This window comes from Lissotriton vulgaris, chromosome 2_1 (genome assembly GCF_964263255.1).
Source record: "Lissotriton vulgaris chromosome 2_1, aLisVul1.2, whole genome shotgun sequence".
NCBI lineage: Eukaryota > Metazoa > Chordata > Amphibia > Caudata > Salamandridae > Lissotriton > Lissotriton vulgaris.
Genome location: NC_141687.1, coordinates 229,023,315 through 230,176,747, shown reverse-complemented (window position 1 = coordinate 230,176,747; position 1,153,433 = coordinate 229,023,315). Strand labels below are relative to the sequence as shown.

At 45.3% G+C, this 1,153,433-nt stretch overlaps 2 protein-coding genes and 1 pseudogene across 3 annotated transcripts in view; all 3 read right to left on the bottom strand.

The window, feature by feature from the left end:
* Positions 1 to 29,587, bottom strand: part of CAMKK1 (calcium/calmodulin dependent protein kinase kinase 1) — a 1,268,063-nt gene extending 1,238,476 nt beyond the window's left edge. Inside the window, exon 1 of the mRNA XM_086954811.1 lies at positions 29,311 to 29,587. The gene's annotated coding sequence lies outside the window, so the exon portion shown is untranslated. The remainder of the gene's footprint in view (positions 1 to 29,310) is intronic.
* A 367,776-nt stretch (positions 29,588 to 397,363) lies between these two features.
* On the bottom strand, positions 397,364 to 971,487 carry P2RX1 (purinergic receptor P2X 1). 2 transcript variants are annotated; one of them, XM_086954809.1, is made up of 13 exons: positions 971,244 to 971,487; positions 698,823 to 698,970; positions 651,261 to 651,332; positions 630,086 to 630,155; positions 598,860 to 598,962; positions 575,321 to 575,401; positions 521,105 to 521,246; positions 489,712 to 489,842; positions 463,025 to 463,115; positions 447,633 to 447,698; positions 443,215 to 443,304; positions 441,472 to 441,584; positions 397,364 to 397,999 (listed from the first exon to the last, which is right to left on the bottom strand). In XM_086954809.1, the coding sequence occupies exons 1-12, from the start codon at positions 971,462 to 971,464 to the stop codon at positions 441,492 to 441,494; spliced, it is 1,308 nt and encodes a 435-aa protein (XP_086810935.1). In that variant the 5' UTR covers positions 971,465 to 971,487; the 3' UTR covers positions 397,364 to 397,999; positions 441,472 to 441,491. The 2 variants fall into 2 exon arrangements, with proteins under 2 accessions (XP_086810935.1, XP_086810936.1); XM_086954810.1 differs by lacking the exon at positions 971,244 to 971,487 and adding an exon at positions 801,536 to 801,932.
* Positions 930,282 to 932,090, bottom strand: LOC147729894 (uncharacterized; annotated as a pseudogene).
* Positions 971,488 to 1,153,433: the final 181,946 nt, after the last annotated feature.

Genomic DNA, 1,153,433 nt, shown 5'->3' with positions numbered 1-1,153,433 from the left:
CTACTATGAGGCCTATCCCTCTCATAGGGTAACAATGGGAATTCCTTATTACATTTAGTAAGCTGAAATTCCTAATTGAGAGGAGCTTCTGCACCTTTTTAAAGACGAGAACCATTTTTCTGTGTCAGAAATGTACACAGTTCCACAAGTAGGCCAATTTACAAAACAAACAATTTGCAGGCTATAAAACAAAATGAGTCTCATCCCAACGCCAATCATGATCTTAGCCACTGGCCATACGAGCACCTTGTCTGAATCAGTCAGACAAAGAGAAAATGCCATGGGCAGTTCCTCCCTAGTGCCCTCAAAATGTGAGCCACTTCCTCCCACACTTTAGACCAAAAGAGTAAAGGATTGTAAGCATTCAGGCGATGGCTGTACTGAGGAGTACATGTCAAGAAATGGTGCTTTGAAAAGATCCGTCAAAGCATCTGGACGAGCAAAATATTCAGTCTGGGGAATAAATGAGCGAGCCGATTTAGAGGCATCTCTCGTTTCTGCTACTGATGGCCTGTCAAACAAACCGGGCACAGGCTTGTCAGGCAGAACTGGAGTAATGTGTGTTATTGGGCAGCACGACACGCGCCACGTCCAAAGCTATTGGAGTTGTGTGGGGCTTCGCATACAGCCCTGCGGCTCCTGTTGCCAGCCCTTAAGCACTTGGTCTGCTCACCTATTACCCATCGCTTGCAGAGCCAGCCTCTGGTACTAAGACATGCATCTGGTGTGATCTGGTCCCCTTTGTCAGAGACACAGCCCAATGCTCAACAGTTCTCAATCTATTTTAAAACATTGCAAATCTTCCAACCTTTGCTGAACGAATTAAGTTCTCCCTTTCGTTGCCTGGTTGTGTAATGGATGTTGTGGACTAGTTAATTAAGCATGATTAGATCTGGCTAGAGACAACTTTGGCTGTCAAGTAGAGCATAATATTAATAATTCCAATTTGTAAAGTGCAAACATATCACCCCCATAAGGATTTCAAGGCGCCGGGGGCTGTCGGGGAGATTAAGTGAACTTTTGTCCAGAGTCACATGATGCTGAGCTGAGCTGCCAGCGGCGCCGAGGATCGAACCACGAGCCATACATCATCAATACTCAAAACACAAAAAGAGTATCAATGGGTCAGACCCTCTATCCATTGCTTTTTGTAAATGCAATTTTTTTTTAAAATGTTGTTTTTAAGTGTCGTCAAAACTCCAGCCTGTAGATTACCATCAATCATTCTCAGAAAGCTGAAGCAATCCAAGCCCGCCTCGCTGTCCTGCTTCTATATGTTCTCTCCTCACTAACCTGCAGCCACTACTGCCTTTCCCATCCTCCCAGTGCTTGTACCGCAGCCCTGACGGCAGACCCTGCGCAAGCAGGCTGACACATTAGTAATTGTATGGCAAGGCTCGCACCCACACTCAGCCTGGCACACAGAGGTTGCTGCCTCCCACTTTTCGAATCAGGGCTGGAGCGCCCGCCTGTATGAGTCCTTCCTTCTGCACCGGGAAACAACATTCCACTGAAGGTTGAGACATTCATATGGCCAGGGACTACCAAACATCCCCCTCCCCCACCTTGTGTTTAACCAACATTTATTAAAATTGGACATGAGAGAGGATTTCTTTGGAGGCGGGGGGGTCGTACAACTCCCCGGCCGTATTTATTAAAACATAACATCAAATAAAAAATTGAAATAAACAATATTTACACATTTTTACGCAGAAAACGTACTTGACATTTGATTACAATTCATATGTACAGACATCAGATGCTAACCTTAACATTTTTCTAATACAAAGTATTTCCTATCCGAGTCTAATATCGGAGCCAGAATCATACATTAATGACTTTTCTGCGTATCCTATTTGGGCCTATGGCAAGGTCACTAACTGGTGTCAGATCCTTATCAATTAGCCACACCCTTCCGTAGGAGTGCGCATGCGCAGAGCGCCCGTTTACCGAGAGGGTACTCCCACCCGCTCCCCGGTTACCCCGTACGCTCCATGAGCTCCATTAAAAAGGGGGGGCCCTTGCACTCTGCACCGTTTAATGACGTCATTGTGCCCATGCGGGGTGGACAACCAGCCTAAAGAAAGCGTAACTCCCCCCCTCCCCGCACCCATCCAGCCAACCGGATGTACTGGCCCTAGAGTTCTAGGAGAGACCACTTGTCCCTCCCCTGGGCGACCCCATTCAAGAATTGCGCCGCCCCCTAAGGACGATAAGTTGACTGCTCACCAATCATGACCTTACCGCCTGACCAAGGAATAGCAATAAATACAACAATTGATGACCTACAAACGGGAAAAAGTTCTAAGAAACAAAAATAATCGTTTGACACACCTGTCACATTGACATAGGGAAAAAAACATATTAACAACCTTACAATACAATAACCAATATCTGCTTTTAGGAGATGGTGGGTGGGGAAGAAAGATGACACCCTCCTAGAAGGCTGGGTAGGGCAGGCCTGGGAGTGCAGGAACAAGAGAATGCCTCCCATGCTCCCTGGCCTTTTAAACCCCATGTTTGGCCAGGCCAGTTCTAACCGGCCTGACCCCTGCGCCCCCTTGACCCTGAAGCGATCCAATCGCTTTCAGGTCACTTGAGAGCCCTTGGCCTAATCGATGATGTGGCGAGCCCACTGCGTCATGACGACGTGGTGGGGCGCGCCCCACCAGGGATAATAGGCGAGGGGGAGATGGGCCGGTGCCCCGCCATACCAGCGGCGGGGCCGATGACGACCCCCGCCTTTTTCAATGTCCAACCTAGCTTTAATCATGTACTCCATCAGCGGTGCTGCCATAGCGTAATCATTTAATATTTTCAACTGCAGCCCACTTCACAACACTATACACCAACCTCAGTTTTCCATCACTAACAATAGGTGCAAGAGAGAACAGCATCTCTGCTTTTCATCATTTACTTCCAGAGCGGCTTTCTTCTAAGATGGCAAGTTATTTTACAAACAAACAAAAAAATCAATATATTCAACTATATACTTTAAGACAACAGATTTGGCTGTATATGTCTGGGCTGGTGTATATTATACTTATCAACATAATCGACAAAATCCCTTATTTGCTAACCATTCTATTGCACTAGGCTCCCTAGACATCAGACATAGGCCAACACACTGTAAGAGATACATTGACAGGAAAAACTAGAACCCGGGGATCTATGATGTCCCTGTTAGGTGTAAATAGCGCAGTCCGTTTTGTTTTAAATGTACACTCTGCTAGGTTTCCAACAACAAGCGGAAGGAAAAACAAGTGCGATAACATGAAAAAACGAGCGTGTGGAAATTTGTGGAATGTACAGGTCCATTTCTGAAACGCTAGTAAGAGGGCTTTTCACTTAGAAAAAGCCCTAAGAGGGGGAGGAGCCAAGATGGCGACCGGAGCAGACCTGTAGGCTCCCGGCTCCGCCAGCCTTCCAGCGCCGCACCGACATCCTGAAACGGATCCTGATGCAAATTGGTGGTAGATTGCGTGCGGCGCCGCGCTGATCTCGGCGATGTTTCCCCGGACTCCCGACCTGCCCGGCGGCCGGAGATAGCCGCGGAACAGCCTGCAGCCCTGGACCCCGCCTGCACGGTCCCTTCCTGCCGTGCCCTGAAGAGCTGCTGACCGCCGGAGTGCTCGGTCAGCGCCGGCTGCTGGACCATCGGCGAGATCCCCGCGATGCGCCCCCAGGTACAGGCCATCTGAAGCGACTTGGAACGGGCGGGGAGAAGGGAGCGTTTCCAACGCTGCAGCACCCCTCCGGACCGGCTCCTTGTGTTGGCGGCGGACGATACGGGGAGAGGCTTGCTCGGCCATATTTGTTTGTCCAGGATTGCCTGCCCCATACCTCTCCACCCGGGTCTGCTACAGCGCCTGACCTGCATTGTGTGCCTCACTGGTGCAGTATACAGTGTTCCTCCACCATTGACTGGGCAAACGCTGGTACCTCGACTATCCTGATATTACCCCGGAGCCTCGCCATAATGGCTTTGTTTGGTGCTTTGTGTGGTGGAGGAGAGCGCCCGATCCCGCCAGTGACCCGTGCTGCCCCGCCTGAGGTGGGGTCCGAGTTCCCAGAGACCCAGGGAAGCGAGAGGCAGGGGCTACAGCCCGCACTCTCCCTTGACACCGTTCTGTCCGCCCTGTGTGACCTCCATGCGGATATGTGCCATAGCTACGGAAGATTGGGAGGCAAGCTGGACGACATGGCGTCTGCGCTACGGCGGGAGTGTGCCGCGCTGATCCCGCAGAGTTGCCATTCGTTTCCACCCACATCCCACGAAGATACAGCGCTCCCTCCTGCCTGCTGGTCACCTGTGCCCGCTTCCGACCTAATTGGCGTTCAATACCACCCACCTGACAACTCCGCCCGGGATACTTTGTTTCCCCCTTTCATGGAGAGCGCTACACTGTTGTTAGACTTACTATCGAGGGCGCCTTGGGACCTATCTACGGCATTACCGGTTCTATCGATGGCTCCTGTGTTGTGTTTTTTTACTTTGTTGCCTGAAAACTCATACTATCCTGAAGCCTCGGCAGATCTCCATGCTACAGTCGACGGAATTCCTGGTGACTTTCGACGGCCATTTTGTGGTCTCATTTCACTTTCGTTCTTTCTCTCGCCATGTTGCTTCTTTGTTCTACAGTGGGTGGGCCTCTTTCGGGGAGCATGTCCGGGGGTTTATCCACGTTCGGGTCAGGGCTAGGCTGATTTCCTTATTATTTGCTTCTTGGCGGGTCGGACCGGGTTTGGGATTGTTTTTATGTCCAGTCTCATCGAACGCTGCTAGTTGACGTCTCACCCCTATATCTGTCTTACGGCTTGTTTGCTATCCTGACCTTGGGGTGGGAGATGTATCTGTGACTGGTGGAGACCGGGATTGCCTAGAATTGATCCTCCTCCTGTTCTATTTGTCTTTGAGAGTCGGTGATTGGGGTTTCCTTTTCTCACTCTCTATATTAGATGTTGTACCTTTTTCTTTTTCTTTTTCCTTTCTTTCTTTCTTGCTATATTTCGGGTTTATTGGGCGACAGACACACTGCTGGGGGGGGGGTAGGCCATAGCCTCTGCATGCGTGTAGGGAGGGGGGTTAGTAGTTAGCTTCTAGTTATTATTTCTATGGTGCCTTATTTTATTCCTATTGTTGATTTTTCCTTTTGTCTGGGTCCATGTCTAGTTTACTAGGGGTTGGGTGGTGACAGGCGACGGGTGGGACGTTTGCAGGGTCATCCAGTTGGCTCTATAAATTGCTGCCATACTGCCTGGGAGGGACTTGAATGGTGGGCCGATATCCTGTGAAGTGAATTATAGCTAATGTCATGCTCCTCCCGCATGGATCCTTCCTTTTGCTTCTTCTTCTCTTGCGATTCTGGACAGTACGATTTGACTCAATGATTGCGTAAAAAACTTTAAAATTAACCTTCACTGGTTCTGGGACACGGTACTACAGCAATTAATGTGTAACACTTTACTGCTTGACTACAATGTTGGGGTACTACTGTGTCGCCGTAAGGTCTGCACTGGTGCTTTAAAAGTTTTGTGGCCGGCCGGAAGGTTGTAGGCCCGTATTTGTCCTTCTTTCATGCACAATAAAGGTTTTCAAAAAATTAAAAAAAAAAAAAAAAAAAAAAAGCCCTAAGAAGACTGGACAGGCTACTCACATCTGTCAGGTGACACTGGAGAACTCTAGAAACACTCGTATATGGACGGTGTCTGCTGTGGGGGCCCTGAAAATCATTTGCCTCTCAAGTCACTCGGGCATAGACCTATATTGGGCGTTAAGAGGGGCCATGTTTCAGGTGCAGCGGTAGTTAAAAACTGACTTAGAAAGGGGTCACACCCTCCAGGTGTCTGAATAAGTGGAAGTTGTGGGTGGGTGTTTACGGTGGCGCAGGTTTTAAAGCTATAAAGCTGAACAACAAGGTAGTGCGAATTTCTCACACTGCCTGTCAGTGGGATATAACAGTGTGTAGATCACATGCACATACAATCCTTGGCGTCTCTACGGAGTACACAGAGCGATGGGCGCATATGTGCAAATTGTGGGAAAGTAGAAGTGCAGATGGAGGATTTCAGAAAGAAGTGAGAAGAAAAGCCCATAAGTGCCAAACGGAAACTGCAGAAGAGAGTGATTTATAGGGAGTGAATGGCAGTGTCTGAGACACTCAGTAGGATAATTCCCTTTCACAGCCCTTTATAATGTTTAATTCTTAGACTCATAGTTTCAGAATTGAAGCATTTTCGAATCTAATACTTCACAACAAAATCCTTATTATTAATGTATCTGATGCAGATAACAAGCATTGGCAAAACTACTAGACTAGATCTGGCTTTTTTGTAGGTATACGCATTTGTTGATGAATGTCCAAATTAGTGCTTAATTTGTAACAAAATAAGTGCCAGGGCCCAAGTCTCAAGAGGCTTACAGCTGCTTGCATCATGTACTGCCGCTGCTGGCGCCACGAAATTTCAGTAAAGACCCTACTTCTAACCATTAACTACAACAAATGTGACAAGTTGAACTACTCTTAGTCACTACAAACTGGCAAATTAGCCTGGACTTACTGGTATTATTTTCAAAGTAAATTCTATGGTTTAAAAATAGACAGACACCACTAGTGTGTGGTACCTTTTCTTAAATAAGTGCTGGGCACCAGCAAACACCTGCACAAATTAACCAATTGTCAGGATGTAGTAACAGAAAACTCACAGTGGCTTCCTACTACAAGACAGCACAGTGCTTCAATTTACTGATTTTAAGCCATGACCATAATCTTGCAAACGATTCCTAGTTATGCTTCTTCTGCCACGCCCCGGTTATAGCCTCCCCTCCCCCACCTTTTTTATCCTCCTTAAAGTACTGGACCCAGAATAAATTCCAAGTTTTTAAAAAAACTCTACATATTACAACACCCTAATCTTTAATATTCTCACACGTAAACACTCTGGAACACACTATTCGATCTGCTGGCTGGGCGGACCAATGAATCTACTGCAGGGGCCTGTTTTCAATTATGTGGTCACAGGCTTCAATGGTGGTGGTTCCGCTCAAACTTTCATTTTTCTACATTGATACAATAAGCACCATTGGGTTGGGCAACAATATTAATGCTACTACCACTAAGAAACTGCTTTGGCAGTAACTGTGTGGGTTACAAATAGACTTATTTGTAGTGTGCATTTTGGACAAACACCCCTTGCGGTACAATACACACAAGAGATGCACCCAACCGGTAGCTACTTTTAATGCACTCACAGAACATATTTGTTTCCACAAAGCGAGCTGTCTTGTATAGCGCACAGTGAGCCATCAATCTGGTACACTAGCACTTTTTGTTAGTCTGGGTCAATAACTTGTAACACTTTGATGCCATTGTGGCGCCAGCACTTTCACGTTTCTACTTCTAGCAGCAACCTCCCTTACATGCTCTCTCTAGAGTCAATCAACATATATTTTGGGGTATATCAAAACTTCATGCTTCAATAGGAGAGCGACATGATCAAGGGATCCTAGAAGCAGGCTATGGCAGGTTACTCAGCAGAGGTACCAGCTTCATTACACACCAAGATGCAGGTTATACACTAGTCTAGGAGTTTATCAATGGTATTCATGAATCAACTCACCAAAGAGGGGCTCTATATTGCAGCACAGCAAAGGCTTCACTGGCATCAGTAAAGGACATATAACAATGCGTGAATCTTTTGTAGCATCCACCAAGAGGCTCAGGCCTTAATACAAGAATCTTCTAAATATGTTGAAATAAACGAAGGCCCGACCCACTGGCAAACATTCTTCCCAACAACCGGTGAAAAGACCAGACTCAAAAGGATTCGGAGTGTCATATAAAGACTGTGTTCATAATGTTAGTGCTCAGCTGCAGGGGCCTTTCATTTATGTATATGGAATAGCAATATTTTCCAGGGCATCCAGAAGGGTGCATGCACAGTTACCTTTCTAGCCCCGTTTTAAGTCTTGCCTAGGCAGCGCGTGCTCGGTTTGTTCGAGACATGCTGCATTCAGGATATGGACGTAAAGATCTGCCCAATTTACGCCCATCTTTTTAATTGGCTTCTGTCTCTGTCCTTTGTAAATGGTGGCTTTTCATTGGTCAATAGGCTTAGTAGTCCCTCCTTAGTACCGGCTTTCCTCTTCTTGTAACCTCTCCTGAGGGCACCCTCTGTTACATGTGTTGCTACTAGGTATCTTTTAATTATAGCCTCCAGCACTATTTTCTTAAATGCCACTCACCTTCCTGCTTCAACGCTATTTTTTTATTATTTAACCAGTGTGGCACGCCTCAGCTCGAATAATGGTGGCAGCGCTTTTATTTTTTTGTTAATTGCGATCACCTAAGCTACTGCGTGAGTGCTGTTTTCTTTTAAAAGTAAAAAATATATATTTTTTTCTTCACTTTTGAAGCAATTGCGGCAGATGTTTTAGCTTAAGATGTTTTAAACTGAAGCACGAGTGCCACGATCCATTTGCAATGCAATAGCTCTTGCATTACTGAAAGTTTGAGCTATTGGCGTTGCATTATTATTAGCAACGCCAATAGCTCAAACTTTCAGCAATGCAAGACCTATTGCATTGCAAATGCTTATTAGAGCTGCTGCACACAGACCCGAGCCTTTTCAAATCATCTACTCCCATGCATAACCATGCCTCTTTCCATCACGACACAAATTAATACTCTGACCTAACACCGTTGATGTAATTGCTATTATCTTCTTGTATGGAAGCTGCACAGCCTAATAGGGAAATTATGTTACACGTAGGCCATGGCCAGGGGACATCAATTTCTTTTCTACAAAGTGCTAACAGCAGCAATGGGGGATCTGAAATAACAATTTTCAGATCATCTCCATAGTCAGGTTTTTTTTTTACATGTAATCTTTGTTGCTCAAAATGTGGCAGCCTGAATGTTGTTTTCAGTTTTATTAGCTGCAGGCACCTGTTTGTTTGTTTTAATTTTACCCTACGTGGTGTTTGGGTAGGAGACAAGATAGTGGGGGGGGGGGGGGGGGGTGTAAATGTAGGGACAATTTGGGGAAGAACATCTCCAGGGGCAATACTGATGATGGGTGGAATACCCTGCAGTACCCCTTTCCACTCAAGGTGGGTACTCCCAGGTAGAAGAAATATAATCTGTTGGATAAACGATAGCCATCAAGGAGGAGCACTCCCAATTGGCTGAAATGTCCACCGCTAGTATGGCAATGAACATTGTTCCACCAGAATGGTGGATGGAAATGAAACCTGCAAATCTCTAATCCAGCCTATGTAGCTTAAAATATAAAATTTCGCTTAAAAACGTAAGCAAACCTCCATGTGAAAGCATTCAGTATCAACTTTAAACAAGGGAGATACCCCAGAAATGGCAATGTATTATTATTTGTTTAATGTAAGGGATATGACAATATGTACATATGAGTATCTGCATACCGCATAATTTATCAATTATATCCAATACAAGACAGCAAAGATATCCATAGATTAAATGATATTTCATTTCCCTTTTCAAATTGATGGGATACAAATATTGTTAAAAGGTTGATCTAGCTTCTTATGCCTCTTTACACAACAATGCTGCTTATTTAAATGCAAAACATCATCCGGAATTGTTCTGCTTTTGTCATTATGGACACCATTACAATCACAAAGTCAATAGCCCCGGAGAAATAAATAATTATGCACAGTGGGAGCATAAATAGCCCAAGAAAAATTCCAGAGAGGACTCCCTTATTTCAATAGTGATGAAAGATCTGACCAGTCATCCTTTTAGTATTCACAAAAACCTGAAGGGTTAAAAAAATTCTGATCACTAATCACAGATGTATTTATTCTACACAATTTAGTGATGCATTTGCAGTTCAAGGTTATGCATATTGGAAAGTCCTCTGGGACTATGAGCTGGCTCCGACTGTCCGACAGGCTCCATGATGGCCGTCGTAAGCCAGCCGGAATGACCGGCCGGTTTACTTTCCGACCGCCAGCATTAAAATGAGGCGGTCGGAAAGTAAACCGAGCGGCCGATTACAATGGGGCCAGGAAAGCTCCGACCATCAGTCAGAGCCTTTACGGGCCGCATAGTAATTGGCCCCATAGTGTTGGCAAGTTACGCCAACGATGGTTAGCCCATTCCAATTTAAGTGTTGAATACGAACATCAACCAAAACTTAATGAAGACATGGATTGGAATGATCTCCTCCTGGGGCCACATCCCATGAAATATAAATGATTTGTATCTCTTTAGATATATGCTATGATTGAAGAAGAGCAAATCTATTCTGAAAGAGAAGGTGCAGACAGATTTAGGGAAACTGATAAATAATGCAAACTACATTTAAGGTGACGAAATATTTTTTCAAACACTCTCAAAATGAGTACACACAAATTGCATCATTATTTACTCTGCCCTCGATCTTTAAAAAGAAAATTTGAATCTGATACAAGGACAGGCTCTGATGCAAGCAATAACACCATTACATTGGTTGTTACAAACTGGAAAAAAAGAATAATGCGCCCTTATAGCCGATAAACAAATCTACCATGTCCAGTCCTTATTATTTGACATCAAAACAGCTAAGGATTGCAAAAAGAAATAGTGTACACTCCCTTATCGATAGAAGAAATAGAGAGTACTCCATTTTTAGTAGCAAATGACCCGCACGGTATGTCGATTGGATTTTTATGGAGCGCGATAGCTACCCGGAGGCGTCCTAGCGCTAAGGATTGGCGTGTGTGAGTGAGGGAAGAGACTGAGGTTATCTGTTAAATAGCAGGGTTTTTAGCTTTTTCCGGAAATGTGGCTCTTACATGGATTAATCTCCTTGTCAGACACAGTCTTATATTTATAGGATTGTCCAAAACATACATTTCTAAGATGTATGAAAAAATATACAAAGCTTTCCTTTAAAATGCCTGGAGGGGGCGTGGCCAAGATGGCGGGGTGAGCGGACGCTTCCTCCCGTAGCTCCCCCGGCCCGGCTCAGCTCGAGCCCCGATTCCTGCGCTTCTCTCCCCCCGCGGCTGCACTGCGGGCGAGAGAACTGTGCCGGAGTTCTTGGAGCACATTTTGATACCACCTTGACTTTTGTTGCCCCGGGGGAAGTCCCCGAAAAGTTTGCTCAACGATCGCTCCGGGGAGCAGAGCCTGGGTCGCCCCGAGGAGAAGGGCCTGGAGGCGGAGCATATCGCGGCGCTGTCCGCGCGCCTCGGCTGGGCCGAGTGCTGAAAAGCTGGAGACCCCGGGGAGCGGACTAGACGGACTCCGCGGAGTGTGGAAGCTTCCTGGCCGGCGCCCTTGTGGCAAGAACCATCGCTGGACGACAGACCCCAGCTTGGCGACGGCGATCCACCCCCCTGCCATGGATGTCGGTGTGTGACGCCTTGCGGACCCCGAGCTTGGAAGTGAAGGACGACGGAGTCTGAGCGGGGCCCGGCCCGGGCGTACTGGCCGGTGCTCATGGGAGGCATTGGTTTCGCTCCTTCCCGACCCATTGCTGTTTGAGGGTCGCCCATAGACTTGCTGGCCTAGGCTGCCCTCCCGGGTTCCGCCCTCCCGCCATCTTGTCTTTGTGGTGCTGAAACTGGTGGCCCTCGCCCGCGCCCTTATCATACGGGCGCTTTGGTTCCTCCGCGTGCCTACACATCTGCTGCCCTCCCTGGGAGCACACAGCTGAAAGCCTCCGTTTTGAACATTGCGGACCACCCTGACTGGCTCGATGGTCGTCTCGCCCTGACCCGGGCCGCCATTTTGTCGCCTGTGACGCACCACCCTTGTCCTCGGTGAGGCCTTCACATCTGGTGCCCTCGAGCAGTTGGGCACATCCACAGCGGCTGGCTCTAGGCCTCATCCACCGCGGAGGCCAGGATGGCTGGGAGACGAGGCGCGGCACGGGGAGATCGCACTCTGCCGGAAATGCTCGGCAGGTCCCAGCAACTACGCGACAGGACGCAGCCGTCCCCGGGGTCCTCCCGGGCCTCAACGGACGCCACCGGAGGCGAACCACCAGTCACGAGGTCCTTTATGGAGGACTTATTCAGCTCCCTCAAGGAGGAATTCCAGACTCTCAAGACCGAGGTGGCCGGAGAGGTTCGTGAAGTGCGTAGGGAGGTCGAAGGCCTGGGCGAGCGGGTCGACACTGTGGAAACGGCGGCCCAGCGTCGCGACGAAGAGATAGTCCACCTCCAGCAGGACGTCCTCCGCCTACGGGAGCAGTGTGTCGAGCTCCAGGCCCACTCGGAGGACCTCGAGAACAGGTCCAGACGGAATAACATCCGGGTGCGAGGCGTTCCGTCCGCGGATGAGGGTGCGGACCTAGTGGCCTACCTGCATGTCCTGTTCCGCGACATCTTGGAAGAAGGAGCGGACTTCCAGATCCGCATCGACAGAGCACATAGGGTGGGCCGCCAGCGCCAGTCATCGGCGCCCCCGCCTGATATCCTGGCATTCCTGCCGGATTTCCCCTTAAAGGAGCGCATCATGACGGAGGCCCGCAGGAAGCAACCGCTGTCCTTCCGAGAACGACCTGTGGCGCTCTATCAAGACCTGTCCGCCATCACACTGCAGAAGCGCAGGTCTTTCCGCATCGCCACGGACTTTCTGCGGGAGCATGAGACGGCCTATTCCTGGGGTCACCCCTTCCGTCTTATCTTTCGATGGAATGGGGTGCTACATCAGCTGCGCTCCCTACAGGATGTCTGTGGGGTGCTGGGACTCACAGCTACGGAGGAAGAAGGAGCTACGCCTGCATGGAGGCGCCCCGAGCGGCGAGGCCGACGTAGATCGAGGAGGCGCCAATCGTCGGCGACAGTGAGTCGTCCTGACTCTCCTACCATCAGGGCGGATATGGCGGTGGCCCTGAGGACTGCGGCCAGGAACTTGCCTGAAACTAACGGCGTGGCCCAGACGGCCTAACTTTACTCCGGGGGGAGAGATTCTTAGCTTCTATGATGCTGGGCTGGGGCTGGGGGTTGGGGGTTGGGGGGGAGCGGTTGGAGGTGTGTGGCTGGACGTCCACTTGACTGTTTTCTGCAGACTCGCCCTCTTGGGCTGGACTGAGACAATGGGGTGTTTTTTCTTGTTTTTGGTTTTGGCTGGTTGCCATGGGTTGGTTTTGGGGGGGCTTAAGAACTGGTTTGGTGCTGGGGGGGTCCCGTCCGATACTGTCCGAACACTTGCGAAGCCGATCCTGGCCTTCCCTGCTCCCCTGCCCCGCGTGCCCCTCCCGCTGATCCCTCGCTTGCTGCATAGCGCTTTGCTTCCCCGTGAGCGATGCCGCCCCTGAAAGTGGTGACCCTTAATGTTAAGGGTCTGAATAACCCTGTAAAGCGTAGGGCGATCCTTTCCCTGCTAGAGGGGTCGCAGGCGGATATTTGCCTCCTGCAGGAAACCCATTTACTCTCTAAAGACTGCCATAGGTTGCGCTCTGCCAAGTTCCCCACGCAACTCTTTTCCTCGGCTGCGACTAAGACTGCGGGGGTGGCCATTCTTCTGGCTAGCTCCTTCAGGGGTGAGGTGTTATATAAACATGCCGAGCAGAAGGGGAGGCTTCTAGTGTATCGCATGCGTCTGGGAGGTGTTGCCTTTACGGTTGGTTCCGTTTACAGCCCGAATGACCACCAGGATCGCTTCCTGGACTCTGTGTTAGTGGACGTTACTGCCTCACCCGACCGCCATATTATCTTGGGGGGAGACCTGAACATGGTCTTCGACTCCACCCTGGATAGGTCTGCCCAGCGCTTTCCGCAGACGGGGGAGCTTTCTAAGGCGGTGCAAGACCAGATTGCTGAGATGGATCTACATGACCTCTGGCGCACCTTGCATCCCACCGACAGGGACTACTCGTATTTTTCCCACGCACACCGCACTTATTCGCGGTTAGATTATCTCCTGGTGAGCGGCCCGCTTCGCTCGGCCGCCACGGCGGCGGACATCGGGGTCTTGTCCTTGTCCGATCATGCGCCGGTTTCCGGAGTTTTTGCTTGGCCGGCGGCCCCCCCCCCTCCAGAGGGATGTGGCGGCTTCGGGACACGCTTCTCCATAAGAAACTGGTGGTGAAGCGAATAGAGGAGGTCATCCGAGAGTACCTGACCCACAATGACAACTCCGATACGTCCCTGGCGACGCAGTGGGCGGCTTTGAAAGCAGTCATCAGGGGGGAGTTTATCTCCATTTCCTCGGCGGAGAATAAGGAGCGCCACCGCAAGAGGGAGGAACTGACGGCGCAGGTCAGGGAACTTGAACAGGTTCACCGCCGGACGGGGGCTCCTCGTGTTTGGAGGCAGCTGAAGGCGGCGCGGAAACTCCTCTCTGCTTTGGACCTGGACCGGGCGGAGTATGCGGCGTTACGCTTGAAGCATGCCTATTATACCGGCGGAGATAGGTGCGGTAAGCTCCTGGCCCATCGGCTAAGAGCAGCGCAGCAACGCAACGTGGTCAAAGAGCTAGTGGGAGTAGATGGGGCCCCGGTTTCCGGTGGCGCGGAGGTGGCGGATTCCTTTCGTGCCTTTTACGAGGCGCTGTACGCTGCAGAGCCCTCCCCACCGGGAGAGGCTGAAGCCTATCTGGACTCCGTCACCCTCCCGACCCTGGATTCCGCCCAGGCGGACCACCTAGAGAGGGATATTCACGTGGAGGAAGTCATCTCCGCTATCGCTCGGCTCAAGCACGGCAAGGCTCCGGGCCCGGATGGCTATACGGCCTTGTTCTACAAGACCTTCTGTCCCACTGTCGCGCCTCTCCTGGCTCGCTTATTCAATTCCTTCTCCGACCCAGGAGCTATCCCGCCGGACCTTCTCTCGGCGACTGTGTCGGTTATCCCGAAACCGGGAAAGGACCGGACTCTGTGCGGCTCGTACCGGCCCATCTCGCTTTTGAATGTGGACCTCAAGCTTTACACGGGGATCCTGGCGGCCAGGCTGGGTCTACACCTGCCAGGTTTGGTGGAGGCGGACCAGGCCGGTTTTGTACCCGGTAGGCAGACGGTCGACAACACCAAGAGGGTGACGCACGTGCTAGAAAAGGCCTCACGCGTCCCGGGGGAGCGGATGCTGCTATCGGTTGACGCGGAGAAGGCCTTTGATAGGGTTCATTGGCCGTACCTCGAGCTGGTCCTTGGGAAACTGGGGATCGGTGAGAAGTTCCGCACTATGGTCTTCAATTGTTATAGGAGACCGTCAGCATCTGTGCGTGTCAACGGACACAGCTCCAGCAGCTTCGCCATTGAACGCGGCACGAGACAGGGTTGCCCCCTTTCGCCGCTCCTGTTTGCCCTCTATATGGAGCCGTTTGCCCAGAGGATTCGCGATAACCCGGACGCTATTGGGGTGAAGATGGGGCAATACACGCATACTGTCAGCTTATATGCGGATGATGTCTTGCTGACCCTGGATGACCCCAAACGGTCGCTCCCTGCATGCGTCCAGGAGCTGGACTCCTTTGCCCGCGTGGCGGGCTTTAAAATGAATATGACTAAGTCGGCTGCCCTGGACGTGTCGCTCTCTGTCGACACCAGGCGGGACCTCCAGCGTCTTTTTCCTCTGCAGTGGTCCTCCTCCACGGTGCCTTACCTGGGTATTTTGCTTGCTCCCTCCCTGCCTGCAATGGTCGCCGCTAACTATTCCTCTCTGGGCAAAAAAGTCAAAGACGAACTCGGCCGATGGAACAAAGGCCTGCTCTCGTGGCTGGGCCGTGTCGCAGCGGTGAAGATGACGATACTGCCTCAGATCCTGTATCTTTTTCGCGCTCTGCCTCTCCAGCCTCCTGTAGGTTGGATACGGCAGACGCAGGCACACATCTCCCGCTTTGTGTGGCAGGGTCGTAAGCCGCGGATGAAGCGGGTCCTCTCCATGCTTGCCCCGGAGGCGGGGGGTCTCGGGGTCCCGGACCTCCGGAAATACTTTCAGGCGGCGCAACTTCGGTACTTGGTGGAATGGAGCCGGTGGGAATCGGACAAGCATTGGCTCTTTCAGGATCAGGCAGTTGCAGGCCATACCCTCCAGGAAGTCCCGTTCCTGCGGCGCACTCACCGGCCGCCTAACCTCTACGCCTCTTCTGTCACCCGGGTTCCGCTGCGAGTGTGGGACGCGGTGTGTGAGCTTCATGAACTCACCACTTTTCCATCGCCATTCACTCCCATTGCTGGCAATCCAGATTTCACTCCGGGTCTGGAACCGGGAGCCTTTTCCCACTGGGTGAGCGCGGGTTGCAGGGTGCTTTTCCAGATTTACGGGCCGGAGGGTGTGCTCCCCTTCCAGCAGCTCCAACAGGAGTTTGGCCTGACGGAGGGGGACAGATTGCGTTATATGCAAGTCCGCCACTGGGCTCTTCAACCCTCAGTACGCGACGCCGCTGCCCGTTCGATTACGCCCTATGAGCGGTGGCTGGTAACCCGGGCCTCGGATGCCAAGCTTATCACCGACTTGTACAAGTTTCTCCAACCCCCGCCGCTTCATTACCATAACCCAGGGAGGGAGCGTTGGCACAGGGAATTGGGCAGGACCTTGAGCCACAAGGAGTGGGACAAGATTGCGTATCGGGCGAGGCACTCTGCGTACCACACTGGGCTGAAGGAGACCTTTACTAAGGTATCCACCTATTGGTATTACACCCCGGAGAGGCTTTACGAGATGCGCAAAATCAGTGATAAAGGTTGCTGGCGCGGCTGCGGACAGGAGGGCACCCTCACGCATATTCTCTGGGAGTGCCCGGTGCTGTCGGCCTATTGGAAGGAGGTCCTGGATGAGGTAGATAAGCATTTTGAGATCGAGCTCCCGCGCTTCCCCGCGTATGTTTTGCTAGGCCTCCCCAATGACCTGATGTACCCGCTGAAGTCCCGTAGGGGTAGGCAGATTGCGATTGCGCTAGGTTCCGCGGTCCAAAACATCCTTGTACTCTGGCGCACCCCTACTGCCCCCTCCATCACTGGTTGGCTACACAGGCTCTGGCAGGTCCTGGGCATGGAGAAGATGTCGCTCACGGTGGCTGGGAATGTTGACCAGTTTGAAGAGCTCTGGCACCCCTTTTTGGCACTGCTGTCCACGGAGTTTCGCGAACTCACATGTCCACGGTACCTGCGACTCCTTAGGCTGACACCGCCGGCGGCTGCAGCGGAGTGAATGTGCGGGTTCGGGGGTCTGGGGCTGGGGGTGGGGCGCGGGGTTATATGCTTTTAATGCTGATTTTCGGACGGGGATGTTGGGGTACTGTTTTCTTCTTTTTCCTCCTTCGCTTCTCTTTTTTTCTCCTTTTCTGGGGACGGGGGGTTGGAGGGATGGTGTGCTTTCTTTTTTACTGTAATGCGGGACGTTATTCCAGCTCTGCCTTGCTTAGGGAGTGGGGGTCTCCTGGGGGGTCATTCACAATACCTTATTGCTTTATGACTTATGCCTTGTTACCCTCTGGGGCTTCCTGCCTCCCTTCTTTTCTTCTGAACCGCAGCAACGTTCCGCTTCTTGTACTGTGTATTCGCTTGACCTCCTATTCCCTTCCCCATGCTCTTTTTGTACTTTAATAAAATACTTTAAACCTAAAATGCCTGGAAATTCCTTAGGAGTTTCACAACTGATAATAATGGATTTCACAACTGATAATAAGACAATGTCCCATTCTTAATCACATCTGCGTGCACCAAGACACTCACTCCTTTGTGCTACATTTCGTTATATCTGTTCAGAAAACAGTAATATATAGTGGTATTTACATTATATCCTCCCCCAGGGACGTGGTTTGAACCTGTTGCCTCGCCACAAATAAACATGAAAAATATGCGCTTTGGTGAGTTACATAAGCTTATGGCATTCATAACACTGACAGAGGCGCCTTTACTCTCTATGACAGATAGTGTTTCCTTGCAAAGAGCCCGATACAGTTCTGAAATTCAAAAACTTCTGCAGGCACAATTTCCAAAACATTTTTCTGACTTAAGGCACCCCATCTTCCACCCATCTAATGCAACAAGCATAGTCCAAATGTTAAAGAAAAATATATCTTCCCTATTTAGAAGCTTTGAGACTACAAGCGATACCCCTGATTTAACACATTAAAGAGGCTATTAAAACATTAGTCCACAGGCCAGAAACCAGCTCGGTGACCACAAAGTTCTCATCACTGCCAGACATTAGCAGGATGAAGGAAAGTCTGTATCAGCAGATGGGTGATAATTACAAGGAAACTCTGTGGAACCAGATATAAAAAACGCCTGTCCAAGAAGAGAAAGGTGCCATGAGAAAACGCTTTCAAAGATGGTGGAGACGCAGTGTGGAGCCACGTCCGAACCAATGGCCCGTAGGAGTAAGAGGTCCCTAGGTACATGATAGTCAATTATGTCAAATGCTACGGATATTGTATTGTAAATGTAAATGTAGTAGTATTTGTATAGCGCACCGAATCGACCCCCGAAGGGGTATCTCAGGCGCTTGTACGCATACCGCTGTGGAACCCTTCCTGGCTTTTCCCTGCGAAGTGCCCACTCCTGGGCACCCCCAAGGTGGAGGCCAGGCATCCTAGCGTTGTTGGGGGCCGTTGTGGAGATTAAGAAAGCTATTGCCAGGCACCGAGGCGAGAATTATCAGGTCCGCGGAAATTGAGCCCAAGAACTGCCGAGGCAGGAATTGAACCCTGGTCCCGGGCCAGACCTCTGCATCAGGGTCTGCCGCTCTAACCATTAAGCCACACTTCTCCACAATTGTAATATTGTAATAGCATTTATACAGCTCTTACTACCCCTGGCAAGGCGTCGAAGCGCACACTACTCCGCAACCCATAATGGATTAGTGTATCTTCATTTGCCTCCGCTAAAAAAGTGTGGATCCAGACCGTAGGTTAATGGAAATGAGAACACACCATACACAGGCTTGAGTCAATGTATGTCTCTTTTACTACGAGCGCCCATCTTGGGAGCTGCTTCGGTGCCTTCTAGGAACAAATAGCACATGACGAACATATAGTGCATTCATGGGTACACCCTTTCCACTGCTTATGTGCCAGGGCTGTCAAAGGGATAAACATTTCTAAGCTAACACCTTCTCCCTACTCCAGAAAAGAGCACTCCCCTTACTAAGTCTAAATTTATAGTAGGAGGCGGGTTTTCAGACAGAAATTTTCACGATTAGAAGAAGCAAAACAAAAAACCTCAAATGCACTTTAGAAAAACATTGCAAAGTAAAAAACACAAACAGAACAGACATCCACGAGGAACATGTGTAAAGAGAAATAAAGGATTGCATCACAGCAACTCTGGCTGAATCACAATAATTATGCAATAATTATGCCTTAGGTCTACACAACAGGTACTCTAATAATTTGGCAGAGCTGCCAGGCAGTAAGCCAGCAAGTGCAACTCCCGTGGGATGCCTAGATTACCAGTTCTGACATGCGGAGAACTGTCACGAGACCCACGTGCTTTTGACAATTACTTGTACACCAGGTAATTTGTGGGACAAGTGCAGGGACATAAATATTTTTTAACAAAATATACATGAAAAATGTAGCAAAGTGTACTTTGAAACAATGACATCGAGCAATCACTAAATGGTTAGTAAACTGACAGTACGTCCCACATAAATTATCTTTGCCAGGCGTATTTGCTAATAACAACAGGTTGTCTGGTGTTCAAAATGCACCAGACCCACTTTACAATCATCTGCAAATTCACTGTAGGAAACTACAGTGAAAGAAAAAAAACCTCTGTAAAAACGCAGGACCTATCCATAACCTTTCTTAGAATTATGGAGTACTTAGAGGGAGCAACTGTACTGTACATGCAGGGTCACTAGAATTACCCAATTCTGAGACTACCGCGTTTTCCACATAATTATAGATGTCACATAATCCCTCATTTGCTGCATAATCTGCATGTTTTCATTTTAAAGAATTGTTTCTAGCGCAAGCGGATCAAAAGTTACTAAACATGTGCCAACATGTGTTACCATGCGATGGAAAGCCCTTTCCCAAAGTGTGGTCATTGTTCAATAGCTTATTGCTGCATTTGGTTGTTAAACAGGTACTAATAAGGTCAAATATTTCCCAACAATGTATAACCATGAGTAAAAATGACAATATAATCAAGTAATACCATCATAAAATGTGCAGCATTAATTACCTTTTCTTGCCACATGATTTAATCAATCCTACTGCATACCTGGGTCTTCTCTTGCATAATTCCAGAGGCCCTATGTATATGTTAGGTATGGATGTCAGAAACCAGAGGCATTACTTATGAGGCATGAAGGAGAGCCTTAGTAAGAAGATGAGGCCTGCGGTTCACCGCCAATAGCTGAGGATGGTATCAACAGAAGATAAGAGAGTATGTTTTTACTAGGAATTGAGCAGTTGGTGGTTAAGTATTTATTGGAATTGGTAAATACTGAAAACACTGGGGTGCACAAATTTACTAGGTATGGCCATAGACATGAGGCACAGCATGCTTTTGCGGTATTTATTGCATCAAATTTTGCAAGTTCTGTCTCTTTTCCTGGAATTTTCCACCCATAAATTTCGGTACACTTTACCTGCCTAAATTCAACAAGGGAATACTACAGGATACAGTAATTACCGGAGTACTTAGAATTTTGATCCCTTGGAAACTGGATGTTTGCCCAATGATAGGAGTGTATTGTCTCACTCTTAATCAGGACCAATGTAGATTTGCACAGCACACCGGCTGCTTAATGACACAGCTGCTTTTATTCTGGGCCACTGGAATTATGCAGCAGGTTTGATTACATTATGAGGGTAGAAAATAAAAATTATGCGGCATAATGCAGCACTTTTTTATAGTATTAATTCATTATTTTGTCATTTTTTAATATTGTAATATTGTTGGGGAAAAAATATTAGTGTCAGTTCAACAACTAAATAGAGAAATAAGCAAATGAAAGATGACCAGTTTACCTTTGCGAAAGGCCTTCCAATGTATACGAACACATTTAGTAACTTAATCCCTTTGAACTAGAAACAATGTTTTTTTGTTAAAATCTGCATATTATGCAGCGGATGAGGGATAATATGGTAAATGCGGCAAATCCATAACTAAGCGAAAAATGCTGCAGCCGCAGAATAGCATAATTCCAGTGTCCCTGGTTTTAATTAATACATGAGTAATTTGATGGTCCTGAAGCAGCATTCTCAATCCATGATAAATGTGATTTGAAGTCAAGTCAAACTGATACTTATTGGTTAACTGATTACTATTATAAATTCCTTATTTGGGCAATTTGAAGAGCACATATATTCAAAGGCTACAAAGTGCTTCAGAATAATAGTCTTAATGAAGGCACTGGAACCTAAGAATGATGGCGCGGCAATACATTTAAGTAAAATGCCTAGTGCGTTACATTGTTTCTGAAAACTGCTGCTGTGAGTTAAGCATTATTACTTTTGCAGTTAGTGAAACTACATTTGCAGCATTAATCAAATTACTTTTATAAGAAGACCAAACATGTTTGTGTGTGCCACCATTTTGATATAGCACTTCTTAATTTCAGTGATAGTGCCTCATTATGGACAAGTAACAAAACTGTCTCAGGTTTGATGATGGTTGTAGATTTCATAAATGTGCATTTGAAGATCGAGGACACAACTGAGATTTACCATGGCCTGTGGGAAAATTGGTGTTATACCCCATCAAAAGTATAAGTTGGTTGAAGAACAATCTGTGCCACCTTGTTGGTAGTGCTAACCGATGGCAAATCTATTGCCGAGTCCTGGGGTCAACTTAACACAGTAGATGCCTTAATGTTGTCATTTATTGAGCAAGAATTACTTTAAGAGCCCCCTAGACAACGTGAGACTATCAACAGCATGCAAGATAGAAGCATGGACATCGATTCACCAAAATCCTTGGGGTAGCAGAAGTGACATCATATACCCTTTAACTTAATGATATCACAGGAAGTGACATTATATGACCTTTGACCCTGAATCATCCAAGAAGTTATGTCACACAACTCTAATCCTTATAACACCACAATTCAATAGTTGTGTTTAATTCAGACATCTACTGAGGTCTACAAATACAAAATACAAATTAAAACAACTATTTTAATCACTTTAAAACAATTTTTGAGAACGTTTTAAAAACGTGAGCAAGTAACAGACAAATTCATTAGGGGAAACATACACAGCTTGATTAAATCTTGGATTGAGATGGCATTAAATCTGAAACTAATTTGCTTAATAAACAAGGACCTGGCCTCTACCTAAATTGGATTTGGACAAATTAGCAACATGTGAGAAAGATCTTGTATTCCTCCATTACATAAATCACTTATACCTGAGCAATTTTCTAAAGTATTCCATTTAGAAGTATATGTCATTAGTGTAAGAATTCCCAGACGCAAGAGGAGAATACAACGCCTCACTGTGTTCTAATTGAAAATAATGATACTGCTCAGGGGATTTATATGCTATACTTTTCATTAATGGATTATAATGCTTTAGTTGACTACAGTATTCGATATCTAGTTCGAAACTCATTCTTGGTGTTGAGTTTTTTAAAAAGAGTTTCCAGACCCGCAAAAGTACTAGAGTGCATTGGGACGCAATAAGAGCTATATTAATGTTCAGTATACTGTGCTGATTTGTTTCCAAAAGTCTCCAATTTTAATAGATATCTCAAATTTCCAGGGAATGTGTGTAATAGATTGTATGCTCGCCTTATTATGTCAGAGATAGCTCTAGCGTATATGCTCACCAAAGATAACTCAAGACGTAATGCTTGGACCGGAACTGATTAAGCGGCGTTTCACAATTTCCGTAAACAGTCCTTCTTTCACTTTTATTTTTTTGCAAGGTTTTAATCTGTGTGTATTCCAGAGCGAAAGATAAAATAGGTGGAATTTTCATGCGGTAAACCTCAAGCAAAGATTGGAAGTGTCTATTCCCGGTCTAAATGTATAATCTCTGCAATGCCCCCACATGGGCATCTGCCTTTCACCCTATATGTTGGAAGTGGGAAGCATTTTGCAAATTTTGAGTGAAAGTTCGGCCCAAATAAGTATATATTCATTCACCGTCACCACAATAATTAACATTTCTGAAGTAACATAATAATTGCACAATTATTATTCCATATTCTTCTAGGCGAAAACAGCCATAGGTTCTGTAAAGACACTCACTGAATATTCAAGTCCTTTCATGGCGTGCCTAGCTAATGAAACCTGACAGTCCCATGATTTTACCCAATTATGTTTTTTAAATGTCCTATGGGTGCCCAATTATGCGAAAATTACCTTCATTGCTAGGACCAGCATTTTGCTATGGTGCACCCTTTTGCCCAAACATTACATATATCCCAGTGCCAGAATTTTCCTAATATTGGTTCCCTTGTGTCAAAGGTTAGGTCTAATATGTTGTGGACCCCATTTGGTCATACATGGCCCAATGACATTGCCACAGTTGTCTTCACATATGTCAAGAATGTCCTCCAATGTGCCATCACTGGTAATTTGCCACAAGTGCTACCTATGCCAAGGATTTCCTCTAGTAGGCCAGTGCTGGCATTTTGTCATGGGTGCCACCTGCCAAAATGTACCTACAGTGTGCCATAACTAGCATTTTGCTGAGGGTTTCCCAGTCTCCAGAAGGCCATTCGGTGTTTCTATCACCAAGAAGCATGCCAGGTCCAACAGCGGATTTGCAAGCATAACAACATACGTTCACTTTATTCACACTCACTAGCAGGCAGTTGCACTCATTCATTTTCACCTATTGTCTTGCACTTACTTTTCCACTGAATCACTCATTCACACACTCTGACTGACTTATACTTGCTTACTTATTTTGACACACACACACACACACACACACACAATCTCACATACAAACATACATGCTCACGCATATACATGCTCTCTCACACAAAGTCACTCTCACTCACATGCAACTTACATTTAGAGACATTTTATTATTCCTACGTCAGATTCCAGGGGAGGTCCAGATCTTGTTACTCCAATTTTTATTACACTTATAGTGAATAATGAACTATTATTCACTATTAAAGTAATAACAATTAGCAGAAAACAAGGTTAGAGCCTGACTCTGATAATGCCAGACACCCTAGTGCTCTTGGCACTGACGTTGCCACCTTTGAGGCCAGGGGTCGCAAAGGCAGTGCCAGGGGTAGCAAGGAACAAGTAAGGGGTCGCAACTGTGACCCCTGTTGACCTCTAAATAACGTCCAAGGCTAGCACAGACATATTGGATGCATCTTCCAATAGAGGGAAATTTAATTAATTACAATATGCAACGAAATTCAGTACCTTTTGATTCCCGCCATTCGAGTCCATGGTCACAGAGTGGAGTGTAAGACACAAAGTTGCCCCCTCCCTATTTTCAGATATATATATATATATATATATATATATATATATATATATACAGGTCCACAATGCGTAGCAACGCTACGTAAGATGCACTCCCCTCGATATGCCAGGAATCAAAAGTTCTCAACAAAGTGCGCTTTTCCAAAAATCCATATTTATTTAAAGTGCAGCATCGTGATAAGTCATGGAATCAAAAACCCAGCGCGTTTCGGCGAGGAAACTCGCCTTGATCACGGGTTTCCTCGCCGAAACGCGTTGGGTTTTTGATTCCATGACTTATCACGATGCTGCACTTTAAATAAATATGGATTTTTGGAAAAGCGCACTTTGTTGAGAACTTTTGATTCCTGCCATATCGAGGGGAGTGCATCTTACGTAGCGTTGCTACGCATTGTGGACCTGCATATCGACGAAGGGGAACCTTTGCCCCTTAATGCACCGCTGTCCCGGTGTCCCGGTGTTACAAAGGATGTGGATCTGATATATATATATATATATATAAAGGACAGCACTTCAAATGTTTCCAAAAGTGGGTTGTGGGGTACGCGGACGACATAGCAATAGTCACAACCTACCCAGAAGAAGCAGTTAACTCAATGGAAGAAGAAGCAAGTAGTTTTGGGAAAATCTCTGGCTACAAACTGAATCAAAATAAAACCCAGATTATAATCAACAACAAAAGCAATTATAACGACGCCCAGATAGTTCATAATGCACTATACTTAGCAGTTAATATTCCCTCAAAATTAAATAACCTGGTTAAACTTAATCTGAACCCACTTATGGAACAAACAGAAAAGAGCCTTAGTAGACTGCATAATCTACATCTAACAATTATTGGAAGATGTAATCTAATCAAAATGTTATTTTTTCCCAAATTCTTATATTTTTTTAGAACTATTTGTTTAAACTTTGACTAACAGATTTTCAAAGAAATTGATAATATTTTTTCTCGTTTCATCTGGGGATATAGTAGGTCACGAAGAGCCCATAGATACATCACCTTACCGAAGGAACGAGGAGGTCTCGCCTTACCTAACTTTAAAACTTACTGGTGGGCCACAATACTTAAATATAGCAGTGCACTTCTAACTCCAAATTGGGAGCCCAATCAAGAGAGTGGGGTTCCAACTCCACAGAAACTTATCCTAGGTAAAGAGACAGGGGGACATCTCTGGGGATTGACATATGATTGCCAATTTAAAAAAGTTCGGTTCAAAACCCTAAAAGGAATTTATAGTGCATGGAATCATATGCGCAAACTTCTGGGGATTGGAAGGTTTTCTTATTACACAACACTTCACAGAAATAATAACCTCCCAGGGATCTTTACGGACACATCTATGATGGGATGGGTCAGATTGGGCATTACACAATTTGGATAATTTTATAACCCAATTGGCTTTAGCTAATTCGAAGAGCTAAAAAGTGAATATGGTCTAGAATATAGAGATTTCTTCAAATAAGAGACTTTATAATGAAAAAGGGGGAAGGTAGTGCTGGATTCCGGAGATTCCAGACAATCGAACTGATCATCACAAATACTAGAGTCAAAATTGGTGGAATACATAATAGTTTAATTACTGGTTCTCCTGATGACTTGGATAAATACACCCATAAATGGCAGAACGAATTGGATATACCGGAAACCTCAATATAGAGGGCGTTCGAACTCTCCCAATCTCTATTAATGTCGACCAAACTGCAAGCTCAGTACTATAAAACTTATTTCCAATTGTACTATACCCCCAAGAGAATCGCTAAATGGAGTACGGGTAAAGGGGCACAATGCCCACGATGCGCGTTGCCCGAAGCAGACCTAATACACATGTTCGCTACATGCAATTCACTTAACCCCATTAGACGGGAAATATCTATTTTCCTATCACAAATCTTTAAAACAAAAATCGAAATTTCAACTGCAGAAATTATATTAGGGACAGACAGGGATATTCGACCTAATACGTTGAAAGGACTTTTGTTTGTAGTAATGGCAGTGTTTAGAATTTGCCTGGCATCGGTCTGGCTAGACCCATACCCTCCAACATTCCAGCAATGGCGGGTACGACTGCTAGTAACTTATAGTCTAGAGATCGCTATCTACAGCAGGAAGGGAAGGAATAAGAAAAGGAAAGGATTAGAAATATGGGACCCCCTTACACGGTGGATAGAAAGAACCGACTAACCAATTTTTTAAGTATACGGGTATCAATATGATTGATTACATTTTAAATGTATCCATCTATTTGTTTGCACCTGCAATGTATATATATATATTTTGAACATGCCTGTATGGGGGTGTGGTGAGGGGCGGGTTGGTTAAAAAAATTGAAAAAACATCAATAAAGAATTGTTTTTAAAAAAAAGTGGGTTGTGGTTGCTTGGCTTAACTGCAAACTCGAGTACTGCGGCTCATACAATGGGCCAACGTGTTATCCTGGGCAAATCACTCCCCATTTCAATTATCTGTCAAAACCTGGAGCACTCAGAAACAAGGGAAAATACTCTCAAAAATGAAAAAAAACAACCTCGAAAGCATAGCAGGCTACAGGAAAGGCATGTTTGCTTCGCCCCCAGCAGATTAGCATAACCCCTGAAACACCGCCAGAAAGTGGTTGGAGCATCCCAGAGGGAACAGCACTGCGTAATAATCGCCCTGCGTGGAGACGAATCCCTGCGCAAACAGCAGAGAGACATTCAGAGCCTGGGAGCACACACACGATAGCACAAGCTTAAAAGGGCAGCTGGAAATGAGTATTCCCAGACTACTGAAAGAGAGGCCGTCAGGCTCTGAGAAAAGGAAGCGAGAGCTGCCCTGTCAGTGATGTTATCTAATAAGGAAGTCTGCTGCTTCTGCAAACACCCGGCATGATAACTAGTTCTTGTAAGCAAAACGAAAGCTACTGCGGAAAGAGGAAGGCTACAGTGAGAGACATGCCTGGCACAGCGGGTGTAATACGGACAGTTATCGAAGAGGCACATCCCAAAAATGAAAGGCGTGATAGGAATGTGTACAACAGTGACGGCCATGAAAGGAGTGATTGAGCACCAAGCAAGACATGATTTTTTTAGAAATGTTGCAGCAGGCATGGTTGAAAATGTGTGCAATGGTGACATGCGCGATGGGAATGTGCAGGTGTGGCAGGAGTGCTGTTGTTAATTAGCACCTGGAAATAGGTGTGGGCATGAAACAAAAATGTCAAATTGTGAGAGGCGGGCTGATAGGAATGTGTGTAATGATGCAGGAAGTAAATACTGACAACTGTAATAGACACTACGGGATAGTGTGCCACGTGCTAGGCACTATAAGGATGTGAACGCAAAATAACAAACGTGGGCAATACAGACGTTCATGACGTAAAGTGCCTAATAATGACATAATGACAGGCTTGAAACCATTGTGCCCAACACTGACAGACATGGGAGTGATATGTTAATCAGTGTCATACAGGTCGAGAAAGGATGCACTCTAGTGACATGAATTCGAGGACTGTGTGCAAGAAGCAAGACAAACGTATATAAGTGACACCCCAGAAAAATGCTAGCAAAAGCCTCATGAAAGTAGTACACTTGCGACTTCCATGGCATACATGTGTATAAGTTTACAATAGTGACCTGAGTGAAAGTGTGTGTGACAGTAATCGACATGACAGCAATGTGTGAACCAGCAAAAGGAACAGTACACGCCTTTGACGTAGTGAGAGGCCTGGCAAGACTTTGTGCACTAATAGGCATACATGACAGATGTGTGTCCAATAGCAACACACATGATAAGAATGTGTCCAAAAGCGACAAAAATGTGTACAGTATGTGCAAGCATAAACGAAAGCAATGTGTTAGAGAGAGCCTCTGCACACATATGTGCAGTAACAGGCATGGTTGAAGCGTTATGAAGGCTCCTGGTGTATCCGGTATGACTGTAATAGGACAGACATGAAAAGTACATGTTCAGGTGTGACAGGCATTCAAGGAATGTGATTAACAAGCATAGCATAACTGTTTATAATAGAAGTAGCAGTGATGACACGAGAGAAAAGGGGGCAGGCGTAACATGCGCTCTTTAATACTGGCAGCCAATGTGCATACTCATTGCCAAACATGAAAGAAAGGAGTGAAACAGCGACAGACATGACACATGCGCATGCCAACGACAGACATGGCATTACTATGACGTGTTTTATAGTCACAGGCATGAGAAATCATCGTGCAATAGTCAATGGACTGTGCACAATAGTAATAAGTGTTACATTAATTTGTGCGCTGGTACAAATGTGTCATGAATGTGTCCTATACTTGCACACATGACAAGAAGGCGTGGAATAGAGACAGAACGGCAGAAACGTATCAGCCAATAAGAAGCTTTCGGGAATGTATGCAATAGTGACAAGCAGCACCGAAATGGGTCCACTGGTGACATACTTGATATATATGCGAGCCCAGGGGCATGCATTAAAGGAATTTTAGAAAAATTATAAGCATGCCTGAAGCTTGCTCACTAGTACCAGGAATACCTGTGACGTGGCCAATAATGACAGGTATGGCGGATAGGAGAACACAGTGAAAACCATTGCAAAAAATGCAGCCAATAGTGGGATAGGTATTGTAGTAACATAAACGGCAGCTATTAATGCAACACTAATAGTATGTCAGTATGCCCAGCGGTGAAAGAGTACAAAGTGTGCCCATGGTCACAGAAATGTGCCCATTAATGTTAGGCATGAAGGGTCTGTGTGAGGCAGGGAGGGACAGGTACAATAGGACTGCAAGTGAGTGACAGTCACGACAAGAGATTGCACATGGGTGGCAAAAGCATGGCAGAAATGTAACCAAGGAGTGCAAACATATGTACAACAGTTACAGAAATACGTGCATGGGCTCTGCAGCACACAGCAGGTTAGCGTCCGGCTCTGCTCCAAGTTTCTATCGTGCTAGGGGCTGCAGGGGCTACTGGGTGCCCCAAAGGGGAAATGGATCGTTTCCCTTACCTGCCAGGGCTGCCTCTTCCTGCACAGTCCCGCGCCGCTTCACCATGGACGCACGGGCTGCCTGGATGAGAGGATGGCTGAGGCGCGCACACAGACCCGGCGCCTGGGAGTCATGAACTGCCCGCTCTGCAGCTCACTACACCTGGCGAGGCACGCGCATTGGCTGGCAGGGCGCGTGCAGCAGGGAGGGGTGGGGGGAGTAAAGCTAGAGAGAGAGAGAGGCGCGTGCCAGCGGGGGCACGCAAGTCGCTCGCCTCTGCCCCGGCGCAGGGCGCTCAACGTTCATCAGATTGTGACACAAGGTAACACTGTCAGGCTCCTCCCCCTCCAGCGTTCCCACCAAGAGGCACAGCCCCTGCTTCAAGCCCATTGGCTGCTTCGTGCCAGCGACGGCATTGGGTACATAACAGTCTTCTTGCTTATTGGCTCCTGGACAAGTACCGATTGCGTTTCCGCGTACTTACTGCCTCTCGAGCATCTGTCCACCCACCCCCTTTCAAATCTGATAAAGCTGTTTAACTGGGCTGACTCTTAGCATACGGCAGCGGGAGCAGGCATTAGGAAACTGCAATGTCCTGTAACGACTGTTTTGGTTAAGAGGGTGAGTAACAGTTTAGGTGTAACAGTCACTGGTTTGTAAGTAGAGGAGCACGAGGCACTGCACCAATCTGCCCGTGCACAGACTCTGCTTAGAAGTCAGAGACCTTTCTGTTTGAGACGCACAGACTTTTTTTTCTTAGAGAGAACATTAGAATGCTGGCGCTAACACTTAAGGAATAATGTTATATTTAATTAACACTGACGTATTGCTAGCAGATACATTATGATGATCACAACAGGGCAGTGGAAGCGAGAAATAATGATGTGAACCAGGCGTGCAACACACACAGTACTTAAAGGGCTTTAGTCCCCCCCCCCCCCCCGAGTTTTTCACAAGTCTTTAAAAGACCATTTACATGCTCCTGTGAACTCCTTATCAAGCTTAGTGTTTTTTCAGTGATTCTTGTACCCCCGGGTCTGCGCTCTGTCTATCCCTTGCATTTGTATTGTATTTTTGCAGCCACAGTGAGAGATACACATCCCGAAAAGGCATCTCAGGAGTAGAGATGCCACTTTTCCAAGAGGAAAATTCCAGCCATTTGTTGTTGTTTATAGTAGTTGCATCGGTACACCTCGCCCCCCCTCCCACAACTTTCACCGCCCAAATAATACACAGAGAAGTAATTTGGGAAAAGAAGTTGCAGGTTTATTTGTGATACAAATAACGGAGCGGGTTAACTGACAGGTGACCCCCCTAAGCCCCGCCACCCCTCGTGACGGGGCGCCTGAAGTTGAGCCAATGATGCTGACACAATGGCCCTGGCCAGGTGTCGATCCTGGCACCAGCCTCCCACCGGTGAACCTATCGTCCACCTGCCCCACCCTCCGGACAAGGGAGAGTCAACTCACACCTTGCCCATCCAGGCGGGGCATTATTAGCAAACCCCCGGTTGTTCAGGCTTACAACCGCCCTAAGGACTAACGGGGTGCCGTTGAACCAAGTCCCCGAGAAGGGCCCCTCGGCTTATATATGACTCATAGCTGTGCATTTGCACGGGGGCTTCAGGTCCTGTTCCTGCGCCTGTCCTGCATGGGGGATCGCCCTGTAACACCTCCTGCAACCTGAAAGAGACATAAACAATATTAATAAAACCCCCCTCACCACTTCTCCCCTTTCAGCGGGTGAGCGGTAGGGAGGGGAGCTGAAATCGCGGGCCTGCGTCTGGGTCGTGGGGTGAGGGAAAGGGGCCTAGGAGGGGCTAACGGGCCTAAGGCTGGCAAGGCAGCCTTGCGACCGCGAAGGTGGAGGGGACAGCAACAAAGAGGCCGCCGAGGGGGAGGAGCTCGCCTATAACCCCCCAGGGATGGGGGGGGGAGTGGCCTGCCTAGCGTGACCCCGCCTCCCCGCCCCCTCCCACCTAGGGCTGGCCTCGGTTTCCTGCGCCCTACTACGGGGTTTGCCCTCCCAGGGGGTCCCTTGCAGGGACATCGGGCATCCCTCATAGTAGTTGCATCGGTACACCTCGCCCCCCCTCCCACAACTTTCACCGCCCAAATAATACACAGACAAGTAATTTGGGAAAAGAAGTTGCAGGTTTATTTGTGATACAAATAACGGAGCAGGTTAACTGACAGGCGACCCCCCTAAGCCCCGCCACCCCTCGTGACGGGGCGCCTGAAGTTGAGCCAATGATGCTGACACAATGGCCCTGGCCAGGTGTCGATCCTGGGAGGCACCAGCCTCCCACCGGTGGACCTATCGTCCACCTGCCCCACCCTCCGGACAAGGGAGAGTCAACTCACACCTTGCCCATCCAGGCGGGGCATTATTAGCAAACCCCCGGTTGTTCAGGCTTACAACCGCCCTAAGGACTAACGGGGTGCCGTTGAACCAAGTTCCAGAGAAGGGCCCCTCGGCTTATATATGACTCATAGCTGTGCATTTGCACGGGGGCTTCAGGTCCTGTTCCTGCGCCTGTCCTGCATGGGGTCGCCTTACCACCTTTTCCACAGCCTTGGGCGTGGCACCCGCTGCGCCCAGGGCCCCCACTACCTAGCCTTAGTCCTACCCTACCTACCCCTGCTTTTTCTAGCGCTTCACCCAGGTCATGAATCATCAATGCAGCCCTTTAACACATTTAAAAGTGGTATTTATATTTGCTGTTTGACGTATGCACAAATAAGTGCTAGAAGTACCAGCTTTAGGAGATTTCGCTTATTTTTGCACTGGCAGGGATATCAAAATACTTGTGGTGCCGGTATAAATCCTATCAGCTGGCAACTCTAATCAGGAGACTCAAAGTTTGTTGCAGGATCAGCACATTATTTATTTCCACCACCATCCATCCCTTATTGATGGCATAATATCAGTGGTTTTACTTATATCTGAAACTCTATGCCTGCCGTCAATTCAATGCTGAGTTACTCCAGGTGTTGGGATTATACCCTGCATTCAGACAACTCCCTCCTTATTCTCACTGCTTACCTTCACTTTCATGTTCACTCTATCTGCATTTTATCTCACCTTAGTGCATGTGAGTCTCCGCTGGAGTGGACAGCGGTCCTACTCTAATTATCTTTTAAAATCACGCTTTCTATTGATTTAACTGTTGTTCTCCACTAGTGTTTCACTTCCGCCTGTGTCACTGCTTGCACTGATTGGGTGGCCTTGCCCAATCAGATGCGAGGTACGGAGGAGCCAGTTGGGTCCCCAACCATTTCAGGCCAGTCGCAGTGCGGACGCATTAATCTGCATTTTATCTTACCGTAGTGCGTGTGAGTGTCCGCTGTTATGGACTGTGTTACCGTTCTAATTATCTTTCAAAATCACGCTTTCAATTGTTTCAACTGTTGTGCTCCATTTGTGTTTCACTTCCGCCTGCAGCAGTGCTAGCACTGATTGGGTGACCTTGCCCAATCAGATGCGAGGTCGGGATGAGCTAGCTGTGCCTCCGTCCATTTCAGGCCTTTCGCAGTGCGTGTAACTTCTCAATGATGAGGAGGCCGAGGGAATGAAGCCTCCTAGCTGGCAAACGGAACAAACACCCGACCGTCCGGCCAACCGGTGGGACGAGAGAAACAATCCGGCCTATTGACGCAACACCGAATGAAAAGTCCGGCCTGCCAGCAATGTGGGAAATCAGGAAGAAAGGCAGGGACACTTTGGATATTCCAAACAGCTTCAATCCACAAGAAAAACGAAGTCTCAAAAAGTAATAATGTCCGGACTACTCGAAGATCGGGCAAAATCCTGGGTCCTTGCAGAAACGGGAATCGGTAGACGCGGGAAAGTCTTTTATCCAATCCAGAAATCCAAAAACACGAAACAAGCTGCAGGAGAAACGTCCCGACGAAGGGAGTGCAGGGACCGCGGCGGAAACGGAAGTGAGGAAAAATTGAAGACACCAAAACACTAGAACACGAAGCTTGGTGTATTAGGAGAGTCAGGCTTTATGCTTGCCTGGCTCCCCCGCGCACACGCATTCTTCAGCCGCCATCTTGGAGATCTGAAACTCGGCAATCGTGACAGACACATCACTCACTCTGCACTAACCCCTCTTACCATGCACTAACCAGTCACTCTAACAGATCACCCTTCGGTCTCGCCGCTATCCCTGCACCACACACAGGCCCACCTCTCACCCTGCATTTACACCACTCACACCACCCTGCACTCTCTCCTCTCACTCTGCATGTACTTCTCTCATTCAACACTCCCATGTGCTCTCCTCTCACAATTCATTCATGCAGCACACCTGACACTCCAATCTGCACATTTTTTAACATAAACTTGTGTGGGAAGTTTTGTTTCTGTTGCAGAAGTCCTCCCACTTTTTGCCAGACAACTGATGCACTTTGACTTGATGTACCCAGGGCCCCTGTCAATCAGGTTCCCAGGACCTGTGTTCTTTCCCAAAACTGTATTTTGTACCCCCAATTGGCACCTCTCTGGCCACATGTCAGTCCTTGTAATAGATACAATGGGTACCAACGGCACTGTGACCAAGGAAGGCCTCTAAGAGCTGCAGCACTTATTGTGCCACCCTTAGAGGCCCCGTACCTTTACACACACACACACTGCCTTTGCAGGATGTGTGTTTTAGTGCAGAACAAAGTGAAGAGTTGACATGGCACACATCCTGTGTGCCATGCCTACAACCCACTGCCCTGGCATATGTCAGCCACCCCTCTAGCTGGGTGCACTATACCGGTGGTGAGGGTTCAGTTGCATAAGCCTTGTACCCCTACAGTGCGTAGATCAATTCTTAGACATTGTAAGTGCAGTAATGCCTTTAAGAATATATGGTGCTGGGAGTTTGGCATTACAAACTCCACAGTACCATAATGACTTTACTGAAAACTGGGAAGTTTGAAATCAGACTTTACAACATAATAAACCCACACTGATGCCAGTGTGGGATTTATTATACCATGCGGGGGGCATTTGGAACTTACCTGAAACGAGGAGGGGGGAGGAGAGCAAGCCCTCACTCTTGCCGCCACCGCCAGGAGTCCAGTCCAGCAGCCTACAGCGCCACCGCTCCGGGACTACACATCCCGGCGGCCCTAGCGGCGGCGCTGCTACACACGCACCGGGAAAGCGCCAGGAGGCGCCTTAAGGAGAGCTCTGCTCGGCGGAGCGCGGGGGGCATTTGGAACTTACCTGAAACGAGGAGGGGGAAGGAGAGCAAGCCCTCACTCTTGCCGCCACCGCCAGGAGTCCAGTCCAGCAGCCTACAGCGCCGCCGCTCCGGGACTTCACATCCCGGCGGCCCTAGCGGCGGCGCTGCTACACACGCACCAGAACAGTGCCAGGAGGCGCCTTAAGGAGAGCTCTGCTCGGCGGAGTGCGGGGGGCATTTGGAACTTACCTGAAACGAGGAGGGGGGAGGAGAGCAAGCCCTCACTCTTGCCGCCACCGCCAGGAGTCCAGTCCAGCAGCCTACAGCGCTGCCGCTCCTGGACTACACATCCCGGCGGCCCTAGCGGTGGCGCTGCTACACACGCACCAGGACAGCGCCAGGAGGCGCCTTAAGGAGAGCTCTGCTCGGCGGAGCGCGGGGGGCATTTGGAACTTACCTGAAACGAGGAGGGGGGAGGAGAGCAAGCCCTCACTCTTGCCGCCACCGCCAGGAGTCCAGTCCAGCAGCCTACAGCGCCGCCGCTCCGGGACTACACATCCCGGCGGCCCTAGCGGCGGCGCTGCTACACACGCACCAGGACAACGCCAGGAGGCGCCTTAAGGAGAGCTCTGCTCGGTGGAGCGCGGGGGGCATTTGGAACTTACCTGAAACGAGGAGGGGGGGAGAGCAAGCCCTCACTCTTGCCGCCACCGCCAGGAGTCCAGTCCAGCAGCCTACAGCGCCGCCGCTCCGGGACTACACATCCCGGCGGCCCTAGCGGCGGCGCTGCTACACACGCACCAGGACAGCGCCAGGAGGCGCCTTAAGGAGAGCTCTGCCCGGCGGAGCGCGGGGGGCATTTGGAACTTACCTGAAACGAGGAGGGGGGAGGAGAGCAAGCCCTCACTCTTGCCGCCACTGCCAGGAGTCCAGTCCAGCAGCCTACAGCGTCGCCGCTCCGGGACTACACATCCCGGCGGCCCTAGCGGCGGCGCTACTACACACGCACCAGGACAGCGCCAGGAGGCGCCTTAAGGAGAGCTCTGCTCGGCGGAGCGCGGGGGGCATTTGGAACTTACCTGAAACGAGGAGGGGGGAGGAGAGCAAGCCCTCACTCTTGCCGCCACCGCCAGGAGTCCAGTCCAGCAGCCTACAGCGCCGCCGCTCCGGGACTACACATCCCGGCGGCCCTAGCGGCGGCGCTGCTACACACGCACCAGGACAGCGCCAGGAGGCGCCTTAAGGAGAGCTCTGCTCCGCTCCGCGGGACGCGAGCGGGACGCCGGGCAAAGGGCGGGCCCTCTGTGGCCCTCAGAGGCACAAAGAGGCCGGGACGGGCCACCACCCTTACTATTCCTTTTCATCAAAGAGGTACTGTGATTCCCCTTACCATTTCTATTAGCCCACTGTTTGCTATTTTGCATCATACCATGTCTATCTGGGAGGAGCTTAATGCCATGTGTGGAACTCAATATATCCCTGACCTTTTACCCTCCATAAGCACAGACACCAACCCAGAGGTTTTTAACGCCACCCTGCAGATGTCACCTCTGTGTGTTAACAAACTCCAATGTCCACTCATAGCACTACCGGGTGGGCAGAACACCAAAAGAAAGACCGATGATGCCATCATCAACGGGAAGCCAGCCAATACTCCAAAACCATGCCCTAGTCCCTCTCAGCACCACTCCAATGTCAGCTTTGTGTCGGGGGATATGGAGCATGGAAAAATGGAAAACTCCCCATCATTCCCACAATCAACTTTATTGGCCCAGCTCGAGCACCTATTAACCTCCCTAATTTCACCATTGGTGGAAAAAATCAACGATCTGGGGGACAGGATATCTAACATTGAACTGTTAGTTAAAACACATATTCCATCAGGAACCAAACCAGCATCATCAGACCCTCCGATCCCCCTCATTGCTCTGGAAAAACCCATACTGAATTCCCGCAGGAATGCGCATTCTCAAACTATATCGTTGGTACAAACAAACCACATTGAGGCAAAAATTGAACCTATTAGAATGCCACGAATAAACCTACCCCCCGAAGCCGCCCCCTATGTGACCGTTGTCTCCGGGATTCCACCACTAACTCATGGAAAAGTTGAAACACGCCAAGACTTACTACATAAGGCCATGTTTTGGTTACAGACTAACATACCTCTGCCACCTGACCTAGATGGGGGTATCTTAAGTGTTAGGAGGGTGGGGTGGTTGGGCACTTTGCCAAAAAACATTCCATGGGACTTGGTCCTAATTAGGTTCAAGCAAAGGAAAACAGCCCCTTACTTACGATCCTGCAAGTATAAAGAGGGGGATGGCCCAATTCGTATCTGGGACTTACATGACTTTTATCCAAGCTTTCCATCCACCCAGATATCAAGAACACAAGGGCCATCGTAAAATGCTGTTTCTTCTTTCATTAGAATTTCGTATAATATATATATATTTTTTTTTTCTAACTATGAAAAGTTTTTGGTTTCCCTGATCCCCTTTTTTCTTTTTTTTTTTTTTTAAATAATGCAGTTTTAACCTTTATTAGATCAGCTTTGGTGATCTGGAATCTGGTTTTAGAAAAATTTTGTAAACATGTATTGTGATTTTATGGTTGATTAATTCCAATGTCTTTTTAAAAATTGTCTATGTTTACTTTTATGGTTTCTTCATGAAATCGAAATAAAGTTTTGAAACTTGAAACTATACCATGCAATCAGAGGGCATCTTAGAGATGCTCGCTAAAAAACGACTAGCCTCTAGTGGATTCCCTGACAGGTAAACACCAGCCTCCCACCACAAGACATGTTTCTGGACCCCTGGGGTGGGAGCCCTCATCCCTGAGCCCAGAGACAAAGCCTTTCCAGGGCGGAGGTCTTAACACCTGCCCCAGGTCAGGATGAGCCATCTGTGGCAGGGGTGCTTCAAAGGCCTTTCCGCCTTTGTAATGCGCACCCTCACCCTCTCCTGCTATCAGGAGCAGGCCCCCTTCCTGTCTCCCCTCATTTTCGGCAGGAAGACAGGCGGGAAAAATTAGCATAGAATAGTAGGTGTGCCAACCCCACCCCTAGGGTGGGGGAGGCGAGGTAAAACCCACTCTTCAGTGCTCTCCATCTTGCAGATGGTAGGCACTCTCCAATCAGGATTAGGGATGGTGCCCACTCCCCCAGGTGGGGTGAGCACACCAAGGGTGTAGTCACCCTAAGGTCAGTAGCCCATTGGCTACTGACCTCAAGACCCCTAAAACACCTCTTAAATACAGTATTTAGGGGCAGCCCTGAACCAAGACAAATTCCCGCAACCTAAGAAGAAGGACGAAAGAAGACGCCCGGCAAAGTATATTGCAGAGAACAACTGATTTGGCCCCAGCCTCTAGCGACCCGTCTGCAGTTTCCAGAGATCCTGCGCCAAAAGTTGTCTTGACCTGCAGTCAGCGACCTCCAGAACCCCTGGGAGGACTGACTGCCTTCAAAAAAGACCGGATCTTCAGTGAATGGCAGTTTTTTTCAAAAGAAACAGCCAAGAAAGACCTTGAGCCTACTGAGGACAAAGAAACCCGACGCCTGAAACCACCACTGCACCCGCTGCCTAAGGCCTGAGTCTGAGTGGCTCACCAGTCCCTGCGAGATCCCCCAACGCTCCAGAGTCTGAATCTACAGTGGGTTGACCCCTTCAGGACTCCCAGACGTCGCCTGCAGCCTCTGCACAGACCCCCCCACCGCGACTGGCCCTGTAAGGTGAAATCGGACCTCAAAAGACACCCCTGCATCAAGCCGCATTGCACCCTGGAAACGAGAACCTGAGGTGCACCTATGTCCCGAGCCCTCCAACTTACCTGTCCTGCTGTTGGTTACTCCTGGAAGTCTTCCTGGACCGAGCCTGCAGTCAAAATCCAAAACCAGCATCTCCCATTGACAACAATAGGGCACCCAATGCCATAACAGCAACCCTACAACCAGCTGCCCCTGCGCTGCTGAGGGTGCACCTTTTGTGCTAACTCAAATCTCCCTTTGCCCTAAGCCTAACACCAGGAGCTTTGCTCTCACATCCTTGTGGCATGCTCGTGAGCAGCTATCAACCGGAGACCCACTATCCCCTATTCGATAACATTGGGCCTCAGCACTCTACACCCGGCCACCCTAGTGCCTCTAAGGATATTCAAAGAGTGCATCCTCGACCCTGGGGGAACTCTGGTTCTAACCCCAGAATACCAGCTCCCACAAACTTGTACTTATCTGTAAACCGATAACTCTATTTCCTTCGATAGGATTGCATTGACTGCTTTTCTTGAAAATTGTTTTAAGTATGGAGTTGGTTTGTATGAAACACTGAAAAACTGAAAATGTACAAAAACTGATTTACTTACCTTTTCTCTAGGAAATGTCCCATTGTGATTTCTAGGCATATCACACTGAGTAGAAAAAGTAAATTAAAAAGTAATCTAAAAAGTAACGTACAAAGTAATCTGTAAAGTAACTGAAAAGTAATTGCAAAACATTGGCTTATCTGTAATTCAATCAACTGCATTTGAACCTGCATTCTTTTGTGTGTGTGACATAATTTGCTGCTTGAGTGTGTACAACAAATGTTTAACACTGCCCTCTGATAAAGCCTTACTGCTCGCCCACACTTCCACAAATAGAGAGTATGGTGCTATCTACTTTTACCTCTGCCTACCTAAGGGGTTCCACTGGACTCTGTGTACACTATACCTTATTTTGGTATAGTATCTACAGAGCCAGCTTCCTACAACTCGCACCACTCATGCTGCACTCACTCACACTATTCACTATCACCCAGCACTTACATGAGCACACCTCTTACTCTGCACATATAAAAATGACACAACTCCTATGAATATGCACATATTTCTAATAAGGCACCCACAGAGTACCTGCTCTTTCCGTAGCTGCAACAACAGAGCTGGTGCACAATGGGAGAGAGGACTGACAGTGTAGTTTTGTATAGATACAATTGGGGAACCCTGTGTCCGTCAGAACCTGGGTAAGTACAAGTAAAGCTACGGTGTTTATGTTGGGGGGAAAACAATTGCATTGCAAATGACGATTATGGTTACCAATATTTTATATGACTCTCTGCTTAACCAATATGCCGGAGAGTAAAAGTGGGCTAAATCACAGCTCGCAACAAAGTGAATATTGGAACACAACAGTACAACAAAAAACTCCCAATTGTTTGCAAAAATTATTATTATTTGCTATTTAGGAGTTTTTCACAAAACATATTAAAAATACATTTTTCTAGGGCTGTCAAGGTATAACTGTAAAGTGACAAGTGTTTCAAAGTGACAATGGGTGCCCGGTGCTGATGTTGTAGTGCATATATACAAGAGTGAAGCTATATAAAAATATGTAAAAGTTGAAGAATGATCAGAACAACAACGAAGCCAATATCTCTGGTTGTGGCGGGCCGCTCATTAGTGTACACCAAGAGATTTGTTAAACCTGAGCTATGTGTTATCGTCAACGTTTTGACCCTGATAATGTGTTAGTATGGTGTTAAAGCGGGTCTTCTTCAGAACAAAAGACAGCCTAGCAAGTGGGAAGTATCCTTAGGCGTCCCCCTCTGAGTCAAGGCTGCCAGAAAGATCTGCACTTGTCAGGAAGGCACAGGTAAGTGGAATCTCTGAGATGAGGTAAAGTGAATAATTTGCCATGAAATAACACAGCAAAATTGTGCCCTATGTCAAGAAGGAAATGAAACAGGAAAACAGGAGATAATTCGAAGTGAATCCAGGCATAAAGTCCCTGGATGTGAACGCTTCTCATTCAGCAGAACTCTTTTTTACTGTCCCACAGCCAGACTACTGGCAGTGAGACCATATGAAATATAGATGTTTGGGGTCGTTTAGATCAATCTCAAGCTTGTTTTTAAGGTTAATCTTTTCTCCTAGGCTTTGGTATTCAAGTTGAAGCTGCTCACAATAAAACTGTCTGCAGAAATCTGTGAATTTAACACAAACTCTGTACACTAATTAGAAACAGATCCTTGTGCTATGTGGAGGCTGACACTATTCACAATTAAAAAAAAATACAAACTTGCCCTTCCTCAAACTGTTTCGCTGCTAATCCCTCCCACACTTAAAGATACGCCTATTTCAGGGGCGGTTGAACGGAGTGTCAACAACAGAATTCCATAAAAAAATGAATAAATAAAGAGCCCACATGAGCTTTACAGGAAAGAGCACAATACATTCTTATTTTACACCATGTTTGTTGGGGATTATATTTGAGCAGATGTAGGTTATTTTAATCGTTTATCTATGTAGCGCCTTTACCCAAACCGCTTTACGTAGAGCATTTTTATTCACAATTTTTATTGCCCAATCAACATTGGTACTTATTTTACTGACCTAGGAAGAGTGAAAGGTCTTGCCTGGATTCGAATGTGTGACTTCTATTAAGCTCACACTCAGCTCTTAACAGAAAAACTCTGCTCCTTGAGCTACCTTACTGGCAAAATATGAAACAACATATATATATTGCTCCAACTCGAACACAACGTCTGTATTCACACAGAAAAGACGAGCGTGGACCCAGGTGTGTGCAGATTATTTATTTCTCTTTAGCCAGCTCTGCCACTACGCGGATCGGGCGATCCCGCCCTTGATCACATGACCATCAGTGATGTCATTTGAGATGTCATCAGTGATGTCACTGACCATTTCATGAATGATGTAATATGTGACATCATCAGCAGTGGATTGAGGGTACTCGAGTTACAGTTAGTACAACTAACTATAACAGAGGAATTTCAATGCTTTTGTATGAGTGAAATGTCCAGCTAACTATAACACCCCTGAAACCAATGGTTTTTTCAGTGAATATCAAAAGTTTTTTAAATGATAATTCTTAAATATAATGTTCATTAAGCATATCTGTTTTCTTCTATCTTTATTAATTATCATCCCATTCTCAACCTAGTAAAAACTGCAAATATTACCACTCTTCAATTGATTCTTTCCTCCAACAAAATTGCCACAAACCAGAACCACAAATAATGTTAATAAAATACAAACTAGGCGTTCCCGTAGAAAAAAACCAAAAAAACACCACTTCCCCATATTTTAAACAACAATCCAAATCTGTAATGCTACCTAAAAAAACAGGCGATAGTTCCACTTACCACTAACAAATTAGCATCACCATTTAACTAGTGTAAGGACGTCGACTACGTACTACGTGAATTACATCCAACTCACACCCATATTTAAAGACGAATATGTGATAAAGGTACTAATTATGCACTTCTGACACCCAACAAAACCACAACACCCAGCGCCATGACAACTACAACCACCCCAACTGACCCCTCCCTATCTACTACCTCAGAGGCAGCGCAAAACAGGACAACGGACCTTCCCAAAATAATATATCCCCTCAACAGCACACTAGCTGAATTGTAAGAGATGTGTCAACCAACTATGTATAAGGGAGGGAACTCGCACATCATCAATAATTTACACAATGCCAAGATAACCGGTGATATGTTATACACAACTCACTATACAAACCAAAAACTTTTCTGTGTGTATTGATATATGTAGTGTACTGCACAGTGGACGCAACCATATTATCTCTTACACTGGGGAATATCTTGGTCATGTAGCTTTGTTGTCCCCCCCTTGAAGCAGAAGCGGAGTGGGCTGGTCCAACGTACGAAACCCCTGCGTAAGAGTATAAATAATTAGGCTACGCCTTGGGCGTGGTTCACTTGTGCAAAGACAAAGTGAAGGTCCTCACCCTGCCACTTGGCTGCTGCCATGACCACATGCCTCCTCGATACAGGCCCATTCCGAACTCAGCACCATAACACCGCAGACTTATGTCTGTATAGACTACTGCCTCCGATCTACACTGCGGACAGCAGTGTCCACAACTTGAATTCAGATTTGGAACTACACTACAGACAACATTGAATCTAGCCTCGATTTATTTAATGCAGAGACAATTGTACTATATGTCTTTAGATTTTGCTAAATGATGTGACAAAAAGCATTCCTCAATGTCTGTTCTGACTACTGCCTTCGATCTATACTGCGGACAGCAGGGTTCACAACTTGAATTCAGATTTGGATCTACACTACGGACAGCATTGAATTTAGCCTTGATTGTTTTAAGGCAGAGACAATTATACTCTATGTCCTCAGATTTTGTTAAAGGATCTTACAAAAAGCATCCCTCAATGTCTGTGTCGCCTACTGCCTTCGATCTACACTGCGGACAACAGGATTCACAACTTGAATTCAGCTTTGTATCTACACTACCGACAGTAGGGAATTCAGCCTTGATTTTTTTAATGCAGAGACAGTTGTACTGTATGACTTCAGATTTTGTTAAAATAAGTGACAAAAAGCATTCGTTCATATCTGTGCTGACTACTGCCTTCGATCTATACTGCGGACAGCAGGGTTCACAACTTAAATTCAGCTTTGGATCTACACTACGGACAGCATGAAATTCAGCCTTGGTTTATTTAATGCAGAGACAATTGTACTATATGTCTTCAGATTTTGTTAAAGAATCTTACAAAAAGCATTCCTCAATGTCTGTGTCGCCTACTGCCTTCGATCTACACTGCGGACAACAGGGTTCACAACTTGAATTCAGCTTTGCATCAACACTACAGACAGTAGGGTATTCAGCCTTGATTTATTTAATGCAGAGACAATTGTACTGTATGTCTTCAGATTTTGTTAAAATAAGTGACAAAAAGCATTCCTCAATGCCTGTGCTGACTACTGCCTTCAATCTACATTGTGAAGGCTCACAATTCAGGTGGAATGGCGATTGCACATGACGCATTCCAGTAAGCAAAGAGACATTGTACCAGTGCAACCTGCCTGAACCACGAATCATTGCAAGGTACGCACACGCTGAGTTCTTCAGGTACCACTAACTCACTGCACCACAAGTCATCTTCACATGGCCTTATTAAGGCAGAGTTCACTAAGCAAAAAACATTGCTACCAGTGCGGGCCACCCCCGGACCACGCATCATCGCAGGTTACGTACACAACTCAGTGCACCATAAGTCATTGCCACATGGCTGTATTCAGGCAAAATTCAACAGACAAAAGACATTGGTCGTAATGCGGCCTCACTGGACCACGCATTATCGTAGGGTACGTACAAGCTCAGAGCCAAAGATACTACTAACTCAGCGCACCATAAATCATCGCAAAAAAGAGTGAACAGTTTTATGTCAGCAATGAGGCATACTATCACTTTTAAATCGAATTGATGCAAATTCAATAGACAAAAGACATTAGTCCAATTACTGTCTCCCCCTACCCTCGACTACGCATCATCGCAGGGTACTTATACGATAAGCGCCAAAGGTACTACTAACTCAGTGAACCATAAATTATCACCACAGAATTCTGTAGGCAAAATACATTGCTACCAGTGCGGCTTGGCTGGAGCACGGATCATCGCAGGCTCCACAAAACATTGATGCTTCAGGTGCCACTAATTCAGTGCACCACTTATCATCGCTGGTTGCGGACACGCTACCTTACCAATACTCTGCAGCTCTACTCAACGCCACTTGGCCATGGGCTCTTGCTAACAGCTGCCTCCTGCCTACACTGCGGTCATCAGAACTCACAATTAAATAGACTCTTGATTCATTATTTGCATAGTGCAGTACCAAACTAAGTATAACATCCCTCAAACCTACACAATATCTCTTTAGTAGCCTTCCTTCAAGAACTTCTTTTATATCAGTTCTAGGTTTAGTTGAATAACAAAATGCACCCTGCAAGTGCAAAGGAACACTGAATGGCAGTCTACACTGTGAACTGCACAGGTCACAATTTGAACTATAATGTCCTTGAAACCTACATATTTCGACAACGTATTCCATATATGTTTCGTCTTTTACTTGAATCATGATTACAGATGATGCAGTCCAGTAGGCAACAGACAATGCTTCCAGTGCAGCCCGTTCGGACCACGCATCATCACAGGGTGAGCACACGCTGAGCACCAGACGTACCACTAACTTAGTACACCATAAATAATCACGACGTAGACTTATTAAGGCAAAATTCAGTAGTCAAAAGACATTCTTACCAGTGTGGTCTGCCGGGACCACGCATCATCGCAGACTCCACACAAAACGCTCCTACCTCAGTGCACCACAACTCATGAACCCTTTACAATAGAATCTTATGTGTATTATTTCACGTGTAGTACTTTTGTACAGCACTCAGAAACCGTTTATGATGACATTTTTGTGTATGATATCATGATTAGTATTGTACTTGTTACCAACAGCAAAGTAACAAAATGGAGTTGAGCGCATCTGCCCATACCCACTTCATCTATCTATCTGTGTCTGTGTATTCATTATGTTTGTAAAATGCTGCTCCTGGGCTCTATCACATTATATTGTGCTGTAAGCAGCCTATGCAACCATCTTACCTCTGGCAGTAACAAAAACTTCAGTTTTATAACTTTCTCTCGCTCATTCTACAAATATGAACATAGAAACTGGATCGTTCCAATACTACAAGCAAAGTATATAGTAAATTTATAAGTGTGTGCTATTACTTGAGTTTTGTTTTTTAGCATATTTATATAGCGCAAAGTCGACCCAAAACTATGTCAGCGTTTTACATGAGCACTGTATTTACAGTACATTTTCAGGCACGCGTAGATTACGTCATTTGTCTACAATAACAGGATGTGGACGTGACTCCGAAGCTCGAACACTGATTTCCAGCACCAAGTTCGACAGTATACCCGAATGACCATATACGTATATATATATGCTGCCCTTCATGTGCCAAAAACTGCAACCTAAAGCTTTCATAGCCCTGTATTACTACAGCTACAACACTCCACTGAATGTACAACAAACATTCATGTTAGCAGAAATGCATCAGGTCCACCATCTTTTATGTGTGGAACTATGGATGTATTTAGGATTATTGATTCCCATACCTTCCATATTGGTCATGTTGTGAGACTTCACAGACATAATGACACATTTGCGTTTAAGACCCGGGTGACAGCAGCACTACAACAGAGACACCCGAATCAGTTGATTTCGCATATAGCTCAATGACTCCGGAGCTATAGCCACGCCTATAGCTCCGGAGTCATTGTTCACAGCTTCGCGCAGCCCACTCTGCTTACGCTTTCAGGAAAACACAACAACGCTACATGACCCAGATTTACATTGTAGTGATGTCTTAGTTCCAGGTCTAGTTGTCAGAACGGTATATAAACACACTCCCACTGGCTGATATACACTGTTAGAACTGGGGGTCTCTAGTGGGTCGAGGTAGGTACCACTGTCCAAATAGGGACCCTTGCTTCTAGTCTGGGTAAGGAGGAACCACTCTTTAGATAACCCCTGCTCACCACCTTGATAGCTTGACACGAGCAGACAGGCTTATCAAAGGCAATGTGTAAAGTATGTGTACCAACACTCACAGTAACACAGTGAAAACACCACAAATGGACTGCAGAACAGTTTAGAAAAATAAAGGTCTTTTAATCTAAACTACACAAGACCAAAATGACAAAAATCCAACATACACAGTTCAAGAGTATGGTTTCAAAAGAGTTCTTAAGGTTGCGTTAAAATAATCCACAGTTGCGTGAAAGCAGTTCACAGTTGTGTCACGTTTAGCCAACAGTACCTTTAGATGTGACAAAGTTCCAAAACAGAAACTGGTGCGGTGGAAAACAAGCGATGCGCCACTCCTGAGACCCTGGGGAGGCGATGCGATGACCCCGCTGGACGCAGCGGGCATGTTGCGACAAATCCGGTCTGTATGGCGAGGAAGGCGATACCTTGTATGGATTCTGGTGCGTAGGTTCCCAAGGGAGTGTCTCGCAAAGGCACGATGTGACGATCTTTGGGACGGCAATGATCTCAAGTGCGGCAGCGATGTGCGGCGCAGTGTCGATCTTCTCCTCTCACGGCCCCTCGATGCGATGGCTCTGCGACGATACTCGCAAAGACGTGATGCGGTCCGCAAGCAAGCGGTGCGGCGATCTCACCCAGCGACGACAGGCTCTGTGACGATACTCGCAGCGATGGTACTTTTTCCGCACCGGAGCGATGCGTTCGATAAGCGAAGGATGCGTCGGTTCTTGCAGCGATAACAGGTGCTACGATGATCTCGATCTTCGCGGTGGCGGGAATTTCCTCGCACTGACGGGGATGTGCTCCGCAAGCGAGCGATGCGTGAAAATTTGCAGATTTGCAGATAGTCTTAGTTTCTTATTCTCCAGCTCTCCAAACAGCAGGCCACAACTTCCAGATGGCCCTCCATCAGATTCAGCACTCCGGAAGGGCAGAACTCTCTCAGCAGAGTTCAGGGAAAGCTGGGGGTGAAGTCCTTTTGTTCCTGCGAGGCCAGCTCACAACAGGCCCTTGGAGATCTCTTCAAGCAAGGGGACCAAGCAACAACAAAGTCCTTCCCCTCTCCTTGGCAGCAAAGCAACTGCAGGTCAATCCAGCAAAGCAACAGCAGGACAGTCTTCCTTCTTCAGTCTTCCAGTTTTCTCCTTGGTAGAGGTTCCTTCTTGATTCCAGGATGATCTAATTTTCTGTAGTCAGGGGTCCTGTACTTGTAATGGTGTGTTATGTTATATGGAGCTTATAAAGCGCGCAGCTACTCAAAGTTTCCCGGCGCTAGCTCCTGAAAGAAAGAATGACCGTGTATCAAATAAAAACAGCAAGGTCTTGAGTTTCTTTTTAAAAAGCACTGGGTCTTGGGTGGTCCTCAGAGCAAAAAGCAACAGATTCCAGGCCAAACCGGCCCGGCGCACAAAGGAGTTTCCACCAAGTTGCTGGCGCTTGAACTTTGGAATCTACATCAGCCATTGGGCAGAAGACGAAGCACTCTACCTGGCACATAAAAGGCAAATCTCCTTTGTAGGCATAAAGGACTGGTGTCATACAGGGCCCGGTGAGCAATGGTCAGCATTTTAAATTTCAGGCGTGACTCAACTGGCAGCCAATGCAGTGCACGCAAGTGTGTCCGTACACTCTCTAGGAGAAAGCCCCATGAGGAGTTCTGCATGACGTGCAATTTTTTGACCAGGGACCCCGAGCAGCTCACCAGAAGGGCAAAGGCGTAGTCCAAACGGGAAAGAATCAATGCACGGACTAACGTGTCTCTGGAGGCACTCCGCAGGAGGGGAAGAAACTTCCTCAAGCTCTTCAGTAGGCCGAAGCAAGTCCCGGCCAACTTCTTCACGTGCGTCACAATGTGCAGATTTTGGTCGAACCAAACGGCAAGATTTTTCACAGCGCCCGTTCTATCAGAGGGCCGAGGAAAACCCGGAGGCCAGAGCCTCTCTCTGAAATCTGAAGGAAAGGAGCCGAACAACAGCACCTCAGACTTCCATTCATTGCATTTCAACTGAGCATTGGATAGCCAGTGAAAGACAGAGGAAAGGCAATTTTGGGCCTACCCGACCGAGTCCGCTTCCTTGGGCCAGGTAAACAGCAGCTGGGTGTCATCGGCGTAAGCCATCACCTTAGCCCCCAGTGATTCCGCCAGATACACGAGCAGAGTCACATAGATGTTAAAAAGGAGTGGGCTAAGTGATGAACCCTGTGGCACCCCCATTGACACCGGCAGAGGCGAAGAGGCACTCGGGGGGAGCCAAACTTGCTGCTGCTGGCCCTCAAGGAAGGAGCTGATCCAATGCCAAGCCTTGCCAACAATGCCGATAGCAGAGAGGCGGTTGAGGAGCATGGCTTGGGGAACCGTGTCAAATGCCGCCGAGAGATCCAGCATGACCAACGCTGCCCTCCCGCCGGCATCCAGACACTCCCGGATTGCCTCTGCAACCTCCAGCAAGGCCGATTCCATGCTGTGAGCAGCACGGAAGCCCGACGGGGCCGGATGAAGCCCCTTAGACTCCTCGATAAACTTGGTAAGTTGAAAGGTGACGGCCTTCTCACACAATTTCGCCAAACTAGGCAGTAACGAAATAGGGCGATAGTTCTCAGGCACTGAAGGGTCCAAAGACGGCTTCTTAAGCAGCGGAAGGATCAGGGCATGTTTCCAGGCTCTAGGCACAGAGGCTGTGCAGTGTGACTTATTGATCAAGAAGTTCACCTCTGGATTAACGGTGTCAGCCAGGTCCAACAATGGTCTAGCAGCACAGGGATTGGAGTTCTGGACTTTTTGGTTCCGTCCAGAGGTGTCAGGGAACAACACCCAAAGACCCCGGAGTTCCACCTGCCTTGGTGCGCAAATGAACAGAAACACGGGCTTCTCGATGGTGGCGTCAAAGACCAAAGGTTTATTACTGCAGGGACACAGAAGTCACAGAAACCACACATGGGCAGATTCTAGGAGCCTGTTCCAATTGTACAAAGAGGGTTGCTCCTTATATACTAAATTTTGGCCTTCAGGCGAATTCTTCACATGTTGGTACATTCCCAAAACCTTTGTGCCCTAAACAATAAATATTTGGCGTTACACAGGAACCGTCGATAAAATCTGATACCAAACATCTACGAAGAGGGGTTCCCACTAGTTCATCACAATCCCTTGTCAATATTGCATTCAAAAGCCGGACCGCCTCATCGTAAATTTCGTTACCTCCCCCTAATAAAGATTCAGAAAGAAAGAAACGGAGCCAGGTGTGGAAGATAGAAAAGCGGGATAAGAGATGTTTGTAGGTTGTAAATGGGCAAGGCTACCGGCTTCGGCCGCCTAATCATGATCAGGACAATGGACACGAAGACCGGTTTGGTGGGGCTGGCCTCGGGCAGAGGAGGCAGCCTTTGTTGAGTCATGCAGCTACAGCGTGATCTGGTTTAAGGTGCACGTGTCATGAAAGAGGTGAATCTCCGGCTAAGGCTACGTGTCCTTAATCGAAATGAAGTGATCAGAGGTTATTGCGTATGTGAGGGCAAGAAACACAAAATGGCTGCCATGATCTAAGATGGATGCCGTGGGTAGATCAGAAATGTGTTCATAACAGGAGCGCTCTTGCTCGTAGCGTAGCGAAAACACCAGGATATGCTAAATGGATCATTTGCGGTTCGCTGATACCAATATTATGTATTTCCGACAATATTGAAAACACGGGTTCAAATCGTCACGGAACCTCAGACCCTCCTTTTGCCCTTACATAGGCAATTATTCAGTCTATGTCAGAATCTAATTCTATGCTCATCAGGTCAGTGACATGCTGTTGTATCATCATCCTTTCTCGTGCCTTTTCTCCAAACGCAGGTGGTTTCCTAAAACAAGTTGCAGTACAGAGACTACACAAAGCAGGACCACACTGGATAATCAGGCAGCATGAGAAGAGGAATACTAAGATGACACCAATGACCATTAGAACCTTCCATCCCCACGCTGAGATCAGAGTCCAAAACCACTCCATGAAGGACCAGTTTCCCTTGTCTACATGAATAGAGTCGGAAATCTTGTGTAGCTTAGAGATCGCCTCGTATACTGTTGGAGCATTATTAGGAATAAAGACACAGCAGCTCGATTGGATCATTCTGCATACCCCACCTCGATCTGCAAGGATAACGTCTAGAACCATACGGTTCTGCAACGTCATGAGTCTATCCGCCTGAAGCTCAGCTGTCAAATTGCTAAGGGCACCAGCAGTTTCGGTAATAGTAGATTCAACTACCCGTGTTAGCTGACGTATGTTTCTACTATTGGCCATAGGCCCCCAGAACGGAAGGAAACCTTTGAAGAAGTCTCCTGCTTCCTGACCAGCAGTATCTTCCTTGCTGAAGACACCTCTCGCTACTCTGGTTCTGTGGTAATCAGATGAAGCAGTGTATGTTGGGGGCAACAATCGAGCAATATAGCATGATCCTGAGAAGTCGGCAGGCAACCATGTATAAGCTCTGTCTCGACAGATGAATTAGGTACCCCTAGCAGTAAGAAAGGCAGGGGAAGAGTTAGCCGGAAACACGTAAGTCTCTACGCACTCACTCCTCCCTAGCTGAGCTCTCGGATTCCTCCCATTACCTTGCAAACAGACCTGACCTCGGTGAGGTACGACCCAGATTGGAGTTGAGCTTTTGCGCTTGCTTTCTCCCAAACTAAGGCGATACTCTGAAGAATTCCAACTTAAATATACTCGCAATTCGTCTCTAGGGTATGATGGAGTATTATTGACGTCCTTGATCATGTCAATAATTCCCTGGACTAAAGCTTTGTTGGCAGAGTTATATTTAGTGGAACGTGGTGGACGTGGAGGATAGGTTTCAAGGGCATAAGCAAAGATGGTTTGAAGTGCCTGAAATGATCCATTGTAGCTGAAAGGCAAAACCAGATAGGGAATACCTTTATCCATAGTGTGGGGAATCAAGCCACACACCCAGCAGTCTGTAGTGTTAACTACCAATTGATGTTGGTGTAAGAGCTGTACAAAAGTGTTGTTAATGAATTCTGAGCGTCGAGCTTGCTCATGTTCAGGGAACGAATGAAAAGAGTGTATAGAAGAAACAGTAGAAGTAGCAGGATCAAGGGGAGGTACTGTAGTAACTGGCACAAAAATCAAACTTATACCGAAAACGATTCCACCCACCAACGTTATCAAAACAATCAAGAATGTAATGGCACATTGTATCAAAAAGCATTTGCTGTGAAGGATTCTGTAAAGTCTGTTTCTGCGAACATAAATCACATTTTCTCGTTGCAGCGCAGGAAGCTCCATCTTCTACAATCCGCTCGCGACCACTGATGATGTGTACGTAGATGAAAATGCCTCTATAAGCCCTGGGAGTTCCCAGAACCAACAGAAAGATCGACCTTGTGTCAGACCCCCGCAGATTCAACTAGGCACACAGCCACGACCCTACGGCTACCCAGACGGCAAGGCAATTTTAAAAACAATAAAACAATAGCAAACTTCCTGGCTGAAGGCAAAAGTTCAAAATTTCAAAATATCACAATGGGCAGTTGCCTGCTTTATTTGTCCATATTACGAGGTCGTAGATTGTATCTTTGCTTCGCAGGTACTGTTTGATCGGCAAATAGTGTATCACTGGCAGCTGTTGCAGTGTTCAAGTTCGCAGATGACAGAGTTTTTTCTGATGCAGGGGACAAATGTTCAGAGTTCAAATGAGTCTTTTCAGGAGTAGAGTCAGAGTTTGGAGTGTCAGTGATCAATTTGGCATCGCTGAAAGGGATGAACTTTGGCGTGCGTTCAAATTCGGAGGCACCAATTCCCTTCTTCACCCAGTCGTCGTAAGGAAGTGGCAAAGGTACACGCTTAACATGAGAGGCGTGCACCCAATGCTTGCGACCAGCTACACGAACTGCTGTTCTCGTCACAAGCAGGACCTGGAAGGGGCCGATGTATCTGGGCTGAAGGTTCTTCGTCCTCGCGAAATTCCTGATTACCACTTGATCTCCTGGTTTCAGCTGATGCCCTGGACTCTCCGGAGGCTTTGGCAATGCATCGAAAACCTGTTGGTGAATAAGACTCAATTTAGCAGTCAAGTCGTAAAGGTAGTCTATCAATATAGGATATTCTAGAGAACAAAACTCCTTAGGCCTCGGCACACCCCAAATATTTGCCGGGCGGCCAAAAACGATTTCGTAGGGGCTAAGCCTCACTCTAGAATGTACAGTTGCTCTCGTTGATAACAAAGCCAAAGGAAGTGCGTCTGGCCAGGGTAAACCTGTGGATGCTTGTATTTTAGCTAGTTTTAGTTTGAGGGTGCCATTGTAACCTTCCACTAAACCAGCAGACTGGGGATGGTTCGCACTGTGGAACTTCTGTTTCAGACCTAGGCCGGCACACACACTCTGCATAACTTTCCCTATAAACTCACTTCCATTATCTGACCATACAATCCGTGGCATACCGAATCTAGGGAAATATTCTTTGAGAAGAATTTTGGCAGTTGATAGGGCAGTATTGTCCTTTAGTGGGTATGCTTCAATCCACCTGGAGAAAGCACAGACTACCACCAGGACGTATTTCAAATTATTACAGCGATCCATGTGAATGAAGTCTAACTGAATCACTTCAAAGGGGCAGGAAGGAGGAGCGAAGTGACCAGCAGGAGTTGGAGTTCCCTTGCCAGGATTATGCATCAGGCACACCATACAATTTCTCACCACTCTCTCTGCACACTTACTGATTCCATCATTCTTCCAGACTGGAGCCAACATCTTACAGATTCCTTTAGAACTTATATGCGCTACTCCATGCGCCATTGTCACCACTGCAAGCACATACGCATCAGGCAACATCCAACGCTGCTGTTCTGTCAAATCAATCCAACACCCATTCGAATCCAATTTGCCCGTACTTTCTCTCCATACACGTTTTTCCTCCTCAGTTGCCTCTTTCTGAATCTCTTTCACACTTTCCATTGTATCCTCACACATTCCAGATTCAGCAATCCATCTTGCAGACGTAGCAACATACATTCTGCTCATCATGTCTCTAGCTGTTTGTTTAGCGGTTTCATCAGCAAAAGCATTCCCACGACCAACATCATCCGTGATTGCTTTATGAGCACTGCACTTTACAATCGCAACTTCAGTCGGCAAGGTTAGAGATTCCAACAAGTCGTTAACTAGCTGACCATGTTGAATCTTAGTCCCATGGGACGTAATGAAACCTCTTTCTCTCCACAAACGGCCAAAACTATGGGCCACGCCAAATGCGTACTGACTATCTGTAAAAACATTCACTCTCTTTCCCTTAGCTAAAATACACGCTCTTGTTAAAGCTATTAATTCTGCAGCTTGGGCAGAATTCTGACTCACTCTTGCAGTCTCCACAATCGTCTTCAAAGTCGTTACTGCGTAAGCAGCAGTCACATCACCATTCTCCAGTTTAAAACATGACCCATCCACATACAGCGTGCCATCTGGATTTGATAATGGAGTGTCCTTTAAGTCAATACGTCCCTTTGTCTCTTCCTCCGTTCTAAAACAGCAGTCATGTGGCTCGGAATCACTCGACTCTTGATTAGCCGGCAACAGCGTTGCTGGATTCAATACATTACATCTTTTGATCTGAATATGACTCGCTAATAATGTCAGCTCGTAACCAGATAGTCTCGCACTGGTAAGGTGTTGTGTCTTAGTTCGGTTCATGAGTGTATCCACTGCATGAGGAACCATGACCACTAGCATGTTGTTCATCACCAAACCAGCAGATTGTCGAATGGAAGCCGCAGCTGCCGCTGTAGCTCTCAAACAACTAGGTAACGCTCTAGCTACCGGATCTAATGTTGATGAAAAATACGCACAAGGGCGTTGTTTATCACCAAATGTCTGTGTCAGAACACTCAATGCGCAACCTTCTCTCTCGTGAACGTAGAGCGTGAATGGCTTACTGTAATCAGGTGTACCTAATACAGGAGCTGAACACAGTGCGTTTCGTAACTCAGAAAAACTCTCCTGACATTTATCAGACCATGGCACCGGACTCGGAACATTTTTCCCAGTCAAAGCTACCAATGGTTTTGCTAAAAGTGAAAAATTTGGGATCCACTGTCTACAGTAAGAGGTAATACCTAGAAAGGCACGTACTTCTCTCTGCGTGCGAGGAACACTCATCTGCATAATTGCTTTTATTCTCTCTGGGGTCAACTTTCTTCCCTCCTTTGACAAGAGATGACCTAGGTAGGTCACTTCTTGGCAGCAGTATTGCATTTTCGAAGGTGATACCTTGTGATTCAAATTAGACAGATGATGCAATAACGAAATTGTAGCTGCTTTGCAAGTTTCCTTGTCATCGGCAGCCACTAGAAGATCGTCTACATACTGTACTAGAGCAGAACTTGGAGGAAGGACAAAGGTATCTAACTGGCTTTTTAATGCTTGACTGTAAATAGATGGGCTCTCACAATAGCCTTGTGGAGCGCGTTTAAATCTGAAACTTCGACCTCCTAGACAGAATCCGAAAATATCCCTGCTTTCCTCGGCTATCGGAATGCTGAAAAAGGCATTTTTCAAGTCGATGACTGAAAACCAAGTAGCTGTAGCAGGAATCAATGTTAACAAGGCAGTAATGTCTGGAACCACAGGAAACTGCGGAACTACAATCTTATTAACTTCTCTGAGGTCGATGACAAACCTATACACTGGAGGCTTTGTAGGATCAGTTCTTTTCAAAATCGGTAGTACAGGACTGTTACAGACATTTCCTCTAGTTTCTTCAACCACACCTTTCTTAATCAAATCTTGAACAATCAATAAAAGTGCACGCTCACCTTCACTAGATATTTTGTATTGAGGAATTCTTGGAAATTTTACATTTGCTTTCAAAGTTACTACATATGGTGGTATTTCTAAGAGGCCTACATCATTAGGACCAGTCGCCCAAAGAGAATCAGGGAGTGAACGCAGCTCTGGCGGGAGTGCATCCATTGACAAATACATCGGAGAGGTGATTCTTTTACCCAATGTAAGCTGTACTCCTTCCGGAGAACAGTATAATGTCGCATATAGTCGTTTTAACAAATCTAAACCAAGCAGATTCTCATTACAACCTGTCGTTAAAATCAGGGGTGCTTTCAAGCGACACGGTCCAACAGAAATAGACAAAGGACCAGATATCGGGTTGTAAACAGGGGCGCCTGAAAAACCTACAGAAACATTCGTTGAGCCGGACAAAGGTGCGCCAGGGAGTTTCGCATGAATGATAGAACTTTTTGCTGCACCAGTATCCAACAGAAACGGTTCGACTACACCTGATGTTGCTACTGCGACATAAGGCCCACTCTGATCCACTGGAACTGATACTACTCCCTCTCTCTGTCCATGGCTGTCCTAGTACACATTTTGCTGAAATCCCTCATCCACTTCACAATAGTCTTCAACAAGATATTGTTGAGATCTATTTTGCTGAGTCGACTGGCCATTTCGTTGATCAAAGTGATTGGAAGGTCGATCATTCGTTTGTGGAGGCATAGCACCTCGCCCTCGACCTCTAGAATTCTGCACAAAACCACCACGACCTCTCTGAGCTGCTGCTGCATTATTTTGCGCTAAGATCGGACATTCATTCTTGTAGTGACCCTCTTTCTTACAGTACGCACACTGGTTCCACTGATATTGAGGTCTCGGTGAACTATAATCTGTCCTTTGATACGAGCCTTGTTGCGTATTAGTCTGATTCGTGCGAGGCGGATATGCCTGTTGCAAAAGGACTTTAGTTTTTAAATCTTTCGTTTTCTTGTCTGATTTTTCTTTTTCCTCTTTATCCCTGTTTTCATAATACTGTGCAGTTGCAAGTATTTGCGCAGTTGTAGAAACAGCCCACGCACTCTCTGAATCCTTTAATTTATTGCATAACTCAGGTAACAAATTATGCACAAATTTATCGACAAACAGTCTCTGTCCTCCTTCTGTGCTCATATCCTGACCACTGTGATCTACAAAAGTTTCTTCGAACCTGGTGAAAAAGTCGGAGACACTTTTGTCTTTCTTCTGCCTGCATGCTGATAACTTGTCCCAATTAACACGCAATGCGGGCATCAGAGTCTTCATTAAGTCGATTATTCTACCTGGAAGATTAGCAATTAGGGGTTCGGGTTTTGCACCGCCTGTTTGCTGACCATCCGCTGCAGTGATGGCTGCCCAATCACCACCTAAGGCAACTTGATGATCCTCTCTACGAATTTTAGCCCAAATTGGTTGCGGAACTACATTGCCAAATAACATATCGATGTCCGCTAAATTCATTATACAAGCCTCAATTGTCTGTGTTAATTCCTTATAGTATCCAGCAGGATTCTTACGCGGATCTGGCAAGGCCTGCTTCACTGCTAGCACTTCGGCTCGCTTCCACGGAATGTGTATCCACACCCTTTGGAATTGCGCCGGAGCGGCTGCAATACCATGGGCCGCATTAGCTTGCACAGCTTCGCGCCAAATTGGAGGAACCTCCCTCATTGGATATTGGCGACTTAGCTTCGTTTTACTTTTCTCTAAATCTCTTGGTGAACGAAGTGATGGGTCATTTCTATAACTTAAAATCAATTCCATCGCTTCCTCTATATTTTCACCTACTATCATTCCTGCAGCAAACTCTTTCTGAACCTTAATTAAGTCTTCTAGATTTGATTCAACATCATCTTCTTCTATTTCCTCACGTAACAGCGAGCACATCTCGTCAAAGACATACCGTTGCGTTGGTTCTTTCCACTGCATAAATGTATCTAGCACATCTCTCGTACTATATCTCCTACTCTTCGAAATCCATCTGAGAGCCGTAGAATCTAAAATTCCCCGTTCCTCAGTACTCGGAAGCTGACTACGTCTCTGAACAGAGTCAGAAGTAGGAGTCTTGATTAAAGTTTTATATAAAGGAGACAGAATGTTAGAAACAGAATCAGTGATTCTTCGACGAACAGAAAGTGGAGTCAACACACTAGCAGACGCAGAGAACACAGTAGAGGTAGGAACAGATAGCGGGACAGTAGAAGTATCGAAAAAGATAGTTTGTGGAACAGTAGGTGTAAGCGAGACAGATACAGGTATAGAAGTTGGCAACCCAGGAAGAGGAGGAGCCGTAGGAACATTCATATTGACCACAGGTGGCACAGGAACTTGATTCTGAGGGGCAGGAACACCAAGTTGTCCAGCAACCGGTAATAGAACATTCGGAGCCGTGGCACCTTGTGCATACGGTGGAGGTGACCGTAGCAGATAAGACAGCAGAGGATCGTTTTCAGAATCCTCTAGTATCTTAGCTGTTTTCGATGGCAAGGCAGGGTAGCACTTGTCAATCGCTAAATTATGCTCTCTAATGGCCGCCTCTATGGCCTTTTCTGACTCGTTAACTTGCAGCTGCTTAGCCGCTTGTTCTAGAGTCAACTCTTCTTGCTCTTTCTGTTCTTTCTTTAACCTTTTCATTTCTCTCTGTTTAGATTCTTTTCGCCAGTAACGGAAAGAATCAAATATTGCCGGCCGGGCTTTCTTCCTAAACAATTTCGCTTCTAAATTGTCAAGAATTTCGGGTTCAAAACTACCATGCAGTGGCCAACTAAGGACACCATCTTTCTCAGTGTATCGGACCCACACCTCATTATAAGATATAGGACCCACACCATGTTTACAATACAAGTCATATAGGGGAGTCCCAATCGGAGGAACCAGACATGAGTCCTCCAATCGTGAGTCACGGTTGCAACCAAAACAAGACAACATACAATTCCTCCGACTTACCATTTTTCAGACCGGAACACAGAACAAACAAAACAAGAAACAGATATGTGCACCTGAACCAAGAACTTAGGCCTACCAAAACGAACTGATGTATCGATACCCAAACTAAACCAAATAGATTATCGTAACCAGAACATCCAGTGATAATCTTACAAAACCAAACCAAACCAAGAATCGAAAACAATTTAACAACCCTTACGAAGTGAGTAACCAGCTAGCTATCACTAAATACTTAACTGAGGCACTGAAGACGTCACCAAGGAGAAACCCGTCACGTTTCGCTGTACTAAGGACTGCACCTCGGGTCCAAGACAGGGCGACGGTCAAGGCAACGGCCCACTGCAGCCGTCCTGAACGGGAACCCTCGTGGAAGAGAACTTCGGACCACTTTTGCGATATGCCGGGATCGATGAAGTGGGGCGCCTCCCTCAGGAATCTTCTCACGAAGCTTCTCGAACTCTTCAGGCTTTTGGACCGGTACCGAATGACGTCGCCCCACGTTGGGCGCCAATTGGAGTTCTGGACTTTTTGGTTCCGTCCAGAGGTGTCAGGGAACAACACCCAAAGACCCCGGAGTTCCACCTGCCTTGGTGCGCAAATGAACAGAAACACGGGCTTCTCGATGGTGGTCAAAGACCAAAGGTTTATTACTGCAGGGACACAGAAGTCACAGAAACCACACATGGGCAGATTCTAGGAGCCTGTTCCAATTGTACAAAGAGGGTTGCTCCTTATATACTAAATTTTGGTCTTCAGGCGAATTCTTCACATGTTGGTACATTCCCAAAACCTTTGTGCCCTAAACAATAAATATTTGGCGTTACACAGGAACCGTCGATAAAATCTGATACCAAACATCTACGAAGAGGTGTTCCCACTAGTTCATCACAATCCCTTGTCAATATTGCATTCAAAAGCCGGACCGCCTCATCGTAAATTTCGTTACCTCCCCCTAATAAAGATTCAGAAAGAAAGAAACGGAGCCAGGTGTGGAAGATAGAAAAGCGGGATAAGAGATGTTTGTAGGTTGTAAATGGGCAAGGCTACCGGCTTCGGCCGCCTAATCATGATCAGGACAATGGACACGAAGACCGGTTTGGTGGGGCTGGCCTCGGGCAGAGGAGGCAGCCTTTGTTGAGTCATGCAGCTACAGCGTGATCTGGTTTAAGGTGCACGTGTCATGAAAGAGGTGAATCTCCGGCTAAGGCTACGTGTCCTTAATCGAAATGAAGTGATCAGAGGTTATTGCGTATGTGAGGGCAAGAAACACAAAATGGCTGCCATGATCTAAGATGGATGCCGTGGGTAGATCAGAAATGTGTTCATAACAGGAGCGCTCTTGCTCGTAGCGTAGCAAAAACACCAGGATATGCTAAATGGATCATTTGCGGTTCGCTGATACCAATATTATGTATTTCCGACAATATTGAAAACACGGGTTCAAATCGTCACGGAACCTCAGGATCATTGGGAGAGCCGGACTTAAGAGCTTTCAAGATTTTGGAGAGCTGTCCGAATCCAGTAGGCCAAAGTCTGAAAAGGTAAAGAGAGGCTCTACCCTACTGATAGATGGAAATGACCCCGTTTCATGGAGCCCTGGAAAGATGGAAAGCGAAGCTTGGATGCTAGCTATTTTATCCTTGAAGAAGGTCGCCAAGGAATTACACCAGGAGTCAGAAACAGGAGTGACCGCCGACTGCGGACAGGGGGCCAAAAAACTTTGAACAATGAAGAAGATCTATTTAGAGTTGTTTTTGGCCCGCTCAATACAAGTGGCATAATAGTGACCCTTGGCTTCTCAGATGGCTGTATAGTAGAGCCTCTGTCTTGCTCTGAGAGTGTTCTTATCGGCAAGACAGTAGCCTCGGGCACGCCAGGCTCTCTTGGCCGCTTTGCACTCCTGTTTCAGAGTCCTCAGCCTGGAAGAAAACCAGGGCTTAGAGGGGGATTCTCTCCTCAACTTGGACTGGCACGAGGCAGATTGTGCCGCAACTGAACCTGTGATCCACTCTGCAAACTGGGCAACATTGTCCTCAAGGTCCCCACAGAAGGAGGGGCAAGAAGCACCCAGAGCGGCGCTCAAGGCCCCTAAGTCCGGTCTCCTAAAGGCAGGCGGGCGAAAGCAACATGCCAGGTGAGAGAAATTCAACAGAGTCCAAGAGAAAAAGATAGGGAAATGGCCGCACCATGCGACCGGGCTTAGTTTCTTCACCAATAAATGGAAATTGGCCCCTATATTATCTAGGGTGTGCCCACCAAGATGGGTGGGAAACAGAACTCTTTGAGAGAGGTTCGCCAGATGGAAGGTGTCCAACAAAGCAGAGGCGTCCAAGGCCTCAGCGTGGTCTAGGTGAATATTGACATCGCCAAGAAAAATGAACCTGGAGAAGCGCAGAACACGCTATGCTAGAGCATCCCCACAGGAGTCCAAAAAGTGCTTGGATGGTCCGGGAGGTCGATAGACCAAAGAGCCTCCGAGCGTGAAGTGAGCAGAGAATTGAATGCTAAAGTTAAGAACCTCAAAATCACCTAAAAGCGAGGACGACTTGCAAAGCAGAGTACATCTGTCCCTAAGCCAGATGGCGAGGCGCCCACCCCTGCCCGACTGGCGATCGAGCCGATGAACTTTATAACCAGCAGGAGTGACCAGAGCAACAATCGGATTGGAATAGGCATCAAACCATGTTTCTGTGACAAACAACATGTCCAAGTCATTGTCAGAGATAAGGTCCACCACATCGACATGGTGCCTCCTGACTGACCTAGCGTTGATAAGGCAGGCCCTGATAGTCCTCTCCATAGTGGTAGACACAGGTATGGCCAAAGTGCGCGGTTCGGCAGAGAATCTTTAACCACACTCAGCGCAAGCAAAATCGCTGGAAGAACCAGTGAACAAAGCACTATGGGCAGAACAGGTCGGGGGCCTGAAGGATTTCAGCCCCTCACTAGTAAAATGGACGAGGCTTTTACCGGGAATGACTGCGACATGTTGGACAGAGTGGCTCGCCCTGAGCGCTGACTTAGTGCCGGACGGGCCCAGACGGGCTTGCCTTAGGCGCGCCCACTGCCCTTGTCCGCTGCGCTTCCGGGTCAGCATCAGCTTAAAAAGGTGTGGCTGAAGCTGGCGGTCAGCGTGAAACAACTAGAGCGCTCGTGACGCGGGTCTCGCCCAAGATGGCCGCCTTCACCGGAAAACAACCCCAGGAGAGCCGCCTCGCCAAGGTGCACTGCAAGGTTACATGAGGCCACGAAACATGAAACAGTGGGCCACTAAGTTATATCAAAGTGCAAAGTGCAGGCTGCAAAATTCCCCTATAACCCACCTAACCAACCCCCCAAATTCCCTCAAAAAGCAAATCACAGCAATGCAAAATTTTAAAATACCCCTAAAAGTCTTTGTTCCCTTTGTGCAGGAGCCTGGTCTGAACCAGTTCTGGGTGTCCTTTGAGCACTTTGTTTTCCTGGTCTCTCCTAGGAGGTGGAGCCAGCATTGTGGAAGGCAGGCACAGCCCTATTCAGCCCTATTCAGGCCCAGGTGCTACCCCCTCCCACCACTCTAGATGCAGATGGAGCTCTTCAGCCCAGGGATGGCCGACTCAACTTCTGGGAGCCACCCAGCCCCTGTCACTCACAAACCAGACTGTCAATTCACAAACAGGCCAAGGCACACAGAAAGGTCAGACAAGAGAACAGCAACTTTCCAAAAGTGCTGTTCTCAAACACAGGATTTAAAAACAACCTTTCCTAAAAGATTTGTTATTAAATTCTGAGTTCAGGGATACCAAACTTTTATGTCCTATCTTGCTCCTATGGGAAGATATGCTGGTAGCCACTGTAGCCAGTATTCCCCACAGAAAGGGAAGGGTTAGGCCTGGTCAGTGGGGACACTGACCAGGAGGACATGGCAGTTCACAGACTGCACACAGGCACTGCAGTGGCAGTCCTGAGACACCGATTGAGGGCTACTCATTTGGGTGGCACAATCAGTGCTGCAGGCCCACTAGTAGCATTTGAATTAGCAGCCCTGGCACTCTCAGCGCACTTTACTAGGGACTTCTTGGTAATACAAATATGCCAATCATGGATAACCAATCACAATAACAATTTATACAGGGAGCACTTGCATTTTGACACTGATCAGCAGTGCCAAAGTGCCCAAAGCATCTAAACTAGCAAAAACGAAATCCAGCACAGTATCAAAAATACAAGAGGTAGAGGTAAAAAGATAGGGGGAAAACACGCCAAGGATGCCAAGTCTAACATACACCCACACCACACCCATCCAGCACAGGCGACACAACACATGTGACCTTACCAATAAAAAAGACCGGGCACACATGCTCTATGCCATTTTAGAGTTGCTCCCATCGCAAGCGCTGTGATGGCCCGACCTTGGGGGCCCACATTCATGTGCATGGCCTCTTTGGGCACTAAGATAGTGGTACCGCAAGGACTGAGCAGGTGAGGAACCTGCGATGATGATGGCTGCACAAGTATGTCCTTTGCCATAGAGATATCAAGACTCAGCAACAAATGTGAGACTTCTTGGTAGCTGAGTGGGACTGTATGATGTAGAAGGTGCTCTGTCCGCAAAAAGGTGAGCAGTGAGGCCTGGGAGTAGATGCGATACAGCAGACTGGATACAAAAAAGCGACCCATTGATTTAGGCGTACGCAGTCCTACACACCCTATCTTATTGCATTTGTATACTTTTTCCTATAGCAGGAAAGTTTTTGTAGTCGGTCAAATGTCCGTCGCTCCCACATGCGTAGCGAAGTAGATGAGTATTTATTTTTTTATACTATGTACACTGAAATTTATCATCTTATTTTGACAACCTTTCCTTTCTCAATTCATTTAGCACTCTCGCCTCCGTTACTGTGTGCAGTACAGCTCGTTCCTTCGTTGGAGTGCACAGCATTGCTCACACAGCGCAAGACATTTTCTATATGAAAAAATTGGGATATAAACCTAACCTACGAATCGCACACACTCGTACCTGTCTGTTTCCTTCCGTGCTAAACCATTGGCCTTTGTGTGTGACTTATTCTAAAAGACTGCACGCAATTGGCCAGAGTAGGGCGCATTGCTCCGTCCATGGCCTATTGGTATCTATTACGCGCGTGCTGCGCATAATAGACTCCAATAGCACATGAGGTTTCAAATATCATGCCCAGACACCGGCCTGATGATTGAAACCACATGTATGACTGCGCAACACTTAACCGGATGGAAAGCATTACTACTCTACTAATTGTTCATAAATCGAAGCCCATTAAACAAGTTGGAACCAAACAAATGGTTGTATTTTCAATGGGGGAGGAAAGGTGTGTGAAAGGGCGATGTTATTCTACTCCACATTAAGATAGTGACAATTACCAATCATAACATCTTTCTTTTACTATCTTTTAGATGTGGGGCTTCAGGGTGCACTTTGTCCCGGCACGTGGTGGAAGACACACCAATGAAAGGTGAGCTGCGAATATTCTTTTCAGTCACTCTCTCACTTCCTCTCTCCTTTGATGAACAAATGACGCACAATCTTATCTTCTTTTTTATCTAACAGGCTGTGTTTCACAAATTGGCATCCCCCCAACACCTCCAAAGCTCAACGTTTGAGAATTCTGCAAGGATGCATGGCCATCGTAACAATGCTTAGGAAGGTAGCTTTGACATGTGGTGGACCCTCTTTGAAACATGCTAATGGCACAAGGTGAGCAGAGAAGATTGTTCCCGAAGCAACAAGAAGTCACCTGTGGGCGGAGAGAGTGGATAGTGTGCAGCAACTTGAGTGCGTAGGAATGTACAATCACCTCCGGGCAGTGGGAGTGGATAGGTTGGAACAGTCTGGGTCCGCAGGGAAGAGCACTCACCTCCGGACACTGGGAGACAATGGGGTACAGCAGTCTAGGTGCGCAGTAATGAGAACTCACCGCTATGTAGTGGGAGTGCATGGGGTATAGCACCCTGGGAGGAAAAGAGCGCACAGACACCTCCTTGCAGTGGGAGTTGATGTAATACAGTACCCTGGGTGTGCAAAGGCGTAACACAGAAATATACGTGTGCAGTTGTATGTACTCTGCAGTTACTAATTCTATACTATATTTCAGATCACTAAACTTGAGGGGGCACTATGAACTGGCACGTGGTTCGACACACACCGGAGGCAAAAAGGTGAGCTGTGAAGATTTTCTACAGTATCAACACTACCTCTCCTGCTCCATCTATTACTTTCTCTCTCTCACACTTTCAATGTCTTTCTTTCTCTCTTTCTCTCTCTCCCTCTCTCACACACTGTTTCTCTTTCTTGTTTTAATTTATGAACGCTGCTGTCCACACTGCAGATAAATAAATCAAAGCTGAATTTAACACTGTCTGCGGTATAGATCCAAAGCAGAATTCAAGTTGTGAGCTCTGCTAAAAGCAGTGTTTACAAAAGGTAAGCATAGGGGCCTAGATACACAATGCCTCCAATTAAACGTGCTGCGAACAAACAATATTGTCCTGCATAATGAAGTGATCTCTCACCTCATTCTGTCTCATCTCTGAATCATTTCAAAGACCTGCTGAACCATACTGTAGATCTGAGCCAGCAGGCCCTTCCCTACAGACACCTCTTCAGCGCGGGCCTACGATAGGGGTGGGATGTATCAAGCACACTGCACACGTGCAAATAAGCAATATTGCCAAGTGTTATGTTAACCTGTGATCTTTGACCTCATTCAGTCACATCTCTCTCTCATTTTTTTTTTTTTTTAATTTTTGAAAACCTTTATTGTGCATAAGAAAAAGGAACAAATACGGGCCTACAACCACCCGGCCGGCCACGAACAGCTGGATAGCACAACAGCATACATTATGGCAACACAGTACTGTAGCAGAATTGCAAACAATTGACGGAAGAAAGACTGAAGGGTATCGCCGCACCGTGTCACAGGATGACTGTAGGTTTAATTTTAAAGTTTTTGATATGCAACTATCAAGATCAGGTCGTAGTGTTCCATACTAATAAAGAAGATAAGAGCAAGGTCCATGTAGACGGGACTTGACTTTAGCGCCTGTGTCAAGCAAGTCTCAAATCGGAAATCAAGTCCCCGCCAGGCAGGATGGCCACACAATAGTTATGTCACATAGCAACACCCAAAACCCAGTCGCCTAACCACTGCCACCCTACACCCAGCACTCTCATACATGGACAAGAAAGTGAAAATCATAGAAGAAACAAAACAGGTCCCATAGAACTAACAAAAAATGAATGATAACCCCCCACCCTACACACATGCAGAGGCTATGTCCTACCCCCCCCCCTAGCAGCGTGCCTGTCGCCCCATAAACCCGAAATTTAGAAAGAAGAAAGGTCGGAAAAAGGAGAAAGAACAGCAAGAAGTGCAGATAAAGGAAGAAAGGAGACGAAAGGAAGAAGAAAAAGAAAAGGAAAAACGTCACTCATGACATTCAGGGAGGGAGAAAAGAACAAGCTAATCTACCACTCCCCGAAAGGAAAAGGTGGGGGGAGGAGCCCACTAAACATCAGAATTCCCGGAATCCCAGCCGTCCACTGCGTACCCACACTGAGACCTCTCATTCCAAAAGCGGCTGCGCTGTATTTAATTGCAACGACAGGAGTGAAGGAAGAAATCAGTACACAATATGTGCATCCAATACTCATAGAAGCTGCCTCCATCCCCGGCCAACCGGCACAAAAAGCATAGCGTCAATAATTACCCCAAGAACGACATGATAGCGGGCGCACATCAAGGCTAGGCATTAATGATTACCCTTTAGTCCCCGGGCCCGGACATAACCTCCCTTCCACCACCAAAGATCACACCAATACAGGATAAGCACAAGTTCAATTGGGAAAGAGGCTGCAATTACAAATCAGTCAGTATTACAAAACGAAAAACAGTCCAGGTCACCGCCAGCCGATTAAACTAGCCGAGATGAGGGTCCCCATCAACCCTGGCCCGATCGACGAAACATCTCCAGGCACGACCAGTTCAACGGAAACCCGTCCGGCAGAACAAAGGAGCAAAATGGCCGCTCCCGCCGGGAAAGGTGCAGAAGAGAGGAAGATGAGCGTCCCCGGTCTCCAATTAAGTCAGTGCCCAGGATAACGAGCCCCCCCTGCCATGTAGGATGTCGCTCACTCCGGCGATACTGAAAGGGGGCTCCGAAGGCTACGCCCGCTAGGGGGGCAAACAGCTGAGAGGGCACCAAGCGAAGCCCCGATTTCAATCGGTCTGGCAGAATCAAAGGACCCGGTGTGAGGGAAAACCGCGTAGCAGTAGTAGCATCGGCAGGGAGGCGCGCAACATTGTAGCCAGGATTGTAACTGTCTTCCACACGCTCTTGTAGCAACACTGTAGTCGTTGGAAAAGCACACACAGGCAATAGAGATACAGGCAGTCTCGGCCGCTGTAAGGAACTCACAGCTTCATCGATCTTATCCCCCAGTTCCTGAGCAGTGCGCCGCCATGTTGCTCGTAGGTCAGCGAGGGCATCGAGAACATCGCCATAGGTCGGGTCACCCTGCCACAGCAGCCGATCTTCACTGCCCAGCGCCGCATCTGAATCCTCACCCGGGTCAATTGCAGGCAGGTCCGCGCAGGTTGGGAACAAGGAACCAGCTCTCCGTTCCCGCTGGGGGACGTGCGCCATTGTTGTCTCTCCCACGAAGTCACACTGGAGGGAGAGGGGGCGACTCCGTTATGGAGGGCAGCCGTCGTATCCCGGGGGGGCAAGCAGCTCTCAGCACGGAGGGTCCTGCACAGTGAGAACCCACTCAACAATCAGAGGCACCCACAGCGCGCGACCAGAAGGGCGCCGCAAGATGGAGACCGCTCAGGCTAGAGGCAGTGCAGGAACGGAGAGCGAAGAACAAAGGGATCTCGTCTCCCCGGCACACACTCGTCAGCCGGCTGGAGTCGCTCCTCACTGGGCAGGAGGAATTCTTTCCGCCACTCGTAGGCGGGTCCGTCCCATACGCCGGCATCTCCACAGTCCGGCCGCCCGACAAAGAGCCCCAGTGACCTGCAGCGGCAATCGGTTTGAGGGTCGCGGGCAGCCCCGGTGAGTGGCTGGTCTCGAAATCCTCGTCCAAAACGGCCGGCGATGGTCGCAAATGAAAGCGACTGTCCACAGCGCACACAAGTCGTCGTCCCAGCGCGGAGCAAGCAAGGATTGGTGCCAGGATATCCAAGTGGAGCAGACGGCCTCGGGAGCCGGGCGCTCACACGTCCGTCCCGTCCGCCATCTTGGCTCCTCCCCCCTCTCTCTCATTTTTAAATACCATCTATACCATAAGCTAGGACTTTAGCCTACAAGCAGCGCTGCCCTACAGACTCCTGTCGAGGGTGATTTTGCGGGAGGGGTAGGGTGCACTACCCTGAGCGTGCATGTGAAAAAAAACAATCTTGCCTTTCGTAATGATGTAATCTCTCACCTCATTCAATCACATCAATCTAATTTTAAGGACTTATGTTTCATTTTTGTTTTACAGGTCGCCTACGCTGCTACCACTGGAGTCCATCTCACATTTTGTTTATTATACTGTTATGTTAAAGTTACGTTTCTATTTGTTTATTTCTGTTTGAATAAAAGTTAATTTAAAAAATAACTGAGTGTATACGTCTTCTTTTTCTGACAACATTTTACTAATATAGTTTGATACTCATCTGCTTAGAGAAGATTTTAAAATGAAAACTATTTAACATTACAGTGCACCTACAAAAAATAATGTAAGTAACTCTTAGGTACATAAATCCTGTGTAATTATACAACTACAAGAGTTCTATGAGTGTACCACTTTACAACAGCATAAGTACTGTCTGTCTGATTACAAAACAAATAAGGCACTGCCTAGCACCACCGAGGCTTCAGGGGCTGCAGAGGCACACCCTGCATATTAAAATAAAGATCCTGAGTATGACAATTCCCGGACTCAAGTTGCCTCGAACTCCTCGAACAATTAGTAAATAATTCTCGGGAAGGTGGCCGTCTCCTAGACTTCAAAACTTCTCTGTACCCTTACGCGCCCAATTCACATGTGACATTAACACAGTACTTGGGGGCATATTTACAAGGAAGCCGTTAAAATTATAGCCCTTAATTTGTAAAAGAATATCTGACGGGGCTCAAAGTTTTACTAAGATAAGAATGATGTTTATAACTAGAAGTGTAATACCGAGGCTAACTCTTTACCAACTCTTTACCAGAGGCTGTAGCTGCGATTAACGGTTCCTATGGAACATTTTTAAAAGTCCAGCACACTTATTATTTGGATTAGCAATATTGTGTGCTGAACTTGTGACCTGTGTGCTCAATTGAGAGTTCCATGAACTGTTACTATGGTAACAGGCAGTAAGCAGTTTGGGGGTAGGGTTCAAAAGTGCTGGCTGTACAGAAACAGTCATGTCAAAGTCATCTACATAACATAGCAGAAAGCAAACAGAGACGACAGGACACTGTGTACATTAGGAGGAAAAGAAGTACACATCTCTTCAAATTAACCTCAAGAGAGGACGCAAGCAATAGCAACTGGTGCTACAAAACCCCATGTACAATTTGCCTACGCTGTACTCAACAATGGGCAATTCTTTATAGATCCCAATCAGACACTGCTGCTTCACGTTTCACAGTCTGCACTTCACTCAATACTTTGTGGCTATTTAAAAGGAAGATGGGATTGTCGACATTCCAAAACTTAGGGGCATATTTACAAGGACGGTGTTAAAATTATCGCTGCTTTAGCGGAAGTAAACTGCCGCTTAAACGGCGATAATGGACTTGAAAATCCTTTGTTGTCTTACTGGAAGATTTTTTCGACACTGCTGTTTGCTATGGCAGGGTGTGAGCCGAAGCGCTCACCCTGCCATAGCAAACTTGGTTACTCTTTCAAAATGCAAAGCAGCTTGCTTTTCTCCACGGGGAGCTGCATATTAAAAGATCCCCATGTAGAAAAGTGATGACAGCTTCAGAAGGACGCAGGGAGCTGGCTAGGACCATAGAGATAATGGGGCTCCACCCACTGTCCCCAACGTTGTATATACACCTAAACAGTAAACAAGGCGATATCATTTTCACCACATTTTTGCCTTTTTTTAAAAATGCGGCGAAATGGCCCTTGTTAATATGCCCTCAAGTTTGCTATGACAGAGCAGGTACCTCGACTCCCGCCCTGCCATACCAAACAGCAGTGTCCCGGGGGTACGCAGTTACGTACCCCGAGACACAGCAGGAGCCGATCCTGGGGAGTGGTGCTCCCCAAGGCCCTCGTCTGCTCCAGAATAGGGACCACGCGACCCTGCTCCCACAATTTAAAAAGCCCCAGAGGGTGGTGATCCCCAGAGGTTAGAGGGACCTTTGAGCACCCCCACCCATTTTTTTGAAAGCCCCAAAGAGTAGCGGTCCCCAGGGCTGGAGAGGACCTTTAAGCACCCCTTACCCAAGTATTTTACTGGGGGAATACCTTTGAGCCCCCCCACATTTATTTTGTAGCACCGAGGGATGGCGGTCCCCAGGCTACAGGGCCCCTCTCACCCCCATCAAATTTAATATTTTACACAGTGTTAAGGGGTTGCTTTTACTCATTTCAGGTTGGCTTGAGTTGGTATTTTACCGATTTAAAGCTGTATTATTGTGCCTGGAGTGATAAATGGCGTTTGTAATTTTAAAGCTCGGCAGGGACAGCACTGTACTAGTCCTATGCTTAAAGACTTTGCTGTATAAATGGCAAAATACTTTGTCCTTTTCTATCTCGGCGTGGATAGCACTGTGCTAATCCTATGCTTAAAAACATTGATAGAAAAACAATCATTTGAGCTGAGCAGATCTAGAGTGTCGCTGGTTTAGAGAGTGCTCTAACATGAGCTGCTTTCCACCTAAATTTGAGAACTACCCAGAGTTCTCTCCTTCTTTTTTGCATAATTTATGTGTCACTCCATGCCTGAAGAAAGGGTTTTGTTTTGTCTTGATCTATATATATATATAAATTCAAATTCAATTTTTTTATTATGTTTTGGCTCTCAACGTTGGAAAGGGCAGTTGCAGCAGAAGGACATAGGCTATGCAGACGCCCACCATATACATTTACAAGGTAAAAGAACCGTGCCAGCAAAGTAGTCCCTTGTGGGCGTGTCTGCATTGTGCTGTGGGAGTGTGCTGGGGGCGTGACAAACACTGGGGGCGTGTGGTACGTTCCGCCCTTCATGCTATGTCTCATATTGTGTACTAATCCCACCCTGCTCCCTTTGAATACTCCTGCACCCAATAATCATAACCCACTCTTACTCCTTAAAATACCCCAACACCCTTAAACACTAACCCATCTCAACCCTATAAATATACCCTGTACCCCAAAACCCAAACCTATCCCTAAACCCTAATACCCCTGTACCCCAAAACCCAAACCTAGTCCTGAACCCTATAAATACCCCTGTACCTCAAAACCCAAACCTACCCCTGAACCCTACAAATACCCCTGTACCCCAAAACCCAAACCTAGCCCTTAACCCTAAAAATACCACTGTACCCCAAAATCCAAACCTACCCCTGAACCCTAAAATACCCATGTAACCCAAAACCCAAACCTAGCCCTGAACCCTTAAAATACCCCGTTACCCCAAAACCCAAACCTACCCCTGAACCCTCAAAATACCCCTGTACCCCAAAACCCAAACCTAGCCCTGAACCCAAAAAATAACCCTGTACCCCAAAACCCAAACCTACCCCTGAACCCTAAAATACCCCTGCACCCCAAAACCCAAGCCTAGCCCTGAACCCTAAAAATACACCTGTGCCCCAAAACCCAAACCTAGCCCTGAACCCTTAAAATACCCCTGTACCCCAAAACCCAAACCTTCCCCTGAACCCTAAAAATACCCCTATACCCAAAAATCCAAACCTAGCCCTTAACGCTAAAAATAACCCTGTACCCCAAAACGCATACCTATCCCTAAACCTACCCCTGTACCCCATAACCCAAAACTATATCTGAACCCTTAAAATACCCAAACACCCCAAAACATATACCTCAGTACCCCAAAACACATACCCCTGTACCCATACTTACCTTATCCAAACATTAAAAAAAACATGCTTTTACCATTCATGCTTTTACAACAAATTTCGTTGTAAATGTATGCGTGGTAAAAGCATACAAAATGTAATGCCATGTGTTATAATGGCATTGCGGAGTCATGGTACTTTTGTAATGAAAGTATGCGGAGTGATGGTATGCGGAAAGAAAGTTGCGGAATAATGGGTGTTTACCCTCCCCCGGTAAGTACATTGGCGGCACGGTGGCCCACATCTCCAGCAACATACTCATATTTTTTCACCACCCATTTGAAAAATGCACAGGTATCTCTCACCAATATAAACATTTAGACACACCTCCCGCCACAAGTTCTAGAATTGCGAACTTTAGAGCTGGGGAGCTACGTTCGAATCTCGGCATCAGCTCAACATCCTGTGATTCCAGGCAAATCGCTTTGTCTCCCCGTGCCTACCACAAATGAATGTCTTCTTCTGTAATGTAAATTGTGCTCATGCCATGTTGTCGAGTTTGCGCTATATAATATTGCAAGAAAAAATAAAGTAGGGAAACTCGAGTTCACACACTACTGTACGCGCACTCTTAAGTGCATCAGCAGTGCACTGTGAATCGGAGCGTTTCACAGGCCTGTCACAGATAAGAAATGCTATCAAAACGAAATCCTACAAAACAATATACTACTGGCCGGCAGCAATTCATACCCGGTCAACGTCAGGACGGGCTGCAAGTTATATATATATATTTCCATTTCTAACCTGTATTGAAAACAAATTGTTTTTGATTTTTTACCAATGCACCGCCGTTGCTGTATTGTCTGTCTTCTATGGCTATGAAGTCCCCTGTCACGTGTAAGGGGCTTTGTGACGTACATAAGGGAGCAATATGCACTTTCACGTTGTCATGTGAACAAGGCTCCGGGCGAGCCGAAACGTTATGGCGACTAGCACGCAACTTCTACAATAAAGATCAGCACTAAATCTGAGGTCCGTGTCTGTGCTGCTCGGGAGGGCGCTTGGAGCGAGCGAGCCTAGAAGCGGGAACAGAACTTGTCAATATATATATATATATATATATATATATATATATATATATATATATAGATCAAGACAAAACAAGAAAAGGACAAAGTATTTTGTCATTTATACAGCAAAGTCTTTAAGCATAGGACTGGTACAGTGCTGTCCCTGCCGAGCTTTAAAATAACAAAAGGCATTTATCACTCCAGGCACAATAATACAGCTTTAAATCGGTAAAATACCAACTCAAGCTAACCTGAAATGAGTAAAAGCAACCCCTGAACACTGTGTAAAATATTAAATTTGATGGGGGTCAGAGGGGCCCTGTAGCCTGGGGATCGCCATCCCTCGGTGCTACAAAATAAATGTGGGGGGGGGCTCAAAGGTACTCCCCCAGTAAAATACTTGGGTAGGGGGTGCTTAAAGGCACTCTCCAGCCCTGGGGACCGCTACTCTTTGGGGCTTGCAAAAAAAATGGGTGGGAGTGCGCAAAGGTCCCTCTAAGCTCTATGGATCACCACCCTCTGGGGCTTTTTAAATTGTGGGAGCGGGGTCGCGTTGCCCCTATTCTGGAGCAGACGAGGGCCTTGGGGAGCACCACTCCCCAGGATCGGCTACTGCTATGTCTCGGGGTGCGTAACTGCGTACCCCCGGGACACTGCTATTTGGTATGGCAGGGCGGGAGTCGAGGTTCCTGCTCTGTCATAGCAAACTTGAGGGCATATTAACAAGGGCCATTTCGCGGCATTTTAAAAAAAACGCAAAAATGTGGTGAAAATTATATCGCCTTGTTTACTGTTTAGGTGTTTATACAACGTTGGGGACAGAGAGTGGAGCCCCAATATCTCTATGGTCCTAGCCAGCTCCCTGCGTCCTTCTGAAGCCGTCATCACTATCAAAACGAAATCCTACAAAACAATATACTACTGGCCGGCAGCAATTCATACCCGGACAACGTCGGGACGGGCCGTTAGTGTATATATATATATATATATATATATATATATATATATATATATATATATATATATATATATATATATATATATATATATATATATATATATATATATATTCACTGAAAAAACCATAGGTTATAGACCATATATGATCCTGAGGTTTTAGAACAGGATTTAAAAGGACATCTCTGTTGTAGTATTTCGCCCTTTTCATGGAGTTGCGTATGAGACGTTTGGGGTATCCTCTTGCTAGTAATCGTTCTGTTAGCTGGTTGGCATGTCTCATGAAGTCTCTCATAGATGTACAATTTCTTTTTATTCGTAAGAACTCTCCAAACGGGGTAGAGTCTTTTTGGCAGTTAGGATGGTAGCTGCTATGTTCCAGAATGGTATTTTTAGCTGTGGGCTTTCGATACAGATCGACTGCCAGTATGCCATCTGTATGGCGTACCCATATGTCCAGGAATTCCACTTGGTTTGGAGAGAAATTGTGGGTGAATTTCAAGTTGTTATCAGCTAAACTAAGCCATTCCATAAATTCCTTTAGGAGATCTTCTGTTCCTGACCAAATAAAAAACACATCATCTATAAATCTGTGCCACCTACTAATGTTCTCAAAAAACGGCGCAATTTCATTATAGATGTTCTTTCGTTCGAACTCCCCCATATAAATGTTAGCAATGCTGGGGGCACAAGAAGCCCCCATACTGACCCCTTTCACTTGATGGTATACTTCTTCTCCAAATTCGAAAAAATTATTTTGTAGGACCATCTTTAAGCATTCCAGAATGAAGGTGTCAGGTCTTGTTCCTGGCGTTCGTGCTAGGAGGGCTGCGACAGATTCCACTGCTTTATCTTGAGGAATGTTCGTATATAGGGATTCTATATCACAAGTCACTAGCAGTTGTGTGGCATTGTTAAAAGGGGAGTTTTCAAGAACTTTGATCATATGCCCAGTATCCTTGATGTACGAGGCATAAGTGGCAGTAAGCGGGCATAGGAAGGTATCCAAGTATTTTGAGAGGGGTTCCGTACTGGAGTTTATAGAGGCTACTATAGGCCTCAAGGGTGGGTCCAGAGTATTTTTGTGTGTTTTTGGGACACCATAAATAGCAGGGACTACAGGATGGGTATTGATAAGATAGTCCATTTCCTTTTGACATATGAATCCCTCTACAAAGGCTTTTGATACTAGCTTTTTAATTTCTTCTGCTAGGTTTGTAAGCGATCGTTTACTTGCTTTTCTGTAATGTTCTTCTACTCCTAGCATTTGGTTTATTTTGTCTGCATAGTGGCATGCGTCCATGATCACAATCCCTCCAGCTTTATCACAGGGTTTTATTATGATGTCATGATTATTTTGAAGCGTTTGCAGGGCTAATCTTTCCTCTTTTTCTAAGTTTGTATGGGGCAGTGGAATAAATCTCAAGATTCTCTCCAGTTCATTCAAGACACTTTTTTCAAATATCGCCACTTCCGGTCCTAGCATGTCCAGGGTGGGGGTGAAAATGGAGGGAGGGTGGCAACCTGATAAATTTTCTTCTTCTTCTCTTGTTTCTTGGTTATCAAAGTACTTTCTTAACCTGATTTTCCTGAAGAAGGAAAAGATGTCTTGGTGGATTTGAAATCTGTTTGCTACAGTGCTTGGAACATATGATAATCCCTTGCTTAAGATTTTAACTTCTTCTGATGATAATTTATGTGAGGAGAGGTTAAATATTGGTATGGAGATGTTGTTTTGGTTTTTTATTGTTTCCAATATTGTTGCCGTCTCGTTTGGACATATGGCTGAGGATGTGGAGGGTTCGGTTGTTGGTATTGGTTCGATCGTTGGTATTGGTTCTGGTTCGTTGTCGGATAGCGAGGTCTTCCTCGTCCTCTGCCCCTCACTAAAAAAGGCTGTCGCGGGCCTCGATTTGGTCTACCTGAAAAGTGTCCTCTTTGATTGTGATTAGAGTAGCCATAGTCATAATCCTCTTCTATCATTCCTTCTTGTTCTGAATCTGAGGAATTGGTGTTGGAGAAGGTTTGAAATCTTACTCTTTTGTTAAATCTAGGGTTGTGATAGGTTTGATCATATGATCTAGTTCCTTCAGCTGCGTCTTCTTGTTGTTGATTATAAAAGTCTTGTTTTAGATAAGGATAGATTTTTTCCTGTGCAAACCAGCGGACATCTTTTCTAAGTTTATCCATTTTCTTTTTCATGAGGTATGTATCGAATTCCTCTATTTCTTCATTGATTTCTTGTAGGGTTTTTTTGGCTTCTTCTAACGATGGATTTGCTTTTAGTTTCTCTTCTAGTTCATGGATTTCTTTCTGTAGTGCTACTAGCATGTCTTTAACTGTGTTTATAATAAGCAGCATCCAAACGCGTGAACAGCGATTCGCTATCAGGGACCAACGCTCTAGAAAACTGCGAACTTCCACAAATAGGGCCGGTATGTTTCTGACTCTAAGTCCTATGGGGATAGCTCCTGCTTTTAAATATTCACCCATAAAGAAAGCATGTGATTCCATTCTCTTAGCTTTCTTTTTTAAGTTCACTAGTTTTAACCAATCAGTGTTGGTGCTAGGAACACAGGTGGTGTTGGTTTTATTACCACCAGTGATTTGGTCCATCATAGTGAGAAAATCTTCATCGGAGAAGCCGAATGTTTTTAGGTTGTCCATAACTTTGGTAGGGAGAAGGGGAATGTGGCGCCACTAGTATGATTGAAAATAGGGCTCAGCGAGAATAGAGTTGAAAGAAAGTAGTCTAGTGTAGTGTCAGTGCTGGATATGGTCTGATTACAGTACAAAGATGTGTGCTATGAGCAGCCATAGAGCTAATCAGGAAAGAATGAAAACTCTACAGTGAAGACTGTTGAGAAATATATAGAAAGAGAGTTCTCCCAGATACTTTAAGGCCCAGAGGAGGGAGATAAACCATGCGAAGAAGAAGACAATACCTCTGTGCGGACCTATATTTCTTTTAACATGGAATATATCCAAACAGTTTTTTAGAAAGATGCCAACGAGAAACTGTAAAGTATTATTCAAACATGATATATTTATTTGATTATTTTTTCATTTTCAACATTTTTCAACATTTATAAAAAGGCATTTGTGCAAAAGTACATTACAATATCATTATGAGAAACACATTTTTACATACAAATTTCAGTGATGGTCATTCTATCATCCAAAAGTGCGCCCTCTAATAGCAGTTAATCCTAGTGATCATACAACACAGACTCATACATCAGTCATACTATTTCTGAAGAATAAAAGATACAGATCTAACAGACTAAACACATAAACATAAGAGTACAAGGCATTGGACTAACACTAATGCTGGCTCAGAGGTGTATTTAATGTGGAACGCATGGGAACCTAGATGGTATGGTTCTACTGGTTATGATGGAATTAACCAGATCGTATCCTGGACAGTAGATGGTAGGCCGACGTACGTTTCGGTGAATGTCACCTTCCTCAGGGCCGAAGACAGCAAACAGACAAATATCTAATATACTAAAGTTAAAATATGAGGGCTTGGTGCAAAATTCTGAAAAACAGAGAGTACAAAAGAAATTTCTTTTATTTATTTTATATAGTAATTTTCCCAATGGCATCATATATGTACACGGACTTTGTTTAATTTAAAGTAATATGAGTGCTCATAGATAGCAATCACATCTGACTGAGGGAAAATAAGACCATAGAGATGAAGCGCCCACCATTTGACAGGGGAAATAAAGGGTGCAGGGTGAGGTTACAAGAAGAAACCAGTGAGTTAGAATGCACCCAAGAAAAATACCTAAAACATGCAGTGCTTGTAGGTTAAAGTAATGTGCCAGTATCTTTAACAGAGAGGGAGCTTTACCTATGATTAGAAGGATCTGAGCGTATCACAGAGAAGAGGCTTGTTGGTTTCTATAAGCATTAGCTGAAAATAAAGTTATTTACATTTATTAAGAGTTCTAGTTTTGAAACTTAATTAAGGATGCTAAAGTAATCGATGTTAATTTACCTCAGTGTCCGAGGCGCGCTCATGTTAGTTGTCTTTAGAATATGAGCCACCTAGGGGACTTCTGTATGGTATTTCTATCTGCATGGATACAGAATTTTGAAAGATATTTAGCATGCTAGCTGTTACACAAAGCGGGCTGAGAATTCGCTCGGTATAAGGTGTTAGAATAGGTACCTGAGGCGTAAATGCTGCGCGATGATTTATTATAGGGTACATGCTATGAGCATCTAAATCTGTGTGAATAATGCAAAGGGATGTTCCCAAAAAAAGGGGAATGGGGTTTTCTAATGTAATTTGCGCTGCACTCAGCGGTAACTAGAGCTTATTATGGTGTTTGCCGGTTTTTAAGATGATAGCGTGCCATAGGATAATGTATTAGGGTTTCAGTTGAATGCAGCGACTAATCTTTAAAACCGCCACGATGGCACGACTCCAAACTGCGATAGTAGCGTTTTGGAATAATGCTTCTGCTAGATAGCTAGTAGGGGATCGACTAGGTAGCTGCGAGCGGTTCGTCTTACCTGATAAATAGTGTTCCGTACAGCAAAGAAGGTACCTCCCAGGAGTATAGCTCTACGTTAGGAATGAAAATGTTGCAAGTATCTGCAGCCTCTAAAACAATAGAGGTAATGGGTTGTTAGAATATCGGGGCTGCTAAGGAACAAACTCAATGCTAACATAGAGTTTAAATTCTATTTGTGTGGTCCACAGGTTGGTTTGCAATGACGATTAACTACAAGCAATTTTGGTGTGGCTAGGTGCTGTAGCAAAAAACTCGTAAGGGAACACATTAGACCGGTGGTTATGCTTAATTACAGCTCGACGTGCGAGCAGGACGCGCTGGACGGCGTTTCGTGTCATTGTATATTGGGTTCTGGGTAGCGAGTGGCAATTGAAATATCAGGGCTACTCGACAAAAGGTTCCAGTTTGTTACATTGTTTACACGGAGTTTGAAAACTATGCGCAAGGTACCGCAGATTGTTTTACAGTTACCATTATTTATCATCAGGCAAGTTAGATGTAGCTAGAAACTAAGAAAACGGCTCGTGATAAAAAACATAATGTTATATTATTCATGTGATAATACGATGAACTTCTTCAGACTCTAATATAACCTTAGATACAATCAGTGTAAACAGACACTCACAGATTGTCACTCATCCATGGAGTTACTCATACATCTAGTCAGTCATGAAAAGAATCAATCACTCCTCCATTTCCTCAACTATACAGTTATACACACCTTACTAATTCAAACATATTCTAACACATATTTACTCTCTTATACAATCCCTGATACAAGTTCACAATGATCCATACAGCCACTCACACATTCACTGGCTCTTATGCACAGTTATTTATATATTCAACTCTCACATGTACTGTGTTTTACATATGTACTTACTTTGACATGTAGCACTGAGATATCCATTCACTCACCAATACACTCATGCACACAGTCAACTGCCCATGCAGCTGTTTCCACATGCACTTTTGAACCCATACATCTAGTGAATCAACTGCTCACACATCTATGCACAGAGTCATACACCTCCCAGCCACCCACACACATACTCAGTCTCCCATACAAATACTTGGGCAACCAATCAATAACCCATATAGTTACTCATATAGCTACTGATTAACACATGCAGCAGTTTACAGAACAACAGACATAATAATGCACAAATTAAGACAGTTTAGTCACTAACCCATGCACTCAGTGAGACACATTTAATCACTCACTCATACAGTCAGTCATGCACCTACTAAATCCTTCATCCAGACACTTATACATCCACTCATTCTTCAATATGTAAGACATATCTTAACTTTACAGAAACATACAGTCACTGGGTGTTGTCATCAGTGATGTCATCAGTGATGTCACTGACCATGTCATGAATGATGTAATATGTGACATCATCAGCAGTGGATTGCGGGTGTGCGATATATAGTTAGTGCAACTAACTATATATGCGAATTTCAATGGTTTTGTGCGAGTAAATTAAGGTTTTGTAAATGCTAATCCCTAACTATATATGGTCTATAACCAATGGTTTTTTCAGTGAATCTTCAAGGTTTTGTAAATGCTAATTCCTAACTATATATGGTCTATAACCTATGGTTTTTTCAGTGAATTTCAATGGTTTTTTAATAGCAAATATGAAAAGCTTTAAAATGTCAAGTACGTGATAGATAAAAACATTTTTGTGTTTATGCACGCTGATGTGCTTTGAACGCTGCCTCCCCCCCCCTCCTTTTTTCTTTAAGGAGTATTCTCTCTTTGAAGATAGTGAAGGGTAGGTAACGCAGGCCTTTGCCCCCGTTGTAATCCGTCGTGCCTGCTTCTCTCTCCATTTCATTGATTATTATCCAAGCATTTACTGTTTTAGAATTGGTTCTCTTTGTTCATTCTCTATTTGCAAACAAGCACAGAGTCGCAATACTCTGTTTAGTCTTTGCAGATAGTGAAAAATCGTTTAAAAAAACAAAAAGAATCAAGCAAAATCAGTAGGCCACTAATGGGATCTCTTTTTGACCTCGCTAAAATAGAAACATTAGGAACAACCCCTCATGAGAAATACGAAACTAGTGACATGAACTGAGCTCGTCACCATGATGGCTGCAAGACAGCTCGGCTCCGCCACCCACCCCGCCCAAAATAACGACAAACCCTATGCAAATATTATAAATATATACAACACACCAGCAAAGTAACAGGGTAAAACGTTTTATTAAATAACTATTTACATGGCAGCCTGCTGCAACATCCATCACTATTCCTGTCGAGGTAGCGTAGCTGGCGGCCTAGGGGTGGAGAACCGTTGTGCAAATTGCCCGGGGACGACACCATGCGCCAAGACTCCTACCCAGGACATCCAGAGCTGATGTCCGACAAGTTGTGTGTGAGGATGCCTTGCTGATACCGCCACCCCCACCACCACCTTTTTGTTGCCTGATCCGGCTAGCTCAATCGATCGTGCATGAGACTCATGCACTCTGATCTCCTTGGCCTCAGTCAAGCATCAATAGTAACATTTTCATACATGAGTGTAGGTTCATGGTTTTCCATCCACAGACTAAAAGCCTGGAGTGGGAGTGAAAGAACCATAACTAGGTAACAAGGAAGGCAGACGCTGTGGGAAGGACTCTGGATATGGTATGTTCCTTGGTCCCTGAGTTACTTCGATGTCACTGCCTTGCACAAATGGCATAAGTCCTGGATGTTGGGTGCCATAGTTGAGGGTTCCGAGCAGCGCTTGTAACACTGTCTGAAGTTTATTTGCACCTGCTGCAGCTTCACTATTCTCAAAGTAAGTGGGGGCTGTTCGTGGACCTGACTGCATTGGAAATCAATGTGATGCGGTGCCTCCCTGAACCGCTTGACGGAGGCCCCCGAGGGGCGGTGTGATGGCGCCGACCCCCTACCCAAGTCTTGTTTCCCTGGTGTGGCCTGAGATCGCCCCCGACATAGGCGGCCGGCTCCCGGGGTCAAGCGGAACTTTTTGCCTTTTGGTGACTCTTCCATTCTGCGAAGAAGAAGACAATACCTCTGTGCGGATCTATATTTCTTTTAACATGGAATATATCCAAACAGTTTTTTAGAAAGATGCCAACGAGAAAGTATTATTCAAACATGATATATTTATTTGATTATTTTTTCATTTTCAACATTTTTCAACATTTATAAAAAGGCATTTGTGCAAAAGTACATTACAATATCATTATGAGAAACACATTTTTACATACAAATTTCAGTGATGGTCATTCTATCATCCAAAAGTGCGCCCTCTAATAGCAGTTAATCCTAGTGATCATACAACACAGACTCATACATCAGTCATACTATTTCTGAAGAATAAAAGATACAGATCTAACAGACTAAACTGCCAGGACTCCTCATTACTCTTTAACCACTCCAATATGGCCACTACAGAGGTCTCAGCCTCTACACTAGTCCTTCCTTTATTCTTCACTTTACATCAAGTTTTAGTCCTACATTTCTGCCAATGATCCCCCACCTGATCCTCATTGCTGCATTGTATTTAAAAAGCACCAAACACTTACAACCCTTACAGGCAGGAACTTCTGTCCAGAACCCCCGGATACGTAAACAGCACTCGAAATAACGGTAAGAGACGCTCTCCAACGCGCCCTACTCGCACGCTTAACTGTTATTTAGCCAATGTGGGCCATCAGCTTAACATTATGTTTTTTATCACGAGCCGTTTTCTTAGTTTCTAGTACATCTAACTTGCCTGATGATAAATAATGGTAACTGTAAAACAATCTGCGGTACCTTGCGCATAGTTTTCAAACTCCGTGTAAACAATGTAACAAACTGGAACCTTTTGTCGAGTAGCCCTGATATTTCAATTGCCACTCGCTACCCAGAACCCAATATACAATGACACGAAACGCCGTCCAGCGCGTCCTGCTCGCACGTCGAGCTGTAATTAATCATAACCACCGGTCTAATGTGTTCCCTTACGAGTTTTTTGCTACAGCACCTAGCCACACCAAAATTGCTTGTAGTTAATCGTCATTGCAAACCAACCTGTGGACCACACAAATAGAATTTAAACCCTATGTTAGCATTGAGTTTGTTCCTTAGCAGCCCCGATATTCTAACAACCCATTACCTCTATTGTTTTAGAGGCTGCAGATACTTGCAACATTTTCATTCCTAACGTAGAGCTATACTCCTGGGAGGTACCTTCTTTGCTGTACGGAACACTATTTATCAGGTAAGACGAACCGCTCGCAGCTACCTAGTCGATCCCCTACTAGCTATCTAGCAGTAGCATTATTCCAAAACGCTACTATCGCAGTTTGGAGTCGTGCCATCGTGGCGGTTTTAAAGATTAGTCGCTGCATTCAACTGAAACCCTAATACATTATCCTATGGCACGCTATCATCTTAAAAACCGGCAAACACCATAATAAGCTCTAGTTACCGCTGAGTGCAGCGCAAATTACATTAGAAAACCCCATTCCCCTTTTTTTGGGAACATCCCTTTGCATTATTCACACAGATTTAGATGCTCATAGCATGTACCCTATAATAAATCATCGCGCAGCATTTACGCCTCAGGTACCTATTCTAACACCTTATACCTAGCGAATTCTCAGCCCCGCTTTGTGTAACAGCTAGCATGCTAAATATCTTTCAAAATTCTGTATCCATGCAGATAGAAATACCATACAGAAGTCCCCTAGGTGGCTCATATTCTAAAGACAACTAACATGAGCGCGCCTCGGACACTGAGGTAAATTAACATCGATTACTTTAGCATCCTTAATTAAGTTTCAAAACTAGAACTCTTAATAAATGTAAATAACTTTATTTTCAGCTAATGCTTATAGAAACCAACAAGCCTCTTCTCTGTGATACGCTCAGATCCTTCTAATCATAGGTAAAGCTCCCTCTCTGTTAAAGATACTGGCACATTACTTTAACCTACAAGCACTGCATGTTTTAGGTATTTTTCTTGGGTGCATTCTAACTCACTGGTTTCTTCTTGTAACCTCACCCTGCACCCTTCATTTCCCCGGTCAAATGGTGGACGCTTCATCTCTATGGTCTTATTTTCCCTCAGTCAGATGTGATTGCTATCTATGAGCACTCATATTACTTTAAATTAAACAAAGTCCGTGTACATATATGATGCAATTGAGAAAATTACTATATAAAATAAATAAAAGAAATTTCTTTTGTACTCTCTGTTTTTCAGAATTTTGCACCAAGCCCTCATATTTTAACTTAAGTATATTAGATATTTGTCTGTTTGCTGTCTTCGGCCCTGAGGAAGGTGACATTCACCGAAACGTACGTCGGCCTACCATCTACTGTCCAGAATACGATCTGGTTAATTCCATCATAACCAGTAGAACCATACCATCTAGGTTCCCATGCGTTCCACATTAAATACACCTCTGAGCCAGCATTAGTGTTAGTCCAATGCCTTGTACTCTTATGTTTATGTGTTTAGTCTGTTAGATCTGTATCTTTTATTCTTCAGAAATAGTATGACTGATGTATGAGTCTGTGTTGTATGATCACTAGGATTAACTGCTATTAGAGGGCGCACTTTTGGATGATAGAATGACCATCACTGAAATTTGTATGTAAAAATGTGTTTCTCATAATGATATTGTAATGTACTTTTGCACAAATGCCTTTTTATAAATGTTGAAAAATGTTGAAAATGAAAAAATAATCAAATAAATATATCATGTTTGAATAATACTTTACAGTTTCTCGTTGGCATCTTTCTAAAAAACTGTTTGGATATATTCCATGTTAAAAGAAATATAGGTCCGCACAGAGGTATTGTCTTCTTCTTCGCATGGTTTATCTCCCTCCTCTGGGCCTTAAAGTATCTGGGAGAACTCTCTTTCTATATATGACTCTTCCATTCTGAACATTGTCCCACAATCCGTTTGACCTGAAGACACGTCCTGCGGTGCCCTAGTCCGACCATCACATATTCCTGCGCCAGGAGACGGCGTGGGATGCACTAGAAGGGAGAGGCGGCGCGAACGAGCCTCCCCCACCTCCCCAGGTGGAGGTTTCTCAGGTACACCCCAGCGCTTCACGCAACCAGCTGAGTTGCGCCCGCTCTTGCGGCTACAGCGTCTCGCCCACCATCCACTTGAATTGCGCCCACTCTTGCGGTGCAGCGATAGGCGGCTGCAACAGGACTCTCAAAATGGCAGCCGGCTCTTCGGATTTAGGCCTAGTCCACTAAAATGGCCTGGGACACCTTGGAACTCGGACGCTTGACTGCTAGGGCATGGACCCCATTCCCAAAAGCGTCCCCTCAGCCTTGAAGATTTTACAAAAGTCACCGGGGCCCCCGACTCCCGCAGACTTCCGGTGGCGAGCGACTGCCATGATTGCTCGCGGAATGGCCACGACGTAGCCACGGGGTGCTCTCATGCTGACGCCAGCTTCAATCTGAAACATCCAGAAACACTGTAGACTACCAATTCGATCAGTTCCGGTGGAGCCCCAACGTGACCCGGTAGAGAAGAACTTGCCCTCCCCTCTTTAACTGATTGTTCTTGTTGCCTTTCCCTTCTCTTGTCATTTAAGAGAACTTTTTGGACTGCTGAAAGGGGTTGTATTCCGACCGCTGGTTGGTGGAGACATTTTGACTATATTCTGGACCTGCGTTGTCGCGTAATGCGTCATATGGAGCGCCGCGTTAGCGCACCCGGAAGTGCTCCGGTGCGCAAGGCGCAGCTTCCCGGAAACGATCCAGAGCGCGGCGCGTAGCGTGTAACGTAAGCATAACAGGTCATGTGACTTGTTAATAAAGCTTTTCATTGGTTCATTTTACTTTTGTTATTCTAATGATGAAAGGCTTGGTCATATGACCTAAAAATAACGCTTTTCATTGCTTTCGAACATTTTTTTTCCCAAATGATGAAAGCCCCACCTTTTTTTTTTCTCGCTCTAACTTGTAAAGCAAAGGACCCAGATGCATTTACAGTTTATCACTAACAATGTTCCAGGCTAATGTATTTTCCCGGGAAATTTACAACTGTCCTGCAAGTAAAATATTCCTATTTCGAGAAAAAGGGCGTTTCTTCGTCCCATGAGGGAGCCGTTGAGCAAAAGAGGCTCGGCCTGCTGTCTTAGTCGCTGATAGGCATAAATATCGGATTCTTATCGATCACTTTATGTTGCAGGAGTGGAAAACACAACAGCTCCGTATTATACCTTTCAACCGTCATGTAATCGGGCTGCTTTATTTCACTTGCCTTTTACTGATTCGAAAACAGTGGCTATTATTCAAAACTTTACCAAAAAAGGTACTACTACCATGTTTTGTTTTAAAAACCTTTATTGTGAAAATGTCAGTATACAAATACGGGCCTTTAACCACGTGGGCCGGCCACGGAGCAAACTGGAATCGTATATGATGAGGGGACATTTACACTGTAGAAGAACGTAACAGGCGGGCCATTAGGTTGCAAGAAGTAAGGTGTCTAACAGTTGCGGAATCGATGGACGTACATTTTATAATTAAAGTACGACAGGGCCAGTTACAATAAAATTATCTAGATATACATTTGCGGGCAAGTACCATGGGTGACGTTATTTCGAACTTTTAATAGTACAGTAATCAATAACACATCAGAACTTAATATCAATAGGGATGTCCAAATGTTCAATCAGTACTCGTCCCCGCCCGCCATGTGCTTCAAAACTGCATATGTATCTCGTGATATCAAGGTTGGGCAACCAGTACACAACAAGGAGTTACGAGTCCCATTTATACCGGCGCCATTTTGGGCGAGGCCGGGCAGGTCCAGGATATAGTCAAAATGTCTCCACCAGCCAGCGGTCGGACCAGAACCCCTTTCGGCAGTCCAAAAAGGTTCCGTTAAATGACAACAGAAGAGATAGGCAACAAGAACAATCAGTCAAAAGAGGGGACGCTTTCGTGAATGGGGCCCATGACCTAGCAGGCAAGCGTCCGAGTTCCAAGGTGTCCCAGGGCCATTTTAGTGGACCAGGCCCAAATCCAAAGAGCCGGCCGCCATTTTGAAAGTCTTGTTGCAGCCACCTTTCGCTGCACCGCAAAAGTAAACGCAACTCAGCTGGATGGGGGGTGAGGCACTGTGCCGCAAGAGCGGGCGCAATGCAGCTGGAAGGCGAGTGAAACGCTAAGGGGCGCCCCACTGCAAATGAGGTGCCTCCACCTGGGGAGGCGACAGAGGGCCGTTTGCGCCGCCTCCCACCCCCCCCGGGCACCCCACGCCGTCTTTCGGTGCAGCATTGTAGGATAGCCACACCAGTGCGGCAACTTGCTGGACACCACCTCGGTGCCATCCGGATCTCTGCGCGTTCGAGTCGCTGTACCGCAAGAGTGGGAGGAAAACAGCTGGATGGCTGGTGAGTCACTGTACCGCAAGTGCGGCCACAACTCTGCTGAACGGCGAGTGAAACGGCAAAGGGCGCCGCACTGCACATGAGGTGCCTCCACCTGGGGAGGCGGGAGAGGGCCGTTTGCGCTGCCTCCCCCCCCCCGGGCACCCCACGCCGTATTTCGGCGCAGCATTGTAGGATAGCCACACCAGTGCGGCAACTTGCTGGACACCACCTCGGTGCCATCCGGATCTCGACGCGTTGTGCTGCCTTCGGCCTATTCGCACATCGGTCCGCTACTGACGCCGCCTCACAGGCCAACAGATTTTGTAGGCTTTTTATAGCCCAAAGCCGCATAACAGGTCATGTGACTTGTTTATAAAACTTTTCATTGGTACATTTTACTTTTGGTTTCCTAATGATGAAATGCTTGATCATATGACCTAAAAATAATAGTTTTCATTGGATTGAAACATTTTTTTTTCCCAAACGATGAAAGCCCCACCTTTTTTTTTCTCACTCGGCAATCCAAAAAGGTTCCGTTAGATGACAACAGAGCGGACAGGCAACAAGAACCATCACTCAAAAAAGGGGAGGGCAATATATTCCCTACCGGGTCACGTTGAGGCTCCACCGGAAGTCATCGAATTGATAGTCTACAGTGTTTCTGGATGTTTCAGACTGAAGCTGGCGTCAGCAAGAGAGCACCACCATCCCGTAGCTCCGTCGTGGCCATTCCGCAAGCAATCATGGCAGCCGCTCCCCACCGGAAGCCTGCGGGAGTCGGGGGCCCCCAAGACTTTTGTAGAATCTTCAAGGCTGAGGGGACGCTTTCGAGAATGGGGCCCAAGCCCTAGCAGACAAGCGTCCGAGTTCCAAGGTGTCCCAAGGCCATTTTAGTGGACCAGGCCCAAATCCAAAGAGCCGGCCGCCATTTTAAGAGTCCTTTGGCAGCCGCCTATCGCTGCACCGCAAGAGTGGGCGCAATTCGAGACGCTGTAGCCGCAAGAGCGGGCGGTAAACAGCTAAATGGCGGATGAGGCACAGTGCAGCAAAAGCGGGCGGAAAACTGCTGATTGGTGACTGAAACGGTTAAAGGGCGCTCCACTACAGCAGACGAGCCTCCACCTGGGGAGGCCCGTTCACGCCGCCTCCTCCCCCCCCCCCCCGGGCGCCCCACGCCGTTTTTCGGTGCAGCATTGTAGGATGCCAAAACCAGTGCGGCAAGTAAAGGACATCACCTGGGTGCCGTCCAGATCTCGGCGCGTTGTGCTGCCTTCGGACTATTCGCACAACAGACCGCTACTGACAAGACACAGTGCAGGAAAAGCGGGCGGAAAACCGCTGAATGGCAAGGGGGTGCCGTCCAGATCTCGGCGCGTTGTGCTGCCTTCGGACTATTCGCACAACAGACCGCTACTGACCATTGTTGCTGTGTTTAAATTTTTTTTTTTTTACGTTTTTACTGTTTTTGGTGCTTTGTATATATTTATAAGTTATTAAAGTGTTATAATCCTACTACTTTGTTGGAGTGCTATATATTTTTATTTTGACACATAATTGTGAAGACTTTGATGTACAAAAAGGCATCCCTGGAATCTTCCTTTTCAGGCTCGGTCCCACACACCCTCACAGTGAGAATCCCCTCCCCAATCACAATACAGGATCGTTATCAGATAGTAGGAACGCGTGTGGTGTGACGGATCTCATGGGGTGGGGGCCTTGATCTACTGTAACTCCTTTGAAGAGGGGTGATTCTTTACAGTTGAGGCCATAAACTACATCCGCAGGGCTAGGTGATAGCCTGAGACCGGCCTGGACAATCAGACACAAAGGAAGAGGAGTGTCAGAGGGTGCGGTAGTGAATAGGGTGAAAGGGAGGTGTCGGGCGGGCACAGGGTGTGATTCTCAGGGAAGAGCAGCGCAGATGGGGGGAGGTTTATGGCCCATGCATAAGAGAGAGAGCGGGGTGACCAATGCGTGGGGGAGATGCTTGCGAGGGTGGGGAGCCATGCTGAGCATCGGCGGCGTGCAGAGAGTGGGTCTGGTCAAGGCATCTAAAATGGCTGCCGTGCACGACAAAAGTGTGGCATTGGAAAAAAAGCATGATGGCGCAGACAATGTTTATCAATACGGATTAATTTATAACAATTATTTTTAACAATATATTTACTCGCAGTGTCAAAATGGCGGTCAACACTTCCTGATTTCCTTCGAATCGAACGCTAACAGACGTCACGCAGCAAAAAAAAAAAAAAAAACTCTCACGCGCAGCCGCTGGAAGACAAGTATCAACATATATGAGCATCCTCAGCCACCCTCAGAAAACATAGGGGGTCAGGATACATCTCCCGTACCCCCTTATACCCATTTCTCACATTGTTTTTCCTCCATCTTGTAATTTAATTAAAAACGAAACACAAAATGGCGAATTCCCGTTTCGCGTCCCGATTCGCTACCCGGTTCGCGAACCGGAAAGCGCTTCTACCGCAAAAAATCACATTTTTTTTATTTGCCCCACGGGACCCTTTAATAACCCCAACATCATTCCTAGGGGGTCAAGAAGGGTCTACCTTGCCCCCTTTCATTAAATTCCCCCTTTGTTTTTCTCCTCTTCTTGTCTCTCGATCCTACCGAGAGACAAGATGGCGGCCGCACCGGACTGTTTAGAATGTTGACAGACACCAGAGAGCCAATCAGCTTCGCTTCGCAAAGCTCCGTTACGCGAAAAGTTCACGAACCGGAGCGCTACCCGGGACGCTGTCACAGATATATCTGTTTTTTAAAACGTTAATTTCTCAAAATCCACTGGAGCACATATATTGAGACCCAGCAAAGGCACATCGGGCTAACAGTCCCTACAATTTTGCCAAGTTTCGTGCAAATCCATTCAGCCGTTCGAGCTAAAAGTGAGGCCAAACGCCCTATGGAAAACTCAATGTTAAAAACGCGTTTTGGGACCCCCCTTTTTTCTCGGCCCCCCCCTTGACGAAACCCCCCCCCAAAGTTTATGGGGCTGCTCAGAAACAAAATGTGCCATTTTCCTGAAAATTTCAGCCGATTCCGTCCACAAACGCCAAAGTTATTAGACATAGAATTTTCAAAAGTCCCATAGAGAAAAAATCCTAACTATATATACCTACTGGCGAGCGCCAGTAGGTAATATATATATATATATATATATATATATATATATATATATATATAGAGAGAGAGAGAGAGAGAGAGAGAGAGAGAGAGAATAAGAGGGGCGGTGAAACATGTGAAACAGATACATTGATAAGTAATAATAATACATTGTGGTACAACACATGGATATTTAAAAATATGATGAAGCAAATTCTAAAGTTGATGTGACTATGCAGCTGAGACCCAATGAAACAAGTAATACAAACAGGCAACATTTAAAGATAGCTGTTTTAGATACAATAAGAAAATCCCAGTGAACGTGTATATGACCTCTGTGCCTCCAGGTGGACTCTAGGTGCATTATGCCACAGAATAATAAATGGGCAATATCCTGATTGGCATCTCAAGGGATTATCAATTGATATTTCTCTTTATTAGTCACATTATTCCCATGCAACTGTACAATGGGGTTATTGCACTGTATCTTCATCACATCACATCACTCCATAACAACATAATTGCAGATGCATGTATAAGCATATAAGCTGCACCCAGCATCTGATTTTGCTACTATACATTAGCAGGCTATAGGAACAAACATTGGCAAAGCCAATAGATTGTGTCTATGTGAGAGCTTTTGGCTTTGTTAATGTCTTGTTTAGCAATGTAGTAGAGCATCAGGGCTGAAAAAACAGCGGTGACCATATCCTATCGCTTTTTTTCTTCATTTTCAGCCATGCTGCACAGCAGGCTCACTGTTTTATAACATGGCTTAAAGACATTGGCATTGCCAATAGCTCTCATAGGCGAGGCCTAGTCGTGTTACCAATGCTTGTTTATTATGTTAGGCACCTGTAATGCTACAAATAGTAATTCATTGTGAGATCATGTATTGACCATTGACTCTATTTTGCTTTAACCACATTTTGGGAGCACAATTTCATCTTGTCTGTTTGACCATGCCTTTTAGCTGCAATCGCAGGCATGCCCAGGTTACTTGTGCACACAAGGTTGTACATGTTTCTCACTTCACAAACTTAGAGCGATAAGCTGCTATACAATACATTGTGGGATGCATACAATGTCCAAGGATGACAATGTGAAGAATTCTGCTGCAGAACTCTCATTGAAGTCTGACCAGCCCGGTTGAGTGACCTTGAAGCAGAGAGTGTAGCTATTCTACATCGCAGATGAAGGGAGGTAGAGCTGCTAGAAGTCTCTCTCTCTCTGTTTGTAACAAGCATTTACAATGCAATAGGTCTTGCAATGACATTGTTTTGAGCTATTGGCATTGAATTCTTTTTTTCCCCCTTCGTGAAGCATTAATCAAGTGATGGCGTTATAAATGACAATGTCTTTTACCCCCTGTTGACCCCCGCAAAGCTCATCAGCATGTGCCTGTCATCACTGAGAAGTGTGAGTAACCCACCATGGAGGTAATGCAAGAAGGACACACTGGTGGGCACTGAGAGACCTGGCCCTGATGGGCACAGTGATGACATGTGTGAGCATCAATTGGCTTGCAGTAGTAGCACCGCAAGAAGCTAATACTCCTAGGACATTTAGATGCTGCCTCCTGGGTACTTTGAGAAGCTGGCACATAGTCCATGATTTAAAGATCCAATAAGGACGCCGCAAGCTGAGCTGGCTGTGGGGACCACAGGCAGTGTGAAGAAGGCTTGTCAGGCAGCGTTGCATCACAGAATACAATTGTTTATCGTGTAACATGAGGAGGGGAAGGGCACTGAGGAGGGCAGGGTTCGGAGGCCAGGGCTGGGTGCCCAGGGTGGCAGTGCACTGAAGAGGGGCAGGCACTAAGGCACTAACCATGCAAAGGAATCCAAACAATACCGTACATATAACACGTGGGCAATGATTGGATAGTGTGCGACTAGGATTTCCCAAAAATTAACTGCTCACACTATATGATTAGGATTTTCCCATAAATGAACAGCTCACATTATATGATTTTATTTTTATTTATTTTAATGCTTCACAGTTCCCGTTCTAGTAAAATCGTGATTTCCTGCGACGCTGTAGGATGAACTTACCAGGGTACTAGTTCGGTATAATGGCCTCTGCTCTGCTGTGACACAGGGAGAGGTGCTGTGCCTCGACCAAAAGAGCGGTGTTCGAGAAAGGGACAGTGTTACATTCTCACTTACAACAGTATGTACCTTTAAGTGTATTGCTATTTGGTCGCATGCTAATGCATGCAACATGTTTTGTTTCAATGGTGTTCTACATTCTACATGTCCTGCAGTTGTTGTAGTTTACTATGAGAGTTCAGTTGATGCTGGATCTTGCAGTCATGAGGACGTATATCGTGCTGCCAAATAAAAAAGTTATTTTTATAAATATGGATTGATTATTACAACAATTTTTGGCGACGAGGGAAATCACCACTGTGCAGCACGAGATTCAGTGGTGTTCGAACATAACTATTTACTATTTATTTTTTCTTTGACGATCTGCAAATGGTATGTAAAATCTTTTAAAAGTACATTGATTGTACCTGCGGCTGAGAGATATGATGAGAGCTTTGATTCCATCTGCGGCAGTATCTGGAACTGTAATTTATGCATGTTGAACGTGTTAAACTTCTTTGCATTTTTTTTTTAAATAATATGTATATCTGAACGCATTTTCTGAAAGAATATATTTCGTGATTTTGTTTTACTTCTTCGACATATTTTAATTGTTTCCTGGCTCTAAGCATTCAAGCTGAAAATTTTGACAAGCGCAGCTGATTTATTTTTGAATGTAAATACCTTGCAGCTCCAACGTTTGTCTCGCATTCCAAGCACCATTCTCTTTGGATCCTGGTCTACGCTGTGACGCTGTGACGTCTCACCTTCATCACGCTTCCCTGGATCCTGGCCTACGCTGTGAAGCTGTGACGCCCCACTGTCATCACGCTTCCCAGGTGACACGTCACACGCATGGTGGCCATTTTGTTTTTGTGCTACTTCAGTTTCTGTGGTTACCGAACCGTGAGTTTGCAGCAAGTGTACAGCACTGCTGCTCATATATTCAGGCTAATATTACTCGGAAAAGAAGTAAGTACAAACTATTTTTACAACTATATTTTCCTGTACAATTTAATAAATTTGGGCAAAATTGTACACAATATTTAACAAGTTCATAAGGATTTACCACAGATTTCTACAGTTACAAATTGATATTCTGTCAGTCATATTGGAGTACCTATTTCTTCACTATTCTCATCAGTTATTGAAGTTCAATTTACTCTATCCACATTTTTATTCCATTGCGGGTTAACACTTAAAATATAAAATGCAATTTGAACCTCCTGCCAAGTTCCTTCTGGTTAAAGGTGATCCACCTTTATGGACCATATGGACAAGGTGGAAAGAAGAATTTATAAACTATATGAAAGCTATTGATGGGGAAAGAATGGGGTCTGAAAGGAAAAAGAGCATCCTTCTATATTGTCTTGGCTCAGAAGGCCAAGAAATTTTCAGATCTTTACCCCAAATTACTGCACAAGATGGAGGAGGAGGAGATTCTTTGAATGTTTACACAGAGACCTTAGCAAGACTTGAAAAGAGGTTCAAGCCAAACGTAAGCATTGCACTCAAGAGTTTCAAATTTTACACTAGATAACAAAAAGATGATGAATCGTTTGAAGACTTTTTGACATCTCTGAGGTCGTTAAGCATACCCTGCAATGTTGGCACCATGACCGACGATATGATACGTGACCAAACTATTGTTCACACTAAATGTAAGAAAACTCAAGATAAACTTTGGGTCATGGGTGATCCAAATTTAAGCGAAACTATTGCTATAGGTAAAGCGCAAGAACAGTCAGATCTATGGATGAACACTGTCAGGAATAATGCAGAAAAGAAAAATATGGAAAAGGAGATTTGTGTCATCAGACAAAAACAAGAGACTAAACAGGAGACTACCTTTAACAAATCTAAACAAGTTTCTCTACGAAGGAAAAATGACTCTTCTAACCATAATTACCAGGGCATGTGTTACAGATGCGGCAATACGTCTCATTATGCCTCATTTTCAGGTTGTCCAGCATTGAAAAGAGAATGCAATTTTCTGTAAAAGGATTGGTCATTTCAGCAATATGTGTAGAGATAAACGCCCTCAGTTACATAATAGGGGTGCTGTATCTTTACTTTCTGAAGAAAATGTAAATACTGTTAAGGATATCGAATTTGTTAATGAGAAAGGTTATGTAGTATCTGTTTTAGATAACCAATTCAAGCTACATTTCAGGTCTCCAAAGTGCATTTTCAGGGTGTGTGAAATTGACTTATATCTTATGGTGGACTCGGGATCCCAGTGGACCATTATTTCTCAAGATTATTTTCGTAACAACTTAGCCAATTGTAAAATGTTAGACAATATGAAGGAACCTGACATTATTGCTGAAAGTTTTTGTGGTACGAGAATTAATATAATTGGTTTTTTCCAGGTTGAAATTTTATTTAAAAACAGGAAAGCCAACATTAAGCTGTATATTTCTCTCAAAGGAGTCAATGTTCTAGGGTGGTGTGATCAATGGAAATTAGGAATTATTTTAAATCCTCGCTCCAAAGAACCTGTATACTTATGTGATGATAGTTTGATGGACACAGTTTCAGTAGTTGAGACTTCCACAGACAAAAATTCCACGGATAGTGAGAAAGGATGTAATCTCATTAAATGTTTTAATTCAGTGCTCAGTGAAAAGTTGGGGAAACTTAAAAATTTCTCACATAAAATTGTCTTAAAGAGAAATTTTACGCCGGTGGTACAAAAACTCAGGGGAGTTCCCATTAATATCAAAGAAGAACTTAAAACCATGTTAAATGATTTATTGAATGAAGGCATTATAGAGCCAATAGAATCCTCAGAATGGGTATCTCCCATAGTTTTGGTAAGAAAACCGGACCAAAAATTGAGGTTATGTGCAAATCTGACAGCTTTAAATTCAAACATTGTTATCGATTGCCACCCATTTCCAAACATCAATGAGCTAGTTTCACTGGTGCAATTTTTTTTCAACTTTAGATCTCAGATCTGCCTACCATCAAATTCAATTGACTGAAGAATCTAGGAAACTCACAGCTTTTATAACACCTCAAGGCTTATTCCAATACATACGCATGCCGTTTGGATTAGCATCCACTGCGTCAGTCTTTCAAAGGATAATGTTTCATATTTTCAGAGATGTAAACACGTATGTGAAATTTTGTCAGGACGATATTTTAGTATTTTCAAAAAATGTAGTGGAACATGAAGGTCATTTATAGGAAGTGTGTAGGAGGTTAGAGAGTAGTGCTTTAACTCTAAAAGCACACAAATGCAAACTTTTTCAGGAGTCAGTCGAATATTTGGGTCATACTCTTTCTGCTAACGGGGTTATTCCAAAGAAATCAAATGTGGAGGCCGTTATCAAAGCTCCCACTCCGACATCTAAAGATTAACTTCTTTCATTTGCTGGTATGTGTGAATACTACAGCAAGTTTGTGGTAAATTTTGCTACTAAAATGGAGCCTCTAAGGAAGTTGTTAAGACAGGGTTTTGAGTATGACTGGACTGAGTTTTAACATCAGGCTTTTGATGAAATTAAAGGTGATATTGTAAAGGCCCCCACACTCAAACCTTTTTGCATCAACAAGGACTGTATCATCACGGTTGATGCCAGTTTGTACGGTTTGGGTAGTGTACTGTCGCAGAATGAAGGAATTGAGGAGTGGAATGTAGCATTTGCTTTGAGAACTCTTAATGAGTGTGAACGCAAATATGAAGTCATAGAAAGAGAACTGCTTGCTTGTGTTTGGGCAATCGAACATTTTAGATTATATGTTTGGGGTTCCAAATTTACACTTAGGACAGATCATAAACCCCTAATCAATATCTTATCGGTTGGAGGTGGGTGGAATTCCACAGCCAGAATTTCCATACTGACCTCAAGGTTACAGGAATATACTGCCAGATGCATCAAGCACATAATCTGCGAATTTTAAATTGCGAAAAATACCGAATCGCAATTTAGAATTCGCAGAATGGGATGCATCAAGAAAAACGATTAAAAAAAGCGAATCGCAATCGGCCTCAATTGCCGATTGCGAATTTCGCAAAATCGCACAAAAATCGCAGAATTGCCCATTTTCCATGTTAAAATTGCGAACTCGAAATTACCGAAATCGCAAATTGCGATCTCGCTAATTACGAGACCGCAAAAACGGGAAGTCGCATTTCGAGCACAATGATGACATCACAACCAGGAAGTAGGCAGTTCCCTCCCTCATTCAGAACACAGAGCCGGAGAGTGGAAGAAGCACAGCCCAGAGCTCCACAAGACACATCCTGCAGCACCACAACAGGACACAAACAACAAAATAAAATGTCCCAGGAAGCAACAGAAAGCGGAAAATAAAATTTTCGGAACAGGAATTGGAGTTCCTCATCGAGGGAGTATCCAAGGACCATGACAGGCTGTTTGGCAAGGAGTCCCGGAGGGTGCCTGAGGCCGACAAGAGGCGCATTTGGCTGTGCACCTGATCAAAGGTGAACTCTGTTGGAGTGACCCAGCGCTCCATTGATGAGCTCAAACAGAGGTGGCACGACCTTAGAGGTCGTGCCAAAGAACGCATTGCTGAGAGGCTGGGGGAGCAGCATGCCACCGGAGGAGGAGACCCCACAGTTGCACCCAACATTCCACTTGAAGACCTGCTGGAGGACACACTCAATCCTGCAGCCTGCGTGGGGTCAGCCGGCTGGACACCTCCCGACCCATCCAACAATCCCAAGGTAAGTGCCATGATACTGCGACCCCGTCTCCTAACAATGACCATGACTCCAGAGCTAGCCATTTGATAACCCCAGTAATGCAGGCCATGCACACCTGAAATGCCCTATTGCATTGTGGGACCTGTAGTGTGACAATAATTCCCGGATATGCAGAAAACACAAAGAGTCCCTAGATGGTGGGGGTATATACCCTACAGCGTAGGCTAACCCAACCAGAAGGCTCAAAGGGTAGCTACGGTATCAAGGACAAGATAGTCTTTAGCATAACAAACACCTAATTTACAAATACAGGCTAACATTCAGTATAGGAACCCTGTCTACAAATCACCACATTAATTAAGAAACTATAATCTTTACCAGTGTAAAAAACAATTTATTAAAAACAGTACAGTTTAAGTTCACATTCAAAAAGCGATTATACATTCAAACATATATTAAAAAACCAAAGAGTCGACGCGGCGTTTCGGTGTCTTGTTTCGATGATGACACCTTCTTCAGGACGGGTTTTTTTAGTTAAAAAAATCTCTAAAAGGTAAGATTAAAAAACATGAATCAACAGGGGCCTATTATATACTGACGTTAGCATTGTTATGACATTATTACATATATGGACTGTACACAAAAATTAAACAACATTCATGATCTCTATATTCACATTAGTATATACAGGGAAACAATCACTGTTCTCTTTTACTTTTTTATCCATTTGAACATCAAACAAGGTTACATCATGTCATCATCCCGCAGTGAAAGTTTGATACAACTAACCACATTTGACACTGATGACCAAAGATATTATCTAAGTAATGGTTTTATCATTCTGTAGATTCATTGTTAGCTTGCATTAGACAAACCCTTTTATCCCAACATGATTAACTTTATACTATCCTATAGTTATCCTTATGGTCCCATGCAGTTTCTCAATTATCACTTAACAATTATAGACCTACCTCAGAGATTGAGGGATTTAGGGCATATGCGGTCTCAAGAGAGGTACAGTTTTTTTCAGTCATTAGTCTGACTCTCATGGACTTATCTTCCTTTGATGTAGTTTAAAAACAATTTTGTTCCACCTAAAGGGTAAATTACACAATTCAGATGAACCCAGATTCTATTTATACTTAGAAAACTACCTCCATGATAGATATAGAAGTTCGTTACCTGGATATAGGTATTCAATAAAATTATCTGTGCTGTATCAGGGGTGACCACCGTATATCAATTCGGCTGTTGAGCATGTAACTGTAAAAGGCAGAAATACAATGTTCCTAATATTAAGACACAATTTTAGAACCAGAGTCTTTTTGGTTAAGGTCAGAAAATTAATTTCTACCCATGATTACCTTTAGTTGTATAGTGTTGGGGATGATCCAACTTATCTCTTGTAGGTAGCGGCCTTCAGATTTGTTACATTCCCTTCTACCAGTTCGCTTCCTATTCCTTCTTAATTCTCAGAATAGTGCTGTTAATAAATGCAAAAACACAGACAGAGATATTTATGAGCTATCTAGCTGTTATCTTAACCTTTAGTTATGTCTTCAGGTTTAGTAACTTATTAGGGCAGTGATGTAACTACCTGCCTTGGAGCGGTTTTTGCCTAATGGGCTTTGGAGACTCATTAATTAAATTATAACATATTCACATATCAGTCTCTTGGTAATACCGTGGTTTTATTGTGCAGATATAGCCAGGTGTCAATCTCTCCTGCTGTTTAACATTTTTGGACATATTGTGTACTATCTATGCTTTTCCTGGCAGCCAGACCTTTAGCCAGGATTCAAGATTGTTTGCATTGGTATATATCTGTGTTTACAATCATCATATTCCATTAATCAATGGTCATTGACATATTCCTTCATTTTAAGTTTGGAGCCTATCTTCTTACTGCAACTTTATGTGTGGGCTCTACTTGTTTGCTATTACATTATTTTTAGAGTCCCCTTACCCCCCATGCAAATATACAATGGGGCGCTAAGATATTTGCATAGTGTAAAGCCCACATCTAGGGTGCATCAGCATTAATTAGAGGATAGCGGTTGTTCCATAGTTCTTACCTTTTTCCTGTGTATCGGCCTCCCTGTCACCTGGTCCTCATACAGCTTCCCCATGGAATGATTGTTGCTTGCTACAAGCTCCCTTTTATTGGGAAATTTGGCGCAATTTTCTATATCGTTAAGCGTGTGTGCTATGTTCTTTATGATAGATCTCTGTATAGAGCGTCGGCCATTTTTAAATGTCTCTATTCAAGGGCTAAACAGTACCCAATCTCACCTCTGTTCCAGATACTCTCTTCTTATTCTAATATTAGGAAGCATTACAGAAGTTCCTTTATTATTCTAATCGCCCATTTGCTGTGTTTATATTTACAGTAAAAATTGGCACGCAATGTATATAATCTGCGAAAAAATCGCGATGTCCACTAACATCCCAGATTCTGCCTATTCTCTGAAACACTTCGTTTTTTATTAGTTTTTAGTGTATGACTCTTTGCACTCAGTATGTGCTATTTTAAAGAACGTTATGTGGCGGAATGTCTCATCCCGTTTTTTGAAGGAAATCGTCGGCCATCTTGGAGTGTTTAGATTCCCAGCATATAGTATGGTTTCAGAACTTTTTCGGTTATAGATCTCAGTTTTCTATGACAACCCTGGTATTCCTTTGTGCAAAACTGACTAAATATGTTACTGCACTCGGTATATTGTATTTTGGAGTATGGTGTGGGGATTGCGTAATCACGTTTTTTTGGGAGAATTGCGTCGGCCATCTTGGAGTGTATAAACCTCCAAACTTCTATTATGGTCCGAGATTTATATCTGCTGCAAGATTAAGTTTTTGTAACATCCCTGGTGTTACGTTGTGTGGATGTTTATAACAGACTGAATGTGTTACTAAGAATAACTATAATGGTGTGGGGATTGTATAATCGCGTTTTTTCAGGAGAATTGCGTCGGCCATCTTGGAGTGTATAAACCTCCAAATTTCTATTATGGTCCGAGATTTATATCTGCTCACCTGGTGTTACGTTGTGTGGATGTTTTAACAGACTGAATCTGTTACTAAGGATAACTATAATGGTAACAGACGCGCCAGTATGGTTAAATAGTCGCGTGTCTACAGCAAAATACGTCGGCTATTTTGTGCAGGAAAACTGCAAGCCCGGACTTCAATATACATCCTAAGTTGTTATTAGTTTTCTAGGGTCTAGGAGTCTATGAAAAATAATAAAGCAAATGATGTTTATGTTTTAGTAGCACAATATCTAGGGTTCACGACAGGAGCTCAATTTGTTGTTATGTAATAGAGAATAATAAAGCAATGGGTGCTTATGTTTCAGTTGCCTATTTATATAGGATTCATAATAGGAGCTAAATTTGTTATTAGGTATTAGTAATCACATCAGGGCGTCTCCTATAAACCAGACATCATGTTCTGGTTTGTCCCTACAAACTACCATATTCTGGACTATAATGGACTTTTGTTATGGGGGTGTCTATAAGACCCTCTCCCAGTCTTCTTTACTATTAAGTCCCTGTCGTACGGTATTAAACTTCGACATATAAAATTGTTCAAGTTTTTTCCGCTTGGTGTTCACATCTCCACCCCTTGTATTCATTTTTATGGATTCAAGAACGCACCACTTGAGATCTTGGTTAGTGTGTTTGGCCAGTAACCAATGGTCTACCAAGGGTGCGCTGCTTTTTTTAGTTCTTATTGCTGACCTATGTTCGTTTAGTCTAATTCTTACTTCCCTGGATGTTTCCCCTACATAGGTCCTAGACACGGAAGCCGCCAGCCACGCCCCCGGAGGCGGGTGTACGCCCGCCCGAAGAAGGATAAAAGGAGCAACAAGCCAAAGAAGCATCCTCTTGTTCCTGTGCTCTGAAGCTGCACCTCCCCGCTGCACGTGAGCTCGAGACGGAACGAAGAGCCATTTTTTGAGCGTTGTAATTTTGTTCTTGTTCTTTCAGATATCTTCGTTGGAGAATGCCGGGCAAGAAGGTCGGAAAGCGGGTCGGTACCGATCAGATGCTCCGCATGCTCGTAAAGGACATGGCCGAGATGAAGAAGCAGATGGCGGCAATGAACGGGGTAGGAGGCCCGAAGCGAGTCGTCGGACCAGCATTGCCGGGAGTAGTTCCCAGCGGGAGAGGCAAGAGGTCCAAGAGAGGGGCATCTGGGGGAGAGGCCCTGGTTCCCGATACACCGATCGAGGAGCCAATCCCGGTTCCGAAGGAGGGGCAACCGATCCCCGTTGTAGTCACCCCTGTGAACGGGGATGATATGCCTCCCGAGTTGGCTGCACAACTGGCAGCGTGGTTGGGGAAAGATAGTGAGGGCACCACGGCGGACGACGCCAGGGCAGTAATGAGGCAGTGGTTTTGTTATGATAGTATTTTTCGAAAGGCCAAGGAACACGACCCAGCTTTAACCTGGGATTGTTACGACTCCATTTCTTGGCAAAAGATGGAGAATTCAGGCATGTTGAAGGCACCATTGTCGGGGGGTAATGGGGGTGAGTTTTCCCGCCATTCATCTGGGACGCCCTTTCGGACGGGTGCAGGTAACGAGCATCACTCGAAGTCGGGTGGCAACGCAGGTAAAAAGGGAATCTGTTGGAATTTTAATAGAGGAAAATGTACAAGGCCCCAGGGGTCATGCAAGTTTAGGCACGACTGTGGGGGGTGTGGACAGTACTCGCATCCTGAGACCATGTGCAGAGCCAAAACGGGTGATAACGGAGGTAGGGGAAGCGCCAAACAGGTCTGAGATAGTCCGAGGGGCGCCTTTACCTACCCCGGTTGATACCATGGCAATGATTCCTTGGCTCAATGAATACCCGGATTATGTCTCTGCTGGGGTGTTGCGAGACGGTTTTTCGTATGGTTTCCGCATCCCAGTGGGGAATTTTCAGGGTAAAACGCACTGTAGGAATCAACTGTCGGTCCTGCAGAATACGGCGGTGGTAGAGGTAAAGATTGGGAAAGAGGTGACTCGGGGGCGGGTTGCCGGACCATTCGACATACCACCAGTTGCTAACTTTGTTTGTTCCCCTTTGGGGGTGGTTCCCAAGAAGGACCCGGGTGAGTTTAGATTAATACATAATCTGTCAGCCCCACGAGGTCTTTCGGTGAATGATGCGATAGACCCGGAAGTGTGTTCGGTGCGGTACGCATCTTCGATGAGGCCGTCGCCATGTTGAATCGCCTGGGGCCCGGAGCGCTGATGGCCAAATCAGACATCGAGTCAGCGTTCCGGTTGCTCCCGGTACACCCAGACGATCAGCGTCTCCTTGGTTTTATGTTTCAGGGTCGCTATTACATGGATAAATGTATGCCGATGGGATGCTCCATATCTTGTGCTTATTTTGAAAAATTCAGTTGTTTTCTGCAATGGGTTTTCACGAGAAAGACGGGGTTTCAGCATGTTATGCATTATCTCGATGACTTCCTGTTTCTGGGGGCAGCCGGGGATCCAGAATGTGCACAGGCTTTAAAAGAATTTTGTGATCTGATGAGTCATTTTGGTGTGCCATTGGCACCAGGTAAGACTGTGGGGCCATCAACTTTGCTCGAGTTTCTTGGAATAGAGCTCGATTCAGAGGAAGGTTGCTTCCGGTTACCCAAAGAAAAGGTGGAAAAATTCCGGGCCTCCCTTGAAACGTGTATCCAGGAGACTAAGGTGAACTTGCATCAATTGCAGCAAACTGTGGGTCAGTTGGATTTTGCCCTTAGAGTAATGCCAATGGCCCGCCCCTTTTCCCGCTCGATTGCACAAGCCATGGTCGGTCTTAAAGAGGGACACCACCGCACGAGGCTCTCGGCAGAGATTCGCCAGGACATGCGCATTTGGTTGGCATTCCTGGCGGATTTCAATGGTCGGATTGTCTGGAACAAGCCGGCGGTGTCCTCCGAAGAGCTGGGGCTGTGGACAGATTCGGCGGGGAGTATAGGTTTTGGCGCCATATTCGGTAATCAATGGTCGGCTCAAAGGTGGCCGTCATGGTGGCACGAAGGCGGATTGACGAGTAACATTGCCTTTCTCGAACTTTTCCCTATTCTGGTGGCCCTAAAAACATGGCCTGAGGGGTTTCGTGATCACTCTGTGGTGTTCTGGTCCGATAACATGACCGTGGTTGAGTGTATCAATAGTCAGGCAGCACGATGCAAATGGATTCTGAGACTGCTCAAGGAAATTGTATTATTGTGTATGCAATTGAATGTGCTCTTTAGGGCAAGACATGTGCCGGGGGTACTGAATCAGGCGGCTGATGCACTTTCTCGTTTCCGTATGCAGGCCTTCTGGGGTTTTCTGCCCACAGCGGACCCGGTGGCGGCTCCCTTTCCCGAAGCTCTCTGGTCTCTCGGTGCCCCGAACTACAAAACCTCGTGGGAGAGAGTTTAGCACCCAGGACAAGGAAGGCATATGAAGAGGCGTTCCGTTCCTATTGGTCCTTTTTGGGTTCCGCTAGGGGGGAGCTTTGGGGCCAGGAAGAGTTTGTTGTAAAATTTTTGCTGTCTTTACATCAGGCAGGCAAATCGGTAGCTACGGCCCAGAGGCATCGGGCCGCCATTTCCTTTATGGCAAGGGCCCATGGGATCCAGGACCCGACAGCGTCTTTCGTTGTGCAGAAAGCGCTACGTGGGTGGCAACGCCTTGAGGGTCGCAGAGTAGATGAAAGGCACCCGATAGGTCTGGAAAGGTTGGCCCTGTTATTGTCCGTACTCCCTGCGACATGTTCAACCCAGTATGAAACTGTGTTATTCCGGGCCGCTTTTGCATTAGCATTCCATGGGGCAATGCGGGTAAGCGAATTAGTGGCGAGGAACAAGCAGGATACGGTGGGGGGACTGTGCCGAGAGCACATTCAGGTTAAGGGGGAGACAATGATTGTCTCGTTTGCCAGGTCCAAGACCGATCAGGGTGCGAGTGGGGACTGCGTAGTCGTACATCGGATTCCCGGATCTCCCATGTGCCCTGTTGTTTCCGTAGAGGAATATTTAGCGCAGAGGGCGGCATCATGGGGGGGGACCTTGTTGAGACACGCTGATGCCACCCCACTGACGAGGTTTCAGTTCCAGCGGGTGCTTGCAATGGCAATTTCGGCCGCGGGCTTGAACCCCGGCGAGTTTGGGACCCATTCCTTTCGGATAGGGGCTGCTACAGAGGCTACAGCCAGGGGTCTGAGTGTTGAAAAAGTGAAGCAATTGGGGCGTTGGTCCTCGAATTGTTACAAAAGGTATGTGCGATTGCACATGTTGTGAAGCTGATATCATGTACTCACGCTTCTTGTTTTTGTTTGGTTTACAGTTTCGCAAGCTTACGAGGCGGGGCGGACTGTGCAGTCGACCCGACACCTGGGAACCAGCGGTCACAGATCACCGGCTGTGGAAAAAGTGGTGTGGGTCGTGGGCCACTCATACGTGAGGCGTGCCGCGGACGTATTCAAAGCAGGTGACATGATTCACATAGCTGGGGAATACGGGTACAGGGTGACCTTCTACGGAAGGGGCGGGCTCTGTATTGACCAGTTTCAATCCTTTTTCGAGGGTTTGTTAGGGCGGACAAGGTCACCGCCATCTATAATCATAGTGCATCTTGGGGGCAATGATTTAGTGACCACTGGTAGACGACTTCTTCTCGAGGCAATACTTTCCACAGTAAGTTGGTTGGCGAGAAGGGTTCCAGGGTGCACAATTGCATGGTCCCATATGATTCCACGTAAAGTGTGGCGGGGGGCGAATTCGGTGTCTGCTATAAATCACTCGGTGAAGAAAGTGAACAACAAATTGGGTAGACTGTTCCGTTCAAATGCATTGCATTCTATTCCTCATGGTTGTATCAAGGGGGACAGTATGTATTTAGAGGATGGGGTCCATTTGTCCCGGGTGGGGAATGCTTTACTCATAGGAGACTTCGTAGCCTGGCTAAAGTGTTTACAGCATGACCTTTAGGTAGGAGTTTTTTGTGGGGGGTCCGGATAGCCGGTCAACTATCCGGCCTGTGGCGGTAAGGTCATGATCGGTGAGCAGTAATTGGAAGATCCCTATGGGGGGGGCGTCACCCATTACGGATGGGAGCGCCCGGGGGTGAGGTGGCCATTGGCCCCTCAACGGGGAGGCGGACCCTTCTAAGGATGGGACGCTGAAAGGAAAGGGAAGGCGGTCAAGGCCCCTCCCTGGATAGGAGGGGATACGGGCCCCTCCTGGGAATTTCCCGGGGCCAGGACATCTGCGACGGCAGATGTGGTAAGTTGTGTGGGGTGGGGAGGGGGGTCTACGCTACCTTCTAGACACCTCACACGAGTCCTCGGACGACCATAAAATGGCGTCGAGGTAATTGGGGCCCCCGACAAGACAAGGGAAATTGGTATGTGCACATGAGGTACAGCCCTCTGTGCGGTCGTCCCTCACAAGTGAGGGTGTATTTCTGGTTAGGGATCTGACACCGGTTACGACCTTGCCGTTGGCCCTTAACGTTAGGATGTACAATTTCAAGTTAAAATGTATTGGTAGGATGTTAGTTTCGGCTAGGAAAACCTTTGTATTTGAAATATGTTAAGGTTAGCCAAAACATCGTAATGTGGAAATGAAATTGTACATGATATGAAACTGTTATTTTAATGTTTTAATTTTGTTTCATATTTTAATAAATACGGCCGGGAGGGTAACTCCCTCCCGCCTTCCAAAAGTTCAGAACTGTTTCCGGTTTACCATCCTTGGGGATTGTGTTGAGAGGGGGTGGCGGGTATTTCAGCCATATGGAAAGGGGCGACCACTCGGTCCCCCCGAACATATGGTGGAGTACCCCGATCCCCCCGGGAAGCCATCTTGGGCGGGAGGCGAGTCTCGGCTGGTATGCCCGAAGCGGCGTAGCCGGGGAGCGCTTTTTCCCGCCCTAGAGTGGGTTGTCCTAGACACGGAAGCCGCCAGCCACGCCCCCGGAGGCGGGCGGAGGCGGGTTTACGCCGCCCGAAGAAGGATAAAAGGAGCAACAAGCCAAAGAAGCATCCTCTTGTTCCTGTGCTCTGAAGCTGCACCACCCCGCTGCACGTGAGCTCGAGACGGAACGAAGAGCCATTTTTTGACCCACCCACCAGCCCCTGGAGACAGCAATCGGTTTTTTGCAATAAAGTTGATGTGGTAACTCTAACTTTCTTACAGGTTGTTGTGATTAAAGTTTTGATTCAGTATGCAATAAAGTGGATGATCACTTGCAGTATATTTTGATCGAATAAAGTATTTTGCACAGTGTTGATAGGTGATGTTAAGAGTTATACTTTGAGCATCTATTGTTTTTTAATTTTGGGATTGCTAGTTAATGTCGTATTTATTTTTTCGGTCGGGCGGTAAGGTCATGATCGGTGAGCAGTAATTGGAAGATCCCTATGGGGGGGGCGTCACCCATTACGGATGGGAGCGCCCGGGGGTGAGGTGGCCATTGGCCCCTCAACGGGGAGGCGGACCCTTCTAAGGATGGGACGCCGAAAGGAAAGGGAAGGCGGTCAAGGCCCCTCCCTGGATAGGAGGGGATACGGGCCCCTCCTGGGAATTTCCCGGGGCCAGGACATCTGCGACGGCAGATGTGGTAAGTTGTGTGGGGTGGGGAGGGGGGTCTACGCTACCTTCTAGACACCTCACACGAGTCCTCGGACGACCATAAAATGGCGTCGAGTTAATTGGGGCCCCCGACAAGACAAGGGAAATTGGTATGTGCACATGAGGTACAGCCCTCTGTGCGGTCGTCCCTCACAAGTGAGGGTGTATTTCTGGTTAGGGATCTGACACCGGTTACGACCTTGCCGTTGGCCCTTAACGTTAGGATGTACAATTTCAAGTTAAAATGTTTTGGTAGGATGTTAGTTTCGGCTAGGAAAACCTTTGTATTTGAAATATGTTAAGGTTAGCCAAAACATCGTAATGTGGAAATGAAATTGTACATGATATGAAACTGTTATTTTAATGTTTTAATTTTGTTTCATATTTTAATAAATACGGCCGGGAGGGTAACTCCCTCCCGCCTTCCAAAAGTTCAGAACTGTTTCCGGTTTACCATCCTTGGGGATTGTGTTGAGAGGGGGTGGCGGGTATCTCAGCCATACAACTTAGGATGTATATTGAAGTCCGGGCTTGCAGTTTTCCTGCACAAAATAGCCGACGTATTTTGCTGTAGACACACGACTATTTAACCATACTGGCGCGTCTGTTACCATTATAGTTATCCTTAGTAACAGATTCAGTCTGTTAAAACATCCACACAACGTAACACCAGGTGAGCAGATATAAATCTCGGACCATAATAGAAATTTGGAGGTTTATACACTCCAAGATGGCCGACGCAATTCTCCTGAAAAAACGCGATTATACAATCCCCACACCATTATAGTTATTCTTAGTAACACATTCAGTCTGTTATAAACATCCACACAACGTAACACCAGAGATGTTACAAAAACTTAATCTTGCAGCAGATATAAATCTCGGACCATAATAGAAGTTTGGAGGTTTATACACTCCAAGATGGCCGACGCAATTCTCCCAAAAAAACGCGATTACGCAATCCCCACACCATACTCCAAAATACAATATACCGAGTGCACTAACATATTTAGTCAGTTTTGCACAAAGGAATACCAGGGTTGTCATAGAAAACTGAGATCTATAACCGAAAAAGTTCTGAAACCATACTATATGCTGGGAATCTAAACACTCCAAGATGGCCGACGATTTCCTTCAAAAAACGGGATGAGACATTCCGCCACATAACGTTCTTTAAAATAGCACATACTGAGTGCAAAGAGTCATACACTAAAAACTAATAAAAAACGAAGTGTTTCAGAGAATAGGCAGAATCTGGGATGTTAGTGGACATCGCGATTTTTTCGCAGATTATATACATTGCGCGCCAATTTTTACTGTAAATATAAACACAGCAAATGAGCGATTAGAATAATAAAGGAACTTCTGTAATGCTTCCTAATATTAGAATAAGAAGAGAGTATCTGGAACAGAGGTGAGATTGGGTACTGTTTAGCCCTTGAATACAGACATTTAAAAATGGCCGACGCTCTATACAGAGATCTATCATAAAGAACATAGCACACACGCTTAACAATGTAGAAAATTGCGCCAAATTTCCCAATAAAAGGGAGCTTGTAGCAAGCAACAATCATTCCATGGGGAAGCTGTATGAGGACCAGGTGACAGGGAGGCCGATACACAGGAAAAAGGTAAGAACTATGGAACAACCGCTATCCTCTAATTAATGCTGATGCACCCTAGATGTGGGCTTCACACTATGCAAATATCTTAGCGCCCCATTATATATTTGCATGGGGGTAAGGGGACTCTAAAAATAATGTAATAGCAAACAAGTAGAGCCCACACATAAAGTTGCAGTAAGAAGATAGGCTCCAAACTTAAAATGAAGGAATATGTCAATGACCATTGATTAATGGAATATGATGATTGTAAACACAGATATATACCAATGCAAACAATCTTGAATCCTGGCTAAAGGTCTGGCTGCCAGGAAAAGCATAGATAGTACACAATATGTCCAAAAATGTTAAACAGCAGGAGAGATTGACACCTGGCTATATCTGCACAATAAAACCACGGTATTACCAAGAGACTGATATGTGAATATGTTATAATTTAATTAATGAGTCTCCAAAGCCCATTAGGCAAAAACCGCTCCAAGGCAGGTAGTTACATCACTGCCCTAATAAGTTACTAAACCTGAAGACATAACTAAAGGTTAAGATAACAGCTAGATAGCTCATAAATATCTCTGTCTGTGTTTTTGCATTTATTAACAGCACTATTCTGAGAATTAAGAAGGAATAGGAAGCGAACTGGTAGAAGGGAATGTAACAAATCTGAAGGCCGCTACCTACAAGAGATAAGTTGGATCATCCCCAACACTATACAACTAAAGGTAATCATGGGTAGAAATTAATTTTCTGACCTTAACCAAAAAGACTCTGGTTCTAAAATTGTGTCTTAATATTAGGAACATTGTATTTCTGCCTTTTACAGTTACATGCTCAACAGCCGAATTGATATACGGTGGTCACCCCTGATACAGCACAGATAATTTTATTGAATACCTATATCCAGGTAACGAACTTCTATATCTATCACGGAGGTAGTTTTCTAATTATAAATAGAATCTGGGTTCATCTGAATTGTGTAATTTACCCTTTAGGTGGAACAAAATTGTTTTTAAACTACATCAAAGGAAGATAAGTCCATGAGAGTCAGACTAATGACTGAAAAAAACTGTACCTCTCTTGAGACCGCATATGCCCTAAATCCCTCAATCTCTGAGGTAGGTCTATAATTGTTAAGTGATAAAAGAGAAACTGCATGGGACCATAAGGATAACTATAGGATAGTATAAAGTTAATCATGTTGGGATAAAAGGGTTTGTCTAATGCAAGCTAATAATGAATCTACAGAATGATAAAACCATTACTTAGATAATATCTTTGGTCATCAGTGTCAAATGTGGTTAGTTGTATCAAACTTTCACTGCTGGTGTAACAATTAACAACCCTAGACATGATGTAACCTTGTTTGATGTTCAAATGGATAAAAAAAGTAAAAGAGAACAGTGATTGTTTCCCTGTATATACTAATGTGAATATAGAGATCATGAATGTTGTTTAATTTTTGTGTACAGTCCATATATGTAATAATGTCATAACAATGCTAACGTCAGTATATATTAGGCCCCTGTTGATTCATGTTTTTTAATCTTACCTTTTAGAGATTTTTTTAACTAAAAAAACCCGTCCTGAAGAAGGTGTCATCATCGAAACAAGACACCGAAACGCCGCGTCGACTCTTTGGTTTTTTAATATATGTTTGAATGTATAATCGCTTTTTGAATGTGAACTTAAACTGTACTGTTTTTAATAAATTGTTTTTTACACTGGTAAAGATTATAGTTTCCTAATTAATGTGGTGATTTGTAGACAGGGTTCCTATACTGACTGTTAGCCTGTATTTGTAAATTAGGTGTATGTTATGCTAAAGACTATCTTGTCCTTGATACCGTAGCTACCCTTTGAGCCTTCTGGTTGGGTTAGCCTACGCTGTAGGGTATATACCCCCACCATCTAGGGACTCTTTGTGTTTTCTGCATATTTCTTTACCCAGTCCCTCACTGGTCTTTGGGTACCTCCCTCATTGTGTTGTTGTAATAATTCCCGGATAGACACACACAGCCAGACCTGTCAAGTGAAAGATATCCCTAAAGCCAGTCAGGGAATGCAAGCCTGCATGCATGTTGCAACATCCCATGTGCAAGATACATATCATTAATCATGCACCCATTTACATCACAGGTGCGTAAGAACAACCCAGCACAGACAGCGAGGCACTCCACATTAAGGAGAACCCTGAGGACACCGAGGGAGAGGGCCATCCTGCCCCACGACCTGGACTATCACAACCACCAGCAGCAGTACCACCACCTCCCCATGTGGACAGGGCCACCCCTGCAGCCACAGGAGCACAGCAACCACCCCATGTGACACCCTTGGCAGTGGTACAGGCCACACCACCACCCAGGAGGCAGACACGGCACACAGCCACTGTGCGATCCCAGTCCAGCGGACTGATGAGACAGCAGCGCAACGTGTCAACACGTGCTGGCAGGGGGGAACATGTCCGAGATCCTGGGCTGGCCATAGAACGCTTGATGCTTGCTGTCCACCAGAAGCAGGCACGGCACTTGGCAGCCATCCACCTGCAGCTTAATAAGACAGCCCGAAACGTGAGCCAGCTCATGGAAAGCATGCAGGTGATGACCGCTGCTGTCAGAGAAAACAGCCAGATCCTGGTTTCCCAGCAGGACATCACCCGCCGCCGCCACCGCCACCGCCAGCTGCTGACCCGCCTGTCAGCATACACAAGATCCAATCATCTGATTGGTAATGCGACCTCCCAACTTTTGCGTCGCTCCCTTGCGATGCAAATTGAGATGGTACAATGCTGCCAGGACGTCGCCAGGGCCTTGTAACAGGTCACAACAACTGTCCAGAGTCTGCAGGCGTCTGGCCATGGCCAAGCAAGTGGGGGGATGATGCCAGTGAGGGCACATCAAGTCACAGCAGCCTGTCCTTGCCGGTGGTAAGCGCATGCCGCCGCAGCACCAGGCCCACTGCAGCATCATGGGCCAATAGTGGCGTGGAGGACATGGAGAGGCGACTAAGTGCATCCGGCCGGAGGCGCCAGTGACTCTATGCACTCTAGCAGCAGGGCCATGCTGATAAGACAAGCACGCTTGCTTCGCTATCATGGGGCTGTAGGAGGAAATACAGTTGTCATGTATTTAGAAACAAAAAAATTTAAAGACACATTATTGTGAAAATAACACTAAGAATTTATGTCACACGTAAATCCGGCTCATGTCATTATTATATCTGAAATGCATGAGTGCAGTGTTGTGTGAGGGGTATGGGTGTACTAGAAACAGTTCATTGTGATTTGGTTGCGGCACCTGTGTCCTTCTGCAGGATTCTCCCCGCGTGCATGATGCACATGTGCAGGTGGGCGGTTGTCCCCTTCCGACTCACTGCCAGAGATCTCCACAGGTATCCTCCGCTTGGTAGCAATATTGTGGAGTAATGCACACACAATTAAATTACAACAACTAAAGAGTGACAATTAATGTGAAGCACATACTATGTGTGAAAAAATTAAGAAATTAATTAGAAAACTCAGATTCAAGAATTCTAAGGAAAAAAGGGGAGAGTAAAAAGACAGAAGACATTTTTCTTTTAAAAGAATGACCCTCACTCACCACCGCATGGTGACATGCTTCATCATAGGGTCCCCACTGGGGAGACCAAATGTCCCCCCCAGTGTGCTACAACATTGTGTTACAGCGGAGCTGTTTTTTTGTTTTTTGTAAAACAACAGTGGTGCTAGTGAAAGTGTATGTGAATTAAAAGAATCAGCGTGTGCCCGCTATAGACGTTAATAAAGGGCCAAACTGCTTCGTTAAAAATTAGCGAACAAGCTGAAAAAAGGTCTTAAAAAAAAAAAAAATTAGTGGACAAAACAAAAATAGGAGTCTAAATAATTCAAAAAACTCCTTGTCCAGTGTAAAAGGTCAACATGTTTCTACTCTTAGGAGTACATTTCACTCAGCATTCTTCAGGACCAAAGCGTGCGATTCCTCCGGTGGTATGCGTGCGCTTAGACGCACCCTACCGTGAGGATTTGTATTAAAAATGTTATAACTCACGGAATTACCGTGGGGGCTGCACCAGAAATTCACTAGGGCCCACAATCTGTAGGAAAGACAGACAGAACAATCGTAATGCAGAATACAGATATCCTGGTTATCAGTTAAGCATTTTACACTGTTAGATTCAACAGCAAACATGCACAACATTCATCATCTTCTTGTCTTAACTCCCAATTTTTCTTGTCAGTCCGCCTCCCCATGGCTATGTATATTGCTTTCTCTCTCTGCTGTAGAGAAAATGTATAGACATTTCCTATCAGGTTAAGAGGATCAAGGGTCATGACCCTCCACTTCGTAATGCGCGGAATCCGTTTTTTAAAACGCGCTCAGTCTATCGACTAAGTGAATCAAAAACTCAGAGACTGTCGGTATGTTTATATGCATGCATTTAAACCACCCGTAATTTTCAGACACACTTTGTCCCAAGTCCCTGAAATTATTTCGTGCCAGTGTCAACTGATAAAAATGGAAGATACATAAATCTGTAATTTAGGACCTCACCGTAGCTTTAAAATTTTCGGGCTACATGGGCTAACGCAGCAGGGGTATTCTTCACGTCGCGCCCAAATAAAAAAATGGAAGTTACAATTACACCGTCTGGCAGTCATTGTAGCACGGACAGCACTGTTGCAACATGGTGATCGTATCAACAGAAGCCCATTCCAACTTACTTCTAGGGCGACGACTCCCCGCCGAGTACCAATGTGCAAGCACTTCCGCGGTCCGAATGAACAGTGAACGCTGGCGGGATTGGAAGTATATCCTTCCCACTGCGGTCACATGTAGGGTCACGTGTGGTGCTGGACGTTATCCGAAGCCTTTTTCTCAATTGTGAGGGGAGCAATCCGTTTCAAATATAAATCTAACATGCGTATACTCTCTGATGAAGAATGATTACATTGCCATTGTAAGACCGAAAACCAGGTTTTCACCAACATACGCTACCGAACAACTCTGGAGATGGACTCCTCCTAGTCATTGCCGAACCTGCGGCATATGACCACGCCCCATGGTAACATCATTACTAGATCCGCCCTTAGTAACGTGTAAGCCTGCCCCATAGCAACCCATCCCCGGGCTGCAGTAATGCTTTATTGACAACCAAAGTCAGCAGACAGGTTATTGACAACCGTAACAGAGCAACATTTAGAATATTATTATCGATTATCTGTAGATCATAAACGTGCAGGAATGTCACATTTAGGATGATGTCCAATCCTTACAGATTCCCAATATGCTAAGGTGTAGACCAATTAGCGCATATGGTGGTTTTCCCTATGAGGAATTCTCTTAAAATTACTAGTGATCAGGGAATTAATCGTGAAAGGGATTTGTTCATTACAGCTCGCATAATCAGACACCCTGTCTAATAATCAACCAGCACTCAATCGCAGTACTTAATAATCTTAATTTCTCAGATGTATACAAGTTAAGGGAATGTCACAAAATACTTGTATGCAAGTGTATAATAAAAGCATCAGTTTCTATTGAAGTTGTGCTTCTCTTCGAGCGGAGTTTCATTCAAGATAGTATAAGGATGACTCTTAATTTCTGTTCCTAATTAGAAGTGGGATCTCACCGTCTCATTACTGAACTCCAAGGAATATCGTCATTCATACCAGTAATATGACCCGACAGACGATATATCCACCTCTGCTCTTTTTCAAAGAGGCTTGCCTCATTACTGTCAGCCATGTGTTCAATAATTGTCCACCTCAAGTCGCTTGGCGTGTGTTTGTGCCCCACTAATGCGTTGTCAATTTAGTGGTGTTGCGCTGGCAACAAATATTGCTGCAATACGTCTTGTGGTCATCCCTATGTATCTCAACCCGCAAGGACAGGTGATAAGATACACAACATTTGATGTATTGCGGTTGGTATGGTGTCTTTGCTGCCATTCCTTACCAGATTCTAGATTCAGCATTCTGGTACTGGTTGTCAAACGGCACACACTGCAACTCCCACAGCGAAAGGGGTCAATGATCGGGGGTAGGCCCCATGCATTTAGAACTGTGATTTCTTTTGTTTTTTTAACCTTCTTAGGACATGTATGGACAAGGGAGTCTTTTAAGCTTCTTGCTCTCCTAAATGAGAAGAGTGGTTTCTCCCAGTCATGTCTATTGCTCGTTAAGATACTGCTTGTTTAAAATGTAAAGTGATACTTGTATAGCGCACTACTCACCCGCAAGGGTCTCAAGGCACTTGTACGAATACCGCTGTGGAACCCATCCTGGCTTTCGCTGTGAGGCGTCCAGTCCTGGGCACCCCCAAGGTGGAGGCCAGGCATCCTTAGCATTGTGGGGGCCGTTCTGGAGATTAAGCAAGCTATTGCCGAGAGTGTCTGCCGCTCTAATCATTGAGGCACACTTCTCCACGGTGTTAGATACTGCATTATATGTCGTCACACATGTTAGAGGGGGTTCAACTTCATTTTCATTATCATAAGTCTCAAGCAGGGCATCCCTATGCTGGTTCCTTACCCTCTTGAAACTTTTGTTCAATATCTTGTCAGGGTAGCCTCGTTTTTTCAATTTTTCAATTTTTCAGTTAGTCCAGATGCCTGTTCCCTAAAATCCGATATTTCACTGCAATTTCTCCTTATGCGGAGGTATTGTCCAAATGGAAGATTTCCCTTAAAGGGCGTGGATGAAAACTCCCAAAATGAAGAAGATTATTTTTGGCAGTTGGTTAATAGAATGTTTTAGTTCGCAGTTGGTCTCCTACTCTAGTAATAGTAACATCCAAAAAGACAATCTTGTCTGCTCAATCCCGTCAGCGTTCACTGTTCATTCGGGCCGCGGAAGTGCTTGCACATAGGTACTCGGCGGGGAGTCGTCGCCCTAGAAGTAAGTTGGAATGGGCTTCTGTTAATACGATCGCCATGTTGCAACAGTGCTGTCCATGCTACAATGACTGCCAGACGGTGTAATTGTAACTTCCATTTTTTAATTAGGGCGCAACGTGAAGAATACCCCTGCCACATTAGCCCATGTAGCCCGAAAATTTTAAAGTTACGGTGAGGTCCTAAATTACAGATTTATGTATCTTCCATTTTTATCAGTTGACACTGGGACGAAATAATTTCAGGGACTTGGGACAAAGTGTGTCTGAAAATTACGGGTGGTTTAAATGCATGCATATAAACATACCGACATTCTCTGAGTTTTTGATTCACTTAGTCGATAGACTGAGCGCGTTTTAAAAAACGGATTACGCGCATTAGGAAGTGGAGGGTTATGACCCTTGATGCTCTTAACCTGATAGGAAATGTCTTTACATTTTCTCTACAGCAGAGACAGAAAGCAATATATATTGCCATGGGGAGGCGGACTGACAAGAAAAATTGGGAGCATAGACAAGAAGATGATGAATGTTGTGCATGTTTGCTGTTGAATCTAACAGTGTAAAATGCTTAACTGATAACCAGGATATCTGTATTCTGCATTACTATTGTTCTGTCTGTCTTTCCTACAGATTGTGGGCCCTGGGGAATTTCTGGTGCAGCCCCCAAGGTAATTCCGTGAGTTATAACATTTTTAACACAAATCCTCACGGTAGGGTGCGTCTTAGCGCACGCATACCACCGGAGGAATCACACGTTTTGGTCCTGAAGAATGCTGAGTGAAATTTACTCCTAAGAGCAGAAACATGTTGACCTTTTACACTAGACAAGGAGTTTTTTAAAATTATTTAGACTCCTATTTTTGTTTTGTCCACTCATTTTTAACGAAGCAGTTTGGCCCTTTATTAAAGTCTATAGCGGGCACACGCTGATTCTTTTAATTCACATACACTGTCACTAGCACCACTGTTGTTTTTCACATAAAAAACAAAAAACCAGCTCCGCTGTAACACATGCGTTGTAGCACACTGGGGGGACATTCGGTCTCCCCAGTGGGGACCCTATGATGAAGCATGTCACCACTAGGTGGTGAGTGAGGGTCCTTCTTTTAAAATAAACATTTCTTCTGTCTTTTGCTCTCTACTTTTTTCCTTAGAATTCTTGAATCTGAGTTTTCTAATTAATTTCTTAATTTTTTCACACATAGTATGTGCCTCACATTAATTGTCACTCTTTAGTTGTTGTAATTTACTTTTGAGGGGTTGAGAAGTGACCCATTGGGAACCCTAACTCTCCTGTTGTTTACATATATGTATTGTACACACAGCCACAATGCGGCAGCAGACCTCAGGCTGGTATTTGAGGGTCCTACCAGTCTTATGTAGGATGCGGAATCGGCTCTTTAAAAGCCCAAATGTCCGCTTAATGAAATTTCTAGTGCAAATGTGTGCAGCATTGTAACGCCAATTCTGTGGTGTGGCAGAGTTGAGGTATTGGGTGAGGAGGTACTCACGGAGGCCGTAGGCGCTGTCACCTGAATGAAAGGAGCAGATGGGCAGTGCCTGTTATGCACAGCTACATGATCTCAATGTACTGTTTGTTGGCATGTGTACTTACCTAGGAGGTGTCCTTCTCCAAAGTCTCCCCTGGCCAGGCGTGTGTGCATGCCGCTGTGCCGGAATATGAAGGAATCATGCGTGCACCCCGGGTATTGTGCCACTATGTCGGTGATGATTGTCTTTGCATTGCAGACCATCTGGATGTTCAGTGAGTGGTAGGACTTGAGGATCCGGTACATGTATTCTGTGTCAGCGGGTGGGCAGATGGCGATGTGGGTACAGTCAATGCATCCAATTACATGGGGGAATTGCGCAATGTTGTAAAATTGTAGCTTTGTTTGATTTAAGTCATGTTGGGTGGTTGGGAATGTAATGTAATGGTGTATCCGGGTCAGCATGGTCAGTGTGCTCTGGGAGATCCCCCCTGCAACTGCAACTATCCCCTGGAAGCTTTCGGAGGCCAGGAGGTGCAGGAAGCACAAGACCTGGACATGGGTGGGCACAGCACTGGTCCTCCTTGTTGGGTGCTGCATCAGGGGGTCAAGGTTCCGGATTAGCTTGATAATCATTGTCACATTCAGCCTGTACTTCGAGTAGATTTCCTCATCAGTCTGACCCAGGAGTGTGATCCGCTGGCGGAAAATTCGCTCCTGGATCCTGTGTCTGTTCCTGGCTGCAGCCTGGAGCCTTCGCCGCCTTACCACCATGTAGAATCCTGGCATTGTGAATTTCCTCATGCTCCTACTGTGTCTCCTTAGGTGTGTTTGTTCAGCCCCGCACCTGTATCTAGTTTGAATAATTTATTTTGTTGAACTTTATGGTTACCACCTGGTTTGAGTTCTCTTTAAATTGCGCCTCGCAATTAGCGATTTTGAGGTTTTTTGCTAATTGCGAATTTTCATGCATTTCGTTTGCGATTTTGCAAATTTATTCGCAGAATCATTGGAAAATCGCAATTTCAGAATCGCAAAGGGGGTTCCACCTTGATTCTGCAATTTTATTTGCGAAGTCGCAAAATTGCAATTTGGTTGTTTTTCATTTCATGAATTGTGGTTCATGGAATTGCGATCGCAATAGCTGTTTCGCAACTATTGCAATCGCAATTTGTGTTGATGAACCTACCTGATAATTTCATCACTGTATATGTGCCTGGGAAGAAAAATGTCTTGGCTGATTGCCTATCACGTCTTCCGTGCAAACTAAATGAAGTCAGTGTGATAAATGAATGTGATTTTGTGTTGACTATTCAGGATGTGTTACAAGAAAAATGTCAAAGTATTTCTGAATCACATTGGCAGGACTGTGTGCAGAAGGATCCCAAGTGGGGAGAACTTGTAAATTACATAAAAAATGGTTGGCCAAAAAAAGATAAAATCAAGACTTAGCTTTTACCATTTTACAATGTTTTGGATGAGTTAGAGTTTGGAAGTGGTTTTATTTTCAAGTCAGGAAAATGTATCCCTCCGGAGCATATGCAGGGGATTATACTACAAATTGTACACAATACCGATCCTGGGATATCTTCCATGAAACGTTTGGTTAGGTCTCATTTTTGGTGGCCAGGAATTGACAGGTTTGTTGATAGAACTGTTAGAGAGTGTCAGGAATGTGTGTCTAGCGAAAGAATGCTGAAAGTACATACACCACCACTCAAGATGGTCAAGTGGCCATCTGAACCGTGGGAGAAAGTTGAGTTTGATATTTCAGGTCCTTTCAACATACTGCCAGAGTCCTCACGATATGCTTTAGTGATTATCGATTATCATTCCAAGTGGCCTGAAGTAAAGTTTGTTCCCAAGGCTACCACTGAGGCAGTGATTCATTAAAGAAATTTTCACTAGGGAGGGATGCCCATCAGTCATGGTTTCTGATAATGGTGTCCAATTAACATCTGTGGAAATGGCAAATTTTCTCAAAGAATGTAATATTGTTCACAGGTTGACTTCCTTATGTGAACCACATGAGAATGGCCAGGTGGAAAAATTCAATCGTGTGTTGAAGAATTTCATTGTAGAGTCTGTCAAGTTTGGAGTGAATTGGGTAAGTGCTTTAAGAGAACGTTTATGGACATACCACATTACACCCCATACCACTACGGAGGGGAGCCCTTTTAGACTTTTCATAGATCGCAATCCTGCATCAAATGTTTTACCATGGTGGTTGAAGGAGAAATATAATGGGTTTGTGTTTGATAAAGTGAACATTGATGATATTGCAAAACGTGTGGAGTATAAGCAATCAAGGACCAAAACGTGGTATGACAAAAAATGGAATACTAAAACTCAAAATTTTCAAGTGGGAGAGTGGGTTAGGATTCTCAGACCAAGTTTGTTAGCTAAAGGTTCTGACAAATTTAGTGAACCGATTCAAATAAAAAAAGGATTTACTAACAGTGTTATGACTCACGATAGCAGAATTTGGAATGTCAAAAGATTGGCGAAATGTCCGGTCTTTAGGGATGTCGACAAGGTTCATTCCGATGAGAAAAGAATTATTGATAACAATGATTCGGTTGCTTACAGAGTGAAAGATACAAGACGTGTCATCAAATTGCCTAAAAGGTATGCTGTTTATACATAGTTCTTTTTACTGGTGTTCTTTTTAGTATTTTACTCCAACTGGCATTTCATATATGTTGTGCTTTATTAATTTTTGTTAATAAGGGAGATGTGTTACATTCTCACTTACAACAGTATGTATCTTCAAGTGTATTGCTATTTGGTCGCATGCTAATGCATGCAACATGTTTTGTTTCAATGGTGTTCTACATTCTACATGTCCTGCAGTTTCTTGTAGTTTACTGTGAGAGTTAAGTTGATGCTGGATCTTGCAGTCATGAGGACGTATATCGTGCTGCCAAATAAAGAAGTTATTTTTTATAAATATGGATTGATTATTACAACAGACAGTTCACCGTCGAGATCTTGGCGGAGGTGAAAGGCGGAGCTGTGAGGTCTGCAGTGTCTGCGCCGAGATCTCTGCACAGGTGAAAGGTGGAGCTGCTGAGGCCTGCAGTGTCGGCGGAGCTGCTTAGGCCTGCAGTGTCTGTGTCAAGATCTCTGCCCAGTTGAACATTGTCTGCGTCGAAATTTCTGCGCCGGTGAAAGGTGGAGCTGCTGAGGCATGCACTGTCTGCATCGAGATCACAGCACAGGTGACAGGCAGAGCTGATGAAGCCTGCACTGTCTGGGTTGAGATCGCTGCGCAGGTGAAAGGCGGAGCTGCTGAGGCCTCACAGCAGTTCTGCATCCTCGTGCAGAAGCTGGTGTGGACAGGGTCCACAGACCTGCACACAGTCTATTCGCACCCTACCTTGGGCTTCCCTATGCACATGGACTGCTCTCACAGTCCTTAAGGTTTTCACAGTGATGCCTCGGGTGCACTTTTCACCTTCAGAGCAGGGCACAGTCTTCAGACGGGCCGTTGCGTGTTACGCTTCAGGACTCCTTCCGCGGGCAGGCAGTGAGTGACTAGCAGTGTGACAGTGTCTGCAGAGCTATGCATGGGGTACCAAGATCACACGGAGAAGGTGCACAATGCACACACAGTGTGTCTTACTCTTTCTTTCTTCAGGCAAACACAGGTTGAAATGCTTGAACATGTGTTTCCATCTACATTTGGAGTGCATCTCCGACTAACAAGTTACAAAACACAGGGTTGGCAGTATAACTATTTTATAAATTTAGTGTTGCTTTCTGAGGTTTCCATTTATGCATGTGTAAATATGTGCACTGTATCTTTAGGCGCATGTACACGTAATACAAAATTGCAATTGTATTTTAAAACGTTGAGTGCTCGCCATTCCGGGTAGACAGGGGGGCATCTGATTTCACTCAGCCGTGTTTGAGTGAAAACAGATGGTCCCAACAAAGATAATAAAATGCTCTGAGACAGCAGCTAAGTAGACGCGACAGTCTGGATGGGCAGGACAAAAAGGCAAAAGGACAGCGGCTACAAACCCCCATTTCCAATGGTAGGTCACTGTTTAGCATAAACGGTGACACAAGCCAGTGGAAATGGGGGGTGGGGCTTCAAGCCCCCTTCTGAAATATGCTCTCTCACAAAATCTCTCGCCGAGTGAGCAGCGATTTTGCTGCAACGCCAGGCGAGACCTAAAAAGCATAAAGAGAGAGACCTCTTGGCGCTTTGAGAGGAACTCTCCTGCAGAGCGACAGGCTGCTCACGACATTTGTGTGCCCGGTTGACGTGTCCTGCCTAAGACTGTCAACCGGTTCCCCAGTCGTTCTGGCGAGGATGATGCCAAACAGATATATGGTGAAGTATTCCAAGTTCCAATTAAATATTCTTGTGTACATACAGTTATGTTTCTATACATTTATTCTTGTGTATATACATTCATTACATGCATTTATTTTACATATGCATTATTGTCATTTAATGTATGGGAACTTGCTGCGATAAATATTCCCCTTTAATTGGTAAATGAGTGTTGAGCTTTGTTCATCTTACATTTTGGTATTGTGAAGTGTGTTGAGTCCTATTTTGGAGAGTGTTTACGTTGTGCCCTGGTATTTTGAAGTCTTGCCCAGATGTTCTGGAGAAAAAAAGAAGACAGTACCAGATGGGAAACGTTATTGCAGTGATATAATTCTAGCAGGTCACAAGTGAACAGAATTCCCCCACTAAGTTTAGGACGGGACGCCAACCCCTTTAGTTTGAATAAGTGAGAGACTCAAATGTTTAATAGAAAATGTAACTGGTGATGTCACCTTGCTAGTGCCTCAATTCAGTGATTGTTCGATTGCATTCATTTGTGTTGCAGGGTAACTTAAAAACGAAAAAGAAGACAGACTCTTTTCGATAATATAAAAACAGCTCTTACTGTCATGGAAGGTAGAGCGACCATCTTCAAGTAAATCACCTGTCTCAAGTTGCTGCCTCACAGCAAGCTATTTCTATACACACTTAGACAATGGTTATTACAAAAGTTCAAACAATGAATTACAAGGCGGTTACACATTGGTGATGAAAAAGCAAGAAGCCACCCGTGACCCTTGACTTTAACCTAATTATCTACACATTCTTGTTTGCAGTTCTACCAATGCTTAACAAACTAAGGGGCCCATTAGGATGGCGGGCGGATCGCCACCTCCCATATGGCAGTGGCGATCCGCCCGCATTATCCATCCACCCGCCTAACATTTCCCCCTGCCATAGTACGATGGCGGAGGGGACCCAGGCGGATGGAAAGACCGCCCGCCAGTTTTCCGCCTGTAGGCAATCAGCCCGATTGCCTACCTGGCAGAAAAGACCTGCTATATGGTGGCGGTGTCCATATTACGATGATGGCGGTCTCGTGCCTTTTCATGGCGGAGATTCTGCCATGGAAAGGCATGCGGAGAATGCCTTTGGGGGAGCGTTGCGGACCCCCAGGGTGTTGTGTGGCTGCACTTGGGAGGTACCCATGGTACCCCTGATATTTGCTTGCAGAAGGTGGCAGGCACCACGCGGTGCCTGTCACATTGTGCATGAAAATGCACAACATGCCCTTTTAACATTGTGACAGGTGCTGAATACAGCACCGCCCGCCACAATCTTAAATATACAGGATGCGAATGCCAGGGTGGTGGTCGCATCCTAACTGCTACGGTGGGACCACCGCACTTCTGGCGGTCAGTCCCGATTCCCGGTACGGTGGTGGCCGGACAAAGTCCTCCCGCCATTATATAGGCCCGAAAGTATTCTTTTACCTTGTAATGCATGTGAATTTGGGTTAAATGCATGTGCATTTGTGGGTCGGCTTTATCATTGTGCGCCTAAGACCTCTTATCAGATTCTGTATTCTCTTAATTCAATCTCCCGCTACCATTGTCTAATCATGTTCAAATCTATTGAGAACACAGAATAAGTGCCTGTTTCCCTTGAAGGTCATGCACTCTCAAGTAAACTCTTCACCTCTTTGTCATCAGCATGAGTTTTTGGGCCCGAACCGCTCTTTCACCATGTGTAGGTGTGTGATGCTCTCTACTGATGTTTGCTGCCGTGCCGTGTTTTCAAATTTAATTTCCTCCATAACAGTTGCAATGTTGTGGCTTCACCTATTGGTTTTAACCCTGAGACGCCATCCTTCTTAGCTATGAGAATTGCCCAAGAGGGGTTATGAGCAGGAAACTTCCCACCATCGACACCCTTGTTTCTTAAAGATTGAAAAAGGGAAGGTTTACAGCAGACATTCTTTATTTTCTTTGAGAAAACTATTTTTTTTAATGTAACTAAGAGGTTGATTGCATACATAGATTTTCATTAATACATCCTACATAGCAACCCTTGTTTTGCAACTTTGACTCTATGGTAAATCTAATATCTTTTTATTGAAGGATATGCTAAGGCCATGACACTGTTTCATCACTCCAAGTGACGCCATTCCACACTGTCTTTGCTAATTAATGACCCCCCACTATGTATTTTGGGACTTGTGACCTGAATTCAAACATTGAACTGCTATAGGTTAAGAAGTAACTGGGCCCACTATATAGCTTTACCTCTCCAAAGGGGTGTTTCCATTATTCGGTATAGCTCATTGAAATATCTATTTGATTAAATAGTGATGCGTTTAACTTTTGTCTACACAGATACAGTAAAGAAGGCCCCAGCACACCCAGATTATCTCTTGACACAGTGGACATTATTAAGAATGACCAAGGTTATGCACAGCTTTTCACATAGAAGATTTTCAGATTGCATCTAACTGATATAAAGCACATGCAGCCAAGGCTTTCAGGTTCAACTGCACAGGCCAGTCACAGCATTTTATATCCAACACAATTCAGTTCTCACACAATACTACTTCAAAGCTCTGGGCACCAGCATGATTTTGGATCCAAAACCTCAGAAGTGGTAGGGCAGGAGCATAGGCAGAGATAAAGAGCAAGACAGGGGGAGACAGAAAGTTTGGGAGGGAGAGAAATGGCAAGAGAAAGATAAGGATAAACATTAAGAGAGGGAGTGATAAAGACAGGTGGAGAGACAAACAGGGAATGACAGTGCAGGAAAGTAGGAATTGGTTTCATGGCCACCTCCACGTTTTGCCTGGTGCTATGCTGTTTCTGACTAGATCCTGCTAATCCGGACACCAGTCTCTGTGCTTTCTCCCCTAATTTGGTATGGTAAGTACACAGGTACATCCCAGATTGGACACTGGTGTACCCTTATCAGTCCCTGGTATATGATACTGAGGTACCCAGGGCCTAGGTACACCAGGGCCCCCCCATGGGCGGAAGCATGCATTATGATACCCATGGGAGACCACTCAAACTGTAACTACAGGCCTGCCATTATAGCCAGTGTAAGTTGGTGCTAGTACCACTTACATAAGATATAGGCTTCTTTATATCTAAGTTTGCTGCACTTAAAACTTACAAGTCACCCGTAAAGCAGGCCTTTCAATCCTGAAGGCAGGGTGCTCATTTCTAGGTGTGATGGTGCCCTGCGTGAGTAGGACACTCCTACTGCCTTTGGAGTCCATTCTCCCGGGTTGTAAGTGCATCAGCTATTACAATACATAGAGTGGCCATGCGTCATTACGCAATGACCATCTCTGAACTGGTTGTAACGAACCCTGTTATGTTTGGTATCAAACATGTTGGAATCACAGTGCGGGAGTTATGATTCCATGCAATGTAAAGCTCCTCCGTGAAGCCCTCAGGGCTCCAGGTACCAGTCTTCTAGACCCGGACAGCACAACATGGCTGCTGCCGACCAGAGAAACGATTCTGCGCTCCTGCTGCTGCTGAGCCAAGCTCGAACAGGGGAAGGTAGAACAATAGGTATCCTGTCACAGGGAGGTGTGACCACCTCCCAGACAGGATTTAGTGTACTGGGGGCCAGTGGCGGCCGGTGACATTTGAAAGTGGTAGGGTGTAAACATTCTGTGTTTGTGCACGGGGCGAGCCAGCCTGCCAGTCATAAGGGTAATTCAGGTGTACCGCCCCAAGAAAATTTCTAAAAAATAGTGGACAAACGGTGCTTTTTAAAGCATATTTCAGAAAGCAAGAAATTGTTTAGGTGTAGTTATGACATCAATAAAGAGATTTCATATGATAATGACGTAGGTAGCTGATATTTAATATAACCACAGAACTTCATAACAGTCTTTGAGATAGCAATGCTGAGTACCTCAGAGATTTCTCTATTTATTTATACACCTTTACAAATGAAATCTACTGAGGAAATACAAGTTATTGTGATTTGTCAGACTGGACACAATGTTCATGCCCTGACAAATTCCTTAAATGTATTACTTGCATTTGGAAGGGGATGAAAAGGCTGCTTTTCCCAAAGCACCAGTCATTTGTGAGACCAGAAACACTGGGCTGAGGATGGGCTGTAAATTACTTTGGACTCTGGAGAAGAAATTCCATGCCTTAGATGCACAGCGCAACTGGTCAAGTGAAGCAAACAAAGACACCAGGGGCCAGGGCATACAATAGCATTGCTAAAATATCATGATATACAATGCGACCAGAGAGTGAGAGTCCCATGCATTAAGCTGCACAACCCTCAATGCACATATCTGAACAGAGACAGCAGTGTGATGCAGAGAAAACTCAGTTTGTACCTTGCCAGCCCATGTCATGTATTAGGTACAGATTTTCTTTGTGTTTATTAAGTCCGTTAAAGTGGTTTATAGAAATTCATTCAGTTTATTTTCCCGCCATGGATGGAAATGTGTTGCTATATAAGTACCACTGAAAGGCTTAGGTAATGGCATTGACTGCCTGGCCGACCTATCATTGCTCCGCAATCAATATGTAAAGCAGTGTGATGTAAAGACCTCACGCATACATCAATACTTTAAGTTTAAACACAGAATAATAGCGTGCAAGTGGCGTGGATGGAATTAAATAATCTTAACTGTGACTGCCAGTGCGGTGCCCAACAAGCGTGTTACTGAGATTGCGAACTGAGGCCGAAGCAAACTAATACATAACACATGATGAACACCATACACAAAATTAAACGGATCTTCAACCAATGACCCTGGCCCTAGTAAAAAATACTAAAAAACAGGCTTACTCATCAACTGACTAAACAATGTATTCATCATTTATTTTATGTTCGTTATTTTGTTTTTTTACACTCCGACTCCAAGTGCTCTGCCTTGAGGCCGGCCTCGGACATACAAGAATGAGAGAGGTAACGAGGCCAGAAGGAATACCCCCTCTCTGACTCCACCCCTTTCCTTCCTCGTCATGTGCGGCATGCATGCTGCTGACATTGCCTGTGATAGCAGGCAGGCTAAGTTAACGTTTCAATGTCATTTAGCATGAGCATTGCCATCGAGCTATTCCTACATGCCTCGCTGCCTCAATCCCCTCTGTCCATTTCACTCCCTGACACACTACAATCCGTGGGGTGCCATGGTGGTGGCAAATGGCAAAATGCGCGGGAAGAGTCTCTTCGACAAAGACAGCAATACCAACAGCAGAAAAAATCTAGGGGGCCCATAATGCTCTATGTTTTTATTTATATAGCACAAATTCGACCCGAAGGTGATCCAGCGAAAGGCCAGGATGAACAATTCACATTCAACAAAATACTCAAAACGGGCCCATGGACACATTCAAATTTCATGACTGTTTTGCTGGGGGTCAAATTCTATTTAATTTTGATCTGAATTAGTCAATGCCTAACTAATCTTCACTGATCAACACTCTTCCTTTGGTCAATGGACCATTAGTCGAGTAGTTGATGGTGATATTAACAATTTTACTAATTTAACTTATAACTTTCAATAAAATAATCACAGACTCCGGGTAAGATTCAATTATTTTAATCTAATAACTGAGTCAAATGAACACTCATTTATACAGATTCACAGTGCAAACCCCGTCAACTTTTATAGGAGAGAAAACTGGAGCTCATCCCTCTCTTACACTCTCTGCCTCCTCGATATTCTTCCGCAAATCTTCAATCTAATCAGGCTGTCTTAAGTATTGAATCTTCCCTGTCCGTTCTTTTCCAGCAGCGACTCTCGCCCACTTCTCACTTAGCTTCAACGTCTCTTAGCAGCAGCAGCTCACTCTAAACCTTAAGTCATTCAAGTTATACCCAGTAGCGGCTGCTGGCGGGAGTGCTGCCTGGCGGTGATGTGGGGCAGGGGAGGGCGAGGATGGGGGGTAGTAAACACCGGAATACAGATGAATGCAGGTAGGTAGACAATTAAATCAATGAAACAAATTTGGTTGCGCGCTCTGCATCGCCAAATGCAATGCAGCATGCGCAACGCAATTAGTTTTATTGATTTGATTGTCTACTTACCTGCATTCATCCATATTCCGGTGTTTACTACCCCCACCTTCCCCCTCCCCCACCCTACATGACCACCCAGCAGCACTCCCACCAGGAGCCGCTACTGGTTATACCCTTTAATTTTGCATGTCCCACCCTCAAAGGTCGCAATCATTTGTGAATCATAGACTGTGATTGGGCCGGGGCACAGGAGTTGTTGTCACCTCATGGGGTCATTCTAGATTTCTTAACTAATTCTTTGTTTAATAACCCTTCCAATTTAATTCATTAAATTTTTTGGAACACTTCCTTTCACATGCATTCACAAAGACAAATAGATAAAAAAAATTGATAGGATTTTGTCAGTTGAAGAACTTCTTGGCAGGCGGTCAATGTCCCGGTCAGCAGGTCATTCCAGGACTTTAGTGTGCAGACTCAACTTATGTCACGTCTCAACCTCCACCTTTTCTTTTGGCTTAGCACATCAGGCCCAAACGCGCACCATTAATAAAGGAATCATAAACAGATGTTATTTTCTCAAATATGTTAATATCACTGTTCACCACCCTCTTCTACTCTCTCCCCATGTTATTTTATTTTTGGTAAGCAAAAGTATTAGCAGTGACACTCTTTTTAAGTCCAGACAAGAATATGCCAGGCATGCAGTACCTCAAGACTTACAGTTAGTGACTCCTTGCGCATGCCTGGGAGTTTCACTCTCCCATGGGTTAATCATATGATTATTTAGTTCACACATGCGCAAGACGATTTTCTAATTCAAGCGGGAATTTTAGTCACGTAGCTCATTTTTCTTTGTTATGTAAGCAAGCAGAAAGCCTTTTTCCCCATGTATGAATGTTGTGTGTATATTAATTTTCTTTTCTTTTATACTTCTATTTGTTAGTAGCTTGTTAATGAGAGGTTAATTCGAGCAAGTTTCTTTTCTTCAAATTCTTGCTCCATCAATGCCCACTCTGATGGCATTTTAGAACCATCATAAAATACCCATCATTACCAATTGCCAAGTTTAACGTTAAATCTTAGTGTCTACGTTATTCTTTACACCTTCTTTATTCTTCGCCTTTATGTTCATTCCTTTCATTTTACCATAAAAATTGTGTTAATTTTTCTTCTAATTCTTTCTCCTCCCATTTTCTAGTTCTTCCCATTCTTTCGTTCTTTATTTCAATCAGTGACCTTTTTCTCATCTTTCCTTTACAACATGTATAGGTCATTACTATCATTAATATCACTAGTGCTATTGAAATCATCGAGAATAATATATTTCCTAATAAACTACTTCCAACAGTGGAAAACCAGTTACCTAATTTTAAAAGACTTTTTCAAAAATGTTTCCATGCACTTCAACCTCTAGTTGGGTCAAATCATTATGAATCTTCATAATATTATTAACATACCCCCCAATACCTTTTCTTTTATCCAGGGTATATGTACAGCAATGTTGAACTTTCAACATGCCACAAACTCCACCCTCCTTAGCCAAAAGAATATCAAGGGCAAGTCTATTTGGCAAAACTATAGATCTGATCGCAACCATTTCAGAATTGATCATTAAGAATCCTCAAGCAGTATCGATTGATAAGCGATCAACTACAGTGGACAATAGACGTATTTTATGAGAATTTAGTGTAACTCTAACTGACAGTATCTATGCACCAAATATATCAGCTACTATTTCTGAAAAACTTGCTCTTTGATTTCTTGTTAGTCCTTTACTGATATCATTCATTTAATTTTCTTAGCAATGTGCTATACCTTTGGGAATACATTCGCTGTTTGTTCTTATTCAGTCTGACTTGTTATCTTGTTTACTTGCTCCAGTTCTTTTCCTGTTTTCTTCTTAGGATCTATCTCAGTCTTTTCACTCCATTTGGCCAGTGAGCTCCTTTTCTAATTCTTTTCGTCTGTACTGCTTTTTCACTGTCTTCACCTATTTCAAGTGTCCTTTTTTTCTCTTTCTCTGAATTCCCTACTTCTTCTTCTTCTTCTTCTGTGGTTTGTTTTTATTCCTGACTTTCTACTCTTCTTTTTCCTTCTTCTGATTGCCTCAGACCTACATTTTCTTCAGCTGATTCTTCCTCTTTTCCTAACTGAGCTTGATTTGAACTTTTAGCAATAGACTTTCCTTCTTCTACTTGTAACTGAATTTGACCTGAGTTTTCTGCAATGAGTTCTTCTTCTATTTATGGCTGGGCTGTATCTGGGATTTCTGCAATTGATTCTTCTGGATATTTCTTACTTCATTCTGGTCTTTCAAGTTCAAGCTCTCCTCTGGTCTTTACAGTAATTTCTTCCCCCCCAGTAACTCGTGCCCACTCTACTTGACTTGTACTTGGTTGTTCGTCATCAATGTGTTCTTCAGAGTTTGGATCTCTAATTTCTTCGACTTGATAACTCTCAGCTTCTGGTTATTTTCTTTGTTCTACCAGTTGCTGCTTTGGTCGATCAGGCGGACCTGGGACTTTTTGTGTATGACTGGCGTGCATCCAATTCGTAACCCCAGCAAACTTCACTGCTGTTGTCATGACCAATTATTATTATTATTCTGAGTTTTGTATAGCGCCTGGTTACCAATAGGCATCCCAGCGCTTATCAGAACATAACACTACTAAAAGAATGCAGGGATTAAACGGAGAACAAAAAGGTTTTTAAAAGTTTACGGAACCTGAGAAGACTGGCTTCCGAGCGCAGTTGTAGGGGCAATGAGTTCCACAAGGAGGCCACATTTATTGAAAACCTTCTGCCACCAGTTCTTGCCTTTTTCACCCTGCCAACCTGAAGGAGATGTTGGTGATCAGAGCGAAGAGAACGAGAGGCCTTGTAGGGCTGGACCATCTCCTCCAGAATTGGTGGACCTAACCCGTGCAGAACTTTGTGGGCGATGCAGAGTGACTTGAATTTCACCCTGTCCCTCACAGGGAGCCAGTGCAGTGCCCTCAATGCAGGGCGGGCAGATTGACGCCTAGGGAGACCCGTCAAAAGCCTGGCAGCCGCGTTCTGCACTTGCTGCAGTCTGTTCAGGGTAGAGTCGGGTGCGCCCAGGAATAGCGCATTGCTGAAATCCAGCCGCGAGATGATAAGTCCCTGGATGAGAAGCCTTCGAGTGGCCACTGGGAGCAAGGGCAGAATCTTCTGGGCTGAACGGAGCAGGCCAAAGCACACGCCAGCAGTCTTTTTGGCGTGGGTTTTAAACGATAGGTCCTGCTCCAGCCATACCCCCAAGCTTTTGATCTCCTGCTTGGGGGGGGCATCGGTCCCAGACAGTCTGGCCAGCTGCTGGGGGACAAAAATGGAGAGGAGTTCCCCAGCAGCATCAGTTCCGTTTTGGAGCCATTTAACTTTAGGGCTGAGCTGCACATCCACGTGTAGATCTTTTCAAGACACGTGTGCAGCCGGTCGGGATGGTACGCCGACTGGGAAAGACCAATATGACTTGATGAGGTTATTTCCACCTGGGTTCCAAACACGATTTCCTTGTATGCTTCTTTATTATGACTCAGTCTCCAGGACACAAATCATGAGCTTGATTTGGCTGTGCTGCGTTTGGATCTTTTCCAGCCTGGTGAGACACAGAACGTCTCAAATCAGCCAGCCCTTTGCAATAGTCCAATATTGCTCTTCCCGTGAGGATTTCATGAGGACTTAATCATGTTCTTCGATCACGAATATTTCTAAGGCTCATCAATACAATAAGCAAAGCATCAGGCCATTTCAGTGAAGTTGATGCACACACTTTTCCTAACCTGGATTATATTGTTCTATTTCGCTGCTCAACTATTCCAGAAGCTTGTGGTCGGTAAGCACAATGTAACTTCTGTTCAATTTTGAAAGCTTCACAATTTAGTTTAATTATTTAATTATTAAAATGAGATCCTCTATCTGATTCTAAAGTGACTGGAAATCCAAATCTTGGGATAACCTCTCTTAATTTGGCAACTGTGAGGCTGTCGTTCCTTCTTGTGGGATAGACTTCTACCCATTGAGAAAACAGACAAACAATGACAAGGACATACTTCAAACCATTGCACAGTGGCAACTTCTATGAAGTCTAGTTGTAATCTTGTGAATGGTCCCTCTACCTATCCAATTTTTCCCCAACTAACCACTGTTTTTCTTCCCGGGTTTTGCACCCAGCAGATGGAGCATCTTTAGCAAAGGCTCTCTGCAACAATCCTGAACTTGGGATTAAACCACATCTGTCTGAATTGTCAGATCATGGCATCCCTCCCTACATGCGCAATTCCATGATATACCACAGCCATTTATGACAGCAAGCTGTCTGGCATTATCGGTTTATCATCTAGACACACCCACACTTCATCGTCTGCTCTTCTTGTGCAACCTGTTTTGATCCAACGTTCCTTTTCTTTCATGTCTGCCTCATCCTCTAATTGCCTAACTTCATCCCATGTTATATGTTGGCAATTGGTAACTTCTTTTTCCATCCCTCTGTTCAAAGACATTGCATTTCTTGCACAAAATTGTGCCACTTGGTCTGCGTACTGATTACCCAATGTCACATAATCATTTCCTGACTTATGTGCGGCACATTGGACCATTTTAATTTCTTTTGGCAATAGTAATGATTCCAATAGTTCTTTAACATCTTTGCCATTTCTTATTGGAGATCATGAAGAAGTCAGAACCCCCTCTGTAGGCACAAAAGGACAAAATCATGCACAACCCCAAAACCATATTGACTGTCCGTAAATATGGTTCTCTCAATTTTTTCCAAATTTGCAATTTGCGATTTGGGCAGATTTGACTCCTTTTAGACAGGAAGCTTCTATGATACCTGACACAGTACATACAGCATAGCCAGACATCAATTCTCCATTCACCCTTCTCAAACATGACCCATCAACAAACAATACAAAATCCGATTCACTTCTTCACAATAGAATTCGAGCAACAAGGTTGCTGGATTCACCATGGTACAACTTGTCACACTTACATTTTCAGCACCCAAGATTACTCTTTCATACTTAGTCAGCCTACTTGGGGTCAAATGTTGAGTACGGGTACTTATTAAAAGAATCTCAACTGAATGTGGAACATACACTTTAACAGGATGTCCCATCACAATGGATTCACTCTGCTCCAGACTCACACAAGTAGCAGCTACTGCTTTTAAACAGCCAGGTAATGCTGCAGTCACTGGATCGAGAGTAGCAGAAAAGTATGCTATTGGTCATCGAGACAATCCATGTCTCTGAGTTAACACCGAAAGTGCACACCTTTCTCTTTCACAACAGAACAATGCAAATTCTTTACGTAAAGTATGGCATTCCTAATGCTGGGGTCTGACACAAACAACTTTTCAGTTTTATGAATGCTTGCTCACTTTCATCATCCCACTCAATCGGGTCTGTCATCTCTTTTCGTGTTAACCTTGTTAAAGTTTTTGTCAGTGACACAAGCTTCTCTTGTATTTGATGCCACCAATAGGTCATCAATATACTGAACCAAGACTGAATTTCCTGACATTACCAGTGTCTCCAAACATTTTTTCAAAATCTGATTGAATATTGATGGACTTTCTATATACCCTTGAGGAACACAGCACCATGCCAAAACACGGTCCCCAAACCGGAAAGCAAAAAGATATTGGCTATCCGGATGTAATTGAATTGAAAAGAACGCTTGGCACAAATCAATCACAGTATACCAATGAGCATCCCATGGTATCTGATAAAGAATGACTGCAGGGTTTGGTACTACAGGACAACAGGGTACTACTATTTTATTGATTTTCTTCAAATCTTGCACTATTCTATATTTTCCACTAGGCTGCTAAGTCCATGTTTGGCGAATTACAAGGACTGCCCCATATTTCTTTTAAAATTCCCTGTTCAATCATTTGGTGAATTACTAGGGCAACTCCTGCTTTTACTTAAGGACTCATTCTGTATTGTGGTGTATTTGGGTATATTGCACCTCCTTTTACCATAACATTGATGGATGCCATCAGACCAATTTCTTTTCCTGTAAAGTCCCACACATCCGACCCCACTGATTCTTGTAACTCATCAGGTATATCACTTTCGATAATTAATGGAAACATCTTACCCACTTATGTTCCCTGTTTAGCTAGCATCATTTTTAAGGCTACATCTTCATCCGGCGTTTGGAAAGCCACACCATCAGGCGTACCAAAGATGATGCAATTCATTTTGCACAGCAAGTCCCTACCTAATCGGTTTACTGGACTTGAGTTGTATACCACAAATTGATGCATGTCTTTAAAATTTCCTCTATTTACTTCTATCGGTTTTGTGATTGGGGTCCTAAACTGCTTATTTGAGACTCTTACGACTTGGATAGTTTCTCCTGAGAGGGGTAGGTTTGGGATTTATACTATTCTTACAGTCGAACCGGTAGCACCAGTATCCACTAGAAATAATATCATTGCCTTCAACCTTCTCATCAATAAATGGACCTGACTGAACTACCGCCAAGGATGTGCCAAGTATGCACCCCTACTACCCCCTCAGGCACCGTCGTTGTGACTTACCCAATTCATCCGCCCCGCCCTGCATCCAAAATTGCTTTACAGTCTGTGTATTCTTACCACATTCTCTTTGGAATCCGGCATTCACTGTAAGTCTGCACCTAAGCATTCACATTGTTGGGCAAAGAGGCTTGAGGCACCTGTAACTGAGTAGTAACTATCTGCTGCTGTTGTTGTTGATTCACAACCACCCCATTCTGCATCTGTGGATTTAAAATTTGATTTACCTCATTATTCTGTTTAATGTCTCTACACTTCCAATGTCCAATCTTTCAACACCCATGACAAGGATATTTCTTTCTTGCTTCTTCTCTACTCATTCTTCCTTTGCCTTTACTTTCATTCAAAACTTGAATATTCTGATTTTGTCCATTAGCTGATTTTCATTTCGAGAACCAGAATTTACTTTTTGGCACTCTGCTATCTTTACTTGTGCCCTCCTCATTTTCTCCTTTAATTTATAATGTTTTGCATCAATGTCATCACTGCAGTATTTTGCATACTTCAGAATGTCATCGATCGGCTTGCTTTGCCAACAAAGCATATGCTGCTGAATCATCTGGCTAATTTCCAATCTTAGCTCATAAACAATCTTGTGATGCTGGATCACATACAACTTGTGGAATCAACGCAGTTCCCATCATGGGGGCCCTTGGAGTTGTAACTCTGGCACTCTCCAGATAAGGCAGTGGTCTCTTTATCAAAATGTCTTCTAATAACTTATCATCCAATTCATTACACCTTATCCCTGGTGCAGCTATGTGTTTCGTTTTTTCTTACATTTGCTCGCTTCTTGATCAATAGCCACCAATACTGGACACAACCCCTCTGTTTCTACAGCCCTTCTCCATATTTTCATTTGATCTCCTCGCATGTCAAATGGGTATCTTCGTAAAAATCCACTATTGATTCTTCTACCTCCTCTGTACTTTTCTCGCATATTTGCCCCAGTTTCCCATTCTTCCAAAGCCTCATACTGTGTCAACCTTGGACTTAGTTCTAACGTATTCATCCTATTTCTAAAATTCTGAAGAACTCTTAGATTAAATGTACCATGTCAGGAAAAGCTAAAACAGCATCATCTTTCATATACTCCACCCAATTTTCCAAACATACACACGTATAATATCAGCTTTCCATCATCATATAGGAAGCCAGTGTGTTAGGAGGTGACATAAGAATTCCCTCCCTAGTTATTATGCGCTTGTCCTTCTTAAAGAAATATTTTATCTTATTTATCAGTTTCATTTTTCTCGTTCTCTTATTTAATTCACTCGATAAGATCCAGAACCTCTTCCCTGTTTTCTCTAAACCTATTATACAGCACTCGTCCAATGCCTGCGCAACTCACACCAACAAACCAATCAGAGCTTACATTTTTTCTCCTTCCCCCAATACAAGCATGCTATCGGTCTATTAACCAACCAGACCTTTCAACACACCCACTTGCCTGTCTAATGCAAGCGTGGCTCTTATGACGTCAGTATTACTCCTTCTACTGACCCTCCCTTTACAATCTGCAGTTTTCTCACACCAGCTGCTTCATCTCTGTGACGTCAGTATGGCTTTTGCTATTGGCACTCCCTTTACAAGGTAATACAACAATGTCTTTTCTGTCTTTTGTTATAAAATTCTTGTTAGTAACAACGTAAAAACAGTGCTACTCTGTCTGCTCCACTAAACCAAAGATAGTTTCTCCACTTGCTACAAAGAGAAAAATTCCTTCCTGTCACTGCGCGTAAAAAACACTGTTTACTCTTCACTTAAGCTCGGGGAGGGCCTGCTATTCCTCTAGGGATACCCCTTCTTTGGGTAACGCCAAAGTTTCACACGCTGACCCTCTACTTTCATTCACACTCTCCTTTTGCCTTTAGGCCAGATGTAGGAAGCCTAATTCCGGTCTGTAACGGCCGAAATTACTGAATTTCGGCCGTTACCGACCGGAATTAGGCTTTTCAGATGTAGGGGCCTAATCTAAGAATTCGGTAATTCACCGAATCTGTAATTTAAGGAATCGGTAAATTACCGAATTCTTAAATACCGATTTGGTAAATTACTGAATCCTTAATGTAGGGAGCACTTAAATTAGTGCTTTTCCCATGTTAGGATTTGTTATTTACCACCAACTACAAATTGGTGGTAAATATTGAAAAACCCCAAAAGAAGCATTTTTTTTCATATTATTACAGTGCCATGTGGCAGACATACATGCCCTTAGGGCATGTATGTGTGCCACATGTGCACCCATACACTATTCAGGGGTGCAACGGGGTGTTGAAGTGACACCCTGCCACCCTTGAATGTGTTTCCCCTTTTACTGAATTGGTAAATACCGATTAGGTAATTCCCATTCATTCCTATGGGCCTCCAGGCCCATAGGAATGAATGGGAATTACTGAATTAGTATTTACCGATTCGGTAAATACCGAATCGTACCGATTCAGTAATACTTACTGATTTATTACCTAGATAGCATTTACCGATTCTAAAATACCGAATCGGTAAAATTCGGTATTTTAGAATCGGTAAATGTAGTTTACCTACATCTGGCCCATAGTCCCTAATGTAACACTGCCGGCCCTCCGTAGCTTCTCAGTATCCGGAAAACAGATGAGTAACCTTCTGATGTGTGATTTCCATTTACCACACTCTTCTAAATTCCATTCCCGGGATTCCCAGGTATCTCTGTACCTGTGCTTCTAGACAACATAAAACGTGACACTAACTCTTAGTGTTAAACATATAGTCAATTAGTCAGAACAATAGTCAATGATCATTAATCAATAATCACCAAACTAATCAATAATAACAGTCACTCTGCTACCAGAAAAAATGATCCAGCGAAAGGTCAGGATGAACAATTCACCATCAACAAATTACTCAATATGGGCCCATGGACACATTTAAATTTCCTGACTGTTTCACTGGGGGTCAAGATTTATTTCACTTTTATCTGAATTAGCCAGTGCCTAACTAATCTTCACTGATCAACACTCTTCCTTTCGTCAGTGGTCTATTAGTAGAGTAGTTGATGTTGATATTAACAAGTTTAGTAATTTAACTTATAACTCTCAATAAAATAATTACAGACTCTGGGCAAAATTCAATTATTTGTATCTAATAACTCAGTTAAATAAATGCTCATTTATACAGATTCACAGTGCAAACTCCATCAACTTTCATAGGAGAGAAAACTCATTAATCAAATACATTCAATTCATAAATCCATACAACAATTCAATGCACTTGGAGTGGATAGACAGAGAGACAAAAGATACAATATCATACATTTGCAAAAATTATGCAAATTTAAGACAGAAAAATAATTACCAAATGAAATTGGAAACCCAACCTCTGGCCAACAGGATTGGTGGGGGTCACCTGATAAGGAGGCAGGAGACAAAGACTGTTGGATGGATACATTGTGCAGTAAAAGTTGTCAATCTTTTGGATTACACACGTGTACCCCCCTTTCTACTACTGCTAATTGATTATTTTGCATTAGTCCATGTAATGAAAGTAATCACTGTCCCCAAGTCATGAAAATTCGATGCCTACTCAAATTTAATAACCACATTAAGACTATAATCTCTGAAGAAGATAGTGACATCATAAGAAGAACTATGTAAAACCAACACGCCTAAGGGAAGTATGAATACTGGAAACAGTTACAGGCCAAGATTTATTAAATAACCTGTGTGTTAACCTTCATCTTGAAACTAAGGAGAGGGGATCTAGAACCCAAAGAGATGGAGCTCCCAGTAACTTAAAAGTTAAAAATAATTGTTCCCTTTGGTAGGAACTACCAGAGATTAATTATACTAGATTTCTGACCACATTCATACTAGACACCATCTGCTTTCCACTCAGGATGTTTAAAGCACGTCTATTCACACAAGTAGATATGTATATAAAACAAATCATTTTAATAAATACAAAAATATACAAATTTTATGTTTACATGGACAATTTCATAAAAACTTTAAAACACATTAGTTCCTAGATTAAAAAATTCTTATATCTAAGAAGGAGAATTAATTTCCTTCTGGACTCAATGGAGTACTGTAGGAAAGTGCCTGCTTTTTACATAGTCACCCTAACTTTTTGTTCATAGGTACTGATGCTTTTGATTGGAAGTGCACTGGGTCCCTGCTAACCAGACCCCAGTGCAAGTGCTCTTTCCCTAAAACAAGACTAATCTTAATTTTAACCAAATTGGCAAGACCTTTAGTACCCTTGTAGGTCCCTGGTCAATGGAACCGCAGGTACCCAGGGCATGGGTACTAAAGAGGGTCCCTAAGGGCTTCAGCATTTATTATGCCACCCTAAGGGACCTATACACAAAATGCATGCAGACTACCATTGAAGGATGCGTGAAATGTTGCAAACCATTCTGAAAACACAACATTGCCCACTCCCTGTGGGCAATGCTAAAGTACACTGTATGTCCTATATGTAAGTCACCCCTACAGCAGAACTTAGAGCCCTAAGGCATGTGCATTATAGTTGGAAACATCCTTTAAATCGCATGTGATACATCGCATGCCATTACAACATGGTCGTTACAATGACCACGTTGTTACATCGCATACCTTTACAATGCAAGTTTTTACAACAACTTGCTGTAGGGGGCACAAATCCAACACCTTCTCTACTGTTGCACACACTGGAGTTGGAATAATAAATTATACTATTCCAACATCCAGCGCCCCTACAGCAAGTCGTTGTAACGTCTTGCGTTGTAAAGGTATGCATTGTAATGGCATACAATACAATGTAACGTTGCATATTCCTTTACAGTAGATGTGAGGGCACCTCTGAATGAGCAGGTATGTCCTTGTTCAATTGATAGCAATAGACACACAATAGATGGAGGGAATTCAGAACAAATCAACACATTTGCCCCCACTCAAGAGATCTGGGTTAAATCCATCATTCTTTTGCTCACCATGCCACCTCAGTTTAGACCTGGACATATTCAAATCAGCCTTGAGTCTGTGCCTCATGGGAACAGTCCAGTCCAAACAGTTCAATAGATAGGCATTACAAGTGATCAGGAAGCCATTTTAAAAGTATGCACTGGGCAATGGTCATCACGAGTTACCCAGCTGTATAATTGCTTCAGTGAAAATAATGGAGTTTGGTATCAAACACCTCCTCTTAATAAATCCATACTGATGCCAGTATCAGCATCAGATATATGTATACATGCCCCTAGACGGTACCTTAGAGGTGCCCCCTGGAGCTCTACTAGTCCCTTAGTGTGTTGGCTTATTGGTATCTGCCAGCCTGCCATCACATACGAGTTTCTGCCCCCCTGCCATATAGGCCCCTTGGTGGACCAGGTCCCTGGGTCATGTGTAAATAAGTAGGAGGGGGTGCATGGGGCCCCCTTCTAGAATTCCTAAAGTCTGAGGCCTGCCACCTCCCTGGGTCATCTTTAATTATTTATGCGGGGGTTGCCCACAGGAGGGCTAGTTGGCCCTCAAGGACCCTAAAGAGCCAAGGGAAGTCCATCCCCAAACTAGTAGTGCACCAGGAGGGGTGTTTGCAGAGTGGTGGAGAAATTAGATGAGGCCACCAAAAAACTCCCAGCAAACCCACTGCGTGGGACTTGGTGGAGTTAACAGGAATAGTAGTTGGCCCCAAGGACCCTCAATAGCCAGAATACTTCACTCCACTACTAGTAGTGCACCAGGAGGTGCATGTGGAGAGTGGTGGAGAAATTGGATATGGCCTCCGACCAGGTCTCAGCAATCTGCTGTGTGGGACTTACTGGAGGTAACAGGAGGGGTAGTTGGACCCAAGGATGTCCTTGGAGGCTAACTAGCCCTCCTGTTATCTCCAATTTTGCCACACAGAGAGATTGCTATGAGTTTTTCGGAGGGCACACCCCCTTTATCCACCACTCTGCAAACTCGCCTCATGGTGCACTACTAGTTGCGATATGAAGTCTACTTTACTCCTGAGGGACCTTGAGGCCAAGAAGCCCTCCTGGTACCTCCAGTAAGTCCTACAGAGCTGGATTCATGAGAGCCAGTTGGAGGTCCAGCCCCTTTTCTTCACCACTCTCCAAACGCGACTACTAGGTAAAAATCATAGAAATTCACTGAAAAAAACAAAGGTTACAGGAACGTTATACGTAGGAATTAGCATTTAAAAACCTTAGAAATTCACTGAAAAAAACGAAAGGTTACAGGGACTTTATAGTTCGGAAATGGAATAAAAAAAACCTTAGAAATTCACTGAGAAAAGCGAAGGTTGCAGAGATGTTATAGTTAGGCTCAGGTTTTGCTCGTACAAAACCAGAGAAATTCAGCTGTCATAGTTAGTGTCCCGTGCCTGAACGTATCCTCAGGATCGAACCGATGCTCTATGGGGTCCACCACTCGACAGCTCCAAGTCTGGATATATATACACGCAGACTAATGGATGGTCAAGCGGGGGAAGGGAAGGATGGGGACAGCGGGGAGGGAGACCTGTGAATACAAAAGAACAAATTACCACCTAAGGCTTTCTAATACCTCCCTATGCCCGTCATACTTAGATGTACCCATACTTCCACTAACCTTTAAGGAAAGAAAAGGTTGCCGGCTAACAGGGGTGCTGAGCATGTAATCACAATTCTTCCCACCATATGCTGAAAAATACAACAAAATATATTAGTCTAAAAATTCTATGTACTTTTCTAACCTCTCTGCATTGGAACATGTATCTTCGAATCCAACATGTAACAGCTACCCTGATGTAGTAAGAGGAGGGCTTCTAGCTCAGAAAGAACTCCTGCCTTAAATAACCCCTGTGGATGTAAAAGCAGAAAGATCACCAGCGATGAGTAACTGATAAACAAATGTTAGATAAGCACATTCAGAGGTTCCCTTATCAAATCAGTTCGACTGTGAGGAACGTAATCCTAAGAACAGTATCCAGGAAACCTTCGGGATAAACAAAAGAGACTAATAGAGAGTTGAAAGTCACTCTCTTAGCCAGCACGATGAAAGCCAATATGAAAGAGAACAGATTCTTCCCTGCGTGAGCCCACTGTCCAGGCTCTCCTAGGGAAGACACAAGGAAAATCTCAGCTTTAACGTGCAAACAACACATAAGATGCCAGGCACTTTAGCTTTCCCTCACAAGAGCTCAGTGGATAAGTATCCTAGAACGCGAGCTCATCAAGGTAGGGAAAAGAAGGTTATGAGCTCTGTAACGGGATTGTGCCCTGAACAAGCACAGATAGCCATGAAAATAATCCCAACCGATAAAGCGACAAGCGGTGCCACAGGCACCCTTACCCAACAAGTAACTGCGGAATATGGCTAGCGTCCGAACCGGACTTCCAGGAATAATCAGCAGCGTCTTCTGCTACCGCCTCGCCTTATCCCTGGTGCTCTGGTGTCACGTGGGGGCGGTGCGTCTGACGTCAGATGCCCCGCTGAGGCTGCCGGGAGTTGTAGTCTTACCCTGGGTTTTCTTTACGTGCCTGTGCGAGCACCGAGACCGGAGTTGCCGTGTCCCCTGACAGTTAGTGGGCTAACTATCTCACGTTCCCGCAATGCACTGCTTATGACCTTACATATTAAATCACTTGTGAAATGGTCATTGACATCACTGATGACATCAGCCACAGGAACTCTGAGGTACCCACTCACATCCCATATAACCTTTCAAACACCCACTCCAACTTCCACACTACCATTCTCAAACCCGTTCACAAACGCATACCAGTACTTACACAGTCTCTCACTGATTCATAGATCAACACATACACATTCACTCACTCACCCATACAGCCACTCATACAGCCTCTCACTCACAAATACAGCAACTGACATATCCATCATATACCCATATAGCCACTCACACACTGAGTTGTCACCCATAGAGCTACTCACACACCTCTTCACTCATCCATATAGTCACTCACACAGACACTTACTCACCCATATAGTTACGCACGCACTCACTTACTCATACAGATACTAACGCATACTCACTCACCTATACAGTCACTGACATAGGAACTCACTCACCCTCAGCCACTCTCACATTCACTCACTCACCCATACAGGCACTAAAACCTCATCACTCACCTATACTGCCTTTCACATACACAGTTACTCACCCATATACCAATGACACATACACTTACTCACCAACACAGTAATACACACACTCACTCGCCCATACAACCCCACACACATGCACTCACTAATCTATACAGCCACTGATTCACCCACTCACTCACTCATCACCCACCCACACTGACACTCAGACACCCATAAAGGTACTCAGACAACCAATCACTCACCCACACAGAAACTAACTTACCCACTCCCATACCCATACAGCCACTTAGACACCAACTGACAGATACAGACATTCACACAACCACTCACTAACCCACACATTCACTGAGACACCTAATCACTCACTTATACAGTTAGTCACGCACCCACTGAATCATCCAATCGGGCACTTATACACCCACTTATTCATCAATACTCCTTGGTTTATAATTTAACATGTTGACAACATTGCCTTAATAACATCAGCTCCACAGAAGGCAAGTACAGAAGTAGAAAAGATGACAGAAAAATTTGGAAGGTGGTCGGGATATCTTCTAAATAAATCAGAGACACAAATGATTTGCTCCTCTCACTGCTTGTTACAAGATTCTCGAGTAACTGAGTCAGCAACATATTTAGGGGTTATTTTAACATCTAAAATAACTAATCTATGGGCACTAAATATGGACCCAGTAATAGGCTCAATTAATAGGGAGCTGAGACGGATAGATCATTTACACCGTACAATATTCGAAAGGATTAACGTGATTAAAATGAAAATATTTGCTAAGATTTTGTACCTAATCCAGGCTATCGCATTAGAGTTAGAAGCAAGTAAAATACACAAAATTGGGGGGATGTTTTCTAATTTTATTTGGAGCTTTCAAAAAATCCGCCGGGCATATAAATTTCTGACCCACCCAGTTGACCGGGGGGGCTGGAATGCCCCCAATATTCAGCTATATTATTGGGCTACCGCTTTTCAACAATTAGGTACTCTCTATTATTGTGAAAATGAGCAAAGTGATACGCTAAAAGTACCAACTGTTTATCAACTGCCCATAGGGGAAGCTGCAGGAGGAATATTTCAGCGTCAAGATGATATGAAAAAATATCAAAAGAAAGGCTATTAATGTTTAGAGTGTGCCGTGAAAATTTGGAAAAGAATAGAGAAAATATGTAAAATAAGAAGGTATACTAAGTATACATCACTCTGGCAATCTGACTTTTTACGCCCGTCTCTATACGATGGTGTGACTAGAAAATGGGAACAAGTGGGGATCGTTACACTGGCAAAGGTTTATTCGAATCAGGAATTGATGACGTTTATTGAGTTAGTTCACAGGTTTGGCCTACAGTGGGACTCGTGCTTTAAATATTTACAAATACGCAATTGTATAAGAGGAATCCCTAAAGATAGTATCAATCTGGGCCGATACAAATTGAGCAGTTTATGGGTAACTCTAAGAGTAGAATCAAAGATTTCTGTCAAGAGTTGCTAAAGTCTATACCGGACGATGTTGAAAAGATAGAGCTAAGTTGAACGAATAGACTAAGTGATGGGGAGGTTGATATAGCCAAGGTGTTGGAGATTGGGAATAAAGTTTTTATGTCATCTAACTTAAAAGCTCAACAATACAAAACAGTTTATAATCTCTACTATGCACCTTCCAAACTTTTTAAGTGGGGAAAAAGACAATCTGACGAATGCCCGAGGTGTCAAACCGGTCCCGCTGATATGGTACATATGTTTTACTTATGTGGAAAGCTAGATAAGCTAAAAGAAGGGTCTTTTATGCTCCAGACATTGGGGAAAAACATAAAAATCTCCCTACACTGATGTTATTGGGATATGATTGCAGGCTGCAGCTTGACTCGGTACAGAGGGATTTTGTGTTTTTAATAGCATCAATTACACGCCTTTTGATTGCCACAGTATGGAAGGATCAGGAATATTTCATCAGTGGTTTTATAGGTTAATATATATTAGGCGGCAGGAAATTACCCTCTATAAGTGTAAAGGGCTAGAAACCATGAAAAAAGGTATGAATATTTTGAAGCCTTAAATTGTCTGGATGGAGGACCAAAATAGACAAGTGTTGGCTAATGGAATGGACTGCAATTTGCTTTTAATGAGTAATTTCGGAATAACTGTTGAAACTTGGTGATAACCTTGGAGGAAAAGGGGGAGGGATTATTTAAGTGCAATGTAATACCAAGCTATAAGATTGACTATGATGAGCATTATAGCTGCGCTATGTTTTATGTGCTCTATGCTTTCTTTTTTGTTTAGTTTTTCTCTTCCTTTTTCAAATACTGTACTGTAATATGTCTGATATCAATAAAAAAAGAAAAAAAAAAGAGGGCAGAAGATGAGTATCTTATTAAATATGTTTTCCTGTATTCTGGTCGTTTTCTTGGATATTTTAATACCTAAATAATTTGGGGCCCGATGTAGGTGGCCAAATACCAGTAGGTAAGGGTGAAATTCGGTACAATTCACCATTACCGACCGGTATTTAGCCATTCCTGATGTACGGAAGGAATCGGTAATAAGGAATCGGTAAATACCGACTCCTTAATACCGATTTCCTATTGGCCTTGCATTTAAGGAATCTGTAATACCGATTCCTTAAATGCAATGGAGAAAGCACATAAAAGAGTGCTTTTGGGCTTTAAGGAATCAGTAATTACCACCAACTTCAAGCACACATGCACATTTCAGGGGTGCAACACGGCGTCCTTTGGACCCCCTGGCACCATTGAAATTCCTCCCGGTAGTACCGATTCGGTGATACCGAATCGGTAATACCGAATTACTTCACATTCATTCAAATTGGCCTCCAAGTCCTTAGGAATGAATGGGTAGAAGTCGCGCAAGCGCATCGACCAAGATGGCCGCCGCCACCGGAGCTCGGTGAAGTAATCGGCCCAATCAGCCGAAATACGACGAATTCCTGTCAGGAACATCGATAACAGCGCAGCGCTAGTAAGCTGAAAGTATTGCCTACCTTCTACTCGTTTTTTTGAGCGATTTCTTCGTTGGGAAGTGCTCCTGCTGGCCCTCTGGTTCCTCTCCCTGCCTCGGTCCCAGCCTCTGCCGGCTTTCTCCTCACAGGGGGCGGGGTGCTCACAAAGAGAGGGCCTGGCTTGGGCCTAGCCACGCCCACGACCCTGTTAACTACTGCACTGCTGTTTCTGGAGAGCTTTTGGGAATTTTACATATTTTTTCCCTAATATTTCTTAAAATATTGAGGTGCTTTTCTTTTTCCTGCATTTATTTGACGCTTTGGGTTATTTATTCACCTCAAGATGGATAATAAGAATTCTGCCAATAATAAGAGGAAACAGCAAGTATCGCCTCCCTCAAATAAATCTAAGGTTGTTGAATCTTCTGAACCTTCCCTCACATTAATTTTAGAAGAAATTCAAGCGCTGAGACTGAACACTGACACTATTGCAATTGAAATGAAAAATATTCGTAAAGATATGGCTTCCATGTCCATGAAAGTGTCTGGATAACAAAAATAAATTGGACTCTTTTACACCTTTGATGCAGCAAATAGTACCAATGCATACTCAGCTGCTGGAATTGGAAAAACGTAATCGGCAATACAATCTCCGTATTTTCAATCTTCCTGAAGAGGTTGTAGGATCTGACTGTCGCTTATACCTAGAATACTTGCTTCCTGGTCTTCTAAATATTAAATTTTCTGAAAAGTTTGAAGTGGACAAGGCACATAGAATTCCTTCGCATAGAAATCCTCGCCACACCAAACCTAGGCAAATGATTTTTAAGGTTTTGCGACACCATCATCTGGTTCTTATCAGGAAAGCTGCTAGAGATATTCCTTCTCTCTTGGTGAATGGCTCCAAAATCTTTATTCATCAAGACTTTGCTAAGGAAACGGTTGCTATCCGCAAAGAATTTTCTTCTTTTCCTCCACAACTGAGAAGCCTTGGTTTCAAATATGGTCTGTTTGATCCTTCTACGATGAGAGTCTGGAAAGACACTTTCTCTAAATCTTTTCATCGTCCTGAAGATTTAAGACTATTCCTGGAACAACAAGCTTCACCGTCGATGGAAACTCAGGATGCCGTTACTTGAATATTGTAGTTTGATCTTCCCTGGCATTTAATGACTATCCATTTATGGGCTCCAACGGTTCTTGACCATGCTTGAGGAACGGATGTGCGTCTCTATGTTCTTATTTCTGTATCTTGTTTGTTCTTTTTCTTTCCTTTCCTGTATCTTCCTTTTGTGTCCTTCCTTTTCTTGCTACCTACATAGAGTTACTCTTTATCCATGGCTGTTTCTCCCATTCGCTTTCTTGCAATCTTTTTTTCTGTGTTTCCTTCTAATTCATGATGGCTAGTTCTCATAATATTAAAATTGTCTCCCCTAACGTTAAGGGTCTTAGACATCTAGTTAAACGCACTCAAATTTTAGATTACCTGGGTGCTTGTAGAGCGGACATTTGCTTTCTCCAAGAAACGCATATTGATGACAACATTTTACATTATATAAAAAAAAGTGGTTAGATGATATTGTGTCCTCTCCTGCGCAAGGAAAGAAAAATGGTGTTGCAATTTTCTTTGCTAAAAGGCTGAATTGCCAGATTCTTAGTAAGTTTACCGATACAGAAGGTAGATATCTTATAGTTAAGGTTAAACTTCATGATTCAATATTCTATCTGCTTAATATTTATGGCCCTACAGCTGATGACCCTTTGTTTTGGTCTACTATAACTACAGAAGTTTTGAAGTTGGGGCAGGCTCCTTTGATTGTTGGAGGGGATTTTAATGTATTTATTGATCCATTGTTAGATAGACTCAATTCTGCAAAATTCCGTCATCCTAAAGTATTCCATGCCTCTAAATCTTTTCTTCACACAACCAAATTGGCTGATATTTGGAGATTGCATTTCCCCACTGATAAATGTTTTTCATTTTTCTCTAATCCCCATAACTCCTTTCGAGGATTGATTATTTTTTGATTTCCCCCTCTTTACTTCCATCAGCCACCAATGCTATGATAGGTAATATTGATATTTCTGACCATGCCCTAATTTCGTTTGTTTTAAATATCTCCTCTCCTTTTACCAAACAAAATAGGTGGCGTATGAACACGAGCATTGTACTTAATGACACACATAAACCCAAATTACTACAGGCTATTCAAGACTATTTTTTGTTCAACCCTGAAGATTCATCGTCAATTATCAATAGATGGGATGCATTTAAGGCCTACATTAGAGGTGTCACTATTTCTATCATGGCCCATGAGAACAAAAAATTTAACTCTAATGTTAAGCATTTAGAAAAACAAATTGCTAAATTTGAACGTTTATTTATTTCCTCTAATGACCCTCAATATAAACTTAAATTACAAAAACTTTGTTATGAATTTAATGCTATACTTAGTACTAGAGCAGGGATCCAACTCGCTAATTCCAATGCTAAATTTTGTTTCAATACTAATAGGTCTGGGAAACTCCTTGTGAACTATTTGCGGATCAAGAGGAATAAGACTCAAATAACCTTGATACGTGGTTCTCAGGGACAGGTGGCTATCTCCCATAATGATATTGTTCAAGAATTTTTGCATTTTTACTCTTCCCTATATAGTAAACCTGATCCCTGTGATGAATCTTTAATTGATTCATTTTTGAATAGGTGTACTCTACCTCAAATTTCTCCATCAGATAGACTTAGTTTAGATTCCCCTATTACTTGTGACGAAATTTTGCTCGCCATCAAATCGCTCCCTAAGAATAAATCCCCAGGTCCGGATGGTATCCCAGCTGAATTTTATAAAGAATTTCAGTCTCTCCTTTTGCCCTATTTGAGTGAGATATTTTCCCATTTTAGTTCCTCTGGTATCATTTCTGGTTCCTTTGCGGATGCTTTAATCATTGTACTGCCCAAACCCGATAAAGACCCTACCCTGGTCTCTAATTATCGTCCCATCTCCCTAATAAATCAAGATTGTAAGTTGTATGCTAAAATCCTTGCCTCTAGATTAGCTCCTGTCCTTCGTTTGCCTGCTACTTTGACATTAAATAGCGAGTTCATAGTTGAGTATATTAAAAATAAAACATCCAAGTGGTCTTCCCTTCATCTCTCCTGGTGGGGAAGAACGGAATCTATAAAAATGAACATTGCTCCCAAACTTTTTTACTCCTTGACTATGATTCCCACTCAATTTCCCCTCAAATTCTATAAGGATGTAGACAAATTGCTATCTAAATTCCTTTGGTCAAACAAAGTTCCTCGTATTGCTTACAGAAAATTAAAACTCCCTAAGTTTCAGGCTGGTTTTGCACTCCCAGACTTTCACCTGTATCATAAAGCTTTTATTTTAAAACAAAGTTCCTTATGGTTTACTAATTCTCCGGTAGTCAGACCTCCAACTTGGTTTGAAATAGAATCCTCAATTGTTCGACCGTTTTCTCTACCTTCTCTGATGTCGATGTCTTCTGGTTCCAAGGTTGTTCATCGATCATCTATATATAAATCCTCAAGATTAATCATTAATGATTTGGATTCTAATTTTGACTTACCCTTACTTTCTACAGTCCACCTGTCTTTATGGCACAGTGCTTTACTTAAACTGAACCGAAACATTAACTTCTGGTCCTCATGGATTTCAAAAGGCGTTTAATATCTCAAAGATGTTTTTGATGGAACTGCCTTTATTCCCTTTGAGCAACTCCAATTAAAATTTAAAATCCCGGCTTCAGATTTCCCTAAATATCAATCCTTATGCAATTCAATTTTAGATTCCTTTCCAAATGGTCTCCCCTCATCTACCACCAATGATTTATTTATGTATTTACCTTACTGCTGTTACATCAGCCTCCAAAGCTGTCTCTATCTTTTATAAAAAATTTGCCATCTCTCAGGGCTCCAATGTTGGTTCAATTGCCTCTTTTTGGAATAATGAACTTTCCATATCATTATCAGATGACTCCTGGTCTTCTATATGGCTCAACAGCATATCTGGATGGCTTCCAGTGTCTCTTTATCAAACTAATGCGTATATTTTGTTCAACACTCTATGGACACCATTGCGATTATATAATGCTAAACTGTTACCATCTGATCTATGTTGACACTGCAATTCTTGTTCTGGTTCACTTCGTCATATGGTATTTGATTGTCCAGTTATTAGGAAATTCTGGTTGGAAGTCTGGCCTATCATTTTGAATATTTTATCTTTGCAAGATGATATTACATATACACTGTTAATATGCAAATCAGTTGCCTTTTCTCATCCTCTTTGTGAGTCAAAGGCTAAGTTATTTAATTTTTTGGTTACAGCTGCGTTAAAATCTATTACTTTTTGTTGGAAAGATGCTTCTTCTCTTTCGGTCCATGCTTGGTGGTCATGGATTACCTTTACAAGGAAAGGTGCTCAGCTATCACTTAAAGGTGTTAATCACAATTCACAATCATTTCAGTCTTTTTGGTCACCTATTGGTTCATATGTTATGAAATGATATCGTTAATTAGTTTTCTTTGTATATTACGGACTATTTTGACTTTCATTATTACCTTTTTTGTATTTCTGTATTTTATGTACTCAATTGCTTGGTAACTCTGTATGGTATGATTTTACGATGCAATGATATGTTTACTCCCCTCCCTCCCCTCCCCTTTTTCCCTTCCTCTTCTTATACGATTATTTGTTACTGATTCTCTCTACTGCAAATTTACATAGGTACCATAGTTCTTGTTATTATTTTCATCATTTACGCTTATCTGCTTTAATTTTTTGTTATGTACTGTTCTTGTTTATTTCTTTTGTCTCGAAAATTTCAATAAAATTATTTTGAACTTAAAAAAAAAAAAGGAATGAATGGGTAGGTATTCGTTATTACAGAATCTCAATTACCAATTTGGCAATAATGAATATTAAGGATTAAGTACTTTTTACTGAATTCTTACCTACATCTGAAATACTGATTTCTTAAAACCGAATCAGTAAAATTCGGTATTAAGAATTCGGTATTTCACTATTACCTACATCGGGCCCTTGCAAGTCTTCCATTAATCTCTATTTCCTTTTGTTGCATCTCACCATGTTCTGTTCCTATAACTGGTCTTTTTCCTCTCTGTCTCTGCCTGGACTTGCATGTCGTGTTCCTATGGTTACATTGCCTCCCTTTCCTTGTTGTCCGGTCGTCATGTTGAACAATCTAATTTCCTTTCCAATAATGTAAGCTTGTTTCTTGGTATTTCGTCCACTCAGGAGCCTGCCTCTGAGCTTTACGGTAGGTTACCTGCATCTGGCAACCTGTAAATTACACCCTGGGTGCCAGACGCCAAAGCCTTTCCTAGAAAGCTGCCATCCACCGCCTTAACTGGTCTCACTTGCCTGCACCATTGGCACTGCTGGTGTGCCCTCCACCTTCAGCCTGACTATTTTTGCTCCATGCGGAAAATATCAGGAGCGATAAACACCTAAGAAAACTCAGTCTTGAATCGAAATGGAGGGTGAATGTCGGGCTGCCTCGCCTGCCTTGGCTCAAATCAGTCAATGAGGTGTGTCCAACACCAAGGATGAATAACATGGGAAGATAGAAGTCTTACTGGGCATGCTCCGTAGATCCAAACAACCCAACTCCGTGTCTTACATTAGAATTGCTGCTGTCTCAACAAAAGAGGCACTTTATTGCTAAAACCCTGCAACCATCCTGAACTTAATAGAATATGTAAGTTCTTTCCACTCTGAGTCAAGTCTGAGCCATGAATGATCCTTCTTTGGGGTTTTTTTTGCACTTGGCAGGTAGTTGATTCCAACCAGTCCTGAAGGGGAAGCCCCAAAACTCCCGAAGTCCCGGCCCCCCTAAATAATTGCCATTTCACAGCATCCGCAAACACCGGCTCAAATTAACCACTAATAATAATGTTAGTGTTCCTACCCATTAGCAAAGAACAAAACGATTTCACGTACCGTTTACATTCCTCCAGATTTAAAGTAACATGCTTCTTACACTTCTGCATGTTTTCAGTAATCTCCTAAAGGCATCTGTGATTAACTCATTACAAATTGCATGTCAGTGGTTTGAATTTTGCTTTTAAGTAAGGATATTGTTTAGAGATCAACCGTACTACTGACATCAAAGAACTCTTTTTGCAGATTTCCTGCATCCGCTCGACCCAAAATAAGGCCCTTAATTATTGTTTATTGTTGTCCATGGACACTTTAGACTTTCCAAACATATCTGCAACTATTTTTTTTATTATATAATAATCCAGTTTATCAAGAAATGTAATTTTATTTTCAATATGAACTCACAGGGTATAACGTAACTTGTCACAAGCTATAAACCCTGCTAAGGTTTTAAAATCAACCCTTATGAAAGACCACCTTGTCTTGTTTCTGTACACGGCGTGCTCATATGCTCTCTCCACTGGTGATTTTCACTAGCGCTCGTGCCCCTCTGCTAAATTATTGACCACTTGAAAAGAACACACTATAAATCACATTGTCTCTTGGTGCTGAAATCATTATTATTCTACATCTCAACGACCCATTAGGATGAGAAACGGAGGCCTCCATGCTTTACATAGTTCTCTGCAGCAGGTGCATTCACCCTTTAAAATGCCAGGTCCTTGCCCGAGTTGTGCCACTTTCCAGAGACTTTAAACCAGAGGCTCATGAGCTACGAGTTTGCCTTCGTCCTTTCATTTGTGGCCAGATTCATTAACATTTAAAACCTCCCATGTATGACTTCGAGCCATCACCATTGCAGCCTGCACCCTGAGCACGGCCAGGCGGTGCCCAAACCAGCCCTTTTGAATGTTCAATGCAGCCCCACGCTGCAGGAGGCTGGGACTAGAATGGGGGGCTGGTGCTTTCATTGTTGGGTTCTGGTGCCCATCTAGCTCTGCAAGCAGCATCCTAGACTACAACCCGCTGGGGAAAGTACCAGCATGGTGGAATGGGCAGTCTGCCCTGATTACGCCCCGGCTCACCCTGAACTCAAACCTGATGCCCCTTTAATGGATGAGGCAGCGGGGTTTGACCCATTGAGAGACTCATGCTGCACCTTTGAAGTGCATTCTAGCTGAAGTCAAATGAGATTAATCTGGTCCATTTGTGTCCCATTTTTATGATGCATTGTTTCTGATATAGTTACAATACCCCGTTGATATTTACAATCTTTATATCTTGGCTGTATTGTTGTTTGGCCTGATGTGGCAGCCGAGGGAACCCTTGCTGCTTTACGTTTGTACCAGGGGTGATAAGGATTCTTTGCTGAAACAGGTAACTCTGCAGGTCTTCTTCTTTGGGCCTTCTTCAGGGCTGGAGGGATCTCAGTCACAGCTCCCATCAAGACTGTGGCCTCTCCCACTTGGAGCCTAACATTCACCTACCCTGGAGTAGGCCCTGCAAAACGTTAAGAATTGTGAAAAAATTATCATAAACGTCATATTCACTCTAGCGAGCCAGCCTTGCATCACTTTAACCCAGTACTTAATTTGAGCTGGTGCTTGCAGGTCCCACCCCCCCTTATTTTTCCTCTTCAGAATTGGATCCAGAGCAAGAGATAGATAAGCCACAAGAGGGAAAGAAGAATGAAAAAAAAGATGGATGAACTGTAACAAATAAAGAACGAGGGATGAAAAGAACCGGCAAGAGTGAGATAAAGAGGGAGGAAGTGTCACTGTCTGGAGGTCGATTAAAGAGACGTGAGGTGGAAACAAGTGTATGTAGCTTAGGTCTTCAGCACCCGGACTTGGATAGCGCTGCTACAGGCTTCTAAGCATAATTTTGGGCCCGGTCACTTATTCTTTGAAATTCAAGAACTGATAAAACCGGTTACGCAGGGTTACTTCGAGGGATTTTCGGAGTCATGTTCGAACAGGTATAACTGATAGGTCCCCCATTTGATGACTAAAAGGAAGAGAGATACTCAAGGCAAGGCTGTCGAAAACGCGGCAGAAGTGAAACCCGACCTGATGACTAATACATTTCCGAAGAAATAAACAAGGCACGTGGACAGCTTTCGAGATAATCGTTCAGGAACTATGCGGTCTACGTGCAAATAAACCTATAGCCACGAATGATTGTAAAGAAAGTTATTTTGTTGATGCTGGATCCTAAAGCTTCAACATTGACATAAGCCGAGGGACCACATTTGCATAAACACCGCCCACCTGGAAGAGCTGACAAGAATATTTTTAAGCCACAATACCTACAGTTATTGCAGGTACGTGATTTACCAGTGCAGTCTCATTTCTATTCTCCAGGCAGGGAAAACTTTGTCTTTCTCTATCTCTTCATCTAACTTTCTACCTGATGTTTTTCTCTTTCCCACTACTTGAGTCTTTCTTTTTTACCTCTTTCTCCTTCTGTCACTCTCTTTCTCTTTCTCCTTCTCTATCTCCCATCTCCTTTCTCTCTCTTACACACACACTCCTTTCTCTCTCTCTCTCACACACACTCCTTTTACTCTCTCTCTCTCTCCCCACCCCCACCCTTCTCTCTGTGTTTTGTCTTCCTCTCTTTCTGTAGGAATGAAGATCCTCTACTGCGAAGATAACTTTACGACCCCGGACCCTCTGCAATATTTTCTGGTTTACCCTATAATCTCCATATTCTGTCATTTGATAGAACCAAAACGGGTAGAAAGTCAATTGTAATGAATACAAAGGATCAACAGACATTTTGGTGACCCATTTTGTTTTTAGGTTAAAGTTTTTTTTTGTGAATGACACAAACAGCATCTAACAAATGCAAACACCAACAATATAGAAAAGCTGCCATACAGTAGTATCTCACCCAAAAATGACGTTTGTAGCTTTTTATTTTATCTTCGTTAGTTTATTTTTGCAATTTTATATGGAGCGGACTCGAGCCAAAGACATTGACGCAGAAAGGTAACCATTCACAGAGTCAAAGATAAGCACCACGGAACTAAAAGTAACAAACAATTCGTTGCAGCGTAGACAGTCCCTTGTCAGGAGGCACTTGGCTACCACTCATAATAGAACAATGCTCTTTACCGAGAAACCATGAAGAACAGACAGTTGGCTTCAGGGTAAGTAAACCAGGTCAACAGAGGAGCTGTGAAGGGCCAGTTCTCCTACTAACCAAAGTGCCTCTTGAATACGTGGAGTTTGAGTTCCCTTTCGTAGGTGCTCAGATAGCAGTTTGGGCAAAGCAATAGTGGGGGAGTTCCAGGGTTGGATTCGGATTAAAAATCATCCTGGGCACGCCAAAAACAAAAAGTGGCCCACATTTGCATATTGCCTTTACGCAAAACACTGTTTCGGCCAAATTTTATAAAAACAGGGGAGGGGGGTGTAAAAAGAAATGCACGGATTAGTTTACACCGGTGAACCACACCTGAATACAAGTGAGGCCGCTTCTGCTCAGGCCCCCTGCCCCCGCTCACTATGCATACATGAATGGGCCCGCCCAGCAAGACAAAGGGAGTGACACCTTGGCCCATTGATAAAAGGGAGATAATGGACGCCCATCTGCCTCCAGGAAGCCCACTCGGGCACCCACAGGGTCGCTGGCGGTATCTGAAAACAATGCAGAAACCACCCAACTTGGCCCTCAGACTGCTCAAAAAAGCAGCCCACAGCTGGAAGTGGACACCGGCCGCTCGGGCATTGCCCAAGTGCCCGCGTTACCAATCTGACCCTGGGGAGTTCAAAAGTCCTGTTGCACAAACCAAGAATACCTGCTTCTTACAGGGTTCTTGTCTGAAATTCAAAGGCTCGAGTAGGAAGGTTTTAGTATTTCTTGATCCTCATTGAGCACCAGAGAGTTTCAGCTTTGACACCAAATAAGAGAGAGTGGAGAAGACTCGATGTGTGTAGCATAGGTTCTTGAATTGGCCTCCTGCTCCGATAGGAAGCCATTGCAGGGAACGAAGAATGGGTAACATGTCTGTTTTTATGTGTCGTGTAACAAAGTGGGATGCTGCATGGAACAGTGCTTAAAGGGGTGCGACATGTGGTTTAGGAAAACCAGAGAGGAGTACATTCCCAGACTTCAGTTTGGAAAGAACCAATGCCTGAACCACTGAGCTCTAGTCCTGGTCCTAAATGAACTGCCTGATAAGCCAGAGCAGCCTCAGGTGGAGGCATGCACTTTTGTCCGTAACCACAATTTGCTCCTTGTGAAGGTGCAGCTTAGATAGAGCAGATGGATTAGGCATTGTCAACAATGACCAGATTACAGTTCAGGGGAGAGAAGATTCCAACCACTCATAAATTGGGAAGCTGGATTTTTTTGGTGGCTTGAATTTCAAGTGATGATTACCCAACCACCTTGTCAAGGGTAAGGGAGAGAATGCTAATGTCATTGCAATACAAATCCTTCAGGTAGATCTGGGTGCCATCCGCATTTTGAAGGCAGAAAATCCCAGTTTTTTTCAGGCTATTGCCAAATGGTTCAAAGGACAAATTGAACAGTGTTGGGCAATGGATCGAGACCGGTTAGACTAATTGATCATGAGTGGTTTTGTTTGGAAAAGACAATCCTTTTTTACCCTTTGAGAATGATTAGATAAGTAGGAAGCAAACCACTGTAGGACTACCACTATGAATCCCATATGATCTTCCAGGATCAGGGAGTGGTGATTTACTATAGCAAATGCTGAGGTGAGGTCCAGAAACATAAGTAGACATGAGTTACGGAAGTTGAGAAGTCGAAGGAATCATCTACAATTTGCAGATGTGCTACATCTCTGGCTGAATCCAGACTGGAAGATATCAAAGAGGACATTTACTTGGATGTGTACAGACAGTTGAGTGATTATGCACCTTTCTGACACCTTCCCTAAGAAAGGAAGTATTGAGATCTGGCAGAAGTTGTTTAGGTCATTCTAGTCAGCATTGTTTTTTTAGGATGTGGGAGACCTGGATGATTTTAAGGCTGTCAAGGAAAATCTCTTGCTTTGGTGAAGCATTAATCAGCATGGTCCAATGTGGCAGCAGCAGTTTATCCTATTCCTTTCTCGTGGTTTCAGGCAATGCTACAGAGAAGTGGCTGGATGGCTTGACCTTAATTATAGTTTCAAGTAACTCTGTCTCCAAGATCATGTCAAGGTGCAGCCAAGACCACTATGCTTTGTGGTTTTCTGTGCATACATCCGCGATAAAGTAACTTGATGGAAGAGATTGTTCAATAGCCTTTACTTTACTGGCAAAGAAGGTTGCAAACTTATTGCATTTTATTACCAGTCTAGAAGGTGTGCTGGTGTAGGACTGGTAGTTTGATGTTTTATGAAATCAAAAAGAGGTTTTGGTGGGTTTTTGGCAGCATCATGCATAGATTTAATGTGGCTAGATTTTGCTTTGAAGATGTTCACTTTATTCTTTTATAAACAAAAAGGGGGAGATGGAGGTAGACGTTAGGTTCATCCTCCAGACTGTGTATAGGTATTAACAAATCTGTAAATGACACATCAGAGAGCGTAACCAAAGGGAAGGGCTTCTGTTAAATCAGGGCCGGACTGGGAACCAAATCCTGCCCTGGCAAAGTGCTCGGCCGGCCCCTCCCTCCCCACTGGGGGGGAGGGACGGGTTGGAGGTGCCGCCGATCGCTTTGCTGTGGCCGGTTTTTGGCCGATTTTGTTGCAGGGCCGATTTTGCAGCTATGCTGCAAAAACTGCCCTGTAGCAAAATCGGCCCCCAGGAGCTCAAAACCGGCCCCACCCATGCGGCGCACTGGAGGATTGCCCGGTGCCCGCTATGGCCAGTCAGGGCCCGTGTTAAATGTGTGAAACAACGCTCTGTATCAAAGAAGAGAAAATCCTCTTCTTGAGTCCTCTCACTCACCAAGAGTTACCCCAAGGTGACATGCTTTATCATTGGGGCCATTCCAGACAGCTACTGTCTGGGACGTGCTGCAACTTGGGGAACTACGTGGGAGCACTGTTTGTGAAAAAATGTGTCACTGATGACACAGTGATGTCATCAGTGTTGTCATTTGAGATGTCATCAGTGATGTCACTGACCATGTCATGACTGATGTACTATGTGACGTCATCAGCAGTGCCTTGTGGGGGCGTGAGTTATAGTTAGCTCAACTAACTATAACGTCCCTGAAACCTGTGTTTTTTTCAGTGAATTTCTAAGGTTTTTTAAATGCTAATTTCTAACTATAACGTCCCTGAAACCTATAGTTTTTTCAGTGAATTTATACAAATTTTAAATGCTAATTTCTAAATATCACGTCCCTGAAACCTGTGGTTTTTAGAGTGAATTTCTAAGGTTTTTTAAAAGCTAATTTATACCCATGCCTATGAAGTAGAACATGTGTAAAAATAGGTAGAAAGGCGCAGAAAGAAGCAAGAGAAATGCAGAAAGAGGCAACAGAGGTCCAGAAAGAGGAAGAACGGTGCTAAAAGAAGCTAGATATATGCAGAAGAACCAACAGAAATAACAATAACCTGCCCTAATGATTTATTATAGGCCTAAAAATAGGTCCTTATATATAAGTGTTCATCCCAAACCCCAAAAGCAGACCTCACAACATGATTACAAAAATATAAAAAAAGATTTTTATTTTATGAAACAAGTTTTCTCAGTACATGATTATTGCATAAGTTATTCCATCTTATAAAAAATATATTAGTCATTTCATGTAAAAATAACTCAATCAAATCATCACACCAATCCCACATGCCAACCAACACTTTCATACCAACATACGTACAGCTCTAAACACACATACCTCCACAGATATATTGTAACCAGTGATTGATCTGAGAATAATAGATGGAACACAATCCACTAGGGAGGAGCCCCAGATCACTCAGATGGTCCCCAGATGTAGAAAACGCCAACGAGTGTTTCGGTGTATCACCCCAGCCGGGGTAACACCTTCAACAGGACAGGAGTATACAGAGGCAAGGTGGGACCGAATGTCGTTTTCAAAGATTAAGGCACAACAGTCCTCTTTCTACCTGTATGCTTCTTTTCACTATGGTGTATATTATTTGGTGGATTGTTTTCCACGCCCATACCCGTGATCAAGGAGACGGCGTTTCCCGAAACGCATTGGGACTGATGTATCGTTTGTGTTGCATCTCTTGAATAAACTGTATTTTGGAATCATGCTAAGAGGAGACCAGTGGAGATCTTTTGGGGCTCGATGTGGCATTAAAGATTGTGATTTGCTGATTTTACAGCATCACATGTTGTACTGCAGGGCACCGTTCAAAGTGGCCGGGGAAGTGTGAAAATGTCGAATGGAAATATATATATATATATATATATATATATATATATATATATATATATATATATATATATATATATATATATATATATATATATATATATATATCCATGACTTCTGAGTCCCGTTGGTTAAAAGGACACAGAGACGACACACCAAGAGAACTTTGCACAAACTCTTTATTGTGCACTCGTGGAACAAGGACTTTTTTTTTTTTAACTTTCCACAAACCCTTTATTGTGCACTCGTGGAACAAGGACGACGCGTTTCGGCGTTAGCCTTTTTCAAGTAGCCACCATTTTTAATTTTACACATATATAAGTCCATCATCCATGTCTTAATTCATAAACATGAAGAAAATACTTCAATTACATACATTTCGTTGCAAAAACCAATCTGTATATATACATATATCAACATTATAATTGCATAATATTTCAGCAAGTGTAGATGTTAGTGTCTAATTTGTGGGTGGGACACGGAGGGTAATGTTATTGTTGTGGACCGACAATATCCTCAGCTCCGCGATCGTGAACTACACAATCGCTAAGATGGTCGGGAAATGAAGTGTAATAATGGACTCCCGTAACTAAGGGGTACCAATTGGTTGAGCCTGTCGGGAGGTTTTTATTATTACGGGTATGCTGAGAGCGGGTTTTAACACCATAATGGAGATCTTGTGTTCATCGGTACATACAGACCAACAAATTCAAGGTCCAGTAACTCGGGAGCTCCCTTAGTTCATGTGCATTTAGCGCGGGCTGTGGCTTCGATTACGGAATCAACACGCCCATCTAATTTGTGGTTCCGTTGTTAGATAAACACGGGGTTCGATACTCCTGTCAGTTAGGTGTCTCCACTGGTCTCAGCAAATTTTATTAACCCAAATTGAGATTAAAATTTGGAAAAAAGTACTTGATGATAGGGGAGCTCCCTTTATCATCATGGATTTCCCTAAGATTGTCCATGCATGGGCTGGGATAGTGTTAGGGGGGGGGCAGGTCTAATGTTCGAGTGCTTGTCAATTATGGATAAGTGAGAAGTGAGATATTAAATAGTGAGTTTTAGTGAAAATAATGATAATGCAAAAAATAATATAACAAATTTGTTATTCAACATAATCAATAACCAACATACTTTTCTCCTCAGTGAATGTTGTGCGACTCTACTTATGACTATCTAAGTTATAGGGTTACTAGCATTAGAAATGCTCTACCATAATGGTTGTTATAACCCTTTACTATGTTAATAACGATGGCCCATTGCTGGAGAGTTGCACTGATAAAAATTGTGCTAGTGGTTACCATATACACATATTACTCATACTGCGGGTTGGCCTCTGCCCTGTACCGTCATAGTGTCAAGAGTCTATATGGGATGATAGTTCTTCTCCGTAATTCAGTCCAATTGGGGTCTTGCTCCCCATATCAATAATGTTTTTGGACTCTCTGATCCTAAGTTGTGCCTCTCGATCTCCACCTCTAATACTCTTAGGTATCTTATCTATGCCATAGAACCTAAGGCTCCCATTATTGCTTTTGTGGCTTTCTTCATAATGGCGAGCCATTGGGTAATTATGGTCTTTGTTGTTGATGGCACGTAAGTGCTGTAAGATCCTAACCTTAAGAGGATGCTTCGTGCTGCCCACGTACTTGAGGCCACAAGGGCATTCAAGCACGTAGACAACGAAGTCTGTATTGCAGTTTATTTGGTGTTTAATTATTTTCGTTTGGCCTGTCCCTATCTGGTAATCTTTGCGGGATTTTCCATTGCGGTCGCACTTGCAGTTGCCGCAAACTGAGAATCCTTTGGGGATGGGCAGCCACTTATTTTTCGATGGTTCATCTAGGTAACTGTGTACAAGTCTATCTCTCAGGGATCGTGCCCTACGGTATGTTACCTGTGGCTTTGTACCCACAAGTTCTCCAATGATAGGGTCAGAAACCAATAGGTTCCAATTGGCCCTCATCACTTTTTCCAGGGCCCATGCTCCCCTACTGGAATTCGTAATCATACGGGGTGCATTTGGTTGACTTTTGTTTGTGATCTCCTTTCTTTTTTTATCGCTAGTTGATGTTCTAAACAGGACTTCTTCATGACTGAGGCCTTGAACTTTATTTTGGGCAATTTCTAGTGTTTCCTCATCATCTCCTCTTTCAGTGAAGCGTTCTAACATTGCCCTCTGTTCATTCTCATAATCAGTGTCAGTGCTGCAATTGCGGCGAGCCCTCAACAACTCCCCGTAGGGAATACTTCTCTTCAGGGGAATTGGGTGGTGGCTCGCCGCATGCAGCACCACATTGCCTGCTGTCGCCTTGCGGAACAGACGTGTAGGTAAGTTACCTTCTTTCACCTCAACTGCTACATCTAGAAATTCACAATATGTGTTACTGATGGTATAGGTAAAGCGAAGGTCATTTGTTCCAAGGTGATTGATGAACTGTTTAGCTAATGTCTCCGGGCCATTCCAAATTATGAACAGGTCGTCGATGTACCTGACCAACATCAAGATGTGGTCAGTGTACACCTCCGATCCCTCTGACCAGACGACCTGTTCCTCCCACCAGCCTAGGAAGAGGTTCGCTAGGCTGGGGGCAAAACAAGTCCCCATCGCGGTCCCAGATCGTTGTCGGTATACCGCTTTTTCAAAGAGAAAAATATTCTCTTGTAAACAGTACAACATCATAGTCTTGAGCATAGCATTGTGCTCATAACAATCCACATGTCGACTTCTCAGATAATGCATACATGCTTCTACTCCCTTCACTTGATTAATGCACGTATAAAGTGAGCATACGTCTATACTGATCATGTGATAGCCATCCTCCCATTTTAGATCATGCAATCTTTTAAAAAAATCAGTACTGTCCCTGCAATAAGAATTCAGGTTAAGTACATATTCATTTAGATATAGATCTAAGAATATTGAGGTGTTCTCCAGTAGCCCCCCATTAGAGGACACAATTGGATGCCCTGGTGGTGTAGTGGGGTCCTTGTGGATCTTCGGGAGGAAGTATATACAGGGAATGCGTGGGTTGTCTTTTTTCAAAAATTTATATTCGTCTGTGTCCAGTAATCCTGTGTGGTACCAGCCTCCAAGCAGTGTGTGATAGTCTTTTATAGTTTTTTTGTATTGCTCCCAATTGATCAATTCATAACATGAGACATCGTTCAATTGTCTTATTGCCTCCGTTTTGTAGTCCTTATAGTTCATTACTACAACGTTGCTCCCCCTATCGGAGGGCTTGATCACAATTGAGGCATCTTCCTCCAACATTTTTAAGGAGGTTCTTTGATCTTTGGTCAGGTTATCCCATTCGGAGTTTTTGAAATTTTTTCGTGTTCTCTTCAATTCAGTTGCCACTGCTTGACTGTAGGCCTCTATGTTATCAAATGGGACATTCGGATTAAATTTCGTCTTTAATCTTAGGCCACTATGCTTTACTTGTCTGTTCGTTACACCACATGCTTCTAGAACCACATGATCGCTTCTCTCATCTTCGTCTGCGATTTCCAATTGGTACATGTCTCTTAGGAGTTCAATGTCCTGTACCTGTAGATTTATGTCTGAGGATCCCATTGTGTTAGTCATTTTTGATTTGGTGCTGGATCTGATTGCATATAGTTTCAGCAGTTTTAGTTTTCTGACGTACAAGAAGAGGTCTACCCTCGTATCTATGTAATCTAAATTGACACTAGGGCAGAAGGATGATCCCAGTTGTAGCACTGATATCGGATTTAGTACTCTATTGGAGAGATTTACCACCGTTTTGTTTTCTCCACTGTTGTCCGCTGTGAATTTGCACATTTTGTCGTTTCTGTGTTGTATTTTTATTCGTCTTCTTCGTGTGCTGTTCCGCGTCCTTTTCCCCTTCCTCTTTTTGCGTTCTTCCCCCTGGATGCCTGTCCTCTGGTTTGTACCCTGTTCTGTTGGCCTTGATCGTTCTTCTGTTTGAGGATTTCGAACTCGTGATGGAAGGTCAAAGGACGTATCCCTAAAGAGATCCCTGTGGTGCGGTCTTCTGCGTCTGCGCTTATATCTGAGCTTGACCCTGTGGATACTGCTGTCGCTTTCTTGTTAGCACAATTGGCCCTTATGTTCTTTTGTGCTCTATCGTATTTCTTGGCATATGTTAATATGCGTCCTTCCGCGTAATCTCGTTTATCCCTGAGGAATTTCCTTTGCTTTTTCTGCTTGATGGTTTCTTCGTAGTCCTGCAATTTTTTTGGGAGTGTCTTGATGAATTCCTCAAATCCCTTCTCAGTTTTGTATTTTTCCAGGTCCGCTCTGAGACTCGATAATTCCTTTCTTGTTGTTTCAAGATCAATTTGTGCATACTTTACCAGCATCTCAAGCATACCTTTGCATGTTTTGGCCATATATTGCGCCCACTCCGTGAGTAAGTCTTTATTAGGATTGTCATAAGTTGGTACTATGCTTATCCTCAATCCTCTAGGGACTCTACCAACTTCTACATAGTTGGTAAGGGAAGTAACTTCCCACCACTTGTTGATTTCGCGTTTACTTAGTCTTTCCAGAAGTGCTAGTTTTTGTTTTAAGGTGGAGTCACCGAATAGGGACAGGGCTTCAGCTTGCCTCGCTGTCTCCCATTCACTCATCACTCAATCGTAGATCTCCTCGCGCCACAGTGATTAGACGTGGCAGCCGCGTTTGCCTCTATACATCGATTACTCTGGCGCGCGTAATTCAGGCGCTGGGGCAGAGGCACAATAACGTGTATATCGGGAAGTGCTGGGTCGGCAGTCTCACAATGAAACATGCTCCCCCCGCACTAACTTTCACACAGATATTGGCTTACCCGTCTTCTTCCAAAACGTTTTTGTTGCGAGGCGGTCGGAATCGCTTCAATCCTTATATGCTCCAAAGTGCTGCTCGAGCGATCCTCAACCAATCAACGCTGATGTCGTTGGTAGTAGCAGCCGCTACTCTTAATATCCACAACTTCCGAGTCCCGTTGGTTAAAAGGACACAGAGACGAACTTTGCACAAAATCTTTATTGTGCACTCGTGGAACAAGGACTATATATATATATATATATATATATATATACATCTCCTGGAAACTCGAACCACTTCCTGATTCCACCGCGGCGGACAGGCGAGGAAAGAGACACAGACCTCCGAGGTTTTCTAGTGGGCAAAGATGTTTATTTATTCAAAGTGACCCAACACAACGCGTTTCAAGCCCGTAAGCTCTTGTTCACGTGTCAAAAGTGAAAAAACACCATCTACTATTTAAAGTGAATAATACCACTCCCAGTTTCTGACATCACAGATCACATGATCATGGGTATTAACAACAGACTGTAGTTGCTATAATGATCGTTTTGTAGTTCTGAACTACTGAGGCAGATTAATATAATATGACACACTTAGTTTATATTCACATGTTTAAAAAACATCTAAAACATGTAAAGTGCTAAATGTCATAGTATTCATAAAATATTAAATACAGATCATTTTAAAATTCTCATTGGATAAATCCAAGACTGCCTACGTTGTTACTGCGCCCATACAGTGATATTACCGGATAAATCTGCTTGTTATCATTTTAACCAAATGACATTCTTTCCTTCTTTTTTCTTAGATGTGTATATATGTCTGTGAATATGATGTATTGAGGGTCTACATTAGACACAAGCCATACGGGGCATTTTCTCTGCATGCCCATATAGGGCAGGATTAATATGCTTTGATTTATCACAGTCTTAATTGTATATACAATTGTTTTTGGAACGCCAGGTATATATCTATATCTATAATGTGCCCATCCACGGGTATTATTGAACTTTCTTTCACTGATTTGGATGTTTAATAATGGCGCTCCATTTGTAATGACTCTTTTTGCATTCATGAGTCCGTTTTGTTGATTGCGATAATATGCACATGTGGTTAAAACTGTGTCTAAGATGGCGCTACAGTAAACATAGATGAAGGTTCTTTACCGAAACGCTTCTGTTGATGAAGTGTCTGTTTGTTGGTGAAAAATAAATTACCCAAACGACCCCCGTGAGTGCTTTTTTACCCTAGGATGGAAGTCCAGAGTTACAGAATTTGGAGCGAGTATATATATATATATAAGGGCATGGAGCCCGAAACGTTTGGCGCTTGGCTGGAAACGAGATTGCACATAATGCCTACTGCCTGCAAATAAAGAAGGTGAAACTTAACTCCGTGTTGGCGTCTCTATGCAGGGCAACTTGTGATGTTTGGAATTAAATGAGCGGCGCGCCTCGCCGCAGAGATGCCCCACCGCATATCCTGCGGGCCTGCAGCGCTTAACTACACAGGCGCTTTGAGGGGAAACAAGTGCCGAATTCTGCAGGAATGAACATTGGCAGGCACAGTGTGTTTTCTTTTCTTTTCTGGCACCCACTGGGGAAAGAGACTTGTGTTAGAAGAACCCCGGAGCACCCACTTTGGGCTAAGTAGGACTACCTGACCCATAAAGCAACTCTGCTCCACGAAGTCCCTACATGGGCGGAGCAACATGGTAAATAGTCCACACAGCTGCCGGGACTTTTCATAACACGCCAGTGAACAAGGGCATGGAGCCCGAAACGTTTGGCGCTTGGCTGGAAACGAGATTGCACATAATGCCTACTGCCTGCAAATAAAGAAGGTGAAACTTAACTCCGTGTTGGCGTCTCTATGCAGGGCAACTTGTGATGTTTGGAATATATATATATATATATATATATATATATATATATATATATATATATATATATATATATATATATATATATATATATATATATATATATAAATAACGCCAAGGTGCCTCTGAACATAAGGACGCCACTCCGCTGGTGTTGGTTTACAAAACTATTTATTTCAGCAGCTGCACATTGTGTCCGGTTATTTTTAAAGCCTTCCCCGACGCGTTTCGAAGCTCCTGCTTCTTCCTCATGGGGCCACAGGCAGCACGTGACAGGGTCAACCACAGCCTTAATTAATTATCCATACATTGCACACTCTCTCCAGTGAGGTGTGCTGGGGGCTGTAGTTCAATTTTTACCCTTCAATGGGGTCCGTCATGTGCCAAAATTAAAGCCTTTTAAACTCTTTTCACAGCCCTCCAGTGGGCTCCAGGCATCGAGTGCAGCAGTTCGATTTTGAAAACACCAGCGCTGTATTTAGGCAGAGCATTGTCCGCCCACAGTCCTGTTCCGGTAAGTCCTGCCAGGTGGTGCATCCTCCGCGGCTGAGGCCGCCGCGTGATACATAACGCCAAGGTGCCTCTGAACATAAGGACGCCACTCCGCTGGTGTTGGTTTACAAAACTATTTATTTCAGCAGCTGCACATTGTGTCCGGTTATTTTTAAAGCCTTCCCCGACGCGTTTCGAAGCTCCTGCTTCTTCCTCATGGGGCCACAGGCAGCACGTGACAGGGTCAACCACAGCCTTAATTAATTATCCATACATTGCACACTCTCTCCAGTGAGGTGTGCTGGGGGCTGTAGTTCAATTTTTACCCTTCAATGGGGTCCGTCATGTGCCAAAATTAAAGCCTTTTAAACTCTTTTCACAGCCCTCCAGTGGGCTCCAGGCATCGAGTGCAGCAGTTCGATTTTGAAAACACCAGCGCTGTATTTAGGCAGAGCATTGTCCGCCCACAGTCCTGTTCCGGTAAGTCCTGCCAGGTGGTGCATCCTCCGCGGCTGAGGCCGCCGCGTGATACATAACGCCAAGGTGCCTCTGAACATAAGGACGCCACTCCGCTGGTGTTGGTTTACAAAACTATTTATTTCAGCAGCTGCACATTGTGTCCGGTTATTTTTAAAGCCTTCCCCGACGCGTTTCGAAGCTCCTGCTTCTTCCTCATGGGGCCACAGGCAGCACGTGACAGGGTCAACCACAGCCTTAATTAATTATCCATACATTGCACACTCTCTCCAGTGAGGTGTGCTGGGGGCTGTAGTTCAATTTTTACCCTTCAATGGGGTCCGTCATGTGCCAAAATTAAAGCCTTTTAAACTCTTTTCAAAGCCCTCCAGTGGGCTCCAGGCATCGAGTGCAGCAGTTCGATTTTGAAAACACCAGCGCTGTATTTAGGCAGAGCATTGTCCGCCCACAGTCCTGTTCCGGTAAGTCCTGCCAGGTGGTGCATCCTCCGCGGCTGAGGCCGCCGCGTGATACATAACGCCAAGGTGCCTCTGAACATAAGGACGCCACTCCGCTGGTGTTGGTTTACAAAACTATTTATTTCAGCAGCTGCACATTGTGTCCGGTTATTTTTAAAGCCTTCCCCGACGCGTTTCGAAGCTCCTGCTTCTTCCTCATGGGGCCACAGGCAGCACGTGACAGGGTCAACCACAGCCTTAATTAATTATCCATACATTGCACACTCTCTCCAGTGAGGTGTGCTGGGGGCTGTAGTTCAATTTTTACCCTTCAATGGGGTCCGTCATGTGCCAAAATTAAAGCCTTTTAAACTCTTTTCACAGCCCTCCAGTGGGCTCCAGGCATCGAGTGCAGCAGTTCGATTTTGAAAACACCAGCGCTGTATTTAGGCAGAGCATTGTCCGCCCACAGTCCTGTTCCGGTAAGTCCTGCCAGGTGGTGCATCCTCCGCGGCTGAGGCCGCCGCGTGATACATAACGCCAAGGTGCCTCTGAACATAAGGACGCCACTCCGCTGGTGTTGGTTTACAAAACTATTTATTTCAGCAGCTGCACATTGTGTCCGGTTATTTTTAAAGCCTTCCCCGACGCGTTTCGAAGCTCCTGCTTCTTCCTCATGGGGCCACAGGCAGCACGTGACAGGGTCAACCACAGCCTTAATTATTTATCCATACATTGCACACTCTCTCCAGTGAGGTGTGCTGGGGGCTGTAGTTCAATTTTTACCCTTCAATGGGGTCCGTCATGTGCCAAAATTAAAGCCTTTTAAACTCTTTTCACAGCCCTCCAGTGGGCTCCAGGCATCGAGTGCAGCAGTTCGATTTTGAAAACACCAGCGCTGTATTTAGGCAGAGCATTGTCCGCCCACAGTCCTGTTCCGGTAAGTCCTGCCAGGTGGTGCATCCTCCGCGGCTGAGGCCGCCGCGTGATACATAACGCCAAGGTGCCTCTGAACATAAGGACGCCACTCCGCTGGTGTTGGTTTACAAAACTATTTATTTCAGCAGCTGCACATTGTGTCCGGTTATTTTTAAAGCCTTCCCCGACGCGTTTCGAAGCTCCTGCTTCTTCCTCATGGGGCCACAGGCAGCACGTGACAGGGTCAACCACAGCCTTAATTAATTATCCATACATTGCACACTCTCTCCAGTGAGGTGTGCTGGGGGCTGTAGTTCAATTTTTACCCTTCAATGGGGTCCGTCATGTGCCAAAATTAAAGCCTTTTAAACTCTTTTCACAGCCCTCCAGTGGGCTCCAGGCATCGAGTGCAGCAGTTCGATTTTGAAAACACCAGCGCTGTATTTAGGCAGAGCATTGTCCGCCCACAGTCCTGTTCCGGTAAGTCCTGCCAGGTGGTGCATCCTCCGCGGCTGAGGCCGCCGCGTAATACATAACGCCAAGGTGCCTCTGAACATAAGGACGCCACTCCGCTGGTGTTGGTTTACAAAACTATTTATTTCAGCAGCTGCACATTGTGTCCGGTTATTTTTAAAGCCTTCCCCGACGCGTTTCGAAGCTCCTGCTTCTTCCTCATGGGGCCACAGGCAGCACGTGACAGGGTCAACCACAGCCTTAATTAGTTATCCATACATTGCACACTCTCTCCAGTGAGGTGTGCTGGGGGCTGTAGTTCAATTTTTACCCTTCAATGGGGTCCGTCATGTGCCAAAATTAAAGCCTTTTAAACTCTTTTCACAGCCCTCCAGTGGGCTCCAGGCATCGAGTGCAGCAGTTCGATTTTGAAAACACCAGCGCTGTATTTAGGCAGAGCATTGTCCGCCCACAGTCCTGTTCCGGTAAGTCCTGCCAGGTGGTGCATCCTCCGCGGCTGAGGCCGCCGCGTGATACATAACGCCAAGGTGCCTCTGAACATAAGGACGCCACTCCGCTGGTGTTGGTTTACAAAACTATTTATTTCAGCAGCTGCACATTGTGTCCGGTTATTTTTAAAGCCTTCCCCGACGCGTTTCGAAGCTCCTGCTTCTTCCTCATGGGGCCACAGGCAGCACGTGACAGGGTCAACCACAGCCTTAATTAATTATCCATACATTGCACACTCTCTCCAGTGAGGTGTGCTGGGGGCTGTAGTTCAATTTTTACCCTTCAATGGGGTCCGTCATGTGCCAAAATTAAAGCCTTTTAAACTCTTTTCACAGCCCTCCAGTGGGCTCCAGGCATCGAGTGCAGCAGTTCGATTTTGAAAACACCAGCGCTGTATTTAGGCAGAGCATTGTCCGCCCACAGTCCTGTTCCGGTAAGTCCTGCCAGGTGGTGCATCCTCCGCGGCTGAGGCCGCCGCGTGATACATAACGCCAAGGTGCCTCTGAACATAAGGACGCCACTCCGCTGGTGTTGGTTTACAAAACTATTTATTTCAGCAGCTGCACATTGTGTCCGGTTATTTTTAAAGCCTTCCCCGACGCGTTTCGAAGCTCCTGCTTCTTCCTCATGGGGCCACAGGCAGCACGTGACAGGGTCAACCACAGCCTTAATTAATTATCCATACATTGCACACTCTCTCCAGTGAGGTGTGCTGGGGGCTGTAGTTCAATTTTTACCCTTCAATGGGGTCCGTCATGTGCCAAAATTAAAGCCTTTTAAACTCTTTTCACAGCCCTCCAGTGGGCTCCAGGCATCGAGTGCAGCAGTTCGATTTTGAAAACACCAGCGCTGTATTTAGGCAGAGCATTGTCCGCCCACAGTCCTGTTCCGGTAAGTCCTGCCAGGTGGTGCATCCTCCGCGGCTGAGGCCGCCGCGTGATACATAACGCCAAGGTGCCTCTGAACATAAGGACGCCACTCCGCTGGTGTTGGTTTACAAAACTATTTATTTCAGCAGCTGCACATTGTGTCCGGTTATTTTTAAAGCCTTCCCCGACGCGTTTCGAAGCTCCTGCTTCTTCCTCATGGGGCCACAGGCAGCACGTGACAGGGTCAACCGCAGCCTTAATTAATTATCCATACATTGCACACTCTCTCCAGTGAGGTGTGCTGGGGGCACCTTGGCGTTATATATATATATATATATATATATATATATATATTACCTACTGGCGATAGCCAGTAGGTATATATAGTTAGGATTGTTTCTCTATGGAACTTTTGATAATTCTATGTCTAATAACTTTGGCGTTTGTGGACGGAATCAGCTGAAATTTTCAGGAAAATGGCACATTTTGTTTCTGAGCAGCCCCTGAAAATTTGGGGGGGGGGTTCAATCAAGGGGGGGCCGAGAAAAAAGGGGGCGTTTGGCCTCACTTTTAGCTCGAACTGCTGAATGGATTTGCACGAAACTTGGCAAAATTGTAGGGACTGTTAGCCCGATGTGCCTTTGCTGGGTCTCAATATATGTGCTCCAGTGGATTTTGAGAAATTAACGTTTAAAAAAACAGATATATCTGTGACAGCGTACCGGATAGTGCACCAGTTCGCGTACTTTTCGCGTAACGGAGCTTTGCGAAGCGAAGCTGATTGGCTCTCCGGTGTCTGTCAACATTCTAAACAGTCCGGAGCGGCCGCCATCTTGTCTCTCGGTAGAATCGGTAGGATCAGTGATGTCATTTGAGATGTCATCAGTGATGTCATTTGAGATGTCATCAGTGATGTCACTGACCATGTCATGAATGATGTAATATGTGACATCATCAGCAGTGGGTTGCGGGTGCGCGATATATAGTTATTGCAACTAACTGTATATGCGAATTTCTATGGTTTTGTGCGAGTAAATTAAGGTTTTGTAAATGCTAATCCCTAACTATATATGGTCTATAACCAATGGTTTTTTCAGTGAATTTTGAAGGTTTTGTAAATGCAAATTCCTAACTATATATGGTCTATAACCTATGTTTTTTTCAGTGAATATATATATATATATATATATATATATATATATATATATATATATATATATATATATATATATATATATATATATATATATATATATATCTTCATCTTGGGGGCAGGGGGGTCTGCCAATAAATCGTTTCCAGTATCTTAAGCTTGGAGTGCTGTCTACTTTCTTACATAAAAGTAAGTGTTTGTCGAAATATATATATATATATATATATATATATATATATATATATATATATATATATATATATATATATATATATATATATATATATGTCCACAGATCGCCTCTGTGGGGTATCCCTCGTCAGGTGGGGGTGGCGCGCTGCCGGTGAGGCATCCGGTAATCAATATGCAGTGCAAAGCGGCGTTCCAAGCGTGCACTCAGGTACAAAATGATCCACACTTACACTGCAGGTCTGTCAATAAAGTAGGGTTTATTCATGCCATAAGCCCTACGTGACGCGTTTCGCACTCCATGAGTGCTTGTTCACACAAAGGTACTCAGAAAGTATGCCGTTTTTACCGTGTGTACAGAAGTAAACATAAACAACGGACTAACAAACATAATGCTGTAACTTGAAGCGCCATCTTGGAATTAGTTACGTATAATAACATTGTATACCTCAACTGCCAAGTATATACATGTACTTTTAGACAATAGTGTTACACATTGCTGATTATCAGCCAATGTCTGTCATAGCATATTAATAAAATATTCTAGACAAATTGCATGCATCTCATATGTTGTTTAGAAAGCATACGATGTGCGCCGCATTTACTATGGTAATGCTCCAGCATTGAGACTGTGTGCAGGGTCCGTGTTTATGTATTATTGACTGGCTGTGTTAACTATGATTGAGTCTAATGTGAGCCGGCGTAAGTGGCGGGTCACGTGTCTTAGTACTCCAATCAGAGGCATTGTTTCCCGGATGCTATGGTACCGGCATTGTGGTTCACTCTAATAGGTGGTTGCCATGGCAGGGTGACGCGCTGCAATCTGAACTGACAGATTGTGTGCTGGTATGTAATAGCCGTGGCTACCCTTGGTGTATCAGAAAGATACTATGTGCAATTAGAACGTAGTGCACGTGTATACTGCAGCTCCACCCCATACTGTGTTGCAAGTCCCCTGGTTAGTGGGAGGGGTAAACGGATATGTATCGGTAGTGTCACACGCTGCAACCTATCCCCTGGTTAGTGGGAGAATTGTGTGTATCAGTAATAGCACCCTGATAGTGGGTCTGACTAGAGAAGGCCAGTCTCTAAGTTATTGTCCAATATAAGTACCTATATAGTACAAATACCAAAGTGCACACATGTGTAAAAGGGGGCAAAACTACCAGTACTAGATTATATATCAGCCAAGAAAAAACCTGTGTTCCAAATTACCAATAAATACAAATAACACAAAATATACTGTGATTCAAAACAAAATGAGACATACTTGGAGCGAAGAATGGAGAAGGCCAACGTTGAAAGGAGTAGGGTGCAGATGTCGCAAGCCTGAGACAGAGTCCCTCCCTTTCAACCTGTTGGAGAAAGCATATCAAGCGAATATAACTATACACTTTCCTATGTATCTACTTCAATCATTCACCATGTAAATGCACATTATATTCCTCATCGAGGTTATGTCCTTTCGGAAAACGGGTGCAGAGACCTATGATATGTCTCGACTCTCGCTGTCTTAGTTTCAAAGCACGGTTGCCACCTCTCGCAGAGAGGGTCACCTGTTCAATAATATAGTATCTCAGAAGTTTAGCATTGGAAAAATGGTGACTCTCAAAATGACGGGCAATTGGATACTGTTTGTCCTTATTCGTTATGGCTCTAGTGTGTTCAAGTATTCGTTGTTTTGCCATTTTAGTAGTGCTCCCTACATATTTCAGGTCACATGGACAAACTAATATATAGATCACGAACATGGTGGTGCAAGTTAAAAACTGTTTAATAGTTTCCATTTTGATGATGCTGGGATTCCAATATTCCTTTACCATCTGGCTGTTAGCACAGGCTTTGCAGTGACCACAAGGAAAAAATCCAGGGAGATCAACCCCCGTGGTGTGTTATCGCTGATCATGTTGTGCACCAAGAGATCACTCAAATTGCGGCCCCTGCGGTACGTAATACTAGGTCTAGAGGGGATGGTACTTCCTATTATGGGGTCATTCTTTAGGATATCCCAGTTTTTCGTGATACTTTTCTTCGTCTGTTTGTAGTTGCCAGTGTAATTGAGGATGACACGGGTGACATTTTCATCCTCCATTGTGTCATCATCCTTCCTTATGTTGATGAGTAGGTCCTTACGTTCTACTAGTTTCACTCTGTCGATGGCTCGTTTGATAACCCATTTAGGGTATCCTCTAACTTTGAACCTTTCTACCATCGTTGCATCTTCCCTCATATAGTCATCAATGGTGCTGCAGTTGCGTTTCGCCCTGAGCAGTTCCCTATAAGGGATACTCCGCTTCAGGGGTTCAGGGTGGCTGCTCAGTGCGTGCAGTAAGGTGTTACCTGCTGTTGCTTTCCGAAACAGTACAGTTTTAAGTTTATTATCCTGAACTTTCACCTTGGTGTCCAAATATTCAATCTCCCTATTACTGATATTACTCGTGAGAGTGATATTGTTACTGTTGGTATTCAGTTTGGAGATGAATTTAATAGCCATATCTTTGCTGCCATTCCAGATAAGAAAGATATCGTCTATGTATCTTAGCCACATAGTCACCTTCTGAAAGTCTCCTTGTAAATCTGGTCTGTGTCTGATGTCCGCCTCCCATGCGCCCATGAACAGGTTTGCAAAGCTCGTTGCGAAGCACGTGCCCATTGCCGTGCCATGCGTTTGGACATAGATGTCATCATTGAACAGGAAAAAGTTGTTAACTAGACAGTGCCTTATCATGTCCAATAACATGGTAGTGTGACCAAGGTACTTAATGTTGCGAGTTTTCAAGAATCTGGCGCACGCCTCAATCCCTTGTGTGTGCTCTATTGAGGTATATAATGAGCTAACATCAAGAGTTATGAGCAGTTGGTTGCTTTCCCACTTGACGTCCTTGATTTTATCAAGGAAGTCTTTGGTGTCACGTACATATGTGGGTAAGTTCCTGACATATTCCTGCAAAAAATAGTCCACATATCTGGAGATATTTTCCAGAACGCTTCCTCTGGATGAAATGATGGGTCTGCCTGGGGGATTCTGTTTGCATTTATGTACCTTAGGAAGTAAATATAATATAGGAAGGACGGGATAGTCACGTTTAAGATAACAATATTCCTCCCACTCAATCCATCCTTTATCCTTCCAATCTGTGAGTTTGTCCCAAATTGTGGTAATACTCAAATTATATTCCACTCTATTGCTCTTTTTGTAGGTTTTTACATCCTTCAATTGCCTCAATGCTTCCCCTATGTACATGGCGTTAGGCAGGATTACAATATTGCCGCCCTTGTCTGCAGGGCGGATGACAATACTGCTATCCTCTGCTTGATCTTTCATAGCTGATTGCTCCGCTGACGTTAAATTGTGTTTGAAACCTTTCATTTTCTTCGGCCAATTCTGGCTCCTATAGTAGAGAAGTTCCTTGCCCACTATTTCTTGGAAAGTGTCAATATTGTCATGGTACAATTTGGGGGTAAAGGTAGATCGGGGTTTAAAGTTACTTCTGGTATTGCTATCATGTTGTATCTCAAGTGCTTCCAAGATACGCTTGGCTTCCAGGCTTATCTCATGCTCATCCATCTCATTATTAATCTCGTCCAATGCCATTAGATTGTCTATATCCCCCATAATCAGATTATCCTCCACCTCTCTAGAGTTACTTGTGTATTCATTCCTGTTCCTAGCTGGTTTCAATGTATGCCACTTCCTGAGTTTTAATTTTTGACAAAATTTAAATAGATCAATCTTGTCGTTCACATAATTCATGGGTACTGAGGGACAAAAGGAAAGACCTAAACAAAGAGTACGTTTGTCTTTCATATTAATGTCTCGCGAGGAAAGGTTAATAATGGTGCAATTTACCTGGTCTTCATCCATTATTAATATTTCTTGTTTTGGCCCTTATTGTTTCCCACTTGGCCTCGCGCTCTGTTTCCTCCTCTGTTTGTATTTCTTCCTCTTCTTGTCCCGGTACCTCTTGGCCTTCCTCTTACGGGTGATGGGGTTTGCTGGTTCTTGGCCTGAAGTCGTGCAGATGGCCTGGTTGCTTGTCGGCTCTGATTCATGAGCCGATACATCTCTAAAAAATTGGGTTTTGACTTCAGTGTTGTGCCCTCTGCGGCCATTCCACTGCAGGTGCTGGTGGTGCTGTTGGTGGAGTCAGAGTTGTCTGTGACGGATGTACTGGTATACTCATCATCCTTATCCGTTTCTTCATTTCCTGCTTCCTTGTTACTGTCTTTTTGTTGAATCGCATCGTATAGATGATCGTATTTCTTGACATGAGTCAATCAATCAATCAATCAGTGACACTTATAGAGCGCGCTACATACCCGTAGGGTCTCAAGGCGCTGGGGGGGGGGGGGGGGGGGGGGCGCTACTGCTCGAACAACCAGGTCTTCTGCTTCTTCCTGAAGGAGAGGTGGTCTTGGGTCAGGCGCAGTTCGGTCGGGAGGGAGTTCCAGGTCTTGGCGGCCAGGTAGGAGAAGGACCTTCCTCCTGTAGTCGCTCTTCGGATGCGGGGGACGGCGGCGAGGGCGTGGTTGGCTGATCGGAGGTGGCGTTTGGGAGCGTAGAAGTTGATCCGGCTGTTGAGGTAGCTCGGGCCTTGGTCGTGTAGGGCTTTGTGTGCGTGGGTGAGGAGGCGGAAGGTGATTCTTTTGTTGACGGGGAGCCAGTGAAGGTCTCTCAGATGTCCGGTGATGTGGCTGGTTCGTGGGATGTCGAGGATGAGTCTGGCTGAGGCGTTCTGGATCCGCTGGAGTCTCTTCTGTAGCTTGGCGGTGGTACCGGCGTAGAGGGCGTTGCCGTAGTCCAGTCGGCTGGTGACGAGGGCCTGGGTGACAGTCTTCCTGGTCTCGGTGGGGATCCACCGGAAGATCTTCCGTAGCATGCGTAGGATGTTGAAGCACGCCGAGGAGACGTGGTTGACTTGCCTGGTCATGGAGAGGGAGGAGTCCAGGATGAAGCCCAGGTTGCGTGCATGGTCTGTCGGTTTGGGTGCGGTGCCCAGGGCGGGAGGCCACCAGGAGTCGTCCCAGGCGGAGGGGGAAGAGCCCAGGATGAGGACCTCCGTCTTGTCAGAGTTCAGTTTCAGGCGGCTGGTCGTCATCCACTTGGCTACCTCTTTCATCCCTTCGTGCAGGTTGGCTCTGGCGGAGGCGGGGTCGTTGGTCAGGGAGAGGATCAGCTGGGTGTCGTCGGCGTAGGAGATTATGCTGAGGTTGTGTTTGCGTACGATGGCCGCGAGGGGGCTCATGTAGACGTTGAAGAGGGTGGGGCTCAGAGATGATCCTTGAGGGACGCCGCAGATGACTTCGGAGGCCTCTGATTTGTACGGTGGTAGGCGGACTCTCTGTGTTCTTCCGTCGAGGAAGGAGATGATCCATTCCAGCGCCTTGTCCTGGATTCCGATGTTGCTGAGGCGCTGTACTAGGGTGCGGTGGCAGTCAGTATTCTCCCTGACTCGTAGTCGCCACAGTCCCTGTGGAGCTTATATTGCTTTCTTTTTTTGATGTCCTCTTCCAATGCCTTAAGCCGTACTTTCATCTCACTGATGTATTCAACAATGACCTCTTGATCTTGATGTTTTTTCAACTCATCTGCAATTTCTTCAATCTCCTTTTTGATTTTCGTTCTATCCGCCCAAGCATATTTCACCAGGATCTGCATCATCACTTTGGAACTCTGCGCAGAATTTGCAGCCCAGTCATCCGTCATTTGGGGATCACGGGATTCGTATGAGGGGGTGATGTAGATACGTAAGCCTCTCGGAACCATATTCTTTCCCAGGTAGTCCTCAAGAGATGTGGCTTCCCACCACTTTGAAACCTCATGCTTATGGAGTTTCTCGTATTTCCTAAGTAGGTCCATAATCGGTTTGTTCGCTCTTACGGGTATTGTTGTTGACACGCCTTTGCCTGGCGCCCTGGCGAACAACGAGAGTGCAGCTTCTCTTCTCTCTTTTTCTTCCTCCATATTAGGAACCTGGGATTGAGCCTTCAATCCCTTGACAGATGCAGCAGTGTAGTGTGGGGATTGCACCACTCCGTGATACTAGGAGTTCCCCCTCGTCAGCCACAGGATCGGATATTAGTTTGTGAGTTCGCAGTGTTACACCAATAGATACCAACCAAACTCTTGTGCTTGTTGGCAGGACTGAAACCCTGTTGCCGCGTCGGGGACCAGAGTCAGGACTCATGGAGTTTCAAATCACTCTGTCCTTGGCTCGTGCTCCTTGCGTTGTAAGTACCACACAATTGGTCTCGTTGCAGCTGAGATGACTGCGTAGATACCCTCTGTAAAATGGGTCCAAAGATCGCCTCTATGGGGTATCCCTCGTCAGGTGGGGGTGGCGCGCTGCGGGGTGAGGCATCCGGTAATCAATATGCAGTGCAAAGCGGCATTCCAAGCATGCACTCAGGTACAAAATGATCCACACTTACACTGCAGGCCTGTCAATAAAGTAGGGTTTATTCACGCCATAAGCCCTACGTGACGCGTTTTGCACTCCATGAGTGCTTGTTCACACAAAGGTAATCAGAAAGTATGCAGTTTTTACCGTGTGTACAGAAGTAAACATAAACAACGGACTAACAAACATAATGCTGTAACTTGAAGCGCCATCTTGGAATTAGTTACGTATAATAACATTGTATACCTCAACTGCCAAGTATATACATGTACTTTTAGACAATAGTGTTACACATTGCTGATTATCATCCAATGTCTGTCATAGCATATAAATAAAATATTCTAGACAAATTGCATGCATCCCATATGTTGTTTAGAAAGCATACGATGTGCGCCGCATTTACTATGGTAAAGCTCCAGCATTGAGACTGTGTGCAGCGTCCATGTTTATGTATTATTGACTGGCTGTGTTAACTCTGATTGAGTCTAATGGGTTCTGTACACACGGTAAAAACAGCATACTTTCTGAGTACCTTTGTGTGAACAAGCACTCATGGAGTGCGAAACGCGTCACGTAGGGCTTATGGCGTGAATAAACCCTACTTTATTGACAGACCTGCAGTGTAAGTGTGGATCATTTTGTACCTGAGTGCACGCTTGGAACGCCGCTTTGCACTGCATATATATATATATATATATATATATATATATATATATATATATATATATATATATATATATATATATATATATATATATATATATATATATATATTTTTTTCAAAACACCACAAATGCCACTTCCTGATCCACCCAGAACCGGCAAGGCAGGCAAAGTAGGAGACGGACCACCAGATTCACAGGTTCTTACTTTATTGCAGCTGGTAAAACAGGAGGGCAATACGCGTTTCGGGCTTTAAGAGCCCTTGTTCACATGCATATATATTATTATTATTGCAAAGTGATTCCACTTCACACTGGGTGGGTTTCATGACCATACCTGCCCCCGTTGGATGGATTCCGGTGCAAGGAGGTTGGTGTGGTTTGGGGACCTGGGGAAACACTTGATCTACATTGCAGCAGGACATTGGTTTTAAACAGCACCTTTGTTTATTTAACACGCAGCAAGGTCACTTTTGTGTTATTACAGCCCCCAGCATCAGTCACCTGAAAGTCTACGGCATTCTGGGACATGTAGTTCACTGCCAATTGGAAAACTCGGAGCAGTGAACAGACACACCTGGTGGGGGCGCAGTTGCTGCTGTCCTATTACAACGCAGTAGGACTTTTAAATGATCAAGACTGCAAAAACCTCCTGTACACTGCGTGGCACTGAGGAAGGCTGTCAGGCCGAAATGCATTTGCTGAAAATAAAGTGTTTCTCCGCCATTCCCCTGTGTGGCCTCTGCTCTCCGTGAGGAAGGAGTTAGGTGTTATATATATATATATGGTGTTTTTTCACTTTTGACACGTGATCAAGGGCTTACGGGCTTGAAACGCGTTGTGTTGGGTCACTTAAAATAAAATCACTGCCCACTTGAATACCTCGGAGGTCTGTGTCTCTTTCCTCGCCTGACTGCCGCTGCGAGACTTTAGGCAGTGGTTTGAGTGTTTCCAGATATATATATATATATATATATATATATATATATATATATATATATATATATATATATATATATATATATATATATATATATATATATATATATATATATATTTACTCTCCGTTCTCTCATTTCCAACAGAACATATGAGCCGCATTCCTGCAGGTACATTTTTCCCGGTGGTAATTTATTCTTGAATCATCGGTTTTCTTCAAAAGGAGGTAAACAACCTACGTGTTTCGGTAGAACATATACCTTGGTCACGGTTGGTTTGTTTTCAAATTCATTACATCATTTCCTGTTGCCCACAACGTTCAACCCTGTGCATTGTGGGACATGTAGTCCTTGCTGTTGATTAAACAAAAATTTATTATAAAACAAATGATTTTAAATGAATGCTGGTACAAAATTTTAATCGCACATAAATGTCTGTGTTATTATTTATAAGTGTTGTGTATATATATATATATATATATATATATATATATATATATATAGTTGCTCAGTAAATATTGTACTGCACAAGATACACCCAACTTGCAGTTGGTAACTACAACCCCTAATACTGTACCAATAGAGCCATTCAGAATCATAATAGGCTTTTGTAATCAACATACAGAACTGCGTAAGATTATAAACAGAAACTGGCCAATTGTATTAAAGGATGTCGTAATTGGTAATTTACTTCCCAGTAAGGCATCTATCACTTACAGTTGTGCACCCTCAATGAAAGATAAATTGGTAGATACTAGTCCTGAAGTGCTTGACAAAACCTCTTGGTGGCAAACTAACAAAGGTTTCTTTAAATGCAAAACTTGCAAGGCCTGTGCACATGGCTTAATAAAAAGACCTTCAGAGATGGTTTTGGCAATAAGGACCATACAATCAATAAGGTCCTAACATGCAAAACAGAATTTGCCATCTATATTCTCGAATGCCCTTGTGCCCTACGGTATATTGGGAGTACCAAACTCCCGGTCCACATACGTATATTACAGCACCTTAGGGCTATTACAAATCAGGACAATACGTATCCTGTAGCAAGGCACTTTAAAGAATTCCACCAAAGTAACAGTAACCAGCTACAGTACTATGTTATTGAGTCGATATGTGCAAGTAGAAGAGGTGGCAATAGAGAGGCTCAGTTAAGAAAACTTGAGACTAAATACATTCTCCAATTAGATAGTAAACAACCTAACGGTTTAAATCTTACGGAAGATATGTATACATGTTTACACTGAGGCCTCCAGAATTAGAACCAATGCTACTTAGTCATGATGCAAAACTACACTGTTGTAATATATGAATTTTAGACGGTTTTAACTTTTTATAGTTATTTATTGTTTTATATTTCATGATTATTTAAAAATTTGAAACAACAATTTGCCCATGATTTCATTGTACTGTATGAACTGTATATGCTGTTATGTAATTTGCACTTAGGTATCTACTCAAAGTTACTGAATTCCTCTAACTCTTAGTTATTAACTCTTGCCTTCATGATTTTGAGCATCAATTGCTATTTGATGTAAAAACCAGCAGTGAGGTCGGTTCCTCTGTGATCAAGTCTGGGCTCAGTCTGATCCAGAGGAACAAGTCCAGAATTATTTTTAGACTCATGTTTTTTTCAATAGCACCAAGCACCATGCACTTTATTTTATGAGCACAACTTTGGGTATATGTCACTTAGGTTGGCCGTTATACATAGGGATTTATCCCTTGATTGTAATCTTCCTTGGACTAGTAATTCAATGGTGGTAAATCTAAAAACCTTGATATTTAAATGTTTACATATGGATTTTATGTTTACATTTTGGCTTCATATTGCACATATACAAAAATCTTTAGCAATTTATAGGGAATGTATATTGTAGATATTTATATATGTATTAATTGATTTTAACATATATTTTTATCCCCGCAAAAGCCCTTATTTAATCGTCATGTTTTAAAGTATGTATTGCTTTTCTACGATGACATTATATGTGTTTTACTAGTCTTTTTTCTATGTCCAACCCATGTGATGTAATTGAAATGTGGCACTAGCACTTTAAAAGAGAATTAGCACTACCTTCACGTTGTCATGTGATCAAGGCTCGTTGTGAGCAGAAACGTTATGGCGACAGCACTGAAATAAATCCAGCATGAACTATCTTGTGGTCCGTGTCTGTTCTTGCCCCACGTCTGGGGAAGCGGCAGCGTGTGGGGAACGGAGTTCGTGCATATATATATATAATTTCCAAAAGTTCTTTTTATTTGCTCTGTGGTTAATTTGTGCTCTTTTTCATTTATTCTGCCAATTTTTTGTTTCCACTTTATTTTCCCAATTTTTCACTTTTTTGTGTCTGTTACGCTTAGCTTACACTCCAGTGGGTCAGATCCTTACATGGGTTATTTACTTACTGTCATCTTTTTCCTTATCCAATGGTTTTGCTCGACCTTGAATATATTTGCACACATGGTGTTATGCCTTATCACAGAGCACTAGTTACTTGAACTTTTTATTATCCTCCAGTGGGTTGACAGCTACTGTGCATCAATACTGAGTCTTGTATATTGCACATCCCTTTTTGACCAGCATTTTTTTCTCTTCCATTTTTCGGAGATTTACATTTCCCGGGATTAACGGATGCTGTTATAAATGGTGTGTTACCGCTACAACGCATCTTTTACAACGTAATGCTGTTACAACGCAGCTATTACATCGCAAATACCATTACAATGCATGCCATTACAACGCATGGCATTACATAGCAGATGGTATTACAACGCATACCATTACATCGTAAGTATTGGTAAGTATTTAATTTTTTTTAAAATTTTATTTAATATGTTATTATTGATTTAATTATTATTAATTATAAAAAAATATTTATTTCGTTTTTAAATATTATAAATTAAATATATTAATTTAAGTATTTTTTAAAATAAGTATGAGTATAGGAGTATATGTTTTGGGGTACTGATGTATATGTTTTGGGGTGTGTGGGTATTTTTAGGTTTTAGGGCAGTGTTTGGGTTTTGGGGTACAGGGGTGTTTTTAGGTTTTAGGGCAGGGTTTGGGTTTTGGGGTACAGGGGTGTTTTTAGGTTTTAGGGTAGGGTTTGGGTTTTGGGGTACAGGGGTGTTTTTAGGTTTTAGGGTAGGGTTTGGGTTTTGGGGTACAGGGGTGTTTTTAGGTTTTAGGGCAGGGTTTGGGTTTTGGGGTACAGGGGTGTTTTTAGGTTTTAGGGCAGGGTTTGGGTTTTCGGGTACAGGGGCGTTTTTAGGTTTTAGGGCAGGGTTTGGGTTTTGGGGTACAGGGGTGTTTTTAGGTTTTAGGGCAGTGTTTGGGTTTTGGGGTACAGGGGTGTTTTTAGGTTTTAGGGCTGGGTTTGGGTTTTGGGGTACAGGGGTGTTTTTAGGTTTTAGGGTAGGGTTTGGGTTTTGGGGTACAGGGGTGTTTTTAGGTTTTAGGGCAGGGTTTGGGTTTTGGGGTACAGGGGTGTTTTTAGGTTTTAGGGCAGGGTTTGGGTTTTGGGGTACAGGGGTGTTTTTAGGTTTTAGGGCAGTGTTTGGGTTTTGGGGTACAGGGGTGTTTTTAGGTTTTAGGGCAGGGTTTGGGGTTTGGGGTACAGGGGTGTTTTTAGGTTTTAGGGCAGGGTTTGGGTTTTGGGGTACAGGGGTGTTTTTAGGTTTTAGGGCAGTGTTTGGGTTTTGGGGTACAGGGGTGTTCTTAGGTTTTAGGGCAGTGTTTGGGTTTTGGGGTACAGGGGTATTTCGACTTTATATAAATTAAATTAATTAAATTAATTTTATTTAATTTAATTAAATTAATAACAATATTTACAATTATTAATTTAATTGTATTAATAAACGATTAAAATTAAATTATATTATTTAAAAATGTTTAATTAATTAAATTCTTTCAATTTTATTAATTATAATTATATTATGTATTATTTATAACTTAATTAAATTATAATTATATTTATTGTAATTAATTGCATTATATTATTTTCTATTTATAAATTTTTTATATATCATTAATTATATTATTTTAAATATATTAAATTAATATATTATTAATTTAATTGTATTAATAAACGATTATAATTAAATTATATTATTTAAAAATGTTTAATTAATTAAATTATTTTAATTTTATTAATTATAATTATATTATGTATTATTTATAACTTAATTAAATTATAATTATATTTATTGTAATTAATTACATTATATTATTTTCTATTTATAATTTTTTTATATATCATTAATTATATTATTTTAAATTACTATAATTAAATTAAAAATGTTATATTATTTTTATTATTTTAAATTAATTTAATTAACTTTATTACATTTTTTTTAAAAAAAAGATATACTTACCAATACTTACGATGTAATGGTATGCGTTGTAATACCATCTGCTATGTAATGCCATGCGTTGTAATGGCATGCATTGTAATGGTATTTGCGATGTAAAAATCGCGTTGTAACGGAACGCGTTGTAAAACATAGCGTTGTACTGACACCAATCCATGGATGTATGTACAATTCCTCTGATAAATTCAATCCATGCGGTGCCAGACTTCTAAAACTGAGTATGTGCTGGGATTCTTTTTTTTTATTTTTATTTTTTACTTTTTTTTATTGCAAACAAGTCAGATTAACAAAAATCTTTTTTAGCTGTAAGATTTAAAAAATTTACATTATAAAGCATAGCATTCAAAAAGTAAAGCAAAAGAAACGTCCTACATTAGAGATAATAAAATTAAATTTAACAGATATAACATATCATGTATTATCGATTCGTTTCCCCTTGATTCCATTGTTGAATCGGCGCCCACATTTTCATCCCCAATTGGTTTTTTTCCGTCCTTTTGTTGCATAAATAGCAAGTTCAAAATTAAATTTAGCTAACAAACGAGTCCTCCTTATGAAAAAAGAAGGTGGTTCAGGGCTAATCCATTCTTGGGTGATACATGCACGATGTTCAGACATCATAATAAAAATCAGAGACCGTTGTTCATTTTTTAGAGAGTCTGATGATAGTCCAAATAAAATCAATTCTGGGGTTAGATTTACTGTAGATCCTAATATAATCTGAATAATTTTCTGAATTTCTGAGAGTAAAACAGTGAGCTTAGAGCAGCAAGAGAACATATGTATTGCATCTGCTCCTATCAGAGTACAATGGTTACAGCGTATACCAGCAGTAGCTCCCTATTTCATAACCTTAGCTGGTGTATAATAAAGATCAAATAATACCATATAATGCTGTGTGCGTGATCGCCCAGTAAATAAGATAGAGTTAGCTAGCTCAATTGATTCTTCAAACAAAACATCATTTACTCCCAATTTCATGGACCATTTCTGTTGAATCACAGATAAATCATCTGGGAGGAGAGTCATGAGTAAATTATAAAAGTAGCCTATTTTTCTTTTAGAATAAAGGCTGTCAATCAATAAAATCTTTTGGAGGCCTTGTCGGTCATGAGACGATATTGAGTTTAGAAAGCTATATAACTGCAGATATTTATAGTAATCGCGGCTCCCGGGGGAACGTATGCTCCTCTCTATAGACGCCGAGAAGGCGTTCGATAGAGTGCACTGGCCCTACCTAGAGAAAGTGTTGTGTAAACTGGGCATAGGGGAGAAGTTTAGACACCTGATCTTCAACTGCTATAGATTCCCATCCGCAGTAGTGAGAGTGAACGGTTGCAGCTCCCAGAAATTCGCGATCGAGAGGGGCACCAGGCAAGGGTGCCCGTTATCACCACTACTCTTTGCCCTTTACATAGAGCCATTTGCTCAGAGGGTTCGCCAGAACCCTGATGTGACGGGCGTCCGCATGGGGGAGTTTATCCACACCCTTAGTCTCTACGCGGACGACGTGATCTTGACACTAGATGATCCTAGGAGGTCGCTGCCTGCTTGTATTGATGAGCTGGAAACCTTTACGGCTGTGGCAGGTTTTAAGGTGAACTTTGGGAAATCGGCAGCCCCGACATCTCGCTGTCTGACACCACTAGAGCTGACTTACAGAGGCTTTTCCCTCTAAGCTGGTCTAAGGACCAAGTACCCTACCTGGGAATTCTTTTAGCGCCCTCTCTTCCTGCCATGGTCACAGCCAATTACACGGCCTTAAGCAGGAAAATTAAGGAGGAACTGGCCGGCTGGGACAAAGGCACGCTGTCGTTATTGGGCAGAATAGCTGCGGTGAAAATGACCCTTCTACCGCAGGTCCTGTATCTCTTTCGGGCCCTACCGTTGCAACCCCCTACTGGATGGCTCAGACAGACCCAGTCTGATATCGCACACTTTGTATGACAAGGCCGTAAACCCAGGCTCAAACGTGCCTTATCCACGCTGGCGCCTGAGTCCGGAGGACTGGGCATACCGGACCTTCACAAATATTTCCAGGCCGCACAACTACGTTACCTGGTAGAGTGGAGTCGATGGGAATCTGATAAACACTGGTTGTTTCAGGATCAAGCGGTGGCGGGCAGGACACTGCAGGAAGTACCCTTCCTACGCAGAGTCCATCGTCCTCCCAACCTTTATGCGTCTTTCGTCACGAGGGTTCCGCTCCAAATTTGGGATTCCGTGTCTTCCAAATATGAACTTACCACCTTTCCTTCCCCGTTCACGCCACTGATCGGGAACCCGGACTTTAGCCCTGGTTTGGAACCTGAAGCCTTCGAACTCTGGCGAGCGGCCCGGTGTTCTGCCCTATTCCATTTGTACGGCCCGGAGGGTATTGTTTCCTTCCAGGACTTTCGGCGGGACTTCGCCCTGCCCGAGACAGAGCGCATGCGATACATGCAGGCTCGTCACTGGGCGCTCCAGCCGCAGGTGCGCACCTCGGCGGACCGGAAGCTCACGCCTTATGAAAGATGGCTAGTTACACGCTCCTCAGACGCCAAGCTTATCTCGGATCTCTACAAGTTCTTGCAGCCCCCCCCTTTCACATCTACAACCCCGGACGGGAACGCTGGGAACGGGAGTTAGGAAGATCACTGAGCCACACTGATTCGGACCACATTTCCTACCGAGCACGACACTCTGCTTATCACACTGGACTCACAGAAACATTCACCAAAATATCCACTTACTGGTATGGTACCCCCCGAGAAACTCCATGAAATGAACCACACCATTCCCCGGACCTGTTGGCGAGACTGTGGACAGACTGGCACACTCACTCATATACTATGGGAATGCCCCCTACTGAATCCCTACTGGGATGAAGTGTTGAATGAGATAGACCGATGCTTTGAGATTGAATTACTCCGCTTCCCTGCCTATGTTCTGCTGGGTTTGCCGAACAGCTTGATGTACCCCCTAAAATCTAAGAAGGGTAGGCAGATAGCGATTGCCTTGGGCTCGGCGATTCAGAACATACTCATTCACTGGCACACTACCAAGCTCCCTACTGTTGTTGGTTGGCTACATAGATTGTGGCATGTCCTAGGCATGGAGAAGATGTCCCTGGTGGTGGCGGGGGATGTAGACACATTCGAAGAGCTGTGGTTGCCATTCCATACGTTGTTACAGTCTGAGTTCCGGGAAATTACTTGTCCTAGATACCTCAGATTGCTGCGGCTGACGTCCCGGTCGGCCCCGTCCACCTGAACTGCCTGATATGATAATTGGGAGGAGAGATGGTCGGCCACGCTGCTGCGGGGGGGAGGGGGACAGATCGTTAGCACAGTACAGGGGGTGGGGGGAGGGACTCGGGGGGGATGGGAGGAGGGTAGTTGGTTGGGAGGGTGTTGTTTTTCTTTTTCGTTTGCCCCACCCGCAGGTGCATTTGCCCTGAAGACCTGGAGCAGGATGTGCCCAACACACTGTATGAGCGGGCTGCACATATGTAACGAACTGTTTGCATTAGCTAACGCGGGGCACCTGTGGTTCTTTGTTTGTATTGTTTCCTTTTTCTCTCAATGCTGCAATAAAATGCTTTAAACCTAAATTTGGATTGAAGTTCAGAAAATGTGATTGTGTGATTATCTATCCATAGATCCCCCAAATAGGTAATACCATTATTCTTCCAACTGTTCATACTAGGGTCTCTGAATATAGGGGGGAAGCAATGTGGTGAAGTTAAAGGAGTACATCTCAACAATTTGGGAATCCCAGCAAGTCTCCTAATAATTTTCCATGTTCTATATACTGCAGTTACAATCTTAAATTTTGTTTTTTTGTAGTAGCTCGGTTCTACTATTTTTAGGAAATGACCTCGGGCTTCAGTACCTAATACAAATTCATAAATCGATGGGGTGTGTGCTGATGAAGTTGGGGCTTTATTGCCTACAATTAAGGGGGATATAAATTGTAGTACAGCTGCCAAATAATAAAACAAAAGATGTGGGATGGCCCACCATCCTCTAGACTTTGGTAGGATCATTTTTTTGTAAGCTCTCCGATTGCCCTTATAGCCCTATAAAAATCTCCCTGTCATCTTTTCTATTTGTTTAAAAAAATCTAACGGGAATTCAAGCAGCACTGTTCTAAATAGATATAAAAATTTGGGCAGGATTAGCAGCATTTTTAAAACATTGTTCCTCCCATGTAATGATAAATGTAAATGAACAATTCGTTCAAGAGTGGAGTTAGCCTTTTTCAAGATTGGAATATAATTAAGTTTGGGGATGTTAGAAATTGGGGTAGTTAACCTAATTCCCAGATATGTCGCTTCAGAAACTATGTTAATTCGGGGCGGGGGGTTTTGGCCAACAAAAAGTATTTGTGTTTTGGATAAGTTTAATTTGTATCCAGAAAAGGACCCAAAGGTTGCTGCCAATTCCTCGATCTTATTAAAAGCTTTATCAATATCTTTAGTAACAACCACCACATCATCTGCATATGCCAAGGCCCTGTAACTTACACCTGCAACCTCTACTGGAATTATATCCTCATCCTGATTTAATTTATTGAGAAAAATATCAATATATATGGCGAAGAGAAGTGGAGAGGACGGGCACCCTTGACGGGTTCCTCGTTGGATAGGGAATAAAGCGGATTTAATAGCCCACAGTTTAACACAAGATGTCCGATTTTGGTAAAGATCCTTCAGGGCTGTTATTGTACCTGGACCGAATCCCTTCATATAAAGTAAATCCCAAAGATAGGGCCAGGCCACCCTATCGAATGCCTTTTCGGCATCCAATAGGGTGATCCCGATTGGTGTGCTGGTGCCTTCTGCCCAATCCATCAGAGCAATGATTCTCTGAATATGATCTGATGTGTCTCTATTCAGAATAAATCCATGCTGCCATTGAGATACAATTGTGGATATGATTTGTGATAGTCGAGAGGCTAAAAATTTTGAATATACCTTGCTATCGGCATTTATTAATGAAATTGGCCTATAAGATGCAGGGTTTAGAGGATCTTTGTCCTTTTTGAGGAATGTCATAATTATAGATTGGCCCCAAGAGGATGGTGGTACCCCTCTCAAGAAAAGTGGTCAGAATATCTTGTTTTATAACATTCCTGAATATCTTGTAGAATTCCAGCAGAATGCCGTCGAGTCCCATAGCCTTCCCTATAGCTAGTGACAATAGAGCTTTTTCAATTTCCTCCCATGTAATTTCTGATTCCATAGCCAGCATTTGAGCATTAGAGAGACAAGATGAGTGGTTTGTCCTCCCAAAATTCATAAAAAGGTCTGACGAGTAAGGTACGGTGTCATATTGATAAAGTTTAAGATAAAACTGACGGAAAACTTCTAAAATTGACTCAGGTTTGTTATGTATCTGTCCTGTTTCATCCTGTAATGAGTTTATGGTGTTAAAAACCTCTTTCTGTCTGGTTTTGGCCAGTATCCTTCCGGAGTTCTCACCCATTTCATATATCTGAGAGCGAAAAGTTGCCATCTGTTCCGCTAGTTTATACGCAAATGTTTCATATAGCCGTTCCTTATAGATAGCTAAGTTAGTTTCGATATCCCTTTTCTCCTGTGAGAGAGCAATTGCTGTTGCTAACTGCTTCTCCCAATCCAAAACATTCTTATAATTTACATCTGTTTTTTGCCGAATGATTTTTTGTTTCTTAATAACATAGGTTAATGATTCTCCACGTATCCCTGCTTTAAAAGCGTCCCAGACATTCTGAACGGATGCCGTTCCCCTATTAATTTAAAAAAACTATTTTATTCATTTTACCATATATTCTAAATATTCAGAATCTGCTAACAATTTCCAATCGAATGTCCAGGTTCTAAATTGGAATGTGGAAAGCGTATCAGTTTTAACTTCAATCATTATTGGATTGTGGTCAGAAATTATACGTGGATATATCTCAAATGTAGTATCATTAAGTAGTGCAGATTTAATAAAAAAATAATCTAAACGCACACATTTTTTATGTGGAGAAGAGAAGAATGTAAACCCTGGTGCTAAAGCATTTTTTTCATAAGCTACATCGAATAAGCCATAATCCAATAACATAGAGCGAATTGCTTTATATGATTTTTTTAACACCCTGATAAGATACATTACCACATATATTCACATCAGTTTCTATATGAAGGTTTAGATCTCCACATAGTATTAAGGAGGGTGACCAATCGGCTAATTCTAAATTAAAAAAATTCAGTATGCCTGGATCATCTACATTTGGAGCATATATTGAGCAAATAGTCCATAATGTATTATTAATACTAATCTCGGTAATTACCCATCTGCCATATTGGTCCGCCTTACTGCGTTTTTCCTTATTAGAATTGCCACCCCTTTTGTAGTTGTCCCTTGATGTGTACATGCCAATAAATTCATTCCCAGATCCTTATACATCTGTCTATCATTCCACGTAATATGTGATTCTTGGATACAAAGGATATCAATCTTCATAGTCTGGATAATTTGCGCAGCAATCCCCCTTTTTTTGTTGTTATTTAAACCACAAATATTCCAGGAGCATATTCGTAATTTCTCCATCTTAATTGGTTATTAATCGAAAACCTTCATAACATGCACACCCTTCAATACATTTATCTTCATACAAGTAGCCATTCCCAAAAATATATAAATCTCTAATGTTAGACAGTTGGTTGCTATGCATCAAAATATTTTGTTTAATAAGAAGTCTGAAAAAAAATAAACAAAATAAACAAATTACTACATTTTCTGATTTTGTTTGCACCCTCCCTTCCCCCCCCCCCCCAAACCACCCCAGGCTCAGCCAGAGCCAAGCCACCCCCCTTCAACCCCATCCAAACGGGACAAAGGGACTTCTAGTCCCTAAAGTTGGTGACATGAGAAACGATGAGTGGCTCGCGTCTCGTGGCTCACGTCTACGGCTATTGTTCATTATATACAGACCAGTACATTATTAAAGAAGATGATTATAACTCATCAAACAAAGTGAAGACACTGGTTAGTCTAATAATAAGAGAGCAAAAGTATCCATGCTCAAGAAAAAAAGAACAATAGACAAATTAGAACCCCTTGAACCGCTTCAATAATCTCCTAGGCAGCAATCATATCAGAAAGAAGCTAGTAGCTCTTTGGCTGCCCCCTCAGAAGTTAGAAAGTAGGAGCGCTCTTTATAGATTATTTTGAGTTTAGCAGGATTCAGGAGGAAGGCTTGGGCGCCCTTAGCTTGAAATAGAGGTATAAACTGGCGAAACTGCCAATGCAGTTGAACAGTGGCATGGCAGTAATCTGGGCGTACAACAAATTCCAAGCCTTTTCCCTTGCACTTCCTGTTAGGCCTAGCTAAATCATAAAGGGCCTCCCTAGCCAAAACATTATTTAGAGAAATCAGAATTGCTCACGGTTTATGATTGTCAAACATTTCTTTAGAATGGGAATCTATGGGCCCTCTGAAGTTCGGTTTCCCATTTCCACTGACTTAGTTCTGGAAAGCCCTCTGTAAATAATTCCGTCACAAATTGTCGAACATTCGTCCCCTCATTCCCTTCTGGTATGCCTAAAATTCGGAGATTGTTCCGTCGTGACCTATTTTCCAAATCCACAAGCTTCCAATTAATCTCTTCCTTTAATCCTTCCATTGCAAATATTTGAGTCTTTTGCTCGGCCATGGAGTCTTCGATTACTGAAATCCTGCTTTCTGTCTCTGTTACTCTAGCGATGGTTTGGTTAGATGCCTTGACCACTTTCCTTAAATTATTTTGTACTTTTCGCACTGCTCCCTGTGTGCGAAGATTCTCTGTTCTTGTTTCTTCTCTGTGATGGAGCATAACCTGATATAGAACATCTAGAGTAATTTCAGGTGTCTCTGATCCCTCTGAGACTGCTTTTGATGTTCCAGGTGATTTAAATGTAGATGTAGATGGAGAGGGGTGACCATTACCACCTTGCATAGTGAGAACTGAATTTTCCTCGGCCCCCCACTCTGGTCTACTTGATGAGTCTTCGGCCTCAGATTCCTCTTCATTAACAACAAAGTTCCTTAAATCTTGCCCAGAGTCAGATAGGGATTTTTCAGTGTCGCTCAAGTCTCTCTCTCCATCTACACTATCAGAGTCTAAGGCTTGAGATAGGTCTGTCATTGAATAGAAATTTCCAGCGGAGTCAATAGACTCTGTGTCTTCCACAGAAATCAGTGAGACTGACGATTCTGGCACCCCATATATTTTATTAGAGACTGGATTTATATCAGCTATTGGATTTACTGGTGCAGTAGTTAATCCATTATTAGAGCTTGTGGCTATCTGCAGCTGTTTATCCTGCGTACTCTTTTGGTTATTTATGTTTTTAGATGCTGATAGAAGTATTTTATCAGGAACAGGAGTATTTTTGGTAAACATCTCAGGAATCTTAGGGATAGCACCAAGCCTACATGTCCCAGAGTTCACCAGGATTGTATTGTCTGAAGACGAAGAGCTAGCTATAGCAGGAGCTGTAAGGGGGTCTGAAGGGGTGATCTCTACATCATCTATCTGAGTATTCACAGTATTCACATTATCAGCCATTCCAGAAGTCGGGTTTTTTGGAGCCATTGCAGTCGAGCAGTTTCCCCTCCGTCTCCGGCATAGTTGATAGGGGAGCCGTTTATCCCAAGTTGTAGAGTTGCATTTGGATGTCTCCTGCTGTTCAATCCTCATTCGCCGCTCTGACTGCTCCCATTGCCCTCGACAATCCGTCTGCAAAACCAGTTGATTCACGTCAGGTGTGTGCAGTAAGGGTGAAGATAGACTCGGCCGCAACCACGCCAAACGAAGCGTCCTTCGATAGCTCCTCCAAAGATCAAACCTCATACCTGTCTCATTCCAGTAAGTTATACAGAGCAAGTTCTCTCCCCGCTTCTTATTTCATTGAAGTTACGCGGTTCAGATTCAATTAAGTGGCTGTTTTTGTAGTAGTAGAAGTGAGCCGTGCTGCTCACTCAGATGATTCTGCGTCCGCCATCTTGTCCCCGTGTCGTGCCGGGATTCTTTCTGTCGTAAAATCCGTTCCCTGTTGCCACCTCGATCACTTTGGGGATCAGTTTCTATCCCACAAAACTTTAGACATTTCCAGTCCCCTTTGTGATGTGACTCCACATGTTTTGCTATAGCGTTTTGTTTTGTTTAGACTCCTGGGTGTAGTCCAGAATTAAGCAAATTAGTTCTTCTGTGTGTAAATCATCATTTGATGTTTTGAGCATTAGACATTCAGTTCTGGATTTCTCGTTAGCTCTTGACCAACATTTTCCTATCATTTTACAGTTGTATTTCCTTTTTGAGAATCTATTTTTTGTGTTCGCACTGTGATGTAACTATTCTTCTTCTTCGCTACAGATTCGCCTCAAGCGAAGAAACTCCCCATATGGGATGCTGGAGATCAGGGCTGGTAGATGAAAACTTGTCGCTTCAAGAGTTGAGTTGGTGGCTGTACTTTTTCGATGTAGGGTGGTTTCAATTTTGTTGTTTTTCACATATATTTCAGTGTCAAGGAAGATGACTTGTTCATTGCTAATATTGTAGGTAAATTTTAGATTTGCTTCACTTGCATTAAGGAATTCAAAATATTCATGTAACTTTTACACACTACCATTCCAAATGATTAATAAATCATCAATGAACGGTGTCCATTTTATTATTTTTTGCACTGATCTTTTGTGAGTTGGATTCCACGCTATTTCCCTTTCCCACCAACCCATTAACAAGCAGGCGTAGCTGGGGGTAAAAGCATATCCCATTGCTTCGCCATTGCACTGCTGAAAATAATCATTTCCAAAAATGAAACAATTTTGGGTCAGGCATAATGTGATCAATTCCATTAGCATATTGTTGTGGTTACAGTAGTACATATTTCTTTCTTTAAAAAAATAAGTGATCGCTTTCTTTCCCAAATTATTGTCTGTGTTGGTGTAGAGACCAATTACATCCATTGTGATTAATTGGTAGTTGTCATGGAAAAGCTACTGATTTGGCTTTCCGTGTTGTAGTGCTGCTGTCACCCGGGTCTTACACGCAAATGTGTCATTATGTCTGTAAAGTCCTGCAATATGGCTAACATGGAAGGTACAGGGTTACACTGACCCTATATTCATCCATAGATGTACACATAAAAGATGGTGGACATGACGCATTTCTGCCAATATGAATGTTTGTTGTACATTCAGTGGAGTGTTATAGCTGTAGTAATACAGGGCTGGAAAGGGATGGTGGGGGTTCGGGGTAGTTTTAAGGGGTGGTGGTAGTTCGGGGTCATTTTCAGGGGTGGGGTTTCGGGGTAGTTTCAGGTGTGGAGGGGGTGGAGGGTAGTTTTCAGGGGTGGGGTGTTCGGGTAATTTTCAGGGGTGGGGAGGTTTGGGATAGTTTTCAGGTGTAGTGGGGATTTGGGGTAGTTTTCAGGGATAGAGAAGAGTTCGGAGTAGTTTTCAGGGGTGGGAGGTTGACTGTAGTTTTTAGGGGTGGGGGTTTGCTGTAGTTTTCATGGGTAGTTTTTAGGGCTCAGGGAGGGGGATGGGGTAGTTTTGGGATTAGGGGGGGCATGGTCGTTTTTAGGGCTTAGGGTCAGGTTGGGTAAATTTTTAGGGCTTAAGGGAGGCCGGGGTAGTATTTAGGACTGGGTTTTAGGCATTAGGGCAGTTGGAGGACACAGGGTGGGGGTTTGGAGGGGGGTAGGGGTATTTGCACTTCATGGCAGGAGGGGAGTTGGGGGAATTTGTACCTTTGGGCAATGTGGTGGCAAACTTAGCTATGCATATCCCTTTACCATGCATGCCTTAACCACGAAAATTTGTGGTAAAGGCATGCGTGGTAAAATGATGCATAGTTAAGACGCAGTCATTATTCAGACCGCATTGTTTCTGTATGTGGGGTTGAAGAACTCGTTGTTCCTTCATACAACCGTGCATGGTTAACTTAGGGCCTGGCCTAGAGTTTGAGAGTTTGGACAAAATATGGGAGTTAAAAAATATCTGAGGACAAAAGATCAGAAATTAAATATCGTGACACACAAATATCTTTTTTAAATTTTTGAAAACCTTTATTTGTGCATGTAAAAAAGAACAAATACGGGCTTACAACCATCAGGCCGGCCACGATACTTTTAAGCACTGGTACAAACATTTCGGTCCCCTAGCATCAATAGACGAAATAGCAACAGTTTATGAGTGTTACACTGGGAAGAGCCATGACACCGGGGGAGAGGAGAAATGAAGGTTAATTTTAAAGTTTTTTATGTAGTTTTATCAGGAAAAAAGGCAGTGAAGAATAAGAACCAAGGAGATTCGAGTCCGCACAGTATCTTCACAACACGGGAGAGCGGCAACATTTCTGAAAACAACAGTGGAAATCAAAATCCCAGGCAGTGAGGCGGTGCAAATCAACAGCGATGAAAACTATAGATATCAACTCCCCTAACTGTCTAATTCTGGAGGCCTCGATGAATATGGGGGAAAACTGTTATATGTAAATTTTTATAATTCAACAGAAGGGTTACAAGGAAGTGAAAATATCCTAATGTTGACTGATTTTTTAAATAATTATAAGAAGAGTCAATCTACTTTGGTTTACTATATTGTTTTTGGTGATTTTAACACACATCTCTGTCAACTCAACTGTTATAACGGTAGTTCCCAAGATGATGACTATTTGACTCATCCGCACTTTGAACATTCTGCAAAGGGGGGCGCTTTAGAAGAACTGCTGATAGATATGGATATGTCTGAACCCGCTTTTGTGAACCCGAAAGACAGAGTGGTGACCTATAGTGCGAGAGGTAGTAACACTATCATTGATTATATCTTTGGGTCACCTAGTATTCTCGTAAATGTCATCTCATACAATGCCATTATAACAGCATTTAGCGACCATAATCCGGTCGTTATGGAACTGACTAATATAAATCCTACCATAATAAATTATGACCAACAGTTAACCTAACCTACCCTACTGTAATCCGGGCCCACGACCAAGGTAGACGAGTTAAATGGTCTAAGATTAATGTTGAGGAATTTTTTACTAATTTGAGTGATAAATTAAGTGCTGAACTAAATATATGCAGGGACCCCCTGTCCACAGGTGGAAATGTCACAAAAGCTTTTGGAACTATATGTAAAAATGTTGCAGAGGCCCTTACAATCAAATCCGCTGATAAGCCACGAAAGGCACAGGGATGGTTTAATGCCGACTGCGCAAAGGCGCATAAAAAACTCCTAGAAGCCCTAAAACGTAAGCCTCGTAATATAATTGAAGTGTCCCAATTAAGGAAAGAATATAGGAGTATGATCGAGGCTCGTAAAAGAGAGATAAAACACAAGGCCTGGGAAGCACTTTATGACAATCTTACTTTAAGGGATAGTGCAAAATTTTGGTCTATAGTGAACTCTCCTTTGTTTAGTGGCAAAGAGAATGAGATATTAGAGGCTAATATCACCGAGAAGCAATGGCTAGATCACTTTGAAAACATCTATGGAAGTAAGACCCTTACTACCCCTTTCACTCCCATAGATCCTTTACCTACAGACATTCCATTAAGGGTAACGGTAAAAGAAGTATTAAATGCAATTGAAAATACTGCCGGCGGGAAAGCCCCAGGCCCGGATGGGGTCCCCGCTGATATGTATAAAGCACATCCCTACATATGGTCTATAGTACTTGCGAATGTTTTTAATTTAGCATGTATGAATTTGTCCGACACCCGGACCACTTGGTCACATTCGGTTATCATTCCAATTTTTAAGAAGGGGCAAAGGGGTGACCCCAGGTGTTATAGACCAATATCGCTACTTGATTCTTCATTTAAGATTCTTGGTAAAGTCATTTTAAATAAAATTAACTTGTGGGAAAAGGAAAATGCAATTTTATGTAACACGCAATATGGATTCAGAACAGGGAGGGGTACTGAGGAGCAGTGTCTTAATTTATACATGACTGTTTGTAAATATACCGTCGCTTCCAGCGGGTCAATCCACCTAGCTTTTATGGATCTGTCCACAGCGTTCGACCTAGTAAATAGGTCGAAGCTGTGGACGATTCTCTCGGAGCTGGGTCTGGACCCTGCTTTGATAAATTTTTTAGCTTTTCTGCACAGCGACCTGACTGCATCAGTTCGGATGACTACAGGTGGCAAGTGCACTACTGGGTTTAGATCAGTAAGAGGGGTGAGACAGGGGTGCATTTTGGCCCCCATGTTATTTTCTTTGTATATTAACTCCCTGTACTCCGTTCTAAAAACCGCTACCCCAGATATACCCAATATGGGAAGGTCACCGTTGCCCGTACTGATGTATGCAGATGACACGGTCCTCATTGCCAGAACCCCTAATGGTCTACAGCTGCTCCTTGACTCGTTTGGAGCTTTTATGCAAAAATTAGACCTGGTTGTAAATATGGAAAAGTCGCACGTTATGTCCATAGGGAAAGGAAAGAACACCACAAAAACCCTACGATGCAATGGAGTGATTTTATCCAAAGTTAAAACATTTACATACCTTGGAGTCATTTTTGATGACGTGGGCACCTGGACCCCACAGGTTGTAAATAAAGCAATGGCTATACGGCGGTCATTTGGAGCGATACAGAGTTTCGCTAAAAGACTGGGGGGTAAACCAACGGAAGCCATCCTCAACCTGTATAGAGCCAAAACCCTGGCTCTGGCTAGATACGGGGCTGGGATCTGGGGATTCAGGGACTTGGCCCTGATACAGAAGGAGGAGAATAGGTCCATGCGTTCACTATTAGGCTTACCACAGTCTACACCCATTTTTTCTGTCCTGACAGAATTAGGGCAAGGATACATTGAGGATACTCTTAACCTGGCCCCACTACTTCTTTGGGTGAAAATGTGGCTGAACCCGAACCTGACGTTAAATCGTCAAATTATTACTGACTGCATGGGGAGAGACAGAGCTAAAGATATAAAATGGCTGAGCTATATTAAGTCTGTTGCTACTCTCCTGGGCCGTGCTGACTTGTATAGTAATCCCGAGAGGCTATGTAAAGAGGATGTTACATGGATTAAAACACAATTTTTAGAGTCTAGGAACATGCTGCGTGAAGCCCAAGAAATAGAGAAAACCACTGTTAGGGCTCACTATATTGTTGTATCAACCATGTCCATCCAGCCTTATTTGAGAGTAGTGAATAGGCCTTATCACCGGTGGCTTCTCACAAAATTCAGTTTCAACCAGATGCACCTCCTTCTGGGTGATTACCCGAAATGGAACAAGCCAGGGGAGCATGCCCCATGTAAATGCGACTCCTTCTCTGACCAAGACCAGACCCATTTTATATTCTTTTGTCCCTTTTTTGCGGAGGGGAGAAAAAAATATATATTACCACTAATGAGAAACAGGGGATTTATGCAAGTGAAACCCGCATTGTTGTTTTTACAAACCATGGAGACCCCTGTTGTAATGTTCGGGGTTGCAAGTTTTTTGGTAGCAGCTATGAGAGCTAAACGACTCAGATCATTGAACATCTTAACATCTGAATGAATCATGTAAATATAAAGATGTAGTATACCATACAACCTATTTCCTTTGATTCGCATAATAAATTTGCACCATATAGTTTTTTAAGTATACCGAATTTGCCAATGAACTACTTATAGAACCTTAATGTGATGTCTTAATCAAGGGTTTTGATCTATCCTACAAAGCTAAAAGTAACACCTGACCCTGATTTTTCCTGCATAAATGTTCTTTTTAACGTTTTTTTTTAAAACATCGTTTTAAATGTATACTACATCCCTGTACTGTATTGGTTGAAAAATGAATGAAATGTATGCCATCCCCACCTTTATATGTCTCTATATGTGTTTGTAGTATACTTTTATGATTTTAACTAATCGAATAAAGTATTTTTTGACTCTGAAAATCAACAGCAAGACATTCACACCAGCAATTACGCACCCCTTCAGCGCCGCCCCCACTCAGCCAGCCCCAAACCCGGACCCAGAATCGAACATAAGTAGAAAGCTCAGAAAACATAAGAGAGAAATTAAGGCCCATAGAACTAATAAGAAATACTAAATTACCCCCCCCCCCCCCCCCTACACCAATGCGGAGGCTACGGCCTACCCCCCCCCCCCCAGCATAGTGCCTGTCGCCCATTAAAACCCGAAATATAGACAAGAAAGGAGAATAAGAGAAGAATGAAGAGGAAGAAAGAAAAACGTTAACACCTATGATATAGGGGGTGAGAAAAGAATAAACTATTCTAATCTGAACTCCCAAAAACGAATAAGGTGGGGAGGAGCCTACTTAACATCAGAGTGCCCGGGACCCCCGGCCACTTACAGCTCCCACACACTGAAAACCTTCTACTCCGAAAGCAGCAGTGCTACAGTAAATTGCAACATTAACATAGATGGAAGAAGTCATGTCGCGATGCGTGCTCACAGCATATACAAAGCAGTTCCAATCCCAGTCCCGCCAACCCGTGAAGCAATAGCATTATGAATCAGCCTAACCCTGGCCTGAGCGCAGGTGTAAGACAAAGCCAGCTCCCATAGGAAGACCCCGCATCCCGTGCATACAAAGACAATATGGCCGCTCAGAAGTAGAGGGTGAGTCAGGAGCATAAAATGGCCGCCGACCATCTGTAGAGGTCCCTTTGTCCACTGCACCTAGTCCCAACAGGGCATCTGGAGCACACGAGTTCCACAGGAAAGAAGACGAAGGCCACAGTAAATGAGCCCTCGAGGGTGTCAGGAGCCGCGCAGCCGGATACAACTGCAAGCGCGGTGGTGCAGGCAACAATGAAACAAGCTTAGAGGGATGGGGAAACAAAGTATCGGCAGCAGAGTAGGAGAGTAGCTGACCATAGGCGCCGGGAAAGTCAGCAGCAGGCACCAATGTAGCATGTCCACATGTAACCACTGTATCCCCGCATGAAGGCAAAGGCAGATCCACACCTTGCTGGTAACAAATGTTGCGCTCACGACCCGCAACAGATAATATGGAGTCGAACTGCTCACTCAGCGCCTGGAGACCATTACGCATTTGCGAGTGAAAGTCCCGTAGGGCGGCCAGAACGGAGCCACAGGATGGTGGAGGCTGCATCCCCGCATTGACAACGATCCGAGCCGGCACTGTGGGGCTGGTGCCTGATGTAGGGAGGGCGAAGCAGTCAGCGGGCAGGACCGGGCTATCTCCCCCCAGCCGCGGGCAAGCAGATGAGGTCATGATTACCGCAGGACGGTATAATGGCCAGGGGGGGGGGTTGTGGCAAAAAACAAGCTCCCTTCAGGTCTGCGCCGCCACAAGGATCACGGAAAGTCGAGCACCCGTCCTTTAAGGTTACTGTGCAGCGGGTTAAGTAGCAGAAGAAAGAGCCGGCAGCCTACGGCGAGCCGGATCGCTGAGCTTCCACAGCGCGCTCCACAGATCGGAGCAGGAGACCCGTTCCTCCGGGGCTTACCTCACAGCCCTCATATTCCAGGCGCAGGGTGCAGCAGTTTTCCAGCCCTCACATTCCAGGCACGGCTGACGGCAGTCCTCGGTATGCAGGGCGGTCGGGACCGCGCGGCCTGAGATGGCGCTAGCGGGTCCGGTCACTGCGGAGCCTCCGGGGGCCGGCGACGAGCGGCAATGAAGCGAGGGTCCAGGGCGGGGAGCACCAGCACGGATATCTCCGGCATCCGGGCAAGCTGGGATCTCGGGAAAGTACCGGAGTGATCAGCTCGCCTTCGCACACGTTTCGCCGCCAGGAACGAGAAGGATAGCAGACAGGATGTTGTTGCGGAGCCAAGGGCCGACGGAGCCGGGAGTTCAAGCGTCTGCTCCGGTCGCCATCTTGGCTCCTCCCCACACACAAATATCTTGATGTACACTAATCTCTGACATGACTGTCATAATATTGATGATTGTAATATCTTTTTCAATAATATAGCAGTTGACAATTTTGTTTTTTAATGATATTAATGTGTTTTAGTTGATATTTTAGTGATATGTGTTTCTTCGTTTAATACATGTTATTAATTTAAAATATAGCTTTACAGAGATTTAGATTTTTTTTATTTAATTTTCATAAAAATGTATTGTGTTCTAGAGGGATGTTGGGTTTGTTGTGAGATAGGGTGGGAAGATAATTAGTTATTAATATATTTGGAATTATTTCATACATTTTATTCTATGTATGATCCATGACAGTGTCCAGCAGGGTTGTGCAAAATCTAACACTTTTAATTCTGCTGGTCTCATCATCACCCCCAAAACAAAGGAAAGCTCTTCTGTGCCACACGCCTGATAATTTAGTTGCTGCAATCTGATAATTTAGTAGCTACAATCTCTGAAATGTCCCTTTGAGTCCTCAGCAAATCCGAGTACTTAAAAAGAAAAGTGAATTGTTAAAAACCGGAGCAATAAAAGGATAACTATTAAAACTAATAAAACGTTTTGTCAAGCAGTCTGGGAGCTTCATAGGATCGCTGCTAAACTTAACTATTCTGCTTCTCACAGGCCTACTGTATAAATGTTAATAGCATACATTGAAAAAAGTATCTTGCTCCTAAACATCAGGGACACAGAATGCAGGCCCCCCACAAGCGATGATACCGACATTTGAAAAACCACCACAGATCTTCTGGATATGATAGAAATTATACAGCACAGAAATGTACCTATTCAATAGGAGGCGATGCTTCATACCTCAATTTTTCCAAGTATATGATTTTTGCCCTTCTCTGTAAAATGGAAAAAGAGCCCCTCACCCGTTAAAGAACCTGAATCACCAGCCATTAATTGAGTTTGTGAAATCATTCACAATGTTAACCCTTGGCGTAAAAAAAAGCTGAACTTCTCCTCAATTAAAATCAACAAAATAAACACATAGCTTTCTGGAATGAAAAGGTGTAACTTCTGTATAGAGGTTATCTTATATGTGGCTCAAACCTACATGACTTGGTCAGGGGTGTGACACAATCATTCTCCTTTGCTAATAATAAAGTGTCTCTCGGCTGGGATGCCTACATGCAGAGCCGAGAAGAACTGAACATTACGGCACCGGTGCTCGGACTTGTTGGACATTGTATCGACTTAGAACACTTTAAAAGCAGAACTGTCACACCTTATGCTATTCCTTCTCCCCCAGCTAAATTCTATGTAGAGCTTCCTCTCAGACGGCACCTTAATGAGATCAAGATAGCATTCTAAGGAGCGACTGATCTTGAAGTCTCTAAATTCTTCAGTTAATCTGCCCTGTTTAATATTGCTATGAACATTCTGCTCAACCCAATCCCAATACAATATTGTTATATCCTGCTCTTCCTCTCTCTTTGTCCCTCCTTAGTGTTAGTGTCTGCTTGTCTATGTCATGTCTCTGTGATGTCATCCAGGATTCTACCTGTTGCTGTTCAAGGGATTTATCAGTTACCTGGAGGCTGAGCAGGAAGTTATCTGCTCCCGGTGGGGTTTCTTACCATGTTACATTCCTACCTGAATGCTGTACCTTCTATCTAATCTCAAGAATAAATATACTACATGAACATTACAACAAGGACCCATCATCTTTATTTTATTGAATTCAACACTGGCGACGAGGTAAAAAAGGACCCATTAAAAAGAAAAGGAACTTCAGTGAATTTAAAGAGGTCATCATTGCAACCAAAGACAAGAAGAGAAACGTTTAAAATTACTTTCCTGCGTCTGGGTGCCCCACCGGTGTCTGGATCCAACGGACAGTCTCAACCCAGAGCATTGGAATAACCTTTGCTGAAGTAATACTACTACTAAATCATCTGGCACTAGAGCAAACGTAAAGGACTCCCTGTTTTCATTTAGTGAGTCAGCGTTTTACGTGATTGCTGTACCTTCTATCTAATCTCAAGAATAAATATACTACATGAACATTACAACAAGGACCCTTCATCTTTATTTTACTGAATTTAACAAATATTTTGATTTGTTTCTTAGTGTAAGTTCGTGGGCAATTAATATTATGCCCTGGTAGCCCAATACTCGATGCAAGGTTTCTAATGTGCTTAATCCTGCCTATTTTATTCATGGTATCTAAATTACAGACCTCATTAAAAGCAGATGCATAAGATGCCATTTCTGGGGTGGTAACATGCCTCTGCCAAAATAGGAGGGTGTGTAGCTTCGCTAGATCATTGAATGGTTTAATGCCCATATCGAGCTTAAGTGGGCAGCGTGGAGTGCTTCGCGGAAGGACACCAGATTCCTAAGAAACTTGTTCTCAGCTGCTGTGAGATTTCATACTTTTTTCCATGCCCCAGAGCTCAACCCCATAAAGGGCACTACTCACAGCTTCACAATTATATATCTTTAGGGCTGATGCAATTGATTTTGTGTGGTAGAGACAATATGTTCCTTTCTTAGAACGGCCGTAGCCACCGGCGGGAACAGCAGGGCCAGGCCCCTCCATCTTTATGCATGGCCCCCCCAAACGTTCTTGGTAATGGGCAGATGGCAAGGAGATCTTTAAAGAAAGGCTCAGTACCATCCAGGCATTTTGTCCCTCAAGAGAAGCACAAAATGAAAGCTGATGGATAACAAATCCATTTTCACTCTTTCACTTAAACACTCTGATTTCAGACCGTGATGATTTGTGTTCCAGTAAGCGGCTGGGAACTGTACAATTCACAAGTATTATACATGCAATCTGGACTAGCGTAAGAGTAAAAAGTTCATATTGATATTGTAGCTGGAAATTAAAATGCAGGTATGCCTGGGAATCATTTTCAGGAATGCATGGATTACAGATTAGAAATAAAAACAAACTGCAGGGCTACATTAACCCCTTAAGTGCGGGGAACGTTCAGCGGTCGTCGCGTGCACTACCTCGCTAGTGCTGCGCACGTTCGCTGAACGTTCCATTCCCGTTAGCGCAATCGAACGTCCGCACTGGGGCGGAATTTTCGGCGCGCTTAACGGGTTAAATATACATGAACCTAGAAGCAAGAGAAATTAAAGCATAAAAACAATCAGGGTTTGGGACACATTAGAATTCATAAAATGTACTTTAGACATCAACAAACAATTGTATTGAATTGTACTGTTTTTTTTACATAGCAAGGAGCATGTCCCTCGCAAGGCCTAAATCACGTCTTCGAGTGGTCTGGTTACAATATTTATATACATCTTCATACCAGTGACAATGGTATTGAAGCACGCAATTTGTATCAACTGCTTGGTGCATGGTTGAAAGGGTGGTTGTGTTGTTTGACCTTTATTGGGCATGTTAGGTGAAGAGAATGAGGTATGATGGAAGAGGATGTGCTGCCGACGCAAGTCTCGGCATCAGCACACCATCCTGTGATTCCAGGCAAATCACTTAATCTCTCTGTGCCTAAAATAAATAAATAAATGTGACATTGTTAATGCAAATGATGCTCATGTACAGCACTCCAATACCTTCTGGTTGAGTTTGCAAGATATAAAACTGCAAAAATTAAAGAATGCATGAATTAAAATATGATGACATAGAGGGCACAATTCATATGGAGTGTAGCTGCACATAAGTGTTTCAGAGGATGTGAGAGACTCAGCCACACCTGCATGCCCTATAGATGGAATCTGATGTTGATATGCATCAGAAGGGTCCATTATAGTATATGTCACTCACCATCTGCCAATTTCGAAGGAATTGTTAAATCACCAAGTAGTATTATAAATGGCATAAGGCTTCCCCTGCCATACATTAAACCGATATTGCAAGTCACCAAGGAGATCCCAGACCATATTGAGGAGCAAAGCCGAATGACAAGTATAACAACCCCTTCCTGCAACGTCTTAAAATCTTGGGCCCAGACAATCAAAAATGTTACAAAATGCAGCACAGCAAACAAATGTGCTGGGCTGTGTCATGTGACAAGGAGAGAGGAGAAAAGCGCCATATCATCAGAGATATGGAACTCTCCTCCTCTTCTCCCCAGCGGCGGTGCGTCCATTGGGGCATTGGGGCGTTGCCCCCCCCAATGCGCACTGCCGCCATCCGGGACCGCCAGTGTGCCTAGTAAAATAAAACATTGTGCATTATTCAGCAACTAGTTTCTGGCCGGCCAGTCACCGGGCCGGGCCAGAAACCATCGGGAAACGGGGGGGTGGGGCTGTGCAGGGGCGCTAGTGCGCGTGTCCTCTTTCGGACAGGTCATTTTTCTGCCCGGTCGGAGCATGCGCACTAGCCCCCCCCCTTTGCATACCGGGAGTTGCCTCATGCCACAGCCCCCAGCCTCCTAATGGGGCGGGGAGTTTGGCTGCTCTAACCAATCCATCCCTTGACCTGCTTGATGGCGTCTGGGATGACGTGACATCTCTCACCTCCTTGGTCACTCTCACCCCGCACCCGCAGCCACTTCCACACACAGTGCTGCTGCCCGCTTCAAACGTGGTGTGCGTGCTCCTCCTGTCCTCCTGATGGTGACTCTTCCTGCTGCCTCCTGAGCTGGACTACTACCGTAACAACATCGGCACGACAAGGAGAACTACTGAGGTGAGTCACAATGGTGATGGTGGTGATTACCGCCCTTTTGAATTTTATTTCAAACTCCCACCCGTTCCGTATTACCCATGATCCCACAGCTGTACCCCCCTGAGAGTGCCATGGCGGGTTTGGCCATCCGGCATCGTTTCGGTCTGTAAGTATTTTTTTGTAAATACAGCGCCTCCTATGGCAGCCGGTTTGATGTTTTCACTAGTGCCACTGCCGCCACTCTTGAAGTCATGACAGTGCGCAGGGAATTGAGGGGGGGCGGGAGGAGAGTGAGTGAGGGAAAGAGTCTGTGAATCTGCTGCATGCATCCGCGTGCAACCTGGCGGCCGTTAGTCCTCACCCGAGTGTGATGTGTAATTCCGCCATTGTAGAGAGCTGCATGTAGGAATGAGAGCTCAGTAGGTCCATGCACCTTCTGCTCAGATTTGAGTCAGCCTTTATTTCGTTAGGAAGGTGTCCTGGTTAGTTTGCAAGCGAGTCGTGGTAGGGTGACCAGATTTCACGGATTTGCCTCGACATTCCCGGTGTTCAGAGGACTGTCCCGGTGTTCTCTGTAATTGTTAAAATACATGGTTTTGGGAACAAAGGCCAGGTCGTCCTGCAAATGAGAGTTGAAAGGTATACTCTCTTTAAGTAATGTATCTGTTTCAGGGGCCCAGGAGGTCGCCAGCTGCGTGCACGCGGCAGCAGAGGAGAGACAGAGGGGGGCTCAGGGTGAAGGACGTGCCATAGGTAATGTTATGTACGCCGCCGCGTAGCTGGTAATACACAGCTTTTCAAGGCAACTCAAAAATCGGGACAGAAGTAAGTCTATGTTTATGTCTGGACATTTATAGATGTTGCTTATCAAAATCTGTTACCCCTAGTCGTGGGCATAAAGTTTTAAGATGGCCCTCACATCAGTAATACCGGGAGGCACGTACATGGTTATTGATGTCATCTACCAAAGGGTTTCTAATAAACTACTTAGTCCCACAGTGTTGATTTTAGTACACTTTCCTGTGCGTAAGTGTGTTTGTGTAGTCCAGGGCATTACACATGCATCACAGCCTCTTTCATATATGCGCACATTTGGTAAAATGTGTTATTGACCACAATGCCAATTGAACAGTACGCCTGCTGGGGGCATTTCTTCGTAGTTGCCCTGGTTGGTCCTTTTTATGGTGATTATTAGATTGTATTTCTGCTCAATTTTGTGGTAACTTGCATTAATCCTATTCACAACTGCAGCGGGCTGGTCACATTGCAGCTTGTTTCTTTCAGCTTGTTACCTCAGTGAGGCAGTCGGGCAGCATTGGCGGTGGCGGGAGCAGCCTATTTTGGTGTGGGCAATATCAGGGCGAGTCTTGCATCTTGGTGGGCGCGTCACCTGGGTTGGTAAGCACACGCAATGGCTGGGTGAAAGCCAAGCAGCGTTGGGCTGGGTTAGTACCTCACTAGGGAACCAGGTTCGAGTCGCAGCAGGAACGCACAACAACCTGTGATTCTGGGCAATTCACTCAACCCCCACCCGTGCATGACAAATAAATGGGTCAAATATGTATCGAAACTGGTGCTCAAGTGAAGTGCGCAGGTGAGTGAGTCCGAGGGTGGGCCCTGCATGCAGGGCTTTAAGTGGGATGAAAAAACTGGGGTCTCTCAAAGGGGTCGTGGCCTATATCATTAAGGTCGTGGCTTAAAACAGGCATTTAAAAAAAATCTGTGCTCAGCATAATTGGCCACCCAACTGGTATTTTGCTGCTTCTGGTTATTGCCCCCACATATATAATACAAGTAACATTACACTGACAACACGCCCGGACAATTGGCTTTGTCTAAGGTTGTTAGTTGCATAAAATAAATATACTACATGCATACATACAACTATGGCTTTGTTGTAGATAATGTTGAAAATGCTTTAGTTATTATGCGAGAGGTTGTGGCCTAAAGGCTAGAGCTGCCAACTTTGCTTGCAAATGCACCATTTGTCCACTCGATTTTCACATTTTTCTGGGTGGGGGTGTTCGGGCACGCGCGCCGCGCTTGCGAGCTACAGTGCGGAAATCATTTTCCGCTCACCAGGTTCAAATGTCACCAGCCGCCCCTGCTTCTCCCTAGTGCCTATGCACAATCTGGCTGCTCATTGTGTGGCACACAAACTGCACAATAGTTCAGGGGTGTCTACATGAGTCTTTCATATGTTTTGTATTGGAAGGGCACCTTTCCAGTACAAAATGCTATGCTTAGACTAATTTTAAAACTTTTCCTACTTTGGCAGTTCAGCACACGTGCAAAAGTGGGAAACGGTAGGAGAAATGAAAGCATTTCTCCTTTTTAGTGCCTGTTTCAAAGTGGCATTGTTTTTTGGCACAAAACTCTGCCTACTATTGCTAGTAGTTAGGGTTTGTTGCATGAGAATGCACATATATAACCCATGCAATGCTCCCTTTGTAGTGCTGCACACGCACAAAGTAAGAACAGTAAGGAGAAACAAAAGTATTTCTCCTTTTTAACACCTGCAACCCATGCATCACCCTCCTTTGCAGAGTAATGCAAAGTTAAGGTCTTTGCGTTTCTTTGAGAGAACTGAAGTTTTGTGCTGGAAAGTAAATGCAAAAAAATGCACATGTTTAAGGGTTTGTATCACTTTGTGGTACATAAGCAGCAAATAATGTTTGGTTATCTGGCCCTTGGTGTCTTGCTCGTTCATGTTCATTACAGATAAGAAGTATAAAAGGCAGAATCTATAGTGCGAGATGAAACACACCAAATACACATACCAGTTTTTTCAAAAATATAATAGGATCAGTTTAATGCAAGTCGGGTTAAAAAGGCTGTGGATCACATTGTGTAGAAATTTGTAGAGATTTTTACTTTCTTGTAATGACCTACAGTGTGGAAAAAATAAACACCTTGGCATGAATATCTCTTAATTGCTGATGACCTTTTCTTTTTACAAAAATTCATCAAAAGGAATAGTCAGCTCCCATTTTCATTGGTTAAACAGCTTTTCATCCTGGCTGCTGGCAGCAGGCATTCTGATGTCTGAACCCAACTGCAGTATCTTATTGTAGCTGAGCAGCTATGTTATTTTTTTATTATAGATGACTAGATATGTCTTAACTCAATGATTATAAAGAAATTAGGCATTGGACTTTACACAGAGATTGGAGGTTTCAAAGTATTATGTGAAGTCTGTCTAGAAGCATCAGGGAGAAACAGAAGAGCAACTAATTGGAAGTGCTGTTGAAACAACAAAAGAGTATTGCATAATGTTCATGCAGGAGAAACAAAGGAGTAATCCATTGAAGGGATTGTTGGAACTACAAAGGTGGATAGCCATGTGTGGCATAGAACCACCACCAAAACAGTCGTTTATGGAGTTTACCCAGCGTGGAGCGTGCAGGGCTCAGATAATAAGAGAACAGAGATGGAAGGGAACCAAATTCTGACTCAAGCCCTCACCTCTATCAGGCACAAACAGGGAGCACACCACAAACAGACACTTTTATCCTGCTTCCTTTTAGTCAGATGCCTCAGATGGATATGTTGATGGGAGAGATAAAATAAGTGAGTGGAGCAACATTTACCAGGAGAAGGAAGGAATGTCTGGTGTGCAGCAGGCTCAACTGCTGCACCTGTAGTTCAATAAAGACATTAAGAGAGCAGCCCTTGAGGTGGAAGTAGTCAGCTTATGGCATGGAGGAAGTAAGGGGCTGCAGGGTATGAACATAGCATAATAATTTGGACACAATGCTAGACATATCGGAGAAAAAAAACACAAAGCAGTGGTGGAAACGTTTTTTAAACTTAAAGTACTGTAGGTGCACAATCGCAACAAATTGTTGCATTCTCTTACATAGGTGGGGTACCTAAGACCACTCACACATAACACCAAGAGTGCACAAGTCAAAAGTAAAACCTGAGGGTGCTATGAGGTTAGTTAATCACATGAATAGATATTGTTTAATTGATATTAGATAGCCTATCTATTTCACACTTACTCACAAATACCTGTCAACTGTCACCGTTCACATCTTTAGCCAGACCTTATTGCCAACAGCACTTTACAAAATGCAAATCATACATTGTTTGGAAAAATGAGTGTGCAAATCCCAGAATACCAAAAAGGTGTTGGCTAAAATGACCCAACTGATTAAGTCAGCCCCTCAGTTTGAGTCCCATTGGCAGTCCTGACCACTTCCTCACTGGGCTGCAGACATTAGGCCATTACATCAGGCGTATTTGTTTTATGCTTCTGGAAATATACAAATGTTATCTCCAGGCAGAGACCCCCCCGGAGAACAACAGTGACCCTTGTAAAATACCCTGCCCAAGTTTTTTCTTATGTTGCGTTAAGATCTAAGGGGGTAAAGAACAGTTTCTCTAGCTCATTGAACCAATAACAAAAAGAAGAGTGATAATAATAGAAATCTGTTATTTGTATAACCCTCTGCAAAGGCTATTTACTATGCAACTATTATTGCAATTCATAACAGAAGCTTAGGGTTAGATGTACATAATTTGCAACATATATTTCTGTGGCAGCTAAATTATTTAGTGAACCGGCCTATATATGAATAGGTCGGTTTGAACTATGAGGATTTGGAGTGAGGCACAATCCAATTTACCCCATTACTCTTCATAAATTAGGTAGCAAATTGCGACTTAACCAATGGATGGTCATTAGTGGAATTGTGGCCTGCTGTCAGCAGATCAGCCATATATATTAAGCCTTTTTCCCGTTTGTAATTGGGCAGATTCTCAGATTCAGCCCGTTTGCAAATTGGAAAAAGCCTTTTGGAATGTATCATCCTAAAAGGCCATCGCAAAATAGAGAATTGCAATTTTTTTGCGATTCTCTATTTTGTGAATGCAATTAAGGAATTGCAAATTGTGATTCCTTAAATGCAATTCTGGAAGCACCAGAAATGTGCTATTTGGCCTTAAGTAATTGCAAATTACCACCAACTTCAAGTTAGTGGTAATTTGTGATTTTCTTTAAAAAAGCATTTTTTTGATTTTTTAAAAGTGCCATATGTCGCACATACATGCCCTTTGGACATGTATGTGCGCAAAATGTGCACACAGGCATTTTTCAGGGGTGCAACAGAGTGTCTTTTTGGCACCCTTGTAACCTTGTAATTGCATTCTCAATTTGCGATTCTCTAATTGGTAATCGCAAATTCAGAATGTCTTCCCATTCATTCCTATGGACCTTCAAGCCCATAGGAATGAATAGGAAGGTATTCCTTATTTGCGAATCTCAATTTGCGATTTGCAAATAAGGAATATGTAGGATTTTTAGCAAACCCTACATACATTGCATTTTGCGATTCTCTCATTGCGATTCGCTACAAATCGCAATTTGAGTATTGGAAAACTCTTTTCTGATACATATGGCCCATTGTCTGTTTTCAATATATTTTTGTTTTAAATGTAACCCTTTTGTCTTGAAAGAAACAGTGCTGCGTTTAAAGTTCCACTGGACCCCTTCCCACTCCAAATTGTTGTCTTACATTCACAGAGGGGAAAGTGTCTGAAGATGACCACTTTGACTTTGTGAATGGGTTACTACCACCTTTGAGGAGTTGGTGCCCTAAGTATGGTTTGCAACCCAGATTATGGTCTCAGGAAATTGTTACATATCATTTTGAAATGCATTTTAATCGGGATGCTGTATCCACCCCTTCCAGATTTCGCTTTGGTATACATTTCCAAACCCATTGTGAGATTTGGCAAGGGAGTGCTTACAATCTTTTGTTTCTGTGGTGGTTAACAAAGATAAGGTCTGTGTGTACACTAATCAAACCAAAAACCTTCTGTGAGACCTCCCGACACTATCCCAAAATGTATACACCTACTTTCTTTTTTTATTTTTATTTTATTTTCAAATTACCTGGTACAATACATTACTTAAGATTGATTAAGGATTGATATATCAGAATATACAATTCTTCGTTGCTTAGCATAAGGTTCCAAAACAGGATAAGTCTTCGAGGAGAAAATCATATTTATTAAGAAACATATATCAGCATCATATTATTCAAACATTGGGAAATCCAAACTATAAAATTCATAGTTGCTTAGTGTAAGGATCAAAGATAGCATAAGCTTTAGAGGAGAAATTCATATATATATATATACAGATACAGATATATTATTAACCAATCAAGGGGTTTGTCTCCACAAAGCGAGGGGAGCCCAGACAGGAAGACCCCACTCCCTCACCTTTCTTACCTTTCTTTTATAGAGAGCCGTTTCGATGTTGTGAATGCCAAGCAACCTGGCCAGCCACATTTGAAAAGTAGGTGCAGTATTATCCTTCCATCCAGCTGCCACCAGGATCCGAAGGACTGCTACACATATAAATACAAAGGCCTCTTATCCCATTTTAAATCAGGATTATTACCAAGACTAGATATCATGAGTGTAGGGGATACATTTACCTGAACATCCAGCAGCCCCAGAAACTTCTCTATCTCTATACATATTCCCCTCATTTATTTACATTGAGAGAACATATGAATTAGATTGGCAGGTCCCTCCTGGCATCTTGGACATTTGTCATCTTCCTTTATTCCCCAATTAAAGAGCTTAGCCGGAGTAAAGTACAGATTAAAGAGTACTTTGTAATATTGCGCTCGAATTACCCTGGGGCATCTCGGCGCTTGCATTGGGAACCCGTCCTGGCTTTTCCCTGTGAGATAACCCGTACTGGGCATCCCCAGGGTGAAAGCCAGGCATCCCGCCGCGGGGGGCCGTTGTAGAGATTAAGCAAGCTTAATGCCCGGAGTTGCAGAGTGTGAACCCGTGATTAGAGTGGGCACCGAAGCGAGAATTATCCAGTCCGTGGACTTTTGGGCTCAAGACCCTGCCGCGTCGGGAATTGAACCCTGGTCCCGGGTCTGGTCTCGGCTTCAGGGTATGCCTCCTCTAACCAGTGAGCCACACTTCTCCACAAATTGATAGAACGAAACACTTCATTCTCTAGCTGGAGAGCCTTATCTAAATCAAAATCAGGGTCCCCTAATTTCGTCATCCACAACGATTCAACTTTATCCATATCAGTTGAAATTGAGTCTGTTAGGGTTTTATAAATTATCCTAATCCGCGCTACATCTTTCAACAGATACTCGATTATTGTGATTTTCCCGCCTGGACAAATGCGTGGTCTGATACCATACAGTGTTTGCTGAATCTGAAGATACTTAAACGCGTGAGTAGAAGGAATACCAAATTTAGCTTGGATATCAGTAAAAGTGATTAAATTCCCTGTACCCTGATCAAAGATGTCCCCCATTATTCTTATTCCTTGTTGTTCCCAAATAGCCCCCATCCTATCATTGCCTAATTGAGGAAAAACTTTAGAGTCCCGCAATGGTGTATAGTAGTTTTTTAGGTCTCGCGACCTATCAATGCCGGCAAGCGCATTGAGCGGAGCGAGAATTCTATTACAGGACCGGAGGCTTCAGATTATTCTTCTCAAACTTTACTGCATCAACACAGCAGCCAATGAAAATATATTATTTTCGCAACAAACAATAATTTTCTACAGTTCCCATGAACACCATGGTTATAGGCACGCCCCCATAGTCCATAAGAACCCTCTGCGTGCGTTACACCTCCTCTTTCTTTGCTGCTCAAGTCAGAATTAAGTGCACCTCCCCTGGGTCCCCTCACTCTGCTTGTGTTTGGGTTGTTCCTTTGGGGTTGAATTGTATTGATTTAATATGTGTTGTATGATTGAGCCATAGCTCCGAATTGAATTGTTTTATTATTTCTGTTGGAATTGTTGTTGCACTTTTCTCTGTCCGTTTACGAACCACTTCAGAGCCGTTGACTTTGGACGTCAGTCTTTCGGTCCTCGCGCTTCTAGCGCTCAGGACAACGGTCTTTGGCCGGCAAAGGGGCCGCCGCGCTAACGCATACGAGCCCGTTACCGGCAGCCGCAAGGCCCGCAGAGGCTTCCCTCGTACGCCCTGAGGCTTCTCCGGGTGGCTCTCGGCCGACGCGCGCTACCTTCACGCTTACCAATTTGGGCTAATTGGGCGGTTTTGGTAGCGTTTGGGCGGCGCGCCTCGTTCTGATCCCTTGGCTTTCTGCGAACGCATTGCACACACGTTCCACACACCGGCGGGTCCCCTTGTGTGATCGCCAGCGCTCTTGAGCCTGTTGGTTGGAAAATCTGCGAGGCCCAGAGTGTGCACACGCTCTCAGAATCAAGGGCCCAGGTCTTTGACCTTTGACTACAGCTCTGCTGAGTGGGTTTGGGAAACGTTACCGTCGAACTTGTTCAAGTGTGCCCGGGCTGACCCCCCCCCGTTACCCCCCTTTGTACCGGCAGTCGGCCGGCGTTCCTTCACGATGGAGGGCTGGGTTAGCTACCCAGATGAGGAACATCAGGATGAGGAGGAGATTGTGGATGGACAGCGAGAAGCTGTTCTAGAGGACAATATCGTGGAAGCCCTGGATGCCTCGGTCCAGGCTTCGGTTTCGAAAGCTATGGAGACGCAAGTCCCGCAGACGGTGCATCAGGCGCTTGCAGAGGCTCTGCGCCCTATTCGGAAACAGCTCGAGGGTTTTGCCAAACGCCATGGCTATGGGAAGAAGAAGAAGCAGAAATCAAAACACGCAGCCACTTCTTCCGAGACGAGCTCGGTGGGTCAGCAGTGGCCGCATGCTCAGTCTCTGGCTTCCCTGCCGGCGAAGGGGCCATCGGACCAGCACTACGTGGGCGGAAAGGCCAAATCTAAACGCCTGATACCTGTGGATACGGACACGGCTACCACGAATACGGACACGGGTACTGACACCGACACCTCGGAGGAGCACCCTCCTCCCTTTAAAAAGGCCAGAACCGAACCGAATCCGGCGGAGGAGAAAATCGGGACATTCAATTTTGACCCGGCGGATATCATCCACCCCCGGTCCTCGGACTGGATCCCTCCCCCGGCGGTCGCTGAATATCTACATGAAAACCTCCGCAAGCCTTTCAGCAGGGAGGTCCGCAATCGTTTAAGGTCAGAGTGCCCCCGGCCTGAGATTCAAGATGGCGTAGCAGACACTCCGGAGATAGATGCGAGCATGCTCACGTTCTTACGTAAATTCTCCAAAGACCCGAAGAGGGGGTTGGATAGGGCCTGGCGGGGCTGCCAGGATAAGATGTTGGATGTCGTGGGGCCCCTAGCGAAAATTCTGGAAATGGCGCTAAAAGCCAAGGAAGGTCCGGACGCAGTGGACCCAGACAATCTGGCGGGCTGGGCCCAGCGCGCCATTTGCCTCGTGGGCAACGCAAACTGTGCCATCTCTTCCGAGAGGCGGAAATCCCTACTCCTTCGGATGGACAGCAACCTCACAGAGCTTGCGGAAGCGGAACCCGGGCCCCTGGCGGGAGGTTTCCTCTTCGGCGACAAGTTCGTGAAGGACGTTACTAAATATGTCGGCACCTTCACCGCCCTTGACAAAGCCTAGAGCGGTATCAAGCGAGCCCTAAGCCAGGGGGTTTTCAACAGGGCCGGACGAGGCGGGGGCCGCTCGTCAGGCCGAGGATTCCAGCAAGGCTCCCAGCGTGGAGACTTTGGCCGTGGCCGTGGAGAGTGGGACTCCACCCGCGGTGGGACTTTCTACCCTTCCAAGCGAAGATTCTCGAAGGGCCGTTTCCAGTCGGGAAACACCAGGGCCAACTTCAAGTCCAGCCAGAACTCCGGTGAGTGTTCCAGATCTTTCCATTCTTCCGTTGGGGGGACGGACGCAGCATTGCATGGCGCAGTGGCGAGCTTTGACGCAAGATGCATGGGTGCTGCAAACGATTCAGGGATTTCACCTGGAATTTTATTCCCGCCCAGCGCAGGGTTCTCCCCCTCCGCCTCTCCATTTTTCCCTACAAGATCACAATTTTATAAACGAAGAGGTGGAAGAATTGCTGAAGAAAGGGGCGATCGCAAGGGTTCAGAGGGGCCCTCGGTCTTTCTTCAGCAACGTCTTCCTTGTCCAAAAGAAAGGAGGCGGCAACAGGTTGGTTCTCAATCTCAGGGATTTCAACCAATACCTTACCTACAACCATTTCAAAATGGAGGGGATCCACCTCCTGGCCGATTTGCTGCAGGAAAGGGATTGGTTTGTCCGCCTGGACCTCAAGGACGCTTCCCTGTCTATCCCGATTTTCCCGCCACATCGCAAGTTTCTACAATTCATTTGGGGCAACCAATGTTACGAATACTTGGCACTTCCCTTCGGTCTCTCCTCGGCTCCATGGTGCTTCACGAAAGTGATGAAACCGGTGGTCGCCTTCCTCAGGGAAAGAGGGGTACGACTGATCATCTATCTAGACGATATATTAATTATGGCGCAGGATCGAGTTTGTCTCCTTCGGCATCTGAACATGACCATGTCTTTACTCCAAAGCTTGGGTTTTGTCGTCAACTCAAAGAAATCGGTACTGGTTCCGACACAATTGGTGGATTATCTGGGGTTCACAATAGATTCTCTGTCGGCTCAACTATTCCTTCCGCAAGCCAAATTGTGGGATTTAAAAACAGAGATACGGAAGTTGTTGGACAGTCAGGTAGTGACACTCAGGACGCTGGCCAGAGTAGTGGGCATTCTGGCATCGTCCATTCAAGTGAACTTTCCAGGGCCGTTACATTACAGAGCCCTTCAAAGGCTCAAGATACAACATTTACGGAGGGGCCTCTCATACACGGACTCGGTACCTCTCTCGGAAGAAGTACGTACAGAATTACAGTGGTGGTTAAGTCACGTAGATGCCTGGAATGGCAGGGCGATTTTCGGCTCACAACCAGAGGTTGTGATCGAGTCCGACGCCAGCAGGTGGGGCTGGGGCGCGCGCTGTGGAGAAGTTTCTACAGGCGGCAGATGGTCGGCGCAAGAACTGGAAATGCACATAAATTGTCTGGAACTGTTAGCGGGGTCGTTTGCGATTCGCACTTTGTCCCCGAAACAGACGTCTTGTTGCATCCTCCACCGCTTGGACAATGTGTCGGCGGTGAGGTATATCAACAAGCTGGGCGGCACGAGGTCGTCGATGCTTGTTCAAATAGCCAAAGATTTTTGGCATTATTGTCTCCAGAACCAGATTTCGGTGGTGGCGGAATATATTCCGGGCCAGGCCAATCAAGCAGCGGATTGGAATTCCAGACATCTCAGGGATTACAGCGAGTGGAAGCTGCTCCCTCGTGTCTTTCAGTGGCTCCAGGCCACATGGGGCCCGTTTCAGACGGACCTGTTTGCCTCCAGACTCTTGTTTCAGATTCACCGGTTCTTCAACTGGAGACCGGACCAAATGGCGGCGGCGACGGACGCCTTTCTCCAGGACTGGTCTCAGGGGACGCAGTATGCGTTTCCTCCCTTCCTCATGATTCCCAGGGTGATGACACAGGTAATCAGACAGAAAGCGGAGATAGTCATGGTGACTCCGTGGTGGACGTCTCAGGCTTGGTTTCCCAAGCTCTTGCAGTGGAGCTGCGATTGCCCACGAATGCTTCCGGACTCGAAATGGTTGCTGCAGGGCCCTCAGCAGGAACAGCACCCGTTGCTTTTAGAAGGCAAGCTGTCGCTGATGGCATGGAGGCTTTCCGGGAACAGTGGCAGTTGCCGGGAATTTCGAACGAAACTGCTGAGTTTATCAGACAGGCATGGGCGCCTTCCACCAGGAAACGTTATTCCTCAGCCTGGAAAAACTGGGTGGATTGGTGCGTGGGACGACGTTTGGATCCCGTGGGGGCGGAGTGGTCCCAGGTTCTGGATTTCCTGATGGAAAAGGCCGGATCAGGTTTAGCGTACCGGTCGGTTAATAATTTTCGGTCGGCTATTTCGGCGGGGCATGCCCAGATAAACGGGAAACCGGTGGGCATGCACCCGATGGTATGCAAGCTGTTAAAGGGCATCAGGGCTGCCAAGCCGCCCGCGCCCAAATATACAGGTTTGTGGGATGTATCCTTAGTGCTTTCTTTATTCAATACATGGCCGAGTAATTCTCTTCTGTCCAGAAAGCAGCTATCGGCAAAACTGGCTATGTTGTTTGCAGACGGACTTCGGATGTGAGAGCGCTCAACGTAACAGGTAGAGTGTTCACCCCGGAGGGGGTTTCCTTTCATATTACAGGTCGCACTAAAATTTTGTCACGTCACATTTCATATAATGCTTTTCCTTCAAATGACAAATTGTGTGTGGTTCATTGCTTGAAAGCTTACGAGGAATGCACTAAGGCCTTGCGGCCGCAGGGTTGTAAACAACTGTTGATTGCCATTCAGAAACCCTTCAAACCTGTGGCTGCAGCCACGATAGCTAGATGGCTTCGTTATGTGATGGCCGAAGCTGGTGTAGATACTATAATTTTTGGTGCTCATTCTGTGAGAGGCGCAATGGCGTCGAAATCGTTTGGGTTGGGGTCGAGTATCCAAGATATCATGCGTTGTGCAGATTGGTCGTCTGAATCGACTTTTAAAACTGTTTACTGCAAGCCGGTGGGAGATATTACTTCTGTTGTATTTAATCAAGCTTTGAACTAAGCATAATCTGAAGCCTCCGGTCCTGTAATAGAATCAAAAATGTGCCAGCATTCGCACCAAGAATTTTCAATTCTATTAAGGACACAGAGGCGAGGATTATCCCACCCGGCTTAATGTCTGTATATCATACGCTTGCCCACCCTGTATTTCAGTGATTACGGTGGTGTTATCCTTTTTTCCAGGAGCTGAGAAAAAGTCGGATTAAGAGACGATGGCCGTCAAGCTGTTGAGCTGAAGTTATTCTTCCTTGTTGGAGTTCGTGTTGGTTCATGCAATGGACTTTCGCCTCCAAGAAAGTGGAGGTGTAACGCACGCAGAGGGTTCTTATGGACTATGGGGGCATGCCTATAACCATGGTGTTCATGGGAACTGTAGTAAATTATTGTTTGTTGCGAAAATAATATATTTTCATTGGCTGCTGTGTTGATGCAGTAAAGTTTGAGAAGCATAATCCTCGCCTCCGTGTCCTTAATAGAATTGAAAATTCTTGGTGCGAATGCTAGCAAATTTTTGATTCAAGTGCTCGAAATCCTCATCAAACCAAGGGCTTCTTGCTGCAGTTTTCTTTAAGTTCACGTGAATCACGTGACCAAACAAGCACGCGCATCAGCCTCCCTACCTCCTATTTGCATTTTTTAACTGCCGCACAGCACATCAAAGGGCTTTGCCCAGCGTGCGCTCTGCAGCTTCTCCTCCCCTAATTAAAGATTCCTTCCTAACTTCACTTCCTGGAGTGCGGATCACCGTCAATGCCCATGTGCCACACACATGCTCCTTAGACGAACTCTTTACAGTCAACAAGTTGAAGACTGCCAGAGTTACACTTCCTGGTGTGCGCGTCACCAATAATGCCCACGTGACACACAGGCTCCTCGAAGGAACTCCTCTAATCCAGTCACCGACTTGAAGACTTCCAGTAACAAACAGTTCACTCGATTCACTACACGGTAAAGTGTCCACATTTTTATTTCTTCCTTCTTCTTAAAATATCGTGCCTCCAAAAACTTGAGCGACAGATGTTTCCTTTTTGAAATAGAATAACACTTCCTCGTGCACTCCACTTACAGAAATTTACCGCTTCAGGAGATCTTAATGAGCGTGCATGCCTCTCAGAACACCAAGCAAACAATGCCTGGCTCGCGGACCATTCAAACTCGCGCTCACAATGAATTCCTCGCACTGTGCTGACCAATTAATAGAGCTCGCGGCATCCTCGTGCTGTCCTCTCTAACCGCCAGCCCCTCAAAATCGTCAGAAAACTTCAGTAAAATAGATTTTCAGTACATTGCGGGTCCAATCCTCCCGTATATCACAAGTTGCCACAAATTCAAAGCACGACACACTTCCAAGTGACGCTTCATTAAATAAGTCACCATACCACGGTAACCTATTCTTCAGATAATCTTTAGCTTGATGTTGAGGTATCCCTTCCATTTTTAGATCCATGGCTCGTCGCCAGTGAAAGGTTCTCCAAATCAACATACAACACAGGATCAAATTGATAAGAGGGTTTATTAATAACACCTCATCCATCAGCCACCAGGCAGCAAATGACAGATGAGAAATTCTGTACATTCTAAGTTCTATAGAACTTGCATCACCAGAAATGAGTGAAGGAAGACACCACACAAGTGTTCTCTTTTAATTAACGAATATGTGTAACAGATCATATACAGATGAATAGCTTGGTCTATGGTTTCTATGCTTGACCTGAAGCCTACCTGTACCTCAGATAGAATATTTGTCCTATCCACCCAGCCTTGCGATTAATATAGTATATCTGTGCTAAACGTCTTGCCAACTCAATCCAAAAGGGTAGTTGGAGGGGCAGCTGTGATCCCCAATCTTATATAAGGGCACTAGGATAGCAGACCGTCTGGACTAAGGAATATTGGCATTAGCACTGGCCACATTAAATACTTTTGTGAGCAATGTAATTTCAACAAGTATTGGCAGAGCCAATAGGTCTTGCCTTTGCAAGAGTTTTTTTCTTTGCTTTACAGTAGTGTGGGCGTAGGGTAAGTGTAGATTGTATGTGTTTTTGTTAATGAAATAGTGTGGGCTAGAGGGCTGCACAGAAGTACATGGTACAAGAGTGACTGGGAGCTGGAGGGTGTGGGTTTGAGAGAAGCAGACAATAGCCAACACTGATCAATGCCATGAAGAACTGAAATTTGCTGCACTATGTTGCCTGAAAGAGAGAGCAGAAATACGCCATATTTACAAAGATATGTCATATTTCTGCACTCTCTTTGCACTTGCATACTTATAGCAGCATTACGACAATGCAGGCACCTTTGCACCACAACGCACTGTGTTGTGGTCAGAATAGTTTCTGCAGGGTGGGGTACTTTCCTCCACAGAAACTATTTTTAGACCCTTATTTATTCTTCTTTGTATGTTTGCTGCAAAATGCAGCACACATGCAAAGAGATAGTAACAAGGAAAAATAAAGATATTTATCTTTTTTATGCTAGCCTTGCTTAGGCGCCAGTGCTGAAACCAGAAGTGTTTTTTCACAAACATTCAAATCATGATTTTAAACGGAAATTCACCTCACACACACACACAGTCACCATAACACCCTCTACATCATACAAAGGCACACGCACACACCTTCATCCTCACAACACCACACACCATCGGAATACACACACCTTCCCCCTCACACCACCTCACACACACTCACCCTCACACACAATTACACTCAAAGACCCTTACACACCCTCAATAACATTCTCAAAAATCACACACACTAACACACTCACACACCCTATCAGCATCACACATCATATCACAATCAATCACCCTTTTCAAACTCACTCACACTCACACTCTCTCATATTACACAAATGTCACAAAAAGACGTTAATATTTCACTTCTGTTCTTTTATTTTCCTCACAATAAAATACACTGAACATAATCTTCACAAAAGGTATTTACAACAGTTTAAGCTATTGCCATTATAAATTACAATAACTTTTATTTAAGTATTAATTATTTAAAAAATTTCATAACCATTGTTATTTGTAATATCAATACATCTAAGTCACGTTATGTTAAAATGTTATGTTAAAATGGGACTTTTATAGCGCAACGGCTACTCCAAAGGAGTGTCCCGGCGCTTTGAGCTCCAGACCATGAAAAAGAGCAAGAAACATAACAATAACAGAAAAAGGGGCCCCAGAGGGGAGAATTATCCAGCAAACAACCAAGTTTTCAAGTCTTTCCTGAAGACAAGCAGATTAGAGGTGTTTCGCAGGGACAGCGGCAGCGAGTTCCAAAGCTTAGGAGCAAGGAAGCTGAAAGACCGGCCGCCTAGCCGAGCCTTTTTAATGCGTGGTACCCGAGCCAAGGCCAAGGTTTCTGACCTGAGGGAGCGTGCCGGTCGATAAAAGTCAAGCCTCCTCTGAAGATACTTGGCGCCAGTGCCATATAAGGCCTTGTGGGCAAGAGTCATGGTCTTAAACAGTATCCTCTTCCGCACCGGGAGCCAGTGGAGGGATGCAAGAAGATTAGAGGCACTAGTGCGACGGTGAAGGCCAAAAATGGCACGCGCAGCAGCGTTCTGGGTGATCTGCAGGCGTTGGAGGAGATATTCAGGCAGGCCCAGATATAGAACATTGGCATAGTCCAATCTGGACCCTATGAGGGCCTGAACAGTGATCCTCCGATGTTGCTCCGAGAGTAGGGGGAAAAACTTGCGCAACATTCTGAGGATCCCAAAACAGGTTCCCGTAAGGGTAGAAACCTGGGATTTGAGCGACAGCTCGTTATCAATTTTGACTCCCAGGTTCTTGGCCCACTTAGAGGACTGTGTGGGAGGGAACTTGTCAGCAGGCCACCATCCTCGCCAATCTGGTTCAGAAGGGCATCCGAAGAATAGTATTTCGGACTTATCCGAGTTGCACTTGAGGCTGTTTTGTGAAAACCAGCTAAAAACAGCCCCAAGGCACTCGCGGATCCCTTCGCCATCAAACTCTTCACCCTTGCGACAGGTGAAGAGGAGCTGAGTGTCGTCAGCATAAGAGACGATCCGGGCCCCATAGGACTCCGCCAATGTCGTAAATACAAAACATTTGCATTACAAATACTATAAGTGTCAAATTTGCAAAAGTTAAAAGTATTGGCATTGTAAATGACAAAACTATTAATTTCGCGATTTTCAAAACCAACACATAAATATAAAATGTGTCATTTACAAAACCAATAGCTCCAACTTTCTTACTGCGAGACCTATTGGCAACGCCAGTGCTTGTTTTAGGAATTATTAATGCCTTTTGAATAGCTTTCCCAATTTTCCAGATTCCATCCATAATTTTGTATTTAGTTCTGTTATAATACCCTCTTTTTATTCGGCGTAACAGCAGTCCTTGAGCATCACGTCCCATTAGTAGTTCAAAAATAGAGGGAATGATGAATGAATGATTACGCATTTCTATAGCGCATAGTTACCCTGAGGCATACCAGGGCTTAAGTGGTCCATTCATCTCCGCTAAATTTGAGCAAAACAGAAAGGTTTTCAATCTAAGGACTGAGTATGGTTAGGGGCAGTATCAAATAATATTGCCATCTGGCTCATAAGGCATGCCCATTGGTATATTCTGATATTGGGGGCTGCCAATCCACCCCTCTCTTGTGGAAGTGATAGATAACTTAGGGACCTTCAAATTTTACCATACGACCAGAGAAAGTTTGAAAATACTGCTTCTATACTTTTTATCCACTCCTCACCCACCAGAAGCGGAATTGAGCGGAAGAGATAGATAATTTTTGGTAGCATGGACATCTTCAGTACATTTACGCATCCAATTAGAGACAAATTTATAGTGTCTATTCCTTTTAGCTCCTGCGTAATGGCGGAAACCAGTGGACCAAAATTCTCTTCAATTATTCGATTGACTACCGGGGTTATCCTGATCCCTAGATATATTGCTGAATCGACCCATCTACCATCCTGTCTTGCCAAATTGTTAGTACAGAGTGTTTGTGTCTTATTTTCATTGAGACGGTAGCCAGAGTATTTGCCAAAGTGCCTAGCCATATCCGTAAGAGCTATTATTGCAGTCTCTGGATTGGAAGTTATTACAGCCAGATCATCGTCATATGCAAGGATTTTTGTCTCATAGCCCCTATATACTACTGGGTAAATTGCCTCACAGCCTAAAATTCTCCGAACCATCGTGTCTATATAGAGGGCAAATAATATTGGGGAACATGGGCACCCCTGTCAGGTCCCACGGGATATTAAAATCTCTTCTGAGCTTCCCTCCATCATCTGGATCCGAGCCTTGGGTTCGCGACACATTGCTTTGATTGCACTGAATATTTTAGGACCAAAGCCAATTTGTACCAATATCCCCCATAGAAACCGCCAGATAACGCGGTTGAATGCCTTCTCGGGGTCGAGGAGGATCATCGCCATCCTATCCCCCCCCGGCAGCATGTATATCAAATAGAGTGATTACCCATCTCACATGGTCCGTTGTTCCCCGACTCGGGATAAACCCATGCTGCCAAGAGGACACCAGGCCCGCGACGACCCTCACCACCCTATTAGCCAGAACCTTGGCTTAGATCTTTGTATCTGAGTTTATGAGGGATATTGGTCTATAGGCTCCTGGGTCATCCATAGGTTTGTCCTTTTTATGGAATAACACAATGTTTGTTTCCTTCCATGAGTTAAGGATATCCATAGTATAGACTATCCTGTTAAATAGATCCGTTAATAGGAGAACTATTATATCCTGTAGATGTTTGTATACTTTATCGCCTCGATAACTTCCTCTCTTGTTATCTCTTCCTCCAACCAAAGTCTATCCTGTTCATTCAGTTTTGGGCCCACATCATCCCAGCACATATTAGAGGAATCCGAACTGGTCTCTTCTTTATATAGTGCTTGATAATAATTTTTAAAAATTCCTTGGATTTCCTCTGGATCTGAATAATTCTGGGTCCCTTCACAAATGTTTTTAATGACAGTTTGACTGCTCTTTTGTTTAATTCTAAGAGCCAGTAATGTGCTCGCCTGCTCCCCGGTTTCATATAATAAACTTCTATCCGTTTGATATTGATCCGCCACTCTTTGGGCCATTAGCTGATTTATATCTGCTTTAATAATCGTAACTTTCTGTTGCATTTCTGTGATCTCCCGACCCCTGGCTATAGCTCTGACCAATAATTCTTCTGTGTCTGCTAGTTGCGTCAGGAGAATCTCATTATGGACCTTAATTTCCTTCCTAAGCCTTGCAGAAAAACGAATTACCTCCCCCCTTAAGGTCGCATTAAATGAATCCCATACCACGTACCGTGTTGCACTATAACCATTGATATCAAAGAAGCTTTGGGCCCAGTTTTTTAGGTGGTCGACAAATTTAGTGTCAGTCAGAAGCTTTCTTTCAAAAGTCCACCTTGATGTTGGTCTATTCAGGGTATCAATATGATATTGGTTCATCAGAGGATTTGTTTTGATCATATCTAGGACCCTAATTGAATAATCCCGATTTATGCCCTTATGTGGTTATAACAAATCATACCCTTATAAAGGCATAAGAATCAAATCCATTTTTAGTAATAGCCAATGCAAACCAATTATGGCAAGGCTACTTCCTTAGACTCCTAGAAAGTACAACGAGTTCTTTCAACAAACCAAACCTCCAGCAACCTGGGAATTCCCCATGCTTTTGTTTTGATTTGTCCTAGAACTCCTGTGAGCACTGAAAGAACGGCCAGTTCTTAGTGACATCTTTTATTGACGTCTTATGTCCAACCTTACGCCAAACACGGCACCTTCAATCAATCAATCAACCATTGCATTTATATAGCGCACTACTTACCCAGAGGGTCTCAAGGCGCTGGGGGGGGGGGACGGGATCTGCTACTGCTCGAACAACCAGGTCTTGAGTTGCTTCCTGAAGGCGAGGTGGTCCTGGGTCAGGCAGAGGTGGGTCGGGAGGTATAATATACCAGCGTTTGCCTTAAGCAACACACGGTGGTTTGGAGCAGAGCGGCTATCTACTTATCCAAAGCCCAGCTGATGCGAGTGCCGAAGGAAGCCGTCCCTCCCATTTGACGCACTGAGAAATACGCTGTCTTTTTCTCCTGCTGAGAAAATCCAGCTCCAGTGTTTCCAGTCACCCTTGCGGGTTACTGGGAGATCGAGTCCTGAGAGCGAGATACAAGACCTCCCTCATTCTAAAACCAAGGTATGGAGCTGATTAGATCCTTAGAGAATTCTTGAGTCAGATTCTTGGCAAAAACAAACTTAACTTAAACTGCAGCTCATTTACTCCTTCCCACGTATTAGGCTTAGGTTAGGTACTTCGGGGTAGGTGTATCTTAGAAGCACCAGTTGAGTACGTTTAGTCAAACTTTTATACTTGTATGTAACTGTATATATTTTATACCTTTTAAGTATCATATGGCCCAGAAACCATATCAATGCTTTTACAGTATTATTTCATAATACTCCTTTTACTGTACGCACTTTACTTTATAACAAGTATTGCAAATGTGGCAATTCATTTCTCTTGCATGAGAATGAAGACTGCTCAATAAATAACACCTTTTATTGAAAACGCCCGTCTCTCTATTTCTCTGCACTCTGGTGAAACTAAGTATGCACGATTGACTGAGTGAAATAGCTATCTATTGTTTTCACACGACTCTGGAGATATACTCCTTATTCTGGGGGAGCAAAGTTGTCATGTTTATGCGGTTGTCAGAAGCTGATTCCCTTCTTGTCTAATCAGGGAAGTTCACTCCTCCCTGTTCATTCGAGAAAGTTTCTAGTGACCTCTGAGCTAGCTGGCAAACCTAAATGAAGTCTAACATATTCAATAGAGACCTAGTCGACCTCAGTCCTATGTCTAAACTATCCTTTATGTTATTCCAATGCGCAGAGCCTATTGGGAAAATAGGAACTACACAACATGGCGCCCAACGTTTGGTAAGGCGATAATCTAACGCAAGATACTAGAGTAACTCAGTCGTGCTTCTTCACACAGACCCCTTTTTCCCGTAAAAACTCCAATAGACGTCTGGAGTGGGTGAAAGGTTAATATCCGTCAGAACTTAGTAGAATGAGAATCCTATGTATTAGTTTTTAGTTTAGTCAACGTTGACGGATACAGTGTTCCAAAACATTGTGCACCTAATCTTTGTTTCCTCAAAACGTGCTCTGCAAAACTTTCAGTCAGTTAAATGACAGAGAGTGAGGACGAAAGGGAGAGAGCTGCTTTGGCAGTTCAACTCGTAGCAGACGACACACTGGTCCGAGATAACGACCATGATGCAATAATCATCCCGGTCAATATAAGAAAAACCATAACTATAAAACTTATAGAAAATGGAGTATCATCAAGAGGTGGTACAGTCATATTTGTGGTAGAGGCACATGAATTTTGGCAGACAGAGGTATTCTATTCCTGGATATATTTTCCAGCAGCACACACTGTAACACATGAGTTCCACTACTACAAAATTACGGAATCTCCAGCGGAATACTCTCCTTTCGAGTAAGTTGAAATTCCTTTAAAATACCAAGAGCACCTGCTCTTGTTTAATGGCGCCCTAAAACATCAAAATCACATTACCAGGCTCGGTCCACTAGGTAGACCAGGAGCCACATGGCCGGTTCTAGCCAGCTACACACCACATCCAGACATTGAAGCAATGTCAGGCGGAGAACTTTTAGTACAGCTAAAACAACTAATAGAAATTCATAGACAATTGGTTCAATATGTCATGCAGACTTCAACAGTCCAACCTGCAATTAAAATTCCACAAAGCACCCCTCAACAGGGGAACACAAACAAGATTACACCACAGAAATTTTAAGATCATTACAGACAGACATGTTAACTAAAACAAAACTGCAAACACGCGCATGAACGCAATCTTGTAATCCGAGTCATCCCAGGAAGATGCGGATTTACATACCTGACCTCTAATGAGGTAGAAACGGTACCAATAGCTTACAAATCACATTTGTACACACAAGCTGAAATGAAATTCAGTTCAACTGAAAAAATTCTAACTGCGGTTCAAACTGCTGTAGCAAAAGAAAGAGCCCTAGCCCAAGGAAAATTGATATCTTTTTTATCAGCAGTATCAGCCCTTGAGGCGGTAACAATACCAGGCAATCCTAATGCTAAAGCTCTAGATCCAAAATGGATAAGATGGGAAAATTCTCTTGCTACAGAAGACGTGACACACGCATTTGATCCTAAAATGAAAAAACTAGAATATCTGGAATATGAAAATGAATGTCCTGTGCCGATCGAAATTCTGCCTCTCGAACAGTACACCTGTGTAATCTACACGGACAGATTTGCACAGCACTACGTTGTGGAAAAACAGATTTACAATGCAGTGTGCGCGATTGTTAAAGGTCGCTGGCGCCTAGGTAAATTCAGACCGATGGTCACTAAAACGGAATCTCTCAGAAACTGTACAGCTCAGCCAGCTGAAATAAGATCTTTAAAGATGGCACTTGAAAATGCTGATCGCGAATTCCCGACACTAATAGTGTGCGATTTGCATTACTGCGTCAGATCTTACAATAATTCCATGCAGACCTGGATAAAAAAAGGTTATAAAGATGAGACAGGTGCCACAATAAAGCAGAAAAAACTTTGGGAACAAGTAGTTCTTTTGCAGAAAGAACTACAAAAGACTCATGTGGTACATACGCAGAGACTTCAACGTGATGGCGTTCACGTTGCAGGGAATTCATTGGTTGACAAAGCCACAGCGGCAGCTGATCGATCAGCTTCCATAGCCACAAAAAAGCGTACGAAAAAACAAATAGATGGCGAAACGCTGCTTGCAGTAAAAGCTTCAATGGAAGGCAATTATGCGGCGTTACCTCTAAACTATCCAATCGGCAATACATACATAATTGATGCGAACTTCGTTCCGTTTGCTCAAATCCCTGGAGTGGGGGATACAGTAATTCCAAACATGAACCGGAGAGTCTTCTTGATACAAGAAGTACACATGGGATTGGGTCTGAGGCACCAAGAGATCCTGAAATCTCTGATAGAATTACAATCACAATACTGGTGGCCGGGATGAGCGTAGAAATTTATAAATTTGCAATGAATTGTCAGGACTACAAGAGAGATCGCAGTAGCCTCGGACTATACAAATGTAACAAAAGAAAATGCAAAGATCAATGGAAATCCGTAAGCAATCCCACCAATTGACAGAACTGCATCTGGCTACTTTACCAACTTTGATGACTTTTCCAATGATCCAAGTGAACATGGAGACAAGCAAGCAACAAAAACATTCAAAGAAAAAATCACAGAACTCTTTCAACAACTCAGAGAAACATATCTAACTTCACAATGGATTAAAATATGGATTGTGTTAGGCGTACTTTTCCTCCTTCTATGGCTCATCTTGGTTTTAAGTTTGGGTAGATTTATTGATGGAAAATATAGTACAATGGACACAGCAAGTCAGAACATCAACTTGGTCCTGAAACCACACAGATCATCACACATCGAAAAAAGAGAACTGTCATCAGTGAACATCACAGCCATCCCTATACCTAGTGGTATAGCATGGGACAAAACTGACTATGACATTTATGGCCCGGTTGAGCTCTTGAAATATCTACACCAATTTAAGATTTTTTTAAATGACTTTGTATCACATAGTACTTTCTCTGTTGATTGGGACTTTGAAAATATTAATAATATGATGTCAGATTTAGAAATGCCAGCAAAATTTACAGCACATGATTATTTATAGGGTTCGTCGAATTATGAGGAAATGTACTGTTTCAACCGCATAAATCTGCAAAATGTTAAAAATATTTTCAGTTATAATCAATGGGAACATTGTCCAACCCCACCAAAAGGCAGCTCAAAAACATTTTATGAGAAATTCCCATATTTCTCGGGGTTTAATATCACTGATCCTGAAACATACTATTTCAAAATGTTAAATAAGACAGGAGTGAAAAGCATGTTGACAAATACTAAACTGATTTATTCTGAAACATTTTATGAAAAAATGTCTACATTTGGTTTTGAATTTTAGAAAAACAACATTGAGACAAAAAACATCTGGGGTACAAAAGAATGGCAGGTACAAGGTTTAGAAGCATTGTTCAGAGCCTGCATGATCCCAGAACAAATAATGTTCCTGAATGACACAATTCAGCAAACAACCTGTCTTGGTTTAGCCAAGATAAAAGATTTAAACAACCTGTCTATACCAAAGCCAATGCCTGATAGAAACACTTCCTGATTGGAACAAATGGTTGATCTGGCCCACAGACACTAATAACTGTCATGATAGATTCCTGTACAAAATACAGGGGTTCAAACAGAACAGGACAGACACAAGATATTCCCAAAGACAACATCTAGGGATAGTTACAACATACAGTGTAGGAAAACTATGACTCAACTGGCTACAGAGATCCACACTTCCCGAAATTAAGCAACACTTAACTTTACTTAAAGACGGTGCTGACTTGCGAGATTTCATACTGGGACCGCGCAAACAGCGTCAAAACCGTTTCATATACGCCGGTATATATGCAGCTTACAATGAAGCTTGGAAATTAAATCAAGTTGAAACTGCTGAAAAAATACGAGAAATTGATTGTATTAATTTGGAAAAAACACTTTCTGTGGTGGACAATGGGTTAACGACTCTGTCCTCCAGAATCTATTCACTGGACAGCATTGTATCATCTGCTATTGATATAATAGAACAGGATATGATAATGTTACAACATGGTCAGTCCCAATTGCGTTCTATTGTACAGCTAGGCCGGACGTTACAAAACCTCCGTTCAGGTCACTTGCCATGGCGTCTAATCAACATAACGTCATTTTTTTCTATCTTTAACCTTACTGATAGACAAATCTCGTTGGCACAAAAAGGAGCAGACTATACGGTGCTGAGCATTGAAAAAACTTGAGAGATTACCGTTGACAATGTCAGAAAGACCTGTCATTGAATGGATAATACATGGCACCATTACAATCCCGATAACAACTTTTCAGTTTCAATACTGCCAAGAGTATATACCAGCAGGCCTGTATGAAAGGTTGGGTAAAGGATACATCAAATCAACCTGGAATTTACCCTATACACATAGATGTTGGAGTGGGGGAAAGAAAGAGGTATTTCTTAGTGGTAATAATTGTAAAACATCACTGACTGGTACACTCCTATGCGAAGGTATAAACTTGCATGGATCTTGCAAAGGTCCATCAAACAACCTTTCATGCCATCTGCACTGCACCCCAGCTACACAGATAGAACCCTTTTTCAAGTATCTTTCCAAAGGTAGCTACGTTATATTTAGTGACCACAGCTGTTGTGGCATGATGCCAGGAAAACCCTCTCTCGTGAGCTTTACTTCCAGGGTCATTTGTTGTATGCAAGTATTGTATCCAAATAGCAATCCAGACATGGAGGCGGCTTTATGGCCTTCTGTGAATATCTCTTCTATTCGAATTGATACTTTAAGCAGAATGAAGTCTATTCTTTTACAGACAACTGTGCCTTTAACCTCGTCCAAAGAGACGTATGACCTGCAAGCTGCAAGGACAGCGGCAGAGATACATACCCTATTATCGACAAACTGCCCCGTGCATTTCGTAGAAATGTTAAGCCAAATTTTAAACATGTCAGATACCAGTGGCATCGCACATTTATTTAAGACAATATTTTCAGAACTGTTAACACCTTTTGAAACTGTTCTGGGCATCTTCACGAATTTTGTGCACTCTCTTTTCGGTGGCCTGCCTCTCATTTTGGGACTTGTAGCAGGAATTTATTTTTGTTCCTTCTGCTCCGATATGGAAAGCCAAGTCACAGACAAAACTCAGGCTATGATGGAAGAAACGATCCTAGCAATACGATACCGAGACCGTATCACTAAGGTCCTCGGATTGGCCCGGCTAAGAGATCTGAATACTACCTGATTTCTTTCATTCAGACCGATCTGGCAAAATTGCATCTTACCTGTGCTTCGATTTCTGCTATGCGGAGAAGAATGCGTGATGGACGTCTGTCTTACACTACCATCAACAGTACCAATGGATATCGACGCTTTGCTTTGTCCGGTAACGACTCATGCAACGTGTTGTCCCCAGCGGCTGCCGATTCTGATGACGGCATTCGTTGAGACTTCACCATTATGATTAGGTGGCGGTGAATTACGAGATGAAATAGGCAGCACACAGGCACAACCTTCTGTGAACATTGCTGATCTAAACACCGATGATGGCAATGCATCGCATATATGCACTATTTCTGATTTTTCAGCGTTGGCCCAACTTTCACCTACTGTTGTAGACACATTTTTTGCTGGTCTAGCTGAGGTAATGGTCTCTCCTAACAACGAGAATAACAATTGAAATAGCGAGCACACAGCTTTCCCTGAACTCTGATTTCGGTCTTCAGTTTTTATAAACAACACTGCTGAAAACACTTGGAACTATTTTTCCCATGAAAGAAAAATTATTTTTTGCAACTTCCAAAATATTTACCTTTTTTCTTGGGCACAAGGTACTCTGCTTAAAATAGAACTATTCTTAGAGAACAGAGCTTCTATTCCTAGAGACTTTAGAGACAATATTTTGTATCAGCCTCTAGCACATGTACAATCTTGTATACATATGTGATGAAATGGTCTCGACCTTCTCTTCTGTATTAAGAGCCATTTCATAAATGTAATTTTCGCAATTCATTCAGCTGATATTTATATTTGCATTATCTGAATGATACCACTGCTTGAAAGCGTATAGTATAATACTCATTTTCGTGTATCTATACCATTTCAAATGCATTTAATGTATTTTGGGGTGGGCTGGAAAACACATGCATACCTATATGTTTATATATTACTTAGTATTTAGTAATAATGGACATTATACGTGGAGTGGGTGTTGTGATCGTATCTAGGACCCTAATTAAATAATCCCGATGTATGCCCTTATGTGGTTATAACAAATTATACCCTTATAATGGCATAAGAATCAAATCCATATTTAGTAATAGCCAATGGAAACCAAATACGGCAAGGCTACTTCCTTAGACTCCTAGAAAGTACAACGAGTTCTTTCAACAAACCAAACCTCCGGCAACCTGGGAATTCCCCATGCTTTTGTTTTGATTTGACCTAGAACTCCTGCGAGCACTGAAAGAACGGCCTGTTCTTAGTGACATTATTGACGTCTTATGTCCAACCTTACGTCAAACACGGCACCTTCCAGGTATAAATATACCAGCGTTTGCCTTAAGCAACACACGGTGGTTTGGAGCAGAGCGGCTATTTACTTATCCGAAGCCCAGCTGATACGAGTGCCGAAGGAAGCCGTCCCTCCCATTTGACGCACTGAGAAAGACGCTGTCTTTTTCTCCTGCCGAGAAAATCCAGCTCCAGTGTTTCCAGTCACCCTTGCGGGTTACTGGGAGATCGAGTCCTGAGAGCGAGATACAAGACCTCCTTCATTCTAAAACCAAGGTACGGAGCTGATTAGATCCTTAGAGAATTTTTGAGTCAGATTCTTGGCAAAAACGAACTTAACTTAAACTGCAGCTCATTTACTCCTTCCCACGTACTAGGCTTTGGTTAGGTACATCGGGGTAGGCGTATCTTAGAAGCACCAGTTGACTACGTTTAGTCAAACTTTTATACTTGTATGTAACTGTATATATTTTATACCTTTTAAGTATCATATGGCTCAGAAACCATATCAATGCTTTTACAGTATTATTTCATAATACTCCTTTTACTGTACGCACTTTACTTTATAACAAATATTGCAAATGTGGCAATTCATTTCTCTTGCATGAGAAAGAAGACTGCTCAATAAATAACACCTTTTATTTAAAACGCCTGTCTCTCTATTTCTCTGCACTCGGGTGAAACTAAATATGCACGATTGACTGAGTGAAATAGCTATCTATTGTTTTCCACGACTCTGGAGATATACTCCTTATTCTGGGGGAGCAAAGTTGTCATGTTTCTGCGGTTGTCAGAAGCTGAATCCCTTCTTTTTTTTTTTAAACTCTTTATTCGTGACTGTACCAGTTATTACATTTTACACTTATTCATATCATCTTTTCGCAGTCTTTTCACATTTTCTCCCTTTAACGTCCGGCTAATGTACATGTAAATTTCCCTCCTTATATAGCAATTCAGTCTATCTCAGAGTTATTATAACAAGAATTACATTGCAGCTTATGATAGTATCGCCTCTTAACAGACTTCATCCCCCCCACCCCTTCCCACCCTTCGCGTCTCCTAGCTTCTCCATCAGTGAGGCACTGTAAACCTTGGCCTGACAACCGTATCCTGTCCAGTATTGCATTTTTAAGTGGCTGTCTAACTTGTACTTCCGGCGGTTATATCCGCACTCTGTTTTCCTCTCTCGACCTATCTTATATTACTGGTCATGGGATAATCTCTTGTGAGGTCTCTAGATCCTCTTCCTCCACCTCTACCAGCATTCGCTTCCAGTCCTGTGCCATCGGGTGCTTCCGGAGCCCTCTCTCCTCCTCTCTACGCAGGACCACACTTTCTGCCCTGCCCCATTTTAGTAAATCAGACCGCCATACCTCTACACTCGGGGGTCTGGCTGATTTCCACCGCATAGTTATGACTCTGGTTGCTAGTAAGAGTGCTAAGTCTAAGAATTTCAGCTGCGCTTTGTGGGTCTTGGTCCTTTTCCTGTGTCCTATCAGGCAAGGCAGGGCTCCCTCCGGGATCTGCAGAGTTGTGATAGTGTGCAGTGTATACCGGTCTGTCCCCCAATATCTTCGTATCCTCGGGCATGCCCACAGCATATGAAGGTCGGCATCATCTCCCTGGCATCGGGGACATCTATGGGAGGAGGCAGGGAACATTCTACGGAGTCTCTGTGGGGCGAGATATGCTCTATGTAGTATCATAGCCTGAATGAATTTGAATTTGACGTTTCTGGACACCCTCCTATGATGCTCCAAGACAATCTTCCAGGCTCCGTCCGTCATAGCCTCTCCCGTGTCTAGTGTCCAGGTGTCCCTGAGCGTGTTAAGAGACAGAGCAGCGTGTTCCCTAATGCCGAAGCTGAATCCCTTCTTGTCTAATCAGGGAAGTTCACTCCCCCCTGTTTATTCGAGAAAGTTTCTAGTGACCTCTGAGCTAGCTGGCAAACCCAAATTAAGTCTAACATATTCAATAGAGACCTAGTCGACCTCAGTCCTATGTCTAAACTATTGTTTACGTTATTCCAATGCGCAGAGCCTATTGGGAAAATAGGAACTACACTACAGATTATGGTCAGATATTACTTTTGGCAATTTCTTAATTTCCACCCTATATGCCACCAAAGTAGATACAAGAAAATAGTCTAATTTAGAAAACTTTTTCGTGGGACAGGAAAAATATGTGTATCCAGGGTTATTGGGCTTTTTCTCGCCCCAAACATCCTGCAGCCCGTGTGTTTTAATTAGTGCAGATATAGCAGAAAATACCCTGGGCTTTTTTCCATGATATGGGGTATTTATCCCAGATTCTGTAAAATCTGCATAGATATTGAAGTCACCACAGACTACAAGAGGTGAGGGCCAATTTATCAATTCAACCTCCAGACCATCAAAAATTTCAGGATCATCTTGGTTCGATCCATATATAGTACATAATGTAAATCCCAACTCCATTTCCACTACTGCCCAGCGACCATGAGGATCTGCCAGATGTCGTCTGCTCCCCCCCAGACCCAGTTTAGCCAGTATGGCAATACCTCTAATATTGGTGGTTTGAGAGGAGCTAGCCAAGAGCTCATATCCTCTGTTATTCAGCAAATGTTTCTTGGCCCATGGTAAATGAGTTTCTTGAAGCAGAGTACATCTATTTGACTAGCTCTAATATATTGACCCAACCTCTGTCTTTTACCCCAATCATTGAGACCCCCTACATCAATAGAGCAGATATTTAGTATCCCCATTACAAGTTTGTAATTTAAGCTCTAATATCAGTTTTCTCCATTCCGGACACCTCTTACATTTTCCATCAATCCTTCTGACCAGCAGAAACTTTTCTGTCTTTTTTTTCACCCCCCCTTACTTGAACCCTCCTCCCGCCTGATCCCTCCCCCCTCCCCCACACCCACCACCCTTCCCATCCGCCCTCCCCACCCAAGCACTCTCTTCCACCCCGCTGGGGCGCTCAGACACAGGTCTGAGCATGTGATGTTGACTGTGGGAAAAGGCCGTGGCTAACTTAACGTGCGCCTATAACTTCAGAGTGACCCTTACTTATCATAATAGATACAGATAATTCACCGGTCATGCCTCAATCAAGGGGCAATAGTAGAATCCTACTCAGATTCTTATAATTTACAGCTTAAGATCATTAACCCCCCCTAAACCCTTGCCTGGCTATCCATTTGTACTAGGGGTACAGATTTAGGCCTTGACCTCTTTACCTTTCCCCAGCCCCCAGTGGATTAAAGCAACAACCTTCCATGCTTACTAAACTGCAGCTAGCTCATACCCTTTTAGCACGGACTGAAGCAAAATAGCCTCCTAATTACCCAAAGCATCCAGGTATTCTTTGGCCTTTATCTCTGACGAGAAATATACAACAGAACCATTATTAAATAATTTAAGTTGCGCTGGGTTAGTCAAGAACACCTGTAATTTTTTGTCCTGAAATGGTTTGATGAGCTGTCTTAGCCGCCATTGTCTCTCCACTGTCACATGACAAAAGTCGGGTCGGACAAAAAAGGAGACTCCCCCAACTGATCGTTTGGCATCTGGCCTCGCATTTTCAGATATAGCCTGCCGCAAGAGGAAGTTGCCAAAGAAGAAAAGTAGAGCCCGGGGTCTCTCCCCGGCCTTAGCTGGTGCTCGCAGTTTCATCGGGGTGCGGTGTGCCCTTTGGATTTCGGCTGGCCAGTTCCATTCTGATAATTCTGGGAAGGCCCCTTTGAATAGATCGATTACATATTGTCCGGGGTCTAAGCCCTCAAGGCCCTCTTGTACTCCAAGTACACAAAGGTTGTTACGTCTCTGCCTGTTTTCTGATTCTTCCAGCTTCCACTGAATATCCCTGATCTGGGCAGAGTGTTCCTCTGCCATGGATGTAGCCTTAGATGCATCTGCCTCAGTTCCAACAATCCTCTCCTCCAAGTTTGAGACTCTGTCACCCAGATTTGAGAAGGCTTTTGAGAGCTTACTCACGACGCCCTGCATTTCCCCCTCATTCCTGCTTGCATCTTCTGACTGTCTTGTCTAGCCTCTTCATCAGGATGGCCTGATGTATTACATATTACATCTAGTGTTGAAGGTCCACTCTCCTCTGCTGGCAGCGTTTGTTTCGACTTCAATTTCAGCAAGAGGGCGGCGGAGGGGTTATCCTGGGTTGGCTCAGTTTTCCTCCTAGACCGTCCCCTCCTATTCTTTGCCCCTTTCAATATGGTTTTAACAGCTGTTTGAGGGATTTCGGCTTCGCTATCATCCACTGAATCTTCACCATTTGAGTCTAGGCTGCTCCCCTCAGTGATATGCTTTTTCCATCATCTGACCACTCTGCGCCTTCAGAGAGTGAGTAGAAGCAGTCATTAGGCTCCTTTTCCTCTTTTTCCCCCTGCTGCTCTTCCCACTCCTTTTTTTTTCTTTCCTCTTTTATTTTTGTTCATCTCTCCGAAAGCCTAATTTAGATGGCTGGGGCATTTTAGATGAGGGGCATACCACTGTATCTGGTACTTCCTGCTGGGGCGTATACATTTTATCAGACTCCACTATGTAGTTAAGCAGCAGTGGGTGATCATTGAGCTCATGTGCTGGTCTGGCCTGTGCGAGGCTTGGGGCGCCGCTGCCTCCCCCCGACCCTCCGCCAATCTCCAGACTGTCTGTATTGAGGCCTGCTCTTAAGGCCGACAGAGAATCGAGATGCACAGATCTTTCGTGTTCCTCATTTGGATTTACCATAGACACAGAAGACACAGAAGTGGGAATGATGGGTGGAGTGGTGCCCTCAGCTGTGGGCCCCTTTGTAGCAGCAAGGCTTGTTTCATCGTCTATGGGGATATCTTCATTGCTCTCTGCGCCCGTATCCTTGCCCCCATCCACATCCGCATCCGCATCCTTACCAACGACCTTTCCTGCCTCCTTGGGTACCCTTGCCCTTTGTAAAAGTTCCACTACAGTACGCCTTGCCATACGATCCTTAGGAACACCTACTCTCACTGCATGTCCTGCTTCCAGCAGTCTTTACAATCTTACCGAAATGTAAATGTTTTTTAAACAATTCCACAAGAAAGCTTATTTTCCCATCCACTCTTATGTTGCTGTCATTGCTTAGGGCCATGCCACCCCAAACAAATATTCCTATCTACCGGCCTGTTTCTTAGGGCCCCAGTTACCTGTGAGAACCTGAGGTAGGCCTTATTAAGACAGTATTTCCAGGACATACCTTCCAACAATTTAATTCCTAGGTAGTCAAAGCAACTCTCTCTCTCTAGGGGGATATTGTACAGAGTCAAGCTCCCTTTGAAGGGATTTGTGGGGGTTTATCAACATCCGTTTTGTCTTTGTGGTGTTTATTTCGAGGACCCTCCCGTAGCAAAAAAGCTTACACCTGTTTAATACTTTTTGTAGGCCCATAGGCATTTTGAAAACAAGAAGAGTATCATCTGCAAATAGGAGAGTGGCGATTTTCTAATTCCCTAAAGAAGGAGCGTCAGCTAGAGTAACAAATAAGAATTCAACTACTTGGTTTATGTATACTGAAAACAAAGTTGGAACCAGGACGCAACCCTAGTAAATCCCCGCTGGATTTTAAAGGGATCAGTGACTTGGCCCCGGCTGCCCCATCTTACCATAGCAAAGTTCTCTTTGTGTAATCTTATTAACAGCACCAGAATTCCCAGGGGCATGCCCATCTCCTTGAGCACCCGCCAGAGCTTATCCCTGGGCACAAGATCTAATGCTGACTTCAGATCAATTAATGCTATATATAAGCTCCCCTTGCCTAATAAAGCCACCTTCTAATAAAGAAGGAGGAGGCAGAAAACCTGACTGATTGTTCCAGTTTTCTGGCGAAACCCTGCTTGAAGAAACAAGAGGATATGATTCTGTTTCATCCAGCCCTGGGATTTCGCTAAGAGTGAGCAACAGAAAACCTTTTGAACTCAATCGACCAGGCTGATGGGCTGGTAGTTTAAAGGATTACTCCTATCGCCCTTTTTAAAAATGGCGATTACTTCAGCCCTCTTCCACGATTCTGGGATCCCCCCTAACTATATCATTGGAATATGACAATACATAGGTTACCCAATTGTCCCTGTCAAAGCAAAAGAGATCTCCTGGGATGCGGTCCGGTCCAGGCGTCTTGGCAGGTACAATTGCCTATATAGAGGTCAAGTCAAGTCAAGTCAAGTCAATAAATTTATATAGCGCGCTACATACCCAGAGGGTTTCAAGGCGCTTGAGGAGGGGTGGGGAATTACTTCTCGAATATCCAGGTTTTAAGCTGCTTTCTGAATGCTAGGTGGTTTTGAGTGAGGCGAAGGTGCATGGGAAGTGAGTTCCAGGTTTTCTCCTCCTTAGTGAACAAGAGACCTTGTGAAGATTAGTGTAGATCAAAGGGGATTAGCCCCATGTCATGGCTGTGGAAAGTCGAGTACAGGGTGCAAAATGCTCTTGCCACATATTAGGTGGTTTATTATTAGCAAGATGGGGTAAGCTCTCAAGATTGCCATTTCCCACAAGTACCCAGAATTTCCTTGCGTCTGATTGGGAGCAAGCCTCCCCTTATTCTAGCCACATTCCATTAGGCTATTTTAAGCTCCCAGGGGTCTGTGAACTGCGGGGGCTCCCTGGGGGGAGATATAACATTGATTTTGACTACCGGAGGCATGGTGTAGCTGCATATGGTTTTATGATTATCATTTCCCATGCACCGGAGCCTCTGTGGAATGGAAGGTGGGACCGTGGTAAGAGTAATTGGCTCAATTTATAAGGATAAGACCCCGTAAGGGGAACAAGCCATAGTGGGGTCAGCATCAGGAGTTGCAGCAAACGCATGTTCATGTTGGTACTCTCGTTGTAGACAGTGATTCTGGGATAGAGTTGAGGATGAAGAGTCCCTTGGTGGCTTCAGAGTGGGTATAGATTGTGCCACAGAACTAGGTGGCTGACTCCGAAACACCGGGACTCACGGTTCGATGCCCGGAGCCGGTGGCAGGTTAGCCCAGCACTTTGTATATGTAGTTACTGATAAAGACACTAGTGAGACAGTCATTCACTAACTAACACACACATATACACACTCGTCCACCCATACAGTCCTGCACATATGCTGTCTTCAAAACACATACAAACAGTGAGTCAGTCATTGATGCATCTTTGTGCTAAGTAATACCCCCACCAAACCATACAGACACTCATACTGATACTAAAAAATATCTAATAACCCAAATACACACACATGTAGCTACTCACCAACCCATGCAGCCACTTATACACAAAGTGAAACACTGATACAAACATTTTAATATTTAAACATTACTCGCTAATATATGTATTCACTAAGATACACTTAATTAGCCAGTTAACCAATCAATTTTTTTTTAAACAACATCCATTTAGACACTTATTTAAACATTTATTCTTCCATCGACCTTTACAAATACATATATAAAACATATTTATTTTTCAGAAAGACACACATTCACTGGATGGTGTCATCAGTGATGTCATGAGTGATGTCACTGACCATGTCATGAGTGATGTAATATGTGACGTCATCAGCAGTGCATTGCAGGAGCGCAAGTTATAGTGAGTCCAACTAACTATGACGTGGGAATTTCAATGGTTTTATGTTAGTAAAATTTCCAGGTAACTATAACTGGTGTGAAACCTAAGGTTTTTTCTGTGAATGTAATAGGTTTTTTAAATGCTACTTCCTAACTATAACGTGTGTAAAACCTATGGTTTTTTCAGTGAATTTCTTAGGTTTTTTGAATGCTAGTTCCTAAGTATGAAATCACGTTCGTAACTAGATAGTGTCACCGCCTACACGTCCTAAGAAGCGCATGTAAAGTCATGTGACTTGAAAACAACACTTGCAATTGGTTCTTAGTAGTTTCTGTTCTGGAATTTACACGAAGCACTCCACCCACTTTCCTCACAATCTTTTCTACTCTCAAGAGACAACAACGTCGAGCATCTTCCGGAAAACTTTGCTGAAATGGCTGCCCTTCCGCATTCATCTTCCGAATCTGAAGGAAATGAGCGACCACCGTTAAGAAAAAAAAAGGAATCTTTCATTTGGCAATTTTTTACTTATCCTGAAGATCAAAAGAAAGTGAATGCGCCAAAAGTAACCTGCACGATATGCAATTCGGAGCTCTCAAGGTGAAATCCAAATAGAAAATATTCCTTTTCTATACACACCATGCAGCGGCATGTTAAACAAAGGCACCCTGAGCATTATGCAAAAGCATCGACAAGAGCCCTGGCCACGCTATTACCATCAGAGGTGGCCAGCACATCTTCTGGTGGACGACCTGTATCTCCATCGAGTGGTGAGATGGACTTGAGACCATATCTTGCGAAGGTGCATATGAAATGCAACGAGTGTGGAGAAATTCTTTTGTATGGAGAGCAGAGCCTCGTTCTTATTAAACTCAAAATTGAAAGTCACAAATGCCCCAAGAAAAGATAAATTTCCTCACTTCATTTTCATAGTATTACATACTGAAAAATGTAGTAGCAACTTTAAGAAATCGAAAGCATCATAACACTTGTTTCCAAAAAAAAAAAAAAAAAAAAGTTATTTTCAGAACTAACTCTTTCTACCAAAACGTGCTCCAAGAGCATATTATGAGATGTTTTTTCGCCGCTTTATTTTAGTGCGAGACCGGGTGCGCGCACCCTCCTATCGCGTATAGGACCTGACACTTGCATGTGAAGTCATGTGACTTCAAAACAACACTTCTAATTGGTTCTTGGTAGTTTCTATTCTGGAATTTACACGCAGCACTCCACCCACTTCCATCACTTTCTTTTCTACTCTCAAGAGAGAACAACGTCGAACATCTTCCCGAAGACTTCGCTGCAATGGCTACCGTTCTGCATTCATCTTCCGAATCTGAAGGAAATGAGCGACCACCTTTGACAAGAAAAACGGAGGCCACGCTATTACCATCAGAAGTAATCAGCAAATCTTCCGGTGGACGACCTGTATCTCCATTGAGTGCTGAAATGGACTTGAAACCATATCTGGCGAACGTGCACATGAAATGCACGAACTGTGGAAAACTTCTTGTATACGGAGAGCAAAGCTTTACTCTAATTAAACACAAAATTGAGAGTCATAAATGCTCCAAGAAAAGTTACATTTCTTCACTTTATTTGGATAGTATGACATACTGAAAAATGTCGTAGCAACTTTAAGAAATCAAAAGCATCATAACACTTGTTTCCAAAAAAAAAAAAGTTCTTTTCAGAACTAACTCTTTCTACCAAAACGAGCTCCAAGAGCATATTATGAGATGTTTTTTCGCCGCTTTTGGAAAGGGGTGACAACTCGGTCCCCCCGAACGTATGGTAGGGTGCCCTGACCCCCCCGGGAAACCATTTTGGGCGGGAGGCGCGTCTCGGCTGGTATGCCCGAAGCGGCGTAGCCGGGGCGCACCTTTTCCCGCCCAAGAGGGGTTGTCCTAGACACCTACACCGTTGGCCATGCCCTGTAGGCGGATCGGAGGAGGGTACACGCCCTCCCGAGGAAGAATAAAAGGAGCAACAATCCAAGGAAGCATCCTCTTGTTCCTGTGCCAGGAAGCTGGCTCTCCTCGTTGCACGTGAGCCCTAGACGGAACAAGGAGCCAATTTTGAGAACTTGTAATTTTTGTGCTTCTCTTTTCAGTGATTCCGAATCTTTGGATCCAGGACCTCGTCGGGCAGCAAGTGTCGAATATCCGAGAACGATGCCTGGCAAGAGGGTCGGAAAGAAGGTTGGGACTGAACAGATGCTTCGCATGCTGGTGAAAGACATGGCAAACATGAAAAAGCAGATGGCGGCAATGAATGGTACGGGCAGACCGAAGAAAGTCATCGGACCAGCATTGCCGGGAGTAGTCCCTGCCGGGAGAGGTAAAAGGGCCAGGAATAGGGCGGCAGGGGGGGAGGCCCCAGTTCCCGAGTCGCCCCCGGCGAGCCCGGTCAGTCCAGTAGAGGCCCCAGTTCCGATCCCGAACGCGGGACAGCCGATCCCTGTTGTAGTTACACCCGTTAACGAGGGGGATATGCCTCCCGAGTTGGCCGCCCAGTTAGCGGCGTGGTTAGGCAAGAGCACCGAGGGTGCCGCGGCGCCAGGAGACACGGCCGAAGAGGCCAGGTTACTAATGAAGCAGTTGCGGCAGTCGAGAGATGCTGCGAAGGCACCTTGTCCTCTTGTTTCCCCTCAGGTTCCCTCGGAACAACCGGCGTCTGGCGTTGGAACAACAGCAGGACCAGCTACCGATTCGGGTAAGCAGCCGTTGCCAATGGCAAGGGAGGGATTGTTACCCTCAAGAAGGGAAAGGGTGGTCCAACATATCCCGATGGCCACGAAAGAATTGATCTGGGCTGATAAATATGTGAACATGTTTTCTCTCTTGACCGACCACCATGAGATAGAGCACGTTAAAAGTCAGAAGGAGTTGTTGCATCCGAGTGTATGGCGTGCAAAAATGGCGGGATTCAGGGTGGATGAGACGATCGCTAATTGGGCCAGGGCGTTTGGAATGTTCACTGCGATCATGGGGGAACGTAGGCCCGAGGTATTGACTGAATTGGCTTGCTACCAGACACGTATAATGGATTTTTATGAAACGTATGAAGGCAATCAATCGTTTGGTTATGATAACAAGTTTCGTAAGGCCAAGGAGCACGACTCATCTCTGACGTGGGATTGTTTCGACTCCATTTCCTGGCAGAAGCAGCCCATGCCGAGCACGACGAAGTCGTCTTTGTTTGGCGGGAATGGGGCCCTCCCGCCATTATTCGGCGGCGCCCTTTCGAGCGGGCGCCAGCAGTGATCAACACACAAGGAGTAATGGGAACTCGGGTAAAAAAGGGGTCTGTTGGAGCTTTAACAGGGGCAAGTGCACTAGGCCACAAGGGACATGCAAGTTCAAGCATGAGTGTGCAGGGTGCGGACAATCTTCACACCCCGAGAGTTTGTGCAGAGCCAAGAATGGTGATACAGGGGGTAGAGGAGGGGCCAAACAGGTCTAATGTCGACCGAGGGGCACCGCTACCTACTCCCGTGGACATCATGGCAATGATCCCTTGGCTGAACGAATACCCCGATCATGTCTCCGCCGGGGTGTTGCGAGACGGTTTCTCATATGGTTTCCGCATCCCGGCGGGGGATTTTCGGGGGGAATCACAGTGTAAGAACCAACTGTCGGTTCGACAAAATACGGCGGTAGTACAAGCAAAGATTGCAAAAGAGGTGGCCCGAGGTCGGGTTGCTGGACCATATGGGCATCCACCAGTTACTATCTTTATTTGTTCACTGTTGGGAGTAGTCCCCAAGAAGGACCCAGGTGAGTTTAGGTTAATCCACAACTTGTCCGCTCCTATGGGTCTTTCGGTGAATGATGCGATTGACCCGTGAGTTTGTTCAGTGCGGTACGCCTCCTTCGATGAGGCCGTCGCCATGTTGAATCGCCTGGGGCCCGGAGCGCTGATGGCAAAATCAGATATTGAATCAGCGTTCCGGTTGCTCCTGGTACACCCGCAGGATCAGCGTCTGTTAGGTTTTGTGTTTCAAGGACGCTACTACATGGATAAATGTATGCCAATGGGTTGCTCCATCTCTTGTGCGTATTTTGAGAAATTCAGTAGCTTTTTGCAATGGGCGTTCACCAGAGCCACGGGCTTTACGCAGGTTATGCATTACCTTGATGATTTTCTGTTTCTGGGGGCAGCCGGTGACACAGAATGTGCACAGGCTTTACTGGAATTTTGCAATCTCATGAAACGATTTGGCGTGCCACTGGCACCAGGGAAGACAGTGGGGCCATCTACTTCACTCGAGTTTCTGGGAATTGAGCTCGACTCTGTGGAGGGGTGCTTCCGTTTGCCCAAGGAGAAGGTAATGAAATTTAAGGCCTCGCTCGAAATATGCATCGGCGAGAAAAAGGTAACTCTCCATCAGTTGCAACAAGCAGTGGGTCAGCTTAACTTTGCCCTTAGAGTGATACCGATGGCTCGCCCCTTTTCCCGCTCTATTGCACAAGCCATGGTTGGCCTCAAGGAAGGGCACCACCGCACACGACTGTCAGCAGAGGTTCACCAGGATATGCGCATATGGTTGGCATTTCTGGCGGATTTCAACGGCCGGGTCGTGTGGAATAAGCCGCCAGCTTCCTCCGAGGAGCTGGGCTTATGGACCGACTCGGCGGGGAGTGTGGGATTTGGCGCCATCTTTGGTAATCAATGGTCGGCGCGAACATGGCCGACGTGGTGGCACGACAGTGGGCTCACAGGTAACATTGGGTTTCTTGAGCTGTTCCCCATTCTACTGGCCTTGAAAACATGGCCGGATGGGTTTCATGATCGCACAGTGGTGTTCTGGTCTGATAACATGACCGTTGTTGAATGTATCAATAATCAGGCAGCACGGTGCAGGTGGATTTTGAGATTGCTGAAAGAAATTGTTCTACTGTGTATGAGACTAAACGTCCACTTTAGGGCAAGACACGTGCCTGGTGTACTGAACCAGGCGGCTGATGCACTCTCTCGTTCCCACATGCAGGCCTTCAGGGGTTATCTGCCCTCTGCGGACTTGGTGGCGGCACCATTTCCCGAAGCTCTCTGGTCACTCGGTGCCCCGGATTCCAAGACCTCGTGGGAGAAAGTCTAGCACCCGTTCCTATTGCTCATTTTTGTGTCCAGCTAGGGGGGAGCATTGGGGGCAGGAGGAGTATGTCCTGAAGTTTCTGGTATCACTACATCAGGCAGGCCGATCAGTGGCAACAGCCAATAGGCACCGGACCGCCATTGCCTTCATGGCGCAGGCTCATGGCATCCAGGACCCCATATCGTCCTTTCTCGTAAAGAAGGCACTGCGTGGGTGGCAACGCCTTGAGGGTCGTAGAGTGGACGAGAGGCGCCCGATTGGGCTAGCAAGGTTGTCCCTGTTAATGTCCGTACTCCCTGCGACATGTTCATCTCAGTCAGAGACAGTGCTGTTCCGGGCCGCTTTTGCATTAGCATTCCATGGGGCTATGCGGGTAAGCGAACTGGTAGCGAGGAACAAGCAGGATACGGGGGGAGGTCTGTGTCGAGAACACATTCAAATCAAGGGTGATACGATGGTAGTCACAATAGCCAGGTCCAAAACCGATCAGGGAGCGATCGGGGGCAGTGTGGTTGTCCAGCGCATTCCAGGGTCCCCCATGTGCCCGGTGAAATGCGTGGAGGTATATTTAGCGCAGAGGGCGGCATCATGGGGGGGAAGTTTGCTGAGACACACCGACGCCACCCCACTGACTAGGTTTCAGTTTCAGCGGGTGTTAACAATGGCAATCGCGGCAGCGGGCTTGAACCCGAGCGATTTTGGGACCCATTCCTTTCGGATAGGGGCTGCTACAGAGGCTACAGCCAGGGGTCTGAGTGTTGAAAAGGTGAAACAATTGGGGCGTTGGTCCTCGAACTGTTATAAAAGGTATGTGCGGTTGCACATGTTGTGAAGCCAATGTCATGCACTCACGCTTCTTGTTTTCTGTTTGGTTTACAGTTTCGCGAGCAGGCTTTGCGGGGCGGACTGTGCAGTTGACCCGACACCTGGGGACCGGCGGTCAAAGATCACCGGCTGAGGGAAGAGTGGTGTGGGTCGTTGGCCACTCATACGTGAGGCGTGCCGCAGACGTATTCAAAGCAGGTGACATGATTCACGTGGCTGGGGAATACGGGTACAGGGTGACCTTCCACGGAAGGGGCGGGCTCTGTATTGACCATTTTCAAATTTTATTGAGGGACTGTTAGGGCGGACGAGGTCACCGCCGTCTGTAATCATAGTACATCTTGGGGGCAATGATTTGGTGACCATTGGTCGACGAGTACTTCTCGAGTTAATTTTATCCACTGTGAGTTGTTTGGCGAGAAGGGTTCCAGGGTGCACGATTGCATGGTCACACATGATTCCTAGGAAGGTGTGGCGGGGGGCCCTCTCTGTGTCAGCTTTGAATCAGTCGGTAAAGAAAGTCAATAACAAACTTAGTAGGTTGTTTCGTTCAGGCCAGTTGCATTGTATCCCACATGGATGTGTTCGGGGGGACCACATGTATCTTGAAGATGGGGTCCATTTGTCCCGGGAGGGGAATGTCTTACTCATAGGAGACTTCATAGCTTGGTTAAAGAGTTTGTGTAGCCATGACCTTTAGTAGGAGTTTGTGGGGGGTCCGGATAGCCGGTCAACTATCCGGCCTGTGGCGGTAAGGTCATGATCGGTGAGCAGTAATTGGAAGATCCCTAGAGGTGGGGCGCCACCCATTATGGATGGGAGCGCCCGGGGGGAGGCGGCCATTGGCCCCTCACACGGGGAGGCGGTACCCTCTAAGGATGGGGCCGCCAAAAGGGAAGGCGGTCATAGGCCCCTCCCAGGGGCGGAGGGGCTACGGGCCCCTCCTACGAATTTCCCGGGGCCAGGACATCCGCGACGGCGGATGTGGTAAGCAGTGTGGGGTGGGAGGGGGGTCTACGCTACCTTCTAGACACCTCACACGAGTCCTCGGACGACCACTAAGATGGCGTCGAGTAAATATGGGGCCCCCATTAAGACAAGGGAAATTGGAAGTTGGCACAGAGGTACAGTCCTCTGTGCGCCCGCCCCTCACAAGTGAGGGGGGAGTTCTGGTATTAGGGATCTGACACCGGTTACGACCTTGCCGTTGGCCCGTAATGTTAGGATGTACAATTTTAATTTTGAGAATATGCATTTGCAGGATGTTTTAGACTCGGCTAGGAGAACCTTTGTATTAGAGATGTGTTAAGGTTAGCCAATAAACATCGTAATGTGTAAATGGAAAATTGTACATGATATGAAACTGTTATTTTAATGTTTTAATTTTGTTTCATATTTTAATAAATACGGCCGGGAGGGTAACTCCCTCCCGCCTTCCAAAAGTTCAAGAACTGTGTCCGTCTTCCCATCCTTGGGGATTGTGTTGGGAGGGGGTGACGGGTATCCCGGCCATATGGAAAGGGGCGACCACTCGGTCCCCCCGAACGTATGGTAGGGTGCCCTGACCCCCCCGGGAAACCATTTTGGGCGGGAGGCGCGTCTCGGCTGGTATGCCCGAAGCGGCGTAGCCGGGGCGCGCCTTTTCCCGCCCAAGAGGGGTTGTCCTAGACACCTACACCGTTGGCCACGCCCTGTAGGCGGATCGGAGGAGGGTACACGCCCTCCCGAGGAAGAATAAAAGGAGCAACAATCCAAGGAAGCATCCTCTTGTTCCTGTGCTTGGAAGCTGCACCTCCTCGTTGCACGTGAGCCCTAGACGGAACAAGGAGCCAATTTTGACCCACCCACCAGCCCCTTATGGCAACGATTAGTATTGCAATAAAGTCGATTGACGGTGATAATATCTCTTTTTACAGGTTGTTTTTCAATAAAGTTTGGATTGTTTCTTATGACAATAAAACGGTTGCTTTTTAGCATGTTTTTAGGCGGAGTATCACAGCCTAGTTGAAAGATGTGTTATTTGTGTAGATAAAGGTTTATATTGTGAAATGTCCAGTATAACCGTTTATTCCGTCCTCATTAGGTTCAAAACGTCGTATTTATTTTGGTCGGGCGGTAAGGTCATGATCGGTGAGCAGTAATTGGAAGATCCCTAGAGGTGGGCCGCCACCCATTATGGATGGGAGCGCCCGGCGGAGGCGGACATTGGCCCCTCACACGGGGAGGCGGTACCCTCTAAGAATGGGGCCGCCAAAAGGGAAGGCGGTCATAGGCCCCTCCCAGGGGATGAGGGGCTACGGGCCCCTCCTACGAATTTCCCGTGGCCAGGACATCCGCGACGGCGGATGTGGTAAGCAGTGTGGGGTGGGAGGGGGGTCTACGCTACCTTCTAGACACCTCACACGAGTCCTCGGACGACCACTAAGATGGCGTCGAGTAAATATGGGGCCCCCGTTAAGACAAGGGAAATTGGAAGTTGGCACAGAGGTACAGTCCTCTGTGCGCCGGCCCCTCACAAGTGAGGGGGGAGTTCTGGTATTAGGGATCTGACACCGGTTACGACCTTGCCGTTGGCCCGTAATGTTAGGATTTACAATTTTAATTTTGAGAATATGCATTTGCAGGATGTTTTAGACTCGGCTAGGAGAACCTTTGTATTAGAGATGTGTTAAGGTTAGCCAATAAACATCGTAATGTGTAAATGGAAAATTGTACATGATATGAAACTGTTATTTTAATGTTTTAATTTTGTTTCATATTTTAATAAATACGGCCGGGAGGGTAACTCCCTCCCGCCTTCCAAAAGTTCAAGAACTGTGTCCGTCTTCCAATCCTTGGGGATAGTGTTGGGAGGGGGTGACGGGTATCCCGGCCATACATTTAGTGCGCGACCGGGTGCGCGCACCCACATATCGCGTACAGGCTTTGAGACACGCATGTGCAGTCATGTGACTTTAAAACAACACTTCCAATTGGTTCTTACTAGTTTCTATTCTGCAATTTACACGGAACACTCCACCCACTTCCCTGGAAAACCAGTTTATCGAAAAACTTTTAAAGCCTCCTCTTATGAAATATTAGAGATCGTTCACATAGCAGAGTACTAAATAGCACTATATACACTCCGTCCCTTAATTATAAGAGACTTATTGCTATGTAAGAGCAACTTTTGTTTTCACGCGATAATGTGAAATGCTGAGCCTGTTACAGAATTTGCTTTCACATATATGTTACTATTCTCCTTCGAGCACTAACACCGTAGAAAATACCACCAATAGCGGTGATATTTTTTACACCGAGAACGGGCGATTTGTATCGCTTAGAGCCCTTACAATTATAAAGTTTTATTTCCTAAGTCTCTGATCTCCAACTGTGCAACGTGGCTCCCCTGTGTGTCGTAATAAGGTCCATAAACAAAAACTACAGGGCCAGCATTATAAACATGCACAGAACCACAAAACGACAAGAGCCACCATGTTGATATATATCCTTAATATAATAAACCTCTGAGAATAAATACATATTTCCGTGGCACCCCATAACAGAAATGTGGCATCCTCTGACTCTGCTCCATTACCAAACACCCTAACCCCCGCCCCCCTCACTCTTCACTAAACTCCGCACTCCACCCCACCCGGACCCCCTATTACAAACCCCCAACCTACCCTCCCTGCCCAAACCCACCATGAACCTCAAACCGCCCCTGGAAAACTTATAAGACACAGGATTACTAAAACTCAAAGAATACGCAACAGGCAGATAATGTAAATAGTACATAAAGGCACATATTTTTTCCATAATACTATTTAAAAACATGTTCTATTTTTTATAAATCTATCATGCATCTGACCCTCTAGAACTGCTTTCAAAACGTGAACTATAAACCTCTACTTTTCATTTTCAAACCATACACTTTCAATTATATTATTTTTTTTTCACAATTCATGTAATGTTACACACCTTTTCTAAAATACACCAGTCCCTGTTATTTATAAGGATTTATTTTCAGTCTTCATCAGTGACACTTTCTTAACATATAATGGAAATCACTGTAACTTTTTAAGCGACAATGCTAACGCGGTAAAAATAACCCTTCATTTGCTTTCCTTTAAGAATGCAGACTATCTACCCCACGCATGCGTTTCTTGATCTTTGTATTTGGCAGCGAAAACCGACCTTGAATCGGAAGACATGAACAAGAGCGCCATTGTCACATTTAAAACTGAACGTTGCATCTGCTCACACACATATCTTTCACTTAGCTAACATTCACAGAAAACAGCATTGATGTAAAAAAAAATTGACCTTGCTTTACAACTCCCTCAAATCACTCCCTTATTTTTTAACGCATCCTCCAGTTCAAGAAAAGCTACTTTTTTGATAACTACTAAGCAATATATAAGTGACTAGACTCCTAGAAAATTTATCAAGTCATCCTGCTCCTCTCCACTGCATAGCCGGCGACCTAATTCTGTAGAGTTGCTATACAACCGGCAGTGCTGCGCCGTTTCCTTTACCATCTTGGGAAATTCAAAATGGATGTCCCTCCTGCCTTCGCAAACGAGCCGGGCCACTTAGAACTATTTCGACAGAGAATGCTTCTGTACTACGGCACCTTACCGCTCTCAACTTTGAATACTTCATATCGATTATCATTTCGATATTCGTATTTCACCTGTGTGCAGCCTGTATTTCATTGCCTGAGCTGTGATTTCACGTGGGCCCTGGATTTATGTCTCTGCAATTTGGTACCTCCTGAACCGAATTACAATCACCTCATGAATCCGTTAATTGATCATGAACAGCTTTGTTACAACGGAGGGTTTATGGCCTATGCAGCGATACAAGGAGTTCTGGGTCATTGGAATATATTCGCAGCGGCGCAAGATTTCCTAACAGAGAGCTACATCGAAAACCCACCGAGCTGCCCAATAATGACAGATCATGAATGCTCCTTTCATCTTCTCAATTGGATGGCTGACATGTTTTCAGATGATAACAGTGATTTCATGTTAGAAGCACTTGCTGCATACTTTACCTACACAATGGACGGTTAACTCTTTCCTAACAGAGAACTACATCGAAAACCCACCGAGCTGCCCTCTGATAATAAAAGAGACTCCATATTTTAACAGATCATGAGTACTGCTTTACTCTTTTCCATTGGATAGCTGACATACTTTCAAATGATAAAACTGATTTCCTGTTACAAGCAGAAGCTACCTATTTTGCCTAAACAATGCTTCAATAACTCTTATACAAGCCATTGACGTCCTCATTTCCTTTTGGTTCCCTACATTCTTCACGTTCTTTTCCATATTTTCTTTTGAAGAACACACCTATTGGCTTTACTAACAGTGGACATTATGATTTCGTGTTGTTTAAATTTTGGTCTTTTATATGGACTACATTTGTTTCTTCAGCTACTCGATTTTCAACTTTAATTTTTTACAGTCTAATCTCAACAATTCTATTGCATATCTTATCTAAGGTTATTTCAAACGTACTCGATGCAAAACTCGCTAATATATGCTACATGTACCCTACTTAATGTGTAAATTTTAAACGAGTTTTTTATAACTGTAAACGCCATTTCGCATCTCAACTGCTTATTTCCGCCTCACACGCCTCTGCTCCTTTAATTTTCTATAAAATTATTTTTTTAAATACTTTTCAGAAAAATATGTTCTTTCAACAATATTTCCATTGTTACTTGTGCTGTATTTCAAATGCAATACTGCAACCTTCAAAAGATATCTCAATACAGTAGTTCTCCTCAATACTGATTTGCGCAGCATCCAACAGATTACATACATGAACCTCTCGCCATTTTGTTGCTTTTGCCGCCTTTTTTTCCCCGTACACAGTAACATAACACAAACTTGATAGTGCTTCGAATGTAGACAGCTGATTGATAAAGTAATGATGTATAACCACTTGCATTTTCATATATCGTTCCTAAACTGAAAGGCCAGAGACCTTCTTCCATTTATTAAAATATAATATACTTCCTTATAAGAGTGTACAATGTTTTTTCCAACTATATTCATTTTTCTTCAACTATAGCGTTTGTATTCCATGTACTACTGACAATACCAATTACTGTGTTTTTTGCAATTTCTGTACTCATATTACATAATGATTTGCCTTTAAAACAGTACATTTCGGGGGGGCGTGGCCAAGATGGCGGGGTAGGAGGACGTGTTCTCCGGAGCTCCCGTGTCCACCCAGGCCCCAAGCCCTGAGATAAGCTAATTCTCCCCCCCGGAATTGCTGTGGGGAGCGGGGAAAACAGAGGAAGCGGCCGGATTGCTATCAGCCGGTGACCGAGGCTCACAGTGCACGGAAACGCCGACATTGGGGAGCCGGGTGTCTGGGCGAAGACGTCCGGGGCCGGAGCAGCTGCGTAGGCCGGACACCGAAGCGCACTGCGAGGAGGCGGAGGTTCGAGGGTCCGGAAGGACCGGAGTGGAGCTGCACGGGACTGTACTGGCGGCCCGTGGCGACGATCGACGGTGTCCGGAGCAGGACCGCGCCGCACCGGAGAGGCACCCGCCCCCCCCCCCCCCCCCCCCCCGGAGGCCGGACTGGCGGCAAACAGAATCTGCGGCTTTGGCCTGGGCTGAGGAGTGACGCGAGGCCCGAGCCGCAGGAAGGCGGACCGACGGAGGGGCTCGCTGGACACAGGTCGGTGCCCTCGGAAGGGGTGCAGGCCTTGGCCCGAGGCAGCAGACTTGGTTGGTGGGACTCCGGGGAGCATTTCAGCTCCGGTGCGCAGGAACCGGTAGGGGGCGGGACATCGCGGGCGCCCGGAGGAGACACCGGGGCCCCTTGGGAGAGCGGCTCACTGTCGGGAGACGCCGGGAGCGGCGAAGCACAACACCCACACCTTAGGAGCACCGGAGAGACCCCCCCGAGCATTGCCTGACCCTCGGAAGCTGCGGAGGCCCATCGCGACCACCCGGGTGGCATTCAGGAGGACGGCCGCAAAGGGTGGAGATCGCGGCTGGGGGCTGAGCAAAGGGGAAGCTCCTCTGGGCCGCCACAGAGAGACATTGGCAATCAGGGGCGGAGTGGCAAGGCCTGGAGCACGACTGCCTGCCCGGAGGGTTTGCAGGGAAAGACCTGAAAACTGGCAGTGGCTGATGCGGAGGAGCGGCTTGGGGCCCGCTGGGTAGGCTGTACAGGGAGAAACGGATCCTGCCCGGCCATAGACGTCGGCCGGGTGATTGCGGCAGCATCGCTGACCCAGCCCGCCTGCACCGGATACTTGGGCCTCTCACTGCAGCGGAGGCCGGGGGACTGGACCTGCCTGGTCTTGCGACACACCGCCGGAGTGTGGAACGGGGGTGCGGAAGGAGAAGTGCCGGCCCTGGGGCCTCCTGCTGCGCGAGGCCGTGGCCTCGGCCTGCGCCCCAGGCCTCAGAGCCGCTGCACAGCTGTGGCCCCTCGGCCCCCTGGTAGACATTGCGGAACACGGAGCGGCACTCCTGGGCAGAAGCAGTGCCCTGTGGTGAGTTAGGCAGCTGGGGAACAACGGAGAGGACTGCGGCGGCCATCACCCCTCGAGGCCTCGAGGGACCGGGAACTGGGCTCCTGTGTTTCTTCCCGCCTTTGCACTTGGCCACCGGGGTGGAACTGGGTCGGACCCCTTCCTCAGGGGGACCCCTGGTGGCATTCTGAGCCTGATCGTGGAAAACGGGAAGGTCCGCCCGGACACTACTGCAACCCCCACGTGGCTCCTGAGGGCCTGCTGTGGCCTAGCTTGGAGGGCGATCCCTCAGTGCCGTGAGTGCCGCCGTGCCCGAGGCCGCGAGGCTTGTGCAGCGAGAGAGGAGAGCAGGGCCGGGCGGACTGGTGCTGGAGGCCCGGGGGGGTGGTCTATCGTCGAAGACACCGACCACTGGTGGGAGTCTGGCAGCTCGCTTCCGAAGTTGCACCTAGGATTGGGCTGTTTCAGGAGAGCTCCTCGGCTGCCAACATGTCGAACAACAAGGGGACCCGGAAGGGGGACCGCACACTGCCAAAGATGCTGAGCCGGGGCAGTGCGAGACAGGACCGGGGTCACCCATCCCCACCCCACTCGAGCGGTGCCCAGGGAGCGAGTGGAGGAGAACCCCCGGTTACGAGGTCCTTCCTAGAGTCCCTCTTCAGCTCATTGAGGGACGATTTTCAGACGCTTAAGCAAGAGGTCGCAGGTGAGGTCCGTGAGATACGGAGAGAGGTGGACGGTCTCGGTGACAGAGTGTCCACGGTGGAGGACGCGGGCCACGCTAGGGACGAAGAAATTACACAGTTGCAACAGGAGGTCATCCGACTCCGGGAACAGCACCTTGACCTGCAGTCACACACTGAGGACCTTGAGAATCGCTCCAGGAGAAACAACATCCGCGTCCGGGGTGTGCCGTCCCGGGAAGAGGGGGAAGATGTGGCGACTTACCTCGGGGAGCTGTTCAGAGAGGTGCTGGGGGAACCGGCTGACTTCACCATTCGGATTGACAGAGCGCACAGGGTAGGCCCGCAACGCCGAAATTCAGCGCCTCCTCCTGACATCTTGGCCTTCCTGCCTGACTATCCTCTTAAGGAGCGGATACTGAGGGAGGCCCGGAGGAGACCCTCCCTGGAATTCAGAGGCCACCGGATAGCTCTCTATCAAGACCTGGCCGCATCTACTCTGCAAAAACGCAAAGCTTTTAAAATTGCGACTGACTTTCTTAGGGAGCATGGCACTCAATACTCCTGGGGACATCCCTTCCGGCTCATTTTCAGGTGGAACGGAACTTTGCACCAGCTGCTTTCTCTTCAGGACACATGTAGCGTGCTGGGGATCACTGCCACTGAGGACGGAGCTCACACTCCGCGCCGGAGCCGTGTTACCAGAGACGGTTGGCAGACGGCCCCCGGCCGGCGATCATCTACCTCCTTGTCGCGGCCGGACTCTCCTACGGCCCAGGCGGAGTCGGACGCCACAGTGCAGGGAAGAGCTGGAGCTGATGTTGCGACTGTGGTGGCGCTGACAGCATAAGTGAACTCCGGGGGGAGATCAACATCGCCGTGGTGGAGCTGCAGGTTTGAGGGTCTGGGGGGGTGGGGGGAATGGGGGGTGCGAGGTGGCTGGACGTCCACTTTTCTTGACTTTCCGCAGGCTTGTCCGACAAGGACCGGACTGGGACAATGGGTCTACAAGTTTTTTTGGGGATAGAGAAGGGGGTGTTTGAAGTTGTTGATCTGGTCCCAGTTGCGGGAGGGGGCCGGGAACGAGAGGGGGGGTGGGGCAGACGGGGAACAGTTGGGGGGAGCGAGGGGAGTTGGGGAGTGGAGTGGGAAATGGGGTTTGGGGGTTTGGGATGGGGAGGGAGGGTTGTCCAGTGCACGCAGGGGTTCCTGGTCATTTTGACATTGTTTGTGCTTTTTGATCTGCTTCTGTTTGGCTATGGCTTCGACGGGGCGATCTGCCTCTCTGCTTGGCATGGATGTTGGAGAGAGGAAGGAGGGGTTGCCAGATGTTTCTTGAGGGCGAGGAGCTGCGGGTTGGATGGCCTGCCTTATGGTTTGCCTGGAACTGTCTGCTTTTTGTGTCCATGCTCTATGCGCGGTACTCTGCTGCACCGCGGGCTGAATGACGCTCTGGTCCTCCTGTTTTTGCGGAGAGTCCTTGTTGCTTTCTACTACAACACCACTCATGCCTCCAACCACTTGTAAGGTAGTGACCCTGAATGTCCGGGGTCTGAATAATCCCGTGAAGAGGCGGGCCGTCCTTTCACTTTTAGAGAACACACAGGCAGATATCTGTCTCCTCCAGGAGACGCACTTACTGTCACAGGACACTCATAGACTCCGCTCACACAAATTCCCCTCACAATTCTTTTCCTCATGCACCACTAAAACAGCTGGGGTGGCGATTCTGGTGGCGCGGCGTTTCCAGGGGGAGGTTCTCCACAAATTTGCTGAACAAAAGGGTAGGTTACTGGCTTATCGATTTCGGATGGGGGGTCTTTTCTTCACGATAGGATCCCTCTATAGTCCTAATGACCGTCAGGACCGCTTTCTTCAGGCGGCGATTGAGGAGGTCACATCTTCCCAGGATAGACATGTCATACTCGGGGGAGACTTCAATATTGTCTTCGACTCTGCACTGGATAGGTCGGCGCAGCGCTCCCCCCAGGTTGGAGAACTCTCGGCGGCCCGTAAGGCTCAGCTGGAAGAGGTGGACTTACTTGATATATGGCGACATTTGCACCCGACGGATAGGGACTACTCGTACTATTCCCATGCCCACAAAACGTACGCACGGTTAGATCATCTGTTGGTTACCTCCCCAGTGAAAACGTTAGCATCTGGATCTGAAATGGGTGTGATCTCCCTATCGGACCATGCCCCGGTCGAGGTCCTGTTAACTATGCCCCCGACGGCGCTCCGCCCACGGACGTGGCGCCTTCGGGATACGCTGCTGCATAGGGCGGAAGTGGTGGCTCGCATTGAGAAGTCGATTCAGGAATTTCAATCCCATAACGATAATGCAGACACTAGTCGGGCCACGCAATGGGCGGCTTTGAAGGCGGTCATCAGAGGGGAATTTATAGCGATTTCCTCAGCGGACAATAGGGAGCGGCAGGCCAAGAGAGATGAGCTTACAGATCGTGTTCGGGAACTGGAACAGATCCATCGCAGGACCGGGGCCCCCCGAATTTGGCGGCAGCTCAAGGAAGCCAGGAAGCTCCTGGCGGCCCTGGACCTCGACCGGGCGGAGTATGCAGCTCTGCGGCTGCGTCACGCCTTTTATACTGGAGGGGACCGCTGTGGCAAGTTGTTGGCAAACAGGCTCCGCGTGGCGCGGCAGAGCCAGCTGGTCAAGGAGATCTCTGGCCCGATGGGCATGCCGGAAACTGAAGACGTGCGGATAGCTGCAGTCTTTCGGGGCTTTTACAAAGACCTCTATACTGGGGACCCTCCGGATGAGGAGGCGATGGACACTTATCTGGCCTCGATCGCGCTTCCCTCTCTGGACCCCGTGCAGGCGGACTACCTGGACAGGGACATTAGGATCGAAGAAGTAGTTTCTGCCATTGCCCGACTCAAGCACGGAAAGGCACCGGGCCCAGACGGCTATATTGCGCTGTATTATAAAACGTTTTGCATGTCACTGGCGCCCATCCTGACGCGTCTCTTCAACTCCTTTGCGGAGACAGGGGCCATTCCGCCTGATCTGCTCAGGGCCTCGATCTCGGTTATCCCTAAGCCAGGTAAGGACCCAAAGCAATGTGGATCCTACCGGCCGATCTCCCTTCTGAATATTGATTTAAAACTGTATACGGGGATCCTTGCTGCTAGACTAGCTCTCCACCTGCCCGGCCTTATCGATCCTGACCAGGCGGGTTTTGTTCCGGGGCGACAGACGGTGGACAATACGAAACGGATTGTTCATTTGCTAGAGAAGGCCTCTCGGATTCCAGGGGAGCGATTGATGTTGGCGGTAGACGCAGAGAAAGCGTTTGACCGAGTCCACTGGCCTTACCTGGAGCGGGTGCTCATGAAAGCGGGTATAGGTGAGAAATTCCGCACCATGATCCTTAATTGCTACGTTCGTCCATCGGCAGTGGTCCGCGTTAACGGGCACGCTTCTACCTCCTTCGACATTGAACGGGGCACCAGGCAAGGTTGCCCGCTTTCACCTTTGCTTTTTGCGCTCTACATGGAGCCCTTTGCCCAGCGGGTGCGAGATAACCCGCAAGTGACCGGCATCCGGATGGGGGCCTTCACACACGCTGTTAGCCTCTACGCTGACGATGTTATCTTGTCCATTGACAGGCCCGCTGTGGCTCTCCCGGCGTGCATGGAGGAAATATCCTCTTTTGGCGCGGTGTCTGGATTTCGGATGAACATGGGGAAATCAGTGGCACTGGATATCTCCCTTAACCCGGTCACTAGGGCATGTCTGCAGCAGCGGTTTCCCATGGTATGGTCCTCGGGAGCAGTGCCCTATTTGGGCATCCAGATTGCACCTACCGTGGCGGCGATGGTGTCCACAAACTATCGAGCCCTGGGGGCCAAGATCAAGGAAGAATTGGGCCGATGGAATCGAGGCGCTTTTTCATGGCTTGGCAGGATAGCTGCTGTCAAAATGACGATTCTGCCTCAGGTGTTATACCTCTTTCGGGCCTTGCCGCTCCAACCACCCGGGGGATGAATCTCGCAATTACAGGCCGACGTTTCTCGGTTTGTCTGGCAGGGGAAGAAGCCTAGATTGCGTAGGGCCCTTTCGCTGCTGGCCCCTGAAGCAGGTGGACTGGGTATCCCAGACTTTCGCAAATACTTCCAGGCAGCACAGCTGCGATTCCTGGTGGAATGGAGTAGGTGGGAGTCTGATAAGCACTGGCTCTTCCAGGACCAGGCGGTGGCTGGGAGACCGCTGCAGGAAATCCCCTTCCTGCGTCGCCCACATCGGCCCCGAAATCTCTATGCCTCCTTTGTTACGAGGGTCCCACTGCGGGTGTGGGACGCTACGAGCGTTCTACGTGACCTCACCACGTTCCCGTCCCCGCTTACTCCACTGGTGGATAATCCAGACTTCGCCCCGGGGATGGAGAGGGGAGCGTTCGCGAGGTGGCAACAGGCGGGGTGCAGAGCCTTGTGTCATCTTTATGGCCCAGAGGGGGTGGTTCCTTTTCCCCAACTTCGCCAGGAGTTTTCACTTCCTGAAACGGAGCGACTTCATTACATGCAGGCCCGCCACTGGGCCCTCCACCCGCAAGTAAGAGAGACGGCCGACCGGCCTTTTCTCCCTTATGAACACTGGCTCATGACACGGACTTCGGACTCCAAACTGATCACTGACTTGTACAAGCTGCTGCAGCCCCCGGCAACACACTTTTCTCACCCTGGGAGAGAGCGTTGGGAGAGGGAGCTGGGGAGGACATTGAGCCCTAAGGAATGGGAACACATAGCTTATAGAGCGCGGCATTCTGCCTACCACATGGGACTCACTGATACCTTGACTAAAATCTCTACCTATTGGTATTACACACCGGAACGAGTGCATGAGTTTGACCGTAGTAAAGCGGATGCATGTTGGCGAGGGTGTGGACATAAGGGTACTCTTACGCATATACTGTGGGATTGCCCGCTCCTAGAACTTTACTGGAAGGAAGTGTTGGATGAAATTGATTCTGCTTTTGAAATTGAACTGCCACGTTTCCCTGCCTATACCCTGCTGGGACTTCCGAATGATCTGATGTATCCCCTTCGTTCCCGTAGAGGAAGACAAATAGCTATAGCTCTGGGCTCCGCGGTCCAGAACATCCTGATTCATTGGCACACTGCTACAGCCCCGTCTATTACTGGCTGGCTCCACAGGTTGTGGCATGTGTTGGGTATGGAGAAGCTGTCCCTCACGGTGGCGGGGGATGTGGACCAGTTTAGGGAGCTCTGGCAACCATTTCACTCCCTATTGCTTACTGAATTTAGGGAACTTACCTGTCCCAGATATCTCCGCCTTTTGAGGCTTCCAGCCCAGGTGGAGTCTGCCCCTTGATCTTTCTGTGAGTTTCTCTACATCGTATTGTAGCGCTGACGTATGTTGAGCTCGGGGACTGTGCACTGGACGGGGGTGGGAGTGGGAGGGGGGGATGGGAGTTTGGGTGTTTGGGGGGCATGTTGGGTGGGGGGGTTTCATGGGTAATGTCATAACATGTTGAGGCGACTAGTGCCTTCTATCATAGCGCTGGCGGAGGTAACGGATGGCTATTCATTAACGGTACTTTTGGACACTTGCTTTTCCGCCCTGCTGCATTCGCTTGAAATGTTTGTTCGTCCTTACATGTTGTCATGAATAAAATACTTTAAACCTAAAACAGTACATTTCTAAATAAACATTTCAAATATTCACGGTTTCTCTTTTAATCCATAATCTCAACTGAAATGATTTCATATTGAAAAACTATTCATGGGTTCCACATAACCTTAACTGTAGACACTGAGGACCTTATTTATAAAGACCTTCCGCCGCCAGTGCCTCATTTTTTAAAATGGGAAAAAGTGACGCACCGGTGGCGCAAGGCCTTCATAAATAAAGTCCTGAATGTTTTCTTTTCTCGACCTCACTTACTGATACTAGAACCTGCAAGCCAATTACGGCCCGTGAACTCTTTCTTAGTAGGTCGCGCACCGCAAAGACAGTTATACCACTGTTAAATTTTTTTTTTTACTGTTACCAAGCACCGGCACAGTTCCGCTTCACTCAGAGTTAATCACTGCTCCCACGCTTCTACAGGCCAGACGCTATGTCGTATTTCTCTCCTTATCACCCTTTCATCTCCACAATAACAAACAGTTCTCCGCCTGCCACCACAGAACAAAGTCAGATGCAGAGGCACCAAAGAGTGAACCCATCACCAACTGCCATCTCCGGCTGTTTCCATGGTTACACCTCATTCTGCACCTTGCTGAAGGCACAGGTCAAAAGTTCATGTCTCAACGTTCTACAACAAACTAAGAAGACTATTTTCCCTCCAGAAACACCTGCCAATACACAGCTCTGTTACATGTCTTGTTTTTTCACACCCAATAGTACTTTTCGTTTAACATAAACATTAACATGCAACGTACTGTTCAATCTCCACTTCTTACAATCAACCAATCATTTTTATTTTTTAAACCACACCCAGCCTCTTCCTTTTTCTTTATTTAGAATTTCAACTTCTAACTACCATTCCACTTCCAGAACCGATCGGAGGGCGACTACAAATCCCTTGAAAATGAAGGTCTGGCTAATAGGACACAGTTATATTCACTGGAGTGAAAAATATGCAGTAAGCAGACGAATTTGCAACCTCGGCTTACCAAATGTACACATAACATGGATTGCCAAAAGAGGATTGAAATGTCACCAATTGATTCCATTGGTGAAAACTTTTATGCATCTCCCAGAACCAGACCTTATAATTGTGCACTGTGGTGGGAACGATCTAGGCACAATCACTGGGGTAGGTCTGGAAATGCTTCTAAAAGACACCTTTCGACAATTGATGACACTTTTTCCTCGATCTGCCTTGGCATATTCCAATATATGCCAAGGACAGAAATGGAATTGGTCCAATCAACATTGTGCACAATTTGAGAAAGCAAGGAGACATGTAAATAAATCTGTTTCTGCGTTCCTCAGAGATTATAGCATGGGTTCTATTTACCACAACAACTTGCGATACCACATGCAAGACGTCTATAGGAGAGACGGTGTTCCTTTCACGAATGAGGGAAACAGAATCTTCCTCTGCAACATCAGGCTCTGCATCGGTACTTACTTATAAATGCAGAAAACACTCAATTAACACAATGGCTCTTTTCAGAGCCACCTTATATCTAAGCACTCAAACTTCTGATTTATCTCCATTTTCACACTCTTGTAAATAGGTGTGCGTGACCGGGTGCGCGCACCCCGTATTTTTTACCGGGGAAAAATTAAATCTTTTTGCGTTTAAGGGCCTTACTGCACACCCCGAGAAAAGCTACGCAGCAAAACAATCTCTACCTTCTCCCCTTTCCATGTTTCAACGCTTTGAAATGAACAATATATTTACTCGCAGTGACAAAATGGCGAACAAAACTTCCTGATTTCCTTCAAATCGAACGTTAACAGACGTCACGTAGCAAAAAAAAATTCCGCTCTCGCGCAGCCGCATGAGTGCGCGCACGCGTGCGCGCCTATAGATATATAATTGACTTTAACTTTAATTTTCTCAACAACTACTGGACGGATTTACACCATTCCAAAAAAAGCGTAATCTGCGAACCGAACTCTACAGTTTTGGCAAATTTCTTATAAATCCATTCAACCGTTCGACCTGTAGCCGAGTCTAAAGGTCCTATGGAAAATAACATGGAGAAAACACGTTTTGGGACCCCCTTATATCTCAGCCCCCACTTGACCAATCCCCCCCAAACTTTCAGGGAAGGAGCGCAGCGGACCGAGCCATCTTCTTTGAGAAATTCGCAAAGACTCATCCACCAGGGCCAAAGTTATTCCAAATAGAATGTTGAGGATTTCCTATGGAAACTAGGTCCTAACTATAACTACCTACTGGCGACCGCCAGTAGGTAATATATATAGAGGTTTTTGTGGAAGAAGATCATCTCCACACTAGGCTATATAGAAAGCCAACGGCTGGCAACGCTGTATTGCATGCAGCAAGCCACCACCCTAGAAGTCTAGTGAAAAATGTACCGTATGGTGAATTTTTGAGACTCAAGAGAAACTGCTCTGAAAGTAAGGATTTCACAGAAAGGCACAGGTAGAAGCGAGGGAGAGATTCCAGGCGAGGGGATATTCTCGTAATGTTTTAGATCAAGCCAGTGCAAAAGCAGAAACTATCAACAGGAGGGACCTCCTGCTGGTTAAGGAGGCTAAGAAGAGTGATGATCAGGTCAGAATGATAACGACATATAACAGCAAATCGGGAGAATTGGTCCAGTCATTTAAGAAAAACTGGCACATTTTGCAGACCGATAACATCTTAAAAAATTCGTTACCAGAAAGACCATTGGTAACTTATAGAAGATGCCAGTCTCTGTCGGACTATCTCATCCACAGCCATTATTCCCCTGAGAAAATGATCAAGCCTTTCAACCAAATAGTTGGCTTTTTTCCCTGTTTGCGTTGCAAGGCATGCAAATTCAGCAAAAAGGTTAAGGAGTATCCTTGTAGATCAGGGGAAGACAGACCCAGCAGAAAGATTTTAAAGCATCTGAATTGCAATTCAGAATATACTGTCTACTGCTTGGTGTGCCCGTGTAACAAACGATACATAGGGAGTACCATAAAACCGGCAAAGATGAGGATCCTAGAGCATATGAGGGCTATTGTGAATAATGACAAAACTTATCCGATAGCCCGTCATTTTGCTGAACAACATCAAAGCAACAGAGACCTCTTGATGTACTACTGTATAGATCAGGTTCCGAAATCTGAAAGAGGGGGGAATAGGGAGAAAGCCCTCAGAATAATGGAATCAAAGTACATCTTGGACCTCAAAACGATGACACCTTGGGGTCTCAACAATGATGCTGAGATGTGGGTGCACCTATGATAAGAAACCTGATCCAGTATTCTACCGAATGTATCGATACATTGGATAGAGTACTTCAAGGTCCTAAACAAATAGGGACAGAGTACAGCTTAGCGAATTTGTAAATGCCTATTTTGTAATCATGTTGATAAATTTGTTAAAATCATAACGATACCAAAAAGACAATAAGATGGCGAAGTGGGGCAATCCAATAGCCCATACAGGGCAGAACAGCCAACAAATTAGCATAGTCCAATACTAACAAAACCAACCCATATAATTGACAACAATACGTTTGTATATATATGTGATATACTATAGTTTTGTAAATAGTGGGCATTGGACCAAGCAATAGTGTTATCTGTATATATTGGATTTGCATACATTTCTGACGCAAATGAAATCGGGGATACACCCCCGCATAACGTTTGTAAATAGTCTGTAAAAAATGTAAATAAGATGATTTTTTTGGTATCATCAAATGTAAAAAAATTGTTGATATGTGATAGTCGGAATAATCATTCAGTCAAATGTCGAACTTTTTCACATATATGCACTGTGCACTTTATCTATCGCCATTTTGGAACAGTGATAGAGAAGCAAGTATTTGCACACTTAGAAATGGCCGCCACAAAATAGAACCATGTACCATCTTCTATGTTTACCAACTGAAAAGGGCGGACTGTTTAAAATGGCGAAAATGTTTGTTCACAAACGACACTGACGAAGCCTTGAGCGAAACGCGTCTGTCGGGGGTGTAGGGGGGTTCGGAAACGAAATAAAGAAAGAGATCGCATCATCTGTGTGCTGGCCGTCTTTTCTGGTAACTATCACTGGAATCGTGTGATGATATATATATATATATATACATATGTGTATATATATATATATATGAACAAAAGGTTCCTCCCCAGCCTGCTCTGCGTTCGCAGACACCGCCTCCACGCCAACAAGGAAGAGGACCGGACCAGCCAATTCAGCAAGATGGTATTTATTAAAAGATTTAAAACAGAACCAGCATATATATTACAACGATTTTATATTTTTTTTATATTTTTTTCAGGGGAAAAACAAAACCAGGGATTCCAAAACTGCTCAACATGAGCAAAAAAAAGATGAAAAATTAGGGACGGGGAGGGCAGCGGTGTTCCTGTCTCTTCATAGCAATGAGTTCAACGCTCTGCTCCCCATAGCAGAGCAGTTCATTACAGTCCACGCAAAGAAATTTTATGCCTGCAAAGACCGGCTGGATGTTAGGGATCATTCTTCCATGTGGTGTTCCCAAAGCTGTTGCTCCACCAGTGGAGGTGCTGGCGCCATCTCTTCATGCCTTCTCTGCAAGGTCTCTGACACTCTCCCTGGCAAAGTTATTTGGGTGTATTCTCTGGACATGCCTAATTAAGGTGGCATTTCCAAAGCTATATTTTCTATTAGGATTGCCTCTGGATAAAATAGTGCCACATATCTTGCAGGTTACCTTAGCAGCATTAACCTTTTTTTTCCTTCAGGGATGTCAAAAAATTTCCAAATGAAGTGGTCCTTTGTTTTGTGGTGAGGAGGGTCCTCAGGCAAAAAAACATTAGAATCACTGCTTTCAGCCATTGCTGTAGAACAGAAAAATTTGAGAAGCAGATAATGCACAGAACACCTCTTGCTCTCTTCAAGTACAAAGCAAAAGTGAGAGAAATGGGTAGGGTTCTCAATTTTTGGAAAAAAAAATGTTCTGAACCAATGAAAAGTGTTATTATTATTATTATTATTATTACGTGGGTGCTTCCTGGTGCGCTTCCGGGGGCGCTTACGCGGCGCGTAGCAGAGACGTTTTGCTAGTTTTTCTGGAATGCGTTTAAAGTTCAAATACGGTTCTTAAATATTAAAAATATAGTACTTTTATATATAATTATTTACTTTTAATACAAAAAAACATTTTTTTTTTCGATCGCGATAGGGCGCTCTTGCTGCGCGTACCGGCGCGCGCTCTGGTACGCGTACCGTGAGCGCACCAGTGCACAAATATTTAAAAAAACATATATGAAAAACATGTAAAAAATTGTTTTTAACAAATATAGAATTAAGAAATAATTAGAAAAAAATTAAAAAAATTATTAGATATAATTATTACCTATCATTAAAAAACAATATTTCCCTTAAAAATTGTAGTTTTCAAACTCGTTAAAGTTACGAATTAGCTTTTTAAAAAAGTTGCAAATTCACTGAAAAAACCATAGTTTTCACAATCGTTATAGTTAGGAATTAGCATTTAAAAAACCTTTGAAATTCACTGAAAAAACCATAGGTTTAACACTCGTTATAGTTAGGAATTAGCATTTCAAAAACCTTTAAAATTCACTGAAAAAAACCATAGGTTTCACACCTGTTATAGTTAGCTGAACATTTTACTCATACAAAAGCATTGAAATTCCCACGTTATAGTTAGTTGGACTCACTATAACTCGCGCGCCCGCAATCCACTGCTAATGATGTCACATATTACATCATTCATGACATGGTCAGTGACATCACTGATGACATCACTGATGAAATCATCCAGTGTCTGTGTGTTTCTGAAAAGTTAAAATACAATTAAGTTAAAGTTAATAATTTACATATTGAAGAATGAGTGGATGTATGAGTGTCTGGATGAAGGATTTAGTAGGTGCGTGACTGACTGTATGAGTGAGTGATTAAATGTATCTTACTGAATGCATTGGTTAGTGACTAAACTGTCTGAATATGTGCATCAGTACGTTTGTTGTTGTGTAAGCTGCTGCATGTGTTGATCAGTAGCTATATGAGTGGCTATATGGGTTATTGATTGATTGTTCAAGTATTTGTATGTGAGGGTGAGTGTGTGTGTGGGTGGCTGGGAGGTGTGTGACTCTGTGCATATATATGTGAGCAGTTGATTCACTTGGTATATGTGTTCAAGAGTGCATGTGGAAAGAGCTGTATGGGGGTTGACTGTCTGCATGGATGTGTTGGTGAGTGAATGGCTATCTCAGTGCTCCATGTCCAAGTAGGTACATATGTAAAACACAGTGCATGTGAGAGTTGCCATATATAAATGACTACATGAGAGCATTTGATTGCGTAAGTGACTGTATGGTTCAATGTGTACTTGTATCAGTGATTGTAAAAGAGAGTAAGTATGTGTTACTATATATTTGAATAAGTAAGGTTTAGTGTGTATAACTTTGTAGTTGAGGAAATAGGAGTGTGATTGATTCTCTGCATAACTGACTAGGTGTTTGAGTAACTCTGTGGATGAGTGTCAGTGTGTAAGTGTCTGTATAGGTGTATGACTGGATATGATAGTGTTCTATTGATGAGTGACCGTATGTATGAGTGATTGTATGGGTGAATGAGTGGATGTGTGTGTAGACCTAAAAATCAGTGAGTGCGCATGTAGTTACTGGTATTGGTGTGTCAGTAATTTCAGGAATGGTAGTTTGTATTTAACAGTGGGTGTATCAAATGTTAGATTAGAGTGTGAAGAGGTGCATCGTATTATCACATGGATGATGTCATCAGTGATGTCATCAGTGATGTCATTTGAGATGTCATCAGTGATGTCATCGGTGATGTCACTGACCATGTCATGAATGATGTAATATGTGACATCATCAGCAGTGGATTGCGGGCACGCGAGTTATAGTGAGTCCAACTAACTATAACATGGGAATTTCGATGCTTTTGTATGAGTAAAATGTTCAGCTAACTATAACAGGTGTGAAACCTAGGGTTTATTCAGTGAATATATATATATATATATAGATAGATATAGATATATAGATAGATATAGATATATTACCTACTGGCGGTCGACAGTAGGTAGTTATAGTTAGGACCTAGTTTCCATAGGAAATCCACAACATTCTATTGGGAATAACTTTGGCGCCGGTTGATGAATCTTTGTGAATTTCACAAAGAAGATGGCCTGTTACGCTCCGCTCCTTCCCTGACAGTGTCGGGGGGATTCGTGAAGCGTGGGCCAAGAAAAAAGGGGGGTCCCAAAACGTGTTTTCCCCATGTTAATTTCCATAGGACGATTAGTCACGGCTACAGCCCGAACTGCTGAACGGAATTACACCAATCTTGGCAAAATGGAAGGGACTGGTGCGCAGTAGGGCCTTTTCAATATTTGGTGAAAATCGCTCCAGTGGTTTTTATGAAATGTAACTTTAAAAAAATGTATATATCTATATGCACGCTTCGAGCGCTTTGGGTACGCGTACCGGTAAGCGCACCTGGCGTGCCACGGAAGTGCACGAGCGGAAAGCTGAATGGCTCTCGGGTGTCTGTCAACATTCCAAATGGTCTGGAGAGTCCGGCACCTTGTGTCTCGGTAGAACCGAGACACAAGAGGTGAAAAACAAAAGGGGAATACTTTAAAAGGGGGCAGGGTAGAGACCCTCTGACCCCCTAAGATTTCTCAAGGCAGCATAGTAGGACCCCGAAGGGCGAAAAAACTATTTTCTTTTTTTTTTAATTTCGTGGAGTACTCTCAGGGGTGTAGTTACCCTGCGCTCTCCGGAGCGCTTCCGGGGGCGCGTAGGAATGACGTTTTACTCGATTTTCGGAAATGCGTTTAAAGTTAAAATACGATTATTAAAAATCAAAAATACTACTTTTATAAGTATGCCACTGAATATCTTGCATTATTTTAGCTTGCATAAATATATTTTATTTTTTTTTCGCTTGCGGGACTTGCGCCTCCGCTACGTTTATGGATGCGTTTACGGGTGCAAGCACCCTGAGCGCACCAGGGTATAAATATTTAAAAAAAACAGGAAAAATACATTCAAAATGTATATTATAAAAATATAGAATATTGGAATAATTAGAAAAAATTATAATAATTAATAGCTATAAAAACAAGCTATTAAAAAACTTAATAATTCACTTAAAAATGTATGTTTCAAAATCGTTATAGTTAGGAATTAGCATTTAAAAAACCTTTGAAATTCACTGACAAAACCATAGGTTTGACACTCGTTATAGTTAGGAATTAGCATTTAAAAAACCTTTGAAATTCACTGAAAAAAACATAGGTTTCACACCAGTTATAGTTAGCTGAACATTTTACTCATACAAAACCATTGAAATTCCCACGTTATAGTTAGTTGGACTCACTATAACTCGCGCGCCCGCAATCCACTGCTGATAATGTCACATATTACATCATTCATGACATGGTCAGTGACATCACTGATGACATCTCAAAGGACATCAATGATGACATCACTGATGTTACCGCCTTGGTCTGAAGGCTTACAGATGATATCCTATTTTGTAGCAGTTTTTCTTGGTCTTTATCAAGATTCTTCCTACTTTAACTTTTTTGCTTGTTACCTGAACATCGAAACTTGATCAGGTCTCGAACAACTGCTTCAGAGAATAAATCAATAGCATCATATGGCATCTGCGGATTAAACTGTGACATAGGTTTAAAATCTGTTACTGGTGCCTCTTGCTCAACTACTACTTTTCTGGTTCTTAGATTTGTGTCCATATCTCCATTGTCCTCTTCTATTTGTTCTGTTCTTAATTCTTCCAGCATTTCCAACATCTCTAGATCCTGTGCGGCAAGGATGTCCGTGTCCTTCATCTGAGTTTTGGACTTCATTTTTCTGGCTTCTGTGATGGAGTGTTTTAATTTGAAAAATGTGTGCAGTTTAATATTTCTGACAAACTTAAACAGATCTATTCTTGTTTGAGTGAATTCCAATCTGTTGTTAGGGCAGAAAGTGAGTCCCAGTTTGAGTGTATTTTCTTCTTTGTTTGTTAATTCTCGAAATGTGAGGTTTATTATGGAGAAGTTATCTGTGGTTTCTACCATCTGGCTCCTCTCTTCTTGCAACTTACATTGCCAGTGCTTCTTCCCCTTCACCTTACAGCCCCCACGTCTTGTTCTTCTTTTTTGGGTGGCTTGCTTTTGCCTCCCCTCAGTAACAATCTACACTCTCTGGGGGCGTGTTGGTGTTCCGATGCCAACCAGCCAAATACCGCAGGAGTGAAGAACGTCCCAATCCCCTACCCTCGCCGTGACCCCCAACACCCACGAATAAATCTGGGTGGTGGAGAACACGACACCGGGAGAAGGTGGGTAAACAAAACAAGGGAACCCAAGGTCTTGGGGAACACAGCTCGTCTCCTCCAGCTTCCCGGCAGCTAACTGCTTGACCCAGACGAGACCGCTATAAAAGAGAAAAAGGGGGACAAGATTAGACACACCCCACAGATAATACCAGTGCCAAGTACACACACGAACCTCCGACCTCCCTGCTTACCCCAGTTAACAAACAGGAGTAGCTTGATACGAAACAGGAAATACTCCACTGCAATCGTATTGGTTCTTTCTGGTGTAACCCCAGACCAACCACGCCCCCTCAGGAAACACCGAGAATGTCAAAGGGGGTGGAATTCAAAATGAAAAGATAAAGAAGGGACGGGGGAAAAAAGGCGTCAAGGGGATTTGAAAGACACCCAAAAAAAACCTGGATTCTAAAAGAACACAAAGGTAGCACAAAAAATAGCCGTTGTTCAGCTCCTTCGTGAAACCACCCAAAAGACACACAACAAGATGGTTTGAGTACTAAAAAAAGTAAATAATGGGACGCCAGAACTCAAAGGAAACGTAGCCGCGAATCCCAATGCGTCACCGAAATACCAAAACAGGTCCCCAATAAGGGTTCTGTAATGCCCAAAGGTATAAGAAACAGGGAAAAATGGGGAAAAAGGGGAATCGAAATCCAGCCCTCGGAAGGACCGCTGGAATAGAGCTCAATGGAAAGGGAACAAAGTGGAAAAACAGGAACAGGAAACACACGGCAAGGGACCATCCAAGAAACCAAGCACCGGTTTCCTGCGGGCAAGCCCTTTTAAAGCGAGCCCGAGGGGGCGTCCATAAATTCGCATATGCACTTGGCACCTTATGCTAAAAACCAGTGACCGGGGAACTAGACAGAAGGCACCTGCCCCCCCTGAACCCCAACAGTTGGAAATCAACCTATCAATGCCCCGTATTCTCGGCACTGACGCTGCATAGCTTTTGAGTCATGACTGCGATCCAAATTGTAAATATAGATTGTGAATGACAGAAAATGTATTCTTTTAAATATGGTTATCATTCTATACAGATTAACTGCAATTGTATTCCTGTTGTCATGAAATGCAGTACAATGTTTATCGTAAATTTCACGACACTTTAGTCACGCAGCTAGTATGTGGATAATTGTTCCCACGCCCTATAGAAGAGTAATTCTTTATTGAGACACAATTTGACGACACAGTGGCATTTGAAAATGTAATTTGTTATATAAAGCAGCATAATTTTATGGTGTTAAGATGGCCGCCATTTTCGACCTACATTGTATGTTCCTTGAGCCGTCGTCCAGTTTTATGCTCGTATGGCGGGAGAACTGGTTTAAATGGCGTTTCTCGCAACACTAACTTTTGACACTGACGAAGGAAACAAACGCGTCTGTCTTGAAGTACTGTTGGCGAAATAAACAATCTGCTACGCTACCCGTTTTGAGTGCTCTTGACTTCTTGAAAGGATACAAGTGAGTCATTTGGAGCGGTGATATTTACTGTGGGGTGCCACCACAGAATAGCGCCCGCCTTTTGAGTGCACCGGCATTTGGTGCAAGATGCATCTTCTTGCTCTCAGGATATATACATATATATATATATATATATATATTAATATATATATATATATATATATATATATATATATATATATATATATATATATATATATATATATATATATATATATATATATATATATATATATATATATATATATCCAAAAAGGTAGCCCCCAAGTAGGAAGAAGCCGCATCACCTCCCGTTTTGCAAAATGGCCATGTCATGGCTTCATCGCGGGTCCGCACTCTCGCAGTGGGCTTCTTCCGCGGCTAGGCTCAGCCGCTTAAACATCCAAAGAAAGGTAGCCCCCAAGTAGGAAGAAGCCGCAGGTTAACCTGCGGCTTCTTCCTACTTGGGGGCTACCTTTCTTTGGATATATATATATATATATATATATATATATATATATATATATATATATATATATATATATATATATATATATATATATATATATATATATATATATATATATATATATATATATATATATATATATATATATATATATATATATATATATATATATATATATATATATATATATATATATATATATATATATATATATATATACAGGAAAAGAGTCGTCACCACCATTCGCTGGCCCTTTTCAAGCAGAAATGACGAAGAGTAGACCCAAAATTTGCTGGTGCAAATATTTAGAGTGACTTTATTGAGCCCAGCGTGTCCGCCCTTTTTATTTATATATAGGTGTAATGGCTGAATAAACTGCACTCAAAAGCTTCCAACCTTTCGTGGTGGTCCGTTCCTGGTGTGTGGCAGTGTGCAGCTCGCTGAGGAGGACTGTGCTTTCGTTCCAGAATTTGGTTCTCATATATATATATATATATATAGGTTTCCACGATCCTGTTCCGCCCGGGATCCCCCACGAATTCAGGTACAGACCACAACGAGTTCAGTAGAATTCAAGTGCAGTTTATTACCATAAAATCAGCAGCATTTCATAATGGCGAGTGCCCGGCATGACGCTTTTTAACAGTGGAACACTGTCTTGATCACATGGCATGCCCCGGGCCAATGAGCAATAAATACAAGTGCAAATGGTAAGAGACACACACACACACATATATATATATACATATATTTAAATATGTATATATATATATATATCCTAAGAAGATGCATCTTGGCCAACAGCATAGTAGATGCGATAAAACTTTCACTTGCTGACAAAAGCTTAGTGCATAATCTAATCAATCACCCTAGAAGCTAGAACTTGCCCTTCACCCACTACAAACATCCAATTTAAGATGAATATCCCTTGTTCTGTGGCACAATCTAAGCCCATTCTGAAGCCACCAATATTCCCTGATGTCCCTGGTGAGTATTCTCCATTCCAGTGAGTGCTACTTACACATTGTGTGCCCCCTCAATGGCCATCATGAAAATGAACAGTTCCCTGAAATACCTGACACCCACTAGGTGCTAACTGTAAAGTACCAATTGGTCATTTGATATTAGTTTGCTCTGAGACCCTTCTGTGGGACTAGTTAAATTGTATCTTGTCCCTTTATTACCAACAGCAGAGCATGCAGCCTGGCTTAGCAAGTTCCGCTAATGTAACCAGTAGCAACTTCATTTTGTTTTTCGTTTTGGGTTTCGTGATGGCGACAGCACTGAGCTATCCCTTTAAGTCATGAGCAGCAGAAGAATCTGGGACAAGGGCCAGACACATAAGAGCATTTAGGACACTTTGCAGCACCTCATTGACCGGATTGTAAATAATATGCCTGAGAGCGGTCCCTGGGGTCACCCGAGGACAGAGAACTGAACTGGCAGAGAATATCACTGATTGAGATCAATAAGTAGCATAAGTATCCTTTTAATGAAATTTAGCCCTTGTGGATATAACCTGTAAAAGAAAAAAAAATACATTTACTGTCATATTTCGGCTCAAGCGGTGCTATGAACAGTCAGACGTCTGTGCTTTGTCTTATCCTCTCACTGGATATTGAATTTTGTGTGTGTAACTTCTTACTGTTTTATAAGTTTCAAGCCTTTTACTACCTTTAGTAATGTGCCTTGACTGATCTTCTAAGCTATCAGTGGAGGGTCAGGAGTGTATAGCAATGCATGTTACATAACATTAGACGCATGAATGTGTAGAGGTGTGCATGTGACAGAGGTGTGCATGTTACATGCACACCTCTACACATGCAAAATGGTCTTTGTAAAAGAAATCATGGCTGGCTATGATTGGGGAGATGGTTTGAATGCAGCTGGCTGGCTGCAACACCTGACAAGTCTGGATATAAAGAATGATATCATGTAGCATGATCCTGACAGACCAAGAGGATAGCTGCAACTGAATAAAAAGGTATGTTGAACCATATTGAAGTATCTGCACGTTATGTGTGGGCAGAATGCCCGCTGGAGTACATGTAGTCACACTAATGATCTATGTATGTATCTTTGTAGAGGTTTCTATACAGTGCAAGGGAGTAGTGGAGCACTGAACAACGGCAAATCCCAGGAGAACGATTTATGGTCATTTAGTGTGGGCAGGTTTTAAAAGGTTACTATTGGGATGGTAGTATTCTATGAAGAATCTATGCTTTCAGTTTCTTTCGTAAGTGCAGGATGGTGGGTGGAGTTCTGATATTGACTAGGTTGTTGTTCCGCGTGTTAGATGCAGACGAAATGCTCTCCTGCCTTTTTCGTCTTGCTGTTCTACATCTGCAATCTGTTGATGACCTGGAACATGATGTGACCATATTTGTTTTAGGTGATTGTTTCTGGGCCAAGTATGCCAGAGACGTTTCTGAAGACTTTCTAGGTGATGCAACCAAATGTTTTTGCACAGGTGATGGTCCACAACTTGGATATTCAAGGACCAGCACACCATCAACAAAAGTACCTTAAGACAGAAAAAAAGGAAGTATTGACTCTTGGCAATATATTTTATTACATTTTGTGCCTTCTGTACAGCTACTGTTTTTAATTCTTTTCTGTGTTTTTATAGTCTCAGCCCTATTATTTTGTGTTCTGCACAGCTGTTCATGCATCTGGCTTTCATCATTTGATGACATTTCCATATCTATTTATAAAACAACATGAATAAATAATGTGAAACTTCCACATTCTAAGTTCGCTTCTATGTATTAAAGTGACTATTTAATATTGAATAAGACCATGTTTATGTATTTACAAAACGTAATTAAACAATACATCATATTTATATATAACAATAGGTGTCAGGGTATCAACAGGGGCACACCCAATATTCCATGAACTTCAGTCTGCATATGTCTCATCCATACTATGGTGCTCTAAAAGGAAAGGCAGCCACCACTCATCTTTAAATAGCCAAATAGCTGTTTTTAAATGACACCTTTGAGCACACTATAATAAATGGTTCCCACAGAAATTGTCCATTCTTGTAACTCTTTACTTCTGATCTTCAAACTTCTTGCCAACACAATTTCATTCTCCCTCTGTGGCATACTCTCCGTTAGACCTCAAGAGAAATATCTCATGGTCAGTATTATTATACTTTCTGCGGGTTTAATTTGAATATGTGTGGGGAACAACATACATGAGCCCTGGTGAAGTCGAAGAGATAACACCAGTCTGATGAAACACGTGTTGGCTAGAGGCTTGAAGATCAGAATTGAAAAATACCAAGATTGGACAATTTTTGTGTGAAGTATTTATTATAGTGTGCTCAAATGTGTCTTTGAAACAATACATTATTTTGAAATAATTACTCTGTGCAATGAATTTTGCTCTATTTAGATTTCCATGGAGCTATCATGTTGCTTCAATATTGTTGCCAGCAATTCGGTAAACTTTCTGATTCTGTATCCTGTAGGAAGTTGTTCTTTTTGCCCCTTTCCTGAAGTTAGGTGAGACTCCTTTCTTAATGATTTTTCAAATGAAATAAAGGTGAGTGATGGGGTGATAATTGGTGTGAATGTCCAGGTTTAAGGGTCAACCTTTTCAGTATGGTGAAAATCTGTCCTATTTTGGGGTTGGTCAGCACCATTCCTTGTCTGAGCGAGACATTAACAATGCTGAGGAGGGCAACACTGTGAAGAGATTATACTATTGATGACAGTAGAGTGTTGTCTCCTAGGCACTAGCCTTGAAAACATTAAGGATGCTAGTTAGATCAACTTGTAAATGGACCATTTCACACTCAGGCCAATGGGCTTGTTGAAAGGTTTAACAATACCATTAAATGCATGATTATAGGCCTCCCTGAGCCCATGAGGCGGAAGTGGAACATCCTTTTGCCAGGCATTTTTTTGCCAACAGACAGGTGCCACAGAAGGGAGTTGAGCTCCTATATGGACACCCTGTTAGAGGACCTCTCAGTTTGATGAAAAGGGGATAGGAACATGCAACCTAGAAGTCCCCCAGGATATGGTCGGCTACATGTTGGCTCTCAGAAACCAGATACAACACTTTTGAACGAAGGCTTCTTAGAACCTGGAAGCCAGCAGGGGGTGATGAAACTGGCCTGACTGAAAGGCCACTTGGGTCGAATTTCAGCTTGGACAAAAAGTGTGGGTTATGGAGCCAGTGGAGCCCAGGGCCCTACAAGGCTGCTGTTCAGGAGCTTTTGAGGTAATAGAAATGGAAAGGTCACCTGCCTTGTGGACTTCAAGACCCCTAGGAACCACTTTAGTATACTTTAGGTGAACTACGTCAAACCGCACTATGAGAGGTGTGAAGTCACCATGCTACTGGTGGCAGATGATGCAGTGGAAAAGGAGATTGAACTTCTCCCTGACCTCCTATCTTCCAAGGAGCAGGATGGGTCAGTGGAAGGCATCAGCCTCTCCCCTCCCTCGACTGCAGAACAGCAGATGAACTGTCACCAGTTGTTGGGGCAGTTTGCCCCTCTGTTTTCCCTCACCCCATATATCACACATTTGTGTACCCATGACGTTGACACTTGAAACAGAATGCCAGTAAATAACACAATTCCCAGTCTTTTTGATAAGGTGAGAGCTAGTGTCAAGGTGGACGTCTCCAAGATAGTTGAATTTGGGGTGATTGAGCACTCCAATAGTCCGTGTCTCAACTAAGCATGGGCGGAAAATCCGTTCCGCTCGCGAATTTTGCGGATTTTCGGTAAATTCGCAATCCGCGAACGCTCGCAAATTTACCGAAAATCCGCAAATTCGCACCCAGCGGATTTTTTTTTCTTGGTGATACAATTTTGCGGCGTGCGGTGTAAGTTCGCAATGGCGAACATGTAGGCAGCAACAATCTCGCACTCGCGAAATTACAAAAATTGCAATTCTGCACAAGAAATCCACTAGCAAGCAGCATAGACCTTCTTAAAATGATGATTTTTATCAGAATAACTCCTCAGGTTGACATTTGCCAGCACTTTTTTTGTATTTGAGGCCTTTTGACTTTCTTTGGATCACTTTTGGATTAGAAATCAACTTTCACAAGTAAGCTTGTTTGGGGCATTACAGTTGCTGTAATGCTGTTCTGCAGAAAAACGAGTTTTGCAAAAGTGAAAGCATTCAGCAGGTTCAAAAGTTCAAACACATCATTAGTACCCATTCCCTGTCGTGCTTCCTGACTGCGGCCCCTCCAGAGTTCAGTTGCTAGTTGCAACAATTGTATGACCCTGCTCTGACCCTCACAGCAGGCTCATAGAATAGCTACAAGTAGGCCATAAAAGGTCCTGGAAAAAAAAATTCCACTGCAACAGAAAGCAAATTACAGATAAGGAAGCAGGTGTTAGATTGGAATTTTAAAACAGTGACACATTAATAAATCAACCCCAAATTAATTCATGTCAGTTGAAGCAGGGCTGGTGTGCTTGCTTTTTCCCCCCATAATCTACAGTGATGATGAACCAGAGGGTGGCATTGATGTACCAGAGGGTAGCATGGGTGAAACAGAGGGTGGCAGGGGTGAAACAGAGGGTGCTGGGAACCTGTGATGATGAACCAGACGTAGAAACAACATAATCGCGACCGTTGCAAGCCGACATGTAAGTTCACAATTGCGAACTGGTACAAAACCCTCGCGAACTGGCAGAAATCCTTGCGAACACAAAAAAAACCGCTAATTCGCAAGAATTCGCAGATTTTGCGGATTGCGAGTTCGCAAATTCACAAAATTCGCGAACGCCAGATTCGCAAAATTCGCTCATGCTTAGTCTCAACCCAGTAGTGCTGGTAGCCAAAGCCAACCCTCCAGGTGCCACCCCAGTCCTCAGATTTCAAATGGACTATGGGTCTCAGCTCATTTTACCAAGACTGATGCTCACTCCATCCCTGGGGCTGCTGGGCTCATAGATAAGTTAGAGACTGCCAAGTTCCTCAGCACTTTTGATCTGACATCTGGGCACTGGCATATTGCCCTAACTGATCGGCTAAAGAGATGTCTGCAATCTCCTCCTCAGAGGGCTGCTCCCAATTAAGAGTGATGACCCTTGGGTTACAGAAGGCCTCTGCCACTGTTCAGATGTTGGTAAACAGTGTTCAGACTAGGATGAAGACATTCAGTGTCACCTAGCTGGATAGCATAGCTGTCTTCAGTCCCAGTTGGGAGGATCACCTGTGCCACCTACAGGAGGTGCTTTAGGCTCTGCTATAGAAAGGCCTGACTATCAAATCCAGAAAGTGCCAGATAGGGCAGCGATCTGTGATATATCTGGGGCCCCATTTTTTGGGGTTGCAAGATGCAGTTCAACAAAGCCCAAACAGACCTGGGTACCCCTTAAAATTCAGACTGAAGTGAGGGCATTTGTGGGCCTCACTAGATTTAGGAGGTTAGATAGGACACCATTGTTGACTCCTTGACTGAGATTACTGTCTTGAAACAGCCCAAGAAGGTGAACTGGACAGAGACTTGCCAAAAGGCCTTTTACACCCTCAAAGAAGCCATTTATACAGCACCTGTACACAAGGCCCCTGACTTCTCCAGGAATTTTATAGTGCAGGCAGATACTTTAGAGGATGGCATAGGGGCCGTACAATCACAGTTATATGAAGAGTGCATATTCAACATGCATGCTTCATAAGTAGGAGGTTGCTTCTCAGGGAACAGAGGTGGAATGCCTATGAGAAAAAAGCCTTTGCTTTGATCAGTGCACTGAAGAAGTTGAGACCATACCTGTTTGGGACATACTTCCGAGTACAGGCAGACCACAGGCCACTCAGATGGTACATGCAGATGAAAGGTGAGAATCCCAAACTGTTAAGGTAGTCCATCTCCCAACAGGGATCTGACTTTACGGTAGAACACCACCCTGCATCTGACCACTTTGCTGCTGATGGCCTTTCCAGGCTCTTCCACCTTAGTGATGAGAACTGTCATGAGGGTAGGAAGTTCTTCCCACTTTTAGCTGGGGGGGACACATGTTAGACCCGAGAGTCTTTGGTCTTCCCTAAAACCTTTTTCCTTCTCACTGCCTAAATTGTTTTTTGTTGGCCTTAGGACTCGGACCAGTTCTAAAGTGTGTGTGATTCCTTGAAACATGGTAAAATTGGCCTACACCCAATTGGCACATTTAACTTACTGATAATCTCCTAGTAAGGTGATGCTGTATGTGACCAGGGCCTGTAAATGTAATTATTCTAGTAGACATGCACCATTTTTTGTGCCACCCACTTAAATAACATGCTTCACTCAGGTCTGCCATTGCAGTTTGTGTGCAGTTTTAAACTACCAAGTTGATCAGGCAAAAATACATCTTTTGCCAGGCCTAAAACTACCCTTTTTAATAAATATATTTCACTCCTAAGGTAAACCCTAAACAGTCCATAGAGCAGGCTGCATTGTATTTAAAAGGGAGGCCGTGTGTTTCAATATTTTACATGTCCTGGTAAGGAAAGATCCTTAAATTTGTTTTTCACTACTGTATGGCTGATCTCTCCCATAGAATAACATTGGGCTACCTTATTACATTTAATAAGGGCTAACTTTTTATTGGGTACAAGTAGAAATGTCCTTTATATGGTAAAGTCATATTTTCAGTCACAATTCTGAATGCCACTTTCAGAAAGTTGTAATTTTCTGGTCCTAACCATTTAGGGTCAAATTAGGAGTCTGGCGGTCTGAGGCCCGCCAGACAAGTGGTTGCGCAGCGATGGTGGACCAGCGACTACTGCACCAGTGGTCCAACCTCCCAAATACGAATTAGGTGGTCGGACTGTAGATTGGTGCACTGGCGTGGCAGTCAGGGGCTATGTAATATGCAGGTGGTGCTACTGCAGCACCGCAATGTATATTACAAGTTTCAGAAAACACAGTTGATGGACAGAATGCAGAACAATGTCTTACATTCACCCCAGTACAAAGATCTGGGCCTAAATCCATCGTTTTTTTGCTCTCCACACCACCCTAGGTCAGACACTGGCTATATGCAAATCAGCCTTGACCCTGTGCCTCACGGGAACAGTCCAGCCCGAACTACCAAGCCATGAAATGAAATGAAAAATTATATTTGTATAGCGCCAAACTGCCCGGAGGCCTCGCAGCGCTTATAGTGATTGCTAAAATGGGCTACCCAAAGGTTAACAAGTTTTTGTGTACAAATATGTTTTCAGCGCTTTCTTGAAAGCCATGCTGTTTGGGTTTCCTCTGAGGGAGAGGGGAAGGGAGTTCCAAAACCTGGCAGCAGTGTGGGAAACCCATTTAGCTTTGTTGATTTTTATTGTAGTCGCTAGATGCCGTGAGCCGGAGCGAAGGGCTCTGGAAGGGACGTAGGGTGAAACTAAGGGGAATAGAATGGCAGGGCCCGTTGGATGGAAGGATTTGTGCACAATGCACATGGCCTTGAACTGAGTTCTGGCGGCAACTGGAAGCCAGTGAAGGTCCTTTAGGGCCTACTTGGCTGACTGCCAGCGGGGGATGTTGTATAGTAGGCGCGCGGCACAGTTTTGTATAACCTGGAGCCTGTGGGTCACTGCTGCCGGAGCTCCCAGGTAAAGCGCGTTTCCATAATCCAGGTGGAAGAGGACCAAGACCTGGACCATGATTCTCCTCGCCTGGAGAGGGAGCAAAGGAAGCACTTTACGAAGCATCTTCATAAGCCCCACACATGTAGCCCCTGTTTTAGTTGCTTGAGCCGAGAAATCAAGCGACTTATCGAGCCAGATGCCCAGGCTCTTTATCTGGGGTTTGGGTGGGGGAGGGACGCCCAGGCAGGAGGGCCAGATGGAAACCAGAGAGGTCAATGGAGAGTTGCCCAGCAACATAACCTCCGTCTTCTCTCCATTGAGTTTGAGGCAGGAAAGTTGCATCCACCTAGCAACAGCCTACACACAGGGACCTAAGGTGTTGGACGACCCTTCCGTGTGGTCAAGAGAGACCACCAGTTGGGTATCGTCCGCGTAGGTGACAATACGCACACCAAAGGGTTGGACTATCCCTGCTAGAGGCTGCATATAAATGTTAAAAAGCGTGGGGCTCAGGGAGGAGCCCTGAAGCACCCCGCAGGTAAGTGGATGTTTGATGGAAACTGCCTCCTCCTCGAACACCTGGAAGAAACGCTCATCCAAGAAGGAGGACAGCCATTCCAGTGCCACGCCCGACACACCCAACCCCATTAAACGTTGTAATAAAATGGTGTGGTTGACAGTGTCGAACGCGGAGCTGAGATCGAGTAAAATGATGGCTGCCTTTCCTCCCCGGTCCAGCATGGCTCGGGCTTCCTCCGTCACCGCAATAAGAGCAGTTTCGGTCCCGTGCTGGGGGCGGAACCCTGTCTGAGAGGCACAGAGCAGACCTGCTGATTCCAGGTAGTCTACTAAGATGATATTAATGTGCCTCTCAAGCAATTTACTCAGCCAGGGGAGCAAGGAGGTTGGCTAGGTTGTTCTGGTCCAGTGAGGGCTTTTTCAACAGAGCCCTGACCATCGCACACTTCCACGAAGCAGGGACAGAATTAGTGGTAATGGAGGCATTAAGAGTATTCAGAATGGCCGGGCGAATAGCATCCCAAGCCTTAATGAGAATCCGCGGAGGTGCTGGGTCGTTAGGAGATCCCGAGGTAACTTTAGGGATGATTTTATCGAGTGTGATGGAGTCTAACAGTGGGAATTTATCTAGCGTGCGAGAGGCAGTGGGAGCAATCTCCACGGGGGTGGTAGGCCCCCCAGCCTCGTTACCTCCAGAGAATAAAGAATAACTAGTTTGGATCTTCTGAAAGAAGTAAAGAGCCAAATCATCACAGCGGGATTGGGCGCCCGCAGGAGACAAACGTTCGGGGGCCGGAGAGATTAAAGATTTGGCTATTCTGAAGATTTCTTTGGGAGAGTTTGCGGCTAAATTAATTTTCGAGTCGTAGAATAGGGCTTGCACAGTTTTCATTTCAAGTTTATAGAGTTTTATAGCGGCTCTGTAATCAGCTTTTTTTTCGAGTGAATGATCCCTTCGCCAAGCTCTCTCTAATTTGCGACAAGATTGCTTCATGAGCCTAAGAGCGGGGGAGTACCAGGGGGCAACTTTGGATCTTTTTATTAGGTCAAGAGGTTTCTTGGGGAGGACTAGGTCAAGGGCACAAGTTATCCAGTTATCAAAGTTGGTTGTGGCCGTAGAAGGATTAGTCTCCGTCACAGGAGGATGTTTATTAAGAGCCTGGATCCACTCAGAGGACGGGAGCAAGGCCCACTTCCTTCCCCATTGTTTGTTATGGCTCAGTAGGATTGGACAGGTGGTTAGGGACCAAACAAAAGGTATTAAAAAGTGATCGGTCCAGGGTAGAGTGATAGGTGCCTCGACTATAAGATTGTCTAAATTGCTAAAGATATGGTCAAGGCGATGGCCCCTGATGTGCGTCGGGTGGAACCCTTTCTGACATAAGTCAATAGCCTTTCCTAGACTGGAATCCAGCATCCAAGGACCGGTTTCTGGCTATCAGCCTTCTTCAGCCAGGATAACTTGACTCCAGTGATGTGGAGAGCCTGGGACTCACGTCTGAGCATACCCAGCCCACTCGGGGTGAAAATTGCAAAAAACACAGTTGATGGACAGAATGCAGAACAATGTCTTACATTCACCCCAGTACAAAGATCTGGGCCAAATATTACAAGTTTTAGGACAGCAAGCAGGTACATGGAGGCCTAAAGGGCCCTCTGTGCCCCCTCAGCCTGGGGATGCATGCAGGGGGCACAACATGTGCCCCCATGGGTATGCACCCAGGTTCTTGCATGCCATGGACTCCTAAGTCTACATCGTGCAGGAACCCAGTATGGTGTTTCCATTGCGGTGCTTTTTTCAAAGGCATGCCACCTATGAAAGGCACACTGCAACACCACCACCACGCTTCCCACATGCCAGACCACAAGTGGCAGATGGTAAGCAGCGACCTTCGGTGGAGCGGTGGCACAGCGATTGGTACCGCTCCACCACTGCTCCACCAAAAAAGTCATAATTTGGCCCCTGGTGTCCGTAGCCTGTGTCCTGATGAACATGGGTAGGTCCATTTGGCAGTTGGCATTTGTGCATTCCTCCCTGACAGGGAGACAAAGGAAGACAAGGTGGGGCCAGGATGTGCCATATGTCCCAGATTTGGAGAGTTGGAGCTGTTCCCTGCCCACTTATATTTTTAATGAGCTACCTTCAGCACACTCATAAAGTCTATTGTCACCCTAGACTGCTAGACTTCTTGGGAGAAAGGGGGGGATTTCTAGAACCTGATGCAGCAATGCCTAGACATTTATCCCACCTCAAAACATGTAAAAAGCACGGATCTTTTCAGCACCACCTGGATCTAATGAGCATGGATCTTTTCAGTGTCGCCTGGTGGCATCTTGGTAGTAGTGGAATGATTTTCTTAAAAATGGGACATTCATGTTGATTCCTTTTACCACAGATTTGACTTGAGAAAAAAGTTATTAATTAAAGAAACATGAAAACAACTGCCACATTCCTCAAAATTTCAAAAGTTGGTGCATTAGTGAACTAAGAAATGGCTGTCGGTGCTATACTAATAAATTATTTTCAGCCACTATGAAAAAGGGTACTGAAGCTAAAATTAGGATCCACCCAGATAGATCTAAATATTTGCTTTCAGTTTTCTTAGAAACTAAAGAGAGCAATCAAAGAAAGGATTTTTGTCAAACAAGCTCTTCTGTTTCAAGTTTGATAGAAGCCAGAGTGTAGCACTACAATATAGTTGATGAGGGAATGGGTATGGTCAATTGATTATGGTGTGCATGCTTCTAAACAATGAGAGAAGCGTGAAAAGCCAAAATAATGCTTTGTGCAGTGGGGAGACTAAACCCCAAGAAAAATATTTATTTACAAGTTAAATTTATTTTCTTATAGTTTACCTTAGGGGGACTCTGCAGCCAGAGCTGAGATATGGGCTTGGAAAAATATAATGACAATTTTAAAAAGTTGATTATACTTGTAAAACATTTGTATAAATGTCATCATTATAAATTATTTTTGTATATTTATTTTAGGTTTGGAGCTAATGAAAAATGCAACAGCACTATTAACTTAAATTTTAATTACATCTTTATTTAATCTAAATGAACTTTTTAATTTAATTTTCCTAAGTTTAAAATACATTTCCTCCTATATTAATATTTATTATGCATTAATAATTGGTAAAAGTGATGCATAGAATTAATTGAAAGTAATGTAATTTATTTTGATAACATTTTTTGTTAAAATAATTGTTACATTCATAAACGTTATTAAAATATGTTATACATAATTAATAAGTGTGTACTAGGTATATATATTTGTATCTATATATATTTTTCAACATTAAATTATAATTCTTTCAAATCTCGAACTATTTTGAATTACATTTAATCTAAAATTATTTCCCTAGGGATTTATAGTGCTGGACTTACTACTGTTATTTCTTTCAGAAGTAACTTACATTTATAAGTTTTGGCTCTTTCCCCTTTTTCGGGTTGTGGAGAGTTGACGTCTATGCTTTTGAGTAACTTTACACTTAAAGATTGTAAGTAGCCAAAATAGTAAAATTATTAAAAGGTTTAAATGTACATTACATCTATAAATTACTCAAAAGTGTAATTTACCTCTCTGAATTGCCCCGTCTGTGTCTAGGCCTGGATGCCACCTTAGATAGAAGTAAAGGAAGATTGTAGTCAAAGTCAAAGTAAAGGGTAGCCATCAGGCACACCAAGATCTTATAAAGAAAGAGGTATTGTCTGAAAAACATTTAGGGGCTCATTATGATTGCGGATTTTCCGCATCCTCCGGGCCGGCGGCAGCCACCGCCGGCCCAGAGGATGCGGAAAAACCGCAGTGGACCCACCAAAGACCCACCGCCACATTAGGATGGCTGGTGGGTCCTGGTTTCCGTCCGCAGCTTTTCCTCCGCGGTTGGCGTACAACCGCGGAGGAAAAGCACTAATCTGGTGACAGTGTCTCTCAGACACCGTCCGCCAGATTAGTATGTGCCTGCAAACATGCTTTTCCGCAGCGGCTTTTCCGCCGTGGAAAAGCATGTGTGACTTCACTGCGGGGGCCTGTTGCGGGCCCCCTAGGTGAAGGTGGGTGGGGGGTGCACATGGGGGGTACCAATGATACCCCCCTGCATTTGTATGCAGGAAGCGGCAGGCACCGCACGGTGCCTGCCTCTTTCTGCATGCAAATGCAATGCGTGCATTTTTAACATTGCTGCGGGTGCAGCTTAAAGCCGCACCCGCCGCAATGTTAAAAATAGAGGATGTGACCGCCACCCTGGCGGTCACATCCTAATCGCACAGGAGTGGACTCCGCAGCCCATGTGGACGTCCCCTCCTCCTCAATGATCGCGGACGGACGCAAGTCCGTCCGCGATCATAATCGGCCCCATAGTTTGAAAAAAATTAATTATTTTGGAAATGAAGTAGAGATGCTTAAATACCTCATGGCTGAGGATAATAGAAGTTGTGTATGATATATTAGGTGAGGTAATATTTTCTTGACACTGATAATTGGAGCAGTGGGGGTGATTAGTCAAGGCTACAGGTCGAATGGGTGAACGGAATTACCCCAAATTTGGTAGGGAGAAGGGTCTTGGTCTAGCAATCACGCTTATGTTTATTTGTCATAAATTCATTGAGTAGTTTTGGAGAAATATCAAAATTTACAGATATCGATATTTGGGAATTCTACCATCTGATTGGCTGAGGCGTTACGAGCACGAGCTTGCTGCTTATTGGTAGCGAGCGCTGCGAGCAGTTGCAACTAGGAAGTGTTGGCTGCCATTTTCTGATTCTGTTGAAGCGAGTAAGGGGAAAAATGGAGAAAAAAAGTGGGGTCTCACTCATCGATTTAAATGAGGCTCCTGGTGGGTAATGTTTCATGGCTAATCCTATTATTATATAGCGGGGTCTCTGTAGGACTGGGGATCTTAATGTCACAGGTAAATTAGGCACGGAAGGGCACAGAGACGTTTCGCAGGCTAGGGGATCGCCACCTTCCTGGGTATTGTTTACTAATTGTTTGGGGGGCTTCGAGGCCAACTGAAGTCCGGGGTTCGCCACCCTCCAGGGGTTTACTTAAATATTCAGGGTGTGGATCGGCAGTCCCTGAAACCACGGTGATCCTAGGAAGTGCCTTATTGTTTCTGTAATCACACGGGCAGTACTCATGGTGTTATAAAGTGATACACGCATAGAACCCTTGCAGTTGTAGAATTGCGCAGGCTTCATTTATGTAATAGTCTGTTGGTTTATATTTGGTAGTGCACCGCAAAATTACAAACGTTTTCCCTCATAACCTCCTATAAACTGAGGATTTTCACAATAAACTACAGACAAGTTTTGTCAGAAAAAGACCTATATATTCACTTATTTATTGGAAAAAAATAACCTTTATTAAAACAACACAAATAAATGGAAATGCAAGTTTATTAGAACAAACAACAGTATAACATGAAATATGTGGGTCGGACTCCTCCGGAAGCAGCGTACAAAATGTGAAAAACAAAAATGAAACGTAAGTATGTGTGCCATGTGGAAGAGGAAAAGAAAGATAGTCAGAATTAAAGGAAGATAGTGAGAATGGGAGGGGGAGGGAGTGGGTGGAAGGGATAAGGGGAGAAAGAGTCAAAAGAACAGAGGGAGGAGGAGACAGAGTGTCGGCCTACTGCACCCAACCCTCAGTGTTTACGTCCCATCACCCGTTTATCTAGGACGATGGGGTCCGCAAGAAAGAGTGTGGTCCAGCAAGTCCTTAAAATGAAAAATATGAATGAGGCCAGAAATTACATTATTACTACGGAAACACCGCTTGCCTGCACCTGTGCACCCAGGGTGATGCACCCCAGCACCATCCCCCGCACTGTGCTCAATTGTAGGTCCTGCGCACCGAGGCTTCAATGCTTACTTGCCACCATTGGTATGTCGAGGGCATCATGTTGGGGTGAGCACCCATTCCGCTCATTTTGGCTCATTCAATTCAGTGTCTGAAAAGGGGGAAATAATTTAACGGTGGAAACGTCTGGAGGTAAATGAAGGTTTATTTCAAGCTTAATAGAAATCACTAGTTGAGTGCATCCAAACTATCGTGGTTTAAAGAGGAGTTGGAGTGCACAACAATACACAAGGTTAAATAATAATATCTTATACCAAGGTTCACATATAAAGGAACAGAGCGCATCAGTGATGTCATTTGAGATGTCATCAGTGATGTCATCTGTGATGTCACTGACCATGTCATGAGTGATGTAATATGTGACGTCATCACCAGTGCATTGCGGGCACATGAGTTATAGTTAGCTCAACTAACTATAACAGACAAATTTCTCTGGTTTTATATGAGTCACATGTCCAATTCCTAAGGTTTTTTAAATGCTAATTCCTAACTATAACGTCTTTAAAATCTATGGTTATTCAGTGAATATATATATATATATATATATATATATATATATATATATATATATATATACATTACCTACTAGCAGTCGCCAGTAGGAAGGTAGAGTTAGGACCTAGTTTCCATAGGAAAAGCATTTTTTCTTTTATCAATAACTTTGGCGCTGGTTGATGAATCTTTGCAAAATTTCCCCAATTTCCCATTTGAGATGTCACCAGTGATGTCATGAGTGATGTCACTGACCATGTCATGAGTGATGTAATATCTGACGTTATCAGCAGTGCATTGCGGGCGCGCAAGTTATAGTTAGCTGAATAACTATAACAGATGAATTTCAATGGTTTTGTATGAGTGAAATGTCCAGCTAGCTATACCATGTGTGAAACCTATGTTTTTTTCAGTGAATTTCAAAGGTTTTTAAAATGCTAATTCCTAACTATAACGTGGCTGAAACCTATGTTTTTTTTCAGTGAATTTCAAAGGTTTTGTAAATGATAATTTTTAAATGTATTAATTGTTATATTTTTGTTATACTAATTTACTACATTGTTTTAAAGTATTTATTTCTAGATATTTAGTTTTTTAAATTACTTTACATATTTTTGATATAAATTGTAAAAAAATGTTTTAACCCTTTCGATGCTGATGACGAGCTCAGCTCGTCATGATGCACAGTTGAGCTGTGCTGATGACGAGCTGAGCTCGTCATGAATAATGGATAAGTGCAGTTTCCAGCACAGGGGGGGAAAACACCTAGCAGCCAAGGTGTTAAAAAAATATTGAAATTGTAATATATTTTATTTTTATTTCTTTTTTTTTAAATTATATCTATTTTACATAGCAGGCAATGATATCCTATGGAAGTAAATTCAAGTTACTGGTAAGTAAGTTAAATTTACTTTTCAGGAATAGTAGTGAGCTGAAAGATGCAGCACTGAGGTATCTCCTGATAACCGGTAAGTAAATTGGAAGTCGTAGTTCGACTGATTTTTGAGGAATTTTTTTAAGGTCCAAAACTCCACACTTAAATTTTTTTCCAAGTGAAACCAGTCAATGTTAGCCTATGGAAGGAAATTCAAGTTACTGTAACTACGATTAGAATTACTTTTCAGGATCAGTCGTGGGCTGAAAGATGCAGCACTGAGGTCTCTCCTGATAACAGGTGAGTAAATCAGAATTCGTAGTTCGGCTGCTTTTAGAGGAATTTTTTAAAGTTCCAAAACTCCACACTTAGAAAAATTTCCAAGTAAAACCAGTCAATGTCAGCCTATGGAAGGAAATTCAAGTTACTGTAAGTATGGTTAGAATTACTTTTCAGGATCAGTAGTGCGCTCAAAGATGCAGCACTGACGTTTCTTGTGATAACAGGTGAGTAAATCGGAATTCGTAGTTTGGCTGATTTTACAGGAATATTTTGCTCAATAGTGAAGGAAGGGGGCGGGGCCTGAGGTAACATGTGTGCAAACACGCCCTGTGGCGCATTTTAGATTGGGGAATTAATTCTTCAATCCTGAGGTCCCCTGTGAGCCAACTAGCCCACCAGGTACCTCCTGTGTACGCCAGCAAGTTGTGTTGCAGAGAGGTGTTCAGAGGGCACGCCCCCTTCTTACAACACTCTGCAACACAGCTCTGTGGTGCTTACTGGAGATTCATGTCGGACTAGTTGTCCCCTAGTGGACCTCTGGATTGAAAAGGAAATAATTCCCCAACTTAAAACGTGCCACAGGGCATGTTTGCACTCACATCACCTCAAGCCCCGTCCCCTACCTTCACCACTGTGCAAACGCTCTCTGTAGCATGTTCTAAGTTGGGGGGTTAAGTCCCCTTGCATGCTGGTGATCCCTGGGGGCCAACTAGCCCACCAGGAACCTCCAGTATGCACCAGGGGGCTGCGCTGCAGAGAGGTGTTGTTGGACCTGCGATGGGCAAGCCCAGCACAAAGGGGGTAGCTTGGCTCAAGTGTCAAGGCAAGTGAAGGCTATCGTGTTAAGCCGGCTTCTACCCAATAATATCTCCTTGAACAACCACCAAAAAGAAGGACACCACACCACTGTTGTAGAAAATACGATTCCTTTATGTAAAAATTCTCTGTTGTGAATGGGGATCAATTAGGAAAGCACACTTACATTTCTTTTGGATCACAATTTGCTGGGTTTCGATTTTTGAATAGATACGATAAATAAGCTTAGGAGTACAGTTCATCAATAAATAGATTAAATATCAGGAATAAATATTGTCAATAAATAGAATAAATATCGGGAATAAATATCTTCAATAAATAGCATAAATATCACTGTCTGTGTAGCAGAGTAAATACTGGTTCAGTTCAAGAACATCTACAGATTCATTCTGGTATCGCTGCCAACTATTAAATACTTCAGGAACACTACATTTGCAAATACATTTCAGGTTGGAAAGATTACTCTTACAGTTTATGACGATTTCACCATTAGTGTACACAGGCTTCTCTGGGCTTAACAGGGAGTGCTGGGACTCTTTAAGAATCACACGGGGGTTATGCGCGTATATCTAAAAGGCAAGGAAAGACAGTGAACACTTCATTTACACTCGGCTGCCACCGGGTTGAGATCTCTGTTTGCCGGTGGGGTCTAAGCGCGCCTAGGGGTTTCTGTCCCCGCTAGCACTCAGGCGGCACCAGTTCCAAGTCTTCAGACTGCCGAACGGGGCTGCCGAAGAGGTCAGACAATCTTCGCGCTCAGTCAAATAAATACCGGTTCACAGTTCCTTTATAACAGCGCTTCCCACCTGAAGAAACGGGCCCACCTCACATCGGCTGCAATCGAAAAGCGATTCAGTCGGGTTCAGCACTTCTCTCGCCAGCGACGGGTTCTCAGGGGCTCCACGGACCTCCCTCCGACTTCCTCAAACAGGGATGGTTCCCGCCCACAGCTACAGCTGCCGATCCACTGGGGAGGGGCAGAGACAGTAGTCCCGCCCAACGAAGGCCGGCCTTTCCCCGCCCCGGCGCACCACCTCACCTCAGTCTGCGCAGGAAGCACTCTACGCCGGTGGAGCTCGGAGACGTCCGAGCTCCTCGCTGGAGGCGCCTGTCACACAAGGGGCACAGAAGACGCTTGTGGTCGCGGCGAACCTGCTCTCGCCTCGCGACCCGAGTCAGTCGTAATTCGCCACCGGGGGGGGGGGGGGGGGCGGGGAGGCACACGAAAAATCGGCCACAGTCTCTTGGGGGTGACGAGGCACTCGCTGGGCAGGCGCTGTAGGCGCAAGGTCACCGCACACACAGCTGACTGGAACGCCAGTCAGGATCCACGCCAGTGACTCTTGCTTGCTCTACTGCCCGCGCTACCAGCTGCCTCAGGGGGTCAACAGGGCAGGTGTCAATCTGGTGTCAAGTCTGGAATCTCCTTCTTCACCTAGATCTGGAACATCATTATCCTATCTAGTCTTTTGGTCATCTAAAATGGCCGCCAGGGACTGGACCTTATATAGCCAGTGCCCTGAGGTGCTGGCTCGTGCCAGTAGGTTCTAGAACCTTTTTTGGGTTAGGCCAATGACATGGCACTACTGGGGTATTTGGGTCTCTAACAGCCACCATACTGGGGTTCTAGAGCAGCCATTTTGTGTACCTGAGGGAAATAAAGTAATTCCTGTCAGGAATGCGCACCAAGTAAAAGGGCGCCAAAACCTTGAAAGGTCAGGGTTCATGGAGGCTCCACAGGGAGTCACTCTCATGAGGAAAATGGATGGCCACCATTTTGAGGTCATTCATACAGGTTGCCAATCCCAGTTTATAATGTCACAGGTTTCGCCAGGTGTCTTGTGAATAGGTGCCAAAAACCTTGTGAACAACTATAGTGAAGTAGTGTGGCTCACTGGTTAGAGGCGGCAGACCCGAGAGCAGAGGACGGCCCGGGACCAGGGTTCGATTCCCGGCACGGCAGGTTTCTGGACCAGGGTCAGCGGACTCGATAATTCTCTCGCCTCGGTGCCCACTCTGATCAGCGATCACACTCGGCAACTCTGGGCATTAGCTTGCCTCATCTTCACTAACGGCCCCCCAGACCGCCGGGGATGCCTGGTCTCACCCTGGAGATACCCATTAAGGGACCATCTCTCAGGGAAGCCAGGAAGGGTTTCGCGGCGGTCGAAGCGCCAGGACGCCTACGGGTAGCAGTGCGCTATATAAATGCCTACACATACACATACATACAACTGGGCGTCAAGGAACATCTAGCCCCATTGAAACAGCACACAAAAAGGTCCTGGTAGACAAAGAAAAGCGACAAATTTTGGGAGGTACAGGGGAACAAAAGAAATCATAGTGGTGAGGGGACTCTCAGAAGCAGACGGGTCTAACACGCGTCCCCCCCAGCTGAAAGTGGGGAGAGCTACCCAACCCCTTGGGAGTTCTCAACACTAAGGCGGAAATACCAGGAGAGACCGTCTGCATTGGCGTGGTCAACTCCGGGCCGGTGTTCCACCCGAAAGTCCATTCCCTGTAGGGAGATAGACCACCTCAACAGTTTGGGGTTTTCCCCCTTCATCTGCATGAGCCAGCGAAGGGGTCGGTGGTCTGTCTGAACAAGGAAGTGCGAACCAAACAAGTATGGTCGCAGCTTCTTCAGTGCCCAGACCACCGCAAAGGCTTCCCGCTCAATGGTACTCCACCTCTGTTCCCGGGGAAGCAGTCTCCGTGACAGAAAGACCACGGGTTGATCCAGACCCTCCTCATTGAGTTGCGATAACACCGCCCCAATGCCAATGTCGGATGCATCTGTCTGGACAATGAATTCCTTTGTGAAGTCTGGGGCCTTCAAGATGGGAGCATTACACAATGCTTGTTTCAGAGTGTCGAAGGCTCGCTGACAAGCCTCCGTCCAGATGACTCTCCTGGGTTGCTTCTTGGCCGTGAGTTCAGTAAGAGGTGCCACGATAGTGCCATACCCCTTCACAAACCGTCTGTAGTAGCCTGTGAGGCCCAGGAAGGCTCGGACCTCAGTCTGGGTCTTGGGGGGTTTCCAGGCCATGATTGCCTCAATCTTCGCCTGAAGGGGCTGCACCTTTCCCCTGCCCACCAAGTGGCCTAAGTACACTACTGACCCCTGTCCAATCTGACATTTGCTGGCCTTGATTGTCAAGCCAGCCCTTTCCAGGGTTTGGAGAACGGCCTGCAAGTGCTGCAAGTGATCCTCCCAACTGCTACTGAAGACAGCTATGTCATCTAAGTAGGCAGCAGAGAAGGACTCCATCCCGGTGAGGATCGTGTTCACCAGCCTCTGAAAAGTGGCAGGAGCGTTCTTAAGCCAGAAGGGCATGACACAGAACTGGTAGTGTCCATCAGGTGTGGAGAAGGCTGACCTTTCCTTGGCTCCATCAGTCATGGGAATCTGCCAGTACCCTGCAGTGAGGTCAATGGTACTGAGATATTGGGCAGCTCCCAACCGGTCAATCAGTTCATCCGCCCGTGGGATCGGATGAGCATCTGTTTTGGTTACCGAATTTAGTCCTCGGTAATCCACACAGAATCGTAATTCTGGTGTGGCGCCAGGTGGAGCGGCTTTGGGCACCAAAACCACCGGGCTAGACAAGGGCTACTTGAAGGTTCAATGACCCCTAGCTCCAGCATCTTAGCTACTTCACTTCGAATGCTGGCCTTCACCTTGTCAGACAGCCGGTAAGACTTGGACTTCACAGGTGGGCTGTCTCCTGTGTCCACGTCATTGGTACACAGGTGGGTCTTACCCGGGACAAGGGAGAACAGAGGAGCGAATGACCCCAAGACCTGGCGACATTCCTCCTGCTGCTCAGGAGTCAGGGATGGCGAGAGTTTCACTCCCTCCACCGACCCATCCTTTTCTTGAGACGCAAAAAGGTCAGGGAGAGGCTCTGTGTCCTCTTCCTCTGATCCATCAGTCACCATAACCAACATGACTTCGGGCCTCTCGTAGTGGGGCTTGAGGCGGTTGGCATGTAACACCCGATGTGGGTGCCAAGGGGTCTTCACGTCCACCAAGTAGGTAGCCTTGCCCATCTTCTCCAACACCTCATAGGGGCCTGTCCAACGGTCCTGGAGGGCACTCAGCTCTCCAGGCTCCATCACCCACACCTTCTGACCAGGCTCCAGCTCCACTGGGTGAGCATTGTGGTCATACCACGCTTTCATCACAGACTGGCTGGCTTCCAAGTTGTCAGAAGCTTGCTTCCACAACTTAGCCATTTGGCTCCGGAAGGCCAGCATGTAGCTCACCACGTCCTGGGAAACTTTCCGAGGAGACTTTTCCCAGGAGTCCCTCACCAGGCTGAGAGGTCCACGTACAGGGTGCCCGTACAAAAGCTCAAAGGGGCTAAAGCCCACTCCCTTCTGCGGCACTTCCCTGTAAGAAAAGAGCAAACAAGGTAGGAGGACGTCCCATTTCCTTCGCAGGCTTTCGGGTAGACTTCTGATCATACCCTTTAAGGTTTTGTTGAACCTTTCCACCAGGCCATTGGCCTGTGGGTGATAAGGAGTGGTAAACCTGTAGGTCATGTGTATAACAAAAGAGAGAGTAAGGGAGATTTGCACAGTCTATGTGAGGTGGGAACTCCTGGTCCCCTAAGCTAGAATTAAAGAACAATGGAGGAGTACACCCTATAGGCGAAAAAATACAAAGAAGAGAATCCTTCTGTATCAGTAAGATTATTTGGTTTTCGTCAGGACTGTGTATTTTGAGCGGGGTGGTCCACACACGCTAAGGCGTGTCCAGCCCTCGTTCAAAAGCAGACCGTAAATAGTGGTCTGATGTAAAAAGTGCTTTTTCCTGAGTTCAGGAGAAAAACCTGTAAATAGAAAAACATATAAAGGTTGGGTATACATACTGGGGATGACAAAACAAGGGTGCATATTATGACACTTATTGTGCTAGGTGAATATAACGACATTCAGGTGATAGTAAAACACCTAACATTTCATCAGACCACTATTTACGGTCTGCTTTTGAACGAGGGCTGGACACGCCTTAGCGTGTGTGGACCACCCCGCTCAAGATACACGGTCCTGACGAAAACCAAATAATCTTACTGATGGTTGAAACAAGTAGACCTACTTTTAATTAACTCACATAGCACACTTGGCTATTTTTAAGTTTTTTTCACACGTCTCGAGGCACCTAAACCTTCCTAAATAGGCACTGGTGCCACAAATATATTTTAAACAGGGCTCAAGCACTCCAGAATAAATTCTTGGTGTGAGTAGACTTGGCCATTTTTAACACACTTTCACTGTTATCTTTCGCACATATAAAAACAAATAAACCAGCTCCACTGTAACCAGGTGTCGCAGCACACCCTATGGGCACTCGGCCTATGGGGTGGGACCCCAATGATGAAGCATGTCACCAACCAGGTTGGTGAGTGAGGGGTCTTCTCTAAGGACTACTACTGTCCTACATAAAGGTTGGGGCAATCTTTTGCTAACCAGAGCCTTAAGCTCCTGATACAGAAGGATTCTCTTCTTTGTATTTTTTCGCCTATAGGGGGTACTCCTCCATTGTTGTTTAATTCTAGCTTAGGGGACCAGGAGTTCCCACCTCACATAGACTGTTCAAATCTCCCTTACTCTCTCTTTTGTTATACACATACTAGGCAGCGCACAGCTGCGAGAGCGACACATAATTAGACCTTATCTTTGCAACCATGGCTGATAACCAAGGCCTTTCATACACCTCTGAAGAGGTCGAGGAGGTGATGAGCGATCTCTCTATTTTTGCGGACCCTAGCATTGCTCAAAGCATTTCTGCAACCACAGATTGGGAAAACTTAACAGAGCTGAAAAGAAATAGAATTAGGACAATCCTACACGGGACTATCCTAAAACAATATCTGGACAAGAACATGGCGCCGAAAGGACTACTAGTCTCCAATGCCCCACGAATCTTTTTAGAAGACGCAGTGTTTCGAAAAGATTGGGCTGCCATAGCGTGGCATTGTACCCACAACTGGATAGTCTTGATTTTAAAGACAGCTCTAAGACTATCCGAAAAAATCCTGGTGGAAATCCAAGTAGCTGAAGGCAATATGAAGACAACCATCACTGGCTTTAAGAAAAAGCTGGATGAACTGAATAAAGAGATGACAGACTATAAAGACAACTTAACACAACAGAAAGTGCAAAAGTTCCAAAAAGATTAAAAAAGATTCACTATGGTGAAAGCGTACCCATACTCAGACCCTGAGTATGTACCACCATCCAAGGGGGATGACAACTCTGATGCTTCAAGCAATGCGTCTTGTAACACCTCTAATTCCAGTGGAAATTCCAGTAATGGAAGCAGCAAAACAAGAGGAAGAGGACGAGGTAGAGGTAAGAACAATTGGCCTACCTTCAACCCAATGCCAATGCCGCATTTCCAGGATGTATACAACCAACCAAACTTCTCTATGTACGGATGGCAACCACCATTCCAGCAACCGTTTTTTCCCCAAAATCCCTATATGCCCCCTTTTTTAAACCGGGGCGGGAGAGGACGGGGAAGGAGAAAAAATGCCGGCCAGGGCAATCAAGTCCATTGGGCACCGGAAGATCCGAGTACCAACCAGGGCAAGAACAAAGCTCAACAACCAGGACCGAGCAATCGGAGAACCTAATTACCAATCTCTCCAATAGACCCCTCACCAAAGATGAGGAATCAGTACTTAACAAAGGTCTAGGCTTTGTACCGACCGCAAATTTGGATAAGTTTAAACTCCACTGTGAACTGGCTTCCTTCTTTAGGAAATTGAGACTCAAAGCCTTTTTTGAAAAGAAAACCTTAACAGAGGAAAGTACCGATCCAAATGAGACAGGACTACGGAATAAGTCCACATTTACACCACCACCTCACATGGTCCCTGTAGAAATTTCTACTTTTGAGCAGGCTGTTTTCAATGAAGTGGAGAAAATATCCCCTAAAAACCTTTTATGAATCTTACCAAACAAGAAAGTATTGCACTGAAAAACCTACAGAACTCCGACACCATTATCATAAAACCTGCTGATAAGGGCGGAGGGATAGTCATCCAGGACAAATCAGCCTACCAGACAGAATGCCTCAGACTACTCGGGGATCACCTGAACTATCGCAGACTACCAATGGATCCCACAGATGATCTCAGGGGTGAGATCACATCACTTGTGGAACATGGAGAAGCAGAAGGCTACCTCTCTAAACAAGAGGCGGATTTCTTATGTAAAAGTGAAGGTAAAATCCCCTACTTTTACACGCTCCCAAAGCTGCACAAAAACAAAATTCCACCACCTGGGAGACCTATTGTCTCAGGGATAGGTTCATTACTTGAACCCCTTTCTTGTTCCTGTGATGTCTTTTTCAAAACGATGGTTCAAAAAACTAGCACCTACCTACAGGATACCAAAAGCGTACTACGACTCCTGGATCAACTGACCATAGATGATGACACCATCTTAGTAAGCTTCGACATTGAGAGCTTATATACAAGCATTCCTCAGGATGCTACTCTGGAGGTGCTCAAAAGGGCTCTAGATAAAGAAGATTGGACCTCGAGAACCCCAAGAGAGTTCATCTTAGAATGCGCAAGACTGGCCTTGAAGAAAAACTATTTCCAATATGAGGACAAGATCTATCTCCAAACCGGGGGCACTTCTATGGGCAGTACTTTTGCCCCTAGTGTAGCAGGTTTGTACGTACATGATTTTGAGGAGAAGTACATCCTCAACCAGCAAAACCCCTATGGCTCCAATATTTTACTGTGGAGAAGATATATAGACGATGTGCTGACCATTTGGAAAGGCAGCGAAGACACGTTACTATGCTTCTTTAATTGGATCAACACACGGGATGAACATTTGAAATTCACTTATGTTAAAGACCTGAATTCGTTGGTCTTCCTGGATCTCACCATAACTAAAACCAATGGAAAATTGTCAACTGCCACCCACTACAAACCCACTGCTAAAAACAATTTACTCCGCTTCGAAAGCTTCCATCCAAGACCTCTGCGGGAAAACTTACCGTATGGGCAATACCTACGGCTACGCAGAAATTGCAGTGAACTTGATGATTATAAACATCAGGCCCAGGATCTCACAACCAAACTGAAAAACCGGGGATACCCGAATAAGATCCTGAGTAAGAGTCAAAAACGAGCCCGCAACCAACATCGAGCGGCCCTTTTAGAGGATGCAACCAGAGTGGAGGATGAACCGCCCCTAACATGTGTTACAACGTACAACACGATTTCCAATGATGTAACTAAAATCATAGGAAAACACTGGAACATCCTCAATACTGGTAACCTGCGATGGGAAAAGCCCCTCTTCTCATACAGAAGGGCTAGGAGCATCAGAGATGCAGTTGTGAACACTAGACCCAAAGCAACTACAGTGGAGAATGAATCAGTCCTGAACACATGGGGGCTACCAAAAGTGATAGGACACTACAAATGCGGCAATTGCAGCGTATGCCCTTTTACCTACAACACCAAAACCTTACAACTGGAGCCCAATAAAGTCTGGACGATTAGGGGGCATACGAACTGCAACAGTGAGAACGTGGTGTATTTGCTAACATGTCCTTGTGATCTAAGATACGTGGGCATGACTAGTAGAAAAATTAAAACACGCATTGGTGAACATAGAAGCACCATCAGGTGCAAAAAGGCCAATACAAAACTTACCGAACACTTTCTGTCGGTAGGACATAGTGCAGATGACATCCACTGGACAATAATAGAACAATTAAGACCAGGAACCAATGTGACCCAACGCCTTTTTGAAAAGGAACAAAGGTGGGTCTATAGACTTGCCACCTACAAAACTGGTCTTAATGATAATATCCCATGGAACACGGTAATGGGTTAACAAACCCCCGCTAACACAGTGTGTGCATTAACTCTATACTCCCCTACACTGTAACTGAATATGAGTCATAACATTCTGAGCTGGAGCCTGTCCGGTATATTGTTTTACCCGAAATCTTACACCTGCATAGCTCTAATTACTTGTTTTCCCAATCTTTGTGTTTTTTTCCTCAATATTGATCTTCCAGATCAGGTCAACACCCTGAATTCTGGTTTTCTCCGATGGGGCGCAGCTCCTTCGTGAGCTCCGTTTGCCCAGCAGTTACCTGGACAACCGAAAACACCAAATTCCACGTGACCGCTACGTCAGACGCAGCGTCAACGGGTATCGCCACTGAGCTGCGCTATGATTGGTCTACCGGGATCCTCCGAGCGTAGCCACGCCCAACCAGGAAGTAGCAAACTATCTACTTCTGGGCGACGCTACCGCTTCGGATCACTCCACGGGGCATTCTCCGAGTAACGAACCAAGTAGGTTTATATGCCAGACGAGCAGAAGCCGCAAGTAAGTGCCCTGAGACTAGAACCAAGACTTTAATTTGGCGTCTTGGACCAAGACGTGTCCATCTCGTGCATTAGGCTAATAGGTTGCACACCTTTTTACTTTGCTGTAATTTTTAGGTGACGGACCCTTGCAGTCTTGGCCAACTCGATGCCCATGAATCGCTAATTTACCGCTTCAAGTGTAAGCAACACAGTCACTTCGTGTATGATATTTACTACAGATTGTGACTACTGCCTTCGGTAATAAACCTTAGATACCGTTCACTTCCAGAAATGCCTGGGCGTGTTGTGACGCCGCACTAGTAGTGGCGATTGCTCTCCCACACCTCTCCCTTCCCTTTTCACGTGTACCAACAACTAGTGTACTAACTAGAGGCTGGAATCATTTTTAGCACTCCTACGCTCCGGTAAACTTCGCCTGAGCACTGCTGTCTAGTACCTTAGACAGACCACGGGTACGACCTGAAATGTTAGGTGTTTTACTATCACCTGAATGTCGTTATATTCACCTAGCACAATAAGTGTCATAATATGCACCCTTGTTTTGTCATCCCCAGTACGTATACCCAACCTTTATATGTTTTTCTATTTACAGGTTTTTCTCCTGAACTCAGGAAAAAGCACTTTTTACATCAGACCACTATTTACGCTCTGCTTTTGAACGAGGGCTGGACACGCCTTAGCGTGTGTGGACCACCCCGCTCAAGATACACGGTCCTGACGAAAACCAAATAATCTTACTGATGGTTGAAACATGTAGACCTACTTTTAATTAACTCACATAGCACACTTGGCTATTTTTAAGTTTTTTTCACACGTCTCGAGGCACCTAAACCTTCCTAAATAGGCACTGGTGCCACAAATATATTTTAAACAGGGCTCAAGCACTCCAGAATAAATTCTTGGTGTGAGTAGACTTGGCCCTTTTTAACACACTTTCACTGTTATCTTTCGCACATATAAAAACAAATAAACCCGCTCCACTGTAACCAGGTGTCGCAGCACACCCTATGGGCACTCGGCCTATGGGGTGGGACCCCAATGATGAAGCATGTCACCAACCAGGTTGGTGAGTGAGGGGTCTTCTCTAAGGACTACTACTGTCCTACATAAAGGTTGGGGCAATCTTTTGCTAACCAGAGCCTTAAGCTCCTGATACAGAAGGATTCTCTTCTTTGTATTTTTTCGCCTATAGGGGGTACTCCTCCATTGTTGTTTAAAACCTGTAGGTCACCCCGCACTCCTTCCACATTGCCCGCATGTACGCTGACATGAAGTTGGTCCCCCTGTCAGACACAACTTCCTTGGGGAATCCCACTCGGGTAAAGATCCCCATCAGGGCCTTCGCCACTACCGGTGCAGTAATGGTTCTCAGAGGTATTGCCTCCGGATACCTTGTGGCATGATCAGTACCAGGATGAACCTGTGACCGGATGTTGTCGGCGGATCTAAGGGCCCAGCAATGTCGATGCCCACCCTTTCAAAGGGGGCGCCAACGACGGGAAGTGGTTACAGGGGAGCCTTCAGCTTCATCCCTGTTTTCCCACTGGCTTGGCATGACACACACGACCGACAGTATGTATCGGACGCCACCCTCATTCGAGGCCAATAAAAGTGGGGGACAAGCCGTGCAAAGGTCTTGTCCTGTCCCAGGTGTCCTGCCAAGGGAATCTCGTGAGCCAACTCTAATAGGAAGGCTCGGTAGCACTGTGGGACTACCAGGGCCCGTGACAGTCCGTGCACTGGCGCCCTGGGCTCACTGTAGAGGAGTCCATCCTCCCAGTAAACACGATAGTTCCCAGAATCATTACCTGCTGCCTGGGCTTCAGCCTGTTGCCTCAGACCCTCGAGGGTGGGACATTCCCTCTGTCCCTTGCTCAGTTCCTCCCTGGATGGTCCTCCCTCCACTCGCCACTCAGCGGGGATAGGCAGATCCTCCAATGGAACCATGTCCTCCTCCGCGGACTCCGGGTCCATCTCCTCCGATGGCCTATCCGTCTCACGGGGCACGGACATCAAGGCAGGCTCTTCCTGTCCTCGAGATGCTCCCTCATCGGCAGCTGGGTGGGCCATTGTTCCAGGCTCCAACCCGGTCCTCCCGAGCAGCCGCCGACCTGGTACTCACACAGGCCCAATCAGGTGTACCTAGCATCTCAGAATGAGTCCGGTATTCCACCTCCTTCCAAGCATTGTGCTCCATATCATTGCCCAGCAGACAATCGACTGGCACGGCGGGGCTTACGGCAACTCAAAGTGAACCTGCACCCCCGCCCCACTCAAAGGGAACCTCAGCCACGGGATAGTGGCTCATTCTGCTGTCAGCCATCGCGGCTGGATGAAGTACGCCTGGAATCACCTGCTCTGAGGACACCAGATGACTCCTACCTATAGTCATACTGGCTCCTGTATCTCTCAGAGCTTCCCCTCTATGGCCATTGATGGTGACCCATTGCCCATACTTGGTAGTATTTGGGGGCACCTGGATCTTTGGAACCATCTCCCGATCACCCAGGGACACTAAGGTGACACCCGCCCACTCCTTCCTCTTAACTAAGGGCATCTCCTCCACGAGTGCTACACTAGCAACTCCCGGGGCCTTTCCTCCAGTGGGAGTGGGTGGTCTCTTTGGGCATTTCGCGTCTCCCTTATAATGTCCAATACCACCGCACTCAAAGCAATGGACAACACTTGGCTGCTGAGTCTTTCCAGGATTAGAGTTCTTTTGCGGGCTAGCCTTAGAGTTGGAGAAGAAACCTTTCCCCTTAAAGTTATTTTGGGGGCCTTTGGAGAACTCCTGTTTCTTATTATCTCCCCCCTCTTTCTTCTGGGGAGCGCCCTGTCCGGACTTCTGAGAATCTCCTCCCGTCCCCTTCGTGGACACTCGGGTACTTACCCAAATGTCCGCCTCCTCAGCAAGCTTACGGGGGCAAGTAAGTTTGCTGTCTACCAGGTGCTGCCTCAGCTCGGGAAGACATTTCTCGAGGAGATGTTCCTTGAGAATGAGATTGTACAACCCTCGATAGTCTTCCACCTCACTACCTTGGACCCACCCATCCGGGGCTTTCTTGGCATAATCCAGGAAGTCAACCCAATTCTGTGAGCTCAGTTTATGGCTGCCCCTAAACCTCTGCCGGTATTTCTCGGGGGTCAACCCAAACTTTCTAATGAGCGCCACCTTCATGGCGGGGTAGTCTACCTGATCCTCCCGGTCTAGGGCCAATAGGGCATCCCTACCTGTTGGAGGCATGTAGCGATACAATCCACCACCCCAATGCTGCTCATGGATCCCATGGGCTCTTAAGGAGACCTCATAGGCTGCCAGCCACTTAGCTATGACATCTCCAACAGTATAGCTAGCGACCACGTCCTTGGGTAAGTGAGGCCTGAGCTCCCTGGCAAATTCCTTAGACTCGACACGCTCCGGAGTGATGTTATTGGCTCTGAGGGCGAGTTCTCGTAGCTTGAACTCGTGTTCCATCCTCTTCTCTTCCATCTCCAGCTTAGCTAACTCCCACCTCAATTGTCTTTCCTCTCTTCTATCAGCTAACTCGGTCTCTGACAACCCTCCTGTTGATGCACTGCTGCCCTCCCGTGAGGCTACCTTGGGGCTGATTATCATATCACCCACCCCCAGGGGACATTCCGCAGCTCTCTCAACGACAGTACCCCGGTCTGACTCCTCCTCCTCTACCATACCCTCCGGTTGCGCCTCCACCCATGCTCGCAGACTAATGCGGAGCTCCTCTCTTTTGGCCCCTCGCCTAACGAACACTCCCCTTTCCTGACAGAACTCTTTGAGCTGCGCCACGGTATAGGTCTCCAGCTCTGACATATCGAATTCCATCTTGTCAGTGAAAAGTGTGGACAACCACCTCGAAGTAGGTTACAAGGATAGGAACTCTGAGGGTCACCTCCACCCACCTCCAGAAGAGAATTTGGAAAAAACTAAATATGGAATTGGAGGGCCGCTGGGAGAAAACTCTGGGTGTGTACCTGTGGCGCACACGGAATTATTATGGGGTCCAAAACAAGCACGGCTCGTAATCCCACCCGCTGAACACCAATTTTATGTTGGACCTGCGATGGGCAAGCCCAGCACAAAGGGGGTAGCTCGGCTCAAGTGTCAAGGCAAGTGAAGGCTATCGTGTTAAGCCGGCTTCGACCCAATAATATCTCCTTGAACAACCACCAAAAAGAAGGACACCACACCACTGTTGTAGAAAAATACGATTCCTTTATGTAAAAATTCTCTGTTGTGAATGGGGATCAATTAGGAAAGCACAATTACATTTCTTTTGGGTCACAATTTGCTGGGTTTCGATTTTGGAATAGATTCAATAAATAAGCTTAGGAGTACAGTTCATCAATAAATAGATTAAATATCAGGAATAAATATTGTCAATAAATAGAATAAATATCGGGAATAAATATCTTCAATAAATAGCATAAATATCACTGTCTGTGTAGCAGAGTAAATACTGGTTCAGTTCAAGAACATCTACAGATTCATTCTGGTATCGCTGCCACCAATTAAATACTTCAGGAACACTACATTTGCAAATACATTTCAGGTTGGAAAGATTACTCTTACAGTTTATGACGATTTCACCATTAGTGTACACAGGCTTCTCTGGGCTTAACAGGGAGTGCTGGGACTCTTTAAGAATCACACGGGGGTTATGCGCGTATATCTAAAAGGCAAGGAAAGACAGTGAACACTTCATTTACACTCGGCTGCCACCGGGTTGAGATCTCTGTTTGCCGGTGGGGGTCTAAGCGCGCCTAGGGGTTTCTGTCCCCGCTAGCACTCAGGCGGCACCAGTTCCAAGTCTTTAGACTGCCAAACGGGGCTGCTGAAGAGGTCACACAATCTTTGCGCTCAGACAAATAAATGCGGGTTCACAGTTCCTTTATAACAGCGCTTCCCACCTGAAGAAACGGGCCCACCTCACATCGGCTGCAATCGAAAAGCGATTCAGTCGGGTTCAGCACTTCTCTCGGCAGCGACGGGTTCTCAGGGGCTCCACGGACCTCCCTCCGACTTCCTCAAACAGGGATGGTTCCCGCCCACAGCTACAGCCGCCGATCCACTGGGGAGGGGCAGAGACAGTAGTCCCGCCCAACGAAGGCCGGCCTTTCCCCGCCCCGGCGCACCACTTCACCTCAGTCTGCGCAGGAAGCACTCTACGCCGGTGGAGCTCGGAAACGTCCGAGCTCCTCGCTGGAGGCGCCTGTCACACAAGGGGCACAGAAGACGCTCGTGGTCGCGGCGAACTTGCTCTCGCCTCGCGACCCGAGTCAGTCGTAATTCGCTACCGGGGGGGGGCGGGGAGGCACACGAAAAATCGGCCACAGTCTCTTGGGGGTGACGAGGTACTCGCTGGGCAGGCGCTGTAGGCGCGAGGTCACCGCACACACAGCTGAGTGGAACGCCAGTCAGGATCCATGCCAGGGACTCTTGCTTGCTCTACTGCCCGCGCTACCAGCTGCCTCAGGGGGTCAACAGGGCAGGTGTCAATCTGGTGTCAAGTCTGGAATCTTCTTCTTCACCTAGATCTGGAACATCATTATCCTATCTAGTCTTTTGGTCATCTAAAATGGCCGCCAGGGACTGGACCTTATATAGCCAGTGCCCAGAGGTGCTGGCTCGTGCCAGTAGGTTCTAGAACCTTCTTTGGGTTAGGCCAATGACATGGCACTACTGGGGTTTGCGTGTTTTGCACGTTTGCTTCACTGCTTTCTTGTGCCTCGGTTCTACCGATTTTTTAAAAAAATTAAATAGATAGACGCTCCTTGAGGAATTATTTCAAATATTTAAATTATTTCTGTTATGTACTTCATTTGAAAAGAAAACATAAGAAACATGGTATCTCCAATCATTTATATTACTTGAAGAATGATTCTGAAGTACAAAATGTTGGGCAACAAAACAACACTACAATCTTCAGTACATTTTTCTGTAGTGTAATATACCGTTGGTACAGTATGTATTATACATATATATACATAAGGTGCTCCTGTAAATACAGTCAGCTAATCCATCAGTCTTTTATATACAAATCCTTTCTTTGATGAATATGAACCAAACGGTATACAAGCGTCGACGTTTCGTCTCTTTAACATATCATTTCCACCAAGACCATCCTCAGGACTATATGTTGCACATGATATCTACAAAAACATATACAATATATACATATTAAGTACATCGGCTCTACCGAGGCACAAGATGGCTGCCAACACTTCCTGGTTTGGAGTGTTGACAGACAGTTGACAGCCATTGACCATTCAGCTCGTTCTCGAGAAGGTATAGAGTACTGTACAGAGTACTGTACAGAGTACTGTACAGAGTACTGTACTTCGTACCCCACGATTTAAAAAAAAAATCCTTGTGGGACCCCTGAGCAGGCCTAGGGGATAAGGGTGTTTTTACCATGCAACCTTTGCCTGTTTTGCACAAGATGGCTGCCAACACTTCCTGGTTTGGAGTGTTGACAGACAGGTAATGTAAATGGCATAAATATAAATGGCACTTATATATATGTTGTTGAATGTAAGCCATATATCAGTGTAAACAAAAGCAATATACAAAGAATGAATTGGATAACGTTCCAAGATGGCGCTCACAATCTTGTGGGTCGTTTAAAGTCCTATGTCTGTTTCCTTAATCTGGGAGTTACAAATGGCGCCGCGCTGCATATTACGCGTAGACACAGAAGAAGGAATTGTGGGGAGAAGAATTAGGTGCTCAAAGTATAGAAATTTGGAAAAGATCTTGTATTCTCTTATACAAAACTGTTAAACTAGCATGGCTGAGATGTAATAATTTTTTCACGATACATCGAGCCTACCTCTCACCTTTGAAACTGTCTAAATTTATCCCAGGCAAGAAATGCAACAAGTGCAACTACATCGAGGCCTCGGATGTCCATTTGTTCAAGGACTGCCCTTACATAGCCCAGTTCCGGGATGAAGTGAAAGTAACCCTAGATTCTATCTTAAACATATCTGTGTCCATCACACTACCCCTTATTATCTTTGGATGGGATGATAGTATGACCGGTCATGCAAGGTCTCTCTTGTTTTATGAAATTTTGCTGGCTAGGAGACAGATATGTAAAGTCTGGATAGAAAATACGGCACCATCACTGGTTGTCATCTATGTATGAAACATCTAAGATGGATATGAACACATCTTGCAGTATTCGTAACGTGGCTTTTTGGGACCTCTTGGTTCAGTGGAAATAATTGGCTGGTTTTTTTTTTCCCGGTCCTATGATTATGCCATATTACTCCAAGGACCAGGCCCCCTCCCTTTTTACCATGGTTGGTCCTACAGGTTATTAATACCAAGATGGAGTAAGTGCAGGCTTGCTCCTGTTTATTCCCTGTACTGCCAATCCTCAGAAATAGTGTCACCGAGTGGGCAACAGTAAACACCTTGTATCTCGGAGCAAGACACGCATGGTGGTTGGCGGCTAATTAAGAGGAGGGCAAGGCAAATGAGGACAAAAAAAAACACAAAAAAAAGAAAAGAAAACGCCATGGAAACTACTCCATCAGTGGCTACATTAACGCAGCGACTAAGAAGAACAGAGGTGGCACAAGAAGCACCATCTAGTGGTCTAAAGTTACCATCAAAATTCGTACCATAAATGCCCATGGACTCCATAGACACTTTCTCCGACTTAATCATCAAGGATTTGATGAAGTTCAGGGAGAATAAACAAATGAAAAAGGGTCATGATAATCTGACGAAACTACAGAGAGAAGCTGTCAAAGGTTTAGAGGAGGACACAACAATTATCTGTAAACCCTCGGACAAGAGAGGCAACGTTGTTGTCCCCACAAGAGAACAATATGTGGGAGAGGCTATGCGACAACTGGGTGATTGGAGTTGTTATGAATTGACCACTAAGACTCAATACAATGACAGTATCATTGAACTACATGAACTCCTGACCAAATGGCATGGCAAATCAATGCTGGACTCATATGAATATCTGTTTCTGAGAGTAACCAACCCTGTGTTACCAACATTCTACCACCTACCCAAGGTGCACAAAGACATGGAACAGCCCCCCGGACGACCAATCGTCTCTTCAATTGGTAGCTTGACTGAAAACCTTTCCAGATATCTGGATCACTTTCTATTTGAGGCAGTCCTGAAACTAAAATCTTACATCAGAGATACAACAGATTTCATTGAGCACATAGAGAAACTGGATTTGCAATCTACTTACTGTTTGATTACTCTGGATATAAGCAGCCTCTACACCTGTATTGACCATTTACAAGGCTTGTCTGCAGTGGAATATTTCCTAAGAAAAAGACAGTTAAAATTCACAACATTTAACAAAATGCTGCTGGAATTAATCCAATACTGTCTTTATAATAATATCTTTTTTTTTCAGGGGGAACTATTCAGACAAATCTCTGGAACTGCCATGGGCTCCTGCTTCGTCCCCAGCTATGCAAATTTATTCGTGGGCTGGTGGGAGGAGAAGGTAGCCTGGGCGCCAGAGAATCAAATATGGACAGAAAAAAATCGTATTGTGGTATAGGTATATCGACGGTTTATTTTTGGTGTGGAATGGTTCAGTACATGAGGGAGAAGAATATATTAGATTTCTAAATCTAAATGAGAATAATTTAAGATTCACTGGTCAGGTTAGTTTGGTGGTAGCTAACTACATAGATCTTCAAATCAAGATCCAAGAGAACAAGTTAACCTGTTGTCTCAATAGAAAACCAAATGCGCGCAACAGCACATTACACGCGTTAAGCAGCCACCCCCGCAGATTGATCAACAGTATACCATACGGAGAGTTTCTCCGGCTCAAACGTAACTGCTCAGTGAGTTCAGATTTTGATTCAGCAGCCAAGGACAGCCTCAATAGATTTCTAGCAAGAGGCTATAATGCGAAATTGCTCACAACCACTCTCCAGAGAGTATCTGAGATACCGAGAGAGGATCTTTTCAAGAAAAAGATAAGCAGGTTGATGATGGAAGATTTCGCATTATAACCACATTCTCACAAGATGCTGACTGGCTCAGAGGGACCATAAGAAAACACTGGCATATCTTGAAAACAGATCATATTATTGGAAATGATGTGCCAGTGAATCCTCTGATCACATTCAGAAAAGCACGCTTCTTGAGGGATGGTCTGGTCCAAGGTCACCTAGAACCAATTGTAAAGAAAAAAGGTACATTGAATGATGCAAAAGGGTTTTTTCCCTGTGGAAAATGCAAAGCGTGTTCGTCCAGTAAACGCACTTTGTCCTATGAGGTTAATAGTCTGAAAGATGGTAGAAAGATTAACAAATTCATGTCTTGCCAGACTACATTCGCACTTTATTGTCTAAAATGCCCATGTGGGATGAGATACGTGGGTAGCACCATTAATTGTGTAAAGCTGGGAATTTTAGAGCGCATTCGTGCCATCACAAACAAGGACTTACCTATCTGGTGGCTCGCCATTTTTTCATTAAGCACAAGAGGGATAGGAACTTGTTACAATATTTCTGCCTAGACTGTGTACCTGAAAATGCTAGGGGTGGGGACAGACTGCAAAGGTTGCGCAGACTAGAGTCCAGATATATTGTGGATTTGCAAACAAAAAGCCCGGAGGGCCTCAACGGTGGGGAAGAATTGACAGTACACCTGGGCGTATAGAAAAACATGAACTTTAGAAATAATGATGGTTAAGATTTTCTTGCACTTTAGGACAAGTACACTTCTACTTTGAAGAGTAATAGAGTTTCATATTGTGTATGTCGGTTTCCTAAGTGTTTAAATTTCCTTTTTTGTTTGAGATGGGACATATATGTCATTGAATTAAGACAACTGAGATATAGGTAGTCATAATGTTTGGTATAGTACACAGGAAATGTAACTCGCTTGTAAGAAGAAAACAATAGGACATGTAGGCAACCATGATGGTTGCCATTGCCGATCCACGGCAAGATCACATCTGTCAAACTGACAGTTTGAATACACTTGATAAATGTAAATGGCACTTATATATATGTTGTTGAATGCAAGCCATATATCTGTGTAAACAAAAGCAATATACAAAGAATGAATTGGATAACGTTCCAAGATGGCGCTCACAATCTTGTTGGTCGCTTAAAGCCCTATGTCTGTTTCCATAATCTGGGAGTTGTAAATGGCGCTGCGCTGCATGTTACGCATAGACACAGAAGAAGGGAATTACCGAAACGCGTCTGTCAGTGAAATAAAGAACACTGCTTTGTCAAGCATCCCGCGAGTGCTGTCTCTTTTTCCATGGTAAATAGGAGAAATTTTGAAGCTTGAATATTACGCGACGCACCAATGCGTGACGGCACCCGTCTATAGAGTGACTCGCTATCTGGTGTGCTTGGAGCAGCAATGTTTTGAGCGAGTGCACCGCCTCAACCAATATTACCGGTGGTCGGATATCTGGACTTCAGGAAGGGGGATACAAAGGGAGACCCCACCAAGCGCCAGGGCTGAACCAACACAAGGGGTAAGCTCTTTAAAATACGTACATGCGCTTGTTTTGAAAAGTGGTTAGAGGCAAGACGAGGGATTCAGCTACAGTAGCAGTGTTCGAAGGAGGTGGAGCACGGGACCGGAGCACCACACCCCTTATGACAGAATTCTGTTCAGTGTAATAGAGCGCAGGGAAGCGGCGGCTGGAATGTTTAAAAACTAATATCCAGACATCACGCTATCACCCACGAAAACAACTAAGGAGATACCGAGCACTCTGGCCAACCAATACACGAAATTAGAGAGATGATATGAGCGGGAAACAAGAAAATGGTGGGAGGGCACCTCACTCCAAAGTTAAATTGAAGTACAAAGAGTGCCACGAGGCTTAAGGATTTGTACCATCCCCGCATACGAAAATTCAGACCCTCTTTTATTAGAAGCCTGGGCGAAACATACGGCGATATCATGCAAAGGCATGCTGAAGATTCTTGTCCAGTTTGCCTGGAGTTATCAAGATAAAACTCTCAAAGAAATTGAAACTCTCGAGGAAGAACTGAAGCAAAATACTGACAAAGGTCAACAAGAGCAGCTAAGAGCCGCAATGAAAAAACGTCTGGAAAAATATGAAAACAAAATTGAAACGCGAAAACAAGAGAAATTTGATCACAACGAGAAGGATTATGCGATGGGAAGAGTCCTAACCTTCGCCAAAAAATAAGACCAAACATGCAAAGAGATGAGTGGTCTTGGCAACAAAACAACAAGAAACGAATCCCAGAGAAGGGTGGAAACTTCAGAATCTGAGGTGACGGAAGAAGAACTGAGCGGAAAAGATGTGGCAGGCCCTGCGAGAAGATTGCCTAAAATTCCTTTTCATCAGGAGCTCAATATCATCTGTCAAAGCTGGTTAAGGGGCGGGAAGAACAAACCCCCAGTGGAAGAAGGCAAACCAGACGCGGCAGGTGGAAGAGGAAGAGCAAAAACTAATTATACACCCAGAGTAACAAGAAGCAAAAGGGGGGCGAGATGGTAGCAACCAACAATCAACATCTAACGAAAATAAATCTCTGCACAAGAAATTAACAGTTGCTGAAGAGTCTGTCCTAAAACTGGGTTTAACTTTCTGCCCCAACCACTGCCTATAGTACACAGAGACAAGAATTGACTTGTTCAAGTTCATACGCAAACTGAAACTGTATAATTCTATAAAATCAAACCCACAACCAAAGAAGCTAAAATCTTAAAGTCCAATTGGAAGCACACAGATCTTCTAAGTGTCAATGACTTAACATTCTTAGAAGTACTTGAGGATCTGCGAAAAGAAAACGCCATGGAAACTACTCCATCAGTGGCTACATTAACACAGCGACTAAGAAGAACAGAGGTGGCACAAGTAGCACAATCTAATGGTCTATGAATTAATGAATAGAAGCTTTATTCGATTTTGTTTTTTAAAATCATGAAAGCATACAAAAAATGACAGTCATTAAAAATAAATATATACATTCAACAATAACATAACTTCACATTCAAAAAAGACATAACCCCAGCCTCAGGATTCAGTGGTGAGACATATTTTTCAAGGGGTTTATCCCTGTCTTGGGTAAAGATACGCGGGTTTGTCCTTTAAGGTGAGTGAACTCAAAAGTTGCGACAATTGTACAAATAATCAAATCTGTTGGCAGCAGGGAGACTAATACCACTGGGTACCTGGACTTCCCCACCCAACGGGTGGTGGTAGGCTATTGTTGTTCCTAACCGTAGGATATTTGGCATACAGGGATAGAAATCATGTAGGTCCCAAATCTGTATTGGGCCATCCCCTTCTTGGGCTGGACAAGATCTTAAATATGGTGCGATGATCCGGTTCCTGAATCTAACCAGTACCAAGTCCCCTGAAATGTTTTTTGGTAGTGGGCCCAACCAGCCCACCCTTCTCACACTCAGGATTCCGCCGTCTTTGTCCGGTGGTAGGGGTCTATTTCTTCCCATCCAGAATATAACTTTGTTCATTAGGTCCTGCTGACTTTCAGCTTTTCCCAGTGCAAGTGATGGTACTCCTGTGAGAACGGACACATATGGCGCGGCTTGTGGCGGGAGGTGTATGTATGGTGCATTGCGTACTGTCTTGACCTCTGAGGGCCTTGATATAACAGGTTTGAAAGGAGCTTTGAAAGTTGTTGAACCTGTAATTATAGGGAATTGTGGGGTGACTTTCTTGCTTTTGAGGATGGCAGATAGCTTAGCTGGTGGGAAAGTGGTGGTTGGCTGGGGTCGGTTCGATGTTGCGGGATTATCGATGGGTTTCAGGATAGCCGTGATTTTGTTCTCGAGACCCAGGAGCCTTTCCCCTATAGCGTTGATTTTTTCTGTTAGTGGGGAAATGATGGTTTTAACAAGTAGTTCAATCTGAGTCAGAAGAGAAATCTGGGAATAAGATATTGATTCGTCCAGTTTGACATCAGCCTCCATGATGGTAGGGAGATTATGAACAGACAACACAGGGGTTACAGTTGGTATATGAGATTTGGATTGAGTCCTTTCGGCATTGTCCTCATCATGCTCTCTATTGACGGGTAGTAACCATGAAAGTACAGAGGCTTGTGTGTTGACTTTGTTCAATAAAGAGGGGGTTTCCTGTATACTCCCTTTAGTATTTGTAGTGCGGGTGCTTTTGGCGAAAGAGGGTGAGTCCACACTGACATATTTTGTTTTGCATAGTCTGTTTAGCTCATCCCACGGGGACAGGTTATGCATTCTTGGGGAGTTTAGTGGAGGAGATAGCGTACTAGATGGGGAGTAACAAGGACAGATTGTGTCTGTGACAAGCACAGTAGGCCGGGAGCCTGTGGTAAGCGTTTGGTGCATTTGCACCACATGGCACCCCTGCGCAGCTGGGCTTGTTCCCCCCTTACAGGGCATGATCACAATGGAATAGTGATGTTGCAAACAAAAGTTAAAATAATAAAGTATGGACACTATACCTCCTTTTGCAGAAGTTACAAGAGGGGTGGCCCGTCCCGTCCTAATCGGTCCACTGAGGGCCACAGAGGGCCCGCCCTTTGCCCGGGCTTAGCCCGGCGCTCCCACGCGCTCCCGCGGCGCGGGACTGCTGATGGACTTATTAGCGCCTCCTGGCGCGGAAGTGAGATCAGGCTGGGGATTGTAGTCTCCCCCGCACGGCTGCCGCAGCGCGATGTCAGGGGCTGCGGCGGCAGGGGGAGACAGCTGGCAGGGTCCCGCTGGAGGAAAAGGTGAGTGCTCCAAGCCACACCGGGCTTCTCTGGTCTGATTTCTGGTGACCGCCCGCTCCCCTGGGACCGCTGATGGACTTATTAGCGCCTCCTGGCGCGGAAGTGAGATCCCGCGGCTTCCTGCCACAAGGCAGGCTGGGGATTGTAGTCTCCCCCGCATGGCTGCCGCAGCGCGATGTCAGGGGCTGCGGCGGCAGGGGGAGACAGCTGGGAGGGTCCCGCTGGAGGAAAAGGTGAGTGCTCCAAGCCACACCGGGCTTCTCTGGTCTGATTTCTGGTGACCGCCCGCTCCCCTGGGACCGCTGATGGACTTATTAGCGCCTCCTGGCGCGGAAGTGAGATCCCGCAGCTTCCTGCCGCAAGGCAGGCTGGGGATTGTAGTCTCCCACACCGGGCTTCTCTGGTCTGATTTCTGGTGATCTAAAGTTACCATCAAAATTCGTACCACAAATGGCCATGGACTCCATAGACACTTTCTCCGACTTAATCATCAAGGATTTGATGAAGTTCAGGGAGAATAAACAAATGAAAAAGGGTGTAGCGGCAGGGTAATTTTAGTCTATTTTCAGACTGGTGGTGACTATAATTTACTACCATTTCAGTCCTAGTTGCATTTGCGTTTATTTGTAGGGCTTAACTATGTGCTTTAACAGGGTTTAGTGCCTTTTTCCGTTTTCTCGGGCCTACAGGCCCGAAAGCTAGAGAGAAGCCATTTTGTATCTCTGCCTCGGCTGTCCGAGGCGCTTGCAGGGTAAAGGTAATATTTAGAATTCATCCTGTTGTTCGCTAGAGAGGAACCGGTCAAGACTGGCCCATATCGAAGGAATGTGTTTGTCTCCCCGGCTCTAGACGCAATACGCAGGTGGCCACTGCGGAGGGCGAAGGGGGCCGGGGACTGGTACAGGAATTCGGTGGGAGTCGGCCTAATGCCGGAATTTTCCATAGAGAAAGTGAGCTCTATATTATCAAGGAGCGAGTAAGCTAGAGAGAGAGAGCAACGTGTGGAGAAGACCGAAGAAGTTGGTCTGAAGGCTGGTGCATAGAGATTGATACCATCAGCTAATCGAAATCCTGAATTGAAGAAGGAGAGTGATTGAAAGTCCTGTAGTGACATCATACAGGAGTGGCAGAGACCGAGACCAGAAGAGGGTTTGAGTATTCTGGAACCATGGCAGCGTAGACTAGGCATAGCGGTGCAGACGTGTATTCGTGAGCCGTAGAGGAAGAGCAGAGTCCCAAGCGCATAGAAGAGAACGAGAGAGAGAGGGATCAGCTCCGCTGCTGAGATGGAAAGACACACGTCTAAGGTTAGGCGTTCTGAGCTTAGTGTAGAATGCATTTAACTATTCATCTTCATTCCCCTTTTTAAGTTATAGGTATCGACTAACTTAGTTTATTTGTCTTTTGCTCATTCTGTCATGTTTGATTGTAGAATAAAGATTTAATGACCAATATCTCTGAATGTTGTTTTCATGAATGAGATTAACCTTTCCTTTTAACCAGGTGCTGATATACAGAAGTAGTGTATGCAGTACAAACGTGCTGGAGGCTTTTTCCTTAAGGACAAACTCTTTTTGACTTTATATTTGCGGCTGGCCCAGTCGCGGAAAAAGCCCCTCTGTTGGAACGGACCCGAGGTGATTTCGAGCGGAGATCACCAGAAAAGCGGGAAGCACGAGCCTAATGGGGTGCATTATTTTAGCAGCGCAGTAGCAAGACTTTTTGCTTTACCCACTTGGGAATGAAATAATTTGCCAAAAACGATCTTCATGCAACTGCTCACTGGAGTTTTATTATGTGCAAACTACGTGAACCAGCATGCTGTGTGTTACGGCAACGCCCACTGGGGGAGGTTCACCATTGATAAAGTAGAAGAACCTGGGGTATGAAATATCGAGCACCATCGGCCACTGATGAAAGGAAACTGAAACGCGTCTGGCAGAAGCTGCTGTTTGATTTATTAAGCAGGATTCTTGGTGCAACGCTGCTGTGATTCCATTAAATGAAGTGCAGTACAAACATGCTGGGAGGCTTTTTCCTTAAGGGCAAACTCTTTTTGACTTTATATTTGCGGCTGGCCCAGTCGCGGAAAAGGCCCCTCTGTTGGAACGGACCCGAGGTGATTTCGAGCAGAGATCACCGGAAAAGCGGGAAGCACAAGCCTAATGGGGTGCATTATTTTAGCAGCGCAGTAGCAAGAATTTTTGCTTTACCCACTTGGGAATGAAATAATTTGCCAAAAAGGATATTCATGCAACTGCTCACTGGAGTTTTATTATGTGCAAACTACGTGAACCAGCATGCTGTGTGTTACGGCAACGTCCACTGGGGGAGGTTCACCATTGATAAAGTAGAAGCACCTGGGGCATGAAATATCGAGCACCATCGGCCACTGATGAAAGGAAACTGAAACGCGTCTGGCAGAAGCTGCGGTTTGATTTATTAAGCAGGATTCTTGGTGCAACGCTGCTGTGATTCCATTAAATGAAGTGCAGTACAAACATGCTGGGAGGCTTTTTCCTTAAGGGCAAACTCTCTTTGACTTTCTATATATATATATATATATATATAGATATAGATATATATATGCATCCACCAAAATCCTTCACAAGAATGAAAAGGCGGAGGCCCAGCAGGTACAGGAAGGAGGCTTTAATGTGTCAATGTCTCATTACCATGACATACGAAAAAGCCGGAGCGTTTGCCAGAAATCTGGTCTCCACTTTGATATGCGGGGACCTCCTAACACACCACTGGCAGGCGTGTCTAATGTCCACCAAAATCCTTCACAAAAATGAAAAGGCGAAGGCCCAGCAGGTACAGGAAGGAGGCTTTAATGTGTCAATGTCTCATTATGGGCGAATGCATTTCGGCATAATAGCCTTCATTAGCACCATGAGAAAACAAGGGGAAAGGAAAGAGAGCACACCTTTGAATGTCCTGCCGCTGCTGGATTTGCCGCGGCTGCTCCACCCCCAAAGGGCTCCGCCTGTTGTAGTCCTTACTGTGGGTACTTGGACTACTGGACCCAGAATACAGCAGTCTGATTCTTGGTCCAGTGGTGATGATAAAAAACTGGATGAGCCACATTACAGGACGATGTGCCCCGTAGTCCCACATTGACCTCCTGTTGTACACAATCAGAGCCGCCTTCCGTCCATGACCGCACAACCACTCTGTCCAGGCGTCTTTTCAGCGGGAGCATGTGACAATGCAACTAGCCCAGCGTGAGGATCGGTGCCCCCAATATATACATACAGCCAGCAGGGAAGAGACTGAGTAGGGTGAAGTAGAACTCGGCAGAATTTCACAGAGTTTTTATGCAACTTCGCAGAATTCCGCAAAGTGCAACTACGCAAGCTCTGCTTACCCCTGGATAAGTCCAAGTCAATGTCACTTCTTGTCGGAGTTGCTGTGATTAGAGTTGTTGCCTCTGTGTCAGACATGGGCTTGGGCCTAGGGTGGGGTGGGGCAGTTGATGCCGGAGTGCTGTCCCAGCTTGCTCCATGGAGGCCGGTGAGGCAGGCGCACGTTTGCTGAAAAAGGTTCTGGTCGTCACACCACTGGTGGAAATCAGCTTCTTCTCCCCACTGGCCACTTTCTTGGCAGCACATTTCTTTTGGGGCCATCTTGAAGCTGTCAGTTGACAGTGGCAATTAGCCTTATGTCTGGCAGTACTGTGGGTGATGTCTCTTCTCTTGTGCACCTAAAAGCAAACAAGCAAGAAGAAAATCAGTGAAACGTGGCATTGTTGCAGGTGTTTTAGTAGTACAAATAAACAATATTATTTAGTGTGGCTACTTAATTTATAAATAATTAACAATACAGTGTATCCTTTAGTAAAACCCCACTAACTTAAACTTTCATGTACACTCAAGAAGGGTAAGAAAGAGCAACAACAACAAACATATGTAACTGCTTGCTTTGGGAAGTGCAGGTGACAATGGAATAATCCTAAGAAAATTAATACTGTTGTGTGGCTGTGCGCCTAAAGCCGGCATGGGGTGGATGCCAGATGTTAGGTAAATGGGAAAAAGAAAAAGAAATAAATAAAACAAAAGTTTTAAAAAAAATGTAACCATTTTTTGAAAAATTTCAATAAGAATTACATAAAAAAATAAAAACTGACGAAAAAAATGATTTGTTAAAGAAATTGAAAAAAGGAAAAAAATAAACAAGACATTTTGAAATAATTAAAATAAATGAAATACTAAAATGTTTGTGAAAAAATTATCCCAAAAATATAAAACATTAAAAAAAAATTGCTGATGTACTAGGGGAAGGGGACTACCATGAGAATTGAAACACACTGGGATTTGGGAGGCAAAGAGTGGTGCAGATGACAAATTAAAAAAAAGTGTATAATAACATAAAAAACACTGTTCATACAGTGCATTTAGTATGAGCGTGGAGCTACTATGCCTCAAGCATAACACGTAAAATGGCCACCAGCCACATGGTCGACAACAAGCAGGAGGCATGGCCACAACAAAGAAGACATCCAGGCCTATGACCAAAGCACACTGGCTGCCTACACAAAATGACCGCCAGCCACATGGTGACAACAAAAACAACCAGGAAGGAGGCATGGCTACAACAAATAAGACACGCACGCCTATGGCAAAAGCACAATTACGGCCTACACAAAATGGCCGCCAGCCACATGGTCACAACAACAACAACCAGCAAGGAGACATGGCCACACAAATAAGACATGCAGGCCTATGACAAAAGCGCACTGGCTGTCTACACAAAATGACTGCTAGCCACATGCTCAATCAACAAGCAGGAGGCATGGAAAACAGGGAACATATGAAGACTAATGGGCACTGACTATACAAAATGGACCCTAGACACATGGCATGGGGAACAAAGACAAATGGTGGCCTATGGCAAACACACTCATATACTGGCCAGACAAAAGTGGCATGGTAACACAGGAGAAAATCAGCATTAATCAGCAATGCCAAAAAAGATAAATTAAGCGTACTATATTTTATTACAACAACACACATCCTCCAAAGGCATCATATATATTTACTTCACCTACACACTGTTTACAGAAAAAAACCTAAAATCACCCCAAGAAAATAGAGTTCGTAATTTAATCCAATGCCATCCATGGCCTAACTTATGTTTCAATTCAATAGATACCACAGAAACAGTTGTTTTGTGCACCCATGATTAGTAGTGTACCTACTGGCTGCATTGCCCATTTTTGGCAGACTAGGCCATATAGTGAATTAAATGAATATTGCAAGTTTACTAAACAACATGGAGAAAATTTACTAAGCTGTCAAACAGTTTTCCTTTACAAAAGAAGAAAAATGGCATGAAAAACCATAACCAGGCCCGACTGAAATTGCAGGCCACCCACTAGAATACATTTTGCTAATCGAATAAAAGTACAAATATTTCCTGGTGCATGCCATCAATCAAACAAACAACACCCTTATACAACCGTTTTTGAACTTACTTGTGAAATCTCAAATACAAGATCCTTAAACTCAATGGTATATATGCAGCAGACAAGGAGAGTGGTTATTCCAGCCCCAAATCCAAATGAAAAGTGACAAGGAGTTGGAAAAAGCACTGGGAGGAACCTGCTGCATAGGAACAGGAAGTTGGAGACTCTGAGCACTTCCTTCCTGTTGGAAAAAAAAGTGTGAAAGAGAAATGACTCCTCTCACAAAAAAGCAAATGCGAATGGTCCATTTTGGAAGGTTTGTAACTCCAAATTGTCCTTTCAAGGAGATTTAGCTGCTTCTCGAGGAGAGAATCTTCCCCAAGCCTAGAGCCAGACACTAAGAAGACATATTAAAGCTACAAAACAAAAAGGGCTTACTGTAGTAGACTCTATGCAGTTTCCAGCTACATGGAAAGAAAATGTAGCCCCCATCTCCTGTACACTCCCTTCTTACTCTAACCTCTTACAAGAGGCCAATTCTAACTGTGCTCCTGAAAAGCAGCCAATTCACCCGGCCTCGCTGTCACTCTCTGAGGTTTGGCATTCTTTGTTGTGGGAGGAGACGCACATCATACTGTGCTTGCCCAAGTGGCCCATTGTTGTTCTGCGCAGGACAATATGGTGGCTGCCTTTGTGAGCATAGTCAGACTGACTCTATGCACAGCAACCTTAAGGCTGTAGCAGCCTTTTGGATTGTGCACCAGTGGTCAAGCCAGCTCAAGCAAGGAACCCAGTTTATCCACTGTAATAAAAGAGTAATAATTTCACCTAGGGGCCCAGCCATAAGCCCGTGAGTCAACTGTGGATTCCCCCCTTTCCTACTTGAATCTTGCCCCTTTTTTGAGCCTTGCAGCACTTAAGTCTTGCAGGGTGGACTACTGTCTATTATCACTATGCACACACAAAGATATTGTAAACCGTATGTGGGTATTGGGGGACTCAGTCACAGAACATATTCTTTGGTGTTCCAGTCTATAACCATCTACTCTAAATCAGCCCCTTCTAAAAGAAATAGCTAGGCTGGCGGCATAGGGTGCTAATCTAGTACGATAAACATGGCATGCTGTGGGTTGAGTTCCAAAACCTTTATCACCTCCTGGAGCAAGCTTTGACCGGTTGCTATTGCTACCTTTGAAGAGACAAGTTTCTGAAAGGTATAACTCTTATACAAATTAAGTGAATTAGCCAGTTCTGAAACAGAAATCGTAAACAACAGTATTCTCCACATATGCTGGCAATTAACCAACCATTGTCCCAGACCCAAAGAATACGTCTTACAATATACTTCTGCTTTTTAACGTTTACGGAAAAATATTGAGGAACATTTGAGAACAGTGAGTAAAAAGATATCAGAAGATCTGAGGAAGTTTTGAGCCTGCTGAAGGTTTTTTTTTTATCAGAGAAATAACCACAGTTTTTTTAGTTTTTACATAGATATGCCATGGAAAGCAAGATATTGCAAAGGGATTTCATGGACAGGAGCTATGATCTTTAGATCTCTAGTCAGGACATGTGCAGGGACAGCTCCTACTGGGAGTGAGTGTTTATAGAAAGATCAAGAGGAGTAATAGAGTTCACAGAGACCAGGCTGAAATCCAGCACACACACATCTAGGATGGTTCAAGATCAGGACCCTTTGTGAGGATGTTACAAGCATCGCAAAACTAAGACAATATTTTTACATTTTTACATGGACAATTGAAGAGATGGAGATTGCAAACTTTGGCAGACGACTCAACGGACTTAGTAGCACACACTGCTTTAACAACATTTTTACCTCTTCTTCAGCCTCCTACTTGTTTGCTGACTCCACCCACTTAAATTCACCTCTCCCCTCCATGCTCTACTTTTCATGTCACCTCTTTCCAAATTATTACCTACTCTTCCTGATTCTGTCCTCTCTTATATTCCTTTCAGCCCTGCATTATCTCCTCTTCCAATCTAACATCCATCTTTTCTTCCAGTGTGCTAATCCTTTCCTCTCATCTTTCCACCCAGGATCTCACCTTCTATTATCTTAAATTTTTTTCTACTGGTTCTGGCCCTTTTACATCAGCCTCTAGCTTCACCGTTTTTCCAAGCCTTTTTCTTGCTGGTCCTGCCTATTTTACTTCCACGTCTTCCTTCCATATGCTGCTCTCTACCAGTCTTCTCCCCCTACCCTCTTACCTTGATTCAGCTGTTCTCCTCCTTTACATCCATCTTATTCCTTCCACCCATTTGTGCATGGATGCAGCCCCTCCTAACATTACTCTCTTTTGCTTAGTATTATAGGTGGGCAGGTCACTGAAAACGTTAGCTCTGCTCAGCTCAATATCCCATTGGAACCTTGAGCAGAAAATGAGACAAGCTCTCACAGGAGGCAATGTGGCCTTGTGACTACAAGGGCCTCAGCTCAGCATCCTGTGAATCCGGTAAATCTCTAGGCTGGGAAAAAAAAGCAATGTAGTCTGTTGTAAAGCGCTCTTATGTCCATGGTCAATGTTCGCGCTATGTAAAACTGCCAAAAATACAATGCAGACTCTGCCTTTCAACCAGGCTCTTATTTCATCCTTCAAGAATTAAAGACGAAGCATTAAAATTAAAAGTCACAAAGAGATTTCTATGTAGTGAATTGCACAGCGAGAAACTGGAAAATCTAGAAGTATTCCCGGCTCCCCTGCTTGACTAAATTGTGTGATCCAAGGCAAATAATTTATTTCACTAACCTCTGTTTTGTTCAATATCATCTAGGGACCAGGGACCTCCGCAACATGAGTACGAATTACTGCAAGGCCAGTACGCAATTCAAAATAGGATCTGAGGTAGGGGTGGTGTGTGTCACCATCATGGCAGGAAGAGGGTCTTCAGAGATGGGGGTGGTGGGGTATGGGCATCCCGGTATTGGCTGCTACAATTAAATCGACATCACATTGATCTTTCGGAAAATGTATTGTGCATCATGCGGTTCAATAAACTCAAAACATGTTAAGAAACTGCACATGAAGGGAAAATACCTGCTCTGATGAAGTGAGCTCCCCAGTGGGGTTGAGAGTGTATTAGTCTACTGTGGGATACAAACTACCTCAATATCATCTTTTTAGTGTGTATCTACAGGCTTATGAGTTCCAAACAATAGAGGGCCTGGCTGGCATAGCGTTCGTGTAAGCACTGTTATTGCTCGATGATGTTCAGCTTCATAACTTCGCATGAATGGTATTTTGCTGCCACCATATGTCCACTTAGGATATGGCAGGCATGCACACCTGATCAATTTGCAAGCTTTTCTCATGCTGGCTGAATGCATCACAAACAGATTACAGTGCCGTCGTTATAAAAGTATATCAGTCTATAGGGGGTCGCTGTCGCTGCTCATTCCATGTGGTACACACGTGTGGCCATCAGCTGACGCCTTCTTGGCCCATTCTGTTCCTCCACGAACTCAAGCTGTAATAATCACTCTTTTCATACAGACCCACGGCTGTCTCCCCCAACCTCTACCCTACTCTTTCTATATCTCTCCTTCTTCTTTCCTCTCCTACATGAGTTCTATAGTGGATACTTAATATTACCCGCTCCAACATCCACACCGTTTTTGTATGCTTTATTTATCGAGACTAATTGTTGCCCTTACTGCCTCTGCCTGCTGACATTATTAAATCTGACTCCATTTAACCACTTTATTCTATGTACAAGAATGTAGACGGAAGTAGTGTATATTATTATTGACATAAGCATTTTCAAGCATGACATGTATGTATGACCTACATGCTTTCTGTTTCTTACTGTCACTATGGAACATAATAAATTATTTAGAATAAATAAAAAAAAAGCACCATGGGTGTGTCTCGTGGGTTTTAGCGGTCTCATCTTAGACTCCCTCGCGTGAACACTCTGATGTGCGTTCTCAGATGTATGCTCTCCATCTCATTCTCCGGTCTTCTTCTCTTTTGATCTCTCCTGCATGCCTCTCACCAGCCTTTATCTCTTCCTAGTACCATGTCTCATTGTCTACCAATGCTTCCTCAAACCTTGTCTTTTCTTGCTCTGTCTAGCCCACTCTCTTATATCTGTCTCTGTAGCTCCTAAACTACTTCTCTACATACCTCTCTCTGGGTCTACGCCTGCCTCCGGCTCTCTGTCACCAGTGCTGGATTAAACCCTGTGTAGGCCGATAGACAGTCAAAATTTCAGGGCCCCCTCTTAAATTATCTCCTAACAATTTTAATAAATCATATTACACAAAACTGAACATTAACAATTATTAGAACATTAGAATGTAGAGCACTCCATTGAATGCAATGGAGTGCTCCGGGCTTCTACCGGCCGGTAAAAGCCCCCAAGGCAGCATTCCAATGTTGCTTTTTTCACAGCTGATGTGTGAACAAAGGCCTCTCAGAGCCCGAGGGGATTTAAACCTTCTCTGGCTCCGAGAGGCCTTTGTTTTATTTGTTAGAATATTCTACCCTCTAGTGGCAGAATGTTCTAATAGCCTTATAGCCCTTCGTAGCTGGGCTATACCAGCCATGAAAGTCCCGCTCCGTTGTTAAAGGCCCTCGCCGAACGCTGGATTGGGCCTTTATTGGCTGTTATAGCCCGCTACGGCGGGCTATAAGGCTATATTAATGTTATGAAACAATTTAAAAAAATTTTTTTAATAAACCAACAAAACTTGAAATATTCACTTTCCTCAATTTGTTTGTGGTGAAATCTTTCAGGATATCTCAGTGAGGTGACCATATGAATTTGGGTGCGGATGTAAGTGCAGTGTGGGACGAATTAATGTATGGTTAGTGATAGGCCTGTTAGAGTGAGATTGTAGATTGAGCAGTGATGGGGCAGGTAATTGAAGTGTCACATGAGTGCAGGGTGAGCAGTGTGCGTGTGTGACTGCAGGGTGAGGTAAATGGTGAACAGCACAAGTGCATTGTAAGTGCAGAGTGATCACTGTGAGTGCATGGTGAGTAGGTGAATGGTGTGAGTGCATGGTGATCAGTGAGAGTGCATTGAGATCACTGTGAGCGTGAAAGTAAAGGGTGAGAATGAGGAGTGAGTTGTCTGAATGCAGGGTGCATTCCCAGACACTTAAAGTAACTCAGCTTGTTATTAACGGGGTGTAGGGTCTCAGATATATGATATATATCTTTGTATGTATGTGGATTTTGGATTTTATCACCGCAATGTATTGCTGCTTATTATTTCAAACAAAATTGCGATTTTGCTCCCGCCTCCCAGCTGCTCCTCCCTCCCACTAGGGTAGATTAGGCGCGACTCTCGGGCGATGAGCTGTGACCTGATCTGACCTGGTCAGACCCGGTCGCTCCCTCCTCCCGCCGCGTGGCCCGCCCCGAGTGTGCCCGGTCTCCTCCTGCTGCCTTGAGCTCTGCCCCTGCCTCTGGACCCTGCCTGCCCTCAGCACCTGTATCGCCGCCCTTTTCACGCTTTGTGACTCGTTCCGCCGTCCTCGTCAAGTCCTGGTATTGTACTGTTGTGAAGTTTGTGAAGTTTTCTTTTAAATTGTACTTGTATTTCGCTAATTTGTGCCCCGCTGATTTGTGTCTGCTTGTACCCGGCCCCACCCCGCTCCCTGCCGCTGCTCCCCCACGGCCCCACCAACGCTCCCTCCAGCATCACCGCACCGCTTCCCCCCTCACGCCACCCCGCTCCCGCCTCCCAGCTGCTCCTCCCTCGCCCCTCCCCTCCCCTCCCCACTCTCCATTTATGGCAGAGTGCAAACGTATGCGCAGCGTTGACGCGCAGCGGGCGCTCCGATTGTGCGCCGAAGGTGTGCCAAAGGCAAGCCCGTCTGCGCCCATCCGTGCCTGGACCACGCCCAGCACCAGAACCCCTGGCCCCTGCAGATGCCAGCCCACCCGCCGGACCTACGACGCAGCCACCCTCAACGCACTCAACACCGGCCGGATCCCCGCCTGCCACCGAGCCACCCCAGGACGCACAGACACGCCGTGGAACTCTGGAACCTCCTCGATACCACATCACCAGACGTCGCCTTCCTCACAGAAACATGGATGAACGCCCCCTCAGCACCCGACATCGCCATCGCCATCCCGGACGGATACAAGATCACCCGGAGGGACCGCATCAACCAGACAGGAGGAGGCATCGCCATCGTCCACAAGAACACCATCCGCATCACGACCAACTCCGACGACACCCTCACAGCCTCCGAACACCTGCACTTCCAGATACACACCGACCCCAAGACCACCCTCAGAGGCACCCTCATCTATAGACTCTCGGAACCTTGCACACAATTCAGCGAAGACATCGCCGACTTCATCAGCCCGCACGCCATCCCCTCCTCCGAGTACATCCTCCTCGGGGACCTCAACTTCCAACTGGAGAACAACAACGACTGCAACACCACCACTCTGCTGGACAACCTCGCCAACCTCGGACTCAAGCAACTCGTGACCACCCCCACCCACTACGCCGGCCACACGCTTGACCCCGTCTTCTCCTCCAGCAAGGACATCTCCTTCAGCCACGCCACCGGACTCCACTGGACAGACCACAGCTGCGTCCACTTCAGCTTCAGAAGGACCACGCTCCACCACCACCCGCAACAGGTCCCCCGCAGAAACTGGAACAAGATCACAGCAGAGCAGCACGCCACATCCCTGAGCCAGAACCCTCCCGCCAGCTCAGCGAACCCCAACCAAGCTGGCAACAACCTCACAAGGTGGATCAGCAACTGCGCAGATGACCTCGCCCCACTGAAGACCCACCCCCCCCCGTCAGACCCGGCAACAAGAAAGCATCCTGGTTCACCGACAAACTCAAGAGCTCTAAGAAGAACTACCAAACCCTCGAGAAAGCCTGGCGCAGAGACCCGACACCAGACAACATGACCACCCTCAAGCTCGCTACTTGGAAACATCACCAGCTGATCCACACCACCAAGAAAACCGCATTCAAAGAACGACTAGAAAACAACGCCCACAACAGCAAAGAACTCTTCATCCTCGTCAAAAAGCTCTCGAAACCTAGCGCCGGAAACAACAACATCACCTCATCACAAGAACTCTGCAACTCGCTCGCCTTGTTCTTCCACAACAAGATCGCAGACATCCACAACAGTTTCAGCACACAGCCGATGCACTCCACGAATGCACCAACGCCCCCCACCACCCTCCGCGACTGGACTCCGGTCAACACCGAAGACATCATCCGCACGATGAACTCCTATCGACCCCTGCCCTCACCACGTCTTCAACAAGGCCGACTCCATCATCGCACCCCATCTCCAGGACATCATCAATGCCTCCTTCAACACCGCCACCTTCCCAGAGAGTTGGAAGCACGCCAAACTCAGCGCCCTACTGAAGAAACCCTCAGCGGACCCCACCGACCTCAAAAACTACCGCCCCATCTCGCTCCTTCCTTTTCCTGCCAAAGTCATCGAGAAGACAGTCAACAGACAGCTGGCCGCCTTCCTCGAAACAAATGGATCCCTCGACCACTCACAGTCCGGATTCCGGTCCAACCACAGCACCGAGACTGCCCTCATCGCAGCCACCGACGACATCCGAGCCCTGCTCAACAACGGGGAAACTGCGGCCCTCATCCTCCTAGACCTCTCCGCGGCGTTCAACACGGTCTGCCACCGCACCCTAGTACAGCACCTGCACAACATCGGAATCCAGGAGAAGGCACTGGAGTGGATCATCTCCTTCCTCGCCAGAAGAACCCAGAGAGTCCGCCTCCCCCCGTTCAGATCAGAGGCCACCGAAGTCATCTGCGGCGTACTACAAGGATCATCACTCAGCCCCAGGCTGTTCAACATCTACATGAGCCCCTCGCGGCCATCGCACACCAACACAACCTCAACATCATCTCCTATGCCGACGACACCCAGTTGATCCTCTCCCTCACCAACGACCCAGACACCGCCAGAACCAACCTACACGAAGGGATGAAAGACGTAGCCGAGTGGATGCCGAACAGCCGCCTGAAACTGAACTCAGGTAAGACGGAAGTCCTCATCCTGGGATCATCACCCTCCACCTGGGACGACTCCTGGAGGCCCCCTGCCCTTGGCAGCGCACCCAAACCAACGGACCACGCACGAAACCTGGGCTTCATCCTGGACTCCTCCCTCTCGATGACCAGACAAGTCAACGCCGTCCCCTCGTCATGCTTCAACATCCTACGCATGCTCCGCAAGATCTTCCGGTGGATCCCCACCGAATCCAGGAAGACGGTCACCCAGGCCCTCGTCACCAGTCGACTGGACTACGGGAACAGCCTTTACGCCGGTACAACAACCAAACTCCAGAAAAGACTCCAGCGCATTCAGAACGCCTCAGCACGACTCATCATTGACATCCCCCGACACAGCCATATCTCCAGACACCTGAGAGACCTGCACTGGCTCCCCGTCAGCAAGAGAATCACGTTCCGACTCCTCACCCACGCACACATAGCTCTCCACAACCAAGGCCCCAGATATCTCAACGACCGCATGACCTTCTACACTCCCACCCGCCAACTACAATCGACATGCCACGCCCTCGCCGCCATCCCACGCATCCGAAGAGCCACAACGGGAGGAAGATCCTTCTCCTACCTGGCTGCCAAGACATGGAACTCCCTCCCCATCCACATCCGCCTGACCCAGGACCACCTCTCCTTCAGGAAGCAACTCAAGACCTGGCTGTTCGAGCAGTAGAGGACCCCCCCCCAAGCACCTTGAGACCCTCCAGGTGAGTAGCGCGCTATATAAATGCCTTGATTGATTGATTGATTGATTTTTAATACTTTCAACACTCACTTGTAGTTGACTGTAAGGCTGCTGCCCATTTCTGCTGTAGGCTTTACTTCCCACCCGACACTTCGGTGCCCGGATATTATGTGGGCCCGCATTGCACCAGGAGTTGGCAGTCTAGTTGTTCTTCCCTCCACTACTTTAGCCACGCTGGGACGACCATGCAGCTTGTATGTAGGTAGATTTTGGATTTTATCACCGCGCTGTATTGCTGCTTATTATTTCAAACAAAATTGCGTTTTTGCACAGACTTTTTAAATTAACTATGGATTTTTAATACTTCCAACACTCACTTGTAGTTGATTGTAAAGCTGCTGCCCATTTCCGCTGTAGGTTTTACTTCCCACCCGACCTCTGCGGTACCCGGATGTTAGGCGGGCCCTCATTGCACCGGGGGTTGGTGTTCTAGTTGTTCTTCCCTACTCTACTTAAGTAACGGTGGCTGGCGCGCCAAAGGCAAGCCCATCTGTGCCCGTCGGCGCCCGCAGCGTGACCAGCGCCAGCACCCCTGGTCGGTTAAAGCCCCATATATATAATAGAATCCAGCTTCTGGCTCTGGAGAGTGGCACCTCCAGAAACCACGATATGTATTTCCAAAACCAGAACTCAGCAAAGTTTCTCTGCTCCAATTGCCTCTTTCGATTGACTCCTGGCATTAATAACATCTCAGAGTAGAAAAGTAGGATAGTGAGAGGACTTGCGGCCAAAAATAGGGCCGAAAATATGGAGGCATGCAAGGATAGAGCAAAGGGGGAAACGGCCATGAATACCACTGGAAATAGGACAGATCAGTTAATGTCCCACAGGCCACTCATTAATCGTTTATGCAATGCCTCCTATTTTTTTTATGTAAGGTTTTATTTATCATTTTCAAAATCAATAAAGAACAAAAAGTACCAAAAAAATGATTGCATCATAAGAGTCACAATTGAGCATAAACAGTGAGTCAGAAAAGTGCAAAAGGTACACATTCCATATACATGTTAACATCAGAACATGGGCTTCCATGGGAATTAACAAGGGCGTATTATCAAGCCTATTATCGCCGTTTTATCAGCAGTTTCCTGCCGATAAAACAGCGATAATTTTAACGCAGGTCCTTGATAATATGCCCCCATGTCCCCCAGCTATTATGCATCAGGCTACTAGGAAGATTTGTGATAAGCTCACCCCTCCTTATCAACTAAGTCCTGGAGTCGGGTATCTATCCTACAATCTGGAAAAAAGTGGCCATAATGCCACTGCTTAAAAAACCCACCTTGAACCCAAACGAACCGAAAAATTACTGCCCTATTGCCAGGCTACCAATAGTTGCAAAAATGTTGGAGAAATCATTAAACAAGATGCTGAGTCATTATCTTGACACAAACAACCTGTTTGATACTATGCAACATGGTTTTCTGTCCTATCATTCCACCAAATCTGTTCTGATCACTGCAACAGACAAGATACAGAAAATTATAGACGGGGAGGCAGGGCGGTCCTCATACTCCTAGACCTATCAGCAGCATTTGACACCTTGAATCGCACGGTGTTAGCGCAGCGGCTGAAGGATCTGGGGTTTGAGAATACTGCCCTGGCCCTTCTCTCCTCCTTTTTGGAGGAAAGGGAGAAAAGTCAGATGTAGGATAGCTTGAAATCTGGGGTCCCACAGGGATCGTCCTTATCCCCAACATTGTTTAACATCTACGTCACTCCGTTGGCCAGACTTATCAGGAGGCATGGTTTTGCACTGGTCTCATACGCTGATGACTCACAACTTGTTATCTCCATCTGCAAGTAACCTGAAGTCACAGCTGCCAGATTTCATGCATGCCTCTCAGAGATCATGACCTGGATGAACCATAGCTTCCTGAAAATTAATAGCGATAAAACGGAAGTGATAGAATTTGGTCATGGCCAGTCCCTGTGGAATGACTCCATTGGGGCCAATTGAGGCCGGGAATTGTCCTTGTCCCGTCCCCAAAGTCAGGAATCTCAGGGTCATCTTTGATGACCAGTTGAATTTTTCTGCACAAGTGAATAGTCTCTCTTCTACCTGGTACTTTCTATTAAAAACTTTGAGAAAGATCTTTCCGTTTATCTCACAGGAACTACAAAAGACAGTGATGGTGAGTCTCTTTTTGTCTAAACTAGACTACTGCAATGCCCTCTTTTTGGGCATTGACAAGACTCAGATGAGGAAACTCCAGTACTTACAGAATGCGGCAGCAAGTCTGCTTTTGAACATCCCTAAAGGACAACCAACTTCAGCGGGTATTAAATCACTGCACTGGCTTCCTATCCAGCAGTGGGTAGAATTTAAGGCTTTGTGCCTGGTCCACAAAGCACTTTATGATGGTGGTGGTGAGGAAATTTCAAGAATGTTCTCACCCTACATCCCTCCCCGTGCCCTTAGATCTGCCAACTTAGGTTTACTTCAGATTGCTAAGATTAGGCAGGCTAGATGGGGAGGAAGGACATTATCGAACAGCGCAGCAAAATTATGGAACAAACTGCCAAAGGCCATTAGATTCCAAGCAAATCGGTAGCTTTTTAGGAAAGATCTGAAAACATGGCTTTTTTCATCCATCTAGTCCTTCTGGTAATATAAGCCTTTTTCTCTGACATACACTAGCGCCAAGACGCCATGGCAATCGAGCGCCTTATAAACATACAACCTATCCTATCCTATATAAGTTAAACTGTTGCTATTATGGCATTAATCAGGGATCCAGGATGGAGGAAAAAGAAAATGTGCCGCTCCTGCAACAGACTTTCACTCTTATGATTAGGGTTGCCAGCTCATTATTTTGGAACAAAAATAAACAGTCACGTGAAGCCGTATTTCCAGCACTTCTCTGTGCATACTTCAAACAGAAAGCACTTTTAATTGTGTTGTAGGGCTGCCTGAATGATCCATGAGTGATAATTAAAGGGAACAAAGACAGAAAAGTCATATTACACATAGACGCAGTCTTTTCAAACTCTTTAAACAGCACTATCTGGCATTTTCCTTTAGACAACCCAACTTTATATTCCTTTTCATGAAATGCATTCCAACACTAGGGCAGTAAATGTAAAATACAATGTAAGGTATAGGCAGAGTGGAGGCCCAGTGGTACGGGAACCAGAAAGCAAAACTAAGCCTTTGTAATCAGTTTACAAAGGTATATATGCAAATGGTCTTTGAAGACCTGTAAAAAACTCGGGGGTGCCGGAGATAAGACCCCAGACACTGTCCAGCCGAGACCCCAGCAGCTCGAGCTGAGACACAATGGAATTGGGAGGGGGGACAGAAACCCTTTCAGCCCTATGGGCGTTGTGCGCCTGCTGCCACATTTCCAGGCTCCCCAGTCTCCATCCTCTCTTCCATACCTTATTAGCTTCTTCGCTTTTTTCTCTATTTACTTGTGGATTATGTCTCCCTCATGGTGTCCAAGTCAGCGTCACGGTGGCTCGTGTTCCCCGATGTGTACTTCAAATTTGTCTCCTCTTAGTGATTTCTAGGGACAGGATCTTTCACTGTCTGACACGTGACATCTCCAAGTCGTGTTGACATTCTGATGCTGATTTAATCTGGTTTCTGCAGAACTGAACTCCATCATTATTGCAAAGCAGGGGCAGTGAGGGCATGGACTCTCTACATGACAATGACAAACATACAAATAAAGAGAGAAAACACAAACAAAGGTTTATTTAGATGCATTGCTCGTTCATTTGTCATTGCAGAGTCTACATATATTTGTGCTCTTCGGAGTGCACTTGAACAGTAACACAGATTGAGTAACACAGATCGAGTGTACTATTGTGGGTAATCCTGTGTACTTATTTGGAATAAGGTCGGCTTATATCATGGAAGTACCTTATTATGAGCTTTTTGCCGTGTATGCCCAGTACGGCGTTTTAACCATAACGGATAGTCTGTGGGGTAAAACACTATCCGTATCTAGGCGGCATGCCTGTAATACCCTTCCTCCACTCCCCCTCTCCCTTTGACACCACACATTTTAATGTGATATCCGGTTAAGGTGGTATTTCCAAATTTGTTCAAAAAATGCATTTCTCAATGTGATTAAACAACATTGGTGATACAATGTTTTTTCTCCTTTTATGTTGTTTCATGACTTGTGCTTTTTAAAGAATCCTTTTTCTTTCCCCTTCACTTCTAAGCCAGTAACACACTGGGACCACTATTACACATACCGTCTTGTACCCAGGTCCCAGTGATTCCGGGTTTACCCTTTCTTGTAACCATAATGTGGCATTAGCAGGACTTTTGGGGCAGAACAAGACCTTTGAGAGGCTTGTCACCCACTTTTATTGGACCCAAATGTGCAAGAGTTCAGAAACTCATTGCAGGACATGTCAGACTTGCCAGGCAAGTGGAAAGAGTGGGAGGAAGCAGAAGGCTCCTCTCCAGCAATTCCTTGTGGTCAGCACCCCCTTTGAACGGGTGGGTATTGACATTGGGGGGGCCACTGGACCCCAAGACAGCCATGGGCAACAGGTTCATCATGGTCTTGATGGACCATGCCACCCCGTACCAGGAAGCCATACCTCTGAGGACAGTGACGGCCCCCGTGGTGGGACGGGCACTGATGGGAATTTTCTCCCTTGTGGGGTACCCTAAAGAGGTAGTGTCTGACCTAGGTACCAACTTCATTTCCAAGTATATGAAGGCCCTGTGGCAGGAGTGTGGGGTAACATGCAAGTTCACCACTCCTTACCACCCCCAAGGAAATGGGTTGGTTGAGAGATTCAACCGAACCCAAAAAAGGCATGATTATGGGTCTTGAGGAACCTATGAGGCGTAAGTGGAACATTCTCTTACCATGCCTACTGTTTGCATACTGTGAGGTGCCACAGAAATCTCTAGGGTTCAGTCCCTTTGAGCTTCTCTATGGTCACCAAGTGAGAGGACCTCTGAGTTTGGACAAGGACGGCTGGGAGCAATCTCCCAGGAAACCTTCCCGGGATGTATATAGCTACATGATGGCCTTCAGGAACCAAACTAGGCATTTCAGGCAACTCACTGAGGTGAATCTGGAAGCTAGCCAGGATGAGATAAAGCGGTGGTACGGCCAGAATGCCACTCTGGTAGAGCTTCAGCCTGGTCAGAAAGTGTGGGTCATGGCCCCTGTGAAGCCCTGTGTGCTCCAGAATAAGTGGACTGGACCATTTGAGGTGGTGGAGCGCAAGAGTCCTGTTACCTACTTGGTGGACTTGCGGTCTCCCAGGAACCCCTTGTGGGTTCTGCATGTCAACCGCCTGAAGCCCCACTTGGAGAGGTCTGAAGTGGGCATGCTCTTAGTGAACGATGCTGGAATGGAGGAGGAGACCGAGCCTCTTCCTGACCTCCTGTTGGCGACAGAGCAGGATGGGTCAGTGGATGGTGTGAACCTCTCTTCCACCCTCACCCCTGAGTAACATAATGACTGTCGCCAGTTGCTGGGACAGTTTTCTGCTCTGTTCTCCCTGACTCCCAGTGTCACTGATTGGTGCGCCCATGATGTGGACACTGGAGATAGTCTTCCTTCCTGTGAAGCCCAAAACGTACAGGGCGACTGAGAAGGGGAGAGCTTGCATTAAGGAGGAGGTCTCAAAGATGCTTGCATTAGTGGTGATTGAGTCCTGAAAACTGCCATGTGCATGGCACACATGCATCTGGCACCCAACGTGTCCAGAGAATTTATCTTCAGACAGACACTTCAGAGCATGGTGTGGTGTATGTTTTGTCACAGATAAATGAGGAGGGCCTAGATCAACCCGTAGCCTTCATCAGTAAGAGGTTGCTTCCACGGGAACAGAGGTGGAGTGCAATTGAGCGCGAGGCATTTGCTGTGGTCTGGGCACTGAAGAAGCTGACACCATACCTGTTTGGGACTAACTTCCGGGTTCAGACAGACCACAGGCCCCTCAGAAGGTTGATTCAGATGAGGGGGAGAATCCAAAGCTGTTGAGGTTGTCCATTTCCCTAGAGTGGATGGATTTCATGGTGGAACACCGCCAATGCTGATGGTCTGTCCTGATTTTTCCGCCTTAGTGATGTAAACTCCCAGGAGGTAGGGTAGTTCTCCCCACATTTCAGCTGGAGGGGACACGCGTTAGACCTGGCTCCTTGGCGTGGGTCGCCCTTCCATTTTTTGCTGTTGCCTCATGTGTTTTTGCTGGTTATAGATGCTTTGGGCACTGTGCCACTGCTGCCCAGTGTCACAGTGCGAGTGCTCCCTATAGTAAATTGATGTATGAATTAGTGACTCCATGATTGGTTGATTTGGTTTACGTGTCAGACCCTAGTACAGTGCACTGAGTGTGCCCAGGGCGTGAAATCCAAATGCTGCTAGTGGGCTTGCAGCACTGGTTGTGCCACCCACAGAAGCAGCCTTGTAAAATGTGTCTCAGGTCTGCCATTACCGAGCCTGTGTGCAGTTTGGTACTGCTGTGTTGACTGGGCAAGTTCACCCACTTTCCAGTCCCTAAAACTTCCCTTTTGTGCATGTTAGTCACCCATATGGTAGGCCCAAGGGCAGGGTGCATTGTAGGTAAAAGGTAGGACATGCCCTGATTGTATGGCACGTCCTAATAGTGAATTATAGCCGTTTTCGTTTTTCACTATTGCAAGGCTACCTGCTCCCCGTAGGCCAGAATGGGGAGTTTGATTATTACATCTTATAATCCTAACTGACGCAGGGAACGAGGTGGGAATTTGAGTTTAGTATGTCTGAACTCAGAATGATAAAATTAATCTTTTAGTGAAGTTGGTTTTAACATTCTGTGTTTGAAAATACCACTATTATAAAGTAGGTATTTTCTTGTCTAACCATCCAAGCCTGCCACTTCTAGGTTGTGTATTCCTTATCTGGAGTTTGAGTGACAGTGGCTGGGGGATTCCAGGAGGCAGGGTGAGTCAGCACAGGGCTGAATAGAGAGATATACATGTAGAAGGGTGGGAGGAGTTGTACCTGAGACCTGAATAGGACTGTGCCTTCCCTCCACAATGCTGGCTCCACCTCCTGTCGTGCTTCTGATGTCCCTGGCCTACACTTGTCAACAAAGTGCTCCAGGCTGACCAGAACTGGTTTGGACTAGGCAAAGGCCTCTCTGCCTTCAGAGAACAAAGTGAAACTGTGTATAAAAAGGGAGACCCAGAACTTTAGATCACTTTTGGGAAACAAAAAGAAATCTTTGCTGAGGAGAGGAACTAGTGAGACTCAGTAGAGACTATCCCTAAGCATGAGGGATTGGCCTGCAGCGGTTGCCTGACTGCCAAAGAGAGGAGAAAGGACTTTTGTGCCACTTTCATTCATCTTGTGAAGGATCTCCAAGGGCGTGAGATAGAGCTTGCCTCCTGACCGAAGTCTCAAGGCTAGAAGACTTCACCAACCTCTGCTCACTGATTCTGCAAATGCTGTTTCAGTAGCTACAGACGAATGGAACTGTGACCAACTCCAACGACCGGCTCTGTGTCCTAACGTAACCACCCAAAAGCACCCTCCGCATCTAACACCGCAACCCTTGGTCTCACCGAGCGTGATGTTCGACGCTGCCTCCACCGAGCCTCTGGTTGTATCGTGACCTGTGGGCACCGCACTTCGCACTGCCTCGCTTCACCGAATTGAACTGGTCTAACCAATGCCAGCTCCCGCCAACCAGCCCTGTCCCTGCAACGCAACCTTCCAGCACCGCATCGAGCACCATCTTGCCCTGCACTGCACGCCTTGGCCTCACCAACGCCGTCCCGATGACATCACCGAGCCACTGCCTGCACCGCATCAAGAGGACACCACGCCCTGCACCGTTTCAATCTTGCAACGCAATCGCCACGGTTGCCACATCTGGCTTGCACCCCGTGCATGCCACAACGAGTAAAAGGTACTGTGACCAAGTCTGTTCATACGGCTGCTGACCCGTAACAACGGGGTCAGCTGGATTTGCTGGACTCTGTTGATGTTATCATCGTAGTAGCTAGACGAATTTTGATTATGAAGTATTCCTACATAGAACATTATTTTTGATACAGTATTGTGGATTTTTGTCGTTTATGGTCTTGTGATAAGTCTATATCAAAATACTTATTTTTAAATATACAACCGGTGTGGTGTCCATTTCTAGTGTTGTCACTTGATTACTGTACATGTTCTCAAATGCTTTACACAGTGCCTCTGAGATAAGCCTGTCTGCTTGTGCCAAGCTACCAATGGTGTGAGCAGGGGTTATTTTAGGAGTGTACCCTCTTACCCTGACTAAAAGCAAGGGTCCCTAATGTCAAAGGTACCTACCTCTGCCAACTAGAGACCCCCAAATCTAACAACTACCAAATGAAGTTTTGATAGCACAAGACCAGTTGTGGGGCATATAGCACCAAGAAACTCTGAAATGCTACAAAAACGACAAGAAAAGACAGCTGTTCCTTGGAAACCTGTAGCACCTTCGCTCCGGGTTTTAGATGGACGCTTTGCCAGCGATAAACCTCTAGAACCAACAAACCAATCCAAAACAGGAGCATCCTTTTTTTTAACCTATTTTTTTTTATTGCAACACTGCACAGGTATCACATTACATGTTGACCTTAAAGTTTACAATGTATGAGCGGTAGGCTAATTATTAACATGTTACATCACGGCAATCTACTTGGGTGCCGTATCCTCCACTCTGTAGTTTCATTGCTAGGCGCATAATAACTATACGGTATATAAAACCATTTCCACCAAGGAGAAATGTGTGCAGCTTTACTTATTATGACTTGTAAAGTAATCAAAATAACAACAAAAAGAACTGTGGTAGCGATCGGTGGTGGGAACCCATCCCATACGGAATAGATACTAGGGCATCTAGGACAGGACTATCAAACAGCAGATAAAGGTTTCAGAAGACACAGGCGGCAGGAGCATCCTTGATAGAGTATACCCTGTTGGATCTTCTTATAATGCAACATGTATCCTTGTTTGCCCTGGGCGAGAAGAATAACAGCGATCATCGTTTACAGGAGATGGTTCTATCGATCTACAGAGGTGAACATGCGCCCTCAGCAGAGCAGAAGATAACATCTTATACAATTAGCAATAAGAGGATTAAATGCACGGCCACATTCTTGCCAGATCTTATCCAGGGAGCTAAGAAAATACTACAGACATCAAACACACTGCAGGACCCACTGAGGAACTGAGAACATTTCACAACCAAATTCGCTTGTCTCTCTGCAACAAAAGCTGCTTGATGAGAAGGCCATGGGCATAAGGATCCCTCCCATGATGCCCTGAAGAGGAACCACCACATGAGGGAGGCTACAAAACGAGAAACTAAATCTGGACGGCAATGCGTAAAACCCTGAGCGATCCAAATCTTTGGCATGACTTAGGAAAAGCAAAACAAGTCCTAAAAAAAGAGGTGATAGGCGCTCAAAAGGTCAAAGAATTATGTTTTCTTGGCAAAACGGCTGTGTGATATAAGCAGAAACAACTCCGCCAATTTCTGTCAGACCGTGAACAGCATTAATACCGAAGATAGCTAGCGTCTGAAATGTTAGAACATGCCATATTGATGTTCTAACATTTCAGACGCTAGCTAGGTCAGTTTCCTGACTGCACATTTTAACCCGAAGGGCATCGCTCTCTTAAAGAGAACTTCATAGTCCCCCAGAAGCATAAGGAAAAGTATTGAGGCAAGAACCTCAGATTATGTTCCACAAACACAACTCAGCCACAGGGCCGTTTCTACCATTAGGCAAGACTAGGCGGCTGCCTAGGGCGGCAAAAGGGTTAGGGCGGCAAAAGGGGGAATTTTCTTTTCATCCACTACTGAGTACTTTACACTTACGAAACTCACGCTTGCGTCGCCAGCCTTCCACCAGATCATCACACGGGAAGTCTATGCCATCTGTGCCACGATGTTCTGCTTAGTGCTTGAACTATTATTCGTCGCCATACTCAATGCCGAAGTGAGCGATTGCAAAAGCGTGCTGTGGATTCGTTCGCACATGAAAGTTCATTGTAAAGGTCAGAGACAGTTTTAGTAGTTGGAGTCAGTTCGGGTGCCTCGTGCCTGCCGTCCCTTTCCTGACTTCTGGGAGTACAGAGGTGTTGAAGTTCGAGCAGTGTTCCCCCCACGCTCTGACTGGCGCTCATCTAGTTTAAGGTGGCCTCGACTTGGCTGCCAGATTGTAGGTGGCTGCTGAAATGAAGGCTTTGTGGCTCGGTGCAAGAATGCGCTCTTCTTTGGAATGAGTGGAAGGACGTGTGACGCAGGGCCCCGATCTTTTCGCTTCAGGAATTCAGAATTGGACTGCACAGGGAGAGAGATCATGGAATGGCATGTGGGAATGTTTAAGGGACGTGTGTCTGTGGGGGATAGGGATAAGGAAGGCTCTCTTTGTGCCTGCCTTGTGTGTGAAGATGGAAAAAGGAGGCGATAACAGGCAGCAACAAGAGGTTTAATCTCAAAGAGAGTTATTATGAATCTATTCTGTGGACATCGGCCGCTGCTTCTTCCAAAGAAACTCAAGACGCATTTTTAACGTTTCTAAACACACGATTCTGCATCATACCGAGTGCCCACAGAGAGCTGGGTGTTGATTTGTTTATGTGTCCTGTCACTTAGGCTGCAAGGGAGGGCGGCGCTGAAACCCTCTGACTGAGCCCTTAACACCTTACCTTAGAGCTGTCCAAAAGGTCACGTGTGCGCCACACTGACCTGCAGGGGTCTCCAGGCGCTCAAAAAACAATCCTCCACTTGCGAGCGGGGAGGGGGGGTGAGCTCTCCCAAGGAAGGGCTACAACAAAATAAACTAACATACCAGTGGACCCCGCCCTGCTCACCTCCCATCCTTATACTTTACACTGCCCCTGGGGGTGCTTACACTATGTGATTCTGGGCAAATCACTTAATCTCCCTGTGCCTAAAAATGAATGTGTCCATCTGTAACGCAACTGGTGCTCATGAAAAGCGCTCTGATGCCTTCGGGTGGAGTTCGCGCTATATAGAACTGCAAAGAAATACTTGGTAGGGGGCCTCGTGCTGCTTTTGCAGAGCATTTAATAGATGATGTAGTAAAACAACAAAGAGCGCGGCGCAAGAGGCTTTTCTCATACCTATAAATTCATAAACAGCCTCTGATGACGTATAACCAGTAGGCGCTTTATACAGCGCTATATATTAAGTTCAAGTTCAGGAATTTGTATAGCGCACTACTCACCCAGAGGGTCTCAAGGCGCTTGAGGGAAGGTGGGTGCATTATATATCGAATAGCCAGGTTTTTAGCTGCTTTCTGAAGGAGAGGTGGTTCTGTGTAAGGCGGAGGTGAGAGGGGAGAGAGTTCCAGGTTTTTGCCGCTAAGTAGGAGAAGGATCTTCCTCCCATGGTGGATCTCTGGATGCGCGGAATTGCGGCGAGGGCTTGGTTGGATGATCGTAGTTGGTGGGTGGGTGTGTAGAAGGACAGGCGCGTGTTGAGGCATTCGGGTCCTAGGTCGTAGAGGGCCTTGTGTGCGTGGGTGAGGAGACGGAACGTTATTCTCTTGTTGACGGGGAGCCAGTGGAGTTCCTTCAGGTGACCGACATGTGAGCTTGACGGGGGATGTCCAGTATGAGTCTGGCTGAGGCGTTTTGGATGCGTTGGAGTTTTTTCTGTAGTTTGGCTGTGGTTCCGGCGTAAAGGGTATTTCCATAATCCAGTCAGCTGGTGACCAGTGCGTGGGTGACTGTCTTTCTTGTTTCGGTGGGGATCCAGCGGAAGATTTTTTTGAGCATGCGTAGGATGTTGAAGCATGAAGATGAGACGGCATTGACTTGTCTGGTCATCGAGAGAGAGGAGTCTAGGATGAAGCCCAGGTTACGTGCGTTATCTGTAGGTATGGGTGCTGTACCAAGGGCCGGTGGCCACCATGAGTCGTCCCAGGCAGAGGGGGATGATCCTAAGATAAGGACTTCCGTTTTGTCAGAGTTAAGTTTTAAACGGCTGTTCTTCATCCATTCGGCTACTTCTTTTATTCCTTTGTGTAGATTGGTTTTGGCGGTGTTTGGGTCTTTGGTGAGGGAGAGGATCAGCTGGGTGTCATCTGCGTAGGAGATGATGTTGAGGTTGTGTTGTTGCGCGATGGATGCGAGGGGACTCATGGAAACGTTGAAGAGGGTGGGGCTGAGAGATGATCCTTGTGCAGTGGCGGCTGGTGCTTTTTGAAAGTGGTGGGGCAGAAAGGTTTGAGTTGAGTATAAAGTGCATGTGAGCAACCTTTCATCAAACAGTGGGGAGTGGTTGAAAAAAAAGGTACAAATAAACTCACAAAATCTAACTCATGCAGTGTGACACATCACTCAGCCTGCACCCACACAGACACATTGCTTTACTCACCTTCAATCACAGGCACACACTGCCCCACTCATCCTACACTCATATAAGAATCCCGCTCAACTTGCACTCACAAGGGCATACCATTCATCCAGTGCATTCACACAGTCACACAACTCACTCTGTGCTCACATAAGCACACCATTCACTCGTACAATCTTACTCCTCAACCAGTGGGCTCTCATCATTACTCACCCTATGCACTGCTTGCCCTGCACTCAAACGCACGCAACACACTCTGCAATTGCACACAGCCATAATATTCACCATCATCACCACACACCATAATCGCACACAGACCCCAGGCTGCAGCAGAACTAAACGCTCCCTGCACCCACACTCTCAAGCAGAGTCCTGCAGTGTGCTGGGGGTGGGAGGGGCTGTGAGGCCCAGCAGAGGAGCTACAAGGCTACAGTCATTTCAGGAGTCCGCACTGATGATGACCCCCTTGGAAGTCCTGCTTATGCATACATAAAGACTACCTGATGCAAAACCCCACCCATATGCATGTTGTTATTAGTACAAGGCATACAATTATTGTTTTGACGTCCGCGGTTTTGCAGTAATATAAAACAAATGCCACAATTTGAAATTACAGAACGTTTACTTTTGCTTATATTTAGAAATTGTCAAACACCAATATTTTACATTCCTTATTACAGTATTTAAAGCACAATTAAAAGAAAACATCGGCGTATCAACCTTTTTTTTTACTGCTTCCATGTAAAATACAAGCATGTGAATAATATACAACCCATCTGGTAAAACGGATTTCAGTATTAAAAGTATGTTTTCGATAACAATATCACGCCATATTTAAAGGAGTTCTGAGTATATAAATAGGTGCTGCTGCAGCCTTTTCTTGAATGACCACCTCAGGACCAGGTCCCAGACCACGTCGGTCCCTGGAGACGAGCTGCGGAGAGCCGAGGCCTACACTAATCATTTCTTTAATTATTTGGTGTATTCAAGACAAAGGCGGCAGCCCTTGTCATCTAATTGGGTGGTCGCCATTCTCTCGGCTGCCCGAGCAAGGGGAGGCCAAAGGTTGTCATTCAGCCTGATCTGACGTGAGGCAGTAATGAGTTATTTAGCCTCTCAGCGGGCTCTTGATGGGGTGTGAAATGATTCTGTAGCCCACAGATCTCTGTCTATGACTATGCAATCAGCGCCGCTTTGAAGGGGCCGAGAGACAGCGACCCAGGCCTCAGGCCTGCGTCTGTCCAGAGGATTCAGGATTAAATCCGTACCGGGGGAGGGAGCTTTAAGCAGTGCTGGCTTTAAGTGCGCATACCATACAGCCCGCCACAGCCCGCAATAAATGTAAAAAAAAAACTTACCTTGGCTTGGCTTCCCGCTCTGGCTCTCGACTCGAGTCCTGTCCCGAGGGCCGAGACTGCAGACTCCCGCGCGCCATCCTGGATTTTTTTTAATGCCTCGTCGTCACCAGAGTCGTCACTGGAGGCTGCAGGCAGCCTCCCTCCCCTCCATGGCAGCCGGCGCTGATTGGTTCGGCCGGCTGCCCTAAAAACGTCATTCCTCTTGGTCTGCATGCTGCAGAACGGAGAGTGGGAGGAGGCTTGGGGGAGCGGCTTGCCCACTGTTGCTAATACTGTCTGTTTGGACAGCCTCTCAGGCTGTCCAAACAGTCCGTATTCACAACAGTGGGCAAGCCACTCCCCCAAGCCACTCCCCCCTGCCCTGAGGCTCGAGCTCGAGAAAGTTTGCTGAGACAGTGACTGATTTCTCGCCGTGCCAGAAGGGCAGGCAGAAACAAATGGTAGTTATAAATAAATAACTACCATTTGTTTCTGCCTTCTTCTCGCACGGCGAGAAAAGAGGGGGGGCGGCGCCCAAACGCCCCCACGGTAAAACCGCCACTGTCCTTGTGGTACGCCGCAGATGACTTCGGTGGCCTCTGATTTGAATGGGGGGAGGCGGACTCTCTGGGTTCTTCCGGCGAGGAACGAGATGATCCAGTCCAAAGCTTTTCCTTGTATTCCGACGTTGCTGAGGCGTTGTATGAGGGTGCTATAACAGACTGTGTCAAAGGCGGCGGAGAGGTCAAGTAGGATGAGGGCAACTGTTTCTCCGTTGTCCAGTAGCGTTCGGATGTCGTCTGTAGCTGCGATGAGGGCGGTTTCGGTGCTGTGTTTGGCTCGGAAGCCGGACTGTGAGGGGTCGAGGGAATTGTTGGATTTGAGGAAGGCGGCGAGCTGATTATTGACGGCTTTCTCAATGACTTTGGCAGGGAATGGGAGGAGTGCGATGGGGCGGTAGTTCTTAAGTTCAGAGGGGTCTGCTGTGGGTTTCTTCAGAAGGGTGCTGAGTTCGGCATGTTTCCAGCTTTCCGGGAAGGTAGCGGAGTTGAAGGAACAGTTGATGACATCGCGGAGATGGGGTGCGATGATGGAGTCTGCTTTGTTGAAGATGTGGTGGGGACATGGGTCGGTTGGAGAACCTGAGTGGATGGAGTTCATCAGGCGGATGGTGTCTTCAGTAGTGATTGGGTTCCAGGCGCAATGGTTGTGAGAGTGCTGTTTTGGTTCGGATGTGGGTGGAGTGGACTGTTGTTCGGACTGGGTTTCAAAGCTGTTATTTATGTCGGCGATTTTGTTGTGGAAGAAAGAGGATAAAGAGTCGCAGAGGTCTTGGGAGGGAGTGATGTCGTTGGTGCCGGCGGTGGGGTTGGTAAATTCTTTGACGATGTTGAATAGTTCCTTGCTGTTGTGGGCGTTGTTGTCGAGTCGATCCTTGAATGCTGATTTCTTGGTGGATCGGATCAATTGGTGGTGTTCGCGGGTGGCGTCCTTTAAGGTGGTCAGGTTGTCAGTGGTTGGGCTTTTTCTCCAGGTTTTCTCGAGGGTGCGACATAACTTCTTGGATTTCATAAGGTCATCGTTGAACCAGGGGGCCTTTTTGCTGTCTAGTTTGATCTGGTGGTTTTTCAAGGGTGCTAATTCGTCAGCGCTGTGGGTGATCTATTGTGTGAGTTTGGTGGCGGCTTGGTTTGGGTCCGATGAAATGGCAGGAGGGTTTTGGTTAAGCGATGTGGTGAGTTGGTCGGAGGTGATTTTGTTCCAGTTTCTTCGAGGAATAGGTTGTGGGGGGTTGCGATTCGTGGTCTTTTTGTAGCTGAAGTGGACGCAGCTGTGGTCCGTCCAATGAAGAGTTGAGGTGTGATCGAAGGAGATGTGTTTGCTGGAGGTGAAGATAGGGTCGAGCGTGTGTCCGGCTAAGTGGGTGGGGGTGTCAACAAGTTGTTTGAGTCTGAGATTGGCCAGGTTGTCCAGAAGGGTAGTGGTGTTGCTGTTGTTTTTCTTTTCCAGGTGGAAGTTGAGGTCTCCCAGTAGAATGTAGTTCTCGGATGTGAGGGCATGTGGGCTGATGAAGTCAGTGATGTCTTCGTTGAATTGTGTGCAGGTTCCTGGTGGTCTGTAGATGAGGGTGCCTCTAAGTGTGGTCCTGGGGTCGGTGTGGATCTGGAAGTGAAGGTGTTCGGCGGCCGCAAGGTTGTCGCCTGAGCTGGTCGTGATTCGGATGGTGTTCTTATGGACGATGGCGATGCCTCCTCCTGTTTGGATGGTGCGGTCTTTTCGGATGATCTTGTAATTGTCCGGGATGGCTATGGCGATGTCGGGTGCTGATGAGGCGTTCATCCATGTTTCAGTAAGGAAGGCGACGTCCGGCGATGCACTGCCGAGTAGATCCCAGAGTTCAGTGGCGTGTCTGTGGACCGAGCGGGTGTTCAGCAGGATGCACTTCAGGTGGTTAGAGTCGGAGCGGTGTTTGGGGGAAGTGGATTTGGTGTGGGTCCTGATACAGGTGAACTTACAGGAGTGGCAGGCGAATGGTCCATGGCAGCAGGGAGCAGCGTGGGGAGCGACCGCTTCTGAAGCACTCAGGACGGTCATTAAGCTGTGTGTGTTCCACAGTACGCAGTGTGCCTACATGAGACAGTGGAGAATGGGAGGGATTTATGAGGCCAGGATTCAGGCCCTCGCCGAGGAGCATATATGTAGGATGACAAGGCTGCACAAGGGTGTCACAGGAGGACGTCCTTGAGGGAGCATCGCAGGAACACAACTGAAAGACAACACACCACACTCTCCAACATGCAGAAGTCATGATTGACGACCCCTCAATGAGGAGTGAGGAGTCAGGCAAAGACAGAAGCTGGCAAAGTGCGGCTGCATCAGAGCAGAGGCCTCGTCCTGGGCTGAGGTCTAGAAGACATAAAAAGAAGCACTTCCAGAATCTGTTCAAGGTCACCTACCAAGGGCCAACGGTCAGCTGTACCTGCGATAAATCAGGAGCACCTCCTGTAAGGAAGGCTAAGGGACCCCTAAGGGACGAGGCTCGGGTAGGATTGAGCACACAAGGTTTTTTATTGTGTGAATGAATTAATGGATGAATGAGTTGAATGTGTGCAATGTGTCTGTGGCAACAGGTATAGTTGGAAGAATTAAAGTAAGCTAGAGGGCCTTTACGAGGGGTCGCATAAGACCATGTTACAATAGTAATTACAGCACTAATACTGTTCTTCCTTCTACTAAATTCGCAAACATTTATTTTGCACAAGTGCATGCATGGGAACAACGCGAATGGCCAGAATGCAAGAAGCCGCTGTTTGCCGCGTTTGTTTTTTGCACTGATTTTAGCAGACAATATAGCACCAAGTGCCGGTTTTGCAGAATTCCTCCTAATTTTGCAGTTTCCCCAAAAGTTCCCGATAATATGCAGACACAAATTCTGCATTTTTTCGTAAAGTTAACCCAGTCTTTCCTGAGCTGACAAAATTAATACTGCTGAGTTGGGTTATATTACTAATTATCTGCAGCGAGGGGCTGTTGCAAAAAGCGCTGTACAGAAAAAAAAACTGTTGAAAGAAGAGGGGTTTTCTTTATAATGTCTCTCTACATCACCTAATATTAATTCTTTTCTTTTGTTAGTGACCCTTAACGCGTCTCCTCCTAGAATTGTCAATTGGTAGGCACTTTATTAGTGCAATAAATGTTTTTTGCTTTTGATTGGGGGATTGCTGGCAGTAGGCCAAAATAATTTTGCATTTTGTACGTGGGTGTTGCATGTGTACATGCGTGCTTGGTGGAAGGTTAAGTTGTTTCTGGTTTTGAAAACGAGTTGAACTTGATGCCTCAGCGGTATTTAAACACAAGGCTCTATTGGGCATCCGTGTATATAGTTCTGGGAGTGTATGGCTACCATAACGGTCTGGCCTGGGCCTTTCGTTGAGGTCGTTTGCAGGACTGACTGTTGTGATTGTATTTCCTGATAGTAAATGAGAGTAGCACAGAAGGTTTCGGCAGTAGAGGGTGAGCCTCTTTAGCCTGGATGACAGGGGGAGAGAGTGGTGGTAATAAAAGGGAAGGGGAGGCATTTTTTAATTCTCGCCTAGGGCGGCAAAACACCTAGAAATGGCCCTGCTCAGCCAGAGACAACAGATGAAAATTGCCAGACTGGGATGGGGAGCAATTCCAAAGCTCAAACAGTGCGACAGGCTCAATTTCCATCACACCAAAAGAGCCAACAATTGACATCTTGAGATAGCAATCTCGTCACTACCTGGAAAATCAAACAGAAATTACATTATCAACCAGCACAAGGATTATCCAGAAGCCAATATTCAAAGGGAGGAGAGAAGGGGCCCGGGATCAGATGGGATTGCATCAATCATCTTTTAGGAAAAACCATTCTGCTGGGCAGAGAGGTTAGAGCCACTCTTCAACTTTTCCCTAGCCTGTGGCAGAGTCCCGGTTTCAAGGAATAGTTTAGAGACGGCGACGATATTGAAGAGGAGGAGATAAAACCAAGCCAGAGAACAACCGCCTGGTGGCAGTTATTGACAACGAAGCAAACTACTTTGAGGGTATCATTCTGCAGGAACTTCAGACTTGGGCCGAGCGAGAACCACCACATATTCCCACTAAACCACACAGGCTTAACTGAAAAAACAGGATCAATAATAAACAACTTTTCCACGCTTAGTTACTTTGCAATGTCCTACAAATAACCTGTCCACCTATGTTTCTTATCCCCCATAGACCGGCATTTTCCAGGGTGAGCCGCAGCAAGCTATGGTCAAGACTGGCAGCTTGGAATATACCAGGCGGTCTATCAGGGGCATTATGACTGCTGCACACTTCCACGTGTATCAGGATAAAACTGGGGGATGGCGCTCATCTGTCACGGTGAATACAAACAACTGAAGTAATAAAGCAGGCCTGTGTGCTGGCCCCAACTCTTTTTAACTGTTGTGTTGATAGTCCTCAGGATCGGTTTGTCGAATGGTAAGCCCACCTCTAAATCTAGCCAATGTCTGAATAGCCTTGATGGCACAGAACGTTGACCGGATTAAGCGAGGGGAAAATTGTAAAGACCAGGGAAGGAAAGGAAGGGGACAGCAGGGAGGGAGATCTGAAAGACAGGAGCAAAACACAAGCATAAGATAAGGTTCTGTACAGGACTGAGCACTCACTGTATACACATAGGAAAGAGTCTATCAAAACCTATACCTGTAAAAGAAAAGAAGAGGACCTTGTGGAGGTGTAGAGGTTACGTAGAGGGCTTGGTGGCATAACTAATCAAAAGAGACAAAGAATCAATGTAATCTCAGGCAACCAGAATGAAGGTTCATATATCATACATTATGTACATTCTCTTACAACATACCCAATTATTGAATCCAATATACATCACAGGGGAAGAGTGTAGCCACACCTCCAGTACCCCTGTTAATAGAAAATTCAACACACTGTTAATTGCCACAATCAATGTTATTGTAAGTAGCCTTCCCACATGTGATATGCACTCCACAATACTCCGCAGGGCTCCAAGAGTCCCTAATCACAGCTAATACTTCTTAGCTGATAAGGCAAATAGTTATCCAGAACGGTAAGCAATGTCAAAGAAACCAGAAAGGCTATCTATAGTCTGATAGCGCTAATTTCCACACAAACACCGTTGGCCGGTTTACCAACCGAGTCAAATCCACAATAATCCCAAAAACAAAGCCAAGATGAGGTAACCGGAGTTCAGGTTACCAACTACTTCCCAGGCAATATCTGATTACCCAGAAGATAGCAATCAAGGTCAAGAGTCCAACCAAAAAACGAGTCTCCACCAACTCGCTACAAAGCGCTGCCAGAATGCAGTGGTGCAAGCACCCTTACCGGACCGGAACACAGGGCAAAGCAGCAACTCTCACCAGGACCGGAATTCCCGATGCTGATCCTCCGACCGCCATTCTCTTAAATGGGATTATCGCGAGAATGCGGCGCGTCGTGGAGGATCATGGGAATTGGAGTCAAACCCCCGGGCATGCCGGGAAACGTAGTTCGCGTTTGCCGCGATTACGACAGTACATCCCTCTCCCCTCAGCGGGGTCACGGGCCAGGCTTCGCAGGACATCTCCGATGATAAGCAGATACCAACCTGGGGGCATGTATTCCCAACGCAGGCTCCCAGGAGTTCTCTTCCGGCCCGTACCCCTTTCATGACAGCAAGTACCACAACTTCCTTCTCCGATATCTGGAGTCCAGTATTCGCTGGACCATATACTCCAGCTCACCCTGCACCAGTACCGGGGACGGACGGGGGTTGCCCTTGGAACGGGAAGGCTTCAACAACGAGACATGGAACACAGGATGGATGCGGAGATGAGGAGGGAGTTTTAGCTTCACCGCCACCGGGTTGATGCGCTTCAGAATTTTATATGGCCCAATGAACCGGGGGTTGAACACACTGTGTTTCCTGAAACGCATGTTCCTAGTGGACAGCCACACCTCATCTCCCACACAGTACAATGGACCCTGCCTTCGGTGTTGATCTGCAACCGCTTTGTACCTGAGTTTCACAGCATGCAGCTGTTCTTGTGCCTTAACCAATGTCTCCTTGATATGAGCCACCCTTTGAGCCACCCCTGGGAGTAATGAGTCAGTTGTTGGCTGCACAAAGGGTAGAAAACGAGGGTGTCTGCCATATACACAATAGAACGGAGTGTTCTTGGTGGATCCATGTGTGGCGTTGTTGTAAGCCACCTCTGCCAGCCATAAATAGTCCACCCAGTTCTCCTTGTCATTATCCACATAGCATTGCAAATATTGCTTAAGCGTCTGATTTAAGCGTTCAGTTTGGCCATCTGTTTGTGGGTGGAAGCTGGTGGAAAGGGCAGAGTCAATGTGTAACGAGGAGCACCATTTCCTCCAGAACTGTGCCGTGAACTGTGCCCCTCTGTCAGACACAATGACGCTCGGCAGACCATGTAACCTCACTATATTGACCATCATCAGCGCCGCCGTCTGACCCGCTGATGGTACTTGCTTACAGGCCACAAAATGTCCCATCTTGGACAGATAATCGACCACCACCATGATAGCAGTGCAACCCTTGTTCACAGGGAGACCTACGATGAAGTCCACCGATATCCTATCCCAGGGTATTGACGGAGTAGGGAGAGGCTGCAACAACCCCTGAGGACGACCATGGTCTGATTTCATTCTTGCGCATTGATCACATGCAGCAACCCAATTCCCCACATCAGGCCTCACTGAGGGCCACCAGAACTGTCTCAATACAAGCTCCAGAGTCTTTGCCACCCCAATATGTCCCGCACTAGGCGACTCATCACACCAACTGTATACTTGTTTTCTCAAAGCCATGGTAGGCACCAGGAGGCTGTTTTGGAATAATGGCAGGCCTCCATGCAACCTCCATTCTGGGTGACTACCCAGCCAAGTCCTCCAGACAAAGGTATCTACCCCTTTCCTCACGTCTCTCAAGAAGGTGTCAGGCTGTAGTACACACACCACGCGTTCCGGGGCCACGATGCTCGCCTCAGGTTTCTCCACACCAGGAGTGCATGTTGACTGGCGAGTGAGTGCATCCGCCTTTCTGTTTTCGGCTCCCGGGCGAAACGTAATTATGAAGTTGAATCCAGAGAAAAACATCATCCACCTGAGTTGTCGAGGGGATAGATGTCGCGCCGCGGACATGAACTGTAGATTCCTATGATCGGAATAGACAGTAACCACATGACGTGCCCCCATGAGGAAGTGTCGCCATTCCTGGAAGGAGTCGCGTATGGCCAGCAGCTCCTTTTCCGCAATGTGATAATTCAGTTCCGCCTGATTCAACTTACGTGACATGAATGCCACCGGATGTAACGGCCCCGTGTCCGTATGCCGCTGAGATAGAATCGCCCCAATTGCCACCTCCGAAGCATCTGCCTCTACAACATAAGGTTTGTCCGGGTCAGGATGAGACAACACAGGGGCCGTTACCAATGCTTCTTTGAGGGCCTCGAAAGCAGACTGTGCTTCTCCAGACCACACAAAGCTTTTCCCTTTCCTGAGGAGCTGAGTAATAGGTGCCACCACTCGAGAGAATTGATTTATGAAGCGCCTATAAAAGTTGGCAAAGCCTATGAAGCACTGCACATCTCGGACATTGCTCGGCACCGGCCAGTTCCTGACCGCATCAACTTTTCTCCCAGCCATCTCCTGGCCTTCCGGACTCAACATTACCCCCAGAAACTCTACAACACGAACATGGAAATCACACTTACTTATCTTACAGTACAGACGGTTTTCCTGCAAGATAGCAAGTACACTGGCCACATGTTGAAGGTGCAATTCCTCTGTGTCAGAATAGACCAGAATATCGTCGATATAGACGATCACATAGCGGTCTAGAATGCCGCGGAAAACGTCATTTAGGAAGTACTGAAATGCCGCAGGGGCGTTGCAGAGACCAAACGGCATCACTCGGTACTCAAAAAGTCCGTATCTAGTCTTGAATGCCGTCTTCCACTCATCCCCCCTGCGCATCCGCACCAGATGGTATGCCCCCTTCAAATCCAGTTTAGTGAAAATCTTGGCCTTTTTAACCTGTTCTAACAGAACACTGATCAAGGGTAGGGGATACCTATTTTTAATGGTAATGGCGTTCAAGGCACGAAAGTCCACACATGCGCGCAGCTCACCATTAGCTTTCGGAATAAAAAATAGTGGAGAGGCGGCAGGGGATTTAGAGGGACGGATGAAGCCCAAATCCAACAGTTTGTCCAGATATTCACGCAAGTGTTGGTTTTCGGGTTCTGTTAAGGCATAAATCCGCCCACATGGTATAGAAGCTCCTGGGACCAAATCAATCTGACAGTCGTACTGCCTATGCGGGGGTAGCTCCTCTGCCTGCTCTTCATTGAACACCTGGACAAAGGACCTGTAGGCCGCCGGTAATTGCACGCTCTTCTCTGCAGCCGTAGCTATACAAGAACCTCCCGATAAATCTCGAGCAGGTTTCATGGTGCCCTGAAAACAATGTTGTAGACAGTTGTCTGACCCCATCTTCACAGTTCTGGTGTCCCAATTAATGCTAGGATTATGTTTCTCTAGCCATGGTAACCCAAATATAATGCCGTATTGAGGTGCCTTAATAACCCCAAAAGTTAGGAACTCTGAATGTGCGTCTTCCAAGATCACCTCAATTTCCTCAGTTTCATACCCAATGGGACCCATGTTAAGCTTCCTCCCCTCTACAGCATAAACATCTTCAGGATTTACTTTTTGTACCAAAGGTATACCCATACGTTGGGCTTCCTGCAAATCAATAAACATGCCCGTTGCCCCCGAGTCCACCATAGCAGCTGTACTGACTGCTTTACCTGCCAGCATGAACACTATGGACATAAAGAGATGATTCGTTACCGGGCTGATTCTGCCACTCAAAGAAGGGACGTGTTTAGGACTCCAAGAAACCCCTTCTTGTTTCCCAGAGCCAATTAGTTTTCCGACACCTTATCTGTTTCTGTTGCCGCCACCTTATTACCCCGATATCTATTGGTTTTGGGTTTCACCGGGCATTCTCTCACAAAGTGACCCTTTTTCCCACAGTATAAACAGAGGCCCTGTTTACGCCGAGACTCTCTTTCAGCAGGCGTCAGGGCCGACCTCACAGCCCCTATCTCCATAGGCTCCGCTGAGGGAGTGGGATTCCCCTCCTTGGTGACATGTGGATCTACACCAGGTTTCCTCCTATTGTCCCCCTTACGCTCACCTAAACGGTGGTCTAGGCGTAAGGCCAAATTAATCAGGCCTTCGCAAGTGGTAGGCTGTGGATCTATGTGCGCAATCGCATCTTTAAGCTCATCACTTAAGCCTTGGTGGAATATTGACGCTTGTTTATTTTCAGGCCAAGTGGTCTCTGTGACTAAGCGCCTGAATGCAGTTAAGTAGGTGACTAGATCCTTCTTTCCTTGCCTTAATTCAAGCAATTCCCTGTCCGCTGTATACGAATCAGCCCTTCTATCAAACACCCTTAGAAATTCAGTTCTGAAAGCCTCCCAATCGTGTAATAAAGGATCATTGCGGTTAACTAATGGGACTGCCCACTGAGCAGCTGTGCCCGCCAAGTAAGAGATCAGGAAAGCTACCTTCGTTTGGTTTGTAGGGAAAGACCTAGGTTTACATGTATAATGCAGCGCTATTTGTGTGAGAAATACCTGCACCTTATCTGAATCCCCTGAAAAACGCTCTGGTGAAGCTAACGGTACTGACACAGGTATTTCCACCACCACTGGCTGAGGTGGCACCGGGCCCCCTACATCAAACGGATTGCGTTGAACCACATCCACACGTGCCCTTAAGTCAGCAGTCTCTAGTCTAGATGCAGCTACCTCTAACTGCAATGCCCCGAGTGCCTCTATCACATCCTCCAAGGTGGCCATACCGATACAACCCGATCAGGAGGACTAATATACGTGGATCGGGAATTCTGTTGTGTTGATAGTCCTCAGGATCGGTTTGTCGAATGGTAAGCCCACCTCTAAATCTAGCCAATGTCTGAATAGCCTTGATGGCACAGAACGTTGACCGGATTAAGCGAGGGGAAAATTGTAAAGACCAGGGAAGGAAAGGAAGGGGACAGCAGGGAGGGAGATCTGAAAGACAGGAGCAAAACACAAGCATAAGATAAGGTTCTGTACAGGACTGAGCACTCACTGTATACACATAGGAAAGAGTCTATCAAAACCTATACCTGTAAAAGAAAAGAAGAGGACCTTGTGGAGGTGTAGAGGTTACGTAGAGGGCTTGGTGGCATAACTAATCAAAAGAGACAAAGAATCAATATAATCTCAGGCAACCAGAATGAAGGTTCATATATCATACATTATGTACATTCTCTTACAACATACCCAATTATTGAATCCAATATACATCACAGGGGAAGAGTGTAGCCACACCTCCAGTACCCCTGTTAATAGAAAATTCAACACACTGTTAATTGCCACAATCAATGTTATTGTAAGTAGCCTTCCCACATGTGATATGCACTCCACAATACTCCGCAGGGCTCCAAGAGTCCCTAATCACAGCTAATACTTCTTAGCTGATAAGGCAAATAGTTATCCAGAACGGTAAGCAATGTCAAAGAAACCAGAAAGGCTATCTATAGTCTGATAGCGCTAATTTCCACACAAACACCGTTGGCCGGTTTACCAACCGAGTCAAATCCACAATAATCCCAAAAACAAAGCCAAGATGAGGTAACCGGAGTTCAGGTTACCAACTACTTCCCAGACAATATCTGATTACCCAGAAGATAGCAATCAAGGTCAAGAGTCCAACCAAAAAACGAGTCTCCACCAACTCGCTACAAAGCGCTGCCAGAATGCAGTGGTGCAAGCACCCTTACCGGACCGGAACACAGGGCAAAGCAGCAACTCTCACCAGGACCGGAATTCCCGATGCTGATCCTCCGACCGCCATTCTCTTAAATGGGATTATCGCGAGAATGCGGCGCGTCGTGGAGGATCATGGGAATTGGAGTCAAACCCCCGGGCATGCCGGGAAACGTAGTTCGCGTTTGCCGCTATTACGACATTAACCTGTTCCTTTCCGATCTACATCCCTTATTAAACAAAGTTAAATGCCAACTGGGAGGACATCTTCTAACACACCTGCTGTAGCAGATGATTTAGTACTGTTAAGCAGGACAAAATTGGGACTGCAACAACTCCTGGATGCAACCTTGGAATACTCCAACAGAAATGGGCTAACCATAAACATGAAAAAAACTCATACCCTAGCACTCCATGGAACTAAATTAAATAACCACCAGATGGTGAAAAGGTAGATTCAACCAAGGCATACAAATACTTTGGAGTTCTTTTTAATCCCATTGGAAGGTTGGTAGCCGAAATAGAGGAAATCGGCTTGGGCTTGCTGCACAAAATGATGAAGGGCTCCTCGCTTTGCCCAATCTTCGAGCAGGCACAATTTAAAATACTTCCAACATTAGCCTACGGGAGCGAGAGCCTCGGAAACCAGGACAGCATTGAGCTGGAAAACACAATTTAAAAAATCTACAAGTCCATCGTTCACCTGCCGTCCCACACGTCCTCCCCCCGCCAAGAGCCGGTGAGTTGCAGCGGCTAAGGGGGGGAGGCTAGGCGCATTGTTGGTGCTGATGGCGTCACTATGGCAGCGTTGGTGCTGAGTGGTCCCGTAAGAGAATGACCATGTTTGTTTAAAGGCCCAGAGGGGCCCGTGCTTCTCCGTGTTGCAATGACTTCAGCTGTCCCACTTGCAAAGGGCAGCTGCACCAATGGGGTAATTTTATTGAAGGGGCCCCAGTGGGGGTCCTCAGGCATAGTGATGCCAGTTCTTTATTTGCTACACAGTGGCGCTGCATTTACTGTCCGCTGCAACGAGGGGGCTATTCTATTTTAAGAGTCCCTGAGTGGGACAGGCGGCATATTAAGAGCCCAGAACTTCATTTGGTCCTCCCAGCTGCGCAGCAATTAGTGCCAGCTGCATCGATTAGGCCCTCATGTGATATTCTCAACTGCCCAGCAAATATTGAGCAGCTGCAACGTTTAGGTCTGCTCTGTTTTGCACCCCTGACTTTCGCTGCTTTGGCAGCGCGCGCTGACTTTTGAACGTAGGGCATTTGAGCCCCTTTTTGAGATGGCCAGTTGGCCAGGGGGACTGTTAGGATTATAGGGCGCCAGGCCCTAATGTGATTATGTGGTGCTAGGAAATGTAATGTATGTAGTATGTTTTATACCGCTAAATGTGTTTCTTATGATTATGAGGTTGGTTTGCATTTTATGGTTTATGCTAGTGAGATTATGTTTCACTGTGTGATTTATGCCCCTAATGTGAGTTATATTTAGGAGGTTAGGGTCTAATGTGTTTAGACTTATGAGAGGATTGCATAATGTGTTTATGCTGGTGAGGTTGGCACAGAATGGAATTTGCGCCTGATGTGATACTGTGCATAATGTATGTTATGTTACAGGCTGATGCTAAGTACAGTGATTACCAGTGGTTACTGGTTGTATGTTTATGATCTGTTTTACTTTTACTAAGTGATGGTTCTGACAGTAGTCCAGTGGGCCCTGTCAGGTGTATATAATCCCTTGTAGACATGACCCAGTGCCAGGGGGCAACATGTATATTATGTGTTTACTTTTCTGATGTGTTATGAGAATACAAAGGCTATTTTTGATATAACCTTGTGTGGAGTTCCTTTTGTAGTGTGCCTGGGATGTTGTTGCTGTGTGCGTGTGCAAATGCTTTACACATGGCCTCCGGGATAAGCCTGACTGCTCGTGCCAAGCTACCAAGGTGGTGAGCTGGGGTTATCTTCGGCGTGTAACTCCCTTGCCCTGACTAGAGTGGTGGCTTTTTCCTGACTTTGGCGCAAGCCTTAGCCAATCAGAAATCCCATTTCTAACAATATGGTATACAGTTTTATATGTAATCAATATCTGTAAATAGGTGGGTGTGTTTGATTTGAACTTCTATACTATTTGGGAGATTTTTCTGTGATGACCTCAACTATATATATTTGTGAGTTGCTTAGGGGTAAACTACTTCTAGTGTGATTTTTATGTGGTATGTCATGTGCCTAAAACCTGTATTTCAGGGTGTGATCCCTATGAGACACATAGAGATCCAGATGTGTTGTATGTCTTTTATTTGTAAGTATGTAATGTCATTTTACATGTTTTATATGTGATGATTTTTTATTGTTTTTTTTATGTGATTGTTTCAGCCCTGATAAAGCTCTTAGGCATCCAGGTCCGAAACGCGTTGGCTGATTTTTAAAATATTTTGGAATAATAAAGGAATATGATGTACTCAATCTTTTGAAATTTAAACTTTTTTCCTGGTGCACCTTCCTTTCGAAGAATTTCCTGTTCTCTGGTCTCCAGAGGCACCGAATGGCAGCAGGTGCTGAAGCGTATGCACAGGGCACTAAACTTTATCAGACTGAATTCAGGTGTAAACACATGTGGTCCGGCGTTGCGTGTATGCATGTTTCAATTGCTGTTCAGCTTTGTCTACAGCAATGTTTTTCCTGCAGTGCAGATGGGTTTTTGTGCATGTCATACCACAGAGTTCACCACAGTTTCAGTATTTGACGATCTGAGACCATCTGCAGATTCAAACACTAAAACTGCACTAATTTTGTTGAACCTAATTGCAGCTTTTGATACCGTAAACCATTCGATCCTATTTATTAGGCCTGGCAAATTCAGTAGTCAGGCTTTGGCCATAGGTTGCCTCCTGGACTTCCTAAAGAATAGATCGTTCTAAGTCTTGCCATGATATGTGCGGCCTTACTAGCCTTAACTGAAAAAGTGGTTAAATGTAGCCTATACCAGCCACACTTTCTTAAACGAAGACTCTTATTTACTCCTGCCCAATAAATTACAATTCTGAATGCATTAATCTTAATCGCATTTAGATTATTTTAACGCCATCGACTTGGGCTCTCTGGTACTGCTTATTATGAAAGAGTAACCACTCTCAAATTTAGTAGCCAGGCTAGCAAATAGAGCCCATCACAGTTTTCATACTGCTGCTATTTTGGCGAATGCACTGGCTGCTGGTGAAAAAGAGAATTGACTCTTTGTTAGGTTCATAAAATGATTTATTCACCTAGCATCTCTCCCCTGAGGTCCTGTTTCAGGCAGTTTCTTCCATCTCACATTTTTTTAGGTCAGCTTCTCACTGTAGCGTATTGATCCCCAGCTTTCACCGTAGGACAGTCGCTGGGCATGTCTTTTCTGTCACTGCTGCCCAGAACTGGAACCTACTTCCGAATTCACTGAAGGATGTTCCAGATCTTCTCAGATTCAGGAAAAGACCTAAGACCTGGCCTTCTTGTATCTAATGGTGACAACAGGCAAATGGATTGTGAACTTTCTATATGACCTGTTTCTGTGTGACGATAACACAGTGGGGTGATAATTTGCACTCTTCAAAATATAAGCATATCTATCTGAAGATCATCATGCACCTGTGCCCCCAACTGGGGTGCCCTGGCGAGCGTTTTATTTGTCACCTACCACAGCATTTCCTTTGCTGCCAGCATACCGTCCACCCCAGCAAGTGAGGTCGTCTTCTCTCCATGGCAGGTAGGTTTTGTGTGCATCCATATGACTGTATGAGGGTTTTTGAGTGAGGGTATGTGTGTGTTAGTGTGTGCATGCACTTGCAGGTGTGGGTGCACTTCTATCGGATGAGCGCCTCTGGCGATATGATGGCATTGCCTGACATATGGTGTGATCACCCAAACTATTTATGTATATTCCAGAGGAAGGTTGGGGTGTCTGGTTATATAAGGGCAGTGAATAGTTATATAATCGAATAAATACCATCAGAGAGAAGTATATGGACATATGTTAGCAATACCTGTCATATGGTGTGAGTACAAGGACGTATGACGCAATCCTTGCAGGCAGTTCTTATGAATATCTGGCATTGGAGGAGAGTTTGTATCATGTAATAATTCCATCTGGCATGTAGTGTGAATATCTGTACATTTGAAGGTACTACTTGGCACCTGGTATGAGAACCATGCGATAAGATAGAAGTACCTGGCAAGGATCATAGATTAAATGATCACAAACAGTCCAATAAGGGAGCGAAAAAGTAAATAATTACGAATAACTGGCATCCGACAGCCTCCAGTGACTTGTATGTGTAAGTAACATAGAGTATGTTTGACTGAGTGCAGGACTCTGAAAGCCCTGGGCTAACATGTAAAGCAAGCATCGCTACCTTGACAGAACACGCTAGCAACTCCTCCTTTAATAAAAATACATTTACAAACCCTACACAGTTATTTATCTTTGAAATACGTATGGTAACACTTGTCTCCCTGGCTACGTACCAAAGAATGAGACTCATACTCTATTGCATTTAGTTCAAAAAGTCTTGGGTGCCAAAAAGACTGTAGCTTAGTTTCCTTCCATCATGATTCGTGCCTCATGCCAGAACTTCTTGAAGATGCCATGAGAAACTAGTCTATTCAGTAATACATCAAATACCATAACATAGCAATACATAACATAGCATAAATAGTGTATGTCAAACAGAGCACTTGACTTCAAGGTGGAAGATGAAACAATGGAAGTTTGGATCTCTGGCCGCTGTGAATCCTTTCATGACTGGTGACTATCTCTATAAATGGGGGAAAGACTTAGTCTTAGTCTTGTTAATTCCTGCACGACCCCTGTGCAGGTGGTACCTTTACTGGGAGATGCAGTCGCATCTTTCAACATGTCACTGTGTCTAGGGAAGAGCCAACATTGGAAATGGGCATTCCAGACACCCCTGACCCCTCTGTGATAAGCAACAGTTGTGAGCTATAGGCGAGGAAAGGATGGAAAAGTAAAGAGGGCCTCATCCCTGGTAACCTGAAAAAAAAACAGTATGCTAAGGTGATCTCAGGGAAAAAGGAAGGAGCATTCCAGCAGGCACTGGCAACCATCGCAAACCCTCTGATGAACATAGGGGAGAGTTATCCCACTTGGGAGGAAATCCTGGCTGAAAAGTATTGTGGTTTCTGCTGTAACACCCCTCGTGGAGAGGATTAATACCATGAAAGGGGCTATTAAGTGCTGTTATCTAGTTTAAACCTCCAATCCACATCTGTAACTCCCGCTATACTGCAAACCTACCCCCAAGTTCAAGCCCTCTCTGCCAGCGGACAGACTTCTAAGGATGTCGACTGTATTCCAGCATGCAGACTTGTACCACTGGGAGACTTTACCCCTCTTGCAGGAAGTAATATGACAAACAGGTCCCCTTTAGCATCTGAGGACAGATTTGTGTCTAAAATTAATCAGTCCACTGGTGGTCCTGGACAACGAAAGGCCTACTAGAGCGAATAGAACTAATAATCCCCTCGTCCAACCCAAAACCACAAACAGCTCAACACATCCTAAATGTGTTGCGGTTTTGGTTGGTGTCCCAGTAGCTGCAATCTATAGGGAGGATTCACACAAGGAACTAAAAAATAAAGTCTGCCATTGGCTCCCTCAGAATACTGTTTTTGTAATACAGGAGTTCAATGACATCTTGCTAGCAAGATCAAACATGGGAGACTGTATTGTGATAAATTGCAGGAACCCGGATCTTGTACATTGTCTGGTGGTGGAAACTGGCACTAGGTTTGATGGAGGGGGCACAATTCTAACCCAAAGTACTGTTCCATTGGGATATTTTTACCGTCCCTGCCAGCCCATCAGGTCCAGGGGGGCAGGGAATCTCCTCCTCACTCGTGGGTATTCTCATTAGGAGTACCCCTGATACAGACCTACAATACATTTCTGCCACTCTGAGGCTTAGATACTATTGATTGACTTACCCCAAAATGTGGGGACAGATGTTACCAACTTCTTACCTGGGTAAGCAGGTTGACTATTCAGTATGCGATGTACAAGCTCTCCTGGAATCTGCAGACAAGCCATGAGAGCTCAACCAATCTCTCCCGAAAAAGCTTGATGCACCAAATAGGCATGCACCTAGGGGTCTATTTGACTTACTGGTTCCAGAAGTGACGCTAGTCCCTCATTATACCCCGGACCATTCTAAATTTACCCAAGAGGACCCGATATTAGGAATTAAAAAGTGATCAGTACAGGGTGCAAGAAATGTACAGTTTATTTCATGGAACATGGCAGGGCTAGGTTCTAATAAAGAGACAACAATGACAGGTTATCCTTTATTGGAAATGTTGATGTTATTTGTTGTCAGAAGACTTGGGCCTGTGATTGCATCTCGATTGATGGTTTTAGATCCTTTTGCTCCCCACTCTTCTGTCCATAGCCCGCAGGAGGGGAGATTGTTATTTTTGGTCCCTACCTCAATAAGGAATTTGATTGTCAATGCGCTGTTCACTAATCTCTGTTACCTGATAATAGAATTGTCTCAGCTGGGAGTTTTCAATATTATTCTGATTAATTTTCATTATACTTATTTCACAACACAGGCAATCAGGATCATTGAGGATTTAGAATCTTCAATCACAGAAATAAGGAATGAATACCAGAATGGTACTTCCCTTATTTGGAGGGGGGATATTTTAATATTGCTAAATGTATATATAGTGGGAAGCAGGTTTGTGATATTAAAGACAGCTGAGGCGAGAATGTTAGTAATTTTCACCATTCAGCATGTGGTGAAGCATTGACTAGAATTCTTCTAATTGACAATTTATCTTTACCGTCAGATGTAAGTGGCGGCAGCCACATGAACGATCCGACTTTTGCTGGGAGAGGTAAAGGAAGTATTATTGTACACATTCTTCTGTGAAATGACCTGGTGCCTTTATTAAAAATATATGAGGTATACCCATCGCCCTTTAGTGACCACTACCCAATTATCATAAACCTCTCTTTCCCACAGCATGCTTCTTCCACTCCTAATTTCCTTACAAATCACACGACCAACCGGGAGGTACATAGAAAATTGAAATTTGTGGATACTAACAGTGTTTTTAGACTTAAAACTATTAATTAGACTGAGATCTCATGATGTCTTGCGCATGCCATAGAACCAGTTTGCATATGCAATGGTTTTACCAAGATATGCAAAACGATCTCTGAAAAAGTATTAATGGATAAACCCCGGAAGGTTCGCCCCACCCACGGCAGAGTGCGATAGAAATATGCAGTTTGCTGTGATTGCTGTGAGTGACCATGGTGATGCCACTTCTGTCCTGGGGGATCTCTGCGCCCTGTCAGGTGGACAGGAGGTCGTGAGTTTAGAGCTAGGCAGACTGTCACGCGACCCATTATTTATATGTCACCCTCAAGGGGGGGCATGCGTGCTGGTTCACTGGGCAATTGTCTAACCAAAGGATTAAGCCCAGAGGTTGGAGAGGCCAGGTTCAAGTTCAGCCTGGCCTGGAGGGAAGGACATCTGTAATCAGTGACCTGACTGATTTGGCTTCCAGGGGTACCACTCGAAGGTGGGAGGGTGCAAAACTCTGGAAGGGGGTGCAGCGGGAGGGCATCCTGACTCTGACCCTGGTGCAACCCGAGGATTTAGATCCTAGGTTGGGAGATTAGGAAACTTACAGGTCAAGAAGGAATCTCTGCCAAAGTATATCAGCTGAAGAGACTGAGGAGGCTGCCCTTGCTGTGTGTTCTGGGTCTTACCTGCAGTTTGTTGTTTCCACTGAGGAAGAGGAAAGAGGACTTTGCTGTGTGCTGTGTCCCCCCACCTGCTTGAAGAGGGACTGTGTTGTGTGCTTTGTATCTCCGAAGTGAAATAGTCTCCAGATCCCAGGTGGTAGACCAGTTGATGGAGAGAGGTCCTGAACTGGTGGGAGAGTTGTGCTCTGGTGGGTGCTTCGCCTGGGAGGGTGCAGAACCCCAGAAGTAGAGGTAGGGTGAGGCAACTCTTGCCCTTGACCTCTGGTCAGCCTTTTGGATTCTTATTCAAAACAAGTGGTTAACATGAATATAGCACGGAAACCTGCTTTATAAATTGCAACATATCATTTTTTATTGCTTCTTTTTAAAGATTTATCTCCATTATTTTTAACACATTTTTGTGCATGGAAATACAAATGAACTATATACATTTATATACAACAATACAAAATACATATCAATATATACAACAAATTGTACACACTCTCAAATTCAAACACTCTTGGCCATACATTCACTCCACTACTCAAACATACTGGTCCCGGTGTCAAAAACATGTACAAAAAGCAAAAGAATGACTCCTGTTCTTTGGACAATTTATAGTTCCTTGTAAAGTTCAAAGGAAAAGGAAAGACTCCTCATGTTTTTTTGGGAAATTGTGAATTAAATGTTTTTCAAAACAGTGACACGGGACCGGGTCGGTCGACGCGTTTCAAACCCTGTAATTGTCAGGGTTCTCCTCAGGACCACAATAAACTACAAAGAAAGAAAACATGTTTTGAGAATTCTGATAATAAGAGACTAAAGCCACCCCTATCCACCATCTTACTCCCCTCAGCCTACCTCAAATCCTGGGTCAAGGCTCCAAACCGTAAGGTCAAAGAAATGTATTTCAATGCAGGGCAGGAAAAAGGCGCTGGAGGAAGAGACATATATGTGCACTGTTTTAGAATAACAAACACAAGCTACTTGCCTCCAGACAACACCATCCGCTCTAAACATATAGGTGTACTTGAGCTTACCCGTGATTTATAGTTGGGGACCCCAGTTAATTCATCTTTTATTTTGTCAATAGGGAGATCTAAGCATGGGCGGAAAATCTGTTTCGCTCGCGGATTTTGCGGATTTTCTGTAAATTCACAATCCACGAGATTTGCGAATTTCCCGTGAAATCCGCAAATCCGCGAGCAGCGGATTTTATGGCTTGCTCGCACTGTTCGCGTGAGTTCGCGGCTTGCCAGTACAACTTCGCACCCCGCGAGTAAGTGCTAAATTGCAGAAATACGATCTTAGCAAAACTGAAACTACTACCAGGTTCAAAAGTTCAGGCTCATCATTAGTAGCCATTTCCTGTAGTGCTTCCTGAGGGGCCTCTCCAGAGTTCAGTTGCCAGTTGCAACTATTATGTGACCCTGCTCTGAACCTCAGAATAGTTACACATATGCCACAAAGGTCCTGAATTACAGCTAAGGGAGACAAGCAGGAGCCAGGCTGGAAGTTAAAATCCATTAATCAGCCCCTAATTCATTATTGTCAGTTGGGGCAGGGCAGGCGTTGTAACTAATTTTGCAACAATGAAAGCACTTAGCAAGTGCAAAAGATCACTAATCAGGAAGCACTAAGGAAGCAGGTGCCAGCTAAAAAAATATTATGTGACACATTAATCAGCCCCAAATTAATTCAGGTCACTTGAGGCAGGGAAGGTGTGCTTTGCTTTGCCGAAAATAATGTACACTGGACAACCAGAGGGTGTGGTGATGAAACAGAGGGTGGCATGGGTGGGCCAGAGGGTGGCATGAGTAGTCAGAGAGTGGCAGTGGTGACAGAGAGTGGCAGTGATGAAGAAGAGTGTCCCAAACAGGCTGGACACGTAGAAACAACAAGTTCGCAAAACTTGCGACCCGACAGGTAAGTTCGCAAATTGCGAAATTGTAAAAACCCTCGCGAACTGGCAGAAACACGCACGAACACAAAAAAAAAAATCCGCAAATTTGCGGGAATTCGCGGATTTTGCGGATTGCGAGTTCGCAAATCCGCAAAATTCGTGAACGCGAGATTCGCAAAATTCGCCCATGCTTAGGGAGATCGCGCTCCGAGTGAATCCAGCTCTGTTAAAGGAAGAGACAAACAGCGCGTGTTATCGTGCGTGTTTATCTGGTGAGTGGCGCTTTGGTTTCAGGAATGGGCTGTGCCTAGCGTTCTTACCGATACGGCTCGCGGTGGCACTCCTCACTGCAGACTCGCTTTTGCTCCTTCACACGATACTGCTCCTACGATCACCCGAATGTTGGAATGGAGGGTGCACTCACTTCCTGAAGGCACGGCTAGTCCCGATGGAAATGTGGGAGTTGTAGTTTTTTACATGTAGTGTTGACTACGCTGTAGCATTTAGGATGTGATAAAACATATGTAGTCATAATGAATTAGATTTGTAGATTTCAGAAATCTCATTCAGTCCTTTGACTGCTGTATTGAACGTCATTATTAACAGCGCTTCTCGCTGACGAAGTCGTGCATCCAGATCCCCTCCTCGTGGATCCCTCTCAATCTTGGATAACACTGTCCACTGAAATTTTGTTTTGTCATGATTTTTTGCCACCCAATGGTTCACTAATGGGGCATTTTCCACCTCTCGGCGAATTCTGGACTTGTGCTGCGTTATGTGTTGCCTGACTTCCTGGGTTGTTTTCCCTATGTATAACATGGGACAAGGGCAGACTATGGCGTACACCACGTTCCTTGACTTACAATTAGTAAAGGTTTCGTGTTTCCAATTGATGTTATCAAAGGAAAAAACTGAATTTTCAATTGTTTCGGCGCAACATATACAGGTGCCACATTTATGGTGTCCTGATGTTGGGGGGAAACCAAATAGGTTTCTCAGAGTGGGAGCTTTTTCAATTGGCAGAGCAGCTCTAACAATGTGATTTGCCACACTTTTCTCTTTTTTATATGCAAATAATGGGGGTGCTGTTAAATCCTCATGTAAGTCCTTAAGTAAATGCCAATTTGATGTTATCAGTTTCCTGTGTTGGTTGGCCACTGGGCAAAAAGTGGACACACACACCAATCTTTTAAGGTCAGATTTAACTTTCCTTTCCAACAACGTTTCACGTGGCGTCCACCAAGCTGTATGGCCAAGAGTGTTTGAATTTGAGAGTGTGTACAATTTGTTGTATATATTGATATGTATTTTGTATTGTTGTATATAAATGTATATAGTTCATTTGTATTCCCATGCACAAAAATGTGTTAAAAATAATGGAGATAAATCTTTAAAAAGAAGCAACAAAAAATGATATGTTGCAATATATAAAGCAGGTTTCCGTGCTATATTCATGTTAACCACTTGTTTTGAATAAGAATCCAAAAGTTAGGTTCTCAGCATTGGCAATTGTTTCGTTTCTTTAGTTCAAGTTGGCTCAGCCTTGCTGAGTTTTTGAGTCAAGGCCCTTTCAGTTGTCTTACTTTTAGAAGTTGGCATTTTTGTGTACTGTGTGTCTGCCTGCCTGATGTGAATTGCATGTCTGGCTTGTGAGTGGCAGGTGCTGGATGATGTGAGTGGCTCCAGGAGTCTGTCCAGTGGTGAATAGGGAGATCTGCATGTAGATGGGAGAAACAAGTTGCACCTGGGACCTGAATAGGACTGTCCCTTCCCTCCACAATGCCGGCTACGCCCCCTGTGGTGCTTCTAATCCCTGAGCCCCCACCTGACAAAGAAGAGAGGAGCTGAGCAAAACAAAGTGTTCCAAAGCTCACCTAAAACAGTTCTGACTGGTATCCCCAAGCCCTGTGCTGGGACACAAAGGAAAAGGGCATATAAATATAGGGGCTGTGACCCCATGAATTTGTTCAGTTCTGCAGTTCTGTTCCTGCCAAGGCGGGCTGCTGCTGGGGCCCAGGGGGGGCTACCATGAGGGCTTGCCTATCTGGGCCCTGCCTTGCCCTTTTCGTCTTTAAGGACATTTTTGGCTAGGACTATTTCTTCTTCCTACAGGACCTTCTTGCTGTCCTAGCACCCTGGGAACGCTTTATTTTCCTTACAGCAAAGCGCTTTAATTGTCCTAAGGAGGAGCGCATGAATTTCAGGTCCCCTGGGAAAAAGGAGCGCGAGGGCTCAGCAGCACAAAGCTGCCCGTGCAGGAGGGAATTCCCGGCGTAGGGATTTCCCTGCATTTTGCCTATCGAAGGGGGAGACCACCCCACTTTATGAGGGAGTTGCCATGTGGGTGCCCACCCCGCTTCTATGTGAGTTTTCAATGGTGGGTGCCCACCCCACATGGCCGCTAGGTATTTATTTATGGACTAGCGGGAGCCCACCCCTCGTTGCTGCTGAGAGAAGAGAAGAGCCACTGACATCACATCTGTGCCACGCTGGGATTGGCCCCAACCGTCAAGGACTCCCGCAGCATCACGGGTGTGCCGCTCTGGGATTGGTTCCAGCTCAGGGGATTCCTACCGCGTCATCGGTCTGCCGCGCTGGAATTGTCTCAGCCTTGAGGGCTTCCCCATGCTCCATGACCAGGAAGCAGAGCAGCGCGAGAGATCTGGTCGGAGCCTCGCAGGCTCCGTGAGGAAGGCCCGGGTCCCAGGAGGAGGCCCGGGTGAAGAGGATGAAGACAGGCGGGAGCCCACCCCGCCTGCGTTGGTAGCTGTAGAAGCGGGCTCTTCTCAGCATGTGGCGGACCCGGTACAGAGGAGACCAGGTGAAGAACTGAGACCAGGAAGAGAGGAGTCCTCCCCCCGCCAAGAGCTGGTGAGTTGCAGCGGCTAAGGGGGGAGGCTAGGCGCATTGTTGGTGCTGATGGCGTCACTATGGCAGCGCTGGTGCTGAGTGGTCCCGTAAGAGAGTGGGCATGTTTGTTTAAAGGCCCAGAGGGGCCTGTGCTTCTCCGTGTTGCGATGACTTCAGCTGCCCTACTTGCAAAGGGCAGCTGCACTAATGGGGTAATTTTATTGAAGGGGATCAGTGGTAGTTAGTCCCCAGGCATAGTGGTGCCAGTTCTTTATTTGCTACACAGTGGCGCTGCATTTACAGTCCGCTGCAACGAGGTGGCTATTCTATTTTAGCAGTCCCTGAGTGGGACAGGCGGCATATTGAGAGCCCAGAACTTCATTTGGTCTTCCCAACTGCGCAGCAATTAGTGCCAGCTGCATCGATTAGGCCCTCATGTGATATTCTCAGCTGCCCAGCAAATATTGGGCAGCTGCAATGTTTAGGTCTGCTCCGTTGAGCACCCCTGTCTTTCGCTGCTTTGGCAGCGCACCCTGACTTTTGAACATAGGGCATTTGAGCCCCTTTTTGAGATGGCCAGTTGGCCAGGGGGACTGTTAGGATTATAGGGCGCCAGGCCCTAATGTGATTATGTGTTGCTAGGAAATATAATGTATGTAGTATGTTTTACGCACCCTGTGTTATACCACTAAACGTGTTTTTTATGATTATGAGGTTGGTTTGCATTTTATGGTTTATGCTAGTGAGATTATGTTTCACTGTGTGATTTATGCCCCTACTGTGAGTAATACTTAGGAGGTTAGGGTCTAATGTGTTTAGACTTATGAGAGGATTGCATAATGTGTTTATGCTGGTGAGGTTGGAACAGAATGTAATTCGCACCTGATGTGATACTGTGCATAATGTAGTTTATGTTGCAGGCTGATGCTAAGTACAGTGATTACCAGTGGTTACTGGTTGTACGTTTATGATCTGTTTTACTTTTACTAAGTGATGGTTCTGACAGTGGTCCAGTGGGCCCTGTCAGGTGTATATAATCCCTTGTAGACATGACCCAGTGCCAGGGGGCACCATGTATATTATGTGTTTACTTTTCTGATGTGTTATGAGAATACAAAGGCTATTTTTGATATAATCTTGTGTGGAGTTCCTTTTGTAGTGTGCCTGGGATGTTGTTGCTGTGTGCGTGCGCAAATGCTTTGCACATGGCCTCCGGGATAAGCCTGACTGCTCGTGTCAAGCTACCAAGGTGGTGAGCTGGGGTTATCTTTGGCGTGTAACTCCCTTGCCCTGACTAGAGTGGTGGTTTCTTCCTGGCTTTGGCGCAAGCCTTAGCCAACCAGAAATCCCATTTCTAACAATATGGTATACAATTTTATATTTAATCAATATCTGTATATAGGTGGGTGTGTTTGATTTGAACTTCTATACTATTTGGGAGATTTTTTTGTGATGACCTCAACTATATATATTTGTGGGTTGATTAGGGGTAAACTACTTCTAGTGTGATTTTTATGTGCTATGTCATGTGCCTAAAGCCTGTATTTTAGGGTGTGATCCCTATGAGACACATAGAGATCCAGATGTTTTGTATGTCTTTTTATTTGTAAGTATGTAATGTCATTTTACATGTTTTATATGTGATGATTTTTTATTGTTTTTTTATGTGATTGTTTCAGCCCTGATGAAGTTCCTAGGCATCCAGGTCCGAAACGCGTTGGCTGATTTTTAAAATATTTTGGAATAATAAAGGAATGTGATGTACTCAATCTTTTGAAATTGAAACTTTTTTCCTGGTGCACCTTCCTTTTGAAGAATTTCCTGTTCTCTGGTCTCCAGAGGCACCGAATGGCAGCAGGTGCTGAAGCGTATGCACAGGGCACTAAACTTTATCAGACTGAATTCAGGTGTAAACACATGTGGTCCGGCGTTGCGTGTATGCATGTTTCAATTGCTGTTCAGCTTTGTCTACAGCAATGTTTTTCCTGCAGTGCAGATGGGTTTTTGTGCATGTCATACCACAGAGTTCACCACAGTTTCAGTATTTGACGATCTGAGACCATCTGCAGATTCAAACACTAAAACTGCACTAATTTTGTTGAACCTAATTGCAGCTTTTGATACCGTAAACCATTCGATCCTATTTATTAGGCCTGGCAAATTCAGTAGTCAGGCTTTGGCCATAGGTTGCCTCCTGGACTTCCTAAAGAATAGATCGTTCTAAGTCTTGCCATGATATGTGCGGCCTTACTAGCCTTAACTGAAAAAGTGGTTAAATGTAGCCTATACCAGCCACACTTTCTTAAACGAAGACTCTTATTTACTCCTGCCCAATAAATTACAATTCTGAATGCATTAATCTTAATCGCATTTAGATTATTTTAACGCCATCGACTTGGGCTCTCTGGTACTGCTTATTATGAAAGAGTAACCACTCTCAAATTTAGTAGCCAGGCTAGCAAATAGAGCCCATCACAGTTTTCATACTGCTGCTATTTTGGCGAATGCACTGGCTGCTGGTGAAAAAGAGAATTGACTCTTTGTTAGGTTCATAAAATGATTTATTCACCTAGCATCTCTCCCCTGAGGTCCTGTTTCAGGCAGTTTCTTCCATCTCACATTTTTTTAGGTCAGCTTCTCACTGTAGCGTATTGATCCCCAGCTTTCACCGTAGGACAGTCGCTGGGCATGTCTTTTCTGTCACTGCTGCCCAGAACTGGAACCTACTTCCGAATTCACTGAAGGATGTTCCAGATCTTCTCAGATTCAGGAAAAGACCTAAGACCTGGCCTTCTTGTATCTAATGGTGACAACAGGCAAATGGATTGTGAACTTTCTATATGACCTGTTTCTGTGTGACGATAACACAGTGGGGTGATAATTTGCACTCTTCAAAATATAAGCATATCTATCTGAAGATCATCATGCACCTGTGCCCCCAACTGGGGTGCCCTGGCGAGCGTTTTATTTGTCACCTACCACAGCATTTCCTTTGCTGCCAGCATACCGTCCACCCCAGCAAGTGAGGTCGTCTTCTCTCCATGGCAGGTAGGTTTTGTGTGCATCCATATAACTGTATGAGGGTTTTTGAGTGAGGGTATGTGTGTGTTAGTGTGTGCATGCACTTGCAGGTGTGGGTGCACTTCTATCGGATGAGCGCCTCTGGCGATATGATGGCATTGCCTGACATATGGTGTGATCACCCAAACTATTTATGTATATTCCAGAGGAAGGTTGGGGTGTCTGGTTATATAAGGGCAGTGAATAGTTATATAATCGAATAAATACCATCAGAGAGAAGTATATGGACATATGTTAGCAATACCTGTCATATGGTGTGAGTACAAGGACGTATGACGCAATCCTTGCAGGCAGTTCTTATGAATATCTGGCATTGGAGGAGAGTTTGTATCATGTAATAATTCCATCTGGCATGTGGTGTGAGTATCTGTACATTTGAAGGTACTACTTGGCACCTGGTATGAGAACCATGTGATACGATAGAAGTACCTGGCAAGGATCATATATTAAATGATCACAAACAGTCCAATAAGGGAGCGAAAAAGTAAATGATTACGAATAACTGTTATCTGACAGCCTCCAGTGACTTGTATGTGCAAGTAACATAGAGTATGTTTGACTGAGTGCAGGACTCTGAAAGCTCTAGGCTAACATGTAAAGCAAGCATTGCTACCTAGACAGAACACGTTAGCAACTCCTCCTTTAATAAAAATACATTTACAAACCATACATAGTTATTTATCTTTGAAGTACGTATGGTAACACTCGTCTTCCTGGCTACGCACTAAAGAATGAGACTCATACTCTATTGCATTTATTTCAAACAAAAAGTCTTGGGTGCCAAAAAGACTGTAGCTTGGTTTCCTTCCATCATGATTCGCGCCTCATGCCAAAACTTCTTGAAGATGCCATGAGAAACAAATCTATTCAGTAATACATCAAAAACCATAACATAGCAATACATAACATAGCATAAATAGTGTATGTCAAACAGAGCACTCGACTTCAAGGTGGAAGATGAAACAATGGAAGTTGGGATCTCTGGCCGCTGTGAATCCTTTCATGACTGCTGCTTGCTTTGTCAGGAAGGGGGATGAGTGTTGGGGCGTTGAAGTGTTCTTCAGATGCTGAGTGTTGCAAACCTCCAACAGCATAACTTACCATAACTCCATAACATAAAAGGCTAACACAAAATAACGTAGCATAAAACACAACACAGCAAAACATATTACAAGACAGCATACATTTAAGAAGGTGTTTTGCCATATGTTAAATGTTGCCTTCCGGCCATTTCATCGCCAGGCAAGTGATGTGACCGACAAAGTTCAGATCGCCTACATTGGCAGGAAACTAGAGTGGGGCTTGCCCTGGTTGGTGAACCTGGCATATGAGAGTTGTCTAGTCCACGCTGTCAGCCTGGTCTCAAAAGAAATGGAATTGGCAGAAAGGCGACTATCTCTAAAAATGGGGGAAAGACTTAGTCTTAGTCTTGTTAATTCCTGCAGGACCCCTGTGCAGGTGGTACCTTTCGTGGGAGATGCAGTCGCATCTTTCAACACGTCACTATGTCTAGGGAAGAGCCAACATTGGAAATGGGCATTCCAGATACCCCTGACCCCTCTGTGATAAGCAACAGTTGTGAGCTATGGGCGAGGAAAGGATGGAAAAGTAAAGAGGGCCTCATCCCTGGCAACCTGAAAAAAAACCAGTATGCTAAGGTGATCTCAGGGAAAAAGGAAGGAGCATTCCAGCAGCCACTGGCAACCATCGCAAACCCTCTGATGAACAAAGGGGAGCGTTATCCCACTTGGGAGGAAATCCTGGCTAAAAAGTATTGTGGTTTCTGCTGTAACACCCCTCGTGGAGAGGATTAATACAATGGAAGGGGCTATTAAGTGCTGTTATCTAGTTTAAACCTCCAATCCACATCTGTAACTCCCGCTATACTGCAAACCCACCCCCAAGTTCAAGCCCTCTCTGCCAGCGGCCAGACTTCTAAGGATGTCGACTGTATTCCAGCATGCAGACTTGTACCACTGGGAGACTTTACTCCTCTTGCAGGAAGTAATATGGCAAACAGGTCCCCTTTAGCATCTGAGGACAGATTTGTTTCTAAAATTAATCAGTCCACTGCTGGTCCTGGACAACGAAAGGCCTACTAGAGCGAATAGAACTAAAAATCCCCTCGTCCAACCCAAAACCACAAACAGCTCAACAAATCCTAAATGTGTTGCAGTTGATGTTTCAGTAGCTACAATCTATAGGGAGGGTTCACACAAGGAACTAAGAAATAAAGTCTGCCATTGGCTCTCTCGGAATACTGTTTTTGTAATCCAGGAGTTCAAAGACATCTTGCTAGCAAGATCAAACATGGGAGACTGTATTGTGATAAATTGCAGGAACCCGGATCTTGCACATTGTCTGGTGGAAACTGGCACTAGGTTTGATGGAGGGGGCACATTTCTAACCCAAAGTACTGTTCCATTGGGATATTTTTACCGTCCCTGCCAGCCCATCAGGTCCAGGGGGCAGGGAATCTCCTCCTCACTCATGAATATTTACATTAAGAGCAGCCCCGATCCCGACCTACAATAAATTCCTGCCACTCAGAGGCTTAGATACCATTGATTGACTTACCCCAAAATGTGGGGACAGATGTTACCAACTTCTTACCTGGGTAAGCAGGTTGACTATTCAGTATGCGATGTACAAGCTCTCCGGAATCTGCAGACAAGCCATGAGAGCTCAACCAATCTCTCCCGAAAAAGCTTGATGCACCAAATAGGCCTGCACCTAGGGGTCTATTTGACTTACTGGTTCCAGAAGTGACGCTAGTCCCTCATTATAACCCGGACCATTCTAAATGGATGTATGACGTTACAACGCATGCTTTTACCACGCATGCTGTTACAACACTAGTTTTACAACGCAAACCTTTACAACGCATAGTGCTTTGGGGTGCTGGATAGTGAATAGTTTAATTTACTATTCCAACTCCAGTCCCCGTGGACACTAGGGAAGGTGTTGGATAGTAAATTAAATCTATTCCCTATCCTAGAGCGCCCCCCAGTGCAATGCGTTGTAATGGTTTTCGTTGTAAAACCTGCGTTGTAATAGCACTGCGTTGTAAAAGTTTCGTTGTAACGGATGTTTCCCTTCTAAATTTACCCAAGAGGACCCGATATTAGGAATTAAAAAGTGATCAGTACAGGGTGCAAGTCTAGTGGCTAGGATACCGGAGTAAATCTTCATGTCTGTGTTCAACAGTGAAATGGGTCTGTAAGACTCTATTCTTTTTACATCTTTATTTGGTTTTGGTATGAGTGTTATAATGGCTTCTCCCCATGAGGGAGGTGTAGAGAGACCCTGAATCAGTAGAAGGTTGAAAAGTTCCCTTAATGAAGCTATTAATTGATCTTTGTTATCCAGATAGATTTCCACTGGCAACCCATCTGAGCCTGCCGCTTTCCCTCGTTTCATTTTCTTCAATTGACCCAGGATTTCTCCTTCTGTTATCTCTCTTTCCAAGTATGCCTTATCCGTTACGGACATTTGCGGCAGATGTTTTGTTATCAGCCAAGATTCTAAATCCTCCCCCTTAGGATCTTTATCCTCAGTATAGAGACTTCTCATAAAGGACCTTGCTTCTTCTCTAATTTTTACGTCTGTTTCCAGCAAATCTCCTGTCTGTCTTTGTAATAGGGCTTTGACGTTATTTCTAGTTCTCTCTTCTCTAGCTTTCCAGGCTAGGAGGGCTCCACACTTTTCTCCATACTCAAAAATTTTTAATCTGCTAGACTCCCATTTTTCTTTAAGAATTCTCTCATCCGAGACTTTTAGTTGAAGCTGTAGATCAATGAGTTCCTTCTCTATCAAATGTGCTCTACTGGAGTTCTCTAGAATTGCATTTTGTAATTCTAGATCCTTTCTTGTTATTACTGCCAAGTCTTCCCTTCTTTTTATTTTTATACTCTTTCTCTTATAACTCATTAGGGAGCTTAAGACTTCCCTCAAATAGGCTTTATATGTTTCCCATACTACCTGGGGAGAGGAAGATTCTGAGTTTATCGTGAAGAAATCTAATGTTTTATCTTTAACTTCTGCTTTTATTTGATTATCTAGTAAAAGTGATCTCTCCAGTGTCCACCTAGGTTTTAAGGAAGTTATATTCAGTTCAATTACCATTTCCAGTACAGCATGGTCTGATAGACCTGTAGGCGTGAAGGAAAGGTAGTTAATATCCTTGAGAAGGTGTTGATCAACTAAAAGGTGATCTATTCTAGAGTAATTCTTGTATTTTTTGCTATAAAAAGTGAAGCCTGGTTTAGTTCTGTACTTTTTTCTCCAGACATCTACTAGTGTGAAATCTTTCATTAGGACATCTAAAGTGGCAAGTGATTTAGAGGGAGCATGGTATTTAGCCTTAGAAGTTCTGTCCAATTTTTGATCAAAGACCAAATTAAAGTCACCACCTAAAATTAGAGGGCCAGCTGTCGTGAATAGTGCTAATTCAAGTTTAGACAGTGGAACCGGATTGTCCTCATTTGGACCATAGTACACTGCAATTGTATAGAGGATATTTTGAATGTATACTTCTGCAGCTAACCATCTCCCCGATTGAACTGTTTCAAAGTTTCTCAAGCTTATCCCACTGTTCGCTCGAATTATAATAGAAACTCCCCTTGTAGCACCTAATTGCCTGGAGCTAATTATGTCTTGAACCCACCTTGATTTTTTAAAGAGAGAATTACATAGTGCTGCCTCTAAGTGTGTTTCCTGTAACATCACAATTTGAGCATCTGAATTTTTTAAAAATTCACAAATTCTATTCTGTTTTATTTTTTCCCCTATACCGTTAATATTCCATGACAGGACATTAAGTTTATATAGGTTAATCATGAGTCTAATATAGGTTCGTGCCCATCCAAGCCATTATACAGTGCGCGATTATTTATATATGAGGATTTTTTATTTTTTATTTTCCCCCTTGCCCCCCCCACCCCTTGAACCCCTCCCTCCTGAGGAACCCCCCCAAACATACCTGGAGATGACTTCGCCTTTCGGAGCAACCGAGTGGTGCCCGTGACCATTTTACTGTATTCTAGCGAGACAAATTAAATCACACATAAATCATCATGTCCCTCTCTTTTGTCATACAGCAAATTTATATTTACCTACTCAAATTTCCCATAACGTTCCCCCCTTTTTTTTTTTCCTTAATTTTATTTTATTATTTTCTTCCATTAAAGTAATCACCAGTTCTGCCCGTTACTGTTCCTCCTGCTCATTTTTTATTCGATCTATGAAATTATCGATCTCTTCTGGCTGTGTAAAGCTGTAGGTCTTATTTTTCCACATGATCCTGAGCATTGCCGGAAATCTCATCTGAACATGAGCTCCCAGTAGCCTAAAATCCGGCACTCTAGTGCCCAGCTCCCATTGTCTTTGTGCGGTTCTTGCACCAATGTCAGACCTTATACGGTAAGGGCTGGACTTATAACGTAAGTCTGATTTTGGAAGGGATCTCCCTAGGATAAGTTCCTTAACACTGTAGGTTTGAAAATTTACTAGGATTTTCCTAGGTGTTTTCCTGTCTGTACATCTCTTGTACGGGTCTCTATGTACCCTTTGGATTTCTGCCTCCAGGTTTATATCCGGGCGATCTTTTAAAACACCATCTCTCAAAAGTTTACAAACAAACCCCTTTAAGTCCTCCAACTCTTCCCCTTCAGGTATCTTCAGGATCCTTAAGTTATTCCTCATGGCTTGAGTCTCCAGCCGCTCAATGTCCATAGCCAGTGATCTATTTTGGGCTTTGAGATGTTCTATGTCCTTTTGATTGCCATGTACAGTTTTGTTCAAAGCAGCTGCTTCTGTTTCAAGGTTCCCTGTGCGCAACGTGACCTCCTCTAACATAGACTCTAACATATCAAATCTGTCCTGAATTGTTCTTTGGTTAGTTTCCGATATTTCAAATTTTGACATCATATCACATCTTAAGGATCGAAAAAGATCCCCTAGCCGGTCACTCTCATGCTCACTTGAGTCTTCGGACCTTCTCCTTGTTCCTGAAGTCGTTTGAACAGAATCTGATGGGTTGTCTTTGCTTACGTCTTTCTTCCTTGTCCCTTCTTCTACCTCCTTAGAGCTACTATGTACAGCCTGGCTCTTGGGTCTAGTGTCTTGCTTTCCTCGCACTTTATCTACTGGGGGTGCTTTATTTAGATTAGCCTGAGCACCTGATTCAGAAAGTACCTTTGTACTTTCAACTTCTGATGGATTTGGCTGAATCTTATGCTGCCCTAGGCTCGCTGTATCCGGCATTTCTGTTCCCTCATCTGCATTTTCCATGTTTCCCAAGTTTTCTAAAACCCTGTAACGGTTTTTTGGGGGTATAATGCCAATGTTGTCCTCCGACAACACTGAGGAACGCTTAGCCTGATCTAGGACTTTGAAAAAAGATTTAAGGGAGGGGGTACTTTTCACTACTTGACTCTCGTGAGATACTCCTTTAAGTTTTTTAACTAAGGTAATCTTTTTCTTTTTACTTTTACAAGGGGTTAGTGGCATAGGTCGCTCCCTCTCCTCAAATTCTAAAGCCCCTTTCTCTTTTAATTCTACCCTAGATCTCAGCTGGTACCTGTTTCTCCTTGTAGGAAGGATATTTCCTTGTTTTACCGGATTTGAACTTATCACAACATTAGCCGACCCAGTAGTCTCAGGTATAACAGACTCCTTCAGCTTTTGCCCTCCTGATTCAGTACATTCAGTACATTCAGTACATTTTGATACAACTGGCTCTTGCTCTTGTATTTTTAGCTTTACTGTTCTTGTAAGCTTGGGGACCAGGCGGCGTTTGATCCATGCAACCCCACCTCCCGGTGGTAAATACTTGAGTTCCTACCACTTTACACCCCTTCTCCCCGCACCTTACTACCAGAGAATAGAGCTTCTTTCTCTCAGCCTCCGTTTTGTGGGGCTGTTGCTCAGGTGTAAGTGCAGCCAGGCTTCCAAGTTTGAGCCTAAATAATATGGAGCGAAATCTGCTCCATAAATGCCTTCTACGTTCTTCCAGCGTAAATATTAGAGGGCGCAGGTCCGTGAAGGTCCTGACACCATTTTCTTTTTATTCGTACCTGTGAGTGAACCTGCCCCAGCCTAAAGGGAAGGATAAGCCAAGCGGGTTGTGAGTCTCAGATTGAAGATAAGATATGTGGGAGACTTTGCCGTTATTCCCCCCTTATTCTCCACCTTACCGTAAAAGTACTGCTCTCAGAATAGGGCTACTTAATTTTGCCGCCTGCTAATCTCTTAAGCAGGGTTGAGACCGGGTTGAATCTGGTGGAAATGCGCGACCTGGCTTACAGACTCCGCCGGCGTTCTCCCGCTGGTAGTGTTTTCCTCTCACTCGCATCAGGTGATTCAGAAGCCAAGTCCGAGCCCGGATCCAGGGATGCACAGGTCCTAGCGCTGTCTGCTACAGCGCCCCCGGAGATGGCCGATTACCTCGAAGAGAGTGACAGAGGAGACAGCTTAGCTGAAGCTCGGGAATTAAGGGGAAAAAGTGCATCAGACTCTCTCCTTGACATGGGGAAGCTCGCGACCTCTCATTTCTGCAACGCCTTCATTCGATCATCGGGAACCGCCTCGGTGCTGCCGCGACCGGCTCTCAGCCCGCCGCCATGTTCCTCGTGGGCGTGGCTCGCGAGATTAGCTTGTATACGACCCATTTCACTGTTGAACACAGACATGAAGATTTACTCCGTTATCCTAGCCACTAAACTATCGAAAGTTATAAAATCTATAATCCATCCTGATCAGAGAGGCTTTATCCCAGGGAGACAATTAAACGAATTAACATTTCAAGCAATAGGAGCCATAGACTACGCTAACGTTAAAAATCTCCCACTGGCCCTGGTCGCCAAAGATGCGGCTAAGGCCTTCGATCAGGTCAATTGGAAGTATCTATGGGCCACAATGGTGGCATTTGGGTTCCCTCAAATTTTCATTGAGGCGGTAAGATCTTTATACCACAACCCAAAGGCAAAGGTTTTAGTCAACGGAATCCTATCTGAGTGGTTCAACATATCCCGAGGTACTAGACAGGGCTGTCCCTTATCCCCCCTCTTGTTTGATGTTTATATGGAGCCTTTTGTTTGTGGGATTAGAGAGGACAATATTATTCAACCTTTTTTGCTCTGAAATCTGCCCCTGAAGGTGGCGTTGTACGCAGATGACCTTCTCTTATATACTTCTGACCATTCAGTAGCAATACCGAGGCTATTTCATTTATCGGAAGAATTTGGGAAACTGTCAGGTTACCAGATTAATAAGGAGAAAACGGAGATTATGGGATGGAATAACAACACACTTATATCAGGCGTAAAACAGAAAATGAGGTACCTGGGAATTCACTTAACTCAATCATTAAAAGATATTACATCACTCAGCTGGAAAATGGTGGTTAAAGATATTAATAAAACACTAATAAGATGGGGAAACCTGCCTTTGAATATATACGGTCGGGTCAACCTCATTAAAATGACAATTCTTCCAAAACTGACTTTCCTATTTAACTGCATCCCCTTATCATTCTCACTGAAAGACATTAACACTTTACAGGGTAAAATTGGATCATTTATATGGGCCTGTAAGTCTACAAGAATTGCATGGAAGAAATTGAGGAGGGGTTTAAATATAGGAGGGTTAGCCCTCCCAGATCTTTTGTCATATTGTCATGCATTTCATTTTAGAAATTTTAGGCTTCTTGCAAATAAGTTAGATGCATCATCACAGGGCCGCTTGTTTCAAGCCTTATTAATTGACTTACCTTATGACCACGACTACTTTATATTTAAATTTGGAGACCAGAAATTTTTTTTAAAAATTCGCCTCAAAATCCTACTGACCGCATAAAAAAATTGGGGGTTTATTAGGAAGACATTTGATATCCCTTATTACCATACACACACCCCAATATGGGACTCTCCTGGTACACCTTTATGCCTCCGAGATCAACTGTCACAACCTTTGAGAACAGCTGGGTTAAAAATATGGGGAGATCTCTGGGCAGACTCGGGCCTGGTGAACTGGAACTCTTCAGTACAACTTACTGATGGGCAGTTGACTAGGTTCAAATATTATCAATTATCTGCCTGGTGGTCCAGTCAAAATATGCAAAAGGAGAAAGACACAGATATTCTTGACTCAATTGGTAGGAGGGGGAAATGGGTAAAAGAACTCTCATTTTGGTATAAACTGTTGATTAAAGAAGAGGAGAGCAAACTTAACTCCGAGGTTACAAACTTATGGGGAAATTGTATATCTGACACTCCTGAAGAAGTTTATAAAGTATGGTTAGATTCCTTTTTTCTGTCACAGAGGTTAATCAAACCGGCCAATCTAAGACGTAACCACCTATTTACGGCTTATAGAGTTTATTGGACTCCGGCCAAACTGTATAAGATTACACGAAACAACTATTATTGTCCCCGATGTAACCACAACGCAGCTGATGATATTCATATTTTTTTAGAATGTCCAGTTATTCAAGATTATTGGAAAGCGATAATGGATTTTTTGGGTGATGTACTCTCAACAACTATTGTTTGTTCTCGTAGACTTGTTTTCTTTGGTTTATTGAAAGATTTTGATATCATTAGTCTGGATACTCAGTTTATCTTTTATATAATAGTTATTGCCAGGAGACAAATTTGTATGGAGTGGAAGTCAGTGTCTCCTCCTAGTTTTGCAGTATGCCTGAAGTATATAATGGAAGTTTGTAAAATGGATTTGGCTGGCCGAAAAGAGAACACCGAGAATGTTTGGTCTAAACTGGTGGTCTGGATAAATAGGTGAGCGGTCCTGTGATTATGCCAGAGGTTGTGTCGGTCCTGTCCTCCACTAGGCCTAGGGTGCCCAAAATAGGCCTGGAGGAGTAGGATAAGGAAAGCAGCCTACCTCTGGGACTTTCCTGTCTGCTATGATACTGTCTCCAGGGCGGACCCGAAAAACAACAGTATAAGAGGCAACAGCGAGACCCATCTAGAGCATATATATTCTGGTGGCAAATATGAGGACAAAAAAAAAAAAAGTACAGGGTGCAAGGAATTTACAGTTTATTTCATGGAACATGGCAGGGCTAGGTTCTAATAAAGAGACAACAATGAAAGGTTATCCTTTATTGGAAATGTTGATGTTATTTGTTGTCAGAAGACTTGGGCCTGTGATTGCATCTCGATTGATGGTTTTAGATCCTTTTGCTCCCCACTGTCCTGTCCATTGCCCGCAGGGATAAAGGGAGATTGTTATTTTTGGTTCCTACCTCAATAAGGAATTTGATTTTCAATGCGCTGTTCACTAATCTTTGTTACCTGATACTAGAATTGTCTCAGCTGGGAGTTTTTAATATTATTCTGATTAATTTTTATTATACTTATTTCACAACACAGGCAATCAGGATCATTGAGGATTTAGAATCTTCAATCACAGAAGTAATGAATGAATACCAGAATGGTACTTCCCTTATTTGGAGCGGGGATATTTTAATATTGCTAAATGTATATATAGTGGGAAGCAGGTTTGTGATGTTAAAGACAGCTGAGGCGAGAATTTTAGTCATTTTCACCATTCAGCATATGGCGAAGCATTGACTAGAATTCTTCTAATTAACAATTTATCTTTCCCGTCAGATGTAAGTGGCGGCAGCCACATGAACGATCCGACTTTTGCTGGGAGAGGTAAAGGAAGTATTATTGAACACATTCTTCTGTGAAATGACCTGGTGCCTTTGTTAAAAATATATGAGGTATACCCATCGCCATTTAGTGACCAATACCCAATTATCATTAACCTCTCTTTCCCACAGCATGCTTCTTCCACTCCTAATTCCCTTACAAATCAAACGACCAACCGGGAGGTACATAGAAAATTTAAATTTGTGGATACTAACAGTGTTTTTAGACTTAAAACTATGAATTAGACTGATTCTCATGATGTCTTGCGCATGCCATAGAACCAGTTTGCTTATGCAATGGTTTTACCAAGATATGCAAAACGATCTCTGAAAAAGTATTAATGGATAAACCCCGGAAGGTTCACCCCACCCAATACGGGTTCAACCCCAAATGCACAAATGCTTACAAAACCCTAAAAAAGGTGACTAATGTAATACTACAAGACCCAGTAGTGGCTATAGGTAACCCTGAGCGGAGTTAGCGGACTTGTGCTACGCGAAACTCCGTCGAAGTGGAAAACCCCCCCGCTGCACACCGCTGAGCTCCGCAAGCGGCGGAGTGCGATAGAAATATGCAGTTCGCTGTGATTTTCAGTGCCGGATGCTTGTCTACACTATGCAGTCATCGCGAATGGCACCATGCACAACGAGCACTGCTTTCCTTTCTGCCGCTCGAGTAGATTTTTACTCAAGCGACTGCTTTCTCAACACAAACGGGCAGTTTCTCAACACGAGCGGTCGCGAGCATACATGACCACTCGCAATGAGAACCTTGACCCCCCACGTTGAGAAATTTCGCCGGGAGGTGGATTTTTCTTGCTCGCCAACTTGATGTTGACGAACACGAGTGGAGAAAAAAACTCCGCTCCGCAGCTTTTCGGAACTCCGCGAGCTCTGCGTAACGCGGAAAACTCCGCGAGTAGATCGGAGTTCACTGCCCAGGCTTAGTTATAGCAGCAAGAAGAGATTAAGGGACAACTATCGAGACTATAAAGGCTGACACAGAAAAAGCTTGGGATGACTTGGAGTGTGCAGCTGGTCTAAAAGACAAAAGGGCCCTTTGAGAGGTAGTGAATGACCCTTTTTTACAGACAAAACCCCTTCAGGGATAGAATGCCATATATTGGAATAAGAATGGTTTGAGCACTTCATGCAAACTTTCAAACTGAACCACAGTGAAATAACTATCTTGGAACCAGCTAATCCCCATGTCCCACCCTTGGCTCTCTTAGAGTTTAGTGTGTCAATGACGTTCAGTAAAGTGCGTAGGACAATCCTGAGATCTGCAACAGGTAAGGCCTCGGGACCAGAAGGGGTCTCAGCTGAGTTTTTTAAATATAAATTAGAATTTTGGGCCCCCCCTGGTCACGAACGTCTTCAGAGCCGTAGTCAACGGGGCTTGGTAGAGTCAGGGAAGAACTCTGCAATATTCCTTATATTTAGAAAAGGAGCAAGAAACTCCCTCTCAAATTAGAGGCCCATCTCGTTGCTTGATGCTTCAGGGAAAATATTCAGAAGGGTAATTCTGGCAGAATTGGAAGCCTGGATAGAAAAAATATCTTTTTTCTCAGAAGTCCAATATGGGTTCCATCCAAGCTTGAACAGCATTGAGCAACCCCAAAGCCTGTCCTTGATCTTAGGTAAATATGTGAAGGCCATGAGAGGAGCCAAACACACAGCCTTTATTGACCTCTCCTGTGTCTTCGATCTAGTGGACAGAGATACCCTGTGAGTTATCATGGGGTGAGCTGGGGTTCATCTGGCCTATTGCATGTCTTAAAAAGCCTTCACCATGATACCCAAAATGAAGACCTCATGACCCCTACTCGAGTCAGTCCGGGATTCAAACAGGGTTTTATATTGGCTCCTTTCTTATTTTTATTTTATAATAATGCCCTGGATACCTTTCTAACTTCTTTTATTTTTTTTATTTTTTATTGAGAATTTCCTGGTACAAACATCAATAAATATCTTATACATTGTATGGTTATTTTTAAAAAGAACATATACAATATGAATTGAAAACTCGTTCTATATGGCACACATTATACAGGCATACCATGAATAGCAATTCATAACCACGGAATAAAAAACAGCATTATACTGAAACAGCTCATATCGGGCTTCTAAGAGCCAGCCTCCAAACAGAATTTCCTTCTATGTTCGGGAATCCCTCCAATTTTTAAGTTGGGCCCAGATGTTCGACCCCATTTCCCGAGTTTTCCTGCCCTTATGCTCATAAAGAAAGGATTTGATATTATGTATCCCAAGAAGTCTGGTCTACCACAGTTGGACGGAGGGTGCTGTCATATCCTTCCAACCTGCTGAAATAAGAATCCGAAGCACCGCCACAGAAATGAACACAAAGGCTTCTATCTCTTGTTTCAGCCCCAGCTTACTATCGGTTCCTATTATCATTAGGGTAGGGAATAGGTTGATCTTAAAACCTAGCAGCCTCTCCCAAAATTTCTCAATTTCCCCTTGAATTGATTTCAATTTATCACATTGATGAAACATACGCAATAGGTTGGCCGGCCCTTCTAAACACCTCGGGCATCTGTTATCCTTCCTTTTACCCCAATCATACAATTGAGCAGGTGTGAAGTATAGATTAAAAAGTGTTTTAAGAGGATCGAAATAGTTTTCCATCTAATTGCAGGGCTTTATCCACATCCAAGGCTGGGTCACCCAATTTGGCGTCCCAAGAGAATTTGCATCTTTAATCTTGCTGCCACCATTTAATAGTTAATCCAACAGATTATTTCTGTCTCCAAGGAAAATCCGGGGTCTCTTGGCCATTAGCATTTGGGAAATCTGAATAAATGTAAACTCTTGATTAGCCGAGATACCATATCTCTGCTGAATAGCCTCAAACTTCAGCACTGCATTCCCTTCCATAATATCTCATACTGTTTTAATTCCTTCTGCTCCCAGAGTTTCCACATTCTATCATTACTAAGCTGTGGAAAGATACTGATAAAAACAACAGTTGATGGACAGAATGCCAAGCCATGTCTTCCCTAGACCGGAATCAAGCATCCTAGGACCGGTTTCTGGCTATCAGCCGTCATCAGCCAGGATAGCTTAACTCCAGTGGTGTGGAGAGCACGGGACTCACGTCTGAGCATACCCGTCCCACTCTGGGTGACAAATGCAAAAACAACAGTTGATGGACAGAATGCAGAACAATGTCATACATTCACCCCAGTACAGAGATCTGGGCCTCAATCCATCGTTTTTTTGCACTCCACACCACCCCAGTTCAGACATGGCCATATGCAAATCAGCCTTGACCCTGTGCCTCATGGGAACAGTCCAGCCCGAAATGCCAAGCCGTGTCTTCCCTGGACCGGAATCAAGCATCCTAGGACCGGTTTCTGGCTATCAGCCGTCATCAGCCAAGATAGCTCAACTCCAGTGGTGTGGAGAGCTCGGGACTCACGTCTGAGCATACCCGTCCCACTCTGGGTGACAAATGCAAAAACAACAGTTGATGGACAGAATGCAGAACAATGTCATACATTCACCCCAGTACAGATATCTGGGCCTAAATCCATCGTTTTTTTGCACTCCACACCACCCCAGTTCAGACATGGCCATATGCAAATCAGCTTTGCCCCTATGCCTCATGGGAACAGTCCAGCCCGAACTGCCTAGCCATGTCTTCCTTAGACCGAAATCAAGCATCCTAGGACTGGTTTCTGGCTATCAGCCGGCATCAGCCAGCATAGCTTAACTCCAGTGGTGTGGAGAGCACGGGACTCACGTCGGAGCATACCCGTCCCACTGTGGGTGACAAATGCAAAAACAACAGTTGATGGACAGAATGCAGAACAATGCCAAACACATTCACCCCAGTACAGAGATCTGGGCCTAAATCTATCATTATTTTTTATTTTTGGAATTTCAAAGTGGCACATGACAATACATTTTCGTGATTGCCAATGACCTTTGCACAAGTTTCTAAACCCCCCCAAGCACTACTTAATACCTTGTACTGCAGTTTCTTGTAATACTGCCGATCCGTTTTCTTTAATAGCAATCCGAAGGCCTCTCTGCCCAATAGCAACTCATATGTAGAAGGGGGGTTTTGATTGTGCCACGGAGTATCAGCCATGTTCGTGGCAGGATCAAATAATATTGCCATCTGGGTTAGCAAGCATGCCCACTGATAAAACCTGACATTAGGAATTCCTAGCCCCCCTTTTTCCTGCAGAAGAGACAAATACTTAATTGATCGCCTAATTTTGCCGTATTGCCATATAAAACTCATAAAAATTGCCTACATTGATTTTATCACACCCTCATCTATAATAAGCGGGCTACAGTGGAAAAGATACAAAACATTAGGGGACATAGTCACTTTCAATACGTTAGCCCTCCCTATTAGGGACAATTGCAACGCATCAATTCTTTTCAGGTCCGCCTTTATTGATTTTAAAAGCGGGGTAAAGTTATCTTTAATAATTAAATCTGTCATTGCGTTGACCCTGACTCCTAGATAGACTGCAGATTCCACATATCTTGAGTCAGCTTTACTAATATAATTGGTACGGATTATCTGGGTTTTGCTCTCATTCAAAAGATACCCCGAATGACAGCCAAATTCTCCTGCTATCCCGGCAAGAATTAGCATAGCCCTATCTGGCTCTGGGGTAATTACCGCCAGATTATCAGCATATGCTAACAGGTTAGTCTCAAACCGATTAAAAAATACAGGCTTAATATCAACACAGCCCTGAATCATCCGCACCAACGGATCAATATAGAAAGCAAAAAGTATGGGTGAGCAGGGACACCCCTGACATGTCCCCCTTGTAATTCAGATTTTCTGTGAACTTTCTCCCATTAGCTGGACTCTGGCCTTTGGGTCGCGATACATAGCCTTGAGTGCCCTCAGAATTTTATGGCCGAAGCCCCTAAGTTCCAATACCCACCCCCCACAAATACTTCCACTTCACACGATCAAAGGCCTTTTCCGCACCAAGGGGGATCATGGCCATCCGTCCCCCCGTGGCAGCCTGGGCATCAAAAAGGGCAATAGCACACCTTATATGGTCAGTAGTCCCACGACCTGGGATGAACCCATGCTGACAAGGGGAGACCAGACCGCCAATGATCCTCCCCAACCTTTTAGCAAGAACCTTGGCGTATATCTTGGTGTCCGCATTTATGAGGGATATTCGCCTATATGATCCTGGACTCTCTTTTGGCTCCCCCTTTTGTGAAACACAATAATGTTTGTTTCCTTCCAAGACCCTGGAATTAAGCCAGTACATATTATCCCACTAAATAAATCTCAAGAATATTGGGGCTATTTCACTCAAAATACTCTTATAAACCTCCAGATACTATCCGGCCCTGCAGCCTTACCCGGATCCAGTTCCTAAAGTGCCTCGCATACCGCACTAATTACCAGATCTTTATCTAAAGATGCCCTTTCTGAATCATTCAACTGTGGGCCTACATCCATATACTCTCCTCTAGTCAAATCAGTATCCATCTCTTCCTTCTATAATGTTTAATTAAAGTTTTTAAAGACTTTTACAACATCTGTTGGTTCTGTATAATTCCGGCCATCTTCCTGTATGTTTGAAATTATATTCTTTGTAATTCCCTGCTTAATCCGTAATGCCAATACTTTACTCGCCAGCTCCCCTGTTTCATACAGCTTGCCCCTATGAACCTGGTACTCGCTGGCTGCTTTCTGGGCCATCTGCTAATGGCTCTCTGCTTTGAAGATACAAATCCTCCGTTGGCTCTCCTCCCATTCCTTCCCGTGCAAGATATCTCTAACATGTTGTTCTTCAACCGAGCATCATTCCTAAGCCGAGCAGAGAAGCTAATTGTCTCACCTCTCAGGGCAGCTTTAAATGTATCCCAAACGTTATTTCTGGACGCACTAAAGCGGTTTGCATCAAAGTATTCTTGGGTCCATTTCCTTAGATGCTCCGCATATCTATGGTCGTTTAACAGCTTCCGATGATCAAAAGTCCATCTTGCTTGTTTTCTACTGAACATATCTAAATCATAATACAAAACCAACGGACTATGATCAGAAATTATTTTTGGCAGCTTTTTGATTCTGTTAGAGATATTAGAAAGTAATCAAGTTTAGTATATTTCTGAAAAGGGCATGAAAAGTAAGTATACCCCGGGTTATTAGGCTCCTTATCACCCCAGACATCAGCTAGTCCATGTGACTTAATTAGGGAGCTCAACGCTCGAAATACCCCGGGTTTTCGACCTGCATAGGGGGACTTGTTGGTAAAGTCAGCAGATATATTTAAATCTCTGCACACTATAACAGAAGTAGGCCAGCTAGTTAGTTCACTTTCTAAAAAAATCAAACATCTCAGGATCATCCTGATTGGGACCATAGATCCCACAGATTGTACAGCCAACAGCTAACTCGACCAATGCTCATCGCCCTAGATGGGTCTCCTGTAGACATACCACATCAATACAAGTTGAACTCACAAAATGGGACAGCCTTTGCCTTTTCCTCTAATCATTTAAACCCCCAATATTGGTTGAGCATACCTTAAGTTTCCCTTAGATCCCTTTTAGGTGATCGCCTTCATTTGTACTAGAAACAAATAAGTATGCACATATAGAAGATCCTGCAATGCACAAAACAGAAACCAAATAGTACCAGGTATTCTCACTTTAAAAAATGTTTCCTTCCCTTACCTTCCCAACCCTTACCACCCCTTCAACTCCCTCACCCCCTCGAGCCCCTCGCCCTCCCTCCCTCCCACCTGCCCCCACCTCCCTTGTGAAGCGCTCAGACCTAGGTCTGTGCATGTGATGTCAGCAGCACTAGCAGCCGGGTCATTACTAATCAATCCAAAGTAAAAGAACCCTTTTCCCCACCCTAAAGAACAATCAAGTAACATAGCCGCAAACCATAATTAAACCATAATTAAATGATGTTTCAGGTTAATATCAAACAGCCCTCTTAACCTTATACTGTCAAGTGGTTTGGGTTTCCCTTTGCACTGTGTTATGTTAGCATGAGCTTGTTAGAAGTTAAACACCATTTTCCTTTTCGCAGCCTCTGCACACGACACATTTTGTTATTGAAGCTTTTCGCCTAGTTGAAATATTTTGCTTTACACGAGAATAACATGTCTGCTTATATTATCAGCCAGGATTGTTAAGCTATGTCTATACAGTGAGTGCCGAGGCCTCCAAGGCCATTTTCACACAGCGCTTGTTGTTCAGTTTGATCAGCGCATTGGCTAGACATAATATAGATGCAGCTGTGGCCAACTTTGGTTTTAGGCAGGATTAATAATGCACTGCGCAAGGCAGAAGACACACACTTGATGAATATCCATATGCAGAGTGTTGGTGCAGGAGATGATGTGATCCATTTCTACTAAACCCAAAGGTATGGGCCCGCCCTTCTAAACCCAAAGAGACCTTCTGTAGATATAATATAATATACTAGCTAGGGAGGGTAAACTTAGGTTCTATTTAGACCTGTTTCCTTTAGCATTTTAATATGCTTTCACCCTTTGTATTTTATGGAATAGTAGCTATGCTGTTAGCCTTGATCTTTATAATATGTTTGCTTGTACTTGCTAAGATACTGCGTTTGAGAACACTGCATTAGATATAAACATTTCAAACTCGCACGTGTCCTCATTGACTCCTCGTTCTGGATTGATATCCATACTAATATAATAAAGAGAGAGCCCAAACCTTTGAGGCGGGTAATCTCAGGAACCACAGCACCAATCACAACACCCAATACAGCGTTGGAAAGGGCAGTTGCAGCAGAAGGACATAGGCTATGCAGACGCCCACCATATACATTTAAAATGTAAAAGAACCGTGCCAGCAAAGTAGTCCCTTGTGGGCGTGTCTGCGTTGTGCTGTGGGCGTGTGCTGGGGGCGTGACAAACGCTGGGGACGTGTGGTACGTTACGCCCTTCATGCCATGTCTCATATCGTGTGCTAATCCCACCCTGCTCCCTTTAAATACCCCTGCACCCCATAATCATAACCCACAGTTACTCCTTAAAATACCCCAACACCCTTAAACTCTAACCCATCTTAACCCTATAAATATACCCTGTACCCCAAAACCCAAACCTAAACCCTAAAAATGCCCCTGTTCCCCAAAACCCAAACCTAGCCCTGAACCCTATAAATACCCCTGTACCTCATAACCCGAACCTACCCCTGAACCCTAAAAATACCCCTGTGCCCCAAAACCCAAACGTAGCCCTGAACCCTAAAAATACCCCTGTACCCCAAAACCCAAACCTACTCCTGAACCCTAAAATACCCCTGTACCCCAAAACCCAAACCTAGCCCTTAACCCTAAAAATAACCCTGTACCCCAAAACCCAAACCTACCCCTGAACCCTAAAATACCCCTGTACCCCAAAACCCAAACCTAGCCCTTAACCCTAAAAATACCCCTGTACCCCAAAACCCAAACCTACCCCATAACCCTAAAAATACCCCTAAAGCCCAAAACCCAAACCTGGCCCTGACGCCTAAAAATACCCCTGTACCCCAAAACCCAAAACTATATCTGAACCCTTAAAATACCCAAACACCCTAAAACATATACCTCAGTACCCCAAAACATATACCACTATACCCATACTTACCTTATCCAAACATTAAAAAAAACATGCTTTTACCATTCATGCATTTACAACGAATTTTGTTGTAAATGTATGAGTGGTAAAAGCATATAAAATGTAATGCCATGCGTTATAATGGCATTGCGGAGTCATGATACTTTTGTAATGAAAGTATGTAGAGTGATGGTATGCGGAAAGAAAGTTGCGGAATAATGGGTGTTTACCCTCCCCCGGTAAGTACATTGGTGGCACGGCGGCCCACATCTCCAGCAACATACTCATATTTTTTCACCACGCATTTGAAAAATGCACAGGTCTCTCTCATTGATGGCCAGCACCAACATACACTTTTAGACACACCTCCCGACACAAGTTCTAGAATTGCGAACTTTAGAGCTGGGGAGCTACTTTCGAATCTCGGTATCAGCTCAACATCCTGTGATTCCAGGCAAATCTCTTTGTCTCCCCTTGCCTACCACAAATTAATGTGTTCTTCTATAATGTAAATTGTGCTCATGCCATGTTGTCGAGTTCGCGCTATATAATATTGCAAGGAAAAATAAAGTAGGGAAACTCGAGTTTACACACCACTGAACGCGCACTCTTAAGTGCATCAGCAGTGGACTGTGAATCGGAGCATTTCACAGGCCTGTCACAGATAAGAAATGCTATCTTAACGAAATCCTACAAAACAATATACTACTGGCCGGCAGCAATTCATACCCGTACAATGTCGGGACGGGCTGCTAGTCTTAGTATAACGAAAGAGTGTTCATGTGTTCCACGTTACCTGAGGTGTTCTAAGTTCATGTTCTGGGTTGTCTAAATCATTGCGGTTTTGTAAGCACCAATGAGACACTGATAGCTAGTCTGGTAGGGGATTTTGGATGCTGAGGTGAGTTTTGGCTCACCCTAATTCACTGAGGTTCCAAGTCTCTATGCACAGTTCTGTATAGGAGCAGAATCCCTGCTACATGGCGCCCGATCGTTGGTGGTCTTATTACATGACACTCGAGTAGTGCTTATATCATTCCTTAACACCCTTCACTGTTGTTTCCGGAAAAAAGTGGTGTCAGATAAACCTACCTATATTTACATAGGTCTTTTCAAGCTTGATTCTTTCTAAACGGTTTCCTTGAATTACTACCCAGTTGTGCTACGTACTTTTCGTTGTACCTTTTTCTTTCTGTGTCACTATGGCCGCAGTGAACATTCCGCAATATAGTCGCATTGCGGTGCGTAATCATTTGCAGACTTATAATGTCCCCGTGGATGGCATGGCTGTGTTCATGGTGGTGAGTGCGGAAGTAGCTTACCCATACGAAATTTTGTATTCGTGGGTGAACTTCCGGCTGTGAACGCAAATACTAATGTGTTCGACACTTACACTCCCACTGCAGTACCCAATGAGTATGCTCCATACAGGACACAGGAGGTTCTGATTAACGCTTGGCAGCACCGAGTTTGGTTTAATGGCGTCCTACCCCACTCTTTGACGGCACTGAGGTTAGGTCCTTTGTCCATTCCGGGCGCTACATGGCCTGTTTTGGCTGGATTTACACCAACCACATCCTCGACATGGAGCGGTTGCCGTTCCCGATTTGCGGCTGTTACATACAGTCACGATTAATGTAATTAGGTCGTTAGTACAATACATAACCCGCAATCTCCCAGGAGGGGCCCCTGGAGGTGCGACGCTTCCAGCCAGACAGGGCGGAATGAAACTCAGTCCTGTAATTGTCAACACAGTGATGGGCAAGCACCCCCAGGATAAGGATGAATTTCCTTTCTGGCTTGCCGAGAAGTATGACCAGCTGGAAGCGATATTTCCTAATACAACTCCTGGCGAAAAACACAGGATTCTGACAATTAGCATGCCAAAGGACTTGATCCCAGAAATTGGTGACTGTGAGTCTTGGGGTAAGATCTTTGCTGCAGTTTATGCGCGGTGCTTCAGCACTCTGTCCATGACTGTACTTCCAACGGTCATTAAACGTGTTCAAGATGAGCACGGACCTGAGGCAGCGGTTGTATTGAGTATGTGCCTATGCGGCTCCTTTGACGTAGTTTCCGATCTCATACTTGCGAATGTCAAGGGAGATGCGGTTAACTTTCAGGTGTCCACTGCATTGCAGGCGGTTCCCGATGCCGACAAACCCCAACACTTACCAAGGATTATTGTTGCGACTTATAAGACCGTGGGCCGCAATAGCCTGGGTGTCAAGCCGTTTTCCACTAAAAAGAAAAAGCAACCCCAAGGGCCGAAGTCAGAGATTGACGATCAGCCCAAGACCAAAAAACAAAATTGGCCGAAAAAACCGAAACAGGGTAAACAACAACTGAAGAAACAGGAGTCTCGTCCTGCATCACCAGTGTCTGCGCCTACAGAACGTATTTAGGACTTGCGTGATCGCGCGACGATAAAATCACCTGATCGTTTTCAGGTTTCTGAACAACGGTCTACTCGTTCTTTTCAGGGCTCATCGGCCTCATCGACTGGTGGTGGAGGAGGGGGCAGAGGTCGGGGTGGCCAGCAGGGATGCAACCAGCCCTGCCCGAGAGACGGTAAAGGCAAGCAGGAAGATTCAACACCGAAGAGACCACAGTTTCAGAAAAAGAAAGTTGCCGCTTTAACTGCAAGATATGCCACAGATAGTGAGAACGCAGCTACGGAATCAGACATGGGCTCTGACCTTGCTGGACAGCGCGGCGGAGATTACCATAGTGCGAGGGGCCCTGCGTCCGCCACTGAAGGTGACAGCGACTGATCGATATGTTGTTGTGGAGACAGCTGATACTAGAGTAGCCCCCACCTTTTGTCCTCGCAGCTCAGAGAGGGGAGGAGGTACACAGTCTTGAAAGAGCACACGCTGAATTTTGCAGAAGTGTGGGCTAAGGCTCTTGTGCCAGCTTTGTACCGTACACAGTGGGGTTGGGATACATTTTCTCCACATCACGAGATTCCTTTAAGGTCTATGCCACAGCCTCAACATCAATATCCCATCCGACGAGAAGCTAAGGCTTCCGTCCTGGAAATACTTGAACAATTGGAATATAAAGGAGTGATGGAAACTTGTCTGTCACCGATGAATAACCCTCTTTTTACTGTAACAAAGCCGGACGGTTCATATCATTTGGTATTGGATTACCGGCATTTGAACTCGCATTGCCGTACCTGTGCAGTACATAATACGCACAGCTCTGCTTTAGTTGATAGTCTCGTGCGGAAACTTTTTAAAACCACACTTGACATTTCCAACGTTTTTTCTGCCCACAATTTGGACAGACTGAGTTCCCAGTGGACCAGTTTTACCCCTGGCGGCAAACAGCTCCAGTATTGACATTTACCTATGGGCTATAAGATTAGTCCGGGCGTGTTTGCTGCCCGTATTGTCTTGCTCTAGGAGAGGATAGATACAGATGCGTGTTCGTATGTGGATTACATTTATCTCACAGACGACGAGCTTTGGGTGCATCTATGTCGAGTAGACCGTATAATTTGTAACTTTGCGGATTTCGGTTACAAATTCAACTTTGCAAAGTCACACATTGAGAAGTACACAGTGTTGTTCCTGGGCTATGAGCTCAACTATGAAGGTCGCGGTTTGGCTCCTCACTTATTAATGCGCACAACTGCGCGCTCCTACAACTCTGAAAAAATTACAGTCCTTACTGTTTTTTTTTATTTCGGGCATACATATACACACGAATATGCCTAGCGTATCAAGCCTTTGTATACTTTGATACAAACAACTTTTACCAAATCATGGTGGCTGCCAGAACATTCAGCTATCTTGCAATCTTTGCAGGCTGATCTCATAGAATCTAAATTTTTACTGACTCGTGATAACCACACCAACCTGGTGATTAGAATCATCCCTGGGGTGGTGGGTTTCACGTACCTAACTTTTAACGAAGGTGACACAGTATCTATTGCTTACAAGTCACACTTGTACACTTCGACTGAAATGCGGTTTTCCTCTGTGGAAAAAGTTTTGACAGCAGTGCAAATGGCGATTCTTAAGGAACGTGCTCTGTCGCAGGGAAAACGCATGTTGGTTGTTACCCCGTTTCCTGCATTAGAGGCAGTAACGAAAGCCAGAGTGCCAAATTCTAAAGCTTTGCACCCTCGGTGGATTCAATGGGCAGCATCATTGACGTCTTCGGATGTCACGTTTGTTTTTGATGCCTCCTTACAGTCGCAGGAGTTTTTGCAGTATGAATTTGTTCATCCTGCTCCTTTGGCTATGCGGCCTTTGGAGGACTTCCATTGCATCATATACACTGATGGTTCGGCGCAGGTTGCGCATGGGTCTAAACACGCATACGTTTCTGCTTGCGCTATTGTGGTAGGTGCCATGGTGAATGATGAGTTCAAGTACAGAGTCGTGCACACGCAGACTCTTGGGGACTGCACCGCACAATTGGCAGAGCTTCGTGCTTTGATGCTTGTATTAGAGTACACTGATCCTAGTGTGACAGCACTTATTGTGAGTGATTCTTACTACTGTGTCCAGTCTTACAATGAAAACCTGTTCTTTTGGATTTAGAATGATTTTCGTGATTCCAAGGGTAGCACAATAAAACAAAATGATCTGGTTCGGAGTAGCTGAGCTTAAAGAGCAGTTGCCCCTCGTGTTTGTGATTAATACTCTCGGTCATCAGCGCCTGGGAGTCCACGCTGTTGGCAATTCGCTTGCCGATGAGGCAGCAAAATCCGTGGTATCGACATATTTGGTTGCAGCAGTTACACGTTCCAAAAGTAAGATTGATGATGATATATTGGCAGCTGTTGCTGCAACTGGGAAGGGAAGTAAATATCCAAAACAGCGGCATAGCTAGGGGGGGGGGCGAGGGGGGCGGACCGCCCCAGGCGGCACCATTTTGGGAGCAGCGGCCACGAGGGACTGGCAGCCGGTTGCGGCTGCCTTTATAATTTATTTGGGGACACTACTTTACTACTTCACAGTAGTGTCCCCAAATAAATTATAAAGGCCACCGCAAGTGCTAGTCGCGCGGCCTGTTTAAAGTGCGCAACTGCTGCCTGCAGCGTGCAGCGCACGCACGCCACGCCACCACCTAGAATAGGCCCGTCGCAGGAGGCTGCATGCAGGCTAACGCAACTCCCCTTAACACTCAAAAGTCAGATGGACCACCGCAGACAGCTCAGTATTGCTGGGGACGATCGGGGGCACTTAACTTCAGAAACCACCCTACCTCTGTCTTACTCTGGCTGAGAACTGAACAGACGAGGTAACATTTGTGACTGCACTGCAGCTGACCTTAACGCTCTCATTGACTCTTATTTTACTATGCCACAGATTTTCTTCACAATTGCCCGACATTCATCATATAAATTTGTTTTAAAACGTGCCTTTAATTCAGGGTCTGGACAGTAGCGTGCACGCGATCTCTACAGGTCATCACAACAGCTGAGACCTTTGCCCTGCCCCAACCCCCCTCCCCCACACACGTCCAGGTTAGGCTGGGTTATATATGCATTTGGGTGGCACTTAATTTGTTGGAAGATAGTTGACAAACAATCAGTTGCTAGTGCTTTCTGCTGTAGTAGAGACTTTTTAAAACGTGCCTTTGAAAAAGAAAACGGACTCCATTACACTCATAATTATACCGATTTTAAGAAAACATAAGCAATCTGAAACCTTGGCAGCTATGGGAGAGTCCTGCTCACGTCGTCAGACATGTCAGGCCCAGCTCTACAGACAAACAAAACTGCAGCTAGAAGCCTTATCGATGAGCAACTCTGCCTTTCTTCTGCTAGGTCTCTGCTGTTAGAGCTCAGGGCACAGCAGACGAGTCATCACCTAGAAAGAGAGCCTGTATACACAGCAGAGACTTGGCTAGCACTGCACATCTCACAGAAAAGCATGTGGAAGCTTGAAGACACAGTAACTAAGAGGTCAGAAATATTTTGAAGTTCTCTGGTTACGTATTGGTTTTTTAAGATACGTTGTGTTCTTATTGTTCGTTCAAAAGCTTTATTTGATTTTTAAAAAAACAATCATAAAAGCACACAAAATATATACAGTATACATCCATAAGTTATAATATAATTATCGCTAAAAAGAAGCAAAAGAAGTTACTAAAAATGCAGATCCAGTGAAAATTCATGTGACAATGGGACTGCGAAAAGGTTAAAAGACCATGCTTTTTCTAGCAGCTAATGATTTCAAAATGTACGTTGCAGTGAAAAAACAGATATCTGGTTCATCTAAGGAGAAAAGTAACCTCATAGACGCTTTCACCGTCGTTATTGCCTTTTTTTAAAATAATGGTTTCAAATAGGCGATGCGGAGGTGTAGAAAGAGGTCACAAATAAATTGAAAGTGAACAATACTCTGTTTCGTAACTCCATCTCATGGGCAAGGTAAAGAAGGATGGCTTTTCATAAGAGGGAATGCCACCAGATGGTGTACGATTCCAAGCCTTAATCTAGTGAGGACAAACCGATGCGATGGTCTGGTGACTACCTTTAAGTAATTCTGAAAGCCAGTTGTAACCATGTTGGAATAATAATACTGAGGGATTGTTAACAACATGTTAGCGTCTCTACGTACTTGGGCTTTCTTCCTCAGATAATTACACTTAAGCACTTTCTTGGGGATATCAGGTAAACTGTCGGGATCATCCAGGATATTTATATTGAATAGATCCCTGGAAGTTGACACAATTTAGGTAATCCATGGGATCTGTGAGCTTTTATCTAAGCAAAGGCAGTCACTAATGATACTTTTAGTAAAACTAGTTTCTTCCTTCTGCCAGATTGCTCTCCATACCATCAGTGGTCTTAAACTAATTAGATCTGACAAATATTCTAACCCCACCTCCTGGTGTGTTATCTCAGTGGAAGCTGGCACAGGCAGACATAACAGTTTTTTATGAAGCAATTTTCTTCAACTTGCAAATCCACATGGCGACAATACCCCCATACATCAGAACCATAAAGTGCAATTGAGACACATCTATGACGATATATGTGCAACATGTCGTATATACGACGATCCCCTAGCTTGGTCGCAAATTTGAATATTCCATAAGCGCTTTTAGACATCTTGGCTTTAACATTGGTTATCTCTTGAGACCACATGCCATTACTGCTAAAAGTTATACCTCAGTAGCAGAATTTCTTTTACAATTTCTATCTTTTGGCCCTCAATGTAAAAGGGCCGCAACTTCCTCATTTTGTTTCCGCATCACATAGTAAAAGTTTTAGTATTGTTAATCTTTAATTTTCTGTCCTTAATAAAGACCGCAAACCTGTCCATTAATCTTTGCAGGCCACAAGGGGTTCGTGATAAAAGTACAGAATCATCGGCATAGAGCAAAATCGGAATGGCCTGACCATCTATTTGAGGGGCATCAGAGTTGACCAACTTAAGCTCTGCGTCAATTGCGTTAATAAAAAGGGAAAAAAGAAGGGGCGCAAGGACACAACCTTGTCTTATGCCTTAATTAACTCTAATACTATCAGTACATTCACTCCCTTGGCCATACCTTTTACAAGCAGATAATTTGCTCCCTCTCCGGATCAGGGGGTGGCGTCTGCAGTGTGTGTGGCGCGTCACCCTGAATCAGCTCCGATACACCTGGCTCCGTAGCGGTCGAGCTCACACCCGCCTCCCCTCCCAGTTTGCGAGCTGCCCCCGCCGCCTCTGCTTGCGATCCTGCCGTCGGTTTCTGAGCCATTCTTCCACCGCTCCGTCGCTTCCCCTGGTGAGGCAAATACCTCCTACTGGAGCGCTCGAGCAACAGTCCAAGCTTCACAAGAGCCGCACAGAACAAACAGTGATTCCTCCGCTGCCCCAGCATAAAGATGTAGGATATTTTCCTCACAGGTTCCTTAGATTAGCAAAGCGCTGGTTCGCTACATTTAGCAAAGCCGGTGGGGGTCCTACTCTTCACAGCCAGAACCGGTCCGCCAGTGCTGCAACCGACCTCTAAGCGGTCGCAATCTTGCTTCCATGTCTAACCCTACCTTTCTAACTTCTTGCGCACTAGATTTCTCCGAAATTGGTCGACGCCTAGTCCCTGTGCTTTCGTACGCGGACGACCGTTTTTAATAGACCAGACAGTAAATGGATTAGAAGCACTTTTGGATGGTTTAAATAATTTTATGCTGGAACTGAAGCTGAAGGTTAACCATACTAAATCCTACATTATGACCTGTAACCAAATAAACACTCGGTCGAAATTTTGTTTTATTGGGGAGACTCCAATTTTAAAGACAAAAATGTTTACTGACCTGGGCATTTTATTTATTGACAACATGAAGTGGGAAAGATTATTAATCCAGAGGGCTCAAACCATCCATAGAGGCATTGTGCAAATCAATTGTTAAGTTTGTCAAGAAGCTAGGACATAAGCCCCCAAAGGAAATGATCATGCTTTATAAAAGTAAAAGCTTTGCAATCAGCACATATGTGGCTGGTGTTTGGGGGTACTCAGTAGCTAAACCCTTACAGGTGGTGGAGATTACATTTTTAAATAGGCTAGTAGGAACTCCAAAATCTTCTCCAAGCTTTATAGCACACAATGAATTAGGGGTGCACTTCCTAGAAGATAAGGTATACCTGGCTCCTATTTTATTTTGGATCAAAATTTGGTCCACTCCTGAGTTGGCTTTTTCACACAGAATATTAAAAGACTGTCTAGTATAAAAGAATTCGACAACCATGCCATGACTTAAATATGTTTAAAACTATTTTCAAGAGATGGGATTGAATAATCTTTTTGAAAATTCCGGTATTATAAATGCACACTATTTGGTCCAGATCAAGAAACAGTTCCTTATAATAAAAAAAAGAGGATGTTAGGATCATGAAAGCACTTGTTATGGTGACCATTCAATCATACGTCCCGCTCTCAACTACCCAAGACATGGAGCCATACTTAACATGGATAAAGGCACCATGAGTCAGGTTTTATCTAACATGATTAAGAGTGAGCACAGTTCATTACTTAGTGGCCTTCCCTATTGCTGGCACCTCCTTTGCGTCATTACCGTGTTGTCCATGCGATGGGAGGCCACTTCAGTCACCTAAGCACTTTATGCTATTTTGCACCTTGCATACCTCTTTTAGAAAATGGTTCCTCTGTCGCATATTTAGCGGGGGATCTTTTAACATTCATTATGAGGGTTTGCATTATTTGCAGCGTCTTGAGTCTCCTTTGATATGTTTTGCAGTTCTGAATTTTATTACTTAGTCGTTGAAATTAAGAAGAAATATGCATTGTGATCTATGTTTTCGACTTTGATGCAGGTTCTGCTTCATTGCTTAGTATGGATTTGGTTGGTATTAAGGGATTCCTATAGGTAAAGTGAAATTTGTGTACGATAAACTCTGTAGGGCTTTGTGTTCATTCAACTTACAATATTAGGGAGTGAAAATATTTTAGCATAAATTTGATTACATTACATTTTCCCTAGAAGAGAAGGACATAAGTAGCAGTTTATTAGCTGTCTTATTTTAAAGTACCTTGAATCATATCTTTAGGGGAACATTATTTTCAGTGCGCCATTGCGTATAATCTGCGTTTTCATTATACAAGCACCACCGCAGAGAACGTAAGCACATACATAGGAACGGGAAGAACGAAAGCTGGTAGTGTGTAAATGAGTGGAAAACGAAAACTGAGAAACCACATTGGAGGAAACTAAATCAGGGAAAACGAATTTTAAGGAAATACAATTTTAAAGAAATACTCTAAAAATTGAAAATTAAAAATCATTTTAAAAAAAGTTAATTTTAAGGAAAATCCAAAATTACATTAAACTTGTGTGGAGTCTCGGACTACAGCAGGATTTTTGGGCTCAGGAATGGATCATGTTTAAGGTGAGGAGGTGGTTCTTAGAGGTCAGGATTAACTGGCGTTAGGGCATAGAAAGTACATTTTAGGGTTCGAAGATGAGTGGAATGCAGGGGTTGCGAGGGCTTGTTAGGGTTCATGGAGGAATGCTGTTTAGGTGAGAGAGGTGGTTTTAAGTTTCAGTGTGGAATGTATGGGTGTCGAGGGGTTTCAGGGTTCATGGATGGGCAGAGTTTAGGTATAATGAGGGTTTTTAAGGTTCAATTAGGGTTCAGGAAGGGGTGGAGTTTAGGGTGGTGAGGGGTTTTAAGGATTCAAGGTTTGGGTGGAGTTTAGATATAGAAAGGAGTTTTTAGGGTTCAGGGATGAGTAGTTTAGGCTGATGAGTTCTTATGGGTCATGGATGGCTGGTGTTTAAGGGTGGTGAGAGTTTTTTAGGGTTCAGGGATGGATGGAATTTGGGTGTGCTAAGGTGTTTTAAGGGGTATGGGACGGATGGGGTTTAGACGTAGAAAGGGTTTTAGGGTTCAAGAATGGGTGGGGTTAGGGATAGTGAGTGATTTTATGGCTCAGGGATGGTGGCTTTATGGTGTAGAAAGGGCTTTTAAGCTTCAGGGATGAGTTTTGCTTTGAGTGCTGAGAGGTTTTAGGGGGCGGGGATTGATAATGTTTACAGGTTGTGATGGGTCAGAGAATTAAAAGCATATGAACTAATTATCTGACAATGTAGAAATTATAAATATGAAAAAATGTCCCCGGAAGTAAAGCACTGAAAGAGATATCACTGACAAAAATGTTTCTAAAATTAAGACCTGCAACCATTACATTTACCCATACGGTTGCCGTAGGTGAACCAAGCCCCGCCCCCCCAGCAATGGTGGATTCTGTCGGCGTTTGTCTCCGTGGAAAGTTAAGGCGGAGGCTCCCGCGATTCTGATTATCGACTTTTCTCCGGGCCCGAGCGGCATGCGGCATGCGAGTGCCCTGTACCCCCGCAAGGCGCTTTTTGCAGGAATAAGCACCGGATTGCTAATGTAAGCACGCTGGAGACGGAGGTGAGACAGAAGAGTGAGAGGCTGCATCAGTGTTCACATCGGCGTTCACACCGATGGTGTGCTGATACTGACATTGACATTGGCTCTACTATCCCCCGGTGGATAAAAAACAGCAACTAACAAACTGTTACTTACTGATTTACGCCTCACTTTCTACCAACATGGTCCCACTAGAGTGGAAACAGGCCAAGGTGCGGGCGCTCAAAAAGAAGCCCAATATGGACCCTCACAATCTTAGTAATTACCGTCCTATTTCCCTCCTCCCTTGGCTCAGCAAGATTCTAGAGAAACACGTTAATTGTGTATTGACAAATTTCCTAGAAAACAACTTGCTGCTTAACCCTTCGCAAACGGGATTCCGCCCCAAGCATGGGACGGAGTCTGCCTTGCTAGCAGTCATGGAGGAGACCAGAGGTATCTTAGATCGGGGAGGATCGGTGGCAGTGATCCTCCTCGATCTGAGTGCCGCTTTCGATACGGTAAATCATAACATCTTGCTGCAATGTCTCCATGATATGGGTATCCAGGGAGAAGCTCTGAAATGGCTTAAGTCATTTCTGAGTGACAGAACCTTTCAGGTTTTTGAGGAAAATTCCATCACCACAAATAGATCTCTGGGCTGTGGGGTCCCACAGAGCTCCTCCCTCAGCTCGACGTTATTTAACGTCTATATTCGGCCGCTGGCTGAGATCGTCCGCCCATTTGGTATTAAGATTGTTACCTATGCGGACGATACTCAGTTGGTGGTCTCCCTGGCGCAGGGCGAGGATCCCTCAGCCACGGTAGACTTGCCGGGCTGTCTGAGCGAAGTCAGAGACTGGATGACACGGTCTTGCCTCAAACTTAACGGGGACAAGACAGAGATCATGCTACTGGGGCGATCGGCTCCTGCCTCGATAGAATCGATCTGGCCTGTCTGCTTAGGTCCACCTCCAATACCTAAAGAAGCCATAAAGAGCCTAGGCATTTGGCTGGATAGGTCTTTGAAGATGGACACTCAAGCTGTTAAGCTAGCGGCCACCTGCTTTGGTCTTCTTAGAATTATAAAGAAGATTCTCCCTCTGATACCATTCAAAGCAAAACAAATTGTCGTACAGGGACTGATCCATTTGAGGCTGGATTACGGAAACTCCCTTTATCTTGGAGCTCCTGAGTCAACACTACAGAAGCTACAGATTATCCAAAACTGTGCAGCTCGCACACTATTGGAAATTCCACGCAGACTTTCTGCCAGATCAGGCTTGAGAAGCCTACACTGGCTTCCGGTTCGAGATAGGATCAGTTTTAAGTCCCTTTGCATCGCCCATGAGTCCTTTTGGGAAACTGGGCCTGTAATTAATATTCCTTTAATTACCCCGTACTTTCCCGGCAGGCATCTACGCTCAGCTAATGCTTTTCTGGCAGCTGTTCCAAAGGTTAGAAGATTAAGAGCGGGAGGACGTTCATTCTCCTTGAACGCAGCTAGGCTGTGGAATACCCTTCCTCTTGACCTTAGATCCAACCCTGATATATCATTCTTCAGGAAATAGCTGAAAACGTTCTTGTTCAATAAATAGGTCCCTGCCCTTTCCTGCATTTCTTCCTCACTGAACAGACCACCATATAGTCATAGCACAACTTTTTGCGCTCTACAAAACGCATTTTCATTTCATTTCATTCATTTCATTTCATTTAGGCGCTCTGCCAAGGATATCTGGGGGCTTTGCTGAAGCAGCTGAGATGCCCATTTGATGTATGAACACCCCCCAGTAGAAAATCAGTAAAAAGCAAGAGGAAGGCTGTGAGGGAGGTGCTTCCGCAGGTGCTTCCCCATGAAAAGGAAAAGGTGCCTAATGGCTTTGGACTGTGAGAGGCTCGTGTAATAATAAAGTGAAGAAGTGATTCACCGCGTTTGAACAATCGACAGTATATAGCGGGTTCCTGTTTAGACTATTGATATTCTGCCCTGGCTGCGCCACCTTGTATTGCCTGCACTGTTTTTTCGGGCTAATCTCCACCAGCCTTCCTGCTTTCCTGCCGCCTGGTCATCGTGGCGGACTACATTTCCCAGCGCCCCACGCGACCGGATGTCGCGCATGCCCTGTCCCACCTCCAGAGGTGCTCTTAAGTCCAGCGAGAGCCCCCGTGTCGCGGGACACGCGCGGGCGGCGCCGGGCTGAGCCCGGGTAGAGGGCGGGCCATCTGTGGCCGTCAGAGGAGGTCGGGCCGGGCAACCCCCCTTGGTTTTGTGGACAAAGGATATGACCCAAGGGATAGGCACCTAGAGACTACCTACGAACTCTTTTGGTTTCTTCAAAGGGACTAAATACTGGTAATTAAGATCCCCAGCTGACTATTTCAGGTGTACTGCACAATAGTTAGTTGCACCATGTCTTCTAAAGGGACCGCCAAACAAATTTTGTCTCAGAACGGTTCAATTAAGGGGAATTCGGACCACTATCTAGCCAGGGTATCATCGGCAATAGAGAGAGTAGAACATAGTCTTGCCACAGAAATTTCACCCAGTTTACGATCCCGCACGATGCCAACAGACTTAGCTAACTCCTCCTTAATGTGGGAACAAAACGAAATCTGTAACAGCAGGTATACCCCAATAGAACAGGAAAAGGAGCAATCTGGTGTTCCAGCAAGCTCAATGGAGAATAGAAGCCCCCAGTTTAGTGCATCCCCTCAATTAAATAAAAGTCCTCTGGAAACCCACCTCCCAATAATAGATAAAGTTAAAAATCAACCGATATTACTCTCTCAGGTCCCTCTTGCCAACAGAAATCGTAAATGTGCGGAAGACATAGGGAGGCTAGTGAAACAACAGAAAATAAACTCAAATCCCCCAACGGTCATTGCCACCACCCCAGAAATATCCAAGGCTTGTCCAACATTGGAGACTCCTGTATCTATTTCACCATCCAAACTATTGGCCCAGCTTGAAGAACTGGTTAAAGTCTTAATATCCCCGCTGATAGTAAGGATGGATAGAATAGGGGAAAAGGTCACGGTGATAGAAGAATCCATCAAGGCAAACATGCTTACAAATAGAATGTCAGGGCACAAGCAAATTCAGAACTTAGCTGCCTCCAATATGCCTAGCAAAATGGCCCAATACTGACCAGTCGCTACTAGATTATTAGATTCAAAAGCCAAGGAAGTACCCAAAGAATCACCAAAAGTACTGAGTTCTGCTCTTAGAGCAGGGCTGATCAACGTAGCTACGTTTTCGGAGGGGTCTTTTGCGAATCAGGGTATCATGCAAAGGAAAAATTATTGTATAAACCTGTCTCCAGAGGCAGCACCTTATGTGTGTGTCCTTTCGGGAGTGCCCGAGCTTAAAATCTGGAAAGTTGAAGGTTATCAGGACCTTAAAAACAAGGTATCATTTTGGTTAACCAAAAATAGACCCCTTCCACTTAATATTGATGGTAGTATCCTAAATGTTAGAAGGGTGGGGTGGGTAGGATCCCGTCCCAAGGACTTAGCTGGAGACCTTGTAATTGTAAATTTCAGGGATAACCAGGTCGTCCCATTTCTTCGCAGGTGGCAGCCACAAATAGGAGACAGGCCAATAGCAACAAGGGAACTGTGCGATTTTTATCCCAGAATCGCTTATCCGCCACCCTCAAGATGGAGTGTAGAGGAAAACTACTCGAAGGGTGGGAGAGGTCCCGTACCGAGCAGTTACAGGATACCTACCTTCAACCGTTATGATTTACTCCATGGCTTACATATGCTGAACTGATAGGATAAGGATATCGTCCCAATTACTGTCCATTAAGCACAGACATTTTTTCCTGTATGAAGTACTTTATGGCGATGCCAAATGCAATGAATTCGAATTTTAGCTGATGTTGCCAAGTGTTCTTTTCTTTATAGACTAAACAGAGCTTTACATGCCTTTCATACCTTTTATAGTTTTTAAATTGTTAAGTCTCTTTTGTTGGATCGATTTCTTATTGCTTGTTCACAAGGATCCCTGATTTGGATTGGGAATTATGCGTAAAACTATGTTGTATATGAATTTTTATGTTATATGCTTTTATGGTTATTAATTTTTAACCGAATAAAGTACATTGATTGATTGATACCCATAAAAAACAAGCATTCAAAAGCCCATTTCCACCAAAAAGACTTTCTATGAATTGGTTTCTATGGAAAGGTAAATGCCATTCATTCTGAAAATGTCCATTAAACAGTTTAGATTAAATAGCTTCTCCGTAATGAAATTCAATTAAATTGTTTTTCTATGAAATACCGTATATAGCCGAGTAAATAATTAAAACACAAAATGCAAGAAAAACGGAATGACTCAAAGACAGGTAAAATGGCAGTACAAAAGTACATTTTTAATTATAAAAATATACCTGTTAAAAATGGCCACATTTGTTTTACAAAATAAGCAGCTAAATTGCTATTTAAGATGAAAGGAGCGGGATTCGTTGGCAGCCAGGTCAACATTAAAATCCTTCAAAATTAGATAAAAGGCGCATTTTATGACCTGCAATCACGAAACACAGAGTCAATGTCTTCATCTCACAGTATCTGCATGCTGCTCTCGCCTCCAGCTCCACGCGGTCACCCGAACCCGCTGTGCGTGTACTGTGGAACGGCTCGTGCATGCAACGTCACTGGGCAGCATTACCAATGCTTTGCATGTCTGTGCGAGGCTGAATGTTTGCGTTCACTGCATGGACAGTGGTAATTGCAAAGTGGGTCTACAGCTGGAAGCACAGTTAATAAATATACATCAGGAATATTCTTCTTCTTCTTATGTGGCGCCTTTATCCAAAACAGTGTTGATGATGAATGCTTCATTCAGTAGTAATGGCACACTTAAGAGTAGGTTTCCTCGTGAGCTCTTGCATCCTTGTACAAACAACAGTTACTTTAACAATAGGATCAAACCAGAGGTATGGCGTAATGGACAGTAATGAAATTCTTAATTTTTTGTAGAACCTGAAAGACAATAGGAAAAAGATAATAAGCATGTTTCTGTCCACCAGTAGCACACTCTCTAGGCAAATCATGATACTTGATTAAAGTTAAGATGCTGCAGCTTATCAATGACATAGGCATTTAGCAGTGAATAAAAAGAAACAGGTTACATGCCTGTAACGATGATCGCAGCCTAAAGCGCTCCTAAATTCACATACTGTGCGTATTCTGCCATCTACTGGATAGAGTCGGCAAGTCCTACTTAATTATAACCTTTTTCCCCTTTCTCTCCTCTTTGAGATGGGTATTTCCGGTAAAACCACATCCCTGAAGTGTAGGCTAGTATTAAACCCCCCTTTGAGTGGTCAAGTCTTCGGATATTTTTTTTTTGCTGCATGCGATTGTGTATAACATAGTTAGTTATAGCTGAATTAATGAATCAATCAGTTAATTTTATTTGTGTCAATTAACTCAATTGATCAAATTAATCATAATAAGTTGAAAAAGATAAAATCAGATAAGAACATATAAGCAGCAATTCCAAAATATAACAACACTATTTAATATGACTCTGTAACAAAAAAAGTAAAAGAAGTACAATAAATGACTATAGTTTAAAATAACTGTCTTGCCGCATTGGCAATAGTCGGGGTATTCAAGTTCTTCGCTGCCTAATGGCAGTGAAAATCAGGTTAACAAATGTCCCAAAGTGTAAAGTGCATGGGGACACTGGTGTTCATGCAAAGCTCCAGTGCATCATTACAGGTGGAGACCCCATTAAACCTAGACATTGGTTTTCATAAAGTGCAGCTTGCAGTTAAAAACTCTGGAGAATTGCATAGCAGATGAACCACGGACTCTCTTCTATACTCGCAGAATCTGCAAGGGCTGCAGCCCTATCTTGCTGCCCATGCTGGTCGAAACGCGTTGATTGGAAGGATCATGAGTCACACTCTTAGAATACTTTGCCTTGTCTCCTTCCTCAGTGCTGACTTTAGGTATGGTTGCAATCTTGTTTCCCAGTATACTTTTATAATTGGGGCTGCATATGTGATGGTATGTACAGTGCTAAGTCGACCTTACTTAAGACGCGTGCAACCTGTTTCCTCAAGATTGACTTTATACTCGAATGAGGAGCAATAACAGCTGTCAGCATATCCACGTTAACATCTAGATCCAGAAACGAATTTCTAAAATATAAAGACCATGGATTGGTTAAGGCACTAAAAATCACTTGAAGAGCCTTTTTTAGGTCATCTGGTTTGGCTTGTTGTGTGGCATAAAAGCACTTCAGGAAGGCAGCCTTATTTTCAAGATCTTACCCATTCACGCCAAACTCCAGGCGACTCAGGGATTCGTGAGTGTAGTGTGGAAGGTGCAACAGCCTTGAAAGGCATTGAACTGAGACTTATCCAGTCCTGGAGAAGATGCCCTCGGATAAGCCTGTTGCCCATTATAAACGCTTGGTAACAACTTTGCCTGTGTGACTTGCAAGATGGCCTGTGCTGAAGGAGAATAAAGCTGATGGCTAATGTCCATAAGGCAAATTTAACTGCATGGCTTCCTGCTGGTGTGTTTAAGATGTATACCCAATATGCCTGTATCCCTAAACCAGACACCAAGACAATTATACTTGGATGTTTGGGAGATTGATTGCTTGACCAGACCCCATCTTAGATTTCTCATGTTCTTATAGCAGCCGAAAGTCATCACTTGTTTTATCTGGATTAGCCAGTGCTTAATTTGAGCCGGTGCTTTCCGGTGCTAATCACCAGCACTTAATTGGTACCCGTGCTCGGCACCTGCACATAATTGTCAACACCCTACATAGAACAGTCTAAAACATGGTGGCGCTGCTCATCTAATTCAGAGATGAGCTGAACAACGGTTGTTTAGGAATACAATATACATTAAAATTGCTAATTACCTGCCTCCCCAGCCATTCCTTTAGCTTTGGGGACCTGGAATAATCTGAGCTGACGCATTTACACGTGAGAGATAGTTAGTAGTTGTTTTTGCACTGATGACATGGGCGATGGGCAGTGCAAGCTGCAGTGGCCTTCTGGTCAGAGCCCTGGCACTTAATATTTTACAAATTAAGCACTGGGATTAGCTACCAGTTTGTTCACAGTATTGTAAGTGTGCAGCTCGTTAAGGGTGTCCTGCAGGCCCACTCTTGTGTGATCCAGAAAAGCAAGTCATCAGCATATTGGATTATTGGAAGCCCGATGGGGCCAATCTTTGGTGTAAGTATATTTGCCTTACCCGGTGAGCAGCCTATGTCTGTGGTGTAAATGTTAAACCACATAAGGGCTAGAACACACCCATGCTTTAGGCCCAGTGTAGTCGAAATTAGTTTGGTGTCGATCTTAACACGGATCCATGTGTCTGAGTACAGTAAGATGATTGCTCTAAGGAAGGTATACCCCATTCTGCTAGCTTTATCCAGAGTTTATTGCAGTCAACACTGTCAAAAGTGGCTTTATAGTCCACAAAGCACACAAATAGAGGCGGCCAAGATGGAAGGGGAGCACCGTAGGCCAAATATGACATGGCAACACTATTGTCAATGGTGCAGGATGACTGTCTAAATCCAGTGTGATAAAATTGTATAATATTAGCTTCAGCCACCCTTGACTCAAGCTCTTGGAGTAGGATTTTTGCGTAGTTTTTAGCCTCTATGTCCAATAGTGCGATTAACCAACAGTTTCTTGGATTGGCATTACTCCCCTTTTTATGAATTTAATGGAGGATGGATCCCTTCATGGACTACGGAACCTCTGCCAATTTCAAACCATCCAAGTCGAAGGGGGTGAACAAGGCAGCCCATAAACCTATATCTGTCTTGAAAAATGCACACAGTAGACTATTGGGACCTGGGAACCTGTTGGTTCTCGTGTCCTTGATGGCTTTGTAAACAGAATCTCGACTGAATACTATTGACACTTTTTTCTCTTCTTCAGTCCCTGGGTCTATTTCCTGCCACATGTAGACATCGCTGTGCCTGAGCAAAGAATCAAGATCTGTATATAACTTGTGTACATGTTCTACCCATTTCACTGCTGGTACGCCTTTCCTCCTGAAAGTAGATGTATTGTTTCGTCTATTGATGTAAAGCCACAACTTATTGTGATTGTTGTGGGACAGAAAGGAATATACAGGTATCCATTCCAATTCAACATATTTTGCCTTTCACTATATGGTATTCTATCTTTAACTGTAAGAATGTCTGTACCGCAATACATTTATTTTTTGGAATACATATACCCGTATTAAAAATTGTTTTGAAGATTTGTTCATATGGAAATAATAGGAATAGCATCTGAAGAAAATGATTTGTAAGCTACTGGATAGAGATTGTTAACATTGAATGCTGAAACTAATGTGAATATATAGTTTAACAAATCCCTTGTAGGCACACGCACCTGCGAATACTTGTACCGTAAGGTGGCTTTTTTCTAATTGTCCTCCGACTGAGAGAGTTTAAAGTACTACAGCAGTGTTGTTGGACTCTGAGATGATTTGGCATAATATTACTTGTTGTCTGTTGCCGCGGAGTCCTGATATTTTAGCCTTCAACAGCTTCCCATCATGAGTCATTGTTGCTTTAGAATATGGTTGTTGATCTTGCAACTTATTCATTAAATACTATCTTTGCACACAAAGCCACTACTGGCGTTGGATCTGTTTGGCAGTAAGTGCTCTGCCACATCCACTTACTGATCTAAGATCACAATATGAAGCCCTACAGTCTGTATTTCAGTTAGGCCGTAGGGTATTAGTGATTTTATATGGACCTTTAACCCTTTGTTACAGTAGTGTAAGTTTGATCTTGTGTATTGGTACAATTTACCTTTAGCACAATAAAATGCTATAATACATATAAACACTGATTGTGCCACCAACTTAAGAATCCAGTTAAAACATGTCTCATGCCTGCCATTGCATAGCCTGTGTGTGCATTTCTACCTAGCAAAATAAATCTTTTGCCAGGCCCAAACCTTTGTTTTTTCTACATAAACGTCACCCCTAGTGTATGCTCCGGACAGCCCAGAGGGCCGGGTGCAAAGTATTTTTAAATGTTGGACATGTACTTTTAGGTTTTACATGTCCTGGTAGTGTGAAAAAACTCATAAATGTGTTTTTCACTACTGCAAGGCCTATCTCTCCCATAGGATAACATTGGCGTTGTTATTACATTTTATTAGTTTTTATATCCAAATGGGAAGAGATGACCAGTTCTTGTTTGGTTTCTTGGGAATTGGGGTGAAAATCCCTAATTAGTTGTGAACCAGGGCACCAGGGTATAAAAGAAGGACTGCAGACATCAACTATTCAGTACACCTCTAGACCTGTGGATACTCTGCGAGACAGAAGTACTGCTATGCTGCCACAATGACTGCCACTCTGCTGGACTGCTGCTCTGAAGGAACTGAGCCCCACTGTGCTGCTCTGCTGCCCTCTTGCATGGGGAAGAAGAACTGGACCTGCAACTTCCTCTTGAACTCAGGACCTGAGGGTGACTCAAAGGGCTACTATGCTGACCTCCTGATCTGAGCCTCATGGACATAAAAGGCTCCCTAAACAGCTCCTAACCCCAGCTGCAGCGAGTTCCGGACCCCAAAGGGGTGACTCTTAGGTTCTGGACCCTTGGTGCGACTCTGGAAATCAAGCTTTTGGGCTCTTTGCGACTGCAAACAGGCCAGTTGGCACCAGAACCATGCCGCTTGCACCGTAATTCAGAGCAAGCCACCAACAGCCTGTCTCTTTGCACCACAAGCATCAGTCGCCCACAGAGCACCGCCACTGCGAGGCTCCAGCCTGCCCATCCGCGATGCCTGGCCCGCTCTTCATGCCAAGCTGACCACCGCCCGCGACAATTTTCCTGTAACCTTCTCCAATATTGAGACTCGTAGCACAAAACCTGAGAAGACCTGAACTTTTGACTTTTACCCAGTCCAGCGCGACCAGATTGTCAAGGTTGGAGCTTTCTGCTTTTAGGCTCTATTTTATAGTATATTCTTTACAAATGTATAACTCTAGTTCTACTGATTAGATTGTTGTTGCTTTGGTATTGTGATGTTTTTAATGTTTTACTGTTTGAAGTATTGCACAAATACTTTACACATCGCCTCTAAGTTAAGCCTGACGGCTCTGTGCCACGCTACCATGGGGGTTGAGCACAGGTTCATTTGGAGTTAGCTTGTACCTCACCCTGACAAGGATTGTGGTTGCTGCTTGACAAAGTCTTACACACCTGTCAACCAGCAACAACATTTGTAACAATCCTCCATGGAAATCGAATCGAGGACTGGTGAGGCGTGATAATGTGCATTATGGTGCATGATTTTCGAAATAACTTTCCCTGAAAGAATTGTGCTACTGCAGGTCAATGTTGTCATGGATCGGTGAGACAGTCAGTCATTAACCACATGGCTGCTGGCAGTTTTCCCGTCCTGTGCTGAAAAATTCAGGATGTCAGTCATTCATGACGAGCTCAGCTCGTCATCAGCACACGACACCCGTGGGTGATGACGAGCTGAGCTCGTCATCAGCATCGAAAGGGTTAAGAAATCTTGCTTCCCTGCACAGTAAGAGTAGGTAGCAAAAGTGACCCATATCACGTGTCTTGATATTTGTTCTACCACATCATAGCATGGCTGAGGTGGCAACCAGGATGGAAACAGAGCTGCTTTAGCACAATGTAGAGATGTGTTGTACGTAGACCATCATGTTACATTTTTTGCATGTATACCACATGCAATTTGCCAATGGTTAATTCATTAAAGATGTTCTCTTTGTATTTATTTAATTATATTTTGTATATGTACGTTTAGCACTTCTCACCAGAGATTACTCTGTGTAGTAACCCATTTATTACCAGATTTTGCCTTTAAATATAATTTGCAAAGAATAGTGATGTGAGCAAATATTTGTGACTTGATTTAACATGCCTTACACCACAGCATGCACATTCTATAATTCTACATTTTAGCATTGTGGTGTGCAATATATATGGTTTATACCACAGGCTGCATAAAACTTATCCCCACTGCAAATGAATGTGGAGGATTTATGAAGTGATTCCGTCCTTTAAAAGAACCGCATACTGCTCACTTTACTAAAAAAAATGTAAACGGCATTTTCTTAATTTTCTCCTTTGAAGCTCAAAAGGACAGTAGTAATACAGGACTGCTGAAATACAATTGCTGTTAGCCTCATTTAAAGTTGTGCAAGACCTCTTAACGTGTGTCACCTGTTTTCAATTTAAGAACTGTGAATAGCCAATGTTAATTTCAGCGGTAAACACACTGGAGTTATTAATCTAAACAATGCAGGTAGAAAAACTGTCTGTATTAGTTAAGACATTGGGGCTTATTTGCAAGCCACTTGCGCCGCCGATGTATCCCTTTTTTGAGGTTCAGGCGCCGGCGGCGCAGTGTGACGGCCCATATTTACAAGGCCATGCAAAGCCACCATGCCTGTCTTTTCATGGCCTTGTAAATATGGCCCATTGTGTTTACAAACGTTGTGTGGCTTTGTACTTGCCAGTTAGATCTTTGTTTATGCCAGTATGGACTCAAACGAATGTGTTATGCATCCCATGGTGCCAGAGCTAAGATACTCCAATCAAGCCCTCGCTGCAGTTCCACGCATCCAAAGATCCACCATGGGAGGAAGATCCTTCTCCTACTTGGCGGCCAAAACCTGGAATTCTCTCCCCACTCACCTCCGCCTCACCCAGAACCACATTTCCTTCAGGAAGGAACTTAAAACCTGGCTATTCGATAAATAATGCACCCCCTTCCCCCAAGCGCCTTGAGACCCTCTGGGTGAGTAGTGCGCTATACAAATTCCTGAACTTGAACTTGAACTAGAGTTTACCAAACGCAGTTTGGCCAGAAAGTGCTATGGAAAAGAACCACAAGCCCTTCGTTTTACGTTACTGCTTACATGAAGTATCTCTTCCCTGGATGTATGACGTTACAACGCATGCTTTTACCACGTATGCCTTTACAACGCAATTTTTACAACGCATGCCTTTACAACGCATAGTGCTTTGGGGCGCTGGATAGTGAATAGTTTAATTTACTATTCCAACTCCAGTCCCCGTGGATAGTAGGGAAGGTGTTGGATAGTACATTAAACCTATTCCCTATCCTAGAGCGCCCCCCAGTGCAATGCGTTGTAATGGTTTGCGTTGTAAAAGTTGCGTCGTAATGGTAGTGCGTTGTAAAAGTTTCGTTGTAAAGGTTGTTTACCCTCTTCCCTTGTTGTTAGAGAAGAAAACTGAAAATTCACGAGCACAAATGTATATTAATTTATGCTTATATAAATACATATGCTGTTATGTACACATGTCTTGATCCATTTACTCATAGTAACAGACACATACATGTCAGGTGACATATAGTTTACCACTTTTTTTTTGTCCGTATAAAAACAGACCTCGCCTATTCTTTTATTGTTGTGAGAAGTTGGCCTGATATGTAGTGTTTCCAATTCTGGAACCACTTGGTATCAGTCCAAACAAACCCCAAAGATGTCAGGTTGTAAGTCAACCTTGTTAGACAAGCTATCCTACAGGTAGCATGGACTAAGCAGCCTTAAAGGCTTAACTTAAGAGGTCGTGTTAAGCGAGCTGTTTTACCACATACAATCCTGTAATCAAATGAAAGGACGCCACACAAGTATATATTGTAAAAATATATGTATTTATTTCTAAATTACTCCCCAGTACTCTTTATGAGGAAAGGGGCACAAGCGTTAAATCAAAAGCACAGTATAACATACAAAGTTGCACAATTTTGGATAAGGGCCGGTGGCCACTTAAACCATATACTAAAAAAGTGGTATAAGAGATACCAATCGATCAGTGGTTAGGCCTAGGGCCTAGAGATTCGCTGGGAGCAGTCAGGACTAGCAATGCTGAAGTCGGGAGTAGCCCACGGAACTCGGGTGCAGCACGGAAAGTGCGGCTTGCACCAATGCAATGTCAATGGTGCGTAAAAGTTACACAAAGTGAGTTAAAAGATACTTCCGCTGAACCTAGAGGAACAAAACTTTAGACACAGACCCTAGAGGTGTGTACCAGTGTGGGAACACCGGCGTTGCAATGTTACCTCACCCACAGGCCGTGGGTGCACAGGGTCGAAGTGGCGTCGGGTTTTGACACGCAGGCTCTTGGTGCTTGAAGCTGTTGCAGCTGCAGGCGATGTGAAGCAGAAGTGTCCGGTGCGATCCAAGGGTGGATCGAAGTAGAAAAGTACCTGAAAGCAGAGGGGTCAGAGTCTGGGTCACTCAGCAGTGACCAGGGTGGAACCAGGACGGAACCAGGCAATGTCGGGCGCAATCAGGTGGTTGTCGATAGGCTTCTCTCCGCTGTCACGTGGGCTCTGGGGCCTCTGCGAAGTCCAGGAGCAGGTCACGATCTGTCCCACGTAGGCTCTCGCCGTCAGCACCGTCGGCTTCAAGATTGCAGCAAACAGCACTTGGCAAAAGCAATCCACGCGGAACCGGGAGATTGCTTATCACTCAAACCAGGAGGGTCAGAGTGGGGGCTCCTTTTCACAGGAGCTGGTGCAGATCTGGAGCAACCAGAAAAGCAAGTCGTATTTAAGGTTTCGTCGGCACAGGGGCCACAAGCCAGCTGGCAAGTGACCGGGCCAACGCGTCGAGCCAACACAAGCAGAAGGGCCCCACGCAGCACTCGTCGAGTGTGGAGGGATGAGCTTGGGTGCAAGTGTAGCTCGGGGTGGGGGCTTCTCAAACCCCGGTGTACAGATTCGAGGGTCACTCGTGGGCTGCACGGTCAGCGTCTCGTGGCCTTTTCAAGATGGCGTGCCCCACGCTTACGGTCGCCTCCACTGGTCTCAGCTCTGCAGGGACTGTGGATCGGGCTGGGAGAAGGCAGGCAAGCTTGATCTCGTCGATCTCCGTTGCTCGAGTTCCGGCGGGAACTGCAACAAAGCAAGGGTCGAGGGCTGGATGGTGCCTGTTTGCACAGGGTGGTCACTCCTTGACCACAAGGGAGATTCTTCCGTCTTCTATGATGAATAGAATGTCGAAGGGTCCAGAATTCGTTTCTTATGTTTCTTCAGGATGATCTGAGTTGCATTGGCACTGCTCCCACTCTTATTCGAATCTGTTGGGCTGGACATCGTGCAAGGTCCCCTTCTATGGGTGGGACCCAGGAAGGGGGTGGTTACACCCCTTTCCTTTGATCCAGGCCGCGCTGGGACAGGGGCTGGGAGGCCCCAGAACCGGTTTGGCCGGATTATGCAAGGGGCAGCCTTGTGCTCCCCAGGCAGTGTCTGGTTTCTTTGAAACCTCCCTACTCCAATCCACTATCTCCTGTCTGGGGTGGTTTAACACCGCCCTGCGACAGGAAACCCTTTGTCCAGGCCACCATATGCTGAGTTTCGGTCAGCAGCAGGAGGCCAGACCCGTGTCTGTGGCAGGGGCATCCATTTTGTGGATCTGAGGCTCATTTTAAATCAACCGCGTTTCAGTAAAGTAACATGTCTTATCCCTCTAGAAGGGTGGAATGCTACCCCCGTCGCCAGAACTGGCGAGGGGGTATTATTCCAATTCGTATGACACCTTACACGACATGTTTTGATAAAGCCAAACCAAAGTTGCTATATAACCGCGAGGATTATAAGGCGCTTAAGAGTATATGGTATGGCATTATCCCGGATCAGCTTAGGGAGTTGTTCCCGACAGCTGCAGACAGGCTCAGCTCATGCCAGAGCTCCATCTCACATAAAACCACGCACTCTGCCTCCAGGATTGATGAGGCCTTCCATAGGAGTGGCTTACAGGCTATATATATGTCCAGATATAGGTTTAGATATAGGTATACTATATCTAAGCAAGGGGTGATTACACCCACTTGCCCCAGCTGAGTGATCAGCCAGTTGTGTCAATTTAAGAACCAGCCAGGGGTGGCAAAAGCTATGCTTCAGCCCCTGGTAGGCCCTGGTGGCACCTATGCCCTGAGCACCTATAGTGTATGGTACAGGGGCTGACAAGGAGTCCATTTCCAATTGTGGTATGTACCTATAGCACATGTATTATAAATTTAGAGAGAGAACAGCAGGCTGGGGGTCTGATTAGCAGGCCCACAGCCTCAGTACGTCGAAAACCAGTGAAGCAAAAAGCAAAAATTGGGGTGACCATAGGATAGCAGACCCTACTCTCCTACACAACCCCCCCCCCCCCAAACGCAGGGACATTAAACTTAACCTTGACCAGATAAGTCTTCATGTTCTAAGTGGAAGTACCTGGAGAGACCATCTGCATTACCATGGTCAGTCCCTGGGCGGTGCTCCACTGTAAAGTCCATCCCCTGTAGGGAAATGGACCACCTGAGCAGTTTGGGATTTTCACCCTTCATCTGATTTAGCCACAAGAGGGGCTTATGGTCTGTCTGAATTAGGAAGTGAGTACCAAACAAGTATGGCCTCAACTTCTTCAGGGCCCAAACCACAGCAAAGGCCTCCCTCTCAATAGCTGACCAACGTTTCTCCCTGGGGGTCAGCCTTCTGCTAATAAAAGCAATGGGCTGGTCTTGACCATCTTGATTAAGTTGTGAAAGCACAGCTCCCACCCCCAACTCAGAAGCATCTGTCTGTACAATGAACTGTTTGGAGTAGTCAGGACTCTTCAGGATAGGTGCAGAGCACATGGCCTTCTTCAGGTCATCAAATGCCTTTTGACAGCTAACTGTCCACTGAACCTTTTTGGGCATCTTCTTGGATGTCAAGTCATTCAATGGTGTCACAATGGACCCATAGTTCTTTACAAATTTTCTGTAATACCCAGTCAGACCCAAGAAGGCTCTGACTTGTGTCTGGGTAGTTGGAGGAGCCCAGTCCTGTATGGCCTGGATCTTGCTCTCCAGTGGTTGAACTTGACCCCCACCTACTAGGTGGCCCAAGTACACAACCTTGCTCTGCCCTATCTGGCACTTAGTAGCCTTGATAGTCAGGCCTGCCTTTTGCAGGGCCTCCAGAACCTTCTTCAGGTGGATCAGGTAATCCTCCCAGGTGGAGCTAAAGACAGCAATATCATCTAGATATGCTGCACAAAAGTCATCCAACCCAGCAAGGACTTGATTCACCAACCTTTGGAAGGTGGCAGGTGCATTCTTCAAACCAAAGGGCATTACCACAAACTGATAATGCCCACTAGGGGTAGAGAATGCTGTTTTGGCTTTTGACTCTTCAGCTAGTCTGATTTGCCAGTAGCCAGCTGTCAAATCAAATGTGCTCAGAAACTTGGCAGATGCCAATTTATCAATGAGCTCATCTGCTCTTGGAATGGGATGGGCATCTGTCCTAGTGACAGCATTGAGACCTCTGTAGTCCACACAAAACCTCATTTCTCTCTTTCCATCTTGGGTATGAGGTTTTGGCACAAGGACCACTCGGCTAGCCCATGGGCTCTCTGATGGCTCAATCACTCCAAGCTCCAACATCTTTTGCACCTCAGCCTTTATACAATCCCTGACATGGTCAGGTTGCCTGTAGATCTTATTCTTCACAGGCAGACTGTCACCAGTGTCCACCTCATGGGTGCACCAATTAGTTTGGCTGGGTGTGAGTGAAAACATATGTCTGTGGGCCTGCAACACCTGTCTGCAGTCCACCTGTTGCTGCTCAGTGAGGCTGCCTGCCAAGGCTACTCCATCAACTGAACCATCATCAGGGTTCTGGGAAAGCAGGTCTGGGAGAGGGTCACTCTCTTCCTCCTGTTCCCCATCTGTGGCCATGAGGAGACTCATGTCCTCCCTGTCAACAAATGCTTTCAAACGGTTTACATGGAGCACCCTGTGGGGGCTCCTAGGGGTACCAAAGTCAACCACATAGGTGACTTCTCCATTTCTCTCAATGATAGGGTAGGGTCCAGTCCATTGGTCCTGGAGAGCTGCTGGCCCCACTGGGTCCAACACCCACACCTTCTGCCCTGGCTGGAACTCAACCAGAACAGCCTTTTTGTCATGCCAAGCTTTCTGTAATTCTTGACTTGCCTCAAGGTTTTTGGATGCTCTCTCCATGTATTCAGCCATCCTGGAGCGGAGACCAAGTACATAGTCCACAATGTCTAGTTTAGGCTTTTTGAGAGGTAACTCCCATCCTTCCTTCACCAAACTCAATGGACCCCTCACAGGGTGGCCAAACAAAAGTTCAAAAGGGCTGTAGCCAACCCCCTTCTGTGGGACCTCTCTGTAAGCAAAGAGCAAGCAGGGTAAAAGGATGTCCCATTTCCGCCTAAGCTTCTCTGGTAAACCTTTTATCATTCCCTTTAGGGTCTTGTTGAACCTTTCAACAAGCCCATTGCACTGTGGATGGTAGGGTGTGGTAAACTTATAGTTTACTCCACACTCTTTCCACATTGCTTTTAAGTATCCAGACATAAAGTTTGTACCTCTGTCTGAAAGAACCTCCTTTGGAAAGCCCACTCTTGAGAAAACTGCAATGAGGGCTTTTGCCACCACAGGAGCTGTGGTGGTCCTCAGGGGAATTGCCTCTGGATACCTGGTGGCATGATCCACTACCACCAGTATAAATCTGTGCCCAGATGCTGTTTGAGGATCCATGGGACCCACAATGTCTATTCCAACTCTTTCAAAGGGTACCCCCACCACAGGTAGTGGTATCAGGGGGGCCTTTGTTGTGCCACCTGACTTACCACTGGCTTGGCAAGTGACACAGGAGCGACAAAACTCCTTGACATTTTCTGACATGTGAGGCCAGTGAAAGTGTGGAACAAGCCTGTCCCAAGTCTTATTCTGGCCTAAGTGTCCTGCAAGGGGAATATCATGGGCCAAGGTAAGAAGGAAACCCCTAAACTTCAAAGGTATGACCAACCTCCTGGTTGTGTCAGGCTTGGGGTCTCTAGCCTCTGAATAAAGGAGACCTTCATCCCAATACACTATATGGGTACCTTGAGCATTCCCTGCAGCCTCAGCAGCAGCTTGCTGTCTGAGGGGTTCAAGTGAAGGGCAATCTAATTGGGCCTGCCCCAGGTCTGCCCTTGAGGGTCCCCTGTCCCCAGAAACTCAACCTGATCAGGTTCAAGCTCCTCTGAGACAGTCTCCTCTTGGACTGCAGAATCAGTTTCCTGTGAAACCTGATCCTCAACCTGGGGCAAGTGGGAAGGCACAGCCTTAACCCTCTTGCTCCTTCTCTTGGGTTGTGGTTGGTCTATTGTTTCAAGATCCACCACTGGTTCAGGAAGGCACGTCTTAGCCTGAGACCTTGTCACTGCAAGGGCATGAGCTGAAATCCCTAGCATTTCTGCATGAGTCCTGTACTCCACTTCTGACCAAACTGAGCTTTCAAGGTCATTGCCTAACAGACAGTCTACTGGGAGGTCTGCACTCACAACAACTTTCTTTAGGCCATCTACCCCTCCCCAGGAGAAGTTCACAACAGCCACACTATGGGAAGTAGTGGAGTTGCTTGCATTGGTCACTAGGTAACTTTCACCTAGTACAATCTGACCAGGGTCCACAAAGTCAGGTATCACCATAGTGACACTGGCACAAGTGTCCCTGTAGGCCTGAGCCAGTTTCTCATTGATTAAGGGAGTCTGCCTATATTTGCGCAGGTTACTGGGGCTTACTGCAGTGGTCAAAGATAAGTCCACATCATATAGGAGAACTGCCTGTGTGGGGATTCTGACTAGGCCAGATTCCACTTCAGTACCCAGGGTCAACCCTACTAAACCCTTTGGCTGAGTACCACCACTGCTAACTGTACTAGGGGGTGCAGGTGCTTTAGGAGCTGCAGTGGTGGGGACTGGATTTTTCTTAGTGCATTCACTGCCCCAGTGTGAAACTGATTTGCAGGTATTACACCAAGGTTTCTTTGGGCCATCATTCTTCTTTTTCTTGTTTCCATTTTGGGAACCCCCCTCCTTATTACTAGTTTGGGGGCCTGAAGACTTCTGGTCCTTTTCTTTATCTTTCTGATTCCCACCCTTCTGGTCTGTTTTCTTCTGGTCACCTTGGTTCTGGTTTTTCTGCTTAATCCTTGTTCTGACCCATTTGTCTGCCTTCTTTCCCAATTCTTGGGGAGAGGTCAAATCAGAGTCAACAAGGTATTGATGCAACAGCTGGTTCTGACAGTTATTAAGGATCTGCTCTCTCATGATAAGATTGTACAATCCTGTATAGTCTGAAACTTTACTTCCCTGCAGCCAACCCTCCAGAGCCTTAGTGGCACAATCAACAAAATCAGTCCAGTCCTGAGTCTGTGCTTTTTGGGTGTCTCTGAACAACAACCTGTATTGCTCAGTGGTTAGGCCAAACCCTTCAATAAGAGCACTCTTCAGAACAGAGTAGTTTTTGGCCTCCTCAGGTCTAACAGTGAGGAGCCTATCCCTCCCTTTCTCAGAAAAGGAGTACCATAAAATTGCTGCCCACTGATCCTCAGGGGCCTGCTGTACCATGCAGGCCCTCTCAAGAGCAGTCATCCATTTGTGGATGTCATCCCCTTCCTTGTAGGGGGGCACAATTTTTGTCAGGTTTCTATTATCATAGGCCCTGTCTTTAGGAACTTTGCTGCCACCAGTGGCATCTAAGCCACACAATTTTCTTTCTCTTGCTAAAGCAAGTTTAGCTTGAGCCAAGGCTACCTCTTCCCTTTCTATTTGGAGTTGGACAGCCCTCATTCTGGCCCTATGCTCTTTTCTCTGGGAGGGAGTCATCCCTCTTTGAGATTCTCTTGAGGCACTAGAAAGATGAGAGTCCCCTGATTGAGATCTCACCCTCCTATTGCCTGGGAGAATTTGGTTATGAGATCTGGAGTGGTGCTGGCCCTCTCCATTCCCATGTAGGTCTAGGTTGGCCTGGTTAAGCCTGGCAACCTGTACCTGGGTCACCTTCTGATCCTGATCTTCAGGCTCTTCTACATCTGAGCCTTCCTCTTCCTCTTCCTCCTCCTCTTCTTCTTCATCTGGAAGATCCTCATTCTCAGGGGAGTTTATCCCCTCACCTGAATCTAAGGGAGCCTGACTCACCTTATCTAAGTCATCCTTTTCCAGGATAGCTATCAGGGAAGGAATGGTAGGGCCTCTGCCCTTTTTTAGCCCCCTGGCTGTGCACAAGGCACTCATGTCTTTGTGGCTAAGGTTGTCATATCTGGAAGTTGCCTTGGTAAGGTCAACTGCTACAGGAGCAGAGCCTGAGGCTCCCCCTGTATCAGACATGACTGCTAGTGAGGTGTAAGTGATGCACTTACCTACACTAAGTGTTTTCCTACTGTACCTTGCTAGTGAGTTGTAGTCAGGGTGTGCTAATCCCTTTAATCTACAACTACTAAGTTCAGTAGAACTTAATATGCTAAGCTTTTGATTTATATGTACCTAAGGTACTTGATGTGATCTTTCAATTTGATGTAAAGATTGCATTGGTAAAACAAACGGCAAGCTCAAATCGGCACCGCTGCACACCAATGTGAGAAGTTGGCCTGATATGTAGTATTTCCAATTCTGGAACCACTTGGTATCAGTCCAAACAAACCCCAAAGATGTCAGGTTGTAAGTCAACCTTGTTAGACAAGCTATCCTAGAGGTAGCATGGACTAAGCAGCCTTAAAGGCTTAACTTAAGAGGTCGTGTTAAGCGAGCTGTTTTACCACATACAATCCTGTAATCAAATGAAAGGACACCACACAAGTATATATTGTAAAAATATATGTATTTATTTCTAAATTACTCCCCAGTACTCTTTATGAGGAAAGGGGCACAAGCGTTAAATCAAAAGCACAGTATAACATACAAAGTTGCACAATTTTGGATAAGGGCCGGTGGCCACTTAAACCATATACTAAAAAAGTGGTATAAGAGATACCAATCGAACAGTGGTTAGGCCTAGGGCCTAGAGATTCGCTGGGAGCAGTCAGGACTAGCAATGCTGAAGTCGGGAGTAGCCCACGGAACTCGGGTGCAGCACGGAAAGTGCGGCTTGCACCAATGCAATGTCAATGGTGCGTAAAAGTTACACAAAGTGAGTTAAAAGATACTTCCGCTGAACCTAGAGGAACAAAACTTTAGACACAGACCCTAGAGGTGTGTACCAGTGTGGGAACACCGGCGTTGCAATGTTACCTCACCCACAGGCCGTGGGTGCACAGGGTCGAAGTGGCGTCGGGTTTTGACACGCAGGCTCTTGGTGCTTGAAGCTGTTGCAGCTGCAGGCGATGTGAAGCAGAAGTGTCCGGTGCGATCCAAGGGTGGATCAAAGTAGAAAAGTACCTGAAAGCAGAGGGGACAGAGTCTGGGTCACTCAGCAGTGACCAGGGTGTAACCAGGACGGAACCAGGCAATGTCGGGCGCAATCAGGTGGTTGTCGATAGGCTTCTCTCCGCTGTCACGTGGGCTCTGGGGCCTCTGCGAAGTCCAGGAGCAGGTCACAATCTGTCCCACGTAGGCTCTCGCCGTCAGCACCGTCGGCTTCAAGATTGCAGCAAACAGCACTTGGCAAAAGCAATCCAGGCGGAACCGGGAGATTGCTTATCACTCAAACCAGGAGGGTCAGAGTGGGGGCTCCTTTTCACAGGAGCTGGTGCAGATCTGGAGCAACCAGAAAAGCAAGTCGTATTTAAGGTTTCGTCGGCACAGGGGCCACAAGCCAGCTGGCAGGTGACCGGGCCAACGCGTCGAGCCAACACAAGCAGAAGGGCCCCACGCAGCACTCGTCGAGTGTGGAGGGATGAGCTTGGGTGCAAGTGTAGCTCGGGGTGGGGGCTTCTCAAACCCCGGTGTACAGCTTCGAGGGTCACTCGTGGGCTGCACGGTCAGCGTCTCGTGGCCTTTTCAAGATGGTGTGCCCCACGCTTCCGGTCGCCTCCACTGGTCTCAGCTCTGCAGGGACTGTGGATCGGGCTGGGAGAAGGCAGGCAAGCTTGATCTCGTCGATCTCTGTCACTCGAGTTCTGGCGGGAACTGCAACAAAGCAAGGGTCGAGGGCTGGATGGTGCCTGTTTGCACAGGGTGGTCACTCCTTGACCACAAGGGAGATTCTTCCATCTTCTATGATGAATAGAATGTCGAAGGGTCCAGAATTCGTTTCTTATGTTTCTTCAGGATGATCTGAGTTGCATTGGCACTGCTCCTACTCTTATTCGAATCTGGTGGACTGGACATCCTGCTAGGTCCCCTCCTATGGGTGGGACCCAGGAAGGGGGTGGTTACACCCCTTTCCTTTGATCCAGGCCGCGCTGGGACAGGGGCTGGGAGGCCCCAGAACCGGTTTGGCCGGATTATGCAAGGGGCAGCCTTGTGCTCCCCAGGCAGTGTCTGGTTTCTTTGAAACCTCCCTATTCCAATCCACTATCTCCTGTCTGGGGTGGTTTAACACCGCCCTGCGACAGGAAACCCTTTGTCCAGGCCACCATATGCTGAGTTTCGGTCAGCAGCAGGAGGCCAGACCCGTGTCTGTGGCAGGGGCATCCATTTTGTGGATCTGAGGCTCATTTTATATCAACCGCGTTTCAGTAAAGTAACATGTCTTATCCCTCTAGAAGGGTGGAATGCTACCCCCGTCGCCAGAACTGGCGAGGGGGTAGTATTCCAATTCGTATGACACCTTACACGACATGTTTTGTTAAAGCCAAACCAAAGTTGCTATATAACCGCGAGGATTATAAGGCGCTTAAGAGTATATGGTATGGCATTATCCCGGATCAGCTTAGGGAGTTGTTCCCGACAGCTGCAGACAGGCTCAGCTCATGCCAGAGCTCCATCTCACATAAAACCACGCACTCTGCCTCCAGGATTGATGAGGCCTTCCATAGGAGTGGCTTACAGACTATATATGTGTCCAGATATAGGTTTAGATATAGGTATACTATATCTAAGCAAGGGGTGATTACACCCACTTGCCCCAGCTGAGTGATCAGCCAGTTGTGTCAATTTAAGAACCAGCCAGGGGTGGCAAAAGCTATGCTTCAGCCCCTGGTAGGCCTTGGTGGCACCTATGCCCTGAGCACCTATAGTGCATGGTACAGGGGCTGACAAGGAGTCCATTTCCAATTGTGGTATGTACCTATAGCACATGTATTATAAATTTAGAGAGAGAACAGCAGGCTGGGGGTCTGATTAGCAGGCCCACAGCCTCAGTAAGTCAAAAACCAGTGAAGCAAAAAGCAAAAATTGGGGTGACCATAGGATAGCAGACCCTACTCTCCTACAATTGTTCTTCAGTATTTGCTAATAACAGGTACTTCAGCATCTACATGGTTAACCAAGAACATAGCAGATGCTTAAAAGGAAATAAACGCGGCCCATTAAAATGCTCGAGAGTTTCTGGGCTGGCCTGGCTTGAAACACATCTCTTTATAAAAGCGTTTCAGTGCCTTCTGTCTCTGAACAGAGCAGGGAGTGTTTGCCTGACTCAGGCTATTAAAAGCCTTTGATAAGGGGCCCATTAACAGTTTTGTGTGGAAAGAAGCAAATGTGGCGGTGCATAGTGGATGCGAGCCAACATGATTAGGGTACCAGAAAAGCCTTTGTTAACCTTGAACATGGAAACATCCTTTAACGTTAATTTAAAACATTTCACTTCAACAATAAAGCCAGTTAGCTCTGTAGTATCCATAGGGCAAGTACTTATAGCCTACACCCGTCCAACACAGGCGTCACCAGCGGGATTACCCTGTAATTAAAAAGTGCCTGCACGCGCATCCTCGTGGCCAGTTACTAACCCTTGAGTTGAGTCCGTGTCTCTTATTTCTTTAGTATGCGGGCCTAAGGCCCACAACTTTACACTGGCGGCGAGGTGGACTGGACCCCGCCTGCTGCCGATCGCAGCCACAAAGGAGGGGTTGTCGCACTGCAAGAGGAGGAGCTCTGTCCTGACCCCGAAACCAAAACAGAAAAGGAGCTGCCCACGCTCGAGGGTATCCTCACCCTAGCACTCTGTCCTGCAAAGCCTGCTGCCCCTTTTCCTATGACAAGAGTGGCTGCGGTGCGAAGACTGTAGCACCTTGACACCAAGCGCCGGGGGTGAAAGAGAGAGCGCCAGCGGCCTGCAGTCACCAGCAGGAAGAGGAAAGTGACCTTTCACCCCTCGACCCACACCCTAAGCCAGCAGAGCAGTGTGTCGAGCGATCGCATAGCTCCGACAGATGGGGCACTGAGACTGAAGGTCACTGCGCTGCATCAGGGAGGCCGCTCAGCGAAGCTCATCACGCCATTGCTGAGGTGTGTCTGCTGCCCCCAAATAGCGACTGGGAGTGCTGCCTCAGCGAAGGAGACGCCCGGTGTAGGGTATGCAGGCGGAGCATGCAGAAGACATTGTGACATAAAGCAGGGGCGTAACAAACGCCCCTGCAGCCCCCGCAGTGCGGGGGGGCCTCACTCTCTACAGTTAATGAAGGGGGCCCCAGGGGGCCCCGGCCCCCTCAGCTCTTCTGAGAGCTGTGAGAGAGGTCTGCGCTAAAGCAAGCCTCTCTCCCTCTGCATCTGAAGCAGGTGCAGCCTGCTCGGAGCCCTTCGCCCCCTCCCTCAGACTAAAAAGAAAGTATCAATATACATTGTTTCTCTTCAGTCAGAGCCAGAGGCAGTCCCAGAAAGAAGATGGGGGCCCCAGAGACAGCAGTCTCCACTGCTCCTCTGAGGCAGCACAGAGCCCGGCCCCCACTCTCTCCTCTCCATAAACAAATCCCACCCCACAAGAAAAGAGAAGAGACAGGGACAAGGATGGGGTGGGGGCTTCACCCCACAAGAGAAGAGACGGGGACAAGGATGGGGTGGGGGCTTCATCCCACAAGAGAAGAGAAGAGACAGGGACAAGGATGGGGTGGGGGGCCCACCCCACAAGAGAAGAGAAGAGAAGAGACAGGGACAGGCCCCCATCCCAGAAGAGACAGGGACAAGGATGGGGTGGGGGCCCACCCACAGGAGAAGAGAAGAGACAGGGACAAGGATGGGGTGGGGGCCCACCCCACAAGAGAAGAGAAGAGAAGAGACAGGGACAATGATGGGGTGGGGCCCACCCACAAGAGAAGAGAAGAGACAGGGACAAGGATGGGGTGGGGGGCCCACCCCACAAGAGAAGAGAAGAGACAGGGACAAGGATGGGGTGGGGGCCTCAGAGAGCAAGAGCAAGAGACAGCACAGAGCAGTGCTCGGGACCCTGACAAGGGTGGGAGTGGGGGCCCCCAGACAGAGTATTCTCCAGGGCAAAGCTCACATGAAAAGGGACGAGGCAGGAAAATGGTGCCCTCAGGTAAACACGCTTGTTAGAACACACCATGAGCGTCCGCAGGGAGAGGGAAAGGGGGGCCGAGAAGGGTGCAAGGCAGAAGGGGAGAAGGGTGCAAGGCAGAGGGGGAGAGGAATGCATGGTAGAAAAGGGTGCAAGGCAGAGGGGAGAAGGGTGCAAGGCAGAGAGGAGAAGGGTGCAAGGCAGAGGGGAGAAGGGTGCAAGGCAGAGAGGAGAAGGGTGCAAGGCAGAGGGGAGAAGGGTGCAAGGCAGAGAGGAGAAGGGTGCAAGGCAGAGAGGTGAAGGGTGCAAGGCAAAGAGGAGAAGGGTGCAAGGCAAAGAGGAGAAGGCAGCAAGGAAGAGAGGAGAAGGGTGTAAGGTAGAGAAGGGTGCACGGTGGAGGGGGAGAAGGGTGCAAGGTAGAGAGGAGAAGGGTGCAAGGCGGAGGGGAGAAGGGTGGAAGGCGGAGGGGAGAAGGGTGCAAGGCAGATAGGAGAAGGGTGCAAGGCAAAGAGGAGAAGGGTGCAAGGCAGAGAAGAGAAGGGTGCAAGGCAAAGAGGAGAAGGGTGCAAGGCAGAGAAGAGAAGGGTGCAAGGCAAAGAGGAGAAGGGTGCAAGGCAAAGAGGAGAAGGGTGCAAGGAAGAGAGGAGAACGGTGCAAGGTAGAGAAGGGTGCAAGGCGGAGGGGGAGAAGGGTGCAAGGTAGAGAGGAGAAGGGTGCAAGGCGGAGGGGAGAAGGGTGCAAGGCGGAGGGGAGAAGGGTGCAAGGCAGATAGGAGAAGGGTGCAAGGCGGAGGGGAGAAGGTGCAAGGCAGATAGGAGAAGGGTGCAAGGCGGAGGGGAGAAGGGTGCAAGGCGGAGGGGAGAAGGGTGCAAGGCGGAGGGGAGAAGGGTGCAAGGTGAAGGGGAGAAGGGTGCAAGGCAGAGGGGAGAAGGGTGCAAGGCAGAGGGGAGAAGGGTGCAAGGCAGAGGGGAGAAAGGTGCAAGGGAGAGAGGAGAAGGGTGCAAGGTAGAGAAGGGTGCAAGGCAGAGGGAGAGAAGGGTGCATGGCAGATGGGAGAAGGGTGAAAGGCAGAGGGGAGAAGGGTGCAAGGTAGAGGGGAGAAGGGTGCAAGGTAGAGGGGAGAAGGGTGCAAGGCAGAGGGGAGAAGGGTGAAAGGCAGAGGGGAGAAGTGTGCAAGGCAGAGAAGAGAAGGGTGCAAGGCAAAGAGGAGAAGGGTGCAAGGCAAAGAGGAGAAGGGTGCAAGGAAGAGAGGAGAAGGGTGGAAGGTAGAGAAGGGTGCAAGGATGAGGGGGAGAAGGGTGCAAGGTAGAGGGGAGAAGGGTGCAAGGCGGAGGGGAGAAGGGTGCAAGGCAGAGGGGAGAAGGGTGCAAGGCGGAGGGGAGAAGGGTGCATGGTGGAGGGGAGAAGGGTGCAAGGCAGAGGGGAGAAGGGTGCAAGGCAGAGGGGAGAAGGGTGCAAGACAGAGGGGAGAAGGGTGCAAGGCAGAGGGGAGAAGGGTGCAAGGCAGAGAGGAGAAGGGTGCAAGGCAGAGAGGAGAAGGGTGCAAGGCAAAGAGGAGAAGGGTGCAAGGAAGAGAGGAGAAGGGTGGAAGGTGGAGAAGGGTGCAAGGCGGAGGGGGAGAAGGGTGCAAGGTAGAGGGGAGAAGGGTGCAAGGCAGAGAGGAAAAGGGTGCAAGGCGGAGGGGAGAAGGGTGCAAGGCGGAGGGGAGAAGGGTGCAAGGCGGAGGGGAGAAGAGTGCAAGGCGGAGGGGAGAAGGGTGCAAGGTGGAGGGGAGAAGGGTGCAAGGCAGAGGGGAGAAGGGTGCAAAGCAGAGGGGAGAAGGGTGCAAGGCAGAGGGGAGAAGGCTGCAAGGCAGAGGGGAGAAGGGTGCAAGGCAGAGGGGAGAAGGGTGCAAGGTAGAGAAGGGTGCAAGGCGGAGGGGGAGAAGGGTGCATGGCAGATGGGAGAAGGGTGAAAGGCAGAGGGGAGAAGGGTGCAAGGAAGAGAGGAGAAGGGTGCAAGGTAGAGAAGGGTGCAAGGCGGAGGGGGAGAAGGGTGCAAGGCAGAGGTGAGAAGCGTGCAAGGCAGAGGTGAGAGGGTGCAAGGCAGAGAGGAGAAGGGTGCAAGGCAAAGGGGAGAAGGGTACAAGGCAAAGGGGAGATGGGTGCAAGGCAGAGGGGAAACGGGTCAAGGCAGAGGGGAGAAGGATGCAGGGTAGAGAAGGGTGCAAGGCAGCGGGGGAGAAGGGTGCAAGGCGGAGGGGGAGAAGGGTGCAAGGCAGAGAGGAGAAGGATGCAAGGTAGAGAAGGGTGCAAGGCGGCGGGGGAGAAGGGTGCAAGGCGGAGGGGGAGAAGGGTGCAAGGCAGAGAGGAGAAGGGTGCAAGGCAGAGGGGAGAAGGGTGCAAGGCAGAGGGGAGAAGGGTGCAAGGCAGAGGGGAGAAGGGTGCAAGGCAGAGGGGAGAATGGTGCAAGGAAGAGAGGAGAAGGGTGCAAGGTAGAGAAGGGTGCAAGGCAGAGGGGGGGAGGGGTGCAAGGCAGAGAGGAGAAGGGTGAAAGTTAGAGAAGGGTGCAAGGCGGGGGTGGAATAGGGTGCAAGACAGAGAGGAGAAGGGTGCAATGCAGAGGGGAGAAGGGTGCAAGGCAGAGGGAAGAATGGTGCAAGGTAGAAAAGGGTGCAAGGCGGAGGTGGACTAGGGTACAAGGGGAAGGGGAGAAGGGTGCAAGAGGGAGGGCAAGAAGGGTGCAAGGCAGAGGGGAGAAGGATGCAAGGGGGACGGTGATGAAGTTAAAAATGTGCCCCTGGAAACATTTCTGCGGACACCCATGGAACGCACACTACTTTGTGAGGGAGAGTGGGAGAAAGTGGAGAGAGAGAGAGTGGAGAGAAACAGTGGAGAGAGAGAATGGCTAGAGAGAGAGAGAGAGAGTGGAGAGAGACAGTGGAGACTGAGTAGACAGTGGAGAGAGAGTGTAGATAGACAGTGGAGAGACCGAGAGTGGAGAGAGAGTGGAGAGAGCATGGAGAGACACTGGAGAGATGAAGAGACCGAGAGTGGAGAGAGAGAGAGTGGAGAGAGAGAGTAGAGAGAGAGTAGAGAGAGAGAGAGTGGAGAAAGAGTGGAGATAGACAGTGGAGAGACCGAGAGTGGAGAGAGAGTGGAGAGAGCATGGCGAGACAGTGGAGAGAGAGAGAGTGGAGAGAGAGAGAGAGTGGAGAGAGAGAGAAAAAGTGGAGAGAGAGTGGAGAGAGAGAGAGTGGAGAGAGAGTGGAGAGAGAGAGTGGAGAGAGAGAGTGGAGAGAGAGTGGAGAGAGAGATAGAGTGGAGAGAGAGATAGAGTGGAGAGAGAGAGTAGAGAGAGCGAGTAGAGAGAGAGAGAGTGGTAAGAGAGAGAAAGAGTGGAGAGAGAATGGAGAGTAGAGAGAGACAGTGGAGAGAGAGACAGTGGAGAGAGAGGCAGTGGAGAGAGAGACAGTGGAGAGAGAGAGACAGTGGAGAGAGAGACAGTGGAGAGAGACAGTGGAGAGAGAGTGAGTGGAGAGAGAGTGAGTGGAGAGAGAGTGAGTGGAGAGAGAGAGTGGAGCGAGAGAGTGGAGAGAGAGAGTGGAGAGAGAGAGTGGGGAGAGAGAGTGGGGAGAGAGATTGGAGAGAGTAGAGAGAGAGAAGGGAGAGAGGGTGGAGAGAGAGAGAGAGTGGAGGGAGACAGTGGAGGGAGACAGTGGAGAGAGAGTGAGTGGAGAGAGAGTGAGTGGAGAGAGAGTGGAGCGAGAGAGTGGAGCGAGAGAGTGGAGAGAGAGAGTGGAGAGAGAGAGTGGAGAGAGAGAGTGGAGAGAGAGAGTGGAGAGAGTAGAGATAGAGAGAGAAGGGAGAGAGGGTGGAGAGAGAGAGAGTGGAGGGAGACAGTGGGGAGAGAGACAGAGGAGAGACCGTGGAGCGAGAGACAGTAGAGATAGAGTGGACAGAGTTGAGAGAGCGAATGGAGAGAGTGGAGAGAGAGTAGAAACTGACTGACTGACTCAGAGACTGAATACTGACTGACCGAGAGACTGACTGACTGAGAAACTGACTGAGAGAGAGAGTGACTGACTGACAGAGAGAGAGAGAGAGAGACTGATTGAGAGTGAGACTGACTGACAGAGACTGGCTGAGGTAGAGAGAAACTGACTGAGAGAGAGACTGAGAGAGAGAGGCAGAGAGACTGACTGACAGAGAGAGACTGCCTGAGAGAGACTGCCTGAGAGAGAGACTGCCTGAGAGAGAGACTGACTGAGAGAGAGACTGACTGAGAGAGAGACTGACAGAGAGAGATACTGACAGAGAGAGAGACTGACTGGGTGAGAGACTGACTGGGTGAGAGACTGACTGGGTGAGAGACTGACTGAGTGAGAGACTGACTGAGTGAGAGACTGACAGAGAGAGAGAAACTGACTGAGTGAGAGAGTCTGACTGACAGACTGACTGACTGACAGAGAGAGAGAGACTGACTGACTGGGGTAGAGAGAGAATTACTGACTGAGAGAGACTGACTGACTGAGAGAGAGAGAGACTGACTGGGAGAGAGAGAGACTGACTGACTGACTGAGAGAGAGACTGACTGACTGACTGAGAGAGAGACTGACTGACTGAGAGAGAGACTGACTGACTGACAGAGACTGACAGAGAGAGAAAGAGACTGAGAGACTGACAGAGAAAGAGAGACTGGTCAACAGAGAGAGACTGACTGACTGATAGAGAGACTCACAGAGAGACTGACTGACCGAGAGAGAGACTGAGACTCTGACAGAGAGAGAGACTGACTGACAGAGAGAGAGACTGACTAAGAGAGACTGACAGAGAGACTGACAGAGAGAGACTGACTGACAGAGAGAGAGAGAGAGACTGATTGACTGAGAGAGACTGACTGAGAGAGACTGAATGACAGCGAGTGATAGACTGACTGACAGAGAGAGAGACTGACTAACAGAGAGAGACTGACTGGCTGACAGACTGACAGAGAGAGAGAGAGAGAGAGAGAGAGAGAGAGAGAGAGACTGACTGACTGACAGAGAGAGTGACTGACTAAGAGAGACTGAATGACAGAGAGAGATAGGCTGACTGACTGAAAGAGAGATACTGACTGACAGAGAGAGAGAGAGAGACTGTGATGGAATTGGGGTCAAAGTGTGTATGAAGCTATGCAATGCCTCTTAAGATTGCTATTGTCTACTGATAAAAATGTATTATCAAAATGTGCTCCTTGTAGTTACATCTGCTTTTGAAATACTGCATTGTCGCTTTGTCTAATGTTTTAAAACGGAAACGAGAAGGAGCAGTGGATGCACTTTTGTCAAAACTGAACAATGAGTGGGCCCGATGTTGTATATCATGACAGGAGTCTGCATCAGGAAACCCACCTAAAATTGGGCAAACTTTCCCGGCCTACTCATGGTAGGGACCCTGTAATGAATGGACCACCACATATGATAGCCTGCGGGCAGACTAAGCCCAACCTTTGTCTCCACCATCCAGTGTTACTTATAACGGCTGTATTGGTGACAGTGGCATAACAATCGCCCCGCATCCCCTGCAGTATGGCGGGTCGCTGGCCTGAGAGATCTAGACTGGCACGGAGGATGGGAGGGGGCCCCCTCCATGTAGTTTGCAGGGGGGCCCCCTAATGTTTCGTTACGCCACTGGCATAAAGGAATAAACTAGCTTAGACAGTGTTGATGAGTGAACATGCATGCAGAAACCCCCTGTGCCACGCTGAGATAGCAGAGAATCTTGTGATGCTTGCTTTTGCAATTTTCAATAGACGCAGCTATCTGCCAAGGCAATGTGGAGCGGACGTGGATCGTCTCGGCTCCCGGGTCACGAGCTGCTCAATCCCGGCTCGGGGCTGCTACGGCCGTTCTTTGGTGCGCACCTTTTCCCCAAGTGAAGCGGAGCGAGTGGGGCTTCTGTGGAGCACCGGCGATTGCCCCTAGATAGGCGGACAGGTCCGATGTCCGGATGAGGGTGAGGAGAGGACGGTGGCGGGCGGCACCTCGCCTTCGACTCCGGCCGCCGGTGGGAGGTAGGATTGAGACCTGCGCTCCCCCGGCCTGGCCAGTCTCTCGCCGACTGTAGCGGCGGCTGCTGATGGGAGTTGGCACCATCTAGCCCTACCGGGACGGCGACACTCACCGGGGAATCATCCCAGCGCCTGCCTGACTTCAAGATGGCGGCTGGCGGCGACTTTAGATTGCCGATCGCCGCTTCCTCTGGCTCACCGCGTCCTCTGGCTCGCCCCTGCCTCTGGTCTAGCCCCGATCTCTCCGCCTGATTCCAGGCTGTCCCCCAGGGTGGGTTCTTGCTCCATCAACTTTGCCGACTGGGCCCATACCTGCCTCCAACCCCGAACAGCGTTCGGCAAAGCAACTTCTGAGGGGGGGGCCTTGCTCGAGGGGCCCCTGGCCCCGCGCCCCGCAGCGACATCGACTACTTCTGTTGGGCACAGGTCTCCCGAACCAATCCACCACCTTCTGCTGCCTGTGGCTGTGTCCGGTACGCTGTGAGGATAGTGCCTCTGGTGAACCCTGGTGAACTCTGATGGTCGCAAGCTCTCCAAGATGGCGATGCGCCTGCAGCTGGCCTCCATCTCAATCCTGGGCTCCCACCTTCTCTCCTGGTCTTCTCAACTTGCTTACTATCCTGAATGACACTTTGCTGCTGTTTTCGGACAGTTTTTCGTTGGACTAGCCCTTCCCTCCATACCTTGTATCCCACCCACCATTCCTCTATGCTGTGAATGCTGCTGTTTTCGGACAGTTTTCGTCGGACTCTAGCCCTTCCCTCCATACCTTGCATCCCACCCACCCTTCCTCTATGCTGTGACTGCATCTTTGACCGATTGCAATAATGCTAAGCTTTGGTATTCGCTGAAAGTCCTTACACCATATACCACCCCATGCGTCTCCTAGAGTTTAACCAGTCATATCCCTTCCTATGTGTTTGTAGTTGACTCTTATCACTAGTGTTTGCAGTGGACCTTTGTACTCTCTACCACCCCTATGTGACCCTTAGAGTGTTTCCAGTCATATCCCTCCTGTGTAGATAGAAGATAACTCTAATGACTAGCATCCTATGTGATTCTTAGATTGTATCCATGTGTATCCCCTCCCTGTGTTTAGAGTTATAGCTGTAACGACTAGTCGCCTGTGTGACTGTTGGAATATAGCCAGGTGTATCCCTTCCCCCGTGTGAAGAGATAACCCTACTCTTTAGATCAAAAAGAAATGTGTTCCTGAAATGTGTAACGTAACTGATTCTATGTAAAGTGCTTTGATAACATGTAACGGAACTGGTGCTATGTAAAGCGCTTTGATAACCTAATCGGTTCAAGTTCCTGAAATGTGCAACGTAACTGATTCTATGTAAACTGCTGTGATAACATGTAACGGAACTGGTGCTATGTAAAGCGCTCTGATAACCTAATCGGTTCAAGTTCGCGCTATAGAAAACTCTAAAAATAAATAAATAAATGTGTTTATGGTACCAAGCTGCGGCGTCTGGGCTGTGAGAGTGAACTGACCTCTGACATACCTGAGAGTAGCTGATGGCACTGGGAGTATGATTGATTGGTACCGGGGAAGGGAAGGTGCAAGATGCAGCTGGTATGAGTCAGAAGGAGCCAGGTGAGCGAAAAACACTGATTACACCACAGGAGCAACAGGTACAGGAAAGGAACTTAGGGGCATATTACCAAGGGGGGCGATAGGCAATTATTGCCGATTTAGCGGCCGTTTTCGGCCGCTAAGTGGCGATAATTCTATGCCCTATTAGCAAACTGTCGCTAACTGATGTTAGCGACAGCTTTTAGGCGATAGCGAGCGGTTTGGGGTTCGCTTTGCATGTCAGCGATGTTTATCGTTAATGACATGCAAAGTGGGCGTACCCAACCAGTTAGCGACTGAAAGCAGTCACTAACGTCGCTATCGCCTATTAGCAAGGCAGGCGTAGCGTTGGAAATATTCACGCTAAGCGCAAATATCTCCAAATACTAACACCTTGCCAGACCAGGTCATAGCCATGTTATCCAATGGGAGGTGGATAACAAGGCTAAGAGCATTTCGTCACTAATGCGTGAATATTGCTGTATTCCCAGCGATATGCACGCATTTCGCCGCTATCGCAGGATATTTTAGCACAATGGAGAAAAACGTTGCTAATAGCATGTTTTCTCCGCTAACATATCCAGCGATAGGCAGCTATAAAAAAATCGTCGCTAAGCCTATTTAGCGATAAATATCGCTACTTGTTGGTAATATGCCACTTAATGTTCTGCAAGCCAACTTTCACTCTATAAAAGCAGGGGTTCAGATCCCTCGGGGAAGCTCACAGATGGAATTGTGCAGATCTTCCATCGCCCACAGCTGCTGCCCCGGTTACGCCATTTCCAGGGAGGGTGAGAGAGAGATTGGAGCGAGCTTCCTGGCATCGTGGAAAGTTAAGTCCCAGGTGTGAAGGGCCTGATTCTACTGCTCCATCTTGATTTATCAGATTATTACTATTGCACCATTAGTAGGCTGCATGGCAATAGATTCAAGACTGCGTGTTTCACTATCACTGTGCTAGCATTGATTTTTGTGTACACACACACACACACATACACTTCACAAACTTGTCCTCAAAGAAGACGCACTCCACAGCAGATAACTCTTTCCGTTTTCTTCAGTTGTAAATCTTGCCTGGCGCATTTCGGGCCTCCTGCCCTTGTTCATAGGCTTGGACAAAACCAAGCACCAGAATACCCAGGCATTTTTCTTCACGCGCTGATTGCTTGTATTTCTCTCCAGTGGGGCCTCACAAGTGAGTTCACTTTCCTGCGTGCATGATGGAACTTGTAGTACCTCAGTGCAAATCATACCCTCCAGTGGGTGTGCTTCGTTCTCATCTATTTTTGTTAATTAATAATCTTAGCCATCCAGTGGGCCACCAAATACAAATTACTCAGTTTAAAATACAGGTGCAGCTATCAAAGTAATATCTCAATGGGGACCCATTCAGTCACAGCAAGTGTAGAAAGTCTTGCAGAGACTATATCGAGATAGGCAGTGGAACAATTTTACCTATGAGCAAGTTGGCTAAATTGTTTCAATACAAGCATGACGTGTCCAAGGGCATCCAATGTATACTATGGCAGAACATTGTGAATCAACATTTTACAGAAGTCAAATCTGAGTGGGGACAGCTACAGAAGGAATACTGGAGGCAACAGTTACAGTTAACCGACAAGTTATGGGCCAAGCCAAAATAATTCCATTGTGAAGGAGGAATATGTTACACCCACTTTAAAGTAGCAAGGAGTAACCATTCTCCAGACGAATGGTGCCCTTTTGTGCAGCTTCCGATAGCAATAGCAGAGAAATGATGGGTAGCACACATGGATAAGATATGGGTTGATCAGGGCGGTAGACCCTACGAAATGCGCATATTGGTCAAAGGGGTGGGTATGTACTCACACAGGGAGTGTTAGATCCATGTTTGCATATTATACCAGGAGAATGTGAGTGGTTATCCTTTCCCATTAACCGCTTCGCTGCGGCGGCAATTCCGCCGCAGCGCTGGGGGGGTTTGGGGGGGGGCGAGCGGCGCTCGCATGCTCGTGACGGAGCCGCTCCGTCATGAGCCGCGGTTGCGCTGTGCTTATGACGGAGCGGTTCCGTCATGGCCCCGCCCGCTCAATAGAACGCGCCGCGCAGGTGCGAAATCAGCGCCGCGCAGGCGCGGCGGCAGGGCCATGACGGAACCGCTCCGTCTGGAGCACAGCGCAAACGCGGCTCATGACGGAGCGGCTCCGTCATGAGCATGCAAAGGGTTAACAGCACAGAACTGCATCATGTAGGGACAGGCACCATTTGTTACGTAACCAATCACCAGTTACTCATTAATGGGTACATACAAACTAGAGGAGAGCAAGTAATATGTGCCCATAATGTAACATTGGCTTATCCACAATTGGCATATTTCATTTACTTACATTTCCCTAGTTAAGTGCACTATATGTGCCCAGGCCATGTGAATTAACCCACTCAGTAGATCTTTAAAGATGGCTCAGGCCCTACGTTGCAGATCCTGAGTGTGCAGTTTTATCAAATTTTGATCTGGCAAGTGAACCTACTTCCCAGGCCCAAACCTTCATTATATTACATATAAGTCACCCCTATGGTAGACCCTAGGTAATCCCATGGCTAGGGTGCAGTGTATTTGAAAAGTGGGACAATTACTTGTACGTTTTACATCTCCTGGTAGTGAAATACTCTTAAATCCGATTTTCACTACTGCTAAGCCAATTTCTCCCAATGGTTAACAGTGGGAATGCCATAAACATCTTTTAAGTGTAATTTCCAATTGAGAGCAGGCATCCATTTGGAGTTTCACAATTACAAATCACAATATATGGTAAAGTTGGATTCCAAGTTGTAAGTCTGAAAATGGCACTTTTAGAAAGTTGGATTTTTTTTTACTTTAACCATTCTGTGCCTCTGTTTGTCTCTGACTACACTCCTGGGTTGGGTTACAGCTGGGCTTTGTGCATTCCCTCTGGACGGTCACACAAAAGGAGCTGGGGTATGATGTTTGCATCCTGATGGCCCATCACCAGGCGGATGGGCCTTCCTGAGGTAGATTGGGAAGGAGGAGCTGACACTTGCACCTGAATAGGGATGTGCCTGTCCCCACACAAAGAGCTGCATACCCCACTGTAGTGCGCAATGAGCCAGTTCAAGAAAGGCAGTGACCTTGTGTATATCAAAGGCCTCTTTGATGTCCCTCCCATTTCATAGGCACATTAAGGTAGAAGTGCTGGACCCCTGACACCACTGACTCAGAATTTTTCTGGAACCGAGGACATTCTGCCTGGAAGAAGAGCTGATGTGCTGTAGGAGGGACTGCCACTTTGGTAACTGAATTGCTTTTTTGGCCTGCTGATTTCTGTGCTGTAGAAGGGACTGCCACTTTGCTACCTGCTCTGCTGTGTTGGCCTGCTGCCTGCTGATTCTTGCCTGGGGTTTCCTGAGGTTGCTTTACATCCTGTTCTCTGATGTCTCAGGTCACAAAAACGTCTTTTAACCGTGCAGGTGCTGCTGGACTCTGCCATTTGTGAGTCCTACCCTTGCCTGAGAACCCCCTCCAGTCCTGTGTCTCAGCAGTGGCTTCTGCAAAAATGTATTCATTGTCACCACTGCTCAGATCAGAATCAACGCAGTGCCTTCAAATGCCAATGCAGTGCCAATCTAAGGACATCCCTGCTCGGCTCGATGACGATTTATTGACCTGCCTGCGAGGTTCGATGATGACGCAGAGCCAATCTTGGGTCCCATCTGTGAGGCTCAATGACGATTCGGTGTGGATCCAAATACACCGCTGTGAGCTCGACTTCGAAGCATTGACCCAACTGCGTGAATCGGAACGGACACATCGAGCCTTCAACATCAATTATTGCTCCATATAAAGGTACTTAACAGCAGGCCCTGCATGGGGCCTGTAGCTGGCCTGCCCTCCATCGTGGTCAGCCTAAACTTTGGATTCGTAACGGTCCCTTGCGACCTCAAGTAACCTTTTGACTACCTTTGCATTTAATCTTTAAACATTCATATCTCGACTTCTACTGATTGGATGTTTGCCATTTTGGCCTTGTTCGACTCAGAAAATTAAGCCTGACTGCTCTGTGCCAAGCTACCAGAGGGATAGCATAGGTTAATTTTAGGTTGTGTACCTGACTTACCCTGACTAGTATTGTGGCTTCTGCTTGGACAGGGTGTATACTCTGTCAACTAGAAACCTCAACTTCCAATATGTATACATACAAAGTTACCAAGTCAATGTATGGTGATGCTTTGACTAAAATAAAATAGTTCAAAAAGTCACTCAACACTGAAAGACTGAACAAAATGCGTATTTGAGCTTCAATTGAGGCTGGGTGACTGACTATTAGCAAAACTCTACAACTCTGCCCTCCTTCTATGTGTAATATGTTGAGACTGAAAGGCAGAGAACATAATTATGGTAGCAAAAGCTTTTACACAGAATGAGGCCACCATATGGACCTCCTAGCCCAAAACTCTCAGGCATGGCATCTATTTCTTGAGATGAATGTGATGTTGGGGCCAATGTGCTCAGCTGCACTAGGTCATTATGTACTCAAGCATACCTCTCTTTGCATGGGAAGAGAGTTATCTATGTTCAACAGAACCGGTCATCTCGACTTGTCAAGCAGCGGCCAATGGCACCAGATTTTAACTCAAGATGATACAAACTATTAGACAGTTTCTGACTAAAGATGACTTTAAACTGTCCTTAAAGGCCGTGGTTATCTCCTTTAAGTGAATATGGAAATTCTCTCACCCCTTGACTCCCTGCACCATTTGTTCCCTTCACTCTACTGCCCATCTCGACTCATATCTAGCTACAAATGGGATCACCTGTTTCTGACTCCTTCAACGACTTACAAAACAGCCATTAACAGACAAAAACTTCTCCATGGGATCTCTGATCCAAAAGCTAAGACCTTCACTGATATTTCAGGGTACACCTATTCATTTCAGAAAGAAATACTCTAGTTATCGTCTGCCAAAGCACTTGGGGCCAGATGTAGTAACCCTAATACCGGTCGGTAACGGCCGAAATTACCGAATTTCGGCCATTACCGACCGGTATTAGGCATTTGGGATGTAGGTGGCTACATTTCAGATTCGGTAATTTACCGAATCGGTATTTAAGAATTCGGTAAATTACTGAATTCTTAAATACTAATTCGGTAAATTACCGAATCTGAAATGTAGGAAGCACTCAAGTGAGTGCTTTTCACCTGTAAGGATTTGTTATTTACCACCAACTACAAGTTGGTGGTAAATTACGAAAACCCTAAAAAAAAGCAATTTTTTGCATTTAATAACAGTGCCATGTGGCAGACATACATGCCCTTAGTGCATGTATGTGTGCCACATGTGCACCGATGCACAATTCAGGGGTGCAACAGGGTGTCAAAGTGACACCCTGCCACCCTTGAATGTTTCCCCTCTTTTACCGAATCGGTAAATACCGATTCGGTAATTCCCATTCATTCTTTAGCCTACAGGCCTACAGGCCCATAGGAATGAATGGGAATTACCGAATCGGTATTTACTGATTCGGTAAATACTGAAACGTACAGATTCGGTAATACTTACCGAGTAATTACCTACATAGCATTTACCGATTCTAAAATACCGAATCAGTATAATTCGGTATTTTAGAATCGGTAAATGTAGTTTACCCACATCTAGCCCTTGGAATCTAGAATGCACACCGATCCTACACTAAGCCTGTTTCATCTCACAATCTCTTCTGAACTACTCATCTTATTATTAAACCTACCAACTACCGGCTACACAGCCATCTGACAAGCTGCTGTTGTTAATCCAGTGGTACCTGTATCTCTAGAACCTGCATTACATTTATGGTGTATTTTGTCAAATATTTCTGAATTTTGTAAATTCTTGTCAGCGTGTTAATATTATACGACGACTACATATGATGGATGGCCTTAGCTCTTCTGCTCTGCTTTTATGTTATGCTATTTTTGCTGTTTCCACGTGTTGTAAAGCACGGCATCAGCCAAGAGGTATGGTCCACGCCATATCAACAACCTCCATAAATGAAGAAACAAGCACTGCACTCTTGCTCATATGTGTATTTGGCACTGCAGTTCATGCTAAGGACTTAGATTCCTCTGTAATTGGACATATTGTATTCTGGCACTCATGCATATCTCCCATTAAAGCACCTGAAGCACTAATGGTTATATCTGTAGTGAGTTGTTCTGCACACCAGGAGCCACTTATATGTCATTGAAAAGAAGCAACTCTCCACTGGAGTGATGTGCACTAACCAGGGATGGGAGCTGGATATGTATGCCCTTCTCAGGTTATCTTTCTATAGCCATCTCCCTCATCTTCCCTAATTCTCACTGCCTTTCCATTCTCCTTACCACCCCCCAACAATCTCACACCTCTTGATCTCCCCTGGACCCTCTTCCTTTCTGACTTCAGCTCATGCAGATAGTAACTTTACTAATCCGGCCCTCATTCCCAGTGGCCACTTAATTCAGTTGGGGGTAGTAATATCAATCTTCATCTCCATCTGTATTAGGGCATCCAAGGAAACACTGTGGACCTGTTTACTTTCACCCAGAGATTCTGACTACTAAAAGTTGCTGAAATCTCTTGGTTAATGAGAGGGGTTGGAGGTTTAAAAGGGGTATAACTGAGATATTAAGACCCAGAAATTCTGATGCTCCTGATAATTCCTCATTTCTTAGTGTACACTCACAATGGTCAATATACACCCAATATCTGTAACTCCGGGGCAGGCTAAATACTGGCCCATTACATCGACCACTCATAATAAAGGCCGGAGTATTTTCACCACATAAGGTGCTGCCCAACAAGAACAATTGGGTCATATTACGGAAAACGAGGCAGCGCAAATATTGGTGGTTGGAAGAGGCAGCTTTACCAAATGTAAATAGAATTTTTCACCCGGGAGGTAAGAATAAAAAGTGTTCTGGGCAGTTGTGGTGGGCAATAGGCAATCTGAGTATCTTTATAGAGGCTCAGTGCGGCTCATGGCTATTGCAACTTGTGGCAAAGGGCCTTCTAGCCATCGGAAGGAGATGTGAGGCTACACTATGGTGGTAGTAGTTTACGGCTGCACCCATTCTACTAGGGGTCTGCAGAACTCTACCATCCCATTGTGTAAGCTGCCTAACTCTGTGCAAGAGGATTCCTGGAAAACATTGAGAGTGGGTCAGGACCAGCTCATAGGGGAGCTGTGGGTAAGAACACTCCTGCGAGGGGTGGGGCGGAGGCCGAAATAGATGGTAAAGAAGTGTCCCTCTTTCCCCTTCCAAAGTGCCCTCCAGTGGGAAGGGTAACATATAGACAAAAAGAGTATGGGGGGTGCACAACTAGGCTGAAGAGTATGTTAACGAAGAGTTGTTGGAGTTCTGGGTGCTCTCTGAGGGTGGTGTTATCCGTCTAAACACCGCTAAGCAATAATGTAGAGTCGTGTTTGCGGAGAACCGCAGGTACATCCCCAAAGAGGCACACCTATAATGATCATCAAACGTGATTCAAAAGTTCATTTGAAAGGTAGCATTTATTTTCTTCAATGCTTTTTATATTCCTTTTGAGATTATCATGCTGATATTTAAAACATATCAGAGGACAACACGGTTAGACATATGAACAGTTATTTCCAATGCATTTCGGGCTGTTCTGCCCTTGATCACGGAAAAGCTGAGGAGGAAGAATACAAAAAAGTGTGTCAGGAGTAAAGTGTCTATACAGCGTAGGGACTATTTACAAGTGCTCGTGGTGCTGGGTCATGGACAAGGGTGCCGGATAATAAAGTGAACGGTAAAGGAGTGTTCCGGATTTTACCGATTGTGATGGAGCTGAGAAATAAAGGTGCTCGACCGACGTGGAAAGCCGAGTGGTGACATAGATATATGCTATACATCAGGTTACCATCAACAAAGTGCTCGATGTTGGCGTGCAGGGTGTGGGGGTGCTCCGGAATTTACCGATTGCGTGATGTCAAAACAGATAAAATAACAATGCAAGTTAGGCGAGCGCACCAAAGTGCAAGACTTACTTCATAATGAGGTAGCGCAAAGACACGCTATCAGGTAGGTTACCGCCGGTTGTCTGACAGGCAGAGACATAAGTCCACCAACCACGAGAAGCACGATTGCCAAAAAGAAACAAGTCTCGTAATCAACATCTCCAAGACAGAAATCAGTGACTATCAAATGTAACTGCTTGAAAAAGGTACCTCATTTATCCCTACCACATCTACCAATCTGTTGGAACTTGAAGTTAGTACTTTCAAATTCACTCGTAAGCTCAGACTTAGACATTTCTTCGATAATGTTTTACCTCCTTCAACCACGACCAAGGATGATGAACTTAAAGGACTACGACCATCTAGTACGTATCTAGCACCAACCAGCCATAAATGTATAGACCTATTTGAGACACTAGTTCGTAAAGATTTAACTAACATCAACTTTAAAACACCCAGGAGAACTCAGAATCTAACCATCAAGGATCGAGACACACTCAAATCGTTGGCCAATAATCCCAACATCAAAATCACTAAAGCTGATAAAGGTGGCGCGTTGGTAATACTTGACAGTGAGATGTACACGCGAAAACTCAAAGAACATATAGAAGACACCTCAACCTATATGGCACTTAACTACAATCCCACCAACGAATACCAAGACCTTCTGAAAGACATCGTCCACAAAGCACTCCACAATGGGGTGATTGAAGAACGCACCAAGAAATATATGTTAATCGATCATCCAAAAAGTCCAACGATGCATATGAGTCCTAAAATTCACAAGAACCTCATGGATCCGCCTTTTAGGCCTATAGTGTCCACCAAGCAATCTATACATGAAATGACTGGCAAATTCATTGACAAGTATTTGCAACCTTTAGTGATTCAATCAGACAGTTACATTAAAGACACCACCGACTTCCTCATGAAACTATCCAGAGTACAAAATCCTAATAATGAATCGTATGTCTTATGTACTGCCGATGTGAGCGCTCTATACACCTCCATACCACACTTAGGAGGCATCGAAGCAATTGAACAAATCTTACTGAAAAGTGAAATTGACCTGAAAATGCAAACATTCTTAATTGAATTGATGATTTTCATTTTGTACCACTCTTACTTCAAGGTTGATGACCAATGGTTTCTACAACTCTCCGGAATGGCAATGGGTAATTGTGCTGCCCCGTCATACGCTAATACATACATGGAGAACTTTGAAAGACACCATATATACACTAACTCAAATTTCCAAAACCATTCTAAATTGTACGTGCGGTACATCGACGATTTATTCTTCTTATGGTCTGACACCAAGGAATCTCTACATGATCTCATGACTGAAATCAACAGCAAAGACCCACGCATCAAATTAACATGGCTTATCAGTGATACTGACATCGGGTTTTTGGATGTTCACATAAAAAACACTCCACAAGGACTTATCACCGATCTTTACAGAAAGAGTACTGATCGCAACAATTCTCTACATTATGCTAGTTTTCATCAAGGCTCCCTTAAAAAACATCTCCCATTCTCCCAGATGTTACGTGTCAAGCGTATTGTGTCTGATGAATCCATTGTTGACAAACGCATCACAGAAATGCAAAACAGGTTCCTGGAACGAGGTTACCCTAATAGTGTCCTACAACAAGCACGATCTCGTGTAACCAACATATCGAGATCCAACAGTCTTACAAAAACTCAAAAAAATCCAGATCAACGCATGGTTCTTGTTTCCAAATTCTCCACTGCAAGTCCTATATATAAAAAAATCATATGGAAACATTGGCCCATTCTACAGAGTGAACCTGATTTTCAGGGTATTTTTGACAAACCTCCTATATTTGCACATACCAGGAGTAGTAACATAAAGGAAATTCTTGCAAGACCCACTGACAAACCCAAACACCACCGTGGTACTCAACCTTGCCTAAACTGCAATCACTGCAATAATGTCATAAAAGGGAATGCAATACAGCACCCTATGAAAGGACACAATGTCAAACTTCATGCTGATGCAACCTGTGACACTTCCAATGTAATCTACGCGTTAAAATGCCCATGTGGCAAATTATATATTTGCAAGACAGAGCGGAAAATGAAAACACGCCTCAACGAGCATAAGTCGAACATCAGACTAAAATCAGAAAAATCCAACATTGCCATGCACTTCATTGATGCACGCCATACCATCGCCCAAATGAAATTTATCATCCTAGAAACTGTTTCTAAGAGAGAAGGCATAGACAACACCAAACTTCTACTTAAGAGAGAACTTGAATGGATCTACTTGTTACAGACTCTGAAGCCTAATGGGCTTAATGACCGCACTGAATTTAGTTGCTTTTTATGATTTTCAACTGCTTATACAACTGTGATAGTGTTATTGTTTCACCGTGCTCCTGTATTACTTATCTTTCACTTTACCCCTTGGCTTCTTAACTTTTTTGTCCACCTCTCCAATATGGCCGCTGTACTTTCCCTTTCACCCCCTCCGTTTCCCTTAGTCCATCAGCACTGTTTATTTATACACTTCCGTGTTCCCCAACACGCCAGACAACCGGCGGTAACCTACCCGATAGCGTGTCTTTGCGCTACCTCATTATGAAGTAAGTCTTGCACTTTGGTGCGCTCGCCTAACTTGCATTGTTATTTTATCTGTTTTGACATCACGCAATCGGTAAATTCCGGAGCACCCCCACACCCTGCACGCCAACATCGAGCACTTTGTTGATGGTAACCTGGTGTATAGCATATATCTATGTCACCACTCGGCTTTCCACGTCGGTCGAGCACCTTTATTTCTCAGCTCCATCACAATCGGTAAAATCCGGAACACTCCTTTACCGTTCACTTTATTATCCGGCACCCTTTTCCATGACCCAGCACCACGAGCACTTGTAAATAGTCCCTACGCTGTATAGACACTTTACTCCTGACACTCTTTTTTGTATTCTTCCTCCTCAGCTTTTCCGTGATCAAGGGCAGAACAGCCCGAAATGCATTGGAAATAACTGTTCATATGTCTAACCGTGTTGTCCTCTGATATGTTTTAAATATCAGCATGATAATCTCAAAAGGAATATAAAAAGCATTGAAGAAAATAAATGCTACCTTTCAAATGAACTTTTGAATCACGTTTGATGATCATTATAGGTGTGCCTCTTTGGGGATGTACCTGCGGTTCTCCGCAAACACGACTCTACAAGGGTAACATATAGAACACCTGCTGGTTGTATCTTCTCTTCTTCCTTCAAGTATTGCCTTGTCACACTACATGTTCAGTCATGGGAGCACATATCAAGGGCCAGACTGAAACGCAAAGTCACCCTGGGAAATAGTTGTCAAACCAACCTCACACTGTGGTCGTAGTTAGTATAGTGTCAGAGGGAAATGGGTGGGTCTTGTCAGTCCACTCTGTCCGGAAAGCAGTCCCTGAGACTACAGCCTGCTGGGGAATTGCCTGGGAAACATAATAATAGCCAGTCTGGCCCTGCATGCATCAGATGAATTGAGCATCCCATCTATTGCAATGGCCATGCAGCCAATCAAAAGCAGGCTAGTCCTCTAGGGAAAATAAAGCTGCTGGGAGAGTAAACAATTATGTGGCATTACAGATGGGCATTACAACTACCTCTGCATTACCAGACTTCAATGCAAGCCATAAGCACAGGTGCCATAGTGTTTGCAAGACAGGCCATGCTACTTTCATCTCCGAGAGAGGGTTGGTTGAGTGCAGTACAAAAGCAAATGTTCATCCATTTATAAAATCAAGCCTCTATCCCCAGAACAATATGAAACCTTAAAATTGGATCATAGTTTGTATCTCAGACAGTAAGTAAATCGCCTCTTGGCACTGTATAACACTCAATCAATCAATAAGGGGGTTTGTAAAGCGCACTAGTCACCCGTTAGGGTCTTAAGGCTCTGGGGGTGTGCCTGCAGTACCATTAGTGTCATCTGAAGAGCCAAGTCTTGATGTCTTTCCTGAACTGTAGCAGTGTGGGGCTCGGCAGGAAGTGGAGGGGGAGGTCATTGCAGGTCTTGGCTGCGAGGTAGGAGAAGGACCTTCCACCCGCTCTGTTCATGTAGAAGCGTGGGATTGTGGCCAGAGCGAGGTTGGATGAGCGAAGGTTTCTCTTGGGGTCGTGGAAAGAGAGACGGATGTTGAGGCATTGTGGTCCGATGTTGTAGAGGGTCTTGTATGCGTGCATGAGCAACTTGAAAGTTATCCTTCTTTCTACAGGGCGCCAGCGCAGATCGTGGAGGTGTTGGGTGATGTGGTTGTGCCTGGGGATGTCAAGGATTAATTTGGTTGCAACATTCTGGATGGCCTGGAACTTGCGGAGGAGGTTTTGTTGATTCCGGCATAGAGGCCGTTACTGTAGTCTAGTCTGCTGGTGATGAAGGTGTGTGTGTACAACAGTGTCTGAGACACTGTTGGCGATTCTCAATGGGGTCGCAAATTGCATGCCTCATCAATATTCATGAGGCACTCACAATTTGCGACCCCATTGAGAATGGCTGGTCCTCCCAAGTATGGTGGCCTGCTGGGCTAGCAGACATCCATGTCTGGGACTGCTTTTAAATAAAGATGTTTTTTTACTCAAAGGAAAACGGGCTGCATTAAAAGAAAATCGTTTTCGTGTAATTTTTTATTACGGGCACTGCCACTGACTGCCCCTAAAAAATATTTTCCCCTGCATTTGCAAAGGGGACGGGGTCACCTAGGGACCCCTACCCATTTGCAAGTGCATTATCACGCTCTTGAAGGGGGTGATAAATTGCGAATGTTCTGCGAGTGCAATTGCAGTTGCAAAACATTCTTACATAGGGTAGTGAGTCGCAATTATGTAGGGGCGCCCTTGGAACACCCCTTCCTAATTGCGAGTCGCAATCTTATTTAGCGAGTCGCAAATAAATTGTGACTTGCTGAATAGCGTTTGTAGCTAGCCCTGTAGGTTTTTGCATTCGCAAATGGGTCGCAAACCCGTTTGCGCATGCAAAAACAGGTCGTACATCTGGCCCTTGGAGGGGATCCTTTCAAATTTTTTATGGAGTATGCCGAGGGTGTTGAAACAGGCTGAGGAGATGGCGTTGAACTGGCGGTTCATAGTGAGCAATGAGTTCAGTATGATGCAGAGGTTATGTGCATGGTCTGTCTGGATGGGTGAGTTTCTGCAGGCGGGGGGCTTCCAAGTATCGTCCCAAGCTGAGAGGGTGGAGCACTTCTATTTTGAGTTTCAGGCAGCTGTTCTTCATCCAGGTTGCTATGGCTTTCATCGCTTCTTGGAAGGTATGCCTGGTGATTTTGGGTTCTTTGGTGAGGGAGAAGATAGGCTGGGTGTCATTGGCGTAGAAGAAGATGTTGAGCCCTTAGTTTCTGATGATGGTAGCGAAGGGGTCTATGTACATGTTGAAAAGGGGGGGCTGACGGAGGATCCTTGAGGTATTCTGCATCTGGTCTCTGTCGGTTCTGAGAGGCAGGACAGGAGTCTGACTCTGTGTTCTGCCTGTGAGGAATGAGCATATCCAGTCTAGGGCTTTTTTTTTTTATTCCGGCGTCGTGGAGTCTGGTGGCTATTATGCGGGGCATGATGGTGTCGAAGGCTGCTGATAGGTCCAGGATGATGAGGGCTGCCGTTTAGCCCTGGTTGAGGAGGGCGCGGATGTCGTCAATGCCAATGAGGAGGGCGGTCTTGGTGCTGTGGTTACTGCAGAATCCAGATTGGGAAATGTCTAGGACTTTGTTGGTTTCAATGAAGTATGCTAGCTGGGTGTTGATGGCCTTTTCAATGACATTGGCTATGAATGGAAGCAGTGAGATGGGCATGAGTTTCTTGAGGTCTGTCGGGTCTACAGAGGGTTTCTTGAGAGGGGGGTTGATTTCGGCATTCTTTCAGTCATCGGGGAATGTGTGGTCTTGAGGGAGCAGTTGACGTTTGACGTAGCTCGGGTGCAGTGGCGGCCCTGTGGAAGATGTGGGGCGGACAGGGGTCTGAGGGTGCTCCAGAGTGCATGCACTTCATGGTCTTTAAGGTGTCTTCTGACGTGAGCGGGATCCAGGTGAGTAGGGTCTGTTGGGTGGCATCGCTGGAGGTGGAAGTTGAGGTGGGGCAGTGGTCTTGGTTGTCAAAGTTGTCGTAGAGTGTCTTGATCTTGAGGTGAAAGAAGAAGCTGAGTCTGTTGCAGAGGTCTTGGGAGGGTGTGACATCTGTTGTTTTGCTGTCTGGTTTGGCAAATTCCAGTATGATGGAGAAGAGTTCCTTGAAGTTGTGGGTATTGGAGAGAATTCTGTCTTGGAGGATAATCATTTTTGTGGCTTTGATGAGTAGGTGGTGTGCTGTGGTGGCTGCTCTGTAGACGGTGCATGTTTCCGGGGTTTTGCTGTTTCTCAAAGTCTTTTCAAGTGGTCAGCAGTAGCGCTTGGATTCTTAGAGTGCAGTGGTGAACCAGCTTGCTTTCTTGTTGTGTTGTCCTGCAGCCTTCCGGAGGTGGGCGAGTGTGTCGTAGCAGTTGGTGATCCTTCGGCGGAGGTTGCTTGCCGGGGTGTTGGCGTCTGGCGTGGTTGGGGGTGGAGTGCTTGTGGGGGCAGGTGTGAGGTGTTCTTCAGTGACTTTGTTCCAGCTTCTGCATGGGATGTGGTGTATGTACTTATGTTTGGTCGTTTTTCGAAAGGAGAAATAGATGCTGTGGTGGTCAGTCCAGAGCAGTTCCATGGTGGGGCTGAAGAAGATGCTATTTCCTCCTGCAAATATGGAATAGAATGTGCGTCCTGCTGTGTGAGTGGGTGTGGAGACAAGTTGCTTCAGTCCTATGTTGATGAGGTTCTCTAGGAGGGCGGTGGTGTTGAGGTCGTCGTGGTTGTCCAGGTGGAAGTTTAGGTCTCCAGTAGTATGCAGTCTGTGGTGTGTGATGCGGTCGGCAATGATGTTGGTGAATGGAGCGGGGGCCAGGGGGTCAGTAGATGAGTGTTCTGCAGATCATAGGTTTGGGGTTGGTCTGGAAATGAAGATGTTCCATAGTGGGCAAGGCGTTGTCCGGGTCGGTGGTTGTCATATGGAGGGAGTTTTTGTGGATGATGGAGATGCCTCTTCCTGGGCGGGTGGGGCGTTCTTTCCTCAGGATCTTGTATCCATCGGGGATGGCAGTCGTGATGTCAGGTGCGGAGCTGGTGTTGATTCAGGTCTCTGTGAGCAAGACATCGTCGGGCATGTGAGTATTGAGGAGGTCCCAGATTTCTATGGTGTGTTTGTGCAGGGAGCACACGTTGAGGAGGAAGCAGCTCATTAGTTTGTGTGTGCCGGCATCCGGCGGGCTATGGCTGGGCTCTGGAGGTGGGTGAAGGTGCTGAGGCAGTGTCGGCAGGAGATCGGGCCCTTGGGTGTTGCTCGGCGTTGAGAGCTGGGAGTTGTTGCAGCGTCTGAGTTTAAGACCATTGAGGGTGCTGGGATCATTCCGGCGGCTGGTCGGGGGACCAGGGTCCCTGGCACTGGTTGCGCTCGGGTCACAGACGGGCACAGCACTCACAACTATTTCATGATTTCACCACAGGGGGAGGAATAGAAAATGAGTTCAAACCAAAATTATGCGACCATTTATGTATAAATACTTTTTTGAATGCACTAGTTTGCCTACGATTTAGATGTTTCCCTCCTTACCACTTGTGAAGCCGCCCTCCTCATTCATCCACGCTGCTTGTGCTTTCAGATTTCACATTCTCTTCATTGTCCTTCTGGAAATTGCTGCAGGCCAGACCTGAATCTTCTTTATTCTGCGATGACCATCAAAACAATAAGATAAACTGGTTACAAAATGCAATAAGCCATCTTTATATACATCTAAAAAACCTAAAGTACACATGATCCAAGTGAGTCTATTCTGTAACAGAGAGGTGTGTTTTGGCTGTCATTTCATATTGCCTTTTTATGGAGGTGCCTCAGTGACCCTACCTGGAACTCGGTAAAAGAACTATCCAAGGGGTGCGTCCCTTCAGCGGTACATTAGAGCTATGAGAATGGCCACCTCACTCAATGTCATCACAGACAGTGTTTGCTGGCCTGAACTTTTGAGCAGCAATCAACAGCTGTATTAGTCTAATGGGTTGTATGGAAGCAAAGCAATACTACAACACCCAGAATGCATGAGGTTAAAACAATAAAAGCCCAGCAATGAAAACTATTAGAGATACATGGGACTTATAGTTTCCTAACTTACATGATTCTTCTATATTTGGGCCTATTTCTATATTTAAATGTTTGTATAACATCAGAGATTGTGATGGAAGTCCCTTTGCAGCTCTGTTGCAGAATAGAACTAAAGTCCATGTGAAAGTTCTACATAAGGGCCCATGTTGTTTTTTCTCAGTATCTTTTGGGAGGTATTCAACTATGGTCTGCCTCAGTGTTGGGTTTGCACTCTTTGGGGCCCTGTCCCTCAAGGAGGGCAGCGCCTTAGCCCTGGGGGCTTCAAGAAAGTGTGCCAACACTTCTATGAATAGATCTCTTGAACAAAATCAGCTTAGAACTTTCTGTTCTGGGCCATACCACATTTATTTACAAATGAAAATTCCTTATATAGTATAGCATCCCATCAATAAAGTGTGATTACTTTTCAGGAAAACAGCGAATTTAGCTGGAAAAACAAATTAAGCTCAGGTGGCGAAATCTGCTCCGCCAGCGGAGTTTGGGGAGTTTTGCCAACTCCGCGCTCCGTTGGGAACGCAGAGTTCAGGCAAAACTCCGACTCCGCGGCAGAGGGGAGTTAGCCCCTGCGGAAGCCCACAAAAACAAAAAAAAAGCCAGAGCAGGTAAGTTATTTTTTTATGTTTGTTATTTTTAGGGAGGGTGGAGCGGAGTTCCACTGAGTTATTTTTTTAACTCTGTGGAACTCTGCATAGCGGCACTCTGCGGCGGCGGAGTGCCCAGGGGCTGAAAAATGCTGAAAGTGAACTACCAGACAGACAAAAATGTCTTAACTACAACTTTTCTGAAATAAGACAAACAACCACAGGTGCATTGTCTACATAATGCACACTTCAGAACTGATTTCTATAGAGTGGAGATACTTTTCCATTACCATACTTTGATGATTCAAAGCAAGAGAGAGAAAGGGAGAGAAGGAGGAAGAGAATGCTAGGCAAGCAGTGACAAAGAGAGATATTGGGGATGACAAAGAACATGGAAGAGTAAGATAAAAAAAATAGACAGAGTAAGCAGGTAGAATAAAGAGGGTAGGAGATGACCTCAAGATTAGGTAGCATAGGTTTGGCACGATGTACGGCTACATTAAATCACAGAAAACATTGTGTGCAACCTGCCAAGCCACCAGACCCTCCCCCTGACTAAAAAGAAGACATTCACAAAATTGTTAAATTAAAAGCACAAGATTTTGCTGGCTTTTACCTCTTGCTGAGCACATTTGAATTTCTTCTGTTTGTAATAGTTTCTTTTTGGGATAATGTGTAGCAACATTAAATCACAAACAACAGTGGCCTGGACAAAAGGAAAAAGGGATGAAAGATTGTAACTAAAATGTAGAATACCATTTATTTAACTTGAATATATGGTTTGTTTCAGGAAAGATATATCACACGAATGAGAAAAGTAATTCACATGATTATGCTATAGTAATAAACAGAAACCAATTATCTTTTTAATACATTATATAATGAAAGCCTCTACCCGGCCAAACCAGGGATATACGTTTGTACATATTTATTGTGGTTTTCAAAGCATTTGGATAGAGCTCAGCTCATGAAAACGGATTCTAACATGATGACCTGTGACGCAGGATATCACGTCACAAGTGTCATACCCCGGCAGAAGAAAACTTTCAAAGTTGACTTTTTTATACCTGGTCCGCAATATATGAATAATTTACATTTTTGGTATTCTTTATATTGCATAAAGTTTGCAGTATTCGATCCACCATCAAACCAGTTGTACATCAAACCTGATACAACACATGATATAAACTATTCATAAGTTGAATTCAATCACTTTAAGTTCCATCTTTTCACACAATGATATTCTATAAATATTCGATGTTCCATGACTGTACATGCCACTCTGTTTCATGGAGCTCTTATACTGTGAGTGACTCCTTTACTAGTGCCATCTCAAGGATTTTTGGGACCCTGGGCATTAAATATCTTGGGCCCCTATTTGGAACAACTTTAAATTTACTATGCAATTTTAACTAACTCAAGCTTTCATGTTGCCAAACAATTTTCATGTTCAAGTGTGAGAAAAGGGGGAACACAAACACACTTGAAACATCAAACAGCCGAGCGCTTACCAGCCAAATATAGCATAAAAAAAGCATGACAATGCTAAAAATGAGCATGACAAGGCCGTTACATTTTGCACTTGGATCTAGATTTTTTTTGTCTAGTAACAATATTTTATGTGGCATTTAGGGGCCCATTGGGATGGCGGGAAGACTTTAGTCAGCCCGCCACCCTAGCGGTGCTGGGACTGGCCGCCACCGCGGAGGTCTCATTCTGCATCTTGACATTGGGGCGGGTGCTGCTATAAGCAGCACCCGCCGCAATGCCAAAGAGGAATGTGGTGGCTTGCCATGCACAACATGGCAGGCACCACGCAGTGTCTGCCACCATGTGCATGGCAGTAAAGGAGGGTATCATAGGTATCCCCCAAGTGCAGCCCCCCAGCCCCTGAGGGCCCGCAACGGTGCTGGGACTGGCCGATAGCGGTGCAGCAGTCCCGCACCACCAATAAGGATGTGACCGCCACCGTGGCTGTCACATTCCGCATCTTTGACATTGCGGCCAAAGAGGCATGTTGTGGATTGCCATGCACAAGGTGGCAGGCACCGAGCCGTGCCTGCCACCTTGGCATGGCAATAAAGGGTGGGGGGGCATGGGTATCCCCCAAGTGCAGCTCCCCACTCCCTGAGGGGCCCGCAACGGGCACCCAAAGCATTCCCCTGCCAACCTTTTTTGCCGCCCTGGAAAGGCCTCTTGAACCCTGCATCATAATATAAATGGCGGTGCCTTCTAGGCACCGCCATCATATCATGCCCCAGCTCTGCCTTGCCGGCAATCGTGACGATTGCCGACCAGCAGCAAAGCGGCGGACGGACTTCCCGGCTGCCACGGTACCCTCCACCATGATAATGTGGCGGGGGTAAATGCAGTTGGGATGGTGGGCGGATCGCCACCGCTGCGCCGGCGGTGGAGATCCGCCCGCCATTGTAATCACCCCCTTAGTGTCTACCCAGCCTGGTCTTTGTGGGTATTTTATGGTTTAGTGTCTATTATTAAAAAAGACATAGGCACCTAGTGCCTGAAATTGTAGCTTTAATGAATGATTATTTATGTTCACAAACATATCACCCTATACCTGGAAATCCTTAATTCCAGCTCCCTACCTGCCGCCTCTCCGGCTTTTTTGGAAGCACAAGCTCCTGCCCCTTCCCATTCCCTTTCCCAGTTCCCTGCCATCACCTCTACTCACCTTAGCACACTGCTGGACAAGCAAGTCCGGGTCACCATTGGACCCATGTCCCTTAAAGGTCCCTTAAAGGTCCTTAAAGACTGCAGACAGACTATCCTGCTCCCTCTGATGGAGGTCATGAATCTGGCCATTTCAGAGGGGTTTATCCCCTCTCCAGGAAACTGGCCACCGTCAAGCCTCTATTGGAAAAAACCCACCCTGGACCCTGGGATATTAAAGAACTTTCATCCCATTTCCCTTCTCCCTGCCCCTGCTCAACTTCTGGAGGCCCATCTTAATCTCCATCTGAGTGCTTTCCTCGACAGTACCAACTCCCTCGACCCCTCACAGCATGGTTTCCGTAGGGCTCACAGCACTGAGTCGGCGCTCAGAGTGGTTGTTGACAGCATCCGTTCCAAGGTCGACACCGGTCAGACCACCTTACTGGTGTTACTTGACCTTACGGCGGCCTTCGACACCCTGTCCTCTACCATTCTGGTCAGCCGACTCAGTGAGCTGGGAGTCAAGGGTTCTTCACTCAGCCTACTCACATCCTTCCTTGACCAACGGAAGCAAAGGGTTAAGCTAGGCGAGTACATGTCACCCATTAAGGCCGTGAAGTGTGGGGTCCCCCAGGGCTCCTCACTGAGCCCAACGCTTTTTAACGTCTACGTCGCTCCTCTCGCCAGGCTTATAATATCCTTTGGCTAGAAGTTCTTTCCTACGCCAACGACACGCAGATTATGGCCTCCATTTCTCAATCTGGGAGCATAACTGCTCTTAATTTTAAAAACTGCACGGAGGCGGTCACCGGATGGATGGTTAAGAACTTCCTCAAGCTGAATGGGGAGAAAACGGAGGTCCTCATTCAAAAGCGAAACCTGGTCTATAGACTGGTGGCCTTCTGTCCTTGGCGCCTGCCCCTTGCCGTCCCTTTCTGCCCGCAACCTTGAGGTCATTCTGGACACCTCCCTCTCCCTAGACAAGCAGGTCAGCAGGACTGTGTCCATCTGTTGCAATGCTCTGAGAATTTTAAGAAAAATCACTCATTATCTTTCCCCTGAGGCACGCAAAGAGGTAGCAATGGCGGTCATTGCCTCCAGACTGGACTATTGCAATGCCCTACACTTTGGCATTAGCAATGGTCTGGTCCAGCGCCTCCAGACTGTGCAGAATGCGGCTGCCCGGTTTGTTGTGGACGCCCCTAAACGCTCCTCGGGCACCGCCATCAGAAAAGACCTGCATTGGCTCCCCATGCAGGCGAGGATTAATTTCAAGGCTTTATTCCTTACACACCGTGCCCTCAATGAGTCTGGACCGGATGCTATTCACGCTCTGGTGGCCTACTACACCCCTGGTAGAGCACTCCGCTCTTCCAGTAAAAGCTTGCTTGCTGTCCCCCGCACAGCCAAGGCCAGATGGGGCGGAAGGTCCTTTCGCTTCCTTCCACCCAGACTTTGGAATACGCTCCCTAATGACCTCAAGATGATTTCTTTCCACACTTTGTTCCGCAAAGAACTCAAGACTTGGTTATTCCAAGAAGCCTATCTCTAATTACCCCCTTAGGCGATTTTTGAGCTCTCTGTTTATCATCATCAGCGCATTGATGCCTACGGGTTTAGTTGAACTATTTATAAATTTCCATTATTAATAATAATAATAATAATATGACTGGGAGGGCAAAAGATCATGTTTATGTGCCACGCCTACCCCACTAGAACTGGCCCTGCTGCCCACAGCTGCACCAGTTTACCAGTAAGGACCTCAACTTGGCTGCATGCAGATGGTGGAAAAACTCACACAGGCTTTGTTTTGTCAGGGACATTTTTGTTTATTTAAAGCAGGCAGCCCTTATCCAGTGGAAGGAGCTTGGGAAAAACTTATATAAATTGGTGGGTAAAAAATTGATTTCCTAGGTTATTCCCTATTTCAGCTTCTGAAACTCACAAAGGTGCAACCCAGAAATGACTAAGTCCCAGGAGATTGGGATTTCAAGCTGCAGTATTAGCTACTGCCCCCAGGACTTGATCTGTTATCCAATGTAATCAATAGAAATCATTGGGAGGGGGGCAGTGAGGTCTATCGGTAAATAACCTCCATAGAAATTACCAAAGCCAGTGTTGCGCATCTAAAATCATACAATCCCCATATTTTGTTAAGCATGGGTGGTTATACATATAGGCCTGAATTTACTGCACAGATAGACAAAAAACCCTGATGAGAACATTACATAAATGTAGACATCTCATTCTAATTCGTACTGTAAGATGCCCATCACAAGCCCTCGCCCGTATGACTACAAAAACAATAAAAATAATATAATTCATGGTTAGCATCATAATTAATCGTGTTTTTGCTCTCACCACTCCAAAGATGCCAATTCCGGACCCAATTGTCGTCATTGTTGGAATGATATCAAATTTACCTGCCTGAAGACAAAGAGTAAAAAAACATATTATGAAAGAAAAAACTAAATCCAAGCCAGCAATGTCACAATGTAAACTTTCTGTAGAGCAAGAAATTGTCCAGTTGCGCATTTTGAAGAAATAGAGTTCAGAGTTTTGAAGAAATTATTGTCACAGAGAGGGGCAATATGGAAATGACATTGGTATCATGGTAGTAAAATGGTTTAATTCTCAGTGCGTAATCCATAGCAATAAGGAGGTTTGCCAGGACTGGAGACCAGTCTTAAATCCACTAGAACCTCTATGTTTTATTTGCGGGGGTCTCAGGTGGCTCTACCATCAGAAACCTTTGATTAAGAGCCCTTGTACCACAGGGCTGGCGCTCTGTGTATGTTGAGAGGTCCGCCTATATTGCAGTACATTTTGCAATATGAGCAACTGCCCTGATGTGCATGGAGAAATCGTTCTGCTGATGCTTTTTTTCATTTACAGAAATAAATCTCAATTTTGGGAGAAACAAATCTGACTAATTGACAGTGCTTAGTGCTGGGAGGCATTTAAGCACAAGTTACTTACCTTCGGTAACGATATATCTGTAAGAAACAGTAGTTAGTATTAGATTCCTTACCTTAGAATATCCCTTGGCGTCAGACTGGATCCGGAAACTTTCGCGTAGCAGTACCCTTGCGCGTCGGTAGGCGTCGTCTGCGGCTCCGCTTCCGTAGTCGGCGCCGAGATGACGTCGCCTGAGTACTTAGACGCCGTCCTCGGGCGCTGATGTCAATTCTTACAAACAGCTTTTCCGCACCAGAAACGCAGACCCATGATAAAAACCAACATCGGTGCCATGAAACTAGGGCCCTGAAAGGGGATGACCTTAACCCTAGTTAATGGTTCGCAGAACGGGGAGGATGGGTGGGGCGGTAAGGAATCTAATACTAACTACTGTTTCTTATAGATATATCGTTACCGAAGGTAAGTAACTTGTGCTGTTGTGCATCTGAAAGAAACAGGTTAGTATTAGATTCCATACCTTAGAATAGATACCCCAGCAATACCAACTCCGGTTGTGGGTCTGCAAACCAAAAATCACACCAGAAAGTTCTGGAGGACGGAACGGCCAAAGAAGCCATCCCTCCGGACTTGGCTGTCCAGGCAGTAGTGTCTTGCAAACGTGTGCAGCAAGGCCCACGTAGCTGCCTGACAGATGTCCTGCAAGGAGACTCCCCGGCTCAGGGCAGTAGTAGCTGCCGTGGCCCGAGTGGAATGGGCCCTCAGCCCAACAGGAGGCTCCTTCTTAGCCAAAGAGTAGCATGCCTTGATACACAAGACGACCCACCGAGAGATGGTCTGTTTGTGCACCGCCCGTCCCTTCTTAGTGCCCACGTAACCAACAAAGAGTTGGTCATCCACCCGGAACTGGCGTGTGCGATCCAAATAGAAAGAGAGCGCACGTTTTGGGTCCAGACGGTGAAGCCGCTCTTCCTCTTTAGAGGGATGCGGAGGCGGAAAGAAGGTGGGCAAGGTGATGGACTGCCCGATGTGGAAGGCTGTGACTACCTTGGGCAGGAAAGAGGGTCTTGTCCGCAACACAACCTTGTCCGGATGGACAGAAAGGAAAGGAGTCTTGGATGAAAGAGCCTGGAGCTCACTCACTCTCCTGGCAGAGGTGATGGAAACCAGGAAAGCAGTCTTAAGGGTAAGAAGATGGAGAGAACAGTTATGAAGTGGCTCGAAGGGAGCCTACATCAGATAAGTTAGGACAAGGTTCAAGTCCCACTGAGGCATCACGAAAGGAACAGGGGGGAACATATGAGTGATGCCCTTCAAGAACCTATTTACAATCTGTGACTTGAACAAAGAAGGTTGATCAGGTAGCCTTAAGTAGGCAGAAAGGGCAGAAAGGTAGCCCTTGATAGTGCCCAGAGCAGAGCCCTGCTGGGCAAGAGAAAGAAGGAAGAAAGGGGGGCAGAGAGTGGGTCCACAGCCTTTGCTGTGCACCATGCCACAAATCTGTTCCACCTGCAGGTGTATACCTACTTTGTGGAGGGACGCCTGGCTGCCAGAATCAAATTACAAACTTCAGGAGGCAAGTCATATGGCCTCAATTATCGCCGCTCAATCTTCAAGCATGGAGGTGGAGACTGGACAGGTTCGGGTGGAGGACTGTCCCCTGCTGCTGCGACAGAAGGTCCTCCTGAAGAGGCAGACAAATCGGGGGATCGACTTACATGCTGAGTAGCTCGGGATACCAGTACCTTCGTGCCCAGTCCAGAGCCACAAGGATGACTTGGGCCCGGTCACACTTGATCTACTTCAGCACTCTTGTCAGAAGTGGTATAGGCGGAAAGGCGTACAACAGACCGCAACTTCACTCGCAACGAAAAGTGTCCTCGAGCGAGTGCCACCTTGGAAATTCAAACTCGCAGAACTGATGACATTGTGCGTTCACTTCAGTGGCGAATAGATCTAACCAAGGCTCTCACCATCTCTGAAAGAGGCCTTGCGCCACGTCCGAGCTCAGACGCCATTCGTGATCCATCATGCACCGTCGGCTGAGTTCGTCCGCCCTGGCGTTCAGAGAACCTGCCAGGTGTTGAACCACCAGGATCACGCCCTGATGTTCCAGCCACTGCCAGAGGCACAGAGCCTCCTGGCATAGAGTCCACGACCCCACCCCCTGTTTGTTGAAGTACCACATGGCGGTGGTGTTGTCCGTGAACACCTGCACTGCACTCCCCTGGACAGAGGGGAGGAATGCCTTCAGTGCAAGACGAATCGCCCGCAGCTCCAGAAGGTTGATGTGGAGCTGGGACTCTGCCGGAGACCAGAGGCCTCTGACCTCCGCCTCTCCCATGTGGCCCCCCAACCTTGGAGGGATGCGTCCGTCACAACTACATGCTCCGGTTGGGGTAGGGAGAGGGATCTGCGGCTGACCCAATCGCGGTCCGTGAGCCACCACTGCAGCTGTGTCGCAGTGCCCTCCGAGATGAGGACATTTATTTATTTATTTATTTATACAATTTTTAAAGCGCGCTGTTACCGGGCGGTGTCCTGGCGCTGAAATTATATGATTTCTCCCCTGAGTTGGTCGTTCATTTTTAAAGGTCAAAGAGCCAAGTCTTAATGTTTTTCCTGAAAGTCATCAGGTTGGCACTTTGTTTCAAGACCAGGGGCAGTTTATTCCAGATGGTGGAAGCTCCGGATATAAAACTACGTCCTCCCCATCGTGCTTTCCTGATCCGATGAGTCTTGACTAGTCCTTTGTTTGCTGATCTCAGCTGTCTACCTAGTGTGTACAGTTGGAAATGTTGTTGAAGAAAGGATGGACCTGGTCCATTCACTGCTTTGAACATCATACATAATAATTTAAACATTATACTTTTGCATATCGGGAGCCAGTGCAATTTCTTCAATTCCTGTGCGACCGATGCAAACTTAGGCAGGTCAATGATTAGTCGAACAGCTGCATTTTGCAACATTTGTAGTTTATTGAGAATCCCTTGCTGGGCTTGCAGAAAAAGGCTGTTGCAGTAATCAAGGCAGGACAGCACAAGTGATGTCACCACCGTTTTCCTGCTACTGTCTGATAAAAAAGGGACAATTTTCCTGATGGTTTTCATAATCCAATGGATGGAAGATGTTAAGGCATAGACTTGTGGCTTAAAGGATAGTTGACTGTCAATGAGAACACCTAGGTTCTTTACTTTTATTGCCGGAATGGGTGGGACTCCCATATCATGGGGCCACCATTTGGGGCTCCAGAAAGTAACATCGGCGCCGAAAAGCAGCACCTCAGTTTTTGAGGAATTCAGCTTGAGGCAATTGCCAGCCATCCATGAGCTCACTGCTGTCATACAGTCCTGAAACCTAGCCGCTATTCCTTCTTCTCTCCCCGGGAGCAGAGATACCACAATTTGTGTATCATCTGCGTAAGATGTTAGTTCGAAACCAAATGACCGAATCACCGGGGCGAGGGAGGAAACTTAAATGTTAAATAATGTGGGGCTTAGGGAGGAGCCCTGAGGGACCCCCCCCTGGGAGTTTGAAAGGTCTAGATTCAAATTCTCCCAAGGCCACCACCTGTACCCTGTCGGCTAGGAAGGATTTCAGCATACTCTAGGCTGTCCCTTCAATTCCGCAGCCTTCTAAATATACTATGGTGGACCGTGTCGAAGGCCGCGGAAAGATCAAGGACATGGTCGGACAGGTGGCTCTGATGCTGGGCCCACTGAAACTTCAGGTCCCACTGCAGAGCCCGCATCCGCCACCGGGCATGATGCACCAGAAGGATGCAGGAGGCCATCAGCCCCAGAAGCTGCAGCGTCAACCTGACCGAGACCCGGGATAAAGGCTGAAAGATCGGATTCAGAGCCTGAATATCCCGAACCCTCTGTTCGGGAGGATAAACCCAAGCGCCAAGTCGAGAACCGCTCCGATGAAGAGGAGCTTCTGAGAGGGACACAGGTGTGACTTTGGCACATTGATGGAAAACTCCAGCTGGTGCAGGACGTTGGCCGTAGTCTGGAGGTGTCTGACGACTGTCTGGGGCGAACCCGTCTTCAACAACCAGTCGTCGTGGTAGGGGAAGACTGAAACCCCTAACTTGCTCATATAAGCTGTGACCACCGCTATCATCTTCGTGAACACCCGTGGGGCGCTGGTAAGGCCGAAGGGGAGCACGGTAAACTGAAAGTGCTCGTGGCCTACCGTGAACCGCATGTAGCGCCGGTGGGGATGTAGAAATGAGCGTCCTGCAAGTCCAACGCTACCATTCAGTCTCCCGGGTCCAGGGCAGCTAAGACCTGAGCCAGTGTCAGCATCTTGAACTTCTCCTTTGGAGGAAGCCGTTGACGTTCCGCAGGTCCAAGATAGGGCGTAGGCCACCTTTGCCCTGCTTGGGTACCAGAAAGTAGAGGGAGTAACAACCACACCCTACTTCTGGCCCAGGAACGCGCTCCATGGCCCCCTTGGCCAAGAGGGCCGTAACTTCCTCTTGTAGAAGTTTCAAGTGATCCCCCGACACGAGGTGGTACTGCGGTGGCATGGCTGGAGGGGTCGCCTCGAAGGGGAGGGAGTAGCCCCTTCGGACGATTTGCAGCACCCATCTGTCCGATGTGACAATGCGCCAGTGGAGGAGGTGATGGTGAACCCTGCCCCCCACTGGCGTCACATGGGCTGGAAAGCTCGGACTAGGAGGGTTTTGAGGCGGATGCTGCAGGGGCAGGTGTGGACTGGCTTCGCCGTTGTCCCCGTCCACCGCCACAACGGTTTCCACGTCCGCCACCGCGCTGGATGGTAGTCTGTGGCCCGTGGCTGGCAGGACATGTGGGGGCGCCCCTTCCTTGGCCACGAAAGGAACGAAAAGGAAGCCGTTTGCTGGCGCGGGGCTGAGAGGCCCAAGGACTTGGCCATAGCCCTGGAGTACTTAAAGCGCTCAAGCGCATGGTCTGCCTTGTCGTCAAAGAGGCGACGGCCATCAAACGGCATGTCCATAAGGGTTTTTTGGACATCAGCCAAAAAGTTGGCAGACCTCAACCAGGCGTGGCAATGAATCGCCACCGTCGTTGCCATTGCTCTGTCCAGGGAGTCCGTGGTATCCAGCCCACACCGGATGGAATACCGTGCCGCATCTTGACCCTCCGCAAGGGCTTGGGCAGGTTTAGTCCGGGCCTCCTCCGGACATTGTGGCAGCACGCCCGCGTCCCACAGAGAGTGGGAGTAACGGCCCAAGAGGCACGCGGTATTTGCAGACCGCAACCCCAAACTCAGGGATGAGAATACCTTCTTTCCGTATTGCTCATACCTCTTGGATTCCCGATCGGGGGGAGCCATCAGGAATGCAGTCTGGGAGCTAGAGGCCTGGATGACCAGGCTATCGGGGGTGGGGTGGGTGGACAGGAAGCAAGGGTCGCTCGGAGCCGGGCGGTGGCGTCTGGCCACGTTCCTATCTACAGGCTGACCTGTAGCGGGCTTGGACCAAGTGCCCAGAAGAACGTCAGACAAGGCCTCATTAAACGGCAGCAGAGGCTCAGCCGAGCTTGCCTGTGGTTGAAGGACCTCAGTGTGGAGGTTAGTCCTCACGGCCGCGACGGGGAGCTCCAGGCCCATGGCCTTGGCCGCCCGCGTCAGCACCACACTATAGGCAGCCCCCTCCTCCGTAGCAACGGTAGGAGGGGAGACAAAACCAGTGTCTGGCGAGGTGTCCAGACCACTGGCCTCCCCTAGCTCACCTGTCCAGTCCTGATAAGAGTGGCACTCCTGTGCCAGAGGGTCCTCAGACCCCTCCCAATCCCCCTCGGCACCCATCTCCTGAAACTCAGGGCCAAAGGGTGGGGCCGAGTCATAGAAGTAGAAATCTCCCATCGGCGTCGAGAGCGGCGCCAGTCCGGCACCGGACCCGAATCGAGGGTGGGATCGGGGACAGCGCCGCCCAGAGGCGGCGCAGGAGGCGACACCCTGGAGGCCGGTGTCAGCGAGGTCGTAAGGTCGACCGGCGACGATCCGGAACCGGATCCAGCGGGAGGCTGTGGTGCCGGGACCGAAGTCAATAGCGGCTGCGGGACCGAAGCACCCAACGGCGTCGGGGCCAAAGCACCCGACCCGCTGGAGCCCCCAGTCTGGACCGCTGGGCCCAAAGGCGCCGCGGAACATGACGGAGGAGTGAGTGACCTCATGGCCATGAGGAAGGCCTCGATCTCCTCCGGCGTCGCGTTCTGCCCAGGGACCGGCAGGTATGAAGCAGGCCGCAAAGCCTGCGGCTCCGGCACAGCCGCGAGGGCGGGGTCGCCCGAAGGGTCGGGGGGAGTCGTAAGAGCGATGATGCCTCTTCGACTTCTTGTGCCACTTACCTGAGGACTTCGAGCCCGAAGACCGATGACGACTCCCGGAGCTATGATGGCTCTGACCCCGCGACCATTCCCTCGACCTCCTTTCGGACCAGGACCTCGAGCGGCGCAGGTCCGAATGCCGGAGCTCGAGCCGCTTGCTGGACCGATCCCGTCTAGCTTTGGACGTCAGGGCCCGGCAGTCGGAGCAGGTCTTGTTGTCGTGGTCGAGGCCCAGACAGTGAAGGCACCGGCGATGGGGGTCGGTAACCGACATCAGTCGGTCGCAGTCGGCGCAGGGTTTGAACCCGGGCATCCCTACCGGCACTGTCGGAGTCGATAGACTTCGAAAAAGGATCAAAAATGATCGAAAAAGTTTAGTCAAAAATTGACTAAGGGTATCACATTTTCCGGATCGGCGCTTGCTGGCGCGGAAAAAAGAAGAGCTGATGTCAGCGCGCGAGGGCGGCGTCTAAGTACTCCGGCAACGTCATCCCGGCGCCAACGACACCGACGTCAGACGCGGAGCCGCAGACGACGCCTACCGACGCGCAATGGTACTGCTTCGCAAAAGTTTCCAGATCCAGTCTGACGCCTGGGGATATTCTAAGGTAAGGAATCTAATACTAACCTGTTTCTTTCAGATCGTTTTGATGAAAGGGCTCCTGCTGTGCCAGCAGGGGCACTTTCGCCAGAATATTTTTTATATTATGTTTGTACTTGAACTGATTGTATTGCCTTTTTGGGCATGATATCAAACTGTCAATAAAACTGAAACTGAAGCCAGAACAATACCCATTGAGGTGGTGGACAGCTCCAATTATGGTGGGCAGTTGTGTGTCGGGGACAGCCCCCTGAGGCGGGCAAGCTGCTAACCCCACCTTAAATGAGCCAGTATATATTAAATGTATTCATTAACAACAACTAAAACAGAATTACCACTTCCGTTTAGACAAATGTCAAAGAATTTGTGGAAATGAATAAAATTGTTAATAAATGTAACAATCAAAAAAATATGAACGCAAATATGTTTAACCATTTATGGCAGGAAAAGAATACTCTTTTCAAGTTTCTTAACATCATGATTTGTAAATCCGTGCATGCACGACAAGAACCAGCCTGAATAGAGAGATGGCTCAATCCCTCATTTAGCACCCCGTGGGTATCTCTGGTTAGTGTGCAGTGTTAACAATGTCTCAGTAAAAAAAAGTAATGAGAATCATAAGTGTAGCTTAAATACCTCTGGCCACCCTTCTGTGAAGAAAATGTAACTGGACAGGAGGTCACAACTACAATGAGCTCCATCAGCAGTACAAGAGCACAGACACTTCTTTTTACACTAGCTCTCTTACACCAGGAAATAATATACAACCCACAGTTGCACACCACTGCTTTGGGTGGTACAGAGTTACAGTACCAACTGCCTAGAGGAACTAAGGGAGCATGGTTGGTGCTTCTGTGGAGCTTTCCCTAATAAAAAGAACCCTTTAGCAGGAAATATAAGGGGATATCTGATGCCCCCCTGGAGCGCTCCGTTTTAAAAGTGTCCTTCAATATGAACAATAAGAGAATGTTTGATATCCCTGTGGAGCACTCACTACTAACAAGCATTTGCAATGCAATAGGTCTCGCATTAGGAAAGTTTGAGCTATTGGAATTGTAAATGACAAATTTTTTAGTTAGGTTTTGTTTTTGAAAATAGCGAAATTAATAGCTTTGTCATTTACAATGCCAATAGTTATAATTTTTGCAAATGTAGCACTTGTAATGCAATATGTGTTGTATTTACGTGACTTACATGTATTGATATTACAAATAACAATGGCTTTTAATTTTTTTTACATAATTAATACTTAAATAAAAGGTATTGTAATTTATAATGGCAATAGCTTAAAGTTTTGTAAATAACTTGTGAAGATTATGTTCTGTGTCTTTTATTGTTACAAAACTCCTAGAACAGAAGTGAAATATTAACATTGTTTTGTTACATTTGTAATAAAGCTTGAAACATTGAGAGAACATATTTGAACTAGTTGTTGAATGGTTGCACAGATTGATGTTGTGGTGGCGAATGAGTGATGCGGGGTGAGGATGTGAGAGGGTGTGTGAGGGTAAGTGAGGGTGAGTCAGGGTGGGCGAGGGTGGGTGAGAGGGGGTGAGGGGGTGAGAGGGGGTGAGAGGGGGTGAGAGTGAGGGTGTGTGTGAGGGTGAGTGTGAGGGTGAAGGGGTGTGTGGGGGTGTGTGGGGGTGAGGGGGTATGTGGGGGTGAGGGGGTATGTGGGGGTGAGGGGGTATGTGGGGGTGAGGGTGAGGGGGGGTGTGTGTGAGGGTGAAGGTGTGTGCGAGGGTGAGGGTGTGTGCGAGGGTGAGGGTGTGTGTGAGGGTGAGTGAGAGAGGGTGAAGGGGTGTGAGGGTGAGTGAGGGCGTGTGGTTGAGGAGGTGTGAGGGTGTGTGAGGATGAGTGAGGCGTTGATTGTTTGAGGGTGAGTGTGTGATGGTGTGAGGGGGAGTGAGGGTTTGATGGTGTGAGGGTGATGGTGTGAGGATGCGAGAATCCATCACTCCCCCACTTTTCAGTAATATTTTCTGTTCCCCTGTTGTGTTGTGTTCGCTACCTTGTCGGTGCGCCGGGACGCTCCTTCGCTGGAGCAGCCGTGCGCAATACAAATAGCACTAACATAACATAACATAACATAACATAACATGTGAGAGGGTGGGGGATGTGAGGGTGTGTGAGGGTTGTGAGGGTGAGGGGGTTGAGGGGGTTGTGAGGGTGAGTGAGGATGAGGGGGTGAGGGTGGATGAGGGGGTGTGAGGCTGAGTGAGGGTGTGAAGGTGAGGAGTTGTGAGGGTGTGCAAGGGTGAGTGAGGGTGAGTGAGGGTGGGAGAGAGGGTGTTGAGGGGAGGTGAGGGTGTGATGGTGTGTTAGGGTGTGTGAGGATGAGGGTGTGGGGTGAGGGTGTGGGGGTGAGGGTGAGTGGGGGGAAGGGTGAGTGAGGGTGTGTGAGGGCGTGTGAGGGGGTGTGAGGGTGAGGGGGTGTGAGGTTGAGTGAGGGTGAGTGAGGGTGTGAGGGTGAGTGAGGGTGTGAGGGTGAGTGAGGGTGTGTGAGGGTGAGTGAGGGTGTGTGAGGGTGAGGGTGAGTTAGGGTGAGTGAGTATGAGGGGGTGAGGGTGGATGAGGGGGTGTGAGGCTGAGTGAGGGTGTGTAGGTGAGGAGTTGTGAGGGTGTGCGAGGGTGAGTGAGGGTGGGAGAGAGGGCGTGTGAGGGGGTGTGAGGGTGAGGGGGTGTGAGGGTGTGAGGGTGAGTGAGGGGGAGGGGATGTGAGAGGGTGGGGGGATGTGAGGGTGTGTGAGGGTTGTGAGGGGGTGAGGGGGTTGTGAGGGTGAGGGAGGATGAGGGGGTGTGAGGGTGAGGAGGTGTGAGGGTGTGCGAGGGTGAGTGAATGTGAGTGAGGGTGAGAGAGAGGGTGTGTGAGGGGAGGTGAGGGTGTGAGGATGTGTGAGGATGAGGGTGTGCGTTGAGGGTGTTGGGGTGAGAGTGAGTGGGGGTGAGAGTGAGTGGGGGTGAGGGTGAGTGAGGGCGTGTGAGTGGGTGTGAGGGGGTGTGAGGGTGTGAGGGGGTGTGAGGGTGAGGAGGTGTGTGAGGGTGTGTGAGGATAAGGGTGTGGGGGTGAGGGTGTGTGAGGGGGTGTGAGGGTGAGGAGGTGTGAGGGTGAGTGGGGGTGAGGGTGAGTGAGGGCGTGTGAGGGGGTTTGAGGGGGTGTGAGGGTGAGGGGGTGTGAGGGTGAGGAGGTGTGAGGGTGAGTGAGGGTGTGTGAGGGTGAGAGGGGGTGATGGTGACTAGGAGAAGCTGGCAGTGTAGTTCTCCGGCTCCACACCTAGTGGCACAACATCACTGAATAAAAGAGGAATGGCAGTCCACACGAGTCAATACATCGCATAATCGACCATCAAGATCCAGTGTGAGGGCCCCTGGAGCCGAACTGAAACCAAATTGGCACGCAGCCCTAACTGAGACACTGTGGGGCGCTACGGAGAATAGTAGCCCCTCGCAGTGCACTATGGATCCTACACCCTACTCACAATAAAGAGGGAAGACATTTTAACAAGTAGAGTGCATTGAAACAGCACTTAAAGTGCAGAAGGCATGTGAGATGCATTAATCCCCGGCAGAGAGCGCTAAGAATGACCCGTGACGGCCGCTGCGACTCAGACACACCGTGTAGCATCCAGCATCGATCACAATAGCAGGAGCTGCACTCAGAGCGTCACCTACCTTACAAGCCCCCCCCCCCCTCCCCTCCCCCTCGTGCAATGCCCTGGGTGCAAAGTACGCACAGCTCTCACTGGCATCACGGCGAGTAAACACGGCGGTACATACACTATAATACAATCCTCGCACGGACTTTGCAGGAATCTAGCCGGATGTAGCTCGAGAAAGCGCCTAGAGTCGAGGCTTGGGGTGACTGGCACACAGTTCACTGTCGGTGAGTGGACTGGAGAGCTGAGCTTCAGGGCAGCATAGGGCGTGTAGGGGCACCCCACTCAGGCATCAATGCAGGGTTGGAGGGGGCGGGGGGGGGGGGGGGGTAAACATCCTTAAATTAATCTGCGAGGTGGCAGCCGCTTCTAAAACTTATTTGACGTCACGGGACAGCTCTTGTGCAAGCACAGGGCCAAAGTCCAATAAAGAGCTGCATTTGAAACCAGACGCGCCCACGGAGTGGCTGCTAGGGGAGGAGCAGTGCCCGGGCCCTGCCGCAGTGCCCACGGAGTGGCTGCTAGGGGAGGAGCAGTGCCCGGGACCGGCCGCAGTGCCCACGGAGTGGCTGCTAGGGAAGGAGCAGTGCCCGGGACCGGCCGCAGTGCCCACGGAGTGGCTAGGGGAGGAGCAGTGCCCGGGACCGGCCGCAGTGCCCACGGAGTGGCTGCTAGGGGAGGAGCAGTGCCCGGGCTCGGCCGCAGTGCCCACGGAGTGGCTGCTAGGGGAGGAGCAGTGCCCGGGACCGGCCGCAGTGCCCACGGAGTGGCTGCTAGGGGAGGAGCAGTGCCCGGGCCCTGCCGCAGTGCCCACGGAGTGGCTGCTAGGGGAGGAGCAGTGCTTGGGCCCTGCCGCAGTGCCCACGGAGTGGCTGCTAGGGGAGGAGCAGTGCCCGGGCCCTGTCGCAGTGCCCACGGAGTGGCTGCTAGGGGAGGAGCAGTGCCCGGGACCGGCCGCAGTGCCCACGGAGTGGCTGCTAGGGGAGGAGCAGTGCCCACGGAGTGGCTGCAGTGCCCACGGAGTGGCTGCTAGGGGAGGAGCAGTGCCCGGGCCCTGCCGCAGTGCCCACGGAGTGGCAGCTAGGGGAGGAGCAGTGCTTGGGCCCTGCCGCAGTGCCCACGGAGTGGCTGCTAGGGGAGGAGCAGTGCCCGGGACCGGCCGCAGTGCCCACGGAGCGGCTGCTAGGGGAGGAGCAGTGCCCGGGACCAGCCGCAGTGCCCACGGAGTGGCTGCTAGGGGAGGAGCACTGCCCGGGCCCTGCCGCAGTGCCCACGGAGTGGCTGCTAGGGGAGGAGCAGTGCTTGGGCCCTGCCGCAGTGCCCACGGAGTGGCTGCTAGGGGAGGAGCAGTGCCCGGGCCCTGTCGCAGTGCCCACGGAGTGGCTGCTAGGGGAGGAGCAGTGCCCGGGACCGGCCGCAGTGCCCACGGAGTGGCTGCTAGGGGAGGAGCAGTGCCCACGGAGTGGCTGCAGTGCCCACGGAGTGGCTGCTAGGGGAGGAGCAGTGCCCGGGCCCTGCCGCAGTGCCCACGGAGTGTCTGCTAGGGGAGGAGCAGTGCCCGGGCCCTGCCCTAGTGCCCACGGAGCGGCTGCTAGGGGAGGAGCAGTGCCCGGGCCCTGCCGCAGTGCCCAGAAACCATCAAGTGACGACACGTGGCAAAGGTCTTTCAGTGGAAGCAATTTTTAAATATTCAAAGCATTTTTCTCCTTTAAAATGTGTGTCCATCACCAGACGAAAGACAAAAAATAGCAACCAGACTCAACTGCCCTTGAAATGTAAATGTGGCACTACAAAGGAATGAAATATCTCCCTGCTGAGTGTTTAACTTGTACACAACGCGAGGTCATGCACAGCCCACTTCTGCCAAAGAATAAAAAAAACCACACGAGGCGTGTTGCTCTCGAGCCGTGAACCAACAGAAGAGAAGCGCATATTCATGCAGCTAAGAGGCCGGAACTTGGAACGCATACATGAGGGCTCACCCCAAATACCGAGAAGCCCAAAAGAATATTTCACTCACGAGGACATGTAAAGATTGCGCGATGTACGGCACAGAATTAAGCGCTTCGACGCCTCGTCAGGGGTAGTAAGCGCTACATAAATGCAATTCCAATGTGATTGCGCCACCTTGCCATAGTGTGAAGTCGTCTGTGCTCCTATCATTCAAGTGACAATGAAGCGCGTCATTGGAACCCACTACAGGGTGTGACTGTTGTCACTGCGCAGAGCACGCCTGCTCTGTGGGGCCAACGGACCATGAAGTCACCACTGCATGGCAGCACTGTATATTCGTCAGCGGCGCTCACTTGCCACCACCTATGAGGCGGATGATTCTCCTCGTGTGTTCCCGCCTAGCTCGGCCCGCAAACCCTCGGGGGCAGGGTTCAATGGCACACCTCTGCCGACTGCAGCCCCTCAACACCTGGCCCACGAGGGCTGCGCAGCCAAGGACGCTGCAGCAATCAGCATCACGGCCATTCATGACCTCAGCACATGGCCTCTAGTGAGCATCCGCGCGTCCTTGTCTACGGCGTTCTCCCTGCCAGGTATCAGCATCCCCCGTGCAAATCTGGTGGCCCATCGCCATAAGATATATAGCCCCTTGCCAACCCTGCTTCCCTTATACAAGCACCAGCAACCCGTGCCAAGACATGCATCCAGTAGCTGACCCTAGCAGCCCTTTCCACCAGAAGCACTAGCAGCTACATTTTTATAACATGAGCAATGCTAAATATTATACAAAGGTAGTAACTTACAGTGTGCTCCGCTGCCTTTGAAACTCCTCATTAACTAGGTTTTGTTTTCTCACAGCCAGGCAAAGGGACAGAAGTTACATCAAATAACATGACGCAACAAGTTGTATATGATTTGGCTGCCTCCTGCCTTAGTTTCTTGGTAACAAATGAGCCATGTCAGTTTCTTTCAGTCGATTAAAAAAAAAAAGGGACTGCGCATCGGAGTGCCGCCGCGCTGCCCGCGGCGACCCGGAAGCTCTTGGCCGGCCGGCGAATCAGGTCGCGGCCGACCGGAAGTCCCGCCTCCCGAGGTCCGCGAGCCCGATTGAGAAGAGGAGACGAGCCGCGCCGCGCCGTGAGGAGCCCGCCGGAAGAGCGCAGTCGGTGAGTGGGGCCCAGGGCTGAAGTGAAGTGCGTGCGTGCCTGTGTGTATGCCTGGGAGGGGAGGGGGGGAGTGTGTGTGTGTGCGCGCGTGCGTGACTGTGTGTGATTGAGCCTGTATGTGTGTCGTATGCCTGCGTGTGCATGCGCGCGCCTGTGTGTGTGTGTGTGTGTGTGTGTGTGTGTGTGCGCACGCGCGCCTGTGGATGCGTGCATGCAGAGGGGTGGGGGCTGGCTGTGTGTGAGCAGGGGCTGTGAGTTGATCTGCGCAAGCGCGGGTCAGACGCGCGCTCCCGCGGGGAAAACTGCGAGCTCGTAACAGATTGGTGTCCTCATTCCCCAGCATTCTCACTAACGGGCCACAATAGGTCTGAAGCAGACACCGTCAATGCTCACGCATTGAGGGTAGGTCTGCTCGACCTAAAAACTACTATTCAGCTTGAACTATAAGGGGATGCTTGATGCCCTTATGGAACCCTTGCTGGTGAAAGTACTCTTTACCATGAACTGTGAGAGGATGTTTGATGCCTCTGGGGAGCGCTCTCTAGAATGGAGGTCTTTTTTAGGTCTCTGTGTTGCAACTTGTTGCTGTCTTTTGATGATGTCCTAAGGTTGCAACCCTGTGTCATCGTATAGAAGCAATGGCTTTAATTGAATGATTAGCATGTACTCTAAAAATCTGTAATAGCTCCAGCAGCATCCATCTCTATACAAAATACTTTTTAAAAATTATTTTTGTGGCCAAAACAACAGAAGGCTTAATTACAGATTAGTGAGCAGATTGTTGGTAGGCTAGGTCAACAGAGGATATAGCCTCCATAGAAGACTGCTTAACCATATTTAAAGATCCGAACCAAGCAAACAGGGATCTTCTGTGAGATCAGTGCATCTGCCAGTTTGGCGACTCCATTAAGGGCACTGATCCTTGCTGAGCTGGCACCACGTGTGGTGATTTAAATGTGCAGAACAATACAAATGTATGGTAACCCAATAACAACACGTTCCTGTTGCAAATTCAGTCTTACCGCAGTAGTCTAACTTAGGGTCCAAGTTATTTTCAAAGTATTTTGAATATATCAACATTTGTTCTCAAGTCTAAAAACTAGAGGAGATTGAAAGAAGTCAAAAAGAAAAGTACTTGTCTTACCTGTCCGCTCACCATAACATCAAAGCGAATTCCAAAAACCTTGTATAAGTTTCGCTTGGTGACACTGTTTTCTACATAGTATCTGGCATACCTTTTAGGAGAAACATGAGCCATGTTATATGAGACAGGCACACGGAGAGGCTTTTCAGAATGAAATTCATTGTGCATAACAATGCGTTCACAAAAAGCAGACAACGACCCCACAGTTCCTAACGTATGGTTTACCATCGTTCACCCACTTGAGAACACTGCTTCATCTCCAAAAGTCCCACAAGCCACATTCAGTTTTACATAGAACTCTTTAAGTAGATATTTTGGCGCGTATTCACAAACTGCATTTTGAAGTATGTTTAGTAGTATAACAATAGTACGAGAATGTATTTCTCCCTTTAACTTCTATTGAGGGCTAGGCCATAATAGTGTCTATTGTCATGTAGTGAACTTGCAAGGGTGCTGCTGCAAGGTCGAATATCAGAAAAGCAAAAAAGAAAATGTTCCTACCTGTTAGGAACACGGAGAAAGCGTTATAGCTGGCAGACAGAGCGTGATAAAAATTTTGGGCAATGGCCTGCGAGCAGTGCATACTTCGAGTTGGCAGAAGCCCGTCGAAGAATCAGGTTTTTGCATGTAGGAATTGGGAGGAGGGAGACTAGCCTTGAATTCGGTAGTCTCCCACCTGAATCGGGATGGCTGACATGTATGAGTACATACAGGAGAGAGTGAAAAGAGGGTGCTGAATCTGAAAGAGCTGAGGTGTACGATATGCAGCTGGGCAATTTCCGAAAGATGTAGGAGAACAATTACGTAAATGTCTAACAAAGGACTTAGTAATGTTTAAATCACAGCCTCATAATTTCAGAACTGAAACATTTTCACAATCTAAATATTTACAACAAAATAATATTTTTTGTTGCTCATTTATCTCATACCGCTATTGCACTGGCAGAGTCTAAAGGTTTTACTTGTTTCAGGTGCAACTCTCTTACGGTATGATATGTCTGGATACAAAAACAAAAAGCTCACCGAAAATACTAGTTGGATGGTACACTAAGAGTTGCACAGGATTTTAGTTTACATGTTTTAAGACACACCATTATTTATATAGTCACACATCCTGAAAAAGATTCACAAATGATGCTTATTATACCACGCTCTTCTTAGAGACACCGTCACTTTTTTCATCCCATGTAAAGCCCTGCTCAGGGCTATAATGTTCTTGTGCCCCTCCTAAAAAAGCAATCTATTATAGCAATGGTTTTCATAATCTGTGTGATCAGTCACATTAAGGAAAATGCTACTTACCAGTATGCATCTGTTCGAGGCATATGAGCTGCAGATAATACACTATGCATCGATTGTGCAGCAGTGTCTCTTCTAGCGGTGGTCACCTGTATCTATTACAGTTGTTTGAAAGACAGTTTTAAAAACCGCTTGGCCTTCTGCTGCTTGCTGCTTGGCTTGCACATCAACACAGTAGTGTTTAGTGAAGGTGCTTGTTGTAGACCCTGTTGCTGCCTTGCATATGTCTTCTAAGGAGATGTTCCGTAAGAAAGCCATGGAGGCTCCCAGCTTGCGTGTGGAGTGCGCTCTAGGAGGAACTGTTAATGTACGTTTTGCTTTTTGATAGCAGACTTGTATACATTTTACAATCCACCTTGCAATTCCACGTTTGGAGATGGGGTTGCCTTTATGAGGTGGAGAAAAAGATACAAATAATTGTGTTGTCTTTCGAAAAGATTTAGTCCTATCTATATAGTAGAGAAGAGCTCTTTTAATGTCTAGGGTATGTAGAGCTCTTTCTGCTACAGAGTCCGGGTTTTGGAAAAACACTGGTAACTCTACAGATTGGTTTAAATGAAAAGGAGTAATCACTTTTGGAAGGAATTTAGGATTAGTTCTTAGAACAACTTTGTTACGATGGAGTTGTAAGAAAGGTAGTGAACGCTTGTATCTCACATACTCTTCCAAGAGAGGTGATAATAAGGAAAGCTGTTTTCCATGTGAGGAATTGCAGTTCACATTTGTGTAGAGGTTCAAAAGGGGGTCCCATGAGCCTTGTAAGAACCACGTTAAGGTTCCACACTGGAGAAGGTGGTAACCTGGGTGGAATGATTCTCTTTAATCCCTCCATAAATGCTTTAATTGCAGGCACTCTAAAAAGACACAGATGTTGTCTGTTCTGTAAGTATGCCGCAATTGCTGCAAGGTGAAGGCATATGGATAAAATATGCCAAGTTACACCTTTGTAAATGTAGAAGGTAGCAAATGATATTTTGGATAGAAGCATCCAGGGGATCAATTTGATTAATATTGCAGTAAATGGCAAATCCTTTCCATTTAGCAGCATAACAAGGTCTGGTAGTAGGTCTCCTGGCCTCTTTAATGATTTTCATACAGTCTGGTGGAATGGTTAAGATAACCAAACTCTAAGACTTCAGGAGCCAGATCGCCAAATTCTGTTGATTTGGGTCTGGGTATCTGATGTCTCCATGGTTCTGCGTGAGTAGGGATGGAGTCAGTCGTAGCTTTTGGTGTGGGACTAGAGATAGTTCTAGCAGTGTGGTGAACGACGGTTGCCGTGCCCATGTGGGAGCTTCCAGGATCAGTTTTAGAGACTGTTGTCTGAGCTTGCGTACTACCAATGGTATTAGTGGTATGTGCGAAAAGTGTATGCAAATCTGCTTGACTAGTTCATCCATATCGCATTTCCCTTGGACAGCGGGTGTGGAAACCTGGCGGCGAAGGTTGGGCATTTTCCGTTTACGTGTGTGGCAAACAGATCTATGTCTGGATGACCCCACTGCTGAAAGAATGGTTGAATACCCTGCGGATGTAGTTCCCATTTGTGAATTTGTTGTGTCTGCCAACTCAACAGATCTGCTATCTGATTGTGAACTCCTGGAAGGTGCTCTGCTAACAGATATATGTTTTGTGGAATGGCCCATCTCCAAATGCTCTGTGCGAGTTGGGACAGTTGTAGAGTGTGTCCCCCTCCGTTTTTGTATATAATATATGGCTGTCATGTTGTCCGTCCAGATTAAGACAACTTTGTTCTGTACTTGGAATGTTCTGAGTGCTAAGAATATTGCTAGCAGCTCTAGATGATTGATATGGAACAATCGTTGTTGACTGTTACATTGTCCTTGAGTTGTATGGTGTAGGAGATGAGCTCCCCATCCTGTGAGGGATGCGTCTGCTGTAAGCACTAGCTGTGGAACAGGCTTGAGGAACGGCCGCCCCTTTGTCAAGTTTTTGGTGTTCCACCACTGCAGAGAGCGATGTGTGCGGCTGTCTACCAACACCAGGTCTGTTAGTTGCCCTTGTGCCTGGTTCCATTGTTGTGCTAGACATTCTTTTAATGGGCGCATCTGCAGTCTTGCATATGGTACTATGAAGATGCAAGATGCCATCATGCCTATTAGTCTCATGAACATTCTGGCTTGCAGAGATTGTTGTTTTTGAAAGATTGTGACCAAGGCTTGAATGCTTTGTATCCTGGCTGGACTGGGATACGCTAGAGCTGTAGATGTATTTATTGTAGCCCCCAGATACTGATGTATGTGAGAGGGTTGGAGGTGCGACCTGGTGTAGTTTATTGTGAACCCTAAGTCGTGCAATGTCTGAATTGTCTGATGTGTGTGTTGGACACACTGATTGAATGACTTGACTTTTATGAGCCAGTCGTCTAGATAAGGGAAGACATGCATTTGTTGTCTCCTGAGGTGTGCTGCTACCACTGCTAGGCACTTTGTGAATACTCATGGTGCCGTTGTTACTGCGAATGGAAGGACTTTGAACTGATAATGTTGTCCTTCCAGTACAAACCTTAGATACTTTCTGTGAGCAGGATGTATAGAAATGTGGAAGTAGGCATCCTTTAGGTCTAGTGTCGTAAGGAAATCACCTTGTTTCAGCAGTGGGAGCCCTTGTTGTAAAGTGATCATATGAAAATGATCTGATTGTATGTAATAATTGAGGGATCTGAGGTCGAGAATTGGTCTTGGTGTCCCGTCCTTCTTGGGAATTAGAAAATACAGCGAGTAAACCCCTGTTCCTTGTTCTTGTAAAGGAACTATATGTATTGCGTCCTTTTGTAGAAGTGACAGAACTTCTTGTTTGAGCAGAGTAAGGTGTTCGGTAGACATTGGACGCTGCTTGGGTGGTATGTTTGGAGGGGTTGCTGTAAGTTCTAGGCAGTAGCCATTCTGGATAATCTGTCTTACCCACTTGTCTGTTGTGATGGAGTTCCAGGCAGGCAGGAAATGCGTTAATCTACCGCAAGGAGTGGACTGCTGTTGGGGGAGCAGAGGAAAGTCACTGTTTTGTAGCGGAAGAGGTTCAATTACTGTTGTTACCTCGACCTCTTCCCTTGTTGTTATTCCCTCTATATCCTCCTCTAAAATATGCCTTGTTAGAGGATGTTTGTGTGTTGGATTTGAAGGATGTTGTGTTGTCTGCACCTGTTTGTTTGGAGCCCCCTCTGTAGAAGGAGCGACGAAAGGAACCTCTAGTCTGTGTGGACTGTAAAACTCCCATAGATTTAGCAGTGTCTGTATCCTTCTTCATTTTTTCCAGAGCTGTGCCTAACTCTGGTCCAAACAATTGGTTTTGATTGAATGGTTGATTTAAAATAGTAGTTTGGACTTCTTGTTTAAATCCTGAAATGCGTAGCCACGCATGTCTTCTAAGTACTATACTAGTATTTACAGCTCTAGATGCAGTACCTGCAATGTCTAGTGCGCACTTGATAGAGGCATTAGAAATGAGTTTCCCTTCTTGTATAAGATCATTCGCTTGTGCCTTATATTGGTCAGGTAGATGGTCTAGCAGTTTTTCTAGCCGGTCATAATAAGCCCTATCATATCTGGAAAGGAGGGCTTGTGTATTAGCCATACGCTATATGTTGGTAGCTTGTGCGGCTATTCTTTTGCCTGAGGCATCTATGACCTTGGATTCTTTATCAGGTGGAGGTGCCTCACCTGAAGTTTGTGGGTTTGCCCTTTTCCTAGCATTGGAGACGACTCGGGAATCTAATGTTAGTTGCCATTTAATGTAGGCTGGATCTGCAGGTGCAGGCCTATATTTTTTCTCAATCCTAGGGTTTAAAATCCTAGTACATACAGGACCTTTAAAAATTTCTGGAGTGTGTTTGATGACCCCTTTAATCATAGGGAGAATTTGAACAGATCTCTGTGATTTTTCAAATGTATCTAATAGGAAATCTTCCTCAGCCTCGACAGAGTGCATGGTGACCCCGTGGTAAATGGCAGCTCTGTTTAATAGGTGCCCAAATCCAATGTTATCTTCTGGGGGAGAAGGCTTTGATGGGTATGACTGTAGATCAGGAATGTCTGGTATATCCTGTGGGTTTGGGTACTCCCAGACTGTGACACCTGTAGGGTATGGGAAAGGCTCATCTGGGTCTACCCCTCCGCCTAAACTATGCTCATCATCATTTTGAGGTGAGTGTGGTGATAAAAGAGGAGAATGTGAAGGAGAAATCTGTGGTGAATTGTTAAGAGGAGCAGGAGATGAAGGAGAAGGAAGTATAGGTGAAGAAGGGTGCATAGGGGATGTGACAGAGTCCTTCTTCTTGGCAGGAACCACAGGAATGGATGGTTCGTCTTCCTTCCTCTTCTCATGTGGTATGCTGGACACCTGACTTGTCTTAGGGTCGATGTAGATCTTCTTTTGCAGAGGATCTGGCAGGAAAAGTTCTTCTGTTTGAGGAACCTTTGTCGGCGCCGATTTTTTCGGTGCCGGACGAGGTTGCTGTCTGTCTTTAGCCTTAGGAGGTGTTACAATGTCCTTTGGCATAGTTTTTGGCACCGAGGGTGTTGCTTTTGGTTTCATAGGCTGTTTCGAGGGCTTGGGCGCATCGGAATCAGGCTTTTTTGGTTTCGGCACCGAAGACGATGTCTTCGGAATGGAAGCTGGTCTCGTCGGCTTCGAGGCGTCGGGCGCTGGCTTCGTACCCTTGTCTTTAGAAGTCGACGGTTTCAGAGCCGAGACTTCTTTCGGTTTCGGTGCTGAGGGAGCTGGTGGGATCGGCACAAGCGGCTTGCTTGGTACCGAGGTACCGGAAGGCTTAGTTATCTTCTTCGGAGCCGGGCTCCTTGGCGGTGCTGTCGAAGTGGTTTTTCGGTCGCGACTGGGCCCCAAAGGCAGAGTATTGACCTTTGCCTTCGATGTGGGTGCTGTGTATGGTGCAGGGGCAGTAGTACTCACGCGCTGACCCGATGGTATGGAGTCATCTGAGTCGTCTGCCTCTGATACGATTTGGAGATCATCTGAATCTTCTTCGGGAACGAGCGGAACATCTTCGTCGAAGATATCCACTGGTTCCGGAGCTGATCTCTGCATGTCGTGTCGACGGGCCCTTCGATCTCTGATGGTTTTCTTGGATCGAAAGGATGCGCAGGCTGTACAGCTAGATTTGTCGTGTTCTGACGATAAGCATGGAGCTGATGCCCATGCGCACTATCGTCCAGGGGGGGAGTCACCTTCTCGTGACTACATAAGACTTCTTCCAAGACGACAACAACATGCAATCATCCGAGCCCAACACCAGGTGGCGATCTAATGCATAGTGTAGTATCTGCAGGTCATATGCCTCGAACACAGTGTTATACGGCTTTTAAAAACTCACTTTATGTGAACAAAAGTATGCTTCACGTTTATCTTAGCACTTCCATATTTATCTTAGCTCCATAGAAGTTTTATCCAAAAGCTATGTTCCTTTTATTAGTAAAGCATGAGTTTTGACATGAAGTTTGCTTAAAGGTGAAATGGCAAACACACTGCCCAGTCAGCTCCTATCTACTGAATGGAAGAGTGAGAGTCTGGAGCCTGTGGTATTGGGTGGATCTGCCTGGTCCATGCAGAGGTGGTTGTGGACAATTCAGACATCATATTCCACCATCAGAGGAACTATTGCATACAGACGCATCCACGCACTACTTTCTGCAACCTCATCACTGACTTTGTGGCCCTCCCTCACCTTCTGCTCAAAGAGCTTCATCCTCCTTGGCGACCACAACTTCCACCTCAACGAACCCATGGACCCCAACTCGGCAGCCCTGCTCGAATTCCTTAACAACATCGGACTTGCAGAGCTATTTCAGGATCCAAAGCACAACACAGGACACACTGCAGACTCCATATTCACCTCCAGTGACAAAATCAAATTCAGCCACACCATCCTGCTTACCACTTCATTGTTCACTTCATTATCAACACACCACCAGACGCCACTCCGACCATGCCCAAGACTACTAGACACAGCTGGAATAAAATTGCTGAAGCAGACTTGACCAACATCCTCGGGACCAGCCATCCAATCCCCACTAATGCCCCAAACCACAACATAAAAAACTTCAACAAGTGGATATCTAACTGCGCCAACAACTTTCCACCTCTCAAGCACACCAAACAGAGGAGGACCTCAAAGCGAGTCAGCTGGTACACTGATGACCTCAGAGAAATCAAACGCTACTGCAATCAACTGGAAAGAAAATAGAGAACTACAAGGATGTGCTCATATGCTACAGAGACTAATTCAAAGAAACAAGATAAAAGCCCAAGCACTAAAGAAAGAAATCAGCTCCAACAACTTCAAAGAACTTTCCACAAACATGAAGAAATTCTCTAACCCCGCAGCAGCTATAGTCCCATCACACCCTCACAAGAACTCTGCAACAACCTCTCCAACTCCTTCCACAACAAAATCACAATGATCTGTAGATCAATTCACAGCTCAACCCAGGAGACATTGTAATCCAACTGCCAACACCATGTGCAAAACCACTCACCATTGCGGGCATGCAGCAATTATGAAATTAATCTACTCAGGATCCCCACAGGCCTATGTCCCACCACATATATAACTTAGGATATATTAGCTCCACGCTCTCATCAATCATTAACAACCCATGAAATGTGCTACCCTCACAGTCAACTGGAAGCATGCAGAAGTCAACACCCTCCTGCAAAAAACATTGGCCGTCCCGAGCAAACTCATCAACTACCAACCCATCTCACTGCTTCCTTTACCTGCCAAGTTCACAGAGAAGGCAATCAGCATGCAATCAGGATTCTTCAGAAACCGCATCACGTATAGAGCCCTCCTTGCAGCCATCAACAACATCAGGACCACCCTCGACTAGAGAGATACTGCAGTCTCATTCTGAACAACAAGAGAGGTAGTAGTGTTCCCTTACACAAAGATAAGAGATGGAATCGCACATCGACTAGACAGTTTGCAGTGTGTACATAAGAAGTTGTAGTCAATCAGAGATTAATCACTGTTGTTGGGGTGCTATTGTAATCTTCCTGGTACCCACTACCCAAAGAGTACCAATGGGTGCAACAAAAAAGTACACACAAATTTAAGACAATCTGAAGAAATGTGCAGCACACCCTTATGTTTACAGTAACGGCCAATGTAGAGACCTTAGATCTATGAAATCAGTTTTTCATCTATTCATCTCATTTCACACAAATTTTCTTTCTAATGGTCAAGTGAGTTCAAACTAAAAAGAAGAGTCCACTTCAATGAATATCTTCAAATGGCGTTTTTCTTTTTATTATTCTTGTTTCTTTTCTCTTGTGGAATTCAATCCAAACAAAAATTCCAATTCAGACAAAACTGCCAACACGTGTTTCGTCTACCCATAGACTTTGTCAAGGCTGGAAAGTAATAAATAAAACAATTTTGGTCATGCAGAATCACACAAAAATGATCTCACATGAAGTACAATCGATATTAAATTAAAAACACTGGAGTATTTTATTAGATCAATTTAAACTTCAAGAAGAGGTCCAAACCTCATGGGCAGCGCTACTCTAAATCTGAACTCTGCAGGCTGGACCAGCGTTGCTATGATCACCCGGTAAGAGTCAATTTTGGTGATACCCGTGTGACTCCCAGATGTCCCTTTTATGGCTTTCAGGCACTCACTAACCCCCCTATTATCTCACACAATATGACAGACTTCCCTCCGGCTATAAGGGAGTGTACTGTTTTAAACAACCACCTGCAGGTTACGACTCAGAATAACTGCTCAAAATCTGCGATTAACAGAAACAGAATTCTGAAATGCATGCTGTTGAACATAAGGTCCATGCCTAAGCATAAACATGAGATTGAAGCTCTGATCACTGATCATGAGGCCGATCTTTTGTTCCTCACAGAGACCTGAGCATCCAACGCCTCTGGTCCTGATTGGAACACTGCTATTCCTGAAGGTTACTCTGTGGAATGCATCAATAGAACAGAAACTGCGGGCGGGTTAATTGCGATAATCTATAAATCGCATGCTTGCTTGCCCCCAACAGGACTTAGAGGCCGAAGCTATGACCTTTAAAATTAAAGAGAATAATTGTCTGATTTTTGAAGGACTGCTCGTGTATCACCCCCTGGCCCGAGAGGTCCTTTTATCAGAGCACTACATACTTTTTTAGAAACAACGTTTGACTCAGTAACTTAACACCATGGCTGCTGCCCCGATACCCCCCTGGTGCTGCACATTCCTTAACTGGGTGTGGTTGTGACTGAACCATTCCGTCATCAGCACAGCTCAGCCGTGACTGATGACGGAATGGTTCCGTCACCAGCATCGAAGGGGTTATACTATTCTTGGTGATTTTAACTATCATCTTGAGGCGAATAACGACTCGGACTCAGCCAATCTACTTGACAATCTCCTCAGCTTTGGCATGAAGTAGTTAGTTGATAGGCCTACACACTCAGCAGGGCATACCCGTGACTGGATTTTTACCAATATTGATCGCATTAGAATTATGTCGATTCTTTCTGTACCTTGGTCGGACCATAGCGCTATCTTTTTCAACCTGCAATTGAAAAACACTGTAAATCAGCGTAGAAACTTCATGCCCCCTGAAAAAACCCGCCCTTGGAAAAAGCTTGAACCAAACTCCTTAGCTAAGGCACTGGCCAGAAATCCCCCGGACTTTGAATGTGGAAATAGCGAGAACGGGGCAACTGACTTGAAAACGGTCCGCCACTGCTCAATGGTACACAGCAGAGGTGAAAGCAATCAAAATTATATGTCGACGATTGGAGCGGATGTCCTACATCTGCAAGTCCTACAGGAGTATAAAAAAATAATTGTCCATGCTAAATCAACCTATTTTACTAATAAAATACAAAACTCTTCTAACTCCTCCAGGGAACTATTCAAAACTGTAGCTCATTTAGTAAAAAGCCCCGGGACACAGTCTTTAGTCCAGATCAGAACTTTGTGAATGGTATTGCCACTTTTTTTCAAACTAAAGTGCAAATAGTGTATGATGAGCTCAGCACTATGGTGTCAGATACAACCACTAATAATGTTGGACATTTCACCTTGACCACCTCCTGCTTCTCTAGTTTTCCTCTACTAGAGAAAAAGCAAGTGTGCAATCTACTCATCCAGATGAAATCTGGCTCCCCTCTAGACCCTTCCCCCCCCCCCTATGTATTACATATGGTTCCGGAGAGTATTGCAAATGTGCTGACACCCCTGCTAAATAAGATTATTAATCTAGGTGAATTCCCCAAAAGTTGGAAGATGGCCTGTATCAGACCCATTCTTAAGAAGGATACCCTTGATCCTTCTGAACCTAAGCACTACCGTCCGATATCCTGCCTGCCTCTACCAGCTAAGATCTTGGAAAAGGCCATGAATCAGGAAATTATGAGACATGTGGATGAAAAGAAGTTGTTAGATCCATCACAACACGGTTTTAGACCCCTTCATTCCACAGAATCCGCTCTCATCATGGCCACGGAAAAAATACGCAAGACCATGGACGAGGGTGGCCGAACGGCCTTGATTTTATTGGACCTTACAGCGACCTTCGACACTGTAAACTACTCTGTCCTGCTAAAAAGATTAACTACCTTAGGATTCACTGGTACTGCTCTGGCCCTTGTCACCTCCTTTATTAGACACCCGAACTCAACAAGTGCTCTGGAATGGTTTACAATCAACCGAATTCTCCCTTCCGGGTGGGGTCCCGCAGTGCTCGGCACTGTCACCTACGTTATTCAACTTATATGTTACTCCTTTAGCAGCCTTGATTAGATCTTATGGCCTGCATTTGGTGTCTTACGCCGATAACACTCAAATTGTATTGTCAATCTCTCAATCCATTGAAGCCACAGCAGAACGTTTCAGGAACTGCCTCGCTGGGGTGAAAAATTGGATGAGCCACAACTTTCTCAGATTAAACACGGATAAAATCGAAATTATAGAGTTCGGTCATAAACCGTCTATCTGGAGTGATTTATGGTGGCCTCCTGATGCAGGGTCTTGCCCTATCCCTGTAGATAAGGACAGGAACCTTGGTTTTCTACTAGATAAGGATCTTTCATCTAAGGCCCAGATTAATCAGGTGACATCGGCCTGTTTCTACAGTATCAAGGTGCTCAGAAAAGTCTTACCCTACATCCCGATCACGTTAAGAAAGACGGTGATGGGAGCCCTTGTAATGTCCCGGGTAGACTATTGTAACTCACTCTACCTGGGAGCAGGAGAGAAACGACTGACCAAACTGCAGGCAATTCAGAATGCAGCGGCTAGGGTTCTGCTGAACCTCCCCAAACGTCACCCCATGTCCAAAGCCATTTGGGAGCTTCACTGGCTCCCGGTCAGGCGCCGTATTCAATTTAAGGCTATTAGTCTGGTACATAGGTCCTTACATGGAAAGGGACCTGACGACTTCATCAAACTTCTGCCTCGCAACATACCCTCTCGAACTCTGAGGTCAGCCAACCAGGACCTAGTGTGTCAGCCTAGAACAAGCAGAGCCCGATGGGGAGGAAAATCATTTTCCCATCAAGCGGCAATACTATGGAACTCGTTGCCCCCCATGTTACGCAACAAAAATCTAAACTGAGCTTCAGGAAGGCCTTAAAAACCTGGCTCTTCACCCAGATCTAACTGCTCCATTGCATTTCTCTGTACTACAGCACCAAGACGCCACGGCATTCGTGCGCTTTATAAGCACTTCAGTCAGTCAGTCAGTCAGTCAGTCAACAGAGTATCATCACACTTTTTATGTAAGTTTGTGGAAGAGAAGAAGATTCAGTCAGAGAAGTGGATCATACCAGTGTAAAAGGAGAAGAGACCTGAAACAAGTTTATGTCCAGCACCCACAGAAGTGTGTCAAAAGAGTTTGTTAAGATTGTTATATCCAGTGGCCTACTGCCAAATGATCTTAGTTTTAAATATAGCGAAACCACCCTAAAACAAGCTACGTGAGTGATATACAAATGATATATTGCACCTACCATGCGGTGTAATATAATTAGATCAAAACGAAAGCCCGGTGGCTCGGGTGTAGCAAATTTCTACAACTTGTCTTTAGTGCTACCGTCAATCTGTAAAAACATATTTTTATATAGGCCATATATTAGTGTATCATTATACTTTCATTTGTCCAAAGTTTAATTGGATTGCTATTACTACGTCATTGGTTGCACCAGAAGGGACCTTCCCATTACTCAATCGAGGGAAACCCTGACCGATCACATTTGATTGTATGAATGCTTATTCAATAAGAATGCAATCTTTTATTTTAATTTTTCGCCTTTGCCTATATGAGAGTTCTTACTATGCCTCACATATTATACAGTTGTTTAAAGACAGCGTATCGCTGGCAGGTACTCACTTGTGAAATCTCAGTATATTCATAAGTTGTGGAATATTAGAGCTCCAAGGAACGATTCAAACCGTACCCCAATCAAGAGATATAAATAGTCTAAAAATAACCAGAAGGCATCTGTTATAATAACCGGTATTGGCTTTATGTGAACATTGGTAAAGAGGGACAAGCAATATAAGTATAATGTGTTATTCGTATCAAATACAGAGTACCCCTTAGTAGATAAAAATCAGTCTAACAGGGCCGACTATTAGTATGCTTCATGATTGTTACAAATAGTAAGAGCGACTTACTTTCAAACTTTTTTGCCACCTCGCATAAATAAGGGTGGGAAACGCCTAATAAGTCGTAAATTATTGGATCCAATAGTAATAATCTAAAAGTAGATTAGAGGGGAATTTATAGGATGGGGAAAAGCAGCCGGTAGATACTATTGATTAAACTAAGGACATACTGCCCTCTCCATATATCAAAGAATGTCCTACATTAATACAAAAGCTCACCTTATAGACCCATGTATAATGAGCTCCACTAGTATTTAAAAGCTGACGGTATATTAACCTTGATAAGTTCCAATCTAAAATAAAGAAATTGAAGTCCAAACAGTCTCATTACTTATGCTTTAGTAGTTCCAAATATCGCTCGAAGTTTTTAACAAACATTTAATATGTAAGCGAATGGTGGGCAGCTTACCCGAAATATTAGCAGAGCGTCCATAAGATCCTATCCCTCAGCGTGTTCCATCCCTCTTGTGTGTTGAACAGAATGCCGCTGGCCGCAGCCATGAATTTAAAATGCAAGTGTGTTGCGTACGTGCATTGTCACATAATCAATTATGTGACCCTATGGGTGTGTGGACTCATAGTCTTCCTAAAAGTTAGTAAAGCGTTGGCGCCATTTTATAGTGATACAATATTGTGCCCCATCATTGTGGTTCTTATCTTTTACACCAAAATGATGACAAACGGGCATATCTTATTGTGTTTGCCTCAATAACTATTAAAATCGCCTCATAACAATCGTGATTTTTTATATTGTGTGAAAAAAAATTTTTTGGGCGATGCCACAATTCATCTTGATAATCCCGTAATCTTTCCCTACATGAAACCATGTAAATGCTAGTGTGTGCAGTCTCATCCTGCTTGATCTCTGTGAAGCATTCAATACTATCTCACACCACACCCTCACACCAGAATACAAGGACCAACTATAAAATGGATAGCCTCCTTCCTGACAGGCAGAACTCAGAGAGTTAGAATTCAACAAACATATTGGAACCCAAGACACTCCTCTGTGGAGTCTCACAAAGATCATCTCGTAGTCCAGCAGTTTTCAGCATCAACAGGGCACTCCTGACAGACATCATTAGAGCCCATGGAATCAACATCATATCTTACGCTGACAACATGCAGCTTATCCTATCCCTGACGGACAATGACAACACTACCAGAAACAACTTAACAACCTGCATGGCCAGTGTCTGACTGGATGAAAAAGAACTGCCTGAAGCTTAACACGGACAAAACGGAAGTCTGATATTTCTCTTATTCTGACCCCATCATTGCTCCATCAGATAACGCTGAAATTTGGAGTTCTGGAAATAGATCTATTTGCCTTCAGGAAGACTGCCCTCCCTCTCTGATTTTTCATATGGACTCCATGCCCAGACACATGCAAATTGGATGCTCTATCCTTTCCAAGGCCCAAACATATACATTCTCTTCTATTCCCTTCTCTGAATTCTGAGGGTAATATAAAACACAGAAAAACAGGGAATGGTTCTGCTTGTGGTCCAGTGGCCCATGAAGCTAGTGGCCCATGAAGCTCTCTCCTACTGCAGTTACCAGTACAAGAGCACTGCATATTTCTGATGATCCGTTACCAGATGAGGGGCAGTTCTCTGCCTTATGCAGCCCTAGACTGTAAATAGCACTTGAGAGGATGAATATTCAGGCTGTGTAATCTTCTCCTGAGGTGCTATCATTCATACAAAAGTATAGACACCCATTCACTCTAAAATCTTATTTATATAAATGGAATACATTTGAAAAATAGTGTGCTTCTACAAATACAAATTACATTTCTGGGAATCAATCAGGTGTTCTTTTAAAAAAAAAACTTTTATTAAGTTTTCTCCATTGTCAGATTTACAACAAGATGTTAGTCCCAGATTCAATAATCTGGCATAGAGGACAAGTACATAAACAGTGCTTCTCCCCTTGTCCCTACCACCTTTTCTGTCCCCATGTTTTCCTAGTCTATCTCCTACACTAGGATTAGAAAATGGTCGTGTTCCTTCATTCATGGACCCTTGTCCGAACATGTTGGGTTCAAGCCCTCTGTATTGAGCCCAGTCCCCCCAAATCTTAGAGTGCTTTTGCAGGCAACCTTTGGCTGTGTAGATTGGTATCCCCAATGTCATACAGGGGTCCAGCCCCTTTTTCTAGTCTTCTAGAAGGGGGGTGGCATTGTTTTCCCAATGCCATGGAATATCCCTTTTTTGCAACCATTAGGGCCATGCACATCAGTGGCATTTTATATTTCTTACTGTCCAGATCAACTTGTATATGTAGTAGCACTAGTGTTGGGTCTCTTGGGATATTCCTTCCCACCACCTCCCTCATTGTAGCGGGCAACCCATCCCAACAAGGAGTTACAGGACCAAATTATATGTAGTAGGCCTACGACTTCCCCTCGGCAGTGTAAGCATCTCAGAGAGAGCACCAAACTCCTCACCCACCACCTATATCTCATCCAGTATATACGCTGGAGATAATACAGCTATATGATAATACAGCTGAATGAGTCTGAACTGTGTGCCAATCGCTGCCTCCCATGGGGGAATTCTACTGTTCTAGTTGGCCTAGATCTGATTCTCAGGCCTCTCCGTTTCAGGAACGTGTCAGACGTGTTAAGCACCAAGATGAAATACATTTGTAAAGTCTTATGAGGACCCAGGTTTTTCCCCAGAAATTTAAATCTCTAAGGGGCTAGCAGTCAGTGGGTCCTCTAGAGCCCCCAAGTATGGTGTCTGGTGTCAATCCATGGTGGATTTGGAGATATCAGAAGAATTGGCTACGGAGGAGTTCAAATTTCTTTTCAAGTGACATAACATTTATTTATTTCATGCAATTCCAACGGTCCCACCATTCCACAGATTCCAGTTGGTAAAGAATGTCTTGGGGATTAAATAAGGAAGATTCTGCAACTGTTGCAGGATGCATGGCAATGAGACCATCATGAGCATAGCCGAGTGGTCCAGAAGTGATAGGGGCAGGGCTGATCAGAACAAAATGTCAGCTCCCAGTTTATCTATCAAGGATTGGATGTTGTTATGCCAGACATTCTGTTGGTATGGGGTAACATTAACTCCTAAGTATCTGAACCCCCCTTCCGCTCGTCTAATGTTTCTCACCCATACCAGGTCAGCAGGTTGGTCACCAATCATTTACAGAAAGGACTTGGCCTCATTGAGACATAGGCCTGAAAAGGTACCAAATATCTAGATGATCTGTAACAGACTGGGCTTGACCACTGCAGGTCTGATAGGAACACCAGTACATCATTGGCGGTTAACGTGATTTTATCTTCTAGTCCCGGGACCCTTCAAAACCCAGGATATGCGCATCTACCTAGATCCATTGCACCAGCAGCTCTACTGGTAACACAAAAAGGAGGGGGAAAGGGGACAGCCCTGCCGAGTTCCTCTGCTGATTCCAATGTCATCTGAGGTAACCTACCCGATCCTGACATGGGCTTTGAGATCTGTGTAAAGTAGTTTGCTGTAACCGCAAAACCGGGGACCCAAATTATATTTCCACAGGAGAGAAAGAGATAACCTCCGTTAATTGAATCAAAAGCTTTTTCGAAGTCAGCTAGAAGCAATGCCAGTCGGACTTGACGTCTTCCACTCTGAGTTAGGGTATTATGAACTCTTCTGATATGATGCTGAGTCGCTCTTTCCAGCAAAAAAACTGGACTGATCACAGGACACAAGAGTAGAAATAACTGTTGTCAGGTAGTTCAAGAGGGCTTTCACCAGAATTTTGGCCTCTACATTAAGTACGGATATCAGACAATAAGACGAGCACCGTTCTGGTGGTCTTCCTAATTTATATATCATCACTACCTCAGCTCCCGTAATGGCCATTAGGTGCTTTTAACTTCTTTAAAGGTGGCCTTTTACTAAGACTAGCAATCTCCACGCCGTGGTCACAGTGGCAAGCCATCAATGTCTTTAGGAGTCCACTGTTGGAATCTATTTCTAATTGTTATACTAGACTGTTAAAGATTTTCTATTTGAAAAGGTCTACTGTCTAGTTCCCTCTTGGGATTTGCCTTTAGGATTTGAAGGCTACACTAGTCAATAGTGAAAAAAGGCCCTACATTTTGTTTGTATAATTATGTGCAGACTCTTTTCATTGTTCTAAAGATTTGGTGATAGCCATTTTTTTGCCTACTTCATCTACTTCTGAGGAGGACATTTTGCATACTGTTAACATTCACCAAGATTTGGAAATCTACCTTTCCATGACTGAACCAGCCCCGATACATGGTCCATTTCGTTTTATTTTCAGGACGCTTCTTTCTCACACTGCTACAACGCGTCCCGCGTTCAACCTGAGCACTTGGTAAGTCCTTAACCCTCTGTTCACATATTGCAGACCCTTAATCTGTAAAAGCTTACTGCATCGTCTGGTTTCACTTTTTTCAAACAGTTCGCTTCTCAGCGACTGACCCTTGTGTAATTGCTGGGTCTAGCCAACATTTTATTTACACCGGTAAGACACTTGGTTTACTTACTCTTGCCTGCACTTATATTGATCACTAATCGGTTAACAGAGCAACCACGTCCTGTAGTCACGCTTTTACCACATTTATTATGCGAACTCTTTTCTCTTGTTGCTATTCATCAGGTGGTGATAAGGTGTAACCTCCTTTACTTGTCTATTTTTTACTTTCATTTTTTTGTCCTCCTGGCAGCTTTACTCACTGTGCTTCCTCTTTCTGACAGTCAGTTGGTTAATTTTTATCCTTGCCCCACTGTAAGAACATATTTGTCTCCTCATTGCATCATGTTCCAAATTTTCTCATATTGTTTTTCATAGATTCCCCTGATGAAGGGCAAGAATAATTGCCCGAAATGCATTGGGATTTTTAAATTGAATTATGTTTGATTCTTGTTTGGATCAATCCACGCTTGGACTTTGTGAAACTTGAACAATATCCTTGAACTTTTGGTTCTACCATAAAGATATTCAACCGAAAGCCTGAAGACTCCTTGTCATCTCTCATCATTTTTGTCAACATTTCTTTCATTGTGGTCTTGAAATATTATTGTTTTGAATTATTCATGTTGAACTTATCACTGTGGTTTCATGTACACTCCTCCGAGTGACTAGAGCAGTGCATTAGGTCAACCAGACGACCATCTGGCAATTTTTTCTAGTATTAACAAAGGCTTGCAGGGCCTGTTTCCTTTTGCACGCATCTGTATAATTGTCTAATTTTGATGCCTAGTACTGAGTTTTGATACATTACGTTTACCTGAGTGCATCCGGTTGCATCCTTATTACATTTTAGGATACATTTAAGGCATCCTTAAGAGCCTTGTACAGCAAGTAGATGCCTGAATCTGAAAAGGTGCCCACAGCAAAATGAAGAGATACAGTCCGCTCGTGAAAAGACCAGTGTTGGGTAGCTCCCAGGCCACTATCAATAGATATTACCGCAGTTTAACACCCCTGGTAATGGACGGGAATGCTCGACAAGAAACACCTAAGGATGTGGGCTGTGACGTTACTGGTTTTGGCAATGGCCTTTATCGGCCTATAGAAGAACTCAGTTTCAAGAGTTGCGTATGCCAGATGTCCCCAATTAAGGGCGACAGCAGCGAAAGTGAGGGCTACTGTAGTGGCAGCGTGTTTGCTGGGCTCAGTTTCGTGAACATGGAGGAAGATGAAGAATCGCTAGTTCCACCTAACACAGCCGGCGATGAAGACATGGGCTTTCAGGAGGATACGGAGCTTGAGAAGGTTGTTGTGCAACAGCCGGGTACAAGCGTCGAAGATGATGGGGCATCGCAGGACTTTAGCGACTCAAGATTTCAGAGTCACCGCAGAGGGCGGTGAAGATGCAGAGGCTAGTAAAAATATTATGAGCAGGCAATTACATAATGATGTATTTTATTTCTTCAACTAACAGACGGTCAATCTTTCCTCTTTTTGACCCCTAGAGAGCAACCCCAGCTGGATGCATCTACTTCATAATGCGTTATGGTAAAGAAGCTGTAGCACCTCCTAACCCAGCAGTCTATGAAGACATGATCCTTCAGGAGGATACGACTGCTGAGAAGGTTATTGCGCAGCAGTCAGGTACAAGCATCGAAGATGATGGGGCATCGCAGGACATTACCGACTCTCAAGATTTCAGAGCCGCCGCAGAGGGCGGTGAAAATGAGGAGGTTAGTAAGAAAATGTTATGCGCAATCAACTACATAATGATGTATTTTATTTCTTCAACTAACGGGCGGCCAATCTTTCTTCTTTTGAACCCTAGAGAGCAACCCCAAAAAGGCCTGCGGCAGAGTGGCGACCTGCAAAAGCGAACAATGTAATTTTCAATTATGGTGTTCAAAACATGCTGAAAGCTCCACATGCCAAAACAGTGATGTGTGTGACAAGTGTGTATGCGGCTCTAAGAACGGCACGTGTGAAAAGGAAGATCCAGAACTGTCCTACAATGACAGGTAGTGTGTTAAGGGTTTCGCCGCGGCAGTAGTACTAAACTGCGTCAAGCGTGACTATTACAGCCTTTGTCACAGACATTAAATGAACGATCCTCAGCAGGCGGTGCACAAATGTTTGTGCAAATCATACAGAATAAGAACAATAAGATATATTTGCAGTTTGTTAGACCCGTACAAGGTGTATACACTGATAAGGGTGGTGTTCAGGCTGTACATTGAAAAGAAATATGTCCACCCTGATATGGTGAGGATCTTGTCAGAGGCACTCAATGAGATCCAATACGCGCATGACCCGAGCTTAAAACTACCATATATGCAAGGGATGTGCACAGCTTTTGATAGAAAGATGATAGAAAGACTTGTAGAAAGGCGTATGTGTAATCTGTATAACAACAATAGAAAAATAGGGTCTTTGGCCCCCCGAAGACCATTTTAAATAAGGTCTTATTTAACGTTACATGATTGCATGTATTTAGAACAAAGTGTTAGAATATTACACCGCAAGGTGGCTATGTGTTAATCCGTCCTTATGACGCTTACTGTCGAAATGTAAAGTACCTTCTGTTTATGTTTTGTTAAAAAAAATTCTTTACTATTAATAAAAGGTCCTTATGCAAAACACTTGTCATTCATTGTCTGCGATGTAACGGATGATAACATGCCGGGGGCCTGTTTAAGAAAACTTTATGATGATACAAGGGGAGTTGGCAGCTTGGGAAGCACCGAAGCTCTGTATAGAAGGGCTGTAGATGAAAACGAACCTGTAAGCAGAGACCTGGGAAGACGTGGTTATCAGGAGAGGAGGCGTATTCACCACATAAACCCGCCAGAAGACGCTTTAAGAAACGCTCTACAATTGTGAATGTGCAAATAGATAATCAATGGCAGGCGGATATCATCAGCCTTCAAGATATAGGAAAACATAACAACGGAGCTGGTTATATATTTACTGTCGTAGACGTGCTGTCCAAGTACGCCTACGCAGAAGCACTATGCGATAAAAGTGGGGCTAGTGTCACAGCCGCTTTTAAAGCCATCTTCGAGAAGGGTCGAATTCCTCAAAAACTACAAACTGACGCCGGTAAAGAATTCTTAAACAATACATTTCAGAAATTATTAAAGCACCACGGGGTTAAACATTTTGTAACACACATGAAGGTAAAAGCAGCAGTTGTAGAGCGGTTTAACAGAAGTTTAAAGTCTAAGCGGTGGAGGTATTTTATGGCCCACAACCCCTACAGATACATTGATGTTCTACAAGCTTTTTTAGTTGTATATAATGCCAGTTATCACAGGACCATCAAAACAGCGCCTATAGAGGTAACTCCTAATAATTCTTTATCTGTTTGGAGAACGGTGTACAGGTGTAATTTCGCTACAAAGGTGAAGAAGCTTTTTTTAAAAAAAGGTGATCAAGTAAGGATTTAAAAATTGAAAGGTGTCTTTAAGAAGACCAATAGACTTTTATCGACAAAATATTTATAGTGGAAAGTGTGGAGCTTAAAGAAGGGATGTATATTTACAGGTTGAAGGACTACGATGGGGAAGCGGTGTTGGGGTCTTTTACAAGGAAGAGTTACAAAGGATACCCAATGATCCGCACAGGGTGTATAGGGTTGAAAAGATTCTGAAAAGGAAAGGTATAGGTGCTAAAAGCCAGGCATATGTCAAATGGTGGGGTTGGCCGGAGAAATTTAACGGTTGGGTGTTGGCCAGCTACTTGAAGGGTGTTTGAGCTGAGGACCGTCTAAAAGCTGCTGTTAAGATGGAGACAACGCCATTTTATATCACCCTGCCGTCCAAAGCTTCTAAAGGCATGTACCCCGTCAACCAGATTTCTAATTATACCGTGAAATTGGCTAAGCCTGTGGACCTGAAAGGGGAATGGGAGGTAGCCCTAACTGAGATCCAATACCCTAGAACATGGAACACATTTACACAGAGCGAGACTAAGTTTTACATAAAGTGTGAGCAGGACCCTGTGAGCATGCACTGGAGCATCCCATACGGCTACTACCCAACCATTTCAAGTGTTTTCGAGGCCATCAACAAAGCCATAGGCAGCATCGAAACACAGATAGAGTCAGAAGGAAGGTGTTTCTTAAAACCCCTAATTGCACCACAATGTTTAACTGCTCCGGTAAATTAAGAAAAGTTTTAGGCACAGTACAGAATGCAAAAAGTCAATTTGAGCAGGATCACACATGCCCTGATATTAACGAGGGGTTCTACATGCTCTATGTGTATAGCGATATTGTAGAGGCCCAGAGTATCGGCGATAGTTACTCACCGCTGTTAAGATGGGTCCATGTACAGGGCGAAAATAATACGTTGGTCAATATTCAATTCAACAAACCCGACTACGTCGCAGTTTCTAAAAACCATTTTGACACTTTTTCAATTATGATCTTCGACGATCAGTCCGTTCTGTTGTCCTTTAAATATGGGAAAGTTACTGTTAAGCTTCATTTAAGACCGAGAAGCGACAGATGCTATTAAGCAGGCATCATGGTGGTTGTGAAAACATACGGGGACCCGTCTATGTACAGGGACTATTACCAAAATCAGGCTGGATATGGAGGCCTACCCTACTCTCAAGAGTCACCTGTTATGTAAGTGGCTGGTCTAGGAGGTTTCTTCCGTAGTCTATTTAGAAGAACTATGCCCTTCTTGAGAAAAGGCTATGAAATTGTAAAACCACATGTTAAAGCGGCGGCTACTAACATTGCCCAGGACATGGAAGGGTCTGTTACTTCGGCGGTTGCCGAACGCATGAACAAACAGCTGCAAGAAGGCGCCGTGCTTTGAGACGCAGAGGACCGCCTGCCCCCTATGAAAAATGGAGGAGTTATTCAAAGCGTGCTCAGAAAAGAAAAACCCCAAGACGGAAGAGAGCTTCGAAGAAGAAAAGATCCGCCTCGAAAGTAAAAAAATTTTAAGCGGCGCAAACTAAAACATGTCCTTTGTACATTGTGCATCGGGCAAGTGCGCCAAATCCGAGTTAGACTTGTTTACTCTAAAGCCCACGCAGATAAGCCTTGAAAACAGCTTCTTCATGGAGGTATCGCCTTTAGCCGCTTTGACACCGTTGGCCACTATAGATTTGTATGTATCAGGGTCCACGGATATGTATCTGGATCTCAACAACACGCTACTCCATCTTATGTGTAAAATCGTAAAAATGAATGGTTCCGACATAGCAGCAGACGCAAAAGTGGCTACGATTGCTTACCCCCTAGCAACCTTGTTTAATCAGGTGGACATCACCCTGGGCGATCGTCTCATCACACAGAGTGATAACATTTACACCTACAGAGCCTACCTCGACAGCATTCTAAATTACAGTAGCGACGCCCTCCACACACAGCCTTAAGTGGGGCTCTTCTACAAGGACACATGCAGACACTTTGAAGCCAAGGAGTAGTTACAATCAGGGTTTTGTGAAAACAGCACGTTTTACGGCTGGCAGTCGACAGTTTGGCCTCCTGGGCCGCATACATTCAGACCCCTTCTTCCAAGATAAACTGCTCATCAATGGAATTGATCTTAAGATCAAGCTCACGCGCAACAAGGACTCATTCTGTCTCATCAGTGGGGATGCGGACCAGTACAAGCTGGACATACTGTCAGAGAGTCTGTTTGTAAAGAGGGTGAATGTGTCCTCAAGTGTCAGACTAGCTCACGCCGACGCTTTGCAAATATCAAAAGGCAAGTGTGCGGTGGAAAGGGTAGATCTGAAGGTATTCAGCATCCCTCCCATTACCCAATCAACTCAGCAATTGATGTATGGGACAACTCCCCAAGCTTATCATCATCGTATTTGTGGACAATACAGCTTTTAGCGGCGTCTACACCTCAAATCCCTTCAATTTTAAGCACTACAACATCAATTACGCTGTGCTGGTCCACGAGGGCACTGTGATTCCTGCAAAACCATACACACTCAGTTTTTTTAACCTCCAAGTACATCAGGGAATACCAGGGGCTGGTTTCGATAACCGGGAAGCATCTACAGGACTGAGGGGTAGCTGTGACAAGAGAAGGCTATAGGGCCGGATACACGCTGTTCGCATTCGACCTGACTCCCGACATGGAAGACAGTGATTACTACACCTGGTCAAAAACGGCAATCTAAAACCTGAAATCTGATTTAATAATCTGCTACCTGCGATGGTAAACATGGTCGTATTCTCGGTATTTGACAGCATCATTCAGATCAACCACGCCAGACAGATTTTGTTTGACTATCTTTAAAACGTTTGTGAAATGGACACTGTGCAGATACGGGACTTCTTAAGCAGGCATAAATACGGTAGAAAATACTTTTTAGATGTTTTCCTTAGCGATGGGCTCCCAGCCGAAATAGGGCCAGAAAGACCACACACCCTAGACTTTAACACAGATCCTCATTACAAGGGTGGAACACACTGGGTGGCCGTATTTATAGATAGTGACACGGTTACAGTGTTTGTGAACAGCTGAGTTCCCCAAACACAGTATCTATACACAGCCCATATTAAAGTTTATGAAAAAAGCAGCAGCTAGGGTTGAGTATGACAAGCTAAGGGTCCAGGATTGGATGTATGTCGTTACAACGCATACTTTTACTCCGCGTACCATTACAACGCGGTATTTACAACGCATACCGCTACAACGCATAGCGCTTTGGGGTGCTGGATAGTGGTAAGTATAATTTACTATTCTAACTCCAGTCCCCGTGGACCCTAGGGAAGGTGTTGGATAGTAAATTAAACTTACCTCTTATCCTAGAGCGCCCCCCAGCGCAATGCGTTGTAACGGTATGCGTTGTAATGCCTGCGTTGTAGTGGTAGTGCGGAGTAAAAAATGCGTTGTAACAGGTGAATACCCCAGGATTCATTAGCCATCACATGGGGGGAACACTGTATTTATTTTATCAGTAAAATGTCAGAGGGTGTGGCGTTTAGAAATGTCTTAAATCTATATTCGAGTGACCTCGTTAACAATGACAGTCTAGTTGTGAAATATGTATAAGAAAATACAAGGGCATCAGTCAGACCTGTGGAAACAGAAGATAGCGTCTGTCAAAATTGTAAGGGCATTTAACACGTGTATGTTTAAAATAAAGACCTTTTTAAAACATGCATACAGACTCTGTATTTCTATGCTGTCAAAAAACACCATCATTAAAATGTTTTAAAAGACAAGTGAGATGGGTTGAAAAGTTATAAAAGTGTTAATTACAAACAGTTATGTAGGTTACGCATTACAATGACATCCATTTCTAAAGAAATATATGAAGAAAAATCAAACATGGTTATACACGTAGTAGGCAGTTATTCAAAAATCTGTAGAAACATTTCGTATTAATCCACGTATAGGCTTTGGACAGTTACCTTTTTTGCTGTACAGCCAGCGCAAGTGGGGTGCTACAAGAGATGGATAATCGTGGGACGTCAGAGAGAGTCGTTAATGTCCTGTGATGCCCCATCATCTTTGACGCTTGTACCCGGCTGTTGCACAACGACCTTCTCAGGCGCTGCATCCTCCTGAAAGCCCATGTCTTCACTGCTGGCTGTGTTAGGTGAAACTAGTGATTCTTCATCTTCCTCCATGTCCATGAAACTGAGGCCAGCAATCACACTGCCACTACAAGAGCCCTTACTTTCGCTGCTGTCGCCCTTAATTCTGGGACATCCGGCATACGCAATCCTTGAGACTGAGTTCTTCCATAGGCTGATAAAGGCCATTGCCAAAACCAGTAACGTCACAGCCCATATCCTTAGGTGTTTCTTGTTGAGCATTCTCGTCCATTAGCAGGGGTATTAAGCTGCGTTAATATCTATTGATAGTGGCCTAGGGGCCACCCAACACTGATATTTTCACAAGCGGGCTGCATCTCTTCATTTTGCTGTGGGCACCTTTTCGTATTCAGGCATCTGCTTGCTGTACAAGGCTCTTAAGGATGCCTTATGTGTATCCTAAACAGCCTCTAATAGGGGGCGTACACCTCTATGCCACAACAAGGGCATTCAGTCGTCATAGGGCTCTGGTTCGCTGATGTCTCCAAAAGCAGCCCGCCCTACGGCAGACCGCCCCTTGGGTCAAATGGTCACCTACATCCATCATAAGGGTTTGGGACCCGTCACTTTTAAGGACACAGCGAGGGGCGTAGCACCTGTCACTTTTAAGGACACAGCAAGGGGGGGGCGGGGCACCTGTCACTTTTGGTGACACACATGATGAGTAAAGGACGGTATCCTGGCTTTCTACTGGATCAGCTTGTCATACAGGGATCTAGGAAGCTAGACATCTGTGTGCCTGCGTCTTCTGAGCTAAGTCCAGCCTAGTGCAGAAGAAGAGAACCTTGCAGAGGTCAGAGTCCAATGCATCATTTTGTGAGTGAGGACTACACCTTAGTCGACTATGGCTAAACACACAGGTGTGTATCTTTGCTCGAATTTACACCATCTGTGTGTGCAAATCAGTTTGCGAATCTACATCATATCTGTATTTATTTATTTTGGCAGACACATTAACTTTTGCAGGCAGAGACCATGAGGCCATGCTTTGTCATTTCATGTCAGAAACAACAGCTTGGTCCTTCCATACCATTGAACTGGTCACACAAATATTACACCCCATAACATAAATGTGTGCCTGTAGCTCTTCCAAGTGATGCTGCTCTTTTTGTATGATGATGCCCTTAACTCTCCACATCTCACTGCAGCATTGTCTGCGACACTGTTCCTCTTCCTGGATGTAACAGTAGTAATGGGCCTATTTGATTACATCTAACCTAACGAACAACTGTTCAGCCCTTGGAGGTCTCCTAAAACTATTGGCAAATAACAGATGTTTATTGTTACCCAACTCAATGATACTCATTTGATCAACAATGGAAGGTTGCAAAGCTGAGTGGACCCACTAGGATTCGAACCTGTGGCCACGTGGTCAAAAGCAGATTCTGAAATGGATGCATTAGTCCACGGAACCCCTAGAACCAGATCTTTATATGAAACTGTACTTTATTTATTTATGTTCTGATCAATCGTATGCCCCAGACATTGTTGCTGTTTGGAATGTACGCAGATTTTTACACGTGTTGTCACAGTTCACTAACATATCTGTGTAAGTGTGTCCTTACCGATCCTGGGTATTGTTCACACTATGCAAACCCAAATGGAAATAGTGTGACTTTCTCGTCCTATGCTACCTCTCTGTGTGGAAATCTTAGTGCTACCATCTCATTTGTTCCAGATTACATTTCAGAACGTAAAGATGCCCTCACCTGAAGTTGAAGCCCTTTGACACATGCAGTTGAGGATCATCGAGTCCAATGAACCGATAGGATGGTTTGCAAAATGTTATAGCCCAGTCCAGATCACACTCCCAATCAATAATGATGCCAACAGTCCCACCCTGTTAAGAAACCATAAAAGAAAACTTTAGAGAGCACCGTTTAGGTCATTTTGCTAGTGCTCACATATCAAAATAAAAAAACAATTAAAATGTAAATAGACGTGTACTGCTTTTTGATCATAGCAAGGCATCAATGAATTAAAAAAAACACGCTTTTGTTTTATTGACCATCCCTGCCAACCTCTTACACACAGCTATGTAAATAAGAGTTTGTATTATTAGGTAACTTAATAGTATTCAAGTGACTACGGCACAATGGCCATGGTGCTTTAATAAGATCAAAACTATTTCATCCAACGGCCGACATAGATTAGTACACTTTAAGTATATTCATAGAACCTATTATACACTGGCCAGACTTAGCAGGTACGGACTCCGAGATACGGACAACGGTCTGAGATGCAATGCCCCGGGAGCGCACTTTCTGCATTTAGCAGGGGACTGCACAGGTGTACGACACTTCTGGCGGGAGGTGATTGGGGTCCTAACCACCAGTGCTTAATTTGTGCCGGTGCTTTCCGGTGCTTAGCACCGGCACTTAATTATCAGGGCCGGGTCTATGCATCTGCTGCAAGTGTCACACATTGTTCTTTTTTAAAATGTACTGTACTGTGACTGTACTCTGCTGACTGCGTTGAAACTGCCTAAGCGCTATGCCAAGATGCTAGCGCTCGCGCCGGAGCCTCTGACACCTGTGTGTGCTCCGGCTCTGCAGCTGCTGTGCTCCTCGCAGACTTAAGTTGCCAGCAGGCAGCTCACAAACAGTTAAAGGTCCTGCTCAGGACTGGGTGAACTGAGTGCTACAACAATGTTGCAATTGAATGTGCCCTGGGGTTTGCCGCCTGCGTTGAAATTCGCGCCTGTGAGTCACGGAGTCACTGCCCAATACCGAGACCCCGGAAGGGGCCGGGACCTGGCCTGAGCAGGTCGTTGCGTTAATGGCTGTGGCTCCGTGGGGGGCATGCATGTGACCTGGTCACCTCACGTCCTGGAACAGTTAACAGGAAGGAAGTTGTCGGTCGTCGGATCTGTGCCTTGCCCGGAGGAGGAGATCAAGAGGCACGCAGTCAGGGCACAGGTGGCAGAGCCCTTCTCAAACGACATGCTTTTCAGCTTCTCGGCACTTCAACTCCCCTCCCCCTTCATCTATTCCCTTCAGCGCCCTCAGCTGCGCACATCACACATTGATGTCTTTTAAAATGTGCTTTACTGTACTCGGTGCAGCCGCAGCGTGTTCACGCCTTCCGAGTGTGAGTCAAACTGCTTAGTATGCCCTGAGGCAGTGAGGCTGCCTGAGCCCAAGAGAAGATTCATAAATTAATATATATGTTGCCGCAGCCCGCGGCCCTTAGTTCAGTCACAGTGCAGTGTTGAGTTGACTGTTGCAACTTGCCGGTGGGCGGGCCGCGGGACAATCACACACTGATTTATTTGGGCGGGCTGGGTTTTGGTTCTTCTGAAGGGGGTAGGGCTGGGGCTGTGCGAGTGTGCGCACAGCGCAAGGTAGCATGCGCAGATTGATTTCACAGATAGCAGTACTGACTGTACTACTGGCTGATCGATCCGGTGATGCCTGCAGGGGCTGGCTGCCCGCCCAACGTCGTCATCTGTCGGATCGGGCTGAATTCAACGACGTCGTCGAGTGACTCGTAGTGACCTGCACCCCGTCTGGTTTTAGGAGATGAAGATATCCTCAAAGGTAAAAGAGCCTGGAGTTAGTCACTTTGAAAAAAGTTCTGAGACGCCACAGCTGGGAGCAATTCTGTGAAACACACTACTGTCTATGTAAGTGTTTCACTTCCCCCTCGGAACACAAAGGGTTAGCTGAGGTCTAACCCATTCCATCAATGTTAATGTCTGTTATAATTAACTATTGCACGCGAGATATGAGATTCCTGGAGGAAAGGTTTGTGACTGTGAACATATATCACAGACACGCTGGAAGCACCATCCTCGCTGAAAAGGGATTTCAGGAAATGAAGGCCTCACCGTTTTTATGACGCAGCTAAATTACCAGAACATGATAAGTAGTAGACACAGGGCCAGTAATTAAAAGACAATTATCTAATCAGCTTTGTTTTCTTTCCGCCAGCAGTCCAGGGGCGTAACACAGCCCCCCCCCCCCACTACCCCCCCACCAGCCCCCTCGCTCCAAGGGCCCCCTTACTCAGCAGAGCCGGCTGCAAGCAAGCCTCTTAAAGTTTTCATGATTTAAATCAAATGGTGCGCAACTGCGCACGGCCTCCCCTAGTCATTCCCTATAAATTAATTGGGGCTCGCACACCACGGTGACTGACGGCCTCTAAGCCTCTTCATGAATTAATGTAAGAAAACTGTACTTTCTAACACCTGTGCAGTGCTGTGGGAGTGAATAACTTTTAAAAGGCTGATCTAGGAAGTGTGGTAAGGTTTTGACGAGATCCACCTCTCACAATGGCCTCCCTGCCCTGCCAAGGGAGTGAGAGGCAGTTATTTAAACATGTGCTTTGCTTGTTTGTACGTGTTTAGGCCAATCACATTGATTTTTCATTATTTCATGGGTTCACTGGCGCAGTCTCAATGATAGACACATTAGACTAATATTTTATATATTACGCCACACTCAGGAAGGCGCTAGGACTTTAACCTTCACGTCGAAGTAAAGAATATAGTGCTAAAAATTACGATTTATAACACTGATAAAACATTGATGTTAATAAAAAGATGAATGGAACATTTTGATGCATGACATTGTTCGTTCGATCCAGTTTGAGATCCCCAAATTTCCTTGTATGTTTTATCTGTTATAATAATAGTCACATCACATAGCTCAGGGTGTTGAAGGGCAGCTACACAGCTCCGTGTATGGCTACTGGTCTGAAATCTGGGAATGTTAACTTAGCCCTCGATCCTTCAGTGTTCAATACCGTGACTATGATTAACCTGGGTGATAACAACGCCTACTATTTTGTGGTGTATGCCATATAAATGTTACATCACATGCGTTTGTATAGCACATTCCCACCATTTGTTTGGTTTCGAAGCCTTTCGTTCTGGGATTCTGGTTGATTGGAACAAAAGTGAGCTGGTGATATTGCATTTGGTTATGTTTCATTTAATTTACATAGGACTCATTTTTGGATGGCGACTGGCAGGATGGTGTGCCCTACACTATTGTTTACTGGTGCGTTAAACTATCTAGTGGCTGAATTGATCTTGTATTATATCCATGTGAAGCATTATGTGGGTGGATGGATGTACTGAAGGGACGTTGTCATTTGTGTTGCTGTTCTGGAGTATACCACATGCAGTTGATTGTAACGTTTTCGGCACCTTTTACATTTTTCTACCTAGTAGTAGCTACAACACACAGCTGTTGCAGGAGGCTCAACAAAGAATCCCTACCAGCACAGCATCTCTGGGATAGGCTCGGGAATCGGGATAGCTTGCAGTTGTTTCACTCTTTTTACCATTAAACAACACAGGCCTGGCCTACTTTCTGCCTGAAAAGTGCCCTTGAGGCCTTGCTTAACCCAAGGCACAGGTCTGCTTTTCCTATCTGGGTAAGTTAATTTTCCCCATTTCGAGGGAGGCTAGCTCACCTCGCCAGCCCATTCCTGAGATTGCCTGAAGGTGTAAAGTGCCAACCTTACCAAATGTGACGGCAGGAGTAAGGTCCCTAAAAGCAGTGCCAGTTGAAGATGTAGGTGGAGCTAATAGAGTAAGTGGGTGGAGCCAGTGGAGGGAGTGGGTGGAGCCAGAGAAAAGTAGGTGTGGCCTCCGCCAAACATTTTAGCACCTGCACTTCATATTTTACAAATTAAGCACTGCTAACCACAATGTTGGGATGTGTCATTCCAGAAACACCTTTAACTGCAATACATACTCATGACAAACGAATTCCCAAAGGGGTGCGTAAGATAGCAGCTATTGGATTAATGCTGGCCAAAAGGAGAGTAGCTATGAGATGGATGAAGGGTTAATTACCAACCTTGCTGACATGAAAACTGACTTAGCCTATTGTTCTACCCAGTCTGAATCCTATAATGAACTGATACCGGTACGTTATGCACCGAAAGACATATGGGGACCGTATAGGACTTACCTGTTGAAAACTGCCGTGACAGAAGAGAATACTGCTGAGTCACGCACCGAAGTGGGATAAAGTATTAAGGAATGTTGATTAATAATATACCTAAATAGAGGTATAATGTGTTTTTTTGCGTTGTATTTGTTTGTGACCATCACCCCAATTCCAATGACTAAAATGACTAGCTGTTACGTGCGGCTATTGTATTGATATAACAGGAATGCTGTTTATGTTCATGTTACTTAACAAAAGGTACTACAAAAGGATGCTGTCAGACCTTGTCTAATTGCACATAATATCATGCCTCAGAATGTCTTCCAAACAGTAAATGTAACTGTATTTTGTTATAATGGAAAACTTGAAAATAAAGTTTAAAAAAAACAAAAAACTTAATAGTACTCAATTTATCAAAATCAAAATGACAAACGATTGAGTCATCCCACTGGGATTTCATTTCATGGCTTACGGATTACACACAGATCTCAGTTTGTTCCATATTTGGGACACACAATATATATCATTGCAAATAGGGCAATCAATATAAGTAGTAAAACGGTCAACATCCTAACATCACACTTGGATCTCAGTATCAGGCATACTAAACCTCTGAGCTGTTTTACTAGCTCAAAAAGGTGCCAAATGTCATTGGACATATTACTACTCGTTGTACCAACCTCTGTGTTTGGCTAAACTGAAACTGATACTGAAAATGATTTAGAGAAGCTTTCAAGTCCTGCTGTTGAGTGCAGAGAATGCTGAATCTGCAAGAACTAGCAAGAGCAGGGCAACAGAATAAACTTGCACATCATTACAGCAGAGAATTATTCATGTCATTGGCAAGTTTTATTACAAATGTCAAGACGAGAGAAAGTGTTGGTAGAACATAAAAATTAAACAATGGCGAAATCAACAAGTATATAGGAACACGACGAGTGAAAGAATGTACCAAGGTTTTAACAAAATATGGATGGTTGTTATCAGACCTAATTTAATTTCAGTAGACGACAGCAAATGGTTGCACCCAAGACAAAACATTTAAGGGCCGAATCCGATCCTGGAAAAACCGCTCCGAATAGCCGTTCAGAGCGTTTTTCCCATACAAATCGTACCCTGCAACGTCCCCCGTACGTACGACGAAGTACAATTCGTACCAGGAGCCGTACTCCGTACGAGTCGTACAGAGACCGTACGACTCTAACCTCCGTACGATTCTCCCTCGGAACCCGCTGTACGCGACATCTGTACGGTTCGCGGCTGGTTTTACGACCCAGCAAGTATGATACATGTCAGGTACGCACCGTACGACCCCTTTTCTACAGGAGCTAACAACAGCAGTAAAAGGAGAGTTCGCGCTGAAACAGGTACGGAACGCCCCCCCCCCCCCGGGTACGGTGCGTACCCCCCATGATCGCAGGGGTACGCACTGTACCCCTGCGATCATGGGGTGTCTGAGCCGTACCCCATGTACGATGGGTGTTACGAGCCGTACCCCATGTACGATGGGTGTATGAGCCGTACCCCATGTACGATGGGTGTACCCATCGTACATGGGGTACAGCTCGTACACCCATCGTATATGGGGTACGGCTCGTACACCCATCGTTCATGGGGTACGGCTCGTACACCCATCGTACATGGGGTACGGCTCGTACACCCATCGTACATGGGGTACGGCTCATGGTGTGTATGTGTTTGTGTGCTTTTCTGTACGACTCGCCCTTACCTGACGTGGACCGTACGAATCGCGTACTCATACCCCGGTCCGGATCGTACTCGTCGGGTCATACGGCATTTGTACGAGTCGTACGGCATGTGTACGAGTCATACGGTTCACGGTTTCAGCCTTGCAATACGTACGGATCGCGACGATTCGGACAGATTCACAGAATACAGATCCTACTATGCGACTCGGACGGACGGGTACAATTCGTATGGACGTTTTTTTTCCGGAATCGGAATCGACCCCTTTGTGTACATAATGAAAACATGATTAGAGGGCTGCCATTCTTGTAATGTTTGGATTAGGACATTAAATGAGTCAAGACAAGAGTTTTATTTGACTAACTTTGATAGGAATGGGACCTTGGAGGCCACTTGCTCTTTTCTGAAGAAACAAACTCAGGCTATTCAAGTGAAAGAAAACTAAAAGATACTGCGATTGTACTTTAGGAAAGTCCAACCCAGAAAATCGTATTAGCATATGCAAAAATCGTCACTGTTGTGCCTGGATGCTAGAAAATCCGAGGAATATATAAACTGCTCTTCAGGCCACCACTACCTAGTCTTCTGTGTCTCTAATTACAAATGTTATGAAAATCCAACAATACAGAAACACAGCCAAACACTTCACAAATTCACAGAATCAGAGCCAGGGATACTAATTGTAACATTTCACGGTACTGCACTAATTTTCACAGAAGAAAGATACAAACAGAACCCATATCAGTGTGGACAGAGTTAGCAGCTTAATTACGTTTGGCAGGCCATTTTCACCACAGGCAGAAAAACTTGTGTTTACCATTTACAATGTTTTGGTAATTCCTTATGGTTTTTGCTGGTAAGCTCAAGTAGAGTCCTGGCTTACTGCGTCCAGATCTTGAGAAGGATAGCTACACTGTGCGGATAAGTTCTGCTCGCTACCAAGGCAAATTTAAGATAAGAAAATCAAAAGGAGATTTGGTAAAATATGAATACATGCATTTTTAATGAAGGAGGGTGCTTCACTACAGAGTTTAGGCTGCATATCCCAGCAAGAGCTGCTTCAGAGCTCATTACCAACTTTGAACAATTTATCCCGTGTGATGCCTAAAAAGAGGCCACTGCAGACTACAAACAAGGAACCATCTGCAACATAGGAACGGAAAAATAGAGTCTAATCGAAACTGAAAGTAAAGGAAGGCCTGCAAAATTCAGATTTTCCACAGCTAGGTGGGTAGAAAATCATGATTTTATTAAAGACACTAAGGTTGATATTATGCATGTCGCCTTTAATTGCAAACTCACAGCAGCAACTACATCATAAAGTTAGAACTTGGAATAAGAGAGAACCAAAGTTCTAAATACTATTTAATCCCCTGTGAGGCAGCCATCTGTAAAGTTATAATCCTTCGTTAAACAGCCGAAGTAAAGCAGTGAAGAAACGAAGGGTTCAAATAAAGAATGTAGTTCATAGGGCCGTTGTCCTGGAAAAGGCTTGTTATTGTGACTTAAAATGGCCGCCGGGACGTGATCACGTTACTAAGCGTGATGATGCGGCACCACTTCTCCGTCTTCTCCGCTCTCAAGCTCGTTGCTATGACGTAGCCCTGTACGTCATTGCATCACGTGCATCAATAGAGGCTAATGAAATCTTTTCAAAGTCAAGAAAAGATAAATAAATTCACCTTGAGCTCATCCAGTTACCGTTTTCTTCAGGTTACTTCAGGGATGATGCCACGAAGGTTTGAAAGGTGAGGTATCCTTATCTCTTTGTAAGAGGTCGTGCTCCAGTGTTTATGCTGTTATACCATCCTCGTCGCCAAATTTAAAGTTGTAATCCTTTGTTAAACAGCCGAAGTAAAGCAGTGAAGAAACGAAGGGTTCAAATAGAGAATGTAGTTTACTCTTCTTGAGATAACAGCATAAACACTGGAGCACGACTGTATGCTGCGCCGTCCAACTGCTGAATGCCAGATACATCAGTTGGATGGTACAGAGAAGCATGTACCACGAGTGATGCACCTTTGAAGGAAAACATTCCTCAAAGGTGCGCGCCATGGAATACAGGCAATGCTTCTACAATGGAAACTAAAGAAACACACCTGGTGAACAATGTGAACTTATAGAATAAGGTATAACATGTACTTAACATCATCTCTCTTTTTTACAGACAAATAAAACGAAAGAAAACAAATATAACACAAAAGTAAATTAGGACAAATAGTAATCCTTAAATCGTGAAGGAATAGAACAATTCCTGTGTACTCTGGTTGAAGTTGTGAGAGAGGAAGTTGAGGGGCTGGTGACCGCAAAGGAATCAACATTATGATCAAAACAACTTAAATATGAATCATTTGGAGTGTGTGTGTCTTGTGACACAGGTTGAAAAACATCAACAGAAGAGGATCCCAAGGGAAAATAAGAACAAGAAGAACTGTCATCAATGTGTTTAGTTTTAAACACCTTGTTGGCCTGTTCAGAAGTAAGGTTGACAATTACTCGCTTGATCCACCACCCCTTTTTATCAAGAAAGAGAGAACCCTTGGAAATTTGGAGAACTTGAGTGGGAAGAGAAAATTTAGACATACCTTTTTTGACTCTGTCATGAGTTTTATTCATGACCCAATCACCAACCCTAAAGGTTTGTAAGGAAGGAATGACTTTAGAATCAAAGTTCCTTTTTTGAACCTTATGTTGATTTGACACATTTTTTTTAACTATGTCTTTATCATTACAAGCTAGACATGACTTACTGTTGGTAGATAAGTCCTTAATCCAAGATGGGCATATGTTCCCATTAGGATTCCTTTTTTTAACAATCTGAAAGGAGAGATACCTGCTGTGGAATGAAGGGTAACCAAATATGACCATACTTTTTTTCAAAGAAAATTCTCAACATCTAGGTTACAAGAAATAGCAGTTTATATACCTTCTTTGAGGAACCTAATCATCCTTTCAACTAAACCATTAGATGAAGGTGAATAAAGTGCCACTCTGAGATGTTTAACATCATGTAACTTCGGAAATTCTTGTACAATTGAAGAGCAAAAATGAGATGCATTGTCGCTTACAATCTCCTTAGGAGAACTCTCAGAAAGAAAAACTTTTTCTAAAAAACTAACAACTGAGGATGAATTTGGACTTTCACAGAATCCAAACTCAACCCATTTTGAGTAGTAATCAATGAGTGATATGATATAGCGTTTATCATGAGGTAAAATTTCAAACGGTCCGGCAAAATCAATGGCCAGTTGGTCCGAAGCTTCTTCTGGAAAAGGAACACTATGTAAGGGTAGATGAGAAGTCTTCCAGTGTTTATCTGACACTAAACAAGTGTCACAAGAATTTATCAACTGTGTAACATCTTTTTCAAGGGCTGGCAACCAAAAGTGTTCTTTCAATTTTCTCAACGTGCCTCCAACTCGCAAGTGACCTTGATGAGCTGCTTGAACCAGTTGTTTCCATAAATTCAAAGGGGGAACACACTGGTCACCTCTGAAAATTACATCATTTATGATTGAAAGTTCCTCAGAAATTTGTGCATACAATTTCAGGGATGCAGGAAGAGAACGCACCTTTGGCCAACCTGAAATAATTATGTTTTTAACAGCCATCAAAACTGCATCATCAGAATAACTTTTGATCCAATCAGATTCTGAAATGGAAAAAGGTGAAAGAGCCAACTCCTCTATAGAAGCTACAACACATTCTATATCATTAACATTTTTATCATTATCATTTTCTAGGGGCAACCTTGAAAGAGCATGAGCCCTTAAGTTACTACCTCCTGAAATGTGTTGTATGGTGAAGGTGTATTCGTGAAGTCTAGAGAGGATTCTTACCAATCTAACAGACGCCTTCCCTGTACCATTCCCATTGAGAAGGTGTAGCAGGGGTTTATGATCACTTAAAAGTGTAAAGTGAGAGCCCCAAATGTAAGTTTTAATTTTTTCTACAGCCCAAGAACAGGCAAGAGCTTCCCTCTCAATGGTGCTATAATTGGATTCCGCACCACTGAGAGATCTTGATGCAAAGCCAATGGTGTACTCTTTAGCACCATTCCATTGGCAAAGCACATCTCCCAAACCCTTCTGGCTGGCGTCAACAGAAATGTTACATTTCAATCCTGGAGGGAAAGAATATAAAGCTGGTGCTTCCACAATAACCTTTTTTACCAGATTGAAAGCTAAATCAGAATTTTGAGACCATAAAAACTTCACATCCTTTTTAAGAAGAACTCAAAGAGGTTGCACAAGTTGAGAATAATTTTGAATAAGTCTAGAATAGTATTCCGTCAGACCTAAAAAAGATGTCAAGGAATCTTTATCTTAAGGAATGGGAACATTTGAAATAGCTTGAGTAAGTGAATGCTAGGGTTTAATTCCTTCAGCAGAAATTGAATGCCCAAGATAATCTAATTCCTTTATACAAAATTTACATTTCTTTTCACTTAAAGTTATTCCAACATCCCTAAAATGTGATAAGACTTTCCTTAGAGTTTAGAAATGCTCATTTTGGGTTTTAGAATGTATTAATACATCGTCCTGGTATGCCTGGACGCATTCAATATCATGTAAACTGGTGTCCATAAATGTCTGGAAGACACTCTCCGCAGATTCCAACCTGAAGGGGAGCCTTAAATATTTGAATGCTCCAAAAGGAGTAATTAATGTGGTAAATTCTGACGAACACTTAGTAAGTGGGATATGATGATAGGCACTTCTGAGGTCAAGAAGTGTACAAAATCTTGACTCAGAGATGCCAGTAAGCAGGTCCTTGATTTTCGGTAAAGGGTGACAGTCAATTAATATATTCGAAGATCCGCACATGGGCGAATACTGGAGTCTTTCTTTTTAACAACTACAATCGGACTGACCCAAAGTGAGGAATCCGTTGACTCAATAATGACTTCGGACACCATTTTTTCCAAAATCTTTTTTAAATCGTCTCTAACATTAAGAGGAATATTTCTTAGCTTATGAATGACTGGAATAGCATTGGGTTTGAGCCTAATAAGGTGTTCAAAATTTCTGATTATCCCCACAGAGTCATTAAAGACTTTTGGAAATTCAGAAATGATATCATGAATCACCGTTTTCTCAATGTTATGTACAGTAGAGATGGAAACATCATTTATTTGGACAGGAGAATCCGAACCCGGAACTAATTTGAGTCCCATCTTAGCAAGGTCCTGCCAACCAACTATACATTTCCCAACAATGGCTACATAAACTTTTGTAAATACACATCTACCCAAGCATGTAATTTTAGTTAAAAAATAGCCTAACATGTCCATTTCCTTACTACCATATGCTTTGGGAATGATGTCTAAGGGTTGTAAATGTACATATGAGGACCAGTGAGTATTGAAGAAAACATCAGATATGATAGTCAAAGGTGCCCCAGAATCTGCCATCATGTCTAAGAGAAGATGATCAACAAGGATTTCACAAGTAGGATCTTTTACACGACTAACATTAGGCGATGTTTCAACCAAGTCAATAGAAAGTATTTTTTTCTTTTGTAAAGCATTTGAAGAAGTATCAACAGTATTAACATCAACAGTATTAATATTAATATTTTCTAAAGAGGATTCAATGCATGAAACATCAATTTCATCATTTTCTAAAGAGGATATTGTGCTGACTTGAATCGCTCTTTTATTTCTACAAACAGTGTGGAAGTGTCCAATTTTATGTGCACCCTTTGCCCAGTGCAAGACAAACTGGGCTATTTCCAAGGTGCGTTTTAGACCCACATCTGTAGCAAAATATATTAGCCTTTTTTTTAAAAGGTTTAGTGACTTTGTTCCTGGAATAAACATTTATCTAATGCTGTAAAGATGAAGTGTTCTCTTCAGAAATGAATCTTGATGAAATAATAGACCTTTCTATACTCTTTGCCATGTCTATTACTTCTGACAGTGACGGATCACGGCAACTTAAAATTCTTTTCTGAATTTTCTCATGATAGCACTTATAGACGAACTGATCCCTGAGCACAGTATCTAAATATGATCCAAAGTTGCAGTCTGGAGCAAGGTTTCTAAGTGCAGATATAAATTCTTCCACAGATTCATGTTGTTCCTGTTTCCTCTTCATACAATTGAAACGTTCTAACATGACACTCGGTTGTTCTAAAAACTTTCTATTGAGTCTCAAAACCGCACCAGTGAATTCCTTCCATCCATCTTGTCATGGGAACAGCTTGTTATTGTGAATTAAAATGGCCGCCGGGACATGATCACGTTAGTAAGGGTGATCACGCAGCACCACTTCTCCATATTCTCTGATCTCAAGCTTGTTGCTATGACGTAGCCCTGTACGTCAGTGCATCACGTGCATCAATAGAGGCCAATGAAATCTTCTCAAACTCAAGAAAAGATGAAAAAATTCACCTTGAGCTCATCCGGTTACCGTTTTCTTCCGGTTACTTCAGGGAGGATGCCACAAAGGTTTGAAAGGTGAGGTATCCTTATCTCTTTGTAAGAGATCGTGCTCCAGTGTTTATGTTGTTATCCCATCCTCGTTGCCAAATGTAAAGTTGTAATCCTTCGTTAAACAGCCGAAGTAAAGCAGTGAAGAAACAAAGGGTTCAAATAAAGAATGTAGTTTATTCTTCTTGAGATAACAGCATAAACACTGGAGCACGACTGTATGCTGAGCCGTCCAACTGCTGAATGCCATATTCATCAGTTGGATGGTACAGAGAAGCATGTACCACGAGTGATGCACCTTTGAAGGAAAACATTCCTCAAAGGTGTGTGCCACGGAATACAGGCAATGCTTCCACAATGGAAACTAAAGAAACACACCAGGTGAACAATGTGAACTTATAGAATAAGGTACAACATGTACTTCACATCATCTTCCTTCTTTGTTGATGTGAACAGTCCAAACAGCAAAAAACACGAACTTAAGTAACTAACAAACAAATCCATGTTCGAAATCCACAAAGAGCAAAACTCCCTCAGGTCACTTCTTAATCTCACCTTCTGAAAGAAACGATATAAACAAATTAAGGGCGGGTAAAAAACAGGGAGGAATAATATCAGCCTCCATGTCTTTAATAAAATCATGATTTTCTACCCACCTAGCTGTGGAAAATCTGAATTTTTTGGCAAGGCACAGAGGCCAATATTATGCATGTTTAAAGCCTTGCCATATTATTCCTTACTGGAGATTCCACAGGTTTAAAATAGAACTTTTTAAAAACTGAATCAGAAGACCAATCAGCAGCAGCCAAAACCCAATTTAGCGCTCCACCGAGCAGAAGTCCCGCAGAGGCCATAGCAGCCCTGGAGGAATGTGCCCCATATTTCCCCAAATCAATTCCTGCCAGACCCATGACTTCCCTAACCCACCTAGACAAGGAAGGGGAAGAAACAGCCCTATGAGGATGCTTATATGAAATTAACAGTTGGGAGTCTAAACTGCTCCTAACACTCTCCGTCTTTCTCTCATACTCACAAATGCATCTCATCACACATAACTTCCTGCATTCATCAAGATTAGGATAGAAAATAGTCTTAGACATTGTTTTTGTTCTTTTAGTGATACAAAAGCACACCCCTTCTGGAACAAAACTCAGATCAGAAATATCCAGAGCCCTACCGTCAGAGACCCTCCTAAATGATACCAGACACAATAACATAACCAATTTCAAAGAAATACGCTTCAAATCCAAAAATTCATTCTCAGGCCAACCTAAAAGTTCCTTGAGGACGATATCTACATCCCACAGAGAAGAATACCTTGGACCCGGAGGGACTTTGATTCTGATGCTTCTTAAAAGTCTCTTAACAACATCATGTTGGCCAACCGGTAAACTCTCTATCAACTCATGTCCCGCGGAAATTTCTGATCTACCAATATTCACAGTACTATAAGACCTCCCCTCCATGAAAATTTCCGTTAGAAAATTTAAGACCTCTACCAGAGGTGCCGATACAGGATCCGAACGCCTCGAAGAACACCAACGAAACCATCTCCCCCAGGCGAGTCTATATGCCTTTGGAGTCCCTGGGGACCCTGACTCCTTGATGAGTTTCGAAGCCTCCAAAGATATTTCTGACACCTGCCAGATTCTCCCAAAATCCTCCATGTCATCAGCCTTAAATGTCCCTGAAGAACTAATTTGTGACTTTTCCCTGAGGCATCCGCCAACACTTCTGGAAAGTCCGGTAGAAGTAGAGGGTCGTTCACCAACATCTCCATTACATCTGGAAACCAAACCTGAGAACTCCAAAAAGGAGTTATCAGAACTATTCCTGATGCTTCTCTTCTCACCTTCAGAAGCACTCTCAGAATTAAAGCAAAAGACGGGAAAGCATAGGCTTTAAATCCCCCTCAGTGCTGTAAGAATGCATCCACTGCTTCCGCTTGAGGATCCAGCCTCCAACTGAAGAACTGCGGAACCTGCGTACTCACTCTGTTCACAAACAGTTCCACCTCCAATGGACCCCAAACAGAATTTAATGCCCTGAACACCTTCGCTGAAATCTCTCAATTGTCTTGAGTTCCAATCTGCCACCGAGTTGTTCACACCGGGAAGATACTGTGCATGAATCATTATATTCCTTCCTAGACAAAAGTGACAAAATTCCTTTGCCAGATCTGCAAGGGCTTTTGAGCGTGGACCTCCCAGCTTGTTTACATACCTTACAGCCGATATGTTGTCCATTCTCAAAAGGACACAACACTTCACCTTGTCCTTCACAAAATTCTTCACTGCAACAACCCGGCTAGTAACTCTAGGCAATTGATGTGCATCCTCCTTTCCTGACTTCCTGACTTGTCCGTTTCCCTCCTGTCGATATTGGACCACACCTTGCTCCCCAGCCCTGAAGGCTGGCATCTGACTCTATTACCAAGTCTGCAGTCTGTCCGAAAATGGCCCTTCCATTCCAAGCCTCCATGTTCTCCTGCCACCACAACAACTCTTCCCTTATCTCCAGATCTGTCTGAACTTTGTCTGAATACCTCAGGCCTCTGTTTAAATAAGCGGTCTTTAATCTCTGCACAGCACGATAATGCAGGGGAGCTGGGAAAACAGCTTGAATTGATGCAGACAGCAGGCCTAAAATCCTCGTAACCTGTCTCAGGGTTAACCATTCACTCTCTAACGCCCTCCATACCTCTCTCCTGATCTTTTTTACCTTCTCCATCAGCAACCTCAATACATAATCCGATGTCCAAATCTGAAAGCCCAAAAACACAGTCTCCTGACTTGGAACCAAACATGACTTTTTCCTGTTCACCACAAACCCCAGATCTTCTATCATACAAACAGCTAGGGTAGTATGATCCAAGCCTAATTCCATGCTTTCAAATATAATGAGGATGTCGTCCAGATAGATTACGAGTCTCACACCCCTTGAACGTAACCAAGCTACAATAGGCCTCATCACCTTTGTAAAGCAACACAGAGCCGAGGTCAGCCCAAAAGCGAGACTTTTGAATCTCCACATGGAACCCTTCCATTGGAACTTCAAAAGATCCCTCGTATCCTGACACATAGGAATATTCAGATAAGCGTCTTTTAGACCTAAACAAGTTAATCAATCCCCTTTCCTTAGGAGATCCCTTAACATATGTCTTCCTTCCATTTTGAAGTAGTTGTACTCCACCCACTCATTTAACTCCTTGAGATTTATTACATGTCTCATACCCTTTTCTTTTCTCTCCACTTGAAAAATATTGCTTACAAATCCTGCATAGGAATCCTCCGCCCTTTCTACTGCACCCTTGTCTATTAACTCGAGGACCTCCTTTTTTACCAACTCTTCTTCGTCCCTCGAGAACCTCTGCGGATTCAGTCTCCTCCACTGAACTGGAGTACTCACAAAATGTATTCTGTAACCACTTACCGTCTGTAAAACCCACGGAAACGAAAGTTATCCGTTCCCACCTGTCTAAGAACTGGGCGAGTCTGCCGCCCAATCTTACTGGAGTAGAAGAAAGGTCTTTCAGAAAACATACCTTGTCTAGGTCTCCTGTCTCCTACGAAGCGCCCTTTTCCTCGTGGTCATTGAGGGTAGAAACTGGGAGTGTATCCCCCTGAGGACTGGAAACCACCGGGCCTATATCCACGCGAGAAAGAGCTTCGCGTAATACCAAAGCCTCGGACGGGGAATCGGCCACGCATCCACCTGGCCGTTCCAAAAACATTTTTGATGTCTTTTTGTACTTTCTGAATCAAATTGAAAGCACCAGCATAAAATGCTATTTATTTTACAAATTCTTCCCCAAACAGAAACCCACTAGCTTCCGTTCCTGACTCTTAGCCGACAGTTCTGCCAGCTTCGGATCGATTTTCATCAAGAGGCTCTTCCTCCTTTCATTGTAGATTGATGTGTTTGCATTCCCTAGCAAACATACAGCCCTTTGCACCGACTGCCTTAATTCGACCACATCAACAGACCCTTCCTAGAGGTACGCTACCTCATACAAATCAAAGATTTTGGTCGGTGGCCCAAACACATCTAAAAGACGATCCTGACAACCTTTCTAACCTTTGTCGAGACCCCTCCTCGGGTCTCTCCCTATTATATTCAGAAAACTTAGCATCTTCGCATCTAGCTCAGGAGTGCATGCCACCTTATTGCCCCAAGAAGGTCTAGGACATTCAGATCGCAACCTGGTACGAACCTCCTTAGGAATTTCCCTCCTGATCCAGAATTCAACATATTCCGCAACATGTTTAAGCGGAACTCACTACTGGGATGATGGATGCTGTATAGAACTGGGATCAAACATCAAGTCACCCATTGGATCCTTGACTTGCTCCTCCCTGTCTCTATTACTTCTCTCCTTCTTTACTCTTTTTGGCTCTACCCCCTCACCATCCGATGAGTCAAACTCTGAGGAGCAAGAAATTACAATGTCCCCACTAGTGGAGGACTCATCACAGGCAATCGCTCTGTGACTCCCTTTTTTGGCCTTAATAGCCTTTCCAAACGCCTCCCTAGAGGTCATCCTTTCCTTGCCTTTCTGATAAAAGGCCTCTTTCTCTTTGTCCCCCAAATCTTTGGACAAATGGTTCCTTTCTTGAGTACATAAACAAAGTAGAATCCTCATCATCGCTTCATCATCGGGGTCTTCGCACCCCTATACGGGATGCGGCGTGCTGCGACTTACGACTACGTAGGAGCACTTGAAGTGAACTATGTGTTGGTGAGTGTGTTTTTTTTTTATTGTGTGAGTAGTAAAGTGGTGAGAGGTGAAAGTTAAAAAATACCCGGCTCGTAGGGTAAAAGTTCAATTTATTAAGCCCTCGGCTGGTATTGTTAAAAGGGTGCAGGGTGAGGTTGTTACTGTATTTTAATGTACATCAACCTCAGAAAGTGCGTCGACATGACATGTTTCGGAGTGTGGAAACTCCTTCATCAGGACGAGGGAGTGCACAAACCTCCTCACCTTACTCACATGCGTTGTAGATGTTAAAGTGTTAATTACAAAAATCTACAAAAAATTTGGTGTAATGTTCCTAATTATGTTTTTATGATCCAGTGGTCTGTTGCGCCCAATTGGCGATAATAGAACAAGACCTGTGAAGATAAAGTGCATAATAAATCAAGACATCACATTAGGATAAAGATTATCAACAGAAAATGTCTGTTCAGAAAAAAGGGCAATCTGTAACCTAGTGTGGTCAGGAACCCTGTAAGAAAAAAGACAAGGACACACATGTAGACTAATACACACACATTTACAAATGGTAAGTCATAAGCTTCTCCTAAGTTGATGTGTTATAGGAGAGAGATTGGTTTGTTCAGTGCTTACTTATTTATTAAGGCAGGATGGCCTCATGAGCCCTGCGTGGTATTGGGGGTAGTCTTCCGGCTCAATGCGGCTACCTAGAGGACATAGGAAACTAGAGTAAGGATTCGTAGTTGTTCCTCGTGGAGAAAATAGGGTAGGTTCCCTGCATCACAAACTCACGGTTACAGCATGCTTCGATGGACTGTCATCCCCTCAACGCGGCTCCGACGATATGCCGTGTGTTCGGAGGTTCGTACCTTATATAGTAACCAAAGTGCCCTTAATTGTAGCCTGATTAGAATCGGATATTGCCCATAGAAGGAGAGAAACCCCAATTGATTCTTTGGTTGTGCGAGGAAGAGATGGGCGTTGTTGCTAGTGAAACGCGCATGTGCGCGGGAGTAGCGGCAACCCTGCCTCTCCGTGCAGAGAGGGCGTGTCGTCGAACAGCACGCATACGCCGAGAGGTAGCGTGTGGCTCTGTTTTAGTCAGGCTCGCTCGCGCTGTGGGCATTCCTGGAATTAATAGAGTAGCGTTGTTAGATTTAAACGCGCTCGCTGCATATCGCGCTGAAAAAAATTCTTTCAATTGTTAGTGCTGGGGCCCTGCTCGTTTGCTCAACGAAGCTGATGTTCTGGTATGGGCCATGGTTTTATCATGCACTCAACTTAGCAACACCTGTTAGTATGGGTTAGTGAACCTATTTAGCATGAGCAGGTTCACTAGATTATAAATGGCACATGGAAAATAAAGTTTACAGGTCAATCAGATATGCTGGCATAGAATGACAACCCCTATATATATCCATCCTTTGCATACATGCTCCTTGATCAAGCCCCAACTATAGTTGATAACTAGGGGGGTATGAACTGGAATTTTTGTGGAACTTATGGATCCATAAGTCAACGTAGTTGGCCCCATGGGATAGAGTCATTGAGTCCGTTGGTGTCGGTACCCAAACGGAAGACCCACCTCTGTCCCTTCTCAAATAGTCCCACATCAGTTGGGAGCTGTTCAATTACAGTCCAGTGCAGTTCATTGACACAATGTTGTGCCTCCAAAAAATGCGCTGCCATTTTTGTGGTTGATTTTTTACATCTCACATTACTTTTATGTCGTTTATTCTGGTTTTAACTGCCCTGCTGGTCATACCCACATATTCCAAGTTACAAGGGCAGGTGATTAGATAAACGACATTCTTGCTATTGCAATTAGTGAACGCTCGTTGCTCCCATCTTGTGCCATTTTTGAAGGTTAAAGTGTTGCTTTTTTTAGTCAAGTGGCAACTATTGCAATTCCCGCATGGGTGATGTCCTTGCACTCCACGTAGCTGCGGTCTGGTAACTGTTTTCTGTGGTCTTGTGTGCACAAGAATGTCTTTGAGGTTCCTTCCTCTTCTGTGGGCAAAGAGAGGTTTTTCCAAGTTCAACGTACCACTAGTGAGTATGCGCCAGTGTTTGTTCACCAATTTTGTTACCTGGTTGGAAAGAGTACTGTATGTGGTGACACATACTGGTCTGTTCAGAGTGTCGTCTTTTGGAACTTTGTCTTCCAGGAGTGACTCTCGGTTGTTATTACGAGCCCTTTTCATAGCCTTCTGTATTACCTTCTCGGGGTATTGTTTCTGTTTCAGTTTCACGCTTAGATCCTGGGCTTGGGACTTGTACCTTGCTACGTCGGTACAGTTGCGGCGTAGGCGGAGGAACTGTCCGTATGGTAGGTTCTCTCTCAAATGACGTGGGTGGAAACTGTCAAAGCGTAGTAGAAAGTTCCTCGCCGTCGGTTTGAAATGAGTTTCAGTTTTGACCAAGAGTGCAAAAGACTCTTATCAGATAAGAGGAACTATCGGGTCTTGCCAAATGACCCCACTGAATTTCTACGCACACAGATAGGGGCAATGACTGAGGACTGAGCTACCTTAACACGCAGTTAAGGTAGCTGTTTTCAAAGATCCAACAGGTTTGCACGTCCGTGATCTGCACACACATCTAGGCTGCGCACTCGTGATGCAAACACGCAACCTGGAGAGTCATTTACTGGAAGATTTTTATTATTTCCCAATTCATCTGTGACAGCAGATTGTTTCTTCTTTATTTTAAATGGTCATTACGAATTTCTGTAATTGATTCTCTGTTCAGCATGTGATTACATTTCTATTGGTCATGGCTAATATGCAGAATGCCAATGCTCCTCCTCGATTTCTTCAGACACCTGGTGATCCCCCTGTCTCATGAAGAAATTGGTACAGGGCTTTCACCCAGTACATGGGAGTGATTGGAGGTAATAGGTATCGCCCACAACACAAGTGGTTTTTCTGAGAACATAATCTGGGGTTTGAGGGGCAATCCATTTATGAACATCTCCCGCCATATCCAGTCCAGCAGGATGGAGAAGAGGTAGATGAATATGAATTGGCTGTTAAAAAATAAGAAAAACAGGTTGACGTTCAACCAAGTTTGATTGTTAACAGACACAAGTTCTTTACTAGAGAGCAGTTACAAGATGAGTCGATTGACACGTATGTGGCGGTTTTACCTATGCTGGCTGCGGAGTGTGAGTTTGAGAATTTTGCAGATCAGCTTATTCTTGACCAGATAGTAGTACGTTGTTGGGACAAAAAAGTCCAAGAAAGACTTCTCACTATGAGAAATCCCACTCTGTTAGTAACAATCGATGTGGTCAAAGGTATCGAAGTTTCACGGAAGGCTTGTAAGGAGCTTACTCGTGGAGAAAATAGTGGTGTGTCTTTAGTGAATGAGAAGATTGATCTTTCCTGTTAATTAACCTTGCGGGTCTCGCAATGTTCTTCCCTTTTCCAATAATACACAAGAAGTGATTAGTCCTACTATTTTATTTTCTATTTCTTTTCCTTCATATTTTTGTGCTGTTCATTTTCTGTGCTTTTCTTCATACGTTTTACAAGTTTCATTGCTAGATGTTTCTTAATTTGTTTCTGGTGTAGAAAGGGAGATATTGTTGTGATCTAATTTCCCCTGCATTCCAGTATCGCATCTCTGGAATGAAGAATTTTTCTATGGGTATTGGTTGTACAGAATTCCAGGTGTGGCAGTTGCCTGTGGACTGCTGAGGCTGTGGCTAATAAATACTGGACAAGAAGTACTCATGCCTTCTGCTTCTTATTTCATCATTACAGAGAGACATGAAAAGCAACCATGTATCGGCGCGAGGAAGGCAAGGAAGCACGAGTCATTGCGAAGGAAAAATGCACAACTGGCACGCGAATGTGCTTCAGTGGGAGTCCAGCAAAAGTATTGTTGTATGTTATAGAGGAGCGTGAAGGTTGCATCAACACCTATTAATATTTGTCACAGGGGAAAGCGTGAGATTGAATGCGTGTGTTACCAGGCACATAAATCAAGTGCCTTCGCAGGTGAAGGCTGCGACGGCGCCCATTACTATTTGACATGAGAGAAAGCGCTAGACTATATGCGTGTTACTGGGCGAAAAATTAGAGTTCCTTCGCTACTCATATGAAAAAAAGGTGTAAATTAGGACCTACCTTATTTTACAGCTAACCACCACCTTGGCTCACATCGCCTCACATGGATTTATTTGTAGGTGTGTCCTTTCTCTGTTGTTTCTTTTGGCAGTAACATAGAAGAAGGACACTGAAGTGATTTCCTTGAACACTAGAGAGTGAATGTATTAATATGTACAACTCGGTTCCTCATGACTTCTAACCACCAAATGGAGAATTTACCCAGCTAAATAATTTTGATTTAGATTGTTGTGTTGTTGTGGTAGATTATTATTTTTCAGTTAATATTTTACCTTGTTATTTTAATTAATTATTTTAGCTGTTTATTTCATATTCTCTTTCCAGGTAAAATTTGTTAAGGATGGGTGATCAAGCTATGGCATCACCTCCAACTTTTCTTGCTACTCCTGGTAATCTACCAGTTCCATGGAAAGAATGGAAACAATTGTTTATCACATATATTTTAGCTATAGTTGGAGACAGATATGGTCCTGTGCGGCGTCAAGCTATATTGCGCCATCATTTAGGGGTTGAAGGGAGAAGTGTATGTTACTAAACACCAGGTCACCACGTACTAAGCACCATTTGGAGTTCTCAGACATGGTCCAAGCCCTTCAAGTAGATATTCCTTTTGAAACTGAAACATGGGCAGACTGTGGCTCGGGCCTAGAAATTGTCGCAGCCACTCCATTAGGAAACACCATTTATTGGTTAGACAGGCAAAAAAAGGGGGAGGGCCTAGCTGTCTACTTTCATTCTCATCTTAAAACTAGCTTTGTGCCATTAGTTACCTCTGGTTTTGAGGCCACAGCATTCACAATTCAATTGCTAGATTTGCAACAGTTTAAGGGAATGCAGTATTTCAAATTCCATTTGGAAAATGAAACTAACCCAGACTCCTCAAAACTGATTGATGCAATGACTGCTCTAGGGCTGTCTCTATTTTCTAAAGGTCCAATGCATAAGGCTGGACATATGCTTGATGGGAATTTTTAAAACCACTCAAACATTAATCTACTTCCATCGCTTCCTCTCACCCGGTCAGATCATTGGTAGTTAACTGGCAGATAATGATGGAGAATGTCACCACACATAGAGATACAGTCCAACAAACACCCAGTAGAACCTTGCAAAATATACAGCCGGTGGAACTGAAAGATATCCTTACTTCGGTACCCTTGCAACCAGCTGACAACGTCTTGCTATGGTTAAACTCAGCATTAGACATTGTAGCTCTAGTTAAACAAAGAGCCATAGCTAAAAGAAAAGCTTCCAAGCCCTGGTATAACGAAATTCTCTGGACATCTGGGCAAGACAACTGTAGGCAAGAACAGAAATGGAGAAGAAAATATAAGGATAAGGAGAGAATCATCTACAAAAACAACTTAGCAGAACATAAAAAAAGTATTATAACTGCAAAAACCTCTCATTATTCTGAGCAGATAAAATTAGCTCATGATGCAAACAAACTTTTTTTCAAGTAAGCCCAGACACTGTAGTAAGTAATCAAAATTTCTGTGACGTTTTGCTCAACTTTTTTAAAGAAAAGGTCACAAACGTTTTTAACAATTTCAATATAGGCAGGACTGCTATCCAACTGTGTGGGCAACCCATAACTTCTATATCATTGCAAGCCAGATTATTTTTCTTTAGGGCCACATCGGAAGAACAATTTAGAAACCTAATCCCATCAATTAAATCTGGTGCCCCGCAAGACCCCTGCCCGCCAAAAGTAATGCACCTGATCCCTGTACATGCGGCACAAAACCTGGGATACATTTCTAACAAAATGTTCAGTGAGGGAATTTTCCCCACACAATGGAACACGTGCCTCTGTTCAGCCCCGGCTAAAGAAGGAAAACGTGAATGTATTGGATCCGAATACCTATCGCCCCATATCAAAACTCTCCTTCGCCGCCAAATTGGCAGAAAAAGTAATGAACAAACAACTCTCAGAATATATAAAGGAAAATTCCCTTCTGGATGATACACAGCATGGGATTAGGAAAAAACGGAGTACTGAATCCACTCTGATAGTACCCACGGAAGATATCCGTGAAATGCTGGATAATGGAGGAACATCGGCTTTGATCCTGTTCGATCTCTCTGAGCCATTTGAAACAGTCAACCATGAGATTCTGGTTGACCGTAAGCGGAGTTTGGAAATAGAGGCTACTGCATTAGAGCTTCTTGAATCTTTTCTGGGCAACAGACAACAAAATGTGTCGCTGGATAATTTCCCATCAAGCCTGTTTTGCCTGCTATGTGGAGTCCCTGAATGCTCGGCCCTAAGCCCAACACAATTTAGGGCCATATGTAGGTGGGAAAATACCTGTCGGTAACGGCCGATTTCGGCCGTTACCGACTGGTATTCGTAATTCCAGATGTAGGGGGCCTGAAAATTACCGATTCTGTATATTTACCGAATCGGTAATTTTACCGAATCGGTAAAGTACCGATTCGGTAAATGTACAGAATCGGAATTTTGGGATGTAGGTGGCACTGGAAACAGTGCCACAGGCCCTTAGAAATTCGTTATTTACCATGAAATACAATGGCATGGTAAATAACGAATTTCTGTGTACATACACATCTGTGCATGTACACCTGTGCCATGTGGCACGCATACATGCCCTAAGGGCATGTATGTGTGTCACATTGCACACAAGCCAAAATCAGGGGTGCTACAGGGTGTCAAAGTGACACCCTGTCCCCCTTGACAAATCGGTAAAATTACCGAATCGGTATTTACCGATTCGGTAATTGCCATTGATTCCTATGGGCCTCAAGGCCCATAGGAATCAATGGCAATTACCGAATCGGTAAATACCGATTCGGTAATTACCGCATATTACCGATTCGGTAATATTTACAGAATAATTACCTACATGGCATTTACCGAATTGTAAATACCGAATCGGTAAAATTCGGTATTTACGATTCGGTAAATGCCATTTACCTACATATGGCCCATAATCTTTATGTTACACCATTAGCGACTCTTCTTTAAAAATTTCTGGCTTCTCCCTGACATCATACGCGAACGACACTCAAATCGTGGTGTCACTAACAAAAGCCGAAGTGAAGACAAGCTCTGCCTTTAGGACCTGAGGAGCAACCAGAGCAAATTGATGGACAATAACTGTCTTAAACTGAATGCCACAAAGACTGAGGTCATTATTTTGGAAACAATCCCTAATTTTGGACGATGGCCTTATGGCCACCTAAGTTGGGTCCAATTCCAGAAACTACAAATAATGTAATAAATCTTGGTTTCCTATTAGATAATGAGTTGAAGCTTAAAGACCAGGTATTCAGAATCACCTCAGCCTCATTTTGCTCCCTGAGACTCGTAAGAAAGATTAAAAAAAACCTACCTCCTGAAAACTGTGATTATCACCCTTGTACTCTCAAGGATTGACTAATGCAACAGTCTCTATCTTAATCTTGCAGTAGGTCCCATGAAAAGGCTTCAGACACTGCAGAATGCAGCTGCACGCTTCCTTTTCAAAATACTAAAATATGATTCCGCCACAGAAGCCATCAGGAAACTCCACTGGCTACCACTCAGAAAACGATGCAAGTTTAAGATCCTCTCTTTGGCCTACAAATCACTGTATGCATTGGGACCAGGTCGTTTTAAGGATAAGCTCACATGGTATGTCCCTGGGAGGAGTCTCTGTTAAGCTCTGCCAAGAACTTGACTGTCTTCACTTTTAGGAAGATCACCTGGGGTGGAAAGAGCTTTTACAGGACTACCTTGGTGCTCTGGAACTGTCTACCGCTGTCATTAAAATCTGCCTCCTTATCTGCCTTTAGAAAGGCTTTGAAGACCTGGCTTTTTTCACAAGACTAAGAGGCACTCGATTCCTCAGGCATGAGATTCGCACTTTATAAATTACATTCAAATTCAAATTCAAGATTATGTGTATGGGGGATGGTTGGCCTAATAACATTTATGAGATGTCATTACAAATATTGGACTCATATTTTATTACAAAGAATAATGTAGTGATGGAACACCACAAGTTCTTCTCAAGGGAACGAAAGATGGAGGAGGACATAGACAGTTTTGTTGCAGCGTTATGAGGTTTGTCTTGAACCTGCAAGTTTGAGAACTTAAGCGACTCACTTATCCGAGATCAAATTCTGAGGTGAGTAAGGGAGAATTTGCTGACAAGGGATCTTAATTTGATGGAAGTTATCCATGCGGTGATAGGAATGGCACAGGCTGCGAAATGTTTGAAAGAAATGGATATGTCCTCTAAGATGATTAAAGATGTGAACTGCGAATGTGTTTCGGTCCTGGAGGCACGGACTTCCAAGAGGAACGTGAAAAAGGACATATCTGGGGATGTGAAAAAGGATATATCTGATACCGGCGTGGAAAATAAAATAGAGTGAGGGAAATAAGATGTTATCGACGTGGTGTCCTAGGTCACATTGCCACTAGCTTTAAATATGTAGCGAGAAGTATTGTGTGTCATAATTGTGGAAAGAAAGGACACTTTGCCAAAATGTGTAGAGCGAGATCTGCACCAGTAAAAGTAAGAGAATTGAAGATGTGTGTGAGAACATCACAGAGGTAGTATTGACTGTTCGTGATGAGCAATCCAAAGGTATTACTGGAGGAATGTCTGATGAGAATATCGAGCGTGATACAACTAAGGGAGTGAAGAAGGAGAGCAGTGGGAAGTTGGAGAAACCACATTGTGTTATGTGATTAGGTGTCTTGCAGGGGAAAGTACAGGTGGATTCGGGAAACCTGTACACTTCGATGTCCACTTCGACACCTAAAGTTTTATATAAAGACTGGTATCAGCCTGACATAAAGGCAGTGGGTTATGATGGAAAGAACATTTAAATTTGGCAATGAGATGGATGACTATAGCGTTTAAGGAGCAGGAAGTGTACGGTCATGTGTATTTGACGGACTTTGGTTCAAATCTATTACGGTGGTGGAACCAGAAGGATTTGTGAATAATTCTAGATCTCAACGAAGAACTTCCTGTAATGATAATTACCAATAATCTGCAACAAGTGAACCCAATAAATGTATTCAAGGAATGTGTGGTGAAAAAATATCCTTGTGTGTTGACAGAGACACCTGATCAAAGTATTTTGAATGTGGATTATAGCTGCTGCAAGGGGCAAACTTGCATAGAATTATGTTTTTAGCCCCTGTATGCGTTATTATACCCCTGAGAGGCATAACAAAATGTTTTGAATTACTATTAGAAAATGCCCCTGATGTAAATGAGTTGGAGATTGGAAACAAATGTTTATGTCATGTAAGGTTGTTTCTGAATGTAGGACACAGATTTTGGAGTATATCTCTTTAAAGGTAAGAAGCAAGGTTAAACCCTTACCCTGCACCGTTTTGTTAGGCCTCGCTATTTCACCAGTTTGGGAAGAAATGTGCACAATTTATTTATATTTCTATGTTGGTGGCATGGCCTAATATTACATGCCACTGGAGGTATCCTGTGAACTCATATTTCAGGAGGGGTTAAGCAAATCATCACATGGGAATACTGGTGTTATGCCTGTGAATAATGCAGCATTATAAAATGATACGGGGGGGTCTTCTCAGTGGGAGAAAAGGCATAGGAGAACAAGATCCCACTCTGCACTTTATCAGTACCGTGCTAGCATCTCAGTTTTTTTTTCTTTTGTTGGGTTTTTAGGACAAATCTAGTATTCTAGTTACACCGTCACTTTACTGTATCGCCAAGCAATCACTTAGTCTGGCCATATAAGCACTGGCCCTAAAAGCATAAGAACCTCTGTAATTATCCTTGCTATTTGACAAAGTTTTCGTCATTTGAAACAGCGAAAATTGAATGAAAACTGTTTGAACTGTATCCAAAGCAATCAATAAATAATTTTTTTTTTTAAAGTTAAAGAAGCATTCATATAAAGTTCAGGAAATACACTTTTAACAGTTTTTTTAAATTATATTTCAATACTAATATTTGCTGTATATTTTCAGCTTTTCTTTTTAACAGATTTATTTAATACATTTAAAAAAAATAATTTTAACATACAATTTTGTCAGCTTATATCAAATAATGTAATCTATTTTATACTATTATTTAATTTAAAAGACACAATGTATTTTACACTTTATAAAACATTTTGGAACATGTTTTCAATGTTTTATTATAAATGTAGTCAACATTTTTTAAATATTACCCATTGATGTCTATTTTTTAGTTTCATTTATCCGCCCTTTTTGTACCACTACCCTCTGTTTCGTACCCTATTTGGGTTATTTTTAGTCTAATTTCCTAGAACCAGATCATGGTAAGATGCTGCTGTTTGTCGGAGCAGGTAAATCCTGTTTTAAGAATATTAACAGTAAGAGGGATCAAGAGGGGAAGGTTACACGTTAGTTTTAGTGTTGCTTGTGGGTGTTTTGTATATTTAGATGCATAGGGACCTGATTACCAGTTTAGCGGTGTGGGAGAGTGCCGCCATGTAACTGTCCTGCTTGCAACCCACAAAACTTGTGCGCACACCGCCCACCAGATTACGAGTTAATTCGTAGTCTGGTGGGCACTGCTTTGGCAGTCCCACAGAGGTGCCTGTTAGAAAGGCACAGCAATGGGAGTGCCAAAGCATGTTCCGTCATGGCATGTCCATACAGGAACTGGGGGTGGGTGCATACAGACAGGGGGACATACTGTGTCCCCCTTGCGTGTATCCCCAGGCCCAGAGGCACCTAGGGGCCCCGTAGGGCCCCTTAGTTTTGTCACAGGGCCACAGTTTATATGGCAGGCTCCCCGTCATGTGGTTGTGAGGAAACTCAAAATATGCTTTGGGGTGCAGCAAAGACAGATCTGCAGCTATTAAACAATACATTTTATTTAGTTCTTTTCTTTTGGGTGGGAAATGTGATATTATATTGTTTGTGTTAACATTATGGGCCTTATTACGAGGTGGTTGGACGAGCGTCTGACTGCCATTGTTTCGGGCACAAAATCGCCTGACAAGGGATTGTGGTACCGCCAGCCCAATCGTGATACGACCGCCGTGCAGGCGGTCCTAAAAATGCTGTTTACTATAGGAGCTTGTGCAGCGGCTCAGGAAAAGGGCTTCGGCACAAGCCGCAATAGTAAAAAGCATGTGTTGCCTGGCATACAGTGCATGGATGTTTTGGAGGGCACCACATGTTCCCCCCAGACCACATAGAGGAGGTCTATAAGGGATGGGGGCATTCCCAGGCAGGAACTGGGGGAGCAAAACTACAGGGGGGGCCCAACATGTGCTCCCCCTGCATGCACCCTCAGGCACAGGGGCAAGAAGTGGCCCTGTAGGGCCACCTTTGTAGTCTCACCGCCATCCTTTTCATGGCAGAGTGACCACCATGAAAAGGGCGGGGGAGAGGCGCCTCAAAATATGCCTAGCATTGTTGCTGCGGCATACCAGCACATCTTGGCCTCGAACCACTGCCAGACTGCCACAGGATCCTTGATCTGCTGCAGTAGCAGCAATTCAGTGGTGGTCCAACTGCCACACTTATAATATTGCGGGCAATCCCCCAGTGTGGCGGTGGCCGGATCGCCACCACGACTACCGTCTCATAAAAAGGCCCTTAGCCATGAAGTTCTTCTCAAGGAGCTTGCATAGAGGCACTCAAATGGTTACTCAACAATGAAAGAGTGTCCATGTGGGGCATTCTCATGGGAGTCAGTGAAATGAGTAGTTACTCTTGTCAGTTCTTGTCATCTCATTACTACATACTCCAGAGATGCGTCTGTGATGTTTCTGTTGCTCATATCCCCAAGTTAAAAACACGGGTTGTAACTATTGGCCTTAATGTTTTATTAAGCTCTCGTGGTAAAGCAGAGCTTCAAATTTCCCCTCTCACCTGTCGTTTGTGAACGTTCTCTCAAGTGGCTATGGCTCCATCTTTGCTACTTCAGTCGCTTACGCGTGTAGTAAGCGACACAACCCCTGCATACAGGCAGCCCCCTGATTATATGTATCACAATCCAGCTACATCTTGTGATAGACCTGTTGCATAGTACCAAACTCGATTCCTGTGGCTCCACTGCGCACATTTCCCCTCCCTGTTCACTCATTGTCCGATAAGACGCACCCACCCCCTTTCACGACCCCTACACTTTAGTGAATTTCTTTGGGGATCCACATGCAGTATCTATTTGATCTTCCGTCCTCATGCACCTGTTCATATTAGACTCCCATGTCTCTCCGTGCCACCATCAGGGCGAAATCCTACACCAGGTTGATGCACCTGGCCATTGTCATCCCACCAGCTTCAACTTCACCCCATGTCAATTTTCTTGTGGGACTTAGCGCCAAAGCTGTGCATGCAAAAAGTTGCCTGTTGGTGAACTTGACGCTGAATTTGTGATTGCATGCTCCAAGAACTGCTCCATATGTCCATGATCGAGTACAACTTACTGGCATTCAACTTGAGAACTAGCTTTCCCTCTGAGATGTTCATGGGAGCTATAAAACTGGAACAGGTTAGAGGGAAATGTAGGCGTGATAAGTAATTTTCTAATGGTGATCTGCAAGTGCCACCTTATTCCTAAGTCCAGATGTCTCAAGGGAAGAGAAAGTTAAGAGCTCCATTATTGTAATTTAGCTTTAAGCTTTATTTTTTTCTTCTACTTTGGTTGGGCATGCTCATTAATGTGGCATGTTGGTGTTGTTTTGCACTGCTTGAATTGAACTACTATTGATGTTATTGTCAAGCACTTGAATGTTGGTGATGGTACAGGCCACAAAGATTACTGCTACATGTTCTGTAATAATGCCTTGTATTGGAGGCAGCATGTTTCTGCTATGAGGCTACAGGATGTGGTTTGTGGGACGCTAATCGTGTTCAGCCCAAAAACGTAAGTGTCAGCTTCTCATATGGTTTGGTACAGATAAAGTTCCTTGTAAGGTTCCAGGCTTTCAGGTGCAGGGTGAAAGTGGCAGCAACATGGTCCATTTTCTCATCCTGAATGAAAACGTTTGTAATGGTCTAAGATGAAACCTTGTCCATTGCACAGGTATAGCCTGTTTCCGATGGCTCACAGCTGGCTTTATATTTGTTTATCATGGGTTGAATTCAATTTCTGACTCCATGTGCAAAAGTTCTGGAAAAAGATGTGATTACCTCAAACCACAAAGTTATGCATCTTCGCTCAAGTCACTTATTAGTCATAATCAGACATTAGTAGTAATATTACCATTTGACTGGTGACATGAATGTTTTAAGCTTTTAAGGCAGGTCTAGTGTATTTTTATGTTGTTAGTAGTCTATAAGACTATCTGGTCATGGCTCTCAAAGGCAGGCATGACCCTCAGCTGGTGGAGCCGTTGTGTAATACATCCTCCAGTATGTTAGTGACCACTGCTATGATTACCCAAATGCCTTTCTTTAGGACTGGTATAATCATTGGACCATTTATCTGAGGAAAACACGCTAAACACCATTAAAACTCTCCCTTTCTCCAATTATGAACTAGCTTCTGGCCTGTGATGGAAGGCAGCTGGAGAGCAAGCTATTCTTCTTGTCTGCCTGTTAGTACTTCATGTGATAACAAGGGAGGGATAAGTTGTAGCACACTGTATTACAGAGGTAACACCTCTGTTTTGAATATTAAAAATGCCACTTATCGCCTTCATATTGACTACCCAAGTCTCAGTGATCCTAGAGCTCTTTCAATTTGCCCGCAAGTGAAGTCCTCCTCGGGTATTGTCCTGTTATCTTTAAGGTCTTTAATACCTGTCTTGGTGGGGGTCCAAACTTTTCTGATTGCTGTAACCTACTGGTCTCCTCAAAGTACTCAATGACTATTTGTTATCCTGTTGGTGATTTCGTCCAATAGAACTTTCCCCCAAATTTAGACCTGGACGAGCGGCCTCAAATTTGATGATACTTTCCTTATAAATATTTGTTTATCTTGCCATTGATATTGTACTAGAGATCTATTGATTTGTAAAACCCTTTGCTACACCTGTGGGGCTGACAAAAGACAACAAAACTCTATAAAACAAAGTGCAGCTATAAAAGTAATACTATCTTATACCAAAAGGCATATTTATAAGTAGAATGGGTTTGTTTAAGCGAACTGTTCCGGTACTCGGATAATATGTAGAACAAAGATGGACTACAAGACAACATACTATGAACAAGTCAGAAAAAACAATCAACAAATAAAAACTGTTCATAGCAGGAGCATAAATTGACCTCTGAATACCATACAGTACCTTATAGGCCAAGGCTGCAAAATTCTGCCCAGATTCTGATACCACATATCCCAGGCTAAAGATGGGGCATAGGGGGTCTGTCTTTGTGTGATGGACGCAGCTCTGCAGGTACTTGTTTGTAATTGACTCAACCAGATTGCGCCTGAAAAAGGAAAAGTCACAGGTTTAATATTTGGAATAATTTTTCTTCAAACATAATTTTTATGGAATTTCAGTACAGGAGGGGAAGGAGCACAGTAGCACTTTAGTATACAAGCACGCTAATAGCATTCACAGCAGCCAATTACTAATGCCCTCTGGCATCCTTCTAAACCATCCCTCCCCCAAACCTCCCCACGAACCTACAGTTGTCAGTGTCTCCAACTTTCATCTTGGAACCATCAAGTGAACTTAGTTTTCCCAAGGTCCCCAACAGCGCACTCCCAAAAGCCTCCACCACCCCATTTCCTTAGGAGAAAAGAGCCAAGAGACCCAAGGCCCTCCATGTTGGTGGCAACAGAAGCACTGGAGTGCCCTTGCAAAGATGGATCAGCAGTGGTCCTCAATGGAGTTGCGTCCCTTTGATTTCTAACAACTTTCTCCATGGCAAGCATTGATCACAGTCTAAGGGGAATCATTGGGCATCTGAAGGTTTTCTTCTTTCACCATTGAAAAACGATTGCAAGCTTTACTGTCCCCAAAATTGCAAGGTACCATATCAGTCTGTCTTATATAGATATAATCACACCTATCTGATTTCAGCTCTACTAAAAATACCCCTGGACCTAAAAGGCAGAGTGAAGCCCAGTACCTCCCAAAGTGATTTAGCCACCGAATGGAAGGAGCTTAGGACAACTCCATCAGATGGTTGTATGTTCGAATCATGCATGCATTTACTATGCATGCCTTTACAATGCAGTCTGAACCATTTAATATGCCTTTACAACGCATTCCTTTATTATGCAGGTCGTTACAACAACTTGCTTTAGGGAAAGCGCTGGACTTTGGAATAATATAATTTCCGATTCCAACCCGTCAGTGCAATAGTAGGGAAAGTGTTGGATTTAATGTTCAACACCAGTCCAACAACTCTTTGTTTAAGGCAAGTTATTGTAACAACTTGCGGGTTTAAGAAATGCATTGTAAAGATTCTGGACCGCATTGTAAAGGCATAACGTGGTTCGAGCAATGTTGTAAAGGCTGTTTCCCCTTTCAGATATGTATTTATTTATTAAGTTTTAGATAGCGGACATGACCCAAGCGGATGTCAGAACGCTTTACAGGTGATACGAAGCAAGAAACATGTAAGAAAAAGAGGTACAAACTGTGAAAAACAGCACATTTTGGAAAGTAACCTCAAATGACAAGACAACAAAAAAAAATACATAAATTCAACAGGACAGATAATATAATACAAACATTTTCTCAAAGGTGGCCTGTCTCTGGTGGCAGCATTTTGTGTGCTGTAGAAGTTATACGGTGACCCTGGACCTAGCTTCAATTTCATCACCACTTGCAGAATGAGATTAAAGAAGTCACTCTCTACAATAATAAGTTGACGTTGAAACAGATAAAAGATTCTTGGGAGCATATTTATTTGAATCATATTTATGCTGTATGTCCAGGATAGGAGCAAACAGGTGTTAAGGTCCTTTTAATCTCCTTTAAAAGACAGGGAAATTGTCATTGTATAGTTGGTTTCTGTTAGTTCCTACATTTTAATAATTAACAAGAGCCCACCATGAGGAAAATGAATTTTTTATGTCCTACATCATTTGAATCTGGGGTGTAGGAATGAATATTTCTGTTTTGTCCATATTAATTTTGCATCCAGAAACTAACAAATATCTTTGCAATCCGTTTACTAATTTGGTCACGGATGATTCAGAGTCTCTCAATGAAACAGTGTTCGGCAAGTGGTTCTATGCGGAAAACAAATTAGAGAGGACCTATTCATCAGTTCATTTAGTGATATTTTAGCTGTTGGGTGGTTATAAATAGCCATGACCAAAGATATGTAGTGTGGTCCGAAACCTATTATTCTCATCTCCTGTGTTGGGATGGAAAACCACTCTCATGGCGTTGGACATGTACTCCTGCCCAGAGTGCCACAGAAGCAATCATGTCTGGATCACTGGTGCTGATTTTTGTTGTTATGGGCGAACACTGATCATGCTTGTGGGCCATGACATAGGCCTGTCTCACAAATTGTGGTTTTGTTGGACAGGGACGGTCGCCCAAAGACGTATCCTCATAGTGATGAAAGGTAGGGGTGGGTATAACTTCCTTAATTTCGTGTAGCATAATCATACAGAATTACCTAAGAATTCCACAAGATTATGTTGAAATCATGCAAGAAGAGTAGTGTTACTTTTAGCACTACTTCTTAGTGAAAACATGCCCTCTAGCATCCGAAATGGATTCCAGGATGTATTTTGTGCTAAGAAATAGGCTTAGCGCTAAATGTAACAGAACACTTATAATTAGTGGCCACTTGCGCTCACTAAACATGACCCTGCTTTAGGATTTGTTTCCCCTATATTACTCTTAATTATGCAAGCAGCAGTAATTTATTTATTTTACATAATTATTGGTAATTCTGCATCAAAGTGTTATGTGGAATTACCAAAATTACTTTGATTACTCAGGAGTAATCAAAAGTCGGCCCAAACCTAGTGCAAGGCTACTACCTTTGCCAGGAGATAAGCAACACAAGCGAGGTGGTGGCAGCATACCGTGTGGTGCTTTGTAGAAAACAGGCCTTTTTAACTGTTACTAGTTAGGGTGTCTTTTGAACTTTGGGGGCATCATCTACTCACCGCCGACAGGATCCCTGACACTGCTGCCGGTCTTCCCCTGCCGCCGCAAGCCTCTTTCCATCCAGGCGTGGCCGCTGTGAGGGGAGGACTACACGTCCTAACAGTCCCAGCGGCAGGAAGCCGCTCCCGTCCTTTCTGCGCCCAGAGGCGCTTTAAATCGGAGTAGAGCCCCGGTGGAGCGGGTGTCTTTTTAACTTTGGGGGTAGCATCTACTCACCACCGACAGGATCCCTGACACTGCTGCTGGTTTCCCCCCGCCGCCGCAAGCCTCTTTCCATCCAGGCGCGGCCGCTGTGAGGGGGGTACTACACGTCCCAACAGTCCCAGCGGCAGGAGGCCGCTCCCGCACTTTCCGCGCCCGTAGGGGCTTTAAATCGGAGGAGAGCCCCCGCGTCCCGGGACACGCGCGGACGTCGCCGGGCTAAGCCCGGGCAAAGGGCGGGCCGTCTGAGGCGAACGAGGCCGGGCTGGGCCTGACCCCTTGGTTTTTCCAAATTAGGACCCTTCTACAGTAACGAAGTAAGACTTACAAACTCCACTAAAGGCTGTGTAGAGGGTCAACAAACTTTGTTGTGGACTTTATTATTAATCTTTATGTTTATATATTGGAGGCACTTTTGGCCCTCCTTTTTATTATTCCATTTTTTAGCATTCATATTAGCTTTGTGTACATTTGAATGAAACCCATATTCAGTTATCCCTTGTAACTATTTCAAAGCGGAAGGGAAACAAAAGCTCTCATGAGCAGGTTAGTGTAACGCTTGATAATTATCTGGTTAGAGCAGTTAACAAAATAAATGTAGAAATTGATAGAACAGAACGGCGACTTTCACTAGGCTCAGGTAGCCTGCCACCTATGCCCTCGACACCTATAGCAGTTCCATCTGAAGAAAACAGGGAATCAATCAATCTAGCTAGCACATCTTTACAGGTACCAGCCGAAATACCAACAGCACCAATTGTTTTGTCTGATATTTCTATTTCTCCAACCCAAAGGTCTCCGGCTCCTAAAACAAGGAGGGGCTGTAGAAATGCCCAAGCTAAACGAGACGGAAATAATAATAAAAAGGGAGCTAAAACATCACCCAAAAGTACACCTGGTGTAGAAGGGCCTATGGAATACCCTAGTTCAGTAAAATTACATGATGGCCAGATTGACCAATTACTTCATTTCCTGGGTGCTAAAATAGAAGGTGCAGTCAAACCTTTGATCGAAAAGCTAGACTGCCTCTCTAGAGAGGTCTCCAGGTTAGGTGAAAAAGTTTCTGCTAATAGTGAATTGGTAAATGGCTCACAGAAAGTAGCGGAAGGACAATGCACTTGTAATGCCGCTCCAGGTATCTCTAACAGAGTGGTCGAATATAGAGGGGAGACGGATAAGACCGGAATAGGTATGCATAATCCCCCCCCCCTAATCCCCAAATGACTGGAGGAAAGAAGAATCTGGTAGTTGTAAAATCAAAAAGCGGCCAGACACCCACTGGAGTAAAGCGGAGCCATACTATTAATCTACCACCTGATTGTGCCCCGTATGTGGTTGTCCTAACAAATGTGCCTCCCCTTGAAGAGAATACGAACCAGAACCACCCAGAAACACATGAATCCATTAAAAATAGAACAATGTTCTGGCTTAATCGACACTGTGGGTTTCCTATGAAATATTCTAACCAGATCCTCACCACCAGAAGGGTTAATTGGATTGGCAATTCTAAAAAGAGTAGTGAATGTGACTGTATTATTGTTAATTTTAAATACCCTCAACATGTTGCAACCACTTTGTTAAGAGCAGCCACATTACCATACTCTGAAAAAAGGCATTAGGTTACGCCCACTTGGTTTTTTCTATAGTCACATTATTACCGAACCCATTGATAAAGAAAAAAGAGGCTTTTCTGCCCCTACTAGTTGCAATGACTCGTGCCCTGTGTTTGAGGTACCTGTGTTAAACCGTTACCAAGCCCTAAGTACCTTAGACGCTAACGATTGACTCAGCCAAGATAGCCATACCAGTACAGAGGTGATATCAGCTAGCAAGGTTGAAAAAGAACGGGATCTACCCAATGACTCTGGGCTTCTCCACATAGTCAATTTAAGTATGGATGCAGATGAAAAGGGCAGACATGCTAGTGACCTAAGTGTAGGGGCTATACAACAAGAAGTTCCCACCCCAGATAGGACTGGGATTAGTGGTAAGAAAGGAACATCTATCCTTAGCTGGAATGTAGCTGGGCTGAACTCTAAGTGCGATAGCCTGGGCTGGTTAAATCTAATTAATTCATACGACATTGTGTGTTTCCAAGAAACATGGTGTAGCGACCCTGTCAACTATGAGGGTTTTGTCTCATATAACTTAACAGCACAGGGTTCTGTATCAGGAAGAGCCAAAGGTGGCCTTTTGATATTAGTTTCTATCAACCAGTCTTTGATAGTAGAGAGGTATCTGAGTGTAGGATCCCATATGCAGATTCTTTGGGTGTACGAGAAGCACGGCCGTAATATACTCCTTCTAAATTTCTATAATAATAGATTGCTGATTGCAGAGTCAAATGTTTTCTTTGATTTTATTTGGATGGGGGATTTTAATATCTCAACCTGTGAAATGTCTGTCCATAAGGTCTGTGGGGTCAAAAGTAACTCTGGAGTGGACAACCTGCATTTTCGTCATAATATTTATGGCGAACTAGTTAATAAACTTATGGTCGATTATGACCTGGAAATTTAAATTACTCAAAGGATGAAAATGGACACATTGTTCCCTACGTTTTAAGAGTAGCAACTCCAGTTCTATAATTGACCACGTTATTGTGTCCTCTAATATTGCTCCTTATTGTATGGCCCCCAGGGTTGAAGTCTCCTCTTTGAGCGATCATAACTGTAGCATCTTAGAAATTGCTATCGGGGGAGGCAGGACAGCCCACATGGGGAGAACAGTGTTGAACATCGAACCACATAGGCCAAACGGGGTAAGAGTGAGAATGAAAGGGGAAAAATCTGAGGAACTATTAAGTTCCATTGTTAAAGGGTGTTCAGGTGAAATTAATCTTATCCTAAACAATGATAATGATCCAGATCAGGTCATAGACACCTTTAATGGCATTAACAAATTTATATATGTTATGTTTACCAAGCCCGGTAAAGTGAAACCCAAACATAGACCGGGTTGGTTTGAGCATTCCTGCACCACACTCTTGACTAAATTAAAACTTGCACTGACGATAAGGCCTAGGGATCACAAACTGATTATTCAGTTGAGATTAGATTATACAACCGCCTTAAAACGTAGGAAGGGCGAGCTCCAACAGCAGGCTTGGGAAACATTAACACAGGCTGCGGAACTGTCCAATTGTGCCCTTTTTAGGGCCATGGTCAATTCCCCCATCCTTAAGGAGGATTCCATCCCTGAGCTTAGTTCTAACGTCTCTAGTGAGGCCTGGGTATCTCGTTTGTCTACGATATTTTTAAATCTGATCATTGCTGTGATTCCAACCGTACTCTCTGGCCGATTGTGCCCTTGGATATCACAGTTGTGGAGGTTGAACTGGGCCTTCGAGCTAGCAAGGGGGGAAAGGCGCAGGGGCCGGATGGGGTCCCAATTGACACTTATAAAGCCACCCCAGCCATGTGGAGCCCTATTTTAACAATTGTTTTTAATGCAGCGGTCAAAGGGGCCCCCATGACCTGGGGTGAATCTATTATAATCCAGATTCATAAGAAGGGTGAAAGGCCGGATCCAAAAAACTACCGCCCTATCTCTCTTTTAGACTCCTCAGTTCAGATCATGAGTAGAGTAGTGCTGGTAAGGTTGGAGGAATGGGCATAAGCCAATGGGGTTTTGGCCAACACCCAATACGGCTTCTGGAAAGGCCGGGGGCACGCTCGATCAATGTTTAAATTTAGATCTGTTGATCGGGAAGTACACCCAGGCTAAACAGGGTTCCCTTTATCTCTGCTTCGCAGATTTAAGTAGTGCCTTCGATCTGGTGGACCATTCCATCCTATGGCCAACTCTGTTACAGCTTGGGGCCCCGGAGGGTATAATCTTCTTCTTGGCCCGGCTTTACAAAAAACTACAAACTAGCGTGCGCTACGGCGTCAAAGGAGAGTGTACCCCTAAATTTAGTGTAAAAAGGGGAATTAGACAGGACTGCGTCCTCGTCCCCCTGCTTTTTGCCTTGTTTATTAATGAAATTGATGTAGTTTTAAAAACTATTAATGCTGATGCGCCCAAGGTTAATGGGATGGAGGTGCTGGTATTATTATACGCGGATGATGCCGTGTTACTTTCCAGAACACCTATAGGTTTACAACGGCTGATTAACAGATTTTCTACTTTTATCAAGGAAAGGAGACTGGTCATCAATAGAGGAAAAACACATACCATGACCTGTGGGACAAGAAGAAAGTTGTCAAACGCATTCTTTATAGACGGTCAAAAAGTGCTTCAGGTAGATAAATTCTGCTATCTGAGAATTACTTTTACCAATGATCGATCATGGTCCAATGAATTTATTAATGTGCGTAATAAAATGGCTAAAAGTGCCCATGGGGTTTTTAGATTCGCGGCTTAGATCGGTGACAGACGTATCGGGGATATGTTACAGATCTACGAAGCAAGATGTGTTTCTATTGCCCTATATGGGGCTGGAGTATGGGGCCACCCTCTCGATAGTAGTTTGCAGACGGAGGAAAATTCTTTCCTCAAAAAACTTTTATGTTTGCCAATCTCTGCGCCAACTGAGTTGTTTCACAGAGAACTGGGGATTGACTACTTGACAGATTTGTTAGCCCTAAGGCCTCTCATGATCTGGCGATCAATCTGGCTAAAGGAGGAGACAGCTTTTAATAGATCTGTTATAGAGGACTGTCTCACATTAGACAATTATTTTAAAATTCCCTGGTTAAAAAACATAGTTCACCGTTTTATGGAAATATTTGACATAAATATAACTGTTGATCCACGTGCTGCTGCCGCAATATCCAAAAGTGAGATGAAGTCTATTTTCCTATTGTACAGAACTAGGGGGCGGTTGACTAGGAATGGATTAATATCTTCTACCGTGTTCTATAACAATTACTTTGTTAACAAAGGCTTTCCATTCTATCTATTACATGTGACCCGCCCATCCCATAGATTTGTACTCACTGGGATAAGATTTGGATTGGTACAACATTTGGTGGCATTTCCCAACTTCAAAAAATACCCCAGTGGACCCTGCCAATGTGATGGTCTGTCTAATCAGAGCACCTTGCACTTTCTTATGATATGTAAACTTTATTTGAGTTTTCGCATTGCTTATCTTAAACCCTTGTTCATTAAATATGGACCCCGTTCTATTAATGATGCTATGAAATTAATTTTTACCATGCAACTCCTGATATTTTCTTTTTTACTGCTATATTTTTATATCAATCAATTAATGCCAGGAAAAGTATGATGTTTTAACCTGTATGCATGTATATCATGTCTGGTTCTGCAACATCTGTTTTACTGTGTTTTTCTCATGGGCTTTTATGGTCATTTTTTACATGTACCGAATAAAGCTTTATGAATTGAATTGAACTGTTACTAGAGTGAGTACCACAGACTCACTCATGGAAAGTTCTGCTGCTGTGTGCTTAACACACTCCTGACATACATCAAGTGAGAACATATTGCTGTGCAATGCTTGTGTATTTTAAGCATATGCTGTGTGTATGTAAGCCTGTAAAAGGTACAGTACATGGAAACTGTGGTGCTCCTTTTTGGGAGACCCAGGGCTGACTGGAGGTAGAGGTATCCCCACCAGATGTATATGTAGATTGCTGCATTCCTGGGAGCTGGATGGGACATACACTGGAGGAAGGAGAGTAAGCATGGGCGAATTTTGCGAATCTGGCGTTCGCGAATTTGCGTATTTGCGAACTTTTTTTGTGTTCGCAAGGGTTTCTGCCAGTTCGCGAGGGTTTTGTACCAGTTCGCAATTGCGAACTTACTTGTCGGCTTGCAACGGTCGCGACTTTGTTGTTTCTACGTCTGGTTCATCATCACAGGTTCACAGCATCCTCTGTTTCACCACTGCCACCCTCTGATTCACCCATGCCACCCTCTGGTACATCACTGCCACCCTCTGATTCATCACTGTAGATTATGGGGGGGAAAAGCAAGCACATCTGCCCTGCTTCAACTGACATGAATTAATTTGGGGTTGATTTATTAATGTGTCACTGTTTTAAAATTCCAGTCTGGCACCTGCTTCCTTATCTGTAATTTGCTTTCTGTTGCAGTGCAATTTCTTTTCCCAGGACCTTTGTGGCCTACTTGTAGCTATTCTATGAGCCTGCTGTGAGGGTCAGAGCAGGGTCATAGAATAGTTGCAAGTAGGCAACTGAACTCTGGAGGGGCCCCTCAGGAAGCACTACAGGGAATGGTTACTAATGATGAGTTTGAACCTTTGCACCTGCTGACTGCTTTCAGTTTTGCAAAACTCGTTTTTCTGCAGAACAGCAACTGTAATGCCCCAAACAAACATAGGCAACTGAACTCTGGATGGGCCCCTCAGGAAGCACTACAGAGAATGGTTACTAATGAAGAGTGAACTTTTGCACCTGCTGAGTGCTTTCAGTTTTCCAAACTCGTTTTTCTGCGGAACAGCAACTGTAATGCCCCAAACAAACTTACTTGTGAAAGTTGATTTCTAATCCAAAAGTGATCCAAAGAAAGTCAAAAAAGCCTCAAATCCAAAAAAGTGCAGGCAAATGTCAACCTGAGGAGTTATTCTGATAGAAATCATCATTTTCAGAAGGTTTACGCTGCTTGCTAGTGGATTTCTTGTGCAGAATTGCAAATTTTGTAATTTCGCGAGTGCGAGATTGTTGCTGCCCGCCGCATCTATATGTTCGCAATTGCGAACTCTTGCGATGCGTTGCCAAACTCCCGCGGGATCCCGCAGCAAGATCCAAAATGGCGCAGCACTCGCAAAATATTGAGAAAAACAACTCGGCAAACGCTGAATGATGGTAAGTGAACGCCGCACGCCGCAATATTGTATCACCAAGCAAAAAAATCCGCTGCGTGCGAATTTACGGATTTTCGGTAAATTCGCAAGAGTTTGCGGATTGCGAATTTACCGAGCGGAACGGATTTTCCGCCCATGCATAAAGGAGAGCCTGGATCCCTGGCACACTTTGAAAGATGCTCTTTGATTTAGATGGAGACCACTGGAAAGGGCCTGGGCACATTTCAGGAATGAGATGAGGCTGATAGATCATAAAGAGTAGGAAGGAGGCCCCGTGGCAACATTTTGATACACATACCTCTGTGGATGACATCCAGGTGTGAACCTCTAGTCACTCCCATGGCCTTTGCTGTGGGGCTATCAGATTTGGATTCACTTCTGCTGTCACAGACTGCTATATGGGGGAAGGGCAGGACAGAGGAGAGGGCACTTCAAAAGAAGCAAACCCACAACACAATCTTCAAAGACTCAGACCCAGATAGGCTGTGCGAGGAGGGGAAGCTCTTTCTTTCAAAGATGCTTTATTCGGTATGTAAAGATACAACCATATAGCAACAGACATAATAAACAAAACAACATACATATGTATCAATTTTTGGGGCATACTTCCACTAAAATATGTACAAAATATGTCAAAGTAGAGCGCAAACCATTATACAATTTTTTCTGTGTACAATATACAATAGCAGCATTTGTCCGGCATTAATATATGTGCAAATTGGCATGATAAAGTGCGGAGTGTCGATACCATCCTTCCTAAAGTGCATTATGGAGGGGAAGCTTTTTGACCAGGACTGAAGCCTAAGGTCTGCCAGTCTCCTAGCTGGGTGAGGGAAATCACCCAGAAACCTCCAAGAACACCTGCCCCTGGAACACCAGTGCCTGTCTACTATTCAAGACCAGTGAGCCGTGTGTGAAAGAGGAGAGTGCTGGAGGGAGCGAGGTTCAGTGAGGGATCCTGTCATATAGATCTCTGCAGTGAAATGTGAGGAGATGGCTGCTGCACTGATTGGATCTTTGTATTGGGTAACTTTGTATGCCAGCGGGGTCCCCATGAAGTTTGCTGTGCCGATCAGCCTGTTTCCCTTGTGCGATGTGTAAGTCAGTGAGCCCATATGCCAGAGAGGGCTGCTGTGAAGAGGGACCTGCTGCTGTGCTGAGTAATCCGAGTGAAGAACAATGTGGTAACTCTATATGCCAGAGGGTTCCACAGGAGGAAGACAAGGATTACAGCCTGATTGATTCCATCACCATGAGGAGAGGCTGCCATGGTGACTCATGTAGGCCCGAGCCCCGACTAAGGATTGGAACCAGAAGTCACTGAAATCTCCCTTCCCTTTGTGAGGAAGACTAAAGGAAACTTGTGGTTGCATCAGAGAAGTGCTAAGAACACCCAGCCAGAGCCCCTTGATATTGTGGTTCCCCATTTTCAGAAACAACAGTGGGTTGTATCCTCCTTCACTGTTAAAGAGGCAGGTCTGTGGAATAGACTGCCTGAATACTTGAGATTTATCTCGGAAGAAGCAAAATTTTAAAAAGAATTGAAAACCTTCTTATTCAGAGTCTAGTGATGATGTGTTGAGTACAAACTTTTCATACAGTACTCTTTCGGAAGCTTAGAAAAAGCACAGGGACACTCCTTGGAGTAGATGTGCGCTATAGAAATTACTCCATTCATTCGTAAACCTCATGTGTAATATTCACCCAAGGCAGCTGATGCAGCTGCAGCGCCTGCGAGAGAAACACTCCGGGAGATTCCAGTCGGACAATCCCTGCTGATGTTGGTAAGACTGAGCAAAGGGCAAGAAGGCCCAGGAGGAACTGGTCTGCCAGATAGGCTTCACAGCTGGAATACTTTTGATTTTGTTAACAGGAGTCAAAGTGGGTCTCCTGAGACTCAAGACAGCTGGTGGGACCTAACATGAATGTTGCCTATATAGAACCTAGTGTAAGGGAAGTAGGATTCAGGGAATTGTGTGTATTGTTTGTTTATGCAGTATTTCACTTTGTGGTTTCTTTTGTCATATATATAAAGTATTTGACTGGACAATCATTTATTGCTGCTTCTGAACATATTTTGAGTTGGACTGCTTGACCTCCCTATTACTGAGAGAGAACTGCTGAAGGAATACTTGGCCCAGTTGCTCAGGTTCAATAGTTGGTAAGGCCCCGGGACATCAGGAGTAAAATGCCTCATCCCCCCAACGGTTGGGCCCAGTACCTCCTGCTTGCCCTGTGGCCCTCTGAATGAGGTTCTGACAACCTGTGTCAAGTCCATTCCATCCACTTTGAAATTGCCCGGGCACACCAATATTTTGGGTATTTTTTCTGCGCTTTTTCAACCCGCTGGCTTGTTTATTTAAAGTCATCATGGATTTGCCTACATTCGATGGAGTCAGATTGGTTAGCATGGATCAGGCTGGGCGCAATCTTGTCTAGGGCAATAGGCTTATAGGAGGACAAAGTTGGGGGTCGCGACCTTATGAGGGTAAGACAGTTATTACAGCATCTCCTTTAGAGGGAGTGAAGCTTCCATGTTTGACTATATAATTAACAAATGAGACTATCGAGAATGGGTGCAAATAAGGTCACTTAGGTTTTATAAAAGTTGCTTGAGAAACTATCCAGTCCTGGGGTTTGTTTCTTTTTAAGGACTCTATTGTTTGCCCAATTTCAACACTATATATCGAGGCTCAAGAGTTTCTTTATAGTCTTTATATTCTTTAGATAGCGTGGGCAGCTTCATTTTGTTAACACCTTGGGTGCTAAGCTGATCCCCCTCCTGTGCTGAAAGTTATTGAATCCCTTTTTTCATGACGAGCTCAGCTCGTCATGAGCACACGAGAGGTGCACCTCATGACTAGCTGAGCTCGTCATGAGCATCGAAGGGGTTAAGATGAAGGGTTTATTAGGCATTATGGGCAATTTTCTCTAAGTCTTCAAGGTGTGTGCCTATGTGTGCCTACTTTATTTGTGGTTATTTAGTAATTCATTTTTAGGTAAGGCAGGAAGGTTCTACTTTGTTAATTCCTCAACATTTGTCAGTTTACACATATTGGTGACAGGAGGGTTGTTTCTGCACTCCTTCTTGGTGTCTCTTTGTTCTTGTGCTAATTTTTGATTTTCTAGAACTCACACCTTACAGAGATATGGCAAGAGGGTAATGCATATACCCCTTACCAGTGATTTCAATGCATTTCAAATTATAGGATAGTAGCCTCTGTATTGCCATTTAGAAATAAAATATTCCTTTATCTGTTAAGCTGTATTCACTTTTAAAATTAAAATTGGGTCTCTTAGAAGTGAAGGGTGCATTCGCCAGAGGGAGGGCCACTATTGATTCAAGCACAAATGTATTCTAGCCATAACAGGGGCATGGTCTTTAGCTGCTACTGGCCCAATATCTACTTTCTCAGCAAAAAGTGTTAATATTTTCCTTATTAGATACTCCTGTATTAGATCGCTGCATGCATAAGCCCTCTGAACTTGTGAGCCGGGTCTGGTGGCTCAGTGGACAAATGCATCCACTGCAGGGGCCTGTGTTCGACCTCATGGTCACAGGTTCAAATCCCGGTGGGTCCACTCAGCCTTTCATCCATTTGAGGTCGATAAAATGAGTACCATTGAGTTGGGTAACAATATACATCTGTTATTTCAGCGCCAAGATACCCCGTTGCTGGGGTGAACGTGCGCTTTACAAATACACCTGTTATGTTATGTTATGTTATGTTAAAATAAGTGTAGTGCCATTCGTATAGAGGTTGCTCCCGCCAGACATCTTGTAGGCCTAGCTCTTTTAGTGAGGCTTTGAGCTTCTTGGATAATGCCCAGACCAATCCACTCTGAATTTGGATGTTTTCAATGGACCGTCTAAAATCAGTTAAAAATCCCCTGTTAGAATGATATCCCCAGCTGCGAATTCCATTACGGTGCGCCGGAAATTCAATAGGAGCGTATCTTGTGTTGTATCTGGGTAGTGTACTATAGCTACAGTGAGAGGGTGACCATCTGAAAGGATTTGAGCTACCTAGAATCTACCTTCTTTGACTGAGTTCATCTCAGTGATCATCAGAGGCCCTGATCCTTCCTATGCAGGTGCGTTTGCTGCAGGCATATTATAGCTGGTTAGTAAGTCTTAATGGTCGCTTTTCACTGGGGTGTTAAGCCCTTTAACATGTATGTGAATATTTTCACTAGGGTAGGGTCATCAGTAGAGGTGAGCAACTTGCTAAATGGACACCCAGAGTTTCCGGGTCAGAACATTTAGGAATGTGACCTATGAACGGTTCTAAAAATGCAGGTATCAGTGGGACAACCATAAAGTAAAATGTTTAATTTGACCAGATCCCCTTTCTCCTCCTCCCACAAAACAAAACAAACATTGTAATGAATAGTAGAGTAGTGCCTTCCTACTCCAGTTCAACTTGAATCTAAAGAGGTTGATTAAGGTCACAGTCTACTGTTTCTCAACTGTTACACTGCACTACACAGGGGGATTCCCTCTCTTGGAGTCACACCCACCCATCAGCACCCTAAGTAGGCGATCCTTGGGACTATTGCCGAGACTGTCCCTACACAAGTGGGTATGTCTTTTTTTTATGTTCCCTCAATCTCCTTTTCCGGCCATGCCACCCCCTATCTTTGAAACTGCTCACAGAATCTGATGTTTTTCAAATATTACAAAGGTCTACAGGCAACATATATCAAAAAAGCATTTTACGATTACCAAATAGTGATTTTTATCGCTATTTGTTAATTGCAAAATGTTAATTGTGTAGGAAATCGTCTAAGATTTTGTGATTCCTTAGTATTACCTAATAGCAATTTGGTAAATAACGATTCACTGTTAGGTTATATTACTCCATTTGTTTCTATGGGCCAAAAGGCCCATAGGTGCGAATGGTTTTACATTAGCTAATTTGCGATTGCCTAATTGGTTATCGTAAATTAGATAAGGCAAAGCGAAGGGTGCCCGGGGGCCTAAGGTCCACCTGAAGTTTACACATGGTTACCATAGACTTAAAGTCAATGGTAATAGCAATTTCCTAAATGCACAGTTTGCATTTGGAAAATGCTTCATACATGTACTAAGAGAATCGCAGTTTGCAATTCCCTATTTGTAGTCGCAATTTTAGGCTATCACAATTTGTGCAATTACCTAAAAGTGCAACTACAAAGCATTTCATACATCATGAAAGGCTATTATGCATTAGCAAATGGACGATTTTACCGAATCGCACCGTTTGTGAATGCAAAAAACTTTCATACATGTAGCCCGAAATATTCAAGGCAATGTACTCATCCACATTAGTATCTCCCAATCTCTCCTGCTTCAGGTTTAAGTTGCAGATAGACCACTGAAAATAGACCTTTGTTGGCATCACCCACCTCCTTGTTGCCTAAAAAGCTTATGCTTTCTCTTTATCTCTGTCTCTGCCATTGATCATTTGGATTTCCTCAGGGGGGAGGGGATCTTGGTTGCTTGTAGCCTCACAGTCTCCCTTCCCTCCATCGTTGGTTACCAGATCTATTTTCTGAATTTTTGGGGCTTCATGTTTGTTTCTCATGTGGTATTCAAAACAGGTTCAACTACATGTAGAAAAAGTTTTCTGTTTCAGTTTTTCAGTGATAGGTTGAAATGTGAAAAGCCTCGAAAGACTGAGCAAGAGTGGCCATGGAAGGTGACTTATGAACATGTTCTTGCTGCGTGCAAGACCTTATTTGCTGTAATAATGATATTTTCACCAGGATATACCTGGGCTGCATATTTTACTGTAATTTCTGTGGGCGCACCTACTTTTCTCTGTTGAGCTGTACTTCAATATGGTCTTCTCTCAGTACCACAGAGGACAGACCTGCCAAAAAAGCCAGAATGTCTGTGTCTTCAGCACCTTCTTCCAGGCCTTATTTGCAAAGGTTTTCTCTTCTTGATCTGTTTTCTAGCTCTTCAACCTTTAGCAGGGGGGTGTGAGGTGCTTTCCAGTCATTTTTATTATTTCCTCTGATCTTAGTTTGAATACATCCAGAGTGTCGGTTTGTACCTGCACCTCTAGGATCCTGGCCCCCAGTGCATCTATGTCTTGGCACAGATAATCAATTATGGTACTTAGAGTTATTTTTTAGGTCTTGAATGCTTCTGTTGATATCTTTCTTGAGGTCTTGCCTGAGTATGTGGACGGAGCTCTGAAGATCTGCCTGTGTGATGGATCTGTGGCTTGCTGGTAAAGTCAAGGAGTTTATCTCCTTACAAAGTGGTCTGGGCGGCTGAAGACTGATGTTTGGTTCAAAGGTACAGTATAAAGCCCTTCTGTATTACTATTTTAGGAGGCATTCACTTGTATTAGCTGTAACAAGGGTACATTCAGGTGCAGGGGATAATTCCATAGGTGTGTCAGGTTTAGACTTTCTCCCAGTATGAGTAACGTGTGATGATTCCTGGTTGGATGGATGCCTGTGAGGTTAGGGCAACATACTTCTCCTCGTCATTCCCGCCAGCCCTCAAGTAACCCACACTTCTCCAGCCAAAGTGCAGGAGCTCTGCAGCTCTGAGCCAGCACTGTCCCAGGCAAAAGTACAATTCATATGGCAGCAGGGTTCTCCTCTACCCTTGGGTAACATCTAATGCATGCCTTGTAACGAAGTCTCAATGTCATATGCTCTGCCTATCTAGGCAGTCTCAGCACACTTCACAGGTGCCTGTCAAATGAACGTCCTCCAACTCCCCCCCAGATAAGGGATGTTTGAGGTGCTACTCCCAGGGCCATCAGACTGCTACTTTAGATGTCAGCAGGTCACTGCCACCGTTTTGCCTATCATGAACGATCTCAAAGTACATGCAGTGATCTGTTCTGAATCGGGCCAGATAAACTTTTGCTGCTTGTTAGTGCATTTTCCTAACCATGTGTGTGTTTACACCTTGGGTGCAGCTGACCCTTAGCCTCTGGGTTTAACAATGCTATTTTTTGATCACTAACATATTAGTGATCAAACAAATATTGAAAAACAAAAGTATTGGAAATAAAATATTGATAACAAAAATATTGACTTCGTATACTTAACTATATAAACCATACATATCAAGAAGACAAATATCATTGTTAAAAATATCCTCTTTTACATGTATCGAAAACCTAAATATCGGAAGCAAACTATTGTTACCTCTAAATAAACAATGAATATGTCAAAAATATTGATCCACACAAAATCCAATAATTAAATAATCATAAATACAACACTAAAACACATACAATATACACAATTAATAAATTTATAATAAAACATATGTGAAAATATATATAAATAACAAACAAATTAAAAAAATGTTAAAATAATGAAAAAAGATATAAAAAATATAAAACATGTCCATTAATGTTATAACAAATTATAAAAATATTGTGAAGTATAAATCACAATATAGTATATAATATAACCAATTATTTAACAAATATTCCTAAAACGTGTGAAAATAATGTTGAAAATATAGGTGTAAAACAAGCTAATACATGTTAAAACATTGTTAGCAATAAACAATAAAGGTGAACATTTATAACTGTTTTTTTCTTGTAGTATATATAATACAAACTGTAAAACTATAGTGATAGGAAAATTGGAAGCAGATAAAAATAGAAAAATGTGTGATTTTTGTTATTTTACAAAATGTTTGAAAAGTGTTGGACACAAAAGGGGGGACATTCAGTATTTCCACTCCAATCTAAACCAATTTGAGGAAAGTGTTGGATGCTATAGGGGTGACAGTTACTATACCCACTTAAATCTAACCCAATTTGAGAAAGGTGTTGAAAATAAAGGGGTGACATTTACTATTCCCACACTAATCTAACCATGTTAGGGAAAAGTGTTTAGCACTGAAGGGGGGACATTTACTATTCCCTCTCCAATCTAACCATATTGGACATTGACGGGATAATATTTACTATTCCCACTCCAATCTGAACTAATTTGGGGAAGGTGTTGGACACTAAAAAGGTTACATTTACTTTTCCCACGCCTATCTAATCCAATTTGGAAAAGGCGTTAGACACTAAAGGGGTGACATTTTCTATTCCCACTCCAATCTAAATCATATTGGGGAAGGTGTTGGACACTAAAGGGGTAACATTTACTTTTACCACTACCATACAAACAAGTTTGGGAAAAGGTATTGGACACTAAAGAGGCTACATTTACTATTTCCACTCCAATCTAAACCAATTCAATGAAGGTATTGGGCACTAAAGGGTGTGACATTTACTGTTCCCACTCCAATCTAACCATATTGTATATTAAAGGGGTAACATTTATTATTTCCACTCCAATCTAAACGAATTTGGGGTGGTGTTGGACAATGAAGACGTTATATTTAGTATTCCCACTCCAATCTAAATCATATTGAGAAAAGTTTTGGGACCCTAAGAGCCTCATTACGATGTCAATCGGAAAGCATTTTGACTGACTCTGTGACCCATTCAGGTTCAGGGAGTCCGACCGACTGATTACGATGTTTCCGAACACCGTTCGGTCGGACTCCCATTGACTTCAATGAGAGCCTGTGCTCCTACCGACAACACAGGCTCCCATTGAAGAAAGGGGTGGTTGTGGGAAACTGTGCACCCTGTGGCAGGCACCCCATGGTACCTGTCACACTGTGCATGGTAGTAAGGAGGGGCCCCAGGGGTACCCCCATGGGCCCCAACTGGAGGCGGCTGGGTCAAAGGGGGCCTGCTACGGACCCCCAAAGTCGGATTTTGACAGCTGATCCATGTCAGACAAACCGATTCGGAAAGGCTGTCGAAATCCGACATCGTAATATGTCAGTCAGAAACGCGGTCCATAGAGCCGACTGCCTCAGTTCTCCGAATGCCTGTCTGAACCGAGTCGAAGGGCTGAACGGTTACCTGCATCATAATCGGTCGGTTGGAAATGTTTCCAAGTCGGTAGGAAACGCGGGTTCCGACACAGATTCGGACTGAACCTTTCCGACCGACATCGTAATGAAGCCCTTAATTATTAAAAACTACAATAAACACTTCAAAACAAAACATTCTGCATAGCATATTATAAAATAAACATATTTCAAAGACAATCAATACTACATATTCTCACATTTTCTATGTAGTATAACATTTTGTAGAATAGTATGTAAAAACACACTAATTTAACTACAACGCTTATATTCATAGTTATATTTTAAATGATAAAAGTATCCCTTTAAGGACTATAAAAAATAAAACATTTGGAAAAATATTTATTAATATTCATAAACTTGCAAGAATTAAAAAACACAAAAACATTCATAATAAAATTAACAAAGTTTCAAAAATATTTTTATTATTTGTGTTAATTACACAATTGTTTCAATTTACAATTTCTAAATGTTCTACTTATTTAAAATAAATGTATATATTTTTAGTATCTAATAATACATATATTTATTTTATTTAAAAATAGCATGCCATTCACATATATCTTAATAAACATAAAAATTAAAATGTATTAAACTATCATCATAAAATAAATAAAAGAATTCCAAATGATCTATTTGCAAATAATTCTATGTATCTTATATATTAAGATGTAAATACAAATTCTTTAAAAATCTTCCCATACTTAGCCCCGAAAAACCCACTACTCAAAAAAGTAAAAACTATTAATTATATATATTACAACTAAAAACACAAACTAAAAGCACAAACTTTAATATTTTCACTAAACAAATGCATTGCAATAAAAATAAAAACATACAATCAAACACACTACATCACATACTAATTAATACTTAAAAGGGGGGCGCTCGAGGGCGCACGGCAAGATGGCTGCACCCTAGGGAGGCTCTGCCTGGCTGAGCGCGCATCCTTCAATTATCCGCCTGCAATATCCGCATCGACGACCTGACATCATGTGCTCTGTGCTATAGAGTTCTCCTGCTCACATTTGTGGCGGTCTGGGCTGCTGGAAGCTACCAAACAGGCTGCATTTTCGTGGGATCGGACCCAGCGGCGTTTCTATAAAATGGCAGCAGCTGCCAGGCCCTGAAGTCGGAGCCTGCCTGCTTTGCGGAATGGTCCTGGGTGCCTGCTGACGCATGCAACATCCGCTGCTGTCCAGACACTGGCCTGCTACAGTAGGAGCCGGAGTGGTGTGCAGCTAACTGCCTGGCGCTGGCAGTGCTGTCGGGCCCCTGGATCTGCCAGCCTTGTGGAAGGGTTCTGGATAAGCATGGGCGGAAAATCCGTTTCGCTCGCGGATTTTGCGGATTTTCGGGAAATTCGCAATCCGCGAGATTCGCGAATCATCCGCAAATCCGCAAGCAGCGGATTTTGCTCGCACTGCTCGCACTGTTCACGTGAGTTCGCGTGAGTTCGCGCCCCGCGAATAAGTGCAAAATTGCAGAAATACGATTTTAGCAAACTGAAAGTAACTACTTACCAGGTTCAAAAGTTCAGGCTCATCATTAGTAGCCATTTCCTGTAGTGCTTGCTGAGGGGCCCCTCCAGAGTTCAGTTGCCAGTTGCAACTATTATGTGACCCTGCTCTGAACCTCAGAATAGTTACACATATGCCACAAAGGTCCTGAATTACATCTAAGGGAGACAAGCAGGAGCCAGGCTGGCAGTTCAAATCCATTAATCAGCCCCTAATTCATTATTGTCAGTTGGGGCAGGGCAGGTGTTGTAACTAATTTTGCAACAATGAAAGCACTTAGCAAGTGCAAAAGTTCACTAATCAGGAAGCACTAAGGAAGCAGGTGCCAGCTAAAAAAATATTCTGTGACACATTAATCAGCCCCAAATTAATTCAGGTCACTTGAGGCAGGGAAGGTGTGCTTGCGTTGCCACAATAATGTACACTGACTGGACAACCAGAGGGTGCTGTGATGAAACAGAGGGTGGCATGGGTGGGCCAGAGGGTGGCATGAGTAGTCAGAGAGTGGCAGTGGTGACAGAGAGTGGCAGTGATGAAGAAGAGTGTCCCAAACAGGCTGGACACGTAGAAACAACAAGTTTGCGAAACTTGCGACCCGACAGGTAAGTTCGCAATTTGCGACATTGTACAAAACCCTCGCGAACTGGCAGAAACCCGCGCAAACACACAAAAAAAAAATCCGCAAATTCGCGAGAATTCGCGGATTTTGCGGATTGCGAGTTCGCAAATCCGCAAAATTCGCGAACGCGAGATTCGCAAAATTCGCCCATGCTTAGTTCTGGACTCCTTCTGGGCGGCCACGGAGCCGTGACAGAGCGCCGCTGAGTGGTGAGGCCTGATGGAGCAGACGGGACCTGCGTGGGAAGCTGAGAGGCCAGACGGAGGCCGCAGCTCGCTTGGCACTGGTAGTGGTGAGTGGGGTGCGGTCAAGTCAGGGCTGGTGGCTGTGGAGGCATGGAAGGGCGCGGGCTTCAGCTTGCGAGCTGTGGGTGGGGCGTGTAAGAGAAGAGCGCTGAGCCTGTCTGTGGCATCACCAAGTGGCAGTGGGGAAAAGGAGATACTGGCTGGAGGCGTTTGGCACACGCGGTTTTGGCTGCCATGGGCCTGTGGTGTCCGACATTTACGCTTTGTTAATCCTCTGATATACTGCCCCAGTGAGCCGTCGCATGGTGGCGTGACTATCGACGTGGGGGGGCTCACCCCATCCGATGCCTGGATCCATTTTGGTGCTGATATTCCCTTTGTACGCTGGAGCGAGGGTGGCTGGGAGGACTATGATCTTTGGTACTGGATTGTGTTCTCTCCACGTGCTAGACGCTTTATTCCAGTCTCCTGGGACTTGATGCCGATGCCCTCGCGGGCATAGTGGACTGGGGTCTGCTTTGTAATTGCCGCTATTGGGCTGGTCGTGCCTTGGTCTGTCTGAGTTGTGTCCTGTAGTGTCGCCAGTAGACGACTGCCCATGGTGAAGAGGGAGTTGAAGGCCCTTGTGACTGCTGTGCTTTCCCTCTTTTGTACTGCGGTGCATGTAGCAATGGGCCCTACTGGAATTCAGTGTTGCATGTCGAGTATTCCTGGGGGCTGCTGACTTCACGTAGTGCTGGGAAGCAGCTTCACTCCCCCGGTGCACCTCACGGGGTGTGTTGGGCAGTGTAACTCTATGTTTTTGGGCCAGTGGTGTCATTTAGGTGGATTGCTGTCTGCACCCTGCGCTGGCCTGCTCAGGACACCGTCAGGTATGCCTGGAGGACTTCATTGCATGCATTTCACCTGTGGGATAGGCCTGTTCGTTGCTGTGGCCATAATGGGGAAGGCTGACAAATCCCAACCTTGCCTCACGTTTGAGGCTCGCAGATACACCAAATCACAGCAGAAAGCGACCTCAGATTCGAAGGCTGATGCCCAGTGTGAAGCCCCCCCCACACTTGAGTCAACGCTGTTGGCAATGCAGCAGAGACTCCAATCTATCGGGGGAACGATGGCTGCCGTGAATTACCGCCTGGACCACATTTCGGTGCAACTCGAAAAGCAGAATATTTGCACGGGTGAGGTCGAGCAGCGAGTCTCTGCGACGGAAGATGGTCTGAGTGAAGTTGCTGGGAAGACGCTAAACATGGAAAAAGTCCTGGCTCTTATCCAAACTAAGAATGAGGACTTAGAGGCCCGGTCCCAGCACAATAATATCAGAATTATGGGACTTCCGGAATCTACGAATGTGGGCAAAATGGAGTCATTCGTTGAAGATCTCATTAGGGATATTTTTGGTGCCGAAACTCTGTCTGCCATGCTCATTGTTGAGCAAGTCCATCGCTCTCTTGCAGCAAGGCCTGTCTCCGGCGCTCCCCCTCGCCCAATTATTGCGAGACTGTTAAATTACAGGGATCGCGACAGTATCTTACGTACGGCCAGGCATAAGGGCAATATTGTACATCAAGGTAACTTACTTGCGATCTTCCCAGACTTTACGGTCCATGTGCAGGCTGCAAGAAGGGAGTTTGGTGCTGTAAAAAAGTTCTTTCAATCAGAGGGGGTCCCATATGCGATGTTATATCCTGCTCGCCTGAAGATTGTTCCAGAAGGGGACTCCAAAATTTTCACTAACCCAAAAGCGGCCCTGGAGCATGCTAAACAACTGAAGTGGAGACAGCGTGAGTCACATATTGCATCGTACGAGGAACAGTAGGAGTGTGGAATGGTCTCCTGGTGGCTCGCTCTTTCCCACTTACCACGCTAGCTCTCTCTGAACTGTATAATGTTCTGTTTACTAACTGCTTTCTTACAGGTCAGACTGTTTTATGATTTCCCACACTTGAGAGCTTCCTCTGTATTCTTGCTCGGGTGGGTGTATATGCTTAGGCACAAGTAATAGACCTGTTCAGCCACCTCCCACTTGATAGGAGGACAGATGCACATCGATGCCCCCAAATGGGAGTTCCCTATATGCTTGGTTTTGTATTGTGTTTCTGTTTGGGATGGGTTAGACTGAAAAGGGATAGCTTTAGCAAGCTGTGGACGCTGAAGTGGGTGGTGGGTTTAGGGGTGGGGTTTGGGAGGGTACAAATGGCACTGATATTCCTCAGCATTATTGAATCCCCCTTGTCTCAGGAGATTGTGAACACATGTTTTTTTTTTGGTTTATTTGTCTCTGGCTCTTACTGGTGCAGTCTAGATGAGTGGTAAAGTGAAGCTCCTAACGTGGAACGTACAACGTACATGGCCTGAACACTCCAAAGAAAATTAGGTCTGTATTGGCATATTTAGACAGGATTGACGTTCAAAAAGCCTTTCTACAAAAGATGCACCTTACTAATGTCTCTGAGAAAAAAGTGGGTACGTGTTGGGCAGGGGTCAGAGTTGCGTCCTCTTACTCTACTTACTCACGGGGAGTGATGATTCTGATTAAACAGGAGTACTGTTTACTGTTATTCGGCTGAAACGGATGAGCAAGGCCGTGTGGTACTGGTTCAGGGCTAACTGGGTGGAGCGAATGTGTTGTTAATTAATGTATATGGATCAAATATCGATGATCTGTCCTTCTTCGTAGATGTGTGGTGCCGCATCTCTGGGTTCCCCCCCTGTGGAGATACTCTGGGGTGGCGACTTTAATGTCTGTTTGGATATGGCTATGGATCGTGCGGGAAGTGAGGCAGCGTGGCCCAAGCAGGCTTCTGAACTCTTGCTGGGATTATTAGATGCAGGGAGTTTGCGCGACGTCTGGTGCTTGCAACATCCTGGGGCGCGGGAGAGCACCTTTATTTCTTCAATTCATGCAACATGGTCTCGCCTGGATTTTCGGCTCGTTACCGAGGTAGCTTGAACGTGAGTGGTTCAGGTTAAACACATGGCTAAAATGCTCTTGAATCCCCCCCCCAGTAGTCCTTGAGATACAGGTTCCTGTGTGCGAGAGACCTCCTTTTGCATGGCGTCTGCAGCTGACCTCCTTCACTGACTTGGTTTTAAAACACACTATTGGGGAGGCAATCCGAAATTATTTCAAAGAGAATGAGGGTACTCTTGAAAGCGCCAGAGTTTTTTGGGAAGCTTTCAAAGTTACCATCAGGGGAGTCTGCATGGTTCCGCAATTACTATCAGCTCTGTGTTGTTTAATATTGTAACTGTCCTGAACCTGTATTTATTTGTTTGTATTAACCGCCTGGCCTTACCTTTGTCTACTCTATTTTGGAATAATGAATTGTATATGTCTTTTATTTTTTTTTATGCTCCAGAAATTCCCAATAAAAATATTTAAAAAAAAGAAGCCCAGGTTAGATGTACAGGACATCTAACCTGGGCTTCTATTGGAATTCTATAACGCATATTACCAAGCCCATTATCACAGTTTTAGCTGCAGTTTCCTGCTGCTAAACGGCGACCATTTTAACGAGGTTCTTGCTAATATGCCCCCATGTGACTTGACATAATATCGAAAATGTTCGTGATATAAAAATGATAAAAAAATGTTGTGTCAAGAGGGACATCGAAAATATCATAGATAGGAATATCGAGGGTAAAAATATTGTTTTTAGTTTTTTTTTTATTATCGTTCTAAAAAATAACGAAGTTGAAAATATAATTGTATGTAATATCGTTTGTAAGTATTTTTTTTTTGTATTCTTTTTATTGAAGAGCTTGCAATAATAGCACAAAGAGCCCCAGAACTGGGACAAACAATGCCATCATTGTGTATAAGGATACAAGCAAATTTTGTTTCCTATTGTCACATCCAATCTGAAATACAGAACAAAGAACAAACCCACAAAACATACAGAGAAGCCCCCTCTCCCCCCTCCCGGCACTTTGTAAATAATGATAAAGCATTCAGATGTTGAATCCTAATCATAATAAACACACATACGTGATGATTCATAAAGGGTGTCCCAATTCCAGAATTTCCTGGTAATGCATGCAGACAGTGTAAGGAAAGACAAATTACTACAAATACTGATGGTTCAGCTAATACAGAGTTAGTGGGACCCAGAAGTCTTTGGGTCGTGAGGCCTCGGAAAGCTCCTCCGCATATGCCCCCAGCTGGTCTTTTCAGTAGAGTAAATCGCGGATCCATTTCTTTACAGTGGGAGTGACTGTAGCACCCCACCATTGCGCTACAGCTCTTTTGTCCAACAGAGTTGAGAAAACGACAATTGGCTGATTGCAAGGCTCAATACTCTGCACACAGCCCAGCAGGCTAAATACTGGTGCACCTCCTTCACTAACTGGGCAAGAGCTGAAAGCATCACGCTACACCGAGAGGAAACAGCGGGCTTGAGGAATCCCAATTGCGCAACTCTGGGATGATACCCTGAGATCCTTCCAACAGGCATGCTTGGATCAGGGAATCACTTAGCTGTGACCACACCTAGGCTGGCCCTAGTCGACAGGCGCACTGGAGTGCCCTGTTCCTGCCCCGCCGATGCCTCACTGGAGGTAACACACTAGAAACGGCGTATACCTATATGATGAGATGCTGCTGTGCAACTAAGTCATGTTATCTCCCTGGTACCTGCATACCCCCAGCGTTAGCACCTTGGCACCTACTAGACACAGATGGATCGGCCTCCCCCCCGTCCAATAGAGCAGAGCTCTCATCATACGGAACACCTGACACTAGTCATATTGATCTCGGGCTCGGGCACTTGCCCTCACGGCTGCACACTGACTCACCTCACGACACTACAGTACTATTGACACGACCTGTTCCCCCCTATTATTTCCATCTCCCTCAGCCATCACCTTGTGATGCTAGAGACCCTATTCCTCTTCCCTGTTTTGTCCTGTTTAGTTTCTTGTCCCCAACTGTTTTGTTCGTATGTTACGGTGGTTGTTTCCACTGACATATTTGTTGAAGTATTGGGTATGTTGCATTGGTGGATGGTATACGTCTGACATTTGATACTCCTGTTTACACATCACATCTGGTGCTACATCACACACTGTCTATTGGGAAATATGTGAATACAAAACAGAGCCACTAGAACAAGCCACCTCCCACTGAACCTTGCCTCGCAACATCCTAAGGCTGCATCGCTCTGAATACAGAGTGTTTTCACACCCGTTGCAGCCCTACCACCTATCTATATTGTCCTAGCATTCCTGCTACACAAACTGGTATGCATAATGATTGTTTTGCTTGGCGCTGTCGTTGTACTGTATAGCTGTACCATTATCATGCAATGTATGTGACTAATTTCCTTTTCGGCACTGCATATCTGTGTATTGATTGTTTGAATACATAAACCAATAAAGGTATGGCTCGAAACAAATACAGCACTTTTGAAAACATTGTCATTTTTAACACATTTACCCTCCCGATCAATGAGAGGTGTAACACATCTATTCTTTTCAAATCTACTTCTATAGATTTAATAAGTGGGAGATAATTTTCTGCAACAATTTTATCAATTGAGGCATTGATTCTCACCCCTAAATAAGTTGCAGAGTCAACAAATCTCTGGTCGGTTTTAACGATATTTTTAGTGCAGATTATTTGTGTTTTCGATTGGTTTAAAAGATACCCAGACCTTTGCCATTTGAGCCAAAACTAGCATCGCCTGCTGGGGATCAGCAGTGATAACCGCCAGGTCATCAGCATATGCCAATATTTTATTTACGTGACCATTGAATACAGCGGGGTCAATCCTTGGACAACCTAATATCTTCTGAATGAGGGGGTCAATATAAAGTGAGAAGAGGATCGGGGAGCAGGGGCACCCTTGGCGCGTACCTCTCTTAATAACTATCTTATCTGAGCTCTCACCCATGACCACCACCCACGCTACAGGGTCTCTGTACATATCTTTGAGAGCTCTAATAATTTTATCCCCAAAGCCTCTCCCTGCCAGGATGCCCCAAAGAAAATTCCAAACCACCCGGTGAAAGGCCTTCTCTGCGTCGAGCAGGATCATAGCCATCTCTCCTCCCGTGGCACCCTGGGTGTCGAACAGAGCTATTGCTCTCCTCGTATAATCAGTCGTGCGACGCCCAGGAACAAACCCATGCTACCAAGGGGAGACGAGACCGCCAATGATCCTATCCAACCTTTTAGCCCAAATTTTAGAGTACAGTTTGGTATCCGCATTGATCAGCGAAATAAGGTGGTAAGACCCCGGTTTCTCCCTGGGTTTCCCCTTCTTGTGGAAAATTACTATATTGGTTTCCCTCCAAGAATCTGGGATCACTCCTGAGCACAATACACCATTAAATAGATCCACAAATAGCGGGGTGATCTCAGATTCAATAGATTTGTATATCTCCAGGAGAATTCCATCAGAGCCCGCTGCCTTATCAGAGGCTAACTCATGTAATGCGGCTGTGATCTCACTCCCGGTAATATCCCTATCCAGCACTTCTCTCGCTAGATCATCTAGTCGGGGACCATTGTCCCCGCAGTCCTCCCCCTGGTGTCCATCACGATCTTCCTCGCCATACAAGCTTTGATAACAATTCTTAAAAACCTGTAGAATCTCTTTAGCCTCGGTATATTCTTTGCCATTTTCTTCTATACTGGAAATTATATTCTTAGCTTTTTCCTGTCCTAATCGTAACGCTAAAGCTCTGCCTGCCTGTTCGCCCGTTTCATATCGCTTGGCCCTGGAAGTTTGATATTCGCCAATCGCCTTCTGCGTTACCACCTTCTGCAGCTGTGCTTTGTCAGTCAACAGTTCCTTTTGGATCTCACTACCATCCCCGCCATGGGCAATATCCATAATGTGCTGTTCTTCTGCAACTACTAATTTCCCCATTAATCTCTCCACCCCACTCTTATCCTCTCTTCTTAACCTGGCCGAGCAACTTATGGATTCGCCCCTTATGCCGCTTTAAATGCCTTCCAGACAAAATTTTGTGATGTGCTATATCTATTAGCAGCAAAAAAAATCACCAGACCATTTCTTAAGATGCTCTACGAATCTGTTGTCTGCCAAAAGCCTCCTTTCAAAGGTCCAGCTGGTCCTTTTCCTTTCTACCTTATCCAACTCATAGGTTAATACCAGCAGATTATGATCCGAAAATATTTTCGGGAGTTTATTTATTCCTACCCTATTTATTTCTGGAGAAGAAAAGAAGAAGTAATCTAACTTGGTGTATTTCTGGAAGGGATATGAAAAGTATGTAAAGCCTGGGTTTTGTGGCTCTTTAACCCCCCAGACATCCTTCAGCCCATATGAGCTGATGAGAGCCTTTACTGCCCGGAAAACTCTCGGTTTCCGTCCTGCGTATGTTCCTTTGTTACCCCAACCAGCTGAGATGTTTAGATGTCCAATTGGCTAGCTCTACTTCTAGGAGATCATAAATCTCTGGGTCATCTTTATTTGACCCATAGACTACACACAATGTATAGCCCATTTCAAGCTCCGCTATTACCCATCTTCCATAATTATCCTCTTTAACCCGTTTAGCCCCTCCCAGGGACGTTCTTACTAAAATTGCGACTCCCCTGATTGTCGAAGATTGCGTTGAACATGGAACCAACTCAAAGCCGCTAAGGAACAAAAGATTCCTTTTAGCCCAAGGGAGATGGGTCTCTTGGAGACAGAGAACATAGATTCTATTATATTTGACAAAATGAGCCAATCTTTGACGTTTCCTCCAGTCATTCATCCCACCTATATTAATGGTGCAGGTTCTAATGTTCCCCATCCTGAAGATCTGATTGACCACCTACATTGACCTGAACCCTGTACAACCTGTCCTTCGCTGGACCTATACATTGTCCAGAAAGAGAACCAGAATATTTCAAAATGCACCATTTTTCCCCCTTTTCTTGTTTTCCCCCCAGCCCCCCGTCCTCCACTCCCACCCCGCTGACCCACCCGCCCCACCCTGAGGTTCCTTAATTTTGATTTCAATTTATATTCAAACTTCATTTTGTGTTGCCTTTACACAGGCTGCATGATTCACGAAGTGTCTCTGCCTTTTTGGACTGCAACGTGTTGAAAACCCCCTCTGTCCTTGTTTTGTAACTCATCTCAGACACCAGCTGGCCTAACTAATTCTTGTCTGGACCACCTAATCCCTGTATCAACTAATTGTTAGCCTTTAGTATTCTTTTTGTGCTGTATCCTATCTTTTGGCCTTCGCTATTCTCTCCCTGTGTTTTCCTATTCCACAAACCTTTCCTTTGAAGCACGCAAACATGTTCTGCCATTACTGAATGACCTGTAGGTGCTGTCAATAATTGACTTGTGGGGTTGGGCAAAAGCACGACTCAAGGGGGATGTTCTGGTTACATGATGCCTTGTTCTAAATGTTTTCCTATGAGCTAATATTTAGCAGATCTTGTATGTCCATATTAGGCATTTTGCATGCTCGCAAAAGCTAGGACTGCCCCTTTCTTTTATGCTGAGTTTGTAACCCTAAGCATATAAAAGACCTCTGTGCTCTGTACTCTTTAGACTACCTCATTCAGTTGCTACGGCTTCTGTGTGACGTGGCCTCACTTAATTAAGTTTAATAAAAGATGTATTTTCCTATTTCAGCTTCTGTGCCAAGTTCTTCTTTCTATTAGTAAGTATTCCCTGAGAATGAAGATTACAGTTCTTCAACCCGCCTCAACCCCAGCCCCCCTGAAGTCCCCCCCAAAACCCCACTCTGTGAAGCGCTCAGACCTAGTCTGTGCACGTGATGGTCTTGCAGTGTTAGCATAGAGAGCTAATACTAAGAACAAAAACCCAAAATACAAATAAAGCCCTTTGCCCCAATAAACATAATACGAAATTCACAACCAAACATTACCCCCACCATTTTGATACAACAGATCAGACCTTTCCATTCTTGGAGGATACCTACAACCTGCAATCACATATTAGAATCTATTTGCCTAAAGAGTCGAGGTACTCCTTCGCTTTAATTTTTGAAGCAAAATATAATGTCCTCCCCTCATTCATTATTTTTAGCGGAGCTGGATTTATCAGGAAGGCGTGAATCTTCTTATCCTGAAAAGACTTAATAATTTACCTCAAACGCCATCGTCTCTCTACGGTCGTATGGCAGTAGTCCGGGCGAACGAAGAATGAGACCCCATCGCTGCTTCTCCTAGTGTCTGGTCTAGCCTTTTCTGCGATAGACTGCCTCAGGATAAAATTGCCAAGAAATATTAATACTGCCCTGGGTTTGTCCCCTTCTTTAGCATTTCTTCGTATTTTGAAAGGGATGCGGTGCACCCGCTGTAATTCAATGGACCAATTCCAATTGGAAAGCTCGGGAAATACTTGCTCAAAGAGCTTGATGATGTATGCCCTAATGTCGGAACCCTCAACCCCCTTCCGGGATTCCCAGGACCCTCAGGTTGTTCCCTCGTAGCCTGTTCTCCATCTCTCCCAGCTTCCACTGTAGATCCACCACCTGAGAACAGTGAGCGTCGACCTTACTAGTGGCCGCGGCCATCTTGGCCTCAGTTGACACCACTCTCTCTTCCAGATTTGACACTCTGTCCACGGTATTGGTACAGGCTTTAGATAGCTTCATAACCACGCCCTGCATCTTCCTCATTGCAGCCTGGGATTTGCGATTGTCCTGGCGTGTTTCTTCCCTATGCGCAAATATCTCCTGATGGATTGTCTCCAAAAGCGACATATGGGTAATTTCCACAGAGGGACTCCCCTGCAGAGGCATGGTGGAAGAATGATCCCAACTCAGTTCACGTTGGGGATGAACCTGACCCTTTGCTGCCGCCAAAGACCTTAGCGCAGTTGCAGGGTGATCAAGCTCAGGGTCACTCTCCGAGTCCAGATAAGAACTACGTTTGTCATCCTCCTCAGACCAACCGACCCCATCTGATACCGAGAAGAAGCATTCACTTGGCGCTTTCTCCTTTTTGTTGCAAGAACCTCCCGCCGCCAAACCAGTCTCTATGCCCAGGGTACCGGTACTGGCCGCAGCCCCCACCTCCGACGGCTCCACCGTATTAACCATAATGGCGACCTGCGAGGGCGTGTGGGCATCACCCGCCATTAATTCCATTTCCAGGCGCACTGAGGGGATTTCACCCTTTCTTTCCATACTTAGGGCTGCCTTTTCTATGATCACCCCATCGGCTAGACCCTGAGATTTTTCTCCTATCAGTGGGGTATCCTTAGCCAGGGGTAGGGCCGGGCTGGGGGCTTCCTCAAAGTTATGGGGGGAGGAGCCTCCCCACCATGCCATCACCAATTGGCACCTCATCTCGTGCCTCCACCTCCGCAGGCATGCTGCCCCCGCTTCCTTGGCCTCCTTCTCCTTACCAGCTTTGGTGAATAAATCATCAATAGAAGCTGCAGCCAGACGAGTCCTTGTTGCAGCCTGCTGCCTCTTTTTTACTTGCTCCACCGGGGGCGTTTGGTCTATCCGTGAGTCCTCGTTTCCCTCCGCCTCAGCTCCTTCACGCAAGGCTTTTTTCTTCAGGGACGCCGCTTTCAACCCCGCATTGACTTTAGGAGCCATAGCTTCCTTCAGTGCCTTGCTCGGAACTCCTCAGCGTCTGCTTCCTCGGCTGAGCTCCGCTCCACTCCGCCGCCTCCAAAACCTGGCTCCGCCCTCCTGAGCTCCCGAGACGACCACGGTTGGGGGAGAGAGCAGCCACCGCAAGCACCAGCGCCTGCAAGAGTTGTTTGGCAGATCCGCGGCAGGTAAGTGCGGTCAGCATCCCGTCCCCGATGTTACTTTCCTCCTGTTCGTGGTGTCGGGAAATACATGGTTGTGTTTGCTGCTATCTCCATTGGGCTCTTTCCTTGCCCTCACTGCTCCACTGCAACGGCCACGACTACGCAGCCGCCATCTTGCTTCCAGATTCCCTGCATTCTAACCTGGGCTTCTATTGGAATTCTATAATGCATATTAGCAAGCCCATTATCGCCGTTTTAGCGGCAGTTTCCTGCCGCTAAAACAGTGATAATTTTATCGAGGTTCTTGCTAATATGCCACCTGGTTTTGCCAACAGGAGACCCAGCTACTCACTTTGCGATCTCGGCTGCTCCCCCGTTTGACATTTTTGATGCATGTGAAATTCTCAGTTCTGTGGCTAACCACATCATTCAAGTAATGGAGGCAGCAAAGACTGTCTCCTTCTTGTGCATCATGTGCCATTAATAAAAACAGACAGTAATCATTTTACTATAGGGCCTTCTTGCAATGCATTATAAAGTAAAGTAATGGTGCAATTGGTGTGTGAGTTTTTATCTAAGACAATGAGTTGTCTAGAGGCGTGCTCGTTCAGAATACAGACTCCTTCCTTCCTCATGTAACCACATTGTGTGAACCTGCCAAAAAAGCATAATTGCCCTATAAAGACTGAAGTGTTTAGAGACACACAAAATCTCAGTGGCATATGAGACTCATTCTTCGTCGATGGCCATTTTATCAAATTTGACCCTGATTACGAGTCTGGAGGTCCACAGTCGGCCAGACTTGCTTCGGTGGTGGTCTCCCAACCACCCTATTATGATATGGGTGGTAAGATCACCACAGCCCCGCCGCAGCCACCAGGAAACCGCCATTCCCTGGCGGTGATCTCAAAAAGTTTAGTCAAAAAGTGACTAAGGTACCACTTTTTCCGGAATCTGCGCTGCTGGCGCGGAAAAAAAAACTGACGTCAGCACGCGGAGGCGGCGTCTAAGTACTCCGACGAGGTCATCACGGCGCCCACAACGCCGACGACGGACGCGGAGCCGCATACGACGCCTACCGATGCGCAAGGGTACAGCTACGCAAAAATTTCTGGATCCAGTCTGACGCCTGGGGATATTCTAAGGTAAGGAATCTATCACTAACCTGTCTCTCAGATGCAGCTTTCAGGAGGCAGTAATATGCTTGGCGGGACTGCTGCAATCCTGCCAAGCATATTACAATTTTCCTCTTGTCCACAGTTTTCAGGGTGGATCCACCGCCATGAAAACTATGGCGTAGAGGGAAAAGGAGGCCCTACAGGGCCCCCTGCTGCCTCTTGCCCTGTAGATGCACACGGGGGCACAACATGTGCCCCCTTGTGCACATGCACACCAGTTCCTGCACGGCATGGATTTGTCGCTCCATGACATGCAGGAACTGTTTTTGGCGTTCCCATTGCGGTGCCCATTTTCAGGGCACCACAGTGGGAACGTCAAAAACAAAGCCCGCCAGACAGGAGGAAACTGCTAATCGGGCGGGCTGTCTAACCACGGCTTTGGCGTGCTGACCTGGCGCTGCACCGCCAATGTCGTGATCAGGCCCATAGTGTCAATCATAAAAGTACTTCACTGACAGCCTGTGCCTACCAATTCTCCATCCAAGCACATTGTGCCTTCCATGAAATAGGTACCAGAATCATACGGTGGATGTTTTGCTGATTAAGTCATCAGTTTTAAGACATCTCACCTGTGAGGCTCTATTTTTCTCAATGTTCAATTTGTGGCCCATTTGGAATGAGCAATGACACAGGGATGGTGGCCTGCTGGTGACAGCAGACCCCTATGTCAGTGTTTGCTTTTCAAATAAAGCAACTTTTTAAAAATGCAACCCGTTTTCTGTAAAGAAAAACAAGATGTGTTTTCAAAAACAAAAATGAAACGTTTTAGTTTCATTTTTATAAAAGTAGGCAGTGGTCTCTGGGACCATTGCCTGCTCTTAAAAAATTATTTTGCTGCCAATCACAAAGGGTAGGGGGTGTTCTGGGAATCCCTGACCGTTTGTGAGTGGCTTCCCACCTACATGAAGCAGGCAGTAAAATGCGATTGTTTTGCGACCATATTCCAGTCGAAAAACAATCGTACATTCCCTGTGACTTGCTTTTCGAACGGCATGCCCCTTTCTAATAGCGACTGCAAACCCTATTTAGCTGTCACAAATGACACAAATTTCCATTTGTCTCTGTTAACAAATGGTCATACATGTGGCCCAAAGTGTCCCAGTCCTATTGCAGTACTGTAAGAAGGAAGTCCTGTACCTAGGACATCACGTTGAGAAAGTAGCGAGGAAAGTGTCAGAAGAGAGAATCCCCTCTATTCTGACAATTAATCCGAAAGCCATCAAGAAAGAAGTCAGGATGTTCTTGGGAATGGTGGGCTACTGTCAAAAGTAGAATCCTAACTTTTCCTAACTTTGGCCAAGCCTTTACAGAGGCTGACACACAAGGATGTGTCAGATCCAGTGCCATGGGACAACATCTGCATGCATGCCTTATCAGAGCGGAGAACGCCTGATTATAATAAAAGTTTTGCATTGTTTTGAAGTCAGAGGGAGGGTTGCTCGCTCTTAGTGCTAACCCTGATGCACAGAATTGCTTACAGACCCGCAGCATATTTTTCAGCCAGTTTTGATCCAGTAGCTGCTGCTTTGCCCAGCTGTCTCAAAGCTGTGGCTTCCACTGGTGTCAGCATTGAGCAGTGGAAGAGCATTGTCATGGGTCATCTGTAAACCATTTCTGTTCCTCACTCTTTTGAGATCCTGTTAACTCACGCCAGATCCCAATACCTTACTAACAATCATCTCACTAAGTATGAACAAGTTCATTTTGTGCAGAGAATGTCACCCTGAGGTGATGTACTACGCTTAACCCTGCCACCCTTTTGTCCATACTTGAAAAGGATGTCACTGACTGTGAAGTTGAGCATGACTGTTAGGATGTTACTGAACTATGCACCAAGCAGTGACCTGACATACTAGATATGCCACTACCTGAATAAGATTATGTGACGTTAGTTGATCAATCAATCAACCAGGGTTTGTAAAGCATGGCTGCTCACCTGTGGGGGTCTCAAGGCGCAGGGGGTGCTGCTGATCCATCTGAGTGCTGGGGTTCAGTCAAAGAGCCAGGTCTTGAGATACTTCCTGAATTGGGTCAGAGATGGGGATTGTCTGAGGTGAAGATGTAGGGTGTTCCAAGTCTTGGGAGCGAGGTAGGAGAAGGATCTATCTCCGGTCTTAATCTTGTGGATCTGAGGGACAGTGACAAGGGCAGCTGAACGGAGGTGTCTGGTGGGTAAGTGGAATGGGAGGCGGTGGTTTCAGGTATGCTGTTCCTGCGTTGTGGAGGACTTTGTAGGTGTGCGTTAATGAGCTTGAAAGTTATTCTTTTGTTGAGTGAGAGCCAGTGGAGTTCTCGGAGGTGTCAGTGATATGGCTGCGGTAGGGGATATCGAGGACCAGTCTGGCTGCGGCATTTTGAACGTTCTGAAGTGTTTCTGGGTGACACCAGCATAGAGTGCATTACCGTTGTTGAGTCTGCTGCTGATGAGTGCATGGGTGACAGTTTTTCTGGATTTAGTGGAGATCCATCTGAATGTCTTTCAAAGCCGGCGAATTTTGTCGAAGCATTATGAGGAGACCGCTTTGATCTGGTGGTTCATTGTGAGCGAATAGTCCAGTATGATGCTGATGTTTCGTGCGTGGTCCGTGGGGGTGGGAGGAGTTTCCAATGTGCAGGGTCACCAGGAGTCATCCTAACCTGAGGGGGTGGGTCCCAGGATGAGGACTTCAGTTCTGTCCGAGTTGAGTTTGAGGCAACTGTTTTTCTTCCAGGTGGCAATGGCTTTCATCCAGCTGTGGAAGTTGTTTCTGGCGGTTGTGAGTTCGTTGGTGAGGGAGAGGATCCGTTGGGTGTCGTCAGCATAGGCGACGAAGTTGAGTCTGTAGTTCCTGACGATTGCTCTGAGAGGGTCCAGATAGGCGTTGAAGAGGGTGGAGCTCAGGGAGGAGCCCTGGGGGACTATGCAGCTGATCTCCATGGGTTAGGAGAAGAGTGGGGGTAGTCTGACTCGCTGTGTTCGACCGGTGAGGAAAGAGTGGTTCCGGTCCACGGCCTTGTCCCGGAAGCCGGCTTCATGGAGTTTTGTGATTAGGGTGCGGTGGGAGACGGTGTTGAAGGCAGTCCAGAGGTCCAGAAGGATGAAGGCTGCGGTCTTGCCCAGGTCAAGGAGGGAGTGGATGCCATCAGTGTCGGCGAGAAAAGTGGCCTCGGTACTGTGGTTGCTTCTGAAGCAGGAGTATAGGGATTTCCAGGATGTGTTGGGCGTTGATGGCAGTGCTTAATTTGTGCCGGTGCTTTCCGGTGCTTAGCACCGGCACTTATTTCTCAGGGCCGGGTCTACCCTCCACATGTGTCTTCTTTCCGGCAAATGCCGTAAAAAAAATAAATTGGATGACTAATGAGGCGCATTCCGCCTCTCTGGAGAACTGCCCATGCTCCGGCCTAAGGCTGCTGAACATCGTTTTCTCCGGTTGTAATGTAGTTATTTCCTCTGTCCTGCTTAAAAATCTGCGTAGTCTCCGAGGCGGACTGAGCCTTCCGGAACATGCACCTTCCCCCACTCTCTACCTTCCGCCCGCCTCTCCGCTTCCTGCCCCTGACATCACTCAATAGTATCCAAATTGTAGAGGAACGTGGCGCCGAAATTAAACGGACGTCACTGCAGTGCCCTGGTGAAGTTAATTGACTCCCTACTGCCCGCGCTTCTTGAAGTTCTGCAAAGCTCCGGCTCCTCCTGACCTCGCCGGATTCACCGCAGCAGGGAGGCAGGATGAGGTGATAATCGCTCTTGTGTATTGGCGCTTTTGTTTTCGAGCAGAGAGTATCTTCAAATCTAATCACTGCATCAATGCAGGGCAGGCCCGCGCTGTAGCCAGCTTCCTTATTTTATCGGGGGCTGGGACAGCACATAGAGGAGGTCTGCTCCCAGACTCCTAGGGTCGAGACCCCGGGGAGTTCGAGGCAGTAAATTTATTTGAACAGAGTGCCACTGAGAGCCAAGGAGACGCCGGTATAAACTGCCAACCATGTGCTCACTTTAGTTCAAAACGGAGGTCTGGTCACTGGAGCCCTGATTCCACGCAGGTATGTGTAATGAAGGACAGGAATAAGTTCATTTATTTTGGGCTTGGCGGGAACACCCGATATTTAAAAAGTGGTGCCGTGCTCGTGTTAATAGCATTGCTCATCAAACTTTTTCTGTGGCGCATAATTCAGTCTAATTCTTTTAAGTGTTTATTGGCTCTCCAGTCTTTACCCATGCCAGAGCCTCGTCTGTTTTGCTGAATATCCACAAATTAATGCGTTTTCATGCCCTGGTAGAGCTGAGCTTCTGAAAGGGTAGTAGTCTTAAGTATATGTACTCATTTTTTGCCTAGTCCAAAACACTACTTCCAAGAATATCTGCTACATAATTAAATCACCAAAATATGTTTCTAAACTCTGAAAGGAAACCCACCGTTCCGTCTTTTTAAGTATATGCATTGATGTTTTGCCTATTCCTGAGCACTTACTTCCAAGATTTTTAAGATCATCTTAGAGTTTCTTGTTCTCAAATGGGTGTAATTTCGTATAATTATAGATTTCCCTCCTCTTCGTTGCTGGATTTTGCTTGCGAGGAACAGTCACTCATAGTCATTGAAATGGCACTCATATTTACAGTGAAATTATGAAATTGTCACACATAGCAATCTGAAACCTTGGCAGCTTTAATAATGCAGTGGCTCCTGACCTGCTCCTCCCGAACCCTCTCTGCCACGTTCTTCAGAATCGCAGACACACTTTTGGACTCAGAAACCCTGGTCTAATCAAAGACTGTGAGTGCCTCTCTTTGGCTCCAGGGGTCACTGCCAACGGGTAGCTATTCTCCTGTAGTTTCTCTCCCTGCGCCAGTGTCATCCTAAACCCAGAAGGCGGTCTCAGGAGATTCCATGCTGCACGTAGGGAGACCGGCCTTCGTGGTGTCTTTCACTTTCAATAAAACGTGATTTGTGTTTGTGGACTAGAGGCCTGTCGTGTTTGTTTCTGATGTGCAGTGAGGGAAGGGAACGAGGTCTAGTCGTGGGCATAGGGAATGTTCTCAAAAATGGGTGCAGGGGCAGTAATTGAAAGCGCGGGAGAGCCGGTAAGTTTGTGCTTTAATTCAATCTGTTTACGCGTTAATGGTTCTAGGGAGTCCTCTGTGGTTATTGTGTGTATGAGTAAAAAGACAGGGGAGTGTGAAAAACTGGGACTTTGAATTCTAAAGGCGAGAAGAATTCAAAGTGCCATCTATTCACAGTGGGGGAAGTCACTTTAAAGCAGATTGGCTGACATGTAAATATTTGCTTGTGTTTAAATTTCTCTGAACACCACGTACATGGTGTCACGTTGTTGTCCGTTGCTTCGCAGCAGAGGACGTTTAAAGCATAATTACCTTGATAAACATCTCCAAGGAGAGCAGCATGAAAAAGAGTCCCCATTGGAGGGCCACGTCAATTGTGATGGGTTGTACGGCCGGGCTCACTCGCAGAATGTGACGAAGGGGCCTTGAGATTCCCAAATCAGCGGTGTAGCTTCCATTGATGCAGCGGGCCAGAGGCACGAGGGGCCGCTGCACTTTAATGAAATAATGTATTTTAACATTCGAAAAGCAGCCAGAGGCCCGTTTCCTTCTTTGCACAAGGGCATACAACACACTGGCTACACTACTCAACTGTATCTCACAATATTTCATTGGTCTTCGATTTCATGGGAGGCCCGCTTAGAGTTGCCTTATCTTAACTCCGCCCCATTGCCCTTGCATGTACGGGTGCAGGCTCAATTTGAGGTGGAACATAATGTTCTTTATTTGATTAATAAAGTGTAATGCTGCCATACTGGGCGGGTGGTGTTTGTGCTGGTTTTCACGTCGTAGTTGTTTCTCTACCATTCTATTCTGCCCTGCATTAACTGTGGGAGTCCTATGCTTTCGTTACCAGAGTAAAGCAAGTTTACTGTTGAGGTGCATTAGCAAAGGAGCTGCATGTCGGTGTCATGTTTTGCTGCTGGACACGATTGAAGTGCATTGTGCTTAATTCTGGTCTTCTAAACTATTAAGCACGGGGGTCTCAAGGATTTCTAGGGCCTGTCGGCGCAGCCCAATGGCAAGGTTGCTTAATTTTCCTCTTTCTGCACCTCGCTCCACTTCTGTTCATATTTCTCGCTCTTGCAAGTGCTCTATTCTTCACAGTCCTTTTTCCCAATCATCACAACCCCCTTATTTCTCCCTATTCTGCCCCTCTCTTTCTATTTCTGAGGCCAGCACTGCCCCTTACTCAGTGAAATAAATATTCCTTTACTTGAACCTAATTTCTAATTCTGGAAGGTTAAATACAAACTTGTTTACAGTCCTCTCCCTCTCTCACCTTTTTACACGTCTGTTCTGTCTTTGTTTGCGTTACTAATCATTTATGGATAGATGAGACAGGTCTAAAACAGATTTTAATTGTATTATTCCTGTATATGTATATTTTTTTATTTAAAGTATGTTACAAAAGGGAAAACGCCGGTTTTGGATGATTTCCTCACATTTGTTTTGTTTCTCTCTATTTTTATTAACCTTAAAATTAAAATCCCAACCATGCCTGCAAAATATTGCCCACAAGAGCACAACAACTGTGTTTAATAAGTCAGAATACATTAAAAAAAAGCCTGAATTGTATCACTTTTAGGAGTGAGATGGTATGTAGTTGTGTTGGAACTCTCATTGGCAGCGCTGGCATGAGCAATGTGTGGTGCAGGCTGTCGTGATCTCCCGAAAAGGGCCCTGGCATTTATTTTGACAAATTAAGCACTGGGGTGGAGTAAGTGGGTGGAGCCATTGGTTAAAGTGGGTGGAGCCAAGGGAAGTGGGTTTGAGCACCTGCACTTCATATTTTACAAATTAAGCACTGGTTGATGGCCTTTTCCATGACCTTGGCCGGGAAAGGGAGCAGGGAGACAGGTCTGAAGATCTTGAGGTCTGACAGTCCTGCGGATGGTTTCTTCAGCAGAGGGTTGATCTCAACGTGTTTCCAGTCGTCAGGAAAGGTGGCGGTCCTGATGGAGCACTTGATGATGTGGTGGAGCTCGGGCACGATGTTGTGCTTGCTCTATGGAATATGTGGTGTTGGCATGTGTCTGAGGGGGCTCCAGAGTGGAAACTCATCATGATCTTGAGAGTGTCGTCTGTGGTGAGTGGGGTCCAGTTGAGCAGGATCTGTTGGGGTGCGGTGTGGTTGGGTGCGGTGTTGTGTTGTGGGGCGCGGTGTTGTCGGGCTTGGTGTGAGGTTCTTAGTTGTCGAAGCTGTCATAGATCTGCCTGTTCTTGTGGTGAAAGAAGGTGCAGAGTTTGTCGCAGAGATCTAGGGAGGGTGGGATGTCTGTGACCTCGCTGTTGGACCTGGCAAACTGCTTAACGATGGCGAAGAGTTCTTTACTGTTGTGTGCATTGGCATTTATTCTGTCACTGAGTGCCGTTTTCTTTGTAGTTTTGAGGAGGAGGTGGTGTGTGGTGATTGCGACTTCGAAGGTTGTGTGGGTTTCTGGGGTTTTGTTGATCCTCCATTTCTTCTCTAGTCATTTGCAGGTGCGTCTGGACTAGTGGAGTGCAGGAGTGAACCAGCTGGCTTTCTTGGAGTGTTGCTTGCTGCGTGCCTTCTTAAGGGGTGCCAGACATCCATCGGTGGAGGTTTCGTGATGCGGTATTGGTGTCAGCAGCTTTCGGAGGTGTAGAAGTGCTGAGGAAGGTGATGAGCTATTCTTCAGTGACCTTGTTTCAGCTACGTCCGGGGACATTGGGTTTGGTGAAGGCAAAGTTCATGCAGTGGTGGTCGGTCCAGAGGAGTGCAGTGGTGTAGCTGTAAGTGACGTTTCCTCTGGTGGAGAAGACGGGGTCGAGCGTGTGTTCTGGTGCATGGATTGGAGCAGTGACTAGCTGCTTGAGTCCTATGTTGGCGAGGGTCTCCAGAAGGGATGCAGTGTTCTGGTAACTGGGGCTGTCCAGGTGAAAGTTGAGGTCGCAGAGTAGGATATAATCGGTGTATGCAAGAGCCTGGAGGGCGATAACGTCAATGATGGCTTTGGTGAAGGGTAGGCGGTGGCCAGGTGACAAGGGTGACTTGGAGGATGGTGTTAGGGTTGGTGTGGATCTGGAAGTGGAGGTTTTCCATTGTTGTTGTTGGGTCATCCAAGTGGGTTGTGAGGCGGAGGGTGTTTTTGGTGACATAGGCGTTGCCTCCTCCTGGTCAGCTGGCACAGTCCTTAAAGGTGATCTTGCAGCCATCAGGAATCGCAGCCAGAGCTGGGTTGGGTGGCAGGAAGAGCTGGAGTGTGGAGGTGGGACAGGGTGCAGCTGGAGTTTTGGCAGGTAATGGGTCCATGGGTGTCCTTCAGAGATGCAAGGTGGCAGGCGGTGTGGCGCCCGAAGTTGAGGGCGAGGAGGGTCCTGGCATTGTATCAGTGGAAGGTCAAAGGACCAGGGTCTGTGTCACTGGGTGCTGTCCAGGCGCAGATGGGCACAGACAGGGATGCCTTTGGCTCACCTTTGGAGCGCCAGTGGTGCGCCCACTGCACGCCATTAAGTAGTGTGCTGGGCTTGACAGCTAGGAGGCAGAAAATACGGGGAGCAGGAAAGTGGCACTGACTGTGAGGGATCATAGGGGCAAGCATGGCAAAGGACACAAGAAGAAAGAGGAAAAAGTGCAAGAAGGACCGAAAGAAAAGTCAGAAAAAAAGCATGTAAAAAGAGAGACAGAAGCCATACCAGCAGCAGAGCAGTGACGCTCTACCACTAGACACCAGGGATGAGGGGAAAAAAAGCAGTAAAGGCAGGAGAAGCAGAGAGAAAGGCAGAAAAAAGAGACCGAGGGTAGTCCAGCAGCAGAGTAGTGGCACTTTACCACTAGACCACTAAGGATAAGGTGCAGGCAGGTGCCTGTGGGTGGGGGGGCCTCAAACCAATGACTCGAGGGTCAGTAGATCAGCAGAGGGGAGCTCGGGCAGTAGCTACCAGGTGGAGCTGGCAAGGAAGGGAGCAGTCCACTGAAAGGTCTGTGGACTGCACCTTAACATTGCAGCGGTCACCATTAAGTAGTGTGCGGGTGAGCTGCACAGCTAGGAGGTGGGAAACGTGGGTGGGGGAAAGTGGCACTGGAGGGGGTGGGGCCACGGGGGATCGCAGTGGCAGGGGCAAGCGCGGCAAAGCGAACATGAAGGAAAAAGAGGAAAAAGTGCAAGAAGTGTGAAAGGGACAGAAAGAAAGGGCAGCAAAAGCCAGAAAAAAAATGAAAAAAAGAGAGACCGAGTTCAGTCAAGCAGCAGAGCAGTCACACTCTACCACTAGACCAACATGGATGAGGGGAACAAAGCAGTAAAGGGAAAAGAAAGCAAAGAGAAGGCAGAAAGAACACTGAAGAAAGAGACAAAGGGCAGTCGAGCAGCAGAGCAGTGATGCTCTGCCACTAGACTACCAGGGATGAGGCGCAGTAGATCAGCAGCAGGGACCTCAGGGGCAGCTGCTGCTAGGTGGAGCTGTGCAAGGAAGGGAGCAGTCCACTGTAAGGCCCACTGAAAGGTTGATGGCTCCTGTTTACAAGACTATGACGGAAACCTAAGAGCTGCCTATGCAGCCTTTACTATCTCAGGTGTGGTCAAAGTCTCCTGGTTTCCAGCACTAGGGACCAATTGATTGCTCTTGGTAGAGCATGATGTCTTACAGACCACTGAGAGTGACCATTTTCACTGATAGTCAGTATGGCTTTGGTGTGGTTAATGAATTTGGATGGTTATGGTCACTACGAGGATTTATGTCCTCGTTAGGGTCCCCACAAGAAATGGCAAAAGTGTCCATAATCTCTGAAAGGCTTTACAGTTACCTGCCCAGATTGCGGTTGTGAATTGCGCTGCAAACCGCAATGGAACAGACTAAGTAGCAGTGGACAACAGTTATGCGAATGAGACTGCGAGATATTGTTCTTTGAATTCTTGCATCTTTAATGGGGAGAATCATAATGAAATATTGGATGACACAAATTGCAATATGTTGTTAACCACAGTTGATACTTGGGACGAAGCCAAGAGGTTACAGGAAGAGTGTCAGAAGAAGAACAGCAAGGCTAGATTAGAGCTGGTTGTGTCAAAAGAGATGAGGATGACATTTGGGTTTCAGGAGATGGAAGACCTGTATTGCCAGATAGTTTTTTTTACCTCCAATGGTGAGACATTATCATGGACCCATACATGTAGGGATAGATGGCATGGTATTCTTGTTCAGGCAGACATGGTTTAACCCAAGGTCCAGACTATTGGCTGTAGGGTTGTGTCACATATGTGCTGTGTGCCAACAGCAGAACGTAGGAAGAAGAACAGCAGTAATACTGAGGCACATAGGGAGATCGGGAGGTCACGCGCCAAAGGCAAGCCCATCTGCGCCTGGACCGTGCCCAGCGCCAGAACCCCTGGACCCCGCAACAACGTCAGACTGCACTACCCCTCGAGCACCCTCCATGCATTCAACACCGGACGAGACCACCCCTGCTACCAGGCCATTCCGAAGCACACACAAGGGCCCTTCACCTGCCGGAACTGCAGCTTCACCAGCATCCAGCCCACCAAACCACCAACCAGAGAACCCAACCACCTCAGATGCATCCTCATCAACACACGATCCGCTCGCAAGCACGCCATCGAACTCTGGGACCTCCTAGATTCTACCACCCCGACGTCGCCTTCCTGACGGAGACCTGGCTGAACGCCACCTCAGCCCCGACATCGCTATAGCCATCCCACAAGGCTACAAGATCTCCCGCAGAGACCGCGCCAACGGAGTTAGAGGGGGGATCGCCATCGTCCACAAAGACACTCTCAGAGTCTCGACCAACACCGACTACACCCTCACCACTGCCAAATACATGTACTTCCAGATCCACACCGACCCCAACACGAGCCTCAGAGGAACACTTGTCTACAGACCACCCGGACCATGACCACAGTTCAACTACACCATCGCCGAACTCATCAGCACGCACGCCCTCGCCTCCATGGACTACATCCTCCTCGGGGACCTCAACTTCCACCTCGAGAACAGCAACGACGCCAACTCCACCGCTCTCATCGACAACCTCGCCAACCTCGGACTCAAACAGATCGTAACGACCCCCACCCATGCCGCCGGACACACACTGGACCCCATCTTCTCAGCAAGCCCCCACGTCTCCTTCAACCACACCACCGAACCCCACTGGACCGACCACAGATGCGTCCACTTCAACTTCAAGAAACCCACCACACACCGCCGCATCCAACAGCTGCGGCGCTGCTGCTGGGGCAAGGTCACTGTGACGGGTTCAAGAGAAATTGGAAGTAAGCGGGTCTTAGTTTTAACGGGCTTTATTATACTATATAGATGATCAGTACACGTTTTCCATAAAGGTGTAGTTCAACGTGGAGATCGACTTCTACTGGGCCGCCTGTGATGACGTTGGGATGGGTCGAGTAGGCGAAAGCCTTCTGGACTCCGTCAGGGCCTTCCTTCCTCCGGGTCCGTTTTGACTCTCGGATTAAGCAGACAGAAATAATGTCCCTTGAGATGGGTGCTCTTATATATACAAGTGTAGGGGAAAAGGAGTGAGGACACAGTAACCCGTGCAGCACTCTTTGGTACGGTATACTAAATGTGAGGGTAGTGCTCGGGGAAGGGTGCACCGGGACAAGGAGGTATCCAGTTTAAAGAGAGGAACTACCCTTACGTCCCACCCAGTTCCGGATAGTATCGCGTACCTGAGTTAGCCACACACCTCCCTTGGGTGTGTGGCTGGGCGACTCGTGAAGACGTTGGCCTCCTGGCTTCTCGTCCGTTCTTGGCGCCGCAGCTTCGCCGCACTCTAACTCCTCCATTCTTTCCGTCTCCACATCAGTAGTTCTCCGCTCCTCGACAGTTTCCCTCCGCAACTCCTCTTCTCTCTGGGTGAACAAGCACACCTGGTTCTGGCGTTCCTCCGTATAAGACGTCTCTGCCTCATTGTACAGACCCGCCCATTCCTCCTCTGTCTCAGAATTAAAGGGCCAGTGTATCTCCTCGTCTCCTGCGTGCTGGCTCCGGTATTGATGTGCTGTGAAGGGTAGAAGAGGGGTGTTGAAGGTGGAAAAACGTCCTGTATGTGTCCCTTGATTTTGGACGGGGGTATCCCGTGCGTCTACTCTGTTACAGTCACCGAGGACCAACTGACAACCATCCTCGCCCTAAGACCACCCGCCGACCCCTTCGATCCCAACACCGCCGCGACCAATCTCAAACAGTGGATCAACGACTGCGCCAACACACTCGCCCCTCTCAAGACCTCCACAACCAACCACACCAACAAGAAAGCCACCTGGTTCACTGAAGACCTCCAGACATACAAGCACACCTGCCGGAATCTGGAGAAGAAATGGCTCCACGACTGAACACCAGACAGCCACACAGCCCACAAGAACGTCACCCGCAAAAATCCACTAACTCATCAGGACCACCAAGAGGAATGCCTTCAAGGACCGCCTAGACAACAACGCACACAACACCAAAGAGCTCTTCAGCATCGTGAAAGAACTCTCCAACCCCAGCTCCAAGGCCAACGACATTCCACCATCACAGGACCTGTGCGACTCCCTGCCCAACTTCTTTCACCGCAAGATCATCGACATCCACAACAGCTTCATTTCCGACAACCCCGCACCCAACACCGAGACGACCACCCCCGCGACCTCCAGCCACCTGATTGACTGGTCCATCGTCAGCGACGAAGACACCATCAAGACCATGAACTCCATTCACTCCGGGTCCCCATCCGACCCCTGCCCCCACCACGTCTTCAACAAAGCCAGCACAACCATCGCACCCCACCTCCGGAAAGCAATCAACATTTCCTTCGAAACAGCAACCTTCCCAGAAAGTTGGAAACACGCAGAGATCAACGCCCTACTGAAGAAACCCAAGGCAGACCCCAAGGACCTCAAGAACTTCCGGCCCATCTCCCTGCTCCGTTCCCGGCAAAAGTGACAGAGAAGATTGTCAACAAACTGCTAACCTACTACCTCGAAGAAAAAAATATCCTGAAACCTTCCCAATCTGGTTTTCGCGGCAACCACAGCACCGAGACCGCCCTCATCGCTGCCACCGACGACATCAGGATCCTGATGGACAAAGGAGAAACAGCCGTCCTCATCCTCCTGGACCTGTCAGCTGCCTTCAACACGGTCTGCCACCGCACCCTATCAGCACGCCTCCACAACGCCGGAATCCAAGAGAAGGCCCTGGCCTGGACCACATCCTTCCTCTCCAGCAGAACTCAGAGCGTCTGCCTCCCCCCCTTCTGCTCAAAAACCACTGAGATCATCTGCGGCGTCCCTCAGGGATCCTCCCTCAGCCCGACGCTGTTCAATATCTACATGGCACCTCTAGCCCACGTCGCACATAGCCTCAACATCATCTCCTACACCGACGACACCCAGCTGATCATCTCCCTCACCAGAGACCCCCACACCGCCAAAGCCAATCTCCACAGAGGAATGAAGGCTGTCGCCGACTGGATGAAGGACAGCAGGCTGAAGCTGAATTCAGACAAGACGAAGGTCCTCATCCTCGGACCCACCCCATCAGCCTGGGACGACTCCTGGTGGCCCACATCGCTAGGCACCACCCCGGAACCCACCGACCACGCACGCAACCTGGGGGTCATCCTCGACTCCGCCTTCTCCATGACCAAGCAAGTCAACGCCGTCTCCGCGTCTAGCTTCAACACCCTATGAATGCTCCGCAGGATCTTCAAATGGATCCCCCCCCCGACACGAGAAAAACCGTCACCCAGGCCCTCGTCACCAGCAGATTCGACTACGGGAACGCCCCCTACTCAGGAACAAAATCCAAGCTCCTGAGACGACTACCACGAATCCAGAACGCCTCAGCACGACTGATCCTCGACGTCCCCCGACGCAGCCACATCACATCCCATCTGAGAAGTTTACACTGGCTCCCGATCACCTTCAAACTCCTCATCCACGCACACAAAGCGCTACACAACACCAGACCTGCCTATCTCAATGACTGACTCAGCTTCCACACCCCCTCCCGCAGCCTCCGCTTTGCCAGCCTCGCCCTCGCCTCAGTTCCTCGTATCCAGAAAACTACAGACGGCGGCAGATCCTTCTCCTACCTGCCGCCAAGACCCGGAACGCTCTCCCTACCAGCCAACGACAAACCCAGGACCTGCTGGCGTTCAGAAGACTTCTCAAGACCTGGCTCTTCGATCAGTAGCAGCCCCCCCCCACTCTCCTCCCCCAGCGCCTTGAGACCCTAACGGGTATGTAGCGCGCTTTAGAAATGCAGTGATTGATTGATTGATTGACTTTAACAGGATGCAACTGGACCTTATCGAAATGCCTGTGCGCAGTTAGTTGAGATATATCGTAATGATTGTGTGCATCTTTTCGCATTGGGTTGAAGCTTACACAAAGAGGAGAAATGATAGTCTCACAGTGGCAAAGTTGTTGTTGAGGGAGTCAATATTATGGTTTGGTTTCCCGACTTCTCTGGCATCAGACCGAGGAACTCATTTTAATAATGAGTTTCTGAAGATGTTATATGCAGCAATGCAAGTCAAACAGAGGCTACGTAGAAGGTATCGACCAGAGGCACTTTGAAATCAAGATTGGCTAAAGTGTGGACTTCAACATCCCTGAAATGGTCCGACACTTGTGTTGATGAGCCTATGCAGTACTTCGGATAGGAGGACAGGATTGTCGACCCATGAATTCATCATGTGTAGAGCTATGAGACTGCCAGCTGTGCCTGCAAATGTGCTTGATTTCTTCAAAAGACTGGCTGATGTGGTGCGCTTTGTGTCTGACCAGGTTGGAGAGGATACAGCCATGCCTCAAAACGAGCAGTCACAGTGACTGGGTGATGGTGAAGAAGCATGTTCTCAAGTCTTGCTCGGAAACTCAGTGGTTAGGACCATGCCCGGTTATCTTAGTCACCACAACAGCTGTGATGTACGGAGTTCTTCCGAACTGGGTGCATGCCGCCCATACTCGTTGTCCCCTTGATAATATAACTATTACAAAGCAAAAATTGCTCACAGGTAACTCATTCTCAAGAGAAATTCTTTTTGCACAAGCTTTTACCTTGCGTTGATTTAATCATAAATAGAAAAGGATAAATCGAGTTTGACATAAGGTAGAGTCGATCTACCCTTAATCAATTATAGCAATACATTATTAATTTATTCTTAGAAGGAAGTAGCTCAAGGGATATGGTAAGTTATACTCACTTCAGCGGAAATGAGTAATACATTTATTCACGATTTCAGACATGTTATATCACGTCAATTTTATGTTTACAATGCAAAAGCAGTGATTCGTATGTTTGTTAAAAAAGAAAAACACTGTGACAATTTTGACCCCAGTGAAGTGACCATAACCAACGCTCTATTGATCATATAGTGACTTAAAAATCAAACAAGAGGTTAATGGAGTATTTTAAGGATGTCTTGTGTGGTGTTGATTCAATAATCCAGACCAAGAACCAGATTCTTCTCTGGTACTTTATTTAGACTATCCTTAGAAGTTGTGACAATGTTTCAAACCTACTTTGAATATGAGGGTCTCTTCAGGACGGGAATATCCTGGGACTGAAAAAGCTTTGATTCATATTAGTAAGGTGTGGGATGATATAACAGCACCTGTACCTGAAGTGCCAGTGGTTACAGTGAAACAAATATAGCAGGTTAGTCAAACTTTTAGGGATTAGCAAGAAGCTGTGACAGCACTTGTTCGGCCTGAGAGGGGTCTAAGAGAGTCAACATTTGAAATTGGTACAGAAGGGTCCCATCCTCTACTGTTGACTGTGCCAGATTCAGACCCTGGCATAGGGCTTAGCGCAGCAGTAATGCGAGTTGGACCTGGAGACCAGTGGCCAAGGCAAAAGGAGAGAGGGAGACGCAGTTTGTCTGAAATGCGAATGCCACGCACCATCCCAGAAGATACTGGAGGGTCTTGCTTAAGTGACAGCGATGAATAAGGACCAACAGTAAGGAGATCAAAGAGAGCTAGAGTACCCAGTCGGAGGAGCTCCTCACCTGAATGGATATACTTAGCTGTCAATGACTGGTAGAGAGCATTTTGGACATTTTGCAAAAAACAATTCACATTCAATTGAGTCTCTTTGAACTACACTTTGTGGCTGAACTGAGCTTTGAAATTGTTCTGCCACTAAACAGACTGAGTTAATTTATTCTGGATGTGATTATTAGTGAGCTTAAACTGAGCATTTATTAGACAAGGAACTCACTAGATTTTGTACAAACTACTAAGAAGAGCAAAAAGGTCCGAGTCTGCTGAAGGAGCGTAAGGTTGTAGAGTAGAAGAACATGAAGGAGGGCTAAGGAAGTCTCATGAAGATCATTTGTTCATACTTTGCTGGAAACTGTCATGTCGACCTGGCAAGTGCACCCACTTGCCAGGCTGTAATCTTCCCTTTCACTACATGTAAGGCACCCCTAAGGTAGGCCCACAGTACCCCATAGGCTGGGTGCAGAGTATGTGAAAGGTAGGACATGTACTGGTGTGTTTTACATGTCCTGATAGTGAAATACTGCCAATTTCATTTTCCAATATTGCAAGGATTACCTCTCCCATGAGCTATAATTGTAACTGCCTTGTAACATTTTACAATTGTTACTTTCAATTGGGAACAGCTAGAGATTTGGAGTTTGGGCTCTCTGAGCTCAGGATTTAAAAACACTTCTTCGAGTGAAGGTGTTTTTTAAATTGTGTGTTTGAAAATGCCACTTTTAGAAAGTGTTCTCAAAGAAGGGGTATGGCCCTGTAAGAGGCAACCAGATAGAACCTATCAACATTAGCTGTCATATTCAAGACTGTATATTACGTACACAGACTCAGACCATTTACCAATTTCTTTGGTCGTTATTATTTATTTACTCATCATGATATCTTTTTAGATCAAAGTCATTTGATCTTTCGCATCAGACCTAGGGAAAACATAATTATTCCCACATTAAACATACATTCAAATCATATTCTTTACAACCAAATATCCAAACTATTACAAAAAAGCACAATTTATTTGACACAAATGATTTACATGAACAAGCAAAAAAGTTTGTACTTTTAAGCCAGTCATAATTAGGAAAATTAAGCAGCCATTATCTCAATTCATTTGACATTTTGTTCATGCATTATGAGGCTGCTGCCAGCGGGAACACTATTAGACTCTTCAGGATAGTCATATTTCTACAGAAACGCTATCTGGGTGTGTAACTCCCTTATCCTTATCAAGCCACTGTCACCTAGTAACCCCCATTTCTAACAGTCTACATTTATGAGCTACATCTTATTTCATCTTTCACCTAATTTGGCCACTTATGTTTGCATTAGTATTTGTAGAGCACAAACTTAGCTTGAGTGCAATGGAGCACTTAACAGGCGTAATGGCCAGCTGGCTTTGAAGATACAGTAATTGGAGAATAAGTTAAGAGTAGACTGTAAGTTCAGAGGTAAGGATCCTAGAAGAGGTGCTTCTTTTTTCTTTTAAATGCAAGAAAGTCGGTACTGATCCAATAGAGAAGCCTTACCATTAGTTTATTTCCTATGTGTAATGTTTTGTCTTGATTCCTGGTAATGCATGTCTCCCAGATGAGGTTAGTTGTTTTGCCAGGTAGGCTGGGGTCTTGTTGTTGAGGTCTTTATAAGTGATGAAGCTCATCTTGAAGATCAACCAGGCTGGTAATTGAAATCAGTGTAGATATTTTTAATAAAAAAAGCCTGAATCAAATTTTTTTTAATAGGAGCGAGAGTCCCACACTACCCTGAGGGGCCTGCCCTTCACCAAGTAGAATTAAAAGGGGTTTAACTGTCCCACATGTCACTCACAATTAAAAGAACAGTCATTGGCAAAGCCAAAAGGTCTTGCCTATGCAAGCAAGAGCTACTGGATTTGCAATGTGTTTTAGCCATGTTGTACACTATCCTGGATGCTGTTCGGCATGGTAAAGGTGAGTGGCATAGAGTGGAGTGACATGGAGAAGAGTCACGAAGAGTGGAGGAGAGTGTTCGTGGAAGAGAGTGTCGTGGAGGAGAGTGTCGTGGAGTAGAGTAGAGTGTCAAAGCATATAATGGAATAAAGTGTCATAGAGTAGAGTGTTGTGGAGCAGCGTAGAGTGGAGTAGAATTGTAGAATGAATCAGGGGTGCAACAGGGTGTCAAAGTGACACCCTGTCCCCCTTGTCAATTCGGTAATTTTACCAAATCGGTATTTAGCGATTCGGTAATTGCCATTGGTTCCTATGGGCCTCAAGGCCCATAGGAATCAATGGCAATTAATATTACCGATTCGTTAAATTATTCGGTAAAAATACCTACATAGCTGTTCTGACATGGTTTTTGGCTCTATTTCGGAGTGATGATGACTTTAAGCTTGCTAACATCTTGAATCTGTATTCGTGCTTTGTGTTGGTCCTTTTAAAGCCTTTTCCCAGACCTAGAAGCATAAACTAGAGGATAGCTGCTTAATATGATAGATCCCTTATTCTTGACTCTAATCCATCTATTGCCTATTGGCTTTGACATAATTATGTGTCCTTTCATCATCCTGCCTATAGTAGAGGGTGGATCCTGTAGTCCTGACTTTATATTACATATTGGTATGGTTTGTGTAGGTACTCTGACAGAGTTAAGTGTTATTTCATCCTTCTCAGGCCTACAAGGCCTAGAACTAGAGAGACTCCATTTTGCTTTCTGTCCCTGCAGAACTGGGATGCTTGCAGGGTAAAGGTAATATTTTAGTTATAAGCTGTTGTTTGCTAGGGGAAAACCAGCCAGGACTGGTTCTTATCGGAAGAATGTGTTTGTCTCTTGGGCCCAGACGTAACATGCAGATGCGCACTGCGGTTGCGCGGAGAGCTCTGGAGCTAGCACAGGAATTCGGTGGGAGGCAGCCCTCTGTTGGAAATTTCTATGAGGGGAGAGGATTCCATATTAGCGAAGTGCAGGAGAGGAGGAGTATCAGTTTGGTTCTTGAAGAGAGAGAAGTAGGATGGTTGCTGGAGCTGAAGAGTACAGTTCAGTTCAATTGGTTTTCTGGAATGGAGAGAAGGCAGATAATTGCTGAAGCTGGAGAGAGCAGTCATATGAACAAAGTTGGAACTATCAGCTGGAGATGCCAGTTTATCAGAATGCATTTAAGCAGTTACCAGTCAGATGGAGGAGCTGAAGCTGCCAGCTGGAGCAGTTGAGCCAGAGGAGTGAAGCTGTGGTGACGGAGGGAGAGAGAGAGAGCCCTGATTCCACCAGAGAGAGAGAGAAACATTCCTTGTAATAGGTGAGGTAGTCTGAACTAGTTTGCTTTACACTTACACCTTAATCTTGTCTTTTATTTCCTAGGCTAGAGCCCTCTATTTTATGCTAATCCTTTTTCTTTCAGCTGTGTGCTATTTACAGTTCCTGTTAGTTACATGTGGATGTGGTATATTAATAGAGCTTTACAGAGACCCCGCAGATCTGTGTATGTGTCTATTCCCATTTTATTGTTATTGTAATAAAGATACCCCTGTTCTTAGTAAACCAGCATGTGCCTCGTATTCTTGTTCAATCAGGGTAACCTGTTCTTCTAGTCAGGCATTGTTTTCATGAACGGATGTAATTCCCGGTCAGGTAAGTAGTGACTGAGCAATGAGGGAGAGAGGGGCCCCTTGAGGTGGAGAATAGATTGTACATCCTCTAATTCGGTAAGCTGTTCCATAATATTGTAGTATCATATCCCTAGTAGCCAATGAAAGATTCCTTCCAAAGGTATTCATAGGAAAGTGATCGTCGTTGTGTAGCTGCGTTAATGAGAGCACCGGGGGGATACGGTGTGTAGTGAGATCGCTGCTAGGGAAGGTGGCGTTAGTGAGAGCACTGATTGTGGTCAGTGTGCATACCCACAAGATTGTGGCTTGTGAGAGCACCGGAGGGACACGGTGTGTAGTGAGATTGCTGCTAGAGAGAGAGTGGCATTAGTGAGAGCACTGATTGTGGTCAGTGTGTATACCCACAGGATTGTGGCTTGGGCCCTGGATGAAATAGTGAGAGCACTGGGGGGATACAGTGCCTATCTTGAGCGAGCACTGGGTGTAACCAGTGTGTAATGGTAAATAATCAGAACTGCCCCAGGGTAGATTAGTCTGGGCCCATGTGGTTGCGAGACTATGAGGTATGAGTGTGGTGTAGGGCATGGATGTCCTTAGTAATCAGTGAGTATTCCTAGTAATCCCTATAGATTTAGTGGTGTTTCTGATGATATGAGCTTGTATATTGCGAGTTCCCCATCCTCAGGTAGGTACCCAGGTGCCTGGACAGATGGGTCCTGAGGAGGGAGGTGGCTGCGTTTCGGCTGGGTTGGTGGTGCTCTGGTGAGCCGATCCTATCTGGTCCGAGAATCCGGCCGTTACAAAGGATTTACCGATTTGTAGCTACCGAATCGGTAAAATTTGGTATTTAAGAATCGGTAAATGCCATTTACCTACATCTGGCCCTTGGTTCGGTCTGTTTCACATCAATATTTCTGCAACTGTGCAATAATGAGAAAAAACGATTTGTTTGCAAACATATATTGACACTTCTTTTGCGGAATTATTTTACCTGTATGTTATGTCTGTAACAAGGTAAACACTAGATCCACTGAAACTCATCTTTTTAAAATTAAGCTTGAGGCCCACAGATGTAATTGAAGTGAAACAATATAACAACCCCTTCCTTTAGTCCAGAATGCCCGGTTACTCATCGGTAATCTTCATGGGCATCGCTTTGTGATTAATACTTACATCTTCCACGCAAACACCACTACAATTTACAACTGCTTAGAGGGCATGGGATTGTTAAGGTTGATATGTCACCCATTAATGAATCCATATACATTGGTGATTCTGATTCTAGATTTCAGCCCTCGACCGAAAAAACGAGTATGTATCTATTTACTAAATATTTATTTATTAATCGGGGCCACTGTAATTACCACACACTTGCAATTTCCCCCGGGCTAATTTTCACCATTAAAAAAACCTGGAGAAATGTATCCACGGAAAATGACACGAATTGAAGTCAAAATGATATTTAACGAGTGAAGTCATTACCACCCATTCATCAGACAACTCATGAACAGAGTCAGTGGTATCCTGTCTCAGGAATCAAGGCATTGCTTCAGCCACCTAATGCAAGATAAAACAGTATGGTGGCAAAGACAACATCAAAGTTTGAAGAATTCTTTTTTTTTACTAACCTCGTGACATTGAATTCTGGAAAACTGATGCTGTTCTTAATCAGTAAGGTGAAATTTTCAGCCTTCAGTAGCAGTGCAGGCCTGAAAGAAATTAAGATTACCACAAATTACTTCACAGCTCTGACACACCAATAAAAAAAAAACTGACTTCACTTCACTTTCCAGAAAACGGCTATGGACAGATTATAAAAACTTGGGCAGAGACTGAGAAATAACCATTTCCACTTTTTTTGCTGCTTGTTTAATGGGGAATTAGGCCAACAGAGTTAGGGCCAGATGTAGGTGGCCAAATACCGGTCGGTAACGGCCGTAACTTTACCGATTCGGTAAAATACCGAATCGGTAAATTTACGGAATCGGTAAATCTGGATGTAGGTGGCAATGAAAACAGTTTCACAGGCCCTTTTGAATTCATTATTTACCATCAAATACTATTTGATGGTGATTAATGAATTCTTGTGCACATGCACATCTGTGCATGTACACCTGTGCCATGTGGCACACATACATGCCCTAAGGGCATGTATGTGTGTCACATGCCACACAAGCCTGAATTGGGGGTGCAACAGGGTGTCAAAGTGACACCCTGTCCGCCTTGTTATGTGTGTCACATGCCACACAAGCCTGAATCGGGGGTGCAACAGGGTGTCAAAGTGACACCCTGTCCGCCTTGTTAATTCGGTAATTTTACCAAATTGGTATTTAGCGATTCGGTAATTGCCATTGGTTCCTATGGGCCTACAGGCCAATAGGAATCAATGGCAATTACCGAATCGCTAATTACCGAATATTACTGATTCGTTAAATTATTCAGTAAAAATACCTACATAGCATTTACCGATTTGTAACTACCGAATCGGTAAAATTCGGCATTTACGAATCGGTAAATGCCATTTGCCTACATCTGGCCCTTGGTTCGGTCTGTTTCACATCAATATTTCTGCAACTGTGCAATAATGGGAAAAAACGATTTAAAAAAGTTTGCAAACATATATTGACACTTCTTTTGTGGAATTATTTTACCTGTATGTTATGTCTGTAACAAGGTAAACACTAGATCCACTGAAACCCATCTTTTTAAAATTAGGCTTGAGGCCCACGGACGTAATTGAAGTGAAACAATATAACAACCCCTTCCTTTAGTCTAGAATCCCCGGTTACTCATCGGTAATCTTCATTACTCCGAGTCCTGGTCTTTCTGTTCTATTCCTGAGCCCAGCCCTTCCTCCCTGTTTTTGTTTCTGGTGATTGGGTGATGTTTTCCTTCTTCTTTGAGTTTCTTTGGTATTCTCAGGATGTGTGAATGACACACTTCCCCTTTATGCATGCCAGGCCAGGGACGTGGCGCCATATTGGGGGAAGTTTTCGACTTTGCTAGGTAACAGGTTTCTGTAGAGCAGACAAGCTGCTCATTGTTAAGGAATAGGAGGGGAAGACAAAGGAAGGGGTAATGTCCCAGGTAGGCACTTCATGTTGCTCCCTCAGAAGTTTTTTCCATGATATGCAGATTATCTCTCTCACTCTCTCCTGCTTTCAAAGGATTTGAGGCATGCATAAATGGTATTACTATGTTTATGTTTATGTTTGGGGGGATTTTATATAGCGCTCTATCGCTCCAAGGAGCATCTTGGCGCTAGGTTCAATTTGTGTGGTTCGTAGGCAGAAGGGAGATGTAATAGCCCCTAAAGTAGATATTAGACCAGGGTTTTGCAGGTGGAGGCAGTTAGGTTATAAATCCAGGTTTTAATGGCTTTCCTGAATTTGCTCTCACAGGAGATTTCACGAATTTGAGGTGGAAGTGTGTTCCAGGCTCTAGAGCCTTTGACCGCCAGGGACTTTCCCCCTCTAGTGGCCAATCGAAACTTTGGAATAGTCATTAGGTTGGCCGTAGCAGATCTTAGATGACGTCCGGGGTGGTAGCGATTAAATTTGTTAATCAGGTAGGTAGGGCCTCTTTTATGGAATGCTCTGAAAGAGATGATCAGTAGTTTGAATAGAATTCTCTTTTGGATAGGGAGCCAGTGGAGGGTGTCAAGTGCTGCGGATGCTGAGGATTTTCTTGGCATTTACAGAGGATTTCCCTGCAATGCAAAGAGTAGGGAGCGGGCGGATTAAAGTGCGGTTTGCTTTCACAAGCGTGTGTGAAGGCCTACAAACGTCTGAGTTTGCAGGCCTTCACAAATTGCAATCTAAGCCTGGAATTGGTAGGAGTGTAACTCCAGCAAAGAACTAGATTTACTCCTCCTTCCAGGGTGGAAAGGGGAATGGGAAAGTTTGTTAATTCAGCAAGTAAATACATCTGCGTTTGTTCATTGGAGTACTACAACAACCCCGAATTCATGACTCGCAACGTGTCAGAGAATAGCAATAATGGACAAACTTTGGGGGCTGTGGGATGTTTACCTTCAGCAGCACAACTTGGAAAAAAGTGGCAGAAGTTACAATGGAAAAGATAAAATTAGTAGATGACTCGGGACTTTGAATAGTGGGCGATGCAGTGCTCAAAAAAGGGTTGGGTAGAACATAACAGCAACTTGAACTGAGCTGCTGGTTTGAATGGTGGAAAGACAGGGGACAGAGAGAGAGCCACGGATTGCACCGGAGTCTGAGGAGGACGCTATAACCTGGAGGAGCAGAAGCATCGCCAGGTACTAGTCTGGAAGTCACACGTCTGCTCAGTCTAGCTACCAATCAAAAGGGGGACCCCCAAAAACGAATACTAGGCAAGTAGCACAGGGGAATTAAGTACAACAAACCGAGCAAAGAAAGCTACTGCCTAGATTTCAAAATACCAAAGGCCCTAAAATCGAGTGCCAAGATTATATATCGTTAGCTGAAGCTGATCCTGACATAAAAATTATGCCATATGACCACAGATAACATTAGCAAAAATAGCATTTTTTTTAAAAATTATTTTCATGATGTCAAAACAGACTAAAAGATCTACAAATATATCATACATAAATATCATCAATAATCAATAATGTCCCACACATCACTTCATTCATACTAACAATCTCATTCATACAGACATTTATCAATCATAAAACATCACACTTCACTCAGAGTGGTAAGACTGCCAGCTGATGGTAAGATTACAAATATCCCTTGGGTTCTACCGGTGGTAAGAGAACACAATCTAGTGGACACGGAACAAACTTCAAATGCCAATATGCTTTCAGTGTATGGCCCTCGATGGAGCCACACCTTCATCAGGGCGAACTGTGGATGTGGGTGGGACAACAAACACACCAAGTAGTGATATTGGCTGGGATTCCCTAGAAGGAATTCATAAAGAAAAAACGGCAAAGGATCCTTTATCCGCAAGGGGGATGAGAATCAATCTATATTCCAAGTCCTATGTTAGCAGAATGTTCAAAGGCCTCAATGATGGGAAAAGCTGTCATCACTGTCGTGTAAGCAAGAGGTTTTCCAGCCTCAGGAGATTGTATGCAAGTCCTAGGTCACTCTGCTTGCGTAGCCGGAGGTCCACGCAAGGTTAACCGCAGAAGTCAGTCGGGTTACATTCCCCGGGTACAGCGCGAATGGTAATTTCAGTATTCTGGATTAAGTCCGTTCAAACGGGGATGTCCTGCTCCTCACGACCTAGTTGAACTGCAGCTTGATGTAATATTTTCAATGCTTTTGCATTTGACTCGTGAGGGACACCTAGTAATGACTAGTTGAACTGCAGCTCTTTGTAGAATTATTTTGATATTGGATACTATAATATTCACTGCCCACTGCTAATCTCGTCCCATAATGCCTTAGGTTGGGATTGTATTTTTGCCCATAACTGTGCTTGGGGTGGTCCTAAGAGGATGGGACCACCACTAAATCGTTCAGCATGGTATGTTCTTTGCGGTCAAGGCATCTGCTTGGTTCTACCCCTAGGTTCGGGGATCCCAAAATCATCACCTCGCTCATTGCCTGATATTTTTCATTTTCAAAGTTCACTTTTGTGAATTGGTTACATGCTTTTAAGCATGTAAAGTTGCTTTATAAAAGCATGTGTGGTTGCAGTTTAGTAGCTAATTCCGTTACGTGGAGGAACAGAGTTTTGTTTTTGCCTGAATTCTGTGTTTTTAATGGAATGCGTTGTTAACAAATCTCCGAAAACTCCACAAGCGGAGCAGAGTTCATTGCCCAGGGTTAGGAAATATCCAGTATGTACTTTCTGCAAAGGAGGAAGATAAGAAATGGAGTTGGGTAGCAGGTACTCTTAATTATAAAAGATCCTTAGGTATAAAATGTGGGAACTCTTCCTAGTAAGGATATTAATGTAATATATTAATATCCTTACTAGGAAGAGTTCCCACATTTTAAGCCTAAGGATCTAATATATTGGAACGCAGCTACCTTAAGCACTAATAAAACAAACTCTTATTTTTGAAAGAGCAGAGTGATAATATAATATGTCTTGGATAATAAAGGACTGGTTCATTGAAGATTATATAGTGTTGAGCCGGCCTGCGCTCCCTGTGAATAGAGGTCATGCTAAAGGAGGTATCGCCATTATGCTAAGTACAAGTCTTAATTGGTCATAAAAAGAAATTTTACATCCTTCCAATTAAATTCAGGCAGTTAAATTGGATCACAAGGATGCTCAGGATCACTTGAATTCCCTATTGATCTTAAATGCATGTTTACCTCCCGATGCTTCTTGCTTTTTCTTCTAAAGGATTTATTTGTTTTTATCTCCTCTACCATGGAAAGTGAAGACTGCAGGTTCATAATGTTAGTATGATATTTGAACTCTAAGGTCTCTGCTCATAGTATAACATTGAATAAAATGAAGTCATAAACATCCCCAACTCCCAATTTCCGAATAAAAGCAGGACTGATAAAAGAGGAGTCTCATTATTTGAAGGCTTAAGAAGCTTAGACCTCATCATTGTTAATGGGAGGCTAGAAAATGATATTCCTGCAAACTATACTCATAAGGCGCCAACCGGGAGATCCATTAAAGATTATTTAATTGTCCCTGCAGATTTCTTTTGTAAACTTAAACACATGGAAGTTCTGGGAAATGTTTTTAGTGACCATATGTTGATTCGCTCTAAATTTGAATTGATTTGTTCGAAGGCAGGCCCCTGGAATTTTAAAGGCTGTTCAGTAGGGTTTAATACAACAAACGGTATAATTCACTGGAATACTCAAGCAACCGTTAAATTAAAAGCAAATTGAATGGCTCTAATAAGAGATCAGCAACATTTAGTTTCGGCAGAGAGTGATTCTACCGGATCTGACTTACTCGAAGGCTTTTCCCATAATGTAGGCTTTTTGGCTAAATCATGTCAATTATCACAAGCTCCAGTTAAACGGAGCGTTCATTTTAATCCAATGCTTTCTACAAATAGAAAAATAAATAAATAAATTGGTGAGTGCCCAGTTCCTGAATTTTTCATTAGAACAAAGTAATTTAATAAACCTTTTAACCCCTTCGCTGTTCATGACGATCTCAGCTCGTCATGCAGTACGCTGGTCGTGTGCTCATGACGAGCTGAACTCGTCATGATGCATGGAATATTGGAACTTCCAGCACAGGAGGGTAATTGCCTTAGCAGTCATGTGGTAAAAGAGGAAAAGACTGAGGAAAAAACGCTTGCTAAGACAAAGAAGACCTCCAAAAGGTATTGGGAAATAATCGCCGACTGCTGTAGTACAAGAGTGAAATCTCTCCCCATGCCCATTAAAGAGGAGGACTGGACACTTAACCTGGCAGAACTTTACTCTGCGAACGTTAACTCTTCCAGTTCTGGCACTGCGGCATTTGATCCGTTTAAAACCCCTGCATTCAACTACGTTCACTCAATTAGTGACGTGGCTGGATCTATCAAGAAAATGGGATCTTCTGGAGCAATGGCCCCTGACGAAATTCCCATGATGGTAATTAAAAAGGAGCCACTTTCGTGGGCCACCTATCTAGCTCTACTGTTTAATTTTTGTTACTCTCACGGGAAGATGCCTCTATCTTGGTCAGGGAGTATTTTAATTCCTCTGTACATAAAAGACCCTAGAACACATCCAGGTAATTACCAGCAAATAGCCCTATCAGATGCGGCGGAGAAAATATTTTCTCATAGTATTCTCGATCACCTTACGGCATGGGTGACAGATGCAGGTTCTCCCGACAGAACAATCAGGTTTTAGAAAAAATCATTCTACCTTAGATAATATCACTTTGTTGAAATTAATTGAGGAGAAATACACAATTTATCGTAGGTCAAATGTATGTATGGCTTTTATAGATTTTTCAACTGCTTTCGATAAGGTAGATCGACCATTACTATGGAGAAAATTGCAAAAAAATGGGATTGCCTCCTCCCCTGCTATCCTAAATTATCACACTACTTCACATTGAACATAGGGGCATATTACCAAGCAATAGCGATAATTATCGCTATTGCTTGGTTAGAGACAAAACTTTACCGCAGCGCTGCAGCGATTTCTACCGCAAATAAACCTTGGTATTACCAAGGTTTAACGCAAATGCGGTAAAAATCGCCGCAAAGCATGAATATCGCTGAAAAGTCAGCGATATTCATGCATTAGCGAGCTAATTCTCTTAGCCATGTTATCCACCTCCCATTGGATAACATGGCTAAGAACTGCTCAGGGCAGGTGTTAGCTTTTGGAGATATTCCCGCTTAGCGTGAATATCTCCAAAAGTTGGTAATAGGAGATAGCGATGTTAGCGACTGTTTTCAGTCGCTAACATCTTGGCACGCCCACTTTGCATCTCATTAGTGATAAATATCACTGACATGCAAAGTGGGGCACAAGATGGTCGCTATCTCCTACTAGCTGTCACTAACTGGTGTTAGCGGCAGCTAGGTAATAGGGAGATAATTTTATCTCCGCTTTCTTGGCTTTTAAAGCCAAAAAAGCGGAGATAAACCCCCTTGATAATATGCCCCATAGTTCTTGTAAAGCTGCTTCCCACGCAAATTGTTTGCGGATCTTCTACAGCGCGATGGAAAGAAGGAATTTTTTTTACATCTTACGGTTTTTAAAGCAAAAATCCCTCCAACCTTGCTCTATGCCATTGAATCAATCCCTGTTAAGGATGGAGCTTTTTAGATAGGATTGAAAGTCAGATTTTATGTAAACTATGCAATTTTAACATGTTAGTTCCATCAGCTGCTATTAGACTAGAATTTGGCTTGATAGTTTCTTATGTCCAAGGTTTATCCAGGGTTTTACGTTGGGCTATCAGTTAAAAACCAGCGAGCCTGTTTCATTAAGAGGTTTCATGTGTCAAGAAATCTTTGGCGAGATGGCAGGGAACTACTCTTTCTATCATGATTTCTCTTTGGCACTAAAATATTTTTGTGTACTAGAAGAAGCAGTAATTACTCTCTCACCATTACAACTTAAATCTTTATTAAAATCCTTAAGTGGCATGATTAGCTATAATAGAGATATAACATTTTTTAAATCTAAAGAGAGACTAAAGATAATAGCCAGGAACAGTTCACCGGGAATCTCACAGAAATATTTATTTTGGAATTTAGAGCATGGAACTCGATGACTGCTCACTATATGTTGTATGAATCTCTTAGCTTTAAATGACTTGACAGCAAACTGGTCCCATAATTTGAAAAATGGAAAAATGTGTGTCTTTTTTGCAAGCTGAACACTCAGACTTTGGATCATATTTTGTTTGTCTGTCGAGCATTGGTTCAGAATCGATGTCGCTGGCTTCAGCCGATGTTTTTACAAAATTGTGTTAAAAATGTAGCTTCCGCCTGTGATTTCTCTTTTGCCCAAAGAACGAAGCAGTCTGTGTAAAACTATTCAATTATTTTAAAGAGTGTGTGTATATATTTGAAATCTTTCGTAGATTTTTTTAAATGGGTTGTTAACCCCTGTGCCTGTAATCCATTTATGAAATACTAATATTTTCTCCTTTTTAAGATTGTACTTTGCACATTTACTGGCTGCTATTTATTGCTCTTTGCCCAGTTATGTTATGCAGTGCTTGTTTCTCTTTTTTTTTCTCTGGTGGCCAATCCCAAAATTTCATTTGAAGCGGGATATTGGACTGTACTTTGCACATTAACTGGCTGCTACTGAATTGCTTTTTGCACAGATTAGGATATGCCCTGTTACTCCTTTTTTTTGCTGCTAACCCTAAACTGAACTTTCTGCCAAAGCTGGATTGTGGATTATATTTTGAACATGAACTGGCTGCTACTTATTGCTTTTTGCACACTCTGGGATATGCTTGACTACCTCAATTCTTCTGTTGTTAATCTCAAATCCTATCTTCTGCCAAAGTGGTTATATGTTGCCTTTTGTTGTTGTTGTTTTTAAGTATGGTCTTATACATACATCTTTTGCTTTGGTTGAGGTCTCTCGGGCCTCTGCTCTTCCCTATGAGCTAAATGGTAATATTGCTGAAAACCTTAGTTATTTCTCCTATTAGTGTAAATGTCAACATCTACTAATGATTTGTAAGGAAACATCTAGACCTGCTAAGTAGGTTTATGGAAATGTATGTTGGTCCGAGAAATTAGTTTTCTTTATGTTTTATTCTATTTATGTAATAATTTGTATGTTCCAAATCTTTAATAAATAAATATTGAACATTGGGTAGAACTTCTCCTTTAATAAAACTAGAAAACTCATGTTATCACAACTATTTCTAGGATAAAAAGTGGGCTTTTGAGGACTGTGTGCTCACACTCATTTGTGAAAAAAGAGCTGAATTCTCACTATTTTAATAAAATTATTAATACGTATTTAAACATTTTACATACCTATAAACTCACATTTTGGGGCCGATTTCGATGTCAGGTGGAAACTTTCTGCAAGACTCCATGTCGGATTCATTTCCAAGTGACTTGCAATCAGCGGTTCTGCACGACCGATTACAATGCTTCCGAACACCGTTCGGAAGGACTCCCAATGACTTCAATGGAAGCCTGTGTTCCGACCGACGACACAGGGCCCTATGGGTAAAATGGGTTCTACGGAAAACCTTGCACCCTATTGCGGGCACCCCATGGTGCCTGCCACACAGTGCATCGTTTTACAGGTGAGTCCCTTGAGTACCACCACAGCCCCAACTGGAGGGCTCAGGATGAAGGAGGGCCTGCTTGGGACCCCAAAGTCAGTTTCCGACAACCTTTTTGTATCGGACACATCAAGTCGGAAAGGCTGTCAGAATTCGACACCGTAATCGGTCGGTCGGAAACACTGTTTTTTAGAGCTGTTCGAATTGGCTCAGACGACTCAGATTCTCCGAATGCCAGTCAGAACCGATTCAGAATGACTGAACAATTTCCTTTACGACTGCGAGCATTGTAATCTGTAGGTCATAATTGTTTCCGGTGGTGCCGATCAGAGGCTTTCCGCACGACATTCTAATCGGCCCCTTTTGTCTCGTGTATCAGTAGAATGTCAGTATGGTCGGTATTATACTGTTTGCCATGAACATACCATGCAATCAACAATACATTCCTCCAAAGGTGCCCATAGCAAAGAATGAAGACATGTATCAAGGCTCAAATCCAGGCTCGCCTGCTAACCATACAACACCAGATACTATTGAGAGATCACTTTTTTACTTCAAAAGCAGCCAAATGTAGAGCCACTTTCTACCTATCGATGCCCTTCCAGGTCTATAAACCCCACTGCTCCTCCCCGCTCCACCGCCAGCTGGAAACAATTCATCTGAAATGATGGAGATCCTCCAATGGAGGTAGACCCCTGAAAGCAGTTGGAGCAAAAGACCTCAAAAGGACCAACCGCATCTCCAGCTATAGGCAAAGCCTGAAATTGTTCTTGCCCAACCAGCAAACACGATTCCCAGGAAACCTGATTACTAGAAAGCACAATTGCTCTATTTCTACCTCCAGATTAGGCAGCCTCCACTCCTACCGACGTTTGAGTGCCTCCCCTCTTCACCTTGAAATTTCATCCATACATGAGCTCACACTAATCTCTCTGTGACTCACCAAACCCTTGATTCTTCTTTCAGCACCTGTCTATCTATTCCCCCTGACCGCTCTTCACACTGTTGCCTCTGAAACAGCATCTCTTGTTTTCCCATTCTGCTTCCCTTTCATATTTTACCCCCACAGCCATCGGCGCCACGCCGGACGCTAACATCCCCGAAAACCCTGAGGTGCATCCTCCTCAACGTGCTCTCCATGCACAGACATGCCGTAGAGATCTGGGACCTCCTCGATACGATCTCGCCTGACGTCACCTTCCTCACGGAAACCTGGACCAACTACACCTCCGCCCCGCCATCACCACCACCATCCCCTACAGATACAAGATCCAGAGGAAAGACCGCCCCAATCACCCAGGAGGAGGACTTGCCATCGCACACAAGAACTCCCTCCGACTCACTACCTCCAGCACAAGCGATCCTCCGTCTAACGAACACCTCCATTTCTAGGTACAGACCAGCCCCAGATCTACCTTACGCAGCACCCTCACCTACAGGCCCCTGGACTTCGAACAGCGTTCACCACTGCCATTGCCGACCTCATCTGACCCCACGCCATCACCTCCATGGACTACATACTCATCGGAGATCTCAACTTCCACCTCAATAACCTCAAAAACACCAACTCCTCCACCCTACTGGACAACCTCGCCAACCTTGGACTGAAATAACTCATCACCGCCCTCACCCACAAGGCAGGACACACCCTCAACCCCATATTTGCAGGAGGAAACAACATCCACTTCAGCCATACCACGCAACCCCTCTGGACAGACCACCACTGCGTACACTTCCACATTGACAAACCTACCACCCCCAAACCTGCACCCCGCCCACCCCAAAGTAACTGGAGCAAAGTCACTGAGGAGCACCTCAACTCCACCCTCAACCGCGATGCCCAATCCACTTCTACCTCTACCGACACCAACCTCACAGCCAAAGAACTACACAGATGGATCTCCAACTGCGCGGACGAACTCGCACCATTTCACAACCCTGACAGACAACACCCCAGAAAGGCCACCTGGTTCATCGCAGGCCTCCAAGAACCCAGGCGCACCTGCAGACGCCTCAAGAAGAATTGGTGAAACAGCAAAACAGCACCACATACTAGAACGCCATGACACAATACCACCAACTCATCAGATCAACCAAACAAACCTTCATCCAGCACAAGACCACCGCCAACTCCAGCAAATCGGAGGAACTCTTCAGCATCATCCAAGAATTTACCAAACCCCTCAGCGAGGCCCTGGGCCTCACCTCCTCACCGGACCTCTGCAACAAGCTCAGCTCCTACTTCCATCTGAAAATGCCGCCACAGATGGCATCCGCACCCTCCTCGACCAAGGCCACACTCTGGCCCTGATTCTACTCGACCTCTCCGCAGCCTTCAAAACCGTCTCCCACCGCACACTTACCACCAGACTCCATGACGCTGGCATACAGGGAATCACCCTCAAATGGCTCTACTCCTTCCTCACCGGCAGAACCCAAAGAATCATACTGCCACCCTTCCTCTCTGAGCCCAGAGAGATCAACTGTAGAGTACCCCAAAGATCATCACTCAGCCCAACACTCTTCAACATCTACATGTCCCCCCTCGCCACCATCGTCAGACAGCATGGACTTAACATAGTCTCCTACGCAGATAACACCCAGTTTATCCTCTCCCTCACCAAGGATCCCATACCACCAAACTCAGCTTCCAGGAAGGAATGAAGGACATCACATGCTGAATGAGCAGCAGCTGCCTGAAGCTAACTCAGAGAAGATGGAGTTCCTCATCCTCAGACCTTCTCCCACCGCATGGGACAACACCTGGTGGCCCAGCACCCTCGGAAGTCCCGACAAGGACCACGCCCAGAAACTCAGAATTGAACTCTCCTCCTCCATCTCCATGACTCGACAGATCGATGCTGTCGCCTCCACCTACCTGAGCACCCATCACATCCTTCGCTAGACCTTCAAATGGATCCCCCCGAATCAAGAAAGATCATCACCCACGCATTCATAACCAGCAGACTGGACTACAGAAACGCCCTCTACGCCGGAATCCACAAGTCTCTGCTCTGCAAACTCCAGACCATGCAGAACACCGTAGCCAGACTCGTCCTCGACATAAACACATCACCCAACACCTGCAAGACCTCCACTGGCTCCCCGTTGAGACGAGGGTAATCTTCAAGATACTCACCCACGCCTATAAATACCTCCAGAACACCGGACCCTAATGCTTCAAGAGAGAATCTCCTTCCACGTACTCAAGAGAAACCTCTGATCCACCGACCTTGCTGAAACCGTGCGCATCCGCATCCAGTCAGAACGGGTGGAAGAGCTTTCTCCTACTTCACGGCCAAGACCTGGAACCAGCTCTTGATCGACATCAGGTGCGCCTGCTCTCTGAACATCTTAAGGAAGACTATCAAGACCTGGCTCTTCGACTGAACGGAGTTCCTTATCCCACCCCCTCCTGCCTCCAGCACCTTGAGACCATCATGTGTGAGTAGTGCACTTGACAATTCCCTGATTGATTGACTTTTTGTCTAATATGTTTCACATCTGATTGTTGTGTCTTTATTCCCTCTCCGTTATGTTGGGTGCTCATGACTGTCTTTGATTGTTACATCTTACTTGATGTATATTTCACCTAGAAGGTGGACCCCTGGCACTTGTTGTGTATAACAAATAAATAATACAAGAATAGATACATAATTAAATAAATAAAAAAATATTTATATATATACATTTAAAAAGTGCATTTATTTCACAAGTTACTGCAACATTATCTTATTAAGAAGTTTTTAATGTGAACCCTGTTGTTCTAGTGGCACTTTTACACTGGATGGTAATCGTCTTCGATTATAAAGTCAGGGACCCAATTCACAAAGGTATTTTTTACAATGAACATATGCCTAAAATGGCTTAATTTGCACCGGTCAGGAATTTACAGCTGGATTTCCAGCAGGCCTACAGGACTGCGGATGTCTCTGCCACCAGTGTGGAGGAATGTAACACGCCCCATGCAAAGGGTGGAAAGTGGGTACATGAAGGCGTTGTTTGCGTTGAAAGTTTCTGACCATCAACTTGCGCCTTTTTTGGCATTAACAAACTCTGATATGACTCTTTCCACCCTGCAATTAGGAGTTTACTGCAGTAGAGGGCCTGAGTTATTACTCCCCTTACATGGTAAGAAGGGGATTTGATCACACCCTAATCTTGAAGGGGCTGTTCCTCTGTGCAGATTTCTTTTCCCTGGAGAAAAAAATCAAATGAGAAATGGTACAATTACAGAACGGACAGCATTTCTCCAATGTGTAACTGTATGCTATGTATCTACGCATCTGGGGAATGGGAGCCCAGGGAAAATGTTGCATGACATACATAGATGTATGCCCTGAAAGCTGGGCCTGTGCTTCCCTAATGGGAATGTTTGTAATTTCCCAAAAGTAGTAAACCTGAGTTCCTTCCTGGGTGCACTACTACCAGTGCAGATTTACTACTTTGCTTTCCTACATGTGCAAGCAAGTCCGATATAAACACACATTATTTTACACAGTTTTTTGTATTTATTTTGCACCTGGCTAACATTCTTGGGCAGTCTACACATCCTTTATCACCTGGAGTATCCGATGGAAAGGTCTGTTGTTATAATTTTAACAGTGACGAGGCAGTAATCGTGTCAAATAGTTCTAGTCTGATAGAACTATTCTGGACCTCTTAGCTAACTATACGATGTTCTATAAATATATTAGCATTTTTTTCAATTCTCTCACTTTCTATTTCATTCTGACTATTGATGTATTGGGACAATTTGCACTCCTATCTGAAAAATATTTTTTCTTAGTTACTTTGATCTGATCTTTAAACATTTTTAATTGTTTGGTGTATTTCAGTTTTGCTTTGGGATGTTTCTCCTTTTCCGTTCTAGTTATCAGAAAAGTTGTTTTGCAGCAGTAAATTAACTTTAAACCTCTGGGTCTGATTCACAAATGCCCTAAGCACTTCTGATGGAGGCCCTGCAGTCGTACGGAAGTTCCCATTAACAAGGTTGCAAGTAGGTCTGGATCTTCAATCCTGAAGTATTTATATGTTAAACTGTTAGCTGATGGAAGGGCTCTACTGTTTGGAAGGTTATTATTTCATTTTCTTTTTCTTACATAATTATAGCTGATATTGTCTTTGAAAATACCATTCAATGGCTAAATATCACTCCATCCAGGTCAAAGGGATTCTCAAAGATTATTAAATCGAGTAAATGACGAACGTTTTGCAGAGGATTCGAATGAATTATTTGGAGGTTACATTTTCAATTGCTTGATTTAAAGGCTAGCTTTTCTTCTAGATTTTTCTAGGCAGGGGTTTAGGTTGCACAGAAAAATCAATGCCTTGCCTTGCTAGGCAATTGTTCCAGTTTTGTCTATCAGTGTGGTCTAGGACACTCTCGGGAAGGGCAATAAGGCAGCAGGAAAGCAAAGGTTTTATGGTGAGTTACAAGAGTCGAAAATACTACCTCAAGATCCAGAGAGAGGGGTTCAGCAGTTCTTGATAATAAAAACAGACAATATTTGATACTCCATTTTGTTCAGATGAGTGGTCTGACCTATGCATATTTCAATCATAAGGTGCTAATTCAACGATCAAAGAATTCTGATGAGGCAAGCCACATTTCAGTCAAACATAGCAAGTTAAGGTCTCACCTTTCAAAAAGGTTTACAACTTGATGCTGGTGAGCAACAACTGACTGCACATTGACAGCATAATTGAAAAAAAAACTTTTCTAACTGCTGGAAACATTTGAACAATACAGGGTTGATAGCAATGGCTTAGGCACATGTATGCCATTTTCCTTCAATTTAGTTAGAATACTAAAGCCTAAATTATATTTCTGAGTTGATTTAGATATCTGCATAGAAGGAGTTAAGGTGTTAGCTGTGTTACTTGATAGCTTGTTCGCTGCTTGGTCCGGGAGCCAATCAACAACATTTCTGGCCTCAGGTCATGTCTGGGCACCAACGGGCAAGGACCGTCTTTTCCTTTGGCACCATTTTTACAGTTCAATAATTGAGAAGTTGGGGAGACTAACGTGTCAATCATAGGAAACTCAAAAACTCTAAATGATCAACGGAATAAAAATAAAAGTAAAATTTCAATTTATCTTAATACAGACTGAAACTTAATGAACTTTAAAATACATATGAGGACCAACAGACTAAAAACTTTAAAACAAGGCTTACAATTACTTATTAAAAGCAACCACTGAACAAAAAATATAGATGCAGAGGATAGTACGGATTTGAAAACTAATCGTCTCATTACGCGTTCTGCGGTCCCGAGATCACTAAACGTGCTGTTGCAGTTCTACAGCCGCGACCTCGGTGGTCTGACTGCCGTATTACAAGTGAGGTGGTCGGACCGCAACAAGGCTCTACAACAAAGCGGTGCGGGTGCTTTGTAAAGTGAGGAGGAATGGAGGCGGGCCGATCCCGGCACCAGTCTATATTATGAGTTGCCCTTCTGCAGGCCTTTTCATTGTGGTGATCACACCATGAAAAAGTTGTTGGAAAGACAAAGAGGGGGCCATAAACAGGGCCCGAGCATTGTAGCTCAATACGAAGTGTGGCTGGGGGTCATATGTTGTGCCCCCCTAGGCCTTCAATGTCTTGCGTGCACTGTTAGCATGTAGGACATGGTGCCCTCCTGCAGTGTACACGCGACAGTGAAGGCACTGCTGTGGGTCGAAAGACCACCAGCGCTACAGACTTCAGGCGAGCGCGGCATTGGTGGTCCAGCGGTCAGACCTGCCGATGTCGTAATGAGGCCCTAATGCTAATTTGCATCTGGCAAATAGTATATGCATTATGAAATCAGTACCATTCATAAACATTGGTTCTTGTTTATCAGTGCAATTGCTAAGGAGGCAGACTATGTGCACATGTTTCCTATCTGTCAAAAAATCTGCAAATATTGGAAGTCAATATTTTGGATTATGTCACAAGCAAATGGTGCAGGCATAACTGTCTTAACAGAGATGACCATGAGAGGAATTTTAAAAGAGTGCAACCATAAGCTAGTTTTGCATCCTTTCATATGGTTTCAGTTGGCCAGCCTATTCCCATGGGTTTTACATAGTACTGTAAACTGTCATTTGTAATCTGGTCTTTTAAAAACTCTCTGTTAATTTACAGTCTGCTCTCTAGAAAATTGTTAATATATGAAAAATACATACTCGCACTAAAATAAGGCATTACTTTATTCACAAGCTATGTGATCCCTTTCCTTGAACAACTGATCATAAATTCATTGGAGAAAATATTTTGATTAATTTAAGTTAACATGTTTCTTAGTTTACTCACAGATTTTGCAGAAAGAACAGTGAGAATAAAACAGCATTATATAATTGCAAAGTGCCTGAGAGCCTGCGAATCGGGTTCAGAACTTCAGTGCAGTTCAAGAACCAATGTGTTGTGTGCTGAATCTGCAATTTCTGTGAACACTGCAATGTTGGGATCCCCATGGAAAACAAGGAAGTAGGAAGAGGGTTAATGTCTGGAATGGGCCTTCTACTCCAACATTCTAATGTTTGCCTTTCTTTGTCCCCCCTATTGATTTACAAAATGATACCCTCTATTGTTGGAATGCTCTAATAGAATTAAAGTTATTTTGCATTGGGAATTTCTGGTTACTAATGGTACTTTTCCTCTGTATATACCCGCTTCTGTATTAAAGGCTTATAGCTAAGGTAGAGGGCCTTTAACAGCCGTTATGCAATTCTCTACTAAATGTTTCTTAAATGATACAGCTACCATTGAAAGCAATTTTACATTTTGGGAAAGATACATCGAGGTCAAGCAGACGAAAAGTCTGTTTGCACATTAAATTTGTACAGATAAGGTGCATAGACGTTTGCACTACAAAAAGGTGCTAATGAAAGTGCAAACACAGATGTTATGTAAGAAAAAGTATACAACGAATGACAGAAAGGAAACAGCACAGCTGTTAACTAATATAAGCCTTCAACGACGAGCTAAAAATGCATATTGCTTTAGTGCGAGCTAATGTACACTTTGTGGAGTAGAGGGTACCTTTAGTATTGTCACCAAGATCAGAATTCTACTGAGTAACAAGGAACACTTCAGTCTCGAGGAGTTCAGCTTCCTGCGTCAATTCCCAGTTGCAGAACATAGGTGAGTAGAAATACAAGCACGAAGCTGCCATGTTGCGGTAAAAGCGCTCCAAATTTTAGTACATGAAAGGAATGTCCTGTACAGCAAATAAACTAGTTTATTTACAATTACCAATCCGATGGGCGACACTCTGTATCAAACCGATAACTCTTGATCACTGAGATGGTTATATATTACATAAGGAAGAAGAAAACTTTTTGAGGTTGGCCTATATAGTGCCACCAGAGTATTTTCTTTCTGACTGCCTGGTGTCATAAGTCTACTGGACAGTGCCATGTGTGCATTCTCATGACAATTTTCAACAAGCATTTGCAATGCAATAGGTCTCGCAGCATTAAAGTTTGAGTTACTGGCATTGTAAATGACAATGCTTTGCATTAATTTGCAATTGGTATATAAACATTGTTTGTGAATGGTTAGCTGTTGCTTATGCTAAGTTGGCAGTAATATAGAGTGCTAGTCTTGCTTGTTATAACCACTCACTCAAAGCTCAGACTTGTAGATACAAGCCGAAAATAAACCAGACCCCCATCAACTGTATGGCACTGAAGGTCTATGTATCTAAACGTCTTGTATTTCTCATTACACCTCTATATCCAGTCTAGCTCACTACCTTGATAGAGGCGTACCAGAAATCATGAAATACTAACATTGTTACTAAACCACAACAACTAGTGGCTACTGTCTTAATCACCTTCCCAAAGGTGTAATTCCACCCCCGTAAAGAGCTTACTGTTAGTGGAAAGCAAAATAAAGTAGTAACATTGCCACCCAGCCCACCTGTCCGTCGTTGCCTCGAGACTGTCCTGAGTCTTGGGGGAGGCACCAAACCGAACAGGAGGCTCCTTTAAGTAGATAGTGTGGGGGACTCTTAATGCTACCACCACTTGTTTACTATGCCGAATCGGAACAAACCTTACTTAGCAATGGATCAACCTATACCAGCATGGATCAAGGCCACGGAAATCCAAGAAGATAGGATGGTCTCTTCATGTTTGTACTCTTAGGTTACTCGAGCAACACTCGGTGCAAGCCACCGCTCCACGCCCGTATTTAGAGCTACAAAGTGACATCAGCAATATGGCGTCTCTAGTCTTTGTACAGAAGCAACGTGCGGCATGTGTATCTAGGAAAATTCAAAAAGGGAGACAACCTGAGCCAAAAAAGTCTCTGTCAGTCAAAACCGCACCTCCGCAAACAAGTGTAGGGATTTAAAATCCGAATGCTCCCCAGATGCGCCGCAATGTACTGACGGATGATGAACTACAAAATGAAGTCATAGCGTAGACGTTTGTAGTTCGCACTCCGGAAGCCCGCGCACGCGCCCACGCCCACGGATGGCCAGAGAAGCAGTGCTGGTGAAGCGGGGCTCCCATGCCCGAGGAAGAGCCCAGCGGAGTCTGCAGAAGTCCACAAAGCCGGTAAGTGGGGCTTAGTTGGGGGGGGGGGTGCGCTTATGTGTGTGTGTGCAGTGGCGGCGGCGGGGTCTCTGTATGTGTGTGTGCGTGCTTGTGTGTAGGTGCGCTCGTGTGTGTGTGTCTCAGTTTGGGCGCATGTGTGCAGGGGGAGGTGTGGCTGTGTGGCAGCTTTCCAGGAGAGGAGAAAGGAGCTGGCCACAGCGAGCGCGTTCGCGTGCGCGTGCGCGTGGCCCGCTCAATTACGAGCGAGCGGCCAGCTCCTGTCCCCTCTCCTGGAAAGAAGACTCCATAACAATAGGTCTCTGGCGAGACCGCGGTTCAACGCCACAAGACCTAAAAAGGAAACAACTGACCTTGTCTAAAGAAGCAGCACATATGGCAGCTAAGCTTCCCCCAAGGATCCTTCTGCAGACTATTCATACCTTCCGGGTACAGAGAGCGCGTGAGGGGCTCTGCTTTATGGTCCTTAATCGCTGGGGATTCATAATTAAATGTGAGGTCAAAATGGATACAGAGAGTAAATGTGATCCATCAATGTGGTTATTTAAAGCCAATGTAGTAATCCATGTCCAAACAAATAGCATCTTTGCCACAGGCCTAACATCTACTACTAATCAGCACTCACCTAAATAGAACCACAATGATGTAGCTAATTTCTCCTCTTTTGTATGTGCATACATCTTGTTCCATCCTGGACACTTATAAGCCTAGAGATTGTTGACCTATTAGATACACCGAAAAGTATAAGGTTCCAATGGGAAAAGTCACAATATTTCTAACTAGACGTAATAACCTGGGAACAATGAAATAGACCAATCCTATTAATCACTGGCAAGATAGTACATGCACTGGAGCAAAGAAGGTACTTTTAAACACACTGAAACTACAGATCCCAAGCCAAAGCCTATGTTGCTAAATACAAACATAATAAATGCTCTTAAGAGCAAGAAAAAGAAGGTGTAACTAAACATTGAGCAATTTGAGGTAAAGATCCAACGACATTCTGACGACTGGTTTCTCTGGGAATAGGTATAAGAGTGGCATTATTAGGAAATATTATTTTGGAATCTGCATAGGGCGATTACTTTTCTACTTTATATTGTGATGAGAATGTATGTGCCCACACCATGTGATAACACCATAGAGTGATGCTCATGATAGAACCATTTCCCACAAAAGAGGTAAAGTAAGCAACCCGATTAAGCGAAAGGCACTTGACCTGGATAGACTCTAGAGTTTTCTACCAGAATGAAATAGGGATTGGGATTGGGTTCCCCTATAATCACAAGAACAACAAATGCCATCTGTAAGATGCCATTAATGGCAGCAGAAACTATCCCTACTTTAAGAAAAGCTGTAAGGATTTCCCACCCACCTACACAACAATTCTTATATAGAATATTTAGCATAAATCTTTTGCATATCCCTATTCAGATTGGTTTAAGGATAGTAACAGCATATTTTACCACCAAGCAGCCAGGGTTCTGCAAACATGTGGAAAAGTGGCTCAGGCTTTTCATCTCTTTGTATTTGTTAATAAGTATGCCCTCCATCAGAAAAGCACACTGTATGCTTATTTCATTGACACAAAAATGGTCTTTTTAATAATATCCTTAAGCTACTGTTTTGCAAGACATCGTCCAACCTACAAATGAAAAAAGGTGTGATAGATGAACTATACACAGTCAACTATGTCTAGGAGCATTAGAAACTATTAGGTGTGCTAAAGAAGAAATGTGATCCTTCCATAGAAATGCACAAAGGTAGAGTGCTATCCTCTATAGGTTCCCTTTATTCACATATGATACTCTTAAAGATCTGTTAAGTACAGACGCAGACATAGCATCTTTTGTGGGAGAGAAGATCCATATTACACTGTTTCTTGAGTCACTTTCCTACTCTAGCCGGTAATATAGGAATATATATATTTCTGTTACATGTAAAGTATTGCATGACTTTTGATGGGGAATAGGGAAATGTCAACGTTCTCTTGAGATTTAACCTCTTAAGTGCTGCGCCTATACCAGCGGCCGACGGCTCCACTACCTCAGAAGTGCTGCCGTCGGCCGTTGGACGTTCCAGCTGCACCTGCGCAATGGAACGTTCAGCACTGGAGCTGGACGTTCCAAAGCAGCTAAGGTGTTAATGAAGACTGACATCAAACATGGTTGGGTTTCAGCTGGTTTTCCAGTTCTGTCATTTTACTAATCAGCCTTTTCTGCACATCACCTTTCCTTGTGGGACAATTAAAAAAAATAAACGCTTGGTTGGACAGCATTAAGAAACCATGCTTTCTCCTGCTTTATTGGGACTCATTGTATTTCACTGTTTAGAAAGTGAAATCTTGATCTTCTACCCTGGACTTCAAATGTATTGATACAAGAACTAAAGAAATCTCCGGTTTGATTGGCCATGAGGTAAGTCTTTATTTTCAGAGACTTCTTATGGTATAACTATCTCACTAAATTTAATTGTAAAAATCTTCGCTGAAGCTCAAAGAAATATTCATTCTGAATCATCTTTATTCAGACGGTGCTTTGCACAGTTTCAGGTACTTGTTTTAAAGTTTTGCGTGACTAAAACTGAATTCAACATATCAAATCCACTTTGTACACTTTTTCCCCCAAATGACCATCTGAAGCTGGTGTAGGACTGACTACTATTTAAATGACACCTCTTACCAATAGGGGTCATTCAATTCGACTTCTAAATTCTATATCCTGTTGAAATTTTTCCAACACCAGAGGTGTCTCGATAAAATATGTAACATTTGTTCAAAAGATTTAGAGATGCTTTTGTTAGATGCAGGTTAATCCTCCATTACGCTGCCAAATTGTTCTATTCTTTAGATGTCAGCCTTCAATTAACTCAACAATACATATGGGGTTATGGAGAGTTTGGTAGACAGGGTACACCAAACAGGTGGTCCACCTGCTCCAGTTAGAGTTGGGCAGACCATCATGTCTCTGCCAGCGGTGGCTCAGCCGGCGGAAACCATACACCGATGGGCTTCGGGCTGTTGATGACAGGACATCACTTGCCCGCCCTATTTAAAATGGACAGTCTAATGTAATTTTTTTCTGCTCGGGACCCCCAGAGAAAAGCCTGGCAGTGCCAAGCAGAAAAAAAATAAAAATTACCCTCTCACACTAGGAGAAGACTCCTAAGGCATCTAAGGGTCTTAGTTTGTTTTACAAAAGGAAACTCCCTATTTGGGAGTTTGCTTTTCTAAAACACAAACGTTTACTGACCAGCTGCTTGAAACATGGTGTCAACTCAACAAACAATTAGTGCCTTGAGAGGGGTCACAGTGGCAGGGGTCCAGTAAAGGCACATAGATTTCCACAATTTTTGTGAAGATCTGTAACTATTATAAGTGATAGTCCTCCCAGGTGGCAAAGAACATGTACTCTATCATCCTATGGGCTGTGGGCTACCCGCTAAACTCTAAATGAGGACCTTAGTCTTTAGTAACCTTGGGCAAAGCACTACGCTACGCTCGCGCAGTTTGCAAAGTTTGCACTACTTTGCACTACGCGAACCGCACGTAGCACAGTGCAAACACACGTAGCGTATTGCAACGGTCATTTTTTGCTTGATTGCGGTCCTCAACGTCAAGTTGGCGACCGCGAGCAAGCAAAATGACATCCCGGAGAGACTTTTTCCTCGTTCACGGTCAGCAACATCAAGTTGCTAATCGAGAGCGTGGAAAATAAACCTCCCGGCAGGATGCTAAACGCGGGGAGGTCAGATTTCTCATTGCGAGTGGTCGCGTATTCTCGCAACCGCTTGCAATGAGAAACTACCAGTCCGCGTTGAGAAAGCTGCCGCTTGAGTCAAAATATACTCGAGTGGCAGAAAACAACAGCTCGCACTGTGCAAGATGCCGTTTTCAATGATTGCACAGTGCCGGATGCTTGCCCGCACTGTGCAATCATTGAAAACGGCATCTTGCACATTGCGAACAGGGCACTACGTAGTTTGCGTAGTGCTATGCGTAGCTCGCGCAGTGCAAAGTGCACTTTGCGTAGCTACGCGTAGTGTTATTTTGCAAACTACACCCAGCCTTAGTCTTTAGTAAATACTGCACTTCAGTCTTATGTACCAATAGGATTGTTAGAGGTGGACGTTTGTTGGGGTTGTAGCAGGGCTTTTTGTTCTCTTTGTCACATTATGTGGTTTTGTGACCAGTTTCTGGCTTAGGAAAGGAGGTATTTGTGTGTCTCAGTTTTATAATTTAAAGTGAAATTAAAGGGTCTTTCTCCTTCGTAGTGCTACACTGGAGCAATGCTTTTAAAGCTCTGAATTCACATTGTGGTGATCTTTCCAATTTGTACAATGTACCATTGCATCAAACAATGTAACTAAGGATTTGAAGAGTATTATAAAATTTTGCACATTAAAAATTTGGAAGTACCAATTTCTGACCTCAACTATCTTTTGTAAAGTGTGTTTGCATGCAAATTTATTAGAGAGAGCTAGGTCCACGAACACACTTTTAACTGCCGCAGAGGTTCAACGACAATAAGCAAGTATAAGAAAAATGATTTCTTCAGTTGGATTCACTAAGATCATTTCTCTATGGTCCTTATGTTCTTATTGTGAATTTATTACGCCTTGACAGAATGTGTTTCCTAGCATGCATCGGTTACAGCCGCCCCTGGTTACAACACTTAAGTCGCTGGGGAAGGGGGGGGGGGGGGTAAAGATCCAGCTGATTCTGCCATTAACAATTCATTATGAAGGAGATAATGCAAAACATTTGATGTTTCAAAAATGGGTTTCATCGGAGGCTAGTTTGGTTGTGAAAACATTCTAGATATTATTAACATTCCAAACGTATGTAAAGGTTCGGACATTGCCATCGCCACAGTAAGGACTGAGGCACAGAGGACATTTGTTGAACTGATTTTATTTTTAAGAAGTTGTAAGCAGACATTTTTAAAAGAACAAACAATGTGAATCCTTACTTGGGGACGTAGGTGTCATTTTCAACAGGGCACCATGCATAGACCTCACATGTCTTGGTTTTGTTATTGTTATTGTAGGGTATGCATCTTCCAGTCATCACACCTAAAGAAAAAGAAAAGGCAGTGGGAACAACCAATGTCAATTTAAATGACATAGGGAATGATGTACTAAAGTTTTTCTCTGGCTTAAGACCTCATAAGTCTTAAGATAATAAAAACAGTCCTTAGACTGTGTAAGACTTTCTAAAGTCAAACCCTTTGCAAGTCATATCCATCCCACCAGCTTACCACAGTCTTAAGAAGAGCTTCACCAAACTTTAGTAAATCAGATTCATAATTATTGATGCTGCCCATCATAAGTTCATTGCTAGGATAAGCAAACATTGATATAATAACCAGGCGATGTGCTTCTGCATTCTGGCCACACCACATTAGTCACACTAAGACTGCAGTTTACAAAATATTACCTCAAACAAGGAAATACATTTACTTACTTTTCTAGTTCTTCAATCTACTTCAGTGTACAAAAAGATACCCAATAAGCAGCAGAAACTATTTTGAACCTAAACGGCTTCATACACAGTACTGCATTCAGGTCACAGGCCATTACTAGTAAATTTTGGCCTAGGGCTTTTCCTAGTATAAATACTTCCATAAGTTCATGAAAGAGTTTCCAATAGCACGAAGGCAGTTATGCTGGAAAAGCAGGCTCACCAGTGAGCGCAAGAAGCAGGTGCCGAAACATTACACTACCAAAGCTGCTGCTGTCGCGCAACATGAGTAGGCATCTTGAGGCTCTCCTGAGAGTCCCACAACCAAAGAAATCATTGCTCATTTAAAGCACTGCCTCCATCAAAACCATATATTGCTGGTCATGCAAATCCATGCTTAGTGCTGCTGTAAGATGGTAATACGGGCCTAGTGGTGACATTTTCTCCAGCGACAATGAATTATTCTGTGTGGTCTGCAGGCAGACCCTGAAAACAGACAGAGGTCTCCACTGAAAGAGATGACAACAGTGTAATTATAAATTGATGTTATAAAGTCAAATGGCTTTTATTTATCTAGGTCTATCACAGCCAGTCCTTCTTTCTAGGGACAGGTGTATAATCAAACCCAGATGCACATGCACGTGTATTTTACCACCATAGGTTAGGTTCTCCCTGCCCTCTTTTAGGACTGGAATTAGCTAAGAGCTTTTGATTTTACTATAAATACATATATAATATACTTATGTACATCTGTTTTCATCCAGTCCTCTTTATCCATTGGTCTGTTATTGAGTCATTCACATTTTAATTCCACCCAAAACAACACCGGCATGGGGAAGTGGGTCAGCCCTCTTCAAGCATTAGCTAACTTCATTGTGAGCAACAGTATTCTGCTCTATCAGAAGGGTCACAGCCACATACAAAGTAGTTCATTTCAGAGCCCTTCAGACCTCTTCTTTTGTGCAAGGGAAGAAAGAAGCCCAGAGCCATATTTATTAACAATGACCTGCTGATGCCATTCCCTGCGCTGATGCAAAGGTGTACGCTGTCTAGCTCTGGATTTGTTCTGAAAGCACTTCCTTCCCGACATATTCCACACATTAAGGGGCTCAATAGGATCGCGGACGGACTTGCGTCCGTCCACGACCCCAGAGTAGGAGGGAACCTCCGCATGGCCTGCGGAGTTCCCTCCTGTGAAATTAGGATGTGACCGCCACCCTGGAGGTCACATCCTCTATTTTTACCATTGCTGCGGGTGCGGCTTCAAGCTGCACCTGCCACAATGGTAAAAATGCATACATTGCATTTGTATGCAGTGCCTGCCGATTTCTGCATACAAATGGGGTACCTATGCACCCCCCACACCCCCTTCACCCAGGGGGCCCGCAACGGGCCCCTGCAGTGAAGTTCCACATGCTTTTCCACAGCGGAAAACCTGCCGCGGAAAAGCATGTTTTAAACCCCATCCTAATATTTCTGGCGGTGTCTGAGAGACACCGCCACCATATTAGAGCTTTTCCGCCGCGGTTGTAAGCCAACCGCGGCGGAAAAGCAGCGGACTGAAACCATGACCCACCAGCCATCCTAATGTGGCGGTGGGTCTTTGGTGGGTCCACAGCGGATTTTCCGCATCCTCCGGGCCGGCGGTGGCTTCCGCCGGCCCAGAGGATGCGGAAAATCCGCTATCCTAATGAGCCCCTAAATGTGTGCTGTGCAGTGCAGTGTGTGGAATGTTTGGAAAAATTACAACATTTCTCCTTGTAGGCTTCTGTGTCAAGAGGGTATTCTTTTTTAATGCAAAGCATATCTTTGTACATCAGGCTATGTATTACAAAATACGGGTGCTTGCACAGACCTGCCCAAGTAAAACTCAAGTAATGCCTCCTTTGACACAAAGTGAAGTAAAGCAGTGCAAAGCACTGTTTCTGCTGAGAAAAGGGTACTTTTGAAGAGCAAAATAACTTTTACAATGGAAAGTAAATATCTTTGCAAGACTTTGCGTCAATTGAGTGGCTTTACGAAGACAAGTTTGTTGGAAGTGTTGCAGAGCTTGCACTAATCTGCAATATGCACCACCGCTAATAAAACAATCACATACCTCTCACAATCTCTCCATCAGCTTTGGATTTTCCTTTGCATTAATATCTCACTTTTGAGATTTTGAGAGAGCACTAATAATTCACACTTAGTCATACAAAAACCCATTCACAGCCACCCCACTCCCAGAGACTTCCCACAATGCACATCAATCGTGACCTGCGCTATCCCCCTCTAATAGAGAGCCTGATAACTCTCACAATGCGCCTTTGATTTGGATTCAACCTGCACTGATGTACGAGCTTTGCTACTGTCAGACCAGTTCAGAGGGACATGGGCTACAAAGGGGCTACTGAGACCAACCGTGGGTGTTGAGTCCTTTTACTCCTGGGCTACTTTGGATTCTGAGCAACTAGGCAAGGTTCCCCTTCTGCACTTGAGTCTCAGTGTTGAATGTGGTCGAGTAGACCAAGGCTCCCCCTGGGGAGGTGGAGGAGGTTGGAGGAGTGTATATAGATTAGTGAGCACGGGCTCACAACCCAACATTTGTGCAGCCATAAATCAGTGTACAGCCAAATACTCACTTTTAGGAAAAAAGAGAAGCACAAAAAGGAAAAATCCGACATTCACCAACAATAACACAATTCTCCTTGAGGGTGGGGCTCCAGTGTTTCAATGGCAATTTTCTGTCCCACTTCTTCATTGAAGTAGCTCATTCTGTCCCTTAAATTCAAGTCAAAAGCTCCTTTGAAGTGCACAGGGAGGTTCGGCCATTCTCAGTGTGTGTCACACCTACCTTACAGGAATGCAGTAATCCACAAATCAGTCTGGGGGATCTTCTACCTCCACTCAATGTGTTACAATGCAGGCCTGGGTCTCCCAAAATGAAACCCAGGACCCTCCATGTATCGTAACATCCACAGGCACACATACCCCCAGTGCGTACATACAGCATACATGCACTGCACAGCACTGTATCCTGCGTGTACTGTACCACTCACAGGCACACATATTTCCAGCATATGCTTTTAACATGCATGCATTGCCCAGCATTGTATCCTTTATGTACTGTACCACTCACAGCACACATACATACATCATGTACATTTAAGATGCTTGCACTGCACCCTACATGTATTGCACCACTAACGGGTACATATATATTTATACAGCATATGCATCTAACTTGCATGTGCAGTATCATTCATGTATTGCACCACTCATAGTTACACATACAGTCAGCAAGTGCATCTAACATGCCAACACTGTATCCTTCATGCAATGTACCATTCACAGGTACATATACAACCAGCACATGTATTTATTCTGCACGCACTGCACAGCAAAACATCCAGTGCTACATCCTTCAGGTACTGCAGCTGCACCTTCGCCTGCCACCGCACACCTGCCCCCCACTGCACGACCAACAAATACCAGACCATACCGCCTCAGCTGTATCCTGCTCAGCACAAGCTCCCTCCACAAACTCGCCATGGAGATCTGGGTCCTACTCGACTCCATCTACCTCAACATCGCCTTCCTCGCAGAAACCCGGATGAACTTCACCTTCGACCCGAGATCGCCACTGCCATCCCAGACGGCTACAAGATCATTCACAACAAACCGGGTGGAGGCATCAACATCATACACAAAAACATCCTCTGCATCACCACCCACTCGGACGACTACTCAACCAACATGGAGCACCTCCACTTCCAGGTCCCGACGCACCCGAAAACCACCCACTGCAGCATTCTCATCTACAGTCCACCCAGACCCTGTCCATACTTCAGCGACTCCATCATTGACTTCATCGCACCCCAGGCTCTCGCCTCCACAGACTACATCCTCCTCGGTGACCTACACTTTCACCTGGACAACTTCAACAACAAGAACACCTCATCCCTGCTGGAGAAACTTGCCTCCTTTTGTCTCAAACAACTACCATCTCCCCAACCCACTCAGCAGGACACACGCTCAACCCCATCTTCTCGGCCAGCGACAGCATATCTGTCAGCCACTCCTCTGAGCTCCTTTGGACCGACTACCACTGCGTCCACTTCTTCTTCACCAAACCCATGAACACCACCACGCCCGCTGCTACCCTCGCAGAAGTTGGAACAAAGTCACCGAAGAACAACTCAACACTTCTCTCACCAATACCCCACCACTGACATCCACAGACGCTAATACCTCAGCATGTAACCTCCACTGATGGCACTTCAACTGCGCCAACACACTGGCTCCCCTATAGAAAGCCCCAGGCAAACTACACTCCAAGAAAGCCAGCTGATTCTCTCCTGCCCTGCATGAATCCAGACTCACAATTAGACGGCTTGAGAAGAGATGGAAGGCCACTCAGCTTTTGCAACTGCTGTCACCACACACCTCCACCTCATTAGAACAACAAAGAAAGAGGCAATACCAGAAGAGATCAATGCCAAGGCACTCAATAGCAAAAAACTTTTCGCTGTAGTCAAAGAATTCACCAAAGCCAGTACAGACACATCAGACATCCCACCCTCCCAAGACCTCTTCAACAACCTCAGCACCTTCTTCCACTGCAAGTATAAAGAGATATACGACAGCTTTGACAGCCTCGATTCCCAAGACCCTCTCACCCCACCCGCAACTACCTCACCCAACAACACCAGACCCGAGCAGACCCTGCTCAGCAGTACCCCCCTCACCACCGATGACACCATCAAGATCATGAACAGCATTCACTCTGGGGCACACTCGGATCCCTACCCACACCACATCTTCAACAAAGCCGGCACCTCCATCTCCTCCGAGCTCCATCAACTTCTCCATCTTCTCCGCCACCTTCCCGGAAGACTGGAAACATGCAGAGATCAATCACTTGCTGAAGAAAAACTCTGCTGACCCAAAAGGCCTCAAGAACTTTGAACCCATCTGTCTTCTCCCCTTCCCAGCCAAGGTCATCGAGAAGGCCATCAACTCCCAACTTTCCGAGTTCATCGGAGCAAACTACATTCTGGCCCTCTCCCAATCTGGCTTCAGAAGCAACCACAGCACTGAGACTGCCCTCCTCACCGCCACACATGGTGTCCTCACCCCTGACATGAGGCAAAACTTCAGCCCTCGTCCTGAACCTCTCGACCACCTTCGATACTGTCTCCCACCACACCCTATGCACCAGACTCCATGATGCAGGCATTCGTGAAAAAGCCCTGGAATTAATCCACTCCTTCCTCACCGGCCGAACACAGAGAGTCAGACTACCACCATTCCACGCTGATACCACAGAAATCAGCTGCGGAGCGCTTCAAGGCTCCTCCCTGAGCCCCACTCTCTTCAACATCTACATAGCCACACTCTCGCCCATCATCAGGAATCACAGACTCTACATTGTCTCCTACACCGATGACACCCAGCTGATTGTCTCCCTCACCAACAAACCCACCTTTGCCAAGAACAACTTCCATGACAGGATGAATGATGGTGCCACCTGGATGAAGAACAGCTGCCTCAACCTCAAATCAAAGAAGACCAAAATCACAATAGAGCGCTTTACACCAATGCCCGCAAACTCAACTTAACAGGTCCTATGGCGCGCATAGGCGAGATTTGGCACAGTGTCACCAAGCAGTTGAGTTGGCACAAGCGTCTGACGATAGCAATCCCTTTAAGGGAACCTGATGTTCTGGGATATCTTAGCATTTGTCCAGGGTTTGACAAATGGGATTTAATCTGAATCTCCACAGTTAGAGGCCTCTGGGTTAAAGGGAAACTGGCCTCATTTACAGAGCTTCAAACTAAATACCAATTGGCTCTGTCCGAGAAATTTAGATAGGTGCAGATTACTCATGCTGTGTCCTCCACCCTGCGGAGGGATGGCCCCCTCCCCGATTCTTCCCCTCTGGAAGATCGGCTATTGTTGAATCCCATGGATCGAAAAGCCATCTCATTTACATACAAGAAGCTGGTCAACAACTGTGCTGACCCGATGTTGAAACTGAGGGGGAGTGGGAGATGGATCTGGGAGAGTTGGAGGACGACATGTGGCGGGATGCATTGGCCTGACCTCAAGAAGTAGTCATCCCCATGTTCATGCGGCTCCTCCAGTTCAAGATCCTCCACCGGCCCTACTTTGATGCCAAATTATTGTTCAAATTAGGCAGACGCCCCAATCCACTTTGTCTCCGACACTGTAATCAAGAGGGCACTTTCATTCATATTTTATGGGACTGTCCACGTATCCAGGACTAATGGGGAAAAATTGCCTGCCAACTTGAGAGGGCGGGAGGCAAATCCCTTGGGTTATCTCCCCAGCTATGCTTACTCAATTTTTGGGGGGCGACGGACCTCACACAGGCTGAACAGGCGTGGGCCTCTATGGGCTTTATTATCGCGAAACGGAGTATTGCACAGAAATGGAGGGTGGAGGCGGTCCCGCACCTGGTTGACTGGGCAAAGGATATGGACATTGCCATGGTTGCTGAAAACTCAGTATTCAAGGGACAGGGTTGCCCCAAGAAATGGAATCAGAAATGGGGAAAATGGAATAGATACAGAGGGGACATTTGCATCTCCCAGTCGGTGGAGTTTCAGAGAGAAACACTGATGGCCCAGTTGACGGCGGAGGTGCTGGCTCCCCACCTCCCCCCTTTAGGTGTGGTGTTCTTGCTCTCTGCATCCCCAGCCACCTGTTGCAACATGTTTGTATTCTCTGGATAGCGTTGTCTTATTGCTGCCTGTAAATTGAATGACCGTATCAGTCTGCATGAATCCCTATTCCATCAAGGGGTAAATGCCACCATGATAATGTATGTATTGGAGGCGGGATTTCTTACAGTGAATTTGTTCTGTATGTACCGGTACCCGGTTGTTGTTCTTATAAAATAAAAAGTAAAAAAAAGGAAGACCAAAATCCTCATCCTGGGCTTCGCCACCTCCGCTTGGGATGACTCCTGGTGGCACTCAGCACTTGGAACACCTCCCACATCCACAGACTATACACAAAACTTCAACATCATCCTGGACTCCTCGCTTACCATGAACCGCTAGATCAACGCTGTCTCATCATCCTGCTTCCACGCACTACACCTGCTCTGAAAAATCTTAAAGTGGATCCCCACTGAGTCCAGAAAGCACTCATCAGCAGCAGACTCGATTACGCCAACACACTCTATGCTGGCAACCCCGAGAAACTCCACAAGAAACTGAAGAACATTCATAACAGCTCCACCATACTCATCCTCAACATCCCCCGCCGCAGCCACATTACTGGCTATCTGAGAAACCTACACTGGCTTCCATTCAACAAAAGAATCACCTTCAAGCTCCTCATACACACCTGCAAAGGGATCTATGATGTTACAACGTGTTATTTTACAACGCATGCTGTAACATCGCAACTTTTACAACGCAGGTTCCATTACATCGGATGCCATTACAACGCAGGATATTACATAGCAGATGCTCTTACAACGCATACCATTACATCGTAAGTATAGGTAAGTATAACTTTTTTTAAAAAAATGTAATTAATGTTAATGTTAATGTAAGCCGAACTTTTTGAGCGCACGGCTACCCCGAAAGGTGTCCCGGCGCTTTGGCAAAGAGTTGATTAATTTAATTAATGTTATTTTACTAATATAATGTAAAAAATTGTAAAAATGTAATTAATATAATTTATTTAAATAAGTTTAATTGAATTTTAAATAGGAATTAATGTAATTTAATTAAATTAATATAATTGTATTAATTTAATTTAATACATTTTATAATAGTAATTATTTAAATTTAATTAATTTAATTTAATTAATATAATTGAATTAATCTTAAAATTGTAATTAATTTGATTTAATAAATTTAATTAATTATAATTTATTTAATTAATTTAATTTAATTAAAGTCGTACTTTAAAAAAAATAAACCCTAAAAACACCCCTGTACCCCAAAACCCAAACCCTGCCCTAAAACCTAAAAATACCCCTGTACCCCAAAACCTAAACCCAGCCCTAAAACCTAAAAACACCCCTGTACCCCAAAACCCAAACCCTGCCCTGAAACCTAAAAACACCCCTGTACCCCAAAACTCAAACCCTGCCCTGAAACCTAAAAACACCCCTGTACCCCAAAACCCAAACCCTGCCCTAAAACCTAAAAACACCCCTGTACCCCAAAACCCAAACCCTGCCCTAAAACCTAAAAACACCCCTGTACCCCAAAACCCAAACCCTGCCCTGAAACCTAAAAACACCCCTGTACCCCAAAACCCAAACCCTGCCCTGAAACCTAAAAACACCCCTGTAACCCAAAACTCAAACCCTGCCCTGAAACCTAAAAACACCCCTGTACCCCAAACCCCAAACCCTGCCCTAAAACCTAAAAACACCCCTGTACCCCAAAACTCAAACCCTGCCCTGAAACTAAAAACACCCCTGTACCCCAAAACCCAAACCCTGCCCTAAAACCTAAAAACACCCCTCTACCCCAAAACCCAAACCCTGCCCTGAAACCTAAAAACACCTCGGTACCCCAAAACCCAAACCCTGCCCTAAAACCTAAAAACACCCCTGTACCCCAAAACCCAAACCCTGCCCTGAAACCTAAAAACACCCCTGTACCCCAAAACCCAAACCCTGCCCTAAAACCTAAAAACACCCCTGTACCCCAAAACCCAAACCCTGCCCTGAAACCTAAAAACACCCCTGTACCCCAAAACCCAAACCCTGCCCTGAAACCTAAAAACACCCCTGTACCCCAAAACCCAAACCCTGCCCTAAAACCTAAAAACACCCCTGTACCCCAAAACCCAAACCCTGCCCTAAAACCTAAAAACACCCCTGTACCCCAAAACTCAAACCCTGCCCTGAAACCTAAAAACACCCCTGTACCCCAAACCCTGCCCTAAAACCTAAAAACACCCCTGTACCCCAAAACCCAAACCCTGCCCTAAAACCTAAAAACACCCCTGTACCCCAAAACCCAAACCCTGCCCTGAAACCTAAAAACACGCCTGTACCCCAAAACCCAAACCCTGCCCTGAAACCTAAAAACACCCCTGTAACCCAAAACTCAAACCCTGCCCTGAAACCTAAAAACACCCCTGTACCCCAAACCCCAAACCCTGCCCTAAAACCTAAAAACACCCCTGTACCCCAAAACTCAAACCCTGCCCTGAAACTAAAAACACCCCTGTACCCCAAAACCCAAACCCTGCCCTAAAACCTAAAAACACCCCTCTACCCCAAAACCCAAACCCTGCCCTGAAACCTAAAAACACCTCGGTACCCCAAAACCCAAACCCTGCCCTAAAACCTAAAAACACCCCTGTACCCCAAAACCCAAACCCTGCCCTGAAACCTAAAAACACCCCTGTACCCCAAAACCCAAACCCTGCCCTAAAACCTAAAAACACGCCTGTACCCCAAAACCCAAACCCTGCCCTGAAACCTAAAAACACCCCTGTACCCCAAAACCCAAACCCTGCCCTGAAACCTAAAAACACCCCTGTACCCCAAAACCCAAACCCTGCCCTAAAACCTAAAAACACCCCTGTACCCCAAAACCCAAACCCTGCCCTAAAACCTAAAAACACCCCTGTACCCCAAAACCCAACCCCTGCCCTAAAACCTAAAAATACCCCTGTACCCCAAAACCCAAACCCAGCCCTAAAACCTAAAAATACCCCTATACCCCAAAACATATACCTCAGTACCCCAAAACATATACTCCTATACTCATACTTATTTTAAAAAATACTTAAATTAATATATTTAATTTATAATATTAAAAAACATAAATAAATATGTTTATTTATAATTAATATTAATTAAATTAATTAAATAATATTAAATAAAATTTAAAAAAATTATATACTTACCAATACTTACGATGTAATGGTATGCGTTGTAATAGCATCTGCTATGTAATATCCTGCGTTGTAATAGCATCCGATGTAATGGAACCAGCGTTGTAAAAGCTGCGTTGTAACAGCATTACGACGTAAAAGTTGCGTTGCTGGACCTGCATACCTCAACCACCGCCTTGTTTTCCACGCACCCACTAGAGACCTCCGCTCTGCCCAACTGGCCCTGGCCACCATCCCATATATACACAAGACCATGGCTGGAGGAAGAGCCTTCTCCTAACTCACAGCAAAGACCTGGAACACCCTACCCCTCCACCTCAGGCAATCACTGTCATACCTCAATTCAGGAAGGACCTCAAGACCTGGCTCTTTGACTGAACCACAGCGCCTTTGATGGATCAGCATTCCCCCACTCCCCCCAGTGCCTTGGGACCCTTACGGGTGAATAGTTGCGCTTTACAAGACATCTGATTGATTGATTGATTCGTTTGTACCACTCATTGGCACATGCACCTCCTGCACATGCATATACCATGCACACACTACTCAAAACCATTCAAACGATCTTTATGTGGCCAATCCAGCCATAAAAGGCAGTGAAAAATGATATACCACATACAATAGTTCATCAACAATGAATATAAATCATAAGACAGCAATAAATACAGAACAGAAAAGTGCAATCTCTAAAATTCCGATTTATACACTAATATGAAACTAAAACCACACAAGCTTATTTATCACTAATAAAAGAAAGCTCCCTCTCGATTCAGGGAGTAATATTAACCTTCCATGTTTCGCCTAGCTTTAATAGCAGCTTTTTGAAAAAGAACATATGTTGAAGCAAATATTCAAAGTTTTAACAATTGCAGGTGATATAAAGCCTCTTTACGCCTGCTATGTCCAAGGGTTTTTAACAATGGTTTAAGAAAGAGTTTTCATGCATGATTAAAATAGTTAAAGAAAAACATATAGTGCAACATGGACTGTTCCAAAATGCCATACTTGGGAAGGATGGAGCAGAATTCCCCGTGGTTACTTACATGTGGTCCAGAAAAGGGCACAAGCCGCAATACTGTACTAGATCCAAATCGGAAGAGTAAAGCTCTCTCTCAATGCAGTAATTTGAATGAGAGAGAGAAGACTGGCTTATGAAAGGCACGTGTCCCATGATAAAATGACAATGTGCATTTCTTGGTCTCAACTGCGAGTCTAGTGTCCTCACAGGACTGCAAATATAGGGGCTTATTTAAGACCCCCTTGCGCCGCCGGTGCATCACTTTTAATACGGGGAAAAGTGATATACCCGCGGTGCAAAGAGCTCGTAATTACGCCCCATAGTTGTTCAACCCGAAATTGATCTTCTTTCTTTATATTAGTAGGAGAAGAAAAGAGAGAGGACAGCCCTGGGGCCTTTAGTGAGCTGGATATGTATGGATTGTCTTGGCTTGGACAACCACTGTCCAATCCAGGACGATGATTCTCTCTGCAAAGCTTAGCATGGGGATTAGTGCAAACATTAACCCATAACAAAAGGTGTGCCAGATGAGCGACATAGTTCAAAGCTGTTGGAGGAAGGTACAAAAACTTCTGAGAAATGCGATTTTCCTCAGACTGGAATAGGAGAGCATTTTGGTAACCCCAGATCTTTGCCCCATACATTGCTCTCAGGATGCACTGGGCATTATATCTTTTGAGCAAAGACCAGATCTTACCTTTTAGTGTGCAACTGCAGAGGTTATAAACAGTTCCCGCTGTTCAGCTAAGCTTAAGGTGACTGTAGGACATCTGGAGGTGCCACGTACCTAAGGAGTTGAAAGTGATTCCCAAGTAACTAAATTCTCTGACATCTACTAGGGGCTGGCATTTAGGAATAAGTCTGTTTAAGGTTTTCTTACCAGGCCCGCAAGCCATGATTTGTGATGTGCCATAGTTTGTGGTTAGATCAAGGTTGCTCATAAAGAGAATGAAGTGATCCACTAGCGTGCGCAAAGCATTAGGTGTACAAGCCAGTACAATTTGTGTTTAGCAATGCAGGTACCTGGAGACCGGCAAATCTAGGAGTATCGACAAGGCTGGCAGTCAGATAAGGGCAGAGACTATTTATATATATGATGAAAAGTAGGGTGGCCAGGATGCACCCTTGCTGCACACCACGCTTTAAGCAGATCTTTAATGACATATCTCCTTTGGTGCTGATGCACACTTTAACTCTCAGGTCAGCAGGCAATACAAGAAGTTAACCAAGGGGACCTCAATACCAAGTTCCAGTAACATTAACTACAGCTTGGACCTGTTCACAGAATCAAATGCAGTGGATATGACCACCCACATCAGACCCTCATTACACCACACCTCTCCATGTCCTGCATGCTCCTAAACAATTGTTCCCTCACTATATATTCCGCCAAAACTTGTGATCTGCTAAAATACTCATGAACTTGCTCTTTCTACGGAAACCTGGCACACTCTCTTGTGAGCGACTGTCTTGACCACAGTTATCTCTCCCAGATACAAGAGCTCAAGACTGTAAAACAGGACAGGATAAACAAACCTGTAAGCACAATTGCTATAATCTTCAAAGAATCCATCCAATGCACAGTCACCTTAAAAAGCACGACCAGCAACATGGAACACTTGACCTTTAAGTCAAGTGATCACTTCGAAAGCAGCACCAACAGGGTCATTGAAATCTTCAACATAGTCAAAGACTTCAACTCTCTGGAAGCAAGCTACACCAACATAGCTTCCATTCAGGAGCTCTGCACCCAGCTGTCCCTATTCATCAGCAACAAGTTCACCACCATCTACAACAACTTTGAGCCCCTAATGGACCCTTCCATACTTGCAGCCCTCCTGCCCATCTTAGTCAACACCCTGCGGACGCGCTTGATTATCTGGCCCAACATTACCACACAAGAAACCTCACCGATCATGCAGTCTATACACTCTGGATCATGCTCAGATCCTTGCCCTCATCAAACTTCTTTTTTTTTTTTTAAACCTTTTTATTAATGGATATCACAGGCAGAATTAAACAGAATAATCAAAATTTTGTTGTACATAATTTCCAGTGTCTTTAAAAATTATTATAAAAAGCAGTTTACCATAGCTAGTAAATAATAGTCAATTCTCAGACGGACAAATAAAAAACAATTAAAGAAGGGTCTACACAAATAAATACAATCTTATCTGAGTTTGAGTTAAGCACGGCTTCAATTCAAGTTAGTTAGTATCAGGTGTATAAAACATGCCTCCCCATATTCTCTTTACTTTAATCATTGCTTTCACTCCTCTTTTTCTGGCTAAAGATAGCTCCATATGATGTATCTCTTTAACCAAGCACCACCATTCATTCACATTAGGTGCTTGATCAGCTATATAAGCTCTGGCCAAAACTAACCTTGCACATGCCAGCACAATAAAAATGCCCTCATCACAACTTCATCAAATGTCTGCATCCTACCAGCCCAGCCCTCACCTCAATCCTGAACAACTCAATCATTAGACCTTTTACCCAGTGCCTTGAAACACGTCATAGTACTCCCCCTCCTCAAGAAACCCTAAGCAGATCCAAAGATGCTAGACAACTGCCGGCTTATCTTCCTGCTACCTAACCCCACAAGAGTCATGGAAAATATGATAAATGAAAGGCTAGATAGCCACCTCCATGAAAACCACCACCTCAACACCATTCAATCTGGATTCAGGCCCAAGCTAAAGAAATTTTTTCTTTGGTAAACAACTTGGCCACCTCTGATCGTGCTTGCCCTCCCTTCACTCCCTCCCAGGCCCTCTGCTCTTCTCTTAACAACTTCTTTATCGAGAAGATTGTAAAAATCAAATCTAACATCTTGGTCACTCCTTTTACTCCTCCTCACTCTGCTCCCCCTGCGCCTAAATCCTCTTTCTCCTCTTTCCCCCCCCTCCCTTTGGACTCTTTCCTAGCTTTGCTCACCAAAATCAAGTCTGGTTCCCCCACTGATTGTGCCCCTGCCCGTATTCTTAAAACCCTCTTTTCTTCCTGTCCTGATACCCCTCTCTCCTTTCTTAATGCCTCTCTTTCCACTGGTTTGGTCCCTTCTTCATTCAAATCTGCTATTGTCTCCCCCATTCTTAAAAAGCCTGGTCTCGATTCTTCTCTTCCCTCTAACTTCAGACCTATCTCTCTTCTCCCTTATCTGGCTAAAATTCTTGAATCTTATGTTACTTCCTGTCTCTCTGTTTATGTTGAGCAGAACCAGCTTCTGGCTTCTCACCAAGCTGGTTTCCGTTCGGGTCATTCGACCGAAACCGTGGTGTTGGCCGTCCTCGACGAGCTTAAGGCCAAGGCCGACGTCAACTCCCCTCAAGCTCTGATCCTCCTCGACCTGTCCGCTGCGTTTGACACGGTCGACCATAACATTCTTCTGGACCGTGTCAGCGCAGCGGGCATACGAGGTTCTGCCTTCTCCTGGATCACCTCTTTCCTGACAGGGCGTTCTCAAGCCGTTCACCTTCCCGGCTTCTCTGCTTCCCCCCTCCCGGTGCCCTGTGGGGTCCCCCAAGGTTCCTCTCTCTCTCCCCTTCTCTTTAACCTCTACATTCACCCTCTTATCTCTTCCCTTCTTGAGCTGGGGGTCTCTGTGTATAACTACGCTGACGACCTCCAGCTCGTCTTTGATCTTTCCTCTTCTTCTCACTCTCTATCCTTTTTTCACTCCACCATGGTCTTTATCTCTGGGTGGATGAGCGCCAATCACCTCAAGCTCAACCCAGATAAGACTGAGCTTGTCCTGATTGGCGGCTCATCCAGTCCCTGGTCCCCTGCTTTCTGGCCTCCCATCCTTGGCCCCCCTCCCACCCCCGTTCCCTCTGTTAAAACTCTGGGCATCAAGGTCAGACAGGACCTGTCCATGCATGGCCAGGTCAGTGCCGTTGTGTCCTCCTGTTTCCTTTCCCTCCGAATGATCCGGAAAATTTCTCGTTTCTTTTCTCTTGACTCCCTTAAAATTATTATTTCCGCCCTTATCACCTCCCGCCTTGATTATGGCAATAGCTTGTTCGCTGGCATCCCTGCCTATGAAACCCGCCGCTTACAAGCTATCCAGAATCAGGCCGCCCGTCTCATCTTTCATTTGCCCAAAACCCATCACATCACTCCCGTCCTCAAATCCCTTCACTGGTTGCCCATTTTGCAGAGATCTCTGTTTAAACTAGGGTGCCTTGTTTACCGGGCCCTTGACCACTCCGCACCGGCTTTCATCAATTCTTTGATTTCCCGTCACTCCCCTGCCCGCACTCTCCGTTCATCATCTTCTGCCCTCCTCACTGTTCCCCGCTTTCACAAATCTCGCACTGGTGGAACCCGTTTCTCTGTTCTTGCTCCCCGGTTCTGGAACTCCCTTCCTCTTTCTATGCGTTCGATCCCTATTTTTTCTCATTTCCGTAAAGCGCTGAAAACTTTTCTGTTTGCCCTGGCCTACCCCTGCTAAACCTCCTGGCCCTGTCTGTTCGGTTCTTCAGAGCTCCCAGCGCCAGGAAGCCGTTTGGCCATCGTGCGCTCTACAAATATTTTTCATTCATTCATTCAACCACATTACAGAGAAATCTGGAAGGTCATAAACAGAGGTGACACCAAGGCCCTCGTCTTACTGGATATTTATGCAGCTCTTGATATTGTCTCCCACCCTATCCATATCCGACTGCACACATCCAAAATCTCAGGGACCCTCAGTTCACTGAATTTGCTGCTTCCTGACACGCAGCACCCCATCAGTCAGCTTGGCCGTCAACCTCATCTGCAGAATTCTACAATGATCCTCGCTTATCCCCGCTATGTTCAATTCTTTTATGACTCCACTCGTCAGTACTGACTCAACACCATAACCTACTTCAATGTCACCTAGCTCATACTCTCTCTCTACAGCAAGACACCAAACCCCTGGATCAATTTTTCCACCTGCAAGACTATTGTCGCCAGATAGATGGCAACCATCTGCCTCAACACAGATAGGACAGAAGGATTAGTTACTTACCTGTAATCCTAGTTCTCTTCCAGGGGTATCCTCATCAAAGTCATAAGCATTAGAATATTCCCGCCCATGCGCGGGACCCCGGAAACAATATATTATATGTGCCCCACATATACATATACATATATATATAAATATATATATATAAAAATAAGCAATTGCAGCCAAATAAAACAGTAGAGCTGGAATATGCTGTGAAGAATTTCCACCATACATGTGTATTAGCATTAGAAACATGATAAACAACACCAATGCTTGTTTAGAAACTGTTTTAATGCTTAGAAAACAGCAGAAATTCTTATAAGACACTGTAAGCATATACAGCTCCCAGGCTGCATTGCAAATACCCAGTCTAAAAAGACTGAAAAGCTAACCCTGTGGCTGCATGTACCAAAACTGACGCTGTGCCTTTAAGGCACCTCTGCCCCTAGCTTCCCATCATGCCTCAGGGGTTACAGTTAGGTCAGTTGTTCTTTTCGGAGACTGAAAACAAAACCATGGTAATAACAGGTTAAAACATCTCCTACTTAATAAACAAAGTCCTTTGCCCGGGGAGGCGGGAGGGTTGCTTATGACTTTGATGAGGATACCCCTGGAAGAGAACTAGGATTACAGGTAAGTAACTAATCCTTCTCTTCCAGGGGATCCTCATCAATAGTCATAAGCATTAGAATAGAGTAGCGAGCCTCACCTCATCCCTGCGGGCAAAGGAATCAACAGGTAACATTCACATTCGTAGGCCCCAAAAATAGGCCTTATTCTACCCAAATAGGTTTCTCAAGGAGGCTTGCCCTACTTGAGAATCCGCTCTGGAATCAGACTCTAGGCAATAATGCCTTGTAAAGGTATGGACTGATTTCCATGTCGCAGCCTTGCAAATTTCTGACATGGGAATGTCATGTAAAAAAGCTGTTGTGGCTGCCTTCCCTCTAGTGGAATGAGCTTTGGGTGATTGTAACAAAGGTTTGCCAGCCAGCTGGTATGCTAGTTTGATACATGAGACAATCCATCTGGAGATGGACCTCTTGGCTGCTGCAAACCCGGTCCTCATTGACCCATAATTGACAAAGAGTTGATCTGTCTTCCTGGTGCCTTTTGTTCTTTCTAGGTAAAACTTTAGCACCCGTTTAAGATCTAACGAGTGCAACGACCTCTCAGCTGGGGTCGATGGGTTGGGAAAGAACGAAGGAAGGGTAATCGTCTGGTTTATATGAAAATCCGATACCACTTTTGGAAGGAAAGAAGGGTGAGCCCTCATTACCACTCTGTTGTGGTGAAACACAGTGTAGGGTTCCTTGGTGCAGAGTGCTTGAATCTCGCTAACCCTGCGAGCAGAGGTTATTGCCACCAAGAAGGCCGCCTTCCAAGTGAGATGCTGCAAGGAGGCCTTGTGTATAGGTTCAAACGGTGCAGACATCAGCCTGGAGAGAACCAGGTTCAACTCCCAGGGAGGAGAAGGATTTCTCACAGGGGGATAGACCTTCTTCAATCCCTGAAGGAAATCCTTAACCACTGGGACCTGAAAAAACGATGTTTGTGTAGGTGATTTTCTGTACGCTACTATGGCAGATAGGTGAACCCTGATAGAAGCGTATTTCAACCCTGATGTCGCTAAGTAAAGTAGGTAAGGGAGGACTACCTCTTCTTGTCCTGTGGTGGGATCAAAGCCATGGTCCCTACACCAAATGAAGAATCTCTTCCACTTGAATGCATAAGACGCCCTAGTGGAAGGCCTCTTTGCCTCTTTTAAAATATTCATACATTCCGGAGGCAGATTTAAGTGTCCGTATTGCAAGACCTCAGGAGCCATGCAGTCAGGTTCAGTGACGGGAGGTTGGGATGCAGGATCCTCCCGTTCATTTTGCTCAACAGGTCTGGTCTGCATGGCAGACGTCTGTGTGGACACAGCGACAGATGTAATAGGTCTGGATACCACCATTGCCGCGGCCAATCCGGAGCAACTAGGATCATGTCCATGCTCGATCTGATGAGCTTGGCCACCACCTTCGGAATCAGAGCCAGAGGAGGAAACGCATAGGCGAACATTCCTGTCCACTCCAGCAGGAGAGCGTTCCCTTGTGTCCCTGGTCGGTGGAACCTGGACGCGAAGGCGTGGCATTTGGCGTTTTCGTCGTCCGCGAATAAATCTATGTCTGGACGGCCCCAGCAACGGAAGAGTTCTTCGACTACTTCGTCGTTTAGCACCCAGTCTGGCTGATCTTCGAAGTGCCTGCTGAGTGCGTCCGCCTTTGTGTTTAGCTCGCCTGGAAGGTGTAATGCCACCACCGACAGTCCCCGAGCCAGAAGCCAGTGCCATATGGCTTGGGCCTCCTGAGACAGAGGGCGAGACCGTGTTCCTCCTTGCTTGTTCAGATAGAACATTGTTGTAGTGTTGTCCGTCTGAACCAAGATCTTGTCTGTTGTGATTGCTGGAAGGAACGCTTTGAGCGCCAGATGAACTGCTCGAAGTTCCAGCATGTTGATATGGTATGTCTGAAGGTTGGTCGACCAGCGACCCTGAATCTGAAGACGACCCATGTGAGCACCCCAACCTTCCAGAGATGCGTCCGTTACCACAGACATCGAAGGAAGAGGCTGCTGAAAAGGGACTCCCTGCAAGACATTCCGAGGGCGAGTCCACCACTGTATTGAGGACAGTGCTGCTTGAGATAGGATGATTCGATCCTCCCAATCTCCAGTCGCTTGGTCCCACTGGTCTTCCACGGACTCTTGAAGAGGACGCATCCTCAACCTGGCATTTGGAATTAGGAAGATGCAGGACGCCATGGAGCCCAGTAGAGACGCTACTTCTCGTACCTTTGGACGAGGAAACTGAAGTAACTTTCTGCATTTCTGCTCCATGGAAGATAGTCTCTCCTGCGAAGGAAACGCTCTTCCTAAATTTGTGTCTAGGACTGCTCCCAGATAGTGGATGGTTTGCGTGGGATGCAGGACTGACTTTTCTGTGTTCACGTGGAGCCCCAGCCTGTGTAGTTGTTGAAGACACAGACGACAGTCTTTGGTGGCTTGATGAGGGGACTGGCTCTTCAGGAGCCAGTCGTCTAGATATGGGTACACAAAAAGACCTTTTTTGTGTAGACATGCCGCTACCACTGCCATGCATTTGGTGAACACCCTTGGTGCGGATTTCAGACCGAACGGAAGTACTTTGTACTGATAATGCTTGTTCCCTACCAGAAACCTCAAGTACTTCCGATGACCTGGTGTGATAGGAATGTGGAAGTACGCGTCCTGTAAATCCACCGAACACATCCAATCTCCACTTCGTAGATGAGGACATATCTGATGAAGTGCCAGCATGCGAAACTTCTCTTTGACCACCACTTTGTTGAGGGTCCGAAGATCTAGAATCGGTCTGAACTTGTCCTCTTGGTCTCTTTTGGGGACTAGAAAATACCTTGAGTACACTCCTCTCCCCCTTTGGGATGGGGGTACCTCTTCGATTGCGTTTTTCTGTAAGAGGACGCTCACTTCCCTTTTGAGGAGGTTTAGATGGTACGAGCGAGTCTTTTTTGGAGGAATCGGTTGTGGTCTCTTCCGGAAACGTAGCGCATATCCATTGCGCAGTATATTCAGCACCCACTGATCTTTTGTGATGCTGACCCACTCTTCCAGGTGTTGCGAAGCACTTCCTCCCACTGGAGTGGGTAACGGCGCCAGAGGAAGCCACTGCTCAGGCCTTGCCTCCTCTGGGCGTGGCCGAGGACTGATGATGTCCGCCTCTGCCTCTGCCCGATTTTCCTCCTCTGTATTGTGTCTTCCCTTGTGGCTTGTTCTGAGACCATTGAGGGGTTTGAACCCTCTGTTGGCCTCCCCGGTACTTGTTGGTCTTGAAGCGTCGCTTGAACGGCTCTTTCTTCTTTTCCAGACCAACCGCCTTCACCGTGTCCAATTCGGTTTTCATGCGGGTCATTTCCTGATCGGCATGCTCCCCAAAGAGTGAAGATCCTGAGAAGGGCAGATTGAGGATGCGTTGTTGGGCATCTGGTTTGAGACCCGTCAACCGCAACCAAGAAGATCTTCTCGCGCAAACCCCATGCGAGTAGGTATGTCCTGCTAGGAGTGCGTTATCTGCGGATGAACTGATCATTTGGTTTGCCACCAAACAGCCCTCCGTCACTGTTTCCTCAAAGTCCTTCTGGTCCTCCTTGGGCAATTTCTCTTTGAATCGTTCCATGGAGTCCCACAGTGCTCTATCATATCTGCCGAGAAGCGCTGAGGCACTAGAGACTTTTAGTGATGAAGCTGCTGTGCTGCACACTTTGCGTCCCCAAGAATCTTGGGTCTTGCTGTCCTTGTCAGGAGGAACTGAAGAAGAGGGTGCGACTGCGTGATTCTTCCTAGCTGAGGCTACGATAACAGAGTCCGCCGCAGGCTCCCCTTTAACAAAGATTGGATCCGAGTCGGCCGGCCTATACTTTTTCTGGATACGTGCCGGAACCGCCCTGATTGCCGCTGGCGTGAGGAAGACCTCCTTGATTGGGTCCATTATCCCTGGAACCAATGGGAGCAAAGGCCGTGAATATGATTTGTGCCGAAGGGTCTCAAAAATTACGGTAGTGGAGACTTCTGGTACAGTCATTTCTATTTGAAGTTTTTGAGCGCCCCTTTGAAGAACGTCCAGGTATGTGTTGACGTCGTCAAGCGGGGAAGCTCTGGAGTGAGGGCTGTCTGCCAGCGTTGGGGAGTAGTCCCTTTTAGAAGATCTTAAAGAAGATGAGGAGGAGGTTGATGGTGTTCTCCTTCTCCTGTGGTGAGATTTTTCCTTCCTCACTGGCGATCTTCTCGGTCGGTCTTCCCTTCGAGGAGAACGTGATTCTCTCCGACGCTCCCTTCGTGGAGATCTCGACCTCTCAGTTCGTTTCTCCCTTCTCGGCGTTGGAGATCTGGGATGCTCTCTCCGTGGTGATCGGGAGACCCTGGGGGTATGCGACCTTTCCGCTCTCCTCTCCCGAGAGCGTGATTGGTGCCTGATAGGACTCTGTCTGTCTGCCTCTTCTATCAGTCTCTGAAGAGGTGACCTGTGGTGTGGGCTTACATATCTGTGCAGCCTCTCCGTCGCTCCAGAATCCTTCCACGTGTGCAAAGGAGCATACCATCTTGGCGAGAGTGTTATCTTTCGCTGGGGCAACGGACTTCTACTCCTGGAAGTGGACCTCGAGCTAGAGGCCCTTGAGGAGGAATGGTGAGAAGCCGATTGGGTCACCAAAATAGTCGAAGGCACTGAAGGGGATTTTCGTCTCACCGGTGTTGGCGGACGTCTTAGAAGTCTTTCCCTTGACGTTGGACGCCTCTGCGGCGTCGACGGAGTGATAATCTTCGACGTCGAACGCCTCGATGATGACCCGTGTTCTCTCGACGTCGACCTGTGATGTCGAGCCGCTGACGGTGTCTTCTCCCTCGACGTCGAACGGCGTCGTCCCGCCTTCGACGGAGGTCTCGACGTCGAACGGCGTTGCCCTGCCGTCGACGGTGGTCTCGACGTCGAGCGGCGTTGCCCTGCCGTCGACGGAGGTCTTGACGTCGAACGGCGTTGCCCTGCCGTCGACGGAGGTCTCGACGTCGACCGACGTTGGTCTGTCGGCGACGGAGATGGCCTTCGACGTCCTGTCGTCGACGAAGCCCTCGATGTCGACCTGGCATGTGGCGACGGCGGAGGATCGGACATCCTCGACGTCGAGCGCCGACACGTCTTCGACGATGATCCCTTCCTCGACGACGATCGTCCGAGGGGGCTCTTGCTCCTCGACGCCGAGCGCCTCCGTGGAGACTTTGGCGGAGGTGTCACACTCTTCGAAGCCTGTCGACGTTGAGACGACGGCGAGTGTATTCTGTCTCTCGACGCCGACCGTCGCCTGGTTGACGGTGGCGGAGTTGACTTACGTCTTGACGTCGATCTTCTCGTCGACGGAGATCTCGTGGCTTCTCTCGACGCCGATCGTCGCCTAGTTGACGACGGCGGAGCTTTCTTCGTCGTCGGTGATTTTCTTTTCGACGACGATTTCCTCGTCGACGCCGGTCCCGACGTCGACGGAGCTTTATCTTTCGATTTTTCCATCAGATGTTGTTTTTTCAGCGCCGAGCCCGGCGCTGAGGTCGATGGACGCTCTGACTTGCCTTTGGAGGGAGTTCTGGGTCTCTTTGAACTCTTCCTCTCTGTAGATCTTCCCCTCATGGATCTTTGGGCCAAACCATAGAGCCTGTTCCTCTCCCTGTCTTTTAAAGTTCTGTCAGACAGGTTTTGACAATGAGAACAGTCCTTTGGATCGTGATCTTCTGGCAAGCATAAAATACAGACCTCATGAGAGTCCGTTTTTGCCTTCTTGTGGCCACAAGAAGGGCAATCATCGAATAATGAAGGCATCCTGACAGGAAAACCTCCCAAAAATTCGACTGCTAAGCAGTTATTTACTTGACCCTGATGTAAAAAGTCAAAGTAAATCAAAAAAATGTTCTTTAGAAGCTTTTCTGACTGAAAAGGCAGAAAAAACTGTGGAGCTGTGTATCCAGGGTCCTTCCTGAAGGAGCCGGAAAGAACAACTGACCTAACTGTAACCCCTGAGGCATGATGGGAAGCTAGGGGCAGAGGTGCCTTAAAGGCACAGCGTCAGTTTTGGTACATGCAGCCACAGGGTTAGCTTTTCAGTCTTTTTAGACTGGGTATTTGCAATGCAGCCTGGGAGCTGTATATGCTTACAGTGTCTTATAAGAATTTCTGCTGTTTTCTAAGCATTAAAACAGTTTCTAAACAAGCATTGGTGTTGTTTATCATGTTTCTAATGCTAATACACATGTATGGTGGAAATTCTTCACAGCATATTCCAGCTCTACTGTTTTATTTGGCTGCAATTGCTTATTTTTATATATATATATTTATATATATATGTATATGTATATGTGGGGCACATATAATATATTGTTTCCGGGGTCCCGCGCATGGGCGGGAATATTCTAATGCTTATGACTATTGATGAGGATCCCCTGGAAGAGAAGTATTCATCTTCGGCAGACCCCTCTCTCTGTGACTCCATCTGGTGACCTGCCAAACCCAGACCCAGACCCCTCCTGGCAACCTACCACCATAACCTCAGAATAGTAATCAACAACCAACTCACCACGACCATCCAAGTGAATGCAGTCCCCATCTCCAGCTTTCACGCACTCAAGTTCTTCGAATGTCTCTCCACCAACACTCACAGAACCCTCATGGGAGCCCTCATCATCAACAAGCTGGACTACGGCAATGCTCTCAATGCTTGAATAAATGCTCCATTGACTAGAAAACTCCAAACCATACTCAGTGGCCAGGCTCACTCTTACCCTCCCACGTCACATTCACATTACCCCACATCTCAAAGAGCTCCACTAGTGCCCACACCACAAACGAGCTCTCTTCAACTTCTCACGCACACATTCAAAGGCTTACACAACATTGGACCATGCACCTCAACAAGCACCAACACTTTCACAAACCTACCAGACAGCTCCAGTCAGCTAGACTCATTTACGAACACACCCTGCATACGCAGAACCAGATCCAGTAGTCATAGTCTCCTATCTCGCTCCGATAGGCTGGAACGACTTGCCTCTGCACATCAGAGCTGACCTCTCAGTTCTTGAATTCTGCAAGCTGAAAACATGGCTCTTCACCTAACCTTGTCCCTTTCTCAGCCCATACAGCTTCTGTTTCAGTGCTAGGATACCCTCCTGGGTGACTTGCACACTGTACAATTCAATGTAACATAACATAGCATTTTCTGCAATTCTAAATTAGGGGAAGGAGCATGCTGGCTCTTAGGAATACAGAAACACCCACAGTCATACCTTTGTGGTTTTAAGAATCATTCCAGACAGCATTTCATTCTTAATATAGGCACATGTGGTTAACTTCAAAAAGGCTGCTATAAACTTGCAAAATAGATCTGTAAAACACCCAAACACCCTCATATTTCAGGGGCGTCAAGGGAAAGGGATTTCTGCAATCAGAAAAAACATATTCCTGATGAAAACAAAATGAATGTGCCAATGCCAAGTGGAAATTATTAAACATTTGGGGGGAGAGGGCGGAGTACTAAAGCTAGCATACAAATTGCTTAGCTTTCCTTGAGTGTCATGGGAACTTATTTCGAATCACAAATCAACATTTTCTCAGATCATAGGAGGAAAAATATGCTAAAAATATTTTACTACTTTTGAATATAGATTACTGAATCGACCATTTGTGCTTATTATTCCTCATTACATATATTCATTATTTATAACTATATTTTCAAATAGTTTCAATGTCCCTACTTTCTTTTTTTTAATCATGTGTTTATTTATATCAAGTCATCAATGCCATTTGTATTACAAATAGAAGAAACTGCAGAACTAAAGCGGCACAGCATGTTGCTCGTAACATAGCCATAAACATATTATTCTTTGGCATTGATATGTAATAGGTAGGAAAACGTGGAAGGGATTGTGCAGGGAAGGTGCCTACCTAAGTAGGAGAGGTGCCCATCTTTTAACTCTGTATGGAAGACTGAGGTCACGTTGTGCTCTCTATGGGGAAATATGATCCAGTCGTGAGTGGAGATATGCCCGTGAGGCATATCAGGGGCGGCTCTGGGCTCATGGTGGCCCTGGGCAGGGAGCATAGGTAGGGGGCCCCGGAAGAGGGGTTCCGGGCGGGGCGGAGCACGGAGGCCAGTGAAGAGGGGGGTCAGGGTGTTTGGAAGTGGAACAGAGCCAGAGGACACCAAATCCCTGCTGGGGCCACCACACAAATATGTATCCATCCTCAGAGGCAGTAGCGGTCGGCAGTAGGAGTTACTGCAGGGCGGTGACGTGGGCAGGGGAGGGGCACGCACTGCATCACCAAATGTGGTGCCGTGCGCACAACGAAATTCATTTTATTTATTTAAATGTTTATTTACCTGTAAAACTCAGTAATCCATACATTACTATCCCCCACCCTGCCCCTCCCCCTGCCCACGTCACCGCCCTGCAGTTACTCCTACTGCTGACCGCTACTGCTCAGAGGATTATTATATTAAGGATTATATTGGCGTGGTGGCCCCTGGGATTTGGTGGCTCTGTGCAGGTGCACAGCTTGCACATGCCTAAAGCCGCCATTGGGCATATCCACGCAATCCGGGATCCTCGTTCCTCATCTAGAGCATGACATGACATCACCTTGTGGTTTTTTCCTGTGCTTAGTTCCAGCACTTAATTGTTAACACCTGCAGTATGACAGTGTGCCACAAGGTGGTGATGTTTGTCTAATTTAATGCACAATAAATAGTCGAAGACCTGACACCCAAACCACTCTTACAGCATTGGGGGTCTGGAATAATCTGAACTGTCTCACTTGAAGAAGCGTGATGGTTAGTGGTGTTGGTACAGTCATTGGGAGTGCTTGCAGTGGTAATGGGTGGTGCACGCTGTAGTGGCCTCCTGACATTTATGTTTTTACAAATTAAGCACTGGTCAGTGCTTAATTTGTAAAAAGAAAAAAGAAAATATCAGTGGCAGGGCCCTCGTGAGGAGGCCACTGCAGCTTGAATGAATGAATGAATGTTGGATTTATAGAGCGCGTGGTTACCCTGGGGCGTCCCAGCTCTGTACCACTGGGGAACCCGTCCTGGCTTTCCCTGTGAGATGGTCCCTTTACTGGGTATCCCCAAGGTGCAGGCAGGCATCACCAGCGGTGATGGGGCCGGAGTGGAGATTAAGCAAGCTATTGCCCAGAGTTGCAGCATGGGACCCCATGGTTAGAATGGCACCGAGGAGAGATTTATCGGGCTTGCTGACATTGGTCCTGCACCCGGCGCGTCGAGAATTGAACCCTGGTCCCATGCCAACCTCTGCCTCCGGGTCTGCCGCCTCTAACCGTTGAGCCACACTTCTCCACTTGCGCCAACAACTGTTGTTGTGCTTATCTCTAACTTGGACAAACAGCACCACGATTGTGGCAGACTTTCATATGTGCCGGTGTTGACAACACCGGCACCGGAAACCACCGGCTTAAATTAGGCACCTGATGTCACCCTTTGACTAATATTTTGTCATTAAAAAAATGAGGCTCCTGTCCGTGGTTAAATGATTCAAAGGGGAGATCGTTTGTATAATGATGCCATTCCCTCCTCTATCCTCTGACAGTTCCCGACTGTCCTCTTTGGAAGTGCCTGAGCTCTGTCAACTTCTTTAGGAATGGTTTGAATGTTTTCCATGTGTGCACAAACTTTCAAATTGTTAGCTACAAGAGCTGTTAAGTTTTTCCATGGCGTCCGTGTGGCAGACCTTGGTCAGCAATATGCCTTTAAGGGAGGGGGGAAGGGGGGAGTTGCTTCCATTGTTGGGCCAATGTCAGACGCGCTGCTAACAGATGTGAGATGAGTTTGCCCCAGGGCAGGGCTGTGTTGAGGGTATATATCCTCCTCCCGGGGGAGCCCTCGGAGGATCAGTGCTGGGTCTACAGGGAAGGTCACTCCCTGTGGCTCACTGGTTAGAGGCGGCAGACCCGAGAGCAGAGGATGGCCCGGGACCAGGGTTCGATTCCCGGCGCGGCAGGTTTCTGGACCAGGGTCAGCGGACTCGATAATTCTCTCGCCTCGGTGCCCACTCTGATCAGCGATCACACTCGGCAACTCTGGGCATTAGCTTGCCTCATCTTCACTAACGGCCCCACCAGACTGCCGGGGATGCCTGGTCTCACCCTGGAGATACCCATTAAGGGACCATCTCTCAGGGAAGCCAGGAAGGGTTTCGCAGCGGTCGAAGCGCCTTGGGACCCTACGGGTAAGTAGTGCGCTATACAAAATGCCTATACATTGTGTCCTCTCTCATCTGGGCAGTGATGCCAGTCCCATTTATGACCGGGCAGGACCACAAAACAGGAGTCCCATACCCTGGTGGAGGCGATGTCTCCATCATATACCCGAGCTTCCGAACACAGTGAGGACTCTAACTGGTGTGAATCAAGCCCCTTCTTTCTTAACCACCTCAGTCTATCAACATCAGTTAAAAGTTATCGGTTTATTTCCCAGCTTTACATGTTCTAGTCATATTTAAGCAAATGTTTGCAGATTGCACCCGTCCAGCTTTCCAGGTATAGGCTGAATTTGCTGTCAGTACGAACATACGAATCCCCTCAAATAAGCTTGCAAAACCCACTCCTTGAAACCTTCTGGCAATTCGACACCCAACACGTGTTTCACATCCATAAGGAGCGAATTGTGGAGCGTTTCTTCTAATGCATCACATCAGTGTTTAAAACAGTATTTTACTTTCTTCCTTGTGTCATAAAAAAGCTATAAAAAGAAATACCAATGATTACCTCCCTAAAACACGGGGGGAAAAAGATGATTCATAACATCTGTAGTGCAACCTTCATTCGTTTTTTATTTGAAGACAAGCTGCCTGTTCGGTTTGGAGCGCACCCACACTCATAGCATTATTTCAAGTGAATTCTACACAAGGTTGTGGCTCGAAGCATAGTGTAATAAGATCCCACTAGAGGCAGACCATCTGAGATCGAGAATCCATGATGGAGCTTTGCACAAAGACCTACGGCCTCTGTTGGGTTGACCACCATTTTAGAAGGGTCCTGATGTGCCGATCTAAGCTACTTTCTATAGTTTGGTATCTATGTTTTTGCAAAATATGTTTGCAGTCTATGGACCAGTTTTACTAACATTTTATGCAGGGTTTGTGTCTCAAACGTTCCACAAACTGGTGCAAAGTAAAGAATTGGGATTGCTTTACAGTGAAAAACTTTTTTGACGCTGGAAAGTAGCCCTAAAGTTACATGAGGTTACACCTGCGTTGTGATACTTTTCATCAAAGAATCAAAGAGGTGTCCCAGGAGTAGTACATGGGCATTCCCATTCAACTAACCATGGGTTTTGATGCATAGCCCTATCTGCTAAAAAAGGTAGTCGGGCCTTTTCACACAAAAATTACACCTGAGGACGGTCCATTGTGGGACAAACATTTTCATTTCTCCAAACGTTTTCAACTTTACATGTGTGCGGTAAAGTAAAGCATACAAACAAATCTGGAAAGGTTTTAAGCGATGTCTAGAAATATACTTTTCTCCTGGAAGGGTACACTTCAAGTAGAAATCCTATGCTAGACATCACACGCTCCTCCTTGCACTATGGGGCAAGGGAGTGTGTGATGAGAAGCAGCCTGAAGTGAGCCAGTCGGGTGAGAGGAATAGCTTTGGTTGCTGTGCGGCACTACATGAAAAGTTAGTACATTTGGTCCTATATTCTCACGTAAAACCATTTCTGTGATGCTTCTTGTAGAAATCACAAATCTGTCATTCTTACCTTTCTTTTCAATCCACTTTATGTTAGACCTGGCATCCTCGGCATAGTTCTCCCCAATCTTTTTGCCTTCAATCCTCCTGTTTTGCTGACTTTGTTTTTGCTGGCTTTTAGGATCTGCACACTTTACCACCGATAACCAGTGCTAAATTGCTTGTGCTCTCACCTTAAAACATGGTAAAATTATCACCTACCAAATTAGCATATTTAATTGACTTATAGGTTCCCTAGTAACGTTGCACTATCTGTGCCTGGGGCCTTCAACATTAAATGGCACTAGAGGCCTGTAGCACTGGTTGTGCCACCCACTTAAGTAGCCCTTAAAACATGTATCAGACCTGCCATTGCAGCCTGTGTGTGTAGTTTTAAACTGCCATCTCAACCTAGCAAAAACAACTTTTTATCATGTCAAACTATTCTTTTTAATACATATGGGTCACCACTTAGGGTAGGTCCTAAACAACTCAGAGGGTAGGGTGAAATGTATTTAAAAAGTTGGACATTCACATTTTTGTTTTACGTGTTCTGGTAGTGACAAACTCTTAAATTCACATTTCTCTGCTGCAAGTTCAACATCTACCATAGAATAACATTGGAGTTACCTTATTATATTTAATATATAAGCTGTAATTTCCAAAAGGGACAATGTAGCTAGCTCATGTTTGGTGTCACTGGAATTGTAATGAAAAACCCTACCATATGGTAAAGGCGCATTTTGAAAATGGCAATTTTAAAGCATTGGTATTTTCCTGCCTTAGCCATTGAGTGCCTGCAGCATGTTTCTGGTTCACATGACTGGGTGTATTTGGCAGTTGTGCTTAGTGTATTCCTCCTAGACAGCCACACAAAATAGACAGCTTAAGTGTGCCTGGATGGGCCATCACTGGCAGGATGAGAAGGCAGAGCTGAGCACGGTCCGAATTACACTTGAACAGGTTGTGCCCTGCCTCTACACAAAGGGCTACATACCTCCTGTAGTTCATGCAGTGCTAGGACAGGAAAGGGAGTAAGCCTGTGGACCTCAAGGGAAAGCTATAGAAACCTCTACCACTTCAAAGAAAGCATCAAGTATAAATATTGAAGCTCCAACACAAACAATTCAGTACACTTCTGGACCTGTGGAGACTCTGCCTAGAAGAAGACCTGCTTTGTTGCTGTAATGACTGCCACTCTGCTGGAAATCTGCCCTTCGAAATCACCATCTTACTGGTCTGCTACCTTTCTGGATTGCTGCCCTCTTTCTCCAGCTTGAGCCAGAGGGATTTGGACCCATAACTCAACCCAGGACTCCCAGAGTGACTCTAAGGGAAGCCTGCTGGCCTCCAGTTCAGAACCACAGAGACATAACAGGCACACAACCATCTGCAGCAGTGCCCATGTCGAGCTGGAGCAAGCTTCTGAATCCTAAGTGGTGCCACTCAGGTCCTGGGCCCTTGCTGTGACCTCAGAGAGGCTCCATTTAAGATTGTGGGCTCTTCATGACTGCAAACAGGCCCATTGGTGCCAAAACCTTGTTACTCGCATAGCTTGTCAATGGGAAGTTCTGTCAGCTCTACCGTCCGTGCTACAGAATTGACCGCTCAGAGAGAGTGCCACTGCAAAGCAGCGGCCTGACTGTTCGCAACAAGGGTATCCTTGCGTTACAACGACTGTCCGCGATGCCCGGCCTAATCTTTGCACTACATTGACAACCATCTGCAGAGCTTCTCTGCTCCTTGCATCCCCCACCACTGTGAACGAAATTCTTTGCAATGACTACATTTTCAGCAGGGCAAATTGGTCCCTGCATCTGACCCGCACTCGATTGCGGTCAACCTGAACTTGTGGCTTATTCCGTATCTCGCCGGACCAGACAACTGCGAGTGGCACTTTGGGCTTTTTGGCGCTATTTTCACTTAAATTCTTTAAGAATTCTTAGCTACGGTTCTACTGATTGGATGTTATGTTGTTTTGGTTTTGTTTTAGTTATAACATTTTGTTCCATTTATCTAAATTGATGTGGGATTTTTTTTGTGCTGTATTTTAACTTTATTACTATTTGAAGTGCTGCATTCATACTTTATGCATTGCTGCTAAGCCTGACTGCTCTGTGAAAAGATTCCAAAGGGCTGAGCACAGGTTAATTAGCGGTTTGATCGTGCCTCACCCTTACAAGGACTTTGGTTGCTGTTTCAGTAAGGTGTCTCCACCCTCAACCAGTAACTCACTTTCTCACACTACAAACTAGTGCTAACTCATGAAATATGCTAAAAGGAGGGATATCTGAGTATTGGGGGAAGGAGGGTAGGATTGTATAAATCCTGGTGTACTGGGGATAGATTGAGCAATTTGCAAAGAATACTCAAAACAGCACATACAAAAAAAATAGCAAACAAAAAATTAAACGACCCATCTGGCAATCTACGTAAAATGAAAATACATTTTCTTTATTATCTTGTTGAATATCAAAGATATATTTATATTTGGAATGATTGGGAATGCAAGGGTCTTGACAAGTTGAGGTTACCATTTCCTTGTCGACTGGACTCCCCTTGGAAACAGTCTGTATCTTTTGTACACAGGCCTGCATCTGGAAGCTGCAATAAGAAAGAAAGTCGTTCAGTCATCAGGATAGGTAGACAGATTTTTGATGCCCCAGGCAAAGTAATACTTTGCACCGCCTCCCCAATCACAGGGGCAACAATTGCGGTGGACGCAGTTCCAAGTCTTTCTTTACCCTACAATTGATCCTGAAAAACAGATCCTATATTAGCTTTCTTTGTAATTCTTTCCCAAACCCTCCTATTGGAAAGACCTACTTCCAAAACTCTGTTCACTTTCATGCACATGTAACTATGAACTAATGCACTCAAGGCTGTCTTCAGGCAGACTGGGGAACCAAAAGCAGTGTTGTCAAAAATGCTCAAACTAGTTCTGTTCCCTTCGTCTCCTCATGTAATCTCTCTTTTTCATCCATCCATCCATTATCTCTCACTCTTTCTACCTCTCCTTCCCGTCTTTCTCTCTTTCCCCTCTCTGATTGCTTTCTCTCTACCTTCCCCATCCTGTGTTTAATTCGTAAAATAATGATTGCTGGTGCCCAAAGCTCTGCTCAGAAGCCCATTGCTGGTGCTTTTAAATGTTGGTGAACTGAATACCAAGACTGCGTAGTGTTTAATCCACCTCAGGCCTCTTTAATCCACTATCAGCCACTCGCTGCCAATTTATCTCACTCTTGCAGGTTCCTGCTTTCTCCCTTTAAGGCCATTTTCCCATCTTCTCATCCTCCAGTTTTTCCCCTCCTGCACTCAGTAAATATCTAATGCAGAAAAATAAGTGTTTGTCCCCATAACTGAGTGCTGGCGGGCCCCTCTAGCAACCCAAGCTCAAATTAAGCACTGTTCCCTTCCTTCCCTGTCTTTCTGTCTCTCTGGAAGCCCTCCCATGTCTGCTGCTATTAAGCTTGGGTGTCTGGAGAAAGTGAGAGGCATCAGGAACAGCCCTGGGCTTCCAAAACCGGCCTCCACCGGCTCCACCCCACTGGTGAAATGCACCGTGGAATAGAAGGTCAGCCCGTCCCTGTTTCCAGCACTTAGGCATCCTTGTGCATTCTTCCCTTCCTCAAAGCTCAATCAAGAGAACAGTCAATAACAGGATTCCAGCGACAATCAGTGACTCTCAGCACAGCTCTTGGTTTTCAGCTCAGCATTTCCTACTCTCCAGAGATGCTATGAAACCTGCCAAATTAGGCAGGGGCCCACAGTTATCTACCTCTTCATACTTATAGCACAACAAATGTATTTGTAATGTGAACAGTCGCTCATTGACTGTCTGGCGCTGAATAACAGATGTTTCTTGCTACTCAACGCAATAGTGTCAACCTTGGACGGAAGAAAGGCTGAGGGGTACTGCCAGGATTGACATTTGCAACCATTGGAGTAACAAAACATAATGGGCCCTCCCCTTCAGACTCACACATCTCACAGACACTCACAGGCCTGGGCTCAAAGGGACCCTTTCAAGGTGGAGTCCCTGCACCAGAGGGTCTGTAGTGGCCTGTGCTACGCATGTCCTTGTGACCATGGGGTCAAAATGCAGTGGCTGCATTAGTTCCCTGAGCTACCATACCCAGTCTTCTGGGGCATGTTATGTTTATCAAGATGTCTATGTATCCATTTGGTAAATTAGGTCAGAATATGCGGTCTATATATCATCATTAGGTGACGACAGGTCCAGGTTTTACCTTTGAACACAGAGAGCTGCATGCTCTTTTTACAGATGGATGAAAGTAGGACATTCAGTTATATGGGCCTTATTTTGACTGTGGCAGTCTCAGAGTGGGCCGCCACACCGCTGCCCTGCTCCTAGACCGCCAAACTAAAGCGCCCACCAGAGTACAACTTTTAAAGTCTCTGGTGGGCAGTAGTTTGACAGTCCCACAGTGCCACCTTTGAAAAAGGTGCTGTAATAGGAGCGTCAAAGACAGTGTCTGCAGGGCATGGGCAGCCAAGTCTATGCCCTTCAGTAACTGGGGTGCATGCATACGGAGGACACAATTTGTGTCCCCCTCCAGGCACCCTATGGTGCAGAGTCAACGGGGGGCCCTGCAGGGCCCCCTTTTTTTGCTCACCACCATACTTTTCATGGCAGGTTCATCATCATGAAGACTGTTGTGAGGAAAGTAGTAATATGCTTGGCTTAATACCAGTTATAGGAATGACAGGAGAAAACCCATATACCACGTTGGGATGGGTGTATCATGTAGACAAAAACAATTCCCAACTGGTATCATGTAGAGACAGTTTCAATTGTGTATGCCATGGGCATTACAAAGAACAGAAACAAGGAGTCAAATGATTCAGGAAAAAGTGGTATTATTCACCAAGAAAACAAATTTTTCTTTCATATGAAATTACAGTTAGGAACAGCACTGTAAAGATCAGATCTTATAACAACCCGGTGGCACTTGATGCAAGGTGCTATATACAGTTTAGTGAGGTGAGTGTGCAAGTGCTTTAAAAACAGCATAGACGACGCATTAAACAAAGTATATACTTCAGGTAAAACTCCACAACACAAGTTACAGTCACTTGGAAGAACAATTATTCCTTGTGGGAGCTTTAAGCGCGGGATGCGTCATATGATTCAGGCTGTGTGGTCGACGGCGTTTCGATCCCCTTTAGTCGGGATCCTCATCAGGACAGGGTTGTTGATGGGTACAGCGAAGGTGGCCAGGCAGGAATGCGTGGCTGGCGGCACTTCGAAGTAATTTTGATCGAGTGCTGATCGCGGTTCTAAGTAGGACTGCTCGCGTGGTGTTGGCTGCGTCTGAAAATTCAGGGCAACAGAAGGCAATGGCTCATCTGGCGTCTCACGGCAGTGAATGCTGGAGCTTAATACCAGCCTCACACTGTTGCAAGACTGACAGGGATAGCTGATACCTGTTGGCAGCAGTGGTTCTGTGGCGGTCTGACCGGCGTAGTCAGAATATGCAGGTGAACCACCAGTCTGGCCGTCAATAGTCTGCCACCACGACTACTGCAGTCCAACGGACCTGCCATAGTCGTAATAAGGCCCTAACCAATGGCAGCTCTTATGGCCTGAGATGTTTGGTGGGACATTAGAATTTTGTTATGCTAATAGGTAAGATTTTGAGGTCACTGAGGTAGAGTCTATTTACCCAACCACCCGCTAAATAGTACAAAATATCTGCTACTTACCAGTGGCCGGCAAATTAGTACATAATCTCTGCTGTTTAGCCGGCCATGAATTAAGAAGTAGAGATGATGTACAATTTGACCAGTGATCAGAATAGACCACAGCTGAGCTGCAGTCAGGTTTGGCGGCCCACGAGGCTAGATTGTCTCATTTTCAGCAGAAATTGGAGGTCTTGTCAGCTAAAGCGAAGGGTCCCGAGGGTCTCTACCATCTTAACAATGTATGATTGGTGGGAGTGTCAGAGATGGCAGAGGAACCCAGCCAGAGCTGTTTGTGGAGCAGTGGCTGGCCTCAGAGGTACTGGGGGATGAGGTGCTGACATGGGTCTCCGTGGAAAGGGCACACAAGGTTCTGGGGAGGTCCCTGGGTGCGCCTAGTCCTATTGTGGCTCACTTGCTCAACTTCAGAGATCAAGACAAGATTTTGCAACTGATTTGCTCTCACATGCCTTTGAGGAATGAGAATAGCCCAGTGAGCATTAATCTGGACTACACCACGCTGGTTCAGCGCCAGCAGGAAACTTTCCTGCCAGTCAAAAGGCACTTGCAGCACCTTAACCTCAAATATGCCCTGCTGTTTCCGGCTTGCCTCAGAGTCACTGCTAATAGTGCTACTCACTTCTTTACTGAGGGGAAAGATGTTTGGAACTGATTAGAATGGCAGGGGCATCTGATGCTACAGGACCGTAGATTTTACCAGTTCTTGATCGACAAACCAAGCAGTTACGGCGGTGTCCACGTAAGAGACCCAGGGCAACACCCACCAAAGTTGAGGAACAGACGGAAAGGGAGAAGGTGATAACAGAGCTGCAGCAGGGCATATTGCAGCCTTCCAGGAACTGGTGAGAACTCCTAGGCAGTGATATCGACACGTCTTTATGGAAATTGATGCAGTAAAAAGTGGGCACAGAGGAATCGGACCTTCCAGGGTCATCCCATGATGGCTGACAAGATTGTCTTAGGTGCCCCTGCCAGGGATGCTAAAGGATGGACTGTGTCCGGGAGAGGGCAGGTGGCCCGTGATCAGGAAAATGGAGTTCGATTTGAGCCAAACCAGCTGGCTGAGCACATAAGGCCCCTCCTCGTACGTGTTAGAGACAATAGCAAGCAAAACATAAAGTTGGGAGGGCAACAGGTGCCTCGAGCGCAGGGGAAGCCAGTAGTTGTATACTTACGGCACAAGGCAAAAGTGAGGGTGGTGAGGGGGGACAGTTGACAGGAGCCGCGGTGGTTGAAGCTGGTAGTGAAGTACCCAGGTGGCTAGACAGGGTTGGGCGGGTCCTTTCATGGAACATGAATGGGTTGGGGAATAAACTGAGGAGCAGGAAGGTCCTCTACCCCTTGATGCGGCACTCCCTGGATTTGATTCTGTTGCAGGAAACATACTTATAGCGTTCCCATTGTGACTTTCTAGGAAGGAGAAGGTACAAGACTTTGCCTCATTTGGGCTAATGTGCTGGAGTCAGGGGGGTGGGAATTCTGGTCCAGAGATCTACCCCCTTTCAAGTTACAATAACATGAGCAGATCCTTTGGGTTGTTGGGTGGCTGTGGGGGGTATCTGAAATGGGGAGACTCTGATTATGGCCTCCTCGTATCTGCCTTCAAATCTACAGGGACAGGGCTTAGAGGGATAGGGAAAATGAATTACTGAATGTCCAGAGGCAATGGAGGTGATTGGGAGGTCCTCAATTTGAAACTAAATGGAGCGATATATCGCATGGTGAACAAGGGGGGGAGACCCAGAAACAATTCACACCTCTGCTCTGCTCTTCTTTGGGGGCCATGGGACTGGAGGACCTATGGCAGGCCACACACCCAGGGGATAAACAGTTCTCCCAGGCAGCCAATGTATACCACTCATTTGCGTAGCTTGATTATTTCCTGGTGCTGGGGGACGCAATGTCACAGATATAGAAACATGTGCTACCTGCCAAGGGGGTTTTTGAACCATTTCCCAATCTCCGCAGAATTATCGACGCCCCGAACTCGAACCAGACCTGGTTGGCACCTGGACCATTGGGAGCTGACTGACTGGTATACCAGGTGCACTCTTGTGGAGATGACTAGCAGGTTATATTAAGAGAATGATGGCTTGGTGAACTCAGGTTTAGTACTATGGGAGGTCTATGAGACTGTGGCGATAGCCATATGGTAGAGTATGTGGCAGGGAAAAAGCGAGAGAGACTACGCATGGTGGAGGAATTGGAGCAGGAGATGACGGAGGGGGAGGCCGCTTATGCAGCACGGCCGGAAATGGGGCAAACATGGACACTAGCCTGCCTGAGGGAGGAATACAGAAGTATAGTCCACCAGGAGGTGAGGGCATTATACAGGTCAAGACAAAGTAGACATTATGAGATTGGGTACAAGGCGAGAAAGATACTGGCGTGGTTGACTAAAATGGAAGCATGCCAAAAATGGATTGGGGCAGTCCTCACACAGCACGTGGACCTGACAGAACCGCTGGTAGTTATAACTCAGACTTTCACACAATATTTACAGTGGTTGATATCGGGATGGGGACCCAACAAGGTTGCCCTCTTTCGCTGCTAATGTTCACGGTGGTAATAGAGGCGCTGACAAGCTGGTTTTGGCGGGATGTGTTGATGTGGGGCCTATGCTGGTATGGTGATTGGGAGGCTGTCATCTCACTTAATGCTGATGATGTCCCAAGATGGCTTTACGATACAGGGAGGTTGGTGACATTCCTGGAGCAGACCACCTTGATGATCAGAGCCTGGAAATGTGCGATGCTGAAACTGGGCTGTATGGGTAGAATGACGTTGGAGACACCGTGGGATTCAAGAAGGCTGGCGGAGCTTCGAGGGGTGTCAAGATACCTTCTCTAGGATACAAATGAAACTGCTGCACTAGGGCCTGAGTGCACTGACTAGGACCAGAGGGACGAGGACAACCAGGGCCAAAATTAGCTGACTCAAGTAGACAAACCAAGGAAGACCAGAACTGGGAGTCCATTGGAGAGCAGGATCAGTGACAGGAAGACCAAGACCTGGGTAACAAGGCCTACATTAACCAGGGTGACCCACAACCTAGGAACTAGGAGGACTAGTGACAGAGGGATGAAGAATGCCAGACTCAATTGGACCATTACTAGTGGGTGTTCACAGACCCTGGTTACTTGCTGAGATCCTCTATCTTTGCTAACTAGTTTTTAACTGTTTTAGCGTGTATAGCGATCTTAATGTTTTTAAAATGCTTGTTCTAATGTTTAAAAACGCTTGCTTTGCCTGCACTTATCTCTTTGCCACTTTGCACTTAAAAAGGAGTTCACGTACCTCCTTGGTACTTTAAAGCTTCTCGTATCGCTTGAAGGTGTTCCCACCTGCACCCAGGTCCGCCACGGGTTTCCTGATTGTTGTGGAGGGTGCCGGTGGTCCTTCAAACACTACTTACGGCTTCTTGAGGGTCGGAGCAGGGCGGTTAGCGCGCTTGTGCTCACCGCCTATTTAAACAGCATGTCCTTCTTGTCGCACAGCAGACACGCACAGACCCTGGTTACATTCTGATATCCTCTATCTGTGCTAATTAGTTTTTAACTGTTTAAGCATGTATAGCAATTTTTATGTTTTTAAAAAAGCTTGTTCAAATGTTTTAAAACACTCATTTTGCCTCTCACTTTGCACTTATCTCTTTGCCACTTTGCACTTAAAAAGGAGTTCACGTACCTCTTTGGTAGTTTAAAACTTCTTGTAGCCCTTGAAGGTGTTCCTACCTGCACCCCGTTCCACCATGGGTTTCTCGATTATTGTTAAGGGGGCAGGCGGTTCTTCAAACACCACTTCCGGCTTGTTGGGGGGGTTAGCGCGCTACTGCTGACCGCCTACTTATACAGCATGTCTTTCTTGTCATGCAGCAGACGTGCGCAGCTGGCATGCCAAAGGCAAGTCCGTATGCTCCCATCCGTGCCTGGACATCACCTGGAGTCAGGGACCCTGGTCAATTTATCTCTAAACAGGGCCCTACTCCCCGTTGGTCTTATTCTAGACCCTGGCCAATTCCAGAAGGCCCCTTCTCTTGCCGAGCTTGTTGGTATCAGGGCAACTTTGCTGAGACGACACTGATTCACACTGTACTTTATTGTCTTCCCCCCAATGTTGCTCCCCCTACCCCTGAACCTGCCACCTCTCCTGACCATGCTATAGGCATATCCCCAGATAAGAATTGGGAGGGATGGAAAAGTCTGCTATGTAATATCCGATCCCTGCCTAAGCATTCCATTGAGGTTTGGGATCTACTATCTTCAGCGCAGCCTGAGCTGGGGTTTCTGACCGAAACCTGGCTTAAGCCCCATTCTGTTCCCTCCATTGCGTTAGCTATACCCGAAGGCTAACGTGTATTAGATTGGACAGACAATTAAAGATGGGAGTGGAATTGCTATTGTGCACAAAGACAGCATTAAAGTTACCACACTGCAATGCCATTATGGAAGTCCTGGTCTTGCGGATAGACTTCTCCTCCCAAGTTAGCTGGAAGGGGGCCCTAGTCTATCAACCGGCAGGACCTTTAGCTGAATTCTCATTACAACTTACCAAATTAATACGTGACTGCAGGCAGCAATTTTCTACTATTAGGTGATTTTAATATTCACAGTGAATACCCTCCAATCCTGATGCACAGACACTTCTGTCAGACCTAGCCCTCTTGGCTAGGTCAGACAGAAGTGTGCCAACCACACCATCGCTTTATTTTGGGCGCTTTATTTTTTATTTCTGAAGAGCGCTTTGCTATCCTGAGGAGCGCGTGGGCTTTGCAGCTCAGAGTTGCACATCGTGGGCAGAGGATCCCAAGTGTAGGAATTCCCCCACATTTGCCAATTCCTGAAAGCAAGTGCCCACCGTGCATTTTTGTGCCAATTTTCGCTAACAAGCCAGTGCCCACCCCGCGTTTTTGCCGCCTTTGGGATTAATTACTAAGAGCGGGTGCCCACCCCGCAGTGTGCGCTTCGGGGGTGACCAACCCGCATATTTGCTGCCTTCACCTCGCTTCTATACTTCTTTCCAAGGCGGGAGCCCACTCCACAGTGCTGGATCAAGAATCACCGCCGCAGTCCAGGAGTTGCGAAAACGTTGCCGGGCCACTACTGTCGCAACCCGGAAGCCAGGCGGCCCTGCCTGGTCGTAGGCGGGGCCGCGTGATGAAGAGAGGAAGTTGCCAGTGAGGAAGGGAGGACGGGAGCCTACCCCGCCTCCCAGGAGGTCCCGGTGTGAGGGGAAGAGCCCCGCATGGTGTGGAGCCGGAAGAAGAATCCAGGCGGGAGCCCACCCCACGCTGAATGTGGCCAGGACACCGGGAACTGAGAGGCGTCGTGAAGACAGGGCTCCCGCAGCCGTGGTGTGAGCCCTGCGTGTGGTCTCCGCCGAAGCGGGGCTCCCAGGAGTGCGAGAGAGCCCCGCGGTGCCGGAGTAGAAGACCTGGAGCAGCCCGCCACAGGAGACGAGGAGAGTCCCCAGCAGTTCCGGTGAGTTGGGGCTGAACTGCAGGGATATCGTGGGTGCCGGTCAAGGCACATTGAAGGTTTTCTTTTTTTAATTCCATGAGCGGACACGCCGTAGCGGGCCACTCCAACATGGGGCCAAGATTTCCTTCTGAGTCCCAAAGCGGGACTCCAACATTGGGGGCAATTGTTTCCAGGAGTCCCCCGAGTGGGGCTCCCCCAAGCACAGTGGTGCCTGTGCTGATTTCTTTTGGGGGCACCTTGTCATTAGAAGTCCCAGTGGGAATTGGGGCCATTCCAGTTTGAGAGTCCAAATGTGGACTCCTGAAGCCCCCGAGGTACCTATTTTTTCCCTGCTGGACCGCAGAGGTAGACAACAGCAAATTCTTGGGCAGTTTTGGGGTCATTTCAGAGTCCCAGAGAGGGGTTCAGGGGGCACCTAGATGCATGTGCTCATTTTTCTCAGCTGCCCAGCACTTAGTGGGCAGCTGCCACGTTTAGGATTGGGCATCTGCGCACTTTACTTTTGCTGCATGCGCATCTAGCCCGAACATTCCGGACATTGGGCATTTGAGCCCCTGTGAGAGGCCAGTTGGCCTGGGGCCAGGTTCAGTGCATTGTGCCTCTGATTGGGGCACACTGTTTTTATGCCAATTTATTTCCTAGGGTGTTTAAGCTTGTGATGCCTAATGTGATGCTATGGTGCTTATGCATAATGTATTTATGCCCCTGAGGTTTATGCAGGATTTGTTTTATACCTACTGCTAATGTGATAATGCTGAGGTCTTTATTACGCCAGTAATTACTGGTTGTGCTCTACATCTACAATTTGTGCTACAGTTACTATACGTTCAACATTTGCTAATTTCACTTTGTGATGGTTCTGACAATGGCCCTGAGGTTTATGCAGGATATGTTTTATACCTACTTCTAATGTGATAATGCTGAGGTCATTAATGCGCCAATAATTACTGGTTGTGCTCTACATCTATAATTTGTGCTACAGTTAGTATATGTTCTACATTTGCTAATTTCACTTTTTGATGGTTCTGACAGTGGCCCAATTGGCCTTGTCAGGTGTATATAATCCCCTGTAAATACTGCCCAGTGCCAGTTGGCACAGTGTACCTTGTGTGATTATGATCTAATGTATTTATTGTAATACAAAGGCTATTAATGATATAACCTTGTGTGGAGTTCCTTTTGTGGTGCGCCCAGTGTGTTGCTGCTGAGTGTGTGTTGCGCAAACGCTTTACACATTGCCTCCGGGATAAGCCTGACTGCTCGTGCCAAGCTACCAAGGGGGTGAGCAGGGGTTATCTTTGGCGTGTAATTCCCTTGCCCTGACTAGAGTGGTGGTCTCTGCCTGGCTTTGGTGCAAGCCTTAGCCAACCAGAGATCCCATTTTTAACAACCCTAGATATGGGCCATTCTACGATATTGGTCTGTTGGACCTATCTGCTGCGATCGACACAGTCTCAATCAGATATTGCTCAGAAGATTAAAGGAGATTGTACTAAGAATTGCAGTGGATGATGAGCTTTCTATCTGCTTCCTCCCACACCGTCAAATTAGGTCCGTATCGTTCAGCACCTATGGAATTGTCCAAGGGAGTAACCCATGAGCCCTACATTGTTCAACATCTATGTTGCACCCTTGGCCAATCTCTTGAGGATGTATTGGTTCACCCCCATATCTTACGCCGACGATGCACAGCTGCTCTTTCCATTGGACAAACTCACTCCATATGTACAGTCGGCCTCCTCCTCTGGATGAAGAGCAATTTCCTACAGATCAGGATGGTCCAAACCGGGAAGACTAGGAGAACCAGGACAAGGTGGATAAGGACCCAGAAGACCGGCAAAATCAGTATGAGGATCACTAGTATCAGGATCAAGAAGCCCAGAAAGGGCTAATACAAGGATGAACCATGGGTAGGACTAGGAAGACCAGGGTCAGGAAGGAATAGACCAGTACCCCCAGATTCAGGGAACCAGCACTAGGATGGCCAGAACGAGTTAGATAACGGTCAGAAAGAGGCTCATGAGTATAAAAAATACCCAGAAAAGGAGGACCTGGAACAGGGGTAGCAGGACCAATGCCTAAAGGCATACAATGACCTGGAGGTGAGTTAAGGAAGAAGACCAGGAGCAGCAGGGCACCTATGTGAGTCTAGGCTACATAGGTTGTGATATCCTTTTGTAAATGGTTCTCATTCATGCTTCTTATACTGCCAATTTATAGAAACTTCTTCAGCCCACATATAGAACTGGTAAATCTTTGCTGAAAAATCAGAGCATGCAAAGTGAATTAAAAGCTGGGAATGTGACTCACTGATCTCTGAGTGTAGTCAATGCAATCTGATGCTGTCATACTATCTGAGTGTGGATCCGAGGAAATAGAGATGGAACTTGGCAGAGGAGTTTAAAAGCGGATGGGTGAAAATGAGTGTGGTCAGTGAAGGATGGCAGGAAGGGTTTGAGAAACTCAGATGGGTGAATCAGGAAAAAATGGTTAATCATTAACAAAGGGGTCAAAGGGATATGGCAATCAGCAAATGGAAGCTCCGATGAGCAGAAGAACGATCATCTCAGATGCTCCAAAGAGGGATTCTGTGTGAGCCCCAGATCTTTGCACTGACATTCCATGTGTGTGCATGTGAGGTGGTTATGCAGCAAGGAGCATATTTACTAAAAAGTCCCACAACACAAGGCAGCAAGACAACTTGCGGTGCTGCGTTGCATGACAGGGAGAGAGCAAAAGAGAGCCATATTTACTAAGATATGATGTAGTTCTGCTCTCTACCTGTGTGCAAGGGGTGCCTGCATTACAAGTAGGATTGTTTTTGTGCAGGAATGTGCACCATCCTGTACAATTATCTGAGGCATTTTCCTTTTCCTATGTATTCTGCATAGTGCAGCATACATAGAAAGAATAAGTAACAAGAAGCAATTAAGATATTTATCCTCGTTATGCCTTACTTGACAAGGCATACCATTTTGACGAAATCTCAGGTTTACTCACCTAAGTAAATCTTGGATTACATCAAAGTCCATGGGTGGATGCATGCGAACACCCGTGCTTCACCCGTGGCACGCCTTCACAACACAGTGTAACGCAAGGTAGAGATTTTCTTGGCAGAGTGGCAAGACAAACTGTTAGTAAATTTACACTTAAGTGCATAGTAGTAAGACTTCTTGTGTGAAGAAAATCATAGTGCATGGACCAGTAGGATGCTTTTTACCTAACATGAAGGAGAGTAGTTACAGCTTCCCTACACAGTGGGAGTGTGTTAATTGCATCCCTGTAGACATAGGGTGGAGACCCAGAAACTGAAGTGAGGGAGAATAGAGAAAAGGCTACCCAGATTATTCTGTGAGGTCCTTTTTAACAAAGGATTGCTAATTATTTCTTCCTGAGTGATGACATAGGGTAGATAGTAGAAGTAAGGGGTATGTCATAGGTTTCTCTCGTTAAAGGTGTCAAAGTTTCTGATCAGGGTTGCCCTTATGCCTGTGCCTGATGACTAATCAGAGAGGCTGATGACAGCCAGGTGTTGATATCTCATGCTTTATTGTATTCTTCTTTTGGATACTTCTGCATGGAGTCAGCACAATTTCTGCTGCTGTGAGAACCATCCCCTAGCACAAAGGCTGTGGCTGAGCGGCAGCCAGAACATGATCTTTGAAAGATGAAGACCTCAAATCAGTCCTCAAACCTCAGTAGTGGATCCACATCCCCTGTCTGGAATATAAGTATTAAAGTGGAACTGTTAAATGATCGATCAGCAGATCACAAAAACTGAGGAAACAAAATGTCTCTTTATTCAGGGCCAGATGTATGACCCACCAATTTGCGAGTCGCAAATTGGGATGCACAACAGTGTCGGAGACACTGTTTGAGATTCCCAATAGGGTCTCAAATAAGCGTGAGTGCAAAATCCATTCCGCTCGCGGATTTCGCGGATTTTCGGTAAATCCGCAATCCGCGAACTCCAGCGAATTTACCGAAAATCCGCGAATCCGCGAGCGGCGGATTCGGGGGGCAAAAGTTCAAGAGTTCAAGCTTGAAGTTGTTGTTGTAACTATTTTAGGATGGCGCCGGCAAGCTGCCAGCGCCAACCTAAAATAGTTACTAAGTTAGCTTCAACAGAAAGCACAGGAAGCACTAATAGATAAAATAAAGCAGGTGCTCGAGCACCTGCTTTAATTGATCTATTAGTGAAGCTAATTTAGTAACTATTTTAGGATGGCGCTGGCAGCTTGCCGGCGCCATCCTAAAATAGTTACAGGAAGATGATGGATGGACAGCTCACTCAAGGGAGCGTCGTCGAGGCTGGGCAGGTGTGCCTTCTTCCCAAATATACCGTCGAAAATCAGCTGTGATGCTGGATAGAGGCCTTTGCATCCTTGACTTTCACGAGCGCAATCCTCGTGCTGTTCCTGTGACCAGGAGCTTCTTTCTCTTGATCTGCTGCTCTGATCGGTCTCTGACCTTTTATACACACAAGAGGCATGTGAACTCGCATGGAATCCCCGCCCGTTTGGCCCCGCTCACACACTCGCGGTGTGCACCGTCTTCCCGCCATTTACCCACTATGATGGACAGCTCACTCAAGGGACCCCTGCGCCCTTCGGGGCGATTGCATGGTAACACACACATGGTCGCTGGAACTAGTTGAAGCTCAAATTCAGTGACTCATTCATCAGCCCAAAAACCATCGTGATCGTCGTCGAGGCCGCACAGAAGACCCCCCCCATTAAAAAAATCGTGAATCCGCAAATTCGCGGATTTTGCGGATCTGCGAATCCGCAAATCCGCAAATTCGCGGATCGTGGATCCGCGAAATCCGCCCATGCTTAGTCTCAAATTGCATGCCTCATGCATATTAAGGAGGCTGTCACAATTTGCGACCCCATTGGGAATGACTGGCACTCTCAGGGATGGTGGCCTGCTGGGTTCAGCAGACCACCATGTCCGGGACTGCTTTCAAATAAAGCAGTTTTAAAAAAAAAATGCAAACTGTGATTGCTTCTGAATTGCAAATCGGACAGTTCTTTAAAGGGATTACCTCCCTCCTCTTTCCAATTCAGAAAGGAATTTATTGATAGATTATTGATTAGTTAATGACCCCCGAGTGGGGAAAGTAACTAATTTGGACATGATGTTGGCAGCCTCAGTGGGTGGAAAATACTTTTTAAAACTGCTGGTCAAACAGAGCAGAATCTCTACTATTTAGACAGTAACAGGGTAAATAGTGATATTTTCTGCTATTTGCAAGGCTGCTGGCCAAAGAGTGCAGTGTCTCCTCTGTTTAGCTGCTGGCCGTCGAATTAGTGAAGTTTGCCTGCTATTTGCATGGCTGCCAGCCAAATAGCGCGGAATCTCTACTATTCAGTCAGCAGTTGGGTAAATATTTAATTTTTCCTGCTATTTGCATGGCCACCAGTCAAACAGTTTAGAATCCCTACTGTTTAGCCAGTGGCTGGGTAAATAGTGAAGATGTACCGCTATTTGCATAGCCACCGGCCAAACAGTGTAAAATCTCTACTATTAAGCCAATGGCTGGATAAATAATTACGTTTTTCTGCTATTTACGTGGCAGTGGAACAAACAGTGCAGAATCTATACTATTTAGCCAGTGGCTGGGTAAATATTTAGTTTTTTTCCCTAAATTTGAACAGTCACCAGCTGATCACTGTTGATTATCTAATACTTAGTTAATGGCAAGGTAAATAGTGAAGTGTTTCTGCTATTTGAATGGCCATCAGCCAAACAGTACAGCATCTCTATTATTCAGCCAGCCCCACAAAAAAGTCTACTATTTAGCCAGTGGGCGAGTAAACAGCACAAAAAGGTTACTATTTACCTCGTGACCGGGTAAAAATAGCTGCTGCCAATAAAGAAAGATCAATGTTTTAGAAATTAAAATCAAACGAGGGACTACCAATATCCAGCGCAGACACAGGAGAGGATGTGATGATTACGGACACACAATTGTATGAGAGAAAAATGGAAGTACATTTTACCAATCAAAGGTTACAGAAGAAAACAAGTGGGCAAAGGCTAAAACTCGTTAAGAAACATTCAGTAATACAAAATACATTTCATTTATTTGATACCTTAAACACATACGAATCTTAAAGATTGTCCATGTAAACCTAATAAATAAACTCCATTTTCAACCACTGATGATATACTTTGACACCAAAAAACATATGCCCACTTATAAACAGGCTAAAAATGTTCTAAATAAACTGAGCTCTCTTCACCCAGCGGACAATGTTTTTTTTGGACATTCAATGTAGTTTACTTTTCCACCCCCGTTCCTCACAAAGAGGGTTTACAGAGTTTGGAGTGTGAGACTTAGAGGCAATGACTAATGGAAGTGATTACGCCACTGGAGTCAAGCTATCCTGGCTGAAGACGGCTGATAGCCAGAAACCGGTCCTAGGATGCTTGATTCCGGTCCAGGGAAGACATGGCTTGGCAGTTCGGGCTGGACTGTTCCCATGTGGCACAGGGCCCAGACTGATTTGCATATGGCCATGTCTGCAATGGGGTAGCTTGCTGAGCAAAATAACGATGGATTAAACCCAGATCTGTGACTGGGGTGAATGTTTTGCCATTGTGCAACATTCCGTCCATCATCTTGTGTGTTTTGATGTTCATCCTATGTGGGAAGGGTGTGCCCAGACGTGGGTCCCGTGCTCACTACGCCACAGGAGTCAAGCTATCCTGGCTGAAGACGGCTGATAGCCAGAAAACGGTCTTAGGATGCTTGTTTCCGGTCCAAGGAAGACATGGCTTGGCAGATCCGGCTGTACTGTTCCCATGAGGCACAGGGCCAAGACTAGTTTGAATATGGCCATGTCTGAACTGGGGTGGCTTGGTGAGCAAAATAACGATGGATTAAACCCAGATCTGTGACTGGGGGTGAATGTTTTGCCATTGTGCAACATTTTGTCCATCATCTTGTGTGTTTTGCTGTTCATCCTATGTGGGAAGGGTATGCCCAGACGTGGGTCCCGTGCTCACTATGCTACTGGGGTCAAGCTATCCTGGCTGAAGACGGCTGATTGCCAGAAACCGGTCTTAGGATGCTTGATTCCGGTCCAGGGAAGACATGCTTTGCAAGTTCAGGTTTGACTGTTCCCATGAGGCACAGGGCCAAGACTAATTTGCATATGGCCATGTCTGAACTGGGGTTGCTTGGTGAGCAAAATAACGATGGATTAAACCCAGATCTGCGACTGGGGGTGGATGTTTTGCCTTTGTGCAACATTTCGTCCATCATCTTGTGTGTTTTAATGGAAGTGAACTGCACATTTACATTACAACTGATGTATTTTTTACTTTACTATAATTATATTCAATGGGACAACAAATATTACTTACAAGCTGTGGAACCTTAATAGGCTCAAGCACAGCCCAAAGGTATGCTAACATTTTCATGTTTCAATATGAGAAAACATGTGCACATGATAGAACGCATACACTCACATAAAAACTCTTTATTTTCTGCAATCTTTAAAAAAAACATTTATCCTTTTCACACTAACCACGTATAAGAATTACATGTAAAATTAGTGATAAAGAGGAAAATAAGGATCAGATGATCTTTAAAATTTTTAAATACAGGGAAACATTGACACATTTTGGAAGAAGCGGATAGAAAAGTCAATAAAGTATCATGTGATCACAGTTTTAGGAGAGAAGGCATCACACATCTAGTAATTAATTGTTAATCCAACATGTATCAAGTAGTGGAAATAATATACAACATAGGTTTTGTATGTAATATTATACAAAGTTAATTGCATTCATAAATGGTTTATATAGACAAAGAAGAGATCTAATTTGTGACATGGGAAGAATGTAATTCATGTTCTTCGATTGAAGTGATGACAGACAATTGATGCAATAACAGCCAACATGTGTTTCACCTTGTGATGGCACACAGGCGTGGGGCCGCTTCAAGGCTTACTTGTAAGATAGTCAGAGTCAATAATATGGTCCTTATAGCAATCACAAGGGGATAAGATGTATGTGGTATTGTATCCATTCAGTTCCATCTGCAGAAAGGAAATCTTTTCTCATACAGTCTGGAATTTTATGACCGCTAAAGGAATTGCACATGACCTAATACACCTCCATTGACTGGTTTGCAAGTCATGCCCTAGTGATTGTGAGACGGACAATATTATTGACTGCTAACATTAAACTAAAGAGGCTGGTGCTGCTTCAGGGGCCAGGGTCTGGGATGTTTGCTGCCCCTGCTGGCCTGGAAGTTGTCTGGCAGATCCCCTACCAAGCCGAAATGAACTAGGGTCCTGTTGATGGGGCAATGGGCCCTGATGCTGTCTGACGGTGTAACCCTTAGCAATACCTCAAAAGGAGTGAAATGTTTGGGAATACTGCCTTGTGGGTGTGTAAAAGTCAAGGGAGCTCACAATAGATCTACACTCTTCGAGTGTAGTCGGTCTTCTTGAAAAAGAGAAACACATATCCATGAGTGATGGCTGAACATCACATGACAATACAGTGAATTTGCTGACGACTCTGCCTAAGCAGTTTGGTTTGTGTAGGCCTGACTGATGACGTACTTGGCCATATTCTAGCCCTCTCGAATGGTATGTGCCAAACTGGCATGAAATTCTTCCAGGAATGCAGGTAAGATCTCATGAACCGATTCACCTAATGCACGGGGGCACCTGCCCAGCAAACAGGTGGCATTGATCTGAGGAAGAGACTAGTGGAGGAAAACATCCTCTTCCAACATGCCTCAAGTCTACCCATTGGGTGTCTGTCGGGCCTTGTTGAATGACAGTAGAGATTCAGACGAGGAGTGTCTGGTTTGCAGCATTTCCGTGAAGACATTGGGTTTTACCTCAACCAAAGGCAATTGTAGGCCCAAGATTTAATTTAGTGACCATGCCGAATGATGCAAACTCTTCCATGTCAGGGGAACATATCAGTCCTGTGTCAGGGAAAATGTCCAGCCGATTAAATTCTTGTAGGTCCATCATCATATTATGGAAAGAAATCACCCCCACCATTACCATTGTCCCAGAAAACTGGTTGCCGTTGGTGAGTGTTCAACCTGAATAATTGTTGATGCGTTGTAGGGTGACATCTATTTATTTATTTATTGTTTTTGTAGAGCACATACATTCATTCCCGGAGGGATATCACGCCACTTAAAACTACCATTGGATTTCCCCAGAATACTGGCAGGAGTCAGGGCTACACAAGTCAGGGAAGAAAGAGACAAATTTTCATTTTTTTCCTAAATACAAGGTAGTTCTCTGTTCTCCGAATATCCGGGGGGAGCAAATTCCAGTGGGTGGCTGCCAAAAAAGAAAAGGAGCGCCCTGCCGCTCTGGCTTTCTGGATCTTAATCACTTTGACTAAGGTCAAACTGCATGATCTTAGCTGTCCTGTAGGTTGATAGAATTCAACTCTATATTTCTCCGGAGCAGTGGGCCCTATACGCTTGACAGAGTAGCTTAAATTGAGCCCTCCTACGTACTGGCAGCCAATGTAGTGATTTTAAGCAGGCAGTTGCAGAGTCACATCTGCCTTTATAGCAAATCAGTTTAGCAGCTGCATTATGGATCGTTTAGAGGCATGTAAATAGATAGTCAGCCGTACCCCTGTATAATGCATTTCCGTAGTCCAGGCAACTGATTATCAGAGCCCAGTAAGGTGTCGCTAGTGTAAATTATATCCCCAACACACCGATTACCCTGTTTTAATTACCATATAGTTGCCAGCAATATTAACATTTATTTGACATCTATAATGGCTTTTTAACCTCACTACTTTTTTTGTACGGGCCCCCACTTAGTTTAGAAGTGCATGCCTGTCGTCAGGTGTATGCCCGCCCTCTATCAAACCAGGTTTTAGAGAGCAAGGACTTGTCAATGATGAAGCATGACACCAGGTGGTGTGTGAGACCAGTCCTTCACTTTTTGTGAGATACCTGCACTCACGAATTAATTTACACTATCACTAGCGACACCTTACTGGGAGCGGCTCTTTTGTGGTAAACCGTTTCTGTTGGAGGCTGCCGGCTCCTAGTACCCCGTGCCTCTGGTGCCTCATCCAAGATTTTGTCTGGGTCTTGTGGTTACACAATTGATTATCAGAGCCTGGACAACCATGCAGCGACAGTCCATCGGAATCCTTCTAAACAACTTTCTAAGGAGTTTCAACAGCCCAAAGCAACTATCACAAGTCATCAACACCTGAGTTTTCATGGTGAGGGATGGATCTATAATGATACCAAGATTTTTGCCACTTTTTTCAGCACTGGAGCTGTGGCAAGCGAAGGAGGCCACCAGGATTTATCCAATATGTTTTCAGCACCACCAAACAGCAAGATCTTGGATTTCTCTGCATTGAACTTCAGGCAGTGTGCTGACATCCAACCAGGCACCTCCGAGAGACAGACTGCTAGATCTTGCTTGGTATTGGACTGACCGTCACCCAAGGAGATGATGAGCTGGGTGTCATCAGCATATGAGCAAACTCCCAAGCCCCACTTTTAATCCAAAAATGATGAGTAGTGCAACATCAGAGTACATCAGAGTACAGTAGAGTAAAACCCTGATTCATGCAGCTCTTCCTCAAAAGCCCATGTGAGACTGTATCAAATGTTCCTATGTAAAGGCAGTCTCTTATCAGTGTCAGAATAAATGGGGCCTGAGCACATAGGAACTGAGCTCGAGTGCGGCCTCTGCATGACCTCCTTCGATCTCTTATGACTGCTCTGACAGACCCTGAAAATTGAGATGGATCGGAATCAACTGCGGAATCAATCGGCCCCTCAGCAGTGGAATCAGAGCTAGACCGTAGGGACCTTGACATCCTTGTGACTTCTCATGCAGAGTTGCAAGGCTGGGATGAGGCCTACTTGGACTTCTTGTGCTTTTTTGGGGGATTTAGATTTACCCAAAAGTCTTGGACTGTGACGACCTGCTGCGGGCGTCAGAGGGGTTATGGGTTTGTGTCCTTGACTTTGAGTTGGAGTGACGCTTATGTGACTTCCTTTGGTGATTGGTAACAAGCAGCTTGGCTTTGCATTCCAGGGTGAATCAGGGTACACTACTCACACAACTTGGAGTTGTGGGACTCGGGAACTCCAAACACCTGACGCACATCAAGTTGGGATCTGTCACAGACATTTGTTTGCAACAACACCTATAAGGCTTAAACCATATATTTTTAATAGATGATATATTCCCTAGCACACTGGTGAAGAAATGTTCAGGAGTAAACTTGTCAAATGATGAGACAAATGCAAGAGCTAAATGCGGATTCATGTCTGAACGCATGGAAAAAAGCACTGATGTCAGTACACTTGGGCAACACCTCCATGCATCTCCAGTCATCACTTCCAGGGAAGGTGCCATTCACTGGTGTGCAGGGGCTATGCTAAAACAAATCTTACAGTACTGTTTGCGCCTAAGGAAAGGTGAGGAATCAGCAGTTAGTATTGTCCATCAGAAAAGGTGTTTCATCCAGAAGCTGGCAAAGGTACACCATTAATAAAATGTGCTATATGTGCCATACAATACCATGTGTACAGTATTAAATGTCAGTGTATTATATTTCATATGTCACTTGCTGTGAAACACTGCTAGAATGAAAGTAACATGCTCACAAACAATGTCAAATCAGTAATACTGTGTCCCTTTGTAGAATGAAATCACAACTCAGTCAACTTCAACTTAAGTATTAAAAGTTATACCTGCATCGAATGTTTGACACTACCACAAGGAGCAAGGTGCACTAAGAAATAAATTGCAGTTCAAGGAAATGAGAACATGATACTAGATTTCCTTTTTTTCTTAAATGTATGATAAGGTCTTTCCAACACAAGATTGAGGGAATTGAGGCATATTTTATTGGGTATGATTGGAGGCAATCCAAAACTATAATCAAAATAAAGGAAAGAGTGACAGTAACTCGCTTGTGTATTGGTGGAGGGATCTTTCCTCTTCCTGTTCAAGATTCCAGAGGAGAACGAGTTAATGTAATGGTAAAATGTGAAGCGTCATAAGATGTACATTTCACTGCATGAACCGTGCATTAAAAGCATTGTTGAGTTGATGAAGAATGTTCAGAGGAGGGTGATCGAATGCTATTTTATTTTGCTCACTTTAGGGTTGGGATATACCGATTGTATGGGATGTGTTTCCGAGGATTCACTGGGAGAACTAATGGCATTGCTCATGATTGGAGATTTAGAATTACAAAGTTTAAAATAATTGCGAATTAATAACCAAAGGATTGTGAATTATAACCATTTAAATTATAGAGTCGCTGAATCACTGGAAGTCATAGGCATGTGCCAGAGGCGATTTATTTGCATTTTTGTGCATATACGAACGTTACAGTTTAACAAATCAAAGTGATCATGGCTACCAGGGAGTGAAGTGACAAAATACATGATAAACAATGAAAAAACTGTAGAAATCTTTTTTTTCTCTATTAAAATATAATAAATAAGTATCATACTTACATCTGCACAGATCCCCTGCATCTGACCGGGTGTGAGGATGAAGTTAGTCATCACTACAAAAGAGCTGTCTCCCTGAACAGAAAGCACCAAGGTAAGAGCGCAGAAAAATACATATTTATATCTATATACAGACACAATATTTTATATATATAAATTGACTAGTGGCAGTCGCCAGTAGGTAGTTATAGTTAGGACCTAGTTTACATAGGAAAAGTGTTATTTTGACTTGCCTATATCTTTGGCGTCATTTGATAAATCTTCAGAAACGTTTCCCCAAAAAAGTGTGCCAGTGATTGTTGTTGTGCATGTATAGTTTCAAGGCGATCCATCAAGTGGCGCCTGAGAAAAAAGGGGGGAGCCAGGGGTGTTGCTTGTATAGTTCCATAGGGATTTTGAACATGACTACAGCCCGAACCTTCCTATCTCATTTTGCTATGTTTGGCCCTCCAATGGAGTAAGTTATTAATCAAGTGTGGTCCTTAAAGAGATATGATGAGACAAAGTCATAAGAGTACATAACCCTTATATAGTACCCTGTGATACAACTGAACACCAGATGTAACACTATTAAACTCCCACATCATTACACAAACCCATCTGGCCCCTTGGATGAAGAAGGGTGGAGCTTACTATTGAGTTCTCCAAATGTCATCTTATGCAGTGTGCGCATGGCATATACCGCCAGCACCATTACAGTACATATTGAAATGAGCTGTAATTGAAGTCATTTAGGGTAGTTCACTCTTATGTCACTAAATGACAAACCCATCTGACCCCATGAGTGAAGGGGGGAAGGTTATGAGAAAGAACTATGACATTTTGAGGAAAGAGAATAGCAGTTATCAACTATATTTGAAGGACAAGGAGTTGAAGAAAATTAAGAGGGATGATGGAGATTGTGAAATAGGTTGAATCTTTACATTTGAACATAAATATAGTAATAGTTCAATCAAATCTGGATTATCTCCTAATCTCTGTATTAAGGATATTCAAATATCATCAAGCAGTGTATCAATATCGTCAGTGGAGAGTCATGTAGGGGAAGGCACCTGTAGGGATGGATTTTGTAAAACAACCCCCTTGTTGTTTTTACAAGAAGTTTGGAGATACAGGATAGGCAACAGAAAAAAAGAAAGTGAACAACAGAGGAGACAAGTTAGAAGGAGAGTAAAGAAGTACAGAACAAGGGATACAAACATGACAACAAACAAGGACAGCGCAATCCAAAAGAAAACTGTGGTTGGAGGAATGGGATTAGTGACTTGCACCACAATGAACACAACAAATAATCAGAATATGAAAGAAGTTAGTGCTGTAAATCTATCTTCTAGGGTCCCTACGAATCATGAATTGAATGTTCTCAGTAAAGGATTGAATTTTATTAACAAACCATTATGTCATTTTACCGACAATCATGTGGACTTTTTTAAGTTTATCAGGAAAATTAAATTTAAAACGTATTTTAGCAAGCATGAATCATTATTGTAAAGCTATTCTCAATGATCAATGCTATCTACCTTCCCTATATCTGATCTCAATTACATTCATACATTGGTGTAGAGGTGTGGCGCCGCAGCCAGAGTGACTGACGCTGGAATCTGGGGATCACGGTTTAATTCCCAGTGCCGACGGCAGATTAGCCCAGCACCATGTGACTTTGGGCAATAGCTTGCTTAATCTTCCCGATGACCCCCAGCGCCTGGAGACCCTTACGGTTGATTGTTCGCGCTTTACAAATGTGGATTACTAGTATTGATATATATATATACATATATATATATATATATATATATGTATATATATATATCAATACTAGTATATATATACATATATACATATATATATATACATATATACATATATATATATATATATATATATATATATATATATATATATATATATATATATATATATATATATATATATATGTATCAACATATGAGAACAGTACAATGCAATTAACTTGAGAGTTTGACATATACAAGGATACCAGTCTAGGTAGTGGTTTGAAACCTCAAACTAAGTACATGCTTCCTGTCTCAAAAGATACTGTTATAGATGATTTTTTTTAGAAAGTAACATCGGAGTTGTATAAATTGGAGGGTACACATTGGAAAGATGGTAGATACAAGCATACATTTAATCTCAATAAAGAATGATAGATCGGCTTTGAAAAGCTTGAAATGTGATGATGATATTGTCATACGAGAAGCAGACAAGGGAGGAAATATCCTTAGAATGAATAAAACAAATTACATGAATGAGATCAATAGACAGTTGAGTGACATTTACTGTTATGAAAAGTTGAAGAAGAATCCTATGCCACCCATTGAGAGACATAATTATAAATGCTAGATTGGCCGATTAGCAGAGGTCATGGCTATTATCTGAACAGAAATACAGTTATGTTAAAGTCCAATGCCCCGTATTCCCATGCAATTATGTGTTACCAAAGATATATAAAACAGGTGGTTTTCCACAAGGAAGGCCGAACATCTCTGGAAATAGCTTGCCTACAGAAGATTTGGCACAATATGTGGATGGTTTCTTACAACCCCTTCTTGTTAATTTGCCCTCCTATTTGTCTGATAGCAAGGATGTTCTGGGAAAATTAGAAGCCTTCAAAAGGGAAGATGATGATCTTATGCTTGTAACAATGGATGTCATAAGTTTATATCCTGGCTGGGATTGTTCGTCCGCATGGTGTCAATATCATCTCCTATGCGGACGACACCCAGCTGGTGGTCTCCCTTGCACAGAAGAGCGGTCTCCAGTCCCCACCTGACCTGGCGGCCTGCCTGGAGGACGTAAAAAGCTGGATGTTGAGCTCATGCTTGAAGCTCAACGATGATAAAACTGAGCTTATGCTCCTTGGCCCAGCGACCCCTTCCACTCTGGAGCTAATATGGCCCCCAAGCATGGGCACCCCCCCACTACCCAAAGACAACATCAAAAGCCTGGGAGTATGGCTCGACAAATCGCTGAGCCTTTAATACACAGGCCACTAAGGTGTCAGTCACCTGTATTGGCCTTCTTAGGGTGATCAAAAAAATCCTTCCCCTCCTTCCATTCGAGGCCAGACAAATTGTCATACAGGGCCTGATCCAATCACGGCTGGATTTCAACAATGCCCTTTATCTTGGAGCCCCGGACTACACCCTACAAAAGCTTCAGCGCACTCAAAACTGTGCTGCCCGGGTGCTCCTGGGAGTCCCTCGGAGGACCTCAATAAAATCTGGCTTAAAAACTCTACACTGGCTGCCTGTCAGGGACAGAGTAAAATTCAAGGCTCTCTGCATCGCCCACCAGACTTTCTGGAAAAGGGGCCCAGAAATCAACTCCTCCCTGATCTCCCCATACTTGCCCAATAAAACTCTACGCACCTCAACTGCTACACTTGCCAAAATCCCTAGAATATTCAGAACTAGAGCAGGAGGACGCTCGTTCTCGTACAATGCTGCCAAACTATGGAACACCCTCCCTCTGCAGATGCGAAACAATGTAAATCTCACCAGTTTCAGGAAACAGCTTAAAACCCTCCTGTTCAACAATTAGTAACCTCAGTGGTCAGGTCTGTTTTTAGCTCAAGGGCCTGGATGCCTCAGGGCAACTGCAGCGCTCTACAAATTTAATTTTCATTTCATTTCATTTCATATACAGGCATTAAACTGGAGTTTGGTCTAGAGGCACTGAATGTTTTTCTTCATAAACACAGTGCCAGACACTTTAAGCACACACAGAGGCTATTGGATATGGCTTGGATTATTCTCACAGTGAATGTTTTTTTGCATAATGGCATTTGGCATCTGCAGAAACAGCGATGGGCGCCTGGTTTGCCTCACCTAATGAAAACCTTTACATGTGGTTGTTTGAGAAGGAGCATGCCTGGGGCCCGGGATCCATAATTGTGTTGATAATATTCTTTTCTATGGAAGATACATAGATGAAATTCTCAAAATGTGGAATGGGATGTGTTGGACCCGGCCCTTTAGGCAGGTTTACCCCTAGACTTTTTGCTTTTTCCTAGCCTGTTTCTGTGACCTGGTGTTGGTAATTTTAGGCCTCTGCACACTTTTTCACTGTGGTACAGTGTAAAGTGCTTGAGCTCTCTGTGTATGTGTGGTGAGTGACCTGCCCTCCCATAGGAATGAATGGGGAATATGTATGACCATGGTAGTTCCTGATGTGTGGGGAGTGCAGGGGCGAGTTTGGTATGAGACAACTCGTGAGACTGAATGTTGCGAAATGGTATATTGTTTTCACTAAGGTAGAGGAAAGGGGACTTTGCTGTGTGCTGTGTCCCCCACCTGCTTGAAGAGGGACTGTGCTGTGTGCTTTGTACCTCAGAAGTGGAATAGTTTCCAGGTGGTAGACCAGTGATGGAGTGAGGTCCTGATCTGGTAGGAGAATTGTGTTCCGGTGAAGTGCTTTTCTGTGAGGGTGCGGGAACCCAGAAGTAGAGGTAGGGTGAGGCATTCTTGCCCGTGACCTCTGGTCAGCCTGAGGGTGTGGTCCCTAGGTTGTTAGATCAGTGGTAGTTGAAGCTACCCTGAGAGAGAGAGAGTGGAGAATGGCTATTGTGTGCCAGGTGTTACTACCCCCCGCTCTGTGGATTGGTAGGACCTGTGATATTTGGATGGCCTATGGCTTGGTCTTGGCTGTGGATGACTAGTGAGTACCAGTGGGGTATCCTAGTTGTGTCAGAGAGTTCTTGTTTGGAGGAAACCATGTAGGTTCAGAGTGGCGTAGAACCGGAAGGTGTCCCTGCTGTGCGGGTCAGTGTCCGTGTTTTGTCGCCCAAAGCAAGGAAGCACATCAGTGGAGTGATTGGTCTACCCTGCGTTTTGGCTGGAAGGGGGTTGTGTTGGACCCGGCCCTTTAGGCAGGTTCACCCCTAGACTTTTTGCTTTTTCCTAGCCTGTTTCTGTGACCTGGTGTTGGTGATTTTAGGCCTCTGCGCACTTTTTCACTGTGGTACAGTGTAAAGTGCTTGAGCTCTCTGTGTATGTGTGGTGAGTGACCTGCCCTCCCATAGGAATGAATGGGGAATATGTATGACCATGGTAGTTCCTGATGTGTGGGGAGTGCAGGGGCGAGTTTGGTATGAGACAACTCGTGAGACTGAATGTTGCGAAATGGTATATGTGGCATGATTGTGTCTAGTCTAGAAGCGCCACTTTTAGAAGTTGGCATATTTGTGTAATTTGTGTCTGGCGTGTGATTGGCTGGTGAGCCTCGGTCAGGAGTGCCTGGGCCTGCTTGTAGATTGACTGTCTGGTTTGAGGGTGACAGGGGCTGGAGAGCCCAGGAGGTTGTCTGAGTCAGCCCATGGATGAAAGGCAGCATCTGCTGCCAGGGAAGTGGGAGGAGATGGCACCTGATAGTGAAGGGCTGTGCCTGCCTGACCACAAAGCTGGCTCCACCTCCCGCTGGGCGACTGTCACCTCTGACCCTGATACTGACAGGACTTCCCTATAACCAGTTCTAGCTGGTTCTCACACTGCCTACACAAAGACTTCAAAGACTTTTCTGTGTATAAGGGGCTGTGTCCCCTTCCAAGTTGTTCTTGTTTCTGACTTGAATCTACCAGGGGCGGGCGCAGCCCAGCCCCTGGATGCCTGGAGGACTTCTGGGGGACCCCTCTGCCTGTCCTGGAAGGATGGGGGACTTTGCTTTACCCTGGAGGGACTTTGCTGTATCTCCTGGAAGACTTTACTGGACTTTGGATGTCCTTATAACGCTGGGGGCGCTGTAGATTGATTCTTAGCGCTGATAGCGCTTTATTCTTAATCCTGGGCTTGAGGGCGCGTGTTCTTGCCCCTTTAGCGCTTTGGAGCACTTTATCTTGCCCAAGCGCTTAATAGCGCTTTTATTTTCATGTTTATTTATCTCGAGGGAGCCCACCCTTCGGATAATGATTGCCCGCCTGCCTGCCTAAAGCGGGGCAGCTGCGCTGCCCGCAGCGACCCGGAAGTGGTTGGCCGGCCGGCCAATTGGAGCGCGGCCGGCCGGAAGTCCCGCCCCTGAGGCCGCAGCGCGAGGGAAGAAGGCGCCCGAGAGATGGCGGCCGGTGCCGCCGGTGCGGGGCTCCCATTGCTGTGGGAGAGCCCCGCAGGCACCAGCCAGCTGTGAGGAGAGAGCAGAGGGGGCGCGGGGCACATTGTCGGTGCCAGCCCCCACCGCCAGTGAAGCTGCCGAGAGAGAAGATGGCGGCCGTTGCGGGGCTCCCGTGACCAAGAGGGAGCCCCGAGAGAAGGAGTGTGGCCGGCTGCTGGGGCTCCCGTGTGCAGAGGGAGCCCCGAGTGAGGAAGCTGAGCGGCCGAGAGAGGAGACGCTCTGCTCCCCCGCTGGAAGAAGCCCCAGTGAAGACGCCGCCTCACAGCAGGTATCCGGTGAGTGCGGGCGTCTCAGGCGGAGGGTCTCCAATGGAAATGTAGAGCGGCCCCGTCTGGTAGCGGGCCGCTTCCCGGTGTAGGGGCGCATTTTTCGCAATGTAGAGCCCAGAGAGGCTCATGGGCATAGTTGGAGCAGAAGGGCGGCCCCGATTGGCAGCGGGTCGCCCCAACGTGAAGTAGAGCCCAGGGAGGCTCTGAGGGGGCATGTCTTGAGAGCCCCCGAGGGGCTCAGGGCCCAGATTGTGTTAACAGCCACGGAGACTCTAGGGGGCAGTTAGAATTACGAGCCCAGCGAGGCTCGAGGGGCCATTGTCTGCAGAGCCAGAGGGCTCCAACGGCCATATCTAGTTTAAGAGCCTATGTAGCTCCAACGTTTGGGCCATGTGATGCCCAGAGCCTGTGTGGCTCCAGCGTTTGGCCATTTTCAGTTAGAGGTGGCGTCGGGGCACATTGCCGGTGCCCGCCCTCTCCTCCCTGCCAGGAAAGTGTTTTAGAGCCTGTGTGGCTCCCACAGTGGGTGCAGTTTGCGCCCAATGGTCAGTGAGGACCCTGTCGCAGTTTCTTCGATGATTCTTCAGCTGCCCAGCAAATAGTGGGTAGCTGCACTGTTTAGGCACAATTTAAGGAGAGAGTCCCTGTGTGGGACCAAGAGGGCACAGTGGTGCCAGGCCTTCACAGCTGCGCAGCACTTAGTGCCAGCTACTACGTTTAGGCTTTCTTTTCTTGAGATTGGCGCTGCATGGCAGCGCACCCTGACATTGAGACTCAGGGCGTCTTAGCCCCAACAAGGCCAGTTGGCCAAGGGACTGCCCCAGGTGGTGGCTTATGTAAGTTATGCGCAATGTGATTTCTATGTTTTTAATAGTAATTGCCTACTGTGTGTTTTTGCGCTATTGTGTTGTTCTGGCACCTCTGAATGTTTTTAGGCATCATGTGTCTTTCTTTCCATGCGCTGCACCTCTGAATGCTTTAGGCATCATGTGTCTTCTTGCGCTGCACCCCTGAATGTATTTTATTGCATCATGTGCTTTATTCTTAACACCTGAATATTTTAGGCATCATGTGTTTCTCTTTATTACTCCTCTGAATGTGTTTCATGCATCATGGGTAATGTGTTCTTGTGTAGACCCCTAAATGTATTTTATTCTTAGGTGGTTGTTCTTTTTAGTACAGGTGGTCCTAGTAAGGTCCTGGTTCCTGTTACCAGTGGATACTGGTTGTGGTCTTTTGATTACCATTTTATGTTTGTTATTCTTTATTCTAGAAGTGCTATATCTGATTTTGACAGGCGCCCACGTGGCCCTGTCCTGTGTAAATAATCCCATGTGAATATTGCCCGTGCCAGTTGGCACAATGTATATGTGTGAGTTTATCTGATGTGTTTTTACAATAAAAAAGTTATTTTTATATAACCTTGTGTGGAGTTCCTTTTGTGGTGTGCCTGGGATGTTGTTGCTGTGAGGGTGCGCACATGCTCAACACATCGCCTCCGGGATAAGCCTGTCTGCTCGTGCCAAGCTACCAAGGGGGTGAGCAGAGGTTATCTTGGCGTGTGACTTCCTTGCCCTGACTGGAATGGTGGTTTCTGCCTGGCTTTGGCGTCAGCCTTAGCCTACCAGAAATAGCCAGTTCTAACATTGTTGGTCAGCGGTGCGGATTTGGACTTGTGTTTGCGCAGTGCCACAGCGACAACTGGCTACATTACAAAACTCTGCAATTTTTTTCAGATAGTCACATGTTTGGGATTATTGTTTTTGATTTTTGTTTTTCCTCTAGAGTGTCATTTTCAAATGTGTTTCTGCGCTTTATGTTTAGTGGCAGATGAGAGAAAGTGACAGGGCGGTACGCCAGTAGAGGGGGAGGTTCCCATAGATTAGGAATCCCTTGCTGGGTCCAGTGCCCAATCCCTGTTCCTGTCCCCATGTGTGTGTGTGGGTAGATAGGAGAGAGAAGGGGTGTGGAGGAGAAATGGCTAGCTCAGGAGGGTGGTTGTTCCCTGAGTGTAGTGTGTGTGTCTGGATTCCCCAGAGTGGTAGGATCCAGTGGTGGCAGCTTAAATGTGTCCAGTGCATGTGAAGTCCCATTCCCAGTCCCCAGAGTATGGTGTCTGGTGCTCAGTAAGAGGGGTACAGGTTGAGAGTCAGAGGCAGTGAGGAACTGTCTCAACAGTCTGGAGGGGGAGTGTGTGGATGAGTGGTGTCTTGAACTGGAGGAGTTGGTGTGAGGTTTTTTTTAAGGAGCTTGCACGTGAGGTGTACCTCTGGTGGTGTGCAGGAGGTCCTGCAGAGGCACTGGACAAGAGGTGGATGTCTGGCGGTGTGCTAGATGTCTTGCAGAGGCATTAGGGAGTGATTCTAAAAGGAGTGGCTTGTGTATCTGATGATCCTGTGAAGGGGAAGAGGTTCATGTGTAACCCAGCTGGATCCCAGTAGTATGGTAGGGGTGTAGGGGCTCACGCCCTGTCTCAGTGGAGGTGCAGTGAGTGCGGGACGGTGTGTCCCACGTTGGCGCGAAACCCTATCTCAGGGCCTGGAGGGTTCCCTAGAGGAGCGCCAGGTCAGGGGCCTAAGATGTACATAGGTCATTTGAGGAGGATCTTCCTGTGTCTAGAGGACGGGGAGTGTCTGTAACCAGAACTCCGGCAGTCCTAGTGTTGGGCAGTACCGCTCCTAAGTGGAGGGTGCAGAAGTCCTGGCTCCCTGAGCATTTGACCGTCTAGAGTGCTTGACCATTTGTGGGGCCTCTGGAGGTCGTTCCCCGAGGAGGGGGGAAAGCCAGGTTGGGGTTGTGGCCTGACCTGGAAGGAGTACTGAAGGAAAGTGTGTCACTGATACGCCGCTGGCGTGTGCTCTGTCTAGCCTGAGACATACTGGGCCTGTAGTCATGGAACTGGAAGGGGGTGCAGAGGGACGGTGTCCTTACTTCTGACCCCGGTGCAATCTGAGGGTTTAGATCTTAGGTTGGGAGATTAGGAAACTTCTAGGTCAAGAGGAATCTCTACCAAAGTGGATTAGCTGAAGAGACTGAGGGGGCTGCCCTTGCTGTGTGATCTGGGGCTCACCTGCAGTTTGTTGTTTTCACTAAGGTAGAGGAAAGGGGACTTTGCTGTGTGCTGTGTCCCCCACCTGCTTGAAGAGGGACTGTGCTGTGTGCTTTGTACCTCAGAAGTGGAATAGTTTCCAGGTGGTAGACCAGTGATGGAGTGAGGTCCTGATCTGGTAGGAGAATTGTGTTCCGGTGAAGTGCTTTTCTGTGAGGGTGCGGGAACCCAGAAGTAGAGGTAGGGTGAGGCATTCTTGCCCGTGACCTCTGGTCAGCCTGAGGGTGTGGTCCCTAGGTTGTTAGATCAGTGGTAGTTGAAGCTACCCTGAGAGAGAGAGAGTGGAGAATGGCTATTGTGTGCCAGGTGTTACTACCCCCCGCTCTGTGGATTGGTAGGACCTGTGATATTTGGATGGCCTATGGCTTGGTCTTGGCTGTGGATGACTAGTGAGTACCAGTGGGGTATCCTAGTTGTGTCAGAGAGTTCTTGTTTGGAGGAAACCATGTAGGTTCAGAGTGGCGTAGAACCGGAAGGTGTCCCTGCTGTGCGGGTCAGTGTCCGTGTTTTGTCGCCCAAAGCAAGGAAGCACATCAGTGGAGTGATTGGTCTACCCTGCGTTTTGGCTGGAAGGGGGTTGTGTTGGACCCGGCCCTTTAGGCAGGTTCACCCCTAGACTTTTTGCTTTTTCCTAGCCTGTTTCTGTGACCTGGTGTTGGTGATTTTAGGCCTCTGCGCACTTTTTCACTGTGGTACAGTGTAAAGTGCTTGAGCTCTCTGTGTATGTGTGGTGAGTGACCTGCCCTCCCATAGGAATGAATGGGGAATATGTAAGCCCATGGTAGTTCCTGATGTGTGGGGAGTGCAGGGGCGAGTTTGGTATGAGAGAACTCGTGAGACTGAATGCTGCGAAATGGTATATGCGGCATGGTTGTGTCTAGTCTAGAAGCGCCACTTTTAGAAGTTGGCATATTTGTGTAATTTGTGTCTGGCGTGTGATTGGCTGGTGAGCCTGGGTCAGGAGTGCCTGGGCCTGCTTGTGGATTGACTGTCTGGTTTGAGGTTGACAGGGGCTGGAGAGCCTAGGAGGTTGTCTGAGTCAGCCCATGGATGAAAGGCAGCATCTGCTGCCAGGGAACTGGGAGGAGATGGCACCTGATAGTAAAGGGCTGTGCCTGCCTGACTACAAAGCTGGCTCCACCTCCCGCTGGGCGACTGTCACCTCTGTCCCTGATACTGACAGGACTTCCCTATAACCAGTTCTAGCTGGTTCTCACACTGCCTACACAAAGACTTCAAAGACTTTTCTGTGTATAAGAAGGGGCTGTGTCCCCTTCCAAGTTGTTCTTGTTTCTGTCTTGAATCTACCAGGGGCGGGCGCTGCCCAGCCCCTGGATGCCTGGAGGACTTCTGGGGGACCCCTCTGCCTGTCCATGAAGGATGGGGGACTTTGCTTTACCCTGGAGGGACTTTGCTGTATCTCCTGGAAGACTTTACTGGACTTTGGATGTCCTTATAGCGCTGGGGGCGCTGTAGATTGAATCTTAGCGCTGAAAGTGCTTTATTCTTAATCCTGGGCTTGAGGGCACGTGTTCTTGCCCCTTTAGTGCTTTGGAGCGCTTTATCTTGCCCAAGCGCTTAATAGCGCTTTTATTTTCATGTTTATTTATCTCAAGGGAGCCCACCCCTCGGATAATGATTGCCCGCCTGCCTGCCTAAAGCGGGGCCGCTGCGCTGCCCGCAGCGACCTGGAAGTGGTTGGCCGGCCGGCCAATAGGAGCGCGGCCGGCCGGAAGTCCCGCCCCTGAGGCCGCAGCACGAGGGAAGAAGGCGCCCGAGAGATGGCGGCCGGTGCCGCCGGTGCGGGGCTCCCATTGCTGTGGGAGAGCCCCGCAGGCACCAGCCAGTCGTGAGGAGAGAGCGGAGGGGGCGCGGGGCACATTGTCGGTGCCCGCCCCACCTCCAGTGAAGCTGCCGAGAGAGAAGATGGCGGCCGTTGTGGGGCTCCCGTGACCAAGAGGGAGCCCCGAGAGAAGGAGTGTGGCCGGCTGCTGGGGCTCCCGTGTGCAGAGGGAGCCCCGAGTGAGGAAGCTGAGCGACGAGAGAGGAGACGCGCTGCTCCCCCGCCGGAAGAAGCCCCAGTGAAGACGCTGCCTCACAGCAGGTATCCGGTGAGTGCGGGCCTCTCGTGCGGGGGGTCTCCAATGGAAATGTAGAGCGGCCCCGTCTGGTAGCGGGCCGCTTCCCGGTGTAGGGGCGCATTTTTCGCAATGTAGAGCCCAGAGATGCTCATGGGCATAGTTGGAGCAGCAGGGCGGCCCCGGTTGGCAGCGGGTCGCCCCAACGTGAAGTAGAGCCCAGGGAGGCTCTGAGGGGGCATGTCTTGAGAGCCCCCGAGGGGCTCAGGGCCCAGATTGTGTTAAGAGCCACGGAGGCTCTAGGGGGAAGTTGGAATTACGAGCCCAGCGAGGCTCGAGGGGCCATTGTCTGCAGAGCCAGAGGGCTCCAACGGCCATATCTAGTTTAAGAGCCTATGTAGCTCCAACGTTTGGGGCATGTGATGCCCAGAGCCTGTGTGGCTCCAGCGTTTGGCCATTTTCAGTTAGAGGGGGCGTCGGGGCACATTGCCGGTGCCTGCCCTCGCCTACCTGCGAGGAAAGTGTTTTAGAGCCTGTGTGGCTCCCACAGTGGGTGCAGTTTGCGCCCAAGGGTCAGTGAGGACCCTGTCGCAGTTTCTTTGATGATTCTCCAGCTGCCCAGCAATTATTGGGCAGCTGCACCGTTTAGGCGCAATTTAAGGAGAGAGTCCCTGTGTGGGTCCAAGAGGGCACAGTGGTGCCAGGCCTTCACAGCTGCGCAGCACTTAGTGCCATCTCCTACGTTTAGGCTTTCTTTTCTTGAGACTGGCACTGCATGGCAGCGCACCCTGACATTGAGACTCAGGGAGTCTTAGCCCCAACAAGGCCAGTTGGCCAAGGGACTGCCCCAGGTGGTGGCTTATGTAAGTTATGCGCAATGTGATTTCTATGTTTTTAATAGTAATTGCCTACTGTGTGTTTTTGCGCTATTGTGTTGTTCTGGCACCTCTAAATGTTTTTAGGCGTCATGTGTCTTTCTTTCCATGCGCTGCACCTCTGAATGTTTTAGGCATCATGTGTCTTCTTGCGCTGCACCCCTGAATGTATTTTATTGCATCATGTGCTTTATTCTTAACACCTGAATGTTTTAGGCATCATGTGTTTCTCTTTATTACTCCTCTGAATGTGTTTCATGCATCATGGGTAATGTGTTCTTGTGTAGACCCCTAAATGTATTTTATTCTTAGGTGGTTGTTCTTTTTAGTACAGGTGGTCCTAGTAAGGTCCTGGTTCCTGTTACCAGTGGATACTGGTTGTGATCTTTTGATTACCATTTTATGTTTATTATTCTTTATTCTAGAAGTGCTATATCTGATTTTGACAGGCGCCCACGTGGCCCTGTCCTGTGTAAATAATCCCATATGAATATTGCCCGTGCCAGTTGGCACAATGTATATGTGTGAGTTTATCTGATGTGTTTTTACAATAAAAAAGTTATTTTTATATAACCTTGTGTGGAGTTCCTTTTGTGGTGTGCCTGGGATGTTGTTGCTGTGAGGGTGCGCAAATGCTCAACACATCGCCTCCGGGATAAGCCTGTCTGCTCCTGCCAAGCTACCAAGGGGGTGAGCAGAGGTTATCTTGGCGTGTGACTTCCTTGCCCTGACTGGAATGGTGGTTTCTGCCTGGCTTTGGCGTCAGCCGTAGCCGACCAGAAATAGCCAGTTCTAACAGGATGGAGGAGGACTTGTTGGCCTATTATGCATGTTTGAACAGTAATAGGTTTCATTTACAATTGACATTAAAGTATCACGGATGCCAGATTGGTTTATATAGATATATAGATCCAAATACCATACAGAATGATATTTTTAAGTAGAAAGCAACATGGAATAGCATGTTGCATGCTTCTATCTCACATTTCCAAAATTACAATTAAATCTATCCCATATGGCGAAATTGTGCGCGCCAGATGAAATTGTAGTCAGGAAACAAATTTCAAGAAGAGACCGTCCTAAATTTAGCAAGGGTTTCAAGATTGATGGTATGATGCTAAGTGTTTCCAGCATGTAGAGAACAGGGCTCCTAAATTGGATCGATAAAACTGTATCACATGCTTAAGGTAAGATTAACAAGAAAACCGAAGAGGTCGTTTTTTAACTCAATACAATATTTACAGTGGATGCATTTACAACTTGCTTAGAAAACATTGGCATTTTCTCAAGTGTGTTAATTTGCAAGACGGCATTATATCAGCTAAACCCGAGTGGTTTCTCGGAGGGGGGCTAGCCTTAAGTGGTTTTTGAGTCCATGTTACATAAAAAGTACCAATTCAGGTAAAATTGACCTTAGTTGGATCCCCATAAATTCTAATGTTTTTTATGTATATGGGACTTCTAATGTGCGTAACTTGGGGCATAATAGGCCAAAACATTTTGTGACATTACCAATAAAAATTTCACCATCAATACTTTTATAAGTTGCAACACTGTTTACACTATTCATGTCCTGGGATGCACGTGCAATAAGATCAAAAACTGTGATGAAGGGTATCCAGTGGCAACACATAATAATACTATTCACCCTGATACCCCTCCAATTTGGTTTCATGCCTTAGAACAAATTATGTGTAATGAAAGAGGAGGCAACAGGGAAACTTTGTTGAGACAAGCAGAGGCAAAATGGATTTGTAAACTTAGAACTGATGCTATGGGTCTTAATATTATTAATTAATTATATCATTTCTTATAATATGCATTTGTATATTTTACGAGGACAGCATACCTATGGTGATATATATCACTATCTATCATCCCCATATTCTCACAGTTTGACCTCATGTTCTAGAACTATTTTATAGAATTGATTGATTAAGATGAGTAGAGGTGAAATGGATTCACAAACGGGACTTTTATGAATTTCATCATGTGTTTTTAATCACCGCTTTTTGAATTATTATATGACACAATAGTGGTTTTTTGTAAAGTACGTCCCATTATGGTGTCTATGGTAGACATTATGTACATGCAGTACTAGTTGCATTTCATCCTGTCCTCCTGTTTTGATCTTTTGATCACTTGGTGAAGGTATAGTTGCTTTCTGTTGATGGTACACATAAACGTACATCAATATGGCCATTGTATTTTACGTTATGTGTAGTGTATAAAAATTAACTAGTTGGAGTCATTGGGACTATGGCATCATTGCTTTTGTCGCAATGTAGCGTGAAATATTATTATGTGGACATTATTAAGTACAGAAGCCATCCCCCTTATGACATGGCGATGGTGGATGAGGTTGGAGTCACATTTCAAGAACAAGAACGCTGAATATGAGGGCTGTCACGATCTTAGCCCTCCATGAGAAACACAGTAGATAACACCAATCAGTGGTCTTAGAAGGAACCCAAATGATGAAGGGCGGTTCCGTGTGGTGACTGATGGGCATCCTCATATGATCACTTGTTGGGTTTAATATAAGGGTGACTTTTGTTTTCACAATTTCATATTTAGCATGGTTTTGTAAGTCCTCTGGAGACGCACATTCAGCGTTCTTGTTCTTGTTATTTCAGACCCTCTGACACTCTTTGTTTTATAGTACTGTTGGGGCCGTATCAAAGTGTGGTCTTTAAAATCCCATTTGACCCTCCTTAAATGTACGTTGTTGGAGTCACATTTCTACTTTTACTCTGGTCCCTGTGTGACATCAGAGTACTTTTTGTTAGCAGCGTATAATCAAGATGTTGCTTGCCTTCACGCTGCACAAGACGCCATACGGAGACAGCTCATTTCAGGGGTAAGAAAACTTAAGTACATGCTTGAATGCTACAAATGTGACATTAGACAATAAGGCTTACGGATAGATTTTATCATATGTACATATATCAATCTTATGGGACTGTTGTGTTTGTCAAAAAGGAGTAAGAATTGTTACGAATTACGGGAAATTTCATTGTTTATAGGAAATGTTTTACTTATAATATGGTGAGGGTAGATAGGATTGAATTCCACTTCTAATTTGACTTTTATCACTTTGTGACCTCTCGCTTAATGACCGTAATTTTAATATATTAATAGACAGTATAATGACGCTGGTGGTGATGGAGCACGGTTTTGTACGTAAAGAAACTTGCTTGGACTAAACCCTCTCGAATAACATGTAAAAATGTAATCAATATGTTTGTATTTACTAATAACTGCATTAAACAACATTTTAGGTCATCTAGGGGAAGCGTACCTATGTGCTTTACTAACTAGTAATCAGAGTGATAAAAAGGGCTGCTGAAAACGTGGGAACTCTTCTGTGCATGTGTCCACTGCATCTATGTAGAATGACGACTTTCGCTTTTGGTGGGAATTCTATGCAGCTGCGCAGTAGTACAAAATATGGCCGCTTTGAACCTCACATGCTAATGCATATGCTGTTGCTCAAACTAAATCTTGCATGTTCTGCTAAACTATTAATGCCATATTTAATATAAATTAATGGGATTAGAGTAGAAATAAGTGGTATCCAGTGCATTCATTTATTTTCGTATTCCAATATGTTCTTTTTTTACTTTATTATTAGCTCGTATTTGGGCTTGGAGTGTGACTGAATACTCCATTTTGTCTGAAATACATGCATGCGTACTGAAACCCTGAACCTCCTGCGACAGTGACATTGAATGTCCGCCAAGAACTGTCCCACAATTAATGCACTTGAGAACTTTACCTCTTGACCCAGAGAGGGGAAGAAGATGCGAACAAATAAAATAAATTGTATTAAAAGTAATATGAATGTTGCTGGGAGGAATAAAAGCTTGGGAAAGTAAAATTAAGGGTGGGAACTTAGAACAATTAAACCAAAGAAGATGACTTCACATTAATATGGTGTGATGACCTCTCCCCATCCCACTGACCAATCAAACAAAGGGAATACACGAATACTGAAACATTGGGGGGTGGTACATACACTGAAAATGGCATAACTAAGGTATGCTTAGGTAGTTTCGATTGTCCGACTTGTCACAGACCTGTCACTGACCCAATGTTGCTGAAGGAGATCGTGGATGTAACGGAGCGCAGAGGGCTGGTCGAGCTCAGGAGATTGCTGAATGAGAATAATTGATCCATCTAGAAGGGAACGAGAGTAGCACCAGAGAGTGGTATGACGCTGGCGTTGCACTTAGAAAAGGTTACCTGTCCTGTCCTGCACCTGTCCTGATCCTTTGGCTCCTGATTAGTCGGGAGCCCCTTTGCTTTCCAACCCTTGGTCAGGGGTTGGTCCTCGCACCATTCTAGGTAAATATAAATCTGTGTGGTATGTTCTTGTACCGTTTTCCTTTTCCACCCTTCCCAGGTACCAATGCCTAGAGAATTTGCTAAGTCTTTAAAGATTTTTGCTTTGTCATTATTTTTATTCTTGAGAAGCTGGTGATTGACATGTATTGGTATTTGACTCACAAAATATTGCATATATATTCATTGTCCTTAGTAAGTTAAAGTGACAAGGAATTGGCAAGCTATGGAGTACAGATCTAAGTCATTATAAGGTAAAATAATTCCTGATCGGCAGCAAATAGATTACTGGCTTATCGTGTGTATGTTTAGGGGCCCAGGTGAGTATGGTGTATTATGAATAACCCAATCTGGTAATCTCGCGCCATCAGTGGTATGCACTTTGTGCACATTACATAAAATACCATTTGGAGAACTCGACAGTCAGCTGTTTCCTTCTTCACGTAAGGAAGCAGATGGGTTTGGCGAACCTGATAGTAAGCTGTTTTCCTCCTTCATTCATGGGGTCAGATGGCTTTATGATTTTGTGACATTAGAACGGTCTCCTAATTACCTCGCAGCCCCTTCGACAGTGGTGCAGAATTTAGGGAGATCTCTTGGACAGCCCTCTGTACCTGGTAGACAGCCTAATCCTGTTTTGTACTGTTTTCGCAATCCAAAAATTATTCTTTCCCTTCGTTGATCCCTCTTTGCATATGCCAATATTGACTGCCATTATTAGTCAGGTCATGACTACATTAATTCAATCGATTTTGAATCTTCACACATAATCTTAATGCCGACTGCAACTTTCTTAGAATGCTGTGGCACAAGTGTTCACAGTATTTGCTATACTGGATACCTGTTCAATCTTGGGTAACCTCAAGACCCTAACAATTATCTATAAAGCCCCTTAATCTCAATTCCCCCTATTTTCTGGCTAATTAATTTTCCTTCTATCAATCATCACGCTACCTCAGATCGTCAAACTAATTTCTGATTGCCACCACTATGGCCAGAACGGTCACTTATGGAAACAGTGCTTTTTCTACAGCAGCTGTAGAACTCTCCCTTTGAGTTTGCGGGGGGAGAAACAATTCTACTCTGTTTCAGAGGCCAGCTGAAAAACTGGCTTTTTGAAGTATTTTCTGAACTTTTTGCCCCGTCACTGTTATGTTTTGAGATTGTGCCTTTCTAAAGGGCCAAGAAACCTCTGCATACAAGAGCTTTACAAATAAATTATGGCATAACGCATGTGTAGTGTCCTCTCTAGCACTGAAGGAATACTCGTTAATGACTATGACACACTCTGAGCGTAGTATAACACATTTTTATTCTTTTGTGTGTAACCACAAACTCAACCTTCTAAACCTGCATTCACTTCACTATGCTCAAACGTTCACATCACAATTCTACAGAGTCCATCATGAGGCACTAGGGTTCCATCATTGCAAACTCACATGACAATACAACGTGTAGTCACACATAATGATCGAACAGAAACAGGAATGGATGTATGGATATATGGGTACAGGTTTTGCGTCTTCCTAAAGTTTAGATCCTTGCTGAAGAAATCGGTTGAAAAAGTGAAAGAAAGGTTAATGTAAATGCCTAAACAATTCTTGGCATCTCCTTGAGGAATCACCTTCATTGGGCGAATGCCTTTCCAAACAATTTGCCTCTTTTCTATAATGATACATATGTAGCACTGCAATCCACTGCCTTCAGTTATTTAACTCTGACACAGCGTACCCTCACATTTCCATAATTGCTCCATCCTCACCAAGCAATATCTAACAATTTGTTATCAAATGAAATTGTAAATGGAAGCAAATGAAGAACACAAGTCCCTGAATGACCTGATGTGTTAAACAAAATTAGAGCACTAGAACATGGTGGCCACACCAGCATACCATACTTGGATCAATTCAGCTACTTACTTCTTCTCATGTTCCTACGTTTAAATGAATTACATTTGTTTGGGCATTTCAAAAGAAGAAAAAATAGAAGTACATTTTAAGCACTTACAGTAGAGGTATTTTGTCAATGCTAAACATATATTTTGTGATTTTTGGCTGTCTTATTTTTATGTCCTCACTTTCATACAAATTAAATGTTTTGCCATTTCACAGGGAAATAGTTACTGCTGAACATTTATTTTCATTTATTTTTCTATACTCATTTAGCTACGTCCATCTGCTTATTTTTATTGTTGGCCACTGTCCCTGTGCAAATAATCGCTGTAAGGCGAAGAGGGTTGTAACACATAGAACACTGCTTTGACAATAAAGCTGTTACCACCAGCCAGCAGACATTTATAAAAATAACATAGCTGTCACAGCAAATGTAAGCCTGAAAGTATCCATTGTTTTTATCCATGACAGTAAGCCAACAATAAAAAGTATTAATTACTTTTGGCGCGAAAGAAAAAGTAATTTCCTAACCCATGAGGTTTGACAACTCCCCTCCAGCCAGTCCCAAAGCAATTCCACACACCAGCTCACTAGTCTCGTCTTTTTTGTCATATGCACTCATTTGACATGAATGGCACAAGGTTAATTTAGTCAGACCTAAAAAAGACAATTTGTTTATGAATGGAAATTTCGAATGAACTTTCAAGATGATAATACTCAAAAAGAGACAAATAGAAATAAAATGAGTTGGAAACACGAAAAAACACATGCATGTTTGCCACTGCCAAGAACCCTAAAACTCATACTGTGTCTTAAAAACTTCCCTGACCCAGCCCCCTCGCCCTGAGCCCTTAAACTGCCCCAGCTCTGAAAACTGTACCTTCCCGCCTCTTCCTGCCCTGATCCCTAAAAATGGACCCCCCACGTCCTATAAACTACCCCATCCCTCACCTTGAGCCCTAAAAACTGACCCCGCCCCTCCAAACTACCCCGACCTACCTGAGTCCTAAAAATTACTCCCACCCCTAAAAAACGACTCCAACCCCCCCAAACTCGACCCCAGCCCCACTTACCAAGCAATGACCTCTCCCCATTCTTCCTCTTCCTGTGCCCGCCCATCCATGCATCTAGATCACGGACTGCCTTCACCAGGCATATGGGGGTTAAGACATATGCGTGAATGAAGCATATGCGTGAGTAAGGCATATATATGCATGATTACGGCATAGGCGTGATTAAGGCAAGCGCGGTTTCGCTTGCTGGGTAATGTCACGTATGACTCAAGGCATTGTACAAGGCTGTTTCCCGGTAAAGGGGAATCTGACTACAAATACTAAAGAAAGCTCAAGATAGGGCGGGAATCTACGCAGAAAGCTCCCTTTCATAAAAATAAAACTTTGAAGAAAGTGAAATGCTTGAATTTTCATGTGATGGGTACACTAGTGCCAAAAGACGCGTGTGTGAGCATCGGCACACCAAGATAATGCCAGATGTCTGCAGAGAGGCGTGGGTGCCGCACCAAACACCATCTCTTCCTTGCTGTGAAACATCTTCTCTGCAGCAAATCTGTCATGTGGCTCTTTATAGAGGAGGGACCCTCACATGTTTAGTTGCAGTGTTGGTACTCTGTAATATTTCACACAGGCACCATCCAGAGAAGCGAGTGTAGCAGTGATATAGCATTTCCCACCTGCAGCCCTATCATGTGCATGGCAAGCGCACAGTCAGGGTCCGACCGGGACAAAAAATAGGCACATGCACCACAATAAAAATGGTCCACAATAGTGTAAAAGTGGTAATATCAGCAAAATCGACAGAAAAAGACGGCCCAATTGGCCCCAAACCATCCCAAAACTGCTAATAATGCAGCGAGCCCATACACTGATCTGTCAGACCAACCCATCGGACACTGCCTGATTTCCCTATCGGCCAGTCCGACCCTGTCCACAGGTTACTTTCACCTTTTAGCCCGCTGCTGATTGGATTCCGGCACTCGAACTCCCCCTTTCTCCATGCAAGGCGGGGGCCTAAAAGTCCCAGCATGCAAGAGCTCTGACTGACAAACAGGATGACTGAAGGGGATCCTCCTGGCTCTGGCATAAAAGGCTGCTATCCCTGACTCTGTCAGGCCGCAATTCTTCATCCTGCTTGCCTTCTTTCATTTATTCCCCCTACTCTCGCCTGCTCCTTCCTTGTCTTTTACAACCTAATTTCCAAATCCACTGATTAAAAACAGACTCCTAATATTACCTCCCACCTAAAGTTCCACTTTGAGAAATTTCGTTCCATTCACATTGCTTTCCCCATTCAGTTTCTCCTGTTCCATTCATTCTGTTTTTCTTAGCAACTAACGGTATGGGATGGCCTTAGGGCAATAAGAAGTGATTTTCAAACAACCAGCATGATGGATGTCTCTTGATCTGTGTGTGTGTGGGTGTACACCGAAAACACTTGAACATCTGTAAACATAATACATTTGTGCAGAAGTCAGGAATGTCTAAAGCTTTTCCGAGGCCCAGGGTCAACAAATTAATGTCGGGTCACATAGGACCAGCACCTGTTCAAAGTAAAAAAAAAGTCCTACAGGCACAGAGAAAACAACAGATCCCGATGACATCCAATGGATTTAGCTGCTTTTTCGCTGCATGAATGCAGAATCCTGAAAAAGCAGAGGAAGGGGCACATATGATCCTTATGCCCCCTACTAACTGGCCCGGGGAATGTCCCACAACATGTTATTTTTTTCTCCATGCAGAAAGTATTTTTTTTACAAATGGAGAACACCCTCCAACCACACATCCGCTCATTTTGGAGGTACTCCCTCCACGTTCCCATGTTGGGCTTTGATTGATCATGCCATGACAATAGGTAAATATTTAATCAGCTCCTATTTAATCATTGAAAGCGTTGTTCATGGCAAGCCGCACATAACTTTGTGGCTGTGCATAAACTGCACAAGGATGTTGTGCCCTGGTGCACCTCCCCCACCCCGCCCCCTTTGGAGAAGAAGCGCTCACACATATAATTATGTGTGCATATTAGTTCTAGTTACCAAAATGAATTCCCTTTTTGAGAATCCACAATGCTGACGCATACATCAAACCATCTGTGCCCCAAGTTGAACTCTGGGGATACAATAGTTGGTGTAGAATGATTCAGACACAAACACTCCACCCTAAAATATTTAAATAACAAAGCCATAGGACTTGTTGCATTTGTAAATACTTGTTTTTATGAAGACTTGAGAAGTGTCCCACATAATCACAACTTGATCATTTTCTGTAATTCACTTTGTCTCGTGCTCACACTACACGCTTCGCACTTAAACATGCTCAAGTCTGCCATTTTGTTGTTTTGCTCGCTACAATGATATTGTAACAGGCAGATTGGCTTTGAGCATTGCAAGTTATGCCCTCACTTGCTCTACATTTCTCTATTCTGGACAGTGTCTGAAGACTTGTTTATCTTTCATTCCTGTTTGCATTTGAGTGCATACCTACACGGGGCAGACGGGCAAGCATGCCCATATACAGACCCGAGCTAAGTAGACACTCTCTGCACATTCTTTCCTTGAACTAAGTATGGTGTGGATGCAATGTGTCTTGGCAGTCATGTGCAGTGTTCAGCAAAGATAGGTTTTACTGGCATTATATACTAGATCACTGGATGTGTGTAATAGTGGATTGATTCTAAGGTCCGTCCATCTTCTCATACAGCAGGGGAGTACCTACCTTCAGTGCAACAGGTGGGGTGGGGTGGAGAGGGACGTTGGGGTCTAAGGGACTCACCTCACCCTTTATTAAGGTTGTCTTTTACTACCCAAACATGGGGAAACATCATTTACAACGAAGTCTTTTCCACGCATTACGTTATCAACAATCCACTTACCCCGCAAACGTCTCTTCAACGCGGGTGCCTTCCACGACTGTCTTTACCATGTAAGTGGTATTCCTTTTGGTCTTCCTGCTTGTAAGTTCTGCATGACGTTGGGGGGGATGGGGGGGTCTCCCCCCCATTAAAAAAAAAAAAAAGAGCAGGCTACATACATTAAAAAAACGCACTACAGTGTCATTAAAAAGTAAAAGAAAAGAGCCGCACCAAAGACGTGGCAGTGTACGTTAAAATTGTAGTCCTTTTTTAGTTTTAATAGATGTGTTTTTACGCATATTTCCATGGTGGATGGAAGTAAGAGCTGCTGAACGTAACGTTTTTTTAAATGCGAGGTAAGAACCTGCGTACTAAAAAGCTGCGTGGTAAAGCCACTTGCGAAGTAAAATTCGGGTGGTAATGCCATGCGGAGTATTTGTATTCGTGGTAAAGACATATACTCCCAAACATGTAACGGGGGGCTCGTATTCCTAGTCCATGTTAAGATTACAGCAGATGGCACCCTTGTTGCTCCACTCTTTCAAAGGTGGTAAAAGGACCATCTATAAAGTAGTGGCTTGGCATCCACCGTGAGTGATTCTAGGGTCTTCTGTTACCGTTACTCCTCGCAATTGGACATATTTTTAGCACTTCCAAGTACTTGAAGCGAAATGTTGCACGCGTCCTTGCCCATCACCCATTACATTGTCTTCCTCGTATAAGGTAATCAGATCACTTCATATCATCAAGAATACAGAGCTCCTATTTTGGATTTTTTCTTAACAACCCTGGGCCATATCTTCAAAATTATTCTGTGGTCGCAAATGAGCTGATTCACAGAATAAGCCCGTTTGTGACCACGAAAAAAGCATTCTCTAATGTACAAATGCCAAATTGCAATTCAGTAAATTTTCACCTAATCGCAATTTGGTTTAGCAATTTGGTATTTGAATGGGGTGTGTTTAGTACGTCCCTTCAAAATATCGAATCATAGTGGTAGGTATTAATATTTTGCAACCAAATAAAGTTCACAAAGCATTATTTTTTTAGCTGGAAGGACCCCTTGCCCTTTGAGAAGGTAAGAAAAATGTTTTTTAAGAGCATGCAGTGGTCCCCAAGGACCACTGACTACCTGACTACTCTTAATAAATGAAACTTAAAGGTTTCATTTTCTGTTTTTAAATGCATCTCAGGCTGCATTTACAGATTGCTTTATTTATTTATTTTTTTTAATTTTTGAAAACCTTTATTGTGCATGAAATAAAGAACAAATACGGGCCCACAACCATCCGGCCGGCCACAAATACTCATGAAGCACCAGTGCATGCAATACGGCGACACAGTAATACGTCATACCATCAGCTAATATTTAGAAATCAAACTGGAGAGCGCCGCAATACCATGACACAGGAGCAATGGAGGTTAATTTTAAATTTTCTGTGCAACTATTGAGTCCAAGTCGTGTTGTTTCTTAATCATGAAAAATAATAAAATAAAGAGCGAGGTCCATGCAGGTGGGACATGACATTAGCTACAGTTTTCCACTCAATCTAACACCCCAGCAATCAAGTCCCCACCAGGCAGGATGGCAGCTAGATGTCCATGCTACAGGGTATCAGTCCCAACATCCCATTCTTATCTCCGCCGCCACCCATCCCCCAGTATGCCTAAACACGGGCCAAGATGAAAAAAGAAAAAATATAGAAGAAGAGCAAAAATAGGCACCATAGAAACTAAACAGAAACTGAAATTTAACCCCCCACCCTACGCACATGCAGAGGCTATGGCCTACCCCCCCCAGCAGAGTGTCTGTCGCCCCATAAACCCGAAATATAGCAAGAGAAGAGAAAAAAGAGAGCAGAAAAGAAGAAAGAGAAAGCAAAGGGGAATATAAACCAGTGATATAGGGAGCAAGGAAAGAAATTCTATCCTATAACTCCCACTAAAGAAAAGGCCGGGAGGAGGGCCAGGCACACGTATGCTCGGACACCGCCGGCCCAATAAACATTCTCCACCCCAATATCGGCAACAAATAGATTCAGCAAAAAGTTTGACAATTAGGGAGAGTCAATTCAAAGTATGCAATAAAACAGACCGAAATCGGGTCCCTCACAGTCTCCACCCGCCAGCGTATCAATTTACCAAAGGGATCGCCTAGCCCTGGCCCGATCTGGGACTTATCCTCTCACCCACCCTCCATGGTAGTCCAGTGCAGTCCAAGATAGCGAGAGAAAATGGCCGCCTTGAGGAGGGGGGAGGTGCATAAGCACAGAAGTAACGTCGCCTGTCCTCAAAAAGCGTATCTCCCTCGGTCACAAACTCTTCCGATTCCTTCAAGCGACAAAAGTCACACAGCAGGGAGATCAAAGTCTCCAAGGAAGGAGCAGATGAAGGGGCGAGAGGACAGGCTGCTAGTGTCCAAAGCAGCAGAGATGTTAAACGAGGCAGACAGTCAGTCACGGAACAAAGGGGAGACAATGTTGCAGCAACGGACCTGATGGGTGGCAGCGAGTCGCTACAAGTAGCAGCAATAGCTACATTAACCTCGGCAGTAGCACTCGGAGGCGGCGGTGTGCTGGTAGACTGTAGCAAAGGCAAATCCAAACTCTGTCGGGGATGGATCCCCTGCTCCCGACACAGAGCATGGGCACATGCATCAATTTTCACTCCCAGTACACTGTAGTTATGCATCATCTCCGATCGTAGTTACCCCAGGATCGTTAACACGTCCTCGTAGGTCCATTCAGGCTGCAGTTCCCTTAGCTCTGCACCCCCGGAGGAAAAATGAGATCCGGCCCCCTGCACGAAAGTGAGCTCGCAGTCCCATGGTGAGGGCGTGCAGTCATCCCACATAGCAAAATAGCAGGCATCGCCATCTTGCCCTCGATCCACTGGGAAGCTGGGGGGGGAAGGGGGGTCGCAGGGCACGACCGATCAATAGCTGTCGTCCCCGGAGTATACAGTGTCACCCTCGGTCTGCGGTGTAGGCAGGGAACCACGGCAGTCTGATCAAGCAGACAGAGTAGAGGGGGGGCTCACCGATGCCGGGCATAGCAACAATGGGAGCCGAACAGCATCATGGCGGCTCCGGACAAAGGAACCGCAGACAAACACGTCTCCCCCTTGTCCTCGCGCAAATCAGTGTATACGCGGTAAATCTTTGGCGGCAGGCGTCGGCCGGTCTGTATACCGGTTTAGGCGGCACTTCACAGTTTTCGCATCCTCCGTAGCAGATCGGCCGCCTCGGAGCCCGCGAGGTCCGGCAAAGCGCTGTGATGCGAGCGGGGTCCCGGGCTGAAGGGCGATCCGTCCGATATCTTCCGTCGCCGGGCGGGTGGAGAGTTCGGAAGAACACTGTCAAAGCCAGCTCCGCTTCCCGCACATTTCGGTCCAGGAAACATCAGGATGGCAAGCAGGATTTCGGTGCGGGACTCCAGGGCCGGCGGTGCCGAGAGGCTACACGTCCGCTCAGGTCGCCATCTTGGCTCCTCCCCTCCAGATTGCTTTATTAAAATGAAATCACGGACATGGTGGCCTGCTGACCCAAGGCCGCCACCAGCCTTGTGATGGCTGTCTTTTCTAATGAGTTGCAAACTGAGACCTACCTCAATAATATTCATGAGGTAGGTCGATTTGTGACATACTAGGAATCTCTATTTAATATATATATATATATATATATATATATATATATATATATATATATATATATATATATATATATATATATATATCCAAAACGGGTCCTCACCAAGGCACTCAAAGCTTCATGCAGCCGCGCTACCTCGAAGAAAAACAGCAGGACCAGGTATTCCATGAGTTGGTATTTTATTAAGCAACAAACGGCAGCATAACGTTTCGGCCTCTCACAGGCCTTGATCACATGGTGCTATGCAGTCGCAAGGCAGAATTTAAAGTGCTAGTGTTGAAAACGGTAACCAACCAGAAAGGGATAAAGTGCATAGTGCAATAGACATAGTTAAAATACTATGAAATCTTGATATTGCAAAACCATCGCGTACAAGACAATTTAAACAATGTACACAATTGATAGGTAGTCTTTCACAGTGTTGGGATAAATCCCTCCGCACGAAACATTTCATAAATGTTAGTTTATCTGTCTCACATGTGTGTATATACACAGGATGAATTTTAAAATCTCCGGATCAATCCGTAATAAAATCAAACACGATATAATAAACACATGAACAGATGGATATTCAACATATGTGTGCAACAATATTAGACATAAAGGCTATGACAGTTCTATGCCTATATCAATACCTGGATAAATCCACTATATCGATTATAATAAGTGCACATGTTTGTTTCCGCCATCGTTAAAGTGCGTACACCGTCAAAACAGACAACCTATTCATAAAATACACTTGAATCAGCTTGGATCAAAACTGAAAGGTCATGCTGGTTGGAAAAGAGTGCAAGTGAAGATAATTGTGATTTAAAAACTATGTGCCGACAGATTAAATCAGATTACCAACATTATCATATTAGAAAATATGATGTAATCTAATCTGTCAACTGGAACAGTAGGGACACTGGACAAAACAAATGACAACATATCGGCACGTGTGTCCTTAGACAAACTGCTGGCCTAGCTGGAAACACTATATATAAACCATTTTGTCTGATGTAAAATAGGGACACAATCAACAATGCCTAGAGGGACCAACCAATGGAGATAACGGAAAGCAAAATTATAAACAGGTGTACAAGTCTTCTGAAGCATTCAACCCATTGGGAAACTTACTATCTAGCGTGAGAATGTAGCGTGTTTCTAATCTCCTCAACGCTGCTTCCCTGTTGCCACCCCTTCTCATAGGTGCAATTGTATCAATGGCATAATATTTCAAGAGAGAGCTGTTACTGTTGTGTTTTTCTCTGAAATGCCTGGCAACAGGGTATGCTGGGTCATTGGACTTGATGGCCCGTAGATGTTGGAGAACCCTTTTGTGCACCTGCAACTTTGAACTGCCCACGTAGCGAAGGCCACATGGGCATTCCAGAATGTACACACAAAATTCACTTTTGCATGTGATTTTTTTCTTTATCTGGCAAGGGGTGTCCGAGAAAGGGATGTAATACTCAGTCTTGTTAACTCCCTGGATACAGGCTTTGCAAGACGCACATTTTCTAAAACCCTTGCTACCCGCCAACCAATCCTGCTTGTTGACTGACTCAGGGCTCGATTTTACTAGTGCATCCTGTAAGGAAAAGGCTTTCCTATAGGTAATCGCAGGTTTTGTGGGCATATATTTACCTATAGTGGGATCGCATTTGACTAGACCCCAATGCCTGTTCACAATTTTTCTTAATGCACCATGCTGGTTATTAAAGGCCCATATGAGTCTGGTAGGCTGTTGTGTTGGGGCTATGGTGGAAGTTTGTTTCCCTCTATGTGCTAGGGCTTCAGACCGGGGTATTGCATTGGCTTTCCTGATGGCAGCCAAGATCACATTTTTGTCATCCCACGGGCCAGGAATCGTTGTTTACACTCTTCCTGGGCTGTCTGATTTTGTGCATCAGCGCTGCACGCTCTTCTGATCCTCAACATTTCCCCATAGGGGATGCTGCGGATCAGATGAGGCGGATGGTGGCTTTGTGCATGCAGCACTGTGTTGCCAGCCGTAGGCTTCCGGAACAGAGATGTTTGAATTTCTCCATCAATGATATTGATGGCAATATCCAAAAAGGTGGCCTCAACAGAGCTGATATCAGAAGTAAAAGACAAGTTGTAATTGTTCTTATTCAACTTGTCAATAAATTCTGTAACTTGTTCGGTGGTTCCTTTCCAGATCATGCATACATCATCGATGTATCTGAACCACCGAACAATGTGATTCCTGCAAGTTTCGGAATGTTCGCCAGTGAGGACCTGCCTCTCCCAGTACCCCATGTGAAGGCAGGCGTAACTGGGAGAAAAACAGGCCCCCATGGCCACACCCCTAACTTGCTATATATATATATATACACATTTTCTAGCATTAGGAATTGCGATTTCCTAATTGTGATTCAGTACGAATCACAATTCTTGATTTTTGTACATATCGCCCGAAGTGTCTTGTGGGATAGGTAGTTGGGGTTCACTAAGGTACTTTGACACGACTGAACTAATACACCAGAGATCACTGCCTTTTAAGATAAAGAGCCCAGAACTGAAGAATTGCATCCTTGGTTGATATAGAACCATCTGATAATGTTATCTTTGGCATAGCTCTTAATCTAGGTGTGCCATCACAACAACATAGGCTAAAACCCTTGTTTGAAAAAGGAAATTATTTTTTAGAATTTAAAAGAACATACATTTTTCCCTTTTACAGATAAATTGTCTCCTTCTGGTTTGCTTAGATCTGTGGCCAGACTCTGCCTCCTGTTAATATCAAGTTATTTGATGTGTGGGTGGATGGCACAATCCAAGGAGCCCAGGGGCCTCTCGAACTCATAGTAATGATTACCAATAAAGACGTTATGTCTGAATCCAATACACAATGTACCCCCTGCTCATGGTGCTCAGTTGGTAACCATTTAAAGACCTTACGTAGGCTCCGCATGATTCCGAAACAAATACCTACAGTATGATTTACGTGGTCCTTCATGGATAATTTGTTGTCCATGCGGAACCCTAGATTGCGGACTGATTCTTTTGGGACAGGCACTCCCCCAGTTCCGGGGGCCACCAGTCATGAGTCCAATGTTCGATTGCTCGACCAAAAGTAATAATTTCAGATTTGGTGCCATTCAACTGGAGATGATTTAGACTCATCCAGTTATTTACCTCGGTCAAGCACATTTTAAAACGTTTTTTGGTGTCATTTACATTGGTGCCAAGGGAAACCAGTATTTGCGTGTCATCCGCGTATGATAACACGTCAAATCCGTATGCCCTAATCAGCTTGGCCAGGGGGGCCATATAAACATTAAAAAGCGAGGGACTGAGAATAGAACCTTGGGCACACCGCTTGTGACAGGCCGAGTACTGGCCAGGGTCTCGCCTATTTGCAATGTAGTTGTTCGATTTGACAAATAACTGATGAACCATTTTAAAACCTGCCCCTTGACACCACACTCCCACAATCTTCTGATCAAGATCTGGTGGGAGATTGTGTCAAAGGCAGCCGACAGGTCCAAAAGTACCAGAATGCAAGATTGACGTCTGTCAAGAGAAAGTCTAATATTGTCGGCAACCTCAATCAGGGCTGTTTCCGTGCTGTGAGCAGCACGGAAACCCGACTGTGAGGAGTTGAGTAGGTTATTCCTCTCAAGATAGCTCACCAGCTGCTCATTTACAAATGCCTCCAATACTTTCCCTGGATAGGGCAGCAAGGAGATGGGGCGGTAGTTTGAGAAAGTGTTTGCATCAGCACCAAGTTTTTTTAATATGGGTTTAACTCTTGCTGCTTTCCAGATTGTAGGAAATTCCGCTTCTATCAGGGATGTGTTTAGGAGGCAGGAAAGAGAGTCGACCAACACAGGGTCAAGAGTGGCAAATAGTTTTGAGGTAAGCTGATCACTAGGAGAGCCTGATTTGATTTGATGTCCTAGTAGCATAGTTTTTTCATTATCCAGCAGATTGAAGGTGGACCAGCTCGGGGATGAGTCTTTTGACTATACAGCTTGATTCTCGTGTAGCTCCAGTTCCAGACATTGGAGGGATGTTTTTACAGTTTCGAAAGATGTACATATTTTTATAATTTTGTCGTCTAGAAACGTAGAAAGATCTTCCGTCCATTCATTTGTTTTTGACGTTTCTAGCGGACTTTTAATGGAAGTGAATTCCTTTAGGATATGGTGGAGCTCTTTAGATGAATTCTCAGCCTTGTTTATTCGTTCAGCTATGTGTATTCTTTTTGCTGATTTTATTTCCCTCATGTATTTTGTATGTAGTAGGGTTTGATAGATTTTACGATTGTTAGGATCTTTATGTTTGCGCCAGGTTTTTTCGGCATTCCTTTGAGGAAACAGAAATTTTTAGGTAGTCAGTGTGTCCCCCCCCTCGCACCCTATCCATGTACCTATGCCCCATGCATGTCCCTGTTATCATGTAATTCCTTTCCCGTGCCTGTCATAATAATGCCCCTGCATTTCCGTCCAATGTTAGCATGTCAGTTATTAGGCCTTCCATGTATGTAATGTTAATTCCGCACTCAGGCCTACGCTTCCAATGCATTTACATGGTGCACTTTTTAATATCGCGAAGCACACATTTTTTGTGGCTCAGCCGAGCCAGGTCCTGAATGCTGGCTCCGAGCCTCTTCTGTCTTTGAAAGCTGCAGTTTAGGTATGCATCCCTGACCTCTACCTTACTTCCTGCCCAGCCGAGCAGTGCCCGGCTCGGCCTGGCCTGCCTGCCAAGACGGTATTTTGCCTACAGTTATCTGCTCAGCCTTCGCAAAAACACATTCCAGTCTAGTGAAATAGGTAAACATATTTCCGCCTGCAGAGCAAAGGGCCCAGCCTTCCTGTCTGCTTACAAGTAATTTACTGGACCAGTTGCCATAGTGGGCTTATGGCCCCGCGCATTGCACGGAGACATATATGCACCCACTAGCATTCAGTGATGAACGGCCTCTGCCCGAGAGACCTTTTACTTCAGACAACACATCCTCCAAACACAAGATATCAGATATGCCAAAGGTGCAGGTCGTTCTGACATCCCAGACTCCAGACTCCTCTACTAGTGCTAAAGTCAAGCCCCCCAGCTCTCCTCAGCTACACGTCAATCTCACGTCATGTTCAGTTGCGCGCACATGTAGGGTGAAGGTTTCTGCTGACCCTGCAGATTTTCTCCATGCATCCACCCACCTATGACACTTCTATGACTCATCTGGTACACACCTCCGTGTACGCCTCCTTACACGCCTTCTTTTACGCCCATGTGTTCTTATCTCTCTCTCTGCACTTGTTACGCCTACTGTATTCATTGCAATTGCACAATTTTACTATATATAATGTGTGATGTTAATAAAACGTTAGATATCCCTTCCTGAACCTTAGTGGTGATGGAACCCGATTCTCAGTGACTCGAGTCATCTTAATTAAAGCCCGTATGACTCAGATACCACGGACTCTGCCTCTCATTTTTATGAGCTATTCTTGTTGTTATTAATGTATAGAAAAATAGTCCCGGTAATTTTATTTACCACACCTTGTTAAGGTTTTGAGGTGCTTTAGTTGGTCTGTAAACCAAGGCGAGATTTTCTCCCTAGAGTACACCTTTCGAAAAGGAGCTATCTTGTCCAGTGTCTTATGGACAGCGGATTCCAAATATATAGCTCCAAGATTAACATTTTCTTTTACATTTTTTTGATCTATCGCAAAATTATCAGAAAAGGCAACTGAGGTTACTTTTTTTCATATTCCTGCATAATTTGTGATTTTTATTCCTTGCGATTTCTGGTCTATAGCTATTTATGTAAAATTTCACGAGAAAATGATCAGTCCATAATAATGGAGTAGGAGTGGTTAGTGAAACATTGGAGGAGTTAGTAAATAGAAGATCAAGCGTATGACCTGCTTGATGGGTAGGGCCAGTGATCTTTTGTGTCAAATTGAGGGTGTTCATAGCAGAGATTAATTTTTCTGTGTCGGAGTTGGACAGGTCATCTGCATGGTAATTAAAATCTCCTAATAATAAAAAATAGTCTGATGTCAATACATGAGGGGCTATGGTTTCTAAGAGAATTTTAACAAAATCTCCTTTATTCCCAGGTGGACGGTATAGCAATGCCCCTTTCCATATATCTTTTTTTCCAAGTGTATTCACTTTGAAAAAAAATGACTTCGGAATCATTTACCACAGGGCTTTCAGACCTGCCACTGCAATGTCTGTGAATGCAATGTCGAAATGGCAAGTGCACTCATTTACCAGGCCCAAACCTTCCCTCTACATGTAAGTCACCCCCAAGGTAGACTCTAGGCAGCCCCATGGGCAGGGTGGAGTTTTGGAAATATGAGGAGGTGTTTTACATGTCCTGATAGTGAAATACTCCTAATTTCGTTTATCACTATTGCAAGGACTATCTCTCCCATAGGGTCACATGAGGATTGCCTTGAAATATCTTTTAAGTGTAACTTCCGGTTGGGAGCAGATAGAGATTTGCAGTTTGGGGTCTCTGTACTTACAATTTTAAAATACATCCTTTGGTAAAGTTGTTTTTTAAATTGCACATTTGAAAATGCCACTTTTTGAAAGTAATTTACAAAAAGGGGGTGGTGATGAACAGAGTGTCTGAGTTAAACAGACCACTCTTACCCAGTCCAAAGATCAGGGCTTGATCCATCACCGTTATTTATCTCACTGCCCCATCCCAGCTCAGAACCTGGCTATATGCAAATCAGTCTGTCCCTGGCCCAGTGCATCATGGGAACAGGGCAGACTAAACTACCAAGCCAATTCTTCACCAGAAAGGAGACAAGCTACCGGGGACCGGTTTCTGGCATTTCAGCCTTCTTCGGCCCGGCTTGCTTGAATCCTGATGGAGCAGTGAGAAAGGGACTCATGTCTGAGTATACCCTGCCACACCTATAGTGGCCAAAAACGATTTACAAAAAGGGGGTGGTGATGAACAGAGTGTCTGAGTTAAACAGACCACTCTTACCCAGTCCAAAGATCAGGGCTTGATCCATCACCGTTATTTATCTCACTGCCCCATCCCAGGTCAGAACCTGGCTATATGCAAATCAGTCTGTCCCTGGCCCAGTGCATCATGGGAACAGGGCAGACTAAACTACCAAGCCAATTCTTCACCAGAAAGGAGACAAGCTACCGGGGACCGGTTTCTGGCATTTCAGCCTTCTTCGGCCCGGCTTGCTTGAATCCTGATGGAGCAGTGAGAAAGGGACTCATGTCTGAGTATACCCTGCCACACCTATAGTGGCCAAAAACGATTTACAAAAAGGGGGTGGTGATGAACAGAGTGTCTGAGTTAAACAGACCACTCTTACCCAGTCCAAAGATCAGGGCTTGATCCATCACCGTTATTTATCTCACTGCCCCATCCCAGCTCAGAACCTGGCTATATGCAAATCAGTCTGTCCCTGGCCCAGTGCATCATGGGAACAGGGCAGACTAAACTACCAAGCCAATTCTTCACCAGAAAGGAGACAAGCTACCGGGGACCGGTTTCTGGCATTTCAGCCTTCTTCGGCCCGGCTTGCTTGAATCCTGATGGAGCAGTGAGAAAGGGACTCATGTCTGAGTATAACCTGCCACACCTATAGTGGCCAAAAACGATTTACAAAAAGGGGGTGGTGATGAACAGAGTGTCTGAGTTAAACAGACCACTCTTACCCAGTCCAAAGATCAGGGCTTGATCCATCACCGTTATTTATCTCACTGCCCCATCCCAGCTCAGAACCTGGCTATATGCAAATCAGTCTGTCCCTGGCCCAGTGCATCATGGGAACAGGGCAGACTAAACTACCAAGCCAATTCTTCACCAGAAAGGAGACAAGCTACCGGGGACCGGTTTCTGGCATTTCAGCCTTCTTCGGCCCGGCTTGCTTGAATCCTGATGGAGCAGTGAGAAAGGGACTCATGTCTGAGTATACCCTGCCACACCTATAGTGGCCAAAAACGATTTACAAAAAGGGGGTGGTGATGAACAGAGTGTCTGAGTTAAACAGACCACTCTTACCCAGTCCAAAGATCAGGGCTTGATCCATCACCGTTATTTATCTCACTGCCCCATCCCAGCTCAGAACCTGGCTATATGCAAATTAGTCTGTCCCTGGCCCAGTGCATCATGGGAACAGGGCAGACTAAACTACCAAGCCAATTCTTCACCAGAAAGGAGACAAGCTACCGGGGACCGGTTTCTGGCATTTCAGCCTTCTTCGGCCCGGCTTGCTTGAATCCTGATGGAGCAGTGAGAAAGGGACTCATGTCTGAGTATACCCTGCCACACCTATAGTGGCCAAAAACGATTTACAAAAAGGGGGTGGTGATGAACAGAGTGTCTGAGTTAAACAGACCACTCTTACCCAGTCCAAAGATCAGGGCTTGATCCATCACCGTTATTTATCTCACTGCCCCATCCCAGCTCAGAACCTGGCTATATGCAAATCAGTCTGTCCCTGGCCCAGTGCATCATGGGAACAGGGCAGACTAAACTACCAAGCCAATTCTTCACCAGAAAGGAGACAAGCTACCGGGGACCGGTTTCTGGCATTTCAGCCTTCTTCGGCCCGGCTTGCTTGAATCCTGATGGAGCAGTGAGAAAGGGACTCATGTCTGAGTATACCCTGCCACACCTATAGTGGCCAAAAACGATTTACAAAAAGGGGGTGGTGGTGAACAGAGTGTCTGAGTTAAACAGACCACTCTTACCCAGTCCAAAGATCAGGGCTTGATCCATCACCGTTATTTATCTCACTGCCCCATCCCAGCTCAGAACCTGGCTATATGCAAATCAGTCTGTCCCTGGCCCAGTGCATCATGGGAACAGGGCAGACTAAACTACCAAGCCAATTCTTCACCAGAAAGGAGACAAGCTACCGGGGACCGGTTTCTGGCATTTCAGCCTTCTTCGGCCCGGCTTGCTTGAATCCTGATGGAGCAGTGAGAAAGGGACTCATGTCTGAGTATACCCTGCCACACCTGTAGTGGCCAAAAACGATTTACAAAAAGGGGGTGGTGATGAACAGAGTGTCTGAGTTAAACAGACCACTCTTACCCAGTCCAAAGATCAGGGCTTGATCCATCACCGTTATTTATCTCACTGCCCCATCCCAGCTCAGAACCTGGCTATATGCAAATCAGTCTGTCCCTGGCCTGCGAACATGTCTTAGACCTGCCACTGCAGTGTCTGTGAGTGCTGTTTTAAACTGCCATGTCAACCTGTCAAGTGCACCCATTTGCACGGCCCCAACCTTCAATTTTATCACATGTAAGTCAACCATAAGGTAGGTCAAAGGCAGCCAAATGTACAGGGTGTGGTGTATTTAAAAGGTAGAATACTATGTGGGAAGAGGGGCAACCTCTACTTGGGAGGCCTGCGCACTTCTTTTAAATGAACCACTAGGGTTTTTCTTCTTGTGTAAACAAAGTTAAATCACTTAAATAAATCCATCCTGAAATTACTTTATGATCGACGAGAGATAGTCATGTGATGGAAGTCACGTGATAGAAGTGCTGAGGCATAATACGTGAGAGAGCGACCGGCTAGTATTAAATGTCAGGCATGTTTAAACAATACAGTTTTCAATAACCAACGAAATAGATAAAAATGGATAAAAATGAGTCATCCATTTTTATCTAGTTTGTTGGTTATTGAAAACTTTATTGTCGATCGTAAAGTAATTTCAGGTTACATAATATTAATTAACTGCGATTCCCCAATACTATATTTTATACGGGTTTAATAGCAGATTCATCCGGATTTAATGTAGTATACGATTCGGTAAACAGATTATACACTTCCTGTTTATCACGTGATCGCGAATACGTTCGCTTTAAACAACATCTACACGGCACACGCCATTCACTACGAGTTAAGCAACGCGGCCAGACACCGGAATTCTTCTCTAATACGAGTAAGTAGACTGAAGCACCGCACCAATATGGTTGTAACTTTGCATATAATTCGGCATTTTAATCGTTAGCGATCACGATGTTGAACCCGTCTTTTAATAATCCCCGTATTTCAAATCTCCCCGAACGTAAACACTTTGAAGTCATGAATTATATGGATACTCGAATCCCACATCTAACTTTTTTCTGTTTGACAGTTTAATTGATTCAGAATACCGAGCATGCTATGTACTTACTACGTTTCTGCATAAATAGTGATTTATTATTTAATCTAATATTGTATCATTTATGTTAATGTGTTTATAAATTAACCATGTTATTTGTTGATGAATATAAATGCTAAGGTCCTGTCTTTTGCTATTCACAGGCCCCTGATGAAGGGTCATCTCTCTATCTTTGACCCGAAATGCATTGGGCAATATAATATAATAGAAGATGATTTAATGAATTATTTCTCATGAAGGAAAGTTACAAGAAACATAATAAAAATAAAACAGTGATTTACAACTGAACGTCAGTCTAATGGATTTAATTAAGTGATTTAACTTTGTTTACACAAGAAGAAAAACCCTAGTGGTTCATTTAAAAGAAGTGCGCAGGCCTCCCTAGAAGAGGTTGCCCCTCTTCCCACATAGTACTGTACTTACCAAGGCACGGTGGGCACTGTGCAACAGACCTAGCGCCTGACCTGAAAAGGAATACTTTGAATTAATTAGGATAACTTTGGAGTGCAACAGGACAACATTCTCTAGTATTTAAAAGGTAGGACATGTGCTGATGTGTTTTACATGCCCTTATAGTGAAATACTGCTAATTTTGTTTTCACTATTGCAAGGACTATCTCTCCCATAGGGTAACAAAGGAATTGAATTGAGATATTGGGAAGTTGGGAGCAGAGAGAGATTTGGAGTTTGAGGTCTCTGAACTCACAATTAAAAAGTAGATTTTTGGTGAAGTTGGGTTTTATGGCCCTGACTTGCCAAATGGTGCAAAATCCAGTCACTGGGGATGTGGAAGTGAAATATGGTGATCTGAGGAAGAAAGTCCACACACCGACTCTTCTTGATGCAACCCTGCTGTGCAGCTGAAAAATCTTTGCACTGCCATGGTGCGGCCGAAGAATCGACACAGCGCCTACAGTGCAGCTGGAAAATCACTCCAGCCCGAGTCCTGGGCATTGCGTCTCCAAAGTCTGTGGCACTGGCTCCAAATCTGATGCAGTTTCTGCTTGCGGCTGAAGAATTGATGCATCACCTGCTTCACAGCTGTGAAATTGACTCAGTGCATGCTTCGCTGCTCCAGTAGCGACACAGCACAACTGTGTCTTTGACGCATCGTCCCTGGGTGCTGATCCTCCATTGACACCACACGCAGTAGGGAACTGAGGCTGTGTGTCCGGACCCCGACGCATCACCTTTCCTACCAGCAAGGAATCGACACATAACCTCCTATGCCAGTAGGGAACCAGCGCCTCACCTCCTCTGCACAGTAAGGAAGCAATGCATCGCTGTGCTTTACTGCACCTCACCTCCCTTGCAACCTACAACATCTTTGGTTTTAATGCATCTTAGGTACTTTGTGCGAAAACATTCTCATCCATTGTTTTCTATGGATTAAGACTTATTGATTCTTTTAAAAGTGATATCTTTACTTCTGCTTGCTGGATGTTTGTTGTTTTGTTCAGATAAATATTGGTTATTGTTCTAAATTGGTGTGGACTCATTTTGTAGTGTTTTCACTATGTTACTGTGTATGTAAGTACAAATGCTTTACACAGTGAGATAAGCCTGACTGCTTGTGCCAAGCTACCAAGGGGATGAGCGGGAGTTATCTTAGCTGTATGACTTCCTTATCCAGACTAGAATGAGTGTTCCTACTTGGACAGGGTGCAAACTGACTGCCAACTAGAGATCCCATTTCTAACACTGATGGTGTGACCATGTTTTACATGGGATAAAGTACCCCCAAGTGTACATGATAAGGATATTACAAGTCACTTTGGAATTCCATAAACTTATAAAGGAACTCTGCCTTCGACCTTGCTCCTCTGTATGGTTATGGACCTCTTCTGTGATTTTCTTTTTGGGTCTAGATGAGGAGACCTTTGCTGTAGGAGGCAATAGTGATTGATGCCTCCGGAACAAAAAGGGAAATGAATAGAAGGCATCACCATCATGCCTATTTAAGTAAAGCTCTGACTGCAGTTCAATACGCGAATGGAGTTAACACTCTCTTCGCTCATAGCTATCCAGTGCTAAATTTGTAAGGAATGAGTGCCATGCCCAATGCCCTGCTCAGAAGCCTGCGGCCAGCGCTATAAAATGCCATTGCATTAACTACCAAGGCTGCGCAGTCTTAAATCCACCTCGTGCCTCTTTAGCTCACTACCAGTCACTCACTAACCCCCTTTTTATCACTCTTGAGAGAGACTGATTTCTTCCTTTATGACAGTTCTCCATCTTTCTCGCCCCACGTCTTTTCACTTACTGTGTTTATCTTGCTTTTTTCTTCTCAGTAAATGTCTAATGGCGAAAAATAAGTGCTAGTCCCCAAAAAAGGCAACCACTCGCTCGAATTAACCACTGTAGCTATCCTAGTGGTGACTGGATGGCAATGTGGATGTGTAGTGGTGCTGTAATTGACTGACGAAGCAGTAGGCTCAATATTTGTAATATTTCATTTGTCTTAAAAGTACATAAACATGATACGTTAAGGACAACCAGCCTGTCTTGTTTAGCCAGAGCAGCTGTAACAATCACTTTCCACCTTCAAATCCTCCCTGATTCCCATTAAGAGCAGTATTCATCCATCTAGAGCTTGGGTCTATAAGTGTATTTAGTTAAAAAGTGTTTTTTTTTTAACTAAGGAGTTGACTAAGGCAGAGTGAGTATTACTCACTATGATCAGCCATAAGCCCACAATGCAATACCTCTTTTTTAGATTCTGAAATCTCCCTCTTCTGAATGAAGCCAGATACCTCTACAAACAAGTAGGGACCAAACCAACTATTTATTTATAAAGTTTAATATAGCGCGAACATGATCCCAAAGGATATCAGAGCGCTTCACAATTGAAGGGAAAGGAAGGTAATAATTGCCCTACAGCAGCCTTTGTACATTAAGGAGATTTTTTGAGTGCCAGAGTTACTAGCAAGGAGACTATGCAGTTCTCGTTTACCCAGGAAAGGTCCTCAACACAACAGTAGCTAGCAAGGACAGATTAAATTATGCAGCTCTGTTTACCAAGCAGGGATGCTTCTTGCAGTCACAGATGCAACTTCGCAGAACATACAGATGTCATATAAACAGACGAATTGCTAACCACATGCATTGATGTAACTCTACACCAGCCCTTACTCCATGAGAGGGGTTCCGTTTGGGCAGGTACCTCAACATGAAGTATCTATTCAACCAAAATAAATGTAATTTATCTAGGAGTTATCCAGTGCAGGGGCATGCCGACCCATGCAGGATATTCTTATGTGTTAGAATTGGATCACTGAAACAATATCGAGGTCAAAAATATCGACTTACAAAAATATCGAGGTTAAAATATAGAATACCAAACTATCGACCTCCTATCTCCAAACAGCTAAGTACAAAAATATTGAATCAAAAATATCGATATAAAAAATATAGATAGTCAAAATATCGAATTTTTTAAAATGCTTTAAATTAATTAAAAATTAATGAAATAATAAATATAATTAACTTAAACATACTTAAACTACTTAAATAACCTTAAAATGAATAAATAATGAATGTAAGTTAAAAACATTTTTTTACAAATTAATTTGTTAATACATATATATATATATAAACATAATATTAATAAAATATTTACAATTTCTTTACCGTAGGATAGCGGAAAGTGTAAAATTTACTATAACCACTCCATTAAGTGCAACAGTAGAGAAAGCGTTGGATAGCGTAGGGGTACAAATTACTATTCCAACTCCAGGGAGTGCAACAGTAGTGAAAGCATTGGATAGCATAGGGGTAAAAATTACTATTCCCACTCCAGAGAGTGCAACAGTAGGGAAAGCGTTGGATAGCGTAGGGGTAAAAATGACTATTCCCACTCCACAGAGCGCAACAGTAGGGAAAGCGTTGGATAGCGTTGGGGTAAAAATTACTATTCCCACTCCAAAGAGTGCAATAGTAGGGAAAGCATTGGATAGCGTAGGGGTAAAAATTACTATTCCCACTCCAGAAAGTGCAACAGTAGGGAAAGCGTTGGATAGCGGGAGGGTTAAAATTATTATTCCCACTCCAGAGAGTGCAACAGTATAGAAAGCGTTGGATAGCGTAGGGGTAAAAATTACTATTCCCACTCCAGAGAGTGCAACAGTAGGGAAAGCGTTGGATAGCGTAAGGGTAGAAATTACTATTCCCACTCCACAGAGTGCAACAGTAGGGAAAGCGTTGGATAGCGTAGGGGTAAACATTACTATTCCCACTCCAAAGAGTGCAACAGTAGGGAAAGCATTGGATAGCGTAGGGGTTAAAATTACTATTTCCAATTCAGAAAGTGCAACAGTAGGGAAAGCGTTGGATAGCGGGAGTGTTAAAATTACTATTCCCACTCCAGAGTGTGCAACAGTAGGGAAAGTGTTGGATAGCGTAGGGGTAAAAATTACTATTCCCACTCCAGAGAGTGCAACAGTAGGGAAAGCATTGGATAGCATAGGGGTAAAAATTACTATTCCCACTCCAGAGAGTGCAACAGTAGGGAAAGCGTTGGATAGCGTATGGGTAAAAATTACTATTCCCACTCCAAAGAGTGCAACAGTAGGGAAAGCGTTGAATAGAGGGAGGGTTAAAATTACTATTCCCACTCCACAGGGTGCAACAGTAGGGAAAGCATTGGATAGTGTAGGGGTAAAAATTACTATTCCCACTCCAGAAAGTGCAACAGTAGGGAAAGCGTTGGATAGCGGGAGGGTTAAAATTACTATTCCCACTCCAGAGAGTGCAACAGTAGGGAAAGTGTTGGATAGCATAGGGGTAAAAATACTATTCCCACTCCAGTGAGTGCAACAGTAGGGAAAGCGTTGGATAGCGTAGGGGTAAAAAGTTACTATTTCCATTCCAAAGAGTGCAACAGTAGGGAAAGCGTTGGATAGCATAGGGGTAAAAATTACTATTCCCACTCCAAAGAGTGCAACAGTAGGGAAAGCATTGGATAGCGTAGGGGTAAAAATTACTATTCACATTCCAGAGAGTGCAACAGTAGAGAAAGTAAATACTTCATTTATGAATAAAAATAAATTAAATATTAATAGCAAATACAAATTAATTAAAAGAAATTAACAATTGTATATAATATAATAATTAATCCATTAAAAATACAAAAAATAATATTTATTACAAATAATTACCTATTAATACAAATTATTTACCAATTAACAATTAATTAATTAACGAATAAAAATGTATACAAATTTACAACAAAACTAAACAAATAAATAAATAACAATATTTATTTATTCACAATTAAATTACTTCCCACCCTATTCCCCTATAAACCCACAACCCGCTACAGAAAATAAATTATTAAAATTAACATAATTAACAATTAAACTATTAATTAAAATTAATTACCAATTATATTTTAATTAATTACCAATTAAAAATGTATATATTAATTAATTCCAAATATATACCAAAAAATAAATTTAAAAATGTAATTAATTATGATTAAATTACTTCCCACCCTATTCCCCTATAAACCCACAACCCACTACAGAAAATATATTAATACAATTTACATAATTATCAATTAATCATTTAATTAAAATGAATTACCAATTATATTTTAATTAATTACCAATTAAAAATTTAAATATCAATTAATTCAAAATAAATACCAATACATACATTTAAACATTTAAATAATTATATTTAAATTACTTCCCACCCTATTCCCCTATAAACCCACAACCCGCTACAGAAAATACATTAATACAATTTACATATTTATCAATTAATCAATTAATTAAAATGAATTACCAATTATATTTTAATGAATTACCAATTAAATATTTAAATATCAAATAATTAATTAAAAAATACCAATAAATACATTTAAACATTTAAATAGTTATATTTAAATTACTTCCCACCCTATTCCCCTATAAACCCACAACCCGCTACAGAAAATACATTATTAAAATTAACATAATTATCAATTAATCAATCAATTAAAATAATTAATGATATTTTAATTTTTACCAATTAATTATCAATTAACAATTAATTCTAAATAAATACCAATAAAAAAATTAACATATTTAATTAATTATAATTAAATTACTTCCCACCCTATTCCCCTATAAACCCACAACCCGCTCCAGAAAATACATTAATAAAATTAACATAATTATCAATTAATCAATTAATTAAAATAATTATTAATTATATTTTAATGAATTACCAATTAATTATCAATTAACAATTAATTCTAAATAAATACCAATAAATAAATTAACATATTTAATAATTATAATTAAATTACTTCCCACCCTATTCCCCTATAAACCCACAACCCGCTACAGAACTATATCACGCAAAAATTAAATACCATAAAATTAATTAATTAAAATAAATTATAAAATAAATATACACTTTTCACACATATACTAACATAAAAAATACTTTAAAAAATTAATATTAACTTACTTAACTCAAATTCGATATTGTCTATATTCTGTAATTCTATATTTTTGTTGTCTATATTCTGTCATTCTATATTTTTGCTGTCTATATTCTGTCATTCTATATTTTTGCTGTCTATATTCTGTCATTCTATATTTTTGTTGTCTATATTCTGTCCATTCGATATTTTGTCCATTCTAAATTTTTTGATTCTATATTTATGCTTTTCTATTCGATATTTTTGTAGTCTATATTCTGTCCATTCGATATTGTATCCATTCTATATTTTTAACTCGATATTAATGTAACTCGATATTTAAAACTCAATATTTTGACTGTATACCATTGTGGCTGTCCTGGTGCGTTTGAGCTACAGGGTATTAACAGTAAAGCAGCCATAGACTACTCTTCCATTGAAACTGTATCGACTCAAATGAGTTTTGGCAAATATTCATAAGCAGACGTCTGTGAGTTGGAGTTTTATATAGAGTGACGCTTCAGAGAAGTACCAGTATTTTTTCATTGAGCGCTTGACAGTCCTCTGCTATAAAATGATCATGGTCTGTCCAAATAAACATCAGATCTACATCATACTAACATTATAATATTAAAAGACTTGTTAGGTGGTGTAAGTCGTGCGCCAATACAAGTGTAGCTCCCCTTCCAAGAAGTGTTGATATTTTAGCTTTAAATGTGTTTCGGTTCTGCTGAGATGTCTTTCTATTGTCCTATTTCACCTATGTCATACCTTGTGAGGAATGGAAGGCTAAGCTGGGTCAGCTGAAATTCCCACTTCTGAAGATCAGCATTTGTGCAATGTTTCTGAGAAGTTACATCAAACTACCAAACAATGGGCCACATATACTAAAGGACTTTGTGATCACTATTCATGCGATTCTTAAAATATGTAGGTTTATGATTGTAAAAAATTCCTATTTGTAAAGTACAAAACTGCTTTTACAAGAAATATTGTTTAGCCTTGGCAGTTCCCTAATTGTTTATTAACTCAGTGCTCCTTCTCAACTAAAGATTGTGTGCCAGATGTACTATGCAACTTTGCGATGGCAAACCAACCGTGTGATTCGCAAAATCACAGGGTTTAGGACCACAAATTTGGTATTTTCGATATACAAAATACAAAAGTTGTTATGACTTGTAATATGGATTTTCTCACTCATTCCGAATTCCATTTAAGGAAGGAGTGAGAAAGGGACATTCTTTCCAAATTGCAACACAGTATGTCATGTGTCTATGTTTTGCAACCACAGTTCTGGTATCAAATTATTGACTACTTACCGACTCCCCTAAGGGGAACTAATTCCTCCTTGGGAGTTTTGTTGGCAGCCTCAGATGACATAGGTAGTGGTCCAAGGGCCCCTTTCCTGCTCTCCCTGATGTTTTCCCTAATGAGAAGTTTCTTTTTTAAAGAAGCACTGGTGCCTATAAAGAAGGTTAGCCGTTTATTTTCTTTAAGTCTTCCATTTGGGAATTCATAGGGATGGTGTTCTGCTCTCCCTGGAGGATGACCATATCTATGTTTGTAGCCAATTAGAGGGCATTCAAAATTGAAACCTGCCTAATAAATACATTGATCTGAGCCTTTCTGACAATGGCGATTTTGTGAATTGACCTAATTGATTTAATACTACACAGTCCATTGCAAAACTACATGTATAATTTAATTTAATTGCGGGTTTATTTAGCATTAGAATCGACTCCCGGAGGAGTATCTCCACGCTTCGACCGCTGGGGGACCCGTCTTGGCTCACCCTGAGAGATGGTCCCTAATGGGTATCTCTAAGGTGCGACCAAGCACCCTCAGCGGTCTGGGGGGGCCGTTGTGAAGATGAGGCAAGCTAATGCCCAGATTTGCCGAGTGTGGTCCCTGACTGGAGTAGGCACAGAGGCGAGAATTATCGAGCCCGCTGACCCTGGTCCACGACCCTGCCGCGTCGGGAATCGAACCCTGGTCCCGGGCCGTCCTCTGCTTACGGGTCTGCAGCCTCTAACCAGTGAGCCACACCACTCCACATGTAACAAGCGACAAATCTGTTTACTATTTTTTGAATGATAAACGTCTTTTCAACTTGTAAGGGATTTTGTGCCCTTGCTTAATTCATAAACAGGAGGGGTGGAGAAAGGGAAGCCCCCCTTCCTGATGTGCAATTTGGAAAGGGATATAGCAATTTATGTGATGCTGAAGGTGTACCGAAGGCAAGCCCGTCTGTGCCCATCTCTGCTAAGTCTGATCAGCGTTAGACCCGACCATTCGATTATTGTTGAGTGTTTTCCGATGTTGGGATCTGATGTTATGCTTTGAGCTTATTCAGCCCTTTCCTCTGTGACCACAGACAGGCTCTGGAACTATGTTTCTTAGTCCAAAAGGAGGCATGTTAATTTCAGCATCCCACAGGGATCCTCATTGCCTGATATGCTCTTTCAGACGTGATTGTGTATCTTAAGCAGACAACACTCAACTCCTGTTCGGTTTTGACAAAACTAATAGCAACCTGGACGTATTTTAGAAACCTGCCTAACTGCTGTTCAATCTCGGATAAGTGCCAACAAATGAAAACTTAATATAGACTAGACTGAATTCTTGATCTGTAGCCCTGGATCACTTCGGACTGCACAACTGCACCATTCATGTATGATATCCCTTCCCATGACTGCAGATGGTTCAGAAATATCGGTTTTCAAAATAGACAGTAAACTATCCTTGGAAGCTCAACATAATGCCATTGTGTCCGTATGCTCCTTTCAAATCTAGCAACAAAGGAAAAATGAATCTAATCTTGAGTACTCACCTCAATCCTGTCATCAATTGACTATGCCAATACCTGTTACCTGAGTCTAACCAGACCTTCTTTCATGCTTCCACTTGTTTCAGAGCACTGCTATCAGAGTAGCTTGTGGTCTACATCTGGGCTCATCTGAACTAAGTCTGGGGAGCCTGGAATGAATTCAAGCCAAATTATGTACGATAGCTGCATTTTAACGTCCTTAAAAAACAGCCTTGGCCCATTCCTAACCAGGTATGGGGCAATCTTTGCTGCTTGAATGCAGTGAACATAGCCTTCCTTTTAAATATAATTTTGTACAGCCAGTTTTTAATTAGCTTCAGTGATAACTTCTAAAAAGGTCGGCTTTTAAATGACTTTAAGGTTGAAGTATGTATTTTTACCGAAATGTGTTTGAATGAGGCATCTTCCCCGGTATTGTCTCTGCTATCCATCAGAGCCATAGACTCATTCATAAAGACAGAACTAATCAAAAAGGGTAGACTTTTCAGCAATTACTAAACACTTCCTCCAGCTTCAAATGGACAACTCTCTGATGCTTGACAGTCTAAGACAAAGTTATTGGCTGTAGGATCACAATCTTTGATGTCTGTTCAGTCTATATTTTGGTTATCTACAGACCCTCTTGATGCTTCTGAATAACGTTTTTAAAAAACTTGCCTAAGTCAGGTATTTTGTATCCACTCATTAAATACCGTAGATTGCTATGGGAGATTTTAAAATCCACTGTGATTATCAACTCACAAATTCTTCAAATTGTCTTCAACTTTATGATTAATCTTGACTTTTATGCAGAATGTTAACCTCCATACTCACCAGGCACCCCAAATAATTGGTTTAATATTTAGTTCTATAAATGTAATCTATTTTGTCTCCTCCTCCCCTGTTGGGTGGACAGATCGCTACGTTGTACTCCTTAACATTCTTACTCCTGACCCCTCATGAAGGCATATGATAAAATTGCTCCACGCTTCCTCTGGGACAAAATGAACCTTAATGAGACTGCAATGATTTTAGAAACCTTTGAGCAGAGATGTCCAGTGTCTCAGACTAGGATGTATTTGTTGCCTGCCTATTTTAATTGCTTACTGCTTTATGGCATTAAAAATACGGCTCATCTTCTGGAAGGAGCTCTTACAGAAAGACACAACTCCCAGCCCTAGTTCTCTCAGGACCTTAAAACCAAACAAAATAAACTTCAGCAGTTAAAGCGAGCATGGCATTGTTGGTACAAAGAAGACTCCCTGTGTCTCTGGAAAGTAATATGGAGTGTGAGGCAGTGTGCGCCCACCCCCTCCTCTCTATAAGGCACATTCAGACCAGTATTATGCTTGCTTAAGAAAAGCTAAATACACATACTATGACTCACTTCTTTCTAGTCCTCCACATTCAATTAGAACTCTTTCTAAAGTCATTAAGGATTTGTCAAACCTGCGTTGTCTTACCACTTCTCTGTCTCTCTCCCAATATTTTTGTGACAAACTATCTGACTACTTCATTGATAAGATTCAAGCAATTTATAATGACTTTCTCCTACTACATGATATTGCCTAACATTTCCCTCTACGCAGCTTAGAATTAGTGGTCCCCCCCATTATCTAGTCTAAGCCGGCTACTGATGAAGCCACTAGATGCAAATTACTCTTGTCCATAAACTTAGGCTCACTCAATGATGTTTGCCCCATTAAAATGTTGCATAAGATGGCAGGTACGGTCAGCCCAGCTATCACAGGAATACAAAATCTGTCCTTTTACTCTAAATAAACGTATCTGGATCTTGGAGTCTCTTTCAATTATAGTCCCATCTCGCTGCTAAACTTGTTAAAATTGGGGAGACATATCTAGCTAAATAAATATCAGATCGCCATGAAAATCACGTCCATCTGAATTTGTTCAACTCAGCCAAGGCATAGCAAAGTCATTGGATTCGTCAAATACACTGAAAGGAATCGCAAGCAATGTCTAACAGAAGGCAAGGTGCATTCGCATGTGGTCTCCTTACCTGGGGTGGGAACACATAGTCTGCGGCATCAAGGAGCTGCGAGCCCAGATCCGGGATATCGATAAGTGCTATACCTTTCAGCTTTATATTCACAGAACTGATGAGGCCTCCTCGGGACTGGTAGCCCTTTTCATAGATGAAAACCCACCTAGATAAAAAAACAGAAAAATATCTGTTGTCATATCACCCACCTGATCGCACATATATCAGATGCTGAACACTCCACAAGGATGTTATGTGGTTGGTTAAAGGTGACCAAAAATCTAGAGCCTAATTCTGCAGTCTGAGGGCTGATTTCTGTGATGGAAAATATATTTTGCTGATGAACGCATATGGGTTTAACTAGTGGATTAAGAATGGTAGAGAACTGTCATATTTGCATTGATCAATTAATTAAGATTTTTACAATTACAATCGTACCAACAGCATAAAGGGATTGGGAGCTGCTTTTCCACTTATCAAAACTTAAGAGGGAATCTCTAAAAGGTTGTAAAGTGCAACACTGGTGCCGGCCGACATATCAAGATTTGATGGTGGAGAAGTGTGGCTCAATGGTTAGAGCGGCAGACCCTGATGCAGAGGTCTGGCCCGGGACCAGGGTTCAATTCACCGCCTCGGCGGGTCTTGGGCTCAAAAATTCCACGGACCTGATAATTCTCGCCTCGGTGCCTATTCCAATCACGGAGTCCCACTCCGCAACTCTGGGCAATAGCTTGCTTAATCTCCACAACGGCCCCTAAAACGCTAAAGGATGCCTGGCCTCCACCTTGGGGGTGCCCAGGAGTGGATGCCTCACAGGGAAAGCCAGGATGGGTTCCACAGCGGTATTCGTACAAGCGCCTTGAGACCCTTGCGGGTGAATAGTGCGCTATACAAGTATCAATTTACATTTACAATTTACATTTACACAAAAAGATAGGGGCTTATTTTCAAGAAAGTTCAGCAATGCGGCACCCCAAGCACTTTGGCTGCGCCTCGCTGCAGCACTTTCAAAACAAAGGAATGTGTCATATTTACAATAATATGATGCATCCCAGTGCATTCCCCTGCGCTAGCGCACAATCGGCTGCAATGCACCACGCAGGTACCCTTGCGCCATGGTTCAAGCATGTCTGCGTTGTGGGGTGATTTGTTTCTGTGTAGAAAGGGGTACATTCCTGCACAAAAACAATTAAAAAGAAGAGGTGGTTTCCTCTTCCTATGTGTGCTACAAAATGCAGCACCCCTAGAAAGAAGAAAAAACGAGAAGAAATGTAGACATTTCTCCTCGTTGCACCTCGCTACTGCAACTCTGGGTGGCTTAGCATTCTGACGCATTTCCAAGTTTCTGAAATCTCGTCAATCCGGAAATGCGGCAGAATAAATGGGTGTTGAGTGGGAACACCCATGTGATGCCCCTTTTATGCAGAGTGTTGCATGAGAAGCGGCAATATTTACAAGGACAAGAAAAGCCACGCAGGCTGGCTTTACATGACCTTGTAACTATGGTGCAGACGGTTGCGCCAGCGGTGCATCACAAAAAGTGATGCACCGGTGGCGTGAGGTGCTAGTAAATAAGCCCCATAGATTTTAAAGGGCCGGATCTGTGAATCAGTGCAAACTTCCAATATTAGGAAAACTCAACACATACTAAAAAGTTAAATTATGCCAGTATCCTTATATGGTTCACCGCTTCACCACTTGCAAAGAGTACGAGATGAAATTCAGTCACTACGACTGTTAATAAAGCACAGTCCATTCTTTAAAATAAGACACAATCTCAGCAGACATTGAGGTATTACATGGACCCTGCAGTTTCAAAGTGCTGACTGTGCTAAGAAAGTGCAAGTTCCCTAATAACAAATAGTTCATAAGCATATTAAAAATGATCATGTGCATGTTTGATACTTTGGTCAAAGTTAGGTAAAGTTTATCTACTGCAGAGGTATTTTAAAAAGCACTGACAGTTCTTAGATCATTGTAATTGCATTTATATAGTATATACTATCACTGACGAGGCATCTAATCGCTTTTCGGCAAGTAGCAGGCTACTTCAGAACCCAAAGAGGATTAGTGATGGATTAGTGTAGGGAAATAAGAGTACATTTTGAGTGGAGAGCATAAGACTCTGTTAGTTGGATTGAAAAGGATAAAAAAACGACAGGACAAGAGTGGGCGGGAGGGGCAAAAAACTGCAAAGACAACCAATAACAGTAGACATAACAAATAGCAAAGAACTCAGGTAAAAGCAGCACAAAATCAGAGCATTATGGCGGCAAGAGAGCGGGTGGGAGGAGGAAAAAACAGCAGCGAAGATAACTAATAACAAAGGAATCAGGTAAAAGCAACAGAAAATGACACAAAATCAGAGCACAAGGCCACGCGTGCCAATCATTCAGTCACTGTGCTTTACATGGCCCCTATGTAGTACTGTGGAGCCCACTATGGCTTCTCTTCCCTCGGCTCGTCTCATCCGCCTTGACCAGGGGCTGTGGCATTATAGTCTCTTTTCAGCAGTCATCATACACTTTGTGTATCTTACGCCGAGCACTAGGTCTTCTCCGTGGAGGCAGGCGATTACTGCATGCCTACACATGCAGGCAGCTTTCCTTATAAAAGGAGACTTTTGTACCCATTTCCTTTTCTCCATCAACTCATGGCATATACTTAGGGTAAGAATTAAGCCCTCTCTCAAACAGTTGCACAAACGGCATGCAGTCTCTATGGATGGTCATTTTCAAAGTGGGAAATTATGTGAAAGAGCAATGTGGCCCAGACTGTAGGTTATCAGTTTCAGTTTTGCCTTAAATCAGAAGGGTTCCCCCAAGTATCTTTTATGTTTCAAGAGGTTATATGTGCCAATCGTCATCCATGCGTGAGATCTTTTTGAAAATAATGCCTTATCTATCGTCCTAAAGCCTTTTTGACCACTGAATTCACCACTTTATCAAAAGCCCTTCGGCTAAGGAATAACGGTTATAATGGTTCAAGTTGCAACCTTTGTATAGTGGTATTCATAGATTCTTTTGCTTGATACATACCCACACCAGATATGACGTTCCAAAGGCTGTTGTTTAACGTGCCTTCCTGTGCTCTTATCGTTTTATAACAAACTTTATGTAGGAGCTCAGTTTGGCCAAGTCTTGTCCACAGGGTCAGAATTCTAGCCCTAGTTGTGCTGGTGATGTATGAACGGCAGCCAGAACACCCAACGATAAATACCAGCAAACAATGTATCGATGGTTCCATTTGCCTGCCCCATAAGTGCTACAGGACCATATGCTAGGAAGGGGGAAAGTTTCACGACAATGACCTGTGCCGAAGGTTGTAAAGAAGGGACATTTAGGGAGCTCCTTAGTGTGCAAAACACGATTAACAGGGTGTTGATCTTTTTTTTTTTTTATATTTCATTTTATTTGAAAGAAAAAATTAACAAGCAAGGCATGAATACAACATATAGAGTGCATAGCTCGTACCGAGGTGGAAAACCCCCTTAGCATACAATAGTACAAATAATACAGCAATGGGGGAGGGGAGAAGAAGAGGGGAACGAAGCACAATCAACATGGGGTCAAGGGGAAAGCGGAACATCCACGATAGCTGTTGCTGGTGGAACACATATGTCTCCCCGATATCGGTTCCAGGGAACCCAAATTCTATGCCATTTCCGGGGACGACTCCGGGCCAGATATACCGTTTTCTCCCTAAACATGCACCAGTCCATGTTTTCCATCCACACATCAAGAGTAGGAGGCCTCTGGGACCCCCATAGCTGTGCAATATTACGTTTGGCGATCATGGCCCCCAAGGTCACCCACTGAGTCTTGGCAACATTGTGATCAGTCGGCTCCCAAACATTCAGTAAGCAGCGCCTAGCCTCGGGCAGGAGAGCAACACCTGTAATCTCCTCCATCACTTCGTGGACTCGTTTCCAATAGTCGGCAACTTCCAGACATTCCCAAATAATATGAAGAAATGTACCCATCAATCCACAACCCCGTTTACACAAACCCTCCTCGGAAAAGCCCATCTGAACCAGGCGGGGACCCGTGACATATACCCTGTGCAAGATTTTCAGTTGAACCAAACCAAACGGAGCAGAAACACGACCGTTAACAACTATCTGTGCGAGGGGGTCCTCGTAGAGAAGCCGCACCCATCCAATGAATTCGGGCCCGAAACCAAATTTAGCTAATGCCGCCCACAAATACGGCCATTCCACAGTATCGAAAGCCATAGTGGCGTCCAATGACACCAAAATGGCCGGCTCACACAACGTTGCAACCCTTGCTAGAGCACCGTGCAGACGCCAGAGATTCAATGCTGTGTTGCGCTGCGGAATAAAACCGGACGGATATGGATGAATTAGGTGATGATGATGATGATGATGATGATAAGAGCCTTGTATAGCGCAACTTAGCCCGTAGGAGGTGGAGAAGGAGGGGGAGGAGGAGGAGGGGGAGGAGGGGGAGGAGTAGGTCACTTATAATCTTAACCAATCTATTAGCCAGTAACTTAGCAAGAATTTTGGGTTCTGCGTTCAAGAGCGAGATCGGTCGATACGGTCCACATCTGTTCCTTGGCTTCCCTTCCTTATGTATCACAACAACTGTCACAAGCCACTGATCACGGGGGAGACAACCCTGCTCTCGAGACTCAAGAAACATATCTCGTAAATAAGAAGTGATCTTATCAGGCCGGAGCTTATATAGCTCTATCGGCAAACCATTTGGACCCATAGCCTTACCCGAACGTAGGGAACGTATCGCCAATGCCACCTCGTATGTAGTTATTTTGCTATCCATATGCTCCCTGTCTGTGTCAGATAGACACGGCGGGGCGATATCTCGCAGCAACAAGTGAGAGTCTTCCTCTGGCCTATCCGACACTGGAGAGTAGACTGATTGAAGGTGTTCAGCAAAGCATGCCACTACCTCCGCCGGGTCAGTTATCCGAGTCCCATCCTCAATCTCAAGCTCAGGCACCAGGCGATTCGCTCTATCCCTTTTATCTAGACATACTATCAACGTACCTGCTTTGTCTCCAACATCGTAAAGACGCCCCTGTTGTTCCCTACCAAGAGCCTTCGCAGCGTCAGTAACTAACGTTTTGTATTCCAACTGTTTCAACCGCAAAATATGCATCTTGGCGTGGGATACTTTTTGTTCTAGATCTAGCTCCAAGTCCGCTATCTCAGTTTCTATCCACACTACATCTTTATCTCTCTGTTTCTTGACTCCAGCAATCAAAGGCAGGTCCTGTCCCCTCACCACAGTTTTGAAGGCTTCCCACAACGACACAGCGGAAGAGATCGAACCCTCATTCTCCTGAAAATAAAGCTCTAAGGACTTCACCTGTTCACTACGGGTCTTAGGGTCCCGGAGATACCAAGGGTTGATCGGGGCCACCCGTCCCTCGGCCCCCGACGCCAATTCGACCCAAAGCCATATAGGGGAGTGATCTGAAATACCTCGAGCCATGTGTTTGACCTCCGCAACAGAGGAAGCCTGCGCCGCCGGTACCAACACCTAGTCTATCCTAGAGAGGCTGCCGTGTGCACCAGAGTGAAACGTGTATTGCCACTGGGTAGGATGTAGTAATCTCCAACAATCCACTAGGCCTAGGATGTCAATGAAATCAGGCAGCCAGCCCTGTGCCCCTCGAAGGTCTCTAGACGGATGTCTATCAATCATACCAGACACCACAGCATTGAAATCTCCACCCAGGATCAATGACCCTCCAGGGAGATCGAGTAAAACCCGCTCACGATCAGCAAAAGTTGTAGACTGCAAGCCCGGAGGAACATAGACAGAGACCAGGGAAAGTGTCCGACCTTCCCAACGCCCAGACAAAACAACATATCTCCCCCCTATCATCAAGGACTGAAGCATCAACCTCAAGTGGGAGAGAGTTCCTGACTAGAATTTCTACCCCTCGGGACCCAGAGGAGAACCCTGCATGGGCAACAAGACGATAACCCTTCCTGTTCATGGCATGGCATGTATTCCCAATCAAGTGGGTCTCCTGGAACAAGACCACATCAGGGGAATGACGTTTTAACAATTGCAATACAACTCCACGCTTGATCCTGTCCCCCAACCCATTCACGTTCCAACTCATCAATCTCAACCCTCTAACCCCCATCACGAAAAAGAAAAAAGATCCAACCCCGGCCAGAGCCAAGCACTTCAATGAGAGAGTACTGCAATACAGTGCCTTGTGAAAAGAGAAACTGAAACCCCAACAAACCCCCCCCCCCTAAAACAATCCCACAGAACACCCCCACCCTGCACCCCTGTGTAAGACTAAAAAGCCACCCCAACTTGCAGTGTGCCTGTCGCCCCCACATCTAAACTAAACTACAAAAAGTTGAACTGAGGAGGGAAGAGACCCACCAGAAACCCCATACCCCTGCTATCTACAAATGTTCATACAGCAACATTGGAACCCCACAGTGTTAGTCTCCGAAGCGTCCCCAGAAACCAGATAGATGATGTTCATTCCTGCTCCATTGGACCTCCCTCTGCTCCACCGGACCGTCGCTCCGGGTCTTGTCGGGCCGGCAGAGTGTCCAGCCAATCAGCCACCACTTCAGGCTTATCAAAGAAATAGGTCCCCTCCTCGTATTAAATCCACAACTTTGCAGGGAAAAGCATGGCATACTTGAGGTCCATATCACGGAGTCTCCTTATTACCCCAAGAAAACTTAGTCTCTGCTTCTGGACCGATTGGGTGAAGTCAGGATAGAAGCTGATGGTGGAGTTCTCAAAGTTCAAGGGTCCACCCGCTCGCGAGGCCTGAAGGATAGCATCTCTGTCCCGAAAGTAAAAAATTTGCGCTATCATAGGCCGCGGCGGGGCACCCACCTTTGGCTTACCACCCGGGACTCTGTGGGCTCGTTCAACAGTGAAAAATTTACTCAGTCCCTTGGGCGCCAGATGGTTAGCAATAAGGTCTTCCACAAAGAGGTCAGCTGCCGGATCCTCCGCCTTTTCGGTAACTCCGACGATACGGACGTTGTTCCGCCGAGCCCTTCCTTCAAAATCTTCCAGGCGACGAGTAACAAGATCATTAGAGGCCCTTAAGTTGCGGACTTCAGTCTGCAGGTCTACTACGTCATCTGTCAAACTTGATGTTTTGATATCTAAAGACTTGACTTTTTCGTTGGTTTTAGTCAAGTCCGTACGAATCAAGTTGACATCAATCGCCACCGTGTCTGGCTTATGAGCAAGAGTCTCCATTTGCTTCCCGAGGGACGATTTGATGCCTTCGATGGCGGCCATGATGTCCTGCAGAGTCGGGTCGGTTGTCGGAGGCGTCGAATCCCTCGCCTCTTTCAGTGACCTATCCGTTCCACTGGGCGACCCCTTGACCTGGGCATAGCGATCCATTACATTGGTTTGGGTATATCCACCTCGCCTGGTAGGTTTAGAATTCTGTTTGTCTCCCTCCGGTTTCCCCGCCATTACGGGAGACACCCAGGTAGGGTCCACGGCAGGATCGAGGGGGGGAAGAACCCAACAAAGATGACAGCCAAAAAGCAATAGACCACACCCGACAGCCAGGGATGTTGACCAACACGGTGAAACGGCAGTGAAGCAGAAAATCACCAGAGTCAGCTGAGAGAGACGGTCAGCCTTCCGTCTAAAAATCATCACTTCCACCAGTATGTGTCTCACTCGAATGTCAGGTCGGGCATGCGTCCATTGATGGAAGAAGGAGGACGCTCCCGGCCCGGGGTCAAGTCCAGGTGGCAAAATCGAAAGTGAAAGTAGACCCGCTCCGGATTTTAACCACCACCTCAGGCCGATGTTATTCAATTACACCCCGGGCACACTGCCAACTCAAGCGCCGGGCATTCCCCGGTCCAAGGCCGCAAACTGTCCAACACCACAGCTCCGGATTCCGGGGTCCGATCGGGACGCACGTTGCAGTTTTAGATTCTCCTGTGGGTCATCTGTACGAAGACGTCAATAAAAATCAGGATACACGACAGGATATATGCGGGAGGCTACGAGGGTCTCGGGAGCCCTGTGCTCACAAGGGCCATCTTGGTTGCCCACGAAGCTCCTCCCGTGTTGATCTTTTTTGATACAGAATGTTTGTGCGCTAGAAATGCGCCTCTTGCATTAAATATTACACCCAGGTATTTATACTCGGGGGATACACGGCAGGATTTATTTGAGCATTCTGAGTAACCCAAAACAGGTGCCTGTGATTTTCTTAGCTTGGGTCTCCATTGTTAATTTCCTGTCGATCCACAAGCCAAGATTTTTGATAGTCGTGTTCGGGACTGGTGGACTGCCTAGATAGTTACGCCAGCTACTCAGAGGCCTGGGGATAGCATTGTTTCCGAGGACCATAAGCTCAGTTTTGTCCCCATTCAGCTCAGACAGCTGCTTGTCATACATTCCACAACTCTTTTCAGACAGAGTGCTAAACTATTTTATTCACTATTAGTTCTGGGGTCTAGAGAGACCACCAGCTGTGGGTCATCTGCATATAATATCATAGAGATACCGAACTCTCGGACTATACGTTCTAGGGGGCACAGGTAGATGTTAACCAATGTGGGGCTAAGCGAGGAGCCATGAGGCCCTTGATGACCAAAAGTTTAAAGGTGGTATTTGCCAGATTTGATTTTGAATGGTCAGTGCTGGTTCTTCTGGCACCTCCTATATCGGGAGCATATGAATATCCCCTGTCAAGAGGGTATGTTGTGTAGTCTGTTTTGCCATTTGTGCAATAATAAAGAACTTCAGAGTTTCAGTTGTTGCCTTTTTCTTATTTGATGATGAATGAACATAAGCATTTATTATTAGCAGTGCAGTAGCAGCTGGGTTGTCCTGGAAGCACTCCGAAAAGTGAACGGCCTGTAGGTTTGGATGGTCTACTTGCAACTCTGCTCTTTGAACATTTATATCAGCCGATACATATATGTCCTAGGAAAGCAGCTGGGCGGCCCAGCACGTAAGTTTTGACTGTCGGTTTGTTTAAATTTATGAACGTAATAATATGCATTGGAGTTAGAGCCAAGGTTTCCTGAGGAACTATCCAGTGGAAGGCAGGTATATATAAAAGGAAATGCTGATCTTGGATTTTACTCTGCAGTCCCTCCACTTTCCAGGAGTACATTTTTAAATTTTCCAATCATTGAGTTGCATGCGTTACATTTGCCAGACATTTCTTGAAGCAGCAGTAGGAGCTGCGTGCAGTGCTCCCAAGCTATGCCCAGTCCGTTGGGTGCACGGATAGTTTGCCCTTTCCCTCACAGTCGTTGCCTCTAGTGTTGACCACCCCGGATAATAACAAGACTGAAGGACTTCTAGCCCCTTTGAGCACCATTAGAGGTGGAACCCCTTCCTCTTTTGGCTACGGGTCTACTATTTCGTGGATGTTATCTGCTACCATTGGTTACAAAACCAGGCGTCTTTGCGGGAGGAGTCTTGGTGCCAAGACTGACATGTATCTGAATTCCTTATATTTCATTATTGCTATAGCACTCTTCCCCAATGCTATTTTTTCCTTTCAAATCTGCAGTGCATGTTGGTCGTCTGAGCAAGTTATGATGGAAGTTTTTTCCGAGTTTTTCGGGGCTATGCGTTGGAATGCAACTGCAAGATTTTCGGGGGCTGTTATAAACCGAAGGGATGGGATTTCCTGATTCATACTCAACATTGTACCTCTATTAATTATGTCATGCAGCCCCCAAGGCTTGTATTTTGGTGTAAAGATTAATTTTTTCAGTAATATGCAGGAATTGTGCCACGTAGCTTCCTTCCGGACCTTGCTCTCAGGAGCCAAGTGACTTTAGCGGGAGATTTGCTGTGACTTGGCTGTTGACTCAAGTGCTAGTCGTTATCAACTCTGTGATCCCAAATAAATCTTGTGACTCTCAGAAAGACTTCCTACACTGATGGTTTTTTTGTGCTGGAGTGCCCTTTGTAGCAGGGCTGCTTCCATTACATTGCCCAATAGATGAGTTAGCGTGGTTGCGGTTTTTCACCCTTATCAAATTTTTGCTGATGGCCATTGGGGCCTGTTTGCTTCTAGGTGCCACCCAATGTTATTTGTACCACTTGTAGGTTTAGTAGCTTATTTTCATGGTGCATTCCATTTTTCCCTTTACAGATATTTAGTGAGGTAGGTCTGGGTAGGATTGGGAAGCCCCTGCTTGTCTCACTTTCTACAGCCTCCATTGATGAATCCAGGGCTAAGTTTGCGTACTGATCTGATCTGAAAATAGAATATACCTGGTCCAGCTGTTTAGTTGTGACTCCCTCGGTACAGCAATTTGTTGTAGCCTTTTGTTGCCATTTGCACAGTTTCTTCAATAGTGACTGAAGAGCAATGGCTTGAGGGTCAGCGGTTCCAGTGACTTAAGAGGTTAGGATAAACTTCTCTGTGGGCTTATCGTGCCCAAGTTTTGAGGGTTGGTTCTAATATTAGCTGGTTATCAGTACAGAATGTGTGCGGATCAATAATTTTAGACTGCCCTGTTTCCGACTTAAATTGAAATTTTGTTTCATTTAGCACAGCATTAAAAATGTCAGAGAGAGTAGTCAGTTTATCAATCAAGCGGCCACAAATACAGGCTGCTGCAGGTTGTGCCAGGTCTGCTTGTGCCCTCTGTATAAGGCTGTTTAAGGCACTTATTTTCGTATCAATCGCAGTGCATGTAGATAGACAGGGTTTTGATTAAATCAACCTGCAGGTTGAGTTTATTAGACTGGTTCGTTAGGGCGCCCACTGCTGCTTGAAAGGAGTATAACAGAACCTCCCTTGTCCCCATCATTCCATCTTTTTGATTTGGCTGCACTGGGGAGTTTTGTATGTGATTTCACGTGGCACTGGTTTCTTTCTGTCCGTTCTGAAACTGGAAATGTTGTAAATAAATGAAATCCAGTTGCCGAGGTGTAAAAGTTCCATAAGATGGTATATTTATCTTAGTTGCAGGTAAGCACATTAGATCTTGGGATAGCTTCTATGATAAGCTCTATAGTAAGCTCCACCAGGACCAGTCTCCCTGCTGCTCGGCCTATGCTTCAACTGACATCCCAGCACCTCGCAGGCACCCTAACATTCCAAAGCATCAGCATGCACCAACATTCCACACACACACTAATAATGACTGAGCAGCAGGTATAACAAATCTCCGCTTTTTACAGAACACAACAACAATATTGCAACTATTAGTGTTGCGTGCTTATCTAGGTTCCTGATCGATACTGTGACCTTATGCCCCTATTCGGCTATAAATCCATTTATTCCCTATATTGGCATAACCATTCAAAGTGCGATTTTCTGAAAAGTCATCTCTGGCCTCACACGAACAGAGCCACATTCAAGCATGACTCTCTGCTACTTCCTTTGCGACCAATTAGTGCAATGACAGAGCAGCAGTCACTATCTGATATTCCTAGATAACACTCCGAGTTCTTCAACAAGATAAAAACTTAGCAAACCTGGAAATCCCCGCTTGCTATGTTTTGATTAGTAATGGAACTCTAATGAGCAACTGATAACTGTCACTTCCTAGTGACATCTTTAATTGACGTCTTATGTCCAGCAAACTTGCGTCAAACCCGGCACCTGTCAGGTATAAATATTACCAACGTTGCCTTAAGCAATGTGAGCTGTGAGCTGCAAGCTACTGTTGCTGATGCTGGCTGCCTGCATGACCCTGTGTTGGTAACTCTAGCACTCTGTCGCTGCAGCCTGCTATCCTGTGGTGGTGAAGCTGCTGATTACCATTATCGCCGCTACAGGGCGAACTATGGTGCAGTACGCTTAAGGAGCTGAAACAGCCGTCCTCTGCGAAGACATCCAGCAGATTCCAGCTGCCCGCGGACGCTGTCACCCCTCCTTCCTCGACGCGCTGAAGAGAGCCGCTGCCTTTCTCGTGCAGAGAAATCCAGTCCCGGCGCTTCCGGTTTACCCTCGCGGGTGACTGGGATATCGAGAGAGACCCCTGAAGGAGATACCAATCCTCCATCATTCTATTCAGAGGTATGGTGTTGACTAAACCGTTAGACGAGAATTCTTGAAACAAACCTTGGCAAAACCAACTTAACTTAAAGCTACTTACTTACTCCCCTTCCACGTGTTAGGCTTAGGTCAGGCACACTGGGGTAGGCTTAGTTAGAAGCACCAGTTGAGTATGTTAGCCTAATGTATATATGACTGTATATATGTTTTATTACTTTTAAACCATTGTATGGCTAAGAAACCATATCAATGCTTTTACAGTTCTATCTCGCAATACTTATCTTACTGTACGTACTTTTTATAATAACAATTATTGCAATTGTGGCAATACATTTCTCTTGTACGAGAAGAAAGACTGTTCAATAAATGTTAACCCTTTATTGATACACGCCCGTCTCTCTATTCTCTACATCTCGTGAAAGTAAACTGCACTAGACTGACTGAGTGAAATCTATGTCTATTGTTTCACACGACCCTAGAGATCGACTCTTGATCTGAGGAGCAAAGTTGTCATGTTGCACGGTTGTTGGAAAACTGAATCCCTTCTTGTCTGTGCCAAGGAAGCTGATCACTTCCTATGCAGAGAAGAAAGTTTCCAGTGACCTCTGAGCTAGTTGGTAACACAACCCAATTAAGTTTAGCATAGTCAGTGGAGGCCTGGAATATAAGCAGTTCCACGTCGATACTACTGTTTATGTTATTCCAATGCGCAGGGCCTAGTGGGAAACTAGGAACTACACTACATGGCGCCCAACCGTTTGGTAAGGCGATAAACTAACGCAAGACTTATAGAGTAACTCAGTCGTGCATATTTCACACCCCTTTCTCCCGTAAATACTCCAATAGACGTCTGGAGTGGGTGAAAGGTTAAAATCCGCCCGACCTTAGTAGGAAGAGATTCCTATGTAAAGCTCTGGTTTATTCAACGTTGAAGGATACAGTGTTCCAAAATATTGTGCACCTAATCTTTGTCTCCTTGGAGACCTACTCTGCAAAAACTGCATTTATACAATGTCAGTAGAAAACAACGGCACCACTGGGGCCGCAGCAGATGCGACTCAGCAAGGTCCCGAATACACAGACCCGGGTGCTATTATCATCCCGGTCCAGTTAAGAAGATCTATAACTTTAAAACTTATAGAACACGGACTGACACCTCAAGGTGGTACAGTAATTTTCGTGATAGAGGCTCACGAATATCGGCAGACAGAGGTATTCTATTCATGGATAAACTTTCCAGCGGTAAACGCTATAACACAAGAGTTTCACTATTACAAAATAGAGGAACCTCCGGGAGAGTACGCTCCTTTCGAGGAGATTGAAATCCCACTTAAATTTCAAGAGCACCTGCTCGGGTTTAATGGCGCCCTAAAACATAATGATCACATAACTAGGCTCGGTCCACTAGGTAGACCAGGAGCCACATGGCCGGTTCTAGCCAGCTACACACCACATCCTGACATTGCAAAAATGTCTAAGGAAGAGCTGTTAGCACAGCTAAAAACACTAATAAAAATACATAGGCAATTAGTCCAATATGTAATGCGGACTGCAACAGTCCAGCCAGCTGTTAATGTACCACAGCTGACCCCTCATCAGGGGAACACAAATAAAATTACACCACAGAACATACAGTCATGTCTTGGTAAAACACCCGTAAAACGGGAACAAATTCCTTTCTGGTTAGCCCAGAAAATCACTCAAATAGAGGCAGTATTTCCTGATACTACCCCTATTGAGAAACACAGAATCTTGACCATCTGCCTTCCTATGGGAATCGCACCACACGTGGAGGACTGCGACACTTGGGGTACAGTCTTTGCTTCCATTTACACAAAAACACACGGTGTTCCGTCTATGGCGGTAATACCAGAAGTGCTAAAACAGATTCAAAATGAATTCGGTCCAGAGCCCGCTTTAAATCTAGGTATGAAATTACTGAAAGATTTCAAGCAGGTCACGGCTATATTATTAGCCAACATTAGAGGAGAAGCAGCATCTGTGGCGATCCGCCAGAAGTTGAGGGAAACAGATATAAAAGATCCTGTTGAACTTGCCAAAATCATAGAAAAATGCTATGAAGAATTAGGTAGAGACAGCTTGAGTGGGAAACCAGTAAAGCCCCAACTGCTCGAAAATCCTGAAAAATTATTTATTAAAAATAATTTAAATACTCCTAAAAAGAGCTGGGATGGAAATAAACAATCCACTCCCAAGGAAAAAGTTTTCCAGTCCAGAGGAAGGAAAGAACTCCGACTCGAGAACGCCAGTCTCCCCAGAGGGAGCCCTCTGAGAAAAGATATAACCTTAGAAATAGGGATAATCTGAAAAAACCTGATAGATATCAAAGTATTGATACACGTCCCTCTCGATCTTTTCCACAGAATTCGGAAAGAAGAGGACGGTCAGACCCAGGAGAGCACACCAAGTCCAAAGACAAGGAACCTGCTCAGAATAAGAAATCTCAATTTCAGAAAAAGAAGGTAGCCAGTATTAGAGTAATCAACCATGCCGAGAATACTGAGGACACAGTTGAAAAACGGGGAGTGGGCATTGACAATGTTGGACAGTGCAGCAGAAATCAGTATAGCGCGCAAGATCTTGATGAGTCATCTGGAGACAGTGGACACGAATGAATACATTCAGGTTGAAACTGCCGACGCCAGACTTAGCGAGCCCCATAAAATATACGAAATAACATTGCGTATAGAGGGTGATAAGACTAGGAAAATTAAGGGTCTATTTTGGGATAAGCTCTCAAAAGGCTATGATATTCTGTTAGCTGAAAAAGATTGGCCCCCGGAGTTTGTCAGGGAGTGCCCTCGTGGCGAAGAAGTGATTATGCCTGCCTTCTCGAATCAAATACCGATTCACAAAAAATATACATATGCAAGGAAATGGGCAGTAGCCCAGGCACCTGCATTGTATAAAAATCATGTAGGATGGGATGAGGATTCACCGCCTCACAAAATCCAACTAAAAAGTGAACCAACTGCCCAACGGCAGTATCCCATAAAGCAAGAAGCTAAAAAACAGGTCAGGGAGATCTTAGATCAACTTGAGTACCAGGGGGTGATTGAAACATGCACCTCTCAAATGAACAATCCTTTGTTTCCTGTCTCCAAGCCAGACAATTCATATTGTCTAGTTTTGGACTACAGACATCTTAATACATGTTGCAAAACTTTTGCAGTACAAAACTCGCATAGTGCAGCCCTAATGAATAACATAGTTAGGAAAAAATATAAAACAACATTAGACATTTCTAATGGTTTCTTTTGTCAAAACATTGCAGCACAAAGCAGATATTTGACCGCTTTCTCCGCATTTGGGTCACAGAAAAAAATCTGTAGACTCCCACAGGGGTTCAAGAACAGCCCAGGACTATTCTCAGCTAGGGTAACAGAGTTACTACAAATCTATGATGATGAAGCATTGTCTTACGTAGATGATATTTATCTCACAGACGACGACTTGGATACTCACTTGAGAAGAGTGAACACCATTATACTTGGGTTCGCAGCAGAGGGTTACAAATTCAACTTTAAGAAGTCCCGAATTGCCCATCTGACAGTACTGTTTTTAGGGTACGAATTATCAAGTGAAGGGAAAAGCCTAGCGGACAACTTCTTAGAGAAGTGCGCTGTACTCCAAGCTCCAAAAACGCTGAAGAATTTACAATCCATTCTAGGTTTTCTGAATTTCGGAAGAACTTACATACTAAATTACGCAGAGAGGGTTAAACCTCTCTACGAACTAATTAAACCTGATTTAAAACAAATCAATTGGACTCAAAAACACACAGAAATTTTGAGATCACTGCAAACAGACATGTTAGCAAAAACAAAATTAGATACACGTGACAACACGATCGATCTTGTAATCCGAGTCATCCCAGGAAGATGCGGATTCACGTACCTAACCTCTAATGAGGGAGAAAAGGTACCAATTTCAATTAAATCTCACTTGTACACACAAGCAGAAAAAGCATTCAGTCGCACAGAAAGAACTGTGAACGCAGTGCAAATCGCATTAGCAAATGAAAGAGAACTAGCACACGGCAAACGGATTAATATCCTTACAGCGGAATCCGCCTTCGAGGCGCTATTCAGCCCAGTAAACCTGCCTACAGTGTCACTGGATCCGAAATGGATACAGTGCATAGATTCTCTAGGAGGGGAAGACGTGAAATACTATTTCACCCCGCAATTTGAAGAACTGAATGATTTAGAATATGAAGAAGAATATCCTCTGCCAATCGAACTTCTGCCTCTCCCACAATACGCCTGTATAATCTATACAGATAACTTTGTACAGCATTTCAACGTAGAGAGAAAATCCTACGATGCAGCATGTGCGATCATTAAAGGTCGTTGGCTGTGCGGTAAATTCAGACCGAAAATAACAAAAACTGAATCAGTAAAGTACTGTTCGGTTCAGAGAACTGAAATCAGATCTTTAAAGATGGCGCTCGAAAATTGCAGAACGCGAATTCCCCACACTTATAGTGTGCGATTCTCATTTTTGCGTCAATTCTTACAACAATAAACTGCAGAATTGGATCAAAAACGATTACAAAGATGACACAGGTGCCACAATAAAGCATAAATTGCTCTGGAACGAGGTAGATCTTTTAAGTAAAGAACTACAAAAGACTCACGTGATTCACGGACAGAGTCTTCAACGTGATGGCGTTCACGTTGCAGGGAATTCATTGGCTAATACAGCCAAAGCGGAAGCAACTAAACCGGCTTCCGTAGCCACAAAAAAGCGTACAGATAAGTACATAGACGGGGAAACAATGCTGGCAGTAAAAACGACCGTAAAAGGCGACTGTGCAGCACTACCCGTAAACTATCCACTCAATTATGCATACATAATCGATGCAAACTCCGTTCCTTTTGCTCGAATCCCTGGAGTGGGGGACAGAGTAATTCCAAACATGAACAGGAGAATATTTTTAATAGCAGACGCACACATGGGTTTGGGTCTAAGGCACAGAGAGATCAAGGAATCACTGACTGAATTACAATCAGTATTCTGGTGGCCGGGAATGAGTGTAGAACACCAAATATATGCAAACAACTGTGAAAACTGCAATAGGGATCGCAGTAGCGAACCTTGCTACCGGCTACCAGTCAGAAAGAGCGTAACGCTGCCTACACCCCATCCTGCGTCCTATTAATAGTTAAGACGAAAAGCACTTAAAAAATGAGGCCCCCAGCGCTCGGCTGACGCTAGAACGGTTATAAAAGATTTGCGAGTCTTTATCGGCGCATACGCAATTACCACGTTCCATTCTGACCAGGGTCCTGCTTTCAGCTCTCGAGCCTATAAGGAGGCCATGGCTAGCATGGGAATTGGGTTGCGGTATTCTTGTCCGTCGCACCCCGAAGGGAATAGTGTGGTAGAAAGAAAAAACCGTGACATAAAGCAATCTATAACAGCGAAGGTATTAGGTTCAGGCGCTGGGTGGGTCAAACATTTAATAAGTGTCCAGACTAGTCTTAACAACATGCCAAGAAATTCTCTAAAAGGTTTCAGCCCATACGAACTATTGTTCGGAATTAGAATGAGAGTTCAGGACCTCGATAGTCAGATGTCAGTGGTACAAGAAGAAACAACGCACTTTGATGTAAAAGACCGTTTGGCTGTTTTACAGGAACTGAATGAAACAAGAAAATCATTAAGCAACATAAAGTTAAAGCAACAGCCAAGTACCACTGACGAGGCACCACCAGCAACAGCCCCAGCAAGGCCTGTCTGGATTCCAAAGATTGGGGATCTAGTCAGAGAAAAGATCGCGGTTAAGAAGGAATTTGGGCCTTCTTACAGAAAAGCAGTACCTGTCTTAGCAGTCACCGGAACAAGATCAGTTGTGCTACCGCCCCTTGCTGGTAAAAAGGAGAACAGAGTCGTGTCTATCGATCTGGTAAAACCACAAGCATGTGGCCTATAATCAACAGTAGGCCCAGTGGACTCCCAAGAAACAACAGAATACCCAAACTTGCAACAATCCAAGAGGTTCAAACTGAAAGACTCATCACATTCGATCAGCCTGCAGTGCACAATGAAGGACTATGCAATAATGCCATGGAACTCGTGCCTCTTGAAACACAGATTGAAACAGTTCGTCAAGAAACAACACCAGTCTACAATGATGTGGCATCAGAAAGTGCTACCGAAAGACAGATTGAAAGAACAATCCCATCAATTGACAGAACTGCCTCTGGTTATTTCATCAACTTCGACAACTTCTCTGAAGATTTAAACGACCCCGAAGTGATGCCAGAAACAAAAAAGTATTCCAAAGAAAGTACAACAGGACTCCTTCAACAAATCAAACAATTATATCTGGATTCACCGTTGATTGAGCATTGGATAATTTCAGGGGTATTCATACTCCTACTCTGCCTAATTTTAGTTTTAATTTTAGGGAAGTTCATTACAATTGAATGGACACAGCAAGTCAGAACATCAACCTAGTCCTGAAACCACACAGATCATCACACGTGAAGAAAAGAGAACTGTCAACAGTAAATGTCACAGCAATTCCAATACCTGGTGGGGTAGTATGGGAGAAAACAGACTATGAGATCTATGGTCCGGTCGAAATCCTGAAGTATCCTCATCAACTAAAGGTTTCCTTAAGTGACTTTGTGACACCTAGTACATTCTCTGATGATTGGGACTTTAACAGTATTAATGACATGATGTCTGATTTAGTAATGTCAGCTAGATTCACAGATCATGATTATTTACAAGGTTCATCTAGTTATGAGCAATTATTCTGTTACACCCACTATGGGGATCATTACTTGCATAAATCTGCACAGCCTAGAAATGTTTTTATGTATAATCAATGGGAACATTGTGCTACACCACCTAAAAGCAGTTCTAAAGCATTTTTTGAGAAATTCAAATACTTCTCAGGGTTTAACACCAGTGATGCAGAAACGTTTTATTATAAACTGTTAGATAAAACAGGAATGAAAACAATGCTGACAAATTCTAAATTGATATATTCAGAAGCATTTTATGACAAAATGATGACATTTGGTTTTGATTATTGGAAAACTAATATTGAAACGAAAACAATTTGGGGTACAAAAGATTGGCAGGTGCAAGGCATTGAAGCACTATTTAGAACCTGCATGATACCAGAACAAATGTTATTTTTAAATGACACAATACACCAAACATCTTGTCTTGGCCTAGCTAAGAACAAAGACCTTAAAGCACCGTCTATACCAAAGCCAATACCTGAAAATATAACCACATATATTGAGTTAGACGTGTCACACATTTTAAATTTCAACAGAACACATCCTGATTGGAAAAAGTGGTTAATCTGGCCTACTGACACAAACAGCTGTCAAGATAGATTCCTGAATAAAACACAGGGGTTAAAAATGACCAGATTAGACCCTAGATACTCCCAGAGACAACATCCAGGGATTATAACAACATACAGTGTAGGGAAACTCTGCCTTGAATGGCTAACTTCGTCCACACTGGCTGAAATTAAGCAACACTTGTCTTTATTAAAAGATGGTGCTGATTTGCGCGATTTCATTCTTGGACCACGCAAACAGCGTCAAAAGCGTTTCATAGCGACCAGCATCTATTCTGCTTACAACGAGGCTTGGAAAGTAAAGCAAATTGAAACTGCTGAAAAAATACGAGAAATTGATCATATTAATTTGGAGAAATCACTTTCTGTGGTAGACAATGGGTTAATGACTCTGTCTTCCAGAATATATTCTTTGGACAATATTGTATCCTCTGCCTTTGATGTGATAGACAGAGATTTGCTAATGCTACAACATGGCCAGTCTCAATTACGCTCTATTATAGAATTAGGCTGGACGCTGCAAAATCTTCGTTCAGGCTATGTGCCTTGGCGTTTAATCAACACAACGTCATTATTTTCCAGTTTTAACCTTACTGATAAACAGATCAGTTTGGCACAGAAAGGAGCAGACTATACAATCCTGAGCATCGAAAAACTCGAGAGATTATCATTGACAATGTCAGAGAGTCCTGTCATTGAATGGATAATACACGGAATTATCACAATTCCGATAACAACTTTCCGATTTCATAAATGCCTTGAATACATACCTGCTGGCCAATATGAACAATTGGGTAAAGGATATGTTAAATCTATATGGAAATTACCATACACTCATTCTTGCTATAGTGACAGCGACAAAAATGTATTTCTTAGTGGTGACAACTGTAAACGCTCACTAAGCGGTATACTTTTGTGTCAGGGTATTAATTTACACGGAGCATGTGATGGAAATTCAAACAACCTTTCATGCCACCAGCTAGTCACACCTGCAACTCAGATAGAGCCCTTCTTTATGCAACTCGCAAACGGGAGTTACATTCTTAGAACGGATCACAGGTGTTGTGGCCTCGCGCCAGGGAAAAGTTATCTAGTACAAGTAACGTCCATGGTCAAATGTTGTATGCAAGCATTGTTCCCGAGCGGGCCTCCAGACATAGTGACTCCCCTCTGGCCTCGTCTGAATCTCTATTCTATACGAATTGATACATTAAGCAAAATGAAATCTGTGCTTTTACAGACAACAGTGCCTATAACGTCATCTAAAGAGACGTATGATCTTCTAGTCGCAAGGACGGCTACTGAAGTCCATGACCTTTTATCAACAAATTGCCCCGTGCATTTCGTAGAAATGTTCAGCCAACTCCTTAACATGTCTAGTGCAACAAGCATCCCAGGCATATTTAAGACAGTCTTTACGGGACTGCTAACACCCTTCCAGGCAATTTTGGGAATCTTTCCTAATTTTGTGCACTCCATTTTTGGCGGCATACCACTATTTTTGGGACTCGTTGCAGGGATTCTATTTTTGACCCTCCTGCTACGTTATGGCAAGCCTCGGCTCAGACATAGCTCCCATGGGAATGGAAGAGACAATCCTAGCAATGCGCTACAGGGACAGGATAACTAACGTCCTCGGATTGGCCAGGCTGAGAGATCTAAACATGACCTGGTTCCTTTCATTCAGACCGATATGGCAAAATTGCATTTTACCTGTGCTACGGTGTATGCTTTGCGGCGATGAATGCGTGTTGGACATCTGTCTTTCACTTCCATCAGCAGTACCAATGGACGTCGATACTTTGCTCAGTCCAATAACGGCTCACGCATTGTGTTGTCCCCAGCGGCTACCAATCCTGATGACGGCATTCGTGGAGACTCCTGTACTACAGCCAAGTGGTAACAGTGGAGCGAGTGACAAAAGCAACATCATCCAGGTACAACGTTCTGTGAGCATTGCTGGTCCTGCCTTCGATGACAGCAATCATTCTCACACCTGCCAAGTTACAGCGCTATCTAATTTGGTTGAACTATCACCTGAATTTGTAGACCAATTCTTTGAGAGCCTGTCTGATACGATGTTCTCACCCATAGAGAAACAATAACTTTTAAGAATTTTTCCGACACACAGTGTTCCCATGAACTCTGAATTCGGCCTTCAGTTTTGATCAACAAAGACTGCAATAAGCTTTGGAACTCTATGTTTCCCCGTTCAAGCATTAAAAAATTTTCTTCGAATTGGACAATTTTTTTCTAATATTGACCTTTTTTGGCACGAACAATTGTTTGCTTAACGTAAAAACTATTCTTAGAGAACAGAAGCTTCACACTTCTATTTCTAAACACATCTAGAGACATAACATCATAACACCAGCCTCTAGCACACATGTTATTACAATGCATTTTTATGTGATGAGTTATCTCGCCTTTCTTCTGTCAGAGATACTTCATGTGTAATTCTTTTGCATAATCGTTCATTGATTTCATATGCAATAATTTTTTGAATGATTACTATGCTTTAAAAAACGTACAGTACCTAAATTCCATGTATTACAAGTACGCCTATTTCGAATGCATTTATGTATTTTGGGGTGGGCAATGTTACACATGCATCTTATTGCTTAGTTTTAGTAATTTTGATGGACATGAAAACGTGGAGTGGGTGTTGCGTGCTTATCTAGGTTCCTGATCGATACTGTGACCTTATGCCCCTATTCGGCTATAAATCCATTTATTCCCTATATTGGCATAACCGTTCAAAGTGCGATTTTCTGAAAAGTCATCTCTGGCCTCACACGAACAGAGCCACATTCCAGCATGACTCTCTGCTACTTCCTTTGCGACCAATTAGTGCAATGACAGAGCAGCAGTCACTATCTGATATTCCTAGATAACACTCCGAGTTCTTCAACAAGATAAAAACTTAGCAAACCTGGAAATCCCCGCTTGCTATGTTTTGATTAGTAATGGAACTCTAATGAGCAACTGATAACTGTCACTTCCTAGTGACATCTTTAATTGACGTCTTATGTCCAGCAAACTTGCGTCAAACCCGGCACCTGTCAGGTATAAATATTACCAACGTTGCCTTAAGCAATGTGAGCTGTGAGCTGCAAGCTACTGTTGCTGATGCTGGCTGCCTGCATGACCCTGTGTTGGTAACTCTAGCACTCTGTCGCTGCAGCCTGCTATCCTGTGGTGGTGAAGCTGCTGATTACCATTATCGCCGCTACAGCGCGAACTATGGTGCAGTACGCTTAAGGAGCTGAAACAGCCGTCCTCTGCGAAGACATCCAGCAGATTCCAGCTGCCCGCGGACGCTGTCACCCCTCCTTCCTCGACGCGCTGAAGAGAGCCGCTGCCTTTCTCGTGCAGAGAAATCCAGTCCCGGCGCTTCCGGTTTACCCTCGCGGGTGACTGGGATATCGAGAGAGACCCCTGAAGGAGATACCAATCCTCCATCATTCTATTCAGAGGTATGGTGTTGACTAAACCCTTAGACGAGAATTCTTGAAACAAACCTTGGCAAAACCAACTTAACTTAAAGCTACTTACTTACTCCCCTTCCACGTGTTAGGCTTAGGTCAGGCACACTGGGGTAGGCTTAGTTAGAAGCACCAGTTGAGTATGTTAGCCTAATGTATATATGACTGTATATATGTTTTATTACTTTTAAACCATTGTATGGCTAAGAAACCATATCAATGCTTTTACAGTTCTATCTCGCAATACTTATCTTACTGTACGTACTTTTTATAATAACAATTATTGCAATTGTGGCAATACATTTCTCTTGTACGAGAAGAAAGACTGTTCAATAAATGTTAACCCTTTATTGATACACGCCTGTCTCTCTATTCTCTACATCTCGTGAAAGTAAACTGCACTAGACTGACTGAGTGAAATCTATGTCTATTGTTTCACACGACCCTAGAGATCGACTCTTGATCTGAGGAGCAAAGTTGTCATGTTGCACGGTTGTTGGAAAACTGAATCCCTTCTTGTCTGTGCCAAGGAAGCTGATCACTTCCTATGCAGAGAAGAAAGTTTCCAGTGACCTCTGAGCTAGTTGGTAACACAACCCAATTAAGTTTAGCATAGTCAGTGGAGGCCTGGAATATAAGCAGTTCCACGTCGATACTACTGTTTATGTTATTCCAATGCGCAGGGCCTAGTGGGAAACTAGGAACTACACTACATTAGATGAACATATCACAGTTTCATAAAGAGACACAATAGACATGCATGAAACATATTAGATGTAAACATATTTTATCACATATACATAAAAGACCAGGCATGTTAAAGCATGAAAAATTGAGATGTAAACCACTGAGCATGCCAGTGTATTCCTTAGTACTCCTCTCATTTTGCCCTCATGTTCTGATTTTTGCCTAGCAGAATTATCTGCTAAGAGTATTTTGTGTATGGAGATCTGGATTTGCTACATGAGTTTGTTTTTACTTGTGAGTCAGGGTGTGTGAGATTGTTTCAATCCTGTTTGGTGAATGTGTCTTATACTGTATGAGGTGTACATATTGCATACAATATTACACTGTGAAGTTCCCTGTGCATGGAAACGAGTTAAGGTTTGAGTTTGGGTCTGTTGGGAGACCATATGAGGTGTTTGACACTGTGCGTGGTATGCTAAATTCTTCTGAGATTCCCTTTGTGAGTGGGAATGTGATGGACATTGAAAAGATACCTTTTGCTTCATTTTTCTGAGATTCCCTGTGTTATTAGGAAAGTAATGGGTTTAAACATACCCTGTGATTGTTATGGGTTTAAAGATACCCTCTTACGGTATGGATTGAGAGATACCCTTTGCGGAGGCCCTTGGGTGGGACCTGGTCTTGCTGTGGATTGTGTAACTGCAGTAGAGGGTTCGGAGTCCCTGGTCATGCCTTGAGAGTGGATGCAGTAGTGAGTGTGAAGACCCTGTTTCTGGGAACAAACACCAGACTTCCTTCGCTATGTTCTTTCCGCAACCTCGGTTGCGGAAAGAACATAGCGAAGGAACTCTGGTGTTTGTGATGGAACTTATCATGGCTCCGGCTAAATATTAAAGGAAAACAACTGCTACTTTTGCTGAAGGTTGCAAATATAGAAACATACGTTGGGTGAAGAATACTATAAGGGTCTTTGAATTTAACAAATGTTGGTAGATGCAGTGCTGAGCATATTGGAAATCTGCCTTGAGGAAGCCCGCTGGGGGCGAAACGCGCGTCTGCTGTGAAGTACTTGATTTTAAAAGAAATAAAATCTTTAACTTGTCTACACCACGAGGCTCTATTGGGCTGAAAAGGAGTGTTTGTGCAGAGCCTACATATTTGATTGTAACAGGATCCTAAGGGTCTGGGTTATTTGATATTACGCCTATTTCTGCAAGACTCCTTTCTTGCAACTGAGAGGTAGCTTCCAATGTAGAAGCTACTGAGATGGTGAGAGAAGCCAAACTGCCACACAACCTGCTGGAATCATTTAAGGGTTGGTTGGGTGAATGCAGAGATGGCCAGGGCGCATTTGTTAGACGATCCTTAGTCCTTATTGCTTCATCGGATAAAGTCCTGGAATACTGTGTTACAGGTGCTGGTGGTAATGGGACATGATTCACCTCGGCTTTAACAAGGTGCTACCTCTTTTTGACGAGCTGCGTGTAGGTTTTAAGGTTTGCAAATTATTACTTAGAGATCTGTTCTGTTTTACCCTCTGGGTTGTGTGCCACAGATTCCTGGACCGGCCGCGGGTCTGTTGTTACCACAGATAGTGCTGAATTCACGGGATTGACTTTCGGTAAAGTGGTCAGCTGCTCTCTTGCTTTTATACTTCTAATTGCCCATCCCTCCCTCTGTGATGAGCCACCATGGATGGCTTCTGGTGGGGCTCACTTGTTGGGGTAGTATCTGGTTTCAGGGGTGCTTGTAACACATTGACCTCTTTGTTGAATAAAAATACTGCATCCATCAAATAAAAAAAAAAGCTGAATCTAGCTGAATTCATTCTGCATTGTAGGCTTAGCTGGTTGTGGCTGTTCCACTGCTACGGGTGAGAGTCAGGGGGCACGTCCTGTTGTGCTGCCTGTTGAGGACCTTTGGTATGCTGGCACCTTTGTGGGCTTGGGCGTGCCGTAGCTTACACCCGGTTAACTTCAATGCCATCTGTGGCTTTTCCGACCTCATTTCTGCCCTTCTGTTTGAGTTAGATGGAGTATCCCAAATTACGAGGTGGAGATGGACTTTACACCCTAAGAGACACATGTCCCTCCGATTTTTTGATTGGTCTTTGGTCATTGGTTGTGTCCCCTGCACTGGACTTTCACTTACTGGGGTAACTTGCAACTAGATATTCAGCGGTACACAATTCTTATCAGCTGCTGCATACTGAAAATTGATATGTGAAGCGCAGAATTTTAGGAACAGTGCCAGGCGTTGCTTGCCAGGTGTGAGCTGATCATGATGCTATGTACAAATTGCAGTTGGGAGCTGATATGACGGGTGTACTTTGCGGCGAGGGGTATGTTGGATGAACATATAGCACACTGGTCTAGGAGCAGGTGCAAGGAAGCACACAGTTTGGTGCAAGATACACAACAGGCCTGCCTGGCCCACTTCCGCCTCCGCCGGCTAGACCTTCAGGAAGAGCACAAAAGCCCTTCCCATGCCCCCGATTTCTGGTTGGAGAGATCGCTTCCTTTTGTGCCGTAGTAAAAGTTAACTTCCTTTGGGGCACATGCATCATTGTTTCATTTTGCACTTCCTAATTTGCGATTTTTAGGGAATCGCAAATTAGGAAATGCAAAATGGGATGCATGTACATTTTCTCAAAATATTTGAGAATCGGTAAAAATCGCAATTTTTACTGATTCTCAAATATTATGCGATTAGCAAAGTGCGAATTCGCAATTCCCATTCATTCCTATGGGCTAAAATGCCCATAGGAATGAATGGGAATTGCGAATTCGCACTTTGCTAATCGCAAATCCTGATTGCATTTCAAGGGTGGAGAGGGGGGTTCAAATGACCCCCCCCCTGCACCCATGAAATGTTGTTTTCGCATCATGTTGCACACACACATGTCCTAAGGACATGTGTGTCCGTAACATGAATGTGTAAAAAAATGCTTTTGCAGCGTTTTTAACACTTTTTGCAAATTTACCGAGTGGTTCAACCACTCGGTAAATTTGACACCCTAATTGCGAATTCGCAATTATAAAAGTAATCATGCATTGCTTTTAAGAAATCGCAAATTTGCGATTTCTTAAAAGCAATCGCATTTTTAGAAATCGCAAAAATGTGCGATTTCTAAAAATGCTTGATGCATTCCAAAAAGCATTTTTGGAATCGCAAACGGCCGATTTTAAGGAATCGCACCGTTTGCGACTCCAAAAATGCTTGATGCATGTGCCCCTTTATCTTTCTGGGAGCCTTACAAGCATAGAAGTGGGCCTTCGCCACAGCCCACTATTGTCACACAGCCTGGAAGGCCAAGCTAACCCTCGCTATCTGGCGAATAAACTCAAAATATCACCTTGCTCCTGACCTTCATGCAATGCTGAAAACGTACTGCTCGAACCTCCTACTTTCATGGCACAATCCTTCTTAGGCAAGAATTTGGAACTCGCAATACTGCAGACCACTGCCTCTTGCCGGACTTTCAAAACAGATCTTAAAACTCTTCTCTTCCAAAGACAATTCCAGGAATAACCCACCTCAGTTCATGACCCTCACGGCCGCCTGGCATCCACGTGAGCTCAATTTTTTCTATACCTGTACTACCCTAATTATGCCACCTTTAATTGTTATAATCATGATTGTATATGTAACTTTGGGTAAAGTTTGCACTATATACAATTGCACTAAATTAATCAACTAACTGGCAGATGCATCAACGTAGCCTTTTGCTATTCCTAAATAGCGATTTTTAAGGAATCGCTATTTAGGAATAGCAAAAGCCTATGCATGTAGGAATCGCTATTAAAATAGCGATTCCTTAAAAGTCCTTAATTGCTACTCGCCAAATTGCTAGTCGCAATTAAGGAATGCTGTCCCGTTCATTCCTATGGGCCTACAGGCCCATAGGAATGTATTGGAGATTGCATGAGCAATTAGCGAGTACCAGTAGGTACTGGCAAATTGCTCATGCAATTTCAAGGGTGCAGGGGTGTCAAAATGACACCCTGTTGCACCCCTGAAATTGATCTATGCACATATGTTGTACACACACATGCCCTAAGGGCATGAGTGTGCGCAACATGAAACTTTGAAAAATGCACAAAAGTGCTTTTTTCGAAGTTTTAGCAAATTACCATGAAGTCCAACTTCATGGTAATTTGCTCCCCCTATTAGCGAATTCGCTATTTTTTTTACTTTCATGCATTGCATTTAAGGAATCTCAATTTGGGATTCCTTAAATGCAATCGCAATTTAAGGAATCTCAATTTAGAGATTCCTTAAATTGCGATTTTTGCATTTGGGATGATGCATCCCAAATGCAAAAATACCAGGAGCAAAAGTGCAGATTCTGAGAATCTGCCCATTTGCTCCCGGTATTTACTTTGATGCATCTGCCAGTAAATAGATAAAATAAACTAGGCCGGTGTCCGGTCCGGTGTCTTTTGTAAATGTCCCCCGGTGTCGAGTAAGCACCTTTCCAACTGGAGTCGACAGTAGCCCGTGGCCTTACAGTAGACTGATACCGATGGGGAGCCGGAGAGGTGCTTCTGTAGCTCCCGTGCGCGAGCACGTGCAGCCTGTTCGGCAGGATGCAGAGGGGGCTCCAGGCAGTCATGGCTCTCAACTGCCTCAGCAATGCAGCAGCAGTGGCTTCACCAGTGGGTGGGGCCCGTCTTATGCATAAACTTGCATCTTCGCTGTCTGTTCTGGCTGCAGCTGTATGTTCTGGCTTATATCACTTCCTCTCCCTCCCTGTCTTCTTTCTTCTCACTGCTTAAATAACTTGAGTTTATGTAGGACAAAGATAGATGTCTGTGAGTACTCGCATGAACTTGCACATGCAGAAATGCATGTGTAAATATCACACATATGTGCTTTTGGAAATATAGCTTTTTTGAACTGATACTCCATAGTGAAATTCTTTTCACCAAGATCAACCTTCCCTCTTCCCATCCTTCTAAAGAATGGGGATTTTCCTCCCCATTCCCATAATGGAATCACTTATAATACTGCCCAACCGAGGAATAACATTCTGTGTATTTCCAAAGTGATATGGACCCCCAAGCTCACCCAAATCCTACATTTGGAAATGGTTATTGGTGAGTGGCATTTCTGCATTCACAAGTGGACGTTATACACTAACACTCAGACCAGTCCTATTTCTGGGAGTCACTTTTGGCAATTTACATGTGTAAAGGGAACATTTTGTGAATCTCCATTGAACTTAGGTGGGCAAAATGCTTTGTGAGGTGGACTTCAATAAGTACAGCTTAACACTGAAGAGATTAACAAAGGAGGCCTTACTCTACATGCACGTACAGTAATGTACTGTCACAGCTTTGCGTTCATCCTTAACCCTGCACGCTTCACCAACTTTAAGACTTGGGGGCCCATTAGGATGTCGGGCGGTACGCCTCCGCCATGCCGGCGGTGGGGATCTGCCCGACATCCTGATCCGCCCGCCAGCCATTTCCCCCACCCTATTACCATGGCGGGGGGACCGCGGCGGACAGAAAGACCGTCCGCCGCTTTTCCGCCCCGGTCGCAAGGCCACCGGGCGGAAAACGTTTAATATGATGGCGGTGTCTATCAGACACAGCCAGCCATATTACAATGGGCTGAAACAGATGCATTTCCGTGGCGGCAATTCCGCCACGGAAAGGCAGGCGGTCTTCACTTCCGGGGCCCCCTGCGGGCCCCCATGGTGAAGGCGAGGTGGGGGGTGCACATGGGGGGTACCTGTGGTACCCCCCTGCATTTGCATATACAATGCAGCAGGCACCGCGCGGTGCCTGCTGCTTTGTGTATGCAAATGCATACATGCATTTTTAGCATTGTGGCGTGCGGTACTGAGAGCACCGCCCGCCACAATGTTAAAAATGCAGGATGCACTCGCCACTGAGGCGGGCGCATCCTAATACCCCCCACGGGATCCCCGCCCTTATGGCGGGCGGTCCCAAGTACCGTGAGGATGGCAGGCGGGCAAAGACCGCCCGCCATCCTAATGAGGGCCTTGGTGTTCACTTACAAAACCCGATGCCAAACTCCCATAAGTAGCAGTCAGAACACTGTTATATTCACACCTTAACATATTTGCTGAATCGTGTATTTTGTTTTGAGCCTTTTACTCTGATGTACTTTAATATTTATACATTGTGATCTACAGTATCCATAATATTTAGTACAAAACAGTATCAGCTTAACAGATTTGCAAATGACTTCTTCTTTATTACGATCACGAGCTTGTGTCTAGCATTAGAAGCTTTGTCTATGCAGTGGATCTAATTCATCTCAGTGCCAAGTTAAATATGGCAGCATTAAGGCCAAATTCACTGCCTACAGGATTTTTGAGTCATGTAAGTTAATCAATCAAATGCCACCATTCATATGCATATAACTGACACCTATTTCACCTATGACTGCATTTCTTCGGAGCAAACATTTAAGGAAATTGCATGCACTACTTAAATATTATTCCTTGTCATGTAAACTCTGCAGAGGAATTCTTAGACATACAAATGGTACCAGACTGAACCTCCAAAAATGCAAGAAAGGATAATGTCTTCTCACTCTATGTGTTTTAGCTAAATAATATAAACACTACTCTCTTTCCATCTCTATTTCAATTTAAAAAGGAGCTAAAACAGTTCCAGGATCACATCCATCATAGCTAGCAACGAAATGTTGCCTGGCCAGGAGATTAGAGAATCAAGACTGAGAATCTCATGCCTCCCTCACTGAGATTCCACACTTCCATACTGTGTTCTTGATTTCAGAATCATATCGTCCCTTTCCTCCTCCTCCAGACATGCACAACATGTTCCTGCTTTCATAACCAGGTTTGTGAATGCACAAAACAGTGCAAGCTGGTGAATTAGCAAATTGTGCATTTTAAAGCAAATGAATGTAGTGATAAAGCAAGGGTTATTAAGCAGTGGGAACATATAATTGTGCAATATTAACCACAATAAAAACTGCCTGATATCTACCTGAATTTATTTGTTCAACAGTTACTGTAATGTGTATATTGCACAGCATGACAACTCAAGCCCTTTAAAATGTACGCTCACCTAGTGTCTTGCACTGCATGCAGCATTAACTTTGGAAAAATATGTTCTAACCAAACTCCGAGAAGCACCTACAGATGCTGGCTCTAATCAGTCATATAGAAATAAGTACAGACAGGTATTTAAGTAAGATGAAAAAAGTGGGTGCTCTCTATAAAGGAACATGTCAAATAAATTTCTGTGATTCCCATAGTGTGCCATCAGACCGGTGTTTTGGTTTCTCTCTGAGATCTAATTTTATCCAGATAAATGGCACTGCAACTGACATACATCTAAAGCCTGTCAGTATGATTGGCTTTGTCACTAGGTGTTAGCTGTTTAAGATAAATGAGTAACAACAATGATTTCTAATAGATAATTAACATTGGAAATGCTTAAGTTCTGAAATAGTGGGTCTGTGAATTAAATAGCATTGGGGCATGTGGAAGGAGTTTGGCCTTCAGTTATGTGTGCCTTATGTAAGATAGGTATCCTCTTTTTCTCTGCCTATCTCGTCCATCTGCACATCTTCAATCCCCTCTCTTTCCTCTTCAGCATTCTCTTTTCACTCTTCCCCAAATGCTCTTCCTCACGTCTCTGTCACTTCACCGTCCCCAAAATGCACTGCACTCCCTCAAATCTAAACACTTTAATTTCTCTTACTTTTGCCTTGAAAATATTTTGACATCTGTGTACCCCCTTCATACACACATCCTCAGAATTTTGGCTACAAATGGAATACACAAGCACTGTTCTGTGTGCTCTGCACAGAGACTAACCCACCGACAGGCACTTTGTTTGGATTTAGCCTGAGCTCTCAATCAAAGCCCCTCATAAAATCCTGACATGGACAAGCCTCAAAGTATGCGCAGAAAAAAAATACTGATAAACAAAAACATTATAAAATATCTAACTGTTGGGGAATGCAAGATTAAGCAAAGCATGTGAAAAAAGAGAGGAACTAAATTGCTGAAATGCATTCCCTCAAGGTTTTTAACATTCATTGTTTGGGAGCCAACACATGTTTTTGGCATCAGGGTTAACTTAGGGGCATGAAGATAGGGCCAGTTTTGATGTTGAACATCAGAGAACTGGCCAATGTAAGCACATGTTCCACAGTAAGCACATAACCCCTGCTTTCTGCTTGACTCGGATATTTGGATCCATTTCGCAATGGAACAAGGGCAAACCCTGCTCCTTATTTGGATCTATTTCACAAGGGAGTAAATGATGCAGCTCCACTTCTAAAGGAGCGAGCAATGTGAAGCGAGGGCCTGGGGTGTCACAGTGGGGGATGTTAGTGTGATGAAGGGACTCAGCACAATATACAGAGCACAGCATCAGCTTGCAAACACTTATGATTACAGAGAACCAGGCACCGATTCAGACAAGCTTGGATCCACTCTCACATATGACGAAAGGGTGGGATCTACGCCTTGGAATGATGGATGTCTGAAATCACGTAGGGATGAAGTCTCCGATGCCTGAAACCATGACGCTGATTATGTCACTGGCCTACAGAGTGTATACAACCAGAGACTCCAGTGGCAATGAGGGGCTTTAAAACAGAACGCCCTGCATTGTGCATTACTGTTAAGAAAGTTGATTTACTGCCTGGCGTCCATCTCCTGCTTCAGAGCGAGGCGGGGCAGGCAGCCTGAAGCAGACAGTCCAGACTTAAATACATCAATGTATTTAGAGATACGATCGTATCGCTAAATACATTGCTCTAATATTTTTTATGCCAATGTGTGGGATTTCAGAGGGGCGTAGCCCCTGAGCCCTAATGGAGAAACCGCCCTGCCCTATTAACCATCTTACAATAGCTATCAGAGGCGTTATATCAGAAGAATTATTTAGAAAGTTGGTTTTCACTGTGTTATTTATCAAGGGTCAGGTTTTAGCCAATTGTGAAAAAACCAGGGAGCAAGACATCCAATTGGAGAGTCTAAATTGCCTAACGTGTTAATCCTAGTGTTAGTCATCTTTCAGATTACTATCCTATCTAGATAAACGCTCAAAACAAATTACAGCTAGGGTGAGTTCAGAACAATGTTTTATTAGTGATCAGCATAATTAAAATGTTCTAAAACCAAGTAATATAATCCATTATCATTGTTATAAATAGAGCATGGATACAATGCACATTCATCCTACATGAATCTCAACATTCGTATCCTCCTTCATTCATATAACCCAACATATACAGCAGTGTCCACAAAATGTAATAAATGGAAAAGCAAAATATCTAACAAACTGATTCTTGATTTTAAATTGTTATGACAAATTCGGTCATCATGTTATTTCTTTTAAGAGTACAACATATTTATTCAATATCTATAATGTGCTTGTAAGTCAACTGATGCTCTTTATAGATGCCTGTTATTCAGTCTTCGTGTGGATTTTATCTCTGTGCCTGTTTCAGCAAATGAACGCCTTCATAAGGAAAGCCACCATCAATCAAGATTAATGGGTACCTGCAACTGTATTGCACAATTAATTGAGCCCTTAACTAAATTTGTATGCTTCAAAAGAACGGTTTGCAGCCAGTGACCAAACCCTCTTCACCATAGAAGAACCTTCGCCCAGTGTAAATTTGATGCAGATGGTACAGTATGCAGGCAGTGTCAAGAGCACTGACTACAAAAACTATGACAAATGAGGGGGGAATTATCATCTTGGATACCACTCACTATGTCACCAGGATGAATGATCTTTTGAGCAATCAAGAACACTATATGCAAGTTCAAATAGACCCCACACATAGAGTAATCAAAAGGATTGGTCGCCTCATGTCAAGAGCACTAGCCATTGATGACATATGTGAGAAATGAATGCCTAACCATCAGCAATCCCAGGATGGGCAGTATATACATAAAAACACACAGGACCCTCCATGCCGAACGATAGTGACTACCATTGGCTCAGCCACAGAGCCACTTTCTAAATATGTTGACTCTGTCTTATAATCTAATGTGCCTAAAATCAAGTTTTACATTAAGGGCACCAGAGGTTTCATCCTAACAGTTAAACTCTTAGCCTACAACCCTACCCATGAGACCTTGGTGACACTAGACATCAACACTTTGTATGACAACATCCCCCAGAATGAGGCGCTCGATGCTGTGAGCTGGTTTATGGACGAATACCTTATCGGTGGTCCTATGGCCTTGATTCTTGACTATCTGCATATTGCACTTGAAGAGAACACATTTGAATTTGGTGGCTGTTGGAATGTGGGTTATTAGTCGTGGTAAATGTGCATTTACCACTGGCAAAAAGGCCATTAACACTGTCTAGGGCTCAGTACAAGTCTCAACAAATTATTCCCATTCTCAACCCCTGGTAGCTTGGCTGCGAGCAGTCAGACTTAACTTAAGAGAAAGGGATGTAGAGCATTTAAAAACACCAATTTGGTATATAATTAAGATGAAACACATTACACCAAAATGACCCCAAAAAATAATGTAGGGAACCAGGGTTATACATTTTTTAAGATTAAGCTCTATATAGCACTAGAAACCTATAACACCACTCTGGGACATCTGGTCACACTTGACCAGGACAAAGTCAAATTTTCAGGCTGACTGCGATGGAGCCCTGCTCGGAATCACCTTGTGGTAGGCCTCGGTCGAGATTTTACCTTCTGATTTAGAAGTGTTTTCTACCGGGGTCCCTCAATACTTTTCACCAGTCTGGGTTCATTGAGGTTTTAACCGGTTGCTTTCCAGGGAGTATCCGTTCAAATTCTGGAAGAAGGACCTCCGGAGCTATTCAGCGGGATGAACCAGCAGGGCAGGCAGGCTTGTGGTTGAAGGTCACCAGCTTGCCTCTCGCAGTTGAGTCGGTCCCCTTATGGAGATTTTTCCAAAGTTGCTCCAAACGTCTGGACCTTCTTCCTGAAGTTCCTCTTGATGGTCCAAAGTGTCTAAAATACAATCCAAGGGTCTACAATCTCCAAGATGGTACTTCCCACAATGCACCTGGACGTAACTCTTGCAAATCCACTGGACACATGCCATGCATGGGATTCTTGCTGGTGATGATTCAGTGAACTCTGTTAACCTGTATCTTGCAGGGAGTCTACTTTTTATTTCTCTTGAAGCAGGCTACATCAAAAGGGCTGTAGTTCCAGATGTTGCAGCAGGCGAAGCTGGGCCTGATGGTGCAAATCAAGTTTCCAACTTGGTAAGCCTTCTTCTTCAGTTTAAAGCAGCAGATCTAAGAGACTCTGCTCCTCTCAGATATTCATTCAGTGTTCTCGGGGGTCAATCAGGAAAGCACTCCTATCCAATGAGGTGCAGGGCAACACGCCAGAGCTTGACCACTTCCTCCGGAGTGTGACATACTGGTCTCCCAGAAAGTGTCATTCCTCAAAAATTCAATATGGCTGAAGTCTCAGCCGAAGTGCAAGAACTAGTTAAATCAACCTTCAGTGTGGCTCATATCCATAGCTCTCCTCCCCCTATCATCTGCAAATTCCTTTGTTAAGCCTACGATCTGGCTGGGTCATAGTGGATTGGCCTTAGATGGACCAGGCTTTTCCTGCCTGTCCTATCTTTGCTTTGAAGCCCATGCTTTACAACCCTTCTCCCTTTCTCTGGCATTCCTCTGTAGCAGAGCCCTTTCCAACAGATTAGACACTCAGGGGTGAGTCAATTATCATTTCATCAAAGGAGCCGGGTTAATCCTGCTAACTCTGACCAATGAGGTAAAACCCCTGGAAGGCTGAATTTTGGCGTACAGACAAGAAAGTCTTATAACTTATTTTCTGTATATTTTCAGATAAATTCAGTAGTGGTATATTGTTGGATTTATCAATGCCATTCTCCTAAGTCCTTGAATTTTAGTTTTTGTTGATTCCTACCAATAGTTATGTGTTTATAAACTATTGCCATATTGTCCCAAGTGGCTTTCTCCAACACTAGGGCTTATAAAAAATATTTTATCAGGACCCTGCTTACAGCTACATTACCCCCCCCCCCACCCCTGGGACACGTAGGGGAGACTTCTGGGGTCTTGAAAATGTAGAAATGGTGTAGAACCTCACTACACAGTACTCCTAGCACTAAAGTCGATTTTGGAAGTAACTTTAGCCCAATGGTGAGAGTGAAATGTGCAAATTCTATATCCCCAGGGCATTTAAAACATCATTTAGAAGGACACACCATATAGTGATATACCCCCACCCTGGGACACCTAGGCATCTAATATGCCAAAATATTGACTATTGTAAAAAAGTGTACTTTCCACCAAAGTCAAGTTTGAGCACAATTTACATTTAAAAGCAGTGTTGTCACACAGGGCTGCTTTTAAAATGACAGTGCACAACAGTGCACACATGCAAGTGAGGAAAGGGCTGATGGCCTCTAAACTGCCATGCCCTATTATCTACTAGCGACTTAAAGGTAGTTTCAATCCCCCTGCCCTATTATATACTAGGGACTTATGGGGTAAGTGATGCCAATTATAAGTGTACCCTAAAATGTAGTGGACCCTCATGTATGTATGTGTTTTACTGTTTTCAGAACGTACTTTCACCTTAGAACTGGTCTGGGGCTGCCTAGCAGAGCCTAGTATACAGAGTCAGAAATCCAGCACCCAGGAGTCTCAAATGAGGCACAAAGTGGCGGACACTGCAAACAGGTCCCGATTCCCAACAGTGGACATATGTATAAACATGTTAAAGGAGTAAGCATGGGAACCTTCTGTACTGCCACGGTTGCAAATATCTATATAGCCCCATTAGAGTACACACTTATTCACAATGAAGTAGCCCCTTTTTTTGACACTGTGACCCACAGACTTGCTATATTGATGACATTGTTTGCATGTGGGTGGATGAACGGGAACAGCTGGATGAATTTTTGCTCTGACTGAACCTATGTGGCCCCCAACATTACATTCACAGCCCATATGAGTCAAAGTCATGTTGAATTCCTGTACATACTTATTCGACATAACAACTGTCAGCTTGAGGTGGACCTGTATGGAAAACCCACTGCAAGGAACACCGTACTGCATTTTTAATAGCTATCATCCGAGATCCCAAAAGCACAGTATGCCGTATGGACAATTTCTGCATTGGGTAAGAAACTGTACCAACCTTCAGGACTATGATATCAGAGCAGGTGCAAGGAAAGACAAATTTATCACTAGAGGCTAACCCAATAGACAAGTTTAGTAAGCATTCACGAGAGCTAGATACTATCATAAGCACCGTTTAATGCATAATCAGAAAACACCACCAGAACTCAAGCAAGTGTGTGTCATGATACGTTCTGTCATAAATGAAAAAGTGTGACAGATCACATATGCCTACTGGCACATATTAAACAGTAGTGCAGAACAGTAGTGCAGAACAAAGCCAGAAAATCCCAAAACCTATGTTCTCGCACAGATGCAACAAAAATGTCAAGGATTATGTGCTGAGATCCCGCCTTTGAATTGCCAAACCTTTTATGCAAAAAAACATTGATGATAGTACCCCCCATCGTGGGGAACCATAGATGCACCCAATGCAAGGCATGTAATTCAGTCATTGAGATTGATACCTTTGTTTTTAACAACTATACAGTCAAACTAATGACATTTACAAACTGGAAAACTAAAAACACTGTGTATTTGCTTATTTCTCCTTCATACCCTAGCTCACATGGACAAACAGCCCACCCTCTTGCCACCAGTCTGACCGAACATCGCTCAGCCAGTCGTACCACCAAAATGACGGCACCTCTGGTCAAGTACTACCATGAAAATAGACGTCAACCAGAAGAAGTCAGATGGCTCATTTTAGAAAAAAATTGAGATTAAACATGGAGGTGACCCTCCAGAAACCAGAAAAAGAAGGTAGGTGTTCTGGATATTCACCCTAGAGATGCATGAATGTGTTTTCAACAATAAGATTACATGAGGAAATGCGATCAGATATAATACTACCTAAACCCACACTCTGTTAACCTAATCATGCCCTCCTGGTTTATCATCTCGCTTCTGTCCTATCGCATATGTACTAGTTATGTACTCCCAAAAAAACTTTCAGGCATTGTTTGCCCAATGGACATGGCATTTTCTTCATCCAGAGAAGCCTTGCATGGCCATATATCTGGTAGTCATAGGCCCGTCTATATAGGGCTGTCGCTACCTGTCTTTCATTTGTTTTTAATTTATCGTGTTACGCAATAGTTTCTATATTTACGTTTTTCCTATTTATCATAGTGTATCTTTGCATATTATAATTTTAGATTTGACTGTCACAGGTGAATGGTTGCCGATAGGCTGGTATCACCATGGGTAAAACTGTCCAGGTTTCATTTTCGTCATTCATGTTTTTAACGTGTTCCCCTCTTTCTGTGACTGGCCATTTTGACCATTTGTACTCTGGACCTTCCATTCACCTTCTCTAGCCCCCTTGGAGGCCGACCAATTCAATCTTTGGCTCTGTTTCAATATGGCAGCCAAGCTCTGACCATCTCTGGCACCTGTGGCTATGCCTTAGGTAAGTACCCCCTTTGGCATTTTTTATTATATAAAGAATTTTCTCCCTTTGGCACATGCTAACCCCACTTTTATACCCGTGTTGGAAGTTATATTTTTCACACCCTGAAAGGAACCTTCTGATATTAAAACGATCCTTGCCTTAACTTGAGCCAGCTTAAGATGGCCCCCGAGTAGGCAGGTTTAGAACATCAAAATGCCAGAAACCGGTCCTCGGAAGCTTGTTTCCGGTCCAGGGAAGACATGGCTTGGCAGTTCGGGCTGGACTGTTCCAATGAGGCACAGGGTCAGACTGATTTGCATATAGCCATGTCTGTACTGGGGTGGCAGAGTGGGCTAAAGAACAGTGATGGATTAAACCCAGATCTTTTGACTGGGTGTGAGTGTTTGATTGATTCAGATGCTCCGTCCATCACCACCCCCTTTTGTACCGCACCACACGATGGAGCAGGCTAGCTGGCTTGAAGTGTGAACTCAGGGTGTTTCAGTCTCAAGGGAAGCAGCTTTACCAATGCATGTTTTATCTACTCTTATATTTTGGTGTACTTTCACTTTGCAGGGCCTTGTTTCTTAGTCATAGTGTATGTTTTCAATCATATTTTCTTGTATGCCCGACTCCCAATGTATTGCTGACCTGTGAGTCTTGTGCTTGCATATTCATTAATCCCTGTGTGCGGAGTTTCCTGCTTCATGATTGCTACCATCTTAACAAATGACTTTAATAAAAATTTATTAATAAGACAGAGTTTTAGGGTATTTCTTTTAATTTGGTGGCATTATCACAGTTTTGCTTTGCACATGCTATTTAAAAAATTTTAAAACATATTTGTGACTCGCACATAATTTGTGAGTCAAATTTATAAAATATACATTTTAATTCAGAATCACATGCCACTTCATATTTGTATCTTTCCTGTTTCCTGCACAACACGAGGGGCCGGGCTGGCTAAATTGCAGTGTGATACCAGGCTGTTGGAGTCTCAATGGAAGTAGCGTGCTGCTGTAGCGCAGTGCCAGGGGCAGTTAAAAGACAGGAGTCTATTGTAAAAGGGTTTACATACCCAACAAACCAGTCAGGAGGTTAATCAGCTAACTTGGATTATTTCCACCCAAAGAAACAAGCATTTGCAATGCAATAGGTCTCGCATTTACGCGAGTTTAAGCTATTGGCATTGTAAATGACAATGCCATTTACTTATGTGGTTTGCAAATCAACACATATACAAAAGGCATTGTAATTTCTAATGGCAATAGCTCAAACTCTCGCAAATGCGAGACCACTTTAATGGTGGCCATGCCCCTTTCTTTAGATGCTGTTCGGCCGTATTCCGGTTATAACGTGGCCACTATGAAAGTGAAAGCATGGTATGGGGCAGTTTCCCAACAAAAAAAAGCATTTGTTGCGCTGCCTCTAAAGTTAAAGCGGGCCACGCCATAAATAAATAAAGAAAGAAGCGCGGCTGCTATAGTTAAAGTGGACCGCCATTATTAATAAAAATATAAAAGCGGAGGAGCATGCTGCGTTGTAGGAAAGCAAGTTGTGGCAGTGGGGTCGGAAGGGGGGTGAGGTGGGTGCAGGCTGCCCCGGGTGTCATCACTGATATTAAAAACATATTTTTGCCATTTTGTCAAGCCGGGGGTGACAAGAAATGTTCCGCACTGGGTCCCACCTGACCTTGCTATGCCACTGCGTCGTGGGTGAAATAGGGGTAAAATCATTAAAGAAAAAAGTGCACACAGACTAGAAATAGCCGTCTGTGTAACACAAGTAAAAAGTCTAGTCCTTATGGGAGGGTACAAATGCAGACAAGTCGGTACCAAGGAGGGACTACTAAGCCTATTCATGAATCAAATACAACGATTTAGAAAGGACAGTAACAGGAGCCAATTGAAAAGATAGGTGGGAAATGGGCGGAGCTTCAAGTCCCTACTTGAATACAGCATGCCTCGCAAAGCAGCCATGTATTGCCCAGGCTTGACCTAAAAACTGTTGAAAAACACCCAGCTTTGCTAGACATGTTACTCATGTTGAAAAACAGAAGCTCAGATTAGGCTTGGAAATGAACGTCTGGAAATCATTAGTTAAATAAACCCTTCATATTAAGCATTCACTACAAACACAGGGGGCTATCCACTACTTGCTCTGCACACGCTACAAGCCCATGTTCTTCAGCGGTTGTCTGCTGTCTGTTAGGCTTGTGCACGGTTGGGACATGTCACATGTAGTTGTTTTTAAAGTGAAGACAATCGGTATTAATGCTTGGAAAGCCATGGATGAAAACAGATAAAGTGCTGCTTCTGTTGTGAGTCAATGTACATTTAGGTAAACCCCTTTCAAAATAGTATTCTGAGATGCTGCATTCACCCTAGTATCACAATACCAGGAGCAATTAAAACACAGTAAAACTCATATTTGTGTTTTTTTAAATGAAGAATATTTTTATTTTTAACAATTTGAAATCTCCTGTTTAAATTCATATTTCTATATTTCGTAGCCCGAGCAGATCTGACTCTCCCAAATAATGTTTGACTTCATGTACTAAGGCCTGATGTTAACTTTATCAAATCTGGCTGCCACAGCAGTCAATCACCAGACTCAAGCGTGCTCTGCCCATGCCTAGAGCTGAGCACTGCACCATGAGTATGAAGTGCTTCTCAACTCTTAACTATCAGCTCATGGACCCCAATCACCTGTAGAGTGTGCCTGCCTCTCTGTGACTGGCCACATATAGCTCTATCGGTGCTTAGATCGGCCAGTCTATCATCCCCGGACTGGGAACCACAACCGGCCCTGGCATAGTGCTCGGCTAACCCTCCCCCACCTCCCCACTCAGGGGAGTTGGAGGTGCCGCCGAGGTCTTTGCCGGGGACGGGTTTCGGCCGATTTTGGTACAGGGCCAATTTTGCAGCTTTGGTGCAAAATCGGTTTCTGGCATTCCAGCAGTCTTCAGCCAGAAACCGGTCCTCGCAAACAGTGATGGATTAAACCCAGATCTTTTGACTGGGTGTGAGTGTTTGATTGATTCAGATGCTCGGTCCATCACCACCCCCTTTTGTACCGCTTTTGGCCGCCATAGATGTAGCAGGGTATGCTCAGACGTGAGTGCCTTGCTCACTTTGCCACTGGATTCAAGCAAGCCGGGATGAAGAAGGCTGAAATGCCAGAAATCGGTCCTCGGAAGCTTGTTTCCGGTCCAGGGAAGACATGGCTTGGCAGTTCGGGCTGGACTGTTCCCATGAGGCACAGGGTCAGACTGATTTGCATATAGCCATGTCTGAACTGGGGTGGCAGAGTGGGCTAAAGAACAGTGATGGATTAAACCCAGATCTTTTGACTGGGTGTGAGTGTTTGATTGATTCAGATGCTCCGTCCATCACCACCCCCTTTTGTACCGCACCACACGATGGAGCAGGCTAGCTGGCTTGAAGTGTGAACTCAGGGTGTTTGAGTCTCAAGGGAAGCAGCTTTACCAATGCATGTTTTATCTACTCTTATATTTTGGTGTACTTTCACTTTGCAGGGCCTTGTTTCTTAGTCATAGTGTATGTTTTCAATCATATTTTCTTGTATGCCCGACTCCCAATGTATTGCTGACCTGTGAGTCTTGTGCTTGCATATCCATTAATCCCTGTGTGCGGAGATTGCTGCTTCATGATTGCTACCATCTTAACAAATGACTTTATTAAAAATGTATTAATAAGACAGAGTTTTAGGGTATTTCTTTTAATTTGGAGGCATTATCACAGTTTCGCTTTGCACATGCTATTTAAAAAATGTTAAAACATCTTTGTGACTCGCACATAATTTGTGAGTCAAATTGATAAAATATAAACTTTGATTCAGAATCACATGCCACTTTATATTTGTATCTTTCCTGTTTCCTGCACAACACGAGGGGCCGGCTGGCTAAATTGCAGTGTGATACCAGGCTGTTGGAGTCTCAATGGAAGTAGCGTGCTGCTGTAGCGCAGTGCCAGGGGCAGTTAAAAGACAGGAGTCTATTGTAAAAGGGTTTACATACCCAACAAACCAGTCAGGAGGTTAATCAGCTAACTCGGATTATTTCCACCCAAAGAAACAAGCATTTACAATGCAATAGGTCTCGCATTTACGCGAGTTTAAGCTATAGGCATTGTAAATGACAATGCCATTTACTTATGTGGTTTGCAAATCAACACATATACAAAAGGCATTGTAATTTCTAATGGCAATAGCTCAAACTCTCGCAAATGCGAGACCACTTTAATGGTGGCCATGCCCCTTTCTTTAGATGCTGTTCGGCCGTATTCAGGTTATAACGTGGCCAATATGAAAGTGGAAGCATGGTATGGGGCAGTTTCCCAACAATAAAAAGGATTCGTAGCGCTGCCTCTAAAGTTAAAGCGGGCCACGCTGATAACTGCCAAATTAAATAAGGGGTAAAATGCAGATACATGACGAGTTTATCGACCAAATGTCCCTCAGAGATGCTCACCATGATGTTCTTGCTGGAAGTTTGGAACATTGCGCCGCCCGGCCCCCGGGATACGGGCTGAATGGCTGTGTATGATATATGCTTACTCGATCCATGCGGGGGGACACCATGAGTGTGCTGGTTGATTTATTGTATGCAATGGTTTCTAATTCTGCAATAAAAACAAAATTAAAAAAAAAACTGCCAAATTAAATAAATAAATAAAGAAGCGCGGCTGCTATAGTTAAAGCGGACCGCCATTATTAATAAAAATATAAAAGCGGAGGAGCATGCTGCGTTGTAGGAAAGCAAGTCGTGGCAGTGGCGTCGGAAGGGGGGTGAGGTGGGTGCAGGCTGCCCCGGGTGTCATCACTGATATTAAACACATATTTTTGCCCTTTTGTCAAGCCGGGGTGACAAGAAATGTTCCGCACCGGGTCCCACCTGACCTTGCTATGCCACTGCGTCGTGGGTGGAATAGGGGAAAAATCATTAAATAAAAAAGTGCTCACAGACTAGAAATAGCCGTCTGTGTAACACAAGTAAAAAGTCTAGTCCTTATGGGAGGGTACAAATGCAGACAAGTCAGTACCAAGGAGGGACTACACTCAAATACAATGATGTAGAAAGGACAGTAACAGGAGCCAATTGAAAAGATGGGTGGGAAATGAGCGGAGCTTCAAGTCCCTACTTGAATACAGCATGCCTCGCAAAGCAGCCATGTATTGCCCAGGCTTGACCTAAAAAACGCCCAGCTTTGCTACACATGTTACTCATGTTGAAAAACAGAAGCTCAGATTAGGCTTGGAAATGAACGTCTGGAAATCATTAGTTAAAAATACCCTTCATATTAAGCATTCACTACAAACACAGGGAGCTATCCACTACTTGCTCTGCACACGCTACAAGCCCGAGTTCTTCAGCGGTTGTCTGCTGTCTGTTAGGCTTGTGCACGGTTGGGACATGTCACATGTAGTTGTTTTTAAAGTGAAGACATTCAGTATTAATGCTTTGAAAGCCATGAATGAGAACAGATAAAGTGCTGCTTCTGTTGTCAGTCAATGTACATTTAGGTAAACCCTTTCAAAATAGTATTCTGAGATGCTACATTCACCCCAGTCTATACCAGGAGCAATTAAAACATAATTTGAATGCTGTAGCGGGTGCAGTGGCACCAGGCCCAAACGTTGTCAGGACCCCTCTAAACACCTAATGTTGCTATATTTTACTATTATACAGGCAGTCACAATTGCAGTTACCTTGCAGTTAAAAGGGACCAAATTTGAATGGTGGAGCAGGTGAGGGGCCCTGGGGCAAAAAACTTTAGGGACCCCACTAAACGCAGAATATTGCTGAATTTCTACTAATAAACAAGACCCAGTTATCTAGCAGGCACTAGGGTGGTCATAATTTTCAATGGTGCAGCAGTGCAGTGACAGCAGGACCAAAAGCACTAGGCACCCCACTAAAAACGGTTATTGCTATATTTTGCAACTAAACAGGCACAAGTGCAGGTATCTTTCAGGCACTAGGGCCATGATTTGAATGACGCAGCAGGTGCAGTGGCACCGGGCCAAAACGTTGTCAGAACTCCTCTAAATACCTAATATTGCTGTATTTTACTACTAAACACGCAGTCACAATTGCAGTTACCTTGCCTTTAAAAGGGGCATATTTTGAATGGTGCAGTAGGTGAAGTGACAATGGCGCCAAAAGCCCTAGGTGCCCACTTAAAACACAGATTGTAGCTAAATTTTGCAACTAAACAAGACAGTCACACATCTCTAGCAGGCAAAAGGGTCATCATTTCAATGGTGCAGCAGGTGCAGTGACACAGGGACCAAAAGATCTAGCTATCTCTCTAAACACCTAATATTGCTATATTTTAATACTAAACAGGCAGATACACTTGCAGTTACCTTGAAGACAACAGGTTCATAATTTGAATGGTGCAGCAGGTGCAGTGACACTGGCCCCCAAAGCTCTAGGAACCCCTCTAAATACCAAATATTGCAATAATTAATTAGCTACTAAACAGGCACTCACTTCTGTTAGTTGTTTAAGCTGTGTTTGGAAAGGGATTGTAACACTCGTTTTTTGGCAAGGAGTGTGAGTTGTTTAATTGTTGGAAAAGCAGTATTGTATTGTTAGAGGGCAACGTTTAGGCCCTTACCCACAGGATTCCAGAGTGTAGATTGAGCCTATCTGTCTCCCACCACTTAAAACTACACAACAGAACAAAATAAAACAGGCACCTTGGAGAAGTACACAGATAAAAGAGATAAAACAACCAATTAGAAATCTGCAACATGCCTGTCTCAAAACAAACACCATTGAAAACAAACTTCACCTACAGAAATTTAACAGATTATACAAGTCAGCTATCAAAAAAGCTAAGGAAAGATACTATTCAGCCAGAAATCAAAGGGCTACATGTGTAAGAATTCTATACATTTCTCAATGAATTTGTACACCAAATTGTCTAGAAGGAGCTCATACCATTATTTAAGATTTCACACACAAACTGGCAAATCATTCCATGGCCAAAACAGATACATTGGACTCTTACTTAAGACAAAGAAAAGCACTAGCACCAACCCTTTTAAAAAACATAAATCCAAGAATACTTGAACACAGCTTCTCCATTCCTTCCAACAAATTTCACATGATTCATTTAAGGACCTGGAGCAAGCAGGCCTTCAGACCCATGTCCACCACAAACCTTCAAGAGAATTCTTCTAACAACCTCTGCTCCCACACCAGTAAGAAGAATCATCAACAGTTCCTTAACTACGGTAATATTGCCAGAAGGATTAAAAATGTCCTACATATGCCCATTACTAAAGAAAACAAATACGGACCTTTCTGAACCCTAACAACTACAGACTGATTACAAATTAACCTTTTCTGGGCAAACTTATTGAAATAACAGCAATCACACAGATGTCACAATTCATTAAAGATAATGCCATACTTTCAGACTTCCATACAGGATTCCATCCTGAAAGAGGCACAGAATTTGCCCTCGTTCCCGTCTGGGATGACCGTAAGAACTCAGTTAACCGCAACAGTGTTGCTGCACTGCTATTCTTGAAACTCTCAGCTTCCTTTGACACCGTTGACCATGACACTCTGATACAAAGACTCTATGAAGCTAGCATAGAGGGGACTGCTGTTAACTGGATCACATCCTACCTTCACAACAGGACTACTGGCATCTATAGCCCTCCCTTTCTCGTCCAAACCTTACTTTAGAAAAGCTGGGGTCCTTTCAGGCTCTATCATCTCACCCATGCTTTTCAACATCTACATGAAGAAATTACTGGTACTGATCAATTAGTTTCACCTCACATGCTATAACTATGCAGATGACACACAAATACTATTCCAACTGGAATGCCCCAAAGACATTGGAAACTTACCAATTTTTAGTTGTCTCATAGCCGGGGATCAATTGATTACATGGAGCCATCTCCATGTAATGCTTCCAAAACGGAAATACTCATGGGTCCCAATTGGAAAACTTATGACCCACTCGCCCCATGGCCTGATGATCTGGGAACCTTGCCTAACGTATCAAAGGAAGTAAGAAACCTCAGAATGACCATGGACTCCAAGCTATCACTGAATGCCAGAGTAGACAAACCAGCAAGATGAAGCTTTGTTACTATAAAAACTCTGCAACACATCTTCCCCCACCTGGGATTTCTACACAAGGTCCAGGCTACCATCTCTCTTGTTCTGTCCAAACTCAATTATGCCAATTGCTTCTACCACGAATCACCCTTATCAGCTATACAATGACTACAATGGATTCCGAACTCTGCTGCAAGACTACTCTTACATTTAAAGTTGCAACCCCACAACTCTCCGGTCTTGGAAGCCCTACATTGGTTACTGGTTTCCAAAAGATTCACATTCAAGCTGCTTTGTATCACCCAGAAAGTGATGCATGGAACAGGACCACTCTTCATCAGGAATAAAATCACAAAATACATTCAACAAATTAACCTATGCTTTAGAATGGCACCCCGTCTCAAATCCCACTGTACAAAAAAAATCATGGGTGGCACATCCTTCTCTGGTCAAGCAGCCAAACTATGGAACTCTTTACCCCCGAACATGAGATCCACAGATAACCACCTTATCTTCAAAAGACTACTCAAGAATTGGCTCTTCCCCGCATAAGCACCGTACGCAAACATAAAAATACAGCATAATAATTTTGATTTTAAAGATATAGATAGTTCTGCTTAAAAATGTACACATTATTTGTTATTTTAGTCTATGTTTAACATGTATATAAGTGACTGCATAAATAAGTAAATCTTTTATCATAATTTTATCTACAATTGATTCACTATTGAATTACAAAAAATAAAAACAAATACATGTACAACACTTGAAAGTCTGAGTTTATTAAACGCAACTTTAATCTACATATATTATCTTCCTTATGCATATATATATGTACCTACCATGTACTTATGTATCTTTATATTTATTACTTTGCTTCTAATTTAGGTTATCCAATGCACTAACCTATATCTCTTGCATTATATCCTCTACCTCCACTCTGACTCATCTCAAACCTCTTTCTACATCTATCTCCAATGCACTACCCTATTTCTCACCCTATATCACTCTCAATATATCCTCTACCTCAACTCTCTGACACCTCAAACCTAATTCTTCTACTATTTCAGATGTACTACCCTATTTCTCACCCTATACCTCTATTAATACATCCTCTATCTCCACTTTCTCAATCATCCCAAACCCCATCCATACTATGATCCCCAAAATAACCCTTTTTAGACTCATGCCTCCTCTACCCCTCCTTGCATCATCTTGTACTTCTTTTACTATCCAGATCTCCCAAACAAGCCTTTCTAAACCCTTCTCTCTAACTTTCCCCCTCCACCTCCTCTTTATTCATCCCAAACCCCCTCTTTCTGCTATGAGCTCTGTAAAAAAATGCCAACACCCTTCCCGCTCTCCACACCGGCCGAGACCACCGCTGCTTCAGACCACCCCAAGACGTACCCATGGACCCTTCTCCTGCCACACCTGCAACTTCACCTGCGCCAGAACCACCAAACCTCTTAGGACCGGACCCAACCACCTTCGCTGCATTCTCCTCAACACCTGCTCCGCAGGCAAACACGCCGTCGTGCTCTGGGACCTGCTCGACACCTCCGCCCCAGACATTGCCTTCCTGACCGAGACCTGGTGGAACAACTCCTCGGCACCCGACTTCACCATAGCCATCCCGAACGGCTACAAGATCACCCGCAGGGATCGCGCCAACGGAATTGGAGGAGGATTAGCCATCATCCGCAAGTCCACCCTCCAGGTCTACACCCACGTAGACGACGCCCTCAGCACCGCCGAACACCTGCACTTCCGGATCCACACCGACCCCAACACCACCCTCAGAGGAACACTCGTCTACAGACTACAGACCCTGTGTAGTATTTCCATATAAAAGAGGAAACTTGATAGATTTCTTCATGAAAGTTTATTCATTACAAAGGATCCCATCCATCAGCTATAGGAGACAGCTTAAACTGAGCAGAATTCTTCAGAACCCGAATGACCACATAACATCCCAGATCCATGAAAGCATGTAACCTAAGTAAGCTTATAATTCCAGCAGTAAAGCATATCACACATCTCCCTCCTATAATAACTATATACACATACTGAAACAGTTTCAATGAACAAAGAATAAAATAATGAATAATCCTCAAGATATGATGGACGTTTTGTTAACCTCAAAGACCGACGAAGATGATCATTACCATTCCTGTTGGTAGAATGACAAGGATGATCAGTCTCACCTTTATCAGAAGCAGCATCTCTTTCATCCATGTGTCTACCAGAACAACCATAGTTTACACGTAAATCGTTGTTGGATTTTGGTCTTACAATGACCACTCTTTTGAGGTTCCATATTCGATGGCCCTGAGTTTTTACTGCATTATTAAAAACTTTTATGACCAACATTGGCTTAAGAAATTTAAAACTGCCACCCCCAAACAAACCTGGACGTCTAATGGCAACCCAGTCCCCCACCTTAAACAAGGTTTCTTTCACAGATTTTTTCAGATCAAATTTTTTTCTCCTTTGCTGAGCCTTAAATTCTTCTCTAGCATGCAAATCCTCTCTATTAATACTTTCATTTCTACCTGTTACCCTGCAATATTCATTGACCCAGTATGGTTCCAAATTAGTATTGGCAAACTTTCCACAAAATAAGAGAAAAGGAGACTTTCCTGTTGTGGAATGAGGAGTTAGTCTGTATTTATTTATTTTCTTACATACTTCACTCTTCCACTCAAGATGCATGGATTTTGCTAAGGTAATGGTCTCTTTCAGCACCCTGTTAAACCTTTCAATCATTCCATTTCCTTCAGGATTATACAATGCACAAGTCTTGTGGACAATCGCACTTTGAGAAAGAAAATCCTCCATTTCCTTGGTTATCAGCTGCACACCATTATCTGTTAATATAGATCTTGGATTTCCCTCTCTAGAGAATAATTCCTTTAGACATTTTATAACACTTTGTGTTTCTATAGTGGACAGGAAAAATACCTCAGGCCATCTTGAAAACATATCCATAATGACCAATAAAAAGTTTGGGAACCATTATAATGAATGGGACCTAATATGTCTAAAGCAATATCCTCCCACGGGCATTTAGGATGTCTTCTCACTAGCATGGGTTGTACTCTGGCAGACTTGGATTTATCACTTAAATTACATGGGACACAGTCACATATTTCCCTCTCAACAAATGTAACCATTCTAGGCCACCAATATGAACTTCGCAACCTCTCTTTAGTTTTTGTAATACCAGAATGTGAAACATGAGCCATATCCACTAATTCCTTCCTAAGACATGAGGAACCAATCTTGTACCACAAAACAGTATCCCCTTATCTACTGACAAATCATGTCTCACACACCAAAAAGGACCTGTGGATATAGAACCCATTTTTCCACTATTCCATTCACCACTCAAAAACGATAAAACTTCCATTAACGTTTCATCTTGTGCAACTTTATAAACCCATCTATCTTCAGTTATACTCACTAAATCCAAAGCACAAACCCGCAGAATTTTCACAGTCATCAGAATTTACACAGTCATCACGGGGAACAAGATGAGAAAGAACATCAGCAACTTTATTCTCAACACCAGGGATGTATCTAATTTGAAAGGAATACTCTTGCAAGTCCATAATCCATTTGGTGATACGGCCAGAAATTAGATCCAAACCCTTTTTCTCAAAAATCTCCACTAAAGGCTTGTGATCTGTTCTGACCTCAAATTCCATTCCCCACAAGAATTTTTTTAATTTTCTAATTGCCCAAAAGACCCTTAATGCTTCTCTTTCTAGTACAGAATACCTAGTCTCAGGATCCCTCAAACTTCGAGACAGAAACATAATGGTTTTTAATCCTGTGGTCAATACTGTTGCAGGACAGCTCCCAAGCCCTTTTCGCTGGCATCTGTAGTGAGAATCAGTTTAAGGGAGGTATCAAAACTTTGCAATGAAGGAGCATTTTTCAAACTCTCTTTGACCCTAGCAAACTCTAAATTACATTCAGGTGAACAATTATAACTTACACCTTTTCTCAATAAACTTCTCATGTTACATGTGACTAATGCAAAATTCTTTACACATTTGGCATAATACTCTACCATGCCTAAAAATGTCATCAATTCTTCCTTGTTGGAAGGAAAACTCATATTTTGTATGACGTGCATCATGTCATTTTTAGGTTTGACACCATTGGCCTCTACTTTATGACCCAAATAGTTTATGGAGTCTGCACGAAAGTTACATTTTTCTTTTTCACTGTGAGATTGCATTTGTTCAAACTGTTAAGAACCGCTTTTAGTCTAATGTCATATTCATCCATTTTCTTGGCAAATATCAGGATGTCATCTTGGTAGATGCAAACACCAGGTAAGTCCATCAACACATTTTCCATTACCCTTTGGAACACAGAAGAAGCTGAAACAAGACCAAAAGGCATTCTTTTAAACCTAAAAGTACCAAATGGCGTAATGAATGCCGTTAAATGTCTACTATTTTGTTCCGATTCAATTTGATGGTATGCAGAAGTCAAATCGATAGTGCTAAATATCTGAGCATCACCCAATAAAATGATTGGCAGGGGATATTTGTCAACAACAACATTTTTATTTAGTTGGCGCAAATCAATGCATAAGCGAAGATCGCCATTCGGTTTTCGTGCAGCCACAACCGGAGCCAACCATTCCGTCCCCTCAACCTCTTCAATTATTCTACCTTCCTTAAGTTTTAGTAAATATTTTTGCATGTCCTCTCCCTTACTGACAAAGGAACATTCCTTACCTTGCAGCACACTAGAATGGAATTACTTTTTAGCTTAATTTTGTGTTGATAGCCTTTCAAACAAACCAAATTTTGTTTGAATACATTAGGAAATTCTTCAATAATATCTTCAATAATAGACTGCACAAATTAATTTTCATTACTCTTAACACAGATAGGTGAAACATTTTCTCTAATCTGTATAGGAGGATCAGCATTTGGATCTAAATATACTCCCAAATCCCCTTGGTGAAGCCAACTAATTATACTTTCCCCTTTCTTTGATATTATAATCAAACGCTCCGTTTTCGGATGACTCTGCAGTACGAGATGACATTGCAGACTGATAAATGCTGGAACGGCTTGCTCCTAAGTAACGCAGAGCAGCTGGATTGATGACGACGGCTTCGTTGTCGTTGAAGAATGCGAGAACAGTAAGGATGTAAATGTTTATCTTTAAATTCCGATCTTCAAGTCGGTAACAATATTAGTGTTGACATTCAAATTCCGATGTGCCAGAACATACAAACGATGCAGAAACGTTTTCTGAATGAAATCAACAAATTGCACTAACTTTTTGAATCAATCACTCATTAAAGGCAAAAAAGGCACAATAAGTAACAATCTTTGTGACTCCAAAATTACAAACATAACCGTCAAATTGTTACATGAAGCACAGCATGTAGAGATCGTAGTTCAGACAATTAGGATTTCAATCCAGATGACCTCTACCATTCAAAGTTTGTTTGGATAAAATTATAAAATCTAGGAAGAGCCCACATCGATTAGAAGAAGCTTTATATGCCCCTGATATAAAGAATTATGTGGCGAACCTCAAAATCCCACTAGATTTATAACTTATTTATCCATCAGGCATTAGAGAATAATATCAAAGTCATTAAGAATGGTGATTGCTGATATCCTCACCTTTGAAAAACGGAAAAATTGAAAGAAATTCTTTCTTTGAAGAAGTTGTAAATCTTCTTTCTGAGTTGAGATCCTTTGCAGCTGCCGACTACGCCAGTGTAGTATTTCCATATAAAAGAGGAGACTTGATAGATTTTTTCATGAAAGTTTGTTCATTACAAAGGATCCCATCCAACAGCTACAGGAGACAGCTTCAACTGAGCAGCATTCTATAAAACCCCAAAGAACACTTCAGATCCATGAAAGCATGGAACATAAGTAAGCTTATAATTCCAGCAGTAAAGCATATTACACCGCAGGCTCTGTTCAGCGACTCCATCGCTGACCTCGCCAGCACCCACGCACTCGCCTCCACGGACACACCAGCAAGAAAGCCAACTTGGTCACTGAAGAGCTCCAGACCTCCAAACGTACATGCCGGAAACTGGAGAAGAAATGGCTCCACGATCGTACACCGGACAGCCACGCAGCCTACAAGGATGCCATCCGCAGGCATCACCAACTCATCAGAACAGCCAAGAGATCTTCCTTCAAAACTCGCCTGGACAACAATGCACACGACAGCAAAAAGCTATTCAGCGTAGTGAAGGAACTCTCCAACCCCAACCCCAGCGCCAACACCAACGACATCCCGCCCTCGCAAGACCTGCGTGACTCACTGGCCACCTTCTTCCATTGCAAGATAGCCAACATCCACAACAGCTTCAACACCTCGACAGCCCCGACTACGGCAGACTCCATCCCCCCGCGAACACCACCTGTACCAACCGCCTGACCTCTTGTTCTTACGTCAACGATGACGAGACACGCAAAGTCATGAACTCCATCCACTCAGGATCACCATCAGACCTCTGCCCACACCACGTATTCAACAAAGCAGACGCAGCCATTGCACCCCAACTACGGAAGGTCATCAACATCTCATTACGAGACAGCGACATTCCTGGAGAGCTAGAAGCATGCCGAAATCAACGCCCTCCTCAAGAAGCCGAAGGCGGATCCCAAGGACCTCATGAACTTCCGGCCCATCTCTCTGCTCCCTTTCCCAGCGAAGGTCATCGAGAAAATCGCCAACATGCAACTGGCTCTCCACCTCAAGGACGGGAACATCTTAGACCCGTCCCAATCCGGATTCAGACAAAACCACAGCACCGAGATAGCCCTCATCGCCGCCACAGATGACATCAGGTGCCAACTAGACAACGGCGAAACTTCAGCCCTCATCCTCCTGGACGTTACAGTCGCCATCGACACAGTCTGCCACCGCACACTAAGGACACGCCTCCAAGAAGCCGGAATCCAGGAGAAGGCCCTGGGCTGGACCACGTCCTTCCTCTCTGGCAGAACCCAGAGAGTCCGGCTCCCACCCTTCCGATCCGAAGCCACCGACATCATCTGCGGCATACCCCAGCGCTCATCCCTCAGCCCTTAGCCCGACCCTGTTCAATCTCTACATGGCCCCCCTTGCACAGGTGGCCCGCCAGCACGACCTGAACATCACCTCCTACGACACCCAGCTCATCCTCTCCCTCACCAAGGACCCACACACCGCCAAAACCAAACTCCATGAGGGAATGAAGGCCGTCGCCGAGTGGATGAGGAGCAGCCATCTGAAACTGAACTTGGACAAGAGGGAGGTCCTCATCCTCGCCCCACCCCCTCTGCCTGGGACGACTCCTGGTGGCCGACCACACTGGGACCAGCACTGACGCCCACGGACCACGCACGCAACCTAGGATTTATCCTTGAGTCCTCCCTCTCCATGTCGAAGCAGGTCAACGCCATCTCCTCATCCTGCTACAAAACCCTCTGCATGCTCCACAGAATCTACAAGTGGATCCCTACCGGAGCCAGAAGAACGGTGACCCAAGCCCTCGTCAGCACAAGCTGGACTACGGCAAAGCACTCTACGCAGGAATCCCGGCCAAACACCTACAACGACTGCAACGCATCTAAAACGCCTCCGCCCGCCTGATTCTCAACATCCCCCACCACAGCCACATCGCCCCCCACCTAAGAGACCTGCACTGGCTCCCCTTCAAGAAGAGGATCACCTTCAAGCTCCTCACCCAAGCACACAAAGCACTCCACAACATCGGACCGGCCTACCTGAACTGCAGACTCAGCTTCTATACCCCCCCTTCTCCTTCCTCCCCGCCAAGACCTGGAACACCCTCCTGACCCATCTGTGGCAGACCCAAGACCTGCTCACCTTCAGAAGACTCCTCAAGACCTGGCTCTTCGAGCAGTAGCAGCACCCCTCCCCTCAGCGCCTTGAGACCCTCATGGGTAAGTAGTGCGCTTTACAAGTGACTCATTGATTGATTGAACTTTCTAGACGCTTCTCTCTTCTATTCCTACACTATTCCTTTTCCATCCAAATAACAGACTAATATGTCAACCACTGAAATTAATTTAATATTTCCCTATACTAATACCCCACTAATTCTGTTTCGTCCCGGTAGAGCATACTAACCCCTAAAGGGGATAGGAAGCACTATATAAATGCAAACCCTTCCTTCTTCCATCCCTCCACTATCCTTTTCAATCCAAATAACAGACTATCATTCACCCCTAATCTGTTTTTGGTTCCGGAGTAGCTTGCTACTTGCTTAAAAGTGCTTCAACACCTCATCAGGGGTAGCAAGCGCTATATAAATGCAAACCTTTTCCTTCTTCTATCCTTTCACTATCCTTCTCAATCCAAATAACATACCAGCATATCCACCGCTCAAATTAATTTAATATTTTACAATACTGCTGACTAAGACTGCCGTAGCTCTGATCGGACGCAACTGACACCCTGTAACCTCTGAATAACGCTGATGTTAAAGCCTGCTTTTTAATCGCTGCTGACAATTTTAAATTGCACTATTTTGCACAACATTGTTTTTAGTCACCTCTTAACGCTGCAAAACTTGCACCTGAAGCTGCTCTCGAGCCATTGCACCCCGGTCCGTCACGGCAAGTGCCGCTTGTACGGAGGGTGCGGAGGGCGCCACCAGCACTGATACACTTCCGGGAGGAGCCGTCTCTGGTGGTGAGCGGTCTAGTTGCCCATGGCTCAGAATCTACTTAAACCGATGACAGAACGGAAGCGCAGCAGACGCACCACCGGCGCGCCAAAGGCAAGCCCGTCTGTGCCCGTCCACGCCTGGCCCGGGCCTAGGGCCATAGCCCCATCCCAAATAAAGGAAAGCCCAGCCAGGCTGGTCTATAGTAGCAATGAGATACTTAAACTGAGGAATAATCCACTATGCCCTGTAATAAACCCACTGTCTGAAACCAAGTACTGCCTGAGCTGTTCACTTCCCCTCAGCTACTCGCTGATTAAAAGTCTTACCCGGGACTGTTAGCATGGCTGTAAGGAGGAAAACAAAGTGATCAAAGCAGCCTTAATCAATGCAAGGTCCTTAGTAAAACATAATACGGAAGTAGCAAACCTTACTGCAAATCACGACTTAGACCTACTATTCATCACAGAGACTTGGGCAGACGATGCCTCAGACATAGAGCTGGCACTGGCTCTCCCTGAGGGCTATACGATAACCCGGGCAGATAGGAAAGGAAAACGAGGGGGGAGGGCTTGCTATAATTTGTAAAGAAGACCTACAGGTTAGGGGCTCGGCTACAGGTAGCAGCCCAGATTGCGAGACCCTATCATTTCAGATCGCCATTACGAAAAACTACACATTTGAAGGCCTTCTGCTCTATAGGCCGCCAAAGGCAAAAAGCCCCCTGATACAACTACTTGGCCCTTTTCTGGAGTCTAGCATTAAGGGGGAAGACTACATTATACTGGGGGATTTTAATCTACATCTAGAAAAGGACACGGACAAAAACACAGTTTTGATCTCGGAGACAATGGCCATTTGCTCCCTGACACAAATAGTCCAGCAGGACACACTCATAGCTGGTCATACACTGGACGGGATTTTCTCCTCCAATAACAACATCAAATTGTCGAAATTATTCCGGTCCCATGGTTAGACCACAAAGTCATAACATTTTCACTGACAGCAGAACAAATAAAAACCCTAAGGGCAACCCATGAAAGTCATCACATATACCAAGACTGGGAAAAAATTAACATACCCCAACTACAAGAACACCTCACCGCAACCATCCCGGATCTAGACGGGGATAATAACACAGCCACAGACCAAGTCAACACTTGGATCAAATCCGCGGTCGCGATTGCCGCCCCGGAAAAAATGTCAAAATCAAGGAGGACTAACAGATCACAACCTTGGTTTTCTGAGAAGTCGAGGCTCCAAAAGCAAGCTTGCAGGAGGGCCAAAAGGAAATGGAGGATAAACTATGAAGTAGCTGCTAAGGAAACCTACTGTGAGACCTTGGCAACTTACAAAACACTAATAGTTGCAGAAAAATCTGCCTATTTCACAAAGAAGATAAATGAGGCCAAAAACTCCAGTAAAGAACTGTTTACGACCGTCAAAAAATTGTCTAATCTTGCCTCAAATAAACAAATAGAAGGTAGCACTGATTTATGTAACGCACTAGGCCAATTTTTTGTCGACAAGGTAAAATCTGTATATGACTCTGTCGCAACAGCCAATAATCCGAATCCCCCTCCTACAAAGATACATTGTAAATCCAGCATGAACTTGAGCATGAGCATACCAGGAATCCAGGGTTTCGGTTTGTAACTCCCTCAGTGAAACAAATACACCAAATAATATTGACAACGAAGTCAGGAGGTCTGACGGACCCATGCTCACCTAGAGTCCTACAACTGTTCCCAGAGCTGCTCAGCGAACAGCTTCACCAGCTCTTCAAAAAGATATTACAGGCAAACTGCTTCCCGGATGCTTGGAAAACTACATCGGTTCTGCCACTACTAAAAAAAACGAGCTTGGATCCACGGGACCCAGCAAACTACAGGCCCGTTTCAAGAATACCTTTTCCGGCAAAAGTGCTAGAAAAGATCTTGAATACACAGCTTACTGGATTTCTTAGATCCACCCAGGCCTTAGATCATTCACAGTATGGGTTTTTAGGAAGAACACAGGACTGTGACCGCTCTGATCACGGCAGCAGAGGAGCTCAGGAGTGTAGTTGATGCAGGGGGGAAGGCTGTCTTGATTCTGTTAGACCTGTCGGCAGCCTTCGGCACCGTGAATCATGATATACTCCTGACCCGTCTAGCTGACATTTGAATGCATGAATCAGCACTTGCATTACTCTCATCTTTCCTGGGGGAGAGAACTTTTTCAGTCAATCTAGGGGACTACACTTCTAAATCCTTTCAGTATCCCTGGGGGGTACCACAAGGCTCATCCCTGAGACCTACCCTTTTTAATATTTATGTTGGTCCTTTTTAGCAATCATCATCAGAAACTGTGGGTTTTTCCCTGTGTCGTACGCAGATGACACCCAAATTGTGGTGTCAATCTCTCACAACACAGACGAAACAGCTGACAAGTTCTGCACCTGCATGGAACAAGTGAACCACTGTATGCAACCTAATTGTTTAAAATTAGAGGGCGTGGCCAAGATGGCGACGGAGTGAGACGCTCTTTTGTGTCCCTCCGGTGCCTGACCCTTCTTAGCCTTGTATTTGCCTGCCAGGTGGCGTGTTAACTGCCGCCAGAGCCCTGCGGAGAATCTCCGAAGCGGAGGAGCAGTGACCGGTGCGGTCAGCGGGAGCGGAGGCCGCCTGAAACGGACTGCAGAGCGGCAGCGAGTGGAGGCCCAGTGACCATCGGCCTTGCCTACCGTCGAGGAGGAGCGGCTGCCTGAGGGGCCCCATAGTGGCCGGGAACGAGTGCTGGTGAGGTGAGACGGCTGGAGCCGGTGGGCGCGGCGGCCGCGGTGTTGCGCCGGCGCCGCCTCTGCTCTGAGCCCGGGGCGAGCTACCCTACCTGATTGCCTTACCTGCGGGGGTCCGGTAGTGTCCCTCTGTGTGACGCAGGAGGAGCGGGGGACACCAGAAGGCCGGAGGAGACGAGTGGAGCAGCGGTGAATGTCGGCAATTTGAGGCCTTCGGACCCCCGACCTGGAGTGAGTGCAGGGCCCGGACTCTCCGCCCTGGGTGGCGGCAGGGTCGCGCTACAGATAGAGCCACGCGGCCTACACTTTTGGCGCTTAGCGGTCTCGGGCTGCCCTCTGCTTGGGGGGGATCACGGAGAGAAGGGGGAGTGCCCTCTTACCGGGAGGCCATTGCTACGGCGCTGCCCCGGCTGGACGCTTGCTAGCTACCGTGTCTGGGCCCACCTGCCTGGACTGAGCTCGGGGTCTCGCAACACCCGGTTCCCCCATTGATGGACACAGCAGGTGGCTTGACGGAGACTTTGCGGGGGTGTCTCCTGGAGCGAGGTCTCTGGAGTGCTCACTGGGGGAGAGGTAGGAGAGCGGAACCCCAACTGAGTTGGCTGGAGGGGACTCCTTACCCTCAGTCCCCCTCTCCGGTTATAGCGGGAGGTCTGGTGGTGGCATTAAATCACGGTGGATCGAGTGGGGCCGCCTTGCCCCCCCTCGCCGAGGCGAGTTTCCCGAGATGTCTAACACGCTGCGCAAGGGGAGTCCTGGGAAAGATGGCGCATCAAAATCCTCTCAGCAGCCAGCTTCTCCCGGTGCCAGCGGATCGTCCAAGCAATCGGATGATGATGCCCCCGCCACCAAGGCCTTTATGACTGAGCTCTTCACCTCTATTAAAGAAGACATCTCCGAACTTCGGGCCCAGTTGGCGTCGGACCTCCGGGAAGTGAGGAGGGATGTGGATGGCATTGGAGAGAGGGTCGCAACGCTGGAGGATCATGACCTGAGTGTGGCAAACGATGTCTACCAGTTGCAGCAAGACATCATCCGACTCACTGAACAAAATCTAGAATTCCAGACCCGCACGGAAGACTTGGAGAACCGTTCCCGGAGGAACAACATTCGCATCCGCGCTGTGCCTTGGGACGGTGAAGCAGGGACCTGCGTGGCTATGTCCAGGCGCTCTTCCTACAGATTTTGGATGAGGAGGAGGTGCAGGACATTAGGATGGATAGAGTGCATAGAGTCGGCCTGCCCAGGCGAGGAGGGGGACCTCCTCCGGACATCCTTGTTTGTGTCCACGACTTCCAGTTGAAGGAACGCATCCTGCGAAAGGCCAGAGCCATCCCCTCTTTACAATTCAGGGAGCACCGTCCGCAGCTCTACCAGGACCTGGCGGCATCGACCCTCCAGAAGAGACGTGAGTTCCGCCCTGTGACCTCCTTCCTGCGGGAACGCAATATCTCCTACTCGTGGGGTCATCCCTTCCGCATCATCTTTAGGTGGCAAAATAGACTGGTGCAGATTCGTTCTCTTCAAGTAGCAAAGGATCTTTTGGGCCTGGATGATGCCACGCCAGCACAGGAGGCGAACACTTCACCGTCACGGAGGCGCCTCCGGTCCTCCTCATGGCATAGAGTGGGCCCGTCCCCGGACCGGGTGCGGCCAGACCGCACTGCTAGTCTACAGGAGAGGGGAGTAGCGGTGGCAATGGTGGCATCGGCCACACTGGCAGATTCCCAGCAGAGCTCTGGAGCGGCCTGAGCCATGAGCCGCTGATGATTGGGTGCCGGAGGGCACATGCTTTGGGGTCCTGTGGGTTGATTGTACTTTTGGAGAAGACACCCCGGACCGTGGCCCTGGGAGACACTACTTCGGTGCCCCAACCCCATCCCCAGGCCAGGGAGGGCCTTACGGACTACGGACTAATGGAACTGCGGAGTGCAATATTCAGGTTCAGTGCACTGTGTTCTCTGTTAATGTTTTTCCTGTTCTTCTGTTTGCAAGGGGGGGTGGGGGGGGGAGTCGGGGGGGGATTGCGTAGAGGGGGCACTGGGGGTCAGGGGGGAGGGGGGATGAAGGGGTGGTGGCGACCGATGGATGTGTGGGATGTGTGCTGTTCCTTATGGAAGGGTATTGGGCGGGTCATTGATACTGGTATTTCTACTCAGGTGTTGTCACTGTGTTATGCTCTGCTGGTAATCCTGTCCCTCGCATTGGACGACAGGCCTCTGGGGGGCCTGGAAGCGCGGGACTTGTGGTGGGAGAGAAGGCTTGGGTGTTGGATGAGGGTGCTTAGAGATGGGACTGGCCCGGGGAGGATGGAGTGGATGTCGGAGAAGGTTGGGGGGCGGGCACTGATCACCCTATTGAGCACACAGCACGGGGGTTTACTATTTCATTATGCCTGTTAATGTGGGTTCTTGGAATGTGAAGGGTTTCAATTCCCCGCAGAAGCGCCAGAAGCTATGGAAGTACCTGTCGGATCATCATCTTGATGTAGTGGGCCTCCAGGAAACTCACTTAGCTAAGAAAGATGAACTTAGACTCCGGCACAGACACTTCCCCCTCATTTATAGGGCATCAGCGTCCACCAAGCATACGGGGGTGGCTCTCCTGTTCCGGGCGTCCCTTCACTTTCAGCCTCTGGGGGTAAGTGGCGAGAAGGAAGGTCGCTGGTTAATGGTGAAGGGGACGTTATATGGTCAACAGTGTACTTTTGTGGTAGTTTATGCTCCCAATGCTAGACAGAATAGATTTCTACAGGAGTTGCTGGACAAGGTGGGGGATTTTGTGGAAGGGCACTTGTTCCTCTTGGGGGACTTCAACATGGTGTGAGACAGGGACATGGATAGTTCGGGAGCTCAGAGGGCAGACTCTGGGGTCTTTTCGGATGAAACGCAGCGGCAGGTGGGCGCACTGGGGTTGGTGGACAGCTGGCGTTTTTTGCACCCTCAAACCAAGGATTATACTTTCTTTTCCCATGTCCATCGCTCTTACTCTCGTATAGACCATATCTTTGTTAGTCAGGCTCTTAGGGGGGATGTCCGAGTCTCCAGCGTTTTTCCACTCTCAGTATCAGATCATAGCCTGGTGGTTCTTGGATTGCACTGGTCAGTGGGGGGGGACGGTTGGCGGAAATGGTACTTCCCGGCAGCATTGGTGCGGGATGATGTATCCTGTAAGGAGCTGCGGAGGGCCATAGGAGACTTCTTGGCTCTTAACCCACCATCTGACACCTCGGTGTATAACACTTGGAACGTGTGCAAGGCCTCGCTGCGGGGCACGTGCCTAGCCCACAATGCGAACCTCAACAAACTTCGGAGGAAGGAGAGGGAAGACCTGGAGGCGGAACTCGCCATTTTGGAACAGGCACACAAATCGAATCCGTCTAGGGTGACCCTCCGGCCCCTGACAGCGGTGAGGGGGAAATTGAAAGCCCACTACAACAATCGGGCTGAATTTACTCTCCTGCGCCTCAGACGTCTCTCCTACTCTCAGGGGAAGAAAGTGGGGCGGCACTTGGCCCGGCAACTCCGGGACAAAAGGGAGAAGGACTACATTGGGGGTATACAGGATCACACGGGTTCTGTGCAGCACCGGGATGCAGACAAGGCGGCTCTTTTCGGCCGCTTTTACGCCGATCTCTATAAAGGCGACACCCTTGATCCGGAGGCCCAGTCCGCGTTCCTGGACAGTCTCCCTATACCACGGGTCTCCAGAGAATGGAATGAGTTGCTGTCTGCCCCTATCACTAGGGAGGAGGTATTGGACGATATCAAGGCTCTGAAACTCCACAAAGCCCCGGGCCCTGATGGCTATACTGCCCTGTTTTACAAAACGTTTGCGTCAGAGTTGTGCGATTTCCTGGTCTCCCTCTTTAATGGGATGGCATCTGATGGAAGAACCTCTGAGACTATGGCCGAGGCTAGATTACCGTTCTCCCCAAACCGGGGAAAGACCTTACCAAATGAGCGTCTTATCGCCCGATAGCTCTCCTCAACCTGGATGCTAAATTGTACTCTTCTATCATCGCAAGTAGACTACAGGATTTGATGCCAGCCCTCATTCACCCGGACCAGTCCGGATTCATAAAAGGACGGCAGACTCACGACAACCTGAGGCGAGTGATACATCTGATTGAGAAGGCCAATAGATTCCACATACCGGCGGTATTAGTGGGGCTTGACGCAGAAAAAGCCTTTGACCGCGTCGATTGGGGTTTCTTGCATCGCACTCTGGAAGCCTTCGGGTTCTCTCCCCACTTCATACGAATGATTGAGGCTAACTACAGCAATCCCACATCTAGGGTGATGATTAACGGACATAGATCCGGATGCTTCCATCATTCGCGCTGAACGCGTCAGGGATGTCCACTCTCCCTACTCCTCTTCGCTTTAAGTATTGAGCCGTTGGCCCTTGCGATTCGGGAGAAGGAACAAATCATAGGTCTCCCCTTCGCGGGTGAACAGCATAAGATTTCGCTGTTCGCGGATGATGTGCTGCTGTCGGTAGGGTGACCCGGTGCTATCGTTGCCCCATATTCACACGGTACTCTCTGACTTTGAAGCGGTAGCGGGATTCAGGGTCAACTTCGACAAATCGTATATTCTGAACTTGACTCTTCCTCCCGAGTAGGTAAACCGGGTTCGAGCCCTTACGCCACTGTCGTGGTCGACTCTGTCCTTGTTGTATCTGGGCATCCGGTTGACCTCTACCCTGGGCTCGCTATTCTCGGCTAACTTTCCCCCGATGTTGACAACGATACGCACGGAGCTGGAGAGATGGAACCCGAAGTACATTTTGTGGCTAGGTAGGATTCACGCGCTCAAGATAGTCCTCCTTCCTAAGTTTTTGTATCTCTTCCAGGCGCTACCTATACTGGTGGAGTTAGACTTTTTTCGCCGGCTTAAAACCTTGATGTTGAAGTTTGTGTGGCAAGGAGGCCGGGCGCGACTCTCATATGCAGCGATGCGGCGTCCACAAGCGGAGGGTGGGGTGGGATTCCCGGACATGCACTTGTATTATAAAGCTGCACAGCTGAGGATACTGGTGGAATGGTCCCAGCAGCTTTCAGAGAAGTGGCTCCATATGGTTCAGAGTGTGGCTGGGAGATCCATCTGGGATCTGGCCTGGAAGCCAAAAGCTGACCGACCCAGGAATGCATATATCAGCACTCCCACCAGCACGGTCTTAAAAGTCTGGGACACGATCAGTGGCGATGACCGTTGGACCACCTTCCCGTCTCTGTTTACACCTATTCATTTCAACCCGGCTTTCCCTCCGGCTTTGAACGACAGACCTTTTGGTGTATGGAGAGAGGGTGGATGCAGAGCCCTCACCCACTTGTTTCACGGTGTGTCACCTCTCACCTTTCACAATTGTATGCGAGACTATGGTGTTCCACCCACTGAACGCTTTCGACACCTTCAGCTCTTGCACTGGGCAACATCGGCGGGAGTGGTGGACGCCGCTACAAGACCATTGTCGAGGTTTGAGGCCTTTATTCTTCGCACGTCCACTATGAAAGGGACGATCTCCTTCATTTATGGGTTGTTACTAGACACCGTGGTGTCTCCCCGTCCTCGTTACATGGACCACTGGGAGACTACTCTGGGCAGGGACATTTCCGAAAGCGAGTGGAAGAGCCTCTGGCGAGATGTGGCGGCACATAATCATTCGATAGACCTTAGAGAGGCTCATATGAAGCTTCTGTTCGACTGGTACCTTTACCCATCCAAGTTGCGTTGGATATTCCCAACTGCCTCGTATAGGTGCTGGCGGGGTTGCGGTATGCTGGGTGACTTCCGCCACATCTGGTGGGATTGCCCTACCATCCGACCGTTCTGGTCTGAGATTTTATCTCACATTAAGGAGGTGATGGGTTATCCGATTCCAGAATCGATGGATTATGTCCTGTTGGGGCGTAAGGACCCACTGTTGGAACATCAGACTAGAGCCGACAAACGCATTATATGGCTGTGCTTGGGGGCGGTCAAGTTAACCTTGGCAGCCGCCTGGAAAAAAACGACTGCTCCAGCAGTCTCTTTATGGCACGCACGGTTATGGCGACTACTGAGTATGGAGAGAATGTCGGACATATTTCTGGGTAATTTTAAAAATTTCATGTTCCGCTGGGGTCCCTTGGTCAGATTTCTATCTCGAGGTTTACCATCTGCGGTTTGCCCCTCCGCGCTCCGTGCTCTACACCTCTTCCAAATTTAACCACCTGCTATGTATGAAGTTGCTGTGAATGAATGCTGGTCGCCACCACCGGGGAAAGGGTGGAGGGTGGGGGGAAGGGGGTGTGTGGGGTGTTGGGATGGGGTTGTTAATCTATCTTGGTTGCGACACTACTTCGCTTATGGAGACGGACCAGATTGCCTTCTTCTATGGCTGTGCTCCTGATTGGGGACATCTCCCTCCATGGCATGCTTTGTATCATCTGCTGAGGGGTTTGAGCTTCCTTCTTCTGTTGCATCTGACGAACAATGACTCTTCCACTTGCACTTAACAGTCGTATATACTCCCCTTATTTTTTTACAATGCAGCGTTCTCCAGCACCCCCTGTGTGGGGTTATGAGGCGGATTGTCGCCTGTGTTTTTTTCTCTTTTTCTTTTGTTCTTTCCTTCTCCATTTCTACTCAAAAACTTGAATAAATAAAAATGTTAAATTGTTTAAAATTAAACGGTGATAAAACAGAGGTAATGCTGCTAGGGGTAGAGACCAGCATTTGGTCTCACACGTAGTGGCCAGAGAGCTTGGGCAACTGCCCTTCACCGGTGGACAAAGTTAGGAACCTGGGCTTTGTATTTGATTCCAAATTAACATTTCAAGCCCAGATCAACAATCTCTCCTCCTCCGTGTGGTATATTCTGAAATTGATAAAAAAAAAGCTCTTGCCATTTGTTCCCGTAGAAACTCGCAAAACCTTGTTAACCATGCTGGCTCTATCAAGGCTGGACTACGGGAATGCACTGTACGCTGGGCTACAAAACCAACTGTTGTTAAAACTCCAGCGCCTTCAAAACGCTGCAGCCAGGCTAGTTCTGGACATCCCCAGGTCTGAGCCAGTGGCCCAGACTCAGACGCCTCCACTGGCTCACAATGGAGAAAAGGGTAAGGTTCAAATCGGCATGCCTGGCATATAAGGCTTTTCAGGGGACAGGTTCTCAATTTCTAAAAACCAACCTCAGACATTATGAACCACCAAGGAATCTCAGATCTAGCAACGCAAAGCTTATCAAAACCCCCAGATTCAAGCAGCTAAGATGGGGAGGGAGGAGCTTTCTGCTACAAACAGCTAAGACCTGGAACCAAATTCCATTATCAATAAAAAACAGTTTGTAGCTGCTACTATTCCGGAAGGCGTTAAAGTCCTGGCTCTTCTCAGTATAGTAAAATCTCCGTCCTGCAGCCTTAGAGTCAATGCATCTGACTAAGCGTCAAGATGCCCTTGGGCATTCGCGCGCTCTACAAATTCCCCAATCAACTCAAATCAAATCTTTCATTTAATTTTTCAAAATATTGCTATTACCACACTATACCACTAGTAACAGCACACTATAATGCCTTTTTGACATAAACAAGTCATAACACCTTAACAGACGTTCTGTAACTTGTATTGTACAACTACTCTGCAAGCACTAACTTACAACAAAAAACAGCTTATTGTTAATCATTTAGGTGAGACCTCATTCATTTTCCAATGCTTGTTAAATATGTCCCACACTGATGTAATCTAAACTATTAACGAGAGTTGCCATATGCGTCCTCACCGTAAACTTGATTCACACTGGCAGAATCTTTTACGGATGTAGCGTGGCATGTTTGGCATCATCAGAAGCTAGGATTGGCGCTTAGTGTCCCCGCATTAGTCTTCCCTGCATCCCTGACCGTAAGCATTTTCTCCGGAATTTCGCACAAGAATGCGTAATCGTCTCAAAGTTTGTTAGGTTTACTTTTTTGCGGCATTGGGTTGAAGTTAAGATCAGCCCTTTCCATTTCATTTGAACTACTTGTTCCGTTTTATTGCTTCAGTTATCAGATCATTATTTTTTAAATACATTTTTGTGCCGGTGTCCCATACATTTCCACATTGTTGCATGAGTACTTGGAACCGCCCAATTGTGTGTTAAGCCCATTTTAGCACTGCACGCTTGGTTGAGGCCTTGTCTAGTCTCCTCCAACCTATTTTATTTTTCCCTCGTGGTCGTCTCTCGAAATCCCACCTCACCAGGCCCTACCGCCCCTCCGCTCTTACTTGCAGTGGCTGCGGCTGTCCTTAAGACTAGTGGCTTTTTCATTGAGCTGAATGTGGCACATGTCCTATCTGTATATTCATATAGAAATGTATGCGCAGAACCTTATATAACGTAACAAAGGTTAGATAAGATAAGGTAAGTATTTTAGATGTACTCCCGGGGTAATGCTCTTCGGTCCGAAGTGTAGATTTGGAAATCAAAAAGTAGCTCACCTAAAGATTTGGTGACTCCCCCTAGGCACAATCGGGCCCTGGGTAGGGTTGTTATGTTCAACAAGTTAAGAAAATGCCAGAGACGCACGACACTGTCATGAAGCATGCTTTGCTAACACATATCTCATTGTTCCCTGATGAAGGGCGATCCGCCCGAAATGCATTGGAACATTTAATCAAGGGGGATTATTTGCCATGTACAGACAAACAGATAACCTTTTGTCAACATTTGTTTCACTTGAATGATCATGGATTGAACATTTGAATACATGTCAATATACTTGAACTATCCAATCTACTAAGGAGCATTTTTGAACCTGTTGAACATAACAACCCTACCCAGGGGCCTTGATTTTGCCTAGGGGAATCACCCAATCTATGGTTGAGCTACTTTTTGATTTCCATCTGTATATTCACCATTTTTGGTAACTACATTTAAGATGTGTGGTATGGCTATTAGCATGGCCTAAATACGGTACTGTCTGCACACTGTAGTGAACTGCGTTGAATTCACACAGGGTTAAGGTTCTCTTGAGCGTATGGGGTTTGCCCACTGGCTAAAAACCGTTCTTTTAAAGGATACAAAGTGAGTTTGAGAGCTCAATTAATTGTGCAATACAATTGCAGGTACCCATTATTCATGATTGATGGTGTTTTTCCTGATAAAGGCATTATTTTGCCAAAACGCTGGTAGAGATAAAAGCAACAAGAAGACTGAATAACAGGCATCTATAAAAGAGCACTAGTTGGCTTACAAGGACATTATAGATATTGTAAAAATATGCTGTACTCTTAAAAGAATTAACATGATGACTGACTTTGCAATAGCAATTCAAAATCAAGGATCACTTTGTTAGATATTTTGCTTTTCCATTGTATACATTTGGTGTACACTGCTATATATGTTGGGTAATATGAATTAATGAGGATACAAATGTTGAGATTTATGTAGGATGAATATGCATTGTATACATGCTCTATTTATAACAATGATAATGTATGGAATTACTTGATTTTGGAACATTTTAATTATGCTGATCACTAATAAAACATTGTTCTGCATTCACCCTAGCTGTAATTTGTTTTGCGTCCTTTATCTAGCTAGGATACTAATCTTAAAGATTTGAGTTGCCAGGGTTTTTGTACATTCATGCTCTTTTACCTACAATAGGACCTCCTATTCATAGCAGGGGGTCCTCTTTTCTTACCCAATTCAGAAATGTCGTCAGACCCTGTTGAAGGTTACTTGTGATAGGTCAAGTAGTCCAGAGAAAGACTAAAATCTGCTCTAAGGCCAGAGGAATCTCAGAAATGCCATCAAGAGTCCATCTATGTTGATAATTAGAAAGAGAAAGAAGGAAATAACTGAGGATCTTAGACTTTGCAATTTCTGCCCAGTTCATCGTTGTACATCCTCAAATATTCTCCTTGAATGCACACTCTCTCGCCATGTATTCACATTTCTGCTGTATTGGCAAAAGGCAAGATTTACATCCTGTACAACACGGGCCATAAGTCTGGTGATGATTGAGCGTAAATCCAAGTTACAAAACACCGGAGTTAACCAGCGAAAACAACTTATCGCCTTATAGACACCAAAGAACAGATTGAAAATGGAGCACAGATGTTACCTGACACCTACAAATGAATAAAATAAATGTTTCACTTCACATCCTGAGCGATAATCACCAACAGTATTGTAGCTGCAGTCACTAGGAAGGTGCCTACCATCTTCTAAATACCAACATCATTAGTGGAGTACTCTTAATAGCCTGGTCACTTGCACAATGATATGGATTTCTCTGTTGGCTCAAGAACTAGACTTATGTTTTGTCTTATGAGGTAGTCCGGTAGTTGTGTCATCTTATGCACTGCCTGCCTTCCTAAGGTTGCTGCAGATGAAAGGATGAATTGGATTTTATTTCTGCTTGGATGGATGTAATGGTATACTAGTTCACCTTGTGATTCCCTCACTGCAATGCCACATGGTGTTTGGTAAAACCTGTACATCTGCAGCACACAGAGTGTATTCTGCCCATTTCATACAGTTGGTATTGTGGTTTATAACTCACATTTGCTTGCTTTCTCTTTGATGGCTTTATTTGTTTTAGGCTGTGCAGCTTGAGTTAGTCTATCCTGTAGAGCATAACCCGTTTACTGTACTCTTCCACGAGTGCTCACTTTCTGTAAAAAAGACCATCATTTTCTTCTTATCTTGTCACATTTGCTGTGCATTCAAAGTAAGAGGTCAAATGTCAGACTCTGCCTTTCAAGGGAGCATGGTGTTTGCTTTTCTTTCTCTGACTTCAAAGTGAGAGGATTTATGTGACACTCTTGCTAGGTACGGGAAAGAAAGGCTTTTTCTAGCACACAACAAAATGTTAATGAACTGTGCAAATATTTCAGAATATACCAAAATTAGGAAAGCACAAATAAAGCACAGTTTTTTGTAAATCTGAAGTGTGGTGTAAACAAATATTTTAATATGATATTTTTTAAATCAATATACCAAGTATGCCATTTCCACACATTATAGTTTGTGCTCTGCATAGTTTTATCAGTAAATTTGTATGTGCAAATATAATGGTTATTTCAATAAAAAAATGTGTTGTCTGTAAAATCATTGTGCTTACCACATCAGACATACTCCACTGTACTCTACTTTACTCCATTCTATGCCACAACGCTCTATGACTCCATACTCCACTCCACCACAGTTTACAACACTCTACTCCACTCTATGACACTCCACTCTAACACTATAGTCTACGACACTCTACAAACCTCCCTCTTCACAACTTTACCTTATTCTAAGCCAATCTACTGCATGACACAATACTCCACTCCTCCACTTTATTCCACTCCCTGTTTACCAGTCTATGCCACCCACTCTACTCAAGTCTACTCCACTCTACTCTACTTCGCTCCACGACACTCCACTCCACTCCACTCTACAACAATCCACTCCACAACAATCCACATGTATCTATGACACTCTGCTTTACTCCACTCATTGAGATCTCACTCCACACCACTCTTCTCTACTTCAATAACTTTTAGCAATGCTGGACAGCAGCCATGCTGGTGTACAACAAGGCTAAAGCACATCGGCAAAGCCAATAGCTCTTGCATAGGCGAGACCTATTGGCTTTACCAAAGATTGTTAGTTCTGGCTTGACAGAGCAGCTATTTGCTAGACCCATTGCCACAATTTACTTAAAGTATAAGGAGTGGGCTTTTACTTCACCCAGGAGTGTAGTGTCCTCTCTCCCCATATTTTTGGGTGCTTGGTGTATAATTCTGCCTCCCAAGGAGTGCTTACATTGTAATGCATATGAGGGACTATTCTAATTCTCAAAGGTATACTGACTCATCATAAATTAAATTATTTATCTAATAGATGCATTGGTAACTGAAAGCAATGATTTTAGGTTTGGTTTTTAACCCCAGCAGACTTCCCTTTAAAGACCAATATATTTTCTAATGCTTGTTCGCCCCTTGGTTATCATCAAGGGAAAGGTTGTATGTGTTTCAACGGCAACAAGGGAGCGCACCGCCTGGATTGACATGAATAAACATTAGAGCCATGACTCCAATTGTATTATCTGCAATCATGCTTGAGTGTTGCGCATCCCTTTCACCAGAGTACACATCCCGTGCTGGTTAATGATTGGTTAACATCTGGATATAGCAGACAGCTGGCATGTGTAGACATTCCTCACATAGAGGCCATATAAATGCATTGCTGCAGTAAAGTGGCTCAGCTGTGTGCAGAGCTGATGTTATGCGAAGGCGATTGCCCCTTGCTGTATGTTGACTTTCCCTGGATTACTTTGATAGACTTTATAAAGTACATTATTCGAGCCAAACCTAATTCAGAAAATATGACTCGCCCACTTTATGCAGGGGGTTTCTACAGCCAGGGGGAAATACCTACAGAGCAGGGCTGGACAGATATGATCTTTGCCCCGTAAACAATTTCTTGACAGACATGATGACTTTTCCACTACAGAAACTGAGAATAATTTAGAAAAGCCGAACTTAGAATGTTGAGATAACAAACATCTCTCTTCCCCGTCCCATATTTTCATGGTATGGACCTGAAAGCGTGGGGAGGCATGCTAGGCGCACGTTTTTCGGCGCACGTTTTTTGTAAAACTCAGAAGAAGGGCAGGAACAGACCTGCAGAGAATGTGGTTCAAATCGTCAGCTCATTGGTCAAATATGCCTCACTGAGATGAACTTCTCACAGCGACAGCGTTCGCAGGGTTCCGCCAGCAGTAGATAGCTCGTCTATCTCTTCCGCTGCAGTTCTAGATATTACTTATGGTGATTTCCTGTCAGAAAACTCTGTGCTCTGGGGCCCTCTTGAAAACTGAGATTAGCCGCTTAACTGCTGGGAACTGTCAGTCTGGGTATGGGCAGAGTGCTGGCTACAGCATCTGGGCTCCGTTTCAACCAGGCATGTTGTATTAGGTCTGGCTTGAGAGCAGAGCTGTTTCAAATACTTACTGTTATCAATTTTTTAAGGTGCACCCAGAGTGGGCTTTCGCTCCACTTATATGAGTAGATTATCCCCTCACCACATTCCATTGGCTGTTTGGTGTATGAATCTCTCTCGTATTGAGGGCTTGCATTGCAATGCATGATGGACTATATTAAATCTCGGAAGTGCACTGAATCATCACACATTAAATTATTCCTAGTGAAGATGCATTGTATACAGAAAGGCATCATTTTATATTTTTTTCACTGTAGTATATCGTTTTGGTTAAGTCATGAATCAAAATGCACGGCAGGTGTGTTGGCGTTGCCACGCATGTTTAGCTGCTAGATCTTTGCCTTTTTGAAAACAGTTGTCTCGAAGAATGTCAGTAGGTAGAGGACGACATTGTCAAATAAAACACTTGCCCACCACAGGCCTAATATTTCTGTTATTGTGCAACTTGAATTACAATTCTAGAGATGTTTTATTTTTTTCTTTTATTTTTTATTCTTTTCTGCCTATAACTTTTCTCTTTCTTCTTTTTCTGCGTCCCCTGTTTCCAGATCTACCAGCGCCGGGACGCCCCGTTGAAGCAGCTGCGCGCTTTATAAAATACACTAAATAAATAAATAAATAAAATAATAGTAATTTTGCAAAAATAAACGACTAGAGGTGCTGGGGTTGAGGGGAGAGAAAAACTTTTGTGACTACTTGTATTAATTGACACCTGTATCATTTACCTGTAGTCCTCACTCCAAGCAACACTGACATCCTTTAACAATTAATTATAGATGTACTAGGCATGACGTCACCACACATTTTAATCTCCTTGCTAATATGACAAACACATATCAGGTCTGTTGACATCAAATGCAAGTGATACTATGCAGTTTTTGACTGGAATAAAATCACAGGAAGAGGATACCAATATACTACAATAACTACCCCATCAAAACCTCACAAAGCAAATAAACGTCAAGCTTTGGACTCCCAAGGGCAGAGCCTGTGTGTCTCTCGTGAACACCCTGGCACAGCCCTGCCATGTTTACCAGGTCCATGGCTGCTTCAGTCTATGTTTTTTCTTCTTATTCTAGGGCTTTTAGCCTTATTTCTCCAATTTAAAGCAAAGAGTGCAAGCCCCAGAATATAAGGAAAAACCTGGTGTGGAGTACCTCGTCACACATGGATCTGGGGAACTGGTCAGCTATGCTGGCGACCCCTTAATGATTCTTCTATTATGTCACAGAGTATGTGTCCACTAGTTCCCTGCATGTTCTTGAGGAGATTATGGGGGTCAGTGGTACACAAAATATTGTGTTTGTTAGTGATTCAGGAGATAGCCAATCTCAAAGCTCACAAGGAGCCAGCAATATTTTCTGGCAACCCCAAAATGATTTATACATTATTCTTAATCTGCCATGATCAATGCATTAATGCACCTATGCAACTATCGCACAGGAGAAATTTTGCGTACCATTTAACAGGTTGATGGAACCAAGTTCCTCCAGATAAACCCACCTTATTAATTCTGAACACCAACCTCCCAAAGTATCTCTTCCCACACTAATCGTCGCCTGCTCCAAATTGCATCATGTGAGCAATTCCAACTTCCTCTAGGACACGAGGGGGTGATGCATTTTTAAACCTAGCTTCTGTAAATATTAGCTAAAAAGCAATTGCTTTTAAAGACTATTAAAGAAATATGAGTACGCAATTTCACCTGACCTATTGTTCTTTAAAATATATAACTAGCATCTTTATTCATCTAGACATTCCTTTTCCTTTCATCTTTCCTCCCTTGCACTTCCAGGAAGTAAGGCCGAAAAAACAAGTTTCTCAGGTCTCACAGTTTACCATCCCACCACTTCTAAGGAGGGCAGAAAATCTTAATATTTACCAGATCTTGAAGTGTCAGGAAGTGGACAAGAGAGCTAGACTGATCTTCAAGGGCCAGACTGCCTCCATTTCAAACTAGAGACCTTCCAGGTTCAGAGAGCAGCTTACATCAACAGTGGGCAGTAGTGATGATACCATAATAAACTTAATTCACATAGAAGATGAAATGCCGCAACCCAAGTCACGAAACAACATTCATAGCAGTAGGTTCACTCTGACACCAAGCGACTTTCCCCCCAAAGATCGGGTGCAGAGTGGTGCAGAATCGTGAAGTCGCATGAATCCGTATTCTGGTCTTGGAGTCCTTCTTGAGAGAATCAGGGTCAATTTGTGACAATGCCCACAGTTTGCAAGGAAATAGAAACTATTCATTTTGGACAATTCCCCCAAGCAAAAGCTTACCATTTTCAAACTACAATAGGCCTAACGGCGACTTCAGGAGTACATTTTAATCGTAATGCAATCAGGAGTTTGCACAGAGACTGGAATTCTGAGAAACATAAGGCATTCTACTTGTTATATATTGGTTGTACACTTATTCATAATGTCCAAGGGAAATACTCAAAATCGGAGTTTTTTATGGCACACCTGGCAATCCTCTCACTCAGTGTTACAAAATTTACCATTCGCAGTATATATTTCACCTTTCCCCTGCTCACAGACAGGACCTTTTCTTTTTTAGTAAATGCATGATTTTTTCTTAAATATTATCTTTTCATTTCCAACACATACTCATAGGTATTACGGCTATGTATGTACTGACACTACTTTACATGCCCATGTTTTACCATCAAATTCCAGGAAGGCATATTGTAGGAAGCTGGCTCTGTATACACTATACCAAAGTAAGGTATAGTGTGCACAGAGAAACTAGGTGAGTACCAACATCTCTCTTGTGATAGTGTGGGCTAGCAGTTAGGCTTATTCAGAGGGTGTGTTAAGCCTTTATATTCACTCAATCAAGACTGATGCCCACACTCAGAGACTGAATACAGACCAATTGGGTAAGTATAAAAAAGGAATACTTGTATTTCATTTCTAGAATCAAGCTGGACATGGTACAGGTAGGTCAAATATAATTTCAACTGTAAACCTTTACGCAGAGATGCAATTGTGGGTCAATTTGCAGTTGTTATAGGTTTGTATCACTTTAAAAATCAGGTGGAATGACACTGTAATTATTTTCTAAATACTTTTCAATTACTTTTGGATTACATTGAGTACTGGGGGTGGTATGCCTACAAACCACACCCAGGGATCTTACAATATACTGTAAGTAAGAGTTTTTATACTTTGCAGTTTAGTTAACTTTTCTCCATACAAACATCAGTTCAACAATTGGAACATTTTCACCCCAAAATCTCATAATATGAGTACCTATGGGAGGAAAAGTGTTAACAGTTACTCAGTTGAGTCGACGACTTACGAGTTGGAGTTTTGGGGGTTAGGACCAATGTTCCCCAAGGTCTAGCTGGGCACTTGAGTTGCATCACCAGTGGCACTAGGGCAGCTGGGTGCAGAGTGCAGGGGCCCATTGTTAGCCAATGGGGCTAGGGGGCCTTCGGTTAGGGACTGCTTTTGAGCAGGCCAATTGGGATTGGAAGCCAAGCTGCTGGGGGTAAAGTCAACACTGCAGGGGCCAACAATCAGCACAGAAGCTGTGCCACCAGTGGCAATGGGACGGCCAGGTGTAGGGTGGCAAAGAGACGTTGGGTACCCTGTGCTTTTCAATGGAGACCTCTGGTTCAGTGAAGTTGCTGCAGGCTCGGACAGGGAGACTTCCTGAAGGCGACCACCAGCTACAGAGGCAAGTTGGTATCTTGGTGGATGCCTGGACACTGTTTGTTTCACCACCCAAGGCTGTGGGACGTCGGGTGCAGGGGTGTCTCCTGGCATTGGGTTTTCTTACCAGCTTCAGTCGGGGGGACTGCAGGTGTTGTCTTGAAGCTTGACGGAGGTCGAGGATAACCAGATCCCAGGATCACTGAGGAGATCTCCTCTTGGTGTTGGGCTATTCAAACCCGGGGCGTGGGCGTCGGGTGCAGAGTGGTGCAGAATCATGAAGTCGCATGAATCCGGATTCTGGTCTTGGAGTCCTTCTTCAGAGAATCAGGGTCCCATGGGAGACAGGGTCTGTAAAGTGAGTGTAGGACAGATCCTCCAGGTGGCTACTGGACATGGCTGGTTTCTTCGCTGTAGGCAGGTCGGAGTCGGGACAGGCCGGTAGGGCTGAGCCCAAAGCAGTAGGTGTCCTCTTCTTCATGGGTCAGCACGGCTCTTCGGTCCTTCTTCTTTCTTCCTCGAATATGAGTAGGCAAGATTCTGGGTTGCTCCTAAATACTAGATTTAGAGGTGTTAAAGGATTAGGCAGGTCGGTCCTTGGGGTAGGTGCACCCCCTATGATGCCACCCTCCAGGGGGAGGGGGCATGAGCCACTCCCTAACTGGTTGAGTATCCACATCTCCAAGATGGAAGGGACTGAGGTGTGTGCTTCACTTTGCCTCCCCCACCGGAGGGGTGGGGTTGGCAGAGGTGGGCACACTTCTCTTCCTAACTCGATTTTCCTGCCGATTCTCCAATCTAAGGTGGAGGGCAGAACCGTTGGGAGCCAGTGGATGGGGGAAGCAAAAGGCAGGGACAGCTCCCAAAGGTGGCAGGCCTTTGAAGCTTCCCCTTTGTGGACCCAGCCAATCCTGGGGGAGGAAGCATGGCACCTCTGCCCAGGATGGGCTTTGTTTATGGACCCAGAGAGTGGAGGCTCTCTCCCCAGGGGCCCAGAAACCTCACTGGTGGTGGCACATGGTGGGCAGCCATCCAGGAACCACACCAGGGCTGGTCAATTATGAGGGGACATTTCTAAGATTCCCTCTGCGAGTTTTTATATTAAATCTCACACTGGTGTCAGTGTGGTTTTAATGTGTTAAGAAGTTTGCTACCAAACTTCCTAGTTTTTAGTAAAGCCATTATGAAGCTGTGATGTTTGTAATGACCCACTCCCAGACCATATACTCTATATGGCTTAATTACACTTACAAGGTTTAAGAATGAACTTAGACACTGTAGGGGTACAGGGCTCATGCCACTGTATCCTCACCTGAGGACTAGTGCACCCTGCTAGAGGGGTGACTTACCTAGACCTCAGGCAGTTAGTTGCAGGCACAAGCAAGAAGAATGCGCTAGCACGTGCCCTCGCAGTTTGAAGCCAACAAAACGACTAACCCTGGGTTCAGAAGCAGCGTGTTGCCATGCGTAAAGTGCCGTAACACCTCGTTAGGAGGAGTAAGTGCAATATAAATGCAATTACAATATATGACATGTACAATACAATATATAATACCATAATACTCAGTGGTTGTTCATTCAAGTGTAGTTCATACAGGCTGTATAATAAACTGCTTGACACTCTTACTCTCACATAACAACTAAATAGGCATTACATATCCGAAGAGCCACTGCACAACGGAGGATTTTAAGGTAGGCCACACTACAGGTCCCAACAAGCTAAATACGACGACTGCTACTTGACATGTCACAATGACAGTCGGGATGATATTAGGATGTCCACCATAGTAGATCACTCCGCCATTTCACCTTTTAGCCTCTTAAGTGCCGCGCCTATTCCAGCGGCCGACGGCACCACTACCTCGGGAGTGCTGCCGTCGGCCGTTGAACGTTCCAGCTGCACCTGCGCAATGGAACGTTCAGCACTGGAGCTGGACGTTCCAAAGCAGCTAAGGTGTTAACTGATGTCTGCTCAAGACCATAAACTTTAAACAAAATATCTCAGAATGGACAACCTAGTGTATTAACCAGCTAAATAGACAATGAACATAAGAAGTACCGTAAGGGACCTTCAGAGCTTCTCAAAGCTGCCAGCTTACTGAAAATCACAAACATTCGCAATGCAATAGGTCTTGCATTTGCGAGAATTTAAGCTATTGCCATTGTAAATGACAATGCCTTTTACTTATGTTTTAAAAACCCAAACATAAATTAGAGGCATTGTCATTTACAATGGCATTAGCGCAAACTCGAGAAAGGAAAGTCCTGTTGCATTGCAAATGGTTGTTTTGTTGATTTATGCACAAAGCGATTCAGTGATTGTCCCAGTATCACAGGATGTTAAGCCTAATCTGAGACTGGAACTTAGTTGCCCAATTCCAAAGTCTGCAACTCTGGCCCTTACCCCAAATCCTCTCTTCTGCGGAATTTCGAGCAGGAATCCCAGTTACTGGAACAAAATATGGAAAATTAATGTTTTTATGCTCCTGCCCTGAAGCTATATTGAAATAAGTATAATGGATGACTTCATGTCATCAAGGACATGCCTAGCGAGGCTTTCCTATGATATACTAATGCATTCTGGGATTTGTAGTCCTGGACAGATTCAAATCTGGATGAGATGGCATTCATTAATTTTGAAAGGCTTATGAAAGAAACTAAAAACTCTTGCACCGTTGGGCAGCTCTCACTATATCCATTTTGGGAAGAACCAACCATGGTGATTTTACCGAAATTCACTTTTCGCATTAAAGAACATAAGGAAACTATTAATGGACTCTAACGACATTCCAGCATACTTAAGGGCCCTAACGAAAAATTTAGCAGGAGAAGGAAACGTCTTTTTATACAAATTCGTTCATCCCAAGCACTTTAAAAAAAAGTCAAGTTTAAAATACTTATTGTGGCATGTAAAATATGGATACAGGTCAAAAAAGTACTGGGAATTTCATACTATAGTGCTAAAGCTCCAATATGGAACTCCCCAGGGACACCTCCGTGTTCTCAATATAACCTAGCATTACCTTTGTTGGTGGCAGGTATTGAGAAGTGGGGCCAGCTAGCTGAGGAAGGGGCGTTACTATCAAGGGAAAATCTAAGCATAATTACGGAATTTAGAATATCCAGATTTAAATACTATCAACTTGCGGGCTGGTCTCGAGCTCAGACTAACTGGGGGCACAAATTGAAAGTTGAAGATGCGTTACAAAGTACCCAGACATACAAGAAGGAAGTTGCCAGATGGTATTGGGCTTTGTTACAGGGAGAAGATGTCTCCTGGGCTTCGCCCTAGGAGATTTGGAAGCTGTACATGCCGGGCTGCGATGTAACACATCTGTGGCAAGTATCTACATCCATGCTTTGTGGAGAAGTGTGGCTCAATGATTAGAGCGGCAGACCGTGATGCAGAGGTCTAGCCTGGGACCAGGGTTCAATTCCCCGCCTCGGTGGGTCTTGGCCTCAAAATTCCACGGACCTGATAATTCTCGCCTCGGTGCCTATTCCAATCATGGAGTCCCACTCTGCAACTCTGGGCAATAGCTTGCTTAATCTCCACAACGGCCCCCACAACGCTAAAAATGTCTGGCCTCCACCTTGGGGGTGACCAGGAGTGGACACCTCAAAGGGAAAGCCAGGATGGGTTCCACAACGGTATTCGTACAAGCGCCTTGAGACCCTTGCGGGTGAGTAGTGCGCTATACAAGTATCAATTTACATTTACATGCTTTGGTCTTCAGTGAAGTCCACTCCACTAAGGAGAAATCACTTGTTTACATTATACAGGGCCTACTGGTCCCAAAATAAGCTAACAAAGATGGGGGTTGTCAAGAAGAGGCAGTGCCCGAAATGTACTATTGAGATTGCGGATGATGTTCATCTCTTTTGGCGGTGTCTGTCTATCTAGTCTTTCTGGTAAGAAGAAGGGGAAGCACTAACTAAAATTATGGGAGTAAACATTCTAATAGGCCTTCTTTAGTTATTTATGGAACACTGCATCGGGAAGGGGTACGTTTGGGAGGAGTAGAGCCTAACTAATGTTTATCATGATGGTTATAGCGCGGAGAGAAATCTGTTTAAAATGGATTTCAGAAATACAACCGACGGGTGAGGGATGGAAGGCCTCAGTTGGTCATATAGCTAGACTTGACTGTCAAATTGGTTCTACTAAAAGAGAACGAATGTGGGCACCTTTTTTACTTTACAATGTTTGTTTTAAAAATTGCATAGTACAGGGTAAGAGTAAAGTGAGGGTAGGACACAGGAGAAAGTCCAAGGATTAAGACAACCTTTCAACCGGTTGCTGAGAATAGTGGTGGTTGCCACAATCGCCTCTCCAAATACTGATTTGAAAAGGAAAAGGTTGGTAAACGAGTCTTAAGCCAGGTGGAGGTGTTGTATTACTTCTCCTGTTTAAACACCCCTTCGATATGATCCTTAACTTTTCCCGAAGGTTGCATATGAGGACTTGAAAAACAAAAGAGACCAAAATACAAATTCCGGCCTCATAGCCAGGACTGAATACTGAGCTCTTTGCAGTTTGCATTTTGACTATTTGACAGTGCAAGAATGTAACAGAAATCCATTACTGTTGTGAGGATGAATTGTCAGTGCCAATGCCTTTCAAGTCGCTAACAATGCTAACTGTGAGCTCCCCAAATTAAGAGGAGAAACGATGAATCTCACTTGCTATTTAAATAAAATTGCTTCAGACAACAAATATATGAAACTACGAAAGAAAGGTCAAAACATAATTTTTCATCAATAAATCCAACAAGAAATGTTACTACCTATTACAAGTCCAAAAAACACAAATTTAGGTTCAGACAATCACGCTTAACAAGGTCATCCTCGTCTGATTGCAAGTACAGTATTAACCTTTAGAACTCAAAACAATCCGAAATACATGCTAATGAGTTGAGTGTGTCCAGGTTGTAGGTGTAATATGGCTGGGTACTCTGATAAAGTTTTAAAGAGATGCCATGAATCTAACTTCAGAACCCTGCCTTGATTCACTCGGGGACATTTCTGTTACATTGTTATTTATCCAACCCAAACTATGGAAACTAATGAAAGACTTCAAGTCAACAGGCAGACATCAAGTGAATGGGCGGACTGAGGAGGCTTATCAAGGCAAGCACTGTTATAGACAAAGGCCATTTGATGCTGCTTTAAATGGTACCATTGGACATTAAAAACCATGAGGAGTCAAATCTGCTACCTGTATGATTATAGTGAAATTATAGCTGTCATTATCCTTCTGTTTGAGGACGACTGCTGTACTTTATGTGTGAACTCCTGCTTCTTCTCCGTGATTGGCTGAGTACCTTGCATACGTTGCATTTCATTGGACTGCTGTCAACACCCCTGACATTTGGAGAGTGCATACACAGTCGAAGCACTACATTGCATTTCCATACTGAAATTGTTGCTCAACAAATGCTGCAAATATATCATATAACTTAACATATCATAAAGGAAGGTCTTATCTAAGAAATCAAATTTTTTCTGACGTGCCACAAAATCATTTCTGTGAAGCATAATGGATACAATAAGTTGCTCTTTTCTTTATCTCACAAGAATGTATTACTGCTGTGCTTGTCGTTTCTACAATTCTCATTACAAGTGCGGTGTGAAAACCGATGCAGGGATGTTAAACCCAGAATTACTAATTGTTGTGATGGTTCGCCCCTTTTCCTCTGTAGCCTGCTGCGCGGGATAGACGGGTCATCCTTGGAACCTAGTTTCTTCCAGGTCCTCTGGTCATTCTGGAGTGGTGGTTGCTGAGGCAGGAGGCAGGAGCACAGACTCTCGACAGTTATTACAATAAAGCCTGTTTTTCACTTTCAAATGAAACTTTTGAGCGTCACCTACTTGAACATTTTGGCGACGATCTTCAGGTGACTTCGACGACTTCTACCTCGAATTCAGCACATCGCCCAACTCATGGTTGATTTTCAAGCAAACTCAGCAAGTTGGTAACCGTACCTCGAGTCTCCTTCTATGAGGTATTGTCTGTTATTTTTTATTATATCTGTTTTGCCTGATTTTGTCAGCCCCGAGACTGGTTGCGTGCGCATTCCCTTTGGAGCATTGCTAGGCAACCAGACTTTCTTGCTTATCCTAGCTGACGTTGTGGATATTTCTTGCGCACACATCTCACTCAGTGTGTTACCAGGCCACAACATCAACTCGGGATTGACGGGTCATCCTTGGAACTCTAGTTTGTTCCACGTTCTCCGGTCATTCTGTGGCGGTTGCTGAGGCAGGAGGCAGCAGCACAGACTCTCGACAGCTATTACAATAAAGCCTTTTTTTCACTTTCAAATGAAACTTCTGAGTGTCACCTACTTGAACTCTAATATGTGGAATGTAGCAATTTCCGAATGTGCCATTAACTTATAGTGACAAGTTTTCTCTCCTGCAATCCAGTTTGCGTCCTGATTTAAGCATATATTCGTCCGATTTTAGAAACTTCCAGAGGTATGTACCTGAAGCTTTTCACAGCTAAAATGCAACTAGAGAAACAACCCGCACGTGCAGGTTGTGTCGCAACACCGGAAACCCAAGTAATTCTGATTTCTCATTTCTACTTGAATCAGAATTTCAAAGGCACTCATAACGAAACCTTAAGAATCAGACCACCACAGGTTTTCACACTTTTTATTGTACCAACTGAACCTAAAGTGTAGGTATGACACAATGCAGAATTATCCAGAGTCCAGCATATGAAATTTAATTAAATAAGGGTTTTTGTAGAGCGCGTGTTTGCCATGGTGTCTTAGCGCAACCCGTCGTCAATCTATACAAGGACCGTTGCAGTCGGCTAAGGTGTATGAGTGAATAGGCCTTTCTAAACAATAGCAAGTTGCTTTGCTTTCTGAGACTATTGGACATCGTATTCCATAGTTTAGGTGCCTGGTGCAGGAAACTTCTGCCACCCCACTTTAACATCCTAATCCTTGGGACCACCAACAGTGAGGCTGAAGCTGATCTAAGCTCTCGCTGTGGGGTATAACGCTTAACGTGTTTATTAAAGTAGGCTGGCCCAGTCCCATGCAGGGTCTTATGCAGGATGCACAGGGATTTAAAATTAATCCTTGCCTGGATTGGTAGCCAATGCAGGTCTCGGATTGCTTGGCTAATAGGGCTGAATTTTGAGGAGTATGCGAGCTGAAGCGATCTGTAAAATCTGCAATTTGCGTATTGCACTCCTTTTTGCTCCCAAGTAGAGGGCATTACAATAAACAATCTTGGAAAGTACTAACGCAGTGATGACTGTCTTTCTGAAGGCCATGGGGATAAAAGGTAAAATCTTACGAAGAACCTTGAAAGTTTAAAAGCAAGCCGAGGTAGTATTATTTACTTGGTCTAATAGAGAGAGCTGGTCGGCTATTTTGACCCCAAGGTTTTTAACTTGCTTGACAGGCAAAATGCAGGACTCGGTTACTTCCTGCCATCAGGTAGAGTTCCAAATAGAGGTGTCATTAACAAACATGACCACCTCGGTCTTTCCGGTATTCAATTTTAAACAATTTTCTGACATCCAAGTAATAATGTGACTCATACAGTCTTTGAAACTAATTGCCACTTCCTCAGGTTTGGATGCTAGGGAGACGACTATTTGTGTGTCCTCAGCATAACATACAACATTAAAACCATGGGAGCTTATGAGTTTGGTTAATGGGGTGACGTAAACATTGAATAGGGTAGGGGAAAGTGATGATCCCTGGGGGACATCACGCACATGGCTGGGCATATGGGCTGACTTATGTTCATTCATCTTAATAGATTGCTCTCTACCTGTTAGGTATGATTGAAGAATATCTGAGACCCTGTTTACAACTCCTATATCAGCCAGATGCTGAAGCAGAGTATGGTGATCAACTGTATCAAACGCGGCCTATAAGTTGAGTAAAAACAGTAATGCCTTCCCCCTCCCCATCAAGCTGGATATGTATGTCCTCTCTAGTAGCGATCAGTGCAGATTATGTTGTGTGACAGGGACGTCAAGTTTATAATTTACCTCTTTGTAGGATAGTAGTTCTTCGTTGAGAGCTTTTTCCAGTACTTTTAAGGGGAATGATAAGCATGAGATTGGCCGATAGCTGCTAACCTCGATGGAGTCCAAGGTTGGCTTCTTCCGAATGGGTCTCAGTAGGGACTTTTTCCAAATGCCAGGAAAATGCCCTGCGCACAGAATGTTGTTTAGAAGAGGTGTTAATTTATTAGCAATTATACTGGGTGCCATATGGAAGACCATGGCTGGGCTGGAGTCCAAGGGGGAACCCGACTTTGTCGCCAGTATTAGTTTCTCTACTCTGTCTACTGTTATAGAGCAGTCAACTCATGTAAACATACACATTCTTCAGACACTATTGATACAATGGTCTATAGGATTAAAAAACTTATGTTTGTTCATAAACAAAATGGAAATACATTTTACATGCTGAACTATGAATTGCATCTGGCCTGAGAGTTAAGAGTCTTATCCCACAATTAGACGCCTACAACCATTGCTAGTCACATGTTGTGTGAAGAGGATAACAAAGTCTCAGCAAAACAGAACATTTGATGGTTGTTTGTCCGAGTATCTTGTACAGATTTACTATCTGAAATAAAGAATTTGCCCCGAATATCTTTACTAATATTATTCTATTTGATGAAGGTTTTCTATTATTAAGTCAATATTTATAGAGTGCATTTAGGCACGTTTTTAACTTATGCTGTAAGGACATGTGCCACTTTAGTATTTTAAAATGTGCTGTTATTATTTGTTACCTTTGTCATAATTATTCTCCTTGATATATGTTTTTAACTTTATGAAATGTTTTATCTGCTATATCTACATTAGTTTTATGGATGAAATGTATCCTAATAAAGTGTTTTTAAATCTTGAAACTAATAACTCAATATTTGTAGACTACATTCAGAAAACAATACTCATGACAGATATGCTGGTGCTGGTGAGGTTTGCAAAGGTTCTGTGGCGCTCTACAGAAGTACACTTGAAAGTTGTCTTGAACTTATTTATGTGTGATGCTTTGAGGTGGAGAGATCACCCACTCCCCAGTGGACGACCAAAATCACCCAGTTTATACAAAGAATTGGTTTCCCCAGCACATGCTAATGTCAATATGTATTACATAAATAACAGATATCAACAATTCTTGTCTTTCTTTGTATTTGTTAGGTTTATTCTCATATGTTCTTGTTTAGTTCTTTTTTTAGCCTTAATTTAGCCGACACGTGTTTTGTCGCCCATGGCTAGTGGCTGTGACTTCCTCAGGGCTGTTTCGTTGGTCTGGTTAGTGTTATCTTTTAACCGGTTGTAATTCCGTCCCGGTTTCCCCTAATAGTTCCTTGTCTTCGTTAGATTTTCTCTTCCAATCGTGTCAGTATTATTTGTTGTAATCAGTTTTATCGCCTTCCGAGTGTTTACTCATGAAGCCTTCCGTCATCCCAGCGAGTACTTTGAATACTCATGCCGGAAAATATTTTCTGGGACCACTAAGATATCATTGGTAGACTTCACACATTGATATGAAGCATTGTCTCAATTAGAGGGTCTGCAGCCAATGGGCCCTCGAACTGAAGTTTTGGAACAGAAGTGCTGTACATTAAAAGTCAAGTCAAGTTTATTGTTTTAGTACATTAAAACCATACATTACATTTTTTTAATGCTGTTTAAAAGTAAGTGTACAAAGAGGCAACTTCGTCAAGTCTTACAACTCATTTCTTACATGGCTAAAGTGTTCCAAAGGAACAGGACAACATTTTTTGTCAGCTTCAATGGGGGCTTAAACCAAAATAGTAAAACCAGTTTATCACTTGTTTGTGCACAAAAGCAAGCATTATACTTTGTGGCAGCTACCAACCATCAATATATTTTTATACATCCTAATACTAGACATGATAAAATGGAGGTTAAAGTGAGTTATGCCTACCTACATCGTCTGGCCACTCATGAGTGGTAAAGCAATTGCTTTTGTATAGCCTATCGCTGAATTTGGGACAATATAGGATAAATTACGTAAAGAGTTCATTAATGATCTGTGCTGAACATGGAAATGCTGATTAAGGTGCATTACGAGTGCATTCATGAAATGGGAGACAACGAACAATGAGAAGATTTATGCTTTGTACTGGCCGTGCATCATCACTATCCCTTTACTCCGTCGTTTACATATTTACCATCACTGTGTGGGGGTTATTTTAATGCTTTCTATAGTCTATGTGTGATAAGGTGTGTAATTGGTTAATTGATGGAGTAAGTTCAAGAGGCCTGACGATTGCGACTTGGCTTCCCACTTTCATGCTGTGAGTGGGAAGCTAAACTACTGTTTTTTTTAGTTTTATATAGCGCGAACTAGACCTGATGATATCAGGTATCAGAGCGCTTTACACAAGCACCAGTTTTTTGCACAAGGACATTATTTTTTTTAGGCACGGGGAGATTACGTGATTTGCCCAGAATCACAGGATGTTGAGCATGGTTTCCAAGACTCGAACCGGGTCCCCAGCTTCAAGGTCGATGCTCTAGCCGTAAGGCCACATACTGTGATAAGGCTATCTAGCTTCCTGCTCCTCATGGACAGCTATTTCCAGAAACTTGATACATTTACAATTGAATTGTGAATCACCTGTGTTGAGAAAGGCTATTATGGCTTCCCTGCATGTACAGATGTTTCTGTGATTGAAACTGGTCTTTAAGTATTATAATCTGGGTGTAAGCAGGCGTGGACAGATGCAAAACAGGTGAATGAGATCTTTTTTTATCACTGTAGTGCCTGCACACTGTCAAGCCAGAGTATTTCCATGCTGGTCTGGTTGCTAAGGCTGGTATTTTACCCATATGTAATATGGGGCGGCTCTTCCGTTTGAGCAGAGGAGTGTCTTCCCGCCTGCTGCAGGTACACAAAAATAAGTAAAATGGCATGTCAAGGCCATTTTACTTAAGCGCTGCAGTGCGCGGGCAGGAGGTGGGGCTGAATCCTACAATTGAAGGATTACAGCTGCCCCTGCAATGCGCATGTAGGGTTGGCCGGCTCTATTGCTACGGCCAGCCTGACATGCGCAGTGCACTCCCAGCAATCCCCTAGCTGTTAAACGGACAGGGGATTGCTGGCACAGGCCCCCAGCCTCAAAATAGGCACTGGGTTAGCCTGCTCCCACCTATCCTAAAGCTGCTCTCAGCTAGAGAGCATTTCCAGGATTATTTGTATTGGTGTCCACTGAGCAGGAAGAAAGTCCTTCCCTTTCCTGTTCGTTAACGCCGATCGAAGAGAGCAGTTTATGGTGAGTTTGGCACCATAGTGCCAGCCACGGACCGTGCATGTAAGAACATAGGACCCGGTGGTGAGAGGGGGGATTTTGACAGATAATAACAAGGAAAAATTAAATAAATAAATAATTTTCCCTGTTCATTGTCCGTCGTAATCTCCCTTGACCGGGCCCCACCACTCTACCACTCTTACCTGCATGGGCCGCAGCTGCGTAGCACCCCACCATAATTTTTCTAGTTGTAGCTTGATAGAGGTATACAGATACCTATGGTGTCCCAAAAGTCAGTTATATTGAACTGCAGACCATAATGTTTGATTTAAGGAGTCTTGAGCATGGCTAGATTATGCAATCAAAGGCAGCTTTGAAGTCTATAAAATCAAGATATAGTTTGTTTTTTAACTGCGCTCATTGGCCTAACAAAATGGTGGTGGTTAGTATGTTTGTTATCATTCCCACTCCATTTTTGAGTCTGGTCTGTTTCTGCAGTATAATACATAGGGCCAGATGTAGGTCGCCAATTACCGGCTGATAACGGCCGATTTCGGCCGTTACCGACCGGTATTTGGGATTTGGCATGTAGGGGGAATTTTATTTACAGAATCTGGATATTTACCGATTCGGTAAATTTACAGAATCGGTAAAATAAATACAGAATCTGTAAATTTACCGATTCTGTAAATCAAGATGTAGGTGGCACTGTAATCGGTGCCACAGGCCCTTAAGAGTCGGTATTTTACCACACAATCCTATTGTGTGGTAAAATACCGAATTCAGGTGTGCATGCACATCTGTGCATGCACACCTGTGCCATGTGACACACAGACATGCCCTTAAGGCATGTATGTGTGCCACATGTCACACAAGCCTGTACTTGGGGTGTTAGAGGGTGTCAAAGTGACACCCCCTGCTCCCTTGCAGGATTCGGTATTTACTGATTCGGTAAATACCGAATCGGTATTTCCCATTGATTCTTATGGGCTTCAAGGCCCATAGGAATCAATAAGAAATACCGATTCGGTATTTACCGAATCGGTAAATACCGATTCTAAAATAAAAATTACCTACATCTGCCCCCTTCCTATTTACCTACTCTTAAATAACGATTCGGTAAAATTCAGTATTTAAGAGTAGGTAAATAGGAATTACCTACATCTAGCCCATAATGTTTTGCCTCTGAGTCAAGAAGGGCAAAAAGTCAATGATTTGCAGGATTTTTCCCTGTCCCTGGCTGTGTGTATGGGATTTTTAATGCATCCCTGTCAACTTTCCAAGATAGATCCGCTTAGCTGTAGTTCTCTGAAATGTTGCCTGAAATTGATTTTATTCTATTTGGTCATTCATCAACTGCTAAAAATTACAAGAAAGATATACCGGGCGGTGGACCACCCTTCCTGCACCTCTATACCAGTTTCCTGTTTCATAAGTATCCCACGCTACAGCCCAGACACCAATCGTCCTATGGTGCCACTGTTTTCAGATCAAAGCGGTGTCGGATGCTGTCAGGCCTGATGGTGGCTACAGGGTTAGTTCCCACTCATAAGCTTCAGAGATATAACCTGGAGTCTTCTGGGGGGGCCCCTGCGTTGGCGAGCACGCCAATTGTGATTCGGCTGCTTTGGGCGGCTGTTGGCGTCGATTATTTTAGCAGGAACAGTGGATCTGTGGAGAGTGCCCCCCCCCCCCTTTTTTATTATTATTGCCTTTTGATCTGCAAAGGGCCCTGAAGCTGTGCTGGTCCTTTGTACTGACAGAGGTGCACTGAGACCGTTGTTCTGCTTCCTGGGGGCCCGGCGGCGAGTCCTGGCTTGGAGAGGTGCCCATCCGAAGGAGGTCACTAGGTGACTCGAAGCACGCCAGGCCGGTTAAGACTTCTTTGTGCGGCTTTCCTACAGCGGCCTGACCCGGTGGTCTCGAGGTTCTGCTACTATGGGGCGAGTTGACAGAAACCAGTCAAAACTCTCCTTTGGCCCGACTAGGTCGAAGGCTGCGGACTCTCCTGTCGAAGAGGGCGCCTGTGGTCAGGATCAGTAGGAGGAGACTTCCCCACAAGATATTCACGGCCTTCTGGTGGCAATGGAGAAGAGCTTGCAAGGGGGCATCGCTTCCTTGGGTACTAAGATTGATACCCTTATATATCACATGGCGGAGCAAATATATAAACAGGCGGAATGGATTGATATGTCCGAGAGGAGACTGACGAAAGTAGAGGAGGCTCATACTACCCTGGACACAGAACACAAGCAATTGGGAAAGGTCCTTCAGATACTCCAGGATAAGACAGAGATTTTGGAGGCATGCTCTAGAAGATGCAACCTCCATATTACTGGCCTTCCAGAGACTACCCAAACGGGCAATATGGTACTGTTCACCGAATGCTTATTGAAATCGCTGTTGGGTGACAATTCCTTCTCTGGGATGTTTCTTAGTGGAGAGAGCTCACTGGTCGCTGGGCCTGAGGCCTAAGTCAGGCGCGCCCCCCAGGCCAATAATCGCTAAGATATTAAATTACAGAGATCGTGATACCGCGCTCCATTTGGCCAGGGAGAAGCAACCACTACAGTACGAAGGATCAATGATCTCCCTATTCCCGGACTTTACAGCTAGGGTCCAGGAGGCTAGATGTCAGTCAAAGTCAAAAAGTAGCTTTATTCGGTAACAATATAGAAACCATAAAAGCACATGTTAAAATACAAGTGCAAATTTCATCTGGTTCATTAATTACATAAGTACGTAAGTACATCGAATTAAAAAATGAATTAAACACAGTATAAGCAGAAGTTGATGATAGCGAAGCAGGCGAATTCAGCATAAAAATGACTCAACATGAGAACATCTCGGGCATCCTAATTTACAGACCCCCTGGGTCCCTGGGCAACTTCCGCAGTAGCCTACTAGAGGGGGTTGCTCAGACCGCGATTAAACATAAAAAAGTTCTGGTATTGGGCGACTTAAACCTACACCTAGAGGATCAAGGACACAAGGAGGCAGAAGACGTGCGTCTGGTCCTACAAGAACTACAATTTAAACTTCTAAGTGTCGCAGCCACCCATCAAAAAGGGCACTGTTTGGACCCCATTTTTGCAAGCTGGGATATGATTAAAGTTCTCACTCCATGTCAGCTTCCATGGACCGATCACTTCCTGGTCCCTTTTCAATGCTTCTACCACACTACGAAGAACATTGAACATGGGAAAGGAAACACTAAGAAACGCAAATGGAGATTATACTCCAAAGAAAAATTTATAAACGTAATTCAGAAAGCACAATTCCCCCTGCCCACGGATAGTGAACAGGCGAACAAGGACTTTAATCTACTTGTTACCTCCACCTTAGACGAGATAGCCCCAATGTGCAAAGGTAAAACCAAAGAGGGCAGACAGCGTACTGCCCCATGGTTCACTATAGAACTACAGCAACTAAAATCGAACTGTAAAAAGCTAGAAAGGACCTGGAGAAGGAACCCAAGTGCACAAAACAAAACCAGCTATAGCTCATCCCACCGTAGCTACCAGTACGCGGTGCGTAGAGCAAAAGCTAAATACTTTCAGACACGGATCGAGGACTCTGAATGTTCCTCACGAGAACTGTTCAGGATCTACAAAGAAATCTCTATAGTTTCCAGCTCCAATACCCCTACGAATACCTCCACAGAGGGTTGCAATAAAATCGCAGTCTTTTTCTCCAATAAAGTTAAAAAGATCTACACCTCCTTCTCAAAACAACCAGGAAAGGGTCTAGACTTCATAGCAGACAGTCCATCGACAGCCCCTGAGTCCACACTGCGAGATTTTAACGTCCCCACAGCTGACAAACTAACAAAGATTTGTCGAAGTGTGAAGTCTGGTTCCCCTAATGATCCGGCCCCGGCCTGGGTATTTTCAGAGGGCCTAACAGCCCTGGAACCTCACATTAGACACGTCCTACAAACCTCCTTCTCCACTCAACGGGTACCGATGGAATGGAAGAAGGCCATAGTACTGCCTATTAGAAAAAAACCAACAATAAGCCTGGAGGTTCTGGAAAACCTCAGACCCATTTCCCTACTGCCATACGTGGCCAAGGTGGCTGAGAAGGTGGTCAACGCTCAGCTCACTGAACACCTGGAAAAATGGAATGTACTCCATCCTTCTCAATCAGGTTTCAGGGCGGGCTACTCCACGGAGACAGCCCTCCTTAGAGCTACTGAGACCTTAAGAGCAGGGGCAGACGCAGGTCACACTATGGCCTTGATTATGCTTGACCTTAGCGCAGCATTTGACACCGTAGCACACTCCATCTTGCTACGGTGTCTACAAGAAGCCGGGGTCGTTGGTCCTGCGCTGGGCTGGCTGCAATCGTTTCTGACGGAAAGATGCTTCCAAGTACAGCAAGGGACTTGCCGATCAGCGGAGGTGTCACTAGACCAGGGAGTGCCTCAGGGCTCGGCTCTTAGCCCTACTCTTTTTAATCTATATATGGCCTCACTAGCAAAAGTGGTACAGTCCTATGGGGTGGAATTGGTGTTGTACGCTGACGACACCCAACTGCTCATCTCCCTATCACAAAACACCTCCAACACCCCCCACAATTTCAAAGCATGTATGCAGGCCCTAGCTGAATGGATGGACGCCCACTGCTTAAAACTTAATGGCTCCAAAACGGAGGTGTTGGTGGTAGGGGGAAAAAGGGAAGACTGGTCGGACGAATGGTGGCCTACATGTCTGGGTCCTACCCCCATACCATGTCAGGAGGCAAAGAATCTAGGGATCTGGATGAACCCTGCTCTCTCTTATGATGGCCACATTAGGCGTCTTGTAGGCAAATGTTTTGGAGTACTAAAGACTCTAAACAAAACGTTAGACCTCCTCCCTCTATCGGCCAGAAGAACATTAACGCAAGCACTAGTAACCTCGCGTTTAGACTATGGCAACGTCTTGTTCCTAGGGGCCACCGAAGGCAGCATAGGTCGCCTACAAGTCATACAAAACTCCGCTGCCAGACTGGTGCTAAGAAGACCCAGGAGAGCCAACTCAAAAAAAGCACTGGATGCGCTTCATTGGCTACCTGTAAAGAAACGGGTGCGCTACAAGTGTCTCCTCTTCTGTCACCGTATCGTCTGGGACAGATCACCGACTTATCTCAGGGGCTTAATCAGCAGATATGAACCTACCAGGTCCCTTCGATCAGAGGGCGCTGGACTGCTGAAAGTGCCTAGAACTAAGAAGGCTAGAATGGGTGGACGCTCATTTGCACTCCAAGCAGCCCAACAGTGGAATAAACTCCCCTGTGCACTGAGACTGGAGAGCAACGAAACGCGGTTTAGGACCCTGCACAAAACTCATCTTTACTCCTCTTAATCCGGGCCATCTGTATGCTGATTTCTTGGACAGTGTTAGCGTGGGGACACGCCGTGATGGCGTTACTGAGCGCTCTACAAACTCGATATTATTATTATTATTATTATAATTTGAAAATACAGGGATATAAAAAACCGAATATGCCACTAATTTCATGAACAGAAACAAACACTCTAGTTCATTGATAATCTGAATCTTAGGACACATTTTAAAAACACTGAAACGCTAAAAAGAGTAAGCTCATCCTCCAACATTTGCAATCTTAACAGGGCTGGTCTGCACTGTCTTAGTCCCCAGCTTTTGAGTAAATTAATAATGTACCGTCTCCTGATTGAGGTATAAAATTTACAAAACATAATACAGTGTGAAGTCGTTTGTTGTGATACATCGTCACAAGGACAAAGGGGCAAGGATTCTGACCAAATGTTCACCTCAGGGAAGGTCACCAGTCTATAGAAACTGCCCCCCCATTAGCAGGTGAGCAGCATCCGGGTAAAACAGCTCAATGTAAGTATTAAATATTTCTGTAAGCCAGGACCATCTAGCAACATATGATTGTGAATGACAGATGATTTCTTACCCTCCTGATGCCACCTGGAATCTTCCAGGTAAGTAAGACAGGCCTCTTTCAGTTTCTGCCTTGAGACGCCAGCCATGCTAAAAGGGTTATCAAAGTAATCCTGATGGCCTATAGCTATTAAAAAGAGTCTCACATACCTTAACCAGTCTATTTTCATGCACCCTTGGTGAGCCAAACAATCACTGATAATGTCCCTATTTAGCCCTGTCTCCTGTGAGACCCAAACCCTGTGCCACAACAAGACCGGGCTCACCTTGATGAGGTCCGGCACATAGACTATGCTCTTTATGACAGACGTATGTGGAGGTTGACTTTGGTACTGCTCATAGGTACCATAAAAATGCGTTTTCACACGCCTGGATTTTACTTGTATCCGTGATACCCCAAACGCCTGCCCCATAAATTGCCGTGGACACATATTTTGCCTTATAAATATCAATAAGGATTTTTACCGGTCTACCTCCTAATTTTATAGCAAAATTTCGCACGGAGCCAATAGCACGGGAAAAAGCTAGTTTCCTAGCAGTTGCCGCTGTGGCCCAGGTCCCATTGTTGTCGAAATTAATGCCTAAATAAGAGAAGGTTTTAGTTGTGTCTATCTTTAACCCCGCCAAAAAAATATTACAACGCATATTACTTTTCCTTGGGCAGGACATGCTAAAAGTCTTGCTGGTGTTCATTTTTAAGCCCCGTGCTCCCATAAAGTCAGAAAAAGAGTTAAGTGACCTCTAGAGACCCAATTGCTTGCGTGCCCTAATGATAGCGTCATCCGCATTAGCAGGATTGGAACTGGTTTCCTTTTTACCTGTGGATAATCATGCCTATTTTCAGTCAGGTGGGATGCTATATTGTTTATATATAAATTAATTAAAAACTGTGTCAATATGCATCCCTGTCGGACGCCTTTCTTGATTGGGAATTTAGAAGTACATTCCCCCTTTATGCCAAAACGGACTTTTGCACCTGCCCCACGGTACAATTCCTTTATAAAGTTTATGATGACGGGATCAATTTCTAGGTGTGAGAGGGTTTCCTATAGTGCTTCATGACTGACACAATCGAAAGCAGAGCTTAAATCGACGAAAGTCATGAAAAGTTTGTCCCCTTTAGCAACCCCATATTTGCCAATCAGAATTGGTAGGTTTAAGCCCTGCTCTACTGTGCCCAAACCTTCTTTGAAACTGTACTGGTAAATAGAGAGCGCACCCGTGTCCACTGCCCACGACTGTAGTCTATTTAAAACCACCCTTCCAGCCACCTTCATTAAAGAATCTAGTAAAGATATGGGCCTATAAAATTTAGGGCCAGATGTAGGAGCCCTAATACCGGTCGGAAACGGCCGATTTCGGCCGCTTCCGACCGGTATTAGGCTTTTCAGATGTAGGGGGCCTACCGAATCGGTAATTTTACTGATTCGGTAATTTTACCGATTCAGTAAATATACCGATTCGGTAAAATACTGAATCGGTATATTTACTGAATCGGTAAATCCATATGTAGCTGACACTCCTAAGAGTGCCACAGGCCCTTAAGAGTTGGTATTTTACCACACAATCCTATTGTGTGGTAAAATACCGAATTCAGGTGTGCATGCACATCTGTGCATGCACACCTGTGCCATGTGACACACAGACATGCCCTTAGGGCATGTATGTGTGCCACATGTCACACAAGCCTGTACTTGGGGTGCTAGAGGGTGTCAAAGTGACACCCCCTGCACCCTTGCAGGATTCGGTATTTACCGATTCGATAAATACCGAATCGGTATTTCCCATTGATTCCTATGGGCTTCAAGGCCCATAGGAATCAATGGGCAATACCGATTCGATATTTACTGAATCGGTAAATACTGAATCTTACAGATTCGGTATTCCTAAATTCGAATTACCTAAATCTGCCCCCTTCCCATTTACAGACTCTTAAATACCGTTTCGGTAAAATTCGGTATTTAAGAGTCTGTAAATAAGAATTACCTACATCTAGCCCTTAGGGTCTTGGTGATCACCCTTTTTAAAAATGGGGATCACTATGCTTCCTGCCAGGTAGTTATAAAGCCTATATTATTTGAGCAATTTAACACGTTGGTCAGGAGAGGGGCCCATAACTTAACGTTTGATTTATAAATGTCGACCGGAACCCCGTCCGGCACTGGGGCTTTTCCTCCTGCGCTCTCAGCTTGTGCCACTTCAATCTCTGAGAGTTCAAAATTTAAGTCCAGTGGAAATACTCCTGATGTAGTGCATTCTACGTCTCCTGCCCTACCGGCAACTGCTCCCCCTGGTTGAGGGTCCCTTTCGTATAGGCTGGTAAAGTGATTAACCCAGGTTGCTTCCTCTATCACTAAATCGATACTATTGACCTTCTTCTCCCGGAAGAAGGGGGCATTAACTGCCTTTCAGAAGCTAATATTATCTTTCTGGGTACTCGCTATATATAGGGCCTCCCAGGCCTCCTGTTTTAATGCTTTTTTCCGTTTCCTAACCGCCATATTGTATGCACTTCTTGCGGTATGGATGTCTATCGCATTTTTGGGTATTCTCTTGAGTGCTATTTTTAGGGCTCCATGTGCTTTCGAGCATTCTAAATTAAACCATCCATTATTTTTTATCATTTTGTCTCCTGCTCTCTGTCCTCTCCAGGGAATGATTAATCTCCTTGGAGATGTGACTGAAGGCCAACATCACAGCTTCAGGTTTGGTTGATTCTGTAAGGCAAATATTAAAATCTGCTGCTCTCTTGATGATTATGTTCTGTAGAAAGGGGGCAGGCTCAATTTTACTCCACTTAAGGGCATACCAGTTACTCTTTGCTAATTTTAGCCTGTGGGAATAGAGGTTATTTACCACTCCACTACGATCGTTCTTAGCCTTCCTGACTTCTAAAGAGAAGCTTAATGTATAGTGGTCGCTGATAGCAATTTCGCCTGTTTTAAAATCCACCAGAGATTGTATAAAACTACTCGAAACTAGGACGAAATAATTTGGAAAGCCCCCGAGGATATTGGAATTGTGGTAAGGCCTGGGGGGCCCTGCATTTGCGAGCACGCCAATTGTGAGTCGGCTGCTTTGGGCGGCTGTTGGCGGCGATTATTTTAGCAGGAACAGTGGATCTGTGGAGAGTGCCCCCCCCCCCTTTTTTTAAATTATTATTGCCTTTTGATCTGCAAAGGGCCCTGAAGCTGTGCTGGTTCTTTGTACTGACAGAGGTGCACTGAGACCGTTGTTCTGCTTCCTGGGGGCCCGGCGGCGAGTCCTGGCTTGGAGAGGTGCCCATCCGAAGGAGGTCACTAGGTGACGCGGAGCACGCCAGGCCGGTTTAGACTTCTTTGTGCAGCCTTCCTACAGCAGCCTGACCCGGTGGTCTCGAGGTTCTGCTACTATGGGGCGAGTTGACAGAAACCAGTCAAAACTCTCCTTTGGCCCAACTAGGTCGAAGGCTGCGGACTCTCCTGTCAAAGAGGGCGCCTGTGGTCAGGATCAGCAGGAGGAGACTTCCTCACAAGATATTAGCGGCCTTCTGGTGGCAATGGAGAAGAGCTTGCAAGGGGGCATCGCTTCCTTGGGTACTAAGATTGATACCCTTACATATCTCATGGATCGCATGGCGGAGCAAATAGATAAACAGGCGGAACGGATTGATATGTCCGAGCGGAGGCTGACGGAAGTAGAGGAGGCTCATACTACCCTGGACACAGAACACAAGCAATTGGGAAAGGTTCTTCAGATACTCCAGGATAAGACAGAGGATTTGGAGGCGTGCTCTAGAAGATGCAACCTCCATATTACCGGCCTTCCGGAGACTACCCAAACGGGCAATATGGTACTGTTCACCGAGCGCTTATTGAAATCGCTGTTGGGCGACAATTCCTTCTCTGGGATGTTCGTCGTGGAGAGAGCTCACCAGTCGCTGGGCCCGAGGCCTAAGCCAGGCGCGCCCCCCAGGCCAATAATTGCTAAGATATTAAATTACAGAGATCGTGATACCGCACTCCGTTTGGCCAGGGAGAATCAATTTTTTCCAATGAAGCGACAACTGCGAGACTTGGGAGTGGACTACGCAATGTTATATCCGGCGAAGCTGCGGGTTAATCGGCAAGGGTGCTCGATGATCTTCACTGACCCCAAGGCACTACAGAAGGCCTTTAAGGAATGGCGAAGGGATAAACGATTTGGGGGTATGTCGAGGATATGTCGACGCACTGGATGAACAAGACTGAACTGCTGCTTGCCTACGGTCTTTTGCGATGGGACTGTTAGATTGGAGGTACTGGATGGTATAGAGTCACAGGTGAGGTCTTAGGGGCCTGGACTATGGGGAATTCGAAAGTGTCCAATTGAAATTCAAGGGTCACTCTGGGGCCTCGACCTGGGTTGGGGTGGCCAGAAGCAGCTGGTAGTGCGATCTATCCTAGAGGTCCCAGTGGACATGATGGTTGTTATGAGGCTGGGCACTGTTATCCCCTGCAATAGTTAATACTGTTCTGCATGATGACTACAAGCCCTGGGTACTGTGGCGGGGAAGACCCAGAGGTGGGAGGTGAGGTTCCACACTGTTACTGAGTGAGATGTGATGGGGGTGTCCCACGAGGTATGATGACATAATAAATACCATGATGCACCATGCTGATATACAGGCGGATCAGGGAGATGGCTTTTTACAGTCCGGTATAGACTTTTTGTTGACTGCGAGCTACCTTCACCCTCATGTGTATCACACTTGTAAACGGGCAGCGATGTATGTGGTTGGTTGGGGTCGGTTGTTGAGGATGGGTTGTTTTTCGCGGCCTAGTTGGGGTTGGTCAGGCGTGGAGGGACTGGAGCAGGTAGTTGAGGGGGGGCGGGTGGGCAGATGAAAGTGACTAGTTGTCACAGTGGGGAACCTGTTTATTTGATTGTTATTACATGTTCGTCAGACATCGAGGCACTGTCGAGGCATGGCATACACCAGGCACCTATCTTTCTGATAACACACTATGACCCAGATGCAAACGGCTGACCACACAAACATTGCACCCAAGCAGTCCCCCAATTCTCTGGTTCTGCTAACTTGGAACGTAAGGGGCCTTAACGACCAACGTAAAGCCAGGAAGGTCCTTCATTACCTCAATAGACACCAGGTGGATGTGGCCTTATTACAGGAGACGCACCTTCGCCCGGACAGCCCGATCCTACGCACTAGAGTTCTCCTGGGTAATGTACACACTGCTGGACTCACTTCGCATGCCAGGGGGGTACTGACGTTGGTGAACCCGAAAGCTTCCCTATCACTGACGCCAATGGAGACAGACAGGAAGGGACGTTTCACTATCTCTAAATGTAGTGGTAAGGGTCTGGAGCTATGTATGTTTAACGTGTATGGCCCTAACTTTGATCACCCTGCCTTCTACACGACTTTGGCAAATAAGGACACACTGCATGCCCAGGGATCCCTACTCTGGGGAGGTGATTTTAATTTGACCAGGTGCCCAGAGATTGATAGGTCGGATGGACAGGACAGACACCCTTAAGCCTCGTCCAGAGTCCTGGAATCCTCCATGGTAATATTGGACCTCTGCGACGTGTGGAGACAGGGACACCCCACACTGGGAGGCTACACACATTACTCCACCCTGCATGACATTCACACGAGAATAGATTATTGGCTGGCATCTTCTTCCCTGGTTCACCATGTCCGTGCATGTAAGGTATTGCCCCGCACTTATTCGGACCATTCGCCGATTTTACTAACTATCGAAGCGCCTAAAAAGCACATACCTCCGTTTATGTGGCTTTTCCCTCCCTATACCCTATTGGATGGCGCGTTTCGGGAGGAACTAGCATCTGCCATAGAATCGTACTTTGATACGAACGTGGGCTCCGTTGATTCCTATTTGACTGTTTGGAAAGCTTTTAAGGCATACATTCGAGGATTCACTATCTCTAAACATGCAGGGGTACTCAAATCGATATGTGACCGATTGAAGAGGTTGGAGACAAAGCTTGGGGAGTTGGAAACCCGAAGAGTGAAAGACAGGAGCGAGCTGCTGACGCAGGAGCTTACACAGACACTGGACGAGTACAATGAGGTGGGGGATGCCGAACTTAAACACCTGGGGAAATACGCCACAGCTAGAACGTATGGAGAGGGGGAGCATCCGGGAACGGTGCTGGCGCAGCTTGCCCGCAAGCGTCGGGACAGAACGGTGATACCAGACATGAGGGATGTCATGACAGATTCGACCCTAACCGAGGAGCAGGTAGGAGAGAGGTTTCGAGAGTATTATGCCACTCTGTACGCCTCAAGGGGCCCTGCACCAGAGGAACGAATCTTGGACTATTTGATCCACATAGAGCTACCTTGGCTAACAGATTTGCACCGGGGTTCTTGGCTAGACCGATTGAACGGGAAGAAGTGGTCTGGGCTTTGTCAGGTGTGAAGGCCGGCGGCGCCCTGGGAAGTGATGGGTTAACAGTTGCCTTCTATAAGGCTTTTCCTGACCTGTTGATTCCACAATTACTTACACTTTTTGAAGAGATCTGTGACTCGGGGGAAATGCCGCCCACCATGCGGTAGGCGATTATAGTGGCCATTCTTAAACCAGGGAAACCGCCAGGGGACTGTGTATCATACAGGCCGCTGTCTTTGCTGAATGTGGATGCAAAAATGTTGGCAAAACTCATAGCAAACCGTATTAGCCCTATGGTTACCACGCTAGTCACTCTGGAACAGGCTAGTTTCGTGCCTACCCATAACCTTACTTATAACCTCAGAACGGTGTTCGCTGCCATGCAGCATACACGGGCGAAGGTCCCTGCGATAGCTGTATTCCTGGACATAGAGAAGACCTTCTACTCTGTTGAGTGGCCTTTTCTACACCTCGTTCTTGCCCGTATGGGGGTGGGGACTCTCTTCCTCCAACTACTGGCGACGCTGTACTCCTCACCCAGTGCTCGCATACGCATCGGCTCGATGGTCACGGACCCCATATCAATATGCAGGGGCACTCGGCAGGGATGCCCCCTCTCGCCAATTTTATATGCTTTGGCTGCAGAACCGCTAGCCTGCGCCCTACGCGAATACCATGGACACAGAGGAGTGCGATTCTCAAACTATAATATTATCATCTCCACATATGTGGACGACACCCTTTTGTATGTCAGAGACCCTGAGGCACACCTTTCTCCAGTTCTGCGAGAGGTGGTACTGTTTAGCTCTCTGTTGGGTATTCATCTCAACTGGAATAAACCATTAATGTTCCCGCTCACACCGGCCACAACTTGGGTGGAACCAGAGTATCCACTGCAGTGGACCACTGACGGGGTGTGATACCTAGGGATTCAGCTACATACAGACTCAGAAGTGGTGCTGAGAGAGAACTATGGAGTTGCGATCTCCAAATTAGAAGATGATATTGAGAGATGGATAGCCTTACCCTTATCCTTGTTAGGGAGAGTCTCTCTAATGAAAATGATTATTCTACCACGGTTCCTCTTTTTATTTATTAATATTCCTATGGTCCTGTTCAAAACCTTTTTCAAGCAACTGACATCTCTGTTGACGCGACTAGCTTGGGCTGGTAAACAGCCCAGGGTGGCTTGGAAAGTTTTAATCCGCCTGTATTCGGCGGGAGGGCTGGGAGCCCCCGATATGGAGCTCTATTACAGAGCGGCGCAGTGTGCTCACGCGTTTGGTTGGATGCATGGCCCGGTGGAAGCCCCACATATCCGTATTGAAACAATAGTAGCTGATCCGGTTTCCCTCCCGACTTTACTGTTCTATCCCCGAGATCGCAGAACGGGACTCATGGATTAATTGAACTCGGTCACACATGCATGGCATCATTTGCTGGACGTACAGGCTGGCAGCTTACTATACGCTCCCTCTGCCCCTATACACTGGTGTCACTGGCTAACACCCTGCACGGAGAAGGGGGTGATCGCGGCACTAAACTCGCTGGGACTACACACTATGGGGTACCTCTTCGATGGTGGCACTGTACGAACCTGCGCTGACGGAGGAACCAATTACGACACTGTCACGATTTCAGTTTCATAGGGTGAGACATGCCCTCCGAGACCTCCTTGGTGATAACTTGTCCCATGTAATCCAGGCCAAGTCTCCGGTTAAACTTGTGTCCAGGATATACGGTATAGCGCTCTCTGAGAGCCAGACTGACTACTCCAAGCCGTGGCTGGAATGGCAGAGGGACCTGGACGTGGAAATGACGGACGAAAAAGGGTTATACTGCTGCTCAAGCAGTAAACGTATATCACTGAATGGGAGACATAGGCTGATCCACTTTAAATTTCTTAATAGGGTGTATTACATCCCTGAACGACTTCATAGGTACGGATTGCGTGAGGACCCGAGTTGCGAGCGGTGCCGGGCACAAATTGCGGGCTTTTTGCATGTGGCGTGGTCCTGTCCGGGAATTGCCCAATTCTGGAATAAGGTGTATGCGGAGGTGAATCGGGTTACGTCCCTTGAGTTGTCCCCTGACCCGCTCCTCGCACTACTAGGTTACTCCAAACCGGTCCATAAGAACCTTCGACGGCTGGTTGACATGTCCTTCCTCTTAGGTAGGAGATGTGTCGCTCTTTGCTGGATGCGGGGCCCCGTGCCTACTCTGGAGCAGTGGGCTAGGGAAATGCTCTTCTGCTGCACACAAACAGAATTATATAGCGAACTGATGCCTCCTCATAACAGGCCTAAGAATTACTGGTCCCTGTATCTGAATTCAAGACGAGAAGGAGATGTGGCAACGGGCGGAGATACAGCCACGTCTATAGGGGTAGAAAACACATAAACAGACACATCCTGAGTTTGTTGATGGGACCTATGACCAATATTGTTACTTCTCTAAGCCAATCCATACACGGGTACAATAGAGATGAGACTTGAGGCACGAACCCGATGTTAGCAACAGAGTGGGCGACAGACGAACGTTATGGAATAACAAGATCTCAATTGAATACATAATTTGTGTGTATTTGCGACCTGCGTCTACAGTTTGGACTGCGACAAAGATGTTCTGATGTACTGTCTGATATGAACTGTTTCAAGTTTGGAGGTCTTTGTTTTTGCCTAGTAACTGCTTAATATTGTCTCTGCGTTCTGTATGCCCATGGATATGCCAATAAATAAATTAATTAAAAAAAAAATATTATCATTGGAATTCTGCAGTATCTCAGGTTTCGCCATTGCCTTAGTTATTCCCGGTCTACTTGGCACAAGAATTTTGTCTTCACAATCAATTAGAACTTACTTGATCTCTCCTTCAACAAGGGTATTCCCCTGAGAAGCCCTGATGAAGTTCTCCATGAGACTGAAACGCGTTGGCTGAAATTTGCTGTCTTTTTGTGAACCATTTAAATAGTAAAGAAATTTTAGATATTCGCAGAGCAAATTTCTGGACATTCTTTATATTCCTGCGCACACCATTTAAGCACAACTGCTAAAAATGTATCATGTTATCTACTCACATTTATTTGCTCACTGGCCTCTGTGTCCTTCCAATACACAATGTTCCACAAATCAATTTTATTTTTATCCTAAATAACAGAAGAGGTCTTTCATTTCAGATTTAATGGTCAATTAATCCAAACTTGAACTCCTGTTACCCCAAGAGAACTTTGGTCCCAAGTAAATCTGTGAAACTATGGAACCTTTAATAGACCTTTAGACCCAGATCTCAGTTCATGGGAATATAGAGGCATGTGAATTACATTTTAGCTACAAAGTGCTATTCAACCAGAGAGGTTCTTGGATCACAAGTATAGGGCCTGAATTTGAGTTCCACAGACGGGTTAGTCTGTCGCGAACGTGACAGATATCCGATCTGTCCTATTATAAATGTTATTGAATGTAATGCACGTATAATATAGTGAAAAGGATATCTGTCATGCTTGGGATGGGGTAACCCATCCACCAAACTCCAAATCAGGCCCGTAGTCTTTTAATAAGAAGAACTGGAAACAATGAGTCCGACCTCCATACCAGAGTTACCAGGACCAATGAGACTTGTCGACATCGGCCTTGAGCCATCAGCCTAATGATCATCAAAAAGAGGAGAAAGGCATAGCCCCATATCTGGCTCCAATCCTGGAAGAACGCATCTGTTGCAGGGCCAGGGGATCTGGTCTCCAACCAAACAACTAAGGAAACTAATCAGCTAACCTGGAAGCGAACAGGTCTACTTGGCAAGGACCCATCTGGCCATATTAGAGTGAAAGAGACATGGATCGAGCTTCCATGCGATGAAATCTGTAAGGTTTTTACAAGTACCAATCCACAACTTGGTTACCCATGTACCGGGCCACTTTAGCAGACGGAGTCTAGTTTGCATGCCACGGGTGGTAAATATCATCAGGGTCCAGCATGCCCTCAGGTTCTTTTTCCCCTAAATTAACCTCACTAGAGGTGGCTACAAGGGCTAGGGATAGCTTTGCTGAGTACGGGTGGAGATCTCCTCCTTCGCATGAACAAACATTTCCTAAGTTTTGCTGTTCAACAACAGTCCAGAACCATGCATGGGAAGCGAGCAGGTTTGCAGGCGGCCTCCTTGGAAGGTCAAAGGACTTTTGTATTGGCTGCTGTTCCTGCTGTGCAGAGTTCTCAATAGCTGTTTTTTCCTAGGGTAATATGTTTGGAGCAGGCCCTCTAAATCATCTCCTACCAATTATGGAGGTGAACAGGAAGTTACTACTACCCTGTGCTGGAGTAAATTTCCGATCATTTACAGGGTGGGAAATCATTGGATCAGTTTGTGAATGCCCACAAACGTACACATTTGCGAACATTCCCAAACTTCCAAGGCAACCCAAGTATTTGAACTTCACACATCCCACTCCTTGGGTAAGATTTACGACTGCTGTGAGCTTTACACTCCCTCGAAGAGCTCCATACTTGTAGATGGGTTTGCATCAAATAGTTAAATTTAGCCATAAACATATGTGTAGTTCTGTATGATTGGAGTGTCTTCAACGGTTCGAGCCAAAATGAGTGATGTTAGCACTTTTACCACACACCTACATACATAGTACGCTATCGCGCTTTTTAACTAGCTCGATAATGTTTTGCAGTACTTGTATGAAGAAAATGTATTTTATAAAGGTTTACGTACTGTCTTTTTATGTTTTTATAGACGGTTACTATGGAATATAAACTAAAAAAGTATCGCACGGTGCACTATAAGTTCAATAATTAATAAAGCCTCAGCCACACTCTGCCTTCTGTCTGGAGTCCCACTCCTCAGTCCTGCCATGGCGTGCCCAGTCTTTGCTGGCGTGCCCAGTCATTCACAGACCCTGCACTCACTCACTTACCCCAGGATGTAGACAAGGACGCCAAACTGGACCAGGCGGAAAGTGATGCCCACTAACTTATCCCGGACCAGCACCATCCGAGGGGTGTCATATTCGTAGAAGAAATCTGCGAGATTTGCCCGGACCCGGTGCTTCATGGCGCTGCGTCGGCAGAGTGAGGGAACGGAAGCGGCGGGGATGCCAAGCTCTGCGCCTCGAGCCTGCCTCGGGAGGCGCGCTGGGCTCACAGGGTGGGGTCCGTCATGAGTGAACAGCGCTCTGTTTGCACACGAGTTGGGCTTGTGGGAGCCTTAAAGCTATCGACACATCTGGAGAATGTCGCCACAGGCTGCAGCGGCATCGCTCTTATGCAGCGCTAACCCTGGCTGGCACGCTTCCTGTCCATACATAGCCTGGTGGGTGGTTCTCGGGGGAGTGTGTTAGAGGCAGGACCCTCTGGCCCCCAGAGCCTGCCAGACCCCTGATAGGCAACAAGCCGGAAACCGAAGTCTTCAGGAAAGAAACACTTTTTGGGAAATTCTTTCCAGGAAAGATGCGCATTGTTTTACCAGGCACGATTTAAAAAAAATGTATTTTATGGTTGAAAGCTATCAAATATATTTGTAAATTACCCCGTTGAGTTTTCACTTTCTAGTATTAACCCCGAGGTCAGCATATTTATTTATTTATTTATGCGATTTAATATAGCGCGAACTTTACCCGAAGGTGTCAGAGCGCTTTACATAAGAACCAGTTGAAAAACATAAGGATTTAGGATTACATGCGTTACATAAAGGATACAAACAGAAAAAATTGCAAATGTTCAAGATGTCAAGTCACACAAGGAGGAGATACAAATGGATATACCCTAAGAGTCACATAGGAATGGTAGATAGTACAAAGGTCCCTCCCTTTCTGTGTTGAGTCTCAGATGTATGCTGAGTGACAGGGATGGCGCCTCTGTATGAGCCACTCTGCGCCTCACTGAGAAAGCAAGTAACAGAGTAGAAGGGGAAATGAGCGCTTAGAAGCAGTGGACAAACAGGGCTGGGCACCTTCCACGGAGCACTCTGCAGGTTCTAGGACATTGCGTGTTATGTTATGTTGTGTTACGCTATGATGTCACACCTTGCTGTCTTATGCTATGTTGTGTTATGATGGATTCTATTTTATGCTATGTTATGATGTCAAAAATTGCTATTTTATACTATGATGTGTTATGATGGGTGCTATTTTATGTTATGCCCTTATATGGTGCCATGTTATGCTATGTTACGCTGAGCAATGTTTGCCATACGAAGTGTTTCTACATAGTGTAGCGTTTTTCCAGTCACTTGGCCTCTTAGCGCTTGTGGCGCCCGCTGAAAATCCCATCTGCAGTAGTAAGCAGTGACTTCGAATAACACTTACAGTGGTGTGCAGCAGGCTGCTAACATGTTGCTCTTAGCGAGTGTTGCATGTGGTCCCAATGGTGTGCAGCAGGCCGCCAGCTTGTTGGTCTAAGCGAGTGTTGCATATGGGCTCAGTAGTGTGCGACGGGCCGCCAGCTTGTTGGTCTAAGCGAGTGTTGCATGTGGTCTCAATGGTGTGCAGGGGGCCGTCAGCTTGTTGGTCTAAGCGAGTGTTGCATATGGGCTCAGTAGTGTGCGACGGGCTGCCAGCTTGTTGGTCTAAGCGAGTGTTGCATGTGGTCTCAATGGTGTGCAGGGGGCCGCCAGCTTGTTGGTCTAAGCAAGTGTTGCATGTGGTCTCAGTGGTGTGCAGCGGGCCGCCAGCTTGTTGGTCTAAGTGAGTGTTGCATGTGGTCTCAGTGGTGTGCAGCGGGCCGCCAGCTTGTTGGTCTAAGCGAGTGTTGCATGTGGTCTCAATGGTGTGCAGCAGGCTCCCAGAATGTTGGTCTAAGCGAGTGTTACATGTAGTCTCAAAGGTGTGCAAGGGCTGCCAGCTTGTTGGTCTAAGCGAGTGTTACATGTGGTCTCAGTGGGCCGCCAGCTTGTTGGTCAAAGTGAGTGTTGCATGTAGTCTCAATGGTGTGCAGCCGCCCGCCAGCTTGTTGGTCTAAGCGAGTGATGCATGTGGTCTCAGTAGTGTGCAGCGAGCCGCCAGCGTGTTGGTCTAAGAAAGTGTTGCATGTGGTCTCAATAGTGTGCAGCAGGCCGCCAGCTTGTTGGTCTAAGCGAGTGCTGCCTGTGGGCTCAGTAGTGTGCGACGGGCCGCCAGCATGTTGGGCTAAGCGAGTGTTGCATGTGGTCTCAGTGGTGTGCAGCGGGCCGCCAGCTTGTTGGTCTAAGCGAGTGTTGCATATGGGCTCAGTAGTGTGCGACGGGCCGCCAGCTTGTTGGTCTAAGCGAGTGTTGCATGTGGTCTCAACGGTGTGCAGGGGGCCGCCAGCTTGTTGGTCTAAGCGAGTGTTGCATGTTGTCTCAATGGTGTGCAGCGGGCCGCCAGCTTGTTGGTCTAAGCGAGTGTTGCATATGGGCTCAGTAGTGTGCGACGGGCCGCCAGCTTGTTGGTCTAAGCGAGTGTTGCATGTGGTCTCAATGGTATGCAGGGGGCCGCCAGCTTGTTGGTCTAAGCAAGTGTTGCATGTGGTCTCAGTGGTGTGCAGCGGGCCGCCAGCTTGTTGGTCTAAGCAAGTGTTGCATGCGGTCTCAGTGGTGTGCAGCAGGCTCCCAGAATGTTGGTCTAAGCGAGTGTTACATGTAGTCTCAAAGGTGTGCAAGGGCTGCCAGCTTGTTGGTCTAAGCGAGTGTTACATGTGGTCTCAGTGGGCCGCCAACTTGTTGGTCAAAGTGAGTGTTGCATGTAGTCTCAATGGTGTGCAGCCGCCCGCCAGCTTGTTGGTCTAAGCGAGTGATGCATGTGGTCTCAGTAGTGTGCAGCGAGCCGCCAGCTTGTTGGTCTAAGAAAGTGTTGCATGTGATCTCAATAGTGTGCAGCAGGCCGCCGGCTTGTTGGTCTAAGCGAGTGCTGCCTGTGGGCTCAGTAGTGTGCGACGGGCCGCCAGCATGTTGGGCTAAGCGAGTGTTGCATGTGGTCTCAGTGGTGTGCAGCGGGCCACCAGCTTGTTGGTTTAAGCGAGTGTTACATGTGGTCTCAGTGGGGTGCAGCGGGCCGCCAGCTTGTTGGTCTAAGCGAGTGTTGCATGTGGTCTCAATGGTGTGCAGCGAGCCGCCAGCATGTTAGTCTAAGGAAGTGATGCATGTGGTCTCAATGGTGTGCAGCGGGCCGCCAGCTTGTTGGTCTAAGCAAGTGTTGCATATGGGCTCAGTAGTGTGCGACGGGCTGCCAGCATGTTGGTCTAAGCAAGTGTTGCATGTGGTCTCAATGGTGTGCAGGGGGCCGCCAGCTTGTTGGTCTAAGCAAGTGTTACATGTGGTCTCAGTGGGGTGCAGCGGGCCACCAGCTTGTTGGTCTAAGCGAGTGTTGCATGTGGTCTCCGTGGTGTGCAGCGGGCCGCCAGCTTGTTGGTCTAAGCGAGTGTTGCATGTGGTCTCAATGGTGTGCAGCAGGCTCCCAGAATGTTGGTCTAAGCAAGTGTTACATGTAGTCTCAAAGGTGTGCAAGGGCTGCCAGCTTGTTGGTCTAAGCGAGTGTTACATGTGGTCTCAGTGGGCCGCCAGCTTGTTGGTCAAAGTGAGTGTTGCATGTAGTCTCAATGGTGTGCAGCGGGCCGCCAGCTTGCTGGTCTAAGCGAGTGTTGCATGTAGTCTCAATGGTGTGCAGGGGCCCGCCAGCTTGTTGGTTTAAGCGAGTCTTGCATGTGGTCTCAGTGGTGTCACCGGGCCGCCTGCTTGTTGGTCTAAGCAAGTGTTACATGTGGTCTCAGTGGTGTGCAGCGGGCCGCCAGCTTGTTGGTCTAAGCGAATGTTGCATGTGGGCACAGTGGTGTGCAGCGGGCTGCAGTGTTTTGGAACCTTGAAATTGTTTAATGAGTGGGAGCGAATGGGTTAGGCTAAGAAGAGGAGAACCGCTCATTACTCATGTTTAGCCAAAATTGTTTTCTTAAATGTTCTGACTTAGCACACATCACTGCTGTTAAGAAGAAGGGGTGGGCGGTAAACCAGTGGCGTCACTAGGGGGGTGCGGGGGGTGCGGACCGCACCGGGTGACACCCCTCACATGGGGTGACACCATCTGGTTACGTTACGCTGTGTAACACAGCTCTGCTCAAAGGTGAGGGCGAGTGTGTCTTCTGTGTGTCTCACTGCTTACAGTTTAACAGAAATGTACCTGAAACGCGCTGCAGCATAATTAATGACCACTTTCAAGACGCTGTGCAGCGCAACTAGTTTGCGGGCGGCTACTGTGCGAATATAGTGACAGAGATCCCTTGTCACAGTGTTAAAACTGCTCCTCTGATAACATGAATTGTGCCTGCTATATAGTGTGCTCCGGTGGTTGGAAAAAGCGCAGCACTTCCAAGTAGTAGACAGTCAGTGCAGCGTATTGCTTTTATGATTTCCATCGTAGAAATGTTATAAGGGACAAGCAAGGGTGGTGGATTGAGGATTCACACCTTCCCATACTTTCTCTCCACCGGAGTGTTGGTGCCATGGAAGAGACGCTTGCTGCTCGTGTGTAAGTGCTGTCTGCAGCGGCACCTATCTTCCTACCGAAATGCATCAATTAGCCGGTCTGTTTTTTGTGGCATAAAATACTTTATTTACTATAACAAGAAGCTCTTTAAACTTGCGCCGCCAAGCTGCTTTCCGTTGCTTTTCACCGGGTCACGGCAGGTCCCACATTGACACATTGTTGCGGAGGAGGCATGTACGGTTGGCGCGCGTGCTGTGGCGGGATGTCGAACTTCCTGCTGCCAGCCGGGCCCCAGGGCACCCAGGAAATTCCCTGCTGCATCACCTAGATTTAGAGGATTGACCACCTGCTCACTTCCTCCAGACCTGGACCTGTGCTGTTGCTGTGCCCCTGCCTACCCTGGCAGAACCCAACTTCTGTCCCAGACTCAGTCACTAGGCCAGCATAAGTCTCATAGTGAGAGCAGGGGCTAAGGCAGTGCATCAGGGCTCGCTCTCTGACTCTCTGAAAAAGAAGCAGGCAAGCGATCTCCGCTGTGCCACACCACCAGCTCCTCTCCGTGGATCAATCATTCTGACAGCTGTAAAGAGATACAGGCGAGTCAGATATGAATTTATTAATCTGCTACTGCTGACATTATAAATGTTTGTTACGAGAATGGGGAGGGGGCTTCAGCTCAACATAGCTCCTTGGAAATGGGCAAACTAATGTTGTCTGTCCGTACTGTGAATGCAGGGCTACCTTAGGAGGAAGTTTTATCTAAACTAGCAGTTTTGCTGATTTCTTAGTAGTGCAAAGTGTTTAACATCCGCTGGACAGTGACACTTCGAAGCAGCAGAGCCTTTATTTTCCCAACGCGGTGAACTTGCTAAGTCAGAGATAAGGCAGGTGATTAATGTTTACCGCTGGAGAGAGGTCAGAGATTTGTCTACTGGCAGTTTTCACTCTCACCATTAGGTAAGGTAGAGGGTTAATATGCCTACTGCAAAGAAGGTCTCCCAGCATATTGTATTGAACTGTATTGTATGTGGATAACTCAGTGGGTCACAGATATTCCTATGTTACATATGTTTCAGCTGCTAACTGGAGCAGGGAGTGGAGTGTGCTGATTATTTAGAACTTAAATAACAGCTTTAAAATCACCTGCTGTGATTTCTGATATGTGTCTATTTCCATGGAGTTCATTGCATGATTTTGATCGCACGACAGTGCCACACATTTAGTTGTTGAATGTCTCTCATAAATCTACTGAATCTATAAAAATGTCACACATACACAATCTGAAACATTAGCAGCTATACTCAAATGGGTGTAATTTTTGATATGTATATCATTCATTGCTTGATTTTGCTCAGTAGAAAGTGTCACTCATAGTCATTGAAATGTCACTCATAATTACACTTAAATTATGAAAATGTCACACATCGCGCTCTGAAACCTTGGCAGCTATGTGTGTGTGTATTTAAATGTATCCTCTAAGTGTCGCACGCACTAATCATGCGTTCATACTCAGGAACACATGTCTCCTATTAAAACTGCAACACCTTTTTGGCATCTTAGAAATGCATAAATGAGCATATAAAATGACGGAATGACCCACCATTTGTTATCTGCGTGCAAGGGAACGTGCGCAGAAGGAGTAAGAAATATTTGGAAAATTTTAATATAGCGCAACAGAGCATGGATTTTATTCGGCAAAAAAAGGCACTCTCTGCTAAATAAGTGGTTCATAAGTGCCACAACCCACTAAGCCTGACCTCATAAGCAAAGCGGAGCGCAGAACCAACGCTCACTGGTATAAATTATTGATGTCGGTGTGTTGGCTAAGGATTAGTGTAGGACGCATTCTGTAAGTCTGCTTTATTATCTTATATACAATAAAAAGTCCCCAAAGTAACTGCCATGTTGACGGAAAAATTTTAATATATGAAAGTTGAGGGTGCAAAATATATTTTGCGCGTCAGGCAAAGTGATATTCGTTTTTAACATTCACTCCACTGCCAATGAGTCAAGACTGGTAACTTGTAAGGGCAATCTTGTCCGTTCTGCCTGTGAGAACGTAGGCAGCAGTTTCATATTGTTTTGCTGCCAGTGCACGAATGCAAAGCATATTTAATAAGTTTATTTTAGTCACTTTCTGAAGAGCCAAGAACTGTGAGGGGTAAACCATGGGGGGTTGGGGGGAGAAGGCGACGAGGAAAGGGTTAAAAGAGCTGCAGGAGGGGGAAGGGGGTGCAGGCGGAGGGGGAGGGATGGTGCAGGCAGAGAGGGAGAGGGTGCAGGCGGAGGGGAGAGATGGTGCAGGCAGAGGGTGAGATGGTGCAGGCAGAGGGTGAGATGGTGCAGACAGAGGATGAGATGGTGCAGGCAGAGGGAAAGATGATGCAGGCAGAGGGGAGATGGGGCAGGCAGAGGGGGAGATGGTGCAGGCAAAGGGTGAGATGGTGCAGGCAGAGGGAGGGATGGTGCAGGCAGAGGGTGAGATGGTGCAGGCTACGGGAGAGATGGTGCAGGCAGGGGGTGAGATGGTGCAGGCAGAGGGTGCGATGGTCCATCCGGTAAGTTGTGAGGGGGTGACACCATGAGTTACCCGCACCGGGTGACACCAACCCTAGTGACGCCACTGCGGTAAACTCTGCTCATTTGGAGCAGGTTGCATAGTTTTGCCCACTCCACTCTCCTCTTGGAACGCAGAGTTCCAGAAAAAGTCCGCCAACAGCCACGTGGCAGAGTTTTTTCTCATGCACAGCGGGATTATTCAACGTTGGTGGTCGCAACAGGTCACTTCGGCTCATGTTGTGAAAACTGCCGCTCATGTTTAGAAAGCTGCTGCTCGAGTAGATAATCTACTTGAGCGGCAGTGTGAAGCAGCACCCTGTAGCGCACCGCGTGGTGCCATTCGCAATGATTTTACAGCGTGAGACAAGCTCCCACCGGTAAAAACCAGCAAGAGTCACACAACATGGCAAACTCCACCGCACGCGGAACTCTGTGGAATCATACAGAGTTTTATGGTAACTCTGCGGAATTCCTTGGAGTGAAACTCCGCGAGTTACTCCCAACTCTAGTTCGAAGCCAGCCTACCATTGTTCTATGAATATTTTTTTTAACTTCTACTGAGTATTACCCCAAGATGTCATATTTCATGACCCTTTTGCCCCACTCAAGGATTTCAATTAAATATAGGCACCATGCTATCTGTGAAACATTAAGTTAAATTCCACAGATGTAAGATTTTAAGGTGTGGCATTTTTCTCCATGTACTATTACTGAATATTTCTAGAAACTATTATTATTCAAAGCTCTCCTGATAATAATATGCATGTATGTGATGCATCCTTGGGTATTGGTTCTGGGCTTACATTGGCTTCAAATGACTAAAAGTGGATATGATATCAAACACTCTTTCACCGTAAATGGCAATTCATGGTTTACCCCTTAAACTACCTTGAGTTCCTCAACAGACTCTAATTGGCTCCTTAGAGTCTAGCTGGAAGTAAAAAAAAAGAGTGTGAGCCAAACAACCTTTGAACTAGGTTTGATTTCTGATCCTGCCACTATATTGATGAACCTCAAAACAATCAGCCGGCAGGACAGTGCCACGTTAGCAAATGGCCTAACAAAGTTTACCCGTTGATATCCAACTTAAGTCTAATATGTATGGTTAGATGCACAATTGAAAATCACACTTTATGCTAAATTTCTGCACTCCATGTGCTGTTAACACCAAAATCTTTCCAAAATGATAGCTGCATTTCAGACAATGGTATTAGCCAAGTGTATCTAAACAATGAATACTTGATGGGAGATGGACCTCAGGATTACCAATATCCAATCTTATACTTTATTTCGGCATAAATACCTTTAAAAGTTTTTCACAAACAACATTCAAAGAGAAACATATCATTTTAAAAGTATGTTATTCGTATAGGAATTTATAAAAAATTGGGATAATGCTGATTAACCCCTTGAGTGCTCAACCCAAGCTCAGCTCTTCATGAGCCACGGTGCTCCAGTGCCCATGACGAGCTCAGCTCGTCATGACCGCGCCTGTGAAATCTAACGCTCGCACACTGGGCTGATTCCCCTGCTGTGCTGAGCGTTCCATTGGAACGGGCATGGTCATGATGAGCTCAGCTCATCATGAGCACCGGAGCGCCGTGACTCATGACGAGCTGCACCGGGGTGCAGTGCGCGCCCCCGCCCCTCAGCACAGCGAGGGTAAACAGCCCCGCACGGAAGGGGTTAAAACATTCAAAATGTCACTAGAGTTAAAAAAGCTCTACAAAAGATAAAAATTAGATAATCATATGTGCAAAAAAGTAAAACAGCCCAGAATCACATTAATCGTAATTACACAATAAAAGGGCCTTGTTGCTTGTTGGCCAGAATACTAAAATCAATTAATGTACAGTTAACCACGCAGAAGACTTGGTAGCAAATCGGTTAATGATGGTGGCTCCCCACCTATAGTGCTTGGTAACATAAGCCATTTAACTGCTGTTAACCACCCCACTGTGTTCTGTACTTCTTCCTTGCACCTTTGTTCTAAAACCCCACATGTGGCCGAGGAACTTAGCAACTGTGCAGACATAGACAGATCCTGCTTCGGATTTTAAAATATGCAAGGCTTCCCGGAAGTACCATGTGCCCAGTTGCTGACAGATGGACTTGATCGATTTCAGTCTAGGGCATGCATAAGCAGGGCAAACAAACAGCACATGGGCTACAAACTCCACAGGAGCCTTGAATCCTGGCCATTTGCTAGGGCACAGATCTTTAGTATGCCACTTGGCTTTTACCGCATACACTGGGAGAGTGTTAAGCTGAATTGGATGTAAAGTTACTGTCTTGGGTTACTTGTATTAGGTCATGGTAAGGTTCCAGGAGTCTGGTCTGTTTGTGAAATAGGAATTCTGTGCTTAGTTTTGCCTGGTCAGTCCTGCTGGAATCTGCTTGTGTAACCCATTCCCAATAAAGCTTCTTTACTACGTCTTTTTAGAGCATGGGTGAATCAGGGGTTTCCCAGGCTTACCTGAGTCCTATGCCAAATACAAGCCTCTTTATATTGCCCAGCCACCCAACCTTTTTAAAGACATCTAGGCTAATGGCCTCTGCCATAGCTTCAGCATAAGGCAATAACTCCAGAGTCCTCCGGACTCTAGCCCAGAATAACTGTGGACGAAGATTGGCAGAGCTAACAGTTTTGAGTTTGTAGACCTGCAGTGCAGCAGCAACTGGTCTGCTATGGGAGGAGCTATGTTCTTTTGCTAGTGCCCCTGTTACACGTTTATGATTCAATGTCATTTTTAGGTCTCGGCCTGATCCAGCGCATGCGCCGATCTGGCCGAGACATTTAGTAGCTGCTTGGAAAAGTGCTACCAAAGAGGCTACCAGCTTGCCATCACGTGCACAGCTGCCATTTGCCATTTGCTAGTGTGCGCGCGCCGTCACTTTCAGGGCCGAGACAACCCGCCCCAGCAAAACACTTTCTCTTTCTAAGTCACTTTCAGGGCTGCGCCACCTCCCCCCCCCCCCCACCCCTCCCACCCCTTCATCCTTGTGTGCACACAACTTAAAGTATTAGGCCTCAGACAACTTGTTTAAGGAGAAATCTAATTAGCCATCGGAAGGACTTCATTGATTTACTACCAGCATGTTGAGATGGTCCGGGATGCTCTTAAACTCTCTTCGCTGGCACCGCTTAGCACCGCTTAGCACACCCCAGTAGGGCTCTTAAAGGCCCCCGCAGGAAACTGACTCGCCGTAAAGCACCGCACAGGAGGTTGTCTGAGTTATTGTTAGGCGTTGTCCAGTGTTTTCAAGAATGCAAAGTTTTTCAAAGTGGTGGAGGGTCACCACCGGTGAAGTGCAGAAGTGCACGAGAATTGTAAGCACTGCCTGGTACGAAACCCTACATGATCATTATGTTTTTTCCCCCCTATTATTTGCCCTGCTGCAGTCTCTATAGGACTGACCCATTGCAGGCAGAAGTGGAAGAGTATGGATTTAAACAATCATTATTAAGGATGCTATTAAACTGTGGCTTTTAAGTGTTCATCACCGGTTCCAAGAGGCTCTTCTAGAAAAGTGAATAAGCTCTTTTTTTAGCCAGGGCCGGTTATATTTGCTGTTCTTTGATGTAAAGACAATTCATGTAGAATTGGGTGACCCGAACATTACTATGATGAGACTCCCACGGGTGCAACCTACCAGCTCCCCAATACCGAGTAAGAATTCGAATCACTGACAGATTATCGATTTCCAAAAAATCGACCTACTATAACATCGAGTCTCTAATATCGATAGCACTAATATCGACACCCTATACTTAACATGTAAACTACAAAAATATCGAGCAAACTATATCGATGCACAAAAATATCGTCTACAGAAATATCGTTAGCATTATTTTCGAATACCATAATATCGACACTCAATACTACATATACCACACTACAATAATATCGAATACAAAAATTTCGATAGCACTATTTTCGTCAATATCAAAATATCGATAGCTAAATTATACTCCTTTTTTATATATAACACCAATAAATCTATTCTCTAAGTAATACACACATTTCTAATGACTTCACTAATGTATTTTCAAATAATTAAGTAACATTTAGTGCACAATATTGGTTTTTCGCTAACTGACGCAATTTGTATATAAACTCTTTGTAAACATACTTATTTAATACTTAGTACTCATTTTACATAAACTTTATTTATAACAAGAGTTTTATTTTACATAAATATATCATTTTAATTCCTTAACATAAACTATATAAGAAGATATATCTTAAATGTTTTACTTAAAAAAAATTCAAACTAACCAATAGTAACTCGTCTTTACATATCTGACCAATCAGATGGCAAACTTAATTACACATAGACTATATAAACCAATCACAAACAGCCATACAAGTTGCAGGAAATATTCTTCGTGACCACATACTGCCAATTTTGGGAGCACCATCTATATTCTTCTCTTCAAGAAAATTCGTCCTAAAACTACAAGTAAGTAATCATATAACTCTGTTAATAAATTCTAATTTTTTTGTCTATTAATTATAGACCAAGATTTGTAACCTAATTTGTTATTTCTTTATGTACTTTACCTTTAAACAGACACTACAAACAAATCAAGTTATACTTCAACTTCAAGATACAGGACACTTTACATTTAAAAAAGGTATCTACATATGTTTAACATTTACTTAGCGTTGTTAGCCAATTATTGGCCTAATTTAAAACTCTATACTTTGTTTCTTAGCCTGTAAATCTTAATACATATTGTGCAGGCAGAATTTTTTGAGGAAAAAAAATAACAATGCTGTGCAAAAAATATTTTCTTCCTGTTCTTAAATATGTTTTGATGTGCTTTTACTCATAATACATGTGTCATCATCGGTTCTTTTTAGCAATTAAGTAACAATGCTTTATAACAAATGTGTATTATTTATATAACATATAAACGCATTAGTAATTTTCATCAACTTTCTCTCTAAACAGAACACAAAGGTACAGAAAACAGATAATTCACATCAAAGAACAAACATTCTGCTACTACTATAATTCTCTTGGTAAGACCATAAATAAAACATAACTAGTCTTTATAAACTCTATGGAATGCACTAGAAATAAAATGCCTCTTGTTATGCATCTGTTAGTATAATCTTCCTGTTCTTAAATATGTTTTTTTGTGCTTTTACTCATAATACATGTATCATCCCTGGTTCATTTTAGCAAATAAGTAACAATGCTTTATAACAAATGTGTATTATTTATATTACATATAAACGCATTAGTAATTTTCTTCATCTTTCTCTCTAAACAGAACTCAAAGGTACAGAAAACAGATAATTCACATCAAAGAACAAACATTCTGCTACTACTATAATTCTCTTGGTAAGTTCATAAATAAAACATAACTAGTCTTTATAAACTCTATAGAATGTACTAGAAATAAAAATGACTCTTTTTATGCATCTGTTAGTATAATCTTGGAAATTTCTCTTTTTACATTCAATTAACAAAACTATTTTTAGAGACATTATAAGGTAAAAAATAAGTTACCAAGCCAAAAATTGTAACTTTTCCTATAACATACTTAATTATTTCTCAACAGACCGTGGCAATACAAGAACAACATCTAACTGAACAAGCATCTACTTTCGATAAATAGAACATTACTGTTGGTAAGTAAATTACTAGAAGAATACTAGCTTTATTTAAAATCTTTTATACATTTCATATTGTATTAATATTTGTATATTAACTTTTCTAGATACCAGAAGTAAAGAATGACTGATGATGCAAGATTTATTACATCTCAGAAAGGGAAATTTTTGTTATGCTATATGGGCTACATTTATACTCAAGAGAAACAAAAAGACCTTAAAGTGAATTGGAAGTGTACAAAATATTACTCCAATAAATGCTATGGCCGTGCTACAACAAGGGAAACTAGTGTTATAAATACCACTGAACATAATCACCCACCAAACATCTCCGAAATAGAAGTGAGATCCACTCTTGAAAATATCAAGGAATTAAGTACCAGATCAGAATTACCTACCAACGTAATTCTGAAAGAATTACTACCTAAAGTTCCCAAAGAAGCAAGAGGTCAGCTACCATCTATTGCTACCATTAAAAGAACAATAGCAAGAACCAAAAAAGCAAGTAGACCCAATATACCAACTCCAAAAACTTTTGAAGAAGTCATAATTCCGCCAGAGCTTGTAATTACTCATAATGAGGAGCCATTTATATTTTATGATAATCATAGCAAGGACAAAAGAATAATCATGTTTGCAACTAATAACAATATAAAAAAATTAACTGAAAGTACTACTTGGATGATGGATGGTACTTTTTCTATATGCCCAAAACCTTTCTACCAGTTATACACAATTCATGGGCAATATCATAATACCTGTATCCCCTTCATATATTGTTTATTACCAAACAAACAAGCCACTACTTACTCTGAAATCTTACAAAAAATAAAGGAACAAAGTTCTGACTACTTCCCAATGAAAATCATCATAGACTTCGAGCAAGCTATGATTAATTCTATTTTGAAAACGTACCCACACACATCCATTCAAGGATGTTATTTTCATTTCAATCAATGTCTCTGGAGACATTTACAAAAATCTGCCCTTAGTGTTGAGTATGCAACAAATATAAATTTTGCATACCAGATCAAACATCTCATTGCTCTGGCATATGTACCAGTAACTGATGTGGCCGAACATTACAATTTGTTAATTGAAAGTCCTTTCTACACCCAAAATGAGCAAAGACTCGCCCCACTTTTAGATTACTTTGAGGACAACTGGGTAGGAAGACTACATAGGTCAGGCCACAGACGCCAGCCAAAATTTGCAATTCCCTGGTGGAATGTCTATCTACCAACACTCAACCAAGAAGCAAAAACGAACAATGCTGTTGAAGGTTGGCACAATGCCTTCCTCTCTTCTACTGGACGTACAACACCCACATTACACAAGCTAGTCTCAGCTATACAAAAAGAGCAAAGCTTTCAGGAACTACGTATGCAGCAATCAGTCATACAACTGAAACCAAAACTCTCTAGACAAACTGCTCAAATGTATTTATATCTACAACAGCAAGTCCAACTATATCCTACAACAAGAGGACTGGAATATTTAAAAATGATAGCCAAAACATTGAACTAATTGCTATAACTAAATTAATTGATAGAGATCAAAAAATATCCTTAATTTAAAAAAACACATATTTTAATATAATAAAAAAATATTTATTTAGTCTAATTTATTTTTTAACACTATTCTAAAAAGACTAAATAAATATATTATTATATCACAATATTTGTTTTTAAAAACTGCTTCCATCCAAATAAAAGAACATAAATTTATAACTTACCTTTAAATAGAACATCATAAAGATAATCCTTTATCCAACAATACAATGTGTAAATATCAAACACTTAATCCAACGATTCATTAATTATGTTTTCTTTAACTCTGCAAAAACTATCCATCATCCAAATTAAACGACTATTTAAATGCCATTTACAATAACGACTGTTATCTTAAAGTGTGATAAATATATCACAGAACTCAAAATATAAAGGCAGAATGTAAATCATCTCCGTTCTAACAACTGAAACACACTTCCTATCCCTTAAAAAAAAATTATCGGAAACGGAAATAGCTGTTTCAAAATACGAGAAAAAAAAACAGCTAAACAATCCCACCGACATAACACTAACAAATATCCCATAATATTTAAACATAATATTCCTATTTATTTATAATTTCATTAAATTATACCACATACTCATTAACTCCAACTATTTTAAATGGCTCAAAAATTCGTGACCGAAAATACGTATTGATTCCACTCCATTATATGTAAATAGTCATACTTTAATTCTCAACCCCAAAATACCAAAATATAACCTTTTATTATAATTTACAATACTTTAACAATATAAAAGTAGATTCGTACCTACTCAAAAGTGAACCTGCTTCCAACCGCGACTTTCCATTTACCAAAATAACGCAAAAAGACAAAGAGTGGTTACAAAAGAAACGATCCAAATAATATGTAACTGTGAAAAGAACTACTATAAATGTCGATTATTGTTATATATATGGCTCGAAATTATGTGTAATGTTAAAAAAATTGTATAGTATATTGTGAATAGAAAATGTTTTTGCCTGTATATTAATTATATATTACATACTTTTAATATTTATTACATTAAGTATAAAAAAATAAAAATATTTAATGTAATATTTATTAAAATTATTATATAACTAAATGTGTAATATTGTTTTTGTTTATCAGATTTAGATATTTACAATATGACTAATATGTGAAAATTTTTATTATTAAAACGTATTTATTAATAATAATAATCATACATAAGAATATTGTAATGTTAAAAGAATCATTGATGATGATGTCCATGTTCTAATTAGGATATTTATATTATATTATAATTTTAAAAGTGTTCATATGTTAATATCATCATCAGTATATCACTATATATATTAAAAATTAGTGACTTATGTTTTTCATTACACATGTTGATGTTTTATTAAGAAACAATAATAGTATTATGTATGTATAATATCATACATTACATTATGTGAACTAACCATTTTTTCTCTACAAATTTAAAGTACTTGTCAAGAAAATTACTATAAAATGTGATTATTAAAAAGACATTGTCCTCCATTTTTTTTATATGTATACCAAAGATAGCTTAATAAAATGTATATATGTTCGTATATTTCAAGTGTTGAATAAAAAAATTTACTGGAAAGAAAACTGGTGTCATTATTTTGTATTACCTATGACAAAATCATTTTTATGAATTTTTGCAAAAGTATTATAACTGTAATGTTATATCTATTTCTATATACCACATGTAAATAAAGAACATACTATACACTGAAGTTATAAAAATTATTATTCATACACCCATATACATATAATATCAATTTTTGAAAAACACATAATTAAATGTTTAAATATTCCGACTCCAATAACCAATTACTTTCGGTAATTGCTTCTCAAAAACAGTAATTAATTTACAATTAGAAATGCAATCACCATTTAATTAGAGTAAGTGCAGAACACAGAACATATAAAATTTACTCTTCCAACACCAATTAACAATTAATTTAGGTAACTGCAGGACATTAAATATGAATTAATTACTATAAAAAAAGAAATGTAAAAAAATTAATAATTTATTGCATTAAAATTAATTTAATATAATAATTTTAATTTAAAAATAATCTTAATTTATGTTTTCCCTGTACCCCTATAATAAAAAACTGACCCTGAAACCTAAAAATACCCCTTCACCCACAAACTAAAAACTGACCCTAAAACCTCACAAAACCCCTTTACCCACAAACTAAAAACTGACCCTGAAACCTAAAAATACCCCTTTACCCACAAACTGAAAACTGACTCTGAAACCTCACAAAACCCCTTTACCCACAAACTAAAAACTGACGCTGAAACCTTACAAAACACCTTTACCCACAAACTAAAAACTGACCCTGAAACCTAAAAATACCCCTTTACCCACAAACTAAAAACTGACCCTGAAACCTGACAAAACCCCTTCACCAACAAACTAAAAACTGACCCTGAAACCTAAAAATACCCCTTTACCCACAAACTAAAAACTGACCCTGAAACCAGACAAAACCCCTTCACCAACAAACTAAAAACTGACCCAGAAACCAAAAAATACCCCTTTAACCACAAACTGAAAACTGACTCTGAAGCCTCACAAAACTCCATTACCCACAAACTAAAAACTGACCCAGAAACCTAAAAATACCCCTTTACCCACAAACTGAAAACTGACTCTGAAACCTCACAAAACTCCTTTACCCACAAACTAAAAACTGACGCTGAAACCTTACAAAACACCTTTACCCACAAACTAAAAACTGACCCTGAAACCTAAAAATACCCCTTTACCCACAAACAAAAAACTGACCCTGAAACCTGACAAAACCCCTTCACCAACAAACTAAAAACTGACCCTGAAACCTAAAAATACCCCTTTACCCACAAACTGAAAACTGACTCTGAAACCTCACAAAACTCCTTTACCCACAAACTAAAAACTGACCCAGAAACCTAAAAATACCCCTTTACCCACAAACTGAAAACTGACTCTGAAACCTCACAAAACTCCTTTACCAACAAACTAAAAACTGACCCTGAAACGTTACAAAACACCTTTACCCACAAACTAAAAACAGACCCTGAAACCTAAAAATACCCCTTTACCCACAAACTAAAAACTGACCCTGAAACCTCACAAAACCCCTTTACCCACAAACTAAAAACTGACCCTGAAACCTTACAAAACACCTTTACCCACAAACTAAAAACTGACCCTGAAACCTGACAAAACACCTTAACCAACAAACTAAAAACTGACCCTGAAACCTAAAAATACCCCTTTACCCACAAACTAAAAACTGACCCTGAAACCTGACATAACCCCTTCAACAACAAACTAAAAACTGACCCAGAAACCTAAAAATACCCCTTTACCCACAAACTGAAAACTGACTCTGAAACCTCACAAAACCCCTTTACCCACAAACTAAAAACTGACCCTGAAACCTAACAAAACACCTTTACCCACAAACTAAAAACTGAGCCTGAAACCTAAAAATACCCCTTTACACACAAACAAAAAACTGACCCTGAACAGTTAAAATACCCCTTCGCACATACACAAAAACCAGACCCTAAACGCACAAAATTTACCTTTGATAAAACTAGCCACCCTGACCTACTATAAACTCTACATCCCACTCCTAAAAATATGATACATTTATTTATTTAATATCTACTACATTATATATTTTTGATTCTTTTTACTACATACACAAAATACCTCAAATTAGAACAACAACCTAATAGTGTTCATAATTTCGTATTTGAATAATATTTATATAAAATTTCGATTCGAAACTAAAATGAAATACAACGCGAAATTTTTACTTCTATGATTAGAGTATACTTTGTTTATACACTACCCACCCTTATCCCCTTGAAAATATACATCCCACTCATAACATAATTAGTCAAATATTTTCAGAAAATATATGAAAATAGTATAATTACAAATATATTTTAGTACATAAACAACAGCAAACTTAAAAAATAAATAATATATTCGAATAAAATCGATATCATTTCGCAAATATCGAAATATTAATGTCAATTTTTGAAATTTCGCAAATTTTTTTGAAATTGCGAAAATGAAATTTATATAATTACCCTCTATATTTTTAAAACACTACCCACCCTTATCCCCTATAAACTCTACATCCCGCTCCTAAATTTATAGTAAAAATAATACAAATATGTAATGTAATATTTTATTATTAAAAAATTTTTTATTTACATACACAAAAATTAATCATAATGTTTAATTAACTCCCTAAATTTCGAACAAATTTCGACTACTCCAAAACAATTTTTATAAATATCGAAATTTAGAAATCTAAAGGAAATGCGAAATTTAATATTTTACAATTTCACTATACTTTTTTAAAACACTACCCACCCTTATCCCCTATAAACTCTACATCCCGCTCCTAACATTAATATACAATTATTTAGTAAAAAAATAAATATTTAGATATATGTACACAATTTATTAATATATATCCAAAATCAAAGAACAAATAATTTAACAATACTCAATAATTTTATATAAAATTTCGCATTTATAAATATTTTGATTAAAATTTCGCGAAATTATATATTTACTTCAAATGCGAAATTTATTATTCCATATTTACACTATACTTTTTTAATACACTACCCACCCTTATCCCCTATAAACTCTACATCCCGCTCCTAGACTTCTTACTAAAAATAATAAAATTATATATAAAAATGATCTTATATATAAACTACATATAAATAAATCATTACTTAACATACTTTAAAACATCACTTTAACATATCGATATTTTTGACAATCGATATTTTCACCATCGATATTATTGATTTCGACATTTATGTCTTCGATATTTTTAACACACACATAAATCGATATTTTCTACGACGATATTTTTGTTTTCGAAATTTCGTACCATCGATATTTTGGACTCGATATTATGGTACATCGACATTAACAACTCGATATTTTGACTGTCTACCTAAGAATTCACTCTGGACTCTGAGCACATTGTATTGTATTTTATTGTATTGTATATTGGATTTATATAGCGCTTATCACCCAGGGGTCTCTAAGCGCTTGCCTTGGGAACCCGTCCTGGCTTTTCCCTGTGAGATAGCCCCTACAGGGCATCCTCAAGGTGAAAGCCAGGCATCCCACCGCGGGGGCCGTTGTGGAGATTAAGCAAGCTTAATGCCCAGAGTTGCAGAGTGTGAACCCATGATTAGGTCAGGCACCGAAGCGAGAATTATCGAGTCCGTGTACATTTGAGCTCAAGACCATGCCGCGTCAGGAATTGAACCCTGGTCCCGGGTCTGACCTCTGCTTCAGGGTCTGCCTGCTCTAACCAGTGAGCCACACTTCTCCACATGGATGACCTATCAGTTGTAGACCACACGCCATCCATAATTCCTCGAGACTTCTAATCCCGAGTCCCCCTCATCTTTTTCCCTATACCTATCCTTACTTAGTTTTGTGCTCAATACCCACTTATGTGATCAAAGCAATTACTTCGTTTTTAGTTTGGAAAGTGACTTTTTAGTGCCACTACGTGGACAATGTTGATGATACAAGAACAGTAGGGCCTAGGGAAGGAAATTGTTTCACTTTCTTAGTCGGTAAAGGATGTGATTGTGCCCATCCTGTTTTATGCAACTCAATGCTTAACAACAAAGATCGGTGCTCCAGCTTTTTCACAGTATTAATGATCTGTTAGAGAAACACTGGGTGCATATGTTTATTATTCTCAGCAAAGATACATAGCTACACAAGGAAATTGAATGTTATTCCAAAACAAAACAACAACAACAAGCATTTGCAATGCAATAGGTCTCTCATTAGGAAAGTTTGAGCTATTGGTCTTGTAAATGACAATTTTTTTATTTATGTGTTGGTTTTGAAAATAGCTACATTAATAGCTTTGTCATTTACAATGCCAATAGTTATAACTTTTGCAAATGTGACACCGATAGCATTTGTAATGCAACATGTTTTGTATTTACGTGACTTAGATGTATTGATATTACAAATAACAATGGCTTTTATTTTTTTGAAATAATTAATACTTAAATAAAAGTGATTGTAATTTATAATGGCAATAGCTTAAACTTTTGTAAATAACTTTTGTGAAGATTATGTTCAGTGTATTTTATTGTGACGAAAATCCAAGACAGAAGGGAAATATTAACATCTTTTTGTGACATTTGTAATAAAGCTTGAAACATTGAGAGAACATATTTGAACCAGTTGTTGTTGAATGGTTGCACAGATTGATGCTGTGATGGCGCGAAGTGATGTTGTGGTGGCGACGAGTGATGCTGTGGCGTTCAGTGATGCTGTGGTAGCACATAGTGATGTTGTGGTGCCCCTGAGTGATGCTGTGGTGGCCCTGAGTGATGCTGTGGAGGCCGTGAGTGATGCTGTGGAGGCCGTGAGTGATGCTGTGGAGGCCATGAGTGATGCTGTGGAGGCCGTGAGTGATACTGTGAAGGCCCTGAGTGATGCTGTGGAGGCCCTGAGTGATGCTGTGGGGGCCCTGAGTGATGCTGTGGTGGCCCTGAGTGATGCTGTGGAGGCCCTGAGTGATGCTGTGGAGGCCCTGGGGGATGCTGTGGTGATGCAGAATGATGCTGTGGTAGTGCATAGTGATGCAGTGGTGTTCAAGAGTGATGCTGTAGTGTTCCAGAGTGATGCTGTGGTGGTGCTGAGTGATGCTTGTTGGTGCTGAGTGATGCTGTGGAGGTGCTGAGTGGTGCTGTAGTGGTGCTGTGGAGGTGCTGAGTGATGCTGTGGTGGTGCTGAGTGGTGCTGTGGTGGTGCTGAGTGATGCTGTGGTGGTGCTGAGTGATGATCTGGTGGCGCTGAGTGATGATGTGGTGGCGCTGAGTGATGACGTGGTGGCGCTGAGTGATGACGTGGTGGCGCTGAGTGATGCTGTGGTGGTGCTGAGTGGTGCTGTGGTGGTGCTGAGTGGTGCTGTGGTGGTGCTGAGTGATAATGTGGTGGTGCTGAGTGATGCTGGGGTAGCGCTGAGTGATGTGGTGATGCTGAGTGGTGCTGTGATGGTGCTGAGTGGTGCTGTGGTGGTGCTGAATGATGCTGGGGTGGTGCTGAGTGATGCTGTGGCGGTACTGTGGTGGTGCTGAGTGGTGCTGTGGTGGTGCTGAGTGGTGCTGTGGTGGCGCTGAGTGATGCTGTGGTGGTGCTGAGTGGTGCTGAGTGATGCTGTGGTGGTGCTGATTGATGCTGTGGTGGTGCTGAGTGATGCTGTGGTGGTGCTGAGTGGTGCTGTGGTGGTGCTGAGTGATAATGGGTTGGTGCTGAGTGATAATGTGGTGGTGCTGGGTGATAATGTGGTGGTGCTGAGTGATAATGTGGTGGTGCTGTGGTGGTGCTGAGTGGTGCTGGGGTGGTGCTGAGTGGTGCTGTGGTGGTGCTGAGTGATGCTGTGGTGGTGCTGAGTGGTGCTGTGGTGGTGCTGAGTGGTGTTGTGGTGGTGCTGAGTGATAATGTGGTGGTGCTGAGTGATGCTGTGGTGGTGCTGAGTGATGATGTGGTGGTGCTGAGTGATGCTGTGGTGGTGCTGAGTGGTGCTTAAGAAGGAAGGGTATGCAGTGAGCTTGAGTATGGCGATCGAAGCAGGCAGAGCGAGGGCTAGGAGGGTGCAATAAGGGTTGGACAGGGACAGAAAGGACTAAAGCGGCTGCAGTTAGAGCTGAGGCATGCCAGTGCAGAGATCTGTCTAGAGGTCGCAGTGAAGGATTTAGTGAGTTCTGGAGGTGAGTGTGTTGCAGCGAGAGGCTTACTGAGTGCTGGGGAGTGAGCGTTGTTGCAGTGAGCACTGTAGTGACAGCTGGTAGTGGTAGGTGTCACAGTGAGGGTTTTATGAGTGGTGGAGTGGGAGCGTGTTACAGGAAGGGTTGTAGTGAGTTGCGGAGTGGGAGTGTCATGCAGTGAGTGGTTTAGTGAGTGCAGGAGGCTGAGAGTGTTGCAGTGAGGGGTTAGAGAGTGCTGGAGCAGCAGGGTGTTGCAGTGATGGTTTTAGTGAGCACTGGCGTGGGAGTCTGGTGCAGTGAGGATTGTAATGAGTGAAATTGCGTTTTTGTGAGGGTTCTAGTGTATGCTGGGTTCTAGTGTATGCTGGAGTGGGAGGATGTTGCAGTGAGGGTTGTAGTGAGGACTTGAGTGGGAGTGTGCTGCAGTGAGGGAGTTAGTGAGTGGTAGGGCGTTGCAGTGAGAGCTCTAGTGAATGCTGGAGTGGGAGGACACTGCAGTGAGGGCTGTAGTGAGGACTTGAGTGGGAGTGTGCTGCAGTGAGGGAGTTTATGAGAGGTGGAGTGGTAAGGCGTTGCAGTGAGGCTTCTAGTGAATGTTGGAGTGGGAGGATGTTGCAGTGAGGGCTGTGGTGAGGACTTGAGTGGGAGTGTGCTGCAGTGAGGGAGTTAGTGAGTGGTGGAGTGGTAGGGCGTTGCAGTGAGGCGGTAGAGAGTACTGGCGAGTTAGTGAGTTATAGTGAGGGCGTGACTGTGGCCTCACTTGACCTCGATCGGTTGCACTCGAGCCTTGTTGCATTCAGTAATGTTCACTGCATAACCAGGTAAAACTTTGGGGCAAAATTGTTTTTTTGCTGGTTTTCTATAAAGCACCTTTCACCCCCCAAAATGCCAATACAAATATTGCAGTCTGTAAATAGATGTGGAGGCGTTTCCCGATAGCACTCAATCTCCACAGATTTAAGTAACGAAGCCAGTGAAAATGGGACGTAGGCTCTCATCCAAGCACGGCTGCAATGATAAAGGGCGGGGGAGCTAATCGGATGGAGACTAACATGAAAAGCAACGGAGAAGGAAGGAGGGGGAGGCGAGAAGGGAGGAAAGCTAATCGGATGGAGACTAACCTGACAAAGCAACAGAGAAGGAAGGATGGGGAGGGGAGAAGGGGGGAAGCTAATAGGATGGAGACTAACGGGAAAAGCAACAGAGTAGGAAGGAGAGGGAGGCGGGAGGTGGGAAGCTAATCGGATGGAGACTAACGCGAAAAACAAGAAAGTGGAGTGGGAGGATATTGCAGTGAGGGATGTGGTGAGGACTTGAGTGGGAGTGTGCTGCAGTGAGGGAGTTAGTGAGTGGTAGGGCGTTGCAGTGAGGGCTCTAGTGAATGCTGGAGTGGGAGGACGCTGCAGTGAGGGCTGTAGTGAGGACTTGAGTGGGAGTGTGCTGCAGTGAGGGAGTTAGTGAGTGGTGGAGTGGTAGGGCGTTGTAGTGAGGCTTCTAGTGAATGCTGGAGTGGGAGGATGTTGCAGTGAGGGCTGTGGTGAGGACTTGAGTGCGAGTGTGCTGCAGTGAGGGAGTTAGTGAGTGGTGGAGTGGTAGGGCGTTGCAGTGAGGCGGTAGAGAGTCCTGGGGAGTTAGTGAGTCATAGTGAGGGCGTGACTGTGTCCTGACTTGACCACGATCGGTTGCACTCGAGCCTTGTTGCATTCAGTAATGTTCACTGCATAACCAGGTAAAACTTTGGGGCGAAATCGGTTTGTTGCTATTTTTCTATAAAGCACCTTTCACCCCCCCAAATGCCAATACAAATATTGCAGTCTGTAAATAGATCTGGAGGCGTGTCCCGATAGCACTCAATCTCCACAGATTTAAGTAACAAAGCCAGTGACAATGGGACGTAGGCTCTCATCCAAGCACAGCTGCAATGATAAAGGGGGGGAGCTAATTGGATGGAGACTAACATGAAAAGCAACAGGAACAAGGGGGAGGCGAGAAGGGAGGAAAGCTAATCGGATGGAGACTAACCTGACAAAGCAACAGAGAAGGAAGGAGGGGGAGGCGAGAAGGGGGGGAAGCTAATAGTATGGAGACTAACGTGAAAAGCAACGGAGTAGGAAGGAGGGGCAGGCGTGAGGGAGGAAGCTAATCGGATGGAGACTAACGTGAAAAACAAGAAAGTCTTGGGCGTAAAGCACCAAAAAAACAAGCATTGGTGCTGCGCGGAAGAAAGAATGTGAAGTCAGAGTGGAGCGGGGGAGAGCTTTTTGAAATGTGAAGCTCTCGGCGAGGGGGGAGGAGAAGTGAGCGGATCCCTTTGAAGCCCGCACGGCCTCGTGGCCGTAAAAGAAGTGTGAACGAGACCTAAACAAGCAACAACTGGCTTTCATGTGGTGATTCGAGGCAGGCAGATAGAAGCGCGTTCACAAGACCACATGCACTTCTGGAAATCCGCATTTTTCAGAGCTTAGTTTAGCTCTTAGTTTAGCCCCAATAGTCTCGTCCTATTCATTCCTTGTGGAATGGAATAGGACGAGATCTAAAAAGTAAAGTACATATTAAAATGCTGCCAAAGGCGAGATCTGGCTTCTCTTTCTGTAGTTTTTTTCGAGTGTGCTGGTCTGTTGTCAGCAGTCTCCCATGGGCTTTCTGTCTTGTATAACAAATAAGTCTCTTGAAAATCAGGAGTGAATTTGTTGCCTCAAAAAAGTGGTTGATTCAGAAGGCAGCGCCTTGAGGCTTCCACGCCAGTGTGAACTCATACATTGTGTACACTTGGTAGCTCCTATTTGTCCTCTAATTCCATATCCTCCCACAGCCCACCCGCACACATCCTCCCACCGGTGTCAGCTTCTTTCATTTCCTAGAACAACCTACACTGACTACCTTTGCAAGCCAGACACACCACTTACCAGTGCCAACTTATAAAAGCACCCACCAGTGAAGAAACTGCCCAACAGTCCCACCCTTTTCCACTGTTCAATGCTGTAGCACTTCACACTGCGCACCGGTGCAAGCGCTTGACACTACCCACGGAGATCCGCACTTACTCTTCCCTCCTGTTCTTTACTCTACCCACCCATTCATGCTACTCACACCATACACCAGTGCCAGCTCCTTTCACTTCCTACCAGTGTCCACTCCTACATTGTTTCAATTTGAGACAGTTAAGTAATGTATGCAATCTGCATTACATAAACAAAAAACAAGGAGGCTCGTGTGGTTTAAAAGCTTGTTATTCACCATATTAAAGGGGGGTGTTTCACATGGAAATACAGTTAAGCAGCACTGTACAGAGGGAATCATGTGACAACCCGAGGGCACTTGGTGAGTGAAGAATTTATACAATTAGTGAAAAGTGAAGACGCAAGTGCTGAAAGTGAACAGCATGAACGGCGCAAGGTGACAAGAAAGTAATACAGTGATGGCTCCGCAGGGTTAAGTTAAATTCACTTAAATCGTGGAATAAACAGTTTTACAGGAGCACAAAACGTAAAGAGGCGCCCTAAAATTGTGCTGTGATGTCGACGTCGTTTCAATCCCCGTGAGTCAGGATCGTCATCAGGACAGGGTTGTCGATGTCAGGCAGTGTGGATCACGTCTTGTAGATCCCGTGAGTCACTGGACGCCCAGGCAACACCTGTAAATGCGGCGTCTGGATATAAGTGCGCAGTCGAAGGCTGGGTCGATTGGGCAGCGCCTGAATAAAGCAAGGCGGCCAAGGCCGTTGAGGGCTCTTGATGTGTGGGTGGCTCGCAGTTAGTGCCTAACCACTAATATATCCAGACGCCGCATTTACACATGTTGCCTGGGCGTCCAGTGAGTCACGGGATCTACACGACGTGATCCACACTGCCGGACATCGACAACCCTGTCCTGATGACGATCCCAACTCATGGGGAGCGAAACGCCGTCGACATCACAGCGCAATTTTAGGGCGCCTCTTTACGTTTTGTGCTCCTGTAAAACTGTTTATTCCACGATTTAAGTGAATTTAACTTAACCCTGCGGAGCCATCACTGTATTACTTTCTTGTCACCTTGCGCCGTTCACGCTGTTCACTTTCAGCACTTGCGTCTTCACTTTTCACTAATTGTATAAATTCTTCACTCACCAAGGGCCCTCGGGTTGTCACATGATTCCCTCTGTACAGTGCTGCTTAACTGTATTTCCATGTGAAACACCCTCTTTAATTTGGTGAATAACAAGCTTTTAAACCACACGAGCCTCCTTGTTTCTTCTTTATGTAATGCAGATTGCATACATTACTTAACTGTCTCAAATTGAAACCTGTTGGGAATTGTTATTGTTCATACTTCACACCCATCCCGACGTGGTCTATGGGTTTACTCCTGTTGTTCTTACACACACTCCTACATTGGACATTAATGCCAGCTTCTCCCACTGCCAACCACAGTCTACTCCTTGCACAGCCAGCCAATGCTGTCTCCTCATACCACAAACCAATGCGTGCTCATCACGCCTGCAACAATGCAGGCTCTTCACACTACTCGCACTATCGACCGGTCCAGGTCCTCACATTGCTCACCAGTGCAGACTCGCTATTCTTCCCACTGGTGCCAGCTCAACAGGTTGCCTAGCAGTGCAGTGACAAAGAGAAGGCAGTGCTGTGTGTCCTAGCAAAGTGCGGCTCTGACTCAGAGACAGCTTCTGCTGTTTTGTCAGCCTCTCGGGTTCCAAAATAAAACAAGCATTGGCATAGCCAATAGGTCGCACCTTTGGGACCATATAAGTGTTTAGTTATCCAGCGCAATATCCTTGGTGGAACAACATCAAGTGTTGCATGGCTAAACACTTAAAAGGTCCCAAAGGCGAGACCTATTGGCTATGCCAATGCTTGTTGTTATATGGGGCTTCCAAGACATTTTCTCTGAGAGTTTAACCCCTAAATAATCAAATGTGTTTACTCTTTCCAGGGGTATCCCTCCCAACGTTGGCCTACCCTTATATGACTTGTGTGGATTGAAAGCCATGAATTTTGTCTTGGAAGTATTTATTTCAAGGCCTAAGCATTGCAAAAGAGATTAAATCTGTTTAGTAATAACTGCAACCCTGGTGGAGTTTTAGACACCAGCAGGATGTCATCTGCAAATAAAAGGGTAACTACCTTCTCCCCACCTAAGGATGGGGCATCAGAAGGCTCTTGTGATAAAACACTTCATTCATGGAGAGGGAAAACAGAGTGGGTGCCAAAACACAACCTTGGCAGACTCTCCTACTAACTGGAATGCAGTCTGTAAAGTTGCCCCTGCGTGCCCCATCTTATCTGAGCAAAATTGTTTTCGTGACCTCAGATAACCAAATTGAGAATTGGAGGTGGAATTCCCATATCATTCAACACTTGCCATAGTTTTGGTCTGGGGACTATGTCAAAGGCAGTCATCAGGTCAATAAAAGCCAAGTACAGGCTGCCCTGACCAATAACTACAACTTTCCAATAAAGCAATAAAAGGCGACAGACCTGTTCGATAGTCCCTGTCTTTTCTCTGCAGCCTGCTTGGTACCATGTTAAAATAGCATTGTCATCTGTCCAAACCTGGATCTTCTGAAAGAGGCTTTGCTAAAAAACGTTTTGCAGTGCATCTATTAGGCTAATAGGCCTGTAGTTACAGGGCTGGCCTCTGTTCCCTCTTTTTTATAGATTGGAACCACCTCCGCCCCCAGCCTGGACTCTGGGACTGGAGCGCCACTGGCATTGGCATATGAAAAAAAGAATCAATCAATCAGAGAATTGTAAACGCGTTACTTACCCATGAGGGTCTCAAGGAACTGAGGGAGGGTGGAGGGGGTTGGTGGGGTGGGGGGCAGATCTGTTTAGCAGAAGAGCCAGGTCTTGAGGGTTTTCCTTGAAGGTGTTCAGCTTTGGGCGCATCTGATGTCTGCCGGTAGCTCGGTCCAGGGATTGGCTGCAATGTGAGAGAAGGATCTTTAGCCTGCTCTGGCTCTGTGGGTGCGCAGGGTTTCGGCCAGTGCGAGGTTGGAAGATCAGCGGTTTCTTTTGGGTACGTGGAAGTTGATTCGGTTGTTGAGGTTTTTGGGTCTGTTGTTGTGTAGGCATTTGTAGGCGTGAGTGATGATTTTGAAAGTGACTTTTTTCTGAACGGGGAGCCAGTGGAGACTTTGTAGGTGTTGACTGATGTATTGTGTCAGGGGATGACGAGGACGATTCTGGTGATGGTGTTCTGTATTGTCTGGAGTTTGCAGAGTGGGGACTTGTTGATGCCGGCGTATAGTGTGTTTCCATAGTCCAGTCTGCTGGTGATGAGTGCGTGGGTGACTATCTTCCTTGACTCAGGGGGGATCCAATTGAAGGTCTTGGGGAGGAAGCAGCTGGAGGGGATGGCATTGACCTTTCGGTTCATGTTGAGTGATGAGTCGAGTACGATGCTGAGATTCTTGGCATGGTCTGAGGGGGTAGGTGGGCTTCCGAGGGCAGTCGGCCACCAGGTGTTGTCCCATGCAGACGGTGTGGTACCTATTACGAGGACTTCTGTCTTCTCTGCGTTGAGCTTTAGGCAGCAGTTGGTCATCCAGACTGCGACGTCTTTCATTCCTTTCTGGAAGTTGAGTTTAGCAGAGGTGGGGTCTTTAGTGAGGGAGAGGATGGAGTTGGGTGTCGTCAGCGTAGAATACGATGTTGAGGCAGAGTTGTCGGTTGATAGCTGCGAGGGGGGCCATGTAGATGTTGAAGAGGGTGGGGCTCATGGATGAACCCGGTGGGACTCCGCAGGTGATTTTTGTGGGGTCGGAGAGGAAGGGTGGGAGTCTGATCCTTTGGCTTCTTCCGGTGAGGAATGATCAGATCCAGTCCAGGGCTGTTACTTGTATGCCTGAGTCGTGTAGTCTGGCGACTAGTGTGCGGTGGGAGACGGTGTCGAAGGCCGCTGATAGGTCGAGTAGGATGAGAGCTCTGGAGTGGCCTTGGTCCAGGAGGGTGCGGATGTCATCTGTGGTGGTAAGTAGGGTGCTCTCTGTGCTATGGTTGCTTCGGAATCCGGATTGGGACGGGTTGAGGACGGCGTTCTCTTCAATAAATTGTGTCAGTTTCCTGTTGACTGTTTTCTCTGAAACTTTGGCTGTGAAGAGGAGGAGCGAGATGGCCGATAGTTCTTGAGGTCGGTGGGGTCAGTTGTGTGTTTCTTGAGCAGAGGTCTGACTTCTATGCACTTCCAGTCATCTGGGACGGTGCCTGTTTTGAAGGTGGTGTTGATGGTGCTTTGTAGTTTGGGTGCGATGGTGGCCGTGGCTCTGTGTTAGATGTGAGGGGGGCAGGGGTTGGTGGGGGCCCGCGAGAGGATGCTTTTCATGGTCGAGGCGGTGTCTTCAGCCGTGATCGATGTCCACTTGGAGGTGGTGGGCTGGCTGGTGTTTCTGGGGGGCCATCTGTGGCCCCTGGTGGATGGTCGATGAAGTTGTCGTAAAGGTTTTTGATCTTGAGGTGGAAATAGGTTCCAAGTTTGTCGCAGAGGTCTTGGGATGGGGGGATGTCTGTGGCTTCGCTGCATGGGTTAGTGAATTCTTGAATGACACGGAAAAGTTCCTTGGAGTTGGCCAGGATTTAGATGTGGATGAAGTTCCTCTTGGTGGCTCTGATCGGATTGTGGTAGTCCGTCATGGCGTCCTTGTAGGCGGTGTGGTTTTCGGTGTTTCTCCAGTTCTTCTCCAGGGGTCTGCAGGTGCATCTGGCTACTTGGAGAGCGGTGGTGAACCAGGCGGCTGTCCTGGGGCGTTGTCTGTCGGGGTTGGACAGCGGGCGAGCTCATCTGCGCAGTCATAGATTCAGGTGTGTAGTTCTCTGGCTCCATCGTTTGTGTCGGGTGCCCAGGTATGGTTGTCTCGGGTGAGGGTGGAGTTAAGTTGCTCGCCGGTAACCTTGCTCCAGTTCCTTCGTGGGGGGGCATGGGGCTGGTTTGGGTGCCTTGGGTTTGTTGATGGCGAAGTGTACGCAGTGTTGGTCGTTCCATGGCGGCTGCATTGTGTGGCTGAATTGGATGCTGTTTCCTGCCGCAAAGATGGGGTCGAGGGTGTGTCCTGCTCTGTGGGCCGGTGTGTTGACGAGTGTTTAAGTCCGATGCTGGTGAGGTTGTCACGAAGGATAGTGGAGTTGGGGTCACTGGGGTTGTCGAGGTGGAAGTTTAGGTCTCATATGAGTACGTAGTTTGTTGAGGAAAGGGCGTAGGGTGGGATGAAGTCAGTGATTATGGTGGTGGCGAAGGGTGTTCAGGGGTCTGTAGACGAGGGTTCCTCAGAGTGTGGCTTTGGGGGTGATCTGGTTCTGGAAGTGCAGGTGTTAGGCGGCGGGTAAGGTTTAGCTGGAAGTGGTGAGGCAGAGGGTGCTCTTGTGGGCAATGGTGAGGCCCCCTCATGGGTGGTTGGGGCGGTCTTTCCTCTTGATCTTGTATCCATCTGGGATGGCGGTGCTGATGTCGGGGGCAGAGGATACATTGGTCCAGGTCTCTGTGAAGAAGGCAATGCCGGGCGAGAGAGTCGAGTAGGTTCCAGATTTCCATGACGTGTTTGTGTAGGGATTTACAAAAGGGGGTGGTGATGAACAGAGTGTCTGAATTGAGCAGACCACTCTTACCCAGTCCAAAGATCAGGGCTTGATCCATCACCGTTATTTATCTCACTGCCCCATCCCAGCTCAGAACCTGGCTATATGCAAATCAGTCTGTCCCTGGCCCAGTGCATCATGGGAACAGGGCAGACTAAACTACCAAGCCAATTCTTTACCAGAAAGGAGACAAGCTACCGGGGACCGGTTTCTGGCATTTCAGCCTCTTCGGCCCGGCTTGCTTGAATCCTGATGGAGCAGTGAGAAAGGGACTCATGTCTGAGTATACCCTGCCACACCTATAGTGGCCAAAATCGATTTACAAAAGGGGGTGGTGATGAACAGAGTGTCTGAATTGAGCAGACCACTCTTACCCAGTCCAAAGATCAGGGCTTGATCCATCACCGTTATTTATCTCACTGCCCCATCCCAGCTCAGAACCTGGCTATATGCAAATCAGTCTGTCCCTGGCCCAGTGCATCATGGGAACAGGGCAGACTAAACTACCAAGCCAATTCTTTACCAGAAAGGAGACAAGCTACCGGGGACCGGTTTCTGGCATTTCAGCCTCTTCGGCCCGGCTTGCTTGAATCCTGATGGAGCAGTGAGAAAGGGACTCATGTCTGAGTATACCCTGCCACACCTATAGTGGCCAAAATCGATTTACAAAAGGGGGTGGTGATGAACAGAGTGTCTGAATTGAGCAGACCACTCTTACCCAGTCCAAAGATCAGGGCTTGATCCATCACCGTTATTTATCTCACTGCCCCATCCCAGCTCAGAACCTGGCTATATGCAAATCAGTCTGTCCCTGGCCCAGTGCATCATGGGAACAGGGCAGACTAAACTACCAAGCCAATTCTTTACCAGAAAGGAGACAAGCTACCGGGGACCGGTTTCTGGCATTTCAGCCTCTTCGGCCCGGCTTGCTTGAATCCTGATGGAGCAGTGAGAAAGGGACTCATGTCTGAGTATACCCTGCCACACCTATAGTGGCCAAAATCGATTTACAAAAGGGGGTGGTGATGAACAGAGTGTCTGAATTGAGCAGACCACTCTTACCCAGTCCAAAGATCAGGGCTTGATCCATCACCGTTATTTATCTCACTGCCCCATCCCAGCTCAGAACCTGGCTATATGCAAATCAGTCTGTCCCTGGCCCAGTGCATCATGGGAACAGGGCAGACTAAACTACCAAGCCAATTCTTTACCAGAAAGGAGACAAGCTACCGGGGACCGGTTTCTGGCATTTCAGCCTCTTCGGCCCGGCTTGCTTGAATCCTGATGGAGCAGTGAGAAAGGGACTCATGTCTGAGTATACCCTGCCACACCTATAGTGGCCAAAATCGATTTACAAAAGGGGGTGGTGATGAACAGAGTGTCTGAATTGAGCAGACCACTCTTACCCAGTCCAAAGATCAGGGCTTGATCCATCACCGTTATTTATCTCACTGCCCCATCCCAGCTCAGAACCTGGCTATATGCAAATCAGTCTGTCCCTGGCCCAGTGCATCATGGGAACAGGGCAGACTAAACTACCAAGCCAATTCTTTACCAGAAAGGAGACAAGCTACCGGGGACCGGTTTCTGGCATTTCAGCCTCTTCGGCCCGGCTTGCTTGAATCCTGATGGAGCAGTGAGAAAGGGACTCATGTCTGAGTATACCCTGCCACACCTATAGTGGCCAAAATCGATTTACAAAAGGGGGTGGTGATGAACAGAGTGTCTGAATTGAGCAGACCACTCTTACCCAGTCCAAAGATCAGGGCTTGATCCATCACCGTTATTTATCTCACTGCCCCATCCCAGCTCAGAACCTGGCTATATGCAAATCAGTCTGTCCCTGGCCCAGTGCATCATGGGAACAGGGCAGACTAAACTACCAAGCCAATTCTTTACCAGAAAGGAGACAAGCTACCGGGGACCGGTTTCTGGCATTTCAGCCTCTTCGGCCCGGCTTGCTTGAATCCTGATGGAGCAGTGAGAAAGGGACTCATGTCTGAGTATACCCTGCCACACCTATAGTGGCCAAAATCGATTTACAAAAGGGGGTGGTGATGAACAGAGTGTCTGAATTGAGCAGACCACTCTTACCCAGTCCAAAGATCAGGGCTTGATCCATCACCGTTATTTATCTCACTGCCCCATCCCAGCTCAGAACCTGGCTATATGCAAATCAGTCTGTCCCTGGCCCAGTGCATCATGGGAACAGGGCAGACTAAACTACCAAGCCAATTCTTTACCAGAAAGGAGACAAGCTACCGGGGACCGGTTTCTGGCATTTCAGCCTCTTCGGCCCGGCTTGCTTGAATCCTGATGGAGCAGTGAGAAAGGGACTCATGTCTGAGTATACCCTGCCACACCTATAGTGGCCAAAATCGATTTACAAAAGGGGGTGGTGATGAACAGAGTGTCTGAATTGAGCAGACCACTCTTACCCAGTCCAAAGATCAGGGCTTGATCCATCACCGTTATTTATCTCACTGCCCCATCCCAGCTCAGAACCTGGCTATATGCAAATCAGTCTGTCCCTGGCCCAGTGCATCATGGGAACAGGGCAGACTAAACTACCAAGCCAATTCTTTACCAGAAAGGAGACAAGCTACCGGGGACCGGTTTCTGGCATTTCAGCCTCTTCGGCCCGGCTTGCTTGAATCCCTCACCACCCCTTTTTGTAAATATTTTTGTCCACCCTAAGCGTGGAAGGGTATTCTCAGATGTGAGACCCTTGCTCATTGCACCATCAGGATTCAAGCAAACCGGGCCGAAGACGGCTGAAATGCCAGAAACCGGTCCCCGGGAGCTTGTTTCCTTCCCAGTGTAAGAATTGGCTTCTGTAGTTTGGTTTGTCCTGTTCCCATCATGCACTGGGACAGGAACAGACTAATTTGCATACAGCCAGGTTCTGAAACTGGGATGGTGCAGTGAGCTAAAAAACGGTGTTGGATCTAGCCCTGATCTTTTGACTGGGTGAGAGCTTTCTGCTTAATTCAGAGACTCTGTCCCTCACCACCCCTTTTTGTAAATATTTTTGTCCACCCTAAGCGTGGAAGGGTATTCTCAGATGTGAGACCCTTGCTCATTGCACCATCAGGATTCAAGCAAACCGGGCCGAAGACGGCTGAAATGCCAGAAACCGGTCCCCGGGAGCTTGTTTCCTTCCCAGTGTAAGAATTGGCTTCTGTAGTTTGGTTTGTCCTGTTCCCATCATGCACTGGGACAGGAACAGACTAATTTGCATACAGCCAGGTTCTGAAACTGGGATGGTGCAGTGAGCTAAAAAACGGTGTTGGATCTAGCCCTGATCTTTTGACTGGGTGAGAGCTTTCTGCTTAATTCAGAGACTCTGTCCCTCACCACCCCTTTTTGTAAATATTTTTGTCCACCCTAAGCGTGGAAGGGTATTCTCAGATGTGAGACCCTTGCTCATTGCACCATCAGGATTCAAGCAAACCGGGCCGAAGACGGCTGAAATGCCAGAAACCGGTCCCCGGGAGCTTGTTTCCTTCCCAGTGTAAGAATTGGCTTCTGTAGTTTGGTTTGTCCTGTTCCCATCATGCACTGGGACAGGAACAGACTAATTTGCATACAGCCAGGTTCTGAAACTGGGATGGTGCAGTGAGCTAAAAAACGGTGTTGGATCTAGCCCTGATCTTTTGACTGGGTGAGAGCTTTCTGCTTAATTCAGAGACTCTGTCCCTCACCACCCCTTTTTGTAAATATTTTTGTCCACCCTAAGCGTGGAAGGGTATTCTCAGATGTGAGACCCTTGCTCATTGCACCATCAGGATTCAAGCAAACCGGGCCGAAGACGGCTGAAATGCCAGAAACCGGTCCCCGGGAGCTTGTTTCCTTCCCAGTGTAAGAATTGGCTTCTGTAGTTTGGTTTGTCCTGTTCCCATCATGCACTGGGACAGGAACAGACTAATTTGCATACAGCCAGGTTCTGAAACTGGGATGGTGCAGTGAGCTAAAAAACGGTGTTGGATCTAGCCCTGATCTTTTGACTGGGTGAGAGCTTTCTGCTTAATTCAGAGACTCTGTCCCTCACCACCCCTTTTTGTAAATATTTTTGTCCACCCTAAGCGTGGAAGGGTATTCTCAGATGTGAGACCCTTGCTCATTGCACCATCAGGATTCAAGCAAACCGGGCCGAAGACGGCTGAAATGCCAGAAACCGGTCCCCGGGAGCTTGTTTCCTTCCCAGTGTAAGAATTGGCTTCTGTAGTTTGGTTTGTCCTGTTCCCATCATGCACTGGGACAGGAACAGACTAATTTGCATACAGCCAGGTTCTGAAACTGGGATGGTGCAGTGAGCTAAAAAACGGTGTTGGATCTAGCCCTGATCTTTTGACTGGGTGAGAGCTTTCTGCTTAATTCAGAGACTCTGTCCCTCACCACCCCTTTTTGTAAATATTTTTGTCCACCCTAAGCGTGGAAGGGTATTCTCAGATGTGAGACCCTTGCTCATTGCACCATCAGGATTCAAGCAAACCGGGCCGAAGACGGCTGAAATGCCAGAAACCGGTCCCCGGGAGCTTGTTTCCTTCCCAGTGTAAGAATTGGCTTCTGTAGTTTGGTTTGTCCTGTTCCCATCATGCACTGGGACAGGAACAGACTAATTTGCATACAGCCAGGTTCTGAAACTGGGATGGTGCAGTGAGCTAAAAAACGGTGTTGGATCTAGCCCTGATCTTTTGACTGGGTGAGAGCTTTCTGCTTAATTCAGAGACTCTGTCCCTCACCACCCCTTTTTGTAAATATTTTTGTCCACCCTAAGCGTGGAAGGGTATTCTCAGATGTGAGACCCTTGCTCATTGCACCATCAGGATTCAAGCAAACCGGGCCGAAGACGGCTGAAATGCCAGAAACCGGTCCCCGGGAGCTTGTTTCCTTCCCAGTGTAAGAATTGGCTTCTGTAGTTTGGTTTGTCCTGTTCCCATCATGCACTGGGACAGGAACAGACTAATTTGCATACAGCCAGGTTCTGAAACTGGGATGGTGCAGTGAGCTAAAAAACGGTGTTGGATCTAGCCCTGATCTTTTGACTGGGTGAGAGCTTTCTGCTTAATTCAGAGACTCTGTCCCTCACCACCCCTTTTTGTAAATATTTTTGTCCACCCTAAGCGTGGAAGGGTATTCTCAGATGTGAGACCCTTGCTCATTGCACCATCAGGATTCAAGCAAACCGGGCCGAAGACGGCTGAAATGCCAGAAACCGGTCCCCGGGAGCTTGTTTCCTTCCCAGTGTAAGAATTGGCTTCTGTAGTTTGGTTTGTCCTGTTCCCATCATGCACTGGGACAGGAACAGACTAATTTGCATACAGCCAGGTTCTGAAACTGGGATGGTGCAGTGAGCTAAAAAACGGTGTTGGATCTAGCCCTGATCTTTTGACTGGGTGAGAGCTTTCTGCTTAATTCAGAGACTCTGTCCCTCACCACCCCTTTTTGTAAATATTTTTGTCCACCCTAAGCGTGGAAGGGTATTCTCAGATGTGAGACCCTTGCTCATTGCACCATCAGGATTCAAGCAAACCGGGCCGAAGACGGCTGAAATGCCAGAAACCGGTCCCCGGGAGCTTGTTTCCTTCCCAGTGTAAGAATTGGCTTCTGTAGTTTGGTTTGTCCTGTTCCCATCATGCACTGGGACAGGAACAGACTAATTTGCATACAGCCAGGTTCTGAAACTGGGATGGTGCAGTGAGCTAAAAAACGGTGTTGGATCTAGCCCTGATCTTTTGACTGGGTGAGAGCTTTCTGCTTAATTCAGAGACTCTGTCCCTCACCACCCCTTTTTGTAAATATTTTTGTCCACCCTAAGCGTGGAAGGGTATTCTCAGATGTGAGACCCTTGCTCATTGCACCATCAGGATTCAAGCAAACCGGGCCGAAGACGGCTGAAATGCCAGAAACCGGTCCCCGGGAGCTTGTTTCCTTCCCAGTGTAAGAATTGGCTTCTGTAGTTTGGTTTGTCCTGTTCCCATCATGCACTGGGACAGGAACAGACTAATTTGCATACAGCCAGGTTCTGAAACTGGGATGGTGCAGTGAGCTAAAAAACGGTGTTGGATCTAGCCCTGATCTTTTGACTGGGTGAGAGCTTTCTGCTTAATTCAGAGACTCTGTCCCTCACCACCCCTTTTTGTAAATATTTTTGTCCACCCTAAGCGTGGAAGGGTATTCTCAGATGTGAGACCCTTGCTCATTGCACCATCAGGATTCAAGCAAACCGGGCCGAAGACGGCTGAAATGCCAGAAACCGGTCCCCGGGAGCTTGTTTCCTTCCCAGTGTAAGAATTGGCTTCTGTAGTTTGGTTTGTCCTGTTCCCATCATGCACTGGGACAGGAACAGACTAATTTGCATACAGCCAGGTTCTGAAACTGGGATGGTGCAGTGAGCTAAAAAACGGTGTTGGATCTAGCCCTGATCTTTTGACTGGGTGAGAGCTTTCTGCTTAATTCAGAGACTCTGTCCCTCACCACCCCTTTTTGTAAATATTTTTGTCCACCCTAAGCGTGGAAGGGTATTCTCAGATGTGAGACCCTTGCTCATTGCACCATCAGGATTCAAGCAAACCGGGCCGAAGACGGCTGAAATGCCAGAAACCGGTCCCCGGGAGCTTGTTTCCTTCCCAGTGTAAGAATTGGCTTCTGTAGTTTGGTTTGTCCTGTTCCCATCATGCACTGGGACAGGAACAGACTAATTTGCATACAGCCAGGTTCTGAAACTGGGATGGTGCAGTGAGCTAAAAAACGGTGTTGGATCTAGCCCTGATCTTTTGACTGGGTGAGAGCTTTCTGCTTAATTCAGAGACTCTGTCCCTCACCACCCCTTTTTGTAAATGTGTTTGTGTAGGGAGCTTATGTTGAGGAGGATGCATTTTAGGGTGTCACCGGTGCTGGCGTTGGTGGTGTTGGAAGCCGGGGTGGTGGAGAGTGTCTGGTGGCAGTGGAAGCAGGGGAACTGGCTGTGGGTCGTGTTCAGTGAGGCCTGTTGGCATTCTCTGTATCTTCCAGGATTGAGTGGGAGGAGGGTGGGGGTGTTGTAGCGATGGGTAGTGGGAGGTCCAGGGTTCGTGGCACTGGCCGCAGTCGGGTCGCGGACAGGCGCAGACAGGCTTGCCTTTGGCGAGCCCGCTGTGCGTGTCTGCAGCGCGGCCACGCAGCGGCCACCATTAAGTAGGGGAGGTGGGAGGGAGTAGAGGCTGGGAGGCCGGAGCAGTGGAATTCCGGTGGGGGAGGGCCGCAGGGGCAGCAGTGGTGAAAGGAACAGGCAGGCGCGAGAAAGTAAAAACAGTGGTGGAATTAGAGCAAGATACAGATGGTTTGGGCTGAGGCAGTGGCAGTACCTCAGCACTACGCTCGAGAAGGGCGAGCAGATTGCGAGGGCTCTCCTCTGCTTGCATTTACCATTGATGCATTTAAACTGATGTGCTTTTAAAATACCGATTTTTTAAAATCTTTTACATTGACTGTGTGATATTGTTTGCTCATTCACCTACTCACCGCTACTTTGCCTGTCACTGACTGTATTCTCCCTAAGCCCCGGTCCACCGCAGCTTCACGTGCCGTTTGCTGTGGAGGGCTAGGTCGGCCGCCATCTTAGGTGTGGGTCGGACCCTGCCGGACCGGAGTTAGCGGTCCAGCGGAGGTTGGGGCTTCAGTCTATAATTAGAGCTGATGCTCGTTGGGTAGCGCGTTTGGGCTGAGGCAGTGGCAGTACCTCAGCACTACGCTCGAGAAGGGCGAGCAGATTGCGAGGGCTCTCCTCTGCTTGCATCTACCATTGATGCATTTAAACTGATGTGCTTTTAAAATACCGATTTTTTAAAATCTTTTACATTGACTGTGTGATATTGTTTGCTCATTCACCTACTCACCGCTACTTTGCCTGTCACTGACTGTATTCCCCCTAAGCCCCGGTCCACCGCGGCTTCACGTGCCGTTTGCTGTGGAGGGCTAGGTCGGCCGCCATCTTAGGTGTGGGTCTGACCCTGCCGGACCGGAGTTAGCAGTCCAGCGGAGGTTGGGGCTTCAGTCCATAATTAGCCATGCCCTTCAGGACGCGCAGCGGCCACGCGCAGCGGGCGCGCCGTCTGCGCGCCGAAGGAGCGCCAAAGGAGGGCCCGTCTGTGCCCGTCCGTGTCCCGGACGCGGCCAGCGCCAGCCCCCCTGTTGCTGCTTCTCCATCCACTGATCGGCCGCGTGTCTCTTACTCTCGTGAGTATCTATTAGCACTTAGTGCAAAATCTTGCCCCTGCTTGAATCGATGGGACCTGGTAGATACATCTCAGCGCACTTGTCAAGCATGCACATTTCGCTTTCAACCTACTCTAACTGCTCCCACCCAGTGTTCCACTGATTCGGCATGTCTCCGGGCCGGCTTGATTAATGCCAGATCACTGGTCAAACATTCCAATGACATTTTTGAGCTATTAAGTGACAATGAGTTTGATCTTCTTTTTGTCACAGAAACATGGCTCAATGATACATGCAACCCAGTGATTGAACTGGCCATTCCACGCGGCTTCAAAATCATTAGACAAGATCGCCCCTTAGGCAGAGGAGGTGGCATAGCAGCCATTTTCAGAGATAAGTGGACTTTTTCTCTTGACTCTATGGGCCCCTCAATTGACGCCGAGGTGCTCCATTTTTCTCTCACTCTGGGGGCACATTTTACCCTAGGGGGATCTTTGGTGTACCGACCACCCGGCCACGCAGGAAAATTTCTAGAGACACTAGAGGACATGATAGTCCCACGTGCCCTGAAATACCCCACATATCTCCTTTTGGGGGACTTTAATATTCACGTGGATCAGCAAGATCTACCTGACACAGTTCGGCTAAACGATGCGTTTGCGATGGCCCAGCTAAAACAGTGGATTAAGGCTCCTACCCACTCAGGGGGTCACGTTCTTGACCTACTATGTACCAACTTTGACATAAATATGTCTGACCCTGAAATAGTAAACTGGTCTGATCATATGTTAATAAGATTTTCCTGGCCCCTGTCTCGCCCTGCTGAGACCAATCATTCCGCTGCTCATACACAGAAAATTAACATAGCTATGCTCTGTGATCAGCTTGATACCTCTCGCTCCTCACTTCCCTCAGAAATTGAGTTAGCCGTCAGTTCATTCAACTCATGGATCGAAGGTGGTGTTGCTCTCTCAACTAAAACAGGCCGCGTCTGTAGAGTTCGCTCCACCCCTTCTAAACCCTGGTTCTCCAATACTCTCCGCGATCTCAAATCAGGCTGTAAAAAACTTGAAAGACGTTGGAGACATGCTTATCTCCCTGAGGCTAAGAAAGAACTAAGAACGGCTCAAAAGAAGTATTATGCAGCAATTTAAGTGGCAAAAAGTTTATACTATGACGGGCGCATTACCAAAGCCAACAGCAATAGCGGGGAAATCTTTGCTATTGTTAAAAGCTTTGTCTCCCCTTGTGCCGCTCAACCTCTTTTAGCCTCTTCGGCAAAATGGTGTGAAGAGCTTTCTGTGTTCTTTGTGGACAAAATTGCAAAAATCCAAGATGACTTGCTTAATGTATGTAGCAATTTTCCAGTCTCCATGACTATTCCTTCCCCCATTATGCCCATCTCTATGGATCAGTTTGCCCTCTTTACTCCAGTGAATACAACAGAGGTTGTGAAAATTCTGGCTACCTTACAATCGGGTTCCCCCGCTGACCCGTGCCCGGCCAGAGTCCTTGCGGGCCTGGCTAACACAGTCGGTCAAGAGGTGACACATATTGTCAACCTCTCTTTTTCCAGCGCCACTGTTCCAGCCTGCTGGAAACAGGCAAAATTGTTACCACTTCTTAAAAAAAATGGCCTAGACCCGAAGGCCCCCGCTAACTTCCGGCCCATATCTTTACTGCCGGCTCTGGCAAAGATATGTGAAAAAGTTGCATTTACACAGCTGGACAAATTTGTTGAAAGCTCTCAAGCTCTTCACCCTGCGCAATCAGGTTTTAGAGCTGCCTTCAGCACAGAGACGGCTCTAGTCGAGGTTTCTGAGGCTATTCGTGAGTGTTTGGACGGAGGTGGCAGAGCGGCGCTGATTTTATTGGACCTCTCTGCCGCCTTCGATACGGTCCCTCACTCCCTCTTACTCACCAGACTAGCAGCCATAGGCATAACTGGCTCAGCTCTTGGCTGGCTAACATCTTTTTTAGACAACAGGTCCCAGCAAGTGTGGATGCCGCCTTTCTCCTCCTCTCCCAAAAAACTTTCTACTGGTGTACCACAGGGCTCCACTCTAAGCCCCCTGCTTTTTAATATATATATATGACCCCCCTCATTTATCTTGCGGAACAGCTAGGTGCCAAAATTATGGCCTATGCCGATGATACTCAGCTTTTGTTTACATGGCCCAAAAACAACTCGGACACGCCAAGAGTTCAATTCTGTTTATCATCGGTTTTTAGTTGGCTGGCCTGTGCCCAACTTAAATGCAATGAGAGTAAATCTGAAATCTTGCTGTACGGCTCCTTTCCTGATAACTTTAGTGATTCTCTCTGGCCCACCGATCTCCCATGCCCCAAATCCATTGGTGGACCTGCAAAAAATCTAGGAGTCTGGTTTAGTAACAATCTCAGATTTGAGGACCACCTGAAAAAACTCACTGGAACTTGCTTCTCTACCCTTAAAACCCTGCGCAGATTTCTACCTTTGCTTCCGAGAGCAGCCAAGGAGACGGTCATTCGCGCTCTGATATTATCCAGATTGGATTATGCGAATGCCCTCTACTGCGGACTCCCAGCCTATCTGATTCATCGCCTCCAAGTCATCCAAAATGCTGCGGTCCGGCTGCTGTTTAACATACCCAGAAGATCTAGTGTCCGCCAACCTCTTAGAGATCTTCACTGGCTCCCAGTTGCTCAAAGGATCCTATTTAAGATCCTCGTGCTAGCATACCGAGCACTCCATCAAACGGGTCCAGCCTATCTGAGAAAAAGATTTTCCCTCTATGCTCCAAACCGCCCTCTTAGATCAAGCAATCTCCACCAAATGACTGTGCCAAAGTTTAAATATAGCAGGCTTGGCGGCCAATCCATCTCTGTTAGAGCAGCGAGAGCTTGGAATACCCTGCCTCTGCATTTGAGAACAGCCCCATCCATCATGGCGTTCAGGAAAGGCCTAAAAACCCACCTCTTCAACACCACTGCCTAATGGCTGTTTCTCTTTCTGCACATACTGTGATCTGTTCCCCTCTCTCTCGCGCCAGGATACTATACTTTTTAGTAGCAGAGCGCGCTACAAAAGCCTCTATAATAATAATAATAATAATAATAATACAATAACAGTGGCGCAACAGGGAAAAATTAAGAAAAAAAATGGCTGAGAAAGGTCACGGTGGTTGCAGGCAGTCTGGTCCCAGTTAGAGCGGGCAGCAGGTGCAGGAGCGGGCAGCAGCCTCGAACCTCCCGAGTAGGAGGTCAAAGTCTGGAGGCAAGAGACAGCACAGCAGAGCTGCGGGGAGAAAGTGGACCTAGACTGAGGGTCGGAGGTGTAGGTTGTGTAGCAAGCCCAAATCGAGATGACAGATAAAAAGATGTCCCCAGAAAACCATCTTGCTGTGAGGATTTGGCCTGAACTATTCACCACTTGATCCCTTGATCTCATTCAAGGAGAAGAAGTCTTCACCGGGTGTTTGGGGAGGGCAGAAGGTGTCCCCCAAACAGGGTGGACTATCAGCATTAGTATAGACCTTTTTAAAATGATCATACCAGGCTTGAGCATCAATGTGATTTTGGGCAAAAAGCCCCCTGTTTCATTGCCCCAGACGAATAGGGATCAGAATATTTTTGTGTCTTTATCGGCACAAGCTTCCTTAAGTGACTGCCAATGAGATTCATCTCACGCCTTCTTTGCGTGGTGAAGGGCAGTCTTGTAGCTGCTTCTAGAGGCTCTGATTTGGCTGCTGTCTTTGGATTTTAGAGCCAAGGCTAAATTTAGAAGTTGGATCTTACATTCCTTATTATACCAGGATACTGAGCCCCCTATTGATTTTCTGTCCCTATTTGCTAAAAAAGTACAAGAATGGACAGTGTCTACTTCGGCCAGCTCTCTGGGGTTTTTGAGTATTGGTGTAGCCACCCCACACCGGCTTCATACCTAAGCAAACTGGGTTGTGGTCGCTATCATTTGAGTCTCCCACACTCACATCAATGTCTCCCCTTCATTACCTCATATCTATTAAAATATAATCAATGTGAGATGACTGTTTGCCCTATTGAAGGTATTTGCTCCTAAAATGTCTGATTTTGTTCCTATTCACTGCCCTCAACCCATACTCTAGGTTTAGTGCATTTACTTGGATAACCAGTTGCAAGCATCTCTTAACCAGTGGAAGGTCTAAAGAGGTGTCCGCCTACATCAGGTCTTCATCACTCATCTCAATTAAACAAGTTGTGTCTAAGGGTTCAAATGAGATGTTAAAGTCACCTGCTATCATTAATCTAGAATGTGCCGGGCGCCTGTCCAATAGTTCCTCCAACTGTGAGAGTGTGAAAGCGGGTCTATCCCCCCTTTGTTCCTCTCACATATATTTTATATAGCTCAATAGATTTGCCTGAAGGGCCCATAATACGTAACCCAAGAATATCTGGGCTATTTGTGTTAAGTAATGTGATCTTACAGCCCAGGGCAATCTTTACCCAATTTATCAGTCCACCTGCCAGGCGTCCTTTCTCTTTCGAGAATGAGGTGCAGTAACAGACATACACTGATTTGTGTTAGGGGACCAAGCTCCAGGTTTCCTGTTAAATACATACATATAGCCCTGATAAAATCATTCCAGTGGGGAAGGGACATTTTACTACATATTCCAGCCACATTCCATAATACTATTGTAAGTTGGGGATCGGATCCAGGACTAGCATGCTTTGCGCTGATTCATCTGTCATAACAGCTATCAGTAGTGGCTGGGATCATATTGTTATTATTGGTTCCAGGGGTCATACCAGAAGAGACCCCCCCAATTTTGGTTCACTATTCTACCGCCTTCAGTTTCTCGGGTCCTCGCACCTCCCTGATTGGTAACTGAGTGCCTTCAAGGTGGGAACTAGGGGTAAGTATTGTCGTATTAATGCAAGAATTCCTATCCAGACAGCAATTGACCCCCAAGAGTCAATCAATGGTCTCTAGGGTGGAAATGGGGCCTGTCCGTTCCAATATAGAAGGTGTATTTGATTGTGATTGTGACTGAGCTATAGGAATATGTCGTTTAAGTTGAATATGGGATTAGCCGGATGGGCAACTTCTAAATTTTAACCCTAGAAGATTCTCGGCTAGCTTGTTCCCTTTGAGAGTTAGTGCTATGCAGTCAGGGGGCGGATTTGGGACTGCGCATCTCCTTGCCCTTACGATGTCGTCGCGGATCACAGAGCGACATCTTCTGACATCCAATGTCAGAGGATGCCGCCAATGGATTGTTTTATTTGTCAATGGGTCTCCTCCCTCATGCCCCTTCCTCTCACCCAATTTGGGGACGTTTATCATATAGATCTTCTGGGTAGATATTAGTGCTGGAAGTGTTTGATCTAGTGATGTGCTGTTTCTTATCACAACAAGGTGGTTGAGATGTTTGCTTCCTGCCTTTGGATTGAGGAGGGAATCTACTTTGGGGAGGTTTGTGTTTGATGCACCTTGGACATGGCAACTAATGGAGGAATGTGAACTGCTCTGTGTAGAAAGATCCCTTTTATGCTTCATGGAGGGGGTTGAGGGGGAAGGCGCATGGGAGATTTGGCTGGTTCCTCTCGATACGGTCTCAATGAGCGGAGCAGATCTAGAGCTAATCTCCAACAGTTGCGTCAATGGCCCTGTAAGGCCACCTATCACAGATCTGTTCTCAAGTCGCTAATAAGCCGGTAGGTGTTCTGGTTATGGTCGTGAGAGTTTAACACCGGTTTACTTGATGCCTCTAATTCCAATTGTGTGTTACCATCCTTTGGGTCAGAATTTAAGACTGAGAGAGGGGAGTATCTGTTGCTACATTGGATCCCTAAATCAGTCTGGCTCATGGTACAAATAGCAAATAACATGTCTCTTTATTCTACTAAACATTTTTGGGATGGTAGGTGTAGTGCTGGAACTGGTGTCATCATTACAAGGGACTTGGCCAGCCAAGGTAGTTGGTGGGGTTAGTGCTTCAATGTCTAGAATGCCTTCACATTCATCTAAAATTCACTTGATTCAATCTAAAACACAATTACTGCCAACATGTTCAGACGTTTTCTTGGCTTTTTTCCCCTTCCCCGCTAGCCCACCTCCAGTGGCCCCCACCGCTTTCCTTTCCCCCATAGCTGATGTAACCCGGTTCGCCCTTGGCCCAGGCTTCGCACAGACTTGGCCTGCGTGGGTCCCATGCAGCAGGGGCTCCCAGTATCCTTTTTGCACTTCCTGGCACGTAGGGATGCGTCGGAAGCGTGGCAGTGCAAGGGAGCCTGCGGGATGTGGTTCAAGCCCCTGGCTCACAGCTTGAGGCAAATGAAGCAGGTCTTGTGCAGCGGGGATTCGCAGTTGCCTTTATGCGCCTCCGAGCATGTAGAGATGCGGAGGAAGATTGGCGGTGCAGCGAAAGAAGCGGGTCTCAGGATTACCATGTAGAGCCCGTTAATATAGATTCACTATTTTGAGAGTTACAGTACCTGCACATGAAGCAACCTGCTAAGGGGCAGCAAAAGAGTTGTTGCTTTTAATAACTTTGTATTATAAAATAAACCTACTGTGTGCTGAGAAATGTGCTATGGACAGAATAATGACACAACAAATGCGTTTAAGCTGCACCATTTGCTGCAAATTTAAAAAAATCTCCTTTGTGGAAGTGTGCATAAACATCTTGTCTTTTCTAAAGTCTCAATATAGTTAAGTCCTTATATAGATGATTCCCAATATTTTAAGACCAATTAAACTGGCCCAGCGCATTTTGGAATGCAGTATTTGCCATTTATTGTTCCTCAAATTCTTGGTCTAGTGGCCCATGGTGCATTTAAATGTGGCATTTACCATTCATTCTGATAAAATTCCTGAATGAGAACCCTTCAACCCTACTAACGGATATTAAGTTAAAACACATTTTATTGGTCATGTAAGCTTTAAAATGTATCAATGGCTGAAAATTGTGTATACAAATGCTCCCCATAATATTAAGCATACAACAACAGTGAAAAGAGCCCAGAACAAAATATTTTGACCCAGGTTCTGGATATGGCACATCTCCCGTTGTTTAAACTTCTAGCCCCTCTCCACAAAGCTTAAATCTAGTTGCGCCCCTGATGCAGACTGTAATAAGCTGAGCTATGCTACACCCCAATCTTTGTAGTTATACTAACAGACACCGAACTGTAAAAAACATTTATAAAGTGTGCAAAATACAATCACACATAGTAAGATATGACCTTAAACTTGTGTGCAACCTCACCAGCAGTACTTAATTTGAGCATGTGGGTTCCGATGCTCCGCCAAGGCACTTAGGGCCAGATGTAGGTGGCCAAATACCGAGCGGTAATGCAGAAATTCGCAGACCGGTAAATAGCCATGTACAATGTAGGTAACACCAAACGTCTTCACAAATAAGGAATCGCTAAAAATAAGGGAAACCAGTTAGCGATTCCTTAATTTGCGATTAGCAGACACCAAAACCCTAAATACCGAATGGCAAAATAAGAAATTCTTAAAAACTCGCAAATCAATGTACCAAAAATCGCTAATACCTATTTTTCAATTTTTCGGTATTTAGGAGTCGCAAATTACCACTGACACAAAGCAGGTGGTAATCAGGTGCATTGCATTTAAACAGCCCCAAAATGCAACAGTGTGAACACAATGGCGGCCCTCTATGTTATTGCAAGGCGGCCACGTATGCAAGCAGCACGACTGAGGTTCTGGAGACGGGAGGAACGCGTGTACAGACTGCAGGTTACATTGTTCCAACTGACTGAGGCTGAAATCCGTGAGAGGTACAGGCTACACCCCCAAACCTTCCTAGACCTGATACGGGACCTGCACCCACTCCTGGAGCATCAGACACCAAGGGTGCACGCTATACCAACACATGTTCAGGTGCTCTGTAGCCTGCACCTACTTGCATCAGGTAGTTACCAGGGGGTGATAGCTGTGGCAGGTAGTGTGTTACAGAGTTGCCTGTCCCATTTTTTCAACTCATTACTGGATGCCATGATGCAAAGAATGCATCACTACATACGCTTCCCCAGCCAGCACACAGACGGAACTGCAGAAAACCAAGATGGATTTTTATCAAAAGGCACAGTTCCTACATGTAATAGGGTGCATTGATGGGACACACATACCAATCTGCCCACCTGCAGCTACAGAGTACATATATAGGAACGGCGAATCTACACATTCTATCAAGGTGCAGGTAATTTGCGATGCGGACCACATCATTACCGACCTTGTAGCCAAATTTCCAGGGAGCACCCATGACTCCTACATATTCAGGAACAGTGGGATCTACACATGTCTGGCTGGGGACGAATTTGTTGAAGGATACCTGCTAGGTAAATCAATGTGACACACCCTGATGTATACCTTGGATGAATGTGTTGGTGACTGTTATTAATGACGCTTCCTTTCTCACTGAGGTGATAGCGCATATGTCGTGTGGGCATTTATCCTGACTCCATATCTTAACCCATCTACACCAAGTGAGAGAAGATACAATGTGGCACATAGATCTACGCGCAATGTTGTGGAGCGCACATTTGGACTCTTAAAATGCAGGTTCCGCTGCCTCCGCAAAATTGGAGGTGGGCGTCAGTACCGCCCCATCATCTGCTGTAAAATAATAGCAACATGTGCCATGCTGCATAACCTTGCCACAAAGAAAGGAACAGCAGTGGAACTAACTGACTCCGGTACTCATAGCAGCAGCTGGGGAAGAATTAGAAGCCTGCAGACCTTGAATCGATGCCTGTATCTCTGGAGCAGAGCTGATTTCCATTTCAACAGGAGCAAAAGCATCCCTTGGAGGCTCTAGAAATGCCATCATCAACATTTGATTTGATTTGATTTGTAGTTTTGTAAAGCGCACATGTGCCCTTGGGCGTCTTAGCGCTAAGAAAAGGACATGATAACCTATGCTGCTCGTGAGGGTGGTTTTATCGAGACTTAAACAGCCAAGTTTTCACTGATTTCCTGAAAGACAGCAAAGACGTGCTGTTCTTGATGGTAATAGGGAGTCGATTCCAGTCCATAGCTGCATGCAGTAGGAAACTCCTACCCCCCATCTGGCCTGTTTGAATCTGGGGACCTGTATTAGTTTAGCCTGGCTGGACCTTAATTCTCTTGAGGGGACATATGGCTTAAGATGAGTTCTCAAGAACAAAGATCCTGAGCCATGAAACGCCTTATATGTTAGGCACAAGGATTTAAACCTAATTCGCTTTGCCAGCGGAAGCCAGTGCAATGAGTCCAGATGATGTGATATGTGTTCTGATCTTGGGATGTTCAGTATCAGCCTTGCTGCTGAATTTTGTAGATGTTGTAGTTTAGTCAGGTGTTGAGCCTGCATCCCGGCATATAGCGCGTTCCCGTAATGAAGTCTTGACAAACTAGAGCAGTTACCACAGTTTTACAGGTGACCGTGGGGATATATGGCAGTATTTTCCTGATAACTTTTAGACTAAATCACATTGTGGCAACTGATTTGTTGGTCTGGGCATCATAAGTAAGTCTATTATCTAGCATAATGCCTAGATTTTTTACTTTATAGACCGGTGATGGGCAGTTGCCAAGATCCGCAGGCCACCAATCTGGGGACCAGATCCCTGTATTTGTTCCCAGCAACATAACCTCACTTTTATCCCCATTAAGTTTCAAGTAGTTCTGCTCCATCCACACGCTGACCTGCTTCATACAATTTTGAAACTTATCTGCTATGTTTGGGGTGTCGTTCTTAATTGCGACCACAATTCCAGTGTGTCGTCTGCATATGACACTGGAAGGAACTCACATGCCCTAATAATTCCAGCCAGCGGCGTTACATACACATTAAAGAGCGTTGGGCTCATTGATGACCCTTGTGGAACTCCACACTGTGAACTAAAGGATTTTGATTTTGCTTCTCCTAGTTCCACTGTGAATGTTCTGTTATTCAGAAATGATGCAAGTAGTTTTCTAGCATCTCGGTGGACCCCTGCTGTTGATAGCCGTTCCAGGAGTGTGTCATGGTTTACCGTATCGAAGGCCGCCGAGAGATCCAATAGGATCAAGGCGGCCTTCCCCCCTGCATCCAACACACTCCTAAGTTCTTCTACCGCCATCAATAAGGCTGTTTCGGTGCCGTGCCCCTCACGAAAGCCATACTGTGAGGGGTCCAGGGTGTCTGATTCAGCAATAAATTGAGCAAGTTGTTGATTTAGCAGGTTCTCAAATACCTTGGCCCCAAAAGGTATCCTAGCTATTGGCCTGTAGTTGCCTGGTTCTGCTGGATCAAGATTCGTTTTTTTTAGAAGGGGTAACACTGATGTAGATTTCCAAGAGACTGGATAGATACCTGACTTCACTATATGGTCCATGTGCCCTACCAGTCGTTCGCTAAGAAGCTCTGGGAAAAGATGAAATATTTTCGGCGGACATGGGTCTACCAATGCACCTGATTTGGTTGCCATGACTGTCTGATAGATCTGATCCAGATCTGGAGAGCAAAAATTAAAAGGTACTTTAGACTCAGTACTAAGGCTTAATTCTTTAATTTGGTCATTGTTTTCTGCTGTAGATATATGTGTTTTGGTCGATTTAAAAGATTCGTAGACCGAGGTCACTTTATCAATAAAAAATTGTCCCATTGGAATACGCTGTGGACAACTGTACACATGGGCCTGAAAGGGTTCTATGATCACGTCTATGTCCGGCGGCGCAAGTGATGGAAGAGTCAGACACAGGTCCAACACTCATCCAAATCCGCAGAAGGGGCAGCGGAACACAGACAGGACACAGTCTCGCCAGACCAGTCTAAAAGACAGGAACCAATGCTAACTCAGCTCTCGAAGCCAAGGCGTACCCAGGTGAAACACCATACGCTCATGACACCGTCGTTCCAGAAGTGTTCTCTCCATGCCTGGAGGGATTGAGACATCCATTGAGAATCAATAGGATTAAAACCAGGATGCCCGTCACTGATAGCTGGACCAAAGGGCACCCTCCAAAAACGCTTCCAAGTGCGGAGTGTTTTAAAGCTGGAATTACTCCGAAGAAGGTCTGAAAGGTGGTTAACAGACCTGATCCAATACGCTTAAATAACTTGTGCAATCCCTCTCGAATAAGACATGTAAAAGATACGATGGACCATTTCTCCGAAATGGAGCTGAAAGTTCGTACAGACCTGGGCCGGTATCTCTGCCGGAGACCCTACACCTTGGGGATCAAAAGTCTCTTGGGCCGAAGTTAATTGCATATTTTGTTGAAAAAACACGGCTTTCAGTCTGCTCAGAGAATCAAACCTTATACTGGAAACATTCAATGAAGGCAACAGTAGTGAGTCCCTAACTGTGCGAGCATGGGAAACACTGTGACCAGATATGTGATGCCTGGCGCCATCCCGCAACAGCCTTGATCCTTCAGCATTAAAAAACTCCCATTTGAGAGTAACTCGAAAACCGGATGAATCACAGCAACTGGGGAGCGTGTATTTCGCAGAGCGATTGAGACAGCTGCGGAGCACTATTGTGCCTGACCCACAAAGTTGTTCAGAACCTAATACATGGCAGGACTTAGCTGAATAACCCGGCACTGCCCCTTTTTGGATGAATTAACATCTAAACAAGTGACTGTCCTCGCTCTCTCTACTCTGGAGCCCTTACGCCCACGCATACTAATCAGCCCCCAGTGAAGGGCGCCTCGTGGTACCCCTTTCCCTTCTACACCTGTCCTGAGGAAGACCCCGCCATAAGGGATCCAAAAGCCTACTATGTTTTAGGGGTCAAAATGTCGACATCTGCAGTAATTGCCAGTTTGTGACCAACAGAGATTAATCACTGTGACTGTATAATTGAACATGGCTATTTGTGTTTCTCGATTGTACTGTAAAAATGTGGCCTAAGACATAGGCCTAATGTTTTCCAAGTGTCAATTTATGTGATTTACATTCTATAACTATTATTTACCCTTCTATCCTCACTCCAATCACGTTTACACCCCCTTCCCACCTAGGGGCACTGTATTTATGATAGAGCTGGAATAATAATGTATATGTATAATCTGTGTGATTAAATAACACTGATCATTAGTCATAATACATTTGTCTTTATTTAATTTTTGATTTTGCTAGAGTTTGACTTGATGAACTGTGCATTGGGACCGCTTTGTATAACGTACCTTTCAAGTAGCAAGATAACTTCGCTATTGAAGCATTACACACTCAGTGAAGCGAGATCTCCTTGCACACTAAAGACCCATTTAAAGCCTTTTCACAGTCTGTAACATTTATGAAAACTTCAGTGTCCTTATTTCTACACCTATATTTGTTCGGCAACTACCAGGTTTCCTGTATGGACCCTTCACCCAACACTTCATACCTGCCTACTTTGAGGTATCTAAGGCAGTGTAGGAGCTGGAATGTTGTGATTGGCAGTGTGATATAGCCATGAATTAACCATTCCGTAGCCGGTGACTCTGCTACTGTAAAAGGTAACTTCTCTAAATGTTCAATGAGCAGCATGGTGTACTTTGCATCCCTGCATGCCATGATCAATTGTCTGTTGGTCAGATTATAAGCTGAAAATAAATGTGTGCCATTACTGTACCGCCATGGCATGTGGCGAGAATGCAATGATTGTAGAGTCCAGCTTAAAAGCATAATGGAGCGCAATTGAGATTGCCCATGTTGTAGAATAGACAAATCTTGTTCCATTATGTCAATTGCTGAGGACACAATGTTGGCCATTCAAAAAATATGTGAAGAAAGTGCAATCTTTCTATTGTCTACCACAGCCAAGGTCTTTTCTAAGTTAAGTCTATTAATCTCTCAGCAGCTTCTTGTTGGGAAACTTTCCACAGTTCATTGTCGATTGCATATAGGAAGCATTTTTTATGTGGTTTCTTGGGACCTAGCAAGAAATCCCTAAGATCTATGTTATCAGACAGAAGGGACAAGTGTTGTTTCACCTGTAAATAGTTGAGGTTTTTAGCCATTATACGAATAACTTCCCTATATTATAAGAAGTCACTACCCCTGGGTGTTCTGTGTGTACATAGCGTGGGTCACGCTTATGGATACTAAATCATCCGATGGGACCCTTGAATCTTGATTGACACCAAATTGTGTCGATAGGCCAGACCAACCATTCCTTCCGATTGAGAACTGATGCATTGTATGTTCCATTCTGTATCATTATACCCAGTACCTCCTCCCTAATCAGTGTATTATTCAATATACCTTCAATGGGTGTGGGCCAGGGGATACGTGGTTTCTTCAGGTCTTTTATTTTCTCAAATACATATCAGGCAGTTTGTTGCACTGTTCTGTTCAGGAAGATTATCTGTAATGGTATGAGGCAACCTCTAAATAAAGCCTCAGTTCCCTGAACCTGCTATTCTTTTGCCCCCCCCCCCCCCCCAGATGGATTTTGTGTCTATTGTGTCCCTCTAATAGTCAAAACCTTGAATAGACAGTTATGAGATAAAAGGTGCTGAATATATATCAGCTTGGTGTTAGTCCGCATAATTTTCTTTGCAGTTGCATTCGTTTGTACAAGCTTATAGTAGTATTACTTTGGGTCTGATGTACTGAACCCTGAAAAGTATGCACATTTCTGTGCAAATGTGGCAGAACTACCTTTTGGTGGCGTCGGGCAATGTTCTCATTGATGGTAAGTGTTAACAGTGCATGGGACACTAGCTTTTTGCAAAAAGTGATGACCATAAGGCTGGTAACAATACATGGTATCAAAATTATGTGTATCTTCATGCAATTCCCTGTATGAAAATGCAGCAGATTGTTCTAAGTCTGAGAGCATAGTATTTACGGTTTCAGTGACCCAATCATCAGAGACTGTACTCGGGGTAATGAAATCATTCAAAGAAATTTTAAATATGTGTAGAATTTTCAAATGTTCATATGAAACCCTATCACAAACTACAAACTATACCATCCGGTTCTGGAAATGCTGTAATGTTCACTAGGGACAGGTGTTTTTTTAAATATATTTTATTGGTTTCATACATTCAAACAGTCAATACACAGATATGCAGTGCCGAAAGGGGAATAATGTACACACATGGCATGATAACGGTACAGCAATACAGTACAATGGCAGAGTCAAGCAAAACAGTTTCTGTGCATACCAATTCGTGTAGCGGAAATGCTAGGACAATATGGATAAATGTTAAGGCTGTATCGGGTGTGAAGATGCTCTGTACTCAGAGCGATGCAGCCATAGGGCGCTGCGAGGCACTAGGGACAGGTGTTTATGGTGTGATGACGTAGGTGGTTTCAGGACTAAGGTCACAGATTGTATTGCAAAGCATTGTGGCAGGTAATGTTCATTCAATAGTAGGAAAAAGACAGTTACTATACCAATCCAAATTAAAAAGAAGAGGATTCCCAATGCAAACCAAAGATGCAACAAAGGGGACACAAAGTAAGTCTTTTTCAGCCAGAGATAGAATTGTCAGTATTTTTATTTTTTGGAATTGGGTGTCATTTGGTCAGGTTCACTTGGATCTGAAGGAAAATAATTAAAGTTGATGAAGTAGCCAGATGCAGTTTGATCTATCTTTGGTACCTCTGCAGAGGTTGTAGAACTGGCAGGTGTTTCTTGTGAAGGCACATTAATGTAGATGGCTCTATTGGGCCGAATTGCAATTTGCGTTTCAGTCGTATTTGGATGTTGTTCAGTTTCAACTGGTGTAATTCGTACTTCATTATTTGATACTCCTGCATTTTGTGCAGGGGAGTCTTGAAACATTTTAGTCATTCCATCTGAACTTTCTGTATAGTAGCAAGAGGAGATCTGCTACTACTCAGGATTCCATGCATCCTAGTGTTGAGATTGAGAATCAGCAACATAGTGTGGTTTGATCAGATCAATGGAGATGAAGCTTCTTTCTTTTGTGCTGGCGAGAGGCGGAAGAAGGACTGTTCTCGTTCCTTCAACTGCCAGGACAGGTATAGGTGCTCTGTAAGATGGCCCAAACACCTTCTTGTCCACTATCTTTTCTCTGAATAGGTCCTCAATCTTCGGGACCCAGGCAGGCCTTGCCTGGATTTGTTTCACTTCCCAGTGCTGGTGCCTTTTACATGTACGTTGCATTGTAATACCCGGAATTCATTGAGTTCCTGTGAAACAGCCAAAAAATCATTCAATTCAAATGGTTTTACATCTACCACTGTGCTGGCACAATCAAGGTCAGGTACCTATATTCTTGTCCCAAACAGGATCTCATAGGGGGCATGTCCTGCCAAGGATTTTCTTGGTATGTTGTTAAGTGCCCTCTGGACCCCATACAGGGCGATTGACCCAACTACAGACCGCACCTAATACCCTTGCTCTTAAGGACTGCTTTAGGTTTTTGCTCCCCACCACCGAATTTCCCTCGGGATGGTAGAGGGAGGAGTACCGCAAAGCCATGCCCATACTTCCCATGGCTTCCTTGTAAGCCAGTGAGCTAAACACAGGACCACGGTCGGAATGTAACGTGCCAATTGCGTATGTCCCGATGAAGACTCACAAATCCTTTATAACAGTTCGGGCGTCAGCCGAGCGCTGAAGCCAAACCCATAGGAATTTAGAGCATGAATCCACTGCCACCATGATGCACAAGTAGGCCCTATCTGAATTGAGGGGGCCGCTGTGATCCAAATAGACACATGACTAGATCTGTCTGAAATGAGTAATGGTGTTTGCCGTGGCCGTGGAAGCTTTCATCTGTCGGCAGATGTCACACTTTAAGACATAACCCTTGCTTTGTTTAGACAAACCTGGCTCCCAATATCGCCGCTTCAGTAATGAAATTGTAGAAGTGACTCCTGCATGTGCAGAGCCCAGACCCTTGGGTGCAGCTAGAATTAAACTTAATCTATGATCCATGTTTGGTATAACTCTATCCCTTCCTTCTGGAATTTGTGCATACGGTATATTTTGCACATCAAATTTAAAGGAATATTTGAGTGGAAAGCCCTTTGGTAGAGCAGAGCCATTTTTCAAGGCATTGACAGCTATCAGTATGTCTCCGGCTATCCTCGTGCTAGAACGAGTGATTGCAGCAACAATAGTAGTTCGCTCTTTTGCCTTGCCGGCTTCATCAGCCAGTGAATTCCCTTCAATGTATATGCCAACACGCTGATAACTCAAGGTAAGAATAACTTGAGCCCGTGGCAGGCATTCCGTTAGCTTTACCACTTGTTCCTATAACAATTTATGCTTAATTGTGCAACCCTTGGAGCCTCTATACCCATGCTGGCCCCAGTAATGAACATATTAGTTGTAAGACTGTATACAGTAGAACGAATTGCAAACTATCAGTGTGGGGATACCCGATCCGTATATTGTAGTGCTAGTATCAGGGCTTTGAGTTCTGCCAGCTGTTCTGTACAATCTCCTAGAGATTGTGTAGTTATATTGCTGGGATGGAACTTACCATCCCGCATACGTCCCTTTACTATAGCACATTACTTCCAATGGCAGGCTGAGCGGATCCATCAGTATAAATGACGTACTCATATTTTTCTAGAGGCATGATTTCATTCGGGAGAAGGTATTCTTGTTCGTACTGCAGAAATGCTTGTGTTTTCGGTGTAGAATCGTATTTGTAAGCTACGTCTGTTGCAGTGAGAGAATTAGCCCATCGTGGATGCAGTGATTTTGCATTTGGAATGCTCGCTTTGGTCACAGTTTCTAAAGTTGGTACCAGGTTTACAATGAGTAGGCGTATCCCCTGTGCTAGTGCTCTTTCTCTCACGACAGCAGTCTGTATTTTTTCTGTGGCTGCAAATTGCATTTCAGTATTTATGTATAAATGTTGTATGCATTTGGGACTGTCTCACCTTCATTGAAAGTGATGTATGTATATCCTGATGAACCCAGGACTACCCAGATCACCAAGTTGGTAGAATTCACACTTGTGTGCAAATGTTTTGATGCGATCATGTCAGCCGGAACAGACCGGGGAGTATCTTTACATTCCTGTGTCCACTGATGTTCTGTGAAACCAGCTCTGATTAAGTGGTAGATAGGTTTTACTCTTTTTGCATAATCCAGAATGTATGTTCTGCCAAAATTTTGAAATCCTAAAATGGATTGCAAACCCTTCAGAGTCTTTAGAGGTTGGAGCAGCGCGCACTTTTCTAAAAAGTTGGTTGCCAGGCTCTTGCCTTCACGTGGTAGCTCATATCCCAAAAATAGGACATTGAGATAGGCAATTCTCGATTTTTTTAAATTAAATTTGTAGCCCAAATTGGCGAATCTCACAATTATGTTGTTCACCCTGCACACATGTTCAAGTAATTCTTCGTCCGTCAGATAGATATCATCTACATCGGACACTGCCTCCTCATCTCATGTTTGTAATAATTCTGACACTCTTGCCTGGAATTGTCCCGGGCTGTTCTTATACCCTCGGGGCAAACAACAGAAGTGACGCTGAGTACATAGGGCAGACAATGCTGTCAAATATCTTCTATCTGGAGCTATATTTTGGCTGAAGAATCCATTTGAGACATCTAATGTTGTTTTGTATTTCTTCCGCACAATGGGCCCGATTCACAGAACTAACATAAGACAAAATCCTAAACTTACTACCATTTTGGTATTCACAGAAGGCACTTTCCCATTTTGATATTCACAGAAGGCACTTACTCATTTCGGTATTCACAGAAGTTAAGACTTCTAACTTTAGGACTCCTAAATGCCTTCTGTGAATACCGAAAGTCTTAAAGTTAGGATTTTTCTCAGTTTAGGAGTAGTAAAGTTAGGACTCCAGGAGAGTACAGGCAGGCATGACCCACTCTCCCGGGCAGAAAACATCAGTGTCCCAGAGAATGAGGTCTCCAGGACACTGCAGCCATATAAGGCCCTGGAGGATGGGGTCCTCAGTGCCGATCAACACCTCGGGTAGGGCGTCCACACCCCCCCCTCCCCTTATGTAAAATACTGGCTCCCCATGGGATGGGGCCCCTGAGCCTATTTAAAGCTCAGGAAGTGGGGGGGGGGTGCGCCCCTACCCTTAAACACCCATGCAGCTCCAAGGGAAGGGTCCCAGGTCCTGTAAAATGCTCAGGGAGGAGGGGCTGCATGCCCCGTCCCCTTTTACAAATTACCAGCCTCCTGGGAGATTGGGTGATTACCCCGGGTCCTTCAGAAATTATCAAGAAGGGGGTGATGGGCCCCTTCTTCCTAATATCAACAAGCCAGCCACAAGAGATGGGTCTTTGGGCCCATTAATTCTCAGGGGCTGCATGCTCTGCTTCCCTTATTTATGACTATGCGCTGCCCCCGGCCTTGGCCCACCCAGGGGCATTTGTTTTAATAGTGTAGGAGCCCATCCATTTTTATTTTTAAATTTTACTGCGGATTGGCAGATCCACCACAAATCTGCACTAAATCTTTTTTTTAAAATGCTGTTAGCCACAGGGGAAGAATGTACCCTTCTCACCAGGTCTAGTGGCGCAGGATATAACTACCCTGCCCCTTATGTGTTTTTTATACTTTGTTTCATAACATGGGATCGTCTTGAGTCCTAAAATGGCTGCTGCCACATGGTGACCACCAATCAGTGCTAATCTTGAGTTCTGTTAGCCCACTGATTTCATTACAAGACAAGGAGGCTACATTATGCATTAATCCTTTAATGTAACTCACAACAGCCGCTTACATCATAAAGAACAATAATAAGAATTAGGTGACATCACAGCAACAATATAAGCCATGAGCAGGAGTAGAGCTGCCTCTTTTAAATGCGGCTCACAACAGATAAGTTGGCTCTCCTTTCTACTTTATGAATGATGATCGGCTGGTAATTTATTGTACTTTATAACCTTTTCAGTACTTATCCTGATTGTACTTATGCTGCCTGAATATATCTATGCTGCCTTATTGTGACCATTTTGCTCCCATATGTTGTTTTTATCACCCTTCAACCAACCACCCCCTCGACTTCCAATATATGGTTGTCGTTTTTCCCCACCCTCCGTCCCCCTTTCCTCACTGTTAGGAGTTCGTGTAGGGATCTTTTCCTCTCGTGACGCGACCCCGGTAGTTCCTGATTCTCGCCTTACTTTTTAATCTTCAACGCCGTTTTTCGGCATTCAGAAAAGATTATTCCTCTTTCATCTTAGAGCCTCAACTTAACAAGGGATTAACCTTTTATCTTTAAAATCGCCCCTTTCTTCATCGGGCTCCGACGATAATACCCAGCGGGAGCCCGTCACTTAACCTCGGAGGAATGAACCTCGGCAGCGGCGGCGTTACGCCCCCTGCCTCCTAAGGTTCATTCCTCCGCTCTCATTCCTACTGCTGCCTCGGGCGCGTCGGTTGCCCTCCGTGGCTTGTACCGACTGCTCTTTCCGGATAACGATCAGCTGCTTCTTCCTCCGCTACCTCCTCATTACTTTTAAAGGTATTTCTTTCAACAAAGACCCTTTAATATATAAAATAAAAAGAGATTGAAGGTTTGGTCATACTCTTCCTCCTATAAAAAATATATTTAAAAAAAAAGGAGTCCTTGTTAATTAAAATTTATTCATTTAACATAGGATAATTATTAAGGTATTTATTTAGGATAGAATAATTATTAATAATAACTAGGGATCTGTATTTTCCCTATAAGTATTACATTATTAATTAAAGGAAATAAAGGCCCTTATATCTAAACATTTTAGTTTAATCTACCTACTTACCTGCTATGTCTGACATGGAGTCCGACGACGCAGTCGCTAGCTCCCCTAGCCACACTAGTGATTCTTTTTAAAAAATTCTGAAAAAAGAGATGAGGTCTTGTATGCTAGATACACTTAAAGAGGTGATGTCCCACAAAAGAGCATTGATTAACGATGGCGACACTCCTCTTGAGCCTGAACCTTCATACTCCAAAGCTCATAAAAAAGTCAAACAAAACGAAGGCACTACTGGAGGTTTTACTAACCTACTTTACCTTGGAGGTCCTAGCTCCTCGCGCAATTTGGGAGGCGTTAGGGCCTCAAGAGACATTGGTGTCCCTCGCGGCACAAACAGGATGGGTGTCCCTAGCGGCACAGTTTTGGCGGGTGTCCTCAGCGGCACAATTGGTGATAGTGCACGTGTAGACTCAGACTCTTACTCTGATGAAGAAGAAGTCGATAATGAGCCTTACGTTGAGTTCGTACTTGACCTTAATGACAACGACTTAGACGACATGGATCTAAATGCACTTTTCTGAGGCTGACTCTTCCCCTTCCTCAAAAGATGCAATTCTTGATCCCCTGGGCGGCGAAATGTTCTCCCCTAACAACATTTCCCGTCCTAACAGCTCGAGATGGTTCCCTCACGACCATGTCGCTAAGTTCGTTACCAAATGGCTAAGGAACTCTCTCTCTCTCTCTCTCTCTCTCTCTCTCTCTCTCTCTCTCTCTCTCTCTCTCTCTCTCTCTCTCTCCTTAGAGAGAGAGAGAGAGAGAGAGAGAGAGAGATGCACGCAATACCATGCGGTCTGAATGCCCTAGGCCATGTATCGATGATAAGGTCTTCCAGACCACTAATCTCGATCCGGACCAAATTACATTTTTATTCAAATTGGTAAAGGATCCCAGAAAAGGTCTTGAAAGGGCCTTTAAGGCGTGTCAAGATCGCCTACTGGATGTCCTCGGCCCACTTACCAGAATCCTCGACCTAGCAGAGGAATCACATATTTCAAATACTCCCCTCGACATTAATCTAATTAGAGGCTGGAGTCAGAGGGCGATCGTACTTCTAGGTAACGCAAATTCTGGTCTTAATATAGAGAGAAGAAAGACTATCCTTAACAGGATTAACCCCAAACTTGGTGACCTCGCAGAAAAAGAACCCTCAAACAAACCCCAAGGTCTCCTCTTCGGAGAAGACATGATCAAGACAATTGGAAAATATGTTGCCACCTTCACCGCTCTGGATAAAGCCCAGAATAACATGAGAAGAGTCTTCCCTACAAACCTTTTTGGACAGGCCGGAAGAAGGGGCCGCTCTTCCGGCCGTGGAAACTTCCGTCCCTTCTCATCCGGTAGAGGAAGAGGTGCCACTGGTAGAGGCTTCTACCCCTCCAACCAACAATTTTATCCACAGAGAGGACGAGGTTCCTGTGGCAGAGGCTTCCCGCGGAGCTTCAAACAACAGCACTAAAAGTAAGTGCTTTTACTTCTCCTTCCCCTCCCAGGGTCGGGGGGAGACTCAAACACTTCTATCATGTTTGGAAAAGATTTACGCAAGACCCGTGGATCCTCGAAACAGTCCGGGGATTCAAAATAGACTTTGTAGACATCCCATTTCAGACCGTTACACCCAGACCTCTGGATATTCCATTAGAACATCTAGCAATTGTCAAAGAGGAAGTTTCCTCTATGCTCAAGAAAGGTGCCATTATCGAGGTACCTTGGGCCCAAAGAAAATTTGTAAGTACCCTCTTCTTAGTCGAGAAGAAGGACAAAGGCTGGAGACCAGTGATAAACCTTCGGGAAGTAAACAAATACCTCGTTTATCGTCACTTCAAGATGGAAGGGACCCATCTTCTCAAGGACCTTCTCCTTCAGGGAGATTGGCTGGTCAAATTGGACTGAAAAGACGCCTATTTTACCTTCCCTATGGCCAAGGAACATCAACCCTTTCTCCAATTCATTTGGGACGGACACCTCTTTCAATTTCAGGCCCTCCCTTTCGGTCTCTCATCCGCCCCTTGATGTTTCACCAAGGTCATGAGAACGATCGTATCCATCCTGAGAGCAAGAGGTATTCGTTTCATTATCTATTTAGACGACATCCTCATTATGTCTCAAACTCATTCCCAAATATTAGAAGATCTCAATATCTCCATGAACCTCATAGAGGACCTCGGATTCATTATAAACAGGGAAAAATTCATTCTTTCCCCCTCCAAATCTCTAGAGGTCCTAGGTTTCACTGTGGACACCTCCAGTTGTCTCCTCTTACTCCCCAAAAAGAAAATTGCCAAAATTCTAAAAGAGATAAGGTTTGCTCTGAGATAGCAATCCCTCTCTCTCCGAGAATTGGCCAGACTCCTTGGTCTACTTTCTTCTTCGATCCAAGCTATCTTCCCAGGTCCTCTAAACTATTGCGCTCTCCAGAGAGTGAAGGCCCATGCACTCAGGTCCGGTCTTTGGTACGGGGACCATGTTTCAATAGATTAACAAGCGAGACTGGAACTCTCTTGGAGGCTGGACAATTTGGACGCATGGAACGGAAGGGCTATCTTCGGCTCGACTCCGGACTTTGTTTTAGAGTCAGACGCGAGCCTTCGCAGTTGGGGAGCACGTCTCCTCGACCAAGACACTGGTGGAGTATGGTCCCATGCAGAGTCTTCCCACCATATAAACTTCTTAGAAATGACGGCCGGTCTCTATGCTTTAATGAGTTTCAGACACTCTCTTCAGGGCAGATCCGTTCTTCTGAAAATGGACAACGTATCCGCAGTCTCCTATATCAACCGACTCAGTGGTACGATGTCTGCGGACCTATCCGATCTGGCAAAGAAACTTTGGATGTTCTGTTTGGAACACAAGATTTCTCTGAAGGCAGAATATCTTCCCGGGAAATCGAATCTCTCAGCGGATTGGAACTCGAGATTCCTTCAAGACTTCAGAGATTTGAAACTCGATATGACCATTTTCAATTCCCTGTCTCTTTTCTGGGGCCCTTTCGATGTGGACCTCTTTGCCAGCCGGTTGACTTTCCAACTCCCTCAGTATTTCAGCTGGATGCCAGTCCCGGGCGCTCTGGCGGTGAACGCCTTTCTCCAACCATGGGCTCCTTCCTGAGCTTACACCTTTCCCCTGTTCGCAATGATACAGAGGGTCCTTCAGAAAGTGAGGCAGGAACAGTGCTCTCTGGTCCTGGTAACTCCTTTCTGGCCCTCTCAAGCGTGGTTCCCCACAGCTCTGGAACTTTCTTGCGATATCCCTTTCCTGATTCCTGCAGCCAAAGGTCTGGTTCTGAACGCAAACGGAGAAGATCACCACCTAGTTCTCTCGGGGAGTTTGAACCTTCTTGCCTGGAAAGTGTTAGGCAATCTAACCAATTGTCTGGACTTTCGTCATCTGCTCTCACTCTACTCGGTGAATCGTGGGCACCAGGAACTCACTACAGATATAATAACATCTGGAAAAAATGGACTCGTTGGTGCTTGGAGAGGGACTTGGATCCTGTGGAGGCTCCTATTGTTAATATAGTTAATTTTCTGGTGGAACTTTTCGACAATGGTCTTTCCTATAGATCAATTAATTGTTTTAGATCTGCCATATCCGCATGACATTCTCTTGTCAACGGTAAGACGGTAGGTAAGAACGTTATCATTTGTAGAGTTCTTAAAAGTATTAGGCTAAAAAGACCTCCTAGGCCTAAATACCAATCTGTTTGGGATGTTAAACTTCTGCTTGACCTTTTTTGCTCTTGGCCAGATAACTCTCTTCTTAACAGGAAATGTCTTTCCATAAAACTTGCCTCTCTTTCATGCCTGGTTTCTTGTCGCAGAGTCTCCGACATCAAAGCTCTGGATAGCTCTAATAGATGCTATGGCATGTTTGGTGTTAAATTTGAAATCATTAGGAGAACTAAAACCATGTCTGACTCTATTTTTTATCCTCGTTTTGACTTTTGCAAAAAACTTTGTGTCGTTGATTGCATGAAGGATTACGATTCCAGAATGAAAGACCTTCGTCCTCCTGATGCCAATCAACTTCTTGTTTTCTTATGTCAAACCTTTTAAACCCTTCTCATCCTGCTCTGTCGCCAGGTGGGTTAAATTGGCTATGAACTTTGCTGGTATTGACCTTTCCAAATTTCAAGCTCATTCTCTCAGATGTGCTATGGCCAGCAAGTCATTCTGGTCTGGTGGTAAGTTGGATGCTATCCTTAAGGCTGCTGACTGGTCTAATGCCTCTACATTTGCTCATCATTACTGTAAACCTATTGAACATGTGTCTGACGTTGTTATTCAAGGCTACCAACATACATAATGTAGCCTCCTTGTCTTGTAATGAAATTGCGATTCTCCTATTAACATGACCAGAGAATCTGGATTTCATTAAAGACATTGATGCTAACATTATCCCTCCCGTCCCTCCCTTGGACGGAGAATCTATTTGTTGATTTTTGTTCGTATAACATTGATTATACTCGATGATATTGCTAACTATATAAATATCATATGTTATTTTCTCTTCATGTTCAAGGTTTATTGGCAACTCTGTTCCAATCTTTGATGTTTTTCTTCACTTTATTTTCAGATAATTCGAACTAATGGATCTCCATGGATTTACCTTCGGTTCCTTCCTTGGTTTTCAACCTTTGCGGCACCCTTGCTCCAAGTTGCAGCTTGATTCCACTGATTCTCTCAATGTTTGTTCACATTTAAAAGAGGCAGCTCTACTCCTGCTCATGGCTTATATTGTTGCTGTGATGTCATCTAATTCTTATTATTGTTCTTTATGATGTAAGCGACTGTTGTGAGTTGCATTAAAGGATTAATGCATAATGTTAGCCTCCATGTCTTTAATGAAATCCAGATTCTCTGGTCATGTTAATAGGAGAATCGCAATTCTCTTCTGCATGAAATATACTATGATTTTGAGCTTTCATTTCACGAAAACCGCTGAACAGATTTACACCAAATCACAAAAAGCCCACATTCTGGACCAAGATCGAGCTTTTTGCCAAGTTTCATATAAATCTGCTCAGCTGTTTAGGCTGTAGCTGTGTCTAAATTTCCTAAGGAAAAATGAATGGAGAAAATAAGTTTTGGAAAGTACCCCAACCCCCATTTTACTCAGCCTCTGCTTGACAGATAACCTCAAAGCTTTCCAGAAAGGAGCTGAGTTGGAGGCAACTATGTTTTGCAACGTTTCATGAAGATTTGCCAAACTGTGCCAATATTATTAGCAAACCAAAAAAATCTATTTTCTTATAGAAACCTGATTCTAACTATAAGTATATTCACTGAAAAAAACAAAGTTTACAAGACTTTATAGTTAGGATCAGATTTCACTCATACAAAACCAGTGACATTCAGCAGTTATAGTTGCCTGAGCTAACTATGACTTATGCCCCTGCAATGCTACACGTTCCAGGTACCATTATTATTTCAGGACAATCTCCATCTTTAGGAATAACATCTTCAGTTAGCAATCTTAGCCTATTATCTTGTCGTTTAGAATACAGACACCTTGCTCTGTACTGGTAAGACTCTGTATCGCCTTTTTCTCCTGTTAGGTTTTTCACACTCTTGGTGATATTATGTCTTTCATACGTGCACGAAGGCTATACCACCCTCTGACCTTTTTTCTATGTATTTATTTTGATTCACTTTTTCATAATTGTTTTATCACTTCTTATACTCAATTTCTAATTTCCATCACATTTCCGTGATAAATGTATGCATTAATAGTATAATCCCATGGCCCACCTTTCCCTGGTCCTGTGTGTACATTTCTATATTTATTTTATTTCAGCCTCAATGTACTGCATGTGGGATTTTGTAAATTTGAAATGTATATGGCCTTATCACATGTCTAGCTGCTACCTTTTTTAACTTGTGTCTTTTTATTGTATGATGTTAACTGTCAAAATTTCTAATAAATATATATTTATTTTTATATAAGATTGTTGTTGTCAGTACATTGAGGCTTCTACCTATCAAGGGTTCTTGTTTAACCTGATTCTCGACAGGTCAGTGGTTGCCTAGGAATATTTTTTCTACATTTGTATTTGCCCTGTCCTAAGAACTCCAATTGGAATCAGGGGATCCCTTTTACTCTAATATCATTGAAGACATCTCAAATGACATCATTGATGACATCATCCACAGAACCACTCACCCACCCCCATATATCCTTTCATACACCCACTCCCACTCCCACTCAGTGTCAGGATCTAGCCTAGCCGCCCCTACATTGCCCTAAAAGACTACAACTCCCATGATGCAAAGGGCAGGGAGAAAGATACTTAACGAGGGATGGCACGCCTGACGTCGTGCGTGATTTTTTTGTTTGTTCTGGCTTGCTCTGTCTCGGCTGAGAAGGAGTACAAGGAACCGGCGTGTTACGGATCAGGCACGTCAGAAGCAGAAGGATTCCTGCTTCGCTCAGAGACTGCGGGAGTATTTGCTACGGAGCTCTGAGGTGAGCGGTGTGCCGAGGCGGTGAGGCTTCCCGTCTGCACTGGTGTATGTTTACAGTGACAGCTATTACTGTATTCCTGTTGCGAGAGCGGAGTGCTGTGGTAGAGAGCCACGCATTACCTTTACGAAGAAAGGGATAGGTTTCCCTTTTTTACTTTATATCTGTTTCTCCTTGTGGATTACAATTGCCAAAGCGGAAAGCCGTGGTTCCCACTACGCTTTACCGTGTTTGAAAGACATTTTGGTGCTTATTGCTGGGTTCATTACTATCAGAGCGGAAGGCAGTGGTGAGGTAACCACGTCGTACTGTGTCTCTGGTAATCTGGATATATAAAGGGAAGGAACGTTTCTCTGGAGAATATTATCTGGGTGTTCAGTATATTACATGTTCTTTTATGACTTTTGATGCCATTTCCAGCATTTTGGAGTATCCTTGTTGGGAAGAGTTTCCCCTTCATTATTCAGTTTGCTTAATGGAACCTTGGGTATGTTGGCCTCCATCAACAGTTTACAATAGTTACTGAATCACATGAGTTACGGCATTAACCCTGTATGCTTTATCTTGAATAGGTTGGGAAGGGACCAGAGTGCCTTATGTAATGTTTTAGAGGGCACAAGAATCGAGGTGTTTGCTCAAGGTGCATAACAGGAATTAGTGAGATAATATGAGAGTAGAATGAATATGTGAATGAGTATTAATCGTGTACCTTGTTGTTACAGGTTTCACTTCCCCGCTGTTCCCTTCCTATCCTTCCCTCGCCTGATCACTCGAATACTCTGTATATATTTATTATCAGGGTGTTGGTGAGGTCAGGAGGTGGACCATTCTTGCTGCATCTGGATTCCGCGGTGTGCGTCATGACACTAAGCCCCTAACATACCCATTCACAGACCCATACCAGTACTCACACAGCCAATCACTCATCCATAGAGCCACTAACACAGGTGTGTGAGTGGCTGTATGGATGACTGAGTGGCTGTGTGAGTTACTGTATTGGTGAGTGAACAGCTGTTTGAGTCTGTGTTTAGGTAAGCAAGTGGGTGTGAGTGCTGTATTAGAGAGTAAATGTCTGTGTGAGGGGCACTAAGTGTGAGTGCATGGGTGTGTGAGTGGTTGTATGGAGGTGTGAATGGGCATGTAAGTGGTTCTGTGGGTGTTTGAGTCAGTGTGTGACTGGTTTTAGGGTGAGTGACTGGCTGTGTCAGTTGCTGTATCGGTAAGTGAATGGGTGTGCGAGTAGCTGTCTTGGTGAGTGAAGTGAAGTGAAGCCAAACTGTCACCCTACGGGTATCCTGCCGCTTAGAGTGAACAAAGCCAATGTAGCGGCGGAGATAGCTATCCGAGAGAAGAACTAATGTTTGCTCCTTGAGAACAGCCAGGTTTTCAGGCTCTTCCTGAAGCACGTCAGCGAGCTAATCTGTCTGAGATTCTGGGGCAGCTCATTCCATAGGCGGGCAGCCGCTACGCCAAAGGCTCTGCCTCCCAGCCTTGATCTCTAGAACTTGGTGACCGTGATCGGATTAGCACTGGAGGAGCGAAGCTGTCTCCCGGGATTATATCAGGTAAATCTCTCCTGCAGAGGAACAGGTCCCAAACCATGGACCGCTTTATATACAATGCAGAGAGATTTAAAGCATATTCTCTCCTTGAGAGGCAGCCAGTGAAGATCACTCAAGGCCAAGGCTGTGGAAGACCGACACTGTCTCTTAAGCACCAGCTTTGGACTCTCTGCAACCCCTGCTAAATATATTGCTGTACTCCTAAATACAGGGAATTGCAATATTCCAGTCTATTTAAGATTATGCTCCTCACTACCAAGAAACGACAGTCATTTGGTAGTAGTGGAGGATCTTCCGTAGCATGCGCAGTAGGGAGAGACATACACTGATGGTTTTATTGGCCTGTGACTCCATTTGGAGATTGCCATCCACCAGGACTCCCAGTTTGCAAACTGTTTTGGCAGGGGTCAAAGGTTCATCTTCACTGAACTGTAAGGTGTTTACCCTGAGCCAGCCAGCAGTCTGACACATGCACTCCTGGAAGGTCTCCGAGAATACCGCTTGTTTTCCTTCCAAGGAGAACACCAATTGAGTGTCATCTGCATAGTTGACCAGGTCAATTCCAAAGGATCTAATCATGGGAAACAAGGGGCGCAGATAGATATTACAAAAGATAGGGCTGATCGCGGAGCCCTGTGGTACTCCGTGATGTACTATTGATTTGGCTGAAGTAAAAGGCGTCAGAAACTCCGCCTGTTGTCGTCCCGACAGATAAGATCGTAGCCACTGCAAGGCCCGTCCTTTTACCCCTATACTCACTAATCTTTCCACTAGCACTGCATGGCTCACCGTCTCGAATGCGGCTGACATATCCAGTAATACTAGGACCGAAGAGTTCCCATTGTCAGCACGCATGCGTAGGTTGTCAATTACTGAGGCCAAAGCGGTCTCCGTGCCGTGTCCTGGACGAAAGCCAAATTGGTCCTTATCCAGCAACAAATTGTCTTCCAGATAACATGACAGAATTTTGCTGACTGTCTTTTCTAGGATTTTTATGGGATAGGGCAGGAGGGATATGGGTCTAAAATTCGCTAGAGTTGTAGGGTCCAGAGAAGGTTTTTTTTAGCAGGGGAGTCACCACTGCCTGCTTCCATATCTCTGGCACCTCTCCTACCTCCAGAGACTGGCAGCAGATCTGTCGCAGCCAGGGAAAAGTTTCCTGCCCAAATGTTTTCCAGATTTTATGTGGAAGGGGGTCTAGGGGAGATCCCGAGGACACACTTTGGGCAAGCTGAATAAAAGACTCTTCCGTAGAGGTTTGAAAGTATTCCAGGGAGGTGTCTACCCGGGATCCCTCATACACCTTCCTGGAAGACTCATCCTGGTTGCTATGATCCGTAGTCTGAAGTTCTCCAAAAAATTTTAAAATAGGAGGCAATCTTGTCACAAAGTTTCTGCGTAGCAACCACCTTGTTGCTCATGCAGACAGGACTAGAAGGATCCCTAAAAATATTGAAGAGCGCCTTTGTGCTGTTGGGTGCTTGCAGAATGGATTTAGCAAAAAAGTTTGCTTTGGCCTTAGCGATAGACACCTTATACTGAGACTGTGATAATTTCAGATCTGTTTTATCTGTCTCAGAATAGACCCTTCTCCATTTCTCTCAGCCTTTTTGCATGCTACACGTAGCAATTTCAGCTTGTACCATGGGGCGGAAGTCTTTTTTCTATTCTTAAGTCTTTTTACTGGGGCCAGTAGGTTGAGAGAGTCGGCTACATAGGTACAGCAAGTTTGGTAGTTTTCTCCTACGGAGACAGAGGGATCAAAAGGATTCTGATTAGGGGGTGGCATACAGGTCCTGTTTTTCACTAATTTAGCCCATTCTCTTCTCTTTTGGTAGGTTGTCTGCCGGGTATTCCTGTCTCCTACAGCAGGTAACATAATGCCAAAATGAATAAGGGAGTGGTCAGTCCAATTTTGAGGTAATACCTCAACCACCTTAGTCTCATTCTGGTTTGCAAACAGAAGATCAAGGATGTGTCCTTCTAAGTGAGTCGGCTGATCAACCAGTTGATGTAGGTTAGAGTTCTCACAGGTATGCCTTAAGTCTCTCAGATGACTGTCTGGCTTATCGATATCCCACAAGTTGAAATCCCCTAAGACAATCATTCTATAGTAGGTTATACACAAGTTGGTAATGGTGTCAAATAGGGTTTGATAGTGGGTATCTAAGCCCGGGGGTCTATAGCAGACCACTCCTGTGAGTATCCTGCTGTCGTAATTGGCATGGCCTCGTTAGCGATTAGCTGAAACTACACGTTGTCCTCCTTAACTTGGCTATATATGAAAACGCCATTTTGAATGTTGCGGCAGCCATCTTAGACCATAAGCGGCCTCGTGGCCGGCGTGCCCTTTAGTCCGTTATCCGTACCACTGACCACTTCAGTCTGCCCAGCAACAGGCTATTTTTAGTACTGGTCAAGCGTGCACATGCGCAGTCCCAACTGACCAGTAAGCCTTTAGGAATGTGCGCCAAACTGACCAGCGGAGTTGTACCCCCTCCAATGAGCTGGCTGTATTCCAAAACATGACCATATATGTACCTAAATGTGTTCTAACTTGGGCCGCCTATCTTTTATTGCCCTAAAACTGTATATAAATCGGGGTCACACCGGTGTTCGGTGTGATACCTCTTGCATTACCGAAGGGTGTTGTTTGAGTGTACCACCACCCCATGGGGTCTTAATAAACTTGTTCTTTGCCTTTTACAGTTTCCGTGCCAACAGTTCTTGAGTGTAAGTGGGTTATCTTCGGAGCATGTAGGCCTTGGGAACCCTGATTACTTCAAATTGGCGACCACGACCAGGGACTCATCGGCGACTCGGATGCCCGAAGGAGAGGTCGTGGCGAAGGCTTGGAAACTCGCCATGGACGCGCGCTGCCACTGAGTGACCCGAGTCTTGGCTCCCACGGTGTTTCTTCCTTTCCTTCCGATCTGACCTTCCAGGTGGCGCCGGTCTCCGACTGAGTTTTTGAGTGTCTGTGTTGCTGGGAAAGTGCCGTTTGGCTGATTCGATTACAAGACCTTGGCAGTTGGAATCCGGACATTTGAGAATTTGGGTAAGATTTGTGTTCGGTAAGGTAGTCTTCGGACGCTTACTGAAGTTCTATGATTTGTGTTCGGTAAGGTAGTCTTCGGACGCTTACTGAAGTTCTATGATTTGTGATCGGTAAGGTAGTCCTCGGACGCTTGCCGAAGTCCTACGATCTACGTTTTGATTTGAGTTAGCTAACATTGTGACTTTGTGATCTTTGAACTTATATGTGTAGTGCACTTCACATAGGCAGGCATGTAGACATGTTTCTCTAACTTTGTTTTTTTTCTTCTGAGCGGCACATTTGTGTGAAGTACTGTAAGTGCCATTTTGTACGGTGTCACGCTTTTGTGATACTTTTTGAACATGCCTGTTTTCAGCACACTCCGAGGGATGTGCTGTCTTGGAAATGGTACCACAATTAGGTTAGCGGAAGCACAGCCGGCTCCCCCAGAAGGAACACCAAATCGCGAGATGTACATCAAATTCGGCCTTCCCCCTATTATGTACAGCAAATTATGGCATAAGTATACAAAGGCTGATCCTGAATTGCAATGGCCACTACATGGGTCGTTCGATTTACGAAAAGTACAGTTTGTGGAGCAATGTTTGTTTCAACGCAGGTCTAGACAAAACATGTTTGATTGTGTGCGAATGTGGGAGAAAGCGGTGCGTGAGCGTATGAAGCGTGAAGTTGCCTTGGCGGACAAAGAGCAGCGCAAGGCTGCTCGGGATAAGGCTTTACAGCTTGAGGAAAACGAGGCTCAGGAGAAGAAAGAGAGGGAGGAACGGGAATGTAAATTGCAAACGACTGGTCAATTTCCTATTCGCCGACCGCTTTATCCTGTCCTTAATAATGAAATTGATGATTTTTCATTGCTAGATCGGTCACCGCCTCCGTACGTTTCGCCGACGGCACCAGCTGCAGATTCGGAGGATGATGGACAGGATAAGTCGGAACAGAAGGGTGTATCTGCTCTCAGGTTTACTGCGGAGAGGTCCGCACATTTACGCAGTTGGGCTCGAAAAGTGAATAAGAAATGTGTTTCTCAGGATGAGTTGCTTGCGGAGAAGAGGGCGTGGTCGGATCTTGAATTAATGTATTTTTTGTCTAGTTTGGCGGATGAAGTTGTTGCCGCGTATCGTGAACTTTCAGACACGTTAGAACCTAAATCGTTGTCAGTGTATCGTGAGAATTTGGTTAAAGGTGTATTTGATCTTGCAGATGTTGACGACCTATTCAAGCAACTGATCCGGCTGCGAGACGAGACGACGAGATTGCGGGAGGAGCGGAAAAGGAGGCAAAAGGAGTCCGAATCGGAGAATAACGGGCAGATTAAGGAGTGTTCTCTCCGGGGTTCAGATAAGAGTTTTGCATTGCATGTTATGCCTATGCGTGAAGCCGCGCCCTTGTATGTTCCACCTAAAGGGGAAGGTACAGATGATGATAAATCGTCAAAGGATGCGAAAGGGTATTTTGTATATAACTGGGTATACACGCCTTGGAATAGAGCAGATGTTATGGCATTGAAAAATTCTCTACCTGATCTTCGGAAAAATCCGGCGGCATTTTATGAAGGGGTGGAAGGGGCTATTTCGTCTTGTGTGATGACTCTTGTTGATATAGATTTGTTCTTTGGGCTAATTCTACCACCTGATATGTGGAGACAAATTCGTAAAAATAATGATGAAACAATATTGGGGGGCACATGGAAAGAAATAAATGCTGCCGATTTAGATAGGGAACCGGCGTGTAAGCCTTGTCAGTTAATTCTAGATCTTCCGGCAGCTATCTTGATTAAATTAAAGACGCTTGTTCCCTCTAAAAAGATCGATTGGACTATGTTAACTTCGTGCAAACAGAAACCCGATGAAACGGTTTCAGATTTCTTTACACGCTTCGAGGAGGCATTCCATGATTACAGTGGTCAATCTTTAACAGACGATACGGGTCGGCATTTGTTTGTAGATAAGTATGTGGCTAATCTCCTACCGGAGATTGCAAAAAGATTGAAATCGAGTGAAAGTTCCTGGGCCACGGCGACCCCTGCGTCTTTGTTAACTATGGCTCAGTATTATGAGCGGCAGGAATTGGAGGCTAAAGAAAGTGTTGAGAAAAAGGCGAAGGAATTGAAAACGAAGGTGATGTTGGCACAGGTTCGGGGAACACAGGGTAGAGGGAATGATAGAGGTAGACGAGGTGGAGGGAATACGTCATATGGTCGTACGGATATAGCGGAGGATCAGTGTGCTTATTGTAAGGAGTTTGGGCATTGGGCTGATGATTGTCCGGTACTTCGTGAGCAGCGTAGTCAGCATGGTCGAGGAGGTGGTAGGTCGAGAGGAGGTTATACAGGAGCGAGAGGTGGCGGAAGTGATCGTGGAAGAGTTGAGGAGAGGGGCCGTGGCCAGGATGAGCGAAACACGTTTGATAGACGAAATCAATATCAGATTTCGGAGGGTGAGAATGTGGAGCACCAGGATTATGTGCATGCATAGGACTGCGTAGGATGGGGTAAGGAATCAGTTGAAGTGCCGGTAGATCAGCAGGGTCCATATGTAACAGCGGGTATTCTGGGTTCTACTGATCAATTTCTAGTCGACACAGGAGCTACACGTAGCGCTTTGTCGAAAAACTTGGTTCCGAGGGCTCCCCTGTCTGGCGAAATGATTACATGCGTAGGGTTTGATGGCACACCCTCCCCTAGCCCATTGTCAAAGCCCCTTGCATTATGTCTTGACAAATATTTCAGTTTTGGTCAATTTTTGTTATCACCCCATACGCCAGATAATATCCTGGGTATTGATTTGCTTAAATATTTTCGAGCAACGATACGGTGCGCTCCTGAGGGAGTGCGGGTTATCCTGAATGACAATTATCCTGACCCCGACAGGTTTTATGCTATTTTAGATATTCCAGCTTTGGCCTCTCTACCGCATACGTTATGGGCGACCTCAGATACGGATGTGGGAGAGATGCGTATTCCACCAATACACATTACTGTTAAGGAGGGGGCCCCTCTACCACGAGTGCCACAGTATAAGATTTCTAGAGAAGGTGAAATTGCATTGACACATATTGTTCAGGATTTAATTTCTGCAGGGGTCGTGGAGGAGGTCCCTTACAATGTTTGCAACAGTCCTATTCTTCCGATCCTTAAGAGAGATACTGACGACAAAGTCTATCGCTTTATTATTGACTTGCGAGAGATCAACAAAATTGTCATTCCCCAATACCCGGTGGTGTCTGATATCACGACCTTGCTTACGTTGGTTCCACCAACGGCCACAACGTTTAGTGTAATAGATTTGAAAAATGCGTTCTTTTCCATCCCTGTCCATCCTGATAGCAGATATTTGTTTGGCTTCACGTTAAATAATAAATCGTATAGATTTTGTCGTGTTCCCCAAGGTTATACTGAAAGCCCTAGCATCTACAGCCAGGCTCTGAAAAGGCAGCTAGATTCTTTTAAATTGCAGTCTGGCGTTGCTCTCATCCAGTACGTGGATGACCTTCTGCTTGCTGCTGACTCTTATGCACAATGTGAAGAAAGTACACTTGCGTTGCTTTCCTTTTTGGCACAGAACAATCATAAGGTTTCGAAGAAAAAGCTTCAATACTGTAGACCTCAGGTGACCTATCTCGGTCATCTGTTGTCTAAGGAGGGGCGTGCATTAACATCTGACCGGATTCAGGCAATTCTCGACACACCTGTCCCTCGCACGCAGAGAGATGTACGTGCCTTCATAGGGTTGACATCCTTTTGTAGACAGTGGATCATGGGTTTTTCACATATCATAAAACCCTTGCTAGCGTTATTGTCCAAAGCTACACCAATGCCCTTAGAATGGACAGATGAATGTCAGAAGGCTTTTGAACAGTTGAGGCAGGCCCTTTGTTCCGCACCCATGTTAGGCACACCAGATTACACGAAACTTTTCACACTATACGTACACGAGAATGATGGGTGCGCGTTGTCAGTGTTAGTGCAACTACACGGGGATAAGCAGAGACCATGTGCATACTTCTCTGCCATTCTTGATCCTGTAGCACGAGGGTTGCCTGGGTGTTTTCGAGCGGTAGCAGCAACGGCAGTAGCCATACGACAGAGTGAGGGAATAGTGTTATCGCACAAACTGCTGGTGTTAGTTCCTCACGCAGTAGATGCTCTGCTAAACCAAACAAAGACCCAATACCTCACGAGTGCACAGCTAACAGGATATGAGCTGACACTTTTGGCGCCACATATTACACTGAAAAGATGCGCTACTTTGAACCCTGCCACTTTATTGCCCTATCCGGCCGAGGAGGGTCAGGAAGAAAAACATCACGATTGTGTTTTCCTGACCGAGGAACAGACAAAGGGTCGTGTCGACTTACAGGATGTGCCACTTCCAGATGTGGATGGGGAACTGTGGGTTGATGGATCGTGTTTAAGGCTGCCAGATGGTACGACTTCCGCAGCCTATGCGATCACGACACTTAAGACAGTGGTAGAAACAGCTAGGATACCACAGAAATCGGCTCAGGCAGCAGAGCTGATAGCCTTAACAAGAGCCTGCGAGTTGAGTGTTGGCCTATGTGTGAACATATACACAGACAGCCGATACGCCTTCGGAGTAGCACATGACTTCGGGCTACTCTGGAGAGAGCGTGGGTTTTTGACATCTCACGGAGAACACATTATGCACGGAGAGCTAGTGCGTGATCTCCTAAACGCGTTGCTTGGCCCAAAGAAAGTAGCGATAGTAAAATGCAGTGCCCACAAAAAGATCACGGATAAAGTGGGTCAAGGAAATGCCTTTGCAGACAGCATAGCGAGACAAACGGCTATGTCCCGAACTAGCTCCCCCATGTATGTGATACAATCGCAGGCTGAGCGATGGAGTGATGCTAGAGCAGAAATATTGGACATTCAAAAATCAGCTACTGAAACTGAACTTGCGGCATGGGCAGCAGATGGGGTACTAGATGACGAGGGTTGTTGGAGAAGCAAAGACATGGAGAAATGGAAATTGCCTGCGGCTTACTTGCAGGCGATGGTCCAGATGACGCATGGACTGGCACATGTCGGAGCTCTTGCAATCACTCGGCTGTTAACACGAGTTTGGGAACATCCTGAGATTGCTAATACTGCGAAGAGAGTAGTGCAGACCTGCCTGGTTTGTTTACAACACAATCCTGGAAAGGGGACCCATACTCCGAAAGGAGGGTTCGTTCCACCTTCTGCACCTTTTGAGGTACTCCAAATGGATTACATCCAACTCGAGCGCTGCAATAACCTGAAGTACGTCCTAGTGGTGGTATGTGCCTTTAGCAAATGGGTTGAGGCTTTCCCCACGAAAGACAATACGGCTTTGACAACAGCTAAGGTGTTGCTTAAGGAATTTTTTCCTCGCTTTGGAGTTTGTAAATTTCTGTGGAGTGATAATGGGCCTCATTTTGTTGGAAAGATTGTGGAGTATGTACTGAAGGGGTTAGGGATTCAGCAGAAGTTCCACGCTGTATTCCACCCTCAGTCGGCAGGTCTGGTTGAGCGATACAATGCTACGTTGAAACTTAAGCTGGCCAAAATTGTGGCGTCTACATCGTTGAAGTGGCCAGACGCTTTGCCGCTAGCACTGCTCTCTCTTAGATCAGTACCCCGTTCACGAACTGGCCTTACACCCTACGAGGTGGTGTTTGGGCGCCCCATGAATATCTGGGGGGTGCCTAAGCCACGATTAATACATGATGTGCCTTGTGTTATGATGAACGACTATTTGGCACGATTAACAAATGATTTGCTTTCTATTCATCAACAGGTTCGAGAAGCGCTCCCTGACAACTCTACTGGAGAGGGCCATGATCTCTGCCCTGGTGACCACGTGATGATCTGGTCGTTTGAGAGAGCGAGCAGTCTGGAGCCCAGGTGGAAGGGCCCCGAACAGGTCCTCCTTGCAACCCGAACCGCTGTACGAGTGACCAACAGGAAGCGGTGGGTGCATTCGACACACTGCCGCCGTGTCTCTCCGGATCTAGTGACTCCTGCTGTGCTGACCGACTACAAGGAGATTTTGGAGAAAGAAAAGAGCCCAGCTGTGACGTCGGCCGAAGTTGAGGGAGCCTTCCCGGACCACGCTGTTGCCGGACGAGAGCACTACAACCTGCGTCCTCGATAAGAAGATTTTTGTTTTCCTATGTGACTGGTTGGTTACCGCTCCAGGTTTGTGAAACGGAAACCGGGAATTCCAAGGGGGGGGGATCAGTTCTGCCAGTGTAGCGACACCCGTCTTGGCCCGGAGAAGAAAACAACGGCTACCTCGGAGTTCAGCACCGCATTTTTCTTTTTTTTAGGTATACACGTACGTGTATCTGAGACTCTGTGAACAATTTGTATATTTTGAGACTTTGCACGAACATTCCTGAACTATGGCATCAACGGCAGCACGAGATAAACGAATATTAGGTGCCATTCTCTTTGTTTTGACTATTGTGGTGATAGCTGTAATAGCCTGGGTAGTTGAACTTGTGGTGCCTGTACGAGAACATTTGCTGCCGACTACCCCGGCTCCATCTGAACATTTTCACTTTACATTGCCCTACCATGAAGAGCGACATCGGCAAACTTACCTGAATAACAGTTTCATTCAGATTCTTCATCACACACATAATATGACTAATACCTCGAATTGCTGGGTGTGTGGGATGTTGCCGGGGCACCAGAAGAGAGGGGGTACCCCACTCATTCCACTCCCGTTTTCGCATAATGGATCATGCAACGCCTGGTACACCCTCCTCTTTACTTTGAGATGGCCAACGAAAGGGGGGGTGCTTTTCCGTTTGAATAAAGTATGCTCCCATGACAAGGATGGGTTTCCACGGGCTGAGGGTACTCGATTTGAATGGGAAGAGTACAGGCCCGACAACGTGTCTGCCCCGCGTGTGTACAGCAATCAAAGAAATATTAATGTATCTAGCGCACATGTCATTAATGTCATTTCTACTAAAGCCGATTTGTGTAATAGGAATAAAGGTTCGATTGCAGTGGGGAAAAGTGAATGTAACACTACTCTCACTTTCGACAGTCCGAATGGCATCTCATTTGTAGCATCACGAAACACGTATTTTATTTGTGGCACGAAGGGTTACCATCAGCTTCCATTGGGATGGTTGGGCACATGCTACGTATCGTTTGTGCTACCCCCTGTATTCATTGCCCCACCAATGTATCACAATGATTATACCTTGTATCATGATTTTGTCCTGAATAGGGTTAAGCGGACTGTTGTTCTGGATGACATAGACCAGACCGACACTGCCTTGCAACAGTATGTGGACTTTAATTTGGGACTATTTTCCTTCGTGGGGGCTGCATTGAACAGTCGGAAGATAAGACGACTGACACGTGTTGTCGAGGCTGTAGCGAATGACACTGCCATTGCCCTGGGAAACATCACTGAGGAACTACAGATTTCTAGAATTGTTACGCTCCAAAATAGGATGGTGCTGGATGTAGTTTTGGCTGACCGTGGGGGGGCATGCAGAATTATCGGAAGCAGTTGTTGTGTATACGTACCGGACAATTCTCCATCTGTTTATGATGCCATATCCAAGCTCCACAAGATCGCAGCTGAGATACATCCGGACAATGGAACTTGGACACTTTCAGGATGGTTCTGGTCCATGCTTACTACCTGGGGCTGGAAACTGTTGACGATTCTATGTATAATTGTGGGAGCAATGTTTCTTATATGCCTATGTATTCAATGTGGCCCGGCCTTATGTTCTATGTGCCTATCAGCTTGCATACCATCAAGACGAGCTCTTGCTCATGACAAAATGATGCTTCATAAAGAAGTAACCCAAATAATGTTAATAGACATCGAGGACGAACATCCTGATTATGTTCACTATGAGGTAGATTCAGCTAAACGCTAAAAGGGTCGTCTGTCGTAATTGGCATGGCCGCGTTAGCGATTAGCTGAAACTACACGTTGTCCTCCTTAACTTGGCTATATATGAAAACGCCATTTTGAATGTTGCGGCAGCCATCTTAGACCATAAGCGGCCTCGTGGCCGGCGTGCCCTTTAGTCCGTTGTCCGTACCACTGACCACTTCAGTCTGCCCAGCAACAGGCTATTTTTAGTACTGGTCAAGCGTGCACATGCGCAGTCCCAACTGACCAGTAAGCCTTTAGGAATGTGCGCCAAACTGACCAGCGGAGTTGTACCCCCTCCAATGAGCTGGCTGTATTCCAAAACATGACCATATATGTACCTAAATGTGTTCTAACTTGTGCCGCCTATCTTTTATTGCCCTAAAACTGTATATAAATCGGGGTCACACCGGTGTTCGGTGTGATACCTCTTGCATTACCGAAGGGTGTTGTTTGAGTGTACCACCACCCCATGGGGTCTTAATAAACTTGTTCTTTGCCTTTTACAGTTTCTGTGCCAACAGTTCTTGAGTGTAAGTGGGTTATCTTCGGAGCATGTAGGCCTTGGGAACCCTGATTACTTCACTGCCTTTGGCCTCTTGAAGTGAGAAGCCTAGCAATACAATCCCTATAACATCATCTACCTGTAGAGGTGCAAAATTCCACTTTTCCTTAAAACCCGACCACCCCCCCTCCTCTTCCAACAACCCTCGGTTTGTGGAATATTTTGTATCCAGCTGGGCAGGCAAAGCCCATTTCTACCGGAAATTCCGGGCTGGTCCAAGATTCTATTAGAAAAAGGACATCTAAATCCATATTCTCTAGCAAATCGGACACCTCTTGGTAGTGTTTTATCAGGGATCTGCTGTTACTCAGCCCACGGTTCAAGGTCTCTCCGTCCAGTCCCTTAGCAGCAGGCACTGGGCGGTTCCCCCCCTCGTCCCTCTTACCAGTGTAAAGTAGCACTATCCTAGAATATTGTATCCTGCCTAGGTTTGGACTGCCACTGGCAGCATTGCTGGCACTGAGCACGGTCGGTGCGCGGACGGGCGCAGACGGGCTTGCCTTTGGGGAGGGAGGTGGTGGTACCTAGGGACTGTGGGGTCCGTGTGGCCCCCATTACTTACAATTGAGTCCCGGCGAGGTGGTGGTCCCTGGGACAAAGGGAGGATTCCCAAGACCCCCAATTTCTTTCTAGTTTGCCCTGGGGGCGTTATGGTCCCTGAGATACAGGGGCATCTACGCATCCCTTCACAATATTTATTTTAAATACTCAGGGAAGTGGTGGTACGCAGGGTCAGGGAGGGAACAGTGCAGCACCTTGCATCATTTTTAAAATAAAAGCCCCGGAGAGGTGGTGGTTCCCGGGGCTTGGGGGGGGTCCACGAGGCGTAATAAATTCATAAGCCCGGGAAGGTGGTGGACCTCGGGACATAGAAATGCTCAATGAGGGGGGGCCATGCGCCCCCTACTTTCATTTTAAAATAAGTGGACATGCACCTGGGACCTGGCCCATCTGGGGGCTTTTTCCTAAACAGACACGGGAGCCCGCACTTTTTTTTCTCATTTTGCTAATTTGCGAATTTCTCAAATTCACTGCAGTAGTTTTTTAAAAATGCTGTTTTGCCCTGCAGGGGTCCCTCTGGGACCCCAAGACCAAGGCTTGGGGGTCAGGGTATTCCTACCCTGCCCCTTTTTCTTTTTTTTAAACCTTTTTAGGTTTTGCTTCACAGCGCGTGCGTTGTGCTTGTGAAATCTTTTGCACTAAATATATCTTAAATGGGGCTTAAATCCCACCCCTTTGCTTAAATTGCTTTTCAATGGTTCCTGTGGTTGCCACTTACTTTTCCTGCGTTTCTCTTGGCTGTAGCACACTGTTTCTTTTGTCCTTGTGTTGTTCCTCTCATGTGCTTCTCTTATCAGTTTCCCAGGCCCGAAATACTGTTTCCATCCGCTTTTCTGGAACAGATTTTTAAAGGTTTTTACCTGCGCAGCACAGATTTAGAGCTTCCATTTGCTGCATATCACTGCACGCATCCCAAGCTCTCATGCCTCACCAGTTCTTTCTCTTATTATTATTAGCTTTGTAGCAGTGACAGCCTGACTTTTTACTTAGTTCCTAGAACGCTATCTGAGTGCACCTCTTTGCAGTCGCCTCCACGCTCTGTATCGTGGTTTGCCCGGCACCCTTCTTGCACTCCGTTGTTTTGCTGTCCACTCTTCTGTTGTTTTCCCTGTTTCTGCCAGAAAAAGATGATGTCACTGCACTTGTTTCAGTTTCAGTTCTCTACAGATTAATAGGCTCGAACCTTAGAGGTCATTTCAGAGCCAGGCACACCATAACTCTTCTTATTAACTATTATAGGAAGATAATTTGACATTTTGCTTGATAAAGAGGACAGACGCTACACAACACATGCGTGTTCTTCATTGTACAGTTTTCAGTGCAAGTGCCATGCCTTGGGGGTGTCTAGTTCCTAGTATTTTGACACCAGAGCCATAGCAAATTGGTTTGCAGCTCTAAACGTACCACAGCACTGCTGCCTCACAAATTCAGGCAGTTATGAAAGTGTCATGATTATTTATATTTATTAAATACTACACTCCATATGTTAAGTTTTAGAAAAACACTAATATGGACGGGGGCCTGAGAATGTCAAATGAATCTTGTGGTTGAAACCCACCTGCCCTGCCTGTGAGTTAACTCTGAACAGACCACTCTCCACGTGGTTTGCCGGAGTGAGCGACGTGATCACGATGCAGCCAAGCATGGGCATGATCTACGGAAGGGTGTCTTGCCAGTTATCTTCTGGCAAAGGAACTCCCCTTTGGAATTTATACATGTGGTGGCTGGGTACTGTTTAAGCATGCTACACAGTGTTTGATTCCAATCAGAGTCCGGTTTCAACATCTGTTCTTTATTGCAACACGTGTTTTGTCTTTGACTGATTCAGTGACAGCAGACTTTGTCAGGGCTAGTCAAATGGTGAGTGATACTGTTGTTACGCACTGTGGAAACTCGATAAATTCTGAAACGCACCCGCTGTCTAATATGGGGTGCTGAGCGTGTCTAGTTTGAACATATAAGTTGCGAGGGAGAGTACTAGTGTATGTCCTAACTGGTATGGCGCTCTCCCCTTAGGTGACCAGAGGAGCACCTCAAGCGCAGAATTGGCCCAGGAGCAGACACACTAGTTTTAATTTATATTAATCTGGTATGCAAAACCTAAAGAGACCCAAGATGGCTGCTAACACTTCCTGGATAAAATTTCCGTCACAAGGTCGTCATTATTTGCCAATTAGCCACAATCACAGATATCCTAATTTGGGTTTCCTTAAATTTCTCAACAACTACTGAACATATTTACACCAAATTAGTAAACGCGCAATCTACGTAACCAAATCTACCTGTCTGCCAAATTCTGAGAAATTCCATCCAGCCGTTCGGGCTATAATCGCGTTCAAAGCTCCTGTTGGAATTCACATGGGAAACAAACTTTTTTTAACCCCGCCTCTTTTTCCTTGGCCTCTGCTTGATGGATCACACTGAAACTTTCCATGCGCAACAAGAATCATTGGTGCACTTTTTAGGAAAATTTCATGAAGATTTGTCAAACGGCGCCAAAAATATTTGCACATCAAAAAAAGCTTTTCCTATGGAAACATGGTCCTATCTCTAACTATATATGTATGTATACACATGTTACATAGGGCTGGGCACCTCTGTGTAGTTATAGTTTGGTCAAAGTTCCCATAGGGAAAGCCTTTTTCGTTTTGCTAATAATGTTGACATGGTATGACGAATCTTCACAAAACTTCCCAAAACAAAAGTTCACTCACCTAAGCTTCCTCCTGTACAGTTTTAGGGTGATCCAGCAAGTGGGGAGCTGAGAACAAGGGGGTTCCAAAATGTAATTTTATCATGTTAATTCCCATTAGAAAGTTTGAGACATTATGCAGAAAACAAATAGCTGAACAGAATTTCACCAAAATTGGTAAAAAGTTTAACTTTACTCAGAAAACATGCTTCTCAATATTTGCTGTAAATCCGATCAAATTTTTGAGAAATTTGCATTTAGATAGGAGCTTACGGTGGTCATGAAGAGGTCCCACGGGTGCCCTGCAGAAGTCCGACAGTACTTGAAATTTAAAAAAAGAGTTATCTGAGTGGGTGAGAGACTTTCATGCGCGCCTGTTGTTTTGCACTAGTCCAGCAGGACCAAAGGATCTGATTGGCTAACAGCAACATGAAGACATATGTTGCGTCCACCATTCAGATCTCGTGAATACCTTTCTAATATCTTGCAGCAGACTCTTAACATGTGGGGCCTTTCCTGTTTCTGTCCAATAGCAACATTTCTCTTAGTGATTACTGGTGCTATGTATACAAATTTACAAACTTGTTTTGAAGGTTTTGTTCTCTGCATTTATCGCAATAAGTACAGTGAGGGGTCAAGCACTACAGATCTACCTGACACTTATTTTAGAAATTCAAGAACTTCCTCCCAATATTGCCATATTTGGGTACTTTCTCATACCATTTTATAAAAGTCTGCTTGCACATGCAGGCATCTGGAACAGGAGGCTGGTATGCCAGGGTACATTCTAGCTATCCTGAGCAGAGATGAATTGGTCTGGTATAAGTAATTAGGCTGAGTAAATTTAAATCGAGCATTCTTTGTCAAATTTTTTGTGTATTCAAATATGTTTACCCAATGCCAAATGTGAGATGTCTGCATAAAAAGTGGGGATTATTGCTGACTACAAGATTGTCACTGCGAGGCACATTTACTAACATTTGACGGAGCCAAAACGAGTAAGACTTCTTGCTGTGCTGTGCTGTGCCAAATGGACAGGGCAGGAATGCGCCGTATCTACTACGATATGGTGCATTCTGTTCTATCTCTGCACCTGCCCACTAGCCGCAATACAGGCACTCTTGCACCATGGTCTTTTTGTGGAGGAAGGTACACCTCTTGCACAAAAACAATCCTCTGAGGCTTCTCCTTGTTTTTATGTGCGCTGTAGAATGAAAGAGAAAGAAATGAGGAGGAAAAAATATATTTCTCCTCATTACGCCTCCCATGGGAGACGTAGCATTTCAATGCACTCCCTGCTTTGCTATTGTTAGTACATCTGGGAACGCACCAAAAACATGACTGGATCCATGGGAACCCCCATGCTCCACCCATAGAGTGCCTTCCCAGAGCAGAGTAGCACAAAGCAGCAACTTGAGCTGCCTTGCGTTACTCCACATTCACTCTGACGCTCCGATCCACGCGAGGTGGCTCTGCATGGCATAGTAAATCTCACTTAAGGGCTTGCATTGCCCTTGCATCACCTTAAATGACTCAAAGGCAATGCATGCTCTTACTAAATCAGGGTCTGCATGTCTACAGTTCCGAGATGTCATCATTTTGGAGAGTACGTCTGATTTAATGGCTTCATTCTCCCCAACAGCCTAGTTCTATCTTGCTGCTCTCACCAAGGCGTTGTATGCCATAAGGTGTCTCGCAGCAACTACAGACTCCGTATTCAGTGTCTCAATGCAACAGATCTTCCCACACAAGTATAGTTCCCTAAATTCCCAGATACCAGCCAAGTTTTCAAGTGATAGATTTTTGGCAGCTCCCCAAACTTCAGCAAGCACCACAGCAATATTTCCTGGGTATGTGTATCAGCAATGCTGGACCAGCAATACCATGTCGTGCGGAGAGCCGTAGGGCGTTGTATGGTTGTCAATTTCAGGCTCTTAAGTAAGTCTCCAATAATGGACTCCCTACCTAAGACCTGTTCCTCCAGGCCTTCTTGGTCATTCTCACAGTCTATCCATCACATGAGCCAAAGCAGCTGCACCACTTAGTAGTAAGCTTCCAGGTTCGATGCACCCATTTCACCCTCATTTAAAGGCCGAAGGATTTCTCAATAGCCAATCTCGTTTTAGGCATGGCTCAGATCAAATCTGACAGACAGCTATTACATTCTGTGAAGAATGCTTTTTTTAGAACTATCCAGTTCTCCACAAAGTAATATAATATTCTGCGGTGCATTAAAACCTTGACGATTGCTTTTCATCCTAATGACAGAAGGGAAAGTTTACTCCAGAAAGATTGTATGCTCTGATTGTTGCTATGGCTTTCTCCAGGTTCTCTGTCAAGAGTCGAACACCACTGTGGGATTTCTGGGTGCCTAGATATTTAAATATATCTGGTACACACTTGAGCAGAGCTTGAGCTGGGTGTAGTGCTCCTCCAGTCTAGTCAGAGGTGGGTGTTCGGGGAAGCCCCAATATTCCCATTTTCTCAGGAAGCCTTGATTTGGGGTCTCTTAGAAATAAGAGTGCATTACCCATGTAAAGCAAGATTATATGTGTGTCCCAAGACAATGTTCTAACCCAGTCCTGAGCATTCCCATGCATTAGATAGGCTAGTGGCTCTCCACCATAGCAAGTGTGAGAGGGGACACCCCTGTGGAGTACCTCTTTATATATCCCTTTTCTGTGAGAATACCTGACCCATTCTTATCCTTGGTACAGGTTTCATGTACAGTCATTTCTCAGACAGGTCTCACCGATCTCCATCTTCAGGAGTCCGGCAAATAAGGACGGCCAGAGAAAGGCGTCAAAGGCCTTTTCAGTATCTAAGTTGGCCATGTGTAATAATTCAGTAAAAAGTATGTTCATAAAGAGATTTATTTAACAGCAGAGCATAAGGATTTAGTACAACAGCATCAGGATACAACTGACAATTCAGAGCAGAATGTTACATGAGCAAAGCTCTGTTCAGAACATAGAATACATGAGGAAACATAACAAGTCGCATGCACTTAAAGGAGAAGAAGAATAAAGATAATGTGACCAGAATGTAACACATCTCCCTTATATAAAAAAACAAAACATTGGAAATAAAGGTTAAACATAATCTTGCAAAGAGTTAGGTCTTCTTCTGACACGTACATCATTTTTAACCCTTGATGCAACAGTGTCAGGAACCTGGTTAGACCCAAAACCTACATTTGAAAAGTCACTTTGACATTGATTATTTCTTAATTGAGCATCTTGAAAAACAGGACATTTGGCTACCTTACTCACATTCCAAACCTTGCCATCCTGAGTGACGACAGTATTATTAAAAACTTTCTTAGCCTGAATGGGTCTTCCATACTTACTCATTCCCTTGCTAACCATAAATGGTTTCAAGATCCTGACCCAATCACCAATTTCAAAATCATGTACCCTTGTTTTCCACTTATTATTATACCACAAAGCTGACTTGTTTTGCTTGTCACACATTTTATTTGCAACACTACGAATGTCAATTCTACTTTCAATCAAATCCCTACACTTCTCCTTAAACCACCAAGGACAAATAGAAGAAGCAGGATCTCTTCCTTTAAGCAATCTAAAAGGGCTAATGTCTGTAGTGGTGTGAGGTGTGATCCCGTAACACCAAAGCTTTTCCCTGAGTGTATTTAACCAATTACCCTTCTCCTTTATAGAATCTGTAACAAAACCTTTGAGAACCCTATTAAATCTTTCCACTTGGCCATTCTCATGTGGCTCATAAAGCGATGTTTGAATGTGCCTGATGTTGTAACTCTTCAAAAAGGACTTCATTTCTGATGAAACTAACTGTACACCATTATCGGATACTAAAACAGAAGGGCACCCTTCTCTAGAAAACACCTCCTTAAAAAATGTGATAACAGCCTCAGAGGTTGCTTTAGCCACAAACTTAACTTCTGGCCATTTTAAATGATAGTCTATGATGACCAATGCGAAACGTGAAGTTTCCGGCAGAATATAGAATGGGCCTGAAATATCAAAAGCAATTTTATTCCAAGGTAGTTAAGGCCATTTCACCGTCCTAAGTGGAGGAACATGTAATTTAAGCATTTTATCATTAGAACAACACTCAGTACACTCCCTGACAGTACGATCCACATATCTGTCCATACCTGGCCACCAAAAATGTAATCTAATTAAACGCTTCATGGCTGATATCCCTGGATGAGTTTTATGTACCTGTTTCAGTATCAACTCCTGTACCCCACTAGGTGGAACACACTTACCAGCCTTAAAAATCAAATCCCCTTCACAACCTAATTCCTCCATAACCTTATAAAATGGAAGCAAATCATCCTTGACACAGTCTTTATTAGGCCAACCCTCTAGAATGAATCTTTTCAGCAAAACAAGTTTTTCATCCTCATTCTGACACTTCAACCAAAACTCTTCAGAAATATCCTGATAATGAGGAGAAACAACATCAGAAAGACTTAAAACACAATCAACCTCTACAAGTCCATTTACACTATTCTGACTATCCACACAAGGAAGTCGTGACAGACAATCCGCAGTAACATTTTTTTTTCCGGTATGTATTCCACTGTGAAATTGTATTCCTGTAATCTAGATGCAAGGCGTGCGATCCTTGCTGTGGAGTTCCAGCCCCCACCAGCTGAAAGAATGTTCAAAAGAGGTTTATGATCTGTCCGCAAAATGAATTTGCTACCCCAAATGTAAATTCCATAGTGCTCAATAGCCCACACACATGAAAGCAACTCACGCTCAATGACCGCATACCAGCGCTCAGTCTCATTCAAAGTTCTAGAGGAAAAAGCAACATTCCATTCCAACATACCATCCGTTTGAGATAACACACAACCCAAACCATACATACTTGCATCCGTGGTGATGATGCATTTCCTGCCAATCCTAAAAGGCTTTAACGTTGGCGAATTCACAATATCTTTTTTTAATCTCCATAAAAGCCTTTTCCTGTTCATCTTCCCATTTAAATACATTGTTTTGCCTCAGTAATTTTCTTAATGGCTCCATTTTAGTAGCAAAATTCACCACAAATTTACTATAGTACTCACACATTCCTGAAAAGGAAAGAAGTTGGTCCTTATTTACTGGAGCTGGAGCATTAAGAATGGCGTCAACATTCGATTTTTTTGGAATAAGACCTTCCCCCGATAACGTATGGCCCAAATACTCTACAGATTTCTGAAACAATTTGCATTTATGTCCTTTAAGAGTAAGGCCATACTGTTCAAGCCTTCTACAGACTGCATCCAAATGCACTACATGCTCAAGATCATTCTTAGAGAAAATTAATATGTCGTCTTGAAAACATTTGACGAAAGAATCAAGGTCCCTGAAAATCTGGAACATAACTCGCTGAAATACAGAAGCAGCAGAATCTAGCCCAAAAGGCATTCTTCTGTACTGGAATAAACCCATGGGAGTAATGAAAGCTGTATATTTTTTTGATTCTTCTGCAAGCTCAATTTGATGGTACGCCGACCTAAGATCTAAAGTAGAAAATATTTGCGCACCATCAAAAAGAGAAACCAGTTCATTAATGTTAGGAAGAGGGTGACAGTCAATAGTCAAGTCAAGTCAAGTCAAAACCACTTTATTCGATTTAGTTAAAAATCATAAAAGCATTCTACAATCACATCACAGGAAGGGCAATACAAATTCATAAGCAAATACAAAAAGCATCAATCAGTAATAATTTCATATACATAAAAATACATGATATGAGGAAACGACAGTAATAATTAATTAATATACATTATAAAAATACATCATAAAAGGAGTAAATACTCGATAAAATAGACATTTAAAATGAGAACAACATCCATTTCAATCATCTTTACAAAACACTAATATTTACATCTTTAAGTAGTAGTCTTATTAGAAGAAGAACTTTGTTTGACAACAATATCCATCCATTTTTCAGATAACTCTGTAGATTTAGCAATTGCAATTGTTTCTTCTAAATTAGGATCACCCAAGCACCACAGCTTATCTTGAATCTTTTTGTTCTTAACATGAACAATAATTTGGTCTCAAATCATCTCATCAGTCATTGCTCCAAAATTGCAGTGTATGGATAATGCCCTTAACGCAGTCAAAAAATCATCAAAAGACTCATCCTGTTTTTGCGCCCTAGTATAAAATTTAAAACGATTCAGAGCAATATTAGCAGTAGGGTTGAATCTTTTTTCAAGTCTATTAAGGGCCTCAAAATAAACATTCAAAGTATCTCCACCTCCAGTAGGAACTGTCAATTGCGGTAAATTTCTGAAAATTTCTTGCCCCTCAGAGCCAATGCAGTGTAAAAGAATACTCTTCTTCCTCTCAGCACCCATGCGCTCCCCATCTATAGCACGCATGTAATTAAAAAATTCTTCCTTCCATCGATTAAGGTACAGGAGGATCACCCTTGGTTTGAAGAAATTTAGATGGAGGGTCAAATTGCATTATGGAAAATATTTGCAATGTTTTTGAAATAAAAGAAAGGAACAATAAACTAAAATAAATAAATAGAAATATCTCAAATACCCAAGTTTTTATAAGTACTTCAAATTACCACCTCCATAGCCTCGATTCTGCATACTTCTAGAGCAAACAACTTCAAAATGCCGAGATGATTGGCACAAAATTAACAGGAAAACTACTTTGTTTGTATTTTCACTTGCGATGTGGGCGTCACTGTTGGAAAATATACTTCCGATATAAATGCTCGCAAGCGCCGCTGCTGAAAGAAATACTTCCGATGTGAATGGTCGTTGCTAAGAAACGAGCAACACGTAATGCCGCTCTCTGCCGCTTGTAAGCTTCCGTTGTCAAGCAACAACAGACGCACTTGCGTAAGGACGCAGCCTCAAAGCGTCTTGTTTCCGACGGAGAGTCTCTTGTGAAAACACGTCAGCAGAGATTTATGACGTGTGGCAATTCCAGGAAGAATGTTCGTTTCGGCAGCGCGGCTCCGTTTGAAAGCGGACTTGCAGCTTTTGAAAGACGCAACACGGTGAGAATCACGAAGAAAAGTAAAAATATTATAAAATCCACATCCACATCCAGGTAGAGGGTCGAAAACGTCGTAGCAAAGCAGACAAGCCGGTTCCAAAGGCCAAAAAGATGAACAGAGTAGATCAATCCAAATCTGTTCCCAGGATAGTAGAAAATGAATAAAATGGGTCCAAACTCCGCTCCTCTGCTGGTAATGGCAGGAGTAAATGAGTCTCGTCGCCAAATTTTGTAATAATTCAGTAAAAAGTATGTCCATAAAGAGATTTATTTAACAGCAGAGCATAAGGACTTAGTACAACAGCATCAGGATACAACTGACAATTTAGAGCAGAATGTTACATGAGCAAAGCTCTGTTCAGAACATAGAATACATGAGGAAACATAACAAGTCGCATGCACTTAAAGGAGAAGAAAAATAAAGATAATGTGACCAGAATGTAACACCATGTCTGGTGTTTAATGTGTGCACAGGGTCTTATCAAGCACACAGAATAGATATCTAACATTAGTATGTGTAGTGATGAAGTCCACACTGGTTGTAGTAGTTCAAGGTGGTTTATTGAAGATAAATAGATGTACTCCACCAGGAGCAGCCAGCATGCTGCTCAGCTCCATCATAACTGTAGCTTTTCTTGAGAGACACCCAACATTCCATAGTACATCACCATGCTGTAACATTCCACTGGCAGAGCATGCATGTACAGAAAGCTAGAACACTACAGTATGTTTATTACATCTGGGAATAAAAGCATTTGGGTCTGGGTGTACCTTGTCTTGAATAATTGGGGCCAACCTGTTGGCTATCATTTTTTCCATTGTCTTGTACTTTGTGATTAGTAAGGATAATAATCTATAGAACTTAACATCCAACCAGTTTCACCATGGTCACTCTGGTTGTGCCTCGTAATTTTCCCCTTTTGAATGATACATAGCTCTCAGTTTCTAGATTAGTTTTGGTGTACAGCTCAAGTAGGACTGAAGGGATCGGTTGTCAGTCTGTGGTGTTTTGCTCTTGGCTAAGTGATATATAGCCGCTGTTATCTTCTTTATGGTCTATATCACACAGGCACTGCTGATTTCCCTCTTTCTACACATGATATTACCTGTCTCAGCCCTAATAGCACTTACGGATTTTATCGCTGCATATTACCCATGCCAGCATGCATCACTATCCGTCTCCCTTATTGAGCTGTACAGCATGTATTCCTTATAATTTACCCCTTGCAATATGTTTCCTAGTGTGATGTATTATTTCCTCACCTCAATCTTCTTTTTACTACTGTAAAGGAATTATGTTTTCACAATCTCTATCAAATAATTTATTTTGCCTTCTCATGGTCTCTTATTTGCCATCCTCCAGACCAGCCAAATAGGTGGAGTTTTAAATGATTATACAAAATCAATTAACAAGTATAGAATACTGGGCAAAGGCTCTTTGTCCTTTGTTCTGAGAAATAAGAACAACAGGCCGACTCCCTTCATCCTGGCGGATTTCTATAATTTCACCAATTTTTAAATCAGGTGACAAGACGCAGCCCAATGGTTATCGGTTAGTCGCCCTCTTAGACAACGACGCAAAATACTTTGCAGGAACACTGCTGGACGAACTGCAACTCTGGGGGGAAGATTACTCAATCATTCCCCTAAATCAAACAGGCTTCTCTAAATCTGTGCGAGCCTCAAAAAATATAATATCAATGGCTTTATTAATTGATAAGGCAGAGGTCACAAGAACGCCATTACATTTATGCTTCATAGATTACCGGGCAGCCTTTGACCATGTGAACTGACAGAAACTCTAATTGAAACTGGCAGGCTGGGGCATCCCCCACGTTTTACTGAACCTGTTAATCAACTTGCACACTGAAACTTGGGTGCAAGTAAAGCTCGGCGACGGGTCAACACTATCCAGGAAAATTCCAACAACAAAAGGCCTCAAGCAAGGCGGTGTATTGGCCCCAACGCTATTCAATCTGTTTCTCGCAGATTTGATTTTGTTATTAAATGCCTGCAACTCGCACTCCCCAAAGATTGGGAATCTAGTACTAACATGCCTGCTCTACGCTGATGACCTAGTATTGATTAGCCAAACGAAGGTGGGTCTACAAGGTCTTCTTGACATCACTTTTCAATGCTCGGAGGCTAATGATTTAACTATCAACCTGGAAAAAACCAAAACCATGACAATTAAAAACAACTTTAAGAAAATACCTGTCTGGTTTTGGGATGAGATTCAGTCAGTCAGTCAAAACAAGCTTTATTCGATTACATTTAAAATCATAAAAGCAACAAACAACATATATTTATAAAAAATTGATTACAATTGGATAAAATTCATTACAATTTGCTAAAGTCATGTGGGTTAAAAAACATTACAATTCAGTAAAATTCATGAAGGTTAAGCAAGCCGGGAATTATAATAATAAAATCACCCTTCCAGTTGTCTCGGGGATAGCATCCTGGACCTAGTACGCATGGCGGCGACCAGGAAGCTAGCAACCCCGAGAATTGTCCTGGTGCTGCCTAATAACTGTAGGTAAAGTAGAGCAGGCCGTACCTGGACAAAGCCTGCATCTCTTAAAATGGGTGCCAAGAACCTCAACCTACTCGCTTTGTAGTGACTACAAAACATGATGAAATGCATGAGGGTTTGGTCGGAGAAATTATCACAGCTACACGGGGTAGATTCATCAGGAACGCCCCACACGGGAAGATCGCCCAGGGAATATTGAATTAAATTGAACCTAAATCTGATAAGCAGGTGACGATGGTAAGGTCTGCTCACAATTTTTAAATAGGGTTCAATTTGGGGCGGAGTTAGGAGTAGGAAGTTGGCTCTGACTCTTGGCTTTGTTAATTCTTTCTCCTCCCGTGTTTGGACTGCCCTCCTCATGAAGTTTTCTTTGATCCATGAGATTCAAATAGATTCAGTGTCAGAGTACAAATACTTGGGGTGATCATTGAAAAAGGCGGGCACTTTGTAACCCTAGAGATGCAATTAAAAGGAAAGGCACAGCCTTAGCCGCCTCAATGAGAAACCTAAATTTCAGATTAACGGGCCCCTCACTCGCCCCTCTGGTTGAAGTAATGCGAGCACAACTCCTACCCACAGTAACCTATGGGAGCAAGACACAGAGGGGAAGGGATTCGAAGCTCTTGGACACTGTGGTTGCAAAAATATATTGAATGGTCTTTGGTCTACCTACACGAGTCTCTCCAGCACAAATCAGGCTCGAGTTTGGCGTGTAGAAACAGACCATTGTAAGGAAAGGCGCAATTGTTATTTTCTGGGACAGAGTAAGGAAATCTAAACTAGGTACCTTAAACTGGCACTTGTGGACTGAGCTACAACAGAAACAGTCATCTCCAGCAGCAAAATATTTAGCTACTTGTGTGTCAATCCTGGGCCTTACCGAACTTTGGGCAACTCCGACAAGTCACTGTCTTCTCAAAAAAGCAACAAAGAAAATAGTAAAACACGAATCTTGGATCGAAGATAAGGTAGCCCTAAGAAGGAGGTTGCATGGCTGGATGATCCTGGGCACCTATTCCTCTCAGGCTGCACAAAAGAATGTAGCTTTTGGCTTCACCAAACATATAAAAATCAAATTTTTAATATACAGACTAGGCCTGTTGCCAAGCACAAAACATTTTACACATTGGCTGAAAAACCAATCTGAGTCTAATTGCCGTCTATGTGGGACACCGCAAGAAGATATGCTGCATCTCCTCTGTACATGCAAAGATCTAACAGAGGAAAGGAGGCTGCTTTTAAAACCACGTTTCAATCAGAGAGGCATCCGTACAAGAAGACAGGCTGTGTTAGCGTGCTTTGCACCTGAGGACAGGCAGCTTAACTGCAGGTTTGTAAAAATTTTAGGAAAAGTAGAGAAGAAAATGCTAAATCAGATTGGCATTGCAGCTGACAAGGAAAGAGACTGACGCTGTTAAAAAAAACGCTTGCTTTTTTTAATGGACTGTAAATACTATAATGTCTTTTAATCGATTTTATTTTATTGAACTTGTAATGAGATATTTTTAGCAATGGTTTTAAGTAACTCTGCTAAATAAAATAAACTTGAACTTGAACAGTCAAAAGGTGGAGTTCCATATTAGCAGAGGCTACGTCTCCTTTTGGATTAAAATATGGTAATTTAACATACTGGGTAGCTTGACGACCCCAGCTGCACTACCGCCTCTAATTTTATTGGGGATCTAAAGTCGCTCAAACTTCAGTGTTAGAAATGGGATCCTAGGCTGGCCAGGGCTTGCGCCAAAGTCAGTCAGAGACCACCATTCCTAAGTCAGGGCAAGGGAGTTACACGCCAAGATAACCCCTGCTCACCCTCTAGGTAACATGACGCGAGCAGCAAGGCTAAACTTGGATGCTATGTAGGTTAAGTGTTTGCGCGCACCCAGCAACAACTCCCAAGGCCCACCACAAAGGAAACTCCACACAAGTTTATATATAAAAATAGCCTTTGTATTATACCAAAACATATTAGATAAAATCACACACTTTACAATGCGCCAACAGGCACGGGCAGAATTTACAGGGGATATGTACAGGACAGTGTAGGAAGGTACCTCCTGACTATGGTTGCCCCCAACTTTTTGCCCTGTGTTTTAGCTGGTTTTTGACATAGTTGACCTGGGGCCCTGCCAATCAGGACCCCAGGCCTACTGCTCTCTCTGTAAAATGGATTCCATGTACCTTAGGTACATTTCCAATTGGTACTGGGCCACCTTATCAGACCCTGTAACTCAGGGCATAGGTGTACCCAGAGCCTGCCAGGGGCTGCAGCATGTATTATGCCACCCCTGGCTGGGCATCTAAATCTGACACAACTGGCTGCATGACAGCTGGGGCAAAGTTGTGTAATCACCCTTTGCTTTAGATATAGTATTCCTATATCTAACCCTAAAAATGGACACATAGATTCATATCAGCCACTCCTATGGCAGGCCTTGACAATCCTGAAGGCAGAGTGCTTGGAATCGTGTGAGATGGTGCTCTGGCATGAGCTGAGCCCGTTTGCAGCTTGTGGAACCAAGTCCTAATAGCTGTTCCATGATAACGCATACCATATACTCTTAAGTGCATTATAATCCTCGCGGTTAAATGCTATCTTTGGTATTGCTTTATCAAAACATGTCGAGTAAGGTGTCATACGAATTGGAATACTAACCCCTCGCCAATTCTGGCGACGGGGTTAGCATTCCACCCTTCTAGAGGGACACGACATGTATGTAACTGCGAACCCTGGTTAAAGTTAAACGAAGCCTCAGCTCCACAAAATGGATGCTGCCACCACAGACACGAGTCTGACCACCTGCTGCTGGGAGTCCTTCCAGCGAGGAGAGCTTGGACAAAGGGTTTCCTGTCAGCGGCGGTGCTAGCACCATCCCAGACAGGGTTTTGTGTATCCTGGGTAGGCAGGGCTTTACAGGAAGGTGACTGCTGAGTGGCACCCCGGTGCTCACTACGCATAGGCCGGTCAGAACCAGTTCCAGGGGCACCCCAGCCCCTGACCTGGGGAAAGTCCGGCATGGGAGAGGGGTGTAACCACCCCCCTCCTAGTCCCACCCATAGGCAGGACCTAGTCACCGGGTCAGCCCCTTTTCTTAGTATAAAGATGGGAGCGGGCCCCCTGTTCAAATTAGATAATCTTTGGAATCAAGACATGACTTTCTGCGAAAGGACATCAAGATTTCTTCTTCAAGATTCTCCCTTGTGACTAAGGAGTAGTCACCCTGCATCCACAGGCACCATCAAAGAACACTGCGGTCTTCTGCAAGTCCTTCCTCAGGAATCCGACGACACAGCTCGACGAGACCCGGCTTCCCTGGCACCTCTGACCTCTACTCACCTCTACAGCCAAGCTGAGAACCGTGAGTGCGACGAGACCTCGAGGGACCGATGATCGCCAAGACTGCACGACTTCTTCACAACAAGCCCGCCGAGTATCCCTCTGGTGAGTGCTTTGGGGTCCGAGAAGCCCCGACCCTGAGCAGCTCCAGCACCGAAGTACAGCCTCCCAGCATCTCCACGATCTGCGTGGGGCCCTTCTGCTTTTTGCTGCTCACCGCGTTGTTTGGCTACTAGCCCGCTGGCTTGTGGCCTTCTTAACGACGCCCGATGACATCACTGCTGCTAGCCTGGTTGCTCCAGACTGGCCCTTGCTCCCTTCCAAGAGAGGAGCACCCCGGACCCTCCTGGTCCACTCCAGATGCCATTTTAGGTCCACCGCGTGGGCTTGAATTTGCCAAGGCTTTGTTGCCCAATCCTGGGTCCAGCGACGCCGACAGCTTCATCCATCGTGGGACAGCTCGCTCCTCCATCCTGGTCGCCGACAACGCCTCCTGGTCCGTGAGATCTGCAGAGCACAGCGTCGCCCACTCACCTAGTCGAGGTGACTACCATCCGGTGCCCTCCTGGTGCCACCTGACTACTGACTAGTAGTCACGAACTTGGTCCCCTCTGCTTTCAGGTGTCATCTGTCTTCAAGATCCAGGCTTGGATCACTTCGAACTCTCTTCACTGGTCGCCTGCCAGCATCTTTCTTCCAGGCTCCTGGTCCGTCTACGAGGATTCCCGACGTCTTTTGAGACCTATGCAGCTGCAGCCCCTGGGCTAGGTAACTTCGGCATTTCGGTGCCCCAGCATAGCCTCACTATCCAAGGGTCAGAATCCACTTTCGTTTTCCTCCTACCAGGTCGGGTTCGCCCGAGAACACTAACTTTGTCTTTACTAGCTACCATAGACTTTGTCCCGCATCACGCGTGAGAGTGCACACTCTGCACCCGAGTCCCCTGGGTCTCCTAGAAGTAATCTAACGATTCTATAGTCAAGTCCTAGCGATTCCAAAGCCTATTAGTACTGTACTTTCCTGCTAGTAATTTCGCATTCCACTTTCAGAGTATATGGTTTTCCGTGCCCCTCGGGCATCTGTATATACTGTGCTAACTTAAGTATTTTCGTAAGAGTTTTGTTTTGTGCTTAGTACCCTGTCCTCATAAAGAGTACAGGGCTGTTGTGATTCTAATAAATACACTGTTTATTTTCATAACACTTGTGTGGTGTCCTTTCACTTGGTGTTCAAGGGGTATATGTGATGGTATAACAGCTGGCTTAACACGCCCTCTAGAGTCTTAGCCTTAGACTGCTCGTATCCACGCTACTAGGATAGCTGGTCTATAAGGTTGACTTACAACCAATCATCAATAAGGGTTGTTGGACTGATACATAGGGTTCACTAGAATAGTGAGCACTGCATATCAGGCCACCTTCTCACAGACAGGGCCACATGGACCACTGTCAGGAATAGGCACTTTTAGAACTTAGCACTGGGTAGAATTATCACTTAGAACATAGAATATAAAATCACTGTAGCACAAAATAGAAAATAGAGCACACAACCAGTGACTACTGGTAACAGGTAAGTACCACCTACGCAACCCTAACCACCTTAGAAAAATGTCACGCAGGGAACCAGGACCTCACTAGCAACACCTGTACTAGGAGAAAAACAACCACCTAAGTATCACCATACATTTAGGGGTATAGGCATAGGAACATTACACATGATGCATAAACATTCAGAGGTGTAGGGAAGGAAAACACATGATGCATCAACAACACATTCGGAGGTGCAATGAAACACAATTGCGCCAAACTCACATAAGTCACCACCTGTGACTGTGCAGCAGCCCCCCTCTGGAAAGGATTCACGGAGAGAACACATTTTAAGGGGACACAGCCCCTTCTTATACAGTGAAACCCTGTGCCTTTGTGCAGGGTGGAGGAAGAACCAGTCGCAGCTGGTCTGGGAGCACCCTTGATGTGCTCAGCCCCTCACTCTATTCACTGGCAGGGCTAGGGTCATCAGTCACACCTCAGGGGGCGGAGCCAGCATTGTGTGGGGGAAAGCCCAGCCTTACACAGGACCCAGGTGCACTCCTCCCCAGCCATCATCATGCTAATCTCCACACTCACCACCGGGCAGACCCATCCAGACTCCTGGAGCCAGGCTCCCCAGCCAGCTCCAGCCAATCACGTGCCAGCACACTTACTGCACACGCACACCCATGTCTAGAAGTGGCACTTCCACTCGAGACACATGCATGCCGCATACATCATTGCGCAGCATTCAGTTCAGTTCATTATGTCTTTATTTCGAAATAAAATTCATAAAAGACAACATACAATACATAAAATTTGTTAAAAAAACTGCAAACATTTCCCATAATAAAAAAATTGTGAGCAGACGGCATGTACTTCATATCATGGCAATTGATTTGGATAGGTGTTCAACTTCTTAGTACGGATCAGCCACGCCCAACCCAGGAATTTAGCCACACAAATCACAAAGACCTCAGATCTAATATTACAAAACTTCTGCAGGGCTTCAAGATATCCCCCACAATCAAAACTTCTGCATAAAGGTTTCAGCCATTTGAGTCATGGAGCTCGATAAGCTGGGCAGGCAAAAAACAAATGGCCAATACTTTCTACATGATCCGGACACCAGAGACATTTGTTGCTTACATTCTTTGCCCACTTTGTAGTAAAAGAATTGATGGGGAGTGTGCCTACGCGAAACTGGTGGTACAGTTTACGATCCAGGGTTTTGCATATCAGGTCCCAATAAGGCTCAAGAAAAGGTGTCAATTTGTGTGTTAAAAAAAGCCCCGTTAAGTTCGTGTCCGAAGAATGGGTAACCACAATAGATTTTATCGAAGCCCAGAATAGATCTTTAAATTCGTGTTTTGGGGGGAAGCTGGAACGCCAGGGGTTTATCAGAACATGTTTGACTTCCCTGAGCCAGGGGATTCTATGGGCACCCCACAATGATTTAACCTCATCCAACTCACGAGCGAAGAGGCTGAGCTCTGGAGTCGTCCAAAGACGTCGCCAAAGTGCCACTAATCGAAACTGTGCCATCTCATATAGGGATCTGCAACCTAGGTCTAATAGCAATGGTTTGATGGGTGTGGATTGGGGAAGCCCTACCAAGTTCCGTAGGAACCTATTCTGGGCTGTGGTCAAAACTGACAAATCCTTATAGCCCCATATGTCTGCTCCGTAAAGGGTAGCTGCATTGACCTTGGCTTCATATATTTCAGCAGCATTCAATCACACGAGTCCGCACATCCCAAACTCGAGTCTGCACACCTCACGCACCAGGAACTAACAGGGACACAGACATTCCCCATGCATTCCTATGGGAGGGCAGGCCAACCATACTCCACGCACTCAGAGTGCGTACGCATTTTCCACTGGGACACAGTGAAAGTGCGCAGAAACCAAAAATCAGTACCACCAATTCACATATAAAAAAGCAAAACGTTTAGGGGTGAACCTGCCAGAAGGGCCAAGTCCAACACAACCCCCTTCCAGCCAAAACGCAGGGTAGACCAATCAACACCGTGATGGACTTCCCTGCTTGGGGTAATAGAACACGGACGCGGGCCCGCAACTGCAGGGACACCCTCCTGTTCTACCCCACGGTGAACCCCTGGGGTTCCTTCTAAAACTACTGTTGGGACTAACTGGGCTACCCCACTGGTACTCCCCAGCTGTCCTCGGCCAGGACCAGGCTCTAGGCCACCCAGGTGCCACCGGTCCTTGCCTATTCGCAGAGTGGGGGGGTAGGAACCCCTGGCACATAGTAGCCATTTTCCACTCTTCCTGTCTGCAAGACAGGACTAGACTGCCACTGGTTCTCCAGCCTACGGTCTACAACCTCAGGCGGACCAGGAGTCTCAGGGAAGGCCCTCCTTCACTTACCTCTTCTCCTAGGGTTCCTCCTCCTCTGGCGAGGGCTACACCTAGAACGCCATTCCAACTCAGGGTTTAACCCCTTAGGTTGCACCGGAGTCAGAGGTGGGCTTTCCCACCCTCTGCACCCCCTTCCAGAGGTCTGCACCCTCCGAACTGGAGGAGTTCCCCTGGAAGGTGAACCAGTCAGGACGCTGCTTAGAACCTTTGGTAGAATAATTGCCTGGCACTCCAGGACTTCTGGGGATTCACACACCATTCCCCTGAGGCTGAAACTTGAACCATGTGTCATGTGACTGTCTGTCCGGCGCAGATCTCCAGTCCCCTGTCCTCCTGACAGTGCGCGAAGATCCCCCAGAACAGAAGTGGTGTCACCATGGTCACTACACGGGAACCTAGCCCAACTGGGTAGTCCCTGACCCACTGGTCCTTCCACTGGGGAACTCATCCCCCAATCACTCCTCACTTCGGACTCCTGTGCCCTCCCAACTGGAGTAGCACTGCCGGACACTGGAACCCGTGGAGCTCTAGTTACAGATGCTCCAGGTTCCCTAGACACTAGGAGATCCTCCTCAAGTGGACTAACAGGACAGCCTAGGTCCCCAACCTGGTGTTCCCTCATGAAACCACCCAGGTTCTGAGATAGGGCTTCAGGCATCTGGGGACTCTCAGCCACCCACTGACTCCTGCTCCACTGAGCCAGGTAGTAAGCCTCTCCACCCCTCTCACTATACTGGGACTTAGCTGGGCTACACTGAGCCTCTTCTACCACGCTGGGCTGGAAGATACCTGAACCACTACTTTTGGAATCACTCACTAATGACTTTAAAGAACCTCTGGCACTTTCCCAGCGGTCTGCTTCATTTGCAAGCTCACATGCCTCAGACAATCCACACCCCAACAGGTGTTGGCGCAACCCTGGTGAACAACTGAGCAGGTGCTCTTTGACAATCAGATCAAACAGTCTGTCAAAATCAGAGTCAGTGTGAACCTGAATCCAAGCCCACAGTGCTCCACAACATTCATCCTCAAACTCCTCCCAAGACTGGTGAGACAGTTTCTTACTGCCCGTGAATTTCAACCTTAACTCCTCCTCTCGGGAAACAGGTACCAGACTGGGGGAACTGGGACTGGGATTTCCTACACTGAGATCTATATAGCTGCCACCACTGGACTCAACCCTCCCTGGGGAGCCCAGAAAATTAAAACTGTGCGCGGCGGATAGTCTACCCTCCAGAGCTAACTTCTCTCTGGTGAAGGCCCTCTAAGCCTCCTCTATCCTCTCCTGTGCTAAGACCGTCTCTAGCCTTTGTTGCTCAAGGGCCAATGTCCTAAGACTCAACTTATGAGCACATAACGCCATTTTCTCCTCTAAGGCTAATCTCCTATTCACCTCTGGGGACAGGGGAAGGGATGAGGCGCTGCCTCCTACGCTGGACCCAGCAAGGGACTCCCTATCTATGGGGTCTTCTCTATCTGCTGGTGCCCATTCACTGTCATCTTCTCCCTCCTTACTGCGCTCAAGATCCCATTGACTCTTTTGCCATAGGATCAGGCTGCTCCTAAGTTCGGACGGGGTGTCTGACTCACCCACCTCTATGTCGCTCTCACCACAGAACATTACAAGCTCTAACATACTGTACCTAAACAGATCACAGAAGTCAAAAGTAGGCTCCATTTTGGCAGACGTTCTTGGGGAAAGTTTAAGACAGGGAACCTAGGGGGTCTGAGCTAACACAGGAGTACACAATTCACAAAAGAATTCAGTGAGCTCCCTATCCCAGAAAACTCACCCTCACTTGTCCAGTGCAACACACCATTCATCCACACACAACCCCCCGCTCGGACTGGTAAGGCAGTTTCTACCACCCCTGACTTCTCAACCTGACCACACGTGACACAGGTACCAACTCTGGGCACGAGGCGGGGGACAAATGTACTGGACACAATTACACAACAATACCTTAAGGAGAAGACATATGGAACTTTAAAAAAACAATAATCCCCAAAATGTGGTCATTTAAAATGCAGAGTTTTGTAGTGCGGCCAGTTGCCACTGCCGTACTACGCAAACACAAATCTGTATCCTCACCGCCTGCCACCAATGTTAGAAATGGGATCCCTGGCTGGCCAGGGCTTGCGCCAAAGTCAGTCAGAGACCACCATTCCTAAGTCAGGGCAAGGGAGTTACACGCCAAGATAACCTCTGCTCACCCTCTAGGTAACGTGACGCGAGCAGCAAGGCTAAACTTGGAGGCTATGTAGGTTAAGTGTTTGCGCGGGCACCCAGCAACAACACCCAAGGCCCACCACAAAGGAAACTCCGCACAAGGTTATATATAAAAATAGCCTTTGTATTATACCAAAACACATTAGATAAAATCACACACTTTACAATGTGCCAACAGGCACGGGCAGAATTTACAGGGGATATGTACAGGACAGGGCCACATGGACCACTTTCAGGAATAGGCACTTTTTAGAACTTATCACTGGGTAGAATCAGCACTTAGAACATAGAATATAAAATCACTGTAGCACAAAATAGAAAATAGAGCACACAACCAGAAACTACTGGTAACAGGTAAGTACCACCTACGTAACCCTAACCACCTTAGGAAAATGTCATGCAGGGAACCAGGACCTCACTAGCAACACCTGTACTAGGAGAAAAACAACTACCTAAGTATCACCATACATTTAGGGGTATAGGCATAGGAACATTACACATGATGCATAAACATTCAGAGGTGTATGGAAGGAAAACACATGATGCATCAACAACACATTCAGAGGTGCAGAGAAACACAATTGCGCCAAACTCACATAAGTCACCACCTGTGACTGTCCCTAGGCCAACTGGCCTTGTTGGGGCTAGGACGCCCTGTGTCCCAAAGTCAGGGGCCTAAACGGAGCAGCTGCCCACTACGTGCTTGGCAGCTGTAGCAGGGAACCTGTAAACAAATATGCCCCCGTGACTGGGGAGCCTCGGCCGCCGAAAAAGGCTCCTGAGCTCCTCAGGGCTCGTCAAAGTATCGGCCCACGGAACTGCCTCTAGCAGAGGAGCGACCCCGGGGACGCCCACACTCACCGGCTGTCTGGTAGGCAGTGGCTCCTCGCGGCATCAGCTCCTCCTCGCCGGGCTCCTTCGTGTGGTGGCAGGACTCTCTCTCTCCTCGGGAGAGCCCCGCTAGGAGACGGGTTTCGGAGGGGAGCCTCCGGACCCCTCTTCACACACGTCCCAGTGCGGGGTAGGCTCCCGCCTTGACTTCCGGTCGTCCCGTTGTCCCGCCCCTGACCTGCCTGACTTCCGGCCGGGTGGCGGCAGCAATTCTTTCGCAGCCACGGGGTTTAGAAATGCCGGGTGGGCACCGGCAAAGGGGGTGAAGGCGCTCCCTAGCGCGATCGACAAAAATAGAGCGCTCCTCAGCGCTTGGGGACAATAAAAGCACTTCCAGGTGCTTAGGGGAGAAGTAAAGCGCTTCCAGGTGCTTGGAGGGGTGAATACAGCGCTCCCAAGCGCTATAGCAAAGAAAAAGCGATTCCAGGAGCTTAGAGAAGGAATCAAGCCCCCCCAGGCGCTAGAGGAACAAAAAGTCCAGCAACAAGGTCCTTCAGGAGGAGGGGGGGCAAGCCTGGGCCCAGAACCAGCTCACATGGTCCTCCTAGGCAGGGAGGCAATCCCCAGTGGCGGTCCTCCTGGCGCCCAGCAGCAGCCCCCCCTGGAAAGGATTCAAAGAGAGAACAAATTGTAAGGGGACACAGACCCTTCTTATACAGTGAAACCCTTTGTCTTTGTGCAGGGTGGGCGAAGAACCAGTCGCAGCTGGTCTGGGAGCACCCTTGATGTGCTCAGCTCCTCACTCTATTCACTGGCAGGGCTAGGGTCATCAGCTGCACCACAGGGGGTGGAGCCAGCATTGTGTGGGGAAAGCCCAGCCCTATTCAGGACCCAGGTGCACTCCTCCCCAGCCATCAGCATGCTAATCTCCACACTCACCACCGGGCAGACCCATCCAGACTCCTGGAGCCAGGCTCACCAGCCAGCTCCAGCCAATCACGTGCCAGCACACTAATTGCACACGCACACCCATGTCTAGAAGTGGCACTTCCACACGAGAAGCATGCATGCCGCATACATCATTGCGCAGCATTCAATCACACGAGTCCGCACATACCAAACTCGAGCCTGCACACCTCACGCATCAGGAACTCCCAGGGACACAGACATTCCCCATGCATTCCTATGGGAGGGCAGGCCAACTTTACTCCACGCACTCAGAGTGCGTACGCAGTTTCCACTGGGACACAGTGAAAGTGCGCAGAAAACAAAAATCACTGCCACCAATTCACATATAAAAAAGCAACAAGTTTAGGGGTGAACCTGCCAGAAGGGCCAAGTCCAACATTCAGCAATCAGTAAGTGCACCAACTCTAACTTTCCTGCGCTGATTGTTGACTCACCTATCTATATCTTTAACCTGGTTTGCTCATATTGAAATTCCTGTATTTCCTCATGTTTCAGAGGCAGCTCTACCTATCAGGTTTCCTAACACCTCTGCAAGACATTGGTATAAATACAATCCTATAAACTGCTGCAAATATCCTCAGGACAATGTTTTAGATCAAGAGGGACAGATGGATGACTATGTCAGGAAAGTTGATTAATGGATTATGGCAACATTAGACATATTTATACCAATGTCCTGAGCTGCCAAGAACAACTCATGTTTACCTGCCCTTGAGTCAAGAGCTTGCCGTCCAGAAAAAGCTGCAAACGCTTAAGAGCAAGCACTATAATCAGGATGATAAAAGCAGGTTTAAAGACGTCACCAAGAAAAATCATAGAGTGTGTTGAGAGGCCCAAGCAGTTTTTTAAGCTACAAATAATGATCAAGCTTAAATCTCATCTAAAGAGCTTTTTCACATAGTCAAATCATTGATGGATGCATATAATTGTTTGGATACCAACAGACTACGGGCGCACAATCCAAATAATATCAGGGTTAAAGTTTGAGATTGGTTGTGAATTGGTGCCTCTAGAGGAAAAATGTGTATCCAACATCAACAACTCTCATTAGAGAGAGACATTATATACAATAACCCCTGAGCACACAAAGTATATTCCTGTTCGTAACAAGAAACAAGTATCAGGCAAGAGTCACTTATAATGAAGAATAAAATCGCAATTCGAAATGTCCATAGATCAAAGATTGTTGTTCTTTGTTGTTAATTTTCCTTTTTCTTTTTTCTTCAAATGTTCAACCTTGGTGATACAACAGCCAACACGTGTTTCGTCGTGTACAGTATAACACACTGACTTCTTCAGGGCTGTAACCAAATAAACATTACCCACAGTTACTACACGCACCACGTATGGCTAGCGGTAGAAGGCGAGAGAGTACTAGCCACCTTCCCAATAATATAGTAACCCGCTTAGTGCATAGATTGTAAGGAAAAGAAAATAGTAGAGCCACTCCATTAGGACTTCTCACCCATATTTTGTGATTAAAGTCAAAGTCCCAACACTAGAGGGGTTAAAATAAAAGAGTTACATAAAGGGAAAATGTATCCTAATTAATTATTCACCTCTATTTCCATAGTTTCTCAACTTCCAAAGTAGTCCAAAAGTCAAGTTGGGCTATAATTCTGTGAAGAGAAACCTATAGTTCAGCTGATCGTCCAATGGCAATCAGAATTGCACAACAAAACATTGTAGAAATATCTAATAATAATCCTTCTCTGAAACCAGACAAAATTGCGCCAACACCTTTGTTTCCCATCTTCACCAAATTATATTATCCATTCTAAAAACCGGAAAATGTACCTCTATTGTTTCCCGATCTCTAATATCAATAACAAAGTTTCTTCAGATTCTTCAAATATTCCTATAACAGCATTATCTGAAAATAAAATGTGCATATCGCTAAGTTCATTATGTAGTGCCTGTAGTGCAATATATCCATAATTCACTACAAAAACCACTCACCCAGTTTTAAAGGACTGGGCTCATGATATTGTCGTATTCGATCCTTCACTTCTTCGCATCAAAACTACAACAATAAGTAGTACATATTACTCACTTGCAAGATTCCTATATAGCTTCAGTCTAACTATCGTGAGTGCAGTGAACACAACTCACCATCCTTTTACACTACACTTGAGGGGGATTCGCAAGTTCTTCCAATTATAGGGTAACGTTCCTATTTGAAATAAAAAATTACAGATATCAGAATTCCACTTATTCTTTTATCGAATTAGATTCGTAACAATGTATCAGATGGTTCACCTACTCGGTGATTCTCATTTCTTACGAATACGTTTCTTCAAACGTTTTTGACAAGTCGTTCTCACTCTAGAATAGTACATTAAGACATCAATCCCAGTCTATAACCTCTCCTCATATTTATTTATCGTGAGAGGGGTCATATGCATTCACCCATGTTTTAAATACGGCAACTACGGCTTGGGGTCGCTAATGTATCAATATATCAAGTTGTAGCTAGAATTACACAAATAGAAACAATAGTCAGTAACAACGCTTCTGTAGTCACACAAATAGCCGAATAATATTACGATACTGCTCACCAAATTTCGTCTTCAAAGTTACTTCACAACTTCCAATCTATTAAAATGTAAAAGCAGAGTTTAGAAATCCACTCGATTAGCTAAAGTATATGAGAATTCTCCACAGCATCAAGTCTCTCGTGTACCTCAATACGGGGCAGCAACAGTACTCGCTATCCCCTTCGGCGTCTCGCATCCGCGCCATCTTGAAATGCCTATTTATATTCATCGGCTACATGCGCCATCTTGTAGCATGTTCATATTTTAACCCTATCTCTAAATATTAAAAGTAACCTCTGCCTTGTCTTTAATAAATCGTATTAAAACAGAAAAGCACTTGAGAATAAATAGCACTATTTCTCAAATACAGTCAAATGCTCAACCCGTATTATTTATGCTGTGCGTGTATCGCCAACTTGTAGTGTCTATTTGTATTAATCGGCAATATGCGCCATCTTATACTACGTTCCTAATTAAACTGTATCTCACAATGTAGTCAGCAATAAATAACCTTATTTTCTATCTATAATAGTCCACGATAAGACATAATAGCACTCGAGAGTTCATAGCACTACATCTCAAGTGTAATATAACCATCAGCCTCTTTTTAGGTCGAGCTCTCGACCTATTGTTACTGAGTTAGCTCTGAAGGGAAGTCGATTGGTGCACGAGTGCGGATTGCTCCTCGTGGACGCGCATGCCCAGCCTCCCGGAGCCGTGCACATCTCCAGAAGCCGATTGCCAGGGTCAGCCATGCCTCTCCAGTCACACGCGCACACACACTGCATACACGCACGCGCACACACACACACTGCATACACACACGCTCACACACAGGTGCCAAGCCCCACTTACCGCCTCAGCCGCCTCTCCTGACTTCTGCTGCCATCCACTTTGTGAGAGTGGGCGCGGGCTTCTCCAAAAGACGGAAGTCCCGCCCCACGACTGCCGTGAGCGTGCACATCCCGAGACCGGAAGTTCGGGAGAGTGCACGCTCACGGCTTGTTTAATTAATTTTTTTAAATCAAGCATCATGGTTCGACAATCTCTGGAATGAATTTGTTGGCCTGTATAAACGCTCTTCCTGAATGTCTGCCGGAAAGTCGATCACTCAACCAGTTCCTACACATACCAACCACGAGCTTTGCTACACCTTACCTCGGTAATTAGTTTTGTTCTTTGCTTGTCTATTCCTAGGAAGGTACAACGTTGCTGCAAGGCTGTGCCGGGCTGGTACTGCGGCAGGCAGCGCTCTGAGGGGTCGTCCAGCGCCTCTAGGGGCTTCTAGCCGCAGTCGGGCATCCTAAGAGGGCAGAAGGGCGATGTACCACTCAGAGGAGTTTCATAGCACCTTCAGTAATGGCGCTTCCCACAGCCTGCTGCCGGGTGCCTTGGGGAAACCCTGCTCTGGTGTCGTAAGCAGAGACCAGTTTAACACAGAACAAGACAACATATAATAGGCGTCATTTTGCAAAATCGATCAAATTGATAATTCCGAGCGCTAAACATATACTTTCACACATCGGATACTGTTTCATATCGTTCTATAATATGCGTGTAGTGTATTTAATAATATTAAATTTGCTATTTCTATTTTCAAGCAATTATATCCCGCATGTTGTTGTTGATCAGTTTCACCTTAACTATTAGCTAGTTTGAATATCGAGACATAAACGTTCGTCTGTACTTTCAACTAATTTCTTTGAGCGCCCATGTGTGCTCTCTTTTTCTTTCATACGTCAATTGGTTTGTTGTATTCCAGATTATGAACTCAGAAGACGGCAGGTCTGTGGTGGTGGTGTTATTAATTTTGTTATTATTTATTGCGTCGTCGTGCACCTTTCCTCTTCCTTTCACTAGAGTGGCAACATTTTCCATTGCCGCAGAGTGCATTCCGATTACAGGGAGCATTTCAACTCCCCTCCCACCCTCCACCCCCCACCCCTCACTGTAAACTGAAGTGGCACCTAGAATTAACAGCGGCTACCAGGCCGAACAGACAGGGAGTGCTGGCATGTATCATTACATTATCAAGATGGCATATTTACTGCTCTTGCTAGCCTGGCTTGTTTGATGGGGGGAGCAGCTTCCATGCTGTCACAAAGTGCCGAGAGACAGCAGTGCCTGGAAAGGTCCGTGTTTAATCCTCTGCAGCCAGCTGCACACAAATTCAGGGGGGTGGGCTGTGTCTAAAAGCTAATTGTGTTCTGTCTAATCCATCAGGGCATAGGGCACACTGCACAAGGCTACCTGGGGGGCTGCTACAGCTCCTCGTCCTCCCCTCTGCACCCGCCTGGCGCTGGATGCAAGCGTAGTGCGCGTCACAGCGAAGCGTTTTGTGTGGCACAGTGGTGTAGCGCTGTGTGGTTCACTAATGTTTGCGACATGTGCGAAGTGTGTGTGTGTGTGTGACAACACTGTGTGCTACTTCTAGCCACTGATGTTTATTGCGTGTCGACGAGGCTTTGCTGAAAGTAGTGTCGAAGACACAATGGGGTATTCTTACTTTTCTGCTGCGGCCCCCAGAGGCTGGGGCTCCTTGCCCTGGTCGCCCAGATCCATTGAGGGCCCGGAGTCTGAGACGTTAGCTTAATACTTGGCTTTAATAAAGTGATCTAGATATCCGTGTGCGTCGCACCAATTTGCTAGCGCCTATACACTCCATCGAGCAGTCTGCGCGCTATACATACCTTTTGATTTGATTTGTGGTGTGTGTGACAACACTGTGTGCCTTTGGTATCTACTGATGTTTGTTCAGTGCTTTATCGCTGTGTGCGTGTCGTGTGTCAGCACTGTGTGCCCCTGATGTTTGTTTTGAGCGAGGTGTGTGTGCAAGCTAGAGGGATGGAGAGAGGGACAGAACTGTGTGCCTTCAATAGCCACTGCTGTTTGTTAAGTGTGTCCCCGCCTTGTGTGTCTGTGTGTGTTTGTGGGACAACACTGTGTGCCATTTGTAGTCACTTATGGTTGTTGAGTGCGTCGTCGATCTGTGTGTGTGAGACAACATTGCTTGTCATTTGTAGTCATTGATGTGTTTCGTGCATCACACCGTGCAATGTGTGTGTGAGACAACACTGTGTGCCTATGGTTAGCGCTATATGCTCACACCGAGGCCCTGTCATTGCTGTCTTCTCACTCTGTGGAGTGAAACCGCTGTCTACTCTCACAGTGTATATACCCATGCCAGTTTGTGTGAATCACTTTGGATTAACACAGTGGAATGAAACGATTTAATTCATTTCACACGCTGTTAATTACTCTCGGCTGCATCCCTGTCCATCACATTTTTGCTCACGTTTCCACTTCAAACAATGACAACTGACATCCAAATGAGTCTTGGCCCAACCCTGATGCCACTGTCAGAAATCAAGCAGTGAGGCCAGATCCTCTCTGAATGAAAACATCTGAAGTACCCATCATGCTTCAGCCTGGTTGGGCCTTGTCACGGAGGTACTGAGTGACTCCGGTTACACTGGCCAATCACTGCGATTTATTGCAATTCAGGGCTTGTCACTGCTGTCTGTCCGCAGTTGTCACTTCTGTCAGTCCACAGATGTAACAGCCACCTGCAGAGTCTGGCACTGCTGTGCTGTCTATCCACAAGTGTCTCTTCTGTCTGTCCAGAGGTGTCACAGCCGTCTGCAAACAGAGACTGTCACTGCTGTCTGTTCTCAGGTGTCACTTCTATCACTCCACAGATGTCACAGCCATCTGCAATAGAGGCAGTCACTGCTGTCTGTCCTCAAGTGTCACACCCTTCTGCAGACAGTGGGAGTCTCTGCTCTCTGTCCTCAGGTGTTACAGCCGTCTGCAAATAGAGACTGTCATAGCTGTCTGTTCTCAGGTGTCACTTCTATCATTCCACTGATGTCACAGCCATCCAGAGATAGAGGCAGTCACTGGTGTCTGTCCTCAGGTGTCAAAGCCATCTGCAGATAGAGGCAGTCACTGCTGTCTGTTCTTAGGTGTCACAGCCATCTGCAGATAGAGGCAGTCACTGCTGTCTGTATTCGGGTGTCACAGCCATCCAGAGATAGAGGCAGTCACTGCTGTCTGTCCTCGGGTGTAACAGCCCCCACAGATAGAGGCAGTCACTGGTGTCTGTCCTTGGGTGTCACAGCCATCCAGAGATAGAGGCAGTCACTGGTGTCTGTCCTTGGGTGTCACAGCCATCCAGAGATAGAGGCAGTCACTGCTGTCTGTCCTCGGGTGTCACAGCCATCCAGAGATAGAGGCAACCACTGCTATCTGTCCTCGGGTGTCACAGCCATCCAGAGATAGAGGCAGTCACAGCTGTCTGTCCTCGGGTGTCATAACGAGGGTGCCCCGTCTTTCCGCCCAGGGGCGGGGTGTACTAGCCAGACATTCAGAGTGAAGGCACTCAGCCGTGGACAAGGAGCAGAGACAGTGTCGGCTCCTTCATATGGGATGAGTTAAATTTGGCGTAATACAACTCCCTTCACTCCCACACTGCTCTCAAGATCCCACCACTGCTGTTTTGCACCTTTTTTTTATTTCAGTACTTTATACATTTACTAAAAGTACTGCAAGTGGAAGAAATGCAGCAAACGGATACAAATTTCAATTGCATTTGACCTATTGGTATTTAAAATGACAATGCCTTTTATCATTGCACGTTTTTTAAAGACATAAATTAAAGGCATTGTCATTTACAATGCCAATAGCTCAAAATCTTGCAAATGCGAGACCTATTGCATTGCAAATGCTTGTTTTGTATGGGATGCGTGGAGACACCCATAACAGAATAATAATTATCATCGAATTTCAGACCCAAATTTACATTGCTCAAAAGTCTTATGTTTGTGCCGTAAGAAGTAAGTAGATGTAGTACTCAAAAAGCGTAGTCTTATCTTATAAAGAAGGTCACATGCAACATACAACAATTAAAGGTTATTTTAGTATGGTTGGTGAAATAATGCAAGAGAATGAAAGTGCCAATGTTAGTTGGTTTGCCAAGAGCATGAGGTGAAGAGTAAAGTTCCCCTTATCTTCTGTTAAATATACTGGCATCCTTTTGTAATTCTAAAATAAATAATATTATTGAGAACTAATCTAAACAAACATATTCCAAATTGATACACATATTCACTTCCAAGGTACATCTGTAATAGACAAAATTCAAGTCTTGTATATATAATTTCTGTGAAGTTCATTCAGTGAAATTATTTACTCTGGAGTCAATAAGACTCTCATTGCTTTACAGTAAATGTCTCATTCATAAGTTCATAACTAGGTTAATCATTACCTAAAAAATATAGATACTCATTATCAATGTTAAGGCCCCGTTCGACCGCTTTCAGTTTCATAATCCAAATTACCTCCTTGTGTCTGAGTTTCAGTATTCTATTACCTCCCCTGGGGTCTGGTGTCACTTGTTCAATCCCATGGTAGCAAAATTGGTGTTCATTCTTACTTCCACTGTTTTGGACATAGTGTGCAGCAATTGGATATCTTGTGTCTCCATTTTTCCATGCTCTGATGTGTTCCATCATCCTGTCCCTGAGCCTGCGTATTGTGCTGCCCACTTAAATCTGTCCGCATGTACATGCTATCACATACACCACAAAAGTGGTCTCACGATTGATAAAGGTGTCAATCTTATATGAATCTGAACCATTGTAACTGAAACTCAATACTTTCTTGCTGGCCCATCTGCAACAATTACAACGTCCACATTTATGGAACCCATTCACCATATTCCTTGGCCAGAAATCTCTAATTTTAATAGGGTAGCTTGGACTTAAGTCATTAGCCAAGGTCTTCCCTTTTCTGAAAGTTATGGACGGTCTCTCCCCAATGTATGGTGCTAGATCTTTATCTGCCTTAAGTAAATGCCAATGGCGATTAATAATAGAATATATTCTACTGGATTCTGTATTATAACAAGTCGCTAAGTGTACTTTCTGTTTGCTCCTATCAGTATCTGTTCTCTTTGTTAGTGTTTCAGTGCGTCTTAGTTTGAAAGCTTGCCTCCTCGCTTTGTCTATTACACCCTTGTCATAGCCTCTGGCTGCAAATCTATTAAACATATCATCAACAACGTTCACAAAATCCTCATTCTCAGAACAATTCCTCCTGGCTCTTACCATCTCCCCGTAAGGGATCAATTTAATCTGAAAGCTCGGGTGGCAGCTAGTTGCATGCAATATTGAGTTGCAGCTAGTTTCTTTTCTGTACATTCTTGAGCAAAGTTTATCCTCCTTAATATACAGTTCAACATCTAAAAAGGTAATCTTCTTCTTATCATATTGTGTTGTAAACCGCAAATTAACATCATTGCTATTCAAATAATCAAAGAAGCACATAAGGTCTTCAAGGGTACCAGTCCAGATCATGAGACAGTCGTCTATAAAACGACCCCAGTATTGATTCCATATGTTGGAAGATGACAGGAAATAAATATACATATTCTTGCCACCCGACGAGCATAGTGGCCCGAGCTTCCATCGACGCTGCATCAGCAGTGTCGATGGAAGCTTGCGGCACTATGCTCGTCGGCTTCGTATCATGGAAGCTCTGACTGGTTAAATTACGGAGACTGTTCTTTCACGCAGTTGGGACCTTCACCTTCTGCCACTACTGTTTATTGCCTTAATGTGAAATTTACATTGCTCAAAAGTCTTATGTTTGTGCCATAAGAAGTAAGTAGATGTAGTACTCAAAAAGCGTAGTCTTATCTTATAAAGAAGGTCACATGCAACGTACAACAATTAAAGGTTATTTTAGTAAGGTTGGTGAAATAAAGCAAGAGAATGAAAGTGCCAATGTTAGTCGGTTTGCCAAGAGCATGAGGTGAAGAGTAAAGTTCCCCTTATCTTCTGTTAAATATACTGGCATCATTTTGTAATTCTAAAATAAATAATATTATTGAGAACAAATCTAAACAAACATATTCCAAATTGATACAGATATTCACTTCTAAGGTACATCTGTAATAGACAACATTCAAGTCTTGTATATATAATTTCTGTGAAGTTCATTCAGTGAAATTATTTACTCTGGAGTCAATAAGACCCTCATAGCTTTACAGTAAATTTCTCATTCATAAGTTCATAACTAGGTTAATCATTACCTAAAAAATATAGATACTCATTATCAATGTTAAGGCCCTGTTCGACCGCTTTCAGTTTCATAATCCAAATTACCTCCTTGCGTCTGAGTTTCAGTATTCTATTACCTCCCCTGTGGTCTGGTGTCACTTATTCAATCCCATGGTAGAAAAATTGGTGTTCATCCTTACTTCCAATGTTTTGGACATAGTGTGCAGCAATTGGATATCTTGTGTCTCCATTTTTCCCTGCTCTGATGTGTTCCATCATCCTGTCCCTGAGCCTGCTAATTGTGCTGCCCACGTAAATCTGTCCACATGTACATGCTATCACATACACCACAAAAGAGGTCTCACAATTGATAAAGGTGTCAATCTTATATGAATCTGAACCATTGTAACTGAAACTCAATACTTTCTTGCTGGCCCATCTGCAACAATTACAACGTCCACATTTATGGAACCCATTCACCATATTCCTTGGCCAGAAATCTCTAATTTTAATAGGGTAGCTTGGATTTAAGTCATTAGCCAAGGTCTTCCCTTTTCTGAAAGTTATGGACGGTCTCTCCCCAATGTATGGTGCTAGATCTTTATCTGCCTTAAGTAAATGCCAATGGCGATTAATAATAGAATATATTCTACTGGATTCTGTATTATAACAAGTCGCTAAGCGTACTTTCTGTTCGCTCCTATCAGTATCTGTTCTCTTTGTTAGTGTTTCAGTGCGTCTTAGTTTGAAAGCTTGCCTCCTCGCTTTGTCTATTACACCCTTGTCATAGCCTCTGGCTGCAAATCTATTAGACATATCATCAACAACGTTCACAAAATCCTCATTCTCAGAACAATTCCTCCTGGCTCTTACCATCTCCCCGTAAGGGATCAATTTAATCTGAAAGCTCGGGTGGCAGCTAGTTGCATGCAATATTGAGTTGCAGCTAGTTTCTTTTCTGTACATTCTTGAGCAAAGTTTATACTCCTTAATATACAGTTCAACATCTAAAAAGGTAATCTTCTTCTTATCATATTGTGTTGTAAACCACAAATTAACATCATTGCTATTCAAATAATCAAAGAAGCACATAAGGTCTTCAAGGGTACCAGTCCAGATCATGAGACAGTCGTCTATAAAACGACCCCAGTATTGATTCCATATGTTGGAAGATGACAGGAAATAAATATATATATTCTTGCCACCCGACGAGCATAGTGGCCCGAGCTTCCATAGACGCTGCATCGGCAGCGTCGATGGAAGCTTGCGCCACTATGCTCGTCGGCTTCGTATCATGGAAGCTCTGACTGGTTAAATTACGGAGACTGTTCTTTCACGCAGTTGGGACCTTCACCTTCTGCCACTACTGTTTATTGCCTTAATGTGAAGGAAAGCACACCACTCTGGGGTGACAAGAATATATATATTTATTTCCTGTCATCTTCCGACATATGGAATCCCTGAAGAGTGGTCCTATGTAGCACTCACTTGAAACCTTTGGAATTATCTAACTCGCTCAGTTATATTGCCCAAATACATTTTCTTCTATCTATCAGGTTTTTCTATGCTCTTCCTGTGCGACGCTCACTGGACAATTACTTTCGGATATACGGTGTATTTGGGTCCGACTTTGAAAGCCCCAGTTATATCCTATTAGCCCTGACGAAGTTCCCGTGGGACGAGGGAACGAAACGCGTTGACTGTGTACCGCTGTTGTTTACAAAGAAATTTAATAAAAAAAGAACCATCAAAGAACTTATATCTTCTTGATTTGTCCATGTAGTGCACCTTCCTTTTTTCTTTAATTCTTGTTGTTAATTGGCATCTCTCAGCAGTAGGTGCTGGAAGTTGTTGCACTCAAAGTCTTATTTTTGAAACTAAGGGAAGTGAATGTGCTTGACCTGGGTCTGCTGCTGTGTTTTTACGTTGTTCTGGTTTATACTTGAAAAGCATATAAACAAACTGTCAGAACATCTGGAATCCTGCAATCTTCTTCATGTGTCTCAGTCAGGCTTCTGCCTTAGTTACAGTACACAATCCGCTCTCCATTGGGGTACTGAAAATCTTTAAATGACCTTGGCCATGGTTTGGACCAGTGCTCTCATCCTTTGGATTTTAATGCAGTGTTCAGCTCTGTTTCCCACCCTGTGCTCCTTAGGAGTTTTACAGAAAACAGCATTTAAAGCAGTGTTCAGGGCATTGCCCTTTAATGGGTTTGCTCCTTTTTTCATGAAATTTCTTTCCTAGTCATCTCAAAAGCACATGCTTCCACGGTGCACCGCTGCCTTTCAGGGTCTCGCAATGATCTTTCTTAAGCCCTATGCTTTTCAACATACATGTTCAACCTTTGGCAGACATAGCGGAGCCTTCTGGTCTTATATTATTTTCCTATGCTGATGACATGCAATTTGCCATATCTCTATTGGCAAATGATGACAGCAATTACCTATTCTGAGACCACGCCTTGTTGCTGTGGCTCAATGGATGAAGAAAAACAGCTTAAAACGAAATAGCAGGAAGACAGAGGTTCAGGTTATGGGAAAGCAACCTATTTTCTGCGGCCCTCAATGGTGGCTGTAACATTTTAGGCCACTTTCTACTCTGAAAACAGGCTGTTATCGATCGTGAAATATGGCTGGATAGAAAGCTTTTGATGGATTATGAAATACATAGTGTATCTGCTGGCTGTTTTGGCCTTATTAGATGCCTGAGAAATATTCTCTGATCCCTTCCTATTTCCACCCAGGGCATGATTAGTCAGCACTCGTCATCTCTCACCTAGATTATATTGTACTCTTTCTGGGGGCCTCCAAGTCATTCTTGAAGAGGCCACAGACGATTCAGAATTACGTTGCGTACCTCCTTTGTCATATTCCTAAGCATGTTTCGGTTTCTACTCTTCTCAGCATCTTTCACTGTATTACTGTTGACAAGTGAATTAAGTTCACAGCTCTATGCTATATGCATTAAGCCATGACTCAGACTGGACTCCAATTTCTAAGGAATGTATTCAATTCTTACCTCCCTAAATGTTCCTGAGCCTCGGATAACCAAAATTTTGTGGTGAACCCAAGAGTCACTTTGGCCAGACAAGGAGGACGTTCTTTCAAATACACTGGGCCTCAACTCTGGAACCCTCTGCCTTCCTTTCTGAGGCTGTACAATTCAACAAAGAGTTTTTGAAAGCAGTTGAAGAGCTGGTTATAATAATCCTGCTGGGCTTGGATTTGTCTATTATGCTAGTGCTGGGAAATCCTTTGGGGCAGCCATGCATTTTATAAACCACAATAACAATAATATGGCAGCTGGTGTTAGGTGCTACTTTTGCGTAACTCCTCTTCTACTGTGTGTATTTGTCTAGTGATAGCCAGAGGGATGCCTTAGATGGTCTTTGACATATTCCCCTTGTCAATGCTTTGAAGGCATCCCATTCAATTGCTGTGTTCCCTTCTGTACCCCCATTTCCACTGAAATAATGAGCTTTATGTTCACACCGCAGAGCGAAAGGATGTGTCTGATAGAGCCTCCACTAGTAGGAGCCAGGTAGGTAGACCAGGCCAATTTCGGCTACATGCAATCCGCCTTTGGAACAGGTTGGGATCTGACCTTGTGTGTCTGAAGCAGCCAATGGAATTAATCTCCATTCGTTTCCCCAACATATCAAGTCTCGTACAATGACCTGCCCTATGGGGGCACTGGACTTTGGAATAGTATAAATTACTATCCCAACACCAGTCAGTCTATCAGTAGAGAAGGTGTTGGACTTAAAATCCAACACCAGTCCACCAACACTCCCCCCTAAAGCAAATGGCTGCAACGACTTGCGCAGTAAAGGAATGTGTGGTAACGTCGCAGTTGGGGTAGTAACTGTTAAGTAAAGGCAGGCAGTAGTTCTGCGTGTGGGATAAAGGATGTTTCCTCCTGGTAATCAGTGAAGCTAAGAAGTGAACCTGATTGCGGTTTCAGGGATAGACACTTGCAAAGGTCAGACCTTCACGGTCCAATGATCCCCCTAATATGGGGAATGTTCCCACTTCATCTGTGTGCGTTTCACTTATGACATATTAAGCCATAAGAGAAACACACGCCAGAGTGTCCCGTCAATATGTCTAACACGTGGAACCTACTAATTGCCCACTCATCTCCTGTGCAGATTTCCACTTCCACCCCAGTGAGATTGTTCTCTCTTGAAGTCCTACCATGTGTATCTTCCTATGTTTCAGGCATGAAAGCACCTTTTGGCGTTTGGATGGGGCCCCCAAACCCCTCACATTTAATGTTATGATTTTATAAGTGTTGTTTATTTGTATGTGTCTATGAGCCACATCCTGCCTCCTTTCTGTGAGTGGGGAGCATCTCATCTTGTTCCTTTGTTTTATCTCAGCCAACTGGGCAAGTCTGTGTGTGATCTATCCGTGCCTGTGACTCAATTATTTTATTGTGATGCGTCTGATGGGAATTGCCCCATTACTACTTGTAGTGTGTAATCGAGCTGATGTGTTGACCTCACCCTAGGGGGAGGCTTGTGTAACTACCTCGCTATCATAAGCCGCAAACATATGAACAATATCATTTATTTCTGGTTGGAAATTGGGTGGTGTAGGATTCGTGGAGATACTGATTTAAATTAACCACTGCTGCCCGGGCACAACCCCATCACATCTTTTCAGCGTTCTTTCAGCTGCAGAGCTCCCCAGCTGTGGAATTCGCTTCCTCTTTCGCTCCGCAGCATTGCCAATTTGCTCCAGTTCAGGAAGAGCCTGAATACCTGGCTTTTTAATCTTTAGTCTGTTCTCACTGTTTTCTTTTTGTTTCTTTTCTCATTTTCGCTGTGTTGTGTTATTTTTACTCTGAGTTGCAGGTGGAAAGCGCCGGGACACTCCTCTCGAGTAGCCGTGCGTTATATAAAAGTCTCATAACATAACATAACATAACATAACAACTACGCTTAGCATTTCTTATCGCCCCTGTTTCCTTTCTTGCATCATTATCCCTACCCGTAACACATATGAAAACTCACACACATACATACAGGCAACCTACATGCATGTCCCTGACATCATAAAGGTAAAGGACCCCAGTTATAGGGGACTGGAAAAACTTTACATAGGGGTTGGGGCAATATATGATGCTGCCACTACTGTCAGTTTCGTATAGCCTTGGAAGAAAGAACAGTTGTCACCCTCCAAAAGAGACGGGTTTCTTTGGGTGCACATATCAAAGTGCAGTTGTTGTGTTTTACATCACTAAAAACAAGTGTACGCCTCGTGAGCTCACACTGTTGTTGGGCTCTCTGGAGGAAAGGGCACAGACCTGTGCAGAACACCCCCAAGGACAGGACAGCAGAGTCTCCAAAGAGCCTTACAGAGGATTTTCATGCAAAATCGCACTGCATACTGGCCTGGTTCACATATTGACCCACAGATAAGGTGTCATGTGCTCTTACACACTTACGCCTTTCTTGTGCTTGGGCACACGTGAATAGGATGCTATGCACTGGCACACATTCCAGCATGAACACTGCTTTTTACACGTGTGTATACTTACACACTGCAGCCGTACCCTGCCCTGCATACACAACTTTCTGAATTGTGCTGAGGCTTTCAGTATTTGTGTGTCTGAAAGCGCTCACGGGCAGCTGGAAAGAGTGATGTTAATGTATGCAAAACAACTTAATAAATAAACAAATAAATACTCATGCTTTTTTTACTGGTGTGGATAGACTGACATGTTTTGCCAAACGATACTTTTTATGGAAAATCAATATTTATGATGTCATATGCACTGTAAATAAATGTGTAGGAAAGCCTAATACAAAGTCTGTACGTGTAAGGTGTAATGCACTAAACCTCGCAGGCACAAACCACAGCTGGCCACGGTGCATGAAGTGCGAAAAAAGATGGACAGGCACCTAGTTCTGCTTCCAACCAAGGGCACTTGAGTCTTTCTTCCGTTTTACCCTAGGGTACAGCAGTGTCATGGGTAGAGGACACTGAAGCTTCACCTTAATCCTATAAGAATCATATTACATCCGGGGAATGGCACGAAAAGTCTTAATTCCTGTGGCCTCTGAGTCTTTTGTAATCAAGAATATGAAACTCCCCTGGGCATGACATAGTCATTCAAATATTGTTAGTGACTTTACCTTACTTCTGCTTCTTTATAACAGTGTCCTATGATAGAGTTACAGACTAATCCTAAAGCGCCAAGGAGCATAAAAAGTACCCCCCAAAGAGTTATTGGAATGACGGTGCGACCGGTGCCACCGCACCGGGCACTGACTTCGGGTGAGGACGCTGTATATTATGGTTTTAAAAGCACCTGCTGCTGCCTCTTCGCCTCCAGCTATTTTAAGGCAACAATAAAATATGTTCTTTCTGGAGAGAGAGAGATCAGAGTTTTGTCTAGTGGAAGTTTTAACTCATTGTAAGGTAGCACATAGGGTTGGTTAATTTTCCCGCTGCAAATGAAAAGGGGGGGCTCTTGGCCCCACCGCCCGCATGGCGGCGCGGCGAAAGCCTCCTCCTCCGTGCTTCTCAGTGGTGGGGCGTGCCCTCCTGGAGGCGCCCCGCCACCGATTGGTTGGCGCCCTCCCTGATCCGGATGACATTATAGGACATCCGGGTCAGGGGGGCGGGCCGCAGGAGGGGCTGGGTTGGGGGCATAGCACTCCCCATCCGGCCCCGCATGGATAAAGAGGCGGGGAGCGCCCGGGAGACCCTCTTGTTCCCTGGACGCCCCCCCCACATCGCGTTTTAGGCCTTTTCTCCCTTTGTAGCGATACATTGACGCAAACGTGTTTTGATGTTGCAATTGTGTTTAGGCCTTTTCTCCCTTTGTAGCGATACATTGATGCGTGCATAATTTAGCCAGTGTAGTTGTCCTTTAGAATCTTTTTCCATAGGTCGTCGTATTTATTAGGTATGGGGCATGCGGTAAGGTCATGACCGGTGAGCAGCTATTTTAAGGTCTGAGGGGGCGGGCATCATCCTATGGAGGTTCCCGCCCAGGGGGATGAGGACATTGGCCCCTCCTAGAACTTCAGGGGCAAGGTAACTGGTGCTTCAAAGGAGCGCGGGTTGGAGTAGTCACGCTTTCCTTAGGCTGGTAGCCACCCCGCGCGCGCATACTCATGACGTCACCGGATGGCGCAGAGTAAGGGCCCTCCTTTAGTGGGTAAATGGAGTTCACGGCGTGGACCGGGTAATTACCAGGCCCGGCTGCGCATGCGCACATCTCAGGTGAGGCGCAGCTTGTAGGACGGCGTGGACCGGGTAATTATCAGGCCCGGCTGCGCATGCGCACATCTCTAGGTGAGGCGCAGCTAGTAGGACGGCGTGGACCGGGTAATTATCAGGCCCGGCTGCGCATGCGCACATCTCTAGGTGAGGCGCAGCTAGTAGGACCTGACACCGGTTAGCGACCTTGCCATATGGCCAGAAATGTAGTATACAAAAATCTAGATGAGGATGTTAGAATCGGTTAGGAAACAATCTGTATTAGAGTTTCTGTTAAGGTTAGTCTTTCAAACTTGTTGACAATATTGTATCTAATGTCCTGTTGATTTTTGTATACATTGTTTACCATGCAATTAAAAATTATTAATTTTTATACCTTAATAAATACGGGCGGGGGGTCTTGCGACCCCCCGCCTTCCAAAGATAACCATGTTTCATGTTCATGTGTCGGGGGGTTGATGTGGCCATATGGGAGGGGGCGGCAGCCAGTCGCTGACCATGCAATGTGTACCATGCCGATCCGGTGGTGTAGCTAGCAGTGTGGCACTCCGCCTCGTGCATCACCTTTTGGGGGCGGCAGTACTTCACGAGAGGTGGCAATTTCGGCTAGAGCAAAATAAGTGGTCTTCTTTTTTTTCCCAAGTCGTTGTCTGTCGACTCCCCCCCCCCCTTTCCCCCTCCCCCCCATCCCTCTCCCCGCCTCCTCTCCTTCCCTCCTCATACCAGCACCGGCCGTCACTGGACGGCAAACTCAGGGACCACCCTAGATATCAAACACTCTAGCTAGGCCACTGTGCAGATCACAATGAACATATATTGTAAATAGGTCAGTAGGTTACTACTTTTGTCAGAGGGATTCTATTGTAACTTGTAGTTTATAAGTTAAATTCCTAATGTAGAACAGTGAGCAATTAACTGTCATCAAAGAGCTGCATGCAGACTGAAAGATATAGGTTAGAGCGTTATGATTTTTTTCCCCAGGCTTCCATTATCCTAATGTTGGAAAATGCGTTCATTTGAGTTTAAATCAATTCTTATTATTAAAGAGAGCCCCAACCATGGTGTTCGTTTTAAATTCAAAGTCTGTGCTTCTCCAGACCAACCACTCTTAAACCATACTGCCTACAGTATGAACGACAAGCCTTGTAGTACTGGTAACGTTTTCCATACACTGATTTACACAGGTATGAGTTATTGTCTCAGTGTAATAGGTTATTCCTCAGTTCACAGTATGGTGAGACCCGAAGATGAAAGCGACGGGACCCCACAGTCCCCAAAGAGACAGCTGGAACCCTGAGCAACCTTTGAGCTGGCCATGTACGTCGTCAGCTTTTTTGTCAAAGCACTTTTCCGTATGGAATTTGAAGGAGGCTAAACAAATTGATCATGAAATCAAAGCTTAAATAAAATAAAGTACAAGGCATCCGAATGAAAATGACTCCTGGCACTTGTTTTTCTCAAGATGGGCTTCAGCTAAGATTTCTCTAACTCCTCACTGAATACCCAACACCCCAACCTGTGCTCCAAAAGACATACAGCAAATTATGCTTCCACATAAAAACGGTGTAGCCACAGTCCTTTGTTTATGTTCTGTATGTATGTATACAAAGATACCCTCTAGAGTAGACCTATGGCTAAGAACACTTTTAAATGATATAACCATCACCAACACCATCGACCCACTCTCCCTCCCTCCCCCCCCCGCCCCCTTCCCTCCCTCCCCCCCACCCTTGATGCTCTCCCACTCTTCCGGGACGGTGGGCAGTTCATTCACAGACACCGCACTCACTTACCCCAGCACGTAAGCCAAGACGCCCAGTTGGACCAGGCGGAAGGTGATGCCCACCATCCTGTCCTGGAGGAGCACCATCCGGGGGGTCTTATACACGGAGAAGAAATTCCAGAGCAGCGCCTGGATCCGGTGCTTCATGGCGGGCGACAGCAGAGGCTGAGGGAACTGAAGCTTCTGGTACGCTGGTTCCGTGTCTTGCTTCTGCCTTGGGAGGGGGTGAGCGGTGTGAGCTCAGAGGGTGGTGTTCGTAGTAAACTGATCCAAGCTTTGTTTGCCTAGGAGTTTAGCTGTGAGGTATCTTTTAAATTCAGCTGCACGTTTGGATACCTGTTCACAGGCAGCATTGAAGCTGCGGGCAGCAGTGTAATGTGGTGAGAATGGGGCTTTGTGGGGGAGCGGCCGACCAGCGGGAGGCCTGCTACCTTTGGGGGGTTGGGGCCCCGGGAGGGAGTGGGGGGAAGTGCCAGCACCGTACGTGGGCTGGTTGCCCCCTTTTTGGTCTGGCAGCAGGCTTGGACTCTATTTTAGCTAGAATTGGGCTGGCTTGGGCTGGGAGGGGATAAAACCAGACATTTTGTGTCACTGGCCATTTTGGTGGCAGTGACACAGCAGCCGGGCTGGGGTCTGTGATGAGCGTTTTTTTGGCTGTGCTGAGCGTTTTTTTGGTCTGTGCAGAGCGTTTTTTGTCAAGGCAACTGTTTCGAGCGTATGTATGCTGTTGCTTGGCTTACCAGTGGCTTTGGGCGGTGTCCTGGTCGGTTGCGGCGCAGCGGTGTTGAAGGCCCAGGCAGCAGTATGGCAGGCGGCCTGGCGGGTATGGACGACCTGCGTGTCCTGGAGGTCCTCTGTTTATTGGGGGAGGCGGCAGGGAGAGGGACCGGTTGGATTGCCAACAGGGGACCAGGAGCAGGGAGGGGGAGGGCAGGGGGGGGTGTAGGGCGGGGGACAGGGGGAGTGGGGAGCAGGGTCGCTCCTACTGATTGAGGAGTCGGACCTCGAGGGGGAGGAGGGCAGGGGGGGTGGGGAGAGCGGGCTGGACTGGGGGGCAACATTGGGGGGGGGGGAGAGGAGTGTGGTGGGGCCGAGCAGATCGCCGTCGCCGAGGGGGGCGCGTGTGGAAGTGGGGACGGTGTGGGGGTGGGGTGGGAGGCGCAGGGGAGGGGGGTGACTGGTGCAGAGGAGGGGGTTGTGGCGGCATGTCAGGTGGGGGGCGGGGGCGGGGGCAAGGAGGCGAGAGGGTGCGGGCGTGCGGGGGAGAGGGGATCGGCTCGGGGTGGAGAGTGGGAGTTGGAGTGGGGGGCGGGGAGAGGTATGGGGGAGTAGGGGGGTAGGGGGAGCGACCCACGCGGAGGGGGGTCATTCCGCGGGGTGGGGTAGGGGCACGCAGAGGGGGCGGGGGCGGGTGGCTGTTTTGGGGAAGGGGGGGTTTCCCCCAGCATGCTGGACTCCATCTTATTTTTCTTGGCAGGAACAGCTGGCTGGGAGAGCAGCAAGTGGCTCCGCTCCACCGAGGGGATGGGCCGGCTCAGCCTTGTACGGGCGGTCGCGCTCCACTGAGGGACCGTTCGCGGGAGCACGTTGGACGGCGGGGCGGTGGGTCCCCGCCTGCTCCACCCCGAAGGGTCGAGATGGCCGCCGGGGAAGGGGATGGAGATTGGATACTGTGGATCAGGCTACAGTGTCACATGAGGAGGATGTGCAGAGGGAGAGTGTGGATTTGGGTGACTTGATGAGGGCTTGTAGGGAGAAGGCGGGGCTGAGCCGGCTGGAGTCCCTAGGGGGCGGCCGGGAAGTCAGGTGGCTAGGGAGTGAGGACCAGGAGGAGGAGTCGGAGGAGGAGGGGGAACTTCGGGAAGGAGAGGGGGAGACGAATAATGTTGTTGGAAGTGTTTTACAGGTACGCCCCCGGCAGAAAGCGCCGAGAGTAACGGCCCCCCCAGCTCAACTGGTTAGGCGGCGGGATCCACTGTGGATGTCGGCCTTGACGCCAGGTAAGGATGGTGGCAGAACGGGAGTGGTTTGGGCAAGCCTCATGGCGCACAGGTGTTCGTGGGTAGGGATGCCTGGGCGGAGGACATTGTGCGGCTGGTGAAGGGAAGATGCGTGACGGACACAGAGGTGGGCCCAGACGGAGTGGGGACGGCTGATGACGGGGTGGGGACGGCTGACGACGAGGGGTCGGGGAGCGCCGGGGCGGCCGGTGTCAGGGATGCCGTGGCAGGGAAGGCGAAGGCGGGGGGGAGGCTGCCGGGGGCCCCGGAGGGAAGGAGAGTTGTGATGTGCCGGTGCGAAAGCTCCTGTACATGGAGGTGGCTAAGCCGCTGGGGGCCCTTCTGTCGTTGGCGACCAAGGAAAGCATTTGTAAGGGGGAGTATGTGGAGATCCTGAAGCTCCTTTACCGGGAGCTAACAGCGAAGGAGGGGTCGAAGGAAGAGGAGCAGGAGTTGGCCAGGCATCCCAAGGTGCCGCTGATGATTGATAACTGTTCACGGAGGAGTGAGCCAGGGAGACACAACGAGTCGACCTACCGGGATTTTCAAACCGGCTTACGGAGCGGATGCAGCAGCCACACCGCCGAACGCCAATTCAGAAAAACGGGGCCAGAGGAGTCTTTCCCACTGAGCCCCCCGCTCATTTCCACTTTCGGGAATACTACATGCTACCAGTTGAGTCTTCAATCGAAGAATCTAAGTTACATTATTGGTCCTGAGGAGAACCCCGGCATTGGCGGGGTTTGAAATGCGTAGACCTACCTACTGGTCTCGGGTCATTGGAAAAACACCATCTTCACAAACGAATGTTTGTGGATAGCAAGAGATCGACTCTTTGTTTAATTTGAATATTTGAAAAGACTTTGAAAGTGACAAACCGTGCTTAGGATTTTGTCCTCAAAAATTTACAGTTGAAAGTCTTTACTGACGCCGAGTCCAATTTATGTCTATATGTTTGGTATGAATGTTTTGTTGGATGTGTGAATTGGCCAAGAGTGTTTGCATTGTTTAAGACTTCATTGTGATTTTTTGTTGTTGTTGTTGTATATAGTATGTATATAAACTGTTTTTGTATTCCCATGTACTAAATTAATTCAGCATCACAAGAACTTTAAAAAGAAATATTAAAAAGTCATTTGCTGCAATTCATGAAGCAGGTTTTTATGTTGCATTCATAACAACCATTTCTTCCACAGTTGACTTGCCTCTCACTTAGGCTCTCAGCACTGGCATTTGTTTTGTTTTGATGATGATTGATAACTGGTCGGCGGCGTTCCTAATATACGCTAGCGTATATTTCGTGAAATACCCAGACAGAGCCGTAGCTCTCTTTAGGTACATGGGGGTGGTCCGGCCGGCTCACGTTACCTACGGTGGTTATGCTTGGTCCCATTATGATGAGGAAATCCGGGCATGGATGGCGTCGGACCCGGAGGCGAAGTGGGGCGAGCTGGATTCGGATTTGTACCACCAGATGATGGGTGGGGCAAAGTTCGGCCGCACCATTTATACGGCCAGTGGTTTGCCACTTGCGCGACCCCCTTTTTCGGCCTGTCCCACCCGTGGGGGCGTGGTGCAGGGCAAGACCACTGCACAGAACACCGTTGGGGCATGCTGGGACTTTAATAAGGGCGCGTGCGGCAGGCAAGTGTGCCGTTTCCGACATGAATGCGCCAAGTGCGGAAAGAGACATCCAGAGGTGCGCTGCTGGGTCGTCGGGGGCAGTGCACAGGGGCAGCAGCCCGCTGCGGCAGGGGCTCCGGCCGGGGGGGGGTGGGGGGATCTGGGGGAAAGGGGGGCAGGATCCATGGGCAAAGGCTCATACACCGGTTAGGCTGGACCGGATCGAGCCCTTGTTGGCGGCCTATCCGCGGAAGGAGGATGCAGCCGTATTGCGACAGGGTTTCAGGGAGGGTTTCCGTTTGGGTTATGAGGGGCCACGGATCGCTCTATGGGCAGACTACCTGAAGTCCGTCAACGTGCACAAAAGGATCGTGCGGGAAAAATTGTTCAAGGAGGTGGGTTTCTTTCCCGAGCCGCCACTGCCAGATCTGATTATCTCCCCCATCGGGGTGGTGCCCAAGAAAGAGCCGGTGCAGTTTCGCCTGATACAGCATTTGTCATGGCCAGAGGGGGCGTCGGTGAATGATTATATCTCGTCGGAGCTTACATCGGTGTCGTCTTCGTCGGTGGATGTGGCGTGGAAGATCGTGGCGTCGGTTGGTACGGGCGCCCTCATGGCGAAGTGCAACATTAAGTCGGCTGCTTCTGGTACATCCGGAGGATCACCAACTGTTGGGGATTCCCTTCGACGGGTGCATTTTTGTGGACAAAGCACTCCCCATGGGGTGCTTGATATCATGTGCGTTGTTTGAAAGGTTCAGTTCCTTCTTGCAGTGTGATTTTTCCTGGCGCACAGGCTATGAGACGGTGACGCACTATCTGGACTTCTTCCTGGTGAGACGGCCGGGTTCGACGGACTGCCAGCAGCAACTGGACGGTTTTACGGACCTCATGGGTTACTTGGAGGTTCCCCTGACACCAGAGAAGACGCACGGTCCAGTACTGTGCTGTCATTTCTTGGTATAGAGCTCGACTCAGCGGCCATGGAAGCACGCCTACCGAAGGACAAGCAGTCGGGGATGTTGGCATTGGTAGGCGCCATGTTGAACAAGCGGAAAGTGACCGTGCGGAAGGTGCAGGTCTTGTTGGGGCACATGAATTTTGCGTGCCGCGTGGTGCGAGTGGGGCGGGCGTTTTGACGTTGCCTGGGACTGGCGTTGTCTGGCTTGACGCTGCTGCATCATCATTTGAGGTTGTCGGCGGGGATGAAGAAGGACTTGCGCATGTGTCAGACGTTTTTAGGGCACTTCAATGGGGTGCCCATGGCTCCACCCGAGGATTGGACAACCCTAGTCCCCTGTCCAAATTACTCAGATGGAGCAACGTTTGTAAAGATGGCAGCAGGTTTGCACACAGACGTTGTCACACATGACCAGTGTGCATAGCTGTTCCGTGTTCACGTTGCTGCATTTAGCCTAACACTGCCTAGTCCATGCTACCACTAGGATAGCTGGTCTATAAGGTTGACTTTACAACCATCACCATAAGGGTTGTTTGGACTGGTGCAAGGTGCTCACTAGAATAGTGAACATCATATACCAGGCCAACTTCTCACACTGCCGCCAAACGCCTCCCCCACCCCGTTGTGCACACCACCGCAGACCTACCCGGCCCCAACAGGCGGCCGATGGAACCCTCATTAATAATTGCTGAGAGTCATTCATGCCCGGAGTCCGGATGATGTTTGCCACGGAATTCGTGGTGGCCACGAGGCGGGCCGTAGGGCTGCACCACTCTCGCCTTGCACAGTGAGTAAGTGTTTTTCAAGTAACTGCTTTACAAGTGATTGATGTAATAGGGAAGCACACCAAGCAGCAGGGATCATGGCAGTTCGGTTAACGGGCGAAAGTAGGAGGGGGTCCAAGAGGCCCAACAGTAAAGTCACCCTTACTTAGCCTCTCCGCGTTCAGATGGACACCAAGGGTGCAGGGGCTTGACCCACCGTAAGTATAGGCCGATCGGAGGCGCTGCAGGTGGTAGATGGATGGAGCATTGGCCAGGCAGTACGGCATTCTTTGAGAAGATGGGAGGGAGCTGGGCCGGGTCAGTAGCAGGGAAAACAGCATTGAGCTGAAAACTGTAGATGCAGTTAGAGTCTACCTCCTTGGGGTACAGATCCAAAGGGGTTAAGCACAGCAACAAACGCACTGCAGCGATTTAAACAACCCTAGTCCCCTGTCCAAATTACTCAGATGGAGCAACGTTTGTAAAGATGGCAGCTGGTTTGCACACAGACGTTGTCACACATGACCAGTGTGCACAGCTGTTCCGTGTTCACGTTGCTGCATTTGATTTGACCTGAGTCATCCTTTTGCACATTTGCAGGCCTTGGTGAGGGGCACAGACCTCATGTCAGCCAATGCCCCACGCTCACCCTCATATCTGCCACATTCCAATGGCACCAGGCAGGTTCCTTGCCCCAGGCAACTTTGAGCAACAATAAAAATGCCAAGAAAACAGCAACTCTGGTGATTAATGGACCGCCTGGGTATCGTCAGAGTTTTGTCTAGTGTAAATTTTACACTGAGTAAAGGTTAATATGCTTGCTGCAAAGCTCGAGCACCGTGCAGATCACAGACATGCATATAATTTAAATAGTTCAGTGCCTTACTGCTTTTGTTGGAGAGATCCTTTTAATAGTTGAAATGTATACATTTAAAATCCTAATGTAGCACAGTGAGCTATAAACTGGTATGAAACAGCTGCATGCAAACTGCAAGGTATAGGTTTAAGAGTTAATTTCTCCCCAGACTTTCATTATCATAATGTTGCAAAATGGTAATTTGGGTAGAAATCAATTTTTATTAGTAAAGAGAACCCCCCAACCATAGTGGCATATTTTAAATTCTGAAATTCTGCTTCTTCAGACCAAGCACTCTTATACTATGCCTAGTGTAAATGACCTATGACTCCTTTCCTACACCTCTTATGTAACATTTCCTATACACTGCTTTACACACATATAACTCATTGTCTCTGTGTGATGTAAAGTGCTCTGACACCCTACACTGGTATGAGTAGCAGGTGCAATGGCTGCGGATTTCTTTTATGTCTGGAAGACAGGAGGAATCTCCAATTAATAGGCAGGTGATGTATTCTTTAAAATTAATTTACTTTGACCAAATTCAAAAACATTTTAGGTCATGAAGTAGAGAAACACTTTTCGGTTTCATCAAATTAAAACATAAAAAGTCAATTATTAAGAAGAGTATTCAAGAGAAACCTCTGCTATATTAATATGTACGGTCACGGACTACAAGGATGAGTGATATTATTTAAAATCAACTCAAGGGGCATAAAGCCAGAAAGGATGGCACCATCTGGAGCAGCGATAAGGTGCAGGTTGCATCAAATGCTCAATCAGTGCAAAGACATCTGAGAATAACACCTCCATTCATTGGCAAACACAGATTTTAGCAAGAGAATTCCGGAGTCCGACTCCTCAAAAAGCATCCAATCTAAAGATCTTTAAGCAACAAAACAATGGACGACTCTTGTATCTGCAACACTTATTTAAAGCTTTGTGCAATTGTGTTTCAGCCATAAGAAATTTTGATACTCAAATGTGCAAAAACGGAGATGGTAATTTTTAAATATTAATAAAAGCCGGTCTGTGATGCTTGAATCCCTCTTTCTTTATAAATTAAAAAAAAATCTATGATGGGGAACAGTATGAAGTCAACAAAAGAAAAATGAATTTAGCACAATTTACAGTGTCTCTATTTCTAAGGAACCCAAGCCATTCTGCGAATTGCGCCATCTTCATGTGGTTTAGTAGCATTAGATCATGCCTGCTCTTGACACAGTCCAGGTATTGCACCACATGACATGATGACTTGGCCATAATGTATGCTCTAAAGGTCAGATAGGATATGCTTAGTACAATATGGTTAGATAAGGGGAGAGGCTGTGGCACAATTGTTAGAGTGGCCGACTTAGAAACTGGTGAACTGGATTTGCGTCTCAGTGCAAGCTCACCATTCTGTGATTCTGGGCAAATCATTTAATCTCCCTGTGCCTAAAATGTAATGTGTCTGTAGTGCAACTGGTGCTCATTTAAGGCGTTCTGATACTTATAGGTCAAATTTGCACTATATAAAACAAAAAAATGTAAAACTTCTTTTTAAATAAATCTGGGCTCAATTCACAAAGGTAAACGTAGACTTGAAGTATAACTAGGCTTTTCTGTTTTCAGTTTCTATTTATGGTAAATTCTGGTGGGGTTTTTTCAGTGTTTTCCAGTGATTTCAATACCTCAAAAAAACAGTGCCTTTCAGTGGTTACTCATTTTCACGCCATAAAAACAACTGAAACGGTGTTTTACTGATGTTTATGGAACGCTGTGCTTTTTTTATTGCTTGCTTTCTTCATTGATGCATGGTATATAGACAGTGTACATACAGTGTATTTGAGGTCCAAATACATTTTTACAAGTCAAATGTATTGTAGTACACCATACAATATTTCTTCAGTGATTCTTTGGTCATTCACGCTTCTCTTTCCTTCCCATGTACACTTTTATTTGTGAAAAGACCCTCTCGACATTGGCACTTGAGACTGGCAACGCCAAAACAACCAGTACACAATTATCCAACTCTGGCCACTGACGTAGCTTTCCAAGCCAATACTGGTTCACCTGAAGGTTGACATTCTTTGGGCCAGGTTCTGCAACGTATGCGTTGAACTGGCTACCTATGCCCTCAGATGTATTAAAGCTATAAAAAATGAAGCTGTACTTTTCGAAATCTGGAGAAAATTTCCCTTTACGGAAGGGATCTAACACTTGTGCAGAGTACCAAAGTGAGGTTTCATTGACTTCAAATGCCATGGTTGGTGAAGGGACATTTCTATGCATCATAGCTAGCCATTTCTCATGCATTGTAAAATACAATTTTCTGAATTGGTCCTCAACACTTCCCTGCTTACCAAGTGGCAAGCATTCTAACAGGGAACATGTTGCAGTGCCAAAGTCACTAAAAGTGTCGCCTAGCCTACTCTTGAGGAGATGCTTGACATTTACACCAATTATGCTGAACACTTGGTAGACAAGGGTGTTTTCGAACTCTAGTTTTTGATTATGTCCACTACAGCAGTCACGTTTTCCTGTAAAAATCTAAGAATGCAGTACAGTGTAATTTTTTTGACATCACTATCAGTATGCACCCGACGATCCGCACATTTCTTGCCTTTTGCATCATCACTAAGCAAAAATTCAGTAAACGGTTGCCACATTGATAATATTGCATTCACTGCCTCTAGGACTGAGAACCACCGACTAAATGACACAGTTGGGATGACTCTTTCTTTGCTGCCACACAAAACACAAAATAAGAAATATTTGCATTTTAGTTCCCGCACATAAAGGAACAGTGCACCTGAATGGACTACAAAATCAATAGTATTCTTCATTAGCTCAGAAGATTGTAAAGATGCTTTCAGCATACCATCTAGCAAGTGGCAAGGATCTCGTACGGGGAAACACTTCAGCTCAGGTATTGCTTTTGACAGGTCATCACATAACTTTTTCATATAAGTAGCTGAATCGCTGCAAATACAAACAATATCACTCCACTCTTTGTTAAACTTGGTAAGAACTCTCTGCAGCAGCATTCCAAGTGGCAATGCATTGCATGTTTCCAGTACATCTAGATGTGCCATGATGGTACGTCTGTACCATCCATTTTTTGCATCACAAAGTGTGATTAGCACTGCCACTGCTGGGTCATCATGCATCTCTGGAGTTTCATCAATGGTAACAGAGATATTTACATCACCTTGGAGTAACTCTGAAATATGTTCAGAATATGCAAGGAACACAGTTAGGTATTTCTCATACATTTGTGTTGCATTTGGTAATGTTTTGCATGCTGGTGCACGCTTGCGGAACAGATTCCCAATCGGTCCATTGGTTTGGTGTAAGCTGGTTCCAGATTGCACTAGGGCACGTACAAATTCATGTTCCACATCCTTTTCTTCCTCACATTTTCTTTTGAAGCGTGTCATTGTCTCAGCAAGAGACATCTGGCATAGGCTGTCGCTATTAGTTGGGTCTTTCAATTTCAAGTGGGTCTTGGTGACAAAATGTTCAGCAATTCGACTAGCAGTCTTCCCAGTTACTATTGGGATAGTCACTTTGCAAAACCTGCAAATTAACATCTTTTGCCCACGCACTTCTTCAACCATGAAATATTTGTTTTCTGCACATAATTTTCTGCCGTCTTTATTCTGCGGGGCATGTTGTTCTGCGCAAACTAGATTAATAAAAAAAAAACACTTAGAAACCACTTGCGTATTATTGAGAAATTAATGCAAAAGACAACATTTTCATGGTCAGGTGACTGCTGTGCAAACAGGGAAGAGTGCACTTGTGTTTCAATGAGTAACAGAAACAACAAGTTCTGGTTACAGGAGCTTATAGGCTAAAAGCACCCCAGGGCAGGGGCGCAAAGCCTTGAGCTGTTGTTTTTTCCCTCAGAGATTTATATAGTGCTAACTTGACCTGATGCATTACACAAGGGCACATTCATTTTTGTTAGGGATGGGTAGATTACGTGATTTCCCCACACTCATAGGATGTTGAGCGTCATTGCTGAGACTCGAACCCCAACAACCAGATTTGAGGTTGACGCCTGAACCATTAGACTACATCCTCTCCTGCTGTTATTGTTAAGGTTTATGGACAAGTCTATGCTTTAAGTGTTTGAGTTTGTGAACTTGAAATCTTGCCATTGCAGTATCACAATGATTACAAAAACATGTTTGGTAAAAGAATGATAACTGGTTTGCTATTTCAGCAATCCAATTTTCTAACCTAGTTTACCGGGGCCATAACAAGCCCACTCAGTGTACCCCGTACACCCCACACACTCACACATACAAACCACCCTTTTACGGAATGAAAGTTAGTTCTGACCTTGGAAACGGGTAGGTGTATTCCCTTGTTGTAATGCTCACCGAGTTTATGAATTGCATAAACCCGAACTGGTGTCCGACAGGAGGGTCTCCCGAGAACACAATCTGGAATAGAGTAATGTCGGAAGCTTTTGTATTAAGTATCATCAGTTTGATGCACGTTCCAAGCTGCTTACTTCTCGGGCCTAAGTTGCAGTTTGGTCTGCAATGCTTTGGCTACATCAAGTGGCCAGGGGGTGCAACAGCAATGAAAATCAGTGACACTCTGCTTAACCCGAGTCACCTGATTTACATCCGGTAGGGTACTGTTGGGCAGAATCGGTTTTAACCGATTTCCAGGCAGCCTAAGTATAACTTTAGAACTGAAGTCTAAGGGGCTGATTATGAATTTGGTGGTCCATCAGACCACCAAACTCGCCATGGCGTAGCAGGAACCTCCGAACTGGTGGTCCGACTACCGCATTACGAGTGTCACAGTCCAACTGCCACAAGATTGCGGCAATCACTAAAGATCCGTGATCCCTCGGCGGTGCCACAGCGGTCTGTCCCATCAATATGCTGGTGGTGCCACGGCAGCAGCGCTAGCATATTATGAGTTTCCTCACATCCACAGTTTTCATGACAGTGAGCCTGCTGCCATGACACCCACCTCCTGAGGCACAGCCGGGAGTGAGCTCGTTATTTAGAAATTGCGTGTAAATACTTTAGTTATTCTGTTTTTAACTTGTACTCTGTTGCGAGCACTCGGTCCCCTTAAAACGACCTCAAGGAAAGAGCACGCGTAGCGGATCTATCGCTACAGCGCCTCTCCTCTGGTCGGTCGACGTCACTGGGGAAGCCCATAGGCCACGCCCATTACGGCCGGCCACGCCCCCCACAACTACGCGGAATAAAAGCGCTGTTTAGAAAGCGCGACGCCCTTGACACCCACCTCCTGAGGCACAGCCGGGAGTGAGCTCGTTATTTAGAAATTGCGTGTAAATACTTTAGTTATTCTGTTTTTAACTTGTACTCTGTTGCGAGCACTCGGTCCCCTTAAAACGACCTCAAGGAAAGAGCACGCGTAGCGGATCTATCGCTACAGCGCCTCTCCTCTGGTCGGTCGACGTCACTGGGGAAGCCCATAGGCCACGCCCATTACGGCCGGCCACGCCCCCCACAACTACGCTGAATAAAAGCGCTGTTTAGAAACGCGACGCCCTTGACACCCACCTCCTGAGGCACAGCCGGGAGTGAGCTCGTTATTTAGAAATTGTGTGTAAATACTTTAGTTATTCTGTTTTTAACTTGTACTCTGTTGCGAGCACTCGGTCCCCTTAAAACGACCTCAAGGAAAGAGCACGCGTAGCGGATCTATCGCTACAGCGCCTCTCCTCTGGTCGGTCGACGTCACTGGGGAAGCCCATAGGCCACGCCCATTACGGCCGGCCACGCCCCCCACAACTACGCCTTACGCCCTTACAAAGCATGTGCAAAGACTGGACGCGCAGCGGACGTGCGCAGCGGGCGCGCCGATGGCGCGCCGAAGGCGCACCTAAGGCAAGCCCGTCTGCGCCCGTCCGCGCCCAGCCGGGCCCAGGGGCCAGAGACTATGGCCAAAAAACGACTTACTCAGCAGAGGAACTCGCCTCCCTCAGACCTTTATCTCACCTCTGCCCTCCCATCGCTCCTCATATCCGGAGACGTACGGCCATGTATGGTATTTCACAAGACATGGCAGCCCATCCAATTGATATGCCCCGCATCGCCCTACCGGTTAATAGCTCCCAGACAAAGTTACGGTGCAAATACCTCAACACCAGATCTATGGTTAAGCACCAAACTGATATCTTTCTACTACTCTCCACTGACAAACCAGATATCCTCCTAATTACAGAGACCTGGCTCTCCCAGGACTCATTACCAGACATCCTCGCTGCACTCCCCTCCGATTACTATATTCTAGTGGAGAACCGTCCGATGGGTAAGAGGGGAGGGGGAGTGGCAGCTATTATCCGCAAAGAGCACAAATTCTCACAACTGCCCTCTCTTATTCTGAATGATACAGAGAACATAGTAATGAAAATGGATACAACTGGGGGGTCACTAGTACTTGTCTTGATTTATAGACCTCCCCAAACCATGACTACCTTCCCTATGTTGCTAGCAGAACAGATGGCACACTTGGTGACTAAATACCCAAATGTACTTCTGGTTGGGGACTTAAATTACTGGTTCGACAACACTACGCGTGACCCTCAGGCACTGGAAGTCTCAGAGCTACTCTCTAACATTAATCTTACACAGCATATACATGTAGCTACGCATGAGAAAGGCCACACGCTAGACCAAATTTGGTCGTATAATCTCTCCTGTACATTAACTTCTATAACGCCTTGCATTTGGTCTGACCATGCTACTATCCAGTTCATGCTAACTATCGATGGCTATATAAAAAATCCACCTCTGGCGGGCGGCGAAACCAGGAAATGGAAAGCCACAGATTTACCTGCCTTTATTGCAACACTGGCATCTACGGTACCATTGTCCGGAAAGGAGGTAAACTTAAATCTTATGGAAGAGGACATTACACACTGGCTCTCAGAGGCAACTGACTCTCATGCTCCTCTCACAAAATTTACACGTGCACGTACCAGAGATGCACACAAATGGTTTACCTCGGATCTCAAACATCTAAAGCTCGAGGTACGCCAAAAAGAGAGGAAATGGAGAACAAAATATAAACCTCAAGACAAGGAGGAATATATTATAGCCCGGAGGAAATATATGAAGCTTATCCTACAAAGCAAAATTAACTACTTCTCTGGAAAAATTCTAAACTCCCAAAACAAAACAAAGGAAACTTTTAACATTGCAAATGACCTGTGTAACAGTGAAAGGACTGTGCTTCCCCTGGCGACCTCACAAGAGCTTTGTGACTCCTTGAATGACTTTTTTATAGAGAAAATCGCCACTATTAAAAAGGGCATTCAAGGTCTCTCTAATAGGGAACCTATTGAAGATATCTACTTCAATCCAACCACACTAGACACACTCCCCCCCATCGATGAGAAGACTCTGTTTGAACTTCTTTCACGTGTCAAATCAGGCTCGCCTTTTGACAGCTGTCCCCCTCACATTTTAAAGGAAGTGTGTCTAGCAATCCCATCAGCAATTCTTCCCCTCCTGAACGAATCACTCAACCAGGGCAAAGTCCCTGACGGGTTTAAAAACGCCACCTTGATTCCACTATTAAAAAAACCAGGAGCTGATCCCTTAACTTTAGTTAATTATAGACCCATTTCCCTTCTTCCTTTTTTTTCGAAGCTTCTGGAGGCACATGTCTCCAGATGTCTCTCCAATTTCATTGAAAGCTCTGAATACTTGGAACCAAACCAAGCAGGATTCCGGCCATGTCACTCCACGGAAACTGTAATTCTGGCTGTTCAAGACAAACTAAGATCTAATGCTGACAAAGGCATCCACCAGGCCCTGGTGCTCCTTGATTTGTCGGCCGCGTTCGACACGGTTGACTATAACATCTTGATCAACCGTGTCGAACAGGCCGGCCTCAGGGGCCCTGCTCGGAACTGGATTGCCTCTTTTATCACAAACCGCACACAATCGGTGCGTTTGGGATCATTTACAGCCCCCAAGATGTCATCGACCTGTGGTGTTCCCCAAGGTTCATCACTTTCCCCCTTATTATTTAACCTTTACCTCCGCCCACTGATTCATTCCTTAAAAAATTATAACTTAACCCTATTTAATTATGCTGACGATCTTCAGCTGATCATCCCTCTAAACTCCCCAAACTCCGCAACCGAATGCTCAGCCATAATGTCACACATACAAAAGTGGATGACCTATAACCATCTTAAACTGAACCCAGGCAAGACAGAATTGATCTTGCCTGGGGAAAGTGGACTGAGCTGGGGGCAACTGTGCTGGCCAACAGACATGGGATCCCCCCCAACAAAGACCCAATCGGTAAAAAGCCTGGGGATTACACTCAATGAGGATCTATCCCTCAAAGGACAGGTGGCAACGGTAGTCTCTGCTAGTTTCTACCAACTTAGGAAGATTAGAAAGATCGCCCATCTCTTAACACATTCTGCACTTGTTCAAGTGGTGATTGCCCTTGTTCTCTCCCGGTTAGATTTTTCAAACAGTCTCTATTTAGGTCTTCCGGTGGGACTACTAAAACGCCTACAGATTGTCCAAAACCAGGCGGCAAGACTGATTTGGAAACAACCAAAGTGGCAATCAATTAGAGCTGGGTTAGAAAAACTTCACTGGCTGCCAGTGGCCCAGCGGATTGCTTTTAAAGCAGGATGTATCACCTTTAGGGCGCTCCATGACTATGGCCCTAGATTTATTAGGCAATCTATTACCAACTACGCACCTTCGCGCAACTACGCTCTAAACATCTACTTCTTGCAAATGTCTCCTCATTTAAAAAAAAACGCCAGGGCGGCAGCTGTTTTCACCATCTGGCTGCCTCCTTCTGGAATGCTCTCCCCCTTTATATTAGACAGAGCAAGGATCTACTGACGTTCCGAAAATCTTTAAAAACTTGGTTATTCCAACAGGCCTATGCTTAAGAATGGTGTTGTTGTCTTGATTCTATAGCGCCAAGAAACCCAAGGGTGTACGTGTGCTCAACAAATGACTATTAAGATAAGATAAGGGGGCCCTACAGAGCCCCCTGTTGCCTATAGGCCAGGGGATCCATTCAGGGGGGCACACAGTATTCCCCCAGTCTGCATGCACCCTCAGTTCAGGCAAAACATGGACTTCACAGTCTATGTGTGCAGGAACGTGTTTTGGCCTCCCATTTTGGTTGGTGCCTTTTTAATAGACACTACCGTGGGACCACCAAAGTACTGCCCACCAGATCAGGAATTAACTTGTAGTCTGACAGGCAGTCTGGGGCTGAGTTTCACAGTATGGAAAGGGGACTGTGGCATAGCAGCACACTCCCACACCGCCAAACTCGTAAGCATGCCCTAAGTTTAGGCCTAAAGTCTAATTTTAGACTTGGAGTCTAAGTTTAGGCTTCAAGCCTAAACTTAGACTTTAGATCTAAACTTAGACTTCAGGTCTAAGTTTACCTTTGTGAATCGGGCCCTTTCTGTTCTCTGTCTCAGAGACAGTGTACTCCCTGAACCTTAATGCGACAAGCTTGGCATCTCTGATAGAAATCAGAAGAGAATCATCAATGATATATGACAGATCGAGATGTACAGTAGCATTTCTGATGTAAGGCACACAACTAACAAGGTGGGCATTGGGATTTTTATTTACATTCCTTCTATTTCCCTTGTTGCCACCGTGTATGGAATAATAGCATCAACAATATAGCAAAACACAGTTTCCTGATGGCATATGAAAGTTGAATTATAAACCCAAATTATTATTTTTGTTAAAAACAGTTACTAAGGTTTGTAGTTGTTGTGTAGAAGTAGCTCCTCAAATACTAGCCCCATTAATAGCTACGGCAATGGTCGTGGCCTTCAATACCTTCAAAACTGATGGAATGTGCACAGTGCCCCATCAGAAGATAAAATAATTAGCTCTCCTAATCTTACTAGGATCTCTAATAGAAAAATAATACAGCTCTGTAATGGATTTAACTTGCTCAGTCAGCTAGTTCTTAAGTTACATGTGTTTACATTTAGGCATAGGGCGACCCATTGCCATGAATTTAGGTTTGGCTGAGCAATATAGAAAGTTGTAGTTGGAGTCCCTTTGGGGTTTGGGACAAAAGAACCATGTCACTAGCATAAAATAGAAGCGCAACCGCCTTCGACCCACCCTCAGAGGATTTGATTCTCATTTTATTGCAGTAACTGTAGTTCAAGTTCATTAATATAAAGTGTAAACAAAAAAGGGGCCAAAACACACCCTTGCCTCACACCTGTAACTGCATTGAAATGTGAGGTACCTCCACTTCCAGATACCAAAGGGGATGATGGACGGAGTGCTTTGAGCAAATCAAACACTCACCCCAGTCAACTGATCTAGGTTTAATCCATCATCCTTCTTTAGCTCACTCCACCACCCTAGTTCAGACATGGCCATATGCAAATCAGTCTGACCCTGTGCCTCATGAGAACAGTCCAGCCCGAACCGCCAAGCCATGTCTTCCCTGGACCGGAAACAAGCATCCTGGGACCGGTTTCGTATTCATAATCCTCATAAGCCAGGCTATCTTGAATCCAGTGGTTGAGTGAGCAAGGAACCCACATCCGGGCATACCCTGCCAACTCACGGCAAACAAAGCGATACCAAAGGGGATGATGGACGGAGTGCTTGAGCAAATAAAACACTCACCCCCAGTCAACTGATCTGGGTTTAATCCATCATCATTCTTTAGCTCACTCCACCACCCCAGTTCGGACATGGCTATATGCAAATCAGTCTGACTATTTGCCTCATGGGAACAGTCCAGCCCGAACCTCCAAGGCATGTCTTCCCAGGACCGGAAACAAGCATCCTGGGACCGGTTTCGGATTCATAATCCTCATCAGCCAGGCTATCTTGAATCCAGTGGTGGAGTGAGCAAGGGACCCACGTCTGGGCATACCCTGCCAACTCAGGACAAACAGAGCAATACCAAAGGGGATGATGGACGGAGTGCATGAGCACATCAAACACTCACCCCCAGTCAACTGATCTGGGTTTATTCCATCATCATACTTTAGCTCACTCCACCACCCTAGTTCAGGCAATGCATATGCGAATCATTCTGACCCTGTGCCTCATGGGAGCAGTCCAGCCCGAACCGCTAAGCTATCCTGGCTGATGAGGGCTGACAGCCCAAAACCAGTCCTAGGATGCTTGTTTCCAGTCTAGGGAGGACCTGGCTTGGCAGTTCGGGCTGGACTGTTCCCATGTGGCACAGGGTCAAGACTGATTTGCATATGGCTGAGTTTAAATTGGAATGGCATGGTGAGCAAAAAAACAATGGATTTAGGCCCAGATCTCTGTACTCTCTGTACTCTCTGTACATAGAGCAAACTATGTCACCAAGCGGAAACAATATATTCTCGCCATTCGAGATGCGAAAAGAGCATTCTTCACGCAACGAATCCATGAAAACCACAACTCCGCAAAAGAGTTGTTCAAAATTGTAAAGGAGCTCAGTAATCCATCCAGCACCTCACAAACCCTCACCCCCTCAACCGAGGCCTGTGAACGTATCAGCACTTTCTTTTCTGAAAAGATTAATAAAATTTACTCTACCTTCACCCCCTCTCATTCCCCTATCCTACCTGACAACCCTGACGAAAATTTGCCAACATCTGACAAAGACAATGTCCATCCAGACACAGGCAATTCCCCACGTCTAACCAATTTTCAACCACTTTCCGAAAACGAGGTATTATCGGTTCTCAAAACAATCAAATCCGGCTCTCCTGCAGACCCATGTCCCCATTTTGTGTTTTCCAAAATTGCACCGACACTCTGTCCTTTCATCACCAAACTCTTCAATCAGTCCCTCACCACTGCGTCTTTTCCAGAAACCTGGAAACACGCATCTGTAACCCCCCTCCTGAAAAAAGCCGGATCCGACATCCTTAACCCGGAGAATTACAGGCCAATTTCCCAGCTCCCTTACCTCTCTAAGGCCTTGGAGAAAATGGTTAACATACAACTATCCAGATACTTGGAAGACAACTCACTTCTGGACTCCACCCAGACCGGCTTTAGAGCCAACAACAGCACCGAAGCAACGTTGCTGGCAGTGTCGGACAGTGTCAGATGCATCACAGATCAAGGGGGATCTGTAGCTCTGATACTGCTAGACCTGTCAGCAGCGTTTGACACGGTATCACACGACTGCCTACTAAACATCCTCCGGAGCAAAGGAGTGCAATCTACAGCGTTAAGATGGATCAAGTCATTCCTTAGCAACCGCACCCAAGCAGTGCACATGGGCCAATTTCATTCAAAACCCTGTCCCATCGGCTGTGGGGTCCCACAAGGGGCCTCACTAAGCCCCACTCTCTTTAATGTCTATGTTTCATCTCTGGCCGACATTGGAAGAAAGTGGGGCATCGGCATATGTTCCTATGCCGATGACACACAGCTGATGGTGACAATGGATGAAGGATCGGAAACAACTAAGAAAAAACTACACAGCTGCCTCTCCGAAATGGCAGAATGGATGCGCAACCACTGCCTAAAACTAAATGCCGGAAAATAAGAGATACTACTGTTCGGAGGAGCCAAACTATCATGGAACGACACGTGGTGGCCACCGTCACTGGGATCAGCCCCCATCCCGAAACAGTACGCCAGAAACTTTGGTATCATGATGGACGACGCACTGTCCATGAAGGACTACATACGCATACTCTGGGGCAAAGGCTTTGCAATTCTCAAACTCCTGGCCAAAATTTTCTCTTGGATACCTCTGGATTGTCGACGCACAATCACCCAGGCCCTCCTGGTCAGCCGCCTGGATTACGGCAATGCCTTGTTCGAAGGGATGAACGAGCAACTGTTCTCCCGCCTACAGGTCCTACAAAACCAGGCGGCTAAACTGGTCTGTAACAAAGGCAAGCGAGATTCGGCATCCGCATGCCTTAAAAAACTTCACTGGTTACCAATGCGTCAGAGGGCCACCTTCAAACTACTCTGCCACGCGCACAGAGCCCTCCACAAAACAGGCCCTACCATCCTGCAAGGGAAAATTTAATTCTATATCCCCAACAGGAATCTAAGATCCAACAATTCAGCCCTGGCGAAATCCAAGCGCATCTACAAGGCAAGGACAGGCGGACGCGCCTTCTCACACCTGGCGGCTAAAAGATGGAATGAGTTACCTGTGGACCTCAGACACACCACAAACTACCTTCAATTCCGCCAAAAATTAAAAACCCACCTCTTTCCCAAAAACTAACTCCCCAGCACAGTCTCAGTAGTCTCCTTATCTTATAACGCCGTGATATCCCATGGGATGAGTGTCGCGCTCTATAAATACCAGAAATAATAATAAAAAATAATAAAATAATGTATGACATTGTTCTGCATTCTGTCCATCAACAGTTGTTGTTGCATTTGTCACCCTGAGTGGGACGGGTATGCTCATTCATTCTTAAGTACTAAGGAGCATATCATCAAGACAATTATCGCCGCTTTAACTGCCGTTTTCGGACGGAAAAGGGCGATAATTGTATCGCACTATTAGCAAGGTCACGCTATCGCGTGAATCCATGCCTCATCGCCCTTTCCCTTAACGCCCAGCTTTGCATCTCTAATGAGATTCAAAGTGGGCGTTCCTCCCCAAAATAACGTGAGAAATGTTGCTAACCAACATTTCTCCTAATATCTAGCCTCACGCTAACCTGCAGAGTGATAAGAAACGTAGCGCTAACCGCGGTTAGCGCTACTTTCCTTATGCCTGCTTTCAGTCTGACTTAGCCATGATATCCAATGGAAGGTCCAATGGAAGGTGGATATCATGGCTGAGTCTGCCCTGCCCTATCAACAAGCTATCTGCAAACTTTTTGCGATTATCGCTGGATTTCCAGCGATAATCGCACATTTGGCAGCTTGCCCCTGGAATTTTATAGCTGTTGAGATAAGCGTTGCTGACAGCATGCTATCTCAGCGATAAAATGCGATAATTATCCTTGCGCTAACCACGCTGAGCGATAGTTATCACCGGCCCTTGCTGATATGCCCCTTAATGAGGCATTTGTGCCCCCCTAGCAGAGCCGCCACCGACCCCCAGGGGGACCCGCCCCACAGTTTGAAGACCTCTGCCCTGTTGCAAATGAGATAATGTTCCATTATTTTGTGAAATCCCCTTGCCCAAGACTCTTTGTAGTGACTCATTAGTTATCTCAGCTTTGGACCATTTTCTTACATCCAACAGCCATGTCTTTTGTTGTGTTTGCTGATTTGAATTATCTTCATACATGCTGTATTCAGGTGAGTCTTGACTGATTCTTAACAAGTTCTCCTCTTTGTGAATCCTGTGCGGAATGCATTTATATCACTGTCATTGCAATGTTATTGAATGTGTGATTCCAGCCTCAGTTCGAGACAAAGGTCCATCCCGGCAGAGTTGAGCCAAGTCAGTAGGGCGCTGAACCACCCTTATCTAATCCACTGTCAATGTCTTCCTTTGTGTCAATAACTGTGTCAACCCATCAACTCTGGCTGACTCCCTATTTTCATTGCCTCATGTCCCTTGGCTGCTCTAACCAAGCATGAAATGTTCCATTTGCTTCATGAATTGAAACATATATGTGTAGCCTCCCATCTGAGTATAACTCCCCCACTCTTTCAACTCCCCAGTCTATCCATAACCATGTTTCATGTACTTCGGTGACCTCAGTGAGTCTGGGGAGGTCCCAGAGGGCAATCTCCGGTAAATAAGCCAACTATGCACTCACTGATTTCATGCACAGTTGCCAGCACCGTTTCCCCATTTGTCCTGCTCTAGAATGGGAGGTCAACAGCTTCAAGTCACCAAATACTGCCTCTTGTAAGCCACCGTGACTTACTTCTGCGGATTGTAATACAGCCCCTTCCGGATTTACATCATTATCCAGCCACCTCGCTTGCCACCGCGGTTGACTTGTTAGATAGTAGCTTTCATATGTATGGTTTCTCATGTCATCATCCTTAAGGGATTGAATAACTTTCTCCAAAGCCACCCACATCTATTTTGCCCCCAATCAACGATGTAGGAAAGTGGGGGCACATGCATCAAGCATTTTTGCCTTTGCAAACGGGTGGCCCATTTATGAACATAAAAAATGCTTCTCAGGTGCAGCAAATCGTATTTTGCAATTCGGTAACCTGTTACCGAATCGCAAAATGGGTTTGCGATTCGCCATTAGGAAGGGGCGTGTTTAGGGCGTCCCTTCCAAATACCGAATCGCATTGGTATGTAGGAATGTTTTGTGATTGAAATGTGGTCGCAAAACATTTGGGCTTTACCACCTACTTTAAGTAGCTGGTAACGCATTCGTGAATTTTTGTAAAGGCATTTTTAAAGAGCAGGCAGTGGTCCCACGGACCACTGCCTGCTCTTAAAAATATAAAGGAAACATTTTCATTTTTTATTTGTAAAGCAACCCGTTTTCCTTTAAGGAAAAATGGTTGCTTTACAAAAAAATAATTGCTCTATTTGAAAGCAATCGTGGACATGGTGGTCTGCTGACCCCAGCAGACCACCATCCCTGTGATTTTTGCAATTTCTAGGGGGTCACAAATTCCGACCTACCTAATTTATTTTTCATGAGGTAGGTCGATTGCAATCCCCTAGGAATCGCTGAAAGTGTTCAGAACACTTTCATGCATGCCGTTTTCAGATTTCCTAATTGCGAATAGCAAGGATTCGCAATTAGGAAATCGCAAAGCGGGGCATCATACATCTGGCCCGTGGAGTATTATGTGGTGATGCTAGTTCGGCTTCACCATGAAATACTATCAGGATACCCTAAAGATAGTCCTTGGATTTACAATAATAAACCCTTAGCTCGGTTCTGGTAGTATGACAAAGATCAGTCAGACTTTACTAGAGGAACATGTGTGAAGCAATTCTGAGTACCAATATTGATGACAAGTAATCGACTCGAGGGAAATCCAACACCAATTTTTAAAAACAACACACATTTTTGTATAAACTTAGACACCAAAATTAACGAGACTGGAAACATGTAACCAGAGGTACGGATTTTAGAACAAATCTTAAATAAATGCACCTAAATAATGAAACTTTATCATTTTGGTCAACGCAAAAAAGTACTATTGATAATCAGTCACTTGTAGTTCAAGTTACGGGAAACCCATGGAGGGGTAAGGTGATGCGGGTCTCAGAACCAACTCAGTTCGATTTTACCTGGCTAATGAGGCCCGAGTGTAGAGCTGACCTGGGTGTCCTTGGTGCTGAAAACGGGGGCTGTGGTGGTGCTGAATTTACGGCTTAGACGGTGCTATGGGGAAAACAGATGTAAAAGCTTGACAACGAAGCCACAGCCATGGTCGGTTGAAGGTGTTGTGGGGTTCCCTCTTGATGCAGCGTCAAACAGGGCGGGTGGCAACCAAACTGGCCACCAACAAGCATTGGCAGCGGTAAGGCCAAAAATCGATACTTCAACGTTCAAAGATCCTGGACAACGCGGTAGCTGCCTGAGACTAGCTGAAGGTCAGAATTACATTTCACATAATGCACTGGACTATCTACTTTTGGGCGATCTCTCGGAGGGCCCAATGGCCAGTGATTCTTTGGTTCCGGATGGTTGTTTTTGCCTGTGGTATGCAGGGGACTAGAGCCACTAGCCCAATGGACTCTGAGGTACCTTTTGATTACAAAGTGGTCCCTCTGTCTAGGGGAGTCAGTCTTTGGTCCAGGACAAGTTGCAATCATGCAGTACTAGGAGCATTGCCACCTGTGCAGAGTATCCTGCCTTTGGTTTTTGCAGGTTCTGTTTTCGTAGTTTCAGACTCTTCTTTGTCCTCTTGTTGCAGTCTTCACAGATCTTAAGTAGGCATGGGCGGTAAATTCCACTCCGCTGGAGGAGTTTGCAGAGTTTTGCCACTCCGCGCTCGATGGATTTCAGCAAAAACTCTGCCAATTGCTGGTGTAGCGGAGTTTAATGGCATGCTCACCCCTAGTATCAGCAATCCCGCTCTGGGAGACTTACTTGTTTCAGCAATAGGATTTCTTGGCCCCCAACAACCCTCAGCAGTCAAGGGGACTTTATCCCCCAACCAGTAGTGCACCAGGAAGCCCCTTTGCAGCGTGGTTTAGAAAGGGGGTGGGAGCTCTGATGACGTCTCTACAATCCCACTGTGGGGGACATACTTGTGGCAACAACAGGGGGTCTTGGCACCCAACTACTTTCAGCATCCAAGGCGACTTCATTAGGGTTGGCTGAATAATACTCCATCTGCTTCCGGAACTTCACAGAATTTGGTGGAGTTTTTCCCCATCTATGCAGAATTCCACAGAGTGAAACTCTGCAAGCTCCACCCATGCCTAATCTAAAGTTCTGGTGTCAAGGGTCCCCCTTAATTCTAGATACGGGTTTGGGTGCAAGTTGCCATTAGGCTACTTGCTCCATTGGATAATCCGCCCCTGAGGATACCACAGCCTGTGGGGTGTCACCTTTACTATCCAGAGCCCTATATTCTGCCACTTCTAAAAATGTCGGAAACCTTCCTTGGCTGTACAGACTGGGCAGTCCACCCTAGCCTTCTGGGGGTATACGCCCTCTAACTATCTAATTTTCCCTCCTGTCCGGTTGCAAATATGCCTGGGGGAAGGGGAAAATCTGCATGCATATCAGAGGCGGTGAAGGCTTTGCAGTTCACTGCTTTGATTTGTCACTTCACTATCTGTCTTGTCCAGGGAGGGGGTGGCACTTCCTTCCTGGACAGGTCTTTGATTCTGGCACCTGGGAGTGTTCACACTGCCTGGCAGGAGGTCAGATTCCTGTCTTAGTGGTAGCAATTGAGAGCTGCCAGCTAGAGTACAGGAAAGTGTGGGGCAACCAGGTGAGCAACCTCTAATGGAGCCACCTGGGTGCATTCCACATTGATCTTGATACAGGCATTGTGTCAGGGGCGAAGAGGCATATTGTTTGAAGCCAAACATGACCATATTCTGCGGTACCATAATGGAGTTGGCAATCTTGATTATGCCCGAGTGCCAGCCCATGTTATCCTATGAACCACTGACATTTATAGTAGTCCTTAATGGCAAGCGCGAATATAGAGATATTTAAATATGCATTTCTATGTCCACACCTTGAATATATTGCACCCTGCCTTCTGACCTTTAGAAGGACTACCTTAGGGGTGGCTGACATATATTAAAGTTTGTGCTGTCACTTTGCCACACATGGTGAAGGCAAAGATGAGGTGGAGCGGGGGGCGTGGCTAGCAGCCGATCATGGCGGCAGCATAAGGGACGAGCTCCGCGGCTGAAGCGGCCACTTCGTCGATCCGACACAAAATCCGTTACAACTTCAAGCCCCAAAGGCAGGCACCGGATCCCAGGACCGGGCGGAGTGAGCAGCGACAAGCAGCGTGAAAATCCGACGTACGTAGCCAAAGATACGTCGAAGCCTCCGACCGGCCTGCCAACACCTCCAGAGCCGGGACCTTCCCTGGCTTTTCACCCCGCCGGAAGTGCGTCCTGACCGGAGAACTTGGTCCGGAAGTGCCCGTGCGGCGGTGGCCTCAACAAATCGACTGCACCTCGGGAGGTCGGAGACGGCGGCTCAGGCGAATCAAGGAAGCAGTGCCCATGGGAGGGACCGCTGGAATCCTGACAGCCTTGAAGGTCATCACCTAACGTGCCGAGAGCCTGGGCATCGACAACGGAGTGAGTACCCGCCATCTTGTGACCTGGCAGTCGCCACACACTTGGCGACTAACGGAGCACCTCGCGCCCCGAAGAAGCACGCCCGACCTGTTCGTTGCTGAATCGGACTGGTCTGGGGGCCTGCACCGATCCTCACATCCTGGCGCGTAGGGGCACGAGGAGCACAACACTCGGCGGCATGGCGGGGAAAGGCCCTAAGGGCGGCGTCACACAGACTCGTATAGATCGCTTCACCTCCGATAAGCCCACCGGATCCCCGGCAGGGAAGGAACAGACCGGTAAGACGGCCGACTCCCCTGGGGGTAAAAAGGCCACGCTGGACGACGTCATGGTTGCATTGGCACAACTGCAAACAACTGTCGGCGGAATCTCCACGGACGTCACCCTACTTCGAGCAGACCTCCACAAAATGTCAGAAAAGGTCAAGAGTATGGAGGTGATCACGAAATCGCTGGTGGAAGATGTCGCGGAACTCCAGCGTGAAATGGGGAAGATGGCGCAGGACAATAGAATGCTTCGGGAAAAGCTGGATGAGCAGGAAGGGCGTTCCAGGCGCAACAATATCCGCATTATAGGGGTGCCGGAATCGGAAGGCGTGAAGGCGATGGACCTCTTTGTAGAGAACCTGATCACTAACGAACTAAAGCCAAAGGGACTGTCCAACTTCTTTTCGGTGGAGAGGGCCCATCGAGTCCCGGGTGGCCAACCGAAGCCAGGGGCTAACCCGCGACCCATAGTGGCACGTCTGTTTAACTTCCGTGACCGGGACACAATCCTACAGGCAGCCAGGTCCTCCCCTCCCCTCAAGATCCAGAACGCCACCATTGCCATCTTCCCCGACTACACCGCGGAAGTCGCCCGTCGGCGACGCACATTTTTCGACGTGAAAAAGGAACTGAGGTCCAGGGAACTGCCGTACTCAATGTTATTCCCCGCAAGACTGCGGGTGGTAGCGGAGAACAAAACCTGGTTCTTCGACAGCCCGGAGAACGTGCAAGAATGGCTCGAGGGATGGAGACCGGGTCAGAACCACAGACGGACGAATCGCTCCAGAAAAGATCGGGCTGACGGCCATCGCAGAGATTCGCAGGCCTCCGGCGGGAGACCGGATAACAGTGACTCTTTGGGAGCTGAAGGCGGCGGGGACGAGACTGAGGAACAATGAACGCTTGGGGATAATTCATTCTCACTTAAGTATTGAGACTGTTAAGCTGTGAAGCGCTTCCCGCCATTGGTCACTGGGTGAAGGGCCTCCGGGGGTGTGAATGAGAGACTGCCGGCTGCGGAGAGTCCCTCACCCCAACGCGCAAGTACACTGGTTTGGGGATGGGGTATGCACTCTGCTAAGTTGGGGGGGCGGGCAGTTTTGAGTCCGTACAGCAGGGGGGCAGGGAGGGGGGAAGAGTTGAATAAGTTTTTTCTATGGGACTTCTTGGTCCTACAAGTTTACGTTCTATGCACACTTAGGTATCTAGGCATGTCTTATGTAACCGAGAACTTCTGGCACACTCGGGGCACAGGGAGGTCTGATTGGGAGTCTAGCAATGGCTGCAACGGATAGCCCAACCACGAAGAACCCACTGATTGTCATGTCCTGGAATGTGAGGGGCCTGGGGGATAAGATCAAGCGAGGGCTAGTGTTACAGGGGATAAGGAGACGGGCCCGGCTCTCATTCTCCTGCAGGAGACACACTTGTCGGGAGCCGCCACGAAGGCCCTAGATAGGAGGGGCTATCATATGATAGTGCATGCAGAGTTCACTTCGGGGTCCCGTGGCACCGGCATCCTGCAGAAAAAATCTTCCAAATTCATTGTCAAATCTACTGCAACGGATGACCATGGCAGATTCGCGGCAGTTCATGGCCAGTGGGAGGGGAAGCTCTTTAATGTAGTCTCTGTCTACATACCACCAGCGCTGCACTCTGAGGCCTTGCCGGACCTGGGCACATTCCTGCTAACACTCCCTGATGGGGAACTACTCATAGGTGGGGACTTCAACATGGCACTCACAAACTCAGAGGACCGCTTTCCCCCACGTACGCACGCAGGTGGGCCCAACAGGCTCCAGACATTCCTAACTGCACAGGGGTTGGTGGATGTTTGGCGCGCTCTACACCCTATTCAGCAACAATACACATACTACTCGGCCACACACAATAGCCTGTCCAGGATAGACTACCTCTTTACTTTGATTAATGGTCACCTTACAATAGCCGAAGCCGAGATACTACCACGGGGGGTCTCCGATCACTCGCCACTCACATTGACACTCACCACTTCAACCATGGCACGGCGCAGATTATTCCCGATTTTCCCAGGCTACCTCAAAGTGCCCCGGATTAACAAGGATCTGAAGAGGGCAACCCGACAGTACTTCGAAGAAAACCAATCCTCGGTGGCCTCCCCCTCCATACTGTGGGAGGCGTATAAGACAGTGTTCAGGGGTCAAGCCATAGCAGTGATCGCGAATCACAAAAAGACGCACAGGCGGGAGGCCCTCGAGATAGAGCTAGGCCTAGAGCGGGCCAACACGGCCCATATGGCGAACCCCTCAGACGACACGCTTCACGAACTCCAGATCCACCAGCACCGCCTTACAGATCACATGCGCAAGGTCACGATGTCGGACATTGCGGCTACACAGCACAGGGTATATGATATTGGAGACAAGGCCAGTAAATTGCTGGCATGGTTGGACAAGGGACAGGGGGGGGGAAAGAATATCTTGCAACTTACGGACCCACAGGGCAACAACCACACCCGCCCCGATGAGATAGTAAACGTCCTCGCCGATTATTTCACCTCAGTCTACACCCCAGAGATAGTGGTAGAGGAGGGGGAGGTGCAGACTGCCCTTGAACATGTTCCCTTGCCAGAGCTGACGCCAGAGATGTCCGAGGACATAGACGCGCCTCTCACGGTGGAGGAGATCCAGCTGGCTATAGGCGCCCTTCATCCAGGCAAAGCGATGGGCCCCAGCGGGATTCCCATTGAATGGTTGAAAGTCATGGCTGAATCCTTAAGCACACCCCTACTCAATATGTATGAGGAATCTAGAACACAGGGTACGCTGCCGCTAGATCAGCGGATGGCTACTATTGTGGCGATACCGAAGCCAGGTAAGCCCCCCAACGAGTGCTCCTCATATAGACCGATCTCCCTTTTGAACCCGGAGGCCAAAATTATTGCCAAAGTGTTGGCGAACAGGATCTTGCCGACTCTATCACACCTGATCCACCCGGACCAGTCCGGATTCATGCCACACCGCAGCACTGCTTTAAATCTCCGCAGGGTGCATGGTGTGTTGGCGCGAGTTCCACTTCTGCAGGAACCGGCTGCCATCCTCTCCTTAGACGCCAAGATGGCGTTTGACATGGTGGAATGGAGCTACCTCTTTGCAGTGCTCACACGTATGGGTTTTGGCCCGGTGTTCCTTTCCTGGATACGAATGCTGTACAGGGACCCGGTGGCGCAGGTGACGGCCAACGGCCACATTTCGAGCACCTTCTCCCTAGGCAGAGGCACACGACAGGGCTGCCCGCTTTCACCCCTGCTCTTCGCCTTAGTTTTAGAACCGCTGGCGGTTACGATACGTACCACCCAACTCCTGAAAGGGATACAATGGACCCCGTTATGGGAGGACAGAGTGTCCCTCTACGCAGACGACATGCTGATCTATCTCACGGATCTGGAAGAGAGTCTCCCTAACCTCCTGGCTCTCTGTACGGCTCATGGGCGAATCTCGGGTTACACCATTAACTGGACCAAGTCCATCATTTTTGAACTGCGGGGGCCACTCCCGCCTCTCCCGGACTCCTGCCCACTGGAACTGGCGCACACGTCATTTAAATACCTGGGGATTAATATCACCCGGAACGAGGCAGACTTCTCACGCCTCAACCTACAACCCCCCTTGGCCCGTCTCCGAGGGGACGTGCGCCATTGGAAGGACCTCCCCCTAACGCTCCTTGGCCGTGCAGCACTATTTAAAATGATGGCTCTGCCACGCTTCCTATATGTGCTGGAGAACGCCCCGTATTTGGTGCCGGATGGCTACCTCCAGAAAATAACGGCGCAGATCTCGGGCCTGTTATGGGGCAACCAGCCAGCCCGCATTTCTCACACTAAACTGAACAGGGGGTGGTACGACGGGGGCATCGCCCTCCCGAATGTACAGTTGTACTACTGGGCGGCCCAACTCAAAATCCTTAACCAATGGATGCATGCCCCGCAGGAAGACCCGGCGTACAAGGCCGACAGGGCGCAACTGGGTGCGAACACCTTGCTGGCCCCACTGTACCACCGTGGAGTAGCGGCGAAACTCACTGGGCCTACAAAACACACGGTCCGCATATGGTACAATGCACAGGCAAAGTTGAAGTGGGATGGCGTCATTACGAAACTTACGCCCCTTTGGGACACAAAGGCGTTGGGCCATTTGCGGCGCTCTAAGGGCTTCACACAATGGGACAGCATCGGCATCTCCACGGTGGGGGACATGTGGACGAGGGAAGGAGTGATCTCCTTTGCCACTTTGCAGGACCAATACGAGTTGGGGAACACAGAGCTCTACAGATACATCCAGGTCCGACACGCACTACAAGCAGCGATCTCACCAGACACGCCCCTGCCCGAATCCTCCCCCCTGGAGGATCGCCTACTTACCGACTTTATGCCAGAAGGGGCGACACCGCTGACATACCGCAAGCTGATTAACAATATGCCTGATCCACTAGGGAAACTGAAGGACAAATGGATGGCGGAAGTGGGTGACCTGGATGAACATGACTGGAACGCAGCCATGGCATCCCCTCGTGAAGCAGGCATATCGTCTAAATTTCGCCTAGTGCAGCTAAAATTTCTTCACAGAATCTATTACACCCGTACATTACTTCACAAACTGCACAGGGCGGATCATCCATATTGCCTTAGGGGCTGCGGGGCAGAAGGGACCTTCATACACACGGTGTGGGAATGTCCATTGTTAGTCAGCTACTGGCAACGGGTAGTACGCACGATGGCCCAAGCACTTCACACCACCCTCACCCTAGACTCACGGCTCTGTCTGCTAAACATCTGGGAGCCGACTGACCTCACCTTTTATGCAAGAACCTGGGTCACAGTGGGGATGGCAACAGCGAAACGGGACATAGCACAGAAGTGGGGGTCGGCTGACCTTCCCACGCTGCCCCAATGGCTCCGCAACATGGACATGCTCATGTTGACTGAAAGGGCGGTGTACAAATTGAGGGGTAACCCACGTAAATGGAACGGGGTGTGGCAATCCTGGAACACCTACAGAGGGGATATCTGCGAACCACTGGAGGAAGGTGGCGACGAAGGGTCAGAGAGTGGCGAGGAGCGCTGATTGGGTTGTAATTAGGCAAATAGGGCGAGCGCAACAGAAGTGGAGGGGTACAGCCGTGGGAGGTGGCATGGGAGGGAGTGGGAACTAGGGGGCTATGCAACAATACACTGCTCTCTTTACAGATGGACTGTGCTACGAGTGCCGAAAGCTACTACTTCAAGTACGTGCCGGACTAAGTGTGCTATTTTTACTGTTTTATGTTTACTGCAAGTTGAGAAAGGCAAGACTCAGACGAATAGTAGCCAACAAAACACAAAATCGCAAACTGTATTTTTTACGACACAAGTATATTCCTGTTCATCACATCGTCGATGAGACCTGCAATGCTCTATACTATTGTGGATGTTATAAGTTTTGCCATTGTGAATACTGTATCACTTCATCCACCTAGTAACTTATGTATGAGAATGCGATGGATGACACTGTACCTGCTATCTCTGTTTTGCACCAAAAATAAAAATAAAAAAAAAAAAAAGATGAGGTGGAGCAGTTTGCACTGTCCCTGCATTCTGTAATGGCAGGCTTTCTATCATCAGTTTGCCTGGGTAACTACGGGTTACACAAATAGTGCTTCAGGTCCTGGTGATCCCGTTAACATGCATGCCCTAGGTAAACTTGGTACAACTTTACTAGGGACATATAAGGCATCAAAATCCATGCCAATTGCGAGTAACAATTTGCAACATCGTGTTTTATGGAGAGAACACTGGCACTGGCGTGTGGGCAGCAGACCTTAGTGCACTGTCAGATTTATAAAAATCAGCGCTGGGGCAAACATTATGGGGTTGACCGTAAAAAAAGGGCACTTTCCTACAAACGATTAAAGTAGCACATTGAGGTTGCTGGAAAACAGTCCAGTAATTGTAATTGTGAGTGCCTCTAAATGATACAACCTGTGCAGAAGGAGTATCATCATTGCTATGGTTACTCTCGAGTTAGACATTAAGAATTGAGGGATAGTCCAAGGGACTTCTAGCCCCCAGTATCATAGGAAACAGACATGATTTATCCCAATTGATTTTTAAACTTGACATACATGCACATTCTAGTAACAGTGTCTTTACTTCTAGCTGATAGAAATATCAGTGTGCTGTCTGCAGACAGGAAGATAATATGCAGCCCACATGGGTGCTATATACCACAATCGTTGTCCCTTGTCTCATAATAGGCATGTCTAAGGTTACATGGCTAGTAAAAATAAAATCGGAGACAGGTAGGGGTCAATGGATGGATGGATGAAAGGGCGGATGGATGGATAAGTGAAAGGGTGGATGAATAATGAGATAAAGGATAGATGGATTACTAAGTGAAAGTTTAGATGACTGAGTGAACAGGTGGATGGATGGATAGATGGTTCGAGTGACAGTGGATGGATGGAGTGAAAGGTTGGATATATTGAGTGAAAGGATGAATGGATGGATGAGTGAAAGGATGGATTCTGGGGCATCATGAACTCCAACTCTCGCAGCTACAGCGGGGTTGGGGTTCTGAATGAGCCTCTTCTGTCTCCCACTTGGTAGACAAAGGTGAGTGATGGAGTTAGAAAAAGAATGGATGGATGTGTCTGAACGAAAGGATGGATGGATGAATGAGTGAAAGGATGGGTTGATGGGTAAAACGGATGGATGGGTAGATGAAGGGAGAGTAAATGGATGGAGAGATCAAAGGGAGAATGGATGGATGAGTGAAAGGGAGGATGGATGGATGGATAGTTGGATGAAAGGGTAGATGGATGGATGAGTGAGTGACAGGATGGATGAATGAGTGAAAGGAAAGATGGATAGATGATGAGAGAAAGGATGCATGGAAGCATAAATGGATAGATGAGATGAGTAAAAGCATGGATGGATGGACTGAAAGGGTGGATGATGGAGTGAAGGATGGATGGATGGATGGATGAGCAAAAGGATGGAAGGATGAGTGAATGAATGGATGAGAAAAAAATGGATGCGTGAAAGAATGGATGATGGATGAATGAAAGGGAGGGTGGATGAATGGATAGATGGATGAGTAAGTGAAAGGATGTATGGATGAGTGAAAGAATAAGTGGATAGATGAGTAGATGGCTGGGTGGAGAGGTGGATAGATGAGTGAAAGGATGAATGGCTTAGTGAAAGGGTGGATCTATGGATGATTGAAAGGGAGGATGGATGAATGGAGTGAATGGACAGATAGTTGATGTAATGAAAGGGTGGAACGAAGGAGAAGTGAAAGAAAGGATGGATGAAAGAATGACTGAAATGATGGAATGACAGATGGATGAGTGAAAGGGTAGATGGAGCGATGGATTAGTAAAAGAATGGATGGATGGATAGATAGATAGATAGATAGATAGATAGATAGATAGATAGATAGATAGATATATAGATAGATAGATAGATAGATCGATAGATAGAAAGATCGATAGATAGAAAGATAGATAGATAGATAGATTGATAGATTGATAGAGAGAGAGAGACAGATGCATTGATATGTTTGGATATGGATGGGCGGATGGACAGAATGGTTAAAGACTGCGTGATGGATGAAAGAATGAATGGATGACAAAATTTAAAGGTGACATTTTGGATGTCAACAGGTAGATTAAAGGATTAATGGATAGATTCTTGGATGGAAGACACAAATAACTTTTCTGGGAAGGGTTGTGATGACTTGCTTCGTTTGCCTGATGCCATATGATCTTTGGTTCGAAGTGGGGGTATTTAAATGTTCTGGCTACTCCCTTGGTCCCCATCTAATAATTTTTTTTCTGAATCCCATTTTTCTGAAAATTGCAACCAGGCAAGGATATACCATGGTGTTTGACGCCTTTTCAATACTGTGCCCCACGACAACAGCTGAGGGAGTCATTCCACAACATAGAAAAGACTTCTAGGGTTCATATGGGCATAACGCCCAGGAATAAACACGTTTTAGTTGTGGTATACCAGGTCTCCAATTACCTGCAATAACCTGGTGGCTAGAATTTTACCTAATATTTGGTTTACTGTGTTCATCAGGAAGCCTATGGGGTAAAAGTCTGATGCTAACATAAAGCAACCTCGTCCTTAAAAATAAGTGTATTAGCACATCACCTGCAACCACTGACACAAATTAAGTACTGCAGGTTGTAGGACCTCCCAGTCTGGCTCCACCTGGCAGTAATTCATATGGTTGTGGGATGGTAGGAGATATATGTTCTGTCGTAAGTGGCATTTTATAATATGTCTCGGGAAACCCCTTTGGAGATGCTCCAAGCACAGTTGGTGCTGGCACGGAGAATATTGCGACAGTCCTGATTATGAGAATAACAATTATTAATTAATCCTTTCTAATGGATTTTTTGTACACCGAAAGCTGAAATTCAGTACACAAACGCCTCTGACTGAGACCCCCTGAGTTGTCTGAGAGCCTAAAATGAGCTAATTGTTCAATCTATTGTAAGATATTATTTTCCAGGCCTGTGGTGCCTAGGACCCCAGTTGGTATGGACAAAAGACAATTACCTTGGATGTGGTATGTCAGTCAATCATATGGAACTGAAATGATAATAATGATATCAAAATGGAGGCTGAGGGGTAATGGTACTCTCAAACCTGGGTTACTGAAGACAAAAGGGGTCATGTAAAGTAAAAGGTTGAGAACCCTCTTCTCTAATATCCTATACCAAGTTCAATAAACTTTATTTCGGTCAATATGACCTAAAAAGTACAATCACGAAACATACAAGAAAGTTCAAAAGATTGCATCAAAAAACAATTACATGTAATTAAAGAGGTAAAATAAATCAGTATAAAAACCTCAATGAGTAATTCTGGGCTGGAGACAAGGATTCAACTTCGAAAAGTGAATAGTGCAACTAAATAAATAAATAAATAAATTAGATATAAAAGAATCATAAAAGGGATGACCAACATTATTCCCATGAGTCAAATGATTTGGACCTGACACTTGCTTCCCCAAGTCTACAGGTTGCTTCTACACAAGAGTTTTCACAAAGTTTGTAAACATAAGCTAACAATTTGCCATTTCCCTGTAGCCAAACATACACTGCCAATGAATAAATTCATTCTGGTCCAATCACAAAGACAAATCTTGTTTAAAATATCAGAGCCAACCACGGAGGGGTATTATTCCCGGCTGTTTAAGATACAGTTAATGTTTTTCCACCCCAAAGACGTCCTAGTGCATCTTAAGTTGTTTTCATAAGAATCCTACGAGTACACCACATGGAGAATAGGAAGCCTACAACTAAGTAAACGATCGGGGTACAGGTGTCATACTTCAGTATCCTGAACACCTCAGAACAGCGCCTACTTCCAAGGTTCCTACAAATCTGCACCAGCCAACGTTTTCTTGCTTTATAATAGCCAGGACAGCTAAAGAAGACCTGGAGCACAGATTCTTTGGGGCAATCACATGCCGGGCAATTCACAGCTTGCAAACTCTTCCATTTAGATGTAAAGCAACGGAGAGGGAAAACTCCATGCCTGAACTGTAGGTAAAGCTTTCCAGCTGCTACAGGTTTAATGTCATCTAGAGCCGGCTCAAAGCAAAATCTATCTTTTATTTCTAAAAAATCTGAGGTTAGTTTGCCTATTTGGGGGCAGCTATAGAGCTGAGCCATTCTATACTCCGTATAATGGACCTTCAATTCTTTCCTTGATATTAATAAACATGCAGACTCAGGAGCATCCCAACATTCCCCCAACCCCATGCTGGTTAACATACATTTGATGTAAGCTAAGCACGGCAATTTGGCAGCCCCCCGCCGATTCATTACTTCTAGCAGTTCCTCCCTATATGATAGAAGTTCAGGGGTGGTCTACAGGCGACGCCAGTACATTAAGGGTTTAAGGTTTTATACGTCTGCAATCGCCATTATCCCCAAGTCTAAACGGAGCAGGATTAGTGGAGTGCTCCGTGGGTGTCTTAACAGCTGTCTAAGATAGGGATTCTCGACCTGTGAAAAGTTCTCAAGTTTGGAGTGGCCGCATAATTCTGCGCCATATAGGGCACCTCCCCGGGCTTGAGCCGTGTAGATTTCAATTGCTGGGTTAACCGGCTTCTGACTAGACTTGCAGAAAACTCTCATGATGCCACCTGATGATTGCGCTAATTTTAAGGATGATTTAATAATGTGGGCCCCCCAATCCATGGTTTCTGTAATGGTGATGCCGAGATAAATGAAAGAGGATACTCTTTCAAGAGGTTTACAATTTAATAAAGGGTTAGGACGTGTACTTTTTGGACTATTACATGCCATAAATTTGGTTTTCTGTAGATTCATTTCTAAACCTCTTTCTCTACAGAATACTTCAAATTTATTAGGAACCCTTTGTACCCCCATGGGTGACTTGGACAGTAATAAAGTATCAACGGCAAACATCATTGCTGGGAATATACAGGAGGCTAATTTAGGGGCATCAAGGTCTTTCTCTGCTAGCAGAGAATCTATCAGGCCATTGATATATAGGCTAAATAGAGTTGGGGCAAGCACACACCCTTGGCGCACGCCACGTTTGATCAGGATGGGTGCAGGTAGTTCCCCATCCTTACCAAATCTGATTGCGCAAAGTTGTTCTCATGGAGCCGTTTAATGAGATGGATTAAGTATACTGGAACCCCCATCTCATAAAGGACTGACCACAATGTTTCCCTCTGGACCAAGTCAAAAGCTGACATCAGCTCTACAAATATAAAGTAGAGACTACCCCGCTCCAGGCACACGGTCTTCCAGTGCAACAATTGTAATCTAAGTACTTGGTCGAGGGTAGACAATTTTTCCCTGAACCCCGCCTGTAAGGGGGATAGTATCCCCTTTTCTTCCATCCAAACTTGTAGCCTGAGTAGCAAAATGTGCGCAAAGATTTTTTGTGAAATTTCTATCAGGCTGATTGGTCTATAATTGGTTGGGAGGAGCGGTGAACCTTTTTTAAAAATCAGAATTATTTCCGCGCCGACCCAACTGGAGGGGATCTTCATACACTGCAGAATGGAGTTAAATAGCACCCAAAAATGGGGATCCCAGACAGATGGTTCGCTTCGAAAAGATCCCCAGGGATCTTATACAAGCCTAGTTCTTTACCTGGGCTATATTCGCTAAAGCTCCCTTAATTTCATTTAGACTTATACCTGTACTGAAGCTGTCATCATCGTGGTTGTTAGATTCCCACTGGTATGCGGGAATATCCATCCCCGAGTAGCATCCATCAGACGAGACACCCTTCGTCGTCTCTTCCTTAGTATAAAGGGATTCAAAGTGATCCCGACAGACTTCTTCATCCAGGTTCGGGTCTACCGATGTTTTGGGAGCGGGGCTACCAATATTGACCACAACCCAGAAAGTCCTCATATCCCTATCTCCCAGGGCAGTTCTCAGTGTATCCCACTTTTCCATTTCCCACCCTTGTTTAGCTTCTGAGATAGCCACTTTATATGCCTTACTTGCAATTTTTATTTGCGGGCGGTCATTGGCTTTAGGAGAAGCTACTAGTGATCTTTTTTGCCTTGCGGCAAAGATCATCAAACCAGGGGTGGGGAGGGTCCTACTTGGCCGAATAATTTTATTGGGATAAAAAAAGTTCAATGTAACTTCTCCTAGTGTAGCGTGATTCATCTCAACCATCTCTAGGTCTATGTCATCCCCATTATAGATTTTTGAGATGGAAGCCGTCAAAAGCACCGGCAGTAAAGCTTCATATAGAGTGCTCAATTTATCTTGTGATTGACTGAAGTCAGTCCATCGCACTCTCCAACAACAATTGGAAATTATCAGCCTGGAATCTATAGGGTTGACCAAGATAGGCGCACTCCCTGGGTTTAATGGTTTTAATTTGAGTACTAACGCGTGATGATCACTACGAAGAAATTGAAAACACTTTTGTTCTGAGCTCTTTCTTGTGATGCTTTCTTCTTGGCTGGCGGTGGGGGATTCATTGCGCTTTAGAAATACAGTATAACATAACATAACATAACATAACACTATCTAGCCGTGGCATAATTTTAAAATCATCAACCTATACCAGGATTTAGAGTTGATTATAATATAACCTAATAGAGAACCACAATCTTTTCTGTGGAACGTAGAACCATTAGATGGGTCAGACAAGTTTCCCCCATTGCACGCTCTTAGTGAGTGTTTCAGGACAAGGCAATTCATCTGGATCACCAGGGGGGACCATTTTTTAACTGGTGGGCATCTAGTCTCTGGAATTGCCCAGAAGTTATCCCCGTCATATAGGCTATCCAGGGGCATGCCCTCCAGGGGCTCAAACTGGCAGTTAAAGTCTCCTCCTAGGATCACCATATGGCTGACAGCAATGGTGACTAGAAATATGGTTAATTCCTCCAACGTGGTGGACTCTTTACCCAGGGGTGTTGGTCTGGAATATACATTTAGGAGGACTACCGAGATCATTAATGGGAATTGCAGTATGACACATAATTTGTCATTTGAAGCTGTGTCAATCTGCTCTGTCGTACAACCCAAATGGACACCCACCTATGTCATAAGACCTCCGGAAGGCCTCCCTTTACCCCCAGATGTTGCGGGGATGCTAAACAAAGCAAAACCTGACTTAAGAACATCCCCTCTTGCCCAAGTTTCTTGAAACATGCAGATCTCAAATTGGCTAGTAAAAAATTCCCAATCCGGGTCATCTATCTTATTATTCAGACCCGCAATGTTCCATTGTTCCATGTTCCAGAAGTGTGGCTCATTGGTTAGAGCGGCAGACCCTGATGCAGAGGTCTGGCCTGGGACCAGGGTTCAATCCCCAACTCAGCGGCTCCAGGACTCAATCTCACCGGACCTGATAATTCTTGCCTCGGTGCCTAGTCTAATCATGGGTCCCACTCTGTGACTCTGGGCATTAGCTTGCTTAATCTCCACAACGGCCCCAGCAGCGCTTGGATGCCTGGCTTCACCTTGGGGGTTCCCAGGAGTGGACATCTCACAGGAAAGCCAGGAAGGGTTCCACAGCGTTATGAATACAGCGCTACGAGACCTCAGGATAGAAGTGCGCTATATAAATACAAACACATTTACATTTACATGATAGAACCCATGTTTTTAGACAATTGGGCGAATTCTGGTTGTGAAGAACTAAAGGGGGTGAATGGAATAACACCTTTGTTTTTCCAATATCATCTTTAAGATTTGGCCCTACGGGTAAACAGTGTTTGGAAATGTCAGTCGTAGTTGAGTCGCAGTCCCGGTGGGTGCAGCTTGGGGAGCTGCTCACGCTCCCTCCGGATGGACCCTTCCCACTCGGGAAACAAGGCCCTATAGCCTTAACCTGTGTCAAAATTTCTACTTGTGGATTGCATTTTTGTACCTTATTATTTAGGGAATATTCTTTTAGTCAATCTATTACATCTAGGCAGCTAAACCTATTCCCAATAGGAATGTTAAAAATAGATTGTTTATGCCAATGCTGTCCTGGATGGGCCAATACGAAATCATTGGGATCAGATCTTAAACCCTACTCCTGGTACCAGGCATGATGAAGAGGCCTATTGGGGTGGTAAAAGTAGCATAACAGAAGTAATAAAATACCACCCTTGTTCCTCCCATCCTTTCTGGCTAAAACTCTTTGGGTCATCAGTGGATTTCTAGAATTGATTACTATGCAGTCCCCGTGTATGTCCTTGTGTCGTTTGCCTATCCAGCCCACCCTAGGTGTGGTTATAATCTCTTCCACATTCTCATAGCTAAAATGACTGTGATTAACAAGCCAGTGGACAGATGTATTCTTTAATTCTTGGTGGGATTCCGATTGGCCCCTTCTAAGTTCGGGTATACCTGCGAGGATCAGAACATATGGGGTTGATGCAGGCGGTAAATTTATAACTGGAGGGGGGTAAATATAAATAGTGCCTTCTAAATGTGTAGGAGCACATCCACCCTCCTGCCTGATGTTTGGTTGTGGTTCCCCTATGGGTGTTGGGAGTGTGGGTGTATGGTTTTCTAAATTTGCGTGACCAGGGGTGGCCTTGCCACACTATCTCCATTTGACTCTGAAGCTTGAAACCCCCCAACTGGATTTGGTAGCGGGGCTTTTTCATTGGGAGTTGGGCCAGGGTTAATCAATAGATTGCTTGTGGTGAACTGGCCTTGTGTCTTGCTATCAGATCCAGCAGTACCCTTAATTAACCCCCTAGATCTTGTCCAGTCATTAAAAATTGCCATCAACCCATCTATCCTCTCTTGTAGGGGTCTAAGTTCGTCCTTGACTATATCCCTCATTTGGATCTGGAGATCCACCACCAACTTTGTGACCCACACTGGCTGAACATTTATCATTTCTGTGCTGTCTTCTAGATTTCCCCTCCCAGAATTTCCAATATCGGGAGTGGAGCCCTGCGTGTTTTTCCTACTTCTAGTCGCTTTCACCTTGGGTTTCGGTTTGGCTTTAGCTTTTCTACTCGGTTGGTTTGACATATTGACCCTAGGTAACTCTGGACTGGCTCCTTAGATAATTAGGGGTTGATCACTAGAGAGCTCTGTTACTGAAACCCCTGTAGCTTGTAAAGGACTAACATCCATGGGTGCTATTTCTAAATTTGGGGCCAGGTACAGTCGTCTCTCAGTTCATTCTATTTCCGTAACCACAGCTCCCACAGCTTTTTCCAACATCCTATCTATAGACGTGGGTTTTGTACTTGGTTTGGGCAAGGCTAGGGTCTGTTTCTTCACAACACAAGCCTGTTTCCCCATTTTGCAGTCTCTTGGGTTGGTCTCTCGTGTTAAATTTTAAATGTTGGATTTTGAGAGGTTGATCGCTCCATGCCCGTTTATAAACGCTTAGCGGTTTTAGCGGGCATGGAGGGAGTAGACTGACTCCCTTTTGGGGTTACAGCAGATGATGATGCTGTCTGTTTACAAAAGGTGTCTCCAACGATTATAGAACCAACCTATAATGGTAATGCATATTTCCCCCACCCAAAGCATAAATGTCCTCAGTACACAGTGACTGATCCCGTGGCTGCAGATGACGGGCAAACTGAATCCGCACATGGCATAGGAACGGGAGGTAAAACAGGGGAGGCAGATGATGATGTAGTTAGAATAGTGTCCTGGAACATAGCTGGTTTGGCATCTAATGGCGCCAATTTATAAGCAGGTTCCACATAATTTGCTTGCAAGAGACATGGGTGGTTGACACTAGCCCCTTACATAGCCAAGGGTATGAATGTTTTTTGTCCCCGCGAAGAAATCCAGATCAGGTAGGCCTATGGGAGTATTGTCTTTATATGTAGATCTGAACCTCCAGGGCACATGGTCGACCTTAAACTGTAACTCACATGACATTCAAGAGGTACAGTTCAATGGTAAAGGGTAAAACTGACCATGTTTAACGTTTACAATAATGTAGCAGGTGGAGGCTGTAATGCACTGATAAGTGAATTGGAGTGCAGATTGTGCCAGGATACTGTTGGGGGGATGGGGACCCATGCTCAAAACATTCTGATTATGGGGACCTTAACTGTCACCTCTGCCCGGCTCTCTTTCTAATAGATATGGCCTGGTTGGGTTGTCCAGTGGATAACGGGGCTCATTTTGAGCACTCAGTGGAAGGTCACGCTTTAACCAAACTCTTGCATACCCATGACCTGGTTCATACTATGGATATGGTGGATATACTGCAGGATGGTACCCTCCCACCAACTTTTAAGGGTAGAGGATGTTCCTCATATATTGATTACATTTTAGTTACTAGGGCTTTTAATAATAGAATCGCTAGAGTCGGGATCGACTGGAACCCTTTTAGTGATCATAATACCCTAGTACTAGATGTATTTTATCGGGCCTGCCCCAGAGGGAGAAAGCCCGGTGCGGTAAATGAGAGGGTTACTGATCAGGGCAGACACCTTAGGAGGTCCAAAATAGATGGAGAAAGGTTTTATAGATCCTTGATGGAGAGTGGGAAATCAGCTATTGAGGCGTGTTTAGATATGACAGTAGAAGGGCCGCAGCTACTTCTACCATTTGAGCAGATTGCCGGTTTGGTTGATGGCCTATTAAAAACTAGTGTCACGGAAAAAAGAACTTGCTGTCATCCACGATGGTTTGATCAGGACTGTTCCAAGGCCCTGAGAAAACTTAAAAATAGCATAAAAAAGAGGCCAAGGGACGCTCTACAAGTTGCCTTATGCAGGAAAAAATACAAGAGCGAGCTGAGTAGGAGGAAATTAGCTCTACAATCGGAAGAATGGGCAGATCTAAGAGAGGCGGGGGAAAAGAGGGGGGTATGTCAGAATTCTGGAGGATTATTAATAGACATACATTCCAGGACGACAAAGCCCCTGAAATAGGAACAAACATCACGCCTGACATGTGGATGACTCATTATAGGGGTCTATATAATCACGAAGTGGGAACACCTGACGAACAGGTAGGGAATGTTGACCAGGGCCAGCCCGTAGTTTTCTCAATTAAGGAAATCAAGGGTTGAGGGTCTGACTAAAAATAAAGCCCCTGGCCCAGACGGTATCCGCCAGATCTGTTCCTAAGCTCTGTGGAATTGTGGGCCCCTATAATGACTAGGGTTATAAACACAGCAATTTGCTGTGGTTTACCGCCCTCTTGGTCAACGGCTATTTTTGTCCCCATCTTTAAAAAGGGCAACAGAGACGACCCCCAGTGTTATCGACCAATGTCATTGATCGATGTATCTGCCAAAATCTTGGGCAGGGGGATACTAAACCGGTTGACTGAGTGGACAGAGGCAAACAATATTATCTCAGATACTCAGTACGGTTTTAGGATGGGCCGGTCCACGAGCGACCAATGCTTGAACCTCTATATGCTGGCAGCCAAATACACCAAGGCTAGTAATGAATATATTTATATGGGGTTCATGGATTTGGCAGCTGCCTTTCATCATGTAAATAGGGACAAGCTTTGGGACATTATGACCAGAATGGGGATAGAGGTCGGCCTTATCAACATTTTAAGAGAGCTGCATAGCAGTACCTCAGCACAAGTTAGGTACAACATGGAGGGTGGACGCACAGACTCATTCCCCTGTAGAAGTGGAGTACGCCAAGGATGTATCTTGGCGCCTTTCTTATTCTCACTCTACACAAATAACTTGGAGCAGTTCCTCCTACAGTTGGGATCCGATTGCCCACGAGTAGGGTCGCGTCATGTTCCTGTGTTACTTTACGCAGATGAAGCGGTCCTCGCACGTACACCAAAGAGTCTATAGATCTTAATTGATGGTTTTGTATGTTTTATGGGCTCATTAGACCTGTCTGTTAATTTGGGCTAATCCTACGTGTTGTCAGCTGGCAATAAACCCTGCACTAAATGTACCTTCATGATAGGGAGCCATAAAATAGAGAAAGTTAAATCATTTTCATATTTAGGCTTACTATTTGATGGGTCATTAAAATGTAATTGTTTGGTGGAGGAACGTTGCCGTAAGATGAATGTTACTAACGGCGCAATCGCAGGTTATGGGAGATGGTGCCCGAACAGGTGTTGAACCTGTATAACTCTATGTGTTGTTCTAAAGTCATTTATGGGGCAGAGGTATGGGGCTTTGTGAATATTTGCCAACTGCAACGGGAGGAGAACAAACATTTACGATCCGTCCTGAAAGCTCCACAAAGTTTAGCTGCAGTAATTGCACCCAGGGAGTCCCTATCTCAAAGATCTGGTGAAGGTCAGGCCAATTTTAGCTTGGCTAAAAATCTGGGCTAATCCAGAGGCGACCTTAAGTAGGGAAATCCTGAACGACTGCCTGGGCAGAGACAAGTGGATGCGAATCCCGTGGCTCAGTTACGTTAAGACCGCACTAGAAATCCTGGGCTTCGGGAATCTCTTTGTTAATCCGGCAGTGATTATCCCCCAGCATAAAATGATTGTAAAAAAAGTGTTCTTGGCACACAAAGTTACCCGGAGAACAGGGTTAGAAAGGGCTAAAACCACGGTGTGTCCTTACAACCTTGTTAAGACCACAGAGGGAATGGAGCCTTATCTATACCTGATACACAATGCTCAGGACAGGTTTTTAATGTGCCATTGTAGGCTCAATTTATTACCATATCTATTGGCATCACCACTAGGGTTTTCAACTACAATTGAGCAGAAGGGAACCTGCGGCTGCGACAATAGGTCTCCGCAGGATTCCCTTCATTTTGTATTGTTATGCTCATTTTATTCAAAGCCTAGGCGTAGATTCTGGGTTGATATTTTCAAACAAGCTAATATGAAATGTGCCCAAGAGGCCCTGGTCTATCTACAACAAGCGACTGACCCTCTCACACTGTGTTGTATCATTAATTTCATCAAAGTGGCGGTTCGATTAAGGGCAACCAGGGGGGGGGAGGACTGTAAGAGTTTAGCGATAGGTTTTAATGTGTACAAATGTCATTTTCATATTCAGTAACTTTGATCGTATTAATACTGGGATTCATATGCTAATTTAACTGTATTTTTTTTAAAATACTGTATGTTTGTGCTTTTATGGTGATTTTTAATCATCGAATAAAGAATCCTGAATTTAATTGACTTATGACACCAATTTATGACTGTTTGTGACACAAATTACTTATGATGCACTAATGATTTATAACGCATGTTTTATGATAAGCAACACACAATAATTTATGATACCCAATTTATGATGGTTCAGGATAAAGATTTATGACCCTGGCCAAGCAATTATGTCCAGGGATCGCAAAATGAGTATGCACATAGGGTAATAAACTGCGGCCAACAGCAACCATAAAATCTACCACAAGTGTTGGCTGTGTTTGGTAATAAATATGTAAGAAGGTTTGCATACCATCCTGGAGTGGGCACAGTGTGGGTGTTATGCACATCCATAAACCAATGTGTTCTATGTGGTGCTCGAGTGTCCAGCCAGGCAATAGCGACTCGTCTCTATGTCAGTAGGAGTGTGAGTTGCCAAAACATATAGACCATCGTCCACCCTTTTGGCCTCTTCACTATCCCCAGTAAACATGCCCCTGGAGTGAATGGGACCATAATTCCTATAGCCCTGTCTACTCTCAGCACTACTTCCCTCCTGTGCCCATGGACCTCATTGCAGAGCCAAGCAAGATTAGAGAAAAGAGGTCCCCTCCTCCCCACAGCATGCACACTTTGCCCTTCAGTGAGATCCATCTTGTTCAGTACATGGGGTGTCACATATGTCCGATGGAGGTAATTGAAATGTAAAAGTTTGAACCTAATATTAGCGGACCTAACCACATATAGGATTACCCTAACTCTGCCTCGCATGGCAGTCAGGCTCTGGATGGGGGAACTTTTGTGTCTCCTTGTAGCGCCTTATAGAAGAGAGTAAGCAGAAATTCTCCTCGTCTAGGTTTTTCTAACAATTATAGTGTCTCGAAGCGCTTTGAGGAAGCCAAAAGGGATTAACATAGTGCTCTGTCAAGCAACTGCATTCATACACTGACTAGGAGAACCTGAGGCAGAAGGAGCAGACAGACCAGGGGACTGGAGAAACCAGGGAGCAGGGCCAGCAGTTAGGGTCGGGGATGAAAAGGTCCAGTACTGGGAGTCCATGAAACAGAAGACCCGGGACCCAAGGACTGCGTGCAGGAGTGCATGGGAATGATGAGCAGACAGCTCGGGTTGATCAAAGTCTGGACTTGCTCCATAGCAGTCGCTCCCCCAGCTCACTGCCTGCCCAGACACGCTTTTCTCCGCTTGCTGACCACTCCGCCTGCCTGACCGAGCTCCTGGATACCCCCTACATCGCCTACAACTTAGAGCGCTTCGATGTTAAGTACAGGTTTGTGTGTTAATATTGCTCCGCTCTCACTCCGACGGTGCCCCTGCTCCGATCACGCTACCTTACTGCCATTTTGTTGTGTTTACTTGTGGCCCATTGTCTCCTCCCCGCTCCCGCCTCCCAGCTGACCCTCCGCCCCCTCCACTCTCCATTTATGACAGATGTCCCAACGCGCAGCGTCCACGCGCTGCGGCCGTGCCAAAGGCACGCCAAAGGTAAGCCCGTCTACGCCCGTCCGCGCCAGACCCCCTGGCCCCCACAAACCCATCACCTCCCGCATCACATACGACGCCGCAACCCTCAATGCCCTTAACCCCGGACGTCCACCAAAGTGCCACCAAGCCGCACCTGGACACACCCATGGACCCTTCTCCTGCCACTCCTGCAAGTTCAACTGCATCAAGACCCACACCAAATCCACAAACACCAAACAGAAATCCAACACCAACCACCTAAAATGCATCCTTCTCAACACCCGCTCAGTTCACAAACCTGCCATCGACCTTTGGAATCTACTCGACACCATTTCTCCGGACGTCGCCTTCCTAACAGAAACCTGGATGAATGCCTCATCAGCTCCAGACATCACCATAGCCATCCCGGAAGGCTACAAGATCATCCGAAAGGACCGCACCAACCAAACAGGAGGAGGCATCGCCATCGTCCATAAAAACTCCATCCGCATCTCAACCAGCTCAGACGACAACCTCGCTATCGCCGAACACCTTCACTTCCAGATCCACACCGACCCCAAGACCACACTCAGAGACACACTCCTCTACAGGCCACCAGGACCCCGTACACAATTCAGTGAAGACATCACTGACTTCATCACCCCACACGCCCTCCCCTCCAAGGAATACATTCTACTGGGAGACCTCAATTTCCACCTGGAAAAGAGCAACGACATTAACACCACCACCCTTCTGGACAATCTCGCCAATCTCGGACTCAAACAACTTGTAAACACCCCCACCCACTACGCAGGACACACACTCGACCCTATCTTCACCTCCAGCAAGCACATCTCCTTCAATCTCACCACAGCTCTCCATTGGACGGACCACAGCTGCGTCCACTTCAACTACAAAAAGACCACGATCCACAACCACCCTCAACCAACACTGCGAAGAAACTGGAACAAAATCACCATCGACCAGATCTCCACATCGCTTCTTCAAAACCCCCCTGCCTATTCGTCGAACCCTAACCAAGCAGCCATCAACCACACACAATGGCTAACCCACAGCGCCGACAAACTAGCACCCTTGAAAAAACATCAAATCAAGCTAGGCAGCAAAAACGCCCCCTGGTTCAACAATGACCTTAAGAAATCCAAGAAACTCTGTCGTTCCCTTGAGAAAGCCTGGAAAAAAGACCCAAACACTATCACCAAAGACGCCTTCAAAAACGCCACCCACAAACACCACCAACTTATCCGGTCAACCAAGAAATCAGCATTCAAAGACCGACTGGACAACAACGCCCACAACAGCAAGGAACTATTCAACATCGTCAAAGAATTTACCAACCCCACCGCCAGCACCAACGACATCACTCCCTCTCAAGTCCTCTGCGACTCCCTAGCTTCATTCTTCCACGACAAAATCGCCGACATCCATAACAGCTTCGACAACCAACCCGGAGACCAACCCACCCCACCCACCTCCGAACCTAAACCCCCCTCGAACATCCTTTACGACTGGAACCCAATCACCACTGATGACACCATTCGCCTGATGAACTCCATCCACTCAGGATCCCCAACAGACCCATGTCCCCACCATATCTTTAACAAAGCAGACTCCATCATCGCACCCCACCTCCGAGACGCCATCAACTGCTCCCTCAACTCCGCCACCTTCCCGGAAAGCTGGAAACACGCCGAATTCAGCGCCCTTCTGAAAAAACCCACAGCAGACCCCACCGAACTCAAAAACTACCGCCCCATCTCGCTCCTCCCATTCCCGGCCAAAGTCATTGAGAAAGCCGTCAACAATCAGCTCGCCGCCTTCCTCGAAACCAACAAATCCCTCGACCCCTCACAGTCCGGCTTCAGAGCCAAACACAGCACCGAAACCGCCATCATCGCAGCAACAGACGACATTCGAACACTACTGGACAACGGAGACACAGTCGCCCTCATCCTCCTTGACCTCTCTGCAGCCTTCGACACAGTCTGCCATAACACCCTTATACAACGTCTCAACAACATCGGAATTCAAGGAAAAGCACTGGACTGGATCATCTTGTTCCTCGCCGGTAGAACTCAGAGAGTCCACCTCCCACCTTTTAAGTCAGAGGCCACCGAAGTCATCTGCGGCGTTCCACAAGGATCTTCTCTCAGCCCTACCCTCTTCAACGTATACATGAGCCCCCTCGCAACCTTCGCACGTCAACACAACCTCAACATCATCTCCTACGCTGATGACACTCAACTGATCCTCTCACTCACCAAAGACCCAAACATCGCCAAAACCAACCTACATGGAGGGATGAAAGAAGTAGCCGAGTGGATGAAGCACAGCCGTCTTAAACTGAACTCGGACAAAACGGAAGTCCTCATCTTAGGTACTTCCCCTTCTGCCTGGGACGACTCTTGGTGGCCAGCGGCCCTAGGAAAAGCACCCATACCGACGGACCACGCACGGAACTTGGGCGTCATCCTGGACTCTTCACTCTCGATGACCAGACAAGTCAACGCCGTCTCATCATCATGCTTCAACATCCTACGCATGCTCAGAAAAACATTTCGCTGGATCCCCACCGAAACTAGAAAAACGGTCACCCACGCACTGGTCACAAGCCGAATGGACTACGGAAACACCCTGTACGCCGGTACCACCGCAAAACTTCAGAAAAAACTCCAACGCATCCAAAAGGCTTCAGCCAGACTCATACTAGACATCCCTCGCAAAGACCACATTTCCGGCCACTTGAAAGACCTCCACTGGCTCCCCGTCAATAAGAGGATAATGTTCCGTCTCCTCACCCACGCACACAAAGCCCTCTACGATCTTGGACCCGAATGCCTCAACACGCGCCTATCCTTCTACACCCCCACCCGCCAGCTGCGTTCGTCCAACCAAGCCCTCGCCGCTGTTCCGCGCATCCACAAAACCACCATGGGGGGAAGATCCTTCTCCTACTTAGCGGCAAAAACCTGGAATTCCCTTCCCACCCACCTCCGCCTTATTCAAAACCACCTAGCCTTCAGAAAACAACTTAAAACCTGGATATTCGATCAATAATTCTCCCCCCTTCCTCAAGCGCCTTGAGACCCTCTGGGTATGTAGTGCGCTATATAAATGTTGACTTGACTTGACTTGATGGTTAAAAATAAGTCCTGGTCCCTAAGCAAGAGTGCCAGTGGGCCCCACCTGCGAGCACCGGAATAAAATAAGCCCTGACTGGAGAGGGCAGCCAGCAAGGGGACTTGAGTCGATCTTTTACCCCAGGATTGCATTCACTCTTTACCTTCTTCCTTTTGGCTGGTTCACTCCACATATGTGGAGAGACTGTGATTCTTACATACTCCAGGGCGTGGTAAGGTCCCCCTCGCTTGCCCAATATTCTAAATAAAATGTAAAACGTTTTACACAATCCGTGACCCACCCAGACCTCCCCACCGCCACCCTGCTGGCATCAGGGTGGACCTCAGCCAGACCACAGACCGTGCTTTGTGGCCCCTTGGCAGATTTTTGCGAGTACACATTGAGTTCACTGGATGAAAATGATTCCTGGTTAAATGTGCTTTCGCTGGATGAGTGTTGGCTCAAATTCTAACTACGCTGCTAAGCCATACATTAGCCCAACTGGTGTTTCGATAAATATGTGGCAAATTATGTATCCAAACCAAAACTATGTGGCTTCAGTCACTTCATCATCAACAGATATTTACATTCGGCATAAAAACCCTGAGAGGTCTAAGGTACCAGGATATAAGCCCTCTGTTAACGCCCTCCTCAGCCGCTGGTCCTGCAGGCAGTTCATTCACATGCACCCGCGGACACTTACTCACCCCACGAAGTAGACAATAATGGCCAGCTGGAAGAGGCGGAAAATGATGCCCAGCAGCTTACTGTGGACCAACACAACTCGATTCGTTTCATATTCACAGAAGAAATCGAAGAGCTCGGCTCGGATGTGGTGCTTCACGGCGAGGCTGCTCAGGCGTCCACAGGGGGAAGGGGGGCAGGCCGGGCTGCCATTCTCGGGCTCCTCAGTGAGGGACCCGTACATTTCTTTCCAATTCCACCAGAATGTGGCTGAACTCTGGTGTATGTCCCTAGAGGGCGGATGAAAGGCTGCGCCAGTGCACCTCTCTTCTGCAGCACTAGCCCTTGGGCCCACGCTATCCTTGCACCGTCTGGGGGTGGTGCGCGGGGGATGAGCCTGCCTGAGGGATGCACTCCCCGGGCCCCGCAGGCCTATCAGTGCACTGATGAGCATAATTAGGAGGCAACCAGAAAAGCCAGTCTACCGGAAAAGTAAGATGCTTGGTTTGAATACCTCTTTCAGGAAGAATTTGCATTTTGTTGTAGAAATGTCTGACACCAGTCAGATATTTTGACGTGCAAAGAAGGGCGCGAGGTGATTATTTGTTACTTCTACAGCAGCTGTGAATACACCCCTTGTGGTTGTCTCTTCTTCCTGGCTTGTTTCGAAGGTTCATTGTGTGTCTCAATCCTGGATTTTTATGGGAGTTCCTTGTGTATGTCTCTCAATCCTGGAACATTGTGGGGGTTCTTTGACACATTTGTTCCTGTTTAGCGTCAGTCGTCTGGAGTGTGGTTGGCTGCCCTGCTTACTCTGCGTGATAGCCTTCACCTGCATTACGATCTGAAAAAATGAGTTTTTAGTGACACTGTAACGGGCAAATGAGTGCTGGCTCAGGACCACAGACCAGACAGAACTGGTCAGCTAGGTAGGGCTTCTTTCGTTGGGCCCTCTGTGTAGTCAGGTCCCAAGGCAGACACCCTATCCATAAGTAATTACCTGGCCTGTAAGCTATGGAACACCTTACTCCTAACACTGAGGACCCAAATCAACAGGCAGACGTTCAGAAAATCTTTAAAAACATGGCTATTTGTATGCAAGGTTTAAGCCTGCTCTCGCCTCTTTCCCCGTGTGATCAATATAGGCAACTCTAGCGCCAAGACGCCCTGGCATTCATGCGCTTTACAACATTTTCATTCATTCTTTCAATTAAACTTGACGCAGGAAGCACCATATATGGTGGTAACAACCGTGACATGTGCTATGATTCCTGCCTAAACTGAACATGTGGTGGGTAACTGGACGTGGGTGGGGCTGCTTTTTATTCACAAGGATTGCGCTATCATCGTGAGAGCCTAGATGATAGGCCAAGACACAGTGCTGAAAGTGAGCCTACTTTGTGAAATACTTTTCTGTCTTGAGTGCGGACAGATGGTTGGTGGAAATGTGGAACTCCATGCCAGGAGCACGCGGGGCATGCACTGTGAGAGGCCAGCTCCCTCAGAACTGACAGAGCTGTGCATTAGATATTGTAGGATTGCGTGTCGTGTCACATTGACCTCTTGTGTTTTATGATCCATGACTGCCTCCTCGTGTTATTGCCAGGCTACAAAGCTAATGACAATATGCTAGCATAGTTTACATTAGGAGTGTCACAAGCAGGACAAGGAGTGCCAAGCCCATAGCAGCTTTTTAAGGTGGCCCAAAAATACATTTACTACATTGAATTCATGGTCTGCTGCAGCACTACCAAAGACTGGACAAATAAGATGGATCCCGGCTAAAGCTTATATGTCTTGAACACATACATCGACTCAGATCTGCGTGGAACCTGCTTTGTTACCCTCAAAGCCAGGACTAAGCCTACTGACCTGCTTATGCTCTGAAGTCCTGCCCTTCATCTGACCGTGACTGTGTGAAAGGTTTCAGCCACCCAAAGAATCCAGATACCCACACATAGAAGACCAAGGAACCATCTCCTTCACCGAAGTCCAGAGAAGAGCTGCCCAAGAAACAGACAACAAAAACTATAGGTGAAAGGACTATGCAGGGTAAGCAGCTTACGTGCATGCTCCAATATTTGGTTGTTTTTTTAATTTACCTTTGTGGAATCCCCACATTGGCCTTTTACTTTGATTCACTATTCTACGCATGAGCACAGGAGTGTGCATTGGCCCATCCCTAGCCCAAGCAACCTACCGACTGCCCCTCGACCACACTTTGGAGATCTCTTGCCATGCCTTGTTGAGTAGAGGTCCAACACCCGACTGGCGTCTGTGCTCCTCAGATCCAGAAATCTGGCAGATGACCTGTGTGGTCCAATTGTGTGTCTGTGGGATCACCAAAACACAAGCCAGGTTCCTAGTCTCTTAACTGTTCATCACGAACACTGGAGACACTTTATTTGTTTATGGTATGTGTATCTGCAAAGTACATTATCACCCTGTTAGAAATAGGGTTTCTGGTTGGCACAGGTATACACCCAAATCAAATCCAAAAAACTTTATTCAGTCAAATTAATTTAGACCACATTAGTGTGATACAGCCATAAAATACAAACAGCAATAACATAGCATGATAAAAAACAGAGCAAATTCAAACAGGGCCCACAAGGATGGAAACAAAGTGCATCTCCGAATTAAGGGGCCGATTATGATGGCGGACGGACCTGAGTCCGTCCGCCATCATAGAGTAGGAGGGACCGTCCGCAGGGGCTGCGGCGGTCCCTCCGTGCAGATTAGGATGTGACCGCCAGGGTGGCGGTCACATCCTCAATCTTTAACATTGCAGCGGGTGCAGCTACAAGCTGCACACGCCGCAATGTTAAAAATGCTTGCATGGCATTTGCGTGCACAAAGCAGCAGGCACTGCGCGGTGCCTGCTGCTTTGTCCACGCAAATGCAGGGGGGTACCATAGGTACCCCCCATGTGCACCCCCCACCCCCCCTTCCCCCAGGGGGCCCGCAACAGGCCCCCGAAGTGAAGGTCCGTATGCTTTTCCACGGCGGAAAAGCGGCCGTGGAAAAGCATACTTTGTACTCCATCCTAATATGGCTGGCGGTGTCTGATAGACACCGCCAGCCATGTTCATGCTTTTCCGCCGCGGTCGGAAGGCGACCGCGGCGGAAAAGCGGAGGACAGATTGTAAGACCCACCAGCCATCCTAATTTGGCGGTGGGTCTTTCAAGCCTCCGCGGCGGTTTTCCCGCATCCTCCGGGCCGGCGGTGGCTTCCGCAGGCCTGGTGGGTGCGGGAAATCCGCCATCATAATAGGCCCCATAGTACAAAGCAAAATCAAGCAGGGCCCTCAAAGGTGCAGGCAAGGTACACTTTCCAACTACAGTACAAATAACAGCAATAAACTGAAAACTGTCTATAATATCTGTGTGAGGGGTCGTGCCACAAGGTCAGAAAAACTTTGTTACAATTCATGGCATATAATGGTCCAAGAATTAAACATCTACTACAATAAAAACAAAAAGAAATGTGTTGCAACATAACGTTAAAAGTATCTAATCTGTAAAAATGGCTACGCTGAAGAGGGTCAAATTGTAGAGGAGACTTATTTAGCAATTTCCTTGCCTTGAGCACTAGCTTTAAAAAGGTATAAATGATAAAAACAGTCTCCTTTACTCCCAAAGATTGTAAAACGTACAGGACTTCTGTGCAATGACGCATGGAATGCTTAATTAATAAAGGTGTTAAAGCCATGGGCCTGTAATGGGAATAAAAAGTGCCGAAAAACATAACATGTTAAGTGGTCTGTGCTGACGTCTGATCACATGGACAAGGCACAGGATTGCACGACCTGTCATTGCACTGGGGAAAAGTAACCAATTTATGGAATAGGGTAAGGTGGAACCTGAGCAAATTAAAATGCTGATGACATTGTGCAATGTGGACACCTTTGTCCCTCTCTCTTCCTCCCAAAATGTCAAGGAGCATGAAGGGTCTTCGAGTTAGTCCCGCCTGTCCAGGGCCACTGCCATGTCCCTGACACCCCTCAATCAGGGGATTTCTAGGGACTGGAAAGAGACAGGCGGTCCTTTATTAGCTTTCTATTTAAAGAGAGGGCCTCCTTGACCCAAATCCTTCGCGATAACAGCAATGGGTGTGTTCTAAAAATGTCCTTGAGGTGAGCAAGTCCTAGCTCTCTATGGCAGATAAAAGAGGTGGTGGATGATGGTAGGGCCAGTTAGTGACGGGTGAATTTGTTTCCTGTGATCTGTAAGAGGGATACTGCCTGTGATCCCCAGTCCCCTGCTCCAACAGAAGCCAGACCAACGCGTTTTGCATGATAGATGGTCAACATTAGGGCTGAGGGAAGCACTACGTACGCTCGCGTAGTTTGCGAAAATTGTGCAATTTCGTACTACGCGAGCTGCACGTAGCACAGTGTGAACACGCGTTGCGTGGTGCAGCTGTATTTTTTTGCTTGCTCACGGTCCTCAACAACAAGTTGGCGACCGCGAGCAAGCAAAATGACATCTTGGTGAGACTTTTTCCTCGTTCGCGATCAGCAACATCAAGTTGCCGATCGCGAGCGTGGAAAATATACATCCCTGCGAGATTCTCAATGAGGGGAGGTCTGTTTTCTCATTGCGAGTGGTCACGTATGCTCGCGACCCCTCGCAATGAGAAACTACCAGTCCGCGTTGAGAAAGCTGCAGCTCGAGGAAAAATCTCCTAGAGCGGCAGAAAACTACAGATCGCACTGTGCAAGATGCCGTTTCCAATGACTGCACAGTGCCGGATGCTTGTCCGCACTGTGCAATCATTGAAAACGGCATCTTGCACAGTGCGAACATGCTACTACGGAGTTTGGGTAGTGATACGCGAAGCTCGCGTAGTGCGAAGTGCACTTTGCATAGCTTCGCGAAGAGCTACTTCGCAAACTACGCCCAGCCCTAGTCAACATGTTGACAAGCAACTTTTTTGCCCAATTTAGTGGCAAAGGAAAACACTGCATTGCTACTCCTTGCTAACTGATTATTTAAATTGTTCATCTGTGGTTGACACGGCCCCTTACAATTAAAGGTTCTCCCTATGTAATTGAAGTTAGTTACGTCTTTAACTGTGATGGACTGATGCTTAAAGACAGGTCTCAGGCCTGTCTTGTAACCACAGGACATTACATAGGATTTGGTGGTGTTGATCTTCATATCAGCCCCCTCCATAAAGGATGCAGAAGCATCCAAAAGATACAGCAATGCGATAGGTGTGCAGCCCATGAGTGCGTCTTCATCAGCATACCATAAGACTGGTATTGAGTGCTTTCCAATCTAGGGCATGTCCTCACACCTTGAAACTAGCTCCCCCTCAAATTGGTAGATATAGAGGGAGAATAGAAAAAGCTCAAGGACACACCCTTGCCTAATGCCCCCTGCACTCTCCAAACATTTCAGAGCACTCCCCCTCCAGCCCAAACCTTACGCCAGCACTTGAGTCACGGTAAATTTCTCTAATTGTGTTAATAACAGGTTTGTCAATACCCAAGCCTTCCATAATTCCCCACAATTTAGAGTGGGCCCCACAGTCAAAGGCACTGGAGAGATCCATAAAGCCGAGGTGGAGCGCACCGCGCTTGGCAATTGTATATTTTCCCAAAAAGAGGCAGAAGTTAATGCATTGATCTTCTGTCCCCATCCATCTCTTGAACCCATACTGTATATCCAAGAGAGATGCACTCTCCTCAGCCCAGGCCTTCAAGCAGGAGAGCAGGATGCGCCCCAACACCTTCACAGTAAAAACCAGGACGGAAATTGGGCAATAACAACTGGGGTCCTCCCGGTTACCTTTCTTGAAGTTCGGGACGAAGAGCGAGATAGACCATGATGGGCTCTTAGTGGAGAAAATTGCTGTTCTCAGGGCATTGGCTACCAAAGGTGCCCACTGATCCAAGTTGCTCTTAAATAGGTCCAGATGGAACCCGTCTGGGCCAGGGGCTTTACCACAGGGGCTGGCTTTAATAGCAGCAATCACCCCTTCCAGTGAGGGACAATACCTGGGGAGGAAACATTCCTTTGCAGCAGTGGGGAATCACTAGCATTGCCTGGTTCATCACTAGCATGGTAACACCCCCTCCCCCCTCCCAAAGAAGATGGCACAATCTTGACCAAATATGGCAGAATCGATCAGGGGTGCATCGTTATGGCTAAGAAAAGGCTGATTGATAAATGTCCAAAAATCCTTCTGGTCATTTCTAAGGTATGGTTGTCAGTTTTCCCTTTGATTCCAGCCACATTCCTCACCAAATGGGAGAACTTGGGGTTGTTGACAGTTTCAATGCTGTGGCCAGGTGATTACTTGCCTCCACTTTCATTGTATTTGGAGTAACACGAGCTGCCCGTAGAACAGGTCTGGTGTAGGTTTTCTGATTCTCTGGGGTACCGTTGAGGATGGAGTCTTGCTGGGGGTTGTATGTGGAGACCACATATGGTTTCAGGAGCAATTACTAAAGTTGGCTGCGGAAGAGGGCAAAGCCCAACAAGTGGTGATCGTATTCCTCCGAGCTCAGAGGGTGATAAAGAGGCTGTGAATATACACCCACCCGGGGAGGCCTTTTGCTGTCCCCATCTTGAGTTCACAGGCTGGAAGTTGGTAATAGGATGCACATTCATGTGGAGTTATTTACAGCCTGCCGAAATGGACCCGCTGTGTTCACGCTGGTGCAAGGGAAGGGTGTTGTTATGCACTTACAGAAATCGGAGCTGATGGCTCCTCTGAAATTTCTGGCATCTGATACGTTGTAAGTACTGAGATTTGGTAATGGTGGGCCGGGGTAGCAGGAGGGTAGTACGATCCCCCACATGGCGGATGTGTCCTTAAACCTACCAGACGAGGTGAGCCAAGTCCGGGAGGACCACGTGATGATGGTGATGTTTCTCCCCCATTGGGCTGGATTTTCCCTGAACTCATAGACTCCAGGGGGGTTGAGTTGATAAGACCGGTGCTTGCTACTGCCTCTAGCAGGTTCAAGATTGTACTCAAGATTGTACTCTGCTGATCATAGTGTGGTTGCCCATGTAGACATCGTGAGGGATGAACTCGAGCTTGTTGGTTGGACAGTGGGGGTGCATGCCACCTTCTGCGATGCCACATCTAGTGACTTGTGTTGTTTGCCTGATTACTCTGTGGTTGTTGTAGCCCATACAGATGAGAGTGGATGGACAGTGTTGTCAACAATAAAGCTATGCCTTTGATGGTCTCTGCGAGGACATTCTGTACAAAGATGATGACGCTTGACGGCAGAGTCAGAGATGGCAGGCTGTAGAGTGGGTTCAGGTGGTGTCGATAAATCAGTTGAACAGGGTCGAGAAGGTGTGGAGTCATCACCCTGCGTGGCAGGTGTACTGACGGAACCACCCGGCCCGTCCATACCCGCAGTCACGCACACACATACACACTCACGCATGCATCCCTACACCCTGAGGGCGGGCTAGCCAAGGGGTATAAATAAATGGGCGCAAGACCGCTCGTGGTCTTCGGCCCGTAGCTGCAGTCAGTGTCCAGCGTGTATTATTGCCACAGTTTAGATAAGGCCCCACTCTGCGGCCTAGGTACCCCCTCCCCGTGTCCCAGCACCACATTGGCGACGAGGCGGGTCTGCCCACGCCTCGCCGCGATCGCGGTCACCGCTCACATCCTGCGGGACTCGCGCCTCGGCGCTCGAGCCTGGTGATCGCTGCGCCCGAGAGGTGCCGCCGCACTGACCCTGTCTGGCTGCCGTTGCACCCACAGGCCCCGGCGAGGACTGTGCCGCCCTGTGCCTGTTGTTGCGCCCCGTGCGGTGCTCAGGTAAGCTCTTCCCCCCGCCGGGAGGCACAGAAGTCCGAGTGGCCCTGTGAGCGCTCCTACTGCGCGTCGGCGCCTCTGACGGCGCTGCTCACCATCACCCGCAGCACTCCTGACGACGCTGCCCGCCCGCCACCCGCCGGAGTCCGGCAGAACGGGAGGGCCTGTCCCGCGAGCCAAGGGGAGGGCGCATCTCTTTCTCTACCCATCCCGCTGGCCAGAACACGGCGGACGTCCTGGAGGAGTCGAACAGGCGACGCCCAAGCGTCAGCAAGGCCTACCACGTGGCACTGGTGCTGGCAGGTGTGTACCCCTAACAGAAGGCCTGCGCACAGGGCATTGTCCCACACCCAGAAGCCCTAGAGGGCCGCAAACACGTGTGACACCCGCAGGTGACCTCCACACACGCTTCGGGCAGGAACCAGGCTGCCCCCGCTGATGGCGCCAGGGCCCCCGCCGCACAGGCCCCACAGGCTGCCGGGCCCCAGAATGCAGCAGCGCCTCCAGTCAACGTTGGCGGCCAAGGACCTGCCGTAGCTGCACCACCAGCCCACGTCGGCCATGGAGTAGCCTCCCCCCCTGCCACCTTTTAGCGAACTCTCTGATCCTTTTACTGCGGCAGCACGATGGTGACTATGGATTGGTCGACTGGACCACTATTTTGTTGGCGTAAGGAAAACGGACGGCAGAGTCAAGCGGTCCCTGCTCATGTGTTATGGCGGCGACGAACTATACGAGCTGTTTGAGACTTTACCGGACAGGCGCGATGCTCATGATTATGACGCCGCCGTCACAGCACTGAACCGGTACTTTGACCCACGTGTTAACCCGGACTACGAATGGTTCAAACTGCGCCAAGCGCGCCAGGGCAAGACAGAGTCGATTGATTCCTACTATGCACGCCTCCGCAAACTTGCTACGGCCTGTGAACTACCAGACCAAAGAGCAGAACTTCGGGCGCAACTGATTCAAGGGTGCAGATCTGTCCAGCTTCGACGCCTCATCCTCCGGCAACCACGAATCTCACTGGACGAGATACTTGTGTTGGCCCGTTCCCACAAACTATCCAACGCCCGAGCTGATGAGATGGAAGCAGCGCTAGACCGATCTGGTGCGACGTCTCGGATGCCGGCGATCAAGGAGGAACACCTCGACGTGATACACAGACGCCCACAGTCAGGAAAAGGGAGTGTAAGGGCCGCGCCCCAGTCATCCTGCGGAAACTGCGGGATGGAACATCACGCCAGTGGAAAATGCTTCGCTAAGGGCAAGAAATGCTCGAACTGTGGGAAACTGAACCACTTCGCGAAAGTATGCTGGAGTGGTGCCAATCGTCGATCAAGCAATTACGGCGCCAAGGGAGTGGCTTGTGGAGTTCATCAACTATCGCTCGAAGATCCCGGACCATGCAGCGACCCTTCCCGTGCAGCATTCAGCCTGGAAGACGATGATGAGGTGTATTTCGTGTCCTTCGTTGGCAGTCATGGTGCCAGACGACGGCCGCCACCAATGTGCGACATACAGATCGCAGGGTCCCCAGTGCATGCCCTGATTGACACTGGGGCGTCGGTAAATGCCATGGACAGCATTCAATATGACGCCTCTCCCCTCGCCCATCTCTCTCCCTGTCCAATGCCAAGATATACACATATGACAGCGATGACCCGCTACCCCTGCGTGGAGTGATCGACGTGGTTGTCACCAGCAATGGCCACCAGGTGAAAACAAAGTTCCACGTCACCGGAGGAAAATGTGGCACACTGCTCAGCTGCCACACAGCCGAAGACCTTCAATTGGTATTCTTCGCCAATCAGGTGCATGAGCTGCACGCTGATTTGATGCTCAAAGACTTTCCCGCCCTTTTCCGAGGTCTGGGCTGCCTCAAAGGCAAGACATTCAAGTTACACATAGACAAGACCATTCGACCGTCGGCGCTGAGGCACCGGTGGGTGCCATTCCACCTGCGGCCGCAGGTGGAAGAAGAGCTGCGGAAGCTCGAGGAGCTAGGCGTGATTGAGAAGGTATCCGGGCCGACACCCTGGGTATCACCTCTGGTGGTCGCACCGAAGCCCAAACAACCTGGCGCCATTCGCCTATGTGTGGACATGCGCCTCCCAAACAAGGTCGTCAAACGGGAAAGGCATCTCACTCCCACGATGGATGACATCGTTGCGGACCTGAATGGGGCAAGGTGGTTTTTGAAGTTGGATCTCAACGCGGGGTACCACCAGCTGGAACTCCACCCAGATAGCCGCAACATAATGACATTCTCAACACACGTAGGACTACGGCGCTACAAATGGCTTAGTTTCGGTGTCTCCTCAGTGGCTGAGGTTTTTCAGAACGCGATCAAAGAGACACTCTCTGGCCTAACGGGAGTCATTCACCTTAGCGATGATATCCTTGTATTTTCAAAGACACTTGAGGAGCATCATGCCCACCTCAGGGCTACCCTGCAACGTCTGACAGACCATGGCCTTACTCTACACCGAGCCAAGTGCTCCTTCTACCAGGAGTCAGTAGAGTTCTTTGGATACATATTCTCGCGTGACGGACTGCGCGTCGACCCGAACAAAGCAGAAGCCATTCGCTCAGCACCAAGACTCACATCAGCCACTGAAGTCAGGAGTTTCCTGGGGATGGCGGCGTATAGCGGACGCTTCATCCCCAACTTCGCCTGCCTCGCTGAGCCCCTGCGATCACTGACCAAAGCCGGCCAACCGTGGACGTGGTCGGCGAAGGAAGACAACGCGTTCCCTGCAGTCAAGGATGCCCTTATCGACGACAAAGTCATGGCGTACTTCCGCCTGCGTCGATGCACAGAAGTCGTGGTCGACGCCAGCCCGGTCGGGTTGGGGGCAGTACTGATGCAAGAGACAGAAGCTCATGAGTGGGTTCCCACCACGTATGCCAGCCGTGCCCTCATAGCCACAGAAATGCGCTACGCGTAGATTGAAAACAAGACCCTAGCGATTAAATGGGCCTGCCGCCATATTCACTTGTACCTGTACGGTCACGAGTTCAAGGTCGTCACGGACCACAAGCCATTGGTGCCTCTGTTCGCAGGAACAAACCGGCTCGCGCCCCCGAGAATAGAACGTTGGGCTGTCCAGCTACAAACACATCGATTTGAAGTCATCTTCAGGCCAGGGGCAGACAACCCCGCGGATTTCCTGTCCCGACACCCGAAGGCCACCACCCCCACGGTGGATCAAGAAGACACAGAAGAGGTGGAAGAGTTTGTTCGCATGCTGACGCAGGATGCCAGTCCGGAAGCCCTCACGCTTGAGGACATTGGGAAAGCCACGGAAGAGGATGAGTGCCTGTGCCGAGTGAAAGCAACGCTAGCGGACCGCAGCTGGAAACATTTTCTGGATGGGGCTAGCGCCCTCAGGGCCGTAGAGAAAACCTTTCGTCAGCAGATCTGGAAAGCACAAAGTGAACTCAGCGAGGGTCCCCATGGGGTAATCTTGTGCGGCACCGCCATCGTGATCGCCTCGAGTCTGCAGAATGAAGTGGTGCGACTCGCACATCAGGGCCACCAAGGAGTGTCCAAGACAAAAGCGCGCCTGCGCAACAAGGTGTGGTTCCCTGGCATGGACCTGGCTGTCGAGGAGGAGGTGCGCAACTGCAATTCATGCAACATTACAGGTCAGGACCCTGCCCCTCACCCAGTCATCACTGAGGAACCCTGCACAGAGCCATGGACAAAGCTGAGCATTGACTTTGGGTCATTCCCAGACGGAAGACACACTTTAGTGCTAATGGACTCCCACTCCCGTTTCCCAGTGGTTGAAATAGTGCCGTCCACGGCATTTTCACATGTCAAACCAGCGCTGGACTAAAAATTTGCCATGATGGGCCGGCCTTCCGAGATACGGTCGGACAACGGCCCACCATTTCAAGGTAAAGAATTCCAAACCTACCTGGAAACAAGAGGCATTCACCACAGGAAGATCACGCCTCAGTGGCCGCAGGCGAACGGAGAGGTCGAGAGGTTCATGCGCACACTAAATCGAGCCCTCCAAATCGGAGTAGAAAGAGGAGAATCGGCGGAGGAATGTCTGTCGCAATTTCTGAGCGCATACCGCCAAACGCCACACTGCACCACGAAATGCCTACCAGTACACCTAATGTTTAGGAAGGTCTCAAGAGACTGTGTGCCGACAGTTCCCTCCTGGCGCCCGCCGAACTTGGACCAAAACGCAACACAGCTGCGCAGACAACGGACAAACGAAAGAGCAAGCCGGTCAAGCAGAGCGAAACCCAGGACCCTGATGGTCGGAGACCGAATGATCCTGAAGCACCGACACCACAATTGGAAATATCTCACCGCGTACGAACCCGAAGTGTGGGAAGTCGTCAATGTTCGGGGCACCATGGTGTCCGCAACCAGAGGCAACAGAGTTGTGACGCGGAACGTGTCCTGGTTCAAACGTGCCACAAGAAATTGAGAACACGAGGAACCAGCATCGGTGGATGGAGTCAGCATGGCAGGAGGACAGGCCTCTCGCGAGACACCGCCGAGCCAGCAGATTGAGGATGCCCCTCGCGCAAGACCGGAGCAAGAAGCAGCCGAGAACGGCGAAAGCGCAACAAGCCCACCCCAGGATCCAACAGCAGAGGCTGGAGAGAGTGGAGAGAGTCAGCGGAGTCTGAGATACAATCTCAGGCCGAACCCCACCCCGAGCCAGCGACTGAAGGACTATGCCTGGACAGTGGGCACAATACAAATGCCCCCATGAGATGAACTATACATCTGTGAGTTTGGAGGGATGTACTGACGAAGCCACCCGGCCCGTCCATACCCGCAGTCACGCACACACGTACACACGCACGCACGCATCCCTACACCCCGAGGGCGGGCTAGCCCAGGGGTATAAATAAATGGGCGCGAGACCTCTCGTGGTCTTCGGCCCGTAGCTGCAGTCAGTGCCCAGCGTGTAATATTGCCACAGTGTAGAAAAGGCCCCTCTCTGCGGCCTAGGTACCCCCTCCCCGTGTCCTAGCACCACAGCAGGCACAGCGGGTCCATCAATAACAGTGGCAGAGTTCTCAAGATGTGTGTTGCCAGTGTGAGGCTTCCCTGATGGTAACTCACATGCTGGTAGTTGAGGTGCTGGTACTGCAGCTGCAGGCTGGTAAAGCAAAGAGGGAGTATTTCCGCCCACGGCGCTGAGTTCTTTGTGATCTAACTTTTGTACTAGATCATGATAAAACAATGAGTTAGTTTTGAGTTTAGTTCCGCTAGAAGGTTGTCTGCCTGGAAGCTGAGGAACAGCTGAATGAATGGCTGAAGTATTGGTGCCAGGGGTGGGCTGCAAGGCGGAAGCTGTGCATAGGAGCAGAGAGTGGCTAGCACTTGCTTATTTACTGCTTTCAAAGCCTTTTCCACTCCCTTTTTGTGTGCAGCTTTGCTACAACTGCTAGCTAAGATGTAGGCAATGTCCTCTTGTTGAGTAAACCGATGTTGCCATCTCGCAGATTGAGCGTAACAGCTGCGATGGCGGTGCCCTCATTGGTGGCTGTGGCACACAGCATATCAGATGTCAACACAGTGAAATGCTCAACTCCAGGTCCCGTGGGTGCCTTAATTGGATAAGAATTGGTGGCAGGGGAAAATGAGCCTGCATGCATGCAGAAGGGCATTTAAGGGTGGGCCTTGAGAGTACAGGGGCCTTGCTGGGATCCATGTTGTCCTGTTGCTTCTGGATTATACCTGTCTGTTGAGCAGTTGATGAAATCAAGTCGAGGATGGTGTACAGGTTTTAAGGTATGCATCAAAGGAGTTGATAGTACTGGTACATGGGCAAGAGTGGCACATGGTGCCGGGTCGACTGGACCCTTGTGATCGGATTGCTCAGGGCTGACAGTTTTGCATCTATTTCCATGATACGGTCTGCTGGGGCACTTAGTATGCCAACTTTCATATCAAGCTTTTCAGAATGGTAAGACAAAGAACCTGAGACTGTCTCCAAATTTTTAAGCAAAGTGTTCCAGAGGTTAATGCTAGAGTTATGCTACTGTGTCCCATTGGTCTGTCTGCTGAGCGATTAGTATTGTGGGTTACATTCTTCCGATTAGGCCATTAAGTCAGAGTGGGAAGAAGAGTCAACATGGTCTGGGACTACCGGCCACGCCCCTCCTTAATACACAGACTGCATACTTGATTCAACCAGTCAACACATGAGTCTTTGGAAGGCAGGGGGTCAGGGACCCCCCGGCCGTATTTATTAAAATATGAAAACAAAATTAAAATTTTAATAAAATAAACGTTTAGACAATTATTAAATGCACACTTCAGAACATTAGATGAACATCCATTTTGACATGGTATGATGGGCTAACCTTAACAAGTATCTAGTACAGCGTGTTTCCTAACCGAATCTAACATCCTGAAAATTAACTGCATTTTAATAATTAAGTCGTACGGCAAGGTCGCTAACCGGTGTCAGATCCTTTACAGCTACGCTCTCACGTTCGAGATGCGCATTCGCAACCCAGGGCACGTTTCACCCATGTGCGCGCGCAACCCAGGGCACGTTTCACCCACGTGCGCTCCCTGAACTCCATTTAACCATAACAGGAGGGCCCGTACACTCGCGCACCTTGATGACGTCATAGTGTCTGTGAGGGGTGGCTACCAGCCTGAGGAAAGCGTAGACTCCCTCCCCCGCACCCTTCTAAGTAATGGATATCATATCCTGCCCCTGAAGTTCTGGGAGAGACCAATTGCCCCTCCCGCTGGGCGACCCCTTTCGTGAATGGGACCGCCCCCCCCCTAAGGACCTTAAATTGCTGCTCACCGATTATGACCTTACCGCCAGACACACATAATAAATACGACATTACTATTCTAAGAGGGAAAAAAGGCCTAAGGAAAAATTAGTTAGAAAACTACAGCAAAGCACAGAAACCTATACATATGTACATTTTTGCCTGTAAACGGGAAAAAAGCCTAAGGAAGAAAGCATTTAATCCTATGATCCTGCACATCTCTAGACAGTATACCTACCAGTGTCCTCACCCAAGTTCCGCTAACCAAGGGGATGGAGGGTGGGGAAAATTAAACAGCCCCACGGTGGGGCGAGGAGCGAGCCCGGGGAGCGCGGGCACAAAGAGGCCGCTTCCCGCGCTCCCCAGGCTCTTAACCCCTTCGTAGTCGCGGCCCCGCCCCCTCGGCCCGGAAGTGCACAACTACTTCCGGGGCGAGGGCGGGGGCAAGCCACCACGAAGGGACCGGGGGAATATGGGAGGGGCCGGGCCCCGCCATGCATGCGTGGGGGCCGATTGGCCCCCCCTTTTCTAGTCACAAGTTCCAAATGCCTCTACTACAGGGATGCGACTAAACGCTTCCGTGGCCGGACTAGTGGCCGAAGCCTTTGGATTTAGCAAGTTTAGCTTGATAAGGCTTAAAGGGGTAGAGGGGTTCAAGTGTGGTGTTATTTAAATCAGATACTTGGATGCAGGGACTTAACAGTGCTGAAGTAGTCGCTTGGCATGTCAGGCAGGTTGCTTCACCTGAAGGGTTCCTCCTGTTGACCTCGCCCGTGTTTGATGTGTGCGCGATTTTATCTTCCACCCCAGATAAGGTGGAGTGGTCGAATGCTGGCTCCAAAAACAATATATTTCCCTCCTGGTGGTCTGTAGCGTGGACCTGAGCTGAGATGGTTAGCCCGGTGCAGTGGGTGCACGAAGTACCAAAAGTGGCATGGGCGCCACCTTGAACATCGCAAAACTCAAAAGGGGAGTTTCTAACACCTCTCCCTTCATTCCTCGCCACGTCAGTACCCTCTTCCGTCATCAATTCACTTGCAGCACCTGAAACCGACAGTCTGGAATGTGAAAGGGAAGGTTTACAGCAGTTTATCTGCTCATCGCTGTGCAGAGGCGGTAACCTATAACACACTGCAGAATTCAAATTGGTCACATCTTGTGTTGCTTCTGTTCCTGTTCAGATGGGACGTGGCGAAACAGTTTAGGCTTCACTTTTCATATTGGGGCAGGACAAAGGTTGATTTGCACACAGAAGCCTATGTTCCTCCAGCCCCCCTCCATTAATCTCCCTGTGCCTTCGCCCAGCTGCTTCTTCCGTGGGTACCACTTGAATCTCCCACCATCTCACTCCTGCTTTAAATACGTAGAATCCATACCCTAGCGCTCTGATGACTGGTAGTGAGTGGTCAGAGCTGGGCAGGCCTGCACAAGAGACACAAAGGAGCACGATAGGCCAGAGCATCTGAAGAGCTGGGATGGCAGGGAAAGACCAGTGACATGACTCTCAGAGCCAGCATCCTGTCATTAAGTTTTGTTTGCATTTTACTGTTCAGGCAGGGGTGTTGCTGTCATAAGAGCATCAGATGCAGTGGCACCAGAGCGAGGTATGCGAGAAACACATGACTTCCTAATTTACAGTTATCCTTTACCATCCAGCTAGAGAGAAAGAGGCGTATTTCCTTTGCTTGCACCGGGGCCAATGGCACCCTTGCTCTGCCTCTGGGTAGGTGGCGAGGTAGTCATGGTCCAGTGTAAGTTTCTTGAATTTGGGTGCGGATGTAAGTGCAGAGTGGGACTAATGCATGTATGGTTAGTGATGGGTTTGTATGAGTGAGATTGCAGAATGAGCAGTGAGGGAGACAGGTGAGTGAAGTCCCATATGAGTGCAGGGTGAGTAGTGTGCTAGTGTGACTGCATGGTGAGATACAGGGTGAACAGCGCAAGTGCATTGTGAGTGCAGAGTAATCACTGTAAGTGCAGAGTAAAGGGTGTGACTGCAGAGTGAGCGATGTGCTTATGTGACCACGGGATAAGTGGAGGGAGAACGGTGTGAGTTAATGACGAGTGGCATAAGTGCAGTGTGGTCATTGTGAGTGCAGGGTGAGCGGGTGGTGTGAGTGCATGGTGATCAGGGTGGGTGCATTGTGATTCCTGTGAGTGCATGGTGAGTGTGAAAGTGAAGCGCGAGGATGAGGAGTGAGTTGGCTGAATGCAGGGTGCATTCCCTGACAGTTGAAGTAACTCAGTATGCTATTGAGGGCTGGCGTAGGGTTTAAGATATATGTTAAGCTATTGCTATTATGGCATTATTCAAGGTCCAGGTATTGAGGTTGAAGGAAATAAATATTGTGCTCATCCTACAACAAACATCCAGTCTTGTGATTAGGGTTGCCAGCTAGTCCCAGATAGTACAAAAATAAGCAGTCACTTAAAGCAGTATTTTCAGCACTTATCTGTGCATACTTGGAACAGCAAATATGAATATAAAGCATTTTATCTGTGTTCTAGGACTGCATGAATGATCCATGACTGATAATTAAAGGGAACAAAGCCAGTAGAGTCAAATTACAAATGAATCCATGCTATTTTATTTATAACCATATTTAGTGTCAAGACAAGCTCTTTGCAGGCTCTTTAAACAACAAATGTCGGGCATTGTTCTCTTGGTGACCCTACTTAATATTCCTTTTTTAATGAAATGCATTCTCACACTATGGTGGTGAAAGTAAAATACAAAAGTAAGGAATAGGCAGAGTGGGGGCCCAGGGGGTACTGGAACCAGAAAAAAAACCTAAGCCTTGGTAACCACTCTACAAAGGTATGTAAATATGCAAAAGGTCTTTAAAGACCTTTGAAAGACTCGGGTGTGCCGGTGGTAAGACTCCAGACACTGCCCAGGCGAGCCTACAGCAGCTTGAGCTGAGACACACGGCGGGGGGGGGCGTTGGGGGCTGAAGCCCTTTCAGCCCTATGACATTGCACACCTGATCTAACCACATGGGCGGCAGGCCTGCCGAGGGCCGGCAGCCAGGTTTGCGAGATAAGGCCTACCTCGATAGTGTACTGCCAGCCCTGGGGGACTTGAGGCCTGGGCTCATACGGGGAGTGGAAGCGCCCCTGTAACCTCCGAAGTGGTACAAGTGGGGTCTACTAACTGCAGGTACCTGTGGTGGGTGGGCCCAGTAGGGTGGGCCCAGTAAGTGATGCCAGCTCCCGACAGTGGGCCTACTGCGTGGATTGCAGACTCACCTGAGTGGACTGGGTGTCTGGGCTCCCACGGGGAGCGCTGGACCTCTTTGAGGAGGCAGTGGCTCCCCCGCCCCACCATCTGCGATCACAAGATCTGGGGACCCGTTTAAACTCCTATTGTACCCCTGTGGACTACTGTATGGGTAAATCAGTATGACCTGAGGAGATCTGTGCAGAGCCAGATCATGCGAGCAGACAAGTATGCCTGCAAAGTGCTCCACAGCGGATGCCTGGAGGCGAGTGGGCCCTGATGCTGTAGTCCGGTAACTGTGGGCTCACCCCCTGGGGCATCTTGGATTTGTGGGTGAGTAAACCTGGCTGCCTGGCTGAGGAGGAAAACTGGTGACTCCCTCAAGGACCCTCCCAATGGTATGCATCCCTCACAGATTGGGGTGCCCCTCAGTGCGGAACATGTGGTGCACAATATTAATGCCAATCACACCAACATAGACCCAGAGGGCACCTTTGTGATTGAGGGGGGAACATCAGATGGGCTCCCCCTGACTCTGGTAGCACTGTATGCCCCAAACGCAGAGCAGGTGGGCTTCTTTGCATCCCTGACACCAACACTGCAAGCGGACCCTGCAGCCCCTTTCATATGGTGTGGAGATTTTAACGCTGTCATGTACCCCACAATAGATGGAACAGCCCCCCAATGCCAGGGATGCAAACAAGACTGATCTCACAACATCTGCGCACATGGGAACACAACATGCAACTGGGAGACATTTGGAGATTGCTACACCTTGTGGACAAGGAATACTTGCATCATTCACCGGTGCATGTTCTACACTCCATGATAGACATTATCCCTGGTTTCCTGACATTGATCACATAGTGCACGAAGTCGAGATATTTGCGGCGCACCATCTAAGATCATTATCAATTATTGATATCACTCACATGGGGTAGACTCAAACAGAATATCCCCACTTGGCGATTACCCACACCTTCAGTGGAGGAAATGGGATTCACCACCCACATAGGGAAAGGCATAGAGTGCTACTTTCGAGATAATGGCGGGATGGCCTCGAGACCATTGATTGAATGGGATGCATTTAAGTTAGACCACCAAGGGCTGTGCTTGAAAACAGTATATAGAGTGTGTAGGGGCCTCACCTTAGAAGTACTGGGAAGGGTAGATTGCATCCGATCGCTTTAGAGGGAGTGCATAACAACACAGAACCACAGCCAAGAGTGGTGGAACTTATGGAAAGACTGCAGGGCACTGTTGGGCAGGGTATCTCACTTTGATCACAAATTGTATCTCCAGAGGTAACACAAGCAGGAAGACAAGACTGGCGACCTCCTGGCTTGGCTCGTCCGGATGGAGCTTCCCGATTGTGGCACTCCACTTGAATTCTGGATGCATGGTGAACTCACAGCCTGAAATGTATGCGGCCTTTGAGGGGTACTATAAGGGGCTTTATGAGGGGAATGTTAGGATAACAGAAGATGCAGCCACTATGTGTTTGGAAATGACACAGATTCCTATGATTAACGTCCTAGTGACCCCCTACAACAGCAAGAACTAGATAACCCGCTGAGTTTTAAAGAAGTCAAAGGGGTGAAAGCGCACACAGCACATAAAAAGGTACCAGTCACAAATGGGTTTCCACATTAATGTTATGTGTCAGCTGAGGGATCAGGCAGTGCAAATATCTCGACTTCGTGCACTATGTAATCAGTGTCAGGAAACCAAGGATAATGTCTATCCTGGAGTGCAGAACATGCACCGGTGAATGATACAAGTGCAGTGGGGCTTGATGGTGCAGGGACAGCCACATGTGGTCTCCTTGTATTCTGACAACGCATTTGTATCCTGGAAAAGATTCCCCAGTTTATTGCAGGAAGTCTTGTCAACGTTATAAGATGTTGGGAGCGTGGAGAGACTCTGTGTGAATTGGGACAAGTCTTGCTTGTTCTCTCTAACACAGCAAACAGGCATTCAGAGAGCAGCACTACCTGGCGCGGACCACCCTGGCAGTTTTGCACCCTGAAAAACCTGGGTATCCAGGTGTATCATGACGAGGCTGTCTTGTTTGAAGGGAATGTGTGAACAGCATTGGCACCTTGTCGCTGCTCGCTCCCTTTCTGTGCCAGCCTACCATTGTCACTAATTAGTAGGATTGCTGTGTCTAAAAAGTAGGTTTTACCTAGGTTGCTCTACTTTTTCTCAGCCATCCCATTTGTTCTAAAGAAGTCCTTCTTCCGAAACCTGAAGAGTTTGCTGGCACAACTGATATGGGGCAACAGCAGATGCATAGTGACTCTCAGTATTCTGTACTCGTCACTGGACAAAGGCCATTTAAGTGTGCCATGCTATGAGCTGTATTACACGGCTGCATAGTTGCAGTGGCGCATGCAGTGGCTGGTCCAGGCACCACAGCTGTAACATCTGAGTGTGCGTCATGATCTAGTTGCAAGACCCCTTTAACATGGGCTTTTGGATGTCACAGATCCCATAGGGACAGATGTTATACTGCTGTGAGTTAATAATAATATATCACTTTTAAAGTGCCTTGTTACACCAACTGGTAAACAGGCAAGAAAGGGGTTCAGAGAGAGTCCGAAAGATGCAAAGAAACAGGTGGCATGGCTTATAGTTGGAAAAGCCACGTTTTTAGTGTTTACTGGAAAAGGTTCTCTGAAAGGTGTCTCACGGAGAGTCAGCGGAAGCGCATTCTAATTTTTAGTTGCCAGGTAGCTAAAAGATCGAGCGCCCATTCGTGCTTTTTTTACCTTGGGATCTTTAACCAGTTATGTTGCGGTAGATCTGAGGTGCTGACCTGGGTTATAAGGAGTGAGAAGGTCCCGAAGGTAGAGCGGGCCTTTATCCTGCAAGGCGCTGTGACAGAAGCACAAGGTCTTAAAGAGAATCCTTTTATTTATGTGTAGCCAATCTAAGGACTCAAGGGCTTTCTTAGAGGAAGTTTTCCAGGGTAGATTTAAAACTAAGGACACTGCTGCATTCTGGATGCATTGTAACCTATATAGACATTTTTTTGTTGCACCTAGATATAGGACATTGCCATAATCCAATTGTGATGTCACAAGGGCATGGACCACGGTTTTCCTAGCGGAAGGAGGCAGAACGTCCAAGGTTTTTGTGGTATTGTATATATATTCGGTGTTGTGTGCGTGTATGTCTCGTGTATGTGTGGCGCGTGTATGTGTGTGGCTTGTATGTATGTACGTGTGAGGTTGTGGAATGTATGCTTGGAAGAATGTAGTGGGAGGGAGTCAGTTACTGAAGGGGAAGGTGGAGGATGCAGATGTGTTCGTGCCGCTGTATTCCTTACTACTTGATGGAATAAAGAAGAATTGAAGAACCACTTCTGCCTATGAGTCATCTTACTTACAATATATGGCGACGAGCGGGATTTCGCAGCGACATTGAACACAAATTTACGGAATTTTTTTTTTTCGGAAGCTTGGATTATTCCTCATGACTTCTGCATCAATATTCTTCCCATTACACTGTATTTTATCATTCCTCTACCTCAACCACCAAGGAACCAAACCAGTAAATGGTTTCCTACCTCTCAAAATTTCAAATGGTGTCTTCCCTGTAGCAGAATGCGGAGTCACTCGATATGCAGTCAATCTTTCTTGTAAGGCTTTCCTCCAAGGTAGACCTGCACTCAATGCCAATTCGATCACTTCCTTAACCACCCTATTGAAGCGCTCAACTTGACCGTTGCCTTCTGGGTGATACAGTGATGATTTGATATGCTTGATGCCCATTACTACTAAAAACTCTTCCATCTTCTGTGACACAAACTGGGGACCATTATCAGAAACCAAAACTTCTGGTACTCCTTCTCTTGAGAACACGTCCTCCAAAAACTCAATAACCACCTCTGTAGTCATCCCACTCACCATTCTTACCTCGGGCCATTTCGAATAGTAATCAACTAGTACAATGGCATAACAATCCATAGATGATAAAGCTGAAAATGGCCCCATGAAGTCAATGGCTACTTTTTGCCACGGATATTCAGGTAACTCCACCATGGTTAAGGGTACACTTAATGGCTTTGCCACTTTATCACTAGTACCACAAATTCTGCAATCCCTCACTAATCGATCCACCATGGAATCAACACCTGGCCACCAAAACCACTCCTTGACCCTCCTTTTTGAGCTGGACATACCACCATGTCCTGAATGACCTTTCTCCGCAATGTTCTTCCTTAAACCAACTGGAGGCACAATTCTGTCACCCCTTGAAACAATATCATTAACAATACATAATTCATCTTTGATCTTTGAAAACGCAGCACACTCACCACGTAAATTGGATTCTCTTGGCCAACCTTCAACTATAAAGCGTTTAACTTCTTTCAAAACCACATCTTTATCCATCTCACTCATCCAAGATGCCTCAGATACACCACTATCGATATCCTTAACACCTATAAGAAATACATCCTTAGTGGTAAACGCTATCTCACAATCAGTATTTGTCTCAACGTCAGTCAAATCTACATTAGGTAGTCTTGACAAGCCATCTGCAACTACATTGTCTTTACCCGGAATATATTCTATGTCAAAACTGAACATTTGTAGCTTTGAGGCTAAGCGAGGCAACCTCGGAGTAAGATTCTTCCCACCTTCAGGCCTTAAAATATTCACCAATGGTTTATGATCAGTGCTCCCCACACATACATCCTAAATCTCTCAGCCGCCCATGAAGCAGCCAACAACTCTTTCTCTATTACGGAATAATTCCGTTCCGCTTTTGTCAATGTACGTGAAGCATACGCTACTACCCATTTTTCAGATTTAACATGTTGAGAAAACACAGCACCGATTCCATACCCAGACGCATCCACAGATAAAATACATTCAGCAGTTGGCAAAAAAGGTTTGAGACATGGTGTCGTAACTATCTCATTCTTCACTTTCTCAAAACATGTTTTTTGTTGGTCACCCCATGTAAACATTACACCTCTTTTCAGCAGTGATCTTAAAGGTTCAACCTTTGAGGCATAATTTTCAATGAAACGTGAGTAAAAATCTGTTAGTCCCAGGAATGACATCAATTGTTCTCTACTTGTCGGTTCAGGAACAGCTAAAATAGCGTCAACATGACTAACCTTAGGTCGAATACCATCTTTGGATATGACATGTCCTAAATACTCTACTTCGGATTTTCCAAACACACATTTTTCATTTTTAATAGTCAATCCACTCTTTCTTAACACATCTAGAACCTCAAGTAAACTTTTGTCATGACATTCCTTGTTCTTCCCATATATTAAAATGTCATCTTGAAACACTTTAGCATTTTCAATGCCTTGTAGGACCCTACACATTTCTCTTTGAAAAACCGCAGATGCACTTGCAAGGCCAAATGGCATACGTTTATACCTAAACATTCCTTCTGTGGTAATAAAGGCAGTGCAGTGTTTAGAATCATCCTCCAATACAATTTGATGATATGCACTCGTCAAGTCTATCTTGGAAAACCAAGAAGATCCACCGACAGAAGATGTAAGCTCCTGCAAATTTGGTAGAGGAAATGTGTCAACCCAAATAGCTTCATTTAAACATCTTAGGTCGACACACAAGCGCAAATCGCCATTAGATTTAAGCGAAATCACGACTGGCGAAACCCAGTCTGAACTTTCAACTGGTTCCACAATACCATCCTTGCATAACTTTTTAAGTATTTCACCCAATTTTTCTCTATAACTAATAGGTACGTTCCTAAGTTTTTGCCGAACAGGACATGCACCTTCTCTTAATATGATTCTGTGCTTGAAACCAACCATTTTACCAATTCCATTAGAAAATACATCGGGAAATTTTTCCTGGAGATTTGAGTAACTATCCCTCTCAACACATTCATCCTGAATAGAGTAAACAGGACAATCCAACCTAGGATCAATTTTCATACCTAAATCAAATATGTGTGGCCACCCCAAAATAGTTGCACCTTTGTTGGCCACATAAATTTTGCCTTGACATGAATTGTGTCCAAAACTTATTTTGGCTAGTATAAACCCTTCCAAAGGTATTTTGTGCCCAGTATAACTTCCAGGATTTACATCAGGTCCCAATAGTGACCTGTTGGGCCAAAGGGATTTAAACAAGTCCATGCCCATAATGGTATACCACGCACACGAGTCTACCATAACCTTTACTTCTAGGCCATCAATGTTAACAAAACATGATGGTAACTTTCTAACTTTAAAGTGCTGAAAGGTGAAAGCGTATGGTCCAAACCCTTGAGAGTAATGAAGGTGTTTGGTAGCGCTGTAGAATTGGAAGATGGTAAAAGGTGGAATTTTCGGCAATTTAGTTTTTGCAATGAGAGGAATGGTGTGGTAGGTGCACGTTTTGGTGGTGTTGATGATGGGTCGTGTAGTGGTTATATGTTAGGTGATGATTTTGGTCTGGTAAAGGAGAGTAGTGCGGGTAGCTGTAGTACTAGTTGTGATATGGGAAATAGTGTTAGAGATATTGTTGATGTTGGATCATCTTGTACCAATGTTAGTTTTGAAGGTGGGAATCTTCGCCGTGGTAATAGTGTTGAAGGTGGGAATCTTCGCCGTGGTGACAGAGTAAGGAAGGTCCCTGTCCGGTTTTCTGATTTCAAATTAGGATAATTCTTTTTGCGGTGACTTAAGCTTTTGAGGAGGAGGGTGTGTGGTATTGTATATATATTCGGTGTTGTGTGCGTGTATGTCTCGTGTATGTGTGGCGCGTGTATGTGTGTGGCGCGTGTGTGTGTATGCACGTGTGAGGTTGTGGAATGTATGCTTGGAAGAATGTAGTGGGAGGGAGTCAGTTACTGAAGGGGAAGGTGGAGGATACAGATGTGTTCGTGTCGCTGTATTCCTTACTACTTGATGGAATAAAGAAGAATTGAAGAACCACTTCTGTCTACGAGTCATCTTACTTACAATATTTTTCTCAGCGTTTTCAGGATTCTGAAGCTCTTGCCTGCAACTTTCCTGGTATGAGTCTTGAAAGTGAAGGTAGAGTCCAGCCAGACTCCTAGGTTTTTCACCTCTGTTTTAGGGTTGGGGACAGGGCCTAAAATTTTTGGCCACCTGGCTGAGGACGAGATGGATGGAGACTTCCCTACTACGAGGATCGCGGTTTTATCCCCTTTCAGTTTCAGGCAATTGCTTGTCATCCAAGTGGCAAGGTCCTTTAGGAGTTACTCGTGGATATGGAGGTGCTACGTCTGCGGCAACGTGGGACATATGCCCTTTGCCCCAAGCTTCCCATTATAGACAGTGCCTGAATGTGCAGGTGTACAGGGGACGTACAAGACCTGGACTAGGAGGGGCCAGAATTCAAACATGGGCACATGTGATGATTGATGAGGGGATGCGTGCATTTGAGGACCTGACAGAGGAATATGGGCTGTGGCAGGAGCAGTTCCTGTACTACTCTACCATCAGAGGTGTAAATAGAAGGATTTGGGGTTCTGACCAAGAGGGATCACTATGGGGCCATGACACATCTCTACGCTGCACTGCGGAACCATATCGCAAGGGAGACTTATACAGATCACCACGTACAATAATCAGCTCCGCTCGCTCCCAGATTGTGGGTGTACCTAACTCCCTTCCCCCCATACTCGGCAGTCACCTTCTCACGTCACCCACACACCCCACGGGTGGGCCTCCGCTCCGCTCCCTAATCGACCCTGCTCGCCCCTCCAGATGCAGAGCCTCCATGTCTGATATGGATATTCATTCCCTAATACTTTCATATGATCCAGCACATCCCCCACCATAGCAAACTTGCAACAAATTGAATCCATCCCTACTGATCCCTTCAGGGAACCTTGGCCAAACACGAGAACTTTAAATGAGAAGAACCATACGAGAGTCACCAACACTACCGGCACCAACAGACACCAACATAAGTCTCAAATGCGTGCTCCTAAATTGTAGATCGGCGGCTTAACACGCTGCGGACATTGCTGACATCTTCCTTGAGCAGGATCTTGACCTTGTCATGTTGACGGAAACCTGGTTAAATGACTCAGCTGCCCCCATCATGGACTTTTTAATGCCTCCCAACTGTGAAATCATTTGGTTGGACAGATCCAGTGGTCAAGGTGGAGTCATCGCAAATTTACATTGTAGCAATCTTACAGTGAAAGTACTACAGACTGACCTCCTGCCGTCCTGTCAATACCTTTGCATTGAAGTGGCTGTGGCAACAATCACTAATTCACACTGGACACGTTTTACCACCCCCCTCATGACAACCTTCCCTTCACAAAACAGATCATGGACATTATATCGGCCAATGCAGAATCCCAGGGCACTCAGATCTTCCTGGGAAATTTCAACCTCCACTGGAACGCTGTAAATGATGTGGTGGTCAATAGCCTTAAATCCTTCCTACTGGACCTCTACCTAATCCAAATCTGTGACAGCCCCACTCATATGAAAGGAGCTATCTTAGATCTTGTCATTGGTAAGCCCAACTCCATCCTCCTGGATTCTATCTTTCCATGTGATTGAACAGATCACTATTGCATCATTTTCCACATACTGGAATCGGTAAGTGCAAGTAAACCCCAGCCTAAGAACCCAAAAAGGTTGAAAAGATGCCTACAGAACATCATCCCGCAACATCTGACTGCTCTCTGCGATAACATCCTGCCTCCCTTCTACCAAACAAGTCGGATGTCCACTACATTACGGCCCACTATAGGCACGCAATGCTCAGCGTTCTAGACTTGGTTGCACCACTAAAGCTTAAAAGAATGTCCTCTAAACTCTCCAAATCATGGTTTACTGATAGTCTTAATTCCGAAAAAAAATTTAAGACTTGCTGAAAGGCTGTGGCAGTGCTATCCCTCCCTTGAGCATTTCTACCACTTGCGATCCCTGAGAAGCATATATAATAAACACATCAGATGCTCGAAGGCCACCTTTTTCAGAACTCAACTAGACCAAGCAAATAACCGCCCAAAAATGCTGTTCGAACTCATCAAATCCCAAGCCAATAGTCATCCAAATTCCGCGTCTCTGGGTCAAGGGACATTGCCTAATTGTGAAGAATTTGCAGATTTCTTCACAGATAAGACTAGTAAGATTGAAACTGAATTACGCTGCCTGTGACCACCTGTCGATCAGTCCACTGATCTCCCTCTGCCCACCAGGCTTGGATATCACTGACCCTGTGTAACCCTACCTCCCCAAAAACAATGCATCCTGGAGTCTGTTCCAAACCTTCGATGAATGCACTATACACAAAACGCTGTAGACTCTCTGCCATTGAACCTTTCCCCGGAAGTTAGATCCTCCTTACTAACATTGTGGACTACGATTGTCAATGCATCACTTCGGCAAAGTGCTATTCTGGATTGCCTAAAAGCTGGTCAAGTTACCCATATTCTAATGAAACCAACTGCTGATCCCACTGACCTTCATAACCTTTGCCCAATCTCAAACATCGGCACCTTGGCAAAGCTCTGGGAGAAATGTGTGCTCGCCCAACTCTGTAACCACATTGACCGTTTCCAACTCCTGGATCAATGCCAATCTGGTTTCCGCCCGGGCCATAGCACAGAGTCGGTGCTAAAGCACATTGTCAATGATGCACTAAGAATGCTGGACCATAATGAGTCCTGCCTATTGATCCTTCTTGACCTTTCGCCAGCATTTGATACTGTCAAACACGATAACCTAATTGACCTCCTGAACACAGGATGGGGTTGTCTGGGCCTGTTCTTAACTGGCTCTCTTTGTTCCTCCTGAACAGATCCCAAAGCTTCAATGTGAACCAATCCTTGTCCAATCCTGCACCGAATTCGCGGGGGTTCCCCAATGTTCAGCACTCTCTCACAAGCACTTGTTCATGGAACCTTTAACAGAAATTCTGAAAATTATCCAGCATTCACTATCACATGTTAGCGGACAATACTCAACTATACCTGAAGATCGTCTTCCCTGAGGATATTCAGTCGCTCAACTCAGTCCTGCTAGAAACATACAGCTGGCTGACACATAACCACCTGAAACTAAATGCTCTAAAACAGAATTCTTCCTAATCTCACCGCGCAAGCAATCTGCGGTCATAGAGAAATGGCTGAATCAACTTACTGCTCTTAACTGTAGACCTCACCTCGTGGACTCGGCATCCTCGATTGGTATTATATTAGACAAAAGCCTGAACATGAAAATCACACAAGTTCCCTCACCAAAGGAGTGAACTTTCAACTCAGCACCCTAAGGAAGCTCAAACCCTTTCTCCCTGCTCATGACTTAAAGGTTGCAGTGCAAGCATTAGTGATTGCAAAGCTGGACTATGGTAGTGCAACGCTTTGTGGCTTACCCAGAGTGAAAATGGCTCCTCTAAGGATGGCCCTCAATTCTGCTGCTAGGCTCTTAACGGGCACTAAAAAATACAACCACATCTCTCTGGACTTGCTGGCCCTGAATTGGCTTCCACATGAAGCTCGGATACAGTTAAAAATTGCATGCATGGCACACAAAGCCATCCCCTTGAGCTCCCCGATGTACCTCGCTCAGAAACTGGAGCTCTCATGTGGTTCAAGAACCTCCTGAAGCGCCAGGACCCTTTTACACAAACCACATAAATTCAAGAAAAAAAGACCTATAATCAGCCTTCTCAGGGATGGAGCCGAGGATCTGGAACTCCCTCCCCCCCCAAGTCAGGGTAATCCCTTCCACTATCCTCTTCAAAATAGAAATCAAAGGGCTCTTGATGAAGATATGTCTGCCTCAGTCTGGCTTCCCCACTTGAGTCTGGGGCTATAGAAACGGATTTATGGCCCTGCTGCTTGGCTAGCGAGAATGTCGCACATTTTAAGACTGTACTTTTTGCTATGTCGAACTTGTTTTTTTGCCCCACCCTTCTTGCTGCATAATCTGAAAAGCGATCTGATACCCTCGGTGGTCATGTTTGCGCTATATTTAATTTTCTAGATTAAATAAATACTAGGGGCCAGATGTAGGTGGCCCAATACTGGTCATTAACGGCCGAAATTACCGAATTTTGGCAGTTACCGACCGGTATTGGGCAATTGGGATGTACGTGGCCTAAATTGCAAATTCTTTAATTTACCGATTCGGTATTTTAAGGAATCAGTAAATTACTGATTCCTTAAAATACTGAATCTGTAAATTAACGAATTTGCAATAAAGGGAGGACTCAAATGAGTGCTTTTCCCATTTTAGGATTTGTTATTTACCACCAACTATAAGTTGGTGGTAAATAAGGAATACCTTTGAAATCAGTGCATTTTCAACTGTGCCATGTGGCAGACACACATGCCCTTAGGACATGTATGTGTGCCACATCTTCACACACGCACGATTCAGGGGTGCAACAGGGTGTCAAAGTGACACCCTGGCACCCTTGAATATCTCCCCCATTTTACCGAATCGGTATTTACCGATTCAGTAATTACCATTCAGTCCTATGGGCCTCCAGGCCAATAGGAATGAATGGCAATTACCGAATCGGTAAATACCGAATCTTACCGATTCGGTAATTTTTACCGATTTTTTTTTTGCTACATAGCATTTCCCGATTCTAAAATACTGAATCGGTAAAATTCAGTATTTTAGAATCAGTAAATGTACTTTACCTACATCTTGCCCCAAGACATGTAGAACTGTGCTTTAGGAAGACAGGATGTCCTAAGGTAGGCACTAAGTATGTCTACCCGACAGAACCTGTCTTTCTTCTCCTGGCTAGCTCACAGTGCCTCAAATGAACTCCAAACCTGTCTAGAGTAACAAGTGATTTGGAACAACCAAAAACATGACACTCAAATCTCCAAGGGAATTGTGGAAACAGATCATTCTTACCACTTCCTTTGCTCACTCATGCATACTAATGGTAGACACAAGAAAAACACAAGAAAAACACAAGGGAACTTTACAATACATTTACTGAAAACTACTGTAATCTTGAATAGAGCACATGTGATGCAATAACTGGGCAAATGAAATAAAACAGTACAACCAGCATTATGAACAAGGTAAACAGGATACATATATCCTGACCATGGAAATTAGTGCTCCGTCTATTTCTACCCTATACTGAGAGCATACTACTAGGAGGAATATTACATGTGTGATCTCTGAGTCCGCCCTCAGACCCGATAAATTGATCATAGGCCCGGGCCGCAAGCCTGCTGCAAATTGGCAATAACCAGGGGCGGCCGGCACAGGTAGAAGTGGTGAGGCAGGGCAGGGGGGAGTCAACAGACAACGGGATAGGTCAAATTAAATAAAGCAATTAATAAAACCACTCATCTTGCGCTCTCCGCATTGCCAAGTCAGCGATTCGGCGAGCGCAAAGTAAGTGGTTTTATGTATTTCATTTTACCTATGCCGTCATCTGTCGACTTCTGGTCATCCGCCACTCCGCCCCCCCACTCTTACCCATGCTGACCACGCCTGGTAATCACTCTTTGCGAGATGGAAGATTAGCACCTGCAGAGCTGCATTTCAAAGAATGTGGTCGTGCCAGGACATTGATCACAGCTAGAGTGCTCCTCTCTGGCCTCCAAGGGCACAAAGCACAAAGCATGTTTTATAGTATAAATGTTATGTTTGAGCATTAGAAGCTTGTTGCTGACCGAACAATAAAAAACAACTGTATAACCTTGCACGAAATGTAAAGGCTGTGAAAAACATAGGTAGCAAAATCGAGCGGCATGTACAGCATATTCCTAGAATAATATAGTAATAGACTAAGATGTAAATATGTGGCTGCGCTGAACAGAGTCAGCCTACTATGTGGAAAACTAGGGGAAACCAAAGAAAGTCCACAAAGGGAAATCACCACCAGACTAGGACTCTGAGAGATTGGTAGACCGCTCTGGGTGTTGACTTCCCGCATAAGGTGTGGGCCCACTGCCTCCAGTCATTCTTGAAATGCCTGGTTTCTCCTGACACAGCTCTACCTCTTGCATCATGTATATCTGACACCAAGAAGGATTGCGCAACTGTACCTGGAGGATACTTGTAAATGCCCCAGATACGACAAAAAAGATGCCGACTTTGTGCATATGATATGGCCATGTGCAGTGCTCTCTCCCTTCTGGCGGGAGGCCGCACAGACAGTGATGGAGGTAAGATGCAATTTGTTTCCCCTAGATCTGTTCTTATATATTCTTGACTTAGGGAGTATCACCAGAAAAGCGAGAGGCCTCCTGCGATTGCAGAACTTAGCATTGTTCCTAGCGCAGCGCTGCATAACGATGGCATGGAAGTCACCTTCGGTACAGTTGCTACAAAGATGGCGTGCTGAGCTGAGCACTTTGACTGTGGCCGAAATCGCAGTCCACAGGAGACTGTGCAATAGAGGCTGAGGGAAAGACTCGCTCCTTAGATGGGAATGCCTATTTAGGGAAGCTAGAGGTACACTCAGATGACCACTCCCCATAGATACGGTAGGATCCTGTGATGATTGTATGATAAAGACACCACTCACTGAATCCTAATGTTTAATGTCTGCAGATGTCTAGAGAGGCACATTGGAAGAGGACATGGGTGGTTGGGGCATAGAACACCTGGAATGACAAGGAAGGGGCCACTCTGAACTTGGAAGGGGTCACTGAGAAGGATCCGGAGAACACAGTGAGGGGAGAGGTACCAGAGTAGAGTCTCTCGCACACACACACACACACAGACACACACACCCGATTAGGTTGTTGTTTTTGATGTATCATGTATTTTGAGTTGTGATGCTGTAACTGGCTTCCTTTCTTCATCGCGGAGTATTGTTGTACACGAACTGTGGATATGTTCTATTCGTAGAAACTCAATAAACACATTTTTTTAAAACTCACCATCTTCCCAGCTTTGAGTAAGCTACAGAGTTGAATAACAAAACCTTTATGTTTACCACAGTTTTGGCATTTTTTAAAGAGGTTGCCCATTTTCCTAATATTTGTGCTCTCTATCTACTTACAGTTTGTGATGTAAACCAGTGTAACGCTTATGGGGAATCCAGGAAATCTATAGATTTTTGAAAAGTAAGCAAAATTCAGCAAGTGGTCATACGTGTAGATTCATCAAGGTTTTCTCAAAGAAGCTAACTGTTTAAATAAAGAAATATTTAAAAATGAAAAGTAAAAAACAACCCATTGTGAAATGTTTTCATCTGTAACTTTTTGTCACAATGGACAATTTCCCCCCGAAAAATATATCATTATGTCTTCTAGACCCTTCTGGCTGTAGGATATACGGTTTGTAGGTTCTCCAAGAGTTACCTTCCCCTCGACTCAGTAGGGATTCGAGGTACCGACGGACAGGTGAGTGTGTAATAGCTCTTTCGCTGCTATCTTGCTGTTGTACTTAGCGAGGTAAATTTGATTCCATGAGTGACTTTACACTAATTGGAATGCTTGTAATTTCTCTACTTTATGTTTGTAGCTATATATATACTCTTGCAATCTACTTGAGAATTAACATCATATATAGCTCCTTGAACCTGTTTGTTGTTAGGCATGAGCGGATTTAACATTCCTTCCGCCCTTGCCTGCTCATTATGATATTGAATAGTGAGCCTATGTATTGAACTACTTTACATCACTAGCTTATAGGTAAGCTGTTCCTTGAAATTTTTAAGATTTTCTTCCTAAAAACATCTCAACATTGAATATTTGGCCAGCGAATACTAATGTTCTGCTACTTTTGCCTTTTTAAACACCGAGTGGTCTACGAAATGAATTGGCTTCCAGCATAATCGGTTATTATGGTGGTGTTTTTCCTTTTTCATTTCTTATTAGAGCGGGCCTCATTGACCTGAGCGAGAGCCAGGCAAGGTGAGGCCATCCCCAAGCAAAATTGTGGGTGAGTGATTAATCAACTAATCAATTAACAATAATAGAACAATGTCTCTGTGGTCTTTATGTCTCATCTTTCACAAGATATTGTTAGTACTTACAATATGGGTACTTGTTTGTCTGTATATACTGTCTTTGTGTTACAGGAGCGGATGGTTTCTACACACCATGACTTCATCTCCTACCAATATATACACACAGGGCTGGTAGGTTATTGTTACTGGCATGGTACGTACATTTATATTTAGATATTTTTTCACTATCACAGTTGCAGTAGTGTTGTATTAGGTCCTGAAAAAAGCCTTCTTAGGCTGAAACATGTCGACCGATTGATGCATCCAAGAATGGTAATATTTGTTTTCATCTTTTCACACTCTGCTTTTAATCTTGTCACCATGGTGACCGTCTGAATAAAGGTTTATTAGGCACCATGCTATTCAATTTTATCACACCACTTTCTAAATAGCACATATGCTTTGAACACTGCAACTTTTCTCACTTCCCACAGCCCTTCACACGCTGCTACCCAGATTTCCATCACTGGTGTACCATACACTAGTAGTTGTACTCACATTTCTCTCAAAATGAGACACCTAGTGGATACCAGGCTGGTTTTTCAAAATCCCAGATGATGAAGTTCCACCAATGGGTGGGCTGATGGGTTTACTTTTGCTCTGCTCTCTCACACTCACAGTCTATACTTCTATCCATTGAGTACACGTTAGACATTTTTGGCCGCTATAGACCTTAGCACCCCTTGTGTGTGATTTCATTGGTTCTCCAAGGTACCCAGAGCCAACAACTGAGCTGCACCATGTAATGGTTTGTCATCGTGTACAGAGCACAGCCCAATTCATAGGTGAAATATGTAGAGTGAAATATGCGTATTAAGGAAACGTGAATTTTTGAAATGGGCACAAGTTATGGAGTTTATGAGTAGTGTTTATTTGTGCATCTCTGAATTCGTGGGTACCGATTCTAAAATATAATTTAGAGGGCACTTTTCATAATGTCTTCTTTCTTACACACTGGCGTACATTTCAAAGGAACAAATGCAGCGAAATCCAATTGGTAATAACAAATGTTCTACTACTACACTATGCCACCACATCTCTTTTGATAAAGATGGTACCTTACTGGTGTGGATAGACCTACTGCCCGTGACAGGAAAGAGACCAAAACACAACATGAAATCTAACTTTTTTTTCCCCAGTGTGGGTAGCTGCTGATTTTGGAACCTCGCTAAGCCGGCACCTGTGGAACCCTAGCAAACCTGTGCATTTTTTTAAAACTACACATCTAGAGGAATCCAGGGTGGGATGACTTGCATTGTTAACCAAGAATCCCCTGCAAACTTCAAACTTTGACAAAAACAAATGTTCCTCCCAATTCTGTGATGATCCGGTCCTAGCATGCTTGTTTACTGTTTCAGGGAGGACCTGGCCTGGCAGTTTGGGCTGGACTGTTCCCATGGGGAGCAGGGTCAAGACTGATTTGCTTGTGGCTGGGTCTGACCTGAAACGACGTGGTGAGCAAAGAAACAATAGATTTAGGCCAGGTCTATGACTGGGGGGTGATAGTCTGACAATGTGCAGCATTCCGTCCATCATCTTTTTGTGTTGTAATTTTTGGCCTGAGTGGGATAGGTATGCCCAGATTTTGGCCCCATGCTTGCTACAACACCGTATTCAAACTGGCCTGGCTGATGGGGGTGATACCCCAAAACCGGTCCCAGGATGCTTCAAACATTGACAAAAACACATTTCATTTTCTTCCCAATTCTGTGATGTACCGGTCCTAGGATACTTGTTTACTGTTTCAGGGAGGAACAGGCCTAGCAGTTAGGGCTGGACTGTTACGATGGGGAGCAGGGTCAAGATTGATTAGTGTATGGCTTGGTCCAAACTGGAATGGTGTGGGGAGCATGAAAATGATTGATCAAGGCCCAAATCTGTGACTGGAGAGGCATGTCTGAAAATTTTCTGCAGTCCGTCCATCATTTCAATGTGTTGCATTTTTTAAAATTAGATACTTAGGGAAATTCAGGGTAAGGGGACTTACATGGCTCTCACCGGGTTTCTTTACCCAGAATCCCCTGAAACCCTCACACTTTGACTAAAACACATTTTCCTCACATTTCTGTGATGGAAAGTGCTGGAATCTGCAGGGGGCCCAAACTTCCTTCAACTCAGCATTCCCCCAAGTCTCCCTATAGAAATGACTCCTCATTTGTATGTGTAGCCCCAATGCCTGCAACAGGAAACAACCCAAAATACAACGTGAATTGTGTTACATATGTTGTTATTTGAACTGTTGGGAGTTTGTATATGTGACACATTACATTTTACTATTTGAACTGTCGGGTTTGATTATTGTCACATGAATTATGTGAGTCCGAGCAAGTGATTGTCCTGAGGGCATAAATAGTTGGGATAGAACTTTGAACGGCATTCATGAACTGAGAGCTGTTCATGTAGCATTTTAACAGAGAAATAAATATTTGGAACATCAACATTGTGTACTTGTTCTTTCTCTGTGTGACCCTTTACCCCCTTAACAGATACTTCACATTTTTTCACTCAAAACTGCCCCTTTTTGAATGTCTCCCCCATTTTACCAAATCGGTATTTACCGATTCGCTAATTACCATTCAGTCCTATGGACCTCCTGGCCCATAGGAATGAATGGCAATTACCGAATCGGTAAATACCAAATCTTACCGATTCGGTAATTTGTACCGATTTTTTTGCAACATAGCATTTCTCGATTCTAAAATACCGAATCGGTAAAATTCAGTATTTTAGAATCGGTAAATGTACTTTACCTACATCTGGCCCCAAGACATGTAGAACTGTGCTTTAGGAAGACAGGATGTCCTAAGGTAGGCACTAAGTATGTCTACCCCGACAGAACATGTCTTTCTTCTCCTGGCTAGCTCACAGTGCCTCAAATGAACTCCAAACCTGTCTAGAGTAACAAGTGATTTCGAACAGCCAAAAACATGACACTCAAATCTCCAAGGGAATTGTGGAAACAGATCATTCTTAACCCTTTGTTTGAACACTCATGCACACTACTGGTAGACACAAGAAAAACACAAGGGAACCTTACAATACATTAACTGAAAACTACTGTAATCTTGAATAGAGCACATGTGATGCAATAACTGGGCAAATGAAATAAAACAGTACAACCAGCATTATGAACAAGGTAAACAGGATACATATATCCTGACCATGGAAATTAGTGCTCCGTCTATTTCTACCCTATACTGAGAGCATACTACTAGGAGGAATATTACATGTGTGATCTCTGAGTCCGCCCTCAGACCCGATAAATTGATTATAGGCCCGGGCCGCAAGCCTGCTGCAAATTGGCATTAACCAGGGGCGGCTGGCACAGGTAGAAGTGGTGAGGCAGGGCAGGGGGGAGTCAACAAACAACGGGATAGGTAAAATCAAATCAAGCAATTAATAAAACTACTCATCTTGCGCTCGCCGCATTGCCAAGTCAGGGATTCGGCGAGCGCAAAGTAAGTGGTTTATGTATTTCATTTTACCTATGCCGTCATCTGTCGACTTCTGGTCATCCGCCACTCCGCCCCACCACTCTTACCCCTGCCGACCACGCCTGGTAATCACTCTTTGCGAGATGGAAGTTTAGCACCCGCAGAGCTGCATTTCAAAGAATGTGGTTGTGCCAGGACATTGATCACAGCTAGAGTGCTCCTCTCTGGCCTCCAAGGGCACAAAGCACAAAGCATGTTTTATAGTATAAATGTTATGTTTGAGCATTAGAAGCTTGTTGCTGACCGAACAATAAAAAACAACTGTATAACCTTGCACGAAATGTAAAGACTGTGAAAAACATAGGTAGCAAAATCGAGCGGCATGTACAGCATATTCCTAGAATAATATAGTAATAGACTAAGATGTAAATATGTGGCTGCGCTGAACAGAGTCAGCCTACTATGTGGAAAACTAGGGGAAACCAAAGAAAGTCCACAAAGGGAAATCACCACCAGACTAGGACTCTGAGAGATTGGTAGACCGCTCTGGGTGTTGACTTCCCGTATAAAGTGTGGGCCCACTGCCTCCAGTCATTCTTGAAATGCCTGCTTTCTCCTGACACAGCTCTACCTCTTGCATCATGTATATCTGACACCAAGAAGGATTGCGCAAAGGTACCTGGAGGAAACTTGTAAATGCCCCAGATACGACAAAAAAGATGCCGAATTTGTGCATATGATATGGCCATGTGCAGTGCTCTCTCCCTTCTGGCGGGAGGCCGCACAGACAGTGATGGAGGTAAGATGCAATTTGTTTCCCCTGGATCTGTTGTTATATATTCTTGACTTAGGGAGTATCACCAGAAAAGCGAGAGGCCTCCTGCGATTTCAGAACTTAGCATTGTTCCTAGCGCTGCATAGCAATGGCATGGGAGTCACCTTCGGTACAGTTGCTACAAAGATGGCGTGCTGAGCTGAGCACTTTGACTGTGGCCGAAATCGCAGTCCACAGGAGGCTGTGCAATAGAGGCTGAGGGAAAGACTCGCTCCTTAGATGGGAATGCCTATCTAGGGAAGCTAGAGGTACACTCAGATGACCACTCCCCATAGAGATGGTAGGATCCTCTGATGATTGTATGATAATGACACCACTCACTGAATCCTAATGTTTAATGTCTGCAGATGTCTAGAGAGGCACATTGGAAGAGGACATGGGTGGTTGGGGCATAGAACACCTGAATGACAAGGGAGGGGCCACTCTGACCTTGGAAGGGGTCACTGAGGAGGATCCAGAGAACACAGTGAGGGGAGAGGTACCATAGTAGAGTCTCTCTCACACACACACACACACACACACACAATTAGGTTGTTGTTTTTGATGTATCATGTATTTTGAGTGTGATGCTGTAACTGGCTTCCTTCCTTCATCGCGGAGTATTGTTGTACACGAACTGTGGATATGTTCTATTCGTAGAACTCAATAAACACATTTTTTTTAAACTCACCATCTTCCCAGCTTTGAGTAAGCTACAGAGTTGAATAAAAAAACCTTCATTTTTACCACAGTTTTGGCATTTTTTAAAGAGGTTGCCCATTTTCCTATTATTTGTGCTCTCTACCTAATCACAGTCTGTGATGTAAACCAGTGTAACGCCTATGGGGAATCCAGGAAATTATAGATTTTTGAAAAGTAGGCAAAATTCAGCAAGTGGTCATACGTGTAGATTCATCAAGGTTTTCTCAAAGAAGCTAACTGTTTCAATAAAGAAATATTTAAAAATGAAAAGGAAAAAACAACCCATTGTGAAATGTTTTCATCTGTAACTTTTTGTCACAATGGACAATTCCCCCCCCAAAATATATCATTATGTCTTCTAGACCCTTCTGGCTGTAGGATATACGGTTTGTAGGTTCTCCAAGGTACCCAGAGCCAACAACTGAGCTGCACCATGTAATGGTTTGTCATCATGTACAGAGCACAGCCCAATTCATATGGTGAAATATGTAGAGTGAAATATGCGTATTAAGGAAACCTGAATTTCTGAAATGGGCACAAGTTATGGAGTTTATGAGTAGTGGTTATTTGTGCTTCTCTGAATTCGTGGGTTCCGATTCTAGAATATAATTTAGAGGGCACTTTTCATAATGTCTTCTTTCTTACACACTGGCGTACATTTCAAAGAAACAAATGCAGCGAAATCCAATTGGTAATAACAAATGTTCTACTACTACACTATGCCACCACATCTCTTTTGATAAAGATTGTACCTTACTGGTGTGGATAGACCTACTGCCCATGACAGGAAAGAGACCAAAACACAACATGAAATCTAACTTTTTTTCCCCAGTGTGGGTAGCTGCTGATTTTGGAACCTAGCTAAGCCGGCACCTGTGGAAACCTAGCAAACCTGTGCATTTTTTAATACTAGACATCTAGAGGAATCCAGGGCGGGATGACTTGCATTGTTAACCCAGAATCCCTTGTAAACTTAAAACTTTGACAAAAACAAATTTTCCTCCCAATTCTGTGATGATCCGGTCCTAGCATGCTTGTTTACTGTTTCAGGGAGGACCTGGCCTGGCAGTTTGGGCTGGACTGTTCCAACGGGGAGCAGGGTCAAGATTGATTTGCTTGTGGCTAGGTCTGAACTGAAACGAAGTGGCGAGCAAAAAAACAATGGATTTTGGCCAGGTCTATGACTGGGGGGTGAAAGTCTAACAATGTGCAGCATTCTGTCCATCATCTTTTTGTGTTGTAATTTTTGGCCTGAGTGGGATAGGTATGCCCAGATTTTGGCCCCATGCTTGCTACGGCACCGTATTCAAACTGGCCTGTCTGATGGGGGGTGATACCCCAAAACCGGTCCCAGGATGCTTCAAACTTTGACAAAAACACATTTTCCTCCCAATTCTGTGATGAACCGGTCCCAGGATGGTTGTTTACTGTTTCAGGGAGGAACAGGCCTACCAGTTAGGGCTGGACTGTTACGATGGGGAGCAGGGTCAAGACTGATCAGCGTATGGGTGGGTCCAAACTGGAATGGCGTGGGGAGCAGAAAATGATTGATTAAGGCCCAAATCTGTGACTGGAGAGGCATGTCTGAAAATGTTCTGCAGTCCGTCCATCATTTCATTGTGTTGCATTTTTTAAAATTAGATACTTAGAGGAATTCAGGGTAGGGGGACTTACATGGCTCTCACCAGGTTTCTTTACCCAGAATCCCCTAAAACCCTCACACTTTGACTAGAACACATTTTCCTCACATTTCTGTGATGGAAAGTGCTGGAATCTGCAGGGGGTCCAAACTTCCTTCAACTCAGCATTCCCCCAAGTCTCCCTATAGAAATGACTCCTCATTTGTATGTGTAGCCCTAATGCCTGCATCAGGAAACAACCCAAAACACAACGTGAATTGTGTTACATATGTTGTTATTTGAACTGTTGGGAGTTTGTATATGTGACACATTGCATTTTACTATTTGAACTGTCGGGTTTGATTATTGTCATATGAATTATGTGAGTCCGAGCAAGTGATTGTCCTGAGGGCATAAATAGTTGGGATAGAACTTTGAACGGCATTCATGAACTGAGAGCTGTTCATGTAGCATTTTAACAGAGGAATAAATATTTGGAACATCAACATTGTGTACTTGTTCTTTCTCTGTGTGACCCTTTACCCCCTTAACAGATACTTCACATTTTTCCACTCAAAACTGCCCCTTTTTTGGCAAAGTGCATACTTGTGTATTTTGGGTCCTAGTTCAGCCAGCACATAGGGGTACCTAGAATGCTTGCTTCTATGGCAAGGGTGGTGGAGGAGGCATTGGGCTGTTTTCACTGCCCTTCACCACCATAGTTTTTCAGATGGTGACAGGCAGTAAAAACTGACCTGTATGTCGACACATCTAAATTAGGTTGGCGGACATTGAGGTCAGCCATAGATTGCCCTTACTCAGTCGGGATGTGGGAGGGGTGCAACCATGCCAGAGATGGAATAGTCTGCACCACAGTTACACCAGTGGTCTTTCCGGATATATATCAGGCAGGAGACCCTTATCTTCACTGTAAGGATACTCTGACCCACTCTGTCTGCTAGGAGAGTATGCTGTTGACGACGCAGGAGCAGTCAGAGCTGATCCATAGATTCCGGCAGGTAATACTTTCAAAAAGGCAGTAGAAATATTATGGTCTTGGAAATTCTTTGGTATTGTCAATCTGAAATAGTAACATTTAATACTTGCAAAAGATAAAAGGTTGTAGGCAATAGCAAGAATGCAGTGCAATCCTAACAAAGGAAAACAGGGTTATACATCAGTAGGTAAGTACACAACTTATTTTTCCAGTTCAACCGGCCGTGGGCAAGGGTCAGTTTAAGGTAGGCACTGCACCACCAGTGGCACTGGAGGCCTTGTACAGAGTTCACGGAGCCCAAGGTTAGTCAATGGAGACTGGGGGCATCCCAAAAGGTACGAAGTTCAGTATCTGCACCGTGGGGGCCCAATACCAGCAATGATGTTTGCCATCGTGGTCAGCGGAGAGCAATGGGGATGAATGAGAATCATTAGGCCGCCAATGCCAGGACCGTTGCGCTCATCATCAGCAAATCTCTGTATGTAGATGGCAGGCACCACCAACCCAGCAGTCGCAGTTGTGGGGATGGCAATGCGAAGGGGATGGAGGAGTGCCGTTGATGTTGGGCCATCTTGGAGGGGCCATGGTCGAGCCGGCGGGGCAGGAGGAGGCAGGCAGGGCCACTTGGAGGAAGGTAAAACCTCTCGGGAACGGAACTGTGAACAGCTTGGGTTGTTAGGCCGAGAGGATCCCTCTAGGTCTTGGAGGCTGTCCAGCTGTCGCCTGGCATGGTGCTGCACCTGTTAGAAGGTAGGACATCAAACAGATATCCTAACATGAATGCTCATAGTACCCCTCCAGTTAGTACTGGTGTGGCAAATCTTCAGATGGGATCACCAGTGTGCCCAGAGCAAATCAGAGTCAACACTGAAGCTGTTCTAGATTATAAAGGGGAGAGAGAGTTGCAACTTATCTGTCTGGCCCCCATAACTTAAAAAAGTACCTGCAATACCCCTTAGTTAACAGGACTAGATTAGAAGCCAGGAGTGATATGGGTTCTAGTGTCACTATGATGAATTCAATTAAATTCCCTTACACTTGAGCACGGCTTGAGAGCAGCTAACGGGAGAACACGCTCAGACCTAGCGGGGGCACATACATATAATAGGGTGGGTCACTCATCCAGGATAGATTATATCCTTTTAAACTTTTCCCTGTGGGCCCACATGAAGGATATGATAGTTCTACCTTCCCTGGATAGTGACCACAACGCACTTTCATTATCCTTAACATGCTGGTGGAGGGAGAGTGGCTCATCTTGTGGAGATCATGATATACCTGAGCTAAGGTCATCGGGAGGGGTGGTTCCCTCAAACTGCCTAAGACGCTTAAAATGGGACAAAGTGGTAATCGATGAAGAAAAACTATCATGCATTAGAGCTGTTACCACTGCAGCCTGTGAACTTTTGGAAAATGAGCCTGTCAGCCCAAATCAGATTTCAGCAATGTTTAGCGAGGTCTCGACGTCGATTGGGGACCTATTCAAGGTTAAAATAAAAAAGGGAAACAACAACCTTGACAAGCGACAGGGCAAATTTGGCTGGTACTCGACGGAGTGTCGTGCTGGAAAGAGAGCACTAATATTGGCAGTAAAAAGCGGAGACGCAACATTAATAGCCACTAAACGCAAGAGCTACAAATCCGAGTTAAAGGCAGCAAGGAGAGACTGGGAAGATGCATTTTGGCAGGAACTCCGTGTCGCCAGTGTAGAAAAAAATGCAAAAGGTTTTTGGGACTTATTACGAAAGAAAAACAGACCCCTAGATACTGTCATCACATGCAATATAACTGAGGATCTATGGTATTCACACTTCTCAAAATTGTATACAGCATCTGTAGCAGAAGCGATGGATTTCCCACTACCACAGATCTCTCGAGGTGATGGGAGTTACGAGGAAAGTCTGTTTACCAGGAAAGAAGCGGAAGGTGCTATAAAATCTCTTGTTCCGCGCAAAGCGGCTGGTCCCGATGGCCTTCCTGGCGACCTGCTTCGCGCAGACTTAGGTGATTGGGGTATGCTAATCGCATCAGTATTAAACGCGGCTATGGCAGGTGCTCCCCTGCCCGCCTCATGGATGGCCGCCGAGGTGGTCCCCCTGCACAAGAAAGGCTCAAGAGACGACCCAGCAAATTACAGGCCGATTAGCCTGATAGATTGTTCACAAAAAGTAGCGGGCAAGGTCCTTTTAGCCAGAGTTCAGCAGTGGGCAGGCGAAAATAAGATACTCTCGGATTTCCAGGCTGGGTTCCGAGCTGGCACAGGAACAATAGAACAATCGTTAAGGCTGCTCATGATCCACTGGAAGGTCGTTACGATTGGGAAGGGTACTTTATATCTGGCCTTCATCGACCTCCGGACGGCCTTTGATTTGGTTCCCAGAAACAACCTATGGAAGGTTTTGTGTGACCTTGGCATGCCACCCTACTTGCTTCATCTGATCATGAGGTTCCATGAAAAGAACTATGCCCAAATACGCTGGGGGCCGAATGGTCAAAAGACCTCAAGAATAGATGTGAATAGAGGTGTGCGGCAAGGTTGCGTACTTGCCCCAACCCTATTCTCTCTCTATGTAAATGGGGTGGTGGACTACTTGACCAGGATACCAGCAGATGCACCCCGTTTGGCAGGCCGTTTAATTCCCACTCTGCTTTTTGCGGACGATACTTTACTTCTGTCAAAATCCCCAATGGGCCTTCAGCAGCTTCTCTCTGGTTTTGACGATTTTTGCAAGCAGAGAGGACTCTGTATTAATACAGATAAAACAAAGTATCTTATCCTGAACCCCCCGCAAAAACTTGGCCCTCCTCCAACACTGGGGTCCGTTGCACTGGAAAGGACCAAGACGTTCGACTATCTGGGTATCCGGCTGGTGGACTCCATGAAATGGGACTATCACTTGACCAAAATGTTGTTGAGTTTGAAAAGAGTAACTGGGGCCCTGCTGAAAGAGCAGAGAGCAGCTTCCACAAAACCAATAGCAGCAGTAATGGACATTTACTCGGCCAGAGGAGTAAGTGCCGCTCTTTATGGGGCGGAACTCTGGGGAATGTCAAACATGAAAGAGCTTACTCGAGCTGAGAACATCTTCTTGAGAAGTTTGATGTCTCTCGGTCCATCTGTCCCCATTCTACCATTGCAATTGGACATGGGCTGTCGGGCGATTGAAGACCAAGCAAAGTTACGCCCTTTGCTTCTGTGGGCCCGCATCTGGAGAGTGCCTGAGCTCTCAAGTTATGCGGATGGCCTGCGGGAGATAATCAAATCTACAGGTTGGGCAAAAATAAAATGGCTAAGGGACATCAAAGCACTACTTGCCAATCTGGGGCTCGAAGAAGCATGGCATCAACAGACAGCCCCGCCCAAATCAATGCTAAAACAACTTTACTGGACATGGGTGGCAAACAAAAGAAACTCTTCTGCAACGATTTGCAAAACGACTAGAAACTTTGTGGAGTTCAAAGATGTCCCCATTAGAGAATTGTATTTGGATATTATCTCAGCCCCATGGGAAAGATCCCTGTATTTTAAATTTAGAATAGGTCTTCTCCCTGTAATGGAACTCACATGCCACTGGAAAATTCCTTACCAGACTGCTCCATGGTGCCCCTTCTGCCCACAGCGCCGTGAATCTGTCCCTCATTTGTTATTCGAGTGCCCTGCCTATAAGGTTCCACGGATGAAATGGTTAAAACCCATGTGTCTCACCTTGGGCACAAGACATTGTAATGTGGCACTAAGGATATTACTTTCAGACACTCGCACATTTTATGCATGCGCCACCTCGAAGTATCTTGGGTGGGCATGGCGGATTCGGTCAAAGAGACTTAGGCAAATTGTTTAATCATGTTTTTACTTCTGTGGTCTGTTCCTTAAACATACCTCTTTTAGGTAATTTATATAATTCTCCCCCTAAAAATTATAGTAAAAATTGCTGATTTTTAGCATGCAAGGGGTTTTTACACTTTTTACTTTCAATGCTCCAAAAAGAATTTTATATGTATGTATGCTTTTTAAGATATTTTATATGTCGAAATAAAGCCTATTTGACTTGACTATGATGAATGATACACAGGTTTCCTCAAGGCAATACCTGACTGGAAAAACCTATACATCCACCAACGCTGACAGTGTCACAATGGTGGCATTAGACTGGTGGGAGGTTATTGGCCTGAAACAGATAGTGGTCCTTCCAAAACTTCCAGCTGCCTGTCTGCTTGGAAATGACCTGGAAACCTCAGCATGGGCTGAGGTGGAGCTAAAAGTCCATGCTGCCATCCTGCACATCCCTGAGATAGTCTATGTAAAGAGTAAAGCACAAAGCCTACCACAGAGTGAACAAGAAGTGTTTGAGCCTGAAAAGATGGCCCAACCTCCTAGAGGAAAGGTAAGAAGATTGGGGGACCACCTTCTGAAAGGCAAAACCAAAAAGGTCAGGGCTGTCCCACTTTTGAAAGCCTGCGACAGCAAGCTGCTGTACAGAAAAAGGGAGGTGTCAGTGGCTCCCTTAGGACATATTGGGAGGAGGGACTCTGGTATACTCAGGCCAAAGACCCCAAACCTGGTGCCACTAGAAGAGTGGTAGTGCCTCAGCGGTGCAGTGAGTTTCTACTCACAGTGGTCCATGGCATGCCCCCTAGCTGGGCATCTTGGCCTGATTGAGACTTGGGAAAGGCTTGTCTTCTACCGCCCACAAATGTCCAAAAAAGTGAAGGAGTTTGTTAGCTCCTGTGTCACCTGTCAGGCCAGTAGCAAAACAGGTGGACACCCAAAGCCCCCCTGTATTCCACTTCAGTGGTTGGGGTTCTATTTGAGAGGGTGTGTGTGGATATAGTGGGTCCACTTAAGACACCAACAGCATCAGGAAACACATTTATGCTCGTAGTAGTGGATCATGCTACCAGGCATCCTAAGGTAATTCCCCTAAGGACTACTACAGCCCCTGCATTAGCCAAACCCCTCGTTTATGTCTTTACCAAGATAGGATTTCCTAAGGAGGTGATGTCAGACAGAGGTACCAACTTCATGTCTGCTTACTTGAAACACATGTGGGAAGAATGTGGAGTGAATTACAAATTCACTACTCCTTATCACCCATAAACCAATGACCTTGTTGAAAGCTATCTATTCAGCAACCCTCACTGCCCAACAGCAGACTGACTGTGGGCATGTTCTGCAACAGTATGGTGAGCTCCTCTCCTTAACTCCGGGACAGACACACTGGTGTACCCATGATGTGAACACTGGAGACAACTTGCCTGACAAAACAAAGATCTTTTGCAGTCTGGCCAAGTTAGGGAGGGCATCAAAGCTGAAGTAAGCAAGATGCTGGAGTTAGGGGTTATTGAGCCCTCTGAAAGTTTCTGGGCCAGCACAGTGATCGTAGTCCCCAAACCTCACCCCCATGGTGGGAAAAGAGAGATGAGGTTTTGTGTGTGCTATAGCGGTCTCAACTATGTCACTAGGACAGACGCTCCCCCCATACCCAGAGCTGATGAGCTGATTGTCAGATTAGGAGCAGGTACATTTCTTAAAACCTTTGACTTAGTTGCAGGGTACTGCTAGATTGGCATGGCCCCAGGAGACAAAGAGAAAATGGCACTCTCCACCCCTGGCGTGCATCATCAGTTTACTGTAATGTCCTTTGATTTAAAGATTGCCCTGGACACCTACCAAAGGTTAGTGAATCATGTCCCTGCTGGGTTGGAAGCCTTTAGTTCAGCATATCTTGGTGATATTACGGTCTTCAGCTTCTCCTGGCAGAATCACTTGTTCCTCCTGGTGAAGGTTTTACATAACCTGCAAACTACAGGCCTAACTATCAAGGCATCCAAATGCCGGATAGTGCAGGGACCTGTTATAAACTTGGGCCACCTTGTAGGTGGAGTCCAAGAACAACTCTTACAACCCAAGAGCCAGACAATTCTGGACTGGGAAGCTCCAACTACCCTGATCCAAGTCAGGGCATTCCTTGGCTTGACTGAGTATTAAAGGATGTTTTTGAAGAGGTATGGATCCATTGTGACCCCCTCACAGAACCTGGTAAAGAAAGTGAACTGGGCAGTTAGCTGTCAAAATGCTTTTGACACCCTGAAAGAGGCAACCTATTCTCAAAGCTCTAGACTACTCCAATCAGTTCATTGTGCAGACTGATGCCTCTGAGCAAGGGATAGGAGCAGTCCTATCCCAGACCAATGATGATGGCCAAGACCAACTGTTGCTTTTATAAGCAGGAGGCTACTCCCCTGGGAACAGGATTGGAGTGACATTGAGAGGGAGGCCTTTGCTGTGATTTGGTCCCTGAAGAAGCTGAGACCCTATCTGTTTGGGACTCAGTTCTTGATCTAAACTGACCACATACCTCTCAAATGGGTAATGCAAATGAAAGGTGAACATCCCAAGCAGTTGAGGTGATCCATCTCCCTACAAGGAAATGGACTTTACAGTGGAACACAGACTTGGCACTGCCTATGCCAATGTGGATGGACTTTCCAGGTTCTTCCACTCTGACAATGAAGATTCTACTGGGGGATATTAGTCTCATGCTCTTTCGATCTAAGCCCCTGAAGACTGGAAAAATATGTTGTGTACTTATCTGCTGATGCATAACCCTGTTCTTCTTCCTTTAGGATTACATTGCATTCTAATTATTGCATACAAGCGTCTATCCTTTGCAAGTACTAAATGTTACTGTTTCAGATTGATTTTACCAAAGTATTTCCAAGACCATAAAACATTTCTGCTGCCTTTTGAAAGTATTACCTACTGAAAAATTCTACTTGCCTGGAACTGAGCTCAACTTGGTTCCAAAAGTAAAAGTAACTAAAGTAATATTTTTGAAAAACATTGGTCTGCACCTAGTCGTTTAGTGTGTGTTGTTGACTTATATGAGTGTGTACAACAAATGCATTCACTACCCTCTGATTTGACTAACTGCTCAGTCCAGCCACCACTAAATTGAGAGGAAGGTATTTTCTACTTCAACCTCTGCCATACCTTTGGAGACTCACTGGACTCTGTCCACAATATACCTCTTTGTGGTATAGTATATACAGAGCCGGATTCCTACAGTGTAACTACTGCATTACAATACTTCAGTAGATGGTATCCTACATTATAAAAGTCTCTCACCCATGTATTTACTATACGTATATCCTAGCTCACACTTTGACTCATACTCCATTGGCCACTTATACACCAGGACGTAAGTTACACTCCCCCATGCATTTTGGGGGAGATTATGCTCCGTGTTTGTGTCACAAAAGTGAAGCAAAACGACGCAAAATCTTTTTTTTTAAATTTACTTGCCAACGCTAAACTTGTTTTGCGCTGGAAATAACGCAAAAGTAATGCCAAGCAGCACATTCAGCTGCTTCACGTTAATTTGCACCATGGGGGCGTACCAAGGGTGGTGCTTGGACGTTCCCAACCACCCAAGGTTTCTCACACGAAACCCAATTTACTAAAACCAGTAGATTGGGTTTAGAGTGAGAAAACTGCGACCTTTTCAACGAGGCACAAGGGGGGAGAAATGCACAGCCTCGCGGGAGGCTGCGCTGCGTTGCGCGATTTTTTCATAAATCTCTCCCTTTGTGTATATCTACTTTGCACACCTATCCCAACATACAGATCCATAAGGTCCTCTTGCTTCCTTTACAATGCTCTCACTGAACGCCAAGGGCCTGAATCACCCTGTCAAACACAAAACAATGGCAGACTACTATAATAAATGAAAAGGTGATATCATACTATTACACGAAAAAACACCTTAAGTCCTTTTGAGATGCTAAATTTTACAGACCATGGATAGAGGAGCTTGTGCTCTCCCCAGCATTACAGAAAAAAAATCGGGTTCTCACAATAATATTGAACAATCTGAACTCTATGTGCTATCCCATTCATGTGGTCAGCAGGATAGATGGCTTGTGTCCAGAGCAAGGGAAAGGGACGAAGAATTCTTTATTGTCAATGTCTACGACTCAAATGGCAACACAGTGGTATTTTGGAAAGAAATTGATAAACAACCGGCAGAGTTGCCTGACAATATCGAAGGGATTCTAGTGGGAGATTTTATCCTCCGTATGGACGACTCTGTGGACAGATTGTAGACACATACATTTTTAGGTAATAGATACCCTAGACAAAAATATGTTGTGAAAATCGCAACTTGGTTGATGTCTGGAGACTACATAACCCATCAGGTAGATACTACATATTCTGCTCTTCAACACACCACTCCTTTTCCAGGTTATGGTAGGTAAACAACTGCTTTCTATAACTAATACTCCTAAAATAGAACCAATAGTAATGTCGGATCATGGCTGTGTATCCCTGGATCTTCAATGTGGCTACTCCTCTACACCAAGTAACTGGGACTCCTGATGGGAATTTTCACACCTGAGAAGTATCACTCACTATTAAGAACTTCTGTTGAGCGATAAATAGGCTGTTGTCTAGTTTTTCACAACTTCTTATGATTGTAGACCCACAGTTACTTTGTGTTGTTTAAAACTATATTTAGGGGTATGTAATTGTGCTTGGTCTTTAAACTCCCCAGGGAATCTCACTCTATCTGTTTTTCTTGTTACTCCTCTCCACCACCTATACATTGGCATCTACAAGATACCCTTCTCGATGGTGAAGTTAGTAGGGAAAAACTTGCAGTAACGATTGGTAATTTTTTGAAAGAAAAACACACTAACGATACTCTACCTACCACTAGATGGGACTAGCTCAAAGCCACCCTTAGTAGTCTCATAATTCACCTGATGTCAATTAAAAACAAATCCATATCCAAACATCTAGAATAGGCCTGGGCGGAGATAATGAAGTTTTACTCAGCGGAATTCCGCGGAGCTGCCGAAAAGCTCCGCCGAATTTCGTGGAGTTCCGTGAGCAGGCGGTGTATTTCTTATTGCTCAGCCACCTGAAAGGAAGACCCATTGGCTGCTGGGGGCCGCGGGGTGTCTAGGACTCCTATTGCTGCCACAAGTAAGTCCCCCACAGTGGGATTGCTGGGACGGCATCGGAAGCCTGCCCCCTTTCTCAATCACTCTGCAAAGGGGCCTCCTGACGCACTACTAGTTGGTGGATGAAGTCCCCTTGTTTGCTGAGGATCATTGTGGGCCAAGTACCCCTATAGTTACTACAAGTAAGTCCCCCACAGGGAGCTTTCTGAGACATCATCAGATGCCCCACCACCTTTCTGAACCACTCTGCAAAGGGGCCTCCTGGTGCATGACTGGTTGGGGAAGGAAGTCCCCTTTGAGGCTAAGGGTCATTGGGGACCAACAGCCCTTATTGTTGCCACAAGTAAGTCACCCCACAGCGGGATTGCTGAGATGTCGTCGGAGGCCCTGCCCCCTTTTTCAAATGCTCTGCAATGCGACCTCCTGGCGCACTACTTGTTAGAGGATGAATTCCATTTGGCTGCTGAGGGTTGTTGGAAGCCAAGAACCTCTATTGTTGGCTCAAGTAAGTCCCCCACAGAGGGATTGCTGAGACATCATCGGAGGCCCTGCCCAATTTCTTAACCACTCTGTAAAGGTGCCTCCTGCCGCACTACTAGTTAGGGGATAAAGTCCCATTGGCCGCTGAGGGTTGATGGGAGCCAAGAACCCCTATTGTTGCCATAAGTAAGTCCCCCAGAGTGGGATTGCTGAGACTAGAGTTGAGCGCAACAGTAAACTCCGCTCTACCTGTGTAACTTGCAGTATGAGTACAGCAAAATTCTGAGAAAAAGAGCACAAAAGTGGATGGAGATCTCTGCAGTCAGGAAATTGTGTAACAGAAACACGGCAGGAAAAACGCTGGCAAATTATCTGCAATATACGAAAAATAAGTCCCGTAAACCAAGGATAAGGAATGCAGTGGGGAAGTTGTATCATCGACTTAGGGTATTCTGGATGCTTGTAGAACACTCGACTCAAATCTTTATTATTTAAACTAAACAGTCCCTGTAAATGTATGCAATGAATACCTAGGCTCATGTGCTCTCGCATGTTGATCCCAATAAGACCCGCTTACTCTTAATGCACCCATCGAGGAAGTGGAGGTTCTGTCAGCTGTCTGTAGCCATAGATCCGGGAAGGTGCCACGTCGGAATAGGCATTCAGGTAGGTTTTATAAAACGCATGCTGAACTGATTGTGGATCTGCTGAAGGCTGTTTATCATCAGTATGCAGTCTCAGAATCTACTTGGATGATAAAAACCACAGAACCATATCCCTTATCAATCTCAATTTCAATATATATGCCAAACTTATTATGCATAGATTTTAGCCGGTTTTACTAAGACTTATCTCTCTCTCGCAATTTGGTTTCTTAAAGAGTAGACTCACTGCCAACAACATCGTTTTTTTTTTTTGCCATGCACCGGATAAAGCAAAGCTCATTCATTCCCCAAAAGCTGCACTTGCTCTTGACTCAGATATAGGCCTTTGACAAAGTCTGTTGTCCATTTCTCCATACCACACTACACAAATATCGTTTGGGGGAAGATTTTATAGGCATTACCATGACGCTTCACTCCGGCCCAATAGCGAAGGTTAGGGTTAATGGCCACCTCTCCCAACCTGCTCCACTGTCGCAGGGTACCCGCCAGGCATGCCCGCTTTCCCCACTTCTCTTTGTATTGGTTATTGTCCCATTGCTCTCGACACTTAAGTACAATCATAATATTAAGGGTATTAACTTCAGCTCTGGCAGGCAATTGGCAGCTACATATGCTGCTGTCGTCCTATTACTTTCAGGAGTGGTTGATCAGGCCATTCCCCTTATTGTGCAGGAGGTAGAGAGGTACTCATTGGTGTCAGGCACTCCCTTAACAGGGACAAAGGTCCTCCCACCTAATATCCACTGAACTCCATCAGCGATAGACAATTTTGGCTTTGAAATGGCAGCCAGAAGCCCTTAACTATTTAGGTATCTGGTTTAGTAGAGACTTGAAAAACCTATTGAATGGCTGGTCTCTCACACTTTACCCGGTGGGTTCGGCCTGAGACTTTCAAAACGATGATATCTCCACTGCTTAACTTTCTATCCAGTATGCTCCCAATCGCTCGTTCCCCCTCCTTTTTTAAAATCAATGACAAGCACATATCTGAATTCCTGGAATGGCAAGAGAGCTATCTAGGATCTCCATGAATACTTTGAAAATCAATAAGACGAAAGGCCGCCTTAACCTTCCTGATTTTCCAAGATATCAACAGGCTTTTCTGCTCTCTCAGGGCTCCTGGTGGTGGAGTGCAGGATTTCTACCCCCACCCCTAGCTAGACATAGAGGTCCACTTAGTTCACCCTCTTCCACTTAGCTCTACCCTCTGTATCTGCAATATAGAAAGACTTCCACTGGAACACTCAAAGTGCTTAATATTAGATGCAGTGACTGCTCTACCATTGCTTGACAAGCGACTGGGCAAAAGTATGACTGACTCAGTTATGGCTTCCTTGTGGGATAACCTTAGGATTAAACTAGATGGAAGAACAGTATATTGGGAGTCATGAGCGAATAGGGTCATAAATACCACAGGAGACCTGTGTACTCGGCTTAATACTATCCCGTTTTCTATTTTACACACAAAATTCAACCTCCCTGATATTGACTTTTACAACGTTTTAAGATTCAAAAGCACAATTGGAAAATTGGCACTCCCTCACTCACCTGATCTACCTTAGCTACTTTGTAACTTTAGAAAGATTGGCCATTTAGCTGCATGTATTTATAAATTACTAGAATCCCCCAAAAATGTTAATCCGAATCCTGGAATTTATGTTTTTTGTCTGTAAATTGGCCCAAATGTTATGTAGTAGAATACAATCCTGGATTCATGATATATTCGGATGGCGTTCAAGATTGATTTATTTGACCATTGCCCTGGGTCTGCATCGAATCCTCACACGTTGGGCCTCACTGAACAGGACTTTTTGCTGCTTTACCGACTGCTAATGGTGGGCACCAAGGTGGTCCTGATGGATTGGAAGTCAACTTCTGCAAGTTCCTTTAAAAAATGGTGGAAGATGTAATGCTCTGTTAGAAGTGCTGACAATATATTGTACCCAAAATGACATAATGACTCTAGCTTTAGACACCTATTGGACTCTGTCGACAAGTATCTACAGAAGACAAACCACCTTAGTGAACTTAATCTACAAGGAGAGTACCAGCATATGTAGAGGAAGTCTTGGGTGGAGACAAATGCTGCTATTGCTTCAGACACTGTTGGTTCTTTCAGATTCCCAGAGTATATTATCCAATCCCTTTCTTTCTCTGGTGTGTTCCTCTCTCTTCCTTTTTTGTTACTGGGACATCAGCTCGTCCAGCACTACAGAGGTATACCTTTAACCTATTTTGTGATATGTGCATTATTATACCGCCCCCATGTTAATTCGCACCCCCTCTCATTGCTCATTTATTTATTTTATTTTATTTTTGACATTTATAGAGCGAGAACAATTACCCGCAGGCGTCATATTGTGTTCAGCTATGCTTGCGATGTTCTGGGTTACAAATAGTCTTTATTCCCACAATTACCCCATATGTACTATATTCCTTTACAGGATTATATGGTATATTCTTTTGCTATTGTTTTGACATGCAAACTAATAGAAATGGTTGAAAACAAAAAAGAATGTGTTTCTCTTCTAACCCATGATGTGTGGCACTTGGCAGGGCTGGTTGTTAATGTGAAGCTGCAAAGATCCTGTCCATATGTGCAAAGCAGCTGATTTTCTCCCGGTGCTGGGCCAATCAAAGCAAGTCTACCCATTGGCGTGTAAGTTTATTCTCCGGAGTATGCACGTCTGAACAGCTATGTTTGTTAGCTTGTTGGGTATGTTTATTTATTTATTTTAAAGGTTTTATATAGCGCTGGCTAGACCCGGAGGTATCAGAGCGCTTTACATGAGCATCAGACTGTCTGCTCTACTCGTGAATATGACCAACTAGCCTGCATCACTGATAACATTTTTGCAAAACATTTTCTTAATATCCACCAATCTCTGGAAAGTAAAACGCTGGCATGGTTCTTAGCCATCCTTTACACTTCCCTCACTGAGGGATGCTTCCCACGAGTACTGAATGTTGGGCATATGCTTCGTTTACTGTAGAAACCCACATTTGGACTTTACGCACGCCCTTATCTGTACCCATTGCTTCTTTTTATCAATACTGTCTCAGAGACTTCTCTATTTTTATTTTGTTTATGGCATTTGCTTTAAAAATGTGGTGTTTATGCATATATTTGAATAGAATATATTTTCTGAGATTTTATGCCAGATGTTTATCATGAAATATCCAAACCATAAAACAGAGTTAAAAATGACATACATTGAATATAATATGAATTTACTGAAGTTCACACACTCATCCTAGACACTCGTTCATAATTACAAATGTTACAACATGCATCAAACCATGTTGTTTGGCCATAGTTATGGAGAGGCTATCTGATTGGTCCCTCCCACAACCTTTCATCCAACAGTAGCAGTAGAGAAAAAATCGATACAGTTTTTTAGTCCTTTGCTTAATGTTAACACCTTCCTCGGGATAAATTCTCCATTAATCTAATAATTCGAATGTCATCATGACTCTACGTGTTTGAGGAGTAACTTCTTAGAGTTATGAAACTAACAAGTGTGTCTGCTTCAGGTCAGCCCAGTATCTTAATTTTCATCCACCTGGATAATGTCTTCTATTCAGTGTGATGGTAGCTAGACTTTTTAGTACTTTTTACCATTTGCAATCCCTTAATTCTTTAACCCCTTCGCTGCGGCAGCTATTCCGCCGCAGCGCTAAGGGGGCGGGGGGGGCCGTGCGGCGCGCCCATGCTGGTGCCGGAACCGCTCCGTCACCAGCCGCGGTCGCGCTGTGCTCATGATGGAGCGCCGCGCAGGCGTGCCGAGCGGGCCGGGACGGAACCGCTCCGTCATCAGCACAGCGCGACCGCGGCTGGTAAATGTAAATGTGTGTGTCTTGTAAAGCGCACTGCTACCCGGAGGCGTCCTGGCACTATAGACCGCTGGGGAACCCGTCCTGGCTTTCCCTGTGAGGTGTTCCCTCCTGGGTATCTCCAAGGTGAAACCAGGCATCCCCGGCGTTTGTGGGGGGCCGTTGTGGAGATGAGGCAAGCTAATGCCCAGAGTTGCCAAGTGTGATCCCTGGTTAGAGTAGGCACCAAGGCGAGAATTATCGAGTCCTCTGACCCTGGTTCACGACCCTGCCGCGTCGGGGATTGAACCCTGGTCCCGGGCTGTCCTCTGCTTCCGGGTCTGCCGCCTCTAACCAGTGACCAGTAACGATGGATTTGGGCCCAGATCTTTGGACTGGGTTGAGTGTGTGTCGGTCCATCACCTGTTGTGTTTGCATATTCCGCCCTAAGTGCGCTGGGGATGCCCAGACGTGTGTCCCAGGCACTCCACACCACTGGAGTCAAGCTAGCCGGGCTGATGAGAGGTGTTACCTCGAAACCGGTCCGGTCCTCGGATGCTTGATTCCGTTCTGGGAAGGACATGGCTTTTGTAGTTCGGACTGGACTGTTCCCATGGGGCACAGGGTCAGAGCTGATTTGCATATTGCCATTGTCTAACCCAGGGTGGTGTGGAGTGCAAAATAACGATGGATTTGGGCCCAGATCTTTGGACTGGGTTGAGTGTGTGACATTGATCCACATTCGGTCCATCACCTGTTGTGTTTGCATATTCCACCCTAAGTGCGCTGGGGATGCCCAGACGTGGGTCCCAGGCACTCCACACCACTGGAGTCAAGCTAGCCGGGCTGATGAGAGGTGTTACCTCGAAACCGGTCCGGTCCTCGGATGCTTGATTCCGTTCTGGGAAGGACATGGCTTTTGTAGTTCGGACTGGACTGTTCCCATGGGGCACAGGGTCAGAGCTGATTTGCATATCGCCATTGTCTAACCCAGGGTGGTGTGGAGTGCAAAATAACGATGGATTTGGGCCCAGATCTTTGGACTGGGTTGAGTGTGTGACATTAATCCACATTCGGTCCATCACCTGTTGTGTTTGCCTCTAACCAGTGAGCCTCACCACGCGACCGCGGCTGATGACGGAGCGGTTCCGTCACCAGCAGGGGAGGGGTTAAAACACTCACAATTCATTTCAGCCTTTGGATTTGTAAGTGTCTATGTTATCTCATTACGTAGTATGTTCCCGAAGGCCAGTGAGATGAAATTTTCCCTTGTACCCTTGACACAGAGGATCTCTACACAAAACACCCAGAGGCATATTAGCAAGGAATAGCGATATTTATCGCTAAATGCGCTTAGCCCATTTTTTTTTAAGCGCTGCCTATCGCTGGATATTATCGCAGAGATAACGTGCTATTAGCAACGTTTATCTCCAATGCGATAAAATATACGGTGATAGCGGCTCAATGCTGTAATATCGCATTAACGCCAATGGGGGCTTAATGTGATAATCCACCCCCCATTGACTATACAGGTAAGTCAACTTTTTAGATTCTAGCGATAATTGCGCTTAGCGCAAATTTTTTTTATCGCATCGCCTGCCTTGCTAATAGGCGATAGCTGTGTCAGCGACTGTTTTCAGTCGCTAAAAGTTTGGGTACGCCCACTTTGAATATCATTAGCGATAAATATCGCTGACATGCAAAGCGGGCCCCAAACCTGTAGCTATCGCCTAAAACCTGTCACTAACTGCTGTTAGCGACAGCTTGCTAATAGGACGATAAAAATATCGCCGCTTTAGCAGGAAAAAGTCCTGCTAAAGCGGCGATATATGCCCCCCAATTCTATGCGGACAGAATGTTGAAATGGTTGTCAACATTCCAAGACAACCCGCACCAGAATGTTCACATGGGCCTCATGTCTGCTTATCACTTGGAATGTCCACTGGGACTCCATTATGTTGCCAATTATTTTTAACTTCATCATGGAACTGCTGAGGTTTTTCTTTGCCAGCAAGTATATCCACACCCAGCATCATGGCACAAAAGGACAACTGCACCTGAAGTGAAACAAATATAACTTGTACCCTATACTGACAATGCCAAACACCCTCACGTCAAAATATATCTCGTAAACAAGAATTCTGAAGGTTTCTCCCCACACCAGACCCTGTGCACCACCCTACTAATTTCAGCGTAGACTGCTCCTTCAAGACACATATTGTAAAGTTAGCACAAGTAAACTGGTTCCAGCTTTTACTAATGCACAATGGTATTTTCATGCATTAAATTTTCAAGCACGGTTCAGAATCTAGTTTTGTCATATTTGGATGATGGCAAATACCTACACATCATCCACTGGGCTATTCTTCAGCCATTACTAAGGCTGTCTATCTCTTAAGGGAGAACACACATGGATTATCATCAACTGGACTCTGACTGTTTTCTGTCTAGGCCTTCACATGAAATTCATCCATGTGTTTTTGCTTTATTCCAAAGCGTGATTGGAAAAATGCCAGCATGCCAAACAAACATACCATTTCTGTTTGGAACCACAACACCAGAAGCCAATCCCCTACCGATTGAAAGGAACAGCAGAATTTAAAGTGAGGAAGGAACACGAGGCAAGCTTTCTCATACTATAATCCAAGACTGCAGACCAACATTCCACTCAAAACAGACTCAGCTTCTTTTTTGCAACTCAAGAAAGAACTGAAGACAAGTCTGTTCAAGAGCGTCAGTAGCAGCACACCTAAGAACACTGGGCTCCTGAATCACTGGACCTTCGGTCTTATGGACCCACTCCTCTGCCTTCCTTATATTCCATTCTCGAGTAATCGATTTCTGAAGCATACCTCTGCACATGTAAACAGTCTATGGATCACCCCACGCACCAACAAGCATGACTTTTAGTGAACCTCTCTTACTCCATGCCCAACGCTTTATTGCTTCTCAAAACTGGGGCTCAAGCTACATAAACATTCTAACCGAAATAAAACAGGTTGGCAAAGCCCATAGGTTTGAGTTGAATGTGTCCACTGTATGCAGCATTAGCACTTTGGAGCAAGAGACCTTGCTGGGAATAAGTGGGAGCAGATAGCTAGGGCTATAAATGTTATATAGTCTCTCGTGCAGTCAGATGCAAGTACTAGAGTGGAGATCGAAAGGATGCACCAAAACAGCAAATAGCATTAGGTGTGATCTTCCCCCAAACATTTTGCTTTCTTCCCACGTGATTGGTAAAATTAGTTTTTGTTGGCCTTAGGACTGTAAACCAGTGGCAAAGTGCCTGTGCTCACACATTTAAACATGTTAAAATTGGCTTACATCCAATTGGCACATTTACTGATATGTGCCTATTAAAGAGGTAATACAAGGCGGTGGAGCATCGCCCCACTGCTCGTTGAGCAGTGCAAAAGAAAAATAAAATGATAAGAAGAAGAAGGTATTATCCTTGTCTTTTTCTTTGTGGGACTCCAGCCAGGTCGGGTGGGGTGGGCCCGGGGCTGGACTCACTGCCGTCAGAGGGAGCAGGAGTTGGTTGCACTCCCTCCCTAAGTGTGCATGACGACTTGGCCTGCCCTCTGGTGCCAGCCAAACAGTCATGCGCACTTGCCATGTTCTCCACTGGGCTGTGTTACACAGCCCAGTGGAGAACATGCCTAGCCTCCCAGGTACTGCTTGAGCCGGCAGCTCATATTTATTTATTTATTTATTTATACAGGATTTATAATGCACATGGCTGCCACAGCAACGAGGCGTCCCAGCGCAACCAGAGACCAAAGAGGCGCGGGCGGATACAACAAGCGTCCTTTGCTAAATGGTAGGGAACAACCATGTCTTTACAGACTTCCGAAACGTCAAAAGATTGGATATGACTCGGATGTTCGCTGGGAGGGAGTTCCAAAGTTTGGCCGCCAAAAGGCCAAACGAGCGGCCCCCTGCCCTAGCTTTTCTTACTCGAGGGACACAGACCAGCCCGCAGTTGGCGGATCTCAGAGCACGCCCAGGCAAATAGGGCTTCAATAAACCAGAGAGCCCGATAGGTGCTTGGTGCATCAGGATTTTGTGCACGATGCACAGCACCTTAAAGTGAATACCAATCACAACGCTGTTCCTGCAGCATCATGATTGGCTGGGAGTGTACAAGAGCCTGGGTGCTTCGGGTGGCAGAGAGCAAGGACAGAGGAGAGAAGTGTGGCAGCAGCGAAGAAGAAGATATGTTTTTTCATGCTTCCCCCACCTCACCACCCCCATACAGAGGCAGACGCCACTGCACCCACATAACTAGCCCTTTAAAAATATGTCCCAAGCCTGCCATTGCAGCCTGTGTTCAGTAGAATAAACCTTTTCCTAAGCCCTAACTCTCCTTTTTAATACACATATGCAACCCCTAAGGTAGGCCCTAAACTGCCCATAGGCCAAGTTGCATTTTGTTTAAAAGGTCAGATGTGTTAATAAGTTTTGCATGTCCTGGTAGTGAAAAACAGCTACATTAATTTTCCACTATAGTGAGACCTACCTCTCCCATAGGATAACAGTGGGTTACCTCAATAATACTTTAATGAATGTTGCTATCCTTTGATTGTCAACAGGTAAAAAAGTCATGTTTGGCCACAAATTAATTGTAATTTAAAATCCTCTTTAATGGCAAAATTGGATTTTAGGTCCCAATTCTGAAAATGCTACTTTTAGAAAGTTGCAAAAACAACAAGGTGGTGGATGGAATGCTTGAAGTAATCTCAACCAAGGGCAATCACTTTGGGTCGCATCCCAATCCATTGTTTTTTACCCACCATCCCACCTCAGTTTGGACACAGCCATATGCAAATCAGTCTTGACCATGCTCCTCATGGGAACTGTCAGGTAGTTCAGGCTGAACTGTTCCAATTTGGAACAGGGTCAAGACTGGTTAGCTTATGGTTGGGTCCAAGCTGAGGTGGCATGGTAGGTGAAAAATAATGGATTGCAATGCGGCCTAAGTGATTGCCAATGGCTGAGATAAATTCAAGCATTCCATCCGTCACCTTGTTGTTTTTAATGCTCTACGTGCGATGAGTATGTTCAGATGTGCGTTCCGAGCTCCCTGTGCCCCTGGAACCAAGTAATATCCAGCTGAAGAGCCAATAACAAGGGCAAATGCATTCCTGGTTGCTTATATTCCTGTTCAGAGAGGAGCTGTCCTCATAGTTTGGGCTGGACTGTTCCCATGAGGAACAGGGCCAAGACTAGGTTGCACATGGCTGGGTCCAAACTGGGATGGGATGGTGGGCAAACAATGGGTTGGAATGTGGCCCGAGTGATTGCTAGTGGTTGAAATGAATTCAAACATTCCTTCCATCCCTTTATGTTTTTGTCTTTTAGAAAGTTCGCATTTTCTTGTCACAACCATTTGGTACCTGAAGTCTGTGTTCTGTAGCTGCGCAGTTAGCCTTTGTGTATTCCCGACAGACAGAGAGACAATGTGGCTTACATGTTGACCAGATGGGCCATAGTGCCAGGATGGGCGGGGAGGAGCTGGGTCCTGCACCATTTACATTTTCAATGGGCTGCCTCTAGCACACTCACAATGGACTTGATGCCAGTATTTTGTCACCATAAACTTCTTGGAGTCTTGGAAGGGGAAGGAAGGACCTTTACAGAATCAGTGTGGGGGTAGTCTATCATTTCCCCAAATTCAAAACCTGGTACCTGATATAAATATTTAACCCTCAAACCACCTCTTCAGTTTACCCTTGGACCTGTAGAGGACACTCAGAACTACTGCCTTGTATTTTAGAAGACTGCCCAGCTGCTCGAGGCCATCTTTGTGCTACAGGGGACTGCCCTACTGCTATCAGAGGACTTCCCTGCTGCCGGAAGCCTGGCTTGTGCTTGAACACTGGAGTATCAGGGTGACTCCAAGGGTTAAGTGGCTAGCCCCCTGTTCCGAGCTACAGGGACATAATCTCCAAAAGTCCTTAAACCCTGCAACTGGACTCTGTCTAGAGCGAGTTCTGACCTCATAAGCGGTGCCCAACCAGTCCTAGTCCCTTGAATATGGTGCTAATGGAGCTTCTCCAGCCACATTCTGAAACCTGGGACTTTTTTCACTGGTCCGAGAACTTGTATTGTTCACACTTGAAACAAAAGGACACAATTCCAAAAGTGGACTAAACACTCTTAAGGTGAGGTAAACAAATGTATTATTTTGATTTGCCAGATATCAAATCCAAGGAGTAAAAAATGGGAAATATGTGAATAATTAAGAATTGGAATACATCACTAATTGAGTTGAAGACAACATCCTGGCCAGCATGACTGGGGAGCCCTCAGTTCAGTTAGGCAGGAGTCTAGATTGGGCTCACAAAAAGGCCCTGGGCAACTCGTCTGTTCCAGAGGAGAGCTTCTGTCTGAGTGCCAAGATAGCCCGTCTTGTATGACTTTTATCAACCCAAGAAGAGGTTTCTAGACCCCCCCCTCTTTCCTTCTGTCATGTGATTAAGGCTGGCTGTACTTGTCTGCATCGATGTCATTCACAAGAGCTGGCAATGCTCCAGTGTTGGCTCTGAAGCAGAGAAGTACATTCCTCTGGCAAAAACAATCTCAACCTTGTGAACTATAACAAATATGCATCACATGTCACATGTACATTGTTCCAGAACTGTTTTGCTCTGTACTGTGACGAACGAAAAACATCCCCAACCTGTAACTACAGGAAAGCACAAAATGGAGTTTTTACACAAAATGGAGTTAATGGTCAATGTATTACTCCTCATCACATCAAAGAACTGACAAGAGATTGGGACCTACCGACAAGCCTATCCACTCAAGGTGCATCGCTGATCTGCTTTGCAGGAGGTTCAGCTATGTTCTTCTCAGTGTAGGAGAGTAGGGTCTGCAATCCTATGATCACCCAGATTTTTTTGCTTTTGTTTCACTGGTTTACGACTTTCTCTGGCTGTGGGCCTGCCAATCAGACCCACAGCCTGGCTGTTCTCTTTCTAAATTACGACATGTACCCTAGGTGCATTTACCAATTGGTACTGGGCCACCTTATCAGACCCTGTAACTCAGGGCATAGGTGTACCCAGGGCTACCAGGGGCTGCAGCATGTATTATGCCACCCCTGACTGGCCTCTTAAATTTGACACAACTGGCTGCATGACAGCTGGGGCAAAGTCGTGTAATCACGCTTTGCTGTAGGTGTAGTATACCTATACCTAACCCTAAAATGGACACACAGATTCCTATCAGTCACTCCTATGGCAGGCCTTGACAATCCTGAAGGCAGAGTGCTTGGAATCGTGTGAGATGGTGCTCTGGCATGAGCTGAGCCTGTCTGCAGCTTGAGGAACCAAGTCCTAATAGCTGTTCCATGATATCGCATACCATATACTCTTAAGTGCATTATAATCCTCGCGGTTAAATGCTAACTTTGGTATTGCTTTATCAAAACATGTCGAGTAAGGTGTCATACGAATTGGAATACTAACCCCTCACCAATTCTGGCGACGGGGTTAGCATTCCACCCTTCTAGAGGGACACGACATGTATGTAACTGTGAACCCCGGTTAAAGTTAACTAAAGCCTCAGCTCCACAAAATGGATGCTGCCACCACAGACACGAGTCTGACCCCCTGTAGCTGGGAGTCCTTCCAGCGAGGGGAGCCTGGACAAAGGGTTTCCTGTCAGGGGCGGTGCTAGCACCGTCCCAGACATGGTTTTGTGTATCCTGGGTAGGCAGGGCTTTACAGGAAGGTGACTGCTGAGTGGCACCCCGGTGCTCACTACGCATAGGCCGGTCTGAACCAGTTCCAGGGGCACACCAGCCCCTGGCCTGGGGAAGTCCGGCATGGCTGAGGGGTGTAACCACCCCCCACCTAGTCCCACCCATAGGCAGGACCTAGTCACCGGGTCAGCCCCCTTTTTTAGTATAAAGATGGGAGCGGGCCCCCTGTTCAAATTAGATCATCTTTGGAATCAAGACACGACTTTCTTCGAAAGGACTTCAAGATTTCTTCCTCAAGATTCTCCCTTGTGGCTAAGGAGTAGTCACCCTGCATCAAGCGGGCACCATCCTAAAGAACACTGCGGTCTGCTGCAAGTCCTTCATCACGAATCCGACGACCCAGCTCGACGAGACCCGGCTTCCCTGGCACCTCTGACCTCTACTCACCTCTACAGCAAAGCTGAGAACCGTGAGTGCGACGAGACCTCGAGGGACCGACGATCGCCAAGACTGCACGACATCTATACTGCAAGCCCACCGAGTCTTCCACTGGTGAGTGCTTTGGGGTCCGAGAAGCCCCAACCCTGCGCAGCTCCAGCACCCAAGATCAGCCTCCCTGCATCTCCACGATCGGCGTGGGGCCCTTCTGCTGTTTGCTGTGCACCGCGTTGTTTGGCTACTAGCCGGCTGGCTTGTGGCCTTCTGAACGACGCCCGACGACATCACTGCTGCTGGTCTGGTTGCTCCAGACTGGCCCTTGCTTCCTTCTCGAAGAGAGGCACCCCGGACCCTCCTGGTCCACTCCAGACGCCATTTTAGGTCCACCGCGTGGGCTTGAATTTGCCAAGGCTTTGTTGCCCAATCCTGGGTCCAGCGACGCCGACAGCTTCTATCTTCGTGGGACAGCTCGATCCTCCTTCCTGGTCGCCGACAACGCCTCCTGGTCCGTGTGATCTCTGAGCACAGCGTCACCCACTCACCTTGTCGAGGTGGCTACCATCCGGTGCCCTCCTGGTGCCCACTGACTACTGGCTAGTAGTCTCGAACTTGGTCCCCTCTGCTTTCAGGTGTCATCTTCCATCGATCCAGGCTTGGATCCACCGAACTTTCTTCACTGGTCGCCTGCCAGCAACTTCTTTCTTCCAGGCTCCTGGTCCGTCAACGAGGATTCCCGACGTCTTTTGAGTCCTATGCAGCTGCAGCCCCTGGGCTAGGTAACTTCGGCATTTCGGTGCCCCAGCATAGCCTCACTATCCAAGGGTCAGAATCTACTTTCGTTTTCTCCCTACCAGGTCGGGTTCGCCCGAGAACACTAACTTTGTCATTACTAGCTACCATAGACTTTGTCCCGCATCTCGCGTGAGAGTGCACACACTGCACCCGAGTCCCCTGGGTCTCCTAGAAGTAATCTAACGATTCTATAGTCAAGTCCTAGCGATTCCAAAGCCTATTAGTACTGTACTTACCTGCTAGTAATTTCGCATTCCACTTTTCAAGTATATGGTTTTCCGTGCCCCTCGGGCATTTGTATATACTGTGCTAACTTAAGTATTTTTGTAAGAGTTTTGGTTTGTGCTTAGTACCCTGTCCTCATAAAGAGTACAGGGCTGTTGGGATCTTTAATAAATAACTGTTTATTTTCATAACACTTGTGTGGTGTCCTTTCACTTGGTGTTCAAGGGGTATATGTGGTATAACAGCTGGCTTAACACGCCCTCTCGAGTCTTTAGCCTTAGACTGCTCGTATCCACGCTACTAGGATAGCTGGTCTATAAAGTTGACTTACAACCAATCATCAATAAGGGTTGCTGGACTGATACATAGTGTTCACTAGAATAGTGACCACGGCATATCAGGCCACCTTCTCACATTGGTGAGCAGCGGTTGGGATTTGAGCTTGCTGTTGTTTTACCACACGTATCCTAAGAATATCTTGTTGAAAGATCACATAAGTACTGTTAGTACATATAACTAAGCTTAGAATACTCTGAGTTCTACTGAACCAGCTGTTGCAGCTCCTCAAGGCCTAGCACACCTTGGCTGCAACTCTTAGCAAGGGATCAGTAGGTAAACACATAGTGTAGGTAGGTGCATCACTTACACCATACTAGAAACAGTATGTCGGACAAAGGAGGAAACTCTGAGTCTCCCCTTGTGTCAGCTGACCCTCCACAGGTCATCCCTTCAAGATATACTGTGCTGAGCTTCAAGGAGTTAAGACAGGTGTGTCACTCCAGGAAGATCAAGCAGGGGTCTAACCCCACAACTTCCTTTCTGATTGGTCTCTTGGAGACTTATGATGCCAGAAAAGCTGAGACCCTTCTTAGCTCTTCTAATCCAGATGGAGGTATGCCTCCCCTTGAGGGAACCAGAGGTGACCCTGACCTCATCCACCTCTCAACTGAGAATGAAGATGTAGAGGATGATGAGGATGAGGATCCCTCTGGGGATGAGGCAAATAAGGGACAGGTAGAAGTCGTTAGACTAAGCAGGTCCAACTTAAGCAAACATGACAGTGGTACTGGGGGACCCCTGGGGCCACTATCAGGTCAGCTTAACATTGGGAATGGACGAGCCAGATCTCTGTCAAGAGACTCTGGCAGATCCCTTCAAACCAATGGCTCTCACAACTCTTCTCAAAGAGGGATGACATCCCCTCAGAGGAGAGTGTATGAAGCTAAGGATAGGGCAGCCAATCTGAGGATTGAAAGGGAAGAACTTGCCCTGGCCAAAGAGAGGCTTGCCTTTGCTAGAGAGCAACAGTTAAGTGGGGTAGTCCCCACTGGTGGCAGCATTGTACCTAGCAATAGGGAAAGGAGTTTTGACACAAAACACCTGGGTAAGATAGTGCCCCCCTTTAAACAAGGGGATGACATCCACAAATGGATTACTGCTTTGGAGAGGGCCTGCACTGTGCAAGGTGTTCCCCCAAGTCAGTGGGCAGCTATCTTGTGGCTCTCCTTTGAAGGAAAAGGTAGAGACAAGCTCCTCACTACAAGAGTAGAGGATGCTAATGATTACCAAGTCTTGAAAAATGCACTGGTTGAAGGGTTTGGCCTAACCACTGAGCTGTACAGGATGCTGTTCAGGGATACCCAGAAAACTCAGTCTCAAGATTGGTCTGACTTTGTAGATTGTGCCACTAAGGCTTTTGAGGGCTGGTTGCTGGGCAGTAAGGTTACTGATTATAAAGGATTGTACAATTTGATGATGAGAGAACAAATTTTAAACAATTGTCAGAACCAGTTGTTGCATCAGCATCTTGTTGACTCAGATCTGACCTCTCCCCAAGAATTGGGAAAGAAGGCAGACAGATGGGTTAGAACAAGAGTTAAACAGAACCAGGGCCAGAATCAAGGTGGTCAGAAGAAAGCAGACCAGAAGGGTAAAGATTCTAAGGGGGAACAAAATGACCAGAAGTCTTCGACAGGTCCCCAACAACCCAAAGAGGGTGGGGGTCAGGCTCCCCAAAAGAAGAAAGAAGGCCAATCTAAAAGGTGGTGCCAATACTGTAAAAGTAAAACTCACTGGTTTAGTGAGTGCACCAAGAAAGGAGGAGGGCAGACTCCTGCCACTGCAGCCCCTAAGGCACCTGTGCCCCCTAGTACAGCCAGCAGTGGTAGTGCACCTCCCAAGGGTTTAGTAGGGTTAGCCCTGGGTTCTGAGGGGTGTGACAACTTAGTTGGTACACTCACTCAGGCTGTCCTTGTCAGTACAGGGGATATGGATATGTCCCCTGACATAAGTCACAATACTTTGGGCAAATACAGACAGACACCTTTCATTAATGGAAAAATGGCTCAGGCCTATAGGGACACTTGTGCCAGTGTCACAATGGTGACACCTAACTTTGTGGACCCTGGACAGATCATGCCAGGTACAGATTTCCTGGTGACCAATGCAAGCAATGTCACTACCAGTCACAGTATGGCAATTGTAGCTTTCTCCTGGGGAGGGGTAACTGGCCAAAAGAAGGTTGTAGTTAGTTCAGACCTCCCAGTGGATTGTTTGTTGGGCAATGATTTGGAGTCATCACAATGGTCAGAAGTGGAGCAGAGGACTCACATGGAAATGTTAGGCTTGCCAGCACATGTGTTTGCTGTGACCAGGTCACAGGTCAAGAAATGCCCCACTGAACAGGTGCTGGATCCTGGAACAATGGACCAGACACCTCCCAAGAAAAAGAGCAGCAGGGTTAAGGCTGTGCCTTCCCCCTTGCCCCAGGTTGAGGATCAAGTCTCAGAGGAGGCTGACCTACAGGAATTGAGGGGAACTGAGCCCAGGGAGTTTGAACTTGATCAAGTTGAATTCTTGGGTTCAGGGGGACCCTCAAGGGAAGACCTGGGGAAGGACCAGTTAGGCTGCCCTTCTCTTGAACCCCTCAGACAGCAGGCTGCTGCTGAGGCTGCTGGGAACGCCACAGGTACCCACAAGGTATACTGGGAAGATGGACTCCTGTACACTGAGTCAAGAGACCCCAAGCCTGGCATGACCAGGAGGCTGGTTGTACCCTTGTCTCAGAGAGGTTTCCTACTTACCTTGGCCCATGAGATTCCCTTAGCAGGTCACTTAGGCCAGACAAAGACTTGGGACAGGCTTGTCTCACACTTTCACTGGCCTCACATGAATGAGGATACCAAGGAGTTTTGTCGCTCCTGTGTCACTTGCCAAGCCAGTGGTAAGTCAGGTGGCACAACAAAGGCCCCCCTTATACCAATGCCTGTGGTGGGGGTGCCCTTTGAAAGAGTGGGGATTGACATTGTTGGTCCAATGGAACCCCAGACAGCATCAGGGCACAAGTTTATACTGGTGGTAGTGGAGCATGCCACCAGGTATCCTGAAGCTATTCCACTTAGGACCACCACAGCACCTGTGGTGGCAAGGGCCCTAGTTGGAGTGTTCTCCAGAGTAGGCTTCCCTAAGGAGGTTGTCTCTGACAGAGGTGCAAACTTCATGTCAAGCTACTTAACTGCTATGTGGAAGGAGTGTGGTGTCAATTACAAATTCACTACACCCTATCATCCACAATGCAATGGGCTTGTTGAAAGGTTCAACAGGACCCTAAAAGGGATGATTCATGGACTACCTGAAAAGCTCAGGCGTAGATGGGATGTCCTGATTCCCTGCCTTCTGTTTGCTTACAGAGAGGTCCCACAAAAGGGGGTTGGCTACAGCCCTTTTTAACTTTTGTATGGGCATCCTGTGAGAGGCCCCGTGTTTGGTGAAGGAAGGATGGGAGAGACCTCTCAAAAAGCCTGCAACCAGCATAGTGGACTATGTACTTGGTCTCCGCTCCAGGATGGCTGAGTATATGGAGAAGGCATCAGAAAACCTTAAGGCCAGTCAAGAACTTCAAAAAGCTTGGCATGACCAAAAGGCTGTCCTGGCTGTTTATCAGCCTGGGCAGAAGGTGTGGGTGTTGGAGCCAGTGGCCCCAGCAGCACTCAAAGACAAATGGTCTGGGCCCCACACAATTCTTGAGCAAAAGGGAGAGGTCACCTACCTGGTGGACCTTGGAACTACCAGGAGCCCCCACAGGGTGCTCCATGTCAACAGGCTCAAAGCATATGTCGACAGGAAGGACATGAGCTTGCTCATGGCCATAGATGAGGGACAGGAGGAAGAGAGTGACCCTCTCCCAGACCTGCTCACTCAGAATCCTGATGATGGGTCAGTAGATGGTGTTGTCTTTTGTGGCAGCCTCTCTGAGCATCAACAGAAAGACTGTAAACAGGTTCTTCAGTCTTTCAGACATATGTTTTCTCTGACACCCAGTCAGACCAATTGGTGTACCCATGAGGTTGACACTGGTGACAGTCTGCCAGTTAAGAGTAAAATCTACAGGCAGCCTGATCATGTTAGAGACTGCATAAAAACTGAAGTGCAGAAAATGTTGGAGTTGGGAGTCATTGAACCCTCAGATAGCCCTTGGGCTAGTCCAGTAGTTCTAGTGCCAAAGCCTCACACCCAGGGTGGTAAGAGAGAGATGAGGTTTTGCGTAGACTACAGGGGTCTCAATGCAGTCACTAAGACTGATGCCCACCCAATACCAAGGGCAGATGAGCTGATAGATAGATTGGCTTCTGCCAACTACTTAAGCACATTTGACTTAACAGCTGGGTATTGGCAAATCAGGTTAGCTGAGGATGCCAAGCCCAAGACAGCATTTTCAACCCCTGGTGGGCATTATCAATTTGTGGTAATGCCCTTTGGTCTGAAAAATGCACCTGCCACCTTCCAAAGGTTGGTGAATCAAGTCCTTACTGGGCTGGATGACTTCTGTGCAGCATATCTAGATGATATTGCTGTCTTTAGCTCCACCTGGGAGGATCACCTGGTCCACCTGAGGAAAGTGTTAGAGGCTCTGCAAGCAGCAGGCCTCACTATCAAGGCCACCAAGTGCCAGATAGGGCAGACACAGGTTGTATACCTGGGCCACCTTGTAGGTGGAGGCCAGGTTCAGCCACTGGAGAGCAAGATACAGTCAATCAGGGACTGGGCTCCTCCAACCACCCAGACTCAGGTTCGAGCTTTCTTGGGCCTGACTGGTTACTATAGGAAGTTTGTCAGGAACTATGGTTCAATTGTGACACCATTAAATGAACTGACAAGTAAGAAAATGCCAAAAAAGGTTCAGTGGACAGCAGGCTGTCAAAAAGCATTCGATGACCTAAAGCAGGCCATGTGCACAGCACCTATCCTTAAGAGTCCAGACTACTCCAAACCATTCATTGTCCAAACAGATGCTTCTGAGTTGGGTGTGGGAGCTGTTCTTTCTCAACTGAATTTTGATGGTCAAGATCAGCCCATTGCTTTTATAAGCAGAAGGCTGACCCCCAGAGAGAAGAATTGGTCAGCTATTGAGAGGGAGGCCTTTGCTGTGGTTTGGGCCCTGAAGAAGCTGAGGCCATACTTGTTTGGCACTCACTTCAAGATTCAGACCGACCATAAGCCCCTCTTGTGGCTAAATCAGATGAAGGGTGAAAACCCCAAACTGCTTAGGTGGTCCATTTCCATACAGGGGATGGACTTTACAGTGGAACATAGACCTGGTACTGATCATGGCAATGCCGATGGGCTCTCCAGATATTTCCACTTAGAACAAGAAGACTCACCTGGTCAAGGTTAGCTTATTGTCCCAAAGTTTGGGGGGGGGGGGTCATGTAGGAGAGTAGGGTCTGCAATCCTATGATCACCCAGATTTTTTTGCTTTTGTTTCACTGGTTTACGACTTTCTCTGGCTGTGGGCCTGCCAATCAGACCCACAGCCTGGCTGTTCTCTTTCTAAATTACGACATGTACCCTAGGTGCATTTACCAATTGGTACTGGGCCACCTTATCAGACCCTGTAACTCAGGGCATAGGTGTACCCAGGGCTACCAGGGGCTGCAGCATGTATTATGCCACCCCTGACTGGCCTCTTAAATTTGACACAACTGGCTGCATGACAGCTGGGGCAAAGTCGTGTAATCACGCTTTGCTGTAGGTGTAGTATACCTATACCTAACCCTAAAATGGACACACAGATTCCTATCAGTCACTCCTATGGCAGGCCTTGACAATCCTGAAGGCAGAGTGCTTGGAATCGTGTGAGATGGTGCTCTGGCATGAGCTGAGCCTGTCTGCAGCTTGCGGAACCAAGTCCTAATAGCTGTTCCATGATATCGCATACCATATACTCTTAAGTGCATTATAATCCTTGCGGTTAAATGCTAACTTTGGTATTGCTTTATCAAAACATGTCGAGTAAGGTGTCATACGAATTGTAATACTAACCCCTCGCCAATTCTGGCGACGGGGTTAGCATTCCACCCTTCTAGAGGGACACGACATGTATGTAACTGTGAACCCCGGTTAAAGTTAACTAAAGCCTCAGCTCCACAAAATGGATGCTGCCACCACAGACACGAGTCTGACCCCCTATAGCTGGGAGTCCTTCCAGCGAGGGGAGCCTGGACAAAGGGTTTCCTGTCAGGGGCGGTGCTAGCACCGTCCCAGACATGGTTTTGTGTATCCTGGGTCGTCAGGGCTTTACAGGAAGGTGACTGCTGAGTGGCACCCCGGTGCTCACTACGCATAGGCCGGTCTGAACCAGTTCCAGGGGCACACCAGCCCCTGGCCTGGGGAAGTCCGGCATGGCTGAGGGGTGTAACCACCCCCCACCTAGTCCCACCCATAGGCAGGACCTAGTCACCGGGTCAGCCCCCTTTTTTAGTATAAAGATGGGAGCGGGCCCCCTGTTCAAATTAGATCATCTTTGGAATCAAGACACGACTTTCTTCGAAAGGACTTCAAGATTTCTTCCTCAAGATTCTCCCTTGTGGCTAAGGAGTAGTCACCCTGCATCAAGCGGGCACCATCCTAAAGAACACTGCGGTCTGCTGCAAGTCCTTCATCACGAATCCGACGACCCAGCTCGACGAGACCCGGCTTCCCTGGCACCTCTGACCTCTACTCACCTCTACAGCAAAGCTGAGAACCGTGAGTGCGACGAGACCTCGAGGGACCGACGATCGCCAAGACTGCACGACATCTTTACTGCAAGCCCACCGAGTCTTCCACTGGTGAGTGCTTTGGGGTCCGAGAAGCCCCAACCCTGCGCAGCTCCAGCACCCAAGATCAGCCTCCCTGCATCTCCACGATCGGCGTGGGGCCCTTCTGCTGTTTGCTGTGCACCGCGTTGTTTGGCTACTAGCCGGCTGGCTTGTGGCCTTCTGAACGACGCCCGACGACATCACTGCTGCTGGTCTGGTTGCTCCAGACTGGCCCTTGCTTCCTTCTCGAAGAGAGGCACCCCGGACCCTCCTGGTCCACTCCAGACGCCATTTTAGGTCCACCGCGTGGGCTTGAATTTGCCAAGGCTTTGTTGCCCAATCCTGGGTCCAGCGACGCCGACAGCTTCTATCTTCGTGGGACAGCTCGATCCTCCTTCCTGGTCGCCGACAACGCCTCCTGGTCCGTGTGATCTCTGAGCACAGCGTCACCCACTCACCTTGTCGAGGTGGCTACCATCCGGTGCCCTCCTGGTGCCCACTGACTACTGGCTAGTAGTCTCGAACTTGGTCCCCTCTGCTTTCAGGTGTCATCTTCCATCGATCCAGGCTTGGATCCACCGAACTTTCTTCACTGGTCGCCTGCCAGCAACTTCTTTCTTCCAGGCTCCTGGTCCGTCAACGAGGATTCCCGACGTCTTTTGAGTCCTATGCAGCTGCAGCCCCTGGGCTAGGTAACTTCGGCATTTCGGTGCCCCAGCATAGCCTCACTATCCAAGGGTCAGAATCTACTTTCGTTTTCTCCCTACCAGGTCGGGTTCGCCCGAGAACACTAACTTTGTCATTACTAGCTACCATAGACTTTGTCCCGCATCTCGCGTGAGAGTGCACACACTGCACCCGAGTCCCCTGGGTCTCCTAGAAGTAATCTAACGATTCTATAGTCAAGTCCTAGCGATTCCAAAGCCTATTAGTACTGTACTTACCTGCTAGTAATTTCGCATTCCACTTTTCAAGTATATGGTTTTCCGTGCCCCTCGGGCATTTGTATATACTGTGCTAACTTAAGTATTTTTGTAAGAGTTTTGGTTTGTGCTTAGTACCCTGTCCTCATAAAGAGTACAGGGCTGTTGGGATCTTTAATAAATAACTGTTTATTTTCATAACACTTGTGTGGTGTCCTTTCACTTGGTGTTCAAGGGGTATATGTGGTATAACAGCTGGCTTAACACGCCCTCTCGAGTCTTTAGCCTTAGACTGCTCGTATCCACGCTACTAGGATAGCTGGTCTATAAGGTTGACTTACAACCAATCATCAATAAGGGTTGCTGGACTGATACATAGTGTTCACTAGAATAGTGACCACTGCATATCAGGCCACCTTCTCACACTCAGCAGCAGCAATTCCGGGTCAGTAGGTCCTCCCAGAGAAGGTATTTGCCACGGAAATCCCTTGACAGCTACAGCCTGCAGCTTCGTCCCGTAAGAGATTTTCAACTTCCGAAAAAAGTGACAAAGTTCAAATGTAAGACTCTTCACTGAACCTCCATTCAGTGGCTCCCGTATGATGACTTGTCCTCCTCGGACACTGCCGGCTCTTGCCATGCTAAACTTTACCTTCTCAGAGCTTTTTCTTCTAAGTCTGAAGGTAAGCTGAGACCGGGCACAATCCACCTAGCGTAGCTGAACCGTGCTCCATCGCTGTCAGCCTTAAATATTGACCCAGGTCCCAAGAGATCATCTTGGATAGTGCTTTGCCCTTTTGGGTGGAAGAATTTACGAAAAATGTTCACAATTCATAACTCTGATTCTACTGATTACATTTAATTGGTGATGGTGTAAATTCAATTCAATTCATAAAGCTTTATTCGGAACATAAAAAACATGCCCATAAAAGCACATACAATTACAAATACAAACATTTCATTGATTAAAAAAAGAAATACATAATACATATATTATCCAGAGGTTGATGGAATAAATATTTAAAATGTTTAAAAACACATACTTTTCCTGGCACCGATTGCCTTAAGCAGGAAAGTAGCGGTAAAAAAGCAAATGTCCGGATGGTGCAGATTAAAAAGCAGTTTCATAGAGTCAGTAATTGTTCTTACTCCAAATCTTTTCAACATAGGCTTTAGGAAGAATTTCCGTAATTCACTATACAATTTGCATGATAAAAGAAAGTGCGTAGTGCTGTGTTCCGCATTATTATCACAAGCACAGGGTCCGGTAGGGCGCATTTTAACATTAGGGCACGCAACAAGATAATGTACTGTTCCCATCCTCATTCTGGTTAGTACAAACTGGTGCGAAACTCTGGTCACCTGTGTCAAGTATGGATGAAATCCAATAAAGTCATTCATGCTATTGTACAGTTTACATGTGGATAGTTTAGATTCCTCCAAAGAATGCCTCTCAATACAATAATTCAGAAAGGTAATTTTCAAATTTGATTTGGAGATATCAGCGGCACAATATTGATCATTGATCACATTAAACCCAAAAACCTTTTGGAAACAATCAATTATGTATTTAATCCAAGGGATCTTTAAATGCTGGTCCAAAGAGAGGCAATCCTCGATAACGGCTCTATTCAATGAGGTGCCATCATTCAGCCAAACAGAGCGCCACAATAATAAGGGTCTTAACATGATCATATCGTTCAGGAATTGAGTCCCTGTTTCCTTATGAACCAAGTTGTTGGAGGTAGATTTGGGTAGACACAGGAGCCTTTTCAGGAAATTATTCTCCTCCACCTGTAGGCTCCCGGCTGATGACACACCCCATACACCAGCCCCATAAAGGGCCGCTGAAAGACATCTAGATTGATAAATTTTTAGCATGTCCTTGATACGTCTATTCCCCAACTTCTTGGCGAATACAAAAACCCCATTAGCACTCCTGATCATCTTTGTTTTAACAGCTTTATGTTCAGTATCCCAGCTACCATTTTTTGAAAAAGTGATTCCCAAGTAGCAAAAATTGTCCACTTTTTGAACCGGTTCACCTTCTATAAAATAATGGGAATTACCTTTCATTTTAGCTCGTCCAGGCCCACACTCCATCACATATGTTTTCGATTTATTGATCACCAGTTTCCTGTTTTTGATGAACTGCACAAAGCTGTCCATCAAGCGTTGGAGACCCAGGAGAGTCCCGGACAACAGCACGGCATCGTCCGCATAGAGTAACACAGGGATGTTAAGGTTGTTAACTCTAGGGACGTCCGCCGTAACTGTCTGCAGAACAGAATCCACCTCATTTATGAAGAGTGTAAAAAGTAGGGGTGCTAAAACACACCCCTGCCTAATTCCCCTCCCGATCCTGAACTTGCTCGTACACTCCCCATTAGGTCCATATCGAACACTGGTGCTAAGTTTTTCGTACAGGCGGGCCAAAAAGTAAACTATACCTTCGGGAGCTCCCATTTCAATCAGTTTAGCCCATAATATAGCGTGGTCTACCATATCGAAGGCGCTGCTTAGGTCAGCAAAGCATAGATAAATTGACTCTTTTTTGACCTGGGTATATTTCCCTACCAAAAGTTCTAAATTCAAGCACTGCTCAATGGTGCCACGACCTTTTCTGAACCCAAACTGATAGTTAGTTAAAATCTCATTAGTCTCTGCCCATTCCTCTAATCTGACTAAAAGGACCCGACTCATGATTTTGACAGATGAGTCCAGTAAGGATATTGGCCGATAATTTTTGGCGTCGCCCCGGTCACCTTTCTTATAAATAGAGACGATTATTGATTCCGCCCAAGTAGACGGTATTTTGCAGCAAACTGCTGCATTGAAGATCTTAACCAGCAGTGGGCCCCAAATCTCCGGGGCGGTCTTATACACATCTATGGGTACCCCATCAGGTCCCTGGGCCTTCCCTCCCTTACTGGCTCTTATACTAACCATAACCTCATCTATGGTAATATTTAAGGCTATGATGGGCCAGCTTTCTCCATAGGAGGCCGGTCTATTACCTGAGTCAAAAATAATGGAAAAATGTTGAATCCATGATTCCATGCTCACATTTGATGTGAGTTCTGGGACCTTCTCGTCCTTTAGGAATGGGCTGTTCACCGTGGTCCAAAACAAAGTACAATTCTTCAGTTCTGCTGCTTGGCTAAGATTGTCCCACGCTTCCTGCTGTAGTTCAGCCTTTCTGCGTTTAAGAATCAAATTATAATCCTGCCTAAATTGAATCACCAGACTCTTATCTCTTGGTTTAGCTGCTAAGGCCTCTTTAAGATCACTCCGGGCAGTAGAACAAGCATGGTCAAACCACCCCCTTTTATGACTACTCTTGTGCCCTACTGCTTTAGTAAACTTCTTATTGATGGTTGAATTAATTCTATCAAAGTGATCAATACTGACAGCCAAAGTTTCATCCTGTTCAAGGATTGCCGTAATTTCCAACAAACAGCTGGTGATGATGGAATCAGATGTTATATCGGCTTTAACTCCTTTCCACCTCAACCTATAACCATTTGGTCTATGGGGTTCGATATTAACAATACTACCCTGATCGGGTGTGGAGACATGGTTCCAAATCATGGCTTCAGTAGTTAAGCAATTATGATCACTTAACATAACATCAACCACCTTGGGCTCTGAGCATAGGGGAATTAGGTTAGAAGATATGCACATAAAATCAATGACAGTATTAGCCCCCCCTTCCTTTAAAGGTCGGTATATTTTCTCCCTGGTCGTTCTTAGCATTTTCCATAATTTCCATATCATAATCTATCAGAAAGTTATTCAGGGTTTCTCCATATGAATGATGGGGAAAATGGGCATCAGCATCCCCTGAGCGATTATACACACCACATAACTTCTGAGATGATAATGGGCAAACTGAAACATTAAAATCCCCCACAAAAATAAATTCATAAACGCCATTAAAATTTTTCACAAAATTAGTCAGTGCATTATCTAATTCATTAATTGCTGTGTGTCTGGTGCCAACAAATATATTATTGTAGAAATTAATCAAGAGTATATTTCTACCCGCTTCTTGTGCAAGCCATAAAATTTGTGAATGAGCCCCCACTATTACATGCTTTTTCACCGAGATAGGTAACTTGACTGAAATCAAAACCAACAACCCTCCTTTAGCTCTACCATGGGTCGAGGCCAAGGCAGGAAGTTCATAGGATACAAAGCCATCACTGCCCTTAAAGTTTTTACACCAGGTTTCCTGTAGGCAGATGATGTCAAATAAATTCACAAAATCTTTCCATCCTAGCATATCCTACTTAGCCACTAGGCCTGCGATATTCCAGCTGGCAATATAACAAGTTACCCTTTCCCTCTCACGGCTGACAATAGGCGTTCCATCACTAAATACGGACATGTTATCATCTGGGTTAAAAAGCTCTATGTTGTACATTGAATTCCCAACTTCTCCCCCAACCGGCATACAATCTACAGTCACATTATTGACCAATTCATTTACGGACATAGTTAACTCTCCAATATTATTACTGTTTGCATCTCCCCAAAAAACCGGGTGGTGATGGTGTCATGATATGTATTACATTTTTCTGTTTTTCTAAATTGGCGTGAGATTTTCCTTGTGTTGTGTTTTCCCTTCATTACTGTTTGTGTGCTGCATAAATACTTAGCAGTTTGCCCCTAAATTAAGCCTAACTGTGTTTGAGCTAATCTACCTAAGGGTTAAGTACAGGTTAATATAGTGAATTTGGTGATTCATCCTGCTATGGATTGTGGTTGTTGCCTGAAAAGGATGTTCAACCACCTCAACCTCATTTCCTACAATTGAGGTAAGTCAAGATGTGATTGACAAAGTCTCAAGCTAGTGGCTGAAAGAGGCTGGTTGAAGAGAGTCAAGGGGGGAAAGGGCGGGAACTAAAGCCCACTCTCTGTAAATTGTTAGCAATAGGCCTGTTTGACATCTGCTCTATCAAATCCCACACCAAAAAATATATATAATTTTAAATCTGTAAACATTGAACAAATTGCAATTGCTGGCAACAGGCTGAAAATGTATTAGGATAGTGTCTTCAAGTGCTGTAATGAACAGCACGTTAGTTTAGGAAGTGTGATGGAGGCAATCTACCAGAAATCAAAAAGCACATGATAGCAGCTTGGCACATCTGTTTTAAAGTCTTAAAGCGTTCTTTCAGCGCTCTCTGAGCTCAGCCCTGTTAACAAAGCACAATCAGCTATAGGATTTAGAGACCTTAGATTCTGGCGAAATATCTTACCTGCTCGCCTACTCAGCTTATCTGCTGGAGGCATCTCTGTGCATTCCAGAGTTCACTTTCTAGCTTTTCATCCTTCTCTGGTCTATGAAACCAGTACCCTTAAATTGATTACATTTCACATCCTTTATTGCAGCAGCATGAGAGCAAGCATAACAAAGCAACACTAGGTGCCATGATTCCAAAAGACTTTGCTGCAACTTACTCTTGTAGTACTGTGTCCCTATTATTGGAGTGCCCCAGGAGTGCAATTGGCATTCTTCGCCCCCTTGCAGAAGTGGTCACAGACGCTTGTGCGTCCTCTTCTGCAATACTGGTAGTGCTGGCACACATGAAGCCTCATGCAAATGAAGGAATCACTTTGCCTTTGCATCGTATTACAGAAGTGGGCACAGAGGCAAAGTAGCTGTCAGGAAGCGCTCTAGCAGAGTGCCACCTTAAAGGTTGCGCTCTGTCAGTGCGCTCCCTGATGGCAGCCATCTGCAAGGGGGAAAAAGGGTCTGATGGATTCCCCCAAGACATCCCCTTGTGGGCTGGTACAGACACTTACTGCACTAACCTGCAATGGGACCCTTACTCCCCTTCAATATGCAAGCGGGTTGTCGCCTGCACTGTGAAACACGAGGGGGCTTCTTCAATGCAGCCGCTCCGTTTTTCACCTGAACGTGCTGCTGCCCTGCGGACAGGGCTTTAAGTGGGCCGGGTCTCAAGGGGTCTGAGCACCGGCAGTTTTTTTCTGGGGGCCTCGAAACTGGTCTCTATCGGGCTCTGTTTTGAGCCCTGACACAGGCAGCCGGTTTTTTTTCCCGGACTGCAATGACCACTGTTTGCGGTCACTGCAGTCCGGAAAAAAGTGCCATGGCTCAAAACAAAGCCTGATAGAGACCCGTTTCGAGACAGCACCAGGCACATGGATGTGCGCTCCCCACACTGCTCACTTCTCAGTACTAGAGAAGTTACAGCATGACGTCATGCCAGGGGAGCGTTGTGGGGGGAGGGAAATCCTTTAAGAGTTATTTTCTTTCTGGATTTCCCTTCTCTTTCTGAAACTCAGGAGCAGCAACATTGTGGTAGGGTCACCAAGGATTTAATTGGAAGCTTTGTCAATATTATATACAAGTTATAGTTGCAGCTTATTTATTTTCTGCAAGTAATAACCATTGACAAAGCCAATATTACTTACTTATTGTAGGTATGATGTTACTTGTATCAAATATCTGGATGCTATGACGGAAACAGCAAAATACAAGTCGGGCGGCACACTATGCTAAGCACACATTTTTTGCGTAAGGGATTTAAAGCCACGCCCCTAATTACACTGGCCACGCCCCTTTGAGAGACCCCCCAGTTTTTTCATCTCACTTAAAGCCCTGCCTGCGGGCACCACATTCATTGTAATGCGGCGCAAAATGTGTGCCCAGTGCTAACCAGGAAAATGTGCTGCATATGCAATATGTCCCTGGTTTACTTCTGAATTCCATGAGTAAGCCAGGAAAACTGTAAGAGAAAGCCACACCTACAAAATCTGATTCGGGTCCTAGGAAACTTTGTGAAAGTCGTAAATCTATGTGTTACATTTTTCCCAGAATTTCCATGTATATAACTTTTGGGGAAATGTAAGTTACCATACACACTTCTCCTTCATAGATACTTTGCAGGACTGTCCTCGATTAAAGCAATGTGCAGGAATAAGTGTGGTGAAAATGTGCATTTTTATCCCCCTCGCCACACCTGCCCGAAAATAATACGTAATTTTTTTCATATTCTCCCATGAAATATGGAGTTGTTACGTCTTTCTCACACCTAATCAACACCCACCGCCCGACTCCTTTCTTATGTTTAAATTAGGTATAAATATCACTGGGAAGGTCCGCGAGCACCCAGAAAGCTGGGGTTTTGGGTGCAAACCATCTTCCCCAAACATGAACGCCTGCTTCCCTGCCCCGTGGGAATGCCCCGTATCTCACCCTTAACACGGAGTGCTGAGGAAAAGCCGTCATACATGCGGTTTTTAAACAATAGCAAGAAGTTTGAAGTCCTTAAACTCACGAATACTTGTTCTGTAAATCAATATTTGATTTTCTAACCACACATCTAACATTGTACCATCTAAACGAAACTCAGACGCGCAACAAGTGTTGTGAATCCGGCACAACATTAAATATGTTGCATCTTTGGAGCGAGGCTTTGGGAACTTCTGCAAGTATAAAAAACCCACAGTTCCCATTTTAAGACGGTAACATCATAATTCAGTAGTCATTTACAAATTGCACATTTAACCTGTCCTTTTTAATTTCATCAGTGAGAAATTTGTATGTGTGAATAGAACATAAAATGACAAATGTAAATATTTGACATGAACCAACTAAAGAAGGTACAAGGTGAGGTGTGACTAGAAGAGAGAGCGAGAGAGAGAGAGAGGCAGAGAGGGAGAGAAAGTCTGTTTTCCTAGGCAAATTGTTTCTTTAAATAATATAAATCTAGGTAAAAACAGGAACACTGAAGTATCTGAATGACATAAATTGCATTGTAGTTTAGTGTGCTCCAGAGTGCTGAAATATATTTAGGAACGTAGGACCAGAACAATAAAGATTTTTTGCAGATCCAAACGGCCCAATTCAGACTGTTTACAATCACAAACAAGCTTTTCTAATGTACAAACACCAAACATTAATATATTTGCCGACTACGGGAGTATAGAGGTGATACATTCGCAAAGGGACTACTTCTCTTTTGAGTATGTGAAACAAATATATATACTTTTTTAAGTGTAGGCAGTGGTTCTATGAAAAATTGTAAAGTAAACTTTTTTTTACCCACATCCTGTTTTTCTTTAAGGAAAACGTGTTCTATTTAAATAAAATGCTTGATTTAAAAGCGTTCACAACCATGGTGTTCTGCTGACCACAGCAGCTCACCATCTCTGTGATGGCTGCGGCTCCTAGTGGGTCACATATTCATGATGTTGGTCTATTTGCAACCCAGTAGGAATCTGTAATTTGCAAACTGTTCATATTAATACCTTGGTTAGTTTGCAACATAACACTTTTCTTGCAAAAATACTGTCTGAAAATTGCCACCAGTATTTTGGGACCCGACTTTAGTGCTTCTGGCCCTTAGTGAATTGCTTATAGTGCGCTTTACAAACAAATTATCTTCAAGGTTGTGGTGTGATTTCTTTAAGGTGAATTTAGTTTGCATGAAAGTTGTCAATTTGAAAACAGAGACTCAAATCTTCTCTGCTCAATCCAGCTGATGTCAACTGTTCATTGCAAAATGAGTTATCCACATGCGAAGGCCACCAACCCATTTCACATAGACAATTCATGCATAGCTTCCCTTTGCAGTAGCCAACACTGGTGCCAGGTATTGCCATATCCTGACTAAAAATGATCCAGCCAATTAGACATTGAACTGAAACTGTCAACTTAACATATAAGAGTAATCTTAAGGTAAGACTATTTGCGCCCTTGTGTACACTGGACATGCAAAGCACCAGAACCTCTGCCAGTTTCCCAGTAACAATTCCATACTCAAATGATGAGATATTATTCTGAACAGGAATCTCATGGTAAGTGATGGCTCTACCGCACACTCCCCTATCGATTCTCCCACTTTATCTGCCAATGGTCCTCTTTCAAAAATATGCTCCTTCATTGAGCCTCCAATACTGTCTCTTTTGTTTCTTCTGTTAAGCCCCTGCTTACTGCTTTCCTAACGGATACATGGTTAGGTGAATTTCCTGCCCTGGTATTGATATTGACTTTTCCCATGCTTACAAAATACTCAATTGTTAGAAATAGAGTCTCTGGTTGGCAGTGGTTTGCAGCCTGTCCAAGTACGGGCCCTCACTCTAGTCAGGGTAAGTAAGTTACACACCTAACACAACCCCTGCTCATCCCCTTCGTAGCTTGGCACAGAGCAGTCAGGCTTGTGTAAAGTATTTGTACATACACTCATACACACAGTCACACACACACACTAGCATAGTGAAACACTACAAAAGGACTCTACACCCATTTATAAAAATAGGCAATATTTTTCTGAATAAAACAATAGCAAAACGACAAAGATTCAACATTCCCACATCGAGATATGAATTTCCAAAGATTAAATAAAGTTGGAGTTCTTAAAAATCAATGGATGTGCTTGATCAGGACAAAACCTTAGCTGCATCAAAAAATCAAAGTTGATGCGAGGCACAGGGGAGGCAAAGCAGTGAAAAAGCAGGTGATGCGTCTGTTCCTTACTGCTAAGCAGGGGAAGTGATGCGTCGTTTGCAGGCACAATACCTCGGTTCCTTACTGCGGTGCAGTGCCAATGAAAAAAGTGGCACCCAGGGACGATGCGGCAAAAGTCAAGTTGCGCTGCATCACAGCGTTGAAGCAGGTGCTGCAACGGAGTCAAGTTGTTGCATCATGGATTTCGATAATGCAGTGCTTGAGACTCATGCAGCAGCAGTTCTTCAGAGGCGCTGCAACGAAATCTGGGCTTTGCACTGTAAGCCACAGTTGTTGCATCAATTGGGGACCATGCTCTTGTGCAGGCAACAGTGATGCATCAAGTTTTGGCGCTGCTACACCAATTCTGAATTATGCTTGGAGTCAATACATTGATTTTCTGCTTTGTATTACCAAAACTTACTTACAAGGGCCCAGGAACCGGATTTGGCACCACTTGGCAGAGTAGGAGTAGTTGCCTCCTGAAACTTTTTAACAGGGGCAAGCTCAAATGAAGCCCTTGGACAACCTTGGAAGCAGGATGTAGAAAGCACAGCCTAGTTCTTTCACTCTCAGGACAGAAGCAACAAGCAGCGGGCCAACACAACAAAGGGAACAGCAAAGTGGCAGTCCCTCCTGACATCAATCCAGCCCTTCTTCCTGGCAGAATGCCCTCCATCTAGAAGTGTTCTGAGTATATGGTTTCACAGGTCTAGTACTGGTACCCCTTACAGCCTTTGAAGTAAGTAAACTTCAAAGAAAAGTCTTGTAATGCACAAGACCATGCTGTTCCCTGCCCTGACTCCAGACACACTACAGGGGGTCGAGACTTCTTTGCGTGAGGACAGGCACAGCCCTATTCTGGTGTCAGTGTCTACTCCTCCCACCACTCTAGCTCAGGAAGACCATCAGGATATGCAGGGCACACCTCAGCTCCATTTGTGTGACTGTCTAGAGGGAATGCACAAAAGCCCAACTGTCATCCTGACCTAGATGTGTATTCAAAGACAGGCATAGACACAAAATATTTAAAGTAAGAAAATGGCAATTTTCTAAAAGTAAAAAGTGCACCCCCAGTGCAGAGATCTGGGCCAGCATTCATTGTTTGTTTGCTCACCACACCACCCCAGTTTGGACCTAACCTTATGCAAATCAGTCTTGACCCTGCTTCCCAGGAGAACAGTCCAGCCTAAGCTGCCAAATCAGGTTCTCCCTGGACCAGAAACAAGATCCTAGCACTGGTATCTGGGTTTGAACCTTATCATCCAGGCTTGAATCCAGTGGCATGGAGAGCACCAGATCCACATCTCGTGATCCCGGTTCCCACTTGGAGTAACAAATTAAAATAGAAAATTTTGAACAGAATGCTGAACAATATCAAATACTCATCCCCAGTACAGAGATCTGGGCCTAAATCTATAGTTTTTTTGCTCTATATTCAAGCTAACCTGGCGGATGAGGAGTGATATCAAAACAGGTCCCTGGATGCTTGTTTCCGATCCAGGGAGGGCCCGGCCTGGCACTGGCAGTTCTGGCAGGACTGTTCCCATCAGGAGCAGGGTCAAGACTGATTTGCATATGGTTGGCGGGAAACAAGAATGGCATGGCAAGCAAAACAAGCATTGGAAATGCAATAGGTCTCGCAGTAGTAAAGTTTGAGCTATAGGTGTTATTTTTTTTTTTGTTTTTTATTTATGTGTTGTTTTTTCTAAATAGCTAAATTAATAGCTTTCTTCTTTACAAAGCCAATAGTTATAATTTTTGTAAATGTGACACCTCTAGCATTTGTAAAGCAACATGTTTTGTATTAACGGGACTTATATGTGACTTATATGTATTGATATTAAAAAAAATCAATGGCTTTAAAAAACAATTAATAATTAATACGTAAATAAAATGGATTTTATTTTATATTGCCAATAGCTTAAAGTTTATTAAATATATTTAGTGAAGATGCTGTGGTTGCGCTGAGTGAGGGTGAGTGAGGGTGAGGGTGAGTGAGGGTGAGGGTGAGTGAGGGGTTGAGGGTGAGTGAGGGTGAGGGGATGAGGGTGAGTGAGGGTGGGTGAGGGGTTGAGGGTGAGTGAGGGTGGGTGAGGGTGAGTGAGGGTGAGCAAGGGTGAGTGAGGGTGAGTGAGGGTGAGTGAGGGTGAGTGAGGGTGAGGGGTTGAGGGTGAGTGAGGGTGGGTGAGGGTGAGGGTGAGTGAGGGTGAGGGTGAGTGAGGGTGAGGGGTTGAGGGTGAGTGAGGGTGAGGGGTTGAGGGTGAGTGAGGGTGAGGGATTGAGGGTGAGGGGTTGAGGGTGAGGGTGAGTGAGGGTGAGGGGTTGAGGTGAGTGAGGGTGAGTGAGGATGAGGTGTTGAGGGTGGGTGAGGGTGAGTGAGGGTGATGGTGAGTGAGGGTGAGTGAGGGTGAGGGTGAGTGAGGGTGAGTGTGAGTGAGGGTGAGTGAGGGTGAGGGTGAGGGGTTGAGGGTGAGTGAGGGTGAGGGGTTGAGGGTGAGTGAGGGTGAGGGTGAGTGAGGGTGAGGGGTTGAGGGTGAGTGAGGGGTTGAGGGTGGGTGAGGGTGAGTGAGGGTGAGGGTGAGGGGTTGAGGGTGAGTGAGGATGAGTGAGAGTGAGGGGTTGAGGGTGAGGGGTTGAGGGTGAGTGAGGGTGAGGGTGAGTGAGGGTGAGGGGTTGAGGGTGAGTGAGGGTGAGGGTGAGTGAGGGTGAGGGTGAGTGAGGGTGAGTGAGGGTGAGGGGTTGAGGGTGAGTGAGGGTGAGGGTGAGTGAGGGTGAGAGTGAGGGTGAGGGGTTGAGGGTGAGTGAGGGTGAGTGAGGGTGAGTGAGGGTGAGGGGTTGAGGGTGAGTGAGGGTGAGGGGTTGAGGGTGAGTGAGGATGAGTGAGAGTGAGGGTGAGTGAGGGTTTGAGGGTGAGGGGTTGAGGGTGAGTGAGGGTGAGGGTGAGGGGTTGAGGGTGAGTGAGGGTGAGGGGTTGAGGGTGAGTGAGGGTGAGGGCATTCACATGTACTGCGCGTGGGTGTCCTTCCTTTCCTGGAAATGCTAACTTTACTGTCTTAAAAGAAAGTGAAAGCAAAGCAGACTAAAGATCGAACAGAGATCGTCGGGGACTTTCCACTTCGACGCAAGTGTGGCTTTGTTCAGCTGTTAGGCAGAGGGTGTTTGTGGAGTGTGGGCGGGGCTACCTGTATTTGATGGGTGACATCACCTTTCGTAGGAGTTTGGAGCTTAACATTGGCCACAGGCTAAGCCAATAGGCCCTAGAGCCCTAGTCTTCAAACTTTTTAAGCCCCCGCGTCAATACATTTCATTAGGGCTCCCAGGCGAGCGTGGGAAAGGAGAGGAGGGGAGAGCAGCAGAAGAAGCCGAATGAGAGAGATCGAATGAGGAGAGGAGAGAGGCGGGGCAGGAGCCCGCTTGTTAATAAATAATCCCCGGAGGTGGTGATATTTCCCGGGATTGTGACAGAACATTTCTCGCTGCACCAACACAAACAGAGGCAGCGAGAGACATGTCACCGGGGGAGGGGGGGGGTGTCTGCACGCTGCTCCGGGGACAGCGGGGGAGGGGCGTGTGTGCGGTGCTGCTGGGGAAGGCATGCGGGGCTGCTGAGCAGGGACAAAGGAAGAACAAAAACGGAGGTTGGATGGGCAAAGGAAGAAAGAGGCGACACACGAACTGGAATAAATAAAACTAAAAAGGAGAAAATTGGGGATATAAAATAGAAAGGGGTGAAAGAGGGGGAGGCAGGAAAGTAAACGGAGAGCGGTGAGACAAAACGAAGACGACTTTCAGAAGGCGAGCGTGGGAAAGGAGAGGAGGGGAGAGCACGGCGGGCAGGGGAGGGGGCGGAGAGGGGAGAGGTGCGACACGGCAGGCAGGCAGGGGAGGAGAGTAGGAGGAGGAGGGGGGAGGAGAGTAGGGGAGGCACGGCCTAGCGGCCGTGCAATCAAGAAGTGAGGGGGCGGAGCTGGGGGAGGCTGTGAGAGAGAGAGTAGGCAAGGCAGGCGGCTGGGGGCATGTGCACGCGCATTTAAGCTCAATGCGCATGCGCATTGAGCTTAAATTTCTCGTGCACTGCAAGGAATCGCCACGATTCCTTGCAAGTTGGATAAAGAGTGGATAAGCCCCCATAGACTCGCAAGCTCGATGCGCATGCGCATCGACAGGCGAGACCTAAAAAACAATGCATTTAACCCAGATCTGTGACTGAGGGCGAATGTTTGATTTGTTCAGCATTCCGTTCATCATCTGTTCTTTCTCCAACTTTCTAAAAGTGGCATTTTCAGGCCTGAAGTTTAAAAACTAAAGGGCATATTACCAAGCAATAGCGATAATTATCGCTATTGCTTGACTAGAGACAAAAATTTACCGCTGAGCTGCGGCGATTTTTACCGCAAATAAACCTTGGTATTACCAAGGTTTATCGCAAATGCGATAAATATCGCCGCAATGCATGAATATCGCTGAAAAGTCAGCGATATTCATGCATTACCGAGCCAATGCTATTAGCCATGTTATCCACCTCCCATTGGATAACATGGCTAAGAACTGCTCAGGGCAGGTGTTAGCTTTTGGAGATATTTGCGCTTAGCGCAAATATATCCAAACGTTGGTAATAGGAGATAGCGATGTTAGCGACTGTTTTTAGTCGCTAACATCTTGGCACGCCCACTTTGCATATCATTAGTGATAAATATCACTGACATGCAAAGCGGGGCCCAAGATGGTCGCTATCTCCTACTAGCTGTCGCTAACTGGTGTTAGCGACAGCTAGGTAATAGGGAGATAATTTTATCTCCGCTTTCTTGGCTTTTAAAGCCAAAAAAGTGGAGATAAACCCCCTTGGTAATATGCCCCTAACTTCACTAAAATATGTATTGTAAAATAGCGAGTCCAGAGACACCAAATATCCGCTTATGAAATGTTACAAGGTAGCTCGAGTGTTAAAATATGGGAGAGATTGGCCTTGCTGCAGTGAAAAATAAATTTAGCCGTTTTGTCACTACCAGTACATGTAAAACACAACAATAAATGTCCTACCTTTTAAATATACTGCACAGTGCCCATGGATCTGCCTGGGGCCTACCTTAGCGGTGCCTTACATGTGATAAAAGTGAAGGCTTGGGCCTGGCAAGTAGTAAATCAAATATGCCAATCATGGAGAAAGAAATTATTATTATTATTATTATTATTATTATTATTGACATTTGTTAAGCGCACAGCTACCCCCAACGGGGATGTCCCGGTGCTAAGGATTGCAGACAGTAGGGGAAAGGAATTAGTGTCCAGCGAATAGAAAGGTCTTCAATTTGATCCTGAATTTAGATTCAGTGTCCATAAGACGGAGGCTGATGGGCAGAGAGTTCCAGAATTTGGAAACCACCACTGCAAAAGCTCTGCCTCCCTTCCTTGCAAGACGGAATCTGGGTGTGAGTAGGAGCCGGAGGTGGTTAGATCTGAGGTTGAGAGCTGATTTTACTGGTTTTAGTCTATGTCTAAGATATCTGGGGCCATTTCCATTCAGCGCCCTAAAGACTAATACGAGGGCCTTGAATTTAATACGAGCCGTGATAGGAAGCCAATGCAGCTTTCTCAAGTGGGGTGAGATGGAATGACGGTAGGGGACTTTACAGATCAGCCTGGCTGCGGCGTTCTGCACGATCTGTAGCCTGTGCAGTAGGTAGGCAGGCAATCCCACATACAAACTGTTCGCATAGTCTAGGTACGAAGTGATTAAGGCATGCATCACTGTTTTTAGAGACTCAGTGGGGAGAAAGGGAGAGATTTTTTTTAACATGCAGAGTTTGCCGAAACACAAGGAGGTGACTTTCTGAATCTGGGTCTTAAAAGATAGTTCGTTATCGAATTGGACTCCGAGATTGCGTGCCGTTTTTACCGGGGTGGGCGGTGGGTTAAGCTCCGCTGGCCACCAGATGGTGGGTGTCAGGGGGATGGCTTGGTTAAAAAACAGCACCTCCGTTTTGTCTGTATTCAATTTTAGTGTGTTCGAAGTCATCCAGGCTACAATATTGGATAGACAGGTTCTGACATTTTTAAAACCCAGGGGTGAGTGATCTCTGATGGAAAAGATCAGCTGAGTATCATCAGCGTATGAGATCACTCTGACCCCAGATGTCTCAATCACCTTGGCCAAGGGTGCGACATACACGTTAAAGAAAAGGGGACTTAGAGCGGATCCCTGCGGTACCCCGCAGCTCAGCGGCTTCTTATCTTTAGACCAGAATGGTCGACACCATACTTGTTGAGTGCGGTCTTTTAAGAAAGAGGTGACCCAGGCTAGAGGAATGTCGCAGATCCCTATTTCCCGGAGTCTGTTTAAAAGGATGTCGTGGGAGACCGTGTCGAAGGCTGCGGACAGGTCGAGGAGCACAAGCATGGCTACCTCACCCCTGTCCACACACTCCCGCACGGTCTCTAAGACTTCCAAAAGTGCTGTCTCAGTGCTAAACCCTGTCCTAAATCCAGACTGAGAGTCATGTAGGAGATCGTTATTTTCTAAGTAGTCAGTGAGTTGTTCTTGGACAATTTTTTCTAGAATTTTGGCTGGTTTTGGGAGCAGGGATATCGGGCGGTAGTTACTAAGTACAGCCGGGTCAGCATCTGTTTTTTTCAAAAGGGGAATGAGAGTGGCTTGTTTCCATATCTCAGGGAACTGACCTGATAGGAGAGAGGAGTTCCATATTGTTACGAGAGATTGTACAATCGCAGGGGCAATGGTAGCAAAGACTTCAGCGGGCATGGGGTCTAGGGGAGAGCCTGACTTACATAGCTGAAGTTTATTTAATGCTTTGTCTAAGGTGACAGGTTGAAACGCGCTAAGCCTAACGTCCTTAGTAGTAGTAAGTTCAGGCGACACGACCTGTGAGACCGATCTCTATGTTAAAAGAAGCATAAATGAGATTAATTTTCTCGTGAAAGAAATTCGACAATCCGTCACAGAGTTCTTGACAGGGTTCTGTTTTGTGTGAGAGGATCGCGGGATTAGTAAAATCTTTTGCACTTTGAAAGAGCACTTTGCTTGAATTATCCGCAGATTTAATTTTGCTTGCGAAATATTCTTTCATAGTGCTTTGTTTGGTTTTGTGACATTTTTTTAGCGCCATTCTGTAGATTGTTTTGGCGTCTGCATCGCAGGTGCGGCGCCAAAGGCGTTCTAGTTTTTTTAGATTTGCTTTTTTCTTCCCGTAGCAACTGGGAAAACCAGGGAGCAGAGGGCTTGGTTCTGGCTGAGGAGAGGGGTGGTAAGGGGGGCGATTTTCTCCTATGGCCGTAGTGAAGTATTGATTTAAGTTCGCTACATCCTTATTTATTAATTAATTAATTAATTAATTATGTGCTTATATAGCGCTGGAATCACTCCCGAAGGGGTACCTCCGCGCTTCGACCGCTGCGAAACCCTTCCTGGCTTCCCTGAGAGATGGACCCTTAATGGGTATCTCCAGGGTGAGTTTATACACAAAGAACTTAGGGGTCTAGGAGCTAAACCAGAAGAGTGTTTGCTAATGTAAAACCTATGTCTAGTTAGTACTATAGGAATACAGAGAGTAACAGACCAAATCGCCAATAAATGAAACACCTGTAATCGTGAGTCACCCCAGTTGTTTTGGATTCCCATCAAAGTCTTACAAGATCAATATTATCATTTGGTAATCCCTGGCGGGTATTGTGTCTCCTGACCATTGAGATCACAAGCATACCCTCTCGGATGGTTCGGGGTAGCGACCACAATCACACAGGTATCACAAATGCTGTTGATTCAGTGGGAAAAGTGCAGTGCAAAAGGAAAGAGTGGTGATTTAAAATAGGATAGGGAACTAACAGAAAAACTTTTAATAGGCGTTGGCCCCTTCCTGATTAAAAACAAGAACAGACTGGCAAGATTATCGCATTGATAACAAATATCTGCGAGGAGACCAACATGTTTCAGCCTTAAAGGGAGTTACCTCAGGCTTTCTTCAGGGTCTCTGTTCTGAGTTGTGCTACTGCCTGTATAAATGTGTACATAAGTGTGAAAAATTATACAAAAAAACACACAAGTGAAAAGAGCCAGAAAAGGATATAGTGTTCCTTCTTCTGTGCGTACTCCTCTTCGGAAGCAGGTACTTGGTTACTGTAGTCGGGGGACAAACATACAAGTGAAACACTTCCAGCAACTCTGGTCTGAGTATTACAGTGCAAGAAGTCAAGAACTGTATCATCCTACGATACTCACCCAGTGCTTCCGGGGAGTGGACCTCACCTCTTCCTGGACCTGGCTCAGGATATGTGAGACCCCGCTCTACGGGAACAGAAACCGACCTCATGGTTATGATTACGGAGGGATCAGGGATAGATCTACTCTTGTGCACACTACATGAAGTCAAACATGTTCTGGACGTAGAGTATACTGTCATACACCAAACGCGCTCTCGTGTCAGTGCCCCTCGTTGCACCCACCCGCCGCGAATCCAAAAGGACTCGAGAGATGTTACGTTGACGAGGCTATCGGTGTTATTCAGATCAAAGTCAAACGTGGCCCGCCAAGGGTGCTAGCGGAGCTATCGTCTTACCTGTCCGTCGTTGTATCGAGCTGTGACTGAGTCAGGGGGAGGCTCAGAACAGTGTACGTCATTCTTACTTGAATGGTTAGGAAAGAAGTTCCCAACCAATCAGCCAGAGATACAACGACGTAACCTCATACTGAGGCTCGAACTACTCGATGACATCATACTCAACACTCGGGTAGTTCTAATGATATGCAGAGGACCCCGTAACTATTCAGTGGCTGGTCAAGATTGCCTGACGGGGAGTTTATGAAAGACTGAACCACGGGATGTCGTCATTCAGTCCGTGTTGATCAGTACCCAATTTGTACACCCATCTTTGCTCTTTGCGAAACAAGAAGTTAGACACATCGCTTACATGGGCAGGGATGTGTGGTTTCTCAAGAACATGCCAATTGAAGTCATTTTCACTATGATTGTGCTCAATGAAGTGTTTGGTAAGTTTCGAGATGTCCTTTTTGCAACGGAAAGCGCTTTTGTGTTCCTGCATTCTCACTCTAACCTTTCTGGTGGTCATGCCAACGTATCGTTCGTTGCAGCTACAGGTGAGGAGATAAATCAGGTTGTTGCTGTTGCAATTGGAGAATTGTCTCAGCTCCCAAGGTCGATCTGTCCCGATGTCCACACTCGTGATCTTAGAGGTGAGTGGGCAAACAGAGCAGTTACCACAAGGGTGGTGGCCTGTAACAGGCGGCAGGTCCCAGAGGGTGCCCACTTCTCTCTTAGCAGTGGTTTTGGGACGGGTGTGTACCAGACGATCCCTCAAGTTTTTTGAGCGTTTGAACGCAAACAGTGGGAATTCAAGTTTGTCCTTCCCGCTGTTTAGAATGCGCCAATGTTTCTTGATGACTTTCTGAACCTTATTAGACTTGGTGTTATATGTGCTCACAAGTGTGAGTCTTTCAGTCGGTGGTTTAGCAGGTTTAGGTTCAAGTAGAGCAGCCCGGTGGTTATTAGCTGCTCTTTTGCATGAGCGATTCACCAGTCTTTTGGGGTAATGTCTTGACAGAAGTTGTTTGGACAGTTCGCCGGCATGTCGTTCAAAGCTTTCTGCAGTGGAGCAGTTCCTACGAACTCGTAGGAACTGGCCAAATGGGAGATTGTCCCTTAGGGCCTTGGGATGTTGACTCTCGTACAGTAGGAGTGAATTCCGTGCCATTGGTTTGCGGTAGAGTTCACTCTGTAGGCCATTCGCTGTACAGTAGATAGAAAGATCCAGAAAGGCTACTCGTTCTTTACTTATCTCAATAGTGAACCGGAGGTAGTGATTTTGATTGTTAAGCCATTCATGGAATTGTAATATAGATTCCTTGGACCCTCTCCACACTACCAAGACATCGTCTATGTATCTCTTCCACCAGATAATAGATGTAAAATGTGGGTTGCTCACATGTAGTACAGTGGTTTGTTCAAATTTGTGAACATAGAGGTTCGCCAGGGACGGGGCAAAAATACTTCCCATGCTGGTTCCTGAGATTTGATGATATATTTGGTCTTCATACATGAAAAAGTTTTCCTTCATTGCTATAGTAGCAAGAGCCATGATGAAGGGTACAGGAGTGATGGAGTCAAGCTCTGATTCCTCCAGGATGGTTCGGATGGTGTCTAGAGTAGCATCCTGGGGGATAGATGTGTATAGCGACTCAATATCCAACGAGACAAGGTAGTCTGTCTCTTGGCAAAAATCAATGTCAGGGATTACCCGCAGGACATCAGTTGTGTCCTTCAGATACGTTGGCATGGTGTGCACTAGAGGTTTGAGGAAATGATCCGCAAATGTAGATAAAGGCTCCAGTAAGGACCCCTGCCCTGAAATGATCGGTCTGCCAGGAGGAGGTCTTTGCGGTTTGTGTACTTTGGGCAGGGTATAGAAGTACGGCATCGTGGGATTTTTGGCCTGTAAGAACTGTGCTTCTAGGTTAGTTATCCAACCCTCAGCCAAAGCTTCCTCTACTAGATTCTTGATTTGATTCGTCAGCCCTGGAGTGGGGTCGCTGGTCAGTGGCTCATAGGCTGTGCGAATGCTCAATTGACGGGAGCATTCCATCATGTATGTTTCCACGTCCTGGACCACGATGGAACCCCCTTTATCGGCGGGCTTCACGACTATGGTGTCATCTTGGCAAAGGGTGTTCAGTGCCTTTCTTTCAGCTGTAGATAAGTTGTTGTAACCTGAACGGGTCGAGTATTGAATTTGGTCAATATCATTTTTCACGGCCATCTCAAAGGCAAGAAGCTGGGGGGGTATGGCATGAGTGGGAGGGAGGAAGGTGGATTTGTTCCTGAGACCTGTGTTGTTGTCAAGTTCGAGGCGAGTGTCATCACTGTTTTTCGATTTGAAAAAGTAGTGGAGCCTAAGTTTCCGAAAAAACTGAGCTAGCTCGATTTGGAGTAGAAACGGGTCTCCCTCATCTGTGGTTACAAAACCTAGCCCTTTGTTGAGGACTGCTTCTTCCAAGTCAGTGAGTGTGCGTTGGCTAAGGTTGACTACCAGGCTCTCACTAGTGGTATTGGTTATTCTTGGGCACCCCTCCTTGTGTGGCTCCTGGTCCCTGCATGTGGACCTGCTGTGTCCTCCCATTGGACCTGAGGTTGTCCCTGTGTCGGTCTTCTTTTGCCCCGTGACCGTCTGGGGCCACGCGCTAAAAAAGGCTGGTTGTTAAAATTGGGGAAACCTTGAAATGGGGCCATGGGTGGTTGGAAGGTGCAAGGAAAGCCCCAGGGTCCTGGTGGCCACCATGGCTGGTTTGGCATGTTGTATTGTCCCCTATGGTTTTGGTATCTTCCGCCCCCTCTACCCCGATTTGGGCCAGCATTTGGTGGCTGATTAGTGGTGTCTGAGTCACTGCCAGTGTCTGAACTGGATCCAGAGTAGTTGGATCTGTATCTCCTCCCATTTTTGGTGAAGTCAGGAGCTTTGTAGTTATCGCTGGTGTAAGGGTACACCGTTTCTAATTTGAATTTGGCTAAGTCTTTTTTGAATTTCTCAAGTTTAGTTTGTAGTATGGACTCAGCAAATTCTTTGTTGATTTTGTCAGACTCGTCTTTATTTTTCTTGAAGTTGGAGGTGACCGCAGTTTTTATCTGTCCTTCAAGGACCTGTATCTCTACTAATATGGCGTCTGCTATCCGTTTGGCTGTACTGATTATAAGAATAAGCCAATCACGGGTGCAGCGCCAGGCAATCAATGACCAGTCACCCAGAAATTTCTTGTCATTAAGGAAAAGACGGGGGGCATTGGTTACTATCAACCCCGGCGGTGCACAGCTTGCTCTCATGTACTCCGCAATGATAATCCCGTGGGTCTCTGTCCGGGAGTGTGATTTCTTCATGGCTAGGACTTTAGTCCAGTCATCAGTCTTGTTAACTGTGGGTGTGGGAAGAGTGTCCAGAATACTTGGCATGTTCTCTAGTATTGAGTTGTACATGGCATCATCATAGGCTAGACCATGGCGTTCTTCCATGGTGATTATGTGGGTCGGAGCTAGAAAAGCACCGTGAGGAAAGCGCAGGTGTATGACAGATTGGTGCTATTCTTATTTATAGAATAGAATTGCTCTCAATAATGTGAGCACTCTATGTAGCCCGCAGCTGAACGCTGCTCAAGGTCATGACAAAACAAACAGTAGGGGAGGGCTAGAGGGACGTTTAAAGACCAATGCCTAAGTAATGTCCCCCAGAGGACTAACTTATACACAAAGAACTTAGGGGTCTAGGAGCTAAACCAGAAGAGTGTTTGCTAATGTAAAACCTATGTCTAGTTAGTACTATAGGAATACAGAGAGTAACAGACCAAATCGCCAATAAATGAAACACCTGTAATCGTGAGTCACCCCAGTTGTTTTGGATTCCCATTAAAGTCTTACAAGATCAATATTATCATTTGGTAATCCCTGGCGGGTATTGTGTCTCCTGACCATTGAGATCACAAGCATACCCTCTCGGATGGTTCGGGGTAGCGACCACAATCACACAGGTATCACAAATGCTGTTGATTCAGTGGGAAAAGTGCAGTGCAAAAGGAAAGAGTGGTGATTTAAAATAGGATAGGGAACTAACAGAAAAACTTTTAATAGGCGTTGGCCCCTTCCTGATTAAAAACAAGAACAGACTGGCAAGATTATCGCATTGATAACAAATATCTGCGAGGAGACCAACATGTTTCAGCCTTAAAGGGAGTTACCTCAGGCTTTCTTCAGGGTCGCTGTTCTGAGTTGTGCTACTGCCTGTATAAATGTGTACATAAGTGTGAAAAATTATACAAAAAAACACACAAGTGAAAAGAGCCAGAAAAAGATATAGTGTTCCTTCTTCTGTGCGTACTCCTCTTCGGAAGCAGGTACTTGGTTACTGTAGTCGGGGGACAAACATACAAGTGAAACACTTCCAGCAACTCTGGTCTGAGTATTACAGTGCAAGAAGTCAAGAACTGTATCATCCTACGATACTCACCCAGTGCTTCCGGGGAGTGGACCTCACCTCTTCCTGGACCTGGCTCAGGATATGTGAGACCCCGCTCTACGGGAACAGAAACCGACATCATGGTTATGATTACGGAGGGATCAGGGATAGATCTACTCTCGTGCACACTACATGAAGTCAAACATGTTCTGGACGTAGAGTATACTGTCATACACCAAACGCGCTCTCGTGTCAGTGCCCCTCGTTGCACCCACCCGCCGCGAATCCAAAAGGACTCGAGAGATGTTACGTTGACGAGGCTATCGGTGTTATTCAGATCAAAGTCAAACGTGGCCCGCCAAGGGTGCTAGCGGAGCTATCGTCTTACCTGTCCGTCGTTGTCTCGAGCTGTGACTGAGTCAGGGGGAGGCTCAGAACAGTGTACGTCATTCTTACTTGAATGGTTAGGAAAGAAGTTCCCAACCAATCAGCCAGAGATACAACGACGTAACCTCATACTGAGGCTTGAACTACTCGATGACGTTATACTCAACACTCGGGTAGTTCTAATGATATGCAGAGGACCCCGTAACTATTCAGTGGCTGGTCAAGATTGCCTGACGGGGAGTTTATGAAAGACTGAACCACGGGATGTCGTCATTCAGTCCGTGTTGATCAGTACCCAATTTACAGGTCCTTGAAGGTCCTTGAAAGACAGATAAAAACTGCGGTCACCTCCAACTTCAAGAAAAATAAAGACGAGTCTGACAAAATCAACAAAGAATTTGCTGAGTCCATACTACAAACTAAACTTGAGAAATTCAAAAAAGACTTAGCCAAATTCAAATTAGAAACGGTGTACCCTTACACCAGCGATAACTACAAAGCTCCTGACTTCACCAAAAATGGGAGGAGATACGGATCCAACTACTCTGGATCCAGTTCAGACACTGGCAGTGACTCAGACACCACTAATCAGCCACCAAATGCTGGCCCAAATCGGGGTAGAGGGGGCGGAAGATACCAAAACCATAGGGGACAATACAACATGCCAAACCAGCCATGGTGGCCACCAGGACCCTGGGGCTTTCCTGGCACCTTCCAACCACCCATGGCCCCATTTCAAGGTTTCTCCAATTTTAACAACCAGCCTTTTTTAGCGCGTGGCCCCAGACGGTCATGGGGCAAAAGAAGACCGACACAGGGACAACCTCAGGTCCAATGGGAGGACACAGCAGGTCCACATGCAGGGACCAGGAGCCACACAAGGAGGGGTGCCCAAGAATAACCAATACCACTAGTGAGAGCCTGGTAGTCAACCTTAGCCAACGCACACTCACTGACTTGGAAGAAGCAGTCCTCAACAAAGGGCTAGGTTTTGTAACCACAGATGAGGGAGACCCGTTTCTACTCCAAATCGAGCTAGCTCAGTTTTTTCGGAAACTTAGGCTCCACTACTTTTTCAAATCGAAAAACAGTGATGACACTCGCCTCGAACTTGACAACAACACAGGTCTCAGGAACAAATCCACCTTCCTCCCTCCCACTCATGCCATACCCCCCAGCTTCTTGCCTTTGAGATGGCCGTGAAAAATGATATTGACCAAATTCAATACTCGACCCGTTCAGGTTACAACAACTTATCTACAGCTGAAAGAAAGGCACTGAACACCCTTTGCCAAGATGACACCATAGTCGTGAAGCCCGCCGATAAAGGGGGTTCCATCGTGGTCCAGGACGTGGAAACATACAGGATGGAATGCTCCCGTCAATTGAGCATTCGCACAGCCTATGAGCCACTGACCAGCGACCCCACTCCAGGGCTGACGAATCAAATCAAGAATCTAGTAGAGGAAGCTTTGGCTGAGGGTTGGATAACTAACCTAGAAGCACAGTTCTTACAGGCCAAAAATCCCACGATGCCGTACTTCTATACCCTGCCCAAAGTACACAAACCGCAAAGACCTCCTCCTGGCAGACCGATCATTTCAGGGCAGGGGTCCTTACTGGAGCCTTTATCTGCATTTGCGGATCATTTCCTCAAACCTCTAGTGCACACCATGCCAACGTATCTGAAGGACACAACTGATGTCCTGCGGGTAATCCCTGACATTGATTTTTGCCAAGAGACAGACTACCTTGTCTCGTTGGATATTGAGTCGCTATACACATCTATCCCCCAGGATGCTACTCTAGACACCATCCGAACCATCCTGGAGGAATCAGAGCTTGACTCCATCACTCCTGTACCCTTCATCATGGCTCTTGCTTCTATAGCAATGAAGGAAAACTTTTTCATGTATGAAGACCGAATATATCATCAAATCTCAGGAACCAGCATGGGAAGTATTTTTGCCCCGTCCCTGGCGAACCTCTATGTTCACAAATTTGAACAAACCACTGTCCTACATGTGAGCAACCCACATTTTACGTCTATTATCTGGTGGAAGAGATACATAGACGATGTCTTGGTAGTGTGGAGAGGGTCCAAGGAATCTATATTACAATTCCATGAATGGCTTAACAATCAAAATGACTACCTCCGGTTCACTATTGAGATAAGTAAAGAACGAGTAGCCTTTCTGGATCTTTCTATCTACTGTACAGCGAATGGCCTACAGAGTGAACTCTACCGCAAACCAATGGCACGGAATTCACTCCTACTGTACGAGAGTCAACATCCCAAGGCCCTAAGGGACAATCTCCCATTTGGCCAGTTCCTACGAGTTCGTAGGAACTGCTCCACTGCAGAAAGCTTTGAACGACATGCCGGCGAACTGTCCAAACAACTTCTGTCAAGACATTACCCCAAAAGACTGGTGAATCGCTCATGCAAAAGAGCAGCTAATAACCACCGGGCTGCTCTACTTGAACCTAAACCTGCTAAACCACCGACTGAAAGACTCACACTTGTGAGCACATATAACACCAAGTCTAATAAGGTTCAGAAAGTCATCAAGAAACATTGGCGCATTCTAAACAGCGGGAAGGACAAACTTGAATTCCCACTGTTTGCGTTCAAACGCTCAAAAAACTTGAGGGATCGTCTGGTACACACCCGTCCCAAAACCACTGCTAAGAGAGAAGTGGGCACCCTCTGGGACCTGCCGCCTGTTACAGGCCACCACCCTTGTGGTAACTGCTCTGTTTGCCCACTCACCTCTAAGATCACGAGTGTGGACATCGGGACAGATCGACCTTGGGAGCTGAGACAATTCTCCAATTGCAACAGCAACAACCTGATTTATCTCCTCACCTGTAGCTGCAACGAACGATACGTTGGCATGACCACCAGAAAGGTTAGAGTGAGAATGCAGGAACACAAAAGCACTTTCCGTTGCAAAAAGGATATCTCGAAACTTACCAAACACTTCATTGAGCACAATCATAGTGAAAATGACTTCAATTGGCATGTTCTTGAGAAACCACACATCCCTGCCCATGTAAGCGATGTGTCTAACTTCTTGTTTCGCAAAGAGCAAAGATGGGTGTACAAATTGGGTACTGATCAACACGGACTGAATGACGACATCCCGTGGTTCAGTCTTTCATAAACTCCCCGTCAGGCAATCTTGACCAGCCACTGAATAGTTACGGGGTCCTCTGCATATCATTAGAACTACCCGAGTGTTGAGTATGACGTCATCGAGTAGTTCGAGCCTCAGTATGAGGTTACGTCGTTGTATCTCTGGCTGATTGGTTGGGAACTTCTTTCCTAACCATTCAAGTAAGAATGACGTACACTGTTCTGAGCCTCCCCCTGACTCAGTCACAGCTCGAGACAACGACGGACAGGTAAGACGATAGCTCCGCTAGCACCCTTGGCGGGCCACGTTTGACTTTGATCTGAATAACACCGATAGCCTCGTCAACGTAACATCTCTCGAGTCCTTTTGGATTCGCGGCGGGTGGGTGCAACGAGGGGCACTGACACGAGAGCGCGTTTGGTGTATGACAGTATACTCTACGTCCAGAACATGTTTGACTTCATGTAGTGTGCACGAGAGTAGATCTATCCCTGATCCCTCCGTAATCATAACCATGAGGTCGGCTTCTGTTCCCGTAGAGCGGGGTCTCACATATCCTGAGCCAGGTCCAGGAAGAGGTGAGGTCCACTCCCCGGAAGCACTGGGTGAGTATCGTAGGATGATACAGTTCTTGACTTCTTGCACTGTAATACTCAGACCAGAGTTGCTGGAAGTGTTTCACTTGTATGTTTGTCCCCCGACTACAGTAACCAAGTACCTGCTTCCGAAGAGGAGTACGCACAGAAGAAGGAACACTATATCCTTTTCTGGCTCTTTTCACTTGTGTGTTTTTTTGTATAATTTTTCACACTTATGTACACATTTATACAGGCAGTAGCACAACTCAGAACAGAGACCCTGAAGAAAGCCTGAGGTAACTCCCTTTAAGGCTGAAACATGTTGGTCTCCTCGCAGATATTTGTTATCAATGCGATAATCTTGCCAGTCTGTTCATGTTTTTAATCAGGAAGGGGCCAACGCCTATTAAAAGTTTTTCTGTTAGTTCCCTATCCTATTTTAAATCACCACTCTTTCCTTTTGCACTGCACTTTTCCCACTGAATCAACAGCATTTGTGATACCTGTGTGATTGTGGTCGCTACCCCGAACCATCCGAGAGGGTATGCTTGTGATCTCAATGGTCAGGAGACACAATACCCGCCAGGGATTACCAAATGATAATATTGATCTTGTAAGACTTTGATGGGAATCCAAAACAACTGGGGTGACTCACGATTACAGGTGTTTCATTTATTGGCGATTTGGTCTGTTACTCTCTGTATTCCTATAGTACTAACTAGACATAGGTTTTACATTAGCAAACACTCTTCTGGTTTAGCTCCTAGACCCCTAAGTTCTTTGTGTATAAGTTAGTCCTCTGTGGGACATTACTTAGGCATTGGTCTTTAAACGTCCCTCTAGCCCTCCCCTACTGTTTGTTTTGTCATCTCCAGGGTGAGACCAGGCATCCCCGGCGGTCTGGTGGGGCCGTTAGTGAAGATGAGGCAAGCTAGTGCCCAGAGTTGCCGAGTGTGATCGCTGATCAGAGTGGGCACCGAGGCGAGAGAATTATCGAGTCCGCTGACCCTGGTCCAGAAACCTGCCGCGTCGGGAATCGAACTCTGGTCCCGGGCCGTCCTCTGCTCTCGGGTCTGCCGCCTCTAACCAGTGAGTCACACTACTTCACTTGAGGAAGGTTGCCATCTGAGCTCGGCAAATGCCGGCTCTATTGCTTCCAGCGTTACTTTAAACCACTTTCTTCCTACCTTCTCTGTCCTGCATGTGGAAGTCTTAGTTGGTGGAAATATGGGATTAAAAGGAATAATATAATAGTCGGACCATGTCACGGGGAGGGGGGACAAAGTAAGAAGGCCGGGTAGGTTCGTAAAGATCAGGTCAAGAGTGTGACCAGCAGTGTGTGTGGAGCCCACCACTTTTTGAAAAAGGTTGATGCCCGCCATAGTCTCCACAAGGGAGCAGGCCTTTGCACAGTTTTTGTCATCTGCGTGTAAATTAAAGTCCCCGAGGACAGTGAAATGGGGGTGTTTTAAGGAGAGATCCGCCAGAATTGTAAGTAAATTCGTGGTATGAATGGGGGGGGGGGGGGGGGGGTGTTGGGGGGATTGTAGATCAATACCCCTGCCCCGATAAGGAGAGAGGCCTCAGAGATACTGAAGTACATGGCTTCAATAGGGCCCATGTTATCTAGCTTTCTGGATGAAATTTTCCAGTGGGATTTGAGGATAATAGCTATTCCTCCCCCTATTTTAGATCCAGGTCTGTTTAGCCCGATAAATTGATATTCAGGGGGGACTGCTAGTGCAATATCGGGATTAGAAGCCTCTTTTATCCATGTTTCCGTAAGGAACATTAGGTCCCAGGCGTTCGCTGTTAGAGAGAGCCAGATGTCGCTTGCGTGTTTGGGCAGGGATCAACAGTTGACTAAACAGGCTTTCAGTTCCCGCGGGGGAGTGTGGGGGTGTCTCTCTCTTATGTCCTTACATGCAGAAGGCGGCGGGGGATGTAGAGAATAGTGACAGTTAGAACAGAAGAGCTCCGGGGAAGAGGCCGGGTTGTACCTTGTGTGATTATCTGCTACTGGAGGTCTTAGTTCTAAAAGACTATGTCTAGGCCATCTGCGGCGTGCAATTGGCTCAATTTGGGCAGGGTGTCTGGCGCTGGGCGCAGGACAGGCGCGGACGGGCGTAGACGGGCTTGCCTTAGGCACGCCTTCCGGGAACGCCCTGCGCGTTCTAGTGCCCGGTCTCCACGCCCTCCACACAAACAGCACACAGCACACATTACCATTACCTTTTAGACATAGGGCACTTTTGCACTGCTCAGTACTTGTAGAGTGCCCAGAGTCCTAACAGAAGAAAAAACTAAATGCAGCACACAGTCAAAAATAGGAAGTCAGAAGCAAAAGAAAGGGGAATCCATGCCAAAAGATGGCTGGTCTAACATGTGTCCTCCCCCCCCCCCCCTCCCCAGATGAAAGTAGAGAGAGCTACCCATCCTCTTGTAGGTTCTTATCACTAAGGCGAAAGAATCTGGAAAGACAGTCAGCCTTGGCGTGTTTTGTTCCAGTGCGATGTTCCACCGGAAAGTCCATTTCCTGTAGGGAGATGGACCACCTCAGCAGTTTAGAATTCAAACCCCTCATCTACATTAACCATTTGAGGCACCTGAGGTCTGTCTGAACCTAGATGTGAGTCTCATACAAGTAGGGTCTTAGCTTCTTCAGATCCCAGACCACAGCTAAAGCTTCCCTTTCTAATGCGCTCCATCTCTGTTCCCTGGGAAATAACCTGCTACTAATATAGGCTACATGGTTGATCTAAGCCCTCTTCAATTATCTGGAAAGCATGGCTCTCAAACTATGCTCAGAGGCATCAGTCGGCACCATGAATTCCTTGGAGAAATCAAGAGCATGGGCACCACACACTTGGCCTCCGCAGAGTGTCAAAAGTGGCCTTGTATGCCTCGGTCCAGATCACCCGACGGGGCTGCTTCTTGGAAGTCACTTGTATTATGGGGGCAAAAATTGTGCCATACCCCTTGACAAATCTCCTATAGCACCCTGTAAGACCTAAGAAAGCTCTCACTTCTATCTGGGTCTTTGGCAATGCCCAATCCAGAATTATGTTAGTCTTTTGCTGTAGGGTCTGCAACTTGTCGCTCTTTACCTGGTGTCTCAAGTACACCACAGACCCCTGCCCTATCTTGCACTTACTGGCCTTGATAGAGAGGCACTCAGCAGGGCCTTCAACACCTTTTGAGGTGGTACAAATGATCTTCCCAAATAAAGCTAAAGACTGCAATGATGTCAAGGAAGGTGGCACGGAAGTTCTCCAACCCAGCCAGGACCTGGTTGACCAACCTCTAGAACGTAGCAGGGGCATTCTTCAAACCAAATGGTATGACACAGAACTGGTAGCGACCTTTTTGCATTAAGAACACTGACCTCTCTTGTGCCCCCTTGGTGAAGACAATATGCCAATACCCAGATGTTAAATCAAACGTGCTGAGGAACTTGGCAGCTCCAATGATCTCATCAGCTCAGGGTATGGGGTGCGTGCCAGTCTTAGTGACGGCATTGAGCCCACTGTAGTCAACACAGAACCGCAGTTCAGATGTGACACCAGGTGGGGCAGCCTTGGAGACCAAAATCACTGGGCTGGACCAAGGACTGTTGGAAGGCTCAATCACCCCTAACTCTAGTATCTTAGAGACCTCCTCGTTGATGCTTTTTCTCACTTGTCAGACAACCTGTAAGACTTGTCCTTATCAGGTAGGCTGTCCCCAGTGTAAATGTCATGGGTGCACCATTGGGCGACTCCAGGGACGAGTGAGAACAGAGAGGCAAACCGTCCCAGCAATTGACTACAATCTCTCTTCTGTTCTAGTGTCAGAGTTGGGGAGAGTATTAGACCTTTCAACCAACCCATTGCTCTGGGTATGGTATATTGTGGTAAAATTGTAGGTAACGAGCTGATGAGAGGTTTGGGGATACCCCAAACCTGGGGGATGCACCGCTAAGGACAATCAGGTCTCGTCCTATGTTTAACCGTTGTTGCAAACAAAAAACTTCTCAAACACAAATAATTTCTTGGTTATATTCAGTAACCATGTATTCACCGCTGTAACAATGAAATTATGTGCTCTTACACTTTCAATCAGTACTTCATTATCAATTCACGAAATGACTCCATTTCAATACAATAACACAATAAGTACAAAAATGAAAAGTAACAGCTTTAAAATAAATCCCAATGCATTTCGGGTCGTTGTGGCCCCTTCTTCAGGGGTATTCTGTTACGCAGGATTATAAAGATGAAAGAAGTAAACGGATATCCTCTGTATGGAACTACAAGACAAAATACCTAAATGACATCCTCAATGAAATATCAAGATTTTCAAATAGGATTTGCACTCAAAAAGAACCGTGAAAAAGCTCCCAACGTACCGCATGCGTTCAATTTCAATGTGCCGAAAAAAATGCTCATAAACTGTGAAATACACGCCTATGCTATCACCCTTCTTCACTATTTGACCATGAAATTCTTATTCACAAGATTTTTACCATGTGGTATATAAATGCGCTTACCCACTGCGTCAAGCGCTATGGTCAAAAGAACTCTGCCTGTCCCTGCAACAAAAGTATCTGTGTTATTAAAATCTAAGTGGCGTTACCAAGCGTGATGCTTCAACTCAGCTAGTGTTAATCACACTAAAGCAGGCTTACCAAGCGAAGCAAAAACGCTCGTCTCCGAAATCTCTCTACAAAACCCAAAACAAAATACATGACCATCAGTCATAGTACCCCGGTCTCCCGTACTATCCCCAACTCTAAAAACAATCGGCTCCTGTGTGCTCACCTCCAAAAATCACGGCGTTCCCTTGCTTCCGCAGTAACTCAACGTCATCACGGTCGTACGTAACAGCGTGCCGATGCGTTCTTTTAAAGATCACCTCCTCAAACAAGCACTGGCGTTGCCAATAGGTTTCGCATTTGGAAAGTTGGAGCTATTGGTTTTGTAAATGACATTTTATATTTATATATTGGTATTGACAATGCCAATAACGATATATAAATATAAAATGTCATTTACAAAACCAATAGCTCCAACTTTCCAAATGCGAAACCTATTGGCAACATCCTTTTGTTGAAATTGGAGGAGAAGTAAGTGAGGCCGAGCCCGCTGGGGGAAGCAACAGATGGCTTTGGTGTGGACGCGCTTCGCGCGCTGGATGATCAGATTAGGCCGGCGCGGCACAATTACAGGGCATCGGAGTGGCGCTTCTTGAGTTCTCGAGGGCATGTGGAAATCTGCCCAGCTGATGGGAAGGTATGCTTCGGCCCCTACAGACACTGATGAAGGCTCGTGAGCCGGCGTCAGGTTACCCCCGCCGTGTTTTTGCATGCAACATATTCATTTCGTCGAGGCATACCTGCAAGTCCTAAGAAATGTTGTGGGAAGAACGTGAGGTTTACTCCTAAAAACATAACACCAAAATTGATTTTAGATCAGACTGGGTGGAGGGTATAGCCAGAGAAAAGGGGGAACCAGTGGACAAATCCGCCCATGATGGCAAATACAGCGCCTATAGACAAGACATAATGGAAATGTGCCACAACGTAATATGTGTCGTGCAGAACAATGTGTAGCGATGAGTTAGCCAGTACAATGCCCGTTAGTCCCCCTACTGTAAATAAGAAAATGAAACCGAGGGCTCAGAGTATTGCAGCGTCTCATTTGATGGACCCTCCATGTATTGTTGCTAGTCAACTAAATACTTTTACACCAGTTGGGATAGCAATGATTATTGTAGCGGAGGTGAAATATGCTTGTGTGTCCACGTTTAAGTCGACGGTAAATATGTGGTGAGCTCATACAATGAATCCTAGAAGTCCAATAGATATTATAGCCCAAACCATGCCTATGTGTTTGTAGAAAATAGTCATCAAGTGATTATCACGGAATAAAGTGGCCGAAGCAGGAGCAAGGTTGTAGCCCTTGCTATAAAGGTTATGCGCGGAGGGAAGCCGGATGGGGGAGGGAGAGCCTGGTGGGGGGGCGGGAATGCAAGCGAGGGGAGTAGAAGTGTGGAAGGCGAATTAGGGAGATGCGCGTGCTTGTGTGGTCACGTGACCCGTTTTTGTGGTCACGTGACTCACATGCACTGTGGAAAAACCGCAGTGGTTTGACGAGTCAAATCGAGCACTTGAATTTTCGCCTATTACATTCGCAAGCGAATGATAATAGGCGAAACCTAAAAAACGTGAGGAAATTTATTAATTGCTCCTGCCGTCTCAGCGCTAACAACATTGCGATTTACCAGTCATTAATGACTTAAACTCGGAGTCAATGAATAAAACAAGTCAAACGTTAGGTTACGGTTATAAATGCAAGGTCACTGAAGTAAACTAATCTAGCAGACGATACCTAAACATAGGGGACAACCATGAAGGTAAACCACACTTGTGAGATAATACCAATTTATTCTGCATTGCCTGGTGGTTTATAAAAATGATCCCTATCCTGAACTAATAGCCGACCACCAGTCACTATACAAAAATAATAAAAATAACTGAACATCTGAGTGATAAAACAAATCCTAAAAAAACAGTGCAAATCCTGTACAGATATTGATATGACAAGTCATCAACAGGGTAACCGATATACATAATGGTTACATCAGTTTGGATCTATGACATTGCGTGTGCATGCAAGATAACATGTTCATAAAAAACAGAGTAGTTTGTAATGATCATTCAATCCTCCTGGAATGATCATACCCAGAAACTTAATCCAGAAGGTCTCTCTATGTGCTAAGGCAATGTGATGATCGCTTCCTGGTCTTAAGTCTACCTTTTCAAGTACTGTGAGCCTCAACTGTGGGATGGCGTGTGGTGTGTGGCCAAACATGAGCTCAAGTTCTTATTTCTAATTGTGCTTTTGTGTTCTATGATTCGTGTTTTAATCTTCCTTGAGGTTCGACCTACGTAAACTAGCCCACACGGGCATCTGATGGCATGAATCACTCCCTCAGTGTTGCAATCTGAGGTATGTCGTAATAAAATGTGTTAGCCAGTATGCGGATGTGAAAACGTATTCCCTGGAATGATATTACTACATTGTCCACAATTCCAAAATATTTTCATTCCTTTCCACTGTAGTGTTGCTGGTAAAGAACGTGATTTTAACGCCTTAACCGTGGCGGTTTTTCCGCCACGGTGAGGGCATTCTATTGAATGAGCGGGGCTTCGACGGCCGTTGGCCGACAGCAGCACTAGGGAGGGAGTGCTCCCGTCGGCCGTTGGCCGACTGGAGCACGGAAGGGGTTAATAGCTCTCTCAAATTCTTGGATCTGTTATGTGCAAACAAAGGTTTGTGTTGAAATAAATTAGTGAAGTCCACCTCCTGTCCGATCATATCCCGTCTTTTTCTGATGATGGTTTTTATCTGCGCTGCTTGTGCCGAATGTTTTAAAATAAAGACTTTGCGTTTGGAGGATGTTTTCTTGGTCTTAATCAAAAGATCTTCACGGTTCTTTTGTTCAACAATTTTAACTGCTTCTGTTAATATTTCATCAGGATAACCCCTCTCCTTGTATCGGTTGCACTGTTCTTGTACCAGTAGTGTGCTCTGTGCGGGATCTGAGGTAATTCTTTTAATTCTGATGAACTGCGACACCGGTAGATGTTTCTTAAGAGAATAAGGGTGTGCGCCTGTGAAGTGTAACGCATTGTTTATGTCTGTTGGCTTCCTATATACAGATGTTTGTAAACCGGTTGCAGTCTTCTCAATGTCAATATCCAAGAAGTGGATGCACCTCAAGTGGATTTCATGAGTGAATTTAATTCTCTGATTGCAAAGGTTCAGTTCTTGAATACTTTCTTCCAAAGCTGTTTTGGTGCTTCTCCAAACAACTAGTATGTCATCTATATAACGTAAAAAAATTATTGTGTTATCCCACCAGATCTGGTTCTGTAAAATGTGCTGGTCCTCGAAGTATGCCATGAACGTATTCGCATACGATGGGGCCCCGGGTAAACCCATAGATGTGCCTGTTTTTTGTAAATAAAATTGATCCTTCTAAACAAAATAACTGTGATACAGCGAAAAGTGTAATAACTCAAGCAAAAAAGTGCCTATATCATGTGGTATAGAGGATTGTAACAGACTCCACTCCACTGCCTCAAGGCTTTCATTGTGAGGAATAGACATGTATAATGCAGTGACGTCAATGGTACAAAGAAGTATGTCTTCTATAAAACATTCTTCAGTGGTTTCAAGTTTCAATAAACAATATGTGGTATCTTTAAAATATGTTTCCCATGATTGGACAAGAGGTTTTAAATGGTAATTGAGGTATTGACCAATGGGTTCATGGAAAGACCCGCATCTTGCAACTATGGGTTGAAATGGTGGATTGGTGGCATGCTTATGTACTTTAGGCAGCATGTACATTTGTGGTGTTATAGGAGTCTCAATCTGTAAGAATCTACTGGTGTTTTCTGAAATTAGACCATTGACCTCCGCTTGTTGTAAAATGGACCCCAATAGATTCATGAATTCCCTTGTGGGATCTACTTCCAACCTAATATACATTTCTTCATCATTGACATGCATATTAACGCTGTACTCATAGAATGTCGTGTCAAGAATGACAAGGGCTCCCTCTTTGTCGGCGGGCTGAAAAGTGATTTCGTTGTCCTGAATGTGCAGTTCTTTCCTGGTCAAATTAGTCTGTTTGGCTTTGGTGTACTTGATTTGTTCCAAATCTTTCTTTACCAATATTTCGAAACTGTCTAAAGTCTTGTGTGACAGAGGAGACTAAATTTGCTTTTAGGACAAAACAGATCCATTGGTTTGTCTTGAGCCTCCTGTGATGTGTTCATGGAGAAAAAACATTTCAACCTTAACTTGCACATGAGTCTAAAAAGGGATATTTCCGTCTCCAATGTGTTTGAAGAATTTGTGGGAACATATGATGTACCTTTACACAATACTCTTATTTCTTCCTTACTCAATTTCCTTTTAGAGATGTTCATAACTAGGGACCTCCCTTCTTGAGTTTTCTCTGAGGTCTTCCTGTCTCTGTCGTCTTTTTTGGTTTGTCCCCAACGGGAACGTTTTCTTGTTGTGCTATAATTTTATCTGGTGGTTTGAGGAATGACCCTCGGCCAAAAAAGAAGGTTTGGTTGTTGAAGTTGTTGCTGTGACTTGCTGTGAAATTGTAGGTAACAACACACTCCTTCCACGTGGCCTTCTTGTACAAAGACATGAAGTTGGTAACCCAGTCAGATGCCACTTCCCTGGGGAAATCTACGCGGGTAAAGATCCCCATCAGTGCTCTGGCCACTGTAGGTGCAGTCACCATCCTCTGAGGGATAGCTTCTGGATACAAGGGTGACATGGCCCACCAAGAGCAGGACAAACCTGCTGCCCATGGCTGTCTTGGGATCCAGGGGTCCCATAGTGTTGATGCCTACTCACAAGGGGTGCTCATGACAGGAAATGGTTGGAGAGGAGCTTTTTCCCTCTTTTCAGATTTGCCATTCGCCTGTCAGGTTTGACAGGACCCGCAGAACGCAACTGACGTTTTCCTCATTTGGGGCCATAAAAAGAAGGTGACAAGCCTGTCAAAGTCTTGTCCTGCCCCAAAAGACCTACCAGAGGCACACCATGAGCCAAATCCAGTAGGAGGGCTCGGAAGTGCTGTGATTCTACCACCACACGGGCTGCCCAAGACTCAGCAACCCTAGGTTCGCTACACAGGAGGTCATTCTCCCAATAGATCAGGTGAGATCCTGAGGCATTACCGCTTCCAGGTCTTTGGCCTGTTTCCTGCTCAGAATTCCTCCCTGGTGGGCCCTCCTTTCTGCTGCCAATGGATCAGCCCAGGCAAGTCCTCCAGCTCGGTCACATGTTCTCCTGTAGGTTCTGGGGCGTCACCCTCAGGCTCTGGCTTGTCTCAGACTGTACGGATTTCAGGAGTGGGTTCGCTGTGCCCATTGCCCCTTCTCTTCCTGGAAAGCACCTGGGCCACTCTTTTAGGCTGCAGGTCCTTCTGATCAACCTATCTGGCTGCTATGGGCTGTGTTGTTAGGCAAGCCCACTCTGGAAATCCCAACATCTTCAAGTGCGATCTGAGTTAAACCTCCTTCCAGGTGGTATGCTCCAAGTCGTTGCCCAGTAGACAATCAGCAGGCTTGGCTGGACTCACAGCTACCCTCAATGAACCTGAGATCCCTTCCCATTCATAGGGCTCCGAGCCACCAAACATTGGCTCTCTCTGTTATCTACAGCCACAACTTGGTGGACCACATAAGGGACTACCTGCTCTTCAGACACAAGATGACAGCGGACAGTTGTCATACTGGCTCCTGTGTCTCCACCCACCTGCCATTGATGGTTACCAACTGCCTGTACTTCTTAGTATTATCAGCCATAAGGTTCTCTGGACTAGGGGGGCGGAGCTTGCCGGCAATGATGGCGGACGCTTGTAGAGAGAGCTCCGCGCCATCACTCCTAACTATCCTGAATTAATCCTTATTTAGCTTGGCCCCGAGGAAGGCGACTCTGTCTCCCTACCCCCCGGGGGAGCCTGACTGCAGCTGCGAAGCCGCGGGGAAAATCTGAGCCTCCGCAGCGGAGAACTAACTTGGGCAGATACCGCGGCGGGCTAGGCCGCTAAGCCGGGCGCTCGCCTAGAGCTCCCCCGGAGTACGTCACCCGACGTGCGGCCAACGGACGGCCTAAGACACGGAGGGCTCGGACCTCATGACTGAACCGTGCACTGGGAGCGACAAACAGCAGCGGCTGCTGAACCTACCCCCCCCCCCCCCCCCCCCCCCCAACGCGAGTGGTGGGTAATGCAGACGATGGCTTGCCCCTGAAGTGCTGTACCAATTTTTGGGGAGAGGCGACCAGCAACGGTGTGGCGCCATTACACTTGTGAGATACCGCACCGAGGGTGCTGACTACCTGGAGGTACGCGGCGACAGACCCAAAGGGCGAATGAAGAGCGAGCTCCACATGGCCCAACTGTGCGGCTCTTGACCTTCACGGCGCAGGAGAGAACGGAGAAAGTGGTGTTGCACTAAACACGCACATGCCCGGTGGTGTGTCGTGCACTTGGGGTGGCGGAGCCATAACTGCGAGCAACCCTTGGGCTTTGGACGATTGAGACACCCGCAGTGCTAGACCAGAGACGGCCACAACCACTGGAAAGCCCACGGAGAACCCCCCACTCGGTGAATACTGAAGGGAACAATATGGGCAACGGAGATAAGACGCAGTCCAAGCTGGCGTTTGAACAGCGCAGAGCGCGGCCTCCGGAAACACAGGAATCCTCGCCTACGCAGCAGAGCAAAGGTCCGGAGAGCTCGTTTTACGCGGACATCAAGGGGCAGAAGAGTCTTCAGGACAGCATGACCGCGATAGGTACGAAAATAGACGCTCTTACTTATCGCATGGACTGCATGTCAGAGAGAGTGGATAAACACGCGGAGAGACTGGACATGTCCGAAAGGCGCCTGACTGAAGTGGAAGAGGCCCAAATGGACCTGGACAAAGACCGCAAACAGATGGGGAAGCTTCTACAGGTCATACAGGATAAATCGGAAGACTGAGAAGCTCACTCTCGGCGCTCAAATATACGAATTACGGGCGTTGCGGAAACGACGCAAGTGGGGAAAATGGAACTGTTCGTGGAAAAACTGCTCATCACGCTTCTAGGAGATAATGTATTTTCGCCCATGTTTATAGTGGAAAGGGCGCACCACACACTGGGCCCACGGCCACGCCCGGGCGCCCCCCCCAAGACCAATTATTGCAAAGCTCCTGAACTACAGGGACAGGGACACTGCTCTGCTACTGGCCAGAGAAAAAGGGAAACTGCAGTATGAGGGGTCATCGATCTCACTGTACCCGGACTTCACGGCGAGGGTACAGGAGGAACGCCGACACTTTGCCCCATACAAACAACAGATACGCGATCTAGGGCTGGACTACGCCATGCTGTACCCTGCAAAGCTGCGCATCAATCGACAGGGGCATTCTCATTTCTTCACTGACCCAAAGGAACTGCAGAAAGCTTTGAAAACGTGGTCCAAGGACCGAAGGAACAGTCCTAGGGGCCAGGACGGAAAACTAGACCTTGCCAGCGGCTTGGAGGACCAGGAGTAGAACGCTAGAGCTGCTGCTACTTCTTCGCTTACTCCTGCATTTCGGAGGGAGTGAGCCATTGAGAAATGGCAGGATAATGCTGGCTTGGGGCCCCTCGACATGCTGAGCTTCGGACGGGGCCTACTACCTGCAGGACTGACAAGGCGGCGACCTCACGGAGCCTGATCTAGTTGGCCTCGATGGCTACTTGAGACCTATGGTTACGAGCGGCCAGACTACATTGAACCGATGGAGGGCGGTGAGGGGGGGGTGCCGCCTGGATGTTGTTGGGTTTTCCCTGGGCGGTGGGAGGTGGCGCGCAGTTTGGCGCGCGAGAGCTAAGACACTGTAGGAGTGACGGGGCCAAGAGGCACTCAATGCCGAGATGGACTATGCAAATGCACCCTGAACTGATCTCGGCAACCTCTGCCCTTGTGCTGTTCGCACATCTGAACCATACTTGGGATTTAATGGGACATGGGGAAGGGAGGAGGGGGGACTTTTCTATCATGCTAGGCCATGTTGGGGTTCGTCTGCTGTGGGAGGGGGAGGGGGATTCATGGGACAGAGCGAAAGTTACTGTTTAGATGTTTATTCACGATGTACCTTTCCTCAGGGGACACAAAGTGCTTGCTATGGCCTACTACATGTTCATGACACAGCTAACCTTCGCACACCTGACTTCGCTCTCAGACTTCATGACACGCCCTCATGGCTGATGTAACAAGTGCACAGACCTACGCACGGCCCCCCCTCGCTAAGCGCCCTCACATGGAATGTTAGGGGGCTGAACGACTACAGAAAACTAAGAAAGGTATTAAGCTACCTCAAACGCCATAGTATTGATATAGCACTTTTACAGGAAATGCACTTACCACTCACGAGTAGAATGCTGCACACCAGAGGCCTAGTAGGGCATGTAGCAGCAGCTGGATTCACCACACATGCGAGGGGAGTTATCACATGGGTAAACCCAAAAACAAACATCCAAATACAGACGCTGGATGCGGACACTGAGGGCAGGTAAGTTATAGCGTCCTGTAAGGGGCTGGGGATGGATTTACTAGTTGTTAATACTTATGGCCCCAACTACGATTCCCCTGAATTCTTTGACACACTGGCTAGTGAGATAAGTAGACACGGCAACCCACATGTACTGTGGGGTGGGGACTTTAATTTAATGCTTAACCCGGACATAGACAGGTCACGGGGTCCCCCCCGTAGACCCTCGGCAGCTGCACAGTCGCTCACTGCAAAGTTAATAATGTTAGATATGGATGATGTATGGAGGAGCAGAAATGCTGGGCAGGGCGGCTTCACACACTATTCTGCATTTCACGAAATACACACGAGAATTCACTACTAGTTTGCCACTGCGAGGATCACTCGATTTGTCAGGCAGTGCAGTGTGCTCCCGCGCACACTCTCGGACCACTCCTCCGTACTGATAGCCATAGAAATCCCTGCGAAAAGGTATGCCCCATTCGCATGGCGTTTCCCGCCCTACTCATTCCTAGACCCGATTTTCCGCGGGGAGCTAGCAGAGGCGATTGACATGTTCTTTGAGAAGAATGTGGGCTCAGTAGAGGACTTCCAGACGATCTGGGAAGCGTTGAAGGTCTATATTCGGGGCATAGCGATGTCTAAGCACTCTAGTGTCCTGATGGCTACAAGGGCAAAACTGGCTGAGCTGGAACAACAGCTGCAAGCACTCGAGGAACACAGACGATCTAGGCCAGACGAAGCAGTTGAGGGGGAGATCAAGCGCCTTCAGGCGGCATACCACGAGGCAGCAGACAGGGAGGTCCAGCACCTGGGCAAATATGCTACGGCCCGAACATACGGTGAGGGGGAGCGGCCAGGCTCTGTTTTGGCGAATATCATCAAGGGCCGAAGGGGAAAGGCGCTAATCTCAGAACTGAGAAACACAGACGGAGACAGAGTGACGGATGAGGCCGAAATTGCCGCGGTCTTCAGAGACTACTATACGGAGCTGTACTCCTCCAAGAGTGGCGACATGTCAGAGGAAATACTAGACTATCTAGAACATATAAAGCTCCCGTTCCTCCCAAATTCCGAAAGAGAATTCCTTATGTGCCCTATACAGACAGACAAAATCAGAGAGGCACTGGCCACTATAAGATCAGGCAGCGCGCCAGGTATAGACGGACTCTCAGTCAAATTTTATAAAACCTTTCAAGAACAACTACTGACGCACATACACACACTACTGGAAGACATCTGTGTCCAGGGTAGCATTCCTAGCTCGATGAGGGAGGCTATGATTGTTACTATCCTAAAGCCAGGGAAGCCACATGACGACTGCGGTTCATACCGCCCACTATTGTTGCTAAACGTAGACACCAAATTGTACGCTAAAGTCCTGGCAACTAGGCTGGCATTGCTGGCCCCTGACTTAGTGGCCCCAGAACAAGAAGGATTCATACCAACCAGAAATCTGACGTACAATATCAGGACAGTGTTGGGTACCATCCAACATGTCAAGCAGGATGTACCGGCGGTCGCACTTTTCCTAGATATGGAGAAGGCGTTTGACTCTGTGGAATGGCCGTTCCTCCTACAGGTGCTGCGACTTATGGGACTTGGTGAACCCTTCATACAAATGGTGGGCGCTCTTTATGACGGACCTTCGGCAAGAGTGCGTGTGGGCAACGTGATCTCCCACCCCTTTACATAGGCTGGGGTACCCGTCAGGGATGCCCGTTGTCCCCCTTGCTATACGCACTGGCAGCAGAGCCTCTGGCTTGTGCGCTAGGAGAATATCACAGCCACAAAGGTATACGCTTCCCCACGTACAAAATAGTTGTATCCATGTACACGGATGATGCACTATTATATGCACATGACCCTGCTACCACACTTCCCCCACTTCTGAGAGAGGTGGTTCGTTTTGGAGCGCTATCAGGACTCAAGGTTTATTGGGCGAAATCGGTGGTGCTGCCCCTGAATCCGGTGACCAAACAAGTGGAGACCGAGTTCCCTATCCAGTGGACTGAAGCCCCGATCAGGTACCTGGGGATTCAGATCCACACAGATCCGGACCTGCTCATAAGCCGAAACTGCGGGAGAGCGGTCAGCAGGCTGGAGGACGATGTGGAGATCTGGAGTAAACTGCCTCTCACACTAATGGGCCGTATAGCCATCATGAAGATGGTAGTACTACCGAGGTTCTTGTTCCTTTTTAACCCTCTGCCAATAGTGCTCTCCAGGGCCTTCTTTCAACGCCTGACAAGCCTCATGATAAACCTGGCGTGGGCGGGGAATCAGCCGAGAGTCAAATGGACAACGCTCACCCTGCCGTACAGCATGGGGGGCTTAGCAGCTCCGGACCTTGAACTGTACTACAGGGCGGCCCATGCATCCCACCTCCACACCTGGATTCATGGCGACAGACAGATCCTGCATGTCCGAATGGAGCGCCTATTTGCGCATCCACTGCCACTCCCGGCAACGGTCTGCAAGCCACAGGATCGTCGAACGGGAATATTGTATTCCATCTCCTCCACCAACCACGCTTGGCATTCTCTCCTGCTTCGCCAGGGAGGGGCGACACTATACTCGCCGGAGATGCCGATGGAATAGATGCTTTGGCTCCCGCCCATGACTGAAAGGGCGGTCATAAAGGAACTAGCGAAACTGGGATTAAGTAAAGCGGGCGACCTATTCCATGACGGCGTAGCCAAAACCTGGGAACAAGTACGAGGAGATGGAAGTGAACCCCCGTTGCTCCAACGCTTCCACTTTCATAGAAGCCGGAGTACCCTCATGAAGAATCTGGGCCCAGACATGGCGCAGCCTCCGGATGTCCCTGAATTGTCATACATAATTAAACGCAAGAAGCCCAAGAAGCTCCTAACAAACATTTACAGTATAGCCAGGTCACATGGTGAGCACCAACTCATGAAGCCCAGGTTAGCCTGGCAAAGAGACCTAGAAGTCACGCTGGATGATGCGACATGGCGCTATTGCTGCGAGAACACGAAGCGTATTTCTCTCAATGGCAAGCATCGGCTCATACACTACAAGTTCCTACAAAGGGTGTACTACACCCCGGTGAGGCTCCACATATATGGCCTACGACCAGAGACGAACTGCGAACGCTGTCATGCGACGGACGCCGACTTCCTGCACTTAGCGTGGGTCTGCCCGGGCATACAGGCATTCTGGCGCGCAGTGTTCGCGAAAATGAGCAAAATACTAGAGGTAGAATTGGACATGGACCCGGGCGTAGCACTCATTGGCAACTCCAGGGGGCTCCCGGTTGCGATACGCAGGCTCACGGACATGGGGATGCTAATGGCCAGGAGAGTAGTGGCCCATTGTTGGATGAGAGGTCCTTTGCCAACTAAGACTAGATGGGCACGGGACATGCTGTATTGTAGCACACAGACGGAGACGTACAGCAAACTACTACCCCCAAAAAGCCATCCGAAAAACTTCTGGGCCCTATACCACGACTTACTTGCAGGGACAGCAAAATGAGAATGTAAGCACCACAGATAATGATTCCCAGGGATAGGAAGCGGGGGTCTAAATCGACATAATACTGTGCTCATGAGACGGGCGGGAAGGGTGGAAGTGGAATTGGGAGTGCTGCTAGGGGGGAGGATAGTGGGGGGGGACGAACAGAGTGAGGGACGATTTAGCGGGATGACACCATTGGGAATATACTACACACACGGCCAGGTTGAGGTTCCACTTTAGGCTAGACAGGTAGATAGGCTGAATGCGAAAGGGGTTCGTTCCATAGGGATTACAAGAGAGGACGCGAAAGTGATCAGGTGACAGGTTAGGCTACCACACAATTGGACACATCGGAGTAGCACAGGAGGTCCTTCTGAGGCAAGGGGTGGGAGGGGGGCGGGATGTTGATTGCGCCAAGGGGTTGACACTGGATTGTTTTGACACGAGCCTACAGGCATTGTTGCTAGACTGATATGATGACCAGCGGGGGAGTAATGGAAAATACAAAGGGTAAAACGCTAGAAAATGCACATGAAAAATGCTACCAGCAATGCTGGATATTACAACTGACTATTGATCATCCTTCATTTGATAAACGCCGCCGGACCCCCGGGTTGTCGGCCGACGGGCTGTGTAACATAAGATCTAGTTATGCCTGATATGCTTGTGATGCGGCCGGCCCGAGAGGTTGTAGGCCTGAAGCTGTGTCATTTGAGTTTGTGCAATAAAAAAAAAAAAAAAAAAGTTCTCTGGACCACCTCACTATTATCCACGAAGACTAGGATCATCTCATCTGGCTCCCCATCATTAACTGAGACCACCTCCTCCCCAAGCTCTACACTCACCATCCCCTGTGACTTCTCACCGGTGGGGACTGTGCCCGCTTAGAATACATTGGATTCCTCCTAATATGTCCTTCCTAGTTACTGTCAAAACAAATCAGGGGTCCTTTCCCTCCATACTTTCCTGACACGAACCAACTCTTCATCCTCTAAACAGAGGGTTGGGAATCCTTACGCTGGGAACTATTTTGGAGCCCTTTAGAAAACTGCTTGCTTTTATCTTTGTCCCCCCCACCTCCTTCTGTTGGGGACCTTGCCTACCCATGACTGAGGCACATCTCTGCCCTTCACCCAACCATCCAGTGCACTGCAGTAGGAATCAACCTACTCAACCCAGGTTTGAGAACAAAGTTTAGTACTCTCCCTAAACGTAACCATGTAACTCTCTGGTGTGAGACCATACCTCCTAACTAGGGTTTCTTTCGTGGTGGGGTACCTCATTTTGGTTTACTGGTCTCAGTGTCAACAAGGTGTCCCTCCCTTCCACTGGGAAATGATTCCACAGGCCTGCCCCCCCCCCCACCCTAATCTCTCTCAGGGACCCTGTGCATCCATAAAGTTACCACATAGCACCTAAACCACTGATCAATCTCATCACCCAACATATAGGGGCAGATTTACGAGCCCCTTGCGCCACGTTTACGCCGCTGTTGTGTCACGCAATGCGGCGTAAACGTGGAGCATCCCTACGAGGCATTTACAACGTGACGCATCTATGGAGATGCGTCACGGTGTAAGGCTCTGCGCCACATGAAACCTGCGTCAGGTTTCATGTAGGCGTTCCGTCGCAGGAACGCCCCTGGAAAGTGACTCAGTGAAATCTACAAGATTTCACTGAGTCACTTTCCCAAAGCTGCTACGTCAATTCCTTACGCCTGCTTGAAGCAGGAACTAGGTGCCTCTTACTGTCATGAAAAGCAAGATAAGGAACGCATGCAAATATGATAAGCTGCATTTGCAAAGATTATGTTTTATTTAAATGAGTCTAAAAAAGCACGAGCTCTACCGAAGTGCGGTTCAGAGAGCTGTACAATTATTAAAAATACAGTGAGGTAGCATTATACAGAGAAATACTCCGTGCAAAGAGCTATTATTACAGCTAAAAATAATTTTGGTGCATTACAATCTAAGCAAGGGCAAGAAGGTATTAATACAGAGAGAGCAATAAAAATTACGTGGACAAAAATGTTGAATGTGTTCATAAATCATGGAAATGCCAAGTGCATTGTGAGGATGAGTAGGAAGACATGGGACAGATTTGTTAAGATTTCGTGGCAGTATAAAGCGAATAAAACCCTTTAAAGTGTATTTACTTTCTAGTGCAAAAGGTATTTTGCAAATAGTACTTTTCCCTGCTTTGCTGCACTTTGAGTCAAGGGGCATAACATGGGCGTGAAATGGGCTAACCACGCAAACATCCATAGATTTTCACGCAAAGCCCTCAGCAAAAGCACACACATACAATGTGTGGAATGTATTAGAATTAACAACTGTGCTTACACATCGTACACCATTGCACCCCGTACATTCCCCAACCACCCGCAGAGCTCTTACACCCAACGATTAAGCAAAACGATTGTAATGGAAATATATACTGTGCCCCTGTTAATGTCCCTAACTACCACTCCACTGTCCGGATTTTGAACACGTTGAACCCAACGGAGTGTGGCTATCTATGTACTCATGTGTGTCCGTGCCCCAACCTCACCCGATTTTTTCAAATTTCCACTGGCAGCCTGCTCCTTGGATATTTCCCTTTCCACCAGTTTACAGTGGTCCATGATTGTATCCCAGTCGCAGTGCAGGGGGGCTAGTCCCGCTACCCGCTTATGGACATTGTCCCATTTGGCCTTCCTACCCCCCAAATTCACGAGTATCTACTGGTACAGTGACTTATCTGTAAGCCCCCATATTCCCAGTTTCGCAAAGCGGGGATGTAGCTCTAGAGAGACACCAGTGGGGATGTATGTTGTTACAACACATGCTTTTACCACACATGCCTTTACAACACAGGTTTTTCAACGCAAGTCGTTACAACGACTTGCGTTGGGGGGTGCTGGATAGTGAATAGTTTAATTTACTATTCCAACTCCAGTCCCCGTGGATAGTAGGGAAGGTGTTGGATAGTAAATTAAACTATTACCTATCCTTGAGCGCCCCCCAGTGCAAGTCGTTGTAATGACTTGCGTTGAAAAACCTGCGTTGTAAAGGTACTGCGTGGCAAAAGTTGCGTCGTAAAGGATCTTTCCCCACCAGTGGCCTTCGCCAGCGAACCCTGTACCTTCCCCCAGAAGGCTCCCATATGGGGGGCAACTCCATATTGCATGCAATAGTGTGCCATTCATCCCACTTCCCCTGAGACAGTCAGCGTTGTCCGCCCTACCAATTCTGTGAAGTAAGGGTCTTATATAATATGTTAGGTGGAGCATTAAAGTGAAGTTGATGTAGAGAAATATGTCTGACACTTTAATGACGGAGGAATTTTTTAAAGTTACTGAAGATCCTAGCATAACTGCATCCTTGGCGCAATTAAATTCATCCATGAAACAACACAAAGCCACTTCAGAAATGAATGATAAAGGACATGACTGTCATCCTCAAAAAGGTAGTTTACGCTCTTGCTGGTCCACATTTCTATGGGTGGCATATCCTTATCTGTTCAAGCAGCCAAACTATGGAACTCTTTACCCCCCTACATAAGATCTACTGATAACCAACCACCTTATCTTCGGAAAACTACTCAAGAATTGGCACTTCCCAACATAACCCCCATATGCAAACAGAAATATATAGCATATCTCTCTATAAGCATTTATTAGGACTATAAATATGCACCTATACATGTGTATTGCTTTGTATAAACATGTATAATAATTACGTCTTTACAAATATAGATATTCATTACTTCTGTTTAACAAATGTACATGGTACTGATAGTTACATTATTCTATGTTTTAACATGTATATAAGTGACTGCATAAAGAAGTAAACCTTTTACCATACCTATTTATCCGCAATTGCTTCACTATTAAATAAATAAAAAATTTAGAGTACAACACTTGAAAGCCGGAGTTTATTAAATGTATCTTTAATCGATATACACTACCTTCCTAATGCATATATATACCTTCCAGGTATTTATGTATCTATATATTTATTACTTTTTTTCGAATTCAGTATATCCAATGCACTACCCTATTTATCACCCTATACATCTATCAATATATCCTTTACCTCCACACTCTCATTCATCCCAAACCCCATAACACTACTATGACACTTAAAATAACCCTTTCTAGACTCTTCCCTCATCTACCCCTCCTTGCATCATCTCATACCTCTTTCACTATTCAGATCTCTCAAACAAGTCTTTCTAAACCCTTACCTCTGACTTCTCCCACTCCACCTCCCTTTTACTCATCCCAAACCACCACCCTCTTACTGCTGTGAACAAAAAAAAGATTCTAGTCCCTTCCCTCTTCTATCCCTACTCCCCTCTTCTATCCCTTCACTATTCATTTTCAATCCAAAAAAACAGAATAACATGACCACCACTCAAAATAATTTCACATTTCCCTATAGTAACTCCCTTCCACCTCCCTTTTACTCACACCAAACTCCCTCCTATGGCTATAAACTCCAAAAAAACAAACAAATGTTCTAGACCATTCCCTCTTTTAACCCTCCACTATTCATTTTCAATCCAAAAAACAGAATAACATGTCCACCACTCATATTTCCCTATACAAATTACCACTAATCTTGTCTGGGTTCCAGAGTGCATGCTACACATCGAAAAAGCGCTTCAACATCTCATCAGGGGTAGCAAGCGCTATATAAATGCAAACCTTCTCCCTCTACTATCCCTTCATTATCCTCCTCAATCCAGATCTGTGACTAACATATCCACCACTCAAATTACTCTCATATTTCACTATACTAATTCACCACTAATTCTTCATGGGTTTCAGAGTAGCTCAGTACTCAGCAAAAAAGTGCTGCAACACCTCGTCAGGGGTAGAAAGCGCTATATAAATTCAAACCTATTCCCTCTTCTATCCCTCTACTATCCTCCTCAATCTAAATAACTGTCTAACATATCCTCCACTCAAATTACTTTCATAATTTCACTATACTAATTTACCACTAATACTTTATAGGTTGCGGAGTAGCATACTTCTCACCGAAAAAGTGCTTTGACGCATTGTGAGAGGTAGTAAGTGCTGTATAAATGCAATTACAATACAATTCTATGCAATTTTTAGTTGGCTCAAGCAGTGGCTTGGCTTTATTCCCACCTCTGCGGGGAACCCAAGTGCTTCCTGCCAGTCTTCATCATCTATCTCCCCCAGATCCTGCTTCCATCTATCCTGCAATTTTAGAAGGGGGCTTGCGCATTCCTCATTATAGTATGTCAATGAGATTAGTTTATTGTCCAACCATCCGTTCAACAGTCTCCCTTCCAGTGGTGAGCTTTCCTGAGTCTCCTCCTCCAGAAATACACATTTACTAAGGCCATATCTTAGCCATTATGACTCTGGCATCTGGTATTCCCTCCTCAGAAAGCCAAATGGTACTACCCCATTGGCATCCCAAGCATCTGCCAATGTGGAAAGGCCCATGCTATCCAAACCCTGGAAGCCAGTCAGTGCCGTTACTAGTCTCAATCTGGATCCTTCTCACAGCTGAGTTTACGGGGTCAGTTTAGTGCCCCAGAAGCCAGTCTTTCCCCATACAATGCATGCAGATAGCTCCTGTCTCTCATACCTAGATTGTCCTATGGAAGGTGGGGTCATCCCAGTCTGCATACGCCCAGTTATGAACCACGCCTACTTGTGCTACATCATAGTATTTTCGGATGCATGGTAGGGCAATACCCCCTCATACTTGGATCTTTGTAGAACCCTGAATGCTATGCTGGGTTATCCTCCTGTCCAGAGAAGTGTTCTCACAAGTGTGTATATCTTTGCAAGCAGAGCTTCTGGGATTTTTATATGGACTCCTCCGCAGAATATACAGCAGGTGGGACGGGCCATCATCCTGAGCATTGCTGCCTTTCCAGTAATGAGAGGGGCAAAGCATGCCTGTATTTGATGTCCCGTTCTAGTCTCTGTAACATGGGTACCAGATTTGCCTCGTAATGCGAATCGGAAGCTTGAGCTATCCAAATCCTAAGGTACTTAAACCACTTCATTCCCACTCTGTGAGTAGGGGTTGCACCTCTTCCAGTTCCCAGCCCCCTGTTGGGAACCGCAGGGATTTCTCCCAATTTATGGCAAAACCAGTATATTTATCAAATAAGTGAATGATATGCCGCAGTCGAGACAGCATTTGTTCTGCTTCGTTAAATACAACAGAATATCATCTGCGTACAGTGATATATGCTCTTCCCATCCAGTACCTCCTGGTCAACCCCACATCTGTGCATCAAAGCACACCCATGCCGCCAAAATCTATCCTACTTATTGCCAGTGCTAATAGCATCTGTAAAAGTGGGCATCCCTGTCTCATACCTCATTGTACCTAAAACTCCTGTGAGGTGTGCTCATTTATTTTTACTCTGGTTTTCGGGTCTATCATAAAGCTGTTTAATCCAAAAACAGGTTGGGCCATTCCACAGAGTCCTTGTTATGATTGAGTGAGGCAATAATTTGACCCTCATTCGAAGCTTTCACACCTGCAAAGTTGTTATGTAGCCTCCTCAGGTTCAGTCTGGTCGAACAAATTGGCATGAGCCCAGCTTGGTTTGGGTGTACTAAGTAAGTTGCCACTGTTCATAGCCGTGTCACTAGGATCTTTGACAGGATTGGAATATTGCAGATTGAAGTCCCAGTGGAGCATATACATTCATCAACAGAAAAGTCTTCCCAATAATACCATATAGCACACACTGGCATCCTTCCATGTGCAGGTCACATGGAACGATAAGTTCCTCTTCAAAAGGATCATCACTCACTATGATCCTGAATTGTACTGTGCGTAGCAGGCCAATTTGTCTTTGCCCTTCTCCATGTTATAATGCTTCCCTCAGGTGAGGTATGTTTCCTGTAGGAACACTATGTCTGTTATGTGAATCCTGAGAGCCTTAGTGACCAGACCTCTCTTTACCTTTATTTGCTAGTTCAATAACGTTCCAAGGTAACAAAGTCAATGCCGGTGCTTGTGTCATTGTGGCTATGTGTCTTCCTTTCCTCCTGTAATCCCCATCTCTAAATGTGCATGGGTCATGATTCCCTCTGTCCCTTAATGCTCTACTGTGATACAAACTACCCCTACAACTACCCCCACCCTACCTTACTGTGCTGTGGTCCTGAAACTAACACCTCTCCAATTCACTGTACGTCTGAGCCCCAAACAATAATATCATAACAGCGTTCCTTGCTTATGTCGCTGGGACGCAACCTGAGGCCTCACATGCGTGCCAGTCCATGGGTCTTCACCACCTGCCTCTCAGTTTCTGCATTCAGAGGAGATTCCTTTGCCCACTGAGACCATCAGGAGTCCTGGACATGATACTCTCTTGCCGCATCCTGTAGTCTGTCTGTAAGCAAGGGGCCGATCGCACCCCTATCTCAAATGTTAAGCCATTATGGGAGTGACCACTGGCAGGTGCTCATCCTCTGTTTCCTGCTCTGTCTCCGCCCGGTCCGAGCCACTTCCCTCCTCCTCCAAGACCAGCGCCCTCCACTTGTTATTGCTGAGAACGTTCCTACAGTTCTTAACTACCATCACTGTTTTCTCTTCGGCCGCCTTCATTTGTTCCTTTGTTGGTGAGTTTGTGGTGTGTCTGGTGTTCTGTATCAACAAGGGCACTGGCAGTGTCTTTCTGTCTTTGGGGTGGTGAGCCCAACCACTAAGCATGAGCGAATTTTGCGGATCTCGCGTTCGCGAATTTTGCGGATTTGCGGATTCGCAATCCGCAAAATCCGCGAATTCCCGCGAATTTTTTTTTTTTGTGTTCGCCCGTGTTTCTGCCAGTTCGCGAGGGTTTTGTACACTTTCGCAAATTGCGAACTTACCTGTCGGGTCGCAAGTTTCGTGAACTTGTTGTTTCTACATGTCCAGCCTGTTTGGGACACTCTTCTTCATCACTGCCACTCTCTGTCACCACTGCCACTCTCTGACTACTCATGCCACCCTCTGGCCCACCCATGCCACCCTCTGTTTCATCACCACACCCTCTGGTTGTCCAGTGTACATTATTTTCGGCAAAGCAAAGCACACCTTCCCTGCCTCAAGTGACCTGAATTAATTTGGGGTTGATTAATGTGTCACAGAATATTTTTTTAGCTGGCACCTGCTTCCTTAGTGCGCCCTGATTAGTGATCTTTTGCACTTGCTAAGTGCTTTCATTGTTGCAAAATTAGTTACAACACCTGCCCTGCCCCAACTGACAATAATGAATTAGGGGCTCATTAATGGATTTTAACTTCCAGCCTGGCTCCTGCTTGTCTCCCTTAGCTGTAATTCAGGACCTTTGTGGCATATGTGTAACTATTCTGAGGTTCAGAGCAGGGTCACATAATAGTTTCAACTGGCAACTGAACTCTGGAGGGGCCCCTCAGGAAGCACTACAGGAAATGGCTACTAATGATGAGCCTGAACTTTTGAACCTGGTAAGTAGTTACTTTCAGTTTTGCTAAGATCGTATTTCTGCAATTTTGCACTTATTCGCGGGGCGCGAACTCACGCGAACTCACGCGAACAGTGCGAGCAGTGCGAGCAAAATCCGCTGCTCGCGGATTTGCGGATTTTGCGGGAGATTCGCAAATCTCGCGGATTGCGGATTTCCCGAAAATCCGCAAAATCCGCGAGCGGAACGGATTTTCCGCCCATGCCTACCAACCACAGGCCCTAGTGTTCCAAGTCCAACCTCGACCAGGTCGCATGTATTGATAACATGAAGTGGGTCTTCTCCCCATGGACTAGCCACAACCTTGCCGTAAAACTAAGAGCATACTTGAGATTCAGCTGGCTGACTAGTACAAACACACCCATTTGTCGCTAGACCAGCTTCATGTACGGATATAGGTTTCCCTCTTAGCCTTCAATAAACCAGGGTCCCTGTTTCTTACCCACCTTTAAGATAACGTCACTGTCTCTGAAGTTCATCAGGTGGGCTATGATCGGGCGCAGGCCCCAAAGGAGGGCATGCTGGGATTCTCCTGCTCCAACTAGTAAAACCGCAGAAGGTTGGTCCTGTGGAACTCTCCACAAAGAGCTCCACATATGGCCCTTCTGCTTTCTCCAGGATTCCAACCAGTCTAACATTGTGTCAATGGGACCTGTGCTCTGCATCCTCTAGTCTGTTGGCCAGTGCCTTGAGCTCTTTTTCAAAAGTGGAGAATTTCAATCTGTGGTATTTGACAGTTGCCAAGTTGGTTAATAGTTGATCCTCCCATTCCTTGAAGCAGTCTATCATGCAGTAAACCCACCTTATTCACCACTGTATCAATGTGCATTTCTAAAGGTGCCTTTGTGTCCCTTATAGCCTCCCGGATAGTCGCTGTGTACACAGCCAAGGGGTCCACATCCACCACAGTATGTTCAGCTCCCATCTTGACTGTCCTGGTCTGCGGTGCTCCATCCTTGACCACACGGGATTTCTTAATCACACCTTTGACATGCCCATTGATAGTCTCAGTTGGTGAGCTGTACTTGAGTCCCAAAGTCCAGCATAGCACTGTGTCTCTGCTTTTGAGGGTGGGTGTTGTGTAGGAAAGGGGGAGAGAAGACTCTTGAACTCAGCAAACCTCCTCAAAACAGGACAGATAGCACCCCACAAGTGCCTCAACAGGGGTATCAACGTTCACATCAGGGTCTAGGCTTGTTATATACTGTGTCTGTTAGGCACCCAGCACGCAACCACTTTCAGGCACCCAGCAGGTTGAAATAATAGCAGGCCTTCTTCTGTGTCAGACCCACACCAGTGGTCAACTCCTCAGCAGTACTTACACCAGTCCTGGGGCAGGTATAGGAAACAATAGCAAACAATAGGAAAAGTGTTGGGTAGCGGAGGGGTAAAAAATACTATTTCCACTCCAATAAGTGTAACAGTAGAGATAGTGTTTGATTGCAGAGGGGTAACACGTAATATTCCCAGTCCAGACAGTTCAAAATTAACAACAACAAAGAAAAATTAAAAAAACAAAAGAAATAAAAAAATATATAAATATATTAAAAATGTAAATGCAAGTATATTTAAAATTTAAACAAATTAAAACACTAAACATATTATATTTTAAATCCATATGACAAATACCTACTAATATTATATTAAACAAACTATAAAACATTTTTTAATTAGAAAATATTTATAACAAAAAATTGAAATATTACAAACATTTTGTTTTTTATTTCCTACCCTATAACACCACACAATTCACAACCCACTTCTAATTAAAAAAAATTACATAATTAATTACCAAATAAAGAAATGTTATTAATTAATAAACAAATTAAAACTCATAAAAGTTAATTAACTTCCCATACTTTACCCCTTTAATCCTCACAACCCACAGCTATAACTAAACTGTAAAAAAAAACTAATAGTATTTAACAACTAATTAAAAAGTAAGTAAAATGTATTTACTCTCCACCCTTCACTGCTATTAAAGTAAAACCTACACACAAAAAAATAAACAATTACCCTAAATAAATATCAATTAATTAATTCAAGATTATTGATCAGCTAATTATTCATGAATTACACATAAATTACTTCCCACCCTTTACCCCGATAAACGCCACAACCTGCCCCTAAAAAAAGTTACACTCTCACCATAATTAATTGTCAATTATTTAATTAATAAATGGTAATATAAAACGAATTATTAATTAATTAAAAATAAGTTACTTTCCACCCTTTACCCGTATAAACCTCATAACCCGTACCTAAAATTAATAACACAATTACCATAATTAATTGTCAACTAATTAATAATGTTAAATAACAACTAAATATTAATTTCAATTAAATAAATATGAATACATTTAAAATATACATTATTTATTATAATTAAATTACTTACCACCCTATTCCCCTATAAACCTGCAACCGGCTAAGGAACAAAAAAAACAAAAGTTAATTAAAATAAAATTAGTAACTGCTAAAAATGTGACACATATATTAAAAACATAAATGATACTTAATACAAAAAATACATCATATACATTTAAAATATACGCTAAAATACATAACACAAATTTAAAAATCGATATTTTAGACATCTATATTTTTGAAAACGACATTAATAACTTTGATATTACTTACCTTCAAATCGATATTCTTCACAACAATATTCTTGCACTCGATATTTCCATTCCACAATATTTATAACTTGATATTATAGTAGGTCAACATTTTTACCCACAATATTCTGTCTCATTACCACAACTAAAATGTTCCTCTACATCAACAAATTTGTTAAACATACTTTGTAGGTTAGGATATTGCAAAACCTTCGTAACTCTGTCAATTATTTTTATCTTTAGCAGGCACTACATTTATCAAAAACACTAGTTGTTCTTCTCCCACTCTAGCTACACCTATAGTTTCAATATTCTCCTTCATATTCAAAGGCAAATACACCACTTTACATTTCAGACCTTTTAATAATTCAGAAGGAGGTAGTTTCTTATATTTGGTCTCTATTCTACTACTTGTGTGAAAGGGATGCACTGTCTTAGACAAATCACATACACATTGAGGTGTTAATGCTCAGGATGAACTGGAAGAACTTCTAATTTATTATGAACACCTCTTGAAGGCATTTTATTTTCATCCAGTTTGATAATAAAATACATTTTATTTTCATCCAGTTTGATAATAAAATATTTTATTACAACATATGCACAAATCAAGCCAATCTTCAGCTATTAAGTAAATAGCCCATTAAAGCAATGAACTAGATAAATCTCCTGTTTTTTTTGCAAATATTATTTTTTCGGTTTGTGATCTGTAGTCAGTTTGCCTACAATAAACACAGACTTTTATCAGGAATTTTTGCAGTTGTTGATGCAAATGCATCAATTTCCTTTTTACAATTTTCTAATGCTGTGTTTAGAAATTTCATTGGTTGTCTCCAGCAATCATCTCATTCTCTTCAGTCAGCCTTTCAGGCTCAAAGTATGCCATCTGAATATCATCTATAAGACGAGTAACTTTAGACTGTGCTTGTTTAAGAATAGTCTAAGTTTGTCAATAGATTGCTGTCTTATGTTGCAAACGTTCCCGCACTTCCACTTAAAGCAGGTTGTCGGGGACATTAAACAAAGACTTTATTTGTTATTTCTTCTTCTACATTTTTAGGCACTAATTTTTCTTTCTGCATTGGTGTACCTTCATTCTTTTTATGTGCATGACCATCTCTTTAACTTAAACACCTTATCTATTAGACAGTCAACAACTCTTTTTGCTGTTGCAATTCATTTCGCCTTTTCACTGTCTTCATGTTCCTTATAATATTTGACATCACTCTTTTACAAAAGAGCTTCTAACAAAGTTCTTTGAATTTCTTCTTCTTAGTCTGTCTGGTTTCACTGTTTCTTTTCTGGTTTTCAGTTTTTTTAGTAAAACAAAACAATGTTTTCTTGGAGGCTGACAGATCTTCATTACTACTTACACCTGCAGAAGGAGGTTTACATGATACAATTTTTTTTAAATAAAAGTGTGGGTGCTCTTACTAGATTTCAATCTTTTTTTCCATCTTTTCCTTACTCTCGGTGTGTTGCTCATTTGGAGAGTTGTCTGTAGTATGTCTGCTTCTTCTTTTTCTGCTCTTTCATTGACATGTTCAACGATTCAAAGTCTTACATGGAAAATTAAAGAAACATGCTATTTGTTCATACTCACAGTGTTATCACAAAAAATCAATTTCTTTTACAATACTTTACACATAATAGTATTTACAAGTGATTATGTAGTGACACATTTGAACAGAGTAAAGGATCTCTCTAGAAGGTTTCAGAAATACACCAGACCTTGTGCTCCCACATTTTATCAGTTTTCAGATTCTGCATCGATAAAAGAGTGGCTCCTTTTCCTATGCCAGTGCATTTTAACATGCTGTCAATGTTGTATAGTTGAATATGATGAAGCAATGATTCTATCTCATACTACTCTATAATAGCAGCCTTTCTAGTGACACCTCAGCATAGTAGGCACAGTGTAAAATGGGTTTACGAACTGGTAGCTCTCTATTGATATCTCTGAACAGAGTGTGTGTGTGTTTGTGGATGTGTGTATATATAGAAGATCGCAGAGAAACGCTAGGCCTTGTGTTACCTCATTTTAACAGAGAGAATACTGACTCTTGCAAACGTTCATGTAAAAGTAAACCTTTCAAATATGATTCTATACAGAGTGAACAGCTCACTTCTATCACAACATTCCCTCTCTACTACTACCTCTGTATAGGGTAAAGTCTGGATGTAAAAGACTTTAGTGAGAAATACACCCCTCTACAAAGACGTTTTCTCTGAGAGAGCATGGTGTATGAATGAGTTCACAAACAGCAACGCTCTCTACTCTTACCTCTGATCGGAGTAAAGGGTTAGTGCACAATGTTTTAGAGGTTCACTAGGCCCTCTGCTAGAATATTTAAATAGGGTACATATTGTGAATGGTAGACTTTGATGAAAAACATACTCTTTCTCAAACAAGTCTATACATGGTAAATCATTTAGTTTTATGACAACATACCATCTTGTGAGGAAATAGGCCCCAAGCGCCCCTGCTTACCACTTGCTTGTCCCCGAGTCCTCATCGCCGACTTCCGATGACACCGGAACACCTATTACGGGGTAAGACTGCCCTGCTGGAACACCTCATTAATACTCCCCCAGGGAAAAGGTACGATTGAGGCCATACCGCATAGCAGAAGCCAGGAAAACCACTATTGAATGGGAAGCAAAACAAAAGTTTCAAATGCATATAATTGAAGCGTTCATTAGTGAATAGTATTCTCCATTCGTACTGGTACCAAAACCTGAGGGGTCAGTACGTTTTTACATTGACTTCAGAGAAGTGAATAAGATATCCCAATTTGACACTTATCTGCTCCCTAGAGTGGACACTATGGTAGAGAGACTGGAAGAGGCTAAGTATAGCAGTACTCTAGATCTCTGTGCGAGGTACTGGCAAGTACCCCTCAGGGCACAGGACAAGGAGAAAACGGCCTTCTCCACCCCGGGGAAGTTTGTGTCACTTTACTGTTTTGCCTTTCGGGCTTCAGGGGGTACCAATGACGTTCCAAGGCATGATTAACATTATACTCAAACCCAACAAAAGATAGTTTTCTGCCTACATAGATGGACCATTATATGCAATTCTTCATGAAATCCCCATTTAGAGCATTTAAAGGCGGTGATACAAGCTTTGGGTGCAAGTGATTTAAAGATCAACCCTGCAAAGAGCTACTTAATGGCAGAAAGGTTAAATACTCAGGGTTACTTCTGGTGGAAGGCCATATTTGACCACAACCTGAGAAATAGCAGCAATTTCCAGAGTGTCTTACCCAAAAACAAAAGGCATTGCTGTGCTTTTTTAGGACTCCCTGGTTACTATAGATGATTCAATCCATGCTTCTCCAAGATAGTGGGCACCTGGACAGTTTTGCTAAAGAAGGTCAAAAAAACAGAACTAAAGTTACAACAGCCCTCTCCAGAAATACTGAAGGTCTTCCACACTCTGAAACAAGCCCTCCTCTCTGAGCCGGTTCTAATCAGCCCTGATTATTCAAAGTCCTTCGTTTAACAAACAGATGCAGTAGAAATGGGTCTAGGGGTTCATTTATCAGCAGGAAACTGTTCCCCCAAGTGAGAAACTATGTAGTGGTCGACAAAGAAGCCTTAGCAATCAAATGAGCCATAGAAACAATATGCTACTATCAAGAAGGTCAAGAATTTACCCTTTTTACGGGTCTGAGTCGGTGACCCGCAATAATGAATGTGTACTTTGTTGGTTTTTAGCCTTACAGCCATTCCGCTTCCAAACCTTACGCAGGAAAGTAATTGAGCAGGCAAATGCAGACTTTTTGTGTAGATATCCCAAGGAAATATTTCATAGTAGTAAGCAAGTAAGGGAAAAGAGATGTATGGAAATAGGTCTAGAGCCCCTCCTGCTTACCACTTACTTGTCCCTGAGTGTGTACCACCGATGCCACCGGAACAACTGTAAAGCAAAGAACTACCATGTTTTCAGGCAGAGGGGCATAGTTTCTATCAATGAGGGCCAATCCCCAAGAGGAGGAGAAGGAGTAAAGGATACAACAGCAGGATGGAGGGGCACTGAGGAGGGAAACGGAAAGGAAGAAGATGGAGAAACTGAGGAGCGACCCAATAAGAAGCCATCCAGTGAAAACAACGTGTTGGGAGATGTTGCTGACTTGGAGACAACCCCTGACTCCTGGAGTGAGGAGTGGTGGACACTGCCAAAGGATGCTGAAGAGCCACTGCAACTCAAGTGAGATACAGCATAGCAGGTCAGTGTCAGAGGGGATAGAATGTGAATGTTTGACGGAGGTGGGAAGGGTCACTGTGTGGGATTGTGCTTAAGGGGTCACTTTTTTGTATTGTGCTGACTAGGAAGTATACAAGAGTCCCTAAGATAATATTGCCACACTGGACCCTGCATAGTTTAAGTACTGGCACACCTGACCTTGCATGTTTTAAATACGGGTACACCAGACCTTGCATAATTAAAAATAATAGCACAAACTAATGGGAGAAACAAGACCTTGATTCCAGGTAATGTTAACCTGGCATAACTCCTTATCACTGAAAGGCGGGTAGGAGGTCTGAGACCTGTAGGAACAGGGACTGATTGCGGGCCAATTCTTCCCATACTAAATAGATGCATGCTGTCCTCGACTCTAGGCACAACCCTCTCCCCAACTTTAAAGGCGTGTAGTGATGTATAGAAAGGAAAATTCCGTAGCGCATACTTACAACTAGTTCTCATTTCTTTGAGGCTCAGGGTGGACTTCTGTAGAAGAAAAGAAGGCCAAGACAGACTGATTGAAGAATTGTCCATCAAATACCCTTTTGATCAAAAACCTTTATTCTTAACGCAATATGCAAAATAAACATCAACATTCAGCAATATATCAGCCTACATATCTACATATCACTACTGAAACCTCTCTATAGAACTCATCTCTCTCTATAGACCTTTTCTCGGAGTGAACAGGGTGTTTGATTCACTTGACAAAGACCTATCTTTCTACTGACACTTCTGAAAAGTTGGAACAATCTCTGCAGATGGGTTTAAGGAAACACTAGCCCTTAAATTATCACATTTTAAAAGGGTGCAGATTCGGTTGGTAGAGTTTGGTTAAAGAGGGCCTTTTTTTCTTATAAGTGTATACAGGGTACATGCTTGTTTATGACACCATAGCATGTCTGATGAGACCTCTCTTCTGGGTGAACGCTGGGTGTGAGAGGCTTTACAGACAAAGTAAGCCATCTGTAACTATGTTCTGAATAGGCTGTTTTGTTCTCTATTGTAAGACCATCCTCTCTGTGATTACTCTGAGCATAATAGGCAGTCTGTGTACAAACAACAACTAGGCCCTGTGCAAGTATAATTCAACATGCTATACTATCGTATGCTACCCTGTATTAGCAGACCCTCTACTGACACATCAGCAGAGTACTAAAACTGTCTGTAGAAAAACTCAGAGAACTAGTACTTGCTTTGTTATATAGTTTTACAAATATCACACTATCTACTGATATCTCTGAGCAGAGTAAAGGATTTTTGTAGGTGGTCTTAGAGAAACATTTGGCACTGAACTGCTACATTTTAACAAATTGCAGATTGAAGATAGTAAAATTTGATGTGAAAGTAAACATTTCTGATACAATTCTGTAGAGAGTGAACGGCTCACTTTTATCACAACTTTTCCTCTTTACCAATAGCTTTCTATAGGTAAAGGTAGTGTGTAAAAGGCTTTAGTGAGTAATTCAGCCCTCTACAAAGACGTTATGTCTGAGAGATCATGATGTCCAAATGGGTTTTACAGACAGCAAGGTCTCTATTGATATCTCTGAACATACTAAAGGTCATGAGTATAATGTTTCAGAGAAACACTAGGCCCTCTGCTAGCACATTTATTCAGGACATGCATTGTGTATGGTAGAGTTAGATGAAAAACTAACTAGTTGTCAAACAAGCCTATACAGAGTGAATAGTTCAGTTTTATGACAACAAATCCTCTCTGCTGGCACATCTGTAAAGCATTGGAGTAAGAGGCTTTAGTGATAAACCCATGTCTCTCTACAAACCTTTCCTCAAAGTGAACAGGGTGTTTGACTCAGTTTAAATGGCCTATGTCTCTAATGACACCTCTGAAAATGGTGAAGAATCTGTGTAGAAGGATCCATGGAAATGCTACATTTTCTCTGACAGAATATGGTGTATGAATGGGTTTACAATCGGTAAGCTCTCTAGACCTTGTGCTAACACATTTAAACAGGGTGCAGATCTAGAAGTACAATGTAATCAAAGAGTGAGTCTATCTCACACAATTCTTTATATCATGAATGTTTAATAACAATATATCCTCTTATCTGAGAGGATATGTTGTTAGTAGACTAAAATATTGGTTGACCCTAAAATTACCGCAGTCTTGTATTTGTCACACAACATATGTGTGCTTCACACAACAAATGTGTGCTTTGTAAGCTTTCCTTTTAAATTAATTATTAACATAGAAAACCTTGTGTTTATGTATATTGCTTGGTTATTTGAACCATTTAATGATACTTGCACACATTTTACTTTTCCTGTCTAATTCAGATCACAAGATTTTTGGAATCATGTAACACTTCATGGGAGGGTCACTCTGCACATTTTATGTGACTCTTACAAGAGTCTCTTGGGATCATAGTAGGCCCCACAGCAAGCTTTACCTGCAAAAGCTTGTAAATGACTCTTACGAGACTCTTGCTGGTTCTTAGCAGAATTTCATACTGTTTAACCAATATCTGCACAGCGTACAAACAGCAATTGTTCGCAACCTAACCTACTTTTTAAACTGAAAAATCTACCAATTGCATGCATACTTTTGCTCCCTCCCTTTTTTTCTCCTCACATGTAACTCCATATTCCTCCTGAACTTTGCTCATTCTGCTGGGCACTCCCTTTTGTGACTAACATCTCCATACTACATCACGGTTCACCTCTGGACTTTGGGAAACAGCTTCATCCACTGGGCTAGAGAATATTCCACTATTTGTGGTATTGACAAAAATCTTGGATTTCCAAACTTGGGCATTTCATGGATTGCCCACAGAGGTATGAACTATCAGTGGTTGAGAGCATTTTGGATTGTGTGCTCCCAGACCTCATGATAGTACATTTTGGTGGCAATGACCTAAGCACAATCACAGGAGTTGCTCTTGAAATCCAAATGAAGGAGACCTTTTCACAGTTGAAGTCTCTCTTTCCTCATACAACCTTTGTATATTGTAATATATGTCAAAGGTAAAAATAGCAATCGTCCAAAGAGTTTTGTCCTAAAGTGGAGAAGTCCCAGAAGCATGTTAATAAAACAAATTTCTGCATCTCTTCGTGACCATGGCCTGGGTTCTATTTATCATAACAGTATCCTTTTTGATATACTAGATGTCTTCAGGCATGATGGAGTGCACTTCACTGCAGAAGCAAACAAAATCTTCCTTACATCAAGGAATGCATCCAATTTTACATGTATGTGAATACTACTCAATATAAATATAAAGGCTCTTGTTAGAGCCACCCTATTCCTCCTTATGTAATTGTTTCATGTAATAAATCCCATTTTTGTGATAGTAACACGAGCTAGACTCTTGCAACAGTGGTAGCACCCAAAGAGCTGCCTCCACCTGTATATTTGTCTAACTCCCGCGAGTGTCTTGCAGGTTCGTAAATCTAAACTATATCTCATGGATGACAGCTGTCCATAGTAGGGTGTGTGGAGGGACTTGCATCTATACTGAGACCTCTCTCTTGGATGACAACTGTATGTAATAGAGTGTGGGGAGACTAACTTTTCTGGTGAGACTTCTTCTCAAGATAAAGTGTGCGTAGTAAGGTGTTGGGACTGAATTGCTTCTCTGTTGAGACCTCTACCCATGGGGATCTGTGTGTGTAGCAGGGTATAGAGAGGCAACTGTACCCTCCTCTGAGACATCCCTATGGTGTATGCAGTAGGGTATAGAAATGGAATTGCCTCTCTGCTGAGATATCTCCTCAGACTGACAGGTGCTTAGTGTAGCAGGTGGGGAAACTTGCCTCACCACTGAGACTCTTCCCTAGGTTTACGGGCAAGTATAATAAGGAGTGAAGGGAGACTGGCCTCACTGCTGAGACCTCTATCTTGTAAATGTAAATGTAAATGTGTAAATGTAAATGTAGTGTATTTTATATAGCGCACTTCTACCCGGAGGCCTCGTAGCGCTGTATTCATACCGCTGTGGAACCCATCCTGGCTTTCCTGTGAAATGTCCACTCCTGGGCACCCCCAAGGTGAAGCCAGGCATCCACAGCGCTGCTGGGGCAGTTGTGGAGATTAAGCAAGCTATTGCCCAGAGTCACAGAGTGGGACCCATGATTAGACTAGGCACCGAGGCGAGAATTATCAGGTCCTGGGAAATTGAGTCCAAGAGCCGCCGAGGCGGGAATTGAACCCTTGCCCCGGGCCAGACCTCTGCATCAGGGTCTGCCGCTCTAACCATTGAGCCACGCTTCTCCAGAAGGGTGTGCATAATTGAATGTGAGAAGAAACTAACCTCTTGCTCGGACCTCTCCCAGGGTGACAAGGCATGTGTAGTAGGGTGTGCAGAGATATTGGCCTCTCTACTAGCACCTCTCTTCCAGGTGACAGGTGTGCATAGTAGACTTGGGGTGGGACTGGCATGTCCAACAAGGCCCATCCTCTACACAAGAAGTCTTGGTAGTAATGTGTTGGGAGAGACTGGCCTCGGCTAAGAACTGTGTCTTGGTGACAAGTGCACATTGCTGAATGTGTGGAGGGACTGACCTCTAACTAAGACCTCTTCCCAGGGTGACAGGCATGTGCAGTAAGGTGTGCAGAGGCAGTGGCCTCTCCACCGGAAGCTCTCACCCAGGCAACAGGTATGCATAGTTGACTCAGAGAGTGACTGTCCTCTCCACTGAGGGCTCTCCCCTACATGACAATTGTGCAAAGTAAAATGTGAGAAAAAATTGGCCTTTCTGCTGAGACTTTTCCCTAGGGTGACAGGTATGGGTAGTAGGGACCTCTCTCTTGGATTATGGATGTGCATAGCTGGGTGGGAAGAGGGACCTCACCCCCAGGGAGAAGGATGTGCAAGTAGGTTGTGGGGAGGGACCGGCGTCTGTGCTGAGAACATTGCCTTGGGTGACGGGTTTGCATAGTTGAATGTGAGTAAAGACTGACCTCTAACTGAGACCTCTCCCCATGGAGATGGGCATTCATAGTAGGGTGTGGAAAGAGAGAGTGGCTTCTCCACTGAGATCTCTCCTCAAGTTGAAGGGTGTGCATAGTACAGTGTGGGAGACTATGCATATGTAGTAGTGTATGCAGAGTTACTAGCGTCTCTACTGAGTTTGAATATTAGGGCATGAGAAATGAGAAACCTCTTTACTGAGATCTTTCCCCTCAGTGAACAGGTGGGCCCAGTAGGGTGTGATAAGAAACTGTCCTCTCGACTAACACCTCTCTCCATGGCAACAGATGTGCATGGTAGGGTGTGGTGAGGGAGGAGCCTCTCCATAGAGATGTCTTCCCAGGGTCACAAACTTATGCAATAGGGTGTAAGGAAACACTGGTTTCTCCGCTAAAACCGCCTCCCAGCATGACAGCTGTCCTTAGTATCGTATGGTGGGGAGACTGCCTCTCTGCTTATACCTCTCTCTTGCACACCAAATGTGCATGGTAAGGTAAAAGTAAGTGGCCTATCCGCTGAGAGCTCTCCCTATGCTAAGACACATGCATTCTAGAATGTAGAGAGAAGCTATCCTCTCCACTAAGACCTCTCTTCAGGGTGACAGACATGCAGTAGTTTGTGGAGAGAAACTGACCTCTGCACTAAGATCCCTCTCCAGCGAGACACATGTGCCTATCACGGTGTGGGCAGAAACTGTGCTCTAAACTTATACCTCTCCTCAGGATGACAAATATATGTAGGAGGGTGTGGGAAGAGAGTGGCCTCTCTGATAACACCTCTTGCATTACAATTGAGCATAGTAGGGTGTACAAATAATTGGCTTCTCTGCTAAAACGTCTCTCTAGCATAAAAGATGTACATAGTACCGTATAGATAGACATACAGCCAGGAAGACCTGTGCAGTCAGAGGAAATGTAACTGCCAGTTTCAGTGACGAATACAATGCTGTAATAATGTTGAAATCTAAAATAACTAGTAAGAAAAAAATGATTATTAACTTTAAACTTATTTTTCATTACAATAAAGAATTCAACAGGATTACAAACCTACAATAATTATATCAATAAACTATATAATCGATTCTAAAACTACAATACAACCAACTTCACGCATTTATAATGTCTTTTGATTGTGAAGAGCAAGCAACAGCAGTTTCAGCAGCTCAAGCTGCTTAACTGGTAAAAGAGTTTCTTGTTTGTTTAATATGACACCAGGGGGGAAATAGGTATCTTACAAGTTTGTGACTTTGCAGCAGAGAAATCAGCAGAGGGACATAGAAGCCCTACAGTATGAGCACCCCTGGTATGTAGAGACATTTAAGATCTTTGCAACCACAGAAACCTGCCAGAGCTCAGATGGCTCACTCTACTGATATAGACAACACCTCAGAGGGGTCTACATCTATCGCACCTGGGGATACACTACCACCCGAGTACTGTCCAGTCAGACTGATACCACTCCAGTAGACTTAACAAGGCTCGGTTTTGCTGCTGGTGTAAGCAAATTATTACTTCTTTTCCTCAAAGTTATTTTTTCCTGCTTCTTCAAAAATGAAAATGTTTGGTTTGCTTCTCCATATCTTTTGTCACGCGGTGTTCTTGTTTTTGAAGAACTTTTGCATTTTGCTCCTACAACCAGAAAAAATAACAAAAAAATTGAAAGTTATGTACTGCTCAATGAATGATAACATTGATTCATCACTATGCCCTCCAAACGTTTGTGTATCTTTCACGCAAAATAACATATGTTTATTTAGTGCACTACTAACTTGATAAAAAAATTGAAGAAAAATTCCATAGATCACCCATTGCATAATTCCTTTAGTTACAGATAACGTGGAGCATGGCTTCCAATATATGCTTGAAGTACCTACAAACATTTGCAGGGTCAACAGAGCACAATTAACCGGGAGTTGTATAATTAATACCTGCAATGTTTGCATTATCTGGCCTGAGGAAATCATGCCAAATCATCACAAGCGTACTCTACACAGCTCAAATTGACAAATCAGGTGGATGCACCTATGTTGCGTAACATACACTTTGACTACTGACACCTCAGTACAGGGTAAAAGTTGGTTGTTTAAAGCTTTAGGGAGTAACACATTCTTGTTCAGAGAGGCATTTGCTGAGAGTGAGCAGTGCATTTCACTTTAGAAACGGCAATCTCTCCACTGAAAACTCTGAAAAGTTTAAAAGATCTTTACACTAGACTTCAGAAAAACACTAGGCCTTGCTAGGCCTTGTATTAACACAATCCAGAATCTCTGTTTCATAATTTGACAAACACCACCTTCTTTATTTAGAACTGTAAACAGGGTGAACACTTCTTATTTTGCACAACATTCCATCCCTCTACATTGTAAGGTCTACATGTAAAATGTAATACTGAGAAAGCTACCCTCTACACCTTTTCTCACAGTAAACATAATGTATGAATGGGTTTGTAAACAGCAGGCTAACTTCTAACATTTACCAACAGAGTAAAGGGCCTGTGTTCAATATTTCAGAGAAGCAGTAAGCCCTCCAATATTTTCAAATTTCTCATTTTTGATTTCTTAGTATTCATTATTTAAATTTAACACATAATCACCAATCCCTAAAAAAGCACACAATTTTAAAATGTATTGACAATTAGAACTCTATTCCCACACACACAACCTAAAAAGTAAATTTTAATTACCTGAAATTGGAGCTTTGTTAGATGCAGATGAAGACACTATTCTATTTTATTTCCAAATCAAATCACCTCTGCTGTTCACAAGTCAAAGAGATTAAACGTCCTTCACTTCCAAACCACCAAGCACAATCTCAGATACCTGTGGTTATTCAACCAATCATATCACCCGTGACTCGGCAAGTATGACCGCCAGGGTTTGACAAATGGACTACGACAAAACCGCTCGAAAACAATAAAGAACACAGTTGCAAAATAAGGAGAAGTTTAAGCACAACGTTTGGGTGTTTTCCAAAATTGGGGCTATTGCTGGCAGTTTACAGTTGTTCAGAAACAGTTTGTTTTTTTAAGGAAATCACAATCGAATGTCAGTTAAGGACAGAGCTCTCTAAATGTTCTGTGTTCTGAGGAGAACCCTTTAAGAAAAGCATCAGCATTCGAAACGCGTCAACAGTTTGGTTTGGCCAAATAAGTGTTCAGGGTTGTGTGTTACCACTTTGGCTCACAACCAAGTATTTACTGTTAAATCATTGGAGTGGGCCCAGTAGTGTCAGTATTTGGCCTCTACTTCTGAGAAGATTCACAAACTTTATCAAGCAAGATACTAAACAGGGGTATTAGGATATTACTAAGGTTTAAAACTGTACAGAACCTTAGCTAATGTTTGTATGTTATGTTTGGTCTTAATGCTGTTTATGTACTTTGTAATGTGATTTGTGCATTATCTATTGTTTGTGATTCCAGTGCATGTTCAAAAATTATGAAAGTTCTTCATGTAACAAATCAAAAATTTGTGAATAACTTCATTCAAACAAAACAAAACTTTAAATCAAGAATTAAATAACAATTCACTTTGTGGATCATAGCAATTAGTCTGTGTGATCTCTAAATGAATGTATGATTGAATGAGGATCAGTATTGGCATTTCTTGTGTTGTTTACTAGTATATGTCCCGGCCTACTGATTGAGGGCCAAACCCTTTTGTGTTTAGTCCTCACTGCCCCCGCCAGTGCCCTACGGAACCGCAGGTCAAATACACCCTCCTCAGTGTGCCAGAAGGGGTCCAGCCCTTATTGCAATTTACAACGGCCGAGCCAACCATTGCAGTGAGCCCTTTTGACTGCCTGGTGGTCACTATGAACTGCCTCCCTCCACCAGGACACCACTAGCTGGGCATGTTAGGCGCTCTGCATCACCCCCAGAACCAGTGATGGCTGCATGGGAGGAGTTGTCCTATCCCTGCTGTCCTGCCAATGTGCAGGTCAACTGTGTGCCCTCTCTCAACATTTCGCAACCCCAGGGGCTGCAGCGCCACTAACCCTGCTCCACGAGTTCCACAGGACCTGCAGAGCATGCAGCGGAGGGCCAGGTGGGTCTCGGCTAAGGCATCACCATCTTGCTTTCACCTTCAATGTGGTCTGCTTCGGCGATGCCTGTACTGTTGAGGTGCCCGGAGGGTAGGGTGAATGGAAAAGGGATTCATTCACTCCATGGGCCTGTGGCAGTGTCTCTTCGCGACCAGGGGTGCCTGCCAGACCAACAGACCCTACTGGCAGTCCACACCTTGCCAGGATTCCCTCAGGGCGGGACTCTGCTGGGCCGTGCCTCGGTCTCCTGCCCAGGCGTGAATCGTGTGGAAGACTCCAGGGGGCAGCCACTGTTACCACCACCCCTGTCCTGCTGGCTCACAGGCCAATAGTACCCTCTTCGCCTCACCAGCTGGAGGGTGGGGGAACGGGAGGGACCTGATCACCTTGATGAGTGGTGTTGGTGGCCCTCCATTGCCCCTAGGCTACTCAGTTGCCTGGCAGCCTCTCTGCTTTGTTCCCTCTCCCACCAGGAAGTTGTCTGGTGAGCCCACTGAGAACTGCCTCAGTCCTCCTGGTCATTGCGTGCTGCAGGAGAAGCCCCCTGGGGAGTCCACCACCACCTCGATGAAGGCTGCAGTCCCGCCGGTCTACAGACTGGATGCACGTTTGTCCTCTTCACCACTGCAGTCCCCCCAGATCGCTGACACACCAATCTTGTGTTGCTTGGTTCTGGGGAGGGCGCTAGCTTCGAGGCAGGTTTCCTCCTCCCCAAGCAGTTTACGGCCAGTGATCGCCGCAGGCCACAGCTCCAACACCGCCATTTTATCTCCTTGCCGCCAAGGTCTGCTGTAGCGGCCAGCTGAGAATGTTTTGAACTTTGAAATCTGGAATAAAAATACGGATCATCGTACTACAAGACTCTGGTGTCTGGCTGGCTATTGGACAACATATGGACATGTTCTGTTTAGACTTATTGCATGAACTCTGAAAATACCATAAAAAATACTTATACACCTATATCGACATTAAACAACAGCACACATCCTATTAACATATGAAGTCATCCTACTCACTTATACAAACAATGGATAATACTTACATATTTACTTAGCAAAACACTTATACAAACACCACTTCATCTATTCATTTAGATAGTAAGTCATACTTAGTGAATTTTAAAATCATTATTACAAGTATACAGCTATCCATACAGTCACTCACACGATCATTGAGTCTTATGTATACTTATTTATATACAACAACTGACACATACACTGCCTTTTATTTTTCTAGTTTGTTGGACATGTACCATTGAGAAATATATTTGCTCATCACCACACCCAAAAAGAGATTCACTCACCCAAACTGTTAGAGCATGTACTATTAATTTCATATATCTACTGAATCAACTATTCACACATCTATGGACAGTCACACCCCCCCCCCCCCCACCGAACCACACACACTTTCACACCCCATGCAAATACTCAGTTAACTAATCAATAACTAATATAGACTTTCACATAGCTAGTAACCAACTGTAGAATCAGTTTACACAACAACTGACAAAGTGATACAGATATTCACACAGTTTAGTCACTATCCACTATATTTAGTTAGACATTATAAATTGGTAAAGTAAACAGTCAATTACACTGCTACTAAATCCTCCATCCAAATATTTATTTATGTATATCCACTCATTCTTCAATGCAAATTGCTATATATATAATGCATATTTAAATAACGAAGCAAACCACATTCACTGGATGATTTCATCAGTGATGTCATCAGTGATGTCATTTGAGATGTCATCAGTGATGTCACTGACCATGTCATGAATGATCTAATATGTGATATCATCAGCAGTGGATTGCGGGTGCGCAAAATATAGTTAGTACAACTAACAATATAGAAGGAATTTCATTGGTTTTTTAAATGCTAGTTCCTAACTATATAAGGCCTGAAACCTATGGTTTTTTCAGTGAATATATATATATATATATATATATATATATATATATATATATATATATATATATATACATATATATATATATATTAGAAATTACACCATTACACCGGAGAGTGAGGCTGAGGCGCGCATAAGTAACATCCAATCTGAGTTTTAATATGTAATACTAGTTTAGCAGCCTCAATCTCAGGGGTTTAAGTGGGATGAAAAAACTGGGGGTGGTGTCTCTCAAAGGGGTGTGACCAATGTAATTAAGGGTGTAGGTTAAAAACACGCAATGAGAAAAACTGCGTTGGCATATTGTGTCGCCCAACTGGTATTTTGCTGCTTCTGTCATTGCATCCAGATATATAATACAACAAATAACATTACTGCTACAACAAGTCAGGACTATTTAGCTTTGTCAATACTTATTAGTTGCATAAGATAAATAAGCAACAACTATAGTTTTGTTGTAAATAACATTGAAAAGGCTTCCGTTGTGACATGGTTAGACTGTAAAAGAAACATAACGAGTATCTTTGAAGTTACATCAATGTCAGTGAAGGGTGTTATTGCTGTAGAATTAGGATTTTTTTTCATTCTGACGGTAAGGGCAAGAATGGAGAGACCGATAGAGACCCGTCTCGGCATCTGCTTTTCAGAAATGCCAGTGCTGAGCACCGATAGGACCCGGCCCACCGAAAGCCTTTTAACTAAACACTAATAATCATTACCCCGAGCTGAGAGGTCTGCCCAAGGCGGCACGTGGAGCCGCTATCTGCGCAGCCCTGCAGCAGGCACCAGCTCACACCAGTCACAGGCAGGCTGTCACACAGCTACAAACAGGCTATGCTGATAGTGACGCTCCAGCTCAGCGCTGAAAGCCGGGCGACCGGCAAAAACATTACTGAAAGCCAAGATGAGGGCAAGGGACCTAGCACGAGGTCCTCAGACTCCAGATCCTGCCCCTCCCAACTGCACCATATTGACAATTGTGTTAACACTGACACCATATAATTGTGGTAACACTGACAAACAGGGTGGCAAGTGGTTGAAACAATGATCTGTCTACTTACTGTGATCATTTCCAGCCAGAAGTGTGATTGGCACGTCGGTGATTCGCCCTACAACAAGGCTATTGGGTGCTCATGCCATGAGTGAGCTACCCCCACGGCAATCTGCCTCAGACTTCAGTCCAGGCAGCTGCTGTCCTTACGGAGACCTGGCAGCTGGCGGTGTAAACCGACAGTGACGGTCAGTCATAACCCGTCCACTGCACTAATTCTCTCTGCTGACTCTGAAATTTTAACTGAATGCGGCAGGGGCCTTGATTATAATGGCCTGCAGCAGAGTGTGGCCGGGCCATCATGTCCAAGCAACAACACTGCCCCATAAGTATATGCTGCCGCCTTGGCAACTTCCTGAAGAATAAACTCCCCGCTCTCGAAGCCAGCAGGATGTGGCATACCCCAGCGGAGCCCTAGTTTGGGCAACGGACGTGACGTCAGGCAGGCTGACACAGAGCTGCGCAGCACCGCGGCTGCGGGTGATACATTGTAGCAGAGAGCCTGGGACTGGCACGCCATAGCTTAGCTGGGATCACTGCCTCAAGAAGTCCACGAAAGCAGCGCGCTGGCGCGGGCAGACTACAGCCAGTGCCTGCAGCCATCTATATTTGGATTTTTTGCCCAATAAATGGTTAAGAGACAAAATCCTACGCAGCATTGATCTAAACGGATGGTATGTGTAAATGTGGCCTAGGAGTATGGTATCTGTAAATGTGGCTTAGGAGTAAAAAACAATATTTTGCAATATTTTGCATATATTGCTTGATTTCACATTGATTTTAGTAATACGGAAAGTATTTTTATGTCCAATATTTTTAAAATATATAGTGAAGCTGCTTGTGGTGAAGCTGCTTGTCTTCTTATGGGTATGTCATCCCTAGATATTACAATTGCTATGGGGAAGTTCTTGAAAGCAACAGAGGACTTTGTAAAGGAGAAATTACAAGAGGGAATGCTGATTTTAAATCTTTTTAGAAAGTTCTTCCAATATTGAGAATCTTATGAATTTATATTTTTTGTAAATTGCGTTAAAATGAAATGTGTTTTAATTATGTTATCACTATGAGGATCCAAAATTTGTGTATGGTTTTAAAGACTATGGTCTAAATAAACACTGTTTATCTCTCTCAGCTGCCACACTCACATTTGCAGCCATCAGTAAATGTAAACCTGAGACTGCCACTATGCATTATGCGTGACAATGCATTTCAGTGCGGTGATGCGGAGCACCACACTGAAATGCGTTAGTGTCACGTCTGATGCATGATACTTGACAGAACTGTTGGTATTGCATTGCTCCCTAGAGCGGTATGCTTTAGCTGAGGTTTAATTTCTTCTCTTAAATCCAAAATCATTGAACTACTTAGCCTGTACCTGTCATAACTTTCATCCTCTGTTTGGACAAAAAAGTGTTACTCTAACTCTAACTATGCACTCCTGTTGCCTCCTTCACCTCTGGACATCTGCCAAAATCCTCATTTAGCTCCGTATCAGGTACAACACTACCATTGTGGAAAACGCAGATGCATTCTGGGGCAGTTTACATAGGGTGTACCAAGTTACCTCCTGTTTCCAGTTGGTGATAAATTACACCTGCAAAATGTGTTTTTCGCGAATATTCGCAAATTTCAAATGTTCAATCATACAATTTGTGAATCACAAATAGGTCATCGCCAAATGCAATTACCGATTCGGAGTCACCTTTTTAGTAATTTCTTAAAGTACTGAATTGCTAAAAATGTTAAGGAAATTTCTTTAGTACGTAGAAAAATGCATTTTTAAATGATCAAATGAAAAGATTGAGCAATTTGCATTGTTTGCGAATGCAAAAAGACTTCATCCATCTGGCCCTAAGTCTCTTGTCCTTGGTGCAGACTAAACCCTACATTTTGCCTGCTAGTTTGTGTAGCTGTTGAGGCTGTTCGGTGGATGAGGTCTGGGCTCTTACCCTCAGGGCCGCGTTTTTGCTCTTGCAGCTCCCATGCAGACAACCTTGCTGAGGATGCGGTTTGCAGGGGCGATCGTGATGAAGATCTGCGCTGCAGCAGACCCTTATTCCGCGAAATCTTGCTTAATTTCTGCATTTCGCATTTTGATTGTCAACATAAATGCCTGAGATGATCAAATTACGCCATCTCACATCATTGAGACTTTGAAAAAAACATATTGTGGAAGCACGGGCCTTCATTCAAATGTCATTCTCAGGCTGCTCTCCAGGCACAGCCTTTGGGCAAAGAGATGTCTCTCAAGCAGGTGGCAATGGGGCTGGCTCAAGGAGGAGAATCCAAAACAAGGTCACAATGAAGTGTGAGGTCTCTGCATTTGGCTTTCATTGGACTTTCTGAAGCAATAACTATGAATGGACAAAAGGGAAGACCTTGCCTAGAAACTTCATCACTTGAACAAAAGAAACTGACGTCCCACCTCTCAATGCTACTATCAAATGGTAGCGCCCAGGAGGAAATAATCAACTGCCCTTTTCTAACAAGGTATAAAGGTAGCACTGTCTCCTTCCTCTCTGGGCCTCAACCCTAGAGCTACAGGAATTCAGACAATTATACTTTCACTGTGTTGGGGAAGTGGTCCTTATCCATCTTTTGCTATGCTAAAATTAGTGGCATCCAAAATGTATCCCACTGGCCCCAGCACCCAGAATCATATAACATAGAGTGCCTACTACCGCACTTGTGCTACACAGTCACTGCACATTTTTGCACTCACCCTGCACACAGAATTCCTGTACAAGGCTGGTGGCTTATATAGTGCGCTCAAGACTGAGCAGTAGTCGACTATCTGCCTTGAGGATATACTTGGTGTGCCCCTCTCAGTCACACAACAGGTTCAGGACCTCATTCTTCCAGGGACAGGCCTAGGCAACTGCAAAAGTGTCTCGCTTCCTGAGCCACAGCACGACTGAGTGATAAATGAAAGCAAAAAAAAGAACTTTTAGGTCTGGCCTAGAGACAGCTTCAGCTTTCCCGCCAACATCAGTGTTGTGGAAAGGCGTGTGGTGGTGTCTACCATACATTCCAGTAATAAAATCCTATGCCTTTACCAACTTTTAAACATTTTACACATTGAATTTCTCCTGTACCGTGCAACACACATGAAATGTGTGAAATTTATTTATGATGGAAAGCTAGGTCTGAAAATCTTTATATATCTGGCTTTATGTCACAAACCATGAGTGATAGGATTGCATATGTGCCAATAGACCTTCTTCAGGCTGGAACTCCTGATTTGTAAAGTCAAACATTGTTTTATTTCAGCAGTCTGTTGTCTAAAATTGCCTCTGTTTCAATGTTAGTCAATCCTCCCCCAGATTTATTTTTCTGTATGACCCCTCTTCCTGTTTCGAACTTTTGGAATGGCCAAGTAACAAGCATGGCATGCCTGCCCCCTTGGCACAAAGTAGTTGCAAAGTAGTTCCAGGCAATATGTTTCCTACTTTATGGGTAAATTTCCAGGGTAGAAAAATTGGGTTGGAAAGTAGATACCTCATCAAGACTTTGTGCCACTTTGTGTCATTTTGCTAACACTTCCTGCATCCCTACATGCCGGCGTGCGTTTGGCTATTGTCAGATATCCTTTTACCCTTATGTGCATGCATTAGTGGCAGTACCTGACACCGCATGTTCTTGCTTGTATGGATGGCTGTAATTTTATCTAATGCTGTGTTGGGGGATTAGTGACTATCTATTACTCCAGGCATTCTTTCCCTCTTTGTTTGATGACTAAACAATTTGACAATATTGATGTAGCCCTCTTTCTAACATAGTCTACGTTTACTTTTGTTGAGAAACCTGCTCTCGACACTGTATATATGATCTCAAGCTATGGTTGGAGGTGCATAGTTCTGTACTCAGATAATACATTCTTGTTTTGATTCCTGGGGCTCTTTTCTGCTTCCATTACAATACAATATTTTTGAGAATTAGCATCTCGAAAGAATAGTGTTCACCAACATGATGTTAAGGATTTTGACTAATACCATGGGCTCCCACCGCTGTGCACTCAATAGCTCTCTAGCATTGTTTACACTTCACAAGTTCCAAGATATATATGCATAGAAAAGAAGATGAATCTTGTGGGAACTGCAAGGGATTAGAATTTTTTGAAGCTCTATTTGGTGTCTGGTGTAACATGACCAAGGTATAGTCGTACATGTCACTGCAGAATGAATGGTGCTGAATGGAAGGCATAGCATAGTGTACTCTTCTCTTAACACGTTGATTGCAGAGGAATGTGTACACCTGCATGCCCGAGTTTAAAAAAAAAATTTAATCGGCATTAGGCTGTACTTATTTGGGTTTCTGTGCCGCTGTGAAAACTCTGTTTTTCTTTGGCCCATTTAGGGGTCCGATTAGTTCAAACCCCTGAATCAATATTTCATAGCATCCTGCAGATATCAATGTAAAGATATATTATAAATTTTTTTTTACAAATGTGTACTGGACGGTAGAGAGACATCCAATAACCCATTATTTTTTAATATCTACGCATAAGACAAATTGTAACACTAGAAATTTTCTTTCAGTTTCCTCAAACAGAAACATATCTCTCCCAAGGACAAACCCACATCTATATACTCCTAGATCTTCTGAGCATATGAAATTCAGACATGGATTGATTGTTGAATGGATTGGAGGAGGGGACACAACCACACAAAGCAGGAAATGTTTTTGATGGAAGAGAGTGAATCGGAGGGCCTGTAGTATTTGGGTGTAGGATCAGCCGACACCCAGGAAAACCTACCAACTCCCATCATTTCTGAAACCTACAGTCAAAGGGGGACCAATGGGGATGTGGGTTGCAGGAATCTTCACCCGGAATCTCATGTAAATATCAGAGTAAAGGTTAAGCAAGCATTTGCAATGCAATCAGTCTCGCCTTTGGGATCTTATAAATATTTACCTATGCTGGATTATATCGCACAATACTGCGTATTCTCTGTTGTGTGCAGCTACCACTGATAAGAGGTCTTAGCCCTCTAGGGGAGTTCACATTGCAGCATCTCACACAGGGTGTTAACTGTTGGTCTGTAGTTCCTTCGGGACACTTCCAGATATCTCAAGCAAGACCCGCAGATTGTAGATTGGCTACAGCGTGAACTGCAGCATTTGGCTGATTGCAGTAGGGACATTGCTGCTTCTTGGCCTTTATGCTGCCGCCCTGCAACAAAACCTGCAGTTTTTAAGCCCCCAGCAGGAGCTGCAGGCATTGTACTGCATGCAGCCGTCTACCCTAAGTGCTGCCTGACCTCCTGCCGCCGACTGTTCTAGACTGGTTCTAGGATACCCTCTAGAAGGGCTGTTACAGGACACTCATATTTGAGCCTAGCTACAGCAGATCTTTAATGTTTTCCATTCACTTCAGATGCTGTATTTCCCGAAGCTGAGCATGCAGGCGTGAGACTGCTGCAGATTGCCCCTGGACACCACTATACCTGGAGGTTCTCTGCTGCCTTCAGGTTCTCGACTAACTGCATTCATACTGTAGTTGCGGATGCAGACTCTGCAATAATTGTTCAGAAGGGGGCGCAAGTTCTGGACTAAAGCTAGCTAGATCCACCCCTGACTGTTGAAGGCCTTTGCAGTTAGCTGTCTCTGCACTTAACATCATCTGAAAGGGGCTACCATCTTTGCAAAAAAGCACATTCCTCCCTCACATACCATCAAATCCTCCACTTACCGCCCATGTCACCCTTCAGGATTGGCAGAGTGGCCACTCCCTCCCATCCATTTGCAATTCGCGGCCACGACAGGAATGGGGTATGTGGGCACACTATGTTGCTAGGATTAATTATTTTCACAAATGCTTAAATCTGCTGCAACATCTTGTGGGATACCATATGCACTATACAGTGTTCCGGGTTTGTGTTTTACATCTACCGCTACCCCTGCACAAAGTGTTTTACTCTTTCTCCCCAGTTTGCACAGTTCACTGTAACAGAAAAGGCAATATATTAACTGCACCACACAAAGTGTGCATGGATGACGTCTTCGTCTAGTAAAACCCTGTCCTGTCCTCCATGCAGGTCCACGAGGTACACTGTGGTTTTCCTCTACACACCATTCTTGTGATAGGTTCTAGTTAATGTGACGCAGCTCCAGAGTTCTTGTGTGCTAGGCCAGTGTGGAACGGGTACTGCCCTGCCCCCCCTCCAGGGTGTTGTAGTTTCTATCATAATGCAATATAAAACATACATTTGGTGGCGTGGCCAAGCAGGCGAAGATGGCGGTCGCACATTAAGTGTGCTCCTGGACCCCTCCGCTATCCGCCCGCACTTTGCCCATCCTGGTCGCCACCCAGCCCCGAAACTCGATGCCCCCGCTCTGTTGCCACTTACCTGCGTATGGTCCTGCCTGTTGGGACTCCGGGCACTGGTGCTTGCTGTCCATCGCTGGATGGGCTGGTGGAGCTCGAGGTAAAATGGCGGCTGCTTCCACTCATCGGTAGCTGCCTGCCACCGGGGATTGAGCCGCCTGGGCTCTGACTGCATTTGCAGCCCCGGGTTGGGAGCTACTTGGAGAGCGGCTGAATTTGGTGGGGTTGCGGTGGCTTGTAGGCCGCTATCCTCGTCCTGGTGTCCTGCCCGCGCGGGCTCTGGCTGCTTCTGAACCCCTGCTGCTGTGACTGGTGCAGTGGGCGCGAGGCTGTCCACCTATCTCCGCCCACAGCTGAGAGGCTTGTGGATTCCCTGTGTTGCTGCCCATTTCAGCCGTCACCTGAGATGGCTGGAGCCTAATTTTGGGTGGAGGTGCGGTGCTTGGGCCCTGGACGCTGCAGCCTTGAGGTTGTCTGCCCCCCTCCCCCCTCCTTGCCGGGATGAGGTCTGCTTCATCGGCTGTCCGCAGCAGCTGACGTGCCTGCAGTGCGGGTTGGGTCATTTATGGCCTCCCTGTGGTGTCACCTGTATTTCGGCCGTCACCTCGGACGGCGGGGCCTGCCTTGTGTGTGGAGGTGCGGTGGTGCTTGGGCCTATAGATGGGGGTTGCGGTCTTGCTGTGGGCTGCTGCCCCCCCTTTTCTTTTTTTTTTTGCTGGTGGAAATCCGCTTCATTGGCAACTGACGTGCCTGTAGGGCAGGCTTGTCCCTGCGGCCCCATGCAGCGGAGGCACACACCCACTGCTGCACTTCAGCTCCCCTGCGGCGTTGCCGGTCGCCACATCGGGCAGCGTGGGCTGGTGGTGGTGAGGAAACTGGGATGTGGAGTGGCGGTCTGAGGAGGTGCCGGCCCGGCCCCTGGTGGTGAGTCTTGGTGGCGGAGGGGGATCCTGGGACTGTGGTGAGTGCCCCCCCGCACCTGGCTTGCTCTGGACGTTGGGAGGTGCTGCTGGTGGTCGGGCCTGTCGCTCCACCCGCCTTGCCTGCTGCGGGTCTGTCCTCCTGGGCCTGGGAACTTTGTCTCTTGCCATATTCGGATTGCGCCATTGTTGTCTGGTTGGGACCTGGTGAGGGAGTGCCACCTGCATCTGCTGCTGGACTCCAAGGTTGGGCCGTTCTTGTTCCCCGGCCGGCCCTGTCTTCCAGGAGCTGCCCTTGGGCTTGTGGTGGCCCGGACCCCCCTTGCCGGCCCTCTGCTGCCCTCCTTCACTGGTTGGCCCTGTCTTCCTGAAACTGTACTTGGGCTTTCGGTTTATAGGACTTCCCTTGCTGGCCCTCCGCCGCCCTTGTTTCCGGGTCGGCCTTGTCCTCCTGGGGCAGTTTTTGGGCCTGTGGTATTCTACCCCCCCCCCCTTGGACGGCCGGCGCCTCGGTTGTTGATGCCCCACCTTTGAGGGACTGCGAGGCGGCTGATCGACCGCTCGCATCGAGTAGTGTGTGGCCACCGACGGCTGGCCCCCTCTATGGTGCCCTTGGATTTGTTGCGGGCGCCTGCTGGGGGCTAATGATCCTTCCAGGCAGAGGCCTTGGACGCTGGATCTGGGTGGGTGCTGCCCCCCGCTGTGCCTGGAACTCAGCGGGGATCCGTTTGCCTGCACCAACCACGTGGAGTGGGGATGGACTGGACATTCCCTTTGCCACCCCACTGTCTGGGTTTGCCCTGAGGGAGTCCGGCGCGGTCTCGGGTCCTGGGTGCGGAGACTTCACATCGGCTCTGGGACCTCCTAAGGGGTGGCAGAGCTGACCCACGCTTTGGCTGAGTATCCTTTGCCCTCGGTTGGTGGCCCCTGCCGTGGAGACTTGCTACCAGGTCTGTAGGGTTCCGACATCAGTGAATAACGACCATGGGTCGCGACAGGGCGGCCAAGACCCCGGCCACTCGACCCAGATGGATAGCTTTACTACAACGGATGCTGGGGCGGTTGGGGGACCCATTGACAAAGAGGCACCAGGGGCTGCAGACTTCACAACTATACTTCAGGTGATATATGCCTCGCAGTCCTCCGTGGAGGGTAAGATCGCCGAGGTCCGGGTGGACGTCACGCTCATCCGGCAGGACCTGAGGAATTCAGTGGCCCGGATCACGGAGACAGAGTCGCGCATCTCCACGGTGAAGGATGATATCCAGCAGCTCAAGGAGCAGGTCGCCCGGCTTCAGTCTCACACTCAGGAGCTTCATCGAGGAGGAGGAAAATAAGCCGAGGAGGCAGAAAATAGGTCCTGCCGCATTAACCTCTGCCTGGTGGGGTTTCCGGAGGGAGTGGATTAGGGCCACCCAGCAGACTTCGTAGACAAGTGGCTTCGCTCATGGATCACCGAGGGCTCCCTCTCCCAGTGGTTCGCGATTGAGCAAGCACACCGCTCCCTCGCACCTAGACCGCCTCCGGGAGCGATCTCCAGGTCCATCATTATGCGAATTCTCAATTTCAAGGATCGCAATTCCATCCTGGCTGAAGCCCGCAAGCAGCAGAGTCTTCGCTACGAAAATAACACCATCATGGTTTACCCTGACTATACTCAGGCGGTCCAGGGTCAGTGCCACTCGTTTGGGGAAGTTAAGCAAAAGCTGCGTGCCCTTAACATACAGTCCAGGCTCCTTTTTCCAGCACGCCTTCGAGTGGTGTTCTCCAACAAGACCCTATTCTTTGAAACCCATGAGGAGGCTTGGACTTGGGCCACGGAGGAGCATCCCCTGTGGGCCGGGAACCGGCCTTCATCAGCTGGAGGAGTGCCTGGTGGGTTGGGCATCCAGGGGGTTCCTCACCCCCGGCCCCAGTGCAACCGCTCCCGATGACGCCATGGCCAGAGGCAGGCCTGCTCGGATTCTACGCTGGGTTCCTCTCTGCAGCCGGCCCGCCTCCTGGTGAGCCCTCGAATGTTCAGCGGTCTGGCTCCTCGAGTCACCTGGACCCCTAGAGCACCTCGCCCCGGCCTTTACTGCTGGACCTCCCCGACACTGACCTGCCGTACAGCCCGATGCTCATCAGGGATCCCGCTTGAGCCTGTCTCTGCCTGCCGGGCTTGGCTCCGCGGTCGGAGACGGCAGCTCATCTCATCACTGCTCCAACTTTAGACGGGCTCAAATACACACCTCCTGCAATGAGGAGGGGTCCTCCACTTTTCCCAGTCCTGAGCGTTTTAGTTTGTTTTTTTGCTAGTTTCCGCTGTTAGGGTGACAGATGCTTCCGTTCCTGAAGTATAGGGTAGGGGTCGGGGTTTGGGTTTGGGTGGGGGGACCGTTGTCCCGGGTTTTAGTGTTTGTTTTTTGGTGTTCTTATGCCAGCAATATTGCCTCATCTTGCGACTTTCACACAGTGATTGACATTGTCCTTCTATGTTTCATACCCCACGTGCTGGCACCACTACGCTCTCTGCGCATGCTGGGCGCTCGATCATTACCTCAGCCTCTCCATGTCTGACGACCGAACTAGTCTCACCACACTTCATATTGTGTCATGGAACGTTACTGGCCTGCTGGATGAGGATAAGCGGACTGCAGTCCTGCGCTATGCCTAGGGACACAATATAGACATATTGCTGCTTCAGGAGGCCCACATGGTAGGCCGCTGCCCCTTTCTGTTGCGCTATGGTTATGGTGAAATTTGGCACTCTGGGTTCACCCGGGGGTCTCGCGGGGTGGCGTTCCTGCTGCGTCGCACTCTTCCTTTTGCCGAACGTACAGTCATCCACGATCCAGGGGGGGTGCTTTGTTATTGTGGAGGGAAGCATCGGGACCCAACCCTTGAATCTGATAGCTGTTTACTCTCCCCCTTCTCTGCTGGCCACCACGCTCCGGCGCCTTGTTCCACTGGTAGATGCCCTCCCCCGGGGACCACGGGAGTGAGGGGGGGACTTCAATGCAGTTATGGACCCGAACTTTGACTCTGCTACAGCCCCTTCTGTTGCTCAGGTTTCCCACTCCACACTCCTCTCGAACTGGGCCGTAACATTGGGATTGGGAGGCACCTGGCGACTCTGGCACCCGGCTACTCGGATGTTCACTCACATGACGGCTGCTCATCATACACAGACCAGTTTAGACTATCTGTTTCTTCCGGCCCTGGATTGTCGATTGATCCAGGACATCGCTATCCTTCCCAGAGGCATACTGGATCACTCCCCAGTTTCTATGCGCCTAGGTAGTCTCCTGGCTTCTTCACGCCCAGTCTGGCAGCTTAATGCCTGGTTTCTTCAGGACAAGGATTTTTGGAAGCATGTAGGGCTCGAACTGCATCACTACTTTGCCGTTAATCAAGACTCTGTTTTGTCCCCTGGTATGTTGTGGGAGGCCGCTACGGCAACAATTTGCGGGTTTGCCAAGAGCCAACTTAAGCTCCAACGCACGAAATAGGAGGCCCGGCTTATGTTTCTGGAGGCCCAAGCTGCCTGGCTGGAGGCCCATCCGCCTGAAGTCCCAACGGAGGCTCAGGATCGGAAGCTCACATTCCTTAGGCATGTGCTCAGACAGGCCTCCATTGAGTCCGCTAAGCTGATGGGGAGGTCCTCTGTGGCGCGGGTGTATTGGTGGGGAGATAAAAATGGGAAGCTCCTCCACCGCTTAGCCACTTATCCTATGGCTAACCGCATTATTCCTGAGGTGATGGATTCTCAGGGTGTGACCCATCAGGCCCCTGTTAGAAATGGGATTTCTGGTTAGTTAAGGCTTGCGCCAAAGCCAGGCAGAAACCACCACTCTAGTCAGGGCAAGGGAGTCACATGCCAAGATAACCCCTGCTCACCCCTTGGTAGCTTGGCTTATCCCAGAGGCAATGTGTAAAGCGTTTGAGCAACACACACACACAGCAGCAACGCACTAGGTACACCACAAAAAGGAACTCCACACAAGGTTATATATAATAAATACCCTTTGTATTATACCAAACACATTAGATAATAAACACACAATTTACACTGTGCCAACTGGCACTGGGCAGTATTTACAGGGGATTATATACACAGGACAGGGCCACATAGACCACTGTCAGAGTCAGCACTTAGTAGGAATAGCACTTCTAGAACATAGAATAATTGTAGCACGACGTAACCATTGTAGAACACAACCAGTAACTACTGGTAAAAGGTAGGTACACACTACACAATCCTAACCACCTTAGGCATATATCACGCAGGGAACCATGAACACACTATCATAAATTATACTAGGCAACACAACCTCCTAAGCATAAAAAACACAGCTTGCCTCCTGGCTCTCCTCTGGCGAGCTTTGCCTGGGTTCCGGGTCAGGTTTTAACAATCGGGCCACGGCGGTGATTTTGTCAAGGTTTCGGCAAAATGAGGGGTAGGCACCCTTGAGTGTCACTAGACCGTGGGGTGGGCACCCGCTGTAACTTGGGGCAAAGTCGCGGGGTAGGCACCCGTGCAATTCAAATATTTAAAAAAACTGCAATTCTGCAGGGTGGGCACCTGCTCCGATAGTCGGACGGCCAGGGGGATCCCCACACTAGGGAATCCTTCAAGATAGGGATCGCGCTCCGGTGGCGCAAATGCGCTATTTTTAGAAGGGGGAGGCCAGCGCTTCCCAGGTTCTGGCAGGCAGAAATTCAAGAGTCCAGGGAAAGTCTTTTAGGAAGGCAGGGGGGGCAAAGGCTGGGCCCAGGGGGGCAGCACCTAGTGGCGTTTCCTCCTGGCGCCCAGTAGAAGCAGGCCCCCCTCGAGTCAGGATCAGACAGAGAACATTTTGCATTGGGTCACAGCCCCTTTTTATACACACTTTCCTTTGTCTCTAGGGGGCAGGGTGGGGGAAAACCAGACGCAGCTAGTTCTGGAGCACTTTGTTGTGCTCAGCCCCTCTCCCCATTCACAGGCCAGGCTAGGGACATCAGACGCACCACAGAGGGCGGAGCCAGCATTGTGGAGGGAAGGCCCAGCCCTATTCAGGTCCCAGGTGTACTCCTCCCTCCCATCAACATGCAGATCTCTCCATTCACCACCGGGACAGACCCATCCTGACTCCTGGAGCCAGGCACACCAGCCAGCTCCAGCCAATCACAAGCCAGACAGTCAATTCACCTTAACTACACAGACATGCCAACTTCTTGAAGTAAGAAAATAACAACCAATTGCCAATACTGCAATTCACTTAGATCACTCTTAGGCCATGAAGAGCAGACTCAAACTGGTTCTTCGAAAGACTTAATCATTTGGATCAATTCATTTATTTCCAATTAGTAATCAAAAAACACATTTTTTTAACATCAACTTATTCTTCGTTGTTCAAAAATTCACATTATACAGGAGAGGAAAGAACAAAGAAAGAAATCCTACCTAAAAGTGTTAGCATTCACATATACTACCAAATTGTGATCTTCATTCACTCATGTGTCTTCATTCATACTCATATATACAATGTGGCAATCATCCTAAAAAAGTGTTCAAAAGAAGGGAAAAAGAAAAGGGGAACAATCAAAAGTGTCTAAAACTCTTTTCGGCAGTCAAAAGATACATTTAAAAGAAAACATTTAAATTTTTGGGCAATAGGCCATCTACACAACTGTATACACTCTAACAGTTTATTCTAGACTCTTAAGAAGATTGGCCTAACACGATGATGGTGAATGCGTTTCGAGATACTTGTGTGGGGGAACTCTCTTCAGGACCTCAGAATGGTTCTGAAAAACATAATGAAAGCCTCTGCTTACTTAACTGTGTTAAAAAACAGTAACCCTGCACACTCCAGAGTGAGAGCATTGGCCTCTTACCTCTGCACTTTCAAATCAGTATGTTGTTGCCTAACTGGTGTCAATCATTCACTGCAAAGCAATCACAGGTTGAAAATAAAAATAAAATTGAGCAGCTATCTGGACTCACGCTTTCTCAAATGTCTGTTAGCTAAATATAGCAAAAACATCCTTACTTGTGAATGGTATCAGTAATATCATGGAGGGAGCTCCAGTAGTGCGTGTAATATATAGGGCTTGAGGTTGGAATTGCTGTAATATAAACAACAACCTTGTAATTCTATTTCTTGACGTGTCAGGGCACATAAGTTGTATCTGACTTTAATTTGCATACCTTTAAATAGATTCTCTTGGAGATATCTCTTCAATTGAGTAATTGTTTGTGGTTCTGATCTGTAGAATGAACAGAAAAAAGAGACGTGTTTCTGTCCATTCAATTTTATTGATTGCAACTGCTCGAGTTAGAACTGTTCAGAACCCAGTCCGAATGTTTGCTAATGCGCCTTTACCCCTCCCCTGCTGGTGACGGAACTGCTCCATCACCAGCGGCGGTTGCGCTGTGCTAATGATGGAGCGGTTCAGTCACGGCCCGCTCGGCACGCCTGCGCAGCGCGGATTCCGCACCTGCGCTGAGCGTTCCATTGAGCGGGTGGGGCCGTGACGTAGCCGCTCCGTCATGAGCACAGCGCGACCGCGGCTGGTGACGGAGCGGTTCCGTCACCAGCATGGGCGCGCCGCGTGGCCCCCCGACTTACTAGGAAACTTTTTGTTCCTCAAATTCTAAAGTTTCAAGTTTGATAATAAAATCTGTTGTGTCTTTGATATATGATTCAACGTATATCATGCACGGTTTCAGAAAAAAATCTACAAACTTTGAAATTGGTTCGAACAAGGATTCGCACCCTGAGACAATACTAGTCCTTGTGCACCTTTGGCAGCACATAGAAAATTGGCATCCTAGGATGTTTATTTTGTAGGTAATCGTGCTCTTTCTTTCCCAAAAATCAATTTTCAAACCCTGTCTGAAGGATCTTAAACAGTTCTCCTTGTAATTCACCTGTGGGGTCTTTCCCGATTTTTTTATAGCATTTCTCTTCTGAAAGCTGTCGGATTACTTCAGTTGTATATTCTGTTGTTCCCCAAACTACTATAAATCCGCCTTTGTCAGCTTATTTTATGACGATCGAGTTGTCATTTTTAAGATTTTGTAGAGCTTCTTTTTGTAATTTTGTTAGATTGTATTTAATGAAGCCTTGTCTTTTTGTCTCTTGTGCCGCAATTGCCGAAAGGATTGTTCTTTCGAAGGTGACTACATCTTTAGGTATCTTATTTGCAGGAGGGCAGAATTTTGAAGGTCTCTTTAAGCCTGTGGTTTCAGTACTTTCAGGTAGTTGTTGTTCTGAGAAAAAAGTTGTTAGCAGTATTTTTCTACAGAATTCTATGAATTCCGTTTTCAGTTGAACAAAGTTGGTGAATCTAGTGGGGACGAAAGAGAGTCCTTTTTCTAAGGCATTAATCTCTACAGTTGTTAGAATTTTTGTGGACAAAGTGTGAACTTAAGTTTCTTTTAGTTTTTGTATGTCCGTGTTTGTGCGGATCTTTCCCATGGTGGATCGTTGAACCTTGTTTTCCCACGTGTTTTTTGTTGTCCTCTCCCTAAAAAAGCTTGTTGGCCATTCGGATTTTGTTGGGGATTTTGATGGAAATTCCCTCTCCTATTAAAGCTGGTTCTATTATTTGTGTTATCCGTTTCACTACCACTAGATGTAGATGATGTATCCGAGAAAGTGATGTAATTATTTCTAGATCTTCCTTGATAATCAATTAAATATAATATTGAATCTCTTTTTGTGTAAAAATCCTGCTGTAAGTAGGGATATGCCTTTTCTAGGAAAAACTCTTCTTATCTTTTTCAAATGTATTCTCCTTTTGATTAATTGTGTAGTCTTTGAAGTCCAAGATGTCCTTTTCGACTATATCCAGTAAAGCTTTTGAGTCTGTAATAAGCTGTTTTGTTCTTATATCTGATTCCAGTTTCTCAATCTCTGCAAGTTGATCTTTGGAAAGGCATTGTGCTGTCTCTATAGTGAGGACCATGAGGTCCCTACTGCACTTGGTCTCTATAAATCTGTAGCCCTTCTTGTAAATTGGATCTTCAGTAAAGATGACTGGGATATTTCGTATTATTAGTCCATTTGGGATGGTTCCTGAGCGCAGATGTTGTATGAGGTAGTGTCCATGGAGGTCTGCTCTGATATGCTTCTTTTTTAGTCTTATTAATTTTTCTGATTCGTTGTTGATCTTGGCTGTGGAGCTCAATGCAGCCGAACTGAAAAGTGCTGGGTTACTGATGAGTTTTTGAATATGATCTTCACTGTAAGCAAAAGTTTCATTTTCTGACATCGTCCAATTGTGAAGAATTACGTCCCTACTGTGCCTAGCTAAAATGTTCTGTGTATGTTGAAAAGTCAAAAGAAATAAAACAAACAAAAGTCATATAACTACATTAAATCATTCATACTCTACCTATCTACGTGCACTTAACTGTGCATAATCATTCACTCTTGAGAAGACAACTGGAAAGGGGCGACCATTCGGTCCCCCCGAACGTATGGCGGAGTACCACGATCCCCCCGGGAAGCCATCTTGGGCGGGAGGCGAGTCTCGGCTGGTATGCCCGAAGCGGCGTAGCCGGGGCGCGCCTTTTTCCCGCCCTGGAGTGGGCTGGCCTAGACACTGACGCGGCCGGCCACGCCCTTGGGGCAGGCAGGGGCGGGTTTACGCCCGCCCTGAAGACGGATAAAAGGAGCAACAAGACAAGGAAGCATCCTCTTGTTCCTGTGCTCTGAAGCTGCACCACCTCGCTGCACGTGAGCTCGAGACGGAACGAAGAGCCAATTTTGAGCGTTGTAATCTTTCTTGTTTGTTTTGCAGATACTCTGTTGGAGAATGCCCAAGAAAGCGGGAAAGCGAATGACTACCGACCAGATGCTGCGTGTTCTTATGAAAGAGGTGACCGACCTAAAGAGGCGAATGGCGGATAAAGACGAGGAAGGGGGACCGAAACGTCCTTTGGCAGGAGCAGCTCCGGGAGGAAAAGGCAAGAGGCCCAGAAGGGGAGCAGCTGGGGGAGACATCCCGGTTCCCTGTACCCCACTCGAAGAACCAACTCCCGTGCCGGAAGAGGGGAATCCGATTCCCGTAGTGGTCACCCCCGTGTCCGGGGAGGATATGCCGCCCGAGCTGGCAGCACAATTAGCAGCGTGGTTGGGTAAAGGTAGCAAGGGCGCCACGGCTGACGACGCGCAGGTGTTGATGAAGCAACTGCGTGAAACAAGGGAAGTGGCGAAGGCACCATCGCCGGCTGCGGCAGTAGAGAAGCCACCTGGGACAGGTCCAGTCGCAGATACAGCTTCCGGTTCAGGTAAGCGGCCATTGCCGATTGCGAGGGATGAGTCTGCACCCTCACGAAGGGAAAAGTTGGGTCAACATGTCCCTTTGGCTATTAAAGAGAAGATATGGGCAGAGGAGTATATAAACATCTTCTCATTGCTTACCGATCATTATGAGATGGAGCATGTTAAGAGCCAGAAGGAGCTCATGCATCCGAGTGTTTGGCGCGCAAAGATGGCCGCCTTTAAGGTAAATGAAAACATTGGCAATTGGGGCAGAGCGTGGGGGATTTTTACATCCATCATGGGTGAACGTAGGCCCGAATTGCTGTCCGAATTGCCGATTTATCAGTCACGGATCATGGGGTATTCTGTATCACACGAGGGCAATCAATGGTTCTGTTACGATAATATTTTCAGAAAAGCGAAAGAACATGATAAAAACTTAACTTGGGATTGTTATGATTCTGTGTCTTGGTCCAAAATGGAAGATACTGGTATGTTGAAGTTGCCACTGGTAGGGAGTAGCGTGGGTGAATCCTCCCGCCAATATGCTGGGACGCACTTTCGATCAGGTACGAGTAACGACAACCACTCGAGGCCGATCGGCAACGCAGGTAAAAGGGGGATTTGTTGGAACTTTAACAGGGGTAAATGTACGAGGCCCCAGGGGTCATGCAAATTTAGGCACGAATGGGGTGGGTGTGGGCAATCATCCCATCGTGAGTCCATGTGCAGAGCCAAAACGGGTGATAACGGGGGTAGAGGAGGCGCCAAACAGGTCTGATATAGTCCGAGGGGCGCCTTTACCTACTCCGATTGATACCATGGCAATGATTCCCTGGCTCAGCGAATACCCGGATCACGCTTCCGCTGGGGTGTTGCGGAACGGGTTTTCATATGGTTTCCGCATCCCAGTGGGGGAGTTTCAGGGTATAGCGAAATGTAAAAACCAAATATCGGTCTTGCAACATACGGCCGTGGTACAGGAAAAGATCGGGAAAGAGGTTACTCGAGGTCGAGTCGCCGGTCCATTTAATGTGCCACCAGTTGCTAACTTTGTTTGTTCCCCTTTAGGGGTGGTCCCCAAGAAGGACCCGGGTGAGTTTCGGCTGATACATAATTTATCAGCCCCACGTGGTCTTTCCGTAAACGATGCGATAGACCCGGAAGTGTGTTCGGTGCGGTACGCATCCTTCGATGAGGCCATAGCCATATTGAATCGCCTGGGGCCCGGTGCGCTGATGGCAAAATCTGATATCGAGTCAGCGTTCCGGTTGCTCCCGGTACATCCAGACGATCAGCGTCTCCTCGGTTTCATGTTTCAGGGTCACTATTACATGGATAGGTGTATGCCAATGGGGTGCTCTATATCTTGTGCCTATTTTGAAAAGTTCAGTTGTTTCCTGCAATGGGTCTTCACAAAGAAGACGGGGTTTCAACATGTTATGCATTATCTCGATGACTTTTTGTTTCTGGGGGCAGCCGGGGATCGGGAATGTGGACAGGCTTTGACTGAATTTTGTGTCTTGATGAATCAGTTTGGCGTGCCATTGGCACCTGGTAAGACTGTGGGTCCCTCGACTTGCCTGGAGTTTCTGGGGATCGAGCTCGACTCTGAAGAAGGTTGTTTTCGTTTACCAGGAGACAAAGTGTTAAGATTCAGGGCATGCCTGCAGACGTGTATAAGTGAGTCTAAGGTTAAGCTACATCAATTACAACAATTGGTGGGACAGTTGAATTTTGCCCTAAGAGTAATACCGATGGCCCGCCCCTTTTCCCGCTCGATCGCTCAAGCCATGGTCGGCCTGAAGGAGGGTCATCATCGCACAAGGCTTTCGGCAGAGGTTCGCCAGGACATGTGCATTTGGTTGGCATTTCTGGCGGATTTCAATGGTCGAATTGTCTGGAACAAACCGGCGGTGTCCTCTGAGGAGCTGGGGCTGTGGACAGATTCTGCAGGGAGCATTGGTTTTGGTGCCATATTCGGCACTCAGTGGTCGGCACAAAAATGGCCGTCATGGTGGCATGATAGTGGACTGACAAGTAACATTGCTTTTCTGGAACTTTTCCCCATTCTGGTGGCCCTGAGAACTTGGCCCGAGGGGCTCAGAGATCACTCTGTGGTATTCTGGTCTGATAACATGACCGTGGTTGAGTGTATCAATAGCCAGGCAGCACGATGCAAATGGATTCTGAGATTGCTCAAGGAAATTGTATTACTGTGTATGCAATTGAATGTGCTATTTAAGGCAAGACATGTGCCGGGGGTGATGAACCAGGCGGCTGATGCGCTTTCTCGTTTTCGTGTGCAGGCCTTCTGGGGTTTTCTGCCCACAGCGGACCCGGTGGCGGCACCCTTTCCCGAAGCTCTCTGGTCTCTCGGTGCCCCGAACTTCGTAACCTCGTGGGAGAGAGTTTAGCACCCAGGACGAGGAAGGCATATGAAGGGGCGTTCCGTTCCTATTGGGCCTTTTTGGGGGCTGCTAGAGGGGAGCTTTGGGGCCAGGAGGAGTTGGTAGTGAAATTCCTGCTGTCTTTACATCAGACAGGCAAATCAGTGGCTACGGCCCAGAGGCATCGGGCCGCCATTTCCTTTGTGGCTAGGGCTCATGGGATCCAGGACCCGACAGCGTCTTTCGTTGTGCAAAAAGCGCTACGTGGGTGGCAACGCCTTGAGGGTCGCAGAGTAGATGAAAGGCGCCCGATAGGTTTGGATAGGTTGGCCCTGTTATTATCCATACTCCCTGCAACGTGTTCATCCCAGTATGAAACAGTGTTATTCCAAGCCGCTTTTACGCTGGCATTCCATGGGGCTATGCGGGTAAGCGAACTAGTGGCAAGGAACAAGCAGGATGTGATGGGGGGACTGTGCCGAGAGCACGTTCAGGTCAGAGGGGGGACAATGACTGTCTCGTTTGTCAGGTCCAAGACCGATCGGGTGCGATGGGTGATTGCATAATCATACAAAGGATTCCCGGGTCCTCCATGTGCCCGGTGAGTTGTGTAGAGGAATATTTAGCACAAAGGGTGGCATCATGGGGGGGGACCTTGTTGAGACACGCTGACGCCACCCCACTGACGAGGTTTCAGTTTCAGCGGGTGCTTGCGATGTCGATTGCCGCTGCGGGCTTGAACCCGGGCGAGTTTGGGACCCATTCCTTTCGGATAGGGGCTGCTACAGAGGCTACAGCCAGGGGTCTGAATGTAGAACAAGTTAAACGTGTGGGGCGTTGGTCCTCCAATTGTTATAAAAGGTATGTGCGGTTGCACATGTTGTGAAGCTGTAATGATGTACTCACGCTTCTTGTTTTTGTTTGCTTTCAGTTGCGCAAGCCTACGAGGCGGGGCGGACTATACAGTCGACCAAACACCGGGCCAGCGGTCAGACTTCACCGGCTGTGAAAAAGGAGGTGTGGGTCGTGGGCCACTCATACGTGAGGCGTGCCGCGGACGTATTCAAAGCAGGTGACATGATTCACGTGGCTGGGGAATACGGGTACAGTGTGTCCTTCTACGGAAGGGGCGGACTCTGTATTGACCAGTTTCAATCATTTTTCGAGGGTTTGCTAGGGCGGACGAGGTCACCGCCGTCTATAGTCATAGTACATCTTGGGGGCAATGATTTGGTCACCACTGGTAGACGACTTCTTCTTGAGGCGATGCTTTCCACTGTAAGTTGGTTAGCGAGGAGAGTTCCAGGGTGCACAATTGCATGGTCCCATATGATCCCACGAAAAGTATGGCGGGGGGCTATTTCTGTTTCTGCTCTGAATCATTCAGTAAGAAAAATTAATAACAAAGTGAGTAGGTTGTTCCGTTCCAATACACTGCATTCTATTTCGCATGGTTGTATTACTGGTGACAGTATGTATTTGGGGGATGGTGTTCATTTGTCCCGGGTGGGGAACGAGTTACTCATAGGAGACTTGATAGCTTGGCTAAAGACTTTAAGACATGACCTTTAGGTAGGAGTGTTGTGGGGGGTCCGGATAGCCGGTCAACTATCCGGCCTGTGGCGGTAAGGTCATGATCGGTGAGCACTAATTGGAAGATCCCTATGAGTGGGCGTCACCCATTACGGATGGGAGCGCTCGAGGGAGGTGGCCATTGGCCCCTCAACGGGGAGGCGGTCCCTTCTAAGGATGGGCCGCCGAAAGGAAAGGAAAGGCGGTCAAGGCCCCTTCCTGGGTAGGAGGGGCTACAGCCCCCTCCTGGAGAATTTCCCGGGGCCAGGACATCTGCGACGGCAGATGTGGTAAGTTGTGTGGGGTTTGGGGGGGGTCTACGCTACCTTCTAGATATCTCACACGAGTCCTCGGACGACCTTTAAGTGGCGTCGAGTTTATTGGGGCCCCCGTCAAGTCAAGGGAAATTGGTAGTTGCACTTGAGGTACACCTCTGTGCGGTCGCCCCTCACAAGTGAGGGGGATATTTCTGGTTTAGGGATCTTGACACCAGTTACGACCTTGCCGTTGGCCCTTAAACGTTAGGATGTACAATTTCAAAATTTCAAGTTAAATGTTTTGTAGGATGTTAGTTCGGCTAGGAGAACCTTTGTATTAGAGAATATGTTAAGGTTAGCCAAACATCGCAATGTGGTAATGAAATTGTACATAATATGAAACTGTTATTTTAATGTTGTTTCATATTTTAATAAATACGGCCGGGAGGGTCACTCCCTCCCGTCTTCCAAAAGTTCAGAACTGTTTCCGGTTTCCCATCCTTGGGGATTGTGTCGAGAGGGGGTGGCGGGTATCTCAGCCATATGGAAAGGGGCGACCATTCGGTCCCCCCGAACGTATGGCGGAGTACCACGATCCCCCCGGGAAGCCATCTTGGGCGGGAGGCGAGTCTCGGCTGGTATGCCCGAAGCGGCGTAGCCGGGGCGCGCCTTTTTCCCGCCCTGGAGTGGGCTGGCCTAGACACTGACGCGGCCGGCCACGCCCTTGGGGCAGGCAGGGGCGGGTTTACGCCCGCCCTGAAGACGGATAAAAGGAGCAACAAGACAAGGAAGCATCCTCTTGTTCCTGTGCTCTGAAGCTGCACCACCTCGCTGCACGTGAGCTCGAGACGGAACGAAGAGCCAATTTTAACCCACCCACCAGCCCCTGAGGACAGCAAGTGGTTTTGAATAAAGTTTGATGTGTTAACTCGAATTAACTTTGAATATGCAATAAAGAATGGTCAATTTGTGGTATGTTTTGCAAATAAAGTTATCCTGCTCTAGTGTTGATCAGTAAGCATGCTTTAATAAAGTTTTTGTTGTTACTGTCTTTTAAGTTAATTAGTCATTTAGTTTAGAATTGTCGTATTTATTTTGGTCGGGCGGTAAGGTCAGGATCGGTGAGCACTAATTGGAAGATCCCTATGAGTGGGCGTCACCCATTACGGATGGGAGCGCTCGAGGGAGGTGGCCATTGGCCCCTCAACGGGGAGGCGGTCCCTTCTAAGGATGGGCCGCCGAAAGGAAAGGAAAGGCGGTCAAGGCCCCTTCCTGGGTAGGAGGGGCTACAGCCCCCTCCTGGAGAATTTCCCGGGGCCAGGACATCTGCGACGGCAGATGTGGTAAGTTGTGTGGGGTTTGGGGGGGGGTCTACGCTACCTTCTAGATATCTCACACGAGTCCTCGGACGACCTTTAAGTGGCGTCGAGTTTATTGGGGCCCCCGTCAAGTCAAGGGAAATTGGTAGTTGCACTTGAGGTACACCTCTGTGCGGTCGCCCCTCACAAGTGAGGGGGATATTTCTGGTTTAGGGATCTTGACACCGGTTACGACCTTGCCGTTGGCCCTTAAACGTTAGGATGTACAATTTCAAAATTTCAAGTTAAATGTTTTGTAGGATGTTAGTTCGGCTAGGAGAACCTTTGTATTAGAGAATATGTTAAGGTTAGCCAAACATCGCAATGTGGTAATGAAATTGTACATAATATGAAACTGTTATTTTAATGTTTTAATTTTGTTTCATATTTTAATAAATACGGCCGGGAGGGTCACTCCCTCCCGTCTTCCAAAAGTTCAGAACTGTTTCCGGTTTCCCATCCTTGGGGATTGTGTCGAGAGGGGGTGGCGGGTATCTCAGCCATAAAACCGTAGCTTGTCTGAAAATACCCCCGTGCTGTGGGGACACCAAGATTCACGTTAGATCAAACGATCTGTCTCGTCCTTTGCAACCTCGCGGGCAGCTCCCGCTACAAACAGCAAAACCAACAAAAGGTCTGGCTCATTTGCAGTAAGGCCAAGCCTCAAAGTAAGAAAACAACAACCAATTGCCAATACTGCAATTCACTTAGATCACTCTCAGGCCATGAAGAGCAGGCTCAAACTGGTTCTTCGAAAGGCTTAATCATTTGGATCAATTCATTTATTTCCAATTAGTAATCAAAAAACACATTTTTTAAACATCAACTTGTTCTTCGTTGTTCAAAAATTCACATAAGTATACAGGAGAGGAAAGAACAAGGAAAGAAATCCTACCTAAAAGTGTTAGCATTCACATATATACCAAATTGTGATCTTCATTCACTCATGTGCCTTCATTCATACTCATATATACAATGTGGCAATCATCCTAAAAAAGTGTTCAAAAGAAGGGAAAAGAAAAGGGGAACAATCAAAAGTGTCAAGACTCTTTTCGGCAGTCAAAAGATACATTTAGAAGAAAGCATTTAAATTTTTGGGCAATAGGCCATCTACACAACTGTATACACTCTAACAGTTTATTCTAGACTCTTAAGAAGATTGGCCTAACACGATGATGGTCGATGCTTTTCGAGATACTTGTGTGAGGGAACTCTCTTCAGGACCTCAGAATGGTTCTGAGAAACATAATGAAAGCCTCTGCTTACTTAACTGTGTTAAAAAACAGTAACCCTGCACACTCCAGAGTGAGAGCATTGGCCTCTTACCTCTGCACTTTCAAATCAGTATGTTGTTGCCTAACTGGTGTCAATCATTCGCTGCAAAGCAATCACAGGTTGAAAATAACAATAAAATTGAGCATCTATCTGGACTCACGCTTTCTCAAATGTCTGTTAGCTAAATATAGCAAAAACATCGTTACTTGTGAATGGTCTCAGTAATATCATGGATGGAGCTCCAGTAGTGCGTGTAATATATAGGGCTTGAAGTTGGAATTGCTGTAATATAAACGACAACCTTGTAATTCTATTTCTTGACGTGTCAGGGCACATAAGTTGTATCTGACTTTAATTTGCATACCTTTAAATAGATTTTCTTCTAAGTGAGTAATTGTTTGTGGTTCTGATCTATAGAATAAACAGAAAAAAGAGACGTGTTTCTGTCCATTCAATTTCATTGATTGCAACTGCTCGAGTTAGAACTGTTCAGAACCCAGTCCAAATGTTTGCTAATGCGCCTTAATGTGTGGAATGGGCCAGTCGTCTGAAAGTACAATTTCAGTGGTGCATGCTGAGGAAGCATTGGATTGATGAGCTGCAGTTGGTCGTCGTGTGGGTTACGTAAAAATGGTACCGTGTTTACTAGGCCCGCGTCAGCATGAAATTGGTGAGCTGCAGTTAGCCGCCGTATAGGTCGCGAAAATGTGGTACCGCGTTTACTAAGTCCGTGTAAGTCCTTACATTGAGGGAATCTTTTAAACGATAATAATACGGAAAGTTACCGTTTGCTATGCTTGCCGCGGCCGCTGCTCTCCTCTCTCTCACTCGTCTGTAATCAAACAGCAGTGGGGCATCCGCTGCTGTTCTAGCATTATTACGCCGTTGTGTGCGTTTCGGTGCTTCTGGAGGGTTGTAGTTTTGGCCAATATGTGGTCCTTAGGATGCATGGGCCAGTCGTGTATCTTCTTAGTTTTCTCTGCAACTAAGGATGACAGGCTTCTGATGGCTTGTGGGTGCCAGCTCTAACTTGTTTTCAGCCTTAAGGCGTTTTCCATTGACGCTATTGTTTGTGTTATGTGTTTATATGTAGCATTTATGTTTCATTTCTATTGATAGTCCAGACTCCACTTCCACACCAAACACATTAAATCTATGCACACCATTGTGCAGCATTTAATATCACAAGTTTGCACATACCAAACTCGCCCCTGCACTCCCCACACATCAGGAACTATCATGGACACATACATCCCCCATGCATTCCTATGGGAGGGCAGGCCAATCTTACAACATGCACTCAGAGTGCGCACGCACTTTACACTGGGACACAGTGTTAAAGTGCGCAAAAGCCAAAAAAAAACAACACCAAGTCACATATAAAAGCAAAAAGTTTAGGGGTGAACCTGCCAAAAGGGCCAAGTCCAACAGCCCCCATGGCGGTGGCCCAATGCTTTGCTTCATACTATGCTTCCTTGTATTCTGCCCAACCCCCTGACCTCGCTGTCTCAGAGCTCCTCCAGAGTGAGAAGTTCCCCATCTCGCGGCTCTCGGACACTGAGGCAGAGGGTATTTATTTCCCGATTACTCCCGAAGAAATCAGTGACGCCATCTCCTGCATGGCAGGGGTAAGATGACAGGGCCGGATGACCTCCCACAGGAGTTCTATGCATCTTACCGGGATACGCTGATTCCCCATCTCTTGGCACTGTACCGATAGGCGGCAGATCGCAGCTACTTTCGTCCTGAAATGGATCTGGCCACCATTGTGGTGATTCCTAAATCTCAGCCCCCCTCTGCCTGTTGCTCTGATTATCGCCCTATTTCCCTTATCAACTTGGAGCTAAAAATATTTGCCTCAGTCTTGGTGCAGCGCATACACCCTTACCTGAGCACATTGGTCCAATGCCTTTATGCCCGACCGGGGTACCAGGCACTGCCTCAGACGACTCTATCTAGCTCTGGCGCATCAACACCAACTAACTCCCTATCTTACGTTGCTCTCCGTGGATTTCGAGAAAGCATTTGATTCTGTGGATTGGCGGTATCTAGAGGTGGTGCTGTCGGAGATGAGCTTTGGACCCTCCTTTCGCAACTTGGTCAAGACCCTATATTGCAAGCCCCAGGTCCAGGTGATGGTTAATGGCGCCCTCTCGCATCCCTTCCCTATTGGGAGGGGCAAGAGGCAAGGTTGACCCCTCTCCCCTCTCCTCTTCGCGCTAGCGATGGAGCCTTTGCTTCTCTTGTCCGCGCGGACCCGCTCCTCACGTGGTGACACTGGCCTGGTCTGGCAGAGGACAAGATTGCCCTATACGCCGACAACGTCCTGATCTTTTTGTCAGATCCAGCCCGCTCAGGACCTCAGTGTCTCTGAGCCCTACACCTTTTTGACCGTGTCTCTGGTCTCAGATTGAACGCAGCCAAGTCGGTCCTGGTCCCCCTTCATCTGTCAAGAGAGTGTTTCGATTGGCAGTCCTCGATCCCTCTCCGGCGGCAGTCGTTCAAGTACTTGGGGGTCTGGGTGACGCTCCTTCCTGATCTCGCCTGGTCCCTCAATGTCAGCCCTCTGGTGAAGCGGGTCCGCGCTGATCTTCTTTGATGGCAGACATTGCCATTGAATCTTATGGGCAGGATCGCTCTCTTCAAGATGATGCTCCTGCCCCGTTTCCTTTATATACTCCAAAACCTGCCCCTCGCCTTCTATTGGTCCTGGTTTCGTACAATGGATGGCTTGGCCATTAAATTCTTGTGGGGGGGGTCGTAGGCCGAGACTGGCCCTAAACACCTGCAGGATTCATCCCTTTGATGGCGGGTTAGGAATGACGTACCTTCATCTCTATTATCTGGAGACCAGGCTTCTTACTGTACATGACTGGTTCAATGGCGGTTGCGCAGATCTGACCTATCGCCTGAAACTGCATGCGTTGGGTTTCTCAGGTATCATGGGGATGCCCTATGGAACTGCTATCCCCCAAACTATGCCAGAAGTTACTCGTGGGGTGTTTCTGGCCTGGCGAGCTGCCCTGCACCACACCCGCTGGTCGGGTGGGTTAAACCAATACACCCTTCTGTGGTGCAGAACACAGCTCAGGGAGGTTGCCACCCTCTCCGGGTTTAGAACCTTGGACCTCATTGGGATTTCTCAGCTGGGGGATGTTTGGAGCAGGAGCCACATTCATGAATTCTCTGATCTACAGACCTGGTTCTCCCTCCACACCTCTCAGTTTTACAGCTATCTTCAGTTGCGCCATGCACTCCAAATGCGCATTTCGGAGGGGACCTCCTTGCCCAAATATAGCCTGCCTGAAGCGCAGGTTATGACTGGTAATTTGGGGAAGGGGGGATTGCCTGCATTTACCGTACCCTCATAAATAACACCCCCAATTCCCTTTCCTCTCTCTGGGATAAATGGGGGGGTTGGATTGGTCCATTAGATGATGCTGATTGAAGAGATGCGCTGATGGCCCCTAAAATAGTTACAGCTTCTGCGCGGCTCCGGTTGGTTCAAATATACTATTTGCATGCAGCCTATCTCACGCCATTGCGCCTTCATCGCTTTGGGCTCTGGTCTGATGCTTCCAGCCCCCGCTGTCGGTGCCCTCAAGCAGATTTTTATCACATGGTATGGCTCTGTCCAGATATTATGCATTACTGGGAGTTAGTGACCACTGATCTTACGGAGGTCCTGGGCTGGGAGGTCCAGTTGAACCCGATGAACATACTCTTGGGTGGTGACTGATGGTCTGATGGGAACAGGACTGAGAAGCTTTGGCTCACCATGGCCCTGAGGGTGGCTAAACGCGATATTGCAGCCCTTTGGTTGGACCCGGGCCCTTTCCATGACGCGGTGGCACAGAAGGGTAGATTGGTGCGCAGCGCAGGAACGTCCCATGTATGCTGCCCGCGGTTGTCCTAAAAAGTTCCGAAGAGTGTGGGGTAAATGGGTTAGGGTGGTAGAAAACTGAACTACTTTATTTTTACTCTGGCATGGTTATGGTTATGGACATTGTCGCCTGGTGTTCCTCCACGTACTCCTCTATGTGGGGGGCTTCTTCCCCCCTGTGTTATTTGTCGCTATTGTATACTGCTTATTGTTTGAAAAGCTGGTTATGTTTTCATTGATGAATATGTATTCATTGAAAATCAATAAAACTGATTATTAAAAAAACATACATTTGAGGGTTTAGATGACTGCCAGCGGGCACGGTTTCCTTTTCACCACTGCTCGTGTCTTTGAGCAAGGGAGGGGCTCTTAAAATCTGTTGCAGCACTGAGCTATGAGTATTATTCTGCCATGTCATGGTCACAGGTGGTCAGTATTATTCTTAACTAAAACGCACACCAAGGACTCTTACATGTGCGCAGGCATGTACAATAAAACTACTCACCTCCTAACATGCATTTATGGGTCTGGCAGTGCCTGTATATATTTTTGCAGTTTTATATAGCACAAACTTGGCCCAATGTATCACAGCGTGCTTGTGGTCCTCACTAACTTTATGAGTAGAATTGTTCGAGGAATAGAGTAAAGGTCAAAGTAATCGCGTTTCAAAGAAGCGGCAGCCATTGTCCTGACTGCTTTAAAAGAGAAAGCGGGCATGGCGCACTGAATGTAAGCAGAGCACACCGTGCCTGCAGTAAGAAAAGCTCAATAAAGAAAATAGTGCAGTGCTTACAAGACTAAATAACACTAACGAGGAGCAACCGAAGTTAAGGGGCCAGTAGCCATGAGAGGTTACAAAGGAACACAAGGCGGGACTAAGGAGGGACCAATAAGGCTCTTTACGACTCAGACACAAGCATTTAGGACGGACACTGACACAAGCCAATGACACGCATGGGCGGAGAGTGGGTGGGGCGTCTCATTCCATACTCTACTACAGTCTGGCTGAGTATACCATGCGCGCTGACTCAGGCTCGAACTAAAAAATGACCAGTTTTCCTTTTTCTGTGAGATAAAATTTCTGAACTTGAGGCAAATGGCAAACGTCCTACCATCCAATGTTCCCATACTTCTCTCAATAAAAAAATACCCCACATGAGTCAGTTATGAGAGGCCTACCCTGGTTTGTCATACGTTGTTTCATTGTGCACATCAAGATGCTGTATCAATGTTTATTAATCCAAACCGAAAATGTAAATAAAATGTGTTTATGAAAAAAATGGACAGTCTTCTCACAAATATGAGGTACTATTTCTAATGGCAGAAGTGTGGGAACACTTGGTGGTAGGAGTTTTACTATTTCCCATACATTCAAGAACTTTCTGTTACAGAAATGTGAGATGGTCCTTTTGTTTAATCAATGTTTGGCCTACGCATGGCATTATGGACAATAAAAAGTTATATCTGCCTTTTACACCAAACAGCCTAGAACTCCTCCAGTTGCCTTGTGTTCATAAATGCCAGGCGTTGGTAGGCTTGCATTGGCATGAGCTGACCACATGGCCAGACATGTGTTTGTGCACATCATTGTGAATCTGGGCACTGTTTGAATGTTTGATTAAGCTAATAAACACAATAAACAGTGTATGGGCACCTAGCTGGAGTGCCAACATGTGTGTTTGCACCTCAGCAAGGAGCTAGGAGCTGTGTGTATTTTTCGTTAGGATAAGACAAAATCCCAAAACTGCCTGCCTCCTTCCTGGGACACCGACACCTAGCCTCTTCCTTTCCCAAAACTTCTCCTAGGCAGAATAATTGGAGTTGAATGAGCTTTCTGAAACAGAATCAAAAAGGAAGGATTGAAAGGGGAAAAAGTAGGAACAATCCCCAACTCCTTGTTCATTTCTTCTGCTGATAGGATGGAAAGGATTGTGGAAGGGAGGGTGGGAGGAGCTGGCTGCTCCTCCCTCCCCCTCTCACACTTCCTTGCCTTCCTCCAACAGATAAATATGGCTAGAGCTAGTAGGCATAGCCCAGGAGGTGCTGAGAGGAGTAATAACTCCCTTTAGCCACTTCCAAGTTCAAAATATTTTATTGAATTTTGCTTATAGACAATTAACAGACAGTGCAGAAAATAGTATTATTTAGCGAAAATACCTAATCAACAATTCATAAAATAACCAAAGTCATTAAAAAAATGACGATTGGTAATGAGATGTTACATTTTCAAAGGAAACATATAAAGGGGGAGGGAAGGAGGGGACAAGTAAAACAACTAATGCAAACGATGTAAATAGAGCTACTGTATCTCATAATAATAATAGTCTAATTGTGAGAAAATCAAAAGTTAAGTTATAAATACAACATTAAGAGGATAAATATACATTAACAGGTAACCAATAAGATTGATAAGAGATGGAATTATGAATCCCATTCACGGATAATTGAGCACCTCTTCTAGTAAAAATAACCCAAGACCACCAAGCATGAACAGATAATATAGAAACATCTTTCCAACAAAAAGTGATGGATTTTAATGTTGCTGAAATTAGGAAATTAAAGATTTTACATTCTAAATCATTTACATTTTGTGATACAATAACATATGTACATATTATTATTTGATAGAAACATCTATATGAATTTTTAAAATCTTTTTTATGATATCCCAAACTTCAGACCCAAATTTAAAAACTAAAGGTCAATCGAAAAGCATATGTTGCAGTGTACCAGGTTGCAGTTTGCAATGCCAACAATCTGCAGTGGGAAGAAGTTTAGCTTGAAATAAACATAATGGAGTTCTTAAACGATTGAATAGAACATAAGAAACAGGACCATATGCAGGAATCCTAATTGCACTCCCAAATGCTGAAATTCACAGAATTTCAGCATTTGCGATCGCAATTAGGGCAGTGTGCTATATAGCACACAAACACCCACATGCAAAATAAGGAATCGCAAAATTTGCGATTCCTTATTTTGCAATTGCATTTAAGGAATCGCAAATTGCGATCCCTTAAATGCAATGTAGGAAGCACCCAAGTTGTGCGAATTTTGGCTTAAGGAATCGTAAAATACCACCAACTTCAGGTTGGTGGTAATTTGCGATTTCTATGAAAAATGCACTTTTTGGCATTTTTCAAAGTGCCATGTGGGTCATGTATGATGGCCACATGTGCACACATGTTAATTTCAGGGGTGCAAAAGGCTGTCCTATTGACACCCTTGCAGCTCTGAAATTGCATTCTCAATTTGTGATTCTCTAATTGAGAATCGCAAATTGAGAATGTCTTCCAATTCATTCCTATGGGCCTTCTAGCCCATAGGAATGAATGAGAAGGTATTCCTTATTTGCGAATCTCAATTCGCGATTAGCAAATAAGGAATAATTGGGATTTGCAAAAAAAGTTGACAATCCTACCTACATTTCGTTTTGCGATTCTCTAATTGCAATTCCCCAAAAATCGCAATTTGAGAATCTCAAAAAACAAATTACCTACATATGGCCCTTGGTTTGGTAGAGTGAAACAGGTAACCAACCAGATATACTATTAAGCCAAATATCTTTCTACGTGTCAGCAGACAAAGAAAGTGAAAGCTCATTATTCCAAAAAGTTGAAATCATATCTAAATTGCTACCTAAAATATCTGATAATTTTTTTATATAAAATAGAAACACCATGAGATGATTTAGAAACAGTTTGAATATAAATAGATAAATCAGCTATAACATTAGAAGGAATAGTATTGGGGAAAAATCTAATATTGAATTGCACAAATATTGATATTTAATAAGGTCGGATTTAGTTCAACCAAATATGGATTGTAACACTTCAAAAGAAATAAATTGAATGAACATCTTTGAGATAAAAAATAACATTCTTAATCCATGAAAAACACAAACAAATTTGTCTGTTCAACTTAATACCATTACTTTACCAAAGTGATAACTCTTTAGTATTACTCATGGGAAAAAAAATGAAGTCAAGATCATTAAATAACATTTTAGAAGATTTATGAATAACTGATTTGTGAAGAAATGTAGCATTGTTAGACATGGACAACAAAGTGGGAAATGGAAATGGGTTTACTATTGATTTATCAATACATAGGCACGCAGGGGGATTATTTAAAAAGGAGTAATTAAACCTTAATGAACTTTGTTTTAAAATAAAGGCTTTATGATAAAGAAAAAAGTCAGGGTTACCGAATCCAACATTCCGTTTAGGCACTTTAAATTTTTATAACTAATACAAGGAGATTTGTTGTTCCATAAAAACTTAGACAGAAATTCATCAACATCCTTTTAAAACTTTAATGGAAATTGAGTAGGGATCATGGCAAGGATATAAAAAAGATTTTTGGGAGCTATAGCCATTTTGATAGAATCCATTCTACCCCACCACAAAAGATGAAATGATGACCATTTAGACATCTTGTTTTTAATATAATTTAAGATGAAATCACAATTTAAAGTTATTGTCAATTTTATGGATGAAGAAAATAAAAGACCAAGATATTTTAAATTATTCTTTTGCCAAATTATTTCATGCATGGGAAGCATATCAGGAGTGCAATAAACATTTAAGGGAAAAAAATCAGTTTTGTTGGTATTTAAAGTGTATCCAGAAACTGTAGAATATTTTGATATAGTATCCATTAGTGAGGGGAATGAAGATATAGGGTCACTAATAAATAAAACCATATCATCCGCATAAGCAAGGGTTTTAACAATAACATCCCTAATATTGATTTATTTAATATTATCACATTTTCTTATAGAGGTAAGAAAAGGTTCAATGCCAATTAAAAATAAAAGAGGAGAAAGATGACATCCTTGTCTTGTACCTCTAAAAAGCAAAAATTGAGTTGAGACTTGACCATTAATAAATAAACAAGCAATAGGGGCAGTATACAGAGCTGAAATCATGTGTATAAAAGAATCTCCAAAATTAAATGATGATAACGTATGAAATCAAAATTGCCAATGGATTTTATCAAAAGCTTTTTCAGCATCTAAGGCTAAAATACCAGATGGTAACGTTAGAGTGGAACTTTGTTCAATAATATGTAGCAAAGTTCTTGTATTATTTGCAGAATATCTATTCTTCATAAAACCAGATTGGTCGGGGTGTATAATAGAATCTAATATGGGGCCTAATCTATTAGCAAGTATTTTAGAATATAATTTACAATCTAGATTAATTAAGGATATAGGATGATAATTAGACACAAGAGTGGGATCTTTATCTGGCTTCGGAAGTACAATAATTAAAGCTTCTGTGAAAGAACCAGAGGTAGTTCCCGTGGAACCAAAAAACGTAAAAAGTTGGAGTAAGAAAGGTAAAAGATGTGAATGAAGTTCTTTGTAGAATTCCGCCAGAATTTCATCAGGACCAGGAGATTTATTCTTTTGAAGAGATTTTATAGCTGATAAAATTTCATCTTTAGTGATAGGTGCATCAAGTCCAACTTTATCTGTTTGTGCTATCTTGGGTAACTCACAGGAATTTAAAAAAGAATCAATTAAGGAAATATCATGCAAATCAGGTTTTTTATATAATGTAGAATAAAAGTCAAATAATCATTAACAATTTCATTGTGCGATATAGCAATTTTACCATGCGAACCATGAATTGAATTGATTTGAGTTTTATCCTTTTTTATCCATAAATAACTAGCTAGTAGTCTTCCGGATAGGCCTGGGAGGTAAATTCCTTTCCGCTCGTGGAATTTGCAGAATTTGGGTAATTTCGCGTTCCCACTGAGAACGCGAAATTGCCCAAAATTCTGCGTACTGCGATTTCGTGAAATTCTTTGCTTGTTCGCGTTCTCAAAATGCGTGTTTGTGAGATATTTCCCCCTGAGCACGCAAACAGCGATTGCGAACAGGAAAAAAGCATTGTGAACAAGTAATTCCGGGCGTTCGCGGAATTTCTGCGTGTTCGGAGAGATTTTTTACTGTTTTGCGTAGATTTGCGTAACGCAATTCCGCAAATTCTGCTCACCCCTACTTCCGGATCTATTGGTAATAAAGCTAAATCTGGCTTTAGCATTAGAGATTTGAATGCCTGCTCTTTTACTAAGGATTGAATTAAATTTATAACGCAATTTTTGTAGTTTAAATTTATATTGAGGGTTGTTGGATAAAATAAAAAGTCATTCAAATTGCGCAATTTGTTTTTGTAGGTTTTTAGCATTTGCATAAAAGGTTTTATTTTCGTGGGCCATAGCAGAGATTGGCACACCCCTAATAAAAGCATTAAAAGCATCCCATCTATTAATCAAAGAAGTAGAACCTTCAGGGTTCAGTACAAAATATTCTTGAATGGAGGTTAAAAGTTTTGGTTTGTTATACTCATTTAAAACTATACCAGTGTTCATTCGCCATCTAGATTGTTTATTAAAAGTTGATTCTAAATTCAAAACCAAAGAAATCATAGCATGATCTGAGATAATAATGTTACCAATTTTAAGAGTAGTTACTGAATTAAGTAGTTGCCTGGAAACCAAGAAACAATCAATTCTAAAATGGGAATTATGAGGATTTGAAAAAAGGTACAACTTTTTTCTGCAGGAAAATGTAATCTCCAAATATCGACTAAGTTAGTGGCTTGAATAAAGGCCAGATGCATCAAGCTAAAAACTGGTCGCAAAGAGGCAGATTCTCAGAATCTGCCCCTTTGCGACCGGTATTTTTGCATTTGGGATTTATCATCCCAAATGCAAAAATCGCAAATAGAGAATTCGCTAAATTGTGATTGCTTGCAATTAATGAATCTCAATTTGAGATTCCTTAAATGCAATGCATGAAAGTTTCAGAAATAGCGAATTCGCTAATAGGGCACGCGAATTACCACGAAGTACAACTTCATGGTAATTTGCAAAAACTTTGAAAAATGCACTTTTGTGCATTTTTCAAAGTTTCATGTTGCGCACACACATGCCCTAAGGGCATGTGTGTGCGCAACATATGTGCACAGATCAAATTCAGGGATGCAACAGGGTGTCCTTCGGACACCCTTGCACCCTTGAACTCGTAATCTCAATTTGCAAATCGTTAATTGCGATTCGCAAATTGAGATTGTCTTCCCATTCATTCCTATGGGCCTCCAGGCCCATAGGAATGAATGGGGAGGTATTCATTAATTGCGACTCGCAATTTGTGAGTCGCAATGAAGGAATTCTAAGGAATCGCTATTTTTGTAGCAATTGCTTGTTGCATTCCATTTTCCTATTCCTTATTAGCGATTCCTTATTTTTCGCTAATAAGGAATCGCAAATTGGATGCTTGATGCATCTGGCCCTAAATGATTTGAAAGCAAAATAAACTTTAGAAGGGTGAAATTTAGTAAGAGCTAATCTATCTAATGCAGGGTCAAAGATAACATTAAAATCACCTCCAACAATTAAAGGTACATTACCAACCTTTAGAACCTCTGTTGTAAGATTAGTACAAAAAACAGGGTCATCTGCTGTAGGACCATAAACATTTAATAAAAATAAAAATGAGTCATGAACTTAAATTTTAACGAGTATATATCTATCATCTGTATCAGAAGTTTTACTCAAAATTTGACAGTGACATTTTTAGGTCTCGCACTGCGAACCGGATCGCGAAAGCGATCCGTCGCTGCGAGACTTATTGTGATCATTTCATCTTTCAAGGGCTCAAGGGGAACAGACAGCGGACAAGCAATGTGAACGCGCAGCTCCTTGACTGGGATTAGGTTGCGCGCGTCAACTGTGACAGTTTCAGTTTTACACGCGACCCTCTACAGTTTGTGCCTCATGTACTTCTCGCATACACACACACCGCCACAGCTTTTCGCACAAGCACGCACGCACACACACACACGAGCACACACACAGAGAGACACATGAGCGCACATGCACGCAGACACACACACACACACGCACACATACCGCCCGCCTGCCTGCCGCCACCCCCACCCGCCCTGGGGTGAGATGTCACCCCCCCTCTTTCCGCACACTCACCGGAGAGGTTGGCGCGGGCCCCGCCGAGCAGCAGGAGGCAGGCGGTGAGCAGCAGCGGCGGCTCCATGGCGCTCGGTCCATCAGTCTGTCTGACTGACTGCCGGCGCGTGCCCCCTCTTGGCCTCCTATACAGCTGCAAAAGCTCCTACGCACTGAGTGAGCGCGCGCGTGCCCGCCCGCCGCGGAAAGAGAGACCTGGGTCTAATATCAGCTGCGCCTGCGCCCGACCGAGCCCGAGGACAGCGGGCAGACCAGGTTCATGGAAGCACAAGGTACAAGGGCCCGCCTGCGCTCGTTTGAATCTGGGGTTGGTTGCCATGTTAGTTGTGCGACTGGTTCTGTGAGCTTTTGTTCAGCAATGACGCTCACTCTCTCACCGCTTCTGGCTTTCTGTTTTTTCTGCTTTTTCACTCGTCCGCCTGTCCGTCTTCCTCCAGCCGAGCATCCTTCCGTCCCCGCACCTTCCCGGCCTTGGATTTCATCCCAGAACCGGAGCGTTGGACCCTGGGCCCGCGTATCCGTCCGATTCTTGGGTTACCAGAGCCCAGAAAACATGGTTTTATAGCGCTGTAGGGAGATCGGTGTGCATTATTACTGAATATTTAAATTGTAACTTCATCTAAGAATCGAAAATCTGGACCCCTGGGCCCGTTTGTATCCTTCCGATGCTTGTGTTACCAGAGCGAAGAAACAGGTTTTATAGCGCTTTATGAAAGTGGTGTGCTTATATTACTGAATGTTTACTAAATTCACCCCAGCTCTGTATCTATATGTAACGCCCAAGTGCACAAGAAGCCAGAAATATGAATGTTTTTCATAGCGCCTTGTGTGTGTGCTTATATTACCGTATTTGTGTCTGTGGGCTGTGTTTTTGTAGCGCCCGAGGGGTGTTGGAGCGCTTCTATTACTACATATTTAAGTTATCATTCATTTCCAAACCGAAGCGCTGGGCCCCCTCCCGGTGTGTATGTTTGAAACTGATATATACAAGAGTCCAAAAACATGTTTTTAATAGCGCCTTAAGGCGGCAGATGTGCTTAGATTATTCATTTGTTGTTTAATATCAGAACTAGTGCGTTGACCCACAGCCCTGTGTGTATGTCTCTGTGCGCCTTGAGTTATCAAGAGCCCCAAAACGTGTAATATTTTAGCGCCTTCTGAAGGTCGGTGTTCTTACATTATTGAATATTTAAGTTATAATTACTTCCCAAAACAGAAAGGTTAGATCCCGGCCTTTTGTGTTTGCGTTCTAACCTTCTGTTTACATTTTTTTCCTAGTACCGTTCGGCGATTGGTGTAGTTATATTACTGAAAATATATACATAATAATGTCATAGCAGAATTGCAGCGTGAGACCCCAGCTCCGCGTTTATTAGGCACAAAAACTGTATTTAATAGCGCCTGGTCGAGGCTAGCCTGCACGTGTTACAGAATATTTTAATTGTAATTATATTCCAGCCTTTCAGCGCTAGACCCGTCGCCCCGTGTGTATGTCCGAAGATTGTGTTTACTAAAGCCCAAAATATTGGTATAGCGCCTTACAGACGCTGCTGTGCTTATATTATTGAATATGTTTTATAGTTAAATCCCAGAACCGGAGCGTCGACCCCCCCCCCCCCCAACACCCCCCGCAGCCCCGTATGTATGTCCGAGTCTCACAGGAAACATTTTCCTACAGCGCCCGAAGGAGGTTGGTTTTCTAATGCTATTCAATATATACAATTTAATTTCAAACCAGAACTGCAGCTTCGACCTCTGCCCCGTATGTAAGTCCCAGCCTTGTTTTTAAAAGGGACACAAATATGTTATAATAGCGCCTAGTGGAGGTCGGTTTACTTATATTGTTCAATATTAAAATCTGAACTAAACCCCCTTCCGGCGCGTTAGACCCCAGCCCTTGTGTCCGTGTTCGAGGCGTGTGTACATAAGAGCCGAAAGCGCCTATGGAGGTTGGCGTACGTATATATTATAACACATTTAAAATAGTTACATCCCAGATGGAGCGTTGCTTTATAACCACGCGTGGTTCTGTTCCACGCCTTTGTTTCCTAGTGCTTAGAAAACCTGTCGTTAAATAGCGCCTGGTAGACGCTGGTCCGTTTATTTTACCGAATATTGAAATCATAATTTCATAGAACGCTCTGTGCGGCTTTCATTGGGATATATATGTGTAAACAACCGTCTTTTCTATGCACTGATCAGTTTAATAAGGAAGAGGGCGTTTCGCCATCACAAAACACAAGATTCCGAAAGTGTCTTGTTTAGGTCTCGACCTGTTTTCATGTTTTACCCACACTGGCCCAAACCAGTGTCCTTCACTGCCCCATGCCTGCTCCTCTCAGTGCTGCATGCTTGTGTCCCTCAATGTCCAAGGCCTGTCCCTCACCCTCCCTCACCTCCTCACCCTCACACCCCCTCACCCTCACACCCTCACCCTCACACACCCTCTCACCCTCACCCACTCTCTCACCCTCACCCACTCTCGCCCTCACATCCCCACACACACCCTCACACCTCTCACCCTCACACCTCCTCACCCTCACACACCCTCTCACCCTCACCCACTCTCGCCCTCACATCCCCACACACACCCTCACCCTCACACCCCTCACCCTCACACCTCCTCACCCTCACACACCCTCACCCTCACACCCCCTCACCCTCCCTCACACACCCTCACCCTCACTCACCCTTACCATCACACCCCCTCACCCTCACACACCCTCTAACCCTCACACACCCTCTCACCCACCCTCACACCCCCTTACCCTCCCTCACACACCCTCACAACCCTCACTCACCCTTACCATCACACCCCCTCACCCTCACACCCCCTCACCCTCACACCCCCTCACCCTCACAACCACCTCACCCTCACACACACTCACCCTCACACACACTCACCCTCACCAGCATAGCATAACAAAACATAGCATAGCATAACAAAACACAGCGTAGCATAACAAAAAAAAGCAAAGGATAGCAAAACATAGCATAGGTTAACAAAGCAAAGCATAGGATATCAAAACATAGCATAGCATAACAAAACAAAGCATAGGACAGCAAAACAAAACATAGCATAGCATAGCGTAACAAAACACAACAAAACATAGCATAGCATATCAAAACAAAGCATAGCATAACAAAGCAAAACAAAACATAGTATAACAAAACATAGCATAGTATAACAAAACACAACAAAACATAGCAGAACAAAACATAGCATAGGATAACAAAACATAGCATAACAAAACAAAGCATAGCATAACAAAACATAGCATAACAAATCATAGCAAGGCATAACAAAACAAAACATAGCATACATAACAAAACATAGCATAGCAAAGCATAACAAAACATAGCATAGTATAGCATAACAAAACATAGCATAGCAAAACATAGCATAGCATAAAAAAACAAAGAATAGGATAGCAAAACTAAACATAGCATAGCATAACAAAACAATGCATAGGATAGCAAAACAAAACATAGCATAGCATAACAAAACATAGCATAACATAACAAAACATAGCATAACATAACAAAACATAGCATAATAAAACACAACACATAGCATAACAAAATATAGCAAAGCACAACAAAACATAGCATAGCTTAACAAAACAAAACATAGCATAGCAAAACAAAACATATAATAGCATAGCAAAACATAGCATAGCATACGAAACACAAAAAAGCATAGCATAAAAAACATAGCAATGCAAAACAAAGCATAGCATAATAAAACACAACAAAACATAGCATTTCATAACAAAACATAGCTTAGCATAGTATCACAAAGCATAGCAAAACATAGCATAGCATAACAAAACATAGCATAGCATAGCATAACAAAACACAGCATAGCATAGCATAACATAGCATAGCATAACAAAACATAGCATAACATACAGCATCACACAGCACCACAACAGCATCACTCAGGGGCACCGCAACATCACTATGCGCTACCACAGCATAATTGAACGCCACAGCATCACTCGTTGGCCATCACAACATCACTCAGCGCCACCACATCATCAATCTGTGCAACCATTCAACAACACCTGGTTCACATATGTTCTCTCAATGTTTCAAGCTTTATTACAAATGTGACAAAAAGATGTTAATATTTCACTTCTGTTATTGGATTTTCGTCACAATAAAATACACTGAACATAATCTTCACAAAAGTTATTTACAAAAGTTTAAGCTATTGCCATTATAAATTACAATAACTTTTATTTAAGTATTTGTTATTAAAAAAAAATAAAAGCCATTGTTATTTGTAATATCAATACATCTAAGTCACGTAAATACCACACATATTGCATTACAAATACTATAGGTGTCACATTTGCGAAAGTTATAACTATTGGCATTGTAAATGACAAAGCTATTAATTTCGCTATTTTCAAAAACAAAACATAAATAAAAAAATGTGTCATTTACAATACCAATACTCAAACTTTCCTAATGCGAGACCTATTGCATTGCAAATGCTTGTTTTGCAAAGAAAATAGCTACACCATTTTTTCTTACTATTAGCAGGAGAAGAGACAATAGCATCTACCCAATTTTTCTTCATATAATCTAAAATGTTATCATCTATATGGGAACATGAATAGAAGAGTGGGAAATAACACCCTTCTGTCCATCCTTTCGTGGAATGTCGCAGTGTTAAAAAGACTGCTTAGCTGTAAAGCAGCATGCATGCACCTCCGAGAAAATGACATACTTTGCCTACAAGAGACATGGGCCACTGAACCCCTAATTCTCTCAGGCTACTATGAGATTCACACTGCAGCAATAAAAAGCAACATCTTTGGGAGAGCAGCAGGTGGGCTCTCAACCTACATCAAGCACACCCACAAAATAGAGGTAAAATCAATAGAAACTAATTCCCCCAACCTCCAAGCAGTACTGATCGGTGGACTTAAAAACAACAATATCTCAATTCGACTATTGATAATCAATTGTTATATAAACCCTGCCATGAGGCAAAAAAAACAAGCACTAAACTCATTAACTAAAAAAATGGACCACTTTATAAGCAAACATGCCTCACATCTTCCAATCATCGTAGGGGACATGAACACCAGGGGCTTGGGAGATGGCACATGGGAACCTCCAAATATAACAGAATTGGCGCCTCTTCATCGGCTGCTTTTTGAGCATAACATGGTTTCCACCCACGGCTACAAGAAAGCAGT

Excerpts from the sequence above, each read along its gene's own strand:
- P2RX1 (XM_086954809.1), bottom strand. The coding sequence starts at position 971,464 with ATGTACGGGTCCCTCACTGAGGAGCCCGAGAATGGCAGCCCGGCCTGC. Across the intron at positions 651,333-698,822 it reads ACTATGTGTTCCCACCCCAG|GGAGACAGCTCTTTTGTAGT; the intron begins GTAAGGAGACCA and ends CTTTCTGTTCAG. Across the intron at positions 463,116-489,711 it reads TCAAAGGGCTTCAACTTCAG|GTATGCCAGATACTATGTAG; the intron begins GTGAGGGCATCT and ends TTCTCCTAAAAG.